At 38.1% G+C, this 1,153,433-nt stretch overlaps 3 protein-coding genes across 3 annotated transcripts; 2 read left to right on the top strand and 1 right to left on the bottom strand.

Annotated features, from left to right (window-relative positions):
* The first annotated feature begins 48,355 nt into the window (after positions 1 to 48,355).
* Positions 48,356 to 51,232, top strand: LOC114668155 (uncharacterized). Its single transcript, XM_028823792.2, has 11 exons — positions 48,356 to 48,430; positions 48,516 to 48,602; positions 48,923 to 48,955; positions 49,136 to 49,226; positions 49,604 to 49,694; positions 49,775 to 49,863; positions 50,004 to 50,131; positions 50,319 to 50,370; positions 50,475 to 50,572; positions 50,732 to 50,871; positions 51,125 to 51,232. Exons 1-11 carry the CDS (start codon positions 48,367 to 48,369, stop codon positions 51,230 to 51,232), a joined length of 981 nt encoding a protein of 326 aa, XP_028679625.2. The 5' UTR covers positions 48,356 to 48,366.
* A 6,077-nt stretch (positions 51,233 to 57,309) lies between these two features.
* LOC114668154 (proto-oncogene serine/threonine-protein kinase mos-like) lies at positions 57,310 to 61,856 on the bottom strand. The gene is made up of 11 exons (XM_028823791.2): positions 61,619 to 61,856; positions 61,094 to 61,185; positions 60,958 to 60,985; positions 60,848 to 60,879; positions 60,411 to 60,438; positions 60,271 to 60,299; positions 60,035 to 60,146; positions 59,633 to 59,813; positions 59,225 to 59,357; positions 58,287 to 58,394; positions 57,310 to 57,933 (listed from the first exon to the last, which is right to left on the bottom strand). The coding sequence occupies exons 1-11, from the start codon at positions 61,854 to 61,856 to the stop codon at positions 57,487 to 57,489; spliced, it is 1,428 nt and encodes a 475-aa protein (XP_028679624.2). The 3' UTR covers positions 57,310 to 57,486.
* A 139,700-nt stretch (positions 61,857 to 201,556) lies between these two features.
* Positions 201,557 to 1,150,288, top strand: ntrk3a (neurotrophic tyrosine kinase, receptor, type 3a). Its single transcript, XM_028822657.2, has 16 exons — positions 201,557 to 202,733; positions 360,603 to 360,677; positions 361,562 to 361,633; positions 578,350 to 578,418; positions 633,929 to 634,086; positions 641,381 to 641,523; positions 641,988 to 642,129; positions 654,920 to 655,213; positions 661,034 to 661,095; positions 676,802 to 676,904; positions 898,016 to 898,204; positions 1,031,724 to 1,031,860; positions 1,068,880 to 1,069,052; positions 1,087,867 to 1,088,110; positions 1,125,431 to 1,125,589; positions 1,148,877 to 1,150,288. The coding sequence occupies exons 1-16, from the start codon at positions 202,489 to 202,491 to the stop codon at positions 1,149,060 to 1,149,062; spliced, it is 2,451 nt and encodes an 816-aa protein (XP_028678490.2). The 5' UTR covers positions 201,557 to 202,488; the 3' UTR covers positions 1,149,063 to 1,150,288.
* The last annotated feature ends 3,145 nt before the right edge of the window (positions 1,150,289 to 1,153,433 follow it).

Below are 1,153,433 nucleotides of genomic sequence, written 5' to 3'. Positions count from 1 at the left end.
ATTTCTGTTTTGGTGGAAAGCAAATCAGTACATGTCACTGGAAATATTTTATGTTTTCTTATGTGTGAACAGGCCAATTCATTTTCTGAATTCAGGAAGCACAGTGTCTTTTAACACCAGTCTGACACTGACACAGTGTTTTTGCTATCAGCATCTAATCTCCCTACATAATTTAAAAGTTTCAGTTTTCTTTGAAGGTTCAGGCATTAGGCTTTCAAAGTTTTGAGAAGAATAAAAGCATCGCATTTTAAGTTTGTTCCAGTCCTCATCTGTCCTTTCCAATCGTGTTTTATTATACACCATTCGTTGTTGCAGTCACCTCTGCAGTCCTTCCTTTCTCTTGAAACTGTTATTCTGCTGCTATCTCTGCACGCACTCAGCCTTACAGCCTTGTATGCTAACTATGTGGGGGCATCTAGTTACAATTCTGAATACAGCTGACAGAAAACTCCAGGAAAAGTAAAAACTACAATTGAAAATGTCTACAATGAGTATCCTTCATAATGTTTGGGACAAAGACAGATTTTACCTTGATTTACCCCTCTGCTCCGCAGTATAAAATCACAAATAAAACAATTCAAATGTTATTCAAAGATACATTGCAAACTTTAATGTAAGGGTATTTGCATACATTTCAGTTACACCACTTAGAAATAACAAAACTTTTTATACATCCCCCCACTCCACTCCCATTTCAGGGCACCATAATGTTTGGGACAACTTGGCATCATAGGTGTTTGTGATTACTTAGAAACTTCATTATTGTAGGCTCACAAGTTTTAAGACTGTGTCAACCCTTTGGAGTCTGTGGTTGCCATTGTTTAACATGAGGATGAGAAATGTGCCAATGACAGTCAAATAAGCCATTGTGAGGCTGAAAAACAAGAATAAATTCATTTGAGACATCGGTAAAGCCTTAGGAGTACCTAAATCTACTGTCTGGGATATCATTAAAAAGAAAGAACACACTGGTGAGCTCAGTAATCACAAAGGGACTGGTAGTTAAAGAAAGACCTCCACTGCTGACAGAAGAATCCTCACTATGGTAAAGAAAGAGACCCAAACATCTCTCTGACAAACCAGAAACAGTCTTCGGGAGGCAGATATGTATATGTTAGAGATGACTATCTGCAGAAGACTTCATGAACAGAAATACAGAGGTCACACTGCAAGATGCAAACCACTAGTTAGCCACAAAAACAGGAGGGCCAGATTACAGTTTGTGAGAAAGAACTTCAAAGATCCTGCTGAATTCTGGAAAAAGGTCTTGTGGACAGAAGAGACAAAGATGAACCTGTATGAGAGTAATGGCAAGAGTAAAGTAAAGTGTGGAGATGAAAAGGAACTACTCAAGATCCAAAGCAGACCACCTCATCTGTTAAACATGGTGGTGGGTGGTGTTATGGCTTGGATATGTATGGCTGTCACAGATACTGGCACACTTATCTTCATTGACGATGGAACTGCTGATGGCAATGTCACAATGAATTCCAAGGTGTATTGAAACATCTCGTCTGCTCAAGTTCCAGTAAATGCCTCCAAACTCATTGGATGGCGCATCATCCTACAACATTATTAATTATTAGTATTAATATTAGCATTATTAGTATTGTTATTTTAGAGGGTTTCATATGTTTTATGACTCTTGAAGGTCCCTTTAAGATTTGTTTTGTTCCATGTGGCTAATTCTTATGTATTAAGACCGCATGGCCTTCCTTACACTAGTGTTTCTCAACCTTTATGGTCCTGCACCCCAGTTTTGCCTTTTCAAATTCATTGATGACCCACTAGCAGGAATTGCAAACAACACCCTTGGTGAAGTGATTGTGATCGAGGGTCCCTCTTTGTGAAATGAGCTCACTTAGAAATTTGGAAACGTATTGAGCAGCACTACCTATTGCTTAGGCGACCTACTCACAAACTAATGATAGCAACTTGTGACCCACTGATGCTGCAGTCCTGTGGCTGAAAACAACTGCCTTACAAACACCCGGTGTGCAGCAATGATCAGTTTGTGTTACTCTGTACCAGTAGTTAAAGTAGGCATATCGGTGACCCCGATCATACCCACAGATGACCTGTACACATTGTGACTGACATATGGCCATATGGCCAGTACCAAATGGAGCCTTAATTCGACGCATGATAGACGCAGGACACAAGTTCAGCAAAACACATTTTTTTATTTTGTCTGTGTGAAACGCTTCCCTCATTTCCAACCTTTTCGACCTTCTCAGTACAGTTACAAGCACAATAAACAGTACATAGCAAATGTTTTTTCTTCTTCTCTCTTTCTCTTCCTCCTCCACTCCTCCACCAGCAAGCTTTATCCTCCACCACCCGACTCTGGCTCCTGGAGCATTGGCAGTGGACTTCTTTTATCCTGCACCCAGGAGTACTTCTGGTGACCTGTTAGCTTGGTTCTCTTCCGGAAGAAGTGGAGGCCTGACAAAGGCACCGGTGCAACCCAGGCGGGCAGCCATCTAGCACACCAGGGGAGATAATGTCCTGTTCATGGGTGCTCCCCAAGTTCTTCCATAATAGGCATCCTGGCCGGGTAAGAACCCTGGCCATCTACCACAACATATATATTGATGTATACTTGCATAGTTCCAACTTTCATTATCCTTATGTTATGAATAAATCTTATTAGTTGTTTTATTTCAGCAAGCGTGTCTAGGTTATTTGTTTAAAAATAGTCTCTCACCACATCTGGACCACAACAGAGAAAGTGAAAGTTATATACTGTAGGATTTTATTGATTAATGGTCCTTGTTCATAAATTATAACGATCTCTATATATTTCTGGCATTCCAGTTGGGAAGGTGAAACCGAGATACTTGGGTAAGCAGAAGTTAAAATCTTCGCACACACTACATTAATTTGGGTGGACATTTTGCTAATTTTTTTAAATTAAATTAATTATTGCATTGCCAAAGGAAAAAAGAAAATGAAGAGCAGCAACATTTGCTGAGCATCAAGCACATCACACAGAAAGTCATTACAGGACAAGAAAGAATAAGCGGACAAAATGCTAAAGCACAAAGACAAGCAAGAAGTAATCCTGAACATTCATATTATGGAAGCCTGGTGGGCAGAAAAGTCTACTGTAATGAAATTTCCTGCAAGTCCAACTATTGATAATCCCCAGAACACAAAATTAAGTGTGTTTGGTGACTGTCAAACTTTCCTACACATAAATAAAGGACGGTAAAGTGACATGTGGTCGTGTGTTTATGACTAAACCAAGTAATAACTAGGAGTAGCAGGCAAACAGGATGGCTCATAGGCATGCAAGTCCACGATATAGAATGCAAGAGCGAGAAAGTGCACAGCGACAATCGAGAAGATCATCAAATAGTCAAAACTTCAGACCATATGAAAACATTCACAGTTTGTTTGAAAACTACTACTTAGCAAAGTTAGATCAGCAATGTTATCAAGGTCAACCTGTATTTTTTAAAAAGGTAAAGAAAACAATGTGTTGTTAAAATGAAACATTCAGCTTCCTCTATATGAGCTGCCACAAGTAATAAAATACATTGTACAGTAGATTCTAGAGGAACTGAATGAAGTAATTAAAGATGTACCAACAGCTCCTTATCTTTAAGTTCCTTTTTTGGCATTTTATTATAGGACCATAGGTCTGTGTGTTCTGGCAATAAGAAATAAAAGAATTTCAAAACTGAACTGATTAAATTTAGAAGTATGCAAATATACTGCTGAAAAAAATTAAAGGAACGCTTTTTAATCAGATTATAGATTCAAGTCAATGAAACTTCTGGGCTATTGATCTGGTCAGTTCAGTACCAGAAGGGGTTGTTAATCAATTTCAACTGCTTTGGTGTTAATGAAATTATCAACAGGTGCATTAGAAGGGCAGCAATGAGACAACCCCCAAAACAGGAATGGTTTAACAGGTGGAGGCCACTGACATTTTTCCCTCCTCATCTGTTTTTTTTATAGTTTTGCGTTTGGCTACAGTCAGTGTCGTTACTGGTAGGATGAGGTGATACCTGGACCCTTCAGAGGTGGCACAGGTAGTCCATCTTCTCCAGAATGGCACATCAATACGTGCCATTGCCAGAAGGTTTGCTGTGTCTCCCAGCACAGTCTGAAGGGCATGGAGGAGATTCCAGGAGACAGGCAGTTCCTCTAGGAGAGCTGGACATGGCCGTAGAAGGTCCTTAACCCATCTGCAGGACCAGTATCTGCTCCTTTGGGCAAGGAGGAACAGGATGAGCACTGCCAGTGCCCTACAAAATGACCTCCAGCAGGCAAGGCCACTGGTGTGAATGTCTCTGACCAAACAATCAGAAACAGACTTCATGAGGGTGGCCTGAGGGCCCGACGTCCTCTAGTGGGACTTGTGCTCACTGCCCAACACTATGGAGCTCAATTGGCATTTGCCATAGAATACCAGAATTGGCAGGTCTACCACTGGCGCCCTGTGCTTTTCACAGATAAGAGCAGGGTCACACTGAGCACATGTGACAGACATGAAAGAGTCTGGAGAAGCTGTGGAGAACGTTATGCTGCCTGTAACATCGTTCAGCATGACCGGTCTGGCGGTGGCTCAGTGATGGTCTGTGGAGGGATATCCATGGAGGGACGCACAGACCTCTACAGGCTAGACAATGATACCTTGACTGCCATTAGGTATTGGGATGAAATCCTTGGGCCCATTGTCAGACCCTATGCTGGTGCAGTGGGTCCTAGGTTCCTCCTGCCCAGCCTCATGTGGTGAGAGTATGCAGGCAGTTCCTGGAGGATGAAGGAATTGATACCATTGACTGGCCCCCACGCTCACCTGACCTAAATCCAATATGCTGCCAGTTTGCACCTCAGACTGTCCAGGAGCTCAGTGATGCCCTGGTCCAGATCTGGGAGGAGATCCCCCAGGACACCACCCGTCACCTCATTAGGAGCATTGTTCCACCCCCAAGAAGTTGTCAGGCATGCATACAAGCATGTGGGTGCCAATCTACTGAGTACGATTTTGCAATGAAATTTCAGCAAAATGGAATTTCATACCTGCTGTATCATTTTTTCGCTTTGATTTTCGGGGTGTCTTTGAATTCAGCCCTCTGTAGGTTGATCATATTCATTTCCATCAAACGATGTGGCTTCCTTTCATTCCTAACACATTACCCAGTCCATATCAGTAGAGGTATCCAGCAGGATTTTTTTTTCTAATTGAGATCTGATGTGTTGTCAAAGTGTTCCTTTAATTTTTTGAGCAGTTTATATATGTAAATCATTTCATCTTGCGCTGCTTTACACTTGAAGCCTTATTAAAAGCATTTATTGACATACAGTAAAAGCCATGCTTCTGAAAACATTAAGTAGTTTTCCCTAAACATTGCAATCTAAAAATTGTACACAATTAAAAAATAGAGCTTCTGTTCATTCATTATTTTTATCATTATTTTATTTAATTTTAAAGTATGCTTCCTGTTTATCCATTATTTTTTGTGACTTTTACAGACTGATCTACAGAGCCTTCACATAATCAGACATGAGCAGAACATCCAGTATTTTCCTTTGAAGGTCACAGCTTATTTATTCAGTATTACCCACAAGCCCAGTAGATGGTGCAGTTGTGTTCTTCAGACAAATGGTCTTGAAATGCTCTAAGTGTTAAAAGGAAAAATGAATGCATCTTTACATTTATTGAATTATCACAACAGAATGTACCACAAAGGAGAGTTGCCATTTTTTTAAGTATTTGTAATGTATTAGGAGCATGTTGGTTGTATGTTGTAATAAGTGAGTTTTCTACATGAGACTGTAAACCCTATGTCCTTGACGTTTACATGCAAACTAGCACCTCTTCTAAATGTAATGTTGACGATTGCTAAAGATTCACATCCTACGCATATATCTGAAGCAAAAAAAAAAACAGCAGGAAAGAAAAAGCAGCTGAAAAACAATCCTTATGGTATTTAAAACACTGTAACATCTAATTAAAAAAGCCTTAAGACAGCAAGGAATCATGGAAAATTTTTATATAAGCAGTGGAAGTCAGTTTAACAAATGAGCAATAAATTGGATCAAATAGGTAGTCTTAAAATTGAGCCATAACGGGTAGTTTCTAGTGGCTTTATGTTAAGATTTAACCAGGATAGAATTTCCTTCTAAAATCAAAGACTCTCTCATCTAGTTGTGATGGGTACAGCCAATCTCATCAAGTCCAGGACAGGAACCAGTTCTGGAAAAAGTGCCAGTGCATCACAGGGCAAAGTCGATCCATCCATCTATTATCCAACCTGCTATATCCTAAGTACTGGGTCACGTGGGGGTCTGCTGGGGCCAATCCCAGCCAACATAGGGCACAAGGCAGGAAGCAAACCCAAGGCAGGCACCAGCCCACTGCAGGGCACACACACACACCCACATACCAAGCACACAATAGGGACAATTTAGGATCGCCAATGCACCTAACCTGCATGTCTTTGGACTGTGGGAGGAAACCGCAGCACACTGGGAGAACATGGAAAGTACACGCAGGGAGGACTCGGGAAGCAAACCCAGGTCTCCTTACTGCGAGGCAGCTGCGCCACCGTGCCGCCCAGGGCAAAGTCACATACACATAAACCTAAAAAACCTATAAATCTATTTTGAGTTACCACTCATCTAACACACACATCATTGGATATGGAAGCAAAATCAAAATACCTGTCGAAACACCCATTAAGACAGTGAAGGAAAGTGCAACCTCCTCCATACAGTAAACCCTTAGAAAGCCGTCCCAATCAAATCCATTGTTAAGAGTTTTACTGTATATAATTGGCATATTATGTTGCCTGAACCACGATAGGGGACACCCAAACTGTTTAACCGAGGCTAAAGACATGCTCATCATTTCTGAAGTGCACGTTTTCTCAAACTTCACTCTTGGTCAATATCTTAGTTACTAAGGTTTGCCACTTCAGTCTACATTTAGATTGAATGTTCCAGATATCATTGTGAAAACGGATAACCACGTTTACAGTATGAGATCACCATTATGGATTGGAATACTTTTTAAAGTTGGTTCTTGTCGTAATTAAATGGATGCATTCTTGGATTTTAGTTCATTATAAAAAAAACTTTGTGATCAAAAAGTAAATTTAGCATAGGCAGATGTTTTGTAATGTGCAAAGCAGCTCATGCTGACTGTGGTCTCCTTCCTTGGCTGCTCTACAACACAACCAGTGGCTCCTTCAGTGTGGCTCCACCTGCTCTTATATGCCTCATTTACTGCTCAGAGATGTTCCTGCTGCTGGCTCACATGTCACTTGAGGTTTGAGGCAACTTTCCCCAACTCTGTTAGATTAGTGTTTCTTAAAGCAATTTAAATTGTGTGATGTCTGAACTGGGCCATGCTGATTCGTCACTAACAATAGTACTGCCTTGTAATGGGTCACTGCAGGTAAGGGGAAACTGAGAGTCCCTTGGGATGATGATTGACTTCGATTCTCCACTGAGGAACATCTCCCACTGAACGACGATTGACAGCAATTCTACAAAGAGGATGGATCCCCTGGATGATGTTCTGTGGCGAGTGTGGGTTGCAAACACACAAAAAAAGGCTAAATTGGGTATTGAGAAAACATTTTAAGAACCATTGTGTTAGCTGATTCAAACCAGGGTCCTTAAAAAGGCTCCCCTGTAGCCAATCACCCCTACTAATGAACTTTATAAGTAGAAAAGCAACCCCAAAATACTTGTAGGGTTGTATCCTTTCCACACTTTGCACCATCTATTTCATGCTATATTTCATTTTTTTTCCTCCAGCTTCTACCCTCTTTATAATCAGCATTTTTGTGGCTTTATCTTTTCCTACTATATTGAGCAAATTATTTTTATTACTTTTTGAATTAACTAAGCACTTACTATACATATAATAAATTTGTGTTTTACAGTAGACACAACATCAACAACAATCTATGATTAGCACAATTCTCTAGGCCGACTGATACTTTCTTTATAAAGGAATTTTGTGATCAGAGGATTCATTAACTGAGATATTACTGTACATAAGGCTGGGCAATATATCTAAAAATCAATTTGTAAAAGGTAATATTGCAATGTTCAGCACTTTCCATTGCTTCTTCTGAATGTTAAATAAAATCTTCAAAGTGTCAACTACTCTTTCTAAATGTGTCCATATTTATTCTGCCCATGTGGCCTGGTGGTGATGAATGAAAAAAATGTGAAAAAGAATTGGAAGAGGAAGAGTGTAAAACAGGTAGCTCTGCTTTTTGCAAATGTTTTGGTTTCCATCGGATGATGGAACATTATAACATCTACAGATAAAACATGTTACTGCATGTGAAGAGACCACTCAGGCATGTGCAGTGCCTGCAACGTGCCCACCCACCCCCTTGGCAAAACGGGTTCAATAAAGTGTTTGCTGTTCTGTTACACCCAGTAAGAGTGGGCAAGCACCAGAGGAACAGAGATAATTGCTGCAGTGTATGGCAAGCCGAATTAACATTTAGAGATATCTCAAAATGAATTTTAAGATATCTGGAAATGCATTTTAGATATCTCAAACTGAATTACAGATATCTAAAAATGCATCTATTTTAAGATATCTAAAAAGCATCGCATGATATCTCAAATAGATTTCAAGATGATATGCTGTACATTTTGAGATATCGGAAATGCATTTCAAGATATCTTAAATGCAATTCAAGATATCTCGAAATACATTTACATCATTTAGCAGATGCTCTTATCCAGAGCGACTTACAACAGTGTTTGTTAGTTTTTTTCGCATACCCCTTGGGGTCAGAGCGCAGGGTCAGCCATTGTACAGCGCCCCCCTGGAGCAATTACAGGTTAAGGGCCTTGCTCAAGGGCCCAGCAGAGTAGGATCTCTTTTGGCACTGACGGGGATTCGAACCGGCAACCTTCGGGATACCAGCACAGATCCTTAGCCTCAGAGCCACCACTCCGCCCCAAAATAGGTTCCTGTGCATTTCAAGATATCTCAAAATCACTTCCTTCCTGTTAAAATTCCTATTCTTTCAATGGGACTTCCTGTCTATTTTAAGATATCTCAAAATGTATTTGAGATATCTTGAAATGTACAGGAAGTTATGTTGAGATATCTGAAAATGCATTTCACATATCTCAAAATGAATTTGAGATATCTTAAAATGAGTGGGAAGTTATTTTAGGATATCTCGAAATATAATTAAGATATCTTAAAAAGCATTTAAGATAACTTAAAATTTACTGTTGTTTGAGATATCTAAAATACATTTTTAGATATGTAAAATTCATTTAATGATATCTTAAAATGGGTCTCTGCTCCATTTCAGATATCTTACAATATATTTCTAGATATCTCAAGTTGTATTTCAAGATTATCTAAAATACATTTTAAGATATCTTTAAAAAGACACTTAATTATTTCAAGATATCTCAAATGCATATCTACAATACAATTTATGATATGTGAAATATATTTCCAGATATCTCAGAACAGCTTCCTGTCCATTTCCAGATATCTCAAAATCACTTCCTGCTCATTTAAAGATATCTCAAATACATTTTAAGATGTCCCATTGAAAGAATAGGCATTTTTACAGGAAATGATTTTGAGATATCTTGAAATGCATTTAAGGTACCTTAAAATGCATGACAGGTCAATTTAAGATATCTGAAAATTCATTTGACTATATCTTGAAGTGCAGACATGGTTATTTTGAGATATTTGAAAATGTATTTGAGATGTCTTGAAATCCATTTGAGATATCTCAAAATGTATTGCAGATATCTTAAAATGTAAAGGAAATTATTTTAAGATATCTTAAACTGGGTTTCAGATATCTTAAAAAGTAAATTACATTTTAAGATATCTGAAATTCATTTTGAGATATCTCTAAATGTTAATTCGGCTTGCCAGCAGTATCTAACCATTTTGTAAAATATCTTTTGCTTACTTAATTTGCACCTAAAAATACTCATACTTTGTGAATGTTCAGATAGGTACAATAAGCATTAATTCACATCCCACCAGAAGTAACAAGTCTGCATAGGGTGTAAGCCCTCGTCAGCCCATTAAACAGTATTTCCACTATTGAAATGTTAAAAGCAGGAATAAAAAACAGCATCCTTGGTAATTTTTTTTGGTATGTGTGTGAATTATTCAGTCTTTTTTATCAGTTCTAAGTTCGTATTTTTGTTTTGCATTTGAATTAAGATTCCTTATGTCTGTGCTTAATGATTTAAAGTTTTAACATTGTTTTATCTCATTGCGTTTAGTGTTCTGTTTTGTCCTTGTGCACTTACCGTACTTGATGTCATACCACTTTAAGAAACAATAGTTTTCTGTTTTGCAAAGCTGTAACATTTCCAAAGGTGTGTGTCTATGTCAATGATCAAATGTAAGTATATATAAAATTAAAAAAAACAAAAATATTTAACTAATGTCTATACAATATTTATCCTGTTTAAATTTAGTTACATGTTACCTTTATAGCAAGCATACATTTACAGCTTTTGATAAATAGGTAGAACTTTATTTGTCCCCAGTGAGAAATTTGGCCTTCTGCAGAAGCTTTTTAAATAAATAAATACATAGATAAGTAGATGGGTAGGTAGGTATATAAATAAATATACACACACACGCTTTGGTCTGAACACACACTGGAGTTACTATAAAGCAACAAAATTAAAAAGAAAAAGAAGTTATGACTTGGCTGTCATAGTCACAGAGAGGCATTATGTAGACCTATTGTTATTGGTATAAAGGAGCTCCAGTGGCATTTCTTGAAACACTTCTGCTGAATGATTTGTTGGCTGAAACTACTCAGTGTTAGTGTGTCACTCAGTTTTGCTTTAATTCTCTCCTTTGCTACGACCTCCAGAGTGCATCCTATTACTAAGGTTGCCCTTTAAGTCTGTTGATTCGGTGGGCCTCTCTTGAAGAGATGTTACCGGCCAGCAACCCACGGTGTACGAATTTGCACTGGCCATCACAGAGCTATAGAATATCTGCAAAATGTCACTTCCCACATTAAAGGAACAAGGAAAAAGGTTGCTATGTCATTTTTTTATATAGTTCCTCTTTGTTCTGAAACCATTCCAACCTGTCATTAATGTGAACCCCAAGTACCACCTCTACATCTACTCCTTGAATAGTGACCGGGCATAGAGGCTCTTTGGTGTTGCAAAAGTCTATAATCAGTTCCTTAGTTTTGCTGATGTTAAGATGCTGCCTGCTATACTCTGTCTCATTCCCTTTATCAATACACTTCATAAGTGCAGAATCATCTAAGAGTTTCTGCAGGTGACATGACCTGGTGTTATGTTTATAGTCTGAGGTGTGCAGAGAGAAGAGAAAAGGAGTCAGGACTGTACCTTGTGGTGCTCACTTCCATATCAGAGAAACAATCCTTGAGTCTCACAAACTGTGGTGTGCCTGACAGATAGTCTATCATCCAGGTCACCATAGGCTCATCTGCCTGCATATCTCCGAGTTTACCCCTTAACAGAGAGGGCTGGATGGTATTGAAGGCAGTGGAGAAATCAAAATCCATAATCATCATAGTGCTACCAGCTTTGTCCAGGATAGATTAAGCCTTGTGGAACAGATAGATAATTGCATCCTCCAATCTTTGTCCGATAGGTAAACTGCAGTGGGTCCAGATGGTCTACCACAAGAGGATTAATTTTAAACATGGTAAAAAAAAAAAAAAAAGCTTTAAGCACAATATGTGCCAGCCTTTGTAATATGGCATTTCTTCATGGTTCATGACTACAATGTGCCTTGTAGATAAATGCATATTATTTTAATATAGGTTCTATTAATTGTTAGATTTGTTTTGTATTTCTGTTTCAAGAATGGGTTAATCAAAACTAGCTAAACCGGAGCAGTCAAAAGAACTCTGAAAATGTTTTATTTTACTCATCATTTGGTGTAGTTTAACTGTTCTGTTTTATTGTCTATTTGAGAGTGCAAATACAGATTTCTTAATGTCTAGAAAACAGGCAAAGGTTAGAACATTAGAACACTCCAGATGAGAACAGGCCATTCAGCCCAGCAAAGCTCGCCAGTCCTATCCACTTGTTTCTTCCAAAAAAACATCAAGTCGAGTTTTGAAAGTCCCTAAAGTCTTACTGACTACCACACTACTTGGTAGCTTAGGTTCACGTATTGTGATAAATAGATACACTTGGTTATCAAGAAAAAAACACTTCCACACCTTTTCTTTATAGTGGTAGTGTTGTTCATACAGGTAATGCAGACAATCACTACAAATATTCAAATATTCAAGTTAAACCTTTCCACCCCTCGTCCTGATACCTTAACACATACACCAGACAGCATCAGATAGTGGTGGTAGGCAAACTCAACTACCCCAACCTGACAACTTTAATAGAACACTGATTACCACAAGTTACAAAACAAAATTAAATACAAACTTTTAAAGCTAAATATCAAAGAAATTATAATTAAAGTCTCTTTTTAGATGCATTGTGCATTTCCCCGAGGGTGAACCCGGCTTGTAAGATCCTCATTGCTGGGGACCCGAGTGACTGGACCAGGCCAAGAGGTCACCCACGTAACACCTGGCTGTGGCAGATAGAGGGTCATTTCCGGAGGGTGGGACTGGACTGCGTGTCTGCCTGGGGGGTTGTTTTGTCGTGTAGTGGGTGCGGCAACACACTGTACCAGTGCATGCTCCCCAACTTGACTTGACTTTAGATGCAGCACCACAGAGTATCCTGGGATATCAAAGCCTTCCATTTGCTACTGTAGCCCTAGTGCTCTATTCAATGATTCTCTGAGAACTATCAAACCACCTCGTTCCAGGAGTCACACTTCTATCACAATGTCAATAATGGATACTCAACACATAGCACATTCATTTTGCATTAACATTTACTGTATAAATATGTTATCCTGGTGATCTTTGAATCAGCAAAAAATTATGGGAGGAAGGCAAATATACAACCATAATATTCTGCTAGTAAAATGATATATTTTCAATTGATGAAATAAAAATCTACATGATTTTCTAATGCCATATTTAAATAGGTAGATGTTACTTCACTGTTCATTGGGATTGAAAGGGAAAGTAATTTTTTGGGTTGTTGAAACCTAACGGCTCCATGTCCACCAAAATAACACTGGCCCACTCCGAAATTCAAGCACTCCATCATGCTGGTGCCAGTAATGTAATGTTGGCGCATAGCTGAGAGAATGAAGGATCCAAAAAGCTTTTATAGGACACTTAATGCAAAATATGGGTTGCCTGAACTCTGATACAGTACTTACAATGCTGGTAATTGTTATAAAATAAATGCCTACCTGCATCATACTAGACTTTCACAGATAAGAAACTGCACAAATATGCAAGTACATAATTTAAAACTATTACAAATGATGTGAATTGTTAAAAAAATAAAAGTACAATAAACACACACATACATGTGTGATATGTGCGGTAGTGTTATGGTGTATAAAATCTGTACATTTTGGTTTAATTTTCCATTATATTTTGTTTGAGACAAGACAACAGATGAACTACATTTAAGACAAATCAAAGCAGGTTTTCTTCCCTTACAAATCACTTTTAAAACAGCTGTTTCAACATTGAAAAGAAAACATGCTGGTGGCTCAATTACTTTATAACCTGGGAAAGGAAGACTGAGCCAATGCCTAATTATTTTACAGCCTGAGAAAGGAAGATCTACCGACACCTCAGAGAACATTAAAGGTTTTATTGTTTGGGAAAACAGACAGTGAATTAATTCTTCATATTGACAGCCAGACAATCAGAATATCTATCAATCACATCTTGCAAAACCCCGGTACAATTTCAGAATAAATATGCATCATCTGAGAAGAAGAGAAAAAGAAGAAGAGAAACAGCAGCAATGGACAAAGACATCACTGGTCATCAGAAAAGCATCATGAACATCGATTGCCTAATCAAACGCCGCCCTGGGACATTCATCCTTGACATCTGTAACTTTTTTGTAAGCTTTTTGTAAAGACTATATATATCCAGACTTTCCTATCAGTACCTATTTTCTATTATTCTTTGTTCCACTGGTATTATTATTCTTGTAATAAATACCATGCTGCTTTATGCTTTTTATGCTTTGTCTTCATGTCTTGAGTGATTGAAGTAATAAGGCAGATTTCTTTGAGCACCTAGTGCAGCCAGATATTTGCCATTACCTCTGTGCTGTGAGGTTTATTTTGGCTGAGAGTGAGAGCTCCACTCAATAGTAGGAACAGTACGTGAAGAAGGTATTCTTGGCTGATAAACGGCCTATAGTCAAGAGTGCTGAGCCTTTGTATGTTTACATGCATTCTTGTAGACCAAGAGTAATATTTAGGTCTTAGATATCATTAAAACATCTTATGTTGTTCGTGCCGATAATAAGTAAGTCTCTTGAAGTGCTGAGTGACAGGCTGTGTTATTCCTAAAGCACTTGTGTGGTTTAAAGTGCTAAAGGTTAATCAGTGTGTGTGTGTGTCATTCATGGGGCACTGTTGTGGTTAGGGTCTGTGTGTATGCATATATCTATGTATGTGTGTGTTGTGACAGATAGGGGGCGCTGTCATCCCCTTGAACCCTCAGACAACATGTTCTGACACCAGGTAAAAGTCCAATATTATTATTTATTATAATAACAATGTGCACAAAGCACCTACACGCCACAATACTCAATTATAACAACCACACTAATCAATAAACAATCCTCCATTCCACCCAGCAGCTCTGTTGCACTTCCTCCCAACTCCAGCTCACTACTGGGATCTCCCATAGTCCTTTTATAGTCCCTGACCCGGAAGTGCTTCTGTCCCTCAGTCCATGTGATTTCCTAGCACTTCCGGGTCAGATGAAAACTCCTTTTCTTCAGCCTGGAAGTACTTTGTTTCTTCCATCCCCATGTCTAGGGAGTACTTTCGGGCTATAAGGAAAATAGAAATCCTTGTTACTCCCTGCAGTGTCCACTGATGGCTCTCACTGCATCCAGAAGGGCTGTGAAGGAAAACTCCAACGTCCATGATGCCCTGCTGGAATTCGGGGCCCCCCCCCCCCATGTTGCAGGGAGAGCTCCATCTAGCGATGTGGGGGTATTGGCCGGGATAAACTGCCGGCCATATGTCACAGTGTGTTCATCTTAAAGTGCAACAGTAGATCAACCCGATAATGAACTTGAGGAGAACACTTACCCTTGAAAAACAGGTCAAAGGTAAGTAGAGGGAAATAATACGATAATACTGGTAGTGAATCAAGAGCTTTGTCCTTCCTTATATTAAGCAGTTAAACAGCGAGAGAGAGAAAGAGAACAATGCTTACTGACTGGCAGTCACAGATGCAGGCAAGGCAGGCAAGGTGTTGAACATAATACATACAATGGAAAGAATAGTCATAAAATATAAATGGTTGGAAAAATATGCTATTTGAAATATTTCTTTTAGGCACAGCCATTCATAAAATTATTGCATCTTGAGAAAAAACAGTTCTCTTCACTAACACTTCATAGTATTATTCTGATAATATTTACCAGGTTTTGGATTCTGTATAAAAAACGTGGATATACATGCCCATATGGTACTGATCTTCAATCGTTAAGCTGTTTTGAGAGCATATCAAGATATATCGAATATCATAGTTTTGATCAAAATAATTGCAATATCAATATAAATCCATATTACCCAGTCTTAACTTTACATTAAATAATCTTCAAATACAGAATTGATAATACATGAAAAAGTCACGTGGAAAATGTGAAAACTAAACAAGCAGAAATCACATTTTAAAAACAGGTATAGAGAAGAAGTGAATTTTTAAGGAAACTTGTTAGCTGTTGTGTTTCAAAACTTTATGACCGGAGGCCATTGAAATGAGAATATTCATAATCCAAATGAGAGGTAATGATAGCATGACAAAACACTTTATCATATGAAATGGAGTGGTTAAGACAGACTTTCAAGGTTCAAGCAGATGACAGAAAGGGGTTTAGATTGCAATGCGGATACTGATACCCTGCAATAAAAGACATGTATTTTTAAGACGTTGGTGATGTGACAAAAAGACATATCAAATTAACTGGCCTTCTTTGCAATGAATGAATTTCAGTACCCTTTTTCAAATATAAGCAGACCATAAACATTGCATATGTCTCATTTAACCTGCATTAAGCACCTCCAGGCAGTTGTAATGTCTATAAATTCTAAGTATTTCACACTGTTAAAGGAAAGAAATCATGATAAGACAAAGAACGTGTCTGTTTGTCTCCACTTAACAGATAGGAAGACAAATGTACAGTATATCTGTCTGCTTCTACTTGTAACTAGTTTCTTTAAATACTGTATAAATCTATTCTTTTCCTTAATCAAGACTTCTTTTTTGCCACCTTATCAGTAAATTATGTAATACAATATGCATAAAGGCACATTTTAAGCAGAATGTAATATTGCTTAGGAGTGCTCCTTTGTGGCAGCAAACTGTGTGTCACATATTGCTAAGCTGGCAAACTCCATATTAGCAAAGACTCCATATTTATTTCTTTTTTTCTGGGGGTCTCTTGTGAGAAATCCAATCTCTTTTTAATACTTCCTTCATCTGATATTCTCTGCCCCCCACCCCCCTTCCACCAGACTTGTCTCTCAACATATAAAATTGCATTTTGTTCCCTACATTGGAGAGAATTTTTTGTTTGCAGTTTTCCTTTGGGATAAGACATTTGCAAGAAAAGTTTATTTCTATTTTTTTTTTATCCTCAACCGCTTTTCTTTCTCTCTTTTTTTTTTCTTCAGACAGTCTCGAGCTCTACAATTTCTTTCATTCTTTGCCATTGGTCCCTTGAGTTCCATAAGCTGAACCCCTGTCTTTCTTGCTAGCCCTCTGCTGCCTCTCTAGAGTACAAAATGGTGAGAAATGCCAACAGTTAAAGCCAAGGCTGTGTGCTAGCCTGCATGAGCCTATTGCTTTATGTTATCACCGTTTATTAGGAGATTAATAACACAGGCCAAACATATAAATCTGTAACGTGCAGTACAGAGGGCTCTTTGAGTTTTTAAATACAGTATAATGCAAATAATTATCTTTGTAAGAATGAACATCCATTCATTTTCTGATGTTATTTTTCATTCGGTGGGTCCTGAGGAGCCGGACAGAATCCTGGCAGTATCAGGCACAGAGCATCCTGGACAGGACAAATTAGTGCACATCTCTGGTATGGGAGAGAAGATTGGCATACAAAGAGAAAACCCACCCTAACATATGCAGATTGTGACTAGATTAGGACTGAAACCCAGATCTCTAAATCTGTGAGGCAGCACTCCTAGCAGTTCATCCTAGAAATAAAGTAATACATGGAAATTAAAGTGCATTATTTCCTATGACAATTTATGCATAGTATCTACAGATACAATTTAATTAATAGAAACTCCAGCAATCAGAAGTTCATTAAGGATTTGCAAAATAATACTTTTAAAAGGTTTCTGTTTAATGCTGTATTGACAGTATATAATGGGTTCTGGTGCTGCCTGGTCAAATGCCAGGGCCAGCTCTCACTTTGATGTGATTGTATAGCAAGATGTGCTGAACTAACACTATGAACCATTTTGACATGATGAAACTAACCATTAAAGAGGGTATAAAAAGCATAACCGGTCATAATATTGAGATAAAAATATGTAAATTAAACACAAAAGATATAACCATTTAACATTGAAAGTGAATATTTAATATTACAGTTTACAGATTACTGTCTGTGAGGTGGCCCAAAAATGAAACTTAATTTGCCAAATACTCATTTCATTTCTCTCTCTATATAAAATCCAACATCTGTCTGTCTGTATGCCAACTTTTCATGAGAGAACTACTTAATGGATTTAGATTGGGTTTTTTTCTAGGATTTTCTTGAACATTCCGGTTGATTTTGTGACTTCTCTTATCGCGCTAACAATCATAGTTCGCTTGCAGGAGCAATATATTTGAGCTAATCTGAGACAGAGACTGTGGGCCGAGAGGAGGGGGAAGCCAGGCAGGGCCCTCCTTACTGTCCTAATTCACTACTACGCAGGCGAAGCCGAGAGGGATGGCTATAAATGAATAAACACTGAACGAGTTAATAAATGGGTACTGTACTGATATAAAGATAGACTTTATCCTTTTTGCATTCAATATTGTAAAAGTGGAAGACTATAAAAACTCATCTGTAGACATGGATGGAGGATGTCGAAGAAAGTACAAAACACAACACTGCTTGTGCCATCAATTTTTTTTCACTGTGCATTAAACCCAAAAAGAAGCACATTTGAGGAAACAACCAAAGAGGAGCAGATGATGGGATGGGATGGCAACTTGAAAACAGTTCTGCAACTGCTGCACACTCTGAGTTAAAACCTGCGATCACGCTCAATTTGAAATTGTCTGCACCTATGTCCTTTGACATTTTTGTTGCAATGTGAAGCATATACAGTATACTGTATACATTGTAAAATTATCTAATACACTTCTCTGATAGATAGATAGATAGATAGATAGATAGATAGATAGATAGATAGATAGATAGATAGATAGATAGATAGATAGATAGATAGATAGATAGATAGATAGATAGATACTTTATTAATCCCAAGGGGAAATTCACAATTATAAGATTATAAGATGATTATAAGCTTTTACATATAATATGGTGTTAAACATCTGCTTGCCATAAATGTATGGAAAAATAACCAATGTAAACGATTTGTGATTGCATGTCCAGACCATCCAGGAGCTTGTTGAGAACCCCTGATTTAGCCTGTCTTTTACGCAGAAAGAAAAGAACATGTAGACTCCACACAGACATTGATAGCCCAGGAACTGATCACAAATGTCTTGTGATGTAAAGATGTAAAGTAACAGTGTTAATCATTGCACCATGGTGGCTCAGAATTAAATCTAGCAAAGCCCTATTTTTAAAACATGGTAATTTCTTTCTATTTGATAAAAACATAATAAATGCTGACATGTTCTTTCCATGACTATCTACTGTAGTCATTGTAAACTGAAGACATAAAAAGGTAACTTGAATAATGATTATGAAAATGACTATGTCATTAACTGTCCTCCTCTACTAATTGTGGAGTTTATTGTAACTCATAAGCCCAATTTTGGGTTTTCTCACAATAGATAGATAGATAGATAGATAGATAGATAGATAGATAGATAGATAGATAGATAGATAGATAGATAGATAGATACTTTATTAATCCCAAGGGGAAATTCACAATGCCTTCTCAGTGCAAAATTCAAAAGAAAACAAATGGTATGTGCTGATGTTGCCAGAATGTGTAAACTGGTTATGGAGCTAGGGACCAGACATAATAATTATTCATTAGATTTTGTTTATTATATCAAAATGGGCTTTAAATTGCAAGCTGGCAAACAGATAACTGTATTGAATGAGTAAACTCAACAACATTTTATTAATAGCGCTAGAAATTAAAACAAGAAACTTAATGGAAAGCTATGGGAATTTACTTTATTTTTATGATCTACTAGCAAAATACCCACGCTTTGCAGCGGAGAAGTAGTGTGTTAAAAAAGTAATGAAAAAGAAAAGGAAATATTTTAAAAATAACGTAACATGATTGTCAATGTGATTTTTTTGCCACTGTTATGAGGGTTGCTGTCATCAAGGATTCGATTATCATTATTTCTTTCAATCAGGTTCGTATTTGGAGGACGTGTTGTGTTCAAGTTACATTCCGTGTTTGTCAACCGTTGTAAAGATACAACAGGTTTCATTCATAACTTTGTGTCCACGTTGTCAAGAGCTGAAACATTCATAAACATCGAAGTCTCCACTATCCAAATCCCATGAATCTAAGATGTTTAACAGGCATTCTTGGTTGTCCAAAGGTGTAAAATATTTCCCCATTTCTATACACTTGAAAGTGACAATGAAACAATTCCTCGGCAGCTATCAGTTCATATGCAGAACCATAGGTTGAGAGCTTAAGCATTTCACTGCTCTAGTGGTCCCGTGTAGTATAATTGTCTCCTGTACTGTCATCAGTCCACACCTTGAACCTGTCCCAGTAATTCAGTACATAAGACACAATGTCTCTGCGGATATCAAGGCTGAGACTGATATGGCCATGCAATAAGTAAGAGAGAGAATGGAAGAGGCAGGCAGAATCTCCACTGGGTACGGGTCGATGAAATTGTGATCGACAGTGATCACCGGAATAGACACGTTATTCGGGGTAAACTTGCACCTGTTGAGAAAGAAAGTACGAAGGAAGGCGAGAAGCGGTAGAGCAGGGAATGAAAAGCAGAAGTCAGCACCAGGAAGACGTACGTGAGCAAGTAAGGAAGCCTAACAATGACATCCTTAAAGCGGTGGAGTAAAAGAAAAGGGAACAGTCATGAAAAGGGAGACGTGAGGAAGTAAGGAAACCCAAAAATGTCAGCCTTAAAGCAGTGGAGTAAACGAAAAGGCAGGAGTCACCAGCAGGAAGACGTGAAGCAAGGTCAACAATAACAGGCTTGAAGCAGTGAAGTAAATGAAAAGGCAGGAGTTACCAGCAGGAAGACGTGAAGGAAGGTAAACAATAACAGGCTTGAAGCGGTGGAGTAAAGAAGAAGGGAGCAATGAGCATGACGAACAGCTGAGGAAAGTAAGGAAGCAAGTTAGGAGGCACATGAGCGCCGGATGTCATTAATGTATATAGGCAGGGAGCCAACCACATGGTAGGTGCGTGGACAGTGGCAATGCAGAAAAAGGAAGGGGGACCGGGGGCGGCCCTTGTGCATCTCTGCCGTGAAATAAATCTTCTGTTAAAATAAGGAATGAAACCGCCAAAAGGAGAGGTCAGTTCTGAAAGTTCCTTACGGCATAATGGTGAGAACCGCCAAAAAGAAGACGTTATTTGTGAAAGTTTGTTATGGGGCACGGCGCAAAATGAAACACACTTAACATTTGTAAGTGCAGTGTAAAGGATGAGCATGGGAAATTTGGGCTTCCTACATATATTGGAAGTCGCAGAAACAGTGAGGAGGGGTTTCTCCTATCTATATATACAGTTTAGGGGGTGCACCCGTTTCCCTCCCTTGGGTGTTGCAATAGGACATGAAACATACCTAACTTTTGTAAGTACACTGCAAGGAATGAGCATGCGAAATTTCAGCTTCCCACCTATATGGAAAGTGGGTGATGAGTCAGTGAGGGCTTTACCTTTTATATATATATATAGATAACATTTGCAATGTATTTGTTAAGCACATGAATGTTATATGACTTATGCTTAGGAATAAGTTCTGGTGATGTGAACTTGACCCTGGGGTCTCAAGCCAAGAGCCTTACGAGTCCCACCTCCTGGTAAGTCTGGTCTTGAGCACAATAAAGTCACATATCAATGGTAATATGGCACACCCCGCAGTGGTGGTGTGGAGATACAGAAATGTAAATATGTTTAATTTTTAATGCATTTGATAACCTTTCCTGAAAAAAATGTTCTCACTTAGTCACTATGTGTTAGGTGCAAATTGATGGGCAAAAATGGCAAATGTATTCATTTAAAATTAAATCTACAACACAAAAAAGGGTGCAGAAAGTAAATAGGTCCAAATACTACTCCAGATCAGATGAACCTATAGTTCACTGTCATTTGTTGCCATATGCAGAAATAGTATTGACATGAACAAAACTTGGGGCAGAAACCAATTTTACATTAATCCTCCCTGTGTCATGTGTTTTGTCAGAAAAAAAGAAAAATAGCAGTTCTAACTGTGCCATGAGAACAATCATTGCACCCAAGATGTAATCAATCTTGTATTTTTATAAACGTATTCATACACTCACCACCCGAAGAAAAAAATCTTCTTGACTATTGGCATCAGCAATTTTTCTTCAGTAATCAAAGGGCTTTGAGTTCACCCAGTTCTTCAAGATGGTTTAATTAAATGAAAACCTTTACAAGAACAGCATTATGAGCAAATGAAATGCTTGAGGTTTGCTTTTTATTTACTTCCATGGATTGATGGGGAAAAAACTGAGGTAATGTGAAATAATAAGAAACACAATATAACTATTTATTTTTGTTAGTATATGGAATAATAGTATTGCTACATTAGACTTTTCAAATATTTGTCTCTGTTTAGCATTGTTTATCCTGTTTACAAAATACAGTTTGTATGATTGATGCATAAAGAAATAATATGTACAGGAGGCATAAAATAATCTGCAATCTATTCCATTTTAACTTTATATGACATGAATAATAAAATCAAGACAAATTGCATTATACTTTTTTTAACTTTAATAGTATCTTGTAATCAAATCAGAATCAGAATCAGTTTACTGCTACCATGTGAAACATATCCGAATTGACTTTGGTTATGTGCAAAGCATGGAATACAAGACATTACCAACTCAAGACAACGCAATTTCAGCCCACCATTTACCTGACACTGTGCAGACCACTATACTAATACAACAGTTTATTGAACAAAGACATTTATAAACTTTAATATTACCCTGAAATAATTAGACAAACTATACAAAATAAAAAAGATATCAAATAGTAAAAACTGAGCAAGTACGACGTATTTACGAATAGATAAACAGTGCAGTTACCAGTTACATGTTACAAAAAACAGGAGTAACCATATGCAAGTTTATTTAAGATCTGAATACTTTGAGGAAAGAAGCTGCGGAGATGGGCGCGTAGTTCGGATCGCACCTGTACCCCTTCTGTGATGGTAATTTAATGAACAGATAAATGGCTGCTAGGGTGGGTGGAGACTCCTGCCACCTTTCCTTCTCCTTCTTTCGCTCTGGCGATGAACATATCTTTTATTGTTGGGAGACAACAGCCAATGATTTTCTCAGATGAACAAATCACCCGCTGCAACCAACTCTTAGAAAGAGAGGAGACAGAAGGAAAACAAACAGTGATGAAGGAGGTCACAAAACTCTCAATGATGGCTGAGTAAAAATTGAACAATATACGCCTTGATATGCCAAGCTTCTTAAGCTGACGAAGGAAAAAAAATCTCTGCCTGATTTTCTAGATGATGGAAGTGATGTGCATGTTCCATTTTAATGTATTAGTGAAAGTAGTGTCCAGGAGTTTAAACGACTGAACCACAGAACCAATTAAAAAATTAATTTGCAAAGTTGGACAGTGTGTAATTGAAAAATAAACAATCGTTCTTAGCAAAATATTTATTCATATCAGAACATTTGAATGCTGCATAGCTGCATCAATGGAAGTAATTTTTATTTTACTTAAAGCAGAAAGTCTGTTTAGCTAGGCCACTATTATCTAACCACACTGTGCTCCCACTCTTCTTTTCTCAAGAGTTCAGTCTTAGTAAAACTGTGAAGTGGTTGCTGGTGCACTTGTTATGGAATAGTCAGATGCCTTTTATTTTTTTCTTTCATATTGTTGATATTGAAGCGATCTCAACGTCAGGTTCGAAAAGGAAGAAACACAGAAGGACAAAGTAGGGATCACAGAATAGTTTACAGGAACAGTAAAAAAAAAACTACTGCAAAAATGAACGTCTCTGAATTTGAACTATTTACAATTAAATCTGTCATTGTTCTGGCTCTGAGAGATCCCATTAATCAAACCAGAAAAAAAAAGGCAGACATTGAAAATGCAACAACACCTTCTTTCTCGAACCCTCTCTCATGACCAACCCAAACCATAAACTCTGCCTCCATCCTGGGCACCGCAGCCCTTTCAGCATCAATCATACCCCCACTGTCAGTCCTCCTCGCTGCACTCTGCCCTCTCTCAATCGGACCCAACAGTCACTCCCAAGGGCCTTCAACTTGGCCGGGACATTACAATATTATCTATTAATTAAGGAAAATGATAAAAACTGGCAATACTCACTAATATTCTTAGATAACTTCAATGCAATGCTGCTAAGGCCTTTCTCTCAATACAGTATATAGCCAGGGAAGAGGTCTCAGCAATAATAACATCAGGCTAGACCTATCTCTTAGGGTAGTGGTCTCAAACCTGGTCCTGGAGGGCCGCAGTGGCTACAAGTTTTCATTCTAACCCTTTTCTTAATTAGTGACCTGTTTTTACTGCTAACTTCTTTTGAATTAATTTTAATTGACTTGCTCTTGAAGACTCAGGCTCCTTAATGGTTTCTTTTTCCTTAATTAGCAGCCAAACAATAACGAGATACAAAATGTGACAAACCATGACCAGTAAACTGTGTCCATCATACAATATCTTTAAAGATCTTTAAAGAACGGATTTAATTAACAATAAGAATCGGCTCCTAATTAAGCAACTGGTAGGAGTCAAATTGGTTGGAGTTTGAGGCCCTGACTTAGTTGGTGTTCTTCATTTCACATTTCATTTCTGTTTGGGTGCCATTTAAGGAAAGAAATGAAGCAATTCAGAGGAACAAATCTTAAAAAACAAGTCAATTAAAATGAAAGGAAAAGGAGTTAATTAGCAGCAAAAACTGGTTACCAATTAAGAAAAGGGTTAGAATGAAAACCTGCAGCCCTCCAGGACTGGAGTTTGAGACCAGTGTCTTAGGGAGAAACCCACAAAGCACATGGGATGGAGGCAGATTTAAAAGAGAGTACATAATTATGAACATAACAGTGAATACATAAAAAGTCAAAAATAACAATTCAAAAATCACAACAATCAATAATAAAAAATACAATATACATAAATAGTTTGTATATTAACATAAGATGGAAGGACCTCTTGAGGACTTCCCCCAGTGCTATTTAAGACAGTAAACCTACCGGTGGGGTACTACAGTAAACATTTGTTATATTCGGCTCTGTATTTTGGATTTTTCAATAATGTCTATCATAAGTGCTTTTATTTTTTTGATCTTTCGTATCTCGAACTTGTTATTGGTTGCTTTTGATTTTATTTTGAGCCATACAGTCAATCCAATTTTTGCTTCAAAACATATAAATGCTGTTCATGATGTATGAAACTGGCTTTGATTACATTTAATGTTACTAAAAAAGTAATATCTATCAAAAACACTGACACTCTTGCAACGGGGATTGGAACATCTTTAGGAGGGTTTCCAACTGTGTCGCTGAAGTGTGTCAATACAATGCTTTGCTTCAAAGGGAGTTCCCTTAAATTTGTCATTGCAAGGAGTACCAATGCAAATGGATGCCCCTGGAGGGCTCCCTCTTGGTTTGTGGCACCAGGCAAATGCCTGCCTTCCCTGTCTTGTCTCTTATCAATATCTTAGCAATGTACTCCCCGACTGTAGGTAAGCAGCTTGAGCAGAGGCTGGCTGTTTCAATGAGTGGTAGAAATCACTGCTTGTAAAAGCCAAGGGTTCTAAGTAACCAATTCAAGGAGTATAGGTGCCGGGAGCGGAGGTGACACTCTGTGCGATCCATCAGCAAAGACTGCATTTCTCTTCTGAGGGATCAATTGTCAGTCATTATGCCTTTTCCAATTCTATAGGGTAATGTATGTTTGAAACAAAATTCTATAAAGAATGTAATAAGGTGTTATGATGATTTCCAGTGTTGCAATATCATCAGGCCATGACTATTTCAAATGGTAATGTGCAGCAGTCTGCATCCTTGCTTTACCTTAACTCAGTGGTTCTATTAGGTTATATAGGCAGTGGAATTATTAGACTAGGGACTACATGTTGGCTTTGATATTTGTGTGCAACCTTTGAATTCTGGCTTTGAACTTTAATGATCCTTTTTCTCTGTGTATTAAACCTAAGGCTGGCCTCTTATTACTCTTTTGTTTGTAACAGCCATAGTAATATGCTTCAGATTGGTGTCTTGTTGAAAGGTGGAATTCTTTATATTAGGCCTTCAGCAGAAGGTAAAGGTAAATATTTTGTACCGAAACATCATGAAACTGGGAGTTTGAAAATGCAGTTTGTCACTAAAGATTAGTTTTGAAACTAGAAGACATCATCAGTCTGTCCATCAACCGATACTTTTTAATTTATACTAATGATATTGATCCCAATGCAGTTAATAAACCTGTGAAATATGCAGATGACATTAAAATTGTAGGGATCGAAGATACTGAGGAGGCAGCAAAAATAATTCAAACAAACACAGATAACTTTCAAAACTGAGTGGACACTAGGAGTATAAAGCCTAATGTAGAAAAGTGCAGAGTGCTACATGCAGATAAAGATGATATTAATTATAAATATAATAAGAAGGCAATACAAACGGGTAGTCAAATAACTTGCAAGATTCTATGACCAGGATGGGAAAATATACTAAGTGCCAAAACAAAAACACTAATCAAAACCCATAGTCAAAAATAATGAGGCAACGGGTTTTCACACAGTAACGTTGGATACCAAATACTGAACACCGCCATCTTTTATAATGGAGGCTTATTGATGTCACACACCACGCCAAATTTGACCAGAAAGGGTGTCACTGCCATAAACAATAGGACTACAGCCCTGAAAAACAGCCACAAAAATTTTGCAACATCAGTGGTGTTGAAATGACATCAAAGATATAATCAAAAAATAGAAGAAAAATAATGATTTTAATAATGCATTTCACAGTACCTTACAAAAAACAGAAGAAAAATAATGATTTTAATAATGCAATTCATAGTACCTTACTTAAATCATATTTCTAATGACCATACAACTGTCATGACAATAAATAGAATGTGGGTGACTGACCTAAAGGAAACAGCCTTTTAAAAGCCTTTTGAGGTTTTTGTTGTCATTCTCTTGGTAATGTGCAGAAGCAATAAAAAAAGCAAACACAGTGTTAAAAACTACTGAATATAAATCAAGGGAAGTTATGCTGTAATGCTATTTCTGGTCACCAAGCTAGAAATAGACAAACAGTAGCAGCTGTGACAAAACAGCTTGACCTTTGTCCTGGAGGGAGAAGGCTGAATGGAGATCCAATATTCTTAAAGGTATCACTAAAGTTAACATAGCAGAAGTTTTCATTTAAATGGTGATGTATGTACCTGTGAATCTCATTTTTATGTTTCCATTGGTTTCCTGAGTTATTTTAAGTTTATGATTGGGTCTTTTTGTGACAAACTCATCATGCTGCCTCCATTATTGTGAGGCCATATTTCATTATAGCAGCCATTTTTGTTGTGGCTTGATTGACCAGTTTTGATCACGGGACCCTTTCCTTGGAAATTGTGACATAATCACTGCCAGCAGACATAAAGATGGTAGCACTGTCTCTAGTCTTGGGATTTTCAAAACAAATCTTTACTGCATGCACTAGAACGTTTGTGTAAGTCTCCAGTTTGGTCAATAATATTTCAAGTTCACATTTTGTTAAGTTTCTGTTTGTGCATTTTTCCTTTATTCTTCAATTGTTTGTAGTATAAACATCACTCAGAGACAATGGATAATTTATATTGAGCTTAGGTCATGTATATTCAGAAAGGATGTTTTTAAGTCATACATGGTTACTAACAGGAAGTTGCTTCAAACATTTGCATGTGCACAGTCTTAAGTTGATTCAAAATTTATAAAGGAACTTGCATGTTCCCTGGCATAAACATGCCTTTATAAATCCAGTTCTTTGCTGTTTTTGCCTTTCTTGCATAAGCAAAATTTTTGTATGAAATCTAAGCAAGGTTTTATACATGAGGCTCCTGGTCACAATATTCACAATAATCTTGGTACCTGCCGTGTAGAATTTAGACTAAAACATGGCATACAGAAAAAACTGGACATGTGTAATAGTAATAATAATAATAATAATAATAATAATAATAATAATACATATTATTTATTTGTAGACGCCTTTCTAAACACTCAAGGACACCGAACAATAGATAAAACACACATTATAAACAAAACTAAAATACAAAAATTAAAATCAGACAGAGCAATTGTAATCAAAGCAGTCTTAAACAAATGAGTTTTAAGTTTAGATTTGAAAAGTGAAAATGATTCAGTATTTCTAAGCTCAGAAGGTAGTGAGTTCCAGAGCTGGGGAGCAGAGCAACTGAATGAAGGAAGAGGATCTAAGGGTGCAGGGGGGAACGGCAACATGGAGGAGGTCAGACAGATATGGAGGGGCAAGGTTGTGGAGAGCCTTAAAAGTTAACAGAAGAATTTTGCATTGAATGCGGAACTTAATTGGAAGCCAGTGAAGCTGTTGCAAAACGGGAGTGATATGGCGAATAGGGCGGGTCGGGGGGGTGGTTCTAGTAATGATGTGGGCAGCTGAATTCTGGACCAGCTGAAGCTTATAAAGAAATTTGTGAGAAAGACCAAAGAAAAGGGAATTGCAATAATCAATCCTGGAGGTGACAAGTGTATGAACGAGGATAGCAGTGGTATGGGGAGTGAGGGAGGGGCGAATACGATTCATGTTACGCAAGTGGAAATATGCAGGGAGGGAGATGTTATTGATGTGAGACTGAAAATATAAAATACTGTCAAGGATGACACCCAGACTCTTAACCTGTGGAGAAGGGGAGACAGGGAAATTATCAATAACAAAGGACAAATTATCGGTTTTGGATAATGTTGATTTTGTACCAATGAGGAGAACCTCAGTTTTGTCACTGTTAAATTTAAGAAAATTTGAAGAAAACCAGGATTTGATTTCTGCTATAAAATCAATAAGCGAGGAGGGTGGAAAGGAAAGAGTAGGTTTGCTAGTGAGATAGAGCTGGGTGTCATCAGCATAACAGTGGAAGCTAATGTTACTTTTATGAAAGATATTTCCAAGGGGAAGGAGGTAAATAATGAAAAGGAGGGGCCCCAGGACAGAGCCCTGGGGCACACCTGAAGTAACAGTGGCGGGTTGGGATGTGAAAGTTTTAAGATGAACAAACTGAGTGCGGCCTGAGAGGTAGGATCTGAACCAATCTAGTGGAGTGTGGGTAATGCCAATCGAAGATAATCTATTGAGAAGAGTAGTGTGACAAACAGTGTCAAAGGCTGCACTCAGGTCAAGGAGGATGAGAATAGTAATTAAAACAGAATCAGCTGCCATAAAGAGGTCATTAGCAATTTTTTATAAGTGCCGTTTCTGTACTGTGGAAAGGACAAAAACCAGACTGGAACTGCTCATACAGATTATTTTGAGATAAATGAGAATGAAGTTCAATGCCCACATTTTTTTCAAGAATTTTGGAAATGAAGGGTACTAGGGTGTTGTACCGTGTTAGCCATTATGAATGTAGAGAAAAGCCAAGCAAAATGACACCTTTTATTGGCTAACTAAAAAGATTACAATATTCAAGCTTTCTAGGCAACTCAGGCCCCTTCTTCAGGCAAGATGTAAGGGTAGATTATGAAGGGTAGATTAGAAATAGGATGAAAATTACTGAAATTAGTCGGATCTGCACCAGGCTTTTCAGTATTGTGGTTATTGCAGCAGTTTTAAAAGATGAAGGAACAGTACCAGTAGTGAGAGAAGAGTGGATTATAGCAGAAATAAGAGGGACCAGAGAGGGGAGGCAGACTTTGATCAGAACTGTAGGGAGGGGATCCAGTTGACAGGTGGATGGCTTAGATTTACAGACAAGATTTGAGATTTCTGAGAAATTAGGAAGCTGAAAAGAGGAAAATGAGTGAGTTGGTGGGTGAGATTCAAATGAAGTACTGGAGGAATCCGTACTGAGAGACTGGTGTATCTTCTGGATTTTTTCATTAAAAAAGCACATAAAGGAAATGCAGAAATCAGTTGAGTAAAGGTGAGAAGGTAAAGAATCCGGGGGTTGTGTGATATTACTATGCAGTGAAAACAATGACTTGGTGTTGCCTTCATTGGAAGAAATAATCTGAGTATAATAGATAGATTTAGTTTGAGCAATACAGTCCTTGTAATAAAGTATACTGTATGGGTTTTGTACATCTCTTTGTGAACAAAGAGTACAGTTTTTTTATACAACCGTTCAAGTTGCTGGCCTTTGGCTTTCAAAAGCCGAAGTTCAGGCATGAACCAGGGAGCAGAAAAGGAAAAAGAAACAAATCTAGTTTTTAATGGAGCGATAGAGTTAAGAATACCATTAAGTCCAGTGTTATAGTGTGAGACCAGTTCTTCAGGAGTGTATAAATTATGAATGTCCATAAGGGAATCAATACTAGAGGAAAGAGAGTCTAAGTTAATATTCTTAATATTACGGAAAGACATGAGACTGGAAAGCTTAGTATTGGAAAGTATATGTGTGTACGCACAAACAAATCCAGATGTCTAAAACTGTGTGTAAAACCAAGTTCCACTCAGTTACCCTTTATAAATCACAATGAATGCGAAATTTAATGCAAATGCATGTGCCTATAGCCCCACCCTGACTCCTCCCATAATTTTTAATATTTGAATATGCAAATCTATATAAATAGCCACTTCTGTTCAGTGATTTGTTAAAAGACAATGGCAAAGGCACTGGGAAAAAATAAGAATTTCAGCGAATGTGAAATGGAGGCAAGGAAAAACTTACTATTTGTTGGCTTAAGCAGTGGTATAAGAAACAAAAGGGAGTTGATCGAGTAATACAGTGTGGCGGAGACACTTGTAAGTTCAAGTTCAGAAAGTCATCCCACAGTGTCCGAAATAAAAAAGAAGTGGTCAGATATGCAAGTTGATATGAAAAAATGAGTCGCAGCCACCATCTGTTTGTTCCGTTTCAGACAATATTACAAAAGCTGACCCCCGTGCCAAAGACGCAAATCCATGCTTTGATGGTGCTGCTGTGCTGAGCACATCTTCAGACACTGGTTGCACACACACCTGTGCCTTGGAAACCAGTAGGCGACCATCTGGCTGTGTGCTGACACTGTTTTGAACTCACAAAATGCAATAGTGGATGCTGTAAAAGATATGATCAATGAACTAAGGAATATAAGGTCTGTTCTATGTGATATTGACCACAAATTAACTGAATTGATTAAAAAATGCTGCATCTGATTGCCTGTTTTCACATTCTGCTAATTACAATCAAATGAAGTTGTAACACTGTCCAGTTCGGATGATCGTTTGGCAGGTCAGGGTCAGGTTCATCATACCATATCTCTTCATGCATGGTAAGCCATGATTGCGTGCCACATTATGCAGCACACTACATGCTTCCACAATGCGACACAGTTTAGAGCAGAACATTAATTGAGTGGAAATACTTTCTATTTACATAAGCAAATTAATTCTATGAATCTTGCCATTATAGTGTAGCATTGGCACCAAGTGCCACAACGGATAGATTCTCTGCTCTTTACATGGGTCAGTGAGTGACTCACTGTCCTTTAAAGGGCTGCTTCCCTTTGCCACACTAGCTGGAAAAAGCACCTGTGACTGTGTGGAGTTACCGTTTTATATAGGCTTTTCTGCTATAGATGATGTAATTCCATCTTATTCTTTTGGTGATTCCTGACTGATGTTATTTTTACATCACTGTTGCAATAGAAATGTGCATGCAGCTGACCACTCCAATTATATTTGGAAAACCAGATATTGCTGCGAATGTTTCCCAGTTCAACCACCATGTAAGGAAATCATATATCTGGATGACAAGCGGATAATATCATCTTATGCAGCTGGCATAGGGTGACTAAGTGATGACTGTGAAATACCTGATCGGTCAGCAAGTTCACATTAAAAAGATCCTGTGGCCTAAAACCCAAGGGTGGAAAGAACTAGCAAAAGAGCAGATAGAGCACAATTCCTCAAAGTCTGCCTTTGTAAAGCTGGCACCAGTTTAGCACACAGCTGAAAGAGGATAGCTCTTGGAAATTGAAATTGACTTAGAAGCCAGTCATCATCACCTATATATGCATCCTCGCTTCTAATTCTTCCATTACTAATGTCTTCTCCATCAATCCATTTTCCAACCCGCTGAATCCGAACACAGGGGTCTGCTGGAGCCAATCCCAGCCAACACAGGGCACAAGGCAGGAACCAATCCCAGGCAAGGTACCAACCCACCGCAGACTAATGTCTTCTAACAATGCTAAAGCAGCTATGGTAGTTGGAATAGTTTGGCCATTCTGTGCATCATCATATTGTTACAGAATGATTACAATCAAGTGTCTTAACTTTGTAAGCAATATGCAATTAATTACAGTGTATTAGATATAGCCCACATCATGGATATGAATCTAAAAAAAGAAAGGCAAACTGCACAGAAAAAATAGCACTGCTTTGACAGTGCATGCCGCCCGTTTGCAAAACTGAGCAGAAAAGTGTGTATGCAGGGTGTGTGGCTTTACGCTAAGTTTAGTTTTTATACATCTCGAAGTGAGCGTGGAAGTGGGCGTACGCAACATTTTTGTGCATATGCACCATTTATACATGAGGCCCCTTATCTGTTCGTAAGAAGGATAAACGCAAAAGTAACTTTGGCTATGTGGAAATGAACTACTTAGTCATGTAGCTAAGGCTGAACCCTTAACAAGTTTTATATCTAGATGAGATGTTAGGGCAAATATTCTATTTGACCATCAAACAAGCCTTTTAGTCTAATTTGGCTTCTCTCGTTTGTCAAACGTCTTACATTTTACATCATTTAGCAGACGCTCTTATCCAGAGCGACTTACAACAGTGTTTGTTAGTTTTTTCTGCATACCCCTTGGGGTCAGAGCGCAGGGTCAGCCATTGTACAGCACCCCCTGGAGCAATTACAGGTTAAGGGCCTTGCTCAAGGGCCCAGCAGAGTAGGATCTCTTTTGGCACTGACGGGGATTCGAACCGGCAACCTTCGGGATACCAGCGCAGATCCTTAGCCTCAGAGCCACCACTCCGCCCTATTATGTTCTTATATTTGGAGCTATAGTATTTGTTTACTTGCACTAGTTTAGTCCACAGTTCCTGTTTCTGCTGATGAAAAACAGCTCCTCAACTTGAAGCTGCCATCACTATACTTTACAAGAAGGCACTGTATTCTTTGGGCGATGAGCTGGGTTTGCTTTGCACGAAGTATACCTTTTGTGAATACAACCAAAACATTCTCCCTTTGTCTCATCAAAGCCCAAGACATTTTCTCACACACAGTTGATAGATTGAATATCTGTTTTTGCAAAACATGTATAGTCTTGACTGTTTTGTATTCATAATAATTACTTATGAATGTTTTGAATTCACTTTTTATCTGGTATCTCTTAATTCACTGGTATGAGAAAACACCCACATATGATATAGCATTCGACTCATCTTAATATCTAGTTATACAAGACATCAAGCTTTTGGGACTTCCCCCCTATTGTTGGCCCACTAGACCCGAAAAACGCTAATTTTAGGATATTTATTTTATCATATTTTGTGCAGGGAAATTATATCTTTATGATAAAGAGTAAGTCAATATGTTTCTTCAGCAAAAATGATCAGAAGGATTTGAAGTTGTGCGTGAAACATCATCTGACCGCAGGGATACACTCCTTAATGCAAGATAATGATTTAAATTAACCTCTTTTTACAAAACTTCAAAGTTGCTGATGACAAACACATGGTGGTGCAGGGAAACGGGAATTTTGGAACTAGGTGTTGGTGACCCTGGGGCCAATGTGACCTCGTTTAGAACCCCTTTCCATTAGTTATTAACGGAGCAGTGGAGTGGTGTGCAATGAGCATTCACTGTGAAAGCCTTTTATAAGAATGGTGATAGCGTGACTGCTGCGTAAAGGGAATTTCGGCACCATTACCTGTTAGGACGTCATGATCATGTCCCGTCTGCTCATGTGATTACAACATGGGTGCGTAATTTTGAAGAAATGGCTTCAGCCTTAAAAAAGAAATCCCCAGGTGGAGCCACTTCACATACTGCCCAACAATCGATGGCAGCTATTCGACGATTGTTTGGAAGACGTGTTATTTCATGGACTGGTGACATTCCATGACCTCCGAGATCCCCAAATATCACTGTTTGTGATATTTTTCTGTGAGTACAGATTAAAAGCCAATTGTACCGCACACGTCCTGCAACCATTGCTGAACTAAAACGGAGGATTGAAGAGGAAATCTCTGCCACTCCTTTTGACATGTTACATCGAGCAATGCAAAATTTCCACAGCAGGCTCTCAGAATGTGTACGGAGAAATGGGCAACACCTTTATGATGTTTTCTTCAAAATATAAAATGAATATTGAATGAATATTGATTACCATCATTAATTGCACTTCCTGTACAATACATTTCACTATTGAAATGTATTTTGTAATGTGTTTATTCGTGAATTGAACATCAATTTCCTGCTTCCCTGCACCACCCTGTATAATATTTTTGATATTGATTCTTTACCAGTGGTCCTAGCTCTCCAAAAGCTAGTCCCAAAAGCTTTAACACAAGTTTCAAACATAAGCATGTGGGGGATCATTTTAGAACTAATTTAAGGTCAATGATTACAATTACAATGTTATTTTTTATTTTTGGCCCTTTACTAGAGATCTAGCCCTCTATGGACTATGGACAATTAGGTGAACAATTATAAATTTACACTACAATCAATAATATTTAGACCTTAAACATGAAGCACACGTTTTAATGCTTCAAATATTTGACACAAACTATTCTTGTTCTTTATGAACTTCTACCTCTAGAAGTAAATAATTTCTTATTATCAAGGCAAATTAGGGCAGCTTACACTAATTTTGACTTTTTTTTAAGTTATTTCTGTCATGTCACTCTATTCTGCAGATGAACCTTGTGGACAATATGCAAAATAATTACAATATAATGAATAGCAAAATGATTTACGTGAAACTGAATTTGCAAGAGAAGAATTGCCATGAAAATCAGTTTTTAGCTCCACAAAAAAAAACAAAAAAAAACAACAGTATTCACTTCTAGTGAAATTCATGCCATTCACGCAAGAAGAAATGTGTTCAGTTCCTGAAAAGGAAAAGACAAAGCAGCAAACTAAATATGGTGTGATGGACAGCCACGGCAACTACCTGGCCCGGGACACCAGCAAGGTGGAAGGACCAAGGGAAAGGGTATTGATGAGGCAATACCTCCCCTGGGACACTAGAGGGCAGCCCTCCTGGGTGGCTGTGGCACCACGGATTCCTGCAGGGCATGTTGGGAACTGGAGTTCGGTGAAGCCCTGTTGGGTTCTGTGGGGGCCGCAAGGAGGAGCTGCAGAGCCCTGTAGAGGACCTCCAGTGCACCTGGGAGTGATTCCAGGTAATAGTGATGAGCCACCTGGAACACTCCCAGGACCTGAATAAGAGGAGCCGCCTCACGCCATTGGGGGGGCCAGACTCGGGAGGAAGGAGACAAAGCCTGAGGAGGAGTGGAGGCGGATGGACTGGCGGCAAGGAAGGGAATGGACTGTATATTGGTGTGCGGTTGGTGGTTTGTGCACATTTAATTGTAAATAAACACGGGTGTTGCGTGAACCTGTGTCCTGCCTGTCTGTGTCCAGGGGTTAGGGTGGCAGTACGCACCCTAGTGGCTTACATGGCATCCCAGATGAGACTCCTGGCCGTCTGTTGGCAGGAGCCCCTTAAATAAATTTGTAGCCCAACCCAACCCGTAGCAGCTACCCTCCATGAAACAGGTAAGAGAGAGGATGGCGTGTGTTGGAGCCCGGCAGATGCTTGGCTACAAGCGGGGCCGACGAACATCCGCTCTAATGGACTCCCGCTGGAGGTGGTGCAGGACGCACACGCACAATAGAGTGCATCTCTATTGTGGAAAATATGCAACACGTCACATTTTTTTTAAATCTACTGCACTCCTCCACACTGAGTTGAATGTGATGCATAAATAGTTGATTTTACTTGTGTGGCATGTATTGCATGCCTTAGGCAGCTGCAGAAAAGAACACAGGTAAACATGGAACTGGGAATGACTTTGCAGGGAGCAATATTCCTTTTATTCCAACATAAAAAAAACTTTACAAGAACCAAAAACTCTTTCGTGACTTTTGCATTTCACAATTGTGAAATCGCCTGTGAATAAATTTTAGTGTTTACAAAATTATGCAAGTTTAAACTTTTTCTGTGTCTTCATAGTTATAATCAGTAAGCAAAATTCAGTGAAAAATATAATCAAAACTACATTCTATCATGCATGTGTGTCAGTGGATCAATCTCTGAGCTCATCTGATGTACAGCATGTACAAGAACTGTAGGTCGAGAGGGGGAACTAGCGCTATCTAGCAGTGGCACTGCTAGGGGTGGACGGAGGGGGCAGTCCACCCTGGGCAGAATATTTTTGGCCAAATGGCTCAGTACAATTCATGTGTAAGCAGCAGGGTTCGAAAAAATATCACTCATGAATGAAAAAAGTAAAATTCTCTGATTTTTATCCACAATTGCTTCAAAATAATTTTTAGACCTTCTGTGATGGCATCAGACACAACAGTTGAAATTTATGAGGCAATAACAAAAATAAACATAAACATTACACCGATAATTTCTAGGAAGATAAACAACTAATTTACAAATTGAATGCGTTTTTGCTCTGCACAGAAAACATCCCCACCTATCAGTTGTACACTACGCTGGTTCTGGTTTTCGGAGCGAAATTATTTTAAACTAATAATAAGAACGCAGCTTATCAGTGCATCTATGCTATAATCTTGTCTAGTTGATGCGTATAAATAATATGTGAAAAATTATTGCTGTTTCTCTATATATGAATAAATCAATGCAAAATGTATCTTAATTTTTCTGTATGCATCATTTTCATTTTCTATTTTAATAAATTAACATATTCAGATATGTTGGAGGGCAGCAAAGTGAAGCACTGCCCTGCCTCAAGTGGCACAAACTCGAGCTACGCCACTGCTAACTATGTCCTTTTCTGTTCCCCCTGCAGTATCAAGAAGACACCCAGTTAGGGCATTTGACTCCGTCCCTTCTGGGCCTCCATCTATAATTCCTGAGGCAGCACTCTGAGAACAGAGCACACATTCACTCCTACCTGGTGATTGACTACAATGCCTTTACAAAGCCTGATGGCTCCTTTTTGATTTTCGTTGAGTTTTTCTTCTATTTTATGAGCCGTACAGGAATTACTTTTGTTTGGTTTGTTTCATTTGATTAAATAGGGCCATCTGAGTCAGTGCCCCTTTGGACTTGCTGTTCTTCACTCAACCACAATTCCAAACATTTATCTTTAAAATTAAGTCAAACTCAGTGGCCAATAAGTTGTAGTTCCTCATGCTATATTAAGTTACCAGAGAGGTTAATCAAAAATTCAGCGTGTTTATTTTGTAACAGAATTAATTCTTGCCAAAATTCTGAAAAAGCTTTTGACCATTTCTTAAAATATGTTCTAGTTTTATATAGTTTAAGACATAACATCAATTAAGTTATATAGACTGATTTAGGAATGTCCCAACCAAGTAAGAAAAGTGGATATATGAGTGATGTAGTGTAGTGTATCACAATAGACTTATAATTGTATAATGTTCTTTCATCAGGTGTTACTTCAAATAATGCTATCAAAGAACCTGAAGATAACTGTAAACCAAACACCATTTGACAGAGAAGCAAATATTTTCATCATAAATGATATGAATGTGGTGTGAGTGAACTTTGCAGAGATTAAGGAAGAATATCTTGTTGATGACTTAATTCCAACAATGTCAACAACTCAAAGAGAGAATTTTTGTTCAAGTCCTGTTTGATTCATTTATCTCTTGTTATTTACAGACACAAATATCCAGGGGTTCAACAGCAATTAAACAAAGCATTAGTAATTATAGTCATTCTTGTCTGATTTTACGTTCTAGTGCAAAATCGTCTATATTGTTTATATGGCAAAAGGCTTTGGGGCTGAAATATAATCATTTCATCCAAGCACATCTATTGGGTCTGTATCTAAATGTACATAATAGAGTAAGCAGATACCCCCTTTAAACACCGTTAAAAGTTTCTTCTGTGTCCAGATAACAGGAGACAACAGCAACAGTGTATATTATATTAAACTTCTTCTTCTTTTGGCTACTCCCGTTAGGGGCTGCCACTGCAGATCATCTTTTTCCATATCTTCCTGTCCTCTGCATCTTGCTCTGTTACACTCATCACCTTCATGTGCTCTCTCACCACATCCATAAACCTTCTCTTAGGCCTTCCTCTTATCCTCTTCCCTGGCAGCTCTATCCTTAGCATCCTTCTCCCAATATACCCAGCATCTCTCCTCTGCACATGTCCAAACCAATGTAATCTCGCCTTTCTGACTTTGTCTCCCAACTGTCCAACTTGAGCTGACCCTCTAATGTCCTCATTTCTAAGCCTATCCATCCTTGTCACACCCAATGCAAATCTTAGCATCTTTAACTCTGCAACCTCCAACTCTGTCTCCTGCTTTCTGGTCAATGCCACCATCTCCAACCCATATAACATAGCTGGTCTCACTTCCATCCTGTAGACCTTTCATTTCACTCTTGCTGATAACCGTCTGTCACAAATTACTCCTGACACTCTTCTCCACCCACTCCATCCTTCCTGCACTCTCTTTGTCACCTCTTTTCCACAATCCCTGTTAGTCTGTATTGTTGATCCCAAGTATTTAAACTCATCAACCTTCGCCAACTCTACTCCCTGCATCCTCATCATTCCACTGACCTCCCTCTCATTCACACACATGTATTTTGTCTTGTTACTACAGATCTTCATTCCCCTCCTCTCCAGAGCATATCTCAACCTCGCCAGGGTCTCCTTGAACTGCTCCCTACTCTCTCTACAGATCACAATGTAATCCACAAACATCATAGTCCATGGGGACTCCTGTCTAATCTTGTCTGTCAACCTGTCCATCACCATTACAAATAAGAAAGGGCTCAGAGCCGATCCATGATGTAATTCCTCCTCCACGTTGAATGCATCTGTCACTCCTACCGCAGACCTCACCACTGTAGTCTACAGTATATTACATTAAACAACTGTTGAAAAGATTTATGATAAATATTTCTAGAGAAATTAGCATAATTTTTCTAAAAAGAAAAGGACTTTTCTTGTAAAGTTTAAAAAGTGAACCTATAGCAAGATACTTTATTTTGCTTTCGATGCTTTATTCTCTTTTACTCTGAAACAGCCTGTTATGTTAAAAACAGCTTGTCAAGTTATTTTCCTTCTGAAAATATACCTTGTCAATTAATACTTTGGTGTTTACTTAAGAATTACCTGAATGTTTTAATAATTATTTTAAGTAGAAAGAGAAATAAGCTGTGCTGTATTGTGCATCTACGGTATTACTTGGCTATGCATGTTTTTGTTGATAGGAGTTGATTGGTTTAAATTCAATGTATAATGCACGTATGATTTCTTTTCTGGCCACTCTGCACCATTTATGCAGTGCGGCTGCAGAGAGCTTAAACGTCTCAACACATCCACATAAAAACAGCAAGGATGAGCTTTCTCTATTTACAGGTGTACCACCAAAGACAAAAAATAAGAAGTAATGTTTTACAAAGCAGTACATAGCAGATACAATAAACGATGAAGTTAGATAGAAGACACTTACAAGGTAAATGTTCTTGTTTCCAGGGTTGGATCGCGACAAGAGATGTGCGTAGACAGAGATTCAGATTGCTGGGTACCACAACTAACCAGACCCAGGGGTTTATATACCTTAAAGATACGTTTTTGGATATGACCAAAACAAGAATCAAAGGGGTGCCTACGTGAGACATGAGGGGTGCATTGTATTCATATGTTCATTATCGGTCCCTACATGCCTTACGAGACCTTCATAGACATTTATAACACCACTGTGATTATGGGATTTGACTAACAGGTGTGTTAATGAACGACAAGACAAAGGGGGGAGCACAGTTCAACAAATAACAGTAACAGCTAACAGCATGTGGGCAAAAGCAATTTCAAAAGCTGTTTCTAAGTTAAACAAACATGCTGTACTGTTGGTTCCCATTTATGATGTCAGAAGTGTGAGCTAAAGCGGCTGATTTTGAAAACATGATTTTAACTTTATGAACTTATGGAGGATAGCATAATAGTGCTTCTTACACCCCCTGTTTGTAAGGTTATACAAATACACCTCAATATAGTCTCCTGACACTAACAGCAGAAGCATTGTGAAAGCAATTTTTTGAGACAAGAAATTTAGTTTTTAAAAAAGGCAAAGTTGTCTTGAAGACAGAATGATGATATCATGCCCAGATTAGCTTTCTAAGACCAATAAAAAAAAACATCTGATCAGAGAGAAAGGAGGAGAAAAAAGTCATGGCAAGAATCCTCTGACTTACAGCTGACATTTCAAGAATCACAAGAAATGAACCACCTGGAAGATTGAACAGCACCAGGATGTATGGTTGTTGACATTTTGTTTTTCCTGTGGATAACCTTCCAGTGGTAACAGAGACTAGTAAGGAGATACTAAGTGATTTGGAATTTGTAGAAGGAGAAGTGCTGCTCGTATTAAATAGGATGAAATCAAATAATTCACCAGAACCAGGTAGTACTTGTCTTCGAGTTCTTAAGGAAGTTAGGAAGCACATATATAAACCCTTGAAGTATATTTTTAGAATGTCACTGCGCACTGGAGAAATTCCGAAAGGACTGGATAATGGCAAACATTATATAAAAAGGTGATTGAGCATATTTAGGCTAGAAAGCTTAATGTACATCACAGGTAAATAAATGGAAGGAATTATTAAGAAAGAAACTGAGCAACACATGGCAAGAACTGGAGTTTTACTGAACAGTCAGCATGTGTCCAGACAAGGGAGGTCATGTTTTACTAACATGCTGGAGTTGTATGTGGAAGCGACAAAAAGGATACGATCAAAGTGAAGCATACAATATTTATCTTGACTTTCAGATAGCTTTTGATTAATGGTCAAATTACAGGTTGGTCATCAAACTAAAAGAAGTGGGTGTTCAGGGTGTTGTGTTTAGATAGGAGCAGAATTGGCTTAAACATAGGAATCAGAGGGTTATGGTACGCAGAACCTTATCTGAAATTGGTGATGTTAAGAGTGTTGTACCTCAAGGTTCAGTGATAGGGCCACTGTTATTTCGTAATATATATATACTGTAAATAGTTTGGAGAGGAATATAAATAATAAGCTGTTCATTTTGCAGATGATACCAAGCTAGTTGGATTGGCAGATAATCTAGAATCTGTTGAATCATTACAGAGGGACTTGGACAGTATACAGGCTTGGGTAGATTTATGGCAGATGAAATTTCATGTCGATAAATGTAAAGTAATACTTGTAAGTAAAAATGTGAGGTTTGAATACACAATGGGAGGTCTGGAAATTGAAAGTTAACCTTATGAGAAGGATTTAGGAGTCATAGTGGACTCTACACTATCAACTTACAAAATGTATTCAGTAGATATTGGAAGAGTTAAATTTGAACCCTGCTTCAGTGTGCACCTGGCATGTGTCTGAGTTTCATAGCCTTCTGAGTTTATGCTTAAAAGCTGACGCTGTTATTTTATTATTCACTATGATAAATATATTTCTTGTTTTTTATATAATCCCTTAAGAGAAAATGTTATATGTATGGCATAACCATTCTACAGTACTAAGTTTCCTGTTTTTTGTACCACACTGGATCATAAATTAATTAGGCCATTGTTCTTTGAAAAACAAGATGTACATGGCGAAGCTCACACATCTCCTAAAATAAAAATAAGAATGAAAATAATACATTCAAAAAGTCACGTAAATCCTAAACAAACAGGACTATTAATCAGATTGTGGTCATCTAAGATATCAACACCTGAAAGTCCCTTTAGCAACTAGGTGTAGCCAATCACGTTAAATGTTTTCTAATTATGTAACAAATTCCTTTTAAAGAATAAATGGCCTAATCAATGAATTGTATAAATATAGTACAGAGGATACTTTTTTCTTTGCAAAACCACTGATATGATGCTTTTTGCCTCTTCGCAGATTTAGATAAAGAATAACGATTGACACTTTCTCTTGCCTGTGTTTTATTGCTTAAATCGGGGCATTCCAGTGGGGGGTGTCTGTATTCATAATTTTCTTCCACAATATTAAGAAGTTTAACAGAATGTTAGGTTATTTAGCATGATGTGTAGAGTATAAGGCAAAGGAGGTTATGCTTAACCTTCATAACACACTGGTTAGACCTCATCCGGAGTACTGTGTATAGTTTTGGTGTTCAGGCTACAAAAAAGACACAGAAGGACTAGAAAAAGCTCAGAGAAGAGCAAGTAGGCTGATTACAGAAAAGATGAAGGGGATGAGTTTTGAGGAAAGATTAAAGGAGCCATGTCTTTTCAGTTAAGCAAAAGAAGATGAAGAGGTGACATAATTGAAAAAAAATATAAAATTAGTTCAACAAGAACACAGGACACACTTGGAAACTCGTTCAGGGTAAATTTCACACAAACATTAGCAAGGTTTTCTTCACTGGGAGAACCATAGACATATGGACTAGTGTGGTAGACAGCAGGACTTTAGGTAACTTCAAAGTAAGACTTGATATTATTTTGAAAGAATCAAGTAGATAGGACAAGCAAGCTTTGTTGGGCTGTTCTTTTACAGGTAGTTCTAATGCTGTAATGCAACTCTTTTATGCCACTGTCTATTTGTTCCATAATAAATATCTAACTTTTTCTCCTACCTGTTCTGGTGTTGTGTCTATTGCCTGAGGTTACAAATGTAAACCGGAAGGGGGAAGTGAATTACAGTACCTGACCTTGTGGAACGTCTGTGGGATTTGAGGCATTCTGTTAAGGTCTACATAATAAAAGAGCATAAAGGTGGGATACGGGTTCATGCTAGGACACTACCATGAGACAACAAATACTTACCTTTAATAAATCTGGTGTGATCTTAAAATGTTATAGACAGTGCAGCTTTTGCCATGTTCCAGACATCATTGTTCAGTAGTGGCAAACTGAAAGTTTATTTATTTATTTTTTTTCTGTTATTTTTTTTTTTGTTCTAAATTCTGCTTCACTTAAATATTTCTGGTTACAGTCATAGTAAAATTCACCATGTATGGAATGTGCACCCTCTGCTCAAAAAATAGATGCTGTTATAATGTAGGTTGTAAGACTTACCACAACACATAGGGTAGGGTCCTATATATTTGTTTTTCTTTTACGGATCTTATTGCATTTGTCATTTAACTTAACCCAGATCAGTTGAAAAAATTGGGTTAATGAACTGTTTTTTTTTTTTGCCTTTGATATGTTTTTGTTGAAATAAACAATGGCTGAGTATTTAAATTATAAATAACTTCCTGGGTCCTCCCTGCGTGGAGTTTGCATGTTCTCCCCGTGTCTGCGTGGGTTTCCTCCAGGCGCTCCGGTTTCCTCCCACAGTCCAAAGACATGCTGGTTAGGTGGATTGGCGATTCTAAATTGGCCCTAGTGTGTGCTTGGTGTGTGGGTGTGTTTGTGTATGTCCTGTGGTGGGTTGGCACCCTGCTCGGGATTGGTTCCTGCCTTGTGCCCTGTGTTGGCTGGGATTGGCTCCAGGTGACCCTGTGTTCGGATTCAGCGGGTTGGAAAATGGATGGATGGATGGAAACAATGGCTGAGTATTTAAATTATAACACATAGGGTAGGGTCCTATATATTTGTTTTTCTTTTACGGATCTTGTTGCATTTGTCATTTAACTTAACCCAGATCAGTTGAAAAAATTGGGTTAATGAACTGGTTTTTTTTTTGCCTTTGATATGTTTTTGTTGAAATAAACAATGGCTGAGTATTTAAATTATAAAGTTAAATGTTACTTTTGTGAATATTTATATATGTACTTACTAAAAGAGGGCGGCACGGTGGCGCAGTGGGTACCGCTGCTGCCTCGCAGTAAGGAGACCTCGGTTCGCTTCCTGGGTCCTCCCTGTGTGGAGTGTGCATGTTCTCCCCATGTCTGTGTGGGTTTCCTCCGGGTTCTCTGGTTTCCTCCCAAAGACATGCAGGTTAGGTGCATTGGTGATCCTAAATTGTCCCTAGTGTTTGCTTGGTGAGTGTGTCCTGTGGTGGGCTGGGACCCTGCCCAGGATTTGTTCTTGCTTTGCGCCCTGTGTTGGCTGGGATTGGCTCCAGCAGACCCCGTGACCCTGTGTTAGGATATAGCGCGTTGGACAATGACTGACTGACTGACTAAAAGTAGTATTATTATCATTCTATTTAATTCAAAAATGTTGATGTGTGGAGTGAGCTTAGGCATCACCCTCAGCTTTTCCGTTTCTTTTAATTTTCTATGCCACCTAAGTCAGGCAGCAGTCATATGACAGGAGTGGCAAGGTAAAAAAAAAAACACTTTGGCAAGGTTTTTTTTCTCTAATGTTGTGCATTCTGCCTCTGTAAAAGCCTCTTGTAAAACATCTTTTTGGTTTTTGACCTTTGTATGTTTTTGAATTAAGATTGTGTCTTATGCCAATACTTTTGATTTAGTTTTGTGTCTAACTACTTATGCTGTGACCTTTTTTTTGACTTGCCTCTTGAATTATGGACTGTGCTAAACTGAGGTAGGGGTCTGTGGCAATGCAGGGATTATAAATAAAATCAACACACTCAGACTTGGTGGGTGTGGGTATGTGCTGCAGGAACGCTGTGCTGCCTCATGGTGTTCAATGGAGAAAATGGATGATTGCTTGTTAACACACAGGCGCTATTGCCTCAACTGTTCCTTCCTGACAACTCCTCAGGTCGGTAAGCAAGGTGCCTGCACTTACAAAGTATTAAAAGAGTCTGAGTAGGACAAAGAGAGAAAAGAAACAAGATCAAGAAGGAATTGAGAGAAAGAGCAGAGAAATGAGGGGAATAATCAGGTAGGAGATGATTGGAGACTGGGAGCCAGACGAGTTGACGGGAGTAAGGGGAACAGCGTTCCAGGGGCGAGTCGCTCCTGCTGAGCATCCAGGTAGCAGGAGCACCCAATTGTCTTTGAGTAATCATCTTACTGATGCTAAAAGGAAGGTGATAGAACAATGCAGCCTGGGTTTGTCATCCCAGCAGTGACCGGCTGAGGTGGCTGGGACACTGTTCATATAATGGAATGCCACTGTTTCTGCCCCGCTGTAAAAACCTGATGTGTGAGCAAGGAGAGGCAAGAAGGAAAGAGGCTCTATGGTTTGTTGGTAGATGAAAGAAACATATCTCTCTTTTGGTTTTAATGTTGATTTTATTGTTCCGTTGGATTATTTAGTTAGTTATTGATTTTAAACTCCCAAAAGAGAGCACTGGTTTTATTGTATACTTTATTGGTTATTTAATGAAGAACTCGCACTGCCTTTTTTTCTTGGGCACTCATTTGAATAAACTGCACAGTGCAATTTTTGTTACACCAATCTTGTTGTGAGCCAGCTGAAGAGAGAGAGAGGTCAGTGCAGTCAGGAGTCCCATGTTAAAGCGAAGGATTGGCGCTCGAAGGACAGATTGTGGATCGTACCCACTGATTGTGTGAGGAGTGGGTACAATCAAGGTGGCATCCTCTCCTGGAATCCTAGGGGTGACTAAGTTGCGAGAAGGCGGGCGTGAGGACAACTGACCCCGAGCGGTCTGGTAGGCGCCAATGGAGGTAGCTAAGATGGCTGCTTGAAGTCTTCGCCAGCTGACTGAGCCATGGGTGAGCTGGGGAGAGATGGGAGGAATTGTGCTTGGCTCAGTTGTCCCAATAAATGTTGCTGGTTTTTAGTCTTGTTTAAGCCTAGTTTTAAACACTTGGATTTTCCTTGTTTTTATGGATTATTTATTTATGGCTATTTTGAGACCTGCACTATTTATTTAAACACTTTTTTAGTTTTTTTTTTTTTTTTTAAATAAAAGCACAGAACACTTTTTACACCTTCTCCTTGCTCCAAACGTGATTTGTCATCATCAGTCATCTCATTCGGTTACGTTACTGATGGTGTTGGGTTCGAGAGGCTCCCAAATGTGGGAGTGGGAACATGGAGCAGGCCCTGCACCGCCACACCTTATTGCACTAGTCCATCCTCAGTTTCCATGAGTATTGATGTCCTGGGTACAAGTGATGACAAAGCTGCGGGCACCTGAGATCATATGGACATTGACAGATTTCTAGCTTCTCACTACTTGCCTTGTCTTCAAACATGTCTACTCATCCACTGCACCTCAGTGTACATTTTTGCTGCCAGCAGTGACTTACTTGGTGGAATGACGTGTGGTAGTCCTTTGGCTCAGTACATGCTTAGCACATGCTATGTGAACATAGCATATCAGCCCCCTATAAGGCCGGTTTTATACTTCATGCGACGCAATGCATGCTCCGGCGGACGCTCTTGCTATGCAAGCATTTTTACTGTTTATATTTGCGCACATAATTTTAAGGAAATCTGGAGGAATCCACCAGGTGGCAGTGCAAGATATTATCACAGTGAGAACAAGTTTGGCTTCTCTGTGTTGTGAATTGCCTGGAACCCCCATTAAATTCCGATGACACCTTACCGCAATATCACTGAAAAGGATGTTTAATGACTAAATCCATCAATCCAGGGATGTGTCCATTCCAACAAGCATTGGGCACAAGGTTGAAACAATCCCTGGATGGGCATCAGCTCATCACAAGGTGAATACAAGCACTCACATACACACTAGCGTCATTATAGTGTCACCAAAAATGCATATCTTTGGAAGGAAACCAGAGCACTCTGTGGAAACCCAGAAGGAAAACATGCAAACTCAAGGCAGAGAATACCAGCGACGTGACTCTCTGTGAAACAGCAGCGCTACCGCTCTGCCACCGTGTCACCCCCATGTGTGTAATTATTAACAGTATTCATTATTTAAATGAAATTAATTATTTATATGTAAAATGTAATATACATACTTTAATGCATTTCAAGTATATATCAAGTATACTGTAAATCTAAGGATTCTAAATGTGCAGAGAGTTGGAATATCATACATTTAATGTGTTCAGTGTGGCGATCTATTGCTGTTTGCCGCTGCTGTCAGGTCCAGAGGAAGAGAAAAAAGACGGTGCAGAAGACGGTATGTGAGACTTTTAAAATGTATCGTGTCATTACGATCGGGAATATGCGACTCTTGAATATAAAAGCACCACGAATGCATCTGTATGTCGGCATTTTGCTTCACCACATCGAACCATTCATCAAACACCAAAGCGTGTACATCGATCTCGTAGGATCCGCAAAGCAGCTTTCTGTCACATGTAAATAGTAACCAGAGACTGTGACATCACGTTCCAACTTTTAGCACACTGCACCCCCCAGACTCGTGCACGCATCACGTTAATTTCTGAGGACCTGCTCAGAGGACGCATCAAATGAACACTGGAAATGCGTGGTAGCAATATATGTGGGCGAGTACGCATTCTGAGCGTAAAGTATAAACGAGCCCTAACACCGCTCGATCCAATTATTTATCATTCTGAATCACCATGGAATTAGGGAACTAAAATTATTATAAAGATGGAAGAGAAAGCCTGTTTTGCTTGCTATAGAATAAAAATAGATTGTATTTTTGTGAAAAAGAACTTATTGCAGCTGGTGCAACAGAGAAAATTTCCTCTCATGGGAAATGAGTCCTGCACATTAAATATTCCATTTTGTAAATTTTCTTCCTTTGACATTCAATGTAAGTGTACCTTGTAGTAATGACCTGAAAGAATAATCTGCTGCTCAAAGCAAAGAATCTACTGCATGTTCTGGCATAGAGCAATATGGTCTTTTGTGTTTCTTAAATCTGTTTCTGAGATACCTTTATAAAGCTTCTTAGCTTAGCTACCAGATCCACATGTACAGTGTCCATTTTAGGACATCCTCCTCCCTCCGAGAAAACTCCATCCTTCCTACTACCTTCGACAAAATATTCCTCCTCCCTGCGAGGAATCCCCTATCAACCCTCCTCCCTCCTCCCACCACCATCCGCTCTCAGTTCTCCTCCCTACGAGAAAACTCCATCCTTCCTACTACCTTCGAGAAAATATTCCTCCTCCCTGCGAAGAATCCTCCCTCCTCCCACCACCATCCGCTCTCAGTTCTCCGATGTCCGTTTTCCGCCTTCCACCCTCCTATCTCCGTCATCCGCCTTCAGCTCTCCGTCACCCCACCCCCACCCCTCTGCATGACAGCATTTTCGTTAAGGAAGTGACGTAAAACTCTAGGTCCACCTTCTTCACAAGTTCATTCGCCAAAATATTTGTCAATTATATTTCACAGTAAGAATTTACAGCACGACTCAAACGCGGGAACGAAGGTAAATGACGTTAATTGCTGAGTGTCTTTTAATACTGTGTAAGTATACATATTAACACGCGTGCATTAAAATGTGTGCATTTACGGGGCGATTTCTCAGGCTTAAAAGCTCACCTTTTATTAAAAAGGTGAACGCAAACTTTTTTCATTCTGAAGGGCACAAACCACGTTAGATTTCAGCCGTTAAATGCGCGAAAATTTCGTTACACCAGATAAATAAGCGCAACATATTATCAGTTGTATTGTATGCTTACAATACATGTAAAAATGTGTTAATCATTAATTAATAGTATGGGATGGTGTTTTTCGACTCAGCTACAGATGCCGATGGAGACCAGAACTGCTTTGGAAAAATATGAACGCCTTAGGGCCGATCTGGAAGAAGGTAGCGCAGCTCCTTGATTTAATCAATTCCATGTCTTGGTGGGTTTGCGTAGCTTGTTGTCACTGTATTTACACCTGTTTTTCAGGCTTATTGACTGAAAGGGGCTTTCATGAAAAAGTTAGAGCTTTGCTACAGGATACGCCCTCTACAAGCCAAGGAAGTAAAAGTAAAGGTGTATATTTCTGTTTTATTTAAACCTTTTAAGTTCGTATGCATAGCCCCATTTGGCCGTTTTGTTTTTTTTTTCTTCAGTAATATTTCAGTTCTCTAAAAATAAACAACATTGATATTTAAAATGTAATTATAGAAACACAACATAGATACTTTACTATCAGTAGTATAACCACTTGCCAGTTGTTGAAAATATTTAAAAAGTTGCACCCGTTAACAAAATGCATTGCTTTCTACAGACGTTATTTTTTCAGTAAAATGCATTGTTCAGAATGTATTTAATGTGTTCATTTATTGTGCATATCTTGTTTTGTATCACAGATTCACATGTCATTGGAGTAAAGAACCATGATCGTAAGTAACTAGCCTTAATAATTCAATTGTAATGTAATTTAAATTTTATAAACATACCTCACAATGAATTATCCCATAAGGAAGTTAATATGTTTTGCACACTGTTTGAATAAAATACATTTTTGTTAAAAATCTGAATTAGTATGTACAGTTCTGGTATCAAAATGTTTCATGTCATAGGTTTGCGTATTATCAGAAACTTATTTGAGCAAGGGTATACTCAGAAGGAGATGGTTAAAGTAATTGAAGTGTTTGGAGGAGGAAAAATATCGTAAGTTAAATATTTTCATTAATTTTTCATAAGATTTTGGATTATATCTTTATACTGTGGGAAAGGCCATTCATAATCATTTTTAGTTCCAAATTTCATTGTACCATATGCTATTGTTATTGGTTCACTTAGTGTGTATTGTGTAAAAACTTCAGTATTAAGCATTAATATTTTTCTCAGTCTATAAATTAATTTTTGGTAGAACAAACATTATGCAAATTATTTTTTATCAAATTTTATCTCATAATATATTTCTTAGTGAGTTGACGCAACAGATGACGACAACATAAAAGTTTGTTCCACCAATTACAAATATTATGCATTGTTTTAAGATTTAAAGAACAGAAGGACATGGTTAATTTCTGTAACATTTTCAGGGATCGCCAACTGAGAAGACTTTTGCACAAAATGAAATTGTTTAGAAGGAGTAATGACCGCCCCAAAAAAGAAATTTTTGCTGCAGTTGAGGTACCAGTATTACTGACTCCTTGATTACGGAGGTGATCATTAAGTGAATTAATGAAATCCAAATGATTTTTTTATCTTAGAGTGAATTAAAAAAGTGGCCCCCAATGAAAGGTGTTCGAGCTATGTATAGACGTGTGAGGGACTTCAGAGGAATTCGACCATGCTATCGGTATCCTGTGTCTAATTCTACAGCATATTTCATGATTTATCTATTATTTATGTTGTTTCTTTGACTACTTGGTTAACAGTAAACACTCATGCCCTTCCTTAAATATGTGACTTCTAAAATTATTTTATTTTTTTCTGTAGAAATGATGTACATGAAGTAATGCGTCAATTGGATGCAAGGGGTCTGCACAGACGACAGCCAGGAAATCGCAAAATTCTGAGATGCCAGTACTCAACAAAAGGCCCCAATCACACTTGGCACATTGATGGCATGTCTTATATTGGCTTTGTTTTTGTTTCTTTTGTAATGTACATGATCCATATGATAAGAATAGAAAGTTCAAAATTGTGAAATCTGAGATTCTTACAAGTTACTTTAGACCCACTGTTTTTAATGTGGATACAATGTTATTACTGTGTTTGCAGGGTTCATTTATTGAATTTTGTTTGTTGCAGGAAATGATAAATTGCGTTTTTATGGAATCTGGATTCATCTGTGTATTGATGGGTATGTAGAGACAAGCTGAATTGGTATTATTGTGATCAATACTGTTCTGTTAATATTTATATTCTCTATGTATGTTTTTTGCATATTTTCATATCTTTATGTAGATATTCAAGACGTGTTATATGGCTACATGCAGGGACCTCCAATCGGAATCCACGTTTCATTGCTAGATATTTTCTTGATGCTGTGGAAACAGAAAATGGTGAAACGTTTACTTTCATTTCCAGCTAATTCCTATGATAAATGAGTTTCTTTAGCTGTATATTGTTAGCAGATTTTCTTAATATTTTATAGAGCATTTTTCTGGCTGTGTGCTTTATATTACTGTGTTTTATTTATTTTTGAATTGCTATGGCTGTAGGTTGTCCACGCCTTGTGAGAGCAGATAGGGGTTGTGAAAATTCTTTAGTTGCCATTATACAGATGTCTTTTAGATACCGTCACCATGACAGCTTAGCAGGAGTTAACAGTTTCAGATATGGGAAGTCTATACATAATCAAGTAAGTATAAAAAAAATACCAATTTGTTTTATATTTCATTATTGTGGCTTTACCTTTAAAGATGAAAAAGCTATGTACAGTAGGAAAATGCACATGCTTTCAACAATTACTGCTTCGTAAATCCTATCACAAGTAATATGATGTGTGACAATATCCCTTGCGAGTGTTTGCTGACAGGATTTTAAATGACTGAATTTAATATTTTGGGGGAAAAAAATCACCAATATTATTATTCTGTTTTTATTTCTAAAAGCGAGCAGAGTACTTTAATGGATACCTAAAAAAATCATGGATATCTTTCTGGCAAAAACATTTTGAGGTGTGTAATGTAGATGTAATACGTGTCTCTTTGATTAACTAACTAGCAAAATACCCGCGCTTCGCAGCGGAGAAGTACTGTGTTAAAGAGGTTATGAAAAAGTAAAGGAAACATTTTAAAAATAACGTAACATAATTGTCAATGTAATTGTGTTGTCATTGTTATGAGTGTTGCTGTCATATATATATACATATACACATATACACACACATATACACACATATACAGATATATTATATATACATATACACATATATTTTTTATATATATATTTTTTATATATATATATATATATATATATATATATATATATATATATATACACATACATACATACATACATACATATACACACATAGATGCACTTACAATAACATAGAAATCAATATAAACAACATTAACATCATTATCATATGAGAATATGAAGTAATATATAAGAAGCACATTTCATATAAATATAAATAATTAAACAGTAAAATCTTCTTGTATAATTTGCTACCGTGGCTTTTCGTTGGTCTGTCCAGGATTTTAAATCACCTGTAGCTTGCAAACTATTTCACCTATTGACTTGAAATGTGGTACACATATAATACATCACGTCTGCTATCCGCTTTATGGGTGATGATTGTATTACTCTTTTTATGTTTATTTTATTTTAGAATCAACTCCTGTCTGCGCACACCAGGGCGGCCGTGGGCAGATGCGTATGGTGTATTCACTCCATGTTATCGTGCATTGCGCTGTCACTGGTATTTTGATAAAAGAATTTGAACAATATATAAGAAGCGTATAAATTATTAAACAGTAAAACATTAACATTTAAGAAGTAAAGTTACATTGAGTACTACTGCAGTGCCTTTGGGTATACCTCATTTTTTCTTTGCCCATTACATGCTTAAATGTATACATTTTTTGGTGTACCTACCCGAGAACACGCGACATATAACCGACCGTGGGAGAAGCATGGATTTTAAAGAAGCGTTGAGTTCATCTGCTGGTCTCCCTCGTGGAATAACTGGTAATGTTTCACTAAAATGTACAGCGAGTAAAACGACATTACCTCCTTTTTTTTTTGTACGATCTCTGAGATGTTGCTTTTTTCGGTTCAAGGCTTCATAAGCTCTTTTATGTTCCATGGTGTACTTAATAAGTACTAATTATCCCAAACCATCATCTTTGAATGTTGCAAGACTTTCGCCTTGTATGTAGATCGGGGTAATTACATTCATTGCATTCCTAGTCTGAATCACAATCTGATTGTATGGGTGGTTACCTGGCACTGTAGGGTTGCCACCCGTCCTTTAAAATACGGAATCGTGCCGCGTTTGACAATGAAATTGCGCGTCCCGTTTTGAATCAATACTGGACGGGATTTATCCCGTCTTTTTTTAATCATTTTTTTTTTAAAGCAGCGTCTCATGCAAATCATCCCACACGCATTTTATGAAGATGCCTCCTTTCCTACTTTTGATTGGGTAATACTTGATGTCATCGTTAGTTTGATTGGTGTTTTTAACTGTCCAGTGAGGAGGGCTTGTCTTTTAAGTACAGTCTGCAAAGTGTTGGCACTGAGATGTGGCGTCAGCGCCATACTTGAAGCCCCTAACGTTGCGGTCAGCAAGTCGGCTAACATCCGCCATGTGCCGTCTTTCAGTTGCGAGAAGCAGATCATAGAATGTTTGAAACTGTTGCCCCTAACGTTGCGCCACGGCGTGTGGTTCGTTTATACCTCGTGTCTTCTCATTAAACTTTTATCTCGCAAATATGTTATTGCAATCCGCAGCGGGAGCGTTTCTATAAACTTTATTTAAACTTACGTTTTACACCGTGGTTTGTTTCCCTTATGAACACGCTTGTATGCTTAACTCGCTCCGTTCTCAATTGTTTAATTAATTTTTTGCTCTTCGCTGTTTGCGGCTGTTCCTCCATTTCCCCCTACTTCGTTCTTTTATCTCGCGAATATGTTATTGCAATCCTTAACGGGAGCGTTTCAATAAACTGATTGAAAATAGTTTTGCATTTACCTTTTTAGTAAAAGGCGAGCTTTTAAGCCTGAGAAATCACCCCGTAAATGCACACGTTTAATTGGACATGTGTTAATATGTATGGTTACACAGTATTAAAAGACAGTGAACAACGTCAGTTACCTTTGTTCCCGCGTTTGATAAAAGGTGAGCTTTTAAGCCTGAGAAATCACCCCGTAAATGCACACGTTTAATTGCACATGTGTTAATATGTATGCTTACACAGTATTAAAAGACAGTCAAAAATTAATGTCATTTACCTTCGTTCCCGCGTGCGACTCGTGCTGTAAATCTCTTCCTTGTTTTTAGTTCACGTGATTTCGTAGGAGGTGTGATGACGCGATACGTGACTCCGCCTCCTCCATTACAGTGTATTGACAAAAAATATGTTCCAGTTATGACCATTACGCTTTGAATTTCGAAATGAAACCTGCCTAACTTTTGTAAGTAAGCTGTAAGGAATGAGCCTGCCAAATTTCAGCCTTCTACCTACACGGGAAGTTGGAGAATTAGTGATGAGTGAGTCAGTGAGTGAGTGAGTCAGTCAGTGAGGGCTTTGCCTTTTATTAGTATAGATGATTGCATATAGTATTGTTAGCATTTTTTCCCTTAGTACACCTAAGAAATTTTGCCTTTTTGACAGGCAATGGTGGAAGCTGGAATTTTGGAACTGTCCAATCCCATACATATGTATGTATTGTACATTTATTAAAATATATATATATATATATATGGGCGGCACGGTGGCGCAGTGGGTAGCGTTGCTGCCTCGCAGTTGGGAGACCTGGGTTTGCCTCCCGGATCCTTCCTGTGTGGAGTTTGCATGTTCTCCCTGTGTCTGCGTGGGTTTCCTCCCACAGTCCAAAGACATGCAGGTTAGGTGCATTGGCGATTCTAAATTGTCCCATGTGTGTGTGTGCATGTGCCCTGCCCGGGGTTTGTTTCCTGCCTTGCACCCTGTGTTGGCTGGGATTGGCTCCAGCAGACCCCCGTGACCCTGTGGTTGGGATATAGCGGGTTGGATAAAGGATGGATGGATATATATGTATAAATTGATTCATATACGCAGTATATATGTAAATGCTTATCTATTTATTAGTTGTTATTTTTCAATTTAAAATTATATTTACATAATGGAGACTGAATTCTTGTTTAAAGAACATGATGAACAAGAACTAAATACTATTAGATTAGATTAACTTTATTAATCCCATGGGACTAGGGTGTTGTACCGTGTTAGCCATTATGAATGTAGTGAAAAGTTCAGCAAAACGACACCTTTAATTGGCTAACTAAAAAGATTACAATATGCAAGCTTTCGAGGCAACTCAGGCCCCTTCTTCAGGCAAGATGTAAAGGGGCCTGAGATTCCTCAAAAGCTTGCATATTGTAATCTTTTTAGTTAGCCAATTAAAGGTGTCATTTTGCTGGACTTTTCACTAATCCCATGGGAAAATTCAAACACATACAGCAGCAGACTCACAGGATAAATAATATAGCCAAACTATCAATCAGTCGATAAGCAAATAGAAATATAATGTGTATTGTGCAGATATTTCAAAAACAACTTCACGAGTGCCCCTGGTGGAAGCATTGAATTGCCTGATAGCAGTGGGCAGAAAAGACCCCGAGAGGTGCATTTTAACACACCATGGTAGAATGAGCCTGTGGCTAAAAGTACCCCAAGACAGTGCCTACTGGAGGGGATTTTTCATGATGGCATCCAATTTTGCCACAATCCTCTTTTTTACAACAGCTTCCAGTGTGCCCAGAGTTTGCACTGTGATGGAACAGCCTGTCCTGATACGTTTGTTCAGGCATTGTACTACTTTTGTGCTCAGGTTGCTTCCCCAGGAGACTGCAGCATGGAACACCACACTGGCTACTATGGACTGGTAGAACATTTCCAACAGTTTGCTGCACACATCAAAAGACCTGAATCTAAATAGCTAGTACACTCTGCTCTGGCCCTTCTTGTACAGAGACACTGTGTTGTCAGACCAGTCCAGTTGGTTACGTGAATCCCAGGTACTTGTAGCTCTGCACCTCTTCCACGTCGTCCTTCCCCGGATGGTGACTGCTCAAAGGCTTTTTGTCTTGCTGATACTGAGTTGCAGGTTGTCCTGGCACCACAAGACAAAGTCCTCTACAAACATCCTGTACTCTTGACTCGTCTCCATTATTAATGCAGCCTATGATGGAAGAGCATCTGAAAATTGAAAAATACAAGTCAGTGTATTTTGGAAATAAAGATGCTTTTTTTGTGAAGGACCTCATGAAGTAATCAGCAAAAATGCTGTATTTTTCAGCATTATAATGATTCAGTATTTAGCTCTACTGTATTGCCAGTAGGAAGTATTGGCTGGTACTTATCTATATGGAATCTTCATGTTAACCACATATAAGAGTAGCTTTTTCCAGAAACGTGTTTTCCTTTGCATCACATTTACATGTGTTTAGGTTACTTGGCATCCTGAAGTTTTGGTGAATGTTGTAACTGTGTGTACCTGTGAGAGAATACAACAAGACTGCCATGCTATTCACAGTTGCTTGTGTTTGGATACACTAGGATAGTTGTCTACATCACTATAAAACAGTTTAATAAGAAAATGTTGTTTATACATTTCATTCTGTTTCAGACACTGTGTCCAATATTGCTTTTTACCTCTTATTGAAAGGCAGCTTTACTCTGAGCGCATTGAATGGAACAACCACAGGATTCGTAAGCAGACTCTAGCTGCAGGACCATTTGGAAAACCAGACATGCTTTATTTTTGTCCTCCATCCGGTAATGTTATCTTTAAACACAGCCTATCCAAATCTATTTTCATGCTTACCTTATAAGGTTTTATGTTTAAACTATTTTGGACAAAACTATGATAACATATTTAAGCCAACTATTAATTATTTTGTCACATTTGGTTTTATCAGTTAGCTCAAAAACTTCAGCCTTGAAAATCATAAACTGTATAAACAATACTGTCAAAAGAAGCAATAAATTTCTCTCTCACTGAACTACACCACACAAAAGTTAGGTTAGCTCAATTCTTTCACATAGGGCAACCTTCTGTTTCCCACATTTTATTTGTTGCCATAAGGCTGCCGATTAAGGTTCTAAATATTTTAATATCAATAGTTTTGAGAAGTCTTTGATTCCCAGAGTTATAAGCATTTTGAATTCCAGCAGTTGTAAGAGTTATTAGGTACTATTAAAATTATTTTTCTTTGTAGGAATCTTGTGTGTGCCTTTTGAGTGTGTACTGACTTCCTGTCATGTGATTAGTCTTGGCTTGTTTTCCTGTATCTGTGTAACAATATTCTGTGCTTTTATACTTTACCACTGCAAACAAATTTCCCTCTGAGATAATAAAATCTGCCAAACCTAACCCATTGTCTAATCTGTTTTTTGTTTATTATATGTATTTTGCATACAGTATATGGTATTATGAAGAGTGCTAATTTACTGTTTAATCATTCGACTCATTTATTTTTTGTCATAAATAGGAACTCCACATTTGCTGTGCACAATTGATGATGATCTTCAGCAGCATGCAGACACTATGGCTTGTGAAAAGGGAGCAACCCTGACTGTGGCCAATGTTGCTTTCAGGCAGTTGTGCTCCACTGTGTTTACTCTCCCCAGATCAATGGATGGTTATTCAGTTGATGATGCTGTGGCTTCCTATCTAACGACTGCAAATCACATCACAACCCTTATGACCAGAATGAATCTGATTGAGCCAGATAACTTTGTACAGGCTTTTGAAATATATGAAAAAATCATCAATTCTTCTCATACTAAATAAATTTTGTTGTTGTGAAAATAAATTGGTTTAATCATACTTTTTTGAGCCTTTACACATAGAAAGGTCCATTATAACAATTTAAAATAACCCAGAGGATATTTATATAGAACCTTTAGTATCCTTCCATAATCTATGTTTAACCATTATCAGTCCATTAATTTTATGAACTTGCACTGATAATAGAGTTCCTTGTGGCAGGAGAATCAAGCACCATTTATGAATTTGTTGAGTACAACTTAGATGGCTGTTTTTGCTTCTCTGGGAGAGAAATTATTTATTTGCATCAGAATTCTATAGTCATAACATCAAGAACAACAACATAATCAATATAATTGTATGCACTTTTTTCCTGTATACAGTATATAATGTAACAATACATTTTAATGACAGGAAAAACTAAACATTTTACTTTCCTCTTGGTGATGAATAAAACAAAGGTCATCATCTAAAATATTGCATTTTGTAATTACCAATGGTATCCGTAATGTTTTTTTAAATCAGTGTTGTCCAATGATTTTAACAGAAGAACTAGGTTTGAGGCCGAAATTCTTTCCGATGGTGTATATTTTAAACATGTACATATTAATTGTGTGCACAATGAATCAAATTTGTTTAAAGCATTTGGAGCTGCCTCTGTTGACATTAACTGGCACAGCTCTTTACAGGTCTTTACAGACCATGGTACAGTGTTTGTGTACAGCTCTAAAAATGTTATGCCGATGGACCATATGTCTGAATGTACAGAACAAGGTTGAAAGGTTAGCAGACATTCAGGAGCTGTGTAAATAGCAGTACCACCAAGAGGTCCACTTAAAAGGCCAGATATTTTGCTCCCCTGCCTTAGCGAAACTGAGTCGCGAACATTGGCTAAACCCCAGTCGGTAAGATAGGCCTTTTTGCTGCTGCCTTCAATCTAGAAGACAAAAATTACAGAAATTAAAATGAATTTACTTAATGAAACACAAATGATCAACAAAGCATATGTTTGTTGCCTAAACAGAATACATGTTTACCCTGTGTTTTGCACAAAAGTAAACATAAGCTTAGAATTCAAAATGTTAAAATTGTGATTGTGACTAATATAGAAAAACATCCCAAAACAGCTATTTATTTTTATATAGCACAGAATCACACAAAGAATGTCTAAATAGGCTTTAATAGGCCATGTTTAATTTACAAAAGAGGAATCAAAGTGAAACCATACTAACACAGTAACTCTTTTGTTTCCCTTGTATTTTCAATTTCTGTTTAAAAAATATATCCTACCAGGATGTTTGCAGGCTTCAGGTCCTGGTGTATTACATTCTTGGAATGGATGTATTCCACAGCCATTGCCACATCAAGTGCAACGTAATTTTTTTCTTCTGCTTCTAACTACAAAATGAGAAATGATTTGTAAAATCAACCTGAATTATCCAAGTAATATTTAATGCATCAAGGTCAGGAAGTTATCCTAAAAAAGCTGATATGAACTTGTAATTTCCAGGTATAATTTTATTTATAATGCTAATATCTATATTACTATAAACAGTAAAATCACCACTGTTAAATTAACACTATAGCTGCAGAGATGGTCCATACTTTCCACATGTACAATTTAAAATGTTACCATAACACTATTAGAAATGATTTAATAGGGTTAGTTTAGCTGTTTACCCTTTTACGATGCCTTTTGTAGCACTTAACAAAAACTACAGATAGAACTTTCCAGCTTTAGCATTAAACAACAGTTCTTTCATTTTTTAGGTTATCATGGAGCTACATTACAAGCACATAATGTGATAACTACACAAATAGGAAAATGAAACAATTTAAAGCTGCCTGAGAAAGTGGAATGTTAAATGGCAAGCTTTTTTACCAAGGATGCAAAATGGAACTAGTTATAAAGGTATCTTGAATAGTCTATAGGAAGAATGCCAGAAATAATAAACATTTATCCTTTAATAATCAATATTTTTGTTTCCTTTTTAAAGGAGTATTATTACATTAATATTAACTTGCATGAATAGAAAGCAATTTTTTCACATGACACAGTGGTAACATAAAAAGATTTAGAATGGATCAGAAAAACAACTAACAATATCCTTTTTTAGAATGCATATTTTCAAGTAAAAACATTGCTAATTTTTGAAAACTTAATTTAAAAGGTTCAAATGTCAAAAACTCTTGTTATATCAAGTTAAAGACAACAGAACATTCCATACCTTCACTGGACTGTCTGCACTGTGAAGTACAACGTGTAAACTTGCTCCATGGACATACTCATTTGCTATGAGTATATACTGATCTTTTTTGGTAGCAGCCAAGAATCTAACAATATTTGGATGAGAAAGTCTTCTACAGATAAAAAAAATACCATCATTAAACTATAACTATACATAACATGTTTATTTTTAAGGAGAATTGTAAATGAAGACTTTACAACACATTGTAATGTAAATATCCTTAAAAAATTCTGTCATGTTTCTTTGTCTTTAATACAAGCTTTTAGAAAGGTTTTCTTTTACATTCAATTGTCTGATGTTCACAGTTTTCAGAAATCAACAATAAACTAAACAAATTTAAACAATCAAGTTTCACTACAAATAATATAAAGGGAGAATAGAACTTACAAACAAACAAGGATCTCATGCAAAAAGTCATTACTGTCATCAACAGGAATCTTCTTTACTGCTGCTGGTGTTCCCTGATATGAACCAAAGTACACCGTTCCAAACGACCCTGACCCCACAGCCAAATCAGGATTGAATTTGATTTGTCCATCATCAACATATGGAACTCGTGGCATGTACACTTGTGAAGGCAATGAAACAAAACAAAAATAATACCGTTGCAGTAAAAATAACAAACATACAGACAACTAAAACAGTTAAGTTAAATGAGGCAGCAAAAGTCTTACTAAACACCAAACCCTTGAACATAGCACTTATGCATTTAGAAGAATAAATCACCTTTTTTTTTTCAAAATACAAAAGTATTGCTTTTCACTATGTCTGCATTACAACATACTGTACCTGGAGGAATTGCATAATGAGGAGGTGTTTGAACATCAGACTTTAATGAACCATCTTCCATATTTTCAGCAATTGCCAGTGAACAATGTTTTTTACTAGATGACACCATCAGCTGAAGAAAGTTATGAACATAAATTTACTTTCAATTAACAATGATTTTTCTAATGCAGTAAAACAATGGCATAAAATGCAAAGCACATTATTTTTATTTTATTAAAACTGTATTTCAGTCTTACCTCAAAGGAAAAGCTTCCTGAAAGTTGTGCTATTAGGCAAAATTTTAAAAAGAAATTAACAAAAAACTCCAGACAAAGAAAAACAAATTAATAATAATCTAGGTTTATAAATTAAATTAATTGTAAAAATATTTCAATACCTTGTAAGTTGTCCATTGTTGGTTTTCTCTAAAGGAAAGGAAAACACAATCATCAGTTAAATGTGTATAATGTTCTGCACATTCTGATTTCTCAGTTTAGGTAAGGGTCAAGTGCTGCTCTGTTATAGTTAAACTTTAAAGAAGTGAAAAAGAGTGTATGTGTACTTTAGCAGCAATGTAATTGTAGTAAATTTTAAAATCACTAACACTGTGCTTCCCTATAATGAAATAAAAAATAATAATCTTGGTAATCTGGAATACATCAACTCATGTAGTAGAAGGAGAAATTGATAGTTAAAGAAGTGTCTGGAAATACTTAGAAATGCTTAGCTGTTAACTAAACAAACAAGCATGATGGACTAAAAGGACTCTTCTTGTTTGCCAATTTTTTTTTTATGTTCTTAAAGAATATTCAATAATCTTTTTTAAATACTCACCTTACAACTGGTGGAACTTTTCTTCAAATGGCCTGTAAAGTATTAAGAACATGTTACACTGATGAATAAGTCTAAGAAAATAAATGTATAAAATTTTAAATTCTACAAACCTGAGGTTTCCTGCAAAATTGGATTATCCTGTTAAAAAGTAATGTTTTTATTTTTATTAATGTGATGATTTCATCCCTCTATTGATAAACAATTTCTAGAAATATTTTATAATAATCTGTAAATACTTGTCTGTACCATTGCTGCATTCTCCATTAACATGGATTTTGTTTGTGTTAAGTTTTCACTTTTAGATGCCAAAGAAAGCTGTCCAACACATATCACATCATCTAAGAAGAAAAGAAAAAAACATTAAAAATGCCATATTCAACTTCCATTTGAATATTATTTGACAGTATGTTTCACTTGTCTAGAATCTTGATCATAAAAAAACTAGAAGCAACTTGTTAATTGCAAAATAAGACATTATCTTCTCTGTGGTTATTTTATTCATAGCAATATACACCATTCATTATCAAGCAATATTTATTTACACAGCAAAATTACCAGTGTTACAATGACTCTTATCGTGTCAAAGCAACACTTTAATGTGTTTACATATAGAAACCATGGACCAATACACAGTAGATGTTTAAAGTGTTAATTTACTACTGCACATTTTGGTTTGTAGGTAATATTTCTGTGTTCATGTTTATATTAAGTTTTCCATTAAATGGCAATATGTTCAGTACGTAACACAGTTTAAACTGTTAAAAGAAGTACCTAAATCTCTACGACCAACATATAATGTTTTCTTCCATATATCTGGAATTTCATTTAATGAGAAATACTCCTTCTCAAAATCTGATTTGGGCCATCTTGATCCATCCGCATTGCACAGTGTGTACTGAGCTTCATTTCTTTTGTCATCTTTCCAAAACATTTCTTTGGCTTTCTCTATTATATCATCATAACCATCCAATGGTTTCATTAAAAATTTAGGAAGCTCTTCTTCCAGCATTATCTTATGGTATTTTCCAGGTGTTTTTTTTGTTCTAGGTCTCCACTCCATTGCCATCACCTTCACCTTAAACAAAAATTGTATTTAGTACTTTGATATAAAATTCACAAAAGATACTATATGTGAATTAATGTGCATAAAAAAGAAAACTGTATGATTAAGACAGGCAGTGTGGCGTAGCAGTTAAGGTTTTGGGCTGCAAACCCAGAGCTTGTTGGTTCAAATGCTGGTACTGACACCACTGTGTGACCCTGAGGAAGTCACTTCACCTGCTTATGCTGCAAAAAACAAAAGTAATGTAACGAATTGTACCTCAGATGTTGCAAGTTGCTTGGATAAAGGCATAAGTCAAATAGATAAATGTGTATTATACAGTGGTGTGAAAAACTATTTGCCCCCTTCCTGATTTCTTATTCTTTTGCATGTTTGTCACACAAAATGTTTCTGATCATCAAACACATTTAACCATTAGTCAAATATAACACAAGTAAACACAAAATGCAGTTTGTAAATGATGGTTTTTATTATTTAGGGAGAAAAAAAATCCAAACCTACATGGCCCTGTGTGAAAAAGTAATTGCCCCCTTGTTAAAAAATAACCTAACTGTGGTGTATCACACCTGAGTTCAATTTCCGTAGCCACCCCCAGGCCTGATTACTGCCACACCTGTTTCAATCAAGAAATCACTTAAATAGGAGCTGCCTGACACAGAGAAGTAGACCAAAAGCACCTCAAAAGCTAGACATCATGCCAAGATCCAAAGAAATTCAGGAACAAATGAGAACAGAAGTAATTGAGATCTATCAGTCTGGTAAAGGTTATAAAGCCATTTGTAAAGCTTTGGGACTCCAGCGAACCACAGTGAGAGCCATTATCCACAAATGGCAAAAACATGGAACAGTGGTGAACCTTCCCAGGAGTGGCCGGCTGACCAAAATTACCCCAAGAGCGCAGAGACGACTCATCCGAGAGGTCACAAAAGACCCCAGGACAACGTCTAAAGAACTGCAGGCCTCACTTGCCTTAATTAAGGTCAGTGTTCACGACTCCACCATAAGAAAGAGACTGGGCAAAAACGGCCTGCATGGCAGATTTCCAAGACGCAAACCACTGTTAAGCAAAAAGAACATTAGGGCTCGTCTCAATTTTGCTAAGAAACATCTCAATGATTGCCAAGACTTTTGGGAAAATACCTTGTGGACTGATGAGTCAAAAGTTGAACTTTTTGGAAGGCAAATGTCCCGTTACATCTGGCGTAAAAGGAACACAGCATTTCAGAAAAAGAACATCATACCAACAGTAAAATATGGTGGTGGTAGTGTGATGGTCTGGGGTTGTTTTGCTGCTTCAGGACCTGGAAGGCTTGCTGTGATAGATGGAACCATGAATTCTACTGTCTACCAAAAAATCCTGAAGGGGAATGTCCGGCCATCTGTTCGTCAACTCAAGCTGAAGCGATCTTGGGTGCTGCAACAGGACAATGACCCAAAACACACCAGCAAATCCACCTCTGAATGGCTGAAGAAAAACAAAATGAAGACTTTGGAGTGGCCTAGTCAAAGTCCTGACCTGAATCCAACTGAGATGCTATGGCATGACCTTAAAAAGGCGGTTCATGCTAGAAAACCCTCAAATAAAGCAGAATTACAACAATTTTGCAAAGATGAGTGGGCCAAAATTCTTCCAGAGCGCTGTAAAAGACTCATTGCAAGTTATCGCAAACGCTTGATTGCAGTTATTGCTGCTAAGGGTGGCCCAACCAGTTATTAGGTTCAGGGGGCAATTACTTTTTCACACAGGGCCATGTAGGTTTGGATTTTTTTTTCTCCCTAAATAATAAAAACCACCATTTACAAACTGCATTTTGTGTTTACTTGTGTTATATTTGACTAATGGGTAAATGTGTTTGATGATCAGAAACATTTTGTGTGACAAACATGCAAAAGAATAAGAAATCAGGAAGGGGGCAAATAGTTTTTCACACCACTGTACATATAGGAACTATTTCATTTTCAGTTAAGTCATCTGCAGCAAACCTTTATAAATGAGGGTTTCTCCTTTTTAGATAGTGCAAACTGCTTCTTCTTCACTGATGTTTTCTCTTGGATGGCTTTTTTCATTTCATTGAAAATTAAAGCAGCATCTGCCAAAATATGTAGCTTTCTTATTAATTTTTCAACATTGTGTAAAATAACTTCATAAAGTAACATAAAAGGTTTAAATGCTGGTTATCCTTTTACACTAAAATATTACTAAAGAGATACAAAAAAGTAAAATGTACGTGTTGTTTTTCTTTAGGGAGATTAAATATTACTGAAGAAAGAAAAAAAAACTAAAACGGCCAAATGGGGCTATGCATACGAACTTAAAAGGTTTAAATAAAACAGAAATATACACCTTTACTTTTACTTCCTTGGCTTGTAGAGGGCGTATCCTGTAGCAAAGCTCTAACTTTTTCATGAAAGCCCCTTTCAGTCAATAAGCCTGAAAAACAGGTGTAAATACAGTGACAACAAGCTACGCAAACCCACCAAGACATGGAATTGATTAAATCAAGGAGCTGCGCTACCTTCTTCCAGATCGGCCCTAAGGCGTTCATATTTTTCCAAAGCAGTTCTGGTCTCCATCGGCATCTGTAGCTGAGTCGAAAAACACTATCCCATACTATTAATTAATGATTAACACATTTTTACATGTATTGTAAGCATACAATACAACTGATAATATGTTGCTCTTATTTATCTGGTGTAACGAAATTTTCGCGCATTTAACGGCTGAAATCTAACGTGGTTTGTGCCCTTCAGAATGAAAAAAGTTTGCGTTCACCTTTTTAATAAAAGGTGAGCTTTTAAGCCTGAGAAATCGCCCCGTAAATGCACACATTTTAATGCACGCGTGTTAATATGTATACTTACACAGTATTAAAAGACACTCAGCAATTAACGTCATTTACCTTCGTTCCCGCATTTGAGTCGTGCTGTAAATTCTTACTGTGAAATATAATTGACAAATATTTTGGCGAATGAACTTGTGAAGAAGGTGGACCTAGAGTTTTACGTCACTTCCTTAACGAAAATGATGTCATGCAGAGGGGTGGGGGTGACGGAGAGCTGAAGGCGGATGACGGAGATAGGAGGGTGGATGGCGGAAAACGGACAGCGGAGAACTGAGAGCGGATGGAGGAGGGAGGAGGGAGGAGAGAGGAGGGAGGAGAGAGGAGGGAGGAGGGGTGACTGGGGATTCCTCGCAGGGAGGAGGAATATTTTGTCGAAGGTAGTAGGAAGGATGGAGTTTTTTCGGAGGGAGGAGGATGTCCTAAAATGGACACTGTACACATGGGGACATTTCAGGGTTGGACTATTCCACTGTTCCAAATACAAACTGTCCATTTTGGCAAAACTTTTCCTCTATAACTGTTCTGGCTAAAAGAAAAAATGCAGGACTAAATCTAAGACTGCCAAGGATCAGGAAATTTAGCCAGACATCAGCATGGGTCAAAAAAACAGAAATAAAAAGAAATAGAAAGTAGAAAAAAACAAGACATTTAGCACTTACTACACACATTTGAAAGATCTGTGATAAATATCCAGAAACCTGGTCATAATTTCAAGCGTCACATCTTGTGGAAGTCGTGTGATAGCAATGCCACAATGTTACCAGCAAAAAATGACCACAGCTTATGGGAAGAAACACAAAATGTTGTTGACTGTCAATGATCTAAAATGGTAGTATGACAATGTCATAACAATTATGAAAACATTTAATAAAACAAAAGCCAAAGTAAAAAACTAGATACAGAACTAGAAGGTACATCCAGCTCCTGCAAAAGCCTTAACATATGTTGTGACTCTATTGGTTTTGAACTGTATGCCTAATTTTTGTGTATGATTTCTTATGGTTTGAACCCTAACCCTAACCCATTATATTTTTATTTGACTCTTGAGTAGCTTCAGTCCTATCTGCTTATCCAAGTCTGTACCTGAATATACAGTAGGTTACTGCTGCTACATACACTTTACAGGGTAGTGTGCTGAGTTGCAGTCCTTTGGCTCAGATTTTTCTCTGCACGGGTCTATAATCTGTGTGCTCTCACCTCAGGCTGGTGCCTGTCTGATATCTGAGACTAATGTGTTTATTATATTTAAATGGTTTCATGGGAAAAGGTAGAAGGCAGCAATAGTGATGGCTCAAGTTTTGAATCATTAGTTAAATAACAAGATTTTGTTAAAAATTAGGGCATTATTCTTGTTTAAAGGAATCATCTTGGGATAATGATGGGAGGTTTTGTTACAAAATATACAGTGTTTATTTTTTTTAAAGAAAAGGTTTAATTACTTTGCATCTGAAGTTTCCATTCATATTGATTTTTAAGCCCTTTGAAATGAGATCTTTAATAATTTCTTTGTTTGATTGATTAACTTAACTGATAAATTCTTGCATGTGAAAAGGCTGTATGAGTGGAAATTCTATATAAACATTCCAGATTGGAGTCAGAGTCAGAGCCATAATAAAAAATGGTGGACACTTGCAAAAAGTGCCACGAATGCAGGCCATTATCTTTAACAGTCTGTCCAGAATAGCTTTACCGCAAACTAGCCAGACCCCAACTAGTAGCTGCAGACTTCAACCTAAGCAGGCCCAAAAATGTCCCAAAATAGCCTTAGATGGCTCTTACTGTAAGTGAGAGTGTCACTACCCAATGTGCATGCCTGCCGATTCGCAGATGCATGCGTATTGAAAGCCTAACATGCCGTAAAATGTTCATGCATGCATTAAACAGATTGGGCAGCAGCGAAAAGCATGCAATGACGTAGCATTTTAATACGCATGTGTGTGCGAATCGGGCCGGCAACGGGAACCAGGCAGTGACACACACTGAATGCGCCTAATGAAAAAAAAAATCCACTTTATGACACAGGCTGATCTGAACTATGCATGCTGATTCACAGACAGAATGGTATATTCATTTTAGTTCCACATTAATGTGTTGCAACTGAAAATGAAAATCCTTATTGCCTTTTTCATCAATACAATGTAGTTACAAAAAACATTATACATTATAAACTTCACAGACACACTTCGCATTTCATTCACTCCCTCTTCATTCAACTGGAGTTAAATTTTTCAGGTGACAAATATCCTTTCAAGATGTTACAAAATTCAAACATTGCCATCTTTTCCAATAAGAAGTCCACTTATAGATGGAGATAAACGGCAACACAAAAATGACTCGCAAGTACAATTCAAACCTGATGAGCGATGTGTGTCGTAAAACATTGGACACACGTAGTGGAAATCGGGCAGTGTCATGAAATCAATTTTTATTAAGCAGAGAAAACGTGTGTGAGAGAAATTGGATGGGGACTCATGTTGCAAAATTAAAAAACACGGATCAGGCACAGTTGTAATAGTAAAGCTCTGCAGATGTGCGCACAACTCAGGTTGTCTTTGTGTGCATGCGTGTGCAAATCGGGCAGGCACTGCAGATCGGGTTGTGTCAGAGAGGAACTGTGAAAAACTCTGGCTTGATTAGAAAAATCAAAACAAAGAATCTTTATAAGTGAAACATCTATTGAAACAGAGAAAAATAACATCAGCATTCAAAAGAGCAAAAATGATGCCCTAAAAAGGAAATCTGAAACAAACAACTCCTACAGAACACAATTGAGAAGAAAAGTTCAAAGACAGAGAAGAAATAATCAGAAAAAACAATACATTTGATTGAAAAGCCAGATGGAGGTCTCAGGAGTGGAGACATAAGGTTTGTCTAGCCTCTTGGTATACCACCTACAGAGCATAAGGTACAAGTGAAAAATACATTACATTACACATACAGTACATATTACAGTAAATAAAACATAAACATAACAATATTAGCAAAAAGTATATAAAGACATGGCAAAGAAAACAAAGCTAGGGAAAAAAACCGAGGCTAAAACATATAGGTTTCAGCAGATACAGATGATTCTACAGTGGCTAACTGATAAGGAAAGATAAATTTATTGCATACTGCCACACACAATAAATTTACTTTATAATTGAGTTTTTACACCATAAATAATACATCACTTTGAAGCAGCAGTTGGCTCACCATGTATGTGAGTACAGCTCACTGCCTTTGATAGCATTAGACTTAATACATGTGACAATATACACAGAAATAAAATTCAAACAGTGAAGCCTGCATCTTGAACATGTGTAGTGGTAAACACCACAGAGCCCTGTACAGCACTTTTCTGCACTTTGAGATTTATGCTAGTAGGTAATGTCACACAGCATAGACCTCATAAGATCACAATTAATTTGCCATCCAGACTATTATAAATGTGAAGATTTTCGAAACACTAGAATCCCTAAAGCTTACGAAAATATTAATAATAATAATAATGCATTTTATTTATAGGGTACTTTACGTTAGTAGTAAATCTCAAAGTGCTACATAAAAAAGTTTAAACAAAGGCAAAGCAAGATAAAAACAGAGATAAAACAACAATAATTAGTAGCATTCTTTAGCTGTTTTTTACAAACAGCCCACAATCTGCTGTGTTCTCAAGCTCTCTGGTAGGGCATTCCAGATGCCGGGCCACGTTAAATTCCCTTGCAACACCTCATCATCGCCTTTGTTTTGCAAATGTGTCAATCAGCACTGGCAACAGGCGGCCTGCAAAACAACCCCCCTCCGAGGCAGCTGAAGTCAGGCACAAAATTCTCACAGCTGAAGTCTGTGTATCTGGGAGTTAGGTGTCTGAAATTGTACAGGGTAAATAATATATCGTTATTTGGAGCACATGCATTTCATGTGTGTTCTGTGTCTACAACAATCTGTGTAAATGTAGGATAACAGTAAATGCGAGGCAAGAAATGTTGAACGCATAACTAAAATAGAAAACTTTTTTTATGTTATAGTAATAATGACAAACTGTTGACGTGAAGTGTATAATGTGTGAAGACTGAATTCCAAATATCAAATAAACACTTTCACATAAGGTATAACAAAAAAGCGTGCTTTTATTCAAGAATATAACTGAAAAAAAAGACACTGTTCAATTTACATGTTGCTGTCAATGTGTAAAAACCGAAGCCCAAATAATAATCATTACGAAGTAGACACGTCTGCTTGGCTTGTGCAGAGGTTAGAACTGCTGTCTTATAATAAAAAGGTTGTAGAAGCGATCCCAAGTCAGCCCTGCAATTAGCATTTTGAGTAGTGAGCTGCTATTATTATTACTATTATATAATAAAAATACAGTATACATTTGGTTTGAGTCTGTAACAGCTGGTGTAAATTTATGGTACTTGTAAAAGTTTTTATTTTATTATTATTCAGTTTTATTCTCTCAGTTATGTTCACACATTATACACTTCACGTCATTATTACTATAACATGAAAAAACATTCTGTTTTAGTTATGCATTCAACATTTCTTGCTTTGCATTTCCTGTCATCCTGTATTTACACAGGTCATTGTGGACACAGAATGCACATGAAATATATGTGTTCCAAATAATGATATATTATTTACCCTTTACAATTCCAGAAACCTCATTTCTCGTCACTAACAAACGTCTTGGTGAGGGAAGAGAGAGTAGGCCACCTGTTGCCAGTGCTGATTGACACATTTGCAAAACAAAGGCGTTGAAGAGGAGATGCAAGAGAATTTATGGTGGCCTAGCATTACGAGTATTTTCGTAGGCTTCATGGATTCTAGTGTTAAGAAGCTATTAAATGCTTATGTATCTATCCTTCATAAGAATCCTACTTATTCATTACAGAATCACAGAGAAATTAAGTCTAAACTGGAAAATAAAAAATCCTGCATAAGATGCCACTCCACAGAAATTCCATGTAGACATGATAAGAACACACTGAAGTCCCTAACGCTACAGCACTAACCTCTCCCCCACCTTGCTACTCAACACTATGTGTAGCAAAAACAGAATGTCATGTCAATGGACATAAATCTAGACCATATCGTCTGTATTACACAATTTGTTAATAAGGACACGAGAAAGGTAAGAAGTTTGACAAGTGAGAGAAGACCATTCAATCCATCCCACTTGTTTGCTTAGCCAATATCTCATCCAGATACTTTTAAAGGCTGTCAAAGTTTCTTCTTCAAGTATAAGTCTCAGTGGTTTGTTCCCCATTCTCAGACTTCTTTGCGTAAAGAAGTGCTTCCTGGCTTCGGTCCTTAATGCACTTCTCCTTAAGTTCTACTGATACCCTTGAGTAGCTCATTCACTGTTTAGTTGAAAGAATTCTGCTAAAATTCTGCTTTATCATAAATGAGACATTTGCTAAATGCTTATTTACATTAAATTAAATATGAACTAGAACAAAAGATAACAAACATCCACAAGAATATTCATTTAAATGAACTTTTCTCAGCTTCTGCACAGCAGACTAATTAATTACGCCATTGTAGCTGGGGGATTTGCTACTGTGTGTTCAACTGACAGAGCTGACAAGTTACAACATTCATGGAGTTTCGTGAGGCATCCAAAACACATGAACATTCCCACAGAGAGGTACTGAAATACACAAGACACAACTGCAAAATTCTTATATACCCCAGAAATTGATATTCGACCAGGGTTTAAATTTTAAATATCTGAATTAAAGCAGTGTGTGGATTGTCTTTCTTAGACTGTTTTAGACTTATTTATTTACATGTTATCAGATTTACACCAATTGTGATGTCTACTAATTTCATTTTTTTTTTTACTACATTCACTTTTTTTTACTACATGCAGAGTTGTCCTCAGTACCTCAAGGATACTGTTACTTTAATTTCTGGAGTTGTTTCAGGGCCAGTAGATCAGTTGCAATGAGAATCAGAAAAGAGACAGCAACCTGTAAGATCCAGTGTAGAGATAGTAGTAAACTGCACTAGCTTTCATTTTAACATTCTAAAAACATTTTACTTTTATATTTAGGATTTAATTTACAGAAATAGATCATAAATCAGCTTAACAATTTTAGAAGCAATAGAAAGTAATTATTTTGCATTGCACTTTTAAGAAAAATTCTTGTCTGCCCTGAGCATGTGAAGTTCAGTTAAAAAATACAATCAAATCATTTATTTTAAGAAAGTTCAAGATTAATTTAACCAATTAAACTTGACTACTCCCTTTTTCTTTGCTTCTTGTTTTTGAAACAACAATTTCCGTTATTGCCTGTTTGTGATGGACACTCGGGGTACCCTGACCATGTTCAGATTAGGATAATCTCATCATCTTCAGGCTTTGTCTTCCCTCCCTCTTTCCAGCAAACAGGGTTTCTTCATTCTGTATATATATTACATTTTTAGGATTAGGTAAATGATTGTTTCACATATGCATTCCATATTTGGACAACATTAGATATCTGTTCAAATTAATTTACATAGCATTTCGACCTTTTTCTAGTTACTATAAGCAGCCTTTCAAAAAGTAACCAAAAATAGTATATTCGTCTAGTACAAATTAGAGGACAAATGTCACCGTTGGTACTGTGCAATTGTAGCCGGAGACATGAAAGCAAATCATTTCATTGATGTTTTTAAAGCTTGTAGTTACAAAGAGTACACATTTTCAAGGTTATATCACCTGCGTGTTAAATGGAGTAGTTTGCAGACTCTCCTACGGCCACTGCTTTTAAGAGCTCTAATGAAAATGTCATTTAAAGCTAAGATTCCCAAAAGTAGTATTCAACTGATCTATATTCATTTATCTTTGTTCATGTCTTCACACTGGCAAATTAAACATACATCCTTTTTCATAGACAGATATTTGATTTAATGATCAAGCTTGACTAGGTTCCCAGCCTGCCCATTCTGCTATTTTCACTGAGATTTTGAGTGTGTCATGAAAAATTACTTGCTCTGTCTAATTTGCTTTTGCATTTTTTTTCTTTTGTGCATGCTTTTTGCTGATGACATTGCGTCATTTAGCATCACAAAAGGCGAAGTGGAGAGGAAGTCGGAAGAATGGAGAAGTGCTTTGGACGATAGAAGATTGAATATAAATAGAAAGATGATAGAATATATGAGTATTAATGATGATCAAGATTCCGAAATAAACCTGCTGGTAGAACAGTTGAAAAGAGTGGATACATTTAAATATCTAAGATCAGTGATAGTCTGAGATGGAAAATTAGATGAAGAGATAACCCATAGAGTGCAGTACAGATGGAACAATTGGAAGAAGGTATCAGGAGTACTGTGTGATTGAAGAATAAAGATGAAGAGTAAAAGTATATCTCATCCATATACTTTTAAATGGTGTCAAAGTTTCTTCTTCAAGTATAAGTCTCAGTGGTTTGTTCCCCATTCTCAGACTTCTTTGCATAAAGAAGTGCTTCCTGGCTTCGGTCCTTAATGCACTTCTTAAGTTCTACTGATGCCCTTGAGTAGCTAATTCACTGTTTAGTTGAAAGAATTCTGCTGAAATTCTGCTTTATCATAAATGAGACATTTGCTAAATGCTTATTTACATTAAATTAAATATGAACTAGAACAAAAGATGTTCTACTAAGCAATGATGTATGTAAATGAGACATGCACAGTAAAGAATGTACAGCAGAAGTTAGATGAGGCATGTTAGTATTGAAGTAAAGTGTGGAGATTGCAGGCAAAATATGTCCAAACTGATGTCTTTTACATCATTTTGTTAAAGAGGGATATAGAATATTCCCTTCTTGAAAAAATTGTCTCATTGGCCTCAGTAACTGGCTACAGTAATCCCTCGCTATATCGCGCTTCGACTTTCGCGGCTTCACTCTATCGTGGATTCTATATGTAAGCATATTTAAATATATATCGCAGATTTTTTGCTGGTTCGCGGATTTCTGCGGACAATGGGTCTTTTAATTTCTGGTACATGCTTCCTCAGTTGGTTTGCCCAGTTGTTTTCATACAAGGGACGCTATTAGCAGATGGCTGAGAAGCTACCCAACCAGTGTGCGTATTACGTATTAAATAAAACTCCTCAAATATATTGTGAGCACGGGGGCTGTTTGCACCCCTAGAGGATACGGCCACTCCTCAAAAAACGCTGAAAGATTACCTTCACATTGCTCTCTTCCTTGCTGGGCTTACATATGGCTGCTTTGTCAAGCGATATTCTTCCTGCATGGTGCTTCGCATACTTAAAAGATCAAACAGCACGTATTGATTTTTGATTGTTTGCTTTTCTCTCTCTCTCTTGTTCTGACATTCTCTGCTCCTGACGGAGGGGGTGTGAGCAGGGGGGCTGTTCGCACCCCTAGACGATACAGAAGCTCGTCTAAAAATGCTGAAAGATTATCTTCACATTGCTCCCTTCCGTGCAACTGCTTTGTCAAGCGACATGCTTCCTGCACGGTGCTTCGCATACTTAAAAGCTTGAACGGCAAGTATTGATTTTTAATTGTTTGTTTTTCTCGGTCTCTCTCACTCTCTTTGACATTCTCTGCTCCTAACGGAGGGGGTGTGAGCAGAGGGGCTGTTCTCACACTGGCCTAGAGGATACGGATGCTCCTCTAAAAAATGCTGAAAGACTACCTTTACATTGTACCGGCGGTGCTTCGCATACGTAAAAGCCAATTAGCCCTATTGATTTTTGTTTGCTTTTCTCTCTCTCTCTCTGACATTCTCTGCTCCTGCGCACTCCTTTGAAGAGGAAGATATGTTTGCATTCTTTTAATTGTGAGACAGAACTGTCATCTCTGTCTTGTCATGTAGCACAGTTTAAACTTTTGAAAAAGAGACAAATGTTTATTTGCAGTGTTTGAATAAAGTTCCTGTCTCTCTATAACCTCCTGTGTTTCTGTGCAAATCTGTGACCCAAGCATGACAATATAAAAATAACCATATAAACATATGGATTCTACTTTGCGGATTTTCACCTTTCGCGGGGGGTTCTGGAATGCAACCCCCGCGATCGATGAGGGATTACTGTATATCTCTTCCAGAAGCAGTAACAGCAAGAAGTTGCTTTCCCTGGTTATTGACAATTCTCCAAATGCTGTTGAAGAATTCTGCTATTTTCACTTCATAAAATTTCATGACATTGATAACCTTTAGAGATTTTTGCACATGAAAGCTCATTTCAATCCATATCATAAATGAAGTTTAGTTCTGAAGTCATTCTAAAACTCTTTAAATGTAATGGATTGTTTGAATAGTAGAACAAAACTGCAATACTTTGTGTCAAATCTTCTTATATAATACGCTACCGTGGCTGTCCGTTTGTCCAGGATTTTAAATCACCTGTAGCTCGCAAACCGTTTGAACTATTGACCTGAAATTTCGTACACATACACTACATGACGTCTACTATCTGCTTTTCGGGGTGATAATTGACCTCCAAGGTTATTCCTCTTTTTATTTTTATTTTATTGTAGAATCAACTCTCTGCCATACAGGTGCCGTTCTTATCTCTATCACCTTCGCCGTTACTTCCCCTACTTCTTCATATCTTAAATCATTCTTGAGGAAGATTGAAGACTTAAGTGCGAGCTTAAGTGAAAAATTAAGGAAAACGTACTACGTAATTGCAACACAAACACTGACTTAATCAGTTTTAACATGAAAAGATGCCGACGAAAGGAGAGAAGAAGTGGGCTCCTTGGGTGGAGAAAAGAAGAGCTGCTCATGAAGCAGCAAGCGCATCAACCTCTGAGCAACTGAATGCTAAACGTACAGAGAAAGAGGATGAAAACTAGGAATGCTCAAGTCAAGTGTATTCACTGCATGTTATTGTGCAATGCACCGTTAGTGGTGTACCATATAATACACTGTACAATCATTACCCCCTTTCCTGTATTAACTGACATTAGATTCCATTAGATTAGATAAACTTTGTTAATCACAAGGGGAAATTAAGAGACATACAGCAGCAGAAACATAGAAACAAAGATACATACTTACAGGAGAAATAATACAATCTATCAATCAATAAATCAATAAATGTAAATTTTGCAGAAATGGCAAAACAAACTTACAAAGCGTATCATCATTTAGTTTTGGACATTAGGAGGAAGTGTTAAATAACCTGTTAGCAGCTGACAGAAAAGACCCCTAGAGGTCTTTCTTGGCACACCATTGTAGAATGAGCCTATGCATAAAAGTGCGCAAAGACTGTGTGTTCTGGAGGGGATTGTTCATGATGGCCTCCAGTTTTGCCACTATCCTCTTTTTCACAATGTCTTCCAGTGTGTCTAGGGTTGGCCATGTGATAGAGCAGGCTTTCCTAATATGTTTGTTCAGACACTGTGCATCTTTTGAACTCAAGTTGCTTACCCAGGAGACTACAGTGTAGAACAATGCACTGGCATATCAGGAAATTAAATGTAGAAGATCGAAGATTACTCTGGGTGATGAAAAAGGAGAACTGTATGAAAGAAGTGTCAGTATATTTTGTAGAACATCACCAAGCTAGTAACATCATGAAAGCAAACGATACGTTAGAATGATCATTTAGGGTGAGCATTCTATTTTGAGGGTCTACGGAAACTCCAAAATGGTTCAAAAAACAATTACTAAAAAGCGTGAAAGGGGGAAAACATTTACCTGTGCCTTAACTTTGCATGCTGCAGGCTCTCAATTAAAATAATACTTCTGTGAACCTGACAAGAATTTCTCACTGCTGTCGAGTTTCAAACAGCAACACCAGTTAGAAACTCTTTTGATAAATGGGATAAAATTACAAATGAGCTTACAAATATTGAAAAAGGCAAACGAAAAGTAAAATGCTTTATGTGATTTAGACTGAGGTGTATGTTTGCCTTCAGAAATATATGTACAGTACAGTTAAGTCATTGATTAAATGAAATCTGTGACAGAGCATGAAAGATGACTACATGGAACACGAGTAGAGAAAGACACACCCTAATATGCTCAGCATATTATCCAAATCATTATGAAAGAGCAACGTATGCAATAATGAATAGTATAGATAGAAAACTGCTTATTGCATCACATTTCAGAAAAAAAAGTGCTTAGATCTCTCATTTGTTTTCCTTGGAATGCTAAATTAATTTCTTTACACAAATTAAATTCTTATCTTTTCAGATGAAGAAGGATAACAACATTTATTTCTATAGTTCATTTTTATACCCAGGATGTAGCTCAGAGTACTTCGCAAGGTGTCAAAAATAGCTACACAAAAAGAAAAAAAGTTTATTTAGTTAAGGATTATAATGAATAAGCAATACAAAAAATAAATTAGCATGAGCTTACAAAACATAGATATATAATTAGAAGAAGTAGAGTCCTGACATATAATATACTAGCTGTCCCCCGTAGCTCTGCCCGCGTAGTAGTGAAATAGGTCAGTGAAGAGGGCCCTGCCCGGCTCCTTACTCTTGATGTCATGCTTCCCCCTCCCTTCGGCCCGCAGTCTCTGTCTCATATTAGCGTGAATATATCACTCCTGCAAGTGAACTGTGATACTTAGCGCGATGAGACAAGTCGCAAAATCAACCGGAATGTTCAACCAATTCTAGAAAAAAAACCCGATCTAAATCTTTTAAGTAGTTCTTTCATTCGCTAGCTAAGCTGAGGTAAGGAACGTCCCCACGTGAGTGAGGAGGGCCCGCCCCCCTCCCCTTGGTCTGCTGGATGTCTCTCGGATTTGCACAACTAAATTGGTACCGCAAGCGAACTATGATACATAGCGCAATGAGAGAAGTCGCAAAATCAACACATTTAATAAAAATTGTATTATAAATTATACATTTGAAATTTTTTCAATACAAAATACATAGTTTGAATAAGAAAAAGTTATTAAGCATTCTAATATGATTAATCATTCTTTATTATTAATCAGAGCTATTAATGAATTAATGCGAACATTGTCCCTGTACCTCTGCTCAATTGCTTAATATCAGGTGTGTAACTGGTCACTTTTAGCTTCACGCAGGCTTCTGAATGTTCAGGTGTTAGATAACTTCTTTTATAGCTTCACTTTTCTCATCAGAGTTTTTAAAATGGACTAATGTTTAGTTTGATAATGTCTTTGTACACTTGACGTACAACACACAACACTTTCAAAGATTAACACACACACAGCATGATACTTTTGTTTGTACAAATTCATATTCATTCATCTTGAAAAGAGTGAACATCAGGTTTTTGTCTTTTATGAGTCATTTCATCCATCCATCCATCCATCCATTTTCCAACCCGCTGAATCCAAACACAGTGTCACGGGGGTCTGCTGGAGCCAATCCCAGCCAACACAGGGCACAAGGCAGGAACCAATCCTGGGCAGGGTGCCAACCCACCGCAGATGAGTCATTTCAGGGCAGCATATTACTTAATGACAACAAGTGGTTTGTTTTAACGTACCACAGCCTGCACTGAACACATGGTTTCCCTTTATATGTGAGTCGCATGTGCAAAACATAGGTGGGGATGCGGAGCGGAAACTCATGTGCCATAATTAAAATATAATAACAAGGTTTGTTTTAACTTACCACGGCCTGCACTGAACTCGTGTTTCATTTACATGTGAGTCGCATGCACATAACGTAGGTGAGGGCGCAAACCTGTGCACCATAATTAAAATATAATTTTTTACTATACAGTATTTCAATTCAATCAGAGTGCCATTGAAAATCATTCCATGTGCCACACTTGGCATGTATGCTGTAGGTTGCCAACTCCTGATCTAAAACAATGAACCCATTTGAGATGCTTCCTTTTGCCAAACATTTCAACTGTTGAACACATTTCAAACTCATTCAATGAGCATATTTCAAATGTTCCCCTTTGTGATGACAAATTATTATTTAGCGCAATAAATGAAATGAAAAAGAATACTGCAACACTTTCATGGCAACTAAATTTGTAAATGATGAACAACTTTAAAGTACTTTCTTTTCCCTTCACAGCTATGAAAGTAAATGAGATTGCAACATGAAGAAATGAAGAAAAGAATTGCAAGAAAGATTACTGACAGAGTAATCAAATTAAATAATGAGAATAACTGCAAAATAAAGTAGCATTTGTGCTCTTAAACAACTGAAATGTGCATTCAGATATTTGTCTCACTTTTTAGGATACCAATCCTGCTGTAAATAAATGTGGCAATATATGTTTTGTGGTGGCATACACTGCCTGGCATGGATGCAGCGGCAGATGTGGTGGCCGTTGCTCCTGGCAATATTGGTGTAAATTGGCGGAGATGAATAGCTGTCTTGTGCATTTGATTTGTGTCATGCTGTAGCAATACCTTTTTCCATGCGTGCTGTACTGCAGCTTCAGTAGATGGAAAATACAGGTTCCCCAAAGAGAAGTTTCAAATGAATTCCCTACGAAGTGAGAGTTCCTGGTGAGACAATTCAGACATAAATGTGCTACCTGAATTCGCCATCTTGTAATGCTGACATTTCACCTGCTTCATAATAGAAAATAAAAAAAATTACAAACAGGTAAGTCAAAAATGACTTTATTTTCTTGTTGAATCAGGTGACACAGATCTAATTTGTTTAGTTTGTTTTATTTTCACAAAAGAAAAATACAGCTTATCTTCACTTGTGCGTTGTGATGAGTAAGTTTCAGATTAGCAGCAATATCCTGAAAGCCTGACCAGAAATCCACATGAGTACAATGATGAGGGAACATGACAAGTGGGAGCTCCAGAATTTCCACACAGTGCAGAAACAAGCCCAGAATTAATTTAATTTGTGACACCAAGTACCATGGCGTTGTCCTTCACCCCTCTCTTCCTCCAACCAAGGACACCGCTGTTTATTTTTAACAGCTGATTCTGCTACACTTATGTCTTCCCCAGCCTTAAGCAACTTTGATTTCATCTCAAGCAGAGACTTTGAAACGTGGTCACAGTATATTCACTGCAACTCACAGAAAGCAGCTTGTCAAAATCACAGTTAGGAGACTACTCTGCTTGCATACCATTGGTATTTGTGAGAATGCTATTAAACAGTTTGTTAAAATGTTTCTTTTGGAAGGTTATTGTTGCCTTAACTGGTGTTAATGGTTAGTTAATGTTTTTAGCAATCTAAACAGGGCCTTCTTAATGCGTGGGCATGTTGGGCATTTGCCTGGGGGCCCCACGAGCATAGGGGGCCCATGCTAATCTATGTATGTTGTGACTTGCTGAGTGGTTGTGTTGGTAGGAGCCAATGTGCACTGCTTTGCCTGAGGGGCCCATAATACTGTTAAGACGACCCCATATATTGCAGTGTTACCTTTGCTCCAGACATAGCAATCATGTTAAATGGAAGGTTCCACTTCTGAATCCTCTGCCCACAGGATATTGTTTTAGAAGTCTTCATAATTATTCATATTCCAGTAGACAATGTTGAAGTAAACATTCATGGTGTCATAAGCACTCAGTGGTTTCCATCCATCCATTTTCCAACCCGCTGAATCCGAACACAGGGTCATGGGGATCTGCTGGAGCCAATCCCAGCCAACACAGGGCGCAAGGCAGGGAACCAATCCCGGGCAGGGTGCCAACCACCGCAGGACACACACAAACACACCCACACACCAAGCACACACAAGGGCCAATTTAGAATCGCCAATCGACCTAACCTGCATGTCTTTGGACTGTGGGAGGAAACCGGAGCACTCGGAGGAAACCTCAGTGGTTTCTTCCATGCTAATCTGTCACAAATCCCATTTTTTCAGTCTTTCAGATTGTGGAGGTAGATTCCTGGATGTTGTCATCAGGTTCTTTATGATTAAACCTATATACCTTGATCTGGAATTGATTTTGGCAGGACAAAGGAAGTACTGTACTCTCAATGTGAACAATATGGTGCTGACTGTGGTTATGTAAAAAAAGAAGTGGTTGTGTAAGTCTTTTCACATAAACTGTAATCATAGGCCTCTTTTGTTCAAAACTTTCAGAAATATCTTCTGACCTTGATGCCTTTAGATCCTGTGTTTTGACAGCTTCACTCTCACAATAAGGACCAATGTTAATGTTAGATTTATGTTAGACAGGGCTGGTCAGACTTAATTGCTAAATAAAGTTGCTTAAATCAGTTGCACTAGGAGTGAAGAAGCTCTTTTTGAATTTTCTAATTTTTTTAATTAATTTTCCTCTTCTTAGTAGTTAACTGGCCATCTTGAAATGGTAATGGGACTTTATTCGATCATAATAAGTTTTTACATTAATCATTGAGATTAATCTCTGGTTTTCTGTTAGTTTATTATGATGCATGGGTCTATGTATCTAAATATTGTATGACTTAGTAATTTCCTTTTATTGTACAGGGTGACCCAAAATGAAGTACCACATTTCTCAAAGTCATTGTGCAAGGTAGAGGCAGCCAAGTGGGTTGGGGTGGGGGTCCTTTGATAGGCGATACCTTGTAGTTTTCAGTCGGCAACATGCCTTGGTCCAGTGCACACTGGGCTTACGCTGTCATAGCGTTCTTCACAAACAAAAAATCCATCATCACTATGCAAGGCACCTTCCGAACACACTTTAGAATTCTTTAGTGGGTGGCTAAATTTAGACAGACGGGTACAACATTGAAACAGAAAATCTTCAGGCTGTCCTTGGACTGTACGAACGCCTGAAAACATCTGTAAGGGCATCAATTTTTCAGTCTCTTAAATGTTCAGCCCACAAACCTGCTTCTGCCTTAGGCATTTCCAACACGTCTTTGAGGAGGATTTTGCATGAAGACCTTAATTTACATCCATACAAAATGATGGTAGTGCAGGAACTCACTGAGAGAGACTGGGAGAGCCGTAGAGAGTTGTTTGCGAACATTCTGTAAACCATTCATCGAGTTGCCATCGTCATGTGCAGCGACGAGGCACATTTCCATTTGAATGGTTGCATAAATAAGCAAAATGTTCACTATTGGGCTGAAACCAACCCTTGTGAACTTCATCAGAGACCTCTCCACAGTGAGCGTGTTACAGATTGGCATTGTAAGCCCTTACTTTTTTGATGAGGGGGGAGCAACGGTCACCATCATTTCAGAACATTACATTGAAATGCTAGAGAACTTTTTGTGGCCCCAACTGGTAGAAATGGATGTGGTGGATGCCAGGTTTCAGCAGGATGGAGCAACAGCTCATAAGGCATGGAGATCCATGCAAGTTTTTGCAGGAGATGTTTCCGGGGAAGCTGATATCCCTACGCAGCGATGTCAGGTGGCCTTCATGTTCACCTGATCTTGCTCTGTGCGATTTCTTCTTGTGGGGCTATCTCAAATTGAAGGTATACACACACCCACCTCAAAACCTTGAAGCCCTCAATGACGCTATTCGCCACGAAATCGCCATTATTCCCCTTGAAATGGCCAAATGAGTCATGTGAATGTTCAGAAATCGTCTCAAAAAGTGTATTGCTAATGATGGCCACCACCTTGAAGAAATTATTTTTTTCAAACACAGTGACAAAAATCTATTTTGTATACCCTTTCTTGTGTTGTAATGAAATTTCTTTTATCTTGTAGTGTTTTTGTAGAATAAATGTTTGAAATGTGGTTTTCTTTTTGGCTCACCCTGTATTATAGTAGTGTGCATGTGTAAGTGCTCTGATCCTGTACTTAATGAAGAAAGCTACAAAAAAAGTCTTCTAGACCACAGCTTTTTCCTTTCATTTAAATGGCTAAGGTACAGCATAAAGCAAACATTCTCCTTTATTATACTTTCATTGTTTGCTTGAGTAGAACCTTAGGATTTTGTTCACTACAGAAGGAAGCTAAATAAAATTTGTTTTTAAGGGGACAACACAAGAAACAAGAAATTTAACAAACATCGAAGACCATTCAGTCCATCAAGCCCATTTGTTTAGCTAGTAGCTAAGCTGTCTCAATATCTCATCCAGATTTTTCTTAAAGGTTATCAAGGTTTCTGCTGCAACTACATGTCTTGGTAGTTTGTTCCAGAGTTCCACAACTCTTTGTGTAAAATAGTGCTTGCTGGGTTCAGTCTTAAATGCACTTTCCCTTAATTTCCACTAATGTCCTCAAGGACGTGATTCACTGTTAAGCTGAAATAATGTTGCTGTATCTGCTTTGTCAATGCCTTTGAGGATTTTAAATACCTGGATTAGATCTTCATGTATTTTATGGAGACTAAACAGGTTTAATTTTTGAATCTGTCAGAGTACGACAAGTCCTTAACCCTTAACTACTCGCACCATTTCTCATCTCATAAGTACTCGCATGGTGTACCTTATGCACCAGTGTTAAAATGGCTATTTATATGCACGTTGTGAGGTTGTAATATAAAATAATGAAATAATTTTAAATTGTACATGTTGTCACACATGCGCTCATGGAAGGCAGTCTAAGGGCTTAACTGAGGGTAAGATGCGGAGAGCACTAATATCTTTTTCCCTCTTCAATAAACCATCAGAAGGGAAATCCAGCTAGAGCTCAAACCACTTCTGCATCCAGACCACGCCCTCCTACTGACCTCACTACTGCCAAGGACCCACCTCTTCCTGCCCTCCCCCTATGAAGACCCAAAACCTCACCTTCCTATCTATTTTTTTAATCTAATTCAATACCATATTACTGACTAGTATGACACAGTCTATGACTATCTGAAAATAAACCTGATCCACTTCTCCAGTGCTCATTTGTCACTAGTCACACTTTCATCCAATGCAGGCTTTGCACATGTATCACATTTCACTTCAGTCATTGCAAGAAGAACATCTCATCATTGTCATACATGTGTAAGTACCTGTGCGGTGTACCAAATGCAGCATATTGAACTTGCGACTGTGCATCTACTCATAAAACTGGTTGGGGGCACACTGGCGGGAAACCATTGCAACACTGTACTTGTAAGTGAGTCAAGCTAAGGATAGATGGCAGATACTGTCAGGAGGTTCAAGTAAAGGGACGCTGGACAAAAATAACAGATTGGTGTACAAAATACATCAGTGCGCGTAATTAAGGGTTAAGTCCTGGGATGCACTTGGTTGCTCTCGTCTGACAGCTTCAAGTGCTACTTGAAACAATGTTATGTTTCTCTTATAGTGAATGTCAGATTATGCATCTGCGTAGTATAAATACAATTCTATTCAATGTATTATTTTCTTTAACTAGTGTATCTGGCCTGCGGTGGGTTGGCACCCTGCCCGGGATTGGTTCCTGCCTTGTGCCTTGTGTTGGCTGGGATTGGCTCCAGCAGACCCCCGTGGCCCTGTGTTCGGATTCAGCAGGTTGGAAAATGGATGGATGGATAGTGTATCTGGCAAGAAGATAAAACACACAAGGGTCGTGTTCCAGTACCAAAGATATAGTGCCAGGGTTTAAAACTGTGTGGCATAACTCAGACACATTATGCCAGTGCACGCACCAGGTTCTGAACTTGGCACGCAAAGGACTGATATGACAATCCAGATAAAGATGAATGCACAAAATGGTTTAACAAATCATGTTCATTGTAAGTCAAAGTTGATTACCTTAATTTTTTCTCTCGTCTTATTTTATTTCTTGTTTAGTTCAAACTAAGAATTGATTTGTCCATTTAACTAGTACTCTGAAATGGTTATTTGCTTTTCAGATTTATGCTTTGTTGCACTCATTTTTTTCTATTTTTTGTTGGGTCTGTTTATTTTGCTAAACAAACACTCTTTCTTTTGTAATCCTTTACATAAACCAGTAAAATAAATATGACTGGAATTCATTTTTTTTTCTTTTGCTGTTTTTCCATTAGGGTATATTTCACTGATGGCATGCTATTAATTGCTTTGGAGACATTTTATGAGAACTGAACTTTAACAATACAAAATGCAATACAGTAAAATAAAACACAATAACAATAAAATACAATAATAATATAATATGAATAATATAACTAATAAATAATAATAATAATAAATAAATAATATAAATAAGAATAAAATACAATACAAAACACTTTAACAATATGTGAATTATATATGTGACTGCAAAATCAAATGTGCATTTCTATGGGTTTAGATATTTTGTTAGTAACTTACTGTTTTATGGCTTCTATTAGCTGGGAGAGTCTCTAGCTAACTCAAACCTTGTTCGGCATGAAGTGGATACGGAAATCACGAAATAAGCCAACAAATAAATAAATGGCAGTAAATGAATTTTGCTTTTCAGGTTTTACAAAAAAAGTAAAATTAACTGTTAAGGTCAGGGTCAGGTCAGGTTGGGGAGCATGCACTGGTTCAGCGTGTTGCCACACCCTCCACATGATGAAATAGCCTAAGAGATCATTAAAGGCCTGGATCTTGGCTTTTATCAGGACACTCGCAAGCACAGACACTCAGACTCCTTGCTCAATTTCTCGAGTGTCCTGATCGGAGCCTCCATTGACTCTGTGAACATCACAGCATCATCAGCAAAGTCAAGATCAGTGAGTCTTTCTTCACCAACAGATACACCACAGCTACTGGACCCCACAACCCTGCCCAGCACCCAGTCCATGCAAGCATTGAACCGAGTAGGAGCAGAACACACCCCTGACGAATCCCAAAAATGGAAAGGTTCTGCCTTCACTTTGCACAGCACTCACAGTACCAATTAACAGGCCAGCCATAATATCCAGCAACTTTGAGGGGATCCCGCAAAGCCTCAGGACATCCCATAGGGCAGCTCGATCAACTGAGTCGAACACTTTTTGAAAATCGACAAAGGTTGCAAAGAAACTCTGCTGATATTCACGTTTGTGCTCCACGAGAACACTCAGTGCCAAGATGTGGTCAATGGTAGACTTCTTAGGCATAAAACCAGACTGCTCTGGTCTCTAGTAGGTGAACAAGTGATCATAGATCCTATTGAGGATGACCCTAGCAAGGACCTTACCTGGACTTCCTTACCACCAGTCTGGAGAGGTTCACCCTGGATATCACAGATCCCTGCAGACTTCCCTACCTTCAGCTGGTTCACTACCTGTGCAATCTCAGTGAGATTGGGTGGTTCATAGCTAATTGGAGGATCAACCTCAAGAACCGTGGGCCCAGAGATATCCAACATCCTAGCCGGTGAATCAGCTTTAAACAGCTACTCAAAGTAGCCAGCCCAGTTGGTCACAACTGCAGTGTCATCCGTAAGGTCCTTTCCATTAGCAGCCCTGACTGCGACTCTCTGAGGAACAGATTCAGATGTGTGTAATGCTTCGATTCATCTGTAAGCAGGATGTGGATCACTAAACCATACGTGGTGTGTCACTTGTTCACAGATTCCTCTAACAAACATCTCCTTATCTGCCTTCAGAGCCCTCGCAGCCGTCATTCTCAGTTCCCTGTACAGACCAGAGTTGCCATCAAGCTGTACGGTGCAACACCTCTTGATGATATCCAGGGTGCCCTGCGAGATGAAACACCTCCTTTGGAAGCACTGGTAACACCAACACAACTCTCAGCAACCTTCAAGCTATTGTCATGAAAGGTCTCTGCATGTTCCTCACACAAATTGTGTGCAAACTCGTTAGAAATAGTCTGATCTTGGCCAGGTCCCAAATTAAGAATTAAAGAAAATGATTATTGAAGTGAATTTTTTAGTAACACCACCTTTTGTTACATGTATTAAACAAAACCTGTCATCAAACAGAAGATATATGTTAAAGATGTACTTAATATTATTAGAAATAAAGCTTTGGCAAAGAAAGCTAAGAATGATGGCATCAAAAAGAGATACACTTATATAGAAAGCAAATCTGATTGTGATTTGACAATAAATAATGCATTTTTTATATTTTTGCATTTAATCTTAAATATGCATTTCCATTAATTAACCTAAAAGGGAGAGTTTCATTTTAATTTCCTAACTTAATGAAGTGAAAGATTTCAAAGCAGTGACTAATTAATGTTTGTGTAACAGACCTCAAGTTCTGGCCAGGATTTGCCTTCTCTGCTGTGATTTCTCATCTGTTTTCTCGGCCGATTACACCTTTAACACGACAGCCCTATATAATCTTGACAGCTGACACATTTTGCATTGGCCGCTCCATGCAGCCAGTGTCCCACAATGAGACCTTTTTCAAAGTCTGACATATCTCCTGCATTGTGAAACTGCTGGCTGAGATGATGAAAATATATTCTTTTTTATGTTCCTGTTGTAAACTTTTTAAAGACTGGATTGATTTTGCCTAGGAGAGAACGGCCTTGTACTGTGAAGCTAACAACCACTGTGTTTTGAATATAAGAAATCCAACTTATAAAAAGTCTCATCTTTTATATCAGCAGCAGTCCTAAGGGACCACTAAGTGTTGTTATTTTCTTCTGAGATTGTCTAATATTTATTTTGGTCTTTCTGCATTACAGTTTGATGATAGCCATATGCATGAATAACAGCTTGTGGAAGAAAATATAATATACTGATGACTGCTATTTTAAACATGCTTTAGAATGCATTGTAAATTTACACCTAGAAGGAAAATTCTATATTCTATGTACAAGGTAAACATTTAGAAAAACGTAACTATGTTAATGGTTGAAATGATGTAATTCATATACTAAGTAAAAAAAGTTTGTTGACAGAAAAAAAAAATAATACAATAAACAACTTTTACATGTCTCTTTATAGGGAAGTTGTATATGACTCAAAATAGTTGCAAAAAAGGATATGTTGTTTTCTTCTAAACAGACATTACCTCAAGTTCAACTTGTTATCTAAGTAATCGTCAGCATTTACTGTACTAATTTAAATTGTTATTAATTTAACAATGTTTTCATGTTAATTATGGGTAGTCATGTCTTTATAATGTCACCTTCTAAGTCATAGCTGGCATCAGCACATGTAAGAGCCATTTGCTAGTTATCTAAGTTATATTAAATGTTTGCCTATATATTAGTGCATAGTCTATGGGAGGTTCTTCTAACCCCCACAAGTTGAATTGAATTGGTATATTTCTAACCTCTCTGACTATAGATTAGCCTCAGTTAGTAACTGGCCCGACCGAGTGTAAGGCATGGAGGGCACATGGTTTTAAACTGGGCCTTACGTGCCCAGTAGCATGAAAGACAACGTGCTGTATTGAATGTACAGTGCCATACGTTTAGAGCATACTGAAGACGAAGTAAAGCATCTTTAAGTATAGAAACAACTAAAGTTAGACAAGAAAAGCTAAGTCTAGAGAAGATACATTTTTCCAATTTTTTGCCTTTTAATCTAATCTTACAAGGAAGTGGCATAGTTTCAGAATTTTTTTGCAACCATAATATACAAAAATTAATTTTCCAAAGAGAAACTTTTCCTAAGGCTTAATGGTTTTGAATTACTGGATTCCTATTTTTCATTCTGAATTCTGTCTTCACATTTTGTTTAGCCCTTTAGTTTTGGTAATCAAAAGTCCCATAAAGTAGGGGTGGCAAATCCCCACAGTACCCCCATGGCGGCATCCAGAGAACCCAACAGGGCTCTCCAACAGGACTACGGAATAAGTATGCCCTGTAGGTGTCCAGGGGCCTCATGCATAACGCCGTGCGTAGAATTCGCACTATAACATGACGTAAGCACAAAAGCCGAAATGTGCTTACGCACAGAAAAATCCAGATGCAGGAATCTGTGCATTCGCCAACATCCGCGTGCTTCCGTTACATGAATCCCACTTAGCGTGGAAATAAACTCACGTGCATGCACTTGCTGTCCTGCCCCAACTCCTCCCAGAATTACACCTCTTTGAATATGCAAATCAATATAAATAGCCCTTAAGCCCAGCGTTCTGTGAAAAGGCAATGGCAAAAGTACGAGGAAAAATACGAAGAATTTCAGCGAATACCAAATGGAGGCAAAGAAAAATGTACTATTTGTTGGTTTAAACAGTTATATAAGCAACAAAAGGAAGTTGATCGAGTGACATAGTGTGTCGGAGAAACTTGAAAGCTGAAGTTCACAAAGTCGCACAGTGCCCGAAATAAAAAAGTTGTCACGCATCAAAGTCGGCGTGAAAAGGTGACTTGTAGCCCAATGTCTGAGTGTCATATGAAAGCTGATTAGGGTATCGTGAAAAGAAAAAGGCACACAGTGTGAAAAAAGCAAGAAATGTCAACTTTAATCTCGAAATTTCCACTTTAATCACATAGTTTATTTTGTAATTAAAGTAGAACATCATAAACTTCATCTTAAAATCATTTAATTTATTAGTTTCTCAAATCCCATCGTAACTAAAGTAGCACGTTAAATGCTTTGTTTTGTATTTGATCTTCTATGTGCTCTATGTGCCCGAATCACTACGTGCTCTTCCTCCGACAGGACACAGAATCCATTACGTTCGTAATATTACAGCTCTCTGAGTAACTAAAATACTGAGATGTATACGTGATATCATTTTCATGATGATATGAGTTAAAGCATGTTATTAAACATGTGAACACAGTGGCACAGTGATTGTTCATGTCTTAAAGCAAGATGCTTGCTGCGCCATGCGCGACCTTCGATGAAATGCTTTATTACAGAAGTACTGTCTTTTTTAAACGTACTAACCCCCAATTCCTGTCCTTACTTTTCTTTCTCCAAATACCCAATCGCCACACAATCAGCTCTGTAACAGACGTTAAGCCATCTGTAAGTTTAGAACGCCGATTCTTCAAAACTTTTAAGGAACATCGAAATATCTTCATAATGTTTAATTATTCTATCCATCTATCCTTCCAGTGTCGCGCCAGCCACAGCATGAAAACAGCGTGAGGCAGGAGCAATCCGTGAACGAAGCTCAAGCTTGCTAGCGCTGTGGCATGGTGTAGTCAAAGTTAAAGTTTTATCTGTATAATATAATCAACATATTTTGCTGCATTTCATCTTAAAAATGATATTGTCATCATTTGTAAATACGCGCTTTATAAAGTGGCTCAGGTTGTGCAATATTATAACTGTATCATAAGTACAATTACCTCACGGTAACTTGCAAGTACAAACAGTTCTACAAGGAGCACTTGATGGTCTGATTGAGTGCGTGTATAGTTCTTGGGATGAAACTGTTTGTGAACCGCGAGGTCCGAAAAGGAAAGGCTGTGAAGCGTTGGTCGGATGAGAGCAGTTCAAATAGCGAATGGCTGAGGCAGCGAGTGCTTGATGCTGTATATCGATTATTCTCTTTCCGATCGCTGTAGATCTGTGATTCACACTCAGATACAGTGATATAAATACTCCGAGTGGTGCAGTGCAAGTAGTATGGAAAAAGATAATCCGCTGTGGCAAACTGGAGCAGCTGAAAGAAGAAGAAGATGGTGCAGTGACAGTAACAATGCTAAAGCAGTTATGGTATTTAGAATAGTTTGACCATTCTGTGGACCATTATATTGTTACAGGTTAATTACAATCAGATGCATTAAATTTATATACAATATGCAGTTAATTTCAGTGTATTTGATAAAGCCGCCGTCGTGGATGTGGATCTAAGAAAGAGTAACCACACAGGAACAGTAGCACTGCTTTGACACTGGGTGGAGCGGAGAACTTGCGTACGACAGGGTATGAGGTACCGTGGAAAAGTGCGTGGCTTTATGCCAAATGTAGGTTTTATACATCGCGATTTGAACGTGGAAACGTTCTTACGCAACATTTCTGTGCGTATGCACCGTTTATACTGTACATGAGGCCCCAGATGACTGCACTTATTGTGGGGGGTGGGGGGGGGGGAAAGGTAAATGGTCCTGGAAACTTGCCTTTCCTTCACTCTCCATTATACTGGCCTCATGGCCAGGTAAGGATTTTTTATATAGTCCCTTTGGAATGCCAGGATCTCCACTGCGTCATTGTTGACACCTTCTGCCCATCTTTTGGTTGAGGCTGGGAACTTCCTGTATTTGTTTCTGTCCCAGTACTGGTTCGTATTCCAGACCGGGCAAGGGTCCTTGAACCATTTTGGCTGGGTCACCAGGCCATGTATGCCATCCTTATCAATATACTATTTCAATTTTTAATATATAAAGTCAGAGTCTCAATATATAAAATTAGTTCTAAGTATACAGTTTTAAAGGGAGCATTTCAATATAAAATGCCACTTCTGACTATTAAGTTAGCACCTGGATGCATAAAGTAAAACACATAAAGTGAACCTTGAATATGCAAAGTAGAATCAAATAATTTATAGTAAATTTTGAATAAACAGAGTCCAATTCTGACTGTATGGTGTGTGTTATGTATTATGTATATCGTTATGTGTATATTATATACTTTTAGCGACCAAATTGTTCAATACAAGTGTGTCAAGAAATGCTTCCTGGAGGAAATATGCTTTCATAATGCCTCACTGTGACAGCGCTATTTCTATTTAGCCAAGTCAGAAGTTTTTCTTTCTTTTTAGTAATTCTTGTGTGGGTTGATTTGGCTTGATATAATATTTATTTATTAATTGAGCTTCTGTAAAAAGTGAAATTTCCCCCTTGATATAAATATAAATTCTATCTATCTTTTTTTTTAAATTTTATTGATTTTATTATAATAATTCATCACATTTATATAGCGCTTTTCTCAGTACTCAAAGCGCTAATAGTGAAAAGTCAAGTAAAATTACACTTTTTATTGGCTAACTAAAAATATTACAATATGCAAGCTTTCAAGGCATCTCAGGCCCCTTCTTCAGGCAAGATGTAATCTTTTATGATTTTATTAAAATCATATAACATTCCATACAAATAACTCAAGTTTTAAAAAAACGGGTTCAAAACAAATCAACCCCCACCCCTGAGAAAGAGAGCTAGGCCAAAATAAGTACATATATAAATTAATAAATGAATAAAGATAAATGGAGTAAAAGATGGGAGAGAGCCTACTTCCTCAATTTAAATGCTCATTGTAAAATGTTATTGATTAGATCCTGCCAGGTTTTGAAAAAGTTTTGTACAGATCCTCTAAGTGCAAATTAGATTTTTTTCAGTTTCAAATAGTATATACAGTGCATCCAGAAAGTATTCACAGCGCATCACTTTTTCCACATTTTGTTATGTTTCAGCCTTATTCCAAAATGGATTAAATTCATTTTTTTCCTCAGAATTCTACACACAACACCCCATAATGACAACGTGAAAAAAGTTTACTTGAGGTTTTTGCAAATTTATTAAAAATAAAAAAATTGAGAAAGCACATGCACATAAGTATTCACAGCCTTTGCCGTGAAGCTTGAAATTGAGCTCAGGTGCATCCTGTTTCCCCTGATCATCCTTGAGATGTTTCTGCAGCTTAATTGGAGTCCACCTGTGGTAAATTCAGTTGATTGGACATGATTTGGAAAAGCACACACCTGGCTATATAAGGTCCCACAGTTGACAGTTCAGAGCACAAACCAAGCATGAAGTCAAAGGAATTGTCTGTAGACCTCGGAGACAGGATTGTCTCGAGGCACATATTTGGGGAAGGTTATAGAAAAATTTCTGCTGCTTTGAAGGTCCCAATGAGCACAGTGGCCTCCATCATCCGTAAGTGGAAGAAGTTCGAAACCACCAGGACTCTCCCTAGAGCTGGCCGGCCATCTAAACTGAGCGATCGGGGGAGAAGGGCCTTAGTCAGGGAGGTGACCAAGAACCCTATGGTCACTCTGTCAGAGCTCCAGAGGTCCTTTGTGGAGAGAGGAGAACCTTCCAGAAGGACAACCATCTCTGCAGCAATCCACCAATCAGGCCTGTATGGTAGAGTGTCCAGACGGAAGCCACTCCTTAGTAAAAGGCACATGGCAGCCCACCTGGAGTTTGCCAAAAGGCTCCTGAAGGACTCTCAGACCATGAGAAAGAAAATTCTCTGATCTGATGAGACAAAGATTGAACTCTTTGGTGTGAATGCCAGGCGTCACATTTGGAGGAAGCCTGGCACCATCCCTACAATGAAGCATGGTGGTGGCAGCATCATGCTGTGGGGATGTTTTTCAGCGGGAGGAACTGGGAGACTAGTCAGGATAAAGGGAAAGATGACTGTGGCAATATACAGAGACATCCTGGATGAAAACCTGCTCCAGAGCGCTCTTGACCTCAGACTGGGGCGATGGTTCATCTTGCAGGACAACAACCCTAAGCACACAGCCAAGATATCAAAGGAGTGGCTTCAGGACAACTCTGTGAATGTCCTTGAGTGGCCCAGCCAGAGCCCAGACTTGAATCCGATTGAACATCTCTGGAGAGATCTTAAAATGGCTGTGCACCGACGCTTCCCATCCAACCTGATGGAGCTTGAGAGCTGCTGCAAAGAGGAATGGGCGAAACTGGCCAAGGATAGGTGTGCCAAGCTTGTGGCATCATATTCAAAAAGACTTGAGGCTGTAATTGCTGCCAAAGGTGCATCGACAAAGTATTGAGCAAAGGCTGTGAATACTGCAGTTTTTTTATTTTTAATAAATTTGCAAAAACCTCAAGTAAACTTTTTTCACGTTGTCATTATGGGGTGTTGTGTGTAGAATTCTGAGGAAAAAAATGAATTTAATCCATTTTGGAATAAGGCTGTAACATAACAAAATGTGGGAAAAAGTGATGCGCTGTGAATACTTTCCAGATGCACTGTAACATCAGTTACCCACTGACTTAGAAGAGGAGAGTTAGGATTCTTCCAGTTGAGCAGGATAAGTCTATGTGCCAATAGTGTAGTAAAGGCAATCACAGTTTGCCTGTCCTTCTCCACTTCAAGCCCATCTGGAAGGACATCAAACACAGCTGTTAATGGGTTAGGAGGGATTGTGACACCAAGGCTGTCTGAAAGGCATTTAAAGCTTTTGGTCCAACATGATGTTAATCTGGTGCAGGCCCAAAACATGTGACCCAGTGAGGCTGGAACTTGATTGCAACGTTTGCAGGTTGGATCTTGCCCTAGAAACATTTTGGACAATTTTAAAACGAGAGAGATGCACTCATATATAATTTTGAGTTGAATAATTGTATGCTTTGCGCATATGGCGCTCAAGTGAATTCTGTGTATTGCTACCTTCCACTCCTTTTCTGAGACGTTGAGTGAGAGATCTTTTTCCCACTGTATTCTTGGATCTTTGAAAGGGAGGGACTGCAGAAAGGTTTTATAGATTACGGAAATGCTGTCTGAGTCCTTAAGACTGATTGATATTTTTCCGGCGTAGAGGTAGGTGGGAGGTGAGGAAAATTGGGCAGCTTCTGTTTAACAAAGTTTCTAATTTGAAGGTAGTGAAAGAAATGTGTTGCTGGAAAGTTAAATTTAGAGTGTAATTGTTCGTAAGATGCAAAGATGTTGTCTATGTATAGATCTCTAAGTGATTTAATCCCGAATGTTTTCCAGACATTAATAACTGCGTACATTTGAGAGGGTGGAAAAAGGTGGTTCTCGTGCAGAGGTGCCACAGATAAAAGCTTCTCTGTCTTAAAATACTTTCAACATTGGTTTCATATTCTAAGTGAGTGAAGCACAGTTGGGTTGTTAGTATATTGGCGATAACTTTAATTAATTGGGGTGCAAAGCAAGGAATATAAAGAAGTACTGCAGGATTTTATTTCTATTGTGGACCAAGCCTGTGTATGTTCATCTATTTGTGTCCATGTCCATGTTTTAATAGTTTGCATATTTGCTGCCCAGTAATAAAATTGAAAGTTAGGTAGAGCCACGCTGCCTTCCATCTTAAGTCTTTGTAGCGTCGCTCTTTATATACGTGGATGTTTTGAATTCCAAATAAATGAGGTTTTGGTTGAATCTAATTTCTAAAAAAAACATCTATGTATAATGTATAATAGAATTTTTTGAAATAAAAAGAGAAGCTTAGGAAGGATATTCATCTTAACAATGTTAATTCTTCCAGCTAAAGTGAGATGAAGGGTTGACCGTCTATGAAAGTCTTGCTTAATGTTTTCCATACAGACGGCTAAATTTTGTTGATAAAGAGGTTTATATTTACTTATGATGTTTACCCCTAGGTATTTAAACTGATCTGTGATGATAAAAGGAAGGTTTCCATTCTAATATTGTATGCTTGTGAATTCACTTGGAAGAGCACACTTTTATTCAAATTGATTCTGAGACCAGAAATCTTTTGAAACTGTATTAGTGCTGTTAGGACCGCAGGCACAGCATTTTGTGGATCTGATATATACAGTAATATATCATCTGCATATAGAGAAGCTTTCTGTTCCAGTCCTTCTCTGATAATCCTCTTTATCTCATAACTATTTTGACAGTGAATTGCCAGTGGCTCAATGGCGATTGCAAAAAGCTTTGGCAACAAGGGGCATCCTTGTCTGGCACCACGTTCTAGTTTAAAGTATTCTGAATTAAAGTTGTTAATACAAACTGAAGCTTCTGGACTGGTATATAGTAGTTTGATCCTTTCACACATGTTCAGGCCAAACCCAAATTTCTTCAATGCAGTGAAGAGGTACAGCCATTCGACCATATCAAATGCTTTTTCTGCATCCAACGATAATAATATCTCGGGGGTGTTTGACTTTGTGGGTGAATATATCACATTAAACAGATTGAAGATTGGAAGCTAAGTGTCAGTAGAATTTAATTTTCTTTAAATGCTTCTGTAAATGTTGCTAACAGAAGGGGAGCTGGCTGAGTTGAGAATTTCTTATAAATTTCGTCGGGGTAGCCATCGGGGCCTGCTGCTTTCCCACTCTGAAGTGAGCTTATAGTATCTAATAATTCTGATAGTTCCAAAGATTAATCAAATTCCTCTGCACTAAGAGTATCTATTTGTGGTATCTGTAATGCATCCAGAAATGCATTATATTTTGTCTTGTCTTCTTTAAACTCAGTAGAATATAAGGATTTATAGTAGTCTCTAAATGTGTGCATTATATTTTAATGGTCAATGATTTTGTCTCCATTCATGTTGGTGATTGCTAGGGTTGCATTGCAAACTTCTTGCTTGTGGATTTGTTGAGCTAAGATCTTATTAGCTTTCTCTCCATGTTCATAATAATGATGTCTTGATTTAAATATGAGTTGTTCAGTTTCTTTAGTTGTTAAGAGGTTGAGCTCTGAATGCAGAGCCTGCCTTTTCCTATGAAGAGCCTCACTTGGAAACCTGGCATGTTCTTGGTCTATTCTAGTAATTTTGCTGCTTAGCTCTGAAACCTTCTTGGTTTCCAATTTATTTCTGTGGGAAAGATATGAAATAATCTGTCCTCTTAAGAAGGCCTTCAGAGTTTCCCAGAGTATTCCTGCAGAAACCTCTGAGTATGTATTTGTCTCTAAAAAATATTGATTTGCATGGATATAAATTCTGTATAGTTCTCGTCTGCTAATAAAAGTGGATTAAGATGCCATCTGTGAAATGAGTATGTGGGGCATAGTGATTTTAGCTCCAAAATCATCTATCAATCTATGTAGAATGAAAAGACTCCTTTCAAGGAAACCCGGTGGCTTCCTGATACAGTATAATGAATTAACATTTATGAGTATTATTCTTAGTAAAAATGATAATAATGTCACATATTAAAGTGAAAACTATTATTTACCTGTTGTTTTTAATATTATGCATGTTTCCATTGGTTTGTTGACAAAATTTATTTTTTCTGTGAGCACATCACTGGACATAACTTATACCTGGTACTGTACAGATTGATAGACAGAACTTTGTACAAGCCCTTATCAGTATGGTATATGATATATATGATATGAAGACTCCTAATTTGTACTACTAATAAAGCAACATCAAAAACACATACAAAATGAAAATCAACAGCAGGTACAGAATAACAATTAAAGTTTGGATACATAGACATTATGCATAAGTAAAAATACAGTGTCATAAAGTGAAATAAACAACTTATTTTAAGTACAGAATGTGTTCTAGTAGTTTTGCTGCTTAGCACCTTTGACGTGTTTTAAATACATACACAGTGCCTTGAGCACGGGGAAGGCGCTATATAAATAAAATGTATTATTAAAATGGAATTTCACACCATGAGACAACAGTCTATAGCTAGGTTGTGAGTTTAGGGCCCTGGCTTAGTGACTATGAAATTTCCTTGAGAGATGTGTGAAAGCTTAATAAAACATAAACAAGTTAGTGGCAAATTCTAAGTAAAATACTTTTGATAAGGGACAATTCTGAAATAAATCAAGAACAATGAATTGTGTAATCTTCCTTTTTACAAGATGAGTATAAAGGGGACATATTGAGAATGAAAACGAACTGAGTGCCATTATGAATAATGTTGTACATCCTCTCCCTGACACACTAATATCAAGTACTTTCAGCTAGCAATTACACAGCAGAAGAGTGTCAAGAAATGCTACTGGGGCTCCTTTATACCAACAGCAATATGCCTGGATAATGCCTCACTGAGAATGTGATGTACATTATAATGGTCAGAAACAAGGAATGATTTGGGCTAATGTCTACCTTATTAATAAAGATTCTTACCCAACAATATATACTGTTTGTTTCAAAATCAACATTTCTTCAACAATTTTTTCAACAGAAGAGAAATTATGTTTAAACATGGATCTGACTGGAAGCTTACTGCACTTGAAATTACACAACAGGAAGAATTTTTAGTTACAACACTCAAATACCAAACTTGAGATTCAGTACCATGGAGATTCACCACTAGATGTATCTTTCAGAATCCAATTAAATTTTAAAAACCTGTATATAAAATCCAAGGGATCAAACCTACCACCATTATAACGTTTTAACAGTGTATTAATTTTTTTTTATTCAGTACTAGCAAAATACCCGCACTTTGCAACAGCAAAGTACTGCCTTAAAATTTTTATTAAGAAGAAAATTAAACCTTTTTAAACTGAGGGAAAATATACCAATAATTATTTGTTAAGGATCTGTTTGTATACCACGTTGTCAGTTCGGCCCAGTATGACCAAGCTGTGCACTGAGCTTACTCTTGAGCATGCAACATACAGTTGGCCATATGAAAAGCAATCTTGCCTCAAATCAATGCCAACCTTTTGTAGGGTCTGTCCCTGAGACTTATAAATTGTCATTGCGAAGCAGAGCCTTACTGGAAATTGGAGGCGTTTGAATTGAAATGGGAGATCAGAGGGTATAACGGGGATGTGAGGAATAAAAAGTCTCTCCCCTGAGCCACTGCCAGTAAAAATAGTTGCCTCAATTAGGGTCTTTTGCAGACACGTGACCTGAGCCGTTACAAAGTTTCGGTGGCTGTAAGTTTCTCAGTAACATTATTGGTGCCCCAACCTTCAAAATTAGATTATGCTCAGGAGTGCCTGCAGGATTCAGAGTGTGGAGAAACTCTACCGGATAGTGCATCGCGTCTTCCACTTCTACAACTGAATCACACAGACTGATATGTTTTCCGTTGTGAAGGTAGTTCTTGAAGTAAAATGTGGTTTATAGTCGTAGTCATGTCATTTCTTGGTGTCAGGATAGCTCTCTCCCTCAACCATGACACATCGTTTTCGTGAGATTTCATAGATTGGGGTAAACATTTTGAAGAAGGCTTTGTAAGAGGCATTGGCAGTTGTCCAAAGGTGTAAAATATTTGGCCATTTCGGTACACTTGAAAGCAACAACCGAACAATTCAGCGGCAGCCATCAACTCACATGCAGAACCATAGGTGAAGGGCTTAAGCATTTCACTCTTATAGTGCTCCAGTGTAGTATAATTATCTCTTGTACCGTCATCAGTCCACACCTTGAACCTGTCCCAGTTATTCAATACATAAGACACAATGTTCTTCCGGATATCAAGAGTGAGCCTGATATGGCCGTGCAATATGTAACACAGAGAATGGAAAAGGCAGGCACCATCTCTGGGCATGGAAATCACTCGGTAAGTGACAGTTCTTTGATTGATGGTGATCACCTCGATAGACATGTTAATGGGGGTATGGTTGGAACGATAAAGAAAATGGGTACCTGAAAAATGTAAACTAAGTCTAAAATACCTACACAATAACTATAATCATAATAAAAGAACAATAAAACAGCGGAGAAGCCGTGGATTAAATAAAAAGGCTGCAGTTATCAGCAGGGAGACATGAATACCGTGGCGAAGCAAGGAAGGGAATGAAGAGACCGGAGCGAAGGACAGCCTTATATAGGCAGGCAGCCAACTATGTGGGAGGCGTGGGGATGGGGGACCCAATGCCGCCTCACACAGCGACCGAGCTACAGGCTATGGACGTATATGTATGTAAGTTGGATTCACAGTTAGCGTTGGGAACCCGCGTACCAAATTTCTTGAAGATGGGCCCATAAGTAACAAAGACCGTTGGAAAGTTCAATATGGCGGCCGACAGTGGCGTCATACCACCAAAATAAGTACATACATCGGTTTCAGTTAGCGCAGGGAAGCCGCCTACCAAATTTCGTGAAGATGGGGCCATAAATAAGAAAGTTTAACATGGCAGACGTTGTCGACCGTTATGACCGTTATGCGTAGAATTTCAAAATGAAACCTGCTTAACTTTTGTAAGTAAGCTGTAAGGAATGAGCCTGCCAAATTTCAGCCTTCTACCTACATGGGAAGTTGGAGAATTAGTGATGAGTGAGTCTGTGAGGGCTTTGCCTTTTATTAGTATAGACTAGCAAAATACCCGCGCTTCGCAGCGGAGAAGTAGTGTGTTAAAGAGGTTATGTAACCATATATATACATAAACATCCATACATATATATACATATCTACATATACACATATCTACATATACATATATATATATACATATACAAATTTACATATCTACATATATATATATATATATATATATATACATATAAATATAGACATACATATATACATACATACATTCACATATATATATATATATATATATCTATATATATATATATATATATATATACTGTATATACTGTATATATACATATCTACTTATTGGCTCCTGTATTTAGGATATAGCGGGTTGGATAATGGATGGATGAACATTTGTATGCATAGCCCTATTTGCCCGTTTTCGTTTTTTTTCTTTCTTCAGTAATATTTCAGTAAACCTGGAGCTTGTCAGTTCAAATCCTGGTACTGACACCACTGTGTGACCCTGAGGAAGTCACTTCACCTGCCTGTGCTGCAAAAAACAAAAGTAATGTAACAAATTGTACCTCAGATGTTGCAAGTTGCTGGAATAAAGGCGTAAGTAAAATAGATAAATATGTATTATACACATAGGAACTATTAATTTATTTTCAGTTAAGTCATCTGCAGCAAACCTTTATAAATGAGGGTTTCTCCTTTTTAGATCGTGCAAACTGTTTCTTCTTCATTGACGTTTTCTCTTGGAGAGCTTTTTTCATTTCATTGAAAATTAAAGCAGCAGCTGCCAAAATATGTAGCTTTCTTATTAATTTTTCAACATTGTGTAAAATAAATTTATAAAGTAACATAAAAGGGTTAAATACTGGTTATCATTTTACACTAAAATATTACTAAAGAGATACAAAAAAAGTAAAATGCATATGTTCTTTTTCTTTAAGGAGATTAAATATTACTGAAGAAAGAAAAAAAAAGTAAAACAGCCAAATGGGGCTATGCATACAAACTTAAAAGGTTTAAATAAAACAGAAATATATATTTTATTTTTACTTGCTTAACTTGTGGAGGGTGTATCCTGTAGCAAAGCCCTAACTTTTTTCGTGAAAGCCCGTTTCAGTCAATAAGTCTTAAAAAAAGGTGTAAAGATATTGACAATAAGCTAAGCAAACCCAGCAAGACATGGAATCGTTTAAATCAAGTATCATTACATCTTCCTTTCTTAAAGAGAAGTAAGGCAGAACTTATAAGCTTACATATTTATATATAGACATACATACATATATATATATATATATATATATATATATATATATATATATATATATATATATATATAAATATAGACATACATATATACATACATACATTCACATATATATATATATATATATATCTATATATATATATATATATATATACTGTATATACTGTATATATACATATCTACTTATTGGCTCCTGTATTTAGGATATAGCGGGTTGGATAATGGATGGATGAACATTTGTATGCATAGCCCTATTTGCCCGTTTTCGTTTTTTTTCTTTCTTCAGTAATATTTCAGTAAACCTGGAGCTTGTCAGTTCAAATCCTGGTACTGACACCACTGTGTGACCCTGAGGAAGTCACTTCACCTGCCTGTGCTGCAAAAAACAAAAGTAATGTAACAAATTGTACCTCAGATGTTGCAAGTTGCTGGAATAAAGGCGTAAGTAAAATAGATAAATATGTATTATACACATAGGAACTATTAATTTATTTTCAGTTAAGTCATCTGCAGCAAACCTTTATAAATGAGGGTTTCTCCTTTTTAGATCGTGCAAACTGTTTCTTCTTCATTGACGTTTTCTCTTGGAGAGCTTTTTTCATTTCATTGAAAATTAAAGCAGCAGCTGCCAAAATATGTAGCTTTCTTATTAATTTTTCAACATTGTGTAAAATAAATTTATAAAGTAACATAAAAGGGTTAAATACTGGTTATCATTTTACACTAAAATATTACTAAAGAGATACAAAAAAAGTAAAATGCATATGTTCTTTTTCTTTAAGGAGATTAAATATTACTGAAGAAAGAAAAAAAAAGTAAAACAGCCAAATGGGGCTATGCATACAAACTTAAAAGGTTTAAATAAAACAGAAATATATATTTTATTTTTACTTGCTTAACTTGTGGAGGGTGTATCCTGTAGCAAAGCCCTAACTTTTTTCGTGAAAGCCCGTTTCAGTCAATAAGTCTTAAAAAAAGGTGTAAAGATATTGACAATAAGCTAAGCAAACCCAGCAAGACATGGAATCGTTTAAATCAAGTATCATTACATCTTCCTTTCTTAAAGAGAAGTAAGGCAGAACTTATAAGCTTACATATTTATATATAGACATACATACATATATATATATATATATATATATATATATATATATATATATATATATATATATATATATATATATATATATATATATATATATATATATATATATATATCTATATCCGAAGCCGTGCAAGCACACTCTTGAGAATGCAACGTATAGTTGTACAGGAGAAAAGCAATCTTGCCTCAAATCAATGGCAACCTTTTGTAGGTCTATGAACTTAATTTAAACTTTAGGTTTACACGGTGCTTTCTTTCCGAAGTACCTGCACTCATGAATATGTCTGTATGTTTCAGTCGGTCAAATCCACGCGCTTCGCACCGGCGAAGTACCGGTTTTAAATTTTTATTAAGAAGAAAAGAAAACCTTTTTAAATTGAGGGAAAATATACCAATAACAGTTTGTTAAGGATCTGTTTTTTTGTGAAGCTGCCTTCACTCGAGTGATCACTTCGAGCTGACTTGCTGGCCAACTATAAGCGTTACCTGGTAGGTAACCACCCATACAATCAGATTGTGAATCAGACTACGAATGCCGTGAATGTAATTACCCCGATCTACATGTTGTCAAATAAACGAACCACACGCCGTGGCGCAATTTTAGAGGCTTCGCCTGTAGCGCTGACGTCCGAGGTTCGATTCCCGTAAGGGAGTGAAGTGAGTGGCTGGTTACCTACCAGGTAACGCTTATGGTTGGCCAGCAAGTGAGGTAACATCAGCCACGGTGCCTTCAGTTGTGAGAAGCAGATCATAGAATGGTTGAAAATAGTTTACTGTCAAATAATGCAAAGATTATGCGACACGTCTTTCCCCCTTATTCTTGGCTCATCAGGCGTACACACTCACTGCACTCGCTTACGAACCTCGGACGTCAGCGCTAGAGGGGCTTCGCAGCGGTGAAGTATTGCTTTTAAATTTTAATTAAGAAGAAAAGAAAACCTTTTCAAATTAAGTCTTAAAAAGAGGTGTAAAGATATTGACAATAAGCTACGCAAACCCACCAAGAAATGCAATCGTTTAAATCAAGGCGCGAGTCGAAAAACACCATCCCATAATATTAGTTAACGATTAACACATTTCTATATGTATTGTAAGCATACAATACAACTGATAATATGTTGCGCTTATTTATCTGGTGTACCGACATTTATGCGCGTTTAACGTCTGAAATCTAACGTGGTTTGTGCCCTTCAGAATGAAAACAGTTTGCATTTACCTTTTTAATAAAAGGCGAGCTTTTAAGCCTGAGAAATCACCCCGTAAATGCACACGTTTAATTGCACATGTGTTAATATGTATGCTTACACAGTATTAAAAGACACTCAAAAATTAACATCATTTACCTTCGTTCTCGCGTGATGACGCGATACGTGACTCCGCCTCCTCCATTAGAGTATATGGACAAAAAACAGGTTCCAGTTATGACCATTACGCGTAGAATTTCGAAATGAAACCTGACTAACTTTTGTAAGTAAGCTGTAAGGAATGATCCTGCCAAATTTCAGCCTTCCACCTACACGGGAAGTTGGAGAATTAGTGATGAGTCAGTCAGTCAGTGAGTCAGTGAGGGCTTTGCCTTTTATTAATTAGTATAGATTAGTTCTCCAAGAAATCTTAAATAACAGAAGATCAACATGATTAGACATTTTATGATCAATATACAATGAAAGTGCTGGGCACACTAGGTGCAGTAGGCCTTCAGCCTTTGTCAGTAGAATTCTTCCAAAGTTCATACAATCCTTCTTCATGTAATAGTTCCATTTTTCTAATCTAAGTTTGAAGTTTCTATCTATTCTCTTAGACTTTGGGGTGCAGGTGTCAACAGCAAGAGATTGTTTCACAGCTATTTCAATTGTAGTGATTAATCAAATGATGCACATCATGTTTCACTTTTCCTTGCATTTGCTGAAAATCAAAAAGCTCTCACAAAAGATTGAGGCTCTCCAAAACAACTGTGACTCGTCCATCAGAAAAAGACAAGTGTCATCCATTATTTGGCTAATGTCTAATGTGTTGTATCTGGTTCTGATAGCTCAATTCTGGAACAGTGGGTAACATACAGATTTAGCAGTTATATTACCAGAGAAAAAAGAAACAAGATACCAGATGGGTAATACGAAATGGGATAATAATTTGCTATGAAAAATCTGTTATGAAATCCTTTACAGCTCTGCTTGCATGAAGGCTAATTCTGTTCAACTGGAAGAAACATGACACACCTTTTAAAAACCTAAAGTACAAAAGTAACTGGAAAGGTGTGTTCTTAAAAAATAAGCATGTCAGATACAGTATATGCAGAACCTCTTCATTTTACCAGATGTTTTATTCTATATGAAGAACCACTTTAGAAAGGGCTCTCTGGTCCCATTTCTCTCCAAGTTGAATAGCACATTGAATGCTGTGGGGTCATCTAAAGTACATATCATTGTATTTATTTTTAATATTAGAATGTGCTTTTTAAATTGAATTTTGTTTTTCGATTACAATAAAAAGAGGGTTGATACAGTTTGAAACCCTTCTTGAAATACCATAAATCTATCAGCATAGAGATTTCTGTAAAATCTCCACCAGCAATGAGACAATCTGGGGGATAGTTAATCTTAATGGTACATACAGTGTATATCATAATATGTCTGCTGATTACATGATGTTCCCAAGTGAGCTGTTGAAACTATATATATATTAACTGTAACAAAATAATACATATATTCAAGTTCAAAGTTTATTGTCATGTGCACAGTAAAGAAACACATTTCCCTGTACAATTAATTTTTTTCTTTGCTGTCCACACCAAATGACAAAACCAACATATAAAGATAAACATAAATAATAAGTAGCAGACAGATAGTAAATAACAGAGGCAGCATAAGTATAAAAACAGAATAGAAGTATAAAGTGTAATGTGCAGGTAGGTGTGTGATGGACAAGTCAAATACAGTTGTGTGAGGTAGATAGAATGAGGTAGAACATGGTTATAAACTCCAGTCAGTTATTTAGGAGGCTAATGGCTTTGGGGAAGAAAGAGTTCTTTAGCCTGGAAGTCCTGCATTTCATACTTTTATACCTCCTGCCTGAGGGTAGAAGTGTGAACAGTTTGTGTTGGGGGTGGCTGGGGTCCCTGAGGATCGAGGCAGCTCTCCTGCGGACAATGCAGTTGTAGATGCTCTGCAGAGAGGGCATTGGGGTCCTGGTGATCTTCTCAGCAGTCTTTACCACTCTCTGAAGGTGTTCGTGGTCCATAGCAGTAGTGTTGCCGTACCACACGGTGATGCAGCTGGTCAAGATGCTCTCAACAATGCAGCTGTAAACGTTGCCGAGGATCATAGTCGACATACCAAACTTCCTCAGCCTCCTCAAAAAGTACAGCCGCTGTTGGGCACTCTTGACCAGCTGTGTGGTGTTAAGTGTCCAAGTGAGGTCCTCACTGATGCAGACGCCCAGGTATTTCCACTCTCCACTTCAAGCTCTTGGATGAACAGTGGCCGGTGAGGTCTCCTCTCCTTCCTCATGTCCACTATCATCTCCTTCGTCTTGTCTGTGTTGATGGTGAGGTTGTTGTCTTCACACCATGATGCCAGACTGTACACTTACCTCCTGTAGGCCACCTCATCCCCACCATTATATACCATTATACAGGGTGGGCCATGGAAAAATAGAAATTCTGGCAATAGAATGACAATATGAATGAGCAAGTGGATTGTTTTTATTCACTTACCCACAAGATACAACAGATGCTGAAAGTGGTGCCCGTTCACGTCTATGCACCTTTAGGCACGTCAGAGCTAGCTGGCTGATACTGCTTGCAGCTCTTCAACAGTGATACTGCGATTAGTGTTTGTGATGTTTTCCTTGAGTTCATTCAGGGTATGTGGATTGTTGGCATACATTTTCTGCTTTAAATTTCCCCACATCGCATGTGGACAAGTCCGGGGAACGTGGTGTCCATAACCCTTTGCTCACAGTTCACTCCTCTGTAAACAGTTCCTGAACCCATGCCAGTGAGTCGAGTGAGGTAGGGCATGTTGCCCCATCTTGTTGGAAAAAGCAGTACATTTTTTCTTCTGGTGTTAGTTGGTCATAAAATTGTTCAAAGATATCCAGGTAAACCGCGGTATTAACAGTTGATTGAAAGAAAATTGGGCCCACTATTCGTGTTCCTAACACCACACACCAAACGCCAATTTTCTGGTCATGAAGTGGCTACAGCCTCCTCCAAAGAGCGTGGCACCAGTATTGGAGGCAGGCTACTTTTCCGTGGCCCACCCTGTATGCAGACCTGGGTTCGATTCCCGGGTCCTCCATGCGTGGAGTTTGCATGTTCTCCCCGTGTCTGCATGGGTTTCCTCCGGGCGCTCCGGTTTCCTCCCACATTCCAAAGACATGCAGGTTAGGTGGATTGGTGATTCTAAATTGGCCCTAGTGTGTGCTTGGTGTGTGGGTGTGTTTGTGTGTGTCCTGCGGTGGGTTGGCACCCTGCCCAGGATTGCTTCCTGCCTTGTGCCCTGTGTTGGCTGGGATTGGCTCCAGCAGACCCCCGTGACCCTGTGTTCGGATTCAGCGGGTTGGAAAATGGATGGATATATATACAGTATATATACAGTTAGGTCCATAAATATTTGGACAGAGACAACTTTTTTATAATTTTGGTTCTGTACATTACCACAATGAATTTTAAATGAAACAACTCAGATGCAGTTGAAGTGCAGACTTTCAGCTTTAATTCAGTGGGGTGAACAAAACGATTGCATAAAAATGTGAGGCAACTAAAGCATTTTTTTTAACACAATCCCTTCATTTCAGGGCTCAAAAGTAATTGGACAATTGACTCAAAGGCTATTTCATGGGCAGGTGTGGGCAAGTCCGTCGTTATGTCATTATCAATTAAGCAGATAAAAGGCCTGGAGTTGATTTGATGTGTGGTGCTTGCATGTGGAAGATTTTGCTGTGAACAGACAACATGCGGTCAAAGGAGCTCTCCATGCAGGTGAAAGAAGCCATCCTTAAGCTGCGAAAACAGAAAAAACCCATCCGAGAAATTACTACAATATTATGAGTGGCAAAATCTACAGTTTGGTACATCCTGAGAAAGAAAGCAAGCACTGGTGAACTCAGCAATGCAAAAAGACCTGGACGTCCACGGAAGACAACAGTGGTAGATGATCGCAGAATCATTTCCATGGTGAAGAGAAACCCCTTCACAACAGCCAACCAAGTGAACAACACTCTCCAGGGGGTAGGCGTATCGATATCCAAGTCTACCATAAAGAGAAGACTGCATGAAAGTAAATACAGAGGGTGCACTGCAAGGTACAAGCCACTCATAAACCTCAAGAATAGAAAGGCTAGATTGGACTTTGCTAAAGAACATCTAAAAAAGCCAGCACAGTTCTGGAAAAACATTGTTTGGACAGATGAAACCAAGATCAACCTCAACCAGAATGATGGCAAGAGAAAAGTATGGAGAAGGCATGGAACAGTTCATTATCCAAAGCACACCACATCATCTGTAAAACACGGTGGAGGCAGTGTGATGGCTTGGGCGTGCATGGCTGCCAGTGGCACTGGGACACTAGTGTTTATTGATGATGTGACACATGACAGAAGCAGCCGAATGAATTCTGAGGTGTTCAGAGACATACTGTCTGCTCAAATCCAGCTAAATGCAGTCAAATTGATTGGGCAGCGTTTCATGATACAGATGGACAATGACCCAAAACATACAGCCAAAGCAACCCAGGAGTTTATTAAAGCAAAGAAGTGGAAAATTCTCGAATGGCCAAGTCAGTCACCTGATCTTAACCCAATTGAGCATGCAATTCACTTGTTGAAGACTAAACTTTGGACAGAAAGGCCCACAAACAAACAGCAGCTGAAAGCTGCTGCAGTAAAGGCCTGGCAGAGCATTAAAAAGGAGGAAACCCAGCATCTGGTGATGTCCAGGAGTTCAAGACTCCAGGCTGTCATTGCCAGCAAAGGGTTTTCAACCAAGTATTAAAAAATTACATTTTATTTCCAGTTATTTAATTTGGCCATTTACCTTTGAGCCCCTGAAATGAAGGGATTATGTTAAAAAAATGCTTTAGTTTCCTCACATTTTTATGCAATCGTTTTGTTCACCCCACTGAATTAAAGATGAAAGTCTGCACTTCAACTGCATCTGAGTTGTTTCATTTAAAATTCATTGTGGTAATGTACAGAACCAAAATTAGAAAAAAGTTGTCTCTGTCCAAATATTTATGGACCTAACTGTATATATTGTAATAAGGAAGGACACCGGACATTGCAAAGGTTTAGGGCAGCCACCCATATAACATGTTCCTGGCTGCGAAAGCAAAAAAAAAAAAAGGTTTTACAGCGAGTAGTATTTTCAAGACAGAGTCCAAAACAGAACTAAAATCCAGAAGAAGGGAGTGAGGTTTTATAGGGAGTCTGGGTGAAGTGATGTCGTCCTCGGTGCCGGGACCGGAAATGATGTGTCCCATGCTGAGATAGCGGCTCCTGGTGAGATTTCCTGGGAAAGATCTGCAGGAGACTTAGGAACACTCCATCGCCCCAGGGGCAGATATGTTACTACCAGTCGTTAAGCCCTTCAGCTGCCTCCTATTCACACATGTGTGACTATATATATATATATATATATATATATATATACTAGCAAAATACCCGCGCTTCGCAGCGGAAAAGTAGTGTGTTAAAGAGGTTATGAAAAAAAAAGGAAACATTTTAAAAATAACGTAACATGATTGTCAATGTAATCGTGTTGTCATTGTTATGAGTGTTGCTGTGTTTTATATATATAAAATACACACACACACATATAAACATATATATACATATACATATACACATATATATACATATCTACATATATATATATATATATATATATATATATATATATATATATATATATATATATATATATATATATATATATATATACATATACACATCCACATATCAACATATATATATACACATATATACACACACACACGCTTTATGGGTGATGATTGTTTTACTCTTTTTATGTTTATTTTATTTTAGAATCAACTCCTATCTGCGCACAACAGGGCAGCCGTGGGCGGATGCGTATGGTGTATTCACTCCATGTTATCGTGCATTGCGCTGTCACTGGTATTTTGATAAAAGAATTTGAACAACATATAAGAAGCGTATAAATTATTAAACAGTAAAACATTAACATTTAAGAAGTAAAGTTACATTAAGTACTACTGCAGTGCCTTCGGGTATACCTCATTTTTTGTTTGCCCATTACATGCTTAAATGTATACATTTTTTGGTGCACCTACCCGAGAACACGCGACATATAACCGAGCGTGGGAGAAGCATGGATTTTAAACATGCGTTGAGTTCATCTGCTGGTCTCCCTCGTGGAATAACTGGTAATGTTTGACTAAAATCTACAGCGAGTAAAACGACATTACCTCCTATTTTTTTTTTTACGATCTCTGAGATCTTGCTTTTTTCGGTTCAAGGCTTCATAAGCTCTTTTATGTTGTATGGTGTACTTATCCCAAACCATCATCTTTGAATGTTGCAAGACTTTCGCCTTGTATGTAGATCGGGGTAATTAATTCATTGCATTCCTAGTCTGAATCACAATGTGATTGTATGGGTGGTTACCTGGCACTGTAGGGTTGCCACCCGTCCTTTAAAATACGGAATCGTGCCGCGTTTGAGAATGAAATTGCGCGTCCCGTTTTGAATCAATACTGGACGGGATTTATCCCGTATTTTTTTTATCATTTTTTTTTTAAAGCAGCGTCTCATGCAAATCATCCCACACGCATTTTATGAAGATGCCTCCTTTCCTACTTTTGATTGGGTAATACTTGATGTCATCGTTAGTTTGATTGGTGTTTTTAACTGTCCAGTGAGGAGGGCGTGTCTTTTAAGTACAGTCTGCAAAGTGTTGGCACTGAGATATGGCGTCAGCGCCATAGTTGAAGCCCCTAACGTTGCGGTCAGCAAGTCGGCTAACATCCGCCATGTGCCGTCTTTCAGTTGCGAGAAGCAGATCATAGAATGGTTGAAACTGTTGCCCCTAACGTTGCGCCACGGCGTGTGGTTCGTTTATACCTCGTGTCTTCTCATTAAACTTTTATCTCGCGAATATGTTATTGCAATCCGCAGCGGGAGCATTTCTATAAACTTAATTTAAACTTACGTTTTACACCGTGCTTTGTTTCCCTTATGAACATGCTTGTATGCTTAACTCGCTCCGTTCTCAATTGTTTAATAAATTTTTTGCTCTTCGCTGTTTGCGGCTGTTCCTCCATTTCCCCCTACTTCGTTCTTTTATCTCGTGAATATGTTATTGCAATCCTTAACGGGAGCGTTTCAATAAACTGATTGAAAATAGTTTTGCATTTACCTTTTTAGTAAAAGGCGAGCTTTTAAGCCTGAGAAATCACCCCGTAAATGCACACGTTTAATTGCACATGTGTTAATATGTATGGTTACACAGTATTAAAAGACAGTGAACAACGTCAGTTACCTTTGTTCCCGCGTTTGATAAAAGGTGAGCTTTTAAGCCTGAGAAATCACCCCGTAAATGCACACGTTTAATTGCACATGTGTTAATATGTATGCTTACACAGTATTAAAAGACAGTCAAAAATTAACGTCATTTACGTTCGTTCCCGCGTGTGACTCATGCTGTAAATCTCTTCCTTGTTTTTAGTTCACGTGATTACGTAGGAGGCGTGATGACGCGATACATGACTCCGCCTCCTCCATTACAGTGTATGGACAAAAAATATGTTCCAGTTATGACCATTACGCTTTGAATTTCGAAATGAAACCTGCCTAACTTTTGTAAGTAAGCTGTAAGGAATGAGCCTGCCAAATTTCAGCCTTCCACCTACACGGGAAGTTGGAGAATTAGTGATGAGTCAGTCAGTGAGTGAGTGAGTCAGTCAGTCAGTGAGGACTTTGCCTTTTATTATTATAGATATATATAGCAAAATACCCGCGCTTCGCAGCGGAGAAGTAGTGTGTTAAAGAGGTTATGTAAACATATATATACATAAACATATATACTTATATACATATCTACATATACACATATCTACATATATACATATATATATATATATATATATATATATATATATATATATATACATATAGACATCCACATATATATATATATATATATATCAACATTTATATACACATACATATACACACATACATACATACACACATATATATATATAAATATATATATATACACATACAGACACATATATATATATATACATATAGCAAAATACCCACGCTTTGCAGTGGAGAAGTAGTGTGTTAAAGAGGTTATGTAACCATATATATACATAAACATATATACATATATATACATATCTACATATACACATATCTACATATACATATATATACATATACACATCCACATATACATATATATATATATATATATATATATATACATATACAAATTTACATATCTACATATATATATATATATATATATATATATATATATATATATATATACAGATATAAATATAGACATACATATATACATACATACATTCACATATATATATATATATATATATAGCAAAATACCCGCGCTTCGCAGCGGCGAAGTACTGCTTTAAAATTTTAAATAATAAACAGAGGGAAATTATACCAATAATTATTTGTTAAGGATCTCTTTGTATACCATGTTGTCAGTTCGCCCCTCCGGTTGTAATATGACCAAGTTGTGCGCTGAGCTTACTCTTGAGCATGCAATGTATACTTGGCCATGTGAAAAGCAAATCCAGAACAGCAAGACCGTGCCAGCTGCGGAGCTCAGCTTGGAGCGAAATGAAGTGAATGAAATGAGGTGAATGGGAGGGGAGATGATCACGTGACTCCAACACCCGCCTTAACTCTCCATCCCTCCACAAACACACAAACACAGTCTCTCGGATCCCAACTCTCCTTTATATATATAGATAAATAGCAAAATACCCGCGCTTCGCAGCGGAGAAGTAGTGTGTTAAAGAGGTTATGAAAAAGAAAAGGAAACATTTTAAAAATAACGTAACATGATTGTCAATGTAATTGTGTTGTCATTGTTATGAGTGTTGCTGTCTTTTATATATATAATATACACACACACACACACATAAACACATAAACATATATATACATATACATATATATACATATCTACATATACACATATCTACATACACATATACACATCCACATAAACATATATATACATATACAAATTTACATATCTACATATATATATATATAGACATACATATATACATACATACATTCATATATATATATATATATATATATACTGTATATATATATATATATATATATATATATATATATATATATATATATATATATATATATATATATATATACTGTATATATACATATCTACTTATTGGCTCCTGTATTTAGGATATAGCAGGTTGGATAATGGACGGATGGACATTTGTATGCATAGCCCCATTTGCCCGTTTTCGTATTTTTTCTTTCTTCAGTAATATTTCAGCAAACCCGGAGCTTGTCAGTTCAAATCCTGGTACTGACACCACTGTGTGACCCTGAGGAAGTCACTTCACCTGCCTGTGCTGCAAAAAACAAAAGTAATGTAACAAATTGTACCTCAGATGTTGTAAGTTGGTGGAATAAAGGCATAAGTAAAATAGATAAATATGTATTATACACATAGGAACTATTCATTTATTTTCAGTTAAGTCATCTGCAGCAAACGTTTATAAATGAGGGTTTCTCCTTTTTAGATAGTGCAAACTGTTTCTTCTTCATTGACGTTTTCTCTTGGAGAGCTTTTTTCATTTCATTGAAAATGAAAGCAGCAGCTGCCAAAATATGTAGCTTTCTTATTAATTTTTCAACATTGTGTAAAATAAAAGTATAAAGTAACATAAAAGGTTTAAATACTGGCTATTCTTTTACACTAAAATATTACTACAGAGATACAAAAAAAGTAAAATGGATATGTTCTTTTTCTTTAAGGAGATTAAATATTACTGAAGAAAGAAAAAAAAAATTAAACAGCCAAATGGGGCTATGCATACGAACTTAAAATGTTTAAATAAAACAGAAATATATATTTTATTTTTACTTGCTTAACTTTTGGAGGGTGTATCCTGTAGCAAAGCCCTAACTTTTTTCGTGAAAGCCCGTTTCAGTCAATAAGTCTTAAAAAAACGTGTAAAGATATTGACAATAAGCTAAGTCATCTGCAGCAAAGTTTTATAAATGAGGGTTTCTCCTTTTTAGACAATAAGCTACGCAAACCCAGGAAGACATGGAATCGTTTAAATCAAGTATCATTACATCTTCCTTTCTTAAAGAGAAGTAAGGCAGAACTTATAAGCTTACATATTTATATATAGACATACATATATATATATATATATATATCTGAAGCCGTGCAAGCACACTCTTGAGAATGCAACGTATAGTTGTACAGAAGAAAAGCAATCTTGCCTCAAATGAATGGCAACCTTTTGTAGGTGTATGAAGTTAATTTAAACTTCAGGTTTACGCGGTGCTTTCTTTCCGAAGTACCTGCACTCATGAATATGTCTGTATGTGTCAGTCGGTCAAATCCACGCGCTTCGCACCGGCGAAGTACCGCTTTTAAATTTTTATTAAGAAGAAAATAAAACGTTTTTAAATTGAGGGAAAATATACTAATAACAGTTTGTTAAGGATCAGTTTTTTTGTGAAGCTGCCTGTACTCGAGTGATCACTTCGACCTGACTTGGTGGCCAAGTATAAGTGTTACCAGGAAGTAACCACCCATACAATCAGATTGTGAATCAGACTACGAATGCCGTGAATGTAATTACACACTCACTGCACTTGCTTACGGTAATCGAACCTCGGACGTCAGCGCTAGAGGGGCTTAGCAGCGGTGAAGTATTGCTTTTAAATTTTAATTAAGAACAAAAGAAAACCTCCGAGGTTTGATTCCCGAAAGGGAGTGAAGTGAGTGTCCGGTCACCTAGCAGGTAACGCTTATGGTCGGACAGCAAGTGACGTAACATCAGCCACGGTGCCTTCAGTTGTGAGAAGCAGATCATAGAATGATTGAAAATAGTTTTGCATTTACCTTTTTAGTAAAAGGCGAGCTTTTAAGCCTGAGAAATCACCCCGTAAATGCACATGTTTAATTGCACATGTGTTAATATGTATGGTTACACAGTATTCAAAGACAGTGAAGAACGTGATTTACCTTTGTTCCCGCGTTTGATAAAAGGCGAGCTTTTAAGCCTGAGAAATCACCCCGTAAATGCACACGTTTAATTGCACGTGTTAATATGTATGCTTACACAGTATTAAAAGACACTCAAAAATTAACGTCATTTACCATCAGCCACGGTGCCTTCAGTTGTGAGAAGCAGATCATATAATGATTGAAAATAGTTTTGCATTTACCTTTTTAGTAAAAGGCGAGCTTTTAAGCCTGAGAAATCACCCCGTAAATGCACACGTTTAATTGCACATGTGTTAATATGTATGGTTACACAGTATTAAAAGACAGTGAACAACGTCAGTTACCTTTGTTCCCGCGTTAGATAAAAGGCGAGCTTTTAAGCCTGAGAAATCACCCCGTAAATGCACACATTTAATTGCACATGTGTTAATATGTATGCTTACACAGTATTAAAAGACAGTCAAAAATTAACGTCATTTACGTTCGTTCCCGCGTGTGACTCATGCTGTAAATCTCTTCCTTGTTTTTAGTTCACGTGATTACGTAGGAGGCGTGATGACGCGATACGTGACTCCGCCTCCTCCATTACAGTATATGGACAAAAAATATGTTCCAGTTATGACCATTACGCGTAGAATTTCGAAATGAAACCTGCCTAACTTTTGTAAGTAAGCTGTAAGGAATGAGCCTGCCAAATTTCAGCCTTCCACCTACACGGGAAGTTCGAGAATTAGTGATGAGTGAGTCAGTCAGTCAGTCAGTCAATCAGTCAGTCAGTGACTGGACACAGAGGGCAGGGGCCTTCATGTTTTCTGCTGCCAGGGTGTGACATCACATGATGCTAATTCCTGTCACCATGTGTTGGCAAAATGGAGTCACAAAATGGCGGCACCGACAGCTACAAGTGGTAAAGAAAACGGCAACAAATTAACACCAAAAATAACATTATGGCATAATAGTAAATCAAGAAACTAATATCATAACACACTTCTATTTAAAAATGTAGGACTGTAAAAATCAGGACACCAAGTTTACAGGCAATAAAACACAATGGATATTACAAAAACATGCAAGTGTCTGTGTGGAACTTGCATGTTTTCCTTAGGTCTGGGTGGATTTTTCTCTGAGTACTCCAGTTTTCCTTCCACGGTCCAGAGATGAATGCATTAAGTTAATTGGCAGCTCAAAACTAGAGAGTGGTTGTGGGTGTTTGTATGAGTATACCCTAAATAGGACAGCTTCTTATAAAAAGGCGACTACCGCCATCTGACCAATACTCTCTGGACAGACTCTGACCCCTGTAAATCTTAACTTGGGGAAAAGAAAGTCTGAGAAAAAATACACGTGTGGGGGACATAAACAGAAATTTTATTATTTTTTTATTTTTATTTATTTGTTATTTAACAAGTTAGGTCTTGGGCAGCTGGTCATCAAACACCTCTCTGAGCAATCTAAAATATTCTAAAGTGAAATCATCCTGTGATCATTTCCAAGTGATCCTGGATCGGCCATTGGCAATGACACATCCATTCCAAGATCAGGAGGACTGACTTGATCAAAACAGCTGTAATGAAATTTCAGAACACTGAAAAGACAAATGCAAATTGTGAAGGCCTATTAAGAAACATACTGCTATTATTTTAAAAGCAATTTGAACAGTATTAGCAGCAGCTCACGCATAAATGTTGCCATCTACATGCTACAGCATTACTCAGCCACATGTTTTGGGAATGCAATAAATGAATACCAGTTTGGACACAAAACCCCTTAAACCCTAAGTAGCCTGAGATCAGGCCGACAGAGGTTCAAAAACTGTTTTAAAACACCTTTGTCCACATCAAACAGACAAACTAGGCCACACAGACACACATAATACCTTGTTTGAAAGCTACAGGTGTCTACTACACACTCATAGTGATCACATTGTTACAGTATGTACAGTTGACTTTTAATCTGGCATGAAATCATATGTATGTGGTGTCATACAAGGGCATTACAAAAAATTAAAATCAGTCTAGTAATTATTATGAGCAAGGAATGCCCGTGTGTTATATATCAATCGAAAGTTCTGAACCAGTAGATTTCAAACAATGTTTTCAACAATCAATTCAACCGAATACCCGGCTGCAACGGGACAAAAAACGGAAATAAATGTCACACCTCCTGGTGTTCCTGCATATAACTCTACAAAACAGCAGCAAAAATAAAGTGACATCTCAGTACTTACAGCGAATTCTGCTGAATAAAACAAGCCGACAAATGGCTACTGAGTAATCCGATATAATGTAACTACAGGGTGTTTGTGGTGGGGGTGGCTCTTTCAGAGTGCATCACTCCGTCTCAGACTTTACGGCATTGGATACCTGACACCAATGACACCCTATATGACTATGTTTGAAGAAAAGCTGACATGCAAATCAACCTCTCATGCGCACTTGGGAGATGGAATTTTTGTGTGTTGTTCAATATAACTTCACAAAACAACAGTGAATGTAGAGATGTTATAGACCAAAATTTACAGCATCTTCTGCTGAATAAAACTAGCTCAAGCACGTCACTGTGCGTTAGTGAGATATTCAATGTAAAAGAACAGGTCAATAAGCATGCCAAGCAAAATGCAGCAGGCATTTCTGGTCAGGTTTCTCTGGCTCAGTGCAAGCTTTATGCCACCTTATAGCTGTGACATTTTCAACGATATATAAAATGCCCACATTTGAAAAAAAGGAATGTACTAAAGATGAACAGAATAAACGGAAATGTGTGATTTTTGTTTTTTGGGTATGTGTGTGCATATACGACAGATATGTGTGTTTGTGTATGAGAAATTGGAAATTGTTTATATTTTATGTAAATATGTATTTTATATTATTTACTAGCCATTCCCTGCGGCTCCGTCCGTGTAGAGGTGAAACAGAACATTGAGGAGGGCCCTGCCCGGCTCCCCACTCCTGACGTCATGCTTCCCCCTCCCCTTGGCCCGCAGCCTCTGTCTCAGAGTAGCGTGAATATATCAAACCTGCAAGCGAACTATGATTCTTAGCACGATGAGAGAAGTCTCAAAATCAACCAGAATGTTCAAGCAAATTAGAGAAAAAAGCCTGATTTAAATCTGTTAAGTAGTTCTCTCGTTCGCTATCTAAGTGGATGAAAGATACGCCCCAAGGCTGGCACAGCAGTGAGGAGGACCCCACTCCCCTCGGCCCATTGCATCACTCTAGGATTTGCGTAAATAAATCGGTACCGCAAGCGAACTATGACACATAGCGCAATGAGAGAAGTTGCAAAATCAACCGCAATGTTCAAGCAAATAATATAAAATAACCTGACCTAAATCCGTTAAGTAGTTCTCTTGTGAAAAGCAGACAGACATTACAGACAAACAGAGAGACAGATGTTGGATTTTATATAGAGAGAGATATTTATATGTTTGCACCCTTATTCTGGAGATGGGATGGATGTCCATGGTGCCAAAATGCTGTAACTATTTATTTCTTTGTGTTATCAACATTAAACTTTTCATAGGTACAATTGACATGTCTGGGAACATCTCAAAGGTGAAAAAACTCACCTGGCATTACTTGCAATATACAAAAATGTGGAAAATTCACAGTGTCCACCTATGTTTTTTTTTCTTTTTTGGCATCAATTTTTGAGTAAGGGAATGTTTAAATTTGACACAAACACAATTTCTGTCACATTTGAGAAGTTATATGTCAAGCTTTAGTGAAACAAATAACTGTTCTTCCTTTATTTATTGCATAATAAGGCTTTATTATGGTGTTCTCCACTCAGGCAGAAATTGCTAAAAAATGCCCTCAAGGTGTAAGGGGTACTTATCAGACAGCCTTGGTGTCACAATGACTCCTAACCCATTAATAGCTGTATTTGGTTGAACTCCGAGATGGGCTTAAAGTGGAGAAGGACAAATTGATTTTGATTGCCTATGCCACACTACTAACTGCAGACTTACCTTGCTTAAGTTACCTTGCATTTGTTATAACTTAGTGGGTATCTGATGTTCTATACTATTTGAAATTGGAAAAGATCACATTTTCATTTAGAGGATCTGTCCAAAACCTTTTTAAAACATGGCAAGATTTAATTGAAAATTTTTAGAATAAGCATTTGCAGTATATAGTAGGAATTTATTGTTTTATTTACTTTATCTCTCTTGGCTCTGTTCTTTTTTCTCGGGTGGGGGTTGATTTCACGTTCTCTTAGGTTTTGTATTTTCAATGATTTTTTTCATTTTCTTAATGTTTTGAAGTTTTTTCTTTCTCAAGATTGATTCTGAAGTAATTTGTTGTACAAATGTTATGTGCTTGATTGTATACTATGTCTCTAACATTTGCAGGGGAAGATCATTCTGGTGCTTTGAGCACAACAGCTAAAGGCTTCTCATTTAAGCATACTTTTACAAGTGTCTTAGGAGGACAAATCTATCGGGAACTGCAAATTTTTCCTGATAGTGCATGTTTCTGCATTTACTGTATGTGAATATGAAAAGTACACATTAACATTATCATAATTTAGATCTAATTCAAACAGAAGTATGTTAAACTAAAATAAGGATGGGGTAACAAAATAATTCTTGAAATTTTACATTTAATGTCTGGGGCTTAAAGGATTTAACATTAACTTAATTTGCTGATAGTTAAACGTTATCATTGGAGCAGGACCCGCACTGTCACAAGCCTAAATATCTTTATGGAACACAAGCCACTCACATAATCCTGGACAATTCCTAATGCATGGTTCTTAATGCATCTTAGGGAATTTTGTGTAAAGCAGAGATGCTAGGAGCTAGTTCTCAGGTGATCCACATGATCTGGTGGGGCTCATCCCAAAAAAGCTACAAGTAGCTGGACTTAATGTCAATACTAGCCGAGTGACTAGCAAGAATGGGGCATATCTAGGCAGACTAGACCCTGGGATTAAAAACTGACGCTTGTGATGGGGAACTTTATTTCTCTGATGTTGAAAAAAATAGCATTCACATGGGAGGTTGCAAAATACCAGGCAGGAATACAGTACAGCAGCTGGAAATTTTGCCCATAATACAGCAGTTCATCTGGCATGGTTCATTATACACCAAACAGATCTTGCAGCTGAAAAGTAAGGAGAAGGTACGCACTTATGATTAGTAATGTAAAGTGCAAGTATTTTAAAATAAAATTGTTCTGGAATATCTTATGAGTTAAATGATGTCCATTCTACTTACAAAGGAATTATTCCTGGATGTTTATAATAGTTTTTATATTGATTCGACTCTGAACCATTTGTATAGAGTCATCTGTACACGTGAGAACATGCAACTGCATGCTGTGCTTTGTTGTGTCTGGGGATTCCAAACAATATAATTTAGCATACATTTTGTACAAATTTTTCATTGAAACAGAGAATATAATACTAAGAATCATTGTCACTCCAGGGTATACTAAAGTGCAACAAATCCTCAAATGGGTATGTCAAATCAAACTTTTCTTTATTTGTTTCCTATTCACAAACAAAAAGTGAAAAGCACCTGTGTCATAATTCAATATGGTGCTTCACCCTGCCTCTTTAAAACCTAATTAGATCAGCTAATTGCTGTATTCATGGACAAGTGACATTTGTACCAACTCACATTCACGTCCACATCAATGACCAGGAAATACTGGGAAAGACATATTGACAGCACTGTTCTGGGCTTGCTGGACCCACTCCAGGTTTCCCATTACATTTTCACATCATCAGACAATGCCAACAGCTGTACATTCTTTGTAAGAATATTAATTATTGTTTGCCAGTTATTAGTTTCTGAATACTGCAGATCCACATTCATGCATGCAGACGATATGATTTTTATTATGGTTTAGATCATTTGGGAGATATGCAGCATTTTGAACTTTACAGCCAGTTTCCCCATTTCTGGCCCTGGGTAGGCTGCAGCATCAAGCAGTATTAAGAGTGGTTGTGGTGTGAAATATAAGTCAGATGTAACTTAGACATTAGTCCTATATCATTGATAAGAACAGCAATGGTTTGATGGTTAAGAACACTTTCCCCCCTTTTTAGAACTGAGTCTTTGTAATTTCATGACAGGGTTGGGGGAAGTGCCAAACACCAGTGTGGCAAGTGTTTCTCTGCAGGACTCTTTCCATCAACCCCCACAGGAAAGCCAGTCTACCAAATTGGCAAGCATCAGCTGAGCAAATGGTTTTGGGGGCAGGTGTGAAGGTATTGTGTGCCCCATTGGTCTGAAGTATGGCTATTTGGGATTGGCCTCAATCAGAGAACATTTTGTAGCACGATGCCCTATTGGTGTAAGGGTATGGACAAAGAATGCATAAATTTGGTTGCTTTACCCCTCCCTATGTCTCTCTTACATTGTACTGATGAAGGAGCATCACACACATCAGGAACTGAAAAGGACAACACAATGAAGAGCACAGCTTGGCAGCCATATTGAGATATTTTGTTCTGAAGAAATCTGACCGAAAATGATGCCTTAACTACATTTTAAGTAACAAACAAGTCTGTGTGCCTCCTGAAACTGCACATTTATCAGGTTGTCTGGTTGAAAATATTCACCAGCATTTTGCTTATTATTATTATTATTTATGAATATTATCAATAATACATTATTTAAAGTTGTAACTTAACTCCTGCTTGTCTTTTACTACACCTAATTGCCTGAGGTTGTGAAGATAGAAGGGAAGGTGGGGAGAAGTTATATACTACAATACCTTATAAACAGTGGCAAGTCGGTGAGATTTGAGGCATTCTGACAAAGGCTACACATTAATAATACAAAAGGGGAAGTAGAGTAATATACTACTCTACCAAGACAACACAGGAGTGCTGAAAGGATTGTGGTGAAGTTGGTCTCGACAGACCAGGCAAGATCTTGGCCTATTCTATTGCTTATCTGAAGGCCACAAACCCTTTTCACTAGAGTCCTGACTCCACATCATGACAGATGCAGACATATTGTCATTCCAGTCAACAGAGCCAACAGGGCCAGGGTGTTAAATAATGTCACCTGAGGTAAGGTACAATTTTGCTAAAACTCTGTTCCCCATATATTCTTACTAGGCATGAGACAATACACTTAGCCCACATACAATATATGCTATACAAGCTTCATAATATAGTGCAATCGCAGAACATAAGGCAAAAAAAAAATCTATATTTTTAATTTTAATTTATATGTGTCTGATCTTAGTGATGGTTTACAGCTCATGTTAAGTTTGCATTGTAAAGCACAGGTCCTGCAAACTCAAATCCCCCTGCCCTTTTTAACTAAACACCCATGGTGTGATTTTAACAGACATTTAATAAACATTGTACATATTACTGACACCTTAACCAGTTTACAGAATTTTAAAAACTTTTACAAAATGATATAATCAGTATAGATACAATACAATATGTAAAAATCATGAAAATGAACACCAGTACCTCTCACTGAAACGTAGCTTCTAAACACACATTGAGATCTCAAAATGATGGCCTACTTGGGATTCCCAGGATTAATAAAACAACAATGAGAGGTCAACAATAGTCTGCCTGTTAATATGCTGTAAGAGGTGCCCCTTCAGTCTAAGCTTTTAAATCCAGACTGAAGACTTACTACTTTTGTCTAGCATACCCTGACTAGAGCTGCTGATTAGCTGTGAATAATACATCATTGTTTGTTAGGGATTTGCACAAAATGTAACTAACACAATATTTATAGACCATTACTAACCCTCTCCTATTCTGATTCTGTTCTCAGTAACTTAATGTGGCACTTGGTGCCACTGCTCTACTACCAAGCCATTCTCTTGCCTATGGAAAAGTCAGATAATGGAGCCTTGGAAGCATTGGATGGGAAGGTTCTTTCATCAGATTGGATGGCTAGGCACAGACTCTTGTATAGAATGCCCAGGAGAGGATAGGAAGTTAGCTGGCCGAGGTCTCAAAGACTTGGACTAAGTCTGACTTTGTTTTTGAATTTCACTCTTACAATTTTACCCTGCTTCATTACAGGACATGCCCTGACTGGTACTATCACTGTGTGGCATGGTGACATGCCCTCTCATGACAAAAGAGCCATTTAGTAGGTTATGCGATCTGAACAAAAAACTAATGACCTGTTATGGTGTATAAAATCTGTACATTTTGGTTTAATTTTCCATTATATTTTGCTCGAGACAAGACAACAGATGAACTACATTTAAGACAAATCAAAGCAGGTTTTCTTCCCTTACACCTCACTTTTAAAACAGCTGTTTCAACATTGAAAGGAAGACATGCTGGTGGCTCAATTACTTTATAACCTGGGAAAGGAAGATTGAGCCGATGCCTAATTATTTTACAGCCTGGGAAAGGAAGATCTACCGACACCTCAGAGAACATAAAAGGTTTTATTGTTTGGGAAAACGGACGGTGAATTAATTCATCAATCATATTGACAGCCAGCCAATCAGGTGCATGTGTTGTGAAACCAAGGCATGACATTTCATAATAAATATGCCTCATCTTGAAAGCAACGTCAGAAGAAGAAGAGGAATGGACGAAGACGTCACTGGTCGTCAGAAAAGCATCATGAACATCGATTGCTAAATTAAATGCCGCCCTGGGACATTCATCCTTGTCATCTCTACTTTTTTTCGTAAGCTTTTTCTAAAGACTATATGTATCCAGACTTTCCTATCAGTACCTATTTTCTTTTATTCTTTATTCCAGTGGTATTATTATTATTCTTGTAATAAATATCATGCTGCATTTAACTTTCTATGATTTGTCCTAATGTCTAGAGTGATTGAAGTAATAAGTTATATTTCTTTGAGCACCTGGAGCAGCCACGGACATTTGCCATTATATCTGTGCTGCGAGGTTTATAAGGCTGAGAGTGAGGAGCTCCACTCAACAGTAGGGACAGTACGAGAAGAAGGTATTCTTGGCTGATAAATGGCCTATAGTCAAGAGTGCTGAGTCTTTGTATGTTTAAATGTATTCTTGTAGACCAACAGTAATATTAAGGTCTGAGATATCATTAAAACATCGCATGTTGTTTGTGCCGATTATAAGTAAGTCTCTTGAAGTGCTGAGTGACAGGCTGTGTTATTCATAAAGCACTTGTGTGGTTTAAAATGCTAAAGGTTAATCAGTGTGTGTGTGTCATTCATGGGGCACTGTTGTGGTTAGGGTCTGTGTGTATGCGTATAGCTATGTATATGTGTGTTCATCTTAAAGTGCAGCAGTAGACCAACCCGATAACGAACTTGTTGACAACCCTTACCCTTGAGAAAACAGGTAAAGGGTAAGTAGAGGGAAATAATATGATAATACAGGACCTGACTTGCCCAACAGTTGAACAGGTCTATTCCAGATGCTTCAGGAATAACGTCTATGCCATTGTAAAGATTTTGAAAATCCTAAAACGAGCAATTCTCCCCTTATTAGTGTGGCTGATTGTCATGTTACATCAAACCTTGGCTCCACAGGCTCAGGAACAATGTTTATCCCTATGTGGTAATCTGACAATATGACTGCTTTCATTATACAGAGATAAAGTCACATTTTAAAATTATACTATATGCCCAGAAATGCCCATATTGTTGTTTCTTTCCCTGTATTCCCTGTCTGTATAAATCGTTTTTGGTTTTATTGTTACTTTGATGAGTAAACGCAAAGGAGAACAAAATGACTGATTTAGCATAGCAACAAATGTTGTATTTGAATGTGAGGCCTTGTGGTGCTGCTGCTGTTGGCCACTCATTAATTACACTTGGGGCCGGAGGTCTTGAGGCTAAGAAAGGAATGATATAAAAACATACACCACCTAAATCTTTGTTTTATGCTTAAGTGTCACAGCTGTCAATGGGTCCACAGAGGATGCCCTATTGAATGTAAATCATACTATCCTGTCAAACAAGAATAATAAAAGCTGCTATGCCAGAGCACTGTTTACAAAGTACAGATCATAATTTACCATTGATGTACCATCAAAGCTGACCACCAAGACCTTAAATTTGGGTCTTAGTGCCAACCTCTTTCTTGAGGTGAATGGACAGGCATCCTGACTGGGAAGGAGTGCAATACTGTACCCGGCCGAGAGGTCGCAATGAATGAAGCACGTGGAGGGAGGTGCAGCCTGTCTGGGACTATGTTTTAATCCCAGTCAGGGAGAGGCCATAATTGACAGACTGAGGGAATCTGGACGTCAGGGTCAATTTCTCCCCTAACACAACAGCTGGCAGTGTTCTTCTGGCATGGTCCCTGTTTGGGCACCTGCAAGGTTGCCTACGACTTGTGGTTCAGAAGGGCAGTCCTCTCAGGGTCCTTGGGTATTGCCAGAGAAAGACCTCCCTGTTTTATGGAATTTTCACTTGACCTGGAAGTGATTCCATTGTCCAGCACTATCACAATGGAAGCACTCTCTGGTCCTCCACAACAGAAACCCCCCCACTTAGGAAAGGCAGTCAGAGATGGGAGTTGGTGGATGAGGCTTGGCGGGAGGAGTGTGGAGGAAGAGGATTGTCACTGTGCTGCTGATTGTAAAGTTCAAGACAAAACCTATACAGTACAAGGTATTTTGTTTAATAAAAGTTCTTCTGAACCTGGGACATGTGTCTGCATTGTTGTGTGTAAGGTTTGGATGCTGTTAAACGCCCTAGTGGTCATACTTTGTAGGTAGATGTTGCACTTTCTACCTGGCAGAGCCCAGAAAGTGTAAACTGGCAGCATCCACTCCTTCACTCAGATCCACCAATGAGCTCAACTTCTTATGGTATTCCTTTCTTAATAAATTTGCTTATGACACCATCATTGTATACCTGATTATCTCTCTATATATAAAATCCAACAACTGTATGTCTGTCCGTCTTTCACAAGGGAACTAACTACTTAATGGATTTAGATCAGGTTTTTTTCAATAATTTGCGTGAACATTCCATTTGATTTTGTGACTACTCTCATTGGGCTATGTATTATAGTTCATTTGCGGTACTGATTTATTTATACGAATCTGAGAGACACACAGCGGGCTGAGGGGAGTGGCCCTCCTCACTCACATGCCAACCTCGGAGTGTACCTTACCTCCACTTAGCTAGTGAATGAGAGAACTGCTTAATGGATTTAGATTGTGTTTTTTTCTAAAACTTGCTTGAACATTCCGGTTGATTTTGCGACTTCTCTCATCACGCTAACAATCAAAGTTCGCTTGCAGGAGCGATATATTCACGCTAATCCGAGACAGAGGTTGCAGGCCGAAGGGAGGGGAAATCGTGACATCAGGAGTGAGGAGCCGGACAGGGCTCACCTCACTGTCCTTTTCTACTAATATGCGGGCGGAGCCGCAGGGCATGGCTAGTCGATAATAACGAAACAGCTTGCAAAGGTGACTTGCCCTTCTGTCAAAGTGGTGCAATGGTAGCAATCTCTCAGTTAATAACAGTAAAAAACAAGGAGTTGGCTGTTCATTTCAGGAAGCCAGAGAGAGGGTCAGCAGGTTTAAAATTCCTGGAATCACCAACACTTGATGATCTGAAGTGGGTACAGCACACTGGCTACAGTCAAGAGGGCTCACTAATGCCTTTACTTACTTAGACTTATGAGGACAACCCAGCTTTCTTCATCTGTGTTTACTAACATCTATGGTTTCACTGTGAAGTCTGTCCTTACTAGCTGTATACCGTCTTGATAAGACACTAAGTCAGCTCAGAATATTACTGCTATATACTGTAGCTGCCTTCCATTCAGAATGTACTCTATATAACACACTCTGCCTTAGAAAAATAAGTGTTTTCTCTCTCCTTTATTCTGGCAAACACTGTAGAACCATAAGCACTCCACTGCTAGAATCAGGGACAATTGTAATCCTCAGGTCTTAAGGTTACTCAACAGCCACTCCTAGTGACAAGTGTTTCTTGTATGTACTGTCGAATGTTAGTTTAATGAACGATGTCGTGTTCATTGTTTTTTGTTTGTGTTATTGCACTGTGACTCTTCTGTGGGAGACATATAATTAAGAATTGCACTGTACTATGTATAAAAGACGATAACATTGAAATTTGAACTTTGAAGTTGTCTAAGTCTTAACGGAGCCCTCCAATTCCAATATTTTTCTCACCGTCTTTAAATTAACTATTCTATACTATATACTATATTTGAAATGTAAACCTGTCAGTGAAAGAAACCAAGAAGGTATTATATTATGCACTTAGAAACTGATGCACTTTCATAATGTCAGTGCAAGTTTAAATAAAAGTGTTTATGCTTGAATAAACCTTTCCTTTATGTTTTTAGATCAGAGTGTTATTAATATAGAGCTCCATTACTTCCTGATACTTAAAGTGTGCATCAGAAAAGATGCAAGAGTCAATGTGATAAAGGGTTAATAGATTAAATTGTTCCTTAATTGGTTTTTAATGAGAATATCAAAGTAGGCAATAGGGAGAAAGAAAGCTACAGTTGCCGGACAGAAGCATTTTTGGATGAAAGAATCTGAAGCACACAGTGAAATTAAGTTTCAGGCACACAATATACAGCCACTATTTGAACCAATTACATTGCTTTTACTTTAGACCAGAAATGATACCAGTTAGGCATTAATTTGGGTAAAAGAAAGGTTCCAGTCAATCAGAAAGATTTCAGGCCAAATGTGTATATTTTTTTATAATATCATGGAAATATTTTATTATAACTTTAGCTTAGCAGACTGAATTTCTCAAAATGCAACAAAGCCCTTACTTAAGACAGACTGTGAATATGCTTCATATTCTGTACAAAGAATATCTTAATCTACACAGATCACTGGTGTATTCTGGTTCATTACGTATTAATAGTTTCCAACAGAATAAGAACAAATAACATTTTAGTACAGAGAAGAACGATATTTAGGATATTCATTCAAGAATACTCATGAAAACAGATATTCAGTACCCCAGCTCGACATCAGTTGGGAAAAAAATGCTGAATTTGTACCTCCAGATATTAGCTAGAGATAAAAGAAGAGGATTAATGGATCAAGAAGTCTACAGAGAATAAGACATTGCATTTGCTTTTTTTGGTGAGACACTGTATTGCATACATTTAGTGAAATACGCATTCAAATCATATTACAGAATATGTTAGCATTAAACTGGGAGGTAATTTTTGTTTTTAGTATCAGCAGTGCTATAAGAAACCACGTTTTTTAAAACCTTTATGATACTGATCATTGCTAGCGCTTCTTCGTTCATCCTCCTTCAAGCTATGATAAAAGAAAAAAGAATTGAAACACTCATCACTGCTGAAATTATTCCAGTTGGGAATGAGCTACATATATTGGTACCTAAAATAATGTTGATATGGCTACTCTTTAGCTGCACAGTGATTTGAATTTGTTCAGGCCGGGTATTACAAGTGCAGCTGTCAGTACTGGCCCATGTTATGTCCAATGTCCATGTGTTCTACAGGTGCTGACTATAAACTGGTGGTGTATCTTAACATTTCTTAGTATAACAGCTTGTTCTTTCCCAATCTTCAGGTGCCTGTATAGACAGAAATCCTGCGACTAGGAAATCCACTAAATTAATACTAATGCAAGACATCCATCCATCCATTATCCACCGCTTATCCAAGGTTGGGTCACGGGGGCAGCAGCCAGAGCAGGGAAGCCCAGACCTCCCTCTCCCCGGCCACCTCTTCCAGCTCCTCTGGGAGGACCCCGAGGCGTTCCAATGCCAGCCAGGAGATATAATCCCTCCAGCGTGTCCTGGGTCTGCCCTGTTGCTTTCTCCCACTGGGGCATGCCAGGAACACCCCCCAGGGAGGCGTCCAGAGGGCATCCTAACCAGATGCCCGAACCACCTCAACTGACTCCTCTCAATATGGAGGAGCAGTGACTCTACTCCGAGTCTCTCCCGGATAACTGAACTCCTCACCCTATCTCTAAGGGAAAGTTCAGCCACCCTGCGGAGAAAACTCATTTCGATCTCTTGTATCCGTGATCTTGCTCTTTCGGTCACTAACCAAAGCTCGTGGCCATAGGTGAGGGTAGGAACATAGATCGACTGGTAAATCGACAGCCTCTCCTTTTGGCTCAGCTCTCTCTTCACCACGACGGACCGTTGCAGAGCCCGCATTACTGCAGATGCCTCACCGATCTGTCTGTCAACCTCCCACTCCATTGTTCCCTAATTCGTGAACAAGACCTCTAGATGCTTACACCCCACAGGATGCTTAGAGGGACACTGTCGAATGCCTTCTCCAAATCCAAAAAACACATGTGGACTGGTTGGGCAAAATCCCATGCCCCCTCCAGGATCCTGGCCAGGGTGTAGAGCTGGTCCAGTGTTCCATGGCTGGGACGGAATCCGCATTGTTCCTCTTGAATCCAAGATTCGAACTTTCTTCTCCAGCACCCCTGAATAGACCTTACCGGGGAGGCTGAGGAGTGTGATCCCCCTATAGCACATCCTCCGGTCAACCTTCTTAAAAAGTGGGGCCACCACCCCGGTTTGCCAATCCAGAGGTACTGCCCCCAATGTCCATGCGATGTTGCAGAGACGTGTCAACCAGGACAGCCCCACAACATCCAGAGCCTTGAGGAACCCAGGGTAAACCTCGTCCACCCCAGGGGTCCTGCCACTTCGGAGCTTTTTAACTACCTCGGCGACCTCTGCCCCTGTTATGGAGTCCCTCAGCTGCCTCTGGAGTCCCACTGGTCAACCAGACCCAATAGGACTCTTTCTTCAGCTTGATGGCCTCTCGAACCTTAGGTGTCCACCACCGGGTTCATGGATTGCTGCCACGAGAGGCATCGACAACCTTGTGGCCACAGCTCCGTTCTGCTGCTTCGACAATGGAGGCTTGGAACATGGCCCATTCAGAGTCAATGTCCTTTGCCTCCCTCAGAATGAAGTTGAAGTTCTGCCAGAGGTGGCAGTTAATGATCTTTCTGACCGGTTCCTCTGCCAGACGTTCCCAGCAGACCCTCATTATACGTTTGGGTCAGCCTCTCCCGCCATCTGATCCAACTTACCACCAGGTGGTAATCAGTTGACAGCTCAGCCCCTCTCTTCACCCGAAGTCTCCCAGCAGGACGATAGAGTCCCCAGGAGCTGCGCCTCACAGCGCCTCTTCCAGGGACTCTAAGAAGGCTGGGTACTCTGAACTGCTGTTTGCCGCATAAGCGCAAACAACAGTCAGAGTCCTTCCCCCAACTCGAAGGCGTAGGGAAACAACCCTCTCGTCCAACGGGGAGAACCCCAATGTACAGGCCTTGAGCCAGGGGGCCATAAGCAAGCCCACCCCTGCCCGACGCCTCTCACCCACAGCAACTCCAGAGTGGAACAAAGTCCAGCACAAACAGGAACAAAGAGGAATGGTTCCAGAGCCCAGACCATGCATAGAGGTGAGCCCGACTATATCTAGCCGGTACCTCTCAACCTCTCGCACCAGTTCAGGCTCCTATCCCCACCAGAGAGGTAACATTCCATGTCCCAAGAGCCAGTTTCGGCAACCGAGGGTCGGAACACCAGAGTTCCCGCCTTTGGCTACCACCCATATCGCATTGCACCCGACCCCTATGGCGTCTCTTGCAGGTGGTAGGCCACAAGAGAGCGGAACCATGTTGCTCCTTCGGGTTGAGCCCGGCTGGGCCCAGTGGTTGAAGGTCCAGCCACCAGGCGCTCTCCAGCGAGCCTCTCCCCTGGGCCTGGCTCCAGGGTGGGGCCCCAGGTACCCTTTCCTGGGCAAGGGAAATGCAGATCCTTGGTTTAACTCCATATAGGGTCTCAGGATCGAGTTAGTCTGGATCTTCACCTCAGACTTGTTTGCCTTGCGAAGCCCTACCAGGAGCATGTAGCTCCTGACAACATAGCTCTGAGGATCACTAGACCGCACAAGCCCTTCTGCCACGGCAAGGCCTCGATCCAAGAAGGGTAATGCAGGACATGTTCCTGGAAATATTACAAATTCATCCTGATTGAATGTGACTCTGTCTTTTATGTGTTTTTTCCCCTTCTTTTTTGCATCCAGAAAGACCAGAACCTGGAAGAAGAAGAATAATAACATCTTGTCATCTCCTTTTAAAGCTTTTTTCAATTTTCATGTGAGGTCTCTCAAAAGGCACAGTCTAAATCAGGCAGCCATTTTTGTTAATAAGCAGTAGTGTCAGACACAAAAGCAGTAGCACCCTATCACTAAGGAGGAATGGGACAATGGTTATGCTTTAATATGTTACCTTTCATCATAAAACAGTGAGAGATAACTGTGGATGATTTTCTAATTTAAACTGGAAGGGTATTTTGCCCTAAGGTGAAGTGAAGAAACATATTATACTCTAAACAGCAGATAAAGAGACATTACCATCTTTTACTCTAGCCTTCAGGGGACTGCGCCTCACAAGTGCATCATTCTTGAAGACCTGCAACAAAAGTATGCACTGTATCAAATGTGTGAGTGCGTTAGCATTCAAGTGATCAGATGACATGCTCGCTCGTTAGGAGAATGGATACCAGGTGTGATGAGGCAGTATCATTTTTCTTTATTATGATAATTATTAACATTACTATATAAATGTAAAGGACTTGTTCACATACAATAAGGCTTGCTTGATATTTATTGAAATATCAGAGCAGCCTCCTAAAATATATAATATTTTTATTTTTAATGTTCCTGCATCAATAGGTTTCCCTTATATTAATTATTAAATTCAAATTATAGTTTATTTGAAATTGAAATTGTTTGTTTGGGTTTTGCATGTGTCAGTCAGACCATCCATTTTTCAAACTTGCTTTTTCCTTTTGGGGTTATTGGGGTTTCAGCAAACTCCCATCAGCAAGTCTGAACCCCAAATGCCAGTAAACGAAATGCTGTTTTCCAAGGCAATTTCTTTTTAGACTATTTTCCTTTTCAAATTGGCACAAATGATGCCCCAACAAACAAAGCAACAATATTTTCCCTAAGAACCCTAAGGGAAGTCATTCAACAGAGTAAGCGATGATCAGAAATTTTAGGGTCATATTCTTAAAGTGTCAAAAATATAAATAAAATCGTTGATATCTCCAAACCATGATATTTTCATGATTTCTTTAAGAAATTTAGAGAGGAGTGCTCAATTATCTGTTCTTAATTTAAGCCAATAACTTCTCCTTTGGCACTAGATCAACAATTTCAGGGCTGCTGTTTACTTCTTCAGACTACCGTGCTTTACCTCTATCTTGGCTTGGAAACATTTAATACCCCCAAAGAGGAATTTATTGCTCCTGTCTGGTGCTACATCTCTCAGAACGTGACTCCTATAAACTGTGCTCATGTCTCTAAAATGTCTTCCTAGCTCCTTTCACTGCTAAAATTTTCCCCTTCTCTTCACCCTCTTCCAACTCTGTTAACTCCCTAACCCTTCTGGATTTTTACAGCTGGCACAACGTTTTCCTGAAAATCTCTCATTATTCCTCATGCTATCTATTTTAGCTGTGCAGTCACCATGTCTGAAAATGTGGCAAATCCAATAACTAGCATGTCTGTAGTTTCTAAGGTACAGTATATGTCAATTCTGCTGTTACAGGGTTCAGTTTATCTAAAGTGGAGAAAGACGTGTGGCGGGTTAAAACAAACAGGGCAGTGGGGCCAGACAGCGCATCAGGTCAGCTTTTAAAGTCCTGCTTGAAGTAGTTCTCACTGGTTTTTCATTTGTTTTTTAACTGGTTGCTGACCTGTGGCATTGTACCTAAGCTCTGGAAACAATCAGTCATGACCTCAGTTTCTAAGGTTTCCAGGCCAAGCTGTCTGAATGACCACAGACCAGTGGCACTCACCTCTATTCCAATGAAATGCTTCGAACATTTGGTGAAAAACATTTCAATGACAGAGACAAAGTCTTTTCAAGGTAACCACCAATTTGCATACTGTGCAACCAGAAGTGTTGAAGATGCTGTGCTTGTTATTTAACATCAAATCTATACTTTTATTGATCAGCCTGGTACATATGTCAGAGCACTATTTCTGTAGTTTTTCTTCAGTATTCAATACCATACAGCCTCACATACTGATTGGAAAACTGAACAGTATGAATGTAAACCAATTTATCACATTATATATAGATCACAAACAGTCAAGGTGCAGGACGCTTTTTCAAAAGTCATTCATTCAAACACAGGAATTCCACAGGGGTGTGACTTTTCACCATTACTACTGTATTTACTCTGTACACAAGTGATCTGAGACCATTGCTCCATTATCAAATATGCGGATGACATCATGCTCATAGGACGAATATCTGGGGAGGATGAAAGCCACTATCTAAATCAAGTGGACTGTATGGTAAACTGGTGTAATGAAAACTTTCTCACTCTGAATGTAAAAAAGACCAAAGAAATTATATTTGATTTTAAGAGACAGAAATCTGTATGTTCACCCATTGTTGGTTTGGGGGAGGAGGTAGAAATAGTAAATGAAAATGAATATAAATACTTAGGAACTAACTTAGATAATAGTCTTAACTGGAATGCAAATACTAAAAAAAAATATTCTGTCAATGCAATCGGCATCTATTTCTCCTCCGTAAACTCAAACTATTTAAAGTAGACAAGAACCTCATGTTTTCTTTTTATCACAGTATGATTCAGTATGTTATCACTTTCAGGTTCATTGCCTGGTTTAGTGGTCTAACAAACCAAATATTAAAAAAGCTCCAGCAGATTACTAAGCATGCAGCTAAAGTTACTAATGTAGATGATCTGGGAAATGTGTGTCAGACGACAATGCTAAAGAAACTAGAAATAATATCAACTGACGACAGGCAACCATTACATGTAGAACTTAACTTCAGTAAATCAGGAAGGATAGTCGCTTTAAAAACCCAGACAAATTCCTTTTTTTCTAGTGCCATACAAGTTTTTAATAAGGAATATCGGAGAAAATGATTAAGGTTTGATATGTAACTGGTAACACTTTTTGTGTAAATATATATTATCAAACTGCCTTACCTTAACCAGTCTCATTTGTTCGTTTTGTTTAATTTCTTTCTGTCTTGTTATTAGATGCAACTGAGAAGACAAAATTCATGTTTTCTTGTGTAATCATGACTCAATAAACAACCTTGAACCTTGAACATCCAGACCCAATACCTCTCATTTAATTGACCTCTATCTTTGCTTTTGTTTTAGTTTCTTTTAGATATACAGCCTCAATTTTCTGGAATCACAGTGCTGAGCACATGAAAAATGGATGAGTCCAACACCTAATTTACTTTTGTAGTGTTGCAATTTACACCCAAACATCCTTACAATATATTCACAACTCATGATTTTTAATTTTAGAGGTGCTGCTCTACATACTATACATATATATTGTAACAGAAGGCGCTATATAGGCGCCTGACCCGACACAGATGGACACAGAGGCACGTATGTAACAACAAGACTTTTATTGTTCTTCACCCGTGGGCGCACGTCTTCCCTGTGACCCACAGGCAATACACAGTCCATAAAGCACTTCTATAACACACCAACAATCCTTTCTCCTCTATCACCACTCCTCCTGAAGTTTAGTCCTCCTCCTCCCGACTCTGGCCCCTGAGTGGTGGTGGCTGGTCCTTTTTATAGCCCAGCTGGAAGCGTTCCAGGTGCTTGACCACCTGGTCCTAATTGCACTTCCGGGTGGGGCTGAAGATTCATCCAGCCGGGCTGTTGAAACGAGGCAGCCCCCCCTAGCGGCCACCACGGGGCCCAACCAGGCTGTGGAGGACTCCATCTCCTATGGAGCCCTGCGGGAGGTTGGGGAATCACCGTCAGTCAGGGAGGCTGCCACCAAGCGTCTTGGGGGAGGTATTGGGCTGCCCATGGTTGCTCCCCTGGAACATAAGCACCAGGGGAGTCCCGGCCGGGCATGGGACCCGACCGTTTGTCACAATATATTGTAATAAACAGTAGTCTGCAATAATAGTCTATAGCACAAAAGAATCTTTAGGGACTGAAGATAATGGTAAAGGAAGAAAGTAAGGGATGAGATGGTAGAGGAAGCTCATCAGTGATGAGAAAATGTTCACAATGTGTGTGACACAAGTCCAATCATGAACTGTCTTAACACTAGAATCCCTGAAGCCTATGAAAAAACTTGTAATCCCGGGCCATCTTAAATTCCTTTGCACCCCTCCGTCAGCGTCTTTCGTTTTGCAAATGTGTCGATGCGCAAGCAGCCTTCTAATCCCAACCCCTACACCAATACTCCATCGCAAAATTCTCTGCACTCAAGTCTCTTTATCTGGCAGTGAGGTGCGTGGAGTTATATACGGTAAATAATATATCGTTATTTGGAATACATACATTTCATGTGTGTCCCGTGTCTACAATGATCTTTGTAAGTGTAGGATGGCAAGAAATGCTGAACACATACCTAAAGCACAAACATTTTCCATGTTATACTAATAATGACGTGAAGTGTATAATGTGTGAAGACTTTAGTCCAAATACCAAATAAAAACGTGTACTTTTATTCAAGAAAATATCAAAAGAAAAAAAAAATGTGGAGAGGTGGTGGGGTGATAACAGAGGAGGATAGAAACATCAGTGGTGTTCAGGAGGAAACAGACTGACCGTTTTCTCAAAAAAGTTTGCAAAGTTGTACAGCTGTCAAGGAGGTTGGAAGTAGAGGTGGCGGAGAGTTGAGAACAGAGTTGGCAAGCTACAAAATTACTTTGTCTTTGGTAGTGACAGAAAAAGAAGGACACTAGAAGGATGGTCTTTTACATGCAAAACTAGAGGAGAGAGGGTAGGCAGCATCAACACGAGGACATAATTGAGCACAGAGTATCAGAGACAGCATTGGTATCAAGAATGGAGAAGTGATCCAAAGGCTGGAGGGAACACAGAGGAAAGGAAAGGAAAGGAAAGGAAAGGAAAGGAAAGGAAAGGAAAGGAAAGGAAAGGAAAGGAAAGAGAAACAGGTGAGAAAGAAAGGGTTGAGATAGAGGTGGAAGAACACAGTAGGACGAATAGGAAAAAAAGCAGAGACAACAAATGAATGAATGAAATCATAGCTAGATGTGTGTAGTAAAATGATAGCATTTGTGGAGGTGCAGTTCCACGAAAGAACACGGTCTAGAAGTTCGCCAGGTGAGTGAGTTGGAGGGTGTGGAGCTGCATCAGATTTAAAGAGAAAGATTGTTTGTAGTAGGATGTCCAGGTGGATGTTCAGGTCCCCGATAATTAGAAGTGGGCTTCCAATATCTGGATTGGAGGATGGCAGCATGTCCAGTACATCAAGGAGGTTTTTTAGCAGACCTTGAACATGATAAATAACAATAGTGATGGTAATAGGTGTAGTTGAATACAGTAACATGGGTTTTACCTTGTAGTTCTTGAAGGGAAGCATGACTTTTCCAACACTCCTTCAGTGGAATGACAGGTGTGAGAGAAGCTGAAGCCAGAGGAAAATGTGCTTGGTGTTGCCATATTTTCTGAATGGATCCATGTCTCAATAAGTGCCACATCTTGGAGTTTACTTTGGGTGGCAAATGCTGGAATACATTCTGCTCTGTTAACTGTAGACTGACTGTTCCACAGCCCAAAGGAGAAGGGAGTCTCTGAAGGAGTGGTTTGACAAAGCAGACAAAGATTGTCAGCATTAAACGTCTTCAGATCACTGGATGAGAAAAATATCTAGTATTATTAATAGGAATGTATTGTAAACATATATTGAGGATCAAAAGAAACAAAGGGAAAGTGTTCCTGGTTGAATAAAACCACCTGTTGCTTTGTTCAGTGTCCATGCTCAGTATACTCACGTAAGTAGATCTGCAGTATTTACATGAGGAGGGCTACACACAAGGGCTGAAGCTTCTGTGGTAGCGTCATAAGTAGCTCCAAAAATGGAGATAATTAGTAAGACAAAGCAAGAGGGTGCCACATAGCAACAGACAGAAACTGGTTAAAGTAACAAAAAAAGCCGTGAATTGAATACACTGTATATAGTCAATAAACCTAAAAATATATCCTAGCACAAAAAACTTACTCATCTCAAAACTCAAACCAGAAACCCAAAAGTTAAAACCCATAGCCATTGACTTAGTATGAACATTTTTCCTGCATTCTTCATATTTTAGTGGAAGGTCTGTTCTGGTGAAGTAACTAGGACTTGATATTATACATCAGAATTTTGATTAAGTTTTTGAAGGCAATGTATAAATAAAATGTATTATTATTGTTATTATTATTATTATTAATCCCTCTTTTCCCACTGTATAAATAGGAAACACCACCTTAGCAATGTGCTTTGTTACAGCATTTGCGATTTCACTCCATCATGTGCTTTTTATGTCATACAGGCATCTGCTGACTTTACATATTACATTCATTTAGTCAATGTTGCTACTGCATTTTTAAATCCAAATCAGAAACAAATGATAGACGTTGAAGCTTGTTTCAATATCAGCTCCTCTTTACTTCTAATACTCTCAGTTTCCCTGCCTTCCAATACTAATTGGATCAGACGTACTGTACCATTATTTTTTAGTAATTGTGTAAGTTGAAAGCTGTTGATCTTGCCCGTGCAAAGCAAAGTCAGTTTTTTTTTTTTTTTGGTTAGACCTGACCTATCTGAATTTAAATTTGTATTTGAGCTTTATTGTTAGGCAACAAAGTTACAAGGAAATTCTCTTGCTGTCTATTCATGCACATAACAAAAGTAAATACAATTAATAGCACAATACAGAGAACAAGACACCCATCCCATTACTAAGTACAACTGTAGAGAATAGTAATATATTGCAGAAAAACACAAATATATAAAATAATTTACTGGTACAGAATTACACTCATGTCCATATCTATCTTGATGCGACTGTGTTACTTCTTAAACTGGGAAACCAAACCAACAATAATAAATGAAAAACACTTACAATTCAAGGATAGGTATAAAGGCTGTGAATTATCACTAAAATGTTAAAAAAATTTCTTACCATATTCTGAAACTAATACAGGCATAATAAAACTGCTCAAAAAATGAAAGGAACACTGAAAACACATCAGATCTCAATGGGAAAAAAAATCCTGCTGGATATCCATACTGACATGGACTGGGTAATGTGTTAGGAATGAAAGGATGCCACATTGTTTGATGGAAATGAAAATGATCAACCTACAGAGGGCTGAATTCAAAGACACCCCAAAAATCAAAGTGAAAAAATGATGCAACGGCAGGCAGGCAAGTCCATTATGCTGAAATTTCATTGCTGCAACTCAAAATCGTACTCAGTAGTTTGTATGGCCCCACGTCTCCTCCCAGATCTGGACCAGGGCATCACTGAGCTCTTAGACTGTATGAGGTGCAACCTGGTGGCATCGGATGGACCGAAACATAATGTCCTAGAGCTGTTCAATTGGATTAGGTCAGGCGAGTGAGCGTGGGGGCCAATCAATGGTATCAATTCCTTCATCCTCCAGGTATTGTCGTGCACCAGGAGGAACCCAGGACCCACTGCACAAGCATAGGGTCTGACAATGGGTCCATGGATTTCATCCCGACACCTAATGATAGTCAAGGTGCCGTTGTCTAGCCTGTAGAGGTCTGTGTGTCCCTCCATGGATATGCCTCTCCAGACCATTACTGACCCACCACCAAACCGGTCATGCTGAACGATGTTGCAGGCAGCATAACATTCTCCACGGCTTCACCAGACCCTTTCACGTCTGTCACATGTGCTCAGGGTGAACCTGCTCTCACCTGTGGAAAGCACAGGGCACCAGAGGAGCACCTGCCAATTCTGGTATTCTATGGCAAATGCCAATCGAGCTCCACGGTGCCGGGCAGTGAGCACAGGGCCCAGTAGAGAATGTCAGGCCCTCAGGCTACCCTCATGAAGTCTGTTTCTGATTGGTCAGAGATATTCACACCAATGGCCTGCCTGCTGGACATCATTTTGTGGCTCTGGCAGTGCTCATCTTGATCCTCCTTGCCCAAAGGAGCAGATACCAGTCCTGTTGATGGGTTAAGGACCTTCTATGGCCCTGTCTAGCTCTCCTAGAGTAACCACCTCTCTCCTGGAATCTCCTCCATGCTCTTGAGACTTTGCTGGGAGACACAGCAAACCTTCTGGCAATTACACATATTGATGTGCCATCCTGGTGAAGTTGGACTACCTGTGCAACCTCTGTAGGGTTCAGGTATGGTCTCATGCTACCAGTAGTGACATTGACTGTAGCCAAATGCAAAACTAGTGAGAAAACAGTCAGAAAAGATGAGGAGGGAAAAATGTCAGTGACTTGTTAAACCATTCCTGTTTTGGGGGTCATCTCATTGTTCATTTCATTAACACCAAAGCAGCTGAAACTGATTAACAACCCCCTCTGCTACTTAACCAACCAGATCAATAGCTCAGAAGTTTCATTGACTTGATGCTATACTCTGATTAAAAAGTGTTCCTTTAATTTTTTTTTTGAGCAGTATAGTACAGACAATATGCTCTACAACAATAACAACATGTCTTAAATATTGGGAATTACAGACGTTTCATCCATTGAAAAACTTTATATTTTAGGTAGAGATACATTGATAACATTTTCTGACATCAATATCATTGGTAAGCACTTACTGAACGCTATAGGCCAATACCAAGTACAGATATTAGAAAGTAAGAATGATGATACATTTTCAAAAAAAAAAAATGACAATATAGACAACAGCTCAGTTTTATTTAATAAGTAATAGTGAAAGAAACATGTTTTTAAAGAAAAAATAAGCATATTTGTTTTGATATTTATTGAAAATGGTTGCAAATTTTTAATATTTATCCAATAATAAATACAAACACAAATTGGAATTTCATTAAAAGAAAACGCAGTCTAGTCAAAAAGTTTGGCAACTGATATAAAACTAACTAAGCTTTCAAATATTACTGGCAGGTTATTTTTATTAAGCAATAGTATTTAAGCTCTACCACAGATCAATCCTTTTTTTCTCTTATCTACAATTGACAAAGCTGCACTAACAACCCTTCACTGTCCACACTTGTACAAAATAGATTTTTGTGCTAAGGTAGCCAAACATGTTTTGTTTCTTAAGTTCTTTGACTGGAATATCGCCACCTGTTGCTCTTATGTGCTATTGCAGTTAATTTATATATGTTAATTATCATTTTACTTGTCACTATTGGATGATGCAATCAGAAGCAACATGTAGGAAGAATCATGGCTTACTGTCCAGACACTCAAAGGATTTTCAGTATTCAGTAATCGTTATATGTGTGTTTATTAATAGTGTAATATTTCTTATAACAGTTTAAGTTGTATATTTCCAATTCTGACATGAGATAGTAAGAGATATTGTCAGCAACTGTAATTTGTGAATTTCCTCTTGGGATTAATAAAATATCTATCTATCTATCTATCTATCTATCTATCTATCTATCTATCTATCTATCTATCTATCTATCTATCTATCTATTCATCTGTTTTTTATTGTGTTTGCTATAGATTATTACTTAAACAGTGTTTTCTGTTTCAGTTTTACCTTTTCTCAATTACTACATTAAACAAGTTAACCAAACTTCTATGATGTGGTAAGAAGCGACAGGAGTTAAAGCTGCCTGTCAGATTATAAAGTAGAGTATATTGAGGGCAAAATAAAGGTACTGAATTGGACAATATTGTTTGCCCAGTAGTGGAGAATGTGGTCTGTTCTCAGGATATCAGGTTCAGTCTGCTCTTCAGGTTCAAATTCATTGTGATGTGTACATAGTAGAATGAAATTCTTACATGCATGTCTCCTCGCACTAGTGACAGAAACACAATATCAGCAAAAGACATACACATACATTTGTATTTTTTTTTTGTATTATCAATTTTGTTATTTTTTTTTATTTTTTACTATTTTGTTTTGTGTGTGGTAAAGCTTGAGGTGCTTATGTCTCACACAGCACTGCTTGTGTGTGAAAACACAGCTCTTCAAAAAAAAAACAAAAACAGGAATCTCTGCTCACACAAATCAAAGTGAAATTTTTGTAGTAGAGTATCCAACTTAATTAACTCATCCTACGGTCAGAAATATTTACCCTGACAAAAAGGATTTTTTTTGACGTGACGTAGTAATGGTTATCAGTAGACATATGGTGTATCTAAAGTGCAACTGGCAGAGAATTAAAGGTGGTGCAAGCAAAATTTTTACAGGGGGTTAAATTAGAGCGTCAAGGGGTGACATACGCAAAATTCAAAGCAGCAGCAAATTGGTGAAACCATGTGTTATTGTATATGTAAAGAAAAGGACTCTCATACCAGGAAAGAAAATGTCTATTCCTTCACAATGGGAATTTCCATACAGGCAACATGTAGTTAGGCAAATTAATCTATAATTATGTTTTTATTTTTGGTATTAGTAAAAGTACATAGTGGTAACTTTGCCATCAGTGGTGTCTCTGTGTTAGGTTTGACTGAACCGGATTTCGCAACTGTCTGTGCTGGGGGATCCCTCTATCAAATGACACAAAGTTTGTGTCATAACAAGAAGCTCAGTTGGCAGATTTGACACGTTTAAATTTATTTCAAAAATTAAATGGGTTTGTAAAATGAATTCACGTCCTGTATATTCTGATTTTGCAGTTTCATGTGACAACTCTAATTGAATTTAACTTTTTATTCGAAATAATAAGGAAATCTGTCTGGTATGTATGCACCATATGTTTATTACTGATTGTTTTGCACAGCCGGTGTTATTCTGGTGAAATGCATCCATCTTAAGTTTTTCCACTACTACATACTTATTCTTCTGATTTTTTATACAAGTGGTGGATGTGTCATTTACTGATTTATATCCAGCCACCTTATATTTTTAAAATTTTCTCTGCGAATCTGTTTAAATTTTCTAACCTCCCAGTTCAGTATTTGTTTGGTGCTCGTAAAAAGCCAAAAGATTTAATTAATACTCAGTCCAGGTATCTGGGGGTCTTATTGGACCCATACAAGTACCAGCGAGTAGTATCGGTTCATCTCTAATATTCTCATATTTAAGGACAGGTTATTTTAGCTTATTCCCCATTTTATCTCACTAAACCTGTTAATGAATGAAATAAAAGAAAGTATTACTACGTTTTAATGGTACATACAGTAGTACATCTTATGTATGCAAATGAAAATGATTGTAGTTGCTGAATAACAAAACAAAATTCTGAAAGGCTTGTTTAACTGAAGGCTGGAATGAGGGAGTCATTTCATTACAATTCTGCATGTTCTAAAAATAAGTTGATAAATACCGTATATACTCACGTTTCAGTTCTCCCTTGGATAAGTCGGTGCTTGATTTTACTGTTTAATTTCCAGTATTTTATAATGTTGGTCGTATAAGTCGAATGCGGAAAACTCATGCTATTGGTCCAGAGTAACCACGGAGCCTTTTTGTTTCTATGTATTGTGCCTACGTGACCACACGGTAATACCCGAACTATTCCAAAGTGACGTTTGCACTGTTTTCTGTTTTTTGTATCTCACATGCTTGTACACCTTTATCGTTAGAGCATCCCTAATCTACAATGGAGCGTTCAATCAGAAGAAAATATGAAGCTGGTTTTAAATTAAACGTCATTGAAGTAACATAAGACATTGGTAACTGCACTGCTGCAACAAAATTCGATGTGTCTGAGAAACTGATGTAAGACTGGAGGAGGCAAGAAGATGTAAAAAAAAAATATTAAGTGTCGAATTTTTGAATGGGCGTATAAGTCGGGGTCTGATTTTATGATTGATTTTTCGGGTTTCAAGACCCCGACTTATATGCGAATATATAAGGTATGCAATGTTTAGAAAAACATATACTGCAAATATAAAATACTGTCTTAGTTAATAATAAGGATAAAAGCTAAATAGATGGAATAAGATTTAAAACTATACATGATGCAGGTACTATGAACATGGTTCCAGCATGTCAGAATGTGAAAAAAAAAACCTCATATTTGCTTTGTAATTTTAAATAGTTAATTGTGACTATGCTTTAACTTTATTGTTTATGCATTATAAACAAAACAGATCCCCCTTAGCCAATATCCACCCACACCAACATCACTGCCATGTACTAAATATACACAGTGTTGACTGAACAAGTACGCAAACTGAAAGACAAACTGACAGACTATACCAGAGGTGTAAATAAAATAAGAAATGCAAAAAAAAGAAAACAACAAAAGAAAGAAATGTGAAAAAATTATAAATGTACACAAATGTATATTACATAATCATAATAATTACAAAAAAGATATTAATAACCTCATAAACAGTGCATATGAAGGAATTAACTAAAAGCAGGCATGGATGGTGTTAACAAGAAAACGAGACAATAAAAGAATAAATAGTAAAAAAAAATAATATATTACCCAATGTCTAGAGAGGGATATGTAAATTTGTCAATGCGTCTATAAAATACTTTTCTTTGATAGTTATTATTCAGTGGCCTTGAATGAATCCCAAATGTTCTCTATGTACTTTGGCTTGCATATATGCTGTAATTTTATTTCCAATGATACTGTATAAGGTCAATAAGGAAGATTTAACCATTGTGTAATGTTAAACATAAATTTGGATTTTACATTTAAAAGTATAACTTTGCGCCCTGCCCAGGGTTTTTTTCCTGCCTTGCGCCCTGTGTTAGCAGCGATTGGCTCCAGCAGACCCCCGTGACCCTGTAGTTAGGATATAGCGGGTTGGATAAAGAATGGATGGATGGAAGTATAACTTTGTTAGCAATAGTTTAGAAAATAAGATTTAAATTGGTGGATTAAGATGTGATAATAAAGAACTGGTACAGTTAATAAGGAGAGACATTTTTTTCTGGCAAAAATGTTACAGATGTGCCTAAATCCCGCTCAGATGTACTGTAGACACAGCACTTGTCTAGAGTAGCTGCTGTGCAATGTGGACAAGTGTCTAAAGTTGCTGTGTCTATCTTACACATATTTCCTGATTAAAAATGCTCCCTTGTCATGTAATATATACCGAATCCATTGATGAATCCTTTTCCCATTTTCTAGCTGGAAAAAAGAGTGTCTTATTAACAGCATATAGTATATTATATAATTTTGAGAAACATTTCTTGGTAGTTGATATTTCATTTATTTGTTTATTTGTTCCAGTAATAGAAATGGCTGCATATTACTTTCTTAAATGCTAATCCTAAACCTGAAGTACAATTTTAACTAAGTATATTGTAAGTATTGTTTTTTTTTTTTTTAACCAATGTCATTACAAACCTATTATATTCAATGTAATACATTTTTGTTTAGAAGTGCTAAAAATAAACTCTTTTTTGATAAGACGTAAATCACATTATTCCAGGAAAGGCTTACATTGTGTCAAAAGATTTTGTAATTTTGCTTATTTTCCACCAAGCTGTCAACATGTCTGCAATAACAATATTCTTAGAAAAGTGTGCTGTTTAATAGCGGCATTAGGGTAAAAGAGCAATGTCATTGCACTCTGCCTGTCCTGGTCCCACTCGAGAGGTGTTTTATTTTGTAGAATGAAGACACTGAGCAACATATAACAATTGACTTGTTTTTCATTAAAGTTTGAAATCAGGTGATACTCATCCTTCTTGAGTTTATGTTTCTGTAAAGTGACTGTCTTGGCTCTGGGTTTATTATTTTTTAAATAAAAATTATTTATAGCAGTTAGCAACCCATTACATAGGAATCTTTCTGAAATGATAGAAAACACAGTGTCCTTAAACCTCTGATACCCTGAGGGCATTTTTCAGCAATTTCCACCTGAGGGGAGAGCACTATAATAAAGCCTTATTATCCAATAAATAAAGGAAGGGCAGTCATTTTTTCTCTAAAACATGGCATATAACTTCTCAAATGTGATAGAAATTGTGTTTGTGTCAAATTTAAGCATTCCATTACTCAAAAACTGATGCCAAAATAACAATAAAACATAGGCGTACACTGATTTTTCCAAATTGTTGTTATAAAATTCAGTATATTTAAGATTCAAGCCATGCCAGGTCAGTTTTTTCTTTCACCTCTGAAGTGTTCCCAGATATGTCAACTGTACCTGTGAAAAGTTTCAGGTTGATAACACAAAGAAATTAATAGTTCTGGCACCATGGGCACCCCTCCCATCTCCAGAACCTTTGCAGGCAAGGATGCCCAGAATATAATTAGTGTTACACACGTGCACTTAGGAGGCAGTCAACAAGCCCTGAGGTGAGTGAAATATCGCGAGACAAGGGGTTGATTTGCGGTACTGACACCTCTATCTCTCTTTTTCACCAGACACAAAGAAGAAAAGCAACATGCTTTCCATACTTCTGGGTTCCCAAGATGGCCACCAAATGTCACTTCTGGCTCCCACTGATGACGTCACTTCCGGCTCCATCACAATGACATCACAATGATGTTGCGTCTGGTCTCCAGAAGATGACATCACTTCCACCAATGTATCACTTCCGGTTCCTTCTGATGACGTTGTATCCACCTGCCAGTTTCAACGTTATCTCCTGCCACATCGTTTCCGTCCACTATTTTGTTACAGTATATAAACTCCATCTTTTATAATCCAAATGGTCATCTGCTGTAAATAGTATTTGATCCACCATTTCTATGGGAATGGTCCCCAACTCTTTTCCTTTGTGGAAGCATTTATTTTTTCATCACAATAGAAATAATAAAAAATGTATATAACATATAAAAAAAATTTTTCACACACACACATACTGTATATTTATCATATATGCATACACACACACACACAAAAAAGAAAGAATATTACACATTTTTGTTTATTTTGCTCACCTTTAGCAATATCCTTTTTTCAAATTTGGGCATGTTATATATTGTGGGAAACGTCTCAGTCACAGTATATGGTATAAAGCTTGCAATGGCAGAGATCCACTCAGTCAGAGCCATACACCTAGAGACAGTGGCTGCTTCATGCCTTTCTGTGATGCCCACCTATTCTTGAATGGCGAATATCTTGCTAACTCTTAATCACAATGTGACAAGCTTGGGCTAGTTTTATTCATCATAGTCTACTGTAAAGTTTGATATATAACATGTCCATATTCACTGTTGGTTTCTGAAGTTATATGTGAGGACACACAAAAATTCATCTTGAACGGTGAGATGGATGATTCATTAAGCAAAGTCAGGGCAGCTCCATTGGTCAAACAACAATGTCACAGTCTCAACTTTCCAATGGCGGGAGTTTGCAATTAGGCATGACCTGCTCAGCAAGAGTACACCAGAATCGCCAGGGCATTGGAACCAGGATACAGCCCCTAAACTTTTGCAAAATCAAGGAACATGGAGCTACTTTCACCATGGTCACCAGACCCATAGGGACCAACACAATTCTCGTAGCTAGCCCTGTCAGTGCCAGTGGTCACATTGAAGTCACCCATGACCAGAGGAGTGTCACCTTGCGAGCACCCATCAACCACTGAGCTAAGTTCACTTACTGCAGTCAGAGCATACACTGAGACAACAGACAAGGCACCCAGGCCTGACCCCATCGGCTCTCAGACAGTTTTCGAGGCTCCCGAGGGCTTTCCCTCATCCCCGTCATAATGTGAGCAGTCTTCCTATGGCAACAGAGCTACCCCCGTGGAGAGCAGAAAGGAGTCCTGTCAGTCATTTCGGAGTTGCATGAAGTTTTTATGGTGGCAGGAATGCCAATCCTGCCACCAACCCCCAAGATTATCCTGCAAGTTGGAGGACCGCTTGCAGTTTAATGTCATACCCAGGACGGTATTACAATATTCAGAATTATTTTACATCAAATTCTGAATTAGAAAAATGTCTTTTTTTATGAATTTCTATTGAATTTGTTCAGCCATTATTTTTCTATTCTAAATAGTTTCTGAGTTCTCATTTCTTTTCAGTTCATTAGAATTACCTTACTTCATTTTTTTTTTGTTCAGCGCCTTCTCACTCACTTGTATGAGAAAACCACCATATATATATATATATATATACACAGCCATCCCACCCTGCAAAAACACATTTCAGGGAGGTACCCCATGGTCCTAAAAAAGCCAGGTTGACTATGTAAGACCACAATTTCTTTAATCACATACTTCAACTATTAAATATATATCATACATATTTGGTTGGCAGACTCAATAGCTAAAAGCTATACGTTAATGCAAATAGCTTTTCCAGCCTATTTCTTTTGCAAACTTTCCTTGTACTCTGATGTAGCTTGCTTTGCAGATTTGAGCAGTTTGCCAGACGTCTCAACTTCTTAACATTCTTCGTCAATGAATTTGTTAATTTTGCAAGACATCAGATTCACAAGTGTTTGGTGAGACAGCTGACTCCTGAATTCCGTCTTAATGTGATGCACCATGCTGAATGCACTTTCTACATCACAATTAGAATTTTGCAGCACCAAAAGCAGCTTCATCAACTGTAAGCGCTTTTTGAATCTCAACTGCCCTGTGCTCACAGATTTTACTTGGAACAGCTTTCCTCAGAACTCATCAACTGGTAAAATTCTGGTGTTTGGGACCAGTCGTTCAAGGTTAGCTGAGACATAATTTAGGACTTCTAAGTGGAGCTGTTCTCTGGCATCTGCCTAGATCACATTTGTAAACCTCCCCCAAAGTCAAAGTCTGCTCTGTATTCACCTCTGCATTGATCACTGACAGATTTTTCAAAATTTGGTCACTGATTGGGGTCTTCTCCAATATTATTTGAAAGCCCCTAACACAGAATGCTCTGGCATCTTTAAAGAACTGCTTAGACATGTAAGAGGGCATCTCTTGTGTTTCCTCACTTAGCAGCTGTCTCCTTGTCAGGTACCCAATAAAACATTTTTCATCTGGGCAGTGAATTTCAGGGTTGCTCATATCTATCTCCAGAATGTTCTGTTCTCTCAATATGAGGTGAGACACAAAAATAACCAGATTGGTAAAAAAAATAAATATATTTTTTGATGAGTTACAGCATTCTAAACATTGTCACCTTCTATATAATACTTCTTCCGATCTCTACACCGCTCCATACGTATCTTCCATTGATTGAAACAGTGCTGGAAGGCTTCTTGCTTGAAGCTCTTCAACACGCTTTGTCTTCACTTTATCCTTTGAAGAAAAATATGTTCCCTTCAGGTCACTTTTGATTTTCGGGAGCAAGTAACAATCACAGGGAGCTAAACTGCGTGAATAGGGAGGATAATCGAGGACAAGAATGTTATTGTTTTTTTGAATGTTTTCTGCTTTACAGAAAACGAGAAAAATTGCGAGAAAATTGATGTTGATTCACTGTTCGATTTTTTCACCCGACATTATCGCAGCAACTCATGTAGCGATTCTTGTGCAAATACTGACTGGGCTGTTCAAAGGATATACCTAGCTGATTGACAGTTTGAGGGGGCGTGTAGGAGGCGATAAAGTTTTATGATTCACGTCCGGCTGACCTCTAGATGGTTTTCCAGGAAAGCCCCAAGCCCAGTCCGGTTATTTTTATGTCTCACCTCGTTTCTTTGGCTCAATAAATCTGCTTGCTATATCACATAGGAGCTCTTCTACACTCTGATCCAACTTGATGAGGACAAGTGCCTTGTTTTAGAAACTGAAACTGAATTTGTCAAAACGTTGTGTGACATTATGGATAGAACATGTATATACTTTCATTTGTGGGTCTTTCAGCCTCTTCAGAATATGTGTCGACTTCTAATTTTCACTCATTGACTCAAAATATGAAATATAGACTGGCCATTGGTGGAGCAGATGGACCAAACCTTGTCCTAAAGAAAGCCAGAGTGTAAATAAGCACATGTTTTTGTACTCTCTGCTGGGCAACATTGCAGAACTCTTACAACTGTTTTAGGTTTTCTCTTCATTTGGAACCTTTCTCAAAGCAGTAGTAGATATCAACAAGCAGTTCTTTAGGTGACACTGAGAGCTCCTTGGCAGCAGTTTTCTGTATGGATGAACTTAATAATAATAATTCTTTACATTTATATAGCGGTTTTCTTACTACTCAAAGCGCTCTCCACACAGGGAGGATCCGGGAAGCAAACCCACAATCTCCTTACTGCAAAGCAGCAGCACTACCACTGCGCCACCTGTAGGAACTTGTACAGATCCTCTGAAAATTCAGATTCCAGTGCCATGTTTACAATAGCTGGCTTGGCTAATGAGCAGGCATAATTTTGTTTGCGATTTCTGAATCTGGAAACATTGTAATAAGCTTACCTGTGTGTTTACACACTTGGATGGCAGGCTATGCTCAACAATGAAAGATGTAAAGTACACCTCAGCTCCAGTGACCATCTCTGTCAAACTTTGGTTTTCTGAAAAGAACTGTGAAATACTTGAGCAGCCTTCACTTCACTTGGGTGCGTGACCTCTTAGGCACAGCCATCAGCAGTGTGTCTGTCTGTGGAGAGAGTGTCGACCTTGTCAAGAGGTTTACTTACCTTGGCAGTGACATTCATATCTCTGGTGACTCTTCCTATGAAGTCAGTAGACGGATTGGGAGAGCATGATGGAGTTATGAGGTTGCTGGAAAGGGGTGTGTGGCACTCACGATATCTATGCAAAAAGAGGAAGGTCGAAGTCTTTAGAGTCCTGGTGCTTCTTGTCTTGCTATATGGATGCTATCTAGTGACCTGAGAAGAAGACTGGACTCCTTTGGTACTTTGTCTCTTCGGAGAATCCTTGGGTAACGCTGGTTTGACTTTGTGTCAAATGAGTGGTTGCTTATGGAGTCCCGAATGAGGCACATTACCTGCATTGTAAGGGAACGTCAATTACAGCACTACGGCCATGTGACGCGATTCCCTGAGAGTGATCCGGTTTGCAGGATCCTCATTGTTGAGGACCCGAGTGGCTGGACCAGTCAAAGGGGATGTCCATGCAAAACCTGGCTGTGGCACATAGACGGTCACTTCTTAAGGGTGGGACTGGACTGCGTGTCTGTCTGGGGTGTTGTCAACCAGGATACCAAGCTGTTTCGTTGTGTGGTTGGTGTGGCATTGCTCTGTACCAGTGCATGCTCCCCAACCTGACCTGACCTGATCTTGAAGAAATAAAATCATAAGGTATATCCTTAGTATACTTTGAAATACTTTGTTTAGTAATTCTGCCTAATCTGTAAACCAAGTTGAGTAGGCCAACAGTATATGTTGTGACGAGCGAGTCACTGTCTTACACCCCAAAACACGAGGCTGAGTCTCAGTACTTTAGCAAAACCAACTTTAATCAGGTTGAAACAGGAACAGCACGGTTATTTATTGTAGCAGGATATACCTGCTACAGCGCCTATCCTAAACATTATCAATAGTTCATTATTGCATGGCACAGTACCTGATGCACTAAAAGTGTCAGTCATTAAACCATTACTTAAAAAGTCAGACCTTGACCCACATATACTAAATAATTATAGGCCTATTTCAAATTTACCGTTTCTCTCTAAAATACTAGAAAAAGTAGTCGCCAGTCAGCTTCAGACACACCTTATGCATTACAATTTATTTGAGAAATTCCAGTCTGGTTTTCGCACTGGTCATAGTACAGAAACGGCACTAACACGGGTTGTAAATGACATTCTGATATCCTCTGATGAAGGAAACTCCACTGTAATTATGTTGTTGGACTTAAGTGCAGCATTTGATACCATCGACCATTCTATTTTACTGCACAGGCTAGAAAATGATGTTGGGCTTACAGGCACCGTGCTCGCTTGGTTTAGTTCTTACTTATCAAATCGATTCCAATATGTACAGAAATGTGCTGACAGTACTCCATCATTATACACAGAAGTTCAATATGGTGTCCCGCAGGGCTCAGTACTGGGACCTTTACTGTTTTCACTGTACATGCTTCCACTGGGATCTCTCATTAGGAAACATAATGTTAATTTTCACTCGTATGCAGATGACACCCAGTTATACCTTTCATTTAAATCAAATGAAGTTTCTCCAATGTTGTCTTTAATTAGTTGTGTTAGTGAATTAAAGGAGTGGATGAATAAGAACTACTTGTCTTTAAATACAGATAAAACAGAGATGTTAATTGTTGGAGGGAATGATGCTGATCACAACAATATTTTGTTATCATTTAACTCAGTGGGAATCCCAGTCAATTTTACTGAATCAGCCCGCAATCTAGGAGTTATCTTTGACTCTAGCATGTCATTTAAAGCGCATATTACAAAGTTGTCCAAAACATGTTTCTTCCATCTTAAAAATGTTAGGAAATTAAGGCGCTTTTTAAATAAACAGGATTCTGAGAAACTAATTCATGCATTTATCTCTAGTAGGATTGACTACTGCAATGCGGTGTTCACTGGATGTTCAAACTGTTCTTTATACAGCCTCCAGTTAATCCAAAATGCGGCTGCGAGAATTATTACAAGAACAAGAAAATACGAACACATAACTCCAGTTCTTAAATCCTTACACTGGCTCCCGGTTAAGTTTAGGGCAGATTTCAAAATCCTTCTTTTAACATATAAAGCATTAAATGGTCGAGGTCTCCAGGACTCTATACAAATCCAAATCTTATTATGGGATATATCATCTACTGTTAAATTCTGCTCTGTACTTCTAAAATTTATATTTTTTATTTCTTACTATATTGAGAAATTGTTCTGTTCTGTGTACTGCATTGTATTGTATTCACCCCCTTCTTTTGACACCCACTGCACGCCCAACCTACCTGGAAAGGGGTCTCTCTTTGAACTGCCTTTCCCAAGGTTTCTTCCATTTTTCCCTACTAGGTTTTTTTGGGAGTTTTTCCTTGTCTTCTTAGAGAGTCAAGGCTGGGGGGGCTGTCAAGAGGCAGGGCCTGTTAAAGCCCATTGCGGCACTTCCTGTGTGATTTTGGGCTATACAAAAATAAACTGTATTGTATTGTATACCACTCTCCAATACACAGACACAGCAGTCAGGCAGAGTTGTGGCCAGGTTAGTGGTCAAGTAGTATTGTTCCCTGCATTTATAATGTTCCTTGCATCACCCATCAATGACAGCCACTTATAGCTCGACTGCGATCAGCTCGGATTTGCTTTGATGGTGAGCCGCTGCAGCGCTGTGAACCTGCAGTTGCCCCAGCAATGGATAAACAGTCTTCCATGGACGTGGTGATCGCGCTTCGGGACGCTCATCTGTGTGTCGTCCCGTTAGGGGGAGTCCCAAAAGAGTTTAGAAACCTCACAATGTAAAATGTCTGACATTAAAATAACATTAAAATGTACTCATATTATTCAACTCATAGAGTCATTCTTATTCTGTTACAACTTTAAGCAAGTCTACAGGGAGACTGGCGCCATGACGTAGCTCCTTGGTAGCTAGTCAGCTAGTTTAAATGACGTTAGCTATGCCAATGAACAGATTACACCTGTTAAACACACCTCAAAGTGTCTTTTACAATCATTTAACCCCCAATGGGCAATGTTGAAATCACTGTTGCAACACTGTTATTTCTTTTTTTCAGGCAGGGGTACACCTTCAGTTACTCTTAAGTGAAATGCATTTTATATCTTATTTTTTTGGTGGGGTGGGGCAGTCTGCAATGGTGATGCTAAACAATATACTAAACTGATACTTATATGTCTACTTAGCAGAAAAAGAGACCAATCCTTTTCCAGAGATTCTAGATAAGCTCTGGGATATTTGCTCTCATGCATGTGCGCTTTTGCTTTAAAAAACAAATATCCAGGATATTGTATATAATTTGTGGGTATCAGGGAGCTGTTATCAACATGGAAGAGATTCTTGGAACTTCTGGGAAAGGTGGGATGCCTGCATATAATGTTTCAATCTCATTGATGTCTAGTTATTCAAGATGTTATGTTACTTGGGGTTTCCCCCTATTTTTGGCCTTGTAGATGCAAAACCACTGATTTTTTGGCCATTTCTGCACAGTAAAATACACCCATATTATAAAGAACAAACCAAAAATGATCAGAAGGACTTGATGTTGTGCATACCACATCAAACGATCCCAAAGGTTCACACTCTAATGGGATACGAGGGGTAAAAGTTAATGCTTTTCATAAATCTTCAACAAGGGAAACGGGTAATATAGGCACGTGGAGTGTCGTTTTATGATATTTTGATGTTGCTTATTGCATATATAAAATTTTTGATATTTGATTCTTTACCAATGATTCTAATCTACTTAAAGAGCCACTCCCCCAAATTTATAAATGACAAATTTCAAACATAAGCATGTGGAGTATCATTTTTGATGATGTTTCAAGGTCAGTGATTATGAATATGTTTAGATTTTTGATTCTTTACTAGTTACTGGCTATCTGCAAGACTGAAACTGTAAATAAATTATTTTAATACCATACCTCAATGGAGTAAGAGCTTCTTTTGTAACAAAAAGTGCTTGATCTGTTCAGTTTTGGGTTGATGACACTGTTAAAATCATCCCTTAGTATAAGAGGTGAATTTTTAGACTCACATATTAACCTCCTTGGTGTTAACCCCAAGTGTGTCTTGGGCTGTGAATTCTATGTAAATACAGTTAAGCCCATGTCAGACTCAGGATGGTGTGTAATGATTCATTTTACAGTGTCACACCCAAATGACTCTAGAGACAGTATTCTGCTGCCATCTATTGGATGAAATAACATCATACTACAAAAATCATGAACATTTCTAGGTGTTCTGCCATTTTATGCCATTAATGGGGTGAAGCCTTCAACCATGAACACAATGGCAAACTGAAAGCAATGAAGCTAGTTTTAGAACAAACTCAAACTGAATCTTTTTGGTAGATTTTGAACTGCCATTGTTTTAGTAAGGAGCGTATTTTGTGTTGGCTTCATACTACTCCTGACAACCTTGCACCTTCTCATCGCCCATTTACATGTAACGGTTAAAGATATCTGCTATCACGATTATCTGGACCTTTCACACTTTGTCAATGATAGTCTGGTAGAGAACAGTTGTTGAAATAAACTGCTATGCTGCAGAGTGGTATTTGAAAAGTCACAACAAGCCATTTGTTTGTCGCAGTCACTTCCAGCATGTCAATGCAGATGACATGTGGGTGGTTTTCAATTTCCTGATATTGCAAGGCATAGTGGGTAAACCAGTCCAGAGATGGTACTGATGCAGACACTCATTTTTGGTGAAGCTGAGTGTCATCTTTCACTCCTTATGAAATACCTGCATTTTGCTAATAATGATGAAGACTGAAGTACACAAATATGCAGATGGTGTATATTCCCAATCATGACATAAGTATTGACAAAGCACTAATAGTTTACAGGGGAAGGCTGTTGTGGATACATCACATATACACAGACACAACTTAGTATCAACGTTCTAAATCTGGGACTCAATACTTTACACCAGTTCAGCGACCAAATGGGATTGCAAATACAGTCAATAAAGCATCTCTGCATCATCTGTGCTAACCCTTTGCTTGACCAAGTTTACTGTATACCAATAGGCAGTTTCTATACCTCACCTGAACTACTTCAGATTTTACTTCAAAAGAAAACTGATGGATATAGCACTGTACAATCCTGCCGCCGTGATATGCCTGGTTTGCATCAAGCTACTTTTGCCATGTGGTAAAAAAGGCAAAATGATTGTGATCAAGTAGAAGGACTTCTGCATCCTAAACTCTGTTCACAATGCAGCAACTGTCAATGTTGTGTCAGGGGAAATTTGGAAGTCACTATGCCTTGCTCTGTGGTAGGTTGCAATAACACAATGAACAGTGTTGATCGTTCATGTCAGGCACTGACATTCTACCCTGTCACGTGAAAGCAACCAAAATATATTACAAAAAATTCTATCGACATCTGCTCGAACAGCGGCTATGAGCGTCAGTGAGCAAGTATCTGAAATCTGCATCAGTAGAGCCGTGGATATTAGACACACCTTTCCTACTGTGAATATGTTAATGTTTTAGTATTTCCATCCATTCATCCATCCATTTTCCAACCCGCTGAATCTGAACACAGGGTCACGGGGGTCTGCTGGAGCCAATCCCAGCCAACACAGGGCACAAGGCAGGAAACAAACCCCAGGCAGGGTGCCAACCCACCGCAGTAGTAGTTACATGTTTCTGCTATACATAATAGTATTTTTTATTGTTGAAAAAATTCAATGATTTTGGTTTATCTTTCCAGGAGTAAACATAATGCTAAAGAGGTTAATTAACAAAATTTCTGAAAAAGAAGATATTTGAGTCACAAAGGTTTACAGTGGTTTTGTTTTCATTGTTGGTAAATATACTAATTATAATCTACTGCTCATTAGATTCATAGTAAAGGTATTTTTTATAAATCAGTGATACGTATCATAACTGAAACACCCAACTGTTTAGAATTACAGTAACTATTTGATTAAAATTATGGTGTATTACATTTTTTTATGTTGAGATTTTACTGAGAGAGTGTCTTGAAGTAAGCAAGGGTTGTAAGTATTTCTATTAAAGAATGTTTTCACTTGTTTTTCTTTTTTTCCCCAAAAGACAAATATTCCGATAAGTGCATGCCTTTGTCAAGTGTTTTCAGTATTTCTTGCACAACTTGTGTTGTAATTCAATCTTTAAAGAAACTGCATTTTTAACAGTGACAAATGTACACCTGTAAGCAAATGACATGCTGAATGTTTGTCCACATCTAATGATGAAAGACATTTTGCAGTTTGTACGAGGGTTTGTGTCCCCCACCATACTCAGTGGCATAATTTATTACAGTTTGACATTATATTTCTAGATATTCCACTTTATAATTCTGAACATTTACAGTAGATTTAAATATGTTTCACTTGATAAAGGTGTATCAGTGACACTTTTGAAGAAATCGTGAACATTAGTAGCCATGTATTAATTTAATTTAATATGTGCTGTGCAACTGCTGCTAATTAGCTTTTTTCAAGAATCTAGTTAGACTTAAGTCAGTGACATAGATGATTAGTTTCTTTTTCTGGATCAATTAGAAATTAATTACATAATTAACTTTTTAATTATTACTGTATATAAATGAGAAAAGTAATTTTCTGATTTTTAACACTACTTTTCTGTTTCTATGAAAACTGGAATATACTTGTTGTACCATCAGGTTTTGAGCTTGGCCTGAAAAGGACATGAATTACAGGGTTAACTTTGAATTATATTGTACGAACATCCACTGCACTTCAACAGTTGGTAATATGGCAACTTGCAATGAACTGCGTACCCAGGGTGCATCATATACACAGTAAAGAACTCATGTCAAAGTGAAAAAGAAGTAAATGAAATAATTATTAATATACTACAAGAGATAATTGTGCATTCACAACAGCAAATATACCTTAGGAAAAAACCATGAGCTAAAAGAGCAGGCTAAGAACAGGAGTACAGTAATGTTTATTAGAGCTGAGTTCGATCGTTTCAACAAACCGTTCAAAGTATTTTCATACTGTTCTGAAATATTTGTATTGTTATTTTATTCAATTTAATCTGCTTGCAGTCTCTTGTCTTCCAAGGATCCATGGTGGTCATTCTATACAGACATTATGACACAGGGGCAACTGTCATTCTTGTACACATTTGAAAACACAAGCATGCCTGCATATACTGTAGCAGATGAACAACATGTGAAACGTGAAGCCAGTCATTTAAAAAAAAAAATCTTGAAAATACAGGGAAAATACTAGTCTTGTTCGTTGTTAAAAAGCCTGAGACAACATTAGTAATGTATCTTTCCTTGTTGTTTTGTGATGATTTTAACTGTTTTAGAATTTTATAAATTAGTTTAGGCTATGTCAGGCAACTATCATAGGCAACCATCAGTGAGACAGATTATTTAAATCAGGAGAAGGGATAATGACATTGCCCAAGCATTTGCCATGGCAAATTTATGTTTCTGGATGCTTCCACCATTTTCTACCCATGGCTGCTGGATGCATGTGTGACGCAAACGCATGTGCAGGCTACAGAAGTGTGATGGGCCTGCACAGACTACAAGACCCTTAACTATAATCCAGTTAAGGATTTATATGGCTACATAACCAGGATACTCGTGAAGAAATCGATGAGTTAACCTGACTTCTCACAGACCAATATCCCGGTTTCTCTAACCAGATTAAGGGTATATATCCTGTATATATATACAGTAGTGTGAAAAACTATTTGCCCCCTTCCTGATTTATTATTCTTTTGCATGTTTGTCACACAAAATGTTTCTGATCATCAAACACATTTAACCATTAGTCAAATATAACACAAGTAAACACAAAATGCAGTTTGTAAATGGTGGTTTTTATTATTTAGGGAGAAAAAAAAATCCAAACCTACATGGCCCTGTGTGAAAAAGTAATTGCCCCCTGAACCTAATAACTGGTTGGGCCACCCTTAGCAGCAATAACTGCAATCAAGCGTTTGCGATAACTTGCAATGAGTCTTTTACAGCGCTCTGGAGGAATTTTGGCCCACTCATCTTTGCAAAATTGTTGTAATTCAGCTTTATTTGAGGTTTTTCTAGCATGAACCGCCTTTTTAAGGTCATGCCATAGCATCTCAATTGGATTCAGGTCAGGACTTTGACTAGGCCACTCCAAAGTCTTCATTTTGTTTTTCTTCAGCCATTCAGAGGTGGATTTGCTGGTGTGTTTTGGGTCATTGTCCTGTTGCAGCACCCAAGATCGCTTCAGCTTGAGTTGACGAACAGATGGCCGGACATTCTCCTTCAGGATTTTTTGGTAGACAGTACAATTCATGGTTCAATCTATCACAGCAAGCCTTCCAGGTCCTGAAGCAGCAAAACAACCCCAGACCATCACACTACCACCACCATATTTTACTGTTGGTATAATGTTCTTTTTCTGAAATGCTGTGTTCCTTTTACGCCAGATGTAACGGGACATTTGCCTTCCAAAAAGTTCAACTTTTGACTCATCAGTCCACAAGGTATTTTCCCAAAAGTCTTGGCAATCATTGAGATGTTTCTTAGCAAAATTGAGACGAGCCCTAATGTTCTTTTTGCTTAACAGTGGTTTGCGTCTTGGAAATCTGCCATACAGGCCGTTTTTGCCCAGTCTCTTTCTTATGGTGGAGTCGTGAACACTGACCTTAATTGAGGCAAGTGAGGCCTGCAGTTCTTTAGACGTTGTCCTGGGGTCTTTTGTGACCTCTCGGATGAGTCGTCTCTGCGCTCTTGGGGTAATTTTGGTCGGCCGGCCACTCCTGGGAAGGTTCACCACTGTTCCATGTTTTTGCCATTTGTGGATAATGGCTCTCACTGTGGTTCGCTGGAGTCCCAAAGCTTTAGAAATGGCTTTATAACCTTTACCAGACTGATAGATCTCAATTACTTCTGTTCTCATTTGTTCCTGAATTTCTTTGGATCTTGGCATGATGTCTAGCTTTTGAGGTGCTTTTGGTCTACTTCTCTGTGTCAGGCAGCTCCTATTTAAGTGATTTCTTGATTGAAACAGGTGTGGCAGTAATCAGGCCTGGGGGTGGCTACGGAAATTGAACTCAGGTGTGATACACCACAGTTAGGTTATTTTTTAACAAGGGGGCAATTACTTTTTCACACAGGGCCATGTAGGTTTGGATTTTTTTTCTCCCTAAATAATAAAAACCACCATTTACAAACTGCATTTTGTGTTTACTTGTGTTATATTTGACTAATGGTTAAATGTGTTTGATGATCAGAAACATTTTGTGTGACAAACATGCAAAAGAATAAGAAATCAGGAAGGGGGCAAATAGTTTTTCACACCACTGTATATGGCAGTTTTTGTAACTGAGTTTCTGTGAATGTTAGGTTATTAAAGCGCATGTAAACATACTTCTTGATTCCAGGATATCATATCAAAGAATTTTTTTAGTTGTTACATTGAACCAAACTATGAGAAGAAGCAGATTTAGTTTGTACATCTAAAGCTGAATACTGCTACAGGTTGACATTCAACAATCCGGCAACCTCCGGACCTGAGGAGTGCCAGATTTTTGAAAATGCCCGATTTTGGATGGTTATATATATGCTGTATATATTTAAAAGAAAATGACTACCTGTACAGTCCTTTAAAGAAAGAAAATGAAACACTAAATGAAAAGCAAATGGTTTTCACAGACACGCCGCTGTCAAGTTTTTTTAGCACTTGCACTTTCTCTGCGATCGACAACGCACAATGGTTACGTTTTACGCCACCTCTTTTCTTTGCTGAATCCATAATGGGGCTATACAGCAGTAAATAAATGATAAAATGAGAAGGAATGAGCAGGAATGCCTATTAGCAGGTGCAAGCAAGACCCAACAACTGATTACTGACTACAGCGCCATCAAGACATAAACGCCAACTCCATAAAACAGTGGTGCACCAACACGGTAAATTTGAAAATGTGCTCCGAAATCCATGGCGGAAATCTGAAGGAACCGGATTATCGATGGCCGGATTTTTGAATGTCATCCTGTACTATATATGATGGTGTAGGTGGTTACAATTGTGAATGTTGTTTTTTTAAATACCATTTAATAAGGAGAACAATATTTCTTCAATGATGCCTCATCGTGTTGGACCCTGGCTTGTCAGTTTGTTACATTTTGCGTTTTCTTTTTATTTACGGTACCCCATAGTAAATATACAAGGGACATTCAAAAAGTTTCCACACTTTTTTTTAACTCTATTTAAAACAAATTACATCACTTTTCAACACAGTCACCTTCGTTTGCGATGCAATTTTCCCAGCATCATACCAACTTTCTAATGCCCAATTACTACTCCTCCAGCCTTCACCATTTCCAATGAAAATATAAAAGTGGGGAAACTTTTTAAACGTCCCTCATATATGACTAGAATTTCTTTTATTTATAGAATGTGAAGTGCCAGCAATAAAGTAGAATAGCATTCTAAAAGAACCTTAACATGTTATGTTAGGCAAAACATATGGTTGTACTTTCTGGCCTTTCCATTAGGTTTGGAGTGGATGGAGTAATGGATGTACCCATTTGAAAGGCCTTCCAGTGGAGAAGTGTGCCTTACATCCATTGGCTTCCTCCTGGTGTGTTTTGTGACAACTGTGGGGTTGACTCACAGGGGAGGGCACAGTCAGGTTAAAACACATTGTATTTGATATTGGGAAGGTCATTTCAATCTGAAAGTAATAGGGGACAGTACAAACTTGTTCTGCAACAGGGTGTAAATGTTAGGGGTCACTGTTGCCCCTTTAACCCCAACAGACAGATGCTCTGGACACAAATTAAAAGCAACAAGAAGTATTTTAATACTTTTTCTTTTAAGCAGTGCCTCCAAAGCACCCCCAACCACAATAAGCAGGCAAGTGAATATACAATAATACTAATAATAATAATAATAATAATAATAATAATAATAATAATAATAATAATAAAAAACACAATCTCTCCTCCACACCTCCCAGCAAGCTCTGTACTACTTCTCCTGACTCTAGCTCCCTACTGGGTTCCCATCAGTCCTTTAAATAATCCTTGAGCCAGAAGTGCTTCTGTTCTTCCTCCCACGTGACTTGCCAGCACTTCTGGGTCAGATGGAGAATCCCAATTCTTTAATCAGCCCGGAAGTACTTTGGGGCTTCCGTCCTCATGACTTCCTAGTACTTCCGGGCTGCAGGGGAAGCATGACTCCCCAGGTCCTTTCACAGCTTCCCCTGGCGGCACCCACGGCACCCAACAGGGCTGGGAAACCAGATTCCAAGTCCCAAGATGCCCTGCGGGAATCAGGGGCACTGCTACACTCCGGGGAAGCTGCCATCTAATGTTTTGGAGGAGCCAGTGTCCTGGAAAAGCTGACTTCCCCCATCTTTCCATCCTTTGCGTGTCCCAGCCGGGTTGAGCTGCCTCACAAGGGCAACTTCTTCATTGGAAAGCCTGTTAGCTCTGCTTTCTCCAAGGGTACTTTTACCTTCTTATGAGTGTGTGAAATATAATTTTTTGTGAAATATCTTGTGTTTTAATGAACTTGTTGTTCAAATATTTTTCACCTATTTATTGACACTTTATGGAATTGATTTAAAGAAATATTGACTTTTTGCACAATAAATGGACATTTTACATGCAGCACCTTGTGTGTTTCTCTCTAATATTATTTCACTTCCTCTCAGTCCTGACATGCAATGTCCCCGAGACCCTGACAATGCCAAAAGTGAGGCCTTCAGGGCACAATAATGCCTTTGAAATTCATTGTTATTTTACTTGACAATATATGAGTAAAAGCCTGGTGAAATCAACCTATGTTGCTTTGCCAACTTGTTTTATTTGTTTAAACATCACACATTAACTCAACATTAACATTTCAAAAAGTTAGAATATATATATTGTCATAATAAAGTCAAATATTTGAAGACATGCAAAGCAGGTTCCTTTAAATGTTTCCATTATACACTCGCAAGCATCTTTGCCAATATTAATCAAAAATAATCCAAATTAGGGTCATATAAAAAAAAAACATTTTAGTGATATTAAGTTGAAATATTATTTTAACGTATTAAAGAACATTGGGTAACACTTTACATTGTGTCCATAATTACACTGTAACTACTATGTAATTACCTGTATAAGTACATTGTAACAATGAGTTATTACTCCGTACTTACTGTGTAATACAAAGTAACATTACAGTAACATTATAGTTAATTACTCAGTTGTCATTGTTATTCCACAGTTAATATAATTACAATGTAACAATTTATCACTGATCCAAAAACAAGTGTACTTACATAGTTGTTTATTACCAAACATCTCTTATTATATATGATAGTCTTCCAAGCAATAAGCAATCGGTAATCAAAGTTAAATGATCAAGTAACTAGAAAATGGAGTTGAAAATAAAAATTACATATAGCCTGTAAATACAAGTTCATACAACTGAATAATGACATTATGAATATAGCACCTCATACATTTCTAAGAATTGAGAAATTTAAATGTATGAATACAACACCATTAAAACAGAACAAAAATCATTTAAATAAATTTTTCACCTTTTTGCGAATATATATAATATACTATATATCGGGGTTGCCAGCTCCAATCCTGGGGAGCCACAGTGGCTACAGGTTTTCATACCAATCATTCTAACCATTTTCTTAATTAGTGATTAGTTTTCGCTACTAATTAACTTTATTTAATTCATTTGCTTTTTAAAACTCAGATCCTTTCAATCAGGGCTGAGCAATGTTGGTCCTGGTGAGCCGCCTTGGCTTCCGATTTTTGTTCCAACCCAATTGAGAAATCATTCATTGATTATTGCTCAAGTGACATTTTTCTGGCTCATTTTAGTTGTCCTATTTGTTAAAAATTGTGAACCGTTAATTACTTGTTTTAGTCTTAAACTGTTGTATTCATTGTTTTAACTGCTCCTTATTAGCAATAAGATGCAAATGAGAAAGGATCCAGCAGTCTAGCTTGTCTCTATTTCCACTCATGTGTATTCATCATTCAGGCCTATTATTTTTCCATTGCAGCACTTCTTGTGTGATTTTGGGCTATAATAAAATTGTATTTTATTGAATTGTATTGTATCATTCAATATTTGGTTTAATTAAGTACCGAAAAGAAAGTGAAGAACTGTAAATTACTCATCTGTTTTAGGCTTCAAATCACTTGGATGATATACAGTATGTATCATGTTACAAAAGAAAAAAAAATCTATGATTTAAGAATGAACTGATATGATAGAGTTAAAACACTAACAAGCCATGACATTAAATCAGATCTGTTATTGGCGATGATTGGATTGGAACTAAAACCTGCAGTCGCTGCAGCTCTTCAAGATTGGAGTTGGCCACCTTGCCACCTTCTATATATTCATGAACCTTAAAAAAGACAACAGAACACAGTCTGAAGTTCTGGAACTTCTTTACACCATTTTTTGTGGAAATCACTCCACTGTGATGGGGGTTAAAATTAATGATGCTGTAGATCCCAAGTAGTGTCCAAAGCAGTAGCCAGCACACTTATAGTGTGGTAAATCAACTCCTTCTTCAGAGCTATTTTACAAAATCCTGAAGCCTCTATGTCGCAATATTTATTCAGGACCTGCTCATGTGGTACAGAATTAACTAGAACTCTCTTGAACAGCTTAAAGTACAGGTAACGCTCAACAAATTGTTCATGGCATCCAAGGTACAACTTTTTACAACCCATAATGACTTCTAAATACAAAATAAGTCTCTATTAGAACACCGTACAATAAATTTTAGGACCTGAAAATGTGATCTATCCAACTTATGATTCATTTTGAAATTTCCTAATGTTTTTAGGAGATGATAGACAAAATAAGAAATAATCAATAATAATCATAATAAATTAATTGGATTAAGCAAATTTGGCAATGTTATAATAATAAACATAATAACAGCAAGTAATAATAAGGTATGCAATTTTGCATTCAAGCCCTTCAACGCTAAACCAAGCTGTGTAAAATGAGATTTCCTCAGGCTAATGGCTTATGAGAATCAGTTGTATGAAACTGGCAGTTCGGGGAGGTATGGAGTTTTTTTTGATCACACAGAAAATCTTGGTGATGTCCTACAATAGATGAGGAATATTAAATTATAAGAAATTGCTTTATTTTATGGGAAACTTTTCTATCTTTAAACTGAGCTCTTTTTCATCAAAAGTATATATCTATTAATTTATATAAAGTTAACTTAGAACACATCTTCTTATATAATACGCTACCGTGGCTGTCCGTTTGTCTGTCCAGGATTTTAAATCACCTGTAGCTCGCAAACCGTTTGAACTATTGACCTGAAATTTGGTACACATACACTACGTGGCCTCTACTGTCCGCTTTCGGGGTGATGATAGACCCACAGGGTTATTCCTCTTTTTATTTGTTTTTTTTTATTTTATTGTAGAATCAACTCTCGGCAGTAGGGCAGCCGTGTGGCGCATGAGTACGGGCGCCGTTCTCATTCCCTACCACCTTCGCCATCACTTCCACTACCTCTTCATATCTTAAATCATTCTTGAGGCAGATTGAAGACTTAAGTACCAGCTTAAATGAAAAATTAAGGAAAACGTACTAAGTAATTGTAACACAAACACTGACTTAATCAGTTTTAACGTGAAAAGATGGCGACAGAAGAAGAGAAGAAGCGGGCCGCTAGAGTGGAGAAAAGAAGAGCTGCTCTGGAAGCAGCAAGCACATCAACCTCTGTGCAAACAAATGATAAATGTACAGAGAAAGAGGATGAAGAGTATGAGTCAAGTGTATTCACTGCACATTATCGTGCAGTATGCCGTTATATAATAAATGTGTTTTAATAGTCACATTGCTGTGTTTGTGGACATTTAACTATCGATTAAAATTAGTTTCAGTTTGCCAAAATAAAACTAAGCTAGATACTTTTGAAAAACAGAAATATGATAATGCCTTGATTAGATATGTTGAATAAACTAATCTCTAAAGAGTAAAGAAGGAGCATTTCTTAGTATCATTTTATAAAAATGCAGGACGACAAGACATATAGAGCATTTTTCACTAGGTTATTAAGATTGATCATTTTCTGAAAGGTTATATGGAGGAGAGATAGGTCTTGAGAAAATATCCTATTATACTTTAAAGTATCAATCAGAACAATCTTGAGTGTGTGCAATGAACTGTGCCAAAACTACACCCTTTCTGTCACATTGCATTTTCCCTAATATTATAATAAGTGAGAGCAGTGACAAGACACTAGCAGAGGAGCAGGACTTGTTGATAAAGTATGGCATAAAGACTAAAGCTGTGACTTATTTCAAGATAATTTTTTGGAAGATTTGAGCAACTAGCCAGACCTTCAGTGGAAAATGTCCCAAATGTATCACATATTTGTTCAGTTCATTGGTGACTACCCTCGATTACATTGTTTTAGGTCACTCATTGTACTAATGAAAGTACATAATAAGCAGGGGCCGAACTAGTCATCTCATTTTGAATTTTAAATGTTTCCTTTTTCATGTAAAAATGTCTGAACTGTCACTTTGTTCTGACTCTTTTTCAAAAGCCCTAAAACTGAACTACTTATTAATTAGTGTGTTAAGCTTTGGAGGTTATGACATTGATTCTGACTTTTCCAAAGTAGTCTCTCGCTTTTAACTTAGTAGATCCATGCTAGAAGCAAATAATCTGGCACCACATCAGCTAATAACAAGGAGCAATCCCAGCCACTGAGATCTTAGCTTCACTTTTCCGTTGCTGTGAAGAACTTGTTCAGTGATGGGACACAATGGTGACATTAGCACTTTTGAATAAACCTTTTTTTTTGCTCCTTTTACACTTCCACATACTAGTATGTGTAGTATGGGAACTCCTCCTGAATCTGTGTAACTATTTATTCCCTTGTGTTCTGGATTCTACCAATAGTTTACTTGATTTTGATCCACTAGGCTTGAAAGTAAAGACAGAGGTAAAGAATTTAGGGGTAATTATTGACTTAAATCACATATTAATCAGAATACTAGGACAGCATTTTTTCACTTAAGAAAAGAATTGATATCCTGACCAGAGCTGGTTCCTGCCTTGTGTTCAATGCTGCTTGTGTGATGCATGACAGCCTAAAAACTACCCACTAATTAAATGAAGTGGGTTTAAACTTGTTATGTTAAGTTCATTTATTCAAAAGTTAGGTCCCTTATAACTTTGAAAGATTCTGAAAAATTACTTCACGCTTTTGTTTTCAGTCGGCTAGATTACTGTGACGCACTCCTCTCAGGACGACCCAAAAAAGACATCAATCGATTGCAATGAGTGCAGAATGCAGCTGCCAGAATCTTAACTAAGAAAAGAAAATCTGAACATATCTCTCCAGTTTTGATGTCACTACATTGGTTACCCATGTCATTTAGAATTGACTTTAAAATACTGCTTATGGTTTACAAAGCCTTAAATAATCTCTCTCCATCCTATATCTCTGAATGCTGTTCACCTTACACTCCAAATCGTAACCTTAGATCTTCAAATATGGGTCTGCTTATAATTCCAAGAGCTAAACTTAAAAGAAGTTGTGATACGGCCTTCTGCTGTTATGCACCTAAAATCTGGAATGGTTTACCGATAGAAATTCGTCAGGCTAATACTTTGGAGCACTTTTAAAAAACTGCTAAAACCCCATTATTTTAATATGGCTTTCTCATAGCTTCATTTTAGTGTAACTCTGATATTCTGTATAAGCATTTAGTTATCTTTTTTTCCTTTCTTGGCTGCAAAATCAGTACTAACCCCTACTTTCTCTACTGTTCTCTTTCCAGTTTTCTGTGGTGGCGATCTGCTCCACCACCACCTGATCAAAGCACCGTGCAGTCCCTACATTGATGGATTTAAGGCCAGAGGTCCACATGACCATCATCTTCTAATTCTTCCATGTGAAGCCTGAAAACCTGAGGAATGATTTAGATAATTTATGTCAGGTAGACAGTCCAGTGGGGGCTGGGCAATGTTGTGGCCTTGGAACCCCTGCAGATTTTGTTTTTTTTTTCTCCAGCCTTCTGGAGTTTTTTTTTTCTGTCCTCCCTGGCCATAGGACCTTACTTCATTCTTTGTTAATTAGTATTGCAAAATTTTTATATTTTTTTCTTTTTTTCTTTCTTCATCTTGTAAAGCACTTTGAGCTACATCATTTGTATGAAAATGGCCTGTAGAAATAAATGTTGTTGTTTTTGTTTAGTTTGGATATTCTAGATGATTATAGTAAATTTTTGAGACACCCAGAAAACGGTGGTTAAACCAGTGATGATGAAAATGATGATGTTGACATAAAGCAGAACATAAGTAGTGATTAGTAAAGACAGAGTGGCACAATTTGTATGCCTAAATCTATGTAGTGTCATAAGAATGAATCATAGACATTATTAAGGTTTGGGACAGCCACCCGTATATTATTTTTCTGGATGCAAAAAGTTGATTTGAAATAAGCACGATGTACATAGAACAGAGTCCAAAACAGAACTAACTGGCCTTGAGACAAAATGGCCATTTTAAGCAAGAGTAGGGGAAGTAACCTCACTAGTGCCGGATCCAGAAGTGATGTTTTTGTGACCAGCAGTGACGTCATCATTGGCGCCGGGACCGGAAGTGACATCATCGTTGGCACCAGAACCGGAAATGGTGTCATCAGTGGTGCCGGGATCAAGTGTGATTTCCCGGGAATGGTCTGCAAGAGACTGAGAGAGACAGTTAGCATACTCCGCTGCCCCTAGTCTGGCGTGGAATTACTATTGTTTAGGCCCTTTAGCTGTTTCCCATGCGCACGTGTGTGACAGTAGAAATATACATACTGTACATAGATTTCTAATAAATATTTTCCTCATGAAGATATCACTGTGATTTCTTGTTAGGTGATTTGCCCAAAGTGTAGTCATCCCTAAACACTCATAAACACAGTTTAGACTTAAAGGTAAAGCCAATCTGATGAGGATGGTAGAAGAAGCAATTCATTGGTGCGTCATTCTTTGGCTCTTTCTCAAGTGAAAAGAAAGTTTTTAGAAGGGAAAATCATTGAAGAAAGGGTGTTAAAGAAAATCACTGAAGTCCAAGGTCACTCATGAATTTCTAACAAATTTATGGTTTACTTGTTTATTTCCCACAGTGTTGCCCTCCTTACTCAGATTTTTTAATATAATCGAGGTTGAGGTGATAAAGCTGGTCATCATGTAAGTCCACAAGGAGAAAGAAAAATAAGAAAAGAGATAAAATAATGAGAAGCAGTGGACTTGCTGACTCATGTCTGTATTAAATATCTAGTCCTTCATACTTCATTGTGACCTCCTATTAACTTTAGGATGCTGTTTGCTTTTCAAACTGCTATCATTCAATTTCCACTCAGTTCAATTATTTTTTAAAGTTAGTTTTTTTTTTTTTTTTTAAATAAATAAAAAGTTTTACTTTTGTGGACATTAAATCACTTTCCATAACTTATTTACAATTACAGAAAAATAAGATTGTGTTATTTAAAGTTCATCCAGGCATTTTTTCTTGCAAATAACAAGTCAAGATTTTAAACAGATGTCATAAATTCTCCGTTTTTATTTCAGTCAGCAGCCTGCTGAGCACCCAGATGTCTGTTTACTCAGAAATATTGTACCATCTGATTATTGTTTAATACAATTTTTTTTTTAATAAAAAATTACAAAGACCTGCCAGAGTAAAACAAATGCCCATTTTTTGAAGATAAATATATAACAGATGTAATCTTCTATATTGCACGGGTAAATGTTGAGGAAACTGTGTAAACACAAAAAGAGAAGTTAAACCTGTTTCTCCAGTGCATGCATTGAGTATTCTTCCCAACTAACAAATCTTTTTTATGTTGTTAGGTACATTCACATCAGACCTTTTTAATTTTACCTGCTTTTTAATTTTACCCCCTGCTTCTGTCTATTCTTTTCTTCTGTTCTTCTTCGATCCCTTGGACCTTTATGTTTATTTCAACCAGAATCTTCTTTCTTTCTGTGAAATTTGCAGAATACGGATGGAGGTATTTGGAGTTTTCATGTCCCTTAAAAAATTCATTGCCTTTCACTCCATAGTGTGTTTCATCCCAGAGGGCTGAGCAAACACCGAATGCATATTGTCTGAGATAGCCCTACATGGACAACTTCTAGGGGAACATTGAGGGGGCTGAGGCTTCCACTATGACTGTGTGACTAACTCCCATGTCTGCTCTACTCAGCACTATGCAGGAATCTGATGATCTGGAATACCCAATGGGAAACTTCTGAGAAAGAAGGGAAGACCAGGAGAGAGAATGAGAGACAGAATGAACAGATACAGAAAGAGAAAGTTGACTGTTTTGTTACAGACATCTTCTCTAAACATCCACCAATCAGAAAAATATCCAGTTTGTTCCTTTCTTTCTTCATAGAGTACCTACTCCCAATAAATGGGGAGTCTCAACTGGGGTCCCAAATGATTCTGTTAGTCTTGGCCATGTCCTTGTTTTTCATTGCATATGCATTGTGCGGAAATTGGCACATTCATGCAGTAACAAAGGGATAGGGTGCAAATGGCACAAGAAAAACTGAAAATAAGTAAGAGAAATTGTGCCTGATGTAGGTGAATATATGTTGCGGTTCATGTCAGGTATCTCCAAATCCCTCAATGTCATACCCAAAGACTGTACTCTGTGTAGCAAATACACTTTTGACCCATAACTGTATAGGATGAATAATAATGGCCCGTATAAGGGTTGTGAGCTGTAGCTAACCGTAGCATGTTCTCATATAAACCAGATATGTAACAGCTGCTTTATCTGCTACATCTGCATCTTTGACTGTTATGCCTGGTTAATTGCTTCTTTTTCAAGAATTCAAGTAGATGAACATACACTGATTGCTTATAGCAAAGAGGCTTAATTTACATGTTATAGACGAATGTCATCAGAGTGAAGGTTATTTCTTCCACACTGCTTAACAGATTTTTTGATCTGTATCGTCTCGATGCATTGTCACAACATGCAGTTCTCAAATCTCCATCTAATTTTTGTCGATAGATTAAAAGTCGTACATACCTCAATAAGGCTAATCCAGAAAGTAACAATGCATTACTATATTACAAGACTCTAGATGCTGTGCTCCTCCCCACAATGATGCTGATGTTTGCTCCTATCTCTATTCAACTCTCCCAAAATGTGCCTTTATCTAATGTACTGGAGTGTGCAATAATCAGATCATCACTACGGTTCATACTTTAGATAGATGGTGATGCCATATATTATAATATTTATTGATTTCTTGTAAGCTATATTTGTATTGGATAATTAAAAGAGCATCTAACACACATTGCCTGCCTATTACCATTGATAATTACTGGCAGGGCCGGACTGGGAAGCTTATTCAGGCTGAGAATCCCAAGTCTAACCTTGGCCACACAATATACATTAATTTTCTTGTAGTGGCACAGACTCAAAAAACTAACAAACATTATTTTGTCTTGGAATTTTTTATGAATGAGGAGACAGTAGATTCAGCTTTTACACATACATTTCACTCTGAAATATTAGTCTCAAGGCAACCTCTGATAAAGTGAGGAACAACACTTCAAAAATAAATAAACCATGTAGTTCTATAATATTTATATCAAAACAAATGTGCAAAAAGGACCGAACCACAAAAAGTAGTTGTCAGTGGAATCCACAGTGCATAGATTATGTTTGCAGTTTCAACTGTGAGTCTGGAATCTCCACAGGTGAGCCGCTGTCAGAGTCTTGAAGGTAATGCTGAATACTCTTCCACAAAGTTTGAAGTGTTAGTCAAAAAAGACCACTTTGAATTTCTTCAATTGACAAAAGACTCAAAAATGTCTCAATGCCACAGAATTCTGTCAAGCTTTTTTTTTTTAAAGAGTGCACTTAGTAAACAAAAAACTATGAAACATTTCGTGTGGCCTATTCAGCCTCTCTCATCAAAGCGCTAAGGTTTAACTGTCAGAGCGTGAGAGACGCACTGTAAAAATATTAAAATAAAGTAAAAACAAGATACATTCATTAACAAATTTGTAAAATAAAGAACAACAGGTACAGTGGAACCTCGGTTCACGACCATAATTCGTTCCAAAACTCTGGTCGTAAACTGATTTGGTCATGAACCGAAGCAATTTCCCCCATAGGATTGTGTGTAAATACAATTAATCCGTTCCAGACCGTATGAACTGTATGTAAATATATATATATTTTTAAGTTTTAAGCACAAATATAGTTAATTATACCATAGAATGCACAGCATAATAGTAAACTAAATGTAAAAACATTGAATAACACTGAGAAAACCTTGAGCAACAGAGAAAACTAACACTGCAATAGTTCGCGCTATAGTGCTAGGAACCGCTTGCTAAAAACACATTTTTTTAATGAGTTTTAAGCACAGGGGAAAAAATGAACATTTGAAAAATCCGTAATTTAATAAACCACCAAAAAAAGTAACATTGCAACAATGCAGGCTACGAACCGATCACTGTAAACAGGACTGAAAACAAAAGCAAGCCTTCTCTACCTTATGCGTCCCTCCCTCTCTCTCTCGCTCACTCGCTCTCTCTCTCTCTCTCTCTTTTGCGAGCCTGCAGCACCTGTGTGTGTGTGTGTCTCTCTAACGCGCTCCTGTGTGTGTGCGCACCTCTCTCTAACGCTCCTGTGTGTGCGCGCGTCTGTCTCTCTCTGGCGCTGCCTGTGTGTGTGCACGGCTCTCTTTCTCTCTGCCTGTGTGTGTGCGCACGGCTCTATCTCTCTCGCGCTGCCTGTGTGTGTGCACGGCTCTCTCTCTCGCGCTGCCTGTGTGTGTGCTGCCTGTGTGTGTGTGCCTGTGTGTGTCGCGTGCTCTCGCTCTCTCTCTCTTGCTCGCTGCACAGGAAATGCACAGGGAGAGACTGAACATGTACAAACCGAAAGGGAACCTGGCTTGTTCGTATACCGAGTGTGTGGTCGTGATCCGAGGCAAAAGTTTGACGAACTTTTTGGTCGTAAACTGATTTGTACGTGTACCGAGACGTTCGTGAACCGAGGTTCCACTGTACATTTAAAAACAGAAATCATTCTGCTCACATACATCTTTCATTAATAAAAAAATAAAATAAAACATTTCGTGTAGCCTATTCAGTCATTCTGAGAGAAAAAGGGAAAAAAAATGTTAAAAATGTGACCATATACGCTACACTTCATTAAAATTTGAAACAAAAATAAAACAAAATAAATACACAGTAACAAATACCAAAACCCATAAAGTACATCATCCAAATATAATTTGAAGTATATTCTAAACTTTTAAACAATCTTCAAAAATAATTTTAATCACAAAAGCACCAGACGTACGCACCTCTCATCAAAACTTGACTTGAACAAAAACAAGAAACCATCCAACCACAAACCACAAAATAAACCCTCCAAAATTAAACCGAAAGTATTTGTGCTCACTAAAAAGCAATAACGCCTGCTTGTTTCCCAGTATAATAATGCTGTATCATTTCACCATTAGTTTATTTCACTGGGTGCTCTGAAAGCCAGGCAAGGCTTCCTTCCCACTGATTGTAAACATCAGTCCAGCTCTGATTACTGGGCATGTTTTGCTGGAATCCGTTGAGCCATCTAGCCATTGCACATTTTCTCCAAATGAAGCCATGTGTAGGCAGCCAAGACCTCAGTGACAAGGAGCATGCCCCTCATCTAGTTGTATCAGGGCCTCATGCTCTGATGTCAAGTTGCCCCTCTTGTGCCTTAATAGCTGTTTGTTTCCATTCAAAAAGTTAAATCAAGTATTTGTCTCAAATATTCGAGTGTTTTGACCTGTAGACAGCTAAATTATTTGAAAAGATTAGGCAATTAGCAATGGCTGCAAACGAAAAAGATCATATTTTCAGGGTATGTGTGCCCTTTGCCACACAGACAAACCTTCCACTTTGAATGCCACGTCTAACTATCTGCTACTTCTGTTGTGCACTGTTTTACATACACCACATTGTGTGTTTTTTTTTTTTTTTTTGTAGATGAATTTGTTTTATTTAGTAAAAAATGTTTCAAGGTTATGTGAGCTAGGAAAGGCAATAAATAAAATAAAAATATTGATTGAATGAAAATGATGTACATCTTTTTACGACTAACCCAATGTAACAGTAGTTTAAATTTATAACCTGTTATGGATGGCACATTAATACCCCAATAAATCTACTCACTCCCCATTAGATATAAGGAGATATCTTAAAATAAATCTTAAACATAAAATATAATCTGTTCTTTAAAATTTGGTAAAACTAAATGTAAAATACTACTCTGTTATAACTGGCAACTTTAAATTGTATTTTTTTTAGTTAAGAAACATGGACATTCACAAACATTCATCCATTCTGTTTTTCTCTACCAGCATTATGATATTCACACAATGGGGAGCCAGTGCCTAATCTGGCCAGAACCAGTTGTGGACTGGGTGTCAGTAATTCAGCAACTTCATTCAGCATCTCATGAAGAATTCCTAATTGCTGCCAGGTCAGCTGAGAGATATAAACCTTCCCTCCAGCAAGTCTTAGGTTTGTCTTTCAGTCTTCATCTACTAGCCTGTGACAATCAGGAATTTTAAGTGCATGTCCAAACCACTGCAACTGACTCCTTTTGATCTGGAGAAGCAGCAGTTCCACTCTCATGCCCCCCCCCCCCCCCCCCTCATCTTGCACAGTTCCTCACTCTGTCACAGACAACAAGCTACACATGAACCTCCGTTTGATTGGTTCTACTTGTAATGACACTTTTTCAGTTCCTATCCATATCTTGTGGTTATAGCTGGTGACCATAAAGGTAAATCAAAAGCTCTGTCTGAGAATTTAGCTCCTGTTTCATTGCCCGGTCTCATAATTTCCTTTTACCTCACTTCTGAGCAGGACCTGCAGCATCTGTCCATTTGCAACTAGAGAACAAGCTCCCTTTTTTCCAGAAATGGACAATGACCTCAAATTGAATGGTAACGCTTTAGTCAAAGTCAAAAAGTCAAAGTGAACTTTATTGTCATCTCAACCATATACAAGTATACAGATAGACGAAATTGCGAAGTTCAGGGTCCACAGTGTAACAACATGAAGTGCAAATAATAAATTAAAAATAGAATTAAAATTAAAATTTTAAATTAAAACACAAACAGGATAAGACATTGTGCAAAGACAAGACAAAGAAATAGCAGCAATATATCCCAATATCATCACTCTTAGCTATGAAACCATTTCTATACATTCCTGAGATCATAATCTGAGGAAACCAAGAGAAAAGCGCTATCTGCAAACACTAGAGATATTCCAAAATTGAATACTCACCAAACTTTGACTTTGTTTGGTATTATGTCTAAGAAAACCATAAACAGGAACATTTATTGGACTTGGCTTAACGGAAGATATTCAAATATAGTTCTTGTTCCAGAAATGCAGGGGCTTGCCGTTCCTTCCAATGGATATTATGTACAAGGGACGTTCAAACAGTTTCCGCACTTTTATACTTTCTTTGGAAACGGTGAAGGTAGGAGGAGTAGTAATTGGGCATTAAAAAGTCGGTACGACGCTGGGAAAATTGCATCGCAAATAAAAGTGATTGTGTAGAAAAGTTATGTAATTTGTTTTTTAAATTCTTAATAGAGTTAAAAAAAAGTGCAGAAACGTTTTGAATGTCCCTCGTAGTACATCGTTTGAAATATTTTCCAAATATACAAAGCACTGTATTTTAAAGTACATATACTGTAGACGCAATCAAATATTGTCAAAATATAACATTAATCAGAGCATAGTACTCTTTATATGAACTAATTGTGATGCTTAGGTCATGAAATGCTTTCCTCAGTTACTGTATGAAACACATGCAAGGAATTAAGCATTTCTTTGATGTCAGTCCAGTTGGAATAGCAAAACAGTGGTTCAAATCCTACCCTGGACACTGGGAGGAATTCTGTCTTCTCCCTTTGTCTGCAAAGTTTTCCTGTTTCTTCTCACATCTCAAAAGAATACAGGTTTAGATGACTGGTGTGTGTGTGTGTGTATAAATGTGTGTGCTTGGGTATGGCAGACGTGACTTTCCTGCTTTTTGTCCAGTGCTGCTATTTTTAATTAAAAAAAATAGATTTAGAATGTATACATTGAGTCATTGCATTTGTATGTATATAAGTGCCTGTGATGGTCTGGTGTCCCACCCAAAGTTGCTTCTGGCCCAGTGCTCCTCCACTACCACACCACCCTGTAAATCAGTAGAGGTGTTTGAAAATGGATGGATGGTTGGTAGTGCTCCCTTCTAAAAAATTTTTTGTGCACTGAGAAAAAGTACATGGTTTCTGATAATCAGAAACAGAGACAACAAAATATTACATAAATGTTCATAATAACAAAACATTTGAAAGCAAGCTATATAAATCCAAGGTTAAAGGAGGTGAACTTTTCTGCATGATAAACAATATGAGGCCTTCACAGTTACTCATAGTAAGTAGAAGGACGGCTGACAAATTCCAAAGTACATGCGACTTTCACGGCAGGCAACAGATAAGCACATTCAGAAGTCATCTTCAGTCCCAGAGAGCTGGTCGAATTTCAGCACCATTCTATTGAAAGGGTCCACAGCTGGTGGAGATCTGTGATTTTTGATTACAGTGCCCTCTGAGACTCCAAGTTCAACAGTGCAACTGGGTTTAAGAGAGATCAATTCTGTCAACAATTCATTTGTGAATAAAAATTAAGCAATATAGTGTGTTTCAGATGACTATCACGATGGAATCTAACACTGAGTCAGATGAATAGTGCAACCTTAGGCGGCATGGAAATTCTATCTGAACCATCTCAGACAAAACTCTTAAGTCTGCAGCTCTGTCAGACTTACTGATGATTCTTCTACAGAGAAGGGAAGATAATCATGTGCAAAATATATTAATATTTATCTTTTCCCCTTAATTTAATTTTTAAAAAACCTGCCAGATGGCAAACTGATTCTTCCAGATTGTAGAGATGTAAAATGCCTTATGGTTGAAGACAAAATCCCTCGAGAGGCTAAGGCCTGTCAACCTGACCACAGGCGTGCTTACACTTCTCGAAGCACTCTTGAGCACATGTGCCAATCTTTTTTTGTTTGAATGCCCTTTCCTACCTTAAATGAAATTTCAAAATGGAAAAAAAAAAATAGAAAGAATCCAGTGTGGTGTGCCCACGGACTGTGATACACAATCCACAAGTATGTGTTCACTGTGTGGAACATGGTCTCCATTTAATTTTAACTCCTGGAGGCTTCTCTTTTACGTAACTTTGGGTAAAAATCCTTTGTACAGAGTTCTGATGCAGGCAGATTTCTGCATAGAATTTCTTTGTCTTGAATCAACAGTGTGTTCTTTTCTTCCATTTTAAAAGCTTTCTCCATCGTAACACAGTGTTCAAAAAAAGCCATTTTCATTCACTAATTCACTTCTCACTGAAGCAAAGTTCCTGCCTAATGAATGCAGTATAACTTTGGCTAAATAGTTAAGGGTTACTTTGGCACATACTGTTCAGACAACATGAAAGGAAGAGAAAATCAGAGCTGTTTTGCTACAGGAAGGAGTGGTAGTTTCTGCTTAGAGTGACTCACCGTTCCCAAATTGCAATGTAATGCAGTATTCAGATATTTTGTACTGCATCTCCTCCTACTGAACTTGTTTATTTCTGATGCTATCTTTTTTATCATTACTTCATGTAGAGTTACCTTTGACGTTAACACTATACGCTGACACTGTTAACAGGCCTTCATTTCGTTAGGTGTCTTGTCTAATCAAAACATGTGGGTGGAGGGTCCAGTTTAGGTGAACAGAATATGGATTGGTTCAGCTACACAAAACAATGTTGTTAAAAAACCTAAGGCTGGTAGGCAACTGACAACTGCTAATTAATGTGCCGTCCATTCTCTGTGTAGGGTTTTTGATTTCTCACAGTACACATAAAATGATTGTTACCACAGACTGCTAGTTCAAAGATGCCATATCAGCTGCTTTTTAACGCTACATACAACCTTATTCTGTTATAGCCAGGTATTTAGAGAAACTATTAGAGATCATTTTAAGGATGCAGCAAGGCAAGGATGGGATCACAAAAAAAAAAAGAATAAGGCAGATCTAAAATAAACTGAGATTTTTTTAAATAAATTATGGAGAAACATCTCTTACTACTTCCTGCAATCTCAGCTGCCTTTATATTTGATATAATATCACTGTTATTTTCTTTTTTCCTTTTTTGAATCATTTTCTATGCAAAGCTATTTACAGCATGTCTACATTAATTTCCCCTTCACATAAATGTTAACCCTTTCAAGATAGTAATAGGCTCACTCTCTCCCTTTTTGATGATTAACAATAAGTTTTGCGCCTTCCATTTATACCCCAGTCCAGGTTCATAATATAACATCAGGCCACTCCTCGGAGCAGATAATGTAGTTAGCAGAAATATTCTACTAGGCAAGTGATGACCTTCTAAAATACTGTGGGAATTTTGTGCTAGCAGCATTCACTGGTGTAACGTTAGCAGTGCTAAACAGATTACTCAGTTTAGATTTTTCAGTAAAATGGAAATTACTAAGGTAAACTTTGTATTTTAATTTTTGTTTGTGAGAATTACTTAGGAATGGTTTAAAATTACTTCAGTACCCCCCTGTCATCGGCATGAGAAAATCCTATCTAGATAATCAAAATGTAAAGCTTCCTGGGGTTCCCCCTCTATTTTGTGGCCTTCTAGTCCTGAAAATAAATAATTTTAGGCCATTATTGGACATATTTTTGTGCAGGACATTAACCTTTATGATACGTAGTAAATTAACATGCGTTTTCAGCAAAAATCATTAGAAGGACCACATCAGTTGACCCCTTGTAGAACAGACTAACAATATCCATTCTGTTGCAATGGCTAGAATGCAAATCCTGGCTTAAAAGCCAGGGCCAGAGACTCATCTTGCCATCTTCAAAGTCTTACTATGCATTGGACCGCTCTCTGAATTGCAGATTTGCACCTTATCTGATCTTACATGATCAATACAAGAACTTGTAATATCGCAGGGATGTCTTTTGGAGGTATGAGTTAGGAACCCAAGTTCTGAAAAAAAAGGCTCTGCACCAATCCTCACCCAGAAGGATGGACTTATGTGCAATCAGGACGCCAATGGCAAGACCACTATTTCTTTCTTTAAAAACATCAACCACATGGTAACTAACTGCTGTTTCTTGTCAAGCTACAGCTCAACCTGACTAACGCTGACTGCCCATAACCATAGCTGATAGGGTGTTTCTTCAACAGAGGCCAAAGCAACTCCTTTACTCCAAGGGCGAAACTATGCTGGACTGGAATGGTGGATTACTTGTCTGTATTGGAGTTTGGACGAGGTTGCCATTAGTCAAACCTTGCTGAGGGACAGCAAGTGAACAGCAAGAGAGAGTGAGACCTAACCTAAAGCATGTGTTTGCCTTACTAACAACAGTGGCTAACTGATTACCAGCTGATCCAGCAGGCGTATCTTTGCAAGCTACCAAGAACGCTATGTGTAAAATCCTCGAAGAAAAACTGAAGTACTGCCCACAAACAGAAAATGTAGCCAAAGGTGAAGAAGTAGACAAGCTCCTGAACAATGAAAGCTGGCAGAAAATTCTTTCCATGTCTGGAGAAAGCCAATCAGTAAAGGAACACAGCATTGCTTAACTTGAACTATAAGTATTACTTTGATTTCAAGAACTATTAATTGTAAATTAATAGATAGGACAAAGCCAAGTAATTTATTATAGTATTGATGTTACTGTAAGGTAATAAACTTGTGATGGATTAAGTTCTGGCTATTATGAGTTTCTCATCCAAAATTCAGTAAGAAAGTGCAGAACAGCACCTCACACACATGCACATATGCTCTATCTCTGTCTTACACACACTCACATGGAAAGAACGAACTCTGTGTTGGGGTTGGTGGTCACCCAATACAGAGGCCGCTGTGAGCATATGAACGCCACAGCATAAAGCACAAGGAGCTTAATAACTAGCTAAATCAAGTGTAGAAAACATGAATTGAAATAAGATATATATAATAATAATACTTTGCATTTATATAGTGCTTTTCTCACTACTCAAAGCTCTCAGCAATTGAAGGTTAAGGGCCTTGCTCAAGGGCCCAACAGAGCAGAGTCTCTATTGGCATTTATGGGATTCAAACTGGCAACCTTCTGATTGCCAGTGCAGATCCCTAGCCTCAGAGCCACCACTCCACCTACAGTATATGCCTTTTTCTGTGAGAGAGAAATGATCTAATTAAGTCAAAAGAAAGAATTCATAAGTTATGTGCTTTTACTTTAGGAGAGAAGGTTAAATTAAACTTTCATTGTTTTATGTTTTGTGTTGTCTGCTTTTGTCTTTCATCTATACATATCTATATACATATTTATTTGCATATATCGATCTTCTGTTATTCTTATGTTATAAATAAATTGCATCATTTTGTTTATTACAACAAGCATGTCTGGGTTATTTGTGAAAGTAAGTCTTCAGCCATGTCCGAACCCTAGCAGAGAAAATGAGTTAATGTAGACTTTTGCCGATTTATGAACTTTGTTCATAAATTGTACTGATCTTCTACATTTCTGGTGCTCTGACTAGACAACAAAACAGAGATCCCTTACTCAACTTACCTTGACGGGCATCTTGTTAATTGTATTAATTAATTACCAGTATTGCCGCATGTAAAACTAGTAATTAATTAACTGAATAATCATACACCTCACATTACATTATTTTGCCCTCCCTGGTATGGACAAGACTCTTTTACTAACCCCCTAATGGGATACAATAGGTCAAAGTTAATCATTTTGGGGACTGTTAATAGAGGCATGTGGAGTGCTATTTTCACTATTTTGAGGTTACTAAAAACGAATATGATAATAAAATTTTTGAAATTTTACCAATGGTCCTACTGTTCTAAAGGTCACTCCCAGGAGATTAAAAATGACACATTTCTGTTGCAATCAATAATATTTAGACTTTAAACATTTTAATTGAAGCATATATTTAAAAAATTTCAGATATCCAACAGAATTATTCTTTTTTATTATGTACTTCTATTTCATGAAGAAAATCAATTCATTCTTTTATGACACTCCAAATTAGGGAGTTTCACGCTAGTTCAGATTTTTTTGACATTTTCATTACGTGAAAGACAAAAAAAGATAAAAAGGCTTCTTTTCATTCCCCTTAATAATCCTAAAATGTCTGTGACAGTTTATGATACTAACAATACTTCTTTGTGAGGTTGCGGATTGGCTCCCTGTTCCTTCGGGGAGCCTCTTGAATTCACCACCGTCGAAAACATTACTGAAATGAGCCATGCGAATGAGGACACATACATAGCAAGGAGTAGGTGAAAAAGTGAACAAGAGCTTTTATTTAAAATCCAAAAACACAATGCTGTCCAAATAAACAGTGCAGTGCAAACTTCAGTAAATAAATAATCCATTAAATCAGTAACAATCCGTGACTTTGAAATCCGGAAATAAAATGAGAGTAAAACCGACACAGTTATCAGGTCAAATGTTCCGTCTGACGAGCCCAGCACAACTCTCAGCTTTGTCTCCCTGGCTCACCCATTGCTCACTCAACTGGCGGAGACACCAGTAGCTATAGTCCTTAACCCCCATCTTAGCTGCCTTGAGCGGTGTTGGCTAGACCACTTGGGGACAGTTGTCCTCCCATCATTCTTCTTGATCCCCTGGCGTGCCACAGATCCCTGGGGGACTACTCCGTCACGATCGCACCCACTCCTCTACAAATGTTCAGGTTGGATGATCTGCCCCTAGTCCACGGATCCTTCACTCCTTTGCGGGGCCAACGACCATGCTGCCTCTTCTACACTTGCTGGCTCATCTTGCCTCTTCACCCAATGCTTTTCTCACGACTTTGTTGCTCTTCTCTCTGTTCTTCCTTTTGTTTTTCTTTCTCTTTCTGTCTTTCCCCTCTGCCGTGCAGGCTTCTTATATACTGCCCCTCTAATTAGGCACAGGTACGATAAGCTGCCTCCACTGCGGCACCATTGAGAAACCTGAATGATCCACCAGCACCTCACATACTGTAACTGCAGAGCAAAATGCACTTGCACACACTCACGCCCGATTAGAGCCTACACTTTTTGGGGCTCGATTATTTATTTAAAATTTGCACCGCACCACGGACCACTTTTATATTCATTGGTTTGATAACCTGCGCATACATCAATAAATAACTTGGAAATGTGGCAAAAAATAGGAACATTGCAATATTTCCTAATATTTATGTTTTTTAGAGTCAGTAGGGGGCACAGTGTCACACTATTTAGCCAGATTCAGAACATGGGCTCACTGCAGTGTTTCTGATGTCAAAACCTTCTCACCTTGTCTTCTCCCCTGGGACTCTGGTTTTCTCCTACAAGGCAAAGATGAGCAGATAAGGCTGAATATTGAGTTATCTCTGATTAAATTAGTGTGGAAGTGTGCTGGAATGTGTCCTGTAAGAAAACAGTAGTCTGTCCACAGTTGCTTCTTAATGGGTCCGATACTGAAAGCATAGACACTGATAACCCCAATGGAACCTCTGTTGGAATTACATTGTTTTGTAAATAGATGGATGCAGGGATGGATGGATATTGGCATGTGGAGTATAAATCAACCCTAACATGATGTCCCATTTCACAGAGAACAACCCATTGTCCATCTCTTTGCTGATAAAGAAAACAGATGAAAGAGGGCCTGAGAAGTCTGAAAATGTTATGATGCAGCTCAGCTGAATGTACTAGTTTTTCAGTTGTTTGTACAGTTTTTAAAGGAATTTGGACTGTTTAGGAGTTGAACAAATTTGGTAGCGCTACTTGAAACTTATGCCACCACTTTACAAAAAAATGAAATGAAATAATTTCTTTGTTATTTTTCCGAGGGAGATCACAAAAATTAAAGTGTGTTTTACAATGTTTGTTAAATGTTTGCAGTAATGTGAATTTTTCACTGTAAGTGATAAAATGTGCTTAATGGTGACATTGAATTATAGAAACATTTACAGCTTGAACAATGCCATATCCTTCTCAAACCTGCTTAATCCAAGTCAGGGGTGACAGGTTGGAAGCCTACCCTGGCAGCACTAAGCACAAAGCAGGAGTCAGCACTGGACAGAGCAAAAGTCCCTTGCAGGGCCCACTCACACACACACAGACAGGGGCCAGTTTGGAATCACCAGCTAACTTACCCACATGTCTTTTACAGTATGGGATGAAACTGGTGGAAATCCACATACTGATTGGTAGAAAACAAGAAAACTCCACAACTGTGTGCGGAATTCAAATCCAGAACTGCACAATTTTAAAACAGCAACTCTAGACACTGTGCAGCCATGCCACACTTTATGGCTTGTAATTATTGAGAAAAAAAAGTCTTTGTATATCTGTGTGCTATTGATTGATGTGGCATTTGGACACTTGATTATTAATGCATCTGCTTGTGTTAAAGATAATAGCTGAGCCTAAAGCCATGCTTACCTCATAATGAAGGAGAACAACCGTATGTACTGTCCCAGTCAGATAGAAACAAAGCTGCTTGCAAAAGATCCCACAACAGTTTAGAAGAGTAAAAAGTGGCTGCCATAGTCACAGCACTTGTCCATATGCCCATTAATGGGTTAATTCCATCATAGCAAGGTGTTAATGACATAATAAATAATGCTGCATACATTAGAGTGTTAAGGGCCGGCAAGTCAGGCTTTCAGGCCCCAAGAGACTTACTAATTGTAAGTGTAATTTTGTTTTTGTGTTTGTGCTTGTGAATGTGCCCTTCAATGATTTGGCATCCCACCCAGGACTGATGCCTCTCTAGCTCTGTTAAGGTCAGGATATTCACTGGTTTCCCCTAAGCCTATCCAGGTAAATCAGGTATTGAAAATGGGAGGATGGACAGATACTATGAAACTACAGCTGCTGAATAAATAATGAATTTATATGACTCAATTTAAGCCTCTCATCTATTTATTCCATCGGGAGAGGGTTTCTCGTGTGAAGATAATCCATCAGTGCTCTTTCAGCTAAATGGCGATGCCTGCACTTGGCAGGAATAGTGGCAACTGAAGGGAAGTGCATTCAAGACAGAAACCAATAAATGCTTCTTAACACAGAGGACTGGGGCAATCAGCAGCCAATTGCTTACCCATGTAAAGCTGAAGTGTGGACCAAATTTGCCATACATTCAAGATCAAATGTAAGACATACAGAGAAAACATAGTCACCAAAGTATATAAAACACATATTGGTGGTAGCAGAGTCAGCGTTTTTGTTGTTTTGTTTTTCTTTATCATTTTTTTTTAATTCTTAGGGAAATCAAAGCAGCCAAACCATGTGACAGTTTATTTGTATCATTTGGCTTGGCCCAGCCTACTCACTTTGTGTCTTCACCTCCTGTTCAGCACTCACAATTAACCTTTCTTACAGAAGAGTGACATTCATTAGGACAGAGGCCAATGGCAAACCATGGAAGAATGAAAGCAACTGGCAAAAAAATTTAAGGGAACACAGTATCTAGTTAGAAAACAGGGATGTGGAGAAGAGAGATGTGCACTGAAACCAGGACTTTGGAGTTGGCACACAAAACTTTGACACCACAGCCGACTTCAACTCCTCTCTTTAAGGTACCACTGACTCCAACTCCGACTCCTCTATTTGTAATTAGACTTCTATATTTACTATGCTGATTGAAAGCCCACAACATACAAGATAAAAGGCATTTCATCACTACCAACATTAATCATCAGGTCACTTTCACAAGTCTAGTCTGTTAAGGTTTGGGTTTAAAGGCTGTAGCAATGCCATTGTGGCTTTTTCATATTGTTTATTAAAGAAGTTACAAACATTGAGTGGCTTTAAGCATAAGCCAAATCTAAAAGTGAAATTAAATACTGCTCAAAAAATTAAAGGAACACTTTTTAATCTGAGTATAGCATCAAGTCAATGAAACTTCTGGGCTTTTGATCTGGTCAGTTAAGTAGCAGAGGGGGTTGTTAATCAGCTTCGGCTGCTTTTGTGTTCATGAAATTAACAACAGGTGCACTAGAGGGGCAACAATGAGATGATCCCCAAAACAGGAATGGGTTAACAGGTGGAGGCCACTGACATTTTTCCTTTCTCATCTCATTTTGCATTTGGCTATGGTCAGTGTCACTACTGGTAGCATGAGGCAATACCTGGACTCTATTGAGGTTGCACAGGTAGTCCAACTTCTCCAGGATGGCACATCAATATGTGACATTGTCAGAAGGTTTTCTGTGTCTCCCAGCACAGTCTCAGGGGTATGGAAGAGATTCCAGGAGACAGGCAGTTACTCTAAGAGAGCTGGACTAGGGCCCCTCGTAGAAGGTCCTTAACCCATCAGCAGGACCGGTATCTGCTCCTTTGGGCAAGGAGGAACAGGATGAGCACTGCCAGAGCCTACAAAATGACCTCCGGCAGGCCACTGGTGTTAATGTCTCTGACCAAACAGAAACAGACTTCATGAGGGTGGCCTGAGGGGCCCATGTGCCCTAGTGGGCCCTGTGCTCACTGCAACGCACCATGGGTCTCGATTGGCATTTGCCATAGAATACCAGAATTGGCAGGTCCAATACTGGTGCCCTATGCTTTTCACAGATGCCAGCAGGTTCACCCTGAGTACATGTGATAGACGTGAAAGGGTATGGAGAAGACTTGGAGAATGTTATGCTGCCGGTAACATCGTTTAGCATGACCAGTTTGGTGGTGGGTCAGTGATGGTCTGGGGAGGCATATCCATGAAGGGACACACAGACTTCTACAGGCTAGACAACGGCACCTTGACTGCCATTAGGTATCAGGATGAAATCCTTGGACCCATTGTCAGACCCTATACTGGTGCAGTGGGTCCTGGGTTCCTCCTGGTGCACAACAATTCCCGGCCTCATGTAGCGAGAGTATGCAGGAAGTTCCTGGAGGATGAAGGGATTGATACAACTTACTGGCCCCCACACTCAATCGCCTGACCTAAATCCAATAGAACACCTCTGGGACATTATGTTTCGGTCCATCTCACACTTCGGACTGTCCAGGAGCTCAATGATGCCCTGGTCCAGATCTGGGAGGAGATCCCCCAGGATACCATCCGTTGTCTCATTAGGAGTATGCCGCAAGCCCCGACATTGTCAGGCATGCATACAAGCATGTGGAATATTTTTTTTTCCCATTGAGATCTGATATGTTTTCAAAGTGTTCCTTTCATTTTTTGAGCAGTTTATGTGAAATTAAAAATTTTAACATGCTACAATTTACATTTAGTTGGAGTTGATACATTTTTACAGATTCTGACTCCAGTTACTCCATAATTCCTTTCAACTCTGATTCCACAACTCCGAACCCAAAGCCCTGACTGAAACAAAGAATATAAGAGACTCAGAAACTGAGTTAAAGTCAGAATAAGCTTAACTGAGTCATAGCTGACTACTGAGGACTTGTGTTTATTAAGCAAGTGTCCAAAAACAAAATGTACAAAGGAGGATTGGACAAAGTTGTGAGGATGGATGCATATTTTTCATTGAAATATGGGAGGCAAACTGTACAGTGTGGCATCAAAATAAAATTTTATTGTACAGTATGTGTTATTGCAGAGTGGTGCAGCACGTTGAATTACAGCCTTATTACTTATTGATTTCCATGTCCACGTGTACATGAGCACACCTTCTATGTTGACTTTGAAGATTTTGTTATAGCTTAGCCCAGGGGTGTCAAACTCTGATCCTGGAGGGCTGCAGTAGCTTCAGGTTTTCATTCTAACCATCTTCTTAATTAATAACAATTTTTGGCTGCTAATTAACTTGTTTTGCCTTAGTTGTAATTAACTTGACTCAGGCCCCTTAGTTGTTTCTTTTTCCTTAATTAGCAGTCAAACAATAATGAGACACAAAACGAGCTGCCACATGATCAGCACACCTGTGCCCATCACACAATATGTGAAAAAAAGAAAGGTGATGGTCATGGTAAGGTTGATCTCTGAGGTCACCAAAACATTTTGACGGTGATCTTAGAAACAAACAGAAAATCATCAGTTATGGAAATGTCTGCTATGGCAGAATGAGAGCAGCAACAAGCCATGGAATTAAATAATGGGTTTAATTAATAGCAAGAATCAGCTTCTCATTAAGAGATTGGCTGAAGTGAAATTGGAGTTTGTAGCCCCAGTTTAACTGGTCATCTGACAGCTCATTTCATGTCTCATTTCTGTTTAGCTACCATTTAATGAAGAAAAGAATCAATTCAGAGGACTGAATCCTGAAAAATAGGGCTATTAAACTGAAGGGAAAAGAAGTTAATTAGCAGTGAAAACTGGTCACTGATTAGGACTGGAGTTTGAGTACCCTGGTATATGGGGTGGAATCCCAAAATCTTTATCTTGTTTCTGTCTCTCATTGCAGTATATCACATTGAATCATTGCATATTTAATTTGACTTTTTTTAACACTGATCAACAGTAAAAAGACCTTCTTATGTCAAAATGAAAAGAGATCCCAGCAAAATGATCTAAACTAATCCTCTTTAATAAAATCCCTGTGGGCGTCCATGTGTGTGTGTCTTCTGGTGAAGTGCGCATGCGCGGGCACTCTTTAATAAATGACATCATTGCTGGGGAGAGTGCTGATTGGGTACTCGCGGCCGCGCACATAAAATCCGTTGCTGGGGAGACGCCACACATACAATAATCAGCTGCACGCCAGCACAGATTAAAATACTTGCAGGGGAACTGCACAGTACTTGCTGGAGAGACGCCACAGCCACAATTATTAGTTGCACGTCACCCATTACATCAGTTCCTGGGAAGACTCTGCTGATTGCCCACTGTTGTGACAGAAAATTAAACGCATATTACGGACAAGGTGGAAGTACAGGGAAGGGCGGAATGAGTGGCAGAGTCACCGGCCTCTAGCAGATGCTTCAAAGGCCGCCTGACACGTCACACAAGACAGAGAGGGCGGGACCTATAAAATTTCGCATGGCCAATCCAATTGGATTTCGGTAAATGAGGTAACACCTAAAACATAAGGCACGAAAAATCCAATCGGGTACTGAGACGCGGAGACCAGCTTCCCCAAAGAGGTGCTATTAGTGTTTGTTGTTGTGCAAGTGTTCACTCTGAGGATGTCAGATTTGCGATTAAGAAGCTTGGCCCGGTAAAGTGTAAAGTGTCAGTCGTTGAAGGGATTTTCCTAAATATATGAATTTGCATGATATTACAATAGGATGACTTTTAAAAGTAGATTTATTTTCGCGCACATAAAATCCGTTGCTGGGGAGACGCCACGCATACAATAATCAGCTGCACCCCGGCACAGATTAAAATACTTGCTGGGGAACTGCACAGTACTTGCTGGAGAGACACCACAGCAAGCTAAAATAAAGAGAGGCAGGATAGGAGATCTTCAAACAGACACAACACATCAATCAACAGCCACAGAGGAGAGGATAAATGTAATATTAATTATACTTACTGTATTGTCATATATGTTTCTATTGTTATTTTTATTATTATTTTACTTCAGGCTTCTTGCAAAAATATTTTTGACAAAAAAAACTTAAGACAAGAAACAGAATGAGGTCAAGGTCCCTTGCCATTTAATATAAACTGTTCCTACTAATGTTTATGCACTACTGTTCTAGCGCCCGTTATTGTAACGGGCTTAATGTCTAGTTAAAAATATAAAACATAAAATAACTGATCACACAAGTATCCAGACCTTTACTATAACACACCTTAATCATCACTGGTGCAGACAATTGGTTCAGTGGAGATCACCTGTCTGTGGTCAAGGGGGTTCAGTTAATTGTAGCTTAAATGCACCTCTGTCTGGATGTCTAGAAGTTCAGTATTGTGTAGTAACCTACACAATGTAGAGAAAAAGCCAACACCTCAAACAACTCAATGAAAAGATGATTGAAAAGAACAAATCAGAAGATGGATATAAGAAAATATCCAAATCACTGGATATACCTTAAACTATATATAAATCAATCATTAAGAATTGGAAGTATTATTGCAAAGCTATAAATCTGTCTACAGCAGGCAGTCCACAAAACCTGAGGAGACCAGTGAGGAAGGTACCAAGAGAACTATGATAAATCTGTAGGAGTAATATGCTACAGTGGCTGAGACTGGAGAGGACATGCAGACAACAACGGTTGTCCTGGTGCTTCATTAGTCGCAGCTTTATGGGTGAGTGGCAAAGACAAACTCACTGCTAAAAAACACATACATATGACAGCTCAGCATATGAGAGAGTCTGAATTCAGGTGGAAGAAGGTTCTATGGTCTAATGAGATTTTTGGCTATCGGACTCAGAATCATGTTTGGTACAAGCAGAACACTTTTCATTATTGTGTCTTGCACCACAAATCATGAGGCTGAATCTCGGTACTTTAGCAAATGCAGCTTTATTCAACTTGAATCAGGAACAGCTTGGTTATTTATTGTCCTATACACAGACACAGCAATCAGGCAGGGTCGTGGTCAAGTAATAATGTTACCTGTATTTATATGCTCCTGGCATCATCCATCGGCGACAAGCGCGTATAGCACGATCTCAATTGGCTCGTAGTTGTTACCATGGCACTATGCTGCTGTGCTGCAAACCTGCGGTTGCCTCGGCAACAGACAAGCAGTCCTCCACAGACGCGCCACTCACGCTTCGGCGTGTCATCCCATTGGGAGGGGTCCTAAAAGAGTTCAGAAACCTCACATAATCAAAAACACACTATCCTCACCGAGAAGGTGGTGGTATTATGTGTTGTGGATACTTCTCTGCAGCAGTTCCTGGTAGGCTTGTGAGGGTAAAATGAATGTAGCAAAATGCCTGGAGATCCTGCAGGAAAATGCAATGCAGTCTGTAAGAATCTACCGCCTTGGGAGAAGATTTGTTTTTCAGCAAGGGGACACACCCAAAGAATAAAGCCAAAGCTACAAAGGAAAGTCTTTCAAACAACAATGTTACTTTCCTGGAGTGGTCTTCTTAGTGTCCAGATCTCAATCTAGTTGAGTGTTTGTGGCTGGACTTCTGAAAAGGCTCTTGACTCACAATCTTCATGTAACCGGACAGAGAGTGAGCACTTTTACAAAGAGGAATGGAGAAAAATTGTAATGAGCAGTCGAGGCTAAATACTGACTTGAAGGGGTGAAAACTTACATGATCAGCTATTTTGTGTTTTATATTTGTAATTAATTTAGACCACCCTTTATTCAGTTTCACATTAAGGAGTCTTTCCGTTGATCAGTTCCAAAAAAACCAAATTAAATCCATTGTGACTCCATACCATATAATGATAAAATGTGAAATCTTCCAAGGGGGTGAATATTTTTATAGGCAATCTAAATAACATGAATACTGTATTCTGAATTATAGTTATGTCACAATTAAAACAGAAATTGTTTTTGTCATTTTTTTTGTATGGATATTAAAATATGACAAAAATGCCCAATACAATCCCTCATAAATGTTTAAACAGCAGCAAAGTTTTTTTTTATTTTTCTTTTTGTTCATTTTTTGTTGTTTTCATCTTCAACCTTGTTTAGTCCTTTGCCATTGGTTGCTCATTTCTTAAACATTAGTGTAATGACCTGTGTTATTTACTGTCGGGCGAACTTTACTTGAATTATTCAAAAATAAAACTTGTGCCTGACTCATGTAACTGTTCTGATCTCTTCAGTTTTCTTTATGAATAGAGTGAATTGGTCATGACAGTTGTGTGTAAGTGGAGCCAGGAACTGCAGGATCATTGATGACTGAAATGATGCTGTATGTGCTGGGTGTAGTAGGAGCAATCTTTACTATTAATGGAATATATATATATATATATATATATATATATATATATATATATATATATATATATATATATATATATATATATATATATATTTGACTAAGGCACCAAATGAGTCAATGACTTAGTTAATCAAGTGGTAACAAAGTAACTCTAAAGTAAAAAACAGCATGTCATAAATGCCTTGAGACCCTAACTGTCTTCTAAAAAATTCAGACATGATCGTCAGTAGGCTCTGCACCTAAGAACCAAGTTACCCGAACTATTCTATAACATTTCAGTAATTATTTATTGCTTTGATGCTGATCTTTCTGATCATAAAATAGGTCATTATGATAACAACTGATGAGAAGAATTCATAATTAATTGCAGAATTACAGTATTTGAGCGTTCCTCTAAGGTGCCTTTTTCTCTTGCACGATTTGGCTCAATAATTAATCAGCACATTGTCATCTCATAACAGGCTTAAGTTTCGAGTTTGGTATTTTTCCGTCCAACCGTTTCAGCTCTAGACTGTCCTCAAGAAACTGTGACACACACAGACAGACACACACCCATCATTGAGATATTGATGTTTTTGGTATCAGGGGACCCTAAAATGTCGAGATCCATCGAAAACCGGATATCAAAATTTTTAACAAATCTAAAGCTTTCGTTACCCCCCATAGATGATAGGTTATGGTAGGGGAGGAAGCAAAGTGTCTTATGGTTGAGCCCAGACAGGCTTACTTTTCTCACCTAGCTCTACCGAATATGATGAAATGTCAATGCCTATCACTATACTTAGCTTGTAATAAGCATAAATCAGCTCAAAACTGAAAACAAGTAAAACAAATTATAAAATAAACACACTAAAAAATGACAAAAAAAGCAAAACAATATCAAGAAGCAATTAGCAGCAATTCAAAATTATTCAGAAGAGCTGATGATTCTTACTCTTGTTCCTTCCTTGGGTCTACGTTATGAGAAATTGCATCCATGGCATCAAAGAAAAAACACACCCACTGAGTGATGTCATGAGTAACAATAGGGAAATTGCTGGCCAAAGAAACCGTGAAATAAATGATCACAATGCACAAGATCAGCTAACACATCAAAAAGCTACCAAGCAACTGCATGCTTTTTGAGATCCCTTTAAAAAAAGGATTTAAAAAGTAATCTCAGGACAGTGAAAAAAATCCCCACTGAACAAGATTACAATAAAAAAAATGATAGCACCCTCATGGGAAGACAGTCATTGGAAGGCAAAAAGAGGAGGAGGACTGCAGTAGAAAGAGAAATCTGCCCTGATAGCTAATTGGAGATCCTGCCACCTGCTGAGAAGTCAGCTACTGGCGGTGTTTGAAGTTTCCACAATTTATTCTTTTCTCTGTTAAACCTCCACTTCATATGGGATTGTAGGCCAATATGTATTTGTGATTCAAAATATACTATAATTGTAAGCTATCTATTTTAGGTACTGAGGAATCTGCCAAACTGGTAAAAGGCTGAATTCACATGTATTTATTGACAGTGAGGCAAAGCAGATGATGATACATTAATAGGATTAATAAACTGTATAATTAAACTGTTAACATTAATAATCTTAAGCATTGCATTATAGCAATCAGCAGTTGGCTGACTGAATTTTGGAATTTTGATGCACATGTGATTTCATGTGTCTTTGTTTTGATACATACATATGAAACCTGCACCATATTCTGAGAATCATTTGACTCTATTTTTTATGCAAATAAACAAACAGACTAGGATCTGCAGCAGGTGTGCATTTGAAACACTTAGTTAAGGTTATGTCTGCAGGTCAGCTGGTAGCATGATATAAAATCTACATAGATTAACCTGCCAAACACCACAACTACAACAGAAAATTTGTTAGAAACAACTGCAAGAACGGTAATCAAAAGTCCACAGATAAATAGTTTTACTATTTTAAATTATTAAAAAAATCAGGATTCTTTTTGTCAGCAAGTTCTGACCATTGAATGACAAAATAATTGAAATAGCTTAGGTTTATCACAAACTAGCCATCCCTCGTGGCTCCGCCCGCATAGCAGTGAAACAGGACAAACTTTAAAAATCAATAAACAAAACAGGTATTGCTAGCTAAGTGGATGCAAGTCCCTTGCTTTTTACTGAAACATACTGAACATGGCGCCCTCTGTGGCAGACGTGTTTGCTCGCTCCACTTCATGCCGTTTTTTGTTTTGTGTTTTTGTTTTCTCCTTCTCTACAGTGCACAAATACTTTGCACTACTATCTTACAGTAGACAGGCATTGCTGGACATTGCTAACTCACAAAGTCCCCTGGAATTTATTTTTAGTTAGTATTTTAGTTTTATACCAGCTGAGCTACAATTCATTGTTCACTCTCGCAGCCAACACCATAACCACACCCAGGAAGACCCCGTAGCACCGAGCTCAAGTGACCAAGCTGACCCCAGGACCATGTTTACAGCAATATACGCGGTGCATACAGGGCTGCACCCCGCCCCCACTTCGGACAATTGGACCACATCTCTCTGTTCCTGTACCCAGCCTACAGACAAAGGCTGAAAGAAACAAACCCTATTATTAAGCAAGTTAAACTTTGGACCCCGGAGACTGCAGGACTGTTTTGCTCAGACAGACTGGGATGTGTTGAGGGTTGCAGCCACTCTGGAGGACTCTTCTATCAGCATACAGGACTATGCTGAGTATGTGACTGGGTAAATTAGAACCTGTATTGACAATATCATGCCCACAACACCAGTCAGGAAGTTCCCCAACCAGAAGCCCTGGATAAACAGGTATGCCACATACTGCGTGCCCACTCTCTTGCATTTAGATCAGGTAATGAAACAGAGTACAAAGCTGCAAAGTACGGACTAAGAAAAGCCATCACATCAGCCAAGAGGCAGTACAGAGAGAAGCTGGAGGACTTCTATTCTACTGCTGACTCTGGAAGTATGTGGCAGGGCCTACAGCACATCACAGACTACAGGAACACCTCCAGCACAATCAGCTCCACAGACAGTCTACCAGATAATCTCAACACTTTCTACATCCGCTTTGAGACATCCAGCAACAGCACAGAGTGGTGGCACACACACACCTGGACCATCCAACCCCCTTCACCTCCCTAAACGGTCACTTCAAATGAAATGCAGGACTTCCAGGCTAAAGAACTCTTTTATTCCCAAGGCCATTAGACTCCTAAATAACTGACTGGAGTTTATAACTGTATTTCACCTCATTCTATCTACCTCACACAACTGTATTTGACTTGTTCATCACACATCTACCTGCACAGTTACACTTTATACTTTTATTCTGTTTTTATACTTTATGCTGCCTCTGTTACTTATTATCTATCTGCTACTTATTATTTATGTTTATCTTTATATGTTGGTTTTGGCATTTGGTGTGGATAGCAAAGAAAGAATTTAATTGTACAGGGAAACATGTTTCCTTACTGTGCACATAACAATAAACTTTGAACCTGAACACGTGGCCAGAGGTACAGCGATTTGAACGGAGGCTGGCACATGAGTGAGGTGGGCCCAGCAAGGCTCCCCACTCCTGACGTCACGCTTCCCCCTCCACCTCAAGCCGCAGCCTCTGTCTCAGATTAGCGTAAATAAATCACTCCTGCAAGTGAACTATGATAATTGGCGCAGTGAGAGAAGTCACAAAATCATCCGGAATGTTCAAGCAAATTATAGAAGAAAAAACAATCTAAATCCGTTAAGTAGTTCTCTTGTGAAAAGTGGACAGACATACAGACAGGCACACAGATGTTGGATTTTATATATAGAGAGATGTATTAAACTGTGCTACTTGTATAAACAAAAATATTTTAAGCCATGATGGACTAAACAAATTAATTCTTATCAATGACATATACAATAAACCAGCCACACAATGTAGTGCACAGTACATAATTGATTCATTCATTGTTTCATTGTCTTTTTTGATACAAAATATGGTAAATGTACTGCACTGTATTCTGAGGAAACTGTGATAGCCTTCCAATTCTTGCATCTGATTAATCCAAGTTGAAGCCACCAGATATTCTGAGAAATTTCATGCGAAAATTTTAACAGATCTATTACAAAATAGGCAAAACCTTAAGGTTGATTATTTATATTTCATACAATTAAAAAAACTTTTAAAATAATTAATTATAGATCAAATAAAAATAATATAAATTGTGGTCGTATGAATGAGAATATTTTGGGATGCCAACATGGCCCTCCCTGTTTACTTGCAGTTTTTAACAAAAAAAAAGAATGCTTGATGGTGTAAACAAAGCAACAAAAAGGCTATCACCACGTAAAAGGGTGGCTTCCTATTAACTCAGCTCTGCCATCAGTTTGTTAGACTAGGAGCTCCTTCGGTCAAGTTGTCTCGGTGGTAAGTGACCCCTCCTTGTAGGTGGCCATCGTTTTGAAGCCGTTGTGGCACCCGGCCGGGGTTCATGCCCGGCCAGGACAACCAGGGAGACAGGAGTAGGGCTCTTGCCTCCTCCAGACCATGAGGGGGTGACCGCCCTGGTTGTATTGGGGTCCACAGGTGCAGGGCTTAGAAGCTCAACCCTGTAGGGGCCTGTGGTGACCACCAGGGGGAGTCCCCGTGCCTGATGGACCCTGGACCCCAACACTTCCACCAAACCAGGAAGTGCTGGGGGGAAGAAGAGAGAGAACACCTGGAGTGCTTCCGGGGAGACAGCCGGCACTTTCGCCACACTGGGGCGTGTCGGATGGAAGATTGCCGGTGCACACCTGGAGCACATCCGGGTATGGATAAAAGGGGCCGCCTCCCTTCATTCGAGGCTGGAGTCAGTTGGAAGCAGGACAAGGTTCAAGAAAGAGAGAAGGAGGCGGTCCAAAGAGGCAGAGTGGTTGGCCTGGACTTTGGGGAAGATTGGGGTTTGTGGCACAACAATTGTACATAATAGTAGTGTAAATAAACGTGTGTTGGTGATTAAAACATGTATGCCTGTCTGTGTCCAGGGCTAGTTCCACACCGTGTAATCTGGAAGTGGCAGGGTCAGTTGCCTTCACTGGGCAATTTCTCGAGACTGTGGAGGAAGAAAATGACAAGACAGTTAGTGGCAGTGCCCACTCTCAGCCAAGGGCAGTATCAAATACCTAGGGAGAGCTTGGATGGTGATCCCTGGATGAGAGTGAGTGACAAAATATTATAAATTTTGTCATATTGCTGTCTTCTTCTGAACATTAAATGCTTACTTAATCCAGTTCAGGCGTCTGCAACTGGAGTTTGTCCCAGTAATATTAGACACAAGGCAGGATCCAGCCCGGAATGGGGTACAATTTCAGTGCACACTCACGCACACACCCACTCATACGCACATAGGGCTAGTTTAGAAGTGTCAGTTGATGAGTATAGAAATAACAAAAGGAGAATGTGCAGAATTAAGAGTGACCGCGGCTGCATTGCGTTCATGCTTGTCCTTTTTCAAGAGGCAAATCAGTTATGGTAAATCGACTGAATTGTTATCTCTTATTTGTAATTAATTTCTATCTTCTAATGTTCTTAAAACATAACACCTTCAATAGTTTAGGAATGGCAAAGATACATTTTTGCCTGTAAACATAAGTTACTATACAAGGTAGAAAAAAAGTGGTTAGCTCTGCTGCCTCACAACTCCTGAGGTCAGAGTTTGAATTGTGGAACAGTCGTTGTGTATGTGTATTTTGTACATTCTCATGGCATCTGTCTGGGTTTTTTTTTATACACCCTATTTTTGGGATATACAAGTAAACCAGAATGTTTGAAGAAAATCCATAAAGATAGACAAGAAAAATTCCATACATAAAACCAGGAATCTAATGACTTGCTGCTTGAAGCTCCATGAATATTATTGTTGTCAAGTGAAATGGTGATTTTTGTTGTAGCAATTTATATAATTTATAATGAGAAATTGAAAATAAATTAAACAGTATAATGAACAATTTGAAATAGAGAGATTAAAAATGTAATATACAGTGGACATAAAAATATTTTCATTTTCATACTTTATAGTACAATGTAAATTCTTTATCTTTTTCATTTTCATTGAATTGTGCAGCAGTGTACAGCTGAAGTGTTTCCCATTCATTTTTGTTAAAAGTTGGTTAGTACAGTTCCAAACATAAAACTACTGTGCTTTATGTAGATAAAGGAACATTCATTGAATATCCAAAATTAAGACTCAGAATACTGCCTGAAGGAAAGAGAGTAAGGAAAGGTCCAGGGTGTTGAAGACTTGAAAGGGACAGTAAGGACCATTTATGAAGAAAATTGATTACTTATAATATGTTAATATTGATGGATCTGTATAGAACTGAACTTCCTCCAGAACCATCTGTATAAATGAGAATGATAATAATCAATTGGATAATAAAGAAAAGTGAGGACATGAAAGGCATTGTTGTCAAGTCATGTCAAGTTGGGGAGCATGCACTGGTATGGTGCGTTGCCGCACCCACTACACAACAAAACAACTCGGGATCCGGGTTGGCAACCCCCCAGGCAGACATGCGGTCCAGTCCCACCCCCCAGAAATGACCCTCTATCTGTTGCAGCCAGGTGTTATGTGGGTGACCCATCGGCCTGGTCCAGCCACTCGGGTCCCCAAAAATGAGGATCTTACGAGCTGGATCACGCTCAGGGAAACGCGCCACATGGCTGTAGTGCCATAACTGATGCTCCCTCACAATGCAGGTAATGTGCCTCATTCGGGATAATAATAAATCTATAATAATAAAAGGCAAAGCCCTCACTGACTGACTCACTGACTCACTGACTCACTCATCACTAATTCTCCAACTTCCCGTGTAGGTGGAAGGCTGAAATTTGGCAGGCTCATTCCTTACAGCTTACTTACAAAAGTTAGGCAGGTTTCATTTCGAAATTCAAAGCGTAATGGTCATAACTGGAACATATTTTTTGTCCATACACTGTAATGGAGGAGGCGGAGTCACGTATCGCATCATCACGCCTCCTACGTAATCACGTGAACTAAAAACAAGGAAGACATTTACAGCACGAGTCACACGCGGGAACGAAGGTAAATGACGTTAATTTTTGACTGTCTTTTAATACTGTGTAAGCATACATATTAACACATGTGCGATTAAACGTGTGCATTTACGGGGTGATTTCTCAGGCTTAAAAGCTCACCTTTTATCAAATGCGGGAAGAAAGGTAACTGACGTTGTTCACTGTCTTTTAATACTGTGTAACCATACATATTAACACATGTCCAATTAAACGTGTGCATTTACGGGGTGATTTCTCAGGCTTAAAAGCTCGCCTTTTACTAAAAAGGTAAATGCAAAACTATTTTCAATCAGTTTATTGAAACGCTCCCGTTAAGGATTGCAATAACATATTCGCGAGATAAAAGAACGAAGTAGGGGGAAATGGAGGAACAGCCGCAAACAGCGAAGAGCAAAAAATTAATTAAACAATTGAGAACGGAGCGAGTTAAGCATACAAGCATGTTCATAACGGAAACAAAGCACGGTGTAAAACGTAAGTTTCAATTAAGTTCATAGAAACGCTCCCGCTGCGGATTGCAATAACATATTCGCGAGATAAAAGTTTAATGAGAAGACACGAGGTATAAACGAACCACACGCCGTGGCGCAACGTTAGGGGCAACAGTTTCAACCATTCTATGATCTGCTTCTCGCAACTGAAAGACGGCACATGGCGGATGTTAGCCGACTTGCTGACCGCAACGTTAGGGGTTTCAACTATGGCGCTGACGCCACATCTCAGTGCCAACACTTTGCAGACTGTACTTAAAAGACACGCCCTCCTCACTGGACAGTTAAAAACACCAATCAAACTAACGATGACATCAAGTATTACCCAATCAAAAGTAGGAAAGGAGGCATCTTCATAAAATGCGTGTGGGATGATTTGCATGAGACGCTGCTTTAAAAAAAAAAATGATAAAAAAAATACGGGATAAATCACGTCCAGTATTGATTCAAAACGGGACACGCAATTTCATTCTCAAACGCGGCACGATTCCGTATTTTAAAGGACGGGTGGCAACCCTACAGTGCCAGGTAACCACCCATACAATCACATTGTGATTCAGACTAGGAATGCAATGAATGTAATTACCCCGATCTACATACAAGGCGAAAGTCTTGCAATATTCAAAGATGATGGTTTGGGATAAGTACACCATACAACATAAAAGAGCTTATGAAGCCTTGAACCGAAAAAAGCAAGATCTCAGAGATCGTAAAAAAAAAAATAGGAGGTAATGTCGTTTTACTCGCTGTAGATTTTAGTCAAACATTACCAGTTATTCCACGAGGGAGACCAGCAGATGAACTCAACGCGTGTTTAAAATCCATGCTTCTCACACGCTCGGTTATATGTCGCGTGTTCTCGGGTAGGTGCACCAAAAAATGTATACATTTAAGCATGTAATGGGCAAACAAAAAATGAGGTATACCCGAAGGCACTGCAGTAGTACTTAATGTAACTTTACTTCTTAAATGTTAATGTTTCACTGTTTAATAATTTATACGCTTCTTATATGTTGTTCAAATTCTTTTATCAAAATACCACTGACAGCGCAATGCACGATAACATGGAGTGAATACACCATACGCATCCGCCCACGGCTGCCCTGCTGTGCGCAGATAGGAGTTGATTCTACAATAAAATAAAATAAAGATAAAAAGACTAAAACAATCATCACCCATAAAGCGTGTGTGTGTGTATATATGTGTATATATATATGTTGATATGTGGATGTGTATATGTATATATATATATATATATATATATATATATATATATATATATATATATATATATATATATATATATATATATATATGTAGATATGTATATATATTTGTATATGTATATGTATATATATGTTTATATGTGTGTGTGTGTATTTTATATATATAAAACACAGCAACACTCATAACAATGACAACACAATTACATTGACAATCATGTTACGTTATTTTTAAAATGTTTCCTTTTTTTTTCATAACCTCTTTAACACACTACTTCTCCGCTGCGAAGCGCGGGTATTTTGCTAGTTGGATAATAAAGAAAAGTGAGGACATGAAAGGCAGTGTTGGCTTGGTTGTAAATAATAAATACCACTTGCTCCCTTTGTAATTGATTTTTGGAGGTCCGATGTTATTTGTCCATAGGAGGTTTGCTATAATGTTTTGATACAGCTAAACTCATACAGTGGCAGGTCTGATACTACAAATAAACCCACAGGCATTTGTTTGTTTGGCTTAAACTGCTTACAGGCCATCAAAGTTTATTATGGCTTATAAACCACTTGAAACATTTTAATTAATCTTTACATTTGCAATATTATTTTGACTCTCAATGTTCAACAAATGCTAAAAAGGAAAGCTTAAAAAGCTGGCTGGATGGATGCTTTTAATTAATTAGAGTATAATAAAAGTTTTCTGCACAATCTGTCTCTACATAAACAAATATGACAACATGCAGCATACACTGAAATGATAATTTTTCAAATTCTTGTTAGAATTTTTCTAGGAGGGTACAATAGAAATGAGCACTTTCCCAGTAAAGCCATTGATTACTAACAATATATAAAGCATAAGGAATCTGACAACTGAGAGGACAACATTCAGACCATCAAGCTCGTTGGTTTAGCTAGTAGCTAAGCTGTCTCTCACTGTCTCATCCAGATACTTCTTAAAGGTTGTCAAGGAGTCTTTTAAAACTACATGGCTTGATAGTTTTTTTTCCAGATTCGTAGATTTCTTTGCATAAGCTTCAGTCCTAAATGCACTTCCCCTTAATTTCCACAAGTGTTCTTGAGTATGTGATCCACCCTTAAGCTTAAAGAATTCTACAGAAAGATCTACTTTAACAATGCCTTTGAGCTAATAAATGTAGCTAACAGCAACATTGATGAAAAGCTGAGCTGTGCAGCACACCTACTACATAAAATAGTAGTAATATCCTATTTTCATGCATGTAGCATTAAACTATGGCAATCGATTTTTCAATTGATCAACAGTAAGTAACTCAGCTCACCTTACATACTCCACTATATGTACCAAAACGTCTGAATGTTTAATAAACTCTTTTCTTATACTCACCTGCCTTTTATCGTTGACTGCTTAAAAAAGAGCATCTTTCAACCATCGCATCTAAACAATTAATACAGATGATTGTATTAAAGGATGGATTTGATTTAATCAACAATATGGCTATTTCCTAATGGTGTTTTCAATACACAAAATATATAATTTCATTTTGGACGCTCACTGTAAATCATTTAGCACAGTTTTTGTGAACTTTTCATAAATTCAGTTAGTGCAGCATGGACATGATTCCTTTCCACTTAAAAATTTGAATCATTGTGTACTTCTGAATATAAAAATGTTAAGCATTATATTCAACACAAATTCAGAATGTAAAAAAATGTTCAATACCCAAATTATGCAATGGATCAGTGCAACAGTTTTTGAATTTTTGCCTTATTTGTTTATTTTCTACTGTTATGTATCATTCATATGAATTTGTGTAATTTATTGAACATATCCTATAATCAATTTTTGTGACCTCCCTATCTCAAAAATGATACGATAATAATATGATGTTTATTTATATACAATACTAGTCCCCCATGGCTCCGCCCGCATAGAAGTGAAACAGGACAGCGAGGAGGGTCCTGCCTGGCTCCCTACTCCTGACATCACGCTTCCCCCTCCCCTCGGCCCGCAGCCTCTGTCTCGGATTAGCGTGAATATATCACTCCAGCAAGCGAACTATGATTCTTAGCATGATGAGAGAAGTAGAAAAATCAACTGGAATGTTCAAGCAAATTATAGAAAACACACCCGATCAAAATCTGTCAAGTAGTTCTCTCATTCGCTAGCTAAGCAGAGGTAAGGTACGCCCCGAAGCAGATGCATGATTGAGGAGGGCCCCACACCACCTCCCCTCGGCACTCTGTGTCTCTCTCGGATTCGCGCAAATAAATCAGTACCTCAAGCAAACTATGATACATAGCGCAATGACAGAAGTCGCAAAATCAACCGTAATGTTCAAGCAAATTATAGAAAAAAACAGATCTAAATCCGTTAAGTAGTTCTCTCATGTAAAGCAGACAGACTCCAGACAGACAGACAAGAAAGACAGACGTTGGATTTTATATATTTAGCAATAATAACAAAAAGCAAAATAAAATCTAATGAAGTTTTAAATTTCACTTTTAAAAAAATGTTTTTTCATGTATACAAATGAAAAATATTCTCTTTAAAATATATATATTCATTTTTTTTCATTGAAATAATTGATTATTTTGCATAGGTAAACTATTGTGGGGTTTGTCACGCTACCTGGCTTCAGGTTAAAACTTTCCATTTGGAACGACAAGTGCAATTCATCTTCTTTTTCATATTACGGCAGGCCATTTGTGTTTGAATCAATGGCCTACAATTCTAAACAAGTACATTTTCTTTTTAGATCATCAGTGCAGCCTGGGGAGCTGTCGAAGCTGTCTAAACTGTTTAAAGCTGAATCCTGTGTTACGTATGGTTCTCCTGGGATAGTTTCTGAATCTCTGTAGGTCTAAAAGTGAGCTAGGTTGGCTCAGTAAATGGACAACTGAAGTAAGGATTGAGAACAATGTCAAATCCGCATGCATGGACAGAGAGACGGCGTACAACGTTGATCTTTACAAAGCCAAAAACTGCTCAATATCAGAAAGGTGGGCAGTTGTTTAAATTATTTTCATCATGCTGAAGAAATAGTAATTTCTTAATTATTATTAAAATTGAAATATTTATTAATCATCAGAGATGTTATTTACCTTTATGCTCTCCAAAAGTTTCTATAGGAAAATAAAATAGATTTATATATATAAAATATATGAGATTACGTTGTAAGGATGTGCATTCAGTCTGTAGCTTAAATACTTACCTCACAAACAACGTGTAGTCCATGAAATGGGTCTGAATTACCAGCACCATCATGTTTTTAACATTTCTTGCAAAGAACCCAGTAACCGTAAGGCCCTGTTCTCACTCACAGCTAACCTAACTTATGCACTCACAGTCACAGCACACATTGCCTTTTCCGTGGTGAGGCTCCACTTCTCTCACTTTCCTCTCTCTCTCGTGTCCGTTTGTGAAGCGCCAGTGTCTTGCAATTTAGAAGTCATATGAAGACAACTATATAATTTATATTATTCTTCACTGCTTATCTTTTTTAAACTTGCCTGAGTAGTGTTTGCAGTGAAATGGACTCATATTTGCATTAATGAGTACTACACATCCAGCCCTTCTGTGTAAACAGTACCATTTCAGTATTGCTTCTTTGCTTCAACCACTTAAGGCCTATAGATTTCTTTATATGTTATGCAAATTGTGTGGTGGTGCTCCATTCCAGAAGGCACCTCAAAAACAAACATTGACTTATTGGCTGATTTATTCGACTGACTGGCAGTGGAGGCAGAAGACAATACTGCTGACTCCAAACTGGTGAGCAAAGCAATGGTTCAGGCTCCTTTAGAAATTGGGCCAAATAATCATACGTATATTCAATCAACAGAGAAGTTAATTTAGGCCCAAATGCTCTTATTCTGGAATACCTTCTAAAAAAAGGTTATTTGAGCTACTTTTCAAATTTGGTGTTTTAATCGTTTCTCCACAGCTAAACAAATCACAAAGGAATAACAGTAAAAATAAGCAGCTAAGAAAACAGAATTGTTGGTCACCAGGAAAGCCGGAACAACAGACATCACCTTAAAATTGCAAGAGAAGAAATCTCTGACGTAGATTACAACTTTTACCAGTGTTTTGACTATGCATTAGGAACATGAAGATTATCACAAACAACAGATAGAGATTGTGAGATTTTAACTAAAAAATGCAAATGTGATGTGATGTTTTAACACTATAACAATTGTAGGCTACTATAAGCATCTCATTTCTCAAGTCTTTTTACACCTTTAGCCTGTAATGCATTCATCAAGGATATTCTATTTTCAATAGCAAGCTGCAATGTCAAACTTCAGGTGACTTTTAACAGGGCTTTTTACTTTTTTTTCCTGTAGTAAAGGCAGCTACCTTTGTTTAATTGCTCAGGTATTAATCAGTTTTTAATTTAGCGGACGGTGCCCCCATGCGAACAATCACAGTAACTTCATTTGGTATTAAACAAACAAAAACACAAATCAATATAATTTCACATTTCTAGCCACTTTATACAATACATGGGACAAAGGCTTTTTACTCTCTGGTCTCGTTCACAAGTTTTAAAACTGTGATTGAATTAGATAGCTAGAAAGAAAAATGACTCTAATACATTGAACATTGAGTAAATAGACACTTCGTTTAGGCATGACTATCAGATCCTGCACTTAGCTCCATACCTCTTGAGTGCAATCAGAAATTTAACTGCCTCTATGGCAGGCTTTAAGTGCTAAAAGAAATTGATTCTTATCAATTCTGAAATAACTTACCCATCTCAATAAATGATACAATCACTACTGTGTATTTAGAGAAAGAAACACCCTTCACAAAAAAGTACTGTGATGCATACCCTGATGCGCATCAAATACAGTAGAGCGCTATCAGTTGGAAACAGAATTCTGTGCCTGGTCATGTGGTGCTATAACACCAAATGATTCCAATTTCCATTCTAAAGACTAATCTACTTTAAAGACTGACATATTTTGGACAGAAATGTATTTTACTAATTTGTTTGGTAATCGGAACAAATTAACTTGAACCATCTTTATAAAATGTCAGGCAATGTCTGTACCATTTGTGCTTATTATCACAGATAAATGCTAAGTTTGTACACTTTACTTTAAGTTATATTGGAATCAGATGTTAATAATTTTTCTTACAAAATAACTCCATACAGCAGATGCAGTGTACCATAGAATTAGTGCCTCACAACAAAATAACACATTTACTAACATTCAGTAAAAATAAGTGTCTTGGTAGAGGATGGATGAATTATCCAGCAACAAGTACAAATGTAAAATGTCATTTATATTAGGCTCCTCAACTCTTATTTGCATGTTTGAAAATGTAATGTTATTTATATGACTTTTCTCAAATGGTATTTTACTGTAGGGCTGAAAATACTGAACTGCACTCACTCACTGGTGTAGGGAACTTTAGAACGATTACAAAGGCTAGCTGAATGTTACAATTTACACATTGTTTCCTAATAATTGGCTCTACCGTATTTCAGATATAACTGATTTACCAGGTTTGGTCTTCACAAGCTTACAGCCATTACCGAAATCAGAATCTTATCGTCGGCTGAGAGGAATAAGAGTGACGTGGCCATTTGGGGTGATTAGGCCACTCTGCACTTTCTAATGTCATAGCCTACGGATGAGACATTGGGAAATGGTGGTTCACTCGTTATCTTTCTCCCCTTGCATGCCATTATCACAATGTGCTTGACTGAAAACCCTGCATTAGTGCATCCGTATTTTCATAACAATCAAAGCATACGCTAAAACCCAGTCGGATACTAATAAAGTTATTACGTCAGCCACGATCTTTCTACGTGCTTTACTGTATAGAGAAATATGATTCATGCCTTTATTCTTGCAGTCATGTGAACTGACTCTTCGGAGCGTCTGCATTCTCGATTCTAAAGTCCGTTTTATAACACGCGCTGGGTTTAGGGCACACGTTAAACGTATTCAAACCTCAAACTAAAAATTGAAGTGAATTATCGGATACACCTGTTCACTCGATTTGTCGACGCTGCTTTTCCAATTTTCGGAAACTTTTCTCGTAAATCGTGTCACTTGCAGACGCATTCTAACGGAAACGGAGCGGCTCGCGGAGATCGCCAATTACTTGCTGGCTTGCTGCGCTTTCAAAGCGGAAAGGAGAGAATATATCGGATATTCCGTGGAGCGGGTATAGCGACAGCGAAGAGGAGTCGACATCCCTCTTTATATTTATTCTTCCGTTTTCTCCCTTTCTTCATCACGTCGGATACTGTTGAATGCTTTCTGACGTCTAATATCTGATTTGATATCTTCTCCGTTTTGCAGGTGTGTCAGTTTTAATTCTGCCCAGTAGGTGGGACTTGATGCCCGGAGCATCGGACTTCTTTTTTTTTCCCCTTTTTAATGCTATACTTGTAAGTCTCAGAGCTGTGTGCGAACAACCTGGAATTCAGCAGCTAAGGGCAGCAGAAGAGACATGTATGCCATGCAGGCTAGAGAAGCAGACACATCGGGTGTACTGATTTTTCAGCCCCGTCGTCTCTAACGGAGTATTTTTGTTCTATTTTTTCAATTCTTCCTTTTTTTTCTGGATTGTCGGGAATCGGGGATCTCGACACTCATAACATACACGCTACACATAAAAAATCGGGAGCACGCACATACACACATCATCACACGCATACATACATACATACATACACACACACACACACACACACACACACACATACGCACCCGCGCGCGCACACACATACCCACTGTGCCACCAACCCTGCCGGATCATTCAACATGGATCTATCGTTCTGTCCACCCCGAATTTTCTGGTGGAGGATTTTGTTTCTACTCAGCCTTTTCCAGGACTATCTGAGCTCAATGCTGGACTGTCCGCCAACCTGCAGCTGTTCCCTTACTGAGATACATTGCAATAAGTCGGACAACGGGAAATTCTTCCCTCTGCTTGAGGTTCAAGACACGGGAAACAATGGCAACAACAGCACCAATATCCCTGACCTGTTCAAGAACATCACTTCGATGTAAGTCAAAAATTATTAATGGCTTTTATACTACACGGAGAACAGCATATTGCAATATAAATAAAAGGAGAAGAAAATGTATCGTTGGTTACTTTGCCGCTATCACTTTTCTCTTTCTTTCTTTCTTTCTTTCTTTCTTTCTTTCTTTCTTTCTTTCTTTCTTTCTTTCTTTCTTTCTTCATGCATTCGGGGAAACTCCCTTATTAATCTTGTGCTAGCAAAAAATAAATACTTGCATAAAATGATAAATCACTTTTGTGTCCTGTGGGAAGTTGTCGTCGCTAATGGAAAGGCTGTGTGTGCGTGACTACCGGTGAATAAATGAAAAGGTTTTAGCCCCCGCTCAAAAAGGCACAGCTGAATCACTGCAAACTACTTAATATCAAGAATTCAGTGAGCAAATCTCGCCACTAGTATTGAAAACAGTATTATCTGCAATATGCTGAGAAATTCTATCAATTTTTTTTTCATCTCATGCCAGCTGCCTTTACATGACAGGATACTTTAGGGGGTGGGGAGGTGGGGTTGATTTGTATTCCTGGCAGTAACTTTAAAACGGCTTCAGTCACAACATTTGCCATCTTTAGTGATTTAAGGGTCTTGTTTAACGGTTAGATAACCTTTTTTCAGAAGATGCGTAAGAACGCTTTCTGTATGGATAAACATTTAAGAACACGCGAAAAAAATGCAATTTTAACATCTTCATCGTGCAGTGCAGAACAATGCCTTTCAGTGGTCATTACATTTCAGAGGTGTTAATATAGTTTGCATAGCTCACTGAAATGATCGCCCGTTTACACAGTCGAACAAGCATCAAACTGTAAAAATTCGTTTGCACTCGCTTTGTTTAAATGTTCACTCTCGTGTCCCTGCATAGCTGGCCAAATCGTACGCATTTATATTGTCACAGTTCAGGAAGGCTACCGTAAGAAGGCAACAAATGGCACAATATGCCCTTCGCAATAGGCCTACAGGTGGGCTACTTACCACGTAAAATTCTACTTCGCCCTCCAGAAGTGCTTTATTTTTCGTGTTTAGAAACGCAGTGTAATAGTTGGTCATTACTAACAGACAAAATGTATCCATCTTATTCCAATAATGTTCAATATTTTAGGTTGAATTCGTCACATAGATCAATGTGCAATAATTATAATTCTTCCAGTTAAAATGCCTTTTCCGAACAGCTGTACTCATAAAGTGAAAGAAACAAATAATGTTGTATGCATGTATGTGTCAGCAGCTCAGTGTTGTTCAGTTTATAATACAACCATTTGTGTGTGTATATTTATATATATATATATATATATATATATATATATATATATATATATATATATATATATATATATATACCACCAGTATACGTATGTATGTATGTATGTATATATGTGTGAGTGTATAGATAGATAGATAGATAGAGTGTGAGTGTGCGCGTGTGTATAATGTAGACAACAGTAAATGCCGTGCTCGACGTTACTTATGCTCTTAGCTGTTTTTAAGACTAAAGACAATATAAGATGAATTAATTAACAAAAGAAAACTTCGCAGATTGTGTCGACTAGCTGCCTTCACCAAGGACTCTATGTACTTTAGCAAAAGAGATTTGTATCCCGGATGCTGCAATGCTGGAATATTTGTGTCATTTTCATCATTTCAGTATTAACCAAAAATTCGGTATCGCCTTCGCTGTTTCTCTCTTTCTAAGCTCTAGAAGTACTTATCAGAGTAAGTGAATGAATTCGCATTTACTCTATCTGGATTAAGTGTCTTCTATCTGACTTGATTTCTTTGCTCGAATAGATCAATGCACGTTATTATTCAGCACGCTGAATGATATGCATCGCGTATTCTCTTTATTGATTTCTATTTCTTAAAGGGAAATCCCTTGCTTCCCAACTTGTTCACTAATGCATGAAAAAACAAAACAAAAACATTTGCCAGCAAGTGCAGGAGAAACCCAAGAAGGACATGAAAAAAAAAAATAATGGTGATGTATTCGGATTTTTCTCTTTCTTTCTGAGCGCCTTTGCTTAAGAAAATGTGGCTTATTGCACCTATCAACCTCAAGATTGCCCATTTAAACGTACCGTAAATAAAAAGATGAAAGCAGAAATATGAACAACGTGCCAAAAGTAAAACAATTATAAAAAATGGCTAGTTGTCTTTCCATAGATGGTACCTTCACCGTTTGCCAGCAGGTGGGAAGCAGCATATCATACATAGCCTTCAGCTCAGCCGCTAGAGGGGAGACTGGAATCTTCAGAGCGACTCGTGTGCTGCGCGCGCCCCCGCAGCCCTCGTGTCTAAGCGTCCACTCTCCGGGACAGGAGTAGAGCAGTCGGCGGCATTCAAGGGGGGAGATGCTGCCAGGAATACTGCTTCACACGTTTAAAGTGTACGCGTATGTGGCCCGAATGCTGTTCTCGATAACGGGCATGTGCATGTTCTCGCACAGGTCTGAGCAACTTAATTCTAAATGCGTGATTTTGTGCTTATAGTAGTTTATATTTGGAAGAGTCACAGTACGATGCACACATTTTTACATACGTCATCCATGTAAGTTACAGCCATCCATTTCCTCGCGAATACTGATAAGCTGTTGTACCTAAAAATAAAGTTCTGAATTATGTATATATTTTTCCTTAATTCCTTATTGTCTACGTTCAGATCTTAGTCATTTAAATATGCAACATTTACTCCATAGCCAGATTTGGATTTTCTTTAAGTTGTTATAGTATTATTTAATTTGTGATGCATTTTTATCATTTGTTACATAAGTGAAATGTAGATCAATATTACATATTTTGCAGACAACCAATTTTTATAATATAAATATGAGGTATTTTAAAAATAAAGCAGTTTTAATATACTTGTATTTGCAGTTGTAATTTATTTGTGAGAGTAGGTACTGAAATGGCTGGTTCATGAGGATGAGCAAATTCACTTCATTTACTGAGTGTCTGGCGGCCTGTGTAGTACTCAAGAAAAAGTGGTTAATGAACATGTGGTCCTAGTCTTTGTAGGTTTAATTTGCTCTCAGTTTGTGTAAGTTGTTATATATGTAATCACCATATTTTTGAATACCAACATTATATTGAGTTACTTTAGCACTACCCTGCGTTGAAATGAAATATTGTAAGAATTCCATCTTCTGTTAGACTGGGTCCATTTGTATGTTTACTGAGCAGTGTTGTAGTAACACTGGACCGTTATCTTGTGAGTCTATCATCATGTGGAAAAACTCTTCTAGGTATGCTGAATATTTTGAGGCCCATGTTGTTATTCATGTAACATTATGCTCAGTTTCTAATTGTTTATGAAGAACTACATTTTCAAATGTAAGCTTCCAAAAAAGTATCCAATAATGTTTATTTAGCAATTAGCAACATTTGTGTGTGCTGATTTATCATTACTCTTGAACAATGGATGGTCTGTCCTTTTTCCTGCTTGACAAGCTAATCATCCCAGTAGAAGAGCATCAAGAGGAATCATCTGCAAGGGTAATTTTTTCTTCTATGATACACCTATCACTTTTTAGGAATCTCTAAAACCTTTAATCTTGTCCTATGAAATGACTTTGCAAAAAATGAGAGGAGTATCCTTAAAATTTAAAAGCACATGGCTTGACAGTTGAATGGAGTTCTATGTCATTTTCAAGTCTCTTTTTATTTTGTTATTGAAACAATAGCACATACTACAGATCACAACTGAAAGAGAATCATTGTTACACAAGAAGTAAGGAAAATGTACTCAAAGTAATACCAGTTATTCAATAGAAATGCATCAATTTTAAAAGCAGTTATATTAATTAACACCTTTTGTCTTTAATAATTTAGGAAGGCACATTACAAGTCAAAGTCAAAGTGAACTTTATTGTCATCTCAACCATATACAAGTATACAGATAGACGAAATTGCGAAACTCAGTGTCCACAATGTAACAACAACAGTGTAACAACATGATGTGCAATAAATAAATTAAAAATAGAATTAAAATTTAAAATGTAAAAATTAAAAAATTAAAACACAAGACAAGACATTGTGCAAAGATAGGACAAAGAAGTAGCAGCAATATAGATGTGTAAGATATGTAATGTTTTACAAAAATATATGTGTAATACTGCAATATGCAACAATCTAAACAGAAAAGTGTTCCAATTTGTTGAAACAATACGAAGTCTGCAGTTGAAAGTACTGTAGCAGCACTGTCCTATGCTGTCCATGGTACTGAATTTCACTGTATCTATGATAAATGGTAGTTTATTAAATTTCATGGTCTGCTTTATTACAAAATGCACAAAAGCTGCTACAATGTATGCTTTGCAGTAGATTAGGTATCATGGGAGATTTGCTCTATGTGAGTGAGTGGGAGTGTTCTTTGAGATCTTCCTGATAGCAATAATACGGAAATTTAATTACACATGAAATAATACTTTCGTTTATTAGAAAACTGCCTAGCGTGTTTTTTGGAACAAGGAGTAACAAAATTATTTCTGAAAATATTATGAATGTTATCAATTTTAGGTTTATTTTTAAAACTTGCTTTATTAATAAATTAGTATCATTATATGATTCACTACTGTTATTGTACAATTAAAGTAATAGGGATAACCAGGCTAAGCAACTATGTGTATGAAGGCTGTGACTCTATATAAAGAGTTTTTTTTGTGACAAATAAATTATGAGGGATCTAGATAAAGTGATTAATCAGTGTCACTAAAAACTAGGCATTAGATTCTAGCTGTACATACTTAGCTTCATAGAGCATTACTTGTTATAAATTGCTGTAACCTCCGCTTTTTTCTTTTCTTTTTTTTTTTTTTTTGCAGCTGCAGTGCTAAAAATAAAAGATGTGTTATAAATAGCTGTTTCAGAATATTGGTGCTCTAGAAATACCAATCAAACTTTGTTTATATTAATAATTTGATGGTATCAAATGTGTTGATACAAAACTCCTGTTGCTTTAAACAAAATAATGTACTGCATTTTGAAAGAAGTTGTTCTTAGTAAGTAATGCACATTTATGTTTTATTAGGTCACCAACCTTCAGAGACTCAGATGTATTACTGTGTATATGCCTTATAACTTGAGGTTGCATAAGACTCAAGGACACTTTTTTCTTCACATATGTGCAGACTTTGTACATGCAGAAATAAGTATAAACTCCTACAGGGTGACCCAATTTGACAAACCAATAAATCTACAACAGATAGTGGTTTGTATGTTGATGGAAGATATTATTAATGTGCAGCAACAGTGGCACAATAAGTGATGTGGGATTAGAACATTGGGATTAGGTCAGTAGCACAGATGGGAAGTCACTAGCGTAGATGTCGGATATTGGTTAAGTCTTTGGACTTCAAACTCCAAGGCCGTAGGTTCAAATCTCGCTGCTGACGCTATGTGGCCATGAACAAGTCATTTTACTTGCCTGTGCTCCAACTAGAAAAAAACAAAATAATATAACCAATTGTATCTCAAATGTTGTAAGTCGTATTGAATAAAGGTGTCAACCAAATAAGTAAATGTAAATGTGTAGTCTAGGGTGTACAATGTGTATCACAGATACAGAAATACACCTGAGAACCATGCAGGTCTTGTTTTGAATTACTACTGTAGAATCATACCATTTTCAATGAATGCATGCTCCTACACAGGGAAACATTGAAGGCTACTTAAGTGTGGTAGATCCAAATAGTAAAAATTAATAAACAAAATAGTAATGAGAAATCTGATCATCTTGGAATTCCATACGGTCTGATGAACTCTTGCCTTTATTCCCCTAAACACACTCACTTATTCCTCTATCTCACAGTCAGCCCAGGTCCAGGAGCAGTGTCTTCCTTGCCTGCTTTGGTGTATATCACCCAAGATTCCATAGAACTTTAGAAGAATTGTGGTTCATTGAAGGCAACCAGCAAAAAGAAAAATATGACCTCTGAGGAATCACAACAAGTGGACAAACCACTCTGAGTTGAGAAGTTCAAGAAATAAATCTATTATTTTGATGTAGGATTGCCATGTATGAAAGGTCTCTCCTAATGAATTTAGATAGATAGATAGATAGATAGATAGATAGATAGATAGATAGATAGATAGATAGATAGATAGATAGATAGATAGATAGAATACTTTATTATGCATGTAATTATTGGTCCAGGACTGTATAATTATGCTTCTGACACAATAGTCACTGACTGCAATAAATGTTCTTTTCCATATCTGGAGGACAGCTTTAACAGGTTGGTACAACTTTAAACATCCTCTACTGTGGAGAAGCATTTGTTTCTTCAATTTTTCACCAGCTGCAAAAATGAATAAAAAATCCCTTCTAACACACACTTGCACACTTTTAAACATGGAGATAGTTGGCATCTGAATTACTGGAACATGCTGGAACCAAATCTCCTAGAGGTAACATCCTTCTGTACATCAGGTTCATCTGTTACTGTTTTTCAGATTGGCATCTGCATAGGTTTGCTTATATTGGTAGGAAGAAAGGGCCCTGTGACAGAAGAGTGACTGAAAATTCAAAAATACTGTTTGTCAAGGGTTTCGCCTCACTAAATAAGATAAGGTGACTGAACAATGCATGATCATTTAAATAAGTAATACTAATTTCCTTTCTCACAGAATGACCAAAATGTGTTGTGTCTGTAAGTAGCATGGCATTCAGTTAACTTATGCTGTAAGTCCCAATTGAACAAGGCAGTACTACAGCAAATAGTGCTTGATATTGAGCCGAAGTACAGTTCACAGTTATACCAACAACTACTGTAGCTTGGGGAATGTGCATCACCTTTTCATTGCTGTCAATTTTTCCAAGAACTCAAAACTTCATTCATCTTTTAAAAACTAAGTTTTTTTAACTAATATGTATACAGTAAGCGCTTCAAGGCATGTTACAAATAGATGTAATGAGAAGACCTACATTGTTTGTTTTGTCATCTTCTTATATAATACGCTACTGTGGCTGTCCATTTGTCTGTCCAGGATTTTAAATCACCTGTAGCTCACAAACCATTTGACCTATTGACCTGAAATTTGGTACACATATACTACATGACATCTACTGTCTGCTTTCAGGGTGATGATTGACCTCCAAGGTTATTCATCTTTTTATTTTTATTTTATTTTATTGTAGAATCAACTCTCAGCAGCGGCCAGCATGGCAGCCGTGTGGCACATGCGTTTGGGTGCCGTTCTCATCCCCTATCACCTTCGCCATCACTTCCCCTACCACTTCATATCTTGAATCATTCTTGAGGCAGATTGAACACTTAAGTGCCAGCTTATGTGAAACATTAAGGAAAACGTACTAAGTAATTGCAACTCAAACACTGACTTAATCAGTTTTAACACAAAAAGATACTGAAAGAAGAGAAGAAGCGGGCTGCTAGGGTGGAGGAAAGAAGAGCTGCTCAGGAAGCAGCAAGTGCATCAACCTCTGAGCAAACGAATGATAAACATGTAGAGATAGAGGATGAAAACTAGGAATGGTCAAGTCAAGTGTATTCACTGCATGTTATCATGCAGTGCGCCGTTACTGGTTATATTATAAAATTTCAAAGACCCCTTTAAACTTTTAATATCCTTTCCAGGTATTTCCTGTGCTAGGCTGATTAGGGAGACTTAAAGAAACCTAAAGTGGTATATATGTAACTAATTAATTTAATTTCATGGAATCAAATAACAAATGCATGTGATATGTATTTAATTTTATTGCTATTGGATTCAAGGATACTGATTGAAATGGAAAACAATCATTTTCTTATTGTGTTTTTCCCTCATTTTTAGTTTGTGATATACACCAAAGCTGACACCTTTAATGAAAGAAGGAAGAAAATTACAAATGTGACAAAGTGGTGATTGCTGCTGCCTCACATATCCAGCATCTTAGGTTTAAATAATGTTCCCTGTCATTGTTTTTGTATAATTTCCACATTTGTTGCTGTGTGAGTTTTTCTTAAAGTACTCCTGTTTTTTCCCCCCAATCAGACGATGTTGTATTAGGTTAACTGACAATTCTAAATTGCTGTATTTTGCTGTATTATGCTGTGTTCATGGGTGGACACTGTAATAGACTGGCTCCGTGTTCAGGGTTGCCTCTTGCCTTGTGCTCAGGGCTGCCTGGTTGGCCTCCATACTAATTATCAAATCGGATTAGGCAAGTCTGAGAAGTTTATGGCATATTGTCCAAATTACATTGCAGGTGTATTTGTAAAATCAATCAGTTTATTACATTCACATAAAGTTGGGGGTTGGCATAGCAACTTTGTTGTACAATGCTCCACATGATCAGTATGTTAGTCTCTTGGAGATAATGCCTATTACAACACCTACACCATTTGGCGTCTAGTTTTCTAAGCATATTTCCCTTAAAATATGATTGATTTTAATGATTTACTCATGGATACAGCAGCCATTACAACGTATTAGATTCTGTTAATGCTGCAACGTAGCAGACCAAGTCCAATGCGTACATCTAAATAAAATTTTCACTAAGAATCCCGTAAACAATGAAGATTTTTCAAATTCTTCTTTTTACCTAAATTTCTTTCCATGGAACCTTGTGCTGTTAATTTCTGTAGCAAATTATAAGTTATGTTCAAACAGCCTTGAGGCATCTTAATTAGTGAGTCTGGAAGAGGAATGTAGTTTTTATTCAGTGGTGTTATTTAAAACAATGCTGAAGTCTATGCAGATAGCTCAATGTATATGATGATTACAGCCTGGTTTCTTTGTTAAGATTTTATGACCAGACTGTGTCCCTGTCCAAAAAATATTCTGAGATTTATTGAAAATGCTGAATTATTCTGGTATGGGTGGAAGTGTGTTTGTATAGGTTGAGATGATTTCATTGTGTAACAGGTGAGCCACAGATCCAGCAAGAGACATTCTGCAAGAAGTTGCTCTAATTTGGTCAAGGCCAACAGTAGGATTGTCCAGGTTCAGAAATGGATGGATAAATGAAATGACTCGACTGCATGGTTGATACTTTATAGCCTAACATAATACACTGAATACACTGAAAGAAGAATTTGCAATGTGTACTGTGTCCATTGTTACACTGCATAATATAAAGTAAATTTTTCAATTTAATATTTCAGTGGCAGTAATAACACAAGACCACTTCTCCGGTAAAACAGTATTGAAATTGTTATTATTAAAGTTTGTTTTTCTTCCTGAAAAGCTGGACAGGTTTACAGATGAGATTAGACAGGAGTCCCCATGGACTATGATGTTTGCTGATGATACTGTGATCTGTAGCAAGAGTAGGGAGCAGGTTGAGGAGACCCTGGAGAGGTGGAGATGAGGAGTAGGAGAGGAATGAAGGTCAGTAGGAACAAGACAGAATACATGTGTGTAAATGAATGGGATGTCAAAGGATTTGTGAGGATGCAGGGAGTAGAGTTGGCGAAGGAGGATGAGTTTAAATACTTGGGATCAACAGTACAGAGTAATGGGGATTGTGGAAGAGAGGTGAAAAAGAGAGTGCAGGCAGGGTGGAATGGTGGAGAAGAGTGTCAGGAGTAATTTGTGATGGACGGGTATCAGCAAGAGTGAAAGGGAAGGTCTATAGGATGGTAGTGAGACCAGTTATGTTATATGGGTTGGAGACGGTGGCACTGACAAGAAAGCAGGAGACAGAGCTGGAGGTGGCAGAATTAAAGATGCTAATATTTGCATTGGATGTGATGAGGATGGACAGGATTAGAAATGAGTACATTAGAGGGTCAGCTCAAGTTAGATGGTTGGGAAGCAAAGTCAGAGAGGTGAGATTGCGCTGGTTTGGACATGTGCAGAGGAGAGATGCTGGGTATATTGGGAAAAGGATGTTAAGGTTGGAGGTAAGAGGAAAAGAGGAAGGCCTAAGAGAAGGTTTATGGATGTGATGAGAGGGGACATGCAGGTAATGGGTATGACAGAGCAAGATGCAGAGGACAGGACGATATGGAACAAGCTGATCCACTGTGGCAACCCATAACGGGAGCAGCCGAAAGAAGAAGAATATGATTTCTTCCTCAAAAACTCATTTTGTTGTGTTTTTGTGCTGATCCATTCCCTGTAAACACAGTGTCCCTTTGTGAGTAGATGAGATGACCAGCTTTCGAGCTATTTCAATAAGCAGTCTCCTCTATTAACCTATAACCTGTGGTATTTTTCATAGATACCTCTGAAACAGGCTGAATCCTATAGTTTGTCAGATAATTCAGATTCTTCTAAATGTGTTTTATCTCTGCTATTATTGTTTAACTTTATGCAAAAAAATGAGGATAAAAAAAGAATCATGTTACAAATAGAATTCCTTCCCTCAAAAATGAACGAATTGTGTAAGTGTAATTTGTATTTTGTTGTACTAATTTATATGTTCCTTGTATTTTGGTTTAAATGTAAAGATATCTAAAACTTTTTAAACAAAAGCAGAATAAAGGATCCTCCAAGTATGCGTAGTGTATCAATATCAGCATTTCCAACTGCTGAAATTCTTCGACCAAAATTTAAATCAGCAACTGTAACCAGTTGCTTACAACAGTTGTATTAACTTTTGAAGTCTTCTCTTATTCACTTTTTGCAGGACTGCTTAACAAGGGAGATACAGGATATTAAAAATGTGTATTTGGAAATGTTGAAAATGGACATAAGTCAAATGGGAGACATGGGTGTGTGTCCTCAATGAAAGAAAATCAACAATTGTTGATGCCATGAAATGTCATTTCTCCAATATTTGTGATTTAATTAAATGAACCTTTAAGTCATACATTTCATTTCAAGTAGACATTTCCACTGAGAAAAACAACACCCACCATCAATTCATCCATCCATCTATAGTAGCGTTTTTCTTGTAGGGCGGTTCTATAACAGCAAAAAGTTAAACTTGCTGTGTTCCAAGTTGCTGCTGGGTAATTTCTTAAGCATGCTATTGTTCATTTTTTAAAATTATTTGAATAAACATTTCTTCATATTTACCAGTCAAATATTGTACTGTATAATTGTAAATACAAATACATTATTCTGAAGTTTATTTTCTTCTTTTAGCATTATATAATAATGTACCTGTCAATAACAAGATGCATTGTAATGATTTTAGTAAAATAATCTTCTCAAATCAACTTAAACTAATATAGGGTGGCAGAAGGACCAGAGCCTAACTTGGCAGAAAAGGGGCACGACATGAACATGGCCTTGGGTGGGCCACCAGTTTAATCACACATATCCACAAGAGGTCATACATATCCTTCTGAGAAGACAATTTGAGTTTCTGGGGAGAATAACCCAAACAGACATGGGAGAAACCGGCGGACTGCACATGCAGAAGCAGTAGCCAGAAGAAGTAGAATTCAAACTCAGAGCCCTGGATCTATGAAGTATTAGTGCTAACAGCTGTGCTGCCATAATTTTATTAGCATATTAGCCTATAATTTATTAAGAAAAATGGAGCTACTCTCCTTGGTGAAGTTTAAAAATGTTTTTTTTTTTCTTCTAAAGCAGCATAATTTTAATGCTAGTTTTGAAACAGGACTGTAAACTAGTAAATCCTTATATTATTTCAACGGTTGCCACAACTACTATATCCCTTCACAACAATAGCGAGGAATCCATGCTTCTGGCAGAGTTTTGGTCATAGGCTTATCTTTAAGTCTTCAGTTCTTCAATATGACCAATTATTAACTGTGGTATTTAACTGTTTATTTGGTGCATACTTTGTTACTCACCGTAACTGCATTATGATACTACCCTTTCGTTCTTCCTTCACTTCAACGTAATCCTCCTGATAGAATGAAAGGGCACATACAGCCTAGCTGCAACCAACAGAAAAGGTCTCGCTGGCCTACATACGAGTACTCACACCAACACAAAGAAGCAGAAATGTCTACATCACGTCAGACCAACCAGAACAGGCAAGACACCTTAGAACAACAAAGACAACGTATGACAAACCACAGAGCGACATTATCCAAAGATCAGCGGTAGCAGGACTTGCACCAAGACAGTGAACGAAAAACGAATTACACACACAAAGCATTCTGAAGAGCAGCGGAAAACTGCCAGACAACAAGAAACATTACGACGGAAAAATTGCAGGGATTCCATAACACTGACAACTCAATAGAAGATATTCCCTTTATATTATGGCATAGGCAATTCCCTGTTCGTTTAGCATATTGTATGACAATCACCTAGTCACAACAGGAAATGTTTAATAACATTGGAGTTTATTTGCGAGGCCCTGTTTTTACCCATGGCCAGTTGTACACTACATTTTCTAGAGTTACATCGAAACCTGGGTAAAACGTACAGGTACTTGTGGGTTACACACAGGGGAATATTTTCACTGATAATAACATTTATGCAACAAATTGCATTTTCTGACAATTATTACAGATGTCGGTACACTACGTTACCTGACAGCCACGCTTCACACGCACTGACTTACACGTTCCCTGCATTTCCCTTTTTATCCAATATGTTGTGTTAACCTGTTCATGTAACACTTTGTATTATAAATATTCATGCTGTTGTAAGTGACCATAATAAGATGTCATACTAATCGTGTGACTATTCTAATATTGAGTCCTCTCACAAGTCACTACTTATTAAAATAATCTGCTTTCTTACTGTAATGTGTGATATTCTTCTCTCCCTCATCATCATTTCATTAACGCTTTTATTCATGCGAAATTTCCACAAGCATGATTTGCTAGTGATGTTATAAAACATGTGCTTTTATACATATGGAGACTATAGATGATCCGCAGGATCATTTACATCACACCCAACTTAGCCAGTGTTCTGATTTTTGAATTTGTGCTACCAGTATTTTTATGTGATAGGCCAACAAGTAAAGGTCAGTGATTTGCAAGAAGCTTTTTTTCCCCCCTTTCCTTGCCTAGAAAAGCTTGATATGCAAAACCAGGTCCATCTTTCATTTATATAATGTCAGAGATGTTAAAATACCCTTGATTCTTGCATGAACAGTTAGAATATCAATGTGACTAAGCACAAAAAAAAGAAAGAAAAAAAGTGTACAGAGCAAGCTTTGCCCTTCACCAGTCTGTTAAAGGGCTGAGAGCACGAAGTTCATTATGTGAAAGTGGGGCATTTTTAAGCAGGTTTTCGCAAGAATGTCTGTCACTTCTGTTCATCTTAATATATGGCATACATTCCAGTGCTTCATACATATAATTACCAGCAAAGCATTTACACTCCTACCCCATAAGATTTTGAACTAATTTCCAATTCAGTTCTAATATGGCATATGGTTAATGTTAAAGGTTTCATTGCTGCTGCTGTGTCTATCATCTTTTTTCTTCCCTTGCAACTTGTTCTCATCCAGTAAACAATCCTAACATTGCTAAAAGTGAAAAGTTAATGTACTGTAAGCAATCATTATGTCCATAATAAAATGTACGTGATTGTTTTGAGTATTTATGAATTAATTTGCTTTTTATTTTACAAGGAATGAGTTGCAGTACAACAGTAACGTTAAATGATTTTGTTTAGTAAAATGAATTTAAAAACATCACGAGAAATCATGCAATAATTCATATTCATTACTTACTTATCGTTTCATCAATTTTTCCCAAAAATGAATCTATAATTTGGAACTAAAGATGTCAGCTAGAATAACACAAATATAGACAAAGCACGACTACACTCTCAGTATGACACCCATTCAATGAAAGGCACAAAGAAGCACGGATGCAGTTTAGCATGGAGTATCACAGGAGCAGAACAGCTCTGGACTGTACAAGGTGACGGAAGACCCCAGAGAAAACACACAAACACTGGCAGAGAATATGCAGACGCCACGCAGCAGGCATTTCATCACTGATTCCAGTGCTAATCACTTCCTTTCTGTCCCAGAAGAAAACAATCTGTTCAGATTTTTCTAAAAAAAAAAAATCCTTTGCAACTGGAATTCTTCATTTCACCATTCATGTACATTATCAGACCACGTTCAGCACCTGCCATATTTGAATATAATATATATTTATAGACCGATTGGATAGAGTGGTTAAATCTCAACTTTCTGATTCCAAACATGTGGTTGAATGTTTATAATATGTTTATTTAATACTGTAGTAGAAGATAAACTTACATTTAGATGGGCTAACAGAGAGAGAATACTTGCACTCATGAACAATAATGATGGGTTAAAATATATCACATAGCATAAGAGGCTTGGTTTGTACAGTAAATATCATATACCTTTTGTTTAACTTTAAATGATTGTGAACAAATTAGCTTTGGAAAGCATATCATGCAAACATGGTAACCAAAAGCGTGTTAATTCATTTTAAAAAAATATATAGATTAACAAAATGGATACACAATAAATTCTGTCTCCATGTCCAACAAATACAAGTTATGTGGTGCCAGACTGAAATAACCTGGGGCAAAATGCAAATGCAGAATTATTTGAAAACTCATTAAGTAAATTATGTAATAATTGATTTCCTGCTCTTACAAAATTTCAGAAACAGTAATGTTTCCTAAATATAATTTAAAAACCAAGTGGAAGAAATGGTCACAGAAGTGCTGCTCTCTTTGCTGACACTGTCTGTTTCATTTATTAGGAATAATAACTGCTATATCAAGTAAGGGATTGACTTCTGTCATGATTGTCTCTTAGCTTTGGCTTGGCTTGGCCATGTCCACCCACCTCTCTTTCCTAAGAGACATTAATGACGTGACTGTCACCTACTGGAAGAGCAGAGAAAATGAAAGCCACGCACAGTCCCTCGGTTAGGTTTTATGAAAATCATTACAACCTGCTGAAGTGTTTCCCTTCAGGCCTCTTCTTTGTCTTTGACCGTGGCTTATCCTGGATTTGGTCATATATCTCATCTGAATTTGCACTTTCTACATGGTTGATACAACCAGCAAGTTTATTGAGAAGGTGCTGTGGTTTATTTTTCAGAACAGAGATGAACAAACTGGTAATGTGCCTTAAAGGTGCAGCTGGGTAGTGCTAATCTAATAGGAACATTCTGTATAGTTTTCTTCCAGCACAGTAAAACTGTGACAATCATGCAAGCAAGCTATTACACTTCTAATTATTCAGAGTTTACTGTATTTGTCCATTGGAAGCAAAGCACATGATAGCATGAAAGTAATTATGTTCTGAATTACCTTTACAGATCATCACTTTTAACAATTTAAGCTGAAATGCCACTTCTTTTATATTTTCAAAAAATGATATTTCTCCCTAAATCATTAAAACACAACATTTCACTCCGTGCTAATTTTTAGCTTCTTTCCTTGCCCTGTGTCTTCACTGTTTCTGCCTGTACCTGGAATTGTACATTTAGCACACAGAGTCCCTGCGTTTACAGAAATTATGTTCTGGGAAAAGACACTGTAAGACTTAATGACATAAATAGTCTTTTTTTTTTTATTTTCATTTTTTTGGAATACTAGGTTTTATTTTCATAGTGTACTGCGAATGCTATTTTTGAACAATAAACTAAGGCAAACAGAGGGGAAACATGCAAATTCCAAAGACTTTAAAGACCAGTAATGGGATTCAAACCCAATAAACTGAAATAATAAGGCTGTGGCCCTAATCACTGAACCGCCATGTTGCTCTTACGTGCACTGTATAATAAAGACTCTCACTATAAAGTGCGGGCAGCACAGTGGCGCAATGAGGAGACCTGGGTTCGCTTCCCGGGTCCTCCCTGCGTGGAGTTTGCATGTTCTTCCCATGTCTGTGTGGGTTTCCTCCCACTGTCCAAAGACATGCAGGTTGGGTGCATTGGCGTTCCTAAATTGTCCCTAGTGTGTGCTTGGTGTGTGGGTGTGTGTGTGCCCTGTAGTGGGCTGGTGCCCTGCCTGGGGTTTGTTCCTGCTTTGCACCCTGTATTGGCTGGGATTGGCTCCAGCAGACCCCTGTGACCCTGTGTTAGGATATAGCATGTTGTAAAACGACTGACTGACTGACTGTAAAGTGCTGTGCATAAGAATTACTTATTCAGGGCAATAATGAATAGAATCTAATAACACAATAATTTATTATAATGCAGTATTAGTGTCCTGTGGACAATTATGGCCGTCTCCCATATTTTTTACTACAACACAGAGTGCAATAAATGGTCCACCATTCATTGTTGAGGAAATCTAGATACTCTTGAGCTAGAGTCAAGAAGAATCACCAAGCTATGTCTGATACCAAGTTACAAAAATCAAAAGATTTCTCATTCTGCCAGATCTTGAACCATCTTGACGGGGTAGTGTGCTGCATTCTCTTTACAACACAAGTGTGGGTCTAAGAGCAAACAAAGGGAAATGCTTGAGGTTAAGAGGTACAAAGAACTGCCTTAAATGCACAGTTTTTTCATTTTCCCTACTGTTAGCACTAAACAGCTTATATAACTAGATGAACAGGAATTATGAAGATGATAATAGTAATGCAAATTCAAGGCAGAAGCACAGGCACTGTTTGAATAGTTATATCCCACTGCACAGAATTCATTTATAGGAAACACCTATTCACCCACACAAGCAAATAAACAACCAGCAGCATTAAACAGCTAGCTCAATAAAATATAAAATATAAAAATATATAAATAAAATAAAATATAAAAAACATAAATGTATATGTATAATTAAAAAAAATTAAAATAAATCACTAGATGCACCTCTATACAATCCATTAACAGATTAACATTCCCTAAAGGCACTTTGATTTGTGTTGGGTTCAAAAACTTTAAAAATTTGTACAATATGTCCGTCACTATCTGATGGAATTCAGAAATGTACAGTTATTGCATATTTCCACACAGAAGCAACTGAAAAAAAAACATAAGGCACTGAAGCAGAAAACTGTGAGAGTAATAATAATAATCATGATGATATTGCCAATCATGTACGTTGATGACGGTATTGTATTCTCATCTCTTCTTCCTTGACTGTGTAAATGACAAAGAATCAAGTTGACTCCCCCCGGCCACTAAGACAATCATAAGAGAAAAAAACAATAATGTCAGATTCAATTAATGCCCACCTAGGAACATGAAGGTGATCATTAGAGACTATTTAATTTAAACTGTTTCCTTTGATAATAAATAATCACAGGGAACTGACATATTTTGCAAAAATTGAAGAAGGAAGAGTAGTTACTTGCATTCAGCTTGAACATTTCCTTACATACAGTACTTCTGCATAGCGTTACTTGTGAATCTAGCAGGCATTGCTGCTGTGCGTTGGAATACATTTTAGACTTAAAGATTGTAAACATCTTTAGTGATCAAAAATGACATGAAACATCAATTTACGTAGGCTCCTTAATTAAGTTTTAGAGTCAAAGGGAGCTGGAGTCTGTCTCAGCAACACTGAATGCCAACCCCTGATGAGGCACCAGTGCATCACAAGGCACATCTAGGCACACAAGTTTTTTGAATATTAGAAGAGTATTAAAGCACAGTTAATGGGAAACTGGGGTGGGATCCAAATTCAGTGTTCAGATGCTGTGAGACAGGATCCCTAACCACTGTACCACCACATCACTTAGCACACAAATGTCTGAGTGCAGTTATTTACACTTATAATATGTTATAATATAACATATCTACTCTCTATATATAAAATCCTAAGCCTAAAAGTGCAATGATTTTGTCCAACGATTTTATGTCACGTTTTTTGTCATGCTTTAAATCCGGCTTATTTTAAAACCTGCATATATATGTTTTGTATCATTCTTTTCAGAATTTATCAAACTTTAATGTGATGTTGTTAGATTTTCTTATTCTTATTCCGTTTTTAAATTATAAACTAAAAAATATCAAGAACTCACATCCCGCAAGACGAGACTTTGTGCCAAGAGATTTAACCGGAAATAAAACACAAAGAGTAGGACAGCTGCTGTACAGGCTTTTAAATGCTCAAAGCGCAGCGCGAGATGCAGATCACGTGGCACGGCAACAGCAGCAGCAATCCAGCAGCTGATCGAGCAAAGAGGAGGTAACAAAAAAACTGTATTTGTTTTCCATTGTATCACCGTTTAAGAGGGGGTTTCAAGGAGCGACTGCATCACCTTGGGGTGCATTCAGCACCCCTCTTCACAATGCGAGTGGCAGAGACATGAAGTGGCTGGCGTGTAGCGCAGGCAGGGGGAGTTGGTGAGCGAAGCAAGCAGGGGGCGAACCCCCTAGTTATAATATAATATGTTATTTTTAATTTTTAATAAAAAACAACTGCGGTGGGCTGGTGCTGGTTTTTTTCAGATTAATAATTATATTTGTAGCTGCTGGTGAGTAAGACAGGACCAAGCACAGGTCAAACACGTGGCGAAAGAAATCTCTCAGTCAAAAGTTTGTTTTAAAAGATTGAGTGAAAATTTAAAACAAACAGTCCACACAAGAATAAAGAAAAAAGTTTGCTACACACATAGAATAAAGGGTATAAACATTGGAAAACAATGTCTCTTCTCTAAACTTCAGATATTTCTATACTTAAAGATGCTTTATTTCACCTTACATTACAACACAATTTATTTTTGTATAGCCCAAAATCACACAAGAAGTGCCGCAGTGGGCTTTAACAGGCCCTGACTCTTGACAGCCCCCCAGCTTTGACTATTTAAGAAGACAAGAAAAAACTCCCAAAAAAAACCCTAGTAGGGAAAAAATGGAAGAAACCTTGGGAAAGGCAGTTGAAAGAGAGACCCCTTTCCTGGTAGGCTGGGCATGCAGTGGGTGTCAAAAAGAAGGGGGTCAATACAATACAATACACAGAACAGAATAGTGCAATAGAAATATTACAAGTACAGAGCAGAATTCAACAGTAGATGATATCACATAATAGGATTTGAGTTTGTTTAGAGTCCTGGAGACCTCAGCCATCAAGCTGCCTCCCCCTATTGGCCATTCCACAGCTGAGACAGCGCTGGGCCAGCCAATCCGATGAAAGGACCCCTCTACCCAATGATTTCTGTGATCCTCCATCAGGGATGACTTTACCTTAGGCAGGCAAAACAACGTGGCAGGTGGGCAGTGGCACCAAGTGCCAAATTTGAGTACCGAGAAGAGAAACAGAATAGTTGAGGGTTAGTAACAAATTATAACTATCATGTTACTTATATTTTAGTGCTAATGATCAACAACAGAGATGCAGTCTTTACAGTTAATCAGCAGCTCTAGTCGGGATATGCTAACCTGAAGTTGTGAGTCTTCAGCTGGGATTTGAAAGCTGAGACTTAAGGGGCATCTCTTATAGAGGCAGGCACACCATTCCACCTTCAGTACACTCTAAACGTACGGCACTGCACGTTCAATAGAGCACGTTAACTTTCATACTATTGGGCACATAACACCATGTGCCCTCCATGCCTTACACTTGGCAAGGCAGGTCACTAACTGAAGCTAATCTATAGTCAGAGAGTCTAGAAATAGTTAGAATATACCAATTCAATTCAACTTGTTGGGGTTATAAGTACCTCTCATAGACTATGCACTAATAAATAGGCAAACATTTAATATAACTTAAATAACTAGCAAGTGGCTCTTACAATATTATTAATTACCAAAGAGCATCTATATATATTCATCCATTCTGTCTAAACTGAGGATAATCAGTCAAAGTTCACTGAAATCTTTATGTGTAATGAAAACAACAAAACGACCGACTGCTGACTAATTTGAGTTTGGTATACAGTACGTCAAGAGACTCCATAGACAATTTCTTTTAAGACTACGAAACAATTTAATATATGAATATTGCGCTCCTTTCCATTTTTGTATTTTCAATAATATATATTTTATGTAATGGTTTATTAAAATTATACAGGTGTTAATGTCATCTTCTCTTCAGTGTACATCCACATCTCAACTGCTGCTGTCAATGCCCATTAACTCATTTTACTTTGCTATTTTGTTATGCGAAGAGTCTATTCTTTGTACAGTCATCCCTACACATAGTCATGCATAGCATTGTATATTGCACATTTGGATGTGTCGTTAATAGACATTTTTATTTGTGTGCAACCTTGTATGAAGTAAAATATGTGTTATAGAAAAGGTCATCCATCATTGTCTGTCTGTCAGACCAGCACTTCTGTCTACCACTAACAGCTGCACTGCATAGCTATTTTTAAGACATGGAGTGTGTATAATAATGACTAATATCAGGAATATATGGAAACCACTGATTCTCGGCCCACAATAAACAGCCAGTATATTGTGCTATAAAAAAAATCAATTATCTTAGGAGTTTTAAATTAATTGAAATGAGAGCTCTCCATTTTGTTTCATTCTTCCATGTTATGCACAAATATTTCAAAATGTGTTAGTCAATCAATCAAAGTGTCAACAGGACAGAGAGGCAAACAGAGAAAATTAAGTGTAACAAATTGAAGAGGAATACATTCTTCACTTATCACACTGTGGCCAATGAGTGTAATTAAAGTTGTCTATTGTATAAAATCTATGTTAAAAGATAAAATCAGCAACTACAGGAAGTGTTAAAACAACAGTGACAAATAATGTACTGTACTTCCACAATATAAGAATAAACATCATTTGAAAATGGAAGCAAATGACTGATGAACAAGACAGTTTATGTTAAAATAGCCTCTCATCCTCCGACACTGTTTAATCCAGTTGTAGGGTCACAGGGAGCCAAAGCTCATCCTGGCAGCATTAGGCAGGAGCCAATCAGTTTAGAGACGCCAATAACCTACCAAAGGCGTCTTTAGAGGAATTGCAAAGAGTAAAAGGGAGACTCCACACAAACAGATGACCAAGCCAGACTCTGAACCCAGCCTTCTGGAGCAGTGAGACCCCATAAAACTAGTGATGTGCTTAATAGGTAGGATTCCACTTTCAAAGACCTGAAATGAAACCACAGTGCCAGGTGGGCTGCTTAAAGTGCATTAGTGGTGAGGCAGATATTGGCAGATGGCTATGCAGTGCCATCATGTAATATTGCCATACATAAGAAGCCATAGTGCTTCAGAAGTGACCACTGGATGGCACATCAGTCTTTTTTATTAGAGGATGTCCTACACGTGAAATTAATGTTAACGGTAAGATGAGAAATTAAGGTAGGTTGGAGTTTTTCTTCCAGCTTTTTTTGTCTTTTAAAAAATAAAGTTACTAAACAGAATAAACATTAAGAGTTGTTTGATGGAAGTCAACTCCTGTAGTTTATTTTCTTACATTTTAGTTATAGCAGAACCCAGCAGGATTACCCGCACCTCTTCAAAATTAACCAAAGTGGTTTACAAACCAGTGTTCTTAGATTGGCCCCTTCTAGGGTCGCTTACTGCCTTGTATTCATACTGTCCAGCAAAGGAGATAAGTTCTGCCACCCTGTAACTGGAATAAATGGGTTTAAAAATGGATGAATGGAAATCGTAGTTTGGAATTATGCAATAAAAGCTGCAATGTCACTGTATATCTTTAAAAAGAATGCTGCACAGGGAAATTCCATACATTTGTAAAGAGAAAGTAATGATATTTTACTGAATTATTGGTTGCCATAAAATCAGGAAGATGAAGCTTACAACAATAAATATCAAATTATTCCCTATTTGAGAATACGTTGTATTGCCCATTAATATAACATAAAAAACATGATAACATACTGTGGTCTGATTTCTTTTTAAAAATGTGTTCTTTCCTTTACATATTTTTAATATGCCAGAGAGGCATTTTAAATATTTATGGAGGCAGCAATACTTTTATTGCAAACGTAAAATAATAAATGATTTGTTCCAGTGAAGAAAATTAAACAGTCAGTTCTCATCATAAATTGTAACTTTAAGATTTTTGTACTGCAAAATATGAGCGTTACCCCAGGTACACACCCAGCACAATCGTCTCATATCCTTAAATATTTACAGTTTAAAACTGCCAAGTAGATCAGTTTTTGTGTGCTTTAATTAAACTTTTCATTTTTACGATGAAAATTGTTATTACTGATCTGTTATTCTGAGACCACAACTCATTAAATATGCTGTGAGCATCCTGGAAAAAAGCATTTGAAACTGTAAAAAAAAAAAAGACCTGCTTGTTTTTGGTGGGTAAAATTCAGTTTCACAACAATAGAACGTGCCCTTCTTCTGGCTTATTGATTAAACTCCATACCGTAATAACATTATGCAAATTTATTATTGAAATGAAACAGCACGACATATTAGAGCTTTTTTTTTTTTTTTAATTATTCTAAAGCAATAAATTAATGGAAGGAATTATTGAACACAGTTAAATATAGTTTATCCAAGGTCTGCTTAAATATAGTTTATCCAAGGTCTGCTTCATTCCACTCTAGTCCTTGACTGCTTAAAATGCCCTTGTCTGGCTCATTGAAAATGACACACATGACTGACCCCTCTATTTTATATATTATGCACAGTGGCATTAAGAAATTGTCCATCTTTTTAATAACCTCCAGCTAGATTGATATCACAGCCCTAATCTAATGTTTAAGTATAGATTTGTTGTCGGAGAGCCACTGAATCTCTGCCCTTAGAGTCGAATGGGGAGTGCTTGTTGTTTTGTCTGAGTAAAAATAGCCCTCTATTTCCCTGTCCTGTGTGACCCTCTTATTTCTTCTGTATCCAAGAGCTACATTTGGTCATCAGAGTAGTAAATCTCATTCCTGTCCAAACCTTTCTTTAATTGAACTGTAAATGATAAAGTAAAATTGAGATAAATAATAATGTTTTGTACCCTTCATTATACAGTAGCCTGTTATTACCACAGCATAACCCAATATTATAAAAATGAAAAATGTTAAAATTTGACAATGTTTCTCATGATCTCCCACACTTTAAGGGTAAAGCGAAATTCAACAAATTGTCCATATGGCATAAAAATACTTATAATCCTTTAAAGTCGACATACAAAAAGATGAAGGCCAAAAAGCAAAATGTTTAATTGTTAAAAGACTGTGGAGTCTAAGACAGAACTACAAACATGAAGTTCTAAATAAAACAAAGCCTCTGTTGCTTGCATGGTGCAAATTTCCTTCTAGTTTACACATTGTGGCAGACGACCAGGGATCCTGCCCCACTGGGACGCCTGGAAGAAGGACGGACCGGGAGAGGGGCACTTTCTTTCCATGGGCGTAAGAGGGCAGTCCCCCTGGATTTCATCAGGGCCACGGAGATGGAGCTGGAAAGCTCAACCCTGTGGGGATCTGTGGCCACCACCAAGGGGTACCTGGATGGTCCTGGAGCCCTGGAGGACAGCACTTCCGTCACACTGGGAAGTGCTGCCGGACCAGGAACTATGTACGCCCGGAGTGCTTGCTTTCGGGTACAGGGGCAGAACTTCCGCCACACTGGGAAGTGCTGCCGGAAGACCATTACAGAGCACCTGGAGCACATCCGTGGCAAGATAAAAGGGGCCACCTCACTCCATTTGGGGAGCTGGAGTCAGGTGGAAGAGGACGGAGCTTGCGAGGAGTGGAGTAGAAGTGGCAAGAGAGTGAGAGGAAAAGGACTGTGAGCTGTTCTTGTGCTGGTTTGTGTATTTGTATAAATAAACGTGTGTGCTTTTGGACATCTGGCTGTCTCCGTGTCTGTCTGTGTCCGGGCAGCTTTCACAACATATTGTAAGAAACATTGTGCTTTCCCATTGCTGCCAGTTGTGCTTTTTCATCGTTCATCTGCTTTGCATGGAGAGTCATCTTCTCCTACAGTCTAAGTGCCATTTAACAAAGGGCAATTTAGCAATGTTTCAGTCATATCTACCCTTGCTAATTTAAGGCATTTGCAATAATTGGTGACCCTGACTATGCATAAATCATATTTAACAGTATATTACTCACTGCCCCCATATCCCATTGTTAAAAAATGTTAGGTTAACTGGCGATTCTGAATTTATGTGCTACAAGTGAGTGAGGAAGTGTGGGCGGTACGTCCTAAGATGGAATGATGTAGCTGCTTCTTGCCTTATGACTGTTGAGACTGTGGATCTTAAAGTGGCTTCAGTAAATAGAAGAATGGATGAGCCACTTCACTGAATGTGAGATTGTGTTCCAGGGTCGTCTAGAATCAACTGCCGTTCCTTTCTAAGGGTTCATTTATTTACTCGTGCTGGAAAAAGCTGTTGCTTTTTTTGTTGCAGGTAAGCCTGTAGTGGAGAAATTGGGTTCAGAAAAGGAAAGGGTGAATATAATGACATGAGTCGTCTTTTCGACAGCTGATTGAATTGTTTCCTTAATGGTGAACTTACTATGCTGCCATATCACAGCCACAGTACCTGGTTAGACAGAGCTATAATTTTAAGTTAAAACAAAGTATAAGTGGAAATGAACAGTCAGACCAGCATCACGGACAGCAAAATGATGTGTCTACAGTAACCTTGTAATTATTTATATGAACAGAAACCTGTTATTGATCTTCTTCTTCTTCTTCTCTCGGCTGCTCCTGTTAGGGGTTGCCACAGCGGATCATCTTGTTCCACATCTTCCTGTCCTCTACATCTTGTTCTGTCACATGTCCTCTCTCACCACATCCATAAATCTTCTCTTAGGCCTTCCTCTGTTCCTCTTGCCTGGCAGCTCTATCCTTAACATCCTTGTCCCAATATACTCAGCATCTTTCCTCTTCATATGTCCAAACCAACACAATCTCGCCTCTCTGACTTTGTCTCCAGACCGTCCAACCTGAGCCGACCCTCTAATGTCCTCATTTCTAATCCTGTCCATCCTCGTCACACCCAATGCAAATCTTAGCATCTTTAACTCTGCCACCTCCAGCTCTGTCTCCTGCTTTCTAGTCAGTGCCACCATCTCCAACCCATATAACACAGCTGGTCTCACTACCGTCCTGTAGACCTTCCATTTCACTTTTGCTGATAACCGTTTGTCACAAAGAAATTGATACAGAGCATTTTCTTCTACCTTGAATCTGCTGTGTTTTGTGACTCTGCAAAACGTAAATTGAATAAATTATACAGCCTAAGATTCAATAGGAGTGTAAAACAATGCAGGAATCATTGTGGAATTTGATATTCATGCACATGTAACAGGGCAGCATGGTGGCACAGTGGTAGCGCTGCTGCGTCCCAGTAAGGAGACCTGGGTTTGCTTCCTGGGTGTTTGCATGTTCTCCCTGTGTCTGCGTGGGTTTCCTCCGGGTGCTCCGGTTTCCTCCCACAGTTCAAAGACATGCAGGTTAGGTGCATTGGCGATCCTAAATTGTTCCTAGTGTGTGCTTGGTGTGGGGGTGTGTGTGCCCTGCGGTGGGCTGGCGCCCTGTCTAGGTTTGTTCCTTCCTTGCACCCTGTGTTGGCTGGGATTGGCTCCAGCAGACCCTGGTGACCCTGTATTAGGCTATAGGCTACTGACTGACTGCACATGTAACACGAATGACTTTAGTGTTAAATGTGAAAATTCCATAATTGTCATTATTCATTTAAGTGTTTCAAGATCATGTAGAAAGCCAAGCAGAATACAACTTAATGCACAGTGGTTTACTCCGGAATTTTGAAATGTAGATAATAAGGAAAGAGATGATAAGTAAATAACAACAACAACAACATTTATTTATATAGCACATTTTCATACAAATGATGTAGCTCAAAGTGCTTTACAGGATGAAGAAAGAAAAAAATGAAAAAATATAAAAATAAAAGTAAGTTCTGATGACCAGGGAGGAAAGAAAAAAAAAAGCACCAGACAGCTGGAGAAAAAAAAATCTGCAGGGGTTCTGAGACCACGAGACCACCCAGCCCCCTCTAGGCATTCTACCTAACATAAATGATGTAAATCAGTCCTCATGGTTTTCAGGCTCCACATAGAAGAATTAGACAATGATGATGGTCATGTGGACCTCTGGCCTTCAATGTAGAGACTGAATGGTGCTTTGATCAGGTGGTGGTGGTGCAGATCGCCAACACAGAAAACAGAACAAAAAGAACAGCAGAGAAAGTAGGGGTAAGAATGGATTTTGGAGCCACGAAACATAATGATAATTAAATGCATATACAGAACAGCAGGGTTAAACTAAAATGAAGCTATGAGAAAGCCATATTAAAATAATGTGTTTTTAGCAGTTGTTTAAAGTTCTCCACCATATTAGCCCGGCGAATTTCGATCGGTAAGCTATTCCAGAGTTTAGATGCATAACAGCAGAAGGCCGCCTCACCACGTCTTTTAAGTTTAGCTCTTGGAATTATAAGCAGACACTCATTTGACGATCTAAGGTTACGATTTGGAGTGTAAGGTGAAAGACATTCTGAAATATAGGATGGAGTGAGGTTATTTAAGGCTTTGTAAACCATAAGCAGTATTTTAAAGTCAATTCTAAATGGCACAGGTAACCAATGTAGTGACATCAAAACTGGAGAGACATGCTCGGATTTTCTTTTCCTAGTTAAGATTTTAGTAGCTGCATTCTGCACTCGTTGCAATCGATTGATGTCTTTTTTAGGTAGTCCTGAGAGTAGTGCATTACAGTAATCTAGTCGACTAAAAACAAAAGCGTGAATTAATTTCTCAGCATCTTGCAAAGTTATGAGGGACCTAACTTTTGAATAAATGACCATAATATAACAAGTTTAAACCCACTTCATTTAATTAGTGGGTAGTTTTAGGCTGCTGTGCATCACATAAGCAGCACTGAACACAAGGCAGGAACCAACTCTGGTCAGGATGCCAATTAATTTCAAGGAATAAACTCACACAGACAGCAACCATAAGAGAGGTTTGAACATAAGGTTCTAGTTAAGTGATGCATCTGTGCCAATCATTGTACCAAAAGAGTGGCCACATGTTGTATATTGATTGGCACACACAAGTAACAATTCCATTGTGCTCTGTAGACGTGACAACACTGACCTTATAAGACAATCAACTTATGGGTGCAGCATGCTATAAATAAAATAAAATGTGAAAAAAAATACTGTATTGGGAATATGCAGATTTTTAGCTCTAAAGTGACCTTTTCTCTAATTCAAACATTTTCTACTTGGTGAGGTACATTGGGCCATAAACAATAATCAGCTGTTCCGGCTTTCATTCATACAGTACTTTAATTCTGTTGTTATGTTGACAGGAATTCATAAAAGCATCAGACGGAGGTGAAAGTCTCACACGTTTTGATTCACATTCCTATTACAGCACTTCACAGGCCAGCGTCTTAGCGGAAAGTTATTTACCTCCTTGTTTACACTATCTTCATTTCAAAGGAATTTTTTTGGATAGTTCACATTCAGTTAAACCTTCAGTTTTCTCACTTTTTTCACATGCATTGTCCTCCAGAAACAAGCAGAATTGTGTGAAGTGTCCCTTTGCTTTACACTCCTGCTGTAGGGTAATGGAGATGTGAAGGTATTTGTGGAACATTCCTTAGAAAGCAAAACTCTCAAAATGACAAGTGTCCTATTAAAAAGCTCTGCAGGGCTGTTGTTCCGCTGGCAGCAGATGGAATTTCCCAATGGTTTGGCTCACCTTCTTGTACCAGCAGTTATTAATTTAACTTTCAGTCCTTGGAGAGGCGCAGCCAATGTGGTAGGCACTGCCCATTCTCTGCTCCAGCTGCATGAAATTATTTCAGGACTTAAAACTGATGGCAGGTTTTTTAAGAGCTTTATAACCCTTTCTAGGCATCTAATGTACAATACGGTATATTTCTACTGTAATATACAAAACCTCTTGTTTCTACACATCTTGGAAGTGTATGGCTTACAGTATGTCATGCTAGTTTAATGTGATTTTCTAAATTATTAACTTATTTACATATACATTTGTTATGTTTTCCAACCATGAACTGGATAAGAAGGTTAGAGAACTGGTGGATGGATTTCTTAAGTTTGAATTATATAAGAGATTTGAGAGCCTTGTTTAGAGTTGCATGTTTCCAGGAAAAGGTCCAGCTTCCTGTTACGCTAAGTTCAGGTTTAAGGCTTCCTGTGACCCTAAGTTCAGGTTTAGGGGTTCCTGTGACCCTAAGTTCAGATTTAGGGCTTCCTGTGACCCTAAGTTCAGGTTTAGGGGTTCCTGTGACCCTAAGTTCAGATTTAGGGCTTCCTGTGACCCTAAGTTCAGGTTTAGGGCTTCCTGTGAAACTAAGTTCAGGTTTAGGGCTTCCTGTTACCCTAAGTTCAGGTTAAGGGCTTCCTGTGACCCTAAGTTCAGGTTTATGGCTTCCTGTGATCCTAAGTTCAGGTTTAGGGCTTCCTGTTACCCTAACATTAGATTAAGTTCAGGTTAAATAACTTGATGGACTGGTAAAAAATATTTAAGCACCTAGTTTAGATATTAGAATGTATTAGCCAGAAGGCAGCAGGAATGTTTTGTTTTCTGTTGTTTGCTTTCTATTAGCCTATACATCTTCATATGGATCTTTATCAAAAGAATCTGGAAGAGGATATAAGTTACTTTCTGGGATTGAAATAAATATCCTTTAACTGTCCAGCTGGATTTCCACATGGACATCACTACACTTAAAACATTCTGAATATTCGTAGACTTCAGATCCGTCTTTTGTGATCAATTCTTCATTTCTCTGCTAGTGGGTTCGTCAGAATTGATTGCAGGGATTTACTTCAGCTTTATCCTTCATTCTAGTTCAAATACGCTGCCTGTGTCTGCACACCTGTGGTTTGGTTAATCGCAGCTATTGAAAATACAACTGGAAAATATCACCTGCAGTGAACTGTGAACACCCACAGTTTTGCAGCCATGGCGGCACTATAGATTAAGTAAGTTTCAGCTGCGTTCTAACTTTCTGTGCAATTGTACTTCACTTTGCATCCAGTCAACCACAGAATCAATGAAGGTTCCCTGTGATATAATGGTATATAACAACACAAGTCATCCAAACAAAATGTGACTGGTTGGCACGCTGTCAGCAGAAGTGGCCTGGTTACAGCTCGTAAAAGAAAAACAGAACACACAGCAACTGTGTTGAGAGCACGTGAAGAGATTTTTAATTAGAAGTGAAAAGCCGCCCCCATCTTTGCATAATTAAATAACACTAAAGTAAAACAAGCTGGAATTGTAATGATCCCTGCAAAAAAGTGTGTGTGATGTAGTTATATATTTAAAAAAGGGAAAGAAAAGGAAGGGAAGGTTTCTTCTTTAAGCAGGTGCAAATTGTTTTCTGTCTTATCCTCCAAATGACATTAATATGCTAATGGAATTATACCGTTTAATGACTACGGAGAGCTGTCAGGTGCTGGCACTGATGAATATGAGTCTGGGAATTCTTTTCGGTCTTTCTTTAACTCTCTAAGAACAGAAATAGATGGGGGTGGGTGGGCGGATCCCGGGTTAACTGATTTGCTGCAGTGGAAACAGTTTTAACTCTTTTATTGCCATTTTCCTTTAGCTAGTTTAGCAATCTGTCAGTGTAGCACATAAGCATGCACAGTCAGCCCTATCACTTTCAGTTAAAGCTGGATGAGCGCATAACGAGATTTCCTTTATATATTAAAAAAAAGTATACCCCATTTGTAATCACAAAAAAGATGGAATTATTCTATCTTAAGCAGTACAGATGTGTTGAATAAGAAGCCGTGTTACAATCGACCATGGTCTGAATCTGCTTAGTCAGTTTATAGGGATGTCCAACTCTGGAAAGCACATAAAAACTAAAATAATAATAATAATAATAGAAATTGAGCGTAATTACATGCTTATGCACACTGGGCCAATTTATAGTTGCCAAAGAATCAAATAAGAAAGTCTGTGAGGATACCCAAACTATTAATCACCTTGTATTTTACAACTGACAGATATAAACAGATAAAGCCGTCTGGATCAGCATTCAAGCACAATTTCCTGGGCCTGTGATAGATCAGTGCAACACATTTCACCAACATGCCATCCCATAATCTTGCTATAACTAAACAATCTGACTTGGGTTACCTTTTAATTCTTAGTTCTATATAAGAAGAAGAAGAAGAAGATATTACATTAATATAGCACTTTTCTCACTACTCAAGTAACTTTACATATAGAGTTGGGAGCAAACAATTCTACTGACAAATATATCTGTCTATCAATGTACCAATGAATTATTATATTATTGCTCATTCCAGTAATGGCACAAGTGTCTTAAATCATCATTCACATGATGTTATGATCGAATCCATATTGATAATCCATTTAAGCAGTATGTTTTTGTGACAGAGGTGATGCAAGATGGTTTTGCCAATTGTAAAAGGTCTATGTCTTCTTGTCATCTGACCTAAAAGAAACTGCTTATGTTCTAATGTTCTAATATTAAAATGTTTCCAAGCATTTATATGATTATAAAATCAGTTTTATATGACAGGTACACTATTCTTAATTGACAGTATAATGTCATGAGAGAGAAACACATACAGCTAACTACTATAACTCCTCACTGCAAGAACAACCCTATAATAATCACAATTTGCAAAGACCTCAGTGCTAGGAAAGACATTCTGGATAAGCTGATATCACTTCTCAGAGAGGGCAGCACAATGGCACAGTGGCACGCTGCTGCCTCGCATTAAGGAGACCTGGGTTCGCTTCCCGGGTCCTCCCTGCGTGGAGTTTGCATGTTCTCCCTGTGCCTGAGTGGGTTTCCTCCGGCTGCTCCGGTTCCCCCCCACAGTCCAAAGACATGCAGGTTAGGTACATTGGCGATCCTAAATTGTCCCTAGTGTGTGCTTGGTGTGTGGGTGTGCGTGTGCGCCCTGCGGTGGGCTGGCGCCCTGCCTGGGATTTGTTCCTGCCTTGCGCCCTGTGTTGGCTGGGATTGGCTCCAGCAGACCCCTGTGACCCTGTAGTTAGGATATAGCAAGTTGGAAAATGACTGACTGACTGACAATTAAGTAACAAAATCTTACAAATGCACATCTGAGCACCTTTTATGTGCAAAATAATGCAAGGTTTATGTCACTGTGATATCTTCCAATACAGTAGCAAAAATCTCCCCTCTTGTTAATTGTTTTTAACAATCGCTAATACCTTAAATTGTTACCAATTAGCCTGTTACTTTCTAAAGTTTGTCTAGGTCACACCTAAAAGTTTTTATGATTTGTCATTTGTTGATACATCTTTTTAATACTTTGAGTCTTTATTGTTTTAAATGCCTAACACAAATAGGACGGAATTTATTACTGCCATTCAATTAACAACTCCCACCTTTTGTCTCCTTCCATTTTGCCACACACTCTTCATCAACTGTGATTTAGCGTGAGCAGAAGCCACTTTTAAAGCTCTTTGCTGAGTATTCTTTGAGCAATATGCATGACAGTTCTGTTTAAGCTCACAGCAAAATTACAAGTGCTGCATATTGCACAGTAGCACAGTGTTTATTTAATGCATCAACACATCTGATTTGAGGGCTCTAAGAATCTGTTACCTGGCTGCCGGTGTAGCATTGCTTATTCTGTCAGCTTGTACATTTTGAAAATGTCTGCTTGCTGACTCTATGGCTTGTGCTACTGTCAAAACCTTCTGAAATGTAAATATGTCCTCTGAGAATGAAAGGTTTTCAATACCACACATTGGGCTGTTGGTTAGACTTTGTGACAGCGAGGCCCCCAGAGTTGCAGCATGATGTAAATATTCCCAACTCTGCTGCATTCTCACTAACACTCTCTATTGGTTTCTCTTGTGTGGTCATGTAATAAAATGTCTGTAACAAACAAACACACCATAAAAACACAACCAAGACAGCACCTTTCAGTGGTAAAGAACATTCCAAGTTGCATACCAAGTATGTCGCTATAGTACAATTGCTTACATATATTTTCTTTATAATTTGAAGCTGGTGGACTTGCTTATGTTCACACTGCAACACGAACAAAGGCATCGAGACAGCAGACGTGAAGTTCAAAGACTAGTTTCTTAGGGATTAGGCAACACTATGGTCAAGATACTTGAACCTGTGACTTATTGGGGCTGTTCAAGTTAAGCACTTTCCATGTCTCCTCTCACAGATTAAAATTTCTTCCATTTATCGATTATTTTACTATGTTTCTCTCACATCTTAGTCTTCCCTTCTGTAAGTAAACAAGTATAGTAGTTTCTACCATCTGGTTTTCATTTTCACTCATTCTTCAAGATGTCCTTCACTTCTGTCTTATGGCCAGTATGTTACGTCACTGAAGATTAATGAATGCACCAGACAATTCTAGAAAGTACAGTCATGGCCATAAGTTTTGAGAATGACTCAAGGATTGGTTTCCACAAAGTTTGCTGCTTCGGTGTTTTTAAATCTTTTTGTCAGATGTTTCTATGGTATGCTAAAGTACAATTACAAGCATTTCATAAAGTTTAAAAGGGTTTTTTTGACAATGACATTAAGTTGATGCAAAGAGTCAATACTGGAAGTGTTGGCCCATCTTTCTTTTTCAAGACCTCTGCAGTCCATCCTGGCAGGCTGTGAATCAACTTCTGGGCCAAATCCTGACTGATGGCAGCCCATTCTTGCATAATCAGTGCTTGGAGTTTGTCACAATTTGTGGGTTTTTGTTTGTCCACCTGCCTCTTGAGGATTGACTACAAGTTCTCAATGGGTTAAGGTATGGGGAGTTTCCTGGCCATGGACACAAAATTTCAATGTTTTGTTCCCCGAGCCACTTAGTTATCACTTTTGCCTTATGGCCCGGTGCTCCATCATGCTGGAAAAAGCATTGTTGGTCACCAAACTGTTCTTGGATGGTTGAGAGAAGTTGCTCTCTAAAGATGTTTTGGTCCCATTCTTTATTTGTGGCTGTGTTCTTAGGCAAAATTGTGAGTGAGCCCACTGACTTGGCTGAGAAGCAACCCCAAACATGAATGGTCTCAGGATGCATGACACAGGACTGATGGTAGTGCTCAACTTTTCTTTTTTCCGGATGCCCCAAACAATTGGAAAGGGGATTCATCAGAGAAAATGACTTTACCCCAGCAGTTCAATCCCTGTACCTTTTGCAGAATATCAGTCTGTCCCTGATGTTTTTCTTGGGTTCTTTGCTGCCTTTCTTGACACCCACCAAGCCATCCTCCAAACGTCTTTACCTCACTGTGCATGCAGATGCACTTACACCTGCCTGCTGCCATTTCTGAATCAGCTTTAGGAGACGGTCCTGGTGCTTGCTGGGCTTTCATGGGCGCCCTGAAGGCTTTGTCACAACAGCAGTGGAAATGGGTTTTTTGGGATTAAGTTCATTTTCATGGCAAAGAGGGACTTTGCAATTAATTACAATTCATCTGATCACTCTTCACAATATTCTGGAGGATATGCAAATTGCCATCATAAAAACTGAGGCAGCAAACTTTGTGAATATTAATATTTGTGTCATTCTCAAAACTTTTGGTCATGACTGTATGTACCAAAGCATTTGCTAAACAGAGCGAAAACAGACTGAATCACAAACTGTCGTGGTCCCCTTGACATTGCAATCAAAGCTTCGCCTGTCTGCTGTACACTATGACATTACAGGTCAAGTGATCCATTATTCAGTAGTGTCACCTCATGTCACGGAGCAAACACTGGAGTATATAGCCAGCAGCTGTCTTCCATGCTGAAAATTACCTTCCAAGTAATGTTAGGTTTTGATTAATATATATACAGTTATAGAGGTATAAAGAAAATCATTTATTGCATGTGTAGATATCCCATGATCTTGACATAATTTAATAATTTATACTTATCACATATATTTCATAGGTTTAACTCATGAAAAAAAATGAATGAATAAATTTATGATTTTTCAGAAATCAACTTGTGTAATATTGTCGGTATTTGCAAAATTGTAAAAGATGCAGACTACAAATGTATCAATTTGTGACTGGAGAAAACAGCAATTGAACTATTGCAGTTCCAAACATTTACTGTAGGCTGACAGAGCAGAGCCTAATAGGATGTCCTGTGAATTTTTTTATTCTTTTCATATTCTTGCTGAAACAAAATTGGCACATTTTTGAAATTAAGAGTAACACGTTTCCATGGGTGTGTTTTTAAGCAATATTGTAGTGGATGTATTTGCTGTTACTTATATCACGGTCAGCTACTATTGAAGAACATCTGCACTTTACCTAATGCACAAACCTAGAGTTTCCTTAACTACCATGGTTCTGTTACTGAGGTTTTCAATATAGTATAGCACAGGTTCGTGTGAAAATGCTGTATACAGTATTGATAAAAATAAGTTGTCAGTTGGAGCAAAAATTCAAAAATGCTTTAATTCACATTTACTTTATACAAAAAAGTCGAGATTTTTTTAAACAATAAAAGGACATCAAACGATAGGTTGATTGAGAATGAGTTTGGGAGCTTGAACTGATAGAGTGCGTTGCCGCACCCACCACCCGACATACCACCTCAGTATCGCAATTTAGGACCCGAGTGCAGCCCTGCAACAGGTAACACCTCAGCACCACACTAGTTCGAATGGAGTGAAACAGTGGGAGGGTTTTCCAAGTTTTCCTTGCAGGTTGGAGAACCTGCTTAGGATTTAATGTAAAATCAGCTTTTTTGCAACAAACATTCAAAGACATTCATGAGATGGGCACCTTCTAAAAATGAAAACTTGAGGAAATCATGTTTGCATTGCTTAAAAGCAAAATGTCTTCATGAATTAGCAATTGCACATCTATTACGAGTTATAGGGAGTGCTAGTATTATACCCTCAAATCCAGAATGTTGCCAGAAGAGGCCAAGCTACAGGTTTCTTATTATAAAAATAAATAGCAAAGAGGAATATACAAAGGAAGAACACCAAACTTCTTAAAAAAAAACTCTCACCAGCTCTATTGGGATTGGACTGGCATTAAATCTTGTCCTGTAGTAACTTCAGGCTCTCACTTGGAATTACTTTTAAGATCATGGACACCAAGTTAGAGCGTTCTCTAGCTGTTTCTAGTGCAAGGCTCGTGTACTCCCTGTACCTTCTGTTGCCTTTAAAGCCCTAGGTCGCCAAGGCACTGACCAGGCTGGTTAATAGAACAGTACTGCTCTATGCAAGCCTACTCGCTCTATTCAATAGCCACCATCACACTCTCTGTCTCCCTTACCAGAGTGCCAGATACCAACGTCCTCTGCTAGTTCACCTCACCCCTAGTTTCCTGTAAGATGAATAAAAATCCCAGCCCAGGCTACACCTCTTCCCTCTGCTAACCGCCCTCCTCAGCACACATACAAGGCATATTGCAACATGGAAATGCTTTTCTTCACGCACTGGCATTATGTACAATGTGACTCTGCAGCACTGCAGGTCTTCTACTTTTCCAAAGGGCACTGCTCAGCCTTACTGATCTCATCTATGAGCTTCCCCTGCTTACTGTTTTCTTGTACCCACCACAATGTAAATGTTAAGAAAAATATAACTGATTGTGCCATGCATTGCCATGCAATAAGTGAGAGAGTAATAAAAACAATGGAAGCAACAGATCATCCATCCTTCCATTTTCAAACCCATTTAATTCACTTTAGCACTGTAAAAAGTAAATTATGTGGTTTAAACCAAAGCAGCAATTTGCAACCACTTTATTTGAATAAATATGGTATAGGTCTATGCTTGCTGATTAAAAAAAAAACACAAATTAAGTGTATTAAACACATTCAAATAAATTAGATAAAGTCTGCCTATTGCAGATTTACAATGTCAAAGTCACAAGCGCTGAATTTTATTAGGTATATTTTATTTTTGTTTCATATACTAAACCTTTTTTCAACTGAGAGCTACTTTTACAAAATGAAAATGGCCGAGAGCTCCTCATGTTTTCTAACGTTTATTCTCATAGCTTATTTCAACCCAAACTGAATAAGCTTGTTTTGCCTGAACATTTACAAAATGTTGGTGTCCACAACTCACATTTTTGCATTAAAACATCACAAAAAATATTTAGTTCACCTGCAAGTGCATTTTGTACGTCTGTATACATTTTCTAGTGTATCTCACACTAATGAATTAAAACATGAATGCTGTCAAAATGAAACAATGCAATTACAAATCCACAGATATTTCTTATTCATTTGTCATTTAGTTCCATGTCTCTGTTTCACTTTATTCACAGGTCCAGTTGCATGTGTGATGTGTTTTTTAGTTAGTCAGATGACTGGCACTGCATGGAGTCAACAACAGAGGCAGGTGTCTGGTGGAGTGGAGCCACTCAGGTTCACTCTTATGGAGTCATTTAAATGTTCGTCTGTCAGTCTTGTTCTGAACTTTGATTTCATGACATTCATGTCAGACTCACAGAGGTATGGAGACCCAGACAAAGCAGACATTTTCAGAGCTGCTTGGTGAAGATTCCTATAGTTATCTCGCTCTACTAAGCTCCAGAAATGCTGAGAATGCAGTTGAGACTTTAACTGCACATTATTTTGAAGGTTTACTAATATATAATATACAAAATCCAATGTCTGTCTGTCTGTATGTTTGTCCACTTTTCACGAGAGAACTACTTAATGGATTTAGATGGATTTTTTTCTATAATTTGCTCGAACATTCTGGTTGATTTTGCGACTTCTCTCATGTCGCTATGTATCATAGTTTGCTTGTGGTACTGATTTATTTGTGCAAATCCGAGAAGCATGCAGCGGGCCAAGGGGATGGATCTACTCACTCACTCGCCAGCTTCGGGGCATGTACCTTAACTCCGCTTAGCTTGCGAACGAGAGAACAATTGAATTCAACTTTGGTTGATATTTAAAATAAACTGTTTCTTAGGTCTTGATGAGTTTGAGTCCAGATATTCTCTTAAATGTATGCCACATTGAAAAGATAGATTGCAATTCAGATTGTGGATCGTGGTTTTTTGTTAAAAGGACCGTGATATGATTTTTTGGAAAGATCGCTTACCCCTAATTTGACTAACCAAGTTTTCAAATTTATGTAGGATTCATTAACCCTTTGGCGAGCTACTTGGAAAGGGGTTGCAAGCTACCGGTAGCTCATAAGCGACGTGTTGGAGACCCCTAGCCTAAGGTGTAAGGTACTATTTACTTCTAACAGTCTTAATTTTATAGGTAATTATTATGTTTGTAAGAATTATGAATGGTTTGAAATCACTTGAGTACTTTTATTGTCCAATACCTCCTGACTCATCAGTACAAGAAACCCCCCACATATGATATATCATTCCACTCGTCTTGATGTCTAGTTATACAAGACATCAAGCTTTGTGGGGTTCCCCCTATTTTTGGCTCTTTAGACACAAAAAAACCCTCATTTTTAGAACATTTTATGCAGGAAATTACGCCTTCATGATAAAGAGTAAACCAATAGGTGTCTTCAGCAAAAATGATCAGAAGGACTTGAAGTTGTGCAAGAAACACAGTGTCTTTAAGCTCAGGGGCATAGGAGTGCAACAGCATGGTGGAGCAGCCCCAGCTGTTGATAACGGAATTGGTGAGCCCTGTGAAAGGGGCTGTTGCCCCTTTCAACCCAACAGACAGACACTCAGGACACAGGGTAAAAGCACAGAGAAGTATTTTTATTTCTTTTCTTCTCAAAAACAGTGCCCTAAGCACCACAGCCACAATAAACAGGCAAGTATATAAGCACAATACAAAAATCTTCTCTCTTTATATATTTCCTCCTCCACACCTCCCAGCAAGCTTTGTCCACCTCCACCCAACTCTGGCTCGCCTGCTGGGTGTTTTGCAGTCCTTTAAATAGTCCTTGGCCCGGAAATGCATCTGCTCTTCCGGCCATGTAACCTGCAAGCACTTCTGGGTCAGATGGAGAATTTAAGTTTTTAATCAGTACTTCAGGGCATCCGTCCTCGTGATCCATTAGTACTTCCGGGCTAGGCGAGAATTTATTCTCCCACCATCTTCCCACAGTGTTCCCTGGTGGTGCCCACGATACCCAGCAGAGCTGTGTTGCCGAACTCCATGTCCCATAGTGCCCTGCAGGAATCCGGGGCACCGCTACAGTCCAGGGGAACTGCCATCTAGCATCTTGGGTGATGAAGTGTCCTCAAAAAGCTGCCTTTCTCCATCCTTCCATCTCAGGGGCGTCCCAGCTGGGTTGCTCTCATTCACATGCACATAGAAGCGGTTCAATCAATTTTCCTATTAGGACTCTGGGGTGCATAACTAACACCTGTGCCCATTTAAAAGGAGCTTGAACAGGATAGTGATGGAGAACGGATGGAAATGAAATCAAAAGGCAGAATCGGGAGAGCAAGTTGGCACAGTGGAGAGGAGACAGAAAGGTTGGAAGACCTGCAAGGGAGAAAAGGAAATGGAGCTCTATGGGGTGTCGCATGGAGAAGTGTTTGGGAGCTGGGCCATTGGTAAGGCCTCCTAGGGATTGGGTAAGTGTCAAGGGGGCGTAAGGAAAGAAGGATTACCAGGTCTGTGCGTTTCCAAAGATGCTGATGGAGGTTAGCAGGATGAGAGTCACAAAAAAGGGTACTGCAGCTGTCACCATCCCCACCAGTTGAGATGATGCTTTGGGGAATGATGTCGAGACGGGAAAAAAGAGGAGCACTTACCTGGCTGGAGATTATAACCCGATACCTTGATGGTTTTATATTTGGATTTTAATCATTGGCTTTGATCCTCTTCATGAGCACTGGTTTTATGGATTATTTACTTCTTTGAGGAAGACTGTACTGCACTTTAATTTTAATACACTGTTAATAATGCACTATTGTACTGTGCACCTACCTCTTGCTTGTTATTTGTCCTTATTGCCTCAGACATGACTATCGACTGTCTCCAGTTCAGGAGAGTATGGTAGCTATAGCAAAACTGGACTACCACACTTTACTTAAGAGCCTAAGACTTCATGGTAGAACTATGTATTCTTCTAAACTTGCTTATAAAAGGCAGCTGTTCCAAGAAGCACACAAGGCACCAACAGGAACAATTCCTGAAGAGTATCCCAGCCAACCTCAAGGCATACACCTACAGGCCAATCTGTCTAATCGGCATGTCTTTGGACTATGGGAGGAAACTGGAGCAAACTCACACAAACATGGGGAGAATATGCAAACTACCCACAGGGAGCAACTAGGACACAAGCTCTGGTCTCCTTACTGTGAGGCAGCAGAACTACCACTGCGCCACAGGGTATATCCTGCAGGAAGGGCAATAAATAGTAATAGTTTGGGTTCATAATGTTTATATAAAATATTTAGGTGAGCATAACCACAGGTGGAGTTGTACAGCCTAGAACCCTGAAGCTCTGAGGTAATAGTGAAGTACACAGTGATAATGTATTAAATAAAAATAAATTAACAAACGTGTATAGGATTTCAGACCCATACAAATGATTTGTAAATATTAGGGTTGCCAGACGTCCCTTATATACGGGACATTTCCCATATTTGATCATTTTGTCCCCTGTCCCGTACTGACCTTTCAGGGACACCCAATTTGTCCCGCATTTAATTCATTTTCAAAGTTTGTAATAAAAATATACTTTTACTACCTTCTTACGGTACTTAGTTGTAACTTTATAAGTAAATATACTTTATTTTCTCAGATTCTCTTCATGAAAATAACCCAAATGTAACGAGGAAACAAGTTTTTGCTGCCTGTTTGCAACTTGTTCAGTTGCTCTGGTTGACTGAGGACAGCGACACTCTTACCGTTTTGCTCTCTAGCCGCGCTGCTGTGCAGTTCTGGATCAGCATTGCAACATATAGTGACTGTCAACAAAGTGTATTGTTACTACTTGCCATGGCCCACTTTTTTTTCTAAATGCCTGTATTAAATAATAATAATATTTCTCTTTTGTCTGTATTAAATAAATATTTTAAATTATTTCACTTTTACAGAATTTTTTTTTAGCTTGTATTAAATAATTTTCAAATGATTTTACTTTTGTTTTCCTCATAACCCATTAAAATCCTTGCTTGATGTTTTTAACTTACTGTATGTCTCTACTTTAATATAATATATTGGTCTGGGTGTGTAGGGGGCATGTATAAATTTATATATAGAGTAATATAGAGAGAGATTTTAAGAGTGTCCCGTATTTCTAATTTTCTATTCTGGCAACCCTAGTAAATATACTAGTAAAACAGAAAATGACTAATTTTGTAAGTATTCCAGCATTTCTTACCAAACACCAGTATCAATTTTATTACAAAACATTTCCTGCAAATAACTTATCATTACTTGAATAGAAAATCTCTCTGATCATGGCAAGCCTACTTTTTCAAAGTACCCTTTCTGATTTGAAATGAGAAAATGTGAATGCCAGGTAAACTTTGAAAATTACTATAAGTTAAATTACTATAAGTAAATTAATGTATTAAGGCTTCCTTTCCTAAGTGAATTATCATAAAAGATGTCACTGCAACCCAAAGATGATCCAGTTCACTTCAGTCCTATTCCTCAATTAAATGTAATTTTAGTTTTTGTGCCTTCACTTTTGTCAAATAGCAAAAGTAAAAAAAAATGCTGCAATTTTGTGAGTAATATAGAAGAGTCTGGTCATTTTTGTTTCTGTACTCAATCCATCTCATTTCTGAAACCACTGCATTGTGGGGAGACAGGACATATTAGAGTACAATTAGTGAATGGTAAGAAACAATGTTACATGTGGGGCACGCTCAAGCACTTACTCACCCACACTCACTCAGACAAGGTGTCCGTCGATTTAAGACCCTCATACAGGAGCAAAGCCATGAGAATATAAGAAAAACATGGAAGCTTCATGCACAAACTGTGGAGGTCAGAATTTGAGGCCAGTACTTGGAAAAATGAAGCAGAAGCATTCTAAATACTTTTGGTATATTTGACAATCTGTGTAAATAATATGTATTAGTTGTTAATGTATTCCTGATCCCTGTAAATTAATTACAAATAATAACTGAAAAAAATAGATTTCAAAACTATTACTGTTTTTATTAACATCCCTAATTTGGCTCCAGTGAAACCCATTGTCTTTACAATTCTTACCATCAGATGATTACAATGTGTGTTCATTTAGGGAATTTTCCATAAGGTCCCGTTAAATACATCAATATGTGCTACACTAGCTTAGTGCAGTACCTAACAAATAATTCCAAGATGGAACATGCAAAGCAAATCTAAGGTCAGCTTATTGACAGCTACCAAATGAGAGAGAGTAAAATTAATCTTTCAGCTCTTTGAAAATATCTCATGTGAAGATTCAGCCTGGATCACAGACAGACACAGGACACCCAAGTCCAAGAACACGTTTTTAATATTTGTTCTGTTTTACAGCACACACAAAGTGCATAAATAACCACAAATACAGCTCACAGATACTCAGTCCTTTACTTTCTTTCTCTTTTCTTCTCTCTTTTGCTGCCTCCACTCCTCTCTCGCAAGCTCTGTCCTCTGCCTCCTGACTCACAGCAGTCCTTTACATAGTCCTTGACCCGGAAGTGCTTCTGTCCTTCCATCCGTGTGACTTGCTGGCACTTCCGGGTCAGAGGGAGAACTTGCCTTTTTCTTCTGCCAGGAAGTACTTCGAAGCTTCCGTCCTCGTGACTTGGGAGTACTTCCAGGCTATGGATGAGGCATGCCTCCTCTGGTCCATTTGCAGTGTTCCGTGGCAGCACCCACTGTACCCAACAGGGCTGCGTTGTCGGAACTGTATGTCCCATAGTGCCCTGCAGGAATCCGGGGCACCGCTGCAGTCCAGGGATTCTGCCATCTAGTGCTCTGGGGGAAGCAATGTCCGCAAGTAGCTGCCTTCCCCCATCCTTTTATTCTTTGGGCATCCCGGTCAGGTTGATCTGCCGGCCTTCCATCACACTCAATAGCACAATAAATTGCAATTTCAAACAATACTGCTACTGTGAATGGCGTGGTGAAAAATTGTCACCAAAAGGCTTTTTACCTGAAATGAGGCTATTAGGACTCAGAGGATAGACAAACAGAGTTTATAGCTTTATTGCAATAAAACAACAATAACAACACGGACTCAACCCAATACGGCCAAATTGGACTGAGCACTGAACAGGCCAAGAATCACAGTTTATATAGTTATTTCTTATCTTCCTGACCTCGCTCAAATTAGCTCATTCTGCACCTGTCCAGCCGGTACCTCGAGTTCTCATGGGAACCATTATTATCTCCTGATTTCCTTCTGTAGCTGGCCACCGGTATTTGTACTGTCTATTGTTCATTTTTACTTTCTGTTTTTGCTTATTTTGATTGGCCTTGACCGGGCAGATGTTCTTTCTTCCATTTTTGGGCTTTCTCTTATCACTTCCCCTTCCTTGGCTTTCAAGATTTTTTATACTTGGTGGCTTAAAGCTAAGCTTTAATTAAAAAGAAATATGGCATGTGCTTTTATTTAATCATTTGCTTGGCAGGCCAGACTTGCATTAATATCTGCACTAAGGTTAATGCTTATATATTTTTCTATATTTATTTATGCTACTATATGAATACACTAATTTTATTTTCTTTATATTACATCATCTTGACCTTGTTTTAACAATGCATTTGCTGTTTCAGCTGACTTACTGTTCCAGCTGGTTTCTCACGTGCCTACCCTGACCATTTTTCTCTATTCCGTCATTGGTATCATTCCTTGCTTCCTAGCCTTCAGACAACAGGTGTTCTCCTTATTCCCCCTTCTGTTGTCCTTGGATATTTTCTGTACATCGTTCTTTTCATGGTCTATTCTTCCTTTCCCAATATTTGGTAATTTTGCTTCAAGCTTAACTAGAAAATGCAATATGACTAATGTCTTTATTTAACTATTTGCTTGACATATCTTATTTGCTTGTCATGTCTAATTTATTGCTAAATCTAATGCTTCAGAAGCTGTTAATTACTTTTATGTCTATTTATACTAATACATACATTTTTATTTTCCAAAAATCCTCCCTTTGAGGCTTATTCAAGCCTCACCACCTAACCTGAAATTCCAAAAGAAAGGTAGGGGATGTCGGTTCAAATCTTCTTTGGAGCCTAATACAGACCTCTTACAGTTCTTCACAATCTTTAACACCCGTACCTCTCTTCTGGTGGCACATGAGCCAAACATCTCCCCCCATCAATCAGCAGAGAGGAGTAAAAGACTTCCTGGCCCTATCCTTAACAGTTAAAATATGCATAATCAATCATGAGTATAGATAAAACTGAATAACATGGGAATATAACATAATCCATGATTGTTACAAGAGAATAATACATACAAAAGGCTTATAAAAATAATAAAACAATTGTCCATAATAAGTGTTTTGTTCTTTGCTTGGAGAAATATATTTCCAGTGAAATTACATTTTTTCTTCAAGCCAGGTACTTTGCGCACCGTAGAGAGTCACCTCCCTGGGGAGCAGTAACTAGCACTTCACCCAGGGAGCCTTTTGGTTTAGTATTTCATTATCCACACTGTCATCAAGAAGAGAATCAAAATCTGTAGCTGAAGATGTCCATGGTTCAAGAACTTGGATGTACATTTGTTTGACAGCAATTCTGGTAACAATTGATTTGAAAACTGGCAATTAGCAGCAAAATATCATTCAAGGACACAATGATGCAATCAAGAGAGTAATTCCTGCTTCGACAAACATAGGTACCCATGTTCCTAGATTCAAATGAAGCCAGTACTAAGTGTACTGGTTTTACCTTTTGTTTCTAAGATGAGTTTACACTAAACACATAATGTTAGAATTGTCCTAATTCCTAAATATAGTGAAATAACTATTTAATATACCTAGCTCTGTGTGTTCATCTACAATCAGACCTGTTAATAATACTGTTGGTGGCGACATTTATCTTAAAAAACTCAAAAGTTCCCAGCTTTATGTTGCCACTGATGTGCACAATAATGATCAGAGATAAAGTCCTTACACACCTCACCATGCAGCGATTAAATCTCCGTTACTGGATGGGAAAGGATCTAGTAAAAATCAGAACCATGATGTCCACAACTGCAGTCTTTCACAGCTGTGGCAGGAGAAATTAATCATGCAACACAATTTGTCGGCTGCTTCATAAATCTGGTCTTAACATAATGGTAGCAAAATGAAAGGGGCTGTTGAAAATAACGCAATGAATCTTAACTACAGCTTGATGATATCACAATATTCTAATGATTGTTTTTGTTGCACGCATTAACACTTCACATTATCGATTGATTATTTTTCCTATAATAAAGCATTACAGCGGCATTATTATACTATGGTGGCATTACAGCATTACAGTATGAATAGCCTGTAAAAACAATGGTTGCAGTAAAGCCCTGAGAAATCCTTGAAAGAAGAGCTTGAGAGAAGACCTGCCGGCAGTGAAATTGAAGTTTTAAAGTATACAGCTGGCAGAGGTGAAAGGTCAGTTCTAAAGGAATGTTATCTATAACATTCTTTAAAGAATGGTTTGTAGGCTGCCTTTACAAAATTTTGACTGGGAAGAATCCTAGTTGTTAAATTAATCTGCAACTTTGGCAGTGCATTTTATGCATTGGTCAAATAGAAAAAAAATCACAATTAAATATTTCAACATAGAGGTAGACATATTTGATCCTGGAGTGTTGCAGCGTCTGTAGGTTTTTGTTCCAACTGTTTTTTTGTTTTAATTGAACATCATGTTTTGCTGTTATTTGAGCTTGTTACAGTCAGTAATTAGATAACTTGGTACTGTGTTTGTCCTGCCATACTGTAATATCACAAGTTTCTTCTAGTTATTTTACTTTTTTGAAGAAAAACTAACACAATGTTTCACGCATCAGGTTAGCTTAGCAAAGTCATGGCTAAAAGTTTTGAGAATGACACAAGTATTGCTTTTCACAAAGTTTGCTCCTTCATTGTTTTTAGATCTTTTTGTCAGATGTTTCTATGGTATACTGATATATAATTACAAGCATTTCATAAGTTTCAAAGGCTTTTATGGACAATTACATTAAATTTATCAAAGATTCAATATTTGCAGTGTTGGCCCTTCTTTTTCATGACCTTTGCAATTCTCCATGGCAGGCTGTGAATCAACGTCTGGGCCAAATCCTGACTGATGGCAGCCCATTCTTTCAGAATCAATGTTGGAGTTTGTCAGAATTGGTGGGTTTTTGTTTGTCCACCTGCCTCTTGAGGATTGACCACAAGTTCTCAATGAGATTAAGGTCTGGGGAGTTTCCTGACCATGGACCCAAAATTTTAATGTTTTGTTCCCTGAGCCACTTAGTTATCACTTTTGCCTTATGGCCCGGTGCTCCATTATGTTGGAAAAGGCACCAAACTGTCCTTGGATGGTTGGGAGAAAGTTGCTCTTGGAGGATGTTTTGGTACCATTCTTTATTCATTGCTTGGGATTGGGGCACCACCAGTGCAGAGCTTGCTCAGGAATGGCAGCAGGTAGGTGTGATTGCATCTGCACACACAGTGACGCAAAGACTTCTGGATCAAAGAAGCCAAGAAAAACATCAGGTACAGACTGATATTCTGCAAAAGGTACAGGGATTGAACTGCTGAGGACTACTGGGGTAAAGTAATTTTCTCTGATGAATCCCCTTTCCAATTGTTTGGGGCATTCGGAAAAAAGAAAAGGTGAGCACTACCATCAGTCCTGCGTCATCCCAGCAGTAAAGTATCCTCACAATTTTACCTAAGAACATAGCCATGAATAATGAATGGTACTAAAGCATCCTTCGAGAATAACTTCTCCCAACCATCCAAAAACAGTTTGCTGACCAACAAGGCCTCTTCCAGCATAATGGAGCACCAGACCATAAGGCAAAAGTGATAACTAAGTGGCAAAACATCGAAATTTTGGGTCCATGGCCAGGAAACACCCCAGACTTTAATCCCATTGAGAACTTGTGGTCAATCCTCAAGAAATGCTTGTTTATTATACTTCAGTATACCATAGAACAGGGGTGGCAAACTCCAGTCCTGGAGTGCCGCAGTGGCTGCAGGTTTTCATTCTCACCCTTTTCCTAATCAAGTGACCAATTTTCACTGCTAATTAACTTCTTTTTCCCTTCATTTTAATAGCCCTGTTTTTAAGGATTCAGTGCTCTGAATTAATTATTTTCTTCATTAAATGACAGCCAAACAGAAATCAAATGTGAAACAAGTCAACAGTTGACCAGCTAAATTGGGGCTTCAAACTCCAACTAATTTCACTCCAACCAGTTTCTTAATGAGAAGCCAATTCTTGCTGTTAATTAAACTTGTTAATTAATTCTATGGCTTGTTGCTGTTCTCATTCTGACACAGCAGACATTTCCATAACTGTTGATTTTCTGTTGTTTCTAAGAACATTGTCAAAATGTTTTGGGGACCTGAGAGATCAACCTTACTGAGACCTTCACCTTTCTTTATTTTCAGATATTGTGTGATGGGTACAGGTGAGCTGGTCATGTGGCACCTTGTTTTATGTCTCATTATTGTTTGGCAGCTAATTAAAGAAAAAGAAACAACTAAGAGGCCTGAATCAAGTTAATTAAAATTAGGGCAATAGAAGTTAATTAGCAGGAAAAACTAATGAAGAAGATGGTTAGAATGAAAACCTGCAGCCACTGCGGCACTCCAGGACTGGAGTTTGCCAACCCTGCCATAGAAACATCTGCCAGAAAGATCTAAAAACACTGAAGCAGCAAACTTTGTGAAAACCAATACTTGAGTCATTCTCAGAACCTTTGGCCATGACTGTACCTCTCAAAATATAATTCCTGCTAAAATCTTTATTATTTGAGATTCTTCATTTCAAATGCAAGTGTAAATGCTAGTGAGATACCCAGAATTTTGGGTAATTGTCTGATGTTTAAAGAAAAGATAAATGACTACAAGTTTCAAATTTAAATAACAGAGTAAGAGAAGATAAAGAGATTGTAGGTGGGGAATGTACAGACAGCTCTGTCCTAAAATATATGAAAAATAATAGCACGCATCTTTTAGCAGACCAGATTGATCCATTTTGGAGTTACAGGGGATGAAAGCATTGGGTTCAGGGCAGAAACCAGCTCTGAATGGTGCATTAGTTTGTCACTGGACAATTGGACATAAATATGTTTTATCAATATAGAGTGTCCAGTTAACTTAAAGTGTGTGTGTTTGGGATATGGAAGGAAACATACGAGCATCTGAGAAAAGATCCATGTGGACAAACGGAGAACACAAACTGTGACTGTGTTGGTGTGGAGTTTGCGTTCTGCCTATTAAAGCCAGAATTCTGGAGCTACAGAGCAGCAGTGCTGGTCACAATAGTGTGAGATTTTTTATATTAAGAAATAACCCTTACATTGTCAATGGATTAGCCCGCTCTCCAGGGCTAATTTCTGCCTTGCACCCAGTGCTGCTAGGATAGTTTCAACCCATTATGACCTTGAATAGGATTAAGCAGGCTTCAGAATGTTATGTTACTGTATGTTACTATTGGTATTTGCTGAGATTGCACACTGAGAACTGAAGAAAGTCGTCTATTTACATTAGCAGTTTCATTAACAACATTGATTTAACCTTCATAGAGAAACAAGATTAAAAGAGAAAAAGCCACTGTGGCATTTCAGGACAGGTACTGCTTACTACCACTTTTCAGTTTTAGTTTAATTAAATTGCTTTATTGTTGTATGTCACATAGACAATGCAATTTTTTTTATTTGCACTTGCCCTCATTAAAAGACCAACATGGTTACTATGCATAACAGTCTCCATAACATAAATTCTGCCTCAAAAATCAACATAGATGACCAACCACGGTAACAATTAAAGTTTGTTATTCGGAACCCTCCAGTATTCAGTAGTAGCTCACGTGTGGCAGCTCAGTTCTCACTCTTCTAGCCAGAGACTATAAAAACAGCCAGCCATCTCTGCTGGTGAAGATGGTCACATTATGAACAAGAAACCCGGAGAAGTTACACACCAACTGTCAATTGACATGACTGGCAGGGCAATGAGGGCAGGCAGAGTCAGACAGGGATATAAACAGGAGGGCTTGCACATGTTCAGAGTCATTGCACTACATCAAGTCATCCTTCCTCCTCAGACAATACAATAGGTAGTTACAACAACTGGCAACAGAGTACTCATAATGAATGTTTTCTGATCTAGCAGATCTAACAGCCTGAAAACCGAAACAAACATCCATCTTCACCAAGACCATATTGTGGTGCGGTTCTCCTCTCCCATATGATTCGTTTATTTAATGACATTCACTGCTGGGATGGCTGAGGCACAGTAACTCTCAGATAGATCAAAGAACACAGAAACTAGCTTTCTGCATAACCTTAAGCAAGTCTTGGTAGATCACACAGACTGCTGCCATTATTTCAGAGACTGCTGAGCAGCACATATATTTTATTTATTAAAAATTAGAAATAACATGCAAAACAAAACAATACTGAGAATGCAAGATGATAAATGTTGCTGCCCTCAAAAGGCAATTTATTTTATGTTGTGAAACAATAGAATTTGAAACTGTGAATGCATTTATATTCACTAAATAAATAATGAAATAAATTAATATACAGGCATGAGAGGCACTGTGGCCCAGTGACTGGAAGTGCTGCCTCACATTTTCATTGAAGTCTCATATTCAGATGTTGTTTGTGTTGATTGTCCATGTTCTCCCCATGCTCCTTCCACAACACTGACCCAAGTAAAGGTGTGCACATGTTTGCACCCTGTCCATCATTGTTTCTGACTTGCCCCCTGGGCTCTGAATACTCATGATCTTAAAGTGGGTTTGAGAATATATTATATGTATATATGTTGACACACAAACATTAGTCTGACTCATTGAATAATAAACCTGTCCATCACTGGAGCTTACATCTACAGCAGGGGCCCCCAGCTCCGGTGCTTGAGGGCCTCTGTGGCTGCAGGTTTTCATTCTAACCCTTTTCTTAATTGGTGACCTGTTTTTTGCTCCTAATTAAGTTCTTTAAATTTATTTGACTTTCTCTTGAAGACTCAGACCCATTAACTGTTTATTTTTCCTTAATTAGCAGCCAAAAAATAATGAGATACAAAATGAACCAAAACATAACCAGCAAACTGTGACCATCATACAAGATCTGAAAATAAAGAAAGATGAAGGTCTCAGGAATGTTGATCTGCTCAGTTCCACAAAACAATTTAACAGTGCTCTTAGAAAAGAGAAAATTTCAGAAATGTCTGCTATTGCACAATGAGAGCAGCAACAAGCCATGGAATTGAAGAACAAGTTTAATTAACAGCAAGAACCAGAGTCTAATTAAGCAAATGGTTGGAGTGAAATTGGCTGGAGTTTGAGGCCCTGACTTAGTTGGTCTTCTGTTGGCTCACTCACTTCAAGTTTCATTTTTGTGTGGGTGCCGTTTAAGGAAACAAATGAAGCAGTTGAGAAGAACAATGAAGAAATTCAGGGGAACAAATGTTAAAAACCAAGTCAATTAAAATTAATTCAAAAGAAGTTAATTAGCAGCAAAAACAGGTCACTAATTAAGAAAAGGGTTAGAGTGAAAACCTGCAGCCAAGGTGGTCCTCCAGGACAGGAGTTGGGGATCCCTGATCTACAGGATATTCAGAACCAATGACTGATTCTTTGTGCTTTGTTCTCATTAACTGAGAAACAAAAAGATATTCAAGCAATCAAAAACAATAAAATTTATTAAAAGAAAAATTGTAACCACCTATGAAATAATTTTATTTTTATTAAATCAAGTTATTGATTGGTATATTTTGTACATATCTGTCAAACAATAAAATCTAATGGAGGAAGGTGATATTTATCATTCCATCCTCCTGCTCTCAACTCAGTTAATTTTCAAGTTCTAGAAAGATGAACTAATAATAATAATAATAATAATAATAATAATAATAATAATTCTTTACGGTTATACAGAGCTTTTCTCAGGATACAAACCCTATTAGATGTAAACAGTGTGCAGTACATGGCTGCATGGCTCAGGCATTACAAGTCCATGAACGAAACGGTCACCAACGGTGTCCTCTGAAACCATTCAAGATAATAAATTTGGGATCCTCTGCATGCTGGCAGCAACCATCCTATTTGATGATATTTTGTATGTTCTACTTCAGTCACCACATCATTTACAAAGTTTAAAACTAATGCATAAATTCAACACTGTGAAGAACTGCACAAAATTACAACTCTTGTATACCTACTCTTGGGAACCTGCAGATATGGATGCTGACGTATTTATCAGAGCAACATACTCTTCTACAGTTATGTCAGGTTGTTTATGCAAAAAGAATCTTTGTATAGGCACATGCAAACAGAATAACCAATTTTCACTGAAAACAGATGATTGCCTAGTGCCACTTGGCATCAATGGCGTGCAGAGGAAGTCACCAGGCGTGCGGTGGTAGAGCCATTTTCATGTATAAAAGTACAGTGTAGCACAGATGTGCAGTAACACTCAATTTGAGTTTGTTAGCATGTTGCACGCCACATATCATCCTTCTCCCCAAATCTGAATGGGATCCTCACATCACATGCTAGTGTGACTGGTGACTTTCCATTGGTCTAATGCAAGTGAGCGTATTCTGAATTGAAGTGGAACCCTCTCAAAGGTTCAATGTGGCTTTCCAAAACACTGCTCAAGGAAAATGGCCCTGGGTTGAACATCACATGGCCCTCTCACTTGCACACATCCTCACAGTCCAGTATGAAAGAGTCAGTCACTGCTGATTTTGGAGATGTGAACAGGAAAATTGAAATATTAGGAAGAATTCCCACACAGACATGGAGACAATGTGGAAAGCCCTTGTAAGGTTTCTAAACTCTTTTGGGACTCCCCCCAATGGGATGACATGCCAAAGAGCGTCCCGAAGCACGATCACCGCGTCTGTGAAAGACAGCTTCTCCATTGCCGTGGCAACCGCTGGCTCCCAGTGCAGCAGAAAGCAAATCCGAGCTGACCGCGGTCACGCTATATGAGCCTGTTGTCGATGAGTGATGCAAGGAACATTATAAATTCAGGGAACAGTATTACTTGGCCACGACCCTGCCTGATTGCTGTGTCTGTGTATAAGAGAGTGGTAGATCCCGCTACAATAAATTTCAAGCTGAATAAAGCTGGTTTTGTTAAAGCACTGAGACTCAGCCTTGTGTATTGGCTTTGCAAGACTGGGACTCACATGTCACACATCTAGGACAATGACTGGATGTGGGATTTCAAAGCAGGATCCATGAGGAGGCAGAATTACTATGTCTCTGAGTCACACACCGATAAAAGTAGAAAATAAAACTCTTGAGCACTTACTTGCAAGCTCATTCTTTACAGCCTTCTTTTTTCCTCTGTGATCTGACACCCACATAGCGCCACTTCATGGGGCCTTGTTTCCAAAAACTGCTAAACTCTCTGAGGTCTGATGTTGTAGGTAAACCCCAGACTGTCTATTCCTCATAAGAGACAGTATGGACGTGCTATTCACTCTCCTGGATCACATTACATGCAGCATATGAGTAAGGCTGTGTTTTCTTTTCTTTCTTAAAAGACAATTCAAGAATCTGTGGTGTCATGAGCACAGAACCCCAGCATGCAAATGTTCATTTTATGATTGGCCTGAAAAGTGGGATGGGAACTTTGTTTTTTTTTATGTACAATGCATCCTGGGTGCTTATCGTGGTGTAGAAATAAGAAAATGGAAGAGTAAGCATCTCTGAGGTCTGAAATAAAAGTTTATTTTTGTTACCTAAAAGGTCTGCTGTGTATGTTTTTTGGCATAAAAACCCTTGAGAACCACCACCTCCTAGGCGAGTAAGAAAAGACAGAACAGAATCCACACAGATTGTTTGATTGACTGCCCTCTAGTGACCAGGACATATTGTTGCTGACTTCTGCTTTCTACCCATAAATTGCACAGAACCTCAGAGTCAAGCACTAAGTTACATTACTCTACCTCTCCTTTGGCGTCTGTCAAGATGGAGCCTTACCAGCACTCATGTTTTCCATCCCTACCTAGGGCTACACAGGACCAAAATAAGGGGAAAATGGTGCCCGCTGTTGCCAGGCCTATTAATACTCATATTTCCTCTGGTTGTGTTCTTTTTGATCAAAGGGGTAAAATGAATAACACATGAATTTAACAGGCTTCTTTTACAGAACAACAGTCTAGTTTTCATTTTCTTGATGCAACATTATGCCAACCAACTCTTTTGAATCATCACTCCATCATTGCTGTTTCTTCCCATTGTCATGTTTCAAGCTGAGTTCTTAAGTTTTGAAAAAAAACATACTTTCTTTCTGAAATTGGGTGAAAGCAGAAATATTAGACTTGTTCTTGGATTTGCCTCAGATGCTCAGACAAATCAGCCATCTCTCTGCTGGAGTGTTTAAAACGTGCCAATTGGATGCAGTTGCATTAAAAGCTCTTAACCACGTGAAGGGTGCATGTGCAATCAGCATGTAAAACATATTCATGCCCTTGGCTAAGCTAGATGTTCACCAGAAGATGCTTTAAAGATTATATTTAAAATTTGTGCAGGTATAAAATAACAAAACCTTTGGTGTGCTGATGTACATAAATTATTGCATAGATTGCATATGTGCTGGGTATCTTTAAGTGGTGATATGAGCGTGGCCACAAGACAAGACATGATATTTTCATTTCTTGAAAAGACATTCTTCAGCTTTACTTGAGTTTTATTATGTTCTTTCTCTCCAACCCCCATTAGAGGACTTTAGCATCTAAAAGCACTTTTAAAAATATATCTTCCTTTCTTGACAGACCTAATTGTTCCATGTCTCTGGAATGCCTTTTTTTGTTTGGCTTGGAGACCTACCATTAGAGTGCCAGTTAATTTAGCACATTAAAACTATTAGATCCAAGTTGATCTGTTTGGCTTTGCATTTGACAACACTCCTTTCCCTTCCAAAAGGGCTGGCTGATCTCTGTAGTAAATTCTATAGACTGTAATTGCTTATAATCCTTATTGGATAAGCACACTGTCTTTTGGCAGTGGTGGGTGTATTAGTAAGCTTTTAAAGAGGATGAAGCATATGGAGAAGTTGTAGAGTTTCCATGAACCGCACCGCACATTCAAAAATGTTAGAAAAAATTGTTGGAAGAGGGCATTTTCGGGTAACTAAGATCAGGCTACCAGGAAAATGGCCCCAAGTGGCAGGGATTCAGCAATGGCTAGTTATCTGTTTTATTTAAGTGTTAAGCCGAGTTGTTCTCGAAATCAGTCACATAGGAACCCTGTGGCTGGAGGTTTGTGTTCCAGATAATTTCTTAATCAGAGAGTTATTCCTGCTCTTTGGTGGCACCTAGCTTAAGTGAAAAAGTATTTTCTGTTCTATTGACAGCATGGATTACTTTTGTAGGAAGGGTGTAGGAAGCCATGAAGTACAATTAATGCTCAGTGCGTAACTGTGGTCTGTGTATTTAAGCTTATCATTCATATTCCCTACACTCTTAAAAATCCTGGTTCTTTAATGGCAATTTATGGTTCTTTACTGAGTTGTATGGTTCCTCGTAAAACTATTGCTTGACAAAGCACCATTTCATTCTGGGAAGGGTTCTTTGCATATAAAGTTGATTCTGTGTACTAAGAAAAACTTCCTAATACAGTATGTAGAAAAAGAAAACCCTGAAATGTTTAATGTATGTTGAGCTACCTAGCAGGACACTAAACAGATTAAGAAAAAACAGACCTTAGAATATAGGCAGCAGGAGTCCTTTTAAAATCATGACCCATTGTTATTTCACAAATCAGTTACCGTCTGTTCCTGGTTATTTACTGTATGAAGCCAGTTAAGGCTCTAAATAAATTAAAGTTCTTTCTGGAACCATCAGATGGATGAGTCTTTTGGGAACCAAAATGGTTCCCCTATGGCATTGCTCTGAAGAATCACTCTGGCACCTTTATTTTTAGGAGTGTACTTATGAAATATTATTTTTCATATGTCATTTCTACTTATTATTATTATATCACTTTGTTTGCTTTTCCTTTTTATTATAGAGTCTTGTTTTAGTTTTCATTATTACACTATAAAACAATATTTCTTGCACTCTTTCCGGAGAGAATGTTCTTTGATATTTTCTAGTATTCAAGGCTCCTAGTTTAGCATTGATTGCTTTATTGTACCAAAACTATTATCATAAAGTTACTCAAAGTGCTACCACATTTTTGCATTTAAGATGCCAGACATACTGGAGCACCACGGCTGCTGACCTGTTCAACTCTGTTACTTCTGAATTGTTGCCCTTCCAAAGCTTGCACCTTTCAAACATCTAAACACTTTAAGAACATCTGAAGAGGAGAACAGCCAGAACCCCCAGAGCACATCAGCTAACTGCCGCTTTCAGCTCTCGCATTTCTTTTGTGAGTCTCCCTACAGAGCCGTTCTTAAAGATGTGTTAATACAATAATAAACATATACTGTATATATTCACGTATAAGTCAGGTCTTGAAACCTGAAAAATCGATCATAAAATCAGATCCTGACTTATACCCCGTTCAAAAATTCGACACTTACAATTTTTTTTTTTACATCTTCTTGCCTCCTCCAATCTCGCACCAGTTTCTCAGACGCATTGAATTTTGTTGCAGCAGCGCAGTTACCAATTTCTTTTGCTACTTCAATGACATTTAATTTAAAACCAGCTTCATATTTTCTTCTGATCGAACGCTGCATCGTAGATAAGGGATGCTCTTACAATAAAGGTGTATGAGGGTGTGAGATACAAAAAACACAAATCAGTGCAAACGTCACTTCAGAATAGTTTGGGCATTACCGTGTGGTCATGTAGGCACAATACATTGAAAAAAAGGCAGTGTGCTCCGTGGTTACTCTCTCAGGTGAGTGTTAGCATATCATAATCTCTTGGACCAATAGTGTGAGTTTTATAGATAGATAGATAGATAGATAGATAGATAGATAGATAGATAGATAGATAGATAGATAGATAGATAGATAGATAGATAGATAGATAGATAGATAGATAGATAGATATGTAATGGCACTATATAAAATAAGGATAGATAGTTAGATAGATAGATAGATAGATAGATAGATAGATAGATAGATAGATAGATAGATAGATAGATAGATAGATAGATAGATAGATAGATAGATAGATAGATAGATAGATAGATAGATAGATAGATAGATAGATAGATATCTGTCTTCAGTTCTTTTATATAGACTTTTCATTTTAAATATTTTATTGAAACAAATGTTGTATGATGGATATAAAGTTGCAAATGGGACTATGATATTTTAAGAGCACTGAAAGGTTGCATCAGCATGGGGATGAGTCGCCAATGTAGTGATCGGGCATTTAATTATGCAAATGAGCAACTTCAAAGGCAGCTGCAGGGGACCCTAGAAAAACTGCAATCGTGCCAAAGTTGCATATAAATTCCAACTAGTGTGGCAACTGCTAGCCATTCTTCTAAGAACAATGAGATACCTAAAGGAACAAGAATCTATCAGCACTTAGTGCCAGCGAGCACTGGCATAGCACTGTAATATGTTAGCTGGCTTTGTTTTTTGTTTTTTTAAAAAAAAAAGATAAGAAAAAAAACAGTTTAAAATAATTAATGTGGAAATTGAGAAAATGTTTTAGGCAATACAATACAGTAAATTTGTTTCCAAAAATGATGATATTAAACCTAAATGTTTACTAGAATATGTTGCTTCACCTGCAGGTTGAAATAACAGACACTGCACAGCCACCCTGCTGTAAATGGTTCTGTTAGCTGTCTCTCTTTTCTTCTTTTTTTGTAAGTTTAATAACAATAATGATTTGCATATTAATTAGTGATAATTGAGCGGTGTACTTTGGATTTGAGCTTTGGGAACCTTCTTAGCAAAGCAATAAATACAAATCCAGAAAAATGCATGAGACATACAGTATATGCAAGGTTGACTTTTACTTCCCAAATGTATTATTTGGGCCAGAATTACGCACAGTTAGGCCCTTATAGATCATGGAATCTTATTTTAACTCTCTGTATGAACTATGTTTGCATTTAGAAAAGAACCAGTGTTTTCTCAGAGGTACAATTTCTAAGTCACACTGAGTGTCCCTGAGAACTCTCCTGCCATCCCCTGCTCCATCCTTGTGGAGCTCTTGGGTAATATTGTGCCGTCCCATGAGATGTGTTTCTCTCCTGCAATGCTGATTATGCTTTTTTACTTCTTTGTAGCTGTGCATGCTACTTGTCTCAGATATTCCAGAATTCATTTTTGACTGAACATACAGTAGATATAGAAGTAATACAGCAGTGGCATAGCACAGCAAAAGTGTCTTAAGTCATCATCATTTTCTATCTAGTGTGAAGCATAATGTCAGCATCCCTGATTTTATAGAAATTTAGACAGATCAAATGCTTAATGACATGTGGCATGTATAGCATTGCAAAACAGTAAGTTTTTCTAGTAATTTATTATTTTTCACTTATTAAGCAAATACTGTATGTGCTTTTAGTAATACAAGGTCATACTACATAGAGGAAGTAGATGAACCGATAGGCATCATTGTTATTCACATGTATATCCATATGTATTTAGCCAGATAGCTTTGTACTTAAAAGTTTTGATTGATTTAAAATATACATTTTCCACTGCACATATGTGTGTCTTTAAAACTTATAGTGTGTGTAAGAGTTGGACTATTTTCATGTCTCTCCACATTTGACCAGCAGAGGGTGCATTTGACTTCCAATCTCTAGTTCTAGGAGTTGCAGTACCTTAACACACCTGTTGTGATGTGTTATTAAAGTTGATGAATCCATTTTATTTGGCAGGGTAGAATTTGTTATAATGATCATTTTTGAACTGAAAGACTTCTGTGCAATCATAGCATTTATTAAATTATGCATTGAAATAAAGCTTTCTGTAATGGGAGGGTTTAAATAAATGTCAGAAATGCCAAGCAAGGCCAATTTCCCCATAAGAGTATATTGATAAGAGTATAGTGTGTGGAGTATAAAGAGTATAAAGGCTGATTCCTCTGGAAACTCGGCAACATTTAGATTGAGTGCTGCATAGAAGGCAAAGGAAATGAAGAAAAGAAACAATCCCATCATGCCCCAGTGTTTAGGGTACATAAGATGGAGTCTCATTTGTCAGTTGTTTAATTTCTAGGCAACCTTCCCTATGAGTTCTAGTACTTTTAAGAGAGAATGTGGTGACGAAGAACTGATTTAACTTCCCAGGTATTATGGCGTGACACTTGCATCTATTGTGTAAAATATTGGCTACCGGGAGACTGCAAAACAAGTGACTGCCCACTACTGGTGCCACTGGCTTTTACATTAAATCATCTAACTTTCAACTGGTCATACATAAACTGTTTTTTTGCCAAATGTCTGCTTTGAAAAGCACACAGATGGACTGAGTTTTAGTGATGGACTTGATGAAACTTGTTTCCCATGTCTGGTTTGCATCTGCCACTGACACAACTGTTTTCCACATTTGGTCTGCATTAGTCACCAGTAGAACTGCTTCTTGAATTTGTACAGCGACACACACTAATAAAACTGTTTCCTGTTATTTATTTCACTGGCCCTTTGGCATATTCGCCCCTGAGTTTAGTGGACTGGTGCCACATCCTTACAGTAGGTCTAATTTACATGAATGGTATGTGAAGTAGGAATCGGGGTCTTTTAATTCACTCGTAAAAATGACCTGTGCCAGGTTTTTATTGACAACAGACCCACAATTCCTAGCTCTTCTCCAGTTGCCAGGGTTCTTTTGAATGACCCAGTTGTTATCAGTGTGAAGGTTTGCAAATTCTCTTCTTGTCCACCAAGGTGGAGTCCATTTTATAGTAAGTTACCTGTCAGATGTCAGCCATAAGCTACAATGGAATGAGTGTGGTGATGCATAGACATGTGCCGTATGATAGGCCTGGCTTTCCATCCATTTCTGATTCCTGCTTGGAAATTACTGATTCTGATATAGGCGTAGGGTTTTTAAAGTCATGTGGGAGAAATGTGGGCACAGAAAATGGAAGTTTGAGGGTATAGAGGGGCAAAGAATTTTCATTCATAAGTGGGGAAAGCAGAATCTTTGGCTTGTTGGTCTTAACCTGTAGAAGAATTGGCATCTTTGTCTGCTTTATGTTAATTTCTGTTGCCATTGTCTTTTCCATGTGGTCTACATTGATTATTGGTGAAACTTATTCTTGTATCTTCATTGATAATTGATTAGCAGGATCATGTGGTGAAGTTCTTTTAGTTGTTGGAGAACAATTTTTGTTTGATCTGAATTGGAGACTGCCTTATATGTTGCTCTTTGGTTATTTGGTGTAAAAGGGTTTTATATTTCACTTTAATTACGTACTAGCCACCCCCACCCGCATAGTAGTGAAACAACAGTGAGGAGGGCCCCACCCGGCTACCCACTCCTGATGTCACGCTTCCACCTACCCTTGGCCCGCAGCCTCTATCTCGGATTAGTGTGAATATATTGCTCCTGCAAGTGAGCTATGATTGTTGGTGCGATGAGAGAAGTCGCAAAGTCAACCGGAATGTTCAAGCAAATTCTAGAAAAAAACCCAATCTAAATCCGTTAAGTACTTCTCTCATTCACTACCAAAGATGTAAGGTACACTCCGAGGATGGCGTGTAAGTGAGGAGGGGGGTCCAGCACCCCATTCCCTCGGCCTGTTCCGTGTCTCTCGGATTTGAGAATATAAATCAGTATCACAAGTGAACTACGATACTTAGCGCAATGACAGAAGTCGCAAAATCAACTGGAATGTTCAAGAAAATTATAGAAAAAAACCCGATCTGAATCCGTTAAGTAGTTCTCTCGTGAAAAACGGACAGACATTACAGACAGACAGACAAATGTTAGATTTTTATATACTGTATATATATATATGTATAACTATACACTAGCAGTGCCATTTTGTCCCTCTGGGTATATGAGTTTCAGCACTGGAACAAATTCTTTATATATAACACGCTACTGTGGCTTTTCTTTTGTCTGTCCAGGATTTTAAATCACCTGTAGCTTGCAAACCATTTGAACTATTGACTTGAAATTTGGTACACATATACTACATGACATCTACTATCCCCTTTCTGGGTGATGATTGACCTCCAAAGTTATTCCTCTTTAAATTTTTATTTTATTTTATTGTAAAATCAACTCAGCAGGGCGACCATGTGGCGCATGCGTATGGGAGCCATTCTCATCCCTACCACCTTCACCGTCACTTCCCCTACCTCTTCATATCTTAAATCATTCTTGAGTCAGATTGAAGACTTAAGTGCCACCTTAAATTAAAAATGAAAGAAAATGAACTAAGTAATTGCTACACAAACACTGACTTAATCAGTTTTAACGTGAAAAGCGGCCAACGAAAGAAGAGAAGAAGCGGGCTGCTATGGTGGAGGAAAGAAGAGCTGCTCAGGGAGCAGCAAGCACATCAATCTCTGAGCAAATGAATGCTAAACGTACAGAGAAAGAAGATGAAAACTAGGAATGCTCAAGTCAAGTGTATTCACTGCACGTTATCGTGCAGGTGCGCCATTACTGGTTAGTAATATTTTCAAAATGTGTGTAGTTCAGTTCTTCACATTTAGCTTAAAGGTCATTTTGAAGGGGGTCCATAGCTTTCATCAGATTCTTAAAGGGATCCATGACTCAGAAAAGGTTAAGAATCACCGTGTTAGAGAAATCCGGGTCATTGGTCTCTAAAGAACCTGGTTAGCAGATGTAGATTTCTTCATGAGTAAACCCTTAACTGGGCTACGGCTAAGAATTTTGTAATCCACGCATGTTTGTTGCACTCTGTTAGCTTAGCACACACTTTCAGTAGCTACAGGTGGAACTGTTCACAAGATAAATTTCCTGAAGCAAATGTTCAGGCAATCTCATTATTCCTTCTTCTGGTTGATATAATCTGTTTTAATATTTCAGAAGTTGCTAAATTTATGTTGATGAGCTGAATATAAATGAGCTAAGCTCAGTAGCACAATCTTGAGAGCAAAATCGTAACATGTACAAAGTAACGTGCTTTAAGTAGTCTGATTATACTTTAAAGCAATGCAACTAACACAATACTAATTTTATTGAACTAAAAATACTTGTATTATTATTATCCCAGCAGCACTGGGTGTAAGGCAAAAAGCATACGAACTGGTGCGTTGCTCCTTTGCAGGGATCAATCGCAAAGCCAAGCAGAAAAGAATGTGCTGCGTGCAATCCAGTGACAGAAACTAAAACTAACTAAAATGTCAGTTTAGTTTTAACCCAGCTATTTGGTACAGATATGTTGAAACAGTGTGATTGGGTGGCACAGCTGCCAGTTTTCAGAATGTAAATCACTGGGGGCTCAGGTTGAGGATGTAAAAAAGGGGATGGATGTTATTTGCTTCACAGCACATGAAGGACTACACATTTTTATAAAACACAAGAAAAATATCCCCGGCTTTCATGCTTGTTTTTACATTAATGACATGTAACTGTTTTTTACGTGGTTTAATGATATTGGAGCTTTTTGTCAAAGAAGAACTGCAATCGATTATTTGTTCAACGCAGGTTTTTATGAAACCTTAACTGGGTTACTATCCTTATCCTGGGTATGTGTGTTCATGTAAACACACTAAATGAGACCGATTAATCTTAATTTTAAAATGCTCTTCATATTAATTGTGAAGTGGTTAACAAGCTGCATATAAAGAGTACAAATAAAAGGACTTAGTTTCATACTGGGAGATGTTATCATTAGATCTGTGCAGGGATTGTAACATTATATATTAACAATAGAAGCTCAGATGTATTAAGAAAACTTTGGGAACTGGTCAACACTACACATATTAAAGAGGTATCAAAAAATGTGGACAACCTTCAGAACACATCTTTGACTAATTGGAACAGTCAGCACTTTTAAGTTACACTTTCAATGTTAAGGATTTCCATTTTGGCTTTTTTTTTTTTGTAAAAAAAGAAAATAATAGTAAATTAAATATGAAAGAGATCAGTACAACCCGAGACTGCACAAAACAAAGGTGATACAGCCACCGATTATGTAATGTGGAAGAAGCCTGTTGCCTAGCAACAACAGCAACAGTGTAGTTGGAGCATGATAGAAAACAATTGGAAAACAGAATTTAATGTGGACAAGTGTAAAGTGTTACTTGCGGATAAAAAGAACATTAATTACCACCAGGAACTGCATTAAATCAGAAATGAACATTTTGGTTCGTGTGTAAAGAGCTAATTGCAAATATGTCATGTAGATTTTATGTTGACATGTTGGCAGACACTATTGGGGATTTCCCATTAGTATACTTAATTTCAAATAATTCATGTTTCAATTATACCATTAAACAGACTTAAATAGAATTTGATTAAAAATAGATGAATACTGGCCTCTTGTTTTATAATTGCAAGAGACTCTTTGAGTAAAATATAACATTTTCTGGTTCTGAATTTAATCCATCTCAGTCACATATTTTTTTTTATTGACAATGATAAATATTCTCATTGTTGTCGACTTCATCAGGCTAGAGATTAGACACTAAGAGTGAGCTACAATGCAGTTTCGCAAAATTAAATGTTGGAAATCTTATTTGAATCCAACTAATTTAAGAAAGATGTAATTATCTGAGGTTCTGGTAGTGGAAACAAAGGATTTCTGGGGAAGATTTTGAGGGTGGTAAAAATGAAAACATATAACACAGGCACACATTTTGCCAAAGGCCTTTGCAGGCCAATATAGAGCAGGCTGTTTGTAGTTTATTATGTTTATTAATATCTATACAGCTATGGTCTGCCAATGGAAAACTGATCTGATCAAAACCAATTTGTATTTAATTGTCACTTGAATAATTTTATGGTAGGCCCAGCATTTTGTAAGCACCGGAGTGCTTTTTTATATGCCTATAAAGCAATTTGTAGACATACATAGAATTTAAAAGCAATTATTGTTTTAAATTAATCTGCCTTATAATTAATTTGCAGGATGAACAATTCACAAACAAAATATGCATTCAATGAGCTGAGACTTCCATTTTTTTAAATTGTTCTATCCAATATTACCTAGCAGGAAAATGTCTTGAAAATTGGCAAATTAAAACATTAAAATATTAAAAATTAATGGAAAGCGAAGAAAACATGAGTTATAATATTTTTGACAGTTAAATTGACTTGAAAAGCAATTGTTCTCATTCTAAACTCTAATTACATTTTGCACGGGCATACACATTTTTACCTTCCTATTTACCTAAACGTTTTTTACATAATAATTAAACAGTGCGTTAAATACTGTGTTTTTCCAGAATTATTTTTCATTCCGCAACCACACTTGTTTCGTTTTCCTTTTATACATATCTAGAGATCTGAGCTACCTATAATTTACTTACAGAAGATAATTTAATGTTGCTTGAGAGGTCTGGATTTGTTGATAGTATAGATGCTTTAAGGAAAACTGCAAAATAAAGACAGTAAAATTAAGAAAACTGCATTCCTCAAGTGTGATAAAATACAGTATGTAGTAATTCACCCTAATAGTATGCCATAATATAAGAAAAAATAAGCCACTCCTCTGTCCAATTAGTCAATTTAATGTAATCTTATACTGTATATAAATGTCTACACGTGGAAGTGAGTGTGTCTGTCTGGCCCGGAAGGGAGATGTCAGCGAGGCCAGCATGTCAGCAAAACGAAACCTCCAAAGAAAGACAAAGTCGCTTAGCCGCTAATACAGAAGAGAGGCGAACACATCGGCAAAATGAAACCTGAGATGCCCTGAGTAGTTCCTTTCAATTACCTAAGAACTCTACATTTCAATTTTTTTTTCTGACAATTTCAATTGTTTCTAGGACGGCTTACACAGCTAGTAATTATATAATGCTGTTACAGTACTTCGAGGAATATTCTAGGAAGAGATGAGCCATGAATATAACATTCAAGGCAATATGGGCCCTGTTATGCTGGCGTAAAGCCTGAGACAGTGTACCACATGAGACAGTCGAAACAGGCTCCCAAGTTAGGCCATGATTTGGTAATGCTTGAAAATTACAGAAGGGAACATGAACTATAATTTGTAACTGAGAATTCTGAAAGATAATAACAAACCATCTAGCCATAGTTTCTGCAATGCAACCAAAATCAATGTGTATATAAATCTTTAACTGAATGGCATTATAAAATCATATTCAGTTATCTGGAATACGTGCATCAAGTGTTTGTCAAGACCTAAGTAGCTGAATTTAGAAAATGATGTGGAAATGAGATGGAAGAATGAGCCAAAAATCTGCTAGAGCAGTGCAAGAAACCAATTAATATTTACAATAAATGTCTGATCATAATCATTGCATTTAGTTCAGCCACATATTATTGCCAATATTTTTTCATATTGCAATGACATTATTTGAATATTTGATCGCGTAGCTATTCTTTAATGATTATTACATTTAGCAGGAGATTTGCATGGTAACGCAGTGGATAGCGCTGACATTTTACAGATCCAGCCCCTGGGTATCAATCCAACATCTGGATGTACGTTTCAAGCTAATTGTCCTTTCCAAATTGCCCTTTGTATGTACAGTATGTGTCAGTACGGGTGAACCCTGCAGTGAACTGGCAACCTCTCCAGCAAGGACTGAACCGGCCCCCTGCAACGCTAAATTGGATTGAGTTGGTATGGGAATGAGATGAAAGCTTGTAGGAATTCCTGACATGATCAAGTACAGAAGGGGCAAGTGCTTTTTTCCACAGACTGACAGGATGTATATAAAATATATTGTGTTCTGATATGTAAAAGGCTTCTTAAATAACAATTATAGCCACATAAAAAAATATTAGTTCTCTCTGCGCTGGTGGTTCGATGAGATATTGCATACTGCATAACTTGAATCATTTGCTTCAGTCTGAAAATAGCATCTTATTTTTATGTGCTATGTGTTCTGGATACACCGTTCACAAAATGTCTGCCTTACATAAAGATAACACACGGTATATGATAAAAAAAATACAACTATGCAGATGTTTGCCATTTGTCGTTTTTTATTCAGTTTGTTAACAGGAGTCAACCAGAGCGTGTATATGCCCGTCATCTCTAGGTACAGTATGTGCTTTTGCTGTGGGATATTTTATGCTGGATATGGTCAAGATATTACTGTCCTTATATTATAATTTCACAAGAAGAAACCAGGCTGCCTAAAGTTGTACCCAGTGTGAAAAATTAATACTTTGACTTCAGAGAAAGAAATATTTCTCCTTTATCTACATTTGGTCTTCTTTCTGTTGAAAAATGTACTATTTTAACATTTTTGAAGTTTGTTCTTTTATTCATAATTTTAAACAAGTATGAAAATGTCTGTGTGGAATGCAATTCCGGTGCATTAGGATAATTAGTTAGCTGGTCTGAAACTTGGAGCATTTTCCAGAGTTCAGAGTTTGTTATCAGAATTGCATACTTTTGTAACAATGAGTCATTTTCAAAAATAACAGTGATAATAGAATGCAATTGCATTTACTAGTAGTGTACATATAATGTTTTTAATACAATTTTATAATATCATAAGGCTGAAATTGTTTTCATAGACAGCGCAATCCAATACAAGTGATGAAAAGATTTTGGATGTAGAGATTCTGTGGCTAATTCCAAACATGAAAGTACCCAAAAGATTTTTGAAATCTGTCTAAAGATAAAATTATTTGGCTGCACCAAACATGATCGACAGCAGATCACTATAGCACTTTACTGATAAATTTCACTGCAAGAGAAATACTGAGTCTTTATATTCTTTAGATACTGAAGCTGTGAGGCTATTTGTAATGTAAGTGAAATCCATCCTGAGAACACATTTAATTACTATAGCATAAAGTGTCACTGGGCCATCTTCATACATTTCTATAGAAGTTAAGTCGCTTTTATTATTTTACTTTTACAGATGTGAACATCATGGCACAGGAGAAGTGAAGTGCTGTGAGTGATGTTCGCACAAGACAATGCACAGCCACAGAAATGAGCACAAGATATGGCATATGACAGGAATTACCTCTGCATTCTGATGCAGTAAGGGATGATACTTAATTTCTACAGTGATTAATAAATTAACAATATATTGGTATTCATCACTATTTATTGATTACTTGAATAATTAAACAATATCATTATTGGTGACTTGAGTAAATAAATACACATCTAGCAGTACCTTTCTTATGTGGTAATACTCAGTCATGTAGCCAGATGTACTTGCCTGTTTCAGTGGGTACGACTGCAGGTGTTTTACCATTTTGAGAGTAAATGAGTAAAAGATAGAAAAAAAAATAATATACATGCAAGCTGAAGTAATATCTCATGGTAAAATTGAAACAGTAATCTAATTTGCATTTAAAAAATCTCAGCAAAAATTGAACTGAACTGACAAATTTCCTTGAATATTAAGTGTGCAAGACTCCTTGGCATAACAATATCAGGCCACTTGGAGCTGAGTTGTTGCATGTAGTCAAACAGACGGAATGACAGACATGTTTATTGCAGTAGATGCGTTTTTCCATTATATGCAAATGTAACTAAAAAGAACTGAAAACAGTCCTTGAATATGGACATTTGTATAGTGCTGTGCCATTTGCTACAGTATATTTAGAATCACAGTTCTCTTAGATTCATGATCATTCTGCTACTAAATTATTCAGAAAATCTGCTGTTTAATTAAAAAAAATATATATATATATATATATTTATATATTTTCTGTATATATTTGTTAGCTTAAGGGATGCTGTGTGCATTTTATTTTTATGTAACATCAACCTTCAGCTTGGTCATTTTGACTGGCTAGGACTTCACTACAGCACATCCTTGGACAGCTCAGTTCATATATAGTAGTCTCCTTTAACTGGTCCTATGTATTCTTAGTCAAAGTGACATGACATTAGTTAATTAAATTCAGAAATGTCTTTGTTAGGCTCATGCAGAACTACATATGTCACATTAGGTCATGTTTAGAATTTCTGAAATAGTTTAGCGCATTCTCTGGTAAATCAGTTCTCCACAGCATTGTGGAATAAAAGTTAACGTTGTTCATTTTCAAAAAACATTTAAAATATTCTGACAGGTTTACAGTTAAGCCAAGATTATATCAGTGGTATTCCTCAAATAATTTTTAGCATTCTGGCTAAAATATTTCTAGTAGTTTTAAAATGGTGTTTTTGTGAGCCTTGTTTTAAAATTTGATAGTACATTATTCCTGCAAATGATTCTTGTTCATGTGTAAGTCTTGCTAAAAAATTTTACCTGCTGGCAACATTTAAGCTTGAAGATCTATAAACGCGTAATGTGTGTTAGAGATTTATCAAACTGTTTTTCCATTTGCATTGGAGTGTTTAAAGATTGGAATTTGGAGGCAAAATCAAAAGGGATAAAGGTCACTGCATATCTGGTACATTATTTATATACTAATCAAACTCCTAATATCTTTACTTTTAATCAGACACGCATTTTCAGCATATGAGTATTTATCAAAGTTCAAACACTTTGTCTCCACTAAAACCAACATAGCATGTACATGAATATATTCATTATACAAGAAAGACATTCAATATCATATCTGTCACTGACACTGGAATAAACTAGTTTACATATGGCATCCCACAAAGCTCCCTACACTAACATTTCCCTCATCAGACTAAATGCATGAAGCATCATTTTTCCACTTAAAAACCTAGAATCCATGGCATCAGATAATTGTTGCTATGGGTCTTTGTGTGCCTAGTCTCTCCATTGAGACCTTAGCAAACTAAGAGATTAGACATACAGTAATCTAATAATGAGTCCAGTGTTGTTTTCCTGGCACTTCTGCACTGTTAACCTGTACTTGAAAGGGAAAATCTAATAGGTACTGAAGTCGTATTAATTAGAATGGAGATGAATGCACTTTATTGTGTATTACATAGTTTTGAACTATTGTTTGTATTCATTTTATTCAGTTTCCTTTGGCAGGATTATAGTTTTTTTAAAGGTGCTGGAAAAATCTCAGTATCTCAGATAATATTTAAGTCAATCACGTAAAATGTATTTTTAAAAAAGTACCTTACGCAGTGCACAATACTCAAATGTTTTTCATAAAAATAAAAAGTAACCTGTATACAGTTCAGCTGAAACTCTTTCAAATGCATGACAAAATACAAAAACTTGATCAGTAGAATATGCCTACAAAAATAAAAACAGCCAAAAATTACAAAGCAAAATTAAAAAAATAAGAGGTTGGGAGCAGGCACTGATAGCACATTGCCGCACCAACTACACAACGAACCACCTGGATTGGGACCCGAGTGCAGTGGGTGACACCTCAGCACCACACTGGAGCAGTGTGAGGTTTTTTACAGTGTTCTGAAAATGAGAGTTGATAAAAAACACAGCGTACATTAAACTAAACATTGGAATCACTGCTGGTACAGTAGTGCCAATCTAAAATACAAGAAAAGAAAAGTGGGACATGCGGTGCAAGTTACATTACTTGAAAAATCCTAAAGAGATTAGTAACAGCAGTACTGTTCTTGAAGTGAATATTCTGGACCTGGGAGAGAAACACTGTCAAAACAGGAAGAGCTACCTGAGACGCCATGGAGAAGAAAGAAAGAAAGAAAGAAAGAAAGAAAGAAAGAAAGAAAGAAAGAAAGAAAGAAAGAAAGAAAGAAAGAAAGAAAGAAAGAAAAAGAAAGAAAGAAAGAAAGAAAGAGCACTCACTGAGCAGCGCTTACAATGCCCGCCTTCTCTGCTTATATCCATTGGCCCGGGTATGTTGCAGTCTGCAAGTTTCAGGAAGGATCCTGACTTGGATCATCTCATGGAGTTGGAGAAAGTGAGTGTAGATGGTGTTGTCTCTGACCCCAAGTGAACGTTGTGAGCCAAAGCTGATAGCATGGATCTGCAGGCAGTGGATGAGGTTTAGAGAAGGTGGAAGTAGCTGTAGATGATCAGAGCAGTAGTAGTAGTTTTAGAGGAAAGTCAAGGAAGGAGACAGCCTCTAATAAACCTCAGTTGAGAGAGAGAGAGAGAGACACATACTGTATTTTACAATGTATTAGGCTACCAATACCTATGATGATAACATATCAACAGAATAATGGCATAAACATTTTCACAAAATGAAGTTTTAACAACATATATTTTGAATTACAGTGTAACCAACAAAGAGGAGAATTAAAAGATAACTCAACATCAAATGCAGAAACACATACGAAGATTTATACATTTACAATTTGTGTTTATTGGGAAAAGTGCTGAATAGTATTGTACATAAGTAATCAATGTGATTCATGATAATGATGACTACTACTGCAAAATGGCTACATGTCATATGTACGACAAAGAGCCACACAAAAAAAAAAGTTTGGGGCAGCCAACCGTATATTGTTCCTGGATGCAATGGATCATTTTTTCATACAGAATTGTACAGATTCGAGCCCACAACTGAACTGCCTTGTTGGCACAAAGATGGCAGCTTTAAAGGAGAGCGGAGGAAGTGACATGCTGGGGCCGGAACCCGGAAGTGGTGTCATTGGGTCTGGGGACCGGAAGTGACGTTGTCAGTACGGTCGGGGTGGAAGTAACATCATCAGTGGGGGCATGACCGAAAGTGATGTCATCAGGGCCAGATGGGATTTCCTGTAACTGGTCTGCAGAGAAGTGAGAAAAAGAGTTACTGCACTCCACTACCCCCTGGTCTGGCATGGAATTATTCTCATTCAGACCCATTAGCTGTCTCCCATGCACACATGGGTGACAATGTACAAGTTCGTGTATCTTGTAAAATAAGACTCAAGAAGTCAGTAAAGGATTTGGGGCACCAGCCAATGATTCCCATATATTGTAAGAAATAAAGATCTTTAAATTCATTCAATGACTCACTTCATGATTGCAGGCATCAAGTTTTATATCCTCTGGAACGAAAGAGACAGGACTAGAAGGAGGGACTGAAAATGATATCACGTGTCCTTGACGTTCTGAGATTCTGGTCTGTACAGTAGATGTAAAAGGACAGCAATATCTTGATTCAGATCAATGACAGTGATGACATTAGCCATCAAGCAGATAAACCACTCTCAAATTGTTTTCCACACAGTTGTTACAGATTTATAATGGTTTGAAATTCCAAAAATTGCAGCCAACCAGTTTTCATTGCTTGTCCTCTACCAACCAGGCAGACAAAAAAAATCCTCTAATGCTATCCTTCTAACATTGTTGCTCCATTTCAGTAGTGTCTCTGCTTTAAGGACAGGTTTGGCAGGTTGCGAATAAGAGTGCCCTCTTTCGACTCGGGGTACATCAAATGTTTCATTGAAAAGGGCATTGTTATTCAAGCCCCAATGTGTAACTGAAAAGTTCAGAATGCACATGCGTAATCACACAGAAAGGATCACTTAGAGCACTGCAGGGTCAAAGGGCTTGTCCATAAACATTTTAACAATACAGTAAATGTTGAGGCAGAGATTATTTCTATTTAACTTTGCACAAAGGGTCCGTCTGCTGGAGCAGGGGGGCTATATTGCCAAACCTATCCTTAAAGCAGAGACACTACTGAAATGGAGCAACAATGTTAGAAGGCTAGCATTAGAGGATTTTTTTTTGTCTGCCTGGTTGGTAGAGGACAAGCAATGAAAACTGGTTGGCTGCAATTTTTGGAATTTCAAACCATTATAAATCTGTAACAACTGTGTGGAAAACAATTTGAGAGTGGTTTATCTGCTTGATGGCTAATGTCATCACTGTCATTGATCTGAATCAAGATATTGCTGGAAGCAATTTAACACTGTTATATTAATTCCACAAGGAGAAAACATTGTTAAAACTAGAATAAAATCAAGCTGCAATATAGTAACAGAAGAAAGAGTCATTGTCAGAGTTCAGTTTTGTAATAAAGCTATATTTTATAGTTGACAGAAAGATACTTGAAATGTGAAATGCAATGTTTATGGCACTGTCAAGAATGACTTCAAAGTTGGTGATCGAGAACAAAGGGTTAATTGTGTAAGACCCAAGATGCAATGAGACGCAGTCAAGCTTCTTGTATTTATCAACATATCCACCCCAAGAGACTCCATTTTTCAGCATCATCTATTAGAAAATTAAAAGACCTTGATCCACTGATACAGGCCAGACAGTGTGCTTGATTCTGGTGAGATTTCCCAATAAAGGTGGGAATCGTTTGCATCTAAGTAAAGGATGAGATCATCCTAGCAAATTAAGTCTTTTACTGGCAATGTGTAGCTATTAAGCAGAAGCCAACCAAGCACGGAAATTTAAGAAGCATCACTGCACAGAGGCAGGTTTGCCACTGTATTATCGTAGTATTTCTCTCTACTTACCCTTTACCTGTTTTTCAAGGGTAAGTGTACTCGTCAAGTTCGTTATCAGGTTGGGCTACTGTTGCACTTTAAGATGAACACACACATACATAGCTATACATATACACACAGACCCTCACCACAACAGTGCCCTATGAATGACACACACACGCTGATTAACCTTCAGCACTTTAAACCACACAACTGCTATAGGAATAACAGCCTTGTCGCTCAGCACTTCAAGAGACTTACTTATTATCGGCATGAACAACATACAATGTTTTAATGATATCTCAGACCTAAATATTACTTTGGGTCTACAAGAATACTTTTAAACATACAAAGACTCAGCACTCTTGACTATAGGTCATTTATCAGCCAAGAATACCTTACTTTACGTACTGTTCCCTACTATTGAGTGGAGCTCTCACTTGCAGCCTTAATAAACCTCGCAGCACAGAGGAAATGGCAAATCTCCAGCTGCACTAGGTGCTCAAAGAAATCTAACTTTTTACTTCAATCACACTAGACATTAAGACAAAGCATAGAAAGTTAAAAGCAGCATGGTATTTATTACAAGAATAATAATAATACCAGTGGAACAAAGAATAATAGAAAATAGGACTGATAGAAAAGTCTGGATATGTATAGTCTTTAGAAAAAGCTTACGAAAAAGTTACAGATGACAAGGATGAATGTCGCAAGGCGGCGTTTGATTTAGCAATCGATGTTCATGAAAATGCTGTTAACTGACGATCGGATGAAAACTGGTCACACGTGCCTTTGTTTTCTTCTCTGACGTCGCTCTTCTGTCGTCACAGTTTTTCATCTTCTGACGTAGCTTTCAAATGAGGCATATTTACTATAAAGTTTCATGTCATGGTTTCACAACACATGATTGTTGCATGCACCTGATTGGCTGGCTGTCAATATGATGGATGAATTTTGCTCAAACTCTTTAATCTATCTTTTCTCAGACTGTAAACCAAATTGTTGTCCCAGATGTCCATCCATAAATTAATCAATATCCTGAGGCATGGCTCAGTCTTCCTTTCCCAGGCTGTAAAACCATTTTAGCACTATGCTGTGAACAACTGTTATAAAAGTGAGGTGTAAGGGAAGAGGATATGCCTTTTTATTATAATGCTTCCTACATCTGAATTCATCTTGTTGGGATTGAGCAAAATATAATAATAAAAATATAGAGAATAATTTGTTGATTTTATACACCATAACAGCCACCTAAGACGTTCACCTGCAAAGATTCAACATGAAAGACAATTCTAATGTAAATGGTGCACTGAGCAGTGACTAGTTTCAATAACTCTGTAATCAAAAACATAATAGTGATGTACAGTTTTTTTTTGTGAATCCTGAAATACAGTATATCCTTCATTTGTATTGAGCTGATGAGTATTATTTCCTCATTGGGAACTTCAGAATGCTATAGGTGTCAATTATAAGTAAGACAAAGTCCATTAGTCTATACTGACATGTACTAAAACAAAAAGTCTCACAAACAATTGACCCCTCCATCCACCATATTTCCCTGATCACCTTAGACATTATCAGTTCAGGTGGGGCTCTTGGCCTTGAAGCAGTATGCTTGAAGTCACAATCTCTAAGGCATACAAGCAAAAAATAAATAAAATGTTAAATGTGTGTATTCAAATGATAATGTTTGTTTGGTGTGTAATTAAATCACATTAATAACCAAAGCAGCAATGTGCTTCAGGATCCATATTTTCTAATAAACCTGTAGTCTGTGTGAATGATTGCTTTTATGAAGATAGATCCTGAAAGTAAAAGTTTTGTATTTAATCAACTTCTGCAAGTATGATAAACCTGGCTTCTTACCAAATTTTGCTACTCACCCTCATGACAGTGTAAGCAGCAGCCTTCAGTACAGAGCAGATTCAGACGCCTTCACTGCTGTTATGTAATTTATTCACCAGGTTTCCTTATATAAGAGTCAACATGGGGACCTCTAGATATATGAAAAAAAAAAAAAATCAGTCATTGACTACAGCTCTTTGCTCTGGCCAGAACAGACACTTTTTCTTCTTTTCTTACACCAAGCTCCCTTAGTCATCAGTTCCTGTTAACGCCTCCTGCAAGATGTTAAAGTCATCAGCTGTTACAGTATGCATCTGTGCTCAAAACTGATTTGCGTAGTCATGACAAATAATTTTGGTTTCCCATGGAACGTGTTTCTCTCTCTGATCATTTTGATTTTTTTTCATTCATGTAATATTATATAATTACAGTATATTGTATATCCGTTTCTAATACTTCCCATTGCTAATCAGGCCCTGAGACCTAATATGTGCAGACATGGAAATCAAGAAGTCAATGTGTGTGTCTAACTGGACAAGACATAAACCTGGCAGATTACCTGAAAAAACAATTATATTGCTGTAGTAATTTCCAATTTCCAATAGCTAAATAATAGGCTGGGGCAGAACACTGGATACCTTTGTGAAGATGTAACTGACAATGCCTTGCAAAAGTTTTCTGACCCTTTTAAAGTTGCTTTATGCTAGGTTATTTTCTTTCTATCTGAGTTTTTATTACAAGCTCACATTCACTAACACATTGAAGATAAAATTACCTTTCTGTTTATAGATATCTGAAAGTCAAAAGCTGAAAAAGGCCACTTGCATGAATATTCGGGAATTGCTCCTGGAATCTTTCATATGTTAAAGAAACTGCCTTTCTGTTGGCTTCTGCCTGTGCACCATCGAAGTCATGTCATAAACTCATAACTTATGGGTAAAAACTACACTCTGCTTAGTTATCATTGGTCATGTGGTGAATCTGAAGGAAATACATAAAATGAAGGCTAATAAACATTTTAAGAAAGGAAATGGTAAAGTGATAAAAATTCATAGATTAGGAAAAGGTAAAAAAAACAAAAAAACCTGTGTCAGCATTTTTGGATGTACCTTTGAGTATCGTTGGCTCAATAATTCTGAAATGGAAGCTACATTCCATTTAAAAAGTATTCAGTATCTTAAAAAGAAAGAGACTGGCGAGGGAACTGTGGACAGCTAACAATCTTCTTGAAATTACTAAAGATTTCAGTGGCTGAGGATGGGGTAAAGGTAAATTAATCTTCTGCTCTGCATTACAGTGTGCCCGTGAGAGGCTGGCAAGAGAGACCCATCCATCCATCCATCCATCCATCCACTCATTTGCTCTTTTTTTAAATTAAATTCTATAATATGACAGTCAAACATAAGTTTCAGTATAACAAAATTATATGATTAAAAAAATTCTGTTCAGTCAGAAATACATATGTCACAGATTTATATTTATAAACCACACTAAAACTGGAGTCAGGTAAAGGGCTCCACTACCAAGGAAACAGAAACTCACTTTGCCACTAATACCCAAGCGAGGCCAGCACATCGGCAAACGAAACCTCCAAAGAAAGACACACTCGCTTAGTCGCTAATACACAAGCGAGGTGAGCACATCAGCAAAACGGTATCGCTTTTACTTTTACTAACGCCGCTAATACACAAGTGAGGCGAGCATGTCAGCAAAACGAAACCTCTGAAGATAGAGACACTCACGTACCCGCTAATGCACAAGCGATGCAAGCATGTTGGCAAAACGAAACCTCTTAGAAGAGAGATACCCAGAGTAGTTCCTTTGAATTACCTGACATCTCTACATTTCAATTTTTTTTCTGATGATTTCAATAGTTTCTAGGACCCCAGGCTTTTTACAGCACGGGCTTACACATCTAGTATAATATAAAATGTCTTTTTCCCACTGAGTTATTGAGGGTGCATTAGGACTATTCCAACTGAGCCGAATTAGTTCATGCAAATAACAATGTAGTGTAGGAAATAATGTGCAGTTTATCACCTGACAGTCTAAGATAATCTGAAATAACTCCAAAGACTTTTGTAAGAGGACCTACAATGATCATGAATCCCACATTATTTAACAGATGAGAAAAAGTCTTTTCCTAAAAGGGCTTTAATTCAGGACAGTCCCAAAACATGTGTCCAAGGGTGGAGTGGTGGCTGTGAGGCTAAGGATCTGTGCCAGTATCTGGAAGGTTGCCGGTTCGCATCCCTATTATTCCCAAAAGAGATCCTAGTCTGCTATCCCCTTAATCCGCATTTGTTCCAGAGTCACTGTACAACGGATGACCCTGCACTCTGACCCCAAGGAGTATGTGAAAATTCCTAATACAAAAAATTGTAGAAGGCAATATAAAGAGCAAAACAAGTGAGGCTAGAGCACCCAGGCATTGAACCCAAATAGGGTCTTCTTCTTCTTTCGGCTGTTCCCATTAGGGATTGCCACTAGTGGATCATCTTTTTCCATATCTTCCTGTCCTCACATCTTGCTCTGTTACACCAATCACCATGCATGTCCTTCTCTTAGGCCTTCCTGTTTTCCTCTTACCTGGCAGCTCTATCCTTAGCATCCTTCTCTCAATATACCCAGCATCTCTCCTCAGCACATGTCCAAACCAACGCAATCTCACCTCTCTGACTTTGTCTCCCAACCTTCCAACTTCAGCTGACCCTCTAATGTCCTCATTTCTAATCCTATCCATCCTAGTCACACCCAGTGCAAATCTTAACATCTTTAACTCTGCTACCTCCAGCTCATCCATTCATTATCCAACCTGCTATATCCTAACTCCAGCTCTGTCTCCTTCATTCTGGTCAGTGCCACCGTCTCCAACCCATATATCATAGCTGGTCTCACTACCGTCCTGTAGACCTTCCCTTTCACTCTTGCTGATATCCGTCTGTCACAAATCACTCCTGACACTCTTCTCCACCCATTCCACCCTGCCTGCACTCTCTTTTTCACCTCTCTTCCACGATCCCCATTACTCTGTAATGTTGATCCCAAGTATTTAAACTCATCCACCTTCGCCAACTCTACTCCTTGCATCCTCACCATTCCACTGACCTCCCTCTCATTCACACACATGTATCCTGTCTTGTTCCTATTAACCTTCATTCCTCTCCCCTCTGAAGCATATCTCTACCTCTCCAGGGTCTCCTCAACCTGCTCGCTACTCTCACTAGAGATCACAATGTTAATATGCGGACAACAATACAAAAATGGGGTCTAATTCCTGATATGTTTTTCATTTGGAGAGGTATGTCCAATGAAAAATTTGAAGCTGAATTACAGTGTTTTTTTCACAAATTGAAGAAGAATAAATGTTATTATGCATGATCAAGTTTGACTTCCTGGGATATTGAAAGAAAGGAATCACTCCCAAACTTGCCAAACGTAATCTGGCGGACAGCACTGTGACAGTACTTGATAAAGTCTGGAAATGCCACCAATATTCTTCACCTTACTGCTTAAAATATTTTTGAATATGAGTGTCATTGGTGTATTAGGGAAGTTGGGCAAATTTGTTTGTGCAATGTTCTTAACTTGTAAATAGAAAAATAAGTGTGCTGAAGGAATATCATATTCACAATAGAGCTGATCAAAAGGTGAAAACACATCAATATAAAGATCTCTGAAGGCTGTGACGCCTAAGACTTAAATACTGTATAGCTGAGGGAGGGCTCAAATGCATAGTTATTGTGCGATGGAGCAGCAGTGACTTTTCATTAAAGTGTTTTCTACATTGGTTCTGTATTATAAGTGGGTGAAGCTCAATTTCTAGTAAACCGGTGATAATTATTAATGAGTGGAGCTCAGAGCAGAGCATACAGAGAGGATTTCTTACAAAATGTTCTTTCCAGATCTAACCAGGCAGGTGTGTATTTACTGCTGTCTTTTCCTTTCCATTGTCTCAAATAATGAATATGTCAGGTAGCACTATGTTACCTTCTGCTTTTGACCTTTGAAATGTTGTTTTTTAGCATCCATCTGTTTTAAAACGAATTTTCTCAGGGTTGTGGAGAGCCATTGGCTGTCCTGCTTAGTAAGTGGGCAGAAAGTGGAAATGAACAGTGAATGGGGCGCTTTAGCACTGCTTAAAACACTCAAAGGCCCAAACTCAGCCATACCAGGCCAATTTAGAGATGCCAGTTACAGTAGCCTGTGTGTGTTTGAGACATGTGAGAAGACCAAAATAACTGAAGAAAAATCCATGCATGCACATGTACTGTATACTCCACACAAGAAAGAAATTGTAACTTAAAAGTTCCTGCTCTTCTGGAGTTACAATGAAACTGTAGGCATGAACTAAGTCATTTATAGAAAAGGTCTTGTGGTCAAATGAAGAAAAGACTATTCAGTCATGTTAAATACATGCAATCCAAAAAGTACTGTAGAATCATACTGCAAAATTAATTATAATTAGCATGATTTCCTACATTCTGTAAACTTAGTGAAAAACAACAAAGTGTTTGCAGATTCACATACAGCATTTACTGAAATGTGTTTAGGCACAGGCTAAAGTTATGGCCAGCCAGAGAGATGGATGTAATTGTGCACCTAACACTCATGTAGCTGAATGTTATTGTTATTATGAAATTAGTTATTGATTGGAAAGGTACTATACAGAAATACAAAATGGTCATAACTAAATGAGGATTATCTCTCAGAGTGTTACAATAAAACATCTCCACCATGATAGACTGAACTCCCCAGGCCATTGATATAAATTACATCCTTAATAACAGATAGGTGGGTGGCACATTAGATTTAAAAAGGTTTTCTGGCACGACTTTATCTGAGAGCAGAATTATAATTTTGAAAGGTTTCTTTCCATTTAGCTTGAAAGAATACCAGCTAATTGCAATGCAACAACGGAGGCAAACCTGTTAGGCTCTTTAGACAGCAGATCCAGATGAAAATACAGTTAACTTATTATATGGTTTCCTCTTTGTTTTTGCATGCATTTTATTTAATTGCTTACAGCAATAAACTTAAACTCATTTAGGAGCCTAGTTATTACTTTGTACATTAAAAATGCTCTTTTATTCTGACACTGCATCATGTTTGCTGCCAAAGAGATGGCTGTACATTTATCAGTATGTAGGTCTACACAAAATCATCTTTATAGCAGTAAAAACCTTGGCTAGATGCCCACTTCGTTTAAGAGATATGCTGCTCTCTTGCAAATTTACGAGCATATAGTACATTCATTTCAGCCTCAGCACTAGTTTCAGGAGATGCCAAAGCTAAACTGGCTGCAGTGAGCCAAGATAATCGTGATTGGAATAATGGTTTATATTCTTGACTTAATTGCAGCCCGTTATTTTACTCTCCTACTAGATGTGTTTGCTTATTTCCAGTCTTTAAGTAAAGATGAGCTGGACACACATACACTGCAGTACTGAACCAAACCTCTAGGGGTCAGACCATAATGACATAGCTGGACTGCACCATGCATTTAAATATCTAGCTGAGGTGGCTGGTGGTTTACAAACTCTGTCCTTGGCACCCTCTGTGGCTGGAAGTTTTTGTTCCAACCAGCTTGCCTTTAATTGCGTTCTAGCCTGATCGGGCTATGTTTTGGAGATAATATATAAATTACAAAACTAACTTTAGGTACATTTTTACTAGAATGTACCAAGTTTTTATATATGTTACATGAGGATAATGTCATTCCTTGTTTTTTAACATCCTTATCATAATTTTCATTCTCCTGCTCTGGTTGTTTAATCTGTTATCGCGTTAGTAGGTCCGACACTGAATTAGTTGCAGCCTGTCAACGTTCAGTGTCTTTTGCCTAGGTGTCTGCTCTTCTCATTGTTAATTGTCATTAAGGGAGCAAGGAACACAGTAAATAGGCAAATGAATATGTAGACAACAAATGAAAGTTAAGCATTTAAAGAAATGACAAAAATACAAATATTTCTAAATCTCTATATATTTAAAATCCAACGTCTGTCTGTCTGTCCTCTTTTCACAAGAGAACTACTTAATGGATTTAGATCGGGTTTTTTTTCTATAATTTGCTTGAACATTCCAGTTGATTTTGCGACTTCTCTCAGTGCGCTATGTATCATAGTTCGTTTACAGTACAGATTTATTTGTGGGAATCTGAGAGAGATGCAGCGGGCCGAGGTGAGGGGGTCTCCTCACTCACGCATCAGACTCAGGGTGTATCTTACATCCGCTTAGCTAGCGAACGAGAGAGCTACTTAATGGATTCAGATCAGGCTTTTTTCTAGAATTTGCTTGAACATTAGGTTGATTTTGCAACTTCTCTCATCGCGCTAAGAATCATAGTTTGCTTGCAGTAGCGTTATATTCACACTAATCTGAGACAGATGCTGCGGGCCGAGGGAAGCTGGCCAGGGCCCTCCTCAATTTCCGGTTTCACTACTACGCAGGCGGAGCCGCGGGGGACAGCTAGTGCCTTATAAATCACACTGCTGTACTTTTCTGGCTGTACAGTCAAATAAGAGAAAACAAGACTTTCTAATTAAACTATATCAATTTAAAATAAAATGATTTTCTGATTGTAAAATTGGTTGGAGCAAAAACCTGCGGCCTTAGGGGTTCATCGTTTCTGACGTTTCTGACCTTTCATCATCTCTTATTTTGCATTCAAACACCTGCTCTAGTATGGGGTTTACATTTAGAAGAAGGATTTTTCTTTTTTTGCTGTTTTTTTTTCAGCAAAGTTTGCTCCCTTCATTTTATTTCAATGCTGGCAATCAGTGATGAGCAGTGCAGCCATTGGTGAAGTTGACACCAACAGCTAAAGGTGAGCAGCTCCTTTACTGGCAAGTTCATTTCTGTGCTAATTAGTCAGAAAAGGCTTAGCTCAGTGGTCTTCAAGTTCAGTCTTGCGGTCTGCTGTAACTGCAGGTGTTCATCATAACCAACGTCTACTTTTAACTCGACCCCTACCATCATCAGCTGCTAGTTCAAAGTTTTTGCCTTTTTATGTCACTATAGAAATTACAAATTGATTTTGCATCATTTTTATTGGAAAGTAATAAGACTTTGTGTATGTTTTGCTGCAGTAAAGTATTTTTCATTTTCTTGCATTTTGAGATTTTTCTCTTTCTTAATGTTCCAGACAGTTACTCCTTTTCTTACTAATGAGCACACAAATCAATGTGACAATGAAGTAACTTCTCCCCTTTAGCATTTGGTGTCATTTGCACTTGTGTCTGCAATAATTGTCAGTATTTGGATACAGACGTAATCTGGTCATCCTGGGTATGAGCCTGGTCACTATTTGAGTGAAGTGTATATGGTTTATAGTGTCTATGTGTGTTTTTTTTCCTGGTAATCTGCTTTTCATCCAATATACCTAAAGACTTGATTATTAGGATAATTGGTGACTCTAAACTGGCTCAGTGTGAGTGGGTCCAGGGGTGCATGTGCCTGACTTGTGCCAATTGCTCTGCACTGTGTCATTCCACATGACCCCAAACTGTAAGTGGGCTTGAAAATGTTGTATTAGAGTTAGCTCGTGTGCAACCATAGTGTTCATTAGTGTAGAAAATGGAGTGTCCATGCAATGACTTGCCGTGAATGTGATGATTCTTGTACAGTTTGTTAATATAAAATACCGCAACAGTCCAAAGAGACAGTGAAGAGACTAGGTAAGAATCTAGGCCAGGGATTCTAAATTTGTTTACACTCAGGAATGTGTATAAGCCATTTCCTTACCAAAAATCTTGATTTATAAAGCAGGAACTTCCATCCATCCATCCATTATGCAACCCGCTATATCCTAACACAGGGTCACGGGGTCTGCTGGAGCCAATCCCAGCCACACAGGGCAGAAGGCAGGATCCAATCCCGGGCAGGGCGCCAACCCACCGCAAAGCAGGAACTTGACATGAAAATTAGCTTAATGTTATGACACATTTTGCCCATCCATAAGTCGTATGCAGACATTTTTCATTTGACAATGAAGTGAACAGAAAATCTTATTTCATTGCACATTTGAATGATGTGTCAGTCCCATTCCTATGTTCACAAACTCATTATATCTCAGGTAACTGACATGTTAGTAATAATGCCTAATGCATACACTTAATGTGAAATATGTTAGTGTGTATCCTGCCTATTTTGTCTGTAAAAAGGTTGCGCTGTGTGTTGTACAACATAACTGGGTAGCACAGCGTTTTCAAAATGCAGAACACATGCACTTCAGAGCAGGTAATCCACCTGAAGCTGCTTGAATGGGAGATCAAGTAGGAAAAGCTTGGGTTGCTGCTGGAAGAGGTGTTTGAGGGATCAACAGGAGGTGCTCACCCTGTGGTCTGTATGTGGATCCAGTGCCCCAGTGTAGTGACTGGAAAACTGTGCTGTAAAATAAAAAGGCACCATCCTTCAGATGACACGTAAAACCAAAGTCCTGCCTCTCTGTGGTCATAAAAAATTCCTGTGCATCCTTTGGATGTTTCCTGATGTCCACACTAAATTACCCTCCATGCCTAATCATTCTGGCCCCTTAATCATCCCCTGTTTCTAACATGCAAACTATCTCTTGCCCTTTATCCACCCCTAGCTAATATGTAGTGGACATACTGGCACAAAATGGTTGCCATCACATCATCTAGGTGGATGCTGAACATTGCTGGTAGTTGAAGTGGCTCCCTCCTCTCTAAGTAAAGCGCTTTGAGTAGTGAGAAAAGTGCTACATAGATGTAAAGATTTATTATTATTATTAGCCATCACACACAACGCAACCTTGAGGTCTGCTTCCCACACTACTATTTTATAAAATAAAGGAATCATGGGATGAGCTGGGCCTCCTCGCAACATCATTAATCAGACACTTTTAAGCATCACATATTAGTTGTATATTAATTGAGTGAAAGTGCTTACAAAGGAATCTTCATTCTGTGATGGTAGCTTTATCGCAACATGTGCATTAAATTGCATCAATTACATGAGGAAAATCAGCAATTGCTGCAAATTGCTTTTTGATCTCGGTCAGTTCAACCTTACCATAAGGAAATTGGATGGATCTTGGTAACTATACCCAAAGCTTAAAGTTGTGTAGACACTCACATTGTGCTCTGATCTTGCATGTATTTAAGCATGATCGAACCACCAAAGGATGCAACTCTCCCAGTCTCCCACCACTCTTTGAAGTAATTATATATATTTTATAACCAATCACAAAATGTAAGAAGAAGATACAAAAAGGAAGTGCCAGCCATTATTTAGCTCCACTCCAAGCACTGATTGCACTATTCTATAAAGATGGCTTGACACGGCTTAGCGTTGACTGCGAGATTTCTGACCAGTAAACGACTTCATGATGAAAAGCAGCTGTTGCCAAATACTCTATGGTTGTCGAAACCTGTAAAAAAACAGGAATCACGTGATTTCTGCAGAATTGTCTCTGTAATATAGGCTCTAATTTAACAAACATCTCCAAGAATACGGTTCTATGAAGTCTAAATCAGGTTATAAGCCATTCATCATTATGATGGAAAAAAAATTGTCACAATCCCTGAAAACTCACTCATTTCATTGCTATTTGGTCTCTCACAGGCTTGATGCATTGTGAACGTTTATGTAGTACTGCAAAGCACAGTACAGAAACTTGTACCCTACTCGACCACCTGAAACAGGCCACGATGAGTGCATGGATGACCCAGGCCCTGTCCCTCAGGATGTTGACGTAATGGCAATTCAAAGATGTTTCAGTGATGTAAAATGCATGTAAACAACTTGTATGTAGTGTAACACTGACATTCACTAACTGACAAAATTTTATTTATTTATTTTTATTTTTGCTCTCCCCAATTAGCTACTTTTCATACAGTATGCTCCAACTCTTGGCTTTTTGTTTCATTTGTGACTCCCGCAGAGAGATCATCAAAAAGAATATATTTACAGTCACCATTTTAGTCAGTAATACCTCAAGTTCATATTCACTGAAGTTTCATTTTTAGTGTTCTCCCATGGTTTGTAGTAAAGACTACTCAAGAAAGAGACCGAGTTTATTTGGTGATCAGATCATATATATTTAAAACAGGCATTGTTTTAAGCTGTATATGGTTATCTGAGGGATGGAGAGTGGCTAAAAGTACCTGCATGAGTGCATAGTTTTAAGTTATTTTGTGATTTATAAAGGAACTTACCATAGCATGTGGTGTACAAACAGTTTTATATATATGTGGGCGGCACAGTGGTGCAGTGGTAGTGCTGCTGCCTCGCAGTAAGGAGGCCTGGGTTCACTTCCTGGGTCCTCCCTGTGTGGAGTTTGCATGTTCTCCCCGTGTCTGCGTGGGTTTCCTCCGGGTACTCCAGTTTCCTCCCACAGTCCAAAGACATACAGGTTAGGAGCATTGGCAATTCTAAATTGTGCTTGGTGTGTGTGCCCTGCAGTGGGCTGGCACCCTGCCCAGGGTTGGTTTCCTGCATTGTGCCCTGTGTTGGCTGGGATTGGCTCCAGGAGACCCCCATGACCCTGTAGTTAGGATATAGCGGGTTGGATAATGGATGGATGGGTATATCCATGTTTTGTTTTTTTTTGTGGTATGTTGTTTTTGGCTTTTGCATTTAAGAAAAATTAATCAAACACTCTAAATCAGCCTGTGTGAGTTTGCGCGTGTTTTCCCTCCCTTTTCCATGTTTGATTCTGGGCCCCATGCAGTCCTGAATTGGATTAACTCTTTCAGGGCTGATGTCGACTTTTGTCAAAATTCAGGAATAGAGGACGGTAATCAGCTGTAAAGTGCAACAAAACTCACCCTTACATTTTAGTTTGACTCTTTTTGCTAGAAGGAAAGTTACACATGCACGAGTAGCAAAGAGCAAACAACCTCTAAAATGGCACCGACATCTGGCGATAGACCAAAGCGAATGTGCAAAGCAAAGTACTCCATGGACATTTTATGTAATTTTGTTGCATAGAACTCTGGACTTGTCAGACTGCGAGTTTGATGCAAGTGATCTGGGGATGGAGATCAAAAACGAAAGTGAGGTACCAGCATCATCTGATCGGTCCCCAGGTGATCGTGGTGCTGAACACTTTCATGTAGCTGATGCACCTACAGCAGCGTTCACCTGGGAGGACCACCACTTCTGATGACAAGAGGTACAAACCAGATTGCGTCACACTGCGACTGCCACCCACCTGCTGCACCAAGACAGCCAGGCAGCTGGCCCGACATGTATTCCTGCTGACCACTGAGGTGCCCCCAATGCAGCCACTGCCGCCAGAGATGCTAAACATGCGCCAACAGCAGCCACAGCACATAGTAACAGATGTTTTATGTTGATTTATGTGTGAAACCATTGCTTTGTGTGCTTTTCAGAAAACTGTGTTTTTTGGAAAAAAATATTTAGCCCTCAAAGAGTTAAGCCAGTTTGATGATGGAGGGATATTTTTTTAATTGTTTGTCTGAAACTTGAAAATGAAATGTAACATGATGTGGTTTGTGGGAGTGGATAGATGAACATACAGTATTTCTCAAAATCCTCCAACCAACAAGACAGGTTTGAATTCAGAAGGCAGGGGAGTGCTTTTGAGTGGGCTTTAGGCACTCACGCATAGAAGGTAGACAACACGAAGCATTAATAGCAATTTATGTTTTTCTCTTTTATTATTTTGACATTCTTGAATTGGTTTAGCTATTAAATTTATAATTTTGGAATGTCTAAAGAATTGCATTGTTATTTAGTATTAATGTTGCACAGGAGTTCAATTAATTGCTTGATGTGAAAGTTCACAATATTCAAAAGAGAGCTTTTAAAAACACCTTTGTAAAACAATTAGGTTATTGACTATTCTCAAGGATGGCACAGCATACCATAAGCAATCACTTAGTGCTGTTTTATTATCAAATAGAACGGTAGCAGAAATTCATAATGGAATGCTTTGAAGGCTAAAGAATCATCCTTTTTTAAGAGCTTAGCACCGTGAAGGTTTGCAATATAGTACAAGTCAAGTCAAGCCAAGTTGGGGAGCATGCACTGTACCACTAGCATGGAGCATGCTGCACCCACTACATGACAAAACAGCTCGGGATCCTGGCTCACAACCCCCCAGGTAGACACGCGGTCCAGTCCCACCCTCCGGAAATGACCCTGTATCTGCCGCAGCCAGGTGTTATGTGGGTGACCCCTTGGCCTGGTCCAGCCACTCGGGTCCTCAACAATGAGGATCTTGCGAGGTGGATCACCCTCTGGGAAACACACCACATGGCCGTAGTGCCGTAACTGATTCTCCCTCACAATGCAGGTCATGTGCCTCATTCGGGACTCCATGAGCAGTACACATGGCCTTTATTTGTTTTTTTAAGGATAGTTTGGATCACTTAAATGCTTTACAATATTTGCATATCTCCAGCTTCTATTATATCAAACGGGGTCACTTACTTTAAATAACTAAAACAAGAGCCTAAATGGTCTTGATCCCTCTTGTGCTGGAGAATTAAATAAGCTATTTCTTGGCAAGTAAGAAGAAAGCCGTTTTCTAATTCTCATCACAACCCGGCTATAAGAAGTGGTGCTGTAATTTACACATTTGCTGTGATATAGAAATTCTGGCCAGGTTCCATCAAGGAAAAAGGATAATTTATTCAGTTAAATGAAATGTCTCGCAATATTCAAGCATGTGAAGAGGGGAAATGGTTTTTATATGCTCAAAAAACGTCATTCTTCAGAATGGGCTGTTAATGATAAAATATAAGGAACCACTAGAAAAAAAAAGGCATATCATACAATTGATGCATGCCTCCTTCAGATGAGAAGAGAAAATCAAAGCACGTATCCTTATAGCAGAGGTATTTTAGCTGTTATACTAATACAGAATACTTCAGTTTTTTTTAGTCTCATAATATTTTGGAAGGTGCCAGATAGTCATTGAGACAACAGCTAAAGAAAAATTATAATTGATCTGATTCTAAAAAATACATAATTTATGTTTGAAAAGTATAATAATATCTAAATTAAATGGAAGAGCAGATAAAACACACCAAAAAAATTAAGTAAATATCACTACCTTGATTGTTATCACTCTGGAACTAAGAAGTAATATTAAGATCTTTGCTGCCTTTTATATTTTATATTGTTTCTTGTCTACATTTTGAAATAGATCTCTGGATGGAAAAAAATGCTGAAGTGCTTTCCCTAGCAGCTGATCATTATTTTTTTATTGAGCATTAGTTCTAAAAATTAATTAGAATAGAGCTGTGTGAGCAAGCTTCTTCAGATGGGAAAAGTTAAAAGATCAGTCCGTAGCAGCCAATAACCAGTTGCAGAGTAGAAGCACAATGCTTTGGCTCTTGAATAGGTGCAGTTGAGAACTAATGAGAACATGTAGAATTAAATTAGGAACAGGGAAACAAAGATCAGACAATATAAATAAAAAGAAATGTTTCCATGGACAGAGAAACTGCTGCTGAAAAAGAGAAAAAAAAAATGAACAGGGCCACACTAAGACATTGTCGGGAGTCGACATCTGCTGATATTTGAAAAGCCTGGGACTTTTTGCACATACATCCTATAATCTATGACATTTTTTTGGCACCTATGTAAAGAAGCATCACTTACTGTAATCAAGATGAAATGCAGCATATGGTGTATTAAAAATAACAACTAGCAAGTACAGGATGCTACGTACTGAAATATGATTTTTTTTAATCAAATTTAAAATGAACATAAATGATGTGATAACTGCATTTATGTTGAACAGTCTATAAGTACAAATTCTCAACTTTTCTAGACTAAACTAATACTTGCAATTTTTGATATTCAAAATAAAAGTACATTACTTCTTTCTCAAATAGGAAGATTACGTTTTGGTCATTTTGAACAAACTTAGCGCACGTTTCTTTTGATTAGATCAGGATTGACACACGAGCAGTGATGACAATGATAGGGTGGTGCATTTTTGAATATTTTAACTGCAGTCTGTCACCCTTATATTTTTGTAAATGTACTGATATTACTAAAAATGCATCAAGTATGTCCACTGTTGCATGCAGAACTGAGTTAAGATTGCGTGCAAAATAGAAAGCAAACTGTGAACACTCTGTTTTATTTAATTTATCTTCCTTGACTGTTAACAAGCTGTTCAACATGTAAGCAGGATTTTATTTTTATTATTTTTGGATGAGGATGTTGTGTTGACCACAGGAAGCTGCAAGGTATTTGAGTTTTGAGGAGACGTCCCCTTTCTCATTTCACAGGATTTCTCTAAAACTGTTATAATTGAAGTTGTACACTTTTTGGCATCTGTTACCCTCCTGGTATTTTTTAGAAAGATGTGTTAAAATATCTGGATGTACATTACATTTCCTTACATGTGCTGTATTGCTGTTATGTCCATAATGCTTCAGTTCTATCAAACAAAAAAATATAAAAATCTTCTTTATTCTGAAGTACTTCACTAACTTCATGAGTCAGTCATGTTTACCTTCTTATACATGAAAGCTACTGCAAAAAATACAAAAGGGTGGTCTACGGAGGATAGGTGTTATAAAAGAATTATTTAAAGTGTAAGGTCCCTCGTCCTGTCATGGTTTCTGCGTTACTCCCGAAATGACCAGCTATGGGCCTCAGCTTTCTTGAGTTGGAAAAGTAGAACAGACACTAAAGAAATGGAAGGCAGAGGGGACCCGCTTAATGAATGTCAAGCATTTTAGTGATGTCTTATGGATTCTGGCCATTTGTTTCAGAAGATCCACGTTATCGTTAATAAATAAACATGTTGCATAGTGTAGTCTACAATATATTTGTTAGGAGTGAAATCCGGTGTATCTAGAATGTACTGATAATTACATTAGGGTTAGGGTTAGGGTTAAGGTTAGGGTTAGGGTTATTTAGGGTCATTTAATCCCCCTTGCATTTATATGATCCATGATTCCCCCATTAGTTTCCCTCTGCCTTTATATGTGCAAATGACGAACCTGTCTAAGTATTACACAGTAGAGTTTTTCATTTTACGCATTATATTTTCTGTGCACAAGTGTGTTTCTACTGTTCAAACTTTCATATTCCTCATATGCACTCTCTTCTTTTCATCTTGTTTATAGTCTAAAATCTGTCATCTTTCAGACATGCTTAAAATAAAAAAAACACCAGTTAAAGCATTTTTCTTTACGTTCATTTGCAAAACATACTTTTAACATCTGTTATGATTTCAAAAGCCTTGTACATATACAGTAGAACATGCTATAAAATGTTTTACTTGAAGCTATTTCAGCATTTCTCAAAAATAAAAAGCGTTCTTAATTTAAAACTGTATGGCTTTCCAGTTCTCATTCATTTGTTTCAGGTGAATGACTGTGCAGGCTAAAGACCTCCTGAAGAAATGTAAAATGGACACCATGTTTTCACCTCATTTTTAATTTAAAATTGTAAAGAAATTAATTGTTGTGCAGATTTTGTCATTCTGTAGACGTTCTGAAAAACAATGTCAAAAGCAAAGTTGTATGGAACAGGTTAGCTGGAGTGGAATGACATGTGAACGACTGCCAGAGCTAGGTCGAGTCCCGTCTTGGGAGCCCATGTTAATATATACAGTATATATTAATTATTCAAGTTCTGTGCTTTTCTTTAAATAGCAATGCATGGGTCTGAGAAGAAGAGAGGGGCATACAGAGAAATGGAGAGAGAGGGCAGGCTGTGAACATGCAGCCACCTTTATTACAGCATGCTCAAACAATTTATTCTTTCGTGTTTACTATTATTTTTATGGTAATTACAATGTTATCTTCTCCTTACAGGTATTTTAATGCAATTTCCACATATTTTAATACTGCCTCTGGGGTGAAACTTCAGGATCAGTTCTTTTCTGAATGCTTGTATTGCAGAAAGGCCAATGAATTACAATTTCTAACCACCGATCTGTACTGCAATTTGAGTTTGCAGTGCATCTTGTCAAAACAGAAACTGCAGTCTATTAAAAATCTAATGCTGTTTTTAATGGTACAATCATAGGGCACCGCTGTGGGCTCACTAGAACACAATAAACCCCTGGAATAAAATATACAATTAAAATATGCATTTGTATTTTGTCAAGACACAAAGTGGCAAAAAATAAGCCTATCCCTACTGTCCATCACAGTTCTACAGTGTATAATGCATATATCATAGAATTTATATTCTTATTTAATAATTAAACTCACCAGGAATGAGCATAGGGAAAGGATCTCAAACTCCAGTCCTGGAGGGCAGCAGTGCCTGGAAGTTTTCATTCTAACCCTTTTCTTAATTAGTGACCGGTTTTTGCTGCTAATTCACTTATTTTGAATTAATTTTAATTGACTTGTTTTTTAAGATTTGTTCATCATTCTTCTGAATTGCTTCATTTCATTCCTTAAACAGAAATGAAATGTGAAGTGAGTGAGCCAACAGAAGATCAGCTAAGTCAGGGTCTCAAACTCCAACCAATTTCACTCCAACCAGTTGCTTAACGAGGCCCTGAGTCTTGTCGTTAATTAAACCCGTTCTTTAATATCATGGCTTGTTGCTGCTCTCATTGTGCAATAGCAGACATTTCAAAATTATTGCTTTTCTTTTTTCTAAGAGCACTGATAAAATGTTTTGGGGACCTGAGCAAATCCACATTCCTGATGCCTCCACCTTTTTTATTTTCAGATATTGTATAATGGACACAGTTTGCTGGTCATGTTTTGGTTCATTTTGTAGCTCATGATTGTTTGGTTGCTAATTAAGGAAAAAGAAACAAGAGGTCAGAGTCTTCAAGAGCAAGTCAATTAAAATGAATTCAAAAGAAGTTAATTAGCAGCAAAAACAGGTCACTAATTAAGAAAGGGTTAGAGTGAAAACCTGCACCCATTGCCCACCCTCCAGGACTGGAGTTTGAGACCCCTGGCATAGGAAGAACTCATTCTCAGGCCTGTGTGGGACCATAATGTCTTTTTCTAATTTATAGATGGATTTTCTATTACTTGTAATTAAAAATATTTTTTAGACTTTTTTAGACTACTGCATCACTGTATCCAGTTCAGAATTGCAGAGACAGGAGCCTATCCACACATCACTGAATGCAATGCAGGAACCAACCATGGATAGGGCCAAAAAAACAAATTTTATTTGTGAAAGGAAAGGACATATTATTTAAATGAATGGATTAAAATACTCACTGCAATGAATAAAAGCTAAAAGCAGCTCAAAATGGTAACATGCAAAGTGCACAGGTATTGTAGCCAGTGGTAAAAAAGACATGTCTGAGACATTGGACAAGAGTCTTTTTCAAGGACGGAGAGCTCTTAGAGTATAACAAGTATGAAGTCAATAGACAGAAATGAATTCTGGATCTAAAAAGAAAAATCAAAATAAGCCTGTAACCAACACCCAATACAAAAAGCAGGAATCAAAACTGTTGGAAGTCTTAAATGAAACTATAAAGGCTTTCCCTAATTAAATCTTAAGTTTGTGAATGTTAGTTTGTTATATTTATACAAAATGCTTGGCAATCAAGGCCACCATCTTGAAAACATGAACGTGATAAGATCACACAAGAGTCCAGCTACGTGGTTAGCAACTGATTCCATAACTAAGAACATAATGGTCACATCCATTAGAAAACAGTTCGTAATGATGACAAGTCCACCACCAAATGGCACTGCAATACCACAGAAAATAGAGTAAAATATAACAACAATATTAATGCAGAGAAACTTGAACCAAAGCAATGGAGCCCAAATCAACATATAGGAACAGGCACAAATGGAAAAATAGCTTCAATGGGAAATCAACTAATTTTTTTTTAAACAGAAAATGCTTTCTGGCAGTTCTGAAAATGATCAGAAGAGCTCTGAGGCCTGCTTCTCTAAGGGGAATTGTTGCCATGACATCACACACCAAGATCACATCATCACAACATTGTGGCCATCAAGGTTACTGCAAAACAGTAAAAGATTGCCAAAAGATTCAATTTCTAAATATTAAACAAATGAAAAAAAAAAAAAAATCACACACTCTGCCGGCTATGGTATTTGATGTAAGGTTTTTCATCATGTGCACCTTAGCAGGGCTAAACCTCTATGGTGGCACCTGAACGCCTGACTGCTGGCTACCAGTGTACCCTTTCCTTTTGCATACAGTTCTTCATCTTCTGTAACACCTTAAGGCTACATGTCTTTATGCTCTGCTTCAGTAACTGGTACATGGGCTTGTGTATGTATGTGAAAGAATATAAATATGATACCTTAAAGCCAAGAAGTATCATAATAAGGCCAAAACAAGGCTGTGATTTCATGGGTTATAATTTCCTCTTGTAAGTGACTCATAAATCACCCTGGGCAATAAGAAATTAGATGCTGCCACTTATGGTGTCCTGTCCCATTTCACTGTCTAGCACATACTATAAAGTGCAAGGCCTCTCTGTCTCGACCCTGAGAAAGAGTGTCAGCTTCACTCAGATTGCAAATTGATGGCGAAGCTGTAGACTGAAACTAGGTTAAGCCAACATTTTTGCAGTGATTTCAGATTTGTAAAGATGAGCTGAACAGAGATCATTTTCTGAAATAGCAAGAATGGTATCAGTTTAGAAATGCTGAAAGTACACAGGCAAGGTAGATATTCTGAGAATGTGACTGAAAGAATAAGTGAAAGTGACTCTAATTCTGTCACGCCCTTTGGGCTTTTACGACTCAATTACAAATTTCACAATGTGCAGTATTAGGCAGTAAATTTTTGCATTTTTATATTCCGTATAAAAAAAAATACTTTGTGCTGTACTTTAATGCTTATTAATGGAGGCTTGATATTGCTTTAGTGATCTCAAGGTTAAGAGCAGTCGAGGCAAATGGAAAAGAGGCCAAAGTCCATCCCGCCAAAGATGTCATCTCCTTTTATAGAAATTAATTTTATTTGGCCCTGCCTGGTAAATATACCTGGCAGAAAACACGCCTGCTGATTTTTTACTGCTTGGGTGGGGGTAGAGATTTAGCAGCGGCAGTGAAGAAAGTGCCGCAGCCAACAGGATTGTGAAAAACATCTCTGGCACTAGCACTCCGATATCTTGCCAACTCTCAAGCTTACAAGGCAGGTTGAAGGATTGTGCGTTACAATACTGTTTGCACACATGTCTGTTGTCTTTATTTTTTTTTTTTATTGAGACCTTGCAAAGCCCATTCGTTCTTTTGGGATTGTTTTGAATAATATGTACAAGAGTCTGCCATCTGTGTTTGCCCACAAGCTGAAGGAAAGAAGTGATGTGTTGTAGTTCTTAAGTGGATAGGATATGCATCCAGTAAATTCAAACAGAAAACTCACACTAAACTCATTCCAGTCAGCATCCCTTATTTGATTAGATCACTGTGCTTTATCATTCAGGGCAAAAAATGAGTGAGAAAAAGCATTGTCAAGTAATCTGGAACAGTGTGTACTGGGCATCATAAGCCCACATTTAATTCTACTGTATGTAGTGAGTTATGGCTGATGATAAATATCACCTCTGATGCAGTTTTATTTATGTCCAGAACTTTATGTACTAAATTTTAATAGAAAAAATAATGTAATTCAATGCCAGCTATGGGACTATGGCTGACCAAACATTTGAATTCTATATTACATAATAGCTCATTGTAAGAGCCAATCTTAAAAAGTTAAAACTTTGAGTTAGACTCATATTAGTGTTTGCTTAATATCAATAGACTATAATTTCTTTCATAGTCATAGACAATGGTATAGTCCTTCCCCCCTATAAGTTAGTAAGTTGTCTGTGGAATCATTTCAGTGTGAATCCCATTTTTTATGCTAGAGCTGCTGAACTTTGGCAATTTTGGGAAAACACAGCTACACTCATGGTTGTACAGAGTTAAAACAAATTCACAGAGAGGCCCCATTATTTAACAACAGCTGGCTCCCTCTTTTGCTCTGAGTCCACGTCCTTAATTTGTCAGACATGGATTCAACATGGATGGTGGCACATTTAGATTGCATTAAGTCCAACAGGTAAAACCCTGGTTCAAGATGGCTTATTCCATCTCTTCCCACATAAACATTGAGATCTGGGGAGTGGGAAGATAGATAGATAGATAGATAGATAGATAGATAGATAGATAGATAGATAGATAGATAGATAGATAGATAGATAGATAGATAGATAGATAGATAGATAGATAGATAGATAGATAGATAGATAGATAATCAGAACACATTTAACATAAAACAATAAAATATGTTCATAATTTATTTTAAACTACCTGGGAATAAATAAATGGGGAGGAAAAAACTGTGAGACAATGACATTTTTCTACGGATGAATTGAGAAGAAAATGTTGTACCTACCTGTGGTCTTAAATGAGATTCTGCTCTGGGCAGTGCTTGAAACTTTCTGCGTTCTAATAATGATATTGTTGCCTTAGCCCCAGTGCACTCCTGCTACCTGATGGGAATTGTAGTCTCAGCATTGGGGCTGGTCTTTGGTCTCCTCTCAATATGACATATAGCCTTTATTTAAGTTAGGGCAACAGCAAGGCACAAAACATTTGTGTGAAAATGGGTTCAGCCATTTTTGCGTGATTAATGAATAGACAAACAGGCAAAGAAACAGACATTCAAACATCTTATTATTTATTTCATATTGATTATAGTATTAAAATGATAGAAAAAACAGACAGTGTGTTGCAGAGTGAAATGGTAGCTGGTAAATAACACTTCCAGTTACACTCCCTGGAGCACTGTGGTAAAGTTAACCTTATATTGAATGTTCAGGTCACCAAGGTGCCATGCAGAATGTGAGAGGCAATGACCTTGAGAAGCTCAGTCATCCGGGAGGGGCTCAGAGTAGAGCCGCTGCTCCTCCGCATCAAGAGGAGTCAGATGAGGTGGCTCGGGCATCTGATCAGGATGCCTCCTGGACGCCTCCCTGGTGAGGTGTTCCAGGCACGTCCAACCGGGAGGAGGCCCCGGGGAAGACCCAGGACACGCTGGAGGGACTATGTCTCTCGACTGGCCTGGGAACGCCTTGGGATTCTCCCGGAAGAGCTAGAAGAAGTGGCCGGGGAGAGGGAAGTCTGGGCATCTCTGCTCAAGCTGCTGCCCCCGCGACCCGACCTCGGATAAGCGGGAGACAATGGATGGATGGATGGATGGTTTTATATAAGACCACATTGACATTCTAAATGTTTGAACTTAAACAATTGTTTTCATGCAATTTCTGTTGTAGGTCTTGTCCTGAAAACATGCTGGCTCACCTTTCCCAGCATAACTAACTGTTGCCTTTTTCACAAATGCCCTCCATCTTCTCCTGAAACTTGAAAGAGACCAAATACCACTTCTCCACTAACACCAGAAAACAGCTGGAACCAAACTAAGTCTTGTTTCGTTTTTGATTCCATTGTGTCTTTAGTGAAATTTCAGGAAATCGTTGAGGAGTTTCAAAGATTGGTGATTTCCAGGTTTGAATATGCAAACTAAGTTGTGCTGGGAACAGCACCTGTGTTAATATGCAGATGGGAATTTTGTACTAAGACCATTAGTGTTGAGCCTACTGTTTTTAAACACTTCTTTTATTTAGCTGTCATTTGTGTAACACACACTTTGGTGTAAAATGGAATTCAAATGGCTAAGCCTTAATTCACATTGGAAACTTTGATCAGTAAGTAACAAAGTACAGGCAATAGTTGAAAATGAAATAATTTGCAGAAAACAATGACTTGAACAGGGTTGACAAAAAAAAAGAAAACTATGTTGCAAAAACAATACATGTAAGCATTCAGACTTACCATAATTTCCTGATATCTAATATCTATGTCTACTTTTTATATTTGATGTACTGTAATCCATGTTCAAGTAATGCCTCAGTGAATATTCTTCATTATAAAAGAAAATTACCAGAAAAAATTAAAATCTGCCTCAGTTTGGCTTCTGGTGGTTCCTATTAAAAATGTAAATGTAGCATTAGCCTGCTGGACCAATAAAATCTACATTCTATATAAGAGTCCCGAATGTGAGATTGTAATGTGATGGGAAATGTCCTAAAGAAGAAGAGCAGAATAACGTTAAAGTACAGCGGATTAAGGGTATAAATGAGCATACTGAATTGGTCTTCAGCATATCTATGATTCTGAGTACCATGGAATACACTGCTAAGGGACTGCTGAATTTAGCCTCTACTCTGATTGCTATCTGCAGGAGGTTACATGTTGTCCTCATGTTCATACTGAATTCTCTCCAGGTATTATTATACTTTCCAATGATGTGTGTGTGTTAGGTTCTTTAGCTGAGAGTGCTCTGTGTTGGCCACACTATCATATTTTGGTAGTACCAACTGCAGAACATGGATAAAAGAATCATGGAAAAATACAGGTGGATGAAAAAAATTAGGGGCCTTTCTCTTATGGTGAGTATGAACACCTACCTTCATTTGCTTATTATACAGACCACTTTATATCTGAATTATTAGGCACTGTTAAGCATGAGAAAGTTGATATATAAATAAAATGTATTGTTATTATTAGTTATCCTGGGAGACTTTCATATTGAAAACCCTGTGATAATTCAAGCCTGTTACATGTGCCAATAGAAACATATTCTTTTAGAATGCCATCTAGAAATGCCCACTTTTTACTTAACCTGACCATTCTTTTTTAAACCTGATGCCTGTTCCGTTGGGATTGGTGAGGCAGCAGCTAATTCCAACAATGTAGGGTACAACTCAGCAACCAGCCCTACAATTGGTGTAAGTTTATCACTTTTAAGTAAAGCTACACAAACACACAATTATAAACTCAAGATTCATCTATCATCATAATCTTCAGGTTTTTTGGAATATGGAAGGAAGTCCATAAAGATATACGTAATAATAATAATAATAATTCTTTGCATTTATATAAGAGCAGGGGTCATCAACATTTTTTCAACTGAGAGCTACTTTTACAAAATGAAAATGGCGGAGAGCTTCTCATGTTTTCTAACGTTTATTCTCATAGCTTATTTCAACCCAGACTGAATAAGCTTGTTTTGCCTGAACATTTAGAAAATGTTGGTGGTTACAACTCACATTTTGCATTAAAACATCACAAAAAAATATTTAGTTCACCTGCAAGTGCATTTTGTATGTCTGTATGCATTTTCTAGTGTATCTCACACTATTGAATTAAAACATGAATGCTGTCAAAACAAAACAATGTAATTCCAAATATACAAATATGACTTATTCATTTGTCATTTTGTTCCATGTCACTGTGTCACTTTATTCACAGGTCCAGTTTCATGTGTGATGTGTTTTTCAGTTAGTGAGATGACTGGCACTGCATGGAGTCAACAAGAAAGGCAGGTGTATGGTGGAGTGGAGCCACTAAGGTTCACTCTTATGGAGTCATTTTAAATGTTCTGAACTTTGATTTCATGACGTTCATGTCAGACTCACAGAGGTATGGAGACCCAAACAAAGCAGACATTTTCAGAGCTGCTTGGTGAAGATTCTTATAGTTATCTGGCTCTACTAAGCTCCAGAAATGCTGAGAATGCTGTTGAGACTTTAACTGCACATTATTTTGAAGGTTTACTAATATATAATATATAAAATCCAATGACTGTCTGTTTGTATGCCTGTCTGCTTTTCACAAGAGAACTACTTAACGGATTTAGATCGGGTTTTTTTCTATAATCTGCTTGAACATTCTGGTTCATTTTGCAACTTCTCTCATTTTGCTATGTTTCATAATGGTTCACTTGCGGTACTGATTTATTTCCATGAATCTGAGAAACACGGAGCAGGCCGAGGGAAGGGGCCTTCCTCACTCACTCGCCAGCTTTAGGACGTGTTTCTTAACTCGGCTTAGCTAGCAAACGAGAGAACAATTGAATTCAACCTTGTCTGATATTTAAAATAAAGTGTTACTTAGGTCTTGATGAGTTTGAGTCCGGATATTCTCTTAAGTGTATGCCACATTGAAAAGATTGATTGTAATTCAGATTGTGGATCATGATATGATTTTTTGGCATGATCACCCACCCCTAATTTGACTAATCAAGTTTTCAAATTTATGTAGGATTCATTAACCCTTTGGTGAGCTACTTGGAAAGGGCTGGCGAGCTACCTGTAGCTCGCGAGTGACGTGTTGGAGACCCCTGATGTAGAGCATGCATGCCCAATACAGAATGTCACCAGGCAGGGATTTGAATCTGTAGGTTTGGTGATGTAAGACATGAGTCTTACAAACCACTCCAAATGTACCCTTAATCACCCTAATGGACTTCTTTCTCCCACTGATGCCCACCTAACAGAACACTTAATAAACCACCCAAGAGACTAAATGAACAATACACATATACTATACATTATATTGTACACTTGTAGAGAAATACCTACTTGTTCAAACATTTTTTTAGCAAAATACAGCAGGCAGTATACACGAATATGACTGCAGAGTATGAAGTGTCAAATGACATATATAACTTGTGCTACGGAGTTTGAAATGCAGTTTGTATGACACCAAATGCCAACAATGCAAATTGCTTTACAGGCCAATATCATCTTGTTTTTGTGTGCTTGTGTGACTTGTGGACAGTTCATAAAGGTTGTAAAATAACTGAAAAAAAATATACGTAAAATGAAATTGACTTGCCTGTCAGTAGATTCAAAATAAGATCCATATTAATAGGGAGCTGTGAAAACTAGGTGCTAAATTCATGACATGAAAGAACAAGACATACATGGGAAACAAAAATAGAAAAAAGTACCCCTAAAAGTAAGAATTTCAATTGACTGTATTAGTTATTTTGATTTTTCCATGATTTGGACTGATTAAAGTAATGTGTTAGCAATAGAATGTTTGATTTACTGTTAAAATATTCCCATATACTGTACACACATTTTAATATTCTTGACACACAGACTGCATTAAGCCCCTCTTCCCTATTAACAGAATGTAGAGAGAGCAGCATCACTAGTCGCACAAATTGGGAGGCTGGCAGGCCACCTATGACAGCTGTGGAACATTGTTTGTATTTCAAGGCTGTGCAGGCATGACTGAATGAAGGCAAAGCAAAATGTCTTACTCTGCCAGTTGATTGAAAAGGTGAAAACAAATAATGTTAAGTGCTAACAATAGCAGCAGCAGTTATACAATGTTGGACGTCCTCCCAGTGTTGTTAGGGGGAAGTTTGTCACGTCACTGGCTAAAACTCTGTGTACGGCCACAATGACAAATCATTTATCTAAATTTCCACCCATTTTCTCAGCTCATATTATCCTTTGCAATGTCACAAGAAGCTAAAGCCTATCTTATTAATGTCACGCCCAAGGCTGGAGCCAACTCTGGATGACATACACACATACATACCCACACTGTGCCAGATTACATGAGACCAGGGATGAAGCTGACTCAGGGAGAGCATACAAAAGCCACAACCACACTGACCAGGATGTGACACAATCTGCCACCATAGCACCCATAGGTCTCAATTAGATATTGAATGTTTAAATGCGCTTTTAGATATACGTACCTGTGCCATTATGTATCCCTTTTCATGACTCAATTATTTTCTTCAAAATCGGAAGTTCAGTTTGTGAAGTGTTATGCCACTGCTGGCGCAGAAGCAAAACAAACATTAGGCAAAATGTAGTGTTTTGTATGGGCAGGAAAACAAATACAGAATTTATTAAGTGGCGCTAAAAGTCTTTTATTTATTATTTTAAGTCCAATAACCACAAAAAAAATCATTAAAAATTTTTATACTAACCATATATCTATCGAAATCCACCTTCCCACCCCACCCGCCATGCCTGTGTACAGACAACCAACAAAACAAAACTGAGCAAGTTAATCATAAACCAGCACAGGCACGGACCCCACCCACTAAATATCCCAGCTCTGTAATACCTGACTCCAGAAAGCAGATTCATCAGTTAAAGGAAGTGCCAAAAACGGGCAACCCACAACTCCCCCGCTCCTAAGAAACAGAACTAATATGACTACCCCATCCCCAGTATGAGAAGTACAGACAAAAAAAAATAAAGAGCATGTAAATAGCAATGAGCTCTCACACAATAAAAAAATCTTAAGTAGGCATCTCTAGAAGCTTGGCCGAGAAAAAATGTAACTTACAACAATAACAAGAACATTTATTTCTATAGCACGTTTTCCTACAAATGATGTAGCTCAAAGTGCTTTACAAGATGAAAAAAGAAAAAATATAAAAATTAGGTAATACTAATTAAAAAGAATAAAGTGAGGTCCAATGGCCGGGGAGGACAGAAAAAACAAACAAAAAAAAAAACTCCAGACAGGTCAAGAAAAAAACAAAATCTGCAGGGGTTCCAAGGCCATGAGACCGCCCAGCCCCCACATAAATAAAATGATCTCAATCAGTCCTCATGGTTTACAGGCTTCACATGGACAAATTAGATGATGATGGTCATGTGGACATCTAGCCTTCATTCCATCAATGTAGGGACTGCATGGTGCTTTGATCAGGTGGTGGTGGTGCAGATCGCCACTACAGAAAACCGGAAAGAGAACAGCAGAGGGTTAGTACGGATTTTGCAGCCATGGAAAAAAAAAAGAAAATTAAATGCATATACAGAATATCAGTGTTACAGTAAAATGAAGCTATGAGAAAGCCATATTAAAATAATGTGTTTTTAGCAGTATTTTAAAGTGTTCCACCATATTAGCCTGGCGAATTTCTATCGGTAAACTATTCCAGATTTCAGGTGCATAACAGCAGAATGTGCCTCACCTCTTCTTTTAAGTTTAGCTCTTGGAATTATAAGGAGATACTCATTTGAAGATCTAAAGTTACAATTTGGAGTGTAAGGTGAAAGGCATTCCGAGATATAGGCTGGAGTGAGATTATTTAAGGCTTTGTAAAACATAAGCAGTATTTTAAAGTCAATTCTAAATGACACAGGTAACCAATGTAGTGACATCAGAACTGAAGGGATGTGCTCAGATTTTCTTTTCCTAGTTAAGATTATGGCAGCTGCATTCTGCACTCGTTGCAATCGATTGATGTCTTTTTTGGATAGTCCTGAGTGGAGTGTGGTGCAGTAATCTACTCGACTAAAAACAAAAGTGTGAACTAATTTTTCAGCATCTTGCAAAGCTATAAGAGATCTAACTTTTGCTATATTTCTTAAAAATGCTGTCTTAGGAATCTGATTAATATGTTATTTAAAAATTAGGTCAGAGTCAATAATTACCACTAAATTCTTTACCTCTGTTTTAACTTATTTCCAATATCCTCATTATATCCATTTTTGCCAATCACTAAGATTTCCAATTTCTCTTTGTTTAGTTTGAGAAGATTACTACTCGTCCATTCAGAAACACAAGTTAGACATTGTGTCATTGAGACAAGAGAGTCAGGGTCATCAGGCGCTATTGATAAATACAGTTGAATGTTGTCAGCATGGCTGTGGTAGCTCACATTATACCTTGAGATAATCTGCCCTAATGGAAGCATGTAGATGGAAAAGAGCAGTGGACCCAGGATAGAGCCTTGTGGAACACCATAGAGAATATCACATGTCTTTGAAGTTTAATTACCACAACTAACAAAGAATTTTCTACCTGTCCAGTAAGACTTAAACCAATTCAAGACACTGCCAGAGAGGCCCACCCACTGACTATGGCGATTTATAAGGATAGTGTGATCAATGGTATCAAATGTGGCACTCAGATCTAAGAGGATGAGAACAGATAAATGGCTTCTATCTGCATTTAACCACAAGTCATTTACTACTTTAACTACTTTTTTACAAGACGAAAGAAAACAAAGAAACAAGTAGCAGCCATTAAAAGGGGATTATTCCTGTAACTTGAAAGTCATCAATGGCCCCCGAAGTGCACTTCATAACATTAAAGATTAAGAGAAGCATGAAAGATCTGGAGACTTGCATGGAATAGCAGAAAAGGTTGTAAGCTGAGACCCCATGCCCATTTCATGAATGGAGCCATAGCTTTCCTGGCTTGAGCTGTTGTAGGACTGAAATCAGGAGAAAAGGCGAATTCACTGGCCTTTGTAGAACAATTAGGAGTCTTTATCATGTTCTTAAGAATAACCAGTTGGCTGCTAAAGTTGAGAATCTTTAATATTAATAGCCGTGGATGGGATGAATTTTGATTAGAAGTGTTAATCCTGTAGCATCTCTCCATAATAGGTAAATAATTGCAATGGGCTGGAAACACAGATGGCCAGTACTGATTTTTGAGATTCAATGGTTTTTCCACTTTCAGCATTCTCTTTGATTCATTCATTCATTCATTTTCCAACCTGCTGAATCCGAACACAGGGTGACGGGGGTCTGCTGGAGCCAATCCCAGCCAACACAGGGCACAAGGCAGGAACCAATCCCGGGCAGGGTGCCAACCCTCCGCAGGACACACACAAACACACCCACACACCAAGCACACACTAGGGCCAATTTAGAATTGCCAATCCACCTAACCCGCATGTAGACACGGGGTCTCTTTGATTCCCAGGATGCAAATGTTGTTTCTATGGTTTCTGTCTTTGAATTCCATGATTTTAGCCCTTAAGGCCAACACCTGAATATCCAGCGAAGTGATCTGATTATCATTGGGATGGGTTGTTTCCAGCAGCATTTTAACTTCCAAAGAAGTCTTATCTTGGTCAGTTTTAATTTCTTGCATACCACTTCAAAACTCAGAATGGAAGCTTTGCTATAGAGATGTGTGCATGGCAGAGACTTTATAACCACAAATTGCTTCAGATTATGTAAAAGATCCTTCATTTTCTGTATGTTCTGTACACTTCTTCACAGGACTTGAGACCAAGGAGTGATACCTTCTTATTCTAGATGCCATATCATGAATCCAGGAAAGTAACTGATAGTTTTCATATAAAAATTATGCAGATCTTAAAGGATGAAAGTCATAAAATTGGGAAAAAGCGAGTATAGCCAGAGAACTACCTTAACTCATACCCATCAGTCACCAAAGGTCATGTGGTCTCTGAGATTCCTTACAGAACTTCAGAAAAAAAAAATAACAGCTAAATGGCTGCTTGAAAATACTTCTATAGACAGTGTGGCCAGGTCTTGCAAATGTTTCCATTCCAATGACAGCTGAAAGCCCATCTAAAGGTGGTGTCTAATTGACACTGCCCCCCTTTTAGTTTTACAGCTATTGAAATCCCCTCCTCTTTCAGTATATCCTCTATTGAATTCTGCTTGGGTTTTACAGCTGTCAAAATCCAGTGGGTTTGATCTGGAGGTTGGAGTTTTGCGGGTGTGGGGAGAGGATTTGGGATCTTTGGGCAGCTGCATGAGGCTTTACAAAATAACACAAGACACCATACACCATCAAAACACAGTATTTCAAAACGATTTCAAAAATAGCCCAATTTGGTGTGGACACCGCACAATTGGCCACCCTGACTTGCATCTCCTACATAGCTCTACGTGATGATCAGTGCAAGCCTGCCTGCATGGGAAAGAGTGGCTGCAGCAATGTCACACACCCACACATGTAAGCACAGTAACACCAAACATGACAACTGCCATGGTGACATTGTTACCCTGTGGAGAAAAACAGTGAGAAAGTGAGAGCAATGAAACAGCACAAAAACACAGACAATCTAAAAAACTTACAGTATATAATTAAAATACAATAAACCTGACAAATGGTGCTTATGATGAGAATGAACACAAGCGAACACAGTTAAACAGTAGAAATGGCACAAATAAGGTCATCTCCATTTTATACATATTGCGGTTATGCACACAATAAATAAAAAGATATGCATTAACATTTTCACTTCCATCTGACTGAACTCGGTAGTCATTTCAGTGTCTAAAAGTGCGGCAGCTAAGCTGTTGGCTCAGATGCAAAAATACACTTAAATATCTGGAGGCGGAGTGGTGGCTCTGAGGTTACGGATCTGCACTGGCAATCGGAAGGTTGCCAGTTCGAATCCCGTAAATGCCAATATGGACTCTGCTCTGTTGGGCCCTTGAGCAAGGCCCTTAACCTGAAATTGCTGAGTGCTTTGAGTAGTGAGAAAAGCGCTATATAAATGCAAAGAGTTATTATTATTATTATTATCCCATCTTGACACTCTGGGCAAACCTTTAAAAAGTTGTGCCATCCTCTGAAATCTGCAAGGGTTGATGTTAATAAAGTGAATGTTCAGCATTCTAACGCTCAAGCATCATCAAGTATGGCCTCGCACACAGGATTAAAGGGTATTTAGTCAGGCTTTAAAAACATTTAAACACTTTAAACTCTTGACTGGATGTCCAAAGACAATATACCTTATAGCTAATAAATGACCTGTCTTTCAAACTGTATTTTTCTTTCAAACATTAATCCATTTTATGTTTTTAATTACAGGGTTATACTAAATTCAATAGTCAGGAGCACACTTCGTCATCTCTATTAGTTCACCTTTGCAATGAGGGATAAAAAGTGTACGGTCATGGGGGAAACATGCAAACTAAACACCAGCAGGAAGTGACGTGGAATTTGAACCCGTATATCTCTAGAGCTATGAAGTACCGGTGCTAACCACTGCCCCCGGGTTCTGTCCTCTACTTTGTTTTTTTATATCTCTATCTGTCATGGTATTTCTAGCATTTGTATTCACTTTATTTATATTTCTTGCTGTGCTCTATGTCACATGTCACTTTTGAATGTAACCACAAGTATGTGGGGGCAAGGTTGCATGTACATAAGTGCATGATTATGTTTTTAGACATTATGGTGGTTATCTTTAGAAGGCCAAGCCACATAAAGACCAGTGTTTGAGCTTTACAGACAAAACAGAGACTTCAGACTCAGAAAGTTTGTTTCCCTTTGAATTTCTTTTTGAGGTTTTTGGTGTTGTTTCCTTCTTAGCATTAGTGTTGATTTCCTATTGCCTCTTTTGGTTTTGATGGCTAATCTCTTGTCCCTTAGTGTTGTACCTTGGCTATATCCTGACCATTATTTTTGCTCAGCGGCTCTAACAATAAGAGCGGCTGTGCTGACCTTTCACTCAAGAAGGTGTCCTGGTTACAACACTATACATGCTGAATGAAACTTTTTGTAGTGTTAAACTGATCCGACATATACTTCAAATGATATTTTTATTTTTATCCCTGCCAAATATATTTTTATTTTCTTCTGCATCGAGATATTATTGGTATAGTCTCCACTGAAAACAAGTTACACAGATTTAACTCTTTTAGGGCTGATTTTTTAGTGTTGAATATTTTTCCAAAAAACTCAGTTTTCTGAAAAGAAACATAAACCAACATAAAATGTCTGCTGCTGTGTGCAGTACCATGTCACCACGTTTTAGCCATCTCTATCTGCCGTGGAAGCTGTGTGGGGGTGGAGGCAGCAGCTGCTTGGGACTGATCAGCTGATGCCAGCACCCCAATCTCATTTTAGATCTCGATCTTCAGATCACTTGCACCATAATCAAAAACTGACAAGTCAGAGATAAATTCAGAAAAATGAAATATACGCGAAACATCGTCCACTGAGTATTTTGCTTTGCACATTTGCTTCGCTCTATCGCCAGATGTCGATTCTGGATGTTGTTTACTCTGTGGTACTCGTGCACATTCAGGGATTCAACATCTAGTCAACGAGTCTAATATTACTCCTAGCACAGAATAGATACCTATAAAATAACAATGTGTTTTGTCGATGTTTACAGCTCATTATCAAACTCTACCCAAAGTCGACATCTGCCCTGAAAGAGTTATAAAAGAATGTACAAGCAGTAAAATGGCCATTTTTCAACTTTATATTGGCTGCCTTACCTCTCTCTGATGGATCCTAAAACATATGATGGCCAGCCAGTTGTTGGGCAGGGAAAGGAAAGAGAAGTTGGTGAGCCAAGACTATTTGAATGCAATTTTGCCTATTCTAGGATGCAGGCAGCATCTTATATATAAACGTTTACACATGGAAATGTGTGTGTCTGTCCAGCCTGGAAGTGAGAGGTGGAGTCCACCTCCAAGGAAACAGAAAACTCGCTTAGCTGCTAATAATACAGGCTAGGCCAGCATGTCAGCAAAGCAAAACCTCAGAAGAGTCACTCTCTTAGCTGCTAACACACAAGTGAGGTGAGCACATCGGCAAAAGGAAACCTCTGAAGAAAGAGAGTTGCTTAGCCGCTAATGCACAAGTGATGTGAGCACGTCGGCCACACGAAACCTCCTAGGTGAGAGATGCCCAAAGTAGTTCCTTTCAATTACCTGACATCTCTACATTTCAATTTTTTTTCTGACGATTTCAATAGTTTCTAGGACCCCAGGCTTTTTACAGAGCTAGTTTGATTGAAAAGTTGCCTGAACAGTTTAATGGAATATCCAGATATGAAATCAGGCAAACAAGCTGGTTAGCTGATTTACTTGGTTATACCACATTGCCGACTAGAACAGGTTTTTGTTCCAACCCAGTTGCTTAATTAAAAACCAATCCTTGTCAATTATTTAATTGCATAGCTTGCTAGTGCTTTAACTCTGCCATGTCAGGTCATTCTCATATCCTAGATTTATTTTCCTTTCTAAGGATATCATCCAAATGATTTGAAGTCTAAAACAGATGAGTAATTCTCAGTGCTTCACTTTTTTCTCTTCACTTTCCTTCCAAGTATTTAATTAAACCAAGTAGTGCGTGATAAATACACACAGGTGTAAATGAAAACAAGCTAAATGGAGAAATGCTGGTCTCTTTTGTCATTTGCATGGTATTGCTAATTAGGAGCAATTAAAAACCAAGAATACAGCTGTTTAAGACTAAAATAAGCAATAAGGGTTCAAAATCTTAACGAGCGAGACAACTAAAGTGAAGCAGATGTGTTACTTGAGCAATAAGGGCTTCTTATTAAGCAATTGGGTTGAAGCAAAAACCTGCAGCCACTGCGGCCCTCCAGGACTGAATCTGCCCACCCCTGGACTAGAACATCTCATAAAGGGATCATTTTCCTGCAGATCATCTAATGTGGTCTACCTAATTCTCTGCATGAAATGTCCTGACATTGCACTCTATGTGGGAGAAACTGGACAAACACACCGGCAGAGAATGAATTTCCACATGTTCCACACCAAGCATGGCAACACAGATGTTTCTGTAGCAGCCCACTTCAACAGCCATGGACACTGTGAGAGGGACTTTAAAGTCACAGTGCTTATGGGCAACTTCAGAACACAGCAAGAGAGAAAAGAATGGGAAGGTAAACTCACACAAAATATAACACGTTACAACATGGTTTAAATAGAGACAAGAGTTTTATGGCCAGATATGAAACTTCAAAAGACTTTGTTGGACAGTTATCTTATCCAAAGATCTTGACTATACATTGTTCTCCTCCCTTGCTTAATGAATCTTAGTCTGAAGAGGTCAATTAATTTTTTGCATTTAAGATGTCTCACTTAATGGTTTTCCAATGTTGTTATCTGTCTTAGTGTCTATATAAACAAAGGGAACTCCACTTTCTGTATTACATCTCGCCTGAAGAAGGGGCCTGAGTTGCCTAGAAAGCTTGCATATTGTAATCTTTTTAGTTAGCCAATAAAAGGGGTCATTTTGATTGACTTGTCACTACATCAGAAGGTATACAAATGCTCAAGTCTACTATAGTAGTGATCATAGAAAAAGCAAACAGTTTTTTTAGTTTGGTTAAAAAGATCTGGAGTTTCCAATCACCCAGTCACAGTGGGCCAGTTTAAAGTAAGTGATACATCTAATATGCATATTCTGAGATATTTATGGAACCTTAATAGAAACTATGTAGATGCATAGTCTGTGACCAATTGAATAACTGCACTGACATCTTGCACATATTTCATAAATTGGATTGACACAATCACAGAAATAACACATGCAATAAACACTCTGTGCTCCGTTCACTGATTATACCTACTAATGTGCTGTTTTGTGCTCTGGAGGTGCCTCTGTATGGGCCCAACACAAACATCTGTAGGAAGAGCAGCCATCACATTCTATGTAGTTACAGTCCTGAGCTCTCTGGAGTCTTAACCTTCTCATTACCACTCATTTACTCGGTCAATTGGTCAATTGATCAGTCAGTCAATTATTCAATTGGTCAATTATTCCCAAGAGAGAAAGTTCCAGCTCAGGCTGGAGCAAGTGGTGTAATCAATTGAAATTTCATTCACTTTCATTTTTCATCTCCTTGTCTATTGATTTATAACTGTTTCTGCTATTTTCATTTTGTTCCACTTTGTAAGTTTGATTTTTCTGAGAAATTATAGCTTTGCTTGTTGACACTGTATGATTACATGTGCATTATTACAGAACTCTGTTGTGTCCATTAAGTGTACATTTGCTACTGTAAATGTACTTCACTGAATATTTCATACTGTAAATTGATAAGTTAACGTCAACAGATTACCGAAAACCTTCATCGTTGTTATACAGGTTAACTGCAGCAAGAAATGTAACATTTGTCTGATATATTTTCTGAAGCTCAAGAAGTTTACAAAGGAATCCATATATAAGATATCAGCTCAAGCTTATTGTCATATATGCATAGTACAATGTATTAAATATTTTACTTGCATGTCTTACAGATTAATAACAGAAATATTGTCATGATTTAATAAAATTTTCCTAATTGTTTCTGGGGTCTAAATATAATTTATATATTATTTTGGAGTGTTTTGAGACCCAGGATTGCAATGATCACATTTGTTTTTTGTTTCAGCGCACCTTTTCTTGTATTACTTAATCTTTGCATTATCCTGCTATCCTTAAAAACAGCTTTTATCCAAAAGCAATCATGGCCCTGAACTCAGAATAAAACTGCTCCATATCATTCTCCCATTATGCAATATAGACCTTAAGTCAACCAATGCAATTTGTATATATAACAAATCCAATTTGTACATTTTGTAAAGTACTTTTATTACTATTTGGTTTGTAATTATTTTCTCTCTTCTTGTCTTTTTAACTCTTATGCCTCACACTGAGTCGACTGCACCTTCAATTTCGTTGTTCCTTTGTAAAAGTGACAATGACAATAAAGATCTATCTATCTATCTATCTATCTATCTATCTATCTATCTATCTATCTATCTATCTATCTATCTATCTATCTATCTATCTATCTATCTATCTATCTATCTATCTATCTATCTAGTTTTGTCTTGTCAAATGGGTGACACCATTTTGGGACTTTAATGTTGAAGGTTGCTATTTGTAACTTTATACTTCCTCCTTTCTTCTTTCCGCGGAAGACAGTAAAAGACCATACGTCCATTGCTTTTAAGAATCTCGGTATCCGTCAATAAGGGCGCGCACATAAAGGCGACCTTCAAAAGGGCGACCTCAATTGGGCGGCGAATAAAGGCGCGCGCAAATAAAGGCGAGCTTCAAAAGGACGACCTCAATTGAGCGCCGAATAACTGCGCGCATAAATAAAGGAGTGCTTCAAAAGGGTGACGTCAATTGGGCGCAGCAAATAAAGGCAAACGCAACAAAATTATTACAGAAAATTTATTAGATAAAGGCAATGATTGAACGTATAAAAAGGTGAAAGCAAGAATATTAAAACATCCAATTAATTAATGCATGAACTTCTAACGAACTACTTCTAACGAACTATTTCTAAAGCTCTCTATATTTCGTTGTTTTCAAAATTGCCTTTATTCGCTGCGCCCAATTGACGTCACCCTTTTGAAGCACTCATTTATTTATGCGCGCAGTTATTCGGCGCTCAATTGAGGTCGTCCTTTTGAAGCTCGCCTTTATTTGCGCGCGCCTTTATTCGCCGCCCAATTGAGGTTGTCCTTTTGAAGCTCGCCTTTATTTACGTGCGCCTTTATTCGACGCTCAATTGAGGTCGCCCTTTTGAAGATCGCTTTTATTTATGTGCGCTTTTATTCTCCGCGCCCAATTGAGGTCGCCCTTTTAAAGGTTGCCTTTTTGTGCGCGCCCTTATTGAATAGAACCAAGAATCTCAGCCACTGTATTTACTCCTGTAAGACAAATGCACGCTGAGAAAGCAAAAGGGAAAAAAGAAAGAAATTGTAACATGGCTCTTGCAAAATTTTCTGCGGTGCTTCTATTCAACTTTTTCTCTAGCAACTCAAATACGCGCCTGCTGATATAATGTGAACACAAAATAAATTGGCAAGTAGGCATTAAAATTGTTTAAGTACTACACAAATATTAAGTGAAAAGTTACATAATGTTTTACATAGAGAGCTAACTGCAACTAATTTACATTATCAGACTATATGAGCAAACAGCAATACCTAAGAGAGCAAAAGGGGGAAAAAAAGAAAGAAATTGTAACCTAAAATGGGGCTCTTGCAAAATTTTCAGGAGAGCCTCTATTCAACTTTTTTCTAAAAGAGAGGGGAAACAATACAAACAAAGAATCACTTCAATGCTAAAAATAAAAAAAATAATTATTTTTAAACAAAAAAATAAATGGAGCCCCAAAAGCCCATCCTACCACTAGCAAGCCCAATACACACTTGCTGATATAAGGATATGAGTATCTATAAATGCACCCCAGTCCAGAGCCTGCAACACGTGGTCTCCCAATGATTGGTTCCTACCTAACATTATGTACATACCAGTAACGGCGTACTGCATGATAACGTGCAGTGAATGCACTTGACTTGAGCATTCCTAGTTCTCATCCTCTTTCTCTGTATATTTAGCATTCATTTGCTCAGAGGTGGATGCACTTGCTGCTTCCTGAGCAGCTCTTCTTTTTTCCACCTTAGTGGCCTGTTTCTTCTGTTCTTTTGTTGGCATCTTTTCGCATTAAAACTGATTACGTCAGTGTTTGTGTTGCAATTACTTAGTACATTTTCCTTAATTTTTCATTTAAGCTGGCACTTAAGTCTTCAATCTGCTTCAAGAATGATTTAAGATACGAAGAGGTAGGGGAAGTGACGGCAAAGGTGGTAGGGATGAGAACGGCGCCGCACTACTGGCCGCTGCTGAGAGTTGATTCTACAAAAAATAAAAAAAATAAAAAGAGCAATAACCTTGGAGGTCAATCATCATTTCGAAAGTGGATAGTAGAAATCACGTAGTATATGTGTACCAAATTTTCAGGTCAACAGATCAAACGGTTTGTGAGCTACGGGTGACTTAAAATCCTGGTTAGACAAACAAACAGCCATGGTAGTGTATTATATATAAAGATTACATAAAAATAGTATAACAATTTTGGGGAAGTACAAAAAAAAATAAAAACCCAAGGTGCAAATATAACATGGAAAACCAGATTAACCCTTTTACACTATGTGGTTGTTAGGGATGGCAAACTTCTTCAGTGAAAATATGTGGCATTGTCCCTTTTAACAGGGAGCTAAAACAGAGTCTGTACATCATATTCCTCACTTTTGAGGTATAATATATTTGTCACATCAACGCAAATTATAATAACAATTCAGTGATATGAATTATTATGCATGCGTATCATCATTTAGCTGGTTTGGTAAATATTTTCAAACATTCGTGTCAAGTTTCCTTTTATAAACCCCAATATTTGAGTGAGAGGTTTCATATGCAAGCTTTATAAATGAGATTCTTGCTCACCTGATTACAACTTTAGCTTGCTTTCCCCGACATTGCTCTATCTCCGATTCCACAAATAAAATCAACTACTACCATAAGCAGTCAAATATAACACCAATGACCAAATATAACACCAATGACAAACAGATAAAGACAATGTATATAAACAACTTCAGACATGGAATAAAATACTGTATATATACAATTTATGAAGCTGATCCAAAAAACAATCATGAATTTGTCAACATGAGTGGATGCTGAGTAAATGTAAGACCAGTCAGAAAAATCTGTCACTGAATCTAGGGGTACTGTTTTCCAGAACAGAGGAAGGAGAAGGGACCATGCAGGATGGCTGACATCTTTAATGATACTCTTTCCCTTTGTATGGCAGAATCTTTTATATTTGTTTTGAAAAAAAGTGAAAAATAGTAAGGCATCATTTTCAAATTTGCATAATCCAATTTAGGGTTATAATGACAGAAGTCTATCCTGGCAGCACTAAGTACAAAGCTGGATAAAGCCCTGGAACAGTGCATGTCCTCCACAAAGGGCCTCTCATAATCAGTCAGTTTGGAATAGCCAGTCACCCTAATATGCATGCCTTTGGAACTATTTGAGAAAAAACCATTGTGGCGGATGCCAGGGCCTGAGGAGAGAACCTATCCAGACCATTACCTCTCCTGGAGTGCAAGAGGGTAGCCCCCTTTGGCATGCAGCAGTGCCATGGGTTTGGAGCATGAAAACTCAACCCTGCTGGGGCCCTTTGGTGCAGCACTTCTGCCACACCCGGAAGTGCGGACAGAAGTAGGTCAATGAACACCTGGAGCACTTCCAGGTGCCTTATAAAAGGAGCCAGCAGCCACTACTCAGGTGGAAGAGGATGAAGCTTTTCAGGAGGAGTAGAGGCGGACAGAGAAAGAAATAAGAAGAAAAGGGTTTTGTGCTGGACTATGTTTGGTGTGCTTGTGACTGTGCTGTACAGGTGGGAAACGGGGGAAGGCGTTTCCCACATTGAAAAAGAAAAAAATAAAAGTGTGTGTTTGCACTTGTGTCCCACGTCTGTCTGTGTCAGGGTTGGGGTGGCTGGTGTGCCCCCTGGTTGTCCATACCATATAGACAGTAAACAATTCCAGGATGCTGACTCAGGACACTGGGTCTGTAAAGCAGCCGCTCTAAAATTAATAATAAAAAACACTAAGATGGGGCTAGACAAGGGCATAAATGCTGGTGTTACAACAGACACTTTTTGTATTGATTTTGAATATTCTCTAAGCATTTGGTTGAGTCTTAACCAGTTACTCCAATTTCCTTTCAAATTCCAAAGACTTACAGTATGTGTTGAGTTCAATGACAATTTAGCCCGTTAAAAGTGAGTTGTGGTGGTTTGTTTGCATCCAATTGTAATTTGTTCTTGTCCCAGATATTGTCAGGATATGTTTGGGATTCATTTCACCCTTTAATGGAATAACACACTTGTAGGTGTGGAGACTTTGATGAGAAGTGCACTTTCCCAGGATTTAGACAGATTAGAGGCAGTGTTTTTCCATGTATTAGGCAAAAGCTTGCATACACAGTGAGAAAAAAGGAATGATATACAGGTACATGGCTGATCCATTGGCTGTTCTGAAGTTGTCCATTTAGACAATGATAGGTAACTGTAAATTCACCTGATGCACAATGGATTCATAAAGTATTCAGACAGCTTCTCTTGATGCAAACTCTATTGTGTTGTGTATTTAATTTTCAATGGATACTATTGCCATTTACACTTAATACCCCATAATGACAAAGTGAAAACATGTTTTCAGAAAGTTGTGCAAATTTATTAAAACATCAAAAGTTGAAGTCCCTCATTCATATAAGTATTCAGAACCTTAATTTAGTACTCTGTAGAAGCTCTATTGGTAGCAATTATAGCTTTGAGTCTTTTGGGTAAGCCTCTACAAGCTTTGAACATCTGGATTTGGGCATTTTATCTCTCAAGGTCCATTAAATTGGATGGGAAGTGTCTGTAAACTGCCATCTTCAGGTCTCTCCAGAGATGTTCAACAGGGTTTAAGTGTGGGCACTGGCTTGGCTACTCAAGGACAGTCAGAGACTTGTCGTAAAGCCGCTCCAGCATTTTATTGGCTTTATGCTTTGGGTCATTGTTGTGCTGAATGGTGAACCGTCACCCCAGTCTGATGTTTTTTTCATTCTAGAGCAGGTTTTCTTCATCACCTTTCTATTTTTATCTGCATTCCTTCTTCCCTTAATTCTAACCTGTCTCCCTGTCCCTGCTGTTGAGAAGCATCCCCACAGCATGATGCTGCCACCACCATGTTTCACTGTAGGGATGACATTAGGCAGATAATGAGCGGTGCCTGGCCTTCTCCATACATAGTGATTGGAGTTCTGCCCGGAGAGTCCCAGTGCTTTGCACAATTATTGAAGCAACTGTGCTCCTGGGAACACTCATATATTTAGAAATTGTTTTATAACTTTTTGGTGGTCTATGCCTCACCACAGTTTAATTGTCGAGGTCTACAGAGCGTTCATTGGACTTCTTGGCTTGGTTTTTGTCCTGACATGCAATGTGAATTGTGGGACTTTACATGTGTGCCTTTCTATAAACAATGTCCATATTACTCCATTTGGCACATGGGGACATTAATCAAGTCCAAAAACATCTCAAGGATAATTAAAGCAAACAGAATTCATCTAACTACAACTTGGATTGCTACAGCAAACTAAATAATTATATAAATGAGAGGCTTCAGTTTTTGATTTCTAATAAATCTGTAAACTTTTCTGAAAACAAGTCATTGGTCAATGAGTATAAATTGGTGGGAAAAATGGAAGATTTATCCATTTAAAATTAAATCTACAACACAATAAAGTGTGGAGAAAGTCAGGTCAGGTGAGGTTGGGGGGCATGCACTGGTATAGCGCATTGCCGCACCCACCACATGATGAAACAGCTTGGTACCCTGGTTGGCAACCCTAACCCCCCCCCCTGCCCCCCCAGACAGACATGCGGTCCAGTACCATCCTCCGAAAATGACCTTCTATCTGCACAGCCAGGTGTTATGTGGGCATCCTCTTGGCCTGGTTCAGCAACTCAGGTCCTCAACAACGAGGATCCTGCAAGCCGGATCACCCTCTGTGAATTGCGCCACATTGGCCGTAGTGCCGTAACTGATGCTCCCTCACAATGCAGGTAATGTGCCTCATTCAGGACTCCATGAGCCACCACTCATTTGACACAAAGTCAAACCAGCGGTACCCAAGGATTTTCTGAAGAGACACAGCACCGAAGGAGTCCAGTCTTCGTCTCAGGTCACTGGATAGCATCCATGTCTCACAACCATACAGCAAAACAGGAAGTGGAGAAAGTGAAAGTGTGTAAATTCTTTCCCAATCCACTGCATCTCTGAGTGGGTGCACATGTGATAGTATTCTATAACTGAATGGATGAATGGTTGAAAAAAAAACATAACTTTTATATCAGAAATTACAAATTCATTTACTATGACTAGCCTCAACTATTAAGGTACCAGAAGCAACCTTTCCTGTCTCTTTCATATTCTCACTCTGGATAATTAGGTTAGTATAATTTGCCAAATTAAACAGAATTGGCTTTGTGCTGTTAGTATTGATTTATTAAGGGAGAAGGACGCTTACTCCCTGACTCAGTAACCAGAAACAATATTTAAGTAAACAGTGAACTCAGAAATCTTTATCTAGAAATGCTTTTAAGATCTTCTCGCTCATTACCTCGTCATGTATTTGTATGTAGTAAGAGATCCACATTTTTCTCTGGAGTACCTAACTGTCAGTTTAATTTTGTAAATTAATATTTTGAAATGTCTTGCATTTGGAGATGATCTGCTGAAAAGAAATTCAGTACCTGAATATTCTCATATTGCAGTGAGAACATTGATAGGTTTTTGCAAGAAGGCAGGGTCACAACTTGTTGGCATTACATATTGTTATCTCTCACTCTATTCTTCATGTTTGCTGAATCCAAAACATGGCACTTGGCTTGTTACAGTATCCAGCAAATTAATTACCGTATGTACTCGCGTTTAAGTTGTCCCACGGATAAGTTGGGGCTTCATTTTACCATATAATTTCCGGTATTTTATAATGTCGGTCGTATAAGTCAAATGAGGAAAACTCACGCTATTGGTCCAAGAGATTATGATATGCTAATGCCCACCTGAGAGAATAAACACAGAGCACACGCCCTTTTTTTCTATATATTGTGCCTACGTGACCACACGGTAATACCTGAACTATTCTGAAGCAACGTTTGGACTGTTTTGTGTTTTTTGTATCTCACACCTTTATCGTAAGAGCATCCCTTATCTACGATTTCTGATATTCTGTAATTTTTTAAATAAAAAGCTGTTGAAGTGGCAGAAGAAATTGGTAACTGCACTGCTGCAACAAAATTCGATGTGTATGAGAAACTGGTGCAAAATTGGAGGAAGCAGGAAGATGTAAAAAAAAACAAAAAACGGGTGTATAAGTCGGGGTTTGATTTTATGATCGATTTTTTGGTTTCAAGACCTAACTTATATGCAAAGATATACGGTACAAATTAATAAAATATATATCTTAAGGTCACCAGTGGATAAAATTGCGTGTACATTCAAACATACAATGCTCCAATAATATATTTTTTTTGTTAAATTTCTTAAATAATATTACAGAATGCTCATGTTGCTTAAATAAGGCTCTCGTTATAGGAGAATACTAAAGTTTTGTCGGTTTAGATGCTACAAGCATCCATCCCTCTTCAATTCCATTCAATTTATTTTCTTCACTGAGTGCAGGTGGAGAGCACAGAGTCAAGTTCACAGGTAGATGCAAATATAAACTTTACAAATAACTAATTGTAACTTGTATGTGTGTGTGCTATACCATCAATTATGTTGTCTGTTAGGCTTTTTCTCTGAATTTACTGTCTTAATCTTCTTTATTTATTTATCTGGTTTAGTACAATGCTATATACTGTATACCCTGCCGTTCTTTCTTAAACTCTGTGAAGTGCCTTGAGCATGAGAAAGGCGCTACATAAATAAAATGTATTATTATTATTATTATTAATGAGATAATGAGTGCACATAAAGACATAGATTTGCTTAAACAAACAACAGAGAAAAAGTAGTTTGAAACATATTGTCATAAGTGGAACCCAACAATGTATTTGAATTAAATAATTGTTGAAGTATGGATTGTTGCAGACCATGTTTTAATCCAGGGTTGAAAAGAGCAAGTGTCCATCACGACAGCTTGGAGTGCAAGGCAAAAACAAGCCTTAGATACAAGTAAAGTATTGCATCTGTTTGATCTAAAATGCACATTTATGGGTTGTTCGAGGAAAACACAGCATCCTGGGAAAAGCTACACAAACACAAGGAGAAGGTGTAGACTCTTATATGTAGTGCCAGGGCTGGGATTCAAACCCAAAGCTCTGCAGCTGTGAGGTGGCAGTGCTAACCCCTGCACCATCCTGCCACCCTATGCTAAGCATGGTAACATATTATTCAATCAGTAATTGTAAATGAATCACTCACAACTAATAAAAACTTCCTATAATGTGACTGTATTATTAATTGTAATATTCATTACTTATCCCATAAGAAGCTATGAGAGAAACATTTGCCTAATGAACTTGGGCATTTTCTTTAATTTTTACTTTCTGCTACAAGCAAGCATCTCCTTGAGATTATGGATGAATGGCATAATTGTTTTAGAGTACTTAGAGAATAAACATTAAAGTAGTCATATATAAACATGGAGAGCTTTTTTCAGATGTTAAAATCAATAGAGATTTGATGCAGTGCATCAATTGTGTTTTATGAGCTTGAAGGTATTAGAGTAGAACAAATGGGTGTCTGTCTGGTCTCACTAGTTGCTCAGATCTGAAAGGAGCATAAGTAATCGGTGTGACCTTTTTAAAAGCTGCATTTTTCTCAAGACTGCTTCAATAGAGATGATTTTGCTTTTTTATGAAGTGAATGCACACTATTCAATGCACAGCATGCTACGGAAATAAGTATTATGTTTGCTATTTTCTTTAAAAATTACAAAATGGTTATGAAAAATGGATTTGGGGAGTGCTGTGCAGTGTGGTGAAAAAAGTATGTCCACCTCCAGAAATAAGCTGCACCTCTTAAGGTAAAGTGCATTAACATGTGGGCTTGTGATTATCATTTTAGCTCTATTTTATAGAGAAAGGTGATCTACTCCACTGAATAACTGAAAGATTACACTTTGCAGTTATTTAACCAACAAAAATCAACAGAAATTTAATTTTTTATGACATCTAGATTAATTATCCCTCAACTCTATTACAATTTGCATCTCCAAACCATCCAATGATTAGCAGATCATTAACAGGTAGCTTGAAGGGCCCACCTTCACCTAAAAATACAAAAGATACTCTAGTCTTATTGTAATGGGTGGTAGCACATTATGCCATGATTAGCACAGTTTCCAGAGGATCTCTTGTTGTTAATGCACTGTTATCGTGGAGGCATTACAAAGAAGGACTTAAACTGAGTCATTCCATATCGTGATATGTTAAAAAAATCATGATTACTGGCCCTCTATCCCACCAAATTCCTCCCATCCACTGACTAAGAGATGATTAACATATTCTTCAAGAACTCCAGATAACATAAAAGTATCTAAATACATTTTTTTAACCCAGTGAATGGTTTATAAATCAAGTTAGTCAGGATTGTTCTTTGGGATCCACTCATATTCCATCCTTTTCCTTGCATTTTGTCCCAGCCTGTCCTGTCAGTCTCTGTTGCTATGCGTAGCTAATTAAACTTCAGTCACGTGATTGGAACTGAGTCAGGTCGGGTCAGGTTGAGAAGCATGTACTGGTACAGTGTGTTACCATGCCCACCACATGATGAAACAGCTCAGGATCTCGGCTGGCAAACCCCTCAGGCAGACACCGTACAGAATTATGCGCGCATCCCCTTGGCCTAGTCCAGCTGCTTGGATCCTCAGTAATAAGGATTCCGTGAGCTGGATCACCCTCGGAGAATTACGCCGCATGGCCGTATTGCCGTAACTGATGCTCCCTCACAATGCAGGTAATGTGTCTAATTCGGGACTCCATGAGCAACTTTTTGTTTGACACAAAGTCAAACTATCGGTACCCAAGGATTCTACGAAGAGATACAGTACCGAAGGAGTCCAGACCTCTTGCTGAGATTGACATTCTGTCCACAGACAGACACACTGCTGATGGCAGTGCCCAGAAGGTCATTAAAAGCCTGGATGTTGGCTTTTATCAGGACACTCGCAAGCCCAAATAGTAAGACTCATCATTCAGTCTCGAGAGCCCCTATCAGAACCTCCATTGACTCTGCGAAGATCACAGCATCATCAGCAAAGTCAAGATCAGTGAATCTTTCTTTACAAACAGATGCCGCAGAGGCGCAGGACTCCACAACCCTACCCAACACCCAGTCCATGCGAGCATTGAGCATTCTGGTTTTAAGCCTAAGAAGTCCACCATCAACCGCATCCTGGCACTGAGGGTCTCATTGAGTGCAAATGCAAATATCAGCAGCGTTTCTTTGCAGTCATTTTCGATTTTCGTAAAGCGTTCGACTCAGTTGAGTGAGTTGCCCTGTGTAACATCCTGAGACTTTGTGGGATCCCCCAGAAATTGCTGGATATCATGGCCAGCCTTTACTGTGGATGGCTACTGTGGGTACTGTGAATGCTGTGCAGAGTGGAGGCAGAACCTCTGTGTTTTTTTTTCACCACTTGATTGGAACTGCATTAGCAGAAGAAGAGCTAGTGGTCTTCATTCTGAGATTATGTTTAGCTGCCCATGCTAAAGCTTCTAGTTCTAAGATTTCTGAAAATGTTTTGTGATTTCTTTTTTATATATATAAATAAATCAAAACTAAAAAAACACAATATTAAGTCATAGAATATACGATTTATAGACTGTTGACTCTGTCTTTAGTTAGTGTTTTGAGTACCTGATTATGTGGCTTGCTATTCGTGTTTTAGATTTTGCATTTTGATGGATAACATGTTCATAAAAATACATGTTTTTTTACTTTGGCTTTTGTATTGCCTGCTTGTCAACGTCTACATCTCCACATTGATTCACACTGTAAGCCTTTCTTCTGAAGGTGGGGAACCACAGTGTAGTCCTGCCATTCCATTTTTATTTTTTTTTGCACGTGTTGGTGAGACAGACCAATGTGCACCTATCAAATTGCTATAAACAGATTATAAACAACTGGTCTACTTTTAAGGTCATAAAAAAATAATACCCGTCCTAGTGTTTCCTGGTGTTCCAAAACTCTTGAGTCTTCTATGTCACTCACTATCTCTCAGGTAGGCCAACTTGACCATATTTCCCAAGAAAAGTGACATGGTCTGTTGCCAAACAGTCAGAAGGTACAATACTCTCTTCCTGCCAGTCCTCACTGAGTGCCCTGGAATGGACAGCTTGATAGCCCAGCTTCCACAGCTAGTGGCCTGTAGCTGGTCCTCAGTAGCTTCACTCTTACTGCTTATACAGGGTAAATAAAGCTCTTTCTTGCTTGATGAATGGTCTGCCCTCTAGCATTCTCTGGGAACTTTGCAAGTTTTCTCCTAGATGGCTACACTCTCCTCTTGGCCTATTGCCTTCCAATGGTTACTGATTCCTGATTGTGTCTTCTCTGTCCACACTAATAGGCAAAGGATCTTTTCAGAGATAGATCTTTATATACTGTATGTATTGATCAATTTTCTAAACTTTCTTGGCCATCCCAGGGTTTTAGGTAGCTGAAGCTGCAGCAGAAAAAAGAATAAAGTAGGACTAGTCTTGGCCAGGTCTTAGCATGGTACTCTCATCTTATAATGTACACTCCTTTTCCTTTAATTTTAGTTGACTTGTTTCTTAAAGATTTGTTCCCTGAATTTCTTCATCGTTCCTCTCAATTGTTTCATTTCTTTCCTTAAATGGAACCCAAACAGAAATTAAATGTGAAGTGAGTGAGCCAACAGAAGACCAACTAAGTCAGGGTCGCAAACTCCAACCAGTTGCTCAATTAGGAGCCGATTCTTGTTGTTAGTTAAACCCGTTCTTTAATTCCATGGCTTGTTGCTGCTGTCACTGTACATTAGCATACATTTCTGAAATTGCTGATTTTCTCTTTTCTAAGAGCAGTGTGTCACAGACAGCTGGGTTCCTTGTCTAGTTTGTCTGTATGGACCGGGGGATCAAGCCTGGTCAGAGAGTAACTCCCCCGGGACGCTAGATGGCGGCCCCCTTGGGTGGCAGTGGTCCTCGAATTCCTGCAGTGCTCCATGGGAGATAGAGTTTCCTACAACCCTGTCGTGATCCGGGGGTGCTGCCAAGGGGGTGATGCAGTTGTTCCTGAGCCCATGTGGATGGTCCTTCTGCCACACCTGGAAGTGCAGCTGGAGCACTTCTGGGTGGGCTATTAAAAGGAGCCAGAAGCCACCACTCCGGGAGCCAGATTCGGGTGGAAGAGGACAGAGCTTGAGAGAGAGGAGTGGAGGCGGCAGAAGAAAAGTAAAGGACTGAGTTGTTGTGGCTGTTTTAGTGCACTGTGTTGTGCAAGAACAAAATAAACGTGTGTGTTTGTGGACATCTTGTGTCGTGTCTGTCTGTAGCCAGGCTAATCTTTCACAGGTGTTAAAATGTTTTGTGGACCTGAGCAGATCAGCATTCCTGAGATCTTCATCTTTCTTTATTTTCAGATACTGTATGATGCACACAGTTTGCTGGTCCTGTTTTGGCTCATTTTGTATCCCACTATTGTTTGACAGCTAATTAAGGAATAAGAAACAATTAAGGGGGTCAAGTCTTCAAGAGCAAGTCATTTAAAATTAATTCAAAAGAAGTTAATTAGGAGCAAAAACAGGTCACTAACTAAGAAAAGGGTTAGAATGAAAACCTGCAGCCCTCCAGGACTGGAGTTTGAGACAACTGATGTACACTAATATTCATTACCTTGTTATATAAAAACTATGTATTTTACTAAATTATGTTGAACAAATATAATCAATAAATACATTTAGACATTTTATTTAATATATTTAGATATATTATCATATTAAATAATTAAAATTTTCATCAAAATTAGAAAAATATGTAGTATGTACAGGAGCTACAAATATAAATTTTGTCGTTTAAATTTTACAAGTTCTGTTTGACTGATTTTATATTTTTCAATACGCATTAATAAATTTAATTTCGGTATGGGCTAGCACTCCCACAGTTATGGATGTGAAGTTTCAGTAAAACACTTAGCCTCTGTTGCTTAGCTTAGATCAATGGATCTTGAAATTGTTCACTGTATAGCACAGCTGGTTGTAATATTACAATATCAAAGCCCACCACAGCAGAAACTCAGCTGCTAGCATACATTTTATTGCAAGTATAATAAACACACTGCACTTGCACAAAGGAAAATACATCAATAAAAATATATAAAATGCATATTTATTTTGGGGGCGGCACGGTGGCGCAGTGGGTAGCGCTGCTGCCTCGCAGTTGGGAGACCTGGGGACCCGGGTTCACTTCCCGGGTCCTCCCTGCGTGGAGTTTACATGTTCTCCCCGTGTCTGCGTGGGTTTCCTCCGGGCGCTCCGGTTTCCTCCCACAGTCCAAAGACATGCAGGTTAGGTGGATTGGTGATTCTAAATTGGCCCTAGTGTGTGCTTGGTGTGTGGGTGTGTTTGTGTGTGTGTCCTGCGGTGGGTTGGCACCCTGCCCAGGATTGGTTCCTGCCTTGTGCCCTGTGTTGGCTGGGATTGGCTCCAGCAGAACCCCGTGACCCTGTGTTCGGTTTCAGCGGGTTGGAAAATGGATGGATGGATGGATATTTATTTTGTTTTATTTTCCCTAGGCAATGAGTGTAGCCCAGTGGCTAAGGCACTGTATTTTAAACCTTAAAACCGCTGGTTCAGTCTATGCTTTTAACTCACAATTTGACTTGGAGTAAGTTACTTAGCTACCAGTTCTCTGATTGTTAATAAATGTACACAACTTTGCTATTATGAGGTTGTTGTGTTTGGGGGTAGAAAATTGTTATGTAAAGTAAATGTTTTTGATGTATTAGTGCAATGTAAAAATATAGTGGGATACCCATCGCTTAATATTCTACAGTAGAAAATGTAGATACTGTATAAATATACACATTTCCTAAACTTGCTTATCCAGAGCGGGGTCATGGGGAATAAGGAGCTTATCCCAGCAAACACTAGGCACAAGGCCACAAGGTGGACAGGCCATCACACACACACACAAGTCAGGGGCCAATTTAGCATGAGCATTTCTACTAACTGGTGCAGTGGTAGCGCTGCTGCCTCACAGTAAGGAGACCTGGGTTCGCTTCCCAGGTCTTCCCTGCATGGAGTTTGCATGTTTTCCCCGTGTCTGTGTGGGTTTCCTCCAGGTGCTCCAGTTTCCTCCCAGAGTCCAAAGACATGCAGGTTAGGTGCATTGGCGATCCTAAATTATTCCTAGTGTTTGCTGAGTGTGTGTGCCCTGCAGTGGGCTGGCGCCCTGCCCGGGATTTGTTCCTGCCTTGCGCCCTGTGTTGGTTGGGATTGGCTCCAGCAGACCCCTGTGACCCTGTGTTAGGTTTGGATAATGGGTGGATGGATGGATTCCTATTAAACTGAATGATTATGGGAGTAACTGGCAGCATCCAGAGGAAATCCTTATGAACATGGGGAGAACATGCAAAATCCACACAAGATACATCCATGACTTAAACCTTTTTCTGCTTGCTGCAAGAAAGCAGTGCTACAACTGTGCTACCATTCTGGTCAAACTGGTGTGTTGATTCTAGTCAGTGGTTGGTGCTGATGACATTTTGAGATATCTTCAAGATTAGGATGCCTGGAGACTGGAAGAAGTTGGGGGCTGCCAAGGAGTTGGAGACTAGTCCAGAAGAGGTCATTGAGGCCATTCTTACAACCAAAGACAAATTACATAAGGTGGTGAAATATCCCTCAAATACTATCCAGGGGTTACGTTAAAATTGGTCCCCATAAGGCTCATGATATTTTCTCATACACTATCTATCTATCTATCTATCTATCTATCTATCTATCTATCTATCTATCTATCTATCTATCTATCTATCTATCTATCTATCTAGAGTTACGTTAAAATCTGTCCCCATAAAGCTCATGATATTTTCTCATACACTAACTATCTATCTATCTATATGCAGGTGCTTCAATATTTTTAGACAACCCATTAAGCATAACAAATATTGTATCATTCTTAAAGTAATGTTTTAGAAGTTGTTGATAGTTACAGTAATTCATTTTGTGGTCTACCATAGCTTGAGGGTGAGATTTCTGTGACGCTGGGACAATGTTGATAATTAAGATACAGTTATGAAGATTGCTTTACTCCCTGATGAAACAGTAGCAACAGTGGCTAACATGATGTTGGCATGGAATTGAAAGGTAAAGATATCAACTGTTAGGGCCAATTTTGGATCTTTGCTCAAACATTTTTACCTTAATGTCTGTAAATTGATTCAGAATACTGGCATCTCTGAATAACTTGACCGTAGATGTCAAAGTCAGGTAGAATAAGGAAGTTTAGTCCAGGACAGTCCATCAGGAACTTCCATCAAGGTTCGTATATTTAGGGCAGGCTGTGGTCCATAAAGTGATTACTATGCTGAAAATGGCAAAGAACACAAGCAGTCTATACTGCACATAGAAAACAAACTGCATCCATATCTAGAATGACTTGTTTTAAACCACTGCTGTTTTTGGTGAATGAAGTCTGCATAAGATTAACATCATTTGCTGCACTCTTAAAATGCTGGAAATCTGGAAGATGAATGCATAGAGAAGCCTACAAGTTTCAATTAAGTTGCTATTTGTTTTAATACTAACTGTGGTGTTGTCTATAATAAAACAGATTGGCCTAAACGCTGTTTTAGTACTTTTGCTGCTATAGCCATTACACAGCACACTAAAGTCACTGTGTAAAACTCTGTCGGCAAGTTTTCCAAGCACTTCCTGCATATTCTGTGTTGTGCTCCTCTCTTGTGACACTGGCAGCAGACTTCCTGTGCCTCCTGTTGGAAATCTGGAAACAGTGCAGATCCAAGAGATCAGCCATATGGTGTTTCTTGTATTGTGTAGCATTACAATCAGAGGAACAATGAAACATGGCTCATTATTTAGATTCAGTCAGCCATGACACAGTGAGGAGAAGAATAAAATTTCGAAGGAGGAAACAAATCACATTTTTTTAACCTGTTAGTTTATTTGACCTACAAGCATCATGCTAATTGGCGGGAAACCAATATTACTCAAAGCAGGAGGTGTCACTGTCGATTGTACAAGGGGAATGAGGTAACTTGGGAAATGATGGTATGTCCTTGAGCCCAAAATTGATTTCTTTTTATTGGAGTGACAAGAAACAGTTGTGTTAGAGCTCAAGCTAGACACTAAATGTAACTTGCTTTGCAGATGATGCATTATCAGCCAGATAATTAACGCATTGCCAGCCCTATGCTAGGTGTGTGCTTATTTTAAGATGGTTGAAGACATAATTCTACAATTTAGGTGATCTACAAAGTATACTCTAACACCTGAAGTTTTTGTACATTAATATGGAGTTTTAAGATAACTAGCTCTTCTTATACTAAATGCTTATATCCCAAAAGTGCTGGGAATAAGGTGGGACAGAATTGTAAACAGAACACTGGTCCATCACAGCAAGAACATACACACTCCTACTGGGGTAATTTAAAGTTGAAACTTAACCTAACCAGTACAGTGTTTGTGTTGTGGAAGGACAAATGCAGAAGGCATTGGAAAACCAGGAGAAAGTGCCAACCACACAATGGCTGGACGTAAGATCCAAAAACCCACACAGCAGCGGTGCTAGCCAATGAGCCACACTCTTCTTGTACTTGTATTGAAATATTAATATTTTAAATCTACTCTCTCTATATATAAAATCCTAAGCCTAAAAGTGCAACGATTTTATTTGACGTTTTTATGTCACGTTTTTTGTCACACTTTAAATCGGGCTTATTTTAAAACCTACATATATAGGTTTGGTAAAATTCTTTTCAGAATTCATTGAACTATAATGTGATGTTGTTAGATTTTCAGATTCTTATTCCGTTTTTAAATTCTAAACTAAAAAATATCAAGAACTCATGTCCTGCAAGACCAGACTTTGTACCAAAAGATTTAACCACGCCCAGGACCGGAAATAAAAGACAAAGAGTAAGAGACAGCTGCTGTACAGGCTTTTAAATGTCTGAAGTGCCATACGAGATGCAGAATACGAGGCATGGCAGCAGCAGCAATCCAGCCTCTGATTGAGCAAAGAGGAGGTAAAAAAAAATAAACTGTATTTGTTTCCCATTGTATCACCGTTTAAGAAGGAGTTTCGGAGGAGCGACCGCATCTCCTTGGGGTGCATTCAGCCCCCCTCTTCACAACGCTAGCAGCAGAGACACAAAGTGGCTGGCGTGTAGTACAGGCAAGGGGGGTTGGCAAGCGAAGTGAGCGGGGGGATCCCCCTAGTTAATTAATAATTAAGTGATTAATTAGGTGATAATCACAGAGCCATCCTCTTTTTGTAATAATATTTAACATTACTATTAAAAATTAATTAAAAAACAAACAATAGGTTCTAATACTCCAATTTTTGTGCTTGACATAATATTATTTATTAAATTTTAGTTTAATCAAATGAGTAAAGCAGAATTTGGGATATAATACAATATCTTGTTACATTAGCTTAGTCTATGAATTTCCTTTCCCAAGATTCCTTCCAGTTTTTTTTCCCTACAAGGATTTTTTTGGGAGTTTTTTCTTGTCATGGCCCCGGAGGATTGTCAAAAAATACGGCCTATTAAAGCCCATTTAGGCATTCTTTGTGTGATTTTTGAGCTGTACAATAATTAGTCTTGACATAAATAGACATTTTCACTATATTGAAGGGAGACAGTGGCCAGTTATAATTAATTTTTTTTTCACCCATTGTTGGCATTAGAGGAATTTATCTAAATATAATAAAAAAAGGTAAAGGTCCAAGAAGACAGTTTAGACTTTGAAAAAAAAGCATTTTATCCCTGAGAGGATAAAGCATTTTAGTTCTGAGAGGTATGAATTCATATTATTAATTCTTAAAATATGTTTCCAAAGTATGAACTTTAACAGTTCAAGGCTTTACCCAATAATTCCACTGTGCCTTCAAGGCAGTGGATCAGGAGCTGATGGTCAATTCTGCACTCGGGTCTAAAGGGCAAAACATTCTCAGTGTCAGAAGTACAAATGCATATTACACATGAACAGGATTAGTATTTGTTTAAAATATTGGTAGGAACTGTATGGTACTATTGACAAAAAGAATAATTTTCTAAATTTTAAAGACATCATATGTTTTTTAAAAACATGCATAATCTTATATATAAACATCTATGCATGGAAGTGTGTGTGTCTGTCTGGCCTGGAAGTGAGAGGTGGAGTCGGGTTAAGAGGTCCGCCTCCGAGGAAACAGAAAACTTGCTTAGCCGCTAATAACACAAGCAAGGCCAGCACGTCAGCAAAACAAAACCTCAGAAGAAAGACAAAGTCGCTTAGTCGCTAACATCGGCAGAACTGTATAACCTTTTACTTTTTCTCCTGCCGATAATGCACAAGCGATGCGAGCATGTCAGCAAAACAAAACCTCCTAGGAGAGAGATGCCCAGAGTACTTCCTTTCAATTACCTGACATCTCTACAGTTCAGTTTTTTTCTGACGATTTCAATAGTTTCTATGACCCCGTGCTTTTCACAGCACAGGCTTACACAGCTAGTATCTATATATATATAAAAGTCAATGTGTGTATGTGTGTGTGTATGTGTGTATTTTCATGAAACTTGGTACACATGTTTCTCATTGGTCAACTTAAAATACTGTATGGTGAAATCAACCCTAACCCCTCCCCCTTCTGGGTAGGATGGGGGGTGATCTTGTGGTCTTGTATGCACGTTATCATCCAGTTGACACTCAGAATGACCACCAGAGAGCGAACTGGAGGTGACGGCCTAACATTCTTTATGTTTGAGCAGCACCGCATGCCTGTTGCTTTTGAAATTAAATACAGTTGGCTGGTTCTGAGCGTCAACTGAATGATAACATATATACAAGACTGCAAGGCAAACACATTAGTGAGTCTTCACTGTTTGTTAATTTATTTTTATTTTTAAAGTTGTGCTTTTTTTATTTATATTTTTCTCCAACAATTAAAAAAATGCTTTATTTTCCTCCCTGGCAACACTGGGCATTTCAGCTAGTATAATAATAAAGTAAAGATAAGACTTGAGAGAAATGATATACGTATAAAGGGAGACATCTCTTTGATATCTCCCAGGACTTAGCTGTGTTATAGTAACAGAAAATAGTTCACAGTAGTTATATTCATCATCAATGCGAAATATGACGCTGGATTACTTTTATAAAGAGTGGAAAATGCTAAAAAGGCTTTATTGACTATGTAGTCACCTTATCAGTCTCGGTGATGGCTGTCTAACAGTCTTCATCCCTCCTTCACGCATTAGAGATCTTGTTTTGAAAGTGTTACTTCATAACACCGTTTGTTGTGGTTATGTCCCAGCTACTGAAGGACTCATGGAGTTGCTCTGCATGCTACACCTACCAACAACTTCCAGACATCACTCAGAGTTCAATTGCAGTTAAGGAATCCATTTAAAGGGCCAGATGTTTATGTAACTCTTTATTGGTAATGTTTGTCATCTTTTTATGGTATGTGTATCTTTATTGGATTAGACAATCAAGCTATGAGAGAAGGAATATATGCTTTTCAGATTTAACCCTAAATTTCTTAGTCAAATTATTCAGTTTGGCGACAGAAGTGACATCCAAGTGAGCAGTTTCAGTTTCATTATCTTAAGTTTCTGATGCAAAAATATCAAATTTGTTCATTTTGTTTTAATAAGCTCTTCCAACATTTTACTGCTACATTGTTTTTTTTCCCTTGAAAAGCTGTACTCTAGAAATTTGACTGTCAAAACAATTTCCTGATCTTACCCTGTTTAATTTCACCAATTAGACAACTTGTAATTGCTTTGTAAAGATGATCTCTACTGCCATAAATCAAGCAAAAATAGATAAAGTGGATAACCAAAAAAATTCTATCTCCCCCGAGGCCATAAAAACAAACTGCCTGTAAATGGCTTCATTGTCAAGTTATTACCAGGGGATTGTGAGTGCCTCCCTCTCATGCACAACGAGAAGGAGGAATCAGGTGAACACCCAGCCAGACTTCCTTAGCCGACAGAGTGCTGCTTGCTTCCTGAGCGGCCAGTTCACGGGGTCATTAGTGGTCTTCAAGGATAGTTTCACACCTTCAACTATCCTGGAAGACAATAATCCATATTTTTCAAGTTGAAACCATCATGACAAGCTACAGACTCGAGACTGAAGTGCAAGTGAATGGAGCACTTAGATCAGAACAAATAGCAAAAAAAAAAATGTGCAGCCGTGTTTCCTTCTGAGAATGGTCTGTGGGCCTTGAGAAAAATATACAGCTGTAAATAAATAAACTGAATAAAATTGCTCCAGTATAAACACTAATCAGTATAAAATTCTAAAAAAACAAATGTCAAAACTAAAAAAAACACTCTACCTCTGATGATTAAGGGATTTTGTTTTTCGGAAAAGCATGAAACAAAACTGTCCGCCCAATTTGGATAACCAGATGTATAGGATTAGTGCTTGGAACACATAGGCAAAAGCAAAGAAGCTCCCACGTTTCAGGAGCAAATTGTTCTTGTCCTCCTAAAGAGCAATACCCATCATTTTCTGAACATCACATGACTTTTGATTTGTGGCCTAAAGTTACGTATAATGAATTGTGGGACTCGCCTCTCACACTTTAACATCTTGTGAAGTACATTTCAGCTATTTCTGCCTTGATCCACTTGTAATAAACCAAAAAGATTCATTTTAGCCAGTGACTACTTTTATAAAATTTTAAAAAGTTGAAGTGTAACAAGAGTGGGTGCCCTCTTGACTGCTTTACATCATGAACTGCAGAAAGCTTTCAAATATGAGCAACCCAAAAGAGCACCTTTACCCCAAATTGTTGTTTCAACTCCAGACTCAGTTGGACCACTGGAATGAGGTGGCATCAAATCCTCTACCTGTGTCAAACAGTCCTACACATGCCAGTCTGGTACATAGGGTGCCACCTGGGTAATGACTAACCTACTGCCGCTCCACATCCTTAAAAGGGCAACATACTTTCGATTTTTCTTAATGTCTTCCCTTCTTTTCATGGCTCCTGTCTATCTAATCATCCCTCTTCTAATCCTGCTGCACACTTATTGCCAGCTCCGTTTTAAAACCACACTGGGTCACTTGCCATTCTTATCAGTCTGACATTCCATCACAACTGGAAAAATCCTCAATGTCTGCAGTAGGCAACTCAGATGCTGCCATTTTTACATGAAGCATGTCTCTTAATTCTGTTACATACTGTATATGAACATAAGAATACAAAGTTCTGTAGCTCTTTTTTCCACTATGAAATAAACAACAATGAAGTAAACAACTGGCCAAGCTGTCCAGTCATTGCAGCACTCGGTAAACAGGAGAACTCCAAGAGTGCCTTGTAGCTGCACCTCTGTCACTATTTCGATTCCATTCATAGCCCAGGCTAATAGGGTTAATCAGGGTTAATTGAGGGCAAGTTTGGAGATGTTTTGAATCCATCCAGGTTTTGCTTCATTCTGTCAAAGTGAGAGGGGCTTTTATAACTACTTCTTCATTACTGTTGAATGATTTGCCCTGCAAAGCAAGACTAGGTCTCTTTATTTAAGGATTTGTTCAAAAAGCAATGATTTCTGATTGTCCAATCAACTGCACACTGCCAGAAGCAGCTTCAATGTCTGCAAGCACAGCCTTTGTGATAGGCTCGTGAGGAACAGGGGCTGAAAACCTTGAAATAGAATCTGCCAGTTGAGATCTGTCACTTTGAGCCGTTTCAGTCTGGTGTAATTAACAGTTCACATGCTACATGCGGCACTTTTTGAAAACAGGCTCTCGGATTGCTCTCATTAAGGGCGATTTCTGGTTGCTTCCATTAAGGAGAAACCCCAGAAGCATACAATCCTCAGAGTGGGAAGTGATAAAGAAAAATCTTTTATTTCACTAGGAAATATAGAGGTAAAAATGAAGATCAAGACAAGCAGCTAAATGCTCCATCTCCCTTAAAAAAAACTGAAGATTGGCATTAAGGTGGCACAGTGGATGGTGTTGGTGTCTCACAGCTCCATCAATTCAGGTTTGTTTCTGTAGCCTGTGGAGCTTCAACATTTTTTTCAGGTGTCTTCATGGGTTTCTCAAGGAAACTTCGTTTTTTTCCTATATTCATTCTTCTGTAGGTTCTTTTCATGTTACAAAAAATAAATAAAAATTATGTTAGGCTTAATATAGTTAGGAATTTAATCCCTTTCCTTTCATTCAGTAATATTAGGAGAGTCTTGGACTCTCTACACATACATAGATGGATGGATTGCTAGATGATCAAAATACAATGCTACAAACTTTAGTCTTCTCCAGTCCAGCTTGTACCACCATCTATGTAGATCAACTTCATTTATTTCAAATTATTTGTCTAAGAAACCAAATCCTTCTGATTAAAATGAAAATACTGTACATACAATTTGATAGCCGTAAGCATTAATGACCAAAACTTTCACCCACCAATTATCAGATCATTTGCTGTACCCATCTTATGCTACACAGAAATAAGCCCTGGACTCCATTCATCTCAGGAGCCAATAACGGAATATGTTATGGTTATCAATGTATCTAACACACATCTTTAGGATGTAAGAAAAAAAAGAAAAAAACTATGAAGAGATGGGGCACATGCGCAGTCCACTTACTGGGCTGGGGTTCAAACTCTAATCAGTGTGCCATCTTGTCCCAAGAAGGGAGTCTGCATTCTGGCTTCTTATTGTGTTGTACACATTTGTGATTCAATAGAACAACACAAGTGTATATTAATGTAAACATAAAAACATTTGGAGTTTGGAATCGTATGTGATATTAAAATCAGTGTAGCTGTTATATTTTGCATTTGTAAGCAACACATTACACCTTGACTTGTTTAACAATGTCCAGACACTGATGGGCCGAATATCATATTTTCTACCAAATTTCACAGAAGAACCCATTTTTCAATGTATATTCTAAAAATTCAGAAGTATTGCACCTAAGGAGCAGTATCAGCTTCAAGGTTGTTGCTTAGAAAGGGCATTACTGTTGTCCACTCTGCTACCAGAATGTGCTGTGTGCATTTTATAAAAGTTAATGACCCATTCATTATATCAGTCAATTATTCTAATTGTTCCCTGTAAATGTCACAAAGAATTACAGCTGAATTTTCCAGAGGCTGTACACAGATTTTAAAAGCCACTTTGAATAAGACACATATTCCACAGCAATCACCATACATAATGTAAAATAGTTTGTCCTTTCAATATTATTATTTATTTTTAGTGGAAGGGAAAAAAATCATAATAACCGTTTTTGCTGTTTATGAAAAAAAATGTGAGATCATCCTGAACATTTTTAATGCTATTCTCATGTGACTAACTCAAATGAATTAATGAATAGATGTTGTGTCTAAGAGGCTTGTTTGATAAGTGATATGGAAACCCATTTCATCTGCATGTATATAACCAGCCAAGTGATGCAGTTTAATGTCCTCCCTAGACACAGCACAGCCAAGTTAGCCTTACCTCCGACAGCGGCAAGGGCATATAAGCTTATTCCTCATAAAACAGTGACATTTGCATTTTCATGTTTTAAAGTTGTGTTATTAAAACAAAGTCATTTGCTGACTTTTTACATGCACATAGTGAGAAGTCAAGCAAAATTACAACTTTTATTGGCTAACTAGAAAGATTACAATATGCAAGCTTTCAAGGCAACTCAGGCCCTTACATCTTGCCTGAAGAAGAGGCCCGAATTGCCTCAAAAGCTTGCATATTGTAATTTTTCTAGTTAGCCAATCAAAGGTGTTATTTTGCTTGACTTCTCAGTACATCCATAATGGCTAATACAGTAATAATAATAATAATAATAATTCATTACATTTATATAGCGCTTTTCTCAGTACTCAAAGCGCTATCCACACAGGGAGGAACCAGGAAGCGAACCCACAATCTTCCACAGTCTCCTTACTGCAAAGCAGTACACAGTACATACACATAAAAATGCTCAAGATACAGAATCTAAGTGGTGCTGTGACAGTATTATCATTGATGCCCTCTGTAAAAAATAGAATTTAAGGTGTATAAACCATGAGGTGATAGTCAAAGAATAGGACTGAAGAGCTTTTAGTAGACACTCCATCCCACAAATCCAGCACTGGGCAATTGAGCCAGTGTGTGGTAATGCTTATGCTTCTGTCTTTGGTACTTGTCTGACTTCAGGGGGGAACCCTCATTAAGCAAATGATCATAAAAGCTGCAAAAAGGTCTTCATGGCTACCAAAAGGGTACTCCAACATATAAAAGCTAATATATCGCTGCAGATGGACAATATGGTCATAGCTTTTATTCTCTAATGCAGATTTTTTGAGCCTAAAAACATATCATTGTAAGATCATTCTTCCAAAATACCTTTTCTATAGTACTCAGATTAATTCAACCATCTGAACTCATATAGAATCTAATCGGAATAATCAAATTACATTCTTAACAGTGGCTGTCTGTCAAAATGAATATTGATTTTCAAAATCTATTGCTGACATACTAAGGCTTTGACCGAAATTGATTCTCTTTTCCATCCAGGCCTTTTATGTTTTACAGATTTCCGAGTGCTTTGACTGTCACATAGTGTATACTGTATGTCAGTCTGATGTGTAAAGTGCAGTTTAAATTCAATGTGTACCCTGTTCTGATTGTCACCGTTTAAAATGCTGCAGTAGGATACTGCAGAGGTAATTTATTTTTCACTTTTAATGGTAAGCTGCTCTGTTCTGCTGACTGCTGATCAGTGGTTCACACTGTACCCTCTGCTGTTGGAGTTTAATTCTGTGTTGTTCTCTCTGCTTCTTTAATCTGCAGGGTTTAATATTTTTTAGACACATTCATATTAAACTGTTTCTAAGGTTACCATTAATCTAAATTTGGAATCTTCAAACTATAGGCATACAATGGGACTAACAGCATTTCTTTTGCACCACCTGTGGCGACCTGTTTTTTGTGTATGACTATACTTTTCCAACAAAAATGCAGAACTATGCAAAAAGCAGAAAACAAACTAGTGCACACATACTTTACTTTTTCATTTATTAACCCATATACTGTATATACAGGGCTATTCAAAATGAAAGAGCAGATTTAAAAATTTCAAACAAACTGTATGGAGATTTGAATTGGGTGTGACGAGGGTGGATAGGATTAGGAACGAGTACATCAGAGGGTCAGCTCAAGTTGGACGGTTGGGGGACAAAGTCAGAGAGGTGAGATTGCGTTGGTTTGGACATGTCAGAGGAGAGATGCTGGGTATATTGGGAGAAGAATGTTAAGGATAGAGCTGCCAGGCAAGAGGAAAAGAGGAAGGCCTAAGAGAAGATTTATGGATGTGGTGAGAGAGGGCATGCAGATGGTGGGTGTGACAGATCAAAATGATGAGGACAGGAAGATATGGAAGAAGATGATCCGCTGTGGCAAACCCTAACGGGAGCAACCGAAACAAGAAGAAGATTTCAAATAAACATTCCGCACATCACTGGATAGAGGAAAGTTCAAAGTTTGGTTCTATGGTCCTTGAGGTTGCATGCAGTCTACATGAACACCATGTGCAGTGTGACAAACATCAAAACAGTAGACCATTTCTTGCCACACACGAGTCAACTGGTCCCTAGTTACTGAATTTACAGCTTCCTCAATTCGATGTTGTAAATCTTGAAGATTGGAGGGCAAAGGTGGAACAAACATTCATTCTTTAGATAGATAGATAGATAGATAGATAGATAGATAGATAGATAGATAGATAGATAGATAGATAGATAGATAGATAGATAGATAGATAGATAGATAGATAGATAGATAGATAGATAGATAGATAGATAGATAGATAGATAGATAGATACTTTATTAATCCAAAGGGGAAATTCACATTTTTTAATGTAACTTTAATGTACCCCTATAGATAAAAATCACAGGGGGTAAGGTCTGGAGACCTGAGAGGTGTGGTACGCTTGGTGGCAGCCTCCCTGGCTGATGTTGTTGCCTTAGTTTCCCGCAGGGGTCCATGGGAGATGGAGTTCTCCACAGCCCTGTTGGGATCTGGGGTGGCCGCCAGGGGGTGCTGCATGGGTCCCTGAGGTGGCCCGGACAACTCTACAGCCCTGCCCGGAAGTGCAATCAGAAACAGGTGATCAAGCACTTGGCGCACTTCTGGGTGGGCTATAAAAAGGGCCAGCATCTACCACTCAGGAGCCAGAATCGGGAGGAAGAGGACGAGGTTGCCAAGGAGGAGTGGTGGTGCAAAACGTGAGTGTTGTAGTGATTTGAAAGTGCTTGTTGGGACTGTGTTGTGGATGGAGGGTTCACGGGGAAGACGTGCCCTCCTGCTGAAGAAAAATGAAGTCTTCTTGTGTCTTTACACGTGCCTCTGTGTCAGTCTGTGCCGGGTCGGGCGCTATATAGCGCCTTTATCACAGAGGCTATAGACGATGAGCAAGATCTTGTTGTCCACCTCTTCCAATCCATCATCCTGGAATGGTGTCGTTCAGGTAACGCCGGACCTCCAAGTGGAAATGCTACTATACTTTAAACGAGAATCAGCGCTTAGTGGCATTCACTAGTACTTTTAGGCGGGCTTTTAAACTTTTAACTTTCCTCTATATAGTGACGTGCGGAATGTGTTTCTGTCTTATACAGTTTGTTTGAAATAAATCTTTGAAATATGCCCTTTCATTTTAAATAGCCCTGTATATATATATGTACAGAAATCCCCAATTCACTGTCTCTTATTTAATTTTAATAATTTTTCCAAATATTCAATTTTTTTTTTGCATGCTCTTTGACTGCTCCTTAATATCAACTTCATATCTAGAGTACCATATGTAATCTCTTAAATCCTTCAAAAAGAATAGTCGTAGTAAGCCTTAAGACATCATGGCTAAACTTCTGAGTTTAAGTCATAGCCTGGGTACTGTCTATAAGGGGCTTTCATTATTTCATGGTGCCCATATGAATTTTTTTATGGGTATACCTTCTTCATATTAACTCGCAGATTATGCTGATTGCTAACTCTAAATTGGCACAGTTCTTAATCATCTATCAAATAACACCATGGACAAAAATTCTAAAATTTCCCATTGTGTGTGTGTGTGTGTGTGGGTGTGTGTGTGTGTGTGCGTGCATGACTGTCACCTGAAATGTACAAGTACCCTGTCTGTGTCAGACATTTTCTTACAGGATGTCTGCCATAATACTGCCACGTTACTGCCAGGATAAAATGTAGCCATCCCAAAGGTTCAAAAGATGAATATAAATATGAATATGAATATATGTATTCATGAATGATGAAACTGTTCAACGAGCCTTTTCACCCAAAAAAAAAAAGGCTTTGTGTCCATGTTGCAGGCATAGGATAAATAAGCAAATGTTTTATCAATTTTCTTACAGTATTTTAAGTGTTTTGAACTAAGTCGCTAACTAAATTTATGTATATGTGTTATTTTGTTGTTGTTGTTGTTCTGATAAAATTTTTTCAAAGCTTTTATTCTAACCTCAACATTTTTGCTCGTGTGATTACCAAACTTAATAATTTGGTTTAACATAATGGTATTTATTTAACTGAAATTCCAGATTTGAAATACCAGAATACCGAAGGATAAGAAAGCATCTTCATCTCACCTCTCACCTTTTATTCTGTATTTTTAAAACTTTAAAGGCAAATCTGACAAAACTGGAATATTTTATGCAGGGGTTACATCTACGTTTAAATTATGGCTTGGTCTACATTTTTGTGGAGTTTGCATTTTCGTCCTGTAAAAGAATGGATTTTTTTCTTCTATGAATATACCCGTTTTAACATCCCTGTGATGTTGAAATAATATTATATGTCAATCCTAAACTGACCACCTGCTCTGCAAACACTAATTCTGGGCTGTGGTCATTCTCACAATCATGTTGTTGAGGAGACAGTTTCAGAAGAAGAATGACTACATGGCTGAATAGATAATATTTAAAGTCATCAAAGACATCATGTCCCTCTGTGCTATCTTCCACATTATTTCACTGTATCACGTTAGGAATACGCAAGCAACAATACCTTGTGTGACCAACAAGAATTGCTGTCAATAATTAGGGATTCAAGATCCAAGTTCAGTTATAAGAACTCCTATTACTTTATGTAGAGTTCCCTAGCAGCTGCTGGGTAAAATATATAGTTTTGGCACCCTGCCCAGGATTGGTTCCTGCCTTGTGCCCAGTGTTGGCTGGGATTGGCTCCAGCAGACCCCCGTGACCCTGTGTTCGGATTCAGCGGGTTGGAAAATGGATGGATGGATGCTGCGCTATAGCGCCTCAAGGGTACTTGGGAGAATAATCACTCTAGACCACACTAATACTACAGTATATTATTGTGCTGCTATTGTGCAGAAACAGATATGACCATTAGGGGGAGCTCTGCTCATACAACCCCAGGATTTTGAAGCTACTGAGGCATTCCCAGAAGCAACACAGAATCTTTGAGGTAGCAGTAGTGTTAAGAAGTGTGCTGCCCAAGAGCTATAGATAATAAAAATAATAAAGTAAAAAAATAATAAATAAATAAAAATAAATAATAATAATAAAACATAATAAAATTATAAAAAAATAAAATAAAAATAATAATAAAAACTAACAGTGCTCTTACCCCACAACAGCACTGGCCACTGTCAGTCTCAGCTGTTCTATGTAAAGCATGTCAGTTTCTCCATACCTCTTATGAGTATCCACTTGAAACTCCAGCCGCTAAAAGCCATAAGATCATTGGTATAGTGTGAGTAAGAGTACTTTTAGTTGATGGATGTTGTGGCTGATTGGGGAAGCACTCAAGTAACCAAAACACAAATTCTTTAATGAATGCTTCTATGTTGCAATAGTATAGGATACTTTAAATAGTTAGCCGAAGAAACACTACAGCAGTTATTTAAATAATAGCAAGTCAACTCTGACTCTTCTATTAAATAAATCTCCAGAAATAGGCTTCCTGTAGTGAGTGCCTTTTTGCCATAGTTTTCAGGATAGGGTCACTCTTGGCCATGACATCTTTGGAGTGCCTGGCAGAGTTCCCTCTTTGGCTGTTGCAGGACGTGAACTGAGGAGATCTGGGCTAGTGCCTCTTTTATGCTGGGCCTGAGTCAGGTGATCATAGTAATTTCATTACTACTAGTTTTTTAATTACTTTTGGTCAAAAATACTACTTCTTCTGGCTCTGTGCAGGGGTCTAGCCTTCTTTGAAAGGTCCTAGTGCTCTTATAAAAGTAGAGAAAATGCACTGATGCACTTTGGGGTTTTCATCTCATCCTCTTCGGCTTCCCCCATGTAACCAGCTTGTGCCTCACGGGGAGGTGATAGGAAGTGCAACATCCTGTCCTGAAAATGTAAGTGCTGAAGACAGAGTGATGCCAATTGTTCCAGGGCATTTCTTAACCGAATACCTATTTTATGTTTGTGCCATTCCTTCAGCCTTCTTACTCTGCAGTTGTACTGTGAGATTTTGATCTAAATACAGGCTGCCTGCCTATTGTCTTTACGCCTTTCACTATACGCCCATAGTGTGTGGAAAGAAGAGGTTCTACATGCATTAACAAGTAAGAAAATGCACTCATGGTGTTACAATCAGGACACTTGGTTAGCTGGTTTGAAAGTTGGGGCATTTTAAAATTTTCTAGTCATTTCATATAACAGTTTTTTACCACAATTTTGTTTATTACGTATTTTTGTAACAGTGTTTCATATAAATAAAATTTGTAATTATTGAAAGTAATTACATGTAGTAGTACTGTACATAAAATATGTCTTTAATACCATTTTAACATATCTTGTGACTTAAAATGCTTTCATATATAGTAGATTCCTATTTAAGTGAAGAAATAAATCAAGGGTTATTGTTAGTTGTTGTTGGATGTGGATGGTCCGTGACTTATTGTAGTTTAAATTTCTTAACCTAACAGTTTTTAAAAAGGTACTGGATGGAGATAAAAAAATCTGTGGTGAAGTTTTGAGTTAAAATTATTGGCTAAAACTGATTACAGTATGATAGATAGTGGAATTATTGTGGCAGAGAAACACTGAATCATTATGATATTTAGGTTATGCACCTTGTCAATAAGTGGATGCTTGAGAGCGCTGTTGCCCCATGAAACCCAACAAACAGATGCAGACACTGGTTTAAAAGTACCAAGAAGTAATTTAATTTTCTTCTCCAAAGTGCCCCAAAGCACCTCCGCCACCACAAACAAGCAATAACTATAATAATCCCACAATACTAAATACAATAATTTTCCTCCTCTCCTCCCAGCAGCTCCGTCACACTCCCTCCTAACTCCGGCTCGGCTTGCTGGGTCTCCCATAGTCCTTTATATAGTCCTTGACCCAGAAATGCTCCTGTCCTTCTGTCCATTTGAGTTAATAGCACTTCCGGGTCAGATGAAGACTAGTATTTTTCTTCAGCCCGGAAATACTACTACTGGGCTATAGGGAAAATAAAAATCCCCACGTCTCCCTGCAGCGTCACATGGCGGCACCCAGCAAGGCTGTGAAGCCAAATTCCATCTCCCATGGTGCCCTGCGGAAATCCGGGGCACCTCTATGCTGCAGGGGAGATGCCATCTAGCGGCCTGGATGTGTCGGCCAGGTTGAGCTGCCGGCCATCTATCACAACCTATGAGGTTCTTTTTCATGGAATGGAAATACACGTTTAGTCACTGTAGCATGAAGTGTCACTAAACCATATTTCATACATTTCTACATAAGTTGGATTTTATTTTAATTTTTATGGACATACACCTTATGTCACTTAGTTACTTCAATTTCAAGTGAGCTGCACTGACCAAGGTTAGCGCTAGAGGCTGTCCAGGACACCACACTGCCGCAGAGATGAGCATGGGATTGGGTTGAGGCAGAAGTTGGACTGTTACAATATAATGAGACCTACACCTGCATTGTGGTAGTTGTACAGTGATGAAAAAAAGAAACAATATCATTACCATATTAAAAAAATAAAGAATATCATTGCTATAAGTGAATTATACATAGACAGCTAACATCATACCTTCCTTATATGGCAACACGGCCATCCAACCCCGCTTACATCTGGCTCTGCCCCACCCTGTATCTTAGAGCAAGATATTCTTGTTTGACTTAAGGTGTTTTACTGTTAAAATTAAAAATGTACAATTTAATATAACAATTCACATCACAAAACTGAAATAGTTAAGTAATTACACAGAATGTTGCTCCATTTTAATACAGACAAGTTCACAAATTTGCCAATGCTTCTCATTTTGAGATTTTGGAAATTTCAAAATGTGTACAGAGCACTGTATTAAAGGTATCTCGATGGCAATTGGACCGCCTTGACAAATTCCCTGGAAGAATAAGTGTACCATATTTCAACAACATCGTTCCACTGGGAGTTGAGAGGTTTCACGTTGAAACACAGACAGGCAGAGAGACAGACAGACATGGCCATCACAGAAGGTTCTTTCTGCATTATATGTGAATGCACTTAAAAAAGACTAGCCAAAGGGAAACCTTACATACTGAGTGACGAAAAGGCAAGATATTCAATGATTGAGCAAATACATTACCAGAAAATGAAAGGCACATAAATGTTGTATAATAAGCTGTGCTTTATTGTGTGTTTTACATGAGAAATTAGGACTTCTGTATTTATTTTTTAAAGTGAGTACTTATGAGAAATATTAAAGTTCAGATGGAAAAATATTGCCTGTCAGTAAAAACTGCTAAGATATACGTAAAACTTTACCACCTTCTGTAAGATTTAGCCATTCATATCTTTACAACTAAGCTCTGTGCAGTCAGTATTAAACTTTTAATGGTTTTTTGAAGTCATTGAAGCAAGCACATTGAATGGATCACTCTACAACAGGGGCCTGGGGTCTAATTCTCACAGAGCAAACACGCTTTGGGCCAGATCCCACCATAATACAAACCTCCCTGACTGTATTCACATAAACACACACACCCACACGTTCCGCACTCTTTAACAGACATACTTTATCATTCATTCCTGGACACTCTCATTAACCATGCACTCATTCACAAGTTTATGTAAGATAGGGAATCGAACACAGAATTTCAACTTACAGGTTATAAAGGATGCTGTCTTTCTCTCTTGATTTATTTTCAATCCTATTTTTGTAAAAATTGATCTATTTGTATGGAATGTTGTGTGATTTCAATAAAACCAATAAAATTAAAAAAATAAATAATTAATTAAATAAAAAATGATATGGTCATCATGGAATATTTTACTGTGGGCACATAATAAATCAATATATTGTTTTTTTCTGTTCAGGAAACAAAAGAAAATCGGGAGTGGTCTCCCCCAGACTTTCTTGTATACTCAGATATGGGGATGGGTATTTGGGAAGTAAACCACAAGACAATGAGTATATTTTTATATTATATACATTAAAGACATCAACAACAAATCATATCAAATTAATAATATATTGAATAATTTTTATAAAAGTAAAGTTGAATAAATTGGACTCTGCAGCTGCATGAATAAAAAAAGGAGCACTTCCGGTTTATGGAAATAGTTCAAAAATTGTAAGAAATCTATGTTTTGTACCTAATACTTGAATGCAAAATTTAGTTGACCTAAGTGAAAGCGTACTTAAGTTATCATGTTTACATATACACACACACGGACAGACAAATTGACATAATTCCAAAAATGGTATTTTCAGACTCAAGGAGGTCTAAAATGTCGAGATTCATCAAAATCTCGAAATAGAATTTTTGGATGATTACAATACTTTCCCTACGAGAAAGTAAATCAGACTCAGTGTGGTCTAAAATGTCGAGATTCAGCAAAAGCTCGAGGTTGAATTTTTGGATGAACACAATACTTTCCCTATACTTCATATTACGAGAAAGTAACAAATGCTCCTTAACCTCCTCGCCATTAACCACCAGAAGAGCTTAGAATTCTATGTAACAATGCTTAAACATGAATATCTCTGAAGATTTAGCAGGTATGATCCAATGTACAGCGTTTAGTATTAATAATGCAGTATTCTGCTGACATCTACTGGAATAATAATATAAGGCTGCAAAAAGTCATGAGTATTTTTATGCATTGAGCCCCTCTATGGTGACACATCAGTATCCATAAGGGGGACGGAGCCTTCACCCAAAACACAATGGCGTTTAAATGAGAATCTGTAAAGGCAGCTTTAGAACAAACTGAAACTGATTCATTATTTAAATCAACTGATAGTGATAATAATATGAATTAATCATCAAACATTGACACGGATAATGAAACTGATGCATATGGTACTGGACGACCAAACCACTGTGATATGCCTGATGAATTTGATCTCCTGAAAATCCTCTGTGTTCAGTAAAATGACTGCAATGAAGTGGAAGGACAAAAAAAGGGCTGCCTAAGAACTGATCACAATGCAGCAACTCTCAATGTGAGTGTCTGGGAAAATGTGGAAGCCAATAGCCTTGCAATGTGGTAACCTACAATAAATCATTAATTTAAATCATTAATTTAGCGGTAAATCATGTGGATCAGGCACTAATATTCTATTCCCTCATATGGAAGCAACAGAAAAAAACATTATAAGAAAAATGTGCAAAAAACATGCTTCTACTGTCTCGATTGCAACAGGTGAGGTGTTGACTGTTTTAAAACATTTCATATGAAGGACATGTACTAAATCTGCATCAGCACTTCCAGCACAGATGTACCTTTCCTACTGTAATTATGTTGATGTTTTGGTGTTTATAAAGTTTCTATCACTCGTAATAGCATTTCAATGTTTTTGGCTAGTTTTTTCAGGGTAAAGATAGCAGTAAGGAGGTTAAAATCAATGCTAAAAAATATAAAATCTGAATATTATCATTTCAATGCTACATACATTGGTGAATACCAAGCAAACTCACAATATTTTCATTTACACAAACTCTTTAAAGCTGCTTTTGTAACAACACTTTTTTCAAAGTAGGTTTGTCAGCAAGCCACTCTAGTCAGGTTTGTGATATTTGCTGTTGTAAGATTTATGTTGGCATAGGTAAATGGAGGAGACATTAATTGGACAATAAGACTGAAGGGTAATATTTAATGGACAAGTTGAATTAATTCAAATATTATTAACCACTGATGCTTTAATGTTCCAAATTTCTGCTTTCTTTTTTAACACGTGTTCCAACTTGAAGGCTGCTTTATGTAAAACTGACATTGTCGGGTTGTTGTCAAAGAGCTGCGCAAAAGAGTTAGACTTGGTTATTGCTTAGCCAGTGTGCTATACTAGATGTAGCCACTGAACTGGGCAGCTCACACCTGCAGTTACTACTCCTCATTGGAAACGTCATCCCATTCTCTACCATACTAATCAAACACATTTATCACATTTCAGTTACTATGCTAATGGACATTACTTTGGCTTCCAAATGCCACAAACAGCACATATTTAGTATTTGTTTAAATTTCAGTTTTAATAATGATTCTGCATTTATGTGTATGCATTCAAGATTATATCATCAGAGTGGTTTGCCTCATGCTTCAAAGCGTAATGAGCTGAGCCACATTAATGTCTGGTCAATAAAGATGTTTCAAAACACTTCATAAGTACAGAGGAGCTCATTTCACCTTTTTTTGTAGAATAGCCACAGAGACAGATAAGTTGGCTGTAAAATGGGTGGATAGTTGAATGGATAAGTGTAGCCAAGTCCATTACATTCAGATAAATGCCAAGTCTTCATTCCTTTATTGGAGCTATATATGGAGTCGCATTAAATTCCAATTGATTTGCTACCATTAGTAACTCATTCATATCATGTATTTTTACTTCTGGACAAATTCCAAATGGCATGCTGTGAATGTGACAATAATGAAAACTTTTTTTTTGCCTTGAAAGCGCAGCGTTATTATAATTTTATTAAGTTAAACCAAGCAATATTTTTAAATATTATTCACGATACCCATGCTGAAATTCAAGATCTGTAAAATTGAAGTGGCAAACCTAGACTGAAGTGTCATTTTCTTAGCTAACCTGCTTAATCCAGACCAGGGTTGCAGGAGGACTGGAGCCTATCCTAGCTAGCTAGCATAGGGCACAAGGCAGAAATAAATCTTAGACAGGATGCCAAATACACACTAGGGCTGATTTAGCATTGCCAACCCACCTATCATGGTTGTCTTTGGATACTGAGAGGAAACCAGAGCACTGGGAGGAAACTCACAGAGACACAGAGAGATCATGCAGACTCCACACAGAGAGGACTCAGGACAAGGACCCGGGATGTGAACCTAGGCTCCTTACTGCAAGGTAGCAGCGCTACTACTACCCCACTGTGCCACCCTGGAATATATTGTTGTATTTCATTATGAATTCTCTCCTGTGCTTTGCATGTCTTCTTAACTTGAATGTATACCTGGCCCTTTCAAACTCTCTGCATGTGCTTAATTTTAAAATTGTCTGACCTTGAGTCAGATTCTGCATAATTTTAATAAAACTGAAAAAAAAAACAAAAAAAAAAAAGCTTGTAGAATTACTTGGAGCCAGAAGATTGATGGTCCCACTATAGGATGTTATTTTTTTTCTTGGTTCGCAGCACCAGCATAGTATTGGCTTGTGCTTAATATCAGGGTTTCTTCTTTTTTCTTGAATGTGAATTTTCATCTTAGCTTCAGTCGCTTAGGGGACTGAACATTAGAACATAAGAACACTCTAGACGAGAACAGGCCAACAGACCAACAGGTTCCCAGATATTTCTTGATGTTCTCTTCTGCTAGTGAGAAGCAAACCCTTAAGTAGAATTCTGTATCAATGTGCATTATGGATGGTGTGACGGTGCAGGTACTGCTTCATGCTCCCACCTTACTTCTGGGAGCCTCTCCAATTCAACACTGTCGGTAATGTAACCGGATGAGCTTGGCAAATTGGAACAAATCAAACTGAGCAAGGGGATAGTGCAAAAGGTACAAGTGCTTTTATTCAATCAAAATCAAAACAGTATCCAACTAAAGTGCAGGGCTCAAAAACATCCATAAATAAATAATCCATAAAAAGGTATAAAATCCAGATGTTTAAAACAAGGCTAAAACACGAGAATAAAAACCTGCAGCAGACATTGGGACAAACCAACCAAACACAGCTCTTCTCGCACATGCAGTCGTCCCTCGGATCCCTAGGGAGGACACCACCTCGATTGAACCCACTCCTCTGAATAATCAGTGCGTGCGATCTGTCCCTCGAGTTCTGAGCCTTTGCTGTACATGGGACCCCTGACCGTGCAGACCTCTCTTTCAGCCGGCTGGCTCGTTCACTCACTTTTCCCCAATGCTGCTCTCACTCTTTCACTCTCTCACTCTTTGCCTCTCTTTTGTACTCTCTTTTTTCTTTTCTGTTCTGTCTCTCCTGTGCCGGCCCGTATTTATATGGCTCCATGGGCGCAGCAGCTCCAGGAAGCCGATTAAGCAATTGAGAACGATCGCACCCTCACGCGCAGGTGCATCTTGCCCAATTACTTCATCAACTCCCCATGGCTGCACGATCGTGTCCACAAAGACTGATGCGGCTAAATGGGTTATTTAAAAAAATTGGCCATTTATTCAGAGCCGCGGACCCGCTATACCATACATGGCCACAATATTTTTGCTACGTATTTCCAGGGTCATTTAGTTTAGAATGCTTGGTAACATATTTTACTTGATAAATTCTTGATTTTTATCACTGGGCCAATTTTATGAAATAAAATCAAAACTGAACAAATCGTGTTAGGTATAGGACTATGTACAATAGTTGCCTCATGGTGTAACATGAGATATGTTTCACACAGTGCTGTGATACATACAAATAAATACACAAAAAAGATGTTTTTGTTATTTAGTACAATGCACTGTGACACAGAGGAGACAATTAAAATGCAGCGGTTCTTTTTTGGTCATTTAGATCACCTCTAATTCAAGGCACTGCAGCTTACATTCACTTCATTAAGCTTTCCTGTGCCATAAAGAAGAGCTGTTGTCTTCGGTCTTTTGCTTTGATACAGGGACTGAATTCTGATGTTGTTCTTTAGAGTGACATCGCTCAATCCTGGAATGAAATTTCTTGTCTTATTTCACACCATAAACTCTTTAAATTTGCTGATGCTCTGACTGCAATATACAACGTTTTCTTCTTTTCCATCCACTCATTTCGCTTTGATTGGTCTGATCTACATGGTGTCTTTGGTAAATGATTAACTTCTTACCTGTGATTTTTAAAATTCATCTGCCCTCCCTGTATTCTTTGGTTTTCCACAAAAAATATTGTAAAGGTTCCTTGATTTTCATTGATCCCACAGGTTCAGTGAGGGGTGTTTGCTTAAGAGAAATGTGTGTTTATTGCGTAGTAACTTATTACTGTACACAGAAAGAGGACATTAAACTTATTGATTATCTTGTAGTTGTAATTACAGACCAGAACAAATGGTGGTCTGTAATAGCATTTGGATTCAATGTATCACATATATAGTCAAAACATCTCCATTGTTTTAAATGAAATGGAATTTACACCAAAGCAAGGAATAAAAAACACACTGACATATTTATTAGTGACTTCAGCTCGCTGCATGGATGAGCATGTCACCTCTTCACTTTTTCAATCTGTGATAATGTATTCATTTTTAGTTGTGCCACTCTATAACTATTAAGTCAAATAACCAGACTTTTGGTGTTTGAAAATATGTTAATTCTCTGTGTTAATTTTTGCCGTGCATTTCATTATTTGAAGTGATAGCCCAATTTTTTAACTAGAAAGGGACTCATAATGATTACAAATATCACGGATATATTTTGTCTTACTGTTTTGTATTGTATAACTACATTGTGTCCTCACTGCACATATACAGTATCAATCTGACAATTGACAGAATAAGTAAGACTATTGTTACGTGTTTGCTCAAGAATATAGCAAATGTTTTGACAAAGAGAATGCCACTCAGCTCAATATTGCTCATTCATCTCTGTTGACTAACTTTCATGAAAGCAAGATTTTAAAGTCCCCAAAGTCATATGTTCTATCAAATACGAGGTGTGTATAAAAAATAACTGGACTGCTTTTGTTGTTATTGCTCTTGTTAAACTTCAACGACTGATGACAACATCCAGAAAATCAACAAACTCGTGCGAGGTGACTGTCAACTAAGTGTTAGGATGATTAATGAAATGGTTAATATTGATAAAATGAAAACGTACCCTGCGGAAAGTTTGTGCAAAATGGTTCCGTGAGTTCTCACTGTTCTTCAGAAGGAAAATCGGCGAGCAATTTGTTTGGATGTTTTGGAGCAGATTGATCGAACCGAAAAAAATATCCCATTGATGGATCACCCACCGTACTCACCCGACCTGGCAGTGTGTGACTTCTTTTTGCTTCCAAAAGACAAAATCATTTTGAAGGGAAGAATTTTGAATCAACAGATGGCATGAAACAAACAGAGACGGCTGCCATGAAAACGCTCAAAGAAGAAGACATTAAACACTGCTTTGAGCAATGCAACAAACGTCTCCAGCTTTGTGTGGATGTAGGGGGCGAGTATATTGAAGGGGAAAAGTAAATTTTGCAAATTTGAAAATAATAAAATATTTTATGGCATCAGTCCGGTTATTTTTTTTACACACCTCATATATATTCCATGTATTTATACTTGCCTGTGAATACAAAAATTTCATAAAGTTTGTAGAAATTAACATTTAACCTACTTCCTGCATTCCTAGATGAAGAGTTTATTTTAAATAACAGCTGCCAACAACTCTCCTGACTTCCTTCATAATTGTAAACACTTACATTGTCAATGCTTAATTTCAGTTTGCTTAAACTGTAAACCAACAAATGTTAGCTGTTTTGGTCTTTCCTCATAGCTCATAATATGCATCTCTAGATATTCTCTATCTCTATTGTTTCCTTTTTCTACTATGAAGCCCAGTACACACAGTGCTCCAAATGAGGCCTCATTAGTGCATGATATAATTTAAGCAAAACCAAGGAGCTGGTGGTGGATTTTAGGAGGCCCAGGCCCCTCATGGACCCCGTGATCACCAGAGGTGACTGTGTGCAGAGGGTGCAGACCTATAAATATCTGGGAGTGCAGCTGGATGATAAATTGGACTGGACTGCCAATAGTGATGCTCTGTGTAAGAAAGGACAGAGCCGACTATACTTTCTTAGAAGGCTGGCATCTTTCAACATCTACAATAAGATGCTGCAGATGTTCTGTCAGACGGTTGTGGCGAGCGCCCTCTTCTACGCGGTGGTGTGTTGGGGAGGCAGCATAAAGAAGAGGAACGCCTCACGCCTGGACAAACTGGTGAGGAAGGCAGGCTCTATTGTTGGCACAGAGCTGGACAGTTTGACATCTGTGGCGGAGTGAAGGGCACTGAGCAGACTCTTGTCAATCATGGAGAATCCACTGCATCCACTGAACAGTGTCATCTCCAGACAAAGGAGCAACTTCGGCGACAGACTGCTGTCACTCTCCTGCTCCACTGACAGACTGAGGAGATCGTTCCTCCCCCACACTGTGTGACTCTTCAGTTCCACCCGGGGAAGTAAATGTTAACATTATACAAAGTTACTGTGTGCTATACCTGCATTTTTATCACTCTTTATAATTTAATATTGTTTGTTATCAGTATGCTGCTGCTAGAGTATGTGAATTTTCCCTTGGGGATTAATAAAGTATCTATCTATCTATCTATCTATCTATCTATCTATCTATCTATCTATCTATCTATCTATCTATCTATCTATCTATCTATCTATCTATCTATCTATCTATCTATCTATCTATCTATCTATCTATCTATCTATCTATCTATCTATCTATCTATCTATCTATCTATCTAAGATTCATTTCCGTTCACTTGTATTAAGCATAGTATGCTATGTAACTGACTTTATTTCAAGTGTACTATGACTCACAAGTTAGTTTCATAAGGTATTTCAGTCTCTATTCCCAACATGTTACAATCTTGCTTCAAATTTACAGAAAGTGGCAGGCAGCCTCAATGTGATATAATACTTTGAGAGACTTGTGATGGGATAGTTTAATATAACCTTCCAGATCATCACGGTCACAGATGACAACACAGAGGATTCCATATCTTTTTCACTTCATATCATTCTGACATACTTGGATGTTTATTTCGTAGACTTTAGCCCAGCATTTAACACTACTGAACTATCAAACTCCCAGACTTGGGTCTTTGTGCCAACCTTGGACCAGAGTAGTATGCTGAATCTCCCAACCCTTCTTTATTCATGACTGCATGGCCAAACACAGCTGCAACTTCATCATTACATTTGCCGACATAATACCATCGTAGACCTGATAACAGTTTATAGCTGTGTCAGTGACACAGTGACACCAGGATAACAATTTATCTCTTTTAATCTGAGTAAAACCAAGGATCTGAGTAGAGACTTCTGGAAGTAGAATTCGAACACACAAATATCTACATTGCAGGGGATGCTGTGAAGAGGGCGTCAGCTTTAAATTTCTTTAAATCACCATCACTGATGACCTCGCACGGGCACAGCACTTCTTGGCTCACCAATGCCTTTAATTACTTCTGAAGAAAGCACTGATGATCCCATGTATGCTTACCAACTTCTACAGGAGTACATCGCACTCTGTACTCACTGGTATCGTGATTGTTAGTTGATTATAACATTGAATTTTGGCACATTAATTTTGCATTTCAATTAATTATTCACATTGTTATTTTTAATGTCTTGATGGTGCCATCACTCAATTTCTGGGTTATTTTGTGCCTCATATGATTCCTGGTTACTCTGTATGCGACATTGTAATAACTATGACTATTTAAGATGGTGTTGAGGTTTCAGTAACTTTCAAGTTTATAGATGTAAAAGACCATTTAACAACCTTTTCTGAGTGGCAGCAGTTATATGCAAAATGATTATTAAGTCAGATAGGATTTTTTGGCTGCATGTCTTTCAACAACAATTTTGGATTAACGTTTTGTGTTAAGACAATCTGGCTTTCTGACCTTTTGGTTTTTGACTTTTGCCGGTTTAAAGAGAACTCTTTGCTGTGCCCTTTTTTGTTCCTTCATTTCCTGGTCTATTTTTTTTTATGAAATTGTCTTTCTGGATGTGATTTTTGTATCTTTAAATTGTGACATTTGGCTCCATAGCATCCTGGTATGGCACTTGCTCAGCTTAAGACCACAATGTACTGAAGAGGGTGGTGAAGTTGGCACACGGGGCACATGTAACACATGGTGCAGTAGAAAGGAAAACAGATTCAGGGCCAGTTTTTATCCACAGGTCCACTAATACTGAAAAACGCATGATATACTGTATACAGTATGTCACTCAATGTATTATTTTGTATTCTTTTTTTATCTATTATATAATGTCACTAATCTATGGATGAGCATTATTTGAGTTTTGTATAAAATGAAATTATTTTATATATTTTAATCTGTCACTCTTAATAATGATGCCGGAGAGTGGTAATTTGTTGCATGTTGGTTAGACATACAAATAAGAATTTCCCAGTAATCAGTATATATGAGTAGCGCTACTATTCTTACTACAACAAGCAAGAATTTCAATGTACACTGTACACATGGCAGTAAAGTTGAATGTGAACTATTTGTCCTTGCCTGAATATGGGAAAGCTATTGCAGATCATGTCAGTACCAACACCATGGCCTTCCATTTTAGTATTAATAGTGTTGTGTAAATAATGTCGAGTCCTTTCCTGTGAGCAATAACTGTGTAAGGTGGTGAAACTGTTTTTTTTTTCTTTCGGAAAAGGGCAGTTTAACTCCAGGATTGGTATTTACTTGATAACAATAATCACATCATTCTTGGGAATGTGTCAATGCTGATAAAGTGATGATTCATAATTAACAATTATCAGTTATTAGTTGGAAATACATTGCAGTTCCATTACTGTCCATGAAAAGTTGCTGTAATGATATATAAGAACTCCCCATCAGTTAGTTAAGTAGAAAAGCATAAAACAGCATTCTTACAGGCACTTTCCCCAGGTCAAGGTCAAGGAGTCTGGAGTCTATTCTAGAAACTTCAAGTTGTAGGCAGAAACCAACTCCAGATCACTGTGCCAGTTAATCAAAGTGCCCACTTGGGTACACTCCAAAATGGATCGTAATTAGAATAGAAACACAAATTAAGCTTTTACAGCCATTAGAATGTGTCTGATAAGACTAAAAAACTCAAAGAAGGAAAATCCAAGATATAATTAGAAAGACAATGACAAAGCAAAATTCTAGCTGCCCCACTGTGCAGGCAAGCACAGGTTTTGAACCTTTCCCTACCAGGAAGTATGGATGGCCCAATTGTCCACCACTCCTTAGACGAATATTATAGTTCAGGCTCTCCATCTAACTGTCTGCAGAGTATTTACCCCTTCAAGTACTATTGCACCTAATCCTTCAACAGGCCCATTTCTGACCATGTGCAGGACTATATCAATCAATAGATGTTCTGTCCTTTCTCAACCCTTTCTCGCCTTTCTCTATCCTTCTTTCTCTCTCACATTATTTCTTTCTGTATTCCTTGGATAGGTTGCTTTCTGTGAACCCCCACTGCAGCTGCAGGACATATTGCTTCCCTTTCAAAACCCTTTTACCTCTATGGTGTTCTTCCATTGCTTGTGTGACTGTTCCATTCTCTTTTCAACCCATGTCTGGCCCTTCCCTTCTATTTTGCCCAGAGACTGCTAGATTTAACTTTTGCAACACTTCATGCTATCAGTTTAAAAGGAAATACTGATCCATAAGCAATACATTTCTTTAATAAGAGATGGCAAGAATATACAGTACACCAATCAGCCACAAATATTGTGTAGGTCTATCTCATGCCTCTCATACAGTTGTGATCCATTTAGGGATGGACTCCACAAGACCTCAGAAGGTGTTAGCAGCAGATTCTTTAAGTCCTGTAAGTTGTGAGGTGGGGCCTCCATGGATCTGACTTGTTTTTCTAGCATATCCCACATATGCTCGATGATTGAAAGAACAACCTTGTGATTTTTGTTTGAGTTGGGAAGAATTTTTCCTTTTATTAGAGTCTGTCTCTTTTTTAAGTTTATTGCTAACAATCATATCTTTGGATTTTTAGAGGAAACCCATAAGGACATAAATCTGACAAACAAGATGACACCATTTAGTTCATCAAGCTCATTTGTTTAGGTAATACCTACTGTAAGTTGTTCCAGTATCTCATCCAGATACCTCTTAAAGGTTTTCTGCATCAACAACATGTCTTGGTAGTTTGTTGCTGTGGAAGAAACCTCTGAGGAAAACAGGAATATTTAAATCAATCAGCTTTTATTCAGTCATAGACGAGTACATGGATTCATGCATTGCAAGGCAGAAGAGCACCAATTCCCCTTTTCGGTTAGCTTTATATTTTTTTTCCCTCCTTCCCCTTTCCCCTTACTTATGGAAAAGCATAATATTGTTTACCTAAGCATTTCATTTTATTACGCAAATGGGCCATCTGTTTCTGTTTTGTGTCAGATGAACTGTAAAGAAGGAAAGGTCATCTTTTCTGTGTCTAACAGACACGTTCCTAAAGAGGAAATTGTCCCAGGTCAGCTTACTGCACTAATTCTTATGACAGACGCCTGTATGAATATTCTGCCGTTATAGCAAAACAGCTTTGTCAGCTTTTAACCCTTAGTAGCTTGCAAGGACTTAATGTTTCTTTCACATTGCCATTTCCCACAACTCTTTGCGTAAAGTAATGCTTCCTGGCTTTTGTCTTAAATGCACTGTCTCTTAATTTCCACTTGTATCCATGAATACATGACTCAACCTTAGGCTGTGTACAAGATGAAACAGGTATACTTCCAGTGCTGGCTCCAGACCAGCCATTAGGCCACATATTTAGTTAATTTTACAGATTTCTGAATTGGAGGGACACAATCTCAAACGACCAACGTCAACATGTGTGTGCTTTTATAAATTACTATCATTATTATGTTCATGCTGATGTTTCCCGATCAGCTCCCTGATCTTACCCCACCCCTCAAGTCAATCTTGCACACTTTACAGAGAAGTTACCATAATTTAAGTGAGTGTTCGGTCTGTGTGTGGCATCATCTCTACACACTACGCCATGCTGTCTTCCTATTTGACCAATAAATAAATCAAACAAGTAAAGGCTGAAAAATGTTTAGAGGATTTATTATCCTGTAATTTCATTTTGAAGATGACAAACAGGATGCCAGATGCAGTGCATGAACATTAGCATATGAAGTACTGCTTGGTGTACATTATTAGTTTGTCGTTTGCAGGACAAAAAAAGATTGTACTTTAAATGAAAATCTCTGAAAATGCATTGCCTTTACAAATGCTTAAGAGCCAGAATACAGTGACCTGAGAGCTGCAGCAATGCGGAGCAGCTCTTTTAGAATAAATCACTCTAGTGAATCATAAGGTTGCTGTTCTTTATAGTCACCGCTGTTCATCACACACAAACCTCCTTTTAAATCTGTTAAAAACAAAGTCCATTCAATCTGCTGGGAGGTAGATTAGATCTCACAGAATCGTTTTAGCTTACTGTGGAGCATTGATTCAGAACCCCCAACCTCCCATTAGAATCCCATGAAATTATTCACTTAATTTCAAGATTTAAGTGTCCCTGAAAGTTATTATCAGCTTTGTGTACTATGAAGAAATATTACACCTCATTCAAAACTGCATTTGTGTTTATCAGTATAATCAAACCTTAACAGTGATTTTGGTGCACTAAGTGACTCCATCATGTTCTGTGGATTACTTCCAAACAATTCTACCTTCTGTTAAGGGTCTCCTGTCTTTAAATTGTTTATTATCGATGTATCCCAACATAGTGTACTACTGTTAGATGCCAGCAATCAATCAATCAATAAATCAGTCTTTATTTTATAAAGCAAGGCAAACAAGAGAACTAACAAAAGTAACAATGTAAAATACAAGGTTGTTGAGTACATGGTGAACTACAAGGAAGCAAATTCTAAATGGTCTGCATGGAGAAATATGAACTGAGGTAAATGGGAGCTGACAATCCAGTAAACTCAGGACCAGGGAACATAGAATAGAAAGGTCAGTTTAAAGAATAGCGACAGCATATACAGTAGTAGACTACACTGCAAGGTTGACAAGATGAAATGTTAATTGTGACTTGAATGTTTCTATGACGGATATTCACAAACAGGCCTGTGGTGGATCTACACAAATAGACAAGAGGAGGGAGTTCCAGAGTGAATGAGCCTCAAACCTAAATGAGCATCATCTATGTGTTGTACAGTCATATGAAAACGTTTGGGAACCCCTATTTATTCTTTGGATTTATATTTATTATTGGCCGAGCTTTCAAAGTAGCAACTGCCTTTTAATATATGACATGCCTTGTGGAAACAGTAGCATTTCAGCAGTGACATTAAGTTTATTGGATTAACAGAAAATATGCAATATGCATCATAACAAAATTAGACAGGTGGATAAATTTGGCACCCCAACAGAGATATTCCATCAATACTTAGTTGAGCCTCCTTTTGCAAATATAACAGCCTCTAGATGCCTCCTATAGCCTTTGATGCGTGTCTGGATTCTGGATGGAGGTATTTTTGACCATTCTCCCATACAAAATCTCTCCAATTCAGTTAAATTTGATGGCTGCCAAGCGTGGAGAGCCTGCTTCAAATCATCCCATAGATTTTCAATGATATTCAGGTCAGGGGACTGTGACGGCCATTCCAGAACATTGTACTTCTCTCTCTGCATGAATGCTTTTGTAGATTTTGAACTGTTTTGGGTCATTGTCTTGTTGGAATATCCAACCTCTGCGTAACTTCCACTTTGTGACTGATGCTTGAACATTATCCTGAAGAATTTGTTGATATTGGGTTGAATTCATCTGACCCTCGACTTCAACAAGAGCCCCAGTCCCTGAACTAGCCACACAACCCCACAGCATGATGGAACCTCCACCAAATTTGACAGTAGGTAGCAGGTGTTTTTCTTAGAATGCGGTGTTCTTCTTCCTCCATGGAAAGCGCTTTTTGTTATGACCAAATAACTCAATTTTTGTCTCATCAGTCCAAAGCACTTTTTTCCAAAATGAATCTGGCTTGTCTAAATGAGCATTTGCATACAACAAGTGACTCTGCTTATGGCATGAGTGCAGAAAGGGCTTCTTTCTCATCACCCTGCCATACAGATGTTCTTTGTGCAAATTACGCTGAATTGTAGAATGATGTACAGATACACTATCTGCAGCAAGATGTTTTTGCAGGTCTTTGGAGGTGATCTGTGGGTTGTCTGTAACCATTCTCACAATCCTGTGCATATGCCGCTCCTGTATTTTTCTTGGCCTGCCAGACATGGGTTTAACAGCAACTGTGCCTGTGGCCTTTCATTTCCTGATTTCATTCCTTACAGTTGAAACGGACAGTTTAAACCTCTAAGGTAGCTTTTTGTAGCCTTCCCCTAAACCATGAGACTGAACAATCTTTGTTTTCAGATCTTTTGAGAGTTGCTTTGAGGAGCCCATGCTGTCACTCTTCAGATGAGAGTCAAAGGGAAGCACAACTTGCAATTGACCACCTTAAATACCTTTTCTCATGATTGGACACACCTGTCTATGAAGTTCAAGGCTTAATGAGCTAATCCAACCAATTTGGTGTTGCAAGTAATCAGTATTGAGCAGTTACATGCATTCAAATCAGCAAAATTACAACGGTACCCAAATTTTTGCACAACCAGTTTTTTACATTTGATTTAATTTCATAGAACTAAATACTGCTTCACTAAAAATCTTTGTTCGGAAAACACTCCAGTACTCAGATGTTCCTAGGAAATGAGAGACATACCTCAGTTATCTTTTTTGTTGAAAGTAAATTATAATGCAGGCTGAGAGGGGTTCCCAAACTTTTTCATATGACTGTATAATGGGTGTTTGGGATAGAAGGATCTCATTTGTCTGCCAGCTTGGTACAAGACAAGAAACAGTGACAGTTAATCTGGAATGTGGAAATTACCAGCATTGTAATTCCTTATCAGAACTTCAAAGATAATGTGATTATGCATGATAAATGCTAGTTTGCTAATTATGGTGAATTCGTGTTTGGCATCAACATTCAGAAAGTTTGGCAAACTGTTCATACTTCAGGAAGGCCTCAAAACTGAAATGAAGTAATTCAACTGAATGGTACTGAAGGTTTTGACAGACCTCTTGTATATCAAAGTAAGAGAGACATGGTATGACTCTAGCAAAACTCCATTAGTATTTGAAAGACATTTGGACCATTGCAAAGTTGTGAATCTTCAAAATAAAGTTTGCTGTCAAGCTGGTAAAAGGGAATAGTGGGAATAGTTCCTAGAGAAATTTTGATCTGAAGATTCCACATCAAGTAATTCATGTAGGTTTGGATTTAGCTGGTATCCATGTAATAATAATAATAATAATAATAATACTACATTTTATTTATGTAACACTTTCCCCATGCTCAAGGTGCTTATACTGAAGTGTCCATGTAGGTGAGGGCATCCCAGAGCATTTTGACGTGGGCCCGGAGATTCAACTATTGCAGAGGCAACCTGTAGGTATTTAAAAAAAAAAAGCAAAGTACCAATACTTTTAGTATATCGCATAAAATGACAGAAAGTGGCTAATTTACCACTGGAAACAGCAGAATGCATGCGTCCAGAGAAGCAGAAGCACATCATAGACAAACATGATCCAGAAAAGTCAATGCTTTTGGTTAGTGGTTTCCAAGTTAAGTTCAGGTAGACCATTGTGGCTGCAGGTTTTAATCCAAAAACAAGTTTTGATTAAATGAGATTCTTACTATAATTAAGCAAGTTATTACTTCTTAGATTATGTGTTTTTGTTTCAGTCCAGACATTACAAAACAGGTTTTGATCAATTTGTAATGGAATTTAGAAAGCATGTGGGTAATGTATTTTTTTATCTTGGTTTTAAGAATGTTATTATTGTCATCACCATCTCCATCATCATCATCATCATGACTTTCAGCCTGCTTTTCAAGGTGTCCTGAGCATTTAAGACATTATTTACAAATGGGCACAGCAGTGTGTTTGAAACCTTTCAAGCTTTTCAACATTCAGTGTCATTTGACCTGGTACTGTATCTAGACCACTCGTTGTTAATTACCATTATTTAGATACAGCTAAATAAAAAGAGCTGATTGGAAAGAGTGATTTGATAGGAAAATATCAAAACAGAGTTTAAATATATTACTACAACTCTCTTTATATACAGTATATAAAATCCAATGTCTGTCTGTCTGTATGTCTGTCCGCTTTTCACGAGAGAACTACTTAACAGATTTTTTTTCTATAATTTGCTTGAACATTCCAGTTGATTTTGTGACTTGTCTCACTGTGCTATGTATCATAGTTCGCTTGCGGTACCGATTTATTTGTGCGAATCTGAGAGACACGCAGTGGGCCGAGGGAATGGGGGCAGAGCCCTCGTTACTCATGCACCAGCCTCAGGGCGTATCTTACCTCTGCTTAGCTATTAAGATGCTAGCTTAGCTAGAACAAGAGAACTACTTAATGGATTTAGATTGGTTTTTTTCTATAATTTGCTGGAACATTCTGGTTGATTTTGCGAGTTCTATTACCACTCTAAGAATCAAAGTTTACTTACAGAAGCGATATATTCACGATAATCTGTGAGAGAGACCGAGGGGAGGGGGAAGCGTGACGTCAGGAGTAGGCAGCTGGGCAGGGCCCTCACCACTGTCCTGTTTCAATACTACACGGGTGGAACTGCGGGGGATGGCTAGTTTGTAATAAACGTAAATGTTGCACTACTGTGGTTTTGCAGAGTAGGAGAAAAAAGACCAGCGAAATAAAAAATAAGATGCTGTAAGTTCAAGGTAAAATGACTCACTGATTCTAAAACCAACTGGAACCAAAACCTGCAGCCATTCAGGCTTGAACTTGAGAACCATAACTTTTAGATAGATAGATAGATAGATAGATAGATAGATAGATAGATAGATAGATAGATAGATAGATAGATAGATAGATAGATAGATAGATAGATAGATAGATAGATAGATAGGCTTTGGACAGAAATAAAAACATTAGTCAAAATAGTAGAGTCAAGTGTTTTGTCTTCTGGAAAATAAAATTATTTGATGGTGTGAGTGCAGAAGAAATATATTGAAATGAAAACCTACCAAAATAGTGGGTCGTTCAGGACAAAAAACGACAACCCGTGTCATAACATTTTATGTATATAATGAATAAAACAGAATCTACTCATGGAATAACCAATTTATGGAGCTTCCCATGATAAATGCCCGACAGAAATATACCAAGTTTCTAAGACAAAGCTAATGCAGAAGACCTTTGACCTAGAACATTGAACCAGAATCTAAGCTATTAAAAGAGCTTCTGTATTTGAAGGGTTGACGCGAGTAAAAACTCCACTGGACTTGACCCTGCCCTACATATTGGGCTCCCTCCAGTGTTTCTAGGTTTCTCTTCATTTTCCTAAATTTTTGTATGAGATGTCATCATTGTGTACCCCTTGATAAGCTTAGAGCAAGCCAGTATCTTAAAGCTGTTGATGATGTTGCTGGCTTTGGCTCTGTGCCGCCACAAATGGAAGGCAGTGTATAAATGTTCCTGTAATTATTAGCAGTACATTCTGCTGTGTGTTCTTACTGATGATCAGGAATTGCCAACTTACTCACATACAGATTATGTATTATTTTAAAAACACAGAAGCCAGCATGAGCATTTTAAATGTAAAGCAGAAGCAACCTATTCAGCCCCTGAAGTATTTGTTTCCACCTTTATGCTGATTGGTTCAGTTGTTAAACTTTTTATAAATTATGCTAACTCGAACATAGGACAGATCCATATTGCTTCTGTTTTCTGTGTCTGCTGTAGTCTGCCAACATCCCTGGCTTCTGCCTTGCAGCTTTTAGTGGAGTTAGAAGTGGAAAATGACAATTTGAGCAGTGCTTTGTGCTTTACACTTTACAGTGAACAGATCAGACATCTTTATGGGCCTGTTGCTTGTAGCAACTCTTTTTGTTGTTCCATACTTTGTGACCAGGTTGGTCTCCTCTGTCATCTTTGTTCTGCTGGAGTGCCATCCTGATAATTATGTTAAATATAATAAACTAAGATAAAATTCCTAAAACTCTTAAACCAGTTCACAGACATAGTGGGCTGAAGCCTATCTTGGTATCACATGAAAGACATGAAGCAGCCCCAGACTAGGAAACAGACTGTCACTAGGTACGCTAGTGCACACACACAGATTCCTGGGCCAATTCAGAATCACTTATTAACGTAACATGCACATCTTTGAGACATGGGAATTAAATCAGAGTACCTGGAGAAAAACTACATGGAAAAAACAAGGAAACCATGCAAAATGTAGATTTTTGAGGCAGTAATGCAAATCATTGCACCACTGTTCTCCCCCACTAATAAGGTATCAGGGATAACATAAGATTTTATCGAAATTTTGCCACATTATATGTAAATCTTGTAGATATTTATGACAAAGTATTGACCAATTCTTTAGTTTATTTTCTCCTCAGAAAATTAAAAATGATTGTTTTCTGCATATTTTGATTGGTATAATTGTTGCTTAACACGTTCATGTGTTTTAGGTCGCTTGGTGCAAGTAAAAACTTGAATTTGATATAAAAATGAATTAGTCATTCTTTAAGTGAGTACTTATGCTTCAACCACTATTTATTTGGAGTTGGCATAATCATCTGGCATGAGCAATATGTGGGTTTGCATACGTTGGTTTAATTCCTCATGTCTGAGAGAGTGTGGGTGTGTGCGAATGCACCCAGTGATAGACTGTAGTTTGATCCGGTGCTCCTTCCTTTGTGCTCCAGCTTCTGTGACTTTGTGATTTTAGTAAAAGGATATATAGTAATCATTACTTAATTGTGAATAAATCATGAATTCTGGCTGTTATCTCTGCACATCTCGTGTCCGAGACCTCTTGATTAAGCACCATACACAAATGAAAAGTGTAACACTTACATGGTCTAAGCATCCATTACATCCAAATATAAAAACAGGATGGAATAATGTCAGTAAAAAGATGGATTTAATGGTAACTGTGACAAGCCGTGGGGTATAGATGTTGTGTTTTAGAACTTATCCTTGGGTGCCTGGGAATGACACATTTTGTTATTTCTTCACAGACACATTGAGAACTGGAGAGGCCTGCAGACACTCAATGCCGTGGATATGGAACTCTACACTGGCCTACAGAGACTGTAAGTCATGCTATAAAATTGTCTTTTGAGAGAGATACTTGCTTGGTTAAGCATTTGAAAAAAAACAATTCTGTTTTCTAGTGCAACTCCTTGCCATTCTACCTTTATATGAAACAGGAGAAATAATGCTACACAGTCTCATGACCGCAGTGCATGACCTTTGGAAGCATCTTGAATCCTGATCTATAATCCCACACTCATCTTCATAATCCCTTTTTACCTCAGTACTGATTTGTCTTGTCCTGTGGTCACATTAGCATATTTCTCATTAGCACCTCATTTAAAGCCCCTGCTTTGAACACTGCCAGAGAGCCACCATTTTCACTTATGAGCATCCAAAGTGTGTTTGGACAAATCCAGTCTCACTTGTGACCTTTTTTAACTTGTACTTGTCCATGTGCCCCACATCTTACAGCAGGGTACTAGTCGTGAATCTTCTGTGCACTTTGCCTAGCTAACTTGAAGAATATGTTTTTATGATTTTGCTTCATTATACTACAATACAGTTGTGCTCAGTTTAAAGTAACTACTTCATAAATATTGGATGTGTCATAGAAACTAGAAATTTGTTAAAATAATCAGATGATTTACAGTAAGTTGTTTAAATGGAATGATGATCCGAATTTGAGAAAAAAGTTTTGCAAGTGGTTTTGACCTCAAAATCAATAATAACATCTAAAAATTCAAATAATGGTGACTATTTCTTACATTAATTGCCAGGGCGTAATAAGAGATTATTTTTAAAACTAAGCGCGGGGAGCAAGAATAGCTCTTTTTTGAACATTTGAATGCATTAAAAACATAAACGGATGATAATGCCTCTCTTGGAAATCATATTGGCTAAAATGTATCAGTCATTTTCTTTGTTTTAATTTGTGTTTTAGCACCATTATGAACTCAGGTCTTCGCATCATCCTTCCACGAGCCTTCGCCAAGAATCCCCACCTTCGTTACATGTAAGTAACTGGCTATTCTTTATTGATGCATTCTGTGCGAATCAGGAGAAAAGAAAAAAAAAGAAAGAAAGAAAAAGCAGCCTGTGTCCACAGTTGGTCACTCCTGGGGATGGTAGCAGAATGTGAGTTTTGACCTAGCTGTGGTAAAGGGTAACTTTTTTCCAAGCTCTATTTTTGTGATGTGAACTGTGAAATTAGCCGTGTTGAGATCCCCAGGTTGGATGTCTGCTTTATTGAAAGTAGCATATGGTCCAACTGTGAAGATCTGCACCAAATTTGTACCAGTTTTTCTGCAACAGATGGAGCAGCGGCAGGTTACGGTTCCCCTAGCGGTGAAAAAGAAAATGTTTTGTTTTTTTTTTTCCTTTTTTGACAGAAAATCCTTCTGGATATAGCTTGTTTGATATTTTAGTAAAACTGAATATTGATTCAACATGTTTCTCAATCATCCGTTGGGTCTGTTTGCTTATATAGGCACTTTGCTGGTTTAAGATTTATAATTAATGGCTAGAGATTTCTCAAATGACGAAGGGTGTATAAATAGGCTTAATCAAACACTACTTAGTTGTTGTTTGAAAAGGTAAAGCAGCCCTGTTTGTTTGAATTATATTAAGAATTGCTGGTAATAACATTGTACTAATGTGTAAACCATACTTTAGGAAGACAACACCATTTTTATAATTATTTAACAATACATTGTCATGAAGGAGTTATACAAGTCAGACTCATATTTGTCTCTATTTAATTACGAGTGGAATTAACTATGAGAATGTGAGAATTGTCTGGAACTGTCTATACAGAGCAGCAGCACCTTAAAATGGTTAAAGCAGGGAGTTAAACAAATAACTTGCAGTCCTGATTTTACAATGAGTTACTGTCTTCTTTCAACATTTTGATTGATTGCATTTTTACTTGGCAGTTGTCAATGCAAATGGAAAAAAAGGCTTCAGGTTTTCACAGAAGAGATGTGCTGGCATATTTTTTGATCCAAACTTGTTATGCAACATTCAGACAATGATATTTTCTCACCTGCTGTCGTGCTTGATTTGCTACTACGTATTTCCCCACGTGTTTATGAATTTTAAAAACTCCTGACTAGTGTGCAGTGTTTACAGGAAGCAGGCTCCATCAGTATATGTAAGACGTTCGACAGTACCTATCAGATTCTTCCAAGCAGGTTTAAAAGGGCAGATGACAGATGAAATCTGAACAGTGGGCTCCTATCATTGCAGATGCACCCAAGTGTTTCTCTGAGCAGTGTACTCTGTACATTTTTCTGTAATCAGGAAATAGAATGGCTCACAACAACTATACTTCTGCACAAATATTAATGCAACCTACACCAACAGGTCAAATTTTAGTCTTGTGGAGGAAATTACCAACGATTTATGCTCACCAGATGTTTCAGGAATTTCCAATTGCATTTGTCCAACACATGCATCTTTTAAGAATGCAACCTCTGTGGTTGAAAAGGGCAGAGGTTGTCAGCTGTTTACAGAGAGCTTTCGGTTTGTGCAGAAATCTGGTTATGAAAGAAAAGTGGTAATTCTAGAATGAGTTTTATACATTCAAAGGCAGATGCACAAGCTGTGTGGTTTCTACATAAAAAATGCATACGAATATTTTCTAGTGCTATATGTATGTTTTTCAGTTTGATTCTGAGATTTTCACACTTTTTTTTGAGATTTCTTGGCTTGGTGTACCATCATTTGTGTATGGGTGTTACTTCAGTGTGATGTCCCGTCTTATTCAGTTTAATCACTTTAAGACTCTTTCTGAAAATAACTTGTCTTTTTGACTTACTGTGTTTCAATTGTGTTCATGGAGTTTCCTTTTATTTCTCTGTTTCTTTTCATCATACTGAATCTTGTGTGTGACAGTGGCAAGTATAAGAAAATCGTCAAAATTTGTCCTGAGCTGGGTGAATCGTTCAACTCTTACAATCTGTAATGCTTTGTTTGATTAAATGTTGACGATTTTGTACAATTTGGTAGTTTTCCTTAAATTGTTTCTTATTGCTATTTTATGAATTGAGATATTTTTTACTTACGCAATTTGGGATATTAATTGGCAAATTACTTTCAAAGTTGTTTGCACCCTTTCGGAATTGTTAAGAATTTACAATATCTGTTCATGAATAGGATATATCATTTTAACTCTTGCATTTACTGTTAAAATACTGGAAGATTCACTCGAAAGAGGCCTTGAATATTCTGTTGTAACTCCCATTAGGATGAAGCATTCTGTTGTAACTCCAGTTAGGATGAAGCAATCTGAACCAAAAAAATATGCTGTATACCTTGATGTATGTGTAATCAATTGCATTTAATGTGATGCTGGAAGTGGTTTCCGTTTTCTGCCAGACATTTCGATGAGGCGCTCCATGTTCCTGAACGTATCAGAAAGCATCTAAGGGGGAATAGAAATTTCACGTTGGATGCTTTCCTTCAAATCTTCCACAGTGCAAGACTTGTTCTGATAGACTTTTCCTTTGAGCATACCCAAATGGAAGAAGTCTGGTGGTGTCACATACAGTGACCATGGTGGCAAAGCCCCTTTGAAATTACCCTGTTTGCTCCTTGCTGATGTGTGTCACTTTGTTCCATCTTGCTGGAAGTAACCTTCCATTAACTCACGATCATTCAGTTGATTCTGACATCGCTTAAACGAATTGGTGACCCAATAGGTTTGCACTATGAAGACGCACTACTCAATACGGTACACCACCATCCTGATGAGAAGTCGAGTGACTGAGTGAAGGGGTATGGGGGGGGTATGCACCCAGAAGTTGCAAAGGGAGGTTAAACATCGCAACGGCTATCTGGCGCCCACCTCATCACTCCAACGCAGGGGCATCCCGGCTTGTTTGAAGCTCCATATACTGAGGAGCACATTGCACGTTGTTTCGTTCAGATTGCTTCATCCTAGCGAGAGTTATTACAGAAAAATCAGGGCATCTTTTGAGTGAATCTCCCTGTAATTTCTGAATTAAGAATTTGAAAACATAACTAAACACGATAAAGTGTATGTTTCACATGATCATTAGGAGATTGGAAATAAATGGAACCACTGGCCTAGTGTTTGAAAAAAGTAGATAGAAACTCGGAACTGTTAAAGCTTAAACAGTATGCAGTTAAGAAAGGATGAGATTTGCTGAGGTGAATAGTGTGTTTCCGTGATTTTGTTATAACTTTATATTCTTCTAAATTAGTCTATAGAATTATGATTGATGTCTTGAATAAAGGCAGCATGCAGATTTTGAAGACATTGTCAGCAAACCAATTCGAAAGTTAATGATTTACCTCCAAACTTTTCATGAGGCCTTTAACTTGTAGTGCATTTTTGTCTTTAGCATTTGATGTTACATCTTTAACGAATGGGTTAAGAACATGCCATAGAATCCTATTACATTCAGTAATGTTTCATATGCTCTACTGTCTATAACTGAATGTAAAAGATGTGAGTGGGAGAAGACAAAAAGAGTAGAAAAAAGAAGGATTTAAGCAGAAAAACACATCAACATATAAAAGACATAAAACAAGAGGTCGGCCAGTAGGACATGTGAGTGTGGATTTGTGTGATGAGAAAATGGTGAATCAGACATTGAAAGGAGACTGAGGGCACTGCAAGAGGTGGATTCAGGAAGAGAGGAGAATGCCACTCATTGTGGCAGCTTGCTATTTCCAATTGCTAGTCAGGGAAGAGAAAAAAGGACAAATTATTGCCTTAAACCCAAAAAAGAGCAAATCAGGCACTATAAAGACTTTCTTGTTGTCTATTATTAATAGCCAAAAGTTTACTGAGAAACAAAGCAGATTATTGAAATCCTGCAATTCTGTAACAGTTACACTGATGAAGGTGTGTGTGCGTGTGTGTGTGTATGTGTGTTTCTGCTTTGTGGGGGTTGTGTCTCAATTACATCAAAGCGGAAGTTGAATTAGAGCATCTCATTAACATTTAATGAATAGAAAAAGTCATTAAAGACGACTCCCCCTTCCTTATAGTCACAAATGGAGCAGATGTGCATGGTAATTGCAAGCTGATTAAGAATGCAGATGAGAGCCCCGTGGAGGTGTAGATTGGAGATTTAGTGTGAGCCAGCATCTATGTTGGGGGCAGTGAATAAAGCTGGGTGGTTTAGAAAAATGGGGGTGGGGATGAGAAATTTAATTAATCACCATAAATTAATTTCACTTAAAAAAAATGGCGTGCTTAATTTGCTGGCACTGAGTTTGTTGTGTTTTAAATGTGCCACTTGTTGAATGCTTTAACTCAATTATAAGGACTACTTTTCACTGTTTTGATTAAACATCAAGTAATAATCAACACAAGCACACGGGACAGTCTCTTGTTCAAATACATGGCTTAAAAGTTACTTCAATACATTACTGATTACAAATACGATACCTGCTCTTTCAGTAGTTGATATTAAAGAAAACTTGTAAGATAACATATTGTATGTATACTCCCAGCTTTCTTTAGTTTCTTCCTACATTTCCTGAACAGACAATCACAAAGTCATTGAATGTATTGACAACAACAACAACATTTATTTATATAGCACATTTTCATACAAAAAAGTATCTCAAAGTGCTTTACATAATGAAGAAAAGAAAAATAAAAGACAAAATAAGAAATTAAAATAAGATAACATTAGTTAACATAGAAAAAGAGTAAGGTCCGATGGCCAGGGCGGACAGAAAAAACAAAAAAAAAACTCCAGACGGCTGGAGAAAAAAATAAAATCTGCAGGGGTTCCAGGCTACGAGACCACCCAGTCCCCTCTGGGCATTCTACCTAATATAAATGAAATAGTCCTCTTTGTAGTTAGGGTTCTCACGGAAGGACTTGATGATGATGGTCATGCAGACATTGACGACTCATTATTGCATGAATCACTTTAATAAAACTAAACCTAAGTGTTTAGTTACAATATATTTAACGTATTGTTTAATGCATTCAAAATTGCAGATATTGGCAATTAATAGCTGAAAGCCCAAGAAGAGCTAATGTACAGTTCATAAACTGCATCCTCATGTTGACGTCATGCTTCTCAAGCAGTTTAAGGGCAATTATTTGGGCCAGGGAGGCAACATTATAAAAATAACTTTCAATTTAAATTTCATAACGTTTAGAAATGCTTGATTGCCAGGAATTCAGCAATGATCTACCAATTGCAAGTATATAATGGTGGTAGAAGTGGTTGCCACTGGATGATAGTAGCTAAGGCATGTTACTTTGCATTTTTTACTTTTATTTTTAAACAGTTGCTTTCTTAGACAGTAGATTCCATTTCAAGTAATGAAAGAATTCAAATGCTATTGTTAGTTGTTGTTGGATGTGGAGAGTTCTTGGCTAGCTGTAGTTCATTACTACAGTTATATAATGTGTTACTTAAACCTAAATCCTAAAATTTTTCCAAAGATGTAAAATTATGCCGATTCTAAGATTGCTGGCTGAATCTGAATATGACTGACAGCAGATCATTCTGATGTTTTGTTGATTTATTACAGTTCCAGAGAAACACTTAATCTCTACAATCTTCAAATAATGCATCTGTGAGGTTCATGTTAGTGTAACGGAAATGCTGAGCACACATTAGTAATTGTAGCATAAGTATTACTGAGCCGTTTTCATACATTTCTATGTAAGTTTACTGGTTTTTATTTTTTACTTTAACAGAAATACACATCAAGTCACTTTGATTTCAAGGAGTATAAGAAGTGAACTGTTTTGACTGAGGTTATGAAGATGCCTTGCAACAGAAGAGATGTGCTTACTTTGTATAGTGATGAATAAACAATTTCATTGCTTTTAATAATTAAAGAACATCACTTTAACATATTGAATAAATAAATACACCTCTAAAGTTGTACCTTTCTTATATGGTAATACTGGGTCATCCAACCCTGCCTATATCTGACCACCCTAACTACTGAATTTTCCCCCGTCCCTATCCCATGCCTTGCATCTTCATGACTGCTGGAGTTTCGCTGTTTTGCCATCAGGAAAGGTTGTTAGGGCTAAGTTGTTTCATGCAGACAAACAGACATAGTTATCATAGTATGTTCTTTTCTCATTATAAGCGAATGTATACTGTAATAAAATGGGGTGAGAATACAATACAGAAACATCTTTCTTGGCAGCACTCTTGTGACCCTGTGGGTAACAAGATGTGTTCAACGTAAGGTGTAGTCAAGGGCTATAGATGAAATGCTTGGTTTTTGTTTAAGGCAGATTGTCTAGAAGTTTTGCACATGCTCACACAATGATGATAGATATCAAAGAACACCGTGTATGTTGTGTGCCAACACCTACTACCAAAGCACAGAGATTTGTACAAAGCAGTTTATCCGAGAGAGTGAAAAACAGGACTTTCTGTGGCACAAAATCAAAGACATACTTTATATACAACTCACTTCAAGGTATTAGCTGTTGAACAGAGTGGCACAACCCACACTTTACAATTAACTAGCGGATTATATATTCATTAAAAAAAAAGAAAGCAAATCTAATCTTTTGTGAATCATCTCTTCTTTTTTTAACTCTTTGTGGAACTAAGGTGTATTGGCTAAAATACAATTTATCCAGTCTTGCCTTATGAGCGTGAAATTACAGTGGTACCTACCACCCTCAACTAATCTGACTCTCTGAATGCTGAACACTGTACTTTAAAAATGGTTTTATGCTTAATCCCAAAGAAAATTAAAACCCAGAGAAAAATATTTGAACTGTGATATAAAAACTTAACAGGCTTCTATGTGAAAATTAAGGGTTATATGATAGCTTTGTACAGGAATAAAGATTATCCTCTGTTATTTCAGCTTTGGATTTATCCAAAAAAAAAAGCTTAATAGCATCTTATTGTGAAGCTGTGCTTCTAACTCGAGGCAAAAATCCCCCACAAAATACATACTGTAGTTATAGAAATGAGTATGGCACTCTTGGAGGGAACCCGTGGGATTCCTTCAGGATGCTAGAGGGCTGCAGGTAAGCCGTGATGGCTTTTCTGCTGAGTTTTAGCACATCTTATAAACTTAAATTAGAGGCACAGTATAACATAATGCTGCCGTGAAAGTGTTTCTAAAAGAAAAGGGGTTAAAAAAAATATTCAGTACTCAAGAACGTGTCATGTTATAGCAGTGGCCTTGTTTACTATATATCATGAGCTGACAAAAATATGATTAAATAAAATATGTATGAGAAGCAGGTACAACACAGAATACAAAAATGCTTGTCGCCAAAGACACAGAGATGTAAATGAACAGTTCATAAATGCATGTCATTACTTGGGTGACCTAAGATTTGTGGTTTCAGGGGAAATAAAATTAGGCTGCTTTTGTGGTGAAATGAATTCAACGACAGTAAGCAACAGATTAATTCACTTTTGCATCTGGTGCATTTCTGTGTTCCCATTGTTTCTCATGGCTTCACCTAAAGTAGGTAACAATTGCATAAAAGATATGTAAGGTTTTAGTTTTGGAAACCAAAAGGTTATATCTTATGATTATTCTTTCATTGAAATCTGAGTAGAATGCTCATTTGTAAATTGCACAGTAAACTCTTGAGAAACCAGCTTAGAAACCTTTTCATAATGCAATAATACATTTGTGAAACAAAGAGAAAAACATCAAACTATTACTGATTAATAAAATCAGGGGTCTAGTGTGCATAGGAATTTTGATGATCTTCTAAACACACAGAAAGAAATAAACAGAATAAAACGATGATAAAATAATTTTTAAAATAAGAATGTAAGGTGTTTCCTAACCATGAAAATGGCATATGAGTATAAAAGGTACCGGGTAGATCTGACGCTGATATACAAACCCACACTGACAGACTTGTTGACAGAAGGAAGCTGTATTAGGAATAGATGAAGGCTGTCATTGCAGGGTGTGTCAAAGAAAGTACAGCTCTGAGAGCAAAGCTGCACGATTGCCCCAGGGTGCCATAGGACAGAATGTAAGCCCTGAGGCATTCTACATACGAGGGAGAACATGCAGTCCAGATGCCTGACCCTCAAGGGAGAGAGAGATCAAAAGTAAGGCAATAGAAAGCTGGTGTAAGGTCAGTAAAAGCTCTTCAGGTCATCAGGAGTAAGCAAAAGTATCATACCTGGGATAATGGGCTGTCCCAGAGATAATACAGGAGGCTTCAAAGAATCTGTATTAGCTTATTGTTATAGGGACACAATAGGACACAAAAGGGCTCTGTAGCCTACAAGACTCAGAGGTACCTGTCTACAACCCTGGTTTAAAACCTCTCTCTGCCATTGAAACGTTAAGCCTAGAGTCTACAGGAGGATAGCAGGGAAACGTTATTTCCATCCAATGTTGCAAAACAGGCTGAAGTTCTGTGTGACTCAAAAAGATGTAAGAAAGACCAAAGGAGAAGTAAAAAAAGTTGGGGTCCCAAGCCAGGAAAACATGCTGTTAATGGAGATTGCATTGCAGATTGAGGAAAGGACATTGGGACAAACCCCAGTGCAGTCATCATCAACAACAGCAACATTTATTTACAGGGTATGACACACTTTAATGCATACTGTATGAGCTGCTCAAAGCATTTTACATGCAGTAAAAGAACAATTACAGTTATATAAGAGGTAGAATGAAAGAAGTGCTATTTTATAAGCCTCTGTACTTTAAAATGATAAAAGTCAACTTAATAACATATACTATGATTTAATGGCCAAAAAGAGGAGGAAACAAAAAACTGCAGCTGATAAAGAGGCATTCTGCAGTAGCTGAATGTGATAAAGTAATTCAATATTATCGACATGATTAAAAGTCCTAGAAGATTCAGTGCTGCAGCTTTTGTCACAGAGGTAGTATCCACCAGACTCTCCAGCATCGAAAGCAGATGTAGAATACTTTGGCCAGGTGGCAGGTGGCAAATCCCCACTCAGAAATCTGAAAAGAGTAAAAATAAAGTATTAGTAACTATAAATAAACACATTCATTATATATACACACATATACAGCATATTATATTTATAATAGTTCCATTCTGTGAAAGCAGTCATACCTATTGCAGAGAAGAAATGCAGAGCTTAAAACATATGATTATGCACTATTAGTTCTAAACCTTTATAGCATTACAAAAAAATTATGAAAAGGCCAAATAAAAAAGATTGTTTTTAAACACATTCAACATAGCAGCCTGACATATCTCTATTAGTAAATCATTCCAAATTTTAGGGGCAAAAAGGCAAAAGGCTGCCTCACTAGCTCTTTCATGATTCACTGTTTGGCTGAAATATACAGTAATAGGTGCAAGATTGGTAAAAGTGAAAATTAAGGGTTATATTTCTTTTACTTTCTTAAACCTAAAGACACAGAGTGCCTCTCTTTATGCTGCAAATGTGAAGTATTTTACTTTACAGTGCATCCCCTGTTCTTTTTATGGATACCTTCCCTCTCACAACTTTAAAGGGTCACACTCATTCTCTTACCTCTGAAGTGTATCACGTCTGTGTGGATAGCGCTCTGAGTACTGAGAAAAGCACTATATAAATGTAACGAATTATTATTATTATTTTAAAGAAGTCATTTTTGTAATTAGTAAAATACTGACCATTAAAGAACTTAACTTGAATCCTAAACTAGCATTAACATTATAAATTAAATTCATCACACAAATTTATAAATTTGCAGTAGAAACATTAGCATTCCCTTCATTGAGCACATTACTGACCAATTTAATAAACAGCTGGAAAGTAAGGAACATCTGGGAAGTCTCAGAGTGTCCTGATTTTCAGAAATGGACAAATACAGATGTGGGTTTTCCAAGACCAGGGTAGTAAAATGTTGGACGTTCCCTGCAGTATAACTTAATTTCAATTGTGTGGTCCACAATGAGATTATACGACAATGTTTGGTCACTCTTGTTCAGTTCAATTCAAAAGAAGTCTATTATCCCATGAGGAGAGTTTGGTTTGTCAGCAGGTTTCACAGAGGACCATGTTATGACATTAAATGCACAATAAAAAAACTCGGCCAAAATACATAAAACTTTGTATACACAAACATAAATAGCAGTAAATATAGTACTTAAAGTCTAATATCAAATCGCATATATTTAATCAGCATTAAAACATGAATAATAACTGATAAGGGCGGCACGGTGGCGCAGTGGGTAGCGCTGCTGCCTCGCAGTTGGGAGACCTGGGGACCCGGGTTCGCTTCCCGGGCCCTCCCTGCGTGGAGTTTGCATGTTCTCCCCGTGTCTGCGTGGGTTTCCTCCGGGCGCTCCGGTTTCCTCCCACAGTCCAAAAACATGCAGGTTAGGTGGATTGGCGAATCTAAATTGGCCCTAGTGTGTGCTTGGTATGTGGGTGTGTTTGTGTGTGTCCTGCGGTGGGTTGGCACCCTGCCCGGGATTGTTTCCTGCCTTGTGCCCTGTGTTGGCTGGGATTGGCTCCAGCGGACCCCCGTGACCCTGTGTTCGGATTCAGCGGGTTGGAAAATGGATGGATGGATAATAACTGATAATTGAACAGCCATGTCTTAAACATGTGGATGTGTATTAAAGTTGTACCGCTTTTAGAACCGGCACAATTATAATATGCGTTGCCCTCCTAGAGTATCAGCAACAGAAAAAGAAAATAAATAATCCGGGGCGCGAGTGACCAACACTACTTTCCTACTACATCACCTCAAGTATAGAGACACACCAGTGAAAGCAGGGTCAAGTAAAAAATGATTTTTGTAAGGCAATACACACGCTTACTGTAACAAAAAACTCTATCTACATAATATTGTGCTATAGTGCTTCCCTCCTCACACAAATCACAGCACAAAACACTTAAAAACACACACTACTAATACAGAAATTTGAGCAAAAGAAACAAAACAAAAAAAAATGTATTTATAGTCCTTTAAATCTTATCTGTACGGAATTGTTGAGCTCAATCTGCAGTGTTGGAATGATGCGCCGACCATACCTCCTATTCCGGGAAACGTACATATTAACCGTTCCTTGTGCTGGCCCATCAGGTCCACTCCCGAATACCTTTCACCCGAAAGTAAAAATAATTCATCTGGAAATGAACCCGGGTTCACCTGATGTTATCCATGAGGTGTCAATCCTTTCCCTCTTGCCTTTTTCTGTGATGGCGTTCAACTCTCTCCTGGCTCCGTGCTTTATTTTTTTATCTCCTTTTTCCCGCCACCCATTTACATACTGATAGCTCCTCCCCATACAGTCTGTTGGCCCACCAAGCCAGGTGCTCCCCTCCCCCTGTTCAATGGGCCGGCCTTACAAATTAAAGCATTCTACTAATAACAGGAATGGGAACAGGTACAAACTCACAGGGACACACACATATTCCAGACGACCGTTACAAAGTAAAGTAAAGTAGTTTAGAAGCTAAGTAGCAATTGGAATGAAGGAGCATTTGAACCATTTGCTTTTTATCCTCGGAATGTTAAAACTGTGTCCTGATGGCCACTATTGAAGTTGTGTGAGCAGTGGATGAGGCCTGCCTGAGATTATTCACTCCACTTTTCTCAATTATTTATTAAACGGGTCTATTGGACTCTTGAGCTGTTGATACTTTACTGACCCATTTTACAATTTGATATTTTTCTGTGTTTCCTCTAGGTACTCCAGTTTCCTCCCACAGTCCAAAGACGTGCAGGTTAGGTGCATTGGCGATCCTAAATTGTCCCTAGTGTGTGCTTGCTCTGTGTGTGTGTATGTGCCCTGTGGTGGGCTGGTGCCCTGCCCGGGGTTTGTTTCCTGCCTTGCGCCCTGTGTTGGCTGGGATTGGCTCCAGCAGACCCCTGTGACCCAGTAGTTAGGATATAGCAGGTTGGATAATGAATGGATGGATGGATATTTTTCTGTATTTATTACTAACATTAAGACTAATTCAGACTAATTCAGCAGAACATAAGTTAACTAAGATTTGGTACAAGATTTGTAATATTGACAATTAAAAGACAAGGGAGGCGCTGTTGTCCCTTTTTGCTCAAAAGTCACTTCAGTGATTACAATTACGAAAACTTCCAGGATTTCCACCACTTGGTCTTTGATAACTGTTTCTTGTGAATGAAAGGTTCTTCTAAAACCAATTATTAGTGTCTTAATTTTTATAAAGTTAAGTTGTATAAAAGATTCATCACACCAGTTAACAAAGTCATCTACCAGTGATCCGTGACCACTACCATTGATCTCAGTAAATAAACTAATAATCACTGAGTTGTCAATAAATTTTAGGATTAACTTACTTTCTTATATTCTGAGACAGCCATTATTAAGGTAGAAAACGTACAAAAGAGATGAAAGAACACACCCCTGAGGGGACCCTATGGATGAGGGAAGCATGTCACACAGGCAACCGTTTACTCTTTCTCTTACTCTTTGAGTCCTGTCGTTAAAAAGCCAATCAGTCACCCTACCAAATTAAAGACCAAATTATAATATTTAATAAGTCTCTCTACAAGAAGGTGGGGTTGGATAATATTAAAAACTGTTGAGAAATCTTCAGACAGGAGCCTTGCATGAGTCTAGAGACCCGACAGATGGTTATATAAGAAATGAAGCATAGTGACAGTAGTGTGTTCTGTTCCTCTATTAAACTGGTAGGCAAACTGAAATGGATCTAATAAACCCTGAGTTTTCTCTGGAAGTTTCCTTTTTATATTTTTTGTTTTTTTTTTTCAAATAAGTTTATAACCAATGATGTGAGAGCCATTAGTCATTTATGATTTTGGGATTTTGGTTTTTAGTTACTGGAATTAAGGCAGTTGCCACAGCTTCTGAACCCTTTGCAAGTCTAATGATAGCCAGAAAATAAAATAAAATCTGCTCTGCAAAAGATTTAAATAGGCTTCCATTAAAGCAGTCTGGCCCAGGACCTTTATTTGTTTTTCATTTTCTAGAGTTTCTCTATGCCCTTTTAAACAAGCAAAATATTTGTTCCTTATCAGAAGCCATCTGCCTTAACATTGCACTTGCTCAGTAAAGTCAAACAGCTAAAACCTTAAGTTTTTAACTTGTAATTTAATAAGAGTTATTGTTAAAAATCTTGCATGGTTATTATTTTTTGACTGATGCTGGTCAGCTAAAGTTTTAGTGCCTGACCAGGCAGAATGGATGTATGGATAATTACTTTTTATTTATTTTTTTCTTATAATAAAATTTAGATTTTTAATGTCAAGCTTTACATGTGTCAGTGCCGAATCCACCTCATTAATATTGCCTTCTCTAGAAGAAATTTTCTTTTTATGTAAAAATGAAATTGTGGATTTATTGACCCCTAGTTTTATTGTTAGGATATTGTGAGGTTTCTAAACTCTTTAGGGACTCCCCCCAACGGGACAACATGCCAAAGAGCATCCCGAAGCACGATCACCACGTTTATGGAAGACTATTAATCCATTAATTCATTGCTGGGCCAACCGCAGACTCACAGCGCTGCAGCAGCTCGCCGGCAAAGCAAATCCGAGTCGATCGAGGTCGTGCTATGAGCACCTGTCATCGATAGGTGATGCAAGGATCATCATAAATGCAGGGAATAGTATTACTTGGTCACTAACCTGGCCACGAACCTGCCTGTTTTCTGTGTCTGTGTGTAGGAGAGTGGTAGATCCTGCTACGATAAATAACCATTCTGTTCCTATTTCGGGCTGAATAAAGCTGTTTTTGCTAAAGTACTGAGACTCAGCCTCATGTTTTGGGGTCACACTTCACAATATATATTAAGCATGTCTTTACAAACAGTAATACACAGTAGCTATTAAAAATATCAGAATATTAATATATATCTGTACTTGTATCCTTAAACAGATCCCAATCTGTACATGGAAAGCATCATTTTAGTCTCTGAAAAGAATTTTTCCTTCAAGGTTTAATTGTCTTTCTGTGTTTCTGTTGTGCAAAGTATGACACTGGGTCCAAATAAATGTTTTGGGCACCAACCCCAGTTGTCGCATTTAATCAACAAACTTATTTTACCAAAAAAAAGTAACTAAGGTGCATATAAACTAAAATAAACAGCTGCTATTTCTATCTTAGAGACTTTTTGAGTCTGGATTAGAGCTACATCTCTGTCAAGCGTCAGTCTACAATGAGACCCCACCTTCTGGGAGTGCTTTGAATAGGTTGTAGACTCAGTTGCCCTCAATGGGTGTCTTCTGTTTGCTGTGGGAACAGAAATATAAAATACTGTTAGTGACAGGGCCCTCTTTCACCAGGGGATGGTATTGTCTATTCAAGGCTGTTTTATAAATGTGGAGAAGGTAAAGACATCTGCGGTCAGAAGAGCCTACAGATGGTTTTGGTTAGTGATTTGTGTGTTCCCTTATTTGTCTGATACCAACAAATTTTTCTTGTTGGGAAGATCATATATTAATAAAAGTCTGTAAGAGATGCCTTCAGGTTGCAATATTTGAAGTTTCCAAAAACAAAATGTGGCATATTCGATGTGAGTGACTACAGACTTTATACCACATTAGTAAATGTTTCCATTGTAATAGTAGGGTTTGCCTTAGGATGAATGTATGCAACTGTAAGAAAATAGAGTGGAAATTCATAAGGCAAATAGCACGGTCTAAGAGAATTCAGAAAATACACAATGCGTAAGGGGCACGGTTTAATTTTAAGAATTACTGATTTAGCACAATGCTAGCATGTTACTACATTCCAACTGGCAGATTCTGCTCCCTAGTTATATATACCAATACAACGTTGTTTGGTTAACAGAGTAAAGGAATGGTTTCACAGTTGCTAAGAAAATTAAAAACATGAAACTACTGAAGCTTAGAAGAGAGAGCCTGTAATTGAGCAATATGACTTCAAACCTAGCCAGGTGGCTTTAATTGTCATACCATCCTTACCCAGTATTATAGCATACAGTTAAAGAAGTCTATTACACAATAAATAAATAAATGCCAAGTGAATTCAGAGTAATAATTTGAAATAGATGGAAATAAATAAATAACTACATAGATTTTGCAACTTCCCTCATTGCGCTATGTATCATAGATACGCTTGCGGTACCAATTTATTTGTGCGAATCCAAGAGACACGCAGCGGGCTGAGGGGAGAGGGGCAGGGCCCTCCTCAATCACGCGCCAGCCTCAGGGAGTACCTTACCTCCGCTTAGCTAGCGAATGAGAGAACTACTTATCAGATTTAGATTGGGTTTTTTTCTATAATTTGCTTGAACATTCCGGTTGATTTTGCAACTTATCTCATCGCGCTAAGAATCGTAGTTTGCTTGCAGGAGCGATATATTCACACTAATCTGAGACAGAGGCTGCAGGCCAAGGGAAGGGGGGAGCGTGACGTCAGGAGTAGGGAGCTGGGCAGGGCCCTCCTCACTGTCCTGTTTCACTACTACGCCAGCGGAGCTGCAGGGGATGTCTAGTTTATAATAAATGTAAATGTTGCACCCCTGTGGTTTTGCAGAGTAGGAGAAAAAAGACCAGCGAAATAAAAATAAGATGCTGTAAGTTCAAGGTGAAATGATCCATTGATTCTAAAACCAGCTGGAACTATAACCTGCAGCCATTTGGGCTTGAACTTGAGAACCATAACTAATGATAGATAGATAGATAGATAGATAGATAGATAGATAGATAGATAGATAGATAGATAGATAGATAGATAGATAGATAGATAGATAGATAGATAGATAGATAGATAGATAGATAGATAGATAGATAGATAGATAGATAGATAAAAATTAAATCAATGGTAGTAACAACTGTAACAAATGTACTGCATATAAGCAACCTGCTAGGAGCAGATCAGAGGGCAGGCAAGCAGCACAGAGTTTAAATTTCAGATAGCCAAGGGGTAAAGGATGTTGCAGAAACTTACAGAGTTGGTTTGGATGCTACAGTATGTTCTTCCAGATGCCAGTGGGACAAAGAGACCATTGTGGGAGCAGTCCTTCAAAATGCTACAGGCTTTTTGGATGCATCACTTTATAAAGATGTCTTTAATAGAAGCAGAGAGCACTATTCATTGTAGGATGTTATGGTCAGAGATGCAGTAGTTCCCAAAATCAGTCAGTGATGCAACTGGTCAGAACTCTCTCACTGATGCTCCTGTAGAATGTGATGAGATTGGGCAGAGGTAGGCTTGTGTTCTTCATTTGCCAAAAAACATGGAGACACTGCTGCACCTTCTTGGCCATGACGGCAATGTTAATTGACCAAGCAAGGCCTGCTGCAAGGTGCAGACCAAGGAATTTGGCTCTATTGATCAATTCCACAGCAGAACCCTTGAAATGCAGTGGGTTGTACACAGTATGCAATTGCATAGGGAAGTATTGTACCCTAGCAGACTTCAACTTCCCGTTGATCGTCTATGGGATGATGGTGTTGAAAGCTAAATTGATGTCAATAAAAACATTATAGCTTAAATATCTCTTTTGTCCAGATGGGACAGAACCAGATGAAAAGTATATAATATGGTATCTTCAGTGCAATGGTTCCAGCGATAAGCAAACTGAAGATGGTGTTATGTGGGAGGACCATCTTTCATATGTCCCAAGACTAGCCTCTCAAAGCACTCCATGATGATAGGTGTTAGTGCCATAAGGCGATTGTCATTGATTGAGGCAAGGGACAGAGGACCTCTTCATCACAAGTATGATGATGGTGGTTTTAAAACATTTAGGGACAACTGCCTTTCTCAGGAAAATGTTGAAGATGTTTGCACTCAGCCAAGTATGTTGTCTGGTCCAGCAGCTTTGTGTGGGTTTACATTCAGCAAAGTTCTTCTCCCATGAGTAGTGGACATATAGAGTACCTGTTTCTCCTGAGGAGGGAGAGGCTTCTTCACAGCTATGTCATTCAGGACATAAAGCCATGCATAGAAGTTATTTAGAATATATGGAAGGGAGGCATCACCACTGCAAACAGGTTGTGTCTGTGATGGCTTGATTTCCCTACCACATCACCATATGTCACTGGTGTCCTGAAAATGGATATGTATTTTCTTACTATACTTTTGCTTGACTGCTTGATGTTCCAATATAATGTTTGCCTTTGCTGCTCCTGAGGGCTACTTTGTCACCTGATATATCAGTGCATGAACCTGCAGTGTCACTCACGGTTTTTGATTTGCACATGTTCTCATGTTGTTTGAGGCAGTCACATCATCTACACACTTGTTAATGTTGCCAGTCACTTATTATACATTCTCCCCTAAGTTGACCTGATGGCCACAGGTGGCAGATGCTTTTAACATGGCCCAGTTGCTGTGATCAAAAGAGGTCTGCATGGCTGAAACAGTGTCCTCTGGGTACACCCCGATTTGTTTGAGAATTGGTTTGGACTGTTTAAGCAGTGGACTGTATGTAGATAGATAGATAGATAGATAGATAGATAGATAGATAGATAGATAGATAGATAGATAGATAGATAGATAGATAGATAGATAGATAGATAGATAGATAGATAGATAGATAGATAGATAGATAGATAGATAGATAGATAGATAGATAGATAGATAGATGTGAAAGACACTATATGATAGATAGATAGATAGATAGATAGATAGATAGATAGATAGATAGATAGATAGATAGATAGATAGATAGATAGATAGATAGATAGATAGATAGATAGATAGATAGATAGATAGATAGATAGATAGATAGATAGATAGATAGATAGATAGATAGATAGATAGATAGGATACTTTATTAATCTCCAAAGGGAAATTCACAATGTAGGCAGTAACATAACAGAAACGTGATCAGAAAAAGATGTGGCCGGGGTACGCCTTGGTAAGCATCACAAGAGTTTGTAAGCACAAGATCCAGTTTGTTCTCTCCCCTGGTTGGAAAGTTCATGTATCCACTAAAGTTGGGAAGAACTCTCTTCAAGTTCACATGATTAAAGTCTCCAGCCACAATAATAAAACCACCAAGTTGTGCGGTATGCAGCTCTCTAACAGTTCTGTAAATCACACTTGGCGCTTCATTAGAATTAACTTAATGTTTATGTGTGCAATTACAAAGAAAACAGACAACTGGAAAGAGTTGTTTAGCTAATGTGATGTCTGTGATTTAGTAGAGGCACTGTTAAAATTTTTACAGCCATCCTATTCTTTACTGCTCTCAGCTGGAGCTGTCAAGGTTAATTGTAACTGTGAGCAATTGAAGCAATGCCTACCTGCAAGCTGCCATTTTCACATGCAAGTCCGTTATCAGATAGTGCCATGGCTCCAGAGTCCTTGATTCGATTCTCAGCCCAAACACTGCCTGAGTGGAGTTTGCACACACATCTGGCCCTCTCTAAATCTCCTCTGCAGTTTTTCTCTCATTCTTCTCAAGTAATCTTAATGGTGATTTCTCTCTGTCTGAGTGTTTGCCCTTCTTAAATATAATAGATTTCCTAATAGGCTTCATGCATTGGGATGTCAACTCCATTCCATTAATTGATATACACTTTATAGTAGAGATACTAGTACATACAGCACTCATAATGATGAAGGCTATCTGTGTTGCCGTAGTTTACCACTCTGCAAATATGTCATTCAGGCTGTGCTGTCTGATATCACATTTCATCTCCTATTTGAACCACGGTGCACAAACTTAAAATGAACTACAGCGGTACTAAGTAAGTGGTGATGTTTATCAATTTCCCAGTCTCAAACCTGTCCTCTTTTAAGTTCATAGTTCAAGATTATCATCGTATGCACAGTACAATTAAATTGTTGCATTTTTGCACACTTTAATTAAAGGTGTGCAATCCCAACAGCAGACAATAAATATAACTGCAGATATTACATATTGAAAACACACATGGTACGTTCATTCAATTGTCAGTGTGAGTGATTGCTGAGTAGCCTTATGACCTTTGGGTAAAAACTGTTCTCAAATCTAATGGTGGGAGTAGTAAAAGTCCAGTAACATGTGCCGGTACAAATGATGGAGAAAAGTGACTATGCAGGATGGTTGTGGTAATTTATAATAAGAAATAGCCTTCTAATGATATATGCATTCTGTGTTGTAATGTTTCGGGTCCAGAGTTGCACAAAGTATACTCAGAAAAGTCATTTTAAACACACTCTATTCTTGAACTTGAAAGAACAATATTGGAGTCTTTTAAAGGCTGACCGCAAACGCAATAAATTTCACTCATTTGACTTCAGTCATCTCTTCCTGGAAACTGAAAGAATTCACAAGCGTCTCCATCAGTGCTATGAAGCTCCGTGTTAACCTACAGGATAGAACTGCAGATACCATAAGCTAAAGAGCTTTAAAGGTTTCTTGCTACCGTGAGATATGCATATTCATGCTCCGATCTTCAACTATTTGCAGTTGATCTGGCAAGGCTAAACTGCTAACTGTTTGTTAAGTGTGTTTTCTCTGTACTTGAACTAGCCCGACCAGTCATAATACAGTATGTACTATGAAAGAAGCTCGGACACAGACAGACACTGAGATAGCCAGATGTTGAAAACACACACTTTTAATTCCTTCTGCACCTGCTCACACAATACAGTCAGTGCACCAACCCACAATAATGGCTCACAGTCCTTTTCTTCTGTTTCCATTGGTGCCTCTACTCCACTCCTCGCAAGCTCCATCCTCTTCCATCCGACTCTGGCTCCTCGAGTGGAATGAGGCGGCCTCTTTTATAGTTCACCCGGATGTGCTCAAGGTGCTTCCTGATGATCTTCCGGCAGCACTTCCTGGTGTGGTAGAAGTGCTGCCCTTGCACCTGGAAGCATTCTGGGAGTACCTGGACTCTCTTCCAGCAGTGCTTTCTGGTGTGGCGGAAGTGCTGCCTTCCAGGGCTCCATAACTATCTGGGCGCCCCCTGGTGGTGACCACGGGCCCCAACAGGGATGAGCTTGCAAGCTCTGCTCCTGTGGCCCCCATGCAGACCAGGGCGGCTACCCTCTCTAGGACCAGGGGAGGTATCGTCCCTCTCCTGGTCCTTCTAGTCATCCTGGCTGGGTGGAATCAACAGCCGTCCACCACAGTACTTAACAGTAGGAAGCTGTGTACCAGTAATGCAGTATTATGTGCTGATTTCACTCACCCTGAAGATACGACGTAAAGACATTCGTGAGTCTTCTTGATGATAACCGTGGTGTGTTGTACCAATTTTAGTTTCTCAGTAATTATGACTCCAATAAATGTTAGCTTATTTTCCGGTTGCCCTATAGTTCAAGAACTTAAGAAGAATGAAGAACTAGACAGTGAAAAAATAGAAGTGGTTTGTTCAGATTTTTTCAGTTTAAATAGTTACAAACTACAGAAGAAATATTTGCATGTACAACACATTAAGGAATGGTTCCAAAGGTGTCTTTTCTTTCCATAGGCAGGCAGTGGGGGATGAACATCCGAACGTGGGTATGAGCTGATGTCTTTGATTTCAATGAGTTTGAGGTAATCATATTCCATACTGATGAAAGCCTGCTGCCCACGAGAATCGTGGGGTATGTCATGATCTCCTAGTTTGTGAGTGCCTTCACTGGCAAACATGTGGGCTGCTTTTCTTTGTCATTTCTGTGTAGTCAGTCTCCCTCTCCCTAGTGATTGTGCTGTGACAGCCTCTCCATGTCGTGCACTGAAAGTTCACTCTGCCCCATTAATACTGCTTGTGCTGTTAAATTATTGTGTGCCAACAGTCCTGGTGGGTTGGAATAAGCAAAATATTATAATTGAGTCAAATAGAGTAGTTGCTTTGAGAGTTATATTGTAAGAGCCAATTTTAGAATGTTTTGAGTTAAACTCCTATTAATGTTTGCTTAATTTGAATAGAATATAATTTCTTCCATAGTCATAGATAATGGTATGGTCTTTTCCCCCTATAAGTTAGTAAGAGATAGAACCTTCTTGCTATAACTGAGAAACAGTGTGATAATAGATCTAGTTGTGTTTAGAACAGGTCCCAGTAAGCAGGAACTTGAAAGACCCATTTTCTACTCAGAGATGGGATAAGCAAACAGTTTTCTGAACGTCTTGAAATGGTTCAGAAATGTTTTGAAATGGTTCAGAAATGTTAAGTAAATAGTAATGATTTAAGATGTAACAAGATTAAGCTTAGAACTGAACTTTTCTTAATATGAATTTTTTCCCTTTTTTGCTATTTTAATTTTCTTTTTTGTGTGAACTGTTTTACTTAACTAAACTTAACTAAACTTTTAAAAACGAAGATATTTTGTCTGTGGAATCATTTCTGCGCGTCAGGCTTTTGCTGAATTCCATTTTTTGAGTTAGAGCTGCTGAACTTTGATAACTTTGGAAAAATGCAGCTACACATACGGTATAATGATGGCAATAAAAAGTCACTTCTGTTGTACTTTACTTGCTTTGGCAAAACAATAGACTGGAGTCAACTTTCCTGGGGGAAGGTTTTATTAACTTTTTATTTTTTGGAAAAAAACTTGATTTTTTGCTTTATAGGACAATTTACAGCAGAGAACAGGGTTCTCAAAGTCCGGTCCTGGAGGGCCGCAGTGGCTGCAGGTTTTCATTCTAACCCTTTTCTTAATTAGTGACCTGTTTTTGCTGCTGATTCACTTCTTTTGAATTTATTTTAATGACTTGCTATTGAAGACTCAGACCCCTTAATTGTTTCTTTTGTCCTTAATTAGCTGCCAAACAATAGTGAGGTACAAAATGAGCCAAAACATGACCAACAAACTGTGTCCATCATACAATATCTGAAAATAAAGAAAGGTGAAGGTCTCAGGAATGTTGATCTGCTCAGGTCCACAAAACATTTTAACAGTTGCTCTTAGAAAAGAGAAAATCAACAATTTCAGAAATATATGCTGTTGCACAATGAGAGCAGCAACAAGCCATGGAATTAAAGAACGGGTTTAATTAACAACAAGAATCAGCAACTAATTAAGCAACTGCTTGGAGTGAAATTGGTTGGAGTTTAAGGCCCTGACTTACTTGGTCTTCTGTTGGCTCACTCACTTCACATTTCATTTCTGTTTAAGGAATGAAATGAAGGAATTCAGAGGAATGATGAAGAAATTCAGGGAAACAAATCTTAAAAAACAAGTCAATTAAAATGAATTCAAAAGAAGTTAATTAGCAGCAAAAACAGGTCACTAATTAAGAAAAGGGTTAGAATGAAAACCTGCAACCACTGCGGCCCTCCAGGACCGGAGTTTGGGAACCCTGGTATAGAATAAGACAGGACAGATATTTTTTTTTTTTTAACTAAACAAGATTATATATTTTATCTTGACATAAATACCCAAACCTCTTACTTGTTCGTTTATTTATAGTTCTATAAATGTGACAGATTTCTACATGCTTTTATTATTAGAATTATTATTAATGTTATTATTAAAAGTAGTATTATTATGAATTAGTAATATGCATTATTAGTATTGCATTGTAATATGAACAAAGAACAAAACAAGGTAGCACAAAAATACTTACCTGAAGGACACTCATTGATACTGCAGTGATGACCAATGACCAGTTATACTGGTGTAATTCCCAATATTAAAATAGCAGGTTAACACTGTAAAAATATTTGAAAGAAGGCATCAGTATATTCAATCTGCTTATGCCTTATCCTTTATGGTACATATGTTGATATTTACTATTAAGAGAATGCTATATTACACTGTAGTTTGTTTAGGTAAGAAACTGTACAAATGAGGGGTGGCACTGTGGCGTAGTGGTAGTGCTGCTGCTTCGCAGTAAGGAGATCTGGGTTCGCTTCCAGGGCCCTCCCTGCGTGGAGTTTGCATGTTCTCTCCGTGTCCAAGTGGGTTTTCTCCGGGTGCTCGGTTTCCCCCCACAGTTTGAAGACATGCAGATTGGATGCATTGGCAATCCTAAATTGTCCCTGGGGTGTGTGCCCTACGGTGGGCTGGCACCCTGCCCGGGGTTTGTTCCTGCCTTGCGCCCTGTGTTGGCTGGGATTGGCTCCAGCAGACCCCCATGACCCTGTGTTCGGATATAGCAGGTTGGATAATGACTGACTGTACAAATGTATGTTTGTTGGTCCAAGAACTGAAATGCTTTAAGTAAAGGAATACTGTCCTTTAGTGTCTTTCATTTCAGAACAGCCCTCCCCCTCTTCCATTTCCATTTAAATGTCAAGCATTACCCATGTTAATTCTTACTTCATTGTGTGTGTAGTAGTTCATGTGAGATCTGCATATGACGCATAACAAACTGGTGAGTGGGAGCTGGAATTTGACAGCACAGATTGATACTGTTCAGTGCAGACTCGCTTAAAGTTTTATTACCTGATATTCCTGTGGGTGGATCTCCTCCTTCCTTCTGTGGCATTAAGCAAAATCTTTACGCCTGCTCTGCAGATGCACTAGTACTGTCTCATTTATTTCTAGGATGTGCAATCTGATTTACATCTAGTGACGGAATATAGTTAACATTTATGTTATTCTTATTAGACGGTGGCACAGTGGGTAGTGCTGCTGCCTCAGAGTTAGTAGACCTGGGATCGCTTCCTGGGTCCTCCCTGCATGGATTTTGCATGTTCTCCCCGTGTCTGCGTACTTTACTAACCCATTTTACAATTTGATATTTTTCTGTGTTTCCTCCAGGCGCTCCGGTTTCCTCCCACAGTCCAAAGACATGCAGGTTAGGTGCATTGGCAATTCTAAATTGTCCCTAGTGTGTGCTTGGTGTGTGGGTGTGGGTGTGTGTGTGTGCGCGCCCTGCAGTGGGCTGGTGCCCTGCCCAGGGTTTGTTTCCTGCCTTGCGCCCTGTGTTGGCTGGGATTAGGATATAGCAGGTTGGAAAATGGATGGATGGATGTTCTTATAAGAAAATGTGTCTCTCATCTCTATCTTTTTGCATGGCAACTCTTTTTCTTTTTCGTAAACACTAGAATATGTCGTAGCATTATAGCTGTCCACAGTTTCAAGGACACCAAAGCAGAGCAGGTGCAGTGAAATAATAAATAAGATATAAAGGAATATTTATTTTTAATATTTAGTTACAATTAAAAAATCTCCAAAGCAGATCTTCTGCTACTGTGTAATATTTTGTACAAAGTGTACATCTTGTGGAAAATACTTGAGTACTGAGAACATTCATTTCTAGTCATTTTGATGTGTCTACTTTAGCAGGCTTAGCAGGCAGTTTGAAATTGAGTGAATAACAGGTCTTTCTGGTTTAGTCAGGCAGATCCATTGTCCTGCCATCCTAAGTGTATTTCTTCATATTCCCTTTTGTATGTGTACTGTAGCAGGCGCATCCTCTGTTCCCAATCCTTGCAACTGGTAACTACACAGTTTTCCAGTGTAGTGTATGCTGGATATATATTTTTGAAGTTCTTGTCTACTCCATAATCTTGTAATAATTCACCACTTACTTGACTTGTGGTTTTCTTAAAGAGATGCTAATGTTTTATAGCATTATTATAGCAACACCTATTTAGAAAATAAATATTTTTAATTCAAGTTTTTACTGTTAACCTCCACATACTCTTCTCAAACACAGTTAGGGTCACTGAGTTTGAGGCCACAGCCTATTCTGGCAACCACTGTGGATGGAGTGCCAGTCCATCACAGGGCCCACTCACTCACACTCACATAGGCCAATTTGGAATTAGGAATTTATCTTGGAGATGTGGGAGGATAAGCACAGTAGTCAGAAGAGTGCATATAAGATTGAAAGACTGGAGCATTAACTAAACCGTAGGCATATATATTCATTATGATCTGTTGTATTAAATACAGCCTTTCATTTATCACCTTGTGAATTAGATTGTAGCACATCTTAGATGTAGTTTGGTGAACCCAGTTGATCCTGTGATTTGATCAAGAAAAGACAAGGACAAGGGTAAGAGTAAGCTATTATGATCACTATGTATTGGGTTGAAAGACATCTTTTTTGAGATGTCTTATAAAGCCATTTGCCAAATCTAAAGCAAATCCTTAGCAACTCTCTAATTGCTAATTATAGATGTGATATAATCCATGTCTTCAGGTAAATCTAATGCACATTTATTTCATTTTACCACAGTCATGGATATTCTTCTGCATAATTGTGAATTTCCCCCTGGGATTAATAAAGTATCTATCTATCTATCTATCTATCTATCTATCTATCTATCTATCTATCTATCTATCTATCTATCTATCTATCTATCTATCTATCTATCTATCTATCTATCTATCTATCTATCTATCTATCTATCTATCTATCTATCTATCTATAAGGCTAGGTAGTCATGAAGACTGTATTACCTTCACAATGCTTTCTTAGAGGATTCTAGTTCCGAATCTCCTGAAATTCAGTCTTTCTCATCTGAATATGAGAGGTATCACCTAGAAAAAGATCCAGCTTGCCATAATCTGAATCTACTGTTCATTTTCACTGGTCTAGAGATGAAGACTTTAGCAGCCAGAACCCTCTTAACACCTTGAATGAGTAACACAAAGTCCTTCTTCAGCAAATCTGACTAGTGATATTGGATGCCATTCACACCAGCATGCAGTATTACAGTGAACATCTTGACAGTCAGAAAAGATGGTAGGAGAGCTGAGTGGGTAGAGTAGGCTGGCAAAGTGGAGGTGAACTGCAAATTAATCTTTTCTCCTGGTAATGTTGCAGTGGAGGTAGGAGCAGGAGTAAAACAAACACAACTTGGCTTATGATGCACCGGCTCAGATTCAGCACAAGTAAAACAAGTTAAAGTTGTAGAAGTTCTGTGAACCATCTGTAAACACGCTTTCTCTTCTGTAAGTTTTTTTAGGTGTGCAAGGAGCTGCTGAATATTCTTCTCTAGGACTTTATGTTCTTTTCAGACACCCTGAAGCTTGGGAAAACTGTTTTCCTCTGCTGCACACTCTGTCATATAATTCCACAGACTGAGATGGCAGGTTTTAACAGTATGTGGAAAGGGACCAGAAGGTGAAATGTAGTCAAGAGAAAACAGGAAAGGGTCGAAACAAGAAGGTTACAACTCAGTGGCAGCAACTATCTGGTGTGAAAGGCGCTATATATGCACCCAACCCAACACAGTCTCCCAACGGAGGCACATTAAAATCAGCAAAAGATTTTATTTTCTTCAGCTGAGGTCCACGTCTTCCCCGTGTCCCTCAGCCCTAACACAGTCCCAAACACACCCAATTACTAAAGCAAAGCACACCACAACTCTTCTCCACCACTCCTTCCATCAAGCATTATCCTCCTCCTCCCGACTCAGCTCCCGGATGGTGGCCACTGGCTTCTTTTATTAGGCACCCTAATAGTGCTCCAGGTGCTTGATTGCCGAGTCCTGGCCGCACTTCCGGGTGTGGCGAAAACACTGCGCACAAGGGCCCAACAGCTCCCGCTGCAGCACCCCCTGGTGGCTCCTGCAGAACCCAACAGGACTGCACCACACTCCAACTCCCATGAAGCCCTGCAGGAGTCCAAGGCACTGCTGCAACCCAGGGAGGCTGCCATCTAGCGTCCAGGGTGAGGTATTGGGTCTCCCATGCTTGCTCCCCCGGAACATATGCTGAAGGGGCATCCGCCACACTGGTTGAACAAGTCACGTATACAACCACAGAGAGATACTGTTTGATGGTGGAGCTAATTTTCTCTTGTCTCATTTCCAGAAGACTCCATGTTATATTTATACAAACATCTGGCAAACTATGCATGGACAGTGTTAGTAAAGAGAATGCATTAATCAGTAAAAACAACCAGGTGACTTGAAAAGTAGTTTTAACAATTATTCACCTATTGACTTTCAGGATTCCCTCAACAATTCTTGCAACATCTGGTAACATAAGCAGATGTCAAATAATCCTTCATGACTAGTGGCATCAGGCTTCTAATCGGATGATCCCCGACCCTCCTGTAGTTTAAACCTGATATGAAGGAAAACATTATGAACACTGGTGTGACAACTGTGCCATTACATGACACATAGGCCCATATACAGCATAAAGTATGTGTAACTTTTCACTATATCTAACACCACAGCAATATAACATCCTCTTTATTTCAGCCTAAGCAAGTTTTTGTCCCCTGAGATAGCACATATTCTTCATAGAAAATCTTATTTTTTTGTGGGAAACAGTCCCTTGAGATCTACTAATGATCAAAAAAGGAAAAGAACAACTGAATGAATGTGTTCACTGGATTTATTACAGGTAACAGGGAGGGGGCTCTTTCATTTTACGTTCTGTCCGTGATTTACTGCTTGTAACAATCAGCAAAAAACAATTTGATTCTTCTTCACCGTTTTCAAAGACTACACATTAAAATTATACAGTTTTTCTTTCTTTCATGGTTTCTGTGTATAGTGGGAGGTCAGTAAATGACATGGTAAAAAAATGTGTGCTGTAAGAATCTTTCTTTCTTTCTTTCTTTCTTTCTTTCTTTCTTTCTAATTGTTGCACAACTGATTTTAAGGTACATTATGGTAATCTTCGCAAAAAAGGAATGAACAGATATAGCTGTTTAATGAGCTCTTTAGTTGATTAATGACACATATCCTGTTGGGTTTATTGTATTCATCCGTCCATTTATTTTCTATACTCTCTCAATCCAATTCAGAGTCGCCGGGAGCCAGAGCCTATTAGTTTACTTTAACTCCACCGAAATTAAATAAAAAGCTGTCAGAGCATTATCATAAAATCTACAGATAGTGAATATTTGTGCTTTTTGGGAGCGTGCATCACTACAGACATGATGCAAAATGACAGTTTCCTGATAACCAATGTCCCAGATGGTCTTGTAGCAAATGGTCAAGGCATGGCTGATGTCAGTAAAGGAGACAGTTTGCATGACAGAATCCAACAAGAACTGTCATGCGTTCTAAGTGTTTACTGTCTGTTCTGTAACTGTGGCTTTTTGCCGGACATAATTTACTAAGAATGTAGCTACTGCCATCCTGTTCTGTTCCTATCAAAATGCTTTCTGTTCCTCTCCATCATTATTGTAGCATAGTAAGAGGATTGTTTGAAAGTAAAACTAGGGTTGCCAGATCAGAAAATTAGAAATACGGGACACTCTTAAAATCTCTCTCTTTATTACTGTATATATTGAAAAGTCAAGCAAAATGACACCTTTTATTGGCTAACTAAAAAGATTACAATATGCAAGCTTTCGAGGCAACTCAGGTCTCTTCTTCATGCAAGATGTAATGTACAGTATATATATAAATTTATACATGCCCCCTACACACCCAGACCAATATATTATATAAAAGTAGAGACATGAGTTAAAAACATAAAGAAATGATTTTAATGGGTTATGAGGAAAACATAAGTAAAATCATTAGAAAATTATTTAACACAAGCTAAAAAAGAATTCTGTAAAAGTGAAATCATGTGAAAATATTTATTTAATACAGACAACAGAGAAATATTATTATTATTTAATACAGGCAGTTAGAAAAAAAGTGGGCCGTGGCAAGTAGTAACAATACACTTTGTTGACAGTCACTGTATGTTGCAGTGCTGATCCAGAACTGCACAGCAGCGCGGCTGGAGAGCCAAACGGTAAGACTGTCGCTGTCCTCAGCCAACCAGAGCAACTGAACAAATGTCAAACAGGCAGCAAACACTCGTTTCCTCGTTACATTTGGGTTATTTTCATCAAGAGAATCTGAGAAAAGAAAGCACAATTACTTATAAAGTTACAACCAAATACAGTAAGAAGGTAGTAAAAATAGATTTTTATTACAAAATTTGAAAATGAACTAAATACGGGACATTTGGGTGTCCATGAAAAGTCAGTATGGAACAGGGGAAAAAATGATCAAATATGGGACATGTGCTGTATATAAGGGACGTCTGGCAACCCTAAGTAAAACTAGCCTAAGCAGCAATGAAGCACCACAAATGTGTATACTCCAGAGCCACATTTAAGATAATCATCATCCATGACTTCCTAAATAGCATATATATAACAGGAGCTTACTTTAATTCACACTCTATTGCTTATATTAATAATGCTTGTGCCTTTCTGGTTAAATAAACTACTGTAAAGTCCTCAGCCTTACCGTGTTGTCCCTAAATAGTTTACTTTTTAAAATTAATTTGCACTAAACAAAATATCCAAATGAGCAATGTACTTTTCTGAAATTGACAACTGTAACCTAATAATCAATAAGTCTTCAATATTTACCCAGTGTATGTTCAGGTCTATTCACCCATTTTGACGACTTCTTCTCTCTCTCTTTTCTCTCTCACACACACACACACACACACACACACACATCAGTGTAGTAATGCTTTGCACTTAGTGGGTGGTCCCATGATGTGGTTGAGGATTTGCTTTCCAAGGCCTAAGGTCATTACTGTACCCTCCGTCAGCATATACATTTAAAGAAACACTCTGTATCTCTGAAAGAAAAAGAAATGAAGGCTTTCCTTTAAGAGTTCAGTTTGTAGTTATTGTGGACTGCAGATTACTTCATTCCTTATTCTTTACTGGTAATACAACTTCTAATTATACTGTACAAGTAATAATTTTTACTGATCCAGTTCCCTTAAAAAATGAATACCTTCCAACAAATTTAACGAGTGTTGTCTTATTTTATACTGCATATTTATTTACAATCACACCATCTCCTGTAAATGAATGATCCACTTCTTTCTGCTGACTCTGACATCTTTAGTATCTTTGACCTCTGCTTATCTTTTGATGCAGTTAAAAATGCTCTGACTCCTTTCATGTTCCTTTTTTGTTGACATGCCAGTGCTTCTCTCTTGCCTTGCATATTTTTTACCCTGCAAAAAGAAATTCATAGATTGATAGATAGTATTTTATTGATCCACAATGGGAACTTCATTTACTCCAGAAGCAGCAACATAGAACATTAAGGAAAAGGGCAAAAGAGAGAAAAAAAGTGAAAACTATTACATAAGAGCAAGCCACAGAATAACAGCCTAACCAGGTGAATTATGGAAGGCAACCTGAAATTCTCCTTTGCCAGGACATGAATTTTTTTGAAATAGGTGTGTTCAGAAAACAGATGGATTTACTCCCATTCATCCGTCCATTATCCTTACCTGTTTTGTCATCATATGGTTGCCAGATGCAGAAGCCTATCTTGGCAGCTACATCAGCACCGCAGGAGACAGGATGATGTCAGACCCAGGCATTAAATGGCACATCTACACTCATCCATTCCAGGCCAATTTACATTCACCAGTGAGCCTAAACTGCTGCAAACCCATGCTGACACAGGAAGAACAGGCCAACTAAAGACGCCAATACTAACTAACATGGGGTTCAAGTGCTGCAGGGCAGAAGTGTTCTCCGTTGACCAACTGAGAAACGTAAAATAGCAGATTCACTAATAAATAAAAACAAGTGATGCTACACAGTAAATTAAGACTTAACATTTCATAAGCTTACAGTATACTTATATACAGAACTACAGCATGCTTCATTCCCTGGACTGAATAAATGAAAAGTAATCTCTTTTTTCTGCTGTTTTCACATTTACCATATGTCATCAGTCTACAATTTTGCATTTTTTCTTTTTTTTTCTAAAACATAGTTTCCTAAGATACTTACAGTGGACCCTTGACTTACGAACTCAATTCGTTCGCGAGGGATGGTTGTAACTCAAGTTGGTTGTAAGTCAAGACTATTTTTCCCATAAGAAATAATGGAAATACCCATAATGCGTTCCAAACCTCCCACAGCAACACTTACTTAACCTTTTCATAATAAAAAAGGGTTGTATAATGTGCATAATTTACCAAAACACCAATAATTTTTCTAATGTACTAACCAAAAAGTTATAAAAAGTGCCTAGCCTATCAGAAACAACAATTTCATACTGAAATCACCATTTAATTTGACATCTTTGAGCTGCAGGAAGGGAGGAGGAGGAGAATGAATTGGAAGGTGGTTATTGTTTGGAAGGCTCCTCCTTATACAAATCTTTTCTTTGTAAAATTGTCGAGATGGTGGATTTCGACATGCTGTACATATTAGTGAGATCGGTCACATGAACACCACTCTCATATTTCCGCACAATTTCCTTCTTCGTTTCGATTGTGATTGCTTTCTTTACCTTCATTACCTTCTCTTCCTTCCTTAGCAATTATCGAAAAAAATTATATAAATAACTGCACTGACCGAAATTACGTCCACAAACACATGTATCTGGGCTCCGACTGATGCTTACGAACACTCTTGGCTGTTTGTTTACAATCGCACAAGCGGATACACATGACCGCATTCAGGTCGTAACGCAAGATGTTGGTCGTAAATCAAAACAAAAATTTTGGTCGTAAATCAAGTTGTTCGCATGTCAGGCCGGTCGTATATCAAGGGTCGACTGTATATCTTTATTCTGAAATGTACTGTACGGTTTATACCCGTAGAATATTAGATTTGTATTTTATACAAGGAGGCCAGAGTCAAGAAGACATGCAGATGGATTGTCCAAGAGAACTCCACCTCCTAACTCTAACCCTAACCCCAATGAATGGGTAGGAGAAGGCTTAGCGGTAGCCATCTACTTCAGTGGTAAATATACCTAACCCAAACCCTAACCCTACCTCCATTTCTATCTTAAAAATTTAAGGACGGAATGCCTTTTCTAAGATTCTAAGTGTTCGATTCAAAATTAATATCATGTTCTCAATGGAGGAGTTTAGTCTTCTTGAATCTTCCATCATTAAACATACTTGTGTTAAAGGTCTTCTGTAATTCAGAATGAAGCAGGCAGTGCGTGTTATTGTCCTGTTCATGAGGCAAAATTTAACATGACTCCAAGCTGGGGACAGAAGCAAATCCCAATAATAATTTTTCCCTGTCTCTTTTGGCACTTCTGTAAATGTATCCAAGAGGCACAATAATTTTTATAAAAGCCTTATATATTTTTAGTTTAAAATAACAAACTGCATAACTTATTTTTAACTAATAGATAGGCAGAGTGGTGGCTCTGAGGATAGGGATCTGCACTGGCAATCGGAAGATTGCCAGTTCGAATCCCGTAAAATACCAAAAGGGACTCTGCTCTGTTGGGCCCTTGAGCAATGCCCTTAACCTGCAATTGCTAAGCGCTTTGAGTAGTGAGAAAAAGTGCTATATAAATGCAAAGAATTATTTATTATTATTAACTAGCAAACCTATTTTGTATGATCACTTATAAATTATGACTACACGTATGTCATATATTAAGTATTTACTTAACAACAGTACATTCTAATTTTCTGTTTTTGGTGTTTCTTTTCTCTTGCATAATATTAACTTTACTAGTTTGTCTCTGTGATATTCATAAATATGTCCATGATCCAGCAAATAAATACATTAAATAACTGATAAAAAGAAAAAATGGTAAGAATGAGTGAGATTTTATAAATAATGATGTGTTTGATAGAAATTTATTTTCATGTGTTTTAACTAAAGATGGGTTTTAACATTCATGTTATTTGAAGTTCCTGTTAAGAATTTTAATCCATAATACAAGTCTTTTTTCTTGTTCCTGAGATGCATGTTGAACAGAATGAAAGCTGAATACATTGCCAAACATTTTGGCTGTTGTGTTCTAGAATTCATTTTATAAACTATGCAAATGAAACTCCTACCTTAGCTGATTTAACAAAGAAGCTCCTTCACAGAATAATTGCATCTGTCAGGTAATTTCATCTCTGCTGCCAAACCTGTCTTCTTCTGAATAACATTCTAGCCAAAGGTTTGATGCCAAAGTAACCATTGACAATAGGGCGATCACACATGTACAATTGGTAAGGAATTAAATATAAATGAGCAAGACTTGGAGATGCAAGCCTTCCTCCCTTGTAGGACTTCTTTTCAGTTCCCTTTGTCTCAGTCTTTGGTAATCTGACACATTCACTGTCCTTAGAATTCCTGATAATGATTGTATTCTCTTACAGTTATTTATTTAGCCTCACATGTATTACTTATTTGTTGTTATTTAGCCTTTTTTATTTGCAAAACTGTAACAATGATAATAATGTTTTATACCAGGGCCACCAGTGATTTTCTGCAGTCTACTTTGTAATAAAACCTGTTATGAGAAGTTAAATAATGTTGAACATTTATATTGAACTACAGTTCATCTTGCAGCCAGCAACATACAAAAGAAAACAGGGTGGCATTCAGAGGAGCAGTTTTATTTAACAAAACTTTTTTTTTTTGTCTTATGTATTCCTATAGTTTAGATTACATTTTTCCAAAGATGATCACAAAATTTCAAGTAGAAATAGTATATCTTTGTCCAGGTCTGATTTTACTTACACATAGCATAAGACTAAACAGTATTCACATGTCACCTCTAGGATCCTTTTTATTGACTACATAGGTTACCAAAGTAGTCAACAGGGCACCAGTCCACCTGTCATGAAAACAGACCAACCTGGCCCACCACAAAACCTCACCCTACAGAACTGAATCAGGTCAGAAATAGACTGAAGAGACTCTGATAATAAAAGACTAAAATTAGCAGGTCATGAAATGGCAGCCGCCTTGAAAATTACAAAAAACAAAAATGAACAATGAGCAGAGCATGTCAGTTCAAACCACAGAAACCAGTTCACTCAAATACAACAAGATGAACGTTTGAGTTGTGACGCTTTGAAATAATTTAACTATTGTGATATTTGCCCGGGGGCGGCACGGTGGCGCAGTGGGTAGCGCTGCTGCCTCGCAGTTGGGAGACCTGGGTTCGCTTCCCGTGTCCTCCCTGCGTGGAGTTTGCATGTTCTCCCCGTGTCTGCGTGGGTTTCCTCCGGGCGCTCCGGTTTCCTCCCACAGTCCAAAGACATGCAGGTCAGGTGGATTGGTGATTCTAAATTGGCCCTAGTGTGTGCTTGGTGTGTTTGTGTGTGTCCTGCGGTAGGTTGGCACCCTGCCCAGGATTGGTTCCCTGCCTTGTGCCCTGTGTTGGCTGGGATTGGCTCCAGCAGACCCCCGTGACCCTGTGTTCGGATTCAGCGGGTTGGAAAATGGATGGATGGATGGATATTTGCCCGGACACCACCAGTCGGAGACCACATCTTTATACAAAATCTTGTTTATTTGTCTTCCCACAACACAACTCACAGTCCCTCACAACTCACAGTGCCTCTAGCCCCAGTCACCCTTCTCCTGGGCTTTCTCTCTCCTCGTCCCTGGGCCACCTGTCCTCTCTCTCCAGGAGCTTTGTCCTGCTCCTGCTCCCGACTCCAGTTCTCTGATAGGAGGGAGGCGGCCCCATTTATCCTCACCCGGATGAGCTCCAGGTGCTCTACCTGAAGCACTCCGGGTGACCCTAGAAGGATCGTCCTCCATGGGTGTGGCGGAAGTAAATAAGTCCCGGGCTCCATGAGGCTCGGGGCGCCCCCTGGCGGTGGATACGGGCCTCCACGGACTTGAGCCTCCCTGCTCCCCTTCCGTGGCCCTCTTCTGCTCCAGGGCGGTTGCCCCCTCATGGCCCGGAGGACAAATATGCCACCTCTCGGTCCCTCCAGCCGTCCCGGCCGGGTTTGACCCCCAGCCATGTACGACACTATTTACTCATCGTAATTTGTTAAGTGTGAAGCTTATGATGTATGGAAGTGAAAACAGAACTAGAAATAAGGAAATAATACTTGCGCAAAGGAAAATATATTTTAACAGTGTGTTTTGGGTTATTAGACATGAAAAGAAACTGTTTGTTCCAAAGGAAATATTACTTCATCTTAGAAGGGAAAGACCAGAGTGGGGCAAAAGTTGTTTAAGAGTAGGAGGATTCAAATAATTTGAAGCAGAAATTTCTGCTCTAAACTGAATAAGATTTGACAGATTAGAGAGATCATCTTGAAGGTACAGAGGCAGGTTTGAATCTGTGTCATTGTTGCTAAACTATTTTAAGAATATTATTTTCTGTATTACTTATATTTTGCATTTAGTCTTTTACATTATATGTTTGGTTATTCTTTAATAGACAAGATAAACTCTTCTAATATTAGTTTGGTCCTGATTCTTACATTTTTCTTGTTTCAGGTGTGGGTGGGGTCTTTAAATGGTTAAGCCGGGTAGGGATGTTAAATACAGGTCTGTGAGACAACAACCTTTAACAGGCAACATGAGAAAATCTCAAAACCCAGAGCTAGAACCAGAGATCTGGAACTGCAGGGTGAACCTTAAGGTCCCTAAGGTCAGAGTTGTCTCCATATTTCTCACCCTTTAGCCTGGGAAAGGCAGACAGATAACCTGGATATCCCTCCAGGCAAGGATCAAGACACATTACAGGATGGCACACTTAACATTTCTTTACTGCAGTTTAAATATCATAGATTTAAGTCTTTCTATTTCTGCCACAGTGTTGTTAGAAGTAAGCCTACTTACTGAAAACATCTCAAAAAGGAGAAGACCGACCTTCATATTATCAGCGTTCGTAAAATCTCAAAGTAAAAGAGAAAAAGAAGGTTCTGCAATGCTTGGAAGTGTTGACCTTGTACCTCTTCTCTGAGGTTTTTGGAGACATTATTGCTGTACGGTTGACAAGCAATAATAGAAATTAATTATTTTATCTTACACTGAATTTATCACTCCAGGTTAGGGGTACTTCCATGGTTATCTGTACTTAAATCACGCACTGTAGAAGTGCCTTTGTTAACTATGGTCCTAACTGTTCAATTATAAAGTAAAAATTATTTTTCTTTAATTATAATTACTCCTTTTTACCAAATAAGTGAAGTTCACACTTTCTCCCCAATCCAGACTTCTCTTATGCTAAATCACTGTTCTTTTCACTGTGACAACCTTTACAACTATAAAAACACTCGCCATAACAGTCATTATATATCAAAAAATATATCTAAACTCAGGGACACAATATCCAATTTGGACATTTGAGCGCTATGTAACTTCAGCCTAAATTCAACCTTCCTAGCTTGACATGTGCAGTAGTACTACAGATCTGCTGACATTTTGAAAAGTAACTAATGCTGAAAGCCATTAAATGTATTGCTTTTAAATTATGCTCCTTAATGGCGTGGCATACTGTAGGTCCCTGTCTTATACCCACTGCAAGGGCAGTCTTAGCTGCTCAGACAGAGCAGATTTGAAGGATTATAATTATCCAAATGCAAAGAATATCATGTGGTACAACAGTAGGAACTGCTCTCCATCTGTATGTGACATTTTATGTACAGAGCGCTGGGAGATGTTTTCAATAAAGTTCTTTGTCTACATCAATCAATTAAACAAGCTTCTGAAAATGAATAGAAAGAAAATAATATATATACAGTATATAGAACTTTTTGATCTGAAGCTTAAATTATTAATAAATCCTTAGCTTTTTATGAAGTACCAAAATAATGATATCGTGATCTTGAAGACTTTTTATACATTATTAACAAAATAAAGCCTTCACATAGAATATGTTCTTAAAAATGGCATATCCAGTGTGAAAAACACTATTTTATCTGTTCTTTTACTGATTCTATTTCATACATGGATAAAAGTAGGAACCAACCCTATGATAGCATTCCATGACAGTGAATCCAGAAACACACAAATACACTTACATCATGCAAGTTTATTGTCACCAGACAACCCATTGTGTGCATCTTAAGGTTGATGGAGGAACCTTAGTTTTGAAAGGAAAAAGGTAGACCACAAACTTCAGTGAGAATGGTGCAGGCTGGATAAGATCTGAACAGACATGTCAAAGGTGTTGAATATTGTTGGGGATTCTTGAACAATGCACCAAATTATTAGCATGGGTTGCAAAAGCTATACGTCTGAAATGGCAGATTAGAGTGGTAATCTGGATTGTGAAAAGAGAGATGAGAGGTTCCTTCCAGTTACTCAGGAATCAGTGTACATGAATGCCTTAAAAAGGTTATATCTGGAGGAGGGGGAAAGAAGGAACAATACGACGTTCTTTTCAAGCAATAGAGTAGTGGGCCAAATTGTTCTCCTTGTACAGGTATCTGAGGATTTCTGGAAGTTGTTCAATTCTATCTAAATGAGTTTCTGAACTTAAGTAAGAAGTTTAGCAGAACTCTGAAAATTTTTTTAACCATGTTTAAGTTAGATGTAGGAGTCTGGTAAAGATATGTAATTTCTTCTCTCCTTCTACTGTGATACTAATGTGATTAATGTGATTCTACCAATACTGATGCTCTGTGTAAGAAAGGACAGAGCCGGTTATACTTCCTTAGAAGGCTGGCGTCCTTCAACATCTGCAATAAGATGCTGCAGATGTTCTATTAGACGGTTGTGGCGAGCGCCCTCTTCTACGCAGTGGTGTGCTGGGGATGCAGCATTAAGAAGAAAGACGCCTCACGCCTGGACAAACTGGTGAGGAAGGCAGGCTCTATTGTTGGAATGGAGCTAGACAGTTTGACATCTGTGGCAAAGCGACGGGCGCTCAGCAGGCTCCTATCAATTATGGAAAATCCACTGCATCCACTAAACAGTGTCATCTCTAGACAGAGGAGCAGCTTCAGTGACAGACTGCTGTCACTGTCCTGCTCCACTGACAGACTGAGGAGATCGTTCCTCCCCCAAACTATGTGACTCTTCAATTCCACCTTGGGGGGTGGTAAACGTTAACATTATACAAAGTTATTGTCTGTTTTTACCTGCATTATTATCAATCTTTAATTTAATATTGTTTTTTTTTTTTTTTTGTATCAGTAAGGTGCTGCTGGAGTAAGTGAATTTCCCCTTGGCATTAATAAAGTATCTATCTATCTATCTATCTATCTATCTATCTATCTGTCTGTCTGTCTGTCTGTCTGTCTGTCTGTCTGTCTGTCTGTCTGTCTGTCTGTCTGTCTAATCTATCTATCTATCTACTGCAAAGCATAGCCAGATAGGGATCTGAGGGTGGCATCCCAAATGTTGATGATGTTATCCTTTTGAGCCCAACATATTATGATTTCTAGTGAACACTGGATCAGCTGAGTTTGAAGCAGTTGGGTTAGGAATCTACACTTTTCCAAACTTAAGAAAATTGTGTTTCTTTTTCTGTATGTGAGGGGAGAGCATCTCTCCAAACTGGTAACATTCAAGTGATTCGATAAGAATAGAGGGGATCATGAGACAAACGAACAAATTGGTACCGTGGCAGAAGAGCTCTTCACTGGTCATTCAATGCCATTTGTCTCATATATGGTGATTAATGCTTTGCGTAATGTCCAAAGGAACGAATCATTAATATGAGAGGCCAAAGTCAGAGTCTCACTTCTTTTGATTGAGTGTGACAATCGACAATACGAGAGAACCACCTATTTAGACTGAGAGGTCTCAGTTGAGGTTATTTGGGTGTCTGACGAAGTGCATCCTAGAAGAGACCCAAGAGCAGATCCAGAACTTTCTGGATGGACTCAAACTAGTCTATTCCTATATAATATTGAGAAATCCTGTGTGGACCCTCAGCCTCTTACCATCATAACCCTTACAATAACAATTAGAAAGCATAGCGTTCATGGTAAAATATCTGTTAGTGTTAGAACAATATTTGTTTAAGTAATCAGGTTATTCAATGTATTGTTTTTTAAACTTACCAACTCCAACTGCAGTGTTTAGGACTGTTGTCTTGCTTCTCCAGGGCCCTTAAGATGGAGTTTGCTTGTTCCCTGTGTGCTTCAGTGGATTTGCTATAGTTTTCGACTGTAGTGCAGAAATGTTAATGTTAGGTTAACTAATGGTTTAGGATGAGTGACTGTGACTGTGAAAGTGCATTGCAGTGGACTGGTGTCCCATCTATCGTTCGCTTTTACATTGCACCAAATAGTAAAGGGCTGAGTTTAAAATTCTTACTATTGTATTCCTTAGTTATTGATGGTTTTGCTGTGTGTACCTTTATCTCATCAACCTTTTAACTCTTTCTTTCACAAAGTATTATTACATTATTTGGTATACAAAGGAATTTGTGATGATTATGTAATCGTTTTGTTTCCCTTTTCCTTTTAATACCACATTTACATGTCAACAGATTTCTCTTCTGAGATCCAACACATCAATTAATATTATCAAAGAGAAAAAAATGTCAATTTTCATTCTACTTTGTATTCGACTCGATTGTCTTATATAAATACAGAGCAGGTCTTTTTTCATTGAAATTGTGTATTACATGAATTACTTTCATTGTGGCTTGGATATGTATAGGTGGTAGTTTCTTCACTATCTGAGGAAGCGTTACTGAAGTAGAGGTGGTAGTTAAGAAGCAAGTTACTTCATAAAGTGTTAGCTGCGTGCGTGGGAGAAAATTTATCTTTTCTGCACTTGATTAGTGTGTCCAGTTCTCAAAGGGACAGAAAGCACAAGGGCTAGGATCTGATTCCAGGCATAGGAGAAGCTAAGAGTGAATAAGATACTGATTACATCTTAATCACCTCTGTGAATGCACTTGGAAAGAGCTGAAATGCAAAATCGCCTCATGTATCCATTTTCTATTCCACTTTTCCATTTAAGGGTTATGGGGAGCCATAGTGTGCCATAGTGCACCATAGTGTGTAAGAAACCAATCCCAAGTAGGGTATTAGTCCATCACAGTATATGCTTACTCATCCAACCATATGAAATGGTGCACAACTCAATTAAAATAATCACTAGAATAATGCACAGTTGCAGAGTACATAACTTGTACTAAAACACGGTCACTGACACAGATGAAATGGCTTTGAATACCATACAACATGGATTTGTGATACTCATAGAGAAAATCTATCAGACTGAAACGTATGAGGAATTTACTACAGAGGGTAAAAAGTTTGATATACCCAGCAACTTGAAGTAAGAGTACCGCTGCATCTACAGTAATAATTTTGCATCTTTGATGGACAAAGGCCAACTGCCTTGGTAAAACAGTTAAAGAAGAGAAAATAAATAGTACTATTATAGAATTGTTGCAATTAAATTTCTTGTTATATACAATGTGGTGTGTGGCCAGCTAAATATTCCGGCCCTCAACCCCAGACCACTAGGTGGAGCTCTCTCAACAGTGTGGATGTTCCCCGAATTCCAGCAGGGCCTCATGGACTATGTAGTTTATATGCACAGCCCTGCTGGATACCTTGGGGACCACCAGGAGTCGCTGTGGGGAGGCTGCCGGACTCTTACTTGCCCTATAACCCGGAGGTGTGTCATGATCACATGACAAGAGGCAACGACGTGCTTCCGGGTTGAAGAAAGGAGCTTTTTATCCGACCCGGAAGTGTTCATGATCACATGGACAGAAGGGAGAAACACTTCCGGGTCAGGGACTATATAAAGGACTCTGGGAAACCAGTACGCTGAACTGAGCTGGGAGGAAGGGTGGCGAAGTGTCTGGGAGTGTAGAGGATTGATTATAGTGTGTTTATTGATTAGTTTATGAATATTGTGGAGTGGAGGGTGCTTTGTGCACTGTACATTGTCCAAATAAATATTACTATTGGACTTTTACCTGGTGTCTGGAGTGGTCGAAGGGTTCAAGAGGACGACAGCGACCTTAATCTGCGACAACAATTAAAATGTATTTTGGTTCTGGAACTATTTTTGTGGCTGATTACTTTATGCCAATATAGACTGTACAAAATAGCAATATAAACATAATAGAGCAAAGATAGGAGTACCCTATGAAAAGAAATACATTTGTGCTGTGCATTCTTTACAAACTTAGAGAAACAAAACAGAACACAGTACTCACATTTTTGTTGTTTCACTGTCCAAGCTGTAACACAGCTATGAATCTGCCTATAGAGAGCCTCCACGTTGTCGACATAAGCCTGCTCTAGGAAGATGAGCCGTGAATGACATTGCTGGCTTCATTAAACTAGCAGTCTTGCAGCTGGCTTTGATTACATCTAATAGTCCCATAAGTGGCTCACAGTGATAAACAAAACAATAAAACAATCAATTAAATACTCAAATAACTAAAAATCATTAAAAAATTAACCAACCCTGTGCTTAAGCGTCTGCACAGGTGGAAGCATGTGTGACAGTCCCCTTGTGCTCCTTCTACCAGGTGTTCAGAGGACTTCTCACAAACTTCATAATGTCCAGCATATTCCTAGGGAGATCAACACCAGGATATCAATTCAAACTATTGAAATATTTAATATGGTTTTTGTGCTACCTGAGAAAAAGGTCCTACTGCATATTTGGTAACGCATATCAGGTAGATACATCAAAAAGCTTCAGATGTGGACACCTGGATATTCTTTTAATTGAAATTTACAGTTTTTTTTTTATTTTCAGAAAAATAAATGAATATGCAATATGTGATATTGTGATACCACACAAACACTTATGAACTTTGAGGTTTTAACAACTTTTATTTCCATATTGTGTTTTCAGACAAGATTTATAGTTCAAAGTGTTTTATAAGATGTTAAGAGGGAAATCAAACTAAAATGACAAAGGATATATAATTAAATAAAATTAAATACAGCAAATAATAAATAAATACAAACTTGAATAATACACAAAAACAAGTAAACAATAGAAATGACGGAGTCCTTCACAGCATGGTCATGTTTATAGGTACATTTCTTCCCAATTTCTTTTTTCTTCCACTAGAAGATCACAGCTCTGGAATATCTGCCCAATAGTAAACGTAAAGCATTAACCTCGTGCATTGCTATATGCAGTGTCTGTCAACAGCAAGAAGTCAATTTTTCTTTTTCTTTTGTTAATAATTAGTATGGATTAGTTTAAAAGAACAATATTTGTATTGACAGATTCTTAATTATTTTTATACATGACAACCTCAATAGCTTACTAGTTATAGAACTGCAGATTTTATATATTTTTTTGCACAACACACTCTTCAGTGTAATCAATATATAGGGAAAAGCAAATTTTGTAGAAGGAAAAGCACAGATATTTGTACTGGGATGGATGTTATCAACTTTCCTCTTTATCAAATTTAATTCTTTTCTGGAGACAGAGACTGTATGTTTGCATGTGTGCATCATCTAACAGCAATAATCTCAACTGCACGCAAATAGCGATGAGAGTGTAATTCAAGTTCACCAAAGGCACAGTCCCATAATTTATATTATCAGTCAGATAATATATATTGCTATATTGGGACATTCCCTGGTACTCTTTAGGCCCAAGGAAAAAAATCAACAGTACTATGCTCTTCACAGATTAATTATAATCAAGTTTAAAGCAATGATATACTTATATTTTCTTATACCCTAACTAAGGAAACACACAATAAAGCAAGGTCAGCAGGCCTACTTAACTCTTGCAAAACTGCATGGCTTTTTTCGATTCACTACTTGTTCATCTTTGTCTTCTGCGTAGCCTTTCTTAATCTCACTAACACACTTTTCCCTCTTATTTCAATGCTGAGATCACTTGCATCTGGAAATTTAAAACATATTCTTAGCTAATCTTTGAGATCAGGTGTCACCCTCCAAATGTAGCACTGTGCTATAGTAGATCAATGCAAAACTGTCTCTTTGTGCTCCAGATGAAAGAGCCACAGAACCAGAAATATTGTCTTTCAGACATTGTGTTCTATAGAACTCCCCACGAAGTGGCATTATATGCCTAGCTCCTGCAACATCTGTAGATCTCATGAAAGTGTGAAAGAGAAAGTACGAATGTTCTGTGTCTCCAGTTCCAAAGGATTAGTCTTCCCTTTCACTTTTCTAGAACTAGGACCGATTTTATATTTGTTTTGAACCCTTTATACAGTGGATATTATTAGTTACCTATAGGGACAAACAATTCCTCATTCCATAGATTGGAATCTACATTCTAATCTCTTGTTTTATATCATGTAGGGAAATGTTGCCAGGAAAAGGATCGGTCTTCCCTTATCTCAGACAACTATGTCTTTTTCACGCAGTTGTTTAGTTTCTGAATGCAATTTTTCCTGAAAGTGAATCATGGGGTGGTAGACCATTCTGTGAGCAGTGAGCACAAGGAGGAAAGACAGTGTTATACTTCACTCACTCACAAAATCACACTCATTTTGGGGTGATTAAAACTTTCCAATTAATTTAACAGCCTGTCTCAACTGGGAAGACCATACCTCCAAAAACTTTTTTCATTTATCCAATTTATTCACCAAAATTGTAAAAAAAATAATCAAAACACATTTCCAAAACTATATAATAAACAGTACAATAAAGAGAAAAGATGGAAAATGTCTTAAAAGGCTAAACTAGAAGAAACTAACTGAAAAAAATAATCATAGAACGAACAGATAGAAAAGAAACTTTAAAGAACTTCAAAGGAAAAGGACATGTAAAGAACATACAAGCCACATGTAAATAACATGACAACAAAAACAGTTTACTTTTAAGCCAAATATCCACAAATCCTGATTTTAAAAAAATCTAAATACCAAACTATTAATCAGTAACCTGAGAATCCAAAAGCCAAAATAGTCTAAGAAGAAAAAAGCTTATTAAGAAAAGCACAAAAAAGGAGCTGAATAAAATTCTCCTCTTAAAGAAAATGAACGATACATTGTTTTAGGACTCTACAAGAATAATGGAACAAGAACAAGTAATGGAACAAAGATCAATAAAAGCATAAAACAAAACAAAGACAAGTCAACCGCAAAGAAACAAGTGAAACAGTAGAAAAGTAATATAGACACAACATAGCTGAGCTTCTGACATTTTGGTCTTTCTTCACTTGAGTAATTTTTTACTAGTTCTTTTGTGATTTCTTTGAAACTGGGGAAATGGGGAAATTAGAAACTGGGTTTTCAGAGATGGAAATTAAAGAGAAGCCATTTTGCAGGCTGTTATTGTTAAATTCTACTAAAACGATGAAAAATGATGAATCAATACTCAATGTCAAAAAGAATATACTGTAGTAGCCACAAATCCTAAATCTTATCTTAACTTGCCTTCCATTTTTTTAGGTTATTTCATCTAACTGATGAAATGAGAAAATGATTGTGTCTTAATTGAAGTATGCTATGAAATGAAGAGCATTATGATAAAAAAATGAATAATGGGGAAAAAAATGCTATGGCAAACTAAGCAACAAAATGTACCACACACAGTGTAAGAGAGTAGTCATCGACTGGTGATGAATACAGTGACTTGGATTTCTATACTTCTGACCTAAACCTCAAGTAAAAAAGTGTTTATGACTGTCATGAATGAAATAGATTGACTATATAGTAAACTAATCTGTCAGAGAGTTCAGTAACTCCATACATACGCATCACATTTGGTATAGTAAGTATGTCAGGATTCATTACATTGTTTTTTATGTTTTAAGTATTATTTTTTCCATGTGTGTCTACTGCATGCCTTTATATTTGTTTTATATCTGCAGTATTGGTGAAATTAAATTTATTTTTTGCGTATGTAAGGAGTTATCAATATTAGATTTTTCTATTATGATCTAATTCAAAGGTTGAGTGACTGGAAGGTTGAATTTTGGTTTAGAGATTATGGTACACTGGAGGGAATAATAATGTTTAGCACTTTTTTGTTGCTTGTTGAAGTTGTATTTTCCATTTTTACCCATTTTAGGCATAGTAGTGATAGTACCTTGAGCTCTTCCTAGTATTCAGTTATTGACTTTGTTTGAGTTCAATGAATCTGTACGTGCTGTATGAATGTATTTTGTGATTCTGGGACTCCAGGTGACTTTTTAATCATTTCTTCTCCATTAATGTAAGTTTGTTTCATTATGGATATTTCATTAGTTGTCTTAGAACAGCTGATTACATTCACCTTTATTTAAATTTATATTTTTATGTAGTGTGCTTTCTATTCACAGACTGAGAAAACATTTTACAGTTATGAACATAACAGAATTCCTCAGTGAAATTGCTTAGCCCATCATTGTGGCAGATGCAATCTTCGTAAACTGGGCATGAGGTAGAAACCACCTTTGAGGGGTCTTCATTCCATAGTAGAACACACTCATCCACTTGTTTAATTTTATCATAAGCTACTTCAGGGATTTGAGGGATAAAGTAAATATAAAATATTCGGGTTGGAGTTTAAACACAGGCTTCAGTTATAAAGTAGTTGCCTTCATTGAAAAATGTCTATTAATCCATTTTCTAAACCTGCTTCACCAGAGCAGGGGTGCAGGAAAGCTGAGGCCTATGCCAGCAAGCAGCAGGGATGGAACAATCCCTGAACAGGACACTAGCCGGTGTTAAAAATAAGATGTGGATAAATAAATCCAATTATATGATTATGGCAAGTGTTCACAATTTTGATGGAATATAAGGTCCGACACTAGACCATTTTTTGTGAATATCTTCATTCTACTCTGAGGTCCTGTTCCATGATCAAAAGGAATATATTGATTAAAATGGAAGCAACACTGAGCATCACAAATAGAACACTGAGAGCAAAAAGAGAATGGAAAAGACTGCTAAATACTGAGCTGCCAGCCTTGATTTCAATGCTGAGACTGACAGGGCATCTCTAATTTGGGAGACAGATGACTCCAGAGTTTGAGAGGCCTCATAGCTTTCTACAATCGTTTTATTTATTCAGGATTTTTAAGGTGGCCTGCACCTTGTGAATTTAGTGTACACATAATACATGAGGAGTAGCTATGAAAGAAGTCAAGTGTGAGTACAATAGGCAATTACAGTTAGGTCCATAAATATTTGGACAGAGACAACTTTTTTATAATTTTGGTTCTGTACATTACCACAATGAATTTTAAATGAAACAACTCAGATGCAGTTGAAGTGTAGACTTTCAGATTTAATTCAGTGGGGTGAACAAAACAATTGCATAAAAATGTGAGGCAACTAAAGCATTTTTTAACACAATCCCTTCATTTCAGGGGCTGAAAAGTAATTGGACAAATTAAATAACTGGAAATAAAATGTTCATTTGTAATACTTGGTTGAAAACCCTTTGCTGGCAATGGCAGCCTGAAGTCTTGAACTCATGGACATCACCAGATGCTGGGTTTCCTCCTTTTTAATGCTCTGCCAGGCCTTTACTGCAGCGGTTTTCAGTTGCTGTTTGTTTGTTGGCCTTTCTGTCCAAAGTTTAGTCTTCAGCAAGTGAAATGCAAGCTCAATTTGGTTAAGATCAGGTGACTGACTTGGCCATTCAAGAATTTTCCACTTCTTTGCTTTAATAAACTCCTGGGTTGCTTTGGCTGTATGTTTTGGGTCATTGTCCATCTGTATCATGAAACAGTGCCCAATCAATTTGACTGCATTTAGCTGGATTTGAGCAGACAGTATGTCTCTGAACACCTCAGAATTCATTCGGCTGCTTCTGTCCTGTGTCACATCTATACTAATAAAAGGCAAAGCCCTCACTGACTCACTGACTGACTGACTGACTGACTGACTGACTAACTCATCACTAATTCTCCAACTTCCCGTGTAGGTAGAAGGCTGAAATTTGGCAGGCTCATTCCTTACAGCTTACTTACAAAAGTTAGGCAGGTTTCATTTCGAAATTCTACGCGTAATGGTCATAACTGGAACCCCTTTTTTGTCCATACTGTATACTGTAATGGAAGGCAGCAAGATGGCCGTAGGAGACGGAGTTGCGTGTCGCGTCATCACGCCTCCCACGTAATCACGTGAACTGACTATGAACTCAGTACGTAGAAAACAAGGAGGCGCCCCAAAGAGCGCTGAAGAAAACATTCATTACACAATTGACAAGGCAGCGAAACAATAAGAAGCGAGTGAGTGACGCATACAAGCATCTTCATAAGACACAAGGTATAAAAAAGCACGGTGTAAACCGTAAGTTTAAATTAATTTTATAGAAACGCTCCCGCTGCCGTTTGCTATACCATATTCGCGAGATACAAGTTTAATGAGAAGACACGAGGTATAAACAAGAGTTTGGATCACTTTGTAACAGAGTTAAAATTGCTGTAGCGAGAAACTTTTAACTGCCGGGTCTTAGCTAACATTAAATAAACCCGTGGACATCGCAACATCACACAAGAGAGCGGCTAATGTGAAGTGACTGAACGCAGCAGGAGTGATCACTTTGATGAATCAAACCTGTTCAAAAAACACATTACACAATTGATAAGGTAGGAAAAGAATATGAAACAAAGCACGGTATAAACCGTAACTTTAAATTAAGTTTATAGAAACGCTGCCGCTTGCAATACCATATTCGCCCCTGCGAAGCGTGGGGATTTTGCTATATATAATAAACTATTTCAATCATTCTATGATCTGCTTCTCGCAACTGAAAGAGGGCACCATGGCGAATGTTAGCCGACTTGCTCACCAACCACAAGCGTTACCTGGTAGGTAACCACCCATACAATCAGATTGTGAATCAGACTACGAATGCCTGCAATGTAATTACCGCGATCTACATGCTGTCAAATGAACGAACCACATGCCGTGGCACAACGTTAGGGGCTTTGCCTCTGGTGCTGACGTCCGAGGTTCGATTCCCGTAAGGGAGTGCAATGAGTATGTACGCCTGATGAGCCCACAATTACGGCGAAACACGTGTTGCGTACTATGCATCTTCAAAGCACGGTGTAAACCGTAAGTTTAAATTGAGTTTATAGAAACGCTGCCGTTTGCAATACCATATTAGATGACTTTGTAACAGAGTTAAAATTGCTGGAGCGATAAATGTTTAACTGCCGGGTCATGTCACGTGTTCTCCGGTAGGTACACCAAAAATTATATACATTTATGCATGTAATGGGCAAACAAAAAATGTACTATACCCGAAAGCACTACAGTAGTACTCAATGTATCTTTACTTCTTAAATGTTAATGTTTTACTGTTTAATAATTTATACGCTTCTTATATGTTGTTCAGATTCTTTTATCAAAATACCAGGAACAGCACACTGCACAATAACTTGGAGTCAATACACTTGACATGAGCATTCATGTTATTTATCCTCTTTCTCTGTACGTTTACCATTCATTTGCTCAGAGGTTGATGCACTTGCTGCTTAATGAGCAGCTCTTCACCCTAGCGTCCCGCTGCTTCTCTTCTTTCGTCGGCATCTTTCCCCGTTAAAACTGATTTTTTTTAAAAATTAGTATGTTTTCTTTAATTTTTCAGTTAAGCTGGCATTTAAGTCTTCAATCTTCATCAAGAATGATTAGCAAAGGTGGTAGGGAATGAAAACGGCAACCGTACGCATCCACCACGGACGCACTGGTGCGCGCAGTTGTGAGTTGATTCTACAATAAAATAAAATAAAGATAAAAAGAGTAATAACTTGCAGCACCGCTATTCAATTACACTTGCCTAACGCCTCTCCTAAGGGGAAATACTGTGGGATCTGGGCATCCGTCAAAGCAGCAATCACAGGCCCGATTAGAAAGCGGGAAGCTGTGATTTGTCGTCTCCCTCCCATGTAACAATCACAGTCTGTGTTGCAACGCATTATGTATGTATGTGTATGTGTGTGTATGTATGTGTATATATATATGTTGATATGTGTGGGAAAGCGAATAGTAGACGTGACGTAGTATATGTGTACCAAATTTCAAGTCAATAGGTGAAACAGTTTGCGAGCTACAGCTGATTTAAAATCCTGGACAGACAAACGAACAGCCACGGTAGCGTATTATAGAAGAAGATTTTACTGTTTAAGAATTTATATTTATATGCAATGTGCTTCTTATATATTATTTCATATTCTCATATGATAATGATGTTAATGTTGTTTATATTGATTTCTATGTTATTGTAAGTGCTTTTTATTTGTGGAAAAATAAATTTGGCAATTAACAAACTTATTTTATACATACTACATTTTATTTTTTTCTCTTGCACTCAGTGAGCGAATCCACTGGGTAATCAGCTATATATATATGTACATGACAGCAACGCTCATAACAATAACAACACAATTACATTGACAATCATGTTACGTTATTTTTAAAATGTTTCATTTTCTTTTTCATAACCTCTTTAACACACTACTTCTCCGCTGCGAAGCGCGGGTATTTTGCTATATATATATATATATATATATATATAGATATAGATAGATATATAGATATATGTGTATGTATGTAGATATGTATATATATATGTAAATATGTATATATATATATATATATATATGTATGAATGTGTATATATATATATATATATGTATGTGTGTATGTATTTGTGTATATATATATATATATATATATATATATATATATATATATATATATATGTATGTGTGTATGTATGTGTGTATATGTAGATATGTATATATATGTATATATGTTTATGTATATATATGTTTACATAACCTCTTTAACACACTACTTCTCCGCTGCGAAGCGCGGGTATTTTGCTAGTCATCAATAAACACAAGTGTCCCAGTGCCATGCATGCCCAAGCCATCACACTGCCTCCACCATGTTTTACAGATGATGTGGTATGCTTTGGATAATGAGTTGTTTCACGCCTTCTCCATACTTTTTTCTTGCCATCATTCTGGTTGAGGTTGATCTTGGTTTCATCTGTCCAAAGAATGTTTTTCCAGAGCTGTGCTGGCTTTTTTAGATGTTCTTTAGCAAAGTCCAATCTAGCCTTTCTATTCTTGAGGCTTATGAGTGGCTTGCACCTTGCAGTGCACCCTCTGTATTTACTTTCATGCAGTCTTCTCTTTATGGTAGACTTGGATATCGATACGCCTACTCCCTGGAGAGTGTTGTTCACTTGGTTGGCTGTTGTGAAGGGGTTTCTCTTCACCAATGGAAATGATTCTGCGATCATCCACCACTGTTGTCTTCTGTGGATGTCCAGGTCTTTTTGCGTTGCTGAGTTCACCAGTGCTTGCTTTCTTTCTCATGATGTACCAAACTGTACATTTTGCCACTTGTAACATTGTAGCAATTTCTCGGATGGGTTTTTTCTGTTTTCGCAACTTAAGGATGGCTTCTTTCACCTGCATGGAGAGCTCCTTTGACCGCATGTTGTCTGTTCACAGCAAAATCTTCCACATGCAAGCACCACACCTCAAATTAACTCCAGGCCTTTTATCTGCTTAATTGATAATGACATAACGATGGACTTGCCCACACCTGCCCATGAAATAGCCTTTGAGTCAATTGTCCAATTACTTTTGAGCCTCTGAAATGAAGGGATTGTGTTAAAAAAATGCTTTAGTTGCCTCACATTTTTATGCAATCGTTTTGTTCACCCCACTGGAATAAAGCTGAAAGGCTGCACTTCAGCTGCATCTGAGTTGTTTCATTTAAAATTCATTGTGGTAATGTACAGAAACGAAATTAGAAAAAAGTTGTCTCTGTCCAAATATTTATGAACCTAACTGTATGACAGGAAGGTTGGAACTGTATGTAATGATCTTTACTAATTCTAACTGCTACCAGATGAAATAAGGATTACTTGTATGCATATTTAGATGTTTTCTGAGTATTTCAATGCAAGTAGTATAATGAGTTAATCAATCAGTAGGTTATGAATATCATTCCTTCAGATGAACTGTTCTCATGATCAATTTATCTCTATATATATAAAATCCAAAGTCTGTCTGTAAGCCTGTCCTCTTTCCACGAAAGAACTACTTAACGGATTAGATTGTTTTTTTTTTCTATAATTTTCCTGAACATTCCGGTTCATTTTGTGACTTCTCTCATCGTGCTAAGTATTATAGTTCAGTTGCGGCAACAATTTAATTGCGCAAATCCGAGACAGGCTGCAGGCCGAGAGGAGGGGGAGGCCGGACATCAAGGAGTAGGGAGCCAGGTGGGGCCATCCTCACTCACACACCAGCCTCAGTTCGAGTTGCTCTACCTCTCGCCACGTGTTGGATTGTACCTTGCTTCCACTTAGCTAACGATAACTGTTTGTTCAGCAGACATTATCATCTACAGATTATTAAAGAGTAATGTTTGACGTTTTGAGAGAGAGATTACAGCTACGTGTGTTTTAGAGGGTACCTGTTCGTTGCCAGAGATATCACGGCCACATGCTCTTCTCCCCACACGGGGGACGCTCTCCTGTCAGGGCTGAACACAATCAGATACAGTGGCTACATTTCACGTTGGAGCGTACCTACCTTCCACTTTGCCAGAGATACCTTGGCAACTTTTTACATTTTTGGCAAACCAATCAAACTTCATTCTCGCCCCTAATAGGAAAACCAAAAACATTGTATATCACGAGGCCCTTGGATACAAAAGCTATCAATATAAATTCTTCTCAAATCAAATTATTACATTTAAAAAATTTTTTTTATTGATTTTTAAATTTTGTCTTGTTTCACTACTATGTGGGCGGAGCCATGTAGGATAGCATTTTTTTGATAACAGAAGTTTCAGTGTGTATATGGCCCATAGGCAACTTTCTCATTTTCTTCAGTCAAGTTAGTATACCATACCAATTTTCTTAGATGATAAGTTTTAGTTTCTGATGAAATGTTTGACTTTTTTCAATTTATTTATTGACTTTTATTCAACTAGGTTACCTACATGTCTAGGTGATTTCTGTATACACATTGAAACTATCATAACTTTAGCCTTATAGTTGAGGAAGACTACATAATGACAAATGATACTTGTAAAACTTTGTGGAAAGAGACTAACATTTTAGTTTTTATGGGAAAATATTTATTTTTATTGATTACACAACAAAATGACATATAATGTGACAGAAATAAATTACTGTCTTTATAAAAATTGTGGGGATCACATTTATTTTTCCTTAAATTAAATGCTCATCTTTCTAGATATTTACCAAAACGTAGCCTTCTCTGGAGCTAAAGGTGTGTTGCCATGTTTAGTGCATTCATTTGTAAGCTTATGCATGTTGTAGCAGCCCCTCGATTCACTCCACACCCTGAAAAATCCATGCAGAAACTAAGAGCAATTTAAAAACAAAATGTTTTAAATCTTATGCCAAACATACAAGAGGAAACTCAGAGTTTAAAAACATTAAGCAGAGCCCCAAACAAAGCTACTACAGACCTCTTAGGTTTTATCAAGTGAAGTGGCTCCTCTACTTTCCCAATACAATGCCATACCAAAACACGGTCCTTCTCTGTTCTATCCTGTCTCTCAGACCGCTGTTGTTTCTTCCTCATTTTAGGTCTTTGCCCTAAAATGTGTTCCCCACATCAGATAGAATCACCATCTCAGTGTTACAATAAGGCCAAACTGTGAGATCACTTCATCAGTTTCAGAATCTGGTGAAGCCTTGTTTAGCTTCAAAGAATCAGAGCAAAGACTTATGGTGGTCCTGGACTCCCTAATTCAGCTTGTCTTATAAGATGATGTCTCTAAGGTAGAATCTACGTTATGTACTCTTTTAAAGCAACAAATTATTGTAGACTTTTCCAGTAAGGGACAGTGTGCCGCTTCATAGCAGCCTGTTGATACTTCAAGGCTTTACTCTCTCTTGTGCCTACAGAGGCTTTACGTCTTTGGAAGATCAATCCCAGCATCCCTTGCATGTTCACACTGGCCTACAGAGGCTTCCTATGACTTGTCACTAAAGCACTTTTTCAACATGTATAGGTTTCAGTTGAGACTGTCTACGGTGTATTTGCACCGAAAAACCTTTGATAGCTGGGAAACCACTTACAATGTACATTTTTAAAAGTTCTGTTATCTGGAAAAAATAAAAAAAGACCTGAGTTATATTCAGTAATAGATTTTGAAACTTATTGTTTGTTCTGCCCTACACTAAGCTTGTATTTTGTGCAGCATTTGTCCATGTGTGGAAATTTAAAGAGTGACCACTGTAATTATTTTGCTGTCCCAAAGGAAATAATAGACCCAAAAAGGATTATGTGTATGCTACATTTCACATTTGAGAAGAATATATTTCATGTGATGGTATTTATCTTGGAAAGTATATACTGTGTGATATGGCCTGTAAACAATCACAAATGCTACAAACTGATTCTTAAATTCCTGACGCTGCAGGTAAAAAGAGGTCATGTTTAGGATAAAGTAAATTAAAGCATCTGAAATGAAGGACAACAAAAACAGTCTATAAAAAATGAGTTGTGTGGATAAACACTTGCCAAAAATCTTGCTCTCCAGGCCATGAAGAATCCTGCTGTGTCTGCAATGTGTAATCTGGGAAAAAAAAGCGATTGTTTACTCTTTAGCCAGAGTTTGGTCAGCCCCAGCGTGTTTACAACAAAAATAGTTGTTTAAAAATACCTGGAGGATCAAAATAATCTGATGAGCCCTCTGTTTTTGATGCCAAATTGGCCTTTACAAGTTGAAACGTAAATGACCTCCTCCTCCTACGCCTCCTCCTCCTCCTCTTTAACATCAAACACAGAAGCTCCAGATGTGGTGGAGGCAGAAACTGGATAAATATAATAAGAATATGAATAACTGATCTGGAATTTTAAAGACTTCCAAATATTATACTGCTGATTACTGCTTTGTTCATATGATGGTAGAATGTTACTCTACAGTAACTATTATTCGCTTTTTACCGGAAAAATAACGTTTTCAACATGCTTCTTCTCTCACACTCAAACTTTCTGGGATAAAACACCCATCAAGTGGAAGTCGTGCAAGTGTGTTAAGATGTTGTCTTTCTTATGCACTTGAACTACTCTCATGAGAAATTACCTTAATAATAAACACTAAATTCAGCCAAATAAAATCATATGAGACCTCTTATAATAAGAGGCTTCAGTTTATAAGGCTTTGTGCAAGCAGTGATATAAATGACTCCTTACTGCACATAACCCTTAGTGCGTTTTCCTTGTGAATGGTCCGGATCATTATAATCTAGTCTTAAACTGCATCTTTACGACAATGAGGGTTAATCATGGGCTTGAAAGTTCAAAGGATGCACACTTTTCTTACTGCCTTGTATCTGGAGCTGTTCGCTTAAGCTCTGGCTTCCCTGAAGTGGACTGTGCATATATAAGAAATGAAAAGTGAGGCCTAGCATTATTTTTAAGGGTTCTTGCACATTAATACAGAGCTTAGGGGTGCACTGTTTCTAGTGGACAGCAGAGGGCACTTTGGTTTATGGGTCACCCAGTTCAACTTTAATTAACCCCAAAATTTGTTGTATAAGGTCATTCCTTCCCGGTATTATTTAAATATAGAATTTAAATTAATATTGAGGCAAATCAAGCAGAGTTGTTGGGGAGAGAGCAGAGGAAGGAGGATTTCTATGCCATGTTTGGAATGATTTAGGTGAGCTGTTTTACTTGTTCAGTTGAGAACCAGGGTGTTTTAACAGGCCTAGCAGAGAAAGTTTTTTTTTTTTTTTTAGTCTTTCATTGTAATCTAATGGTGTTCTTTGAAAAGATGAAACTAGAATGAAGCTCTTTAAAATGAATGGCCTACATTTCTGGTACAACATAACTGACACTTGGAGCCAAGTCCAGGTGCATGACTTTTTGCCAGTTCAGTACAGAAAGTCAGTCAGTAAAACAATTGGTAAAAAGAAAATCAGAGTAAGCATCAAATGAACAAGTGAACTGAGAATACCACAAGACAGGGTTAGCAAGAGGTGGCTTTGTAAATTTTCAGTGGTTTTACGTACATGAATGTGTGACAGTTTAAGTGCCTTACAACAAAAGAGGACATCCTTGTGGCACCATTTCACACCTGGAATGTTGGTAAGAAGTCAAAACTTATTAAATAAAGTATAATTGAAGGAACAAAGACGACTTATTCTTAGGCTTTCCACTATGACTGATTACCCTCTCTATTAGGGTCATCCACTGGTTTATCTCCTACATATCATATCAAAACACTCTTTTCTTGCTTTCTGTATCTCTCACTCACACTTTCAATGCCTCACAACCCTGGAGTCTTTTTTGGACTTGTCAGCCTTCACCCCAGATCTCCATTCCACCTTAGAGTCCACATGGTGTTTAGTCTGTGGCTTTAAAACATGTCGTGATATAATTTTTGGTCAAGCCCCAGAATCACAAATGGGGTAAGGGCTTGGCCCTTCTTTTTTATTGCTACTTACCTTCTCCTCTCTGTCTCTCTTTGTTTTCGTTTACTTTCAGCCAATAAGCTATCACCATAGAACACCTCCCAATTCTGGACTCAATGGTATTTGTGACTCATTACAGCTTTAAACTCCATCTCTCTTTCTGTAGAGTCCCTTTTAGCCAGTCCAGGTGTCGCTGCATTTCTGAATTTTCAGTTACCTTAAAATGGGCAGCATTGGCAAGTTACACTTTAGTGGTATGTATTATAAATACAATGAAATTATTGTGACGTCCCGTCAAATAAAGCACACTCAGGAGACACTTGTCCGGGGGAGTCTTCCAAATGCTGATTGCCTTTTTATTGGATATGCCGCGATATAAATGGTGCCCTACCGATGCCCGTTGTCTGGGTCACAGGGACACCTCCAAAATAACAAAAGTAACTCACCTTCGTCCTATCTATTTGTTGCCCGCTCTTTAACTGTTCGCTCCCTTCTCAACCTGACACTCTCCCTTTCGCTCCAGCAACAACTACTACTTCCAATCATCCCCTCCCCTTTTCTCCACGCACCGTTAATTAACCCTGATCCCTGTCACTCAGCTCTCTCTCTAGAGAGGTGCCCAAGCCCTTACAAAAAGTGTTCCAACCCCAACACTGCTTCCACTCCCTACAGCCCATGCAGTGGCAAGACACGTCACAATATTATCTCAACATTCTTGAGAGGCATACTAATTCAATACAAAATAAAATATGTATGTATGTATTTCCAAGAGTCTGGAAAGTTCACATATTCTTTACAAAATTAGTTATTTTAAGGTCTATTAAAATAAGACTTAACAGAATGAATATATTACAAGGAAAAGTACAAAGAGCAAAAAATTAAAAAAGTAACAGTTTCGCTTGTCATTTACAGTATGTATGGTTACAATCTGATAGTCAATGAATAATTCATCTTTTTTGCATTCTTACATTATTAGACTTTAAGTAAATATGCTAAAATTATTAGGCCTCACACGGCTGATGGATTTTCTTAACCTATAAAGCTTAGACACGAGTACACAAGAAGAACATCTAGTGACAAATTACTGATAAAAGCAAAAAAGTAATACTGGCACTGCTGGGAATACCACAAGATGTGAAGGAAACCTGAGAGGAAGACCCCTCTAATGGACAAAAGTGTTGTTTCTAACTGTTCCCTACATTTGCCTTATAATGATTTAATCTTTTCCATCTGACCTATTAGTGATTCTAATAAAGAAAATATTTATTTTCACTGTTTTCACGTAAGTTAATGAAGCTATAATCAAATAATAAAATCACTATATCTTGTTTATTTTTTAACATTCATATAAAATTATTTTAACATAACATTGTGAATTTCCCATTGGGATTAATAAAGTATCTATCTATCTATCTATCTATCTATCTATCTATCTATCTATCTATCTATCTATCTATCTATCTATCTATCTATCTATCTAACAGAAAATAAGCATAAAATATGTCAAATACAGCACTTAATATAGGTATGGACTTGTGCTGAACCGTAGACACCCGGGATTTAAGGTGAGGTAGCCAATCTTTGTAGCTTAAATATCCATTCATAAAAATGCAACAGTATGCTTCAAGTCCTATATTGTCACCAAACCCAAAAAGAAGCCAAAATAAACAAAATATGAGTTTACTTTATTAAATATGATGATCATATGAACAAAGAGAATTAAACACCAAATAAAGGCATAAAGGTGACACAGTGACAACCATTGCTATTCTCGCCAGGCATGACTGTTTTTGTCTGTTGAGGTTGCATCCTACTTATCCAGTATGTTCAAACACTCCTCATCTCCTTTCCTCTCTGGTCTGGACACTCTTTCTTTCACCAAATTAGCATTTGCCTACCTTCCAACTCTAGGCTCACTCACATATTGGCTTTTAACCCATCCTAGGAACTACTTTCAGGGTGCTAGAGATATAGACCTGGAGAACTTTCTAGCAGCTCCAGGTACTCCTGCATTTCCACAGTATTTCTGAGGTACTCAAAGTACTAGGATGCTGTACAGTGTTAGCTATTATGGATGTAGTGAGAAGTCGAGCAAAATGACACCTTTTATTGGCTAACTAAAAAGATTACAATATGCAAGCTTTCGAGGCAACTCAGGCCCCTTCTTCAGGCAAGATAAATGAAGAAGGGGCCTGAGTTGCCTTCAAAAGCTTGCATATTGTAAACTTTTTAGTTAGCCAATAAAAGGTGTCATTTTGCTTGTACTTTGGGGTACTCAAACATATTGTGCCAGGGCTTAAGTACCCTTGAACTGTATATTGCCATGTGGCAGCCAGTGGGACTTCATATAAGTTAAATAGCATTCTGGGATGTTGTACAGCCTGCTTACATATCTGTAGAGCCTGTTCCTAGCTATGATCTTCATTCAACAAGATTTTCATCTCTTTGTTAATATTTTTCATATGTATATGTTATGGGTAAAGAAAATTGGATAAACCTAGCATTACCCAGGTAAAGCTCACATTATCTAAATTATGAGTTTCTAATTTTACCCGGGTAATCTTAGATTTATGCTCCCAGATAAAGTCAGATTTTAACAAAATGTTATTTACAATTCCAGCTTTACCCAGGTCTTTTGGACAATGTGAGATTTACCTGGGTAATGCTAAGGTTTAACCAAATTTTGGTCCTTACTCCTAACATATACGATACTGTATATGGAAATCTTTTATGAAACATAAAACATTAATAAACACATAATCCATTTTAAAAATGTTTTGCAAACACTCCTTGATATTAAAATTGTTACAGAACTAAACAGGCAGAGGCCTGTTGAAGGAGACATAGCAGCATCACTGCCCCAGCAGTGAAATTTAAAAAGCTGGTTGGTCAATTTTCTGAATCTGAAAATACAATGTTGCAATTTCACACCACAAAAAGATATACATGTGCCTCAGTTCTGATAATTAAAATGTTAAAAATAATAATTACAAAGAATAAACTGAATATCATCTGCTGACTCCAGAATCATTTCACGTAAGTAGTCACATGCTTTAGGTACAGTATCTACATTATTGTAAGTAACACAATACACAAAAACCCACAGCCAGAAGATTTGGTAACATCAGCAGTGACAGGGACATTTTTTGTTCCAACACTTTCTTAAAATAAAGCTCTTGTTCAGTCAATTGGAGCATATACAGTAATAAGCTGAATGACTGAATAATCTGAAAGAGAAGTTACTTGTGATGCTAAGGATCAGTCCTCGATCGATCCTCATGAACTATACGTGTCTACAGTCACCCCATACCATGCTATTTAGTAGCTTATCTGATGGCTACTATAGGCTGCCAGCATTACATTGCAGTGCACCTTTTTGGTGTACATATGCAGTAGTGGACATTCTATACATAAACAGCTCCACATACACCTAGCCTGCAAATCTACAGTAGTCTGAACATATATTCTTAATTCAGGCCCAACATTAAATTAGTCCTCTATAACATTGTGTGTATACAGATGTGTAGCTATTCGGCCCACAACTTATTGCTCTCCTTTCAGTGCTGAGTTTTCACATTTTTCCTTGTAGACACTAGGAGTCGATGTTTCTCCTTAAACCCAACAGACAGACACGTAGGACCGAAGGTGAAAGCACTAAGAAGATATTTATTACAGGTTTCTTTTTTCACAGTGCCCTTCAAGCACCACAGCCACCAACAGACAATTAAACTAATCAATGCAATCATCTTCTCTCCTTCACACTTCCCAACAAGCTTTGCCCACATCCACCCAACTCTGTCTCGCTTGCTGGGTTCACTGTAGTCCTTTATTATAGTCCTTGACCGGGAAGTGCTTCTGTTCTTCCTCCCACGTGACTTACCAGCACTTCCAGGTCAGCTGGAGAATTCCAAGTCTTTTAATCAGCCCAGAAGTACTTTGTCCTCATGACTTCCTAGTACTTCCAAGCCACAAGGGAAGCATGACTCCCCAGGTCCTTTCACAGCTCCCCTGGCAGCACACAACAGGGCTGAGAAACTGAACTCCAAGTCCCAGGATGCCCTGTGGGAATCCGGGGCACCGCTACATTCCAGGGGAGCTGCCATCTAGCGTTTTGGGGGAGCCAGTGACCACAAGTAGCTGCCTTTCCTCAATACTTCCATTTCAGGGGAGTCCTGGCCGGGCAGAGCTGCTGGCTGTCTCTCACACCCTGTTGCTGCAACAGTTGGTGGTGCTGCCTAAATCCAAAATTAGTAAAATGGATTTTTGAATAATACACAAAAAAAATTGATTGCAGACGATTGAATAACTCAATGGTAAAGTTAGAAGAACAGAGAAAGGGTCATTGTAGTCCTTGAAAATCTAATTTCAGTTTAGTCAGCCTCTTTAAAAAAAATGAAGAGTGAGAGGTAAGTTGATGGAGGCCATTAAAATCATTTCACGGCTTCAGATTCAGAGCATTACTTCAATGTTAATATTAAAGAGATCTCAACAAGGGGCCTTGAGTAGGAGTTTGGGAAGAGCAAATCTAGGAGTAATTTCACACAGAGAGAAAATGAAATAATGACATGGTTGTGTTAGAACTGAAAACATACAGTATCATCTGGAGTTCAGTGTGTTACTTTCTCTGTGAGTGTTCTAAGAACATTTCACTGATTTAAATGGTCTTCCACTTAGAGTAATCCCAATGACACCTTTATTTCTACACTTTTGTGCTCTGCTTTTTGTTTAAACTTTGTATAGCTTATTTGTAGGAAGTACGTCTGGAGATATCAGAACAGATTCTGTAACAGCTCTAAGTCTGAGTAACCCTGTTAATGTTTGAAATTAAGTGGAATTTCTTATGAGTCTATAAAATGTAGTCACCTAGGAGTTTACATATTCAATATATTCTAAAGTCTCTAAAAACACAAAGGCTCAAGAGAGCTTATCAGACAGTAGACCTCACAGAAATCAAGGGCAGAATTTGACTTTCACCACATTTAATAGGCTAACCTTAATCTGCTGAGGCTACTTAAATGAGCTAGAAAATAAAAGTCAAAATCTGGGTTCTTATTACAAGAACAAGAGAGAGGCAGAGAAGAATTCCTTGCTAATTAGCTAAAAAAACTTGTTCACAGTCTGAATGTAAAATCTTTCTATCTCTCTGTCTATCTAGTTATTTATTTATTTTCACCAATTTCAAATTATTAGTCTGCATTCACTTAGCATTTATTTATTTATTGTGTACTAGACTTCTTTAACTGTATGCTACAATGCTGGGTATGGATATTTCATATACTGTACAAGAATGGTTCAAGGTTTAGCTTATTGCTTTGCAGGCTTTCTAGTCATTTGAGGGAATACGTGTTGCTATTCCAGCTGTACATGACATGGTAAGTGCATTGCTTACATTCTTTCTGTTACCTGAATTTCATATTCATCCTCTGATCTATTTTCTTTTACACTCACTTATACTCATGGATGACTATTCTTTATATCCTGCAGATGAAGACATTCATGTTTTAGTCATCCCTTCAAAGATCTGGGGACCGTTACCATGATCCTGCAGGCACCAACTAACATTTCTGATTTGACTAAAGGTTGTATTTTGTTTGCAATGGCTAATCTCCTTGATGCATTATTTGATCAGAGTTGCTTATAGTATTTGAGACCAGAAAGGCATCGATATGTTCTGCTAGGCAGGATACTTAACATTGGGATCCCTCTAACCATTTAGTCTGTACAAATCAAATGGGACTCCATTCTTATAATGTATAAAGTTCGATTAGCTCAACTAAGTATACATACTTCTCAGCTTCTTGTTTCCATCTTGGCTGGTTTTCAATTATTCATTTTAATTATATTGGTTTTCAGTATTTCATAAAATAAGATTAGGTTGCATAAGGTTTATACTGATGCCTTCAGAAGCTATGCTGGTCTGTTGAATTCACCAAAGCTGATCACACTTCCCATAATATTTATTGTACTTGTACAGTATATGCATGAATCTCGATAACATACTTTTCCAAAAAAGGAGGTCCTCGAAGAAGGACCCTCATACCTACCAAAGTTTGGCCGTTACGAACATGAAACTTTGTGACTCTTGGCTTCTAGGGTATCATCTGCAAACCAATACCACACCTGTGCTTCAAGAATAAAATGAACGTACTCTGGGAACAGATCGCTTACTACTTGCATTTAGCTCTTCTTTGGGAATATTGTAACATTGCTGACAGCTAGGAAAGTGACACAAATGGAAAATGCCTACAGTAAAATAGACCCTGTTAAAGCTTTCTGACACTGTTTACATGCCACAATAACATGGGATGCTTGAGTGGCAGTACAAAACTATACCTAAATGGAAACATCTACAGAGTTTTCCAACACAAGCTTTCATTTCATTTAGGATGTCATTCAACGTCAAAGATGATTTGCTTATCAATCGCTTTGCACGGGAAATGAGTCTGGAAAAGTAATGGTTGGATGGCCTGTAGATTAAACAGTTTATTCAACTGTGCAACCTATGTAAAGAGTCAGTCAAAAAGACAGGCTTCATTTAACAGGTAAGTATTTTGGATATTGGTTCATTTCTCAAGAATAATGGAAATATTGTAAGCCATCTCCAGATCCTCCATATATTTTCAGTGATAACACACAGAAATAAAAACTAGGACTGTGTTTAATCAGATTGGTAGTAGGCCAGTGCTGACTTGTAGCACCAAAGATCAGGGATCAAATCTTATTTCCGTTAGTCTATGTGGAGTTATTTTGCTCTTCCCTTGTGTGAAATGTAATACCTTAAATGTGTGAATGTCAGATTGTTCAGAAATTCTGAATGGATTGTAAATGAGTGGGAATGCTCATTGATTGATTAGTGTCCCACTTAGGTCTGCTGACCCTGATGCTACTGTAGGTTTAGAACATAGATGGGTGAAAAACGCAGAAGCATGGATGGTTTTCAAAATGTGCCCAGGTCAAGATCTTTTTCCTTTGTTTGTTTCTTACCTATCTGTCACAATTTGAAATTTACATAACCCTCTTGCATCGCTAAAACTGCCCAAGCTGCTTCTTTTTCCAAATCATTCAATATCTTGCTTATGTACTTCTGTATTTTCATAACATTGACATAGGTATATTTTATGCTTATGGCAACATTGTGGATCTGTCCTTAGCACTATTGATATTGTTCTCAGTATTCTTCTATCGAAACGTTCATCATCAGACCACATTAATTAAGGACACAATCCCACATGGGCACCAGGCCGTTATTCTTTGCCCTCCCTCAATTACTCTATACAGGGTCAGTTTACAGTCACCAAATATGAAAGGGATGCTGGAACACCTGGAGAAAAAGATTTTTAGATGTGGAGATAATATGGAGACTTCACCCAGATGTGACCATGCTGTGATTTGAACCCACTGTTTGATGTAGTAATGCTAACCACCACACAGCTTTGCTAAGGCTTTTTATTTTTTCAAATTGTCATATCGAGAATTCTAAATTAACATAAAATCACCTAATTTTGCTTAGAAAATACTGGATGCTTTTGCCATTAACGTGAACTCATGGTAACCAATAGGGTTAATGTAGGTTTTCAAATAGGACTTTTTCATTCCCCACAAAATTATTAAAGCACTAATCAGAAATCACCTTGCCATTAGTGCCACCACCACAACTTCATTATCAGCTGCCTAGCCCCTCCACATTTTAACCCTTTCAGCCCTGGATTTTCTGTTTTTATGGGAAAAATTATTTTGTGAGATATTCTACCTTTGGGGTGTCTAGGAAGCTCAAAAATGAAAAAAACAAAAAAAATATTACTATTATTATGCAATAGCTGCCAAATATTTCAATCTTCTTGAGGAAATAAAATTGAAAGTGGTGCACACAGTCCGGAAGCATCCATTTTCACTTCCGTGTTTCATGGACTGTATGCCAATCTCTCCAGTCTGCGGTAATAGTAGCACGTCCGGTTCCAACGGCTGCAAACATATCTGTGCTTTACAAAAACGGCTGCATATAAATGTACTAGTAATAGGATGTCAGGGACGAAAGGGTTAAAATTAAATATTAGATCCTTATTTCTATAGCACCACTTTACTCAGTGTGAGCTCATGTTTGGCTTCAGCTCACATTATTCTACATTTGTTTGCATCTCTAACATATTTATATCTCTTCTTCATTCCCTTTGAAAAATGAAACGTGAATAAGTTAAAACCAACGAGAAAGGAAAGCTGTTTGTTTCCTTCTCCTGGCACTTGCACATGTCCCTGGATCGGTGCATTTTGATAAATGTTGCCTCGCTCAAACTTTGTATCTCTCTGTTTTTTTCCCACATCTCTATCAGCTTCTATCCCTTCAAGTGGCCCAGACTGACATGCTGTGTACACAGCAGTTTGAATGTCTGCCTATTGGGCTGTCAGTCACTTTAAACAAGGATACAACAGCTGCCCAGAAAAGTATCTTGTTCTGTGGTTCTCTTGCCCTGAAAGCTCTGCTGTCTTTTCATCTGTGTTGTAAACGCTAGGGGAGAACATGGCATGTCAGCTGGGTAATCCTCAGCAGACAGCTAAGTAAAGTAATTTATTCACTGTTGAAAACATCTGTTATGTGCGGGACAAAAAAAATCAGGGAATGATCTGGCACATTAGATGGCACATTTTCTAACTGTCTGCTGTCTCATTCATTATGTCTTTTCTTGGGTAATGCAGTCATTTTTTCCCAGAAAAATGGAAGACAATTAATTAGTCTTACTAGTCCCAAAGTTGTTTTTTCTGTTCACTCATTAAAACGACTACCTGTAGAAGGCTTTGTTCCACTCTAGTGCAGGATGTGTCAACTTTTGGTAATGAAGTTTGACTGTTGCTGGTATGACTGGCCTTCTGTCACCTTTTTTTTTGTAGAAATGCTGTACTGTATGTAAGAAAGCAGTGATTGCTTCTTTTTTTAATATTCCAACTTCTGTCTAGATTGGATTTTCATTCAATAGGTGAATAAATGAAATATCTGGTGTTGTTTATTTCATTAACATTCTGTTTTCCATCTGAAATATATTTTCAAATTCTTCTTTTGTGATGATCAATCAACTCTAAACAGGTTAATGCTTTGATCATACAAAAGCAAGTGAATAAAATGGATGGATTGATTAATGTTCCTGTCTTATGATTTTTTAAAGGAAAGCAAAGAAGTGTAAGAGAGAGATTTGCATATATCACTTGATGAAACTGGAATACAACTAAGACTAGGACACAACTGATTATAGAATCATTTAATATGCAGTTGATGTCACAACCAGTTTTCATGGCTGACGTACCGTGACAAAAAATAATCTCTCTATTATATAAAAAAATCCTGTGACAAGACGAGACTTTTTGGAAGATTTTTTCAAGTCCCGTGAATCGAGACTTTGGCCAGGAGATGTTTTCAAGTCAGGCTCTTCTCTCAACCATATTCAACCGTGCACAAGGTAATCTCACCTCTCATTCGTGTGAATGCTTTTGTCAGACACAGTTCTTGCTCTCTCAGCTCTTATAAATTGTTACGTTTTCCTCACTTTAATTTCCCAATTAAAGAAGACGTATTATGTCCAAATCTTATTGAAGAATTTCACCACAAAGGGTTAACAATAGTAAAAAATGAGTACACGGGCAATTCTAGCACTGAGAAATGATGAAGTCAAATGAATTAACACCAAAAATGTTGATCGGTTACACTGCAAATTGGTTCAATAGACTATGCTGAAACAGTTGGTGGCGATTGTGCGGGAGATGAAAACATACAATATTCAGAAGAATATCTATAATCGTTAACACCTCTGCATGAATTACTGTAGAAAGAAGGATGTATCCAAAAAAGGTAATGTAGTACATATTAAGGGGATAACATTAGACAACAAAGGAGATCTTGATATGTCATTCGTATTAAAACGTTAACAGTTTCCCATTAGAATAGCTTTTTAGACAATTTACAAATCTCAGAGCCAAACATTTGAAAAATTTGTTTTATTTAATAGAGAGAAAGAAACAAAATTCAATCATAGGCAGTTATATGTTGCGTTGTCACGATGAAAGTCCAAACACGTAATCACAATTCAATGCGATATTGACAACAATTTAATTCAAAAAATTGTTTTTACTGAAGTTTTACAGTAAAAGTGTAAGTTTAAAAAGATTTTGCGTAATAATTTCAAAGGCAAACAGAACAAAATCGTATTACGCAACAAATAACTCTTAACTCAACATGAAACATAATTTACTTTTAAATTATTACGTTTTACTATTTTTAATAAGGTTAATTACTCGCTGTAATGTAAAATAGTTAGTAAATTGTACATCTGCTTCCCCATACGCGAGTGGCAGAACCGTAAAGAGGCTAGTGTGTTGCACAGGCCAGGGGGTTGGCGAGCGTAGCGAGCAGGGGGCTAAGCCTCCAAATAAATAAATTAATAAAATTACTGTCTCATAAACTACTACCAGCACTTCTAGACACACAGCAACACATGCATTGTGTATTGAATGTTCCTAGGCTAGACGGAGTATTGCATTCATGGTCTGTACCATTTGTAGGAATTTACTATCAAAATTTCTGAAGGCTCACGGAATGTGTTTTTCTCTACTTATCTGGTGGGACCACGGGGCTGGCTACTCAGAGGTTGCTTCTGGGCTGCATTTAGCCCACGGGCCACCATTTGAATAGGCTGACCTTAGACCATACTTAGTCAACCTGAAAATAATTCTATCATCTCGCCATAACACAATATTGAGTTCAGCAAGAGTTTTGGTGTTTAGGGATCCCAGTCTGTGTGAAATTTGTGCAACCTGCTTTTCTTAAAAGTCCTCAAAAAATGACAAAAAGCACATTGACAAAGCAGGGCTGGACTCTGAATGCAGTGTCAGCACATTGTTGGACACTCTCACACTCACTCCACAAGACCCACTTAGACATAACCAAATCATCTAAAATGCCCATCTTTGAGTTAAACCTCAAATATGAGATGGTGAAAACTCCTATAGACAATGGCAGTGCCAGGATTTGAACCGATTAATGTACCTTGCAGGGATCTATCATTCAGTAATTAGGCTACTGCCTACATGGGATGTTAACCCCCCTACCTCACCTAATTTGTACGTCTTGAACCATGTCAAATTTAAAATTTCCAAAACATTCTTTTTAGACATGAGATTGGGGGTGCTTTCTTCTTTCACATGTGCAATGGAAAATGTGACCTATAAGAAGTAAACTTTGGGAGTTTAGCATTATTTTTTGGAAACTGGAACTTGTACAATAAAACACATGAACCTGAAAAAAAAGGTTCAAGTTCCATGTGGGAAAAGGCTAATTTAAAGTAGGAAGGATAAATTAAGTGGTTCTTTGAAGCCCTGCCAGTAAGTCCAAAGCCAGCCCAAGATACAAAGGGCTTCTCCACTTGTGCTGCATATGTGAGCTCATTCTAAAGGAAGGCCGAGTGAGAGTGGCACAGAGCAGACGGATAAAGGGAGTTAACTGGGGGCCGTGAGCAGTGTGCGAAATACCCTGAATAATCAGGGGGACCCATTAGTGTTCTAGTGTTAAACATTGAAATCTTGCTGTCATACAATGGCATGTACAATAAATTAGCTATGGTGAGCAGGAAGTTGACGAATCACAGCACATATTGATACACAAGCTGCAAGTAAAAGCCTTACACTTCTCACTGGCATCATGCAGAATGGCCACATTTCAAGAAAATATACACTAAGACCATGTGTGATCCCACACTAAAATTACTATTACATCATCTGGTTTAAAGTAATTATGCGCAGCAATAGAATTTACTAATTTTCCACCCTGCCACAGACAGTTATAGCATATAACACCAAGGCACAACCTTTCAGGGGCAAAATAGGCATAAATTTAAAGAAATACCCAAAAAAGACTTTCTACTGAATTCTTATTTGTATCAAGCACTGAGATGGAAGGACTGAGGTACACAATGAGTAGTACTGAACCAGCTCCAAACAGGCTTGTTTACTGAACAATAATGAGCAGGAATGCCTACTGAAACTTATTGCTTTCCTGTTGTTATGAGCCATGAGAAACACTTCAGAAATAACAAACCTTAATAGGACATGGCGAGTGTATCAGCAATTGGTATCACATTATTCATCATCAAAGAGACCAAGGTATGCACTTACCACTCAAGCCTGTTTAGGGCTCCTATTTGTTCATTCTCAGATCCTCCCAGGGCTTGTCAAAGGGTGCACTCCCCTTCTTTGCCAGACAAGCCTCTTGTCCTGTCCATCTTGGAAGGAGTTGTTGACTGGATACTACAGCTCAGTGGTCCAATGTCTTGTTTTCCTAGGCTCACGTGTTAATTAAGTTGGTGTTTTTTGTATCATTTCAGAAATTACAAACTGGTTATGCTTGGTTATACTGAAAGAAGCAGGAAATTAGATCCATACATTTTTTGCTTATTAGTATTTTGTTCTTTTACATTTTTGGCTGTTAATGCCTTTATTTACTAATAAGCACACACCAGTAGATAACACTAAAATAGCTGCCTGTTAGCAGTCAGTGTTGTTTGCCCTGGCATCTGCTATGCTTGTCATTAATTGTCAGTATTCAATTAAGAGAGTGAATTTCACAGATGAAGTCAATTAGAAAGAAAAGAGCAGCATTAACCATTTTAAGATATGGCAAAAAACAAAAATCCTTTATTATAAATATAAATCCAACACTAAGGCTCCTTCTGAATGCAAAATAAGAGAAGAAAATTAAAAGTGACTCACTGATTGTGAAACTGTTTGGAACAAAATCCTGCAGCCACAGGGGCACCTGGGGCTGAACTTGAGAACCACCACTGCAGTATTTTCTCATAAACTCTGTAATAGGAAAGAAATGATTTATAACTCTAAAACAGCATTGTGTAATTGACTTTCAATGCACCCCACAATTTCATTTTTCAGGATTTCAGGAGGTCTAAAGGATTAAGGCATCCCAGGACCCCAGTTTCCACCTGAGCAGAACCTCCCCTAATTTGCACCTTGGTCACAGGAATTTTTGTCTGCGTCAATGATGAAGAAAGCAGACCAACAATCCCTTGACCTCTTCTACAACTTTTTAGTTTGATCCTGTTTTGTTAAGTCTAGCCATCCCTTGTGAATAATTACGCCCTTGACAAAAAGTGAACAACAAATGAGGGAGAGATTTTCAAAGGTGACAATAATAATTAAAAAAAATTATGACCTTTAATGCATGAACATGATGGTAATTTAATTCCTTGCAACATCCATGGTATTGAATATAATCAATTAGCACTTGCTGCTGTTGTTCCTAATTTATAATATCAGTCATATACTCAGAGAAACAACAGTAATCTGCCTTATCTATGCATTATATTGAAGCAAATTCACATAGGAAGCATACATTTTGTAGCAACACTCATATTCAGGATCAAAAATAATCAAAGTACCTTTATGGCTTCTAGTCAGGACTGTTACCTTTGCTGCCAACAGCCCCGTCTCTTTCACAGGTATTTTTAAATGCTTTATTTAGCAATACAGTTTGTTTGAGATGACTAGCAATAGTGTGCAATGCAAATAATACGAGGGACGTTCAAAAAGTTTCCTCACTTTTATATTTTCATTGGAAATGGTCAAGGCAGGAGGAGCAGTAATTGGTTGCATCTGAGAGTGTCATGTGACTAGTTCTGTCTGGCAAACCAGCTGTCCTTGCAGTTTTGTATAAGAGTTGCCACCCTGTGGTGAAGATGGCTGCGAAAATTGCACCAAAGAGAAACAGCGTTCTGTCACATGCTTTTTGTGGGCAGAAGGTGTGCCAGGAGCACAAATTCATCTCCACATGTATGCTCAGTATGGGGATAAAGTTCTCTCTCATCAAGTCATCTATGAGTGGATTGAAATGTTTGAAAATGGCAATACTAGTGTGTTGGATACGGAGAGCTCCGAATGTCCAGCTACAGCCACGACCACAAGGAATGAAGAAAGAACCCTGACGTGAAAGTAGTGGTGCATCAGTGGCTACATGCTCAACCAAGACATTTTTTCTGTTGGCCTTAAAAAGTTGGTACGACGCTGGGAAAATTGCATCGTAAAAGAAGATGACTATGTAGAAAATTGATTTAATTTGTTTTTGAAATTCTTAATAAATAGAGTTTAAAAAAAGCGTGGAAACATTTTAAACGTTCCTCGTATTACCCAACAGGTTTCTCAATAAATAAGAAATCAAAAGATGACGATGATAATGTTAGTAGTAAGTAAAATTACTACCCCGTTTCTGTCCACAAAATTTTCCCTGAATCAGACTGAGGTTAAATGCATACCAGATGTTAGACTTCATTGATATAAAATTTAGGTGGAAAGAAAGACAGAACAGTGGCAACCACAAGCCACCTGGCTCCACAGAAGACGCACTAGTGTGCACCATTCTGTAAAGTATGAACCAGATGACCCACTGATTACCATCATTGTGGGATCCAAAAGAGTAACATTGAAAAAAGAAGCTTGCCAAGATGTGAAGAAGACAGAAGTACTTCATTGGCTTCCATTGAGAAACTAAAGATGTTCTTGTAGACTATTGCGGCGGAGTGGTGGCTCTGAGGCTAGGGATCTGCACTAGCAATTGGAAGGTTGCCGGTTCAAATCCCGTAAAAATGCCAAAAGGGACTCTGCTCTGTTGGGCCCTTGAGCAAGGCGCTTAACCTGCAATTGCTAAGCTCTTTGAGTAGTGAGAAAAGTGCTATATAAATCCAAAGAATTATTATCATTAATTATTATTATTATTATTGTGCCTGGACAAATCAGTCTCTGCTGGGTAGATGAGAGGGAGAGAGACAAATATTTATGGAAGGAGTGGGATGTTAGTGTGAAAGACAGCTGAGGGAAATTTAGCAATAGACAACCAGGAAGCTGAGACCAGGGGTGGCATCCCCAAAATGTATCCAAAAACAATTACTGGAATGCTTGCCTGGCAGAATGGACAACAAGAATCACTGGACTAACCCTTGGCAAATTGCTTTCAGGGAGTAAAATAAGTGTGATGAACAATCCTACATTTAATGGTTGAACGGTTTGAAGGTTAGGGTTCTTAGGCAAATATGAAATTCTAGTAAATAGCTTTCCAAGAAAGTGGGGGTGTTGAGAGACAAATGGTAAAGAAACATATGAAACCTTGCGCAGACAAGCATATAGAGATGCCACTGTTCTTGAGGTAGAGGATACAGGGTTATAATAATTGCAAAGTGGATGGGAGAGAAGACAGGAAAAAAATTGCAAATGTTTCTTTTTGAACTTTTCGTTCTCAGCCCAAATGTTTAAAAGAGCAATAACCCATATTCATCAAATCCACACGTGCTTGGCTGAGTCTTCATTTTCTTAAGTGAAGCACTCCTTCCAAAATTGGATGTGTGCAGTTGCACAAGCTTCCTGGTGAAGTGAGAATAGGTGGGCCGCCTAAGCCCAAGCTATTACAGGGTGCATATGAAAACATTTTTGTTGTTTCAACCACTCCTCATTTCGTCCTTTTCCTTGCTATGTGCAAACCATGGAATGGGATACTGTGTTTGAAATTAATCACATAAGAAAATTAACTAAGTATGATTTGAATTGGGATCAGTATGAATAATGGTGAATGATATGGCAATGCAATGATTTGTTGTCTGTGCAAAGTTTTTGTGTTTCCCATGTGTGCATTGATCTTCCTCTGCCATTGATGTGATGTTTAGGTTAACGTGTATACCTGTGCCCTGTGATGGATTGTTGCCTTCTGCAGATCTGCTGCCTGACTTGTGCCAAGTGCCACCAGGATACTCTTATGAATCCGAACATTTAAGAATGTGAGAATGAAACGGTGTGTGTAGCCACCAAAGTACTGTATAAGGTGAGTTCATGCACGGGTAAAATGCGTGCCGAAACAAATCTCTTAGTCCAAAAGTTTGTTTTAAAAATATTTAGTGAAAATTAAAAGCAAATAATCCACACAAGAATAAAGAAAAAAGTAGTTACAAACGTAGAATAAAAGGCAAAAAAAGGAAAAATATATGTTCTCTAAACTTAACTTTTCTTGAGAAACTTTAGTTATTTCTGTACTTAAAAGTTCTTTACTTCTTCTTCTGTGCGCTTTAAGCGTATGGTTCTCCACTTAAATAAGCACGTTATTTTACAAGTTACTTCACACACGCAGAAGGCCCGTGGGCCCTTAGGCACGTAGGCACAGTTTAAAACCATGTGCCCTCTACACCTTACACATGGCAAGGCTGGTTTCTAACTAAGAATAAAGTTTATTCAGAGCTGTTAGAAATGGCAAGAATATACCAATTCAATTCTACTTATGGGGGTTATAGGAACCTCCCATAGATTATGCATTGTCATCTAATAAAATATTTATGAATCTTATATAACTAGGAAATGGCTCTTACAGTGTGAATAGTGTTGAGATTATAAATGTGAATGTTCAGTGTAGAGTGTGATTTGGCTTTTTAAATATTTACAATAAGAAGCATTTTCGTGTACTGGACAAGTGTGGGAGAAACATTAACTGCCTTTTCACATGAGATAATTATTTGTGAATGGCACAGCCATACAATACAGAGTGGAGTATATGAGGTGACCCTAGAGTTTTTTAACCTCATACACATCGGAGTTAAATGCTCATCTTCACAATGGAGTCTTCTTTGCTTTTCAGATTCTGGTAGTAATATTGCTAGTAGCTCTTTGATAAAAGTATAGATTATGTAATCATAATTATATCCTTACCGTCACAGGGTATCTAAAGGTACAGCACATCCAGATCCAGAAAGGTACAGCACTTTCCAGATCTCGCATCAAAATAACACATAGGCCTACAAACACTCTGCTCACAGTCCTTTTAATGCTAAAAGCAGCAGAGACACAGAACAAGGTTTACAGCATACCATGTGTTTTGTGCCCAGCTGTATATGTGTGACAAACATCAAAATCACCCACAGCACGTATACAGGAACATCGCAAGTCTGTCGGAAGGAAACACCCACGGTTTCTGATTTATGCACATACAAGTTCACCCGGACACACATTTAAATGGGGACTCGGTGCAAGCAGAACTGTCTGAATGATGGCAATCCAATGAAAAAACGCCATTAACAGACATTTGGAAATGAACTCAGCATATGTAGGCTTGAAAAGAAGAACATGCACATAAAGAATAAGACTTTAAGACCAATGCACTCCGAACCCCATCTCATTAATTAACACCCACACCCACACATCCACCTACCATCCCCTTCTTATTTGCTATATATTATCTTGGATTCTGTATGTCCCATCATTTTCCACTGATGATGACTCCTAATAGGAGTTGAAACCTTAGGAATAAAAAACTATGTTAAGATATGTGATTTATTTTCTCCATTTGTGGATTTCCAGCTACAAATATGCAAACCATATTACAGACCAATCATAAAAGTATAACTGGAAAACAAGAATGAGGCACTGGCCACTTGTAACATTACTAGTGTGAAGCCTGAAAAATGTAAAATGAAGGACTACTGCTAAAAGGTTTTGGATTTCTAGAAAGTATACTGAGGGACTAAGAAAATTAAGGAGAGAAAATGGACAATATTCTAGACAATTCTGTTTCTTTGTTTGTCCCAGCCTGTATTCAGGACAGATCCAAACATTAGTCAACATGGACACCCAATTAATTTCATAATTTCAAAATTTGCTTGGCAATCAAATAGACTAAATAATTTAGAATATACCTTGTAAGCCACTAGGGGGCGTACTGCCACCCTAACCCCTGACACAGACAGGCAGGACACAGGTTCAATTCAACACCCGTGTTTATTTACAGTTTGTGCACACATTACCAACATCGTAATACACAGTCCGCTCCTTTCCTTGTCGCCAGTCCTTCCACCTCCACTCTTCCTCAGGCTTTGCCCACTCCTTCCTCCTGACTCTGGCCAACTTATGGAGAGAGGCAGATCCTTTATATAGGGCACCTGGATAGATGGACTCCAGGTGCCTGATAATCTTCTACCGGCCACACTTCCAGGTGTGACTGAAGCATGACCAAATAAGGTCCTGGAAAGGTCCATGTGCCTCCTGGAAACCAAGGGTGCTGCCCTCTACCTGCCCGGGGGAGAAACTGTCCCACAAATACTCTCTCCCCAGGTCCTTCCACACTCTGGGCATCCTGGCCGGGTAAAGATTCCGGCCACCCGCCACAACCTAAAATAAGTTCCATATTCCTTCCCTTGTTGCCGGATGATCTTTATAAAATAAAAAAATATAAATAAGAAGTATACTCAAGCATTTTTCTACAGATTTTTTCAGGGACTGAAGTGATGTTAAGAATTTTGACCTTGGCTGCTCACTACTGTTGTTTCAAAATTTTCTGTCCATATTTTTGAGAACTTACGCCAGTTAATGTTACTGTAGTTTAGAGAAACAGAAAGAACTAGTATCAAAAGGACCCAGCCTCAGTACTAGACTTCAGCTTGCAAGACAGAATCCTTTACGTCTCCTTTAAACGTAAAATAACTGCAAGAAATAAAAATGGTGTTTTGATTTTATTTTTGTCAGTAGACTTTCAACATGCATGGAGTCATTTTGAAAATGTAAAATGTGATTCACACACTTCCTTCCAGCTTTTTAGGCTGGCATATAAATAGTTAACATGCTGGAGTCTTGTCTTACCTTTCCACAAAAGTGACAAATGATAATAACATTGCTGCAACATGCCCCTGGCAAATTGGTTTCAACCACCCGCAAACATATCTACATTTCAAATTTATAAACTACCTGCAAGCTATAGATTGAGATGTCAGGTATTACATTTCACCGAAAAAGAGCCCTTTCTTTGAATAATAATTACATCATCTACTTTTCTAAATCTTTATGTGCATGATAGGGGAACAAGGTTGAGAAACAGACATTCATATTGCTTATTTAGAAAGGAAATTGTGATATTACCAAAATTTTTTTTTGTTCAACTATGTTATAGAAAAGGCAACGGGGAGCGTTTGTCTTGAGGGGTGCCCTGTTAACTAAAGACTACAAAAAGTATATGTTTAAAGTTGAGCATTGTCTCTTTGCATAAACTAGAGTAAGATCTGTAAGGCCCTTGTGTTTAATATTAAATGGCAAAATTGTACTGTCTATAAAATGTGATTTTGGACAATATTGACCTGGAATTAGCACAGAAATTAAGTATTTGTTTGTTTATTATTCTGGAATGATGATCCTGATGATGTATACCAAAACTTACTACTACTATACTTATACTTAAACTAAGTACTTTAAATTTTATAGGTAGGTCCTTTGTAACATGGAGGTTCACTATGTAACTATGATACATTTGCCCTGTGTCTGACCTTTTAATCAGAAACAAAGTTGGCTATTATATCTTGACTTACAAACATAAAAGATGCTCGTAGGCTGTAAACACTACCAGGCTTCTGATTATGTGCATAGACAATACAGATTTAAAAAATCTTGACTCTTTACAGACGGACAGAGCTGTTTACCACCACCTGAGTTAAAGAAGGATTGAAATCAGGCCAGAGATGGCTGCTAATAAGATTAGGGTCATTCAAACTAATTTAAGTTTTATACACTACAGTGTCTCCCATGCTGAGCAATCTGACAAGGGCCCTCACAAAGCTTGTTATTAAGCATAATATACCAGTCTCACCCCACTTAGTTTTTTTTCAAAGTAATGGGCCATAACCTAACCCTGGCAGTGTATAGTAGGGCTTGCGCCACCACCATCTACTCAAAGCACTGTGATGTTCCAGTAGTGATGGATTAAAAGCCAGAAGTCTGCATGACCATCATCATCAAGTCCTTCCGTGAGAGCCCTAAATACAAAGAGGACTATTTCATTTATGTTAGGTAGAATGCCCAGAGGGGACTGGGCGGTCTCGTGGCCTGGAACCCCTGCAGATTTTATTTTTTTCTCCAGCCGTCTGGAGTTTTTTTTTTTGTTTTTTTCTGTCCCCCCTGGCCATCGGACCTTACTCTTTTTTTTATGTTAACTAATGTTGCCTTATTTTAATTTCTTATTTTGTCTTTTATTTTTCTTTTCTTCATTATGTAAAGCACTTTGAGCAACTTTTTGTATGAAAATGTGCTATATAAATAAATGTTGTTGTTGTTGTATGGGTGTGCAGTAGTAAAGAGTCCTGTATAGTGACCCACTCACGCATACACTTTGCCAGTCTGGGATTGCCAATTTACCTATTCTGCATGTGTGTGAAGATCTGGCAGGAAAGTTGGGGTACCTGGAAAAGCTCCACCACAATGTTGCCCTATAAATGAATATTCTTAATTCAATTCAGACTTGTAAAGACCTCATTATATCTGGTAACCCTAATTAGAACATTAGAACAATCTAGACGAGAACAAGCCATTCAGCCCAACAAACCTTGCCAGTCCTATCCACTTATTTCTCCCAAAAAACCATGAAGTCGAGTATTGAAAGTCCCTAAAGTCTTACTGTCTACCACAATATTCCAACTGTGTATCGTTCTTTGTGTAAAGAAAAACTTCTTAATGTTTGTGCGAAATTTACCCTTGACGAGTTTCCAACTGTGACGACGTGTTCTTGATGAGCTCATTTTAAAATAACAGTCTCAATCCACTGTACTAATTCCTCTTCATAATTTTAAACACTTCAATCATGTCACCTATTAATCTTCTTTTGCTTAAACTGTATAGGCTCGGCTTTTTAAATCTTTCCTCATAATTCAACTCTTATCGCCCTGAAAGAAGCCTAGCTGCTCTTCTGTGGGCCTTTTCTAGTGCTGCTATGTCCTTTTTGAAGCCTGGAGACCAAAACAGCACACAGTACTCCAGATGAAGTCTCACCGGTGCATTATAAAGCTTGAGCAGAACCTCCTTGGACTTGGACTTCACACACTGAATTTGTTTGTTCTTTTTTGAAACTATTTGTTTGACAATTGGTAAAGCACTTTGTGCTACATTCTTCATATGACAATGTTGTTGTAAAGATAAGCTTGCACAGATTTACACATTTAGAACAGTAACAGTAAAATATAAACAGTGCAACATTTACATATCATTTTGTAGCCATTATCTATTTATGTACTTACATTAATGTATTTGCATGCATTTTTGAGTGCACCAAATAATATTTTTAGACTCACTTAATCTAATTCGGGATCGTGATGTGCCAGGGCGGCACAGAATCAGACATTCGCCAGTTTTAAAGTTTCCAATTAGCCAAACCTGCATGCATGTGAAGTTGTGGTATAAAAGCTGGAGTAGTCTGAGAAAAAACCCCACAGATATTGGCAGAATGTGAAAGGCTCATAGAGACAGCAACCAAGAGTAGGATTTGAACCCAGGACACTGGACCTGCAAGGCAGCAATGCTAACCACTGTGTAAAGATGTTGCCAGTTACTCAATATCTGTTTGATTAATAGAACTACTATTTACGATAAAATAACATACAATATTACTATGTCAAGAGAAGAGAAAAGCAAAACATAATTTGACATCAGTCGTTGTGAAAATAAACCTTACATGGCTCTATCAAAAATTCTAATGACATACTGGATAATATGTACATGCATGTTAAAATTAAGATAACCATGAAAAATGCCACCAGCCAAGGTGCCATTTCAGTTTTATACAGGAACGACACCACTGTGGTGCATGGCCAAAGCATTCTTGTTAGCTGAAAGTTCCTCTCTACTTTACCTGTCAGACAATGCACTCATCTCTTATTTTTTTTTTTGGTAATTATTGTAATTCTTGAACAACCTTCTGTTTATATGTCATCTTGTTATGTCCAGTTCCTAATTTTTGAACTGTATCATTATTTAACTTGTATAGCAGCAGTTGTTGCTTAGGCTTGAACTTTGCTTGCAACTCATTTTTAAGTTGCAAAAACTTGCATTATGTGTCCTGTACATTATCATTTTTTTTAATTATTGTCATTTTCTACGTAAAAATGTTTAAATGACCTGATAGCAAGACTAGATTAAGACTCACACAGGCCCAGGATGTCAGTGCTCTTAAGGACTGCCTTAACCACATCTCATCTCACTACTCCCACTGAATACATCCCAGGGACTAACATATACTTACACATTATGAATGGCATGTATGTCAATAATAAATCAGGTACAGGGATTGAAGTAAAAAAAATTGAAAATGTTATAATAGGACAACACAGCCCATTTTTTGTTCATTAGTGTATTACAATGAATTGAAAATCAATTATTGAGTGCAACTTCACATCAGTGAGAAATCAGCTTTCTTCTGATATCACAGTTAACAAACACCAATTAAGCCTTTTTTAAAAAGCCTATATGACATTGTAGCCAAATGAAGATATGCAATTGAGCATTTTGGGGTTGCAAAAGAGGAAGGCCTAAGAGAAGGTTTGTGGATGTGGTGAGAGGGGACATGCAGGTGATGGGTGTGACAGAGCAAGATGACAAGGACAGGAAGATATGTAAAAAGATGATCCACTGTGGCAATCCCTAACAGGAGCAGCCAAAAGAAGAAGAAGATTTCCACCAGATAAAATAAAAGACTGGAAGTGACATTCTTCATTTGTGGACTCATTGTCTAGCACGTTGTTCATGCTGTTGTTCACATTTATGGCGATGCTCTCAGACTTCACATTGCTGTTAAACCTACCGAAAATGGTAATATCAGTCCACTACTGACTGTCAGTAAAATCGGTCTCATTAATCATTAGCTAAATTGTGTTCAAAGCTGACGAAAAGTCTATAAGCAGCAATCTTGTATGGTTTTTTTGATCCTTCCTTTATTGCTCATGCAATAAATTCAAATGTCTTGCTGTAGCGTCCTTCACACCCCTCTTTGCTCTGTACGCAAATTGGTGAGGGTCCAGAAGAGCCTCAGTTTTGTTAAGTAGCTGTTTTTAATTAACTCCTCAAAGGATTTCATGATATGAGAAGTTAACACCACTGGTCTAAAGTCACTTAATGCTTTTTTAAGGTGAGCAGTTTTTGCCATTAGAATAACAGCTGCCTGTTTCCATAGGCTGGGCACTTGCTGTAAATCCAAGGACATTTCAGGTATGGAGTAGAATATTGAAGAAAGCTCCTCTGCACAGCAATGAAGTAGATGGTCATTTATTCAGTCTGGAACTGAGCTTTTTTGATTTTTGTTTGTTTAAGTACCTTTCTGGCGTCATTCTGAGATCATTTATGTTACGTAGAATGCCTAGTGGGGACTGTGTGGTCTCTTGGCCTTAGAACCCTTGCAGATTTTGTTTTTTTTTATTCCAGACGTCTGGAGTTTTTTTTTTTTGTTTGTTTTTTTTCTGTCCTCCTTGGCCATCGGACTTTTATTCTATGTTAATTAATATTGCCTAGTTTTATTTTTATATTATTATTTTTCTTGTAAAGCACTTTGAGCGAAATCATTTGTATGAATATGTGCTATAATAATAAATGTTGTTGTTATTCTGCTCAACGAAATGCTGACTTCTGCCACCAGCCCTCAGGCTGTTCTTTTGCTGAGTTACTTCTGAAGCAAAATCCCGTGTTTCAAACCTTGAATAGAACTCATTCAAGGTTTGTGCCAACTATCAGTTTTTGACTTTTTTGCATGAATTCCAGCTATCATCTTCATGCTTCATCTTCGTCCATAATGAGCCCAGTTTATCAGTCCACAGTTTCATTCTCTATCTTGTCCTTATACTTCAGCTTTGCCTGCTTTATTTCACTTTTCACCTTCTGTAATTCCTTCTATCCTGTTAATGTTCCTTATTGAAATGCCATATTATTTTGGTTATAAATTGTTTTAGATCTCTGGTAATCCACGGCTTGTTTTAGGGTATATTTTGTCTGACTTAATGGGTAATACAGTGTCCACACAGAATTCTGTGTAACAGCTTATACAATGTCTGTCAGTTCATTAATGTTAGTACAGGATTTTTGAAACACTGACCTGTCAGTGCACTCAAAACAGCCTCACAGGCACTAAACAGAGTCCTCGGCTCAGATTTTAATTTATTTTTTCTGTTGGAGATGGGTTTACAGTTCGGAATAAACTGGATACAGTAATTATCTGATGAACGGTGGTTTTGCTCTCGACTTATACGCACCTTTGATGTTCCCGATGCACTGATCGAGCACTCAGTTGTGACAAGTTGGGCAAGTGTCATACTGGTAGAAATTTTGAAGTGTTTGGATTAGTGCAGATCGGTTAAAGTCTCCCAGAATAAAGTTTGGAGAGTCAGGAGGCAGCAATTCAAGCCTCCTCTCATTCTGGAGATGGTGTTACAGATGGTAGATTTCCAACACAACAATCAGTATATAGATAGAATGTACATTTCTTAAACACCTTTATGCTACTAAGTATTATGTAAAGTCCCAAAAATAGTTAATTGTGGGTTAATACCTGGCCCAAAGAAATAAGACTTCTTATATGTAAACTGTTACTAGAAAACAAATTATAAAGTTAAATTGTTATGTATGATCTCATTTTCTAATGTAAATGTACTGGAACAAATGTCAGGATGTCCTATCTAAACAGACAGGTCATTTTCAATTTTTTTTTTCTTTTCTTTACACAGACATTATGAAAAATATTATGAAAATGGTACTTTTACTGTATTTCAGAGTGATATTTTGACACATTGACTGTGAAGTGTATGCTTCATTTAGATCTTAAATAAATTGTTTCATTCATTGTACCTATTTCCTCTTTGTTCATCATAATACTGCACTTTGTATCATTATGCACTGTGCAATAATAATATTTCCTTGCAAATTTCCCTCAGAGGTTCTAGTTAATTCCAGAAATTGTTTATTGTGAGTTGGCTTTAGTACAGTATAAGCTATTCTACCTAATGCAGATATCATTTAATATTTTTTTGTCAAGTGTTCAGTCAAATAGCAATGACACTAAACAAACCTGTACACAATCTTTGTTGCTAGTGTAATATAAATGTTTTCATACTGTTTTGCTCTTTGTCAGAGCGTGAGTAGTGTATATTGTTCTCTTTTAAACAGAAATTTTAAATGTCCAAGATTGTAAATTATTTACGTTTTTCTCTTGTATAGAGAAAAATGTAAATAATTGAAACTTTGATAGGAGGCTGGGTTTTTCTGTCTATAAAAGGTAGTTTAGTCCACCAAGCCAAAATTCTTTTGGGGTAGCTTTGGAACCTTGTACATCTAACCCTCTGGTTAAACTCTTTATAAATCTAATTAAAATTTATAAAGATGAGAATGAAAATATTCTTTGATCTGTTTGATGTGATCATCACCTTATGTACACCATTCTCAGCAAATGAATATTCAAGTGTGACCTCCCTCACTATTATGAAGCTTCAAACCACGTGTGTCAGCTTTCCATAATGAACCACCACTTTAAAAGCACAGTGCTGGCTTTCTTTACTTTTTTTTTTTTCATATTATATTCCTAGTAGATCTGAGAATATCCCTAGTATGCCAGGTGCATATTTAAGGCAAGCTGTTGAGTTTGTGATATAATTAAATGTGTTCTGCTAATAATCTAATTAAAAATCCAAGCAAATGAAAGAGGATTTGTTTGCTCTTTCATTAGAGCTGCACACTGGCCTGTTCTGCGCTTTGCAAAGCGTGGTACTAAAATGAATTTAGAAGCACTTTTACAAAGCCCTTGGTCAAAGGCAGAACAGAGGAAGCTGTGTAGCAGGAGCATATGACCCTTTGATTTACAATAATATACTCAAGGTTTTATAATAAGCATCACCTTTTTTCTGCAATTACTGTAACTTAAAGCAGGTAAAGTGTGCAATTCCACAATATTAGAACATGGGTAGAAATAAGGAAATTGTTCGACTAGAAGTCAGCAGTTCTTACCTGACAATACCCACTTGATTACACAGAAGAAACATTTAGCTGGACAGAACCAGGGTAGCCACAAATATTGCATTTTTTTTGGCTGATAACCAATCTGTGCAGTACTCAAAATGCAGTGAAAACTTATTATCGGTACAAATGTAATGCAGTCTGGTTCAGCAGTGAAACAGCACAGTCTGGATCGGTTTTATTTATCTGATGTTAAGATGTTAAACACTACATCGCAAAATACAGTATGAAATAAAACTCCTGTCTGATTAATTTAACAATAAATGGAAGAAAAAAGGAAAATCTAAAAAGTCATCCAACCAGGGTTTTTTATTTCAATATAAATTGGGAAAGTATCAAGTCAAGTCAAGTTGGGGAGCATGCACTGGTATGGAGTGTTGCCGCACCCACTACACGATGAAACAACTCAGGATCCCGGTTGGCAACCCCCCAGGCAGACACGCGGTCCAGTCCCACCCTCCAGAAATGACCGTCTATCTGCCACAGCCAGGTGTTATGTGGGCAACCCCTTGGCTTGTTCCAGCCGCTCAACTATGAGGGTCCTGCAAGCCGGATCATCCTTGGGGAATCGCGCCACATGGCCGTAGTGCTGTGACTGATGCTGATGCTCCCTCACAATGATGGGACTCCACGAGCAACTGCTGGTTCGACAGAAAGTCAAACCAGCAATACTCAAGGATTCAGACACAGCACTGAAGGAGTCCAGTCTTTGTCTCAGGTCGCTGGATAGTGGCCATGTCTCGCAACCTTATAGCAAAATAGGAAGCACCAAGACTCTATCTAAAGACTTGGACCTTCGTCCCTTTGCATAGTTATCGGGACCCCCTCCCCCCATAAAGCTCTCGCAATCCGTCTAGTGACTTCATAGGAAGAGAATTCAGAGAAATGAATGTCACTGACGAGGTAAGTAAATCTTTCAACAAGGTCATCATCACTCTCTCTGCAGACAGACACACTGCAGATGGCTGGGCCTAAGAGGTCATTAAAGGCCTGGATCTTGGTTTTTATCCAGGACACTCAGAAACCCACACACTCAGAATCCTCGCTCAGTCACTCGAGAGCCCCAATCAGAGCCTCCATTGACTCCATGAAAAAGTTAAAATATTAGGCTATGTTTGGAAAGGTGTAACATTCAGTAATTGAGATTCCTGCTTATAAAGGCAGGAATCTTAAAGAAAATTATTTTAAAGAAATTATCTTAAGCAGCTGAAGTTAAAAAAGATAAGATGGCTTATGGAATGAACATGAGAGCTTGTCTGAGTATGCCCTATGATGAATAGGGTCCAGCCTTGCACCCTAAAAGGCCATGATAGGCTACAGGATCTCACAACTTTTTATAATAATTAGGAGGTTTGGGAAATGTCGTTACATGTGCCATGTGATAGTGTCTACCCGTCAGATACTTGCACCCGATACCCTAGAAGAGAGCCACTATAATGCTACACATTCTCTTGGCTTTCTCAGTTGTGAACCACACAATAGGATTCCTCAAATGCAGGTGGTGGTGTCTGGATTTGCCATTATGGAGGCTGCTCTACCAACCAATACAGGTCTAGAACATCGGGATCACATTATGTATGAGGTTAATTAATATTAACAGAATAATTTACAAAATGATTGTGATTTATAAAGGGTATAATTGTATACAAAAGTGCATACAGCAGGTTTAATAAATCAGATTTTTTGTTTTTGTCATACGCATTTTCCTGGTTTGTGGCATACGCATACCATCATGGTTGAATCCATGCAAAGTTTTATAAATGAGACCCCTGGTGAGCAATGTGGTGGCCTAAGTGATGACCTGTTTTTTGGTTTATTGAAGCTGGTCAGCTCATTCATGATTGTATTTATGAGCTCTGGTACATAAAGCTATTAGCTATGTTCCTTCATTATATGTTATATAGTGTGTGAATATTGAAGATTTTTTTGTAGCCATTATGCCCTTATATCAGACTTGTATACCTGATTGCACTTTTTGCCTGTTGGCAGAATTAGATTTTTAACCTGAGACTTTGAATTGTTTGATAATTGGGCAATGCCATGAGGATTCCATTGTGATGATTCTGCTTTCCTTCACACCACAGGGCTTTGTGAGCATGGTGCTTGTTGGCTATGACAGCTTTTGATTTATTTTTTGTAGAGTGCTGCACAGGTCCAAAAGGCTTAAGACATAACTGAGCATCTGTTTGCCTAGTATTACCTGAATTTTTTATATGGAATTTATTTTGTTGTTGTTTTATACTTTCGTGTGTGCTGCTCAAGGTGACTGTTTATGTGTGCCAGTAATCCTTACCATATTAGTCTCACAGTTTCAGTGTTCTCCATGACAGTACAATTTGTTGGTTTCACTATGGGTCATGCTCTGGCACTCTTGCCTTAGGACAAAAGTTAACCTCATTCTTTCATATGGCCTGTGTTTCCATATTTAACAAATAATTCAATGTCAGATGTGCTGGTACACCTGCTGCACAAAATTCTGGTTATTAGTTTTCAGATTTCTACAACCTACTGCAGCACACATTTCCCCTTATCTAATTCTCCTTTTTATTTTTTTTAAATAGACAGATCACATCTGCATTTGTAAAAAAAAAAAAAAAACATGGGTATGAAAGGCAAGAAAATGGAACTCAATGTCAGAGTGCAACACTCCGTGGAAAATGTCTTTGCATGAAATGAAAGTTACAATCTGTCTTGCACAATTTAAAAATGATTTATTGTCTTAGTAAGCAGAGAAGCTTTAATGGGTAAGGTTTGGTAGATCTATTCCCAGAGGTCTAGTGTTTTTTTTTATTATTATAGTAATTCAAATTTTAATAACTAAAGGGATTCATCAGTTACTCAGTTTGCCAGTCTGTCAGTCATTTATTGTTTATTTAAAGGAGCAAATTTTGCACTAAATATTATTGCTACCAATATCAAGTAGTGTTATGCTCTTCCATGGCCGTATTTTCTTCACCCTCTATTTTCATTACAGAAAGCAATCCTGCCTGCACTGAGTACACAATAGGAATAAACTCTGGATAAGGCACCAGACACTCACACCCAAACTCATGCACATTGAACCATTTTAGAGTTGCCAATCAGTGTAACACAAGCATCTCTGAGAATAACCTCTGAAAACCCAGACTGAGAGAAAAAAAATGCAATCTCCACAGACACCAGGACCAAAGTTTGATCATCGTAAGGTAGAAATTCAAACTAATATGCCACGCTGCCACCCCGTAGTTAACTGTACAGAGGAAAATAAATGAACTGATACATTGCATATGAAGAACACTGTACGAGAAAGGGAAGGATAAGGAATGAACATCAAGAATGAGTATGAAACCAAATGGTAAAAAGTTTATTCTTTACCCACATCTGAACTTTTGAGGATACGTGTGAATGTAGGCATCCATTCTTTTTTGACCGGTTTAACTCTTTGAGGGCTGAATAATTTTTCCGGAAAACACAGTTTTCTGAAAATTACACAAAGCTGTGGTTTCATACAGAAATCAACAAAAAAATGTCTGTTGCTGCATGATGTGGCTGCCAGGCTGTCTTCGCATGGTGAGGGTGGTCGCGATGGCAGTACATCACAATCTGGTTTCTATCTCTTGTCATTGTAAGTGGCAAACGTTACTGTAGGTGCATCAGGTACATAAACCTGTTCAGCAACATGATCAGCTGGGGGCCGATCAACTAATGCTGGTACCTCACATTCGTTTTTGATTACTTGTATCAAAATCGGAGTCCAACAGTTCAGTGGCTAACTCAGGGATAATATGCAAAACGTCGTCCACGGACCATTGTGCTTTACGCCTTCACTTTGATCTCTCACCAGATGTTGATGCCATTTTCGCTGTTGTTTGCTCCTTGCAGGAAATCTCAGTCAAACCAATGAAGAGTCCAACTAAATCATAATGTTGGGTTTTGTCACTGTTTACAGTTGATTACCACCGTCAACCCCTCCTTTTGACAAAAGTCAACATCTGCCCTCAAAGAGTTAATCCAATCCAATCCATGGTCAGAAGGGAACAACATTTGTATTTCACCAAAAAAAGAGGCTTTGGAAGATGAGATAAGATGAGGATAAAGTGTAGTTTTGTTCACAGTCCCAGTTTGGAAAATCTGTGTGATCACAGAGACAAATGACACAGATACAGAAAATGTGCAAGATATGATCAAAAGTTTTTTGCGGTAAAGCTGCAGGTATGCTTTGAGATTTCGTCTGCACCTCAGATAATGTTTAACATATGTCTTCTTGTGCTCACATTAAGGGTTTAATGCAAATTCCCCATAGAATCTCCTTAACAAGTCTTTATCAGAATATGAATTTAGTAATGGTTCCCTGACGTTGACCCACAATTTGTTTCCCTTAGCATGTGGTTGTTCTGTAGTTTGCCATTTTTTTTAATTATGTTTATTTCTGTTCTACCCAAAATCAACTAAAAGGCTTCATATTTCTTCAGTCTTCTCTATCTGTGTATTTTAAATAAAATGTCCACATTTGAAACACTTTCTGAATTGAAATGGTGTCCACAAACGTTTTATCTTTGTACTTGTTTGCAAAATACATTATTTTTCTTACTACCAAGCTCTTGTTTCTACAAGACAACTACACATTGACACATGCTGTAGCCCAAGCAGCACAGTGCTGTGGGAATGTTGCTTCACAGGCAATAAGGCATATAACACCCAATAACGTTGACCATTTGAGAAAACCCAGACTTTGAAAATTAGAGAAGCAGGCAAATAAATAAATCTGTTTTAGGGTTTATCATTCCAAAGAGTGATTGTGTGAATTTTGTGCATTCTGTGAAATCTACCACAATGAAGCACAACAAAGAGAAGCAGGCCTCCAAAAACGCACATAAAGGCCAGACCTGCCCTTATTTTTAGGTTATGGACCTTGGATTAGGCCTCACCCTAAGCAACCTAACCCGTACTCAAAAGGCAGGCTTTGGCTGCACAGGCCCCAAAACTGAGTTAAATCTTTTAAATACTAAACTCTCAAAATGTCCTCAAAAATGGAAGAGAGGGAGACTGTTGAACCTCTGATCTAACACAGAACAAAGCAAGATCTGTATCTTTAAATTTTGAACCAAACAAAAGAAAGAAAAGGAAATAAGGCAATAAGAAAAGAAGAAAAGATTAGGTTTTGCCTAAATCAGCTTCCAAAGACAGTACTTTAATATGTATACAGAAGTCAAAATCAGAAAGTAAGAAAGAAAAAAAGCGAAAATCAAAGCAAACCATAATAGTGACTGTGCTGAAGACGATGAAACATTGTAAAGCTTTGGATCAAGTACTACTGGGGCTGAAACCCATGCTTACATTATTGGGTGGACCCGACTCCTTTGGTTATACATACAGGAGACAGAGCAGAACACAAACAACAGCGTCCAGAAATGCTAAAATAAAGATCATAAAATTACAAAACAAAACCAAAAACAGAATTAATAACATTACATTCATTAGAAAAATAGATTACAAACAAACAAACAAATAAATCAATTAGTAAACTTGAACAAAGGCAACAAACCTGGTTTTGGCATAATACACCAAAGTTATTGATCAGCGTGAAGCACCAAATAAACAATCATGAAGGCCTCTGTAGAAAGATCCAGAGTCTAAAGTCTGGTCAGAGAAACAGACAGGAGATCATAAATATACTGATCAGATTTTCATATAATCCCAAAACAGGGCACAACTTTCTAATCAAGAGATCTAATATAAGGCAACAAATATTTCAGATGCATATTCAATTGAAAAGCATAACAAGGGGTACCTCTTGGAGTTTTATCGTCGCTATGTTTGTGTTTCTGGCACAATATGCCTTTAGTAAATGACCAGCCTGTTAAAAGTTAAATATTTTGTTATTTTATAATTTTTAAAATGAGATGTAATGCATGAAAGCAGGAATATCTGATCACCCTGTCATACAAGGACCAAAAGCAATGCAAAATCAGGTCTAAAGTTTAAATAGCAAAAAACAAAAACAGTGATCTTCAAACAATTCAAGGCCAAAACAAACATCAAAAACAATTAGAAACTCACTAGGCAAAAATCACAGACTCGATGAATAAAGAAAAAAAAGACTAGCCGAAAAAAAAAACTATGGATATTGGATAAGGAACAAATATTTAACATTCAAGTAAACATTTCATCAGAGATTCTGATATTTATGTTCCCTGCGTCTACACAAGAGATACACAAGTGAGGGGCTTAGGCCCAAAGTCAGGAATAGGAGAGGACTCGGGAGGGATCCCCAAACTGTTCCAAAATCACAGTGTTAGAGCACAGGTCAAAAGGCTTTTAATAAACTATGCATTACTGGCTAGGAAGTGTATAGTCATTAATAAATAAATTAATTGTACCTGAGTTTAGCAAAGCATGGTATTGCCACCACTCCGTTCTTAATGAATTTTTCTTTCACTGCCTTGTTCTTGACATTAGTTAAAATGCTCTGGTAGAACACATGTTTAGCCACTGAAAATATGCCCTTCTCATCTTCATACCATTCCTTGGTGATGAAAACTGAATTAAATCTGCAAAAATGTTGGGTTGTGTCCTCCTCCCATTTCCCAGCAATATGTACACCCTGCAACCTTTATCTTCTTCACATAGATCTTCATCTTTTCTTCCAACCTTCTCAATTTTACAGCATTACTAAGGGCATTTTAGGAAAAATATTAGTCAGAAGATGAAGTGGAGAGTTCAACACCATGACTAAATAAAAAAATCCATAACCAAAAAACTTAGTTTATATTTGTGTTGATTCCAAACCCAAGAAACGTGGAGGCGTACATCACTATTACAAATAGGTAATGGATGATCATGTCTTGCATCATGAAGCCAAACCTTTTGAAGGTAGCAAGAGACATCATTACTAACAAGAATGTGGTACACAAGAAAACACAGCATGGTGATGCTCGAGAGCAAAAACAAATAAAATGACAGTGGGATGACATCACATGAAATGAATTTCAGTATGAGAAATATTAGACTAGGAACAACACTGAAGAAATGCATTGCTGTGCATTGTGATACAAAAATCTACACATATGCACTAACAGCTGAAAAATATTGATGAGCTGCAATCATTCTGATTCAAGGAGGATAACAATGGAAATGTAAGGTAAAGTAAAAAAAGGCAAGCCAAGGCCAGTTGGGATATTGAGGATGAAAAACTCCTTTGGTACTGTGTCTCTTCGGAGAATCTTTGGGTACTGCTGGTTTGACTTTGTGTAGAATGAGCGGCTGCTCATGGAGTCCTGAGTGAGGCACATTACATGCGTTGTGTGGGAGCGTCAGTTATGGCACTACGGCCATGTGGCGCAATTTCCAGAGGGTGATCCATCTTGCAGGCAGGATCCTCATGGTTGGGGATCCGAATGGCTGGACCAGGCCAAGGGGTCGCCCACAAAACACCTAGGTGCAGCAGACAGAAGGTCATTTCCCGAGTTTGGGACTGGACCACGTGTGTGCCTGGGGGGTTGCCAACCAGGATCCTGAGCTGTTTCGTCGTGTGGTTTTTGTGGCAACGCTCTGTACCAGTGCATGTTCCCCAACTTAACTTGACTTGAAGAAAGACCTCTGGGGACCATAACCTTTGACAAAATTTGTTTCAAATTTGAATAAGCCAACTGGCCACTTCGTCCCTCTCTCTGTTTTGTTTTGTGATGTCCTATGACTAAATCATATGATAATATGACACTGGAATCTGTCACTGGTGACACTTCTGAAGTGCAGCAATGATATCCCATGGCGCTTCACCTAGGTCATTTTCTAATCACCCCTACTCTCTATGGCTAAGAGATCTGATCTGGATATTTAGAAGCAAGGCTGACAGTGCAGATCACTGCTGCTAGGCAGCCAGAGGCAATACCACTTGTAGCTTATGCCAGCTTCTCTTGCTTCAGGCATTTCTGTGAAGAAGGTATCTTTTGGGAGATCTGAGACTCAGATTACATACACAAAGTGAACTTTAATACAATAATGTAGAATCATTAAACCTTGTGGAGCAATCAGCTTTCATGCCATTGTTCAGGAAAGTCCAAAAGAGAATTTGGATCTAAACTTAGCTATTGAGTATTTGTGTGTCTACAAGTAAATTGTAACCACCAAAACTTAAGTATTTCAGCTCTTTAGAGGTGGCTGTCTTCAAGTGTATTTGTCACGGTGCTGTCATATGCTAAGCTTTATGTAAAGCTATTTTTAGAAATATTTTGTAAACTAAAATTTATTTTCATTGCTAGCATTGAGATTTTTTTTATTCCATATTTTTTCTGAAATACAACAGAATCGACGGTGATTATCAGCAAAGTGTTTCAAGAGATGACTAAAAAGGTCATTTTAAAAAAGTGAAGACATAACTTAGCAAAGTCAGCTTTGACATGAATCTTTATAACATGTTGCCTTGGCTCCGTTGGCATGCAACAGTTATATTTGTCTACTGACAGTGGGAAGCAGCCATTTGTCTCAGGATCTAAATTAAACATTTCTGTGCTGATGAAAAATAACACCAAAAATCTTTACCACATTTTAACATTTTAAAAAAGTTATATTTTACATTTTTAAGTCAGTAAAATTGCCTAGGAAATAGCATTGTCAGTGCATGGGACTTGAACTCCAGTTCAGTTCTTTGTGGAGTTGGCATGTTCTACTACTGTTCATATGGAGTTCCCCCCTAGGGCTCCGGTTTTCTCCTATGATGTGAAGCAATGCAGTTATGCAAGTTGGCAACTAAATAAGCCAAGTGTGAAGCAGTGTGGGTGTGTGGGTCAATGTGCCCTGGGTTTGGTTTATGTCAAGCGCCAACTTACTTCTACTGCTGCCAACCTAGAAAAATCAGGATTGGACAATGAAAGGATGCCATTACTTTTCAGTGCAGTTTTCCTCCTATTATCTAACTTTCGTTTGTCCATAATTTTTCTGTTATAATATATTTCAGGTTACTTGATTAACTGCATCCATCCATATACCGTATATGCTTGCGGATAAGTTCTCCCGTGGATAAGTCGGGACTTGATTTTACGGTATCATTTCTAGTATTTTATAATGTTGGTCATATAAGTCGAATGCAGAAAACTCACACTATTGTTCCAAGAGATTATGATATGCTAACGCCCACCTGAGAGAGTAACCATGGAGCACACTGCCTTTGTTTTCTATGTATTGTGCCTACGTGACCACACGGTAATACCTGAACTATTCCAAAGCAATGTTGCACTGTTTTGTGGTTTTTGTATCTCACACCCTCATACACCCTTATCATTAGAACATCCCTTATCTACGATGGAGCGTTTGATCAGATGAAAATATAAAGCTGGTTTTAAATTAAATGTCATTGAAGTAGCGAAAGAAATTGGTAACTGCGCTGCTGCAGCAAAATTCAATTCGTCTGAGAAACTGATGAGAGATTGGAGGAGGCAAGAAGATGTAAATAAAAAAAAACTATCCCAGCAGTCACAAGGCTTGAGCAGTCCTTGGAAAGGGCTTCAGTCCATTGCAGTGTGAACACACACAATAAGGACCACCTGATCTTCAGGCCTTTGGACTGTGGGAGAACACCAGAGCACCCACTGACAGGTGAAGAACTACAGCCGATCATTAATGATATACCTTTATGTAAAAAATACATGATATTCTACTCCCAAAGAAATGTTTGCTTATCCAATTCAGGGTCCCCTCTAACTTCAGAATTGAGTATAAGGTGAAACCAAACCAGAACTAGGCATCAATAACAATGAAAAAAGGAGGATTAAATCTGTAATAAGCTGGAAATTGGAGTTTAATGAAGCACCTTTTGAACTTTTGAATGTGGTTCTATCATATGCCTAAGAATTGCAGGACAAGCGTGCTTCTGATAAATCGCTGTCACACAGTGAAGAATTTCTGTGTGGTTCCTTTTCTAAATCTCTTGATTGTGTGTGTGTGTGTGTGTTTTTTATACGTAACCTACTTTTAAATATTTTATTATTCAATATTTATTATGTCCCATGCACCTGGCATTTCATACTTTTGAGCAGTGGTAATTTACTCAATTTCAGGAATAGGAAGGTCTTCTTTTGCTCTGAAAAGAGAAGAGAAAAAAGATTAGACGCAGACTCATCTTGTGCTCCTTTTACTTCCTTGCTGGTAGCAGCAGACCAATGGCCAGTTACGATGTCTTCTCTGTCTAGTCATTTCAATTTGAACCACACACATGAAAATCAGCATCTGCATTTTGATAGTGTTATTTGCTGAAAAGCTAACCTAGTGTTGAATGTTTAGCTAAATTAGAACACACAATCCCCAACTCTTAGTTTACATACATCTCTCAGACATTGTTTGTGAGAGACAGAGCAAGAAATGTACATTTATTCACAGAGAGTTGGAGGACAAGTGTCTTTATTCAAAAAGGATACATGTCTGGCTTTTATTCTGCTCTTGTTTCTTTATTGTTTGGACCTAACCATGCAAAGAAAACACAGTTATTTTCTCGTCAACATTGTGCCCGACTGTCTTTTTGTTGAAAACTTTAGACGTTTATTTCCATTTCAGTGGCTGCAAGTCATAGCTCTTTAATCTGAAATAATAAAAAAAAAATATTTTCAAAAATATGTTCAGCAAAGAAAGTATTTCTTTATATCAATATTAAAATTAGGAATTTTTTAGTATTTTACATTTCTGTGGATTTTCTTAGCTTAATTTGAAAGTTCCAAAATGTCAAGAGTACAATGCAATTTTTTGTATTTTTCATTTTACCCTTGGTTGGGAAAGCAAATTATCTTTTTATTCTCATATGTTGCAAATTTACTTTTGTTTTACTATTACGGTAATTGTTACAGCAATAAGCTGAAGGTGTAAATAACATTATTTCACATGAAAACTGTAACTTACAGGAGGACTTGATTATGATTTAGTGGTTTTCTGAACCTTTGTTCTGAATGATATTATATTGAGACAGGACTCATGGCAGATCTAGTGCAGTTAGAGGTTACACGGACATTCAACAATACCCTGTGTAAAATGCTAGGGGTCGCTGTTGCCCCTTTAACCCCCAACAGACAGACGCTCAGGACACAAATAAAAACAATAAGAAGCGTTTTAATTATTTTCTTCTCACTAATCGTGCCCAAAACACCACAGCCACAATGTTACAGGCAATAAAAACAATCAATAGAAATATCTCTCTTTATCTTCTCCTCCACACCTCCCAGCAAGCTTAGTCCACCTACACCTGACTCTGACTCCCTTGCTGGGTCTTCAGCCATCCTGTAAATAGTGCCTGATCCGGAAGTGCTTCTGTTCTTCTTCCCATGTGACTTGCCAGCACTTCGGGATCAGATGGAGAACTGAAGTTCTTTAGTCAGCCTGGAAGTACTTTGGGGCTCCTGTCCGCATGATCCATTAGCACACGGGTGTCGAACTCCAAGCCTGGAGGGCTACAGTGGCTGCAGGTTTTCATTCTACCAATCTTCTTCATTAGTGACCAGTTTTAATGCTAATTAACTTCTTTTGCTTTAGTTTTCATTAACTTGACTCACTTTTTTTAATTAGCAGCCAAACAAAAATGAGACACAACGAGCCACCACATGACCAGCTCACTTGTGCCCGTTCACACAATATCTGAAAATAAGAAAGGTGAAGATCTAGGTAAGGTTGATCTCTCAGGTCACCAAAACATTTTGACAAACAGAAATTCAACAGTTTTTGCAATGTCTGCTGTGGCAGAATGAGAGCAGCAACAGGCCACAAAATTAAATAATGGGCTAAATTAACAGCAAGAATCAGCTTCTCATTAATAGATTGGTTGGAGTTTGAAATCCCAGTTTAGCTGCTCATCTGTTGGCTTGTTTCATGTCTCATTTCCATTTGGCTGCCATTTCATAAAGAAACAAATCAATTCAGAGGACTGAATCCTTAAAAACAGGGCTATTATAATAAAGGGAAAAGGAGTTAATTAGCAGTGAAAACTGGTCACTGATTAGGAAAAGGGTCAGAATGAAAACCTGCAGCCACTGCGGCCCTCCAGGCCTGGAGTTTGACACCCCTGCATTAGCACTTCTGAGCTGTAGAGAAAGTATGTCTCCACAGGTCCTTCGACAGCTCCCCCTGGTGGCACCCAACAGGGCTGAGAAATCGAACTCCAAGTCCCAGGATACCCCTGTAGGAATCTGGGGCACCGCTATAGTCCAGCGAAGCTGCCATCTAGTGTCTTGGGGGAGGCAGTGTCCTCCATCCTTTCATTCTCGGGGCATCCCTGCCGGGTTGAGCTGCCAGCCGTCCATCTCACCTTATTAGTGGCTTTGAGAACTTTGCTTTATAGAGAGCCTTCTGCAACTTTAGCAGTCATGGGGAGAAATCTACTCATTCAGTTTTGCTAATCTGTCTCTACTGTTTTACATATTTTGAGAAAACATTTCACCAATATATTGTGTATCAAAAGCTATCACCTTCATGTTACCCTGCATTGACTCAAGAGACTTGAGAATGTTATGTTGTTATGTGTCACATCATTTACTGTATATCACCCTTTGACCATGTTATAAGTGATGGTTTGTTTTAGATACTTTAGTATGCAAGACTGAAAAATAATGCCTATCTCTTTCCTAGCATTTGTCTCGCTTTCAACACGGTTCGCTATGCGGCATACCATTTTTCACTTTGGTCAGGCCAAGGCATCTTTGGGGGAGATGTTTGTTTGTCTCATATACTCTTCTAGCTGATACATCACTTTTACGGTCAACCATGTGGCAGATGTTCTTTTGGGGAACAACACAAAGCAGTCTTCACTACTGATTGAGCATCAACGTAGAGCACATGACCGCACTACTGAAGACAAGTTTTGCGCATGTTTTTTGAAATTGGAGGGACTCACATAATTTTTCAGATGTCCTTGATTACAATGTGGATGAGCTGATTCGGGCCAAGTGACCAGCATAGCATCTAAATCTCCATCAAGTGGAGCACTCTTTCATATTTAATACATGCTGGCCAACATTCCACACTGCAGAGGGTGACTGGTCATACCACAATCTTATGGAATATTTGCTTTGAGATGAATCATTTGCAGGGATCCCCAGTAACTTGGTGACATTTTAACCATTCGGCACTGGCACATGCTATAGCCTCGGGAGTGTTTTTCCATTGCTGCAAACAAGAGAGCCGATGTATTTGAATTGCTTGGTTTTGATAAGGATTTGTTTATCAATACTGATGTTGCCATACATTCATGGGCCACATTCTATGTACTCTCTCATGTTTCCGCAAGCTTCCACTGTACAATAATGACCCTATAAACCTATAAATACCAGAGTAAAGAGATGACCCTGGTGTTGATGAAGATTGATTTGATGAAGGGGCAGTATCATTTGATCTACATGTGCAACATAGAAGTAGACATCCTGTTTTGACTTCCTTCCTTCCTTCCTTCCTTCCTTCCTTCCTTCCTTCCTTCCTTCCTTCCTTCCTTCCTTCCTTCCTTCCTTCTACCCAGTTGTGTTGATTTTGGCTCCACATAACCCTGCAATTTGATTAAGCAATCTTAAAAAAGATTTAAAAAAAAATAACACAAACGGATGGCAAAACCTGAATACATTTTTTCTCCTGGATATTTGATATGCATAAAATATCATAGTTATATTAATTTATTAATTTCCTATAACTTCTAAATCCAAGGAATGGCAGAATCTGATGAGAGATTATCATGGTAGTAGTGATGAGCAAAACACCAGAGTTTCATTTCATATGCAGTTTTGAAAAATTGCCCATAAAATTAATTTTGCATGCTATTCTGCAATCGCAAAATGCAAAACTTACAAATGCAAAAGTTACAGTTATTTTCTTTATGTTTCTGAGATGGAAAGCATGGAATATTGTCCCAAGGGTTATTCTGTGGTCAGAAACCATTGCTTCCTTCCTCGACCTCTGTCCAATGTGCCACAATCTTCCACGGCTTCTTCAATGTCTGTATTACCCGCCAGATCCGACTCACACCATTCATTTAGATTCAGAGATTAACACCATCCACCCTCACTTTTCTAAACTCTTTAAGCCGATCCAAGCCAGAATCCTTTCAAAGGCTCACCGGTGGCCACCAATATGCTTACAGATAAGTATTGTCTCAGCCTCTTTCTATTCTCTGAAAAAACAGAATAAATTTTGCCATGTTTTTGCACATGAAGAAAGTGGTTGCAGATGAGATGAAAATATATGTGCTAATGGCACACAGATTTCACTTGTGATAAAATAATATTTTTTAACAAAGCTTTTTCCACAGCAAAACTCTTACGTTTTATGGCAAATCGTTTTCCTCATCACTGCACGGTAGTATAACATAAGGCAGGGAAGACCACTAGATGGCACACCAGATAATTAGAGTGCATTTGTATCGGGACATCTCACTTTCACCTACACTGTAAGAGGAATCTGAAGTACCTCAAGAAAACCCAGATAGACATTAGTAGAATGTGCAGACTGTATTTAGAACGCAAAAATCTAAAGATGTCGGGCAGAATCCCTAAACACTGCTCAACAACTCCATCTTCATTATTCCATAATATGATGGATTTAGAGCTCATCTTACAAAGATGAGTTGCCAGTACATTATAGGACGAGATGCTTTACATCAACACATTTGAGATTCAAGAGGAGAAAAGAGCAGCCAGAGGGGGCTCATAAGGAGAATATCTAAGCACCCAAGGGACACTGACCAGCCCAAAAATGTAACAAAAATCATAACCTATAAAAGTACAGTAACAAGTACCAAGATAGAAAATAATCATTCCATACACAGGCTTTATATTTTAGCCCCTTTTCTTTCAGTGGCACAGTTATTACTATTTTATTGTACTCAGACTGCTGCCCACCCTCCCAGCTCGTATCTAAACTTCCCCACTGTTGAGGCCATGGGACATGTTATCAAAAACAACAAATACAGATCATTCTCTCTGTCTTTCTTTCTGATGCTCATGGCTTCTTATTACAGACTACTCTTCTCTTGTTAGGTGTGATTAATTTCTTGAGCCTATATGATCTTACAGCACATTATAGACTTGCCTCCCTATCCAACCTCCGAGTTTTGACTCTACCATAATGTTAGCTACCCTTCAGAAAAGAACATTCTGGAAGGCTAATTCAGCTGCATGCATGCATGCGCATCTTCTTCTGTATCATAATAGTGAGTTTGTCCACCACTAGAACAAAGTCGTGTTTTTTATGAACACCTTTCATTCAGATGTTTCACATTGTGTGGAAATTTTGCCTTAATTTAGTTATGCCTATTTACTGTACGTAAGCTGTTCATCCCTCCTTTTTAATTTTGTAATTGATGGTCCTATCATTATCAAGTATTACTGAGAAACTGTACAGTATTTACAAACATTTTAAATAGACAGCTTTTCTTTACAAATTTGCTGGGGGACAAATGTGCATGATAGTTAGATTTACAGTGCACACTGGTGTTTTTTATTTTTTAATACTAGACCAGTGTCAGAGATGAATAAGTCTATCAGGTTCTTGGGTAATGAGTTGCGATTTCATGGGATACTTTGCCCTGTCTGGTTTTATATCACTCACTAACACCACTTTAGCCAATAATGGTGAAAATGAGAAGTAAGGATACTGTTGACCCAGATACATATGTTTAGAGCTCTTCAGCACTGATAGATGCTTCATTTCTGGACACTTACTTATGAAACAAAATGGTAAAGACAAGCGTGTTTGCAAGCTTATGCCTTGGAAGTAGCATCCTTCTGTGATTTTAGGTCTGAGCTATACTCTCTGCTTTTAAGCCGTAACTGTGATGTGTCTCAATGTAAAAATAAGTCATGTTTTCAGTACTGCTAAGATGAGACGGTTTACAAAGGAAAGGCTGTCAAATATATATTTAAAAGACATTCTGCTTTTCTGTATCTGTTTGCAGGATGATACATGCTAAGCTTTAATTGAATATGACAACGTTAAGACCATTAGTTAACGCATTGTTGAGAAGTGTCTCTTTGCAAGACTGTCTGACATGCATAAGGTTATAGAAAATGTTGATTTATTTGTAAAACTGTGGGTAATAAGTAGCCATTTTAAAAAATCTTTACTTCTTTCAAGTCTAAGATTGAAACGAGCCTCCCTGTGTAAGAAGCATTAAAATACATTCATCTTCTAACGTTTCTTCTACTGAGTGCAGATGACTGTTCTTCAAAGTCAAAAAAGTCAGCTTGCTGTGTTGGGCGGAAGTCACGCAATTCTGTCAATTTCAAGTTCTGAGGCCTCGAAAGAATGTTTTGCTAATAAGTGAGGACTTTTGGTGTTGTTTTTAACTGTGTTCCTTCTTTTAACACTGATATTTATTCAGTTTTCAAAGAACAATTTCATTCTACCTTGCAAGATATTGAAAACCTAATTAATTCAGGCATTTCTATTAATGCAGTCTTTTATTTTTTAGGCAGCTTACATTGTACTGTCACAAAAATGCTGCATCAAAACTCAGAACAAGAAATAGGTGGGATGATTGTATCAGTCCTATTTATGTGGCCACCAGCTTGCTTTAGAGATGATATCAAAATCTTCTTACCTTAAAAAGCAGGGATGGATTCATTTCACAGTTTTCTTACTGACCTTTCTTGTTCTATAAAGACATGCATTTTTATATGATTTGATGAATACAGTAAGTAACTTTGCTGCAGGTAGTATACCCATGTGAAAATTAAGAAAAGTGTGCTATTGGTTTTAATATAAACCAGTTATTTTAATGTAACCATCTCCTGGTTGAGGTGCTGGCACTCTGTGTTTTTTTTTCTATGATTAAATCTTAGTGTCTTATTAAAGTGATTACATTTATTGGCTTTATCTGTGCTTCTGAGTTCCATTTCATGCTTTGGCCAAGTGACTTCTCCTCGCTGTGGGAGGTAACATCACAACAGATGGGAGAAGAAGCGTCATCATGCTTTGATCCTTGTGTCAGTATGGTCTTGGAACTCTCACCTATATAAGACTGTTAGTCCCCCTGCCCCACAGAGGAGGGTGGCGAGTCAGCCAGCTGTATGGCAAAAATACCCTTTCTTGGCCAAAAATTTTAGCTCATGAGGTTCTTTATCTTTGCAATTTCAGCCATTCTCATTTTCACTTGTATAACTAAATCATGGCAGGCCTGTATACTTTTTGTTTGTGTTTTGTTTGCTCATTTTATTTGTACTAATTATTAATTTTTTTGTTTAACACTATATTTCATAAATGTGTACAATTCTCTTGCCTTGGAAAGTGCTTTACATAAGAATAATAAAGTAAATTAAATGAAGGTACCATCACAGTGGATAGCAATATAACCTAACACCTCCAGGAAACTGAGGTCAATCCCCTATCTGGTAATTTTCATTTTGGAAATTGCATTTCCTTCCTGATTCAGTTCCTCTGGTATAACTCCTAAATCCCAAAGATATACACAATGACTGGTGAGGATGTGTGTATGTACAGTATGAGAGTGCCCTGTCCAGATTTGGCTCCCTTCTTGCTTTTGAGCATTGCATAATGCCAGTGGTTTAATTGGATTAGCAAGACAAGAAAATGGAGAAATAAATGTCAACAGCATTGTATTAAAATACAGCTTGGTATAATGCTGATTGATATTATATACCAGTTTGCTTTATATAGTGCATTGTGAAGGTAATTCAATGCAATATAACTGATTATCAGTTGGACCAAGTGAAGCAGATATTGAAACAACTTTTATTTCACTTTTTGTGAATGTGTTAATACTGTCCTAGAGAACCTCCACCAAAGGTAATCTTCATAGGAGTGAAGCATCCTGGAAATGTGGTTCTAAGAGAATAGTCACTATTATTTATCTTTATTTTGATAAAGCTTTTGATAAGATACTAAATTAGATGATAGGGTTCAAACCAAAACATGTGGGAATTCAAGATGTGTAAATGAGTGAAGGAACCAAAGGGTTATGCAAGGAAATTTACCTGAATAAGTGATGTTAAAATTGCGTCCATCAGGATTTAGTGCTGGACCTTCTGCTGGTTTTAAATATACATAAATGATCATGATAACAATATAAATAACTAGTTGCTTATGTTTGCAAGTGATGCTAAACTAAGTAGATCGAATGTCAGTGTAATGTTGTTATACTAACTAATCATGGGCAAGATGTTGCATGAACCATATAATGACCCTATAAACCTATGTGATGACATGGTAGACTAAGTAAGACAAAATATGTCTGTTCCAGAGATGAAGAACATGATCTCTTTTTGCTATGTGCCCATGATGTGCCTATTTCCACTAGAATACCAGCCAAATATATCTTTTTTAAAATCAAATGGCATCCACAAATGTTGTGATTTCTTTTAAATAATTGTTCTGAAGTCACTCTGTGATGTGTGTGTGTTTATATATATATATATATATATATATATATATATATATATATATATATATATATATATATATATATATGTAGTGGACACTAGAGGGCATTGTTGCTCCTCAAACCCTCAAACCCAACACATAGACACTGAGGACACAAGTTAAAAGCACCAAGAGCTTGTTTATTTAATGAAACTCTTCACAATGCTCACTACCACCATAGCTATAAGTAAACTGGCAATAAAGCACACAAATGATTTCTCTCTCTCTCTCTCGCTCTCTCTTTCTCTTACTTCCTCCTCCACTTCTCCCAACAAGCTCTGTCCACCATCCACCCGACTCTGGCTCATCTGCTGGGTTTAAGGTGGTCCTTCTTATATTGGTCAACCCAGAAGTGTTTCCACTTTTCTGCCCACATGGTCTGCCAGCACTTCCAGGTTAGGCGGAAACCTCACGCCATATGACTCCTGCATATTCACAGCACCCCCTGGCGGCACCCACGGCACCCAACAAGGCTGAGATGTACAACTCCAAGTCCCATGGTGCCCTGTGGGAATCCAGGGCACAGCTCTCACGCAAGGGAGCTGCCATCTAGTGTTCTGGGGAAGGAATGTCCTAAAGAATTTGCCTTCGCCCATCCTTCCGTTCTCTAGGTATTGGGCCAGGTTGGGCTGCTGGCTATCCCTTACTATATATATGTGTGTGTGTGTATGTGTATGTGTGTATGTATATATATATATATATATATATATATATATATATATATATAATACCAGACCCAAGTAGACCACACACAAGTCCAGTGTTCAAATACACTTATTTTATTAGCACAAAGGTTTTTCTTTTTCTTTCTTTCTCCAAACCTCCCTTGGTGAGTGTCATCATACTCTGCTTCTCACTCTCCAAGTACGGTGGGATGGCCTCTTTCATGCTGGACATTGAACAAGAGTAGCACTTCAAGGTCAGATGTAACTTTCCCAAAGTAGGGACAGTCCTTTCCCACAGCTCTACCTTGCAGTGCCCATGGAACACAGTGCAGGTGTGTGCATGGCTGCAATAGTCGAGAAACGGTTCCACCTATTGTATCAGGGGAGCATTCAACCTCCACCTGTCCACCGTTATACTGACCTCCTGGCCAGGTAAAGATCTTCTATCCAACCTCACTAGAATACCACTTCATCCTTGCCTTTCATGCTGTACCAATATCCTTTTAGAGGTGGGGAACAGGATTCTTGTGGGGAACAGGATGATGTCCTTCACTATATACATGGTTTTATATATATATATATATATATATATATATATATATATATATATATATATATATATATATATATATATATATATTTGTGTGTGTGAGAGAAACAGAGAGACAAATGAATTCTATGCTAATTTCTCTGGCTTTCAAAGGCATTCCTTTACATTTTATAGTCTCTAAGTAGTAAATTATTCTATTGCATAGACTTCGAAAGAGCTATAAAGATAAGAAAAACATCACATATCCAAGCATCCTTGGGAGAGGCTGATGAAGAACCTTTGTTCTTATAGATAGAGTGATAGTATTGCAGTATTGTAATATTGTTATTTCAAGTTCAAGAATAAAGTTCTTTGAAAATGACTATTCTTTGTACATCTCTGGACCTGAAAACATGACAATAAAAAAGATAGCTACCTAGCTAGCTAGATAGATAGAGTGGTGGCTTTGAGGCTTGGGATTTGCACTGGCAATCAAAAGGTTGCATGTTCAATCCCGTAAATGCCAATAGGGACTCTGCTCTGTTGGGTCCTTGAGCAAGGCCTTTAACCTGCAATTGCTGAGCGATTTGAGTAGTGAGAAAAGCGCTATATAAATGCAAAGAATTATTATTATTAGATAGATAGATAGATAGATAGATAGATAGATAGATAGATAGATAGATAGATAGATAGATAGATAGATAGATAGATAGATAGATAGATAGATAGATAGATAGATAGATAGATAGATAGATAGAAATTGATTTAAGAATATATAGAAAAATACATAAAATCATTTCTTTCACATAGATATTTGCATAACTTGCATGCCCATCAAAAGTGAAAAAGCAAGTTTGGGTGATGCTAAAATAACTGAAAAGTTTTCAAGACACACTATCTGTCATCTCATTTCATTAGTTAGATTTACAGCGGTAACAGGCAACAGTTTTGACCTCCCCCTCAAGCATACCCTTTTCATCTAAGAGATGATATCCCTTCAGTGTATTTTTGTTCATGGTTTTCTTTCATTGTGCTTTTTGCCAGTCCCATAGCACAGTTTTGGTTTTGCTGCTCTGTCCTTTCTGCTTTGAATGATATACATTGTGTGGACAAGACGTACAAGGTGGAGAATCCATTCTGGTTCATCAAGGGAGGGCCACACAATTGTACACCTTATATACCTGTAGTGAAATTAGGCCTCTTCACTATAACCTTGTTATAGTGCACCTCGGCATCGAGATGCAACACTACTGAAGCATTTTCCTGTTTGATGATCAGGCTCCCTGATGTCTCCGTGGATTTGCCCATCCCATTGCACTCTCGATTGTTACTTAACATCTGTATCAGTGTCCCAGGAAATCTTTAGATCACACAGGATTGGGTGTGAGCAGTTAGAAGAATCATGTTAAAAATCCTGCTTTTGATTGTTGTTTATTAAAGCTACTCATCTCCATTGCAGAACAAAGCCAAGCCTAAATTCCAAATTACCTTGTTTACCCACTAATGAATAACTGTGTTTATAGTAGGTAACTTTCAAAGTTCTTGATCATTCATTTATCAATTTTCTTCTTGTATCAAATCCAAGAAAAATGTAGTGCTCTAAATTTAATAAATTGTGTAATGGACAGCCGGGTACCATGCCCGGCAGTGACGCCCCTACTGCATCTGTTCCGGGGGAGCTACCATGGACAGCTCAATACCTCCCCTGGGACGCTTGGTGGCAGCCTCCCTGACAGACGATGATTCCCCAACCTGGCGCATGGCTCCATGGGAGATGGAGTCCTCCACAGCCTGGTTGGGGGCTCGGATGGCCGCCAGGGGGAGCTGTATGGAGCCTGCAGCCCGGCTGGTCGAAACTTCAGCCCCACCCGGAAATGCAATTAGGGCCAGGTGATCAAGCACCTGGAATGCTTCCGGGTGGGGTATAAAAAAGGCCAGCCACCACCACTCGAGAGCCAGAATCGGGAGGAAGAGGACGAGGTTGCCTGGGAGGAGTGGTGGTGCCAAAGTGGAAGGAAAGTGCTTGTGGGACTGTGTTGGGCCTGTGGGACACGGGGAAGGCGTGCCCCATGGCTGAAGAAAAATAAAAGTGTGTTTTATTTAAGTACGTGCCTCTGCCTCAGTCAGTGCCGAGTCGGGCGCTATATAGCGCCTTTCACAATTGTTTTAGCTATTTAGAGCTTGTCAAATACAGTAATTTTCTCTTCAATGTCTTCAATCACAGCCCAACTTGCAGGTAGAGAATCATGAATTGTCTAAAATAAAATGCATGAAAGGCCAAAAGAAATGGTCAAATAAGGAGATGGAAGGAAAACGTTAGTCTGGAACATAACAAAGGAAGCTCTGCTTCATTAAAAATAATAAATTAAATTCAGTCTTTATAGCCTGCATAATGAGTTCAAACTATGTGCTGCCACATAGATTTTTACAGAATGTATTAAATGAATGTACTGTAGTTTCTTACCATCTTTTATACAGTATGTGTATATAATAATAAATATTGTGGTCTGCTTCACTTTATAAAACTGCAAGCTGTAAATTTAGACTCAAATCAGGAAAAGACAGTTACACTTTGATAAGCACTACATCAGAAGAGTGTCAGCTCAAGACCTCAATCTCTGTAGTCTACTAGAGGAATAGTTATACAACAATTTCTGATAGACCTTTAAGATTTAGCGGAACTCAGAGACGTAGCGTAAAAAGTGTAATTGACCACTGTTGTGGATAAAGAGGTCACGCTTGTGACAGGAAAGGTTTGCAGAACTAATGGCAGGAAACACAAACTGTAGGGGCAAAATAAAATTCTCCAAGGGAGGCACACTGGACGTGTCTTTATAAGGCTGTTTGCATTGAGCAGCCTATATATATCTAGCTTCATTTCAAATAGCCGATAAGAGTATTTCACAGAAAATCTTTTCTATAAGTAGTTTACAATTCTAGAACTGTTTTCTGAGTGCAGAATAATTGAGATTTTCACAGCTGCTGACTAGTGGAGACCTAGTGCTACTGAGTAATTTACTGTGAAACAACAGCTTGTGTGATCATTCTGTCAATCAAATGGGTTCTTCATTTATCAACTGTTTTTTTTATTGTAAGTGTTTTTGCAAGTACGCTATGAAGAATTTCAAGAAGAATTCAAAATGGAATTTTAAAGCGGTATTTATGAGGCATAACTTCTATCTATCTATCTATCTATCTATCTATCTATCTATCTATCTATCTATCTATCTATCTATCTATCTATCTATCTATCTATCTATCTATCTATCTATCTATCTATCTATCTTTTTTATTGTCATGTTTTCAGGTCCAGAGATGTACAAAGAATAGTCATTTTCAAATAACTTTATTCTTGAACTTGAAATAACAATATTATAATACTGCAGATTTTTAAAGACTGACCACAAACGCAATAACCTTCTTCACTCGTTTGACTCCAGTCTTCTCGTCCTGGAAACTAAAAGAATTCACAGGCACCTCCATCAGCCCTTTTGTCCTTTGTGAATGAGCTGCAACATAAAAAAAAAACTCAGCTGGGAAAAAAAAACAATTATACAGTAAGTTACCAAAATTTTAAAGGTTTCTGTTACCATGAGATATGTGACTTTGCACGCGCTTCCCTGCTCCTCCCAGCAGCTCATCCCACACTTTCAAATTGCTGCCTGTCTGAAAGTATGTTTATATATATACAGTTAATAAAATATGTGAGAAGCCTGCAAAAGAGAGCATGGTTATAACTCAGTGGAGTAAGGGTATAATTTTCATGAAATACCGTATATTATAACACTGCGCAGTGTCTAGCCCATTAAATGCCTGAGATATCTGATTAAGCCTCTTCTATGTTCTGGTTAGGAGTACAAATGGAGTCCAGTTTCAGTTCCTGGTCATAGCAGACTCCACACTATGACCCAATCTTAGTTTTGATGTTGTTTTAATGTGAGGATGATCTTGATTGAGCAAGATCAACTTAGATGAGGAGAACAGATCAGCTTTATAACATACTTGTTAGGGAGTAGGCTGAAATTCCAAAAATGGAAGTTTGTGCTATAATCCAAAATAGATAGTAAGATTCACCCCCAGTTTTGGTTATTACGAATATATTTAAGCTCAAGTAAAGCTGTTTTAGTTCCTGGAGTTTCATCTGCCAGGTGATAGAGGGAGTATATTTTCACTATCCATAACATCCATACTGCAACGTTAAAGCCAGCAGATTTAAAAGTAGTAGGGCGTCTTTGTCCAGGGTCTGTCCAGTGATGGACTGAAAGGAATTTGCTGGGACAGCCAACTAACAAAATTGAAACCCTCATTTGAAGCCTTAGCAACACTGAGACAAGCTCCCTAGGAACTGACTGCCTAAGTCCATATAATTCCCTGTCTGTCTATAATCATTATTATTAATTACCATTTGGTACACTTTGCTGATGCCAGTGAAATTTTAGAAGGAATTGGTAGGCAACAACAGGGTGGCAGAGAGCCATAAACTATATTACTGTCAATTTTGTTTTGCCCGCTATTGTGCTAACTCTTCACTTTCACATTGTTCAGAATGGCTTGTTTATTTATTTTGCTTATGCTTATAAATCATTGTGGCCTCCTGTTTCTCCTTAACAAGCATATTATGTTTTAAAAAAGGCAATTGTTGCTGCTAATTTAATCGTGCCTTGACACGAGATACCTGAGCCAGGGCCATTTCCTCATTTAATGTTGATGTTCTTATCAATCCCTTTATGCATGTAGTTATTTTGTTGTTATCTTCAGAGGGTGCAGGACTTTATGGTTTGAGAGGGGAAATTAAACAAGTCTGATCAGGGTAACCCCCTGTTGTTCAGGAGTGAGGAGCCAATCGAACCACTCTGCATTCAAGTTGGAACTACACAAGCTGATCTAGGTGGACACCAGAGAAAAGCAGAATCGACCAGTGACCTGTAATCAATAGCTACCTAGCTTTCAGTAGAGGTTCATGATAATGACCTGTCAGTAAAAATAAAGGGGGGGTGGGGGGGGGGGATCACAAGCTGTAAGAGTCACAGGACAACAAAAAGAAAAAGGCACCAAAACTGTATTATACCAGGGTTGAGATGATGAAGAAGGCAAAATGTTATCATAGTGAACACTTTGCATCAGCAGGAATTGTAGGCTTGTGCCTTGTGCCATAGGGATATATATATATATATATATCCATCCATCCATTTTCCAACCCGCTGAATCCAAACACAGGGTCACGGGGGTCTGCTGGAGCCAATCCCAGCCAACACAGGGCACAAGGCAGGAACCAATCCCGGGCAGGGTGCCAACCCACCGCAGTATATATATATATATATATATATATATATATATATATATATATATATATATATATATATATATATATATATATATATATATATATACGATAAAAAGGCTCACTAAGCCCTTACTGCGATCATCTATACACATATACAAAGAAGAAAAGAAGGTAAAAGACATAACGTCCGAGGTTCGATTCCTGTAAGGGAGTGCAGTGAGTGTGTATGCCTGACGAGTCCAGAATTAGGGCAAAACACATGTCGCGTACTCTTTGCATTATTTGACAGTAAACTGTTTCAACCATTCTATTATCTGCTTCTCGCAACTGCAACTAAAAGAGGGCACGTGGCGGATGTTAGCCGACTTGCTGACCAACCACAAGCGTTACCTGGTAGGTAACCACCCATACAATCAGATTGTGATTCAGACTACAAATGGCGTGAATGTAATTACTCCGATCTACATGCTGTCAAATGAACAAACCACACGCCGTGGCGCAACGTTAGGGGCTTCGCCTCTAGCGCTGACGTCCGAGGTTCGATTCCCGTAAGGGAGTGCAGTGAGTGTGTACGCCTGATGAGCCCAGAATTAGGGCGAAACACGCGTCGCGTACTCTTTGCATTATTTGACAGTAAACTATTTCAACCATATATATATATATATATATATATATATATATATATACAGTATACTAGAGGGTTCCATCCTGCTCGATTTGCTTGCCAGCCACTTTGCGTCTCTGCTGCTCGTGTTGTGAACAGGGGGGCTGAATGCTCCCCGAGGAGACGTGGCTGCTCTTCCAAAACCCCCTCTTAAACGGTGATACAATGGGAAACAAATACAGGTTTTTTTTACCTCCTCTTTGCTCGATAAGCTGCTGGCTTGCTGCTGTTTCCGTGCCGCGTGATCTGCTTCTTGCATAGCGCTTTGAACATTTAAAAGCTTGTACAGCAGCTGTCCTACTCTTTGTCTTTTATTTTCGAGCCTGGGCGTGGTTAAATCTTTTGGCACAAAGTCCTGTCACGCGAGATGTGAGTTCTTGATATATTTTAGTTTATAATTTAAAAACTAAAAAAGTAACAAAGCACATCTGAGATCTTTCATTTCTTTACAGTGGGGGAAATAATTATGTGACCCCGTGCTGAATTTGTAAGTTTGCTCACTTAGAAAGAAATGAACAGTCTCTAATTTTTATGCTAGTTTCATTTTAATGGAGAGAGACAGAATATCAGCCAAGAATCCAGAAAAAACACATTACATAAAAGTTATAAATTGATTGCAAATCATTGAGAGAAATAAGTATTTGATCCCCTACAACCCACCCAGAATTCTTGCTTCCACAGATTGGCTGTGTGCCCATGTGGCACACAGATTACAATCAGTCAATCAATCGATCAATCACAGATACTCCTAATCTCAACTCGTTATGTGTATAAAGCACACCTGTCCACAGAATCAATTTCTTCCATTCCAACATCTTCACCACCATGGGCAAGACCAGAGAGCTGTCAAAGGACATCAGGGACACGATTGTAGACCTGCACAAGGCTAGAATGGGCAACAAGACCATCAGCAAGAAGCTTGATGAGAAGGTGGCAACTGTTGGTGCGATTATTCGGAAATGGAAGAAATATAAAATGACCATCAATCGCCCTCGGTCTGGAGCTCCATACAAGATCTTGCCTCATGGGGTGAGGATAATCAGCCCAAAACTACCTGGGAGAAGCTTGTTAATGATCTAAAGGCAGTCGCGACCACGGTCACCAAGAACACCACTGGTAACGCACTACGCCGTAATGGATTGAAATCTTGCACTGCCCGCAAGGTCCCCCTATTCAAGAAGGCACATGTACAGGCCCGTCTTAAGTTTGCCAGTAAACAGCCAGGCCTGTACATGCAAATCAATGTATATCTTTTACATAATGTTTTTTTTTCTGGATTTTTGGTTGATATTCTGTCTCTCTCCATTAAAATGAAACTAGTATAAAAATTAGAGACTGTTCATTTCTTTATAAACTTACAAATTCAGCAGGGGATCAAAAATGTATTTCCCCCACCGTATAAAATCACAGAACAGAATAGGTGTCATCATTTATTCAGTTTCTCTGTCACTCCCCTTTGAACTCATCAGACTGTGATCTCAGCCAAACACTGGAATATCAAGTAGCTGATGTGATGCAGCTAGAATGAAAATTAGTACCTCCAAATCTGAGGTCATGATCCTCTCCAATAAAAGAATGGCATCTTGTCTTTACATAAGGGATCAGCAGTTGCATCGAGTAGAGGAGTTGAAGTACTGAATGAGGGCAGAGGTGAACTTTAGATTGACCAGTGAAATTTTGCAGCAGTAGAAGGTTTGTGGACATTGTACAAGATCATGGTGATGAAGTGGTAAGATAAGACCTCAAGGCAAACTTTCAAACTGTGAGTCAGTTTACAGGTTCATTATATTGTAAGTTCAGGTCATGAGCTCTGGGTGTGAAACAATGAGACTACAAGAACTAGCAGCCAGATTAGGTTCCTACGTAGGGGTGCATGACTTATTTTTGTTGAGGTGCTTAGGAGTACGGGAGGACTTCTGCTTCTCCTGCTCATTGGAAGCTGGTCGTAATGGCTTTGTCATTTAGTTAAGATGTCTGCTGGCTGCCTCCCACAGGCAATATAACAGACACAGCCCGCTGCGGCAACGCTCCGGGAAAGACACTTGAGTAATTATGCTTGATGCCATCAGGATCACATATGTTTTCCTTATCAAAATGTAATTAGATTAAGAGAGTTTGAAAAATGGGTGGAATTATTTAATCAACTAGAAACATAATGGGGACTCACTCGCCCACACAGGTAGATGTAAATTTATAGACTCACTCCAAAATCCTTTTTTTACTACTCTTATTGATCCAAAACTGTGGAAATCCAATGGAAAGACAAAGTGATAGAGCATATACTCACAACCATAAATATCAGCTTCTTGAGTGTTGCCCCTGGAGGTAGCCTGCTTGATGCTGTAATGCCATGTATTGCTGTATTTCGCGTACAGAATAGAGTGCAGTGTCTGTAAGTGTTTTCTGTTCCTGCCTCTTAATATTTGTCATAGTCACTGTTGTGTTGAGGTGTCCTTAACTTGTTTACCAGGTTACGTCTGTCTGCATGAGCATCATGGATTTCTTATCAAAAGCTACATTTTTGTTAGATTTGTCCTCGCTTCCTGACCCAAGCAATGTCAGAGAGCTTCACCGTGGTAAAAAGAGTCTGCCCCACTATGAGTGAAGTGCTGTTTCTACTTTATCACAAGTCAACTATTAATCTTTTTTAACCTTGGGTGACCTGGATATGGAAAGACTTGACACACAGGGGAAGCACTCTGTTCATAAATGAAGCAGCAGACTCCTCAAGGGATTGCACTATCAACTTTTTCGCAAGTAAATAATGAAACAGACAAGGTGATGGACACCACTGTTGCTGCTGCCAGCACCACTCCGGTATTCTCCTGTTTTATTTTGTGCTTCTGAAGCCGTTGGCTGTTGAAGACCTGCTTGGGTATTATTCATCTCTGGTTGGCAGCCTATTATTAAAAGAAACATCACAGCTTGTTTTTGCAGAAGCAAGTGAGCTCTTCCTTAAATGAATGGGATTCAACATTTTTGCAACAGAAGTTTAATATCCCATACATTTTTAAACACAGACTTGCGCAGCGTAGATTAAATAGCATTAGTTTCCCTTATGTAAATAATAAGTAGCTCTCTCCAGGTTCAAAAGCAAAGGTTTGCCATGGCAAGTGAGGTAGAGATAATTTTGTCTTTTGGAAAAGGAAAACTACATTGCTTAAATATGTGTATAACAAGACTAAATTAAAGTTTTAGTAGCTTACATGTTTAACATAACCAGAAACTTAAACAGCACTGAAAAACACCCTCATCCGAGTTTATACATTACATTCAGTACTGTTTTCCCCAGCTGATTAAAACCAATTGTAACAACATCCATCCATCCATTTTTCCTGGTTCCATTTCAGGGTTGTATAATCCTGGATGAAATTCACAGCGGGGACCAGCCACGGAGATGGCACTAGTACTGACAAAATACATTTCAAATTCCAAAAATGATCAGCATGAATTGCAGATTATTATTTTGCTATGTACATATTTTGCCCTGAGAATTCCCAAGGACCCACAAAATATTTAATGCAGTCCTCAGAAGTAAGTTAATTCTTCATTCAGTCCAACGTCTGAACAAGAAGGACATGATAAATGTATGCATCAGTTTGATAGCGCAACGACTGAGTTCACTTCTGATTTTTACAGAAAGAGCACACTGGTGCTACATGAAATGATAACAGATATTATAGAATGCTTAGCAAATGCAAATGAAGCCGTGCTAAATAATTCTTGTAAATTCATAATTGTTCTGGATTATGATTCAGTATATTTATTCATTTACATGAAATAAAAGTGAAAAACCAAAATCAAATAACTTTGCATAATATTAAGCTGAAAAACTAGCAGCTTATTTCAACCTTTATATATAATACGCTACTGTGGCTGTTCGTTTGTCTGTCCAGGATTTTAAATGACCTGTAGCTTGCCAACCGTTTGACCTATTGACCTGAAATTTGGTACACATATACTACGTGACCTCTACTATCTGCTTTTTGGGTGATTATTGACCTCCAAGGTTATTCCTCTTTTTATTTTTATTTTATTTTATTGTAGAATCAACTCTCGGCCGTGGCCAGCAGGGCAGCTGTGCGGCGCATGCATACAGGCGCCGTTTTCATCCCTACCACCTTCGCCGTCACTTCCCCACCTTTTCATATCTTAAATTATTCTTGAGGCAGATTGAAGACTTAAGTGCCAGCTTAAGTGAAAAATTAAAGACAACATACTAAGTAATTGCAACACATACACTGACTTAATCAATTTTAACGCGAAAAGATGCTGACGAAAGAAGAGAAGAAGCGGGTCGCTAGGGTGGAGAAAAGAAGAGCTGCTCAGGAAACAGCAAGTGCATGAATTCTAAACATACAGAGAAAGAGTATGAAAGCTACAAATGCTCAAGACAAGTGTATTCACTGCATGTTATCGTGCAGTGTGCCATTACTGGTATTTTATAATAAGGATTAAGAACCTATCCTGACAGCTTTCTTTTAGGCAGGTACCAAACATATGATTGTGACGATGCGGTTTCTCACTCCATGTTCCCATCTCGCTTTTGAGAACTCTTGAACCCAGCACCATCAGTAATGTAACTGGATGAGCTGAACAGTGAAGACATCACAACAAAGCAAGGGGATGGTGCAAAAAGGGTGCAAAAGTGCTTTTATTTAAAAAACAGCAAAACCAACAGTGCAGTGTTTCTAAAAGTCATTAAATAAATAATCCATTAAAAAACCAGTGAAAAGGTAGAGGTTAAAATAATTCCAATTAAAACGAGGTTCAAACAATAGCTGGAAGCAATCCTTTAAAAACAGAAACGGGTGCCTTCTTCAACTGGAGGCTCCTCTGCTTCTCCCATCCAGGCTATGCACCAAGGGAGTCGCCCTACCTGCAGCTGACCTTCTTCTGCTAGTCTGTAGTCCTGCGGTCCCTGGCTCAGTGGGACTCTCCAGACTGACTTGGGTTCCCCAGCGATCAGGACGCTCAGGCTGGGGCTGCCACTTCCCAAGCCTCCTGACTCCTGCTACCTTTTGCAGCGAGCCAACCCCCTTCCAGTCATTCCTGCTGGAGTGCTTCTATCTGCCTCCAGGTGCCGGCCTAACACTCCCAAAGGGCTCTCCTTCCAGCTCCCTGCTCTCTCTAGTGAGCCTGCCTTCACCCGCTCGCTCGCTTGCCCACGCTTGCATGTACCGGCTTTCAGCTTACTGCAGCCTTCTTCTCCCATAACCTCCATTCTTTCGATCATCATTTCCCTCCGCACTTGCGCTTTTGCTATATATAATGGGGACGTAGCACTGCTGCAGTGATTAGCAGCTCCTGGTATCAATTCCAGATACGGACAATTCCTCACCTGTGCACTTAAGCTAGGAAACGCCCGCATCATGTAGCGTCCAAGAACCGCTCCAGCCACACTACCACGCCCCACGATTGTTTATTTAAAAACTGTGCTTTTCTTCTGAGCTGTGGACCCGCTATACCACAAAGATGTTAACTCTTCACTAGCCACACTGACAACAAGGTCATTTACAGTAGCTATAAAGCCTTATCTGAAATGAAAAGAAGAGTATTTGTAGAAAACTAGTAACATTATATAGAGAGTGGCCAGGTTGGAAAGAAGTTCCAGAGCTATAAGACACAAGTGATAACTAACTATGCAACCTTGCAGCCCTAGCAACAACTAATCTGGGACAGCATAGTGCAGGGGTGGGAGGGCCGCAGTGGCTGCTGGTTTGTGTTCCAACCCAGTCGCTTAATAAGAAAACTATCCTGGCCAATAATTTAATGTTAGTGCTTTAGCTCTGTCATGTAAGGTCATTCTTGTACCCTAGATTTTTTTTCCCTTTCTAAGGATATCATCCAAATGATTTGAAGTCGAAAATGGATGAGCAATTCTCAGTCCTTCACTTTTTTCTCTTCACTTTCCATCCAAGTATTTAATTAGACGAAACAGTGCAAAATAAATACACACAGGTGTAAATGGAAAAATACTAAATGGAGAACTGCTGGTTTCTTTTGTCACTTGCATCTTATTGCTAATAACTGAGAATACAGCTGTTTAAGGCTAAAATAAGCAATAAGGGTTCAAAATCTTGACGAGTGAAACAACGAAAATGAAGCAGAAGTGTTACTTGAGCAATAAATGCTTCTTATTAAGCAATTGGGTTGGAACAAAAACCTGCAGCCAACAAAAACCTGACTTGCCCACCCCTGGCATAGTGGAACAATGATTAGGAAGTTTGGATTTCCTCTAATTTTCTTCCAACATCCTAGAGATGTGTGTTTTATATTGATTGGCAAATCTGTAATGTCCCGGCATGAGTAAGATGGGTTTGTGCATAAGTGTGACATGTAATGGACTGAAACTGTATTCAGGGTTGATTCTTTCCTTATGCTTTCCACCCTGGCATAGGCGCTGCCATTTAGTGACCCCAAATTTGAAGCAGCGAGTTAAATAGATGGATCATATCCCTGGCCTCTGCCTAGCCAAGCTTTTCTGAATGACATTGCTGCTTATGTGGTGATATAATGATTTGTGTGGCATATCCATTTACTCAGTCATTCATCCACATGGTGACCCTACTGTCTTTTGCAGTGATGCCCTCACATAATTCAGACCTTGCCTCCAGCAGTGATATCTGATTGAGAGGCTAGAATTCATGAATATTTTAGCTTCTTGCAGAAAAGAATTCTTAAGCAGGTTTTAGGTAAGAAGAGTGTGGAATGAACGTCATCAGGTATGAAAACCATTCCCTGACTAAACAATACTGTAGCAGTGAATATATACATTCTCTAAACATGTAAGAAAGTGTACACATGGTGTAACATAAAGGAGCATTTGAAGACCTGGTTATCTAAGTTGGAGAATTTTTGCATTTTTGTAACAGTGAGTCCTATTTAAAAATAACAGTCATAATAGAATATAATTAAATGTATTAATAGTGTACTTAAACTTTGCTCCTTAATACCATTTTAAACTATTATATACGGTAGCTAAAGTTGCACCAGATTCCAACTCAAGTGAAGAAAAGATGCAAGTGCTACTGTTAGTTGTTGTTGCATGTGGAGGGTCTTTGGTTAATAGTAGTTAAAATTTCTTAAACGTAACATTTTGCAAAGAAGTACCAGGTCAGGTTGGGGAGCATGCACTGGTACAGTGTGTTGCTGCACCCACCAAACATCAAAACAGCTCGGGATCCTGGTTTACAACCCCCCAGGAAGACACGTATTCCAATCCCACCAAGTACCCAATACAGAAAATATCATTTGTGCTTGAAGTTCCAAGCTAAAATTGTGGGCTGCATCTGGAAATAACAGGTCTTTGTAGAGCTTTGCTGATTAACTACATTGCCAAAGAAATATTGAATCATAATCTTTAACTAATGAAGCTGAGAGGTTGTTTTTAGTGTAACAGAAATACAGAGTACTAGTTTAGTAGAATAAAGTGACACCAAGCCACCATTCATACATTTCTATATAAGTTAAAATGCTTTTATTTTTTACTCGACATGAACAGCATGTCACGTACCCGCCTTGACATCAAGGAGCAGGAGAAGTGAGGTGTTGTAATGGAGATTCGTGTAAGATGCTGTGCATCCACAGAGACAAGCATGGGATGAGGCAGAGGCAGAAGACAGACTGTTAGCATACTGTATAATGAGAGCTAGGCTTGCACTCGTATAGTGAGGGACAGTACTTACCTTGTTTGGTAAAGAATAAATGAACAATATCATTACTACGGTATTGGATAAATAAAAAAATAATTATTACCGAACTGAATAAATAAATCCACATCTATCATCATACCTTTCTTGTATGATAATAGTCGGCCATCCAATGCCACCTACATCTGGCCCCATCCCATTGTCCTGCCGTGAGGTATACTTGCTTTAGCACTCACAACTGTGGGTGTTTCACTGTTTTGCTATCGGGGGATGCTGTTGAACGAGTAAAAGAAAAAATATAAAAAATATACAAGTTGAAATAATTTCTCTCAAGGTAAATTTGAAACAGCAACCTGTTTCGTAGTTGAAGTTGCACAGACCATTTCTCTGTTTTAAATTAGTGGAATATACAAATTCACCAATGGGAGATTTAGAAATTTTTAAAATGTTCACAGTGCCTTTTGGCGATATATCTCAATTAAAACAGAAGTGTTCCAGCCAATCTCCTTAAAGAATAAGTGTGCCAAATTTCCACAACATGCATCCACTGGGACCCAAGTTGTTTCCAGCTATCACAGTAGGTGTTTTTCATATTATATGCAAACACATCTAAAAATGTCTCAAATCTGGTAAGCTATACCTCCACTCTGTGGGCTCATCTTGCTAAAGAGCTTATTTTTGGTTTCATATGGTCCTGCTTCTGGAATGTGTGAAATAATTAGGTCCAATTTTTCTTCATCTTCATATACAGACTTTAGTGAGGGTGAAATAAGCCTCATCCACATGCATTAAGTTTTAGTAATGGCAGTCGATCTCTCGACACTTAATAGGAGGAAGTTATTCACTTCTGCTCAGGAACGTATGAAAAGACAAATAAAAAAAATCTTCAATGAGTGCCACCATTTTGTGGTTAGAAACGTGGCACTTTAACTGTCAGCATTGTAGGTACCTATGCGGTGTGTGATATTTACATATTGTGAACGCTAGGTAGCACTGTTGCCCCTTTAAATGCAACAGACAGACACTCGGGACACCAGGTAAAAGCATCAAGAAGATATTTTAATTATTTTCTTCTTTAACAGTGCCCTCCAAGCACCACAGCCACAATACACAGGCAAGTAAATCAAGCATAATACACAATATTCTCTTTCTTTTTTATCTCTATCTCTATGTCTTCCACACCTCCCAACAAGCATTGTCTACTGCCTCCTGACTCTGACTCCCTTGCTGGGTACACAGCAGTCCTTTATATATGGTCCGACTGGGTCAGATGAAGAAGTTGAGTTTTCTTCAGCCAGAAGGGCTGGGGCTTTCATCCCCATGACTTGGTAGTACTTCTGGGCTATGGGTGAGCTATGACTCCCCGGGTTCTCTTGCAGCATCCCCTGGCGGCACCCACGGTACCCAGCAGGGCTGTGGTATTAAACTACATGTCCCACGGTGCCCTGCAGGAATCAGGGCATCATTACACTGCAGGGAAGCTGCCATCTGAAGTTATGGGGGAAGTATTGTCCCAAAGAGGTAGCCTTCCCCCATCCTTCCATTCTGTGGTCGTCCACAGAAAACAGTTTGAGAGATGCAGCAAATGAAAACGATAAAACATTAATTCTGGCATCATGGGTGAAGTTGTCAGCCAAATATACCTTTTTTAGCTAAGTAGTCTGTTACAACATCCAGATATTTTTTAAAAACTGTCAAACTCCCTATTTCAATTACATGACTTGTTTGTTCCTGCGGTGGGTTGGCACCCTGCCCGGGATTGGTTCCTGCCTTGTGCCCTGTGTTGGCTGGGATTGGCTCCAGCAGACCCCCGTGACCCTGTGTTCGGATTCAGCGGGTTGGATAATGGATGGATGGATGGATGGATGGACTTGTTTGTTCCCAATTCCACTTTTTGTCTAAGTGCTTCCAGGTTTCTGTATTGCATTAACTTGCCTTAATTCTGCTGACATTCACATACTGGTGACCGTTTGCCTAAAATGTTTGTGAAGGACTGAAATGTTGTGGAAATATCCTTCAGTAAGCTGTTTACACACCATTGAGATGAAGTAAAGAGCATGTGGGTCTGATTGCTTTAACTTGTAAATTGTTTAAATTAGTATAAAAACAATTTACACAAATGTTGTGTGTGCGTGTGTGTGTGTGTGTGTGTGTGTGTGGGTGGGTGGGTGTGCGTGTGTGTGTGTGTGTGTGTTTGCTAACATTATTATTAACATATGCATTCTGTCTAAAAGCAATCCTAAGTAGCAGCATTTTCAGTATGACCAGGGACATGCAGTCAGGGCCTGTCATCATGAAAAGTAAAAAAACTAATAATGATAACATAAAATACATTTGTCTACTGGTCTGTGCTATAAATTTGTTTTCTGTATGATTCCAATAATTTTGGTCATTTTTAAAGTCAAAATCGCTGAATTTGTGCATTTCCTGATCAAATACAGGGGAGAAACACGAGGTGCGGCAGCGACGAGCCTCACCTCACCTCGGACTGCGCTCTCTCTCACACGCTGGGTTGATGCCTGCAATTGGCATGTACCTGTTGCTCTCTTTCTGTATGTCACCAATATAACATTTGCAAACACATTTATTATACACTCTGACTTTCCACAGTCTGGCTAATATCTTTAATGAATGTGTGTGACATATTTAGTCTTGCTTGATCAGACATAAAACCGCAGTGAAGAGGTACAAAGTGAGGCAGACAGTACTGTGCCGCACCAAAGGGGGCGCATGTGAGCCCAACAGGTGGTTGTTGCTGCTGTTCTTCTACGCAGAGGTGCCAATAAGTTAGCGATATCAGAAAGTCAAATGCACTGCAGCAGTCTGTTTATTTTTATTTTTTGTTCCAACTGACTGCCAAAATGAAGATTATATATCTAAGCTTAAAACTGGACTTTCAGTCAAAACAGTGATAAATAACAGAAGACCAACACTGGAGCTAAAAGGTTTGCTTCAGACTAAGAGACAACTACATTTTGACCTTAAATAAAATATCCTTTTGCTTTTCTTGTTATCCTTTTGTTGAACAGTCTGTATTAAAAATGATTAAAGAATCAAAATTAAAAGCTTTTAAAAACAACTAAATATTTCAATTAAGGTCAAAATTGAAATCCATTTTTTTGTACACCACTCTATATTTTCATTTGTACCGAATGAGTATGCATTCAGGAATTGCAATGGCAAATTTAGAACACATGGAAGGTGCAGAGCCTCTATAAATATAACATTCTTTCTTAGCCAAATATGCACCTTACCTATGTGTCTGTAAAGAATGCTGATGAGATATGAAATATAACCAGTAGTCAATGTGCATGCTGCCAGTTGAATAGTGAATAAGCTACTCTTTTGGGTTCATATATTTGTAAATCTCACTCTGAAGGAGTCAGTGCGTCATCACACGTGAACCTCACCGCACGTCACTGAGTATGACATCACTATTATGGAGCCTATATGCACCATTTTGAAAGTACAATACAATACAATGCAATTTATTTTTGTATAGCCCAAAATCTCACAAGAAGTGCCACAACGGGCTTTAACAGGTCCTGCCTCTTGACAGCCCCCCAGCCTCGAATCTCTAAGAAGACAAGGAAAAACTCCCATAAAAAACCTTGTAGGGAAAAAAATGGAAAAAACCTTGGGAAAGGCAGTTCAAAAAGAGACCCCTTTCCAGGTAGGTTAGGCAGTGGGTGTCAAAAAGAAGAGGGTCAATACAATACAATACATAGAACAGAACAAATCCTCAATACAGTATAAAAATAAAAATGTTACAAGTACGGAGCAGAATTTAACAGTAGATGATATCACATAAAATGATTAGGATGATTTTGGACATGAAGTGTATGTATCAATTGAATAATAAAGTTAAAACAGTTAAAGGTAAAATGTAAGACGGATTAGATAACATTTGGGGTTTTGGAGATAAAATGAATATTGAAAACCGGTATTAAAATCTGATGATCATATTTTGACTGGCTACTTGAAAAGGGTCTGGCGTGTTTAAATGTACACTGCAAAGGACTGGCATTTTGTTTGGGGTAGGTTCCTGCTTTGTGCCCAGTTCCACTACAGATATGAAAAAAATGAATGAAAAAATGAAAGGGTATATTGTTCTTTGCCTTATGTGTATCAGTTCTAGTTTGGTTCATACTAAAGCTTGCTTATCAGAAAAAAGCTGTAAAGCAATTTGTTCAAGAGGGTGATCACCTGGAGCACTGATGTTTTTTCTTTTCCTTGTTCAATTACTGTAACACAGGCTACTGCTCCTGCCTGCATATGCAACAGTGATTGCACTGATTATTGTACATGTGTTTCAGAATAACCCACTCAAAGACCCAGAGCAAATGTTTCAGGCGCCAGGAGGACAGCGGGCGTTTATCAGTTCAAGGAAGGCATCTAGGTATCTGCTGTTGATGGGTTACTACTAAGAGGCAGTAGTAATGAAGGATAAAGCCAGAGTCTGTCTCACATGGCTCATAAAAGGATAACATCTTTTTTCTTTGCATTAATCTTTGTGTCATGCTAACACCTAATGCATTCATTCATCTTTGAATTCTTTCCTCAGAGCCCCACCACCAAAGCTTGGAATTCTGTAAACTTTATATCCTTCATTAGCTTACCTCCTACTGTCACTTCTTTCTTGCCATTCTCAATCACCTCATAAATCACTATTTCTTAATATCCACAATAACAATGGCAAAATCAAGATTCCATGCCTCAAGCCACATCCAGTATTTTGATTCTCCCTCTGTCCTAAATGCTGCTGCCTTTTATATATGCTCTATAACAATTTTAAACTTCACAGTGCTGCCAGAATGTTTTATGTAGTTAATGCAGCCATTCTGTGTCAATCTGAAAAAAAAAACAGTTTAATGTCTCCCTCTTACCTGACACAAAGGCATGCTGTCAATCTAGTAAAGCCCATTATCTAGTGATGTCACACTTTAGACAGTGATAAGAAAATTAAAAATGATATGACATGTGTAAGTGCCATGATGGATGGACTAGTGTTCTGACTGAGAGGAATCTTTGCCCAACCGGGAGGCCATAATGGAAGGGCAACATGAGAGAAGTCGTATCCCAGTCAGGATGGTTACTGATTTCTATCCCAGTTGGGATAAAAGATTAATGGATGGACTGGTGGTTTCTGAACAATTCATTCCCCAGTATGTGAGGGGGCAGTACTCTTCTGGTTAGGCCCCAGTCTGGACACCCATAAGGTTGCTTGGGACATTGTGTTCATTGATCATTGTGGTATGGACTTTATTTGCACCCGCCTGGTGGGGCCCCTTGGAGATGACACATTACATGGAACACCTTCCCAACCCCAAATAATATGAAATTTATATGGAACAAAAAATAAGAAAGTCTGCTTTATATTTTATAGCACTAACGGGCAGTAAAAAAAAAATCAGATGAGACTAATCTAAGCAGCGCCAGATCAGCTATGCTCCTAAATCACCAAATTCATGTCAGTTGGGTTGTTATGCATACATGGCAAACCTCATCATCAAGTTAAAAAATGCCCAGTAAAGAAACAAATCCTTGAAACATTACAACTCTTATTACTTCACAGCCTTGAATTTACAACACATTTGCATTTATCACAGAGCTGAAAGATGACTTTATGGAGTGATAGACTACCAGTAATTGTGTCACCAATACTTCATTTTATATACCGCAATTTTGAATATTTGTAATCTTTGATCATGCATTTAAATTTGATTTAGTTAAATCAGATCTGTTTTTAAATGAGGTGTAAAGCTCTCAGACTAAGGGTACAATGAACACAAATCACCTAGGATTGTACAGATCACAAGGGCTGCTTGATGCAGTGTGTGGGCCTTAAAAGAAAAATGGAGTTAACTGCTGGTTTCAGATGTGTGCAAAGCCTTCCCCATAGTGTGTGTATGTGCATATATAAAATAATTAGTTTTTTAGAAACATAAATTTTCACCTTAAACATTTGTCCAATTGTGATATTTTTGACCCAAAATGATCTGATGCCTTCAAACTTGGGTTTAGGTCGAGAACAAAAATGTTTTATGTAGTATTCACTAGGGGTGGCGCAGTGGTAGCACTGCTGCTTCGCAGTTAGGAGACCAGGGTTTGCTTCCCGGGTCCTCCCTGCGTGGAGTTTGCATGTTGTCCCCGTGTCTGCGTGGGTTTCCTCCAGTTGCTCAGGTTTCCTCCCACAGTCCAAAGACATGCAGGTTAGGTGCATTGGCGATTCTAAATTGTCCCTAGTGTGTGCTGGGTGTGTGTTTGCCCTGTGGTGGGCTGGCGCCCTGCCCGGGGTTTGTTTCCTGCCTTGCACCCTGGGATTGGCTCCAGCAGTGTGACCCTGTAGTTAGGATATAGCGGGTTGAATAATGGATGGATAGTATTCACTTTCTTAGCATTTTTTATCACTGTGAATTTTACTTAATATTCTTAGCTTACAGAAATGTATTCAGAGTACAGTATTCTGTATGTTCATTATTTATTAACTGCAGTTTGCAATAATTTGACAACGCATTCATCAAGCTACCATGGACCAACTGCTATAATAGAAACAGGTGGAAGAAAAATCAATCAATCAATCGAACAATCAATAAATAAATAAATAAAAGGGCCTGTAGCCAACACTTCACCTGAGATATGCTCCCATACACAAAAGATCTTAACCCGCACAGCAAGCGGTTAGAGACAAACAAAAGCGTTTAAAAAATGCTCCTTCTCTCAAACAGACAAGCACATCACTTACACAACTTCAAATCCCAAGACGCCATATGTACTGTGACAGATAGGGGTCACTGTCGTCCCCTTGAACCCTCAGACCAGACGCCAGACACCAGATAAAAGTCCAGTTATTATTTATTTTATAATAATAATGTGCACCAAGCACCCTCCACTCCACAATACTCATAAATATACACAAATACACAATCAATAATCAATCCTCCACTCCCAGACACGTTGCCACCCTTCCTCTCAACTCAGCTCAACCCTGGGATCTCCCACAATCCTTTTTATAGTTCATGACCCGGAAGTGTTTCTCTTCTCACTGTCCATGTGACTGGCAACACTTCTGGGTCGGATGAAAACTCCTTTTTCTTCAACCCGAAAGCATGTCATTTCCTCTGTCCATGTGACTGGAACGTACTTCTGGGTTATAGTTCACATAAAAATCCTTATGCCTCCCTGCAGCATCCTCTGGCGGCCCCCATGGTATCCAGCAGGGCTGTGAAGGAAAACTCCAATGTCCATAATTCCCTGCTGGCCTTCGGGGCAACTCCATGCAGCAGGGAGGGCTCCATCAGGCGGCCTGGGGGTAATGGCCGGCCATATCCCACAGTACACTCCCTGAGAAAATTCTTCAGGCCGCAATACTAATACAAGGTGGGGCCTGCTTTTGTTCTAAAAACAGCCTCTATTCTTTGTGGCATGGATTCCTCAAAAGGTTCTGGTCCATGTTGACATGATTGCATCACACAGTTTCTTCAGATTTGTCAGCTGCACTTTGTCTCATTCTGCCACATCCCAAAAGTGTTCAGTTGGATTCAGATCCAGCAATTGAGAAGGCAACCTAACTTATTCTCAAGTTCATGAAAACCAGTTGAGAGGACTTTTGTTTTGTGGCATAGTGCATCATCATGCTCAAAATAGCCATTAGAAGGTGGGTAAACTGAGGCCATGAAGGGATGCATATGGGCAGCAATAGTATTCAGATAGGCCATGGCATTCAAGTGATGATTGATTGGTATTAATGGGCCATACGTGTTCCAAGAAAACATTGCCAACAGCATTACACCACCACCACCACCAGCCCAGATGGTTGACATACAGTAAGTTAGGTTGGGTGCATGGACTGATGCTTTTGGTACCAAATTCTGACCCTACTATCTGTGTGCCTCAGCAGACACTGAGATTCATTAGACCAGGCTATGGTTTTCTAGTCCTCAGCTGTGTAGTTCTGGTGGTTCTGTGCCCACTGCAGCCTCACCTTTCTGTTCCTGGCTGACCCAATGTGGTCTTCTGCTGTTGTAGGCCATTCACCTCAAAGTTTTATGTATTGTGCATTCTGAGATGCTTTTCTGCTCACAACAGTAGTACAAAGTGATTATCTGAGTTACTGTAGCCTGTCTAACAATTCAGACTAGTCTGCCCATTCTCCTCTGGCCTCTTTTGAACAAGGCACATCCATCTGTAGAACTACCGCTTACTGGATGTTTTTGTTTTTTGCACGATTCTGAGTAAACTCTAAAGACTGTTGTGTGTGAAACTAGAGACCAGAAGTTACAGAAAAACTCCAACCAGCCTGTCTGGCACCAATAATTGTGTCACGGTGAAAATCATATATTTTTTTTTCCTTTCTAGTATATAATATGAACATTAGCTGGTGCTCCTGTATCCGTATGATTTTATCCATTGTGCTGCTGCTATATGATTAGCTGATTAGATAGGTGAATTAAAAGGTGTACAGGTGTTCCTAATAGTTTGCAAAGTGAAAGCCCTGCCACCAGACAATCTTGGGCCCCTGACAGTTATGGCTGAGCACCTTGGCACCCTGGCTCCTTACTACGATAATTTTGCCTCCCCAAGCTTATCGAGTCATGTGCCTATGCTACACTCACGCTTAATGTCAATCACATTGAAATTTCGTGCAACCATAATTAAATTTGTATTTCATATCTAGTATATATACGTACCGCCAATTTCTGCAATTTCTTCTTCTCTCGTGATTCCCAAAAGATGTTGTTGCAAGTTTAAGGCTTTGATGTTTGAACTAGCTGGGCCCCCCTTGTGTCCTGGAGATGTTCAGCTGCAGAGATCTCATCTACGGTGGGTGCGACAATGAGTGCAATTCTTAGTAGGCTTATATCTGGATCTGGTGAGGATCTCATTTGGTTTAACTAAAAATACTTCGCAGTGGCACTCATACGAATACACAATACAAAGTCGCCAGCTCAGTGAACGCGGGTTACCAAGTTTAAACCGATTTGGGATATGCTTGCACTACGCTACCGGTGATAGTCACGCTTACAAGAATAAAACTATTGCTGTTCGACCATGGCCATCCTGTTGGCGCCATCGGATGACGATTCACAGTAATCTCGGGGCCCCTGACAGGTGTCGTGGTTGCCTACCCCTGGCGGAGGCTCTGACAGTCAGTGTATATCTTCAAAAACGTATAAAAAGTTCTTATGGCCCCACGAATCACAGATTTTGCTGCTCATTGAACAAAATCAAAGGGTCCATCAGGAATTAAATGTGCTGTTTAACCCTCTGTGTTCTCTTTGGTTTGACAGATCAGATCTCTTGGACAACCTTGAGAGGTGCACCTACCTTTAATATGTCCTCAAAGTGTTAGCTCCTCTTTGGAATTCTGTGTTTGTTGTGCTTATTTCCACTGTTCCTTCCACCCAGAAAAAAAACTCCATTTACCTCCTTTTAAGTGGTTATGAATCCATTTGTGGAATTCTGAGCTCACAACATTACCATTCCTGTCCATGCCATCCTTAAAGGCATAGCCATCTAATTGCATTTCAAATTAGGGAAAAACTACACAATTACATACATACATAAATACAATACGGAACACAAATTGACAGTAAAGGTACCCCGGGGGGAGCCATGACATATTTATTCCCATCAGTTTTACTTTCTTGAAACTACTAGTGAGCATCAGTACTTTCTGCAATGAAGAAGATAAAATGAAGACCTTAGGTGCAATTGTTCTGTTACATTTCTGTCAAAATACTTATAGGTATTAATTTAACAACATTTCTACGAAAAATAAAAGCTAACAAATCTTTTTTCAGGAGTCAGTTGTGAGGGTACCAACTGAAAACTCAACATTTACAATGTTTATGTGTGTTTTGGGGCAGGTTTCATAAACAGATGAATGTATGAATATGTACTTTTATGTTTTTGTGAAAAACTATTTTTTATTTTCTTTATTTCCTGGTAACTCCACTTTTTCTGACCACATAATCACTGCATTCAAAACATTGTCATACTGACAGGGATACTCAGGATTCCCAGATGAAATGGCCAACTCAATTTGCAGTTAAAAACAGCTGAACAATGTTGAGTGGGTTTTATAGCAAAATAAATGAATCCATTCTAGATGAGATAATGTGGAAACTCTGAAACTGTTTTAAATGGCATTGTAACTCATGCTGCAACACCTGAGCAAAGACATGCGGAAGGCAGAAACCTCAGGGGAATTAAACATGCAAGTGGTGAGATATGTGGGGCTAAGGGGAGAACCAGAACAAATAAGAGTATCCATAATGTAAACAAGTCGGAAACGGATGTTTGATTATGAGTTTATATTTAATTAAACGCATCTCAAGGATTTAATGTACTCCATAATATGTAAAAAACACAAAGCTATTAGTGATATGAATGAGCACAACTCAGCCACGTTTTAATTGAAATACCTCCATTTAGCAGAAAAAACATGGGGGTGACACTTTTCTATTGTGTTCAGAATATCTTACTGTTCACAACATTTCAAAAATAGTGAGAAGACATTCAACGAATTAATTGGAAAAAAAAGCCAATTGTTTCAGTGCTCAAATAAGATGGATTTTATTTTCCAGTTTTATCTCAACAACTCTTGCAATCAAATAGCAACTGTATGCCCGTCTGAATGCATTCCAATAATTTGACATTTCATATCTAGCTTATTTCTCGGTGAGAATGTTTTGCCCTTTAAAAAATTCTAAACAAATGTTCTGCTGGTACATTTTCATTCCTGTGTAGTCGGAAAAATATTAAAAAATATATAGCCACCAATGTTATAGTGTTAACTGCATGTTGAAGGGATATATGGCGCAAGTATTCTGCTAATAAAGGGAGTGGGAAAAAAAATGCTTTTTATTTATTTATTTTAATTTTTTTTTAAATTTCTCTTTTTTTTTGCAAATAAGTGGTCTATAATCAACACTTGGCCACCTGTATTTAACTATTGTGGAACTTTGTTTTGCTTGGGTGAAGTTTCAGAATAACATAATAATATAATAATGCAAAGGACAGAATCTGAAAATCTAGCTATGTATAGTGTAATACTGCTGTTTAACCATGAATCCAGAAAAAGCATTTCTCTCTCCATCTACTGTATGTAGCGCACATGTGCTCGGTGATTTAGTGCCTGTGAACTGCCGATTTCCTGGTTCTACTGTTCCCTGCTGATTTTTGCCAGGATCACACACATTTCAGATCAACAGGGCCCATCTCTATAATTTTAAAAGTTATTAAACAAAACTCAGGCTCACTGTCAATTTTGGATGAAATTTTAAAGGTCTTCCATGAAATGATAGATAGATAGATAGATAGATAGATAGATAGATAGATAGATAGATAGATAGATAGATAGATAGATAGATAGATAGATAGATAGATAGATAGATAGATAGCCAGGAGCTCTCCTGACAGCATGGACGGGCCCCAAATTCCAGCAGGGCCTCATGGACTATGTAGTTTTTATGCACAGCCCTGCTGGATACCTTGGGGACCACTGGGAGTCGCTGTCGGGAGGCCCAGGGTCTCTTATATGCCCTATAACCCGGAAGTGCGTCATAATCCCGGGACAGGAAGAAACGACGTGCTTCCAGGGTGAAGATAAGGACTGTTTACCCTGACCCGGAAGGAATAAGGAATTGTGGACTGTTGGGTCAGGGTGTATAAAAGGACTCTGGAAAAGCCCAGACACTGAGCTGAGCTGGGAGGTAGGGTGGCTAAGTGTCTGGGAGAGGAGGAGTGAGTATTGAGAGAATTGTAATAGTTATATGAGTAGTGTGGAGTGGAGGGTGCTTTGTGCACTGGATTATTGCAAAATAAAGAAGTCTTGTGCTTTTACCTGGTGTTTGGAGTGGTACCTGAGGGTTCAAGAGGTGGACACACGCCTCTACTGCTACAATAGATAGATAGATAGTGTAACAAAGGCGCTATATAGGCGCTGACCCGACACAGACTGACATGTATAAAGGCAAGTGAACTTTAATTTTTCTTCACCTGTGGGGCACGTCTTCCCCGTGTCCCACAGGCACAATACAGTCCCAAAACCCACAAGTGAACACACAAGCACAAACACTCTTCTTTTCTTCCACTCCTCATGGCAGCTTTGTCTCCCTCCTCCTGACTCTGGCTCCTGAAGTGGTGGCTGGAAGTGCTCCAGGTGCTTGATTGCCAAGTTTTGGTTGCACTTCCAGGTGTAGTGAAAACACTGCCCACAAGTGCTCAGGAGTCCCAGCTGCAGCCCCCCCTGGCTGCCACCCCAGATCCCAACAGGGCTGTGGAGAACTCCATCTCCCATGGAGCCCTGCGGGTATCTGAGGCACCACAGTCACCCACGGGGGCTGCCACCAAGTGGTCCGGGGGAGGTACTGTGCAGCCCATGCTTGCTCCCCAGGCACATACACACACATGGGCCCCAGCCATCCGTCATGATAGATAGATAGATAGATAGATAGATAGATAGATAGATAGATAGATAGATAGATAGATAGATAGATAGATAGATAGATAGATAGATAGATAGATAGATAGATAGATAGATAGATAGATAGATAGATAGATAGATAGATAGATAGAGCCCATTGCGGCACTTCCTGTGTGATTTTGGGCTATACAAAAATAAACTGTATTGTATAGATAGATAGATTTGTCACCAGGGGGATGTTTCGCCTATTACTGCAGGTCAGTTAATAAATAAATACATAAATATGCACACACACTATAATCTGAACTCACACCAGAATAACTGAAGAGAAAGAAAACTAAAAAGAAAGACTTGTGACTTGGTTGTCAATGTCACAGTAAAGCATTGATGATCCATTTTTATTCATTGCATTCAACTCTTTTTTCATAATATGGTTCATGTCACCAAAATTAAAAACTTTTTCACAGTGCAAATATGTAACAACCAAGAACAGTTTATTTATCTGTTTATTTGAGACAGATACTGTATGTGTAAAAGGCAAAATTATAAATGACAATCATGTTAGTCATACTTGACTTGAACTTCATGTCAGGCTTTAAAGATAGATGTACAACCTCCTGCAATGCTGGTCCCGTACTTTAAATGATGTCTACTTCCAGTGTTACAGTTGGTTATATAGTGCCCATACCTGAAGGGACAGGCCTTCAATGATCTAGTGTGGAAGTGACATTGACATTGCCTTCCTTCATTCAAAGGGCACAGAGAAACCAATAGTACACAACTGTATCACACCCTCTCCACTTCTCTATGCTTTTACTTTGTTAGAACCTAAGTAGTGCCTCCTGGGCTTGCATATCTGATACAAGGTACAACAAAAGCCTCGAACGGGGGTATTAAAATACAAGGATGATAAAGTAGCTGCATATTTTAAAATGAAGCACATGTCATCATCTATGTGGAGATGAGCTTTTTCCCATAAAAGACTAACAGAACAACAAAGAGAGTTTAGAATTAAGGACATTACAACTACATTCTATAACAAAAAGGTGTTGCTCCAAGAATTGGTGATCTGTTTTGCAAAAACACACTATGAAGAACAGGAGCCACAAGAGTAAGAAACGATTTCAAAACTAGAACACACTAAGAATTTGTGTTGCATTAATGTGTTTTTTTTCCTTTTTTCTGGAGTTTTCTTGTATGAACTGAAGCTCATATTCCAGGTTTATGTGGGCAGCTATGATTTATGATGATGTCACAGATTGCTAATCACACAATAAGCAATGGGAGTGTTACAGTAAACAACATGATAGTTCAGTGGAAAAAAATAAAACAAACTGGTACCATAAAATACCAGAAAATAATGGAAAAATACACTCACTCCTAAAATATTTGAAAATTATGCAAAATGGTCCAGTCAGCTCCCAGGTAATTCCAGCTCACTTACTATGCACGTCCTTTTGAGACAACTTCCAGAACACGGTTTGAGATAACTGGGGTCCCTTGTCTCTTTCCACAGGGGTATCCCCTGTGCTACCAGCTTGGACATTACAAGGAAAAGTGGAGAACTGTGACATTGGATAAGCGGCACATGGCCAAAGAAATTAAACAAAACAAATACAAGCATACTACAAAGTAAATATGAAACAAAATGACAATGATGTTTGTGATCTGTCTTAGCACATACAACTAAAATGTAGAAATTAAAAGAAGATGACCAATAAATAAATGGCAAGTCTGCTACTGCTCTGCCGAGTAAGATGTAATATACATAAGTTAAAAATGTCAATGTGTTTTGGGCCTGCAGTTACCTCGTTTAGAGCAAATACCAAGGCCCATAAATATAAATGTCTATTACAAATAACACCACATGTAATAGAAGAGTTAAAAGGAAAACCAAAGTCTTTAATCATGTGAGCAGCAAGTCAACTGCAGCAGCCATACAATACCCATTAAAGGGAACAGCAGAACACATTGGAACATGCAATCACATAAAGCAGACAAGCTGATCACAATCATTAAGATCATTTATAGTTACTGTACACAGGGTGAATAAAGAGCCTCTAGTTTAACAAGAACAGTTGTTTAAATCATCACCACCATAGGGAGATAATGACACAATGTGGTTAATAAAGTAGGAAAACTGTCTTACTACTGGCATGTACAGTTTTTCTGTGTTGCATTGCATTAACAGTAAAAAGAACACTTTGCAGATTTAAAATTAAGTACAAGAACTCATCAATACGAACATTGGACACAATCAGGGCACCAGATCATTGCAGGGTGAACACACACACACTTTATGACCAATTTAGCAACATCAGTTCACACCAAGTTTAGTAAGTTCAGTGTCTTTGCATAGGCAGAGTGGTAGAACAAAACTGTCATTTCTACCTCACAGCCACAGGGTCTGGATGGAGTTTTCATGGTCTCCCTTTGTTTTTACGAGTTGACCAGCATCAGTGAGTTTACTAACCCAAACATGCTTTCTTCAAGTTTTTTTATTGCCATGTTCTCAGCAAGAGCAACTCAGCATACATTAAAAATTTTTGATAATTCATCTCCAGGCCAGTTTCGAGGTACTCAGTTTTTTTGATGTTTAGTTAGGCCATTTTCATTCATTCCATTTTTGAGCCAGCCGCTTGAGAGCAGATTGTGTTTTTTCCATGATCATGATATTGTCAGCATAAAGTAGTGTCCATGCAATCTGTGTTTGGATGTCTACTGTGAATGTATCCATGCACAGAATAAAAAGGAGTTGTGACAATGCTGATCCCTGGTGGGCACCAACATGGATTGGGGTTATACATTGAATAGATGGATGAATGATTCATTTAAGTTTATAAAACGGTGAGTGTATTCAATTCAAATGTTACTAAAAAGTACAGTTGACACTGCGCTAATTCAACTGTGTAATTTAAACCATCTCTAGTGAGAGATCCGAAGAAAGATTCACAGATCTTGACTTTGCCGACGATGCTATGATCGTCACAGAGTCAGTGGAGGCTCTGAACGGAGTGCTCGAGAGACTGAGTGAGGAGTCTGAGTATCTGGGCTTGCGAGTGTCCTGTATAAAAACCAAGATCTAGGCCTTTAATGACCTCTTAAGCCAAGCCATCAACAGTGTGTCTGTCTGCGGAGAGAGTGTCGACCGTATCGAGAGGTTTACTTACCTTGGCAGTGACATTCATGTCTCTGGTGACGCTTCCTATGAAGTCAGTAGACAGATTGTGAGAGCATGGGGGGTCATGAGGTCGCTGGAAAGGAGTGTGTGGTGCTCCCGATATCTATCCAAAAGGAGGAAGGTCCAAGTCTTTAGAGTCTTTAGAGTCCTGGTGCTTCTTATCTTGCTATATGGTTGCGAGACATGGACACTATCCAGTGACCTGAGATGAAGACTGGACTCCTTGGGTACCGTTGGTTTGACTTTGTGTCGAATGAGCGGTTGCTCATGGAGTCCCGAATGAGGCACATTACCTGCATTGTGAGGGAGCATCAGTTACGGCACTACGGCCACGTGGCGTGGTTCCCTGAGGGTGATCCAGCTCCTAGGATCCTCATTGTTGGGGACCAGGCCAAGGGGTCGCCCACATAACACCTGGCTGCGGCAGAAGGTCATTTCCGGAGGGCGAGACTGGACCCGGTCTGCCTGGGGGATTGCCAACCGGGATCCCGAGTTGTTTCGTTGTGTGGTAGGTGCAGCAACGCGCTGTACCAGTGCATGCTCCCCAACTTGACTTGACTAGTGAAAGACTCAACCATTTCAAGAACTGGGTAAACTCACAAAAACTTGGATAAAGAGACATTGCTCTCTAGTGTGCTTTCTATGGATAGTTAATAGACAAATACAACAAATTTATTAAAAAAAAAAAAAGAAACTCTTTACTTTCATATCAAAGTGTCTCTGAGCAAGCATACTGACCTTTAGCAAGCTTCTAAATATAAGCTTTTTCTATGGACTTAACGTGATTTCCCTTTCAGTGTAATGTTTTATGGCACTCACTTGAACAAGACATGTCCTGGCATTCTTGTCACAACCTTGTGACACAGGAGCAAACTGTTATCCTCAAAGATGCCTACTGCATGCTGAATATTTGCTCAGTTCATGTCAGTTCATATCATGTCTTTTCCACAAACAGCTATGAGAGGAGGATGCACTAAATATTGTGAAGATTTTATTCTGAGCTCCTGGTAGATGTGCTTGGTAAGCACACAGTATACCATGGCATCATTTCCTTATGGATATGTATGTAAACAACCTTTAAATATTTCACATGTGCCCATATGTTCCGATGTCCTTTGAAGATTTTAAAAGTAAACATCTTGTAAAAAAATTGGCTAACATATTATTGAGACACCTTCTTTGTTAATGTGATAAATTCCTCCCCGCTGGCAGACAGCTGTGGAGTATATGTTTTTAATATCTCATCATCTGGCTACCTCACTGCTTTAGCTGTGCTGACAAAGTGGCAGTGTCAACAACACAGAGACTGACATTCCAGATCATTTTGTATTTGCATCTGTAATAACACAATTTATCAGGATCATCAACAGTCCAAATCTCCTGTCAACCCAAAACTGTCCTGTGAAGGAAAACAGTAAACTGAAGATATTCAATATAAAAAGTCATTTCAAACAATGTGAGTCATATTTTGGTTTTAATATAAGGTGCATATTTCATGATTGATTAAATAACAGTTTTTATTATTCACTAAGCAGTTTTTGATTTTGATTTTTCATTCGATATACTATATTAATCCCAAAGAGGAATTTGTCTTTTCACATAATCTTTTTGGGGGGTCAGAGCACAGCCATTGTTCAGCATCCTGGTGCAATTTGCAGGTTAAAGGCCTTGCTCAAGGGCCCAACAGAGTAGGATCCCTTTTGGCAGTAATGGGATTTGAACTGGTAACCTTTCAGATACCAGCACATATCAGATATATACTAATCAAAATGTAACTTCTGGGCTATTGATCTGGTCAGTTAAGTAGCAGAGGGGGTTGTTAATCAGTTTCAGCTGCTTTGGTGTTAATGAAATTAACAACAGGTACACTAGAGGGGCAGCAATGAGACGACCCCCAAGAGAGGAATGGTTTAACAGGTGGAGGTCACTGACATTTTTCCCTACTCATCTGTTTTTTCACTAGTTTTGCATTTAGCTACGGTCAGTGTCACTACTGGTAGCATGAAGCCATACCTGGACCCTACAGAGGTGGCACAAGTAGTCCAAATTCTCCAGGATGGCAGGCACATCCATATGTGAGATTGCCAGAAGATTTGCTGTGTCTCCCTGCACAGTCTGAAGGGTATGTAGGAGATTCCAGGAGACAGGCAGTTACTCTAGGAGTGCTGGACAGGGCTGTAGAAGGTCCTTAACCCATCATCAGGGCTGGTATTTGCTCCCTTGGGCAAGGAGAAACAGGATGAGCACTGCCAGAGCCCTTCAAAATGACCTCCAGCAGGCCACTGGAATGTTTCTGACCAAACAATCAGAAACAAACTTCATGAGGGTGGCCTGAGGGCCCAATGTCCTCTAGTAGTGCTCACTGCCCGGCACCGTGGAGCTCAATTGGCATTTGCCATAGAATACCAGAATTGGCAGGTCCTCCTCTGGTGTCCTGTGCTTTTTACAGATGACAGCTGGTTCACCCTGAGCACATGTGACAGATGTGAAAGGCTCTGGAGAAGCTGTGGAGAACGTTATGCTGCCTGTAATATCATTCAGTATGACCGGTTTGGAGGTGAAATCAGTGATGGTCTGGGGAGGCACAGACCTCTACAGGATGGACAACAGCACCTTAAACTTAAAATTCAGAGGACTGAATCCTTAAAGGGCGGCACGGTGGCGCAGTGGGTAGCGCTGCTGCCTCGCAGTTGTGAGACCTGGGGACCTGGGTTCACTTCCCGGGTCCTCCCTGCGTGGAGTTTGCATGTTCTCCCCGTGTCTGCGTGGGTTTCCTCCGGGCGCTCCGGTTTCCTCCCACAGTCCAAAGACATGCTGGTTAGGTGGATTGGCGATTCTAAATTGGCCCTAGTGTGTGCTTGGTGTGTAGGTGTGTGTGTTTGTGTGTGTCCTGCGGTGGGTTGGCACCCTGCCCGGGATTGGTTCCTGCCTTGTGCCCTGTGTTGGCTGGGATTGGCTCCAGCAGACCCCCGTGACCCTGTGTTCAGATTCAGCGGGTTGGAAAATGGATGGATGGATGGATGAATCCTTAAAAACTGGGTTATTCAAATGAAAGGAAAAGGAGCTAATTAGCAGTGAAAACTGGTCACTGATTAGGAAAAAGGACAGAATGAAAACCTGCAGCCACTGCGACACTCCAGGCCTGAAGTTTGACACCCCTGCTGTAATGAATCTCCCTGCTGTGGCAGGTGTCTCTGCATAGGATGCCTGTGTATTCCCCTACTACATAGGCTCAAATTGCTGTATCACACTTGTTTACGTGAATTATTATTGGCTAAAATGTAGTTTACATTAATTATCATTGGTTTAAAAAGTCGGATAGATCAAACATCAATAATCCCATTGGTAAGTCCATTATGTTTTTTGCCATTTGTTGTCTTGACATTGTTCCCTTTACAACTTTTAGTTTTGTGTGTCGTCGACTCCTTCTTTATTAAGTTTTTTGTGTAAACCAGTATGTCCTCAAATCACATTGTTGCATATTAAGTTAACTGATGATTTTAAGTTTGCCTTGTGCATGTATACTTGAGTAAAACACTGAGATGGAGTGGTGCCACATCTATGGCATGTTCCAGTTGTCTCTAATGTAGCTTTTGGTTAAGTTTTGCTACTTTTACAGTCTTGTCTGTATTCTTTAATGAGTTAATCTTTCATTCACATCTTTTACTTCCACACTCATGGCAGTTGCTGTGGATGTATTTCTCATTATTCCCATTGTGAGGTTCCATGGTACATGTTTCACTACCATAATCATATTTAAGGACAGCAGTTATAATCATCCTGCATTTGAATTTTCTGGTAGCTGGACTGTTTACACGCATAAATACACATTAAAAGTATACATGCAGGAAAAGTGTAAAGATATTATTTTCTGTCTAGGTTTCTTTAAATCGTCCAGTTTTCATCTTACACTTTGCTGTTCATTACTTTATTAATCCTTGATCATACCAGGGTTTAGTCCACAGTCATGCACTTGCATCACCTCAACTCTGACACTTAAAAAAGAAAAAGTAGTGTGGAAGTAACCCCGAGGAAGACAGGAATAGTTCAATCAATTAGTCTTTATTCAGTCACAGATCAGTACATGGATTCCACGTTGCAAGGCAGAAGAGCAAAGTTCCCCTTTCTCGATCGGCTTTTAATAAACTTTCCTCCTTCCCCCCTTCACCTTACTTATCAATTTGATGTGACAAGAAGAGACCCAAGACATTGTAAAGGTTTGGGGCAGCCACTTGTATAATGTGTTCCTGGCTGCAAAAAGTAAAAAGGTTGGTAGCAAGTCAAGTTTACAAGACAGAGTCCAAAACAGAACTGAATTCCAGAGGAAGAGATCGAGGCTTTATAGGAAGTCTGGGGGAAGTGATGTCGTCCTCGGGGCCGGGACCGGAAGTGATGTCGTCCTTGGGGCCGGGACCAGAAGTGGCATGTCCAGAGTCAAGGCAGTGGCTCCTGGTGGGATTTCCCAGGAAAGGTCTGCAGGGAACTTAGAAAGAGCATTAGTGCACCCTGCCACCCCCTGGGCAGATATGTTACCATTATTCTCCAAGCCCTTCAGCTGCCTCCTATTCACGTGTGTGTGACATAGCTTAATCTAAGCATTTCATCTTACATTGCGCAGATCGGTTCACCGTTTCTATTTTATGTGCAGATGTGGCCCTAAAGAAGGAAAAGTCATCTTTCCTGTGTCTAACGGACGATTTCCTAAAACTGGAAATTGTCCTTGTTCAGCTTGCTGCATCCTGTCTTATGACAAATGCCTGTATGAATAACCTGCCGTTATAGCAAAAGAGCTTTGTCAGTTTTTTTAACCCTTAGTAACTTGCAAGCAGTTAATTTTTCTTTCACGGTAGCTAGTGCAATCAAACATTAAGCCATGGGAAGGTGTTTTGGCCTTGAGAGTACAGACTTGGGTTCTGCCTGGCGCACTATGTTGTCAAGATAGGCTCTGGCCCCAAAAATTGATAGTAGATTAATGGACTTATAACTCTCAAACCTAAAATGGCTAAATGTACAGTAGACACTAGGCTAATTCAACAGTCTAATATGAACCATCACTTAAGACAGACTCATTCGTTTTAAAGGAGTGGGTCAGCTCACAAAAACTTGCCCTATAGTATACGGCATTCTCAGGATAGTTGATGGACAAATCCAACACACCAGTTGCACCCTGTGGGAAATCTTTGTAAAAGTCTCTTGCGACATGGTGGGTGTTTGCGTAACATTGTGTACACATAGTAAAAAAATGATTGAAAGCAAAATGGGGGGTTATGGTTTGCTTCAGGCAAGGAACAGAAGAACATTAAAAACCGAACAGAAGAACACCACAAAGCGCCATCAGGCAAATGGCAGCATGTTATGTTGAGAAAGGAAGTGCCAAAGGAAAGCTGGTGCCTTCTGTTTTAAAGGAATATATTTTCCCAACAGGATATTGATTTGTCACAAGCTGCAGGCTTTGGGATGAATTGTGACCTGTTTTTATTTCATCTGTAATAATAAGTGAATGGGCTGCCATGGTGGTCTGGCAGTTAGAGCTGCTGCCTCACAGCTGTTTGGGTCCTATGTTGCTATGCATAAAACTTCTCAGAGGATGCCCAGACTAACATGATGAAAGCTGATTCACGATTAAAGAGCTCCTACTTAAAAGCAGAGAAAAGAAAAAAGAAGATGAAAACAATTTTCATTTGTCCTTTTCAGAGCAACACCTAGAACAAATCTTAGAAGTGATTAACAACATTAATGGCTTTGAATGAGTCTCATTGTGCAATGGCATTTCATTAAGAATTCCTCAAGACTGAAAAAAATATACTAGAAGAAATGTGCCTACAAAAATGTACGCTGAAACAAAAGTATACAATATAATAAAAATGTGTTTACATATCTTATCAGTATGAGTAATCAGTTTCATGTCTGTTAAATACAAGCATATCTTTTAAACTACAATTTAAAAAGTTTATATTGTAGATGATAGCCCGGCTACAGACAGACACACATACCCAGAATGTCCAGAACACACACATTTATTTCTTTATACTGTCCCGCACAAAACACAGTGCTTCAATTACAAAACAATCTTCCCTTTCGTCCTCCTCCTCCCAACTCTGGCTTCTGAATGGAGTGAGGTGGCCTCCTTTATAGTGCACCCAGAAGTGCTCCAGGTGTCTCATGATCAACCTCCGGCAGCACTTCTGGGTGTCTTGTGGAAGCGCTGCATAGGAACCCCGCTCCTCTTCTGGCAGTACTTCCGGGTGTGGTGGAAGTGCTGTATGCCCAGACTCTGGAGCTGTCCAGGTGCCCCATGGTGATGACCACGGACCCCCAGCGGGTTGAGCTTCTGAGCTCCAAATCCGTGACCCCAATGTAAACCCAGGGGGCTGCCCTCTTGTGTCACAGGGGAGGTACTCCTGGTAGTACAGACATTCCCCTGGTCTTCTCTTATAAAGAGTGTCCTGTCCGGACAGGATCCCCGGCCGCCCATCACAATATATATATAGTGAAGGAAACCATCAATGGCCTAACCCCCCAACACGAACACACATTTGAACAGCCACCACAATACCTTCACTGTAACACAAACACAGATTTTCTCTCTCCACAATTCACCTCTCACCACCACACTGTCCTCCTCCAACCGAGTGTTGCTCCACATCCTCCCAGCCCAAGACTCGGCTGGAAAAGGGAGTGTGGTTCCTTTTATTATGGACCCGGGACCTGGTGCCAGGGTGACTGATCGATGGAAGCACTTCCGGCTCATGTGAAATCCATTATAACATGGAGATTGTCTTCCTGCAGCGCCCTCTTGCGGCACCCAGTGTCCCCAGCAGGGCTGCTCTGCTGGACTATATCTCCCGACATGCCCCGGTGGCTTCCCACTGGGCACAGATATCCAAGGTCGCTGCCATCTAGCATGCTGGGGGAGTAAAAAGCCCCCAGCATCATCTTCTCTTTTGAGTGGGTTGTCCGTCCATCCCTTTTGGTCCTTCCTTCTGGGTCCGATCCATTTCTCCTCCCCAGCCAGGATGCCTGTCTGCCTGTTAGGAGCCTCGCGTCCGTGTAAGGAACCATCCCCTCTTCTGGCCGGGATGCTCGTTGAGCTGAATGGCCTGTTCTCGTCTAGAATGTTCTATTATATTATATATATATATATTTTAATCTATATTCACTTATTCCATAAAATGTTACAAAAACAAAAGCAAACAATATGAATAGGATGCTTCCTTAAGAGCATCGATAATATATATTATATATTATTGATGCTCTTAAGGAAGCATTCTATTCATATTGTTTGCTTTTGTTTTTGTAACATTTTATGGAATAAGTGAATATAGATTAAAAAAAATTGTATTCCATCTACAAATATTTATATCTGATGGTATATTCTAAAATGTTCCTTTTGTATATGAGTTATAAACAAAAGCTAGAACAATGCATAAATAAAGGCATAAACTTTTTTTTTTTGTAATGAAGCATCTCTTGAAATGTACTCGTTCCTTATTTTCTGTCTTTGAAACATGCTTTGAGTGTTTTAGCGACAAGAAACGTGTTTTTTTTGAAGGATGGATTGCTAAACTGAAGACCGAAACAGGGCTGCAAATAAAAGACAGAAACAGAGCTGCAAATATATAATTCCAGTTGTCACCTTGGCATCATGCAGGCTGCATTAGATTGCAGACACAGGAAATGAAAAAATAAGTGTATGCATAGTCCATTACTTCCTAGATGTACTCTTTCGTTTAATTAATGAAAACAAATACTTCTTCATTTATCTGCTTGCATGATACTGTAATCATTAAAAGTAGCACTAAACCACATATGACACAGTTATTATATAATGAATGGCATCATGGCTGCTTAATGTTAGCTTCTTTTTGACGGGCACCATATTGTGTTCATGCAGGGACTGGTCATTATTGTTGTTCAAGCATGCTCATTGTAAAAGTCTGTTAGACCACATCCTGCAGAAATCTTTTTTTGTAGAAGTTTCAATGATCTCACCCCTCTCTCTTTTTGGATTCTACTAGCTACACCATTTTTAACTGTCAGGTGCCATATGAAAAACAGTGGCACGTGAATCTTTAGGAACTTCATGGCCAAAATATGCTTATATATTTATTTAGTAACAAAATATGATCCCTTAAACCATGCTTCCCAGTCGGAGTCCATCCATCCATCCATTTTCCAACCCGCTGAATCCGAACACAGGGTCACGGGGGTCTGCTGGAGCCAATCCCAGCCAACACAGGGCACAAGGCAGGAAACAATCCCGGGCAGGGTGCCAACCCACCGCAGGACACACACAAACACACCCACACACCAAGCACACACTAGGGCCAATTTAGAATCACCAATCCACCTAACCTGCATGTCTTTGGACTGTGGGAGGAAACCGGAGCGCCCGGAGGAAACCCACGCAGACACGGGGAGAACATGCAAACTCCACACAGGGAGGACCCGGGAAGCGAACCCGGGTCCCCAGATCTCCCAACTGCGAGGCAGCAGCGCTACCCACTGCGCCACCGTGCCGCCCCAGTCGGAGTCTCTTAGACAAAATTCTTCCCCCCAAAATTCTGTACCTCAAGGAGGTGTTTCGCACCCTTTTCTCACAACCTTCCTCCACTTCTAAGTGCCTTGTCTGACCTTGCCCTGGTACTTCAACACTTCTTGTTCCTTCTTTAACTGCTCAGTTCAAAGAGATATAGCAAGCTGTGACATTGTTAACCTGGAACTTTTTCACCCAAAACTTAAAAAATGTATTCTATACATTTATTTCATAAAGTTGCCATGTGCTAAGCCACAGGTGTCGAACTCCAGTCCTGGAGGGCCACAGTGGCTGCAGGTTTTCATTTTAATCATCTTCTTCGTTAATGCCCAGTTTTTTTGCTGCTAATTAACTTCTTTCACCTTAGTTTTAATTAACTTGACTCGGGCCCCTTAGTTGTCTTTTGTTCCTTAATTAGCAGCCAAACAATAACGAGACACAAAACAAGCCGCCACATGACCAGCTCACCTGTGCCCATCACACAATAAAGAAAGGTGAAGGTCTCAGTAAGGTTGATCTCTCAGGTCACCAAAATATTTTGATGCTGTTCTTATCAAAAACAGAAAAATCAACAGTTTACTGTGTCAGAATGAGAGCAGCAACAAGCCATGGAATTAAATAACGGGTTTAATTAACAGCAAGAATCAGCTTCTCATTAAGAGACTGGTTGGAGTGAAATTGGTTGGAGTTTGAAATCCCAGTTTAGCTGGTCATCTGTTGGCTCATTTTGTAGCGGGGCCACATAGTGTTGTAAATGTCAGTTCTGAGTGCGTCTCGTTTCATTGTCCCGTTTGCTGTTTGTATGTGTATCAGTTAATGCCGTCCCCGTGAAGGGGGACGGATGATGGAAGGAGACCACAGCCACAAACCTGGAAAACACCTGTTCACGATTAATCAATTACTGCTGTCACAGGACTATTTAAGCCAGCAGGAGTAGAAGGAAAGAGAGGAGATTTTTCACATTCACGACCACGAGCCATCTGTACCTGTTATATTCCACATCGCGCATTTCCATCCAGTTTGTTTTTCTATCCGCCGGACTTGCTTCAAGGACCTCATCACGAGAGACCCCAGGGTCGGAGTTAATCATCCACCACGCACCGAGGATTCACGGTGAGGCTGCTCCATTTTGTCTGGGGAAAATCAAACGACTCATTTTTCGCTAATTCAGTCAACCGCATTCAGGACAGTTTCTTTATTACCGGACTCACGTTCACATTCATTTCCATATATCATTCAATTTTTGTTATTCATGTTGTGTGTTTATATGTTACAGGGACAAGGGAGGGTTTTTGTTGTATTTATATTTGGTGGTGTCTTGTTGTACAAGGGGTGGAGGGATATTTATATCTGTTTTCTATTTTTTGCATGTCTTGTTTCATTTAATACATTTAATCCGTTTAATTTTACATCCTGCTTTTGTGTACTTGTCTTTTCACCGTCGATTGTGGGGAAAAGTTTAATTGGTTAGAAGTACAGCTTGATAGTTAGATTCTGTCTCCGTAAATCATCCAGGCCACAGGTCTTGGAGGTGTAGCTGCCGGCTGGGTAAAGGGGTCGGTCGTTACAATTTCACATCTCATTTCTATTTGGCTGTCATATAGTGAAGAAAGGGATACATTCAGAGGACTGAATCCTTTACAAAAAAAGGCTATTAAAATGAAGGGAAAAGAAGTGAAAACTGGTCACTGATTAGGGGAATGGTTAGAATGAAAACCTGCGACCACTGCGGCCCTCCAGGCCCAGAGTTTGACATCCCTGTGCTAAGCAATCTACTATACAGTATATCTTGAGCCAAACAGATTAAAACATTAATAATAATAATCATCCTTTATGCAAAAACAGAAATGACAACAGTTGATAACACACTTTTGACATAAGTGTGAATGCTTGAACTACAACTATTATTCCTGATAAGTGTTACAAGTACAATGTGAACAATATCTTCACCTATAACTGGATCCTAGTTATTGATATGTGAATAATTTCATTTTTGACTTGTAACTGAAAATCTCATTTAAAGTATTGGTAGTAATGACTCTCAAATTGTACATATCAAGCGATATTTTTGAACAGGCTGTATGTAGGTTGTGCACTTTCCGCTAAAAGCTATGCAGTGAAATTTAATAGATTAAAGAGAAATCCCCTATCCAAAAAATGTGCACACGCTCTAATAATGCTGTCTTGATGCCACCATGTGGTTGTGGTCCCAGATAGTCCTCATATCCTCAGTTAAATATTGCTAATTTTAAAGAAGCTGAAATCCTTGATGTATTTGTTAAATAAGAGCTGAGCTTCACTTTCACATTCTGGAACTGAACCCATTCAAGCATACATGAGGATGAGACTAGAGTTTTTATGAGAATCTTTCATATTACCCTGGTCTCGTAACGAGTTTTCACAACTCGGTCTATGTGTAGTCCATAATTTGCACTGAAATGCTATCCCACTCCCTCCACCACCTAGCAACACTTCAAGTGAGATACAAAGGATTCATTCTCCTCATTGCCTGACAGTTATCACACTGAATAAAAGGTCTCATTTTGCTCAGAAGTTCAAGTCTAAAGAGCACATACTGTACATTTCCATCTGATGTACAGGTCACACAATGTAAACTGTTTTGCATTTATTCCAAAAATTGCTTTGGAATTATGTTTGTCATTAGAGGCACCTTTGGAAATAGTGAAGAATTGACGGGAATGTGAGAAAAATGACAAGGTATGCCCATCATTTGGATAATCTTTACAGAATTTTTCCACAGGTTAGGGTGGCTGCCATCTCTTTTTTTGGACTGAACTTTGCTTCCTAATTATTCTGTGATTGAAATCACCTCCATCACCCACTATTTCTTTTGCTGGAGTTTTGGGGGGTTCTGATCATCTTTGTAGTGACAAGGAGTGGGGAGCAGGTCTTGACAGTATAACAGGCTTCTGAACCCAGTTGAATGTACATTTCATTACGGAGTATATCCTGTGACACTGGAGGTCTGCACCTTGAATTCTAACAGTTTCCAACTTTAACCAATAGGGACCTGTTGTTTTTTTTGTCAACAAGTGGATTACACGATATAACATCTGTCTTTAGACAGAGAAGGTTTGATACTCTTATGTTCTCCTCCGGCATGTTTTTCCAGCCAGTACATTAATATATCATACCAGTACTGCCTAATTTACCTGTCAGAAACACCCTGCTGTGGAAATTGTTCTTTATCATTAACCTGCATGTTCTTTGCCATATATGATGGGAATTAAAGGACCAATCACATTTGTGCTGCTGTGAAGCTTTTCTGCATTCCACTTTTCATTAAAGAGGAGAAATGAAACATAAGCCGCATTTGCTTCTTTAGGACGGGTACACTCCTCTAACAATAGCACTCGCCTCTGAACAAAAGTACAGTTTAAATAAATTAGTTTTCTCGGGTGGAACATTTCTTACTGAGCGGGATTTTGGATTCAGCCTTTTCAAGACTAAAAAAGGGACTATTAAAAGGAAAGCATGCTGCTCAGAGATGAAAACAGGTACCTTGTGTACTGTAGAAAAATGCAATTAGGAATGTTCTCCAGCTTGGCCGTGTCTGGCTGCTTATTGACTTCGAAAAGTCCCAGTGCAGCTTTTGCCTTCTCACCAGGCTGTTTAATCACTGCAGACCCTGTTCTCGAGTTGTTAACAGAGAACCACGAGGGATCACAACCCTTTTTCCACATTGAAAAATGCACACATACTCAGCATTTTGGATGCATGACAGGGAGGAGAGTAATATTATTAGACAAGAGAGAAAGCTATTAAGACAGGGCCAGATTCAAAAGCTTTTAACTGGCCTTTTATTTGGAAGGCTTTTTCTGTTTTTAAAGCACATTGCAAGAATTAAATATGATTTAGGGTTAATGGATCATTTCACTGACTGCATTTTATTTTGTGTTATTTTATTTCAAGAAAACCATTTAGGAAATTCCTATACCTGTAGTTGGACAGAAATTCATGCAGACAGTTTACAGATCAATAGAAGGAGAATCCTGCCTTTGTCGTTTTCTTTTTTCTGTCTGTTTTCCTCTGTCTATAAGTGGGTAACACCGTTAAAAATCAGAATTTTGAAAGTAGGGACCAGACAGTTAAGTGTCAAAAAACAAAAAACAGAGAGTTAGTGACAGGATGAAGGTAGGAGGTGAAGACCTGGGGAACTAAAATGTACCAAAAGAAGTCAACAAGCAAACCAAGAGGATGCCATTCTTTACTTTAATAAAAAGGAAACTCACAAGGAATATTGTCTTATATACATCTACATGTGGAAGTGTGTGTGTCTGTCTATCCGGCCCGGAAGTGAGAGGCTAAAGCATGAAACTCAAAGAGAAAAGAAAGATTAAAAAAGGAATGTTCAGTCCTTGCAGATTACTATAATAATGATGTGACAGCAATTCAATTATATGATGAAATTATTGACTGTGTGATGCTCCTTTGAGCTGGGGGGAATACAGATCCCCCTGATCCTAAGGATGCTCTCCAGTGGTTAGTACATTTTGGAAGGGATGTCTTTCCCTTGATTTGCATTGCGTACAGATTACTGCTTACCATCGCATTTTCAATCACAAGTTGTGAAAGATCATTTTCAAAATTGAAATTAATAAAAATCTGAGATCTTCCATGTCACAAGAACGTCTGACCAAACGGGCTCTAACCAGCTTTGAAAAAGAATTCCTCACAGATGATGTAAAAAATGAAGTAGTACAATTGTTTTCGGAGAGGCAGTCTAGTTTGGGGATACAAACTTAAATGAATATTTAATTTGAATAAAGTGTTTATTTCTTATTTAGTATACCTTTCTTTAGCATTTTCATATGCCTTCTTTATCATTCATTTTGACAGCACCTTACCTTAGGGGGTATACAATCAAGGAGTTTGCTCCGGGCGTTTTCTAGCCTCTGCACTCCAGTCCTGTACAGATTTACTTGATATCAGGGCCAGGACAAGGGTGAGGCAAATGAGGCACATACCTCGGGTGAACAATGGGAAAGGGCGCTAAATTCATGAAAAATGAAAATGAATAAATTACAAAAGAAAAAAGCCAAATGTATGTTGCAATGTTTGTCAAATACCTTAAGCAAACTGACGATTTGCACTGGACGCTCTCGCTCGATACACTCATTTCCTCGTATGATATAAGGAGTAATAGATATTTAACTTAGATGGAGATATGAAAAACTATATGGGATTTCATTTGATTTCAAATTTTTAACAGGTGAAAAATTAAAGTTGATGGATACAGAAAATTTTAAAAAAGCAGCTTGTGATTTATCCTTTAAATATCCAGATGATATAAATTCTGTAGAATTCTTATCAGAAATAATCAGTTTCAAAAACCAGGCAAAGATGTTAATTCCAGACCTTACAGCAGCTACAAGTTTAGATCTTTTAAAAACGATTCATGATTATAGTTTAGTTCAGTCCTATCCAAATTTAGAAGTTGCATTGAGAATATTCCTAACACAACCTGTTACTGTAGCTTCTGGTGAAAGAAGCTTTAGTAAACTAAAAATTATCAAAACATATTTAAGATCGTCACTTGCACAGGAAAAATTGTCAAATATGGCAATTTTATCAATCGAACAGGAATTGACAAAACAAATTAATTTTGATAAAATAATTGATGACTTTCCTTCACTAAAAGCCAAGAAAAGTAAAAAAGATTTTATATTGGGCATTTATTTCATTATTCATTCATTGTAATTATATAAAATTTTGTTTTGTCTAAAGTATTATTGATATAATTTTACTGAAAAATTTGTAATATTCTAATTCATCTCACGCGTAAAACTTATTTTGTTTTTCTTTTGTTAAGGTTGGTGTGATTTTATTTTAAATATGTGCAATTTTATGTTCCTATTATTATTGTACTATTACTGCGTTCTGTGATTTTTTTAATTTAATAATTAATACATTTATTTTGTTCTCAAAATCATTTATTTATTTTTATTTAATACCTATTAGTAATAAAAAACCATATACATAGGGACGCAAATTTATCCTCCTGCTTCAGGTGAAAATACCTCTAGGCCCGGCTCTGCTTGATTTTCTGTTGAGTCATAATGCAGAAAGATCCAGCGATGGCAAGTTATAAATGAGGGCTTCTAGTGCAAAGCAAATATTTCTCTCTATTATAAAAAAATGTCTTGGAAGGGAGACTAAGGAGACGAAACGTGATCTTCTCAGATCTTCTCGAAAGACAATTTGACGTACCACGAGACAAGGTAGTGAGACAACATTTAAAACAAGTTCACTGAGATCTAACCTAGCAGTTGTTGGAATGCTTTTGGCGGACACGCTTCATGTGCTCCCAGCTCTTAAAACAACGACAAGCAACAAGCAGAACACGTAGCTCGCCAGCACCTGCTAGCCAGCTGATAATCCAACTGCTACTTTTTAGCATGCGTTCAGCCATTGCCCAACCCCCAAAATGTGAGCGTCAGAGACGCGAAGTGGCAAAAGGACAGCTGCTGTACAGGCTTTTAAATGATCGACGCACAGCGCGACAAGCAGAATATGCAGCTGTCCAGCCGTAGCAACAAGCCAGCAGATGATCCAACCACTTCTCCTTAGCATGCGTTTAGCCGCCCCCCCCCCCCCTTCACAACGCGAGCAGCATTATACGTCCTGCGAGAAAGAGATTTAACCACGCCCGGTGCTGGAAATAAAGGACAAGTATTGTTTTTACAAAAGTTTTAAAGTAAAAATGAAAATAATGCATATGTAATAATTCCCATGAAAATAACAATCTCTTTAAATTGTAAATCCGGTATATCAAACCCAGGGGTGGGTGGGCGAGCAAAGCAGACACACAGAGTGTTTCATTAAAATCAACATGCTCTTTTTGTTACCCTCGGAGTGCCCACTAGATGCTGCTGCTACAATCCTCTTCGATTTTACCCCTCATTGTCTATTGTCCATTGTGCACACTCATGAGGTTGTTTTGTAATCAGTAGTTTCACAACATGTCTTCTACATTGTAATATACAGAATATGCAAAGAACTTTATCTTCTTGTTTCTCTGTACTTAGAGTAGGATGGGACACAGGGGTAATGGGGTCAACTTTTGACATATTTCATGTTAGTCTTGTTATAAAATAGTACATTATAGTATTTTTCCAAAAAATATTGAAACAAATGAGAGTCCCAACTAATTATCAGGGTAATTGTATGCAGAGCTTAGATGTTCTGTAGAAGTGCTGTATCTTAGTCAGGGATAACAAAATCCATAAAGAATACAATTGTGTATTCTGTAATAATACTCATGATTTCGAACCATAGTTTCAGTGAACGATCAATGAAAGTAAAGAAAAACAACAGTAGAGAAAGCACTCCGAGACTGCTTGAGAAGCAGCCTAAAACAGAAGAGGAAAAAAAAAAATCAAAAAGTAAGTTGTAACCTTGAGGCACTGTAACCTTCCCAAGGCTCTCTGGAGAAATGACCTGACAAATTACACTATTTTCTCTTTCTGAATCTTCATCCTTTTCAAGACGTGCCAGGATTAGCAGTGTCTGGGCTGGGTATTCTTCATTTGTGTGCTCACCCATTGTGTGCAGTAGTGGATAAATGTTATTTTCAATTGTTGTCTGTAAATGTTTTGCTCTTAGGGGCATTTAGAAACCGTTGACAGGTTATAACCTTTTTAATGAGGCTATTCTGTTTAGAAAACCACTTCTTACTCTTATATTGTAACATGTTATGATTATTACTGTTATTATACTTTTCTACTGGTGTCACTTGAATTAGCTGCCTTGAAAACTCATACTTGGTTCTTTGGTCATTTGTGCGGAATACAAAGGTCTGTTTTCCAACAAACACACACACACACGCACACACACGCACACACACACACACGCAGAAGTTTAAAAAAACATTTTGTTGACTTGCACTGCTTTGTAACTACTCTTTATTTTCATTATTCATCCTATCCAAACTCCATAACAGATTATAGTTGACACTACAAAGCATTTAAAGTCCCTTTAGAAATTGGATTTTTGGCTAAAGAAAGAAAATAAAAATAGACTTGGTACCTCCAAAAGATGATGGCAATCATGCCAATATTTGCTTTAGATCAGTGAGAAAACCATGGCTAACAGTTAAATCTACTCTATTTTTTCATTTTCATTTTTCTTAATATTTAAAAAACACTCACAATAAAATATATTGCAACAGCATTCCCCAAGCCGAGTGGACAAAAGACAGGACCATTTTGTAAACGGTCATAATAATTTAATTTTAATGTGTTATTTATTGTTTGTTCTGCTGTTGTCAAATAGCAACTTGGTACCCCCCTACACACAAATTGCACGAAGTTAATTTCATTTAAAAAGTTAATATCATATTTGTTGGATTATTCACATTTTTTATGCTACTCTATAAAATGAAAGCAGAGACATTTGTAACATATTTCTTCTCAGAGAAATGCTAAAAGCATCACACTAGAAAGAACAGAGCTAAAAACTGCTAAGGGGGCCTGGGCAACAACCTGGTGGGCAAGATATAATTCTGACTTGAGGACAATGGGTTACATCTTAAACTATCATTAATGTATATAGTCCAAGTAGGACACCATAACATGTACTCATCATGGCAACAAACTGATAATTTGCAACAAACTTATAAAGCAACTAAAACTGTTAGAGAACAGCATGTTATAGAATTTAATGTTAACAATATGTCATAAATTCTGCATAGTTGTACTTCACACAATTTCTAACAGCAACAGGAACATTCTTACATTTTCATAATGGATACAATAGTGGATTTAATAAATAAATAATACATGTACAAGTTGTTAATAAAGATAATACTAATAATAATATAATCAAAACAACACAACACATATAGACAGGTGTGTAAGGCAAATCCATAAGTTTGGGTAAATGTTATATACTGTAAAAAAATTCTGTTTATAAATTCTATTTATATATTGTCACGGGAGGCTCGGGGACAGACCCAGCTGGGATGCCTGGAAGGACCGGGAGGTGGGTTATATGTCCCCCGGGCCACGAAGGGGCAACCGCCCTGGATGTTGAGAGGACCACGGGAAAGGAGCAAGGAGGCTCAAGCCCACTGGGGCCCGTGGCCACCGCCAGGGGTCGCCCCGAACCTCATGGAGCCCAGGAAACATGCACTTCCGCCACACCTGGGAAAGTGGAGGCAGATCCTTCCAGGGACGCCCGGAGTGCTTCCGGGTGCAAGGACAGACACTTCTGCCACACCAGGAAGTACTCCTGGAAGAGTGTCATCAGGCACCTGGAGCACATCCGGGTGGGAATAAAAGGGGCCGCCTCTCTACAATCAGGGAGCTAGAGTCGGGAGTGGGAGCAGGACAAAGCTCCCGTGAAGAGAGGGAAGGTGGCCCACGGACAGGGAGAGAAAGGCCCGTATTAGGGGTGTTTGGTGCGGGAGCACTGTGTGCTGTGTGGGACTTATTAGAAATAAACGTGTGCTTTTATAAAGACATGGTCTCTGTCTGATGGTGTTCGGACCGGTTCTCACAATATATAAAATCCAACGTCTGTCTGTATGTCTGTCCGCTTTTCATGAGAGAACTACTTAACGGATTTAGATCGGGTTTTTTTCTATAATGTGCTTGAACATTCTGGTTGATTTTCCATCTTCTCTCATTGCGCTATATATCATAGTTCGCTTGAGGTAGCAATTTATTTGCGCAAATCCGAGAGAGATGCAGTGGACCGAGAGGAGGGGGGCAGGGCCCTCCTCACTCATGCGCCAGCTTCGGGGCGTATCCTACCTGCGCTTACCTCGCAAACGAAAGAGCTACTAAATGGATTTAGATCTGTTTTTTTTCTATAATTTGCTTGAACATTCTGGTTGATTTTGTGACTTCGCTTATCATAGTTCACTTGCAGGAGCGATATATTTGCGCTAATCTGAGACAGACGCTGGGGAGGAGGAAGTGTGATGTCAGGAGTGGGGAGCCAGGCAGGGCCCTGCTCACTGTCCTTGGGAGATGGCTAGTATATATATATATATACTATATATATATATATATATATAGTACTGTAAAATATGTATACACATATATATGTATATATTTTTTTTTTCTTTCAGTGATTTATTTATTTGGTTTGTTGCTAATTTAGTTTTGCATTGATTCAAAGTTAAATTCATTTTTTGTTAAGTACTCCATTTATAGTAATTCTTAATGAAATATTCTTCACTGAACATAAATGCAGCCTAACGTTTTAAAAAAAAAAAGGTGTAGTAAAATTAGGGGGTATGTGCCAAGAAAAGGTGTGGATGTCCTCAGATATTTTGGCTTATAGAAAAACATTGACTTCAATAGACACTTGAAAACCTAATAGAAGAATCAGATCTCACCAGAAAAAGTGTAACTTTCACGCCACTACTACTTTCAAGCAACAAGCTCTGGTGAAGTGGATCAGCCAGAAGAGACATGGAAGAATGGGTGGAATGCCACAGTCTAATTTCCCAGTTATCTGAGTGGGTGCTGGTATGATTTATTTGGTTAGCCTTTGGTCTAACTCATCTTCGATGGAGATGAGATTCTTTATTTTGTACATTTTAACATAGATTGAGGGGAGAAAAAGGAAATAAGTAAATCTTGGCTTGACTATTGAACTACTGAAATGGTTTCAAATATGAAAATCAAATCTACAAAAGTGAAAATTAGGAAAAAATTCAGTTTGTAATGGTTGAAACAATGTTCTGTAATAATGTAAAAGACCAGTTTAAGGACACCCCTGTTATGAGTTAATGGTGACCAGGTCTGCTTGAGAAAGCTTATTATTATGCTCAGATCGTTTTCTGTAAGTAGGAACATTTTCAGTCTTACCATTAAATGGAGTCCGATATAAATATTTGGTCATCCCCAATGAAGACTTAGATTATTATATTGTCATATTTAACTCAGTTTCATTTGTTTTTGTTTGGTGCTCTTCATTGAGTACAGGCTCAGATTATTCAAATATTGTAACTGTTTGGAAGTTTATCAATAGTACCTTAGAGGACTACTCATATAACACAAGTATATCTAAAAGCAGGACTAATTCTTTCTCTCTTGCCTTTGTTGTATATTGTGTCAGCATTTGCAATAACTGAACAACTATAAGGATTCATAATTTTTAATGACTTGAATTGGAATTTGTTTTGGAAACATTTCCTTATTAAGCTTTGCTTTGTTACGGCATGGCTCAAACTATCTATGGGGACAAGAATTTGACAGTAAAACTAGTTGGATCAATTTTATTGCAATATTTAAAAATGATTTGCCTATGGGCTTTCAGGATTCCCTAAAATAAGACAGCAATATTCAAAAACATAAGTGGATATAAATGAATGCTTCTTGAGCCCATCCAAATCCACACCTCTGTATGTTAGCCAAATCATGTGTAAATGCTGAAGTACCATTCTCTGTGTGTGGGTGGAGAAGCCAGCTGGCTGCAAGGTGCCAGATGGTTGTTTAGCTCAGTTATACCAGGGAATGGCTCTCTATCTATCTATCTATCTATCTATCTATCTATCTATCTATCTATCTATCTATCTATCTATCTATCTATCTATCTATCTATCTATCTATCTATCTATCTATCTATCTATCTATCTATCTATCTATCATTGTGGAAAAATATGTAATATGCTCTATAACGCTTATTTTCCATTTTTTCAAATAATTTGCAGAACAGCAGCACCTAAGGCTCTAGTTCTATTGTTGGCGCTATTATTTTTTGTTTCACTACAATCTGATTACTCACCCCAAATTTAAAAAAAATGTTTCATTTATAATTTATTTATTAATCTGATGCTGCAGTGTGGCCTATTAATTATTGTTGTTGTAACAAAGCAGCAAATGTTCTCAATCAGCAGGAGGCAGAATCTATGATTAAAGAAGTTACACAAAAAAAAAAAAACAAAATACGGAAATTAGTCATGTTCCCTAATCTGTTTCTAGAAATGTATTATTAGGAGATGGATGTGACGTGGAACCATCAAACTATATTATTAGTTGACTGATAAGTTCTAAATCTTGGGGTTTGTTGCAATACATTTGCATTTTTTACTTCTTCAACTTTATGCATCTTGAGTGTTTTTCCTTAATTTACAAAAATGTGACATTTTTCTAAGGATATTATGCTGTTGCTATGCTTTTGATTTAAAATGTAATTAATTTATTAACTAATAAACTATTCTAATTTAATATAGCACCTTTTTACTACTACACTAAGCAGTGTATAGAACTGCAAAGTACAGGACTGATGAGTGTACCAACAATTTACAGGCATTGCAGAACAACAACATTTATTTTTATAGCACGTTTTTATACAAATGATGTAGCTCAAAGTGCTTTACAAAATGAAGAAAGATATATATATATATATATATAAGATTAGGCAATACTAAGTAACAAAGAGTAACGTAAGGTCCAATGGACAGGAGGACAGAGAAAAACAAAAAAAAAATCTGCAGGGGTTCCGAGTCCACAAGACCACCCAGCCCCCTCTAAGCATTCTACTTAACCTAAATGATCTCAATCAGTCCTCATGGCTTTCAGGCTTCATGTGGAAGAATTAGATGATGATGGTCATGTGGACCTCTGGCCTTCAATCCATCAATGTAGGGACTGCATGGTGCTTTGATCAAGTGGTGATGGTGTAGATCGCCACCACTGAAAACTAGAAAAAGAACACCAGAGAAAGTAGGAGTTAGTACAGATTGTGGAGCCATGATAAAAATGATAATTAAATGCATATACAGAATATCAGGATTACACTCAAATGAAGCTATGAGAAAGACATATTAAAACAATGAGTTTTTAGCAGTTTTTTAAAGCGCTCCACTGTATTAGCCTGGCGAATTTCTATCGGTCAGCTATTCCAGATTTTAGGTGCATAACAGCAGAAGGCCTCCTCACCACTTCTTTTAAGTTTAGCTCTTGGAATTATAAGCAGACATTCATTTGAAGATCTAAGGTTATGATTTAGAGCAGGGGTCCTCAATCACAGTCCTGGAGGGCCGCAGTGGCTACAGGTTTTTGTTCTAACCCGGTTGCTTAATTAGAAAGCAATTATTGCCAGTAATTTAATTTCATGGCTTGTTAGTGCTTTAACTCTGCTATGTCAGGTAATTCTCATATCCTAGATTTTCTTCCCCTTTCTAAGGATATCATCCAAATGATTTGAAGGCTAAAATGGAGGAGTAATTCTCAGTCCTTCACTTTTTCTCTTCACTTTCCTTCCAAGTTTTTAATTAAACCCAATAGTGCATGATAAATACACAGAAGTGTAAATGGCAACAAACTAAATGGAGAACTGCAGGTCTCTTTTGTCATTTGCATGTTATTACTAATTAGGAGCAATTAAAAACCAAGAATACAGCTGTATAAGACTAAAATAAGCAATAAGGGTTCAAAATCTTAATGAGTGAGACAACTAAGGTGAAGCAGAAGTGTTACTTGAGCAATAAGGGTTTCTTATTAAGCAATTGGGTTGGAGCAAAAACCTGCAGCCACTGCGGCCCTCCAGGACCGTGATTGAGGACCCCTGATTTAGAGTATAAGGTGAGAGGCATTCCAAAATACAGGATGGAGCGAGATTATTTAAGGCTTTGTAAACCTTAAGCAGTATTTTAAAGTCAAAAGATGTAACTATTTTTTTTTTCTGTGTGTAAATAGCTATATTCATCAGAGCCAGTAATTACCACTTCTGTATCATGATCTTTGAATAGGTTTCTCCGCACTGTCAGTCCCTCTGCTATGTCCCATAATCTATTAAAGACTTTGTTTAACGTAACCTGTATGTTAGTAGAAAAAAATAACGATTGAGTGTTAAAAGGCCTGCTTGTCGAAACAATAACACACAGTTGCTCTACACTTTTGCCACCTTTGTTAAATACCTGTACGAATGTTAATGAAGCGGCATCCCTGATGAGAGTCCTAAATGATATTTTAATGCAGGCGCACCCTCTATAAGATTCTTAAATGATACTTTAATGCTGTGATGTGACCATCTATGTTAATATGCATCTACCTAATTTGTGACTTTATTAAGGCTTGCTTAAAAGATTGGGACATCAACTTTTCCTAACAACCAGACTGAGGGAGTAAAAACGTTCTCTTTGACATTCTGTTTACAAAGTTCACTTGATGGCTTCATTTTCTCAATACCCTCGACAGCTTTTCATGATCTGTGATTGCTTGCAGCATGGGCTCTTCAAAAAATCCATTTGCACCATTTCTCTTCATGAGAGCCAGTGCTGAGGTGTGCATTTATTATACTCATTTGAAAACTTAACACTCCATTCCTGCTTTCACTGAATACAAAGTGGTTAGGATTAGAAAGCGCTGCAGGTAGAAAGCTTATTGCTAGCGTGTCCAGTTGAATTTTGTTTTAAGATATACACTGTAGTGCATTGATTGTACTGCAGACTGTGCACGTGTGAAACCCATTTGCTGACTAAATAAGCCATCTGCGAAATGCTCTACCATTAGGATTTTGTCTTCCTATTCTCTTCATCTTGCAGTTAACCCTCGCTGCTGTTTTGTTGTTTTTAACAGTAACTATATAAAAGATACAAAAAATATCAATACAGTTTGTTGGTTACCTCAAATATGTAACCAATATTGGGAATGAGGTCATATTTATTTGCCACATCACATCATAGACATTTATTACAGATTTATTTAAACAAAATTATTAATGTTAGTATTGTGTATGTTGTATGTACAGTACATTTTTATAATAAAAGAGCAATCATAATTCATAATCTAGTGTTTTTAAGCCTACTTATTTTGTTTAAAGTTGCATGGGTTGGTTTGGAACATCACAAGTAAGGCATGAACTAACCCTGAATAGGGTAAAACTCATAATTCAAGTATAAATAATTGTACTTTATGCTGTCATAAATGTTACACATATATGCTGTATGTACCGTGCCAAGCATTACTGTATATCACTGTAGTGTACAGTCTGGGAAGCTGCATTAAGCACATGTCACAGCGTATTAAGCAGAAATCATCTAAAAGAGGGGCTTTCAAGTTCAAGCCTGTGATCCTGTTATGGCTGCAGGTTTTTATACCAACCATTTTCTTTTTTAATATAGCATCTGTCATTTTCCAGTTTCTATGCTTTCTTGTGTTGCTACAAACTGGATTTCTGGACTAGATGGTTATTAATTTATTCCTTTTTTATTTTGGTGGTGAATATTTAGTTCTTACAGGGGCGTAGTGGTAGCACTGCTGCCTCGCAGTTAGGAGACCTGGGTTTGCTTCCCATGTCTTCCCTGCGTGGAGTTTGCATGTTCTCCCCATGTCTGTGTGGGTTTCCTCCCACATTCCAAAAACATGCAGGTTAGGTGGATTGGTGATTCACCAATGGCCCTAGTGTGTGCTTGGTGTTTGTGTGTGTCCTGCGGTGGGTTGGCACCCTGCCCGGGATTGGTTCCTGCCTTGTGCCCTGGATTGGCTCCAGCAGACCCCCATGACCCTGTGTTCAGATTCAGCAGGTTAGAAAATGGATGGATGGATATTTAGTTCTTTTTTATTGTTCAGGGTATTTAAGCATATTTTGTGTTAATAAGCGCAGAAGTAGCTAACACATTAAGTGACCGAGGATTTTAGCATTGAGGTCTATTTGCACCTTTGTCCAATCTGCTTATCATTATTTGTCAGTATTTGAATACAATTAAGAGAGCAACCAACATAGGAAAAAAGAGAATTCAAAATAAAATCACAAAACAGAGTTAATTAGATTTGACAAAAATATATTTATTCATTATAAATGTAAACCTCACACAACTGTAATTTTCTGAATCCAATAAAAGAGAATTAAAAAGAGTCAGGTTTAACAATGAGATTAATTAAAGGTAAAATTGGCTTACCGATTGTGATATTGGTTGGGGTGAATACCTGCAACCGCAGGGGGTCCCAGGACTGAACCTGAAAACCCCTACAAAAGAAACTAGACAGTAAAAGACATTAATTGAGTTATATCCCGAACAAACATGGAAGCAGATTTTCCTCATGTAATTATGGTGAAAGGAGTGTTTCATAGGGAACTATGCCTTTGGATCCTTTTTGAAGCTGTGAACGACAACACATGAGGATTAATATATGGCGTATTTGAAAATAAATTGCCAGGCACTTGCTCCTTTTATATATCATATGTAACAATATATTTGTTACATTGGTGTACACAGATGGAATACTTGACCCAGATTGTCTAAAATGTTTCCAGATCAAGACTCTGCTTTTGAATGCTGTTGGCAGGCACGTGCCTCATTGGGCGATGTGCTGTGGCAATGTCCGCTGTTCAGACATTATTGGAATAAAATGTTTGCTTAAGTATTATACAGTTTTGGAATCGCACCAAAGCCTAATCCTCTTAAAGCTCTGTTTGAGTAGCATCCAGAAGCAGCATAGGCAATCGCCAAGAGTGTCAAATGATCAGGAGCACACAAATGTCTCCCGTCCTTATCGCATCAAAATGATGCTGCTGTTCACAGACACAACTGGCTGACTCTTTCACTGCTCTGCTGTTGCATACTGGAAATGGAGGAGGATATGGGACTAGGGACTTGGACTTTAGGCTTTACAGAGTCCCTCAGTCAAAGAGTACAGCTCATTTAAATACAATACAATACAATTTATTTTTTGTATAGTCCAAAATCACACAAGAAGTGCTGCAATGGACTTTAACATGGCCCTGCCTGTTAACAGCCCCCCAGCCTTGACTCTCTAAGAAGATGAGGAAAAACTCCCAAAAAAAACCCTTTTTAGGGAAAAAAATGGAAGAAACTTTGGGAAAGGCATTTCAAAAAGAGACCCCTTTCCAGGTAGGCTGGGCGTGCAGTGGGTGTCAAAAAGAAGGGGGTCAATACAATACAATACACAGAACAGAATAAACCCTCAATACAGTATAACAATAAAAATTTTACACACATGGACCAGAATTTAACAGTAGATATCACACTGCGGTGGGTTGGCACCCTGCCCGGGATTGGTTCCTGCCTTGTGCCCTGTGTTGGCTGGGATTGGCTCCAGCAGACCCCCGTGACCCTGTGTTCGGATTCAGAGGGTTGGAAAATGGATGGATGGATGGATGATATCACATAATATGATTTGGATTTGTTTAGAGTCCTGGAGACCTCATTCATCAAGCTGCCTCCCCCATTTGGCCATTCCACTGCTGAAACAGCGCTGGGCCAGCCAATCCAATGACAGGACCCCTCTACCCCATAATTCCTGCAATCCTCCATCAGGGATGACTTTACCTTAGGCAGGCAAAACAACTTGGCAGGTGGGCCGTGGCACCAATTGCCACATTTGAGTACCAAGCAAAGAAACAGAATAGGTCAGGATTAGTAACAAATTATAACTATCATGTTACTTATGTTTTAGTGCTAATGCAGTCTATTAAGTAGTTAGAAATGCAGTCTGTACTGTTAATCAACAGCTCTAGTCAGGATATACTAAACTGAAGTAGTGAGTCTTCAGCCGGGATTTAAAAACTGAGACCAAAGGGGCATCTCTTATAGTAGCAGGCAGACCATCCACAGTTTAGAGGCCCTGTAACTAAAAGCTCGACCTCCCATTGTTATTTTATTAACCCTTGGAATCATAAGCAGACCAGCATCTTGAGATCTTAATGTGTGTGTTTGTAAGTCATGATAAGTTCAGACAAGTAAGCCGAACCTTACCCACTTAATGCTTTATATATTAAAAGGAGGATTTTGAAATCTGCCCTAAACTTAACCGGGAGCCAGTGTAAGGATTTAAGAACTGGAGTTATGTATTCATATTTTCTTGTTCTTGTAGTAATTCTTGCAGCAGCATTTTGGATTAACTGGAGGCTGTATAAAGAACAGTTTGAACATCCAGTGAATACCACATTGCAGTAGTCAATCCTACTAGAAATAAATGCATGAATTAATTTCTCAGAATCTACTCTAAACGACTTCAGGCCAGTGGCACTCACACCAGTCGCTATGAAATGTCTAGAAAAACTGGTTCTCACGCACATCAACCATATGGTCCCGGACACTGTTTTGACCCCCTCCAGTTTGCCTACCGCCCCAATCGATCAGTGGATGATGCGGTAGCAATAGCCCTACATCACATTCTGCAACACCTGGAAAGTAGCAGAACATATGCCAGGATGCTTTCCCTAGACTACAGTTCTGCTTTCAATACTATCCGCCCGGGAAAACTGATCAAGAAGCTGACAGACCTCGGCGTCCCAACTCCCACCTGCAACTGGATCCTGGACTTCTTGACAGATAGACCACAGGTGGTGAGAATGGGAGGACGGGTGTCTGCTGAGCTCACAGTTAGCACAGGATCCTCACAGGGCTGTTGCCTTAGCCCCAAACTTTTCTCTCTGTACACTTATGATTGTGTCTCCACCCAGGACAACACCATCGTCATTAAATACACTGATGATACCACCATCTTGGGGCTCATCAAGGGGGGGGACGAGTCAGGGTACAGGACCATGGTAAACAACATTCTAGTCTACGGAGAGGTGAATGACCTCATCCTCAACATAGATAAGACTAAAGAAATAATATTGGACTTCAGGAAGAATCCTCCCCCTCTACAGCCTCTTATCATCAAAGGGACTGAGGTGGAGAGGGCCGACAGCCGCAGATTCCTGGGATTGCAAGTTACATCAGACCTGAGCTGGACTCTTAACACCACAGCCACAGTGAAAAAAAAAACAACAAAGGCTAAATTTTATTCGGCTGCTCAGGAAAGTCGGCCTGAATCATCGCCCTCTCACCCAGGCCTACAGAGGATGATAGAGAGTATTCTCACCACAGGCATCACTGTCTGGTATGGGAACACCAGGCTTTGCAAAGAGTCATAAAAACTGTGGAGAGGATCATAGGGACAAAACTTCCTTCCATGGACTTTATGTACGCACATCGTTGTTGTAAAAGAGCAGAGGGAATTATCAGAGACTCACTCCATCCAGCTCACTCTCTGCACAGACACAAAAACTGTACGTACAATCTGAGACACAGCAGAGCGGACAGCATCATCACTCACAGAACAAGGTTTTTCAATAGCTTTTTCCCCGCTACAGTCAGACTGATGACAAAACAAAATTATTGAATATGTGTAATAACCTCACTTCACTTATCATGTAAATGACGAGTGAAAAATGTGCAATATTTTAACTGGGCAATACCTACAATATATTGAACTTTTTTTGTAGATATTACCACCTTTCTGTATAGTGCTGGTATAATCTACATTATTTATTATTTTGTTTTACTGTTTTTTTTTCTCTTTTTTTAAATTTTTTACTATGACTCAGACAGAGCTCTGCACAAGAATTCCAATGTGCTTTAACTGTTGGTTTTATGCACAAATGGCAAATAATAGAACCTTGAACCTTGAATCCTGTTTATTTAGAAAGCGCCTTAATTTCCCAACATTTTTAAGATGGAAGAAACATGATTTGGACAACTTTGTAATATGCGCTTTAAATGACAAGCTAGAGTCAAAGATAACTCCTAGATTGCGGGCTGATTCAGTAAAATTAATGGGGATTCCAACTGAGTTAAATGATGACAAAATATTGTTGTGATCAGCGTCATTCCCTCCAACAATTAACATCTCTGTTTTATCTGTGCTTAAAGACAAGTAGTTCTCATCCATCCACTTCTTTAATTCACTAACACAACTAATTAAAGACAACATCGGAGAAACTTCATTTGATCTAAATGAAAGGTATAACTGGGTGTCATCTGCATATGAGTGAAAATTAACATTATGTTTCCTAATGAGAGATCCCAGTGGAAGCATGTAAAGTGAAAACAGTAAAGGTCCCAGTACTGAGCCCTGCGGGACACAGTATCTCTAAATGACACCTGACAATGTATGCATGTGCCTACTACATTTAAACATTCACAGACATATGGAATAACACCCCAGCAAATGATGCACAGCCTGACAGTTAAACAGATACATTATCTCTCTATATATAAAATCCACCGTCTGTCTGTCTGTATGTTTGTCTGTCAACTTTTCACGAGACAACCACTTAATGGATTTAGATTGTGTTTTTTTTTCGATAATTTGCTTGAACATTATGGTTGATGGGCGGCACGGTGGCGCAGTGGTAGTACTGCTGCCTCACCGTAAGGAGACCCGGGTTCGCTTCCCGGGTCCTCCCTGCGTGGAGTTTGCATGTTCTCCCTGTGTCTGTGTGGGTTTCCTCCGGGTGCTCCGGTTTCCTCCCACAGTCCAAAGACATGCAGGTTAGGTTGATTGGCAATTCTAAATTGGCCCTAATGTGTGCTTTCTGTGTGTATGTGTGTGTCCTGCGGTGGGTTAGCGGCCTGCCCGGGATTGGTTTCCTGCCTTGCGCCCTGTGTTGGCTGGGATTGGCTCTAGAAGACCCCAACGACCCTGTGTTCGGATTTTCCGTTGGAAAATGGATGGATGGATTGCATTCACTTGATGCATCCTCTGAGCACGTCCTCAGAAATTAACACGACACATGCGCGAGTTGTAGTACCATCAAAAAAGTCGGGGGGGGCACAGCGTGGCAAACGTCAGAATGTGACATCAGAGTCTCTGTTTACTATCTACATGTGACAGAAAGCCACTCTGAGGATCCTTCAAGGATCGCTGTGCGTGCTTCGATGTTTGATGTGGTGAAGCAAAATGCCGACATGCAAATGCACTTGTGGTGCTTTTATAATCAAGCGTCGCATATTCCCTAATATAATGACACAATATGTTTTAAAAGTCTTACATACCATCTTCTGTGCCGTCTTTTTTTTTTATTTGCACATTCACAACACCAACATAATGTACGGCAGCGTATTTGAGCCATAGAGAAATAATTATGAACATTGTGAAAAGGTCTATTTTGTGATTAAAGTGGAAACTTTGGCTTTAATTTCTAAATGTCCACTTCAACCTCGTAGTTTACTTTATCATAAAAGCAGACCATTGTAAACGTCATCTTAAAACCGACCCAGTTGTTAATCACTACGTGCTTCTGGGGCTTCCTCCTGACCATGACAGCAGCAATAGATCACAACACAGAACACATTAAATGTATGATATTCCAACTCTATGCACATTTAGAATCCTTAAATTTATACTTTAAATCACTTTCATGATAAAATGCATTAAAGTATGTATGTTACATTTTACACATAAATTGTTAACTTCATTTAAATAATGAATACTGTTAATAATTACACACGTGGGAGTGACACGGTGGCGGAGAAGTAGCACTGCTGTCTCGCAGGGAGTCACGTCACTGGTGTGGCCTGTCTGGAGTTTGCATGTTTTCTTGATGGGTTTCCACAGTGTTGCTCCAGTTTCCTTCCAAAGATATGCAGTTTTAGGGTTTTGGTGATGCTAAAATGACGCCAGTGTGTGTGAGTGCTTGTATTCACCTTGCTATGAGCTGATGCCCCGTCCAGAGATTGTTTCTGCCTCGTGCCCAATGCTAGCTGGAATGGCCGCATCCCTGGATAGATGGGTTTAATCATTAAGCATCCATACTTTTCAGAGATATTGTGGCAAGGTGTCCTCAGAATGTAATGGGTGTTTCAGGCAATTCACAAGAGAGTGAAGCCAAACCTGATGACATCTCGCACTGCCACCTGGTGGAATCTTCCAGATTTACGTACAGTATGCACGCAAGTATAAACAGTACAACGGTTGTGTAGCAGTAGCGTTTGCTGGAACATGCGTCGCGTTAAGTATAAACCTGGTCTTAATCTCTGTCTTTGAGCTTCTCTATGCCCAGGTGGCCTTCCTTTGACATAACCAAACCATGCACAGAACGACAAGACTAAGACCTAATCCAGAAGGCCCGTTCTTCTTTTATTTGAGAGCAGGGCAACATTTCCTCAGGCTCTGTTTGAGATCAGTGCTTTCTGATGAAGGAACACAGCTTATATATGATTGAGTCCTGTTTAAAGGCCTTTTAAAGTTTGTGGAGGCATATGTTGATTTAAATGGTGTGGCGAGTGGCTGGGGGTGGTACCCAGCCAGGACACCCAGGAGGACCGGAGGAGGGCTTACGCCTCCTCCAGACCATGAGGGGGTGACCGCCCTGGTGGCTCTGGGGACCATGGGAATGGAGTTTAGAAGCTCAACCCTATAGGGGCCAGTGGTCACTGCCAGGGGGCGCCCCAATGGCTGTGGAGCCCTGGCCCTCAGCACTTCCGCCACACCCGGAAGTGCTGGGGGGAAGAAGAGCAGGGACACCCGGAGTGCTTCTGGGTGCGAGGTCGGTACTTCCGCCACCCCAGGAAGGGGCGGCGGAAGCTCATCAGGAGGCACATGGAGCACATCCGGGTGTGTATAAAAGGGGCCACCTCCCTCCATTCGATGGCTGGAGTCGGGAGTGTAGAAGACGAAGTCTTGGTGGAGAGGAGTGGAGGTGGACCTGAACAGGCAAAGGCATTGTGAGGCCTGGACTTTTGGGGGAGTTTTGGGTTGTGTGCTGCACTTATTGTAAATATGGAATATGTAAATAACCGTGTGTTGGGTGTTTCAACGGTGTCTGCCTGTCTGTGTCTGGGCCAGGGTCCACAATAGGTGTATGTAGAATCTGGGCAAAATCACTCAACTAGCTATTGTTGTCCATCCATCCATCCATCCAGTATGAGACACATTTAATTTAGCTAAATATCATAGAAATTAGAGTCTACCCTGGCAGCTTTCCAACAACCCATGGACAAAAAGTCTGTTACAGGGCACAGTCACGCAGGTTTCTCTGGAGTATGGCAGGTAATTGGTGAAATGGGAGAGAACATGTAACTCCATACTGGCAGTGTCTATGTTTGCATTCAAATAAGAGGGCTGGAGTTGTAATGCAGAAGCGCTAACCATTGTGACACTATGCCTCCCAGCCATTAGCGTGTTCGTTCAAATGGTAGTCTGTTCTGTGCCCATTTTAAAAATTATATTCAGTAGTTTTCCTCTATCTTATAAATTGTCTTGTAAAGTAAAGTGAGACACACAGAGAGTCCATATATTAATTATCAACTAATGAAGCAGAAAAACAGATTTGGAACTGAAATGCCCTTTCTTAGATCTCTTTCTTTATACAGTATCTGCAACACAAGTGTGTTTGATATTACACCTTCATCATTGGCACTGGTAAGCCTTACAAGATTAAGGTTTCAGCAGCCACCTCTGAGGCCTTTGTAATAGTTGGCATTAATGGGGCTGTCACAGATGGCACCCCACTATAAGTTTAAATTCCCTTGATGACAGCCTCATAGTGTACATGCCAGAACTTAAATTGGGATCTTGTCTAAAGTGAAAAGTGAAAGTACAAGAGACAGCTTGTTTTCTGTGTGTGTGCATGTGTATAAGTGGCAGAAAAGCTAAAGCTCTTGTGTCAGCACTGCTTGTCTTTCAGCATGAATCAGGCTGAACTGTCGCCCCGCTGCCCGGAGTTGTTGCCCCAGACAACATTGCTGATACAAGGAGATTTTTAATGTTTTCTCTCTCATGCTTTTAACTTTCTACGCAGCCACTGGATACGCTTCACTTTAACTTGCCATTATGCTCTAGATGTCTTTTCTTCATGTGTTGTGGCCCATTAATCCACGGAGAAATCTATGTGAATGCAGGAGCTGCAAATAATTGTGTTGTGCTCCTCTTTTTCTTGCTTGTCAAGCAGTTCCCCCATAAATGTGCTCAAGGCAGAAAATTACGGCTCAACAGTGAAATAAATAAATGAATAAGAATGAATCGAGTAGTTTGCTTGATTTACTCTTTGTTGTCCTAAATTGTTATTATTTTTCCCCCTCAGTGATAAATGATCTTAGAAACAACATTAGCTGTATCTGTTTAAACCCTTCTAACAGAGATGATCTACATATGATGGATAGCATTACTGCAACTACCCAAAAGTACTGTGGCTACTACAGTGTGGCCATTTAGAATTGGGCTTTATGGTCTAAAAGAGAATAATATTTTAACATTCCTAGGCTACAGGCTTCATAATATCCAATTCAAAAGTAAAGAAGCACAGCAGCAAATTATCTCTGTGTACATATGGAGTGTCCCGATTTTAAATTTGGGATTACAATCAACCAAGTTAGCAGTTGTGCCGCACAGCCCAGTCACTGGCTCTGTGGAATCTGCACATTGTTTGTTTTGTCTTTTAGTACTCCTGTTTTCATCTCTAAGGTCTGTATTATAAATTAATCGCTGACCCAGTGTGAATATGTCAGTGACTACATGGACTGGTGCCCACTAGAGAGTGTTCCATGCATTCCACCTTCAACGGGGCCAGAAAATGGATAAACAGATGGAGTACAATAAATTTCAGTTGTCTGTAGCACACAATAAAAGAAATCCAGGCCAGTTTGTTTCCACCCATTTCATTGTGTGTTCTTTTATATAACAACCAGTAACGGCACACTTGACTTGAGCGTTCACAGTTTTCATCTCCTTTCTCTGTACATTTAGCATTCGTTTGCTCAGAGGTTGATGCTCTTGCTGCTTCCTGAGCAGCTCTTCTTTTCTCCGCCCTAGCGGCCCGCTTCTTCCCTTCTTTTGTCAGCATCTTTTCATGTTAAAACTGATTAAGTCAGTGTTTGTGTTGCAATTACTTAGTGCGTTTTCCTTAATTTTTCACTTAAGCTGCCACTTAAGTCTTCAATCTGCCTCAAGAATGATTTAAGATATGAAGAGGTAGAGGAAGTGACAGCGAAGGTGGTAGGGAATGAGAACAGCACCCATACGCATGTGCTGCACGGTCACCCTGCTGGCTGCTGCCGAGAGTTGATTCTACAATAAAAGAAAATAAAAATAAAAAGAGGAATAATCTTGGAGGTCAATCATCACCCCGAAAGTGGACAGTAGACGTCACGTAGTATATGTGTACCAAATTTCAGGTCAATAGTTCCAACGGTTTGCGAGCTACAGGTGATATATTATTAAAATCCTGGACAGACAAACGGACAGCCACGGTAACGTATTATATATAAAGATGAACACACAAGCAAACCCCCATAGTTTGTCTTTACCGTTTGACTTTTGTATTATGAAGTTAAGTGCAATAAGATTTGATTGAGAGAAGAACCACATTTGTGCCCATCTGAGTCCCCGTTCACATGTGTATGCTTACCTATAAATGGACTCTTTGTGTTTGTGTGTGTGTGTGTGTGTGCAAGAAGAGAAAGAAGGAGAGAAAGAGAGAGAGAGACAGAAATCAAAAGCAAGCACAAAGCTTAATGTTTCTATTTCTTACACAGTATGAATCAGAGGAGCAGAAAAAGCTGCAGGGTAGATCTCTAATTAGGGTGGTGTTAACAATAGCCTGCCCCGTTTATCAACCTTTCTGATTGATGAGGTCACTTCTTTAAATGACACGCTCTGCTTCCGGAACAAATGAGTGGCGCTTCCAGTCATTTTGGAATGGCAGGCTTCTTGCTTCTAGTTAACAGCTGTTCCTCTTTATTTCCGACTGCTGGTAACAAGGTAACTTGCCGTGGTTTGTCACATCCGAGGTACCATTTCTGGGAAATGTCACTGCTTTGAGTACATTCTAATTGCTAACAGATGCACTGAAATGATTCAGCCAGCATTTTGTTGGAAATATTTCAGTTTTTTTTTTATTCTCCTTTTATTTTTTTAAGTAGATGTATTTTGATATCAAAGACAGAAGAGCAAAATTACATGAGAGAGTGGAATGATGTTTAGTATATACTGCGTGAATGTCAATCTAAGTAAAAGGTCACGATGGGGAATAAATGCTCTAGATGACCTGATATTTTTTTGTTCAGTGATTGCCATAATAAGTAAGAAAGGGTAATTCATATTCCTTTAATTTTCTCTTTGCACATACCTTGCTGCCATTATTCGTGAAAGAGTCTGTCTGTGTTCCAGGCAAATCTTGAGTAACATTTTAATATGCAGTGCCATAATGGCAGCTTTAGTAGACAGCAACATCATTCAGGCTGTGAAACTTCAATGCTTTCTCTTTTGCCTCAGTGCAGCTTTGATCTTTGTCACAAGGGATCACCTGATCTGATCTGATTAAAAGAAGAAAAAAAAATCAATTCTTCTGAGCTATTGTGTACTGTTATAGTATATAAGAGATGTAAATAGCAGATTTAAAAGGTCATCGTTTAACTGAAATAAAATTTACAGGATTCTGAATAACCTTTTAGGCACACATTATGATGAACCAAATATTGTGAGTGTAAACTGGCATAGGTTTCAAAGTTGATGCAGCACGACTTTGTTTGATTGAATTTTTTATAGTACTAGTACTAGTTTTTATCGTACATTTGTGTTTATACCTTGTTCTTTGTGTTTTAACAAATCTGCATTTACAAGTGTACCACTTCTATATTTAGTAGTTAGTATTATCTATATTTTTATTTTAACTGATAATTATTCACAGCGCTCTACTCCAGCAGTCAGTGAAGAGCACTATATATGCAATAAGTTGCATTGTATTGTATTCTTTTAGTTCATCATTAACATTTTAACAAGTCTTAAATGCATTTTGTGCTATTTAAACTACAGCAGTAACAGTTTAGAGTCAAAAGGTGCATTATCCAAAAAATATATTAAGTTTATATGAGCATGTGGTGGAAATATTAACACAAACTAAAGGAGGACATTTCTTGCCTATGTATAGCCTTGAAAATGTCTTCAGTGGCCAATCTTTTTCACATTGTCTTGTCTTAGATTCTGAACTTACAATACACTAAAAGTAATTTATCATGAAATAAATTTTGATAATTATGATACAAATCATGAAGCCAAATCAAAGGAAATAATCTGAAATAATATGGACGTTAGGGTGCGTGGCCGTGCACAGACTTGTAGTAAAAACCGTTCAGCTCATTCTTCAGGAGTGTGTGTGTTCATGCAGCCCTGAGATGTTTAATGGGGGGACTGGAGCTGATCGTGCTTGCACCTGGGAGTGCGTTTGGTTCCAATTTCTTCATTGACTCTCCATGGGTTGTAATTAGGACACCGTGGCCATTGAGGTATAAAGGATAGCCTGAGCAAAATAGACAGGAGTGAAAGAAAAATCAACTTAAAGAACCTTGAAGGTAAGGAAGGGAGTAAGCAGAATCAGAGCGGTCGAGCAGGCGCGGTGGTGAGGAAACAGATGGATGGTGGTCCTGCAGTGGAGTGAGGTGATCGGGGTTGGATCATCCCCACCAGGCATTTTTTGTATTTCTCATCTGATATGTGGTTTTCAATCACCTTTTCACAGAGTTGCTTGGAGTGTTTTTATTTTTTTGATTTTATTGTGTAGGTAAGGCCACAATACTGACTTCCTATAAGATGCACCTTCTAGATAAGGTGCAATTACATTGCAATCAATTTAAATCCCTTGACTCCAGACAGGTAATCTCCATTGAACTAATTATGTGACTTCTAAAACCAATTGGCTGCACCACAGGGACTGAATACTTAGGTGACCATTTATTTTGTTTTTTTATCTCTGTAATTAATTTAGATCACATCATACTATATGTTGAATCCTGTATTTTTTTTCTGGTCACAGTACATTTGCAGAGATCTGTTTTTCTTTTGAAATTGAATAGTGTTTTTTGGTTAATTTTTATCAAAAAAGATAAATTTAGTTCACTGGAAGCCAATGCTATATAGCAATAAAATAAGAAAAACTGTAAGGGGCTTAATAATTTTTTGGAAATCTATCTATCTATCTATCTATCTATCTATCTATCTATCTATCTATCTATCTATCTATCTATCTATCTATCTATCTATCTATCTTATAGTACATTCTATCTATCTACTGTATTATATAGTGTATGCTATCTATCTATCTATCTATCTATCTATCTATCTATCTATCTATCTATCTATCTATCTATCTATCTTATAGTACATTCTATCTATCTACTGTATTATATAGTGTATGCTATCTATCTATCTATCTATCTATCTATCTATCTATCTATCTATCTATCTATCTATCTATCTATCTATCTATCTATCTATTGTCACAAAATGGACGCTTGCTGGCACTGTTGCTCACTTTTACCCCAACAGACAAACATTGGACACAGGTTAAAAGAATATTTTTTACTTTCTTCTATAAAGTGCCCCAAAGCACCTCCACCACAACAAACAGGCAATAACTATAATAATAATACAATAATTAAACAATTCTCTCCTCCCAGCAGCTCCGTCACACTCCCTCCCAACTCCGGCTCTCTTGCTGGGTCTCCACTAGTCCTTTATATAGTCCTTGACCCCGAAGTGCTTCTGTCCATGTGATTCACCAGCACTTCCGGGTCAGATGGAGACTTGTATTTTCTTCAGCCTGGAAGTACTTCTGTCCTTCCGTCCCCATGACTTGGGAGTACTTCCGGGCTATATTGCAAACAGAAATCCCAGTGTCTCCCTGCAGTGTCCCCTGGCAGCACCCACGGTACCCAGTAGGGCTTTGAAGCTGAACTCCATCTCCCATAGTGCCCTGCTGGAATCTGGGGCACTGCTAAGCTGCAGGGAAGTTGCCATCTAGTGTCCTGGGGGTTTCGTCCAGGTTGAGCTGCCGGCCGTTCATCACTCTATCTATCTATCTATCTATCTATCTATCTATCTATCTATCTATCTATCTATCTATCTATCTATCTATCTATCTATCTATCTATCTATCTATCTATCTATCTATCTATCTATCTATCTATCTATCTATCTATCGCAAACGCATTAGATTAAAAATGATTACTACATGATGACTTTTTTGCTTTACAAAATCTTTATTAAGTGTGTTTTAATAGTCTAGCAATTACATACAGTATTTACTATTATTTGTTAAATCTCAGTTAAATATTTTGTCTTTAAACTTAGCTAATTGCTTTCTGGATTCATATTAAAGAGACACATTTAAAAAAGAAACATTAGACATTTATGCATGCTCTTTGCTAACTATATTAGAGGATATCTGTGAGTTTAATCAGAGAAAGGAGTGCAACTTGTGGAACACTGCATGCATCATTTACTGCTGAAAATGGGTTTTGATTGCCAAGTATTAAATGGGAAGTTATATTGCAATTAGAAGCTTCTACTTTCATTAAACAGAGCTGAAACTAGCGTGCTCAGCCTTGTGACACAATAGCAAATTTTAGTTAATACCGGTTGTTAGTTTCTAACAGTCTGATACCATTTATAGCCATGTCCATATTACAGTTGTGTCTTCATTTTTGTAAGTCCGCTTTTATTATATGAAAGCTCTCATATACTGTACACTCCATTTCTGATCTTTCCGCAAGATTCTCGTACCAATAAAATCATGTAGTGCAAATTTTGTATGAGCTTTTAGATCTCATAATAAACCCATTCTACAGTCTACTGTTAATCTGAATGAGATGCAACAGTAGTCTTATGCTTTTCAGTGTTATCTATGTGGTCCTACAGAGCCATATTCATAATCATCCCAGAGAAGCATTGGTGGAGATAAAGCTACAGAGCAAGTAATTTTGCATACATTGGTGGGATTAACGTACCTGCAGTACGACACATCAGGAAAAGAGTGAACAGACTTTGAAACAACACCTAAGAATATACCTAGGTAATGTTGACATAAACACATAGTACAGTAGAGGGGAATAGAGAAATATTTTGAACCAATTCAATTGCTTTTGAGTTTTGTGAGTCTAAAATGTAGTGCTTTTATGATCTCCAGTGACCTCTAAGGGATTCTGTTTTCTCCCACAACCCAAAGGCATGCTTCTAGGCCAAGTGATATCTCAAAATTGTCCCCAGGGGGACTATGTCTTAAGTTGTTGCATACGCATTCTATCCCTTTACTCCTGATCTTCACCCTCTTTTGTGTTAATAAATTGGAGATAGGTGTGCACAGAGCCAATGATGTTGTTTTTAATGAAGGATTTAGAATAACAGAGTGGCAGACACAGTGCTGAATTAAACACATGTCAGTACCAGCACAAGAGCAGAAAAGGAAAACAAACTTTGAAAAATGTACTCCAAAAAATTGTTGTTATATGAAAGCAGGAGGACAAGATATGAGCACCTTTCATTTTGAATTATTCGAAAATTTATTTTCAATGCATAAATCTTCTTGGCCAGGATTTTAAAATGCCAGAATGCCTTACAAGTTTAAATCTCATTAAAATACAAGTCTTTTTAGGAAGTTACTTCAGTTTTTTTTTTAATATTGATCATCCATTTACTAAAGAGGATACATTTTTAACCTTGATAGACTGATTTTATGGGAAAGGTTTCCTTTGTAAAGTGTCCCTGCTGTACCTGACACACAACGGGTTCCTTCAGGATGTAAGCCTTTGGCCTTCCAGTCTCCTGCCGCTCATGAAGTGCAAAAATGAGCAACCAGCCTTGTGCGTTAAATCAGTAAATGCTATTCAAATTCACTGTCGGAGTGGTGACGTCATTTTAGAACTTTTAGTGAGCTCTTGTAATAGCTCTGTTACAATATTAGTTAGGTATTAATATGACCCCTGACAAATTGTTAGATTTTTTTTAATTTATTAGGTATTTGTTTTAATTGTTTAATCTCAAAAAAGATACACTGTTGACAAAATTCTTCATCTTTCACACAACATTAAGTACTTATACTAAGAGAGTTTAGGAGCTGATACAGCGCATTGCCGGTCCCACCACATAACAACCAATTCAGAATCCCAGATTAGGACCCGAGTGCAGCCATGCAGCAGGTGACACCTCAGCACCACACTAGTTCAGATGGAGTGGAACCAGTATGAGGTTTTTTATGGTGGCTGGAGTGCTAATGCTGTACCACCAACCACCAGGTTTTTCCCTGCAGGTTGGACGGCCTACATGCAGGGCTGGAATGCAGATTAACGCCATACCTAGGATGGAGCGATTACAGGTTAAGAGCCTAAAGAAGCAGAGTCACTTTTGGTGTTTACGGAATTGAACCAGCAACCTTCCGATTGTCAGTACAAATCCCTAGCCTCAGAGCCACCACTCCACCTTATACTAAAAAGGGAAAAAAAACAGTTACATCAAAGCATTATTCACTTTTCTAGATATAGTATTTTTTTAATACTTATTATAATCAGGCTGGTTTTAGAGTTATTTTCCAGATCCTTACAGCCGATGACTGTCAACTGTTTTCAAGATAACTCTTTTTATACATTGTATTGTTTTTTTATGTGCTAAAAGTGATTCTTGTCGAAAATCTATCATGCTGTGCACTGATAGTCATTCATCCATTTTTTTTCTTTCACTCACTGTCTGTTACTTTTATTGTAATCCATTTTCTGACATTAGTTGTTTCCGTCTGAATAGACTAAATCACACAGACTATACATACTGGTATTTGCTCACAGATTTTCCCCACAAATACAATTTCTGCTGACATTTCCTAAATTGTGGTAGCTGTCCATGACCTTTCAAACTGAAAGCTTCTATCTATCGTGTTGCTGGTGTGAATGTGTCTGTGCAATCCTGTTATGGATATTGGGATGCAGTCCTGTTTAATTGTTTTATTTATGGTTTTGTAGACTGTAAAGGGCACAGGTGCATCTTCTTATTATCTTATGTTTTTTTCAAAATGAAACCATATTAACCTGATGATGTTCTCTAAACCGGTAATTTCCTTTACAATTAAGAATCAGAAAATTCATGGATAGATACTATTTAAGAGATGGAACCATGCTATCATCCATCCACCCAATGCAAATCTACTTTATTAGATCAAAGTTGTGGAATAGTTGTCAACACTTTTTGTAATATCATTCCAATTCAATTTATTATCCCCAATGATTTACCTGAATTTTCTGATTTCCAGACAGATGGTATAACACCGTGGCTAAGCCACTAGAGCAGTGGTTCTCAAAATCACTTCTGGGGTCCCCATGGTTCTGCAGGTTTTGTTCCAATCTGTTTTCACAGTTAGTAAGTCAAGATGGTCTCATTTAATTAGCTGTACTTGTTTCCCCTTCTCTAATTTTGCATTTAGAAAAACTCAGCAGTGTGAATTTTATTTGGAAATAGTTCGTAGTAGTAAGGTGTTGTGCCATGTTAGTCATTATGGATGTAGTTAGAAGTTAATTGACAATTTATTGGCTAACTAGAAAGATTACAATATGCAAGCTTTTGAGGCAACTCAGGCCCTTTCTTCAGGCAAGATGTAAATATGGAAATAGTTGTATTTTTGCTATAGCTTTAAATACTTCATTCTAATTTGTGCTTTTCTTATTAACCCTTTCGGCCCTAACATCCTATTTCTAGTACAATATTGTCCCCGGAATCCATATGCCCCAGAACTCAAACAACTTGGAATCCGAATGAAAAATTTGAGCAAATTTTGCCTCGGAATCCGAACGCTGCTTTGGAATCTGAATGGCCAGCACGTTGTTCATGTGTATTTGTGCGTAAATTTCCCCAGCGCTCAGGCCACCCATATGCTTTTGTCGTTCAGTTTGTTGTCGGAAGCTGTAGTGAAAGCATCTCGTGATTTTTACTGCTACTTTTATGCTTTTTTGCCTGTTTTGTGTTATTTTTTTATATAATAACAACCTAGTGTATTCGCCATGGGTCTTAAAAAATGTGGTGAGGAAAATAAAAGTAAGAGGAAAGCAATAATCTCTCTCCTCCTCCTCCTCCAGCTTCCATATGCGCCATCATCATTCCTTTTTAAGGTAAATACAGGTTTTTATGTTTTTAATTTTATTCATTTACATTTTTATTCAAATATTATTAGCATTTGTTAATATGTACCTTAAAATCCAGTGTATTTACTGTTAAAATCATTTTGAAAATTCGAGTTTGTGGGACCCAGGAACGGATTAATCCAGTTTCTATTATTTTTAAAGGGGAAAAATTGTCTTGGAACTCGAACGATTTGGAACTTGAATGGGGTTCTGGAAAGGATTAAGTTTGGATTCCAAGGTATCACTGTACATATATATGCTGCCGTTTTCAGAAAGCACGGGTATGTTTACAGCTGTTGGAACCGGACGTGTTGCTATTAATGCAGACTGGAGAGACTTACAGTCTGCAAAACACAGAAGTGAAAATGGACTGTGCACACCACTTTTAACTTTATTTCCTCAAGAAGATTGAAGTATTTTGCAGTTATTGTATAATAATAGTGAGACATTTTTTTATTTTTTATTTTTGGGCTTCCTAGACACCCCATAAGGGATGTTGACCTGCTATAGTACCTTGAGTTGCGTGTTTTGCAACTGCCAAAATGCATGTAATCAATTATACTTCAGCTCTGTGTTTATGAGGCACCCAGGGATGGTGTTTACTATAGAAAGATGTCTTAAAAACTAAAGGTACTTTGGTCATTTTGTGATACAATGAATGAATTTTTGCCAGATTTCAAGATGGCCAGCACAGTGGTATGTGGTTACCAGAGTAGCCTGACATCTCCTCAGTCCTGGGTTCGATTTTCCTGCACCTGTTAGCTTTTTTATCTCGCTCCCACTTATTATGTCAATAGGTAATTGTGTATGTGAGTGGTGGTGTCACTCCATCTGGTGATGGAGTGACAGTGCCGACTCCTGTATTGCATCCAAAGCTCTATGTCTCTATATAAAGCTCTATAACATCCTGTAACACTATCTTGAAAAATCAGGTTAAAAAAATTAATAACTAAGCAAGAACATTTTTAAAGTCTTGATAAATGCATAAAAACGAAATATGTTTATGTTTTCCTTCACCCAGCTTGGTTTTCTTTGCTTGAAAGCACCAGGAAACTATTACATTATTTTAAACTAAATGCTCCATGGGCAAAGTTGCATGCAAGTTTCTAATGTATATTTGAAATTATAATATCATGTTAAGGAACATTTTCTATCACTCAGACTCTTAATATTTGTCTTTCTTACAAGTGGAACTTCTTAGTGCTGCATGTAATGAAAATTCAAATAGCCAATCTATACTGACAGATGCTGCAAAGCTTCAATCTGCAGTACCTACCAAATGTAGGTTACATTGAAACATAATCAAAGTGCAAAGCAGAAATTAAAAATGCAGTGTGGTGGAAAACACGTAATATATGACTAGAAATCACATGTAAATTAAAGCAAATTAGATTCATCCTGTCCAAAGCCTCACTTTTTTCAGAAGCTACTTTTGTGTCTTCATGTCTTTCATGTATTGCCAAAGGAAGGTACTCTAAGTCTGGTGTCAGTTCATGTTCATTATATACATTATACCAGCTCAAGTATACACACAAAAGAGTTATTTTTTGCAAAGAAGTTTCAAAAAGAAATCTTAGGTTCTACTTGATTTTGATTGTGGTGTCTGACACTAAATAAGGATTTTTTTCCCGACCCACGATAGCACTGCTATACTAAGGATGTGTGTTTTTAGTCTTCTTTATAGTAAATAAACATTTTTCAGAGAAAAATGATGCTTACTTTTATCTGGCAACATTTAATCTGGAATAGGGTGGTCAGAAAAAAACAGACTGAATGTATTGCTCATTAGGAAATAAAATAATTTGGCATTGCTTATATGATTCCCTTGTTTTGCTCTTTTAAAATAGCTTTACAGAAACACACTGTCCCCATAATCAGCACGTACAGAAATTTGCACACTTTTCCTTTGGCTCTCATTAGCTGATCATAGATCGAAAATGCAGTCTGCAAGGTCTTCTTGTCAATTGAATACACACAGAAAACTACATTTCTTTTTTATCTTGATATGGTTATACTTCCAGTTAGTCCACAAATGGGAGCATAAATATTTTGAGATACTGTATTTATGTTTTATGCTAAAACCAAAAAACAGACAAATATAATTATTCACTTTTCAGGATCTCTCTAATTACATCTATTGATGTTCCATTGACTTAGCAGTGAAGCACAAAAGCTACATGTACGTACGTTTCAAAGGAAGAGCTGCTGCATTAGGCATCACTTTGGATTTGTGTATATAATTTTGATCATTATACTAATAATGCATACTTGTGGCATGGTGGCAGCCTTCCAGAAGCCATAGTCCTTGGAGATTTTGATTTGCATAAATAATTCCAGCATAGGCTACTGTGTTTGCTGTTATTGAGAGTTTAGTAATGATGGCAAACATTATTTAAACTGATGCGAATGGCACTATTTTTGGTATTATTATTATTTATTTAATTCAAAATGCATCATAAGGATATCTCGTAGTCAGTCAGTATTGCCTAGTGGCTACATTTTTGCGATGTAAAATTGTGGGTCCAATCCTCACCTAGTGACCCTCAGCAAGTCACTTAACCTGTTTGCATTGCAGTTGTAAAATATGGGTTTGAAGTCTGGAATATCCCTTGTTACTTTTAACCACATTGGGATCATGTCTGCATTATCAAATAAAGCATACTTGTGTGTTTACTCTACGAGTATCAAATACAAAATCTCACCTTTCATCTAGGTAGTTACAGTGGTGAATCAGTAAAGATTAGATAGTATGGATAAAATTGAAAATGAATAAACATCACCTATTAGAGACAGTTTTACTAAGAATTTGCAGGCCACCCTTCAAAGCATTAAAAAATAAAGTGATAATATTTATTTATAGTTCACAAACAATGCAGTGAGCCACCATTAAAGCAGTAATACACCCTCCAAATTAAAAGTAAACCTAAAATATATGAAGGATTACACTCTAAATGTGAATGATGCCAGGTGGCTCCAGCCTCGCTTGGGTATATGTTTTGGGACTGTCCAAAATTAAAGCCCTTTTAGGAAATTATTTTTTCCTTATCTATCATATAGTATAGGATTAGTGATCACTGCAAATCCTCATACAGCAGTCTTTGGAGTTATTTCAGATTCATTTAGACTAACTGATGATAAACTGACCATTATTTCCTTAACTAAATTGTGAATGCTCTAATTCTGCTTACCGTATATACTCGCATTTAAGTTCGCCCATGGATAAGTCGGAGCTTCATTTTATCATATAATTTCCGGTATTTTATATTGTCGGTCATATAAGTTGAATGCAGAAAACTCACGCTATTGGTCCAAGAGATTTTGATATGCTAACGCCCACCTGAGAGAATAACAGTGGAGCACACTGCCATTTTTTCTATGTATTGTGCCTGCGTGACCACACGGTAATACCCAAACTATTCCGAAGCGACTTTTGCACCGTTTTGTGTTTTTTGTATCTCACACTCTCATACACCTTTATTGTAAGAGCATCCCTTATCTACAATGGAGTATTCGATCAGAAGAAAATACTGTATGAAGCTGCTTGTTGAAGTGGCGAAAGAAATTGGTAACTGCGCTGCTGCAACAAAATTCGATGCGTCTGAGAAACTGGTGCGAGATTGGAGGAAGCAAGAAGATGTAAAATTAAAAAAATTAAGTGTCGTATTTTTGAACGGGGGTATAAGTCGGGGTCTGATTTTATGATCGATTTTTCAGGTTTGAAGGCCTGACTTATACACGAGTATACTGTATACGGTACTTGGAAGAATACGGATGCACCCTCAGTAATTCAATGGAAAAATATATTTTGTTATATCTGAAATGAAAAAGGGCGGCATGGTGGCGCAGTGGGTAGCGCTGCTGCCTTGCAGTTGGGAGACCTGGGGACCTGGGTTCGCTTCCCATGTCCTCCCTGCGTGGAGTTTGCATGTTCTCCCTGTGTCTGCGTGGGTTTCCTCCGGGCGCTCCGGTTTCCTCCCACAGTCCAAAGACATGCAGGTTAGGTGGACTGGCGATTCTAAATTGGCCCTAGTGTGTGCTTGGTGTGTGGGTGTGTTTGTGTGTGTCCTGTGGTGGGTTGGCACCTGCCTGGGATTGGTTCCTGCCTTGTGCCCTGTGTTGGCTGGGATTGGCTCCAGCAGACCCCCTGTGTTCGGATTCAGCTGGATGGATGGATGGATGGATGAAATGAAAAGAAATTAAATTTTCCTTGTGCAGAACTGTGCAGAGCTTCTTTAGAATTTACCAAGAATTTTTTAAAGTTATTCTAAATTAAGTTTATGAAGTCCTGTCTGTGTTTCAGTTATACTCTAATGGTTTTAATTAATAACAAGTTTGCCACTTTTTATTTGTAATTACCTCTCTGTTCTGTGTGAAGGTTGTGAGATTTAGTGCAGTTTATGTGATGTATTAGATAAATTATATTACTACTTTAAATTAAATGTCATTTTGTTTTACACTGGCTCCAGCTGACCCCCATGACCTTGTAGTTAGGATATATCGGGTTGGATAATGGATGGATGGATCTACTGACGTGGAATGGAATTGTAGACTGCCTATGTTGACATAACATGGAGCTCCTAAGGGACAAGGAAAATAGAACAGAATAAACAAGAATGGATCCTCAGATTTTTATCCATCTTTTAAATTAATTTCAAAAAGGTATTGAATGTGAATGCAGGACAAGAAAGGAACAACTGTGAACACACTGGAGTTTCCATGTATAAACCCAACATTGTCCATTCATCCATTACCAAATCCTCTTTATCCAATTAAAAGGTCACTAGGACCGGACTTTATACCAATTTCATATAGTGTAAGGCAGGAATCAGGTGCCATGTTATCATAAGGCACATTCCCAGTTCACATAGGCACATGCACACTGGGCTGTGGTTCAAATTCCGCCTCCTGGAGACTTAAGGCAACAGAACCAACCACTGCACAAGTGACACAAACAAGATATATACAGTCAGTAAAAACATAATCCCATGATGTGTATGGTAAAATAAAATTAAAAACAATCTGTTTTGTTTTTTGAGTATTTTCTTAATTAGTTTTGATTTATGTACTGTAGCTGTGATCATTTCTAAAGAGCAAAGTGAGCTGCTAACAAGTACATGTACTTTTTGCATGCTCATTTTCAAGACACTTGTAGTAATGTGGATAGTGATGTTCATTATAGGGCAGTGCAATTATAAAAAAAAATCTTAATAATAATTAAGTGTATTATGTTAATAATTCAATTATTTCTGCTGGTAAATGCCACAGAATGATTTCCATCCATCCAAATGAGATGTTTTACATTGCAGGAAAGAAAATGCAGGCTCTACAGTCTGGAGTTGACTCGGAAGACAGTAAAGAGAAATTAGGATTACATGACAAGACACTAATCAAAAGGAATTAATTCTTCCCTACACCAGTTAGAGCAATTTTCTTGGCTATCTTCTGATTTGAAAATATCGTGACATTACACAAGGGGCCGAGGGGGGTGCCAGAGCCTATTCTAGCAAAAAGGTGAAGATGCCTGGACTTGGCACCTGTCCACACATTCCCAATCAAACACACAATTTGGAACTGTGAGTTAACTTCAGCAGTACATTTCAGGGGATTTTGGATGAAGCCCACATAGCTACAGGTAGAACATGTAAATCCTATGGAGACACAACCTGGATACAAGATCTGTCAGGTGGCAGTACTGCTTACTGCACCACCCTGGTTGGCATAAAAACGCCCCTAAATGAATAGAAAAGATATACACTTTAAAATTTTTTCATCTAATTATTGCACAGGAAATCCAGGTTGTGCTCACACTTTTTGTCACTGAATATTATCGTCATTAATAGGTTTTGAACACATATGTTAAAATACCTTGTTGCTTGAATTCTACCTCTTGGGCAAATCCTACCATGTGTCCTGGAGAGGAGAGATGTCAAGAGTGCATCAGGCAAGGACTGGTGCTGGGTTCGTCCTCTTCTCTTTGTATACCACCTCACTATGCCTTTTCATCCAGTCCCATGGATTCTCCTTTTAGTGCTGTGCTGATGATACACAGCTGTACTTGTCATTTCCTCCAATAGAACCAGGACTTATCTCACTTATATGTCTACCTGGATGAAGGAGCACCATCTCCAGCTTGGCAAGGAAAGCTCTCTCAGTTAACCCAGCATGTCCACCTAGTCAACACCCCATCTTGGTTTAGCGTAGTTTAATACCACTAAAACTTGCCAAGTCAGTATGCAACCTTAGTGCTTTGAGCGATGACCAGCTACCTTTAACTGATCACATTACAAAGGTCTCTCCTTCATGCAGGTTCCCTCTTTAAACATACAGAAGATAAGACCATATCTGATGGAGTATGCAGCACAACTAGTTGTCCAGGCATTCGTGTTGTCATGTCTGGACTACTGCACCTCATTACTAGCAAAGCTAACAAGCTGCTGCAGATGGTTGAAAATGCAGCGGTACATTTTGTATTCAAGCAGGCTAGATCGATGCATGTTACTTCACTTTTCAGGTTGCTATACTGACTCTCTCCAGCAGCGTGCATTATGGTTAAATCTATGATGCGTGCATACAGAGCAGTCAGTGGGTCTTGGCTCCTTTGTATATGGAGACATTCATAAGGTCCAATGCTCTTTCTGACCAACTCAGGTTGCTTTAGAACAGCATCTGTTGGTACCATCTCTACATGGCATCAGACCTCAGTAAAGACTCTTTATATGTGTTGCTTCTAGCTGGTGGAATGAAGTACTCCCCTCTGTCCGACCTGATGACTCTCTCACTGTATTTAAGAAGCATTTGCGGACTCTCTTGTTCTGTGAATATCTGTCTAATTGATTATTGCTTTATGATAGGTTCTTGTAACTAACAAAAGATTAGCTAATGTTTTGGTCTTCTGTTTGGTTAAAAGCTCTTCACTTGTGATGATCAATTTTGTAATCTTGTCCTGTAACACTTACTCCAAAACTGCCTGCCCGATAGATTTTGTTTTCCTCATTTATAAGTTGTGCTGGATAAAAGTATCCTACTAAGTGGATAAATATAAATGTAAAAGACGGGTATAATAATCATGATAAATTTGCTGAAAAAAAACATTTTGCCAATGTATTTTTATCTGTATCTTGGCCACTTCAGTCATTCCAACAGTTATAGACCACGCTAATGGCCGAGCAAGAACGGGAAAGCCGTTAGCACACTCGGAGAAGCAGCTGTATTTATTGCAGGTGCTATTTGCTTCTTGCTAATTACAGTCTAGTAATCTTCTAATTAATAACATCTGTTGTGTTTTTGCCCCTCTAAAGAAAGCAAGGCCATGGTGAAATATTTGTAAATTAATGGACATAAATCACAAGAATAAGCCTTTTTTCACTGAAATGAACATAAAAATTGTACTGTAGAGCTGCTCTTATTCACTCCACAAAAATGGCAAGAATTATCATAAGGTGAGCAGTTAACCATCACTACTGCAACCAACAGTCAGAGGACAGGGTCTCTTGTATCTCTCTGTCTGCATGTTCATCTCCACTTTGGAGTTTAAAATACTCAGTAGTGCAGTCACTAACTGATGAGCCACTGGCCTCCACCAATTACCAGCTTTGACCAGCACAATGAGGAAAAGTTAGAAGGCCAAGCACTGCATGCTGGTCCTTGTCTTGATGCAAACAGGACACAGCTAACACCCTGATCTGAAAACCATTTTTCTTTATACTAAAGCAAGTCTAATTTAGGAGAAATACAGGTTAAAAGTTCACTTTATCCCCTGAGATTAAAAATAAAATATATGTGAGAATGGATGCCGGACATCACATATACACCTGACCTAATGTTAAAATCAAAGGTCTGATCTTCAAAAAAGTTATGTTGGCATTGACATGGGCAAAATAAAAAAGTGCATTAAAATATACAAAAATAAAATTGCTGTAGGTAAAAAAGAAAGGATTATACTGGCCCGATGATCCGACATTTGTATTAAAGTTAAGCAAATCAATAAAGTATGTAATTAGTGCTACATCCCATACATTTATATTTCACTAGCTGTGTAAACCCATGCTGTAAAAAGCCCAGGCTCCCAGAAACCATGGATTCTGGCACTTCAATCAATCAATCGCATCAGTTGTGCATTAGCAGCTAAGCGAGGTTCCCTTTTCTTGGCAGTTTTGTTTTGCCAACACGCTCGCCTCTATTGTTTATCAGCAGCTAAGCGACTTTCTTTCTCCTTGGAGGTTTCATTTTGCCGATGTTCTTGTCTCACTTGTGTATTAGCGGCTAAGCAAGTTCCTCTTTTCTCGGCGGTTTCACTTTGGCAACAAGAGTCGGTTTCTTTGAGCTTCATGCTGTAGCCTAGCACTTCCAGGCCAGACAGACAGACACACACACTTCCGCTCGTAGACATTGTGGAGAATTAGCCCCTGAACACAGACAGACAGACACCAAATGTTCAAAAACACACATATTTATTTGTCCCCTTGCTTTTACAGCACTACACAATGCCTTAAACAGCCACAATTACTCAGTCCCTTCTTTTGCTCCAGGACGATCTTCTGGCAGCACTTCCTGGTGTGGCAGAAGTGCTGCATGAGCACGCGGAAGCACTCTGGGTGTGTCTGGAAGTTCTTCTGGCAGCACTTCTGAGTGTGGCGGAAGTGCTGCAATCCAGGGCTGTACAATTCTCCAGGCGCCCCCTGGTAGTGGCCACGGGCCCTAACAGGGTTAAGTTTTTAAGCTCTGATCCCCTGGCCCCAGTGCAGACCAGGGCGGCTGCCCTCTCGTGGTTCAGGGAAGGTATTGTCCCTCTCCTGGTCCTTCCAGGTGTCCCATCTGGGCAGGATCCCCAGCAATCAGCCACAACGTTTATATATATATAAGATATCAGTCTAAACACAAAGACCTACTCTGTTCAGACAGCTTTGTGATTAACAAATACCATATGATATAATTCTTCATTGACACTGAGATAACAAATAAGTTAACAAAGACCTCATTTGTTTATTTTAGAATATTAAAAATAAATTCTGAAAAACCTTTAGGCTATTTGTCCTTGCTAAAGAATTTGCTCAGGATGTCACTTCCCCTCCAAAAGATGCTAAGCGCCATTTTGGCAATGTACAATATGCTATCATGATGCAGGAGAGTAGCAGAGTATTGAATCTTAGTAGATAAGAATTTCACTGTGTTCTGTACACATGGCAGTGACACCCATATTGCACATGGGCCGCTGGTATTAAAGCCACAGATCCTACTGCTCAGCTAAACAGAGATCTCCATTTAGCTGAGAGGGTTAGGGTTAGGGTAGAACTTGTTGCTTGTAATCATGGAGACCCATATTCATGTCAAAATGCTGCAAAACAAGCCAAGAAATTACCAGCTAACTTGATCCCATTTGCACTATTTGTTTATCATACTGTATCTGCTTCAATAAAATATTTAGAGGAAAAAAAAGAGAAGGTCATAAAAATATTAAACTTCTCTGGCCCATATGTGTTTAATTAATGGGTTCTAATCAAGAAGCTGGTTAGAGTGAAAATGGTGGCCCTCCATTGACTCTTTAAGGGCGGGTGTCGACTTTTCTTGACATAAGGGGTTGAGGGAGGATGTCAACTAAAATCAACATTCAGGGGCCAAAAAACTCACTGTTATGCTATAGGTAGACCCTCTTTGCTAGGAGGACCGTCAAGACTCGTCGACCTTTTGTCAAACCCCTATGTGTGTGTAAATTGCGTAAACAACGTCTAGAATGCTGTCAACATTGGGCAAGAGAGCAAAGCAAATGCGCAAACCAGAATACTCCATACATATTAGTTATTTATTATTTTTTGTGTATTATTGCTTAATTGGACTCTGACTTATCAAACTTCGATTTTGATGCAAGTGATCTGGAGGTCGAAAATGAAAGACAGGTACCTGCATCAGCTGATCGGTCCCCAATCAGTCAATTGTATGTTGATTTATGCCTAAACCATTGTTTTGTGTGCTTTTTTTGGAAAAACATATAGCCCTGATACAAAGGGAAAAAAAATAGTTCTGAAAGAGTTAATCTAGTTTCAGATCCCTTTAACATTAAGCTAACGTTAAACCAAGGCAAGCTGACAAAGAATGAGAGAAAAAAAATGCAGGATAAAAAGGCAGTCAAACTCTGACATTACAATATTGTAACAATTGTGACAAGAGCAAGCCAATCAGCTCAACAACCTTGCCAATCTTCTCCCTTTAATTTCTTCAAAACAATATCAACTGGAAATGTAAAAGTCCCAGAAGACCTACAATCCACTACAACACTTGGTAATTTATTCTGTGTGCTTATTGTTCTTTCTGTGAAGAAAACCTTTTTAATGTTTGTGTGAAATTTGCCCTTAAAGAGTTTCCAATTGTACGTCTGGGTTCTTGTTGAAGAATTCATTTTAAAATAACAACTTGGATCCACATACTACTAATTCCCTTCATAATTTTAAATAATTCAGTAGTATCCCCTCAATCTCTGCTTGCAGAATCAAAAGAGGTTCAACTCCTTCAGTCTTTCATCAAAGCTCAGACCTCTCAAGTCATGGAATAAATCTAGTAATTCTTCTCTGGAATTTCCCAAGTTGTGCTATGTCTTTTTCTGTAATATGGGGACCAATTACTCTGGGAAAGACCTCACTGATGATTTACATACTGTATATAGTTTAAGCGCAATCTCACTTAATTTGTACTCCAGAAATTATTCTATATAATCTAATCCACAGATTGGCTACTGACAGAGATAGATAGATAGGGCAGAGTGGCGGCTCTGAGGCTAGGGATCTGCACTGGCAATCAACTCTGCTCTGTTGGGTTAAGGTTAAGCAAGGCCCTTAACCTGCAATTGCTGAGTGAGAAAAGCACTATATAAACGCAAAGAATTATTATTATTATAGATAGATAGGGTTCACCGAAAAATGCGTGATAGACAAATGCGTGCCGACAAAATCGCGACATCGAAATCGCGTCGACAAATGCGCACCGACAAAAACGCGCCGACAAATGTGCGCTAATTAGTAATAATAATAATAATAAATTTTATTTATATAGCGCCTTTCCCATGCTCAAGGCACTTACAGAATATAGTAAAGAACGGCAGCGTATACAATATATAGCATTGTACAAACCAGATGAATAAATAAAGAAGATTAAAGACAATGAATTCTGAAAAAAAAAAAGTAGTAGTATAAAAGCATAAAAAGTTCTACTTAAATATGGTTTGTAAAACTTAATTTAGATGTCAATATTATGAGATATGAGAAATAAAACATTTTGCTATATATTACATGATACCTGGCTACATATTAGTGGGACAGCACAGTCAATAGGCTTTCCACAGCTTCTTGATACAGAGATTTTGATTTTCACGATTTTGTCGGAGCGATTTTGTCGGCGCGCGTTTGTCGAAAATCAGTTCGCGGTTTTGTCATTGCACATTTGTCGGGCGCGCATTTGTCAGCGCGCATTTGTCCATCGCGCATTTGTCAGGTCACAGATAGATAGATGCGCGGCACAGTGGCACAGTGGGTAGCGCTGCTGCCTTGCAGTTGGGAGATTTGGGGTCCTGGGTTCGCTTCCCGGGTCCTCCCTGCATGGAGTTTGCATGTTCTCCCCGTGTCTGCGTGGGTTTCCTCCGGGCGCTCCAGTTTCCTCCCACAGTCCAAAGACATGTAGGTTAGGTGGATTGGCGATTCTAAATTGGCCCTAGTGTGTGCTTGGTGTGTGGGTGTGTTTGTGTGTGTCCTGCGGTGGGTTGGCACCCTGCCCGGGATTGGTTCCTGCCTTGTGCCCTGTGTTGGCTGGGATTGGCTCCAGCAGACCCCCGTGACCCTGTGTTCGGATTCAGCGTGTTGGAAAATGAATAGATAGATAGATAGATAGATAGATAGATAGATAGATAGATAGATAGATAGATAGATAGATAGATAGATAGATAGATAGATAGATAGATAGATAGATAGATAGATAGATAGATAGATAGATAGATTTTAATTTTGGCATAGTAGGCAGGATAAGAACGGAATGTAACTCAAGAGTTAATTAAATGCAACTTAAAGCTGAAAATGCAAGAAGTCTCTGTCCCATCTTTGAGAAATTACCAGTGTCGTTTTCCAAGGTTAGAATGAGGTAAATGAGTAACAAGCACCCCTCCAAAAAGTGGGGATAAACTGATGGGAAAGCCCATAAATCCCTCCTATGAAGCGATGCTAAAATCAATAGGATAATCTGCAAAACACACCAGAATAATGGCAGAATTGACAGGAGTCAGAAGTTACTGGTGTCATTAGTTGATCAGAAGAGGTAATAAAGTTCTGCATATTAAGAATCAGATGACATAATGTATTAGATGAGGTGATGGAATCAGAAAAAGTAGAGAAACAGATGAATTGTTTAACTGATTGCTCACTCTATGGACTGAGCAATTTGTGTATAACTCTGTGCAAATAAAGAAATGTTCTCTGTTCTCTTCTGGGCTCATTGACTGCCTTCTCTGAAGCTGGAGGAAAGGTTTTTCCACAACGATAGATAGCTAGATAGATAGTCAACTTCTCACCCTCCTTCCATCCATCTTTCTTCTCAAATGCTATTATGTCTTTAAGTATTTAGCAGATTCGTATAACAAATCACACAAGTGAATGCATCTGAAAAAAGATGTAGAGGGCCTGCTTTGAAAGAAAGATTTAATAGAAATTTCAGGCACCTTCAATTTGTTCCTGCATATTATACTTCCACATAGCAGACGGAGTGGTATAATAAACGCCAACAAGAACAAGCAAGAAAGCAAAAAGAATGCAGAACTATGCCGGACAAGTTTTGGCTGTGTTCCATATCCATTTACAATCATGAATTGGTATAAGAAACAGTCGTACATCATCTAATGTGTTTAACATAACTGCTCAATGCTAGATTATATATTGTACAATGCTTTTGTCATCAAAAAATGACAAATGACATAAAAGCCAGACTAGTAAATCTTAGTTTAATGTTTATCTGCAATAAAATATATAATTTAAAGGCAATATCTAGTATTTACTAGTATGCATGGCTAGTTCCTGTAAGAGAAGATAAACACTATAGACAGCTCACAAAGGATATAGACTCATTTTTAGCTACAAAGGCAGAAAAAACACTGCATTGGAGGAATTTTCTCTCATGCCACCATGTATGCACAGTATGGCCAAAGCCAAAAACCGTAAATAGCAAAAGCATCTGCCATCTTAGAGTCTTCCAAGTAATATGAGACTCAACTACAGAGATTTTTCTTTTCTCCAGCAGCTTGCTGTGATACTCCATGAATTATTGAGGGCACTGCTTTGTTCCAGTGAAAACAATTACATAACAATTGCTGATCATAAAATATATTTTAGAAAATAGTGAGACCACACCTGATTTATTGCCCTAAATCATTGATTAAAACCAAATGGTGTAATAGTAAGCCGTCAGAACATTTTGTTTTTTTCTTTTTTTTTTTTTTACTGCTGTCATTTTAAGTAAAGTTATGGTGGGATTTCTACTTTTATATAAGCACAATTTTTAAGGATTTAGCAATCTCGACTCCCACGCAAGTTTCTTGGGCAACCATCTTATATTCTCATTATCAGTTTAATGAGACAGTTAGCAAGGTCAGGTTAACAAAATGAACTCTCACATTCATTGTGAGACAGCGCTCTAATGTTCATATTAGAAAGCTGCAACTGATGTGTTGACACTCTATACCATGCCTTTTTTTATTATCCTGTGTTAATGAAGTTCTAACTCATAGGATCTTTGTAAAAATCACTGCAAAGCTCTCCTAGTCTGGGTAATTTGAAATATATCACTTATTTTAAAAGAAAAACACTTAAAGGTTTCCAAGACTATTTATATTTTACAGGAAAGTAATCCATCCAACCATTTTCTGAACCCGCTTCATGCTGCGCTGGGTCAAGACGAAGCTGGAGTCTATCCCAGCAAGCACAGGGTGCCTTGCAGTAACAGCCCTTGGACATGGCACCACTCCATTGCAGCCTGAACATGACAAGGACCAATTTAGCACTGATAATCCACATATCCTGCCAAGTATTTGGGCAGTGGGAGGAAACCCACATAGACAAAGAGAGAATATATAAACTCCACATAAGGATGGTCCAGGATGTGAACCCCGGCCTCCTTCTTGTGAAGCAGCAATGTTACCCCAATACTTCTATGCCACCCTGGAAAGGTAATGTAAAAATAAACTATTGTTGTATGGATTTTTTGAGTGAGGACATGTGTATGAGTGGATGGACCTGCTTCTGGTCCAAACGTGGCTTCTGCCTGATAATCTCCAGCCCCACACTGCCACAAACAGAATTAGGCAGGTTTCAGAATATTACGTTGATGCTAAATTCTTAGTGAGCAAAGTAAATGTCAAATAGCTAGGTTAATTTTCCTGTGAACAATATTCTTTCATGATACACATTGTCTAATACAATGAACATCTAAAAGCAATGTATGAATAAAATTATCAAGGCACGTAAGGTCCAAAGCAAAATGTGGTGGTTCTGCTTTTTTAAGTAATAAAGCCTTAATGCTGGCATTGTTGTAATTATTTTAAGCAATGTGTTTCTGGCCTTTGCAAACTCCAATTTATTCTGTCCAGTATAGCAGAGCTTATGTTTTGTAACTCAGGGCTATTTGTGGACATCAATCAAGCTCATGGTCCACTCCTTTAAAAATAAAAAAAAAATATTGTGCAAGAACTGAGATAAACCTTTGGAAATTTCTCCTGCTGAACAGGCATGGTTTACATAGTGTGAGTTTGCCATCAAAAGATGCTGTGGTAGTTGTTTGCGATGCTCCATTTAGACTTATAAACAAAAATGGTAGCCTACAGCAACAAAATGTTTTCAAATGCTGGTTTATTTATAGGTTTTTAATGTCATGTTTGTATTTGTGAGGGGGCATGTCTTTTATTTGGATCTGAAGTTTTAGAGGCCTTGTCAAGTTCTAAATGGACATGGCAATCTACAGCCTGCTATGACAACACTCCTGCTAGAGCTGCCCTAAATCTGACTGCATGAAACTGTGTGGGCGCTTTAGTTAGTAAGTATCTGTTACTTACTCCCCTATTCTGTTTCTCTTCTCAGTATCCTCATGTGGCACTTGGTGCCACTGCTCTACTGCCAAGTTGTTTGCCTACCTATGGAAACATCATCTCAGATAAAGAAGCACTGAAATCATAGGGGAGAAGGGTCCTTTCATCAAACTAGGTGGCCCAGCACTGACTCGGCTGTAGAATGGCCAGTGGATGGCACGGCTAGTTGGCCAAGGTCTCCAGGACTCTGACTGTGTCTTTCTTATCTCTGACTCCTTTTCTACAATTGGGCCATGGTCCTACAATTAACTTCTTCTTTCGGCTGCTCCCGTCAGGGGTTGCCACTGCGGATTATCTTCTTCCATATCTTTCTGTCCTCTGCATCTTGTTCTGTTACACCCATCACCTGCATGTCCTCTCTCACCACATCCATAAACCTTCTTTTATGCCTTCCTCTTTTCCTCTTGGACAGATATTGTTTTTTTTCATTTATTCTAATTAGTTTCTACATTGTTTGTATTTGCACAAATCCGTACTCTCATATGTGACAGTTTTGTATTTAGTGAATGGTATAATCTATTCTTCCATTTTGCCACTTTCCCAATAAGTTTTTTTCTTTTTTTTGGTTGGGGTGTTTCTTGTCTTCTTATGGAGTCAAGGCTGGGGGGCTGTCAAAAGACAGGGCCTGTAAAAGCCCATTGAGGCATTCCTTGCACAAGTTTGGGCTATACAAGAAATAGAAATTATTGTTGTGTCCTAATTTGAACTTCATATTATCTCTTTTTGATATCTAGCATTTCTGGTTTTTACAGGATATTTCAAAATAATAAGTACACCATGTACTTTTTAAAGAACCAAGATAGTACAACACAAAACCTATAGAAATAGGACAGCATATGCCTGCTGTACATCTATTAAAATAGAATCACAAAGTACGAAACAAACATGACTGAAAACTTCCCAAATCTTACAAATTTTCCTTCTTTTGAACTCTTCACCAAAGAACAGGTAGTAAACTCAGTACTTCTTGGGTTTCTCAGCCAAGTAAGAATTAAACCTTAGAAATTCTCTTTCCTTTCTTCTTGTCCCTGTATTGCTTGCTCACTGTTATGGTCAGAATGAACTCAGAAGGACAGTAGGAAAAATTGTTATTAATAGCTATTTGACATTTCAACATTTAAGATGATAGTAACCTAATAGTCCATATCTAAAAGATCCAAAAGTTGTACCTGATAACAAACATCACTGATTTTGATATAACTATAATACTTTTAATTTAGATACAGTATATATTAATAGATCAGGTAACTGCATGCTTTGAATAGTGACTGACCTGTCCGGGAACAACTGGAGAATGCACATAAACGACACGTACATGTGTCAAGTCCCTGTTGTCAGACAGTCTGGAGGTGACCGTGGAATATCCAAGTCTCAGTGATGAAGTCAGTTTGGTACATTTGGCGGAGTGTGTTCTGGTTTGTCCAAATGTGCCTCTCATCATGTCTATCTATCTGTCTGTCTTTATATACCAATATATATATATATATATATATATATATATATATATATATATATATATATATATATATATATATATATATATACTGCGGTGGGTTGGCACCCTGCCCGGGACTGGTTCCTGCCTTGTGCCCTGTGTTGGCTGGGATTGGCTCCAGCAGACCCCCGTGACCCTGTGTTCGGATTCAGCGGGTTGGAAAATGGATGGATGGATATATATATATATATATATAATATATATATATATATATATATATAAAATTCAACGTCTGTATATCTGTCTGGTTTTTATGAGAGAACTACTTCATGGATTTAGATCAGGTTTTTTTCTAAAATTTGCTTGAACATTCCAGTTGATTTTGCGACTTCTCTCATCGTGCTAAATATCATAGTTCACTTGCAGGAGCGATATATTCGCACTAATCCGAGCCAGAGGCTGCGGGTTCAGGGGAGTGGGAAGCGTGATGTCAGGAGTGGGGAGTCGGTCTACCTTTGCATTTTTGAGTGTGCCTCCGCTTAGCTAGCAATACTTTTTTGTTTATTGATTTTTAAAGTTTGTGCTGTTTCACTACTATGCAGGCAGAGCTGTGGAGGACAGCTAGTATATATACAGTTATATATATATATATATATATATATATATATATATATATATAATATATATATATATATGTTGTGTCAATAAAGCAACACAGACATCATAAAGATTTGGGGCAGCCACCCGTATATTGTTTTCCCATCTGCAAAAGTTGAGCTTTTGAGGCACAATGTGCATAGAACAGAGTCCAAAACAGAACTGATCATTACAGACAAAGATGGATGCTTTAAAGGCCCATAAAGGAAGTGATGTCATCAAAAGGGCTGGAATCAGAATTGATGCCTTCTGGACTAGATGTGATGTCACCAAAGGGCAAGGCACCGGAAGTGATGTCTTCTGGTCCGGAAGTGATGTCAGCAAAAGGGTCGGCACTGGAAGTGATGTCTTCTGAGGCGCCGGAACCTTGCAGGATTTCCTGGGAAAGGTCTGTAGGGAACTGAGAAAGACAGTCAGCGCACATATATATATATATATATATGTTGGGTTGAAGCCCATCTAGACAGGGAGTGGGACAACATCCATATTAGGTGGTCAGTATTAGACATTGACGTCAGGGTGGAGGTCTCCCTCTGATTCTGGGGCACGCATCCCTTCAGTTACATAAACAAAGACGCTCTCTGTACCTTCTGCGGGCATTATGGAGCACATGCTCCTTTACTTTCATAAATGCCACCCCCAATGGATTGACTGGCTCAGGCTGTAATCACCATTAAAACTTTTTTGATGTGAGCGCCCTGTACAGGCCCCAGCAAGATGCCTATGTTTTCCATTCCTAAATCCGCCAACAGCTGCAAAACTGTAGTCTGTCTGTACATCTTCTTTGGCAGAAGGTAACTTACTGCTTTTTTCCAGTGGACTCTTAATTCATCTATCCATCCATTATCCAACCCGCTATATCCTAACTACAGGGTCACGGGGGACTCTTAATTTGTTCACTAAATTCCTAGTAAGTTTCTCCTACTCATTGTACTCCAACCCGTAACTCGTACACTATAGTCTGCAGTCTGTATTTCACAAATCTGGTTTCAAAATTTCCTTTCTGAGCATGAGGTGTTTAATCCTAATTGGGCTGTGTCTCTGGTAGGAAGTCAACAAAGTACAGCGTCTACTAAAGTCTGCCATGACTGTGTGTTTTCAAAGTACTGAGCTGCATTTTGTCTGCTGTACACCAGTCTATTTTTAGGACAAGAAGTCTGCCCTGACAAAAGGCAACAAACATACAAAATTATCAAAATATCTTAGGGAAGGGTAAACTCTTGGTTATGATTTTGCAAATTTAAATTCTGCTGATTTCAATGTTCAGAAAAATATTAGAGGGAAATTAGCTTATCTTGAGTAACAATACTCTTTAATTTGTCATGATGGAACATACAGAACCATGTCTTCTGCCGCTGAAGGGTGCAGCTCCTAAAACACCATTTAATTGTGCTACTTCAAGATAATATGCTTGATTTATGTGGCCATGAAGGTGGAAGTGGTGTAGTTTAAGGGTACAGTAAGTATCTAATCAGAATTATTATTGAAAAGTCAAATTTATGAATTGCCATATCACTGCTGAGTAACACATTTTTAGTTGGGATGTATTTATTTATTGAATAGTAACATAGTTTATGAAATATTCTGAGAAATAAAAGAATTGTAAAGCATAAATACTTGCACAAGTGGAGGAAAAATATGCTTTATTTACCTGCTGAATAAATGTCTTCCTAGGTTACAGGTCTGTATGTTTTAAATAACTGAATTAGTTTCAATACATGTGTGTGGCTGAAAAAGAAAAATAACAAATGGATTTTTCAATTTGGTCATGTTATACTGCAAAAAGTACCAAACTCCATAGCAGAGAAATATTAAATAATAATGGCACGTTGTATAGGGGCAGCAAATTAAATCTGCATAAATGAATAGGAACTGATCTAAGCAATTACTTACAAAATGCAAAGTAATCTTTTATTCCAGTGATATTCTCTGGGAACTCCTTGGGAATTTGATCTCATTATCTAGAATGATGTTTTACCTTTATAATTTTCAAAAGCTCTGTTAACTGGGACACTCAGTATGCTAATAATAATAATGATGATGTTAATCATACAAAGCAAGAGTCTGAAAAATGAATACAAATATGTTTACCTCAACATTTTCAAAAATATTTTTTTTTCAAAACATATGCATTTTAATAACTTTTCTTTGTATGTAGGTACTAACTCATTCTTATTTATTATTATTATTATCATTATTATTATTATTATTACATTTGCTTGATAACGTATACATATTTAAAAGAGAAAGGCCTGAGCCATGTTGCTTTTGTTTCTGAGAGTATAAAGACAAGGGTATTCTTTTAGAAGCAAATCTCTCATTTCCCACTTGAAACACTTACCCTACACTTCAAACAATTTCTTCCAGCAAATCCAAACCTCATATCCAACCATAGGTCTTCAGTTCTGTCTAGCCAATAGATCGGCTCCATCATTAATCACTTTTAATAATATGGGTAAGCATAAACAAGAAAAAATACTAAAATGTGTCTCACATTCTGTTTTTTTAACCACAAATGCAAAATGGTATTAACAATCATGTTCTTTCAGTCAGTAAAGGAATGTTCTGTTATGAATGGGAATACTAGTATTTGTTTATATTTGAAGTTCCAGGACAAAGAGAATTCAAAGCTGGGCATCTTCAAGCTAGTGGCTAACAGTCTAGTGAGAGGTCTAATGGACCTTACTGTAGTGTATAAGTGTATAGCCCAATGCCTTGATTTATTTATTGTATGAATGTATTCAATATGGGTCAGTTAGTTTGATATGAAAGATATAACATAATTATGTCTTCCTTAACATTTGACGCTGGGTTTCTCCCAAATTACCAAGGTTTTTTCGCTTTTAGTTTGCTTCATAGGATGATTCAGGCAATAGTGTGACATGTGTTCAGAACTATTCTACAAACCAAATATCGTGTTAAAAAGTTTTAGTAACATTTCGAAGCAAAATAGGTCAAGTAAAAGTAAAGGAAAAATGTATATTAAAGAAGAGAAAAATTCTGGTTTAAAGAAAGTTGTGTGTAAGGCTTATTTTTCTTGTTTCATTTCTCTATGTTTGGTCATACAGTCCAACTTTAGGCACGTTAAACATGTTCAGAAAACTGTATGCCATCTCCTATATGCAAACAGACCTAACAGTCCATGCTAGCAGTAAGACTATTTCCTAACTGACTTAATTATTAACACTCCGTTTTACAGATAACATATAGAAAGTTCTACTTCCTGCTAACTTACAGTTGGTAAAAGACTATACCATATTCTAGGTACCTATAAGAAACTAATATTCTATTACTGAAATTAAGCAAACACCTGTATGAATTTAACATTAAACATTAGTTTCTTAGATTGGCTCTTATAATATTTTTACTTTAGCATTCTGACTTTGACCAGGTGATAAACAGCTAAATGTTCTATAAAAATTGTGATGTCTCTCAGTGGCTCATGTAACTAGAGTAATTAGGATAACTCAGTCAAAAACTGGACTAGTGTAGTGGGGAAAGACCAAACAGAGAGATGATGACTGATTGGTGGATGGATAAACCAATAAAACAGAGCAGATATGGGGCAAGGCTGCCTTACTTCACACTCAGAACACGTAGGCCATGCATCATGGCTGACGTGTGTTCCCAGCATTCATTTGATGCATCCTCTGAGCAAGTCTTCAGAAATAAATGCAATGCATGTGCAAGTTGCAATACCAGCAAAAAAATAGGGGACGCAGTGTGGTCAAGTTGAAACGTGACATCAGCGTCTTTGTTTACTATCAACGTGTGACAGCAAGCCATTTTACAGATCCTACAGGGTCAATGCATGTGCTTCAATGTTTGATGACTGATTCAATTTTTGTGAAGCAAATCATCAAACTTAAATGCTGACATACAAAGGTATTCATGGTGCTTTTCATCATCTATTTCTTACATAGTGTGAGACCCGGGTCCAAACACCACCAGACAGACACCGCTTCTTCAGAAAAAAACATACCTTTATTGTTGAAACACAGTCCCGCACAGCACACAGTGCTCCCAGCACCAATCAGTCCCAACACAGGCCTTTCTCTCCCTGGGCCGCCTTTCCTCTCTTCACGGGAGCTTCATCCTGCTCCCACTTTTGACTCTAGCTCTCTGACTGTAGGGAGGTGGCCCCTTTTATTCCCACCCGGATGTGCTCCAGGTGCCTGATGACACTCTTCCATCAGCACTTCCTGGTGTGGCAGAAGTGCTGCCCTTGCACCCGGAAGCACTCCGGGCATCCATGGAAGGATCTTCCTCCACCTTCCCAGGTGTGGTAGAAGTACCTGTTTCCCGGGCTCCATGAGGCTATGGGCACCAATGGGCTTGAGCCTTCTTGCTCCTTTCCTGTGGTCTCCTCAAGATCCAGGGCGGCTGCCCCCTCGTGGCCCGGGGGACGTATAAGCCACCTCCCGGTCCTTCCAGGTGTCTCAGCTGGGTCTGTCCCCTAGCCTCCTGTGACAATAGGCAATACAAGGGTCGCATATTCCCTATCGTAATGACACAGTACATTTAAGGTGGCCCAGCATTATGACTTTTTTGTAGGCTTCAGGGAATCTAGTGTTAAAGGTCTCACATGCCATCTTCTGTGTCATCTGTTTTCTTTTGCACCTTTCCAGCAGCATCAGAATGTATGGAAGCATATTTGAGCCATGGAGGAAAAAAAATTAGGGACACTGTGAAGAAAAGAGCATCTATTTTGTGATTGAAGTGGAAATGTCGACTTTATCTTAAAATTTCCACTTTAGACCGACCTAGTTGTTAATCGCTATGTGCTTCTGGAGTTTCCTTCTGCACTGACAGCAGCGGCAGGCAGCGATTGCACACAAAACACATTAAATTTATGATACATATTTGGAATCCTTAGATTTATACTTGATATCACTTTCATGATGAAATGCGTTAAAGCATGTATGTTACATTTTACAGGTAAATCGTTAACTTAATTTAAATAATTAATACTGGTAATAATTACACATGTGAGGGTGTCACAGTGGTGGAGCGTTAGTGCTGCTGCCTCTCAGTTGGGAGATGAATCCCTGATGTTCCCTGCCTGGAGTTTGCATGTGTTAATGGTGGGTTTCCACAGTGTTCTCCGGTTTCCTTCCAAGGACATGCAGGTTTGGAGATTATGGTAATGCTAAAATGATACTAGTGTATGTGTGTGCTTGTATTCACCTTGCGATGAGCTGATGCTCCATCCAGGGATTGTTTCTGCCTCACGCCCGATGCTTGCTCAAATGGGCACGTCCCTGAATTGATGGATGTAATCATTAAACATCCATCCTTTTCAAAGATATTGTGGCAAAGTATCCTGGGAATTTAATGGATGTTTCAGGCAATTCACAATGCAGCGAGGCCGTTTGTTTTTTTTCTCACCGTGATGATATCTCGCACTGCCACCTGGTGAAATCACCAGATTTATATAAAGAACACGATCAAGTATAAACATTGCACTACTTGTGTAGTAGTAGTGTCCACAGGCGCAGGCGTCGTGTAAAGTATAAACCCGGCCTATGCATCCATGCCTGACAACTGAATGAGACCATCTTGAAAACATGTATGTTCTTGGACTGACAAATTGTGTAACACATATTATTGTTATTATATGTATTGTATAAAACAATCCACACTGAGCATGCAGGACCAAAAGAAAAATGAAAAAACTTTATCCATCATCTGTTTTTGGTTAGCAGATATAATTACTGACAGTCACTAAGATCAGTGTTGTTTATTTGGACCATTGACAAATGAAACAACCAAACAGTCCTGTCATTTGGTGCAAGCATTCTATCAGAATTTAGCTTAAAACATTCTGCAGCACCCAAAACAGAAGGATGTTCAGTCCTTATCACAGATCAGTCAAACACAATGGTAAATAGGTTTTTATGCTATTGTGACATTAACATTACTCGTAAGAAAAAAGGTATTCCTTTTATTATCCATCCCACATTTTTAAATATTGTAAAAGCTCAACAGTGTTTTTATACTCTTCCTCACACTTCATTTTTGTCTCTGCTATTGCATAACAGAGTCATGAAAATGGTCATGCATCATTGTCCAGTTCCTAGACTATGTCCCAACATTATCAAGGATTCTGACAAAATGTCATCATTATGCATAACTCACACATTAAATTAAGCAAATGAAGGATTGTCCATAAATATTTAAATAAAGTGAAATACATTTCATTTTGTTAATCTCCTTTTGCAAAGCTAGCAAACATGGAAAAGCAATTATACAGTACAAACAAATGTCTACTTGCTTACAACAACGCACGTCTAGCACAGCATTTCGTTAGACTAAAGCTGAGACTGACAGATTCAGAGACATTCGTTCCTGTTAAGAGCATGAAAAAGCACATTGAAAATGCAGAAAAAAATAGCTTACAGAGAATTTCTAGGCAGTGACTCCGTGATGTAACCTAAATAGGGGTTTAAAACACCCTCCACTCTCTAGTTTTATCAAAACTGGCAGGAATCATTAAACTGCTAATTTATTAGTCCTTAAGTAACTTTAAAGGTAACAGGCCACCATCGGTTAATTTTAATAAAACTGGACAAACTTCCCAACAAGTCTACCTGTCCCTTCTAGAGCAACTCACAGTATGTAACTCAGTCCTGTCAGCCTGGATGAAGCTTAAAGCAAGCAGGTGACAGAACTTAGTGCAACCTACTCAGTGTGGGGTGGACTTTAGTTAGCCCTCAGAATCAGTTTAAGTGTGTTCTTCATGATAGAACTATCAGTCATATGTGATCATTTTTAAAAAATAATCCAGGAAGTTTTACTTCAATTCCCGCATTTTAAGGAATGCATGCTTTAAATAATTTTTGCAGTAAATCTGCACTTCATGACTTTGCAGAACAATGATAACCAGTAACAATTTTATGTGTCTGTTTTTTGGCTTTCTGTGTAGTGATCATGCTCCCACACTGAGACACAAAAGTAACAAGACAAGGAGAAGAACACCTTGAAAAGAGCAAACAGAGGAGACGTCAAAAACAGGCAAAAAGATCAGCTAACTGGATGAATAAGAGGAAAGAAACAAATAAAACTAAAGACAGTAATCAAACATGAAGTAAAAGAAAAACATGATAGACAGTCCTAATGTTAAATCTTCTTGGACTTGCATTTTACCTTTCTTTAAATTTGTGAGATTACCAAAAGGAAGGGCATATCTAAGATGTCATCACATATCTAAGATGTCATCAGGGACAGGCAAAAGGTCAGAGATATCAAAATGGAGAAGCAAATGATTATAAATTATAAACACAAAAGCAAAAAACCAAAGTCAAGAATCAAAGCAAAAGGTTTTACATTACGTTGATTTGATTACCCATAGCTACCATATTACAAAATAAACAGAATTTAAACCTAGGACACTGAGCTTAACACAGCGTCATCTATAGATATATATATATATATATATATATATATATATATCTATATTTATAAAATCCAATCTCTGTCTGTCTTTTTATGAGAGAACTACTTCTCGGGTTTTCTTCTATAATTTGCTTGAACATTGCAATTGATTTTGCGACTTCTGTCATCGCACTAAGTATCATAGTTTGATTGCGGCACCGATTTTATTTGTGCGAATCCGAAAGACATGCAGCGGGCTGAGGGGCCCTTCTCATTCACGTGCCAGCCTCCGTTTACCTCTCACCACGTGTTGGAGCGTACCTTGTATCCACTTAGCTAGCAATACCTGTTTGTTCATCAGACATTATCATCTACAGATTGTTGAGGAGTAACGTTTGTCATTTTTGAGAGAAAGAGATCAGAGCTACATGTGTTTTAGAGAGTAGCTGCTGATTGCCAGAGATATCATGGCCACATGCTTTTGTTCCCACGCGGGGGACACTCGTCTGTTAGAGCTGAGCACAACATTTGACGTTGGAGTGTATCTGCCTTCCACTTGGCTAGAATTACATTTTTTTTAAATTAATTTTTAAAGTTTGTCCTGTTTCACTACTAGGTGGGCAGAGCCTCGGGGACAGCAAGTATTAAACATACTTGAAGTAATGATGTTATGGGTCACAGTCTTCAACAAGGGATTAACAAATTCATCATAATTAAAACACAAGATGGCTTTTCTCATGACAAAAGAAGCTTCCAAAAGTGGAATGTGTGAGATTATGCCGACGTCATAAAGAAGAAAATAAGTAAGAATAAAACAAGCAAGAACATGTACAACAGTAGGAGAAATAGATTACAAGAACCAAACTGAGATTAATGACATCCTACAAATTATGCAGAATAGTAAGTGGCTTGACAACTTTTATTAAAAATAAATAGGAGTAAAGAATGTTAAGTCTAACAGCCACACTTAGACAAATTTATTTTGAGAAGCACAAATGGTCACATAAAAATGCCACCGTGCTTTGTAAACTTACTCACTAAGTTTTCATTAGCATGAAAAATTCAACCATCAAGGATTTAGACAATAATGTGTCTTTGAAGTAACTATTCAGTATAAAATTAAATTGCATTACATTAAAATTATAGTACTTAGTGCACTCTAATTGATTTAATTTGTCAGCCATTTAAAGAACTTATTAGATTCTTAGTACTGAAATTAGATTTTGTAGTTCTAATGCTGTTTTTGCAGAATATTCTGCTTGCAAGGTAATAATTCAGTAATTTAAAACCAGAATCATTCATATTTAATGGTTAATGCAAGTAACAAGGACTTCATTACCTACCTCTATACTTGCCACTAAGAATAAATAAGTATGAGAAGATCATATGTTTAAAATGTTTAGAAGCATGTCTGTCATTTTAAAGATGCATTGCTGAAACAGATAGAGTGCATACATTTATATATTTTTCCATGTAGCATGTAACTCTGCTAATGTTAATTTTAACCTAACCACTAGAAATTCCCAATTTAGGATTGTGATCGTGCTGTAAACAAATTATAGCAACTATAGTATAAAACATATAGTTGGTAAATAGTTAAAAAAGATAATGCAGCATCTTAAAAAGAGAAGTGTTATTTACTTCCTGATTACTATGGTTAATATAAGTTGTATATGGAAAGTAAAAGTTACATATGAACTGTAAGATTTACCTGTGTGAACTGGGACAGACATCCAACGGTAAGTCTAAAATGAACCATGGGGAGGGTGAGTGGGTGATGAGTGGTGGCAGACGGCATGTGCTGTGCTTCTGTATGCATTTGGCCTGCCCAAACTGTGAAATGGAACAAGAGAGTGATGGAGATGATGTACTCGTCCCTTCAGGGAGCATCTTCGCCAAGAGTAAGCAATCATTCCTGCGGGATAATGAAATGTGATAAAAGATAATGGAGAATATTGATCACTTGTCACCAAGCATGATAAGGTCTAACAGGGGTTGTGTTAGGGTAGTTTTTGATAAATATTGATAATGTTTGCCATTTATGTGTGTTTTGTTTTGACTTTAGCCATTTCACTGTTCATTTTCCAAAATATTTACAGTAGCTGATTTGTTTTCTGATTAATACTGGAAAAATAATTTATATTTTATTTTTATGCTTGGGCTGAGTTCCAGAATAATTTTGTGTTCAAGCAGTTCTGATTCTGTATTTAATATATTAATTATATTTCTAAGAAAATTCATGGACTGAAAAAAGAAAAGTAATATAATAATCAATTTTAGCAGACCAGCTCCCTAGTTAACATCATTGTTAGATTTCACATTGCTTTTGAACTGAAATTAAAATATATGACGACTATTTTTGTTTACCACTACCTACAGGCAGTTCATTATCATGCTATCGAATTGACAATCCTATAAGAAAAAGGCAGTAGGTTTTTATTATGGCTGTGAATTGTAATACAATATTATCCATATACAGTAATGCTACATTAAAATTAATAGCAATGATGCTACTACTACTACTAATAATGCATTTTTATTTATAAGTTCCTGTAATAACACTCAAAGACACTGCACATAAATATGTTAAATGAAAACATAGAAAACTAACAGTTAAATTGCACAAAATAATCAAAATTACAATAAAATACAGAAAACACACAAAAAAGCCTTTTTAAAACTTGACATGTTTAGTTTGGCAGACAACAATTAATTTCTCATTAGATAACTGCAGACTGTGACATGGTGTGCAATTCTGTAACATGTTAGGAAGACAAACAGAACCTCTGCCATAAAGAACTTTATATGTTAGAAAAAGAAGTTTGTAAGATATGCAATATTTAACAGACAACCAGTGCAAAGATGTGAGTGTAGAGGTTATATGTTCCTGTGTGTTAGTGTGATTAAGAATTTTAGCTGTGGAGTTCTCTAAATAATAGAGCATTACTATAATCAAGCCAAGAGTTTACAATAGTATAAATAAGTTTTTGAATAGCAGAATAAGTAAGAGAAGGTCTTATATGTAAGATGGCCCTCAGATGAAAGAAAACAGTTTGGGTAACATTCTTAAAAGAACCTCGCGCCAAAAATATATATTTTTTTATCTTTTACTTACCTGTGTTGTTTGTAGTGATAACCAAAACGTTTAATGTTATGTTATTATGGAGAAAGATGATAAAGAAGAGAGATCAATGCTGAATAACATCAAGCAACAATCAAAACATTCATAACTAAAACACTAATTTACTTTTCTCACATAATTCATAAATCAGATGCCTAATTTTATGCTCACAGTGTCCCAAACATATCTATTTTTGCTAAAATATTGTTAAATACCAAAAGCCATTTCAGGAAAATCCTCTCAAGAAAGCCTGGAGAGTGTTATTGCCTGTCACTCATGGGTCAGCAATCCTGCCCAGTTATAACTTATTTATTGGCCACCACCAGTGCAGAACTTGTTCTGAGGGAAGATTCAGATTTTAAAAGTTAATGAAATGTGAGGGAAACCATTATCAGATGGAAAATATACTGCATATTTGTGGTAGAGTTTCATGATGCTTCAACAAGCACAAGGCCAATTCAATGGTGCAGTTTCAAACAGTAAATTGCCGCTGCAAATTCCAAAATTACAGCATTGTGGAATAACAACCAGAGAATGAGGAGAGACGTATCTTCATTTCAGAAGTTTGATCCCTTTTTTTTTTTTTTTTTTGATTTTATTAATTTTATTAAAATCACACAACATTCCACACAAATAAATCAATTTCTACAAACATAAGATTGAAAACAAATCAACCCCCATCCCTGAGAAAGAGAGCTAAGCCAGCAGAGTAAAACTCAAAGCTAGTAAAAATAAGTAAGTAGATGAATTAATAAGTGAATAATGATAAATGAAAAAAAGGGAGAGAATCTGCTTCCTCAATACTTTAAAAGCTTATTCTAAAATGACATTGATTAGATCCTGCCAGGTTTTGAAAAAGTTCTGCACAGATCCTTTAAGTGTGCGAATTTTATTTTTTCCAATTTCAAATAGTATATAACATCAGTAACCCACTGACTTAGAATAGGAGAGTTAGGATTCTTCCAGTTGAGCAAGATAAGTCTACGTGCCAATAGTGAAATAAAGGCAAATACAGTTTGTTTGTCCTTCTCCACTTTAAGCCCATCTGGGAGTCCACCAAACAGAGCTGTTAATGGATTAGGAGAGATTGTGACACCAAGGCTGTCTGAAAGGCATTTAAATATTTTGGTCCAAAATGATGTTAATTTGGTGCAGACCCAGAACATGTGACCCAGTGGGGGGTGGAACTTGATTGCAATGTTCGCAGGTTGGATCTTGCCCTATAAACATTTTGGACAATTTTAAGTGAGACGGATGTGCTCAATATATAATTTTGAGTTGAATAATTATATGCTTTGCACATATGGAGCTCAAGTGAATTCTCTGCATTGCTACCTTCCACTCCTTTTCTGAAATATTGAGTGAGAGATCCTTTTCCCATTGTCCTCTTGGATCTTTGAAAGGGAGGGACTGTAAAATGGTTTTATATATTACAGAAATGCTGTCTGAGTCCTCAAGACTGATCAATATTTTTTCCTGCATAGAGGTAGGTGGGAGGTGAGGAAAATTGGGCAGGTTCTGTTTAACAAAGTTTCTAATTTGAAAGTAGTGAAAGAAATGTGTTGCTGGAAAGTTAAATTTGGAATGTAATTGTTCGTAGGATGCAAAGACGTTGTCTATGTACAGATCTCTAAGTGATTTAATCCCAAGACGTTTGATCCCTCTTGAACATAGTCATCAGCTCCTCAGTAGTATATTTAATAATGTTTTAGCAAAAATAAATGTTCTTGGGACACTGTGAGAACATAACTGTATATCTGACTTGTAGATTATGTGACATGAATAAATTTATCCCTGATATTTTGATATTGTTTGATGTTTTTTCATCTTTGGTCCCCATTAAAGCCTGTTGTGTCAGTACTGTTGCTATCTCCATTCTCTATAAAAACATTAGATTAGATAGATAGATAGATAGATAGATAGATAGATAGATAGATAGATAGATAGATAGATAGATAGATAGATAGATAGATAGATAGATAGATACTTTATTAATCCCGATGGGAAATTCACATTCTTCAGCAGCAGCATACTGATACAATAAATAATATTAAATTAAAGAATGATAATAATACAGGTGAAAAAAAAAAAAAAAAAAAAAAAAAAACAGACAATAACTATGTATAATGTTAAATATTAACGTTTACCCCCCCTGGTGGAATTAAAGAGTCGCATAGTTTGGGGGAGGAACGATCTCCTCAATCTGTCTGTGGAGCAGGACAGTGACAGCAGTCTGTCGCTGAAGCTGCTCTTCTGTCTGGAGATGACATTATTTAGTGGATGCAGTGGATTCTCCATAATTGATAGGAGCCTGCTGAGCGCCCTTCGCTCTGCCACAGATGTTAAACTGTCCAGCTCCATGCCAACAATAGAGCCTGCCTTCCTCACCAGTTTGTCCAGGCGTGAGGCGTCTTTCCTCTTAATGCTGCCTCCCCAGCACACCACTGCGTAGAAGAGGGCGCTCGCCACAACTGTTTGATAGAACATCTGCAGCATCTTATTGCAGATGTTGAAGGAAGCCAGCCTTCTAAGGAAGTATAACCGGCTTTGTCCTTTCTTGCACAGCGCATCAGTATTGGCAGTCCAGTCTAATTTATCATCCAGCTGCACTCCCAGATATTTATAGGTCTGCACCATCTGCACACAGTCACCTTTGATGATCACTGGGTCTATGAGGGGTCTGGGCCTCCTAAAATCCACCACCAGCTCCTTGGTTTTGCTGGTGTTCAGGTGTAGGTGGTTTGAGTCGGACCATTTAACAAAGTCATTGATTAGGTCCCTATACTCCTCCTCCAGCCCATTCCTGATACAGCCCACAATAGCAGTGTCATCAGCGAACTTTTGCACATGGCAGGACTCCGAGTTGTATTGGAAGTCCGATGTATATAGGCTGAACAGGACCGGAGAAAGTACAGTCCCTTGTGGCGCTCCTGTGTTGCTGACCACAATGTCAGACGTGCAGTTCCCAAGACGCACATACTGAGGTCTGTCTTTAAGATAGTCCACGATCCATGCCACTAGGTATGAATCTAATCCCATCTCTGTCAGCTTGTCCCTAAGGAGCAGAGGTTGGATTGTGTTGAAGGCGCTAGAGAAGTCTAGAAACATAATTCTTACAGCACCACTGCCTCTGTCCAAGTGAGAGAGGGATCGGTGTAGCATATAGATGATGGCATCTTCCGCTCCCACCTTCTCCTGATATGCAAACTGCAGAGGGTCAAGGGCGTGTTGAACCTGTGGCCTAAGGTGGTGAAGCAGCAGCCTCTCCATGGTCTTCATCACATGTGATGTCAGAGCAACAGGCCGAAAGTCATTCAGCTCACTAGGACGTGATACCTTTGGGACTGGAGTGATACAAGATGTTTTCCAAAGCCTCGGGACTCTCCCCTGTTCCAGGCTCAGGTTGAAGATGCGCTGTAGAGGACCCCCCCAGCTCCGATGCACAGACCTTCAGCAGTCGTGGCGATACTCCATCTGGACCCGCTGCTTTGCTGGCACGAAGTCTCCTCAGCTCTCTGCTCACTTGCGCTGTTGTTATTATGGGTGGGGATGTTTTTCCTATGCTGGTATCAGCAGAAGGATGTGTGGAGGGTGCAGTACTCCGAGGTGAGACTGAGAGTGGGTTAGGGTGGTCAAACCTGTTAAAAAAGTTGTTCATTTGGTTTGCTCTCTTCACGTCTCTCTCAATGGTGGTACCCCGCTTCGAGCTGCAGCCAGTGATGATCTTCATCCCATCCCACACTTCCTTCATGCTGTTATTCTGCAACTTCTGCTCCAGCTTTCTCCTGTACTGCTCCTTCGCCGCCCTGAGTTGGACTCGGAGTTCCTTCTGCACGCGCTTGAGCTCATGCTGATCACCATCTTTAAAAGCCCTTTTCTTCTGATTCAAAAGGCCCTTGATGTCACTTGTAATCCATGGCTTGTTGTTAGCATAGCAGCGTACTGTTCTTACTGGAACTACAATGTCCATACAGAAGTTGATGTAGTCAGTAGTGCAGTCAACAACTTCCTCAATGTTCTCATTATGAGATCCCTGCAGGATATCCCAGTCTGTAGTTCCAAAAAGTTCTCTCAGAGTATTCTCAGCCTCCGGGGTCCACTTCCTGAATGATCGTGTGGTTGTAGGTAGGACTCTAACTTTTGGTTTATAGTGAGGCTGAAGCTGAACCAGGTTATGATCTCCTTTCCCAAGCGCAGGCAGCGGGGTGGCGCTGTATGCGTCTTTAACATTTGCATACAGTAAATCAATAGTCTTATTTCCCCGGGTGTTGCAGTCCACATACTGGGAGAATGCAGGCAATGTTTTGTCCAGCGTCACATGGTTAAAGTCTCCAGCGATTAGCACAAGCGCCTCAGGGTGCTGCGTTTGTAACTTAGCAACAGCGGAATGGATGATGTCACTCGCTGACTCCACGTCTGCCCGAGGAGGAATGTATACAATAACAACAATGACATGTCCAAACTCTCTGGGCAAATAGTAGGGACGTAAACTTACGGCCAACAGTTCGATATCCCTGCAGCAAGTGGAGATTTTGACGTTAACATGTCCAGAGTGACACCACCGTGTATTAACATAGAGAGCGAGTCCTCCTCCTTTGTGCTTACCACAGGTACTTGCATCTCTGTCCGCTCTAACTGTGCTAAACCCGGATAGCTCCACGTTGGCATCTGGGATGGTGTTATTTAGCCACGTTTCGCAGAAACACAACAAACTGCATTCTCTGTAGGTCCTTACATTTTTCACCAGCGCAGCCAGTTCGTCGATCTTATTTGAGATTGAGTTTACATTCCCCAGAATCACAGAAGGCACCGAAGGCTTGAAACGCCACTTTCTCGCAAGCCGCTTCTTTTTTAGCTTAGTGCCGGCTCTGCTGCCATGATACCGCCTTCTTACCTCGTCGGGTAAATATGGAACCACACCGGCACTGGCATTTGTTCTCAGCGCCCGAAGTTGAGTACTTGAATAGGCGAGTCTCGGCGTGTTAAAATCCATGCCCACGTTGTAAAAGTAAGTGTGTCCAGGGAAGGAATCCACATAAAATAAAGTGGTAGGAGTGATAAATAAATAAAAATAGAAAAATGAAAGTAGAAAAGTACACATACATATACAGTCATACACGGAGCTGCTGAAAAGGCTGCCACTCACGGCGGCGCCGGATGCTTAAGGCGATTACTCTCAACCATTACCACATGGGTTAATTAACAGAGAAAAAATAATTTTGGGGTAGAGTTTTCCTTTAAAATAATACTCAGATAAGAAACTGGAATCTTGAATGACACCGAAGTTCTTGGTTTCTGAAGAAGAAGAAATGGTGCAACAAATAATGCCAATGTGAATTGAAGTGACTAGTCTCACCCAGTGAATCTGGTAGGAAGTCAGAAGTAAGGTTAGTGTGAGCATAAATGGGAAACTTAAATTTGTCATTTACAAAGATATGCAATCCCAGGCCATACTGTCTTATAATGTCACCCAAAGGCAAAAGATAAAACAATTCAAAAGTAATGGACAAAGGGTAGTGCAGGGTACTGAACCCTACAGTACATCTTGTGTCATTGGGTCAGGTGAGGATTTGTGGCTGCCATTAAACATAAACTGCTACCTGCCAGTTAGGTAGTGCTAAAACAAAGCCAAATCTACACTCACAAAATATAAATAAGACTCAAGATGTTGAATGAGCACATAATCCACCAAAGGGGTACCAGTTTAATATTAACATGTGAATAAAAAACTACCACCTTCACTAGCTGAATGAAGTTTGTCTATATATACTGTATTAGTTGCCTGTTGGAGCAACTTAAGAGGCAGCTGTTCTTGAGGTTGTTGCCTCATTTTCTTTAAGCATAATGTTTTGTTTTTTTGTGAAGTCAAAGATAAAGTTTCAAAAAAGAAAAACTTGGATGTCCAGAGAACACGTTAAACAATACAAAAGAAGCAATTTCCAAGTTGACCTCAGGAATCACTGTAAAATCTGCATTTAGAAGCATTAACAGGTTATAAAATTGAACCCCACTGTGCTCATCTGAATCCACTGCTAGTCACACACTTGTTTGTCCAAAGCACAGACAGTCCACACAGTTTAATGGCGCACTTTGTAAAGTTTCACCAAGACCCCCCTTTGGCTTTACTTGACATGGCAAATAATTCCAAGGTCCTGAAGCTCTATAAAAATTTGTTGTATTTATGAGCCCATGCAATGTAGTACGTGTTAATGGTAAAAAAGCATTAAGTTTAAAAATATTTGTTCCAAAAAAACAGTTTAATTGTAAATCTTTTAAAAGCTATTAAGTTAATAAGTGCAACACTCAGTTATATCAATAACAGAGTAATTTTGAAGTAATTTTAAAGTAGTGATTTCACTATGACGTTGATCTAATTATGAAAATGAACTGCTTGCCCCTGAATGAACCTAATATTAGCTGAGATGCTAGATGTTTCTACAATGAATTAATTCCAAAGATTTGTATTTGTTAATACAGTTCTATACTTGCTTTTAGTACATTTAATTTTGGGAAAAGGCCTGCTTACTAGGTGATACCAGGTAATGATGTCATGCCAATAGTACACTTGCAAAGCCTTGAGTACAGTCTGTAGAAATCAGCAAATAAACTTGAGAAAACATACTTTATGTTCACTGTTGCAGTGGACTTCGGTTACTGTAGTTCTGGACCATTGTACACATTAACCACAAATAAAAAGAAAAGAAGAATAAGAAGAAAAAATGGCAAATAAATCTTGAAAGAGACATTTAAGTTCACCTTTCACGATGGAAGTCTAAGCCACATAGCTAGTAAAATCCACACTTCTGTCTTAACACTGTTCCTTCAACTTGGGAAATTATTCAGGTGTTGACTGATGTAATCGACTCCAAATATTGCAAAGTTTGATGAATTTTGAAAAAAAAAAACCAATAAAAACTGCGTTATATGACAATTAAAATGAGATCTCCTGGACAGCAGTAGTTGTTGTCCACTTTTGACCAATGAAGCATTCAAAAACCACAGTTTATCTGAAGATGGCCGTAATGTTACTCTTTATTTTACTAAAGTGTAGTAATATTCCGTTTTGGTTGATTTGCTGCTGAAGAAACATTCTTCTTACTTTCTTCTTTCACAATTGTAAAGAGTGCCTCCATTGTGAAAGCATGTTTTTTTTTTGAATGACACAGCATGGCACCTTATTATGCTTATACAGTCAAATGTAACATTTATGTTCTTGTTATAGAGCGTATGTTAAAGTAACAATCGATATCTACTGCACTAATTCCTTAAACACTTTTGTCATGTGCCCTTTTAATCTCTATTTGCCAAAGCTAAAAGAGTTCACCTCTCTTAGTCCCGGGAACAGTCTAGTTGCTCTTCTTGGGACTTTCTCTAGTGCTGCTATTTCTGTTTTGTAACATTGAGACTAGAACTGAACACAGTACAACAAGTGAGGCCTCACTAGTGCATTATATAACTTAAGTGTACATGACATTATTACTGTGTTGGCATAAAGGTCAGCATTCTTAGCTGTCCACGTTTGTGGATAAATCAAAACAGAAAAACTCTCTTGTTATATTTTATAGATCTCTCTGGTTACAGATTCTTTTCTGTTTGCACTTTTGCTTAGACTACATGAAATATTATCATTCTTGACTCTATCGGTAAATTACTAGATCTATGATTTTGTCTTGTGTCCTGGACATTGTTTGATTCCTTCTCCCAGTTATGACCTGGGCTTGTTATTACTATTACAGTCCATGTTCTTATTCTATCTTACTTTAAACTCTTGCTGCATTTAATAATGATGTTGTTCATTTATCATTGTATGAGGTAAATGTTGCCCATGTTGCAGGGACAGGTCTCTTTAAATCCTCACAGTTTGCCATCTGCATCCCTACATCTTTCAGTGAACACCTAATCTTACATAATGACATTCGGACATCCACCCTAGCCTACATCTGTGCCAGTTATATCTAGCATCCCATAGCGTGAACCCTAGCAGCATCTGGCCCTGTGGCCATAATTTGAAGATCTAGAAGATCAACTGAAGCACTTTAAAAATAAAATTAAAGTATTATAATTTAGCAAATGAATACCTTCTTTCCAGCACATCCACTTGAATTGTGTGAGGGTAGCAAATAAATGTAACATTAAAATAAATTTAGTTCAGTAAGTCAGATAAACCTGAACAACAGTTCACTAGTTAGTGGGTCAGGATGGAAATCTGAAGTCAAAAAAGATTTGATCGTACACCGGAAAGCAAACCAGAGAGCAGAGAGACCTCAAACAACACATGAACCCCACACTGAGTTCAGACATACAATATATTCAAGTTTGCATCTCACTCCAGGATTTTGATGAACTTTAGAATAAAAGCAGAAAAGCAGGAACAAACAACTTAAACATAAACATTTGTCATGACGACAACGAGTGGCAGATGTTCGCCAGCCTACATGGAAGTAAGATGATCATTAAGTATCTTGTCTCTATTTGAATGAAATACAAATTTAATTTAAAATGCATCAATCTGTTCTTCTTAATAACATACTACATAACAAAAAAGCACGTTTAAATTTAGCTCTGGGTGTGTCCTTGTGAAATAAACCTTTGTTTTTATAATAAAGTTGTCAATCCTGCTATAATGTTAAGGTTAGAATGTTTCATATTTAAAATGTTGTTTAAACATACTGTGTATATATACAAACTTAAATACTAGCAAGTACTTAGATATATGTTGCCAAAAATACATATACTGTATACCGTCGATGTGTTATTTTAAATAAATGATTAGAGTTTCATAAACCAGCAAGTGTTGAACGCTATTTAGTTCACAAAATCCGATAAACATGTCATGTTAATTAACCATACGTAAAAAAATACCCTATGAAGCTTTACATCCTTTTATTTTTATCATAAGGGCATTAGCCTTCTTTTCTTTTGTTTAGAGAGCTTTGTTGTAGCTCAGGTTGAGAGGAAGTTTTGTCAATCAGGACAGAAACAAACACATTTTCACAGAAGCCTGCGAAAAATGCAGCCAAATATGACAAGTATTTTCAACTGAGGTTTCTTGCTTCACTGCTTCCTCTTTGATTACATCAGTTTATGAGTTCTAAATCAGCCTTCAAGCGCTTCTGTCAAGAAGAGTCTTTGCTACTTTGTACTGTGCCAGAATTCTTGATTTCAATATGCCAGTGTTAGACAAAATGCTTGTTTTATGCCAATTGAATCAAATGAATCCAAATCCTTAACTTTCACATGGTCAGAGCATGTGGCGAGTAAAGCATTCTCACAGTGGCACAATGCAAATTTTAGCAGACTCCTATACTAAGTCATGGTGTAAGAATGCAAAACAAATAAATAAAAAATACTTGAGCTTAGTCTATCAATAATATATGACATTAAAAAAAGCCACTATTTAGCAATAGTACTCCACCTCTAGTAATCTAGGGCTGATATGTTGGTTTGTTTAGAAGCTTTATGATGTATTGAATGATATCACTGCTTATGCAAGTATGTGCTTACTGAAGTTGAAAAGTGCTTGTGTTCCACTTGCAAAATGAATGTAAGCACTTCTAATACCTGAACTTCCATGGAATGCAATACATAAGAACATAAGGACTTTTACAAACAATACGAGAGTATTCAGCCCATCGAGCTTATTTAGCCAGCCAATGACTAATTGTAAGTTGTCCTTATATTTCATACACATACCTTGAGTTGGTAATTTGTTCCAGATTTTGGTGACCTCCTATATGTACTTCCTGGATTTTAACTTGAATGTCATTCCTCTACATTTTTACAGTTGTCTGTGATTTACATTTTAATTGAAATGATACTGCTGCATCAACTCTATTAATAGCTTTGAAAATTTGAGAATATTTAATACAGGAAACCCATTACATTACATTAGCTGATTGTTAGCTGTCACAATGAAAATTCATAACAAACAAAAGTGATTGGGCAAAGTCAATTACATCTCTGTATGTGCCTTTAGAAGCCAAGACTTTACAAGGTTATCCTGTTAGGTTAAGGACTGAGTTTTCTTCAACTCTTTTGATAAGTGAAAAAGCAGCATAAATAAAATGTGAGCCCGGTTGATGAGTTGTGTACTAGTATTGTACTAAATCAAGCCTTGTTTTGCTTAGATATAACATTTCTAAACCCCCTTCATTCAATTTACAGTCTGAATAGAAAGGTGCCCATTGTGACAGCACTAGGTGCAGGCAATTTAGAATATCTAGTTAACCAAACATGCATATCTTTGGAATCAGTGAGAAACAAACACAGACAGGAACAATGTGCAAACTCCAATAGGATTGCAATCAGGGCAAGATTTGAACCCAGAACATCAGATCTGTGTGGTAGCAGCACTAACCAGAAGTCTTCATCGTGCCACCAGTCTTTTTTTTAGGATTCATGTGTTTTTCTTGTTACTTTTTATTATATGTGCTTGACAACCAGTGTTTTAAACTTCTGCCTGTTGATTTACTTTCCAGTTTGCCAGTATTCATAATTGTGTATTTATATGTATCTTCATTTGATACTGTCATGGCTTCTCTGTGTATGTATGCTCATTCCGATCGACACCATCATATAGGTTTGGGCATTCTGTTGAATTCAGTGCAGATGCTTTGCTCTACAGACTTGACTTCCTTACTAGGGTGGGTCAGTGTTGTGGGTTGTGCTGAATTTTCAGTCAACAATAACCTACAATTAGAAAATTTTTTCAGTTTACACTTCTTTTTATTAGTTTATTTTCCAATTCATTTCATGTTGTTTATAGTTTTGATTTACTTTATAAATCTTAATTATTCTTGTACATTCGTTCATATTCTGTGATGTCTAAACTTCAGAATGATCATTTGTCACAAGGGAGGAATACATCTATCATCTCAGCATGTCAAATAATCCGTAGTGCCATTATTATAGCACCCTCTATGTGTGTAGAAGTACAAGAGGCTATTAACATTTTTGCATGTTCAGGTTATCATTATTGGGAAGCACACTGACACAATGTTTAGAACTGTCAGTCAGTCGTTGTCCAACCCACTATATCCTAACACAGGGTCACGGGGGTCTGCTGAAGCCAATCCCATCCAGCACAGGGCACAAGGCAGGAACAAATCCCGGGCAGGGCGCCAGCCCACCACAGGACACACACACACACTCACCAAGCACACACTAGGGACAATTTAGGATCACCAGTGCTCCTAACCTGCGTGCCTTTGGACTGTGAGAGGAAACCCACGCAGACACGGGGAGAACATGCAAACTCCAAACAGGGAAATGAACCCAGGTCTCCTTACTGCAAGGCAGTAGCGCTACCACTACACCACCGCGCTGCCCCTGTTTAGAACTGCTTCCCCACAATTCCAGCGAATAAGACTTACAATACTGTTACTTTCTATATGGAGTGAGCAAATTCTCACTGCATTAACAAATACAGTAGTTCTGTTTTTACTATATTCCAAAAATATGTCAGATTAAATCATAATTCTGTAGTGACCTTGTTGGACCTCAGTATGGGTTCTTGCATGTGTACTGCCTCATCCATTGCTGATTAAGGCCTTATTCTAATTGAACAGGATCTAGCTGTCTACAGTCCTGTAATACACAAAGCAATTTTTGAAAGTATGTGGACAGTCGGTCATTATGGAAGAGGAAGTGGCTGGCTCACTACTTGAGTGACTTGTGTTTAAATGAACTCTGGGAGCCATCTCTTAGCACATTTTTTCTGTGTCAGGTAACCTGATTTCCCTTCCACATCCCAAAGACACGAGTGTTAGATGAACTGGCCCACTGTTAGTTGGGTGTGTTTGCCTGCATGAATGTCCTCTGTGAAGGATTGATGTCAGGTGTGGGGTTATTTCTTTCCTTGCACCTGACATTGCTGGGATAGGCAGTGTTTTCAGGTGATGCCCAGCTGAACAATTTTGTTTATTCGTGTTTCAAAAAATGAATGGATGGAAGATCCATCCATCCATCCATCCATTTTCCAACCCGCTGAATCCGAACACAGGGTCATGGATGGAAGATATGCAACAAAAAAAGAGGTCAACTGACTTGATATGAGCAACTATGTCCTTTGTGTGAATGCTGCATGACTCCTCTTTGAGAGGGCAGTGGATCATTACATTAGTACAGTGGTTCTGAAATTTGGGGTAAGTCAAGATGAGTTCCTGAGTTGTTTTAAAATAAATATAAGTTTTACCAAAAATGTTTTTTAATTTTAAGCAACATTCATTTGACACTGTAATCAATAGATTATTTCAGAAGAAAACTTACTGAACTACAGGGACAAAAAAAGTACTAAAAACTGCTTACATGGTGAATGAAAAGGAGAGTATACATGTCCTTGTTGTGACCCACTGGATCTCCAAAACTGGCAAATCTCATAACATGGCTTAGAGAATTTCCTTGCCATGGGCTAATGAGGTAGTTTCAATCACATTTGGCCAAAGAAAAAATGACAGCTATCCCACTGTCAAATGACACTATCACAATGCACATTCAAAACATGGCTGGAGACATTAACAGCCAATTAATAACAAATATCCCCAAACTGTCTTTTCTGTGCCTTGAAAATTGATGGAGCAACAGACACGTCTAACTAAGTGCAGCTTTCAGCATTTATTGGGTTGAGAATAAAGGCCAGCATTAAGAAGTCTTTTTATTTTGTCAGCTTTTGCCCGATCATGCAACGGGAGAGCATATTTTCAATAAATGTGTTGGAATCTGTAGTAATGGAGCTTATACTATGACAGCGGAAAATGCTACCCACACTTTAAATGGGAGCTTGATGTAACAGTTTGTAGCGTTAGTGCCATGAAGACAAGTGCAGCAAGTTCTATGTACATTATGTTCAAAATACTGTGTGAAGAGGCTGAACACCACCTGTCATGATGTGGCTTATGATTTAAATTACAGTAAAACCTCGAATATCCATCAAGAGTTGGAACTGAGGCTATGACGGATAAGAGAAAAGACAGATAACAGAATAGCTACTTTAAAAATGATATACTGTAGATTAGTGAATAGTCATATTTATTTACAAAACAAAATATAATATATTATTAACAAAATTATTAAATCATATAATATTGCAACGACCAGCATAATAAGAAAACACAACTCAGATGTACTGGTGTTTTCTACATTTTACTTCCAAAACAACAAAAAAGAGGTGGCGCAGTGGGTAGCGCTGCTGCCTTGCAGTTGGGAGACCTGGGGACCTGGGTTCGCTTCCCGGGTCCTCCCTGCGTGGAGTTTGCATGTTCTCCCCGTGTCTGCGTGGGTTTCCTCCGGGCGCTCCGGTTTCCTCCCACAGTCCAAAGACATGCAGGTTAGGTGGATTGGCGATTCTACATTGGCCCTAGTGTGTGCTTGGTGTGTGGGTGTGTTTGTGTGTGTCCTGCGGTGGGTTGGCACCCTGCCCAGGATTGGTTCCTGCCTTGTGCCCTGTGTTGGCTGGGATTGGCTCCAGCAGACCCCCGTGACCCTGTGTTCGGATTCAGCGGGTTGGAAAATGGATGGATGGATAGACAACAAAAAAAAAAGCTTTCCCTATATTTCCTGTAGAGGGTGATAGCTCCCTAGTTGGAATAAGTGCTTTTGTAATTGCAGCGTTTTAAGTAAGCCGAAACTATATAGATATAATATTAAAAGGCGATATCTCTCCCATAGTGATATGGCGGCCAGAAATCACATAAGAGAAAATACCTTAGCTTTCTTTAATGACAATTTACGCGGCATTACAGACAAAGGAAGCCATAGCAAGACAATTACCAAGGTGGGATCTTGATGTATACGGTCTGCCATTTTTCGTCGCTGCGATGGAAGGATTTTCAGGACGGATGACGTTATCACCCCTCCGTCCGTCGGCTCCAAAGACTTGGCTGCTGTCCAAGTCTTTTATACTGTTTTCTCCACGTGCAGGCCCTTACTTAGATTCCAAACAAGGCAATTAGAGGATTCAATTTCATCTCTAACATACAGAAATAGTACAATCCCCATTTTCGTAGTTGTAACTTTCTCTCTTCAAATGCATGCCTAGCAGTTCTAGATGCTGAGAGCCCCTGTGTACTAACTTTGGCCTGACCTGTACATGTGAGTGGATTTATAAAATAATTTTTGTACACTGCACGGTGACATTAAATTTATATTCTGATTACACCCTACCAATCAGTTTATCTGCTGCCACTCATGTTCCTTATTTCTTTATACCACAAACACTCCTGCTTATTGCCTCCTTCCACCGCCCCTTCCTTTTTCTCCTAACTTCTCCTGTCACTCATCTCCTAAGAGGCGTGTCAGCTCCTTACAGTACAGAAGCCCCTCCCCCAGTCCCATCACTTACAGCATTCATTACACACTTTCTGCTCCCCAGCAGCGCATCACAAGCTGCCTGCATGTCACAATATATTAACAAAACATAATATAACAGAATTTAAAAAGAAAATGACAATACAGGAGAACATTAACATTAATACACAATAACATTACCATCAGTGGTTTCCATTTTCAATACGTTTTTCAATTTTGTTGGCATTGTTCACTGTTGTTCTTCCTACTCTGTAAACTGAAGCACTTTTGCTGTTTTGTAAACATTTAATAATTTCAGTTTTTTGTGACAATTTCAACACCGTATGCTTAAGTTTATCAGCCATAACAATGTATAATAGATTAACTGCAACAGGAAAGAAAAGATGCGAAACGCTATTAAAACTGAAGGTATGTAACTGACACTGTGATTTCAAAATGCAGCCTGACACATGGCGTTAGGGAAGAACAATACACGCTAGCACAAGAGAGAATTGTTCCAATGTGCACATCGTACCGCACGGCAGTAGTAGTACAGTTATTTACTGTATATGTTTTGGCGTGCGCTTTTTTTTTTTGGCCCTGATGGTTAACAGGGACTGATGGTTAATCAAGGTTTTACTGTTGTAGCAGATAGAGGCTTTGTCCACCTCTTGAACCCTCAGGTACCACTCTAAACACGGTGTAAAAGTACAACTCTTCTTTATTTTGTACTTACGTGCACAAAGCACCCTCCACACCACACTACTCATATAATAATTCTCTCTCACACAATACAATACTCTCCTCCTCGCCCAGATACTTCGCCACCCTACCTCCCAGCTCAGCTCAAAGTCTGGGCTTTCCCAGAGTCCTTATTCCTTCCTGTCACGTGACCATGACGTACTCCCAGGTTATAGGGCACACAAGAGCCCACTAGCCACCCTACAGAGACTCCCGGTGGCCCCCAAGGTATCCAGCAGGGCTGTGTATAAAAACTACAAAGTCCATGAGGCCCTGCTGGAACTCGGGGCACGTTCCTGCTGTCCGGAGGGCTCCTCCTGGCGGCCTGGGGGTGGCGACCGGAGTCTGTAGCCAGCCGTCCATCACACTGTATTTACAACCATTCCTTGGCCCTTGAAATTTTTTAGTATAGTTTGATGTTTTGGAGGCCAAGGAATCTAATGGGTATAGTAATTTGGTGTTTGCATTTGTTTTTAACATTTAAAAAAATGAATTATGTTCTCTTGCTGTACCATTTTAAGAGTTCTGCCATTTTGCGATAGCTTTGTTGACGTTAGCTATGCTGATAAAAATTGTATTCACAAAAGACAAAACCTTAGCATCATGTCTTATTTTTAGTTCACCGTTTTCTGGTTACAATGATATTTTCTGTCCTTTGACTTTAGCACTAGGGTGTTGTACCGTGTTAGCCATTATGGATGTAGTGAGAAGTTAAGCAAAATGACAATTTATTGGCTAACTAGAAAGATTACAATATGTAAGCTTTCGAGGCAACTCAGGCCCCTTCTTCAGGCAAGATGTAAGAGGTAAGAGTTGCCTCGAAAGCTTGCATATTGTAATCTTTCTAGTTAGCCAATAAAAGGTATCATTTTGCTTAACTTCTCACTATGCCCTTTGACTTCAAATTACAATCCACATTTTGGCTCTTTCTTACAGTATGTGTTCCTTTTTTGCCTTCAATTTCTCTGCACTGCTTTGTGACCACGATTCTGGCTACACATCCAATGCTTTGTTTACTCAGTTATTGTCTTCTGCTTATGACCTTTGTTTGAATTTAGACATGCCTATACTATCTTCTGATTCCATTATCTCATAATTGGTATTGCCCTGCACAAGCAGTACAAAACCATCTCCAACTCTTTTATTGCACTGAATTGAGGTGGCTGTCCCATGGATGAGTACTGAGTTTCTTAATTGAGGTCAAAGAACAGATACAAATTTTCACTGCAGACAAACAATCATATTTAGCTGAAAAGGTGACTGGCCCTGTTGGTGTATCTTGTGACATTATTTGATCAACCTAATGTTCTGAATGCAGAACTGTAAGAATGCGACACAGAATGCTTGTACTTATCCTAAAAAGCAAAAACTAGATTTAGCAACTGCACTTGAGCCACTCTTGTGTCCAAAGTCAAAACTCCAAAATGCTTTCACTGCTGGGTGGTATCCTGAATGAGACCATTCCAATGCACAAGCTGAAAGAGATACTGTGCAGTCATTCAATGAGGATTTAGAAGCAATTCACAAACTACTCTACCATGGATAGTAATTGGGAAGATAGATGGATCTGAAATTCTTTCAGAGTTGGCAGTTGGTCCAGCAGTCTCAGCAGGAGACTGTCATTGACCACATGTGTGATTAGATATTGAAAGTCTCCTTTGCAAGTAAAACTCTTGCAATTTATTTTTTGTCATAAAATGCACTTAGGAAATGAATTCAGTCTGGATTTACTGCATGACATCAGTGAAAACAAATGTAGGTCCAGATTGCAATTTGATGATGATCTCTGTCTCTACCTTAGTAACATCCAACTGCATCACTTGTCTGGCCTCTCTTTGAATGTGCACTGTCCTTAGGGCTTTAGTCCATAATTTCACTATTTGGTAGGTCGTCACAAATAACCTAATGTCACTTTGCAGGTGTAAATCAAGTGATTTATCGCTTAAACAGAAAATAATGGAGGCAACAGGTTTTGTTTTGCTTGAAAATGGGGTCAGACTATAAGAAAGATTGAGAACCACTAGATTATACCAAGGGTTTATTATGAGAAGCTGTTAGTGGCTGTTAGTGTATTTTTTTCCACCAGAAAGTGAATTCCTGTATGTGTAAGTTTTAGCAGTATTGTTCAAGGCACAGGCCGGCATGGTGGCGCAATGGGTAGCGCTGCTGCCCCGCAGTTGGGGGACCTGGGTTCACTTCCCGGGTCCTCCTTGCGTGGAGTTTGCATGTTCTCCCCGTGTCTGCGTGGGTTTCCTCCCACAGTCCAAAGACATGCAGGTTAGGTGGATTGGCAATTCTAAATTGGCCCTAGTGTGTGCTTGGTGTGTGGGTGTGTTTGTGTGTGTCCTGCGGTAGGTTGGCACCCTGCCCAGGATTGGTTCCTGCCTTGTGCCCTGTGTTGGCTGGGATAGGCTCCAGCGGACCCCCGTGACCCTGTGTTCGGATTCAGCGGGTTGGAAAATGGATGGATGGATGTTCAAGGCACAACCCTTGTGTTTAGTGTGCCAGTCATGGAGAGGGTAGATACAGTACCAGCCATGTGTCTGTCTGTGAAATATTTCTTTCTTTTGAAAAAAAAATCCTGATTATTTGTTTTTTGTAAACTTCTTGCCGTATTAGGGGAATCAGTTTCCAAGTTCTCTTTACAGCAGTCTGTGGCATGAACTGTTCATTCCTATATTCTATCTCTCTAGTATGTTACGTGGTTTAATAAATTAATTTCTTTACTGACTGACTCTTTTTCATTGTCAGTTCAGCACTATCAGCTATAATAACTTGAAGAGTGGTATACAAAAACATAACTTTATGTATTCTTAACCACTGATCTTTTATTTTTTTGTTGTTTTTTTCAATTGAATTTGTTTCTCTCATTACTGGATAAATCTTGGAGCTGATATAATCTTTAATTTCGTTTTTTTGTTTCTCCCTAGCCACAGGGCATGCTGGTTAAATTTGTTCAGTGCCCTTTACCTTTGGTCGAGTGGTTATTCATAAAAGCCAAACCCAGCTAATCACACTCAGTGCCCGGGGGCATGTCCCACACTCTCATTATAGACGGTTCACCCCATGCCATCTCCTGTTCTCAAGCACGTCATTGCCGGGGTCAGAAATGTAGAGTAGAATGAATGTTCTGTTTTGATTGTTTTGGATCCAACTTTCCACAACTTTGCATTCTTTGAATTTATTTGAGCTAGTTTTGCATTCCCAAGTAGCAGGCCCTTATTCAATGCATCTTGGTCATCGAGTTCCTCATAATGCAGTCTCCATTCTAAATGTGCCAAATGTCTGATCCCAAGTAGTGTGCATGGCATTGAATGTGTTGGCTTTAAGGTCCCCTGTACTGTGAGCTTTGTGTTGGATTTCCTGGCTCCAGCAACACCACACAAATTTCTCTTTTGAATGGGTGGCTTGTACAATTCATAGTAATTTAAGCTCACTCACTTTGTTTATTCTCATACTTAAGGAATTGGGGCTCATTTTTATGCTTCTCTTAATTTCTTCATTTCTTTCTCTTTCTTTTTATACTTACAGAAATTTTTCCAGAAACCCTCTGACCACCTTGTCATGGCAGCTTTTTCAGACATTGCAACTCTCAGAACTGTAAGTTTTACACGAAAATATTCTCTATATTAAATCTGGATGTTTGTCATCTTTTACCAAGTGGTTTTTTTTTGTTAAGTGGGATAGATAGTACTCATGATAATTACAGAAAAGATGTTTGCAAATGCAGAGATGGAACTGGAAACATTTTACATATCTTAACTAAAAAATGACGTGCAGCTAACATAGTCTAATGCGTTGCTCACAACTCATATTTTCAAAGGATGCCATATTATAAATTGGTAGGTCAAACCTATTACAACTTCATTTCCAATTTTTGTGTTTTTATGTATTTTAGAAATAGTGCAATACAGGAATTAACATACTTTATTAAACACTAGACTGTTTTTGGTTTAATGCAATTCAAGCCTGAGGTTGCAAGCATTATAAATGTTTGTGAAGATCCTGAGTAGAGTGTCTGGGTGGATAAGTCAACAGTACAACACCAATTCCGATAAAGCAGTTTGTCACTGTGGGTTTAAAATCTGCGTGCTGTGCCAGCGACTTTCTCCACCTTAAAAAGCCTCAACGTAACAAGGCTGTTGCACCATGACAGAGACACTGCTGGCTTTTTTCATAACAACATATGAAAAACATTACCTATGGTGAAAAAAGTCATGCCTTCTGTGGATGTTATATACTAATTCTTTATAATAATGTAATTTTTATTACTCTTAATTGTATTAATTGTGAACTTCTTTTTAAACATGCCACTTGGCTATTATTGTAAACTGTGATGAGAAAAACAGGAAATGTGACATCCTGTCTTGTATTTCTGATGATAAGGTTTGAAGACTATCTATTGTTTAACAAATTGGAATACAAGGTACAAGCTTTAGATTTCACAGCACTCAGCTAGTGTTTAGTTTCTTCACGGATGTGCACAAGTAAGATGTTTTGAACAGTTGACATTAAGTAACACTCCTGTTCATGTGCAGCAAGTATTAAAAAATGTCCCCCATTTGTTAATTAATACAATGCCTTACTTTTCTTCTACCCAAACAAAACATTAGGAAGAAAAGAATATTACTTTTATGCCTACTGATCTATGAATAATGGCAAGCCAAATTAACATTTAGAGATATCTCAAAAAGCATTTTATGATATCTAGAAGTAAATTTAAAATTTTCACTGGGCCACATGTTTTGGGCATGCACCAAATTAACATCATTCTGGATGAAAATCTTTAAATGCCCTTCAGACAGCCTTGGTGTCCCAAACCCTCCTAATCCCCTAACAGAGATGTTTGGTGAACTCCCAGATGGGCTTAAAGTGGAGAAGGACAAACAAACTGTAATTGCCTTTACTTCACTATTAGCACGTGTAACATTTTACTAATTTTATTAAATTCAGATAACATTCCATATATGCAAATCAAGTTTAGCAAAATTAGGTTCGAAATAAATCGACCCCCATCCATGAGAAAGAGAGCTAGGTCAGCAAAGTAAAACTTTAATAATAGTAAAAATATGTAAGTCAATAAATGAATAAAAATAAATAGAATTAATAAAAAGAGGGGAGGGAATCAACTTCCTCAATTTAAATGCTTATTCTAAAATGTAATTGATTAGATCCTGCCAAGTTTTGAAAAGGATTTGAACAGATCCTCTAAGTGTAAATTTGATTTTTTCCAATTTTAGATAGTATATAACAACAGTTATCCATTGGCTTAAAAGAGGTGAGTTAGGATTCTTCCAGTTGAGCAAGATAAGTCTACATGCCAATAGTGTAGTAAAGGTGATGACAGTTAGTTTGTCCTTCTCCACTTTAAGCCCCTCTGGAAGTCCACCAAACACAGCTGTTAATGGATTAGGAGGGATTGTGACACCAAGGCTTTCTGAAAGGCATGAATGATGTTAATTTGGTGCAGGCCCAAAACATGTGACCCAGTGAGGCTGGGACTTGATTGCAACGTTCGCAGGTTGGATCTTGCCCTTGTTATTAACATTTTGGACAGTTTTAAATCAGACAGATGTGCTCAATAGAAATTTTTAAGTTGAATAATTGTATGCTTTGTGCATATGGAGCTCGAGTTAATTCAGCACGTAGACTTATCTTGCTCAACTGGAAGAATCCTAGCCCACCTCTTTTAAGTCAGTGGGTAACTGATGTTATATACTATTGGAAACTGGAAAAAATCAAATTCTCTCTTAGAAGATCTGTTCAAAACTTTTTTTTTAAACCTGGCAGGACCTAATGAATAACATTTTAGTATAAGCATTTATATTGGGGGGGGGGGGGGGGGGGGGGGGACTTCTTTTTCTCTTTTTTACTACTCTCAGTTGTTTTACTCTGGTTGTTGGCCTTCCTCTCTTTCTCATGGGTGGGGGTTGATTTGATTTTAGTTTTGTTATTTTTGACTTGATTGTAAGGAATGTTATATGCTTTTAATAAATTCAGTAAAAAAAAGAAGTAAATTTAAGATATAGATACAAAATTACAAATATGTGAAAATATTTTTACTTCAAGATAATCTGAAATGCATTTTAAGATGCCTCAAAGAGACCTGTTGATATCTTGAAATGATGCATTGAACATTTTGAGAGATGTGAAATGCTTTTTGAGATACAGTATGTCAAATAACTTCCTGTGCTTTCCAAGACACCCCAAATACATTTGGAGATATCTCAAAAACACTTTTGTGTTAAATTTCCTATTCTTTCAATAGATCTTCCTGTCTATTTTAAGACATGTTTAAATGGATTTCAGATATCTTGAAATGCATTTTAGATATCTGAAAATATGCAGGATGTTATTTTGAGACATCTCAAAATGTTTTTCAGAAGTTTCAGAATTATTTTGAGATATCTTAAAATGGGCCTCTGCTCCATTTTAGATATCTTAAAATGTATTTCAAGATATCTTCGGTTTTTTTTCAAAATATCTGAAATACATTGTAGGATTTCTTTAAAAAGACAGAGAATTATGTTAAGATATCTAAATAGCATTTGCAGATATCTACAATGCAATTTGACATTTGAATGTTTTCAGGTCTTTAACCAAATTGTATCATTAAATAAGGGGCATCTAAGTGAACAAACAGCACTTTTTTACTTATGTCATTTATTAAATGAACAAAATTTTCCAACACAAACTGTGAAATGATTGCCCTTCTAGGCTAAATAACTTCTTATGCTACCTTTAACCTCAGTGCCTTTAACCAGATTTTTCCCTCTTATTCAATATCAGGTTTCTACATCGCTATGCAGGAGTTTAGGCCCATTCTTCCTTGCAAACTGCTTTAATTCAGAAACATTGCCAATTGTTGAGTATAAGAAGCTGCCACGGCATTTCTGTTGGGTTTAGTTATGGAATTTTACTAGGCCAGTCTAAAATTTTAATTTGGCTTCCTTTCATTCATTCTGATACAATCCTTGTTCTGAGCTTTGGATCATCATCTTGCTTTATGACTCAACTAAGTTTCAGTTCACAGATGGATAACTGGACATTCTCCTAAAGAATTTTCAGATCCAGAACAGAATTTTTGGTTGTTTCAATTTCCGTATATGATCCGGGTCATGAGGCAGAAAAGCATCCCTATGTATCACGCACCACCACTATAGTTGAATGTTGGTATGATGTTCTTATCGTGGAATTCACTGTTTTGCTTTACACCAGACATCAGAGGATCCATGTTGTCCAAAAAGGCTAACAGTTCATCTAGATGTTTATTGGCAGACGCTAGAGAAGTTTTAATATGTTGCTTCTTCTTAGTTAGCAGTGGTTTCCATCGTGCTACTGTTTAATGAAATTCATTGTTCCTTTGTGTCTTTCTGGTTTTGGAGTCAGGAACATTGACATTACCTGAGGCAAGAGAAGCCTCAGCCTGGATTTAATGTTAAACATCTTTCTGACTTCCTGAATGATTTTATACAGCTGCTTTTGTGTAATGTTGGCAGGGCAGCCACTCCTGGAAATTTCCATTGCTGTTCCGGGTGTTTATATTTGGGGATTTTGGCTGTCACTGTGGTTTAGTCGAGTCCCAGGGCTTTAACATTGGCTGTAAAGCCCTTTCCAGACTGATGGATATTAACCATTTTTCTGATCTTTTCAGGAGTTTCCTTACAGCTTGGAATTATTTACATGCTGGGCAGGGTTGGGGGTAATGTGGTACAAAGGAATAGGTCTCTGTAATATAACTACTTTTCATAGTAACAGAGTATTACAGCATGTTACAATTTAAATTCTTGTAATCATATTTCTGTTGCTGACTTAACTAGAATTTTGTTAATTTTGTTAATTAATCTCCCTTTTTGCCCATTGTATTTTTACAATTATATTTGTCATAATCATGCAATGGGTGTGACAGCTGTCTTGTAATTCTTTAATTGTGGATCAGGTTATTGCTGAGTTGCCTTCAGTGTAAACTTTATGTATTCTTGCAGTTTTCACATTAAGTTTTTGCTTCCATCTAAGTCCAAAGAAGTGATTTTGGATGACAGATAGCTAGAAATGAATCTGCTGTGTTTGTATCCCTAAGTGTATTCCTCCTGGTTACAACTTTGCTTACATTTCTGCCACAATGATCTCTGGTTTCTGTGAATTTTCGCAGGTAAAAAGTTGGATTGGATAATGGTGCCAAAAAGGTGACGTATTAGCAAATAAGGATTCATATCAATATAATTCACATGCATAGACTTACATATTATGTGTTGTGCAGAGGTGAATTTTAAATAACAGGAGTGATGATCTTGAGATACATTTTAGCTCAATATGTACATTTTAGCAGTTCATAAAACTAGACTCGGGGCAATTGAAAAAATACTAATGTAGGATATCTCACTGTCTAACCATTGAAAGAAATTATGGTTGTAAATTTTATGTAAAGGTGATAAACTGTTGAGTTATCATGTCCAGAAACAAAAGGAGACCAATACGATTCATTAATTATTTATATTTGCTTATTCCAATACATGAATGTGAAGGAAGATGGATCAAAAAGATGATATTTTTTGAATGTGTTCCATTCTGAATGTATTTTACATGAATGTATTTTACATCTGAATGTATTTTTGTGTATTTAAATATGAATACTTTCCTGATTTAATAAGAATAGATATTCAATATAAATTCATTATATATGCATGTAACTAGGTATTATTTTCCAGCAAAAAATATCTATGCTCCATTGAGTTAACACATCGCATTACCCCAGGGTATGATTAATTAATTTCCTAATAGTGTGCACCTTATCCTCTCACTACAGAAACCAGGCTGTCTTAAATAAACAAATGTTGCATATCATTATTATTTTTAATCATTTTAATGAGAGAGATAATATACTTGCAAATAGGCAAGTGATGATCTTAAATTTATGGCATTCGACCAAAAAGCTATTCTTACAATCCAGTTCTAGAAAGAGTATAAGAAGCTGCAGTCAAACCTCAGATAGAGAATTTAAAATCTGTCAAGGTCTGAAAAACATGGAAATGAATCTCATCGGTTGCTTTGATTCTATTAGTGAAGGATTAAATGGAGACAAAGGTTTCCTATGTTGCTATTTGATATGAAACACATTTCTTGTTCTCCAAGCTTGCAGTAATAATAAATATATAATGATTTTAAAAAGAAATGTGTTACCACCAAGATTTTGCAAGTTAGGATAGATTTCCTGAAATGCCTTTAATCAGAGAACCTTCTCAATAATTGTTTTCCGTTCCATTAAATTTATATCCTGTAGTTCTTTTCTGCATGCTAAAGTATATGCGGAGAGTTTGTCATTTGTCAGCTTCATCCTATGCCTTCTCGTGTACTGTATGTTTACAGGCAACAGGTGGTGGTTTTGGAAATAAAATGGAATTAAAGACTAAAAGAGCACTGGGCTGCTTCCCCGCTGCATTCTCTTGAAATTAAGCCAAACATGAATCTGAATGAAGTCTGATAGAAATACCTATTTATGAGGATTTTATATGGAAGCTTAAAGCTTCCTGCAATATTTAATCCAAATAGCTTATTATTGTAGACTGTCATTCATTCTTATATAACAGATATTTAGTAATATGCACACTCTACAGGTATATTTCACTACATTAATGCTAACATTTTAAATAATAATGAAATTTTCCTATTACAGTTGTACAAGTAGTAAAATGGGCAATATATTACTTGACCTTCTAATTAATTCATTCAGTATGTGGCATTAAATTGTAAAAATGCTACAATATTAATACTGTGATTGTCACAAATAAAGAATGATAATATTGTAGATTGATCAGATTTTTGTGAGACATTATTGGGGTTGTGAGAGCAGGTCATGGGAGTCTGGTGCTCATTTGAGTGACTAGCAATGATTTATGATGTTTTTATGTTTTCAAATTTACTGCTCTAATGTCAGTATTTGAATGGGTACACATATCTTTCGTGAACATTAACACTGTTCACACATACATCTCCGCAGAGCTCGGAAGAGGTCCTGCACAGCCACTCAAATCATATAGACAATATTATTAGTGTACTGTAGACAGCCTGTTACGTATGTCATACCAACAACAGAAAAGGGAGCCAACCACCTTTAAGCTCACAAATCACTAGCAGGAGACGCTCGTATATCAAAACCAGTCAGCAGTGCTACCGAGAGCTGCGCTATAATTTAAAAAGCAGAATTTAAAAATGTTCTTTCTTAGCTATGAGTGCTTCTGTCTAAAGGGCTGTTTATATCATTTGAAGATATTTTTTGAAGGGTGCCTACATGGCTAAACAAGCATGGAAATTAACAAGCAAGAATTTCACTGTACTCTGTGCCATGACAGTATTATTACTAGCACTACTAAATAGGTATGAGCTTTCAGTCACAGGTTTTGGTTGGACAGATTTTGTTGCTTTAGATAGAGCTGGTGTGACTGGTGATTAACATAGTGCAGTAGATAGGTGGCAAAGCACCTATGTGCACATTGCAATGTGTTTGCATACTGTAAACTCCTGCACTGAGAATTTGTCACACTTAAACTGATATATGGGACTGTACTGGGAAATATGGTGACCCTATAATTTTGTAAAAATTTTTCTTTTTTTCTCAAAAGCAGGGGTAAGTGTCATTTAAAGAAGTCAGGCTGCTGAGATATGACCTTATTGCAGTAGAGGGACCCTTAGAAATCACAGTACTGTATTTCAGTTGTTTTCTTTTGACGTGTGCCAAACACATCAAGTTCATCCTGTTACCATGTGCAGCACAAGACCAAATGGAGCATCTTCAGACAGTGTTCAGCATATTATCACATGAGGCCTGCTTATCCTACACAATACTTCTGAGAGACGACATTTTCAATATTAGGTGCAGTTTTACATTTCTGTTACAAAATAAAATGTTAACATTAACTCTCCATAGATGAGCTACTAAACTCATTCTGGGACTGTGGGGTATGGGCTACAATAACAGTTCCAAACCTTTTCTATGCCCTGCAGCCCTAGAAAATGTTTGATTTATGTTCACCCCACCTACAAAAATAATATCACATTTGAAGATGAAGAAATCAAATTTCAAATTTTTGAACACATGCGGACGATACTCAACTCTATTTAAATGTTAAAAGTGGAACTTCATCAGAGCTTTCTCAGCTCACAACCTGCCTCAGTGAAATTAATACCTGGATGGAACAGAACTCTTTAGAATTAAATTGCAACAAATCTGAACTCCTGCAAATTGCGGACTAAAGTGCAACTTAATAAAATGAGCTCCTTCCCAGTCCATCTTGGTGGTGATCTCATCAGACCTGCCTCTACTGTAAAAAATCTTGGTGTCATTTTTGATTCCTCCCTCTCTTATTCCACCCACATAAATCACATTAAGAAACTTTCTTACTTTCACCTCCGTAACATATCCCGCGTTCGCTCCTTCCTCTCCTTTTCTAATGCTGAGAAACGTGTCCATGCTGTTTTATCACATCCTGCATTGATTATTGTAATTCCCTACTGGCAGGTGCCCCTTCTAATCTTATATCACAGCTCCAGCTTATTCAGAACCAGCAGCAGCGAGCACATCACACCCATCCTGCTCCGTCTTAACTGGCTCCCTGTGTCTTACAGAATCAAAAATAAAATCCTACTAATAACCTACAAAGCCTTAAATAACCTCGCGCCAAACTACATCAGTGACCTTCTCCATCACTATATGCCTGTCCGCCCACTAAGGTCCTCTGATTCTGGCAATCTTGTTGTGACCCACACTAATCTACACTCCATGGGTGACAGGGCCTTCAGCTGTATAGTGCCCAGACTCTGGAATGACCTACCGAAATTAATCAGGTCAGCTGACTCCAAGAATTCTTTTAAAAAACAACTCAAAACTCATCTGTTCACGAAGGCTTTTAGCTCTACTTGACTTTATTACCCTTCTCTCAGTTTACCTCTATGTCAAGATGCTCATGTAACATGTATGTGTGTGTGCTATGCCATCAATTATGTTGTCTGTTAGGCTTTTTCTCTGAATTTACTGTCTTAATCTTTACTTATTTATCTGGTTTAGTACAATGCTATATACTGTATACCCTGCCGTTCTTTCTTAAACTCTGTGAAGTGCCTTGAGCATGGGAAAGGCGCTATATAAATAAAATGTATTATTGTTATTATTATTACTGAACAAATTAAACTAAACCCAATAATAAGCTTTTAACTCAATGCATAAGATTCAATTATAAATTAAGCAATTTACCTTTATAAATCTTAATAATTTTGTAAATTTGTCCCCGCTTAAGCTTAGACACTCAATTGATGATCCGGATGATGGGGTGTTCCACGAACCATCAAATGCCGTGAGGAAATGATTGAGGGGTTTTTGGGGATTGGAGTCCCCTGTAAAGTGACAGGTGCCGGTACGCGGCTAAACAGTGAAACACAGTTGATGAACCTTCTCCCCCAATAACACCTGCAGTGCAGTTCAAAACCAGACACACTACACAGTTATAATTGCTGTGCTACCTGCCAGGACTGCCAGCGGGAGAGATGAGCTGAATGTAAGCAGCAGGCATTGCATTCAAATCAGATCCTCTTGACCCCACCTGGCAAAAATGTCAATAAAACCTTAGTGGTGTTTCACACTCAGGGCTTGCACAGAAATCAATACTAGACCTTACCGTTCTCTATGCAAGGTTCAAATTCTATTCTCTTAAAAAAAGTTATTTGCCTTTATGAACACTCTACTCACAGTAAGTAACCCACAAGAATGCACATTTCTGTGTCTAATTTACAGGTGACAATTGTGCGTGCAATGCTTTATTCTTTTCATATCAATAGAACGGGAGCACAAACTAATAATCTACAAATGATAGCACACTGCAAGACACCAATTGTACCCCAATAAAGTCGAATAACAGACCTCACTCAATTCTGGCAAATTGTGATGCAGTCTTCCTCTTTGCCACACCCCCTGAAATGCCATCTCGCACACCCTGGGGGTGCGGACAACCCAGGTTGGTAACCCCTGGGTTACAGGTAAAGACAGAAGGAGTTAGATCATTTAAGTTTAATCAAGAAAAGATAAAGAGATGGCACCATAAAGCTGCCATCCTTGGTGTTTAACTGAGCAGTTCTCAGGCTGGGAATTCCATGTAAAATAACATATATATAAAAAAATACTTTTTAAAAAACATGCTTATATTAAGTTAAAAAGTGTACCAAAAAGTAAAAAATAAATCTTTCATACATCACTCGTAAAATAAAAGGTGGGCGCTTTTGTTAAGTGTTTTTTGAATATTGATTGATGAAAAGCTCCTACGCTTTTATTTTACGAGTGATGTATGAGAGACTTATTTTTTACTTTTTAGTACACTTTTTAACTTAATATAAGCGTGGTTTTTAAAAGTATTTTTTATATATATATTATTTTCAACTTTTTAGTCTTGGATTTGTTTTAGTATAATTTTGTAATCAATATTTTAAAGCTTCCTTTAATATTTCTATCCATTACTAGTGCCATCTATTGGTGAAATCTTTAACTATTCTTCATATGAAAATTTCATTTCTTAATTAACATGGATTAATTGATCCACTACTGAAACTGATTATTGATTCATGTATAGTCATCGGAAATGAGTAAGTGTGCAAAATTTCAAGTCAATTGGACAATAGGAAGTGGGTTAAATATCAATTACAAGATTTGTACCAGACAACAAACAGGTGCAGTTAAAATAAACATGGTAAAATAAAAATGGTTAACCCTAAGAAACATTCAGGGTAACTTGTTTGGCACCAGAGTTACACTCAGGACAGTATTCTACTGCCATCATGTGGATGAAATAACATCCTACTGCAAAAATAATTCTATACATTCCACCAGTTCAAGGTAACTCATCAATATTCATGAGTAGGGAGGAGCCATTATCCATAAAACAAAATGGCATGTAAATGAAAAGCTCTAAAGCCAGTTGTAGAACAGACTGATACTGAGCCATAAATTGACTCAAACAATGGCAATGACAATGTGAATTGGTCATCAGATGTTGATGCAAATAATGAAATTGATGTATACAAGACTGTATGACTGAACTGCTGTGATATGCCTGGTTGTGTCAAGCTGATTCGGAGTGCAGTAACTGCATGGCAAAATGATTGCAATCAAGTGAAATTACAAGAAAGATGTCAGCCTACGAAGGCACTGTTCACAATGCAGCAACTGTCAATCATCAAGACTTGTGCTGTGGCAGCCTACAAAAACACAATGGGAAAACCTTTGATTATTCACATCTGGCACTGATATTCTACCCTGACAAGCGCACCCAACAGAAAAAGTATTATAAGAAAACTGTGCAAAGAAACATTGGGTGACAGTTTCAAAACATACCACAAGAAGGACGTGCAATACTGTAGACAGAACAGTAGACATATCTTTCCTACTGTAACATTTTGGTGTTAACATGCTTCTGTTACATGTAATAACATTTTTTTCTTTGTTGAAAAAAATTGCAGCTTTTTTTGTATGTTTTTCTAAGAGAAAAGATAACTCAAAGAATGTTCAAATGAGAAGTTTAAATATAGTTCAGGAGAGCATATTTTGCACAAATGTTAGAAATTGGCTTTTCCGAAGACTGTGATAATATTGTTGTTCCTGTTTGGTTTATGCCTGTGCTGACAAGTAGGTGAAGAATTGTTCATCTTAATACTGATTTAAAACACAAGTTCTGGTTTTTGTTTGAACTTTTTTTTTTTTTTTGTGCAGACCCGATATGTTTGCATAAAAACAAGTTATTAATGAAGATGAAGCAAAAGTACTTTTTGCAATTCAGGTTGATGACAGCATTCTGTGCAATTTAAGAAATTCATTCTATAGCAAGAAGGCATATACGCTGATATCAGCCTGCAAGAAGTAACTGTCATGCCCAAGATGAAACAGTTCTGATGGAAGGTAAATCCTTAAAAAAAAGAACAATTGCTACCACAATATTTTCTCCATTTCTTCCATGTACTCTAGATAAACATGAACACGTTCAAATTTTTGTTTAAATTCGTAAGAAATTTCTCTTTGAGCAAAGTTATTTGTAAAGTAAGAACAATTGGAACCCAGCCATCCATCTCATTCTGTTTCTTGGTGTTTGTGTAAAAGACAAAAGGAACACATGCACTGAAAAATGAACAAAGTGACTGTATACTGAAATTCTTTTTTTAGCAACTGCAGGAAGTTATGACAATTAATCTGTAATTAGTTTCAGACAGTTTAATTTTCCAGGTTCTGCATCTCTCTGCAGGCAGCACGCAGAAATTACATTTACAAAACAATTGAAATCTGTCATTTGCATGTTACCACAGCCTAACAAGATGTCACCTGCTTTGATTTACGTACTGTTGATGGCCTTGGCTATCACTAAGCAGGTAAACTCTGTCTACAACACAGAAAGTAGAAGTGAATGTTAGCATCATGTAAGCCTGACTCTTTAAGGAAATAATTGAATCAATTCAGTGATGAGTAATCAGACCCTATCCATCCATCCATTATCCAACCCGCTACATCCCAACCACAGGGTCACGGGGGTCTGCTGGAGCCAATCCCAGCCAACACAGGGCGCAAAGCAGGAAACAAACCCCGGGCAGGGCGCCAGCCCTCCGCAGGTAATCAGACCCTATAGAAGATAAACTCTCCTGGATTTTTGGTGCTCGGTGATATAACTGAGGAGATATTATTGGTCTGACAGAGCGGAGAATGGGAAGAAGTTGCATGTTTTAAGAGCCCCCTTGAAGACAGCAACTTGCATCAGATAAATTTACTATCGCAGTGGTGCTCAAGAACTAAATCAGAGACCCATTGTTCCATATAAACACTTAAAAGTTCACTAGAGCTAGAACACATCTGCTTTGCTTCTGATTGAACAGCAAGTAGAACAAAGTCATCTTTCTTGAGCACAAAGTTCAAATGCAATTTTTTTAACTTAGTGTTTTTAACTTTGTTTTCTTTTGTTTACCTGTTAAGGTAACATATACTCTCGCAACTCATCTGTCTCTCTATAGATTGATATTAATAATGTTAGCAGCTGATAGCATACAGGTTACCTCTCTATAGGCAAAAAAAAAATTGAAATACAATATGATAAAATGTATTAATATATCTGTAAAACTAACAGAAATACCACTGCTATTCTAAAAAATACAATTAACAAACAAATCCAACCCTCCACATAAGGCACAAAAAACACTTCTGTTGATCTAAATGTCTGTATATTTTGGTTAATATTTAGAGGTTCTGCTATGCTTTAAAGAAAATCTGGCGAAGCAATGGGGCCTCCCGCCAGTCTATGTCTGCCAAAAATCATCTCCAAAGCACAGAGCTCTTCATTAGTCGCTTTACTGAGCCGAGATACTTGCTGGGAAGTGAAGAGAGGAACACAGACTGTGTGTGTCTGATTTACAGTGAGAGAGAGCGAATGAGCGAGATAGGACAGCAGAAAGGAAAGTGACAGAAAAAATAAAACTCAATACTAGATAAGATGAGAAGAGATGAGAAAGAGCAGCATGACATAAACAACAGGGGTGTGAAAAACCTGAGAGAAAGAGGTGAAAAGACATGGCTGAAAGTGAAGCATGTAACAAAGTGACAAGGAAATTGGATAATGAAGGGAATGAAAATAGAAAAGTGAATGTGACTATGAATAGCTGCAAGAAAGAAAGAATGTAAAATAAACACAGGAAAGACCATCAGTTAATAGTCATCTGAAATTGTGTCTTTCATGGGTGAACACCATTTTTGAAACCAACAGAATAGCACAGTATCCATCATATTCACCTTTGCTGTTATAGTCTGACAATGATTCAGGAGTAAGGTTTCAGGTAGAAACTGTTGAATATAAATAAAGTGACATTAAATTGAGACCTTATAATGTACTGCTGAGTCTGCATCTGTAGTATTGTGGGCAGTGTTGGTCACCAAGCTGCCAAAAATGACACAGCAGCTTTACAATCCATCCAGAAGAGAAAAACCAAGTGTATTCCTGCACCATGGCCTACTCTGACAGGCTAAGGGAATAAAACCTATCTTGTCTCAGCCATAGATGGTTGTATGGGAACCCAGTCCAAGTCTTCAAAATTCTCAGGATCATTAATATCATTGATTCAGCTCAACGGTGAATCACGTACTCATAATCACCGATGGAAATTGTGAGATAGTATATTTAAGTCAGAGAGAAAGCAGCTTATTTTGTCAAAGTTCACCATTTCACAAAGTCAGTCCCTGACTTCCATTACAAATGGAAACCTGCCTTAGCCATTTTTTTTCTCATCACATAGTCATCTTTGCATCAGTCACATTTTCTCTAATCTGTGCTTATCTTCTTCCTCTGTGAATCTTCTTTTACAGATCTTCTTCATGTTCCAACTTAAATGACTACATACTGTATTACTCCCATAAACCTTCCAGCTTGTCACACTTCTGATATTGTATGTACTTTCTGCTTTAATATCAGAATAAGGAATCGCTCACCTTGAACATCTTTTACTTGCCTAAGTCACCCAAATAGCAGGGTTGCCTACCTTTCCCCGGTTTCGGTTCCAGTACCTTGGTTTATCCTCTCCTAGATTCTCATATGCCACTGTTCCCACACAGTTAAGATGAATAAAAATCACTTCTGCCTCCTGTAAAGTAATCTTTACACCAGTGGTTTACACTAATGTTTGGTGATGACCCCCAAAGGCAATAATTAGTAGTGTTAATAAGCAATCATTTTGGTAATTGTAATTTTTCCTTTGCTATTAAGCAAAGATTTCTCGGTGGCTACCATAATAGTTCTTAATTTCGTGGTTAATCCCTTTATGTCTGGTTTAACAGTTTGTTGATGGACAGAGCATAATAAAAGTCATGCAGACAATCAACACATTTTCTTCCTTTGCTTTTGACTTCAGTAGTACTTAAAAATTCTTCTTCAAAAAAAACTAGAGCTGGGGCACATTTTATACTGTCATCCAGATTAATTCTGTGATAACTATTTTCACATATATTTTATCAGAAAGCATTGCCATATGCATGGAGTGGTGGCTGTAAGGCTATTGATCTGTGCTGGTAATTAGAAGGTTCCTGGTTCAAATCCTGTAAAATGCCAGAAGTGACTCTACTTCGTTGGGCCCTTGAGCAAGGCCCTTTAACCAGCAATTGCTCCATCCTGGGCATGACGTTAATCTGCATCCAGTCCTGCAAGCAGGTCCTTCAACATACAGGGAAAACTTGGGGGTTAGTGGCAGGATTGGCACTCCAGCCACCGTAGAAAACCTTACACTGTTCAAGTGTGGTGCTGAGGTGTCGCCTGCTCCACTCGGGTACCAATCCAGGTTTGGCATCGTGCTGTAATCAGTGCATGCTCCTGACCTCTCTGTATGCTTATAGTTCCCTCTGGCAGGTCTCAGGAGCTCCTGCACTTCCTAAGCAAAAACTGAGATTTAAAAGGGCAAGCAACCCACCATTGGTATGTTGTCTTCACTGTGCATCTGTGGTCCATAAACAATATCTTGGATTTCGGCTCTAATATGCTTCTGCACTGATTATTTTCAAATTCTGTGCTCCAAGTGTAATTAATTCATGGGTTCCAACGTTTCTGATAGCATCGTAATCTTGGCCTTGGGACAATGGTAACTTTTCCTCCTGCCAGACCATGCTATTTTACTATCAGGACCCTCCTGTATTGGTCTAGTATCACCTCCTGCTGGTTGCCATAGGAGATGGAACCTATCCTAGCTTTATAGGAATATAGTGTCATTACAGTCATCTGTCCATTCATCTTCCTAACCTGCTTATCAAGGGCAGTCGCGCATAGCAGCATTATAATCATACATTATCTTGTTGCTTCTTTAATCACCACAGTGATCAGCAAGCAACTGTGAACTCATCTTTGTCTCCTCAACACTCTTCTTCGATGTTCTAGATTTGAATTCTGTACCTGGATACTGTCTATTTGAATGTTCTGTTTATGTGTACCTTGGCTAGTCCCCCGGATACTCTGGTTTTCCTGCCATGTTCTGCTGATGTGAAAGATGGATTAAATGTAGAAGTGACTCTAAACTAACCCTGTATGGATGTTTGTGTGAGCTGGTACCATCCAGAGGCATTTCCGACCTTGTAATTGATGCTCCTGGTATATACTCCAGCCCAAAAGCACAAACATTGAAGTAGATTAAGTGCATTTAAGAATTTTGAGGTTATGTCATGCTTTCTGGAATATATATTAATTTTTACCATAAAAAACCTTTTGGTATTTTCAATTCTAGGTTAGTTTTTCACAGTTATGTGACATATCTGATCTGGAAATTTGCACTGTTAAGTGAAGTTATATTTATAAATGTTGAATAAAAACATCTCTCCAGCATGTATATCAAAAAAGTGTGCATCTCTATTTCTAACTAATGTTTCTAAGATTACACTGTTTTTATAGAAATCACAATTCCCTTTTCACTTCATCCTTCCTCTTTTATGTTTGATGCAAACTTTCAAAGTATGGATGTGCCTGCTTGTAGCTAAGTTAGAGAATGCTGAAGTGACATCCATCCATCTATCCATTATCCAACCCGCTATATCCTAACTACAGGGTCACAGGGGTCTTCTGGAGCCAATCCCAGCCAACACAGGGTGCAAGGCAGGAAACAAACCCCGAGCAGGGCGCCAGCCCACCGCAGGGCACACCTACACACCAAGCACACACTAGGGACAATTTTACGATCGCCAATGCACCTAACCAGCATGACTTTGGACTGTGGGAGGAAACCGGAGCAACCCTCGCAGACATGGGGAGAACATGCAAACTCCATGCAGGGAGGACCCTGGAAGCGAACCCACATCTCCTTACTGCGAGGCAGCAGTGCTACCACCCACTGGAAACTATAGTCATTCTATTTGTTTTAATTTTATTCTCACATGCATATGCATTTCCAAACCATTTTCCTTGAAAGGTAACGTTGTGCTCATCAGCTACAGACACATGATTTGCTTGTGGATTATTTGGCCTTAAAATGCTTCCAGTTGGCTTTGTGAGAGCCTTGACAGGTTGTTATTTACATGAAAACTCCATCCATGCCAGTTGCTGTAATCACAGAAGAGAACACATAATCTTCCCCTATAAATGACAATGCCAAGAATCTGCATTAAAATTAATTTTATCCAAGTGTGTTTTGTTGTCATAAATATATTGTACCATTGAAAATCCAAGGGTATGTTTTCTGAAATTGTCATTTTTGCCTTTTTGAAGTGGATATATTCAGCAAAATTGGTTTCAATTATAAGGTGTTATTTGTTTTATTAATTTTTTTTTTTTTTTTAAATTATATTTACAACTTCCCTTGGCAATGCAAGTTTCAGGGGCAAATAATATTAAAAAACTAGTGAAAAATACATACATTTGTTTAAAGTAAAATAAAAAAAACACACACACAGAACATTACACATTTAAATTTTACCCTGGAACAGTATACTACTTGTTTGTGATTGCTAATATTTAGGAGAGTTTGCAAAATTACAGAGTTGTCAAGTGCAGCAATGATCTCTCACAGTATATAACATCTCCTAAAATGGATTGGAATAATGTGCCTAACAGTTCTCATGTCTACATATATTTTTTATTGCAACGTACAATGACAACTGAGCATGTCGTAATAAGTAAGTACCTTATTAGACATGTTATTGCTGAAAGTTATTTGCCAAAAGACATATATAGTACTCCTTCCTAGAACATTTATTGTGGCCTGTCTGTACTGTGTGCATACTCTCGGAACCGTGACGCTTATTCATTAAACTGCAAGGCAGGATAAGTGAGGTTTCCTCTGAGACAGAGGTTTTATTTTTGTGTGGCTGATCATTTTATCACTCTAACTCTAGAGAATAAGCTAAACTTTAATTGCTTCTGTCAGCCACACCTGGCCCAAAATTGAAAGCAACAGATGGAAATCTAGTGATTCCTATTTCCAGAAACATTGGCAAAGAGATATGCCATGAGACAGGGGATGATCCTATCAAGCCATTCACCTGACTAAAAGGGGAGTTTATGTGAGAACACAGAAGTCCTATTAACAATGTGATGGTATTAAAATGAGCTTGAAGGCAACAAAGTGAGCATTTTTGTCGGAAAAACACTGCAGATTATGGTATTGGTTTTAAATATATACAAGGTGAGTCAAAATTATGTTAACACTAATGATACTGCTATGTATATACTTATATATAATTTTTATGTGCGATTTATGTGCCATAGATGATTACATGTGTTGAACATGATGGCAAACAGGTTGAGACATTCCTGTAAATGATCTTGCGTATATGAAGTATGTTTTGTGAATAAATTGTTTCTGCCATTCAAATGTTAACATAATTTTGACTCACCCTGTATATTAATTTGCCACATATATTTGAGTTTTTCAGTGAAGCTGTGATGGAACCAAGGGTATCAGCGAGCCAAAACCCCCAAACACAAGTTTGCACAAAATTCACAAAAAGTACAAAGACACAAGTCTTCTCTCTCCATAATACCTTTCTCTCACCACCGCACTGCCCTCCTTCAACCGAGTGTTGCCCCACGTCCTCCCAGCTCCAACTTGCCTAGAAAAGGGAGTGCGGTACTTTTCACTATGGACCCAGGAATACTTCTGGTGCCAAAGCAATTGAAGAACTTCCGGATCAAGTGAAAGTCCATCATAACAGGAAGCTTGTCTCCTTGCAGCTCCCTCTTGCGGCACCCAGTGACCCCAGAAGGGCTGCTCTGCAGGACTACATCTTCCAGCATACCCTGTTGGCTTCCCATTGGGCACTGATATCCAGGGTTGCTGCCATCTAGCGTGTCGGGGGAGTAAACACCCTCCAGCAACATCTCTTTTCAGTGGGCTGTCCGTCCATCCCTTTTGGTCCTTCCTTCCGGGTCTGATCCCTTTTTCCTCCTCAGCCGGGATGCCTAATATGCCTGTTAGGAGCCTCCTGTTTGGGTAAGGAACCATCCCCTCTTCTGGCCAGGATGCCCATCCAGCCCATGTGGTATCTACAAGCATTAAAAAGAAAGCATCCTTTTGCATTTTATAATGGAGGTGATGGCTACCAGGGGCCAAACATGAAAACAAAAGTCTAAAACTGCCCAAATATGTTCATTTTTTCAAATATGATCCTTGTGGAGCACCATATAGAATATCACATGTCTTTGAAGTATAATTACCACAACTAACATTAGATCAAGATTAGGTCATAAATATATAAAGAAGATAAGGGAAAGCCAAGTAATTCAAAAACTGAACAAAGATGACCAGGCCAAGTATTTGCTGAAATGCCAGGGAGTACAAAATACAACACTGCAAAAATGCATATACAAAAACTAAACAAACAAAATATTTTTATTTAGCAAAAATATCTGCCAACGGGGTAAGTAAAATTTACTTAGCAAGATTTCTTAAAGTAAGCTAAAAATCATAAATACTAATTTTTTGACAAGTCAATAATTCTTACAATAAGGAAAACAAGATTGAAAATACTTTTATACTTTTCACTTGCTTAGATTTCATTTTTTGCAGAGAAAATATAAATGTCTGGAATTTTTAAAATAAAAAAAGCCCAGAAATTGCACAAGGCCAAAATGCAATTTTTGGGACAGAAAAGACCAAAATCCACAAAAGGCAAACTAACCTGATAAATAAAGACCAAAATGAAGCCAATGACACTGAGAACATTTCTCAAAGCCCCAACAATAGCCTAAGGCCTTTTAACCCCTTAAACTGGCATTTAGGTAGAATCCCTGATAATGATAAATTATGGAGGAGACATTTTGATATTGCTTTCTTGAGCGCACTTAAGCCCAGCTTTTTGGTTGATAATTGGTGCTAAGTGTTGCCCTCCAAAGGTTGAATTATGGTTGTTTTTGTCACTATCAACGACGATAAACACTTTAAGACCAAGACCAGTCTCCAAACCTGGATATACCAAGAAAGTGTTATTTTACTGCATTTCAATAAGGGGCTCGATATAGCAGTTTCATGAAGAAACTGAAGTCCCGTTTTCCTTGAAAAGTGGGCAGTGCTACTTTATCCTACACCATGTCTTATCTGTTGCACTTGAGGTCTTCAGCTGAAAAAGAAGTAGAACACTTTTAACAATTTTAAGTGGCCCCTTTATACTCCTGGCATATTATGCTTAGGAAGGTAGAGCAAAATTTGAGAATATACTGTGCATATGTATGCATGAGAGTATACTGTATATATTGTGAAATAATTAGTCTTGACACATAAAAAAAAGGTTTGGGGCAGCCACCCATATACTTGAGCCTGGCTGCAGAAGCAAAAAATAACACGCACAGTTGTGTACAGGTTTGAGTCCAAAACAAAACTGATCAACTGAAGGTAGTTGGCAGGGTTTTAAGGCAGATAAGGGGAAGAGATGTCATTGAAACAGAAACCAGAAGTGACGTAATTGGCACAAGATCTGGAAGTGACGTTATCGGACCCAGGCAGGATTTCCCGTGTTTGGTCTGCAGATATAATAGAAAGAGGATTATTGCACTCTGTCACCCCCTGGCCTGGCATGCAATTGCCCTCTTTTGAACCCTTTAGGTGCCTCCCATGTGCACGTGTGTAACAATATATGCCGTATATATATGATATACAGTACAAATATAAAAAGTTTGTCATAGGCAGCTCCTTGCCTGTACCTTTTGAGAAAATACACACCAAAAATAAACTTTTAAATTACTCAAAAACCTTAAAAACCTTACTTTCATCTTTGCAGATTTTGTGTGAAATGTAATTGTACAGTTTTCAAACTGTGTCGGCCTCTGAAGAAATTAAATGTTGATTTGCTGGTTAAAGGAAAAAAGGAAAAATGCAGTAATGATTTGTGGCCTTTTCAATGAGCAATTAACAAGATCCATAACTGAGACTACTGTTGCACATACAGCATATTTCACATAGCACAAAATTGTAAATGGTTCGTTTTCAAGTTTGGGAAAAATTGCTTACCAGCCATTAAAGTAACCATAGATAGCATGCATCCTAATGAAAGACTTTTTTTTTTAAATTGATAAACAACATTAAGAAAATCAATAATATATCTGAATTGTGATGCATTAGACTGTCTGCACTTTTAAAGGTTTGTACTACTGCACTTATTTGACAGGTTATTTAGCTGGGACAGATTTTAAATAAGTCATCCGTTCACATAAATATCTTGCATTTATAAAATGTGATTGTGAAACCTTTTAAAGAACCATCTCTTAAGCATAAATCTGCCCACCAGTTTTTGAACACCCTTTCTCCATCTAATAAGTCTGTGTCTAGATCAAGACTTGTAACTTTTGCTTGACCGCCAATCTTTTGCAAGGCACAATGAAGCACATACAGTGCACACACTGGACAAGTTTACAAATGTCAATAACCTGAATAAATATCTTATATATAAACATCTATGCGTGGAAGTGTGTGTGTCTGTCCGAAGTGAGAGGTGGAGTCGGGGTAAGGGCTCCACCTCCGAGGAAACAGAAAACTGGCTTAGCTACTAATAACACAAGCGGGGCCAGCACGTCAGCAAAACGAAACCTCAGAAGAAAGACAAAGTTGCTTAGCCGCTAACATCAGCCAAACGATATCTCTTTTACTTTTCCTCCCTCTGCTAATGCACAAGCAAGGTGAACACATAGGCAAAATGAATCCTCCTAGGAGAGAGACGCCCAGAGTAGTTCCTTTTAATTACCTGACATCTCTATATTTCAATTTTTTTCTGATGATTTCAATAGTTTCCATGACCCCGGGCTTTTTACAGCACAGGCATACACAGGTAGTAGTATATATTTGGGATTTGGGGACCAACTGAAGTGCCACTTACATCACAAACTGTTTATTTAAAATTTTTTAACTGACTAATAGATATGTTTTTGATTCAAAAGGGTGTATTTTTAAAACTAAAAGAGACTAGACCAAAAAGAGGCCCAAGCTTTTGGTTTGCAGGTATGCGATCTTCAGTTTGAAATGTTGGTGAGTTTGCGTTGCAGCTTACAGCACCCCCAATGCCTCTCAATATGCATTTAGAAGATAAATTAAGTCGCACGTCTGGAGGCGTGAGGTGCACCTTTATTTTGAGACATCAGAGATTTCCACACAGTTGTTAGCTTTTTTTTGTATCTTTAAATATTTTTAAATAGCTATAGCTGTAATAATTACCACCATTTTACTAAAAATAAATTTGCAATGAATGCAAATTTTTATGAACACTTTTTTCTTCTTGGCAACAGACCTTTTTTGCTTATTGAAAGCAAACTTCTCTCTGCAAAGCAGAAATGCTAGACATGCAGAATTCCTAAATCAATCTTTTATTCTAGTTTGGATAGCTATCAGATTTTGACATAGCTTCATATTTGCTATAGTTGCTATTAAGATGAGATAAAACACTAGCATGGCCATTTAAGTCAATCAAGTTTCCAGTCATAACCGTGGCATATTTATTATTGGAAATTATTTTGTGTAACCTCTAATAATTGTTGTTTGTAGTAGATAATGCAAGTGTAAAGTTTTTAAGTACAGTGAAGCATAAAAAATAGACAAGCAGAAAGCATTCATAAAAAAATAAAATATTAAAAAGATTTTAGATTATATACAGTAAGTTATGATGGTAGAAGGAAGCTAAAAATTAATAATAAAACAAAGATACCATGAGAATAAATATATAATTGGTCTTCAGGTTAATTTTTCCAGATTAAAGACAAACATTAGTAGGTGACTAATAGAAAAGGTTTGGGTCTTCATTGACTGGCACCACATTTCCTCAGTCTTGGTCATGATGGGTGCCTTGTAAATGGTACGTTCTGGAGTTCATCAAAGGACAAAGTCTCTTTGAGAGATGTGTTCTTTTTTATTTTTATATAATACTCTTACAATTTGCCAGCTTAGAAGATTGTGCTGATTTACAGATGTAACACATAAAACGCAAAAAAACATAGTGTCATGGAAGAAGACTTCTGAGTGCACCCTCAGTAAGAGACTCACGCTAAGCAAGTAGTTGGACAGCAAGTGCTGGAATTTTATTCTTACTTTATTCATTTTGGTGTTTTGTTTCTTTGATTTGTTATTTTTTGCCATTACTTAGTCATATGGTGCCAGGTGACATATCCCATATCATATTGGCTGCAGCTTAAATTAAGGTCGAGCCACTTGCTCATTAACTGTCTGCACTTTCTTTCTCATAAAGATTCTTTTTCTAGTGTGAGAAAACCTGTTCTTTGGGCAATTTATTTTTGAGGGGTTTGCATTTAGCTTATTGTTATTCTCTTTTTTTATTCTCGATTAATGATAAATATGCCTATTTGAGTCAGTATCAGTCTCAGCCTTTGGTTAACAAATCCTGTTTGTCTTGAGTGTCTGCTCACTTCCTTTTGAAAAAATTCTCAGCCTCGCTCTATTATAAGAAAAAAAAAATTTATAGAAAGACTGAATTGGTCAATTCAATACAATACAACAATACAAAATACTGCTCTTAACATTTAAAGCTCTCCACAGTCTTGCTCCTCACTACCTCACTGATCTGCTACAGACTTGCACTCCCTCTCGCTCACTCAGATCTTCATCTGCAGCTTTACTTTCTGTACTACACATCAAACTCTGTTCTATGGGAGCTCGAGTGTCTCTCATAGTGCCCCTCAACTCAGGAATTCTCTTCCCTCTCATATCCGTCATCTAGACTCAATAACACATTTTAAAACTGCTCTCAAAACTTATCTTTTCAAACTGCCATTCCAATTATGAATTTAACACTGTTACTGCCTGTTATCTTTGTATGTTTGCTACTACCTCAGTCCCTTATTGCTATTTGATTTTATTGTCCTCTTTGTTTTTATATTTTATTAATGTTGTTTAATTTCATTGTAAGGTGCCTATTAAATAAAATGTATTATTATTATATACCAGTAACGGTGTACTGAATAATAGTGTGCAGTGAATACACTTGACTTGAGCATTCCTAGTTTTCAGACTCTTCCTCTGTATGTTTAGCATTCATTTGCTCAGAGGTTGATGCAGTTGCTGCTTCCTGAGCATCTCTTCTTTTCTCCACTCTAGTGGCCCACTTCTTCTCTTCTTTCGTCTGCATCTTTTTGCGTTAAAACTGATTAATTCAGTGTTTGTGTTGCAATTACTTAGTACATTTTCCTTAATTTTTCACTTAAGCTGGCACTTAAGTCTTCAATCTGCCTCAAGAATGATTTAATATATGAAGAGGTAGGAGAAGTGACAGCAAAGATGGTAGGGAAGGAGAACGGCGCCCATATGCATGCGCCGCACAGCCACTCTGCTGCCTGCTGCCAAGAGTTGATTGGAATAACCTTAGAGGTCAATCATCACCCAGAAAGCGGATAGTAGACATCACGTAGTATATGTGTACCATATTTCAGGTCAATAGTTCAAACGGTTTGTGAGCTACAGGTGATTTTAATTTCTGGATAGACAAACGGACAGACATGGTAGCGTATTATATAAGAAGATTATTATTAACACAAAGTGTTGATCGGTCCAATCCAGGCATATGAATATCTGTAACCAAAGAACTGAGAAACAGTTAATAGTTTCCCGCTGTTTGACGCTGACTGTTTTGTTCAAGGCCCAGTTCTTTTCATTACTCCACTTTGTTAGACCTTCTGCTATTTAAATACACAGTCTCTCTGTTCTTGCTAAAGTGTCCAGTGAGAGGAGTGATCATACCAAATATAATGATGTTATTGTTATTATGATTGGCTCATTATTCATCTATAGTAGTCTATCTTCCAAGTCTAAAGACAGTATATTAAAAACTGTCACCAATGTTGAATTGATTAGGATCTCACCCCACTCCATTTTACAAACCCAGGGTCCCTGAATCAGAATTGAATGCCGTTGTACCAAAGGAAAATTCCCTTTAGCAAAGCTGGATACGCATTTCATTTTGACTGAGAGACCTTGTGTTCATGGACGGCTTTTTCTTGTAAGGATATGAATTGGTGTTGAGCAAAACCTGTTGAAGCAGGCTTACACAGGCACCCTTAGCCCCAATGAAGGCACTCGGAGACTTCAGAACAGAAACCAGAATTAAGCTTTATTGTATGGCGCACAAACAGACTCAATTAAGATGGGACAATGAGCAAACCACTAAAAGCAACTCTTACATTTATTACAATTATTCTGTTATCACAAGTGATTATTCATCCTCATCTGACTCCTCAATATTTCACTGCTCCACTTCTGCCCCTAATTAAACTACCATGATCTCTCCACGGGATGGGTGTCAAATTCTTCGGCTGTCCATCATATCTGTCTGATACCCTCTTCTTTCCCAGTGCTCACCAATTATTTACAACCCAAGAGTTTACATTCCCCTTCTTATCAAGGGGCCCATCTCTTCTCAACTCTCCTGCACGTCCAGACTTTAACTTGAGAGATAATGGTGGTCTGTGGCTTATACAGGGTAATCAGGGTAATAAAAATATACAGGCATGAGCTTTTTAACTCCTAACTCTTGGATCTTAATACTTAATAAAATATGGTGTATGCTTTTCTTATGTGTTTACAATACTTTTCTAATACAGAGAAATTACCAATTTTAAGAATACATTATTCTGTATTTTCCAATGATTCCTTATCAGTGACAAAACAGAGCTGTAATCAGTAAAAGTATTCTAAAATTGATCTTTTCAGTCAGGCAAGAAAATAAACCATCATCCATTGATCTTTTAATGTTGTAGGCAAAGTAGAGTGGTACTAGGCAAGCTTTAAAAGAGTGGTTGATATTACCTATTATTAGCCTTTCCAAGCATTTCTTTGATGCAGACGTCAGTGTCACTGGAGAGTTGTTATTCAAACACGTTGCTTTATTTACTTTTTTTGAGCAAGGACACTGTTATAGGTTTCATGACTGCACACAGGTTCAACAGACAGAGATAAACAGGAGATGAAATTATTTGTGAGTGCAGGGTTTAGATAATCTGAAAGGGTTGAGGACAGAAGATGAAATGTGTCTTCTTGGGATTCTGAAATCCTCAGTGGAACACTCTATGATTTGAACGTCAAAACAGATGGAATCTGTAGTCTGCTCAAATGGCAATGAGGCGGCAGTGTTGTGGATTTTACTGCCATTCTGTTTATACATGTGTACTATTATGAAGTTTGTGAGACTTGCCAGAAATGTTTACTAGGTCTATCTAGTCCTGCCCTGCTCCTGCTGAATTAACACACACAAACAGATATAAAAATACATACAGGTATCAATCCTATCCAGAAAAAGTCTCAGGTGGTGCCAATTGCTAGTCATTCCCCATTATTCCAGATAGGATTCTCTACATAGGCAGTCACTATTACCAGCAGTAACAAATACGCGGGTATCCTAGTGACACACATAAAATCACAGCTCTTGTGGTTATATGACACTTACCATCCAAAACAATGTCTTAATTTTACTAAAGTTGTTCTAATTATTGAGGACTGACCTTAATCTTCTTCTTCCTCTTCTTCTTTCGGCTACTCCTGTTAGGGGTTGCCACAGCAGATCATCTTCTTCCATATCTTCCTGTCCTCTACATCTTGTTCTGTTATACCCATCACCTGCATGTCCTCTCTCACCACATCCATAAACCTTCTCTTAGGCCTTCCTCTTTTTCTCTTGCCTGGCAGCTCTATCCTTAACAGCTTTGGAACATCCTGTGATCTTCGCCATGTTTGGTGCCCTTTTATTATTTCAATTATCCTAGGTAAAAGACAAAGTACAGAAAATATAAAAGCAACATCTCAATACAAATATAAAATTCAATGTCTGTATGTCTGTATGTCTGTCTGCTTTTCACAAGAGAACTATCCATCCATCCATCCATCCATTTTCCAACCTGCTGAATCCGAACACAGGGTCACGGGGGTCTGCTGGAGCCAATCCCAGCCAACACAGGGCACAAGGCAGGAACCAATCCCGGGCAGGGTGCCAACCCACCGCAGCAAGAGAACTACTTAACGGATTTAAATTGGTTTTTTTCTGTGATTTGCCTGAACATTCTGGTTGATTTTGTGACATCTCTCATCATGCTAAGTATCATAGTTTGCTTGCAGAAGCAATATATTTGCGTTAATATGAGACAGAGGCTGCGGGCCGAGGGGAGGGGGAAGCGTGACATCAGGAGTGGGGAGCCAGGGTGGGGCCCTCCTCACTCATGCACCAGCCTCTGTTCAAATCGGTCTACCGTTAGCCATGTTTTGGAGCATACCTTGCCTCCGCTTTGCTAAAGATACCTGTTTGTTTATTGATTTTTAAAGTTTGTCCTGTTTCACTACTATGCAGGCAAAGCCGTGAAGAACAGCTACTTAATGTATAAAAATGCCAAATAGGATATTACAATAGGGTTTCTAATATCATATAAAATAAAATAGATAACACAGTCTGGTTGTAAACGGTCTCAGAAAAGCTTACTGAAAAATCAGAAATGTGAAGGAGTTGATGTTGTCCTGGACAGATTTTGATTATGTTCTGCGATGTCCAGATGAAATTATCACACTTGTCACCTGTGTCTCGATCTCTGACACCACTTCCTCTTCCTCTTACAGAATACTTAATATTATATACTGTCACAAATCGACTTCAGACATACACAAAGGTTTGGGGCAGCCACCCATATATTATATACTGGCTGCAAAAAGTTTGAAATAAAGGAAGTTGTTCACAAGACTGAGTCCAAAACAGAACTGAATATGTGGAGGTAAGATGGCGGTTTTAAAGGCTGGTGGAGGAAATGATGTTGTTTATGCCGGAACCGGAAATGGCTTCATCAGAGGCGCCAAGACCGGAAGTGACGTCAGAGGCACCAGACCCAGAAGTGGTGTTATCAGTGGCGCTGGAACTGGAAGTGACGTCATCAGAGGTGCTGGTACCTGGCGAGATTTCCCGGGAATGGTCTGCAAGGAACTATGAGACAGTCAGCACAGTCTGCCACCCCTTGGTCTGATGTAGCATTACAATTATTCAAGCCCTTTAGCTGCCTCCTATTCGCACGTGTGTGACAACACATATACACTGGCATAAGGTCTGACTTCTTGTGCCTTTCCAATCTGAGTTCTTGTGACCAACTGTTGTACAAAATGGTTTAAATGTATAAATGGATAAATACAATTTATATTTATTAATATCTTGAAGTTATGTGAATTACTAAATATGCTTTACTTATTTATTAGATCAATTGGTTATAAAACAGTTGTACTTTATTCATGACTTTACAAGTCTCATAACTAGGAAATTGACCATTCTCTTTGTTGCGGAATAATTGTGCTATGGGTTTCTCAAAATGATGCACACAAACACAGTTTGTGGAACTTCAATAAATGTAAAAGTCTTGAAGTTGCCATATCTGGCTAAAACAGTTCCTATTATTTTGAATAGCCCACCCCAAAAGACAGAAGAGTTACTATTCAAGTGAACAATAAACAAAGTCAGCACAGTCACTGGATGGTAATAATCATTCCAAATTCAGTATTTGTACACACACTCTTTTAAAACCTTTATTGGATTGTCTACCCAATAGTCTAGCTAATTACTGTATTCACTGTTAACATCTGCATAAAGAAATGACACTTTAGTCAAGGGCAGTCTATCATCTTCTGGTTAGTGATGTATATATCAGCAATTTTTCATCTAAAATAAAACTGATTTGCTCCTACACACCCCAATTTAATTGTAACCCAATCAGAAATGCACACATAATGCACTGTACACTGTGTAGTGATTATCTCAAGAAAAATATAGGTCAAGGAGATTTACTCAAAAGCATACTTGCTGAATGTTTTAACAAATACTCAAAGAGAAAATGATAGCCCACTCTTCAGTAGTCCTGTGCATTACGACATTCACAAACCTTGCAGTGTGTTATTCAGGTCTTCGCCTTACATTCTGTATTACTGGAATAAGCTTCACCTCTGAACAAAGTGGAATAAGCAGTTTCAGAATATAGATGGACGAATACTTTCTTTATTTCCTCCCGTCGCTTTCAAACTCTTTAGTTTATTTCAAACAGCAAACAACCTTTGCAGATCCTCACAGAACACCCTGATTCACACAGCATGTTGATTTAGAGTCTTCAGTTTACCTAAGACGCACGTCTTTACAGTGAAATAAGTTGGATAAGGATAAGATCTGAACCGCGTCCCCTGAATCTGTGATTGAGCAACACTACCAACTGCACTGCCCCGTCTTCAGTCGTTTGACTTCAATTGCCTCACATTTAATGACATTTTAAAGTTTCTTCATGGTGCAGCAGGACAGTTAAGGCCAATGTTGATTTCCTTAAAAGTAACCCATGGTGTTACCAGTGCCTGTAATGGTGCACCTAACCTCTATGATGCAAATTAAAATGTCATGCAAAGCAGCTTTCTTGTAAAATAAATAATTCACATCTTTTGAAGCCATCAACATCAGATCTCACTCTGAGCTCATGAATTCTGCTTTATTATATGGCTCCCATGTTAAAATGTTTCAGAATATTCTTCTAAAATTTATGCCAGATTAAGCATCTCAGATGACAGCCATCACTAATCACATACACAGGTACCAGGGGATCTTTTAATATTTTTATTGCAACCTTCTAACATCTTAAATGAGTTATTACACAATTTTTCTTAAAAGTCAAATGAAACAATGAGCTGAGCTGACACTGTTCTGTATGAAGATAAGTAGAATGCATAGAGATTCTGCAGCAAAGTCACAAATCACAGTGAATAAAACACAAAAGACAGATTTCATAGAAGATGAAGTTGCACTGCTTATGAAGAATCACAGAGCTGCAGCAACACCAGTTTTTATAACATTGCAGGGGGTTATTTGCAATACCATTTTTTTTTTTTATTATTCACATGTTGAATAGAAAGATTCTCATTTTTAAGATCAGGTAAAATGTTTTCTATGACTCAGTGTGGCACTTTGAACACAGCTGTTGCTAGGTTGCTAAGCAAAAATTCTGGTTATATAATTTACCTTGCTAATGACTGTCCAATGAGAACATGATTCTGTGTGCAGCATTCATGGTGTGAAGGTTATGCCATTTATAATGACAAAAACCTGAACTGGTGATGCTGTTAGATTAATCAAGAATCCATGAATCTGTTCATCTTTGGGATTTCCTGTTGGGACAATTAGTGACGGCAGAAACATTTAACCTTTTTTAAGGAGAAACAAGATGTAGCTTAGAGGATATCATTTTTGTCATTTTTTTCAAACAACTAATGCAGATTTTCTTTTTCTATTCTGGTACTGTGGCCACAACACGACTATTGTAACTTAACCAGGGCGATGCTGGACACACTTGTATATGCCACAGTCCTGTACCCCTCATCTGAATTACTTACAGGCTTAAGGAATGAAACAATTGGATGCGCTTTGCAGGACAGTGAGAATCAATTTCAAGGTAATGAAAGCAGAAACTCCCAAGGGTCCGTGCTAATTGATCTTTTGTTGTCTGGTACATACTTTAAAAATAACTTGGTTATTTCCCATTGCAATGAGAAAAAAATAAAAAAATTCAGATCGCATGTTAAGAAAATTGTTTTGTAATAAGAAACCAAAATGTACTGCCTAAAGTTTAAAAGATGAGCCATTTTGTATGTATAAGACCACAAAAATGACCTGAAAACATTAAATGATTGATTCAGAAAAAAAAGTCATTGCACATAATGAGACTCTTTGAACCTGATCTGCTTCTCAGTACATATGGTTAGCTTTTCTGAAACATGAATCTCATTACACATGATCAGCCGGCTGTAGCCGAAACCAAAATCCCATGGCTGCACATGGCAATGCTTCTGTAAACAGCAGATTCCACGCTGAATATCAAGAAACCATTATTTTCACTCATCACTTCTTTAGGCTGCAGTTTCAAGATGATATTTCGATTTTAAGATGCAACACATAGATAGATAGATAGATAGATAGATAGATAGATAGATAGATAGATAGATAGATAGATAGATAGATAGATAGATAGATAGATAGATAGATAGATAGATAGATAGATAGATATTCCATATACAAAATTATACATTTAATTTTTTTATTGAATATGTTGTTTGAATACTGAAGTTCATTTATGAGATATTAGTCTGAAAAAGAAATGCAGCATTTCAAAGATTAAACTGTTATATTATGCATTGGTACATGTATATGAAACCAATGTAGCAGAATTACTTTAGGAAAGAAAAAAAAAGTAAATAACAGTTGCATTTTATAGACAACACCTTCTTGGGCAGCGCTGTGGCACAGTGGGTTACCCTGCTGCCTCACAGCTCCAGGTACCAGGATTTGAATCATAACCTGTTCATTCTGTCCTCATAGCCATATGGAATTTCTCCAGATAGTCCAGTTTCCTTCAGGACCAGCAAGTCCACAATGGTCTCTAGTGTGTATACCAATCAATGTGACCTGCATTAGATTGACTTCCAGCCCACTTTATTAAACATCTTTAAAATGTTTACAGAAATAAAAACTAAGATCAGAAATTAAATATCCAAGTAAAAAAAAAAACAACCAAACAAAAACATATATGTAAATGGAACAAATATTTGTCTTTTGCTATAGGTTTGAGTGCGTAAAGATCTAAAGGTGGAGACTGCCCAGCATGAAGAGAGAATAGGAGAGGTAGGGATGGCCAATTAGTTTAGGGCAAAAAAAAAGATTATAGGGACACTGCAGATTTGTTGCTTGAGTGACATCTCTTGAAGCCCTAACAGCAAGTGTGGGAGGAATAGCGGTTGCATCAGAAGTAAATAAAGAAGCAAAAAATGCCTTTGGTGTTAACTGATAAACCCCATGTATTATATACTTCACTCTGGTATTTGTCAGAATATTGTATTTTCTCTTTATAGAATTCTTAAAAACAAAATACAAACTGACTTGAGTGTTAAGCAATATTTGTTTTCTGATTGATACCGTTACAAAAACAGATGCATTGAGTGCTTGTTCGTTTGACATATTGTTTGTTTCCAAACAAATGTATTCTGAAGCATTAGTTTCTTATGTTTTCTTTTTACTTCAGCCTTTGATTTGGATTTTGCATTTAACTCTTAAATGTTCTTACCTTACCAGGCATTAAACTCTGCCAGTCCAACAAAGATTTGTGTCTCCTTTTCATGGTGTCTCCTGTCTTCAGTTCATATCTCCTTAAGTTAGGTTTAGGTTTAGGTTTAGGTAGACTTTACAATCCCAGAGGTACATCTTGCCTGAAGAAGGGGCCTGAGATGCCTTGAAAGCTTGCATATTGTAATCTTTTTAGTTAGCCAATAAAAGTGTTGACTTATCACTACATTCATAATGGCTAACACAGTACAACACCCTAGTACTACTGTCCCAGAGGGAAATTTGTTTGCAACAGGAAAGTACAAAAAAGAAGACATTACTACAAAGATCCAATAGGTAAACAGAGACACAACATTTGGCAACCAAAGCTGTTGCATAAAAACACACTCAAGATTGGTACAATGAGGAATAATTACAGTATGTTCAAAAGTACACAAAACAATAATGAAGAATGTAACATTTAACAGCATCACCACTAGTAACAGAATTTAAAATGCTTATACAGTAGGAATAAAAGAGTTCTTAAACCTGTTGCTCTTTACCTTTGGAAACCAAAATCTGTAGCCAGATGGCAACAACTGGAAATTAGAGAAAAGATGATGGCTACTGTCTGACAGAACTCCGTTGGCTTTCTTTCTAACCTGTTTGCTATACATTTCACTGTTAGAGGTCTGCTCTGAACCAATAATTCTACTGCTCATTTTTATAATGTTCTTTAGATGGTTTATATTCGTATTACTGAGGATGCCAAACCAACAAATAAAAACAAATGTAACAATGGATTCAATAAAGGAATTAAAAATGAGTGTTGTTATGGTTTTGGCCACTATAAAATAGTTGAGTTTCCTAAGAAAGAAAAGTCGTGACTGCCCCATTTTACAAATTTTTTCAAATCTTTTGTCTTAGAAATATTTAATCGTATGTTGGAACAATCTTACCATTGTACAGACTCATCAACCTATGGTCCATAGCTATCTTCCTTAATTGTAAAAAAAGACTCACAATAACAGAGTTGTGCTGTAGAGCCCAATAATCCTATGCCATATTGAAATAAGTCCAGAGCAAATTCTCTTTTGTGATAGAAACAAGTCATGCCAAAGGAGATTCAGAAAAGCCATTTCCTGAAATTTGACAGCAAACAAAACAGAGGATGCCACATACTACTTTAAACTACTGTAAATTTTATAATTATCTACTTTGTCATTTTTTTCCTTCTTATTATTTCCAAGCTGACCACAATCACCTTTTCCAAGGATATGCAATCCAAAAATTCCCTTGAAATACACTGATCAGGGGCAGAAACACTGTACACACACCTTCAACAAATTAGTGAAATAAATGGCTTAATTTATCAAAATTTCCTACATATCTTCTTACTATTGTAAGAAGTGACTTGGCAGGCACACATCTCAGAGAAGCCAAGAAAGGTTGGGGTACAACCCTGGGAGCCCTGTTTAATTACAAACAGAAAGAAATAGCTGAAAACAACTCAAACAAAAAATCATAAACTGTTAAACTTTCTGGCAGTGGTGAGCAGTAGGAGCTCTGGCCTCTGGAATAGTCAGTTTGGCATCTGACATCACCTTCTGGAAATGTGCTGGCTTGATACTCTGGGGACCTTCCTCATGGGAGATTTTTGTTGGCTGTGGAGAAGGAAGGAGAAGCTAAGGTTAGCGTCAGCATCCTCTCTCAGTCCTGGGTTGTTTTGCTTAACTCCTCAGAGCAAGAAAGGTGGTTCCCAGACGCACATTCATAACACTGTATATTATGGGTTATGTAAGTAAAGTTGTATGTAAAATAAAAATGATCCAATAAAGTACATGCATGCACTTAAGTTGATCAGTCCAAAATGTTACTAAATTAGAGTTTTCCAGTTTTTAGTGCTATGTTTTTTTTCCAGTAACATTGTCAAAAAATAGCCATCTGGCCCTGCTTTCAGTTCCAACAGTACTGAGTGTCAGCGTTTTCATTAGTTAAGTGACCTCGCCAGGAATTGTAGTGAAAGTTTTCTGAGGTGTTAATAATATGTGCTACACATAGTATTTATAATATCAGTATTCTGATCCTCTGTCACCTCATGTAAATTAATTGTTAAATAAATTATATATAAATAATCAATTTTTGTTGTGTACCATTGTTTTTTTTTAATGTAACTAACACAAGTCCCTCACATTCTCCATCTTGTGGTTGCTTCTCAGTACTGTGAACCCGCTTAATCATAAACACATTCAGTAAAAGCATGAGTCCTAAGAGTGCAACCCACTGCTACATAACAACTACATAATTTCTCATCAAATCTGATACATCTCCAGCACAGGCACAGAAACTCTGTACCGTGTGTGTGTGTGTTAGTTCAGAGACATTTGAGCTAACAAGCTGATTGTTTTCCAAGGAACCAATCATATCCGAAGGGCACATAACCCCATAAATATGTAATGGCCCTTGTCATTCCCATTTTATAACCTTACCTCCGTGTCTACTGTATCACCTGTCCTAAACAATGCATGTATTTTGCAGTTAGAAAATATTTGCATTAATATGGAAGCTTACAAATATGTCTTTGACATAAATATGCCTTCAGAGAAAGAGACTGTTACTTGCAGAAAATGGTGATTATGCATATCACACTACCCGTGATAAGATGTTATGCATTGTCCCAAGATTGACATATGATCAAATTTGATGATGTAGTCTTGTTTGATAAATTAGATGTTAACTTTGAATATAGTTTATCTATCTATCTATCTATCTATCTATCTATCTATCTATCTATCTATCTATCTATCTATCTATCTATCTATCTATCTATCTATCTATCTATCTATCTATCTATCTATCTATCTATCTATCATGCATGAACCAGTATATTTTATTTATGGAATGAAACTTGTGACAGATTATAGCTGAAGGTAATCTAGGATTGTCTAAGAGGTTAAGACAACTAGACAGAATTCTTTAGCTAGGGTGGACGACAGTTTAGACATCCCTGATTATTTTTTGACTTTATCGGTTGCCTTGGCTCAGACGCATGCAGAAAAGATCTTAGAGGCATTTTGGTTTTATTTCAGTTGTGTGGTCTTCCCTCTACCAACCCACTAGATTTTAACCTGTTTAGTGGTTTCCAGCTTTTGTTGTTTTTCATTAAAGTTAAAATAAATCTGAAGAAAAAGTGCAAGAAACACACAGAACACACAGCACTTAGGATGGTCTGTTTTTCTTTTGTATTTTAAGTACTTTATGTATCATTTATGTATGTATAAAGACAAGAACAGAATAAAATGTTCCTTCAGTATCATAAAACTGACAAAAGGGGGAATATCTTCAGTACTATTTTTAAATTCACTATGATAAGAGATAATTACTGTCTACAGTAAACTGCTGTCAATAAAGTGTCAATAGAAAAAAATGCAAGAGAAAATTTTAGAATTGTATAAATGCATTAAATAAAACCTTTCCTTCTCTTAAATAAGATTTTTCAAAGCTTTCCTTAGATCAGCTATTCTTTTGTTCATTTAAAAAGAAGGAATTGCAGTCTAAATTGCCCAGTCTCCTGCCTCCCATAAATGCTCTCAGCTCCTTATAGCTTCTCGTCCCTTTTTGGCCTTTAACCTCTTTGCTTATTTTATTTATTTGTTTGTTTCCTGGCTTTTCTTTTTCAATAAAGGATCATTAGAAGTGGAGTCTATAGTAGTAAAGTGTACTTTTACAGACTATAGCACAGCCACATTCAGTTCCACTTAATGTAACAGCAAGACATTGGATGGGCTTAAAACAGACGCAAGGTCATAGCCCACTGTTATTTTTAAAGCTTTCATGATCTCAGGCGATCCACGTTTCAGCCATAGTTGTTGAACCATGACCCCCATCCCATACTCTGCTTTCATTGTGAATATTTTGATAGGAAGAGGGACATGTTTTAATGGCTCCAGTTTCAAAACAAGTGCTGATATAAAAATATAACTTAATCTCTATTTATGTAGTCCATAAGATAACTGTGTATGGTGCAATCGGCTATTAGTTGAGGATTGTGCCATGTACAACATTTAGAAGTAGATGTTGTTTAATCCTAGATCTACTTGTAGTATTTCACTGGAACTGGTTTGGATAGAACCTGTGCATATAGTGGAATTGTCCGAGACATGTTTGTGTTTCTTTTTATGTTCAGTTGCAAAACTTTTTTATTGACTGCTAATAACAGCTTTCACCCATTCAGCACTCTTTATAAATTGATCAACATAGTCTCAAAACAACAGTATTTAACCTAGAAGCTGCATCTGTTTTATTTTTTGAAGTGTAATGCACCATTGCCATGAACCAGGCCATCATTAAAATGGCACTTGACATGATGAGACAGCACATTATTCTCCCAGAAAAGAAAGAAAGCCACGGCAGGAGGCAGCAGGAAAAGACTTGCAGAATGACAGTATGGGAGTGCAGTGCCTGCTGGGGTTGGAAGTCCTGCAAATGTGTGTTATGAACTGGGAGGACATTAGGGAAAGGTCAACAGCGTGAGGAAAAGGTAGCTGCAGCCACGGCACATGAATGTAATACTGTTCCAGCATGCTTAGAGCACAGTTGACCTACCTGTTGGGAAGAGTGGGCCCAGTGAGAAGAGTCCAAAGGTTGCAACACTTCCTGCACAAGCTCCTAGAAAAGAACCTGTGGGACCATCGTGTTCCTTAAATACAACAGTCAGTCTGTAGGCCAGGCTGGAGACCTAGTCTTTAGGTGTGCAGTGACACTATGGAAAAATGAAAGATGTTCAAGCCTGGTATTCCCAGGTCAACTGAAGATCTGACTTATCCCAGAAAGCAATTCTGGCGCTTGGCTAGAGGTGTCAATGGGATGAGGATTCATTAAGTGCAGTGTCAGGAAGAGAATATTGTGAACATTTAATGAGTGGGATGAGGAGGGAGAGGAGAACACAGGCCCTGGAGCAAAATAAAGATGTTGGTTAAGAATGAAAGTGCTGTGGTGTTACTGTTAAAATATCTATACAGTAATCCCTCCTCGATCGCGGGGGTTGCGTTCCAGAACCCCCCACGAAAGGTGAAAATCCGCGAAGTAGAAACCATATGTTTATATGGTTATTTTTATATTGTCATGCGTGGGTCACAGATTTGCACAGAAACACAGGAGGTTGTAAAGAGACAGGAACTTTATTCAAACACTGCAAACAAACATTTGTCTCCTTTTCAAAAGTTTAAACTGTGCTCCAGGACAAGACAGAGATGACAGTTCCGTCTCACAATTAAAAAATGCAAACATATCTTCCTCTTCAAAGGAGTGCGCGTCAGGAGCAGAGAATGTCAGAGAGAGAGAGAGAGAGAGAAAAAAGCAAACAAAAATCAATAGGGCTGTTTGGCTATTAAGTATGCGAAGCACCGCCAGACAAACCAGCTGCAAGGAAGGGAGCCATGTAAAGGCAGTCTTTCAGCATTTTTTAGAGGAGCGTCCGTATCCTCTAGGCCAGTGTGTGAACAGCCCCTCTGCTCACACCCCCTCCGTCAGGAGCAGAGAATGTCAGAGAGAGAGAGAGAGACAGAGAAAAGCAAACAATCAAAAATCAATACGTGCTGTTTGATCTTTTAAGTATGCGAAGCACCGTGCAGGAAGCATATCGCTTGACAAAGCAGCCGCATGTACGCTCAGCAAGGAAGAGAGCAATGTGAAGGTAATCTTTCAGCGTTTTTTAAGGAGCGGCCGTATCCTCTAGGGGTGCGAACAGCCCCCGTGCTCACAATATATTTGAGGAGTTTTATTTAATATGTAATACGCGCTCTGGTTGGGTAGCTTCTCAGCCATCTGCCAATAGCGTCCCTTGTATGAAATCAACTGGGCAAACCAACTGAGGAAGCATGTACCAGAAATTAAAAGACCCATTGTCCGCAGAAATCCACGAACCAGCAAAAAATCAGCGATATTTTTTAAAATATGGTTACATATAAAATCCGCGATAGAGTGAAGCCGCGAAAGTTGAAGCGCGATATAGCGAGGGATTACTATATAGTAGTGTGCCACCTCTGGACACGTTAAGGCACCTTAGACACACACCACCATTGCTGTGGGACATCTTTAGATCAAGAGAGTAACTCAGAGTCCTGAAGAAAACCCAGGTGAACATAATCCGAACATTTAAATTGTGCACAGTTCATAAACTCCACAGCCTAGCTGGGACAAGAACCACTGTTCAATGAAAAGTAAATAGAATTATTAGATGACAAGAGTGACTTATGCAGTAACTTGGTGAGGAAGAGTTGTGATTCAATGACTTCACTCTCTTGTCTGAGACCATCCATAACCAGTAGAAAGATACAGTCAAGATGGCTGGAGATGGATTCAGATGTAGTGGATGACCATAACATTCTTAGTGTCTCATCATGCTCTAAGCATTCCCCAGTGCCTTGCTGAGTCTACCTTATTGCCCATTGAACCAACTTAGGGTTTCCACCATACCATCTGAAGGTCAAGACTTCACATACTTAGGTAGGCAACCCTTGACTTACTGAGGATTTATTGACTTTTTGGTAACCATCACCTGGTTTTGCCTGGTTTACCAGGGTGTGGCTGCTGTCACATATACACAGTTACTTGTAGCCACCAGATAGGAGATGAATATCAAGTGCAAACCAATGGTAGAGGAGCTACTCCCGACAGAGCACAGTTTGCCTCCCCACTAGATGCACTACCCCTTCCTAGCACCCCATACTTTTTCAGCTTCATTTCCACATGTCCAGTGCTGACACCTGTAAACTTATATGGAACAAAAAAACATCTTGAGAGTGAAGAAAGTTTATAGCGTAAAACCTTTGTATAAAAATAGTAATTAAATTGCCTTTATAAATTATTAGCCAAGCAAGCAAGTTTTAAATCGGATCAAAGCAGATCTTGGATGTGTGGTTGTGAGCTTAGGGACCTTTATTGCAAAATTTAAAATGTTCTCCTGATATACATATGGATTGTCTCCAGAGATTCCATTATCATTCTGAGAGTGACGTGGCACAATATGCTCCACAATGACTGGTTTGAACGATCACATTTGAAAGGTTAAAAAGTAAGCGACACTAATTTGGAAAGAAACAAATAGAAAATATCTTTTACTACCTGGCTAGGACTTTCACCCCACTATAGACCTATCCTTCCTTAACTGAAGATTCAGAAATTCAAAGAGAGGTAATTCTAAACTTTGTTGTGCTATTCTTCTAATTGTGGCCAAATGAATTAAGGGACAAAACTATTTTTCATAACAATGAAAAAGGCCTTAGGCATATTGTTAGGATTCAGTGTGAAAACTCTACAGTTTCCAAAGAGTAATTCCCTCAATGGTGCAGTATTAACAGTCCTACAATTTTTTTCTCTCCATCTACATGAGAGACATGAGATGTCTCTTACCCAAAACCCATTGCTTGAAAATTCCCTTTTTTGTCTCTGGGGAATCCTTTCAAAAGCTGTAGCACAATGTTTCATAGCTCTCTCATCCACTAATGACATATTTTGGACACGTAGGTCATAGTGTTTGAGTGTGTATCACCAGCACTTCTGCACTGCAGTAGACTACCATCTAAGTCTAGTTCCTTCAGGGTCCAGGCCCTTTCATACTGACCAAGGTAAATGGATTATGAAAGGAGACTGGCAATACATTTGAATGGAAGCCATAATTAAGTTCATTGTTTGTTTGTAAACCATTTGTAAATGTTTATTTTTGTTAAAATACACGAGAGACTAATGACAACCATTACAAGATATTAACATCAGTTATGTTCTTATGAAGCTTCCATTAACTAACAGGATATGATAGGTGAAGTGGATGGCACTTATAAAACAGCCTTTAAGTGAATCTGGATAAAATATCGGGGCATCTTTGATATTGAACCAAACAAGTCTGATGGACTGAATAGTTTCTTCTTCTTTGAAGAACTTCTTATGTTCCATGAAGGATTGTGCATAGACAGACTCCATTTAGGAGGGCAGAGAAAACAAATTAAGCTGTCATTTAATTCCCACACTAAACTGCCAGAACATGCACTTATCTCACTTTCTTTATGTTGTTAAATCACTGCACAATCAGTTACTACATAGACAATCAGCCAATCAAAAATCACCTATTTTTGCACTATCAGTTGCCCAGTTTTGCAGAGCGTGTACCTGTCGTTCACCCAAGTGCTGCAGAAGGGCTCTGGCTCCCTGTGTCCCTAAATCCGAATTAAGTAAGGTCATTAAACTGATAGGTGGATGTTAATTTAAAAGGCAGTATGTCTCCCATCTCAAACCTTACAGGTACAAATCTTTGTCAGTTGACAATATCTGGCATTTTCTTGGAATCAAAAGAATGCCCTTACATCACTGTTTGGGGTAAAACTGGATGGGACATTGCTGATTAATGAACTGTACACTGAGCTGCTGGCACACCAACTTAAATTCTGCTCATTTGGAAGAATCCTAACCAATTACTATAACACAATGGAAACTGGATGTCTATTTTAAAATGACAAATCTATTTCACTTTTCTGACATTCAAGTTCCTTTCTTTATAAAGACCAGTCTAAACATTCCTGAGATTTTGTCTGGTGTTGATTAATACTGCAGCATGCTGGCAACTCCAGAGGCTTATGTTCCGTTCTCATCCTGGCCACAATTTACGCAGAATTTGAACAATCTCCAAGTGTCCATGTACCTATTCTCCACCTCATCAGAAAAGAAGCATACAAATGCCATCTCTCAGTTTTATGAGTGCAGTAAGTTTGGGTGTGTGCCATGCAGTCAGCTGTCATCTGTCAACTGTCAGCTGTCATCAACTGTCATCTCATTCATAACTAGTTCTTACCTTGTAGTCTCAATGCTTAAATCAAGAAAATAACTTATAACAATGAAATGAATGTGATTTAAAATAATAATATATCTCCACTGTATGTAGAATTTTAGCTTCACCAGTTTTACAGTATTTATTCAGTCATTGCACATTGCTGTATTGTAGGGTTTCCTGCTACCTAACAGCATCTGCCCTTTTAATAGTCACCCCAGTTTACCAGGCCCCCATGAGGGGACCTGCATCCTTTTATAGCAATGTGTAGAAATGATAATCATGAACCAGTCTTAAAGATGTAAAACATTCCTGTCCATATTTTGATTCAAAGGTCGCTGATGGTACAAGCCTGTGAAAAAGGTATGCTGACATGCTGCCCATCATCCTAAGAAGCTAATTATTGCATGTCAACTGCAGAATAGAACAGGAGGGATCCAATTTAGCAGCCTACTCTGAGCTGTAAAATAATGACATTTGTTTCCAAATAAATGCAAATGTAGCATTCATTTTAAACCGTCTCTCTTTTTTTTGTTTCAGATGTTACCCTTTCTGCGTTTTTACTCCATAACTGTTTCTGCTCCCTTTTGTTTCCCTTCTCAAATATAATGTTAAGTATGGCCTTACTCATACAACAGCAGCTCAATCCTCTCAGCTGTCTAAATACTGAACTAATATTCACTGCACTCACTTTTATTCATTACCTCTGCAATGTTGTTGATAATATATTTGTCAACTGGCCATGTGTGCCCAACTACGTTGCGCGTGTTAAAGTTGTCTGTGAAGGGCTACCTGTTTAAATGCGGCTGCCAGTCGTGAACTGGGCCCTTCGTCGCACAGCATTATGATTTTTTATAAGGGAAACAAAATTACAAAACAAAACCCTTGGACATTGATTCGATAGGAACGGCCTACTCGGAATCACTGTCCGAATAGTAATTATGTGGTGGTGTAGGAGCATTTCTGCTTCTCTCCGTTCACAGTCCGTCTCGTTTTCACGACGCTGTCGTTTCCTCTCACGATTTCTTCTCAACCTTTGTCCAATCTCGCAGGTTGCTTTGTGGCAATCCAAAGAGTAAGGCAATATACATGGAGCAATGGTTATAAAAGGGGGACACATAGGTATCCAGGCTCTTTAAAGCATAAACAGGGATCACTTCACTGACATGTGAGCAAGCCAGGGTACAACTGTGAGACGCGCAGCACTCGCCGGCTACACCGTAACAATAATAATTTCCGGAACATACTGTTACGTTGTCATTCATTTTACCCACTGTCTTTCTTTCATTCATATGTTACGTAGGCACGTAGCTTTTATCTTCGGCAATCTCATTCTCTAACCAGGCCTCAGGAGCTAACCAGCGTAACACTGTCCACCACACCTTTCATTATTCCGGCATATTGTTGACATCCGTGAGTAACAACAACTAACTAAACTGGAAGGTGGTCTACGCATGCGTGGAATTCGCGGACAAACAAAGATCAAGATCCAAATGAAGATTATATATAAAGATTGTATCACCATTATGGAAAAACTCCATATAAATAATTGATTTTATTCCTACCAGGGAACATTCTATGTGTCAAGCAGCCTACCTGCCTGTCTATCTTTCCCTATGTATGTCTTTCTATTTTAATTAAATATTGTTGTCTGTTCATTAAGTTTATATAGGTTAAAATATATCATTGCTATGTATATTTGTCAACCAGTTACACAATTTAAATGGCTAGTAGCTACCTCCAGTCTTTACCATCTTAACGACTACACATTGGGCAAAATTCAGTGAGGAAGCTGAAGTTTTAAATTCTACAGAAAAAAATGGGGCCTGAACACTTCTACACCCCGTGTCTTCAAGACATGTAATTTATTTGTGTTTTTAATATGCAAGTTGTTTCCAAAATAAAGCAGTGCAAAGGAGTTTATGCTGAAGGCAGATTATTTCATTCAAAGTACAAATATCTGTAATTTCTGAGAAACAGATAATACATCCAGTGATCTTGAGATGTCCTTCAAACTCCAATCCATTTAGCCAGCAGACTGTGTTTGGCTTATCATGTCATACCATGTCATGTCAGAAAGCCTCCTAAGTTAATTTGTGAATGAGATGACCAAGATTTGGAATCTGCTATGTTTTTTTTTTCTGTTTAGTATGGATTCTTGGATGCGTTTTGTGAAACCATACAATTCTGGTGGCTTGGGGCTACTGTATCTGATATTGATCCTTGGCTCTAATGTAAATAACCTTCAGGCATTATGACATGAATGCATGGCTCATTTAGCTCAGTCCTCCAGCTTGAGGGGCAGAGCTACAAATCACATCTTGAGGTCCAGCAATTCAATACAGAGAAGTAAATACAAGTGCCTTCATGCACAAGAAAGACATGGCTGGAGTTTCGACCTGTTTTAAAGGTTCAGTCTGGATCACGCTTGGTTGTACATTTGCAAAGCTTTGGTAGATTTGATACTAAATAATACTTCATAGTGGGAAACTAAGATTTCATTAGAACAAGATATTGAGTGGTCTGTTTGAAGTTAATGTGTTTACAGAGCAATATATTATACAGTGCCTATCATTGTACCTTACTAAAGCAGATATAAGTGTCAAGAAAACATATTGTCCAATTATTGTGGTTCATCATAGTACAGGGAAAAGAATTTTAATCTGTTGCATATGCTTTCTGAACCTAAGCTCTTAATTCATATTAATTCATAAAGACTTCATTAAAAAGAAATAAACTACTTAATAAATTAATTAACAAATGAGTTAGTTCTCTCCTAAAGAGAGTTAATGCTCTTAAACTTGGATGCATCATTCTTCTTTCTCTTTATGGCTTTTCTGTTTTCTTTTTTTTTTTCTCTCATAACATTGTGACTGTGTCAAAAAATGGCGGCAAAGGTCCTTAATATTGCTGTTTCTCCACTCCAGAGATCTGGGTTCACTTCTAAAAAACTATTTGTAGAATTCTACACATTTGCCTCTTCTCGGGGTATTCTGGTTCCTTTCTTCACCCTAATGAAAGTATTAAAATGGCCCAATGTGAGTGTGCCTTCTGATGTACTACTGCCCCATTGTGATACATATAACACAGAGCAGAAGCACGTAATTAACAATGAAAGTGCTCCACATATGAATCAGTGACGTAAATAGCAATGCATTACATAAAAAAATAAAACAACTGTAAAATTCATCCAGTTAATTGTTTCAGAAAAGCTTGACTGCATTGTGCCATGCAAAATGACCAAAACTCGTTAAGTGTGTTGCCCAAGAAACATGAATAGGTCAGATAACCAAGTTGATGATGCCCTGTGACGTGCCAGCCTTATATTTCTATAGATAGCTTGATAAATTAAACTTTACTACTCACCAAGGGCGGAATTCATAGTCTTCATTAGCAAAACAAAACATGACATTTGTAGACAACTACTGCAGAAGACTAAAATATTGCTATAGATACAATACTATATAGTTCGAAATTATTATACAGTGTCCCTGTGTCAATGAGTCTTTTAGCAGGTAAGGGTGAAGACAAAGCATGGTCAGATAGCTCTGGAGCAACAAGGGCTCCAATGGCACTTTTTATACACACCATTGTTAACTCTTTCAGGGTGAGTGTCGACTTTTGTCGAAATTCATTGGTAGAGGACGGTAATCAGCTGTAAACTGCGAGAAAACTTGCCGTTACATTTTAGTTTGACTCCCTTTGCTGATTGATTCATTGATTTGACCTCGATTCCCAGTGTGTGCATGAGTAGCAAAGAGCAAACAACCTCTTAAATGGCTTTGACATCTGGCGAGAGACCAAAGTGAATGTGCAAAGCAAAATACTCCGTGGACAACGTTTTACATTTTATCGTTGAATCGACTCAGAATTTTTGGACTCAGATTTTGCTGGAGATTGAAAACAAAAGTGTGGTACCAGCAGCAGCTGATCAGGCCCCAGCTGATTGTGGTGCTGAACACCTTCGTGTAGCTGATGCGCATGGGAGGACCGCCGCTTATGATGACAAGAGGTACAAACAAGATTGCTTCACACTGTGACTGCCACTGGCACCCACCTGCGACACAAATGCACCAGCCCACCATGCATTTCTGCTGGCCATCGAGCTGCCGTTGGTGCCATAGATGCCGAACAGGTGCCGACAGCAGCCACAGCACACAACAACAGATGTTTTATATTGATTTATGTGTGAAACCATTGCTTTGAGTGCTTTTCAGAAGTTTTTTTTTTTTTTAGAAAAAATATTCAGCCCTCAAAGAGTTAAATGAAAAGTTGGCTAAAAGTGCTCCTGGACAACATGTGGTGTAGGGGATAGACAGCATTACTTATGATAATCTTGATTTTGCCTTCATTCTTTTTGTCAGTCCTATAAAATAGATGGTATCCCCGGCTGGTGTTATGCAATATCACTGCTAACCACAGAGTAGAACAGCAACTACTGCTGGGCTGCTGGATTATCCCCAGAAGTTTAAGGTTGCTCGACATAATGATCCTACTCTGGCCTATTGTACTATACCTACAGTATGTGTAATCAACCTAAGTCCAGTCTACAGTTCAGATATGTGTAGGACTGCACCATCATCCACCTCACCCACGTAATGCTGACTAATCTCAGGAGCTCCTTGGCATGCTGGGAGTCCTCCACCAAACTTTTGTGTTAGTAACATTCAGTTGCAGGTGGATGACCAAAGTCCACTGACACTACCAACACTGGCTTTGTGAACAATGGCACATTCTACCTCCAAAAGCAAAGCTTAAAGTCAGTTGGCTCAAAGAAGTAATTGATCTGGTTTTTAGATTTTCTAAAATTGCTGCCCCACAGCATCACCTTTCAGGTTCTCTTTTAATTATGCTGGTCTATATCACAGTACCCATACTGACCACGCTTCAGACAATTACCATAAATAATTCTGAAAATACATTCAGTGTGTTTGGAAAATAATAGGCAAAAAGCGCATATTGCACTCTGGTCTAGTGGTTAAAGTTTAAAGATTGTAGGTCTAATCCCAACCACTGACTTTTAGTGTGACCATTATGGAAAGCAGCCCGGACACAGACAGGCGGACACAGATGGTTCACCCAACACAAGTTTATTCTGCATATTTACTATTTACAAGGTGCACACAACCCCAAAACTCCCCCAAAAGTCCAGGCCTTTCTCACACTGCTGTCTTCACCGCCTTCGCTCCTCTCCACCAAGCTCTGTCCTTCTCCTCTCCCAACTCCAGCCATCAAATGGAGGGAGGCGGCCCCTTTTATAATCACCGGGACATGCTCTAGGTGCCTCCCGATAATCTTCCGCCGGCACTCCCCAGTGTGGCGGAAGTACCGGCTGCATACCTGGGTGTCCCTGGTCGTCTTCTCCCCAGCACTTCCGGGTGTGGCGGAAGTGCTGAGGACCAGGGCTCTCAAGGCATTGGGGCACCCCGTGGCAGTGACCATGGGCCCCTATAGGGTTGAGCTTCCAAGCTCAGTTCCCGTGGTCCCCAAAGCCACCAGGGTGGTCACCCCCTCGTGGTCTGGAGGAGGCGTAAGCCCTCCTCCAGTCCTCCTGGGTGTCCCGGCTGGGTACCACCCCCAGCCACACGCCACACCATGAATACTAACCAATGCTCCAAATATAATGTAACTGTGTACTTGTAGCGCACTTTGGGATGGTGTTAATTGAAGGCTCTGTATAATAAAAACTTTGCTTGGTGATTTATCATGACATCTTTCTTATAAAGTATCACATTTGTTTTATTTGTGCCCAGTTTCATTGCATTTAATAACAGAATAATAACACAATTTAGGAGAAATTTGTTGTTGGCTGGGTGGAGTTTGCATATTTGTGAATTTCCCCTTGGGATTAATAAAGTATCTATCTATCTATCTATCTATCTATCTATCTATCTATCTATCTATCTATCTATCTATCTATCTATCTATCTATCTATCTATCTATCTATCTATCTATCTATCTATCTATCTATCTATCTATCTATCTATCCACCCATGTCTGTATGAGTTTTCCTGTATACCGCCAGAGTTGTTAAGTTGACTGGTTTCTCTTAATTGTCTGTGTGTGGTGTCAGAGTGGTTCCTGTGATGGACTGAAGCTCTGGTTATCTGTTACCTTGAACTGGAGTTGACTTTCAGAATGTAATGTTATGCTATTTCCATTGTAGGAGCTTTTGAAAGTTTGTAGTAGTTTGTAAGGATCCATGCTGCAAGTAACATTTATGTTAAATCTAAGAAGACCTTGTCTTCAGGAATATTGTAGGGCTGGTTTATATTGTAAAAGGAATTTATTTATTCATGGACATTGACTACACAATTTCTTCAATGTTAACAGTTTGATTTTTTGTGTGTTCCCCCAAAATATACATTTTAATTAGTTTGAATCTTATATTCATATGTTTAGTTTGAATCTTATATTCATATGTTTAATATTTTTAATCTGCAATCCAAATTCTGATGATAAGAATTGGAATGAAAGTTGTTATTTGCTTGCATGCATATTTATTTTGTTCTCTAAAGGTGAAAGTATAAAACTAAGTGCGAAAGTATAAAACTTTTTTACTTCTTGGGATTGCAAGACTGAATGAGTAAAATACCACACCTAGCAAACTGTGTAAATTGCTACTGTATATATTCACATTTAAGTTCTCAAGTCGGGACTAGATTTTACCGTATAATTTCCGGTATTTTATAATGTCGATCATATAAATCGAATGTGGAAAACTCACACTATTGGTCCAACAGATTATGATATGCTAACACCCACCTGAGAGAGTAACAACGGAGCACACTGCCTTTTATTTTCCTATGTATTGTACCTACGTGACCACACGGTAATGCCTGAACTATTCCAAAGCGAAGTTTGCATTGTTTTGTGGTTTTTGTATCTCACACCCTAATACACCTTTATCGTAAGAGCATCCCTTATCTACAATGGAGCGTTCGATCAGAAGAAAATATGAAGCTGGTTTTAAATTAAAAGCCGTTAAAGTGGCAAAAGAAATAGGTAACTGCGCTTCTGCAACAAAATTTGATGTATCTGAGAAACTGGTGCGAGATTGGAGGAAGCAGGAATGCACTTTGGAGAGATGAATCAAAGATAGAGTTGTTTGGCCACAGTAACAGTTGACATATCTGGCACAAGCCAAATATAGTATTTCAGGAGGAGCCCCTCATACCAACTGGGAAACATGGTGATAGAAATGTTATTGTTTGAGGTTACTTTGCAGTCTCAGGGACAGGGCATATTAAAGTGTGCTTGAGGAGAATGTGAGGTTGTCTATCCAAAAGTTGAAGCTGAATCAGAAATGAAGATTTCAACACAGTAATGGTGCAAAGTACACTAGAAAATCCACCAAGGAATAGCTCAAAAGGAAGAAATGGGGATTATGGACTGGCATAGTCAAAGCCCTGATATGAACCTAATTGAAATGTTGTGAGGTGATTTGAAACATGCATTACATACAAGAGAACATGCAAACATCTTACAAATAATGCAATGTTGCATGTAGAAGGGGCAAAAAATTTCACTGCATTGATGTCAAAGACCTTTGGGCAGTTAAGCAAAATGCCTACAATAAGTCATTTCTGCTTAAGTGAGCAATACCATCTTCTGAGACCAAGGTTTTACTTAAAGGTTTCCCCTGTAGACCATTACCTCTGTTGATATTTTTGCTGCATTAATGATTGAAAAGGCAAATTTTCCTTTTTTTGTTCAAATATATCACCTTTATCTTTAGGAACTGTTTGCATAAAGATCTAATGTTTGCTTGTTCAAAAATGTTGAAAACATCAAAGTATTTGTATGAAATAAAAAGAAAGATAGTAGGAGGGATAGAGGGAGTACTAATCTTATTCAAGTCTATTAAACATTCTGGGGATCTGCCCTCAATATTATTGCAAAATGAGGGCAGAAATAAATCATGTAAGTAAATAACAAATTCCATTAGCAGCTATAAAGAGGGCACACTGGCCTCCCAGGACCCAAGTTTGAGATCCAAATGGTCAGACCATCAGCTTCTTCCCTCTGCGTGACAATCAGTGTGCTCCACTGGGATAAGTATTTCCTCTCAGCCTTTTATTTTAGAACATCTTTTCTGTTTAATTTTTTTTATTAGGTTTTAGTGTTAGTTGTATATGAAGACTGTTGGAATGAGAAAATGTTTTATTAAGTCACATGGCCAACTCCTTGCAATGGCGTGTTGAGAATGACGCCCTTCAGTGAGAGTGTCACGAGTGATATCATCGGTATTGTGGGCTGCAGTCATTCTCTTTTGAATTAATTTCAGTTAGGTGACACTTCTGCCCTTAGATTTAAGTGTTAGACCATAGTGGATGGGACCAGATAGTACAAAATAAAAATCAATTAATGTGTTGAATAATTGAGAAGGCAGCACCTTGAGAAATATTTCTCTCTGCTTAATCTTTGCTTTTATTTGTCATTAAGAGATATTATTGTTTTTACCTGTTACAATTTTTACTTAAAAACAGACAATGAACAAAGCAAAGAATTTTAAAAAGTTGCACTCTGTAACATAGTAACATACTTAATGTGTAATTGTGCCTGACCTTATGCAGGTGCATACAAACCTAGGTATGTGTACATCATCTCAAGTCCCTGATGGTCAACTGATAACTTTTCAATGAAACTTTTTCTAGACTTAAAGTTCCTTTTCTCCTCACCATCTCTCATCCCCCTCTACTAGCTACCAAATGCCATTTATTCTCATTTAGCTAGAAAATGGTGGCATAAATCCCCACTGGATAGCTAGCTCACTCGACTGTGTTTTTCTAAACCTGATCAATACGAATTGATTAGCTTAGCCTGCCCAGCTATTTGGGCTGCACACTCGCTACTTCTGATGAAGACAGAGAGCTAACCAGTTAACCTGTAACTTTCTGGATTTGGGTTTACTAAGATTTTCTTTATATAGATTAAATTCTATCTTATATGTTGTTAAGAAATAGCAATCAAAGAATGACTCTAGTCTATTAGCATGACAGTTGAAATTAAGTAGACAAATGTATAATGCTTTTCTAACTTTTCTTTCCACATTGTGTTAGTGTCCATACTTTATATATAAAGTGCAGGTAAGATCACCAGTGGTACTAAGACCAATGCAGTGACTCCAGAGAAAGTATTATGTATTAAGAGCAGGTAGAAAATGGGCTCTGGACACTAATGATTTAATGTGCTCTAAGATGCTAGGGGTCGCTGTTGCCCCTTTCAACCCAAAAGACAGACACTGAACACAGCGTAAACTCGCCAAGAAGATATTTAATTATTCTTCTTTCTGTTATAGCGCCCTGAAGCACCTCCGCCACCATACACAGGCAATACCAATAATAATAAATGCATCAACTCAAATCTCTCCTCCACACCTCCCAGCAATCTCTGTCCTCTACCTCCCAACTCCGGCTCACTTGGTGGGTCTCCAACAGTCCTTTATATAGTGTCTGACCCTGAAGTGCTTCGGTTCTTCCGTCCACATGACTTTCCTGCACTTTCAGAAATGTGAAGACTGAAGTCCAAATATCAAATAAACACTTTCAAAAAAGATACACATATAACAAAACAAGTGTGCTTTTATTCAATAATATAACCGAAGAAAAAGAATTCAGGTTAAGGTACAATGCTGACATGACTGCTTGGGTGGTGCAGCGGTAAGAACTGCTGACTCCTAATCAAGAGGTCTCAGGTTTGATTCTGGCTGCTTTCCAGAATTTGGACTTTAGTCTTCACACATTATACACTTCATGTCAAAATTTTGTTGTTAGTACTATAACATAAAAAAGTTTCTGTTTTAGCTATGTGTTCAACATTTCTTGCATTTCTCGCATTTCCTACATTTACCCAGATTATTTTAGACATGGAACACACATGAAATGCATGTGTTCCAAATAATGATATATTTTTTACCCTATATAACTAAAGGCACCTCACACCCAGATAAACAGACTTGAGCTGGGAGAACTGAGTTTTAGCTCAGTCGTGCGGGGGGGGCGGGGATGGGATAGCAAGCTGCTTGCTGTTTGTGCTGATCGACACATTTGCAAAACAAAAGACGCTAATGGAGAGGTGCAAAGAAATTTAAGGTGGACCGGGATTACAAGTTTTTTCGTAGGCCTTAGGGATTCTACTGTTAAATTTCTGTTGTTACTATCTTCAGCCTAAGTAGGCCAGGCTTTCCAAAGTATAAACTGTGTTCTCTGAAACCATTTGAATAACAAATGGTAGCATTTTTAACTTAACAGGTTCAAATCAAAGAGTAGGGTCATCATCATAAACTTAACTATGGAGCTTTAGTATCCATATAGTAGAGCAGTGTTGTTGCAGTCCCACATTGAGGCAGACTTCCAATGCATCTTGGACATACTTGTAAATTAATATATTTCCCTTTGACCCAACTTTAAACATCAGTGACTCACCAACCTCAAATTGACCAATGCCAAGCAGTACACCCTAGCCTCTGACAAGATCTGTGGTCATGTATCTTCTGTTTAATGTAGATTATGCTCTGTATCTTAGCAGACTTATTTACAGTACACCAGATCCAGATAAATGATGAACATGTACATCTCTGTAATCAGAATATAAGTTTAATGTCACTATGCTCTGTACAAAAATCCACTCACATGTACAGGCCAGGCCAAAGTTAGCACACAGGGGCTCTCAGCATTTAGAACTGCTAGCCAAGCATTAGAAAGGGACAACTATGAAAATGGGCATTGTACTATTTCTGTATGTTGGAGATGAAATTGAATCCTCTCCTGGCCTTGTTTGGAAGTAAGGGCCTGGACGTGGAGAAGACAGTATAAAAGACTTGGACAGCAGCCAAATACTTTGAAGCTGATGGACTGATGGAAGATTACGTCATCTGTCCTGAAAACCCATCCAGCGCAGCGACGGAAAATGGCAGACTGTATACATTGAGATCCCACCTTGATAAAGTATTGTCATTTGGCTTCCTTTGTCTGTAATGCTGCATAAATCGTCATTAAAGAAAGCTAAGGTATTTTCTCATATGTGATTTCTTACCGTCATATCACTATATCACCTTTTAATATTATATCTGTATAGTTTCAGGTTACTTTAAACACCGCAATTACAAAAGAACTTATTCCAACTAGGGAGCTATTGCCCACTACAGGAAATAATCTCTGAATAAGCTGTGCCACCATAGCCTTGATCAAGCTAAACAGAATGCTGTTTGAGGATCATGACAGTAGAAAGTGAGCTCGTAAATTGCAGTCCCCATAGAAAATTCTGATCAAATAACCAGAAATGTCTCCAAAAATCAGTTGAATCGGCTGGATAGATACAAAGGCTCAGTGTTCTGGAGACATCAAACACCCACAACATCATCACCATCAACACTTCAGATCAGTTCATAAACACTGGCCAGTTTTGCAATATAGATCCATTACTCACAACTGAATAAATGCTAGTGTGCCCAGTGAGTGAGCAAAAAGCAATGTGATGACAATATAAATGAAAATATCAAAAACAATATATGCATTACCAAACTGAAGGAAACTTAACAATGATACATCCTAACGGAGAAGGGCCATTCAAGTTGGTGTGACCTGAACTATAAATGGGATCATATTTTGCATCCAGTGCCTTTACCTCTCCCACAAAATTTGTTGTAAACTTGATTTCTTCTTTGTACATTGAGAGAAACCTTACTATTTTAGCCTGCTTGCAACAAACGTGAACTCCTTTAGCTCAGGTAACTATTGTGATCATGTTGCTGGAGAGTGGTGACATGTTACACGTTGATTAGCACATGCAAGTAAGAATTTTATCGTACTCTGCACATGAGGACATATTGATGCTATGAACCTATCTGTGCTTTGTCTACAAGTGCTTACTTTGCAATCAATTCAGTTCCCTTCAGAAAATCTAATAGAATAGAAAATATTGCCTCTGAATGAAGAAAACCAAATGTCAACAACATAAGGTGAAGTTTACTGTTAGAAACGTGACAAGGTACTATACACCAGTCCCAGGCTGGCCTTGAAGCCATTTAAAATCACACAGGTTGCAAAAAGAGAACTGCCAACATCTTTATATTATGATCCCCAATGATGATGAAATATACAATACACCGAAGATGGCTTACAAGTACTCTTAACCTCTTTTCCAAGACTCATACAAATCACTCACAAAAAGTAGTAGCTTGACTATCTATTACAACTCCAGTTCTGTACACATTATGATTTTTGATGTCATTTATTTAAAGGATACTGAGCACACAGCAGAGTAAATCCAGAGGCCAATTACCATTTTATATTCCTGCTAAACTAAATGCATTGAATCCAGTAAAGCAAAGATTTAAATCCCAACAAGTGTCAGCCTCATGGTGTTTCATAACTTGATTGCTCTGAAGTACTCAACTGTTGGGTGTTTTTATGTGATGTTTTGTATGATAACCAATATTAAACAAAGACTATAGGCTGACATTTTTATAAACATTAGTCTACTGTTACCCAATATCCTCACCATTTAAAACTCTGATTTCTAATTTCAAATAAGTCTGAGAAACAATTAAAAATGCACAAAGTAAATCATATTAAGGTAGACATATTAAATGACATTTTGAAAAGGAAAAAAAAAATCATACAGATAGATAGATAGATAGATAGATAGATAGATAGATAGATAGATAGATAGATAGATAGATAGATAGATAGATAGATAGATAGATAGATAGATAGATAGATAGATAGATAGATAGATAGATACTTTATTAATCCCAGGGGGAAATTCACAAATTCACAGTACATTATTGTCCATCACCTCACAGAGTGACTGACTCCTGGTTTGTCCACCAAATTATATTACTTTTCTCTCAAAGATTCAAGCTATATTTGCTAGAAACCGAACAAATAGGTCTAGAACATTCAGCTCTTTGCTGGTCTGTGACTAAATGATTAACCTTCTTCAAAAACGTACACTTAAGAACGATCAAAGAAATTTGACTTTTCCAGAGTGTAAATGTTCCCATTTTTTGATAATTGGAATTCTTTGCATTCATCACTAAATGATAGCTTGTCACTATTTGAGGCATATGTTACAATACCGCATGCAAGAATATGGAATAAGAATGTTATAATAAACTTCCCAAATAAGCAAACTGATTTAATGATACAACTTTCTAAATTTGATTCCTATAATTTTCCTATTCATCTTTACATTGCTCTACAATAGTAGGACAAATAAACATATTTAAAAATGACAAAAAAAAAAAACCATTAAAATACACACTTTTCATACTTAACCTCCAGATATTTCCATTTTTAATTGCTCACTTTTTAATTCACTTGGAATATATGGCATATCAAGAATCTGTAAGTCCTCTTGCATAATAACATGCATTATGATTATACACTTTATTTCAAGGACTTCAGATAACAGCATTTTGTGAACTTGAGAAGAGCTATCAAGTTTAAAGTTTCAAAGGCATCTGCCTCATAAAATTCAATTAACTGACAGGCAGGACAAGTTGGATCTGAAGGCAGCAATGTGTTGAAGTGCTGTGTACAGTGCGTTCTGTCCAAGTTCATTAGCGGTTTTAAATGCTCCTGACTAGAAGTGATGGAGACAAAGGCTGCTTGCCAAGTTTCAGCAGGTTTGCTTGTGAAAGCTGCCGGCACCATGGTAGAATTTCACAGGTACAGGTCAGAGTTATAACAAAGTACTTCACACATCCACCACATGAGCTCAAAGCCTTTCTCCTTTCACACTGCCCCCATCCATGCTGGAAATAACAACTGATATTTGCAACTAATTCTCTTTTCAAGCTTCAAAAAGAATGCCTTGCTATATTCCCATCCTTTTCATTTTTCCATTACTAAAATAACACTGTCATTAACAGGTTTGTATTCCTATACACTACATGGGGAAATATACTTAGTTTTATTAGTAGTATATGAGGCAATATTTGTTTTTTTTTTTTAGATTCTTAATTTGTTTGTAATGATTTTAATACATTTTAGAGGTTGTCATGGGGCCCCGGCAAGGACGCCTCTTCTCTTGGAGGACTGAGGGAGCAAGCCTGGTCAGGATAGTACGTCCCCCATAACGCTAGATGGCAGTCCCCTTGGGTTGCAGCGGTGCCCAGGACTCCCACAGGGCTTCATGGGAGTTGGAGTTTGGTGCTGCCCTGTTGGGATCCATGGGTGCCGCCAGGTGGGAGTTGGAGTTTGGTGCTGCCCTGTTGGGATCCATGGGTGCCGCCAGGGGGTACTGCAGCTGCTGTTGAGCCCTGGAAAGTAGCTCTTCCGCCACACCTGGAAGTGCTGCTGGAAATAGGTCATCAAAGACCTGGAACACTTGCGGGTGGGCTATAAAAGGAGCCAGCAGCCACTACTCCAGAGTCGGGAGGAGGGAGACGAAGGTTGTTGGGAGGAGTGGAGGAGAAAAAGGAAATGAATTGTGTTTATTTATTGTGCTTGTGCTTGGGACTGTGTTGCTGTGCTTGTGGGAGATGGGGAAGACGTTTCCCACAAGGGATAAGAAAAAAATAAAAGCCCTGTGTGCTTTGAACTTGTGTCCTACACCTGTCTGTGTCAGGGCTGGCCTTTACAAGGTGTTTTGTTGACAACATCACCTACTCCGTATACAAATTATATATATACTGTTGTTAGAGGCGTAAGTCCAGACTGAGCTGGGATGGACCCCAGACAATAAGTGTGTTCTTTAAAAATAATAACTGTTTTCTTAAAAATAAGTATTTAATGAATATGACCTCACTTACAAAAAGAGTGCATTTCAGTAAAGACTGAACCTGAGGACGACTGGCTTCACTTACCAATAGAGAACAAAATGGATACTTGGGGTTTAGCAATGATAGAATGATATGTTCCTGTCCTTAATGACATCGACAAACTACTCCATTTTGTATGGTATGCTTACACATTTTTATTGTTGTTCTTCTGATTTTACTTATTGTTAATGTTTGACTCTTACTGACCCAGTGGACATTTTGTCCATGACTAGATCTTTTAATTCTTAGACTGTTTCATGATGATATGCTTTTTACTTACATTTCATGGCAAACGTTTATTCTCATGTTCACTATTTTAAAGTTTTATATAAATATAGGTAAAGCCAAAGTTCTGTAACATGATTTGTGCATTTATTCTGAAATGTGGTGCACATGTATACCTTTAGCAGTAAAGTTTAATGCATGGAATTAAAACAACAAACTTTTTGTTTTGGTCTGCAGGAGGTTGGACAACGTCATGTTCAACTGTAGCTGTGAAATTCGCTGGATTCAACTGTGGCAACAAAGAGGAGAGGCAGGATTGGACACCCAAACACTCTTTTGCAAAAATGGGGAATCTGAGGTGATTCCACTTCAAGAAATGAACATCTCTCACTGTGGTAAGACATGCTATACTCTTTCTTTTTCTTTTTCACTTTAATTTACTGTAGTCATAGTGAATTTTGCTGTCATTTAATTACAGTTTAAGACTTCTCCGTTTGACTGTTGTGTAATTATAATGCACTATTCAAAAATGTTTCGAGAGCTCTTTTTTAGATAAAAAGGAAGCTGTAGACCACTTTTGTTCAAGAAACAGAATAAAGGCAAATGTGGGAAAAAGGTTAAGTTAATTTAAATTGCAAGGCTGACAGTTCAGTGCTCACCTCTGACTCACCGTGTGACCTGTAGCATGTCACTAAACCTGTCTGTGCTGCAAACATAAAAATAAATGTAGGCCATGATATTGTAGCTTGAGTGTATAAGCTGCTTTGGATAAAACTATTAGCCGATTTGAGTACATAATAATAAAAACACTCCATAGGCTATTCCAAACTGTAAGAAGATAGCGCATCTCTTCTTGGCCTATCTCAAGTTTGCAAAGACTCACCACTTGTAAAATCCAAAAGCATCTCTCCAGCTAACATCTACATCCAATATGCAAGAATCACGTCCGTCAGTGGCAAGCGTGAGACAATCTGCAAGGGAGTGATTGATTAGGTTTGTACCAAATCTTGAACCTGCCTACCAGACAGCAAGCACTCCTGCTTCCCAAGACCATTTTCCTTTGAAAATTATAGAGCATTTGGTATTTAAAATTTTGTAATTGATCCCAAGATAAAGCAACAAGTTTAGTTTTTTTTCTAATACTTTCTTCAATTTTGCCTCCCCATTCTTAAGAAAGTATTTTTTTGATTAAAAATTAAAAATTATTTACAACCAGAAAAGAAAAAAACAAGAAGTAAGCATGCTTACAGTATGTCACCACCTGAAGGCTACTAGCCGAAGTATTGCGTTTCTGACTTTATTCCCTTCTATCAATTAACATACTTAAATAGCATAAGACACAATGGTGTGTCTGTTTGTGTGATTTTTAGCCAATTCTGGCTCTGACCCTCCTGGTATTCTGGTTTGGATCACATAAATATGCAACTTAGGTTGAATTGTCAATCTTTCTGTGAATCACCAAACTGGCCCTGTGTCATTGACTGTGTACATTACATGAGACTCCTAAGAAGCATCTGAGTCCCATCCAGGACTGGCTCCTGACTGGTGTCTGATGCTGCTGGGATTGGCCCTGGCCCTAAAATGAATTACCGTGGATACTTGCGTATAAGTCGAAAAATTTATGCCTTAAAATTCATTCAAAAAAACAGGGTCGATTTATCCACGGGGCAACACAATTGTCCATAGAATTTGGGTAATGACATTGTACACTCAACGCTTCACGGTATTAAGTCACTGGTCATCTGCCGTTTCCCATGGTCTTTGAAATAATTACAAGCCATTAATACTATTGCTAATTAGCTAGTTTTTTTCTAATTTCATTAAATAAATCTTTAAACTGTGAAATACTTGACTTTGAGCATTAGCTTTTGCAGGTTTTGGATAACAAACATATCATTAGCTGCCACGTGCCATCTAGTGGCTGCCATCGCGCATGCCTGTCAGCCAATACATAGTGTTAAAGGTCGCCAGAGCAAGCTGGCATATAGCGGATATGATCGTGCGTGTCTGTCAGCTAGTACATAGTATTAAAGGTCGCGGGAGCAAGCCGGCATCTAGTGGCTGCAATCGCACGTTCCTGTCGGCCAGTACATAGTGTTAAAGGTCATTGGAGCAAGCCAGCATCTAGCGGCTGACAATCGCACGTTCCTGTCGGCCAGTATATAGTGTTAAAGGTCGCTGGAACAAGCCAGCATCTAGCGGCTGCAATCGCACGTGCCTGTCGGCCAGTACATAGTGTTAAAGGTCGCCGGAGCAAGCCGGCATATAGCGGATACGATCGCGCGTGCCTGTCGGTTGGTACATAGTGTTAAAGGTCGCCAGAGCAAGCCGTCATCTAGCGGCTGCAATCGCACGTGCCTGTCGGCTGGTACATAGTGTTAAAGGTTGCAAGCTGTCAAGTTTTACCCTCAACTTATTTGCGGGTCATAACAAATTTCGTAATTTTCGGCTTAAAAATACACTTGACTTATCTGTGAGATCGACTAATAGGCGAGTATCTACGGTAAGTAGGTTTAATAATAGATAGATGAATGAAAGGATAAGAACTCCTTTCTAAAGTATTTGTTTACCCCACAAAAAGATTCATTTCGTCTTCAGTTATAATGCATTGTAATGAAAACCAGGGGTGTCAATGGCCCAAACCCCCAACACGAACTCACAAAGAGTCCTTAATGCAAATAAAGGATGGTTTTTTCAACCGTATTCCTTCCACAATACCATAAAGTAGCACAAAAGCACAAGTTTCTCTCTCTAATACACAAAAATCTCTCTCCTTCCAACTCTTACCACCACACTGCCCTCTTCCAGTTGAATGTTGCCTTTCTTCCTCCCAGCTCCAACTCACCTGGGTAAAGGAGTGCGGTCCCTTTTTTTAAGGACCTGGGAGTGCTTCTGGTGCCAGTGCCACTGCTCAATGGAAGCACTTCCAGGTCATATGAAAGTACATTACAGCAGAGGGCTTGTCTCCCTGCAGCGCCCAATTGCGGTACCCAGTGACCCCAGCAGGGCTGCACTGATGGATTACATTTCCCAGCATGCCCAGCTGGCTTCCCACTGGACACTGATATCCAGGGCAGCTGCTGTCTAGCATGCTGGGCGAATAGAAAACCCCCAGCAACATCTTCTCTTTCCAGTGGGCTGTCTGTTCCCCCTTTCTGACTCTCTCTTCCTGGTCTGATCCCCTTCTGCTCCCCAGCCAGGATGCCTGTCTGCTTGCTAGGAGCATCCCAGCCCATGTGGCATTTACAGCATACAGATTTTAACTTTAAATATTTTTATTTGAAGCTGTAAACTCAATTTTAATACTATATTTGTTATTAGATGCTAATTATTGTAATATAACATTTCAAATCCAAAGAAGAAGGATAATCTATCGGCTATCACCAGGCCTAATCTATCTAACGTCTGCCTTCTTACCCAAAAAAATACCAATGATAAAGAAGAAATATGTAAGAGAGGACGTGCTTTTTTGTATTCACAATGGGCCTAAAAACCAAAATATGTAGTGACACCTACATAATACACAAATTAACTGATCATTCATCAAATTAATTGTTTATTGATAACATTAAAATGATGAACTTGATTGAATGATTCTTTGAACATTAGACCGTCAGAAAATGTGTGACGTGAACAGGCCATTGAGCCCAACGAGCTTGCCCATCTTATTTATCTAGATTGTTCAAAATGAAATTAAGCCGAGATTGAAAATGGGATGAAATTAATCTTTCACAAAGATAAGAATGATAAGTATCCTTTTGTCAGTGTTCCTGGGTTACTAGATCAATAAAAGTATTTTAATTAAATAGTAAATCGGTCATTAAACTTAAAATTTCCTCTTCATCATGGATCATTAAACAGCCTGAGTGTGAGCTAAAGGTGATAAACAAGTGAAAAGGGTGCCAAGTTGACAGAATCTTACCCACTGAGACCTACCTGTGTAGCTGGTAGTAGAGGTATTAGTGACTTTGATTATTTAAATGCCTGTTGTAAATGTTAAGTCATTATTTAATTAAATCATTTCTGAATGAGAAAAAATAAAAGAAAAACAAGAGCATACAAGTTGAAAATGCAGCACACATTGGGATGTGCTGCTATGCTTCTTGCTTGCTTGTGTAGGCCCCTTATCCTGATTCCTTAATGTGATACATTGAATTAGCTGCTCTGTTGACTCTCATAGACCAGGTATCTCTTTCTGTTACTTTTACTTACTGCAGAAAAGATCATATGCCATTTATTCCTGCCTCTGCTTTTTGACATTTCGGGCTCAGGTACTCACAATGGTGATTCTTCTCCCATTTGAGCTACTAAGCTGAAAGGAACTCCTTCTGTCGATCTTAATCAGCTGCCATTTGACTGCATTAAAGGAATACTCCAACCAAAATGATGTATTTTTTAATATATTACTTACTCCATGTAGTTTGAGGTGGCAGCTGAGAAAAAAAAAGAAATCTCACATTTTAAAGCAGAATGATAGAAAACAGTTTATGATATCATGGAATGTAAAGGTGACCTGTTCTGTACTGTACAATGGCAAACAATGTGAAAATGTCTATGGAGAAAAAAAATTCTCATGTAAATCATATACCTTTAAGATAATAAAATCTGTATTTGTAGGCTTTTGCTTGTGAGAAAAGCTTAAAGGATTTAACTGTTGAAACTACTTGTCTCGTCACAGAGATACAGTAAACCTATTTAAATTTAAGTGAAAGTCATTTCAAATCTAAATTTATATATTTAATACTATGGGGCTGTACCTCTTACTCGCTTCGCTCACCCACCCCACAATCCCCACCCACGGGGGCACGCTTCACACTAGCCATTTTGCGTCTCTGCCACTCGCGTTGTGAAGGGGGTGGGGGGGGGGGCTGCTGAGCACACGCTAAAGATGGATCAGCTGCTGGCTGTCTGCTAGCTGCTACCGAGCTGCCTGATCTGCAAGTCACACTGCGCATCGATCATTTAAAAGCCTGTACAGAAGCTTCTGCTGCCGTGCTGTGTGATCTGCTTGTCGTGCAGCGCGACGATCATTTAAAAACCTGTACAGCAGCTGTCCTTTAAGCCAGCTACTGCTTGTGCCGTGCTGCGTGATCTGCATGTCACGCTGCTCGTCAATTATTTAAAAGCCTGTACAGCAGCTGTCCTTTTGTCTCATTTCCTTGTCTCATGGGATGTTAAAGTGTCTCTGAGAAATTGTTTGTAAGCAGGGCATGACGTGCAAGAAGTCTCGCGGGACTTCAAAATGTCTCTCCAAGATGATCACGTCTCAACCCAAAATTTTTCTATATAATAGATAGATGTATTAACTTTTCCAACTTCCTTTCCATCTCTCTGGGTACATTATATTTACCACATTCACACTCTGCTTATTTACTAGGGTCACATGTTCCTTCTCTAAAACCTTATAATATCAAGCTGGAAATGAATCATAGCCTACAGACTTACTAAAACTGAGTGCTAAACAGGGAACGCGGTTACGCTGAGCGATAATCAAATATGTCCAAAAGGTTACCACATTGTAAAATAGCTCCCTAGATATAATGTGCACACACTTTACCATGTAAGGAAAAAAGCTAATTAAGGGGCTTTAAGTAACAAGTGGTCTAGCAAGGAATACTTTATGACCATACAGTATGTCAAGAGTGGTAAATTTAAAGGACTTGGCAATCATTTCTCCATTATTGCTTGGTAAAAACTGAACCGACTTGTTATTCAGTGCCATAATCAACTCTACCCTCATTCATGAACAAGACCCAGATGTACTTTTAACAACTCCACTTCGGACTGCTGCTTACTCCAGTCCTGTTTTGATGAAGGTAATTGTCATCTGCAGAAAACAGAGGTGAAATCCTTAGATTGCCACAGTGTATACGTTTCAAGACTTGCCTATATGTGCCTTGATATTCCATCCATGAAAACAAAAAAGGAGACAAAGGACACTATTCATGCAGTTTAATGACACCATTCAAAAGACTATTTTATGGCAAATATTAAAACACCTCTACAATAACAGCCACAGAATGGTTATGTTATGTTAAAGCCAAAGTCTTTTCCTGGCTTGTATTTATTTTCTCTTTTATGGTTGTTTGCATTAATTTCAAATTATTAATTTTCTTTTTTTTGTGTTACTTTTAAAAAATTTGTTTGATATTTCTTATTGGTATTCTATCTTATTAAATGTGCTGCCATTTTCTTTACATTGTGAGTGGAGCCCCAGGAGGCAGGGCCACCCTGACATCACTGCTTCTCACTGAATGCTCATTTTTACTTTATATTCAGTCAAAAAATGGTAACCTAGGCTACAGGTTTTTGTGGATTATTGACTGCTTTTTAGATTAATTATTTACTGGGACTTGTTTGCTTTGCATTCTGTGTAAAGCAATCTCTTTTTGCCTTATTTTTCCCTTTTCCCATGTTCTTCTAATTGTATTAATAAAGGCTTCAATTCATGAAGATTTCTATTTACCATATATGGGCTCTATATGCCAGAGATTTGTTTGTGTATTTTTTAACCTTATAAGCCTTTTTGTTATATTTTGGAACATTCAATGCATTTTGAACTTTAAAAAACAGCTCCCCATTTTTGGGCCTGCTTAGGTTGAAGACAACAGGCGTTTATTGAAGCTAGCTGACTTACGATAAGCCTCTTCTGGACCGACTGGTGAAGGTCCTGGCCTGCATTATGCCCCATTTTGAAGGCCTCACACCCCATTTTGCCAACTCACCACAGGTTATCACTTATATGTAGTGACCACAAGAAGAAGTTTATAGGTTCAAGTGGTCAAACTGAGACTTGCATGCAGTGTACTCTGAATGACTCTGAATGAGATAGGGATCTAGCAACACAGGAAATCCTTAAAGTTAGGACTACTGCTGCTTCCCCTAACTGAAGGAAGACAGTTGAGGCAGTTTGGAAATGTAGACATGTACCCTGAGCACCTTTTAATGGGATGGAAGAATGAATGTACCAGGCACAACTTACTAGAAGAAGACCCAGGACATACTCAGAAGTTAGGAAATCCATTCATGGAACTAGAAAATGTGCTTGATTATAATGTGGCCTGGAGAGAAAATGTCAATCACTCAATTAGTCAGCCCACCACCTATTACACTTTCGTGTATATAGTGCCTTTCAAGGCAAACACCATCAGAAGACACTCTACAAAAGAAGTGAATCAACTCATTAAATAAAGTATAAACATCAAAAGTAAAGACATCATATACCATAACAACAAAATGAAACCTGTTTAATCTAATTTAAAGTTGAGGGGGTTCAAACTCTGGGCACATGGCAGGAAACACCACTGAACAGGACACCGGTCTGTCATCATCAAAAGGGGAAAACCTCAAAAATGAGGGCATGTATTAAGTAGTAATAAGGAATTATAAAGGAACATTGGTTTTCATACATGAATAAATTACTATTAGTATTTTGCTCATTCTGACTTTTTCTCCCATGTATAAATTATTAATGCTACTGTTACTACTAGCACTCCTTATTTCTAGGGTGATGGTATGATTTTTGGCAGATTTTGCTTAAAATATGGCTGAAGAACATTAACATCTAGTAGCTGTCATCGTGCTCTTTGTGAAATGTTGCCAGTGTGCAATATGATGAACTCAAAGCTACCTGGTATGCTACATGCCACGAACCAATCCTGAATCATTCCTTTTATGTTCCCTCTTCAGATCTTCCAGAGATCAGTGTTAGTCACAGTAACCTCACCGTGATAGAAGGGGAGAACGTTGTGGTCACCTGTAATGGGACAGGGGCTCCTCTACCTGATGTCGACTGGATTGTCACAGGCCTGCATTCCATCAATACTCACCAGGTAGGCTCACCCAGATCATTTGAGCATAGACCATGAAAAAAATACATAAACTCTTTCTTTTTCTTGCTTGGAAAATGAGCTTTTTGCATAAAATTAGCAAATTGGGTCATGTGTTTTTTAATTGTTAATGACTGTTTTAAAAGAGTGGATTTAACATTCTTATTTAACTCACTAGGGATGTTTTTAAAGCCATTATGATTTGAGTTCTTATTTTAGAATGGAAATACACTTTCTTTGGATCCTTTCTGATGCAGACAACAGGAATGTCAAAGCAATTTCACAATTTAGGTATTAAAATATGTATTCTCTGTCATGAAAGTAAGAGGAAAAGAAAGAAAGGTAAAGAAAAGGCTTTTGTGTTTAAGGACACAAGCTGAAGAATAGTGGGCTGGCAAGTATTCTGTACTTATTATCTTTGCTTTTGGCACTAATTTGACTCAACAAATGTCCCTTTTTTCCTCTAGAGCAATGTGAACTGGCCCAATGTTCACTCCATCAATCTGACCTTAGTCAACGTCAGTGGGGATGACAACAACTTCTTGTTGACCTGCATTGCAGAGAATCTGGTGGGAATGGCGAATGCCTCTGTTCAGCTCTCTGTCCACTGTGAGTGTCCACTTTGGCCTTGTAGGGCTGCTTTACAGTCAAGAAAATTTGTTACCATCCACTGACTTCACTGTAGAAATAGAATTTTAAGGAAACAGCTGTCACCAGTCTAATGCAAATACACAGTGATGCTAACTACCATCTCTTTAATTTATGGACTAGCAGTATAATGTGATGTAAGCAAAACAGCAGCGCTAAAATATGGAAACCCGTTATTTTCTCAGAATCAAAAACTTTATACACATTTTCTCACGAGTGTCATCACTTTGAGTTGTTTCAGTTGTGAAAGAAATAGCCGGACACACAACGAAGGTCTGGGGGAGCCGCCCATATAGTTTTCCTGGCTGCAAAAGGCCTAAATTTGCATACAGTATGTACAGGTTAGAGTCCAAAACTGAACTGTTTAAGTATGGACGATGAGGGGTTTTTATAGGTGGTTCACAGGAAGTGACATCCTCGGGGCCGGAACAGAAAGTGCCTTCCTTGGGTCTGTGACAGGAGGGATTTCTCAGGGTTGGTCTGCGGAGAGAAAAGAGAAAGGCTTAGTGCACCCCACCGCCCCCTGGCTTGGCATGGAATTGGCGTTTCCTGGTCCCTTTGGTTGACTCCCAAGCACATGCGTCTGACACAGTCTATTATTCTATTGGTCAGTGTGATGTCAGCTGGAACAGAGTGTAACACAGCTAATTTGAATTTTACTTTTGACATGCATTATCCACTTAAAATATTAGCAATATGTATGTGTCTAAAGTTTATTTCCTCAAATTCAGGAAAGCCAATGCTGCAAGTAACATCAATAGTTGCAGGACTGACAGCTGCTCACACTCATTGACGTGTCAGCTTATTTCTGACCACTGAGAGAAAAAATGTGAACAGAAGATGAAAAGCACTCAAGTCTGCAATCAGGACTGCTTACATATTATGCAAACTCTCAATGCAAAAATAATTAGTGGAGTAAAACACATGCAAAAGATTCAGGAAACAATCAAGATTAAAATTGAAGAAGAATTGTGGTATTTCTCTCTTAGAAAGTTATGACAAGTTAACATTATAAAAAAAATCCTCAAGAGACTCAGAAAATATGTTCTTAAGTGTAGTCAAGATTGAAACTAAAAAAACATCAATTAACCTTTGCAATATGAAACAAAAAAAACAAAAAAATGAGGGCTTAAATCTTGACAATTATACATCAATTTTAAAGTAAGAGGTTCCCAAGAGGCATGCTGATCGTGTTATTTACAGTGAAATGCCCAAGGAAGTTATCAGCCAATAATTCTTTATAACCAGTAAAACTACAGAAAATTAATCTACAGTATAGGCTCATTATACATGCTGCTTAGCTTTCTTCTTCTTCTTCTTCTTTCGGCTGCCCTCGTTAGGGGTTGCCACAGCATATCGTCTTCTTCCATATCTTTCTGTCATCTGCATCTTGTTCTGTTACACCCACCACCTGTATGTCCTCTCTCACCACATCCATAAACCTTCTCTTAGGCCTTCCTCTTTTCCTCTTCCCTGGCAGCTCTATTCTTAGCATCCTTCTCCCAGTATACTCCGCATCTCTCTTCTGTACATGTCTAAACCAACGCAGTCTCGCCTCTCTGACTTTGTCTCCCAACCGTCCAACCTGAGCTGACCCTCTAATGTACTCATTTCTTAAGGTAGCAAAATTAGTGAAAGTTAAGACCAAATTTATTTATTACTTTTACCACTTTAAATCTGGAATGAGACATCTGAGGCAAGTAAATGTTCCATACTAAATTTTAAACCATTCACTAGACCTACAATATGGGGGTCCAATGTGATTTTATTTGATTATGAAGATCTTTTAATTAGGTGCTTGCAGGGTCTCCTTCATGCACACATACACAGGGACACATTAGTGTCACAGTGACAATTTAGTGTCACTGATCTCCATAATAGTACATCTTTGGAATGCAGGAGACCAATCTGACTTGATAGGCTTAAAACAGGGTTCTCAAACTCCAGTCCTGGAGGGCCACAGTGGCTGCAGGTTTTCATTCTAACCCTTTTCTTAATTAGTGACCTGTTTTTGCTGCTGATTAACTTCTTTTGAATTAATATTAATTGACTTGCTCTTGAAGACTCAGACCTAATAATTGTTTCTTTTCTTAATTAGCAGCCAAACAATATTGAGATACAAAATGAACCAAAACATGGCCAGCAAACTTTGACCATCATACAATATCTGAAAATAAAATGGGCTGAAGTCTCAGGAATGTTGATTTGCTCAAATCACCAAAACATTTTAACAGTTGCTCTTAGAAAAGTGAAGAAAAAAATCAACAATTTTGAAAATGTCTGCTATTGCACAATGAGAGCAGCAACAAGCCATGGAATTAAAGAGCAGGTTTAGTTAACAACAAGACTTGGCATCTAATTAAGCAACTAGTTTGAGGAAGCAATTCAGAGGAATTGTGAAGATATTCCAGGAAACAAATCTTAAAAAACAAGCCAATTAAAATTAATTTGATAGCAGTTAATTAGCAGCAAAAGCAGGTCACTAATTAAGAAAAGGCTTAGAATGAAAACCTGCAGCTACTGCGGCCCTCCAGGACTGGAGTTTGAGATCCCTGGCTTAAAACATAGTTCACTTTTATACAGGTGATTTAGTGTGAAGGAATGTTCAGCAAGCACCACCAGGATGGAACAGGACATCAGAAAGTTCCACACTAGATATCCAAGTGAGACAGAGCTGTCAGTTTTCAAAAGCTAGAGTCTTAACAAGATCAGTGGGCACAGGGCGAGAGACGTGCAGTTGGAGTGCAAACATGTAATGCGCCTCACTATACTAGAGCACAGGAGACCTAGCCTGAGCCTCCACCAAAGTGAGAGATTTAGGCTACAATGGACTGGGAGGAGATGAGGATACCTTCAGCTGATCAAGGCAGAAGACAGTCTCATATGAAGTGAGAAGCAATGAAACCTTTTTGAAAAGTGGAGAGTGACAGAACATTAGTTACAAACTTCCAGTCCATAGCTGGCACACACACTTTATGAAGAGAAGGAATAGAACCATGCTAAAGCTTAAAGGCAGGCCACAAAAACAACCAGTCTGTCAATGGATACTCCAGGTTCAGTGTTTTAGGGACACAAGGGGCCAACAGCTGAAGTTCAGTGTTTTTGTGGTGACTTCAGCTCCCAAACCCAAAAATGATTCCATAGCTTGTCTGAAATGAAGCTTCAGAGGAACTTTAAAACTTCAGGCAGAGTTATTATGGAGCTGAAAGTGTAATTTAAGTGTGTTGAGATAAGAGTTCGCTGATTGGAGAAAGAGAACCGTTTGTTAAATTTGATAAATCAAGAGAGAGCCAGAGTGGCAGGACATGGAAAAGGGATTGCTTTGTGATACCTTTGATATGGCTGGTAGGCAAGCCACACTCCACAGAGGTTTAGTACTAGTTTACACAGGCTTGCATAGACTTTTTTTCTTTACTTTACTCTTTACTTACATTTTTTGTAATATATGTTCCTGTATATTAAATTCAGTAAGAGCATCATTTTGATTTGTTCAGTGTCCTTGACATTATTTGTGAGTATTTAAGTGCGCCATGAGCACAAACCTATAATATAACCTCTACAGTAAAAAAATAACCAAAACTTATGCCATGTATACATATAAATAGACATACTCTTATACTGTACATACTCTACATGCATATAGATATTACACTCATAAAATTATATCAGTCTTTCAAGTTCTTACAGTGATGGTAATGAAAATAAAAGTAAATACTGTAAGTGAGGTAATGTAACCTTAGGCCACATGGAAACAGAGAAGATTAAAACTAAGCTATTTGCATTGTTTGTATACTTCCTCAGAAATGTAGCAAAGCAATCATAAAGTACTCTCTAGTTTCTACCCTCTGAAATAAAGAAGCTAAACCATTCATACATAAATACTTCTGAGGGAGTACCCTCTATCTATCACATTGTGCCTTACACATATCTATCTATCTATCTATCTATCTATCTATCTATCTATCTATCTATCTATCTATCTATCTATCTATCTATCTATCTATCTATCTATCTATCTATCTATCTAAATGTAGCCAAAAACCAATGTTAAGAATTAAAACCTGGACATACGTCACCTTGTTTATTAGTTTTAATAATAGTTACTTTTGCTGCATTTTAAACTATCAGTAAGGATGGAACAGAAACTTCTGCCTGTATAGCACTGCACTAGTCTGCTCTGTATTAAACTCAGAACACATTGTTAAGAGTAGGCAGTCACTTAATTTTGTACTGTAACTGTTAGAAATTCTCTTCATAATAAGTTAACCTGAACTCAGGGGAAACCACTTAAATGCTAGCTGATTCTATCGATTCAATTTATTATATGACTTCTAAAGACAATAGCTTTTGACATGTCATAGCAAGGGACCGTCCCTGTTAATTTCTGGACAACATCCTGTCAGACTTTTCTGTCACAGCCAATATCTATCTTCTCTTCAGGTTGCATCTTATAATCGGTCATAATGACCTCTATCTAATTTGTTTTTGAGTACCCTCTTCTGTCTGTACTCTCAACCTTTCCAAATACAAATGCCTGCTGCAGAATTTTTTTGCTTCTTATATGATTTTGTTTGGTTTGATTTAAACCTGTCTGACTTGTTCATTTTCACTGAATGTAATGTTTACAGCCATTTTTCACTTTAGTTTTACTCAAATCTCCAGCAGTTTTTAGCACCTTCTTCACATGAGGCAACCTTTTAAGTAAACTTCTATTTAAGTATGCTTTGTTCACTTCCCATTGCTCTGACTTTGAGTTCTTATCTACTCAAGTTCTCAGGAATACTCAAGTGAACTTGCATTTTTGTACATGGTATGTTTATAACCCTTGTTGTTTGAACAACAACAACAACATTTATTTATATACCACATTTTCAAGCAAGTGATGTAGCTCAAAGTGCTTTATAGGATGAAGAAAGGGAAAAAAGAAAAAATATAAGAATAAAATTAGGCAATACTAATAAACATAGAATAAAATTAAGGTCCAATGGCCAAGGAGGACAGAAAAAACACAAAAACAAAAAATCCAGACGGCTGGAGAAAAAAAAAAACAAAATCTGCAGGGGTTCCAGGCCACAAGACCACCCAGCCCCCTCTAGGCATTCTACCTAACATAAATTATAAAATCTCAATGTTCTAAAGATTATAATTTTTTATGCTAATTAAGATACTCCTCCTGAACACCATGAACCCGAAATACATGGTCCTTTGGAATAGCTTTTAACCCAGTGTCCTTTGCTTGACAGACTGATGAGATCGGGGGGAGGGGGGTAAACGTTAACATTATTCAAAGTTATTGTCTATTTTTACCTGCATTTTTATTACTCTTTAATTTAATATTGTTTTTTGTATCAGTATGCTGCTGCTGGAGTATGTGAATTTCCCCTTGGGATTAATAAAGTATCTATCTATCTATCTATCTATCTATCTATCTATCTATCTATCTATCTATCTATCTATCTATCTATCTATCTATCTATCTATCTATCTATCTATCTATGACTCTCTGAGCAGGCCAAGTGTGGTATCTGTGATCTTACAGTCAGGGACTATAGTGGGCTACACTGCAAGGCTATACAGTATATGCAGAATACACAACTCATCAACAACAGGAGAGCAAGCTAAAAACAATAATGTATTATAGCTGCTTTACTTATGAGAAACATTTTCTTACAATATTTCTCTTTTCCATTTTTTGATATTCAAATCCTTCCTTTTCCTCCTTCTCCACCAGTAAATGACAAGTTAGGAAGCAAAGGTCTAGAGGGTGTGAGCACGGGTCCGAACACCATCAGACTAACACCAGCACTTTACAAAACCACACATTTATTCTTTGAATAAAGTCCCACACAGCACAGATGCTCGGGGAACCCCCTGAAGATGGCCTCGGGCCCCAGTGGGCTTGAGCCTCCTTGTTCCTTCCCCGTGGTCCCCTCAACATCCAGGGCGGTTGCCTCCTCGTGGCCCAGGAGACATATAGACCACCTCCCGGTCCTTCCAGGCGTCCCGGCTGGGTCTGACCCCCAGCCTCCTGTGACAAGGGTAAAAAAGAAGATCTGTATCTAAGAAGACCTGCCATCTTTCACATAATTCCTCAGCTGGTCCCAGTTTAGTAAATACTATGTTTTCTAACTTCTGGTAGTATAGCACATATCACTTTATATACTGTATATAAAATCCAACGTTTTTCTGTCTGTATAACTGTCCACTTTTCACAAGAGAACTACTTAACGGATTTAGATCAGGTTTTTTTCTATAATTTGCTTGAACATTCTGGTTGATTTTGCAACTTCTCTTATCTCACGAAGAATCATAGTTTGCTTGCAGTACTGAATTATTTGCACGAATCCGAGAGACACTCAGCGGGCCGAGGGGAGGGGAGCGGGGACCTCCTCACTCACGTACCAGCCTCAAGGCGTGTACCTTACCTCTGCTTAGCTAGCGAACGAGAGATCTACTTAACGGATTTAAATAATTTTTTTTTCAATAATCTGCTTGAACATCCCAGTTGATTTTGCGACTTCTCTCATCTCACTAAGAATCATAGTTCGCTTGCAGGAGCAATATATTTGCACTAATCTGAGACTGAAGCTGCGGTCTGAGGGAAAGCGGAAGGGTGAAATCAGGAGTAGGGAGCCCTCCTCACTGTCCTGTTTCACTTCTACACGGGCGAAGCCATGGGGGACGGCTAGTACTGTATAAGACAAATGAATAAAAATGTTAGGAGAGCTAACAATATGACAAAGATGCTAAACTGATCATTTAGATAGAGCAGTTGCTCCTTTCAGGATACTTTTGAAGATTGTGAGGATTGAGGATTTATCGGTACTGTAGTTCAAAAGTTCAGTAAATTGTAATCCAAGGGCAAAAAGAGCATAGTTCTACTTTTTGAATCTGGTCTTCATCAAAATGGACCAGCACGCCTTAGAGGACGTCATTGTTGTAAATCAATAAATACCTCTATATCCTTGACATTTCTTGTTGTGACAGCTTTGTGATGATGAGTACAAAGTCAGCTTTTGCACTTGCTTTTGATTCTCTTATGATTTTAAGTGGTACTCTTAGCATATCTATTGTAATTGTATTTATAATTCTTCTAGCAGTTTCCATTCCGGTTTGTTTTCTTACCACCCTGCCATCCAATTACTGTATAGAGTCCAGGGGTCAGATTTATAAAACTTACGTATGCACAAAAAGAGACTTGAAATGTGTGTAATCAGCTTTCTAGGCAAAAATCGGGATTTATGAAAGAAAACGTCACCTCTTACCCAACTGTATGCGGCATTTTGGAGAAACTTGGAAATGACAACATCCTTAATCAAGTATGGAGATGCAGCCAAACCAGCTAAGCAATGATTATGATATAGAAGACTGTATTTTAGTTCCCTTTTAAGAGTGCCAATGCTGCATATTTGAACTGAAGAATTTTTTTTTTGCTCTTCATCAATTTATAAAGACTGGCTGTTGTCACTTCTCTGGAAACTGTCTGACAGGTCAGTAATATCTCATCCAAGCTTCACTCCATCATGCCCAGTGTGCTGGAAGCTGCAGGCACTGCATCCAGTTTTTGTATGGTGTGGTTGTACATATGTAAAGCATAACATGTTTTGTCCAAAATAAAAAAAAAACAAACTGCTAACATAAGAAGGCAATTTGCAGCAGTGACATTGTTTTCTTAATGTAACCGGAGCTATTTATTGCACTAACTGCAATAAGGATATAAGCAAGAATGAAGCTGCATTTGTTAACCATAAGCATTGACATTTCATTAACACACAAGTCATCCATGATGCCAAGATGAGACTGACAAACATTGAGGCTTGGTGGCCTGGGTCAGCTGGTGATTTGTTTATTTTGAGGCATATTGGTGCCTGGCTTGTTGGTAAAGTAACTGTCTGATCCCTTAGTTATTCATACGGTCAGTACTACTCACTGTAACTGCAATCATATCATTACATGTACCAAATAACAATGGCTGCATGTTCAGACGCTGGCGCCTTATGGTCTTCCCCAACCTCCAGAATGTAGTGGACAGGGAGAGGAGCTGTAATGTCCCTCATTATCTTGCATGCACAGTTGTGGAGTGCAGCCAAATGTCTTGGTGTGTCAGGAGGGCAGGCTGCTCGACCAGCCACTGAACGTATGCAGCATAGTGACTGCATAATGTAAAAGGCGCTATATAGCGCCCGTCCCGGCACAGACTCAGGCAGAGGCATGTACTTATATAAAACTCTTTTATTACTCTTCAGCCATGGGGCACGTCTTCCCCGTGTCCCACAGGCGCAACACAGTCCCAAAAACTCACTGCTAACACAAACCACACTTCTTCTCTCTATCCACCTCAGCACCACCACTCCCCCTCAGGCTTAGTCCTCCTCCTCCCAACTCTGGCTCTCTCGAGTGGTGGTGGCTGGCCTTTGTTATACCCCACCCGGAGGCGTACCAGGTGCTTGATTACCTGGTCCTAATTGACCCTCCAGGTGGGGCTGACGAGTCGACCAGCTGGGCTGGAAAGTCCATGCAGCTCCCCCTGGCGGCCATCCAAGCCCCCAACCAGGCTGTGGAGGACTCCATCTCCCATGGAGCCTTGCGCCAGGTTGGGGAATCATCGTCCACCAGGGAGGCTGCCACCAAGTGTCCCGGGGGAGGTACTGAGCTGCCCATGGTGGCTCCCCCGGAATAGATGCAGCAGGGGCGTCCCTGCCGGGCATGGGACCCGGCTGTCCTTCACAATACGTTCAAGTTTCATTAGCATAGTCTATATATGGTTGCTTCAGGGTTGCAACCAAGTGGGGTTTGAGGTGTATTCACGTACACACATTTACAAGATGACTGTGATTTACAAAGAGGTAACCAGATAGTAATGTGTATACAGCATGTATAAATCCGATTTTTTTTTTTACTTGTGCATTTTCCTGTTTTTTGGCGTATGTATATTTTTACGCTCAAATAATCAAATAACACAAGTTTTATAAATGAGACTTCTGGCATTCGTGTCTATAATGTTCATGTTCTGTAATTGTGTGCAGAAGTTTCCCCTTACATCCTAAAAATGTGTGTGATAAATTGTCCCAGTGCAAGTCTACCCTGCAGTGGATTGGTGTCTCAATTTGAACTGGTATCGTGAAGTTAAGCACTGCACTAGTGGGTTATACATGAAATAGATGGATCAGTGAAATCTGAATAGATGTTTTTTTTATAAATTAATTGGAGTAACCATGTCTTTCATTGCATTCATTGTGTCAAATAATTAATCTATGGATGAAACAACTTTTTCAATTCTGTCTTTTTTTGTTTTTTTTTTTACATTTTCCAGATAATATGCTTTTTCTCCCATTACTGGATATGCGAGGATAAATGAATGTCTGCGCACAAAAGGCCTTAATGACATTTAGAAAAGTCATAGAATTTTGTGCATTTAATTTCTCACATGCTTATCTAACACTTGCTCATTTAGAAAATGTGATACATTAAAAAATACTGCATGCCATTATTAAATATACATTACAGGTTTTGTAGATGGTATCATATTAATCCATCCATTATCCATCCATCCATCCATCCATCCATTACCCAACCCGCTATATCCTAACTAAAGGGTCACGGGGGTCCGCTGGAGCCAATCCCAGCCAACACAGGGCTCAAGGCAGGAAATAAACCCCGGGCAGGGCGCCAGCCCACCGCAGAGCACACACAATCATACACCAAGCACACACTAGGGACAATTTAGAATTGCCAATGCACCTAACCTGCGTGTCTTTGGACTGTGGGAGGAAACCGGAGCACCCGGAAGAAACCCACGCAGACACAGGGAGAAGATGCAAGCTCCACGCAGGGAGGACCTGGGAAGCGAACTCGGGTTTCCTAACTGTGAGGCAGCAGCGCTACCACTGCACAACCATGCCGCCCGGTATCATATTAACTGTTATTTATTTCCCACTAACAAATTAAAGGATGCTACCTGTGCATATAATACATAAAATTATTCCTAGACATGCATCTTAATATTGCAGCACTTAGCAGTGTTATTCGGTAGTGTTTGTCATGAGCGTCTTACAGCACACAGCTGTCTCCTACACAGAAAAGTCTCTTCAATCAGATCTGCTTCACTGTAACAAATAAGCTAATCAATATGAAATTTAACAGGTGTAAACTGTACCATTCATCGGTTAAAGAAATCTCTTATAGTTTACAACCAGTAAATTTATCAGTCAGATTATTACATCTGTAAAGGTATATTAAGCCTAACTGGAAAATAAGCTAACAAAAAGTGTAAGCGTTTACACATATTTAAAGTTGTTATCAGGATTATTTTTGACACAAAGGCTTTTTGCTAAATCTGATCACATAGCGTTATGCTCTATAAACAATAAACCTTTGTATGGTATTTAATATCTTCTAAAAAAACTATAAAAATAAAATTATGGCACTATAATTCCAACAAAGATCTATTTACAAGATGCTTTGGATTATTTTTATTATTTTTCTATAGTGTTTTCATTTTGCATGCTGACATACTCTACCTTAGGCAACTGGAGTCAAATTCTTTAAACACAATGTCCTAATATGGATGATGTGGTGCAGCTCCATTGCCACGGCCTCATGCAACCAGCATCCTAGGTTTGACTCCCATGCCCAGTCAGTGTTGGTGTGGAGTTTCCACTTTCTACTTATGTCTGTGTGGGTTTTCTCCAAGTACTTCAATTTTCCTCCCACAATCCCAAACATGTGCTTTTTAGGTTAAGTAATAATTTTGGATTAGCCCTGTGCCAGTGGGAGTCTTGGTGTATGTGTGAGTGGGCCCTGCATTGTTCTGATGATCTCTTTTTACTTGTGTATGCTGGAATAAGATTTGTCCTGTATGACTAAAAATTGGATTGTGAGACTGTATTGTCATGTTACAATACCGTAATAATCTCTTTCAGTAATTTATAGATTTTAGTTGGGAGCTGCCTCTCTGTATTATCTACAAAAGTTAAAAAAAATCAAGGTAATGTCTATGCTAATAAAAGAAAGAAAGCTAATGACTCAACATTTTGGCTTTGTGAACTTCGCTTTTTATACAAGTTGTTAAATGTTAGGTTAGGAGCACGCGCTGATACAGCACATTTCCACACTCACCACATGACAAACCACCTCAGAATCCTAGATTAGGACTCGATTGCAGCCATGCAGCGGGTGACACCTCAGCACCAAACTAGTTTAAATGGAATGGAACAGTATGAGGTTTTTTATAGCGGCTGGAGTGCCACTTCGGCCACCAACGCCCACATTTTCCCTGTAAATTAAAGGGCCTACTTGCATTGGTAGATGCAGATTAACATCCTAGCCAGGACAGTGCAACTGCAGGTTAAGGACCCTGCATAAGGGCCCAACGGAATGGAGTCACATCTAGCGTTTACAGGATTCAAACCGGCAACCCGATTGCTGGCACAGATTCCTCGCCTCAGAGCCAGCACTCTGCCCTCATTGAATGTTGTATATAAAAATGCATAACACCAAAAAAGGGGCAAATATTTTTTCACAATACTGTACATGTTGAATTTTTTTTTTTAATTAAAGGTTTAAAGTTACTTGTGAATCTTCTTTTAAAATATTGTGTCACATTAATTGGACATGCAAAACCGAACCAGAAGCTTTTTCAACCCCAGTGTGTAAACAGAATGTATTTGTTAATACTGCAATTTCCTGTTCATGAAACTGAACATGAAAATGAGAGTTTGACCATTTATTTTTTTAGTGAGTACCGTATATACTCGTGTATAAGTCGGGTCTTGAAACCCGAAAAATCGATCATAGAATCAGACCTTGACTTATATATGCTTGTTCAAAAATACAACACTTAATTTTTTTTTACATCTTCTTCCTTCCTCCAATCTCACACCAGTTTCTCAGACGCATCAAATTTTGTTGCAGCAGTGCAGTTTCCAATTTCTTTTGCCAATCCAATGTCGCTTCAGAATAGTACGGGTATTACCATGTGGTCACATAGTCACATAGGAAAAAAAAGGCAGTGTGCTCTGTGGTTACTCTTTCTGGTGGGTGTTAGGAAATCATAATCCGACATTATCAGATACCAGAAGTTATACGGTAAAATCAAGTCCTGACTTATACGCGGGAGAACTTAAATGCGAGTATATACAGTACTTTTATTAGTATTATAAAATGAACTTATTTTAAATAGTCTTAAATTGTTAGAGGTATTTTTGTACATATTAAACATAGTTTTCTCCTTTTTTATGGATGCAGAAGGTACTGCTATTTATAAAGTATGCTTATTGACCTGGCTGGTATTGGTCTTTGAGAAATATTTACTACAGAGCAGGTCTATGACTGTTTCAGTGTATTTTTACTAAGAAATAAAAAATGTTCTACATTTGTTTAAAAAAAAAAAAAATCTCAACTTATTAATGAAGCAGTTTTACTGTGGGTCATAAGAATATATATATATATATATATTCCAACGTGAAAATAAAAACATACTGTTTAACAATGAATTATCTAAGTGATGATTTAGCACAAAGGCAAATGTTATTGGCTAAGAATTCTTAATATTAAAGCAAAAAATGGCAACTTAACCCAATCTTCTGAATTAAATGAGTAAAAATTAAAATGAAGGAAAGAAGCAACATTTTTAAACGGACACAAAACCAATAGTATATAAACTGAGATGAGAAGTGACTGCTGTTAGGCTGTAGTTGAACACAAGTTGCTACGTGCAAAGTTACATCTTGTTCTGTCTCCACTTCCACAGTTCCCCCACGTATCCTGAAGCTAATGGATCCAGAAAGACATCACTTCACCTGCGTGCCATTCATTGTGCGCAGTAATCCACCTCCGACTCTTCGCTGGCTTCATAATGGCGTGGAAATCCAGGAAAATTCTTACATTTACACAGATGCAGAAAGTTACCTGGACTACAAAGAAGGCTGCCTCCTTATCAATAACCCGACTCATTATAACAATGGAAACTATACCCTAGAAGCAGAAAATGAGCTGGGCCTTGCTTCAGAGACTATCGTTGCACACTTTCTTCCCACTCCAGACGGTAAGTTTTCTTCAGGGAGTTCATTTTTTACATTATATCTGTCTATCCATCCATCTACAGTAAGCTTTATCATTCAAATATTTTCTCTGTGGAATAATGCACTAGCCTGTAAAATGATTCATCTTTATATGAAGATTCAAAAGAGAAATTACTAAAAAGGAATTATTATACTTAAAATGTTCCCACATTTTTCAATTGTCTTGAATACAATAATGAGTGTCATCTTATATACATGCAAAACATTCTTTTGCGGTTAACTTTTCAACTTAATTTGATATATATAACTCAGTTTTTCCCATTCAATGACAATCTGAAAAAACACTGCCAAGTGCAATGCATTTACAAAGGGTTAATTTCCTGTATTAGGACTGACTGCCTAATTACCGTATCTCAACTTTACAAGACACATCATCATATTTTTAATTTTTTTTCTAATGGGTCATAGATCAGATACGAGATGAAGGTTGTTTCAGGAAAGAAGTGATTTACTTAATAATTACAATAATTTCCTTTGAAGAGGAATTTGAGAGTTGGAACTGTAACTGCATAGAAATGTCATTGCTAATTAGGCATTATAAAATATGTAACATTTTTGTACCTCCAGAAGATCATGATTATAGTAATATTGGTAAAAGCATTTATATTTTTTTATAAATGCTGAAATGCACAAGGGTAATCAGGAGTATAAATTTGTTAAAATGAGTTTTTTTCAAAATTCAAATGAATACATCTAGTAATACAACAGCAAAAGAATGGTTTCTTGCACCAAATCGCCATCACAGAAGTACAATTAGCAGTTATTCTGCTTAATTGATAGTGACTGACTTTGGTATAACTGTATGTACAGTGTGCCATGGCATCCGATCTGGGCTGAGCAACACATAATTAAGACAACAATACGTGAATATTATAATATAAAAGCAAAAACTTTTATAATATAAAAGCAAAGGTTTTTATTGTGCATGTCTTATTTTAATGGGTAATTACCTTTTAACGTCCCATACATGTCTTATTTTACAACTGCAGTATAATATGCCATAATGGCTAATGGGTTGGACAAGAAGCAACAAGGATTTTTCTTTTTTCTTGTCTTTGATGAGGTTACTTAAACTTGGCTAGGCTCCCAGGGTATAAAAATGTACTAAAAGCATTAAGTAGTTGTTGTATATTGTTATATAGTAGTAATGACTGACATAAATATATCAATTAATAATTACACCACTTGAGATCATATTGTAGTTTTCAAAGTTAAAGTAATATGGGTAATAGTAAGTGCATAAAACTGAGTGCAGGTATAATCGATGGAAACTTTAAATCCTTTTTTTTTTTTGGCATAGCAATTCAAATAATATTTTGCAATTAAAAAAAAAAAACTTTTCTCGCGGCCTGCAAGCAGGTCCTCAAACTACAAGGAAAATGTGGAGGTTGGTGGCACCTACTGTAAAAAACCACACACTGTACCACTCCATTTAAACTAGTGAGGTTTTGAGGTGTCACGCATTGCACGGCTGCACTCGGGTCCTAATTTGGGATCCTTTGGTGGTTTGTCGTGTGGTGGGTGCGGCAACGCGCTATATCAGTGCAACCTCCCAACCTTCTCCTCCTCCTCCTCTCTTACAACCAATACGCTCATTTAGAAAATAGTCTGGTATGTTACAAATAGACCACAGAAATGAGTTGGCTAAGTTGCTTTACTAATATAAACAATTTCTTTACCTAAGTGTAGTACTAGGGTGTTGTACCGCGTTAGCCATTATGAATGTAGTGAGAAGTCAAGCAAAATGACACCTTTTATTGGCTAACTAAAAAGATTACAATATGAAAGCTTTCGAGGCAAGGCCCCTCCTTCAGGCAAGATGTAATACAGAAAGTAGAGTTCCCTGTGTTTATATAGACACTAGGACAAGTAACAACATTGGTAAATCTTTAAGTGAGACATCTTCCATCCATCCATTATCCAACCCGCTGTATCCTAACTACAGGGTCACGGGGGTCTGCTTGGGCCTATCCCAGCCAACACAGGGCGCAAGGCAGGAAACAAACCCCGGGCAGGGCGCCAGCCCACCGCAGGGTGCACACACACACACACACCAAGCACACACTAGGGACAATTTAGAATCGGCAATGCACCTAACCTCCATGTCTTTGGACTGTGGGAGGAAACCGGAGCGCCCGGAGGAAACCCACACAGACACAGGGAGAACATGCAAACTCCACGCAGAGAGGACACAGGAAGTGAACCCGGGTCTCCTAACTGCGAAACAGCAGCGCTACCCACTGCACCACTCTGTGAGACATCTTAAATGTAAAAGATTAATAGACCTTTTCAGGCTAAGATTCATTTAGCAAGAGAGAAGAACAACTATAATCAATATCTTTGGATAAGATAACTGTCCAACAAAATCTTTTGAAGTTTCTGATGAGTTTTTCCATACAATGTGGGTCTGTAGACAGGTTGTCTGTGTCAGTCTGAGAGATGCAAACAATCCTCATATCTGGTCTCTATTTAAACCATGTTGTAATGTGTTAAATTTTAGCATGAGTTTGACTTCTCATTCTTTTCTGTCTTGCTGTGTTTCCCATAAGCACTGTGTCTTTAAAGTCCCTCTCACAGTGTCCATGGTTGTTGAAGTGGGCCGCTACAGGAACATCTGTGTTGCTATGCTTGATGTGGAACCTGTGGAAATTCATTCTCTGGCAGAGTGTTTGTCCAGTTTCTCCCACATAGAGTGCAGTGTCAGGACATTTCATACAGAGAATGAGGTAGACCACATTAGATGATCTGCAGGAAAATGATCCCTTTATGCGATGTTCTAGTCGGCAGTGTGGTATAACTCCATGTTCTGCATTATAAATGTAAACGCACGTTTTACATCTTTTCTGTAGGCGGGGAGATGTTGGTTCACTAAGTGTACAAAATCAGCAGCACATCATTTACCAGATATGCTTAATCGTATAGCTATGCATACCCTTAAAGCAAGAATGCGGCAATATAAAGCAGATTCAAAGCATCCCAGGGAGGAGCCAAGAGTTCAGTGAACGCGTTGATATGAGTTAATTATTATTGAGTGAAATGGCTATCAGAAATGTGAGAGGGTGGGAACATTGATTGCCTCAACTTTATAACAGTGCCTGTGGCAGTCCATCTGTTGTGTGGCCAATTAGTAAGCTGTTAAAACATAATTACTATCTGATCTTTAGATGCCATTCTTTTACATTAGAACACATTATTAAAAAAGACGTGATCTTTAGAACAATCTAATATAAAGAAATAGATCATGCGTCAACTATAGTTGAATGACTGCATAAATTTAGTAAAAAATGAAGAGAATTTTTTCAAAAAAACTACCTTAGATCTTACACATTTTGATCTTATGTTATGTATAACTTATTAATTAACATTTTGTTCCTATGTGTTTAATATAAATTCACGCCATCCCCAATAATAGACGTTTGACAAGCCAATTGCTGGTTTGATGTTCATCATTCTCTTGTTGAATTTTGACTTAAGGTTTTTTTTTTTTTTTTTAATAAAGCTTACAAAAACACCAGGGACTTTGTAAAAAGAAATGAGCTTTGCACAATGTGAAATCTGGATTTTAGTTTAGATCTGTTTGATCTTATTACATTTAAAAAAAGACAAAAAAAGAACGATTTTAATGTGTGATACTCTGAACTCTTTCCTTGACAATTAAAGAGCCGGTTTTCTAGACTCTAAGAAGTAAGCATACAGACCTTAAGAATGTCTTTCATGCTTGCAAAGTAATTCATTAAAAGTATCTTTGAAGTAAGGCAAGTGTTTTCATAAAATACGTTTCCATAAAATACAGAGAGGCTCAACTCTTTTAAAAACGTTTTTCACAATTTAAAACATCTCAGATATGTCAGTGTACAAACTGGCTACATTTTATGATGTTTCTTAGTGTTCAGCAAATGAAATAGTTAAGGTTCCACTTTCCTCAGGGTTTAAAGCTTTTTTATTACAATATACATACTATATGGGAAAAATGACCAACCAACTACAATAAGAAATTAACTAAATAAACATACGTGGAGGGGCAAAAATGCTAAGAGTGAAGAACAGGGAAAAAAGAACTGCAGGCATGAAGTCTTTCTATTGCATATTTAAAAAAAATACAAATATTTCTGTCATGATAATATGCTTGTGCAATCCTTTTTTAAGCAGAACAACAAACTGAATATGAACTATTTCATTTAATTGTTTTCCTGAATTTTCAAACCCTATTTATATTGCATTCCCTCTTGTGCTTCATCTGCCTTGGAGAAAGAGCAAACCATAGGTTCCTTTATCCTATTTATGTGGACATTGTGACAAAAGCGCTTCCCAGCGCTGACCTGACACAGACAGCCATAGGAGGCACACGTGTCAAAGAAATAAACTTTTACCTTCTTCACCTGTGGGGCACGAAATTCCCCATGTCCCACAGGCACAACATAGTCCCACAAAGACCAAAAAGTACAAGCACAAATAATCTCCTGTTTACCACCACACTCATCACCGGCAAGCGTTGTCTCCCTCCTCTTGACTCTGGCCCCCAGAGTAACGACTGCTGGTTCCTTTTATAACACCCCCAGAAGTGCTCCAGGAGCTTGTTGACCTACTTCCGGCAGTACCTCTGGGTGTGGCAGAAAACCTGTCCAAGAGGGCTCAGCAGTTGTTGCAGCACTCCCTGGCGGCTCCCTCTGATCCCAACAGGGCTGTAACCAACTTCCGACTCCTGTGAAGCCCTGCGGGAGTCCGAGGCACCGCCGCAACCCAGTGGGGCTGCCATCCGGCGACCCTGGAGGAGGTATTGTGCAGCCCATGTCCGTTCCTCCAGACCATATACAGAAGGGGCGTCCCAGCTGGGCATCCACCACAACGTATATTTATATTTGTAATATGTGACCCCTTACACTTCTTATTTTCTCACAGAGTTAACCTCTCTCTCTTTATTTTTATACATTTTAAACAATATAATGTCTTTCAGGTGCATCAGTGTTTATATTTTCTGATGACCAGTATTATATATCAGGCAGTCTCATCACAATGTGTTACAAAGACTAGTTACAGTATTCAATCCCAAACAATCCAGAACTGATATATTTAATACAACAGCAGGGTTCTAATGCTTTAAACGGTGATGCACGCATTCAGTGTCAACTTCCATCCATCCATTCACTGGAATAAAACCCACAGAACCCAGGATTAAAGGATGATGGAATTAATCCTGGCATCATTAGAGACAAGGCAGGAAACAACTTTAGATATGTTGTCAATCTGCTGCACCAGTTTTGAAGATGACAGGGAACAAATAATTATTTAACATCTCACTTGGAATGCACTGTATATCAGATGTCACTATTATGATACTGCATGGCTTGTAAACTGATTGTGTTCATTTTCTCCTGCTGCTTACATAGAATACTAATGATTTCTGTATATTGATTGAAGATTGCTGTTTTTCATGCTTGCATTTAGTACAAGATGCACCTCTTTCTGTCACTTGTCTTTTTACAGTGAACTAATGTATGACAGGCATTTTCATGTTTCCTTCATCATGTCACAATTGTGGAGAGGAGCCAAGTCGCAAACCAGGAACTGTTAGCAAGCATTTTCATTTCAACTTTTTAAACTTTAGGAGTTGCCTTGTGTCATTTTTCTAGAAATGTAAAATTTACTCGAGATTTATTTATTTTTGTACATCTATATCAAAGCATTTAACATTTTTTAAAAGTGTGTACTGATGATAATGTTTGGGGTTTATATAAAATAGCATTGCTGATTCCCACTCTCTTCTTTTATTCTGTATCTTGAAGACACCTCGCCTCCAACACCTTCTGCAGGCATAACAGACAAGCCAGAAGAGGATACTTTTGGGGTGAGCAAGATGTTTTTTTGTGCTTAAACATATATATTTGGAAGAAATAAGTGGATAGGACTGGCGAGCTTTGTTGGGCTAAATGGCCTGTTCTTGTCTAGAGTGTTCTAATGTTCTAAATATAAATGTAAAGTTGTGAAAATAATATTGGTTGAAAAACAGCAAAAGAGGTTTATTCAGACATGTATAAATGCTTGATAATTTTCAAATAATTTTAAAGTATTTTTGTTAAAACATGAAGTGAAGGTCAATGGGAATTCCATGTACATGTAAATTCAGAACTCAAGGCACATATGCAAGGGGCTTTATATTAATAAGACACTGCATTCCACGAAGTAAGTTATTCCACACATCAGAAAACACAAATTGATTTTACTTTACCCAATTTAACAAGCTGTGAAAAAATGCAACCCAGCTGTCTATAAGATGCCCTGAAGTAATAAATAAAAGCTGTAGCTGACAAAAAGAGAGCACTAACAGGAAGGATTTCACATCAGTTAAAGTTTGACTGATGGCTTACTGGTGAAAGAGTAAATAATGCACAATACTATAGGCTCAGTAAATGTATTTCAGCATCAATTATTAAATTCCTTATTTTAGATTTCAGAAATTTCTTTAATTGTCAGACCTTTATAGCTTCAGATTACCAAACACTTCTTGAAAGTCTATAGAGTGCTAGATTTTATTTGAAATCCTTTTTGTTCATGTGAATTTGAATTTGAATGTGAATTTCCCCTTGGGGATTAAAAAAGTATCTATCTATCTATCTATCTATCTATCTATCTATATATCTATCTATCTATCTATCACATAGGGGCATCAGAATAGCACATAAACCCACGAACAATCTGCGCATGGTCCTGTTTAATGCTAAAAACAAGAAATCGACAGCCGAAACACGAAACGCAGTTTATAGTATTCCATGCAATTCTTGCTCAGCTGTATACATAGGACAAACGTCAAAAAGAATTTCAACACGTGTACAGGAACATCGCAACGCCGTCAGAAGAAAGAACGCACTATCTTTGATATATGCACATACTAAATCGACAGGACACACATTCACTTGGGACAACGCAAAAGTAAAATTTAAGACCAGTACAAAAAGCGCCAGAGAGTTGGCCGAGTCTTGGCTATCAGATGAAAACGCCATCAACAGACACTTGGACATAAACCCAGCATATGCCAACTTAAGAAGGACATATAAACAATGATTAAACTATACAACCCCCCCCCCCCCCCTTGATCATACTGACTTAGTCACCGCCACCCACCCACCCCCATTCCATACTGAATGTATTGCTATATATTGCCTTTGATTCTTGTAAGTCTAAGCATTATCCTCTGATGAAGACCCCTGATAGGGGTTGAAAGCTCAGGAATAAAACTATTTTATGATACGTGATTCGTTTTTTCTCCCTTCGTGGATCTCCAACTGCAAATATGCAAACCGTATCACAGACCTTCTCTTCCATAGATAGATAGATATTTGAAAGGCACTATCTATCTATCTATCTATCTATCTATCTATCTATCTATCTATCTATCTATCTATCTATCTATCTATCTATCTATCTATCTATCTACATTATATGAAATTTCAAATTTTCAGGTCTCATTTAAACTCAGTCTAGCAGATGCTTTACTATACACATTCATATTAAATTCATCTTTAAACAGTACTTTGTTATTAATTTTTCCTAGACAAGCAGGAAGTGTCTGTGAAGTTTGATGATTAGTTAAGTAATATCGAATTGCTCATCGTAATTTCATTTGTCCTGCATTTAAGTTCCAGCATTATTTTATAATAGTTTTGTGACTTTATTAAATGTAGGAATAAGCCGGTATCATTACTTAGTTAAAAGTGAAACCTGTTGAAAATAAAATTTGTTTTCCGTTTTTACAGTTTGCCTAAGGCTACCAGAATGCTATGTATATTGCTGGTTCAAATGTGTAACGGTAAAGATGAATTTCTTAAAGGGATCCCTTGACAGACTCTGTCAGCATACTGCAAGGCAGTGAGGTATAAGGCTCAGTTCAGTGCCCCTAATCCTAAATACTCCTTTGCTCATTGCATTTCCCTACATGTTCTTGCGTGTGCGCGTTGCTTCTATTCAGCATGAAGAAATGCTTTGGCATATTCCTTTTTGTCAAGTCCGATTTGTTGATGACAGTATGGTATCACTTTTAATTACATGCTTTTGAGAGTTGTCAATAACATGATTTTCACTCTAAAATGTGCTCAGATTTCCCATGGCATTCATAATAGATGTACTTATGATCTGTTGTCTTTGAACTGTTCTCATGCCACTCAGGAAAAAGAATGAGTATTTTCATGTACATAAAAGAAGCCTTGCATCAAAATTATTGACTTGGCTTTGACAGTCCAATCTGAATTTTCTTACAGACATTTCAGGTAGTATTAATATTTCTTCCTCCATTACTCTTGTTCACTTGCCTTAAACCAGTTGAAATGTGTGTATGTGTATGTTTTCATCTTCTCTGCAAGTTTACATTACGATTTGCTTGCTGACACCCGCCTCAGGTCCTAGCTGACAATAACACCTTGTTATTGCAATGAGAAATATTCCACTTGAATGGAAGAAAGCACTTTTTCGTTTAATATTTCATCAAGGCTAAAGGTGCCTCTCTGTATATCTAAATAACAAAGCTGGCAATGAATAACAAATATTGAAATGATCAATTATTAAGAATCATTCGAGTTATATGGACATATATGTGATTTCAATTAGAAGGTTGATGTAAGAGGTAATGCAGACCTCCTTAGCTTTAAATAGCAAGACTCAGAAATTAATATAAATTTTGTAATGGTTCAGTAAAGAGAAAAGTGATGGTCAGTCTCTTTGATAATTCTTCTTCATTTGTGATAAATGAAAGATGTGCAGTAAATAGGAGATAGTGTTAAGAGTATGAAAAGACATTGAAAAGGGACATTTTGTTCAACTCTCTAGCTTTGTATTCACCAGTTGTAAGCATGTACCATAACAAAGAGAATCCTGAGATAGATAATATATGTATATTTTATGAACGGATGTATGAGTGTGTCTAGGCAAGATCACACACTGAAGGAGCTGCAGACCTTAATGCTTCATGAAATAACTAAATTTCCATGTTCATTACAATATTTGCATATCAAAGTGAAATAAGTTCACAAAAACAGAACTACAAAATATGTCAATGTTCAAAGATGAGTCTAGCTTGAAGATGGACACAATTAATCAAGCTACAAAGTTCATAATCTCTCTCTCTCAAGATGCTAACCTAACAGCACAATAAAGCCCTTTTTCCATGGATTTGGTTGAATTACCATGCACCCTGCAGTTAACCAGGACATCAGGGCACACAACAAGCAGATTTCAGTGCGTGTTATAGGATTTGTTATTCATGCCTACAGTCAGATTTCATACTTAATGTTATCAAGTAAGCTCCTAACAGAAATACATTGACTCTTAACTAAATGGAAGCAGACAAGAAACAGCAAAATGTGATTAGGGTTATATTATGTTTGGATTTCCACAAACCTCATTTACAAAGTCTTAAGCAAAAACACACTACACTAGGGTATCACTTTCTGAAATGATTCGTGAAGTGCTTCTTGTTGCATTGAATTGTTGACTGTAATATTTACATAACCTGATATCTAAATTAGGAGTGTTACAGTGGCATGTGGTTAGTGCTGTTTCCTTTATAGTCCCAAGTTGCTAAGTATTGTCTCCATGCAGATGCTTTCTTCATGTACTCTGGGGTATCCCAAAGATACACAAGTAAGGCTAACTGATCATTCTGTGAGCGTACTTGGGAGAGTACCTTATAATGCACTAAAGTTACATCTGGGAGTAAGTTTGGCCAGTACTGCAGGGATCAACTGTTCTTTTGATTTTGGTAACCTAGAATCGAGATGAGTGGTTAGAGCTGCTGTCTCACAGTTGTGGGGGACAGTGTTCAGTTCCATAAATTTGTCAGTTACAGTGTGGAGTTTGCATATTATATGCATACTATAGTTTCCTTCCACATGCTGAAGTCCTGTAGGTTAAAGTTCAAAGGTCTTCCTTTGTGCATGAGTGTCAGCAAGATATGCATCAGTAGACCCTCTGATAAACTGTTTCCTCATTGAGGGTCTTGACTTGTGTCTCATGCTGTTATTGCAAGTTTTGCCTCCCCCATTGATCAAATAATTGGAATAACCAGGTCTTGAAATGAGTAACAAATGTGTGGAATGGAGGATGATGAAGCAATTTTCAACAGAGGTTCCTTGTCGTGTTAAATGCTCAGGGCTAAAATCCCTAATACAACCTGGCCAGTGCCTATGCAGAGGCAGGTGTGATTTTTCAAAAACAGCTTTGTGTTTGACTAATATTGTACACTGTGCAGCCTGCACTGTCTGTGTGACATCTGCTGGGATGAAATACTCAGTGCAGTGCATTTGTAAGGTTTGGCAAACTTGGGCGTGGACCACAGAGGATGCAGGTTCTTTCTCAGTGCATTTGACAATCAGGAGAATGCTTTGTTATAGTTTTAACTTTGTAATTGATATTTGGCAGAGCACTGACTCCCGCCCAGCGGGGATGCGTATATTTATCAGACTAAAGACCCACCCGGGCCCCCACAACCAGCCAGCTTTGGTGACTCTAGGTAACCTCGGGCTGATTGCGCGCTCCCCGCTGTGGCGACGACTCATTCAAATGTTAGCCCTATCAACTGTTGATGGTACTTTCTGTGCCCATTGTGGTGACCATGGGTAATGGGGAATCAGGGTTCGATTCCGGAGATGGAGCCTGAGAACATCTAAGCAAATTACCCACTCCCGGGCATTGGGAGGTAGTGAAGAAAAATAACAATGCAGGACTCTATCGAGGCCCTGTAATTAGAATGTCCATACTTTAAATCCTTGTATCTTTATTTAAAAGTGAGTGAACATTCCACACATATGGAGGCAGGCCAGTTCTGAATTCTTTCCACCTGACTTTTACCCTTGCTCTATATCTTTGTCCTTTCCATCTTTGGACTAGCTACTCCAACAATAAGGTGTAACAGAGCTCCTTAGGTGGCAATGATCACAGTTCTACCAGCGGAGTACTTTTAAAGGCCATCGTCACACACTATCTCTAAAAGTAGCCCAGAGGTCCCCAACTCCGGTCCTGGAGGGCCCCAGTGGCTGCAGGTTTTCATTCTAACCCTTTTCTGAATGAGTGTCCTGTTTTTGCTGCTAATTAACTTCTTTTGACTTAATTTTAATTGATTGCTCTTGAAGACTCAGACCCCCTTAATTGTTTCTTTTTCTTTAATTAGCAGCTAAACAATAACGAGATACAAAATGAGCCAAAACATAACCAGCAAACTGTATCCATCATACAATATCTGAAAATAAAGAAAGATGAAGGTCTCAGGAATGTTGATCTGCTCAGGTCCCCAACATATTTTAAGAATGCTCTTAGAAAAGAGAAAATCAACAATTTTGAAAATGTATGCTAATGCACAATGAGAGCAGCAACGATGTAAAGAACGGGTTTAATTAACAACAAGACTCGGCACCTAATTAAGCAACTGGTTGGAGTGAAAGTGGTTGGAGTTTGAGGCCCTGCCTTAGTTGGTCTTCTGTTGGCTCACTCACATCACATTTCATTTCTGTTTGAGTGCCATTTAAGGAAAGAAATGAAACAATTCAGAGGAGTAATGAAGAAATGTAGAGGAACAAATCTTAAAAACCAAGTCAATGAAAATTAATTCAAAAGAAGTTAATTAGCAGGAAAAACAGGCAACTAATTAAGAAAAGGGTAAAAATGAAAACCTGCAGCTACTGGGGACCTCCAGGACCGGAGTTGGGGACCCCTACTCTAGCCATTAGTCTGGACTGACCTCCTAAATTTGGGATAAATTAGTTCTTCTTAGGGCTGACTTTTTATGTCCAAACTAGAATCAATTGTTAAAGGATTCTTGGTATTTTTATTACAACTGGGGTAAGAATTGTTTTGGCTGGAGCTATTGCCTATGTTTTTGCGTATATGGGAAGTCACCGACAATGACAAAGACCCTTCAAAGAGCTCAGAAAATCCAATATACAGTATGTACAGTTCTGACCTTACTATTTTGTAATGTTTTTAGCATCTAAATGAAAGTTATATTTTATTCCCTATTTAGAATCTTAGTTCTTCACATTTAGCTAGCAAAATAAAATGTGACAACCCAAGAAGCCATGTCAAAAATGTATAGTACAGTACTTCAAGATTAAGCTCCCTGTGACCTATGCTGAAACAAAAGTTTGAAAATGGTTAGAGATTAACTCAACTGAAGCCTTTCTGCTCCTTAACTCAGTCAGTGAACTAGTTTAACTGCATCTATGCAGTATCTCTTGTCATTTATTTTTTAAACAATGCATGCATCATTGAATTCTCTGATACCAAATAAATATCAAATGTAAGTTTTAATAAACTTACACAGCAAGTAAATAAAAGCTATTAATTGCATGAATAAACAGTTTGGGATTGAACAACTGGTGCAGTCACTCAAGAATTATAGTTAGATTTTTATAATCTTGTGGGTACAATTTCACAAGCCAAAACAGCATTTACGGGCTCAACGGTTTGTTACGGTATATAATTTCATGAACGAGGAGTCAAACACAAAGAACACATCGCACTTTACTGAAAGCTGCACATGATCAATAGAAAATTGCTCCTTCCTCTACCTCTATAGCTTTTAATGAATTGGAGAAGTTTACAGGAGTGCTGGTAAAAAGGAGCACATGTAGTGAATCTTTTGTATAGTGTCTCTTTTATTAGAAGTAAAAAATAAAAGTTAAGATAAAGGTGCTTATCCTCCATTACGCATACATTCTCACTTGTAGACCATCCTTATAAAAAGCAGGCCTATGATAAAGGAATCTAGGCACACACACATTAAGTACCTGACTCCATTTCTATGACACCAATGCCCTCTTTTACTTTAATTTGCAGTTTAGAATCCCATATAATCAAAATCCCTGTAATGCAAAACAATATTTTTAGTTTCTTATAACATTTTGATATTTTTAGATGTTTTTTTTTACAAAGTGGTTAAAGTGGTTCCGCAACAGTATCTTACTTACTAGATTTATCCATCCATCCATCCATTTTCCAACCCGCTGAATCCGAACACAGGGTCACGGGGGTCTGCTGGAGCCAATCCCAGCCAACACAGGGCACAAGGCAGGGAACCAATCCCGGGCAGGGTGCCAACCCACCGCAGGACACACACAAACACACCCACACACCAAGCACACACTAGGGCCAATTTAGAATCGCCAATCCACCTAACCTGCATGTCTTTGGACTGTGGGAGGAAACCGGAGTGCCCGGAGGAAACCCACGCAGACACGGGGAGAACATGCAAACTCCACGCAGGGAGGACCCGGGAAGTGAACCCGGGTCCCCAGATCTCCCAACTGCGAGGCAGCAGCGCTACCCACTGCGCCACCGTGCCGCCCTACTAGATTTATGGTTGATTATTTTATCAGTATAACAAGGAGAATATTGTGTATAGTGATTAGAGGAACATCCCACAGATCTCTCACCAGTATTTTTTTACTAGTCCAGCATACTATGAAGGGCTACACACATAAAGAAACTCAAAATAAATATTAAAGAATTAGTCATGCATCACTACAGCTGTTTGTAGAAGAAGACGTTGTTCATAGTCATCATTTACTTGCCCATTTCAAGTCACACAAGCATTCTCCCTTACCTTTTGTCTCACCTTCTACTTTGGTATCTCCTCATCATTTTATCTTCATTAGGACATGTACTGTTTGGATTATGGTGGTGGAAAACACCATACGTACTGGGTGAGTGTGAGGGCCATAGTGTATTTTCCTACATCATTTTTGTGCCCCACAGATGGGGACAATTTAATCTTGTTAATTTGCACTAATATCAGGAAAATAATGGTCTTTAGGCTCAGAATGTTTTGTTATTACCTTTAACTTGCCCTCTAAGTAAATCTAAGGGCTTAAATCATACCAGATCAGAGTGCATCACACCATAACAGAGAACCATTTATTATTGGGCTACTAGACTTTTTTTGAGCTGTGCACAACATATTGTGACGTGTCTTGCCATAGATAGATAGATAGATAGATAGATAGATAGATAGATAGATAGATAGATAGATACTTTATTAATCCCAAGGGGAAATTCACATACTCCACCAGCACCTTACTGATACAAAAAACAATATTAAATTAAAGATTGATAATCATGCAGGTAAAAAACAGACAATATCTTTGTATAATGTTAATGTTTCCCGCCCCCCAAGGGTGGAATTGAAGAGTCGCATAGTTTGGGGGAGGAACGATCTTCTCAGTCTGTCAGTGGAGCAGGACAGTGACAGCAGTCTGTCGCTGAAGCTGCTCTTCTGTCTGGAGATGACACTGTTTAGTGGATGCAATGGATTCTCCATAATTGATAGGAGCCTGCTGAGCGCCCTTCGCTCTGCCACAGATGTCAAACTGTCCAGCTCCGTGCCAACAATAGAGCCTGCCTTCCTCACCAGTTTGTCCAGGCGTGAGGCGTCTTTCTTCTTAATGCTGCCTCCCCAGCACACCACCGCGTAGAAGAGGGCGCTCGCCACAACCATCTGATAGAACATTTGCAGCATCTTATTGCAGATGTTGAAGGATGCCAACCTTCTAAGGAAGTATAACTGGCTCTGTCCTTTCTTACACAGAGCATCAGTATTGGCAGTCCAGTCTAATTTATCATCCAGCTGCACTCCCAGATATTTATAGGTCTGCACCATCTGCACACAGTCACCTCTGATGATCACAGGGTCCATGAGGGGTCTGGGCCTCCTAAAATCCACCACCAGCTCCTTGGTTTTGCTGGTATTCAGGTGTAGGTGGTTTGAGTTGCACCATTTAACAAACTCATTGATTAGGTCCCTATACTCCTCCTCCTGCCCACTCCTGATGCAGCCCACGATAGTAGTGTCATCAGCGAACTTTTGCATGGGCTGTAGGGGGTGGAAGCAGTGTTGGGGTTGGAGCACTTTCTGTAAGGGCTTGGGGCACCTCCCTAGAGAGAGAGCTGAGTGACAGGGATCAGGATTAATTAACGGTGCGTGGAATAAATGGTGGTTGGAAGTGGTAGTTGTTGCTGGAGCGAAAGGAAGACAGCATCAAGTGGTGAAGGGAGCGAACAGTTCAGAGGTAGATAGGACGAAGGTGAATTATTTTTCTTATTTTGGAGGTGTCCCCATGACCCAGACAACAGGTAGCGGTAGGGCACCGTTTATATCGCGGTATATTCAATAAAAAGCCAGTCGGCATTTGGAAGACTCCCCCGGACAAGCAGCTCCTGAGTGTGTTTATTCAACGGGATGTCACAATATACTCATCTCTTGATAGAGAACAAGATAAAGGATGACCTATCTAGTCATATTTAAATACATTCTTTTTTTTTTTTTTTAAATGTACTTCCAGTTAAAAGCCTAATATGCTTTGTGCTAATTACAAATAAAACAAAGAAAGCAAAAAAAATTGGTTTGCAAGAAAAGAATAATGTTGGACCTACATTACACCAGCCATGCTGTGAAGTGGATCCTGGCGTCGGCACCAACAACAATTAAAGCGCAGTGGTCTGACAATGAGTTCATGCATGACACATCCACTCCAACTTAGAGAAAAGGGTGAGATGATTTATGTGACAAACAAAAGAAATGTTCCATTATAATAGAAAAAGCAGTATAAAGAACCTGAGGAGAAGTTCTAATGAGCTAATTTGAGTACTGCTGTTTGTGTCATTTGCACAAATTTGCTTGTAAATTTGCCTTTTTGTTTGGTGTAATAAGGGATTTCTCAACCACCTCCTGACTATAGTATCCCACACTATGAAGTTCTTGATGATATTTCCTAATTCAAACTTATGTTGACATTTGTATTTAAATGAACTTTTCTTTCATCAAGGATTGGACATTACAGTCAAGGAATTTAGGCTTTTGTGTAGAGTTTTCCTCCTAGGTGATGAAGTCTTCCGTTTTGACTTCCATGCCAACATCAACTTGTGAAACATTGACCACCAGTGCCGCCTACTTTATTTAAACACATGCCCAATAATCAATGCTCCCTCAGAGTCACTTTGATCTCTTCTTTGGGCCATAGGAGTATGCACTCATACAGCATGTTGGCGCACCCACCAAATGACAAACCACCTTAGGATCCCAGATTAGGACTCGAGTTGCAGCCCTACACCTCAGCACCACACTAGTTCAGATGGAATGGAACAGTGTGAGGTTTTTAATGGTGGGCCTACTTGCAGGGCTGGATTCAGGTTAGTGTCATATAGTAGCCAACAAACTTAACAAGTAGCACTGGCAAATGTTTTAATACATGACATTAAGAAGGAAAAACATGAATTGCTTACTAATTGCTCAATATAGTTTGATTCACTCATTTATCCAAACATTTTCTTGATTTCTTTAGTGTTCTCAGTTTGCTGTACATTCTTTGTCCCATTGAAACCAAGATTACAAAATATTTTTTCAGTCATCAATCTGACAATATAGTTATTTCTAGCAGATGTTAAAAGCATTGGTAATACTTCATCCTTTGCATTAACCAAGAATGGATTATAGCAATAGGAGTTTAGTCTCTGTTTTATTTTTTTCACGTTTCAGTTTTATTTCTTGGCACGTCCCTTTAAACTTTCACCTCAAGGTGAAGAGGATTTCCCTTGAGAACAACATGGCAGATATAACAGTAATGACAGATGTCAGATATAGCAATAATGACAGGTGTCATCAGTGTTACTGAACTGAAGCAACATCCTGTGTTAAAGCATAGGATGCAAAATGCTCCAGTCAGTGAAGATTACTGGGTAACATTCAGAGCAGTCTTCTGACTTGATTAGGAAATCTCCAGTCTGCTTTGAAAAAGCCTCACTGACGTGGGTAGCTGTCTGAATGTAAAGTCCTGTTTTCTGCTTTCGACACGATGTATTATTAAGCAGCACAGACACGCACTGCAATGTGTCAGTCGGTCAGAATGCTGCAGCCTTTCCTCTGAGTGACGAGTAAGGAAATTGATCCAGGAGCAATCCCCTGTTTAATGACCCAGGACGTGTGAATAACAAACAAAACAGGGAGAGATACGCTTTAAGTAGCATATTGGCAGCAGAAACTGTAAACAAAGGAGAGATTTCAGAAAAGCAATCTTTGAAATCTGACAAGATGAAACAAGTTGCCTCATATTGTCTTTGGAAAAACTGGTATCTAATTCAGGGTAACTCGTTTAAATCTCTGGTGTTTACCAGAAACTGCCTTTTCTTCAAAAATGTGTTCATTTCTGACAAAGTGCACAATAAATTATAATAATCTGAAGTTCAAAATAAAATAATAATTGTGCAGGATTAATAAATAAATTAAAAGGTGCCTAAATAAAATCAATGACACAAATGGCAATGACACAAATAGTTAAAAATATTTTAATAAAATGTTAATTGAATGACTGCTTCAAAAAATGGGTGGATAATCTATTAATGCATTCTGTCCATGTTCTGTGATTATCTCCCTCATTAGCAGTTACACAAATATTATTATTATTAATATTAATAATAATAATAATTCTTCTTCTTTTGCTTGCTCCCGTTAGGGGCTGCCACAGCGGATCATCTTTTTCCATGTCTTCCTGTCCTACGCATCTTGCTGTGTCACACCCAACACCTGCATGTCTTCTCTCACCACTTCCATAAACCTTCTCTTAGGCCTTCCTATTTTCCTCTTGCCTGGTATCTCTATTTTTAACATCCTTCTCCCTATATACTCAGCATCTGCACATGTCCAAACCAACACAATCTCGCCTCTCTGAATTTGTCTCCCAACCATCCAACTTGAGCTGAATCTCTAATGTACTCATTTGTAATCCTATCCATCCTCGTCACACTCAATGCAAATCTAAGCGTCTTTAACTCTGCCACATTCAGCTCTGTCTCCTGTTTATTGGTCAGTGCCCCTGTCTCCAACCCATATAACATATCTGGTCTTACTATCGTCCTGTAGACCTTCCCTTTCACTCTTGCTGATACCCGTCTGTCACAAATCACTCCTGACACTCTTCTCCACCCATTCCACCCTGCCTGCACTCTCTTTTTCACCTCTCTTCCCATTACTCTGTAATGTTGATCCTAAGTATTTAAACTCATCCACCTTCGCCACCTCTACTCCTTGCATCCTCACCATTCCACTGACCTCCCTCTCATTCAAACACATGTATTCTGTCAGCTGCAGTCAGCGGAACTTGCCGGTAGGATGTCTCCTGTGTTGTGAGGTCCCTTCCAGGATAAATAGAGGAGGCATTGGTATAAGAAGAGGCACTGGGCATTTAACAGAAGACAGTTTCCCGGCAGTTGTTTTAAGCTTGTTTTTATGGATTCTTTATTTATTTGATCATTTTAACCTCCACATCTCGCCTGTTTTTATAGATTATTTAGGAACTTTGCACAGCACTTTTTGGACACTTATTATTTTGATTTCTTTAATAAAAGCACTTGAGCACTTCTCACCATCCTCTCGCTTGGTGTGTTTGTCTTCATCTGTTCAGCTCATTCCAGTCATGACTATTGGTGGTGGTGGGTTGAAGAGGCTCTTGGTGTGACCCAATAAAGTGGGGCCAACCTGTACCATCACATAGACACCACAACTTTTGTCACTATATGATGGCTGTGAATAATTGTATGACCTGTGGACCAAACTGTCTCTTAATCTACGTGTGCTGTGCTAATTGTCCTTTTCTGTTTGCCAGATGGGAGGACAGAGAAACGTGATTGTGCCTAATGAGTTCTTTAATTATACTGTTTGCATTTCTAAGGCAGCAACTGGTATATATCCTGAACAGAAGGCAGTTATGTGCCAGTAATAGTCTATGCCATCTTCACCACACTCTGAAGTATTTTAGGAGGTAACATTCTAGAATGTAGTGCCACCAGTGGCAATACACTTGACTGAGGACCCTATGACAGTATTTCTGGACAGATAGTTAAAATAGGGGTTTCTTCAGACATCAAAAAAAGTGTGACAGTACGGGTCAGCTCCATACCCCCTGATTCATTTTTCAAACCACTTGAACCCGACAACCTCGATCATCATGACTGGGATGAGCCAGCGAATGAGGACACACACAAAGTTAGGGTAAGGTTCAAAAGTGATTAGGTGATTTTTTTTGCAACAATTCAAAAACAAAAGTGTCCAAACAAATAGTGCAATGCTTTCGCAAATGTTCAATAAATAATGCATAAAAATGACAATGATGTGGAGGTTAAATCCAAAAATGTGAAAATCTGTTAAAATACAGGCAGAAAACTGTCTTTAAAAAACAAATCCCTGGTGCACCCCTTCAATATCAACGTCTTCTCTGCTCATCCCATACGGGGCCTTGCAGCAGAGGAGCCACCTTGCCAACTGACACAGCCGGCTTTCCACAGGTTCCGGGACCCTGCCATTTCATGGCTACAACAAAGCTCCCACTCCGGACCTAGGATGAGGACTCCAAAGGCCATGGTGCTTGCATTGGGGTTCCCAATCTGAGCCTCATCGTCTTCCACTGTCTTCCCGGACTTACATAGCAAGTCGTCCCTTTCAACACTCAACACTCCCAGAGCGTTCAATCCATCAGCCTCACCTTCCCCTCAAGGGGGTCTCCTTCCTGGCTGCCTGTCCTTTCTCTCTCTCAAGTCACTTGCTCACTCACGCTCTTGATTGTCTCTCTAGTCTTCCTGCCTATTTCACTCGTCTTCCTTTAACTTCACTTCTATGTTTCCCTTTTGTTCTCCCTCTCTAACACTCACGTTTTCCTTTTAACACTCACCTTTTAGCACACACCTTTTTGTTCTCCCTCTCTAACACTCACGTTGGGGGGTGCATGGCACAGCTGTGCCAGTCAGCAGCTCCCAGCACCAATTTGGGTCAGGTGCAATCTTCGACCTGTGCCCTAAATGCAGGGCTGTCCGGTCCCGCATCGCACACGGGAACCACTCTACTGCGTTCCCACCCAAAGACACAAGTGTGGCAATTAGAATTATTTATTTAAAAATGGGCCCCTGCTTCTTAAGCTGTGGATCTGCCCATCTACATACCAGATTGGTGAGCCTTTTTCACTGTAGCTGAGATGTTTTGTGCCCACTTCAGGTCATCAGGGGTGGTGAAAACCATCTCATAAGACCCTTCTAATATTGATGGCAGTATGGCCTGCCTTCTGTTTCCAGAAGCCTTTGAGCAGTTTGTTGGTTTTACTGACATTAAGGGGCAGATTGTTGGTACCACTGTGTAAGAAGACAAATCTGTTCTTTTTAAACCACCTCGTCATTGTTGGTGATCAGGCCTGTAATGGTGGCGTCATCAGCAAATTTAATGATGAAGTTGGAGCTGTCATATGTACATAACGCAGTGGTCTGAACTCACCCTGTGAGGAGTATTATGTTGAGGATCAGTGCAGAGGAAGGAATACTTCTAGTCCACCTTTACTTGTTTGTGTTAGTCTAAAATCCCACTAGCAAGGGTTATACTGAGTCCCAGTTTGAGGACTTTGATGATCAGCTTTGCTGGTTTGGCAGTATTACATGGTGAAAAGCAGTCTATAAACATCACTCTGGCATATCAGTTATTATTCACCAGGTGTACCATGGTGGTATGAAGTGCAAGGGAAACATCAATCTGGAATTTTATGAATAATGTGTACAAACATCAGTCTGTCAAAGCATTTTATCACAATAGGAATGAGTGCCACAGTTTACTTTTGGTGTCTTTGGTACCGGGGGATTTGTTGTATTTTTTTGAGACAGAATGGAACCACAAACTCTCTTATTTTGAAGTTAGTCATTGAAAAAAGAAACTAATTGCTTACTACAGGTTTTTAAAATGTGTGCTGAAATTGCGTCAAGGCCAGATACTTTATGGACATTGACATGATTATAAATCCTCCTTACATTATCCAGAGAAGCACAAAAGAATGAATCATGCAGTGCTGCGGGCAACTCTCCTGGTTAGCAGTTTGTTACTGCAATCAGCTTTGGAATAGAAAGTATAATGTTTATCTAAAGACAAGATATAGATAGAGATTGGATTAGGCATTAGTTTGCAATCCATAAGCAACTGCGGACTCTGACAAACTTTATGTTCATCATACCTCCCGCTGTACAGAGTCTCTGGCTAATCCCTATACTGATATTTAACAGTTTTAACTGCTTTCCAAGGTTATAACTACATTTCTTTTATGTTTCTGTCCAGAAATGCCAATGTTACTGGTGGTCCACAGTTTCTTTTAAGGAAATGTACAGATTGTTTTTTTTATAGGGACAAAGTAAACTCCACAGTTTTGGAGGAATTCCATGACCGTGACTACTGCTGATCAAGATTTGATACAGTTTCCATAAAAAGTCCCAATTCTCTGAGTCAAAACAGTCTTTCAATGTTTCGACCACCTCTTTAATCCACCAATGAACCAAACTTCTTACAAGCTCCTCCCACCTCTCAGTATTCCTGCTTGTGAGTCAGAAGCAGGAATATCGAGAGGTGATCAGACATCTGAGGAGATGCCAAAAGTGCCTTTCAATGGGAGTAACAGTCCATCTCAACCTGGCATTGTTAAAACAAAAACATATTTTACTCTTTGGTCCTTGCTACTTTTACTAACCCAAGTCCTATGCCTTTTCTTTTTTACCAGGTGTCAATTGCAGTTGGCCTTGCCGGATTTGCATGTGTTCTCCTTGTGGTTCTTTTTGTCCTCATTAACAAGTACGGCCGTCGCTCAAAGTTTGGAATGAAAGGTAAGTCAAAAAATGGTTTCAATGTGTCTGTACTACATACTCTAAGCAAAGGACTCGGTGCTTTGTATTTACCGCTTAAAAGATGCAGCTTTTGATTTATAAAAAGCTTGGGGCAAAAAATGATTTAAATGAGGATGCCAAAAGTGTAATTAGAACCACACAATGGATGAAAATGATTTTATGTAGTAAGTACACAAATGATTTTAAATGACAGTTTGTTTGTTTTTTTAATTATTTTGCTTTTTGCTTTGCAAGATGTTTGGCTTTCTGTTATCTGCCAGAATGCAAATTTTTTGGTCACCCTCAGCTTTGGACTTGCTGCTACTTTACTTGTTAGTGGGGTCAACCGTATATTTCTTTTCATTGCTGGCTTGACTAATATTTTAATACATTATAGAGGGGAATTATTTTAGTGGCTACCCTTGTGAAAACCCAAAGTACTTTAATACTGATATTAATGCCATTATATCAAATTATGGATGCTAAACATTTAGTAGCAATATTTTAAAAGTGTTGATCGGCAAATATTATGAGGGGTGTTCAAATATAAACAGGAATTTATGAGCTATGCTTTATTTATTGAATACAATGAAACAACTTACACAGTACATTTCTATGTAGTCTCCTCCACTGCAATACCCGTGTTCCAGTGCTCAGGAAGCTTCTTAATCCCCGAAGAGTAGAAGTCTTTTGACTTCATGTTGAATTATTCTTGCTCAGCGTCAATAACCTCCTCATTCAACTTGCATTTCTTTCTTCCTAAAAATTCCTTAAGTGTACCAAAGAGATGATAGTCCCTCTCTGAATGACTTGCACCCATCATACACTCGCGACTGAGAGAGAGAGAGAGACACTCATCTCCAAACTGATTTTTAAGTCTCGAATAAATCTGAGATGGAATGACTCCTTCATTTGTCAAATATTGAATAATAATGTGCTGTGCAACACTACTGTGTACCTCCTGCTCTGACATGTTGAATACAACTGACAGGAAGGTGGGGGGGGGGGGAGAGCAGCTAGCACTACGACAAGTTCAAATATGCGTGTGCTTGTCCAATGAGTCAAGCCTACCTTGCACTATTTATAAGAACGGAGCATGAAAATTCCTGTTTATAATTGAACACCCTTATAAGTGCAAAGAGTAGCTCATTGCTAGTTGACAAAATATATTTACTATCAACAACTGGGGTTCTAATAACTCTTTCGGGTGTTACGTGATATCTAATTTATGCATGTGGGAAGTGATATTATCCTTTTTAATTAATTTACTGTGTGTGAGAATATACAGTGTAGATAACAATGAAGCTTGCCATCTGTGCTATACAAGATCTGCATTAGTTTAGGCAATTCAATTGTTTGGCCTTTGAGGATGTGTCCTGGTGTTTGATCTAATTTGGGCATCAAGCTAGTGGGTGCTAAGGTATTAGTATTTGTAACATAATTAACATTAAACATTATTGATAATTACATTAGCATTCCCACATTGTAACAATCCTTGACATGTTAGTGTCATATCTTGTTAAAGAAATGAAAATGAAGCAGGTCAGGCTGTAACAGAGTTTGACTTTAGAGTTTGGTTCAGCACAGTGATGACATCACTTCAATAGAGGTAGAGAGCAATGATGCCGAGCTTACCAGACAGAAAGATGGCCACAACAAAGCTATGAATCTGAGGTCTCAGTGCCCCTAATGACAGACCAACATCACATAGACTGGATTTGGTGACTAGCTCATTCAGATCCAAGTCTTTTATTTTGTCTGCAGGGTATACTGTGTCTAGGAATTGATGTTTATTACACTTTTAGTGACACTTTTTTGCTTCAAAGAGAAATAATAACTTCAAAGTTGTGTTTTTTATCACTACAAGTAGCCTTTAGCTTTAACTCTGATGTTTCCGTCGCACTTCTTTTGTACCTTTGCATTGTTTTACTCTTGTGTATTTGATATTTTGTAAAGTTTAGTTCTGCAGCACCCATCTTATGGAACCTTATGTTGCAACATTTTGTCGGCCTCATTCAATTGTCACATTTACAGCCAAACCGATGACCCATGCCATATCTATGGCATTTAGAAAATTACAGTGTTAAATCTGGCATTTCTCAAGTTTTTCACTGATATGTTGTCAATTTTTTATATTTCTATTTTGACCAAAGCCATTGGCCCGTTTATAATTTACTGTTTAGCACTTCTTGGCTGTGCTGTTTATTTTCTACTTAAATTTCCTAAAATTATGGACAAGCAGCTCATTGGTCTGTTTCTTCTTAGTGTAATTCTGTGGCGTATCAAGTGCTTTGTGAATCTGTTCACTTTTTTATCAAAAATTAACATTGTAAAACCCTGGATGTTTTACTTTCAGCATGGAGGCAACTGAAAGAGGAGAGACTTGCAGAAGAAACAGTCAGTCTTAATCTCGACTCCTTCCAAATCCTCCCGCTGTCACTTGAGCTGTCAAGCATGTTCTATAGCTAACCCTTTTTCTTTTTTTAACAGAATGATCTCTATAATATAACAGTAACTGTAACAAAACACATATTTTTAAACTTCTAAGTAAGGCATGCTTAAGTGTTGAATAACATGCTACATCATGCTTTCTTCAAAAGTAGTAGTTATTGTAGTGCAGGCTCAGAAATATTTGGCTTAAGCTTGCATTCTACAACATAATTTTGCTTTAGTTTAATCTGTTAAAAAATTATATTCTGTATCCTCAATTATACGGCTATTTTTTCTTTCTTGATTTAATATATCATTAATTGTTCTAAATAAAATGATGACTGTAGCAGCCCCATATACTGTATACTTTTCAGTCAAATGACCCCGAGAATTGCATTAATCAGATGTGATGATAGATGGGTGGATGGATGGATGGATTTCATCAAATCACGTCATCTTTAAAATTTCTAAGAGCAACTGTGCAAAATCGGTGTGTACGGCTTTAGGTATTTTTTACATTAATATGTTCATACTTCTTTAACCTGCACTGTGATAGCTGAGCAGTTTATCCTAAGCCTAACACAGGATGAAAGATAAGATAGTAATCTGTCCTCACTTGCACAAAGCTCCTAATTCTGGGTTACATTTCATTTTCTTCTTCCATTTAGTGTGATCAGATGAGGTCTTGAGGTCTCCTTTTCTTTTAAAGGAGACCTCATGTACCCTGTCACACTCTGGTGAAAACACTGTTACATTTTAAATAAAAAATAAAAGAAAATAAATATATAACTCTTGATGAGAATTCATGCTGCCTCTCACAATTTCAGTGGCACAGGGTTTGTCTCCCTAAGTGACAAATGAGACGTCATTCTTGAATAAATGCAATATTGAACTTTATCCATTTCAGACATAGACTAGACAGTCCTATAATGATTTCATTCAGATCCAAACAAGTCTATTTATATCTAATTTATGAATTTTCAGCAGTGTTAGGAGTGGTCAATTAGACATTGATGAGTGCAATATTCATCCATGCATGGCCTATTGAACTAGTTGATATATTCGAGAGAATTACATTTCTGTAATCAAGATAATGAATGAAAAACTCTTATAGTAAGAAAAACATAATTTTATATTACCTTCTACCTGATGCAAGGTTTTTGCTGGGAAGGTGAAATGTACTGAATATGAATGTAAAGCAGTTCAAACCAATTTGCTTCAGTTCCATTCATTCTAAACGTGGGTGTTCAAAGAACCTCTTTCTGTTGAAAGAGAGATGGGGACAAAGACATACACACAAACAACTAAAACAGCAGTTGATTAAGAAATATTGCATCAACAAGTCTTGTTCTTGTAGTGACTTGTTGGTTTCCTCATGTAAGCATTAGGTATTCTTATTTATTTAATACTAGCTGAAATAGCCAGTGTTGCCCGGGAGGAAAATAAAGTGTTTGTTTTTTTTTAATTGTTTGAGAAAAATATAATTAAAAAAAACACAACTTTAAAAATAAAAATAAATTAACACACAATGAAGACTCACTAATGTGCTTGTCTTGCGGTCTTGTATGTATGTTATCATCCAGTTAACGCTCGGAACCGGCCAACTCTATTTAATTTCAAAAGCAACAGGTGTGCGGTGCTGCTCAAATATAAAGAATGCTGGCAGTCACCTCCAGTTTGCCCTCTGGTGGTCGTTCGGAAGTGTCAACTGGATGATAACATGCATACAAGATGGCAAGATCACCCCCCCCCCCGCCCTACCCAGAAGGGGGAGGGTTAGGGTTGATTTCACCATACAGTATTTTTAGTTGACCAATGAGAAACATGTGTACCAAGTTTCATGAAAATTTCTCTAGCCATTAGGAAGTGATGCTGGAACATACATACATACATACACACATACTGTACATTGACTTTTATAGATAGATAGATAGATAGATAGATAGATAGATAGATAGATAGATAGATAGATAGATAGATAGATAGATAGATAGATAGATAGATAGATAGATAGATAGATAGATAGATACTTTATATATAAATAATATAAGCTTACAGGACAAAAATTAGTCACCAGTGGCTAAACCTTATTAGCATGTAGCTCCACCGTGAGACTGAAGAACAGCCGCAATGTTGTCTGGCATGGATGCTACTAGTTTACAGAGGCAACAGCAATTTTCACCCACTTTTCCAGCACCACAGTTTAACCAGATTGGACAGATGGCTGCCCCAGCATTTCATTCATTGGTGCAAATAGTTCCAGAGATTTCCTATAGGATTTATGTCTGGGGATTCTGAAGGCCACTGGAGATGTAAGAATATTTCAGAATATTCTTCATGCCAGTCACACTTGGGGTAGCCATTCTGTGCTCAATCTGGAGATGAAAGACAAAATGTAACATGTTGGCACCCAGAAGCCCAACGTATCCTTTTTGGTTTAAGTGTGTTGTCACCTCCACCGAAGGACCCATTTCACTGAAACACCCCCAAAGAGCCACCTCCCTCTTGAAAAGCACCTTGCATGCAGTCCTCATGGAAGGCTACATGTGATTTACAATACCCATCACCTCACATCATTCAAGTACAAGCATAAACACGACTCATCAGACCAGATAACACGTTTCCAGGCATTAACAGTCCGGTGCTTCTGGCTCTGCACCCACTGTAACCGTGAAGCTTTGTGAGCAGATTTTAGCAAGGGCCTCTTCTGCGGTACTCTGCTCCAGATATCTGTGGCATACAGCTTCCTTCTGAATGTTCATTTGGAAATAGCTTGTTATGGGTCTGCGTTAACTGTGTGCAGAAATTCTTGCCTAGGGGCAAAGTGGTTTGCTGTCACAGTGCATGATACACAGCGATAGTCCCTATCTGTGAGCACTGATTTTTTTTTTACCCCACTTCAGGTGACAATTAGTGGTTGACTTGGACAGTATTCTGTGACACATCGACAACTTACACCACAGCCAAACACAATAAGCCAGTCATTCACATCTGTTGCAGAATCTATTTTTCACAGAGAGAGCCAAACGTGTGGCACACCACTATTCCTCGTCACTTTATAAACCCTGTAGCACACAACATATTTATTTGTGGAATGATATTCATACTGAGGCACTATCCGTATCAACAACAACATTTATTTATATAGCACATTTTCATACAAATGATGTAGCTCAAAGTGCTTTACATGATGAAGAAAGAGAAAAAAGACAAAATAAATAAGAAAATAGAATTTGGGAACACTAATTAACATAGAGTAAAAGTAAGATCCGATGGCCAGGGAGGACAGAAAAAACAAAAAAACTCCAGACGGCTGGAGAAAAAAATAAAATCTGCAGGGGTTCCAAGGCCATTAAACCATTCAGCCCCCTCTACCTAACATAAATGACCTCACAATCAGTCCTCATTGTATTCATGGTTCACATGGAAGAACTTGATGATGATGGTCATGTGGACTTCTGGCCTTTAATCCATCAATGTAGGGACATCACGGTGCTTTGATCAGGTGGTGGTGGTGCAGATCGCCACCACAGAAAAACGGAAAAAGAACAGAAGAGTATCATGTCTTATACAAGCAATGACTAATTTTTTGACAGGTAAACTTATGTGGTTTATCCTTTTAAAGTAGATAAGTTATAATCAGTGAAGGAAACAAATAGTATGAGAGAACATTACTCAACTGGATAGAAGTCTAGCATTTACTATGGTGGAGTCAGGGATTATGTCTATAATGTTGTAACACATCTATATTGTGTATAATAATATGTATATGAGACTAGTTTTATTCTGTGTTTTGAATTGTGGTATACAAGTGTATTTCATATGTGTATGCTCCGCAATTGACTAGACACTGATTTGGAAAAACATCTGCCCCAGGCAGTATTAGGAGCATGGAAAAAACAAGCACTGGAAGGGTCTTCAATTCATCACATACTGTAGCACGCTTATTCACCGGTGTCAATTTCATTCAATTAACTTTTACTGTCTTTGGCAAATAGGACGGAAATGGGCACACCTGGACAAGAACCACAGATATATGCAAACTTCACACTGTGATTAGGCTTCAAGAGCTACAGTAGATGTAAGATGGCAGAGCTAACAGCTGCACGACTGTGCATTCCTCATGCCCGTTCAGTTTATCATTACATAATGCTCAAAGCCCTATAGATGGCATTATACAGTAATATAATTAAAGCCAAGCACAAAAAATACAGTAAACGTGAAACTGACCTGTAATTCGTTACAACATTCAGATGTAAATCAGATTCCAATATAAAAAATGTAGAATTGACCTGTAACACTTTAAAACATTCAGCTGTAAATCAGATTTACTTAACAAAGGTATAACCATCACCAATTTACAAGAATCAGGAACAATGCAATTTAAAAGAAGAATATTTATGCTACAGTACTGACTGTGCAACTGCTGCATCAAAGCTTTTCAATGATCTCTTTGGGTGTAGGTAGAAGATTATGTTTTAGAGGTCAACGGTAAAATATCCATTTCCATTATTAATTTAAATTTAATAAGGTGTTAAGTGGTAACATATTGTTACCTAGCAGTACTAGAACTGAAAACTAATATTTTTATGCTATGTAGTATATGATTTTTTTTTTTAATTTATAATTACACTTCTCTTACTGTTAGATGAAATTCAACAAGACTGTCCCATAGCTATTACTCTAAAGGAAACACAAATATTTTCATGTATTAAATCAGAGTATTAATCAGAGCTTGCCAATTAATTGTATCCAATTAATACTTGCCATTAAAATTACATAAATCATTTTGCTTATGTGTATTGTTTGTTTTATAGTCTAAAATTTATAATCCTTTATTTATTTTTTCGGACCAGGCTGCTGCATATTGTTTTCTTGCAAATTAAGTCATTCAGAGTTTAAGTAGATGTGTGAGAAGGCACAGGTGAAGGCGGAAAATGGAGGAGTGCGAATGACAAGGACAGAGCACAAGCTTTGGAACTGCCTTATTGTATCGACACAGGGTCTGATCGGTTTAACTCTCTCCTAGTGGTTATGTCTGTAAATCTCTCTGTGTGGTTATTTGTAATTTAAAATTAAATTTTTTGCTCATGTATTTACCTAAGATAACATTCTAATAATAATAATAATTCATTACATTTATATAGCGCTTTTCTCAGTACTCAAAGTGCTATCCACACAGGGAGGAACCAGGAAGCGAACCCACAATCTTCCACAGTCTCCTTACTGCAAAGCAGCAGCACTACCACTGTGCCGATTTCTGTACAAGATACACCACAATTGTTCATGCATATTTTACCATTATGGCCTACTTTAGTGACATGCTAAAGGTGATATAATGAGCTAGAGTGAGCTAGAATCTATTCCACATCTCATACTTGGGAAATGTTTTCTTGTGAGTACTGTTATCTGCATCCTTTTTCAGTAATGCTTGTCAATGGAATGTAAGTTTTAGGCACCATGTTAATAGTGAATTGCATCAAAAATCAAAAAAATGTCAATGCCATTGGTATTAACCAAAACCAACCCAACTGCACATGTTCACAAATAGTCACATTTTTCTTTAGTATGACTGATGGTTTAAGCTGCAAATGTACCCTCTCAACACATTTCACATTTGTACTTATTCTGAATACAATACAATACAATACAATACAATTTATATTTGTATAGCCCAAAATCACACAAGAAGTGCCGCAATGGGCTTTAACAGGCCCTGCCTCTTGACAGCCCCCCAGCCTTGACTCTCTAAGAAGACAAGGAAAAACTCCAAAAAAAACCCTTGTAGGGAAAAAAATGGACGAAACCTTGGGAAAGGCAGTTCAAAAAGAGACCCCCTTTCCAGGTAGGTTGGGCGTGCAGTAGGTATCAAAAAGAAGGGGGTCAATACAATACAATACACAGAACAGAACAAATCCTCAATACAGTATAAAAATAAAAATTTTACAAGTACGGAGCAGAATTTAACAGTAGATGATATCACATAATATAATTTGGATTTGTTTAGAGTCCTGGAGACCTCAGCCATCAAGCTGCCTCCCCCATTTGGCCATTCCACTGCTGAAACAGCACTGGGCCAGCCAATCCGTTGAAAGGACTCCTCTACCCTGCGATTCCTGCAATTTACCTTAGGCAGGCAAAACAACTTCGCAGGTGGGCAGTGGCAACAAGTGCCACATTTGAGTACTGAGAAGAGAAACAGATTAGGTGAGAGTTAGTAACAAATTATAACTGTCATGTTCCTTATGTTTTAATGCTAATGAATAACAACAAAGACGCAGTCTTTACAGTTAATCAGCAGCTCTAGTCAGGGTATGCTAAACTGAAGTAGTGAAGCTTCAGTTGGGATTTGGAAGCTGAGACCGAAGGGGTATCTCTTATAGTAGCAGGCAGACCATTCCACAGTTTAGGGGTCCTGTAACTAAAAGCTTGACCTCCCACTGTTATTTTTTGTAAGCCATGATAAGTTCAGACAAGTAAGCCGGACCTTGGCCATTTAATGCTTTATGTTAAAAGGAGGATTTTGAAATCTGCCCTAAACTTAACCGGGAGCCAGTGTAAGGATTTAAGAACTGGAGTTATGTGTTCATATTTTCTTGTTCTTGTAATAATTCTTGCAGCAGCATTTTGGATTAACTGGAGGCTGTATAAAGAACAGTTTGAACATCCAGTGAACACCGCATTGCAGTAGTCAGTCCTACTAGAAATAAATGCATGAATTAATTTCTCAGAATCCTGTTTATTTAGAAAGCGCCTTAATTTCCCAACATTTTTAAGATGGAAGAAACATGATTTGGACAACTTTGTAATATGTGCTTTATTAAATGACAAGCTAGAGTCAAAGATAACTGCTAGATTGCGGGCTGATTCAATGAAATTAATGGTGATTCCAACTGAGTTAAATGATGACAAATTATTGATGTGATCAGCACCATTGAATGGAAACAGTCAAATTGTGTCATTAAAAGCACAACATTTGGGAAAAAAAGAAAATAGCTGTTTAATTCAGAGGTCTGTGGAAAGATAGTATTCCTTGTGGCCATTTCAAATACAAGTGCTTTAACGATGAACTGTTTATGAAATTGGCAGCATTAGAAAAGAATCTAGCAAAAGGAAAATACTGAATTTTATATATATGCCTAAGCTAAGTGGCCCCTTGTCACAATTACTTTTAACTATTAAATTTTGACATTTCAAAAAAATCTGTTTTTGTGTCTTGATGTTTAGTCGTAGCTTATTGAGAGGCCAAGCTGAAGTGAAGTTTGACTTTATGTGAGGTTAAATTGTCACTGATAATAGATCATAAAATGAATAAAAATACTATTAGTATACTAGAAAATTTAGAACTGAAATGTATTTTATTTTTTACAAGCAAAAAGAATCAGTCTAGTATTTATGAAAAATATAAAGCAAATGCAAAGACAGACTGGTACGAAAAGCCCTTGAAAGTATTATTTTAAAAGTCTGTTTTATCTTCTGTCCACACCACGATAATACACTGAAGTCCTAAATGAACTGTGTCAAAAACTGACAAGCATTAAATGTAAATGAACTATCCAACTGTTTTTGATGACCTCTGTGTCTCTGAGCAGGAGGTATTGTAAGTAATTGTAGTCTTTCAAATGAAAAATGCCAAAAGCAGACTGTAAATGAGCTCTACACTGCATTTAAAAATATCTTATATAGTTCACTTGAAATAAGTTTATAATTAAAGTCAAAACACTGACATTTTGGGGCCTGTAGCCTGCACAAAAATGTAAAATGAAATTCTGGAAATAGTTATTAATATTACTAATTCAGTGTCTTTGCTTGTTGTTTTCCTCTTACTATAATTTTTATTAGAAATTGTAGAGTGATCATATTAGCATAGATATGTAAAATATGTATAGTATGTATCAGTAAAGGGACGAGCTATGAAAATATATACATATAAATATATACACTATCTATCTATATGTATATATGTGTGTATGTGTATATGTGTATATGTATATGTGTGTGTATGTATGTGATATACAAACTTCAGGCTGTGGGATATTTGTTTGTCTTTAACTATCAATGGGATACAAATAGCCGGCTGCATCTCTTGTTAACTACATTATAATACCCTGCGGCCTCCTGTGTTGCCAGTTGTTTGCTAAATGAATGTGTTCAGTACCGGTTGTCTGTTTGGTTTGGCCCTATGCCATCTTCATTGACTTTCTCCATTTCACTGCTTTTCCCAAAGGGCCACTCTTATCCCTGGCTTTTACTTTTTTTTTTTTTTTTTTAAACTCTGTGATCTTCTATTCTTCCATCTGAGAAACACCCAGAGCCCAGTAAAAGTAGGCTAAGCTCTTACTCTTCTAAATAAATTTCATTAAACAAGATTAAACAGATAAGATTTCCAGATGTGAAAAAGAGCAGAGTATCAGTGAGTAGGTAGGCCAACAGTATGTTCTAGATATGCCTGTTTTCCCCTTCAGCTAAAAATTATATATATTAGTATATAATAATACATACATGTATAAATACAGGCAGCACAGTGGTGCAGTGGTAGCACTGCTTCCTCGCAGTAAGAAGACCTGGATTCGCTTCCCGGGTCCTCCCTGCGTAGAGTTTGCATGTTCTCCCCATGTCTGCGTGGGTTTCTTCCGGGTGCACCGGTTTCCTCCCACAGTCCAAAGACATGCAGGTTAGGTGCATTGGTTATCCTAAATTGTCCCTAATGTGTGCTTGGTGTGCGGGTGTGTGCCCTGCGGTGGGCTGGTGCTCTGCCCAGGATTTGTTCCTGCCTTGCGCCCTGTGCTGGCTGGGATTGGCTCCAGTAGACCCCCATGCCCCAGTGTTAGGATAGAGCGGGTTAGAAGGTGACAGTCTGACTGACTGACTGTATAAATACAGTATATATACTGTACGTACATTATGTAAGTACATTAGGTACATACTTACGTTCATTATATACATGTATTGTATACATGTGTGTAATGTGCATAAATTACTAGATTGGGTTTAAAACATCTTTTTAATTAAGCACAACATTTCTAGGTTCAACATTCAATTAACAAGGTTTGAATATAAAGAGACAAGAGCATAACTTTTATTTTTAAAGAATAATATTTTTTCAGGGCGGCACGGTGGCGCAATGGTAGCGCTGCTGCCTCGCAGTAAGGAGACCTGGCTTTGCTTCCCGGGTCCTCCCAGCATGGAGTTTGCATTTTCTCCCCATGGGTTTCCTCTGGGTGCTCCGGTTTCCTCCCACAGTCCAAAGACATGCAGGTTAGGTGCATTGGCTATCCTAAATTGTCCCTAGTGTGTGCTTGGTGTGTGTTTGTGTGTGTGTCCTACAGTGGGCTGGTTCTCTGCCCGGGATTTGTTTCCTGCCTTGCACTCTTTGTGTTGGCTGGGATTGGCTCCAGCAGACCCCCGTGACCCTGTGGTTAGGATATAGCGGGTTGGTTGATGGATGGATATTTTTTCATGCAGGTTAGGTGGATTAGTGACAACTAAAATGAAGCAGTGTGTGTACGGTGCATGCATAAGTGTGTTCACCCTGTGATGGATTGGTACCCTGTCCAAGGATTGTTCCTGTCTTTCACCCCATGCTTGATGGGGTTGACTCCAGCCCCCCGTGACTCTAATCAGGATTAAGCAGACCTAGAAAATGGTACGGTGTGGTTATTCCAATGATGTTCTAAGACAAGAACATAGAGGCCAAAATTATGTGATTCTAGCTGCAATACCCAGCGTTGCCCGGGAGGAAAATAAAGTGTTTTTTTTTTAATTGTTTGAGAAAAATAAAATTTAAAAAAACACAACTTTAAAAGTAAAATAAATTAACAAACAATGAAGACTCACTAATATGCTTGTCTTGCGGTCTTGTATGTATGTTATCATCCCATTGACACTCAGAGCCAGCCAACTCCATTTAATTTCAAAAGCAACAGGGGCGCGGTGCTGCTCAAACATAAAGAATGCTGGCCGCCACCTCCAGTTCGCCCTCTGGTGGTCATTCCAAGTCTCAACTGGATGATGACATGCATACAAGATGGCAAGATCAAGAGAAGGGGGTGGGTTAGGGATGATTTCACCCTACAGTATTTTTAGTCGACCAATGACAAACATGTGTACCAAGTTACATGAAAATTGCTCCAATTGTTCGGAAGTAATGTTGGAACATACATACACGCACACATACATTGACTTTTATATACAGTATATAGATGTGGCTTTGCTGCAATGGTCGTGAAGGTTTCTACCACTACTACAATGGTGTGGGGTGTATTGTCCAGACGTATTTTATCTACACTTGTTTCCTTAAATACCAAAGTCAATAGTAATTACTACTTAATGATTCTGAGGGATCAGCTTCATCCTGTACTGTGGGTTTTCTTTCCTTTCAGAAGTAACTTCTAGAATGGCAGTGTTGTTATTTAATGAGAATCTGTTTTAGCCCCATACATAAAAAGTTGACTCAAGGATAGTGCTTTTCGATTTTCACCACTGGGGCATGTTGAAATGTTGTTGAGATATCTTTTATTTTATTTTGATTTGATTTGATTTTAGACCTCATCCAAGCAGTCTGCATAATCCATGTCTTCTGACTGGTGTCTGTAATATCCTGATGCTTTTTATAATATCCCTTGGAATTTTTTGCAAGAAGTTGTATTCAGAAGTACACTAGGTAACACGGTAATTCAAACCTTTTTGGATAAACCCCATGGGTATCACTTTATATGCAGCTTTGTCATTTTTATGCTCCGTGAGGTGCCACAGTATGTGTACTGAGTTGCTTCTTCAATAGATATGCCAACACAGTATTAAAAACTCCTAGCTGCTTAGTCAGTTGCAGTTTCAGATGAGAAGACAATACTATTTAAAGAAGGTAGCCAAGTGTCAAAAGGTCATATTTGTGTACAACACAGAAACAGAAAGGCAGTTATAAAATGCCAAACAAAATATTGATGAAAACAACCAGTGACGTCTCATGTATAGCCAGTGATAGGTTACAGTTGCTCAGATAATACCCATAAACTCAAACTAGTTCCACTCCTGTCAGAGAAAAACCAAAATGACGTAGTTCCAGTGACTGAGGGAACACAAACACTGGAGTGTTGGAAACATATTAGTTGGTCTGATTAATCCCATTTTCATTTTGATTCAATTAATGGGGGGGCAAGGTTGTACAATATCCAATAAAATAGCAGTTTTTGGAAGGTGTGCACAAAGCCCTAAGAAGTACAGTAAATCCTTACACGAAGCAATTAAGTGTCACTTTTTGGTCTTCAAAAAGACAAAGGATTGACAGAGACAAGAAAATAATGCCAATATCACTTTCCATAATGGGCACAAGATCAGCTTATGTATGCATATTTGTATGTCTAATTAGCTATGAAACACGATAAACCCGTGCATTTCAAGCTTCAGCTCTTTCATTGAACATTTTACTGCTTCAGTATGTTACAATTCTAGCCAGTTTGGTTTGCATACAAAAAAGCTGGTAAATAGTTTTATGTCCCTATTTTATCATAAATTATCTTTTTTTTTGCATTGAGAAGCTCATTATATAACATTCAAAAGCAAGAAAATGCTGTTGGAATATTTATTGCATTGCAAGTTCGGATGAGTATATGTCCTAACTCTCTGTCTTTACACCCATTAATGGCCTTCCCTCTTTATACTTACGAGTAATATCTCCTAAAACAAAAAAAAAGTCAGAAAAAAATCTGAGCATTAAGAATTCCTCCAATATTGCTGTTAATATGTTAATTAAACCATCTGCTATTTTGTTATGCTGTAGAAAGCTATTATTTTCAGACTTTTTAGTAAATGTTGACATGAAAGCAATGAGTATTATTTGATACAAACTCATTAAATTACTTTATGTACAGTATACAGTATATGATTACCAATAACTTACCTCAAGTCTATTCATGTATTTGTTACTTATATCTAATATTGTGTCTTAAATGAAAAAAATAACACTTAGTAAAACATCAAAATTGTGTACTTTCACATTGTTTAAAATGTAAAATGGTGAATAGAGAAGTATATTTACAGCAACACACACGGACGCTTAGAGCATTGGTGGAGCCATGGAGGGTTTATGCTTGCCAATTGAAGTTTCTCCAGCTTTAATTAATATTCTGGTGTTCCCATTTTTCAGAACCAAAATCTTGAACAAAGATGGACCTCCCCTACCCCTCAAATTAAAACAAAGTATTGAATATAATGAAATCATAATTAAACAGAAAAAAACATGTCTATTTTATTTCAAAAAGTATCAAGAGAAAAGCCAAGCAAAATGACACCTTTTATTGGCTAACTAGAAAGATTACAATATGCAAGTTTTCGAGGCAACTCAGGCCCCTTCTTGAGGCCTGAGTTGCCTCGAAAGCTTGCATATTGTAATCTTTCTAGTTAGCCAATAAAAGGTGTCATTTTGCTTGGCTTTTCTCTACATTCATAATGGCTAACACGGTACAGCACCCTAGTACTAAAAAAGTATCAAGAAATTCACCCTATTTGCTACTGCTGAGAGGAAAAGAGTATAAAAAAACTTTTTCATAATCGTATTATCATGATATTTCCCTCTACATATCCTTTACCTGTTTTCTTCAGGGATAAGTGCACTCATCAGGTTTGTTACCGGGTTGGTCTACTGTCGCACTTTAAGATTACACACATACGTAGATAAACGCGTACATACAGACCCTAAACACAAAGGTACCATATGAAAGACATATACCCATACATGTTATTCCCAGGCACTTTAGCCCATACAAGTACCATATGAATAACACATGCACAGTCCACTTTCCCTAGTACTCCAAGAGACTTACTAATCATAGGCACAAACAATGTACGATATCTTAGATATATCTCAGACCTAAATATTGCTTTTGGTCTCCAAGAATATATTTGAACATACAAAAGCTCAACATTCTTGATTATAGGTCATTTATCAACCAATGGATGTCTTACTTTAACACACCGTTCGTTATTGGACAGTGCCCTCAGCTCAACAAATCTTGCGGCTTAGATCATATGGCAAATCCTGTATTGTTCCAGGTGCTCAAGAAATGAACCTTATAACTTCAATCACTCTAGATATGAAGACAAAGTACCGGTATAAATAGTTAAAAGCTGTGGTATTTATTAAAAAACAATAATACCAGTAGAGAAAAGCATAAAAGAAAATGTGGATAGCAAAGTATTGATATATACATATAGTCTTTAGGAAAAGCTAATGAAAAGATGAATGTTCCAAGGTGGTGTTGATTTAGCAATCGATATTCATGGAATTCTTTAGCTGACAATCAGATGAAATTTGTTGGACGTTGCTGGTGCCCTCTTCTGACATTGTTCTGCCTTTTCCTCTTGACATCGCTCTTACCGTCTTCTGGTATTGGTCTCTTTGCTGTTTCTTCTTCCTTCTTCTGACATTACCTTTCATACAAGGCATATTTATCATAAGATTCTATGTGGCATGTCTTCCTTTCCCAAGCTGTAAACCATTTTGGCAATTCTTTGTTCCAGGTGCCCATTCATTCACAGGTTATAAAGTAATCAGATGCAGCATGAAGTATTGGCATGTCTGCCTTTCCCAGGCTGTAAACCAATTTAGTCATTCTTAGTCTCAAGAATCTACTTCTGTTTGCAGGTTAGAAAGTAATTGATACTGCTTGAAGCATCCCCTGGATTTCTGCTTCATTTAAACAGATGCTACTGTGATTGATACGGGTACAGTTCAGGAAAACAGAATGCTTTGATGTCCTGCCTTCTTAAGTGTTAAAAGTATCCTGTCCATTGGAGCAAAAAAATTGTTTTAATGTGATACAATCTGGTAACTGTCAGGTTGTAAGATTAAGTTCATTTTTGTTTGTGTGAGCAAAAAATCAAATAAAATATAAAATCCATGACACTACAACAATGTCTATCAGGGCCACCAGACCTCCCAAAATTAAGGTGAACACCATCTTAAACATCATCAATAGATAGCAGCTAAGGTTTAAAAGTAATAAAATATCCTTCCCAAATTTAAAGCCAATCCTATACCGCAAACAGTATATGAGACTCCAGCCTGGATCCTGGTGAAATGACATTCTACGTTTATGACATATATGAAATATCCATTTACGTACTGTAGGTAAAAAAGTGTAAATTTCTGAATTAAAAGCCATCTCAGTAAAAAGTGTAATCTTGTCACTAAGAATAAGAAAGCTTCTGTGAATAAAAAGGCATAAAATCATAAGATGTTTTACAAATGGCAGGATACCATTCAGTTCTTCAAGCTTGTCTGAATGGCATTGAAGATGTCAATGTGCATCAAGGAATTGTAAGCAAGCAGACGCTTTTCTGAGCCCCTTTAATTATTAAATAAATTTACTTTTGTTTTTTATCGTCATCAAATCTGAAACTCACCCATCAGGAAATGGACTAAATATTCGTGGTGAAAAATGTAATATACTTTATTGAAAATGTTTATTTTTGCCTACTTTTTTTCTTCAAATACTAATCAGTATTAAGTTGATGGCACAGAGCATGTGCCATTAAACTGAACAATAACTTTTACCATTTTAAACATTGGTGACTTAGAAACTATGTTTTCAAATGTAACTTACATTTTATCACCTCCATTAAGGATTCTTCCATTTCTACCTCTTTAGTGACTTTAATTTTTCCATTAAATATTTGTAAAGCACTTTGATCTCCATTCCCACAACAAATTGTACTAAAATAAATACATTGTTGTTTTTGTAGTACTTAGTTTGTGGCAACTGATTTGCAAAACCACTGCTTTTATTGCCAAAAATTGTTGTGTGTAATAGCTCAAGTTCAAAAGGCAAACTAACAGCCATGAAATCTGAATGGAAACAGAGAATCATTCTAGCTCTGTTTAATAGCTATACTGTGTATCATTCTTTACTTCCTATCTATATTACTCCTTTACAATATTGCATTTCTCCTTTACTTTCTATCTGTATTACTCTTTCCAACTAGATGTTTTGACCTTTTAGTGCTGGACACAGTACTAGGGTGTTGTACCGTGTTAGCCATTATGAATGTAGAGAAAAGCCAAGCAAAATGACACCTTTTATTGGCTAACTAAAAAGATTACAATATGCAAGCTTTCGAGGCAAATCAGGCCCCTTCTTCAGGCAAGATGTAATGTACTGTGCTGGACACAGTAAGTTTATTTTGGAGCTTGAGCTTTTTATGGAGACCTGAAATGGTGTGAGAGTCACCAGCTTACAAATGAATGCAGATAACAATAGAAATTAGAATCTGACAATAATCACAGAGATTCTAGTTCTTGACCTCTCATATGCTTTGTGTATCATTGCTATTTTGACTGTTTAATAAACTCCTACTCCTAATCAGGCTGCAGCTTTCTCAAAATGGTCTACTTTATTGGATAGATTTTATCTTGTTCCTGTGCTATTGTTTGCCTTAAACCATTGTCACACAAATCAGAGACAGAAGTCATAAAAGGTTTGGGGTAGTCACCCGTGTATTGTTCCCTGGCTGCCAATAGGGTAAATTGATAGCACTGGTGTGCACATCTCAGAGTCCAAAACAAAACTGATCAACTGTTTGTAAGATGACGGCTTTATAGCCAAAACAGGATGTGAGGTCAACAGGGGCCGGATCCAGCAGGATCTTCCTCCATAGATCCGGAAGTGACGTCATAAAAAAACGGGCTGAAACTGGAAGGGCCCTCCTCCATGGATTCAGGACCAGAAGTGACGTCATCAGAAGGACAATAACCGGAAGTGACGTTATCAGAGGGGGCAGAACCGGAAGTGGCGTCATCAGGGCCAGACGGTCTGCAGGAAAGCGAGAAAAAAGGTCAGTGCACTCTGCCACCTTCTGGCCTGGCGTGGAAATACTCTCATTTAGACCCTTTTGCTCCCTCACATGTGCACGTGTGTGACACCATCTACTCCATCTCCTGTACGTTCTGGTGATTACACAGTTTCTAAGGCTCAATAGATTGTATCTGTTGTTTGCTTTAAGCTAAAAAACAACATACCCTTAGAAGTGAATTGCAGATTGCTGACTTTATAACTCATATACTGTACCTTGTAGTCTAACGTGCTGCTGTTCTTTCCAGTTTTCACATAATAACTGAAATTATGCTATTATGTCTGAAAACACACCCGTGATAGGTCTGTGATGCTGTTATTATTTAGGTTCACAAAGAGCAAATATCCATTCATCCATCCATTATCCAACCCGCTATATCCTAACAACAGGGTCACGGGGTTCTGCTGGAGCCAAAACCCAGCAAACACAGGGTGCAAGGCAGGAAACAAACCCCGGGCAGGGTGCCAGCCCACCGCAGAAGAGCAAATATTTTACTTCAATACAATTTTTAACTTTGCCAATGACTTGCTTTAAGCATTTTTTACTGTGGCCTCTTAGCAATTGATAGTTGAGTTGTTTGACATTATATCTCATTCAAATAAAAAAACTACTACTCTGTCATGAGCAGGAAAAGTCAAGGAGCCTACAGTAAATGTTGGCAGGCAACCCTGTTTAATGAGAGGAACACAAAGGTATTGTGGCTCACCACAGAAAGAAGAGTCAGCAAATTCTTAACAACAGAAAATCAAATCATCCATAGTTAGTGGTATAACTTTAACAAAACAACTTTGTCTGCTTCAGGTAGCTCCGGAGCACCTCCCACTTTCAGGTACAAGGTCAGAATGAGACATCATTCTTCAGGCATGCCCCTTTTTATTGGGTCCTCACGGGGAGAGGCGATGCCGTCTCTGGGCACAAAGGGCACAAGCACTGAGGTTCCTGTCAACGCTGCGGATGGAAGAGAAAGAATGGTTAGCGTCAGCCCCTCCTCCTGGTCTGGAGTGGAATCACTTACATAAGTTAAGCCCTGAATATGATCTGCAGGCCGACATGTGCAACACCTGCTGTAGTCGAGCCTTCAAGACTGATAATGAAGGGTGAAACAGTCGTTTTAATAGTTATTGCACTATATTCCAAATTAGAAACTGCTGCATTTATACTGTATTTATATCATCCTTGCAGAACATCCCTTTGCACAGTTTTTGAAAGAAAGTAATATAAATTATTTTACATGTTGGTATTATAATAAAATGCTGGAGTAGGGATTCAAAACAGCAATATGCACAAAAGTTTGTGCCTTCAAACTTGTGTTCTGAGTGTAGAAAGTGTGTTTGTGGAAGTGGAGAGTAAAGTTAGAAGTCTGCAGAAATCATTGCCTTCCATGATGAGTATTGGATTTTTCACTCTGCTAAATCAACTCTCGATTATTCTGTCGTCGGACCTCAGATTACTCCTAAGCCTTATATCAAGTCATTATGGTTGCTGGGAGGATTGTTGAAATTCAGTATGAGCATGCGGCTGTGCTGTAATCCAGTACATCTTTTGATTTACTTGCATTTCAAGCCTGAGTGCCACACAATCATCTGGAGATCACTTTCTTCACTATGAGTGAGTGATGTGTCCTTTCCCTCATATTTTGTTAATCATTACTCATTTACTTGAGAGAAGTGGCCATTTTTTGCTTTTACAAGCAATTTTAAGAATAGCTTGCTTACTAATACTTTAAATTGTTGTTTCAATTTCATGAGACTAAGAAAAGGGGGTTTTGTTGAGAAATGTTTGAGCTTTTATTATAAAATATATTAATGTCTTTGTATAGTCCTCTTATAGCAGCAGTGACCATATGTTTTCTTTTTTTTACTAGTGGGCCAAATTATCAATAACGATTCATACAGTGAGCCACATACAGTACCTAGGCATACCTATGCACCCAGGCAATCTAGCTCATGAATTAATGACACATTTTTACTTTAATATGTCAAGTAATTGAATTATAACAACAACAATATTTCTTTATATAGCACATTTTCAGACAAATGATGTAGCTCAAAGTGTTTTACCGAATGAAGAAACAGAAAAAAGACAACTTTAAAATAAAAATAGGCAATACTAATTAACATAGAATAAAAGTAAGGTCCGATGGCCAGGAAGGACAGAGAACTTTTTTTAAAACTCCAGACGGCTGGAGAAAAAAAAAAAACAAATGTGCAGGGGTTCCAAGGCCACGAGACCACCCAGCCCTCAGTCAGTTCTCATGGTTTTCACATGGAAGAACTTGATGATGATGGTCATGTGGACCTCTGAATTATAAAACTTTCTGTAATTAAAGCTATTAAATGTGATGTTCAAAGACCTAAAACAGAGTAAATGTTAAGTAAAGTGATTTCTCCGAGTCACTAATTTGCTTTTGCACAAATTTAATATCCACTGAGATGCCTGAAGTCACAACAATTAATTCATGGCAAAGATCTTTTAGTAGGCATCTATACTTGCTTTAAGTAATTATTATTTGTAAAAAGACATACTCACAACTGTAAGTTCTAACAAATAATGGCACCATGGTCATAGCATGCTTGAAAGCAAATCCTGAGTAGTGTGCACAAATCAAGCAAAGAAACTTATTGAGTTCAGCTGCTTCCAGCTTCAAGTCCATTGTCCATTAGGGTGGTCTAAAAAAACAAAACCTAACAGATTTAAGTTCTCCACAAGGCTTCTTTTATTCTTTATCATATTAATAAGAAACACAAAAAATTTAGAGGTCATTTTATTTGGCAGTTTTTACGTTGTGTGAATTAAACAGCAGACAACTGTTTCATACTTGTAAGTCTATAGCAGGTCTTGGATGAAGTTGGAAAATTTTCGCAGTGGTTTGTGACCAGTCGAAAAATAAACTTTTTTTTGTCCTTGTTCTTTGTCAGTGTGTCATTTTACTATTAGATGAGACTCATTCCTCTTTCAGCTGCGTCATTCACGACTGTTATACATGCTGACAGTTCACACAATTTGTTGAAGCCTGGATCATCTGTCCACTGTTCTGGTGGTTTCTTGAATAACAACATGAGAGCACTTGTTGCCTTTTTGCATAACAACAGTTTTTCAGATTCATTTGTCACCTTAAGATGTTAAGGAATGTTTGGTAAATGTGGCCATTGTAGGCTTTGCACCATCTTTTCCTTTGTTTGTGCTGAGACTCTGACAAGTCTGTCAAATGTTCAGACAAAAAAACCCACAGGTGCCTTGAAAATGCTGCATATGCATTACTGGCAACAGCCTGGTATGGGTAAGTCATAAGGACTGATAAAAATCTGATGTCATCAAGAGGAGCTCGGAGGGCAGTTGATTCTTTATTCCACTATCTGACATAAACAAGACTGACAGAGCGAAATCTGTGAGAATCTGGGATTCACGTGCCACCATCAGCTGCCAGCTGACCCAGCTGTCTTCGCACAGCTGCTGCCATCAGAGAAGGCGAATAGGTGGTCACAACAGAGGGTCACAATACAATGCAATCTGATTTGTACCTCTTGTCATCATAATTGTCACTCCTCCCAGGCTCACGTTGCAATAGGTGCACCAGCTGCGCGAACGTGTTCAGCACTACGATAAACTGGGGACTGATCAGCTGATGCAGGTACCTCACTTTCATGTTCAATCTCCAGATCACTTGCATGAAAATCAGAGTTCGATAAATCAGAGTCCGATTTAGAAATAATACACAAAATGTCTTCCAAGAGTATTTTGCTTTGTGAATTTGCCAAATGCTGATGCCATTTTAGATGTTGTTTACTCTTCGCGACTCACGCACACTCAAAGATTCGAGGTCAAATCAACAAAGCTAACTTTCCTTCTAGCAAAGAGAGTCAAATTATAACGTAACAGTTAGTTTTACTGATGTTTACAGCTGATTACTGCCCTCTACACCTAAATGTTGACTAAAGTTGACATCCACCTTTAACCCTTTGTGTCAACATAAGCTTACTTCTGCCCTAAAAGAGTTAAACAGATCATCAGTAGCTGCAGCATATGTGTCTTGATTTATTTATGACCATTCTAAAATTGTTTGAACAGAACAGTTGACAGACATTCTGTTTGACCAAATAAACACAAGAAGATGTTTAACAGCACACCTTCCATGATATGTTGATGGCTTGCTACCCAGACCATTTCAGCTTCTATAGCTTGTTCAGTTCTATAGCATACTCCTTTATGGAACCCTGTGTTGCTGACTGTTGTACATGTAACAAACTTATCAGTTGTGACGTTTTCAACACTTTATATCGGCACTACGAAACACCTCTAAAAACTTCTACACAGACTGTGAATAAACTAGAAATAAAATAGAAACTCCTACTTACTGCTAGAATGTTCTTGGAACTGCACCATAGAACTACAGTATAATGTTTCCTGTCTCTTTTTTTATTGTTTAGTAATCACTTAGCCAGTTAAGTATTGTAACAATTTAGATAAAATGTTCAGAATTAAGCGACCTGTAAATGTTTCCCAATCAGGCCAAAATTTCTCAGGTAACCAAGCCATCCCTAATGGACAAAAATAAGCCTTGTGGAAAAATAATTGTACAAACATCAACTCTTCCCATTGCTTTGTGGAACACCCTATTGTCAAAATTAGCAACAAAAATGTGTGAAAAAATATTGCAAAATTTGTCTTGTAGCAAATAAAGTCCTGAAATCAAGGCTCAAATTCAGCATGTAGGATGGCAATCTGAGCTGCATATCCCACAAAGTTCTCACTTCTGTCTGAACACTGTTCCTTAAGATTGGGGCCCGTCCTATTTTAAAGTTTGAAGAATGAAGGAACAAATAATACTGAAATTGCTCACTTGGGGAGTCATAACAAAGCATTTGAAAAACACATACCTGTGGATGTGCCCAGTGCCACCGCTCGTAAGTGCTTTTTACTTCTCACTTCCTGATAACTTCTTTTGTTCACATTCGTAATAATTTGTAATGATAATATTAGACATGTACATGCTCATATTTCTTTAAAAATATACTAGCCAGACAAGGCAAGCAAGTACTCATTTACCCCTTGTAAGAGAGACGCTATATAGCACCCGACCCAACACAGATTGGACATGGTAGGCAAGTGTAAAATAAAGCAAATATTGATTTTTCTTCGTCTCTGGGCTACGCCTTCCCCGTACCCACAGAAACAACACAGTCCCAAAGCACACTAAATCACACCAAGCACTTTCCTCTTTCTTCACCACCACTCCTCCCAGGCAACCTTGTCCTCCTCCACCCGACTCTGGCCGCTGAGTGGTGGTCACTGGCTCCCTTTTATTCGGTACCCAGAAGTGCTCCAGGTGCTTGATTGGCGACATCCGGCTGCACTTCCGGGTAAGGCGAAACCAGTGCCCAAAAGAGGCCAGCAGCTCCTGCTGCAGCACCCCCTGGTGGCGCCTGCAGAACCCCACAGAGCTGCACAGAACTTCAACCCCCATGAAGCCCTGGGGGAGTCCGAGGCACCGCTGCAACCCAGGGAGGCTGCCATCTAGCATCCAGGGGGAGATACTGGTCTTCCCACCTTTGTCCCCGTGGCAGATGTGGTGAAGGGGCATCCCAGCCAGGCATGGGCCCCGGCCATCCGTCACACCCTCTATATGGCAACTCTACAGACAGTCCCTATTTGCTGTATATAGTAAACATTTGGTTTATTTATTTTTTTGGATGTCACAGCATAGCAATTTACTATACATACATCAAAATGTAGCCTCATCTTGTTAAGAACACTTAATGAGAGCTGGAATATTAGATATTTCTATGAGCTGTCCCTGTTTGGCTCCATCTCTCAAATAGTTTTTACATTTTAACTATCATGCAGCAATTATGCTTTGATTATAAAACAAATTTCACCTCGGGCAACTCAAAAGCCATGATTAATATCTGAGCCCAAAGTATAGAATAATTCAAATTTTCACTGACAGATAACTAACACTGAGAGTGTTACAGGATATACAGATAGAAGTGTACTATCATGAGAGACGTTCAATTAGTTAAATGCCGTGGCTCGAAACCTAGACGTACTACTGAAAACACTGGGGATCCTGTGCATATACAAGATGTTGTGGATGAGCAGACAAGAAAACATGTCCCCAAGTGTCTCTTGAGTAGCCTGGTGATTCCTAGATAACCAAAAGCTCTTTTGACTGTCAAGATATTTACATTTATGTAGCTATTTTTAATTTCATGAGAGTTAAACTCGTAGGACATCAGTATATATTATCGTTGTTTACATATTACTGTGATCTCAAGAGCAGACAATGAAGCGCTAGCAAGTGAAAGTACTTTATCTGCTGCTGTCTTTATTGTCGTCACATATTGTCCACATTCAACTTCATGTTCCTGAATTCTCCTGTCTCTTTCTCAACCTTACTTTTACTGACACCAGCTGTGCTCTCGTCACACACATACGCTTGTTGTTGTGCTTTCACAAAATCATCTCCACTCAAAATAAGGTCTTTTCACACACTAAATTGACTTTTAAAGCCTTCAGCTGATATCATCAAAGGGCGTAGGGTTAAAGCATTCTGTAAGGGACACGCACTTGAGTTCTCACATGTGTCACCTCCCCAGCATCACAGTATCTGTGAGGGCTCCACTTGGAAGCTTACACACAAGACCACATTGACCTCCTTTTACTGTGTGAACAGGTGTATTTAGTGTATATTTACAGTAGGTATAAATCCTTTGTTTGATTCTTTTGAATCCCACGTTTAGGGTCATAGGGAACCAAATTCCATTTCTGCACCATCAGTCCTATGATAGCAACCAACCCAGATTAGAATACCCGTCCATCTCAGAGTACATTCAAGCAAACACCAGCACTCTCAGTTAAACTCAAGATGACAAAATCATATACTGTAAATCAGTCACACAACAACATTGCAAGCCCCCATTAAATGTTTTGTCGGCCTGTGCATCACAGAACCTTTTAATTCAGGGAGTTTTCAGAGTACCATTATGATTGAAACACCAGCAATATACAAACAAATAAACAGAATATAACATTATCAAAAGGCTCTGTTAAATTAGTGCCATGAAAAGGACAGGAGCTGTACACTGAGAATAATAAGCTCATATAAACGTGTCACCTATATTCACATTTGTGCAACCACTAGTGCCATAGACTCATTACTAATTCAGATCTATAATGTAAAATGTCTGATGCAAATTAACGTTCTTTATTACCATGACAGGACTGCCTTTCTAAAAAAGTAAAACAAGTGGTATTGACATGTCATATTAACACTTTTGGCAATCTGTTAAGCACAAAAGTAAGGGCTTTGGATGTATTTCAAAAAAAGAAGTTTAAAATTCAAGTTGTTTCTGTCAGATTCTATCCCTCTGATGATGTTTCCTTGTCTATATATACAAATTTCATTTATGTTTTACTCCTTTTTTATTGAACAAGTCAAATTGTTCTGTGTTATTTTTACTATTTTTACCTCACACTTAATCACAAGCAGCAAAGTGGTGCAGCGGTTGCACTGCTGCCTCGCAGTAAGTCTGTGTCCCAGCTCCACCCTGTGTGGAGTATGCATGTTCTCTCCATGTCTATGTGTGTTTCCTCCAGGTGCTCCAGTTTGCAAAGACTTGAAGGTTAGGTGCATTGGCGTCTCCTAAATTGGTCCTAGTGTCGGGCAGGGGTGGATGTGTGTGTTTGCCCTGCGATGGACTGGCTCCCTGGGATAGACTACAGCACCACCCCATGTCCCTGTTCAGCACAAAGCAGGTTAATACGTTGACTGACTGGCTTAATCAGAAAAGCATAATGTTTACTTAACTTTGCCAAAAAATTGAAGCTGACATTTAAAGTACACATTTTAGCAAATAAAATTGTTCTAATCTAATGACTTCCAATTCCTTTGTTCTTTTGGGGTCATCATTGTGATGCAGTGCTTAGTACTGCTCCCTCAGAGCTCTAGGAGGCTGAATTTGAATTCTGACCCATTCGCTGTTGGTGTGAGTAGGGCTATGTGAGCTTTTCTCTGGATACTCAGGTTTTCTTCCCATTTCCCAGAAATGTGTTTGTTATATTAATTGTTGATTGCAAATTAGGATTGTGTGCCAGGCTGTTAGGATAGGCTCAGAGCCCTGCAACCTGGTAATTGAATGAATTGGAAGAGACAGTGGAAAGATGTATGAAGTGTTAATATGTATAGCTGACTACAAATCAAACAGACTCATAACTTAATGATTACTACTTCAGATCCTTAAACATTGCATCACTGCCACTCACTGTTATCTTATGATTTCCAATTAAATGAGTAAATTAAAAAATGTTTCTTTAGAAAGAAGACTATTAAATAAGTTAAGATTGAGTTTAAATTTACCTATTTGTAGAAAATAGTTTTAAACTTCTTATTTTTATTTTTTGCTGCTATTAATATAGATACATGAATAAAATAAATTCAGAATTATGCATATGTTAATCAAAAACTAAGAATAATTCAAGCATACAGAACATCATTTCAGTATACCTGCTTAATCCAATTCATTGTTAAAGAGTATCAGGGACTATTATGGCAGCAAGACAGGATCAAGACTGGGCCTGGTGGTTGCCCAGCAGAGGGCGCACTCTCATCCATCCTTCCTCCTATGGGACCAATTTAAAGGCACTAGTTAACCTTACATGCACGTGGCTGCAATGTGGGAAGAAAGCCAAAGTATGTAGAGGAAAAAATCTGCCCAGACAGTTGCAGGGCCAATGCATTTTCTTTAATTCAGACTACTGATCGATGAACTAAGTGGAGAAAGTGTATTGCAGTCATCGGGTATGCTGAAAACAAACTCATAAACTGATTTCTTTCATGCATATAAAGAAATCACTTTATTTTTGAGTTGCTCAGAAGCCAGAGAAGGCAAATCTTTCAAAGTGTATCAATGTTAATTAAGGTACATTAAAAGAAAAACTTTTTTCAAAGTTTAAACCTTTTTAATTAATATTTCATTGAATTATATTACTATTTAAAGATTTTTCCACCCACGAAAGGAACTTCAGCCTTTGCAGACTTTAACAATTTTCCTTTTTTTTACCCTCCTACTGTTGAATCTCATTGAAGCAATAACTAGATCTCTTAACAAATAAAAATGGTATGGTATGGTATGGTAATAGAATTAGTGTCACAACAGTTTATAGATTGGAAAAGCCGAGCATAATCGGTGCAAGAATGAAAAATAGCCTTACCTATGTATATGATGTAATGCGCATCCCAGCTGCCTCACTGTTTCACAGAACGGAGTGGGATTACTGATTAAGTTACTATCTGTTTGGAGTTTGCACCTCAAATGTGTTCTTTCCGGGTTTGGAAGATTTTTCTTTACATTCTCCCGCTTACTATGTTTGTCTTAGTTTGCTTGGCAGCTCATATTCCATGATGATTGACTGAAGATGTCTGAATGAGTCAAAATGGCATTGTCACTGTTTCCCTTTGGTATGATGCATGAAACATATAGTGTAATATCTGACTAAACTTAACATCAAACCCCTACATTAGAACAACGAAAAGATAAGGTCTGTCAGTATCCAACTCGCTATATCCTAACACAGGGTCACGGGGGTCTGCTGGAGCCAATCTCAGCCAGCACAGGGCACAAGGCAAGAACAAACCCCAGGCAGGGCACCAGCCCACCACAGGACACACATAGGGGACAATTTAGGATCACCAATGCATCTAACCTGCATGTCTTTGGACTGTGGGAGGAAACCCAAACTCCATGCAGGGAGGACCTGGGAAGCGAACCCAGGTCTCCTTATTGCGAGGCAGCAGCGCTACCACTGCACCACCATGCTGCCCAAAAAGATAAGGTTCTCTCTTGAATTGCTACAGAAGACCCCTTTTGGTATGCAGGATATGAATCTCTACACGATAAAGCCGCATCAATCATAATCAAATAGTATATCCAGGCTCAGAGATGGGTGAGTCTTGTACTGTTTATTACCCTAGTCAATGACAAAAATGAACATTGCTCAAGTTTTGACAACCTTGATGGGCAAAGTTTTGCACTAATTATCAACTTAAAGGTTAGGCCTATGTGACTCAAGAAAGAAATGGCAAAATGTCCATTCTATTCTTTATAATGCAGCATCAGCACTAGCTCCTTGCTCTCTGCCTTGGGTTCACCCTCTGCTTCATAGCTAAACACACTATAGCCTAGGGTATGGGCCCCAACAAACGTCTGGAACAACCTGTCCAAACCAATGGCTCATCAACTGTGGGAAAGCAGCACAAGACAGCCCTTAACGTATCTGGGCTTGGGTACCACACTGAGTTCAGCCTTGTTAAAGGGCAGTGAGGCTGCCCAGCAGGAGGAGAACTAAGTAAAAACAATGCTTTTGTTTCAATGAAGAAAACAGTTGACTGATAACCAACTCTCAGCGGTCATATTTAATGCAAGCTTAAGGGGACCACTATTGGAAGTATCAGACTATAACCTAAGTATATCACCGTCCACTCAAAAGTGCGACCAAAACCAGCGGCAGTACAGTGTCTGCACAAAGAAATACCAAGGAAGCTCATCCTTCTGTCATGTGTCAAAGAAAATCTCAACTTGGGCCTTCAAGAGTGGAGACTTTAGAGTATCCCCTTCATCCAGGGAGAAGACAGAAACTGGACAAACCTGAATATACTTGCTTTATAATTTTGGTTGCGATATTAGTGGTGTATGTAACCTTGTAGCTAGAGTAAAGCTAGCAAACATATTAGCATATGCATTTCTTGTTGTTTATGTTGATTATAATGAAAGTCATAACCCATATGACTTAAAATCTTTATTTTTTGTAAGTTTCACTTCCTAAATTTAATAGGAAAGCTATACTGACAAGAGCAATGGGGTTGTGTGGGGAGCTGGTGCAAATAAAGCTGTGTAGAAATTCAGAACGTCTGTATCAAAGTGTGCAGGCACTGAGGAACGTATAGACCAGAGAACTGTTTATTTATTCAACCAGCTAAAATACCATCAACCTACCAAAAGCAATTAAAAGCCAGTTTGGAATGAGTAATGTCCCCTTGGGCAATTGCTTAGGAAATAAAATTTGTATATCCCATGTTAAGTTCGATTTTTGTTTTGTGTTGCCAATTTATTTCCATGCATCTATATGCCATATATAATAATATATCTATCTTCTTTTATGTTTATTTTATTAATAAAAACATTTGTTTTATTTTTTACTACAGTGACTGTGTTTTGGTTATTTGTTGAAAATAGTGTATTGCTACAGCCTATCCAGAAGCAGAGATTTTAATTGTGTGTAAGTTTGTCAATTTATGAACTTTGTCTTCCTAATTCAAAATGTCTCTACTGAAATGAGAGAGGGAGAGATATCCAATACCAGTAAGAAAATGGTATCCCCATGGTATCCCCTGCGTGGATAGGCCTCAGCTCCCTGTAGCCACATCTCTCTCTCTATATAAAATCCAACGTCTGTCTGTCTGTCCGTCTGTCTGTCTGCATGTCTGCCCACTTTTCACGAGAGAACTACTTAACGGATTTAGATCTGGTTTTTTTCTATAATTTGCTTGAACATTCTGGTTGATTTTGTGACTTTCTCATTGCACTAAGTATCATAGTTCTCTTGCGGTACCGATTTATTTGCTCAAATCCGAGAGAGACGCGGCGGGCTGAGGGGAGGGTGGCAGGGCCAACCTCACTTACGCATCAGCATTGGCTAGCGAACTAGAGAACTACTTTATTGGATTTAGATCTGTTTTTTTTTCTATAATTTGCTTGAACATTCCAGTTGATTTTTCGATTTCTGTCATCATGCTAAGTATCATATTTCACTTGCGGTACTGATTTATTTGTGCAAATCCGAGAGAGACGCGGCGGGCTGAGGGGAGGGGGATGGGGCCATCCTCACTTACGATCAGCATCGGGGCGTATCTTACCTCCGCTTAGCTAGCGAACGAGAGAACTACTTTAACAGATTTAGATCTGTTTTTTTTCTATAATTTGCTTGAACATTCCGGTTGATTTTGCGACTTCTGTCATCGTGCTAAGTATCAAAGTTCACTTGCGGTACTGATTTATTTGTGCGAATCCGAGAGAGACGCTGTGGGCCGAGGGGAGGGGGAAGCATGACATCAGGAGTGGGGAGCCAGGCGGGGCCCTCCTCACTGTCCTTTTTCATTAATACATGGATGGAGCCGCAGGCCATTTTCTAGTAATCGATAAAGTAATTTAGAAAATTTGCAGTAAAGTGCCTACATACAGAGAAAAAATAACAAGTCTTCAAAATTAGCCTTATGAATCACAATAGGGAGAATCTGAGGACAAATTAGGTCTTTATTTGTGTTTTTGGAATAACAATTAACAACACCAACATAATGAAAAATTACTTCAGGTATTATGTATATTAAGGAAAAAATGGTTAATGGTTATTTCGTGTTGAAAACAAAAAAAAGGTTAAAGACATAACATTTCATCTGTAAAGCTTTCATCTGGTGTGCAACTGAAAAGGAAAGAGCAGATAACAAATACAGGAGGAGAAGGACAAAACAAAGCCAGGCCAGATAAAAGGAGACAAGGTGAGAGTAGGTGAGAAAAAGCTGCTATTACAGAAGATGAAGGGAGAGATTAAACAGTTAGTTGGTCATTAAGACCTGCGGAAATGTATGATCCCAGGCTGAGAAATGTATATTACACTTTTAAACTAAGTTATATTAAAATTTAAGTATACATTTATTTACATTAGGTATGATCATTGTTTACTGAAAGAGAATAGTACAATTACAGTGTTGCTGAAATACGTCCTACACATGCTATAATGTCTCCAAATTCTTACATTTCACAGAGGAATGACTTTTCTTACATTTACTCAAAATTCTGGCTATGACTCATTGGTGCACTTTATTTCCTCTCATTATCACAGTAAAATTAAAAACAAACAATACTCTTGGCTTGCACTGCTTATTTTTTAATAACAAACACTGGGCTTATTATTAGATGAATTAATTTTAAATATATCAACCTTTTTTCTGTCACATAATTACAGTGGTGAGGTTCGCCAAAGACAAAAAAAGTCACATCCTGGCGGGTGGTGATCACATTTTTTTAATCACTTTTAAAGCTACTCAGTCATCCACCCAAACATCCCACTTCTCATTACATCTAACAGAGAGAATGGTCTGTCCTTTATTGTTGGGATTTCTTCAATCTCACAGCAATACAGCATTTCAATATGACTTACAGAACGCGAAACACACAATATTCCCACACTGGAGGCCACAAATATTAAGTAATGCAACCGATTTAAATCACTAGTAAATAGAAATCCATTCTGTCTTTTCGCAGAGTTTTCTGCTTACTACTACAAGCTTTTCTTGAGGACTGTATAAAGATATACATCTTCTGAACTGTCTAGTTAACATACCCCTTTTGGGCTGTGGTTAAATTTGTATATAATGCTGGTCAGTTGCTAAACCTGGGTAAGTTGTTCTCAGCCAGGATATTTAAAGTATCAAGAAGATTTTCATTTAAGTTAAGCCTTCTATTCAGTAACCATTACCTGAGAATTTTCAAATGTGCAACTTTGATTTTCAGGTCTTCCAGAGTCAGACCCTGGGTCTCTTTTGGATAATACAGGGTGAATCAAAATTATGTTAACATTTGAATGGAGGAAACAATTTATTCACAATATATACTTTACATGTGCAAGATGATTTACAGGAATGTCTCAATCTGCTCACCATCATGTTCAACACCAACCAACGAGCAACAGTACCATTTAAAGCACGGACATAAATTTCGCGGGGAATAGATAATACCATAGTCCATATTCTGTCCTTCAGGTCATGATATTGTGAACTTTCCTGCTATACACATGCTCCTTCACCATACCCCATCACCAGAAATCACAGGGTGTCAAATCAGGGGAGTGTGGAGGCCTATGGCGATTGTCTGCTACAACCTCTCTATCAACCTGGAAACGTGTGGTCGATATAAAAATAATCCTTAGTGTTAACATAACTTTGACTCACCCTGTATTCACTGCATAAAGGGAACATAATATAGATAGTACCAGTAATGGCACACTGCACGATAACGTGCAGTGAATACACTTGACTTGAGCATTCGTAGTTTTCATCCTCTTTCTCTGTAGTTTAGCGTTCGTTTGCTCAGAGGTTGATGCGCTTGCTGCTTCCTGAGCAGCTCTTCTTTTCTCTACCCTAGTGGCCCGCTTCTTCTCTTCTTTCGTTGGCATCTTTTTGCGTTAAAACTGATTAAGTCAGTGTTTGTGTTGCAATTACTTAGTAGATTTTCCATACTTTTTCACTTAAGCTGGCACTTAAGTCTTCAATCTACCTCAAGAATGATTTAAGATATGAACAGGTGGAGGACGGGACGATCAAGGTGGTAGGGATGAGAATGATGCCCATAGGCATGCGCCACACGGCCACCCTGCTGCACGCTGCCGAGAGTTGATTGTACAATAAAATAAAAATAAAAACAGGAATATCCTTGGAGGTCAATCATCACCCCAAACATGGATAGCAGACGTCACGTAGAATATGTGTACCAAATATCAGGTCGATAGTGCAAACGGTTTGCGAGCTACAGGTGATTTAAAATCCTGGACAGACAAACAGACAGTCACAGTAGTGTGTTATATAAGAAGATATGCTCTTCTCTACCAGAAGTACAAAAAAACAAGCCAAAGATTGCGCTCTCATTTATTTCTACACAATAAAGGTTTAACAAAAATCTTTAAAGGGATTCATTATTTTTGTTTCTGTTCTGCAACTCCAGTAACTTATAGATGAAAATGAAAAATATTGATAGAGAAAATAATAATGCCTTCCCAAATTTATGACACATGGGTTGCATTTGAGTCACTGTACTGCACTTGTTGCTAATTTTAATTCCTTGTTACTCTGATTTTATTTTTTTACTGGCGATTGCTAACTCTACTCAAACAGATCTACAGGGAAAAATGTTAATGTCAGATGTATGGATTTTTTTATTCTCTTTAAAAAAAAGTATGCATTAACTTGAGAATATACATTTTTCACAAATTCACACTGCAATATGTTCAGGTTTAGTGTATTTTATAGTTTGCTTCCATAATGACAGCTGTCACATACACGCTCTTGGGATTATGCAGAAGTGAGCTAATCTTATACAATACATAAGAGCAATACATGCACAAAAATTAAATTGTAACATCCATTTTTTATTGTTTGGTCTTTAATATAGAATCATCATTCTGTCTTTATGTATTATGTCTTGCCTTTTTACAAACAGTGAGTTATAAATCCAATTACATGTGTTGGCACATATCTAAGATTATGCCATTTTCCTTGCTGTGTCCAAATGCATCATCTATTTTCTCATTACCGGTCTTGGGGAGATGAGATACATATTTTTTCTCTCGGTCATAAGAAAATAAAAAATGTCTTCTGCGTTGTAGCAAGATGGCATTTACTAGGCTATTATGTATGTGTGCCTGTTTCTGTGTGTGTGCTGATCATTTAGTTTCCTTATTAGATGTCCAACTATGTTTTATTATTCACTTGTGGCAAACATTCAAATGTTTATTGGAACAACATACAAGAGTTCAAACTGTAGAAAGCTAAACTATTAAAAATAAAAGCCAAAAATGAAACAAAAGAAAGAAACTCAGCTAATTATTACCTTTCATCAAGATACTAATTAACATTGGGCACTGTGTTAATTTCCTTCTATTTTTTGACAACTGCAACAGGAGCAAATTGGTCTTTCAGACATATTAATTAGTGCTGATTTTGATTTGCAAAGTTTTGTTTGGTTATTTTGCTTGATGAATCTCTCTGAACTATGTGGATTGTGCAATACTACCACAAATGTGCCTAGAAACAGAGCAAACACTTCACGTGATAATACTGCGTTTCTGGTACCAGATACAGTGCAGTGAGTGATTCCATGAAGTACAGGGTCTAGTATGCAGTATAAAGAAAGATGTCCAATTGTAAAAGACATCCTATAAAAACAACCCTCAGTGGTTAATTTTCCAAAATCTTATAATGCAAAATTATATTAGGAAGGAAACAAGAAATACTAAAAAAATACAATTGGCAGTATAGCCACAAAAAATGGGATGAGGTTGCACTGGAACACTCTGCATTATAATAATAATATAAAATTCCCAAACCCATTTTATCCAATTTAAGACTGTGCAGTGCTGGCCATAGGGCAGAAAACACAAACGAATCTCAGGGCCCACCTTGGTGCATATCTACAGTTGTGGCCAAAAGTTTTGAGAAAGTCTCAAGTATTAGTTTTCACAAAGTTTGCTGCTTCAGTGTTTTTACATCTTTTTGTCAGATGTTTCTATGGTATACTGAAGTAGAATTACAAGCATTTCATAAGTTTCAAAGGCTTTTATTGACAATAGTCATTTAGCCCGTTACAATAACGGGCGCTAGAACAGTAGTGCATAAACATTAGTAGGAACAGTCTATATTAAATGGCAAGGGACTTTGACCTCGTTCTTTTTGTTGGTCGTATTTTTCTTTCTTTCAGCCTTTCTTTTGTTGATGTTTACTTGCTGAGCTGACCGTTCTTCGTGGGCTGCCGGCGTGTATTGTGTGTCTTTAATTTTCTGTGACAGTAATACTGTCTTGTACGGCTCTATTCAATAAGGGCGCGCACAAAAAGGCGAGCTTCAAAAGGGCGACCTCAATTGAGCGTGGCGAATAAAGACGTTCGTAGATAATTTACTTTAAATGGCTCTGGAATATGTGAAGAGCAACAAAAGTGCAGATCTTTATTTACGCGCTCCTTTATTCGCTGCCTTTTTGTGCGCGCCCTTATTGAAGGATACTGTCTTGTACGTCTGCTGGCTTGTACTTCCGTAATATACCTTTAATTTTCTCTGGCAGTAATACAGGCGTGCGCGTCGGTAATATGCCTTTAATCTCCTCTGACAGTAATACTGGCTTGTATGTGGCTGTAATATGCGTCACTGTATTGTGTACCTTTAATTTCCTTTCGCAGTAATACTGGTTTGTATTTCCGTAAAACGCCTCTAACTTTCTCTGACAGTAATATCACGCATCGCACCGTGCCCCGCGCATGCGCACTTCATCAGAAGACACCCACACACGGACACCTGAACGCACATAGGGCTTTTATATATATAGATTACATTAAATTTATGCAAAGAGTCAACATTTGCAGTGTTGGCCCTTCTTTCTTTTTCAAGACCTCTGCAATTCACCCTGGCAGGCTGTGAATCAACTTCTGAGCCAAATCCTGACTGATGGTAGCCCATTCTTGCAGACTCAATGCTTGGAGTTTGTCAGAATTAGTGGGTTTTTGTTTGTTAACCTGCCTCTTGAGGATTGCCCACAAGTTCTTAATGGGATTAAAGTCTGGGGAGTTTCCTGGCCAGGGACCCAAAATTTCAATATTGTTCCCCAAGCCACTTACTTATCACTTTTGCCTTATGGCCCGGTGCGCCATCATGCTGGAAAAGGCATTGTTGGTCACCAAACTGTTCTTGGATGGTTCGGAGAAGTTGCTCACAGAGGATGTGTTGGTCCCATTCTTTATTCTTGGCTGTGTTCTTAGGCAAAATTGTGAGTGAGCCTACTCCCTTGGCTGAGAAGTAACCCCACACATAAATGGTCCCAGAATGCTTTACTGTTAGCATGACACAGGACTGATGGTAATGCCGCTCAACTTTCCTTTTTTCCTGATGCCCCAAACAATTGGAAAGGGGATTCGTCAGAGAAAATGACTTTACCCCAGCAGTCCTCAGCGGTCCAATCCCTGTACCTTTTGCAGAATATCAGTCTGTCCCTGATGTTTCTCTTGGCTTCTTTGCTGCCCTTCTTGACACCCACCAGGGCATCCTCCAAAAGTCTTTGCCTCACTGCACGTGTAGATGTACTCACACCTGCCTGCTGCCATTCCTGAGCAAGCTCTGCATTGCTGGTGCCCAGAGCTGAATCAACTTTAGGATACGGTCCTGGCACTTGCTGGACTTTCATGGGCGCCCTGAAGGCTTTGTCACAACAGCAGTGGAAATGTTTTTTTTTAGATTAAGTTCATTTTCATGGCAAAGAGGGACTTTGCAATTAATTGCAATTCATCTGATCACTCTTCATAACTTTCTGGAGTATATGCAAATTGCCATCATAAAAACTGAAGCAGCAAACTTTGTGTAGATTAATTTTTGTGTCATTCTCAAAACATTTGGCCACAACTGTATATTCACACTCACACAGAATAAATTTGGAATCACCATTCAGCCTTACATGCACATCTTTAGGAATGTAGGCGATCAAATGGAGGGAAACCTATACAGTGGTACATCATAAGAACACCAAAGCTCTGGATAGTGGATCCTAGAGGCTGCAACACAAATCACTGTGCCACTCTACACTCTTTTAATACCTTGCTGAGCTAAAATTGTCTTCAAAGGTGGCAGCCAAACCAACAACTAGCCTACTGCTTCCAGGAAGGCATATCTGTTTCATTTATTTTTTCAGATATTAGAACCCTCTAGACCAGAACAGGCCATTCAGCCCAACAAAGCTTGCCAGCCCTATGCACTTATTTCTTCCAAAAAAATATCAAGTTGAGTTTTGAAGGTCCCTAAAGTCCTACTGTCTATCACACTACTTGGTAGCTTATTCCAAGTGTCTATCGTTCTATGTATAAAGAAAAACTTCCAAATGTTTGTGTGAAATTTACCCTTAACAAGTGTTCTTGATGAACTCATTTTTAAATCACTATATCAATCCACTGTATGAATTCCCTTCATAAGTTTAAACACTTCAATCATGTCACCTCTTAATCTTCTTTTGCTTAAAGCAGGGGTGCCCAAAATGTTGATCGTGATCGACCGGTAGATCAGAAAGGTAGGTGGATCGCGATGCATTCAAAAAAAATTTTTTTAAACATTAGTCTATATATCCCTCCCTATGGCATTTGCCACTTGATTGACATACACGGCGGCCAGTCTGAGATCTCTTTTCTTCTAACACACTGGTCATCCCACACGCACTATCAAACGCGCGAGCTACTGCAAAACTCCGGCTGTGATCTAGTTAGCCTTCCAATTTATATTGACCAAAGAAGGGATTTAAAAAGGAGGGTATGGGCTGGATGTAGAATTGGAAGAGGATTTTTTTCTCACAATGTCACAATTGAAGTGCGTTTGTCTGATCTGTCAGTCTATCATTGCTATTCCAAAGAAGGTAAATGTGGAAAGGCACTTTCGAACTGTTCATAAAAACTATGAAACGGACTTCCTTCCGAAAAACGATCTGAGAAAGAGAAAGGAGAGGGAACTAAAATAGCAGTTAATTAGATAGCCGTCATTTTTCACTCGGCTGAATTCAAAAGCAAAGGCAGACACACCGAAGCATCGTTCCGGGTGAGTCACTCGATCATTAAGCATGCGAAGTCCTTCCAAGATGGAGAGATGATAAAAGAGGCCTTTGTCTCCTGGCCGGAGAAAAAGGAGTTTCTCCTTGTCATTAAACATGCAGAATACAAGCAACTTAATAATGTTCAATGGCCGCTAGACTTGTCATTTTTTTTCCGATCTGACCAACATGTTGAATGAGCTTAATTTACAGCTGCAAGGAAAAGAGAACTCCATGGTCAATATGATTAGCTCAGTTAATGCTTTCAGATGAAAAATGCAAAATCTGTCCTCAAAGCTGCAGCGTCTTGATTTGGGGAACATCCAAAACCTTGTGTCAGACCTGGAGACGCAATGGAAGGCGTGTGCGCAACTTGACAGCATACGCTACACAGAGCAGATTGAAAATTGTCTGTCAGACTTTGACAGACAGTTTCAAGACTCAGCTTTACTTGAGCCAATCGCTACATTTAAGTGCTATCCATTTAGGAAAATGTTGAGGGTGATTCACCCACATCAAAAATTGCAACACTGTTTCACCTAAAACTCCTCTACAGTGGAGGATGAGATTTTGACACTACAGGATGACATTCAGCTGAAGTCTGGGGCTCTTGGACAGTTTTGGAACTTACTCACAGAGGAAAAGTACCCAAACATGAGGAAATGTGCTACCTCCTTGACTGCATTATTCGGCTCTACTTATTTATGTGAGTCAGCCTTTTCTCACATGAAGATTATTAAATCCATATACTGTAGTGACCATAAATGTACTGAATAGTTATTGTGCCATAAAGGTTATTCAGTTATGCACGGTACGACAACTAACATCATGCCCTCTTTCAGTTACGAAAAGCAGATCAAAGAATGGTTGAAATAGTTTTACTGTCAAATAATGCAAAGAGTACGCAACACGTGGTTTGCCTTAATTCTGGGCTCATCAGGCGTACATACTCACTGTACCCCCTCTCAGGAATCGATCCTCGGATGTCAGCGCTAGAGGCAAAGCCTCTAACGTTGCACTACGGCGTGTGGTTTGTTCATTTGACAGCATGTAGAACCACCCATACAATCAGATTGTGATTCAGACTATGAATGCCATGAATGTAATTACCCCGATCTACATGCTGTCAAATGAACGAACCACACGCCGTGGCGCAACAGGCTTCGCCTCTAGCGCTGACACATGTCGTGTACTCTTTGCATTATTTGACAGTAAAACTATATATATATATATATATATATATATATATATATAGCATTTTTAATGTAGGTAGATCATTTCGACCTGGTCATTTTAAAAGTGGCTCGCAAGCTGAAAAAGTGTGGGCACCCCTGGCTTAAACTGTATAGGCTCAGCTTTTTTAATCTTTCTTCTTAATTCAACCCCTGTAGCCCTGGAATCAGCCTCGTCGCTCTTCTCTGGATGATGATCAAACATTTTAGCATTTTAGCAGATACTGTATATTTAACAGAAATAAAGGTAAAGCAGTTAGGAAAGAAGACAACAATCAATGTTCAGGCTAAGTCTATTAAACACATCCAAAGTAATAGAGCAGATGCTATGAAATAATAATCAACTATGAGGCACTCCTCCTATATGCAGTCTCTTCACAAAAATAGTGAATATTCTCAAGCAGGCCCCTTGAACAGATTTAGAGAAGTATGAGCATTTGTAAGTAATTCTGTTCACCCGTTTACTGAACTGGAGTTGTGAAGTAGTCACAGCGTATACAAACAACACAAAAATATGGCAAGATTAAACTGTGCCCAGTGTCTCAGTCAGTCACTGTTCAAGCTTACCCTAAGCTATACTGAAAGGAATTTGGTAATTCCGAAGTCAGCTATGCTGATGTTTAGTGAAAGTGCATCTTTGGAGAATTGTTATATTTATTAGTGGAAAAGGCAAAGTCAATGTCTGCCTGACCTTAACCAGCAGGCAGCATAGCCTCTTCATAGGTACTGCAGAGTACACCAGCACTATGTTGCCAACTGTTTTCCATGATTTTCGTTAAATTCTATGGCATTATGGTCCTGGAGGGCGGAGTGGTGGCTCTGAGACTAGGGATCTGCACTGGCAATTGGAAGGTTGCCGGTTTGAATCCCGTAAATGCCAAAAGGGACTCTGTTGGGCCCTTGAGCAAGGCCTTTAAACCCGCAATTGCTCTGTCCTGGGTATGACGTTAATCTGCATCTATCCCTGCATGTAGGCCCTCCAACCTGCAGGGAAAAACTTGGGGGTTGGTGGCAGAATTGGCACTCCAGCCACCATAAAAAACCTCCCACTGGTTCCATTCCATCTGAACTGGTGTGGTGCTGAGGAGTCACCCGTCACATGGCTGCACTCGGGTCCTAATCTGGATCCTGAGTTGGTTTGTTGTATGGTAGGTGTGGCAATGTGCTGTATCAGTGAGCACTCCTAACCTCTCCATCTCTATAGTCCTGGGGTCTGTCACTCATGTTAACATTGTCTCCTTTACACTCTACTGTCATGTTGAAAGGGTAGAAGAAATACTTTGGTCAAAAAGTGTCACCACAGCAGTGCAAGAATGGGAAGTGCTTATTAACAAACAAACACAGTGATTGTCATGTCATGAGTTATAATAAAAAAAAACATGAATTCAAACAATACAAAACATGAAGGCTAAATGGCCACCTGTTATATTTGCAGGTTGATAACCATGTAGTATAGTAACTGTGTATTTAAAGGCTTTTCTTTTTCTATTTATCTCAAAAATTATAAGAACCCTTGTATCTTTTGATTGCAGTATTGACATTATTATGTGTAGTGGCAAAGACAATGGAGTTTAAAGTAGAAGTTGGCCAGTCAGTTTGCACCTCTGGCTCATGGTGTGACCCTGAATAAGCCATTTAATCTTCCTGTTCTCCAATTTAATAAATGTAAGTAAACAGTTGTAATTTATTTTGGCCTTGTATGTCATCTTAGATATAGCATTCAGACAAATATACAATTGTAGTGTAAGGTAAAGAGGAGCAAAGACATTCACACTTCTATATATCCACAAGAGAATTATGAATTTGGCTCTAAACCTAACTAATAACTTAGCAATTGCAGTTATATGGTTGTACTTTCTACTTCTACCTATGATCTTTATCAAAGAACTCTGAATTAAGTATATGGTAGCGATTGGACACTTTAACCAACTTAATGGAAAAGCACTGTAATTCTACTCGATGCAAATAAATGCCAGATTTTCTTCAGCATATCCTGCACATTAAACCACTTTAGATTTGCTACATTTCTAGCAAATCTAAGAAAGAAAGCCTTAGTGCAGAAAAGCAACAACTAAAAATGAGACGAGTGTTAACGAAAACATCTAAATTCCATAATGATTCAAACAAATTAAAGCTTAAGGACTTTGAATTAAGAGTTATTAAGTTGGCCGTAGTGTTTGCTTAATTTTCACCCACTTAAAGAAGTGCTGTATCTTCCAAATTTCATTCTATTTAAGTTCAACTTGTTCACTATATTGCCTAACTGAAGCACAAATAAGTAATGTTAAATTTTATTTATCAATCCTGTTAAGTGTCGTTAGTATTCAAATGAAAGTTAAATGCTTCCAAAGAGCAACTCCTAATGCCAACCTATGGAAAGAAAAACAGAATTGCTTCCAGCATGTAACAGTCAGTTCTCTTCAATATGAATGTATTTGATAATGTCATATTGAAGAAATAAGGTCTAATTATTATAATTATATGAATACAAGCAAAAATGACCTACAGTAATGAAATCCGACATTTTTGCAATGGTGCTTAATATGAGATATTTGTAAGTTGAAACAAGAATGCAGATAGAGAAACTGATTATTTGAGTTCTGTATTATCCATCCCTTTGTTTAATTACCTGCATATCCAATTGAGACTCACAGGGAGTTAGTGCCTGCCTCGGTAACATAGCGGGACATTTCACTCATACTGTATCAGTACAAAAACCTTCCCATCACGGCACATTCTCGTGTATGCCTACATTATATTGGGCCACAATTTAAACTCTCCGATGAAACTAATCAAGTTCCCTGCCATGACTAGCTGTTTTGTGATGATGGAGAGCCTGAGTTCAGTGAAAGGAATAATTCCAGAATTGCTGATCCAGGAAAACAATACTACAATTTCTGAAGAGAATAAGCAATTCAGCTTAATTTAGAACATCAGGCTCAATTCACATATCTCCTCAAATGACATCAAGTCAACATTTGGATATTCCTAAACTTATATTATCTAATGCACGGCTTCATAACGTTTCCCATTTATCTATTGGCAAAGGCATAATGCTATCAAGAACATTTGCTTCTTTCCAAGAAAAAAGCCAAAACTGATTGCTAGGAAAATTTGTTTTGCCAAGCAGAGCCTTATTCATTCATTTTCCAAACCACTTTGTCCTGAACAGGGTTGCGGGGATCGGCTGAACTCTGTCCCGGTTAGCAAAGGACACAAGGCAGGGGAACATCACATGTCAGTTCATCAGAGGGCGAATACATACACATATCCTCCAACCACACAGTTTAGTATTGCCAATCCACCTAATTTCCATGTCTTTGGACTGCGGGAGGAAACCAGAGCACCCGGAGGAAACCCACTCATACATGGGGAGAACATGCAAGTTCCATGTAGGGGGGACCCAGGGCAAAAACTGTTGTCTGCTTACTGCGAGGCAACACCACTATCACTGTGCCACCCTGCTGCCTAGTAGAGCCTTTTTCTATTTATTTATTTTCCTGCTCACTGTATTTATTTGTAGAATGCTTAGTGGGGCCGTGGAGAGATAGGGAAGTTTACGTTCAGCGTTATATTAGCTCCTTAGAGCTGGCTGCACTAATCTAGTCATCACTTTGAATTTAATAAAGTTTTCATAATAGTTTAAATTTGTTTGTCAAGAGTGGAGAAGGATTTAGTCATAATTCACAACCATTTTCATATCATCAATGATGATAAAGATGAGATGTTCTTAAAAATTAACAAATCATTTCCTTACCATTGTTCTTCCTGTGGTCTGATGATGGGAGATGATGTGAGAACCTGTGAAAGCAATTTATCTGCTCAGCTTTGTATACAAGGATCCATGGATATGGCCTCTACGATACTGGAAGGATCACTCCGGTTTTTTTTTTACTTTATCATCAAGCCAGAAAATGGGTGGGTAAACTTTGCTTACTCAGTCAGAAAGCGGTTATGACCAGTAGGGGATGTAACAGCACCCCAGACCCCAAACTCAATCTCACAAACACAGTCCCGGGTTCATCCATCCATCCATTTCCCAACCCGCTGAATCCGAACACAGGGTCACGGGGGTCTGCTGGAGCCAATCTCAGCCAGCACAGGGCACAAGGCAAGAACAAACCCCAGGCAGGGCACCAGCCCACCACAGGACACACATAGGGGACAATTTAGGATCACCAATGCATCTAACCTGCATGTCTTTGGACTGTGGGAGGAAACCCACACAGACACGGGGAGAACATGCAAACTCCATGCAGGGAGGACCTGGGAAGCGAACCCAGGTCTCCTTATTGCGAGGCAGCAGCGCTACCACTGCACCACCATGCTGCCCAAAAAGATAACAATCCTGGGCAGGGTGCCAACCCACCGCAGCAGTCCCGGGTTCAAACATGAACATTTATTTTACAAACTACCTTTGACATACAACACAATACCACAATGTATCTTCTCTCTTCTCTTTCTTCTCCACTTCTCCCTGAGGAGTGTTGTCCAGAATCTCACTCGACTCCGACTCGACAGGATGAAGCAGAACTGCTTCCTTTTTACCTGACCTGGGAGTACTTCAGATACCACAACACGGTCCCTCAAAAACACTTCTGGGTTAGGCCAAATACCCATGAAGAAGGGACCATTAATTCCTGCTGTGACCCCTAGAGACACCTAACGAACAGGGCTACCCTACTGGACTACAGTTCCCAACATGCCCTGTGGTTATCCATAGTGGTACCGTAACCCAGGAACACTGACATTTAGCATTTCAGGGGAGTAAATAACCCATGTAAATTGCTTCTGCCTGTCCCTCCATTGTACTGGTATCCTGGCCTGTTAAGGATCCTTTATCAGGTCCTTCCAAGATGCCAGTATATTAATTTCTGCCCATCTTCTGACTGCAGCAGGTATCACCCTGCCTATTTGGTGGGCGAGGTAAAGAATGTTAAACCAGCCCAGCCGGCACTCTGGCCCATGCCTACCATCCATTGCACTATTAATTATATATATTATCATGAAAGCATTTCACTAAATTCTACTGAGTACGGTATCTGTTTTCAAAGGCAGCAGTTTGATTATATTTGGATTAATGTATGACACACAATCAATCTGTCTGTTATATAGCATTTGGATAAACCCTATTCCATGTGTTATACATACACTTTACAGTATATCATTTTTTTATCACATGATGAACCAACACTCAAATCTGAACCTGCAACCCCTTAGACATGAGCGCAACTCATTATCAAGTAGACCACCCAGCATGCAAATTAAAAAGCAGGTTTCTTTTTGATTCAGTGAGCCCAATGCATACTGATTATGTGAATCCCTTTATCTAATGTTAAAGACATCTCTGCGGATTTCATTTGCATCATAAATTTCAATTTCATAACTGAATAATTAATGAAAAATGTGAAATTGAACTCTTCAGTTTCCTAATATTGTTGACATAGCCCCTTGTGCTCCTGCCAAAGAGAAGTGGACTGTACAGTCCTCGACTTTCGCTAAATTACATGAAGCAAGCTGAATAGGCATTAAAGCAGGATATGCCGTTTCATTGATTTTAATAAAAATTGGATGAACAAAGCCATGTATTGTAACAGGTTCCCTGAATAGTCAGTCATTGTGTTGTTTTCCAGGCTTTACCCTTTCTAAAGACAGATGGTGAATTGTTCAAACATTTTGTTTTTACACACATGCATATTATTAAAAGACACCAAATTCATGCTCAGAAGAGGCCTTTTGCACATAAAAAGCAAGTAATGCATATGCAAGGTAGGAAACAGACCGCAGTGTGCTCGATTGGCTGTTATAATCACACTTATTCTGTCTCCTAGCAACTGAAACTTGAAAAACATCCATTATACAGTAAAATTACTATTTTATATCCAGAAAAAAAAAATGAAAGTTAAGTTTCTGTACATAGCTAAGCAAATTAGTACAACATATTTCTATTGCTCATTCTTACTGTTTTAATGGTAAATTAAATTGCGGATCATTTTTGAACACATACAGAGTTTATCAGTTTTAATGTGAAAATAGTACACTAGAGGGAAATGCATTGCAAAGAAATGTGTTTAAATTTTAAACAAAATGTTCTTCTACAGTGCTGAAAGTTTTATTACACTGCCTTATAAAGCATCTGCAGGCCACTCAATAATAAGATGAAGTGATGTAATAAAGACAAAATGCATTAAGTGAGAGGATTTGAACAGGTGGTATTGCTGTTCAAGAAAACAAGCATGCAAAATTAGAACAAAAGGCTCTGCAAAGATCGAGTAACATTGTCCTTTAATCTAACTGATAATATGACCTCTGCCTTTCTCCGTTTTATCATTTTTACCTAGAACCAAGGAAATAAAGACATACTAATGATCGAGAGTTGACTGGAACCTGCTGACCTCTGATTCATGGCGTACCAATGCATGTGTGTGTTGAATGGTACAAATTAATTATGAATTATAAAAGCAAATTAGGAGCATTAGATTGTAAGCAGCCATACCTCATGCACTTCAGAAGAGGTCATCCACCTGAAGCTAAGAATGTTCAGACCCGGCCAATACTTGGATGACAGACCACCTCTCAAAAGCTTGGGTTGATGCTGGAAGAAGTGTTGGTGAGGCCAGCAGGGGGACTTACCCTGTGGTCTGAATGTGGATCCCAATGCCCCAGTGCAGTGATGGGCACACTGTGCTGTCCTTCAGATGAGACATAAAGCTGAGGTCTTGACTCTTTATGGTCATAAAAGATCCCTGGACATCCTTTGTAACGAGCAGGGTACATACTCCCCTATGTCCTGACTAATTTGCCCACCACGTCTTAGTCATTCTGGTCCCCTAATCATCCCATGTGTCGAATTGGCTAACTATCTCTCACTACTTCACTAGCTAATAGCGCATGTGTGGAGAGGGTACTGGCACAAAAAAAGTCTGCCGTTGCATCACACGGTTGAAATGGTTGCTGAAGTGGCTCCCCACTCACTATGAAAAGTGCTTTGAGTAGTCAGAAAAAAGCTATATAAATGTAAAGAATTATTATCACTATTAAGATGATTAAAAAAATACAGAACAACATTTTGAAACTATGAAAGACTACAGTCAATAGATCTGAGTGCAGAAGGAGGTGCAACAAGTCTTTTAGGAGAAAATGCTCTCAGGAGAGTCAGTGACAACCTTTTTTCAGTATCAAATGGCAACACAAACCAAGAAATCCTAAGAGGTTCAAATCCAGATTTCTGATTATATTCACACAGCCTCAGCAGCTCCTTATATTGGGCATAAATGGGGAAAATGCACAAGTAATCCAACCAGATGAAGGGTAAGACAAATTACTTGGTGACAAATGGTTGTAGATTTAGGAGCATCTTTCACTGCTTGCAAAATTTCAGTGTAGGGATACTGACCTAAAGATTACTTTTGAGCTACATCTTAAATATACTGTACTACAACTGTTTTAATTCAGAATAGTTCCAGACAGATATATACATCAAATTTAATTAAGGGAAATGCTGTATAACTATTTCAGTTGTTCTTTGTGAATTCAAGAAGCTTTTCAAGAAACGCATATAAGCTTGCTTTTAAGAAATGAAAATGTCATTCTTGATTTTAAGCAATTTTATGCAGGAGGAATGTGAGAGTGTGTATTGTACAGGGTAAAGGTATTGCAGATTTTCTCAAATGTTTTAAGACAAGCATGGTCTTGATAAGAATTTAGTACAACAGTTATTGAGTACTACATCCCATCCACAGTGGGAGGCAAAATACAAAATATAGTAAAGTAATAACTCTAAGTTAGAAAATGAACCTCTGGATATTCAATGGATAGAGAGGTTTATTTTGTAAATTGTAGTAATAAAAGGAAAACCCGGTAAATTTTAATTAATTATGACCTGGCAGGTCATTTTTATTTATTAATTTTTTCTTCTAATGCTTTGTTTATCCATTAAACTATTTCCTGAATCTATTGTTAAAGGTATGAGGAACTGGAGCCTATCTGACCAGCACTGGCCAATAAGACAGTAAGCTACCATGCCCATCTCAAGAAGACACAATTACCAATACAGGAATGATTTAGATTTTTGTATGGAAAAAAAAGTACATTTCATTTTCTATTCATAAACCCACAATTAAGGGTCACTGTGGGCTCTGTAGCAACATGTTCAAGATAATCATATTTAATTGCCATTATGTACCAGTTATTAAAATAAATTATTTAAACTGTGTGCGTGAGAATGACATATTTTGAAATCACATCAGTTTTTTTTGTCTGACGCCTCCTGACTCCATGTACAAGAAAACCCCACATATGACGTACCCTTTGACTTGTCTTGATATAGTTATGCAAGGCGTTGAGTCTTTTTTGGGTTTATCCCTATTTTTAACCCTGTAGACCCAAAAAAACCCTACATTTTAATCCATTTTTTAATCATATTTTGTGAAGGAAATTATACCCTTATGATAAAGAGCAAACCAATATGTGTCTACAGTAACATGATCAGAAGGACTTGAAGTTATGTATACCACATCAACCAACACTCCTTTTCAAAAACCTCAAAAAACCTCAAAAAACATTGATTGGCAATATAGGCATGTAGAGCGTGATTTTATTCTACTTTGAAGTTGCCGATCATGAATGTAATAATATTTTTGATATTTGATACTTTAAAAGTGGTCCTAAACCTCTAAGAGCTTCTCCCAGAAGGTAAAAATTGCAAAAAATCAAACATAAGCATGTGATGTATCATTTTAGACTAGTCCAAGGTCAGTGGTTATGAATATTATGTTATTTTTTATTTTTGATCCTTTACTAGGGATCTATTCCTCTACGGACCTCTATCAGAGAGTGAAAAATAAGCAAATAAGCAAACTGATTTATTTTTTAGAGACAAATACAGTACATCCTTTGAGGTCTCTGCAGGAATACTCTGGGAAACTCTAAAGGCATTTTTAAGAAGGGTTCAGAGTTAATCAGTGAAATTCTCAGAATAGATCAAGAACACACTATGTTCCCAAATGAGGCACTTTATAGGAAAAAACAGGCTTTGCATTTAGAACTCAACCTCTTGACAACAAAAGAAATGAAACAACTCATTTTAAATCACAACATCATTACTATGAAGGCTAATAAGATCTTAGCTCAACAAATCCACAAGCAGGAAGTTCGCAATACAATACCAATAATTACCAACACAGACGGAGACAAAATCATTGACCATAAAAATATCATGCACACATTTAGAGACTACTATAAGTCCTTATATTCTACTCAGTTTAAAGAAGACAAGACACAATCTAATGCATTTTTGATGCATAACAAATACCACATCTAGATACTCTCAGTGCAGAGGAATTGGATAAACCTCTGACACTCTCAGAGTTACTAGAAACTATAGATAGATAGATAGATTATAAACTCACTAATTAATTTAGGTCCCCTTTTATTAGCAACATTTGCAGCTAGAGCTAATAAAGCTGGACAGAATAAAATTATACCTCAAACTTTTCGCTAAGCATTAATTACCACCTTTTCTAAGAACTTATTACAGTGTATATCATATAGACCAATCTCACTTCTGAATAATGATGTTAAGATACTCTCCAAAGTTCTTGCTACAAGGATTGAGAAATTGCTTCCTTCAGTAATATCACCAGACCAAACTGGATTAATTAAAGAAAGACACTTAGCTTCCAATCTTTCCAAACGCCTGTTTAATGTAATATATTCAACCAAAAAGCCTAACACCCTGGAGATATTATTATCATTGGATGAAGAAAAAGCATTTGATATGGTTGAATGGAACTACCTATTCACTCCATTGCACAAATTTGGGTTTGGCCCGAACATACGTGAATGGATCAAACTACTATATACCAGTTCAGAAGCTTCAGTTTGTATTAACATTATTTCAGACTACTTTAAACTAGAATGTGGTACTAGACAAGGATGCCCATTGAGCCATTGGCAGTTCACTTTTGAAATGCTTATGAGATAAATGGGATTATCAGAGAAGGACTTGAACAGAAAATATCAGTATATGTAGATGATATGGTTCTGTATATATCAGATCAACAAATACTGTGCCTGCAGTCCTAACAGTACTAGCAAAATTTCAAAAGATATCTGGACTCAAAATTAATTTGAGTAAAAGTGTGCTCTTTCCAGTGAACTCTCTAGCACACAATATTAGATTGGACACCTTCACTGTTATCATTGCAGATCAGTTTAAATACCTAAAGGTAAACATCACAAGTAAATATAAAGGTCTTTTTCAACAAAATTTTGCTGTCTGCATGGGAAATCTTAAGCAAGACTTGCATAGATGGTCTACCCTCCACCTCACTTTAGCAGTGTGAATTACCACTGTCAAGATGAATATCCTTCCTAGGCTTCTCTTTCTATTTCAAAGCATCCCCTTATACACTAATCATTTTTTAAGAAATTAGATTTAATCATAACCGCATTTATTTGGAATTCAAAACATCGATGCATCCAAAGGGTGACCCTACAAAGACCTAAGGCAGAAAGTGGAATGGTCCTTCCTAACTTTCAGTTTTATTACTGGGCAGCAAATATACAAGCTATAAAAACCTGGAAATAAAGTCCTGCAGTACTTCTTATATTCTTTGCTTTGTGCCCCAATAAATACAATTTATCATCAATATACTAACAATCCAATTGTGCGTCATTCATTCAGAATACGGAACCAATGTAGGAAGTACTTCAAGACAGAGAAGCTTTTATCTGTGATACCTCTGCACAATAACCACCTTTTTAAACCATCCACCCCATCACACTTGCACAGTTTTTAATGTTTGGAAAACACAGCTCCACATGCACAAAACATACAATTATTTAACTTGAAATCTTTTTTTCGAACACATCTGTCTTCTTTAAAATTTTCCAAAAAATTTCCAGGACAAGATCCAACCTGCGAACGTTGCAATCGAGCTCCAGCCTCATTGGGTCACATGTTTTTTGCATGTACCAAATTAACATTATTCTGGAGTAAAATCTTTAAGTGCCTATCAGACAGCTTTGGTGTCACAATCATTCCTAATCCATTAACTGCTGTGTTTGGTGTACCTCCAGATGGGCTTAACGTGAAGAAGGACAAACAACTGTAATTGTCTTTACTACACTATTAGCATGGAGACTTATCTTGCTCAACTGGAAGAATCCTAGCCCACCATTTTTAAGTTAGTGGGTAACTGATGTTATATACTATTTGAAATTGGAAAAAATCAGATTTTAACTTAGATGATCTGTTCAAAACATTTTTTAAATCTGGCAGGATCTAATTAATGACATTTTAGAATAAGCTAGTCTTAAAGTTTTACTCTGGCTGTTGGCCTTCCTCTCTTTCTCTTGGGTGGGGATTGAACTGAATTTAATTTTGTCAAGTTTGACTTGTGTGCGTGGAATGTTACTTGCTTTTAATTAATTCAATTTAAAAAAAAGAAAAAGAACTAACTTCTGTTATAATTAAGAATATTTACACTTTAAACATTTAAATTGAAGCACATTTAATATTTCAAATTTATGATGCAACAATTCAGTTTATTATGTACTTATACCTCATGAAGTAAATCATTGTGTTTCTTATGAACACCCAGAATTAGGAAGGCTTATGCTAATGTAGACTTTTTACATTTTTTTAAATTACATTTATTCATCTGAAGTGTCTTTCAATGGAGTCTAGGCCAACCTTGGCAGAGTTGGTGTAATTTATGAACCAACATTTGGTGCTGTGCCAGTGCACTGTAGCACATACCCTGACAGACACTTACCGCCACTCTAGGGCAGTTACAAGTCACCACTTCAATCTAGCTGCATTTTATTAAACTGTGAAAGAAGGCCTGAGTCTTTTACAGAAACCTGTAAAACTGCACACACAATCCTCCATAGTGCTGTTCCTTTAAGCTTTTTCGATATGGCTGGAATTTCTACCAAGGTAATCTCAATTGGTAACAGACTTGAAAGAGGTGAATTAATAAAGGGGAGAATAATCCTGCATGTTAGTTGCTGAGATGTAGCCCTCCCTGTGCTGTTTAATGTCTTATCATAAACAGAAGGCCTACTGATGAACTCACATTGTTATAGATAGATAGATAGATACTTTATTAATCCCGATGGGAAATTCACAATGCGAGTAGAACCTGTCCTACCTGATTCAATGAAAGATTCATGTTTGAAAACCCTGATTGTAATTATTCACTGATTTGTCTAATTTCTCTTTTTTTATATAAGTTTGCTTTCTTTGGCTCATTTAATCTTGCACGGCCTTCTCTATTATTATTATTATTATTATTATTTATGTAATTAATTAATTAATTCTGAATTGTCATCTAGAGTAGTCATGTCACAGCCAACGACAGCTGTAGCAACATTTCCAACTCCATAAAAATCCCATTAAATTCCTTAGCAGCCAGACAGGTGTCTCATGGTAACGTGCCTGAACGGAGGCCTCTTGAGGACCATATAGTAAAGAGGGCGATGGCTGTTTTATGTTTTATGAGAGGCTTTTAATATTTCAGCAGCTGAAAGTAATTGTTGTGCAATCACAACCTCAGCCTTAATTATTTATCCAGCCTGCGGTTGACAGGACATGCCATTGCATTCTCCCAGGATGCCTTGGCATGAAAATTATCAGGCCAATGTTTTAAAGCTGCAAATACGTTCATAGTTGCCCAGGAACCAGGCAAAAAGGTGGCACTATACTATCCTAAAGGACTTACACACCTGATGGTTAACAGATTTCCAATTAGCTCATTCAAAAAGATTGTTGATGAAGACTGTTCAAGATGCTGAGGATATTTTATAAGACTTTAATCTTTAGAATCTGATAAATAATTCTTGGGTTGCAATCTACTGCAGTTGTGCAAATGTCTGGTTAACTGCACGGAGGAAGCCATCCTGCAAACTGGCACCGTGCATTGTGACTGCTCTGAAGTTGCAAGTAGCAGTCATCCTTTCAAAGGCTAATTTTTATATGTAGTATACATATTGTTAATCAGAGATTTGCAACCAAAAATATATGCCTGCTCTATTGCATTTTTTCCCCTTTAAAATGTATTGGTTGTACAGTAGTTTTAGCTTGTATTACATGACTACTTGTTCTCTATTTGTTAATAATAATAATACATTTTATTTTTAATCACCTTTCAAGGTATCAAAGGACAATGTACAACAATATACATAAAATCAAACAGTCCAATGTACAAAAAAATTAATGAGAACAACAAAAGGAAATATTTAAATGCTTTGGATAAAAGCATCGGCCATATAAGTAATAAATAAGTTATAAGTTTAGATTTAAAAACAGAAAGTGAGATACAAGTGCAGAGCTCCAAATGCAGGACATTCCATAACTGTGGCCCTGATTCAATAAAGCCCTATCACCGATAGTGCACAATCTGAACAGTGAATTCGTTAACAGCATGGAGTCAGATGAACAAAGTGAATGTGATGGAGTATATGGACATAATAAAGAAGACACTTAAAGGGGAAGTTTATATTGAATATGGAAAGGGATATGTAGCCATTGTAACTTTAAGAGTGTAGGAGTACTGTAATATGTTGTCAGGGTTTTAAATATGTGAGCACTCTTGCCACTGAATTTGGTACGTTTTGTAACTTGATTAGGATCCGAGCAGGGATACCAAACAACAATGCATTGCAATAGTCAAGTTGTGAGGTGATAAAAGCATGGATGAGTGTCTCAGTTGCAGTATCAGGGAGTAATGGACACAGAAATTTGCTTAAGGTGGAAAAAGGCAATCATGGTAATATTATTAATATGTGGATGAAAGGAAAATGTAGGGTCAAGAATAACACCTGCATTTTAATCTGTACAGACAAGGATGTAACAAAGCCCAGGATTTTTATAGAGAAATTGTCTAGTTTCTTAATAGTGCCTTGAGATGCAATAATTAATGCCTCAGTTTTATCATTGTTTAGTCTTAGAAAGTTTTCAGGCAACCGGTGTTTAACGTTAGCCAAACTGGCAACCAATGCAGGAGGAGGTAATGTTTGCACAAGCCCCATCTGTAAAAAAATCTGAGTATCGTCAGCATAGCAGTTCACCTGAGCCTCACTGCAGATATTTTAGAGTTAAAGATGTAACCTTCTGTGTGGGATAGGCAGTAAGACTAAGTGACTAATCTTTTAAATCTCAGGGTTACCAGTTAAATCCCAAATAATGACTCATTGTGTGTCCTTTGCTCTATCTATCTATCTATCTATCTATCTATCTATCTATCTATCTATCTATCTATCTATCTATCTATCTATCTATCTATCTATCTATCTATCTATCTATCTATCTATCTATCTATCTATCTATCTATCTATCTATCTATCTATCTATCTATCTATCTATCATGGTTAAGTGCATATTGCAGACTTTAATTTAAGGGTATTTGTATACATTTCAGTGACACCATTTCACGGAACCATAATGTTTGGGACAATTGGTGTCACTGGCGTTTGAGATTACTCAGGTGTGTTTCATTGGATGCCTAGGCTTGCTTTAATCTAGAGATTACCATAGGAGTCTATAGTTGCCATTGTTCAGCAATATTAAAAAACAAGAATAAAACCATCAGAGACATTGGTAAAACCCTAGGATTACCTAAATCAATTGTCTGGAATCTCAGAAAGAAGAAAAATGCGTTCAGTAACCGCAAAGGGACTGGTAGGCCAAAGAACACCTCCACTGCTGATGACAGAAACATCTGATCTGCTCAAATTCCAGAAAACACCTCCAAAGTAATTGGATGGAGTTTCATCCTTCAACAAGATAATAATCCCAAACATACTGTTATGGTACCACAGGAGTTTTTCGAGGTTAAAAATTGGAAAATTCTTGAATGACCAAGCTTGTCTCCTGATTTAATTCCAACTGAGTATGCCTTCCATATGCTAAAGAGAAAACATAAGGGGAAAGCCCTGGAAACGAGCAGGAGCTGAAGATGGCTGCACTAAAGGCTTGGCAGGGCATCACCAAAGGAGATCCTCATCATATGCTGATGTCTATGTGAATGGCAGACTTCAAGCAGTGATTACATGCAAGGGATATGCAACAAAATATTAAATATGACTGCTGTTATATACCTACCATTGAAAATCTATCCTTGTCCCAAAGATTATAGAAGGTACTGTATATGCACATAACTTATTCACTGTGTACATTAATATACTCAACGAGTAACAATACTGTCTCATATTACTTGTCTAGTCACTCTCTGTGTGGAGTTTGCATATTCTCTCCCCATCAGTGTGAGTTTTTTGCTCTCCAATTTCCTCCAACATCTCAAAGACATGCTTGTTACAGCGACTGGCCTGGTGTGAGTGAATACATGTGGTGGACTAGTCTCCTATCAAGGGCTGTTTCTTGCCTTACACCCAATGCTGTAAATTCTAGTAACCCCATAGTGGACAAAAATGCATTCAGGCAATGGATAGATGTGTCTTAGTATTGTTCAAATTGGTTCAAAAGAACTGGAGAAATCAGTCTCATCAACTTTACATCGAGTCTGCAGATAAACAGTCCAGGAAGCTGAGGCATGCAAATAGTTTATGACAGATAATCCTCGTTATTCTATTAAGAGACCACTAGTGATGTCTTACTTATCGTATATACTCACGTATAAGTCAGGTCTTAAAACCCGAAAAATCGATCATAAAATCAGACCCCGACTTATACGCCCATTCAAAAATGCGACACTTAATTTTTAATTTTTTTTTTTTTACATCTTCTTGCCTCCTCCAATCTTGCAGCAGTTTCTCAGACACGTCGAATTTTGTTGCAGCAGCGCAGTTACCAATTTCAATCACTACTTCAACGATGTTTAATTTAAAACCAGCTTCATATTTTCTTCTGATCGAAGCTCCATCATAGATAAGGGATGCTCTTACAATAAAGGTGTATGAGGGTGTGAGATACAAAAAAAAAACATAACAGTGCAAATGTCGCTTTGGAATAGTTTGGGTATTACTGTGTGGTCAAGTAGGCACAATAGAGAGAGAGAGAGGTTAGGAGCACACGCTGATACAGCGCATTGCCACAGCGCATAGAACAAAAAAGGCCATGTGCTCTGTGTTTACTCTCTCAGTTGGGCGTTAGAACCTTGTACCAATAGCGTGAGTTTTCCGCATTTGACTTATACAACCGACATTATAAAATACCAGAAATTATATTAGATCTCCGCGAGTATATACGGTATTTGTATTAACTTTGCTCAAAAGGATTTATTCACCTCAATTTTAGAAGCTACTGCACATATTTATAAAATAGCCTCTCTTCTGATATTCGTCCCATTTCTTCCCAATTTATTTCCTTTTTGGTTTCTACTATTATTAAAGTTAAGTTCTCATAATTGCTTGGAGCAAATTATCCTATATTAGTATTTTTCTGGATTCACTGAATATCCATCCATCCATTATCCTACCCGCTATATCCTAACCACAGGGTCACGGGTGTCTGCTGGAGCCAATCCCAGCCAACACAGGGCGCACACACACAGACCAAACACACACTAGGGACAATTTGGAATCGCCAATCTACCTAACCTGCATATCTTTGGACTGTGGGAGGAAACCGGAGCACCTGGAGGAAACCCACGCAGACACGGGGAGAACATGCAAACTCCATGCAGGGAGGACCTGGGAAGCGAACCCGGGTCTCCTAACTGCAAGGCAGCAGTGCTACCCACTGCACCACCGTGCTGCCCTTCACTGAATATTAATCCTGGATTCTCTTGGTAGTTCACGTTTGTTATAAGAATTTCATAAGGCAGTGGGATTAAGTTAAACTGCCCCATTTGCATTTGCTTACCCAGTAAAACCAGAATACAAATTCTGCTGAAATTGTTGTATGACCATGCATGATGGAAATGTAAGTAATGATACCAGACGGGTGAATGGGATTTCACTGGAATACCATATAGTGGTTACCATGAGAAATGTCACTTGTATTTGGTTTATTGGCTGTTAGGACAGGTTGTGGCTCACCACCATCTTGCCTAGGAATATCTGGGTTAAGAAAACACAAGCTGTAACTGGTTAAAAACACAGATTTTTTTTATAAAGTTCTATTTATAACCTTTTATTGAATTTTTTTAAAAAACATATACCATTCAGTACAATCAAGTCAAAACTTAACAAAACTAAATTCCAAATTAACTTCAGTAGTTTTGTAAACTTACCGACTCTTATACACTATGAAGTTCTGACACCTAAAGACAACATGGAGTCACTACTTGCTTTCAAAGTTGCAAAAAAAAAGACAGATGGTGTATCTTTTTGCAGAGCCAGCAATGGGGGAAGTGTCAGTTTCCTCCAGAACTGTTTTCAATTCATTTACTCTCCTGCTTTATTTTGGCAATTTTAACTGATTTTGTAATAGTTATTCTTTTTATCTTATTACAGAATGGTTAGGAACTGATGCCAGTCTTGGAAGCATTGGGCACCAGACTATGACAACACATACAGCACTCACTTTAATAAGAAGTCCATGGCAAAATGCAATTTAAAAAAAATAATGGAGTCCTGGAGCGCACAGGAGCCCCAAATGGGTGTGGATATGCTTTTGCCATCGCTTGCTCCGGGGTTGATTGGAGTGCTTGACTGGTCACACATTCACATGAAAATGCAAGCAGATCAGTCAGGTGCCTCAATCACACCTCAGAGTAGGCAGAGGGCTACACCTGCACCCAGTGGTGCCGTATAAAGGGAGCCTGCACTTCACAAATGGGAAAAAAAACAGAAAAAGGGCAAAAATAAAGATCAGAACAGAAGAACAAAAAAAAATCAGAAATGAAAAGAAGAATGAAGGGAGAACGGAGGTTATGGGAAGAGATAGAAGGGCAGGATAGTGAGGAACCCATGTCATGAGGAAATGAGGTAGGTGGTTGGGAGTATGTCCCAGTGCAGGTCTGCACTTAAGTGCAGAGCTGGAGTACAGATGTTCCTTAGAGCAACTGCAGAGAGGAGTAGGCATGGCTCTGTTGTATAGCGTCTCCCTCTAGACACAATTTTCTGAGGGAAACATGCGTGGGGTTCGGTGAGTAGTCCTACTGGCGCCGACAGCCTGACAGTAGGACCCTGAACCTGTGTTCAAGGGAAGACTGTACCTGTCAGCAGGAGTCTCCTCATGCTGCAAGGTCCTGGTGGGTTAAGCTAAGGAGACGGCAGAAATTTAGAGAGAGGCATTGGCGCTTGTCTTTGTTTTTAAAGGAACAACCTGCCTGAGATTTTAACCTAATTTTATTTAGATAGATAGATAGATAGATAGATAGATAGATAGATAGATAGATAGATAGATAGATAGATAGATAGATAGATAGATAGATAGATAGATAGATAGATAGATAGATAGATAGATAGATAGATAGATAGATAGATACTTTATTAATCCCAAGGGAATTTGAATTGTTTATTGTTTTAAACCTCCATTTTGTTTGGCATCTGATTGTATGGATTATTTATTTATTTTTTAATGGACGGAGCATTGCACTATTTGCACATTGGATGTTGTTTTAATAAAAGCACTGAACACTTTTGCATCAGCCCCTTGCTGAATGTGTGTGTCCTTATTTGCACGGCTCATCTTGGTTCATGAGTATCAACAGTTATGAGTTCAAGAGGCTTCCAGGAGGCAACCTGTACCTTCACACTCAACGTATAAACCAGTTGTGTCACTGCCACCCTCTGCTAACAGGGGAGGGGGTGTATCCCTCCTTGAGTTTGGCAGAGTCCCCCATGGATTTTGGTGCATGTTGAGCTTGCATGTTAGAAGAAATAATGACAGGAAGGGGGAGCTGGGTTTTCAAAGATCAGGGGCTAAAGCCCTGGAAGAACCTAATGACACCCATGGTCTAAACACACACCAAGCAAATTTAGACTTATGAATTAATGTCATATGCATGTCTTTAGGATATGGAGTTCACCAAAAAAATGAATAACTCATGTGGAAAAGAGAAGGATATGCAAACTTTACGCAGATAGTAGGCCAGGCTTGAATGCTGTCTCCTCGATCAGTGCTACCACACTGTACCCCTGTGCATTACTTATTCGTATTTTAATTTGCATTGGTCAAGACTACGTAATTTCTAGCACTTTTTACTGTCACTATCTTTAAAATAAAAAATAGAACATTATTTACAGTAGTTATATGATAAGTACTTACCATTGCCAATTTCAAAATGGCTAAGAAGATTTAAAATATTCTTTTTGAATTATTGCAGTGTGCTTAACAGACTATTAGCAATGGATCTGAGAATAATAAGTATGAAACATTTTATCTTGGTGGGCTACTTTGTGTGTTGAATGTGATAAATGATGTTCCCAATGCTAATTATTCTAAAATGACTTTTTGTTAATTTCATTTTTAAAATTCAACTGTTTTTTCTTTTAATGGGCTGTTGCGATCTCAACAAAAAGCTTATACAGACCTGGCACATGCTTTTGTGTTCTAATTTAAACACGGCCAAAGCAGTTTGCACACAGCAATAAATGATTCATATGAATGAACAGTCCTTTAACACTACTGTCATGAATACAAGGCTGGTAATAGTAGAGAAAAATACACTAACCCATAGCTATTTGACCCTTAAAATCCCATGATACCACCATGTTCCTACACATTATGTTTCCACCTATTTCACTTCACTTATGCAATAAAGGGAAGGATTATTTGTTACATTGAAAATGAGGATGAGGATGCAGGGAGCAGAGCTGGCGAAGGCAGATGAGTTTAAATGCTTGGGATCAAAAGTACAGAGTAACAGGGATTATGGAAGAGAGGTGAAAAAGAGAGTGCAGGCAGGGTGGAATGGGTGGAGAAGAGTGTCAGGAGTGATTTGTGACTGACGGGTATCAGCAAGAGTGAAAGGGAAGGTCTACAGGACGGTAGTGAGACCAGCTATGTTATATGGGTTGTAGATGGTGGCACTGACCAGAAAGCAGGAGACAGAGCTGGAGGTGGCAGAGTTAAAGATGCTAAGATTTGCACTGGGTGTGACGAGGATGGATAGGATTAGAAATGAGGACATTTGAGGGTCAGCTCAAGTTGGATGGTTGGGAAACAAAGTCAGAAAGGTGAGATTGAGTTGGTTTGGACATGTGCAAAGGAGAGATGCTGGGTATATTGGGAGAAGGATGCTAAGGATAGAGCTGCCAGGGAAGAGGAAAAGAGGAAGGCCTAAGAGAAGGTTTATGGATGTGGTGAGAGAGGACATGCAGGTGATGGGTGTGACAGAGCAAGATGACAAGGACAGGAAGATATGGAAAAAGATGATTTGCTGTGGCAACCCCAAATGGGAGCAGCCGAAAGAAGAAGAAGATTATTTGTTACATTGACAAGAATTTTACAGATTACTGGTAAAAACAGACACAGGTTCGAGTCCAGGTTTGTTGGCACTTGTACAGAATACAGTGAAATTCTTACTTACATTTGTATCTAACATGAAACACTTCACCACCACTTCACCATTCTCCAGCACCATAATCAGCAAGCGTCTTTATGTCCTCTCTTCACAGTATCGTCAGGCTGTGTTTATTACGGTAGATGGAATGGGCTGGTTACTGGTTTAAATTGTTTGAATGCTTTATGTGACAGCTGTCGTTGTGACATATCTTGCTCAAATGTATGATTAGAAAAATGTGTTCCTGTTTGGCATTATGCAAGCATTCACGTCGCTCTCCTTTTAGGATAGCAATCATGCCACATAATTTGTTGTGACATTGTCTTGTTATTGCTTTTTATTATAGTGTAATATTGTTTGGCCACCACAAATCATTTTTGTGTTTGCTCACAGAACTTGATTTTTGTGCAGCTGAAGATAAAAATATTAACTGTTATCTCATCACTATGCCAGAATAAGTTCTGATTTCATATCTTTCCTGAGCAGAATATTATTGGTGTGACATTAACTTACTGCATAATAAATGTTTTAAATGATGATATTCTGATATTTCTGCAAGATTCATTAAAACTTTCAGCCATAATGCTAGCTTAAATAAGACCACTGATACATGCATATGTGCATGTGTGTGTGTGTGTGTGTGTGTGTGTGTGTGGCAGGCACCTACTACCTGCATTTACATTGAGCCCCTACATTAACCCACGTCTCAATTGGCATCAAATCACCGATTCTATCTGGCATAGTCATCTGGTAAAATAAAGCAATATAAATTTAAAATGTTAAGTAAAGTATGAGCTTCACAGCAACCTACTGCTATGAAAATGCATTCACTATGAAATACTTAAATTGAAACAGCAGTACATCCAGCTTAGAATTGCAGGGCTTTAAGATGACTTAGGACCACCCTCAAAACCCAAGCAGAGGCGGACAGCAATACATTACATTTAGTCAGTTACTTGTATTTGTAAATTTCTGGAAAGTAATTTTTCAGAGTAGGTTTTGGAAACAATACTTTTAACATATTGAATTTGAAACACCCTCTTTACCATTACAAATGAATTTGTCACATTGATTGTTTAACTTCTTCAAGTCTATTTTTCTGTAAAGAGCACAGTTAAAGGGTGAATAGCCTATTGCTTATTTGGTGAATGATTTTCTGTAGCAGATAACAAGATAGTGCTTGTTGATATGCACTATATACTGTACGTGACAAAACTTTAATTATATTTGTGTTACTACTTTTGTTAACACAGATCAAGTACTAATTTCAACAGTGTTTGAAAGAATTAAACAAAGCCAAACTTTCCTGAACAAATTATACTTTCGGGATATAAAAATGAGCAAATGACATTGTCAGCATTAGCAAATATCAGAAAACATAACATATGAATATATGGTACATGTGCATTACATATACAGTACATTTTAAATATCATCAGTGTTCATAATAAAAATTATTATCACATAACGTATATGTAAGCATGGCTACAAGAATAAAAAGATAACTAACTGAGTAACGCTTACTATGTGCTTGGTCTAGTGTAGGGGTCCTCAATCACAGTCCTGGAGGGCCGCAGTGGCTGCAGGTTTTTGTTCTAACCTGGTTGCTTAATTAGAAAGTAATTCTTGCCAATAATTTAACTTCATGGCTTGTTAGTGCTTTAACTCTGCTATGTCAGGTAATTCTTATATACTGGATTTTCTTTCCCTTTCTAAGGATATCATCCAAATAGTTTGAAGGCTAAAATGGAGGAGTAATTCTCAGTCCTTCACTTTTTCCTCTTCAGTTTCCTTCCAAGTATTTAATTTAACCCAATAGTGCATGATTACACACAGGTGTAAATGGTAACAAGCTAAATGGAGAAATGCTGGCCTCTTTTGTCATTTGCATGTTATTGCTAATTAGGAGCAATTAAAAGCCAAGAATATGGCTGTTTAAGACTAAAATAAACAATAAGGGTTCAAAATCTTAACGAGCGAGCACAACTAAAGTGAAACAGAAGTGTTATTTGAGCAATAAGTGCTTCTTATTAAGCAATTGGGTTGGAGCAAAAACCTGCAGCCACCGCAGAACCTCCAGGACTGTGATTGAGGACCCCTGGTCTAGTGCACAGGTGTTGAACTCCAGGCCTGGGGGGGCCGCAGCGTCTGCAGGTTTTCATTCTGACCCTTTTCCTAATCAGTGACCAGTTTTCACTGCTAATTAACTCCTTTTCCCTTCAGTTTAATAGCCTGTTTTTAAGGATTCAATCCTCTCAATTGATTCTTTTCTTCATTAAATGGCAGCCAAACAGAAATGTGACGTGAAACGAGCCAACAGATGTCCAGCTAAACTGAGGTTTCAAACTCCAACCAATTTCACTCCAACCAGTTTCTTAATGAGAAGCCAATTCTTGCTGTTAATTAAACCCAGTACTTAATTCCTCGGCTTGCTGCTGCTCTCTTTCTGCTACAGCAGACATTTCCCAAACTGTTGATTTTCTGTTTCTGATTATTGACCTGAGAGATCAACCCTTACTGAGACCCTCATCTTTCTTTATGTTCAGATAATGTGGTTCGCTGATCACCTGTTTGCTCATTTTGGGTCTCATTATTGTTTGGCAGCTAATTAAGGAAATAGAAGGAACTAAGGGGTCTGAGTCGAGTTAATTAAAACTAAGGCAAAAGAAGCTAATTAGCAGCAGAAACAGGTCAATAATTAAGAAGGTGGTTAGAATGAAAACCTGCAGCCATTGCGGCCCTCCAGGACCGGAGTTTGACACCCCTGGTCTAGTGGTTAGCACTATTGCCTGATAATGCCAGAATCCAGGGTTTAAATTGTAGCATAGCCCTATAACTATTTGTGAGGAATCTGCATGTTCTCCCCATGTTTAAATGTGTTTTAACAAACCAGCCACCATCCCCTTTCACACCCCCAACCACACATATGCATTTCAAAGACACACGCCATATTCTTAGTTGAACACAGGGTGGTATGTTTGTGGTTGTGTGCCTTAGTAATTGCTGCTGGGATAACAGCACCAACCTGTTATGAAGGTGTTTACAAAATCAATGTGCTTTCAATGTATTATGAGTTTTTATAGGAAACACTAGTAATGAGAAGTTTAATTAAAAATGAATTCATTTGTTAAAGCACAATTTCCTGTTTATATTATCTTAATTTGAAAAATATTTAAATGATAGTAAAAGATGGCACACTATGAACAAAATCTTCATGATGAAATTACATTTAAAAGCTTTATGATATACTAAATATTAAATGAAACACAAATTGCAAAGTAAATGGATGTTATTTATTCTACAGCAAATGTAGGAATGAGCATAGTTTGTTAATTGAGAGTGAGCAATGACACATTTCTGTAAAACTGGTAATCTTCCAGAAGTACGCACACATTCAGTCATACCAGTTAATCCACACAGACATGGAGAAAATGTACAAACTCTGTACAGCCCATGACCAGGCTAGCAATCAAACTTGAGACCCTGAAACTGTAAAGCTAGTTCTGTAACACTCGTTTGTCATGTCAAAACATCTGAACTGAATAACCTTATTAAAAATCAAATGTATAAATAGAGTAGTTTGGATCGTGTTGTTGAGTGCACATTACTTGTCCCATGAATCTCTTTGTCACTAGATGACAAAAGTGTGTCTCTGTGTGTCTGTGTGTGTGTGTGTGCGTGTGTGTGTGTGATATTACTTATGGGAAGCAGGCCACATCTTGGCAAAATAATGCAATTTGGTTTTCTTTTGTGGCAAGAATAAGCTTCCATGGAGGGTTGTATGTTAAAGTACTTCAAAGTGCTCGTAGTCTGTAAATTCACAGGTTTGTGTTTTTATTTGCACCCAGGCAAGCTTTTTGAAGAGATTTGTAAGCAGTTTAAAAATATGTTTGTGTAAAATGCATATAATGTCAATATTTGTATTTAATCACTCATCTTGGCTTATGCAATTTTATTGAAAGTAGTACACTTCAGGGTGGCGCAGTAGTAGCTCTGCTGCCTCGTACTTAGGAGACCCGGGTTCGCTTCCCAGTTCCTCCCTGCGTGGAGTTTGCATCTTCTCCCCATGTCTGCATGGGTTTCCTCCGGGTGCTCCGGTTTCAAAGTCCAAAGACCTGCAAGTTAGGTGCGTTGGCGATTCTAAAGGTGTGTGTGTGTGTGTGTGCCCTGCGGTGAGCTGGTACCCTGCATGGGGTTTGTTTCCTACCTTGCGCCCTGTGTTGGCTGGGATTGGCTCCAGCAGACCCCCATGACCCTGTAGTTAGGATATAGCGGGTTGGATAATGGATGAATGGATAGTACACTTCATTTATTGAAAGACTTAGTGTATGTTGAAAACTCTTTCTTTTTAACCCTATTAGTATAGTTTCAGTACATTAAAAATCTAACATAAATCAAAGAAACTTGAATACTTGAGGGCACTGCAAAAACCTGCCAGCATTTCACAGGAACTGTCATTTTTAACAATAAAAGATTGTACTTTAAAATGTACAGTGTATCACAGCAGGCTGAGCCATCGTCCATCATAAGACAGCAAATTATTGTAAAATTATATTTTGACTGGTCCACGTTGCATAGTGGGACATTTTTAGTTTGTGCATTTTCATACCATTTCAATTATACTGTACAGTATGTGTGGTAAGATGATAGTTAAAAGTAAAATCCTGGCCACAGGAACACTAATTGAAACTTATTTGTTATTGTACAAACATTAGAAAGTTTTCACTAACACTGAGAACCACAGGCCCGAGGAACAGAATAAATGAGACCTTCAAAACTCAGATTTGTTTGGGGAATATAGATGAATACAATGTAAAACTACATTGCATTTACTGTACATTGTTACAGTCAAAAAATAACATACAATAAATGGTTAAAATAATGATTTTAAAGCAGTGCTTTATATTGTTTCAATGTGCAGAATAATTGTTGTATTGCCATAAAGTCACAATGGTACAGAAAGCTAAATTTGCATAAAATTAGTATATTTGCATAACAAATGCCCCCTTTGCAGCAACACTGTAAATAGTTCCTGACAACTTCTATAACTTTGCGCTGTGAGAAGCAAAAACTTAAAGATGGCAGATACCTTCTTCTGTGTGCTGAAGGCTTTATGATGTTTGTTTCGATAAACTGGAGAACCAGTAGCACACCCTAAGTTAAAACAAGAGGAACCTTTCCTTTTTCACCAGATACCATAAAACAATTTTACAAAATGCTGGTTTGTATCAATGGATTAATATAAAAAGTAAATGTAAAATTAAATTATGGTGGTATGTCAAATGATTGGTTGCGGAATTGCTAGTCATTTAACTTTTATGTTACAGGAATGATTATTCCATGTCTTTTGACTAAAACAGTTTTGGTAAATTTACAGTAAATTACTGGATACTGAATTGGAGTACTACAAGGATACTCAGTCGAAAGAGACCGCAGATATTCTGTTGTAACTCCCGTTAGGATGAAGCAATCTGAAGCAAAAAAATATGCTATATACCTTGACGTATGTGTAATCGATTGCATTACATGCAATGCTGGAAGTGGTTTCTGTTTTCTGCCAGACACATTTCGACATGGTACTCCAGGCTCCTGAACATATCGGCAAGCGTCTTGTGGGGGGCAATAGCAGCAATTTCACATTGGATGTTTTCCTTTAAGTCTTCCACAGTGTGAGGCTTGTTTCTTTTCCTTTGAGCAGACCCCAAAGGAAGAAGTCTGGTGGTGTCAGATCAAGTGACCATGGTGGCCAAAGCCCCTTTGAAATTACCCTGTTACCGAAGAAGGACTCAGTCTCTGCCATGCTTCTTGCCGATGTGTGACATGTTGCTCCATCTAGTAGGAAGTAACCTTCTATTAACTCACAATCATCCAGTTGATTCTGACATTGCTTAAACGAATTGAAGACGCACTGCTCAGTACATGAGAAGTTGAGTGACTGAGTGAAGAGATATGGGTGGTATGCACCCAGAAGTTGCAAACAGAAGTTAAACATCGCGACAGCTGTCCGGTGCCTACCTCATCGCTCTGACGCAGGGGCATCCCAGCTTGTTCGAAGCTCCATATACTGAGGAGCACATTGCAAGTTGTTTCATTCAGATTTCTTCGTTCTAGCGAGAGTTATTACAGAATATTCGGGGCCTCTTTCAAGTGAATCTCTCTGTATTATAGTGAACATGTAAAAATTGAGGAAAGTACTGTAATTTAGCAGCAGCACACTGCTGTATCACATTTATTTTATAGCATAATTTACAGTGAAGTCACTCTGCAGTATTGTAAGTTTGTTGTAATATAGAGTAATATGCACAGTAAAATACTGTGAAAATAATGTCATTAGTAGCCAGTAATTTACTGTAAATTCACAGTCAGATCTTCTACTGTGTGGCTTTTACTTTTACTCAAATACATTTTTACTTAAGGAATATTTTTTTAAGTAATACTTCTTTCATTTGAGTATTTGTTTGGGATTCTCTTCTCACCTCAGCAAACAAGCATATGTCGAGAAATTATTTTTGATGTGCAGTCAAAGGTAATCCCACAACTGGAGATAATTTAATAGCTATTTGGTTAAGTCTATTACCGAGTAAAGGAACAACTGACAACCAACCATTATAGTTATTTCATTAATACTTGTTTTGAATATGCAACAAAAATAGTCAAATTATATGTTTCATGCCCATATATTTACGGTATGTATAAAGTTGACTGGTGCAAAAAAAGTATGATATACACTTTGACAACTATAAAGAAAGCTGAGTTTTTAGACTTGCAAAACAAAGTCCATGTGGACATTTTTTGGTGAATAAAACAAAATAAAAACAAATAAGGTAAACATGCTGAAAACCCAAAACGGAAAAAGTCGAAAATTGTGAAAAACTAAATCTAAATAAAAAGTAACAAAAAATAAAGAGGTGTAATGACACTAAAGCTAAAAATATTTAGATTAAAACTAGAAACAACTGCAGAGAGTACATAATTGAAGCAATTCTGACATTTTGCAAAATGACATCTGTGTCGCGTGACCCCACGCTAGATGATTTTTTTGGTTATGCCCTCCCAAAATGGAATTCATTTACTGACTAGTATTATCATGGTTTAGGAAAAATACATATTTAAATTTCTGAAATGACAAATGTAATGAGAAGTCAAGCAAAATGACACATTTTATTGACTAACTAAAAAGATAACAATCAAGGTTCTGAGGCAACTCAGGCCCCTTCTTCAGGCAGGATGTAATCACAAAATAGACACATAATGCAATGTGATGGGTGAACAACACCACCTATCATCATTAAAATATATTTTTTTTATTTGTTTCTACAACAGAAGAAAAATGAAGTTATCAAAGCAACAGCGGTCTGTTACAAAAAGAGTTCTACTGTTACTAAATTGGTAGCAATGTCAACTAACATCACTGGGGTACAGTACGTTTGTTCTTCCTTTGATCAGGTAGGACTGGTCCAGGGATTCATGATTCTTTGCCAGAATGTAATGTGTGTTTGAGTGTGAGTGTGTGTGTTTGTCTGTGTATCTGTGAGTGTGTTTGCTCTGTGATGGACTGAAACCCATTCCTGGTGATCCTAATTTGCATAAGTAGATAAAAACATGCACAGATGAGTTAAATACGTTTACAGTATGGTGTTTGGTGTTAATGAAAATGAAAGCAGGCTCCAGGATGAGTGTTTTAGGTATTTTAGATCTCTATAATATTATATTGAATCAACACACATGCAGTATACTGCCAAACTACAGTTTGCTAAAATGTTCTGTGTGCTGCTAGTAATTGATTCCTCCCATTAATCCACTGACTGTTTGAGAAATGTTGTATTAAACTGTAAAGTCAATTTCAATTTATCCCCAGCAAACTTTACCCTGTTCAACAATTCTTTCTTGGCCCAGATTTTCTAACAATGCAACTGTGAATCTGGAAGCAATGAGATATATTTTTTAATGGAAGTCTCTGTGTAACACATGAATGTCTGAACCTCATAGCCCTTGACACATGTATACTCCTTTCAGACCAATATCAAATATTATCTTTTTCACTGCTTATAGAAAGTTTCAAACTCTCAATAATGCTACATAGTTCCTCTCTTCGAAATTTGATTAAATGTCATCACAGTAAAGGCGAAAAGGCGGATATTAAAGGAGCCCTTTTTTATTAAATTCAGCCCTTAGTCAGACTTTAAAGAGATTATCAACTTTCCAATGCACCTAATTAAAAAGATGAATGTAACATACTCTTGGTGTGCACACAATCAACTTTCTTAAAGTGGTGCCTGAGGCCATATAGAGAGCTACTCTAGACATTGTATTTGTACTCAAGTTGTTGATGTAACTGCATCATAATGCATATTTATAAAAATCAGGGATGTGACCAGAATATCTGTGTGAAAGGAAACAAGAAAAATAACATTACATTCTCACTGCTAATTTGTACAAATTATTGTAGCAAGCAGTAAATAACCTTTGTTTGGGAATTGCCATATGGACTTTCTATATGTGAATAGGTTTTAGAACAGAGAGCTGCACAGGACTGTGTTAAATTTTGACTTTTAGCTTCTGTATTTTGCTGTTTACCACCTTAGATTTAACAGCAATTATGTCAACAAAGGCTGCAAAAACAGCCCCGATATGAAGTAATATTGCTTAAAATGGAACTCGGAATTTAATAAAAAGAGCTGCCTCATAATGAAACCATTGTGCAAGAGTATATAAGTTAAATTATGTTCACGTCTGGTATGGAATTACGAGGGTGGGATGTATAAGTGTCACAGATTCGGCACACTTGATACTGCAACCTTACCTCTTCTCCTGGCTTTCCATATGACGTATCAACCAAATAATTATGCAGTATTTGTTTTTTAGCACCACTATGGATAATGTGACATCACTGCATCTTTTTCAGATAGCTGACATCGCAACTCTTCTATAAAATTCTACAGTTCTCTGCACTGTTTATAGAAATAAGATCTTTATAAAAATCGAAAGAATACTAAAGCCCACCTTTCAGGACAAAAAATAATAACAAACATCATTTCAGGTTCTTTGTTTTCAAACTAGATGTACATGACGAATCATCAAAACACATTCATTCTCCTAATTTTAATATATAAACACTTCACATTGATAAGCTTAGATGTGTTGCTTAAAATTAAAAGAATAATTCAAATAAAATAGAAAATAACATTCCATAAAAAAAATCAAACACCATACATAAAGCACATATACTTCCAGAAAAGATTTGTTAGAAGAAAAGAGAAGATCACTGATACTGTATGTTAGGACACAATGTAAACTGACTAGTCAAAGATTTTATAAGACTTCTAACAACACTTTAAACATAATTTAGACATTTCGAACTTGGGTGCCACACCAGTGCAGTACAGCCCTAGAGCCTCACAGCTGTAGCCCCATGGATTTCTTTACATATCCTCACCCTAAGGAAGTGCAAGTTAGAATTACCAGTAACTTTTAACTGGCAGCGTGGGAGTAGGTGTAGGTTAATATGACAGTGGTGGCCAGCTACCCCATTACAGTTGGTTCTGGCCTTGCTCAAAATATTGCTGGTATTTTTCCAGATACCCATCACCCTGAGCTGTATTGAAATAAATGGAATCTCGAAACCATAAATTCTCAGAGGTCTTATAATAGACACATTACAAGAAACAATAAAATAACATCAGGAGCACATTAAAAATGAAAATGCATAAATGTGGTCATCATACAGCACTGCTGCTTCTCAGCCTGTTCACGTTTTGTGTGGAGTCAGCACACTCTTACTGTATACATGTGTGACATCCTTATCTGCTTCTGCTTTTCTACCATATCTCAGAATGGTACACTGGAAGTGAATGTGTTTTACTGCATGATTGTACCCTGCATTCGACTGGTGTTTGGTTGTCCACTGCCTCTCGCACAGTCCCGCCAATACTTCGGTAGGAAAAGTGGGTCCAGACAAGGCTAGAAAACCTGACGTTATAAAATTAGTAAAAACACTGGCTGCTGCTGCTAACTATTTGGAAATGTTACGAATGACGGGGGCTGAGAAACCTAGCAGTCACACATGTCATTATAAAAGTACAGGCACATATGTTTATATTCTTGTTGGAAAGTCCTGATACACAGTATCAGGTACAAAATATTCCATTATATCCTATGAGTGCTCTGTTTAGAGTAATCTGTTCCTGAATTATCCATTTTCCACGTTAATGTACTTATGAAGCACAATTTACCCATTTCTCTTCATTACTCTGCTATTGCATGAAATTAGAATTGTACAGTGCAATTTATCTTGCTTGTGACATATAGTACATTTAAAAATTGCATCTAAAAGGACTTTATTTCACTTCATCAATCCACTTATTTTTGTTTAGACTTACAACATAAATAAAATAGACCAGCAAGGAACTGCAAGCAGCTTTGTAGCTTTTAAGCAAGTGCCCGGGGCTGGAAGTATGCTGTCGTCTCCTATTTGTCATTACTTCTGTCACCACCAAAGTGACCATCAATCCTACTCTATCTTTCAAAAGGGTTTACAATAGTTGAAATATTCTTTGTAATAGTTGACCAGTTTGTGCTAGATATATTAAATTAGAGAGGAGCATTGGACTAATACACTGATACAGTACATTGCCGCACCAAACACACCACCTCAGAATCTCAGTTAGGGCTCGGGTGACACCTCAGCACCACACTACTGCAGACAGAATGGAACAGCATAAGGTTTTTACACTGACTGGACCACCAGTCCTGCCACCAACCCCTGAATTTTCCCTTGCAAGTTGGAGGACCTGCTTGCAGGTTAATGTCATACCCAGGACCGAGCGATTGCAGGTTAAGGGCCTCGAGAATGGAATCACTTCTGGCATTTATGGGATTCGAATCGGCAACCTTCTGATTGCCAGGGCACAGATACCTAGTCTCAGAGCTGCCTGCATATTCAATTAGCATACACATTAATCATGAATTTCATTAAAGAGTAATTGATTACATCTTGCCTGAAGAAGGGGCCTGAGTTGCCTCGAAAGCTTGCATATTGTAATCTTTCTAGTTAGCCAATAAAAGGTGTCATTTTGCTTGGCTTTTCTCTACATTAACAGGGTAAAAAAGAGTAATCTAACAAGTAAATATTTAATGCACAGTTGTAGATTTCTTATAAATTTAAGTTGCCCGGGATTGTTTCCTGCCTTGTGCCCTGTGTTGGCTGGGATTGGCTCCAGCAGACCCCCGTGACCCTGTGTTCAGATTCAGCGGGTTGGAAAATGGATGGATGGATGGACTACTACTCTTTCTTAAATACAGAATAAGAGAATGAACAAACAAACAACAAATTAAACACTGAGATCAATTGGAGATAAATTGACTCCCTGATTTAAAATGACACACTGATTGGGAAACTGGTTAGGGGAAAAAAATCTTCCACAACTGAGACTGGAAACCACTGGTTTAGCTCATTTAAACCATGGTCTTTTTAGTGATTTTGATTCGTGTAGGTCCCTATCACTAATCTTTTATTTTAAGGGCCTTTCTTTTTAACTACATTTAACGTTGTATTTTTCAAGTGCCTGCTTTTTACATTTTGTCGCGGACTTTAGAATGGTTTTTGCTGCATCCTCAGTGTTTGCTACCCCTTCAGTTTTGGTGTCATCTGCAAAATGTTAGAGTCTGACCTCTTTATATAGCAAGAATCAGTGTCTTTAATAATAATTAGGAAGAGTATCATGTGACCACATAAATGCAGAGCACTTTCCTGTTATCTGGAATGTATATCTGCTGTTCACGAAACAGTTTGAAATCAAATTTCTTAACTTACTACTGAGACCATTTGCTTCTAGCCCCATCATTCATCTCAATCTTTCTGATAATCTAAGTCAGTACTAGGGGAGGAGAGGCCAATAGTAAACCTAGATGATTTTCACTCAAGTAATTCATTCATAGACAGAAACCAATCTCAGACCAAACACACATAAATACTGTACATCCAGAACCTGGAGTAACTCTCAAGACATCCATGTGAAGATTGCAAGAATGTGCAGGTTGCTCTGCTCCCCAGCTCTGGAACTCACTACCATCTGAGTTTAGAAATATTGAATCATTTTCACTTTTCAAATCTAAACTTAAAACTCATTTGTTTAAGACTGCTTTTTCTCTTTGATTACAATTGCTCTGTCTGATTTTAGTTTTGTTTATAATCTGTGTTTTATCTATTGTCCTTGAGTGTTTAGAAAGGCGCCTACAAATAAATAAAATGTATTATTATTATTATTACAAATGATGCTCAGGCCAGTTCTTGAGCCTCAGGCTCTGAAGCTGCACGGAAGCCCTAACCGCCAACATCATACTCTCAAGAAAATAATTCTTCCAGATTACTTTTGACAGTAGACAGTATAATCCATAATCTTTCACAATCCAGTGGTTTCAAGCTTATTAGTCCAACATAATGGGATTCATTTTGTCTGCTTTTTTTTTGTGGATGAAAGTCACATTTAGAGCTCAAGTCTCCAGTCACCAGGTAAATCTCCTTTTTGAAGTACTTACTAGACTATTTTACTGACTATTTAAAATGTGTAAATCTTTCACTTTTTCCATTAAACACAGGAATATTCTTTTTTTTCAAACTATTCATTCAAGCATGTCTACTTGCCCAAATTAAAATTCTTACACTAAGAACTTTGTATTTTGCCATTTTTGTGCCTTCTGCTGTTAGCCCCTTTTCTGAAAATCCATCTATCCTTTTTCCAAACACTCTGTTTGACAACAGAGCAATTTTGAATTGCCAATTAACCTAACAAGCACATTGTTTGCATGCGGAAGGTAAATGAAGTACCCTGAGAATATCCTATTGGATATGGAAAGGGCAGGCAAACCACTATACAAATACTGAACAAGGTCTTGCATGTGTGAGGCAGCAGCACTAACTACTGCACTTTTGTGATCTGCTTTCTTACCATACGGTTGAAATGTTTCCCTTCCGCTTATTGCAAGATGATTTCAGTAAGCCACTGTCTATGATATGATATATAACTGACTGATTTGTTCATCTTCAAGCTCACAGTACTATACACACAGTCATTTTCTTAAGCACCACAGGTCAAAAGCATCAATTACCATTTGCAGCCATGAGCTGTTACTGATAAAACCCTTATAGTATGTGAAAATAAACAGACTCGAAACACTTAAAAAGGTTTGGGGCAGCCACCCGTATACTATTATTGGCTTGAAAAGGGTTTTGAATAGCACAGAGATGTTCACACTACTGAGTCCAAAACAGAACTGGTGAGTGTTTGCAAAGATGGCAGCTTTAAGGGATCAGACCGGAAGTGATGTTCTTCCGGTGTCAGTCTGTGCGCGGTGATATTCTTCTGGGCGCTGGAACTGGAAGTGATGTCATGCTGAGTGCCGGAAGCGACGTCATCAGCTCTGAATCAGACGGGTTTTCTCGTGGCTGGTCTGTAGAGATAACAGAAGGTTTAGTGCACCACCTTTGCTTGGTCCATGCATCGTCCTCCTACTCGCACGTGTATGACAAGTGTTTGCACCTTTGCTGTGAATGTGGAAACTTAATTATTGCTTACTTCTCCTACGACAAGACATCTTATTGCAATGTCCTGTTTTCTGTGCTTCATTATTAGGTTAGGTTTAGGTTTAGGTTTATTTGTCATATATAGGTTAACACAGGGTCAACATACAATGAAATGTATATGACGAGAAAAACAAATCACTCAGCCTAGATCCAATAAAGCTAAAAAAATAATTAAAAAAAAAAAAAAAAAAATTACAAGTTAAAATAGACAAGCCATATAAAATAAAATGTGTACGTATAAAAGAAGTTATAGAGCAATATGAGTTGGATGAGCAGCAAGTACAAATGACAGTTATTGCACAGATAATGTTTTATAAGTACAGATGCATATTCCATAAAGTGCAGATGCATGTTCCAGTAATCTTACTATGCAACAATGTTACAGATTAATTAGTGTTAAGATACTGTCACAAGAATAGACAAGAGCCATAAAAAGGTTTGGGGCAGCCACTCTTATATTGTTTCCTGGCTGCAAAATTGGTTTCAATGATATACAGTTGTGTACAGGTTTGAGTCCAAAACTGAACTGATTTGCTGGCCTAAAGATGGTGGCTTTATAGGAGAGCAGAGGAAGTGATGTTATCATTGGCGCTGGAACCGGAAGTGGTGTCACTTGCCCCATTACCGGAAGTGCCGTCATCAGTAGGCCCGGAACAGGAAGTGGCGTCGTTGGGCCCAGAACCGGAGGTGACATCATTGGGGCCTGGCAGAATTTCCCATAACTGATCTGCAATGAAGTGAGAGAAAGAGTTAGTGCACTCCGCCACCCCTTGGTCTGGCATAGAATTGCTCTCATTCAGGTCCTTTAGCTGTCTCCCATGCGCTTGTGTGTGATAATACATTTACTTTTGTACTTCACTGAAAACACCCTGCACCAAACAACAGGTGGCTTACTGAGATGCAATTAGCAAAACAAAATCAGTTTACTTGAATGATCACCGCAGTACACAGCTATCAACAGTGCCCTCCAGGTGAATCTCTGTTTTCTCCACCTCTATACTCTTATTTTTTATGCAGTCATATTCTGTTGTGGTATTTTTCTCTGATATCTAAAAGTTGTTGGTATGGTGTACTTCCATTAATTCTGTTTTCCAAAATATTTAACTGCAAATGTTCACAGCAGAATCTTGGTAAAACAAATTAGTCTTTGAAGTAGTAAACATTTTTTGCATTTGTAATCATAAGGCAAGCAAAAATTAATCCTGCAATGAAAGTTAATTATTTTTACTGCAAGAAATGAAGAGATAGAGAATTATATAAATATTTGCCACTTGCTACCAGTACAACATGTCGCAGTTTAAATAATGACAGATATTGCCTGCTGATAAAAGTAACGGAACTTGAGTACATGCAGAACCAGACAGCCTAGCTAACACCGAATGTGCCAAAACAATGAACAATTAAAAATAATGTGTATTAACATTCAGGGAGAAAAAAAAAACAAAAATAAAAACGAGGCTACTCTATAGACTGTGACAACAGGAAAAAAACCATTTTAATAAGAATATAATGCCTCCAATATTGAGGTAAAACTACATTAATAAAATATTGTAATTAAAACTGAAAATATAAGTAAAAGCCCCAGGGATTGAAGTTCACTTAAGGACAATGACTTCATGCTTCATTTATATATTGTAATACACCGAGGCATTGATATGCTCTCTCATCAAAGAAAATCTACAAGGATAATCACTGGCATAAAGTGCTGTGACAATTATTATATCTTAAAGGAATCAGCATATTGCAGCATATTGTTAAACACACTTACAAAAATGAAACATAAGAGAAAAAAAATACAATTAAAACATATATATGAAAAATTTAAAAAAAAAATAAAAACAAGTGACAGTGGCAGTGTAGGATAATGTTGGAAGAAGACTCAGAGAGATCATGGTGTTGCTTAAGGCTTTCTAAACTATTCATACACTCCAATTTCTAAAGCTGCCTTTTTACAGTGAAGGACTATGGAAGCCTGAGCAGCAAATAACACAAGGCTGGGGCAAACCCCCACTCTACTGTATTGCACATTCATGCACACACCCCACACTCGTGGACACAAAGCCAATTTAAAGTACCTATTAACCACCATGTGGGATGAGAACAGGGAGAACAAGCTAAGTCCACAAACAACGAACCCAGTTAGGGAATTGAATTGGGGTCCAAGTACTATACGGTATCATTAGGATGGGCTCTGTCTAACGAGTCCTGTTTTTAGATTGGTGAGTCGTCCCTAAAGCAGATGGTTACACCATTAACTGACACATTTATAAATAGCAGACACTTCAGATTCAGACTCCAAAAGATGGATTTAGAGATTTGTGAATTAAAGGATCTACTTTTGTGTTATAATTCTGGAAAACTTTTTTTTTTTTTTGCATTTATGCCAGCTCACAACTTTGAGCATGAACATGAGCCACAGGTTTATTAGGTCAAGCAAATCGCACAAGTCCTCTGCTGGGACGATTCACCAATCAAAATACAGCATTCACAAGAGCCCACCCGCTTAACTACAAGGGGTGTTCAAAAAGTTTGCACAGTTTTATATTTTCGTTGGAAACGGTGAAGGCGGGCAGAGTAGTAATTGGGCATTAAAAAGTTGGTACGACGCCGGGAAAATTGCATCGGAAACGAAGCTGACTATGTAGAAAAGTGATGGAATTTGTTTTTGAAACTCATAAAAAATAGAGTTTCGTATAATGTCAGTTTTCATTTTAAGGCTTACCGTAGATACTTGCGTATAAGTCGAAAAATGTATGCCTTAAAATTCATTCAAAAAAACAGGGTCGACTTATCCGTGGGGCAGCACAATTGTCCATAGAATTTGGGTAATGACATTGTACACTCAACGCTTCACGGTGTTAAGTCACTGGTCATCTGCCGTTTCCGATGGTCTTTGAAATAATTATAAGCCAGCAATACTATTGCTAATTATCTAGTTTTTTTCTAATTTCATTAAATAATTCTTCAAACTGTGAAATACTTGAATTTGAGCATTAGCTTTTGCAGGTTTTGGATAACAAACATACCATTAGCTGCCACGTGCAACCAGATTTGGAATCAAAACAACCAAGGCAACGCACGCTATCAATGTTTGTCTCGTCTGACAGTAGCTGAAAAGCAGCATCAGGAGAAAGCAGCCTGAAGTAGTCCAGCAGCGGGTGATCTGTCGTGTCCAACAGCCAGCCTTGCTGTCTTGTGAAGTCCGGTAGCCAGTTCGGCTTCCACGGATCAATGTCTGGGTATTCCTCCCACGCGAACCTTGCCGTAGGTGCATCAGCTGCGTGAATGCGTTCAGCTGGCAGCCGATCAGCTGGCGCGGCATCGGCTGGTGTCCAATCAGCTGATACCGGCTTCTCACTCTCTTGCTCGATTCCTGATCACTGTCAATAAAATCCGATTCTAAAAAATCAGAGTCTGACTCAGCGATAATGCACAAAACATGGTCTGCCGAGTGTTTTCTTTTCTGCACTCGCTTCGCTCCCTTGTGACATATCAACGGCATCTTGCCTTTGTTTACATTTGTTTACATTTCGCAACTCACGCACATGCAAAGATTAGTTGCCGAGTCAATGAGTCTAGCATTTCTCCAAGCACAGAGGGAATGCCTGTGAGGTGACAGTGAGTTTTGTCGCCATTAACAGCTGATTGTCGCCCTCTATCTCTGATAGCTGTCAAGTTTTACCCTTGACTTATACGCGGGTCATAACAAATTTCGTAATTTTCTGCTTAAAAATACACTCGACTTATCTGCGAGATCGACTAATACGCGAGTATCTACGGTATTTCATTGGCATTCAGTGTCACTGATGTAGATAATGAAATAATTAAATAAATGCATAAATAAGCAACAAAAAACATATTTCATGACACATTCAAATATTTATGCTCACATATCATGTTATTTATTTACTGTTACATTTAATGGTTCTTTTGTTTATTTGCCTACTTTTAAAATGTATTTATTTTATTTATTTTGTCTGAAGTGTTCCTCTATACCCATAAAGCAGCGTAATTTTGTACAGTACTGTGTTTTTTTGTTTAACACTGTGTGCTTGCGTGGCTGACAGTTTGTCCCCTCAGTTACTTTGAAAAGGCAGCATGCAAAGGAACTGGGGAAAAAAAGCCAATAAAGTGTTCCTGTAAGTTAATGAATTTACATGAATACAATGGTGTAGAGACTTTTAAATCAACATCTCCTGGTACACATTGGAATTGCAACTACCTTTTGTCAAATAAAATGGACATATACAGTGGAGGAAACTAGAAATAACTGTGCAAGTTGCATTTTACATCCAGCACATATGCTTGAAGGAAGTAATAAATCTGAAGATGAAAGAAAGAATTTAAGTTTAACAGATCCCAGAATAAAAAACAGGATAGATAGATAGATAGATAGATAGATAGATAGATAGATAGATAGATAGATAGATAGATAGATAGATAGATAGATAGATAGATAGATAGATAGATAGATAGATAGATAGATAGATAGATAGATAGATAGATAGATAGATAGATAGATAGATAGATAGATCTTTATTGTCATTGTCACTTTTACAAAGGAACAACGAAATTGAAGGTGCAGTTGACTCAGTGTGAAGCATAAGAGTTAAAAAATAATAACAAACCGAACAGTAATAAAAGTACTTTACAAAATATACAAATTGCACTTGTTATATATACAAATTGCACTGGTTGACTCAAGGTCTATATTGCACATTGGGAGAATGATATGGAGCAGTTTTATTCTGAGTTCAGGGCCATGATTGCTTTTGCATAAAAGCTGTTTTTAAGGTGGCTTGTCCTGGCTTTCATTGCTCTGTATCTCTTGCCCGATGGCAAAAGCTGGAAAAGGCAATAACCAGGATGTGATGAATCCTGAGAAATGTCTATTGCTTTTTTGTGGCATCGAGAGGTATAGATTTGTGCCAGAGTTGGGAGGGTACAACCAATTGTTCTCTCCGCTGTCCTGACGACTCTGTGGAGCTGCCTTACATAAGCACACTCTCGATAGATAGATAGATAGATAGATAGATAGATAGATAGATAGATAGATAGATAGATAGATAGATAGATAGATAGATAGATAGATAGATAGATAGATAGATAGATAGATAGATAGATAGATAGATAGATAGATAGATAGATAGATAGATAGATAGATAGATAGATAAAGGAAAAACGCAACAGCAGTTTTTATGCATGGTGCTGTAAATAGCATTACATTTTCAAAAAGTTGAACTATTGTAAATCATCTGACCTGTGCAGCACATTTGCCGTATTGAACCATGCTAAGGTCAGTCCTTAGCAAGATTACCTGATAGGATTTAATGAAATGCTTTTCCTCTAATTCTACTTTTGTCGCACTTTTTTCTGTTCTCTTACACTTTTCTTTCTCCTTCAGCCTAACCTTAACCTTTCTTCCTGGGTGTTGATTTTTTTTTTCCCTCCTTTGCTGTTAACAAATTGTTCTGCTTTCATTCATTGAGCTTGATAATTAGTGACAACTGTACAAGTCATTTACAAACTCAAGGAACCTTGTTGAGCAAATGGCTCCGATTAACTTGAGATGCAAATGTGCTCGGAAATCCGGAAAAAATACATCCTGCAAACATTATGGAGGGAAAAAAGCTTCCATTCTTTCATCTCTTTTTCCTGAAGTGTTCATTGGGATTATGTGGAGAGGCTTTGCTTGGGCTTTATAAAAGATACATTGTTGCAAGGATACTGCATTCAGTGTTCTGCCTTTGTGTAAAATTCCTTCAAAATGCAATGCTCTGAATAGAACAAGAAATGTATTACATATAGTTAATGACATATAGTTAATGTAAGTCTGTTAATGTTTGAAAAGTGTTGTAGAATAGTGACCTGTTTTGTAACTTATGTATATATTTCTCAAATTGGAGCAAGTAAACAAGTTCAAAACAGCTCTTTTTTTATTCTTATGTATGAATTTTTGCAACATTACAAAGCATGTTTTAAAACATATATTGATTCATGCAAGCAGATGACACTATTGGAAACATGCCATAATGACTTTGTCACAGTTAATATTGTTTGTAAAAGCATTTTTTAGAGGTCTGCTGTAGCTTTTAGGTACACACACTTTGCTCCAAATACCTATGTCCAAATCCCATATTTTCCTGTATAATGCTGCAGGCACCTGAAGCCTCTCCTATCAGGAACCACACATATTGTATTGTATATGAGACAGCAGTCCACTACGGAGCACACTTACAGTGAGCGATCAGAGTTACCAATCAACCTGATATCATGTCTATGAGATTGCAAACATCCTTAATGGAAACCTTTGCAAAAATTCATCTATCCATTCATGAGCTGAACTCAGATGTTTATCAGATTTTGGGGTGGAGGCACCTATGTTCTGCTTTAGCAGACCAAAAGGAATAAGGTGGAAACCAAGATCTAAATAAGGTACAAGTCTTTACTCTTACACTCACTCACTCATTCACAAAGAGGCCTGTTCAGAGTCACCAATTAACATATCCTGCATTTGTTTGGGATTTATGATGAAGTAATGTCCACATAGATTTGGGGAGAGCGATCACGATAACCACTGAGTGAACAGACAGAGGTTCGAACCCAGTCCTCAGAAGCTTTGAAACAGCAGCAGCACTAACCTCCGCTCCCCATCCCACCAGGACACAATTCAAATTACACAATGAAGGCCCCCAGCCACAGACTGAACTTGAAGGTCTAGCTCTATTAGGTACCATGCACCAAGTTTCAGTAAAAATAACACTTTTAGACAGGGCTTCTCAGTTACATCCTGGAGGGCTGCAGTGGTTACAGGTAATCAATTTCTTAATTAGAACCCATTTATTTCCTGACGATTATTACAATTGTTACGATTCAAAACCCTTTATTGCCTATTTTAGTTTTAAACAGCAGCATTTTAGCTTTCCTTCCTGTTTTCTTAACTAGCCGTCAGTTAAAAACGAGGTGCAAATGACCAAAGGAAACACCAGCTTCCCAGCTAACATGCTTGCATTTAAACTGGTGTATATGCGTCATGAGATATTTGTGTTAATAAAATGATTCGAAATAAATGACAGAGAAAGGAAGGACTAAGATGTTCAATCCATTCCGGACCATAAAACATAGAGATAATGTCCTCAGACAACAAAACAAAAGCAACAAAATGATAAACATTTGTCTTGGAAGGATGAAAACAGTAATAAGCCATATAATTAAATACCAAGTTTCATTATCTGCAAGGCATGGCTTCTAATTATGAAACTGGATGGTATAAAAACCTGCAGCCACTGCGGCCAATCAGTGTCATAACTGAGGACCACTGTTTTAAGCCATTAAAACATGAACACATTAAAAGCCCTTAAATACAATGTTCCTGTGCAGAACAATTACTAATTTAAAACAGATCAATCTGCGGTGGGCTGGTGTCCTGCCTGGGATTTGTTCCTGCCTTGCGCCCTGTGTTGGCTGGGATTGGCTCCAGCAGACTCCTGTGACCCTGTGTTAGGATATAGCAGGTTGGATAATGGATGGATGGAAAACAGATCAATAAAATACAGCAGCTGCAAATGTATACTGTTTAATTTTAATAGATCCATATAGTTCTGGCACCACATTTTTTGCAATATAGATGTTTGCACTGTATTTCAAGGAATGAGGATTATTTATAGACGGTGAATGTAGCACATTACTTGCAAAAATGAAGAATGGCTTTCTATATGCAGGAGACTCACTATCCTTAACTCGAACAACAGATTAAAAAGGCAAGTGAAATCTACAGAGATTAGCTTCAAACAACACTAATACAAGATGAAAATTAGATTGCAAATTCATATCTCAATGAAACTGGCTGAGGAACAATGCAACAAATACATTAAAACTATATTCACTTAATTTTCTTTGATAGCCCACTCCACCAATGTTCAGAAACGATTCCATGACCTCAAGGGAATGGCAAGGCTACTTGTTGTTCAAAGTGCTATTTTTGTTGTACAGTGAGTAAATGTGAATTTAGATTTAAATTGCTGAATGTACTAAGGCCTTCTCTTCCTGGTAAATTATAATGAAGGATCCAAAGTTGACCTTATCTGCTCCTACCACTGTAAACATAATCTTATTTTTCACCTCTTCACTTATTAAATTGATGAGGCAAGCAAGGGTACTCAGTACTGTAACTTTGTAAACAGCACAACAATTAAAGCATTTTTTTAACTTTACCATTTCATCAATTTTCCCTTTTTTATACTTTATTGTATTAAATAAAATGTTACAATGGCATATTACTTAGTCAAGCAAATAGCAATAAAAAGCAGGGAAAAAAGATAAAATCAAAAGAAAACAGAATTTAACCCCCACCCAAGAGAAAGGGAAAAGGAGGACAGACCCAAGCATAAAAAAAAAAAAAACTTAGATGATTTTTTTGTAAATATGATAAAATGATTCACAACATGAGAGAGCTGATCATAGGCTTAGCATGCTAATTCTAAAATAACATTAATTAATTAATTCTTGAAAAAAAATTTGGACGCATCCTCTGAGAGAGAATTTGATTTTCTCTAATTTGATGTAATACTGTATTATAGGATCGTGAGGTCGTTGGAAAGGATGCAAAAGGATGAAGGTCCAAGTCTTCAGAGTCCTGGTGCTTCTTATTTTGCTATATGGTTGCGAGACATGGATGCTATCCAGTGACCTGATATGAAGACTGGTCTCGTTTTGGTACCTTGTCTCTTCTGAGAATCCTTGGGTACCGCTGATTTGACTTTATGTTTCTCACGGAGCCCTGAATGATGCACATGACCTGCATTGTGAGGGGCCGTCAGTTACGGCACTGTTGCCATTTGACACAATTCCCCGAGGGTTGTCCAGCTCGCAGGATCGTCATTGCTGAGAACCCAAATGGCTGCTTCCAAGCCCACTTAACACTTGAATGCATCACATACTGTAGATGCTCATTTCCGGAGAGTGGGACTGGACTGTGTGTCTGCCTAGGGGGGTTGCCATCTGGGATCCAGAGCTGTTTCATTGTGTGGTGGGTGCAGCAACACTCTGTACTAGTGCATGCTCTCAGAATCAGAATCAGAATATCTTTATTGTCATTGTAACAAATACAATGAAATTAGGTGTAGTCCCTGTGGTGTCAAAATATAAATATAATACAATTAAAAAAGGACAAGAAAGGATAAGAAGAAATAAGTGTAGAATACATACATTCAACATAACACCTTAATTGCACATGAAACACTATTGCACAAGATGTCATCTATTGCACTGCTGCATTGGAGGTGATTACGTGGCATTCAGTGCCCTAATAGCAACAGGGTAGAAACTGTTATTCAGTCTATTATTCTTTGTTTTGATGCTCCTATGTCTTTTGCCTGATGGCAACAGTTGGAACATTACATGAGCGGGGTGTGAGTAGTCTTTTAAGATGTTTTCTGCTTTCCTGAGGCAGCGAGAGCTGTGTAGTTCATCCAGAGAGGGTAAAGAGCAGCCGATGATCTGCTGGGCAGTCATTACGATCCACTGAAGTGTTTTCCTCTGTGCTGTTGTGCAGTTGGAAAACCACACGCAGTAACACAGGATACTCTCGATAGAGCAGTGATAGAAGGACACCAGCAGTTTTGGGGGATGTTATTTTTCTTGAGGACTCTCAAGAAATAAAGACTCTGCTGAGCCTTCTTCACCAGCTCAGCTGTATTCACACCCCAGGACAGGTCTTCCATGATGTGGACTCCCAGGAAGCAGAAGTCTGACACCCTCTCCACACAGTCCCCTCCGATGTAGAGTGGTTTGATGTCCATTTTCTTTTTCCTGAAGTCCACAACGAGCTCCTTGGTCTTAAATGTGTTCAGGAGCAGGTTGTTGTCAGTGCACCATGCTGTCAGCCGCTCCACTTCGTCCCTGTACGCGGATTCATCCTCCACGATGAGCCCCACCACAATGGTGTCGTCTGCAGATTTGACGATGGTGTTGCTGTGGTGGGCGGGGGCACAGTCATGTGTGTACAGTGTGAAGAGCTGGGGGCTCAGGTCACAGCCCTGAGGAGAGCCAGTGCTGACACTGACGGCTGAGGAGATGTGAGGGCCCACCCTAACCCTTTGTGTGCGGTCTGTCAGGAAGTCTTTAAACCATATACAGGTGGAATACGGGAGTCCCAGGGCTAGCAGCTTGCACACCAATCTGTGAGGGAGGATGGTGTTAAAAGCAGTGCTAAAATCAATAAAGAGGAGACGTGCATAGCTCCCTTGGTGCTCCAGATGGGACAGGGTAGTATGGAGAGCAGCGGCACCAACACTGTCCTCAGTAGACCTGTTAGCCTTGTAAGCAAATTGGTGTGCATCAAAGGTGGGAGGGATGAAGAACATGATATGACTCCGGACCAGTCTCTCAAAACACTTCATCAACACTGGGGTGAGCGCTACTGGCCGATAGTCATTCAGGCAGGTTATGGCCGATTTTTTTGGTAAAGGGAGTAAGATGGAGGATTTCAGACAAGGAGGAACTGAGGCCTGGGACAGTGACAGGTTAAAGATCTTTGTAAAGGCCCCAGCCAGCTGCTCTGCACAGCTCCTCAACACACGCCCAGGGACACCATCAGGACCTGCTGCCTTCCTAGAATTGACAGCCCGGAACGAGCATCTCACCTTGTGTTCCTCCACCCTAAGGGAAGGGGTGATGTTGTTGTGAGTTGCTGCTGCGTGTGTAACAGCTGCCTCTGGTAATTCCATCTCAAAGCGAGCAGAGAAGTGGTTCAGCTCCTCTGCCATTGAGGCGTCACCTTCAGCAGCACCATGGCTGGTCCTGTAGTTGATGAAGTGCTGGACTCCCTGCCAAAGTCTCTTTCATCCCTCTCTGACCTGACCTAACCTTACCTGACATAATACCTACTAGGTTTTGGTTTCCCATTAAGTTACAGATGGTGTGTTGGAATTCTCATAGTTAAACAAGATAAGACTTCATGCTAGTAGAGTAGTATTGGCCATTATTATTATAATATTATTATATCATTATTATCACGCCTGGATAAACTGGTGGGGAAGGCAGGCTCTATTGTAGGCACGGAGCTGGACAGTTTGACATCTGTGGCAGAGCGACGAGCGCTCAGCAGGCTCCTATCAATTATGGAAAATCCACTGCATCCACTAAACAGTGTCATCTCCAGACAGAAGAGCAGCTTCAGCGACAGACTGCTGTCACTGTCCTGCTCCACTGATAGACTGAGAAGATCGTTCCTCCCCCAAACTATGCGATTCTTCAATTCCACCCGGGGGGGTAAACGTTAACATTATACAAAGATATTGTCTGTTTTTTACCTGCATTATTATCAATCTTTTTTTATTATCAATTTAATATTGTTTTTTGTATCAGTAAGGTGCTGCTAGAGTATGTGAATTTCCCCTTGGGATTAATAAAGTATCTATCTATCTATCTATCTATCTATCTATCTATCTATCTATCTATCTATCTATCTATCTATCTATCTATCTATCTATCTATCTATCTATCTATCTATCTATCTATCTATCTATTATATTCAACTTATCCCTATGCTCCTTAACACCATCCAGGAGTGCAAAAAACATTACGATTAATAGATTGGAGTGATGTTAATGTAGAGCATTCCCAAAACATATGGCCTTGTGAAGCTGGAGCTAGATGGCAGCACTTGCAGGTTGGGTCTTGCTCTGTGTACATTTTGGACTATTGTATAAATGGGGTAAATGTGATTGATGAAAGACAGTTGGCAGTTATAGAACTAGAGTGTATTCTACAGTATGTATGGCTGAGTTTCACTCATTTCTAAGATGCCGATGGAAAGGTCCTTTGACATATTTTTATATATTGTTGAAATGCTCTCTTCATCAAGACTGACCAGTATGGCCTCTAAGAATGATATTGGAAAGTTCTAAATTTCTTTTGACAGAATTTCTAGTTTGCATATAAGAAAAAGGTGTGTGGCTGGATTTTCTGAACCTGTTGTCTCCATTACAAGGTCATGGTGAGTCAAAATCTATCCCAGCAGGATTGGGTACAAGGCAGGAGCCATTTTTAGATGAGATATACGTCCATTGTAGGACACACATTATAATTATAACACATAATAATTCACCAATTTAGACATTTAAATTGCACTAGTATGTTTAATCTAGGATGTGTTAGGATAGAAAATTAATATTTACCTCCAAATGAAGAGAAAATGTATACTAACATAAAAATATTATTTGAAAACCAAATTATGATTTACCTTTCTTGCTGAAGGTTCATCTTAAATGTTGTGCGGTGTTATCTTGAACAGCGGGACTCCATCATTTGTCAAACTGCTAAAAGTAAATTTATAGCCCAGAGAATGAGTAGAAAGGAGCAGAATCTGATTACACTCCTTTCGTCCAAGCTCTGCATTTCACCCTTTCACAGGCACAGGATGATCGTGATCACTCTGCTTGTTGTTTTAGTCTTGTATTGCGGATTCAGTTTTATCTTAAGTATACACTTCCAAAAACACAGATCAGAGTAAATTATACAGCACTCAACAATACTAAAACCTGTCAGGATAATGATGTCCTAGGGCAATATTAAGTAATTCCAAAAGCAGATAAATATGTACTGTAATTTAATAGTGATATTTCAATAAGTTATATACTGTTGATTACGTGTAAAAACATATAAAGTGAAGTGTATGAGTTATGTGATCGAAGACGCCTTCAGTATTTATACAGTACAACCCCCGTTTAGGATTTTTTGGAGGGACCAACTTAAAAAGTTGTTAATTGCAGGAAGAATGTTACAAGAAAGAATTTTGTCAAGATCCCATTAGTACAAGGCAGGGTTCACTGTGTTTAACTATTTTTTAACTAGTTTTACAGTAGTTATTTTTGTAAATACAAATTATGAATGTGTTTTAAATTTAATTTGTGAAATTATTATTGTCCCTTTTGGTGTTTCAGACTGTTATCACTTTTCATGAATGCCACTTTGTTGTTGATAGGAATGGTGCCATTGTTGAAACACCTAAAGCCTGATTGCAGCGTGGTGCAATTTAATTTTTGAAACCAGAATAAAGCTACATTTACACTGCAGCTCAGGTCCCATTTTCCACTCATATGTGACAGAGATCTGGGGCCTCATGTATAACGCCGTGCGTAGAACTCACACTATAACATGGCGTAAGCACAAAAGCGGGATTGTGCGTACGCACAGAAAAATCCAGATGTAGGAATCTGTGCGCACGCATACTTTCACGTTCTTCCACTACATAAATCCCGATTTGCGTGAAAAGTAACGCACGTGCACGCGCCTTCTGTCCCGCCCCAACTCCTCCCAGAATTGCGCCTCTTTGAATATGCAAATCAATATAAATAGCCTTCTGTGAAAAGACAATGGGAAAAGCACGGGAGAAAATATAAGAATTTCAGCGAATACCAAGTGGAGGCAAAGGAAAAACATACTATTTGTTGGTTTAAACAGTGATATAATCAACAAAAGAAAGTTGATCGAGTGACAGAGTGTCGGAAAAACTCGAAAGATCAAATTCACAAAGTCGCACAGTGCCTGAAATAAAAAAGAAATCACATATCAAAGTCGCCGTGAAAAGGCGAGTCGTAGCCCACCGTCTGAGTGTCATATGAAAGCGTATTAGGGTACAGACAAAAAACATAGGCACACAGTGGGAAAAAAGCACGAAATGTCAACTTTAATCTCGAAATTTCTACTTTAATCACGTAGTTTATTTTGCCATTAAAGTAGAACATCATAAACTTCATCTTAAAATCGTTTATTTTACTAGTTTCTCAAGTAGCATGTTAAATGCTTTTTTCTGTGTTTGATCTTCTATGTGCTCTATGTGTGTGAATCACTACGTGCTTCCGTTCTTTCTCTTTCTCCGACAGGACACAGAATGCATTACATTCGAGATATTACAGCTCTCTGAATAATTAAAATACTGAGATGTATACGTGATATCATTTTTATGATGATAGGAATGAAAGCATGTTATTAAACATGGGAACACGGTGGCGCAGTGATTGTTCATATCTCACGCAAGAGGCTTGCGGCACCATGTGTGACCTTCGATGAAATAATTTATTACAGAAGTACTGTCTCTTTCAAACGTACTAACCTCCAATTCCTGTCCATACTTTTCTTTCTCCAATCGCCACACAATCAGCTCTGTAATAGACGTTAAGCCATTTGTAAGCTTAGAACGCCGATTCTTCAAAACTTTTAAGGAACATTGAAATATCTTCGTAGTGCATGTTTAATTATTCTATTCGTCTATCTTCCAGTGTCGCGTCAGCACCAGCAAGAATACAGCGCAAGGCAGGAGCTATCCTTGAACTAGCTATACGCTGCGGCACCGTGTCCTCACATGTTTAATTATTAACAATGCAGATTATTTAAATGAAGTTAAAGTTTTATCTGTATACTATAAGCAACATATTTTGCTGCATTTCATCTTAAAAATGATATTGTCATCATACGCGCTTTATAAAGTAGCGCAGGTTGTGCAATATTATAACTAGTGCAAGTTTACAGTGAGGTGATTGAGTGCGTTTATAGTTCTTGGGATGAAACTGTTTCTGAAACGCGAGGTCCGTACAGGAAAGGGTTTGACGCTTTTTGCCGTGGTTGAGGTAGTGTGTACTTGAAACTGTATACCGATAATTCTCTTTCCGATCATCTGCTGCTGTGATTCACACTCAGATACAGTGATATAAATACTCCAAGTGGTGCAGTGAGAGTAATATGGAAAAAGATGATCCGCAGTGGCAACCCTTAACGGGAACAGCAAAAAGAAGAACAAGATGCAGTGAGCGTAACAATGCTAAAGCAGTTCTGGTATTTGGAATACTATGGCTATTCCCTGGCCCATTATTTTGCAGCAGGTTAATTACAATCAGATGCATTACACTAATAAACAATATGCAGTTAATTTCAGTGTATTTATGAAGCCGCGTCAGGAATGTGGAGCTAAGAAAGAAAGGATGAGCACACAGGAACAGTAGTTTGACCATTCTGTGGACCATTATATTGTTACAGGTTAATTACAATCAGATGCATTAAATTTATGAACGATATGCGGTTAATTTCAGTGTATTTGATAAAGCCGCCGCCGTGGATGTGGATCTAAGAAAGGGTAACCACACAGGAACAGTAGCACTGCTTTGACGCTGGGTGCCGCCAGTCTGCAAAACCGGGCGGATAAATTGCGTACGCCAAGGAATGAGTTACCGTGGAAATGTGCGTGGCTTTACGCCAAGTTTAGGTTTTATACATCGCGATTTGAGCGTGGATAGGTTCGTACGCAACATTTCTGTGCGTACGCACCGTTTATACATGAGGCCCCTGATCTTTGTGAGCAGCAAAAAAGAACACGGAATCACAAATTTTCAGACAGGATTTAGACTTCTTTCATAACCACTATTTTGCTTCTAAAACCTTAGCATTTTGCTCCCACCAGCTCTGACTCCTATTGTGCGTCCAACATATGAATATGGCAGTTTTAACTGGACTCGAAGTAACAGCTACAATTTATTTGTTTTCTAATCTCTTTCTTGACATCATGAGCTAACAAATTCCCCAACGTCCTGCACTGAAATGGTGCAGGACAATAGCGCAGCAACCAGCACCTGCCTATTAATTCACATCTGTCTGACAAAAATGATTTTATTCATTTGGTGCACAAGGAGCACATTCAGGTTAGATAATTGTACACTCTTGGATTTCGACACTCACAAAATTGATCTGAACAGTCAAAAAAAAAATACAAAATCAGGTATGAGGCAAAAATCAGAATAGAGTCACTTTTAGTTGCAGTATGAATATCCCAAAAAAATGAAACATGAGAAAATGCTAAATATGGGAACATTAAATCGGGGTCCTACTCTATATATTTTTTGTAATTTCTTAAAAGCTGTCACATGTGCATTTAACGTAATCATTTTAATTGTTATCTAATATTGCAGCTTTCCAAGAAGGCCTCAACATAAGGCAGTTAGCAAAGCAAAAAGTAGATTTTTACTGCAACACAATTTAGCAATGCAGATTACATCTTGCCTGAAGAAGGGGCCTGAGTTGCCTCGAAAGCTTGCATATTGTAATCTTTTTAGTTAGCCAATAAAAGGTGTCATTTTGCTTGGCTTTTCTCTGCAATGCAGAATACAAAGAAATTCAAACGTAAGGTGCAATAAAGGTCAGAAATCTGACTTGCACTGAGTCAGAAAATGAAACCACTCTTAATCTAAAATGTAAGAAAATATAAAATAACGTTTTTTCGAAACGGCCATTTTTATGAAGCAACTGAAAATCTGCTTCGTTTGTTTATTAATAGCATTCTAGTTTTCATTTCTTTTTAATTAAAACTATGTTCTCCATCCATAAAAAAAAATAATAACAATTCTCTAACAGATAAACCATCCAAATTAAAAGAAGCAAGATTTAATTTTTTGTAATCATTAATTTAATAGACGTCTCTTTTTTTTTAACCAACCACACTTGTGTATTGTGTCTCTTGTCCTGTTTTGACCTCGTCTCTCTCCTTCAGACCTTACTCTTATCCTACTGCTCATTACAACTTTCTTCTCATTTCTTGTCTTCTGTAACCAGACAGCTCATTTTAATTCTGTCTTGGTCTCCTGTCATTTATATAGTAGGCAGGCCAATTCATGACAGTGTTGCATTGATCTCCATGATTAGATGGTGGAAGTAAAAAGAATGATCTTGTTCACATCCTACTGTGTAAAATCCTGTAACTAGCAACACCAAAGTATACAGTCTAACTTTTCTTTAAGTTTACTGTGTTATGTTGAAGTGACAGCAAATGTATTTTAAATTGGACAACTCGATATATGAACATTATCTTCAAACAGTTTAACAAAACTGCAGATCTAATAACTGCTGCTGTTTCTTAAAGAACTTTAAAAAATGGGACAGAAAATAATGAAAACCTCAGAAGAACACAGTTGAATCAGGATAAGCTGCATGCTGCTTTCTCTCTCTCTGTATACGTATATAAAACAAACGTTATATGTGTCCTAAGTATATGGGACCCATCTAAATAGCCTATGGCCCTGGAAATATCTATCAACTCTCTGTCTTCGTAATTTCCAGCAAAACTCCAGCCAGTCCCAAGTAATAATAGATAAGGTACTCTGTAAGTGATGAGGTGGTACCATTGTTTCTGACTTACTAATCATCTGCAGGAAGACCGCAAGAAGTATGACAGGAAAAATTATAATAATAAGGGAAGTGGAACTAGGAGATTCATTTATTAATCATAGTTAAACCTCAAGACTTGTTGCTGCTCATATCAACTGGCCAATATAAGATCTTTTACTAGATGAAAACGTACTTTGTTTGTGAACAACATTAAGTGATGTCCATTAAAGCAAGGACACAATCAATGTTCTCTCATGTTTTCCAGCAAAACCTTTAGAGACAATGAGCAGCTGAAGCGAGGAAACAGGGGAATAACTAAAATAAAATGAAGTGCAGACTTTCCTGGATATAAAAATCAATTAAAATCTCTTCAGTAGCTACATTTAGCCAGAATTGAGTATATTAAAGGTAATAAGTATGATTCGAATTGGATGTTCTTACTAACTGCTGGTTATTTCTGTCATGTCATTTTCACAAAACTAACAACATATGAGGACTAAAAAACTATACACATATTTATTAATTATATTTTGATGCAGTGGTTTTCTTTGAAAAAAAAAATTTGTTTACTTTTCATTCACTAATAAACACCATATTATTTTAAATTATATTCAACTAGGCAGTGGCAAAATGCATTAGTATTACTAAGAGTAAAGCATCTCATCTCGTCTGTTAAACAGCAAAAGGCTAAATGTGTCAGGAAATTATCGGTGTAACCTTTCAAGTTCCACCCGTTCTACCTTTTCTAATTAAGTTACAGAGCAAAGAAAATTATACCTTGATTTAATTGTTTCCTAAGAACTGCTTCCAGGCAAAACATTGTAAAGATGAGGCCAAGAGTTACAGTGATGTACCGTAGCATGCAATTAACCGTTGGATGTTTTTGACATGTTAAAGTGTGCGTTGTTAAACGTAACCTTACTTGAATGGTCAGGGTTGTAGCCTTATTGGCATTTGGGTTAGTAGAGTGTGACAATTCCGACGCAGTTCCAGTCGCTCTCTTAAATTCTAGGTTCACAGACAACAATCACCATAACATTACTCATTTATCTTATTTTTGAAAAGATTTGATTTACTCTCTTGCAAAACAAATTGTGATTTTGTTTGCTTAAGTTTGATCATGTTCTGAATAAGGTGACATACTAGGTAGCTCTAAGGACACGGGGGTAATTCAAAGTTTTGTCACTACTTGTGTGGTTGTTATACATTTCTCAAAGGGTCTCATTGGGGTTTTTATCCAGGTACTCTGTTTTTGTTTTTTCAAATCCCCAATATGTACATATTAGGTTAATAGCTAACTGTAAACCCGGTCTGAGAAGAGGGTGTGAGGATGCGTGTGAGTTACAATTCCATTTAGGATTAAATCATATTCTGTGCCTAATCCTATTGCAGTGGGCATTCTGTGAACCTATAATGAAAAAAGTTGGAGCAAACTTAAACACTATACGTCAGCTTCTGGAGAACCACAGTCCCTGTGGATTTTATTCAGGGCAGTATATTAATTCACCTGCAGTCAACTCACTACTACAGACTGTATAATATGTAAATGACACAAAAATAAAAGGAAGTAAATGAACACCAAACACAGCTAACATCTTGGATAAATCTTATGCTGCAAGGGGGAAAATGTTTCTTAGCAGCTACAAGCTAGATAAGAGATAGAGTGCCACTTAACATGGCACTTATACTGTACCAAAAATTATACATTTGGAAACAACTATATATAGGGAAGTGTAAGAGCTAAGCGAGAATTTGGGCACATGGAATATTATGCAACCAAAATAGGCTGCTACTGAGAAAAAAAAAGTGAAAAAAAAGTTTATTCCTTTTTAAGTTGTATGCATGTTTTTATTGTTTTACACTGTTTCTTTGAAGAATAAAAGAACTGGATCAAATTGGTTTTTGTTTGAAAATGGATACATGGGAAGATGAATTTATATGGCAGCATTATTCAAATAAACAAGATTCAGTAACTCAATTAGGTAGGTCAAGAGTTGATAACGTAATGTTGTAAATTATTTATATTATTTTTTTAATTAATCATAATGATCTTTACAAATAATATAATAAATGGCTTTAACACATATTTTGCATATGTTTAGGAATTTAATGCTATTTTTAGCAATACATTCTTTTCCTATAATTCCAATTTTAACCATGCCAGATGGATACTTTTTAATTTATCTTGACTGAAATCTCAATCATTAAATGAAATTGTTTACATTGTGAAACTCTGTTCTTCTTTACCTAATTATTGGCAGTCAAAATTTAAGCCTGCAATTCAATAAGTTGTTGGTGCAGTGCTGAGCACTGCTGCTTCATATAGGGCAGTGGTCTCAAACTCCGGGCCTGGAGGGCCGCAGTGGCTGCAGGTTTTCATTCTAACCCTTTTCTTAATTGGTGACCAGTTTTCACTGCTAATTAACTTCTTTTCGTTTCATTTTAATCGACTTGTTTTTTAGGATTTGTTCCACTGAATTTCTTCACCGTTCCTCTGAATTGCTTTATTTCTTTCCTTAAAAGGCACACAAAGGAAAATGAAATGAGAAGTGAGTGAGCCAACAGAAGACCAACTAAGTCAGAGCCTCAAACTCCAACCAGTTGCTTAACTCTTTGAGGGCTGAATATTTTTTTCCAAAAGCACACAAAGCAATGGTTTCCACACATAAATCAACATAAAACGTCTGTTGCTATGTGCTGTGCCTGCTGTTGGCGCATGTTTGGCATCTCTTGCAGCAGTGGCTGCATGGGGGGCACCTCAGTTGGTTAGCAGGAATGCCTGGCTGTCTTTGCACAGCAGGTGGGCGGTGGTGACGATCGCAGTGTGACACAATCTGGTTTGTACCCCTTGTCATCGTAAGTGGTGGTCCTCCCATCAGCTGCACGAAAGTGTTCAGCTACCACGATCAGCTGGGGGCCAATCAGATGATGCCGGTACCTCACTTTCGTTTTTCAATGACCATCTCCAGATCACTTGCATCAAACTCGGTTTCCGATAAGTAAGTACGAAATTATGTAAAACGTCCGTGGAGTATTTTTGCTTTGTATGTTCGCTTTGGTCTCTTGCCAGATGTCGATGCCGTTTTAGAGGTTGTTTGCTCTTCGCTACTCATACACGCTTAGGGAATCGAGGTTAAATCACTAAAGCTGTGTAACTTTCCTTGTAGCAAAGAGAGTTGAACTAAAATGTAAGGGCGAATTTTGTCGCAGTTTATAGCTAATTACTGTCCTCTACCCCTGAATTTTGACAAAAGTCGACATCCGCCCTGAAAGAGTTTAATTAGGCACCAAGCCTTGTCATTCATTAAACGCATTCTTAAATTCCGTGACTTGTTGCTGCGCTCATTGTGCAACAGCAGAGATTTCTGAAATTGTTGATTTTCTCTTTTCTAAGAGCACTGATAAAATGTTTTGTGGGCCTGAACAGATCAACATTCCTGAGACTTTCACCTTTCTTTATTTTTCCGATATAGTATGATGGTCACAGTTTGCTGGTCATGTTTTGCTTCATTTTGTATATCATTATTGTTTTGCAGATAATTAAGCAGAAAAAGAAACAATTAAGGGGGTGTGAGTCTACAAGAGTAAATCAATAAAAATTAATTCAAAAGAAGTTAATTAGCAGCAAATACATTAAGAAAAGGGTTCGAATGAAAGCCTGCAGCCACTTTGGCCCTCCAGGACTGGAGTTTGAGACTACTGATTTAGGATTACCATATTTCCTGAGCCAAAAAAAAGCACACAAAAATAGAAAAAAATGACTGTGGTTGTAATTACTTCCGGAATGTGCATGGCATACCGTTTGAAAACCCCTCATCTACGGCATTGCTGTTGTAGGTTTATCTGATATTTGCTAAGAATAATACGGCAGGTAATAGTTTGAAACAAGGATGTGAATTAAAAAAAAAGATAAACCTGGTTGGGAATGATAGGCTGCAGTGTGAAAAACCTGGACAAACCAACAGTTTTGTAAAATCTACCCAGACGCCTGGATGAGCGCCGGAAAAGAAGACATGTCCAGGGAAACCAGACATATGAATAGCTTTAGCCTCATAGCATTAGGAGCGTGGGGTTAAATCCCACTCAATGTGTGTGTGTGTTTGAAGAATCTGCAAATTGTCTCGATGCCTGCAAGGTATTTTTCTTTAGATCCCAGCATTCTGAAGAGATGCAGGGTAATTGGTGATTTTAAAAAACGGCCCAGGATGGGTTTGTGCATCACTGTGCCTTGCCCAGAGTTGGATCCTGTCCCTGTAATCCTAAATTAGATTAAGCTTGTTCAATGAAGAATTGATTAAATTAATAAGGTTATCAATAAGCAGTAGTATATCTGATATAATGAAATGAAGGATAGACACCATACTTCAAAAAGCCAAGGATTATATTCAGCTAAAGAACAAAACAAGGATGTGGCAGATATGGAAAAGTTATTTATGTGAAGCATCATGTTGATTGTTATTTGTCCTAAACTTCTTTGAGTATTTAATTTTAATAAGTAGCTTGGCTGTTCAGAGAATGGACTTTACATGAAACAGTCCAGCAAAAAAGTGTTTGTTTTTTTTAATTCCTTTGTTTTTTTTAGCATTATCTGAGCCAAATACTTTGTATCTAGAGAAAGCTAAGCTCCAAGTCACCTGACTAACAGCTATCAAGCAGACATTTGCCTATAAAATAAATAAAAATAAAACATATAAAACTTAATTTAGACATAAAATGGAACACTAACTCATGTAGAAGCCCTTTAGTCATATAACCCAGATATTACTACATCCAAGGCAAAGGATGGCAATGATAATAATTGCTAATCAGTTGCAAAATTGCTGCTTATTTCTTAGGATTGTCATCTTTAGGGTATGTGAATGAAATACTCAGTTAAATAGCTAACAGGAGCCTGCCTTATGTCTCATTTCTATTTTGGGTTGTCTGTCTTCTACTTTGACAAATCACTCAGCCAAAGCTGAATTACTGTAGGCACATTTCTGTCTCTGATCAATGCTGAATTTGTTTTTTCTTGGCTATATTCAGTAATGCAATTGCAAGGAAACTCCAGCTGCGTGCTAATGCATGTTGAGAATATAAAAGCTTCCATGCTATCCTCCTTATTTATATCAATCGTGTTACCTCAACCGAATAATCATCTCTTTGAGTCAATATAATCAATGTGCATCACATTGTTATGTGTAAAAATACTTCATAAAAGGATACCTTTAGCAAATTTCCATTATTACTTACTTTTTTTGTTCTATTGGCTTCCAAAAAAACAGAAATCATTTCTTACTTCAATTTTGCTTTACCATTAAGTTAATTAATATTGAACTTCCTTTGCTATGCAAATGTGGACTAGATATTTCTGAACATCAAGAAACCACTGCTGAATCAGCAGTTCCAGCTCCCCCAAACCAACAGTTTTGCATATTTGATTAATCTGAACAGGACGCAATGTGCTTCAAATGCTTACTTATACAACTACTACTGTAATTTTTATTTAGGTTCTAACTGGATCTGAAGCATCACATCTCCAAGCTTTCAAAATTTCATTCTTCATATTGACTTCATGACACCATCATTTTTCAATTGAACAGATTATTCTTAAGTCTTATAGATTTTTAGCTTTACCATGTCATTATTGTAAAGTGTACAGCATGTAATAAAATTCTTACTTGCAAGTATGCAACAAATGTATATTAATTTGGGACGCATGCTTATCAGTGCCAAAGTGCTTAAAATAGCAATAAATACATGCACTTTCAACATCGGGACGTCATGATGGCACTGTGGTAGCGCTGCTGCCTTGCAGTGAGGAGACCAGGGTTCACGTCCTATGTCTGCATCAGTTTCCTCCAACTGTCCAAAGACGTGCAGGTTAGGTGTGTGTGTGTTCACCCTGTGATGGACTGGCGCCCTGTCCAGAATTCCTTCCTTGTGTCCTATGCTAGCTGGAATAGGCTTCAGTACCCCCCACAAACCTGGTCTGGATTAAGTGGGTTAGAAAATGGCGTGACTTTCAAAATAATTGAGTTATAAATCTGGGTTGAGTAGAATGACTGACTAATGAGTACTCATGTACGCTTAAACAATAATTATGGATTCCTCACTATTAACAGGGTACATCATACAGATCCAATCAGTTATAAATGGTTTGTTGATACATATATCTAAAGTAGCATTAGGGACATTCACAAGAGGCCTTTTAATTTTTTTTTAACTAAATGTTTACTTCTCCAGCAAACATGTTTTGTTGATTATGGTATAAGTATAATGCTTCAACACCAGAAGGAGTAAATTATGCCTCAGCTAAGAATCCACCACACTACAAACACTTATTCAATTTACTTATTCAGCCTTTTTCTATACCTGATAAAGAATGTCAATGCTACATAAAGCAAGGAGGAGTGTAAATTGACTGGCTATTTACAGTACTACAAGAGCGAGGCATATATAATTCTTATAACTTATGAGCGTCCCAAAGTTTTGCAGATTTTTTAGAGGTTCTGTTTCATATGACACAGTTACAGTTGCTGGAGTCACAGCTCTGTGTATTCAAGTCTGGTCACTCTCTGGGTACTTACATTTTCCTTCTGTGTCTCAAATACATGCACGCTAGGTTGAATAATGACTCCAAATGGAGCTTGTTCATACACAAGTCTGTTCTGTGATGGACTGGTGCACTTTACAAAGATGGTTCCTCTTTTGTATCCAGTGCTTTCAGGATTGGTTCTTGTTTCTCATGACACTGAACTAGATTAAAAGGGTTCAAAAAATGGATGTTGCATGAATTTTGTATAAGCATTTGTAATCTGAACTTGTACTTGATCTTAATCTTTCAGGTCTTTATGAAACATTCTTTCTATACCAAAGTATTTGCCTATTTAGTCAATTTCATTTTTTAAAGACTTTCAAATGAAATACTGCAGAACTAACAGCTCTAATATGTTTATGTATGGCTGTCTAGATGTTCTGTAAATAAGCTGTTCAGATACCATAGTGAAAACCCTAAACTTAAAATTGAATAATGAGTCCTATTTTCTCTAATTTGATGGTTGTGAGGGTCAGCAAGGTGCACTGCATGGGTTTTTGTGTGATTCCTGGAGCTGGTTTTGATCAATGGTCGAACTGTAGGCCCATGAGTCATCCGGAAGCTGGTTGGGACCACTGCCCAGACCGAATGCATAGGAAAGATCCAGAAATTGGAGATCCCATCCCAGATAGGATAGTGAAGGTAGCCAAAGGAGAACTAAAGACCAACTACTAGTCATCCCGGGCTCAAATGATAATTTTTTAATCACAGGTTAGAGCCAAATAAAGGTGTTCTTGGTTCTTTAAATAGACGGAGGTATGGCTTGAAACCAATGGTCAGCCAATTGGTCATAACTCCCAGAACTAGTCAAGGGCTACACTTTAATAGCCAAGGCAGCATGGAATTGGGAAGTGAAGTGAAGTGGAGGCAATGGCTCACCTGACAAGGAGGTGGAGAAAGAAGAGAGAAACCCATCAGTATCCTTGGGGAGACAGGAGAAAGTAGAAGGTAGGCAGAGACAGATTATTACTGTTATGTATTGTGGAGATAGGCTCTGAAGTGATAAAGTGTTTATTGTTCTGTCTTTATGTAACCTGAACATCCATGAAACTCTTCTTTCTGTAAACAAAAACCTTCATGTCTGGACTGTGTGGTGAAGGGCTGACTGGAGAACACCCCCTTATGCTCACACAGTAGACAAATAAAATAATGCGTGTATTAATGTTTATGACATCAACATTTTAAATTTTAGCCATTTCTCTTTGTAGCTGTTTTATATCTTAAGCCCTTGTTATACTTCACTGTCTTGTAGTTCCATTTTCTTCATATTGTGACGGTGCGGGTCCTGATCCTAGCTTCCTCTTCCCATTTGGGAGTCTCTTGAACCCGACACCGGGTGACAGGTGGGGACATATCACACATGGAGCAAGGGGATAGTGTAAAAAGCATTAAGTGTTTTTATTAAAAATAAATCAAAACAGAGTCCAAATAAATAGTGCTGTGATTCAAAATTAGTCCCTTAATACATAATCCATAAAAACAGGTGGGGGGTAAATAAATAAATCTTTTAAAAACAGAGGTTAAAAAGACAGTCACTGGCTCTTTAATGTTCTATTCATTCATGGATGATTCTAGCCCACCTCCTTTGTCTCCCCGGCTCACCCATAACTCGAGCAGCCAGCAGAGACTCAACACCCACGATCTTCATCTCCAGACCCCCGTCTTGGCTGCCTCCACGCAGCACAGCCAGACCATCTGAGGTTGGCACTCCTCCCGTCATCCTTCATGCTCCCGCAGTCATACCTTGGATTCCTGGTGAGTTCATCAGCCATGCTTACCCCACTCCACACCATTAATCAGTGGGGCGAGTCAGCCCCTAGAGCGCCACAACCTACACTCCTTCACGGGGCCCCTGTTCGTGCTGCCTTACATACTTATATGCCTGGATCATCCTGCCCTAGATTGTTCTTCAGCCACAATCTCACCTTTTCGTTCGATTACCCCCCTCCCTTTTTTTTTTCTTCTCGCACGCACGCTTCTCCTTTTATGTACGGGGACGTGGCACAGGTGTGGTGATTAGCAGCTCCCGGCATCAATTACGGACACGGGCAATTTCTCACCTGTGCACTTAAGTGCAGAAACACCCACGCCGCATTGCGCCAAAGAACCGCTCTTTTTACACTACCACGCCCACTCCTTAAAGTCGTGAGTGTGCTGATTATTTATTTAAAAAGGCAATCAGCAGCAGACCTCACTTTACCACACATATGTTTCAGGAAAGCTGTTTTCAATATCATATACAGTGTGGGCTGAAGTTGCTTCTTTTCCTTTTCGTATTGAACAATGACTATCATTAAGGTGATGTGAATAATTTTATTTATTTCTCTTTTTCACTTAAAATAGAGCATTTCAACAATAGATCTGAATTAAATAGGTTTATTTAATATAAAACTAAAATGATTGCATTGCCATGTTTCTCCTGTATTTGAAAGACATATTGCTAAGTTAAAGGGATACTATCATGTGACCTCTTTTACAGTCATATGGGAACCCCTGTTAATTCTATGGATTTTTGTTTATCATTGGCTGAGCTTTCAAAGTAGCAACTTCCTTTTAATATATGACATGCCTTATGGAAACAGTAGTATTTCAGCAGTGACATTAAATTTAGTAGATTTACAGAAAATATGCAATATGCATCATAACAAAATTAAAAAGGTGCATAAATTTGGGCACCCCAACAGAGATATTCCATCAATACTTAGTTGAGCCTCCTTTTGCAAATATAACAGTCTCTAGACACTGTCCTCTTATAGCCTTTGATGAGTGTCTGGATTCTGGATGGAGGTATTTTTGACCATTCTTCCATGCAAAATCTCTCCAGTTCAGTTAAATTTGATGGCTGCCGAACATGGACAGCCTGCTTCAAATCATCCCATAGATTTTCGATGATATTCAAGTCAGGGGACTGTGATGGCCATTCCAGAACATTGTACTTCTCCCTCTGCATGAATGCCTTTGTAGATTTCAAACTGTGTTTTGGGTCATTGTCTTGTTGGAATATCCAACCCCTGCGTAACTTCAACTTTGTGACTGATGCTTGAACATTATCCTGAAGAATTTGTTGATATTGGGTTGAATTCATTTTGACCCTCGACTTTAACAAGGGCCCCAGTCCCTGAACTAGCCACACAGCCCCACAGCATGATGGAACCTCCACCAAATTTGACAGTAGGTAGCAGGTGTTTTTCTTGGAATGCGGTGTTCTTCTTCCGCCATGCAAAACACTTTTTGTTATGACCAAATAACTCAATTTTTGTCTCATCAGTCCAAAGCACTTTGTTCCAAAATAAATCTGGCTTGTCTAAATGAACATTTGCATACAACAAGCGACTCTGTTTGTGGCATGAGTGAAGAAAGGGCTTCTTTCTCATCACCCTGCCATACAGATGTTCTTTGTGCAAATTGTGCTGAATTGTAGAACAATGTGCAGATACACCATCTGCAGCAAGATGTTCTTGCAGGTCTTTGGAGGTGATCTGTGGGTTGTCTGTAACCATTCTCACAAATCTGCGCATATGCCGCTCCTGTATTTTTCTTGGCCTGCCAGACCTGCTGGGTTTAACAGCAACTGTGCCTGTGGCCTTCCATTTCCTGATTACATTCCTTACAGTTGAATGTAACGAGAGAACTATTTAATGGATTTAGATCCATTTTCTATAATTTGCTTGAACATTCTGGTTCATTTTGCGACTTCTCTCATCACGCTAAGGATCATAGTTTGCTTGCAGGAGTGATATATCCGCGTTAATTCGAGACAGAGGCTGTGGGCCGAGGAAGGGATAAGCGTGACGTCAGGAGTGGGGAGCCGGGCAGGGCCTTCCTTACTCACGTGCCAGCTTCCATTCAAGTCAGTCTACCTTTCCGTTTTGGAGTGTACGTTGCCTGCATTTAGCTAGTGATACCTGTTTATTAATTTAAAGTTTGTCCTGTGTAAAAGGCGCTATATAGCGCCCGACCCGGCACAGACTCACGCAGAGGCACGTACTTAAACAAATGTACTTTTATTTTATCTTCAGCCGTGGGGCACGCCTTCCCCGTGTCCCACAGGCCCAACGCAGTCCCAAAAGCACTTCAACACAACAACTCACACTTCTCTCCACCTCAGCACCACCACTCCTCCTCAGGCTTAGTCCTCTTCCTCCCGACTCTGGCTCTCTCGAGTGGTGGTAGCTGGCCTTTTTATACCCCACCCGGATGTAGTCCAGGTGCTTGGTCACCTGGGCCTAATTGCATTCCCGGGTGGGGCTGAGGAATTGACCAGCCGGGCTGGTAAGTCCACACAGCTCCCCCTGGCGGCCATCCAAGCCCCCAACCAGGCTCTGGAGCACTCCATGTCCCATGGAGCCTTGCGCCAGGTTGGGGAATCATCGTCCACCAGGGAGGCTGCCACCAAGCGTCCCGGGGGAGGTACTGAGCTGCCCATGGTGGCTCCCCCGGAATAGATGCAGCAGGGGCGTCCCTGCCGGGCATGGGACCCGGCTGTCCTTCACACCTGTTTCACTACTACACAGGCAGAGATGCAGGGAACGACTAGTATAGTATAAAATAAAATATTATATCCTTTCCTAGTGATACAAATTTGATTTTAAAATGGAAAAAGGAAAAAATAACACTAATGAAGGAATACACTTAGTTTCTATTAATATTGGCTGAACACAATAATACAATTTCTGGAGTAAAACGCGTAGTCATGAGTTTCCTGCAGTTGCTTCGAGAGAGTATGGGAGGCATATTTCCTAGGTACGGGCAGGAGCGATGTCTTCCTTCTGTCTGTAGGTGAGCTCTAATGTTCAGGGCAATTGCCAGAGTCTTTATACTTTCTTAACAATCAAAGGTTCCCAAAATAAGAGCATACAAGTTCCAAACATGGATATAATCTTTGCTGACATTAGAAAAAATAATAAAATGGCACACCATAACTGTTGACCATAAACTGACCATTAAACCACATGATATGCCTATGCTCTTTTAAAAGCCTACCCAAGTTGCCTCCACTTGTCTCTTTCCATCTCCTTGTCAGGTTGCTTACATGACATTAATATTTAACCCCCTATCAGATGTGGCTTCAATTATATTTATTTATGGCCTCAATTACCTGATTTAAATAAAATAATGTGTATGGAATATATCTCACAGTCTCAGCAGCACAAACCTTTGGCTACAGTGTGCCAGCAATGGATTGGTTCCTTTTTTGTGCTTGATGTTGCCAGGACAGGCCCTTGTTCCACATTATACTAAAATACTGACCAGAAAATAGACAGCATGGTTGAACGTTACATATATAAGCAAAAGAAGGAGAAAACACTTCCACAAAAAGAGACATGTTCTGAATTTTACTCCTTTAGTTATTAAAATTATACACCAACTAAGCACAAATCAGTTACTAATAAATCATAAGAAGAAGAATGAGAGAGTTCTTTCCAAGGTCACAGAAACAGAGAGGACAGTTTTTATTTATATCATTTTTGCTTTGTGAAACCAAAAAAAAAGATAAAATAAAAATATAAAATGCAATAAAGATTATTCTCAGAGACATGCAGGTAAGATTAATTGGCGACTCTAAATTTGTCTTGCTTGAATATATGTGTGCATGAGTGGGCACTGTGGCTGCCCTCTCCAGGGTTGGTTCGTTGCTGCCATTTCTGGAGTATTTGCCTTCAACCTCCCACAAGCCTAATCTACGTAAAGATTATCAAAGAATGCTATCTTATAAAATGAGTGTGTAAAACATTATGTTGGGCCACTGTTTGAATTATTCCTTTTTCAAACTGTATCTTCAAATGATTTTGATTTAAGATAGAGAAGATTTACTTGCACACCTTCACCTTTTTGTTAAGACCTTCGTGGCCATATACATTGTCGCTGTTGCCCCTTTAAACCCAACAGACAGACACTCAGGCACAGGCTAAAAGCAATGAGAAGTATTTTAATTCTTCTTCTTCTATAAACAGTGCCCTAAGCACTACAGCCACACTAAACAGGCAAGTAATTCACACAATTCTCAATAATAATTACAATTCTCTCCTCCACACCTCCCAGCAAGCTTTGTCCACCTCCACCAGACTCTGGCTCGCTTGTTGGCTCTTCAGCAGTCCTTTATATAGTTCTTCACCTGGAAGTGCTTTTGCTCTTCCGTACATGTGACTTGTCAGCACTTCCGGGTCAAACAGAGAATTAAACTTCTTTAATCAGTCCGGAAGTACTTTGGGGCTTCCATCCTCGTGATTTCCTAGGCCTATAAGGGAAGCACGACACCCACAGCCCTTCCACAGTACCCCCTGGAGTCACCCAACAGGGCTGAGATAGTGAACTCCAAGTTCCAGGATGCCCTGTGGGAATCTGGGGCACCACTATACTCCAGAGGAGCTGCCATCTAGTGTCTTGGGGGAGGCAGTGTCCAAAAGTAGCTGCCTTCCCACCTCCTTCCATTCTCGGGGCGTCCTGGCCGGGTTGGGTTGCTGGCCATCCCTTACAACATTTATTTGTAAATCCTCTTAATAGCAGAGCTAACATTTACCTTGTTTATGGAAAGAAAAGAAGGCACATGAAAAAATAAGCAGATAGTTGTAATTCCACATTAGACCAAATGCTGACGGATGTCACTAAGGGAATATTGTTAATAAAGAGGCCAGAAGGGTACAATTAAAAAGGCTAACAACCAGTTTTCTCTGTCTTGTTTACTGTCTGTGCATACTGATGTCCTCAGTATTATCGGTTGTAAAATCCTTCTAATTCTGAATCTGTTTTTTCCATTTCAGAGAACTGATGGTTTTGTTCTTTTTAAACTGTTTCAGTGACAATTTTTTTTTATCAGATAAATGTCAAAAGTGGTTCAAATAACATAAAACATTCAACCTAACATTTCTAATTCCTACATTTTCCACATCTTTGATATTATACACACCTTACACAGACAGTAGCTGGGCCAGTAATGGAACCCAGGACTTTGCAGTTATAAGATAAACCCTTTAATCACTGCACCAATGTGCTATGCTCCTGGTCATAGTAAGTAGGACAATATATATTAAAGAATTAAAATACTTTTGGATACTTCCACTCAGACATTTTTTTTGTTAAGCCTCAAGTTGTATACAATATAATAAAAGTGACTACTTCCCTCAAATATTACTTGCAACTTTCTTACCAATACACACATTCTAAGAGCACAGCCTTAATTTATTATATGTCCAAAACCTAATTGAAAGAAAAAAAATGCTCCTGTTTAATTGTGTGTATGCGTTTTAATTGATTGCCGGTACAACAGCTGCTGTCATCCAGCTTGGGCAGCCTTTTGCTAATGATTTATTGATTGCTGACAAAAAAACAGAGTGACAGGTAATTACATTTGTAAGCTAGACACATTCAATGAAATTAAGGGGCTCTTAATTGTATTCTTCCTAAGATTAAAATATATATTGAGCAAAATTACATTTTACAATAACAGATTACAATATTTTAGAAAAATAAACTTGTGGTATTAAACTTCAAAATCAACACCAACTTGCTCCAAACCGTATGCCATATGGTATACCCAATCAATCTCTCAATGCCCATGTTTTCAGCAGGGTAAGGGTCACAGTGCCAGCACAGTAAGCAAAACAGACCCGGGCACCACATCCCCAGCAGAAATCACAAGGCACTTCTGAGGAACTCTTGTTTGTTCCTGGACGAACCAAGAAAACTCCTTCAGTTTATCCCAGGCCTGCCCAGGTCTTCTGATATCTGGTCGTGAAGAGTTACCACCAGAGGAAAGTTTTATTTTTTAACTAGTTTTATATCATCTAATCTAATTATTTTTTATTATTTCTCTTTTTTGTTTTTTTTTCTGGCTATGTTTTCCCCCTAGAATAACTTTGACTGAAGTAATAAATAATATGCTTAGCATGTTATATTGTTACGCTGCTTCCCAAGCCTCAAAAAAAGTGTTGCTGGGATTATGAGAAGAAAACTCGTCTTACAGTACATAAGATATTAGGTGCCTGGATAAAACCATTGTGATAAATTTGAGCAGCATGTAACCGTGTGGAAGAGGCACTATAAATGGAAGCAAATAAGCTAGTGATTACAACAATAAAGTATGTAGCTATCTACCATTTCAATTTGTGGCAGGCGGCCGGGTCCCATGCCCGGCTGGGACGCCCCTTCTACATATGTTCTGGGGAAGCAAGACTGGGCGTCTCAGTACCTCCCCTGGGATGCTTGGTGGCAGCCTCCCTGGCTGACGATGGTGCCTCAGATTCCCGCAGGGCTTCATGGGAGATGGAGTTCTCCACAGCCTTGTTGGGATCTGGGGTGGCCTCCAGGGGGAGTTGCATGGGTCCCCAAGCCTGCCTGGACAACTACACAGCCTCGCCCGGAAGTGCAATCAGAGGCAGGTGATCAAGCACCTGGAGCACTTCCGGGTTGGCTATAAAAAAGGCCAGCAACCACCACTCAGGAGCTAGAATCGTGAGGAAGAGGACGAGGTTGTCTGGGAAGAGTGGTGGTGCCAGAAGAAGGGTTGTGGTTTGTGTTTAACTGTGCTTGGGACTGTGTTGTGGCTGGAGGGTTCACGGAGAAGACGTGCCCTCCAGCTGAAGAAAAATAAAGTCTTTGTGTTTTTTAACACGTGCCTCCATGAGAGTCTGTGCCAGGTCGGGCACTAAACAGTGGCCCAATTCACAAATTACATATTGTTCTTATTTTGTTAACCGTGTGGTTACCTTCATTCTTTACTCAGACACTGTTTATTGCAAGACACTGGTCTATTTATCCCTTCCTTCTTACCCAATTTTCAATCAAGGTTTAAAATAATTAATCAATGTCATCTTTTATGGTAATTGGTAATAGCTTAAACTTGTATAGCATTTTTAAAAATGCTACTGCAAAAGGTTGAATGTCTTCAGATTATCATAAGGCTGCTAAGAACTGTGCGCGTTGCTTCCTGCTGTTTGTCGCAATGTCATGCAGCAGTAGGTGGCACAGGGGAATTTGTGTAGTATGCACATAAGAAGAAAGCAAAATAATTAGTTTTGTCACAGTATCAATCAGGACACCTTAACATCATCATTTTTTCTATGCCACTTACAGTTGCATGTCTTTGGCTTTATTCTTTATGATATAAATACAGTACATTCAAACCCGATCAGCAGCACCAGGTGCAAGGTAGTAAGCATCGCTGTCAATATGCCAGTTCATTGCAGGGTGTACACATTGTGGAATGCAGCCCGGACACAGACAGGCGGACATCGTTTGAAACACCACAACACGTTTATTTACAAATACTTATTTACACAGGTGTACAAAACCCCAAAACTCCCCCAAATGTCCAGGCCTTCTTGCCAATGCCTTTCTCTCAAGTCCGTCTCCACTCCTCTCCTCCAAGACCTTATCTTCTCCACTCCCGACTCCAGCCACTGAAAGGAGGGAGGCAGCCCCTTTTTATAATCACCCAGATGTGCTCCAGGTGCCACCCAATAATCTTCTGCTGGCACTCCCCAGTGTGGTGGAAGTACCGGCCACGCACCCGGAAGCACTCCAGGTGTCCCTGGTCATCTTCCCCCTGGAAGTGCTGAGGACCAGAGCTTTCCAGGGATCGGGGAGCCCCCTGGCGGTGACCATGGACCCGTATAGGGTTGAGCTTCTAATCTCAGTTCCCGTGGTCCCCAAAGCCACCAGGGCAGTCGCCCCCTCATGGTCTGGAGGAGGCGTAATCTCCTCCGGTCCTTCTGGGCATCCTGGCTGGGTGCCACCCCCAGCCGCTTGCCACAACATGTATACACACACACCCCCACTTTCACTCGCTTACAGTATTCTACATCCGATTTCAAATGGACAGTTAACCTAACCTAAATGTCTTTGATGACTTGGAAGGAAAACCAGAAATTTCACATAAACACTTACAAACTTACAAAAAAAGTTGTGCAGGGGATCCAAATCTAGTCTACTAACTACCACAGCCACCATGCCATTCTACACAGATTATATTAAGGAGAAATAATGAAAAAATTTAAACAGAAAAAAAAGCCCCGGTAATGCAAAATGTAACTTAAATGTCTTTTGCTGTTAAATCTAATTAAAATCATTTTCATACTGTTTCCATAGGTGTTTTGGGTATTGTTCCTACCATAATGTATTTTTGACATCTTAAATTAAATATTGATAACGTCTTTAGCAGTTTCTTTATATTTTTAGAATCTCTCTCTAGTGAAAACTATGGTACTCAGCATTTATAATGTATTTCCTAAGACAGGGTGAAGTACTTTTGAAAATTACTCTTTTTTTTCCCCCAATGCTGAAACACTGACCCAAGCTCTATCATCTTCACAAAATATATGCATACTGCAAGGATATTAACAATCATGTTAAAGAATTGTAAAAATTGACTTTTATAAATCCTGAAAAGTAAGACTAAAAATCCAGCAAGAATCAGATTATTGAAGATTATAAGAGCGTGCTCAACAGCATTACTCTAGATAGATGGCATCTAATGGTGCTTGCCAACAGAAAGTCGCAGCTTTATGAAAATTAATATTAAAAGGCAGGCTGAACATTTTCTTTTTGCTATGTTTAGTTGAGATCAGGTCAGTTTGTTTTTTATGGTTTTCTTGGTGCAGGCTGCCTTATGCTAATGTTGCTGTCATCTTTTCAGATTAATAACATTTCATAATAGCATCAGTTTTAATTTAAGACTGAAAATGCATCTTATTTTGAGACCAGCTATACTCAGTTCAATCAGTTCTTATAAAATAACTTCACAAAATTGTAAAAATGTAGGTAAAATAAAAGATATCGTAGCATTTAATAAAATCCTTGCAGTAGACACACACACACATCCAGATGTCTAAAATTGCATATGGGCAGATTTAATGTCTAATTATTTAATTTTTTTATTTTAAATTTGCTAACAGCTTTAATCTAATACTGTAGATGATTTGAAACACATTGCAGGTCTGTGACACCAGTCACCCCTGACACCAAGAATGAAAAGGGATAGGAATGATTCACAGCTCACAGCGATTGACGTAATTATTAAAACCAGTATGAAAAATGTAATCTGTGGCTATAGAAGGAATGTGACATTTTTAAGTATTGGGCCTTCTGCCCAAATGTAAATGCTATAACTGATGAGATGTCTCTTGGTGGGTCCTAGAGCAAAAATATAGTGTGTGCTACAGTGGCTTAACGCATTCTGAGAATATTAAGATCTGCTGCATATAGTGAGCATAGTGCGGGGCTCTCAGACTCCAGTCCTGGAGGACCACAGTGGCTGCAGGTTTTCATTACTAACCCTTTTCTTAATTAATGACCTGTTTTTGCTGCTAATTAACTTCTTTTGAATTCATTTTAATTGACTTGCTTTTTAAGATTTGTTTCCCAGAATTTCTTCATCGTTCCTATTTATTGCTTCAATTCTTTCCTTAAACAGAATTAAGTCAGGTCCTCAAAGTCCAACCGATTTCACTCTAGCCAGTTGCTTAATTAGGCGATGAGTCTTGTTGTTAATTAAACCCGTTCTTTAATTCCATGGCTTGTTGCAGCTCTCATTGTGCAATAGCAGACATTTTCACAATTTTTTTCTTTACTTTTCTAAGAGCAACTGTTAAAATGTTTTGGGGATCCTGATCAAATCAACATTCCTGAGACCTCCACCCTTTACATTTGCAGATCTTGTATGATGGTCACAGTTTGCTGATCATGTTTTGGTTCATTTTGTATCTAATTATGGTTTGGCTGCTAACTAAGGAAAAAGAAACAATTATTGGGTCTTCAAGAGAAAGTCAATTAAAATGAATTCAAAAGAAGTTAATTAGGAGCAAAAACAAGTCACTAATTAAGAAAAGGCTTAGAATGAAAACCTGCAGCCACTGCGGCCCTCCAGGACTGGAGTTTGAGATCCCTGGTATAGTGTGTGGTCTGGGTATAGGCTTTAATACGTTCTACAAAGGCGAGGTAAGCCATTCAATGGAGACTTAACAGTTACTTTTATTGAATAGCTTACTCTCACTTTACTTTAGGAGATATTTTTGGATTTATCTCTGGGTTTTCCACCCATATTCCTAACGTAGTCTACATTTAACTCCATGCGGTTTTATGCATGACCATGCCCTGTCCAGTGTTGTTGTCCGTCTTGTACAAAATCTGAACACTATTTCTCTGTAATATTTTTCCATACGCCCAAATCATCACCAGGAAAAGCCAGAAGATAAGATAAGATATTTTCATACTTGATTATTTTCTATGAAATGCATCATTTGTCCTGATGATCCCATACAAATCAATCTAAAGCATTTAGTGGATAGAAAGATTGATTGATGATAAAAGATTATTTTGGATTTTGAGCCACCAAATGCAACCCAAACCTAACAAAGATGGGGATGGTGTTCAAGCAGGGTCATGAAAGCACAAGCAACAGCAGTGAATTGGAAAAACAACAAAAAAAAAAAAACAAAAAAAGAAAAACACAACAAACAAACATGTCCCAAAATCCTTACAAGTACAAATCAATGTGCACACCGGGGACAAATAATTCTGCTTTTCTAAAGAAACACCTACAAATGTATTGTGCTTTCAGCACTGTAACAGCAAACTTTCTATGAAATGCTCAGGTTTCTCTTAGTCTACACTCATACTCTTAATATTCAAGTGTAATGTTAAATTTAAATCGAGTGTGTTTAAGTGTTTTATAAATGTGGAGTTTGGTCTAATCAAGGGTCTCTTTATAAAATTTAGTTAATCATTGCCTTGACTACACCATATGCAATGTTCATTTCAATTTAATTCTTATTTTTAATGCAGTGCCTAATCTAATGATGGTATCCAAACCACATATTTCTTGGCACATATAAATGACCTACATCAGGGGTCTGCAACCCACGGCACATGTGCCAAGCGTGGCACGCGGAACGATTTTCAATGGCACTGAATGGAATTGAAACCAAAATATATTTTAATTACAGCACACGCATTTGCGCCCTCACCTACATTTTGCATATTCGAGTCACATGTAAATGGAAACCATGTGTACAGCACAGGTGGTGGAATGTTAAAACCAACCTCTTGTTATTATATATTAATTACAGCGCATGTGTTCTTGCAGCATGTCCCCACCTACATTTTGCGCATGTGACTCACATGTAAAGGGAAAGAATGTTTTCGGTGCAGGCCGTGGTATGTTAAAACAAACCTCATTATTATTAAGTAATATACTGCCCTAAAATGACTCATAAAAGACAAAAACTTGATGTTCACTCTTTTCAAGAGACTCTTTGACAAATTAATATGGATTTGTACAACAAAAGGATTGTACTATGTTTGCGTAAGGCTGTGAAAGTGTTGTGTGTCGTACGTCAAGTGTACAAAGACATTATCAGATTAAACATCAATGCACATTTAAAAACTCTGATGAGGAAAGTGAAGCTATAAAAAGGGCTGTTTCTGGCTTTAAGAAATAAACCACTTATTTTAGTCGAATAATTGGAACCAAAAATGAAGCCACAGAATGAAGTTATAAAAAACATTGACAAAACAATTTTCACATTTGATCCTATGTATTTTAAAATATTGAATGAGCAATAATATAAGATCCGGTTATAATGGGCTTCAAAAGTATATACATTATAGCTGGACCAATTTTGATACTATACAATATATCACAAATTTGGTAGAATTATGTCGGCACATGGAATAACATTGTAACATAGGTTCAGCACGACACCGCTGAAAGGTTGCCGAACCCTGACCTACATTGTTATAAAAAGAAATCCTTTGACCTGCTTTGTCAGTTTAGCACAATAGGGTCTCTTCTACTCCGTGTATTATTTCACTGCCTCCACCTGTTGTTCAGAGGAGTCAGACTGTCCTCCACCCAGTTCTCTAGGACTTTTCTCTCTCTCCATCTCATAAATGCGCTTGAAGAAATAAACGAAGAATTCCACGATAGCAAATGGACTTTTTCTTCTCCGTCTACAAACAGTGCGTGGCACCTGCACAAGTGGAATGCCTTACCAACAGGACAACCCAACACTCTATTGATAAAATGTAATGTGTGTATAGACTACAAATGTGTAAATATGTTAAAACAATTTATTCCAAATAAGTCAGCAGATTCTCATTTGCATAATATTCAATTTCTGTAAGGAAGCAAAGATCAAACATCTTTATGTAATTTAGCAGATAATTGTGTTAATGTATCATATTGTTGTCTTAAACACTGATGTTTAGAACACAATTACATTATGTGATATGATTAATGAACATTATACTTTCTAATCAATTGTCGACTAAAGTCAATGATAACATTCTATTTTTAGTCTCTGACAAAAACTGGTGATGGCCTTCAATATGTTGAAAAGTTTGTCATGCAGCAGGAAAGGGCAATGTGATATTTTGACTTTGTAACTGTAAACAGACTTAAACTATAGGAATAATTATTTTTAAGAACCTTCAGTTTCAAAGTGAACCCTGGTAGGCAACCAACACCAACCACCATTAAAGCTAGACATAGTTTTGACTCATTTTGTTAACACGGTAAGAGTTACTTAATATAATGTGCAATATAAATATCCACTCATCTTCAAACAATCTTTATATAATATCTCATTCATAAAATGATTATTTCTTTTAAACATTCTTAATTTTTACTTTCATGTTAATGGAAGTTTGGTGTTGAGGTTGAAAAATTGACTATTAATTCTATGATTCGGATTCTGTGATTTTCAAAAAGTTAAGACGTGTTGATTTTAGTATAGTGTCTGTGTGTGTGTGTAATCTGTGAAAAAATAATGGACACAAAGAACAGATTAAGGGTTGGGGGAATGCCCTGTATAATATTCGTGGCTCCAAGTAGTCAATGACAACTGGTACTATGGTCAAAAGATGCATAAATATTCAAGAGACAACCAAAACAATCTTCAGGGGGTTTTTATGAGGTAGTGGCAGGAAGTACGTAGACGGAGGAAATGGGCGATAAGTAGAAGTGGCGATGGAAATTATGTCATCGTCAGGGCTGGAAATGAGGTCTTCAATGTGGGACCGGAGGTGAAGTCAGTGGTGTAGTCTATCCCAGAAGCGAGGTCTTCCTCATGGCGCTGGTGGACTTTCGAAAGATGTGGTCCTTAATCCTCTGTTTTTCTAGTAAGAAAGGGAGAAAGGCATTAGTAGTTCATGCCATATTCCCATCTTTTGTTCTTTCATGCTCCGTCGGCCCCATTGACTGTCCCCTAATCGTGCATGCATGACAAAACCTATGTAACAACAATAACTTCTGAAAAAGTTTACCAATCATTTTCAAACAAGTTGGATCATGTTTATCTAAGCGTATTTTCTAAATGTAACGTAACATATTGTTCTTGGTCCATGTTGGTCCAGTATTTATCTATATATCCTGCAAAAATGGTATTTAAACTATGTCTACTGTACAAATTGTTTAAGTGTGACTTTTGCAGTCTGCACCATTTAGTCATAGGACTAGACTTAATTGTTAGTTGCAAACTTTTTGCATGTGTAGTTTTTGAGATGCATAATTAATTTAAATATATATATATATATATATATATATATATATATATATATATATATATATATATATATATATATATATGCACACATGGAGGCACATGCAAGCATGAATGTGCTTGTACCTACACATGGAAGTGTAGGTCTATTAGCTGGCTATTACTCTATGAATTTAATAATTATACATTTATGGTTACTATTTTAATTGTTTATTTCTCCAGCCATCTACACTACAGCCTACCACTTAACCAATGACAGAATAAGGGTGTAGATCTCTTAAACTGACTCTAGTTATTTCTAATGTTTAAAGATTACTTTTACTGCCAGTTATAAGTTACTGTAATGTTTGAGTGAGCATTGCCTTACCATCATTTGAATAGCTTTAGGTTATATACCATTAAAGGGAAATACTACAATGGCTAATTTTTAGGTAACCTAAGAAATTAAAGGCCGTTTAACTAGTGTGTGCTTTAATATGAAAACCTGGGCTAAGTAGCTTATTTTATCATGGGTTACATGAATAAGCAGGAGTTCACACAGAACCTCAGAGGCCAAGTGGCTTCCCTCAGCATATGTATAACCTCAGAGGCTAGGCGGCTTTTTTAATTTGACTATTAAAAGAATAGTCATAAATTCTGAATATTTAGTCTGTGAAACTCAGAGGAATACTTTCCAGTGCGTGCCCACAAAGAAAAATGATTATACCTTTTCAGCTTAATACTCTCGATAGCAGAGTCCAAGATCAGATGTTGTTTACTGTAATTAACAATGTATTAACTAGCAAACTCAAAATTATATACAATAACAGAAAATGTATCATTATGAAAATACAGCAAACTATATGGTGAATAATGGCCAATAATTCAAATGTGCACTCTGGGAGATGCTCTTAAACTCTTCCAAATTCTGATGGTGTTCCAGTCTCCTTATATTCTGTTGTGCAGCCTTAGGCAAGTTGCTGGACCAGTTTCGGAATGCCAAATGAAAACATAGACTGTGATACAATGTAAATGTAATGTAAACCTTTGCAGATCAATAATTATCAGAAGGAATGGGGAGAGACCCCTTGACTCCCAGGAATGTGAAGCAGATGTAATAAAATTAACCCTGATGTCAGATAACATTGAAAAGGGTTTGTTGTGTAACAAAACAGTTCTTGTCCCCCAGAAAGGGTCAAAGGTTAAAATTAACATTGGATTATGGTATCTTCTGAGAAAGAATTGCCTTTCTTAAGGGTCTTTCAGGAAATGATTACCCAATAGGCTTTAATTCTTCAGTCCCCTGTGGTAGTTTATCTGAAGCCAACAACAGTTGTTATAACTCCAGAAGGAACCAGTTCTCCCACTCTTTGATGTGTAGACAAGTTCACTATTGATTAAAGCTTTAGAACAGGCATCTGCACTCAGTTAGTTATTGTGGGTTGTTTAAAAATATTTCCCCATCAACACTTGTTCCAAAATTCTACAGAGGCACATGCACTCACTCTCTCAAAGAAATTTATAAGTGAAGATAAATGACAGCTTGTTTGTCCTACCAGCGCATATTCTGGATGATGATGAGAAAGAAATGAACCCCCACACACACAAACACCTAGATTTGTTAAAGTCAACGTGTACAGAGGTATTAGGCCACCCCGTACTAATCTATTTATGCAGCTTGTTTCGTTTATTTAACTCAAAGTGCACAGTTTCAAATTACATATCATTTAAGTTGTCTGCTTAATTGAATTTCTTGTTCATTTTCTCTACAATCAATTCAATGTACTATATACCATTTCATACTGATTTTTTTAGTTTTTGGAGACCGTAGAAGGCTTTTTTGTGCCTGTTATGCCAAATTTTTGGCCTTTGGTTTACTGTTAAGATTATAATATAAGAGACACTCCAGTATTTCACTTAGTTGTTAACTTACTTGAATGTATAAAAAAGATCAGTCAGTTGCTACGGATGTGACAAAATTGAGCATGCTAGTGTTGTTGACTCACAAGCATTATGGCTGAATCATGTCTGTGAAAAATAAAGAGCACATAATCATAACAAATGTCTTTGACCCACTCTTTTATGTAATTTGTATTTTTTAAATCTGTATTGCTCTACATTTTATTTTTCATGAGTGCTTCCCATACATAAAAGTTGATTTCTTAGCATAAAATTAACTAAGATCTACAGATGCTATGATACTGTTGAACCAGATGACTGGATCGAGAGGACAGCTTTTTCCCATATTGAGTAGTGCATGCATGTCCAGGAGAAAAGAACCTTTTATTTAAATTTACAATTTCACAAATATGTTATTTAATATGTTATTTAACCCAGAGCCACCACAAACACATCACTTTCCACATATTTCTGTTGCTTGTATTACCATTGTGGATGCTAAGAGCGCTGCTGCCCCGTGAAGCCCAGCAGACAGACATCCAGGACACACATGTAAAAGCACCAAGAAGAATTATAATATTTTTCTTCAATAGAGTGCACAAAGCACCACACTCTCCACAATTACACAATAACAATAATCAATAACAATAATCAATACTAATCCTCCACTCCCAGCAGCTTTGTCACCCAACCTCCCAACTCCTCTTCTTCCGGGTCAAACACCACATTGTCCTCCTCAAGCATCCCGGAAGTACTCGTGACTCCGAAGTACTTCCGGGTTGTAAGAAAAGTAGGAGTCTCCAGGTCCTTTATTAGCTCCCCCTGGCAACACCCATGGCACCCAACAGGGCTGAGAAAATGGACTCCACGTCCCATGATGCCCTGAGGGAATCCACTGTACATTTACCGTCTAGGGGAGCTGCCACCTAGTGTCCTGGGGAAGGCAGTGTCCATTCTTCCCATCCTGGGATGTCCCGGCCAGATTGAGCTGCCGGCTGACTCTTACACCATATTCTTATGAAGAACTAACAGTCCCCCCTGCCCAGCTCCCTACTCCTGATGTCACACTTCCCCCTCCCCCCGACCCACAGCCTCTGTCTCAGATTAGCGTGAATATATCACTCCTGCAAGCAAACTATGATTCTTAGCGACATGAGAGAAGATGCAAAATCAACCAGAATGTTCCAGCAAATTATAGAAAAAAAACCCAATCTAAATCCGTTAAGTGGTTCTGTCGTTCGCTAGCTAAGCAGAGGTAAGGAATGCCCCGAGGCTGGGGCATGAGTGAGGAGGGCCCCGCCCCCCTCCCCTCGGCCCGCTGTGTGTCTCTCGGATTCGCGCAAATAAATCGGTACCGCAAGCGAACTATGATGCATAATACAACGAGTGAAGTCGCAAAATCAACCAGAATGTTCAAACAAATTATAGAAAAAAAACAGATCTACATTCGTTAAGTAGTTCTGTTGTTCGCTAGCTAAGCAGGGGTAAGGAACCCACCGAGACAGAGCGACAGACAGACTTTGGATTTTATATATAGAGAAAACCTCTGACACAATTATATTCCTTTCTTGGCAGGGGCACAGGTTCAAAAACTGCTTTGAGGAAAAAAGTTTGAGTGACTGAATGTTCTCCATTTCCCAGGAAAACAGTTCATTCTTTGGCCACTGAAAAAGTGTATCAGTCGAGTAAAGAGGTGAAGAACGCCTGCGTTTCTCAGTGGTAGACTTCATCTATCGGCAATGCAAATGTGCATGTACTCAATTCACCTTGAGCTTTATAAATGGTGCTACTGATTTGATTCTGAGTCCGGGGGCTCTGACGTAAAAGACAAAGCACTGGAGAAATTTTATCATCCAACTCTGCTTTATGGTATTTTTTTTTCTTTTGAGGTTAGCAGGTGTAGTGCCTTTCGGGTCTCTTATTCTTGTAATTAACACCTTCTCAGAACGTTGACAAATTTCTAGGTTTATTAATGTACAGAGTATAGTGAAATTGCTACTTTTATATGTCCATCAATATTCAACAAGTCACCATTCCCCAGCTCCATGATTAGTGTCAGGAATGATTTAATTTCTAACACTTAAATTGGAACTGATTTTCAAGCAATCCTTTTAAATGCATATAGATTTATATTGTACATATAAATATAAATACAACATCTAGCCCACTTAAGCTCAATCAAGGCATGCATTAGAGCATGTCCCAGAAGCATTGGACATATAAGCTGGATAACAACACTTGATGAATCGTAATATTTAATGGCCATGTTAAATTAATTGAAATTTCGAATGCCACAAAATTCCTGATGCTTTAATGTTTGAAATCTCACCTTTTTTTAAAAAAATTGTTTCATCTTTAAGGTTCCTTTTGAGAAATCAAACTTATCAATTGAAGATGAATCCATTTTTCAGTATCTCTGTTAAACAACCTTTGGTGTGTCGTTTTCAAGATCCTGCACATAATTCAGTAAATCAGAATTAGCCATTGAATTGGACTAACTATACGTACAGTGATTACTCATAACTGAAGGCAATATCTCATTCTCTCCCATTTCAAATATGAAGTATGCTGTTTCTAAACATGATGCGCTTCATGAGTGCATCATCAGACTGGTTTGCATTGTGCTTCAGAGCTTTATGAGCTGATACACGTGAGTGTTTGGCCAATGTAGAAGTTCTGAAATACTAAAATAAATTTTATTTTGGGATAAAGGTATGGAGCTACGAATTCCATGACTTTTTTAGTCTAGCTACAGGTATAGATAAGCCAATTAGAAAAAGGATGGATGGTTGCATGGACAAGCGTAAACATGTCAGTTATATTTATAGGATGAATGTGAAGTGTCTGTTTCTTTATTTAGGTATTGTGCTTTATTAAAAAAAATCAAATTTGTGATTCAAAGTAAAACAATCACAAGTCATCGTTTATTGCTCATATCATCATGCTATCAAAGAAAACCAAAAGCATGCTTTTTTTTATTGCTGAACTAGTTCCATAATGAGATGAAAGTGGCAATACTAAAAGCCTTTTCTACCTTAAAAGAGCAGCATGATTCAAACTTTATTAAATTTTTTAAATAATTAGCTGGATGCCTACAACCCTACCCTGGAATTCAGGCGCCATATAATCAAAGCAGCTAACCTGCATTGAACTTTTTCATTTCATTTTGAAATCTCTCCTGCGCCTTAGGTGTCTTGCTAATCTGAACTGAGTACCCGTGTCTTTCAAACTTCATGAACATGTCTGATTTTATAGATGACTGTCATTTAAAGATTCTAACTGAAAGAAATGTGTTAGAGTAGGATGACTTGGGGCCAAAGAAAACATACACTGGCCCACGGTCAGCCAATTGAGGATTCCGAATGTAAACTGTATTGATGTTTGCTTTGCTCACTACCAGCTCACCTGGAACACTTGTTCAACTCTGTTTGTTGGATATTTCTACCACTATTAAAAAACTGCACTTTGCATTGCTTAATCCATGCTGTTGCCCTAAGTAATTCTACGGTTCACCCATTTGTTACTGTATAGACCCTTTGGCATTTTTCTGAAGAGCACTGAACTTTTTTTTAAATCTGTACATCTCTGAATTGTTTTATTCATGACTAGTTTCCAATGTTTATGATTTTTCTAGTGTTATTAAGAAGTTTAATAAGCAAAAGGAACATTATTTTACTATTTTACTGTCTGTAATTTAGCTTGGCTAGCAGAAATTTTGACGTAGCCGCTAAAGCCGATGTCGCTAAAGCGTTATGCAACTTCAAGTCGTAGGGTACTGTGACAGATGGCCTTCTGAGGAGAGGACCAGGGGAGAGGACATGTCATCAGCAGTACCTCCCCCGGGATGCGAGAGGGCAGCCACCCTGGGTTGCCTACTGGAGCCCATGGCCACCAACAGGGGGCACCTGGACAGCTCCGGAGTCTTGGCATGCAGCACTTCCGCCACACCCGGAAGTGCCACCAGAAGAGGAGCCCGATTCCCATGCAGCACTTCCACCATACCTGGAAGTGCTGTCGAACGTTGATTTGCGAGGACCTGGAGCACTTCCGGGTGCAGTATAAAAGAGGCTGCCTCAATCCATTTGGAGCGCTGGAGTCGGGAGGAAGAGGAGAGAGTTTGCGGGAGAGGAGTCGGGGCGGTAGAAGAAAAGAGAGGAAAGTAAAGGACTGAGCAGTTATTCTGGGTTTGTGCATTGTGTGTGCTAAAGAAGAATAATAAACGTGTGTGCTTTTGGACTTGTGAGTCTATATGTCTGTCTGGGTCTGGCTGATCTTTCACAGTACATTAGACTTGATGTCCGCAGTTGCTGATCTCATTGCTGGACCATGTCAATTTAGATAACCGAAAAATCGCTGGACATGTCTAGTTTATCAACTAATTGCTGACCTTTTAGTGCAGCCATGCCTGACACTTTTTGCAACGACCAGTAATGTTCTTCAACTTGGAGACAGTGCTGTACAAAGTGTTAACAACTACAGTGAGTTCAGCCACAATCTCTGCCCTTTTTTCTTATTTTTGTGTAGAGCATAAAACACATGGCCTCAGAAAAACAAGCTTCGTTTTTTTGTTTGTTTTGTTTTGCAAAGTAAAAAATCTTCAGCTGTGAGGAAATTCTGACATGTATAGTCTTAAAATATTCAGTCCAATTTTATGTATAATTCAAACAACTATGCAATATTTGTGCATTTTTAATTTAGCTTTGTAATGGCATGCACTGTTGTCGATAATATAAAGATTGATTTTTTTTATTAGGCAAAAATTATAAGTAGTACAATTAGTGCAGAGTACGTTTGGTCTTAAACTGTAGCGCAGTTTCAAAAGTGCTAGTGTCTACACTGATGAAGAATATCCAAATACTGCTTTGTTAATTTTTAAATGATCTTCAACAAATAATTTAAGCATTCTTCTTCATTTTGGTATTAAGTCACCTATCAAAACGAATCTAGTGTTTTCCGTTTTCAGTTGCTTTTACAGATGTCCTATACTCCAGTTTGGAGGTGATCTCTTTCTTCTCTCTTTGAATAAAAGCTGAACATTGAGTTGTTTTTCAGCTGTCTGCCGCTTTACTCTCATATCACACAAATCCTTCTCTTCCTTCCTCATCTTCTTTCAATGGCATCAACCGCCACTGGCAGAGAGTTTAGATATTTAACTGGGAAAGACTGCTACCTCCTGAGGGAAACATCAACAAAGACCATAAGTTTTCATGGATAATGAACAGTGATTTTAAAAACAATGAGCATAATTGCTGCTTGTGCTAACAGATTTTGGACAGATTTGTTCTCTCACCAGCATGGTGCAGGTTCTGAAATATTGCCAGTTTTTGATTATGTGCTGTAACTATCTCCCACAGCATGCATTAGCAGGTCAATTAGCTTACTGTATCACAATTTGGATTAGGTAAAAGAGATTAAATAAATGGAAAAAAGCTAATTCTGTTTGAATGCTTGTCTAAAGATGAACTTTATTCATTAAGTTCTCAAAGTATGCAAGGCTCAGGTTACTAGAACCAATCTATAAGGGCAAATTTTAACTTATATTTATTTTAAATGTTTAAATTATGTTTTATTATAATGCATGTGTCCAATACAGTGAGGTGAACATACAGAGCAAATAATTGCCAGCAGGTTAACAAAAAATATTTTTAGTATCATTCTCTTTATGTTTACAAAATAAGTCAGTGGTATTTATGGGAGTGTATACTGTTGATTGTCAGTGTACAAAATAGCACAAAAGATTATTTTTTTCTGAAATAGACATTTACACTAACATACAAATATATAAAATATGAAAAAAGTCAAGGATCTGATGTCAAAGGAGAAACACAGAAATTAATTAATGTTGTGTAAATAAATCTACGACAAGCTATTTTGACACAAAAAGCGGCCATGTGCCCTCGGCTGCCAATTAGGTTTGGTTTTTAATCAGTTTCTCTCTGTTTTGTAAATATGTACCCTATTTTATATGATTTTGAACCCATTCAACCAATACAAGGTCATATGGTGCTAGAGCCTTTTCCCACATCACAGAGCAAAAGGTAGGAACTGAACTAGACCAAGATGTCAGTCCATCTTAGGACTCACATTCCAATTGAGAGTAGTGCAGTAAATTAACAACAACAACTAACAACATTTATTTCTATAGCACATTTTCATACAAATGATGTAGCTCAAAGTGATTTACATGATGAAGAAAGAGAAAAAAGACAAAAAAGGAAATAGAATTATCCATCCATCCATCTATTTTCCAACCCGCTGAATTTGAACACAAGGTCACGGGGGTCTGCTGGAGCCAATCCCAGCCAACAAGGCAAGAACCAATCCCGGGCACGGTGCCAACCCACCGCAGGACACACACAAACACCATGGCCAATTTAGAATCGCCAATCCACCTAACCTGCATGTCTTTGGACTGTGGGAGGAAACCGGAGCGCCCGGAGGAAACCCACGCAGGCACAGGGAGAACATGCAAACTCCACGCAGGGAGGACCTGTGAAGCGAACCCAGGTCCCCAGGTCTCCCAACTGTGAGGCAGCAGCGCTACCCACTGCACCACCCAGGAAATAGAATTAGGGAACACTAATTAACATAGAATAAAAGTAAGGTCCGATGGCCAGGGAGTACAGAAAAAACAAAAAAAACTCCAGACGGCCAGAGAAAAAAATAAAATCTGCAGGGGTTCCAGGCCATGAGACCGCCCAGCCCCCTCTAGGCATTCTGCGTAACATAAATGACCTCACAACCAGTCCTTATAGTATTCAGGGTACACATGGAAGAACTGATGATGACGGTCATGTGGACTTCTGGCCTTTAATCCATCAATGTAGGGACATCACGGTGCTTTGATCAGGTGGTGGTGGTGCAGATCGCCACCACAGAAAACCGGTAAAAGAACAGAAGAGAAAGTAGGGGTTAGTACAGATTACGGAGCCACCAGGAATGATAATGATAATTAAATGCATATACAGAATATCAGGGGTAAACTAAAATGAAGCTATGAGAAAGCCATGTTAAAGTAATGAGTTTTTAGCAGTTTTTTTAAAGTGCTCCACTGTATTAGCCTGGCGAATTCCTATTGGCAAACTGTTCCAGATTTTAGATGCATAACAGCAGAAGGCCGCCTCACCTCTTCTTTTAAGTTTAGCTCTTGGAATAATAATCAGACACTCATTTGAAGATCTAAGGTTACGATTTGGAGTGTAAGGTGAAAGACATTCTGGAATATAGGATGGAGCGAGATGAGTGTACGTTTTATAAACCATAAGCAGTATTTTAAAGTCAATTCTACATGACACAGGTAACCAATGTAGTGACATCAGAACTGGAGAGATGTGCTCGGATTTTCTTTTCCTAGTTAAGATTCTAGCAGCTGCATTCTGCACTCTTTGCAATCAGTTGATGTCTTTTTTTGGGTGGTCCTGAGAGGAGTGCATTACAGTAATCTAGCATACTGAAAACAAAAGCGTGAACTAATTTCTTAGCATCTTGCAATGTTATAGGGTGTCTAAATTTTGTTATATTTCTTAAGTGAAAAAATGCTGTCCTAGTAATCTGATTAATATGTGATTTAAAATTCAGTATAAAATTCAATAATTACCCCTAAATTCACATTAACATCATGATATAGTAAGTACACAAACAACAACCAGCACAGAAAACATGTAAACTTAACAAATGCAGGGCTCAGGCAACTATGTCCCTTATACTTTGTGGGTGGAGCCCCAAGAGGCAGGCCCATCCTGATGTCACTACTGAAGGACCGCCCCTAACCTTTATCTGTTGAAGATGAGAGCAGATCCTACAGTGGTCCATTAACATTCATTGAGAGCATTTATCTGTGAGTTTTGGATTTTCTGGTTTATTATCATTTTTGCTTTTATTCTTGGTTTTTGACATTTAGGTTGTATTTGGGGACTTGTTTACCAAGGATTTCCTTTTTGAGACACTTTCTTTTTGACCATTTTTCTTTTTTTAATAATTAATTTAAATTATAACATTTCTGCTCTGGGACTTACTACATCTTACTAGCATGACTCAAAAGTTTGCACGCATCCCAATTTCAACTCTTTGTCTCCACAAAAGCTAGTGCAAGTGTTTACAGCCAACTCAGAGTCCAACTCCAACTCAAGTGGGCTTAGAAGTCATCTTAAGTGTAATCTTCAGGCCTACCTCAGAAGCACTTCCATGCTGAACAGTGTCCTAGGAACCTTCAGGACATCTGGCTCACAGTATCATCACCTGAATGAGCTACACCCTTGAGCCCATGTAAAAGAGCAGGCCTCTGTGGCTTCTTCCAGTTCTTTGTCAAATACAAGCAGTGACTCACCAAACAAATATTTTTTTAATTAATTTTTAAAAGCTGCTCGATCCAGGCAATGTTCTATGGTAATACAGGACCAATTCATAGTCTCTCATAACAATCATTATACACTTCCCTCTGTATGTTTTCAATTTGGCAGCCTGTTAAGGGATTTGATTTTGGATCAGATAGTGAGTCAGTAGGGGGTGGCGCAGTGGGTAGCGCTGCTGCCTCGCAGTTGGGATGATCTGGGGACCTGGGTTCGCTTCCCGGGTCCTCCCTGCGTGGAGTTTGCATGTTCGCCCCATGTCTGCGTGGGTTTCCTCCGGGCGCTCTGGTTTCCTCCCACAGTCCAAAGACATGCAGGTTAGGTGGATTGGCGATTCTAAATTGGCCGTGGTGGGTGTGTGGTGGGTGTGTTTGTGTGTGTCCTGCGGTGGGTTGGCACCCTGCCCGGGATTGGTTCCTGCCCTGTGTTGGCTGGAATTGGCTCCAGCAGACCCCCGTGACCCTGTGTTCGGATTCAGTGGGTTGGAAAATGGATGGATAGTGAGTCAGTATATGGATTTAATAAGCAACTTTTATAATTGATAGTCAGCGTTTTAGTTACATTGCCTGCTGCTCTCTAGTAACATGGGGGATTCCTATCAAATCTTTCTCTCTCATGCCAGATAATTCCTTTCTGGGATTCTCAGTTCCCTCTCTTTTTCTACCCACATTGGCCTGTAAAGAAGGTCTCCCATTGTCAGTGTGCATTTTACCTCTCCTCCTGTTCTTTCCCATATCCTCTGACATTTAAATGTCCTCTTCAGTGGACAATCTATTCATCACCATCCTCATTTTTCATGATGGGGGCAGGTAGAAATACACTGCCGAAAAGGAAACTTCTATTTATTCTATCATAATATTAGAGTTTTTAAACATTTTTGAGTTTGTCTCTCTACTTTAATGATAGAAAACAAGCTATACATAGAATACCACTATTTTAAATCTGAGCACCCTGCATTTTCAATATATTTTTTTTTGTTGTTTTATTGAAAATCTGACAGTGAGATTCTAGTTGCTGTTGTGATCAAGAAGTATGGCAATATTATCTGCTTATTTGAGGAATTTCAGGTGACCTCTTTAAAAAATAGATTGCATTGACGTACAACAAGCCCACTCTTTTTGTTTCCCACACTTCTGTTTCCATGGAGAGAGAGCTCTCTCATGCCCTTTTTATTGATTCTATACGGTGATGTGCAAGACTTCTAAGTCAAATACGCATATGATTGCCAGCATCTTCTAAATGATGCTGTTTTGTTAGAACATGTTTCAGTATAATGGAATAATTCCTCTACCTAGGTAGTCTTATAAATCCATTCTTCATATTTATACTCTGCTGTTTAAACCAAAAATCAAAGCAGATATTAATTTTCAAGTGCAAATGTATTCTCGGGTTATTTGTCCCTTTTTTTGGCTTCATATGGACCTAGTATTAAAATAGCTATGCTTTCATTGATATATTTGATTTGAACGAGCTTTTATTTTATTTGTTTGGCTGTAGTGGCTGTCTTGTAAATATTAGTGAATTTGCTGTTGGATGGTCAGATGTTTATTGCTGTTGTCAGACTGGCAGTGCTCTGTGATAATCAATGCTTATTAAACAGTTGGTTATTGAAATAATCCTTGTCGCATAAAGTGCTCTGTCAGCTTTTGTGACCTTGCCCTGCCTTGCACATTTATTTGTCTTTTTGAAAGTCTAGAGACTACTTCAGTTTAGACTATAATGTTTCTTTGCATTTTCATAATTCTTTCTTTAACTTGGAATATGTACTGTATTATAGTGTTGGAGAGTCACAAACCAAGAGGTCAGCACTTGACTCCTACACAAAATGAAAGCACATCAAAATTATCTCTGTAGGTGTCCAATGAATATACAGTTCCATGAAGCACTGTTATCTGATTTTCTGTATCATGACATATTTTTCAAAGATTTGATGAGTTCATTTTGTGGGTTGCAGTCATATATACTGTTGTCAGCACAGAGATTCTAGAGACACATCATGCCATGCTCAAAAGAAATTCTTTAAAACCTCTGGGGAAAATGTTATTGAATTCTGGATGTATGCAATATCCTATTTAAAATTAAGACCTAGAGATTAACCTGTCCCAAAGTGGTAGTGACATAAGTTGAATATGATGAGCATCTGTTCAAAATAATATATTAGGCCCGCCTCATGTGAAATTAAATTCAATTCAATTAAGAAATGACTACCGTCAATGAGATACAGAAAGCATAGATGTTACATAAGAGGTTAATAGTCATAATTAACCTTATGGAGTTATGAGAACCATAACTCTGTTATCCTTTTATGTCAAGTAGGCAAGCATATTAATAGTCAAGCCTTGTGAAACCATGAAATCACAGTGGGACCCCAGCTTTATGGGCCCCAGTGCAACTGCCCCAGTCACATTGCCTATAATTGTGCCACTGCAAAGTGAGTAAACCATGCTTAAAAACCCTCAAATCTCAAAAAGTTGAACAAGCTCTGCAACAAGGAATTGAAAAAATATATACTTCACAGTAAATGTTAAGAGCTACACATAAAGAAAGGAACTTAAAATTAATACAAAGTGGCAACACTAACTTACAGGAAGAAGTTCCTGAAATAGATATAGAGGTATATGTTGATACATTTTTATTGCATAGGCAGTGTGCAGAAGCAATTGAAAAGGCAAATATAACGCTAAATTATATGTCAAAACTACTGAAGTCAATCAAGTGACATTGCTTTCAGGGAGTATAGTGCACTTATGAAACCACATAGCAAGTATAACAGCTTCAGAGTTTTGCAGAGAAGAAAAACTATTTGTATTTCTGGACTAGAGAGCAAGTCCTACCCTGACAGTCTAAGGGAATTAAACCTTGGACCTAGTGATGTGTGTGTGCATCTGTTTGAGCGTTTTCGCCCTGCGATGGACCTGCACCCTGTCCAGCATTTGTTCCTACCTTGCACCCTGTGTTGCTGGGTAGGCTCCAGCCCTCCATGACATTGCTCAGGATAAGCAAGGTTAGAAAATTGTATGGTATGGTAGGCAGTGATGTGCATGAACTAGTACAAAAGAGCGCGTTCATTGAATAAGCAAATTTTTCTAAGAACGGCGAAATTAACGTAATGTATTTGCAAGTGAAGAACTTGAACGTGAGCTAACTCAGTTTTATCTGACATTCTGGATCTGGTTTGGGTCCAGATGAAATGTTTTGCCTCACCCTGTAATGTAGGGGCGCAGCTGAATCCAAATACGGTATTCAGATAAGCACAGATAGTGGATTTTTACAAATATTTATTTCGTACAAATTTTTTGCCATTTATTTGTATTCGGAAAAAATAACGTCAAATCAAATAGGCACTGTCTGTGTCTGCCTGCTTATGCTTAAGATTTACCCACACCGACACAAGCCTGCGGTGAAGCTCCGCTCTCACTTTTTGGAAAACGTTGTACTTTGCACGGCCACTTTATATTTTTCCCCATTGGACATGCAATATGTGATGAGAATTTTGACTGGCAGTGTAATAAGTTAGTTCACCTACATGCTGGTTCCACAGTCACCATTTGTGTCACACGGTTGGAAATAGAGCAGTAGTTGCATCCATTTAATTTATTTTTTGACCGGAAGGATGTTAGCATATATGGTTATTTGTGTTTGTTGCTGGGTATAACTCAGTAAAGTGTAATTAAATAAAAAAGTTTTCATAATTAGTGTATTTTATTCAAGAACACTGTAATAGCCTAACATAAGGCATTCAAAATTGAAAAAAGTAAAGTCATGGGTCATTTATGCTCACTCCTTAAAAAATACAAAATGAACTGAACATGAACTAGTTCAAAATTGAAATGGTGAACTATGAACATGAATTTATTCATTTTAATCTGCGTGAACTGAACTTTGAGCTAGTTCTTGTGAGGTTTGAATTTGCACAGCACTGATGGTAGTCCTCTACAGAGAATACTGCATAAAGACTTGATCCATGTTTTTTAAACTCTCAGAGGAATTCCTTTAGTTACATGAATCACATACTCGTAGGCACCAGTTGAAATAAAAGAAAGTGCATTTAAGATGGAAGGCCGGAAACAGCATTTTCACACAAAGAGTCACGCAAATCTGGAGCACACTAAACTGACAACTTTTTGAAGCTACTGTATATCGAATCAGGTATTGCCTAACCAAACGAGCTGATGACATACATGGTCACTTCTCCTTTGTTATACTTTTCATGTTCTTAAATTTTAACATTTTTATGGGAAAGAACCTCGGGCTCCACCTCAGACCCTGACGTCATGCATTCTTCCCCAGCTACAACCATCAGAATGTGATGCTTAGCAACATTAATCCTGCTGATACCACATAAAGGGAGGCTCAAGGAAAATAAAAATTGGGGGTCCTGGATTTCCACAAGTGGTCCGACATTGTGGGTATCACACTTTGTTTAAGGTCTTTTGGTTTTTTGTATTATTTGTTTGTTTTTGGATATTTTGTTATAACTTAGGTATTAGCTAAACAAATGAGCCTGATGGACTGAATGCTCTCCTCTTGTTTGTCAGATTTCTTTTTTTTGTAAACTTCTGGATTCTCTCTTGTATATGCTAGATTTTTGATAGATTTGGCTGTCTTATTTTTAGCCATTGTTTTGTAAATAATAGAGAATAATGTTTATCATCTGCCTAGTCCTGCCACATTTTCTGTGCATATTTTTCTTCTTGTTTTGTGGAATCATTCTGCTGTCTAGTTGATGGCATAATTCCCGAATGGCTGAAGCCTTTAGTCGAAAGTTACACTAAATGAGTGATTACCTCTGAAGGCACAGTCACACACAGTGTACCTGACATTCACAGCATGAACTAGAAAAAAGACTCAACATTAGTTAACATTAGATTCTCTGAATTGATAGGGCCAAATTTCAATTTTAAAAAATCTCACAAATTTCATTTTCTGATTTTACTTTCCATCCCTCTCTTACAGTTAAATGTCCAGATTGTCAGTAAATTCTGCTTTTACTAGTCAATAGTTATAATTCAACAATGAAATAGAAAATCTCATAAGTATAAAAAAAGAGAAAAAAGGTTGTGGAAATCCAAAAATAAGAAAAATTTTTTATGAGGGAAGAAATAAATATAGAAGTAATAATTAAACAAGGTGTATATCTTCTTCTTTCGGCTGCTCCCGTTAGGGGTTGCCACAGCGGATCATCTTCTTCCATATCTTTCTGTCCTCTGCATCTTGTTCTGTTACACCCATCACCTGTATGTCCTTTCTCACCACATCCATAACCTTCTCTTAGGCCTTCCTCTTTTCCTCTTCCCTGGCAGCTCTATCCTTAACGTCCTTCTCCTAATATACCCAGCATCTCTCCTCTGCACATGTCCAAACCAATGCAATCTTGCCTCTCTGACTTTGTCTCCCAACCATCCAACCCGAGCTGACCCTCTAATGTCCTAATTTCTAATCCTATCCATCCTCATCACACCCAATGAAAATCTTAACATCTTTAACTCTGCTACCTCCAGCTCTGTCTCCTGCTTTCTGGTCAGTGCCACCGTCTCCAACCCATATAACATAGCTGGTCTCACTACCGTCCTGTAGACCTTCCCTTTCACTCTTGCTGATACCCGTCTGTTACAAATTACTCCTGACACTCTTCTCCACCCATTCCACCCTGCCTGCACTCTCTTTTTCACCTCTCTTCCACAATCCCCATTACTCTGTATTGTTAATCCCAAGTATTTAAACTCATCCACCTTCGCCAACTCTACTCCCTGCATCCTCACCATTCCACTGACCTTCCTCTCATTTACACACATGTATTCTGTCGTGCACATGTGTGACCTACTGACCTTCATTCCTCTCCTCTCTAGAGCATATCTCCACCTCTCCAGGGTCTCCTCAACCTGCTCCCTACTATGACTACAGATCACAATGTCATCAGCAAACATCATAGTCCACGGGGACTCCTGTCTAATCTCGTCTGTCAACCTGTCCATCACCATTGCAAATAAGAAAGGGCTCAGAGCTGATCCCTGATGTAATCCCAGCTCCACCTTGAATGCATCCGTCGCTTCTACCGCAGACCTCACCACTGTCACACTTCCCTCATACATATCCTGTACAACTCTTACATACTTCTCTGCCACTATTGCCACTACCTGATGTCACTATTAATAAATGTGGCAAACAAGGTATATATATGGTGCCAAAACCTTAAACTGAAAATTGCTCCAGGGGTGCTGGACCATGTCTAACCCTGCACTCTGAACCCCAAAGGTCATGCAAAAAAAGACAATTTACCCTCAGGGGTAATAAAGTATATCAAATTAAAAATCAAATTAAAAATATATATATGTGAATACTTGTGCAAACCATTGAGCTCAGGTATTTCAGTTGAAGCACACAGCCATGCAATCCCTTGTGCCTTTTGTGACCTGACCCAAACTGCAACTCGGCTTTAAGAACTTTATCAACTGGTTTTCATTCACCATTAAGCTGTCAAGAAGCACATGCACTTTTTTCCCCATTCCATTTTTTTGTTAGGAATTTAAATCAAAGTGCATGCTGTTAAACCAGCTGGAGGCTCTAAATTGGCCTAGCCTATGTGAAAGTGTGTAAGCCATGCAATTGCCTGATGTTCGCCTTCAGTACACAACTGGATTCTGGGTCTTGTACCCAGTAGATTAGGTGCAGAAAATGTGTGGATCAATGTTTTATAAAACTGTGCTTATTACATTATTCTTGTGAATGCTTATTCTTGCAACAAGGCCATGACAAGATTGCATGAGATTATAGATTTTTGTGGGGGGAATAAGCTTGTGTAAGATATACATTGATGTATAATTGCAAATGCTGAACAAAAGACCTGATATTGCAGTTTACAGTACATCAGATACATATCCCCTTTTAACTCCACTCTTATAATAATTTAATGTTAATAAAAATATTCCTATACAAATAATGAGCTTAGAAATTTACTTGCTTAAAAGATGAATTCTTGCTTATTTTTGAGTAACAAAACCAAGAACGTGTTTTAAAAATATTTGAATGTGAGCACACACTGTTCAGAATGGTGTTGCTAGGAGCTTACATGAACATACGGACTTGAATGTTTTGTGTTGTAAGTTTTCTTTAGGTATTTGAGCAGGCATAACACTACATTTTAGCTTGTATTATGCACAGTAAATATTAGATCATCACCAACACCAGTTCCCCTTACTTAATCTTGCACAAAACAAATGTCTGTGTGCTTCCTTTTCCAACTCAGAACTCTAATTATCATTCAAAGGAGTCATCTTTAACAGTGAATGATGACTAAACTGTTTACCAAGTTGAGCTGTAAAGTCATACTGGAAAAAGTGCAAATGCCAGTAAGAAATGTACTATATTTTGGCCTTGGGCATCAACACAACAGTTTCAAATAAAAAAGCATTATGTTCAAAAGTGTATGATTTTTACTAAAGTGTGATATCATATCTTGGCAGAGTTAGACAAAACTTTCTCCTTCTCAGAGCACTTAAAGTTATTGAAAAAAATTGTAAAATTACCAATCATTTGCATAAAGATACAATCATATTATTGTTCTGAATAATCAATATGTATATGAACAACAGAAAGTAAAACTGTAGCCATTCACTAACTTTAATTACTCTACTCAAATAACCTCAGCACAAGGCAGTTATTCTTTGCACATGGTATTAATAAGACAAATTTTACCGTTGACTGAAGAGGCAGTCCTTTCTGTTCACCTCTTACAGAAACACAAATGCCATATCTCTGTAAGCTCTGAAAAAATGTTAAGAAAGAATTCCTAAATACAAATGTTTTTTCTTACACTCTATTATGGCATTGTCTGTGAATAAAATCCTGTTTTTGCAGAGTAATCCACAATAAAGGTCCAGACGCAAACCATTGAAAAATCACAAGCACACCAATTTCCTTTGAAAAATGTTCCCATACTGAAAGTAGCATTGGTAAATCCCTGCTTATTTCTTTTATGGTGCAGCTAGGGTCTCTAGCTGAAGAGTCTCTTCTTTTTATTTCATTACTAGCTGTCCCCCGTGGCTTCGCCCGTGTTGAAGTGAAACAGGACAGCGAGGAGGGCCCTGCCCGGCTCCCTACTCCTGATGTCACACTTCCTCCTCCCCTCAGCCTGCAGCTTCTGTCTCAGATTAGCGCGAATATATCGCTTCAGCAACTGAACTATGTTTCTTAGCGCGATGAGAGAAGTTGCCAAATCAACCGGAATGTTCAAGCAAGCTATAGAAAAATCCCAGATTTAAAGCCGTTAAATAGTTCTCTCGTTCGCTAGCTAAGCCAGATGTAAGATACACCTGGCACGTGAGTGAGGAGGGCCCTGCCACCCTCCCCTCGGCCCTCTGCGTCTCTCTCAGATTCATGCTAACAAATCAGTACCGCAAGCGAACTTTGATACTTAGCGCGATGAGAGAAGACACAAAATCAACCGGAATGTTCAACCAAATTAAAGAAAAAAATCCGATCTAAATCTGTTAAGTAGTTCTCTCGTGAAAAGCAGACAGACTGAAAGACATTGAGTTTTATATAGAGAGATTTTATGATTCTTTTTATTATACCTTAATTTGTGTATTTGTAAACTTTTCTTCTAAATTGTTTCTAAAATATCTCAGATTTTTATTTTTGTATTTTATTACTCTTTAGGTTTTTGTTATGTATTTATCTGAATGTATGTATTTATAGTATTTCATTTTGTTAGAATTCTTGTTCCTTTGTGTTTTGTGCCTGATTGAGTGGGGATACACCCCCAGCTCTATATAAGCCAGTAAAACAACTCAGTACTAGTGCCGAGGAAGTGGTTTGTTCAGCTATCTTTTGGATTTTGGATTTCTGGCACTGAAATTTTATGGTTTTCATTCTCTGGTTATGGGGCATTGAGTCTGAGGTTGAAATTTTCATCTATAGCTTGTTTTGAGTTTTATGGAACTAAAGATGTTACAATTTTGTTAACTATCCATCCATCCATTTTCCAACCCGCTGAATCCAAACACAGGGTCACGAGGGTCTGCTGGAGCCAATCCCAGCCAACACAGGGCACAAGGCAGGGAACCAATCCAGGGCAGGGTGCCAACCCACCGCAGAATTTTGTTAACTAATAAAATACAATTAAAAGTACATTTTTTAGGTTCTTAATTCAAATAGAATTATTAAGCATTTTGAAAATGACACTCTTGCATATTTTCTGTTTTTTTCATTTGTTCATCATATTTGGTCAAATACCATCCATCCATTATCCAACCCGCTATATCCTAACTACAGGGTCACAGGGGTCTGCTGGAGACAATCCCAGCCAACACAGGAAACAAACCCCGGGCAGGGCGGCAACCCACCGCAGGGCACACACATACCAAGCACACACTAGGGACAATTTAGGATTGCCAATCCACCTAACCTGCATGTCTTTGGACTGTGGGAGGAAACCAGAGCACCTGGAGGAAACCCATGCAGACACGGGGAGAACCTGCAAACTCCACACAGGGAGGACCCAGGAAGTGAACCCCGGTCTCCTAAGTGCAAGGTAGCAGAACTACCACTGCGCCACCGTGCCACCCTTGGTCAATTACTCTCATTATTATCTGCACTTTGGACTCTCAAGATTAATAATCTTGGATCTTCATCTGTATTTATTTTGATTGAATCTAATATTTGCGTGCAAATAAAGTATTCCTTTGATGTCACTATTAATATATTTAAAGCTTTCCTGATATAATTCCTAGGACAGATATTTCATTTTCACCCTCAGCAACTGCCTGAAATAAAAAACAGGAGTAGTGCACCGGCACAACAAAGATAATTTTATATGCTATAAAAATAGGTAATTAAGATAAGGATAATCAACACCCAGTGGAATTACAGTTAAAGATGCCATACGTAAAAGTGTGAATGTGCTGGAATTTTTCTGTAGGTATAATCCATCTTGTCGATGGACATGATATTGCAGTGTAAACTGAAGCAGACAAAAGATATGTCATCATCCTCAATTCCAGACGATCCCTGATAATCCTGTTCAGGTTTCTGTTTAACTAGAAAGACTATTTCTTTCATGATGAAGATCATAACACGGTCTGTTTATTAAGCCAGACAGGTCAATATAACTTTAAATAGTATAAAAGAGCAAATTCCTTATAGTATTGGCTTCCCTAAATTGGTTTGTTCAGCTGTAGGAGACAGCCTATGAGTTAAAACAGTACATCCAACCATCCATCATATCTTCAACTGCTATTGTATTAAAAAATTCTCTTTTGGCTGAAGTTGATGCTTCAAAACTCAAAAGTTTGGATGTTTAAATTTGATATACAAATAAATACTCTGCAACTTGTGGAACAGTGACATGAAACAGAGCTAAAATGAGATTTAAGATTAACCTTTACTAGTATTATTTCTTAGGCCACTAACATTTTAATCAGTTTGCAATAATGTTAAACCAACATTAGACATATATAAAGGAAAGACCCGTGTGTGTATGGAGCAGTCCGCTCTGCTCATGCTCATCCACAGCCACTAGATGGCGCATGCATGCACTTGTAAATTTTGTCAGCACTTGCATGCCCCTCACTTCTCATTATGAAAGACCTGAATGCAGCAAACGCTGCCATACAACAACGACATCAACACAGATGAAGAGACACAGTGTCTAAACAAAGCAAATGCTGCAGCTCAATAACGTGTAAGTGAAACACCTCAGCAACAGAAGCCAAGGCTTGAAGTTTTCACTATAAACATTGTCTATCTGGAGGTATTTTCTTGAGACAAAGATTAATAGGACTCATATGCCAGCGATACGACTAAGATATGGTATCACCAATATCTTCTTAGGAAAGCCAGTGGGGCAGCAAGCACAGTCCTCTGCACCGGGTAATTCTTAATAGTTAACTGATGCCTCTTCAAGGTCACAAATATAATAAAACTGGTAGGGAGTCTTGTGGTTGTTTTTTATCCCGAAGACCACACACAGCTAGTATAGTATAAACTAAAACAAATAAAATAGGGTTTCTACTTTAATGTTTTAAGTAATCTCCTAAATATTACTTTAATATAAGATCAAAATGATCTAGGATGACCGACTCATGTCCAATAGCTGCAGGAGTCTCAAAGCCTGGCTTAGTCACTAGCTGTGTGGAACTGGCATGTTCTCTATAAATTACAACAGCCTTAAATTGGAAAGAGTGGAGTGGAAAATGAATATGTGGATGGAAAACATGGCCAACCAAAATATATCAATAATTTGAATTCCTCGTGTTTTTGGATCCCCTTACTGTGCATATTGAGTTTCCAAATATTCTAAAAAAATTAATAATTCCTGGCTCCAGAAACCATCTCGACTAAGTAGAGAGTTCAGTTCAGTTTGAAACCGTAATTTAATGATATTAAGTATGTTACACAGATATGGTAAATATTGCAGCATTCATGGGGGCTTATTGGGGTTTACCACCTACATTTTTTAATTTGTCCTGCAGTCTTTCAGAATCTTAAGAGACATACTTCTGTTTCTATCTCCAATATATGCAGTACTACAAATAAAGAAAAATGGAGTCTTATGTAAATTATGATTCCTAGCTCTCGAATTAATGCCCCCATCTTTGAAATGGAGGTTTTGCCGATATAATAATGAAAAATATATTTTAAGATTTTTCTCTTAATTAACAAACATTATAACAGTCACAATCTTCAAAGAAAATATGCAGCAAATGTTTTTGATTATAGCTATTATTATCTGCAATGTCTGGAATGCAGGCTGTCATGATATCCTAACAATGAAGCTAAATAAAAAATGTATATATTATTTTAAATAGAGTAGAATTAATAACAAGAATGCTAATATCCTTCAGTCCATTATCATGCTTGCTTAAAGCACTTAAAGTGGCCCAGGCCTTAGACCATCTCTGCAGCATCAGGTGTAAGACAGAGTTTGGCACTGGAGAGGAAGCTGGTCTATCCAAGGGAACAGTAACACATGGTGGCAGTGAAGAATCACCAATGAAGCTAAGAGAAACATATTTAAGGATATGGGTGAAAAAACAGAATACCTACAGAAAAACAGAACCACAAGGAAAGAACACAAACCACATAGACAAGGGTGTGGTGTAGGGTTATGGCCCAGGACACAAGATCTGGGATACTGTAGATAGATAGATAGATAGATAGATAGATAGATAGATAGATAGATAGATAGATAGATAGATAGATAGATAGATAGATAGATAGATAGATAGATAGATAGATAGATAGATAGATAGATAGATAGATAGATAGATAGATAGATAGATAGATAGATAGATAGATAGATACTTTATTAATCCCAAGGGGAAATTCACATACTCCAGCAGCAGCATACTGATAAAGAAAATATTAAATTAAAGAGTGATAACAATGCAGGTATACAGACAGACAATAACTTTGAATAATGTTAATGTTTAAACCCCCCAAGGGTGGCATAGAAGAGTCGCATAGTGTGGGGGAGGAACGATCTCCTCAGTCTGTCAGTGGAGGAGGATAGTGACAACAGTCTGTCGCTGAAGCTGCTCCTCTGTCTGGAGATGATACTGTTCAGTGGATGCAGTAACATAAACATAACATGAGTTATGTATATTTAATATTTATTTATTAACATAAAGTAACGTAAACAGTAAGCAAAAGCAAGTGGGAGGAACAAACAAGAAAACAGTATTCTACTGACAAAGGAGTGGCAAAGAACCTCATGAAAACAGTACGTTGACAAATCAAGGACAGTTCCTTTCCTGCAGATCAACTCCTCTAAACCTTGTTAAGTGACATGACAATGCTGCCATTCACCTGGTAAGCACCACGAGTACTTGCATGTCTAAACTCACAGAGCGTTCAGAAATTCCTCAAAGCAAGTGCCACTGGTGAATCTGAGCAAATAAAGGAGAAAACAGGAAAATGTCAGCAGTGCACAGTGAACAACAGAAATACGTAAAGCAGTCAATAAAAGTTAAATGAAGATAACACCGCTAACCGTGAATCCTCATAGTTACCATACCGTGCTACAGGAAATTGATTGATGAATCCATTATCCATTAATGTATTTTCTTTTATCTTTAGTTGAACTGCAAATGGCGTTCAATAATAAAGAAACTCTCCTGTTGTTGACAACATTCCTGCTTTGTCACATCGTTTAGGCTCAGTTAGGGCCTGTTTTGATTAACATGATTAGCACGGATGGTCTCTGAGAAAATTTAATTTAGCATAAATATAGTAATCCTATTATTTAGAAAAAAAAAAATGCAGTGCATTTTGCCTGTTGTTTCATACTTGCATATATTTAATAGAATCTTCAAACACTTGAAAACATTGCCAAAGCCTGACAAAATGGTAAATAAATGGTATATGTTATCTAATCCCGTCATAATTCAGGCTCATGGAACCAGTGGTTTGTTCAGTGGTAATGCCTAAGAATAGAGCTTATACATATTTTGAAAACTTGCAGTAATACAAACGAAATGGTGGGTCATCTCAAGGTTGAATTCCTTGTGTACATTTTAAGGAGGTCCTCTTTTTGTACTATTATTATATTATACTGTTATTTAATCCCTTAGACTTTAACTAACATTTGCTTTGGCTGTGAATCAATTCCAGGTCCTCATCTCAATCATTGTCAGTTGTACGAGCCATTTCACCTTATTAAGCACAGATGACACCTTACAGTTCATGTACAATGCATCATCATCACATTCACATTTTATGTCAGTTTTTCATAATTTTACCTTATCAGTGCCACAGAAACATATTTTACAGGAGAGGTGCTAAAAGTCATTTTGTACTTCTAATACCCTTGGTCCAAGCATTTCTTTAAAACTTGTTTATTTATTATGTTATATTAATGTTTTTTTAATTATTATTTGAAATTGAGATGCTTATAGACGTAGAGCAGTGGTTAGTGCCCCAGCCTCCACCTCTATAGGAACCTTATTCAGTTTTCGACCTGAATACTTTTTTTATGTTTGCACATTTTTTGAAATTAATGTTTTGACTCCCTTCTCAATAACTGGGTGTGAAGGGATGTAGGAGTATGGAAGAATATGATGGACTGATGACCTATTCAGGGTTAGTTTCTACGTTGCACCTTACAGTATGCTGCTGAATTAAGCTTTTGTGCAACATGAACTGAAAAAGCAATAGCCATATCTCTATATATATAAAATCCAACGTCTGTCTGTATGTCTGTCCACTTTTCACGAGAGAACTACTTAACGGATTTAGATTTTTTTTTCTATAAATTGCTTGAACATTCTGGTCTTCTCCAACTGCGCTATGTATCATAGTTCACTTGCGGTACCGACTTATTTGCGCACATCCGAGAGAGACGCAGTGGTCTGACAGGAAGTGGTGGGGCCCTACTCACTCACGCCCCAGCCTCGAGGCATGAACCTTACTAGCGAATGAGAGAACTACTTTAACGGTTTTAGATTGGGTTTTTTTCTATAATTTGCTTGAACATTCTGGTTGATTTTGCGACTTCTCTCATCTCACTAAGAATCATAGTTTGCTTGCAGAAGCAATATATTCACACTAATCCGAGACAGAGGCTGCGGGCTGAGGGGAGGGGGAAGCGTGACGTCAGGAGTGGTGAGTCGGTCTACCTCTCCGTTTTGGAGTGTACCTTGCCTCCATTTACCGAGCGATACCATTTTGTTTATTGATTTTTAAAGTTTGTCCTGTTTCACTACTTCACGGGTGGAGCCGTGTGGTTCGGCTAGTCAGAAATATAGAAATGGATGGTAGATGCGATTGTTGCCATGGTTTAGACAGTCACAAAGTTTCTTACTTGATTTAAGCCAGCTGGAAATGAATTTATGATTTAATTTAACAAGAGTTACAAAGGTTGGCATGAGACAGTTAACAGTAGCTATCCATTAAAACTTTTATAAGGTTTTTAGTTTCTCTTAAAAGTTTGATGCACACTTAGGTTTTAGTGAAAGCAGTTAAGTGTTACTTATCCTTGACCTGATGAGTTTTTAGACTGTGTATTCATTCCTACAGTATATTTTAATTATATCCTCCTAAGATGTTAAATTCTTTTTTTGGTGAGTAACTCTTCACATTAAAAAGTTCCAAATGCATTTAAATTATTTTTTTGTACGTTTTCAGCTCGTGTTTCATGAGATTCAAATTAAGCTTTGAAACTTCCAGATTATGGTCTTGCTTGTTTAGTTTGTTCTGTGTTTGTTGTTCTTCACTTTGTGTTGTTTTTGCCACCTTGTTAGTCATAGGCCTAAACGTTTGCTGACTCTTTTTCCCATAGGGCCCTGTGATGAGCTGTTTTCTGCCTTGGATTCTCCTAGGATAGGCTCTGCACTCTCCATGACCTTGAACTGGCTTAAGCTGGTTGTTATTGTTGCGTTAAATCCCCATAATTAAAACTGGTCAAAATCAGTGTTGGGATATCAGACAAGATCCCAGTTAGGGTAGGTCTGCACCAGGGATCTTTAAGACCTTACCTCTTTGATCAGGTTAATAATAATAATTCTTTACATTTATATAGCACTTTTCTCACTACTCAAAGCGCTCTCCACACAGGGAGCGAACCCACAATCTCCTTACTACAAAGCAGCAGCACAACCACTGCGCCACCTGTGAGGATAATGGTTATGGTTATGGATGTGTTGAGTCATGGAATAAAGTCCAGTTCCCGGGTACATGATTTTTGTGAATGACATTGTGTTGTGTAGCACCAGAATTGAGAAAGTGGAGATGAAGTTATAAAAATGGAGAAGGGCTTTGAAAGATAAAGGATTGAAGATAAATAGGAATGATGTAAGGAACTGAGACATAGCCAGTAAAGGGAGCACAGGAGAAGAAGTTAGATGTGGCAGAAATGAAAATGTTCAGATGGATGTGAGAAGTTACAAAAATGGACAGAATAAGAAATGAGGTGATCAGAGGTACAATAAAAGTGGGAGTGTTATCTAAGAAAGTACAAGAATGTAGGTTAAAGTGGCATGGATTGTAATGAGGAGAAACAATGAATATGTGGGCAAAAGAGTGATGGTAATGGAAGTACAGGGCCAGAGAAAGTGAGTGGGGCCAAATCATAGGTGGATGGATAAAGTATTTGAAGATCTAAAGGAAACTGAGTAGGTGGTGTAGGATTGAACTATATGGAGAAGGCTGATCAAACACAAGAAGCCCACACAGAAGGGGGAAAAGATAAAGAGGAAGAAGAATGAAAACAGATTTAAAAACATATTTTAAGGAGGGTGACATGGTGGTGCAATCCCTAGGTCTGCTCTATCACAGCTCTAGGACACTGAATTTAATTCCCAGTCCAGTGAAATCACCATCTGTGGGTAGTTTCCTTTGAGCGACTGAGTTTTCCTTCCTTACTCTTATGTACAATTGGCCCATTGTGACTGGGTGTGAGTGTGTGACAGTTGTCCTGTCCAGGGCTGGCTCCCACTATGCTCCAGTGCAGCAGAAAACTTAGTAACTTGGTTAAGTAAATAGTAGGACTCAGGGCCGTCTTAACACATGGGCACGCTGGGCATTTTCCCGGGGGCCCCACGAGAATAGGGGCCCCAAGCTAATCTGGTTTACGGAAAAGTTGCCCCTCACATTTCACCCCAACAATTCGCCTCCCACATTTAGTCCCTCACATTTTGCCCCTACCACATTTTCCCCTTACCACATTTCGCCTTCCACATTTTGTCCCCTGTAGATAATGAGTAGGTTACAGAAATGTAAATAATGCACCTAATTTTTTTTATATCTTGTCATTTATCATGGTTTAATAAATTGCCAAAAAATTAAACACACCCTTTGCAGGTGGAATGTTGTTCACAAACTCAGATTCAATGTTGTTCATTTGCAATTCTCTTTGAAAACACGCAAATGTGCTTGTCATCATCTACCAATTTCCTTTGCCATTGTAAATTTTTATATTATACGGTGCGGTGCATGGTGTGGCGGCGTATATATTGATATTGCACTGTCTGCGACATGCTGCTTGTTCTTCAGCACCATGATGCATCGCAAATAGTCAGATGGCAAAAACAGCAAACGCTGCGCTGCGTAATGGCCGTAGTGTGTGTATGAGGGGTGAAATTGTATCAGGGGCGAAATGTGGGGGGCAATTTTTCTAGATCTTGGTAATCTATGTGTGTTGCTTTGCCTTGGGGCCTATAATGCTGTTCAGATGGCCCTGGTAGAATGAACAGAAGTTTAAGAATAATGTGTAAGGTAAACAGAATTTCTTTATTTGTTTTACAAACCTTTAGGCAGCTCAATCAACGTACTGTATATCCAAGTAAAAATTTATTGGACCGATACCAGAAGAGCCATCACTCTGAGGTTCTTTGACTAAGCTGCTCTTTATTTACGGTGTATGGTTTTATTTGTTTCTTTCTTTTGCTTTATTTTTTTAACATGATCATTATATACTTTCACAACAATAAATGGATATTGGCTTTTGCATTATGTTCAGTTTGTTAAACTTATATGAATCATTTTCTGATGAGGCTGGGTCATGACGTTTTGTTATTTTGCAAACTTTATTGTGGTTTAAATTGTGCTAAATTAAAGTTCTGATAATGACATTTTAATATTTGAAAGAAACTGCACTTGGCATTTTAAAGAAGTGTCCTGAGCCTCTTTGTAATTAAGGACCCATCAAACTGAGCTGAAAGCATATCACTGATATTTATCGAAGGAAACACCATAGGCATTCAAGATAGGAAATCATGTTTACAAAATGTTTAACAAGAGGAAAGATGTCTCTCTGGACGTTTTTCACTGTTAGAAATGACATATTACAAAAATGTATAGTATTTCCCAGTTAGGACAGTGTAGTCCTCTAACCAGGCTGTAAAGCTGCCCTACACATTGCTTCTTGTTAAAACTAATTTCAAGACATGTTAGGAGAAAAGATACAATAATATTAAAGAAAACAGAAGTGCATTTTGAAGAGGAACATAAAAACAAGGACCTCTGAAACAACAGTCTTAATTCCAAATCACTCGGTGCATCAATCAAGACCCTTCTGGTTTTGTTGTAAACAGTCTTAATTTTGTTATGAAATACAATTATTTTGTCTACTTTTTAGAACAGAACTGCAGGAAGTCAATGACTAATGCCAGTAAAAAAAATGAAAGTTTAACTGTGTGCAAAATGCCAGTCCACTGATGCACAGACTGCCACAGTCCATCACACAGACTCTAACCTAACAACACTCATCAGCATAACCGCATGTCTTGAAACTGTAACAACAAAAATGGCAAATCATCTAGGATCTTTTTTTAAAATGATTGCCATTTCAACACTAACACAGAAAATTAAAAAAAAAACTTTAATCTTATTATAGAGAGATTTTATTTTATTTTATCATTTTATAGGCCATACAATTGAAACTGTTAAATGCATTATAGGCAATGTTTTTAGGTTTAAGTTGTAAGTTCTTTTCTTATACTTTTGACCTCTGTAAAGGCTCTTCGTCTTCTTTGTCTTCTTCATCTTTTTCGTCTTCTTTTTCTTTGTCGTCTTCTTCTTCTTCATCTTCTTCTTCATTTGGCAGCTCCTTTTTGGGACTGCCAGAAGGCTAAACTAGCAAAAACGAAACTCATCATTTTAAAAAGTGCAGTGTACCAAATATATAGTAAACCGGTCATTTTTCTGGATCTTCCACATGTGTAAAAGAGAAGTTCTTGAACCATTGGCTATCTTCATATATGTTCAATTTATGGACATACACTGATATGATCTGTTCAAAATGACATTGGATGGAGAGGGGACAGTGGTGTTCAACTTAGTCCTGAAAAGCTTTAAAAAGTCATCAACTTAAAGTGAAAGTATTCTTTCCATTATTCAGTCATCTATTGCATTGAAGATAAAAACCAGGAAGAATCAGAAGCAGAAAGAACACAGCCATGCAGATGGGTGATCTTAAGAGATTCAAAAGCCACATACATTTGTGTGTGTTGGCCAGCTTCGTGTATGACAACTTCTCAAATAGCCAGCCGGTACCGGACATGATGTCATCAATGGCACCTGTACCGGAAGTGATGTCATTAATGGTGCCGGAAGACGGAAGTGTCATCTTCAGGAATAGCAGTGACATCATCAATAGCGCTCATACCGGAAGTGATGTCATCAATGGCGTCGGTACAAGAAGTGATGTCATCAATGGCGCCAGGACCTAGCGGGATTTCCCGTGGATGGTCTGCAGAGGATTGAGAGAGAAAGTCAGTGCAGCTCGCCACCCCCTGGACAGGCATGGTACTACTATTATTCAGGCCCTTTTGCTGCCTCTCAATCGCACATGTGTGACAAGGGTCACCCCAAAACTCTTACTCAATAAAACATCCATCCATCCAGCCATTTTCCAACCCGCTGATCCGAACACAGGGTCACGGGGGTCTGCTGGAGCCAATCCCAGCCAACACAGGGCACAAGGCTGGAACCAATCTTGGGCAGGGTGCCAACCCACCGCAGGACACACACAAACACACCCACACACCAAACACACACTAGGGCCAATTTAGAATCGCCAATCCACCTAACCTGTATGTCTTTGGACTGTGGGAGGAAACCGGAGCACCCGGAGGAAACCCACGCAGACACGGGGAGAACATGCAAACTCCATGCAGGGAGGACCCGGGAAGCGAACCCAGGTCCCCAGATCTCCCAACTGCGAAGCAACAGTGCTACCCACTGCGCCACCGTGCCGCCCCTCAATAAAACACTAATGCCAAAATTCTTATAATGAATGGGAACCAAAGCAAATGGAGATTAAGAGAGTCAGAGCAAACTGCAGTGATGAAATTTTTATAGCTTCTCATGTCTTTCTGTTGGACAGTTTAAATACTTGACCAGGCACAGGATGCTGTTTGCAAATATGACTGAGTATTTTAACAACTGTAATCACTTTACAAAATATACGTGGAACCCACTAATAAGCAAAAAAGTAACCACCACTCCTCAGTGTCCTAGTAACTGGTCATGTACAGGCTGTATGGAAAACAGTAGCTGACCTCAGCTTTCTAAAGTTATTTCTTGTGTTTACCATATCTGTAAATGTGACAGTTCATCATGTTGCTGTTGCTGCAGGTTTAACTTTTACAGTGTTGCTAATCGGTCCTTTTAGGTTTTAGAAATGTATGAATATCAAATGTCAGTCTTCATTTAAATATCTGAGAAAAGAAAATGTCTTTTCACTACGCTTTTTTGCCAGGATGATGCATCAGCAATGCTTCAGAACAAAATCCATATACACAAAAGGCAGCTGGTTTGATGAGAAAGTATGAAAATCCATATCAAACAAAAACAGATATCAGTCACTAGGTTAGCTTTGCCTATTTAAATGCATCATATAAGGAGACACTGAGTTAAGGATTTTTTTTTTTTTCCGGTTCCACAGGCGCCAGTGTAAAGAAATAAAGAAATTAATGCACACACACTTCTGAAAGAATATAGCTTCTGGTTATTCTTGAGAGACTTCATAAAACACCGTCAAAGTGGTACTTTCATGCCAATTTATGAAGCAGGACAAAGGGTGAGGGGGGGGGGGGGGGGGGGGGATTAGGAATTAATATCAGAAAAGAAATGTTACAATGTATGTACACACATACAATATATATATGTGTGTGCCGGTGTGTGTGTGTGTGTGTATATATATATGTTATAGGCACTTTAGATAGTTTCCAAAGATATGTTAATAATACATTTTATTTATATAGCGCCTTTCCCATGCTCAAGGCACTTACAGAATAAATAAAGAACGGCAGAATATACAGTATATAGCATTGTACAAACCAGATAAATAAACAAAGAAGATTAAGACAGTAAATTCTGAAAAAAAAAACAGACAACATAATTAATGGTCTCGCACACACATACAGGTTACATGAGCATCTTGACAGAGAAGTAAACTGAGAGAAAGGTAATAAAGTCAAGTAGAGCTAAAAGCCTTCCTGAACAGATGAGTTTTGAGTTGTTTTTTAAAAGAATTCATGGAGTCAGCTGACCTGATTAATTTTGGTAGGTCATTCCAGAGTCTGGGCGTTATACAGCTGAAGGCCCTGTCACCCATGGAGTGTAGATTAGTGACGGGCACAACAAGATTACCAGAATCAGAGGACCTTAGTGGGCGGGCAGGCACATAGTGATGGAGAAGGTCACTGATGTAGTTTGGCGCGAGGTTATTTAAAGCTTTGTAGGTTTATTAGTAGGATTTTATATTCGATTCTGTAGGACACAGGGAGCCAGTGAAGACGGAGCAGGATGGGTGTGATGTGCTCGCTGCTGCTGGCTCGAGTAAGGACTCTTGCAGCTGAGTTTTGAATAAGCTGGAGCTGTGATATAAGATTAGAAGGGGCACCTGCCAGTAGGGAATTACAATAATCGATGCGGGATGTGATAAAAGCATGGACAAGTTTCTCAGCATTAGAGAAGGAGAGGAAGGAGCGAACACGGGATATGTTACGGAGGTGAAAGTAAGAAAGTTTCTTAATGTGATTTATGTGGGCGGAATAAGTGAGGGAGGAGTCAAAAATGACACCAAGATTTTTTACAGTAGAGGCAGGTCTGATGAGATCACTGCCAAGATGGACTGGGAAGGAGCTCATTTTATTAAGTTGCATTTTAGTCCCAATTTGCAGGAGTTCAGTTTTATTGCAATTTAATTTTAAAGAGTTCTGCTCCATCCAGGTTTTAATTTCACTAAGGCAGGTTGTGAGCTGAGAAAGCTCTGATGAAGTTCCACTTTTAACATTGAAGTAGAGCTGAGTATCATCTGCATAAAAATGATAACCCAATCCATAACTACGGATAATATGGCCAAGGGGAAGCATATAAATACAGAAAAGCAGAGGACCGAGGACAGAGCCCTGAGGGACTCCTTGTGTGACTGGCACGGAGTTGGATCTACTGTTGCCAAGACTAACAAACTCTTGCCTATCAGTCAGATAGGACTTGAACCACTGGAGGGCAGTGCCAGAGATACCCAGCATGTTCTCCATTCTGAACAGTAGGATGTCATGTCTGACAGTGTCAAATGCTGCACTGAGGTCTAACAGAATAATATGCTGGTTTGTCCAGAGTCTGCTGCCATAAGCAAATCATTGGTTACCCGTAGCAGAGCAGTTTCACAGCTGTGCCGCGCCCTGAAACCAGACTGAAAGGGTTCCATCAAATTATTAGAGGTTAGGTAATTGGTGAGTTGGGGAAGCTACAACACGCTCAAGAACTTTTGACAGGAAAGGTAAGTGGGAAATAGGCCGGAAATTGTTAAGATTGTCAGCATCAAGGCCAGACTTTTTTAACGTTGGGGTTACAGAAGCAATTTTAAAAGTGAGCGGCACAGAGCCAGTGTCAAGGGATGAGTTTATTATTGTTGTAATAGTAGGGATTATGGCATGAAGGCAGGATTTAAGTAGTGTGGTGGGGATGGGGTCCAGTACACAAGTAGTCGGCCTCATCTTATAAAGCAGGTCATTAACAAACGCAGATGTGACTGGTGAGAACTTAGAGAAGGAGCTGGATGGAGTGGGAAAACAGGGAGAGATATAAACAGATGATGTATTTATGTTGGTTGAATTATTTAGATCTTTAATTTTGTTACGGAAAAAGTGGAGGAATTCCTCACAGACTTCAGTAGAAGAGGTAGTTGGACCAGATGCGGGTTCGAGTAGTTTATTAACTACAGAGAACAAAACCCTTGGGTTATCATGGCTACTTTCTATTATTCTGCCATAATGGGTGTTCTTGGCAGAAGTTAGTGCTTCTCTGTAAGCTCTTTGGTGGTCAGAGAAAGCCTGGATGTGCACGGTGAGGCCAGTCTTACGTGACATTCTCTCAAGGCGTCGGCCAGCTGCTTTCATAGATCGCAATTCTGAGTTATACCAAGGAGCTGAACGTTTAAAGGAAACCTCCTTATGTTTTAAAGGAGCTGTTTTATCTAATGCTGAGTGAAGGGCTGTGTTATAGTGGTGAACAAAACTATCTAGTGTTGATGGAATAGGTGCAGACAGTAAAAGATCAGAAATGGATCCAGAAAGGATAGAGGGACAGATATTTTTAAGGTTTCTGTAAGAAATTTGTCGTTTACAGGTAAGAGGTGGGAGAGGTAATGAGACAGTGAAAAATACTGCTTTATGGTCAGAGAGTCCCAAATCAGTGCTGTAAATGTTGGCAACAGATAGTCCAGAAGTGCAGATCAGGTCCAATATATGACCGCCACAATGGGTTGGAAAATCAACATGTTGTGTCAAGTCAAAACAGTCCAGTAAGGACAGGAATTCATTTCTCAGTTTAGATGTGGGGGTGTCAATATGGATGTTGAAATCACCAAGAAGGATAATTCTCTGAAAGTAAGAGCTTAGGTGGGTCAAAAGTTCAATCAGATCGGATAAGAAGGATGCATTGTATTTTGGGGGATGATAAAGAACAATGAGTGAGACAGGACCTGATTCCGTTGTTAGTTTAAGAGCCAGGCACTCAAAAGACAATGGGCAGTCAATTGGGATTCTTTTAACGTTTAAGTCTTCTCTGATAATTACTGCCAGCCCGCCGCCATGTCTTGAGCTGCGAGGCTCTGAGTGGAAAGTGAAACCAATTGGAGTCGCCTCTGTGAGAGACGCAAATTCGTTTGGTTTTTGCCAAGTCTCCGTTAAACACAGAATAGCAAGTTTGGTGTCAGTGATGAGTTCTGACAGCACCAACGCTTTGCCATTAAGAGACCTCGAGTTAAACAGTGCAATATTACATAATGAGGCTTCTTTCTGCACAGAGCCGCAATCAGGGTTTATTCCCACATAATGCAAATTTGGCACACTGACAATTCTATTTCCAGGGTCATGAGAAGGACGGCGTATTCCTGAGCAAATGCTGCCGGTGGTCTTTTCATTCGCAGCCCGGCGGTGGCGGCGACCTGACCCGCGATGTATATATTTCGGGCGCTGCAAAATACCAGCGTCCTTTAGGATGTTGCAGTCAGACCATTTGCTCTGGACAAACTGTTTAATTAGAAGGAGTTTGTCATGAGAGTATTTTAGCATGATGCTGAGTAATACTTATCTGAATAGCAGTGGAGAAGCAGCACAGCAGAGTGGAACCGGTAGGACAGGCGGGTGTGGTAGCGTAGGTGAGCAGCCATAGCAATCAGCAGAAAGCATAGCAAGAGGAGGTAGCAGGAGTTGGAGGTTCCAATACACAGTCACAAAATGTAACGCTTGGTAATTTCAGGCGTGATCGCCCCGGAGCCAAAAGCCAGGTTAATAAGAACATCAGATCAGTTCCCAGTCGTATAGTACTATAAGATGAAACGGGAGCAGATCAGCAAAGCGAATTAAATATAATCACGGAGACAGATCATCCCGAGGTCCTAGATTGCCAGGCACAAAGAAATGCTTGAAGGTTCTCGTCCCGTGATCCACAGACTCAGCTATTCCCAGTCAAAGTAGAGTCCATAAAATCTGTAAATATAAGCCAAATCCATACAATTCGAGTCAGCTGTATCCACGAACTATACGTACAATAAAAGAAATAAAACAAACGTAAGAAAGTGTAGAATTAGGCGAATTTTGTGAGAAGTGTTGTTTACAGGGAGGAGCGGCAACAACATGCGTGCGCCAGCGTCCCCTCACCAGTAGATGTCTTTTATGTTTTTCAGATTTCTATTCCAAAAGAAAAGAGTGTGTTTTAGAATGACAAACATTCCTTTTGCAAAAAGTGTAGCAATACAATAAGATAAAATATAATATCCTTCAAAAAACTAACATAGTAATAGGCCTTCTGTTGAAAACATATAACCCAGTGCTTGTAACAAACAGATGCCAATGATCAATGAGAGCTTTTTGAACCAAAGTGATTAACTGAAACAGAAACAACTGGGTAGTGGGACTAAAACTGAGCAGGGGATAGCCACACTACTGTAAAAAGCCGAGGTTGGGCTAAATCCTATAAATGCAAGTGAGCTTAAGTAAGCTACAAGTCAAGTCTTAAGTTATAATGATTACGTTCAAGCAAATCAAGTCAAGTCCCTGGATTTAATCAAGCAAGTCAAGTTGAGTCATATTTGAGAAGTCTTGAGTAAAAAAAAAGTGCTCATACCTTTACTAGTTTCTGCAATTAGTCTAATTATGATCATGTCTGAGGTATACTAACATCTAAAGAGAGACTAGAATTTTTAAGGAAATAAAATTCCACATTAATAACAGAATAAGTGCCTGTGTCCATCAGGTTGCTACGTATGTCTCTGTCATTCCATAAGATGGTGCATCACAAACATTTTTAGTAATAAAATGCATTGTATTTGTCATTTCAACAGATGATTAACACTGCTTTTACGAATCGCATACCAAATGGCATATAACAGAGACACATACATTGCATGGTGCATGGCAAGCATTACCACTGAGGTCCATGTTGATTACTTAGATTTCAACCCGCCTTAGCACAGCTAGTTCTTAAGAAGAAGTAACAGTGATTGGGACATAAATAACTGGTTTACTTTGAAGCAATTTGCATGTGTACCATTGATTTTCTACAGCTTAATCGTACAGTAAGTGCACTGCATCTACAAAAATGCTGTAGTTTGGGAAAATACAAAGGCTACAGTATTAGGGAATCCATTCCCGGACGGGTTTATCCATTCCCGGGAATTCGGGAATCCCGCATTTCATTCCCAGGAATCCCAGGCTCCCAAGTATGACACAGTGCACGGGCATCTCACATGTGAACAGTTTTAGAACAACCAACACTTATTTTTAATAAACTACTGCAATATGTTGACACAAATAAAAGACTAACCTTATCTACAAGCAGTTCACGCTGTCATATAAGTACATGTATCTTTAGTTGTGGTAATAAGAGCGTAGAAAGCACAACGTCCTCATAGGTGGTGCAGTGGTAGTGCCGCTGCTTTGCAGTAAGGAGACTGTGGAAGATTGTGGGTTTGCTTCCCGGTTCCTCCCTGTGTGGATAGCGCTTTGAGTACTGAGAAAAGCGCTATATAAATGTGATGAATTATTATTAACGTGTGTAGCATGCGGTCGTCCATGCCAACCTTCAAAGCTGGTGTACCTTCATGCAGATGTACGCCAGCCGCTGAGAAAGCACGCTCTGCCTCCACTGGAGTAGGCAGCACAGTCATCAGATACCGATACACTTGTTCTAAACAACACCCGCGCTTGCCATTGCGCCATTTCAGCTTTTACTGATGCATCCAGTTTCTTATCATTCTGTGATGGCAAGTGTCTTGGCACAGATAATGTGGATGCAACAGACTGACGCATTGCAATTTCAAGTTGCTGTTCAAAGCTGTTGTCTGATGAAGTGCAAGCTGCAGCAATGGCGCCATCTTAATTATTTTCAACTATAACTCTAGAGAAAAGCCAAGCAAAATGACACCTTTTATTGGCTAACTAAAAAGATTACAATATGCAAGCTTTCGAGGCAACTCAGGCCCCTTCTTCAGGCGAGATGTAATACAGAGACTGGAGTTCCCTGTGTTTATATACACACTCTAGGACAAGAAACAACATTGGTAAATCTTTAAATGAGAAATTTTAAATGTAAAAAATTAATAGATTCATTCAGGCTAAGGTTAATTTAACAAGAGAGAAAAGAACAATGTATTGTGAAGATCTTTGGATAAGATAACTGTCCAATAAAGTCTTTTGAAGTTTATAATGAGTTTTTTCAAAACAATGTGAATCTGTAGACAGGTTGTCTGTCATTCTGAGAGATGTAAACAATCCTCATATCTGGCCATAAAACTCTTGTCTCTATTCAATCCATGTTGTAATGTATTAAATTTTAGCATGAGTTTAACTTCCCATTCTTTTCTCTCTTGCTGTGTTTTGAAGTTGCCCATAAGCACTGTGACTTTAAAGTCCCTCTCACAGTGTCCATGACTGCAGGAGCTCAGACAAGATTTCATCAGACAAGGTTACACCCCCAAAACAACAGACACTCAAATAAGAAGAGCTACTGCCATACCCAGAGACAACCTTCTGGAATATAAAAACAAAGACAACAAGAACTGCATCCCCCTTGTTGTCACCTACAACCCACATCTTGAAGCACTTCGAAAAATTATAAAAGAACTTCAGCCAATACTAAACAATGACCAAACACTGAAAAATTTATTTCCTGATCCTCCCCTCCCGGCATACAGACAACCACCAAACCTTCAACAACTAATTGTCCGAAGCTCCCTAAGTGAACCAACAGAAAATGGCACATCTCCATACAGAAAAGATGCAAAACATGTGCCCACATCTATGATACAGACCGTATAGTTATACCACACTGCCGACTTGAACATCACATAAAGGGATTGTTTTCCTGCAGATCATCTAATGTAGTCTACCTAATTTTCTGCATGAAATGTCCTGACACTGCATTCTATGAGAAACTGAACAAACACTCCGCCAGAGAATGAACTTCCACAGGTTCCACATTAAACATGGCAACACAGATGTTCCCGTAGCGGCCCACTTCAACAGCCATGGACACTGTGAGAGGGACTTTAAAGTCACAGTGCTTATAGGCAACTTCAAAACACAGCAAGAGAGAAAAGAATAATGGGAAGTTAAACTCATGCTAAAATGTAATACAGTACATTACAACATGGATTGAATAGAGACAAGAGTTTTATGGCCAGATATGAGGATTGTTTACATCTCTCAGAATGACAGACAACCTGTCTACAGATCCACATTGTTTTGAAAAAACTCGTCTGAAACTTCAAAAGACTTTATTGGACAGTTATCTTATCCGGAGATCTTGACAATACATTGTTCTTTTCTCTCTTGTTAAATTAACCTTAGCCTGAATGAATCTATTAATTTTTTACATTTAAAAATTTCTCATTTAAAGATTTACCAATGTTGTTTCTTGTCCTAGAGTGTGTATATAAACACAGGGAACTCCAGTTTCTGTATTACATCTCGCCTGAAGAAGGGGCCTGAGTTGCCTCGAAAGCTTGCATATTGTAATCTTTTTAGTTAGCCAATAAAAGGTGTCATTTTGCTTGGCTTTTCTCTACATTCATAATGGCTAACACGGTACAACACCCTAGTAGCTACAACTATAACTCTGTTATTTCTTGATCGATTTTTACACTTTTACACGCTATATATGCGAGCTTGGCCGTTCCCGTTTTCCCGGGAATTACAACAGTTTCATTCCCGGGAATGCGGGAATGAAAACCGGGAGCCCGGGAATGGATTCCCTATACAGTATGTAATTTCAGAGTAATGTAACATTCATTTTAAATAAATGAATAAAATATTTCGACAGTCCATCGTGATTTACAATGCATAGCACTTACAGAAATGTAACTTCACTATTGAATAGTGTAGAATTGCAAATTCTCTTACAATAGTCTAAATTTAGATAGATAGATAGATAGATAGATAGATAGATAGATAGATAGATAGATAGATAGATAGATAGATAGATAGATAGATAGATAGATAGATAGATAGATAGATAGATACTTTATTAATCCAAATGGGAAATTCACATTATCCAGCAACAGTATACTGATACAATAAATAATATTAAATTAAAGATTGATAATAATAATGCAGGTGAAAAACAGACAATAACTTTGTATAATGTTAAATGTTAACGTTATTTTATCCCATATTTATGAATGATGTGGCTGCATTATCTTCCCTCCATGACTAAACACCTGCTCAACGAGGTCAGTCAGACACCTAACATCTTTCTAGGAACACGCATGTAATGACATGCCAATCTGCAGATTCTGTTGTGTACTTCTGGCAGTGTTTAGCTTGAGTAATGTTTGTTTTTAGAAGGCAATATTTTCTCATCTGTCATGAAACAAATCAAAGTTGCCATGTTATAGTGAAACAGCATGAGGTTTGCAAGTGTGAGCTCTATACACTGGCATACAGCCAGTGAATTTAAGATTAAAGCTCTGATTGATATCACTTAGTGTACATTAAGTATATGTTAGTGTATGTTAAGCATCGAGACATTATCTAATTCAGGTTGTTTGTGATGTAGGTACCATAACACACGTAGCATATTGTAACATCTTGATCCTCTAAAAAATCTAAAAGCTGCAAGCTTTGGCCTTAAATGTAGCCTTGCAAAGTGCTTAGGGATCAGCACTTATGGGACATCACTTAGTGTATGATAAAGCACTTATGACACTCTCCTTGGCAGCATTCTTTTGTACTGCTTGGAGGCGGAACAGAGCATGACTTGCATAACAGCGCTGAACACTCCAGTCTGACTTGAGTCAACTTAAGTTACCTACCTCTTCTGAAAAGATGAGATGTGGTAGATGTGATTCTTTATCCAGCAAATTTAACACCATGGAAAAAAGTGATCACACTGACAAGACGCAAGGTGGTCATCCTGTATAATCGGGTCACATCCAATCAGAAACTTCACAGTTGACAGATTCTTCCAGATGCACCGTTCAAGTTCTTCTGCGTAAGCACAAACTTAATGGGTATGTTTGTATCATCAGCCACGAAAACAGCATACAGTAAACAAGAAATACATCAAACACCTCCAACACTGATGTCAACTCAGAAGCCGGAAGAAACCTCTAGGACTCCCATGGTACACCCATCTACAGTCTTGAGCAGGGGTCTCCCAACACGTCGGTAGCTCGCCACCCCTTTCCAAGTAGCTTGCCAAAGGGTTAATGAATCCTACATAAATCTGAAAACTTGATTAGTCAAATTAGGGGTGGGCGATTTTTCCAAAAAATCATATCACCATCCACAATATGAACTGCAATCTATCTTTTCAATGTGGCATACACTTAAGAGAATATCCAGACTCAAACTCATCAAGACCTAAGTAACACTTTATTTTAAATAACAAACAAAGTTGAATTCAATTGTTCTCTTGTTCGCTAGCTAAGCAGAGTTAAGGAACATGCCTCAAAGCTGGCAAGTGAATGAGGAAGGCCCCTCCCCTCGGCCCGCTGCGTGCTTCTTGGATTCGCACAAATAAATCGGTACTGCAAGCGAACTGTGATACATAGTGAAATGACAGAAATCACAAAATCAACCAGAATGTTCAAGCAAAGTATAGAAAAAAAACCCGATCTAAATCCGTTAAGTAGTTCTCTCGTGAAAAGCGAACAGACAGACAGACAGACATTGGATTTTATATATTATATATTAGTAAACCTTCAAAATAATGTGCAGTTAAAGTCTCAACAGCATTCTCAGCATTTCTGGGGCTTAGCAGAACCACAGAACTATAAGAATCTTCACCATGCAGCTTTGAAAATGTCTGCTTTGTTTGGGTCTCCATACCTCTGTGAGCCTGACACGAATGTCATAAAATCAAAGTTCAGAACAAGACTGACAGACGAACATTTAAATGACTCCCTAAGAGTGAACCTGAGTGGCTCCACTCCACCAGACACCTCAATGCCAGTCATCTGACCTACTAAAAAACACATCCCACATGCAACTGGACATGTGAATAAAGTAAAACAGAGACATGGAACTAAATGACAAATGAATAAGTCATATTTGTGTATTTGGAATTGCATTGTTTTGTTTTGACAGCATTTCTGTTTTAATTCATTAGTGTGAGATATACTAGAAAATGAATACAGACATACAAAATACACTTGCAGATGAACTAAATATTTTTTGTGATGTTTTAATGCAAAATGTGAGTTGTGGACACCAACATTTTGTAAATGTTCAGGCAAAACAAGCTTATTCAGTTTGGGTTGAAATAAGCTATGAGAATAAACGTTAGAAAACATGAGGAGCTCTCGGCCATTTTCATTTTGTAAAAGTAGCTCTCAGTTGAAAAAAGGTTGGAGACCCCTGGTCTAGAGAAATTTTCAATGTGGTCTTCATGGAAGAGTTGCAACCAAAAAGGTATTTCTCTGCTTCTTTTTATCCATCATGCATTAGCATTAGGGAAATGTTATTTAATTCTGCCACATGCCAATGACCAAAAATCTTAAAAACAACCATCTGCAGTAAAAAGAGGAGCAGGAAATCATTCAATCAATGGTATGTTCTCCACACTACCATTATCTTCCAGCCTTAGAGTAACTGCAGAGAAAGAAGCAAGTAAGACAACAAAAATCTGCAGTGGTACTGTGGCAAGTTCTCTAAGAGGCTTGGAACAACTGACCACATGAATACCTTCAGAAATTGCATGGAAGTGAGCCTAAGGCAAAGAGTGGTCAGACCAAATATTGATTTAATTTAGGTATTTTTTGTAATTATTGCATTTTTAAGGAAGGTTATTGATTAATATAAACTATTTACGACATAGATTTTGAGAACATTCCCTCTTTACAGCATGTTTTTCACACATGCCCAAGATTTTTGCACAGATCTTTGTACAAATATTGTTTCTCTTTTCATCGTTTTTCCAAGTAGATTGGTTTCCTTAGAGGAATGCTTAGCATTTGAATGATGGACTGCCAGGTCGTACTGCTTCTGACTCAGTGACAAAATAGCTGTACATACTTGTGGTCTCAGATTAGATATCCCTTTGGCCACTACAAAACCTTGTGCATGCTAATGATGATATCTTTGCATCAGCAAACCCTAACCCTAATCCTAATTGTAGTCCCAGGATCAATGCCATATTTTAAGTTTCTCCCCTCCTATTATACCCCCTGTTCCCAACACACCATTTAACCTATATTTCAATTTGAACCAATGGCAAAGTACAAACAATTTTTCATGAAAACTGGTTCAGCCATTTTGTTCATGAGTAATGAACAAAAAGACAAATGGCTTACAATTTTATTGATATATTTATAGAGTATATACAGTATATATTAGTAAAGAAAGCACAAACACAATGTTCAAGGGTTGGGGAATCCGTTCCCGTATACTGTGATAAGTCTTCAAAAGATTTGCACTGTCGGACATGAAATATCAAGTACAGACATGGATACATCGAAGCACAGACATTTTATGGAGTGGGAATGGAAATGGAAAAGGAATGCTGGGTAAGGAGGCACTGAGGTTCGTGGGATGTGTTGACGTCATCAGTGGGGAACCAGAGGGAATGAAGGAACCCGGAAGTGGCTCGGCCTGTTAGCTAGGGATTTCGGGCCTTATTCACGGCAGTGTCTTCTCGACTTTTCTGTTAAAACAAACAGAGTGGTTAGTACACTATTGTCGACCCCTGTCGTGTCATTTATTAGAAAATGGAACAAACCTTAACAAGACTGATAAAGTAATTTCTCAATGTAGTCACAACCCTTCTCAATACACTTGCACCACCTGCCTGGAAGTGCCAACACAATAAAAAGTTTTGTCTTATCTTCACAACGACTTGTGCACCCAAGTTACTGTCGAACGCTACATTCCAAGGGGTGCTACAGTCACTAGTGCAAGGTACTGTGACTTGCTCGAGACCAATGTGAAGCCTCCAAATGGCGGGGACTGCTGACTCAAGGAGACCTTTTGCTGCAAGACAATGACACACTGCTAAGAACACCAAAGCTTGTCTGGAGAAACTGAAGTTTCAGGTGTTGCCACATCCTCCTTATTCACCAGATTTGGCATTGTGTGATTTCCACCTTTTTGGACCGCTATAAAAACATCTAGGTGGCTGTCGATTCAAGATGGATGACAACTTGAAGAAAGAGGTGCACAAGTGGTTGCGAGGACAAGACAAAACCTTTTATTCCGCTGGCACTTCCAGGCAGGTGGCACAAGTGCATTGATAAGGGTGGAGACTCCATTGAGAACTGACATTATCAGTTTTGTTAAGGTTCGTTCCATTTTCTAATAAATCTCATTTTCTAACTTTAGCTTGACTCCCCCCATACAGTATATGTGTGTGTGTATATATATATATATATATATATATATATATATATATCGGTACTTTGAACTGAAAGACATATAACATAAAATCCCAGTTGGAAACTGCTTACTTCAGTCAGTGTCACATTGCCCTGAGTCTGTTCTAGTAGCATCAGTAGCATAGAGTGTATGAAAATCCAAATGGAGCCAAATTTGAATCATCAATTAGCCTAATACATGTCTTTTAAAAATGTGTTTTCTATTGCTTAATTGCCTCATCTTTTACTGTCTAACAGATTACTTAATAATACATACATATATCCTTCATATTTTCTGTACCAAATATATCCATTTCAGGCTGACTGGAGCCACATTCTGTCCTGGCAGCACCAAAAGCCAATCCTGAACTGTTTTGATATTAATATAACACATTACAGCAGTATAGATCATCATGTTCTAGTTGTATTAAGTCAAATGTGGAATTTCCTACAAGTCTAAAATCTTTAATTACTGAGTAGCTGAATTTTGTGATACAGTAAACTGCTATATGTGAATGTTCACTTAGCCTAATGGGTAAAGCAGAACCTAATACTGTGACATAACTGTTATCAAACTGTTTGTTATATAGAAAACAAAAAACTTGAAATCAAAAATGCACATGTCTTTGATCGGCCTTAAAGGCTATAGATATTCTTTCTAAACCCTTCTAACATAAAACTGATGACTCCAAGCAATGTCAGAACGTTTGTGATTAAGAGGTAAAGGAGGTGCAACAAAAAGTGTACAGCATGTACATACAGTAATTCAGCCAATAAGGAAAGGTGATTAGTAGTCTAGTGTTGGCTTCAGTGCTGCATAGATATTCACCTCTCCATTTAACATTTCTACCTTTGCATTACATTCAGTACTTGCAGGGTGACTGAGCCAATTTGGTCACCATCAGTTATAAGGGAGCAACTAGAACTGGACAGGATATCAGTCCATCAAACTCTTATACACTATCACTTCTTCATACTTCAGAGCTGCAGTTTAACATCCCACTAGGTCTAATGTATGTGACGGGAAAACAAATTGCTGAGAAAACCCACACAGACTATTGAGAGGCATACTTTACAAATTAGGATGTGCTTTCTTTCCACACTATGCATGTGTCACAGTATTTATGAAAGCCAAGGAACAAAATGTCTTCTAAATCACATAATAATACTACTGATGTCAAAGTGTTGGTTATCATTTTTTAGATTTTTAAATTGGACTTTACACTTTATCTCCATCTATTGTCAAAGAAGCAACAAGTGAGCCAAAGAAAGAGTTGGGGCAGCCACCCCTATATTGTTTTCTGGCTTCAAAAGAGTTTTGTGTACAGTTGAGTACAGATTTGAGTCTTGATGAGACAAAGATGGCGGTTTTAAAGGAGAGGACAGGAAGTGACACCATCGGGCCCTTGAAACCAGTACTGACATCATAGGACCCGTAAATGGAAATGGCGTCCTCAGAATCAGGCGAAATTTCCCGTAATCTGTTTGCAGTGGAAAGAGAGAAAGGGTCAATACACTCTGCCACCCCCTGGTCTGGTGTGGAATTACGCTCATTCAGGCCCTTTAACTGCCTCCAATGCGCACGTGTGTGACACTGTATTTTATACTGTACATATATGTTTGCATTCATTGCATGTTTTCCTGTTTTAACAGTATGTTTTGTGCTTGTATTGAAAGTTGTGGACAGCAAAAAATAAGAATAAATGAGCTAGTGAGTTAATAATGATTTTCAGTTCTGGCTTGCTTAGTTTCCCCTTCAGAAATGTTGGTTATATAGTATAGGCTTTTTATTAATGCCTTTTACAAACTTTATTTAAAGAGACCATTGAAAAACAGACAAGCAACATTTGTACTGCCATCATAAACAAGTAGTGTTTACATAACTGAGCAGTCAGATATATATGGGGTAATGTTTGTGGCAGATTGCAGATAGTGTGAGGGTATGATATCCAGTAAACTCCCTTGACTGTTGTTCTTTATAAACAGTAACAATAAAAGAGGCCAGCTTATTAATATATTTCATGCTCCTGTATCACATCTAAAGGTGCAGCGTGGCACGCGAGAATTATTGTCTTATGGGACTGTTCCGAGTCAGCATGTTCTACTTTGTTACTCATATTATTTCTGTTGTTCAATAATGTACAAGTTTATGTTATTGTTCTACAGGGAGGTCATGGACTTGGTATTTCTCAGAAGCCTCTAATACAAAAAAAAAACCACTAGACCTTTTTACCCATCAGCATTTTTATTGTTTATGAGTAGATTATATTCCTGTAAGTGAATTTTTTTGTTGCTTGCATGATAAAAAAGATAGCTTGCAGGTTTCATTTGCTGATTCTGAACTAATGATTCATTACCATCCATTCTTCTTAAGATAATATTAAAAAAATCAATTCTGTTTAAACCTTCTGTTCAGAGATTGCCATTTTACATCAAATTATGCAGGTGGTTATACGGTGTAGCAAAGAATGACTATTTGTTAAACGAACGCTGTGCTTAAACGTATAATGTTAGAATTGAAAGATCTACACATTTTTCTAAATGCACTACAGATATATATATATATATATATATATATATATATATATATATATTATAAGAGATGGCTGGCAGCTCAACCCGGGTGGGACACCCCTGTGATGGAAGGATGGGGGAAGGAAGATTTTCAAGGATACTGTCTCCTCCAAAACGCTAGATGGCAGCTCCACTGGAGTGTAACGGTGCCCTGGATTCCCGCATGGCATCTTGGGACTTGGAGTTCAGTTGCTCAGCCCTGTTGGGTATTGTTGGTGCCACCAGTGGGAGGTGTGAGAGGACTGAAGGAGCCATGCCTTATCCATAGCCCGGAAGTACTAGGAAGTCATGTGGATGGGAGTCCTGAAGTACTTCCGGGCTGATTAAAGAACTTTAATTCTCCGTCTGACCCAGAAGTGCTGGCAAGTCACATGGACGGAAGAGTAGAAGCACTTCCGGGTCAAGGAGTATTTAAAGGACTGTTGGAGACCCAGCAAGTTAGCCGGAGTCAGGAGGTAGAGGACAGAGCTTGCTGGGAGGTATGGAGGAGAGAATATTCCGATTGATTGAATTATTGTTGGTTTATTGCCTGTTTATTGTGGTGGAGGGGCTTTGGGCACTATTTATTTAAAAAAAAGAAGTTAAACAACTTCTTGGTGCTTTTAAAATGTGTTGTCAGTGTCTGTGTGTCGGGTTAAGCGCTGGTATAGCACCATCTAGAGTTACTATATATAAAAACTAGCTGTATCCCATGGATTCGCCCACATAGTAATGAAACAGGACAAACTTTAAAAATCAATGGACTTTGGCACTATATCTGATCGTGTTCAGCTCTAACTGCAAAGTGTTCCCCTTGTGGAGAGAAAAGCACGTGGCTGTGATATCTCTGGCAATCAGCAGCAACCTTCTAAAACAGGGGTGTCGAACTCCGGGCCTGGAGGGCCGCAGTGACTACAGGTTTTCATTCTAACCCTTTTCCTAATCCGTTCTTTATTTTCAGATATTGTGTGATGAGCACAGGTGAGCTGGTCACGTGGTGGCTTGTTTGTCTCATTATTGTTTGGCTACTAATTAAGGAAAAAGAGACAACTAAGGGGCCTGAGTCAAGTTAATTAAAACTAAAGCAAAAGAAATTAATTAGCAGTAAAAACGGCTCACAAATGAGGATGGTTAGAATGAAAACATGCAGCCATTGTGGCCCTCGAGGACCGGAGTTTGACACGTGCTCTAAAACACATGTAGCTCTGATCGCTCTCTCAAAAATGTCAAACTTTGCTCTTTAACAATCTGTAGATGATAATGTCTGTTGAACAAACAGGTATTGCTAGCTAACCGGAGGCAAGGTGCGCTCCAACAAGTGGTGAGACGTAGACCAACTCGAACAGAGGGTGGCAACTGAAATGAGGACGGCCACGCCCCCCTGCTCTCGGCCCACAGCCACTCTGTTGGATTTGCATAAATACATTGGTACTCCAAGCGGAAAGTTCAAGCAAATTATAGAAAACAACCAGATCTAAATCCGTTAAGTAATTCTCTCATGAAAAGCGAACAGACATAAAGCAGACAGGCATACAGACAGAATACACTTGGACCACGAAATTTTTAAAACCGTTTCTTAGCAAGCACCTATGGGACAAGGGTAACCTAAATTCCAAATTTCAAGTCTCAAGTCCTCGTGGTTTTGGAGATTTCATGAAGAGTGAGTCAGGGTTATTTGGCTTTTATATATATATATATATATATACACAGTATATATATTAGTGGCGAGTGACTGGGAGTGGTTCCCACCTGGGATGCCCAGGAGAACCAGAGGAGGGCTTACACCTCCTCCAGACCACGAGGGGGCGACCGCCCTAGTGGCTTTGGGGAGAACAGGAACTGAGCTTGGAAGCTCAACCCTATAGGGGCCCATGGTCACCGCCAGGGGGTGCCCCAATGCCTGGAGAGCCCTGGTTCTCAGCACTTCCCCCACACCCGGAAGTGCTGGGGGGAAGACGACCAGGGAGACACAGAATGATTATAAAAGGGGCCGCCTCCCTCCATTCTTTAGCTTGAGTCGGGAGCGGAGAAGGATGGGAGTAGAGGAAAGGAGGCGTCCTGAAGAGTGAGAGGCACTGTGTGAGAGGCCTGAACTTTGGGGGGAGTTTTAGGGTTGTGTGCACTTTATTCTGTAAATATGTATAATAAACGTGTGTTGGGTTTTGTATCTATAGTGTCCGCCTGTCTGTGTCCAGGCCATGCTCCACTATATATATATATATATATATATATATATATATATATGTATAGTGGCAGTAGGGGGTGATCTCATAGTTTCCCTTAAAGAAACACAAAGTACCAAATAAACAAATTGAGAAAAAAAAAAACCTTCTGCGTTTCTGGGTATTATCAAACATGTTTTGAATGTTAGTCTGTGTGGTGGGGTGGCTCATCTACTACCCACCCTTTGACACAAGCTCCTTCACAGATCTTCAAAAACACATCCTCACTTCTTCCCGTTTGACCGTGTGTACTATCTCACACCCAAAATTCATATTCAAAGGAGTAATGATGCTGAAATGCCTGCCTACCCTATCCTGGGGTTATTTCCATGGTAATCCAATAACGTGTTGATTATGACAATACAAATGGCCTAGTGGAAAATGCTGTAGTGAGCAGATGAGATTTTTAAAGTTCACCTTCTGAGACAAAGTAGCCAAGGTTGTTACCAGGGTTATTTATTAGAATTCTTAAGCATTTTTTTTTTACATTTTTTATTTTGTTTTATATGTTTAAGGGTTTAATCTCTTGTGAAAGTCCTTCCTTTATAATGCCAAATATTAAACACTTCATAATGTAAGTTTTCTCAAAACAAACAGCAAATTTTACCAAGTCATTATCATAGACTCAAAGTTTTTTTCCAGTGGGAGGGAAAAACTGCACTTTGTAACTAAGAACTATCCTGGTTTGCTTTTCAACATTCCCAGAATGCACTGCACTACATTCCTTTCAGGCTTAAGAAGTCACAGTATCACTTAAATCCTTTAATACACATGGTGACATTTATACACCAATGTGCCAATGATATTGTCATCACACACTTCTAGTGCACTATGGGATAAATCACCATGGTAACGGCCTCGCAAGTGAACCGAAAATGGCTTTGTCCACGGCTGAAACAAAATGGTGTAAACAAATTATCAGTTCTTCAGGGAAGCCTCTGATGGCAAAGCAGATTGTGGAAATTAAAATCCTTTGGACCTGAAAAACCCTTAGAAAGATGGCAAATGGCATTTTATTCCCAGTCCTCCATGCACAAATATGTACTAAAAGATGTTGATTATAATGCTTAAGTTAAAGTATCTCCCATACACGCAACAACTTCTGGTTTGTCTGCCCTGTAGATTTCTGAGGGGAGCGCTTGCGTGCCTCCATCCAGGCTGAAACTCTGTCATACTGGCTCTGCCTTCCCTGGTTCACCAGCATACCTACAGGTCATACTACTTCCTGTTGGCTAATAATCTGCAGTTTTGTTTAGAGAAGCTTTCTCATCATCATTAGAACATTGGAATAGTTAGATTAGCTTAGTGTGGGATCTTCTATTTGGCCAGGCTTGTCTCCTATCTAGTCATTTTCCTTCATCCTTTTTCTTCCAGGCCTATCTTTCTCAAACTGGGCATTATGTGTTAATATATATATATGTTCTTCGTTGTACCTTAACGTATAGTGAAATAAATTGATTTCAAATCATGCACTGCATATGTATCTATCACTGTGAAAAAGGAAGTATCACATTTTCTTTAAAAAGTAGCAATTGACACATTTTAATAGATGTTTGGAAACATTCCTCCTGTAATCTTTTTCATAATGGGTAAACCCAACTGTAATCAGTGATGACTGTTGACAGCCTAGATTCTAAGCAGCCCACATGTCTTTAACACACTCACCTTCAAAATAGCAACTGGGTTTTTCCAAACCTTGCAGGCAAGGATGACGCAGAAAATCTCTCAGTCATGTGCAGAGCTAGTGTCGGCATTATTTATCACCTCACTGGGCTGCAAATTAAAGTTGAAATCTTCCCTCCGATGGTGAGATTATTTCCAGTTAAGGGTGGAATGGGGGATCCTAGATTAGTGTCACCTTCTGTGCAAACAAATCTGCAACACTTTGAAGCTGTATATTTTATTTCTTTCCCAAGGTCATTGGCACTTCCTGCTTGATTGGACTAGCGAGGAATTAGAACTAGAAATGGATGAGGTTTTGTGACTTGTGGGAATATTACAGGCACACATTTCTCATTTACAAAACCCTCTTTTCTCTAGTGGGAGTTTAAGAGCTGTGCAAAATGATACAGAAGGATTTTAGAATAAAATATAGGTATTTAATCAAAAATAGATCGATCTGTCTTTTATATACTGGCTTTCGCCAGGTCTAAATCTGGTTCCCTAGAAAGGAAAATTATTATAATACAGTTCAGTTTACCATCTTGCATTTTATAGTATCATATTAAAATAATACAAGCAAATTATTAATGGGTGCCACAGTGGTTTGTGTTTTATTTTGATCTGTCTCTGTTTAATGTTCTAAAATCAACTAAAACATGAAAGTCCCTTTGCAGCTGTGTCAAAACTATTTCTTTTTGTTTAAAATAACACAAAAGCAAGATCACACCAGAATGATCTGATTGCCTTAGCATTTCAATTTTGATAATTTTAACTCTCATCTATAACCTTAACATACCCAGCAGCTGACTATGTGCAGTATGTTGCAGTGAGACGACTGCAGCATGCAGACTGACATGAGCCAGTCTGAAAAGGATTGGGCATGCAGTGAAGGCTCAACCTGCGCACCCTTCTCACAGAATGTGTACAACGCATGGCCCACCAGTGGAATGCCCATGACCAAGACACAATGGGAAGGTTAAATCTTTTGGCTGGTCCTGGAACATCTGAGAATTCCTCAGAAGTAAAGGACCTGGAGACCGGATGGATGGATGGATGGATGGATGGATGGATGGATGGATGGATGGATGGATGGATGGATGGATGGATGGATGGATGGATAAATAGATTTGTTCCAAGGGGAAATGTAGCTTTTTAAAGAAGCTCAGTAAATAAATATCTTTTATATAAACATCTACACATGTGTGTGTCTGTCGGTCTGTCTGTTCAGCCCAGAAGTGAGAGTCGGAGTCGGGGTAAGGGCTCCACCTCCGAGGATACACAAGTGAGGCCAGCACATCGGCATAACAAAACCTCCGAAGAAAGCTACTTACTTAGCCACTAATACAGAAGCGAGGGAGCACGTCGCCAAAATGAAACCTCCGAAGAAAGACAAAGTCGCATAGCCGCTAATACACAAGCGAGGCGAGCACTTTGACAAAACAAAACCTCCTAGGAGAGAGATATCCAGAGTTGTTCCATTCAATTACCTGACATCTCTACATTTCAATAGTTTCTAGGACCCCAGGCTTTTTACAGCACGGGCTTACACAGCTAGTATATTATTACATACAATAACCCCTCCCACCCCACGCCACCCACCCCCGAACTTCAAATACACATCAGAATTACTAAAAAGAAAGAAACTGCTGACTTATCTAAAATAACAAGAACAATCACAGTCACAAAGCGGCATTGTACAGGCGTATTGCCGTTGGTGTACAGGAGCTCCAGTAGCGTTTCTTGATGCATGTCTGCTAAGTAATTTGTTCGGTGAAAGTCCTCAGTGTTGTTGTGTCATTGAGGGAGTTTGCAGCATTCTTCATAATGGCAGTCAGTTTTGTCTTTATTCTGTCTTTTGCTACTTCATCCAGCAGGTCAAGAATGCATCATCATAATTGAGCCTGCCTTCTTAAACAGCTTGTCAATTTGTTGGGGCTCTCCTGAAGTGATATTACCAACTCAGTACACTACAGCATAGAAAAATCACAAAGTTGTAGATGTGAAGAATGTCACTACCTACATGTCATTGATTTGGACCCCTAAGTACTTGTAGCAGTCCACTTCCTGAATAAGTGACCCGACAGCTCTTTGGTGCTGCGAAAGTCAATAACCACTTTATTGATTTTGCTGATGTTAAGCTTCAGACAATTCTTTTTGTGCACAGAAACAAAGGTTCTCTTCTCCATTTGATTCCTATACTTTATCTCATCTCCCCTTGTCCATACACTGCATTGGTGCAGAACCATCTGCAGCTGACATGACCTGGTGTTGTATTTATAGTTTGAAGCAATGGCTTCAGAGGCCTAAGCTCCCAATCTATTGCAACTGGCCCCTGATCTTTTCTTCCGTTCCTTAATGAAGCTTTATATCCCCCACTTTAATTTTAATACATGTAAGCAAGACGAGTCTGAGACCCCGATATCATCCAATCCTAAAAACGCTCCTGATCTGAGATGTATAGAGTGAACCGAAAAGTGGACAGGACTGTTTTCTTGTGGTGTTCCTTATCCGCAGTCCTTCTGTCATACAAGCTTCAGTCTGCTTGACAGAGAGTCCATTATACAGGACACATTTGGCTCAGGCACCTGCATATCTCTGAGTTTAACCCTAAACAGATGGCTGGGTGGTACTGAAGGCACAGGAGAAATCTAAGAACATAATCCTCACAGTGCTGCCAGATCTCTTTAGATGGGAATAAGCATCGTGTAGCAGACTGATAATTGCATCTTCCACTCCAGTCTTTGTCTGATAGGGAAAATGTGGTGGTTCCAAGTGATCTTTCACAGGAGGACCCATATAGTCCAGAACCAGCCCCTTAAAGGTCTTCATGATGTGAGATGTTAGGGTCACTGATCTGCAGTGATAAGACAAACATATATCTGCCTAGTTTGGAACTGGAACAGTACAGAATCAATCTATCTATCTTTTATATCATTATCAAACACATTTAATCAAATTAAACGCTAGTCCAATTTAATTTAAAATTAATTTCAGCAGTAATCTGATGCTAGTAATGTTGATCGACTTTTAAAGTACTGATAATACTTGTCAATTCTCTGCCAATATTGCAAGCAGTTGTGCATGTTATGTGAACTGGAAATTCTAAAATAACCCTGTTGGCATAAGTGTTAGTGGGCCCTTCACTGGACAGATGATCCATTCAGCGTTGGCTCCGTCCTTGAATTTACTGTGGCAGGATAGGTTTTGGCCGCCTGTGACTCTGAATGGGTGCTTTAAGCAAAAACCTATGGCTTCTAATTTCAGTTAGTATTTCAGAGAATTTGTACAATATTCAGAAAAAGAAATAAAGTCTGCCTCCATAAAACAGAAAGGTCCTTATAATGGTTAGAACTACATCTAAAGATCCTAAAAGTGCAGATATGTGTTTCTCTGCCAGGCATTGGCAGTGCCTTTAGCTGATAAAACTGCTGTTCTTTGCTCCGGGCAACACTGTGCTCACAGGAGTACAGGAGATTCATCCTAATTGGTTGCTTAAACAATACTGACTTGCCATCTTAAATTAAATAGTTGCAGATCTATTAGAGAATCTCCAAGGGCAAAACCGGGTGAGTTCCCATAACACAATGCTACTGATTTTTTTTTCCCTTTGTTCACACATTTTCATTGTTCCACTAGTCACTTGCAGCTTTTTTAAGTAGAATACAAAGTAGCCTTAAATATTTTTTCCTAGTGGGTTAACATGACAAAAATGTAATCTATCTTTTTTAAATGGTTGTTTGTTGGGGCCAAGAAGATGACTTTTCTCCATAGAATCTCACCAGATCCAGTCAGAAGTCCCTGCATGGGACAATGAGGGCATAACCAGTAGATGAGAAGATAGGAAGATGAGAATGGTCAACCTAACATGAGTGAAAATTACTTTGTAATGCTGGACACTCTACTGACTTTTGCTCTTTGTTACTTTTTTTATTTCCAAATCAACTACCAAAATCACTAAAGAAGGACTCTTTTTTATCTCCAATTGCTTTTGATTTCGACATTGAAACCAAGAATGTAACAAGTAAAGCTCAGTCTAAAGTGTTTTAAACAATGCATAGTCTACTTACATACATATACTGTAATATATAATAGTTATGGATGTTAAACATTCACTGTGTAATATGAAATTGTGAAATTGTTATTTGGCTAGTTTTGAAGAATGGAACATTTGTTTAATCAGAATTTCCTGTATGTGCACAGATTTCTCTTATCATAAACATTAATTCACCTAACTACACTATCTGTTCCTGTTTTGCTAATTGTGACACATGACTCAGTGTCTCGCACCCGATGGAGGACACTGAGTGCACAGGCTTCCAGAAAAACCTTCTTTAATTTCATCAAAACAGGCACAATCAAGGTCTTTATTCAAATGGGAGCCACCACTTTAATACACACAGACACAGCAAATAAGCAATAACAGTTCTATGTTAGTGTGCGGGTTAGACTGTTCCTCGTATCCAACATAAAAATCAACTCACATAGCTACAATATTTGTCCCCATTTTGCTAATGATGAGCTAAAAATGCAAGTTTGCTCACTTTTCTCATAACAAAAAAATTGATCAAATAATGGGATGCTTGTGCTTGTTCCACCTTGATTAGCACCAGATCATTTTGTTACCCTTTGACATCATCATCATCTGAGAAAAGTGTAGCCATATAGATTTAAATGCTAAGTAAAGTGAGAGCCTCACAACCACCATCTGCCCAGGAAAATATATTGACTATGAACTGCCTAAATTGAAATGTCAACTCCTCAAGTTTAGAATTGGTTGGTTTAAGGTGAAAAGGAAACTGCACACCAGGCAGTAATACTAACTACAGTTGCTGGTCCACACAAGGCCAGCAAACAATTCAGTTGTGTGGTTTCTGAACTCTTTTAGGACCCTCCCCATAACGAGATGACATGCTGAAGCACAACCGCCCCATCTGTGAAGGACTGCTTGTCCATTGCTGAGGCAACCACAGGTGTGCAGCGGAGCAGCATAACGCTTTGGAAATGACTACGAGGCAATCATCGAGAGCGTGCTATATTCATTCTGTTGCCGATTGGTGATGCAAGGGACATTATAAATGCAGGGATCAGTATAACTTGCCCACTGTCCTGGCTCCAACTATGCCCGTTTGTGTCTGGGTATCGGAGAGTGGTAGCTCCCAATGCAATAAATAACGGTGCTATTCCTGTTTCAAGCTGAATAAAGCAGGTTTTGCTAAAGTACCAAGATTCAGCCTTGTGTTTTGGGGTGACAAAACAGGGACTCACGCGTCACAAGTAAAATTATTTTTTCTATATATTCCTGTTATTTTCACACCAGAATTTTGCACTTCTTTGAAACACAAGCATCATACTGCGGTCTTCTTTTCCTCGAAGTGGAAGGAGCACACGTAAGCTTCTGTGGAAGCTTTTACAAATTTACCACAGTTCACATCAGTGCTGTGTGAAAGTCAGGATGCAGCATAATGTCTTATTCATTCCTGATAATGATGTTCATTATTTTTATCATTATGGGCCCAAATGGTGTTGGACTTTCCGCACGGTGTCACTGCCATGTGCTGCATATCCACAACAGGGAAAAGACTGATATGGGTGATAACCTTCAAGTGCCATCACTATACTTGAAAGTCCAAGCTGGTCATGCAGACACATACCCAAGGATATAAAGTACACTGTGGGGGTGAATTGTCTGACCCCTCAGTAGGAAGCAGATATGCAGCACTTGATACAATCTATACTTTGAAGAAATCAAAACACTTCTCTATAAAATTGTTTCGCTACCAGAACCTTTTACAGACTTTCTGCCCTCAGTTAATAGGTGTTTAGTCTGGCCAATTTTCAAGATAAGCAGTGAAATTACATTGTCAATATATGCTTTACCTTTTCAGCTGATATAACCCGATCTAATTAAGCAATTCAGAAAGTTCCTGTTATTTACAGCATTAAGGACCAAACTACTTTGAAGAGTAATGTGCAGTATTATGGAGGAATAATAAAGAGAGCTGAATTGAGTACAGGCTTTTTTTCCAGCACGTACCTCCAATGCAGATCAACAAATTGCCTCTTGACAAGGTTAGTGATGACACAATTATCAATACCGAGATTATGTACACATCACCAAACACCTATTAATGGCACAAATTCCCTTTAAAATATCAAATCTGTACTTGCTTTGTTTTATAGAGAGCTCCGTTTCTTCCCATTTTGTAGCCTGCGTGTGTCACTTTGTGTCCCCCAAGTGGTGGTGGCAGTAATTGGAAAGGTAGGCAGGAAGGCAAAGTGTGCTGACTTAGACAGCGCTGTTGGGATATTTAAAAAGTGGTGGCTTATACAGATGCAAATTAATGTATGTTTATGCTGTCTGAGCTGCTGCAAAGCTCGGGAAAACTCCATTCAAGTGATATGCAGCTATTCTGGCAATAAATAAATAAGCAATTAAGAAAAAAACTTACAGTACAAGTAGGAGGAAGACAAGCTGAACATTTTGGAGAGATATACAGAAAACAATTGCTGATGCTGATTATGATAAATTGATGCTAATTTTTCTTTTCCCTTCTAAAGCAATATCTTCAAATGCACTTTTTGTCTGTGTTTATGCGTCAACATATAATTTGCAATGTTGGTTTCCAGCTTTGTTCTTTACTCTAAGCGGTCTTTGCCCTTATCACATTTGTTACAAAGTGGCAGTCTATGTGATAAAATTGCAACCGTACATGCAGTGAGCATCAATTAATTTTTTGCTTCCTTTTTTGCCCAACTGATGAACTATTTGTTCTGACAGGTGTCCGTGTTGCTTATAAGCAAAAATTTCATCCTTTAGTCATTACCAGTCAGTTGTAGATATCTGAATACTTTATCATCAATGAGGGAGTTATAAAAAAAAAGTACTGTACATTCGATAATATTTAACTTGGTATATTTGTAAAGCAGGTCATTGTGATGCTTCAAGTTTAACTGACCCTTGTTTCTTTTCTCAGCAAGTGTGCTTCCTGTGTAGCACACAGGGGCTCCTCATTTAGAATTGCTAGGCAAGCATTAGAAAGGGACAACTACGAAAATAGGCATTGTACTATTTATGTATGTTAGAGATGAAATTGAATCCTCTCCTTGCCTTGTTTGGAATGACATGATTTACCTAAGTAAGGGCTTGCATGTGGAGAAAACAGTATAAAAGACTTGGACAGCAGCCAAACACCTCGAAGCCAATGGACGGATGGAAGATTACGTCATCCATCTTGAAAATACCTTCCACCGCAACGACGAAAATGGCAGACTGTATACATCGAGAACTTATTCCAACCAGGGAGCTATCGCCCCCTAGAGGAAATACACACTATCTACAAACAAGGGATGTACTTGCTGCCAGCAGCCTACCCTTGACATTGCTACATCATCTGTGCATCAGTTTCTTCCAACATCTCTGCTGCACACAAACATGTACCCACTAGGGAATCCATTCCCAGGCTCAATTCCCACATTCCGGAATGAAACTGCTGTAATTCCCGGGAAAACGGGAACGGCCAAGCTCGCATATATAGCGTGTAAAAATCGATCAAGAAATAACAGTTATAGTTGAAAATAATTAAGGAGGCGCCATTGCTGCAGCTTGCACTTCATCAGACAACAGCTTTGAACAGCAACTTGAAATTGCAATGCGTCAGCCTGTTGCATCCGCATTATCTGTGCCAAGAAACTTGCCATCAAGAAACTGGATGCATCAGTAAAAGCTGAAATGGCGGTGTTTCAGCGCAACAGCAAGCGCAGGTGTTGTTTAGAACCAGTGTATCAGTATCTGATGATTGTGCCGCCTACTTCAGTGGAGGCAGAGCGTGCTTTCTCAGCGGCTGGTGTACGTCTGCACGAAGGTGTGGTCTCACATGGACGACCGCACGCTGGACACGTTAATAATAATTCATTACATTTATATAGCGCTTTCTCAGTACTCAAAGAGCTATCCACACAGGGAGGAACCTTGTAGCAAACCCACAATCTTCCACAGTCTCCTTACTGCAAAGCAGCAGCTCTATCACTGCACCACCTGTGAGGACGTAGTGCTTTCTATGCTCTTATTACCACAACTAAAGATACATGTACTTATATGATAGCATGAACTGCTTGTAGATAAGGTTAGTCTTTTATTTGTGTCAACATATTGCAGTAGTTTTATTAAAAATAAGTGTCAGTCATTTCTAAAACCATTCACATGTGAGATGCCCGGGAGCCTGGGATTCCTGGGAATGAAATACGGGATTCCCGAATTCCCGGGAATGGATAAACTCGTCCGGGAATGGATTCCCTAGTAGCCACCTCTTCTATGCCTCTATAGCTGCTGCCTCTTGGTCTCCAACCATCAACTTCATCTTTCCTACATTTACCTAATATTTTAACTTCCAAACTAGTGTTTCATTTCAATATCTTCTCCATTGACTGCTTTGCTTCTAGTTATGAATACAAGAGTACAAGAGCTCCCATGGCAATACATCATGCATTTGTCAGGTCACCACCTCCAGCACTATAAAATTAATAGAAGTGGACTTGTAATCCTGGTGCACTGTAGTTTACATTTTGTTCACACCCAACTTTTTAATGTCCATCTCACCAACTTGTGTCACCCTATGAAATGCCTTCTCCAGTGCAGGATGCAGTTTCTTTCCTTTTACCTGAGGTTTTGCCTGCATTTGCATGACAACAGATCTTTTTACTTAGTCCCTAGTTCTGTTCTCTAGCACTCTTTCTACCTCTCTTCATTACCTGCTCAATGTGACTCACATTCCCAGTGCCACTCCTGTCCGCTAAGAACAGGCAAGCAACTGAGACCACAATTCCACAGGCACACTAAAATTAGGCAACTGAAGGACGGAAAAAACTTTGCCTGGTCTGATGAGTCTTGATTTCTGCTGTGACATTCGGATGGTAGGTTCAGAACTTGGAGTCAACAACATGAAAGCATGGCTCCATCCTGCCTTGTATCATTTATTCAGATCTGGTGGTGGTAGTGTAATGGCACAGAGGACATTTTCTTGGCACACTTTGGTCCCCTTGGTACCAATTAAGCATCTTTTAAATCCCATAGCCTACAAGAGTATTGTTGCTGACTATGTCCATTCCTTCATGACCGCAGTGCACACATTTTCTGATGGCCACTACAAGCAAAATAACATGCCATGTCAAAACGCTCAGATCATCTCAAGCTGGTTTCTTGAACATGACAGTGAAGTCACTGTAGTCAAATGGCCAAAACAGTCAGCAGATCTCAAACCAATAGAGCACCTTTTGGATGTGGTGGAACGAGAAATTTGCATTTTGGATGTACAGCCCACAAATCTGCAGCAACTGTGTGATGCTGTCATGTCAATATGGACCAAAATCCATGAGGACACTCTTCAGCACATTATTGAATTTACAGCACGAAGAATTACAGCAGAATTCAAAAGGAGGTCCAACCTGGTACTAGCATGGTGTACCTAATAAAGTGGCCGGCGAGTGTATATCAACACAATATTTATCAGCAATCATCCCAACCACAACATGCTCACAATCCGTCATCACCTACATTTGTCTGCCAATTTTTCTAATAAAAGTCCACCAACCCTAGTATTGCTGTCACTGCTCCCCCTCTCAGAAAAGCATGTATCTTCCATTACTCTCACTAAGAGTTCTTACACTTTTACTTTAAAGCTTTTCTCCTTTATACAGCACACAGTTACACTCCTTCAGTTCTGCACTTCCACCACTTTGCCCAGTTTTCCTATCATAGCTGTAGTATTCCAAATTTTCCTTAATTTCTCTTGTTACTATACCAGATAATTTGGTTATCAATTTGGTCCCCCAACCTAACTGAATCAATGAAAGCTAAAAATGTAGATTCAAAGACACAATGTCTAGAGGACATCAACAAATAAGAGAGTAAGGAAAAAATAGAAGCTGCTGTAGAAGCACAAAACAGTGGCAGCATGAATGATAGCAGATGCCCACCACAATACAACAGTGCCAAGAGATGACTATTGACAGATTGTGTGTTGGCTTCATACTAAAACAAAAATAGTTGTCTGGCAGCTCATTCAAAAATAAATAAATAAGGCTGTTTATCTTATTCCTGACTCCATAGAGTTGACCACACTCATTCACTCGGTCATACCAAGATGCCCATATGCTCTATGCATTCAGTCCTCTCAGGGTCAATGTGTAAGCTCATCAGAACTCAGCACAGGATCTGAATCTATGAGAATCCACTTGTTTAAGCATCTAAGCAAAACGTTTATGGCAAGGTGATTGTAGCTGCAATTAAAATTACCAAATACATCTGGTTACATAAGGTAATAAATAACTAGAGCTAAAAAAAACACAGTAGCCAGTACAATCCAAATGAAGAATAGAAGAATCTATGATGCTTTTTAATGTATTTTTTTATTATTTAAAATTAAGAGACAGGACAGGTGGGTAGTTACTTTTTTATGTCAATCTCCAGCCAGATAGAACTACAGACTAAGAAAGTAAGATACTTTGTAATGGATCCACAAACCTGAACAAGGTTTCACCACAGAGCTTTGAAAGGATAGAAAGGTCAGTGACGTAAAGATAAGAACAATATATAACTATATAATAATAATCAAATAAAATAAAAGCTGCCTTCTGGAGTTTCCTAAGAAACTCTGTTAACACTCGAGATGTACTGTATATAAATTTTTCAGGGTGAGCTGACAGTGATTGATAGCACTCAATGAGCTGATAAATGGATTCACACTCTGAATGACACCATTCCCTGTTCCTAATGCCCTACCTGCTTCTCAGCCATTTCTCCAGCTTCTGTTGCCCTCTTCCTGCTGTTCACTTTATAAAGAGGAGCTCACTCACCTAAGCATGCCATGACCCTAATTAGCCCCATGTGTCTTCAGCACACGGCAATTAAGCCAATTAAGGTCACTCAAAGATGCCTCACTGCTTTGTGCCATCAACAAAATTAACTTCTTTCTGCTGTTTAGCGGCTTGGTGTCATGACAACTAAAGACTAACTAGTGACTATACATGGCATAGTTGCATGGCTTTTTAAATGTTTTAGCAGGCATTTTGGTCATCAGTAAGATTAAACAGTAGCAACACAGGTAGACAACTATGATCAGAACTGGGAAAGATTCCAACAGTTTTTTGATGCTGAATAATTTGATTAGCAACTCAAAAAAAGGGCAATTGAACTGATCCAACTAATTTAAGTCCAGTAAGCTTTATGTGCATCACAAGTAAATAAATAGAAGCAATTATAAGGTAAAGATTCGTCAACACGTGTCAGAAACAAGTACAATTAGCAAACAATAAGTATAGGTTCTGATAAGGAATGTCATGTTTCATTAATATGCTGTGTCACACATGTGATGAGGAGGAAGCTGAGTGGACCAAGTGGAGGTAATTATCCACCAGGCCAGGGGGTGGCAGGGTGCGCTAAACCTACTTCTGTTATCTCTGCAGGCTAAATGTGGGAAAACCTACCTGATTTAACATCAACAACGCCACTTCTAGTTCCGGCGTCAAGAAAGATGTCAGTTACGGTTCCGGTGCCAAGGAAGATGGCACTTCAGGTTCCGTCTCCAAAAATGACACCACTTCTGGTTCCGGCCATTTGATGATATCGCTTCCGGTTTTTTGCATTTAAAACCGACATTATCATACCACTCAGACAGTTCAGCTTGGAACTCAACTGCAGCACTACTTGATTAATTCACTACAATTTTGTAGCTAGGGACAATATTCGGGTTGCTGCCCCAAACCTTTTTTGTGTGTTGAGATTCTTTCACAGTGGCGTAGTCGGCAGGATGATGGCCTCCTTTTGGAACCAGAAGTGGCATTGTTGATGTTAAATTAGGAAGGTTTTCCCGTATTTGGCATGTAGAGATAACACAAGTAGGTTTAGCACACCCCACCACCCCCTGGCCTGGCGGATAATTACCTCCACTTGGTCCACTCAGCTTCATACTAATTGCACATGTGTGAAAGCTGGAATACCATGAGGAAGCAAGAAAAGCATACAATAAGATAGGTGCATATGATATTGTTTATCTTGAATTTCATAAGGCTTTTGTTAAGGAATCATCTGAAATCTAGTGATCGAGCAAAAAGAAGTGGCAATTCAGGACACGGTCTTTAAGGTGGGTACAAAATTGGCTCAAACACAGGAAGCAAAATTTATGGTGAGAGTAACATTTTAAAGAATTAGGTGAAGTTAAGAGTGTTATCCCTCACAGATCTATGCTGTGGCGGCTGCTGTTTGTAATAAACAGCACAGATCATTTTTTTAATAAAAACAGCAGACTGGTTAAGTGTGTAGATGATACCAAACTAGATGGAAGGACAGATAATGTGGACTCATCTGAATTCTTACAGATGGTTTTGGACAGCATAGCAGGGGTGTCCACCTCAGGTCCTGGGGGGCCGCAGTGGCTGCTGGTTTTCATTCTAACCCTTTTCCTGTTCAGTGACCAATTTTCACTTCTAATTTACTTCTTTTCCCTTCATTTTAATAGCCCTGTTTTTAAGGATTCAGTCCTCTGAATCGATTCATTTCTTCATTAAATGGCAGCCAAACAGAAATGAGACATGAAACGAGCCAACAGATTAGCGGGTAAATTGGAATAGATAGATAGATAGATAGATAGATAGATAGATAGATAGATAGATAGATAGATAGATAGATAGATAGATAGATAGATAGATAGATAGATAGATAGATAGATAGATAGATAGATACTTTATTAATCCCAAGGGGAAATTCACAAATTTAGAATAGAATGTCAAACTCCAGCCAATTTCACTCCAACCAGTTTCTTAATGAGAATCCAATACTTGCTGTTAATGACAGCCGCTATTTAATATCATGACTTGTTGCTGCTCTCATTCTGCCAAAGTAGACTGTTGATTTTCTCTTTTTTCTAAGACCTGAGCAGACCAACAAGACTGAGACTGTCACCTTTATTTATTTTCAGGTTAGCTGGTCCTGTGGCAGCTTTATTGTGTCTCATTATTGTTTGGCTGCTCATTAAGGAAAAAGATACATGTCAATTAAAACAAAGGCAAAACAAGTTAATCAGCAGAAAAAATGGCTTACTAATTAAGAAGACGGTTAGAATGAAAACCCGCAGCCACTACAGCCCACCAAGACCGGAGTTGGATACCCCTGGCATACGGGTTTGGACAGATTGTAACAGATGAAATTTAATATATGTGATTGTAAGGTATTATATGTGGGACATAGAAGTGTTAGATTTGAAAACACAATAGGAGGTCTGAAACTTGAAAGTGCACCTTATAAAAAGGATGGTGGAGTTGCGGTGGACTCATCACTAGGATGCTATATCATATATCATGATGTGTGCAGTACAAGTCAAAGGAAATTATGCTTAAGGTCCAGTAAATAATACACTAGTGATGCCTCACCTGGAGTACTTTGTATAGTTTTGGTCTCCCTATTACAAAAAAGACGTAGAGGCACTAAAGTAAAGAGGAGAATGGCTTGGCTTATTCTGGGACTAAGCGGCATGAGTTATGAGAAGAGATTTAAGGAAATTAACCTTTTTTAGGAGTGCCTAAAATTTTGAAAGAGATTAGTACAGTGGATCTTATCTGTTACTTTAAAATAAGTTCAGCAACAAGGACATATTGTTGAGAACTTAAGGTTAAATTTTGCAGAAATATTAGAAAGCTTTTCTTCACTAAAGAAACATAGACACATGGAATAAATTACCAAGTACTGTGGTAGAGAGTAGGCTTTTAGGGATTTTCAAATCCTGACTTTGTTATTTTAAAAAGTCTAGGTGAGTAGGATGAACCAGGTTGTTGGCCTGAATGGCCTGTTCTCATCACAACAGTTCCACATACTCCACAGTTTTGTACTAGAAAGGTACATTGGACAACAAATACAAATTGGAATAATTCAGAACTTCTGCAATTGTCAGATCCTTGAGGGCAACGGAAATCAGACAGGACCAAAAAGATAGTTTCATAGTGTGAAGGGATAAAAGGAGCAGCATCAGCCTGAATAGTGAACACAGAATGAGAATGGACGACAGTAATATTACACAGTCAAAGAGGAAACAAAGTAGTTTGTGAGGAGAAGTGGGGAGAGGTGTCAGGCTATAATGGACACAGCAAGTACAATGAAGACTATTTTGCAGGATAGTGGGAGAATGATGGCATGTTAGATCAAGTGACAAATATGACATGTTGCCATGGTGAAGAATGTTTCCAATAGTGTAGAACAGAATCCAATGTCTGCCATTTCCCTTTCTAATCACCTTAGAAAAATACCTTCAAGTGGCCTTTTCAAGTGATTCCTTATAGCATCAGGGATGAGAAAAACATATTTATCCATAAAGTAGGACACCAGTTGATTCCTTTTGCTCCATTGTGCAACCCTGAAACGTATTGTTGCCAAAGTTGATCTTAAACAGTGAAACTCCCCTGTGAGGACTAATCAAGGGGAACTGTTTATAGTTTATGCTAGGGAAGGTCAGAGGAAGTACTGCTAGATTGATTTACTGAAATGCTGGACATGAATGTATACACAGGAAGAAATATTTAAAATTGATCTAATGGAAGTGTTTGAAAGTATACTGTACAAAGAGTAAATAGAGAAGATGCCAGACGTTACTGTAAAATCAGTTAATCAACAAGAGCAGAAGAGCACAAATGAAAGCCAAAGGAGTGTAAATTTTGCCTAAATGTTTGTTTTCTTTACACGGATAACTGAAGATATGAGAAACATGTTACTAGGTTATGCATTTTAAAGTAACACATTCATATGTGGTTATTTTTATAAATACTTTTATTTTTTTATATTTAGCATTCTTAAAATTATTGCTAGGAACATGTGCCTTAGTGCCAGAGGAAGGGTTAATAGAAGTCAGTATTATAAACTAAGAAATGTATTAAATTCAAGCTTAACCAGCACAACAAATGAAACACGTTATGTTATGTTGTTTTTGTTTTCTTTTTTAATAAAGTAGATTTTTTTTTCTGTGGTTAAGTATATCTTTAAATCATATTCAATTTATGCTTTCCAATTTAAAAAAATATCATTAGTTAAAGGAACAGAATGAACTGAACAATTATGCCTTTTAGTTTAAAATTCAAAAATGGCTCATGTAGCAGTTAATGAAATGTTTATTTATCCAAAATACATGAAGAGATGATTGAAAAATATGAATCATAAGGTGTCAGTTTGAAAGGAAGGAGGGTCATGACTGAATGATCTTTGCCAGACCGACAGATGATATTAGAGGCTAGTGACCACAAACTAGAGAGCTGAATGAATTATTTTTGGGCACACAACCAGGGATAAATGCGGAATAAACCAAATTGTATTTAAAGCAAAAAGGATATGCACAGCAAGACAAAAATTACACTTAATTGCTTGAAGATCAACTGTTGTTTGATCCTCACCACATCTTTCATTATCCTTGTCAACAAAGCAAAACAATATTATTTATACAGGGTATTGATAATGGATGGCTGTGTAAACAGAGAATAAAAATAACCCAACAGAGATATCATAAAACAATATAACACAGAACAATATACGGAGACGTTTTCAAGTGACGGGTAAGGTTTGCTGTTTAACACTGCTCTTGAGGCTGCTGGCTTTAGATTTGATTCTGAAGTTGAAAGACAGACAATTGGACAGAGGATGGACACTGAAAAGCTCAATTAATACTTGCCAACAGTGGCTCAAAGAGAGTTGAGAACAATGAAAAACCGGCATGTACAGAAACTCTGGTGTTAACTTATGTAAGTAATTAGTGAATGGAAATAGTGTTTGGGATGGGCTGAAACTAAACCTCAGTAACAAATTCAGTTTGACTCATGTAGTATTTGAGACTGCCTGCACTTACACCTCAGTACCATGTTCAGTTTTTGGTCATAAGATTTTACTGGATTAAAATACAGTAATTACAGATCATTATGGTAAACTGTTGGTGTCTTTCTAGTACATCAATAAAAATCCTCATGGATGTATCGGAGTAGAAGTTTTGAAAGCCGGATGACCTTAATGAGTTCAGCCTCCTTTGGTTGCCCTTTGCAATATTCAAAAGGGACAGTGATTTTGTTCTAATTACAGATCACTGGATGATAATCCCACGTCACACAATGTAGGAGGTAAAAATTGCTTGGAAAAAGCTTAGGGGAACATTATGACTGATAGTAATGGGATTAACACTAGAATCCCTGAAGTCTACGAAAAAACGTGTAATCCCGGGCCACCTAAAATTCCTTCACACCTCTCCGTCAGCGTGTTTTGTTTTGTAAATGTGTTGATCAGCACAAGCAGTAAGCAGACTGCTATCCCATCCCCCCACCGCCGCAGCTCAACTCAGGCAAAAACTCCATCCATCCATCCATTTTCCAACCCGCTGAATCCGAACACAGGGTCACGGGGGTCTGCTGGAGCCAATCCCAGCCAACACAGGGCACAAGGCAGGAAACAATCCTGGGTAGGGTGCCAACTCACCGCAGGACACACACAAATACACCCACACACCAAGCACACACTAGGGCCAATTTAGAATCGTCAATCCACCTAACCTGCACGTCTTTGGACTGTGGGAGGAAACTGGAGCGCCCGGAGGAAACCCACGCAGACACGGGGAGAACATGCAAACTCCACGCAGGGAGGACCCGGGAAGCGAACAAGCAAAAACTCTCCCAGCAAAAGTCTTTATCTGGGTGTGAGGTGCCTGGAGTTGTATAGGGTAAACAATATATATCATTATTTGGAACACATACATTTCATGTGTTTTCCGTGCCTACAATGATCTGTAGAATGACAGGAAATGAGAGGCAAAAAATTTTGAACACATAACTAAAACAGAAACTTTTTTCATGTTTTAGTAGTAATGACAAAATTTTGACATGAAGTGAATAATGTGTGAAGACTACAGTGTTAAGAATACCTGTAAGAAGTACATGGAGAATTTGCTTAATAAAGAGTACGAATAATAATGATAATGATGCTCATTGTAAGAAAGTAAAAGGACATAGCTGTTTTTAAAATAAGAGGTCCCTCAAGCACTGAGAAAGATGAAGAGAGGTAAAATAGCTATCCCAACAGGAGTGAGGTCAAAAATGTTGAAGGCTGGGAAACGTCCTGAAGTTGAATGGCTGACAAACTTGTGTAGCATGATTTTGTATGAAAGAAGGATTCCTGAGGACTGGAAAAGAAGTGTGTTCATTTTAAGACGCAAAGGAAAGGATGACCTATTAGATTGTGAGTTATTTTGAGCAATGAGGTCTTTGAAACAGATAATGACAGCGGAGAGGGACAGAGATAGAGAGTGAAAATTAGCAAAGTGTATCTATGTTTTATGCCTCGGAAAGGAAAAATAGATGTGAATTTTGTTATCAGGTAAACAGAAAGATGGTACATTGTAGGTTCAGAGAAAGAATTTGGCAAAGTGCTACAGGAGGTGGTGAGATGGACTTTGAGAAGGCTAGGTATGGTGAAATGGTTAGTGTCTGCAGTAGTGTTGGATCGGTACTAAAATTTTGAATGTAGTTTCGATAGCAGCTTTCAGACCTCAATACTGGTACCAAAAGGATAATGAAGCAATTCATGGATTACCCCCCCTCCCCATCTCACTGCTGCTGCAGCTGATGAGTACAGTACATTCAAAGAGCTGGGTGGTGGAGTCCTTAGTCTATTGAGCTTGATTTAATATGTATATTACTTTTAAGTGTTTGGGTGGTGGTGTGTGGAGCTGCAATCATAATAATAAATGACTGTCAATTTAAAAATAGTTTTTTTTTGGTACTTTTCCATTGGCAGTATAGTGTGCAACCTTTGTCTGCACAAATGGAGGGTGGTCAGGGTAGTAGCAGATGGCCATTGTATGTTTTGAGGTGAAGGCTGGACTGCACCAGGGATCCATTCTGACTCTGTTGCTTTTAGTAATAGTGATGGAGGCAGTAACCAGAGAATTGTGTGGATTACATTGGGATGTCCTGTTTCCAAGTGATCTCATTGTGATGGTAAAAAAATGAAGCAGAATTGATCAGGAATATACGCAAAATGACACCTTTTATTGGCTAACTAGAAAGATTACAACATGCAAGCTTTCACGGCAACTCTGGCCCCTTCTTCAGGTAAGATGTAATACAGAAACTGGAGTTCCCTGTGCTTATATAGACATTAGACCAGATGCAGCATTGGAAAACCTTTAAGTGAGACATCTCAGATGTCTGTAAACTGAGTATTATAAGTGCGTATGGTTGGATTCCTTATCATGATGCCTTTCGGTACAACACCCTAGTACTACAGACGTACGAGACACCGAAATGTACTGAAACTACATGGAATTGAAGACCCGGTGGAAGAAACTGGCACACCTGGACAGCGACATCTTCTTCTTAACAAAATGCAAAAAGGAAAATCTTATCAAGATAGGCATCATGATATTGTAATCTTTCTAGTTAGCCAATAAAAGGTGTTATTTTGCTTTAGTTCTCACTACAGGAATATACTGAAATTTAAAGCTAGTTTGGGAAAGACCACATGGAAAATGTGGGAAAGACCAAGGTGACGGTTGGAGGTGTAGGGGCAGGAGGCATGGAAGAGGGGGCTTCATGAACATGCTGTCTGTGTGGAAAAGATGTTTGAAGAAACTCAGTTCAATGCACGGGTTGCAGATGTGAGCTCATGAAAGATATAGTAGTATGAAGGGACATCTGCAGGTGGTAAAGGTAACCTTTGTTTGTACAAAGTGAGTGAGAGGTGTGCAGGATACTGATGCAGACATCTAAGTGTATATTTACATATTGGCAAACGAGCAGTTTTGGAGAAAGTAGAGAAAAGCAATGATATTCATGGTGAGAGGTATATTGAAGAAATTCTGGGAGCAGTCCCCCATTCAGTCGATTGACATTTGAGCTTGGGTTTTTAACTCATTGACAGCAACATGTAAATCAATTGGTTTTTTTTCTTTGGTTATATTTATGAATAAAACCGCACATGTTTATTTGATACTTGGACTAAAGTCTTCACACATTATACACTTCACATCATTATTAGTATAACATGGAAAACGTTTCTCCTTTAGGTATGTGTTCAGTATTTCTTGCCTCGCATTTCCTTTCATCCTAAGCTTACCCGGAAATTTGTGTACACAGAACACACATGAAATGCATGTATTCCAAATAACGATATACTGTATTATTTACCCTATACAATTCCAGGCACTTCACACGCAAATAAGGAGCCTTGGCTTGAGCTGGCAGAACTTTTTGCCCGAGCTGAGCTCCGTCAAAGTTGGGGATGGGACAGCAGGCTGCTTGCTATTTGTGCTGATCAACATATTTACAACACAAAAGAGGCTGATGGTAGAGGTGTGAAGGGACTTAAGGTGGCTTGGGAGTTTTTTCATAGGCTTCAGGGATTCTGGTGTTATGCATTCCTCTGGCATTGTAGGGAGAAGTCTGTGAAATCTCTGTGAGGAAGACTTGTATGCTGGGTGTGAGAAGTGGCCATTAATGGTGGAACATGAAGCAAAGCTGCAAGAAACAAAGGAGGTGTGGAATGTTGAGGAAAGGAAAACAAATGCCAAGTTAAGTGAAAGACTTGTTGTGGAGGAGATGGGTGTTGAGCTAAGGAGAAACAGTCTAAAGTGGTTTGGGCATGTGAAACAAAAGACAAAGAATGATTGAGTGAAGAGGATGATATGGAGGCTGTATGGAGACCAATGTGATTGGAGGTTGTGTCTAATGATATGGAAAGAATAGGTCTCGCTCCAAAAAATTGGATGAAACAGATTTGGGGGACAACCAGTTAACCTGGGTGAACCCAGAGAACGGTTGGGGATCACTTGAAACAGGTGATGGTGTCAATGTAATCTAGCTGTAGTCTATTATACTGTATATTGGTTACCTTACGATCTGTATTGCTGTGAAATTTCCAAAGTTTTACACTTTTGTATCAATAAATTAATTTTGTTTTTAGATTGTATATAACAGTGTATCTATCTCATTATAAATACAGTCCAGAAGCACTTTACATGCTAATGAAAATTTATAGAAGTCCATACTGTACCAAAGGGTGCAGGCAGTGACCTATAAACCTCCCAGTTAAAAATAAGAAACAAAATGGGGCTAGGTGGTGTCAAAGAAATGTATATGTTACATCTTCTTATCTTCTGTTATACTTCTAAATACAACCAATCCCACAGGGTGATGAACAACAAGACAACTTTATTTACCAAATCAGAAATAGCCACAAATTCTTATATGACTTTCTCACACACTTGTCTCCTTATCGCTTGTTCCATACACGCTGTTTGCTCTAAATTCCTTAACCCCTTTTTCTGTTACACACACACATAACTGTGCCCTTCACCACATAAAAAATAACAGGACACCCCATTGACATTTTACTTAACACTGCATAACAGGATATAAATTAGTACTACTCTCCTTACAGTAGAAAAATTTCCTAAATGAAGTATGAACTGTGGGGGAACAATATGGGAGCATGGGAAGAGAAGAAAAAAAATTAAAAGTGCATGGCTGACACTCGTCTGATTGTTGTCATACTATCAGCAATGCACACTTTTTAACATTATTTTTTAATGTTTAATGGCTACATTCAAACATGTTGCGGTTCTACATTTCAAAGATGGTGCAATGTTATTAATTTTTAGTCTTGATCTTTTTTTTCCTTGTGCTGAATATAATAAATAGACTGTCATTAATGGGCTTTAAGAATCACAAAGCTAATACTTTGCCTGATCATGTGCTTTTCATAAAATCTTCAAAAAGTCTGCAGTACTGATTCTGTATTAGTAAACATTACAAATATAAATTCCAGGAGCATGTCTAGTGAACTTGTGAATAAAACCAGCCATCTTTTCCAGGTAGGGTGAAATTCTGTGATATAACATCAATTTTCAAATCTATACACCCAACTGATATTGGTAGATATACTGTAAGCCAATTTCATGTAACTGTTTACTTCTAAGGTTACAGAGAAAGCCGTAAATTAATACTTAAGTAAATTCTCACAACTTGCTCTGCCACAGCTTCATCTGATGCCATTTGGATTTACAGCAAATTATTACACAAATTAAATGCAGCCTTGGCAAACCAGGATACATTTGGGGTTATTTATTTAAATCTTAGGAAAGTTTTTTTTTTTACTGATCATCTTTATAAACTGTGTTATGTGTTTAATTCCTTTACATATTCTATCAGACAGTTTGAGTTCTTTAACTGGCAGAAAAGAGAGCTGCGGAATTGCTAATAAGAATTTCTCTTTGTTAATTATCATATTGTAGCTCCGCAGGGCTCTAGTCTAACATTCCTCATTTTGGCATGTATATTCATGATCTTACTCTTATAAGTTCAGACATAAATATACAGTTATATGCAGATGATGCTGTTATTCACTACAGGACATTCACAAACCAAGTAACAAGTGGAAGAATTTATCAGACTTGCTCTTTCAGCAATGCCTCAAATATACTGAAGGTAATTTGCTCTGTGTGTACCAAATTTGTGTTTTACAAAGAAATAGTGAACAAATTTAGGTTTTGACCCATTTTAAAAATCTTGAAATTGTAAGTTTAAAACTGGAGAAAAATAGTCATCATTCTTTTGTATGCATTGTATAAGAAAGCCCCTAACAAAGTGACTAAGAAACCAGACAATTACTACTACTATAATTGTGAAATAATGTATTTTTTGTCAAGAACAGGACAGCAACAAGGTCAGGAACATTGCTCTCTCATGGGTCCAGTACTGTAGGTTTTAATCCCACATCCAATGACTATTTCTCTGTATTTACATGCTCTGCCTATGTCTGTGTGGATTTTCTTGTGTTTTCCTACTGCATCCCAAAGACGTGTGTTTGGTTAGATTAAAACATAATTAGAGACTGTCAATAAAACAGCAAAACTTCTATTTCAAATTGAAATTATTTATTTTCTTTATAACAATGCAAACTCTAGATTTTTGTTTAAGCAGAAGATTATTTTACTGTTTGTGTAACCAAAAATGTAAAAAAAAAGACTGCATGGTTAGAAGATGTAAAACTGAATTCTTCTGAGAGAATTGGGACATAGTAGCTCAACTCATTGACTCCCTTTTCATTCCTGTTTCCCGGATGGTGGTGATGCCATCACATTGAGCTTAGCTAACCAGGTCACCCTGGGGCTTCCCGTCTACTTTGCCTCTTTGGGTTCCTCTTGATCCAGAAAAGCAGTGGTTTCATTTAGAAGGCGCACCTTACTCTATAATGGAGATTGTGCCCAGCAGCCCTGTACAAGAACCTCATTTCAGTTGCTTGTACTCGCAGTCTCATTCTTTTGGTCACTACCCAGAACTTGTGAGGATTGTAAAAGTGTTGTAAATCAAAAGCTTTTTCCAAGGGCTTAGTTCACACTCTGCCAACACAGTCTGACAGAATATTCTCAAAACTGCCTCAGCTATATTGATTTGTTTTGTCTGAAATCATTTTAATGATCATAGATTAAAAAATGGATGATGCTTGACTGCCTGATTAGGAATCACCATGAGCTTATTACGCAGACAGGATGCTAACATTAAGCCAACATGTCAGAGAGGCATTCATTTTATTTAGACAAGTAGGCCTGCTGCTCATTTCATAATAATAATAATACATTTTATTTATTCGTAGGCTCCTTTCTAAACACTCAAGGACAACTCGAACTGCATTCTGGTTAAAGATCGTTTGCAGGACATACCAACTAAAAGCCTTTACATTTGTGAATGATCTTCTTCCCAATGTACTGTACTTTTATTACTGAAGTTTCACCTCTTTGCATATTATATGTTAGAATAACTTAATGTAACATTCTCAAACTCCCTAACTCCAGTGTAGGGTTAGAGGAACTGGAGTCTATCTGGGCAGCATGGGGCACAAGCGTGGGACGGGGCATCACTCTGTCACAGGGCTTACACATACAAATATCCGTGCCCACAATTACACAGGGCCAGTTTTTAATTATTAACCTCCATGTTTTTGGAGACGTAGAAAGAAAGGGAGAAAATTTCAAGCTCCAAATGGACAACCACTATGTTCATGACACATGTTTTAATAATGTGTTATTACTGAACCTAAATCTTAGTCCTTTATTTTAGCATATTTTACATTATGTATTGCCTTCTATAGTGAGCCTCATTCCAACAAACAACTTCAGAAAAATTACAAAAAAACACATACACACACACACAGAGTAATTTAAAAAACATTAAGTTGAATAAACAGTGAATAAACAGAAATTGATTTGAGCACAAGAACACATCTAAAGGACCATGGAAAGGGCAAAAGAACTGTAATATGAAAAACAAAATAGCAGAAATCACAATATTCATTTATAGTAAAATATCGATGCATTCAAGTTTATTATATATATTTCAAAATTATTTTTGGTAATTTAAAGCACTCTGTCGGCAATGTACTGGTAATTTTTAGCAGATGACTTTACATTTTGATTTTTCTTACGACGTCTATAATTGCATTTGCATGACATCAAGGCAAATAGACTGCAGGTGCTGCTATAGACCTCAATGTATGCAATTCCCAGGGGATGCCAGTCTGAAATGTACTGCAGACTCTTTGGTGATGTCTTTGTTTGTAGCATTTGTAATTATGCTTCCGCTCCTTGTCAAATGTGTAATTGTACAAAGTGAGAAATTCACTGCTAACAAGATGAACGTTTCATAATAATTGTCAGCTGTATATATTTATTAGCCATTATTGCTTCTGTGAGATGCATTTACATCAAAACTGGGATTAAATGTATCTTTTGTGCCTGCTGTGTCTTTCTCATTCTGTCACCCAGGTTGACGCTCAAGCCTCATGTTCGCAGGTCTATCAAAGATCACACACAAGTGACTTAGCCGTTTTGGCATTAGATGAACTTTAGCCAGGACAGCTACTACTGATGTTTTTGTGATTGAAGGGCCATGACTGCATTTTTGGTTCACACAGCAAACATTTTTCTTTCAGCCATGGAATCATAAATGTATGTATTCTTTTTAGCTTACTAACTCATTCATTCAAACATTTAAACAATATACAATGTAAGAGAACAGACAAACCATGATAAAACGTTAGGGTACCATCTTGGTGACTCCGTATAATTGAAAGAATCAAAACAAAAGAAAGCACCCAAAAAATTGCAGAGATGTCTTTTCAGACCCAGGTTGACAACAGCACTGAACTAAGATTGGTTTTGAGGACTTCTGGCAGACGGGTGCAGGTAGACAGACAGAGGGAAGTGATGTCAGTGGTGGTAAAGCCATCAATCTTTCAGTCTGCAGAGGGAGAAAAGAGAAAAAAAATTATTACACAACGCCAATCCCTGGAGCAGTGGGTTATTACCATTACTAGAGTCCTTAAGCTGTGCATGCACATGATAACCTAATATAAAGGCGTTGATGATGGGAGTGACAAACATTTGTAAATGGATTTGTAGTACTTCTCAGAAGTACATTCCTGTTTTGGAACTTTGCAGATGAAACCTGATCTACTACATAGATTAGCATAATGATGCACTGGTTAGTACAGCTTCAAATGCCACTCAGAGTTTTCATTTTCCCCGAATCTCAATGGTCCCCCACGGTAGTCTCGTTTTACACATTCATAAACATATAAACTACTAGCTGTCCCCCACGGCTCCACCCATGTAGTAGTGAAACAGGACAAACTTTAAAAATATATTTAAAAATGTAATTCTGTTCAAGGGGAAAGTAGGTATGCTCCAACGTCAAATGTTGGCTCTGTATCTGATCATGTTCAGCTCTGACAGGAGAGCATCCCCCACGTGGGGAGAAAAGCACATGGCCGTGATATCTCTGGCAATCAGCAACTACCCTGTAAAACACACATAGCTCTGATCTCTCTCAAAAACATCAAACATTATTCCTTAACAATCTGTAGATAATAATGTCTGTTGATCAAACAGACATCGCTAGGTAAGCGGAGGCAAGGTACGCTCCAACACGTGGCGAGAGTTAGACCAACTTGAATGGAGGCTGGCCCTGCCCCTCTCCCCTCGGTTTGCAGCCACTCTCTCAGATTCGTGCAAATAAATTGGTACCGCAAGCGAACTATGATACTTAGCGCTATGAGAGTAGTTGCAAAATCAACCAGAATGTTCAAGCAAGTTATAGAAAAAAATAGATCTAAATCCATTAAATAGCTCTCTTCTGAAAAGCAGACAGACATACAGACAAATGTTGGATTTTATATATATGTATATATATATATATATTTATATAATATATATATATATATATATATATATAAATATATATATATATATATATGTATATAAATACAGTATATATATATATATATATATATATATATCTGTATATATATACAATATATATATATCTGTATATATTTACAGTATATATATATATCTGTATATATATACAGTATATATATATGTATATATATATATATACATACATATATATATATGTATATATATATATATATATATATATATATATGTATATATATATATATATATATATATATATATATATATATATATATATATATATATATATATATACATATATTAGGGGGCTCCGACCCCTGCTTGCTTCACTCACCCACCCCTGGGTTTGGTTTACCGGATACACAATATAAAGATATTGTTATTTTCATGGGCAGCATGGTGGGGCAGTGGTAGTGCTGCTGCCTCGCAGTAAGGAGACCCGGCTTTGCTTCCCAGGTCCTCCCTGCGTGGAGTTTGCATGTTCTCCCCGTGTCTGCATGGGTTTCCTCCGGGTACTCCGGTTTCCTCCCACAGTCCAAAGACATGTAGGTTAGGTGGTTTGGTGAGTGTGTGCTTGGTTTGTGGGTGTGTGTGTGTGTCCTGTGGTGGGCTAATGCCCTGTGCTGGCTGGGATTGGCTCCAGCAGACCCCCGTGACCCTGTGTTCGAATTCAGCGGGTTGGAAAATGGATGGATGGATGGATGTTATTTTCATAGGAATTGTTACATATGCATTATTTTCACTTTTACTTTAAAACTTTTGTAAAAATAATACTTGCTCTTTATTTCCAGCCCCGGGCGTGGGTAAATCTCTTTCTCACAACACTTATAACACTGCTTGCATTGTGAGGGGGGGGGGGGGGGTGAATGCATGCTAAGGAGGTGCCGTCAGATCATCTGCTGTCTTGCTGCTGCTGCTGAGCTGCATGGTCTGTTTGTCACGCTGTATGTCGATCATTGAAAAGCCTGTACAGCAGCTGTCCTTTTGCCACTTCATGTCTCTGCCGCTCGCGTTGTGGAAGGAGAAGGGGGGTGTAAGGCTGAACGTACGCAAAGGAAAAGTGGTTGGTTCATTTGCTGCTGCTGTTGCTGGTGCTGCGTGTTCTGCTTGTCATTTTTTTAAGAGCTGGGAGCACATGAAGTGTGTCTGCCAAAAGCATTCCAACAACTGCTAAGTTAGATGTCTGTGAACTTGTTTTAAATGTAGTCTCACTGTCTTGTCTTGTGTGACGTGAAAGTTTCTCTCGCAGGACATCAAATTGTCTTCCAAGAAGATCACGTCTCATTTCCCTCCCAATATTTCTTATTATAATAGATATATATATATATATATAGATAGATAGATAGATAGATAGATAGATAGATAGATAGATAGATAGATAGATAGATAGATAGATAGATAGATAGATAGATAGATAGATAGATAGATAGATAGATAGATAGATAGATAGCTTTGGCAACTTGCAAAGTTTAATTAGATTGTATGGTTTTGAAAATAAAAAGTTGAATATGTAATAAAAAATAGATAATTTAAGCAAAATGTGTATAAGGTCTTTGTTTCACAGTGGCTCAAACATTAGACTTTACTCAGTGTCAAAAAGTGAGTCTAACTAAAACAGCACCCTTATGATATAAATTGCTTTACCCGCCTGTGGTTCATTTGTTATAAATGAATGTAAACTAAACCACTATGCACTAATCTTGTAAGGGGCCTTGGATTAAGGGTGTCAGTAAAATACATAATTAATATTTAACTCCAATACCAGAGTCTGTTTTCATATGTAGTATACATGTAGACAGAAATAACAAGTAATGTTGCTGCACTAGAAGGCAAAAAAAAGGGTCTCAGGAGACCAAGTGCCACAAGGTTTACTTGTGTAATGCAGAATGACAGGGAGGTCACCTTAAAAAGACACAGCTGTCAAGTTCAGGTTCTTTTGGTGTGGAGACTCATTTTAAAGACTGACAGATGAGTTTCCTAAATGTGACCTTAAAAGCAGATAAGCAGTCACCCTGGGGTGTAAAAATTCAGTCACCTCAGAGAATTAGTGCTGTTAAGACTGGGCATATCGAAGGGAACAGGCTGCCTGATAGGAATTACAACAGCAACAACAATTACCCATCACTCATGTCCCTCAGTAACTTTTCTGTAAGCTACAAACTCTCTAGAAAATATAAATACTTTATATGGCATCTAACAACTGTTCTTTTAACCATTTTCTCTCAAATCATTAATTCTGGACCAATTCCATTCCTGTGAAAATAATCATTTTCTGCTACAGTACACTAATAACACACCAGCTTTAGAAGTCACAGTAAACAGAATGCTGGAAGCAATTCCATTTTACTGCTGTATAATATCAACACTAAACCCCCAACATAAAACGAAATCAAATGAATACATGCAATGCAGTTTTCAGATGTATGTACTGAGCCACTCCAGTGAATGCAATACGGCACATTCTGCCTTAACACTTATTGAACAGAACTGCAACTAAGCACATCCTTACTGTGGCATTTTCTAGGGTAAAATAGTTGTTTAATTATATAGTGTATGGTTCTAAAGCATTCCATAAAGATTTAGCCTTTCACTTAACTTATCAGCAGTCTTAATGGTAGATCACATTTTGACACTGTGGTGCAAAAAAGGCCATGCCTAAAAGCAACTGTATAATTCACAATCTCCCAGTTCTTTACTATTTGTTACAAGGCCCCAGATTCCCATCTTTCCCAAATTTGAGTAAAGGATTTTTATTCTGTTACAGTGGAAAACTGACCATTTCATGACCGAGATTTTAAAATGCAAAAGCTCAAACAATTACAGGCTTAGTAATTTACTGTTTAAGAAGACAAAATGGAAGCTTGAAGGGCTTAAAACCATTAGGTTTAGAAGTTAAATTATTTCTGTTTGAGATGACGTTCACATTCCACTATTGTGGGTTATTTACCATACCACACAAAGACCCATAGAAAGTCATGTATCACCTTTAAAGATCGTAGTCACCTTCCCCATGATCTTTTCACAATCCTGTCATCTGGCAAACAGTACCAGAGTGCAAGATCAAGAACCACTCGGTTAAGAGAGAGTCTTTACAGTCAGACGGTCAGATTCATGAATGGTCTGCACCCATTACCCCTCCCTCCATCAACATCAGAACCATTTTTGTTGCTGTTATTTAACTTATTTTAACATACATCATGCATAGCAAATACAAGATTTTATTTTATGGTATTACCATATTTATATATTCATGTGAATACTTACATTATATTTGTTTTTTATGTGTTCTGTTATATGACATTTTTCTATTTTTCTTTTTTTTAAAGAGAACCAATTGTAAAGTAATAATTTCATTTTACATGGTATCTTGTTTCACTTTGCTTATTGTATAGTCTAACCTGGTTCCCTATGTATATGACATTAAAGGCATAATAATAATAATAATAATAATAATAATCCATCCATCCATTTTCCAACCCGCAGAATCCGAACACAGGGTCACGGGGGTCTGCTGGAGCCAATCCTAGCCAACACAGGGCACAAGGCAGGAAACAATCCTGGGCAGGGTGCCAACCCACCGCAGTAATAATAATAATAATAATAATAATAATAATAAATATCCTGGCCTATTTACTTTCCTGGCAGACCTTGCAAAGTTCTTATCTTTCCAGAAAGGGCTTCTACACATACCTGGCTTCTTTCCCATATCTCAAATGTGTACAGATTAGATTGATTGATGGTACCAAACTAGCCTGGTTTTGACTGAGTGTGTCTAACAATAGCTTTCCAATCCTTCTATGGCTGGCTTGGCCTTGCACTTTAAACTGATGGAAAAGCTTGTGCCACCCTAGATTGGAAAGTGCAGTTTCAGAAAACTCATTTTTATTCATATGTACTAAGCAGATGCCCTTTGTACAAATTTGTTTTGAAAAATGCAATATGTCTCAGTCCTGCAATGGTCCTGCCTTACATCTCCAGGAGACTGGGTTCATTGTTTGAGTGGGGTCTAAACTTGCTCCCTACCTTTCTGTAGTTCTCCTGCTTATGACTTGCAAACTCCAGACTGTTCACTGTTGGTCTTGCACCTGAAGTTTTTTGGATAGCCTCTGGCCACCCCAAACCTGGACTGGATTAGCATGTTTGCTAATATATGCATGTTTCCAGCATATATTGATGGATTTTTGAGTATTATATCAAATTAATACTAATTTTTTAGTTTATGACAACCTCATATGTCTCATTCAAATTCAATGAGCTATATATTGAGTTATAGGCAGTGTGGTGTAGTGGTTAAGGCTTTGGGCTTCAAACCCTGAGGTTGTGAGTTCATACCCCACTACTAACACTCTGTGATCATGAGCAAGCCTGTGCTCCAATTGGAAAACCAAATGAAATGTTACCAATTGTATCATAAATGTTGGATAAAGGCATCAACCAAATAAGTAAATGTTATAGTATGGTCATGTGCAATATGGTTCACTTAGATTTTATCAGAAATTGATTGGCTTACATTTGGAAAATGACATTATTTCCAAATGACTGGCACGTGTACTTTTTGTATTGACTTAGATTCATTATCTTATTTATTTTTAGGCTTTTGATGTAATTTATGACAATTGTGACTACAAACAGGCATTTGCCCACAGGACAGAAATAATTTTAAGGATCAATATCAGCAGCTACCTTGGGGATGGAGAGAATTTACTTTAAGACCACTTGTTTCTGCACTTCAGGGTTTGAATGTAGTGGAATGGCTAAGAAAAATTTGTCAAAGACTACCAAAAGCTTAAATAGTTATTATGGTTTTAACTTTTTTCTCTGTTAAGTAGGACAGTGTTATTATTACAGTGTGTAGCCTAGGATGTTTAGTAGTATTGGTTCTCAGAAAGTGTTTTTAATTGTTTGACACATTACTAGGACAAGATAAGATTTATATCCGAAAAGCAAAATTTATTTCCCAATTATTTGTATTTTTCATTTGTGTGGTATTCTAGAGCTACATCTGTCACAAAGGTCTGCACTTTGCAAGTCATTTTTCAAATACTTCACTAAATGCGTCACCTTGTTTTAAAGTGCTATCATGCACCATGTTGCCTGGCAATGTACTGCATCCACAGTCACAAAATGGGGCAATGCCCATTGACAAATATAAAAAATGAAAAAAAAAATTCAAAACAATAACTGAAAATTAATAACCTATCCAAAACAAACCGAATTGCCAAAACTCAAATATCAATACATCACTAACACTGACTTCACTGTAATAACAATAGCAATGAAAAATAATAAATAAATGTAATTAAAAGTTAATAACACATTTAAAAAACAAATGCGAGAAACCAATAAGGCATTCCTGACCAGAAGAACCTTGCTTTTAGAATCCAGTGTGTTTCGGAAGAATTAAGTGTAGAGGACTGGCGAGTTTTGTTAAGCTGAATGGCCAGTTCTCGTCTAGAATGTTCTAATGTTGTAATTCAAGACAGATTTTCTCTTGTGCTGCGATGCCATCTATATTTCATACCTTTTTTTTTAAAAAAAAAGGCTACAGTTTATAGCAGTACACATATGTAGCTGATTGTAAAATCTGAATAGACCTGTTCTCCTGATGACGGCCTAACAGTCCTTCCCTTTTTGACATTCCGTATTTGTCAGGATTTTCTACAGTGCATTACAGATCACAATATCATCACTTGTCATGTTTCTCTTCTTTGAACTGAATTGCATCTCCTTGCATCTCACTTCATCATGTTCTTGAGTATGAATGTTGCTCACTATCACAATATAGTATGTACTCACATTGCTACCAGTACATTATTTGCAATTAATTCCATTTAACATGTGTCCCTGAACTGGACACATTTTTTAGACAATAGATGAAAGGATGGAAAATACTTTTTAAACTCCCTTTTCTAATTTAACTAAAAAAGCTCGATCTTCACATCTTAATTATCCTTAATGTCCATTGGCAGGGCAGTTATTTGCTAATTACTGACACTCCAAACTTGGCAAATCATTGGTGTAATAATAAACCTTAAATATATTTGACACCATGTCTGAAAGGTGAATGGATTTTATTGAGGGAATAACACTCAGGAAGTGCTACTTCTTTATTTTGCATATACTACAGGATCATCTGAGAGCTGCAGTCCCAGACTTCATAACCATGTATGTTTAGTCTTTGGCAGGGATGAGACAGCTAAAATAGGACAGAGAAATTTGTACTTTTGTTTGTGTAACTGTATTGTTTTCATGCAACATTCATAATGGTTAATCTTAGGATACATTTAGACCACAGTTGCATGAGAGAATCCTGTACTTGAATTAACCTACGGCAAATAAGGCCCATCTTAACTTACAAGCTCTTAGCACGCCTCAGTGTCAAACACAGGGACAGATGTTCAGTAGAATCAGTAACATGAAACCACTAAAAAGTCCCTTGTGCATTGTTAGAAATTGGCTGAAAGTGCACTGCTTGTCCGATTAAATGTGTGCACACTTATGTGTATGTATGTGTGAAAGGTGTGTCTCTATTACTTGATGTACATTAAATATGCAGAGAAGACGGATCAGTTAAAGACCTGTCCCTTCATTTATCCACTTACAGGAATTGATTTCGACACTTTCAGTGACTTGTGCTGCTTGAGTAAGGCAAGAAGGGGAGGTAGCCAGGATGATGGAGGAGTTATTTTTAAACTGTGATTTCGAAATGGATTTTGTCGTTTGCTCTTCAGACATTTCCTACTGCAAAACAAAAAAAAAAAAGCTAATGATATTATAGTTTATTCTTTTTAATTATTTAAATGAATAAGTAATATGTCATTTTTGCTTATAAATTTAATGATTTAGCCATATACAGTAAAGGTTTTAGAATATGTATTACAAGTATTATGGAATAGTGTAACCATATTCAAATAACACAATCCTTTGAAGAGAGACGGTCCTCTGACTGGCCTATTCAAAGGGTAGTAAACTATAGAACATTGCATTGTCTATTTGACAACATTGTCATGGACTTAACACAAAGGAAAATCCCAAAACTGACAGTATTGATTCCTAGAGTTCATGAAGTTTTACAGCACAGATATGAATAGATTATGATCAATTACAGTACACAATATAAGTGAGAACTGCTCTTACGTTTAGCAAAAATGTTTTCTGTAGTGTCCAGTTGTCTTCATCATAGTCATATTATTTATAGAGTGTATATGTTACAGCCAAAACCCAAAGTTCAGCCAGTTCCTGAATTGGCCGGCCGTTTCGCAGAAATGACCAACGTATATGCTACTTTGGCCGGCCATTTCGTGAAGTGGCGAGAACTCCCTGCGCTGATGTAAGACTGTCCGCTCAAGGTGTGAAGATGCTTAAAAACTTTCAGATGCAGATTCAGAAGTGAGTTTTCCATTCTGCACGAGAAACTGCTCAAGGCGGGTCTTGTTCGGAAAGCAGACGCCACTTCAGACGGCCTTCCCCTCACCCAAACACTAACCTTAAGGTGAATAAAATAGGTCCCTGATGTTAAGTCACTATTATAGGGCTAAAATGATAACAGAAATGTGAAACCTACTTATATACCTGACCTTAATTATTGTGAAACAACCAAGTGGCATCTGCTTTCTGAACAAGAGTCGCCAAGGCTACACTCGATGCAATTGCACTACTAAGTGCGCAACAAATCACTGCTCATGCTTTTTTTCTTCCGACTTTGGCCAATTGCCTCATACCATTTTGCAAACTGGCTGACCAAATCCCGAAATCAAGGAAAAGATCGGACATTGGCCAGTGATATAAACAGCGACATTGGCCATTTCCTGATTTGGCTGAACGCTTTCCGCTTTGGCTGATTTCGGGTTTTGGCCATAACATATACACAAACACAGAGAGAGAAAATTATACATAGTTTTATCTGATTATTTGCAAAACTCTGTATTAGACTGGTTGCTTTTTGAAAATAAAAGACACAAAAGTTGAGAATTAGTTGAGATACATAAATACAAGATTCAGGCCTGCTTTGAGATTGTGATGATGTGATCGATAGTGAGTGGCAACATTATTTGCTTTAATACAGCGCCATATACAACCTCAATAAAGGAAGCTTCACATTTATCCTCAAATTCTTATGATTATGGTTACAGTTGTCCATCCAACCACCCATTTCCTGACTCGTTTCAGATCTAATCTGGTTCATGGCCGTTAGTTGGTTGCCTACACTGGCCACAAGATTGAACAGCATTTAACAGAGTGCCAAGATTCCACAAATCCATTTACCCATAATTCCAAATTATAAAGTATTTAGTTAGTGTTTCAAAATTTCCACATTGGCCATATATTTGTCAATATTTTAACTGTCATTCTTAGTCCATCATCTGAAAAGAAAGTAGCTATGCTGTTTTTAAGCACCACTTATTTTGTCACTGATCCAGTCATTGAGGCTCAGAACCAGCTTTACCCATTTAGGTAATGCAAGAAGATGCATAAACATTTGAAAAAAGAGAGAGGAGCACCCAATCCATCAAATTTGTTTTCCTGAATAATCGCTCATTTAATCCTAGATCTCACCCAGATACGCTTTGGATGTTGGCAAGATTTCTACTTCAGCTCAATGGGTTGATAGTTCCAGATTCCTACAACCCTTTCAAAGACAGATTTCCAGGATTCCATTTTGAAAGTGCTTCCCCTTCATTTCCACTGGTGCGCTCAATTATGTGATTTACTATATAACTTAAAAAAATGTTTTCCATCAATGTTTTTAATACTTTTGCAAATTTTGTAGTCCTTTATTAGATTCTCACATAGACATCCTTGCTAAAGATTGAAGAGTTACAATTTCCTTAGTTTTTATAATTAGCACACCTTTTTTTAGTCCAGAGTTATACTCAGTTGCACTTACTGCACAACTTAGGGTGGAGTGGTGGCTCTGAGGCTAAGGATCTGTGCTGGTATCCAGAAGGTTGCTGGTTCGAATCCCTGTCACTGCCGAAAGAGATCCTACTCTGCTGGGCCCTTGAGCAAGACACTTAACCTGTAATTGCTCCAGGGGTGCTGTACAATCTCTGACCCCAAGGGGTATGCAAAAACTAACAAATTCCTAATACATAAATTGTATAGGGTGGCGCAGTGGGTTCGATTCCCGGGTCCTCCCTGCGTGGAGTTTGCATGTTCTCCCCGTGTCTGCGTGGGTTTCCTCCGGGGGCTCCGGTTTCCTCCCACAGTCCAAAGACATGCAGGTTAGGTGGATTGCCGATTCTAAATTGGCCCTAGTGTGTGCTTGGTGTGTGGGTGTGTTTGTGTGTGTCCTGCAGTGGGTTGGCACCCTGCCCAGGATTGTTTCCTGCCTTGTGCCCTATGTTGGCTGGGATTGGCTCCAGCAGACCCCCGTGACCCTGTGTTCGGATTCAGCGGGTTGGAAAATGGATGGATGGATGGATAAATTGTATAAGGTAAAAAAAAAAAACTTCTATTACTACTGTGTCTTTATTTCAGAATGATGTCTGTGCACAATGCACTTGATGTGGTCTCACTGCTATTAAAAAGTCTGAGCGTAGTGTCACTTGAATTACATTCAAAACATTTTACAATATCTAACATTTAACTTCTCTTTTTAGGTGTATTTGCATATAATATGAAAATTGCCCACTGCAGTTCATATGTCTGTCTGTCAGTCTGTTGGCTTACATGAAACAACTTGCCTTCCAGTAGACCGATTTTGCTAAAATTTTGCACAACTAATGTATTCTAAAAGAAAATTTGTCAGAAAAAATAAATTTTCCTTGAGTTATCTCAATTAAAGCACACTGCACAGAGCTTTGAAATTTCAGAATCTCCCATTGAAAAGCATTGGTGAATTTTCAAACTCAGTCTTATCTTAAAATAGAAAAAACATTTTGTGAAAAATCAATTACAAATTAGATTACTGTTTTCAAATTGGCCTTGAGATTACCTACTTCAGCTCGTATATTTTGTATATTTCCACTTTACTCATTCAATGGCCACTCCTGATGGCTTAACACACAAGCTGCTCATACTCCAACTCACTGCACCTGCCCTTTGAGGTAAGTTAACCATAAAAGTAAAAAAGAAAAAAAAAAGTAGTACTATCTAGAAATGAAAAGAATTTGTAAGTGTTGCTCTGTAAGCATAGAATAAAGAAACGTATATTCAGTATTTACATTACACTAAAAATAAATTCATGGCTGTATTGTGTACACATCGTAATAATTTAGTATTTCTCAGGCAATATCATTTATCAGCAGAGTTCCAGACCTGCTCTCTGCCATGGTCTGAAATGGCCAGCAATTTTACCTTGAGACTTCAACAGAAATTTTAACTAGCGTCTATTTCTTTCTAAAATATTTTTTATTTAAGAAAGTTGAACTACAGTTAGTTACTGATCCACCACAAGCAATAACTAACAACAGGACATCAATTGGATTGGAATTCGTTGTCAACAGAAGCTATGAAGTCATCACAAGCAAATATGGGCTACATTTTTAACTATGATATTGTAAAGTACAGTTGAAAAGCATGTATTAAATATACTGTAGTCTACTAACATATGTAATTGCAATCTACAATTGAACAAATCCAAATCATATTAATTAATATCATCTACTGTTGAATTCTGCTTTGTACTTGTAATATTTCAATTGCACTATTATATTGTATTATTCTGTGTATTATTTTGTATTTACTCCTTTTTTTTGACACCCACTGTACACCCAACCCACCTGGAATGGGGTCTCTTTTTGAATTGTCTTTCCCAAGGATTCCTCCATTTGTTCCCTACAAGGGTTTTTTAGGAGTTTTTCCTTGTTTTCTTAGAGAGTCAAGGCTGGGGGGCTGTCAAGAGGCAGGGCCTGTTAAAGCCCATTGTGGCACTTCTTGCATGATTTTGGGTTATACAAAAATAAATTGTATTGTATTGCACAATGTTTTATCTTGTTTGTGTTTTAACTTTAAATTTTAATTTTAATTCTATTTTTAATTTATTATTTGCACTTCATGTTGTTACACTGTGGACTCTGAGCTTCGCAATTTCGTCTATCTGTGTACTTGTATATGGTTGAGATGACAATAAAGTTTGCTTTGACTTTGTAATCTATTATCCCTGTTATTTTTAACATGACTCATTAACCTTTAATAAAAAAAAAATGTTGGAAATTACTGTTTCTTGAAGTACACTTGCAAAATAAAATGTTCCAACTTCCTAAGTCCCTGAATGTATTGAAATATTACACTATCCATACATTTTCAAACTTGTTTTAAATTGCCTTTTCTTATACAATGAGAATATTCCATCAGTTTAAATCCCTAAATGTTTTCAGTGATTACTTCCTTTAGGCCTGCATTACTCTTCTAGTATTTATAATGAATGCCACTTTCACCTACATGTAGCACTTCGCACTTGTCTACTAAGGCTGCTTTTTCCAGACTTGTTCTCAGATTGTCCAGGCGTTTTAGTGTTGTCTGCTTAATATTGAAATAGTAGTGGGCATAAGAGAAGATGCAACTCTGGCCAAAACCATCCCATCCACTTAACATTTGGCCAATTTATTGTTTCTCATCTTGGAGCATTTACTTCCTCTCTATACATAAGACATCTAAGAAAGCAGCCAAGCCAGAGTCTAATGCCAGAGTTTGGAATGTTGTCATCTCATCCAGTACAAAGCATAGGGTGGGACAAAACTGTGTGCTTTCACAGTGCAAAACAAACAAAATATAATATGGCAAGATACTGAATACAACATATAGTGCAGTAGACAGTACACTGGGCAGTGAATGAATGCGTACACAGAGCAACATGTGGTGCAATTGTAGTAGTCGACAACAACAGAAGGACACAGTTTAGCAGTTCAGTGAACTGGGTTGATAGCGTGTTAGTGGTAACAACATTATGTTTTGAAATGTGTGAATTGGGCTGATAATACATATAACAGATAGTAGATATAAAGTGCAGTGTGCATCGACCTAGGCATTTTCAGGGGGATGTAGAAAGTTTTAGATAATAATTAACAGTTGACAGTTCTGCAGCAGGAAGTGGGTGTGCAAGAGTGTTGAGGAGTCATAAAGTGTGAAGGCAAAAAACTGTTACACAATCTAGATGATCTAACTTGAATGCTGTGATACCGTCTACTAGACAGCAACAGCGCAAAGAGCAGGGTGAGTGGGTTCAGCTGCAATGCTGGACACCCTACGTAGACAATAAGTATTATATACCTCCTGTATGGAGGGAAGGGACACTCTGATGATGTTCTCAGCCATCTTAGCGATCCTCTGTAGTGACTTGCGGTCACCTGCATTGCAGTATCCATACCATACCATGGTGGAACTGGTCAGCACGCTCTCCATAACTCCCCATAGAACTTAGCGAGGATGGAAAGAGAAAGACCTGCCTTTCTCAGCTGTCGCAGTAAGCAGAGCTGTTGTTGTGCGTTCTTGTCAACAGCCGATCAGTTAAGGCTCCAGGTAAGGACCTCACTAATGTATACGTGGAGGATCTTGACGTTTTCAACCCTCTCAATGATGTGACCATATTTATATGGAGAGAGCTGCTTACTGAAGTCAACAACTATTTCTTTGGTGATTTCTTGCTGTGCTGCCATGTCAGATATCTTCACTGCTATGTTTTAATGTGTTTTAAAGTATTGTTGTTTTAGTACTTTTTGTATCAAAAACTTACAATTGCACATATTCTTTGGTGTATAAAATACACAGAATCGTAGAAGTGTAGGTGGTTCTTTATGTTGCATGCAGAGTTAATTTTTAGCACTTTTTAAAATATTTAATAACTATATAAAGATTGATCTATGTATATGTTATTCACTAGTATTTTAGAATAAGTGTTCCTGTTTAGAATCATTACAGAAACTAAGCCCATCGTGACTACAGTGTTCTAAGCTGTTCTGCTACACTTGCTAAAGTTAAAAGTGGAACAGGATCAAGTACAAGAGATTGAATAGCATAATTGTTGAACATATTCCAGACAAACGGAAAGAGGACATGCAAAATCTTTCGCACTGTATACTGAACCTGAGGCCGTACCACCATGACATCACAACAGGGTTTTGAATAAAAATGCAAATAAAAACACAGAAATGTAACGAGCTCACTTCTTAGATCTCAGTTGGATTGACTTACTCCATCTTTCAAACACCGTAATTTATTAGCACAGAAAGAAATACGTATCTCATTCTTTTTTTCAATTTTATTGTTTCTTTTGCCTTTCAAAGCCTTCCTCTGCTTTATAAGCTGAAGCAAAGGAGTGAAGGCCTCTTCCTAATCAACTTTGAAATGTTTTACTTTGCCAGCATGCAAATGGACAATGCACTGCGCCTAAATGACAGGGGTTTCCTGTTTGGCATGGCAAACACGTGCAGATTTCACAAACTCGGAACACAGGCACATTGCTGATTGAAGGCAATTGGGTTTAAAACCTGGCAGCCATCTAGCAACTACACCGCAAATGTTTTCCAGCTAATCCTTGGCGTCCAAGTGCTTAGGCAGCCTGAATATGTTTTTACACTTTGATTTTTAAAAAAGTCAGTTGTCAGTGGGACTATTAACATGATAACAGGATACAGCAATTACACAGTAAAAGTTTGCATTGCGTTATGCATGGTAATGCAAGCAGACCTGCTTTTGTTATCCGCTAAGCTGCACAAAAGCAAAGCTGCATGTAAGTCCATAGAAATTCAATGGCTCAATTTCTGTGTGCGTTTGAAACGGTTTCTTAACATCTTGTAGTTCTGATCTTCTTTCACTTACAGAGAGCTGATCTTTTCCTTCTGTTTTGAAAGGGAGCAAAGAATAAAATAAAACTGACATTTTGTTAACCAATATAAATTTCGGCTCTGGGAAGAAAGAAAGAAAGAAAGAAAGAAAGAAAGAAAGAAAGAAAGAAAGAAAGAAAGAAAGAAAGAAAGAAAGAAAGAAAGAAAGAAAGAAAGAAAGAAAGAAAGAAAGAAAGAAAGAAAGAAAGAAAGAAAGAAAGAAAGAAAATTAAAGACACTTCCTCAATGATCAAATGTGCAACTTCAGCAGCTAGTAATTTAATCATCTCTTTAGCTGCGTCCAAGAGAGAACCTGGTTTGAGTAGCTCTGACCAAACAATTCACTCTTTACGTGAAGCACATCTTCTTCATCATGTGCATTGTTATTTAGGAAGTAACTTTTAATCTTCAATATTCTCAGAATAGTAATTACTTACTCATCATCCTTCTAGTAGACTGCTTCTAAACTGGTTTGATTTTTACTTTGACAAGTCATACCTGTTCTCTATACAAGTAAATATGAACTTTTTACATTAATGTTTAAAAAGCTGCTTCTTCAAAATGAAGAATTTAAAGTCAAGAATTAAGTAAAGTCATTTGGGTTGACAAGAGCTATAAATTTTAATTATCATCTCAGCTATTAATAATAGCCCCTGTAATTAAATAGTTTGCCATTTCCACCTTTATAACTTAATATATTTAAATTGAGTCTTTTCACGAAAGACAGGTTTGGAGAGTATAGGTTAAAGAAAAAGTCCTTGACATTCTCTCAGAACTCGGCAACCACAGAAAAATACCCACCAGTCACACTTTTGATTACAGTTGCATAGTTTTTAAGCAAATGAAGAAGAATATTTATTATTGTTATATTGAATTATTCTTGCACAGTTATTCTTCAGCTATTCTTTCTGGCTTATTTATTTCATTGATTTTTTTTTTCAGAGAACAACACTCACAGAATAAGCAACTTTGTTTTCTTAAGCCCACCTTCCAACACTACTCTTCTTTCTGAATTCCCTTTTCCACTTGTATCCGTCTCCTTAAAGTTAACAAAATTAAATTCAGCTCAGTTCAGTTTAGTTTAGCAGAGCGCTTGTCACTGAGTGTAGGCTCAGAGCTCTATGTCTAATGTAGATGCATTTACAAACTTTACAGATTACCGATTCCATAAGGAGTACACATAAAGACAAAGCTTTGTTTAAACAGTCCAGAAGATGTGCAATATCTGTTCATTATTTTAAGGTTTTGAACTACGGAGGACTACTGCTGTTTTTGGATATCAAAAAAGGTTTGAATTATTTACATACTGTATGTGTCCTGTTCAGTTTCAGAAATGAACTTTTCCGGGTGAGTGGAATTAAGCAGTGTGGTAACAAAACAACAAAAGCCACTATGTTAGTCTGAGAATTAGTGGGGTTTCTAGTCATTTTAGTTCCAAAGGGAGATTTAAGTGGTTGGGAGAGCCATTTAACTGAGATATATTTTTTTTAATTGCTCAATAGGAAAGTAAAAATAGAGGTCTGATATACAAAGGCAAAACCGAAATATGTGGCCAAGAACAGCTTGTGCTTGGTTACATGGTTAGTATGGCTGATTTAATTCTGAGTGTATTGTAAATATACAAATTAATATTCTGAAAATACACTAGCTCAAGTAAGGAAGCAGTCAATCTGTGAAAAATAGTTTTCCATTTCTTTTCTGAGAATGAAAGAACATATTTTCCATTGTTGTGATCCTTTTAGAAACATCTGTGTACTGTAATTTTGACATGACCTCTTTACTTTATAGGCTGTAATAAAAGAGTTAGAACGACTTCTTAAGGTATAGCACAGTAATCAAAAGATTATACAGTAGCAAGGAAAAGCATTTTTTATTGAGGGTTTTTTTTGGCTTAATTAATACAAAAATATAGTAGATATCATAAGTGTTACCAAAGTTATGAGCAAAATATTTAAGGGACGTAGGAAATATGTATCTATCTTTAAAAACTCAAATAAGAATAAGGAGTATGAGTTAATTGATGTCAGCAACAGTAACATTTTTCATTAATTTCTCAATCATAAATATTTTAGCTACTATCAGAAAATGAAATTTCATTTTTATTAATAATTGACAGTAGTCTATAAGATTGTAAGGAGCTGAAGTACTGTATGTTTAATTATTAGGATGCACTGCATGTCCTGTTTTAGGTAGTTTACTTGTTGTCCACATGTTGATGTGGGTCTCGCATCTGGACTGGTTTGTACCTTGCCTTGTGCCCAGTTTAGATTACGATGATATGAAAATGAGCAGACGGGTACAGTCTTCCAAAATGCTTTTCTTATTCAAAATATTACAATGAAATACATTGCAAAAATGGCATAGCATTTTATCCACAAAGTGTTTTGCCCACTTTATCTTTGACTCTTTTCATCTTTTTAAACCAAACTGTAGTAAGATATGGAAACAATGCACCAAGTGCTTTGCAAATCTCTTCTAGATGTACTCTGATTAACTGTCTTCTAATTTTACATATGTCATTCTACACTCCTGAGAGTTTTACAATGCTTTTAGAATTCAATGGCAAGCGCAGGCTGGAACAAAGTGTTTACACTACGTGACGATTTTCTGGCTTTGCTGTGATCTTATTATATACATTATGGATATTACACAGTATGCCATAAACTACAGTGCTTCACCATAACAAGACAATAAAGAAAAGAGCAGCATCACATTAAATAAAACACTTACAAAATGATTGATATACTTGAAATACTTGGCCTGAAATCCAATCAGGATTTGGCTCTCTCTGAGTGCTTAATGTCGTTGAAACCGACTCACAAAAATGTGAGCAGAACAAAAAGGAAAGCATGAAGAAGGGTGGAAGGATGAATTTTTACTGTAAATATTTATAAATATATAAAGATACAGCTGTGGTACAGCTCCCAGCTAGTCAGTCTGTCTTACAATTTTCGCTCTTAAGATCAGAGACTCATATTGTGTAGGGGCAGATCTTGTGTGATCTGTAGAGTAAGAAAATGCAAAATGTTTCATAAACATAACCTATCCACTTAGAAGGTTGCACTTAAGCCCATGATTCATTCTTATGAATAGACTATCTATTCCAAACAGAACATTGATAGTTACAGTTCTGTTAACAACCTCCTTTCCTTTCTTCCACCCCCAGCCTTCATAAGCCTATTGATGAAAATTAAATATTTCTGTTTCCAAGGAGATAAAATGTTAAAACAGTAAACAGTGTCATTATATTGTTCCTTATCATAAGAGTGCACTTTTGCTTTCATTATGTGCTGTTTGCATGCTATTTGGTGGAATGGTGGTCCAGATTTACAGAAGCCGCTAATGGCTAATGACTTGAGTGTCTGGGAGGATTTCTTTCCTTTTTAATCTTATTGTCCTGCTTGATGGTATTTCACCTGGACCGCCAAATTTGCTTCCATAATTTCTCAATTACCGCTAAACCACCTATCGTCTCATTAGAATGCAAATAAATGTATCACACAATGAAATAATGTAGATAATTTATAAGTGATTGGGATCGGTGGATACGCTGACATTGACAATGTGCCTTATAATTTAATCTAGTATCAGAAAATGACACGTTATATCATCACACCATCGCTTTAATTATAATGCAACTTTAATTATTCTCAGTTATATCTTTTTTAATTTAAATTGTAGTACATCCAGGCCACATCTTTCTTGAATATTGAATATTGTTTGTCATTTATTGTATTGTATTGTGGAAACAATCAATCATTACCCCTGTATCTAAGGTTTCTAGGCCAAGCTGTTTAAATGACTATAGACCAGTGGCACTTACATCTATTCCAATGAAATGCTTTGAACACTTGGTGAAAAACATTTTAATGACAGAGACAAAGTCTTTTCAAGACAACAGTCAATTTGCTTATTGTGCAAACTGAAGTGTGGAAGATGCTCTGCTTGTTATTTTACATCAAATCTATACCTTTCTTGATCAGCCTGGTTCATATGTCAGAGCACTATTTTTGGATTTTTCTTCAGCGTTCAATACTATACAGCCTCATATACTGATTGGGAAATTAAACAGTATGAATGTAAACCCATTTATCACACTATGGATTCAGAACTTTCTTTTAAACCGTTCACAGACAGTTAAAGTTCAGGACACTTTTTAATTAGCCATTCATTCAAACACAGGAAGTCCACTGGGGTGTGTCTTATCACCATTACTGTTTACTCTGTACACAAGTGACCTGAGACAGAACAATGACCATTGCTCCATTATTAAGTATGCGGATGACACCATGATCATAGGATGCATATCTGGGGAGGATGAAAGCCACTATCTAAACCAAGTGAACTGTATGGTAAACTGGTGCAATAAAAACTCTCTCACTCTGAATGTAAAAAAGACCAAAGAAATGATATTTGATTTTAAGAGACAGAAATCTGTATGTTCACCTATTGTAGTTCTGGGAGAGGAGGTAGAAATAGTGAATGAATATAAATACTTATGAACTTACCTAGATTACAATCTTAACTGGAATACAAATACAAAAAAATTATTTTCTAAATGCAACCAGTGCTTATTTCTCCTCCATAAACTCAAACTATTTAAAGTAGACAAGGACCTCATGTTGTCCTTCTATCTCAGTCTGATCCAGTCTGTGATCACTTTCAGTTTCATTGCCTGGTTTAATAGTCTGACAAACCAAAACTCAAAAAAGCTCCAGCAGATTACGACGTATGCAGCTAAAGTTATTGGGGCTGATGTAGATGATTTGACTAGTGTGTGTCAGAGGGCAATGCTAAAGAAACTGGAAATCATCTCAAATGATGACAGTCATCCATTACATGTAGAACTAAACTTCAGTAAATCAGGAAGGATAGTTGCTTTGAAAACCCACACAAATCGCTCCAGAAACTCCTTTCTTCCTAGTGCCATACGACTTTTCAATAAGAAATATCGGAGATAATGTTTAAGGTTTTGATATATATCCTGTAACCTTTTTTTATTTTTTTTTGGTGTAAACATATTTTATCTAACTGCCTTACCTTAACCTTTCTTATTTCTATTTGTCTGTTTTATTTCATTCTGTCTGTTACCTGTTATTAGATGCAACTGAGAAGGCAAATTTCATGTTTTCTTGTGTAAACATGACTAAATAAAGAAACTAAACCTAAACCTAAACCTAAACCTATTTGTGTCAATAGAGAGTACATAGGATGTTCAGAATCTGAAAACAAACTTAGCAAAGATACCTTTTCCATGATGTGAACAAACAGTAGCCTGATGTTATAAAATAAAGTGATTTATATATTTTAAATCTTATTTTTGTAATTTCCTTTCTCTCTCATAAGACATTTTGCTTGTGTGTAATCGGTGATGGACTAATGCTAATTATTCCCGCCTGAAGCACATGTTTCATGAATAGGTTCTGTCTTCTTGTGACTATGCCCTGGACCAAGCCGGTTTAGAAAATGGATGATGTTTTCCATGAAGTAATCTTTGCAAAAAGTTGATCTTTCTATTTACCATTGCTCTTCCTGAATTAACAAGGTGATGTAATATGGTGAATCCCAGCGTGTGCACGGTTTCTTTGTATGTTCTCTACATTTCTGAGTAGATTTGTTTTTTTCTCAGTATTCCACTTCCCAAAGCTTGGGAGTTTTAGGTCAATAAAGAAACTGATTAATGGCCCATTCAAAATTAGTACCTACCTTTTACTGATGTTGGGACGTGTTTTGGCTCCTGTGACCCTGAATAGGACTAGATGGGTTTGATAAAGAAACAAAAACTTTTATTACTGGAAAACCTAAGCAGGCAAAGTGTTTGATGCAATATGAGATTCAAATCAATGACAGAGCCCAAAAAGACTTGAAAAGCTAAAAACTGAATTACTGAGCCACGTGTAGTGTAACCAAATTTTTTGAACCACACCATGAACTGATCTGGGTGGTAAAATGTGGCAACATCTCAGGATCAAAAGCAAACCTCTTTTATTAAGTCTGATCAGTTTTTACACCTGTGGCTGCATGAGACAAATCTATAAAACAAGGAAAGCATCCTACATTGATTTCTGCAGCAAATGATAATGCTAAGCCTCAGTAGACAATGCCATATAATTAGTGTTACAGACGTTCCAGTACCCCAGTCATAGATAATTTTCTTGTTGTTCCCTCAGAGAACAAAGACATAGTGACGTGTTTCACTGGTTAATATGACAGACATTGAATAAAATGTGTTCTTAAATGTAAATTCAATTAAATATTAATAAAACACCCTCAACAAGGGAAACATCCTTGAAACCTTCAAAGTAAATTTACATATAAAAGTACCAATTCTGAAAGAAAAACAGAACCAGCCAGCCAAGGAAAAATCTAAAAAAAATTTATAGACCACTGCTTTTCTTAATATGGATATTGGATATTGGATATTGGATAATGAATATTGTACTACTGAATAACATTTTACTTGCTGCCCTGCACTAAAAAGTACTTTTGTGAGCTTGAGGAAGCTTATACAATTTTAACAGGTTGGGGAAAAAGACATCTTTTGGTAATAAGCATGCCAACTTAAAAGATGCAGTCTATTAGAAAGTTCTCACTTTGGATACCTTATACTACTTAAGGAGTGAAAAAAGAAAAAAAAAAGTAATGCGAATACCATGGTGCATCTCTCCTTTTAGGAACTTTTTAACTAAAAGATATATATTAGGATAAACCAAATTACACCTTTTCAAATATTTTTCTGTTGAGAACACTTGAGTAGGTTATTCTTTGAGTGACAAAGCTGTAAGAACATCTATTACATGTGCTTCGGTTTGTTCTTTATTTAAATATATAAGAATTTATTACAAATCAAGAGTTTATGCCTGACAGATATTATGTCATGAATGTTGTAACTTATATGACACATTTGAGATTGGTTACAGTTTGGCTATAGCAACTGTTTTTGCTGGGGTTCAATATTTACTTTTTTAGTCCTATCATCCCAGCTACTGATGTAGATTTGGAGTCATGTGATAATTGCTTATGTTTAGATAAATTATACAAGCCATCTATTTCAAAATATATTATTACCAGTAACAGTGCACTGCATGATAACATGCAGTGAATACACTTGACTTGAGCATTCCTAGTTTTCATCCTCTTTTTCTGTACATTTAGCATTCATTTGCTCAGAGGTTGATATGCTTACTGCTTCCTGAGCAGCTCTTCTTTTCTCCACCCAGCGGCCCGCTTCTTCTCTTCTTTCGTCGGCATCTTTTCATGTTAAAACTGATTAAGTCAGTGTTTGAGTTGCAATTACTTGGTACGTTTTCTTAAATTTTTCACTTAAGCTGGTACTTAAGTCTTCAATCTACCTCAAGAATGATTTGAGATATGAAGAGGTAGAGGAAGTGACGGCGAAGGTGGTGCCGAGAGTTGATTCTAGAATAAAATAAAATAAAAATAAAAAGATGAATAACATCGGAGGTCAATCATCAGCAATGAAAGCAGATAGTAGATGTCACGTAGTGTATTTGTAGCAAATTTCAGGTCAATAGATCAAACGGTTTGCGAGCTACAGATGATTTAAAATCCTGGACAGACAAATGGACAGCCATGGTATCGTATTATACTAGCTGTCCCCCGCAGCTCCACTTAGCGAAGCAGTGAAAAAGGACAAACTTTAAAAATCACTGAACACGCAGGTATTGCTAGCTAGTTGGGGGGGAGAGGTATTCTTCAACATGTGGCGAGTGGTAGACTCACTCGAATGTAGTCAGGAGCTTGAGTGAGGAGGGCCCCGCCCGGCACCCTACTCCTGACGTCACGCTTCCCCATCCCCTCGACCCGCAGTCTTTCTCTCAGATTAGTGCGAACAAATTGCTCCTGCAAGCGAACTATGATACTCAGCAATGAGAGAATTCGCAAAATCAACCAGAATTTTCAAGCAAATCATGGAATAAAAACTCGATCTAAATCCGTTAAGTAGTTCTCTCGTGAAAAGCGGACAGACATACAGACAGGCAGATGTTGGATTTTACTGTATATATAGAGAGATAATGTTAAAACCACTTTAGAATTTTTTAAAGCATGTTGATTATTGATGTTTCAAATTGTGTGAAAAATTTGCAGTATTCAACTTTATTATATGCTTCAGTTACTTTGCATAGAATTTGAAACAAAAACATACCTTCTAGTCAATGGGTAGATAACAAGCAAGCTTTATTTCTCCCAAGAAGGAATTTAGCTTTTACAGAAGCTCTAGAAATATTATAACTAAAAATAAAATTATACCCCTGAAATAATTGTAAGAATTGCAAAAAAGGAAAAAGAAAAACTTCTGACTGTTTTATCAGAAATCCTTTCCAACTGATATCTCTAAGTTGGTTTTTTTTGGAAATTATTTTATTAAAAACAGCTGCTCAGTGACAATTACACATGCAGAGCTAAACAAGTTTTCTGTTTTAAACAAATATCAGAGATGACTGATGTTAAATTAAACAAAGGGGTTGAGATAAAAGCCTGCACCCAGTTCATTGCTCCAGGACTAGGACTGCCCACCCTGCATTACAATGTTGTGAAAATTCAGCACACACCATGTGATAGTTGGGAATCTACATGAATACAACACCAGTGTATAGAAAAGCCCACACTTACTTAAAATTGGCTAATACAGAACTGACACTAAGCCTAAAATGTAGGCATTGTGGCATGGGAGGTAACCAGACAAACACAACACACAAGTTGAACAAGCAAAATTCAGCCAAACAGTGACTGCTTTGGGATTTGAAACCATGTTCATGAAGCTGTAAGGCAGCAACACTAGCCCTTTATGTCATCCCTCACTCAATCAGCTATTCTTAATTATACATTGCAATGTCTTCTATTTTAGTTTTTAAATTCCTAAACAAACCCATGTTTAATAAAAAGCTAATTTTCCCCAAGGGTATTTATAATTATTGTAAATGCTGCCCTTTCATAGCCATTGACAAAAACGTGTGACCAGAAAAAGATAGATAGATAGATAGATAGATAGATAGATAGATAGATAGATAGATAGATAGATAGATAGATAGATAGATAGATAGATAGATAGATAGATAGATAGATAGATAGATAGATAGATAGATAGATAGATAGATAGATAGATAGATAGATACTTTAGTAATCCCAAGGGGAAATTCACATACTCCAGCAGCAGCATACTGATAAAAAACAATATTAAATTAAAGAGTGATAACAATGTAGGTATAACAGACAGACAATAACTTTGTATAATTTTAACGTTTAACCCCCCGGGTGGAATTGAAGAGTCGCATAGTGTGGGGGAAGAGCGATCTTCTCAGTCTGTCAGTGGAGCAGGACAGTGACAGCAGTCTGTCGCTGAAGCTGCTCCTCTGTCTGGTGATGACACTGTTCAGTGGATGCAGTCGATTCTCCATTATTGACAGGAGCCTGCTCAGCACCCGTCGCTCTGCCACGGATGTCAAACTGTCCAGCTCCGTGCCTACAATAGAGCCTGCCTTCCTCACCAGTTTGTCCAGGCATGAGGTGTCCTTCTTCTTTATGCTGCCTCCCCAGCACACCACTGCGTAGAAGAGGGCGCTCGACACAACCGTCTGATAGAACATCTGCAGCATCTTATTGCAGATGTTGAAGGACGCCAGCCTTCTAAGGAAGTATAGTCGGCTCTAAAGTCGATATATACTGTATCTGCTCTACTGTTATTGAAATGGGAATAATGTTCACCATTTTCTTTTAATAGACAAACATATCTGCAAATAGTTATTTATTTGATAACTACCAGGAGCACAAAGCTCTTAACCACACAGACACCTACGTTCAAAGTACCTTTAATTGCTTTAAAATTTCTGATATTAGAACAACCTGATCCACTGAGAGGAGAGTGTAACTCTTCATGCCAGTAATCTTTGATACTTAAGTAAAGGACAAGTTCAACAAATGTTCAAGCAAATTATAGAAAAAAACACTGATCTAAATCCGTTAAGTAGTTCTCTCATCAAAAGCAGACTGACAGACATACACACGTTGGGTTTTATATATATAGAGATACCATACTGTCCGTAAGTCACAGAATACCATATGTCACTTGATATTTCTGCTAACCGTATCTTATCAGTATTTATTCATTCAGAATGAATGCAGTCAGTTTGTTGGTAAATGACTCAATATCAGGCTGTGCCATGGCTTACTTTACATGTAAGGGCCAATGAAAACTCATACATTTATCTTTAGTTTCCTCATCAGAAAAAAAAGTCACAAAGCAAGAAATGAAGGGCCAACTTGAGGAACAGACGTCTAGTACATGGTGGAAAAATAGAAGCACTACTAGACCACTAGACTACTAGTGGCTTATAATTGGCCCAAGAGAAGACATTTTTGGAGGGGGTAGCTTTATTATCTGCAGCAGGGGCTCTTACTATATTAATGTGTGCTGACTACAGTTTGTGTGTTCATGTATGTAAATGTTGAATTTTAGAGTTTAGCAATTTGGTGTTGACATGTTGTATTTCTATGGTATAGTGGATAGTGCAGCTGCCTCGGAGATCTGGAGATCGGGTTCAAATACCATATTTGGCATTGTTTGTATAGAGTTTGCATTTTTGTCAGTGTTTGCCATGGTCTCCCTCCTTCATGCCAAGAGGTGTGTGTGTTTGATTAATTGGTAATTCCAAATTGGTGGAGTGAGTTTGTGTGCTTGAGGGAGCTCTGTGATGAAGTGTCACCTGCCTAGGCACCTGCCTGTTTTTTGCTTCATTCTAAGTACTGCCAGGGTAGGCTCTGTGCCCTTCCCACCCTGAATTGAATAAAGTGGGTTTGAGAATATAATGTTATTGTAGTTCTGGATTTGTGCACATGCTCTGAGCAACATCTCAGTGAAGAACTCTTTACAAAAATAAATTGCTCTTGCACAGGTTCTCGCTCTTTCAGACGTACTATTTGAGATTCAAGGCACATTGCTGTCATTTCACACATTAGTTGTTGAGTCTTACGTTGATTTGTGACCCAAGAATAATGTTTCAGAATACTGCAAATGCCAAAGAAGCTGAAACATTGAATGATACACAGCAGAAGTAGGTCAGAAAAGTGATCAAAGAAGATGGAGGCGCAAGGACACAAGCAGGCTATCCCACCTGGCATTGCATTAAATCGATTAATTCCATAGTAAACATGTTTTATTTTTTTTCCTTTATGTAATTATTTAAAACATTGTCTTTAATATGGATATTTTGTGACTGTTGCACTCTAAATTTTGGATATCATTAGTGGATGAAAACATCGAGATATTCAATGAATTTCTTTGCATCTTTGAATTTCTCCATGACCCTCAATTGGTTTAAGCAGGCCTAAAATCTGAAATGAGTGGATGGAATGACATTTGTAAATGCTGTTTGGATTCACGTCACTGCTTGTGCATTTTTGTTCTTTAATTGTAGTGTATTTCTTTGAAATACTGATTCGCTACTTTGTTGGCAAAAGGCCCAGGCATAATCTAACATATTGATTGCCCTTGAGTGTGGCAACCAATGCTTATATAAAATTCTCCTGGCTGCCCTCTCTATGTTTTTAATGCATTATGTAACAAACATAAAATAATGGTTTATTTTAAATAATTTTTTAAACATGGTAGAGTGGTGCACTAGCCTCATAAATCTACAGTCTAAATTATGTACCCATTTGTTGTCTGTACAAAGACTACAAGTTCTCTCCATGTCTGCTCCACTGTTCATTCCACATGTTAAATAAGTGTTGGCTACATGGATGGCCAACATGAGTTGGTCAAGTGTGAATGGGTACTGTATGTTTGTCAATGAACCCTTTGAGTGACTGGCGTCTCATCCTGCCTCTCGTCTGATGTTAATTTGATAGACTTGTGCTCTCCTTGAATGTGAATAAATTAAGCTTGTTTAAGAATGTTGTCTAAAAATGTGTGTAACCAAAAACAATAAATAAAAAAGCAAACCATTTACACATCCTTTTTTCTGTGCTCTGTTTCACCGCTTCCCATTATACTTGGTCTCTTGAAAGGTGTGCAGTGGCACTGGAGAAACAATGCCCTTCTCATGGCAAAATATGCTACGGTGACAACCAGCTGGCATTTTGTTAAAATAATTGCAAAGAATTTTACTCTGATTATAAGGTCAGCATTGAGATTCAGAATTGTGGTTGACTGAAAGATGTAAACACCGGAAATGTTAAACAGTGAAATTGGGCAATAGTATACCTGTTCAGAAAAGAAATCTCTTGGTAATTACAGTGCTTCAATGGATCTTCAAAGAATTCTTGTATTTTATTATAAAAATTCAATAACGCTCCCTTTCTCTATGTACTTGAACAGTGTAGAGACAGAAAGAGAACTGAAATAATTTTGAGTGCATGGAAATTGTGCATGGGCAAGCCATTTACGATATCACTGCTCATCATTTGATCTTATCTATAAATATGTGCATTTAAGGGCACAAAACTCTTCCCATCAGCAATGGATAAAAGACATAAGTCAGTTACGCATGATATGCCTGTAAAATGCAGCAAAGCAGCAGTCACACACATTTAGAAAAATTAGGCATTGTCATTCCCCTTGTGTTCAGACTATGGGAACTGCACACATGCAGTAGCAGAGCATGCAAACTCCATACAGAAGGCCTTACATCCTAGACGAAATCCAAGGACCAGTTTCTTTTACACCAAAACACTTCCCAGTAATTCATTAAAGTGAACCAAAGAAACACTAATTTTGCCATTGTCCTTCTCCTTTGTTAGAATGGGTCATTATCTTTTATTTCACCTCACAAAGCATGCAAAATCAATTCCCATTGTTGATCTCCTTTTCTCCTATGGTTGATTTAATGGCTTTGGTTGAAGGAGTCATAGAAGCTGGTTAGACTGGCAACTTCATTTTGACTGCCATCACATTAGCGCATAATTTGGCATTGGTAAATTTTCAAAAGATATTTTTTTCAGTTGTAGAAGGCAGACCTACTACTAAATTTTAGCAAAACCTTAATCAAGAGATTAAAAGAGGGATTGAATAATGCATGTCCCTGTTTAATGGCTGTCTTCCATATTTAGCGACTATTACATTCTTATATTGCTCTTACTCAACACATTAACTGTCTGAAGTTTTTATTTTCATTTTATGATAGTTACCCATTTACCATATCTGAGGTTCAAGAAAGCTCTTCTAAATTCAAATTTCTAAAAATTGAGCTATGCAGTGGGCTTAGTAGAATTGCTGCTCAACAGAGGGTAATTTCCAGTTTGAATCAAAGAATGTTCTCTGTAGTATTCATGCTTCTCTTTGTATATAAGGATTTCCTCTGAAACTTTCAGTTTCGTTGCCCTCTTCAACACCTGGAGGAATCACTGGATGGAAAGATTCTCTTATCAGGTTGCATGGCCAGCACAGACTCCACTATGGAAAACCCAGGAGGGATTAGGCGGCCAGTTGACTGAGGTGTCCAGAACTGCGGATTTGTTTTTGACTTTCACTTTCACAATTTTAGTCTCCCCCATTGTCCACTTGTCATAGGGTCAGGTCAGGTCAGGTTGGGGAGTGTGCACTAGTACATTGCGTTGCTGCACCTACTACACAACGAAACAGCTCGGGATCCTGTTTGATAACTCCCCAGGCAGACATGCGGCTCAGTCCCACCACCTGGAAATGACCATTTATCTGCAGCAGCCATGTGTTACTTGGGCGTCCCCTTGGTCTGGTCCAGCTGCTTAGGTCCTCAACAATGAGGATCTTGTGAACTGGATCACCCTCAGGGTATCGCTCCACATTGCTATAGTATCATGAGTGATGGTCCCTCACAATGCAGGTAATGTGCATCATTTGGGACTCCATCAGCAACCATTCGTTCGACACAAAGTCAAACCAGCAATATCCAAGGATTCTCTGAAGATAAACAGTACAAAAGTAGTCCAGTCTTCGTCTCAGGTCATTGGATAGTGTCCATATCCCACAACCATTTAGCAAAACAAGAAGCACCAGGACTCTAAAGACTTGGACCTTCGTCTGTTTGCAAAGATATCAGAAACGCCACACACTCCTTTCCAGCGACCCCCCCCCCCCCCCCCCCCCCCCATGCTCTCCCAATCTGTCGACTCACTTCATACAAAGAGTCAAAGGAGAAATGAATGAGGTAAATAAACGTCTCGACAAGGTCAACTTTCTCTCCGCAGACAGACACACTGCCGATGGCTGGGCCCAAGAGGTCATTAAAGGCCTGGTCATAGTTCATCAGTTAATTAATAGACAGATAAAATTGGCTTCCATTTTTTGAATCATTTTCTACATTGTTCTATGTGTATATTTACAGATCTGGATTTATATGAGTACCAGTTTAGTACCAGCATTTAGTAATTAGTATAATCTATACATGTATTTTGACTGGGAAGTGTTCACAGCACTCTGCACTTGCAGAAGAGTGTTATACAAAAAAAAAAAAAGTATTTTTGTTTTGTATCCTGAAACAGATCAGTGGCCCATTCACAATGTGATAGTGCCTTATATTTATTTCTGCTAGAATAATCTCTAGCTTTTCAGAGATCCAAGTTGGATAAATGGGATATGGATTGATGAATGTTCCACTGACATGTGTCAATTTGGAATGTTTTGCTTTATATTACAAAGTTGATGCAACAGCAAAGATAAATTGGATTACACAGTAGTAGCTACTGCTCTCTTTATTTGGTTCTGCACAAATTGTTAACAGAATAATAATAATATCTAACTTCTGAACCAGTGTGATTTAGGCGAGGTTGTAGTGGAATTTAAGCTTCAGTATATCACAGGCCTCTCTCATGCACAGTTGCATTCATTCAATATGGATTTGACATTCAACCTGACAATCTGAGTCTGGGCTATCGCGGGGGGATTGGAGTTGACCATATGAACTTGGAGAGAAAATACTAACTCCACACAGAATGCAATGTAGCTGAATATCAAACTATGTCTAAGTATTGGGAAGCAGCATGGTAGAACCTGTAATGTGCAGAAACAGCCCAGCACAGCATCTGATCAAAGTCGAGAGTAACTTTTAATGTGAGCTGTTTTGTCGTTATGGGTAGGCACACCAAGGAAAAAGTTGAAAATAGCATTGAACCTTCCACCAGGCCTACAGTGAGGGTTCTGCAGTGACCTACCTACTTCTTTACTGGCTTGTGCAAGAAACCTTAATGTTGCATTATTGATAGATTGGGCATTCCTTCCTATATCTCCAGATAATGTTTTTTTTAGGTTTTCTTCTTCCTGATATTTACTAGATTCTAACCTTTAAAACTGATATATCATGGCTTCTGGTCATCTGTTTTTTTTTACTTTCTCATATACAAAGTAAATGGAAAGTTTTTGAATTCTCCAAAAATTTGATGTCAAGATTTTGATGAATCTCGACGTTTTAGACCTCCCTGACTTTCTCGTATATGAAATATAGGGAAAGAATTGGAATCCTCCAAAAATTCCATTTCGAGATTTGATGAATCTCATTGTTTTAGACATCTCTGAGTCCGAAAATGGTATTTTCGGAATTATGTCTGTGTTCGTGTGTGCGTATGTAAACACGATAACTTGAGTACGTTTTCACTTAGGTCAACCAAATTTTGCATACTAGTATTAGGTACAAAATGTATCAACTTTTGGGCTCTTTCTGCTAACCGGAAGTGGTACTTTACCTTTTATTCATGCAGCTGCAGAGTCTGAATTATTCAACTTTACTTTTATAATAATTATTCAATATATTATTAATTCGATTTGATTTGTTGTTGATGTTTCATTAATGTAAATAATATAAAAATATAATCATTGTCTTGTGGTTTACTGCTCAAATATCCATCACCATATCTGAGTATGCGAGTCTAGGAGAGACCACTCCGGATTTTTCCCTTTAGATGTTTTGTGTTTTTAATGAAGTGAGCTGGGTCTTGCCATGTACCTGTCACTTCTGGGTTATATACTCAATTAAGGATGTTCCACTTTGTTTCAGTCAGAAATGCACATCTGTACGCCCAAGAATACGTAGAACCAATATTTATTTGTGTATTTATTTATTTTGTTTGTTTTTTTTCCTCCCAGTGCATTTCTTCATCTTTATTGGGTCTTATTTGTTAACTGAGCTTCGTGCATCTCAATCAGACAACATGTATGTAATTACATTTTAAAGGAAGTAAGATGTTCATGAAATATTTCAGTTACATTAATTTGTGATCATTTAGGACTTGGTAACTGTGACCTTGATGGAACAGTATGTTCTAGACATGTATGCAGCCTAATAGGTTTAAATAAGCTAAACACTTGTAAAACTCCCCACTTTTTCTAGTTCCAGCTCATTGACCATTTAAATGATTCTGAAATTCTGAAATGTCTTTAACATGACAATTTTCCTCTGACTAAGTTTTGTTCTTAATTGGCTGCTAGCATCCAACACCTCTTCCCTATTGCTCTCTTTTCCCTAAACCCTAATGGTCTGTTATCTTTTTTTTTAATACAGAGAAGTGTGCATCTGAGCCCACTAATTAGCTATCTCTTTTCCCATCTGTGACTCTGCATGAGAAATTTTTTAATTGATTTTAAAATGAACCCTTAGGCAGGTGTCCACTTCATGGCTCTCTTTTGCTTGCTATGCATGGAAAAATATAGATACTATTATTCTATTGTGCAATTAACATAGAATTTTTACTCCCTGAGCAACCTAACTTATGGGATTCTGATGTAGTACATTTTCGGTATAATCCTTAGTCTTTTTAACAAAAAAGGGGTTAAAAATTGGGATCACCTATATCAATCCTCTTGTGTCATTCTAACAGCAAATATTCTGAAAACTGAAAAAAAGGAGGGAGAAAAAGACAAACTCCTACCAAGGCAGACAGACAGTCAAGAATTACATTTATAGATAATGTTATGATGACAGATACCTGAGACTATTATAACTGACAGGCTCTGCCCTGGTTGGGATTATTATATCTAACGGCGTCCTATGGGAGACCTGTCCCAAACATTATAAGTTATCTGAATTAATAAATTGTGATTTGAAATGATTTATGTTATTAATCAGAAGGATCGAGAAAAATAACACAACATGGTGAATTTAAAAAAGAGAAAAAGTAGACAAGTGCTGATTTTGCAACCACTCTTATTTGCCAACAGAGTTGCTTGATGGCAGACTAACAGATTGCCTTATTTATTTATTTACAAGTCTAGCTTAGCTATTTGGGGAAAAAAGATTAATATTGCATGTAAAGAATAACAAAAACCCCATGTTAGTTTAATTGCAATAAATACCTATACAGAAAATGATTGTTTAATTACATACGCCTTTGATCTGTATTTGATGAAGTCGTATGGCGTATGAGGCGAAGGAACCATTGACAATAAATATGCAAAGGTAATGAGCATGTTTATTTTATGATTCAATAAATATGCAAACAAGAAAATATCTTTGTTTCTCGGCAAAATGTGAAAATCCCCTTACAATGGAACTCCATTTCAGTCGAGCATATAAAGTGAAGCACTGCTGCTTGAGCAGCCTCATTTCTCTATCACACATTGATTCTCTCTTAAAGGCATATTGATTTTTTTTTTATTGCTCTTGGGAGAGGAGTTTCAACTGGCGGGCACTACAGGACTGAACGGCATTGTCCATGTTCGTTTGTTTAAGGTACTATATCCACTGTCTGATGTGCTGGCAGCTCCATATGCATTTGGGGGCTACAGTTTGTGTGAAATTCCTCCTTTACAACAAATTAAATCACTATATATTGTTTTTCACATATTATACAATGAACCGCTAAACCATGTGTAAGATGATAGATGAAGTTAGTAGGATTTTTGGGAGTATGCGGATTATTTTTGGTATGACTCTGTTAGATCAAAAATGATACAAATCTCCTTCTCATGTACTCAACAACTAGAAAAAGCATATTTTCAATAAAGGCATTTAGTTGTAAAGCCTCTTTCTTCGATCTTGTTCTTCTTGAATTCTCAGCTTCTATGATTATTGGGTCTTGCTTTGCCAACATTGCTAAATGGCATTTTGTGGTGCCACCCGTCAAATGCCAGAGAGCTTAGAATCCCCATTACATATACAGTCCTTCATTGTTGAGCCTGAGAGTGTGGGTTATGTGTCTCTTGTTGGCTTGCTCAGGCATAATTGATCTGTTAGTCTTACTTATTCCTATGCAGGGTTAGGTGGGACATGTGTGGAGTGGGAGGGGGTGGGTGTAGATAGGGGGATCCTATTTTTATCTTATCTAATAATGCACCTTTGTAGTTTCTGAGTACTACTACTTATTTATGTATGTATGTATGTATGTATGTATGTGTGTTTGTATGTATGTATGTGTGTTTGTATGTATGTATGTGTGTTTGTATGTATGCATTTATTTATTGATTGTTTATTGCAGTTGTTCTCTGTTTTAATAAAAATTAGGTCACAAAAAAGCACTTCATTAGCAACAAAGAATTCAAAATATGTTCACTTAACCCTTAATATAGAAACTACCATATTTCGCTGAGCATTTTTAGAATTCACCAGAATTTTTATTTTAAAATAATCTGCCCAATATAGACAGCTGGCTCTTTTAGACTGCCTGTTTGGGAAAATTTGAACCAGAGAAGATTTTATCTGTTACCTATGATTGTGTGCTCCTCTCCCGGCTCTTATTTTACTATAACATCCTTTTCAGTATGAATGACATAACATAGATTTGATTGTTGTTAGCAGTCATTTTCTATATATTTTATTATTGTTTTAAAATATATGTTGCTCCAGGAAGTGTAGTCTATATTTCATTTTTCCCCATTAACTTTTACTTACCTTAATGCACCCAGCTTTACAGAGGAAGAATTCTGTTGTCCTTTTAATAAATATATAAACTAAGCCTAAATATTTCTGATGTCTGATTTTTTTTTACGGAGATTTCTGTATACTGTGTTTTCATAGATTTGATTGACCATAAATTTACATTTTAAATAATGTGAATTTTTCAGACCTAACCTGCTGTGGATGTGGGACTCACTTGTTACAGTAGAAATCACTTACTGTATACAAGGCAAACTAGAGCTTATTACATCATCTCCATGTATATTATGTAGCTTCTGATTGTATACTATGACAAAAATCTTCTTCTTGCCCGACTTTCTCCAGGAGATTCTGAAAGTTAGCTTGATTTTTTTCCCCAACCCTAATTAATCTTGGGGAACTTAGCTTCAAACCAAACTCTTGCCCTTCAAGTGTAGAAAGATGTAATTTCTGACTGCCACGAGGTTAAGACTTGATGGTTAACAATATAAGTCACTAAATCACTATGATCTTTCACAGTATGTTAGTACAGTATCAGCAAAAAAAAAAATTAAATAGAGTTAAAGGCTATGTGATTCTTTACTGTAATAGAGACATTTAGACTGATACAATGGAGCTATGCATGTTATTAATTGTTTAGTTTATTGAACTGTAATGCTACTCAAATTTATTTAATTTCCTTGGTGATTAGACTGTTGTTTCTTGCACATAATCCTTAATAACGGATTCTGCTCACTTTCAAATGTGATATTTGCACTGTGGCACCCGGACGGGGCTCATGCCCGGCCGGGACGCCCAGGAAGACAGGAGGAGGGCTCATTCCTCCTCCAGACCGCGAGGGGGCATCCACCCTGGTTGTATTGGGGGCCACGGGCACAGGGCTTGGAAGCCCAACCCTGTAGGGGCACGTGGTCACCGCCAGGGGGCATCCCCCTGCCAGAAAGACCCTGGACCCCAGTGCTTCTGCCACACCAGGAAGTACTGGGGAGAAGAAGAGAGGGAACACTCGGAGTGCTTCCGGGAGGACAGCCGGCACTTCCACCACACTGGGGCGTGTCCGCGGGGTGGCCGGTGCACACCTGGAGCACATCCGGGTAGTGATAAAAGGGGCCGTCTCCCTTCATCCGAGGCTGGAGTCGGGTGGAAGAGGACAAGGTTGGAAAAAGAGAGAAGGAGGCGGTCTGAAGAGGCAGAGTGGTTGGCCTGGACTTTGGGGAAGACTGGGGTTTGTGGAGCACTTATGGACATTTGTAAATAATAGGTATTGTAAATAAACGTGTGGTGGAGCAAAACTATCATGTCTGCCTGTCTGTGTTCGGGGCTAGTTCCACAGCACAAAGATGAAAAACACCTCCGTCTTATTTGATATATCTTAAAAATATATCTGTGTGCACTAAATACACATTTATACCTTTATACAAATATAACAACAATAATTTTTCATGGTACTCACTATCACAAGTACTGTGGTTCTGTAGGTTCAAATTTTTATGTATTTTCTAATTTTGTATTTAAATGATTTTAACAAATAACATTCTATCTATCAATCTACCCTTTGAACTTGGTTTCTCCTTACAGGGAACTAGAGGCTTTTCCCAGTATGTGCCAAGAAATGATATTTGATGGTTTGTTAGGCACACTTAAACACTTTTAAAGATATCTCATATTTTTTTTTCTCTTTTTCAGGACCTGTGGCAGTAATCAGTGGGGAGGAAGACTCTGCAAGCCCTCTTCATCATGTCAATCATGGCATTATCACACCTTGCACAATGGATGCCGGCCCCGATGCTGTGGTCATTGGAATGACCCGGATTCCTGTTATTGAGAACCCGCAATATTTCCGGCATGGGCACAACTGCAACAAGCCATCCACATGTGAGTACCACCAATGCCATTCCTGGAGATTTTATACTAAACTACTGATGCTTTTCATGTCGCATAAGTCATTTTGAAAACGGGAAGCCCAATTTAACACACTCTCTGTAAGCTTTTTGTGTTGATTATCCTTTTAATCTTTAAACTTCTAATGTATCTCATCATTCAGTGTTGAACCCATGCCATGCCTAATCCTAATATTTTTCCTTATTGTTCCCCTCGGCTGTAATCCGCTATTAATTAATTTTAAACATGTAATTAGCTTGTGCCAAAATGCTCATCATTTATCATCCTGAAGGTGTTGGCTCTGTGATTCTAGCACTGAATACTCCCATCTACGGTTTACTGGCTGCTACTCAGATTTTTTATTTATGTCTATATAATGGAATTTATAAGGTAAGAGGCTGCTATTCTGAAATTTCTTCCTAGTTACATGGCTTTATTATATTTTGCATCTACTCTCTGTTTTTTGTTCAGATATGAAGCGGAAAGGTCGATGTGTGTTATTACTAAATTATTTTGAATCTTTGTATTTTATGTTCAAATGTTTAATTTTAACTCTTCTCTCTTTCTTACAACCGATTATTGCTCTCTTTGATTGCTCACCTTGAATATTTCATTTCTTAGTCAGCTTCTGAATGTTTTACTTGATTTCCTACTCACTTACTTTGATTCTCTCATCTGTTTGTTTTTGGGGGTTTTTTCGGCTATGGTCTATATTTAAAATTGAAAACTTTGGTCTGCAAACAATCTACCAATTATGAAGGTATGGCAAAGACGTTTCTTGGATATCTGTACAGATACTATATTCAAAAACAAGTGGGCAACAGTTGATAACTTACAATTCGCTGTTTTTATCGTAAACGCCCTCCAGATTTACTACAATTTCTTGGTATACAAGGAGGCTAAGTAACTTTCTAAGGATCGCACAGTTCTCATGTAGGGATTAAGTCTTCCAAATGCCAAAATAGGTGAGTTAGCAAACTTTTTACAAAGAATGGAGTAGTTAATAATGATTGGCTAAATGCAGAAGGTCTAGCATATTCTCATGTTGAAAGAAGGAAGATGAAAATTGTAAATGTGCTGTATTTAAAGGCAGTGCATGCTGAACTATTCGGACAGCTGCTGTATTTATTTGGAACTTTATTTCTGTGCATTTGTCTGTTTATTTCTTCCTTCTTTCCTATTTTACCAATATTCATATTGCTCATCCTGTCCCTAATATGCCTCTTACATTAATGAATAGTTGAAACCACGCACACCCCAAAAATAAACTGCTTGCCTTCCCTGCAGTCCGCCAAGCAATATCATAGCATTTGATGCCATATGAACAGACCTTCAAAAACTTTTTACCTCTGGACAATTACACTGTTAACTCCAATAGAATATAATGGTTGGTCTGTGACTATAAGTGCTGACTCAGCAAAACATTAGTTGGGTGATTATGGGCTGCAACATAATTAATTCTAACTCTTTTTGGCTGAATTGAATATATTGATTTTTATATACTGTATTTATTCAAATGTTTGGTAAGATTATGGTTTTGCTGTCACCATCCCTGTAAGCTACCTGTTAGCCTGAGGGGTTAATTAAACAATGCTCACACTGCAGCCTAGGTCTAATTTTTGTCACTTATGTTGTCACTTATTGTTACAGAATGTAATATTTTCTATTGAAGCAGATGTTAGCTTGCTGTTACTATATAGAGCATGCATCAATCTTATTATATACTGAAGACAAAACATTACATACATAAAATATTGGTACATGTTTTGATACTGTGATTATGATGAGTAGCTGCTTAATAATTGTGGATTCGTATATTAATACAGCCTTACCAGATCTAAATAATTATTTGAAGCTCATGTAATACATACGAATGACAAAAGAATCCATCCATCCATCCATTTTCCAACCCGCTGAATCCAAACACAGGGTCACGGGGGTCTGCTGGAGCCAATCCCAGCCAACACAGGGCACAAAGCAGGAACCAATCCCGGGCAGGGTGCCAACCCACCGCAGGACACACACAAACACACCACACACCAAGCACACACTAGGGCCAATTTAGAATCGCCAATCCACCTAACCAGCATGTATTTGGACTGTGGGAGGAAACCGGAGCGCCCGGAGGAAACCCACGCAGACACGGGGAGAACCTGCAAACTCCACGCAGGGAGGACCCGGGAAGCAAACCTAGGTCCCCAGGTATCCCAACTGTGAGGCAGCAGCGCTACCCACTGCGCCACCGTGCCGCCCGCTGACAAAAGAATGCTTGATTATAGTATAAGCCATTGTTATACAATAATTTACCCCATGTATTAATGGAATATTCCATACAACCTGATTTGTGGGACAGAGTATGTTATTATAAAATATTTTAGCACAGTCCCTGCATTTGGATTGATAAGAGGACAGTTTCTGCCAAAGTCAAGTGAGTTGTTCTGGAAGTTGTGCTCATGATTACACTGCCTGATACTGATTTTTCTTAAGGGGGTTTACAATGTACACACACATAATATCAATATTTTCTTGAATCACATTGATTATTTAAGTGCAATACAATTTAAAATTTTGACTGTTGAACAAAATCTAGAAATTAAACTTTTGGGACCACATCGGCCTAAATAATATTTCTACTTTCAGTGTTGAGTATTTGATGTATGTTGAAATATTTTTTAATGCTATCCTTTATTACTTGTACTGTATGACAGAATAATATTTTTGTTTATCTTGATTTTGTGTTATGTATGTTTTATTGAGATTTTCTGTTTGACATTTTACGTATCATTACGGACAGTGGCAAACACTTTAATCTTCAACAGCTGAAATGGTCTTTTTTCTTCCTTCTGCACTACCTGAACATTCGCACCACCTGCTCCATCTCGCACTGCACACTTGGTGTCAGCGGCAAAACCAACTGCACTCACTTACCCTGACTCTGTGAGTCAATCCAAGCCAAACTGCTTGTGGAGACTTGCTGGTATCCATTTACAAAGTCCAATGGATTTACTGTATGCAGATGCGTGGATCTCATAACAGTCACAAATACTGCTCTGTAAGTGCTTGATAATACCTCTTGCTCATGCTCTCTCTTCGTCCCTCTCTTTCTCTCACACACACATACTGTACGAGGGGGGATCCAAAAATAATGAGATTTTTTTTTTTCTGGAGGCTGCAGGGGCATTAGTTCTAATGTTTACCGCTAGGTGTGTGTACTAGACTGCCCTGTGAATTATTTGGCCAAAAGGCGTCTTTGGGGATAGGTCGGTAAGGTCAGTGTAATTTTCTTTCCTGAGCCTCTGTTACCATCTTCGTCGATTTTGTGATGGCAGATTTGAAAGAATAATGTGTTTGCATCAAGTTCTGTGGAAAACAGCTGCAGAATGCTGTCACAGTGCTTCGCGAGGCATTCAAAGAAGAAGCTTTGAGCTATGGAAAGTGTTTTTACCTTAAAGTGCTCAAGCGATTGTGTGATGCTGTGCTGTGAGAAAACAACACGAATTGCAGCGATCAGGCGAGTGGCTTCTGCATCACGACAATGCATCCCACCCACACAGCACTGAGTCTGCGGCAGTTTCTCATGAAAAACAGGATGAAAACGGTTTCCACCCCCATCTCCCCAAACCTTGCACCCTGAGCTTTTTTTCTTGTTTCCAAGAATGAAGAGGGACCTTAAAGGAAAGCATATTCAGGATGTAGATAGGTCAAGAAGCAAACAACAAAGGCACTGAAGGCTGTCACTTTGCAAGAGTTTGAAAACAGTTTTGAACAATGGAAAAAGTGGTGGGACAAGTGTATTGTGTCTCATGGAGAGTATTTTGAGAGTGATTAAATATTGGAAATGTTTTGAGAAATATACAATTATTTTTTTTTAAATTCTCGTTGTTTTTGTACATGCACACACACACACACACCCTCTGCACATCTGAGTTAAAGGCTGGCTTCTCAAGAAGGCCCTTCCCCTTAATACAATCTGCAGACACAATACTCCATGGGAGTTTTCATGTTAAAAATCCCTGAACTAACTCTCCATTCCTCCCACTCCTGTAGTTAATCTAATAGACAAAAACAAAATGAATCTCACACAACAAAGAATGTTGAATGTCTGAAGGTTGCTTTAGATCCGAAATAATTACAGGATCTAAACCATAATTGTTGTTTTTTTTCTAATTTAAGCCCCTTTCTTATCACTTTCTATTATCTTCAGCAATTTCTACAGAAATTTACTGAATCAATATTTAAACAAAACATCTATTTAGTTTATCTGGTTATGTGTTTTTCAAGTGGGTAGCACCGTTGTTAGCTCATGGGACTCGGGTTAAAATCTTGGCCCAGTCAATGTCATGTAAGAAGCTTACACATTTGGTCTCTCCATGTCTGCAGGGACATCCTTGCATATCCATGAGACCTGCATGCTAGGCGCATGTTGAATTATCTCAGGCACACTGAGTTCTAGACTGTGCATATGTGTGCTTCACAATCACATAATTTCAATTTAGTGTTGCCATGACAGGCTGTTTCTCCCCGTTTTAAATTGAGTATGTGCAGAAATCCGATAGATAGATGTCTTCTTGTTCTGCAGCACACGCGCTACCATAATTGTTGTGACATGGAGTATAGTTCACCAATGTAGATTGTGCTAAACATGTCTAATACGCTTAACCCTGATGAGCTAACACTTTTTGTTAGCAGGACTAGACTGTACTTTACAGTCTAAATCATTTTTGGTGAAAAAAGATGAAATTGGAATTAAAAAAAAATTCCTACACGAAAGGAAACATCATCTGAAAGCATACTGGACAGCAGAATAACAACAATAGCTGTGTATGAAATGCACAGAGACATCAGAGGACACAAAATGTGCCTTTGAGAGCAGAGTTAAAAGGAAAGTGCATCTGTGTTTACTGTGTCATTGCATACACAAGAGAAAAGGATCTGAAGTTAGAGTGGGACCAGGAAAGGACAATATTTAACAAAAATGCTCTTCCCCATGTTATACTAAAGAATTCCAACTACAAGTATGGTATATTGGAGCAAAATATTAACAAAATACTTTGTTAATACTTTGATAATGTGGTGTGCCTTGATGTGACGTTTTGACCCTTTTCAATCATAGATGCAAACAAAGAATTAATTCACTTTGCCAGTGGAGGGCACAACAGAGCTTCTTTTAGAGCAAAAGGATAGAAATACCTTAAAAAGTAAAGATACAGCATACATCTGTACAATATATTGTAGACAATATTTTCATCAGTATTTTAATATGCTGTCTGGGTTTAATATTTGTATTTTGATGTTACTGGTTTTCAAGTTAGAAAACAATTTTTTAGTTATTTGCCAGAATCACTCTTGTTTTCTGAATTAAGTCTTCAGTTTTTGTTGCTAATATACACTTACAGGAGTAAAACTATTATAAATTGTAATAATCAACAATAAAAGGACTAAAACATTAAGGCAGCTCTAAATAAATCAATTGCTCGTTTAAAAAGGCACATGTTGTGAATCAGTGATGCCCTCTTTTACCTTTGTTTGTTCTTTTCTTTCCAGTGGACACACAAACAGGTCCGCTTGTAAGTACTGTGGCAAGCGGCTGAGGGTGGCACCCAGCCAGGATGCCCGGAAGGACCGGAGGAGGGCTTACACCTCCTCCGGACCACGAGGGGGCGACCGCCCTGGTGGTTTTGGGGACCACGGGAACAGAGCTTAGAAGCTCAACCCTATAGGGGCCCGTGGTCACCGCCAGGGGGTGCCCGATGCCTGGAGAGCCCTGGTCCTCAGCACTTCCACCACACCCAGAAGTGCTGGGAGGAAGACAACCAGGGACACCCAGAGTGCTTCCGGGTGCACAGCCAGTACTTCCGCCACACTTGGGAGTGCCGGCGGAAGATTATCGGGAGGCACCTGGAGCATGTCTGGGTGCGGATAAAAGGGGCCGCCTCCCTCCATTCGATGGCTTGAGTCGGGAGTGGAGAAAGACGGAGCTCGGGAGGAGAGGAAAGGAGACAGCCTGAAGAAGGAAAAGGCATTGTTGAGGCCTGGACTTTGGGAAAGTTTTGGGGTTGTGTGCACTTTATTGTTGTAAATATGTATAATAAACGTGTGTTGGGTGAACCATCGGTGTGCACCTGTCTGTGTCCGGGCCAGCTTCCACAGTACTTAATCTATTTTTAGGAGCATGAGTTGCCAGAACAGCATTAGGCACAAGGAGTGTGTTAGTACCAATAACCATATCCATGCCTACTCATAACCAGAATGTTTAGAGCTGAAAAGTAAATTGCACATACGGGGAATATTTTATTGGTTGAAGGGAAATGGTGTACCTGAAAAAAACCAATACGCTAGCAAGGTATGAAAGTGAAGATTCCACACAGACCTTGCCTGGGCTGACATTCAAACATGAGTTTCTGCAGCTGTGCAATCTATTCTTCTTTCCGCCTATAATATTTCATGGATTAGTACAAACAGAGCAAAAGATATGGTACCTTTCAATTTTTTTCAGTTGCTATTTCATGTATGAATACATTTAAGAAAAATACTTCATGTGTGACCATGCAATAAAATTTAGAAATCCCAACCCTGTTCTCTTAACATGCATATTGGTTCACAAGTTAGCCCAAGGAGGTACTGGCAATAAAATAAACTTTAGAAAATACTTGGTTATAATGACAAAGGAATCAATAGCATTATTAAAAACAAGAGCTTCCATCTGAAGCTAATCTTTGTAAGACGTAAAAGACAAGCTTTTTGAAGGTACCCATGTGCTGATGAATTTTATGACCTTTAAACCTAAAGGGCAGGCACCTATTCAAACACCTTTAACGGCAATGACTTTTTTTTTAATGTGTATTTTAATTTTGATTTACTGTTTTAAAACATTTCTGGATTACTTGCTTCCAGGAAAAGTTGTAGTTCTACTCACTTGAATTCAAATTAAGGTACCTGAATGGTCTCACCTCTCATAAAGCTTTGGTCTGGAAAGAAAAGCAACGAGCAGAAGAAAAGTCACATTTAGCACTAATAAATAAATTACCAGAGTTATACATTATGGATAGCATAAATTTTTAATGGGAAGCACTTGATTTATAATCCACTATACCCGTGCACTGCAGATCAGATCAGGAGCTAATAAATAAATGACAGAGGCCATGTATTAAACTTATCCTTCATTTCCTCGTACCTGGAATTCAAATGAGGTAGGAACTAGGAATGGTATGCAGTCAAGTGTGAGGTGCCGTTGATCGTGATGTGTGAAAGGTGATACAGAAAGTCCTTCTGGTGAGCACAAGTACTTTTAGGTAAAAACAGTATGGTTAGTGAGATGTGCAGGTGAATTATGGACTTTAAAAGAACAGTTTAATGATGGTTTAAGCCATTTCTGTCAATCTAAATAATTAAACAGAAATCAACCTTTGTGAGCTTAATCTCAATTATGTTTGCCTAAACTCCTTTAGGAAACTAGAATTATGTTTACATCCAATGGAATTTGTAAGGTTCAGTATGTAAAGTCTCAATAATTGAGACAGATGCTAAAACAGGCACATATTTCAATTGAAGGGTTATGGGTTATGTGTTATTCTGACATCCAGCGACAATGAAACTTTCTAGTCATGGACACAGAATACTACATGGTGATCTTCCATTTTCCCAATAAAGCTTCTCCAACAGATTTCTTTAATTGAAATAGTGAGTCACACATTTGAAGACGAACCGCATTCAAGGAAGCATGAAGCGATTTTTCATATGAAGGGTTGTGAGAATCTGAAACAAAAACTTGATGGGTTATGTAGTCAAAGTGGAACCATTAAATGAGATGTTTTATTATTAGAAAACCAAACAAAGCTTTAGTAGAAATCCACCATTAGGAAAAAGTTGACCTGGAATTTCAATTTTATACACAGATGAGCTCCATCAAATGCTTCTCTGAGACTCATTTCATATGTCCTAACTTTATACAACCTTATTTATAAGTTTACACATATTTGCTGAAACTGTATGTGCATTGTTGGTAAAAAAAACTTGGCCCAATATGGTAATTTTTCATTAAGAACTCCACTCAGCATGATTTTGTTGTAACGAAAAGTCATTTTGATCATCAGATTACATACAATTTGTAAGTCATACAGTTTGCAACAAATTAGAACAAAAGGCAGAAAAATATGTTTTTTCCTGAAGTGATTGCTTAAAGATGGTGACTTTCTATAAAGATCATAATGCAGTACTGCTTACTTTTGCTTTCAGTAAAATTCTTTATATATAATACTTGGCTGTCCATTTGTGTGTACAGGATTTTAAATCACCTGTAGCTTGCAAATCATTTGAACTATTGACCTGAAATTTGGTACACATATAATACGTTACCTTTACTGTCCGCTTTGGGGTGATGATTTTTTATCACTCTTTTTATTTTTATTTCATTTTATTGTAGAATCAACTCTTGATAGCACGCTGCAGGGCAGCCTTGTGGCACATGCGTACGGGCGCCGTTCTCATTCCCTACCACCTTCGCCATCACTTCCTCTACCTTTTCATATCTTAAATCATTCTTGAGGCAGATTGAAGACTTAAGTGCCAGCTTAAGTGAAAATTAAAGAAAACGTACTAAGCAAATCACATCATAAACACTGACTTGATCAGTTTTAATGTGAAAAGATGCAAACAAAAGAAAAGAAGAAGTGGGCCACTTGTGTGGAGAAAAGAAGATCTGCTCAGGAAGCAGCAAGCGCATCAACCTCAGAGCAAACAAATGCTAAACATACAGAGAAAGAAAGAGTAGGAAAACTAGGAATGCTCAAGTTAAGTAGATTCACTGCACGTTACTGGTATTGAATATTTCTTGATTACATTCTTGGCAATGAACACACTGCCCTGTAATCTATTAGTCTTCAAATTCCTGTACATGAGGTTTAACCTGGGAAGTCTGTTATGCTAGAGTTATTTACTAATGATTCCAAGCTCAACATGAAGACACCATTTTGACACATATCAGGAGTCTCCTGTTTGTGCGAGTGATATCATGCTTTACTTGCTGTGAAGTGTACAATATAAGGTAAAGAAGAGGTGGCACTCTAGTATGTGTAACAGGATATTATATTCCAGAAATTTTCATTACTTAAAAAAATGTCAAAAACCATCATGCTTAAATCAAAGGTTAGAACAACTGTGGTATGAATTACCACATAAAGTCTTTCTTGAGTTCCTGATCTTCTGTTTTCATATTTGTGCACAGTGATTTGAAGTGAATTTGGTTTTTAATCTATTTTATGTCATTCTGTTCAATCCCTGATGAAAATGTAGCTGCGTTTTCCCAAAGTTTCCCAAAGTTTCCAAAATTCAGCAGCTCCAACTTAAAAAAATGGGATTTAACAAAAGCCTGACGCGCAGAAATGATTCCACAGACAAAATATCTTCGTTTTTAAAAGTTTAGTTAAATTTTGAAAGTAAAACAGTTCACACAAAAATAAAGGAAGAAAAATTAAAATAGCAAAAACAAGAAAAATTATAATAAGAAAAAATTTAGTTCTAAGCTTAATCTTGTTACATCTTAAATCGTTACTAGTCACTTATAATTTCTGAACCATTTCAAAACGGTCAGAAAACTGTATGCTTATCCCATTTCTAAACTTAAAATGGGTTTATCAAATCCCTCTTTACTGGGACCTGTTCTAAACACAACTAAACTTAATATCACACTGTTTCTCAATTATAGCAAGGAGATTCTATCTCTTACTAAGTGATAGGGGGAAAAAGACTATACCATTGTCTATGACTATAGAAGAAATTATATTCTATTCAAATAAAGAAAACAATATGAATTTAACTCAAAACTTTAACTTTCTAAAATTGGCTCTTACATTTCCGGCCCCTAATTGGCTATGCAGGAGCGGAGTCAATTACTATTCTTTACTTCAATATGAGCCAGTTAACTTTATATTAACTATTGTTTTCAAATCACTAGCAATAACACTGCAAACAAATACTTAAAAAATTTCATATTTTAAACATTGGTTGTTTCTTGAAGCAGGCACAGTTTGTTCACGGGTCTGTCCAGTGTGCTGGTTTTGGTCTGCACACAAACTCTTCTGACTGCACCTTTGGCATCTGGCATTGTCTTGATAACTCGACCCATTACCCAGGAATTGGGAGGTGTAGCTTTATCTACAATTAAAACAACGTCCCCTGGTTCAAAATTTCTTCTTGGTGCTAGCCATTTTTGACGTTCTTGAAGTATTGGTAAATACTCTTTAGTCCATCTTTTCCAAAACAAATCAGCCATGTATTGAATTTGTTTCCAGCGTCTTCTTGGGCGGGTGCTAGAAAACCAAGTGGATCATAAACTGAACTAACAACAGACAGAATACCACGCCTTGTAGCGGGCTTGTTTTGTAACTTAATCTGAAATTTGAAACTGTCCGTTTGTGTGCACCACTGGACACCCAGGGCACGCTCTGTGGGAAGGAGACTGTGGCTCAAGTCTAAGTCCTTTTGTTCATGAGCTCTGTCTTCTTCTGGTATTGACAATAAAACTTCTCTGTTGTTACTCACCCACTTAGTCAAGTGAAAACCCCCTTTGAGGCATAGAGCTTGGAGGTCCTTTGCCAGCTTTATTGCTTGTTCCTCTGTTGTCACTGACCTTAAACAGTCATCCACGTAGAAGTTATTGAGAACGGTGTTAACAGTTTCCTCAGGAAATGTATCTCTGGCATCTTCTGCTGTTCTACGCAAGCATTCACATGTTGCTTCTCTCATATTGCAGCACATTCATAAACAAATTGGACATTGTGGGCGCAATTATGTGCTCGCACAGCTACGACAGAAATATTGGATACCTCAAGCAAACTCAGCTATCAGAAAAATAATTTCAAAGTGCACAACATGCAGAAGATACAATGCCAAAGTTGCTTATTGACTTTATATGTTTCTAGAAATTACATTTTATCCAAAGATACAACATTTTAATTATGGCAACTTACAAAATATAAAGTGTTTCACAGTGAGCACTAATTAATCCTCAGACATCTGTCATTTTCACCAACTGGTGCAAAAAGAGTGTATTGAAAGAACAAAATTATAAAAATTAAATCATCTGACATAGTGCAATGCAAACAAAGTTGATATCCCAAGACCTTTGTTTTATTAAACTTAAATGCATAAATCATTTTGTTCACTGAGGCCACTTTTCATTACAGAATGACAAAGTGGGACAGTCAGAATTCTCAAAATGAAGAAAACATGTTTCACTAGAACTGAAGAGGCAACATATTAACTACCAATTTTATTTTTACATTTTATTGATAAGTAATGTTAGTCTAAAAGTTAGTAATGTTCTAATTAATAAACGGCCTTTTCTGGCAGTGCTGAGTAGACAAAGCTCACCGCCTCAACCAAAAACAAGGCACCTGCAGTCTTATTTTCAGCTGCTTTCCATCTGTCATCTCGTATTGCTTAAATTACAAAGTAGAAGCTTTGCTTATCCAGATGATATTTACAGCATCCATTAATAAAGCTATGCTGTAAGCTACTGTTTGTGCTAGTCAAGAAAAATTGCTGCTCCTCAAAATACCTAATTATTTCATTAAGCTATACCTTTTCAAGAAATGGCACCATCTACAGCATGCAGCATTTATTGAAATGTTGACTAAATTGCAAAAAATCCTGCTATCAATTTTACTTTTCAGACTTGCATTTTCACAGAATGTCCAGATGCCTGAATTAACCTCAATTAATGCTGTCTAAGGGCATTGTGTCAAAATGGATGTGCTTTGTGTTTCAGCCTATTGCCAACATGTGTGTTTTAAACACAGAGTGTCTGCCATGGCACAATTTCCAGCGACATCTGTGGAAATGCCAGCTGTCTCCAATGTTTCAGTGTGAAAATTTTCAGTACAAGGTAACTCGGAGTGTCCTGCTAAATTAATGTTTGCCGTTGATTCAGCTGCAGTGTAAACTGAACACAGAAGGAGCCAATTTTACTTGTTCATTGGGAGGTCCATTAACAGTCATTTATCCTCTAGCTCATTATTCTCAGTTTATAGTTGTGCAAATATTTAGGTGGCTATTTTTCTGTGTATTCCTATTTCATGATGCATGCTCAGAAATTTCCTGTTTGAATGACCCCAGTCATTCTTTCCGGAGTATTTAACAAAAAACTTGCACAGTAAATGACTGTAATAAATCATAAATGTTGGTCATTTAAATATGTCTAAGTATGATTTGTAATGAGGGGCTCACATGTTTTGGAAAAATAGCAGTCCACTGCTAAACAGTGTGGGATAAGCCATACTAGACTCAGTCTTGCAGTAATGGTATGCTGCACATTTTATTTTTAAGAGTGTAAGTGAGTTTAAGTTTTATGTTATCATTTAGCAGCATTAGCTATGTTGAAGTTATCACCTATTCAGGTCTCAATTTATTGGAAAAATCAGCCACCAAACAAATGGCACTCTTAAAAATGATAAAAGCTCTCAGTCTTGCACAGTTAAGTGCAACTCTATATTGGAGTTTTATGCTATAACCTTCAGTTACATATACAGAATTACATTGCCTCCTTCCTGGAATCCTGGGAAAATTGCAAGAGTGGCAGCTTATTGTTTAAGAGGTATTTGACTTACACTCTTTGCCAATGACAGTTAAGAAACATTTTAAATAGCCTTTTATTTTATTGTACTTGTATAACTTTTGTTCCATATTGCTTTACTATATTTCCCAATTAATATGTCATAATTATGTTTCCTGCTTATTTTTAACCATATAGTCAGTTACTGTTCTTATAATTATATGAAATTCATTGGCATTACAACATGACAAATATTTGTATGATATTTGTAAGCAGGACCATTAAAGCTTCTCTGTGATAATGTGTGTATGTAGTATGCCACTTGGGCATTTAATTGTGTGCTGTAGCCTACCCTGTTGCTCCCAGTATACACTCCAGTTCCACCACGACCATCAAATGGCTGAAGGTCACATTGAAAACATGGAGATTACAATACACTACTGCTTTATCTTATTTTAATCTAGACCATGTGTTTCACATTCTTTCTGCTCCTTCCCTTGGAATCAGCTTTTATTTTTTTTTAGTATTTCCCCCTTTATTTCACAAAAGTTCAAAAAGTTGTGTATTTCATTTGTGGTGGATTGATCATTGGATCATTGTCCTTGCTCCTACTCTGTTCAATGCTTTTATGGATTGGGTGTTGGGCAAGGTCGTGGGGTCCAGCAGCTGTGGGGCATCTGTTGGTGAAGAAAGATTCATGGATCTTGACTTTGCTGATGATGCTGTGATCTTTGCAGAGTCAATGGAGGCTCTGATCGGGGCGCTCAAGAGACTGAGTGAGGAGTCTGAGTGTCTGGGCTTGCGAGTGTCTTGATAAAAACAAAGATGCAGGCTTTTAATGACCTCTTGGGCATAGCCATCAGCAGTGTGTCTGTTTGTGGAGAGAGTGTCGACCTTGTTGAGAGGTTTACTTACCTTGGCAGTGACATTCATGTCTCTGGTGACTCTTCCTGTGAAGTCAGTAGATGGATTGGGAGAGCATGATGGAGTTATGAGGTCGCTGGAAAGGGGTGTGTGGCGCTCCCAATATTTATGCAAAAGGAGTCTTTAGAGTCTTGGTGCTTCCTGTCTTGCTATATGGTTGCGAGACATGGACGCTATCCAGAGACCTGATGCGAAGACTGGACTCATTTGGTACTGTGTCTCCCAGAAAATTTTTGGGTACCGTTGGTTTGACTTTGTGTCGAATGAGCGGTTGCTCATGGAGTCCCGAATGAGGCACATTACCTGCATTGTGAGGGAGGGTCAGTTACGGCACTATGGCCATGTGGCGTGTTTCCCCGAGGGTGATCCAGCTCGTAAGATCCTCATTGTTGGGGACCCAAGTGGCTGGACCAGGCCAAGGGGTTGCCCACGTAACACCTGGCTGGAGCAGATAGAGGGTCATTTCCGGAGGGTAGGACTGGACCGCTTGTCTGCCTGGGGGGTTGCCAACCAAGATCCCAAGCTGTTTCGACATGTAGTGGGTGCAGCAACGCACTGTACCAGTGCAAGCTCCCCAACTTGACTTGACTTGACTTGGATCATTGGTTATGTAACAGCAAAAAACAGGAGTATGTTGTCATTGTTGTTATTATTATTATTACTTTTATTATTATTATAATACAGTTTTAAGCATGAATAAAGAAAGGACTTGTAGCTTAGCCAGTTTGTATGAATGTTTCTTGGATGTACATTTGTGATCTTGTGGCAAATTATAAACAGACTGTGTGTAACAATGGAACTGCCATTCAGCTGTAGCCCAGCCAACTTCAAACACAGATCTTTAATGCTTAGTGGAATGTGAACACTGAATGTGTCCCCAAGGGAGATCCCCTGTGCTAATTAGCAGTATCTGGAAGAATAACAGGGGGATTACACATTGTGAGTTAGAACTCCTGAAAGTAACACATCATCCCTTTCAGGCAGTGTATTGTACAGTAAAGGAATTAAGCTGGGTCACTATTGATGTTGAGGTTGCCTTTAAAATGAAAATGCCGCATGACCTAATCAAACACTTCTATAATATTTATAAGGTATGTTGCACTGTTCACATCTATATCATTTTGTGGAATTTTGAAAAAGACGCAAGGGGATGAAATTAAAGAAGGCAGAGTAGACACAAAATAGAGAGATAAATATGATCATCAACAACAATGGGGATACAGGGGCAGATGCTGGAAAGAGGGATTTCTTGCAATACTGTCAACAGGACATGGATAAAAATTTGTTTTCATAACTTAAATTTAAGCTAGGTGACATGACATACTGAACAACAGAAAGATGTTAATTGCTAAATGCCAGTACCTGTAGGTCAGACTTCTTGCTATACACAGAAAAACACTAAGGAAGGTGCTTATTAATCATTATAATTATTTTATCAGCATAGTTTGTATATTGGGTAGTGGTCTCTAATTGTGCTTCTTCACAACCCATGGGAGTTAAATAATATGGAAGCATGCATCTATCCTGTTTCTCTACCATTTATGTGGGTTGTCTGTAGTTAACTGGCCTTTACCCATAATGCCCATAACCCAAAACCTGTGTTTCCTAAAGCTGGTGGTGGATCTCCTCTCAGCACATCCAGCAGGCTCTTGTATGGAACAAGATTATTGTGATTCTAGAAGACATTTCATCAAGCTGAATGTTCTACCTTATTGTTGAATCATTACAGGTTCATAAATGGATTTATCTGATCCAGGAACCATGTTCAGACATGTAATGACACTGACAGATTTTTTTACTCATAACAGGATACCTAATGTATACTTCCAAAACATACCACCACCAGTCTGCTTTGATGACACCTATTTGGATCTATCAAAAAATTCCTGGACCTTCCTTCAGTATAAATCAACATGAAGGATGATTCAGATACCTGGCATTTTCCCCTGTAGATTGTCTAGTGCTTCATTTTTGTTTTCTTTGTCTCACTTCAATTATACCTTCTTGTTTTTGCTGATAGGGATAGATGTTTGTTGGTATGTTGCCTTCAAAGTCACTTTTATGAAAAGGAATGATGAGTTGTATATGTTGATATGCCTTTTTCAGCACCACTTTTGACCTTGGCTCTTACTCGACCAGATGTTATATGGCACAAGTAATGTCCACTTCCATTGTTCCCTTTCCATTGTTATCTTTTCCACTGCAGGACTTCTGTTGACAGGACAGCAGTCAGTCCATTCTCAATGAATTTATGACACATTTGTCTGCCAACAATTACCCCATTTATTGTTCCTGATTCACAACTACCATACCACATTTAAAACCAGTTGTATCTCTAGTTTTAACCATTCTTCCTTTGAACTGTACATACATATTTTTACCTAAAAGTAACCTAGTAATACATAAAATTAACAACCAAATGTAGAAATATACCCAATGTCCAAATATTTTTCTTTTTCAAAAAATTCAGTAGTACTTTTATTTCTTTCACAGCTTTACTCATAAGTTTTATTATTTCACAATGGACTTAAATGTACAAATAAACCACTCACGACTGTAGCAAACTGATATTGTACATCTGTCTACGTAGCACTAAATGTCTAATAATTATGAAAAATCTGTCTGAATCTTAAAACTTATTTTGAAGTACACAGACTTGAAAATGATTTCCAATTAAGAGACTGAGGGTGTACTCACACTAGGCACATTAGTTCCATACAGTGCCCAAGAGCAATTGTCTCCCCTACTCCTCTACTGGCTGCACACACACTGTGCTTAACACTAGAATCCCTGAAGCCTAAAAACAAAAATCTACAACATATACAGTGCATCCGGAAAGTATTCACAGCGCATCACTTTTTCCACAAGATGCCTTATTCCAAAATGGATTAAATTAATTTTTTTCCTCAGAATTCTACACACAACACTCCATAATGACAACTTGAAAAAAGTTTACTTGAGGTTTTTGCAAATTTATTAAAAATAAAAATAAAATATGTAGACATCCGAGACAGGATTGTCTCGAGGCACATATCTGGGGAAGGTTACAGAAAAATTTCTGCTGCTTTGAAGGTCCCAATGAGCACAGTGGCCTCCATCATCTGTAAGTGGAAGAAGTTCGAAACCACCAAGACTCTTGGTAGAGCTGGCCGGCCATCTAAACCGAGCGATCGGGGGAGAAGGGCCTTAGTCAGGGAGGTGACCAAGAACCCGATGGTCACTCTGTCAGAGCTCCAGAGGTCCTCTGTGGAGAGAGGAGAACCTTCCAGAAGGATAACCATCTCTGCAGCAATCCACCAATCAGGCCTGTATGGTAGAGTGGCCAGACGGAAGCCACTCCTTAGTAAAAGGCACATGGAAGCCCGCCTGGAGTTTGCCAAAAGGCACCTGAAGGACTCTCAGACCATGAGAAAGAAAATTCTCTGGTCTGATGAGACAAAGATTGAACTCTTTGGTGTGAATGCCAGGCGTCACGTTTTGGAGGAAACCTGGCACCATCCCTACAGTGAAGCATGGTGGTGGCAGCATCGTGCTGTGGGGATGTTTTTCAGCTGCAGGAACTGGGAGACTAGTCAGGATAAAGGAAAAGATGACTGCAGCAATGTACAGAGACATCCTGGATGAAAACCTGCCCCAGAATGCTCTTGACCTCAGACTGGGGCGACGGTTCATCTTTCAGCAGGACAACGACCCTAAGCACACAGCCAAGATATCAAAGGAGTGGCTTCAGGACAACTCTATGAATGTCCATGAGTGGCCCAGCCAGAGCCCAGACTTGAATCCGATTGAACATCTCTGGAGAGATCTTAAAATGGCTGTGCACCGACGCTTCCCATCCAACCTGATGAAGCTTGAGAGGTGCTGCAAAGAGGAATGGGCGAAACTGGCCAAGGATAGGTGTGCCAAGCTTGTGGCATCATATTCAACAAGACTTGAGGCTGTAATTGCTGCCAAACGTGCATCGACAAAGTATTGAGCAAAGGCTGTGAAAACTTATGTACATGTGTTTTCTCAGTTTTTTTATTTTTAATAAATTTGCAAAAACCTCAAATAAACTTTTTTCACGTTGTCATTATGGGGTGTTGTGTGCAGAATTCTGAGGAAAAAAATGAACTTAATCCATTTTGGAATAAGGCTGTAACATAACAAAATGTGGAAAAAGTGATGCGCTGTGAATACTTTCTGGATGCACTGTAAATTGAGTGATTTTTTTTTCTATGGTTATATTCTTGAAAAAAATCGCACATGTTTATTTGATATTTGGACTTCTGTCTTCATACATTATACGCCACGCTGGCATTTTGTCAATATTACATTGAGATGAATAATTTTCTGTTTTAGTTTAATTTAGATGTTTTATGTGTTCAACATTTCTTGCCTCGCAATTCCATGTCATCCTACATTTACCCAGATTGTTGTAGACACAGAACACACATGAAATGTATATATTCCAAATAACGATATATGTATTTACCCTCTACAACTCCAGGCACTTCACACCCAGATAAACAAACTTCAGCTGCATCAGTGGGGGATGGGATAACATGCTGCTTGCTGCTTGTGCTGATTGACAACATTTGAAAAACAAAGACAAGAGGAAAAGGTGCGAAGGAATTTAAGGTGGCCTGGGATTATGACTTTTTTCGTAGGCTTCAGGGATTCTAGTGTTAATGTTCTGGGCCTGGGCACGTTTTTGTCATGACCATGCAACTTCATGTAAAGCCAAAGCAAGATCCAAATACAGAGTGACAGTATATATGTCAAAATGGTGTTACTTATTTTGTGGCTGTTTTGGAGTCGTGTTGGGCAGGATAATACTCTACCATCCTACAGATTTATTGAGTTTGCAGCACGGCGTTTTGCTGTTAATCGTGCTGCACTTACAAGAAGTTTTTTACGGTGACAAATGATGTTAAGGGAGGAATTTGCGGGTTTTCTTCCCAACTACAATGTAGTGTGTATAAGGTGAGAATAAATGCTTGTTTATAACTCAAAATATGAGTTGATGCAATTATCATTTCACTCAATATCTGACTTGTCGCATCATTGACATCATGTCTGTTTTCCATGCTCAGGCATGTTTAGCGATCACACTGTTCCTGAATGCTACTGAACCGTGCTCGGGCCCACCATTTCCAAGTGATGAACTAGACTTTGCAGGTTTACATGCAGACAAATGTGCTCAGACACACAATGAATTGCCAGTGTGAGTACACCCTCAATAGAATGAAAATCAGCACCTATCAGTCTAGGATTTGGAACAAACTTCAGTTTTATACAGCTTCTACAGGAGCTGGTTTATAAATCTAGAACTATAATACAATTGGTTATGTTTGTTTTCTTTTTCCATAGCAGTCATGTAGGGACTGATTTATAAACCTTGTGGTTTATAATCCAGTGCCTTAGACGCAATGCCACACTGCCTACAGCTATTAATATATACAAGTTAAAATGTATTAATCATCATGTTTATTTACAAATTCTGAGTGCCTGCAATATCATTTAATATTGTTAAGAACACTTTCCAATCCATCATTGCCTGGTGGTAGCTATATTGTATAAAACAAAATGAAAATGTGTTGCAAGTATGAACTGAGAAGTATAATGTTAAATATCTGCAAAAATATTTTTAATAAAACAACACTGTCAATAGAGAAGATATATTTCTAGACTGTTAGTGTATTTTATTTTGGAGTCATTTTAAGCATCTCACTAAAAGTATATAAAAAATTGGTTCAATACCTTATTGCATACGTCTATGTAGATTTGAATCAATGTTAGCAGAATGAAGAAATGTCAAGCAAATGTCAAATGAGACATTTATTTTGAAACTGAAACGTTTTCATTCCTGAAATAAAGAAATAAATCTTTGACTTGAACATTACCAAATGTTCAGTTCATATTAAGTCAGAAATTGCTAACAGCTTGGACATAGCAACTAGCAGTTTGTTTTGTGCCTATAATTTCCTCTGGTGTCAGCAGTGGATTTGATGTTAAAGTAAAGTACAATGGCTTTCTAAAACACTAAATTTTATCCAAGAATCCTCTATGCATCTTGCCTTTTATAGTAATAGTGGCAGCATCCATAATAATTACCTTTGCCCTATGGAGGTTTTAAGGCAAGGGATCAGAGTTCATGTCTCATTTCTTTTTCACATGACACCTTTCTTTGACATTACTCCTCTCTTCTAATCATTAGTGTTAAAATTTTCTCTTATCAGATATTTTTCTTTTAGAATGCAAATTATGTCATGTTTTGATCAAGAATGTCTTTGAAAAGTTTTTTCTTTGTCCTTACGTTTAGAAGAGATATTCATTTATGTTATGTTTGTGTAACTAGATTTATTTAATGTGTCTTAAAACTAGTATTGCAAATTCCTCTAGCCTGAAATTTTCTTCCCTTTTCAGTTTCCACAGCTCTGTACCATGTAACAGTACAGTGCATTTCTTACTACTGTAATATTTATCTTCTTGTTGAGCTTCTTGTTCTTTCACTTTCACAGCCCCATTCTTCTTGGCCATTACAGACGTGGCCTTAATCTTGTTGTCGCAGTTTCAAGTATCTGAATTGAACGCAGCTAAACAAAAAAACTGATTAACTTGCCGAGACTTCTTCTTCTCTGTTAGATTTAAATCATTTTCATTTTGCCACTCTCTCAATAAACTTTTATAGATTTTAATGTGAAATTTAACTGTATGTAATACTAATCCTGCAGCCCTCACTGTGGTCATTAATCTTTGTGTCCTTCACCAGAGTCCACCACCATATTTAAATTTTACAACCTTCAGTGGCTTTATTGTCTTTTCATATACTTACCTTGGCGTCCTCAAATGTCATAATTTCTGGATATATCAAAGATATTATTGCCTAAGAACTCTACCAGCTCCTTTCTGCCTTTCTTTTTAACCACACTACAAGTGCTGCAGTGCCCATTTTTCCTACCAACCTACCCATCTTATTCATTTGTCAGTTTTATCAGTTATTATTATGTCTCTCTTTATTATCTCAAGAAACATTCTAGTATGGCACTTGACGTATCAACAGTTTTGTAAGCTGCTATTTTTGGACTTTTTTTTCCAATTCTTTTATTCAGGTGTACACAATCTTTCAGGACTTTGTACATCAGCTTCATTTATAAACATTGAATCTATTTACCTTATTTTCCCCAAATATTGGTATGCATTCTCTTGCATTCATTTTTGTGTTGTTCATAGGGTATTACTTCCTTCTGTTTTCTGTTGAAGTTGATGCCTTAACTTCCTTTTACTTCCCATTACCCTCTATATCATTTTCTCTGGTATCCACCATTTTCATCTCCTTTTAACATCATATTTTACAGGTCTTTCTGCCTCAAAGATGCATTTCTTCTATTACATACAGCAAGGACTTGCCTTTTGTCAATGCTGTCTCTGAATTATTCTGGATTTCTTTTGAGTGGTTTATATTTATTCTTTACTTTACCACTGCTGACTTTATTCAGCTTCCTCTCTTACCTTCATCATTAATAACGTATGATCTAATTGTGTATGCCATCCTGCAACTTCTCAAGTATAACTCCGTGTTTCTTAGTGGAAAAATGTGTGCGGTAAATTGATTTTTTCTGGAGACTTCAGTGAGTCTTTCTCTTCTGTCATCATTTCAGAGCATAGCAGAACACCTGATATCTTCTAATGTCTTTCCTTTTACTCTTCACTATTGACTGCTCATTTTCTTAATCTGAGCTCCTTTCTGAATCTTCATATTCCATCATATGAAGCCACAGCCTGGTCTTATGCATGACCAGAGCCAACAAAGAATGAGTCTGTCATGGGGCACTTTCATATATGGACACTTGTTACCACTGGATGTTTTCATAATTTTCCAATCAACCAGCTGTAGTATATTTAAACTGAGAGGAGAAACACATTCAGAATAGTCCATAGGAGTGACCCATGAATGGAAGAAAGGTTTAATGTTTTGCAGCTATCCATGCCATGCTTAGCCACAGTGCTGTCCCATACCTTTATCCTACCTTAATGTACTTTTGTATTACTGCTGTATTAATTTCAGGCTACCTGCACTAGATTGATGTATGCCTTTCTCACTCTTCAACATTCCTATATCTAAGCCAAATATTGTTTCTTTCATACAAAATCTCTTTTTGTCCATCCAGTCCCTCTCAGTCCAATTATGTCCTATTCTATGTTTTGTGCATAGTGTCCATGGTCTTTGAGTATCATATCCTGATGAATGTCTTTTCCTTCGTTTTTTCCAGGATGATGACATTTGAAGCCTCACTTACTTTATTGCCATATGTGACATCTGTATTTTCCATGTGGATTATATTCATGCAGATAGCAAGACCTCTTTTACTTGTCCTTTTTTGCCTTCTTTTTTATGTGAGTTACCAAAGGTGTTGTCTTCTTGCAGCCAATGTGCACAAGGGACTGCAAACACACAAAATGCAAAGTAATCCAAGTTAAGCAATGCCACTCAGTTACAATAGGCAAGTAGCAGATGCTTGCATTATGATAAAGAGCTTGCAAATGACTGGTTCATACATTATAATCGGTTTCGTAATGTTTTATGCAAATATACACTTTTATTAAAGAGAAAACATTATTATACTTGTATAGTGAATATCATTATTATATTGTATATGTGAATTTCCCCTTGGGATCTTGGTATCTATCTATCTATCTATCTATCTATCTATCTATCTATCTATCTATCTATCTATCTATCTATCTATCTATCTATCTATCTATCTATCTATCTATCTATCTATGTAACTTGAGCAGCACTAATTTTATTAGGTTGGCTTAGAAGTGCAGCAATAAAATGTGTTATTATTTAGTTGATGACTTTACCAGAATCAGAATCACTTTTATTCGGCAGTACTTAATGTACAGGAATTTGACTTGGTAGATTTGGAGCTGCTTATAACAGAATATAGCATCACATACTTCTTCTTCTTCTTCTTGTTTTGGCTGCTCCTGTTACAGGTTGCCACAGCGGATTATCTTCTTCCATATTGTCCTGTCTTCTGCATCTTGCTCTGTTACACCCACCACCTGCATGTCCTGCCCTTCCTGATGTAACCCTCCAGAACACAGCATCACATACAAATAACATAAATAGCATAAGCTAAAAAGAAAAACTTCAAACAAATTTGTAGAATAGTACAACTATAAAGGAGATCTGCAAATGATGATATGAAAGTGAAAGTGTGAGTGTGTAATGTGAATGCGCGTGCACACATATACATACACATACACTGTACACAAACACACACCTTCATACAGTATATGACAGAACACATGAATATAGAAAGAAGTCAGGCTGTTACTCTTTTGAGAAGACTGTGGTTTTGGGAAAGAAACTATTGAGGCGTCTATTAGTTTTAGTTTTAATTGACCTGAAGCGTTTACCAGAGAGGAGTTGGAATAAGTGATAAGCTGAGTGAGATGAGTCCGTGGTGATCCTTTTGACATGGTTAGTGATATGAGATGTATACCAGTCTACCACAGATGGAAGAGCACAGCCAGTTATTTTCTCAGCAGACCACACAACACGCTGTGATTATTTTTGGTGCATGCTGTTTCTGAACAAAACTAGACAACAATGGAGAATGTGATTACACCTTCAATTTTAGCTTTGTAAAACTGAACAAGTATTGGCTGGGAAATATTTAATTTCTGTAGTTGGCGTAAGAAGTACAATCGCTGCTGTGCCTTTATAGTGATGGAAATGGTGTTAATGTCCCTGCTGAGAGTGTTTGTGATAGTTGTGCCCAAAAATGTAAAGGATTCCACCATACTGACAGGAGAATCATTCATTTCTAGTGGGAGAAGTTGTAACTATTGTTTGCAAAATTCAATGGGCATTTTCACTGTCTTGGTGACATTGAGCGCTAGGTTGTTGGAAGCACACCAAGTCACAAGACGAGACACCTCTTTTCTATAAGGTGTTTCGTTGTCATTAGTAATTTGACCAATAATGGTGGTGTCATCGGCAAAGTTAATGATTTTACCTGAAGGATCAGTAGGCCTGCAGTCATTGGTGCACAAGGAATAAAGTAGGGGGGGAAGTACACAGCCTTGAGGGGCACCTGTGCTAATATGGAGACAGTCTGAGAGGTGGGAGCCAAACAAACATATTGTTTTTGGTTTATCAGAAAACTGTAAATCCATTTACAGATAGAAAGATTCAATTCAGTCTGTAGATTTACTTTAACAACAGCTCAGGGATAGTGGCATTAAAAGCTGAACTGAAGTCAACAAGCAGTATTCTGGCATAAGTTCCTTTGCAGTCCAGATTCTCCAGCACAAAGTCAAGGCCCATGTTAATGGCATCATCAACGGATATATTTGCTCGATATGCAAACTGAAGAGGGTCAGGATCAGTAGCAGTAACAGACTTCAGATGGATTAGAACAAGACATTCAAATATTTTCATTAAAACTGATGTAAGAGCAATAGGTCTGTGATCACTGAGACAGCTTATTCCATCACTTTTGGGAGATGGAACAATAACAGAAGATTTAACAATCTGGTTCGGTGCACGGTGCAGGAGACTGGTTAAAGATGTCTGTGAAGGGAGAAGCGAGCTGCCTAGCACAGTGTTTGATTGTTGCAGGTGAGACAGAATCTGGATCGGCTGTCTTTTTGCAGTTCTGAGTTATAAACCAGCTTCCAGCCATCATGTTCCTTGATAGAAAAGGAAGAAGAGAGGTGAGGCTTTTGTGAAGAAGTGGCTGGTGTTAAAACCACTTCAGAGCTGGAGGAGTAAGGGATTTGTAAGTACTTGGCACCTTGTTCAAATTTGCCATTAAATTTGTTAAGTTTGTAATGAAGGGATGAATCTGAGTTATCTGAGTTAGCACTGGGAGAAGTCTTTTTGTAATTAGTAACAGGCTAAAGGCTTCTCCATACCAAGGACCTATAGTTTGCTGGAAGATGAAACTCGAGTTTATTCTTGTGTTTTCATTTAGCATATCTGATATGTTTAGACTATTCCTGGCCAATCTGTAAGCGTGCTTATCACCAGTTTTATGGGCTTTCTCTTTCACCTGAGAAATATTCATTTGTTCTTTGGTGAATCACGGTTTTCCATTGTTATAAAGCACATTAGATTTGCTGGGAATGCAAACCTCTTCAATAAGCTGATATACAATGTAACAGTGTCAGCTTATGAATGTTTTCACAAACATTTTTAAAAACGGCCCAAACTATACAGTCCAGACAATCGTGTAATGAAACCACTGACTCATCATTCCATGAATGAATAGATTTCTTTACTGGTTTACTTCATTTTAGCCTTTGTTTATAAGTGGGTAGCAACTGTAGGTCAGAATTACCCAGAGACACGCAATCCAAAGTTTTCCTGTTCCTTGTGAGGCATTTAACACGCTGTTTGTATCTCAGAAGCTCGATGGTTAGGTTTGCATTATTAAAGTCGCCCATTACTATAATTGGGAAGTTTGCTTGTCTGATCTCCAAACTAGTGATGTGGTCTGCCAACTGCTGCTGTGCTTCATTCACGTTCACGTCAGGCGGGATGTAAACGGCAAGCACAATTATTGAAGAAAATTCTCGAGGTGAATAGAATTACTTACAGTTAATAGTAAATAGTTCCATATTGCTGGAGCAGTGCTTCGATAATATGGAAACGTCAGTACACCAATTGTTATTAAAGTAGATGCAGACTCCACAACGATCAGCATCTCTATCTCTCTGTAAAGCAGAAACCCAGCAGTTCTAATGAGGAATTGGGAACTCCACAAAGCAACACGCTGAAAAGAGAAAATAATCCTTACTCATTGTGAGAAAAAGATTAAGTTTGTCTGCTTTGTTCTTTGGTGATCTGACGTTGGATAAAACTAGACCAAGAAAGGGCACTCAAAAAGCGTGTTTCCTGAACCACACAAAAGACTCTTGTCACTTCGCACTTCTCTGCTTCAGTTGAAGTTACCTGCAAGTCTGCAGTCTGAGATTTCATAAGTGGTAAATCCATATGTAAGTGTCCTTGATCATTTGAATATAAATGAAGTCAAATCGATAGGAACTGATCTGGTGTGTAAGTAATCCTCATATTGTTGTTCAAAAGGTAAAGTTAACAGACAAAAACATAAGAAACATAAACAGCGACTAAACAATCATGGCTGCCCTGACTTACGATATTTGAGATATAACTAGTTACATTTTTGTTTTACCAACTGGAGCACCGGCAAGTGAAGTGACTTGCTCATGGCCATACCTTGTCAGAAGTGTGACTTTAACTACTACACCACATTCTCTGTTGTCTCATGCCTTTAGGATACTGGGTTTGAATCCCACTCTCGTCACTACATATGTGAAACCTGCATGTTATTCTCATGCCTGCATAGGATTTTCTTCTGATATTACAAGTTTTATCCTACATGCCAAAGTTACATAGGTTGCATAAATTGCTTACTCTATCTTGGAAAACAGGGGTTAAGTGTGTTTGCATCATGAACCTTAATAAAAAAATGGTTCATGCCCTTCAGCCTTAAGTGGCAGAGATCTATTTTGTCCCTCACAACAATTAATTAGATTGAGTAAGTTTTGTAATAGATGGGTGAATATTTGCAAATAAAAAAAAAATAATAATAGTACCTGTTTTCCAATCTTAATGTCTTTCAGATATGTGTAAAACAAATAAATTGCTAAGCATCATGCTGTGGCGTAGGAACAGAGACTCATGTAGCAAACATTTTTTCTAGGCAGAGTAGTGGCTCTGAGGCTAAGGATCTGGGCTGATATCCAGAAGGTTGCCGGTTCGAATCCTCGTCACTGCCAAAAGCGATCTTACTCTGCTGAGCCCTTGAGCAAGACCCTTAACCTGTAATTGCTCCAGGGGTGCTGTACAATGGCTGACCCTGCACTCTGACCCCGAGGGGTATGTGAAAACTAACAAATTCCTAATACAAGAAATTGTATAAGGTGAAAGAAAAACTCAGTGGCATTTTAGAAGCAGACTAATTATTTGTACACTCCGACTGGCTTGATTATTTCCTGTTAAGGCTCTGTATGCTATATTATATGCCCATAAGCATGTGGACATCTCTTTCAATTATAGAGTTCAGGAAATTCTATAAAATCCAGCACACAGCCATGTAAGCTTCCATGAATGTAGACTGCGTCAGACTGAAGAGCTCAGTGACTTTATAAGTGACACTGTCCTAGGATGCTACCTTTGCACTAGTAAGTACATGAAATATCTGTTCTGCAAGAACTGCGCTGGTCAACAGTAAGTGAGAGCTGAAGCACCTAGCATATAAAAATGGCTTATCCTCTGTTGCACTCATAAATGTTCCAAACTACCTCTGGAGACCACTTCAAATGACAAGAGCTATGTATTAGGAGCTTCATGAAGTGTCATTCCATGGCAGTGCAGCTGCACAGAAGCATAAGATCAGTATGTGCAATGGCATGCATCAGCTGGAGTGATGTCAAGCACACCACCAGTGGACTCAGGAGCATTGTAAAACATGTTCTCTCCAGTCATGAACCACTGACAGCATAATGGACAGATTTGAGTTTGGCGGATGTCAGGAGAATGCTACCTTCTGGGCTGCATAGTGCCTACTGCAAAGTTTGGTGGGGGGATAATGGTCTGGGACTGTTTTGCAGGGTTTGGGCTAGGACACGTGGTTCCAGTAAAGTGAACAGTTAATGCTACAGTATACAAAGGCATTTTAGATAGTTCTGTTCGTTCAACTTTGTGACAACAATTTGGGGATGGCTCCTATCTGTTCTAGCATGACTGTGCCACTGTGCACAAAGCCAATTCCATAAAAATATAGTTTGATGAGTCTGATATGGAGCACCTCAAGTGGCCTGCACAGAGCCCTGACCTCATACCTACTGAACACCTTTGAGATGAATTGAAATGCCAATTCTGAGCCAGGTCTTTTCATCCAACGTCAGTACCTGACCTCACAAATTCTCTTTTGGCTGAATGGGCACACATTCGGACCGACACATTTCAAAATCTTGTAGAAAGCCTTACCAGAAGAGTGGAGGTTGTTATACCCACAAAGGGGAACTCGCCTCCATGTCAATGCCCACAGTTTTGGAATGAGATATCCATTAAGCTAATGAAAGTGTGATGATCAAGTGTCCACAAACTTTTGGCCTTGTGTTGTATAAGTAATCAATTTTCATTTTTTTGTTTACTGTATTTAAAAAATACAAATGGAAAATGACTTAAATGCATTATAACCGAAGCTATAGAACATTCTACTGCAAAGAAGTGAGCTTAGCTACAATTTAATGCATGAGAAGAGCTGAACATTTAAAGAAAGACGTTTAGAATAGAAAAACCAAACTGGGTATAAAGGTAGTTTTTTTTGTAGTTTTTAACCAATACGAGGTAGTCGTGCCCGTCAAGGACAGGCTGCAGGCAACTTTTATCAGTGTTGCAGGGTAAAAGTCATTAAGTGTAAAATTATTTGTACCATGATTAAATTTAGTAATAAAATGTTTTTTGTGCCACATGACGAATCGGGATTCGAACCCAGGCGGACAGTAGGTGGTGTTAGGTCCTAACTTTGTTCCGGCATCCGGGATCGAAACACCGACCAAGGGTAGTGTGCACTCTACCACCTGAGCTGTATGGATCTTAGTTCCAAGGCAATAATAAACATAATGAAAGTTGTTTCTAGTTTAAGTCATGTATGAAAGTGTTACATGCCATAAAATGAACGACTTATCTTTATCAAAATAAAATTATGAATCATTAACACAATCAATGCATACTTAACGAATACGTAAACTATGTTTATTCAAGTATTTAAGTGGATATCCCTGGGTACACTACATTATTGATGCAAAGACCATCTTGATCCTCGTGGCAATCTTTTCAAACTAAGAGCTTGATCATCTTTCTTGAAGTTGCTCGAGATAAGGCAACATACAGTGTTTCTTCGAAGTTGAGCTTGAATTTCAGACGCATTTGCTCGACTTTCTCGAGTTCGAATGCAATCTTGTTGACGCCTTGAATCTTGATCTTCCTCGTTTTCATGAAGTCTATTTTCTCGTAGTCTTTGTCGCTCTTGCTCTCTTCTTTTGACAATTTCACCTTCAGTTGCATTTAAATGATTCTCTCGTTGTCGTAAACGTTCTTGTTCTCTTCTCTCAGCAATTTCAACTTGAGTTGCGTTTGACCGACTTTCTTGTTGTCGTTGCCGTTCATGTTCACGTCTTTCAGCAACTTCAATTTCAGTGGCAGTAGAATGTTTTTGTTGCAATCGCAGACGCTCAATTTCGTGAACCAATTGTGTTTGTTCTTCCGTGCGGTTGCTCCTGTAAGCTGCAACTCGTTGGCGTTCATTTTGTCTCTGCTGCGAGATTTGAATACTCTTTGCTGCTTGTCGTACTGCACGTCGCTGTTTATTCCACAGTTTTTGTTCTTCAGTAAAAATTCTTTTTGGTTTCTTTGTTTTTGGCAATTCTTGAGGTGTAGTTTGAGCACTTGAAATATCCAAAATCTTATTTCTTTTTGCATTTTCGTCTTCTTCAGTGGAGTGACTTCCTTCAGCTTTTCTTTTAATCCGATTGGTCACTCGCTTCCCAGTGCTTCGTTCAGCCAATCAAAACACTGATGTAAACATACCAACCAACCAACCAACAGACAGACATGCTGAAATATATATATAGATTTATACCAATAAATACATTTTCTATGCATCAGTACCAGAGTTTCACCTTATATCAACTGCTGCAGTGTTTACTTTTCAACTTGTTTCATACCCAATTTACATGTCTCTAGATTTCACAGACAAGAAACAGTCGTGTTTTTACAAGTTAACTTACTTTTAAGACATTTCACTTACTACATGTCTTTCTTTACAACTTCCACTAACAGCATTCTACTGTATATCTAATTCCCATGTATCATCTGTCCATTTTCTAAATTAATTATCTTGTTGAGAGTCACAGAGATCCAGTGCAGGTCCTAGCACCCTGAACAGAACACCAGTCTATCTTAGGGTGCAGTCACACACTCTTACACATGGAGTTCCAATTTAAAGTCACCAGTCACCCTAAACTGCACATGTCTGTGCTATGGGAGGAAAACCATAAAAACAGGAAAAATATATTGAAATGTTGGCATGGACAGTACTCGTGCTAGGTTTTCAACTCAGGTCCATGGAGATGCAGAGTAGTGGTGCTAACCACTGTGCCACCATGATACTTTACAAAATACAGTATTGGTTTTATTATTCCACAATCCTAGCAAAATGAAGCTGTCCTAATACCCTAACTTACCATAATTTTGTCCGCAACAATTGAAATAGGATACACTTTTACTTTAATCATGAAATAATAAACCGCTTATAACAGGGGTGGCAAACTCCAGTCCTGGTGTGCTGCAGTGGCTGCAGGTTTTCATTCTGACCCTTTTCCTAAACAGTGACCAGTTTTCACTACAACAACAACAACAACATTTATTTATATAGCACATTTTCATACAAAAAGTAGCTCAAAGTGCTTTACATAATGAAGAGAAGAAAAATAAAAGACAAAATAAGAAATTAAAATAAGACAACATTAATTAACATAGAAAGGAGTAAGGTCCGATGGCCAGGGTAGACAGAAAAAACAAAAAAAAACTCCAGAAGGCTGGAGAAAAAAATAAAATCTGTAGGGGTTCCAGGCCACGAGACCGCCCAGTCCCCTTTGGGCATTCTACCTAACATAAATGAAATAGTCCTCTTGGTAGTTCGGGTTTTTCACGGAGTCACTTGATGCTGATGGTCATACAGACTTCTGGCTTTTAATCCATCCATCATTGTTGGAACATCATGGTGCTTTGGGTAGATGGTGGTGGCGCACGCCACCACCAACAGGACACCGGAAAAGGAAACAGAAGAGAGAGTAGGGGTTAGTACAGATTTTGAATGAATAGTTATTATAATGAATTAGATATACAGAGTATCAGGATTAAATTACAGTGAAGTTATGAGAAGGCATGTTAAAATAATGTGTTTTCAGTAGTTTTTTAAAGTGCTCCACTACTAATTAACTTCTTTTTCCCTTCATTTTAATAGCCCTGTTTTTAAGGATTCAGTGATCTGAATTAATTATTTTCTTCATTAAATGACAATGACAAACAGAAATCAAATGTGAAACAAGTCAACAGTTGGCCAGCTAAATTGGGGCTTCAAACTCCAACTAATTTCACTCCAACCAGTTTCTTAATGAGAAGCCAATTCTTGCTGTTAATTAAACTTCTATTTAATTCTATGGCTTGTTGCTGCTCTCATTCTGACACAGCAGACATTTCCATAACTGTTGATTTTCTGTTTTTTCTAAGAACATTGTCAAAATGTTTTGGGGACCTGAAAGATCAACCTTACTGAGACCTTCAACTTTCTTTATTTTCAGATATTGTATGATGGGCACTGGTGAGCTGGTCATTTGGCACCTTGTTTTATATCTCATTATTGTTTGGCAGCTAATTAAAGAAAAAGAAACAACTAAGAGGCCTGAATCAAGTTAATTAAAATTAGGGCAAAAGAAGTTAATTAGCAGTAAAAACTAATGAAGAAGATGGTTAGAATGAAAATCTGCAGCCACTACGGCACTCCAGGACTGGAGTTTGCCACCCCTGGCTTATAACATACTCTGCAAACCTAACAGATCTAACAAATGGACCTTCTCTTCTAGTAGTTATCAAAGATGATTAATTTCTTGTCTCTTTCTGTCTACTCTTTTACTCAAAGTTTTCATTGACTGGGCATTTACAGTTGATGTATTTCATAGTATTGTGTGTTGCTGAGCTGCTTCTATCAAGTGGATATACAGTACACCAAATATGCCGTCTGCTTTTCTTGTGATGTATTACTGTATACTTGTTAGAGGTGATGTGGTTCACAGTACTTTGCCCATGAGCATAGATAAACTAACTAAGCATCTAATTTTTCAAAAATTCTTTTTTGCCGTCAGCATTGGCCTTGATAGATCTGGCTGCCATTATGTTTATTTGAGGATAATAAGGATTTGAAAGAATTAGCAGTGAATCCTGATATTTGTGAATAAAACTTCTTGCAAGGCAACTATGATTAAATAGTTTCTTTTATGACTTTGTGTCTTGCATATCCATATGGATTTCAGCTTTGCAGTAACCAGGTATTTAGACTTGTCTGTCATGTTCTGAGCATCAGGGTAATTTGAAAAAATAATCTCCAGCAAGCAGGAGTGCTCTGTCATAGCAGTCATTTTCAAAGCCCATTTATTTCTATAAAGGATAGGGCCGAGCCCATCTCAGCAGTGTCAGAAACAAGGTAGAACCCAACCCTCGGCACTTATCCATCTCATACTCTCACATAGACCTACGGAGTCTATAGGAAAAAATCATAACAAAAAAGGATGCTCACTGCAAATGTATGCTATGCCAATAAAGGCATGTGGTGTGACTATAGTGGTTCTTTCAGGCATGTAGAACAGTATTCTGGTGTTCCGAACGCAGTACCTTGATGTGTCAAGTATAAAAACTTTATTGTCACAAGCCTTTCTCTGTATTTGAAGAAAAATACATCATGGAATACATCATTATTTTATGCATGGTTACTCCTTTAGATGTTACAAGGTGGAAAGTCTCATTTTGTGCTGCCTCTTCTTTTAGAGTCTTTTAGAAGGTCTGTCATGAAATTTAGACTGTTATCAAACAGATATTTGTGATAAAAATAGAAGAAGTCTCTCCTTCTACAATGAAAGTCTTCTTAGAAATTGTCTTCTGTTAGATCTGTCGAGACATCAGTTACAGTTCTTGGGATGTTTTCAACTGGTCTCAATAATTTCAATCAGTCTCATTAATTACATGACTTATCTCCTATACAGTTTTACCAATGATCACCACTGGAAATGGCACTAACTCTCATCCAGAATGCCAAACTGGCATTCAGTTACATGGTGTTTTGGAAAACTAAAACATGGGTTTCAGTCATTACTCCAAAGACTGTACATATACAGATAAGATCCTGCAAGGTACCTTCATAAAGAAGATATGGCTTGTTAAAACTTTTTATGTTTCCCTGGACATGTTTGAAATATGAATTGTCCTAATAAGTAAGACCTGTATAGTTACCATAATAATCAGATGAACAGAAAGTTTATACTGTAGATTGGTTATAGTTTGAGAATACATAACACTGGTCTACAAAAAAATATTTTTTGTTAGCTACTGGGAACTTCAGAGAAACTCTTTATTCAGTTTTTTACACTGATCTCATATACGTCAGGTTTTTGAAATACACATCATTGACGTTTTCACACTTTTGAATATCAATATAATATATCAAAACGATATCTGCAGTTTGGACTATGACCCACCCAAATTGTTTTGATGTGTTTATTCTGAAAACAAGCCAGAAGACGATACTAGAGACATGTTAAAGTATATTTATGTCAATTTACCTCAGTATAAAAGTGAGGTCAGCATGCCTAAAAATGTTGGAGGCACTCACTTTTGCACTTGTACTGCACATCCGTCTCTCTTTGCAAGAACCAACAGTAGTCTCCCATCATGCTCGGAGTGAAATTTCCCTGATATCGGTTTTCCATCACCTTTATATCTTGATGAAATCTTTCCCCATGCTCATCTCTGATATTGCCCAGATTTGGTGGAAAAAAGTCAAGATGAGAATGTAAAAAATGCGTCTTCAGTGACATTCTGGCTCCCATAAGCTGATACGGTTTCAGCAGGTTCTTCACAAGCTCAGCATTATTCTCTGCTCTGTGACTGCCATGAAAATTCTGGACAACCCGCACGAATGCTTCCCATGCTGCTGATTTAGTTGGCTTCAGTTTCTTTTTTTACTTATCGCCAAGCATCAGTTCACGGATTTCCGGAACAACAAAAACACCTTTCTTAATTTTGGCTCCACTTTTCTCGAGACCAAACTTATTTCTTAAATGCATCACCGTTTCTGTCCATCGCCTTGACAGAGTTTTCAAAGTAATGGTGAATCTAACAAACAAAATGTCCTGAAATGCAATGTTATGTTTAACAGTAAAACCTCTACCTACTGTACCGCCATGTCTGAGTTGTGTCATTATGCTTTAGAGTCCTAAAAGACCTGGTAATCAGTAACAGATATTTTTTCTGCTAATTTAAAATTAATATTTAAAAAAAATGAATAATGACAAGGTAAACAACTCACAGCTGTTAGTAATGTGTGGTGAAATCATTTATCTCAATGGCATCCCTAGTGGAATTCCCGGGTATTTATCAGAAATGGTTATCCGCCTTTATTGTCCAGTCACCCTAGTTGTCCAAGACCTTGAACATCATAACTAAAAAACGGGACATGCTTGACGAAAACGGTTTTCAGATTTGCTGTCAGCAAGTGAAATCTGTTAAAGTAAAGGTGAAAGACAGTAGCAAAATGCTTGTTGACCAGTGTAATCTTCATAACTATTGTTCTGATATGTTTAAAATCAGTTTTGAGAGTCATTTGTACTTTGGATTGGCTGCTGCACTCCATTTATTAATAAAGTGCTTTTTGATGTAAAGTGACAAACAGAGAGTGAAGCTCACACTTCCAAGCTTCTCAATACACATTTCTGAGACTACCTACATATATACTTTGGGCAATTTGTCAGTACAGAACATGTCTTTCCCCAGAATTTTGTTAAAGTATAAGTCATAGTGCCATGGTTTAAGAAGGATTCTCTAAAGCTAAGCAGGTGCCCACTAATGTGATCCACTCGATCCACTAGTGTGACTTCTGTTTATCAAAAAGGATTGTGCTCTACTTAAAAAGAGTTCTACCAGCAGTTTCTGTTTGTTTTACTTTTGGTTATCAAACATGCACACAGCTAATAATCAGATGCCTCAGCCTGCAATATTTTATTTTTGATATGGTCAACGAACTGCTTTTTTTTATGTCCATTGCTAACGTGGGCAGAGTAAGTTGTCTTAAGGGTGCATAGCTTTCTCTGGAATGAGCTGTGGAAGAAGGTGCCTTGTCTTCCCCAGGTGCCTTTCTGGTGCTTTTATGTCCTCAGGATATTATTTATTAAACTGCCTGTTTGACTTTTCCTACTATAGATAGATAGAACTTTATCTGCCCCAACGCTGTACTCGTATTTATTAAATCTTACTCTAATATTTTGTGTTTGTTTTGCCACCTATAGGGGATACTTGTCATTACTGGACACAGGAAAAATTTGTAGCAAATCATTTTTCTGTTTTTTTGACTGAAGTACTCCCTGCCTAAATAATTTGCAGGGGTTTCTGTAAAGATACAAGCACGTAGACTGTCAGCTGCCACCACTACACAAATTGAATATTGGGCAGGTGTAACTTTCTCACTTTTTCTCCATATAATTATTATGCTGCTGACATCTGAATTTATACCAAAGACTAATCTGATGGAATAGTAGCTCTCTATGCTCTGTTTGAGGAGAAAGACCTAGATGAAGAATTACTCACGTGTATCTGCCAACTTTTCGTATATATAAAAAACAATCTACAAGTCCATTTCTGGGACATCTTTTTAATCAGGAATGATATATGCAGCGGACGGCTGGGGTCCTTAACCGGCCCGGATGCCTCGACAGTGGAGGGACTGGGAAAGAGAGCTTATTCAGGGCATTACCTCTCCCAGAGCTCTGGGTGGCAGCCCCTCTCGGTGGCAGCGTTGCCTTGGACTCCCATAGGGCTCCCTGAGAATTGGAGTTTGAAGCAGCCCTGTTGGTTTCCGTGGGCGCCACCAGGGGGTGCTGCAGGAACTGTTAAGCCCTGTTTGTTGTGGCGGAAGTTCTGCCAGAAGAAGGTCATTGGACACCTGGAGAGCTTCCAAGTGTCCTATAGAAGGAGCCAGCCGCCAGTACTCCGGGAGCCAGAGTCAGGTGGAAGAGGACAAAGCCTGCTAGGAGCGAGTGGAGGTGAAGAGAGATAAAGAAAAGAAGGAAAAAGAAAGAAGGGAATTGGGCTTTTGTGTTCTGCTGGAACTGTGCTGTGCAGGTGGGAAACAGGGGAAAGCGTTTCCCACGTAGAAAAAGAAGGAAAGAAAAAAAAATAACGGTGTGTGTGCTGAACTTGTGTCCTGCATCGGTCTGTGTCGGGTTTGGGTGGCGGGAGCGCCCTCTGCAGGCCACATACAGTATATAGTTTGTCTCTTGATCACTCTATTGACTTCTTTGGTTTCTAAACACACTTACTGACTTACTGATCTCCTACTTTATTACTACCAAGCACATAACATATGGAATATTATTAGGTAGGGTAAGAACTCCTGCTTTCACAGACATTCAAAATGTTTGTTTTAGCCTGTACAACACTGCATAAAATACTGGTTTTGCTTTTGTATATTACTGAAGCTAGAGTATTTTCTGTATGAACATGGAGACATAGTCTAATCTTTCAAAGAGAAGGTGAAAGCTGAATATTAACTGTTTTCTCTTTTCCCCACAAGATGTTTTAAATTTAATATCGAGTTTATGCATCTAGTTTTTCTTGGTGTGGCATTCTATGTATATATCAGTAACCTCATGTTTGTTGATTCTGTGGAGATGCTCCTCTATTGATTTAGATTTTTTTGAAATTACTTAGTTTCATCTTCATTATTTAATGTGTCTTACAGGCATTAGAAAAGAACAAAGCATCTGTGGAATTCTGTCTTTATGTATAAAAACAGTATATGCAAGAAGCTTTTTTAAAAATTCAGTTTTGAAAATACTGCACAAAATCCAAAATTTCTGGACCTTAAAGCTGATGCTGGCAAGCACATCTCTAAACAAGAGCAGTATGATTGATTTAAACCTCCTGTGTGATCAGCCATTTTTCTATTAAGGACAAAATGTGAAAATGCCAGAAAATGAGCCCTTATTAGTAAGATAAAGGCAAATGACAAAGGACAGTTCTCTAGCCTAATGACAGATACATATCTCGCTGACTCCATTATTCCTTCAACCGAGCTCTTTGTTTAATCACTCAGCCTGCTGGTTTAATTAAAGATTTGTCACGATCCGCCAAACCGAATTAGACAATGCATTTTGACTTTTTTCTTTTCCTCCTATTAAATGTTGCCTTTTTAGTAGTGAGCCACTGCAGTGAAGCAGCACAACAGCTAGTCTGGATCACTATTTGATTATCATTATTATTGTTTAATTAAAAGTCACAATTAATATTTTGAAAGTAACAAATCCACCGGTTACCAAGAAGGAAAACCTGACACAAGCACATTATCCAGTGTAGAGAGAGAGAGATAACTAGTTAATCTACAGTTGCCAAAAGCTATCATTTTTTAAAAGAAACTGAACATGACCTTCTAAGGTACATTAACCTTTACCCTAGATTTTACATTTTGAATGTAATTAATTCAGAATACACATTAACTACCTAACTGTAATGCTTCTATTGGAAATGGAGGTAAAGTAAAGGCTCATATTGTGATGTGGCCTGAGGCAGTTTTCTTAATAAATTGTTTTGCTGAACCTTTTGGTGGAGTATCAGTCTCAGAATGAAGGAAAGGTCCAGCAAAGGATATTACTGAAGATGTATAAACAGAATTCACTTACTACACAGATTCATTCAGGGAAGCCCCAACACATTTCTGGAGTGCACATATCTGTCTACACATTCATCTTCTTTCCATTCACCTTCTAGCAATGGCTTTGCCCTGAGGGTTGGAATGTAAGTGTAAAACTATAATGTATTAAATGTTATGTTCAAATGCTTTATTTTGTCATACATATTGGCAGGCAGTGTGTTGTAGTGGTTAAGGCTTTGGACGTGGATGGTTGTGCGTTCAAATCCTGACGCAGACACTTCCTGATCTTGAGCAAGTCACTTTTCCTGCCTGTGCTCCAATTGAGAAAACAAAAGAAATGTAACCAGTTGTACTTCTCAGATGTTGTACATTGTCTTGGATGTAAAGATATCAGATAAATAAATAAATATATTTCAATTAGCTGTTCATTCATTTTCAATACCTGTTTGTCCTTTTCAAATTTCTTGGTCTCCTCATCTCGGAGAAACTAAACTGGTCACAAACCACCACTGCCATCATTAAAAATGGTACAGCAGCACCTTCCCTTCCTCAGATACTTGAGAAGGCGTAGTATGCTGAAACAGATACTAGTAAACCTCTACCGCTGCACTATGGAGATGCTCTTGTAGTGGGTACCACATGCACTATTGTCCATAATCAGTTTGCGCCTCCTTAGGGTGTACATCAGGAAATGGGTTCCTGAGGGTTCCTCAAAAATGGGGAAATACACCTTTAAGGGGAAGACACTGCACAGACAGGATGGTTGGGGCTGAAGACGATTTGACCAGAAAAGAAGGGGAAGAGAGACAGACATCGAGCGGTGGTGGAGCAAGGAGAAGCGAGTTAGCGCCAAGAATCCACCTGTGTGCCATCTGCTAGAAGAAGGTTTTATTTTACTCGGGGATACAGGGGAGACACGTCTCTGAAGACTAACTTTTTTGTGGTTTCACTGGAACAATCAACCTTTGGGACCGGTAGGACAGAACATTCTTGTTATTGGCTCGGCTGCCAGCGTACTCCGTGGGGCTTCCAGCATTTCACCGTGCTCGTGAACTGTAAGGACAGTGACCCAATTTGGGGAAACTGGGTTATCTCAGGCAAGAACATCTCACACCCTAATCTGTGAAAGTTTGTCTTTGATTCTTGTTATGTACTTGTTTTTTGGGGGAATTACATAAACTGTCTTGTCTGTTAATTAATATGTAAATATACGTTTTTCTTATTTTCCTTTCATTACTTTAATGCTTGTTATCTTATGCCGATCTGGGGTGTGTGGTGAGTGGGTCATAAATACGGACGAGCGTTGGTGACGTTACCCCGAAAGATTTCGATATTAAACTGCCTTTCCTTAGCAGTATTCTGATCATGCAGCGGCCCGGGATTTATCGCATATAATCATGTATAAGTCAGGTTTTGAAACTGGAAAAATCGATCATAAAATCAGACCCTGACTTATGCACCCATTCAAAAATGCGACGCTTACATTTTTTTTTTTACATCTTCTTGCCTCCTCCAATCTCGCATCAGTTTCTCAGACGTTTGTTGCAGCAGCACAGTTACCAGTTTCTTTCGACGTTTGATTTAAAACCAGCTTCATATTTTCTTCTGATTGAACGCTCCTTCGTAGATAAGGGATTCTCTTGATAAAGGTGTATGGGGGTGTGATATACAAAAAACACAAATCAGTGCAAACATCAATCTGGAATTGTTCGGGTATTACCTTGTGGTCACATAGGCACAATACATAGAAAAAAAAAGGCAGTGTGCTCCGTGGTTACTCTGTCAGGTGGGCATTACCATATTATAATCTCTTGGACCAATAGTGTGAGTTTTTGTCATTCGACTTATACGACTGACATTATTAAATACCAGAAATTATACGATAAAATCAATTCCTGACTTATCCGCGGGAGAACTAATCCACGAGTATGTACGGTAGTTGGGTGGCGGTACACACTGACAGAAGGGATCACAGGCTGGTATGAGATTACAGCAGCTCAGGAAAGATCACTGCAAAGGGTGTTGAAACAGTCACAGCGTATCACTGGATCTTGTCTTCCCACAATAGAGCACATACACACCAAATGTTGAAGAAATTGTACTGATGCAATTCAAGCAAACCTGCTCACCCTGGGAAGAGCCAATTTTCCAAACAGAGGTCAGGCCATAGGTATGCTAGGATCAGCGCTAGGACCTTTCAGTTCAAGAACAGATTTTACTGCTCTACAGTCCACATTCTCAATAATGTGCATCATAGAATAAGTAAACTCTATGATAACATACATCTGGCTATATGCTACCTAGTAATGTAAGTGTTAAGTGTTCTGTTTTGTCCTGCACTTGTTTTGTCATTGTATATGGATAACCTGTATTATGTTTCATGTTACCGGACAGGATAGATCAAGTAAGATTTTGTGTGTACATCTGTGCAAGAAGCAAGTAAAAAATCTCTATGTCCATCATTCATGATTATGAGGGTCTGCAGCCTATTCCAGTTGCACTAAGAAGACATAAAAGAGGGAGCAAACCTTTCCATCAGAAGGCATATTCACACATCCAAACTCATTCATGTGAGGACAGTTTGGAGCTGTCAACCAACCTGTCCTACAAATCTTTGATAAGTGGTAAGAAAACCAGAGTACTGGGAATAAACACATGCAAACTCTACATACCAAAGGTGCTGGCTGGGATCTGAACCCAGGACTTGGGTGTTATAATGCAACAGTGCTAGAGGCAGTGTTAGTTTAGAGTTTCTATTTAATTTAATCTTTATGTTTTTAAGATGTAAAGGGAAGACCAGAAAAATACACCCCAACATCATGCAAACAGACCAAGTCTCCATAGTGACATGGGCAGGATGTGACTCAGCCTCCTGGGGCAGAGTGAAGATTAGCATTAACCACTAGAATACTCCATTTTAATAATATCAGTGCTATTTGAAGTTACTATGCTTAACGGTACCTTGACCTAAATACTGCTGCAAGAATAAAATTGAGTCCAATCAACCAAAGTAACACGAAAAAACAAATGGACTCACTATGTTTCCAGCCTTTAAGAGATTAGAGTAATCAAATGTATAAGTCAATCAAGTGCTTTTCATTTTTAAAGATGGTAGTTATTGGTCGGCACGGTGGCGCAGTGGGTAGCGCTGCTGCCACACAGTTGGGAGACCTGGGGACCTGGGTTCGCTTCCCAGGTCCTCCCTGCGTGGAGTTTCAATGTTCTCCCCATGTCTGCATGGGTTTCCTCCAGGTGCTCCGGTTTTCTCCCACAATCTAAAGACATGCAGGTTAGGTGGATTGGCGATTCTAAATTGGCCCTAGTGTGTGCTTGGTGTTTGTGTGTGTCCTGTGGTGGGTTGGCACCCTGCCCGGGATTGGTTCCTGCCTTGTGCCCTGGGATTGGCTCCAGCAGACCCCTGTGTTCGGATTCAGCAGGTTGGATAATGGATGGATAGTTATTGGTTCACAAAACCATTTATATGAAAATTGTGTGTTCCAACTTCAATTTGTATCTTGGTTCATAAAGGGAATGTGCTCAATACGTGAATGCCATTCATTGAGTAGAAAACACTTGTTTATGTTTTAGATCTAAAAAGATCAAACCAGTAATAAAAAAAAATTGAAAAACATGTCTGCAGCAACATTTTTTATTAAGGTCTTTCTTTAAACTGAAAAAGTGATTTGATTAAAAAGACCAGCAATATGTACTTTACTGTGCAAATATCAAAGATGCCACATGGCAGTGACCAATAATGAAATGCTTCTGAGCTGTGAAATAAAAGTGTGAATGTCTGTAGTTAACAAGTTCATGCAAGTAAAGGGGACTTTTTTTGTTTGCTATTGTGTCTACTTGTTAATCTTGAATTTCCCTGTAACCTTTAAGAGTAATTCTGGAGTTCAATCACCTGATTCACTGATAGTGATAAGCAAACCCCACCGAGTTTGCTTTGCAGTGAGTTCGTCAAAATCACAGAAATGTTTGCAAACTTCGCCAAACTCCATGAAATGCTTTGAAGTCAATTGGAAACTATTTCTGAGTGGATTATAATGGTGCAATGTTCTTTTAAGTGACCCCGAGGACTAGGGAAATGTCTGCCAATGATTATGACGGCCAAATATGTGATCTGAGCTGTGAGGCAATAGTACTAATCATTGTGTAACACAACAAAAGAATCCAACAGAATGAATACCACAAAGAAAATACAATAAAAGGCCACAGACTAGAAATATGTAAATAAATAGAAACATTGAGCTCACAGAGTTCCACTCTTGGGGCACACGTTGGCTGTGCCACTAAGCAGTATGGGACTGGCTCATTCCCTTTTTCGATAGCTCTGGGCACATTTTGAATGTCTGGGCTTTTTTTCGTATTTATCTGTGCTGATACATCAAGTCGAAAGAAATGTCTTGTAAATATAAGAAATCATTGCTTTTATTATTTCATAGCACGTCCTAGTTTTCTGATGAGGGGAGGGGGAGGGCTCCTTTCAGACTTGTTTTGGGATCCTAGCTAGACACATGGCTAATCTGCATGTGTTGCTGCCCTGCCAGTGCACAGGGACCAGTGTTATGTATCAGATAGCAGTATTTGTAATGGTCTCATTATGATCAGCTAATGTACCCCTCAAATTAAAATGATGAACGTTTTTTTATTTATTTTTTTAAATCTATGTGAGATGGAAATCTGGGGGGGGTGCAACAACTGGCGAGAGGAAGAGTGGGATTTACCTTTGACAAAATGAGTGCGCTTAGACACCTGGTAAAATATGGTGCAGCACTATTAAGTGCGATAGAGTATTATTTATTTATTTATTTATTTATTGTGAAGACAGAGAAAATACAAGAGAAACACATACAGGTTTGGGACTCAGTCCCGTATACTGAGGATCTTGTGGAGAACATTCTTGTGAAATAATATAGACTTCCATGAGACATTGTTTGAATAGAACAGGGGATTTTTATATACAATGGACAGGAAATGACAAGGATAATTGACAATGATGTTGAAATGGTGAGCTGGAGGTGATAAGATGGGATAAAGGCGGAAGTGGAGTCTTCTGGAGTGAGTTGGAAGTGAAGTCATCTAATGGAGTCGTATCTTCAGTACCTGGAAGAGGACTGTTTCTTGAATGGATTTTGAATGAAGTTTCAGAAGGTAAGTCTTCTATTCTTCAGCATTAGTGCTGAACGTCAAATCCTCCTGGTCGTTGTATTCATGCTGCGTCAGGCCTGTTGGCTGCCCCCTATTCGCCCATGTGTGATATCACTTACTTATTTTACTTGTGAGCTTGCAACCCAGCAACGGCCATGTCAGCAATGAACTTATAAAAAGTATGTTTGACAGTTCTGTGCATGACTGCTACAGATCTATGATGTTACGTTGGCCTCGCAAAGTATCATAAGGCACTTGGGGGGGAAAAAAATTGCCAAAACTGCTGGCAAATTTCCAGGAAAATATTTAGCAATAGGAGAAAATTGTGATATATGAAGTACATAGAACCAACCAAGAAAAGGAAATGAAAAACCATCAGCATACCATTCTATCTCTCAAGTATCTGTGTCCATGACACTTTTGGCACCTTTCCAGTCGCTGCAGGAACTGGGCATCTGATTTTACTTTCACTGATTTGTTTTATCGTATTATCGGATCACTTGTGGCAGACACTTAACAGAAAAGATTGTTTTCTAGATAGGCGATAAGAAGAAGTGTCAAAAAGAACTGTGCAACTGTTTTCTGTAACTTACCTTTTTCACTGTACCTTCTATACCCCTTGTGCTTTGCCCTAGGGACCTCTATGGCAGGCTAACCAAGTCTGTCTTTAACAGAAAGTACTTTTCAAACTTTTATTTCAACCCAAGTTACCACTAGTAGATGACTTCACAAAGGCATTCCCTTGTGCCCTTAAGGGACCACAGTTAGACAAGGAATAAACAATGCAACCTCCAGTCCCTCTAGTAGCAGTCAAACAGAGATTCTGGCTTTAAGCTTTTATTCAAAAACTAGCTAATGAGAACATCCCAGGTTTGCTATTTCCTTTGTTACAGATTATGTTTTTGTAAAAAGGAAAGATATAGACATAGCACTCTCTGAAAGTGTCAGTTTTTGTAAAATGGCAGCTGTTTTGTATCAGTTTTATTTAATGCAACATTTGCATATTTGTCCAAAATGGCACAATTCTTCATTGTGTCTTGTGATTCTTCACACTGTATTAAAATGGTATTTAGGCAGACATCAAAGATGATGGAAAAAACATGCATTGTGTGCAGTGTAAAAAAAAAAACTAAAACTAAAATAAGGGCAAAACCAAAATTGTATTGGATCAGTTTCCTTCATATCATCCATTCAGCTAATGTACCTCTTGGTTAAGCGCATTATTAATATCTATCAGATTAATTCTTGGTGTGAGTGGAACTACAGTGTTTGCGTTTTTCTTTACAACAGTGGGTTGCAATATGGCGTCAATGAACTCTTAATGTAGTACTTAAGGCTTAAGTTGATTGTATATTGTGTCGTAAGAAGAGACCAGAGAACATCAGAAAGGTTTGGGGACAGCCACACGTATATTGTGCCCTGGCTACAAACGGGTTATTTTCAGCTGAGCCAAGTCCAAAACAGAACTGATCTAGATGAGCAAAGATGGCGGCTTTAAATGCTGCTACCGCAAGTGACGTCGTCGTTGGTGCCGGAACCAGAAGTGACGTCATCATTAGCGCTGGAACCGAAAGTGATGTCATCATTGACACCATAACGGTGCGGTATTTCCCATGAATGGTCTGCAAAGGATTGAGAGAGAAAGTCAGTGTACCTTGCCACCCCCTGGTCTGGCGTGGAACTACCATTGCTACCACGTGTGTGACAATTGTTAATATCTGAATATATTTACACCTGTATTGATGCAAGCATACCTATTTAAGAGTGCTAATCCATATTTTCATACTTTAGATTTTCCTATTACAAAATTACACTAGCCAGACACCCAGCATCATCAGTATCTTCCATTTCTGCTTCTTTCCCAATTTCTTTCGTGTCTGATTGCAGTAGATATTCTGTGTAGACGGCTGTGATTGTGAAACGTGTGAAACACACTTTACTGTAAAACATGAACATCTTATTCTGTGAGTTAGTTTTGGTGACATTTTCATGATTGCCCTATACTTACTCAGGAAGATAAACAATACTGTTCTGACAAAAACAAAAAAAGGGAGCGGACAAGAATGGACTAAAACATTTAAGCAAAGATGTAGACTCCAGACATTCAAAAATAACTATTTAGGTGCTAATTTGTAAGAAAATCAGTACCAATGTGATTTCTTTAGTTGTTCTAGCAGTTTAGTTATGTTTCTCATTTAAATAGCATTACTTAGTATATCAGTTATTAAATAGTAGTAAATGCATAATGTGGTTACTGAAAACTGTTCATGGCCAATATGGAAGAAAGTCAAGATACCAGACAGAACAGTGAAACCCTGAATATTATTTATTAATCCAGAAGTCTGCAAGAAAGCAGCTCAGTAATCGGAGTGTTCAGCACTGTTTTGAAAGGTATATTGAAGCCTGAAGGTTAACGAAATACATCCTGCTTGGAAGACAGCAATTGCATATTACATATATAATTGTGTGTTCTAGGGGTAGAGATAAGACAGGATGGACTAGCGGACCACTTAATGACGGAATAAGTGAATATAAATGAGATATTTTAGTGGGAAGGTCTAATTTAAGACGCGGCTCAACATGTTTGTGATAGAAGGCCATGACCTCCTCTTCCCAGATCCATAACTAACGCACAGCGTTGAATAATGACAATAATAATGTGTGAAGCTAAATTGCTACGGATGTGTGTGTGTGTGTGTGTGTAACTGAGAGTTGGTGTTGTGAATGTACAGGGAGCATTTAGAGTTATCAGACCTCCAAACCTAATTTATTTATCTTCATCCAGAAGCAGAAGACATCATTCTTGATAGGTAGAACGCTGCAGATTACATTTTCGACAGGTCATGTAAATCTTGGAAAGACACTGTTCTCCATTTTCAGTCCATAGCACTTGAACTGGGAAGGCAGCTGTGTTATTTGACTTCAATTTCTCGGTGCAGTCTTACCCAGAACATAATGTGTTTTTGCCATCAAGGCAACTTTATCCACTTAGAGAACTTTTTGAACCTATGTGACATGGGAAATGTGATTTATGCACTGGTGTCCTGCTAACTTTGATTATCAAAGCTTTCTAGCTCTGTGTCTCCCATGAGCCTCTGTCAGCACAAAGTGGGAAGCACCACATATCTTTTTGACATACTTCTTAAACATCTCTGCCCTTATTCTCTGTGCCTAACTCCTTTTGGTTTTTATTAAAGCTGCTATACTGACATTTCTTGAGGTCTCAAAAAGTTATTTCAGGTCATCTGTGGATTTCAGGCAACCTTCTTATAAGCTTTTGTTATGCTGAAGAGCAATTTGTTATGCTCTGCAGTTAAAGATAGAAATAACTTTCATTTTATCCTTTATGGTGACATAAAGAAAGTAGCACATCTATCTTAGAAGTTTATTCGTGGACTAGTTTGAATAATTCCTGTATATTTACTGGTTTTTCATGTTTACTTATTGATATCTCATGGAACATTAAGAACTGTAAATAATGACTTTCAATATTATAATAGAGTGGAAGAATAGAAATTGATAATCTATGCTGAACGTGTTATTAAAACTATTCATATACAGTATGTATAGTGTCTTGTTATGTTGCAGTCTTATGCTACTATCATTTAAATTTCCCCCACATTAGGAAACACTCAATACCCCAGAATGACAAAGGATATATTCAGACCCTTGACTCAGTACTTCATTGAAATCCTTTGGCAGCTATTCCAGTCTGGATTTGGGAATTTTCTGCCATTCCTCTCTGCAGATCCTCTTAAGCTCTGTCAGGTTGGATGGAGACTATCAATGGACAACAATTTTCAGGTCTCTCCAGAGTTTTTTGATTGGCTTCAAGATTGGGCTCTGGTTGGACCACTCAATAACATTCAACAGAGTTGACCCTAAGCTACTACTGTGTTGCATTTGCTTCATGCTTATGGTCATTTCTTTTGATGGAAGGTGAATGTTTGGCTCAGTTTGAGGTCCAGAATGCTTTGGAGCAGGTTTTCAATAAAACCTGCACTTGTACATTGTACAGTTCATCTTACTATCACCCCTGATTAGTCTCCTAGACACTGCCAGAAAAACACAGCCCCCCAGCTTGATGTGCCACCCCACCTATGGAACAGTATCCTGACAGTGATGAGCAGGGCCTGGTTTCCTCCAGATGTAATGATTAGAACTGAAGCAAAGTGGTTCAGTCTTGCTTTCATCAGACCAGGGAATCTTGATTCTCAATCTGAGACTTCTTTATGTGCATTTTTTTCTAAACTCTGAAAGGGTTTTCATTTGTGCTGCAGGTTTGACAGGGTAACTGGCAGTAAGAAAGCCATTCCTTAAAGGACAAAATGGAGCCTTGAAATACTCGCTGTGGACTACTACAGACTGGTCAAAGTCTCCTCTTCACTGTAGAAACTTGCTTTTTTCGACCACTGTTAAGCTGTGCTTGAAGCTGTGGTGCTGTGAGGTGCCCATCATACAAGTTGGTGACCCTCAGAAATTTCTCTTCTGATTGGTAGTGACTTTGGCTCTGCTAGATCTCATCCTATCAGAGTTTCTTCCAGTTTCCAATTGTCTTTGGATTGTGTAGGACACCACTTTACTCACTGACACTTAGAAGTTTTTTGCTGTTTCTCTAAATGAAAGGCCTATACTTCTAAGGGTAATAATGCTCTGTCTCATTTAATTTGTTAATTGCCATTATCACTGGAATTTACAACTTTTTACAGTGTAATATTGCCCAAGTAGTACTTCAGAGGGTGCAGTAACACAGTGTGTTCCAACTCTGCCTTAAGACAGGCAGAGGGTTTTTAAGTAATCAATAGACGTTAGGACACCTATGTAAATTGTTTGCTTCAACTTTCAAGGCTTAATTTACTTTAATTGATGCAGAACATCTGTAGGTTGCAACCTATTAGTTGTTCCCTGAAGAAGGCCCATTTGTAATATTCTATTTCCTTTTTTCAGTTTTTGCTAACCTAAACTTTAAATTTAAACCTCTGGCAGTTTACTGCTTACCTTTTCATCAACTTAGGTCATTTATTGCATTTTAACTGATTAAATTTAAAGAAAAACAGGAAAAACTGAAATGTTCTAAAACTTTTGACTGGTATATACAATGTATATATTATACGTATAATCAAACACTGAGGACTATATATCCAGTCCCTCTGAGCAATCTGATTGATCAGTTTGGATTTAGTGGCATGAAAGTGAGAAAGTGGGACGCATACATACAGTTTGTGTATGTGTATATACAGTATATATGTATATATATATATATATATATATATATATATACAGTGCATCCGGAAAGTATTCACAGCGCATCACTTTTTCCACATTTTGTTATGTTACAGCCTTATTCCAAAATGGATTAAATTCATTTTTTTCCTCAGAATTCTACACACAACACCACATAATGACAACGTGAAAAAAGTTTACTTGAGTTTTTTGCAAATTTATTAAAAATAAAAAAACTGAGAAATCCCATGTACATAAGTATTCACAGCCTTTGCTCAATACTTTGTCGATGCACCTTTGGCAGCAATTACAGCCTCAAGTCTTTTTGAATATGATGGCACAAGCTTGGCACACCTATCCTTGGCCAGTTTCGCCCATTCATCTTTGCAGCACCTCTCAAGCTCCATCAGGTTGGATGGGAAGCGTCGGTGCACAGCCATTTTAAGATCTCTCCAGAGATGTTCAATCGGATTCAAGTCTGGGCTCTGGCTGGGCCACTCAAGGACATTCACAGAGTTGTCCTGAAGCCACTCCTTTGATATCTTGGCTGTGTGCTTAGGGTCGTTGTCCTGCTGAAAGATAAACCATCGCCCCAGTCTGAGGTCAAGAGCGCTCTGGAGCAGGTTTTCATCCAGGATGTCTCTGTACATTGCTGCAGTCATCTTTCCCTTTATCCTGACTAGTCTCCCAGTCCCACAGCATGATGCTGCCACCAACATGCTTCACTGTAGGGATGGTATTGGCCTGGTGATGAGCGGTGCCTGGTTTCCTCCAAACGTGACGCCTGGTATTCACACCAAAGAGTTCAATCTTTGTCTCATCAGACCAGAGAATTTTCTTTCTCATGGTCTGAGAGTCCTTCAGGTGCCTTTTGGCAAACTCCAGGCAGGCTGCCATGTGCCTTTTACTAAGGAGTGGCTTCCGTCTGGCCACTCTACCATACAGGCCTGATTGGTGGATTGCTGCAGAGATGGTTGTCCTTCTGAAAGGTTCTTCTCTCTCCACAGAGGACCTCTGGAGCTCTGACAGAGTGAGCATCGGGTTCTTGGTCACCTCCCTGACTAAGGCCCTTCTCCCCCAATCGCTCAGTTTAGATGGCCGGCCAGCTCTAGGAAGAGTCCTGGTGGTTTCGAACTTCTTCCACTTACGGATGATGGAGGCCACTGTGCTCATTGGGACCTTCAAAGCAGCAGAAATTTTTCTGTAATCTTCCCCAGATTTGTGCCTCGAGACAATCCTGTCTCAGAGGTCTACAGACAATTCCTTTGACTTCATGCTTGGTTTGTACTCTGACATGAGCTGTTAACTGTGGGACCTTATATAGACAGGTGTGTGCCTTTCCAAATCATGTCCATTCAACTGAATTTACCACAGGTGGACTCCAATTAAGCTGCAGAAACATCTCAAGGATGATCAGGGGAAACAGGATGCACCTGAGCTCAATTTCAAGCTTCACGGCAAAGGCTGTGAATACTTATGTACATGTGCTTTCTCAATTTTTTTTATTTTTAATAAATTTGCAAAAATCTCAAATAAATTTTTTTCACGTTGTCATTATGGGATGTTGTGTGTAGAATTCTGAGGAAAAAAATGAATTTAATCCATTTTGGAATAAGGTTGTAACATAACAAAATGTGGAAAAAGTGATGCGCTGTGAATACTTTCTGGATGCACTATATATATATATATATATATATATATATACATATATACATATATATATATATATATATATATATATATATATATATAGTAACAAAAGGCACTATATGCACCTGGCTGCACTTCCAGGTGTGGCGAAACAACTGCCTAGAAGGGCCCAGCAGCTCCCACTGCAGCACCCCCTGGTGGCACCTGCGGAACCCAACAGGGCTGCACCAAACTCCAACCCCTATGAAGCCCTATGGGAGTCCGAGGCGCTGCTGCAATCCAGGGAGACTGCCATCTAGCGTCCAGGGGGAGGTATTGGGTCTCCCATTCTTGCTCCCCCAGAACATATGCTGCAGGGGCGTCCCAGCCAGGAATGGGTCCTGGCCACCTGCCAAAATATATACATTTCTGAAGATGTTAAAGACAAAATGAAAAAATAAAGAGTTGGGGAAGCTTCCTCGTATAATGTCCAAAATGATGAGTAGTCAAAAAAGACTGTTTAGGGTTGTTTTGTAGAGAATGTATTAGACAATCAAGTACAGCACAACAGATCTTTTTATGTGATGGTGACAGGAAGGAAATCTGATTAGAAGGAAGTTAAAATGACATCATCAGAGGGAGCCGGAAGTGATGTCATCAGAGCACGACAGGAAGTGACATCATCAGAGTGGGACTGGAAAGTGACATCATTGGAGGGAGTCGAAAGTGATGTCATCAGATCAGGACCGGAAGTGACATCATTTTTTGGAAGCGGAAATGATGTTATTGGGAAGTCTCTGAAACGGAAAACCGTGGTTATTTTTCTGCTGGTTTGTTGGAAGAGGAAGAAAGGTTTTAGTACTCCGTTCTAGCCCTCTTGATATTTCACTTATAATTGGACGCTTTGGCTGACCCCTAAGCGCACATGTGTGACAATATATAGATAAATAGATAGATAGATAGATATGATTCATCTGGCTTTTATCATCAGATTAAAGCAGCATCCACCAGTAGCTGTCACTAGCAATTAATACCACAGTCAAAATTAAAAATGAATTCCTGAAATCTTCTACAAAAGAAGTATGAAAAAAATACAAAGCCCTTTGTAAGGTTAGGCATCCTCACCAAATAACACTAAAGGCCATGTTTTTCAAATCGAGAAAGCTTGATGCAGTGGTTAATTTTCTTCCATAATCTTCTCAAGAGCAAGACATAACATTTTTCATTAGGTCATAGAGAAGAACATTAATAAAAAAATGTAGGAAAGTTTGTGACAATCTACTGCCTAATAATGCTTGCCTCAGGATTTGCATAATGCAGTTAGATGACCCTTGTGTTTAGAAGCTATATTCTGTTGAGAGATGAGTCAAAACTGGGCAGAAAGTGTCATGCTTTGAGGTTGATGTGCTTCATCAGGACTTGAACAATTTGTAATAATTGAGGTAGCCGAGTGTTCTAGTTCAAGTCAGAGGATTATTCATGAAAATACTGGCAATCCATCCACCAGCAGGGGTTGAAGTGTGAGCTGAAAATACAGCCAGGTGATACTGCAAAATAATGATACTAAACATAGAAACAATACTTTGTTGAAGTAGATGAAAAAAATGAAAGTTAGAGTTTGGAAGACCCAAGGGAAATAAAGACCTAAAATTAATTGTCCTAAAGCAAAGAGATCAAGAATCGAAACCCACAAATGTCAATAATCTGAAGCAGATTTTCAAGGATGTGTGGAAAAATGTTCCTCTACAGTGCTGCAAAAGACTGATCAATAACGTCAGGAAATGGCTAGTGGTAGTTATTGTTGTTGAGGCTGGCATATCCTGTTACCAAGTCCAAGGGTGTAATTATTTTTATACAGGGCATTGTTTATCTTTTTTACCAAATAAATGAAATAAATATTGCAATTATGTGTTATTTGTTCTCTGAAGGTGCATTTATATCTAATAATAGGTATTGGTTGAAGAGAAATACTCAGTATTACAGAAAATCATTACAGCACTGTGTATATAAGTACTGTAAAAAATACACTCATCCACAAATGCTGTGCTCATGATTAACAGCTTTCAGAGCAGGAATGGCATAAGGAGCAGAAAATCTCATTAGAAAATAAAAGCACTTTTAAAAACAAAAGATGAATTTGATTTAGTATAAAGTATCTAAAGTTTATAATGTATATAAAGTGTGAGGTTTCTGAACTCTGTTGGGACCCCCCCAATAGGACGACAGGCTGAATCGCGATTACCTTGTCCGTGGAAGGCTACCTGTCCGTCACCGAGGCAACCGCAGGTTCGCAGCGCTGCAGCAGAACACTGCAGCAGAACACTGCAGAAACAACTCTGAGCCGATCGCGGTTGTGCTATAAGCTCCTGTCATCGATGGGTGATGCAAGAAACATTATAAATGCAGGGAACAGTATTACCTGGCCACTAACCTGGTCACAAACCGGCCTGACTGCTGTGTCAAGCTGAATAAAGCTGATTTTGCTAAAGTAGTGAGACTCAGCCTCGTGTTTTGGGGTGCAAGACAGGGACTCAAACGTCACAAAAGTTTAGTATAAAAATGAACTGACATCCAATTGACAGCTGCCATTGCATTTTAAATTTATTGTATTAAAGAGGAACAAAAACTAAAAAAAATGGATGAAATGACAATAAATAGTCTTGACTGGACTTGACTTGACTTGATAACATGATGTATCCAAATATGGCTCTTATTCTAATAGCCAAAAAGTTCCATATTGGGCTCATCATACTATGGAACTTGCTGATTTCAGAGTCCCATGTGCCTTCTGGCATGCTGTGGCTGAGATTTCATGTGCGTTTTTTTTTTAACTGTGGCTTTCACTTTACTATCACCATAAGGCTGTGAATGGCGAAGCACTCAGGCAACAGTTGTTATAAGCACAGTTTTTCCAATCTGAATCACTGTAGCTTGTAACTCCTATACAGTCCTTAAAAGACTTTTGGTGGCCACCCTCACTAGTCTTATTCTTTTTGAATGATTTCTGTGGATGACCTGCTCTAGGCAGATGTACAGCTGTGCCACAATCTTTCAATGATTGATTTAGCTGTATTCCTAGGGATGTTTAGTGACTTGGATTTTTTTTTAAAATCCCCTTACTGCTGCTCTTCAGTCTCCTTTTCTTGAAGGTGCTTGGAGTGTTTTTCTGTGCCCTCAACATGTTCTTGTGATCAGAACTTTATTTTATGTTTTTGCTTATTTTCCTTGGCCTCTAAAAATCTTCTTCTTGTTCTTGTGGCTGCTCCCACTAGAGGTTGCCACAGCAGATCATCTTGTTCCCTCTCTTCCTGTCCTCGTCATCTTGCTCTGTCACACCCATCACCTGCATGTCCTCTCTCACCACATCCATAAACCTTCTCTTAGGTCTTCCTCTTTTTCTTTTTCCTGGCAGCTCTATCCTTAGCATCCTTCTCCCAATATACCCAGCATCTCTCCTCTGCACATGTCCAAGCCAACGCAATCTCGCCTCTCTGACTTTGTCTCCCAACTGTCCAACTTGAGCTGACCGTCTAATATACTCATTTCTAATCCTGTCCATCCTCATCACACCCAATGCAAATCTTAGCATCTTTAACTTTGCCACCTTCAGCTCTATCTCCTGCTTTCTGGTCAGTGCCACCGTCTCCAACCCATATACTGTAACATAGCTGGTCTCACTACCATCCTGTAGACCTTCCCTTTCACTCATACTGATACCTGTCTGTCACAAATTACCCCTGACACTCTTCTCCACCCACTCCACCCTGTCTGCACTCTCTTTGCCTCTAAAAATAATATATGTATAATTTTCGGTTATTTATGAGGTCAAAGAATTTACTGGCAAGGTTGTTTTCCTGATTTAGAATGACTTAGAAAACATTATTTTTAAAATACATCTTACTGTGATGCCATTTTGTTTTTATTATGGATGCCACTATTGCTTACTGTTTGTGATGCAGCATTGCTAGGTACAAGAACGAGGAGTGTCAGAGGCATGATGTCACCATCACAACCGTATTAAGGTGATATATTTCTTGACTGTCCAAGTTTGTAAATAAAAACACAACACAGTTCTTATGTTATGATTGTTTAAAGCTCTTCCTGGTTATGATTTTTTTCTGTTCTTTAATCTTGATTTGCATTTTGGATTTGGCTGCATGAAATATGTTGACTTTTTTGCTACATTTCTGGATCTTTGATTTTGCCTCATGCCTTGGCCAATATTTATTTATATTTCTGCACTCCCGGTTAGGACTTTGGCTAGTTAGTACACGTATGATTCATCTTCTGACTCCATCTTACTTGACACTGCTGCAGTCAGTACATGCATAGGTTAGGCCATGATTCTGGCTCACCATAAGATGAACATTCCAGACAATTAAAACCCCAGCGAGATGATCTCTATTTAACTAATTATATGACTTCTAAAACCCGCACTTGGATTATTTAGGAGGTCAGTATTTCTGTGATCATTTTGTGTTTTATATTTCTAACTAGCTGATTACCCAGTGGCTTCACTCACTGAGTGCAAGGGAAAAAATAAAATGTAGTCTATAAGTTATTAAACAGTAAAACATTAACATTTAAGAAGTAAAGATACATTGAGCACCACTGGAGTGGTTTCGGGTAAACTACATTTTAAAGGCGCTATAACACAACAGGTAAGTAGTAGATCCCTTGTGAAAGGCGCCACAGGACCGCTGTGGTATAGAAATTACATTTTCTTTGTGATCGTCCAAATTCTTAAAATTCTTAAAATAATTAATCACAAAAGCAACCTTGAATGTTGTGCGGTTTTAGTGACCCGAACTTACCTTAAGGGACAGTAAGTAGTCATGCGGGGCAATTTACAAACAGAGTCCTGTTTCGATGGCGGAGATTACACTCATTCACAAAGATTTCCACTCTCGCAGGAGCCAACAGGGGACTTGAGAAAAGAGGACACTGCCCGAAACTGCGAAGCTCTCAACTCGGCAGAGCAGCCGACATTCCGTTTCATACGTAATTTCCATATCACATGGTCATACATAATTTCCGTTTCAAACGCAAAAAGAATTTTATATATATAGATTAATGTAGACCACTTTGCAGAGAGCTGATTTTTGACATTAACAAGTCTTCTGTTGTTCACATTCAAAAAGACCAAATTAAATGCATTTTGATTCAATGTTGTATAACAATAAAAAGTAAAAGATTTCAAGGGGTGAATAAATTTCATAGCAATTGCAATTCTAAAGTTGTTCCCATTCAGCACACGGCCATATGGACTTCGACATGCTGTCTTATTCTTGTGTACCATACAGTATGTGCATATCATAAGTAAGGTTGGTTTAGGTAATGAAAGCTAATTTGAAAAGTGTGCTAGGGGATCGCTGTTTCCCCTTAAACCCAACAGACAGACGCTCAGGACACAGGATAAAAGCACTCCAAAGTATTTTATTTTTTCTTCTTTTAAACAGTGCCTCCAAAGCACCCCAGCCACAATAAACAAGCAAGTGAATACACAATAATATTCTCAATAATAATAATAATAACAACAATAATTCTCTCCTTGGCGATTCTAAATTGGCCCTAGTGTGTGCTTGGTGTGTGGGTGTGTTTGTGTGTGTCCTGCAGTGGGTTGGCACCCTGCCCAGGATTGTTTCCTGCCTTGTGCCCTGTGTTGGCTGGGATTGGCTCCAGCAGACCCCCGTGACCCTGTGTTTGGATTCAGCGGGTTGGAAAATGGATGGATGGATGGATAATTCTCTCCTCCACACCTCCCAGCAAGCTCTGTCTTACACCTCCCGACTTCAGCTCAACTTGCTGGTTTCCCAACAGTCCTTTATATAGTCCTTGACCCTTCCGCCCATGTGACTTGTTAGTACTTCCGGGTCAGATGGAGAATTGGCTTTTTCTTCAGCCCGGATGTATTTCGGGGCTCCCGTCCTCGTGACTTAGGAGTACTTCCGGGCTATGGATGAGGTATGGCTCCTCCGGTCTTCTCACAGCTCTTCCTGGTGGCACCCATGGTACCCAACAGGGCTGAGAAACCCCACTCCAAGTCCCAGGATGCCCTGCAGGAATCTGGGGCACCATTACACTACAGGGAAGCTGCCATCTAGCGTTTTGGGGGAGGCAGTGTCTTGGAAAAGTTTCCTTCCCCCATCCTTCCATCTCAGGAGCGTCCCGGCCAGGATGAGCTACCGGCCTTCTGCCACAGTGTATATATATGCACTGTGCAGGACCATTTTTAAATGCTTCAACTTAACATTTATAAAATCATATTTAGTTGGTTTCTGGTTTTGTTTTTTCCTGTTAGATATACTAAAAAAGAACTTTGTATGGCATCAGGCCTATAATAACTGAAAAGAAGCTCACTAATCTCTACAAGTGATATTTATGCAATTTTCTTTTAAAAAGGAGAATTTGTAAAATAAAAATTATAGTGCAGCTTAATAAGCGTGTGTCTTAAAAATGTAAAACATCCACTATCATTGTATCAAAAACTGATCCTGCCTCAAATGCAATCTTCACTCGTTTGGATGCATGCATTACTTCCAGTTGGGTGAGCCATGGAGTTAATTGGGCATGGGAGAGTGATGCCAGTGAGAGGCTTTAGCTATAAGCAGCATTTTTGGAGAGAGGCAGCAGGAACAAGCAAAGATTTTCTGAACTGGCAGGGCAGTACAAGCACTTTCAATTAAGCTGGGCCAAAGTACTAGACAAAAAATGACATTCAGGATCAAAGAAAAAAGAGGTCAAGCAACACTAGAGACAGCACAAAGCTATTGAAAGATAGAATAATAAATCAGTGACTGAGTAATTATTGAACACAAGGAACCCATTTATATTCCTTTTTTTTTTGCAGCTCAAAGGAGGTTTGGGTATCCAGCATCATGACCAAGCGCTACAGGAGCTAGCAAAGAAAAAGAAACAGCTGCTTGTTGATTAGTTTATTTCTACATATACATGGCAAGATAACATTTGATTTTGAAGTTATTGTGGCCTGTAGGGGGTGTCGCATAGCCTTCAAATCCTAAATGGAACCTCACAAACATGGTTTTGGTGCCAAAGGGAGGATTTATTTTACAATACCTTACATGGATCTCTTTCTCTAGAGTACACAACCATAACACAAGTCACTTTCCATCCACTCTTCTCAGGTGAGTTTAGTCTGACCCCCCGAGTGGATGGATGGGAGGCATGCTGGACACGGTAACACCTCAGATGTCAAGGAGGAAACATTCCCAAATTAGAAGGAAGTGCCAGAAAGTAGGAACAGCCCTCCTCAGCAGCTCTCCCTGTCAGCACCCATGGAGCCCTCACAGAACTGGAATTCCCAGCATGCTCTACAGGCACATGAATGGGCATACTGGCCCAAGAATGCTACCACCCGGCATGTCAGGGGAGCTTGTACTCCTGGGAGGTCCATCCTCCACATTGGCCTCCATGCCAGATAAGGGTATGGGATTTTTTCCTAGCTGGGATATCAGCCCATCCCTGCCATCCGTTACATTGCCACTTCAAGAGCTGAACCTCGAAGGTGAAGCTACCACATCTATGAGGGGTCCAGTCCATCCAGAAAGCCTCTGTGGGTCACAATGTTCACACCTTCTGTTTAGAACAGAGAAACCACAGTCAATCCTTCTGGTCTGCTTGTACTTCTTGTGACCTAGGCCCTTTGTTGCTGTGAATAGGGGCAGTGTTTCCAATCATGCCCCTGTGCTTGACATTTGAAACACAAAGTTTCATCTGGTGGGCCTTAAAACAGAGGGGAAACCTTTGTACAGGATCTTTAAGTTGACTTGTGGGTTTCTCTCCCAGGGTTTTTAATTCTCCCTCTTGATTGCCACTCGTTATTAGAGCAGAAGTGGGTGAGTTCCATGGGTACATGGACATGGAGGTTCTCTGGCCGTGTTCTGCCTGCTTTGTCTTTTGATGTGCTCTCCCTTTTATGTTGCAGCATACAGATGGTTTAGGACTCTTTATTGGTCAGAAAGGAACCCCTCGCCATAGAGACAGCCCTCCCTAGCAGCTCCCCCTGTCGTCACCTAAGGAGCCCAGCATGGCTCCTCCATGAGACTGCAACAACTCCCAGCATACCCTGCAAGCAGGAATGCTGCCACCCAGCATGCTGGGTAGCATGTACTCTTGAAAGGCCAGCCCCCATCCCCAAATCCATCACTACACTGGCCTCCCTGCCAGGTCTGTCACATTATATGATATACGATTACTTTACCTTGAATATCCTTTCTTTCCAATTTGCTCTTTTCACGTTTTCTACTTATTGGCAATGCAATGGAAGTCTGCAGTGATTAATTTTCTAAATCAAGATTCTAAATCATACTATTAACTACTCTCTTTCCCTATCTAGGTAAAATATTCAACAATATACTTTCTAGTGGAATTTAAATCACATTTCTTGGCATAAACACTCATGTTCTTGACACTTAATAAAACTTGAACACTGATTCATTTATTAATGCTTCTTTTACATACTGTATACTGTAGCACAAAATTGTTTGAAAATACACGTATTGCACAAAATTATTTTACAATACACGTATCGCACAAAATTAATCTACAATAGTAGGATGTCTTTGAAAACCTATGTGTTTTCAGTTATTTAAACTGAGCCAGTTATTGTATGAAGTATTCTATTGATCCATAATAAAATGTGACACAAATCATGCTAATGGGGTAATGTTTCAAAATTTAAAATAGTAATATAAACTTCTGCATTTGGCAGTCATTTGATTTATACTGGTAATGATAGCAAGTTATTTATCTCTTTATATTGCATTGTTGAATTCAAATTTTCTTATTTTTTAAAAAAGCCTGCAAAGTATATAGTGTTTATGTGCACAATTAAGGGTGCTGTCGAATCCTCAAAACTAGAATAATGGCAACATGGTCAAAATAAGAGTCGGTGTTTCACTCAATACCTTGCCCTGTCACTGTCAGGGTGAACTTTGTGTGCTGTTCTTATGTGACTATGGGATTTCTCTTGTTGCTTGTATTTCCTTTCACATCCCAAAAATGTGCACACTGAATTGACTGCTGACTAACCTGAGCCAGAGTTTGCACTGTTGATGAACTTCTGTCCATTCTTGTGCTCGTTGTTGCTAAGATTGGCTTCAGCACCTCCAGCACCCTGTGACGCCTAGGGTTGCCAGAAGTCCCTTATATACAGGACATGTCCTATATTTGATAATTTTGTCCCCTGTCCCGTACTGCCCTTTCAGGGACACCCAAATGTCCCGTATTTAGTTCATTTTCAAATTTCGTAATAAAAATATATTTTACTACCTTCTTAAGGTACTTAGTTGTAACTTTATAAGTAATTATACTTTCTTTTCTCAGATTCTCTTGATGAAAATAACCCAAATGTAACAAGGAAATTACTGTTTGCTACCTGTTTGTAACTTGTTCAGTTGCTCTGGTTGGCTGAGAACAGTGACACTCTTACCGGTTTGCTCTCCAGCCGCACTGCTGTGCAAGTTCTGGATCAGCATTGCAACATACATAACTGTCTGTATTAAATAATAATAATATTTCTCTGTTGTCTGTATTAAATAAATATTTTCAAATGATTTCACTTTTACAGAAATTTTTTTAGCTTGTATTAAATAATTTTCAAATGATTATACTTTTGTTTTCCTCATAACTCATTAAAATCCTTGCTTTATGTTTTTAACTTATGTCTCTACTTTTATTGGTCTGGGTATGTAGGAGGCATGTATAAATTTATATTTATAATAATATAGAGAGAGATTTTAAGAGTGTTCCGTATTTCTAATTTTCTAATCTGGCAACCCTAGTGACGCCTTAATGCACAAACAACACTCAACAATTGGAGAGATGGACTAGTAGACATGATATTTGACATAATAAAAGAACCATCAGCTATTTTGTAATTACAGAATGAGACTGTTCATTACCATAAAATAAATAAATCATTCTCTGCATTGCAATATTATAGTGTGAATGTTTCCTATAAACCCTATAGATTTGTGTTTTTTAATAGAGTGCATTGAGTGACAAAATAATACAAGTCTCTCTTTGCGGTTGTGAAATAAGCCTGATTGTCAAAAGCAATAAACAAGAATCCAAAAAAGAAAATTCATACAATGCACATCTTAGGTTGAATGATTCCTAATTTATTTTCTTAGCCTAGAAAAACATTTTTAATTAAACATTTCAGCAGCATAATAAGAGAAAATGGGCAAACTAGTGCTTGAGGTTAAATGTATTGACCATTCATTCTTTTGTGGCATGATGCTTAAATTGAAATAAATACAGTAACACTGCTTTTAGACAATGCTCTTCCCTTTAGCACTTTTTCATGGTCCTTTAACACATAATTGAAAGCTCCTTATTATGCTCTTGGCTTTATTTGGAAAGTAGTAATAAGGTATACATTAAGCAGCAATTATGGAAATTTTACTAATATTATAGAATTGATTTTTTTTTTTAATGAAAGAGGAAAATTGTCTCTTTAAATTGTTTGGACTGAAAATAAGACCACTGATCATGCCACAAAATAAATGCCTGAAAAATAAATAACATTAATAACATTTGCTCCCTTCACCTCCCCTTCTTTTGGTATTGATTTGTTGCCTAAATTTTTAAGCAGAGGTCTCCCACTCCAGTCCTGGAGAGCTACTGTGGCTGCAGGTCTTCATTCTAACCCTTTTCTTAATTAGTGACCAGATTTTGCTGCTAATTAACTCTTTGCCTTCATTTTAATTGATGCACAACTTAAGACTCAGGCCCCTTAATTATTTCTTTTTTCCTTAATTAGCAACCAAACAATATTAAGACACAAAATGAACCTACACATAAACATCAATCTGGCATCCATCACACAATAAGTGAAAACAAAGTGAAGGCCTCAGTAATGTTGATCTGCTCAGATCCACAAAACATTTTAACAGCGCTCTTAAAAAAGAAAATCAACAGTTTTGAAAATGTCTGCCATGGCAGAATGAGCGCCATGGAATTAAATAACGGGTTTAATTAGAAACGAGAATTGGCTTCAAGTTAGGAAACTGAATGAAGTGAAGTTGGGTGGAGTTTGAGGCCCCAACTTAGTTGGTCATCTGTTGGCTCACTTCGCATCAAATTTATGTTTAGGTGCCATTTAAGGAAAAAAGAATCAATTCAGAGGTCAGAGTCTCAAGAAAAGTCAATTAAAATAAAGGGAAATAGTTAATTAGCAGCAAAAACTGGTCACTAATTAAGAAAAGAGTTAGAATGAAAACCTGCAGCCACAGTAGCTCTCCAGGACTGGAGTTGGAGAGCCCTGATTTAAAGTATGTTGTTATTTACACTTTACTTTCTAAACTAACTACTAGCAACCTATAACCATGTTACTATCAAAATTTTACTGTTGACTATCATGTTACCTAAACTAAGATGATGCTCTGTTCTTATTGTAGTAATAAAGGGTAGTATACACATGGTGGATTATCACACCAGGATATATTGAAAGTGTTGTTTTTATTACTTTTAAAGGTAATAATAAATAATAATAATAAGTTGCATTTAACGCATGTTTGAGAGAGGAACATGGGATAAAATGCAAATCAGGAAGCCTACTGTCCGTCATACATGGGTTTCATCCTGGCCTGTCCAGGGAGCAGCACACGATTCCCTCTGCCTTCTCATTGCCCATCTTTCACTTAAGTAACCTTCTGACCAAAAAGTGGAAAATGTTTCATCTTAATTCATTCTGGCAAAGGGCAAGTCTTTCTTAATACGTTTTTTTTGTGTTATTATGTTATCATGTAGTCTGTGGGTTCAAGGCAAGTAAAGCCGTCTTTCTTAGGTTCCTTTCAAATAAATTTTTCGTTAAAACCAATTTTATAGCTTACAATTTAAATCCTGAAAGATTTATGCTTGCAAAAGACTTTTGGAAAAGTCTCACTAAATCTAATGCTAGTCCCAATATATGTTTAGATTTTCTTTTCATCAAGTTAATCAAACAATGATACTTTTATGAGTGCAGTGGTGGATTTCATTAACAACTCTCTCAAAGAGTTTCAGATGAGAATTTACAATTCAGAACAAACTCTTTTCACAGGGTGGAAGAGTCGACTGTGGCTGTGAGCATAAAATAGCATTGCAATGACTGGTGTCCAGTTTAGGGTGGATTCTTGCCTATCACCCAATATTATTAGGTTCAGCTTCAGCTCCCCTGGCCCAGAATTGGACTGAGAAACTTTAAGTTGTGAAGAATAAACCAGCATCCCTGTTTGCCAATAAAGTTAACCTTTGGCTGAACACAGGGCTGTCCTGGTGTAATTGTGTCTGGGGTTTGGGGTGCTGGTATGCCACCTAGTGGCCACAAAGTATGTATTTTATGTATTCTGGTACTTGATTGGCATTTGAGCCAGTGCTTTTAATCTCAGTTTTCTAAGGAAGGTCATGTATGGTAGCGTAGTGGCTATTGCCATTTTTTTCCCAAAGGCTGGTCGCTAGTGTGACACTTCGATATTATAGGTATGTACTGTATGTTAGGTTAATGGGTATTACTATTCCTTTTAATGGATTGGTGCTATACAGTGATCCCTCCTCAATCACGGGGGTTGCGTTCCAGAACCCCCTGCGAAAGGTGAAAATCCACAAAGTAAAAGCCATATGTTTATATAGTTATTTTTATATTGTCATGCTTGGGTCACATATTTGCACAGAAACACAGGAGGCTGTAGAGACAGGAACTTTATTCAAACACTGCAAACAAACATTTGTCTCTTTTTCAAAAGTTTAAACTGTGCTCCATGACAAGACAGAGATGACAGTTCCGTCTCACAATTAAAAGAATGCAAACATCTCTTCCTCTTCAAAGGAGTGTGCATCACAAGCAGAGAATGTCAGAGAGAGAGAGAAAAGCAAACAATCAAAAACCGATAGGTGCTGTTCAGGCTTTTAAGTATGTGAAGCACCGTGCGGGAAGCATATCACGTGACAAAGCAGCCGTAAGTAAGCCCAGCAAGGAAGGAAGGAATGTGAAGGTAGTCTTTCAGCATTTTTTAGACGAGCGTCCGTATCCTCTAGGGCTGCGAACAGCATCCCTGCTCACACCCCCTCCATCAGGAGCAGAGAATGTCAGAGCAAGAGAGAGAGAGAGAGAAAAGCAAACAATCAAAAATCAATAGGTGCTGTTCGGGCTTTTAAGTATGCGAAGCACCGTGCGGGAAGCATATCGTGCGACAAAGCAGCTACAAGTAAGCCCAGCAAGGAAGGGAGCAATGTGAAGGTAGTCTTTCAGCGTTTTTTAGAGGAGCGTCCGTATCCTCTAGGGGTGCGAACAGCCCCCCTGCTCACAATATATTTGAGGAGTTTTATTTAATACGTAATATGTGCTCTGATTGGGTAGCTTCTCAACCATCCACCAATAGCATCCCTTGTATGAAATCAACTGGGCAAACCAACTGAGGAAGTATGTACCAGAAATTAAAAGACCCATTGTCCACAGAAACCCACTAACCAGCAAAAAATCTGCGATATATATTTAAATATGCTGTCGCAGTTGAGGCCCCTATTGACCTCTTGAACCCTCAGGTACCACTCCAAACACTGGGTAAAAATCCAATTATTATTTATTTTATAATAATGTGCACAAAGCACCCTCCACTCCACACTACTCATACAATCAATAATCAATACACTATAATAACCAATCCTCCTCTCCCAGACGCGTTGCCACCCTTCCAACTAGCTCAGCTCGACGTCTGGGATTTCCCAAAGTCCTTTTATAGTCCTTGACCTGGAATTGTTTCACCCTCTCTGTCCACGTGACTAGGAACACTTCCAGGTCATATAAAAACTCCACTTCTTCACCCCGGAAGCACGTCGTTCCTTCCAGTCATGTGTTTATGACACACATCCGAGTTATAGGGCACGTAGCACTCTGTGAGCCTCCCTGCAGCGACTCCTGGCGGCCCAACATTATCCAGCAGGGCTGTGTATTACAACTCCATAGTCCATGATGCCCTGCTGGAACTCGGGGCATCCCTATGTTGCAGGTAGGGCTCCATCCAGCGGCTTGAAGGTGTTGACCGGAATATATGGCCGGCAATCCCTCACAATGCTTACATATAAAATCCGTGATAGAGTGAAGCTGCGAAAGTCGAAGCGTGATATAGCGAGGAATTACTGTACCTCGTTTTGATACCTAACTTGCTTGCAGTGCTACCTCAATACACTTTCCCTGCTACCCTAAATTTGCTAAATAGGTAGAGAAATGAATGTCATTTTCTACCATTATACCTTATTTCCCATACCTCCATAGCCAATATATTACTTTCAATGCTACTTCCTCATGATAGCTTCAGCAATCGATGATTGCCCAGTAACAGCCTGTTTTTCAGTAATACTTTACAATTAGGGCTTAAAGGGTCATGGTTTATCAAATAATAACTCATTGCTGTGTAATGCAAACAAAGGCAATGTATAAAGTGTGATTGATGCTTTGAACGTCTTACTAAGACCCACTCAATCCTTTGTAAATGTCTTGTTACATAGACGTAAGTGATTAGTAGGTTCACTAAGGTGTCCCCTGTTAAGTTTTGTCAAAATTATGCTTTTGCCTCTGCACCCAGTATACAATTGGACATCATGGGTCTCACTACATAATCTATTGCTCAATCCAAGTCAAGGAGTCTCAAGTGCTATAGAGTCACACTATTATAGCTCTTAGGTCTCCAGATGTAGCTTTCAGATTGTATTATAGTAATCCCTCCTACATCGCGGGGGTTGCGTTCCAGAGCCACCCGCGAAATAAGAAAATCCGCGAAGTAGAAACCATATGTTTATATGGTTATTTTTATATATTTTAAGTCCTTATAAACTCTCCCACATGGTTTATAAATGTTCCCCGTACAGTTATACAGCATAAACCCTTTATATTATCTTAGTTATTAGGTAAGATTTGTTGAAATTATGTATGTAAACACAGTTTATATACTACTCACAAACATATGTATCGTATATCATTGAGGAGTTTTATTTAATACGTAATACAGTTTTAAACATATTGTAATTGAGTAGGTAATATAAAAATACGTGAAAAATCTATAACATGTAAATGCTGTACATAAAACCAAAATGTTATTTTAAAGATACTGTAGAGCGTCTCCGATATCACATTTGTTACAGCCATTACGATAGACAGACCACCGGCAATAAATACCTACAATGCAAGGAAAAAATTGTATAAAATGTGTGCACAGTTACAATAAACGTACATACATGTACTAAGTACGTAGAAAAATAGTTTTCGGTACTCACCAACTTGTCAGATAACAATGACATTTACTGCACTGTCACAGCTGTTCTAAAGGAGCCTCTTCAGGCGACTGTGTAGCACCGTCGTCATCTTCATCCACTGAAGGCGTACTAGGCAGTGTTTTGCGTGTAAGGAACATCGTGATGGGCAGTTGCTGGCACTGCTTTTTCATTTGTGTAAAGAGGTTCCTATACACTTCCGTGGCGCCGTCAAGAGCATTTTTAAATTGCAAAGAATGAATCATTTGCGGGTCCATTCTTCAACTGATGTCTGGAGATCTTTTGCCATTCGTAGAATGGTCGTGAGACGCTCGAGAGTTAGCACAGCACCCAGGAGCTTAACCGCGTGCTCTGATTGGGTAGCTTCAAAGCCATCCGCCAATAGCGTCCCTTGTTTGAATTCAAATGGGCAAATCAACTGAGGAAGCACACATACTGTAGACCGCAGACATCCGCGAAGCAGTGAAAAATCTGCGATATATATTCACATATGCTTACATTTAAAATCCGCGATGGAGTGAAACCGCGAAAGACGAAGCGCGATAAAGTGAGGGATCACTGTATACAGTTTATAAAGAAGTCATTGAGGCTTAGTGATCCTCATAAGTATTCTTTTACTAATTCATTTTGTAAAATTCTACATTTAAGTGCAGCACAGGCAATTATGAACCAATTACTATAACCTGATAACTGAACTCTGTGAGCCCAAGTAAAAAAAGGAAAAATATAACTTAAAGGATTGTGAATGCACAGAGCATTTTTAATGACTTCCCCTTAATTTCCCAGAACTCTAGACACCTTTCCAAGAAACAAATGGGCATGCTGTGGCCAAATTGCCACATTTTTCTTGTTATACGGTTTATTTTTTGTTTGTATATTTCTGTGAGTCCCAATGTCCCTTCCAATATCCTCATCAAAGTCAGTAATGTAAAATTTTCTCTTCACAATAAATTAAATCTTGGCACGAAGCTGAATCTTGCTATTAATCTCACCATAGTTTCCTTGGTGGGTAGTGGAGTGCTCAGTGACAAGTCAGAGGTTTAGGTTTTTCAACATACAATACAATACAATTTATTTTTGTATAGCCCAAAATCACACAAGAAGTGTCAAAAAGAAGGTGGTCAATACAATACAATACACAGAACAGAAAAAAAATCCTCAATACAGTTTAAAAATAAAAATTTTACAAGTACAGAGCAGAATTTAACATTAGATGATATCACATAATATGATTTGGATAACGTGAATAATCGTAACAGATCAGCACAGTTGAAGACTAAAGGATATTAAATGATGATTAAATATGAAACCTACACCACTTCCTGCTAGTTGCTCATAAAATGAAAGATAAATTATCATGTAATATGTCAAACCCTAAGTGTCAAATGAGATGGTTTAATTCCACAACATGGTCTTTATTTTTTATTAAATTGTTAAAGAAACTTGTTCATTTCAAAGGTTTTATGTATCTTTTAAACATTTGCAAAGTGAAGGTACTTTCTTTAAATCAAAGAATCAAAATGTGTAGTAAAATAATGTGATCTGTACTCATAACACAGACATGAATATAGGATAACTCGTATTACTATCTTTTACATGCTATTGATCACACTTGACTTCAAAAAGCTGCTATCCATATTATACCAGTATAGTTTAAATGATGCACTACTCATTTTAGACTATTAAAATTCAAAATAATTCAGTCAAAGCAGTAAATGTGTGCCTTGCATGAAAACTATCAGAATATTCGAGAGAGTACCTAAAAATAACCGGAATTTGGCGCGCAATATTGACTTAGTTGTGAGTTTCGCTGCTAGGTGTAGCATACTTACACTATTCTGTGGCAGTCTGCTCTGTATTGTTCATATGGTATTCCATGTCGGTTTTTCTCGGTGCTTATTAAACGTGTTCTGTGATTTTTGTGATGGGTGATCATAAAGAACAGTGAGTCTACTGAAACTGTAGTGATGTTTGAAACTGCTTTTAAAGAGGAAGCTGTAAGTAAAACACAGGTCTACGAGTGGTTTTCGTGCTTCAAACGAGCGGAAATGTCACTTGAAGATCAACTGAGATCTGGCCAAACTTCCACAATTAGGAATGATGAAAATTTTTAAATATTTCGCAATGCAATTTACGAAGATTGTCGTTGGACTATTGAAGAGATTTCTGAATTGACTTGTGTGCCTTGGAGCTCTTGCCATCCTCCCTACTCGCCTGATCTTACTCCATGCGACTTTTTCTTGTTCCCGCATATGAAAAAAGAAAACAAAAGAAACCATTTTTGTACAATGGAGGAAGTGAAAGAAAAATCGCTGCAGGCATTGGACAAAATTCCTCTTTAGTGATTCCAAAAATGTTTCCACCAGTGGGACAACCGCTGGGACAAGTGCATTCATTCACATGGAGAGTACTTTGAAGGAGACTAAAGTTTCAGTATGTAAAAATTATTAATAGCAATTTTTTTTTCAATTCCAGTTATTTTTGGATACCCCCTCATACAAATACATATCACAGCTTGCAGATACATAAATATAGGGTGGTCCAGATCTAACTATGCAACTTTTAATGCAATGTAAAGCAATAATTGCATAATTAGATCTGCACAACCCTGTATCATTCCTTGCATTTTTGTAATCATCTTGTCCATTTCAGGATTGTAGAGAGCCACTGTCTTTTCAATTACAGGACACACTTATTTACACTGTAGATTCAGTAGATTAATACATGAGATAGATCTCTAAATGTACATGCTGGTGGCATGCTGGTGTAGTGATTAGTACTTTTGTCTCAGTTCCAGTGACCAGAATTCAAATTCCCTGCCTGTTTGTTGTCTGTGAGGTGTTTACTCTCCATGTTTGGATGGGTTTTTTTCCACATGCCCAAGCAGGTTAGGTTAGGTGACTGACAATTCAAAGTTGACCCTGTACGAGTGTGAGTATGACTGTCGGAGTGGGCAATAAATCATTAAATCTGGTATTGATTTCAAAGAAACAATTATACCAGTTAAGGTAAAAATTAGTAGAAAACTTGCCAAAATGTTTAAAATGGAAATATGTACCATGTACCAATATGCACATGGGCTCTGATCCATCTGATCCTGTTCACAGTGAGTTTTGTTTTTCCTTTAAAGTAAGAAAGTTTACCTTTTATCAGATTCAGTGCTTCTGTTTCTAGCTATCCATCTCAGACTTTGGTTTAATTAAGTGCTGTAACCTCTGCATCTCACGATAAGATCAGTCGTGATTAAGCTGTGACATTTTAGCTCTGGCAATGCTAAAAACCCCCAGTGTGATAGAGTTGCAGTATGTTACAGTACAACAACTACCCTTACTTAGAATTCTATACAGATGCTTTTACTAATGTTAGTTGCATTTTCCTACCTGCCTGCTGTCCTTTACCAACAGAACTGTCAAATAGCATAACTGTTGCAAGACATGTACACATTTTTGTACATTGCTTTAAGTGTAATTGCTATTTTTGTTTTCTGTGTACAGTGTATACCTTTTATTATTTATTTGCCTTTTTATTGTATTATCATGTAGTACTAGGATGTTGTACTGTGTTAGCCATCATGAATGTAGTTAGAAGTCAATCAAAATGACACCTTTTATTGGCTAACTAAAAAGATTACAATATGCAACGCTTTCAAGGCAACTCAGGGCCCTTCTTCAGGCAAGATGAAATCTAAGGGGCCTGAGTTGCCTCGAAAGCGTTGCATATTGTAATCTTTTTAGTTAGCCAATAAAAGGTGTCATTTTGCTTGACTTCTCACTATTGTATTATCACTAACAGAATAAAACGAATAAGAATTCCAAAATAGTGACCAAAATAATGAAAAACAAACTATATATAAATATATATTTTTTCTTATCACTTTATTTTGCCAATAATTTTCTCTCTCTCTAATTTTGTATTTTTCAATAAAATTCCTCAGAAAAAAATCCACAGACTTGATACTTCTTTCATTTGTTTGATTGGGAAGTTAAACACATATGTAGCCTGTAATGTGTTAAAACATTACTGACAAGCAGACCAAAACACCCATACCCCAGATCTAGACCCGTATAAAGAGATTAGGGCCAGCTGTTTGATGCACTTCTCAAAATATTTTTGACAGTAAGAATGAACTTGTATGTGCGCATCATGAAACAACTAAGAAACATTTTTATAAACCTATGGAAAAATATTGTTGAGGTCTATCACTCTATAACACGGGTGTCAAACTCCGGTCCTGGAGGGCCACAATGGCTGCAGGTTTTCATTCTAACCATCTTCTTCATTAGTGACCAGTTTTTCCTGCTAATTAACTTGTTTTGCCTTAGTTTTAATTAACTTGACTCAGGCCCCTTAATTGTGTCTTTTTCCTTAATTAGCAGCCAAACAATAATGAGACTCAAAACAAGCTGCCACGTGACCAGCTCACCTGTGCCCATCACGTAATATCTGAAAATAAGGAAAGGTGATGGCCTCAGTAAGGTTGATCTCTCGGGTCACCAAAACGTTTTGACGTTGTTCTTAGAAAAGACAGAAAATCAACAGTTTTGGAAATGTCTGCTGTGGCAAAATGAGAGCAGTAACAGGCCATGTAATTAAATAACGGGCTTAATTAACAGCAAGAATCAATTTCTCATTAAGATACTGGTTTAAGTTTAAAATCCTAGTTTAGCTGTTCGTCTGTTGGCTCATTTCACATCTCATTTCGGTTTGGCTGTCATTTAATGAAGAAAGAAAAACATTCAGAGGATGGAATCCTTAAAACAGGGCTTTTAAAATGAAGGGAAAAGAAGTTAATTAGCAGTGAAATCTGGTCACTAATTAGGAAAAGGGTTAGAATGAAAACCTGTAGCCACTGCTGCCTCCAGGCTCACAGTTTGACACCCATGCTGTATAGCAGTGCTTCCCAAACTCAGTCCTGGGGACCCACTGTGGCTGCAGGTTTTTGTTCCAACCAACTTCTGTTTTTAATTGGACTCCTAGCCCAATTAAGTGATCTGTTATGTCTCAGTTTCTATGTTTTGGAGTCAATGGAGAAATTACAAAACTAAGTTTGTTAATTTTTTATTAAAATGTACTAAGCACTTATAAGTGCTTTTAACTTTTTAATAATTTTCAGCCTAATTTTCATTCTGCTTTTCCAGGTGTGCAGATTATTTAATTTATTATCTAGTAATTAGTGGGTCTGACGCTAAAGTTATTGCAGCCTTTCATCATTCAGTGTTGTTTTCCTGGCTGTTTGTTTTAATTATCTTGATTAGGATACTTTGCAGCCTTTGTCGATTTTCGTAAAGCATTTGACTCAGTTCATTGAGCTGCCCTGTGGGACATCCTGAGGATTCGTGGGATCCCCTCGAGGTTGCTGGATATCATGGATGGCCTGTACACTGGTACTGTGAGTGCTGTGCAGAGTGGAGGCAGAACCTCTGTGTTTTTCCCAGTTGATTCTGGGGTTCGTCAGGGGTGTGTTCTTGCTCCTACTCTGTTCAATGCTTGTATGGACTGGGTGTTGATTAAGGTTGTGGAGCCCAGAGGCTGTGGGGCATCTGTTGGTGAAGAAAGATTCATGGATCTTGACTTTGCTGACAATGCTGTGATCTTCACGGAGTCAATGGAGGCTCTGATCGGAGCACTTGAGAGACTGAGCGAGGAGTCTGAGTGTCTGGGCCTGTGAGTGTCCTGGATAAAAACCAAGATCCAGGCCTTTAATGACCTCTTGGGCACAGCCATCAGCAGTGTGTCTGTTTGCAGAGTGAGTGTCAACCTTGTGGAGAGGTTTACTTACCTTGGCAGTGACATTCATGTCTCTGGTGACTCTTCCTATGAAGTCAGTAGATGGATTGGGAGAGCATGAGGGGTCATGAGGTCGCTGGAAAGGGGTGTGTGGCGTTCCCAATATCTATGCAAGAGAACGAAGGTCCAAGTCTTTAGAGTCCTGGTGCTTCCTGTCTTACTATATGGTTGCACGACATGGACACTATCCAGTGACCTGAGACGAAGATTGGACTCCTTTAATAATAATAATAATTTTTTGCATTTATATAGCGCTTTTCTCACTACTCAAAGCGCTCAGCAATTGCAGGTTAAGGGCCTTGCTTAAGGGCCCAACAGAGCAGAGTCCCTAATGGCATTGACGGGATTCGAACCGGCAACCTTCCGATTGCCAGTGCAGATCTCTAGCCTCAGAGCCACCACTCCTTTGGTACTGTGTGTCTCTGGAAAATCCTTGGGTACCACTGGTTTGACTTTGTGTTGAATGAGCGGTTGCTCATGGATTCTCAAATGAGGCACATTACCTGCATTGTGAGGGAGCGTCAGTTACCCGAGAGTGATCCAGCTTGTAAAATCCTCATTGTTGGGGACCCGAGTGGCTAGACCAGGCCAAGGGGTCACCCACGTAACACCTGGCTGCGGCAGATAGAAGGTGGGACTGGACTGCGTGTCTGCCTGGGGGGTTGACAATTGGGATCCCGAGTTGTTTGTCGTGTAGTGTGTGCGGCAACGCACTGTACCAGTGCATGCTCCCCGACTTGACTTGGATACAATGAATGGTGCAATCTGTACAAAAAAAAAAACAAAAAAAAAAAACAATAGGACAACAACAAAAGAGAGGTAAGCTTTTAAAGCAAAAGTAGAAATATGTCTAAATGTCTTATAAATGTAAAAATCACATTGCTTTGCTTTTCAAAAGGCAGAATACGAGAAGAGTAAAAAAGACCATCTAAATAAATGAGACTAATTGTGAATTTGGCTGGAATAAAAACCTGCAGCCACAGTGGGTCCTCAGGACCGAGTTTGGAAACCACTGCTCTATAGGATGTTACTGACCACAAAAGTCTCATTGTCCAAATAGACAATGGTTGAAAAAAATACTGTTCTGAGGCGAGTCTGCTCTTCCAAAATCCCTTCCACAGTAAGATGTAAACGTTTGCATTAAAGTCACACTGTACACAATACATCTAATTGGCAAACTTTTCTCCTGATAGATAAGGTCAGTGCTCATTATTTAATCATTAGAAGGATAATCTGCAAAAATGAGATCCATGGCAGAGTGGCAAAGCAACACCACTGCTCACTGACAAGCCCATCTTAATTTTGCTTTGGAAGATATTCAACAACTTCAGTGGAATCTTATTGGAACAGATGTGTCGAAAGTGAACCTTTTCTGTTGACGTATGTCACAGTGTGAACCTCTTATAAATGTAATGTCAGGATTTGGAGATGCTTCTGTGTATCGGGCCTATATTTTAAGAGCTGTTCATTTATTTATTAATCTTTATCTTTAACTGGCATGTGAAATAAATAAGAGTAGTAACAGCATTAAACTTGATTTTCAGAAATCCATGTTAATGTAAATCTTTAATGTACACAACATCATCTCAAGATAATTACTTGTCTAGTGTAAACTGCAGTTCTACTGCATGTTAATACTTTGGCACTCCTTTCTTCCCTTGAATTATTTACATGTAGAAAATGAAATATGCAACACTGTTTTAGTCATTTGTATGTGTGGTGCACATGAGGCAGAAAAAAACAGATATTGTAGAGCTTAAATTATGGTAACAGTGTGGTCAACTTAACAGACTTCTAATTGGACCTCGTGCTAATAGCTCAGGCAAGTAACTCTGTCATGACATTTACATTGATGTTTTTATGGTATAATGTTTCATAAACTATGTAGTTACCTTAACAGGCAAGTACAAACTCCTAATTGGGCATCATGATAATAGCTTCGACTTATGGTTTTCATACTAATGTCTTACTGTATAATGCTTCAAAAACTATTTTAAAAGATAGTTGCAGCTGCTATGTGGGAAAAGCTAAGCCTACTTGCAGTGGACATTTCTGTTATTTTTATTTTGTGTATTAAAATGTAGAATCAGAGAAGGTCATGCCAGAAGCATTAATACTGTATAAACTGTAATATGGCATCTTATATTGTGAATGTAATCAGACTAGAAGTGGTGACAGCACTTACTGTGGAGTGTTCAATAGGCCTATTTGATGTTGAAGAGACAAAACCTCAAGACCTGCATTCTGAGGTGGTGGGTCCCCTTTTAAAAAGGCAAGAAGTTTTTATTCCTGTTTTGAGGGGTCATACCCCAAAGCCTTCGATTAAGCCCATGCCTTAGCCTTAGTGTGTCAAAGATATTTGATGAGTCATGGAGGTTTTCCAATCCTATCCTTTTGCACACTTGGAAAAAATGTATGGTACGCTCGTGTACCCAGTAGTATTTTACTCTAAGAGTATGAGTCCTTTAGGTCCCTGTATTTGTGGAATTGTGTTTGAAAACTTAGCACTGAGTCCTTTCCAGTGTGAACATTGAATGTTATCATGGCTTTGTCCTCTTTTTGTTATTTTCATGGAAGGGATATCAGGGTGCAACTGTGGTTTAGAGAACATTAACCATGAAAATCTATTTGATGCATCTACACTGTTTGCAGATGTACTGTTCCTTGACCTCATCACATGGTAACTCCAGACAACAACAACAACAACAACATTTATTTATATAGCACATTTTCATACAAAAAGTAGCTCAAAGTGCTTTACATAATGAAGAAAAGAAAAATAAAAGACAAATACAAAATTAAAATAAGACAACATTAGTTAACATAGAAAAGGAGTAAACTTAAAACAATAGATTAAATTGAATTCACTTGGGCTGAGATTTAGGACCAACACCCCAATCCTGATGTCGCACAGATAAGGGATGATCAGTTGCTCCACTTGTGCAGGAGTTGCTGTTTTGTGGATGTTGTACTAGACCAGTGGTTCCCAAGCTCGGTCCTGGGGACCCCCTGTGGCTGCAGGTTTTTGTTCCAACCAGATTCACTAAATAATTGATAACAACTGATTTCATTTAATTAGGTGGTCTTTTTTACTCTTCTCTTATTCTGCATTCAGAAAAACACAACAGTATGGTTTTTACATTTATAAGACATTTAAAAATATTTATTTTTTTCTAAAGCTATAAATGCTTAACTCTCTTTTGTTGTTTTCCTATTATTTTCCCCTTTTCCTGTGTAGTTTGCTCCCTTCATTTAACCCTAATAGTGACAATTAACAACCAGCATACAAGACCGTGTCAGACCCGCTAATCAGTAAAGAATCAATTAAATAACCACAACACCTGGAGAAGCAGAATGAAAATTAGGTTGAAAATACTGTTAACAATTTTAAAAAACTGCATATTCCCCATATAACTACTCATTACATTTTAATAAAAAATCTACCAAACTTAGTTTGTAATTTCTACATTGACTCAAAAACACAAAAACAGGGAAATAATGACTTACTTAATTAGGCTAAGAGTCCAGTGAAAAATGGAAGTTGGTTGGAACAAAAACCTGCAGCCACCGGGGGTCCCCAGGATCAAGTTTGGGAACCACCATACTAGACAATAGGAATAAAGCTTGAGCTACAGTAAGTCTTTGGTTGAAGTTTTGTTTTTGTATCAATTTGTCATTCAGTCTAGATCCCCATCTTCTGTTGAAGTCAAGAACTCTGGATAGTCACTGAAAGATTAAGATTTAGGAGTTAGGCCCATGCATACTGTATGATTGCTAGTTTCTTTCTTAGTTGATTTTATGAGAAGCTGATCAGTGTGTGAAAACCTTTGAGTAGAACTTCTACTTCTTTGGATCAAGGTGAGCTAGTTCAACTTGTGTGGGTATTTAATTAGGAACTTCCAACATGGGGTGGTGACAGAAATGGCCCTCAGGGAGGAGGCCCAATCAAAAATAAATGAAAGGATTGTATTGCATGGATTTTCTAGAAATGTTTGGGAGTTCAGTAGGAAGAACTGGAAAATGTTGTTGTGGATAGCATTACCTGGAGAGAAAAAGAGAGACTGGAAGGTAAATGGGAGAGAGGTGTTGCACTTGGTGCACCATATTTGGGCAAGCCATCAAATCTTTTATTCAGGGACAAGAACATGTAGACGAATGCCCCAGGGGAGTAGTAATGGTTTATTTTCTTTGTTACTTTTCAATGACACTTTGATTTTTGTCTAATTATACCTCCTTTATAGGTGCATTTGCATATAATGCAAAAAGCACCTATTGCAACAGTGATGTCTTTCTGTCTGACTGACTGCGTGAAACAACTCGGAAATGTTGGAGAATCTTAAAAGATGGAAACATTCTGTGTGATTTCATCAATGATTTAGTTTACTGTTTCAAATTCCTTTAAGAGCAGTTATATCAACTTGTGTATTTTTGTTTTTTTAATTTTCCTATATTATTAGTCCAACAGCTGCTCCTGGTGGCAAAACAGATCTCCAATATAAACAAGTTAAACACTACAGAGTCGCATCCACACAAGCTGCTATAACCTTAGCTCACTCCTCCTGCTGTTTAAAGTAAATCAAACCTAAATATATAAAAAGAAAAATAAAACAAACAAAAAAAACAACAAATGTTACTTATCTAGAAATGAATGCTCATATCCCCAGTACAAGTTAGTCAAATTTCCAACAGGCGGTGCACATGCAAGCCAACTCGTAAATAAACACACAAAAAATTCACAAAGGGAACTTATTTCAGGTGCTTTTCTTCTTTCATGGAGTGATACTGATTATGATTGTATGCTGCTATATTTTTCTTTTCATATTTATTTTTCTTTTGGTAATTTCACCTTTTGTACGAAAACTTTCATTTGGCCTTTAGTATGTGTTGCTGAATGCTGTAGTATTATACTGCCATGTACAAAAGTTCACTGACGACACTGCTATCATGGGCTGCATCAGGAGTGGGCAGGAGGAGAAGTATAGGAACCTAATCAAGGACTTTGTTAAATGGTGCGACTCAAACCACCTACAACTGAACACCAGCAAAACCAAGGAGCTGGTGGTGGATTTTAGGAGGACCAGGCCCCTCACAGACCCTGTGATCATCAGAGGTGACTGTGTGCAGAGGGTTCAGACCTATAAATACCTGGGAGTGCAGCTGGATGATAAATTGGACTGGACTGCCAATACTGATGCTCTGTGTAAGAAAGGACAGAGCCGACTATACTTCCTTAGAAGCCTGGTGTCCTTCAACATCTGCAATAAGATGCTACAGATGTTCTATCAGACGGTTGTGGCGAGCGCCCTCTTCTACGCGGTGGTGTGCTGGGGAGGCAGCATAAAGAAGAGGGACGCCTCATGCCTGGACAAACTGGTGAGGAAGGCAGGCTCTATTGTAGGAATGGAGCTGGACAGTTTGACATCTGTGGCGGAGCGACGGGCGCTGAGCAGGCTCCTGTCAATAATGGAGAATCCACTGCATCCACTGAACAGTGTCATCTATCTATCTACTTTTCAAGGTTCACTGCAAGTCCGCCTGTGACCAGAAACTTTTCCTCTCATTCTCCTTCCAGGTTATGCCCAGAAAAACATCATTATTTGGCATTTTTTAATGACATTATGTGGTGAATCCATTGACCCAGTGTCGTCCACACATTTCCTATAACACACCCTCTTAGAAATTACTTCCATTACTTTGTAATTTCCGAAAGATGAACTAAAAGTTTATTTTACACATTTATTACACATAAGATCATTTTAGTAGTATTCACTGACAGTCTCGCTTGCTCTAGCTGATCAAATAACACGCAAGGGTTTCCAGTTAATTTACGGTAATCTGGTTTTAGTTCTACAAAATGATTCATTTTTGTGTGTTTCAGGAAAATCGATGCTCTTTAACTGCTCTGTTTTGCTTTTTTTCTGATTTTCCACTGTTTCTGCAATCTCTTTTCTTCATTAGTCATGTAACCCGTCGGGTATTCTCTTGTTTTATCTTTATTACTTTTTGTTGTTTGTTTGGCTTCTTTCTAATTAAATTTTCCAGGCCAATCTGGAAGGCATCAGTCAATATTCCATCACTGTATTAATTATATTCAAGTTAATGCCAAATGCATTTGAAAATGAAGTCCGTTTTGTTATTTCAAGCAGCAAGGATCAGATTTCCAGGGCAGACATTACTCACAGTGCACACTAAATGGAAATGTCCGTAATGTTTGCTAAGACCTTTAGGTGCTGCAGTGAAAACACCTACAGTATCAGCACCTCCAACAAATTAACACTGACACTGGGTTTCTGTTTTTAGGATTTTAAATTCAAATAGTATGGGAATACAGTATAATACTAAGGATCCACATTTATTTATACGTTTAAGAGGTGTCTCTGGAATATGAATCGTAATCCTATTTCACAAGGATTATCAAAGCTGCAGCATTTCTTTGCAGCTAATCTCTTGTAAATTGCATGTTTCCTAATTAGATTTATTTTTCTGTAAAGAGATTTTTAAAACTAGAATTATAATGAAAGATAATATAGTTTATCATAAAATCAGAAACCAAACACAGGAAAAAGGAGGAGGACAGACAGTCTTATGTGATCCTGCCTGCCTTAGGTTTTGATGACCAGATAAACTATTATATATTGAAATGTACACTTTATTCTGTTGTCCTCAAGAAATTTTACCTTATTTCTTTTTAATATTTTGATTTAAATGTAGATGTTTGTTGATCTTTAGATCAAAGATTAAAAGGACAGATAATGTGTTAATAATTTTATTGACTTTAACTCACTTTCGAATTTTCGGTCATTTGTAAGTTATAGTGAATTACTCTAGCACAAAACATCATAATGCAGTACATGAAGAATCGTTTCAGATTCTATAAAGGAAAAATCTTTTGGAGAAATTGTGATGATATTTTGTAAATTTTCATAGTATTGAAGAAATAAAAGGCAATGCTGAATTCAAAAAATTTGAATTAGCGTAAGCCGTCCATGTTGAGGTGTTCATAAAAAATGTAATGATCTACTTCATGAAGTAGAAGTACAGTGGTCTGGTCGCAACCAGATTTGGTTGTGACCCGAAGTAATTTCCCCCATAGGATTGTATGTAAATACAATTAATCCGTTCCGGACTGTATGAGCTGTATGGAAATATGTATACGCTTGCTCGCACTCTCTCTCTCTCTCTCTCTCTCTTGCTCACGCTTTCTCTCGCTCGCTCCCTGTACAGGGAATGCACAGGGAGAGAATGAACACATGTGGAAATCATTGCTGCATACAAACCGGAAGGGAAACTGGCTTGTTCAGCACCCGAGTGTGTGGTCATGAACAGATGCAAAAGTTTGGCAAAGTTTTGCTCGTAACCCGATTTGTACATGGTCCAAGACGTTCGTGACCCGAGGTTCCACTGTACATAATAAACCAAAACAGTTGTGTCAAATATTTGAACCATTATAATGTCTGCTTCAATTTAAATGTTTAAAGGCTAAATATTCTCAGTTGTAGCAGAACAAAAATCAAACATAACATTCATATTTGTAATCACGAACCTTGAAATAGACTAAAACGATACCCTATATGCTTATGTTTGAAATCTGTCATTTGTAACCTTATGGGAGTAAATTTTAGATGGCTAGGACCTCAAAAAAGAATCAAATATCAAAAATATTATTATATTCATGATCAGCAACCTCATAATAGCATAAAATGACATTCCACATGCCTATACTACCAATACAGTTTTTTTTTTTTTAGAATTTGTCTCCTGTTGTCCCAGATTTCCCAGCATTCCTGAACCTCCATACACAGTTCTGTTACGTTTTAACCAGAGTTCCTTTGCTGGCTTCTCTTTATATTCCATTTTCATGACTTTTTCATTAATTTTTCAGTACTGTTTATTTGTAATCATTGTTACAATTAATATTTTTCCGTCCAGTTATTATTTAGTAGATATGTTTAATGTATTAAAACCCTACACTGGCTCCCTGTTTCATTCAGAATAGAGTACAAGGTCTCCCTTCTTACCCATCAGTGCATTTATGGACATGCCCCTCTTTATCTACAGGAACTCCTTACCCCCCATAACTCCTTACGTTCCCTCCGCTCTGTACTCACTAACACTCTTCAAGTCCCCAGAACTAAGCTCAGCAGCATGGGTGACAGGGCGTTTTCATCGGTGGCACCGAGGCTGTGGAATGCCCTCCCTGATTACCTGAGAGCCCCACAGTCGACTGAGGCCTTTAAGCGAAACCTAAAAACTCATCTTTTTAGAAAGTCATTTTGTTAAAGTATTTTATAGACTCTTCTGTTCTTTTTTTTTTTTTTATTTTATTATTCTATTTTTACTCTGTAGCACTTTGGGATTGCTAAAATATAAAGTGCAATATAAATAAAATTTATTATTATTATTATTATTAATAATTATTTTGTTATATTTAAGAATATTTATATACTGTCCTTTTAAATGTCATTATGTTCACTGTGCTTTTGGGGGTGGAATCTCCCCCAGACCATAGGAGCAGACTAAACAGTGAGTCCCATGTAATTTATTGTGAAGTGTAGTTATAAGTTGCTTTGGTGTTTTGTTTTTTTTTTGTTTTTTTTTTTTGTTTTTTTACAATATTCTGTTTTTGCTCAGTCTCTTCATTTTGCCTTTGGTTTGTGGATTAGGGTTTGTTCACTAAGGATTGCATTTTACACGACTTATTTTTTTCCTCCTTGTCTCTATTTAACAAATAAGCAAACTCAAAATAAAGCCAAACATCCAAACTACTCCAAAATAAACCATTATAACAACAAAAACAAGAAAAAGACATAGAATTAGGGCACCAAATGGTAAGCCCTCTGAAAGTGGCAAATGCTTAGCATAAAAGAAATAACAAATGACAAATAATCATCAACCAGTGCTGCAAAATATATTTTTCAGACACGAATCATGGATTGACTGGCCCCTTCTGGTAGCAATGGCCATATATATTGCTCCAACAGGAAGAGGTGGGTTTGTTGGTGGAAGAGGAAGTGATGTCACAAGTCTCCTTGCCTTCAGTGAGGGCAGAAAGGGGAAACAATATCACCAATCCGACTCTGTGAGGTATTGCAATTAGCAAGTAAGCCCTGAACGTGTCCTCCATTTGCACGTGTGTGACAGCATTTATTAGCAAAATTGTAATGACACAGAAGGGGATAATGCAAAGAAGCACCTTGCATGGAACACATAAACAAAAACCTGGTATCTTCTGTGACCCTAGTCATGAAAAGGTTTGCACCCTTGTCTTTCTGGCACTTTCCTAGCACAATAAAGGAACCTTCTTTAATTCCATTATCCAACCTTCCTCATTCAATACCTGGTAAGCCTCACTTCCTCCCACCATTCAAACCTTTGTGCACAAAACCACCCAACCTGACCAAGGACTGCTTTCATGGAAGCATTGGGTCAACCCTTCTAGTACTGAAAATGGGTTTTGGAACCCCTAGAATTCAAAGGTGTCTATGCAACTCCAGACCTAAGAACTCCCTTTTAACTCTTTCAGGGCTGATGTTGACTTTTGTCAAAAGGAGGAATTGACGATGGTAATCGACTGTAAACGGTGACAAAATCAACTGTTATGTTTTAGTTGGACTCTCATTGCTAGAAGAAAGTTAGATTCATTGGTTTGACCGAGATTTCCTGTGCTTGTGTGAGTAGCAAGGCGCAAACAACAGCAAAAATGGGACTGACATCTGGCGAGAGATCAAAGCAAATGCATAAAGCAAAATACTCCACAGACGACGTTTTGCCTATTATTATCTCTGACCTGGACTATGACTTGTCGGATTCCGATTTTGATACAAGTGATCGAAAACAAATGTGAGGTTCCAGCTTCTGCTGATTGGTCCCCAGCTAATTGTGGTACTGACAATGTTCGCCAGGTAGGACTGCCACTTAACAATGATAAGAAGTAGAAACCAGATTGCAATGCACTACGACCGTGACCGCCACATGAAGACAGCCTGGCAGCAAGCCTGCGGCACATTCTTGGCAAACTGGCAGCCACAGCATGCAGCAACAGACGTTTTATGTTGATTTCTTTGTGAAACCATTGCTTTTCAGAAACTGTCTTTGGGAAAAAATATTCAGCCCTCAAAGAATTAAAGGCACCAGGCAAAGTGCAAGTCATGTGCCTAGTAAAGTGAATAAGAGGGTGCCACATACAATATTATGGGTCATCCTGCTGAGACCTGTTGTACTGGGAAACAACTACTATAGTCCCTCCATGTCCTTCCATTACTGTATCCCCCTTGTGTGCTGATGGTTTGATTACACTGGCATGACAATATACAGCAATTAATAAGTGCCACTGCAGTCTTTTGTTGGGCCCCTTATAGCTGTTCTGAGCCCCATAAAAATATCTGCAAAATTAACCAGGTCTCCCTGTTCATCACTAATAATTTTCTTAAAATCTGTTACTTTTGACCTGTGGCTAGATCAGCCCAGTCCACAGCTTGTGTACAATTTCACGTTCCAGACTCTAATTATAATCCGTAGCACTGTTTTAAGAGTTTAATGTTGTGGTGATTTTCATTCACAACTAGTGTTAGAATTTAGCAACTGTCACAGGACAATTTTAATACTAAGACCTCCAGTCATGTATAGTATCCTCTATATAACGCCTTAACAATCTCCTCTAAGCCTTTTCTTTTAATGATTCCTCTATATTGCATCAGTCTCTTCATTTTTTAGTATCACAGATATGCATTGTCAAATCCTCAAAAATGTGTCTGTTATTTTCACTTTTTGAAGCATTTAAAAAGGCACTAGGCAATTTTTTTTTCAGCATGCATGTTACAAACCTCATTACTTATTTATTGCTGAGTGATTGTCATGTTTGCTTGTTTTATTTTTTTTTATCTTGAAGCTCCTGTCAACATCCACCCTTCGAGACTTACATTCTATTGTATAATGAAAGGTTAGATAGACCAGTGGTGAAAGCCGAATCTCTCAAAAACTGGCTTGTGGACCATATCACTGTTCTCTGATCTATTTTTCACAGGCTTCTTTTTTTTAATCCTTTGCATTATTCTCCAGGATGAAATCTAACTAAGTAAAAGAAGTCATTTTGGTTTTAGAATGTGAGTTTCGAATGACTCATATTTAGAAAGTTGATTTGACAGGATGTACCAAAGGATCCATAACTTTTTCATTAATGACAAACAGGAAAGTTAAAGAATTTGCTTTAAAAAGTCTCTTTAAATTGCCTGATTAGCATACTGACTAAAGATATTTTACTCCCAAAAGTTTCTGCTCTTGCATTCTCATCACCCAAATGATCCAGCCTTGATTATTTAAACAAACCAGAAAACTTTTCAAGAACCTGTCAACAAACTTCCTAGTAAACATCTGGATGTGAGACCCTAAATAGTTTCCATAATTGTATCCAAAATGTTAACCTTATTTTAATTGTATTTAAACCTATTTATTGTAGTATAGAGTCATGAGGAGCTGGAGTTTATCTTAAGCCAGAGTCATAATACACAACTTATACTCTGGGGGGTGCCAAACCAGAGGGCAGTTGATAATGTCGCCACCTGCAGATGTCAGATTTCATGACTAGAAATTGCAAGCTATGACAATTGTCACTCACGTGAGATTGGGAGGCAGCTAGATGGCCTGAATAATAGTAGTACCACGCCAGACCAGGGGGTGGCAAGCTGCACTAACTTTCTCTCTCAATCCTCTGCAGACCATCCACGGGAAATCCCACTAGGTCCCAGCGTCATTGATGACATCACTTCTGGTGCCACAGATGACGCCACTTTCAGTTCCGGCACCACTGATGATGTCTCTTCCGGTACTGGTGCAACTAATGACATCACTTCCTGTCATAGCCCTTAAGGCTGCCGTATTTTCCCATTCAAGTCAGCTCTGTTTTGGACTTCAACCTGAACACAACTCAAAATGAATACCCATTTGCAGCCAGGGCAAATTATACGGGTGGCTTCCCCAAACCTTTCATGACTCTGGGCTATCTTTGTTACACAATTTAGACAGCTTTGTGATGACTTTCCATCGCAATTTTACATTTCCAGAATATTGCAAGCTCATTTTTTTTTTCTGACAGCAAATAATGTGCTGCCTGACAGACCTGACACTATACAAATGTTTTTCAAATACAGCAAGTTCAGACACAATGTCTGTCCATTTCTTTTTTCATTCTGTTGTTGTACATAAAACAAGAGATAGACTGATGAGCCTGTTTTCTGTTTGCGAGGTTCAAACCACCTATGTTCCACATTCCTTGTAGCTGCATTATATGTATTGTAATTTCAGGTGATGGCTCAGCTCTCTTGCACACAGCACCATCCCCTACAATTTAAAACAAAATCAGTCGCTGGGGATGTCAGTCTACTCAACAGATGGTCACAGTGTGCACCAAGGATGCTCCTAACTCACTAAAATTATGTAAATGACGTCTGCAACTGGTAATCACTGAAAAAACTGTGTAGTGTAACAGGGTTTTTAGGAGCACTGGGCCCAAGACAGCAGCCAGCAGCCAGCAGTGGATGGGATCACTGCTCATTGCGTGACACACACATGCACACACCCATACTTACATGAAATCAATTTAGAATTACCAATTAAAACATGAGGTGTGGGAGGAAAACCAAAGCACTCAGAAAAAATATTATGGAGACACAGGGAGAATCTGCAGACTTTCACAGAAAAAGCAAATGGATTCAAACCTAGGATGCTGGATCGAAGAGATAGCAGCACTAATCGCAGTGTCACCATGCAAAATATAAGAAATCTTTAATATTTAACCTTCTTCATGCTGTATACTTGCTTAAATTTTCTTTTCCCTTTATACCTTATGGTATTGGGGATCTTGAGACAATGATTATACTTTATTCTTTCTTTGTCCAAGGTCTTTGTTTGTTCCATAGCCATCGCTCCATGTATGATGTCTTCTTTGTTGTTTTCTTCTCATACCAGTTAAAGTCTTCCCCTTCCTTTTAAACACTTTTTGGGAAACCTTGTATTGGTCATCCTTATCTCTTAATACAGTATCCATACTACTATATTCTATTATTTCATATCCTGCATTTTTTGTTGTTACATATAATTTGTCTTATATACTTTATTTCAACTGCTGTTATTTTAGTTTATCCAGTGCTGTATACAGTAACAAATTTTCTTCCTTTAAAGGCCTTTTGATAGCAATAGCCATTTTCCTTTTAACTGACCTTAGTTAATGTTTACTTGCTTCCAGGATTATTAGTTTTCTCTGTCTTAAAGTCTTAAAAATTCTTTCTCTTTGTCTTCAAAGGTCATTCCATCATTTGCAGTTTCTAAAAAACATAATCTTGTATCTCACTGTACATGTTGTCTTATGGATCCCCTGTTGAAGAAAGTGATTGCAAGCAGAAAAGGTGCAGTGCAGGGGTTGGGTTCATTAAAGCATTATTTCAGAGCAAGGGAGAAGTTAGTGTGATATGGCAGAGACTGCATGTTGTTATGTGTACAAAGAAGTACACTGCTAGGAATGTTAAACCTTGTTACTTGCTAGAGGTCCCAGGATGCCTGTGAACAGGACTACCTAGGAGCTCGAGATTATGGTACAGTTTGGGTGGAAATATATAACATCCTCAGAGGATGTTAAATGAAAGTTGACCCAACACTTTCCTTATAGAAGAAGAGTGAGGGCTGGGACACAAACAAAAGACTTCTACGCCAACATAAACAGCACACAGGCTGAAAGAGAAGGAACCAGGTCCTTCCTTTAAGTGGAGAGGCAGAATTAGGGCTTCCCTGTCAATGTGATCCAATGACAGTAACTGAAAGCTGATGGTAGTAGGGTCACCAGGAGTCACTAGAAAGGGCTCTAGCTTGATGTCCCAGTAGAAAAGTTTGGTCTTTACTGTATTATTGTGTTATTATATAACGTGAATGGAACTAACTAATCTTTTCGATTCATTTTCTAATGGAAGATAAGAATTGTAAAAATCAGCAATACAACTGTGATCTGTATCCTCATACCTTAATCACTCTTTGTTATGTACCCTTTATATTCAACTCTAATAGACTTCTATTCACAGGCAGCTTGCTGACTTGGACCATCTTTATTTCCAAATTTTACTTCAACCTAATTTTTCTACCATTAGAGGGCTTCTCAAAAGTGTCCTCAACTAGATTTGTAATGGACAATCTAGCTTCTCGGCTATGCTAGCAATAATAAGACAAATGCATTGACTTTTAAGCTTTCACTTTATATTTATTTGCATTAAAACCACTAATTTCAAATATACAGTATGGTGATACAAAAAAATCATACAACCTGGTTGTCTTAACTCTTCATTCGGTCCAAGCAGTAGTAGTAAGATGTTGAAGACCGTTACACTCCCAGGTGTCTACTTGTCTTTCAGATTATATGTTCTCAAACAAAACAAAGACACAGAGAGATAAAGATTAAGAACACTCTTTAGCAGCTGAGTGAAAGGGGGAAGAGGCTGTTCCTCCAGCACAGAAAATGTTTCAGACATTGTCATCAGAAAGCTCAAGGTTGGGTATTTGAGCTAACCCAGCTAAAACACTAAAATAAGAAAAAACTCTATTAAGTCCTATATATATAGTTCTTAAAGTTCCAACTTCCCCATCATGCATTGCACTTCTTTTCAGTTTGCCAAGTCCACAGACTACTGTAGAAGCAAAACCTGAACAGTTTAAAGAATCTTCTCTGTATGCCTAACTCAGGAATTGATTACAGAATGTGGCTAGAGGTGACCCCGGGACATTTGGCACACAGGAACAACAGGGGTTCTGGTTAGAGGAGTTGCAGCCTGGTAACTTTGCTGAAAATGTTTTCCTACCTCTTTATTGTTAAACTGTATGTAAATGCTGGCACAGTTTTAATGCTATAACATTAAATAAGTATTCCTTCAAAACGAATCAAGCACTCCACTTCAACACTTCTAAAATGTACATTGTTTATCTCTTACAATTAAATTTACATACAGTAGTAGCTTGTATTAATGAAGCAACTCTTCATTGCATTTCATGTTGGTCTGTAGGCATATTGATTTTACTAATTAATTCTGCATTTTACCTGTCACAAATGAAGCTCCTCTGTACAAAAACAAACATCTACTGACAAGTTTGCTCACATTTATTTGAAGAGCATTAAAATATGTAACACGGTCATCCAAAAACATCCAGAGTTCGACTTTGGGTCAAGATTGGTGGCTTCTACTTGTTTAGTTAGAACTAAGATGCTAAATTTACCCCATATTACCCCCATATGTATGTACATGTATGTGTGCAAACACCATAATAAAATGGTATCCCATTTAAGATGTGGTCCTACTCGTTTTGGTGGGATGCTTAAATTATTTTATGGATTATCTTCTTTTTCAAATGAAATAATGACTTCATGTTACTTGCTCCATGTAGTTTGTAGTGGTGATTGAGAAAAAATATAATCTCACGTTTTCACACAGAACGGAGATAAAAATGTTTCTGATAGAACAGAAATCTATGGTGATCCACGTTGGACAACAACAAACAATATCAAGACATTCATGAGTAAAATCGCAAGTTACTTGCATCACAAAATCCACATATGAAGTCTTCCAGCCATATAATAACAATGCCCCACCCGATTGTATTTTTTACTATAACAATAATTAATAAATCACTTCTAGAAAACAGTTTTGTGAACTTAAATGGAATGTGCTCTGATGCGTATCAGCATTTGAATTGTAGACCCAACTCCCATCGTTACATTTATATTCACATTCACAACTTGTGTACCTCAAAATTATTTAACAGCCAGCTGTTAAACTATTTGGTTCAACTGATCTTCTTCTTGTAGAAGCTTCTCGGATATGTACAAGCATACAGTACACGTGTTCTCTTCTTGTTAATGATTTCACTCACTTTTCTTTATCTATTAATCTTTAATTGTACAGATTACTCAGGAAACTTTGCACAGTTGATATTACGTAAAACACAAGGTTAGCCAATGGATATGTTGCTACTGGTCTTCAACTCAAATGATCATCTGTATCTCAGCATTTTCCGTTTTACTTCATGGGAGCATTTTCCAGAAGTGATTTATTTATCAATATTTTCGTAAAAATACATGTGTTTGGAATGTTGTGAATACAAGACTGGATAACTTCCCACACACGAGTAAAATGTGATTTAACATCAGATCAGAGGCTGATACTGTTAGGGTAGATTCTGGCTTTCCATAACCCTTTGATGAGCTGATCCTATGCTTGTTGTGTTTAGACAATTCACAATTTTTCTGAAGAAATAATTTTTTTTTTGGCCCTTTCACTTTCAGGAGCACTCAGTCTTTGTATTTAACATTTTCAAGCTTGGCTCATAAAACCATTGTATTAGATTATTAATAATAATGTTTGTTCACCAAATAAAGAATATGACATTGGTATTTGTATTGCCTTTGTAATATTATTGCTTTCCCTCTAGAATACAGTGGCAGATAAAAGAAATTTAAAGAATAGTTGCCTGCAATATAGAATAAAAGGAAAACCATTAGTAATATAAGCTCCACTCCCCTTTAACACATATAGCACAGAGTATTCAACTTAACAGCATATGCTTTAGTAGGATATACAGTGGTGTGAAAAACTATTTGCCCCCTTCCTGATTTCTTATTCTTTTGCATGTTTGTCACACAAAATGTTTCTGATCATCAAACACATTTACCCATTAGTCAAATATAACACAAGTAAACACAAAATGCAGTTTGTAAATGGTGGTTTTTATTATTTAGGGAGAAAAAAAAATCCAAACCTACATGGCCCTGTGTGAAAAAGTAATTGCCCCCTGAACCTAATAACTGGTTGGGCCACCCTTAGCAGCAATAACTGCAATCAAGCGTTTGCGATAACTTGCAATGAGTCTTTTACAGCGCTCTGGAAGAATTTTGGCCCACTCATCTTTGCAAAATTGTTGTAATTCTGCTTTATTTGAGGGTTTTCTAGCATGAACCGCCTTTTTAAGGTCATGCCATAGCATCTCAGTTGGATTCAGGTCAGGACTTTGACTAGGCCACTCCAAAGTCTTCATTTTGTTTTTCTTCAGCCATTCAGAGGTGGATTTGCTGGTGTGTTTTGGGTCATTGTCCTGTTGCAGCACCCAAGATCGCTTCAGCTTGAGTTGACGAACAGATGGCCGGACATTCCCCTTCAGGATTTTTTGGTAGACAGTAGAATTCATGGTTCCATCTATCACAGCAAGCCTTCCAGGTCCTGAAGCAGCAAAACAACCCCAGACCATCACACTACCACCACCATATTTTACTGTTGGTATGATGTTCTTTTTCTGAAATGCTGTGTTCCTTTTACGCCAGATGTAACGGGACATTTGCCTTCCAAAAAGTTCAACTTTTGACTCATCAGTCCACAAGGTATTTTCCCAAAAGTCTTGGCAATCATTGAGATGTTTCTTAGCAAAATTGAGACGAGCCCTAATGTTCTTTTTGCTTAACAGTGGTTTGCGTCTTGGAAATCTGCCATGCAGGCCGTTTTTGCCCAGTCTCTTTCTTATGGTGGAGTCGTGAACACTGACCTTAATTAAGGCAAGTGAGGCCTGCAGTTCTTTAGACGTTGTCCTGGGGTCTTTTGTGACCTCTCGGATGAGTCGTCTCTGCGCTCTTGGGGTAATTTTGGTCAGCCGGCCACTCCTGGGAAGGTTCACCACTGTTCCATGTTTTTGCCATTTGTGGATAATGGCTCTCACTGTGGTTCGCTGGAGTCCCAAAGCTTTACAAATGGCTTTATAACCTTTACCAGACTGATAGATCTCAATTACTTCTGTTCTCATTTGTTCCTGAATTTCTTTGGATCTTGGCATGATGTCTAGCTTTTGAGGTGCTTTTGGTCTACTTCTCTGTGTCAGGCAGCTCCTATTTAAGTGATTTCTTGATTGAAACAGGTGTGGCAGTAATCAGGCCTGGGGGTGGCTACGGAAATTGAACTCAGGTGTGATACACCACAGTTAGGTTATTTTTTAACAAGGGGGCAATTACTTTTTCACACAGGGCCATGTAGGTTTGGATTTTTTTTCTCCCTAAATAATAAAAACCATCATTTACAAACTGCATTTTGTGTTTACTTGTGTTATATTTGACTAATGGTTAAATGTGTTTGATGATCAGAAACATTTTGTGTGACAAACATGCAAAAGAATAAGAAATCAGGAAGGGGGCAAATAGTTTTTCACACCACTGTACAGGGAGATTCACTCGGAAGAGGCCCTGAATATCCTGTTGTAACTCCCGTTGGGATGAAGCAATCTGAACCAAAAAAATATGCTATATACCTTGACGTATGTGTAATCGATTGCATTACATGCGATACTGGAAGTGGTTTCCATTTTCTGCCAGACACATTTCGACGTGGCACTCCATGTTCCTGAACGTATTGTCAAGCATCTCGGGGGGGATAGCAGGGTTGGAGTGGAACAGCAGAAATTTCATGTTGGATTTTTCTTTCAAATCTTTCACAGAGCGAGGCTTGTTCCGATAGACTTTACCTTTGAGCATACCCCAAAGGAACAAGTCTGGTGGTGTCAGATCTTGTGACCGTGGTAGCCAAAGCCCCTTTGAAATTACCCTGTTGCCGAAGAAGGACTCAATTTCTGCCATGTCCCCTGCCAATGTGTGACACATTGCTCCATCTTGCTGGAAGTAACCTTCCATTAACTCACGATCATCCAGCTTAATTCTGACATCGCTTAAACAAACTGGTGACCCAATAGGTTCACACCATGAAGACGCGTTGATCAATACTGTACACCACCATCCTGATGAGAAGTTGAGTGACTGAGTGAAGGAGTACAGGCGGTATGCAACTAGAAGTTGCAAATGGAGGTTAAACATCTGTCCAGCACCTACCTCATCACTCCGACGCAGGGGCATCCCGGCTTGTTCGAAGCCTCATATACTGAGAAGCACATTGCATGTTGTTTCATTCAGATTGCTTCCTCTTAGTGAGAGTTATTACAGAATATTCAGGATCTCTTTTGAGTGAATCTCCCTGTATCATACACCAGTGATTCTCAGTCTTGGTCCTGGGGACCCACTGTGGCTGCAGATTTTTGTTCCAACCAACTTCTGTCTTTAATTGGAGTGCTAGTTATCTGTTATTACCCAATTTTTGTGTTTTGAAGTCAATGTAAAAATGACTAAATTTGATAATTTTTTATTAGAGTTTACTAATCTGTTATATGGGAAATGTATTTTTTTACTTTTTAACAATATTTTCATCCTGATTTTTCATTGTTCTTTTCCAGGTTTTCTGGTTATTTAACCCAGTATTATTACTAATTAGTAGATCTGACATTAAAGTAGTGGCAGCCTTTCATATTCTGTGTTGTTTTCCCAGGTGTCTGCTTCTTTTTAATTGTCATTATTAGGATACAACGAAAGAAGCAAACTACACAGAAAAAGGTGAAAATAATAGAAAAAAGAGTGAGTTAAGCATTTAAATATATTGAAAAAGTATAAATACTTCTAAATATGATATAAATGTAAAAATCATATTACTATGCTTTTCTGAATGTAGAATTAGAGAAAAAAAAAAGACCAGCTAATTAAATGAGATCAGTTACTATCACTGATTGTGAATCTGGTTGAAACAAAAGCCTGCAGCCACAGAGGGTCCCCAAGACTGAGTTTGAGATCCCCCGCCATACAAAGTTTGAAATTTTATTTAAGCATATTATATAATACAGTGGAACCTCGAGATACGATCACCTCTGTATACGAGAAATTCAAAATACGAGGAAAGTATGAGCGAAAATTTCTGATCTAAATGCGAGCATTGGCTCGCGTAACGAGCCACGAGCCAGGCTGTGGGTATAGCTCTCAGCTTAGCGAGGGGGCGTGGTAGCAGTTGCGAGCCGCGATCTGCGGTGTCTGCGTTTCTCACTTAAGTGCACAGGTGGGAAACTGCCCACATCCATGATTGTTCCTGTGGCTGATGGGCTGCAGCTGCCATGTCCTCCCCGCATATATAGAGAAGCGCGCGAGAGAGAGAGCGAGCGCAGGCAGGCAAGCAGGAAGGAAGGAAGGAAGGAAGGAAGGAAGGAAGGAGAGAGAGAGAGAGAGAGAGAGAGAGAGAGAGAGAGAGAGAGAGAGAGAGAGAGAGAGAGAGAGAGAGAGAGAGAGAGAGAGCGAGCGAGCGAGAGAGAGAGAGAGCGAGCGAGCGAGCGAGCGAGAGAGAGAGAGAGCGAGCGAGCGAGCGAGCGAGAGCGAGAGCGAGAGCGAGCAGGCTCGCGTGTAGCTGAACAGGCGAGCCAAACAGCTGAAGCAGGACGGTGTAGAGAAGGTCAGCTGCATTAAGAGTGTCTCGCCTGTTGCAGAGCCCGCAGGTTAGACGCTAACAGAGAAGAAGCACCGGGGATTGTCGTCTGTTTTTTAAAGACTGCATCCTTTTGACGTTTTAACCTCGTGTTAAAGGATTGTTATTCTTGTGTATTTTAAACCTCCACTTCACAACTGTTTTATGGATTATTTATTTAAACATTTATTGAATGCTCTACTGCTCTTTGGACACCTGTTTTGATTCTTTTAATAATCAGTTATATTATTTACCAGTGTTATTTATTAAAGGTAGACTACAGTATATATAATTTATCAGTGTTATTTGTTAGGAAAATTGATTTTTATGTTAATATATTTGGGGTGCGGAACGGATTAACTGGATTTCCATTATTTTCAATGGGGAAGTTTGTTCTAGATACGAGAAATTCGCTATACAAGCTCAGTGCTGGAACGAATTAAACTCGTATCTAGAGGTTCCACTGTACTTAACTGTAAAATCAATATGCAAAACAGAAAATATTAATTAGAAAGTTACAAAAACCTTTGATTGGATCCATGCAATTAAAAATATATATAATTATTTTAATTGTATTTTAAAATATTCAACTGGTTTCATCTTAGACTTTTTTTCAGTATAAATAATATGATTTGATTTTAATGGCATATTGGGAATAGAAATTATGTTTTAAAAATGTCCTGATGAAAAGTCTTGGGCATCCCACCAAGCAAGTCAACTTGCTTTTCTTAAGTGTTACACTCTCAGTGTTCAAAATTACCTTTATCACTTTTCTTTGTTGAAAATTGGTTGAAATATTTTTTTTCTTTTTAAATCAGAAGCCAGCACAAAGTGTTGCCAATACAGCTCAACAATTTACAGGTATATATTCACTTAGTCTTCACTAGATTCAGTGGCATCCATCATATACGTTCTAAAACTGCCTGTATTAACTACTGTATTAACAAGTCAAAATTAAGGATGTACCAGGCAACATGCATTGATGACTTTATATGCATTATTCAACATCTTTAATATGTTATTGTGTGAATAATGAAAAACAATAACTAGTTATCAAATGTGAATGTGTAATTCAAAGTCAGGAACTGAGTTTAATAAAAGTATAATGACCAGGAAAATATGAGTAATCTCATACATTAATGAGTGGTGGGTAGAAACTAGAATGCTAATTTGGCAAAGATAAAACACCCTGCAGCAACTTAGTGGTGCAGTGGTCAAAGTCACTGCCTCATAGCCCAAGGCTCTAAAGGGGCTGATGTTCAAACTCATATCAGTTTTTGTGGAACTTGTACTTTATCCACCATTTTCAAGTCAGTTTCTTCCATGTTCTATATAATAGCTTTCTCTCAAGGATGTAAATTTTGAGCTAATTGCCATTTACAGATTGGCCACATACAAATCAATACAGGAGGGTGTGTATGTGTGCCCTGTAATGGACCGATGTCTAGAATTGTTTACTTCTTTGTCAATGCTGTGTGGAAAAAAGAGGGTTCAGAAGACAGCTGGATGAATGGAGATCACATTGACACATTTTTCCTAGCACGGTATAATTTGCATTCTAAAGTAATTTGTGAGTATTAGAGTTGCTGTGCAAAGTGAAATTTAATTGACTGATTGATTAAGCAACACAACTCCTGGTAGCTTGCATATTTTCTTAGAGATTTTTAATCCAAGCAAGATTACTTTTCAGTGCAAGATGTCAAAGTGGCATTGCTGCCTCGAAGTATGAGGCTTTAAATTCCAGCCTGGTCAATCTCTGTGTGGACTCTCTATTTCTATGTCTGAGTGGGTTTATATCTTGCTGAGTGAGCCTAGTGGTGAACTGGCTTCACATTCAAAACTCATTCCTGTCTTGCAACAGAAGCTGCTGAGGTTTCTTGGGACTGTGCGTTGAATTATGTATTTATTTATTGATGATAAATCGTAAGATCAGGGTATACTTCACTTATTTACACTTATTTTTTAAAGCTGGAGCTTAGGCATCTTATAAAACTTGCTGAGGGTTATCCAGTGAGTCAGAAGCAGTAACTTTATTGTTTGTACTACTGCCGGCCTAAATATAAAAGGATGAATGGTTGATTGGACAATACAAGGTAATATCCAATGAAAGGTGCCTAGCAAAACCTTTAAAAAATTAATCACTTAGCCTTTTTGGACAGTTTGATTTGCTCTGCATTTTGTGCCTTGGATAAATAGGATAAAGTGTGTTTAGTTTTAGGGTTACCTGAGTACACTGTCAGGATGGTGCAAGTGGGAATTTAAATGGATAACATAACTCCTATTAATATCAGATGTGACTCTTTAGGTACCATAGAACATGGAAAACCTCTTAGAGTATCACAGTTTTACTACAACAGACCTTAAATAAAAATGTTCTCTTTTTGTTAATTTGCTTTATACTGTATGGCCTTTTTCTTTCACTATGAATTTAGAAAGGTACATTTATTAAAACCTATTAAGTATGTGCTGGAGAAAATTGGTTTAGAAAATGGTACAGGAGAGCCTGGCATTGTTCCCTTTGGTTTGACAAACAAGTCTTCTACTTACGCTGCATCTGAAAACCCCTCTTTCACTGCTGCTTCAGTTAAGGTGTAAGTTTAAATGACAGGAATACAGTTGTTGGGTGTCATCTGATTAGGCAAATGATATCCATCCGAGTGTGTCAATGTTTGCTATACATGGTACATGAACAAAAAGCCATAAGTTCACCATTGGCAACCTTGGTGGACACAACTTTGCACCAATTACTAACCAAAAGGATGGATTTATGTGTACCCCAAAACACAGTGGAAAACTGTTCACTCCTTCTTTTATAATTGTTTGCAAGCACCAGATCTATGCTCCCTACCCACCCTTAACCTTCGCACTATACCCCTACCACCAAGGGTATGACTACAAATAAGACTTGAAGTTATCGTTCTGCTCCAGAGCGTAAGCTAATTCTAGTCCATAACAATGGAAGACCGTTCATAAAGAAAGTATATTAAGTACAACCTTGCTAAAGGACAAGAAGGTGCACAAGCAAGAAAGACTGCATATAATAAGCAACTCGTCATGTTACTAAAGAATACAGAGAACTGTTTACCAACAGATACAATTTTTATGTTAGAAAAAGAGAACCACTCTGTGTGAAGCCTCAAGGATTCTAGCTACAATGTAGCCCACAACTACAAAGTGGTGGAAAGCATCCAAACAAAGTGTTCTGCCAAAAGGTGAAAAACAGGTCAGATGATGGATCGTAAGTCAAGAAATGAGTATAGTCAAAACCAAAATTAAATAAAAAACAGTTGTAAGTTCATAGCCAGTGTAAGAAAGTAGTGAGGGATTTATTTTGCCCGTCCAGGAACAACAAAGAAATGTATGGATGTGAGAAGAATACTTGATTGAAGTTAATCAATGAATTAATTAATTATCAGTTTTGCCATTTGCAATGTCAATAATTATTTCAATAATTTGGTAAGGCTCCCACTTTATTTCCCTTACCTTTCTCTGTGGAGGCGATTTCTGGCTATTAGACTTTGTCACAAACTCGAGACAGAGTCATATAAAGGTTTGGGGCAGCCACCCATATAATTTGGTTTCCTGGCTGCAAAGTTGCTTTCTCAAAATAACACAGCACTGATGTGCACAAAACCGAGTCCAAACAGAACAAAGGGAATAGGGAAAAGGTACAGGCTTTTAAAGGGGAAGACAGGAAGTGAGATCATAGGGATCGGGCTCATGTTCTTCAGCCATTGGTTCGAGCCCGGACGTGACATCACAGGGGCCGGAGCCGGCAAGGTTTCCTTCCATAGGCTCGGTCCCGGAAGTGACGTCAAGAGAGTCAGGTGGAATCTCCCGTGAATGGTCTACAGGAAAGGGAGAAAAAGAGTCAGTGCACTCTGCCACATCCCAGCATGCCTTGGAACTGCCCTTACTCAAGCCCTTTAGCTGCCTCCCATGCACACATGTCTGACAACTTATATCAAGGTAACTGAAGCACCCTCACATGCAAATTCATGACGTAAAGAAAGAGAATGTTTAAAGGCCTTCTCTTGTGTGCTAATGAAAGTTGTCATTGAAGAAACTGAGACAAAGCATTGCCTCCATCCAGAGACAATAGGAATCAAACAGACATGTACACTTTATGCTTTGAGTATGACACCATTATTTGTATCTTTGTAGTTAGGGTAAAGCCTTTGTGTAAACTGAAACTAAAAAGCTGTGTTAACGGTGTCTTCAGCTTTTAGAAATTTATTCTTCTACACTTCGTTGGAAAAGTAGTCTTCCATTAACTCACAGCAGCATCTGTCACCCAGCACTTTCGAACAACAACAACAACATTTATTTATATAGCACGTTTTCATACAAATGATGTAGCTCAAAGTGCTTTACAAGATGAAGAAAGAAAAAAAAACAAAAAAAATATATAAATTAGACAATACTAATTAACAAACAATAAAGTAAGGTCCAATGGCCAGGGAGGACAGAAAAAAAAAAAAAAAAAACTCCAAAGGACTGGGAAAAAAACAAAATCTGTAGGTGTTCCAAGGCCACAAGACCACCCAGCCCCCATGGACATTCTACCTAACATAAATGATCAAAATTAGTCCTCATGGTTTTCAGGCTTCATGTGGAAGAATTAGACGATGATGGTCATGTGGACCTCTGGCCTTCAATCCATCAATGTAGGGACTGCATGGTGCTTTGATCAGGTGGTGGTGGTGCAGATCGCCACTACAGAAAACTGGAAAAAGAACAGCAGAGAAAGTAAAGGTTAGTATAGATTGTGGAGCTATGAAAAAAAAAAGATAATTAAATGCATATACAGAATATCAGTGTTACACTAAAATGAAGCTATGAGAAAGCCATATTAAAATAATGGATTTTTAGCAGTTTTTTAAAGTGCTCCACCATATTAGCCAGGTGAATTTCTTTCGGTCAGCTATTCCAGATATTAGGTGCATAACAATAGAAGGCCACTCCACCACTTCTTTTAAGTTTAGCTCTTGGAATTATAAGCAGACACTCATTTGAAGATCTAAGGTTACGATTTGGAGTGTAAGGTGAAAGACATTCAGAGATACAGGATGGAGTGAGGTTATTTAAGGCTTTCTAAACCATAAGCAGTATTTTAAAGTCAATTCTAAATGACAAGGGGTAACCAATGTAGTGTCACAGGTGGCTGGGGGGGCGACCCGGCCGGGACACCCCGGAAGACCGGAGGAGGGCTTACGCTTCCCTCAGACCACGTGGGGGTGACCGCCCTGGTGGCTATGGGGACCACGGGTACAGAGCTTTGAACCTCAACCCTGTAGTGGCCCGTGGTCACCACCAGGGTGCGCCCCAATGCCTTTGGAGCCCTGGACCTCACACTTCCGCCACACCCGGAAGTGCTGGGGGGAAGAGGATCAGGGACTCCCGGAGTGTTTCTGGGTGCAGAGCCGGTACTTCCGCCACACTGGGGAGTACCGGCGGAAGCTCATCGGAAGACACCTGGAGCACATCTGGGTGTGTATAAAAGGGGCCGCCTCCTTCCATTCGATGGCTGGAGTCGGGTAGAAGAGGATGGAGCTCGGAGGAGAGGAGTGGAGGCGGTCAGGAGAAGAGAAAGGCATTGTGAAAGTGGCCTGGACTTTGGGGGGATTGGTGCTGCAGCACTGGGTTGTGTGTGTCATACTTGTACACATTGTTATAAATAAACGAGTGTTGGGTGACAAAACGATGTCTGCCTGTCTGTGTCCGGCCTGTTCCCCACAGTAGTGACATCAAAACTGGAGAGATGTGCTCGGATTTTCTTTTCCTAGTTAAGATTCTGGCAGCTGTATTCTGCACTCGTTGCAATCGATTGATGTCTTTTTTGGGTGGTCCTGAGAGGAGTACATTGCAGTAATCTAGTCAACTAAAATCAAAAGCGTAAACTAATTTTTCATCATCTTGCAAAGTTACAAGGGGTCTAACGTTTTCTATATTTCTTAAGTGAAAAAATGCTGTCCTAGTAATCTGATTAATATGTGATTTATAATTCAGGTCAGCTGCGGTGGGCTGGCGCCCTGCCTGGGGTTTGTTTCCTGCCTTGTGCCCTATGTCGGCTGGGATTGGCTCCAGCAGACCCCCGTGACCCTGTAGTTAGGATATAGCAGGTTGGATAATGGATGGATGGATGAAAATTCAGATCAGAGTCAATAATTACCCCTAAATTCTTTACCTCTGTCTTAACTTTCAAGCCTAATGGATCAAGTTTATTTCTAATACCCTCACTATATCCATTTTTGCTAATCACTAAGATTTCCAATTTTCCCTTATTTTGTTTGAGAAATTTACTACTCATCCACTCAGAAACACAAGTAAGACATTGTGTCAGTGAGACAAGAGAGTCGGGAACGGTGTGCAGCACCCACACACACAGCCGAAAATGGGAGCTAACTGCTATCAGGCATTTCAATGCTTCCTCCCTGGGTACTCATTAAGTTTATTTTGAAATATCTGAACAATTTACATTATTTATTTACATACCAGTGGATTGATAGGCTGTATTATTTGTCCCGTGAGTCTATATCCTTGTTTTTATGTTTCTGCTGCTGTATGAATGTGAATTTCTCCTTGGGATTAATAAAGTTTATCTAATCTAAAGAATGTAAGTTATCCAGGACACAAGGGAGGAGACAACCCAGGAGAACTAGGGTCACCTGGCCTTCTTGGATTTAGATTGAAGCCTAGGAAGAAAGGCTTCAGAAGTGCAAGAACACCAGGGACCACTAGAGAATGTTCTAATCTCTGTATCTCTGTGGCTAAAAAAAAATAATTTTGAGCATTGGCTAGAGGTAAGTCAAGTAGGAACTTTGCATCTCAAGTCAGGTGCAGCAAAAACTCAACTAGTCAAGGTCAAGTTCAAGAGATAAGTCTAATAAAGATGGAAGCTGAAAAAAGGGGATCACTTTTAAAATTTGGTAATGAACAGGTGGACATGCAGCTCCAACCAGCTAGGCAAAAACTTGAGTCAAGTCCAAAAATGTTGTGTTTGATTTGGTAGTATGTCTTTGTCCCGTATTCATTCCATTCTTGTATTTTTTTTTCTTAATAGAGGCAACTCTTTTGCTTACATTTGTGCAACTTTGGTCTTACTTTGGGCCCATAAAGACCACCTTCTTTCTATTACAGTTTATTTACAATCTCTGGCTATAAAAAGGGTTAGATGTTATATTTTCAGAATATTATGATGGAAGAAACAGCCCTCCATCCCCTTTTACCATTACTAAGTCTTGCAGGCATGATATCATTAAAGCAAGTAATAACACTTGCTGGCATTTTCTTAAAGCTAAATTAACCACACTGCTCAAGCAAAGTCACATTAGATGTTTTCTTTTTGTCCATGTTTCTTGTTATATTTGAATTTATTACTTCTCATAAACAGGTAATTAACGAATCACATGGAGTGATTTTTGTTTCTATGTTTGTATGATGGTCTTATAATAGCTGTTTTTTCTCTGGAAGGATTGTTACCCATATTGTAAAATTGGAAGTCAATGACACGTGTCTCTGCCATATTTCTTGAATTAAAATATCCGCTCCTGTAAAAAGCCTGCTGCTTTAAAATCTCATCTTTTTTTCTTGCCTGTTCCTGATTTCTCCAAAAGAAACACCTCAGGCCTCTCAGCTGAAAGTTGCTTAACCTCTGTTACTAATATATTATTTATCATCAGCTCTGATATTTAGATTAATTTTGGTCTTCTGCATGAAAATGAAACGAAGATGAATCTGCAATGAGTTGATGGTAGACCAATCCCCCTAGTGAATTTACCACAGATGTCACATACAGACGCAACAAAGGAAATTGAGACGTTTTATCCTTTATAAGAATGGAAATATTTCTGGAAAAAAAATTATATATATTCAATAAATATTCTCTATTTATAACTGTTAAATTTAAAATATGTGATAGGTTAAGTAAGGCATGACAATCAATAACAATGTTAAATAAAGAAGAATTATAACAGTACATTTATTTTTTATATAAGTAAATAATTGCGTAAATATACCTAGTGATACAAATCTACATGGAACATAATAGATCAGAGAAGGACAGTGGCTGGTTTAAATTAAATTATGTTGAATGAAAAGGTTAGGAAAATGAAGCTATTATTTTGCAGTGGCAAGTCTGGGTAACATTTTGATCAGATAGAAATGTCTTGGAATACATTTAAATTGATTTATTTATCAATTTCTTATGTAATATAGATTATACATTGCATTCATAATTGACCAAATGTATTATTTGAACAGAATTCTTCAAAGAGTGCAAGCATAGAGTGCTCACATACAGTATTTACAGCTATAATGCAATACTACTAAAGTATTAAAGTATACAACAATTCACAAGTTAAACACACGGTAATACAGAATAAACATTATTTATTAGCATAAACAGGACCAGGCAGTAGTACACCTATTAACATTATAAATGATGATGGCGCAGACAAAAAAAAAATATTCTAGGTAACAGCTTTCCTAGAAAAAAACAAATCTCCAGGGGTTATGTCTACATACTTTTTCTTTTTTACAATTGGAACGCGGACAGATAAGGTGACTTGCTCACAGTCACACAGTAAGTCAGAGGTGGCAATTAAAACAGCATCCTTGGGTTTCAAGGGTTGGTTTCTTAGCCACCACACTTCACTGTTTGGTGAGCCTTATTGCTGCTGCAGTACTCAGAATGTGGCTTTGATTATTGGAAATGTCTGCGTCGAGTTTGCCTGTTGTTTCCATTTTTTATTTTTTCAGATATTTCACTTGCAGTCCCCAGAGCTTCGCTGTATAAAAGACAGCAGACAGGAAAGAGCTTTAACAATGCCATTGATCACAGAGCTGCAAATGGTGCTCACTTCCAGATCTACTAATGTATGATATTTTCTAAACATTAACAAAAAAGAGAATTAGTGTTTTGATCTACTGTTCTATAGAACCTAAATTGTATCCCCCTTTTTTGATGACCCTTTTTTTTTGCACCATGTTTCAAATGCCAGAAGCGCAAATAAATTAGAGACACTCTCTTAATATATAGAGAGTAAGTTAATCATTCTCAAAACCACTCAAAGGTTTCAGGGCCCTGCGGTGGGTTGGTGCCCTGCCCAGGGTTTGTTTCCTGCCTTGCGCCCTGTGCTGGCTGGGATTGGCTCCAGCAGACCCCTGTGATCCTGTAGTTAGGATATAGGGGTTGGATGATGGATGGATGGATGGTTTCAGGGCCCAGGGCACCAGTCCATCACAGGGACCACTCACACACACTCCCATATACTAGGGCTAGTCACCAACCTAACCTGAAGGTATTTGTGGATGTGCAACTAGAATTGAAGTACCCAAGGAAACCCACACGTGGAGTCTGCATGCAAACATGGCACAGACAACATCCAGTCATGGGATTCAAAACCAAGACTCTGAATCCATGAAGCAACAGCACTACCTACTGTGCCACCATGCGCCACAATAAGTATATGATTTAAAACATTTTTTTCTCTTTTTAAAAATGTAATGAGGATGTCAATATTGTTACGGCTAAATATATAGCAAACAAGTACCTGTTCCGTATCATAAAAACGTCGGTCTAACAGTTAACTAGGATTGAAGATCAAAGCATTTCCATTCACTGACTTGTAAATCTATCTGTTTACTTAGAAAAACTGATCCAGATGAAAACAATAAAGGAAGAAGAAAAAAGTTATACCTTTGTTTTGGAGATTGTGGAAGAAAAATGAGCCACATTAATTAATTACCAACTAGGAGGTCTTTATTATAGTACGTCAATGGATTCAACTCCTATGAAAGATAAGATCTGAATAACTTCTGTGCTCCGAGTTATCATATACAGTGGAACCTCGGGTCACAATCGTCTTGGACCATGGACAAATCGGGTTACGATCAAAAAGTTTGCCAAACTTTTGCATCTGTTCACAACCACACACTCGGGTGACGAACAAGCCAGTTTCCCTTCGGATTCGTACGCACCGATAATTTCTGCACGTGTTCAGTCTCTCCCTGTGCAGCGAGTGAGAGAGAGTGTGAGAGAGAGAGCGAGAGAGAGAGTGCGAGAGAGCGTGAGAGAGCGAGCGAGAGAGAAAGAGAGAACGTGCAAGAGAGCGAGTGAGCGAGCGAGAGAGAGAGGGGGCTGGCCACCTAAGGCCGAGAAGGCAGTTAAAGCATGCTTGTTTTTAAAGAGACTAATTCGAGCATTGTTTTAACCTCATTGTTTTTAATGAAGACATTTTTCTATTGGATTTTAACCTCCACTTCACTTCTGTTTACAGCGATCGGTTCGTAGCATGCATTGTTGCAATGTTACTTTTTACATTTTGTGTAAGGCTATAGCGTGAATTCTTGCAATGTTACTTTTCTCTGTTCAAGGTTTTCTCAGTGTTATTCAATGTTTTAACATTTAGTTTACTATTACACTGTGCATTTTATGGTATGATTAACTATTTTTATGCTTAAAAATCTTTAAAAAAAATATATTTACATACAGTTCGTATGGTCTGGAACGGATTAATTATATTTACATACAATCCTATGGGGGAAATTACTTCGGGTCACGACCAAATCGGGTTACGACCAGAGTTTTGGAACGAATTACGGTCGTGACCTGAGGTTCCACTGTATAAAGGTTCTACGCCACTCCCCTTTATTTTTGTTGACTAGTTAGCTCTATAAAAACAATGAACAAAAACAAAAGGAGGCATACCGTTCAACTCCACATTATTTAGTTTGTTAATTAGAGAACTGAATAGTTAGTTCTTATCAGACATTTTCAGAAATCCTATAATACGATACCTCGTTTTGAACCAACACATCCTTGAGACAAAGTGTAACAAACCACAAAACGACCCACAGTTAACAGCTTCATATCCCAGAGTTAAAAAACAGGATATTTCCTACTTCCTAAGGAAATATATTTATCCTCTTTTTGACATTTACTCTTGAAAGGACTACATTCCAAAAGATAGGTAAGAATCATCTTTGCATAGATAAAAAGGTAATGTGAAACGAAAGTCATATAGACAGAATTAAAAGGTAATAAAACAAAAATTACAGTAAAGCTGAATATTTGTATTGATACGTATAATAAAGTCCACACCATCTATATATTACATACCCACAAATTCCAATATTTACATTTGTAAAACTTTTAAGATTTTGCATGTGGTTACTGCTAAAAACTTGCATAAGAGTTATCATCTTCCTTTTCTCATCTGGATAATTGAATAATTAAATAAGTTACAAAAGTATCAAAGTTCTATTTGAAAATATTGTATGGAATAAACTAAGAATCTTCATAGGACCAATAACCTCCTCCTTTATTATGTTTTTTGTGTGCGTGTGTGTGTGTAAATGGAATATTGCCTTTATTCATCAAGTTGCCAGTTTCTGATTAATGATGAGGTCACAATGGCAGCACCGTTGATGAAAAACAAACCCCAATCAGACACGTGCAAAATGCAATTTAGCATCACAAATGGCACTACTTAATTTTGGAAGAGAAAAGGAAGACGAGAATTCATAACAAATATGTAGATAGGGAGTTTATTTGGCCTTCAGGTTAATTCCTATATAAAAGTGCTAACTCAGTAAATTTATATGTTGCATTTAGCACCTGTTATTAACAATAATTGGCTCCCGTGTTGCTGAACGTGTGTGCTTTAACAGCAATTAGGAAACAGATTTCTAAAAATACAAAGTCTACATGATTAGTTGAAAGGATTTTGGTTGACATTTGCCATGGCAGAACCCCCATTTAAAAGATACAGTAAATTATTATAACACCCAGTTAATTAAACAGTATATTCTGCATTTGCAGAAAGTGTTGCAGTCATGCCAATGTTTCATAATGTAAGAAAGCTACTGTGCCATCATGCTGCCAACTCTGTGAAACAGTCTTACAGAAATGATCAGTCATTAGCTGAAAAGTGTGCAGAGTAGTTAAATTCCTTTGTTTTACTGATGCAATTAAATTGAAAAGTAAACTGAAAAACTAAAATATGAATACATTTGTATTTTCTACTACTGCACAACAACAATCCTAAATTAGTAATCTCTGTATTATTTTCTTGTGAGTCTCGCCGAGAATGGCCAATCCATCAAAGCATTTTCTGAACCTGATTTTTCCATATGGCAATAACCGACTCGTTGAGAGCAATCAGCGTACAGCTACATCCATCTAGACCATGGCCATCTTTGGAGTATTTATGGGGGTGTTCATCAGCATGCCTAGAGAAATCCCACAGTGACAATGGGAAAAACTCCACAGGTTTAGGTATTCAAAACAAGGCCCCCTTGAGTTAGTATGCAGACAATCAAACTGCTCCTGCCAGAATTCTGCAGTCATGGATTTTCTAAATAAGTTTGTTAATTGTGTTCTTCCATTCTTGTTGATTTTTAACATCTTCTCATAATTTTAAAATAACCCTCTGTTTTTGTTGCATTTTTGGTTATTGGTGAGATTGCTATGAAGAAGCACATCAACACAGTGAAGCCAGCCTACAAATGCTAACAAATTACAGCAGTAAATGTCTATTATTAACCACACAAAACCAAGCAGCCTAACGCTTACCAAAGCTTCTACGGAAAAAGTAAAACATGAATGTGAATAATAAGGTGCAGAGTGAAGAGAGTAAAGATAGAAAAGCACTTCCTGATTCTCCAGAATCATAATGAACTCAGTGTATGACAGACATACTTGTGTGTTCCTCATATAGTAGGTCACCCTGTCTAAACTGAAGATCTGAAAATACTTTGGGAATATTTTTAGGAGAAATACAAAACTTGACATTCATATTGTGTTAACACTGAGGACACTTATTGTCATTTCAAAACCAGTTAAAACGTAATGGAAGATTTCATTTAAAGGAGGAGAGAATGAAATCTCACATTCTCTCTCATCTATAAGGCATTTATTAGAAAAAAAACAAAAGAAAAGAAACAAAATACAGTATTCAGAATCTCCTTGTTCACACTAGGAGGCCACATCTCATATTCTGTATTAGCATTTGGCATTATCCACTGCTGCCGTGACTGCTTCTCAACATTTCCTTGGATTAGAATCACCCTTTTATTTCCTCTAATCTGCATTTCCTAGTAATGTCTTCTATTTTTATCAGATACTTTATGTGATTCATAAGCTTAATGTAATCATTTTAGAGCAAGAAAGCATTTCCAGCAAGCTATGTAACATGAACTGCTAAGCACTCTCACTTGTCATGCATCCAGTTAGACAAGACTAAGATAAGACATAAGTATGCAGTATTGTAAGTAAATAAAGAAAAAGTTTGTTGCCATATGTAACACAATGAAAGTTCTTGTTATCAGAGCTAGGCCCTTTCCTCTTTTCCTCTGTTTATACCTCTTCACTAAGCTCTTTCATCAAGTCCTATGGTTTTTGCTATGCTCATGATAGATGCATTCGTTACTTTCATTTTCTCCAGATGACCACATTATATCAGCTAAACTCTCTGCATGTCTCACTAATATTGGATGAAGGAACATCATCTCCAGTTCAACATTCTTGCTGTCCCAGCTTATTCATCTATCCAGCAGCCTATCACTCAGCTTGGTTCATTATCACTAAAACCTGACAAGTTGGTACGCAACCTTGGGGTAGTCATCAATGGCCATCTCTCCTTCAGCGACCATTTTTCTACGATCTTTTGGTCTTACAGCTTCACTTTGTATATTTCCCACGAGATCGGACAGTATCTCACTCCGTGTGCAGCAGAGCTCCTAGTCCAGACTTTGGTCTTGTCGTGTGTAGACTACTGCTATTCTCTGCTGGGGGAGTATCAGCTTGTGTCACCATGCTGCTGCAGATGATTCAAAATGCAGCAGAACATCTGGTGCTCAACCAGCTGAGGCTGGTACATGTCACTACTTTTTTCTTATCACAATATTGGCTTCTTTTACTGGCATATATTAAGTTCAAATCCTTGATGCTTGCCTAAAGATATGTACTTAGACATTTCTGAGGTCTTAATGTCCTTCACAACCACTTAGGTCTGATGTTGAATGGAGTCTGGCGATGTCACATCTGCGTAGTATCAAATACCAGTCCAGACTCTCTTCATGTGTAGCTCCTGGCTGACAGAATGCACTGCCCACCTCCATTCAAAATTCTGAATCCCTCGATGTGTTTAAGCATTTGAAGACTCATGTTTGGTGGATTTCAGCCTAACTGATATTAACTGTTAGACTTTGGAACCTACTTTAGGAATTGCAAGTTGCTTGTATTTTGTTCTGAGCTCTTCACTTGTGAAATTCAATTCATACATTTGTCATGTAATACTTGTTCCTAAATAGTCCCCCAGACTGATGTGTGCCCAATTATGTCAACCTCTTTTGTAAAAAAAAAACCTTTTTTATCAATGTCTTTGGGATAAAAGTGTCTGGTCAGCAAATAAATGTAAATATATCATTTGCAAACATTAGGTAATTGAAAGTTATGAAGTTTCTGTTACACTGGTGTACAAAAAAATATTTTTTGTTTGCTTCTGGGAACTTCAGACCAGCTCTCTATTAAGTTTTTTACACTGATTTTATATATGAAATCGGAATTAAGCTAGCACATCAGATGTTTGAAATACACATCATTGATGTTTTGACACATTTGAATATCAATATAATATATCAACACGATATCTGGAGTTTGGACTCTGTCCCACCAAAATTGTTTTGATGTGTTTATTCTGAAAACAAACCAGAAGATGATACCAGAGACACATTAAAGTATATTTATGTCAATTTACCTCAATATAAAAGTGAGGTCAGCATGCCCAAAAATGTTGGAGGCACTCACTTTTGCGCTTGTACTGCACATCCGTCTCTCTTTGCAAGAACCAACAGTAGTCACCCATCATGCTCAGAGTGAATTTTTCCCAATATCAGTTTTCCATCATCTTTATATCTTGATGAAATCTTTCCCCATGCTCATCTCTGACATTGCTTAGATTTGGTGGAAAAAAGTCGAGATGAGAATGTAAAAAATGCGTCTTCAGTGACATTCTGGCTCCTGTAAGCTAATATACTTTCAGCAAATTCTCCACAAGCTCAGTATAATTCTCTGCTCTGTGACTGTCATGAAATTTCTGGACAACCTGCACGAATGAGTGTGCTGATTCAGTTGGCTTCAGTTTCCTTTTGAACTCCTCATCAAGCATCAGTTCACGGATTTCAGGGCCAACAAAAACACCTTTCTTAATTTTGGCTTCACTTTTCTCGATACCAAACTTATTTCTTAAATGCTGAAACGCATCACCTTTACTGTCCAGTCACCCTAGTTGTCCAAGACCTGGAACATCATAACTAAAAAATGGGGCGTGCTGAACGAAAACGTTTTTCAGATTTGGAGTCAGCAAGTGAAATTTGTTAAAGTACAGTTGAAAGAATCCCAGTAACAAAATGCTTGTTGACCAGTGTATCAAAGTTTAAAATATTTGCTGTAAATTAACAAAATGCTCATACTTTCTTATACTTTTTAATATTGTCAGTGCATATAGTGAAGAACTTGAAATGTTTTTTTCTTTTTCCTTATTTTTTTTTTTTGGGGGGGGGGGGGGGTAGTTTTCAGTTTGCTAATTTAAATGTGTGGAATCATTAAACCAAACTGATTTCTATTCAGGCATCCAAATTTGAAACTTGAGTTATATGGGCTGAGGGACTAAGATCTGCAAGAGATAGAAAGCAGAAACCCACCCTGGTTTTAGCACCAGTCCATCACAGCCAAAGCCAAATTCATTTTCATTTTAATTGCCTTTTTTGAGAGGAGTTACTTAATCAACATCTTGTTTCACTTACAGTTATTTGTAAGATGATGAATGCAATAGTCTTATAGCTTAGTTTTGAAATTTGTAGCTTATCAATAAATCTTAAAGTATTGTTAGACAAACAAAGACTGAGGAAAAATTGTTTTTTAGCTTGCCTTCCTAATGTAGCTTGTTCAAACATCAGTTTCTTGAGCTTTAATTCAATTTTGTACATTCTCCTCCTACTGAACATCATTATTCCATTAGTAATGACATTGGTTTCTACCTCAGTATACCAAGAAAGGATTTTTAACTTCTTATTGCAATCATAAGTCTGAGGAGAATTGGCATGTATTGTTTTCTTTCTCCCATTGTGGAACTTTCTGTACTAGAACAAATATCTAAGTACATGCGAAGCATTGAGAGGCTCTACAAAGCTCAGCTTCCAACTAAATGAAAAGAAGGATGTAAATTTATAATGCACATGAAAAATGATTGCTTTTGTAAAAGGTGTCCTTGTACAGGAGCAATCCATTTTCAAAGCTCTTATTCTATAATGATGTATTACACCTTGCTTTGATAGGTAAAGAAACACAACAGAAATAACAGCAGTCACCTACTCATGCAATAACAGATTTATGCATCCCACTTGCATGATATTCACGGTGTTTTAGGATGAAATAAAACAGAGAAAAACAAATCACCAATATTTTTATGTTGACATAGTATATGCATATACAATAGTTTCTGTTTTTATGAATGTGTTCCAGAGTGTCAACTATGTAATCCTTAATCACACCGAAGTCCATTCATGATACTTTTTAAAAAGAAAGAACTATTTTCTAACACATAGATGGAAATAGACATTACTTCTAAATTCAGCTAAGGAACATAAAAATATTCTAGCTGTGGTGCACTCTGCAATTCCTTATCCAGATACTTTTATGCTGAGAAAAGACACATCTAAAAATATCACATGAGAATTGCTAGGATTATTTTCATGGGTTAGAATTCCAAAAGTAATCCTGTAAGTTCAAGGGAGAGCTTTTATGTCCTGACTGTTTAAAGAGCTAGCGACCCTATTAAAGATTAAAACAGTGTGCACCTCTGTTTATCATTCACAATTGGGTGGCTTGATGGAGAGTTTTAATCTGACTTTAAAACTAATTTTATGTAAGGTCGTGGTGAAGGACGAAAGAAATAGGGATCAGCTGAGTCCATTTATTTCGCTCACGGTGAGAGAAGTTCCTTAAGCATACTGTATGTGTGGTTTTCACCTTTTGAGCTGCAGTATGAGAGACAGCCAAAAAGTTTATTAGAGATGGAATGCAAAGATGTGTAAGAACAAACCTAATTATGAGTGTCATTAACCATACATTGCATATCCTCTATAAAGCAAATTGTACAATCAAAAAGTAAGTTCAACATCACTCCAACATGGCAGAACAATGTATCAAGTGCTTTGAGCATAGGGGACACCTTACATAAATAAATGTGTTATTATTGTATTCTTGCTACCCCATTTTTTCTGTTTTGATGATATTTGATAATATACTTACTGTATGTTAATTTTCTTTTTTTCCCATCTAGTCTGCTGGCTACTTTAAATAATAGAGAGTAAATGAAGTGGAATCCTAATTTACTGTAGGATATTTTGTACTTTTCATCCAGAGAAAAGAAACTAATGAAATAAGAAATATTATTGTTGAATAGTGTTTGTCTTTAAGGCAACTTGACTTTTTAGCCAAAGTTAACTTTTCTAGGTTGACATTGTATGGCTTGAGGCGAGATTAGAAGAAGTCATAACTGTCACATTCATCACCTCCTATCCAAGCACAGTTCTGCTTCAAGTAGTCACATACGCAAGGCCTAACTTTGAAATAAAGGGAAAAAATAACAGCTGACAGTCGATGTCTTAACTTAATTTAAAATATGTTAATTGAGATTTTGGAGGGTTCTAAGTAGTTGGAATATAGACTTTAGGGCTGTTAATTAACCACGTAATTGATCGATTTACTAATTTGATTAAGTTGACTTTAATTTTTTTTATTTTCTTTTTTTAAATTAATACAAGTGTTTCATTCAAAATATGAAAAATATAACCACCTGGGGCTCCTTCTTGTCTTGTGTCCAGTATTACTAGGAGAGGTTGAGACTCTTGTGATACCTAATTGGATTCATCAGGTTTGAGAATGGTGTGGTAAGGCATTTTTCATCTTGCACAAAGCTCTTTGTGAAATAGTCAATACACACTAATGAGTCAAACTGTTACGGCCACTTCCATGTGAAGCGAATGACATTGAATATCTTGTAATAACAGTGCATGTCACGGTCAGGGATATATAATACGGTAAGCTGACATTAAGTACTCTTAGACAAGGTGTTGATTGAAGGAATTATGGGCATGTAAAGCCCTGAGTGACACTGATAAGGGCCAAATCATTACGGTCAGACGACTGGGTTAGAGCATTTCTGTAACAGCAAACAAAAATGACAAGCCACTGACAGGGTGTTGGGTGGCCAAGAATCATTAAATCGTAAGGTCAACAAAATCTATCTTTTTTGGTATGAACCAACAGAATGGCTACTATGACATGAACTGCAAATAATTTTAATGATGGTTACAGGAGTAGTGTGTCATGGCAGAAAGTGAATTGAACCATGATGTGTAAGGAACTGTGTAGCTGCAGGCTAGTCAGAGTGCCCATGCTAGTTACTGTCCAGTATCGCAAGCACCTACAATGGACACAAATTGGAACTGGATCTTGAACCAATGGAAGAAGGTCTTATGGTCCAATGAGTCCCATTTTCTGTTCTATCATGTGGAGGGCCAGGTGCATTTGCACAATTTACCTAGAGATGTCACCAGGATGCACCATGGGAAGAAGACAAGCCAGTGGAGGGGCTGTGATGCTTTGGGCAATGTTCTGCTGGAAAAACCTGGGTCCAGGAATTCATTTTGACATTAATTTGACATGTACTGTATAAATCTCACCTAAACATCACTGCAGTGTAGGTACACCCATTCTTGGCAAAGGTATTCCCTAATAGAAGTGGCATTTTTAAGTAGGATAATATGCCCTGACTCACTGTATGAAATGATTTAAAGTTTAAGGTGTTGCCCTGGCCTCCAAATTTCTCAGATCTTAATCTAATTGAGCATGTGTGGGAATTGTTGGAACGAAAAGTCCAATCTACAAAGACACCACCACATAACTTACTAATAAGTTAGAGGATCAGCTGTTTAACATCCTGGTGCCAGATATGAAAGGACACCTTCAGGGGTATTGTAGAGTCTGTCACTTAGCAGGTCAAAGCTGTCTTGGTGGCACAAACAGGAGCAACAGCATATTGGGCAAATGGTCATAATGTTTCATCAGTGTATGTATATCTACTCTCTATATATAAAATACTAAGCCTAAAAGTGCAATGATTTTGTGCAACGATTTTATGTGACATTTTTATGTCACTTTTTTGTCACGCTTTAAATCTGGCTTGTTTTAAAACCTACATATATATGTTTGGCATCATTCTTTTCAGAATTTATCAAACTTTAATGTGATGTTAGATTTTCAGATTCTTATTCCATTTTTAAATTATAAACTAAAAAATATCAAGAACTCATTTCCCACGAGACGAGACTTTGTGCCAAGAGATTTAACCACACCCGGGTTTGGAAATAAAAGACAAAGAGTAGGACAGCTGCTGTACAGGCTTTAAAATGTTCGAAGTGCTGCGCGAGATGCAGATCACACGGCACAGCAACAGCAGAAGCTAGCAGCTGATCGAGGAAAGAGAAGGTAAAAGAAAAACTGCATTTGTTTCCCATTGTATCACCGTTTTTAGAGGGGGTTTCAGAGGAGCGACCACGTCTCCTTGGGGTGCGTTCAGCTCCCCTATTCACAACACAAGCGGCAGAAACGTGAAGTGGCTGGCATGTAGCGCAGGCCGGGGAGGGGGGTTGGCAAGCGAAGCAAGCAGGGGGCGAACCCCCTAGTATGATATAAATCATATGTGGAAAAGATATATTTTGTATAAAAGATTTTATGATGTAATGTTTTTCATCATTCTCAAAATCCTAAGTTGTTTTATGCACCAGTTTGAAAGGGACAGAAATAATAGGAAATGAATAATAATAGTAATAATTATAAAAGACACCCAAAGTTAGCACAGTGAGTTTCAGCAGCAGTGAAAAGAATGGACTGTAGAAGTAGCACAGTATGTGTTGAGAGTCTCAAATTTCAATGTAAAAATGTCTAGGCTAAGACTGGCTGTCTTCATAGATGCCGTGTTTCCTGCTACTGTTGACAATACAGTATGTAGTGGAACTAAGGTGGCAAGGATTCTCAGGTGGGACTTTATTAGCTTAGCCATGGCTGGGTATCTATATTCGAAATCCTTTGTCAATAAAAGGGACTTTCCTTCTTTGAGATGAGTTTCACTGCAAATTGTGTGAGGACTTCATTCCTTAAAACCTGTCCATAGACGATGTGTTCTTACTTCCATATGTCCTCCTCTTTACAACTGCTGCCAAGTGCCAAATAGCAAGTCAAGTACAGAGACTACTGTAATAGTGGGAGATGGCACTGGTTTAGTCACTGATACTGTGGTGCTGCTGCTGATCCTTTTGTCTTTTCATCTGGAGTATTAACATTAGCACCCTGACTTTCCTGAACCTTAGGGAACTTTAAAAAAAATCACAATGTATTTTTTACTCCATTTCTTATATATTAGCAGAAATGTTCGATACTATAGTGAAGCAGATTTATCTGGACTTAAGCCCTTCACATCTGAACCTCTATCAAAATAATTATAAATTCAATGGCTAAGCAAAATTACACCTTTTATTGGCTAACTAAAAGATTACAATATGCAAGCTTTCAAGGTAACTCAGGCCCCTTCTTCTGGCAATCTTCAGTTACCAATAAAAGGTGTCATTTTGCTTGACTTCTCACTACATCCATAATGGCAAACACGGTACAACACCCTAGTACTTAATTCACTGGTGAAAGTTTTAGTAGCACAGTATAGATTATCTAGGATTGTCTCTGTAGTTATATGTGAAAGTTTTTGAATGACATTGGGAAACTACTCCCATTCCCATCCTATTGCAGAGTGGTGCTATATTTTTGTAATACTCCCCTGTGTAAAGGGAGGTATTATCTACAGTACATAGTTGTAGTGAACTTGACAGCATTTGATACCACATAGCTTGTCGTGTTGTGTTTGATAATTTTATTTAAAAAAAATGCAAAATGAACAAATGGCTGCTAATAAATAAAAGAATATTAAAATATATATGTGTGACTACTGATTCATGATGCAGAGCTAAAATTGATTTGTTAGGCATGAGTCAGGGCCACTTTTCTTGTCAATGGTGAAGGGTGGATGCTGTTTTTAAAAATGGGATCCATGTAAGACTCAGTTTTACTAGTTATTTTTGATTATATAAAGAAGAGAAGTAACTTACCTTGCTAAAAACCTCTAACCTCTGTCATAGTTCCATCATGCTTTGCTCCGGTTGCTATATCTTTTCAGCTCTTCATATTTTGCAGCAAATTGTCATCTTAGAAACCATCAAAATAAATAGCACCTATGCTTTTGGCAGGTTAAACCATACACCACCATTGACTGCTCTGAGCTTCCTCCCATAGTAATCACGGAGTCCTGCAAATGCTCCCGTGTTGGTTGAATACTGAGATGTTACTTGGATATTATGGAATATACTGTATACAATAAATTAGCTATGGAAAATGCTATCATTTAGGATATGTACTTTATATGGTAAATAGATGAATGACATCATACATTGACTGCAAACCAAACCCATACCACATTTTACTTCTGATTAGTGTCACACAGAGCAGCTAAAACGACCAAAGACTGAACATTTAAGGGATGAAAGCAAAGGTTCAGAGTTCCAGAAGCGTTTGAATTCGAAGTTTAATCAGGTCCTGCAAACAGGTTTGAATGGCATGGATTTACTTAGACCTCTGCCTCAACTTTCTCCTTTTACGCTTCAGCCTTGGCCCTCATTCCACAATGCAGGAAGCTCCTCAACAGTGAAGACCGGAAGAGCAACCTTTTTTATGACACATTAATGATTTTGTGCTATTAGCACAAGGCTAAAATGGCTGTATCATCATGCAGATTAAGGGAATTGTATACCATAAACCATTGTGCCCCATTGCAATAGACCATAGCTTTAGTTCTAGTATATTAGAAGCCTGCAAGGCAGAGGCATGTCATTTTCAGGGTAAGGCAGTATTCACTTGCAACATGAATACTGTTGATATCATGGCACCAGTAATCTCCATCACTTTCTGTATCCCCTGTCACACTCTTCAACATCATGGAGACCAAGGCAGGCACTAACAGAGGTTCCCATTTATGTTTTTCTCATAAATAATCTGCCATCTTTCTCAAATGCTTCCCTTCCCAAATGTGTGGACTGCCGACACTCTGGTGTATAGGTTCACCTGCCCTGTGAGGAGTTTGTAGACATCTGGCCTGTGATGCCCTGTGTGACACCTGTTACAATATTTTCTTGCAAACACGATAACTTGTTTTACAAATTTTTTTTTATTCATTATCAATATAATCAATTACTTGTTTCAAGGGTAATAAGTGTGAGTGATTAAGATAAGTCATGGACTATAATAAAGAAGCATTTTGAAAAATAAATACTTTAGATTGTAGGCTTTTTTTTTTCAGGTTCTCCGGCAGCACTTACATTGCAGTTTGACCCTTAAAATGATGCAATGCTTGAATTTTCGAGGCATATCAAGTGTTCTACATTGTAGTAGATTAAAGAGAATTAGTCCTTGTAAGTCTCTCCTGCTCTCTGGGACCCTAATGTGTATTATGAGGGCTCAGAAAATGTAAAGATGGATAAATGGAACTATTGCACAAGAATTCATGCAAATCTAATAGATGCATCATGATATTGTTGTTGCGGTTTATCAGCCTATTGTAAATATGTACTAATCATTGTGGATTTACATAATCACACCTATTTATTTGGGGAACAGTGGAAGGAAAAAAGTACTCAGAACAGCTTTTAACACGATGCTGTGCCCCGAGGGAGGCTTTGTGTTGAGAAAATTGCATAGCACTGCCCAGTCTTGAGATGAATGCATGCAGATTACTTAACAATGCATTTGATTAACTGAAAGATCAACTGCCATTTCAAGTACAATTGAGTGCCTTTACCTTTACAACTTTTCTATAAGATATGCATCAAAATACGTACCTTCTTTTGATGAAATCAACATATATGTTTTTTTGTTTTCCTTCTAAAGACTCAACTAGACTCAACTACTTTCCAAATTTATTTGTGAGTCATCTAGTTTGAAACCAAATGACTGAAATTATGTGAGTAAAGTTAAGGATTTGGAAAAGACTAACTATAGTATAGCTTCTGTTTAGTTAAATACATACAGTTAAACTACTGATATGGAAGTCAGCCCAACCATTTTCAATATCTGTTTAGAGTCTACAGGTTCTTCCTTCTGATTTATCTTTGGTTCAAATTATCTTGTAACCTGTGTTCTTATCTCAGTGTTGCTTTGTACTATACAGTATTTCTTGTTTGGTTTAATGTTGCTTATTGAAAAGGTTGCAGTTTTTCAATGCCTTTCACATGCATGTCCAGTGGTTTTGTGTAGGAGTTTCCTTATATTAATGTTAAAGAAATAGAGATGATCGAAAATGCACATTTAATGTTTTTTTCTGTGCTTTCTTATATAAATATTGTGTCTTAGATTCGTATGAGTTGACTTTAACATGTTTAGTCATAAGTAGGATCATCAGTTAAGGCTCCCAAAAAAGTTCAACAGATCACTTGCCACTGAAAAGTTCAATAAGTTGCACCACCACAGTCTCTAACAGTCATTCTCCTGATGGCCACATGGAATGTTTCCCTACATACAGCATCGCAGCATTGTTATACAAACAACAGCTATTGAGGTTAGCTTTATACTGGCTATTCTTGCATTTGTATACATCATCAGGCCTGGCGTGTCAGTATAAACAGTGTGAGCAGGCTGCCTTCCAGCACTGTGCTCTGTGCTAAGTCTTGCTCAGGTGTGCCATAATACACCTTCTCTTTTCTTATGTTTGTTTGCTGTTATTGGTTGATGTCTATTTGTGAGGAGGAGCTTGGGATGTCTCAAAACTGGACTCTGGCTCATATCCTGGCTCCTTCTCTGGCATACACTCAGATTCAGACTTGGAATCAGATGACGCATCACTCTCTATTTCAAATTAATGACCCCCCCCACCACAGCCAGCAAAGCCTACACTCTGCAACATCTCCAAAGCCTCCTTTGCATTCTCTCTTGCTTGGACAGATAAAATGGCTTACCACAGTATACTTCTTACTCGAAACTGGTAAAATATGATTCACTTTATGATATAGTTTTTTTTAATTAGCTAACTGAAATAGCTGAAGCCCCTAGAGTTTTACAGTTTTCAGTCTAAGATCTTTTTTATTATTATGCTGTACGTACTGAAACAATGCAAGTGGTTATATGTAATATATTCTTTGTGATTATTGTTTAGTTATCTGGGGGAGAGTGACACAGCAATTCAGATTTCAGTAGTAACATACAATCACCTCAATAATGGCAGCTGGATTGGATTTTTGAGACAAAAAGAATATGCAGATGTGATGAAGGGTATACTGGAGGAGAGGGATAGTGGTTTACACCTGGGTACTAACATTCAGTGCCAATGTTTGTGGCAGTAACAGGGGGTCTTTCATCTTTAAGATCAATATACAGTTATCACTATTAGAATGATAATATTGTACAAAAGTTTGAGGAACTCTTTCGCAGTATTTAAACCTTTTTAATGATTTTTTTTTCTTTGGAGTTGTACTATGAATAAGAAATAAATTATGGACATTAAAAAATATAAAAGATGATGCTTTAGAGATTTTAATAGCAAGCTTTTAGCTATTTTACTGGAAAGGTTACTATGGACAGAGTATCTAGTATAACAATCTCTCCATTTGCTTTGCATGATTCACAGACTTTGGACAGGAAGGTACTGTCCGGTTAATTCACACCTCTTCAATCTGTGTTAAGCATGAGATAAATATCTTCTTATATAATACACTACCGTGGCTGTCCGTTTGTCTGTCCAGAATTTTAAATCACCTGTAGCTCGCAAACCATTTGACCTATTGACCTGAAATTTGGTACACATATACTACGTGACCTCTACCATCCACATTTGAGTGATGATTGACCTCCAAGGTTATTCCTTTTTTTATTTTTATTTTATTTTATTGTAGAATCAACTCTCAGTAGCAGCCAGTTGTGTGGCGCATGCGTTCGGTCGCCATTTTCATTCCATAACACCTTCGCCGTCACTTCCCCTACCTCTTCATATCTTAAATCATTCTTGAGGAAGATTGAAGACATAAGTGCCAGCTTAAGTGAAAAATTAAGGAAAAGTAATTGCAACACAAACACTGACTTAATCAGTTTTAACGTGAAAAGATGCCGACGAAAGAAGAGAAGAAGCGGGCCGCTAGGGTGGAGAACAGAAGAGCTGCTCAGGAAGCAGCAAGCGCATCAACCTCGGAGCAAACAAATGATAAACGTACAGAGAAAGAGGATGAAAACTAGGAATGCTCAAGACACGTGTATTCACTGCATGTTATCATGCAGTGTGCCATTACTGGTGATTAATAATTATAGAACTTATTATGCTTAATAATTGTAGAGTTTGTAGAATATAATCACAGATAGAGTCAACCTGCAATAGTTGAAACAAAGCACTAGTTTCTCTTGGCTAGTGGTTTAAGAGTTTGCCAACCAACTCATATTCATCTGGGCCTTAATTTGTACACTGTCAGATGCCCTTAGTGTAACAATAAAATAAATAAAACAATGTTATAAAATTTACTCAACTGGGGAAACATAATGTTACTGAAAAGGGTGGTTCTCATATTAAAATTTATCATTAAGAACCACATACGGTATAAGAAGGCAAAATATACAAATAAATCATGTAGTTGTTAAGTTTGACTTGATTGTATGGAATGTTGTTATCTTCAAATAAAATCAATGAAAAAAAAAGAGTTAAAAAAGGATAACATGGCCCCAGTCTATACCCTCTGTCAGTCAGGAGTGTTTGGCTTCCAGCCCACCCTCCATGGTTTCACTGAGCAGGTTCTGGATGATTGCCTGCCCTGCTGGAACTATAACTGACAGAATTTTAAAACATTCTGCACAAAAAGTCTAAAATTACAAGTGGTATTTTCAGAATTTTAATTATATAAGCTACATACCTTTTAATTACAAAGCAATAGGACATTATGATGTTATAAGTATCTCTGTTGAGCTCCTCCATAATTATAAATCAGGATATGTTCTTTGCTTTTGAGTTAATGCTCATCATTCTGTTGATCTATAGTGAGTAAAACAGCAGTAACAGTCCAATAATTTATCACCTCAAGGGAGTCTTATCGTGTAAGATAATGCTTATCCTTGAAAATGAATGTGTGATTCAGATTTAAACCATTAGACAATCAAACCTGAATGTACATACCAACCCCAAAAAGTATCCAAAGCTAATATGAAAGAAATTTTGCACAATGCAAGTAAACAACGCCTATGTGCATTGAACTCTTATGTCTCTGATCAATATGCAATTCAAATGACATTGTTGAGAATTAGCCAAGCTGAGAATCTATTTTATTAACAGAGTGCCTTTCCTGGTGGCCACAGAAGCGCATTTCACTCACATCAAACAACAAATTGCAAAACAGGGAACAGTACAGATTACAAAGAAAAATGAAAAACAGTTACTAAGGAAATGTTAACATGTGATGTAGAAAAATAATTTCATAACACAGCTAACTGTAAGTGACATCAAACATTAAACCATAGATGTCCTTACGCTGACTTTTCAATGGACAGCATTCTTTTGAAAAATAAACATTTTATAAATTAAAAAGCTTGCTTCCATATTATAAATAAACAAGCAAGGTACAGATATTGCTACATGGATTAACTGTCAGCTAAGGGCAGCATCTGAACTTGAGCAGTTCAGTTTAGAAGTAGCATGGCTTTGCATCAAAGAATAACTTTAACACCCAAACCCCATACATTTAAAATAAAAGATAATAGTCATGAAGAATCAGTACACATTATAAAGGGACTATTGCCTTGAAATCCAATTGTGAGGATGCTTGCTGTGGTTAAACTGAAGGACCCCTGATTTCTAAAGTACAATTTCTATCAATTATTTATCAGATAATGGGAAAATGGTATGACTCAGCAAGGAAAAGCAGAGTTAGATGCTCAAGCTGAGGCAAATGGTTTACAATAAGAGTATAATAACATGAAATCAAGATATTGGTCTGGTATGTGTACATGGCATATCAGTCTCTTTCCCTTGATTTAGCTTTTCATATCAAGTGTACTCAATATATTATTTTCCAAATAAAGCTGCTCTGGTATGCTGATCAAGAAAATTTAGAGCTGCCCACTCTACTTTACTTAATAACCTAAACCAAGAATTCAGTAGAAACGTAATGCTGACTAGGTTTGCCTCTTGGAATATTTTTTTAAGATATGATCTTTCAATATGTAGCTCACATAATAAATAACAAATATGTCTTGAATGTCTTTAGTAACAACGGTGAGGCTTCTATCAGAACGGTGGCGTGCGCCTAAGTATAGTTTCTAGTCAAATTCCAATTAAGATTTACTCATTAAACCTTCCTAATTTAGGATGCAGCTACAGTACATACAAAAGCAAATACAGACTGGCAATAGGCTACACTACTCACAGCTACTTTTGCTCACATAATAATAATTCTTTGCATTTATATAGCGCTTTTCTCACTACTCAAAAATTGCAGGTTAAGGGCCTTGCTCAAGGGCCCAACAGAGCAGAGTCTCTTTTGGCATTTACGGGATTCGAACCGGCAACCTTCTGATTGCCAGTGCACATCCCTAGCCTCAGAGCCACCGCTCCGCACACACACACATCTCCTCTGGTTACCAGTTCCATCAAGGATTAAATTCAAGATTCTGCTTCTCACCTTCAAAGCTCTACATAACGTTACCTCCCTCTACCTCACTCAGCTCCTAGCTCCTTACACTCCTTGTCGCTCTCTCAGGTCCTCGAGCTGTAATCTCCTTACTGTCCCACGCACCAGACTCTCCACCTTGGGGGGCAGCTTCTTCAGTGCTACAGCCCCTCAACTCTGGAACTCTCTTCCTAAGTCTCTCCGAGATTGCTCCTCTTTCTGCACTTTTAAATCTCAACTGAAGACTTTCCCCTTCTATGAACTTTTGTCATGTGAATTTCCCCTTGGGATTAATAAAGTATCTATCTATCTATCTATCTATCTATCTATCTATCTATCTATCTATCTATCTATCTATCTATCTATCTATCTATCTATCTGTGTAATGTTTTTTATTTTTATTTTTTATTTACTCTGTATGTAAAGCAACCTTGTGTTTGTGAAAGGCGCTCAATAAATCTTACTTATTATTATTATTATGATTATTAACTATCCTCCTCACAGAGCACAACTGTCTAATTTCTTATTTAGATTTTATACAGAGTATTCTTCTTCTTTTCCATAACAAATGCATCATGACCCTTGTCATCCTAAACATTAGTGTTAAAACTCATCACCAAGCACTGGCCTTTTTACATTCTGGAGAGGAATTTTATATTCTCCTTCTCCATCTTTGTTCACAATGCTAATAAGTGACTCCCTTGTCTTGGAGTTTATAATTCTGATTACATCTTTGAGCCATCGATAAAACTGTAAAGAGAAAGTTATGAGCTTGGAAATGACTCCAGAGGATACTAACTTCATTGCTGTCAAATCAGCATTCAGTTAACTATGGAATATCTCATGAGAGAATATTACAGCATCACACAATAATTTATTTTCTGTGACTGGCTGGCCTTAAACCATGCAATACATTTTCTTTTGTGAATATTATGCAAAGTGCTTTATGTAATTACACTAACACTTGCATCTGACCTAAATTCCACCTTAGTGCCTGCCCTTGATTAAATGGGACAAATAGCTTTTACTGGCTCTTCTATTAATAATATTCATTGGCATCTTGCTCTTTGTAATTCTTATAGTAAAAAAAACACTTAAGTATAATAGCGTATCCTAGGAAAGGATACTGAAGGCACTATAATAATGTGTTTTTATATGAGGGCAACATTGTGGTGAAGTGAATAATGTTGCTGTTTCATAACTTATAGACTCATCATTCCAAATCCTGTCCCGGGCACACGTTCTTCTCATAAGCATGAAGGAAATTCAAGTTTCTTCTCATATCATAAAGATATGGAGGTAAGGTTCACTAGTATGCGTAAATCTCTCTTGATATCCAGTAAATGATGGTGCATGAATGTGCACAATAATGGACTGGCACTATACAGTATGCAGGTGGGTTTTTCTGGCTTGCATCTCATTTTCACTTCATTTTTCATTGGAATAAATACAAATCAAGTCATTGTTTGAAGATACTAAGACAATACACCAATGGGACAATATAAATATGTTGTTCATTTGTCTCAGCTGGTTCTTGAAAAAAATTAAATGCAATTAAAACAACTGAGGAAGATATTTATAAAACGGTCATTCCATATTCAGATATCTGTTTTCCCTAAAAGTATTGCCTCTAATATAACTTTTTCCTTCATTCTGACTCCTTCCTCTGCACATTTCACCAGAGGCAATATAACCCAGCTGGTTATGATAATAACCTGGCACAGGTTGTAATTACATCCTCTGAAACGTGCCTTTTCTCATCAACTGTAATCTCTGACCATGATTATCACAGACTTAAGATCTCAGCACAAATCCCACCTGTGGATTAATAGGGGAAATACATATCTATTACAAAGAGCACCTCTGCTATTACAGTAGGAGCAGGCAGCAGATACTAGAAGGCCCTGACCTAAATGTTAAATAGGCATTCATTTTCAGTGGCATATGGACAGACTATAACAACATTTATACTGCATATTTTAGATTAATGCATTTCCACAGTTTCTTAAGTGATATATATATATATATATATATATATATATATATATATATATATATATATATATACACTGTTTATATGTATGTGTGTGTGTGCCTGTGTTTGCATTTCTGCTTATCTTTTTTAAGATTTACATTTGTCTATCTTGCCAAACTTGCACTGCCAGTGAAAGCGGCAAATCTACCTTTTTAATATTTCTTCTTTTTAACATTTCTACTTTTTTAATAATTACAGAAAAAAATGAAGGAAGACAATTATTTTATTACATTCATTTATTTTTCTTATTTTTAATAATCATAGAAAGAAATTGAAGGGTGATAATTTTTTTACAACATTAACTTATTTTTTCTTAGCGCTGTCTTCATTTTTTTCAAAGGAACACTAGGTAATACCCCTGCATGAGATATTTCATTTTGATTTGCAATGATATGACTTCCATGATAAAAAAAAAAGCTCTGAAAAAAACAACTTTGAAGATAGAAGTGTTAAAATAATCAGCCCTTCAGGCTTTAGATCATAATAGATTGAAGAAATCATATAGAGTTATAACAAAATAAAAACAATTAACATTGAAGAAGTCCATTTCTTAAGTTTTATGTTCCGTAGACTGGTTCTTTTTTGTAAGAATATGCTTCTGGCTCCAGTTTAACAATAGATAAATTCAAGAGCAGCATTTGGGGGTGGCAAGTGGGGTGACCACCCCAGGCCCCACGCCTAAGGCCAGGTTTATACTTCACACGATGTGGCACATACTGCAGCAGACGCTCCTGCTACACAAGCGTTTTACTTTTTATACTTGCACGCATACATTTTACTTAAATCTGGAAGAATCCACCAGGTGGCAGTGCAAGATATTATCATGGGGAGAACAGGTTTGGCTTTGCTGTGTTGTGAATTGCCTGGAACACCCATTATATTCTAATGACACCTTGCCGCAATATCTCTGAAAAGGATGTTTAATGATTAAATCCATCAATCCAGGGATGTGCCCATTCCAGCTAGCATTGGGCACGAGACAGAATCAATCCCTAGACAGGGCGTCAGCTCATCGCAAGGTGAATACAAGCACTCACATTCACTAGCGTCATTTTAGTGTCACCAAATCTGCATTCTTTGGAAGGAAACCGGAGCACAGTGTGGAAACCCACCAGGGAAACATATAAACTCCAGGCAGGGAATACCAGCGACGTGACTCCTTGCGAGACAGCAGTGCTACCGCTCCACCACCGTATCACCCCCATATGTATGTAATTATTAACAATATTCATTATTTAAACAAAATTAACGATTTATCTGTAAAATATAACATATACACTTTAATGAATTTCATCATGAAAGTGATATCAAGTATAAATCTAAGGATTCTAAACATGCAGAGAGTTGGAATATCATACATTTAATGTGTTCAATGTGGTGATCTATTGCTGCTTGCCGCTGCTGTCAGGTCAGGAGGAAGCCCCAGAAGCTCGTAGCAATAAAAAGAATTGGAATGATGTTTACGACGGTATGCTTTAATGATAAAGTAAACTACAAGGTTGAAGTGGACATTTCGGGATTAAAGCTGAAATTTCCACTTTAATCACAAAATACTCCTTTTCACCATGTCCTCAATTTTTATTGTCTGTGGCTGTACATTATGTTGCTGTTGTGAAGTTGCAAAGAAAAAAGACTGCACAAAAGATGGTATGTGAGACTTTTAAAATGTATCGTGTCATTACGATGGGGAATATGCGACTCTTGAATATAAAATCACCACGAATGCATCTGTATGTCGGCATTTTGCTTCACCACATCGAACCATTGATCAACAACAACAACATTTATTTATATAGCACATTTTCATACAAAAAGTAGCTCAAAGTGCTTTACATAATGAAGAAAAGAAAAATAAAAGACAAAATATGAAAGTAAAATGAAACAAACATCGAAGCACGCACATCGATCCCGTAGGATCTGCATAGTGACTTTCTGTCACATGTAGATAGTAAACAGAGACTCTGACGTTACATTCCAACTTTCATCACCCTGCGCCCCCTGACATTTTGCTGGTACTGCAACTCGCATACGCGTCACGTTAATTTCTGAGGACCTGCTTAGAGGACGCATCAAATTAACGCTGGAAATTAACACGTGGCAGCCATGATGCGTGTGCATACGCATTTTGAGCGTGAAGTATAAACAAGCCCTAAGGGGGCCCTGCTTTTGAGGTCCACTTGTCCCGTTCAAGCAGATTTGTCAAGTTATATTCTCTAGTTATATTTTGGTAAAGTCCGCGTGTTATCTTGTAAAAATTTAGCTGAATACTGTAATGAGAAAATCTGGTGTATGTTAACATTATTTTTATTAAATTTGTGTGCAAGTTTATACAGTCCATATGTACTGGTAACAGCGTGGGGTTGGTCAGCCCTAGGCCCCGCACACCCCAAAGGAAAAACTAAACAAGGCATAACTTTGTGTGTTGCTGTCGAAAATACTGTCTTTTTGTATGGAACCAGTCCCGTCACAAGCACTATAGCCCTTCTATCAAATCTGTGATGTTCCTGGGTTGTCATACATTAGCTTACAGCTCCGGGAAAGTTCACAATTTCTGACTTTTATTGGTCTGCTGTGTCAATACACAAAATGCATTACCTTTCGAGGGGGACCCAATCATGATTGCTGTTGCAGTGAAGACAGAGTGATGTGGGGCAGAGATGTTCAAAGCTCTTATCGATACAGACAACAGTATGTAATGTGTGGAGTTGGGAGGAGTTGGTAGAGCACCACTGAGTGGCAGGAAGAGGAGTGAGAGGTTTCATACTTGGTAGCATTAGCTGTATGTTTCACTTTCTCTGAGTGATTCATTTTTTTTCTTTCTTATGTACTGTTGGCGCTTGCCTGCTTACCATCACAACGGTTGTTGGTGCACACCTGCTGCAAGGTTTCTGTATCTTTGCGTAAGCTTGCACGGCCACAGCGACTGGCAGCTGAATCTTGACACAAGTGTGTAACATATAAGCAGTTGACTTTTTTAAAGAGGCAGACTGTATCAAGTTAGTTGTCATCTTTTTCTGATCTTTCATTGGAGCAGCCAGATGCGGTCTCTATGACTTTCTTCTCCATTGCTTCTTGTTCATTCATCCTGCTTGCCTTTTGCTTGCATTTTGTATTCTTTCTCTTCTTTTTTGTCCTAATGTATGTGGTGTTTGTCTGCTGTTTGAAGCAAGTTAGTGTTAGGACCAATTTTTTCTTAGAAGGAAGTGCAAGGCTAACATTTTTTTATTAGCACTAGTACCATAATGAGAACCTACAGTACATGAACAGACTTGGTACTTGGACAAATTAGAAGTCATTCAACTCACAGTCCGCTCTCACTTCCCACCTGACATAAGCTTCTCTCTTCCTGATTAACCCTGCTTTATGCTATTTGTAACCATAACTGCACTGAAGGTTTAGGGTTGAATATTTCAGTGGTCTGCTTCCAAAAATGAATATGCATTAAAGCAAAAAGCCCATGTCTGACGTGCGGCTTCTGTATTTGTTCCTGAAGAAGTGAAAATTCCCTCTCACCGGAAGCACTACCTGAAGACAGTGGGAGAGACAACAGTTTTAATTTCTGAATTTTTGAGATAGGGGTCTGGACTGCCAGTGAACAATTTTGACCAGATGATACAAAGAGAAGGGAGACAGAGGTTTCCCGGCTTGCTTCATGTTCATCCATTCCCTCAAAGCAGACTCTCCCTCAGTACCCATACAGGCCCCATACATTTGAATTATCTCAATGAAAACTTTGTTTCATGTAAATTTTTAATTACACATTTCATGTAATGAAATTTTGATTACACAGTACATGTAATGATAAATACTGTGCCTCACATTCAGAAATTAATGCTCTTATCAGATTCACTTTGTCCTTGTCAGCATCAGCATGAGGAGGTGCCATGGACCCATACTGACCACCACTTTCAAGTATGTCTGAAGTGTCCCACAGCTACCATAAGCTCATCTTTAAATTGTCCATTGCTCATGCTGAAATGAAATAATTCCAATATCTAGTAAGCAAGATAAAAAGTAGTGAAAACGTTCTGCACAGGTTTCATATCTGAAACTGACGACACTTGATCTCGAATTACTGGTAGAAGCCCCCAGATTTAAGTTCCTGTTTCATTCCTTCATGTGAACCACTGAATGCTGTGAAACTTGCCTAGTCTTGTAAACTTAATCTCTTTCTCTTCACAAATCACTTTAACCCATTCATTTTTGTGGTGCCTTTCAGCAAATACAATTTCTGAAGTCTGATTAAATATGTAACTGTATGGAACAAAGAAGTGAGCTGTTTTGGAGTAGTTCTCAAGAGTATATTAATTAATGGAGTCCCCAGTGACAACAAATCATCATAATTCAGGGACAACTCCATTGTAAACACCATCTTTAACATCAGCTCCCTCTAAGCACACAGACTTCAGCTTGACTTCCATTCTTCGCCTAATCCATTGGTATGAAATAAATTGTCAAAGTCCATCAACAATATCCTGCACAGAACAAGCAGAACCTAAATTATAACCAAGATAAAAAAAAAAATCAGATGAATATTCACCCTTTCTGTAAATGCTACAAGATGAGCAGTTTCCTGCTCTGATTTGTTCATGTCTTTTGATACATTAAAAAGAATTCCCCAAAGCTCTGCAAATGTTATTTTCTCAGCAACAATGGGGATAATACCGTATGGTGTGATAGAAACTGGGGAGTCAGTGAGCCCCAAAACACGAAAACACAAAAATTCTTGGGTTCAAATAATGGAAGATTTATTCCACACAATACCTCCACAAAGTTGCGAAAGCACAGACACAGGTTTTCTCTCTCTCTTTCCACTTCCGGGTCATACGGAAGTCCCATTTATCAGGGAGCGCATTTGCCAGACTACAATTCCCAGCATGCCTTACTAGTTCTGTACTGGGCACCGATATCCAGGGCCACTGCCATTTAGCATCCTGGGAGAATAAAGAGTCCCCAGTGACATCTTCTGGTAGACTGTCGGTCCATCCACTACTGCCATCATTTCCAGGTTTGACTTCTTCCATTCTCCTGGTCGGGATGCCCATCTCCCTGCCTGGAGCATCCCGTCCGGATAAGGACCATCCCCTTTTTGAGTCGAGAACCCCTGTGGTATTTACAATGGATAATTCTTCTGCTCCCCACATTAGTGTGAGAAGCAATCAGAACAATAAGGCGAAGTCTCTTCAACAGTACAACATCTTATCCAAAATCATGAGTGGGTCATGCAGGTAGGTTTAGCTTCATTAGAAGTGATTAGAAAGACATTTTCAAGAGCTTTGAACTATTGCTTATTTGTTTGTATTTCCATTGATTTGGGAGGGCACTTGACCACCCATCAACTTCTTCCCTTTCCACAACTCTTTTATGCTCTTTGTTAATTTGTTTCTTGAAAACTGGATAACTCAAATTTTTAGCTCCTACACTGTGGACATTTTTTCTTGGCAAGGTGTGGGTATGCGTGGCAAAATCTGCACCATATTTCACTGCACTAAACATTAGCCTCTAACCAGGGGACGTCATTCAACTCTGAAAATCCTCATTTGCTTTTTTTCCCTGTGGCTTTCATATAGGCGATGGTATACTGTAAAATTATTTTAGTGTTCTCTGGTTTGACATTTTCTATCTGTCTGGACTAACAACCTTTCAGGAAAAGTAAATGAGAAACAGAAATGAAGTGTTTTCTTTCAGGGCCTAAAAGAAATAAATGTGCTTGAAAGCAAAACTCCTACTACCAGGCTAAACACCACATAAAACCCCAGTGACCTTTATTTTAAAGGTTTTCCTGTCTGTCTGCCCTTTTTTCCTCCCTTTTTTGACTTTCAGCACGTGAAAACCGCACCTCAAAAACTGCTGCAACAGCCATTTAAAAAGCATTGCCATGCTTAAGTCACATGCTTCACTGTAACAAGATGGTCTCTGCAAAAATGAAAATAACAAACAAGAATAAACATAAACATTCAGAAGGTAAACTAAAATGTCCCTAAATTATGATAATGCTCAAAAATAACAACTAACCCAACACACTATGGACTAAATTCTGACAGTAACCGGTAGGCAAATAGCTGCAATTCTTTAAATTAGGTAACATAAAGTAATTGTTGATAAAAGTGCAGTACACCAGTAGTATACCATACCTTTCTGAATTATATTTCTCGTCACTTACCTCACTTGTAAAATTTAAACACTTTTTTGTGTTTTCAGCTTCCATAGTGAAAACCGCAAATTTGCACGGTTATGACAGAAAACCCCACACATTATAATTATTTTGCTGTACATGTGCACTTTTGTACCACTTATGCCAGCCACTGATGTTATGGGCCACTTTGCTTAGCTAGTTTTTATCTGGTGAGGTTACAGCCGGAGCTTTCTGGGTTCACCACATCCCATTTGTATCTTCCTATTGCTAAAAACAAGTAAGATGTAGCTAAATCCCGACAAAGGGCAGTCAGGATGAAGAGAGAAAGATAGAGAAAGTGAATCAAGAGACTGCTTGGTGATCAGCCTACCTAATACTCATGGGATCATAGACCATGTTCGTAAGGCCCATAGGGACTGCAGGGTTATTTTTTCTTATGTATTTATTGGTTGTCATGAACCTTCTCATTTTTATCCATTCTTTATTTAAATAAATGTGCTACATTATAATACTTTATTCTCCCTGTGAATGCACCATACTGGGGGGTCCTTAAGTCTATTATGTATTTTTAATGTTTTATTTTTTGTAATCTCACTGGAGGTAGGGCAAAATATTGTCTTTTACTAGTCATCAAGATAAGAAATAAAAATTCAGATTTAGATTATTAAAATTTAGATTTTGCCACATTCTACATTTTAACATGTGGAATTATAGAAAATATTTTTTAATTTTGACCCACTAAAATAATTTGATGAGAAGAACATTAATGACAATAAGGTTTTTACAACCATTGGTACTGAGGATTCTCATGGAGCACAAATGCGAATATCGGCAGAGTTTCTTTGTAGCCTTTGTCGATTTTTGTAAAGCGTTCGACTCAGTTGATTGAGCTGCCCTGTGGGACATCCTGAGGGTTCGCGGGATCCCCTTGAGGTTGCTGGATATCATGGCCAGCCTGTACACTGGTACTTTGAGTGGAGGCAGAACCTCTGCATTTTTCCCAGTTGATTCTGGGGTTTGTCAGGGGTGTGTTCTGCTCCTACTCTGTTCAGTGCTTTTATGGACTGGGTGTTGGGCAAGGTTGTGGGGTCCAGTGGCTGTGGGGCATCTGTTGGTGAAGAAAGATTCACGGATCTTGACTGTGCTTATGATGCTGTGATCTTCACGGAGTCAATGGAGGCTTTGATTGGGGAGCTCAAGAGACTGAGCGAGGAGTCTGAGTGTCTGGGTTTGCGAGTGTCCTGGATAAAAACCAAGATCCAGGCCTTTAATGACCTATTGGGCACAGCCATCAGCAGTGTGTCTGTTTGTGGAGTGATTGTCGACCTTGTCGAGAGGTTTACTTACCTTGGCAGTGACATTCATGTCTCTGGTGACTCTTCCTATAAAGTCAGTAGACGGATTGGGAAAGCATGGGGGGTCATGAGGTCGCTGGAAAGGGGTGTGTGGCGTTCCCGATATCTATGCAAAAGAACGGTCCAAGTCTATAGAGTCCTGGTGCTTCCTGTCTTTGTATATAGTTGCGAGACATGGATGCTTTCCAGTGACCTGAGACAAAGACTGGACTCCTTTGGTACTGTGTCTCTCTGGAAAATCATTGGGTACCGCTGGTTTGACTTTGTGTTGCTCATGGAGTCCCGAATGAGGCACATTACCTGCATTGTGAGGGAGCATCAGTTACGGCACTACAGCCATGTGGCGCGTTTCCCGGAGGGTGATCCACCTCATAAGATCCTAATTGTTGGGGATCCAAGTGGCTGGGTCACCCACATAACACCTGGCTGCGGCAGATAGAGGGTCATTTCCGGAGGGTGGGACTGGACCAGGTCTCTGCTTGGGGGTTTGCTAACCGGGATCCCAAGTTGTTTCCTCATGTAGTGGGTGTGGCGACACACTGTACCATTGCTGCATGCTCCCCAACTTGCCTTGACTTGTACTGTATGCTTGTAAGGTATTTATAGGAAAATGGTTTTGATGCCAAAGATGTTTGGGGTGAGGGAAGGGCTGGCTTCATCTTATTAAAATAAATATGTAAGTGAATGTATAGGTTTTGACATCGCTTCAGTCTGTCAAAAAGGTTGGGCCAGGAAACGCCCATTTCGAATTACTGCATGTTATTTTGGGATGACAGAATCTTCATATATAATATGCTACCATGGTTGTCCGCTTGTCTGTCCAGGATTTTAAATCACCTGTAGCTCACAAACCGTTTAACCTATTGACCTGAAATTTGGTACACATATACTACGTGACCTCTACTGTCCACTTTCGGGGTGATGATTGACCACCAAGGTCAAAGGTCAACCCAGGAAGGTCAAGATCAACAATCAAATAACTTGTAGCCTGAAACTTGGTACACATATACTATGCCGAAACTCTGCACTACAGCTTTATATTAAAAGTAAAGAGTTTTGGAGTTATTGCTCTTTTTTATTTTAATTTAATTTTATTATAGAATCAACTCTTGGCAGCGGGCAGCAGGGTGGCCGTGCAGCGTATGCGTACGGGAAACTGGCTTAATCAGTTTTAACCCAAAAAGATGCCGACGAAAGAAGAGAAAAAGTGGGCCGCTAGGGTGAAGAACAGAAGAGCTGCTCAGGAAGCAGTAAGCACCTCAACCTCTGAGCAAATGAATACTAAACATACAGAGAAAGAGTATGAAAACTATGAAAAGCGCACTCACCATTTATAATAGACTGACACAGAGCGAAATTAGAATTGCTCGAGCAAGTGAGAGCAAGGAACAGACCATACAACGAAGACAGCCCGACACTGAGCAAAACAGAATCACAAGAGCAAATGAGACCGAGCAAGAGGCTAATCGACATTGGCAATCAGTGGTCAAACGTGCCAGAATTGCAAAGGCAAGTGAGACAGAGCAAAACGCCATCCAGCAACAACAAAGATCGCGTGACAATAGCTAGAACGAACAAGACCTATGACCAGAGAGTACATCGTTTAAGACAAAACGCGGCAAGTAGGCGCAGCTTACAGTGTGCTGTTATAGTCACCTGCAGCTCCCAAACCATTTGACCTACAGACCTGAAATTTGGTACACATATATGATCAACGAAGGTCAAGCTCAATGGTCAACAGAGTATGGTCAAGTCAAGTGTATTCATTGCACGTTATTGTGCAGTGTGCCGTTACTGTTGCTGAATAATAATTAAAGCAGAAAACCTTGTACCATAATGTATTTGACACCGTTGATACTACAACACAATGCTATTGAGAAGAGATAAGATATCAAAAGTTCCCAGTGAAGATTTTTTTTAAAAACTAAAATGTTCTCTGTCAATCCTGGTTTAACCATTTTCAGTGTATGATATCTATCTTCAAGCTACTACAAAAGATCACACATAAGGAAGTGAATAAATGAACTAAATTTATACCTCTCTTTTCCTTTCCCACATAGATGATCTTTATTTTGTACAGACATTATATTTAAGTAAGCAAGTATATACAAATGGCAAGTCAGAAGACAAATTAAATTTGTGTTTATAAAATATGTTCAGCTTCACATTTATTTAGCATAACGTTTTTTCAGGTTTATTTGTTTTCCACTTTGAAGCTGAGAGATCTGAGATCTATTTCTTTTTCTTCAGTTCATTAGTTTTATGGTCTGACCTGCATTAGGAAAGGTCCTGTCTACCATCAAAAAAGAACCCTGTGCACATCCAATCGAAAACACAGGTCTCCTGGAGGGATTGTGTAGCTACAAAAGTCCATGGGTTAAAGCAAAATTCACCTTCAAAGACATGGCTTTGAAAAAAAAATCAATAGTTTTTGCTTTTTCTCCATGTTTCAAATGTCTTTAGTCCCTTACTATAGTCAGCAAACTTTATGATTTCATTCTACTGGCTTGCTTAATGTCCACAGAGATTGAACAATGTATACAACATATATTGGATCAGGCAGCATTAACGGCAGCGATGATTCTTAGTTCTTTTGGAGGTAATAATATTGAGTAACTGCTAATGTTTGGTTGTGCTGTGCATGTAATGTTTGAATATAAAAAATGTATCATAGGATGTGTGATCCTCATAAATAAATAAAACTTATTTTCTTAAACCTGAACAAGCTTCACGGTTCAAAGCGTGCCATTAGCTGCCAGGGGCAGTTTAGTACAATTGCCTTATTTAAGCCTAGAGGTAAACAGTTAAGCAGAAATTCTACATCTACCACCTTAAACTATGAAGTATCCTTTTATGGATATTTTTTCCACGGTATCGAAAAGGTTGGAGTTTACTGAATAGACATTTTTCTGCCTAAAATATCAAATCCCTCAAGCAAAGAATTTATAGGTTTATAGCCACTCTCCGGCACCTACCTTACCTCAAAACTTCTCTCTTCTTGAAAAATTTAAAAACACAGTTGTCATAACAACCAGCATCCACATACAGTAGGTAATTTCACTGATAATCTTAAAAATGTATATTATGTAATATCTTAATTTCAATTTACTTACACTAAAATGATCAACTTCTTTCATCTATCCTCATTGTGTCATTTGGTTAGATTGTGCATCTTTAGGTATCTGTATTAGTGAGGGGCTGAAATTTTTTTTCCAATTTCTTCCAAACTATAACTGTGATCATCAATTTTGTCATTACCAAAAGAAGACTAAAGCTGAAAGGTGACGGCGAATCAGCACTCAGCCACTCTCTGTACAAAGTCTGAATATTTTTCTTGTGTTTTTCCCACGTATTTTTGGCAAGAATATGGTAAAACCAGGATTGGATGGGGATCATAATTAAAATAATGTAGTAATGCTGAGAGACTTGCTGTGTAATACTTTTTCTAGGCTAAGAGACCATGGTTACACTGTCGTTTCTGTTTATTGCATGATTATTCAGATTGATCAGTTTAGCATGGAAGTGCAAAGCCTGAACAGAAAGATATTTTACTGATCCCAAGGGACACAACAGTATTATAGCAGCCTACACATATCAACAGCAGTCAGATATACAGAACATAAACAACACCAAGTATACTTAAAATTTAAACAGCAAAATAAATATGTACATGAACATGAAAAAAATGTTTTGCTTGATGGTACAATGGTTATTGCTATTGCCTGATAAATCCAGCATCATGGGTGCTAACTTGTGTCAGTTTGGGGAGTGCATGTTATCTTAGTGTCTTTATGGTTACTGCTGATAGTTTAGTTTTCCTCCCACACCCCCCCAAAGATGTGAATGTTAAGTTAGTTTGTGAATACAACTATCCCTCTGTAGGTGTGTGTGGGCACAGCAGTGGTCTGGCACCCAGTGTGGGCGGGATTGGTGCCAACTCCCTACACCATTAACTGGATTGGGTGAATTTGAGAATGAGGAGGAGAACGGAAGAATATGTAGTCTATACAATTCTTAGTTGCTTTGTATAAAAGTGTCTGTAAACTACATTTATGCAAATACCATAGCAATTTCAACCAAAGAATAAAGGGGGCCCTTAAGACTGGCTTTCAGAAATAACATATTGTATTTTCTGGAAAGAATCTATGAAAAGAAATAGTGCTGAACTAGCCTCCATTAAAGCCGATTGCATAAACCACTAAAAATGTTCAAATGCAGTATTCACTGCACACATTCAAGTTCTTTTTCATCAAACACAAGGATTTAGAAAGTAGAATGGATGTCGTTTACTTTCTAGCATATTAGATGTGCTGCACAGCATTCCATGACAAGTTTAAACCTACACAGTAAGGACAGTTCTTACTGCAATTCTTTATGCTGCAGCACTACTGATATGCATTGCTATATGCATCTCTTATGCTACTAAATTAAGTTTCTGGCAATGATGAATGAATATTTAAAGTTACATTTTACATCTCATTTCCATGGCAACATGTGTGCTGAATAAAGCTTTGCAGTCAGTGACAATTCTATTATTCTTAAGATATTTCTAGTGTAGATTTTTGATAATCATGGCCATGAAAAGGCTGTGAATAGGATAGCCAGACATCCTATGATTCACCTGACAGTCCAGTATGATACAGTATATGAACCTCAATTTAGGTGTCACTATTTATTGTTGAAAATTTTATTTGCAAAAACCTTTATTTTAGAGGTTCCTTAATTCCTCTATGCTGAAAGCAATTTTTGAAGACATTACACAGAGCATATTTTTGCACCCAGCACCTTGCTAAGGTATACCTCAGTATGAGACAGATTCCAAGTCCACAGGTCTCCACTCCCCTAGCCCATACCGCCAGCCAATCAAATTAAATTGGGTTATTCAACCAAAAGCCAATGTTTAGATACAATCTAATAACTTCATTATATTACAGTACATGGCAGATAATACATAGATAGATATGGATGGATGGATGGGACCCCAGGGAGAGATTTCAGGTGCCCTGTGATTACCCCTATTTTAACCCACATATACTGCAAGTAAAGATAATTTCAAGTGAAACAACAACCTTCAGTCAGAGATTAAGGCATCCATCCCCTCTACCTAAGAAATTTCCTTTTTAACTTCTAATTATTTTTTGTTGCGGATTGTAGCTTAATGGGTATAATGCAGTTTCTGCATTACACTAATAATTAATACTGCCACAACCTCACCCCTCTAATATCCTAAGCCATTCTTAGGGAAGCAATAAACTTCTCATGAAGTAAAAGGGCAGTAGCATTCTTTAATTTTCTGTGTAAGCGCATTCAATAAATTCTGGAGTTAATAACCAGAAGGTGGCGCAAAATTTACCACTGGTATAAGTGGATCGTGATGGCCAAGCATTGGTAGCAACATTGCTTTTTGATTGCCCCTTCCTATGTTTGTTAAGCAGAATTCAGTAAACACTGGATTGTTCGCCTGCTAGTAAAGATTGTGAGTTACGTAACGATTGCTTAGTTTTAGCATTCTTATGAAGTTTTGTTACAATAGCAGTCTGGCTCAATATGAGATATTTGTTCATCATGGAACCATCTCTGCCTTCCACATCTCCTGTCAAAATAAAAATGGTTCAAGGAGCTCTCAACTGGTAACTGTTAATCTGTTGGTGATTTTGATAATTATGATTATGAACTGCTGCAGAGCGAAAGATCCATTCTTGATACTTTCTGTTACTGCCTTCACAATAAAGCAAAAGATGTTAAATTGTTAAGACTCTGACATAATGAATCATTCTTTAATTTTTTTTTCCAGTTTTGGATGTGCAGCACATAAAGAGGAGAGACATTGTGCTGAAAAGGGAACTTGGAGAGGGAGCCTTTGGCAAGGTCTTTCTGGCAGAGTGCTACAATTTGAGCCCCACTAAAGACAAGATGCTGGTGGCCGTCAAGGTGAGCAAATAGCCAATACTGTATGCATGTTTGTGCTTAGCAAAAGTTATTGTGGTGCAATTCTGTATTTTACTCATATTATTAGTATTGGCTGCTGAGGTGGGTAGGGGGGTCCAGGGACGTAATTGAAAATGATGAGGCATATAAGCAAAGGTAGCGCACTTCGGGGAACCTTTGGGAAAACAAAGGAAGGTGGAAGGAGTCAGAGTGCATTGGGAATAAAGTGGAAGTCGGTGCATAGAAGGATCTTCTTTGGAAGGAGTGAGGTGTGAAGGAGGGCGACATTCATCAGTCAAGACATTTCTCATGGTGAACTGGAGTTTAGCAGGCATTTCCTGTGGCCTAAAAAACAGTCTGTATCTGGAGTTGTTGTTTTGCTGGTCCTCATACGGGATTCCTTATCTTGGTGTGTGTGTATCATTATTGCTGTCCCATTGGTTGTCACAATATTACAGTCAAATGCTAAATTAGCCACACAGTTTTGTTCTTCAGCTATGTAAACTTTAAGATAAACATCGAGATAATTAAAGCAAAGTGATTCTAGGCAAGAGTTAAACTAAATGGAAACTGTAGTGTGTCTTTGAAAATGAAAGTCCGTTTGAAACCTGTAACTAAAACAATTCTGTGACTTTTATGGGGCTACACCAGATGCTAAATGTTAAGATAGAACATTCAGGTTTGTACTATTCAGCTCCACAGTCCATAATTGTAGTCCAGCTACTTGATGCCCTCTGATTCAAAAAGGCAGTGATGAAACTCACAAACCATTAGCCAGAATGTTCCAGTAATCTGTAGAATAATTATTCACTGGGCTGGATACAAAGCTTGATCCATTCATTTCTAATAACAATAGCAACATTTATTTCTATAGCGCATTTTCAACAAAGTATGTACAGTAGTTGAAAGTACTTAATAACATGTAAAGGAAAACAAATTCAATTTAGATAAGAATAATCTTTTATATATAATACGCTACCGTGGCTGTCCGTTTGTCTGTCCAGGATTTTAAATTACGTGTAGCTCGCAAACCGTTTGAACTATTGACCTGAAATTTGGTACACATATACTACGTGACCTCTGCTGTCTGCTTTTGGGGTGATGATTTTTATTCCTCTTTTTATTTTTATTTTATTTTATTATAGAATTAACTCATGGCTGCAGGGCGGCCGTTCTCATCCCTACCACCTTCGCTGTCACTTCCCCTATCTCTTCATATCTTAAATCAGGGGTGCTCAACTTCAGTCCTGGAGGGCCGCAGTGGCTGCAGGTTTTCATTCTAACCCTTTTTCTAATTAGTGATCTGTTTTTGCTGCTAATTAACTTCTTTTGAATGGAGCCAGGCCTGGAGGTGGGGCTCGATGGCGAGCGCCTGGTGGCCGGGCCTGCACCCATGGGGCTCGGCCGGGCACAGCCCGAAGAGGCAACGTGGGTCCCCCTTCCATGGGCTCACCACCTATGGGAGGGGCCAAGGAGGTCGGGTGCAGTGTGAGTTGGGTGGTGGCCGAAGGCGGGGACCTTGGCGGTCCGATCCTCGGCTACAGAAGCTGGCTCTTGGGACGTGGAATGTCACCTCTCTGAAGGGGAAGGAGCCTGAGCTAGTGCGCGAAGTTGAGAGGTTCCGGCTAGATATAGTCGGACTCACCTCGACGCACAGCTTGGACTCTGGAACCAATCTCCTTGAGAGGGGCTGGACTCTGTACCACTCTGGAGTTGCCCCCGGTGAGAGGCGCCGAGCGGGTGTGGGTATACTTATTGCCCCCCGACTTGGAGCCTGTACATTGGGGTTTACCCCGGTGGACGAGAGGGTAGCCTCCCTTTGCCTTCGGGTTGGGGGACGGGGTCCTAACTGTTGTTTGTGCGTATGCACCGAACAGCAGTTCAGAGTACCCACCCTTTTTGGAGTCCCTGGAGGGGGTGCTAGAGGGCATACCTTCTGGGGACTCCCTCGTTCTGCTGGGAGACTTCAATGCTCACGTGGGCAATGACAGTGAGACCTGGAAGGGCGTGATTGGGAGGAATGGCCCCCCCCGATCTGAACCCGAGCGGTGTTTTGTTATTGGACTTCTGTGCTCGTCACGGATTGTCCATAACGAACACCATGTTCAAGCATAGGGGTGTTCATATGTGCACTTGGCACCAGGACACCCTAGGCCTCAGTTCGATGATCGACTTTGTGGTCGTGTCGTCGGACTTGCGGCCACATGTCTTGGACACTCGGGTGAAGAGAGGGGCGGAGCTGTCAACTGATCACCACCTGGTGGTGAGTTGGCTTCGATGGTGGGGGAGGATGCCGGTCAGGCGTGGTAGGCCCAAACGTGTTGTGAGGGTCTGCTGGGAACGTCTGGCAGAGCCCCCTGTCAGAAGTAGCTTCAACTCCCACCTCCGGCAGAACTTCGACCATGTCCCGAGGGAGGTGGGGGACATTGAGGCCGAATGGGCCATGTTCCGTGCCTCTATTGTTGAGGCGGCTGACCGGAGCTGTGGCCGTAAGGTGGTCGGTGCCTGTCGTGGCGGCAATCCCCGAACCCGTTGGTGGACACCGGTGGTGAAGGATGCCGTCAAGCTGAAGAAGGAGTCCTACAGGACCCTTTTGTCCTGTGGGACCCTGGAGGCAGCTGATAGGTACCGGCAGGCCAAGCGGAATGCGGCTTTGGTGGTTGCTGAGACAAAAACTCGGGCGTGGGAGGAGTTTGGGGAGGCCATGGAGAACGACTTTCGGATGGCTTCGAGGAGATTCTGGTCCACCATCCGGCGTCTCAGGAAGGGGAAGCAGTGCAGTGTCAACACTGTATATGGTGGGGATGGTGCGCTGCTGACCTCGACTCGGGACGTTGTGGGTCGGTGGGGGGAGTACTTCGAAGACCTCCTCAATCCCATTAACATGCCTTCCAATGAGGAAGCAGAGCCTGGGGACTCAGAGGTGGGCTCCCCCATCTCTGGGACTGAGGTCACCGAGGTGGTCAAAAAACTCCTTGGTGGCAGGGCCCCGGGGGTGGATGAGATACGCCCGGAGTTCCTCAAGGCTCTGGATGTTGTAGGACTGTCTTGGTTGACACGCCTCTGCAACATCGAATGGACATCAGGGACAGTGCCTCTGGATTGGCAGACCGGGGTGGTGATCCCCCTCTTTAAGAAGGGGGATCGGAGGGTGTGTTCCAACTACAGAGGGATCACACTCCTCAGCCTCCCTGGAAAAGTCTATTCAGGGGTCCTGGAGAGGAGGGTCCGTCGGATAGTCGAGCCTCGGATTCAGGAGGAACAGTGTGGTTTTCGTCCTGGTCGCGGAACAGTGGACCAGCTCTATACCCTTAGCAGGGTCCTGGAGGGTGCATGGGAGTTTGCCCAACCAGTCTACATGTGTTTTGTGGACTTGGAAAAGGCATTCGACCGTGTCCCTCGGGGAATCCTGTGGGGGGTACTCCGAGAGTATGGGGTACCGGCCCCCCTGATAAGGGCTGTTCGGTCCCTGTACGATCGGTGCCAGAGCTTGGTCCGCATTGCCGGCAGTAAGTCGAACCCGTTTCCAGTGAGAGTTGGACTCCGCCAGGGCTGCCCTTTGTCACCGATTCTGTTCATAACTTTTATGGACAGAATTTCTAGGCGCAGCCAGGGCGTTGAGGGGGGTCGGGTTTGGTGGGGCTCAGCATTGGGTCACTGCTTTTTGCAGATGATGTTGTCCTGTTTGCTTCATCAGGCCGTGATCTTCAGCTCTCTCTGGATCGGTTCGCAGCTGAGTGTGAAGCGGCTGGGATGAGAATCAGCACCTCCAAATCCGAGACCATGGTCCTCAGCCGGAAAAGGGTGGAGTGCCCTCTCAGGGTTGGTAGCGAGATCCTGCCTCAAGTGGAGGAGTTCAAGTATCTCGGGATCTTGTTCACGAGTGAGGGAAGAATGGAGCGTGAGATCGACAGGCGGATCGGTGCGGCATCCGCAGTAATGCGGGCGCTGCATTGGTCTGTCGTGGTGAAAAAGGAGCTGAGCCGCAAGGCGAAGCTCTCAATTTACCAGTCAATCTATGTTCCTACCCTCACCTATGGTCATGAACTATGGGTAGTGACCGAAAGAACGAGATCGCGAATACAAGCGGCTGAAATGAGTTTCCTCCGCAGGGTGTCTGGGCTTTCCCTTAAAGATAGGGTGAGAAGCTCAGTCATCCGGGAGGGGCTCAGAGTAGAGCCGCTGCTCCTCCGCATCGAGAGGAGTCAGATGAGGTGGCTTGGGCATCTGATCAGGATGCCTCCTGGACGCCTCCCTGGTGAGGTGTTCCGGGCACGTCCAACCGGGAGGAGGCCCCAGGGAAGACCCAGGACACGTTGGAGGGACTATGTCTCTCGACTGGCCTGGGAACGCCTTGGGATTCTCCCGGAAGAGCTAGAAGAAGTGGCCGGGGAGAGGGAAGTCTGGGCATCTCTGCTCAAGCTGCTGCCCCCGCGACCCGACCTCGGATAAGCGGGAGACAATGGATGGATGGATGGATGGATGGATGGATGAATTAATTTTACTTGACTTGGTTTTTGAGAAATGTTTCCCTGAATTTCTTCATCATTCCTCTGAATTGCTTCAATTCTTTCCTTAAGTGGCACCCAAACAAAAGTGAAATGTGAAGTGAGTGAGCCAACAGAAGAGCAATTAAGTCAGGGCCTCAAACTCCAACCAATTTCACTCCAACCAGTTCCTTAATGAGGCGCTGAGTCTTGTCTTTAATTAAACCCGTTCTTTAATTCCATGGCTTGTTGCTGCTCTAATTGTGCAATAGTAGACATTTCCGAAATTGTGGATTTTCTCTTTTCTAAGAGCAGATCAGCATTCCTGAGACCTTCACCTTTCTTTATTTTCAGCTATTGTATGATGGTCACAGTTTGTTGGTCCTGTTTTGGCTCATTTTGTATCTTATTATTGTTTGGCTGCTAATTAAGGAAAAAGAAACAATTGAGGGGTCTGAGTCTTCAAGAGCAAGTCAATTAAAATGAACTCAAAAGAAGTTAATTAGCAGCAAAAACAATTCACTAATTAAGAAAAGGGTTAGAATGAAAACCTGCAGCCACTGCGGCCCAGCAGGACTGGAGTTGAGCACCCCTGTCTTAAATCATTCTTGAGGCAGATTGAAGACTTAAGTGCCTGCTTAAGTAAAAAATTAAAGAAAACATACTAAGTAATTGCAACACAAAAACTGACTTAATCAGTTTTAACGAGAAAAGATGCCGACAGAAGAAGAGAAGAAGCGGGCCGCTAGGGGGGAGAAAACGAGCTGCTCAGGAAGCAGCAAGTGCATCAACCTCTGAGCAAACGAATACTATACATACAGAGGAAGAGGATGAAAATTAGGAATGCTCAAGTGAAGTGTATTCACTGTACGTTATTGTGGAGTGCACCATTACTGGTAAAGAATAAATAGTATTCAAAAGATAAATAAATTCACACTTACATTAGAGATACACTATATAATTAAGAGAAATGGAATCCAGAAAATTATAGAATTATTTTTTTAAGTTTCTAAATGACAATCCAATGATATTGTCAGATGGCCAGGGTGGATAGAAATAACATATTAAAAAAAAAAACCTGTTAAGCTGGAGGAAAAAAAAACAAAATCTGCAAGGGCTCCAGGCCAAAAGACCACCCAGCACCAACTGGTCATTCTGCCTAACACAAATGTTCTTTATTGGTTCTGTTTAGACTTCATCTTACAGGATTCAACAGAGTGGGTCTTGTGACAAGTTGGGGTATTCACTTTCATTCAGACATCATAGGCGGCTGCTCAGGACTTTGATCAGATGGTGGTGATGAAGGACCAGAAAGGAAGACAGAGGAGAATAAAGATTAATAAAGATGGCAGATTTACTGAAGAAAGTTAGAATCCTCATGCCTATTTAGGGTATTAACAGTAGAACTAAATTGAAGCTACAAAAAAGCAAAATTTTAAAAATGAAAATGTTTCACTGTATTAGCCTGGCATATCTTTTTTGCTAAAGTGTTCCACACTTTGGTGCCTGACAACAAAAGACCACCTCACCACTTCTTTTAAGCCTGGCTCTTGGAATTACAGGCAGGCCACTATTAAAAAATCTAAGGCTACAACTTAGAGTGTAGGGTGAAAGGCATTCCAAGATATAGGAAGGAACAAAATCATTTAAGGCTTTAAACACCATTATTTTAAAGTCAACTCTGAAGGACATGGGTAGCCAGTGGAAGAATGCTAAAACTAGTGAGATGTGCTCTGATTGTCTCTTTCTGGTTAAGACTCTTGATGTTGCATTCTGGACTAACTGCCCCCGATTGATCTCTTTCTTAGGTAGTCCTGTTAGGACTGCATTACAGTAATCTAGCCAGCTAAAAACAAAAGCATGACTTCATTTCTCAGCATCTTGTAGTGTTATAAGAGGTCTAACTTTTGCAGTGTTGCTTAAATGGAAAAGTGTCATCCTAGTAATCTGGTTAATATTTGATTTAAAGTTGAGGTCAGCACCCATGATTATATGTAAATGCCAGCATTACTCTATGTGCATTATGAGTGAGCATCTTTCACAGACTGCATTTGCATAAGAAAACTGTGATATATTGTCTCACATTATTCTGCAGTTTTATTGTTACTGTTTTATTAAACAATAAACTATTTTAATAGTCAAAAGCTTCTCTGGAGGTGACAAAAATGATAAAACTGAAAATTAAAGTACTTTTATGTTAATTATACAGGCACAACCTTGTTGTTGATTGCCAATTTTTTAACCTGCTATTTTGCATTCTGGCTCTGTGTAAATGCTATACGTTCCGATAAGTGGCTTATACTTATAGTGGTGAAGTAAAGTGTTAGCAACATGGCTGTAGAAAGAATGATACAATTTTGCTATATTGTTTCAAATGCCACAGTCACATTATTTTATGGTTAACAAATCACAGTTTGTGCCAATGTTTAACATAAAATGCATTCTCACATATTGTAAACATTGTTAAAACAAAGGTATAATAAAATGGTTTTATTACACAAGGGTATTTTAAAATTCCGCACAACATGTAACCACACATTTTAATTTATGGCACCCTTTTTATTGAGTTAGTGGTTCAAATCAAGATACAACATAAAAATTATACAAAATATGCAATCATGTGTAAAAAGTAAATATATCCTCCTTCTGTTCTGTGCTTTTACTTACTTGTGTTTTTCTAATCAAACATATTTGATTTTAAATGTCTTGTAAATTCAACTACTTAGGTAAACTTTTTAAAGACCTATAGGGTTGCCATCACAAAAAACATCCTATTTTAAAATTAATTTGTGTTTGTTTTTTAACGTGCTGACAACAACTTAAGTAGAAATGAAGACCTCTACATGTAGTGTAACTTAGAAGAGGTTGTCATTGTTTTAAAAAAATTATCCTGTTTTTGGAATTTTGTGAAATATAATGAACTAAATCTCACCAAGTGGTCTGTCACTTCTGTTGATGGTCTCTCTTCTTTGAAAGCAGGTTTGTGCTCTTCAGCACAATCGGGAACTTTAAGTCTCTCCAGATCACACATTCGGCTTTCTACTAGTTACATCTTTGTTGAAAACATGGGTTTCACACTTTTAATTTTTTTTTTTTTACCTATCTGTAGATTTTCTTTTTGGGTACCTTTTTTACTTAGAAGTTGGCAACATGACTCTGCACAGTTCTACTAGGTGTCACCGTAGTCAATCTGCCATGTGTGCTATTTTTTAAACAAACCCTGCAGTGCATGCAACTTATACTCACTGCGGGTTCAAAACATTTACATGTCATATATGGATCAAACAAAATATGCAGGTCTGCTGTTTTTTACATAATCGAAATATTGATCAAGACAAAATCTTGGACTATTTTTGTGATTTAATAAATATCAGTAAGGCTGCAATTCAATCTCAAAAAGAGAACACTGTTGGGTGAAAGAGGACATCTGCTCAACTGGTATGTATTCATCTATCTATTTATTATTTTTTTGAGAATAATATAAATAGATTAACTCTATACATTGTTCTGCTTTAAGACTCCATTTAAGTTATGCGACCAATTGAAGTGCCTTTAAAAGGGGTAAGCGTGAATGCAGCCAGGAGTGGAATGGCACTTTATGGATGAAAGTGGATGGAATTGGGATGAAATTTTATCAGGTGCGGCTGGGAGCATCATGAAAGTATGGTGGGAGATCAGTATAGTGCAGACCTCTAGTTTCACCTGTAGAATAACCCTTACACAACAAATATCCCCTACTTTCCATTCCAAAAAACTTTTTAAAATCCACAAAATCTCTTTTTAGTGAGTTTCACAATTACAAAATCATTTGTGAAATATATTTTATGGGCAATTTTGCAAAAACTGTATGCAAAATGAAACTGTACTGTTTCACTACTTATAGATTCTTAACTAGTCATTATCTTATTCATTCTGTGTCCTCATATTTGATAAGCCAAACCTCAGACAACAAAGAAAATACAACAGATTTTACACTGTAATTTTTTTTTATTCAACGAAAACAAGCAAACCTACATAAAACATGCAAAAAAAAGTTTGTGTAGTCCATGATTCTCTATATGTTTACCTGTCCCTTATAGCACACTGGAGGTATTTTAGTCCATTCTTCTCACAACCTGCAAGGCCCTTAATCTGCAGTTGCTCCGTCCTGGGTATGACGTTAATCTGCATCCATCCCTGCTTGTAGGCCCTCCAACCTGCAGGGAAAAACCTGGGGGTTGGTGGCAGAATTGGCACTCCAGCCACCATAAAAAACCTCACACTGTTCCCACTCCATCTGAGCTCGTGTGGTGCTGAGGTGTCACCCGTTGCATGGCTACACTCGGGTCCTAATCTGGATCCTGAGTTGGTTTGTCGTGTGGTGGGTGCAGCAATGCGCTATATCAGCGAGCGCTCCTAACCTCTCTCTCTCTCTCTTCTCACAACTGTGTTTGACTTCTTTCTTTTTTATGCACAGCGTTCTCAAGGTCACAACCGAGTAACTTGGTTTATTTCCTTGTTTTTAAAAAGACATACAGTGAAAATCGTTTAACACGAAACTGTGGGGACTGAAATATTTTTTCATGTTAAAAGAATTTCGTGTTAAAGGATGTTACAAAAAAAAAAAAACATGCAGTATATTCAACAAAATTAAGTTTATTAGAGTACATTTTATTTACATAGATATGTATATATGCATGTATTTAATAAAAATGGGAGCATTCTGAGATCTCGCTTGTTTGAACCAAACAAGTAAAGCCGTCTCTAAATCCTCGTGCTTGGCTGTTCTCATCCATTTTCGCTCTGGCTCAAACTTACTCCGTTCAAACATTTCCGTAATTTGCTCTCTTTTTTTTTTTTAATTACTGTATTGTTGATAATGTAGAGATAGCAATATCAAAATCTTTACAGATTTCCGTTTTCGTCTTCTGTTTTTGATCAACAGCCTTAAGAAGCTCCATCTTCATTTTAAGCGAAATAGCAGTTTGCTTTCCCCCTGAGCTCTTTGCCATTGTGCTCGTAAAAAAAAATTCTTCTAAAATAGAAAAAAAAAAAACGCGAACCAAACTCACTGATTTTTACTCACACTGCGATGTACTCGTCACCGAATTCCAAAGCTAATTGATGAGAGATGAGATGTTTTTTGTGTGGCGTTTGTAGGGGTGGAGGGTGAAAGTAGCTTAGATAAACAAAATTGGCTCGTGTCACAGGCTATTCCGAGGGTATTTCAAAGCCAAGTTAGCCTCCTTTCTACGAAACATGTGAAACCACCTCTCTTTCATTTCACACCCCTCTTAAATCTTGCCTGCACGGCTGGTGTTTTCCGTATTTTGTTCATTCCCAGAAGAGAAATCTTTTCGTGTTAAGCGATTTTCGTTTCGTGTTAAGAGAAAAAAATGTATGAAAATACATAGTAGTTTGTCGGGACCGTTGTATTATTTCGTGTTAACCAATATTTCATCTTAAGCGTTTTCGCGTTAAACGTATTTCACTGTAATTGAAAGAGGATGCACTTAATTTTGCACAACTGCATTTACAAAATATGGTATTTAAGTATATTGTTTATGTTCAAAATATATCAAATATTGTGAACCATGAGCTGCTGTCTTGCACCTCAAAACACAAGGCTGAGTCACAGTACTTTAGCAAAACCAGCTTTATTCAACTTGAAACAGGAACAGCACGGTTATTTATTGTCCCAGGATCTACCGCTCTCCTATATGCAGACACAGCAAATGGGCATAGTCAGGGCCAGGTCAATGGCCAAGTTATAATAATAATAATTCATTTTATGTATAAGGCACATTACATTTTTAGTAAACCTCAAAGTGCTACATTAAAAAAAAATAAACAAAGATAAAACAATAATTAGAGGCAATTTTGTTAATATGCTTTCCTAAATAGAAAAGTCTTTAGCTGTTTTTTAAAACAGCCCACAATCTGCTGTGTTCTCAGGTTCTCTGGTAGGGCATTCCAGAGCTGTGGAGCAGCAACTGCAAAGGCTCGGTCACCCATTGTACGAAGTTTGGTCACGGGGGGGCGAAGGCGATAGGTATTTGCAGGACAAAGGTTTCTTGTGGTGGACTGTAATATAACGAGTTCCTTAAGGTATTGTGGAACATTTCCATGGATACACTGGTAAGTGAACAAACAAAGTTTGTATTCAATATGGAGGTGAATAGGGAGCCAATGAAGTGACCGAAGGATTGGTGAAATTTGTTTATATTTCCGCAGCCTCATCAGCATCCTTGCAGCACTACTTTGAATTTGTTGGAACTTTTCAAGGCTCTTGCTGGAGATCCCAATGAGGAGTGCATTACAATAGTCCAGCCTGGAGGAGACAAAGACATGAACCAGCTTTTCAGAATTACAAAGGGAAAGGCAGGGACAGAGTTTGGCTATGTTTTGAAGATGAAGGAATGTAATTTTACAGAGGTGATGGACATGTATATTAAATGACAAATTGGAGTCTGATTTGACACCCAAATTAGTAACAGAAGGGGAGAAAGTAATAGTATGACCAGAAAAGGAAATGCAATTTACGGAGGAACAAAGTTGATGGGGTGTACCAATTAAAAGAGCTATAGTTTTGGTGCTGTTCAGCTTAAGAAAGTTTTTGGACATCCAAGCCTCAATCTCATCCAAGCAGGAGGAAAGAGTTGATGGAGGTGTAAAAGAAATCGAATCCAGTCTCACATAGAGCTTCGTATCATCCACATAGCAATGGAATGAAACTCCATGCCTGTATACACTCTTCCCTGCATTTATAATGTTCCTTGCATCACCCATCAGTGTCTCTGCAGTGCTATGCTGCTGCACTGCGAACCTGTGGTTGCCTCAGTGACGGACAAGCAGACCTCCATAGATGCGCCAATCACTTCAGCATGTCGTCCCATTTTGGGGGGGGGTTTGGCGGGAGTCCCAAAACAGTTCAGAAACCTCACAATATTAAAACATGTTGTCAACTTATCTGAATGATAAGAATACTTCTTCCAAGCTATTCAGATTTGTTCTTCAAAACATACCTATGAGTGTCAAATGCTACTTGCACAGTATAGGATCTAGGAAGCCATGCTATTTTTAATGTGTTTTCACTCCCTTCTTTCTACAGATGTTCAGGGAGCATATGATTATTGTTAGCTAGCTCTTTATGCAAGCATACTATATTCGTAAACCTGCTTTTTCCATTTTAGGATGGTGGATGACAGCAGTTCTAAACAACAGTTTTTTATTTATCATTTATTTCTATAATTGGTTATTTTATGTAGATTAAACCACACCACCTAGCTGTATCAATGTTTTTTGAATTTAGGCTAATTTAGGATGATCAAGATGAGGTTTTTAGCATTCGTCTATTTTCTAAAGCTATGTTTACCATCACAGTGTTATAATGAATTTGGGCTTTCCACCTGGAAATATAAGTAAGGCAAGTGGTAGATTTAGACCAGATTATCACCCTGGTAGATGATATTCTCACCTGCTGCTCTTATACCGTGCCAATTTGGAGTTGATATTGAATCTAATTATCACTTTTATAGCAAATATGTAGAAAACAGAGTTTCTGGGGAAGAACGTTAAGTTAAACCAGGATCCAAGGTAGCAGTTAATGTGTTTTGTGATATAATGTTTTGAATGCATTACTGGGGGAAGTGACATGACATGACGGAGAAAAGCTTTCTTAACTAAATTCCTGTTCATTTCATGGAATAACAGTGGGGAGCAGTTCAGTCCCCTTGAACATTCTGAAAGACAAGCACTGCACAGTACTGTAAGGAAAGGATAGATTGGGAAATTTGTCTGGTGAATCCCAATGGACAAAAGCGTTCATTCCCCTATTAGATTGAGCGTGTGCAGTTGTTTTGCTAGTCTTTTCTCTTGGTGCATACTTACCCCATTTTTCATCTGAATTATGAGGGCATATTACAGTTGTATGTATAGTGCAAATAAGAGGGAACTGGTTGGAAACCATGCAAGTACAAATGGAAAATGCAAACTGTGCAAAGCGGAGGCTATTCTTAACATACCTTTTTGTATTTGAGAAGTGTGCATGTCCTAAAATGTTTGAAAAAGCCACAAAAAAATTGTTTAAAATGACATCAACCAAGAATTGGAGTTGTTTAACTTATTGGGAAAAAAATACACTTTAAAATATTAATAAGCATGTTAGGAACAAGCTCAAGTTTCTTTTAAACACATACAACACAAAAAGCTGTTTATGCTTCAAGAGATGAAATCAATGACAAAATAGTCAAAATGTTTTCCAGTATAATGTGAAGCACTTAATTGGATCAATTTATCAGTTTATCTTTATTATGCATTACGTGAAGGTGTGAAAGTAAAACCCACACTAGCACCTTTGTACTATAGGCAAGAAACTAACCTTAGACAAAATGGCCCTCCTTGACAGAATATACTTAACACACACCACATGACACTCACAGTGGACAATATAAAAATGAGAACATTATCCAAAAGAAGCAATATCAAACTAGGTTTCTATAAATTGGTATTCTGCTGTCAAAAGAGTAAGCTATTTTTATAGTAAAATTATTGGGTTGCTTTAGATAGATAGATAGATAGATAGATAGATAGATAGATAGATAGATAGATAGATAGATAGATAGATAGATAGATAGATAGATAGATAGATAGATACTTTATTAATCCCAATGGGAAATTCACAATATTGTGAATAGTGCCCACAATATTATTTCTGACTCTCAAATTATAAAAAAAACACATAATAAATTTAACAAAAATTAAAATAGGACCACAAAATAATAATATTTCAGGATAATAATAATCTGCCGGATTTAAAACTCATAAGTACTTCAAAGTATGGCTTTTTTAGATAAAAAATATACTTTTGAGCACAGTTAACTTTCAGTATTTGCAATGTCATTGTCATGATTTTGTTCTTAATTTTCCACAGCCTCTCGTGGGTATGACTTTATTCTGCATCCAGCCCTGCAATCAGGTCCTCTAACGTGCAGGGAAATCTGGGGATTGGTGGCAGGATTGGCACTCAGGCCACCATAAAAAAAACCCCCAAAAAAAACCCTTACACTGTTCTAGTGTGGTGCTGAGGTGTCGCCCGCTGCACGTGGGTCCCAGTTCAGGTGTTTCGTCATGTGGTGGGTGCGGCAACATGCTATCAGCGCATGCTCCCAACCAACCTTCTTTTAGAAATTTTCAGCTGTTTAATCTTCCTTTATTAAGGTTTGGACTTTGAGGTTTGTTTGTTTTTTGTATGTAAAAATATTTGACATTGTTGAAAATATTTCATGCTATTCTGATGCCAGGGCGGCACGGTGGTGCAGAGGTAGTGCTGCTGCCTCGCAGTAAGGAGATCCAGGTTTGCTTCCCGGGTCCTCCCTGCGTGGAGTTTGCATGTTCTCCCCGGGTCTGCGTGGGTTTCCTCCGGGTACTCCAGTTTCCTTCCACAGTCCAAAGACATGCAGGTTAGGTCGATTGGCGATTCTAAATTGGCCCTAGTGTGTGCTTGGTGTGTGTGTGTGTCCTGCGGTGGGTTGGCGCCCTGCCCGGGTTTGGTTCCCTGCCTTGCGCCCTGTGTTGGCTGGGATTGGCTCCAGCAGACCCCCGTGACCCTGTGTTCGGATTCAGCGGGTTGGAAAATGGATGGATGGATGGATTCTGATGCCATTTTGTTTAAATGTGGGTAACATAATTTTTTGTGCCTGTCATCAAGGCATGGCTTCCCGGTTGCGGAGGGTGTGGTCTCAGTGATTGCGACTTATCATCAGTTACTGACAGGTTAAAAGGTTGACATTTGTGGCCATTTTCTTTCCAAGTTTGCGAACAACTTCCTGAAAGCCTGGTCTGATTCCTTTTTTCTCTTATGCATCTGACTTTTGGCTTCTTGTTTTGTTTTTTGGCTGGTTAGAGGTTTAGGTTGACCTTTGGTTTTGATCTCTCCTTGTATCCTTGACTATGTCTCATTTTCTGGTCCTTCTTTCAAAACATACTATCTCTCAATTTCAAATAGTACAGCTGTTAATACTCTTGTAACATTTTTAGGCCGTGTAGCACAGTGTGCAATAGGCTGCACTTGTCAGAAAAACACAGTTTTATGACCTAAAATTCTTAAGCATGTTACTGTTAATACTTTAGAAAATGGCTTTTATTTTCCACGTAAAGCATTAAAATATAAAACCTCAAATCTTAAAATGGGTTTTACTCCATTAATAAATCTTTTGCAAGTGAGCTGCATTCCTGGAAATGTTTTTGTATATATTTTTGCCTTTCTACAGACCTTTGTATACTGTATTCTTCTGAGACATGTAAAGAAAAAAAAATCTAAATTCTTAATCAACACAAAGCCTTTCAACTGGCAAATGTTAGCATCACAGATTTTTCCTAGCAGTAATTTAAACATCTGAACATAAAACAATGACGATACACTGTAAATCCAACACTTCTGATCAATACAAGTATTGATTCATTTTCCTGTGATATGTTAATATTTTCACAGCACTTAGGTGAACACTTGGTAATATTCATAATCACATCAGAATGGATCTGATACTGACACATAACTGAATAAAGTAAAAAATATAAATTAGTGGTTGCTTTCTGAGGTTCTTGATCAATAGTCACAAATATTTTTTTTTAGTTTAAATGATAAGCAAAACCCTGCGCCATCTAAGTTTCATCTTTGCAGCATAAGAGCTAATTGCATTTAATTTAAATTAAATAATTACCCAGAGAATATAGAACAATACAGTACTAAGAATACACGGGAAAAATGAAGCTGTACATTATGAATTAAAATAATTGGTATTATTAGATAAAGTGAAAAAAGGTAAAAAAATAAAGTATATTAAAATATGTATGTGCTTTGGAAACAAACTTTCATTAAGCTACATCTTTCAAAATGTAAAATATTTACCATTAACATTTATGTAATGACAAATCATGTCATAAATTTTTGCATGCACATTATTGGATTTTTTTTTTCACTATGATAATTTTTTTTAAGTTGCTGTATTTTTCCCAGTAAAAATAATTATTGAGCTGCTTTACTTTTAAATGTTACTTTTCATTAAAAATTGCACTGCAAGATTTTCATTGAAGTAAATCAATCTACTCCTTGCCAGTAACAAATAAGCCATGTTATGATTTTTAATGAATTATAATAAAAGTAATGTGCTGCTTTTATTATATTATTTTTCACCAACTGTTCCCTGCCTTATTGCCAGTGCTGCCATTATAAGGCCGGCCCACCTATAACCCTGAACAGAACTGGGCATGTTTGAAAATGTAATGTTTATTATAAACATCAAAGTAAACTATTTTAACTCTTCTAACACACAATTGCACATTGACAAATCGTTACTGAACATACTGTTTTAATATTCTGCTTAAGAGATGATAGATATAAATGGATAAAAAAAGTAAATGTTGACAACACCGTGCAGTTTCTTCAGATTTTGTGGCCACTGTTACAAAGATAGATAGATAGATAGATAGATAGATAGATAGATAGATAGATAGATAGATAGATAGATAGATAGATAGATAGATAGATAGATACTTTATTAATCCCAATGGGAAACCCAAAGGGTTGTTATTTTAATATTTCTGGCCTTTCTGTTCTTTCTGTCTTTTCATCCCTGGATTTTCCACTCACTGGATGTGTTTTGTTTCCTCTGTAAACTTTGTGAACTGTAGTTGTTAAAAGTCCCAGAAAGACATCAGTTTATGATATGCTAGAACCTTTGTATGTCCCTAACAGTCATACTATGGTCATTTAGTCAAGTGTTTTGCCCATTGCCAGCATTTGTTGGCTTATTTTTAGGTGGCCAAGGAGACCAATAGCTTATGTTTTGCCTGTGTGTGACTTCTTGGACATCACTCAGTTCTGTTTGTAACTATATTTGCCTGCTCCAGCAGAATATGCTAGACATTGGTTTCTTTTATTATGTGGTTTCATTGATTTAGTCTCAGTGCCTAGAAGCAGTATTCATCCCCTTTTCACATTTTCTTGTTATACAACATTGAATCACAATGGGTTTTAATTCGGCTTGTTTTAACACTGATGAATAGATGAAGATTCTGTAATATGAAAGTGAAAACAGATATCTGCAAAGTGATCTGAATTCATTACAAATATAAAATGCAAAATATTTGATCACATAAGTACTAACACCCTTTAATATGACACACCTAATTCACTTCTGTGGCAGCCAATTGTTTTTAGACATTGCAGAATTAATTCAAATGAAGATCACCTGTCTGTAGCTGAAGGGTTTGCAATTGAAATCTGTCTCATCTGGGAGGTCCATATAGTGGTGACTCAGTATGGTGGCCTAACCAACACAATGAAGACAAAAGAATACTCTAAACAATTCAGTTAAATGGTGAAGAGGACCAAGTATGGCACAGCTGTAAATCTGCCTAGATCAGGGTATCCTTCATAGCTGAGTGATCAGGCAAATAAATAACTATGGAGGGAAGCCACCAGGTAACCAGTGAGGACTCTGATGGAATTACAAACTGTGGTGACTCAAGTTAGTGAGAGTGTGCATACAACAAGAGAAAGCCACTGCTAAAAAATGTTCATGAGATACAATACAGTACAATACAATATATTTTTATATAGCTCAAAATCACACAAGAAGTGCCGCAATTGGCGTTAATAGGCCTTGCCTTTTGACAGCCCCCCAGCCTTGACTCTCTAAGAAGACAAGGAAAAACTCTCAAAAAAAACCCTTTTGGAAAAAAAAAATGGAAGAAACCTTGGGAAAGTTCAAAGAGAGACCCCTTTCCAGGTAGGCTGGGCGTGCAGTGGGTGTCAAAAAAAAAGGGGGTAAATACAGAAATATTACAAGTACAGAGCAGAATTCAACAGTAGATGATATCACACAATATGATTTAGATTTGTTTAGAGTCCTGGAGACCTCAGCCATCAAACTGCCTCCCCCCCATTGGCCATTCCACAGCTGAGACAGCGCTGGGCCAGCCAATCCGATGAAAGGACCCTTCTTCCCAACGATTCCTGCGATCCTTCATCAGGGATGACTTTACCTTAGGCAGGCAAAACAACATGGCAAGTGGGCAGTTGCACCAAATGCCACATTTGAGATCTTGTCTAGAGTTTGCTAGAAGGCACACAGGAGACTCTAAAGTCAGCTAGAAGGTTCTGTGGTCTTATGAGACCAACATTGAGCTTTTTGGCCTTCAGACTAAATACCAAGTGTGGCGTATGCCAAACACTATACATTATCAAAAACACACCTTCATCACCAGGAAGCATTTTGGTGGCAGCATCATGATGTGGTGTTGCTTCTCTGGAACTTGTGAGTGTAGAGGTTAAAATGAATGTAGCAAAATACAGAGAAATCCTGGAGGAGAACCTGATGCAACCTGCAATAAACCTTTGCTGTGGGACAAGACCCAAAGCATAAAGCCCAGAGTACACAGGAATAGCTTAAACACAACATTGTTAATGTCCCGGAGTGGCCAAGTTAGAGTCCAGATCTCAATCCACTTGAGTATTTGAGTATCCCCATGCAATCTGACAGAGATTGGGCATTTTTGCAAGAAAATTTGATAGAGACCTGTGCAGACTCAAGGCTGTCGTAGCTGCCAGAGGTGCATCTACTAAATATTGACTTGAAGGGGTTGAAAACTTATGCGATCAATTATTTTGTATTTTATATTTTTAATTAATTTAGATCACTTTGCAGAGAACTGTTTTTACTTTGCCATTAAAGAGCTGTTTTCCTGTTGATCAGTATCAACAAAACCAATTAAATCTATTTTAATTCAATGTTGTATAATACTAAAATCATGAAAATTCCAAGGAGTTGAATACTTTTTATAGGCGTGAACATAATGTGAGCACAATTCAAAGTCTGTGCTCAAGATTTGCCTAGGGGAGGCACAGATGCAGTCGAATAAGGTGTTAAAAATAAATTTGGATGGACTTGGTTGAAGAAACAAAAATAAAAATCTTGACACTTGTATCACAAATGAAACAACTAAGGTAATGGTTTCTGCACTTTGTCTTTAAAGAAGCTACAAATATGTCACAAGCAGATTAAAGCTATTTGTGTTCTCTTCTTTCCGTTAGCATTGTCACTCTATCTGTGCCAGACCATGTATGCAACCAAAAAAATATATATTGTCACATTTATTGCAGAGCATGACCTGACTCAGCTCACGCTGATATTCAGATAAAAAAAAAACTGCAAAAAGACCTACAGTATATGAGATGGGCATCTTCCTTATCTTTATCTACTCATAAATTGCACAACATCTTAAAAGGGAACAGCTTAGGTGAGCTGCAATACAGAATTAATGAAGAAATAGTAGGCAGCACATTTCACTTGTTTAAGGGCATAAATGGTGCTTTATTTTGAAGTTATATTTATTACTAGTACTGTTTAATCTTGATTTGTCAGCTTTCTCTCTTGAGTTGGTTTTCTTTATTTATGCTGTTTTTTTTCTCATAATTGTGAAGAGTGAAGTAAAAACAAAGCACTTCACAGATTTTCATTATGTACAAATGTATTTAAGAAAAATGTTGCAGTTTTCATTTTCATTAAAGTTACTCTACTATTTAAAAATATTTTCCCTTTTATCATCACAGATCAGTTTAAATACCTAGGGGTAAACATCATAAGTAAACATAAACCTCTTTATCAACAAAATGTTGCAGTCTCTATGGAAAAAATTAAGCAAGACTTGCATAGATGGTCAACTCTTCATCTCACTCTAGCTGGAAGAATTAACATTGTTAAGATGAATATCCTTCCTAAGCTTCTCTTTTTATTTCAAAACATTCCAATATACATCAATAAATATTTTTTTAAGAAATTAGATTTAACCATAACCTCATTTATTTGGAATTCAAAACATCCACGTATCCAAAGGGTGACCCTACAAAGACCTAAGGCAGAAGGTGGCGTGGCTCTACCTAACTTTCAATTTTACTACTGGGCAGCAAACATACAAGCTATAAAAAGCTGGACAGGAACACAAATAGATGAACATACACAGGCTTGGTTCGCAATAGAAATAAAATCCTGCAGTACTTCTTTATATTCCTTGCTTTGTACCCCAATAAATACAAGTTATCGCCAATATACTAACAACCCAATTGTGCTTCACTCACTCAGAATATGGAACCAACGTAGGAAGCATTTTATGATAGAGAAGTTTTTATCTGTGGCACCTCTGCATGAGAACCACCTTTTCTCACCCTCTCAAAAGTACGCAGTTTTTAATGTCTGGAAAACATTCGGGATTAAATCACTTAGAGATCTGTACATAAACAACATCTTTGCATCCTACGAACAATTACATTCCAAATTTAACTTTCCAGCAACACATTTCTTCCACTAACTTCAAATTAGAAACATTGTTAAACAGAACCTGCCCACTTTTCCTCACCTCCCACCTACCTCTACGCCGGAAAAAATATCAATCAGTCTTGAGGACTCAGACAGCATTTCCGAAATTTTTTAAAACCATTTTACAGTCCCTACCTTTCAAAGATCCCAGAGTACAGTGAGAAAAGGATTTCTCACTCAACATCTCAGAAAAGGAGTGGAAGGTAGCAATGCACAAAATTCACTCGAGCTCCATATGCGCAAAGCATACAATTATTCAACTCAAAATTATACATCGAGTGCATCTCTCTCGTTTAAAATTGCCCAAAATGTTTCCAGGGCAAGATCCAACCTGCGAACGTTGCAATCAAGTTCCAGCCTCACCAGGCCACATGTTTTGGGCCTGCACCAAATTGACATCATTCTGGACCAAAATCTTTAAATGCCTTTCAGACAGCCCTGGTGTCACAATCCCTCCTAATCCATTAACAACTGTGTTAGGTGGACTTCCAGATGGGATTAAAGTGGAGAAGGACAAGCAAACCGTAATTGCCTTTACTTCACTATTGGCACGTAGACTTATCCTGCTCAACTGGAATAATCCTAACTCTCCTCTTCTAAGTCAGTAGGTAACTGATGTTATATACTATTTGAAACTGGAAAAAATCAAATTCACACTTAGAGGGTCTGTACAAAACTTTTTCAAAACCTGGCAGGATCTAATCAATAACATTTTATAATAAGCATTTAAATGGAGGAATTAGGTTCTCTCCCCTCTTTTACTCCATTTATCTTTATTCATTTATTAATTTATCTATTTATTGTATTTTTACTAGCTTAAAGTTTTACTCTGCTGACCTTAGTCTCTTTCTCAGGGGTGGGGGTTGATTTGTTTTGAAACGATTTTTGTAAAACTTGATTTATTTGTATAGAATGTTATTTGATTTTAATAAATTCAATAAAATGAAATAAAAATTGTCATAGAAAACCAAAGCACTTGAAATATGTGCATAGGATGTGTTCACTTAAATGTGTTCAGCACATTATTTATATAATGTACAAGTTTTACACAGATTCATTTCCATGTTGTTTCTGTAGTTTTTCTAATAACCCCTGTTATTAGAAAAACTGCCAATGTTAACAACCCCCCCAATCCAAAGTTCCAGGCTCAGGACTTTTTTCCACTTTAACTCCTTAGTATGTTAAGCAGAATTTCAGCGCTCATGTAATTATAAATGTATTAATTAATTGAATTATTAGCAGGAGATCACTACTCAGAAGTGCTACTTTAAAACTCAGCATGACTAGATATAAAATGTAATGCTCTACATACAAATAACATTGATTAACATATAAACACTCTAAAGAAAATTATTAAAATAGCTGAATGATGGTAAATGTATTGGTTATGAACCAAGCATTAATTTGTTTCCCTTACTTTGAAGCACTTGCTGTATTTTTCATCTAATCCTTTCACCAGTTTGAAGGATAAATTCAATATACTTGAAATAAATTGTTTTGTTTTCTTTTTTTTTCATTTATATTTAAGTAAAGCTGAATCTATTTAAAGAAAGGCATCTCCCCTATTTGAGAATTCTTCCCTCCGTTCCTTTTCTTCATACACAACACTCCAAGAATGTGGTTATCAGTAGGTAGCTTCTTGAACTGTGTAGTTTTACTTGTACTATAAAATGTAATTAGAAAGTTCATGGTATACATTTTTGTAAGTACAATTTTAATTGTTGTAAGAACTTACTTAAACGAGGTCACATTTTATACTATTAATACATTCAGTTGCAAAAGTGATGAAATGTTCAACCTCCGTATTCAACCATAGCCAATAAGGAGTTGCAATTTCATAGATGAGAGGTAAAAGGAGACAGAAATAAAACTGCTGGAGCAGGCATAGAAAATTAAAAACCTGCACTTATGGCAAGGTTATGGTGAGGCACACGGAACATGTAAATACTGCTTTTCACGACTGAATTTCTTTGCTCTAAAGTGAGGGACTTATTGCTGCTACCATTGGAAAACGTAGACATTCGGTATCTGGTGACAAGAACACTTTGTCACATTAGGCCACTATTTATGTTATTGATGGAGACAGTGTTCCAACTATCATTAATCATTGAGTTCTCAAAACATTTTTCCATTTTCTGAAATGAAACCATAAGAACTAATCGAAGTTGGAAGGACAAAACAGACTGTTTTCATTAAAGAATAAAGAAAGGTTCTTTATTGATCTTGTTAGCAGCAATGGCATATTGCTCAGTGCTGACCCCTCACAGCTTCCATTTATGGCTACAAGCCATAACATCAAAGTATTCATATTACTGAAAAGAGTTAATTGAAAATCTAGACACATCATTTTTTTCATTTATTTTCAAATTCTGGGTATGCACATTTCCAAACTAGTTTCATGAAAGCCTTTGACTGCCTATACTGACCAGCAATCTTGCCAGTTAATGCTGAAATTTGATAAAAAGGCCTGACTGAAAGAGAATTGCTTCCAAATATGACATTGCAGTAACTATGGACAATATAAATAAGATGCAGTGTTTAGCCCATAACCTACAGTGTGAAGAAGATGCAGAAGGTCTGGCCATAAACCCAAACCAAGCCTAACAATGGCTTTTAATCTCAGGGAACTTGTCAGAGTCTTCCAAGGAACAGGCCTGTGAAGCATTTTGTTATTTGGGCCGCTATGTAGACAACAATGGCTGTGTTTACAGAGCCGGCATAACCACAAGAGGTGTCATCAAAAGGCGTTTGCTTCCTTTCATCCACCAAGATCAATTTGTTACTGACTGGATGTGTTTATCCTTTGAACATAATCTAGTTTTCTAAAATGCTAGCACATATTTCTTTTGCCGCTTGAGAACAGGAGGATTGTTGTGATCCGAATGTTACAAAGCCTCTTTTAAAACATAAGTCCAAAGTAATTGGAAATAAACTCTTGAGTTATTTTAAGTTTAAGTTAAAGAAGCTCCCTATTACCGTTGATACAAAAGTGCATTGAATATGCCACACTGCACTGATTAAATGAATTACTGAATATATTACATTATTCCCAAACTTTACCTTCACTTTCATATATGGTGTACACTTATAATATATTGTATGCTTAGTTCCAATGTTAGAAGCAGTGCAGGCCCCTGGTACGTTACTTTGTCCAACTTTAAGGTCCAAATGGAGTTTTTGTTTTTACTATATTGTTGCTGCCTGGCTTTAAACAAAGCAAACATGTGCAATGTCTCAATCTGTGTATTACCTTTTGCTGTGATTCAGACATAATTACATTTTACTGCTCTGTATAAAGCTTTTTTTTAGAGTTATTTAACAATGTAGAAGGTTGTGGCAATCTCCCATTATGGTCACTTTTCTAAGTTATTCTCTCTAGATTTAGGTTAAATCTTGTTATTATGTTTTTCTTTTACCCATTGCCATAACACAATTTGAGGTTGCTAGTGCGTTGTTATAGGTGCAATAGTTTAAAAAACAGTACAATACAATAAAATACAGTTTATTTTTGTATAGCCCAAAATCACACAGGAAGTGCCACAATGGGCTTTAACAGGCCCTGCCTCTTGAAGACCCCCAGCCTTGACTCTCTAAGAAGACAAGGAAAAACTCCCAAAAAAACCTTGTAGGGAAAAATAGAAGAAACCTTGGGAAAGGCAGTTCAAAGAGAGACCCCTTTCCAGGTAGGCTGGGCGTGCAGTGGGTGTCAAAAGAAGGGGGTCAATACAATACAATACAATGCAGTACACAGAACAGAACAATTCCTCAATATAGTAAGAAATACAAAAATATAAATTTTTGAAGTACAGAGCAGAATTTAACAGTAGATGATATATCCCATAATAAGATTTGGATTTGTGTAGAGTCCTGGAGACCTCATCCTTCAAGCTGCCTCCCCCATTTGGCCATTCCACGGCTGAAACCGTGCTGGGCCAGCCAATATGATGAAAGGACCCCTCTTTCCCACGATTCCTGCGATCCTCCATCTGGGATGACTTTTCCTTAGGCAGGCAAAACAACTTGGCAGGTGGGCCGTGGCACCAAGTGCCACATTTGAGTACCGAGAAGAAAAACAGAATAAGTGAGGGTTAGTATACAATTATAACTGTCATGTTACTTATGTTTAAGTGCTAATGACTAACAACAGAGATGCAGTCTGTACAGTTAATCAGCAGCTCTAGTCAGGATATACTAAACTGAAGTAGTGAGTCTTCAGCCGGGATTTAAAAGCTGAGACCGAAGGGGCATCTCTTATAGTAGCAGGGAGACCATTCCACAGTTTAGGGGCCCTGTAACTAAAAGCTCGACCTCCCACTGTTATTTTATTAATCCTTGGAATCATAAGCAGACCGGCATCTTGAGATCTTAATGTGCGCTCAGGTTTGTAAGTCATGATAAGTTCAGACAAGTAAGCCGGACCTTGGCCATTTAATGCTTTATATGTTAAAAGGAGGATTTTGAAATCTTCCCTAAACTTAACCGGGAGCCAGTGTAAGGATTTAAGAACTGGAGTTATGTGTTCGTATTTTCTTGTTCTTGTAATAATTCTCGCAGCCGCATTTTGGATTAACTGGAGGCTGTATAAAGAACAGTTTGAGCATCCAGTGAACACCGCATTGCAATAGTCAATCCTACTAGAGATAAATGCATGAATTAGTTTCTCAGAATCCTGTTTATTTAAAAAGCGCCTTAATTTCCTACCATTTTTAAGATGGAAGAAACATGTTTTGGACAACTTTGTAATATGCGCTTTAAATGACATGTAGCACCTGTTCATTGTCATCTGAGATTTCTCTGTCTCCTGGGTTTGACTTTTTCTATGTTTAAGGTTTTTGATCCAACTCATAATTTTTTTGGCAACTTATTTTGAAGCAGGGAAGTTTGGGTTAAAAAAAAAAAAAACAGGTGGACTTTGCCTATAATGTGACACAGCTCAAGCTGCAACTGCAAGTTCTTCTGTGTGGCTTTTTCCTACCTTTTTCATTTATGGCAATACATATTTGATATGTATTATCCTCAAATTACTTCAATACGTTGTTTCGTAGTACACTGTCGTTTACACAACCAGAGCACTATACACATCTGAATATCCGTAGACACATAAATATAGGTAATTAAAAAAATAAACTTCAGACTTTGATGATAAGAACTGCTCAGCTTGCTGATGTTTTGGGAAGTATGCTGCACTGATTTAGTTAGATGGCAAAGAAAAGAACGGCTTACATGTTTTAAAAAAGGTTTTCTTCAGAATGTAATCAGTCTGATCATGTGAGAACACTCGTGGATAGCTAGTTTATCACTAGGGTCCCTGAAGCCTACAAAAAAACTTGTAATCCCGGGCCACATTAAATTCCTTTGCACCTCTCCATTAGCGTCTTTTGTTTTGTAAATGTGTCATGCTTCGTCCTCATCTGAGTTCACCTCTGTTATAGCACACCTTTATTTGAAAACAGCATTGTCACATTGGGGGGAGTGTGAACATGACTGAGAGAATAAAGCTGAATAAAAATAAAAAATACTCACCTTTACAAGTACCATAAATTTATACCGGCTATTACAGACTCAACTCAAATGAATGTTTATATTGTACTAGCAAAATACCCGCGCTTCGCAGCGGAGAAGTAGTGTGTTAAAGAGGTTATGTAAACATATATATACATATACATATATATACATATTTACATATACATATATATACATATACAAATTTACACATCTACATATATATATACATATGCACATATATATATACACACATATATATATACATATGCACATATATATATATATATATATATATATATATATATATATATATATAAATATATATATATATATAAATATAGACATACATATATACATACATTCACATATATATATATATATATATAGCAAAATACCCAACGCTTCGCAGCGGAGAAGTAGTGTGTTAAAGAGGTTATGTAAACATATATATACATATACATATATACATATATCTACATATACATATATATACATATATACATACATACATAGTGCGTTGTAACACGGGCTGTGATTGTTACATGGGAGGGAGACGACATATCACAGCTTCCCGTTTTCTAATCGTGCCTGTGATTGGTGCTTTGACGGATGCCCAGATCCCACAGTATGTCCCCTTAGGAGAGGCGTTAGGCAAGTGTAATTGAATAGCGGTGCTGCAAGTTTAGCTTTACACCTGTTTTTAAGGCTTATTGACTGAAAGGGGCTTTCATGAAAAAACTTAGGGCTTTGTTACAGGATACACCCTCCACAAGTTAAGGAAGTAAAAATAAAGGTATACATTTCTGTTTTATTTAAACCTTTTAAGTTTGTATGCGGGCGGCATGGTGGCGCAGTGAAAGGTGCCAGTTAGGAGACCCGGGTTCGCTTCCCTGCATGGAGTTTGAATGTTGTCCCCGTGTCTGTCTGGGTTTCATCCGGGCACTCCGGTTTCCTCCCACAGTCCAAAGACATGCAGGTTAGGTGCATTGGTGATTCTAAATTGTCCCTGGTGTGTGTGGGTGTGTGCACCCTGCGGTTGGCTGGCACCTTGCCCGGGGTTTGTTTCCTGCCTTGTGCCCTGTGTTGGCAGGGATTGGCTCCTGTATTTAGGATATAGCAGGTTGGATAATGGATGGATGGACATCTGTATGCATAGCCCCATTTGCCCGTTTTCGTTTTTTTTCTTTCTTCAGTAATATTTCAGTAAACCCGGAGCTTGTCAGTTCAAATCCTGGTACTGACACCACTGTGTGACCCTGAGGAAGTCACTTCACCTGCCTGTAATGCAAAAAACAAAAGTAATGTAATAAATTATACCTCAGATGTTGCAAGTTGCTGGAATAAAGGCATAAGTAAAATAGATAAATATGTATTATACACATAGGAACTATTAATTTATTTTCAGTTAAGTCATCTGCAGCAAACCTTTATAAATGAGGGTTTCTCCTTTTTAGATAGTGCAAACTGTTTCTTCTTCATTGAGGTTTTCTCTTGGAGAGCTTTTTTCATTTCATTGAAAATTAAAGCAGCAGCTGCAAAAATATGTAGCTTTCTTATTAATTTTTCAACATTGTGTAAAATAAATTTATAAAGTAACATAAAAGGTTTAAATACTGGTTATCCTTTTACACTAAAATATTACTAAAGAGATACAAAAAAAGTAAAATGCATATGGTCTTTTTCTTTAAGGAGATTAAATATTACTCAAGAAAGAAAAAAAAAACTAAAACAGCCAAATGGGGCTATGCATACGAACTTAAAAGATTTAAATAAAACAGAAATATACACTTTTATTTTTACTTCCTTAACTTGTGGAGGGTGTATCCTGTAGCAAAGCCCTAAGTTTTTTCGTGAAAGCCCGTTTCAGTCAATACGTCTTAAAAACAGGTGTAAAGATTTTGACAATAAGCTACGCAAACCCACCAAGACATGGAATCGCTTAAATCAAGTATCATTACATCTTCCTTTCTTAAAGAGAAGTAAGGCAGTACTTATAAGCTTACATATATATATATAGACATACATATATATATATTGTGGAGGATTGCCGGCTTTCCAGTCCGGCCCTCACCCCCAGGCCGCTAGGAGGAGCCCTCCGGACAGCATATTGGTGCCCCGAGTTCCAGCAGGGCCTCATGGACTCTGTAGTTTTTATACACAGCCCTGCTGGATACCTTGGGGGGCCGCCAGGAGTCGCTGCGAAGGGCCTCATGGACTCTTTTCTGCCCTATAACCCGGGAGTGCATCCCAGTCACGTGACTGGAAGAAGCGATGTGCTCCCGGGATGAAGAAAAGGACTTTGCCCTGACCCGGAAGGAAAACGGACTTGTGGGTTTGGCTTAGAGCCACTTCCGGGTCAGGGGCTTTAAAAGGACTCTGGGTGAGCCCAGACATTTGAGCTGAGCTGGGAGGTAGGGTGGCGACGTGTCTGGGAGTGGAGGAGTATTGTTAGAGAATTGTTTATTGTATTGGTTAATGAGTGTGGAGTGGAGGGTGCTTTGTGTACATTATAATAACAAAATAAAAAGTTATTATTATTATACTTTCACCTGGTCCAAAGAGTGGTACCTGAGGGTTCGAGAAGAGGACGACACGCTTATCTGCTACAATATATATATATATATCTATATCTATATCTCTATATACCTACTATATATCTCTATATACATCTATATATCTATCTATCTATCTATCTATCTATATATATATATATATATATATATATATATATATATATATATATATATATATATATCCCTGCAAAGTACTGCTTTTAAATTTTTATTAAGAAGAAAGGCCTTTTAAATTGAGGGAAAATATCCCAATAACAATTTGTTAAGGATCTGTTTTTTTGTGAAGCAGCCTTAACACAGCTTTTCCGCTGTTTTATAAACGAACGCCATATAAGGACTTCCTTTTTCATTGCTTCGCCAAGGAAGGAGCCTTTTTATTAAATCCAAGGGTTCTTCGCTTTTTTTTTTTTTGTTTGTTTATTACGATTGTTATAGTTCTGTTTGTATACCACGTTGTCAGTTCAGCACTCCGGTTGTAATATGACCAAGCCGTGCAAGCACACTCTTGAGAATGCAACGTATAGTTGTACAGGAGAAAAGCAATCTTGCCTGAAATCAATGGCAACCTTTTGTAGGTCTATGAACTTAATTTAAACTTTAGGTTTACACGGTGCTTTCTTTCCGAAGTACCTACACTCGTGAATATGTCTGTATGCGTCAGTCGCTCAAATCCCCGCGCTTCGCACCAGTGAAGTACTGCTTTTAAATTTTTATTAAGAAGAAAAGAAAACCTTTTAAAATTGAGGGAAAATATACCAATAACAGTTTAAGGATCTGTTTTTTTGTGAAGCTACCTTCACTCGAGTGATCACTTCGAGCTGACTTGCTGGCTAACCATAAGCGTTACCTGGTAGGTAACCACCCATACAATCAGATTGTGAATCAGACTACAAATGCCGTGAATGTAATTACCCCGATCTACATGCTGTCAAATAAACGAACCACACGCTGTGGCGCAATTTTAGGGGCTTCGCCTCTAGCGCGGACGTCCGAGGTTCGATTCCCGTAAGGGAGTGAAGTGAGTGGGTGGTTACCTACCAGGTAACGCTTATGGTTGGCCAGCAAGTCAGGTAACATCAGCCACGGTGCCTTCAGTTGTGAAAAGCAGATCATAGAATGGTTGAAAATAGTTTACTGTCAAATAATGCAAAGAGTACGCGACACGTGTTTCCCCCTTATTCTTGGCTCATCAGGCGTACACACTCACTGCACTCGCTTACGGTAATCGAACCTTGGACGTCAGCGCTAGAGGGGCTTCGCAGCGGTGAAGAATTGCTTTTAAATTTTAATTAAGAAGAAAAGAAAACCTTTTTAAATTAAGTCTTAAAAAGAGGTGTAAAGATATTGACAATAAGCTACGCAAACCCACCAAGACATGCAATCGTTTAAATCAAGGCGCGAGTCGAAAAACACCATCCCATAATTTTAGTTAACGATTAACACATTTCTATATGTATTGTAAGCATACAATACAACTGATAATATGTTGCACTTATATATCTGGTGTACCGACATTTTTGCGCGTTTAACGGCTGAAATCTAACGTGGTTTGTGCCCTTCAGAATGAAAACAGTTTGCATTTACCTTTTTGATAAAAGACGAGCTTTTAAGCCTGAGAAATCACCCCGTAAATGCACACGTTTAATTGCACATGTGTTAATATGTATGCTTACACAGTATTAAAAGACACTCAACAATTAACGTCATTTACCTTCGTTCCCGACTCGTGCTGTAAATCTCTTCCTTGTTTTCAGTTCACGTGATTACGTAGGAGGCGTGATGACGCGATACATGACTCCGCCTCCTCCATTACAGTATATGGACAAAAAACGGGTTCCAGTTATGACCATTACGCGTAGAATTTCGAAATGAAACCTGCCTAACTTTTGTAAGTAAGCTGTAAGGAATGAGCCTGCCAAATTTCAGCCTTCTACCTACACGGGAAGTTGGAGAATTAGTGATGAGTCAGTCAGTCAGTGAGGGCTTTGCCTTTTATTAGTATAGATAACTAGCTGTGTAAACCCGTGCTGTGAAAAGCCCAAGGTCCAAGAAATTATTGAAATCGTCAGAAAAAAAATTGAAATGTAGAGATGTCAGGTAATTGATAGGAAGTACTCTGGGCATCTCTCTCCTAGGAGGTTTCATTTTGCCGATGTGCTCGCCTCGCTTGTGCGTTAGTGGCAGAGCGAGTTTCTGTTTCCTTGGAGGTGGAGCTTCCCCGACTCCATCTTTCACTTCCAGGCCAGACAGACAGACAGACACACATACTTCCACGCGTAGACATTTATATATAAGAATAGTAACAATAAGAGCAGCTAACTACTCAAAACGGTAATTCTGGGAAGTCAGCAGTTCTTACCGCTGCACCATCCAAGTGGTCATGTCAGTGTCATATCCTAACCTGATTTCTTTTTCTTTGGTTATATTCTTGAATAAAAGCACACTTGTTTTGTTATACATGTACCTTTTGTGAAAGTGTTAATTTGATATTTGGACTTCAGTCTTGACACATTATACACTTCATGTCAAAATTTTGTCGTTAGTATTAAAACATGAAAAAAGTTTGTTTTAGGTATGTGTTCAACATTTCTTGCATTTATTGCATTTCCTGTCATCCTACAATTAGACACGGAACACACATGAAATGCATGTGTTCCAAGTAATGATATATTATTTACCCTCTTCAACTCCAGGCACCTCACACCGAGATAAACAAGACTTGAGCTGGGAGAACTTTTTGCCCAAGTTGTGCTGTGGCGGTGGGGGAATGGGATATCAGTCTGCTTGCTGCTTGTGCTGATCAATATATTTGCAAAACAAAAGACGCTAATGGAGAGGTGCGAAGGAATTTAAAGTGGCCCAGGATTAGTTTTTTCGTAGGCTTCAGGGATTCTAGTGTTAATCCTCCCTTGTTAACATAAAGGTACTTGGCCAGTGTATTGATATATTTCCATTGGGGCTGAAACCATTTTGGTTCAAGTAAATTTCAATTCCTGACATTTCTTCAAAAGTGAAATAACTCCATTAGTGAAACTAGCATAGCCATTGATACACAACAAGAGCTACAGTATACCAACCACAGCAGAGACACCACAGACAGACAGATAAAATCACGAAAACTGATTTTTATGTATAAGAAATGCTCTTTTTTAAAGATTGCTTTTAAAATGAATTTGCTTTTCACCCAAGTTTATCTTTTTTATTGTACATGAATTTGCTGTTGCATATAATGATGAAGTTATGCAAAGTATGTCTATTGTGTGCTGTTCTGGTCTTTTATATGGCTCTAACATGAAGGCTATAATGCATAACAGTAAAGCTTTTCTAAGTTCAACTTTAATCTGAACTATTCTATTTTGCATAATGTGAGTTAGATCTCAGTTTCCACTTCTGTAACTGCAGTGCGCCACTCTATGACATTTCTGCAATAAATTAATTATTCCATTTAAAAGCATGGAGCACTAAAGTTGACTGATCTGCTATGAAACATTTAAATTCCTTTGAGGAAAGCTGTCCTTATATTCTTGGGGTGTTCCTGATGATTCAGACTTCTGTAAGTTTATCAAAATATACTGCTGTAAAATAAATGCCTTTGTCCTTTTCAGTAACTTGGTCCTATATACTTAAGACCTGTCAGAACAAATGTCTAGAAACCAGTTTAGTGCATTTTGATATAAGCTGAGGTTAAAGTGTATTAATGTAAAATTGATTATTTTTTTCCATTTGCATTGACTCTATGTTTAGTTGTCACATTAAAGGGTTATTAACAAGGAAATGCATCAACTGAGGACAGAAAGTATAGAAGAGAACAACTTTACAATTTTAGTACAAATTAAAGCACGAGCAATAAAATAAATAAAAGCACAATTATAGAGCAAGGCTTTTTTCTTAAACCATTTCAACCTGATCAGCTCAGCTGTTGTGTATATCATCAGCAATTTGCTTCTGTGCTGGTTGAATATTGACTGTATATTCACTGGAACACACCAAATACTTTCTGGATTTGAGACAGCATTGCTCCAGTGTTAGACAAAAACACAACTTTCACAGAGATTTCTGTCTTTATCACCTGTGCAAAAGGTCGTCATCAACTTGGAGTTAGGTTGAAGATCTGTGATCTACAGAAAGCATCAGTTCTTTACATGCAAAATGAAGGGCAAGAAAAATGGAGACATCCATTGGTATTTTGGTTTGATAGGCAGACTGGAAAGGGGCCAGGGTGTGCCAAACCGAACTATCAATGTAAACTACTACTAGCCTTTCCAAGTGCTTAATTGCCAAAGCTACAGACTAACAGGTTACACAGAATATGTTACTTTGGCTTACACTCTTAAAAATACTCGTTCATTAATGGCATTTTATGGTTCTTTATGGGTGGTGTTGTTCCTTGTAGAACTATTGCTTGACAAAGCACCATTTCATTTTTTGAAGGGTTCTTTGCATATGAGGTTGGCTCTAATATGCTTCCTAACATGTAGAAAAAACTGGAATATCTAATATTTAGTAGGCTACCTAGCAATATAGTAACAGAGTAACAAAACCTGAACTTAGCCTGTGTTATTGTATGCAGTGAAAGTCCTTTAAAATCATGACCCATTAGTACTTCACAAATCTGTTACCATCTAATCCTGGTTATTTACTGTATGGAGCCTGTTACAGACCTCAGCTAAATAAGTAAAAAGTTCTTTCTGGAACCTTCATGTGGAGGGTTCCCCTATGGCATCATTCTGAAGAACGAACCTGGCACTTTTATTTTTAAGAGTTTACTTGGTTAATACCATTGTGCTTGTTAGTTTTTTCTCCAAATATTTTTCAACTATTGTTTCTCAAGTATTTTCTTTTTTTAACCTTATTGTAAAGATCAAACTGAATTAAAGTTAGGGTGTGTTTATTTATTTCTCTCTCTCTCGCTGTTTCCCACTTTCTGACGTTTACATACATGAACCCCAAGGATAAATTTAGATGCATACAGCAGCAGAAGCATGGAAAAACAAAGATGCAGACTTATAGGAAAAATAAAAGATAGATAGATAGATAGATAGATAGATAGATAGATAGATAGATAGATAGATAGATAGATAGATAGATAGATAGATAGATAGATAGATAGATAGATAGATAGATAGATAGATAGATTTATATTGTGCAGAAATAGCAAAATGAATTTAAAAAGTATCAACATTAACCCTGGAACTTTGAGAGGTAGCATTGGAGATATTTTATTATATAGATTTTAGTTTCATAACTGTTGCTGTTTCCCTTCTTGGGACTGTTGTTTCTGCTAATGCCAGACTGGTCCAGATGGTAAGAGCTGCAGGCATGCTCATCCTCCATTTTTGTAGACTTGTCAAAAAGCACTGTGAATAAACAATGTCATCTGTGGCTGCACCTAAGTCATCATACGAAGAGTGTTACTTCTGAGTGATATGATGCTGAAATGTTGATGTCCTGAGGGATCCTCCATTTTGCAACTTATGATTTTTCATAATTAGACACACTGTGGTTTTGCTGAAGAGACTGTCACAGTGTAAAACAAATAAATGTGAACTGTACAAAAAATTATGTAATATTACTTTAAGTATTTATCCTGAACAACATTTTAATGTCTATTTTTCTATTAATTATGTTGAGGTTAATGAGCAGCTACTGGAATTGCATTGTTTTCTTCAAACATACAGGTCCTCAGGTGGACGACCACCAAGTCTGACACAAGTGTAGTTGAAAGAAGTGAAGAAGTGTAGTCAAAGATATATGTGTATTCCATATGTAAGTCTATGTGTATACAGTATAGTACAACAGAATCTGTGAACACAGTCCAGCACAGTCAGCTGTGACAGTACCCATGACTTCTGGATGAAGGTAGAGATGTCATGAATTGTTTATTGGATAATGTGCAAGAGGATAGTCAGTGAGTTCTGTGGTGTCATGTAGATTATCCATCACAAGCAATAAGTTGGTTGGCTACTTGCATTAACCTTTGGAAAATGTCTTCTACTGCTATGATCTCTCAAACACTTACATTTTTATTTTTTCAGTTGCAGTGCTTCATGGGTAAGGAATATGATGCAATGATAAACTCTCTTCTCAAAGATGTTTGTGCCACGCTTTATCATACTTTGCATTTTGAAGCATGTTGGTAATCCCAGTAAAGGTTGTGCTGGGTTCCACACAAAGAACTGTCCGTTACCTAACAGTCCTTGTCCTTGTCCTAATCCTTGTCTCATCTACTATGCACAGTGTATCTCGTTCATGATGAGTATTTTCTACTAAATGATATTGTGAGTTGTAATTGTACACTAAATTGCTGTGTTGCTGTACTGGAAAAAATCTTAATGTTTTCTACAACCCAGAATCAGTTGGCAGGTATCAGTCGGAGTTAGCAGGTTTTTGAAAATACCCCACATAATCCAAATCAGGGCGGTAAGGTGTTCAATTTTATGATAAATAGCACAAGGATCCTAAACATATACTGTAGGAAAACTTTTTTCGTAACACACTTAAACTGTTTCTGTGGTGGTAATGGGCAATTACAGGAGCAAATACATTCCTACAATATGAAGTACTAAACTTTTCAACTATCATCACAACAGGATTGCAGAGTCCTCCAAACTCATGATATGTACCTTATTTATTAGAAATAGTGGTAGAATGAGACCTTTCACAGATGGTTTCGCCCAGGTGTTGGATCTCACTATCACAGGGATAAGAGCACAGTGTGTGGTCTCCAAAGAATGCATAAATAAGCAGTACTTATATGTTTGTGTTATTTAATATCTTCCTAGCATTTTTTTTTGTCCCTGCTTAACACCAGGTGGCAGTTTTAAACAACACATGACATGTATTGCAATCTTAATACTATTGTGAAGAGCTTTACTAAAGTATGCAACAACAGAAATACAAAAAAATAAAAAAGATGGCACAATGTCAGTCCATCACATTTAAGTCTAAAAATCTGTGATGTTTGACTTTATGTTTAATTTGTTATTATATTATCTTAATTCACATTCTGACAAGGTAAAGTGTCAGCAAACATAAGCTTTACTGCCATACGCCTATAGTACTTGATAACATGAGTGCAAGAGGCATCTGATTGACTAATAGGTAACAAGGTTTTGTTGTAACTAATGGTGGTGTCTCAGAGTTCCATGAAGCTACAGTAGATGTGATGCCCAGTGTATATGGTTTGCACGTTATGTCAGTGTTCACAGGAGATCTTCTTCACGTTACTCTAGTTTTCTTCCCACATTCCCAAAGACATGTGATACCAGATGAGGCTACTGTGGTAGACTGGCTTCTCTTCCCGAGTTGATATATGACAGTATCGGTACAGGCTCCAATCTTCTGAACCACTTTAGAAAATGGATGAACTAATGACTAGCTGACTGCTGTAGGTGATTGTTTACTAAAAATATTTTATGTATTAAAAACTTTAAAATAAAAATATTTTATGTATTAAAGACTTTAAAATCTTGTTTGTGGTAGGGTGCTGTGATGCATGAAAGAAAGTAAGTACGTAGATGGTTGAGGCCCTAGGAGTAAGGAAGGCCATTTTATAATTTACATATGGAACCATGAAAAGTTGTTTAACTGTTAAGATGTTTAGCTGAATGAACTAAAACAAACTGATGTATTATTTTGTAGATCACAGATTACTTCCATTCATGCGAAACACTCATTTAAAAAATAAATCAGCTTTTGATGTTCATGCCATTATGACCTATGTATTTCTGCAGCTACAACAAAAAACACAGCTTCATGTAATCCAATCTGAATGACCAGATGAAATCTACTGTAAGAGGCTAGATGACTTGTATGTCACAAGAGACCATAAATAAGTAGTTGATATGAGACAAGAACTGGAAAACTGATGGTGATGGTACACATTACCTCAAAGTCACAATAAAATAACTATTTGGATTGTGTTAGGTATAATTGAAAGTCTTTTTTTTTTAGTGCTGATACATTCCATTTTGTTTTGTTTGCTTTGCCTTATATGTTGTATTTTGTTTGTTTTTTTGTATCTGCTGCGATGTGCATTGGTACACTTAAGGATATTTTATGCTATGTAACATAAGATTTAAGAGTCTGAATCTAAAAAGACTGATTTTTGTTGCAAGACAGAGTAAATATATGCAATATCAGAATGAAAAGACAAGAGCCAGAAAAATGTTTGGAGCAGCTTCCTGTATACTTGAAGCCCGGCTGAAAATTTGAAATTTGGTTGCACAATAGAGCAACTTTGAGTCCAGTACAGAACTGACTTGGATGAGGCAAAGATGGTGGTTTTAAAGGAAGTCTGAGGAAGTGACATTATCAGGGCCATGGACGAAATGACTCCATCGGGCTAGGGATTGGAAGTGACGTTGTCAGGCCCAGGAACCGGAATGACGTCATTGGGCCCAAGACAGGAAGTAACATTGTCAGGCCGGGGACCGGAAGTGACATCATTAGGGTCAGGTAAAATTTCCCATAACTGGAATGAAGTGGAAAGATAGAACGGATTAGCACACTCCGCCATCCTCTGGTCTGGCATGGAATTACCTTCATTCGAGCCATTTAGCTGCCTCCATGCCCATGTGCGTTACAGCAAATATATACAATAACTAATGCATTAGTTTGTAAAATATAATTTCCATCCATCCATCCATTTTCCAACCCGCTGGGGTTTTCCACATTAAATGTATTCCTACTTAGAAAAACAGGTTTCAAATAAACATGTTAAAAAATCCAGATTATCAGACTTTTATAAGAGTTTTTTTCATTGAAAGCATCGCAGAATGGTTATGAATGCGTCCTTACATTTTTAATACAAATACCAGTTAATTAAAAATGAAAAAAAAAAAAAATCTATTGGAACTGTGTATACATATAGCATTGGTGTTGCATAGCCTTGTGACACAAAGCGTGCAAAAAGACAGAAAAGGAACTACAGAGGAGGATGCCAATAATTAAGGACCACTTGACTCCAGTCACAAAGAACAGAGTTGAAAACTCTCATCCATAGGCCCCTTAAAGTGATTTTAGATAGGAGTTCTCACAGCAAGTCAGCATTGCCTTGCCATGATTTTTTATTTGCTAACCATTTCCTTTTTTTTTTCCAGACTCTTAAAGACCCGACAATCTCGGCTCGGAAGGATTTCCAGCGTGAGGCGGAGCTCCTGACAAACCTGCAACACGAACACATAGTCAAGTTCTATGGCGTCTGTGTGGATGGTGACCCATTAATTATGGTCTTTGAATATATGAAACATGGAGACCTCAACAAATTCCTCAGGTATGGTCGCATCAGGTTGGGTATTATTTTTCCTTACTAGAGTAAAAGCTGCACAGATATAAAAGCTGTATGGATGCATTCCTTAATAAACATTACTAACATCAAAACAAGCCAGACTGCAGTATATTCAGATAAGGGATTTTATTTTACAAAATGGAGATTTATAAAGGACAAAGGTGTACTATATACATAAATAGCCACCTGGGTGCCCTACTCATACCTCCAATGACAAGTTCCTTGAAGCCTATTACAAGAATTGTCCCCATGATCTAGCAGTAATGGTCCTGCCATAATCTGACCCAGACTTTACCCTTGAATATCAATATTACTATTAAAAGTGTAATTTGACAAAGGACAAGTTCAGTTCAGTTGCAAGGCCCAGATTTTCATATTTCTTGGACTCATGACAGAAACTGTATGAGAGAAGACATAAAATTTGCCTTTTTGAAAAATTTATGGGTATGTTCCAGACCTAACCACACCCTGGAGATGCACAAATAAAGGTGACCATCCACTGAGGATAATTATGGTGATCCCCTACTTCACTAAACCCAAGACATTCTATTTCTGAACATATCGAGCTATTGGGACCATTGTGTACCCAATTAGTAGGCCTTGGTCACCCATAACAGTGCAGCTAAGTTCTAGACACTGCTTCCTGCCTCAGATCCCTTTCTGGGAATCTTCTTTACATATCCTAAATTTTAGTTCTTGCTGCATCATTCTTTGTGGACTGTGCAGGTTACCATAATATGTAAAAATTATAAAAGTATCTTTTTAAATTAAAATTACTACATTATTTGTAGATGGAATACATTGCATTGATTGTATGGAGTAACTTGCGGGTCTAATAGACATAAAGGACACACAGTAGTCTGGTAATGCAGAGCATGGCAGGATGTTACATTTTCTTAACTGTGGTTTTGGAATATGTTAAGCAGGAAGATCTCAGCCTATTTCTACAATAAACATAACCCCTTTTCCAAACATTTAAATTTAGTATAGTTCTCATACACACTGCACAATAAATGTCTTTTTTTCAATTTATGTTTCCATTTGCCTTGATAAACAGGATTATTTCCAGGTTTAATGTGCTATGTGTGGAATGGTGCTCTGTATATCAAATTTGAACTCCCAGAAGAAGACATACTGGTGTAAAGTAGTAGTATATTTGTTGTAGGACGCTAGGGGTCTTTAACCCCAACAGACATACACTCAGGACACAAAGTAAAAGCACTAAGAAGATATTTAATTATTTTCTTCTCAATGATAGTAACTCCAAGCACCACAGCCACCATAAACATAAGTAAATCTAATACAGCACACAATTCTCTTTCCTCCACACCTCAATAGCAAGCTCTGTCCCACTCCTCCCCACTCTGGCTCACCTGCTGGGTTTCCAGCAGTCCTTTTAAAAATCCTTGACCCGGAAGTGCTTCTGTCCTTCCGGGTCTAATGAAGAACTGGCTTTTTCTTCATCCCTGAAGTACTTTGGAGCTTCCATCCTTGTGACTTGGGAGTACTTCCGGGCTATGGATGAGGATTGGTTCCTCTCACGGTCCTCTCAAAGCTCCTCCTGGCGGCACCCACGGTTCCTAACAGGGCTGAGAAAACGAACTCCAATTCCCACTCCAGGGGAGCTGCCATCTAGCATTTTGGGGGAGGTAGTGTCCAAAAGTAGCTACCTCCCCCCATCCTTCAATCCTCAGGGCATCCCTGCCATCTATTACACTGTATATAGGTAAACAGAGTTGTTTTGTATGATTTTGAATCATTTCAGCACATGCAAACATTAATACAACTCTAGACGTCACAGTTTCTTTGCAGCTGCTGTCAATATTTCCAGTGAAAATGAAACGATGTAGGACAGCAGCACTGATCCACCACTCGTGTCACTAAGCATTATAGATATGGAAGAGGTACAGTGAATCTTCAGTTAAGTAAGGTCACGATAATATGGCAAAAGTTCAAAACTCAGCATAATGTATATACTTGTTAAATGCATTATAATAATAATTATGGTGTCATAGATACTGTGAAACAAAACTGTTTTAAAATACTGTAAACTGAAAGTGGAAGTAACCCTTGAAGCTTTTCACAAACCCTATTAATCCACTTTAAGTGTGAAGGGGCCTGGGATCTCCCTCAGCAGTATTGGGCAAATTGTAACATCTTTTATTTTTTTTTTATTTGACTAACTAGAAGTTTTCTATACGGTGTACAATTATAGACTAATAAAACACACAGTGTTACATTATAAACATTTCTTGTAACAACTATAGCCAAGTGCCTTTTCCTTTGCCTATCAAGAAAAAACAAAAATTGGGAAAGAATTAATCATGAAGTAATCACCTGAAGACAATGAAATAGTTGGCAAAGACTTGACATGTTCAATTAGTTGAGGAGAGTATGGATAAAGGTCTGCCAAGCTCTAATCCATTTTTGAGTTGTTGAAGTGCTTTACGTAATTACTCTATTTGACAATGATCAAATATTGCTTGTATTTGCACCATAAGGATATACTTGGAAAGAACAAATGTTCATTTATGAAATGAAAGATTTTTTTCTGTAAAGGTTTGTTTTAAATTTTCTTTCTTTCTTTCTTTCTTTCTTTCTTTCTTTCTTTCTTTCTTTCTTTGTGTGCGTATCACTATAGCTTCCCTGCATTGCTATACAGGGAGCAGATGCTCAAATGCAGAATGGAATTCTTTGCTGGAATTTCTGCATTTCCTCTCACAATCCAGGTTGCATTGATTGGTAATTTGCAATTGTCCCAGAATGAGTGAGGGTAGATATGCTTAAGTATACCCTGAATAGAGTGGTACCTCCACACATTTCCCACCTTGTACTCCGTGCTGCCGGGATATCCTACTTCCACAATTCTGTATTACATTAAGCAATTTAGGAAATGTTTGGCTTACTGTGCTTAATATATGTTATTGGTTGATGTTATTATTAAAAGTATCGTATATACTCACGTTTAAGTTCTCCTGCAGATAAGTCGGGGCTTGATTTTACCGTATAATTTCTGGCATTTTATAATGTCGGTCGTATAAGTCCAATGTGGAAAACTCACGCTATTGTTTCAAGAGATTACGATATGCTAATGCCCACCTGAGAGAGTAACCATGGAGCACACGGACGTTTTTTCTATGTATTGTGCCTACGTGACCACATGGTAATACCCAAACTATTCCGAAGCAACGTTTGCATTGTTTTGTGTTTTTTGTATCTAACACCCTCATACACCTTTATCGTAGGAGCATCTCTTATCTACGATGGAGAGTTCGATCAGAAGAAAATATGAAGCTGGTTTTAAATTAAAAGTCGTTGAAGTGGCAAAAGAAATTGGTAACTGCACTGGTGCAACAAAATTCGATGTGTATGAGAAACTGGTGTGAGATTGGAGGAAGCAAGAAGATGTAAAAAAAAAAATCTGTATTGTATTTTTGAACAGGCATATAAGTTGGGGTCTGGTTTTGTGATTGATTTTTCAGGTTTCAAGACCCGACTTATATGCAGATATATATGGTATGTCCATTGGTCCAAGTGGATTTCAAGTGGCTTTCACTGTTGCTATTTTTTTATAACAGTTTTGCCCTCATAGTATCCAAACAATACATACATTCCTGTTGTTGAATCTATGCTAAATCCTTTCCCCACAAAATATTAAAATAGGTAAACATAGGTCAAGAAAGAATGAAATTTAAAGCCATCATCTTGTCAGGCAGAGCTATTTATTAGGCAAAAAATAAATATGAGTAGATATTTTTCTCCTGTCCTTTCTCTTCCAACTTTTCTTTTTTTCTCAGAACCCTAATTTTGTAGTCCCAACAGATAATTATACAGTCGACAAGGTGATTGCATGAATTCTTTTCACTGAAGATTCTTCAAATATATATTGCTGAATAAAGTTTAAGGGTGGCACCAAAAGGAATATAGTAGAATGTTGCAATCAGTGCACATGCAGTAGGAAGTGTCCATGAATTCTGTAATCAGTAGATCAAGAAAGGCAGACAGGGGAGTATGTCTTAGTTGAAACTGCAGCTACAGGTAAATGAGCATCAATGTTGAAAAGTTATTGAGAAGGTCATTAGAGATGTAAATATTTTCATGTCAAAGTATAGAGACCCTGTTAGAAATAAACAGGACAAAAATAATTGTCCACAAAAGATCTGTAAGGATTAAAGAATCATCTGGTAAGAATAACCATACCAGGAAAAATAGACAAAGTAGCAAGTCTGGTCCAACTGTACTGTAAACTTTTTAACAGTCTAGACGTCTCTTCAGGTTTTGTTCCATTATACCTAAGGGCCTCTAAGGATATAGATTAACAAATGTGTTTTAATATGTTTCCACTTTGTCAAATATACTAAACCTGGTTTAAATATGATTTCTCAGTGCTTATTACCACAATTAGGTCTCATTTCATTTGTTATTTGTGGCTCAAAAAGGCTTACTGTTGTCTTCTCTTCCATATATTAGTTGGTTTAATAATAGAGGAGACCCTTGTGATATCCTTTCATGTCCAAAATTATACCAAGGAGGGTAAAAATATATTTCCTTACAATAACAGACAGGGAAGAGGTCAAACACAACTGCCTCTCTGGGCCTACACAGCACAAGAACCTCAGTCTATGAGGTGGGATAGCTTGTACATTTGCAGAACTCTTAACACACTGAAGACCTTTCACTGCCTTTTTCTCTCCTCTTCTCTCTATCTCACTCCCTTCTTCTTCTTGGGCTGACATCAGACATGATCACCTTCTAATAGCCCAACAGTTTTGAGGTTTGATAGCCTTTAGAAAGCCATATCTTTCAGTCACCATCTGGGCTTAACAAGCCAATAATCAGCCTGGATGGTAAATGTCTGCATCTTGCCTGTCCTGCCAGACCTCAGTGAACATTACATGTTTGAATCTAGGCAGTAAAATACAGTGTCTACCATCCCAGTGGGCCCATTCTTCTCACACTAGCATGCACAGTAGCTCTCTGTCTGTCTCTTCAAAGCACCACCATTGTGCATCTCTCTCATCTAGAGATTTCCTGTTGGATTGTCCTTTTTTGCCTGTACTTTCCTAACAGGAAACCTCTTGCCAGCTAGGTATCCCTTTATACAGGAGCAACCAAATAAGGATAGCACTGGAAATTGGGTTTTGACTGATACAGAGTTCTAAATATCAGGGCCAGATAGTACTGTAAAGTGCAGCTCCGGAGCTTCCGAGCCGTTTATTGAAAACACCTACACATCCAACAATTGCTCATGTGTTCTTTACAGAGCTAATATCTCTTGTGAGTAAATGGGCTTCCCTTGGGATAAACAGTTTATTTTTGGTAAATGGTTTTAATAAGCTTTTCCTTTGCCTACAGAAGGAGGACAGCTACGTAATAAGATAAGTGAAAAAGTCATGTATCAAGTTCACTGGTACAATTTACTGGGCCTGTTTGGTGTAAGGTGACTAAATGAAATGGAGACTTACAGTATAGGCTGTTGTATATCATTCTGGCAGTGAATTCTATTTTGTCATCCATTAATCTTTAGGTTCCTGGGCCCATTGAGTTGTTAAATGAAAGACACAGTGTTTCACTTTTTTGTGAAAAACTGCAGTCATTTTTAATACCCTAGAGGATTAGGTTCAGCATTTCTTTTTTTTAATATTTACAAAAACAAATGGCTAAATGTTTTATCTGACAAAACCTGCAATATGGAATCTACAAAATACATTTCTTACATTAATTTCATTTTCAAGATATTACAAATGCTATGTTCCCCCAAAATATTGATACATGTAAAATGTATACTCTACAAATAATGTGCTAAGTATTTTAATCCCCCTCATTATCTTGTTTTCACTTTCACTTGTTTTCACTGCTGATTGACTGTGTTGTGAATTTATGATGTTCTCTCTGTCTCTAAATTAAACCAGGTTTAATATATATCCATCCATCCATTTTCCAACCCGCTGAATCCAAACACAGGGTCACGGGGGTCTGATGAAGCCTATCCCAGCCAACACAGAGCGCAAGGCTGGTTTAATATATATATATATATAATATATATATATATATATATATATATATATTCAGTTTTATTTTCTATACACATCCAAAAGAAAAATACTTAAAAAGGAATAATTTTTGAGGTTATCAGTATGATAACCAGTCAACTATTTTTAATTAAATAAAAAAGAAGACATTTTTATCATTCAGTCCACTGCACCAGAAAGATTAAAGTACTCCATAATAAAATATTCAGTAAGCAAATCAGTATTCATAACAAAATTCTTCTAAGTCAAATGAAAACAGAACATGCAGTATGTCTACTATTAAACAGATAACAAACATTCAAAATGAAACTATTGCAGAGGCTTCTCTTTCAAAATTTAAAGAAACAGCAGTCATTAAAACTCTTCTGTATTTCACCCTTCTAATTAATGAAAGCCTATTTAAGAATCACAGTTAACTACGGTTTGCTTTGGCATACTGCAGTAAGGGCTTTTCAGGATGGCCTGAGTACACTAGTTTTGCAAAAAAATCGGGAGTGGTCTCCCTCGACTCTCTCATATACTCAGATATGGGGATGGGTATTTGAGGAGTAAACCGCAAGACAATGATTATTTTTTTATATTATGTACTTTAAAGAACCATCAACAACAAATCAAATTAATAATATATTGAACAATTATTATAAACATAAAGTTGAATAAATTGGACTCTGCAGCTGCATGAATAAAAGGTAAAGGAAATAGCCCAAAAGTTGATAGAGATCTACGTTTTGTACCTATTACTTGTATACAAAATTTGGTTGACCTAAGTGAAAGTGTACTCAAGTTATCGTGTTTACATACATACATAAACACACACACAGACACAGAGACATAATTCCAAAAATTGTATTTTTGGACTCAGATAGGTCTAAAATGTCGAGATAAATCAAAATCTCGAAATAGAATTTTTATAGGATTCCAACATTCTTCCTATACTTCATATACGAGAAAGTCAGGGAGGTCTAAAATGTTGAGATTCATCAAAATCTCAGCATTGAATTTTTGGACGATTACAATACTTTCCCTATACTTCGTATACGAGAAAGTAAAAAGGCTGCCTAAGTAATTTGTTCATGTGGGTCAAAGGGTGGTATGATAACTGGACGTATTGTACGTTTGATTTCCAGCTGCTGTAGGTCACAGTTTATTTGGAATTTTTACCTGTATCTACGTGGGTATTGGTTCTCACTGCAAACGTCTCAGATCTGAAAGATGGGCAGGTTACAGTAATCATAACTAAGTGACCACCCAGGAGTGGTGGCTCTGAGGCTAGTGATCTGCTCTGGCAATCGGAAGGTTGCTGGTTTGAATCCCATAAATGCCAATAGGGACTCTTATTTGTTGGGCCCTTGAGCAAGGCCCTTAACCTGCAATTGCTGAGCGCTTTGAGAAGTGAGAAAAGCAGTATATAAATGCAAAGAATTATTATTATTTGCTTGTTGTCTCATTTTCTGTACTCTGTGTTCTCACTTTTTTCTTTCCCTTTATATTTTCTTGTTACTTTAAAAACTAAATATGGACAAGAATTCCAATGAGCCAATTACATAAAAAAAACACAATTTTTTAAATTTGATGTCGAATTCAAATGACCTGTGACTCATCTATAACTAGGATTTTCTTAACTGGATGCTTAATTATCTTGGGGAAAAATAACTATGTTTTTCACACAGTGCAAATTGAAAACGTATTGGATGTTAGCTTATAGCTTCATATTTTACAAAAAAAGTAAGTAGAAATATAGGCAACTTTAGATCAATTAAGAAATTGGAAGGTAAATCCTCCCATTATTGTACTGTATATGAAATGCAACTTGTATGTATGATGTACTGGAATCTCTGTCAGCAGCTTGTTGTTATATTTATTAAAAACTACTAAAATAAAGAATAAATTCCAATAACAAAAACATTGAACAGGAAGGTGGCAACCTGTCATGTAAATGTTGGGCACCATGGAGAAATCAGTGCTGGAAGGGCCAGTCCATCACGCAGTACCATCATGTGTGCACCCACTCTCTCGTGTGGAGGCAGCTTAGTGTCAAGCATTAGCATGAGAGTCGAATTAGATGAAAAACTAAACAAACACGTGGAGAAGGTGCAAACTGTACAAGCCAGGTTTTGACCATTGATGTGTTGGAGCTGTGAGACAGCAGTGCTAACCACAGCACCACACTGCCTCCCCTGTATAGAATAAATGGCTGTAGTGCTATTTGTTCTTATTGGTGCTTTTCTGTGTTCTTGTATTAAATTCTGTTGTACACTGTCATCAGCTTTAGTTACAACAAGTGGTTGAAATTTGTCTGGGGTTCCTTAGATTAGACCCCGTATTGGACAAATACAATACAATACAATACAATTTATTTTTATATAGCTCAAAATCACACAAGAAGTGCCACAATGGGCTTTAACAGGCCCTGCCTCTTGACAGCCCCCCAGCCTTGACTCTCTAAGAAGACCAGGAAAAACTCCCAAAAAAACCTTGTAGGGAAAAATGGAAGAAACCTTGGGAAAGGCAGTTCAAAGAGAGACCCCTTTTCAGGTAGGCTGGGCGTGCAGTGGGTGTCAAAAGAAGGGGGTCAATACAATACAATACAATACAATACACAGAATAGAACAAATCCTCAACACAGTATAAAAATAAAAATTTTAGAAGTACGGAACAGAATTTAACAGTAGATGATATCACATAATAACATTTTGATATATTTAGAGTCCTGGACACCACATCCATCAAGCGGCCTCCCCCATTTGGCCATTCCACGGCTGAAACAATGCTGGGTCAGCCAATTCGATGAAAGGACCCCACTTTCCCACGATTCCTGCGATCCTCCATCAGAGTTGACTTTACCTTATGCAGGCAAAACAACTTGACAAGTGGGCCGTGACACCAAGTGCCACATTTGAGTACCGAGAAGAGAAACAGAATAGGTGAGGGTTAATATCCAATTACAACTATCATGTTACTTATGTTTTCGTGCTAATGACTAACAACAGAGATGCAGTCTGTACAGTTCATCAGCAACTCTAGTCAGGATATGTTAAACTGAAGTAGTGAGTTTTCAGCCGGGATTTAAAAGCTGAGACCGAAGGGGCATCTCTTATAGTAGCAGGCAGACCATTCCACAGTTTAGGGGCCCTGTAATTAAAAGCTCGACCTCCCATTGTTATTTTATTAATCCTTGAAACCATAAGCAGACCAGCATCTTGAGATCTTAATGTGCACTCTGGTTTGTAAGTCATGATAAGTTCAGAGAAGTAAGTTATATGTTAAAAGGAGGATTTTGAAATCTGCCCTAAACTTAACCGGGAGCCAGTGTAAGGATTTAAGAACTGGAGTTATGTGTTCGTATTTTCTTGTTTTTGTAATAATTCTTGCAGTCGCATTTTGGATTAACTGGAGGCTGTATAGAGAACAGTTTGAACAACCAGTGAACATTGCAGTAGTCAATCCTACTAGAAATAAATGCATGAATTAATATCTCAGAATCCTGTTTATTTAGAAAGCACCTTAATTTCCTAACATTTCTAAGATGGAAGAAACATGATTTGGACAACTTTGTAATATGCGCTTTAAATGACATGCTAGAGTCAAAGATAACTCCTAGATTGCGGGCTGATTCAGTAAAATTAATGAGGAATCCAACTGAGTTAAATGATGACAAAATATTGTTGTGATCAGCGTCATTCCCTCCAACAATTAACATCTCTGTTTTATCTGTGTTTAAAGACAAGTAGTTCTCATTCATCCACTCCTTTATTTCACTAACACAACTAATTAAAGACAACATTGGAGAAACTTCATTTGATTTAAATGAAAGGTATAACTGGGTGTCATCTGCATACGAGTGAAAATTAACATTATGTTTCCTAATGAGAGATCCCAGTGGAAGCATGTAAAGTGAAAACAGTAAAGGTCCCAGTACTGAGCCCTTGCGGGACACCATATTGAACTTCTGTGTATAATGATGAAGTACTGTCAGCACATTTCTGTACATATTGGAATCGATTTGATAAATAAGAACTAAACCAAGCGAGCACGGAGCCTGTAAGCCCAACATCATTTTCTAGCCTGTGCAGTAAAGTAGAATGGTTGATGGTGTCAAATGTTGCACTTAAGTCTAACAACATAATTACAGTGGAGTTTCCTTCATCAGAGGATATCAGAATTACAACCCGAGTTAGTGCCATTTCTGTACTATGACCAGTGCGGAAACCAGACTGGAATTTCTCAAATAAATTGTAATGCGTAAGGTGTGACTGAAGCTGACTGGCGACTACTTTTTCTAGTATTTTAGAGAGAAACGGTAAATTTGAAATAGGCCTATAATTATTTAGTATGTGTGGGTCTAGGTCTGACTTTTTAAGTAATGGTTTAATGACTGACACTTTTAGTGCTTCAGGTAATGTGCCATGCAATAATGAACTATTGATAATGTTTACAATAGGCGCTGCAAGAACATCCATTGCGCTTTTTACTAGTTTTGTTGGCACTGGATCTAGGGAACAAGTAGTGGGCTTCATTTTAGAAATTAAAGTTAAGACTTCCTGCTCAATTACAGGATTAAAATTATTAAAGTGCTGAATACAATGTGAGACAGGGTCTGCTAAGCTAGTATTTGGTTTGTACTGTGATGCAGAGATCTGGGATCTTATATTTTTAATTTTCTCATTGAAGAAGTTCATAAAGTCTGTACTGCTAATATCTGTTGGTATTTTGCACTGTTGATCTGAATTTCCATTTGTTAATTTTGCCACTGTTCTAAACAGTACCTGAGGATTTTTATTATTGCTATCTATTATTGTAGAATAGTATTCTGAGCGAGCTTTAAAGAAAGCTTTTTTATATTTATTAACACTCTCTGTTCATGCAATTTGAAAGACATGTAGCTTTGTTGTTCTCCATCTGCGCTCCAGTTTTCGACACTCTAATTTAAGAGCTCGAGTGTTCTCATTTTACCAGGGAGAGTTTCTATGTGCTTTTGTCACTTTTGTTTTAAGGGGAGCCACTGTGTCCAGATCATTTCTTAAGGTCACATTATAATGTGATATAAGCTGATCTAAATTGTTTTCCACGTTTACATTTGATGTTAACTGATCTAAATGGTTTTCCACAATTACACTCGACTTACTCAAAGTACCTATAAATTTTGAAGCAGAATTACAATCTAGGTGTTGCACCGTCTTTGTTTTAATCTGTGAGTGTGTTGGCAAGGGCAGGACTAAATCAAATGTAATTAAGTAGTGATCGGAAATAACTTCATTTAATGGAGTAATATTTAAATTTTGAATTTCAACTTTGTAAGTTATAATTAAATCTAATGTGTGGTTATGATTATGAGTTGGACCTTTGACAATCTGACAAAATCCTACTGAATTTAACAAATAAGTAAAACATTTGCTAAAAGTGTCAGTTTCCACATCAATGTGTTCATTAAAATCCCCCATCAGTACTACGTAATCATAATTTATAGCCAAATCAGATAGAAGTTTGCTACATTCAGTCATGAACAATGAATACAGCCCTGGTGGTCTGTAGACTAGAACTATAATTGTGTTGGAATCTGTTATAATATTTAAAATGAATGCTTCAAAGGATGTAAAGTTGCCTAAATTTTTAGAAGTCCTCCTCCTCGACCAGAATCTCTAGACTTATGAAGGAACGAGTAGCCATCTGGTGACGCCTCAGCTAGGGGGACAGTGTCACATTTACTAAGCCAGGTTTCAGTGAGAAGACACAGATCAGATTTTGTACTTAATATAATATCATTTACCAAAACAGCTTTAGTGCCAAGAGAGCGAATGTTCAATAATGAACAAATGAAATGAACAAATGAAAACCGATTTAAACAACCAGTGGGAGTATCTAAAAAAAGACTCTGAGAGAAACAATATTTGACTACTGTCTTGTCTGTGTGATCACATGGATGGAAACCAGTCAGTATTGCATATGGCACTATTGTCAAAATGAAGGCACTTAAAAGATGGGTCTTTCCATCTGGTAAACATCTTCGTTCAGGTAAGGCCAGCAATACCAGCTTTTATAGTAGCACTTGTCAACAGGTTTAGCGGTGTATAAACCTAACATCCTGGAGTTTTTTGCACTAATGTGACAAATAGAGATAAGTGTGTTTTTGCTCAAGTGTTTGTATAATACTTCTGGGGAATGGCAGATATTGTTTTATTTGTATAAATCAATGCACCGATGTTTTCAGCCAAAAAACAAAAAAATCAGTGCCTGTTTTATGCTTCTTCAGAGTTAAAGGGAAAGTCATCACTCGTATGACCATAAATATGATATATGCATTAAATAAATGTTGACTGAGAGCCTGAATGGACACCTCAGTGCATAATAATATAAAACTCATGTCTTGGTTTCTAGCTGGAGTGTTATGGAGCCTAAATCCAGTGTTTGAACATAATATTCTGGCTTGGGAGTATCTGAGAGATAAAACTTCAATGCATATATAATTACAGACAAAATGTATTTTATTACAGTAATAAAGTATTGGACATCCTTATTAGTAGCCCTTGCCACTCCGTCGACTTAAAGGGCTTTTAATTAAAACACACACTCTTACCCCCACAATACTGTAATTATTAATTTTGCTCTATATTTAAGTTAAAGCCTGTATTCATTTTTTAATGTAGAATAAAACAGCACTTGATTACTCCAGAAGGGAATGAGTGCAAAATACTCCTGAGCCCATTAAATGGAATGGTGCAGTGATTTTGCTTTACAATGTAATTTTCTTTTATTGATTTTGATGATATTACAATTGGCTTTATTTCTTGGATAGTACATCAAAGGAATCTATCTGATAACGCCACACTTCTGTGTAATACAATGGCAGCAATCAAATCTCAAAAAACAATCAATTAAAAGCACAATTAGTAGATTTGAGCACTTAAAGGCTATGATGTGAACGGTAAATAAATAAATAAATAAATGCAAATAATTAAGTACGGTTGAAGTTTCTGTCTGCAAAGACAAGAGAGTAAGCAGATGGCTAAACAAGCTCTGAGAATAAGCAAAATATTTTCTTTCTCGGAAAGTAGTTGCCATAGGGGAAGTCACTTAATGAGTAGTTTTGGGACATGCAGCTAAAGCCTTTCTTGATGAGCGGTCAGACCGAAGTTTGTGTGGCATTTCATTGTACTGTGTATTATTCTGCAAAAACAAACCAAAGCTTTTTCTTGTCACTCAATTTGTATTCAAAGTTCAAAGACGCAGAAGCAAGACGGCTCATTATTAGACTGCTGTTGCTGTTATCATAGCCAATTAAAATTAATAAGATTAATACCAATAATATGAAAAGGAAAGAATGGACAACAAATAAATATCAGCTGGGCTGGAAAAGAAAGACTCATTTTGGAATGGGTTGTAGTGGCCTAAAAGAAAACAAATCAAATGTTGATGTTGAACATTTCAATAAATTTTAGTAACTAGACCCTTTGATTTGTTGACGTACAGATTATGCCATACGTTTAGACTAAACTTTGAGAAATATAATGCATGCTTTCTAACCATTCTTTTTTAGAAAATATCCAAATATTATTATTACACTCATTAAGCAATACCCACCTGAACTTTGGCCTTTCTCTTGCAAATAAAAAGAGAAATATGATTCAAAAATATGTTCAGAAAAATTGTTTTACAATTTTGTTTTAGGGCAACAACTTTTCTTTCTTGTCTTGCATCTTCTTAGAAATCCTTCACACATCCAGTAGTACCTGATGTTTTTCACCTTTAGTTGTACTCTATATTTCTATTCCCGCCTCACACACTTTTTATGCATGGGCATTTTAAAAATACTTTACATGGAGTCTAAATTGTAGTGCTGTTTATAGCTTTAGTATTGTGCTGTTATTTCTTTGCCACTTCTTGCACTGAACACTGATATGTTTAAAATATTATTTTTTTCCTTTCATAGTTCCGTTATTTTTCACTGCTGAACAACAGTGTCGGGTATTGCCACGTACTGTAACCTAAATTTATAGCTGAATGGTTTAATGATAATTGTTACTACTTTGCATCAAACTGACAAGTCACTTATCTTGGTAGAGTGTCCTCCTTTTGTCTAAGAGCATCTATCAGTTGTTTTAATTTATCATCTTCTTATATAATACGCTACCGTGGCTGTCCATTTGTCTGTCCAGGATTTTAAATCACCTGTAGCTCGCAAACCGTTTGACCTATTGACCTGAAATTTTAGTACTCATATACTACGTGACCTGTACACTCCGCTTTCGGGGTGATGATTTTTATTTTATTTTATTGCAGAATCAACTCTTGCAAGTGGGCAACAGTGCAGCGCATGTGTACAGATGCCAATCTCATCCCTACCACCTTCGCTTCCCCAAACTTTCCATATCTCAGATCATTTTTGAGGCAGATAGCTAGAGGGCATCATTGCTACCACCTTCGCCATCACTTCCTCTACCTCTTCATATCTTAAATCATTCTTGAGTGCTAGCTTAAGTGAAAAATTAAGAAAAACGTACTAAGTAATTGCAACACAAAAACTGACTTAATCAGTTTTAACGTGAAATGATGATGATGGAAGAAGAGAAGAAACGGGCCGCTAGGGTGGAGAAAACAAGAGCTGCTCATGAAGTAGCAAGCGCATCAACCTAATGAATGCTAAACGTACAGAGAAAGAGGATGAAAACTATAAGTCAAGTGTATTCACTGCACGTTATCGTGCAGTGTGCCGATATTCTTTTTTTTTTTTTATAATTTGAGAACATCAGGCTTTGTCAGAATGACACAAATTCGTTTCCAATGTTCAATTCAACGCAATCTTACTATAGACATCGGTTTTAACAAGGATCCAGGACTCGTGCATAGAAGTGGCTGCAGTGGCTCAAGCACCAGCTAGTTTCCCTTCCTTGATCAGAGTGTCATTATCTCCATTTAGGAATGCACGCCTCCTTTTTGTTGTTAGACATGTAGAAAAAGCAGCAATACATATTTAGGCCTTGTTAAAAATGGGTAAGATTCCGTTTACTATCCTATTTCGAAATAAAGTGTGGTCTTTAAAAGGGACGTCACTACACTGGTACCAAGGGTGCCACAAGCAGAATTCCTGACACAGAACTGAAGCTGCAACTTGCTTATTTCATGTAGACTGACGTGCCTATTGAAGTACAGAGACCCCCAGCATCAATGGATTTTTGTGGAAAAAACAGTTTAGGTAATACAATAACATTGTTAACTTTCATTAGTCAGGAAGCCTTCATACAATGTCATTTTTAATAACTTCCTGAATGGAAACTGCCAATATATGATATATATGATATAATATATGATACTAAATGTACCCAATTTATTTATATATAAATACATTTATTTCTTTATTGATTTATTAACCAATAAATATATTTATTTCTTTATTTATTTATGTATTTATTGAACCCAAAGAAAATTAGTGGATTGTGTAAAGAAGACGGTGGCGCAGTGGTAGCGCTGCTGCCTTGCAGTTAGGAGACCTGGGTTTGCTTCCTGGGTCCTCCCTGCATGGAGTTTGCATCTTCTCCCAGTGTCTGCGTGGGTTTCCTCCGGGTACTCTGGTTTCCTCCCACAGTCCATAGACATGCAGGTTAGGTGCATTGGTGATCCTAAATTGTCCCTAGTGTGTGTGTGTGTGCACTGTGGTGGGCTAGCGCCCTGCTTGGAGTTTGTTCCTGCCTTGCGCCCTGTGCTGGCTGGAATTGGCTCCAGCAGACCCCCGTGACCTTGTGTTAGGATATAGCGGGATGGATAATGACTGACTGACTGTAAAGAAGACAGTTTTTGAAGATAGTTCAAGAAAGATCTTCATATTGCTGCTAATTTATAAAACTAGAGATTTTGTCATTTGTAAATAATCCTATTTTGTGTAGCAATGTAGTCTAGTAGGCAGTTCCAGGAGCAGTAGTTGGTAAGCTACAGCTGAGTGGGAAATACAAATGCTGTGGGCAGGAATTTGGAGAAATTCTATTCTTTCAGTTTTAAAGAAAGAGAGAGAGAAGAAGATAATGAAAGAAGACCAGTACCAAAAATTTGTTTGAGAAGTTAAATAAAAAGAACAGGTCCTTTATTTGTTGCGTAATAAGGTAATGGCTGGCTTGAAGGTGCTACGACGTCCTGAGTGTGTGGACATGAATGGTGGTGAATTTGAGGTCAGCATTGTATGGTCAGGAGTGGGTTCTGTACCCTAGTGATGTTTGAAGGGCTTGTAAGATACACCAAAATTCAAAGGAGTATTCAAGTCAGGGGTTATTAACTTGAGAGTTGCATCATAGTTGTGAGGCGGACAGAGGGTGATGATTGCAAAAATCTTCCTGTGACAAATATGCAGCTCAGCAGCCGCATTTATTATGCAGATGAGAGGGATATCTTTTTTTTTGTTTTGTTAAACTGTAAGAGAGTGGTCCTTTTTCACGTCCGTCACTTTTTTTGGATGTAGATCTCATGAAAGTTTGAAAACAAAAAAGGGTTACATTCTTAAAAGGTTAAGAAGCCTCTGATTTAAATGCATGCACACTACTGTGAACACTTGGCAGGGTGGACCGAAAGACATAATAAGGGCTCCCAGCATCAAAAAAAAATGGGGCTGTAGTCATGTGTCTAATAGATGTAATGTCAGTGCTTTGCTGCCATGCCATAGCAATCGGGGAACATGATGAGAGTGGAGATGCTGTCAATAGGGGCTACCTCAGAGAATCTACAGAAGTGCTTGCAAAGTCTGCACATATCTTGATAGATCACTGTGTCGTTGTGTTCTAAAATTCTAGCAAGTCACAGTCCACAAAAAATGATTTTATTGATGCTTCTCTAGGAGATCAAGGATGACGTCAAAACATCTTTTTTTGGCAAGTAGATGAGACGACTGCATTTCATGCTATGCACAGCTGCCCTTTATAATGAGTCATGTGGATATTGCTGGCTTAATTCAGGAGTGTTTCTTTGGTTTCTTTGATATATCAGCAGAGTGAGATGCAAAAAGTACTGTTGAATGTACAAGTACCTATAAAAATACTTTTTCAGATTAAGCAGTTCACTACAGATGTAGATGTGCTTTGCTGTTATATTATAGTATATCCTCTTTCAATTAATGACAACCACACAGCATTTGCTAAAGTTCAGAGTAACTTAGTGGAATGAGCATATATTGTTCTGAAAAAAGTCCTTTGAAATTCCATAAAGTACAGGGCAAATTCAGCAACAGAAAAGTTTGTTAATTCTGTAGAATCTTACAGTGATGGTACTCCACTATGTTAATGCTGCCTAAAGTTAAAAATCATGCAGCATAATATTAAAGTATTCATGCATAGCATTTAAGTTATAGTGATGTGGTAGCTCTTGCCATTAAGATCTGTTTGGTATTTCATTGTAATTAGTTGTGAATTCCTTTATTGCTCTTTCACCTTGTTAAGATTTGTAATATTAGGAAAATAAAGGATACGAACAATAAAGCGGTTGTAATCTCAGTTTTCCCATTTAATATTTCTTTTTTTTTTTAAACGTTTTATTGAATTTATTATAATTAAACAACATTCCATACAAGCAAGTCATATTTTATAAGACTAGGTTCAAGTCAACTTAACCCCCACCCATGAGAAAGAGAACTAGGTCAATATGGTGAAACTTTAATAGTAGAAAAGATAAGTAAGTAAATCAATAGAATAAAAAGGGGAAGAGAAACCACTTCCTCGATTTAAATGCTAATTCTAAAATGTTATTAATTAGATCCTGCCACATTTTAAAAAAAGTTTTGCACAGATCCTCTAAGTGAGCATTTAATTTTTTCCAATTTCAAGTAGTATATAACATCAGTTACCCTCTGACTGAAAATAGGAGAGTTAGGATTCTTCCAGTTGAGCAGGACAAGTCTACGTGCCAATAGTGTAGTAAAGACAATCACAGTTTGTTTGTTCTTCTCCACTTTAAGCCCATCTGGAGGTACACCAAACACAGCTATTAGTGGATTAGGAGGTATTGTGACACCAAGGCTGTCTGAAAGGCATTTAAAGATTTTGGTCCAAAATGATGTTAATTTGGTGCAGGCCCAAATATATATGACCCAATGAAACTGGAACTTGATTGCAACGTTAGCAGGTTGGATCTTGCCCTGGAAACATTTTGGACAATTTTAAACGAGACAGATGCGCTCGATAGATGATTTTAAGTTGAATGATTGTATGCTTTGCGCATATGGAGCTCGAGTGAATTCTGTGCATTGCTACCTTCCATTCCTATTATGAAATGTTGAGTGAGAGATCCTTTTCTCAATGTACTCTTGGATCTTTGAAAGGGAGGGACTTTAAAATGTTTTTATATATTATGGAGATGCTGTCTGAGTCCTCAAGACTGATCAATATTATTTGCAGAGTAGAAGTAGGTGGGAGGTTAGGAAAGTTGGGCAGGTTTTGTTTAACAAAGTTTCTAATATGAAGGTAGTGAAAGAAATGTGTTGCCATCAAACAATTTAGCAGAATGGAAAGGTTAATGATTTTGGTCTACTCAAGTTTATGTTGAATTACCATTTTTTACTGTTATCTTTTACTTATTAGGAGAAAAGAAAATAACACAATCAAATGAATAGTGGACACAAAACTGAAAACATTATGTGAAACTTAAACTTACTTTGTCTTGTGTCCTTGCTAGATATTTGAACACAGCTGGATCTCTTGCTTGTAACATGTAGGAAAAAAAAGTGTAATTTGTGTATTTTACTTCTTAAAAAATCTTTTATCATAATTACATTGCTCTCTGATCTATTCCTTTAGAGCTCATGGCCCAGATGCAATGATTCTGGTTGATGGCCAACCTCGCCAGGCCAAAGGAGAGCTGGGACTGTCTCAGATGCTGCACATCGCCACACAGATTGCCTCTGGTATGGTATATCTAGCATCACAACATTTTGTCCATCGTGACCTGGCCACACGAAACTGTCTAGTGGGCAATAACCTACTGGTCAAGATTGGGGACTTTGGTATGTCACGAGACATCTACAGCACGGACTATTACAGGGTAAGTGCGTGAAGAATAGTATTGTTTCTTTCTTTATTAATTTAAAGGCACATGAAATAAAAAGTCAAGCCAGTACTTTTTGTTCCTCTTCTATCAGCATTTTTGAATTCCTCCAGGTATATATTAACATGCTTATTTGTTATCTTAGAGAAAATATGTGTAACCTTCTGAACTCATAATTCCCTTCTCAAACCAAAGGACTATCCATCAGCTTCATGACTAGACCAGCTTTTGCCTTAGGAGAAACCCTTTCATTGTCATGCATCAGACATTTATTTAACATTAACCTATTATATTTGTATCGCTTGAAGGGATTCAGTTGCACTGTTCTGCCTACTCTTCATCCCTTATACTGGACTTGTAGGATAAAAGAGAAACAAAAACCCCTTTTACTGGAATAAAATGAAACCATTAAGCTTAGATGATTGCCTTTGCAGTAAACATGTTTTGTGTAGGCGTAATAAATGTATTTCATGCTGCAAATTGTGTCACGTAAATTCAGATGAATTGCAAATTAAATGAAAATGCTGTGGTGAAACAAAAAAAATCAGATTTATAGATGCAGTCTTCTTTGGGAAAATTTCACATTATACATTGAGTGACACATGACATCTTTTAAAAGTCAAAATTGTACTAGCGCATTTGTCCAAATCTGCTGGGAAAGGTTCATGCTATTTCAACAAAGAAGACAAAAGGTATTTGTCAAGGTCTTGGATGATGGATGGCATTTTCGTAGATTTTCTACCAGCTTTGGACACTGACACATCTAAGATGTTAGATGATTTTAAACCGTACAGGATGTCTTGTCCCTTTAAAGTAATTTTGAATTGATGGGCAGAGCTGCCAAGAACACAGTTCTTCACATCACTGACTACAGATATTGACATCTTTTCCCTTGAAACTCAACTAGCAATTCATGAGGTGATGTGCGGCTGGATTTAAAATCCATTCCAGTGATTGAGAGTGGCTTATTTTAATGAAACAGTGAAAACCATCTTTGAAAACATCTATCTATCTATCTATCTATCTATCTATCTATCTATCTATCTATCTATCTATCTATCTATCTATCTATCTATCTATCTATCTATCTATCTATCTATCTATCTAACTATCTTTGGGTTTTATGGTGTTCTTACGTATTTTTTTCCTGCACTTACAAACTGAAAGCAGGTTGTGTAGTGACCACATTTGTTAATTATTATGATCCAAAAAACTGCATCAGTATTTATATATTTCTTAGTATACAGAGTTTATGCCAAAATGCCTTTGCTGTCTTGGTTTTCTGTTTCTTGAATTATATGCTTCTATTTCATAGGTCTTAGGGCTTGTTTATACTTCACGCTCACAACGCGTACACGCACGCATCATGGCTGCCACGCATTCCCAGCATTCATTTGACTCGTCCTCTGAGCAGGTCCTCAGAAATTAACGTGACGTGTGCGCAAGTTGCAGTACCAGGAAAAAGTCGGGGGGGCGCAATGTGATAAAAGATGGAATGTAATGTCCGAGTCTCTGTTTAGTATCTACATGTGACAGAAATCTGCTGTGCGGATCCTAGTAGGTTCGATGTGTGCGCTTCGATGTTTGTTGAATGGTTCGATGTAGTGAAGCAAAATGCAGACATACAGATGCATTCGTGGTGCTTTTATATTCAAGCGTTGCATATTCCTGATCGTAATGACACGATACATTTTAAAAGTCTCACATACCATTTTTTGTGCCTTCTTCTTTTTCTGAGGCTTCCTCCTGACCTGACAGGAGCAGCAAACAGCAATAGATCGCCACACTGAACACATTAAATGTATGATATTCCAACTCTCTGCACATTTAGAATCCTTAAACTTATACTTGATATCACTTTCATGATGAAGTGTATTAAAGTATGTATGTTGCATTTTACAGATAAATTGTTAATTTCGTTTAAATAATGGATACTGTTAATAATTCCACACATGGGGGTGACATGATGGCAGAGCAATAGCGGTGCTGTCCTGCTGGGAGTCATGTTGCTGGTATTCCCTGCCTGTAGTTTATATGTTTTTCTGCTGGGTTTCCACAGTGTGCTCCAGTTTCCTTCCAAAGATATACAGGTTTGGCTGACGCTAGTGTATGTGAGTGCTTGTATTCTCCTTGCAATGAGCTGATGCCTCATCCAGGGATCATTAAACATCCGTTTCAGAGATATTGCGGTAAGGTGTCATCGGAATTTAATGGGTGTTCCAGGCAGTTCACAACACAGTGAAGCCGAACCTGTTCTCACCGTGATAATATCTTGCACTGTTACCTGGTGGATTCCTCCAGATTTAAGTAAAGTATGCGCGCAAGTATAAGCAGTAAAACACTTGTGTAGCAGGAGTGTCCCCTGGCACATGCGTCACATTGCGTGAAGTATAAACCCGGCCTAGTCAAGTGTAAATGGTCAGTAGTCACTCCCCTATTTTAACCTGTTATGAAAATTATTTGTATCAGTTATGCTTAGGTGGAGTCTCCCTTGTAGCTAAGATAATTTCTGATTGAGGTATTTCTGCTCAGTTGAATTTACTTTCTCTGGATAGATAAGCTACTACATAATGTGATAGATAGATAGATAGATAGATAGATAGATAGATAGATAGATAGATAGATAGATAGATAGATAGATAGATAGATAGATAGATAGATAGATAGATAGATAGATAGATAGATAGATAGATAGAAACTTTATTCATCCCCAGGAGGAAATTTGGCATTTTACAGATGCTCTTCAAATAAATAAATATACAGTATATATGTATATAAACATACACTCTATAGTCTGAACACATACTGGAATGACAACAAAGGAAGAAAATTAAAAAGAAAAAACTTCTGATTTGCCTACCACAGTCACAGTGAGGCATTATCCAGACATATTTCTGACTTTATAAAGGAGCCCCAGTAACACTTCCTGACACATTTCTCTTGATTTATCCTGTGGCTGAAAGTCCTCAGTATTAGTGTGTCAGAAAGAGGATGTGTAGCATTGTTCATAATGGAACTCAGTTTTGTTTTAATTCTCTCCTTCCTCCAAGGGTTCCAGTGTGTGTCCCATAACTGAACTTGCCTTTACAATTAGCTTATTGATTCGGTAGGCCTCTCTTGAAGCATATTCTGAAAATCACACTGGGCATAACACAGTTGTAGAAAATGTGAAGGATGTCATTACCCACATTAAAGGAACACAGTCTCCTAAGAAAAAGAAGCCTGCTCTGCCCTTCTTGTATAGTTCCCCAGTGTTGTGAAACCAGTCCAACCTGCCTTTAATGTGGACTCCCAAGTACTTGTTGATCTGTACCACTTTAACATCCACAACATGAATAGTGACCAGAAACAGAGGATCTTTGATGCAGCACAACTTCATAACCAGTTCCTTCTTTTTGCTGATGTGTAGTTGCTGAAAATTCTATCTGTACCAAGAAACAAAGTTGTCCACTTGACCGCTATACTTCGTCTTATCCCCCTTATCAATACATCCAGTAGTGTAGAGTCATCTTCGAGTTTCTGCAAGTACCATTTCAGCTTCCAAACTCCACTTCCTCATTCCCTGGTGATAACAGGTTGATGTCTAATAACAGGGAATGAGATGAATCAGGTTGTAGTCAGATTTGCCTAAAGGTGTCACTAGGGTGTTGTACCATGTTAGCCATTATGAATGTAGAGAAAAGCCAAGCAAAATGACACCTTTTATTGTAATCTTTTTAGTTAGCCAATAAAAGGTGTCATTTTGCTTGGCTTTTCCCTAAAGGTGTCAGTAATTTACATTTAAAGGTATCTTTAGCATTTGAATAGAGTATTCATCTTGTTATTTCTTTAAGTGTAGCAAGACACAAATTGATAGATATGTGTCATAGTTCCTTCCAAAGTTACTTAACTCTCAACATATTATACATGCAGGTTCAGAATGAGTCATATTCAAAGTGTTAGTGATAGAGTGAATCATTTCCTTTGCCAAGTCCCTATTTGAAGACGGAGGAATATAAACATATCAAACCCATGCAGACACGGGGAGAACATGCAAACTCCACGCAGGGAGGACCTGGGAAGCAAACCAAGGTCTCCTTACTGTGAGGCAGCAGAGCTACCACTACGCCACCATGCCACCCCCGAATTTCAATGTCATGAATTACAAATTGTAGTTTTAACAGTAATATGCTCCTTTTTACACCATTTATCATTCACATTGATAGCCAGTCCCCCTTCTGTCTTTTTTCCACACCACATTAGGTTTCTGTCTGCTCAAATAAGATGAAATCTGTCTAGCATTTAAACAATATCAGGTTTATGCCAGCTCTCTGTAAAACACAAATGGTGCTGTACTTGTGAAAATGACCAGCCTTGACACACAAAGAAAGGTTTGGGGCAGCCACCCCTATATTTGAAGCCTGGCTGCAAAACAGAACTGAAGCTACAGAGGAAGTTGTCTTGTATTTAAAGCAGGCAGGTGGAAGTGATGTCATTGGGGCCCGGAACCAGAAGTGATGTTCTTGGGGGGGTGAACCGGAAGTGACATCATCGGGGGGGCGGAACCGGAAGTCATCTGGCCTGAATCATGCAGAATTTCCCAGAGATAAAAGAGGAAGGTTTATTGCACCCCACCACCTGGCGTGAAATTACCTTCTTTTGGTCCATTTATCTGCCTCCCATATGAACGTGTATGACATTGTATATGTCCCGACCTGCTATAAGACTGTACAGTCCATCCATGTTATTTGACAGCAATCAAACATTGCCCATTAGAATGGATTGTAGACTACTCCAATAACCTTTTGACCTTTGTTTTACTCTCATACTATCCATCCATCCATTTCCCAACCCACTGAATCCGAACACAGGGTCACGGGGGTCTGCTGGAGCCAATCCCAGCCAACACAGGGCACAAGGCAGGAACCAATCCTGGGCAGGGTGCCAACCCACCGCAGTACTCTCATACTATTTGTTTTTATTTTCTTGTTGTCTCTTACATGTCCAGGTGTTGCAGACATAAGGCAGCCTTTGGGTTCTCTTCATAAGTCCATTCAAATTTTCAGCCCGTTTGAAGTGCAGCCAGCTACTGGGTTTGCATGCATTGTAGATTCATCTGTAAATTTAAAATCCATTTATCTGATTTCTAGTTGCTACTGTCATTAACAAGCCAGAATCCAGGTCAAATCTAATCCTAAATAAGACTATTGACTAGTAAAACAAATTCAGAAACAAGAAAAATACAGCAATAAATGGAAGCTTCTGTGAAAAAGCTGTTGCTTCCATAGCATCCAGAAGTAGCATTATGGGTTCTGCACCCCAATAAATTCACAAGAGTTGTGTTGGGGAGCTCTTTAAAGCCTAGTCCTTGCAGGCTGTGTGTTACTGCTAGTTCATTTAAACCTTTCACGTCAAAACTGAATGTGGTTAGTTTATGGACTTTTATGGCTGCATAAAGTAATCACATTAAGGTATGAAAAAAATGCATGCTGGCTGCCGTGCTTTCAAAGTGCATAAACTACATAAACTAGGATGGTCATTACAGTTCACTGTTTCTGAACCTTTGAGCTTTATTTTATATATAAAAAGCTAATCTGAAAAAATTCGATTTTATTAATTGGCAGTGGTTACAATTCATTGCCTTAATACTAAATTTATACTTAAACAATCGAGTAAAAAACAAAGCTTTCACACACAAAATGAAAGGATTTGTAAGCAGGAGTCAAAATACTGCTACGGTAAATTAAACAGAGATGTCTGTAGCATCTACACAGTTTGAATCTAAGGTCAATTCCATGAGTATGAGTATTACAGGCTTAGACACAGTAATCATGGTTCCCAAAATGGTGACTAAGGTGCCACTTCTATGAATAACGGGATAGATGCAACTTTAATGATTAGATCTTATCTCTAGCACTGATCAAAATACAACATTGTCCTGAAAATGTAAACATTTATGGAAATAATGGGATAAAATAGTATTTCGCTATTGCTTAATGTTATCATATGTATCACTCAGTACATACAACTAGTGTCACATATGTTAAGAACAGTTGTGTGTACTCATGCAGGTCTTATGCTGTACATCACAGCATCAGTGCACCCAAATAACCAGATGGTTTAGTGACAAAGATATCTGAATCATTTTTTTCTCACTCTGTAACTGTGCTTTTATTCCAAAATGTCTTAAATTAGATATTATTGAGTAGTTTAGGAGAAATGTTTTGCAAATTACCACAGCATTGATAAAACTTACCATTCTGAGTTTTTCATCCAACATTACATGCAGAATCTAAAAAAATAAGTAAACTATAAACATTAATTTATACTATTTATCCAGCGTAGCCTGTGATTGCACCGTCAGACTCCATCAGTACAATTTCTGCTTGTTAGAAGTGATAATTTTAGGCTTTGGTATGAAGATGTTTATTTTGTCATCAAAACACTGTAATACACATTTTACAGTTTACTCCTTTGAGCATCTTGAATGTATTTTAAAGATTTGCTTTTATGAAACTAGACATGTTATTTTTAAGAAGCAAAAGGAGTTGGTTGTTGTGCCGAGTCTCATTATTATCTTGATTAAGTATGCGCCAACGGTTCCCTGAAAACGGATATTCCATTATGCCCATTACTGTGACATACTTTTTGCTGAAAAGATGTCTTCCAATATCTTTGAGATTTAATTAAAAAAATGCTTTTATTACATTTATATGAAGGAGCTTGGTGTAATTTTCACAAAGCATTGTACAATAACTAATTTGCAAACAGATAAAACATATTATAGATTTAATATTATTTAAAATTAATGTTTCATGGTGCTTAAAGTCCTAGTGCTTCGCTCCTTGCTGTGGCACCTTTCATGTGTACTTTTTCCTTTTGCTTGTTTGGGTTTCTTCCAGGAACTCCACTTTTCCCCCACAAAGTAAGGACATTTTGCTATGTTAGTGGGAATTGAAAGTGGTATACGTGAGTGAAGGTATGTGCCTGGCAAACTTTGATGCCTTAGTAGGCCTTGGTTCCCCCTACTACAAAACATTAGTACAGACCATGTATGGTAGGATCAATTACTTGATCATTTGAATCAGTAGATAATTGCATAATGTTGTCTGCCAAATAAATAATAAAACTGTAATAATCATTTACACCTGGAGTTGTTCACAAGGGACCTGGGCAATTTAGGCATTGTCATTTTGGGATTTCAATAGCAAGCAAGGTTATTAAACCCTATTAAAGTCTTCCTCCTTATTTTAGAAATTACTCACATACTAAAACATCATCACTTAATGTCCACTGTGTGAAAAGAGAAACCCCAATGTAATTTCAGGTGTCCATTGACTACTTGAAGGAAATATAAATAATCGGCATATAGAAACTAATGGCATCCACCTCTCAGGTACTGTAAATATTTGTAATTTTTGTTCTTTTATCCTAAACCATTATTATAGAGCAGGATTTTTCTTTTTCAGATTTGCTAGTACAAAATTACACCATAGTTCAATAAATCCTCTTAAACTCCAGCCTTCAAATGAACGGTCCCAGCCTGATGAGTATGCATTCTGGCTTTCAAATACCTAGTGTGGCAGATTCCCTTCTGAGATGATGAATCCATTTCTCTCTTCTATTTCTGATCCCCACTTTGACTAATCCAATAATTACCCTGGCAGGGTGAAAAACGATGTGCTTTACTCCTGTTCATTTTCCAATGAGAAGGTCTTTAATTTGTCTTTTAACAGAGCTGCTTGTGATGGAAACATGATCAGGTGGAATTATGTGGATAATTACAGTCTGTTATTTTATGATATTTTCCCAGTGAATGCTAATTGTGATCGTTTTGCCACTCAACCAAGGTGATAGCCATGGCATTTGCCTCAGTATGCAGCCAATCGTTATTCTGTTTGTGAATGGAGCCCAGCTAATTAACAAACCTATTTCAGTAATGTACCCCAGTGAATTGAATGGATAAAAAATCTTTTTAATTTAAAAAAGAATTGCTTTCTGTTTGTTGAAAATGTCTTGCAGTCATTTTGTTTGGCATGCATGCTAAACCTCTGTGGTGAAGTCTGCTTAATTATACATGGATATAACAGACATAAACACAATCATACAAATGTACAAATAAAAACAGTTTTCATTAAGCTATTCTGTATTTAGCTATTCCCTGAAAGAGCATTTCTGCTGAATCCTTTGCTGAATGACTGTACTGTAGAAATAAGGCTAATGTACCCTATAGTGAAGTAATTAAATATAAAGTACCTAACCTGTACACAAAATGCTAGCAAGAAAACTACATAGCAGAACATTTTATGCAAGAACAGCAGTAAAAAGATACCTCGCATGCCAGCTTGGGGATCATAATGCTCAGAACACTGACATGTACATTATTATTTGCAAATATGTTGCCAAAAAACTGTATAGATAGATAGATAGATAGATAGATAGATAGATAGATAGATAGATAGATAGATAGATAGATAGATAGATAGATAGATAGATAGATAGATAGAATATGTTTGTTTGTTGATATATTTTGATATGTTAAAAAAGAAGGAGATACATTGGCTGTGGCTAAAGTGTATATCATTTGGATAGTGGGGACAGAGGAGTGAGCAATGACTAACTGAAGGATAGATAGATAGATAGATAGATAGATAGATAGATAGATAGATAGATAGATAGATAGATAGATAGATAGATAGATAGATAGATAGATAGATAGATAGATAGATAGATTTTGTTTTAAAGGTGTTCAGCTTTGTGTTTTTTTTACTTTAATGAATCATTCTCAGATTTAAACATGAAAAGGCATTTGGCCCTGTTCATAGCACCCTCCCTCATACACAATCCAAGAACAGAATCAAACTGCCTGTCCTGAGCTCCAGTGGAACAACTGCATTACAGACATACTGTAACTATCTCTATGATGTAAAAAGAGACACAGTGGGCTGTGCTACTTGTTAATTTGGGCAGAAACGCTGCACTAGGCCTGTCCCAAACACCAAGGTACTCTATTGTATATATCTTCCCTGATGTGTGAGAGCCAGACAATAACCAATTTCTATTTTATTATTTGTTTTATGCATGGAATTAAGACCAATTTGGTAAACTGCCATCTGTAGTTTATTGAATGTTCATGAGAAGAGTTACCAGAACGTATTGTTCAGTGGAAACAATACTTGATTTTGGTGTACATACTTTAAGGAAATCTATGTAGGAAATACAGGGAGTGGGGTCACCTCTTGATAACTATATAGTAAATCTTAACAATATATCTATAGGTACCTGCAGTATTTAAGCTTTGTGCATCAGTACCTTAATGAAAGCATGATTTTATTTTTAAATTAAAAGGCAGGTAACTGTTCACAACTTTTAGCAGATAATTTTAGTGGTCAACATTGTCAGGAAACTCCTAATGATATGTTAAGGCATTTATAAAAGGTCAAATGTTCCTTCGCAACCCTTCATAACAGACCTTGGCCTCATTTGTCAGTTGATTGTGCTACTGATAGGTGGCATGGTGGCACATAAGTTATTGCTGTTGACTCACAGATCCAGCGTTCCTGGGTTTGCATCCCATACTTGGATGTTGTTAGTGTAGAGTTTATTTGTTATTTCTGTATGCAATGAATTTTCCTCTGAGGGCTCTGTTTTTTCTACTCAAGCCCCCAAAGCTAAATATGTTAGTTTAAGAATTAGCCTCTGTAAATGTGGGTGTGCATGTGTGTTCAAGTGGGCTCTATGATGGATGGGGGCCTTGTCCCGGCCTGTTTCTTTCTATAATTATAGCCAGTGCTGCCAGAATAGGCACCAGGTCCCCGCGATCCAGGACTGGATTGTTTTTGAGAATAGAATGTACTGTACTACTGGGTTACAGCTATCAGATGGAAACACTGCCATCCGGAGAATGTTATGGCAGATATTTTCCCTAAGGCTGCACCTTTTTTTCTCAAAATTAATGGAATATTGATAAAGAAATGGTCATTTTGCTTACTGTGCATGAATTTTAGCAAGATTGATTTTTGTGGTAAAATGTTGTCACAATGAATCCTTCGTGTGTATTATTTATTTATTTATTAATTATACTGCCATGGATAAGTCGGAAAAAGGACCCTGGAATCATCAGGTAAAAGGGTCCTTTAGTCAGATTGGCCGGCCCTGCATTGACTCAGCTGTGGAATGGGCCAATAGCAGGGAGGTGGCTTGTTGCCTGAGGTCTCCAGGACTCTGTCTGTGTCTGGCTTGTCTAACTCCTTTTACAACTAATACATGGACAGATAGCATTGTTTTTGATGTATTTGAACAAATCTGTATCCTCATATGTGATAGTTCCGCATTTTGTGAGTGGTATAATCTATTCTTCTGCGTGTCACTGTGAATAGAACAGTCAAACAGACAGATTACATTGAAATCTGATGACATTTTTCTGTAACTCTGGGCAGAATTTTCTGTCTTGCGGGAATATTGGAGTCTTTTTATATTGAGGGCATGTATCAGTCAGCATGTATGCCTCAAAGTTCTTCTGGACAACATCTTAGGCGTGTCAGAGTTTCTTGAGTCTGCATGGCCTGAAGAATTTGTGGACAACAGATTTTGGTGTCTCCTTTTGTTACAGCATCTTTGTCTTCAAGTGCTTTTAAGGAAATTTATTTCATTATTTTCTATGCAGAGTGTGCTTGTTCTTTAAATTAATACAGAAACGTCACATGGCATTGCATGTGCCCTAGAAATAATTCTTTAATTTGATTTTTTTTCTCCTTTTCAAATCTGATTACCAATGCCTATTTTCTTAGAACAAGGATGTCAAACTATAGTCTACAAATGTATGAGGGCAACCAAGGGCTTCTGGGAAAAATACCTAATCTGCATCTTGTGAGGTGTTCTTAGCAAGATGTTGCTACAGTTTGCTGGTGTAATTCTGAAACATTCAAAACAATAAATGAACAAATAACCAGCTGTTTCTTTTGTTTCTTATACAAAACGATATGTGGCACATGGGCTGGTGCCTGTTGGTCATGCCAAAGCAGTGGATATTAACTTGTTTATACATTGTGCCTGTATTGAGCTACTTCTAGATGGCTGAGTCTATTATCACGAAACCTTCGCATAACTGATGCTTGGTGAATCCAACAAAATAATCTGTAAGGTATTTTGCTGAAGCAGGATGGCCAGTCTAATGCATTGTGCTTTTCACACAACAGATGCACTTTTTTCTTAATATCTTAAGTCAATTATTATGCATTCACAGTGGGTATGATCGCTGCCCCCTACAAAAATATGTTAAAGAAAATGTCGTCAACTGCAGGATGCATATGATATACATCATGGGATAAATGCAACTGATATATATGTTATGTCTCTGGCTCGATTCTTACAGAGCTGCAATCAATGATTTTCTTTTTAAATTTCAGTACTGTTAACAGTATGCACATCACAAAGCACTTTAGAAAGCAAAGAAGCTTGCAGCACAGTATGAAACGGAGTGTTTTATGTAAAATAATGGATTTAGTCTTTGTTCCATCACATATCCTGAATTAAATTTAACTTTTTATATTGAAGTATCAGTGTCCTTTTAAGTGGTAGAATATTTCATTAAAAAAATTAACCATTTTCTCCAGTTCTTAATTGTCTACATTGTCTTCCAGTTAAGTTTAGTGTTGATTTTAAAATCACTAAATTTTGTAATTATGTTCTTATTCTAGTTGTAATGTTTGCTGCAGTATTTTAAATTGACTGTAGTGTAGTCACAGAATGATTTGAACAGCCTAACAGTAAAGCAGTACAGTAACGGTAGTCAGTTGTGCTTGATGTGAACAAATGAAATGGCTTCATTGTATCCAGGCTATTATTCATCTAATTTAGAGAAAGCAGACCACAGTGTTGAAATATAGAGATGAAGAAGTTTAACATGTATACATTATGCAGATTTAGCAAGAATTGTCAATATTGTCTTGCTATTTGGAGAATTTCCACCCACTGAAAGAAGTGATAATTTTTTCCTGAGTGTAAGGACAAGTAATTTACCCAAACCTATTATTTGACCTCTCTAAGACAGTTAGATAGTAATATAATAAAAGAAGCAGTTTATTTATTGATAAATAGTGAGCATTAACAAGTATCTTATAAGTGAAAGGGAATATTGTATTTCCAAATGACAATGTGTGTAAAGAAAGAAAAGAATTGGTCTTGGCTTTTGAACCCGTGGGGACACCATGTCTAAAATCAGATAGAAGCGAGGGGGTTCTGTTATGTAATTCAACTAAATTTGTCCTATGTAATAGAAAACTGTAGCAAATAGGGTCAAACTCTGCCCTATATTCTGAAACTACATTGATTGTAGCATTTCCTACATAATATTAGACTGTGACACTGCTGTAGAAAAGAAGTTTTGTAAGAAGAATAGAAAAACAATTGGCTGTTGCTATGCAGTAATTGAAGCCAATTTCTACTACAACTGGAATGAAAAGCATTGTTTTTTCCTAAAAGTAAGAAATAATTTTTTTTCATTCATTCTTTTTCGTCCCAACTAAGCTAATTTTCAGTAATTCTGTAATTATAACATAATTCTTCTTTATTTATTAAGTCTAACATTGACCACTTTTAAGGGATCCTGGGTAATGCTCAACAGTAAAGATGTACATTATTAATTGCACTGCGCATGGGCCGTGTAGTACATTTTTAAACAATCTACTTTCAAAATGGACTTGGGGATTGGTAGATGGATTTGTGTAAAAGATCAATGATGGAATTTCATTTTCTGTCTTAAACTTAAAATTTATAAGCAACATATGCAAGTAGTTATATTTTGTGACCAGATAGATCTGAAAGCAAAATGCTTAGTTTGCTGTCATATTGTACCTAGTTTTTCAATAAATAAATCTATAAACTCTTTATTTCTGATGGCCACTCTAACTAGGACAGAAATTTTTGATTACAGTTTCCCCATTATTTAAGAATCTGTTGTAAATTGGAGAGAGGAAGTGATGCATAACAACCTGTGTAAGGAGAGCCAAAAAGAAAACCTGTTTTTATGACAACGTCCTCGTGTTTCCCGTAGCATGTGTACAATGTTGCCAAATTACCCCAAATAACTCACTGTATGAACAGGTAGTGCAAAATGTAAGTCTTGCACTTACAGTGATATGTAAATTAACAATTGTTTTTTTAGGTGTGTGATTTGTAAGACATTTTGAATAAAAACATCATACAATATATATTGTGGCACTGGAGGGCGCTGTCGCTCCTCTAACCCAATAGACAAACGTCCCAGACACCAGGTAAAAATACAAAAAGGTGTTTAATTCTTTTCCTTCTTGGAACCATGCTCTCAAGCACCACAGTAAACAGGCAATCATAAACACACAATAAATATAATTACAATACCAAACGCAATTCTCTCCTCCACACCTCACAGCAAGCTGTTATCTACATGCAAACTCCGGCTCTCTTGCTGGGTTCCCAACAGTCCTTTATATAGTCCTTGACCCAGGAGTACTTCCGTTCTTCCACCCACGTGACTTGCCAGCACTTCCGGGTCAAGTGAAGGGCTTGAGTTTTTTCAGCCCAGAAGTACGAGGGCTTCCGCTCCTCATGACTTGGGAGTACTTCCAGGCTATTCGGGAAGCAAAAACCCCCCTGTCTCCCTGCAGCATCCTGGCGGCACCCACAGTACCCAGAAGGGCTGTGAAGCCAAACTCCATATCCCAAGGTGCCCTGCGGGAATCCGAGGCACTGCTATGCTGCAGGGAAATTGCCATCTAGTGTCCTGGGGAGGCAGTGTCCCAAAGTAGCTGCCTTTCCCTATCTTTCCATTCTTTGGGTGTGCCAGTCAGGTTGAGCTGCCGGCCATCCATCACAATATATACAGTATATATATATATAGTATATACATATATATATATATACAATATATATATATATATATACAGTGTATACTTTTATGCCATTTACTTACTATATCAGGGAACAAAAATATGTTTAGAGATTCATGTTAGAAATCCCATTATCATGCTTATATAGCATTTCCAGTGTATCTGATACAGAATGAGTTTCTTAACCTCTGCAAAATGTCTGCTACCCTTATTAACAGGGTGTTACAACAGAAACTGTTGTAAAATTCACTAACAGAATCTTTTACTATCCAGTTATGCTAATAGTCTTACACATACATTTATAAATGGTCCTATTCATAGCTGGTATGAGCCAGCAAAGTATTGTGTTGTTGTATTCAATTCGATTAAATATTTCAATAAGTATTTAACATGAAAGTAAAATGCTGAGTTTGAGATGCAATAAAGTACCCGTAGCAGATTTATTCCAGTATAGAAAAGGATCTATCAAAATCTGTGGGCAGTAAATTTGCTCAGGAGAGTGTGATGGGCCATGATGATGCATTCTCACACAACATTAGCTTTGCGGAGAGACCTTTCATTCTCGACTGCGAATGCCGTGTGTCTGTCAATGTGACTAAATGAAGCCTGATAGATGTTTCTCTTTTTTGTAGTAGATGAGGAGTATGTGTGCTTATTGGGATTTGAGCCCATTTTCTCTTGATCGATGGCTGTTTGAGATTTTCAAAAATGTCCTTTTTCTGTTTGTTAGACAACATTCTGCATACAAGAAGCCCTTCTAATATTTAAATATGTCATGTTACTTGACACAAAGAAAGCAACCGTGTTTATATGTATGTGTGCTGCTCCTAAGATTTTGTTTTCCTACAAATTTTAATCTATTTTTACAGCAAGCTGTTTGAAAAATAAATAATACTACATTAACTATGCATTTGTTTTATGAGCCCACCTTATTTGATTCACGATTATAGAGGAATCCAGTCTTTTCCAGACCCAACCACATCAGCACTCACTTTTATATGGTCAGATTAAAGTTGCTAGTCAAACTAAACTGCATGGATGTAAAAAGAAAACAAAGTCCACACAGATATCTTAAAAAGATTTTGCAAACACCATATTGACAAACAGTAGCTCTGGCAAAGATTTCAAACCAGGAAACTGCATCTATGAGGCTCATCTATTCATTTTCACATCATAATTTTCAATCCACTTTTCCTGATGAGGCCTAAGGTATTAACAGACTAACTGTAGCAATAGTTACTGACTCCTTCTGAGAAAATTACAGGTGTTCTTACAGCACCTGAAAGATATAATTTCTTCAGAAACTCCTGGATGTCATCTCAGTGAGCCATGCCCCTGGTACCTTTTCCATAGGCGTTCCTCTGGGGCATTTCTTACTTGATGCTCAAACTACTACGACAAGCTCCTCTTGATCCATAGGAGCAGCAGCTCTACTCTAAGTTCTTCCCTGGATTGCCAAGCTTCTTAGCTTCAACAGAGAATGAGCCTAAAGGTACAGTCCAAAATAAGACTCAGTATATCTAGTTGAACCACACTCAGGCCGTGATTACATGGACCCATTTCTGAGGCCTAACCCACATGTTGTGCTTACTGGCAAACATTAAGTGGTCAAGTTTACCATGCTGTTAACTGGGATCAGTCTAAAGAAGTCTAGTCAAGTGTTTCTTAAACTGTGGGTTGTGCACATGTTTGTAATGGGTCACCACATGATTGTGTAGTAAAATTAGTGAGTTTGTCTAAGATTAAACTCTGTAATGAATAATACAGCACCATTTACCATTTACTACAGCAGTATGTGACCTGAGATGCAGCCTATAAACAACACCATTGACACATTACAGTGAGTGTTCATTTCTATGGTAGAAAAATATTGTGGCAATCTTGTTCCAACAAAGGAGTTGCTTTTCAGGTTGAGTTCAGAGATGCCAACTGACTTTTTATTCCTAAATACCCTGCTGCTGCCTGTTGTCTAGGTCACAGGGAAAAGTCATACCTTCAACCTGTCTGCCTCTTGCCTGCTCATTTTCTTTTCTTGCTGTTCTCACCCTGTCACTATCTTAATAACTAACTTGTATTCCTCCTAATCTCAAACCACTCATCTTCTTTCACACAAAAGCACTGTTATTTACACCTCAACCCTGTCACAAGGATCTTCCTAGAGCAGTGTCCTTTGCCCTCACAAAAGTTGCTTTCCATCTGCAGCCCTACAACCCATTCCCCTCAACTGTCCATTCAACAGCAAGATACGTCACAATTTAATAAATATTCTCCACATCATCATGCCTCTTCTAGGAAATTGTGAAGCAATCAAAGAGAAATGACTGATAAGATACATATAGGATGTAATGACACATAAAAGCTTGTGAGTTGAAGGGATTGCAGCGGTAGATTGAACTGTATGGGTGAAAATAATGGGAGCAGCACCAATGAGGATATGATGGGTGAGTCAATAGGGTGGACTGAGGCAGCCTTAGGGGCTTAAGGCTGACCAAAAACTCCACGCGGGGCTGGTTACGTCAAACACTGTTACCGGTATGTGTGGACTGTATAAACTTGCACGCGAATTTAATAAAAATAATATTAACACACACCGGATTTTCTCATTACAGTATTCAGCTAAATTTTTGCAAGATAACATGCAGACTTTATCAAAATATAACAATATAATCTATTAAAAAATTGCAATTCATAATTCATAACAACACCACGACAGTGCGAAATGCAAAGCTGTGTCATGTGGAAATTAGCAGGGCCTCTTCTAGAAAAGTGCCCAAATTGCAAGTATACTCTGAGTCTCAATATGCAGGATGTCATAGCCATAACTCACGTTGATGTCACGTCTGCCAGTAATATTCGGACTATGGAATGTTTTCAAAGACGTACATGTACTGAATTTGACCTTGAAGAGGGATTTTAAAAGGGTTCCTCTTATAAGCATCTCAAATATATATAATAATAATAATAATTCATTACATTTATACTGGAGAATATAATTTGACAAATCCGCTCAAACAAGACACGCAGACCTCAAAAGGTCGCCCCACTTTCCTCCCGCAAACGCCGCTCTTGAGGGTGGATATATATATTGTAACAGCATTGACAAGTTGCATCAGCGTGGGGATGCGTCACCATCACCATTAGCTGGCATTCCATCATATAAATGAGCAGCTTTAGAGGAAACTACAGGGGAGCCCATAAAAATGGCAAGCCTTCAAAGTAACAGAAGAATTGCATCTGGTGTATCAACAGCAAGCATTCCTTTTAAGATTAGGGAGGTACCCTGAAAAGCAACCTAAAGAAAGAGAATCCATTGGTCTTTGGCACCAGAGAGCACTGCAGAGGCGCAACCCTTCAGCTTTTGTCAGGAGCAGGATAAAGAGATTACCTACAGTCCACCTGTTGTGAGACAAAGGCAGGGGTTGTTTTAATTGTTTAATATATTTAAAGGTTTTAGTTAATTTTAACACAACCCATCTTTGAAGCCTGTGCTGATTAAGGGATGTGTTTGTTTTAGGTAATACTGTGCAGCAGCATAATTAGGATGTACCAGCTGCAAAGCAAGTAAGATTAAAGGGGTGGGTTAGTGCAGAGAACAAAAACGAAGAGTCATTGTTGAGAGAAAGGAAAGGAGTATAGTAATTGCTGGATGGAGAGATAAAGGATAAGAGAATGGAAAGGGCAGCATTATTATAAAGAGAATCAAGACTGGGGCCTGTGAAGAGGTTCAAGAAAGTGTTAAGAGTTTGAGTCTGTTGATTTACCCCAGGAGAGTAGATTAGAATGGAGAGAGGCACAGCTATATCTAGGTGAAGACAGGAGAATCAAGACATGGACACATCCAAGTGAGAGCAAGGCGTCCTGGGGGAGCTGTCATGACTGGCTGATGTGGCAACTTCAGAACTGCAGTGACCAGAGACCACATGTATAACGCTGTGTGTAGAATTCATACTAAAAGATGGCGTATGGACAAAACTACAAATGTGCGTTCGTACATTTATAAATAAATCCCAATGAACATGAAATTTAACGCATATGCATGCTCCTACAGCCTCACCCTGTCACCTCCCAGAATTTTGCATATTTGAATATGCATATCAATATAAATAGCCTCTTCCTTTCAGTATTTTGTTAAAGGACAATGGCTAAAGTACATGGAAAAAAAGAAGAATTTCAGCAAATGCAAAGTGGAGGCAAGGAATAACGTACTATTTGTTGGCTTAAGCAGTGGCATAAGAAACAAAAGGAAGTTGATGGAATGATACAGCGTGGTGGAGACCCTCGAAAGTTCAAGTTTAAAAAGTCACATAGTTCCCGAAATAAAAATGAAGTGGTCAGATATCAAAGTCGACGTGAAAAGTAAGTTGCTGCCCACCTGCTGCCCATCTGTTTATTCTGTTTCAGATATTAATACAAAGGCAGACTCCCGTGCCAAGAACATGACTCCAGGTGCTGCTGTGCCCAGCACATCTTTAAATGCTGGCTGTGCACACACCTCATGGTTGCTGGGAGACCATCTGGCCGTGAGCTGACAGGCGCTGTTCTGTAGTCATGAAATGCAATAGTGGATGCTGTGAGAGATGTGGCCAATAAACTAAGGAATACAAGGGCTATACTATGTGATATTGACCACAAATTAAATGAATTGGTTAAAAAATAAATGCTGCATCTGATTACCTCTTTTGACATTATTTCTATTACATTCAAATGAAGTTATAATGCTGCCCAATTTGTCTGATCATTTGGTGGGTCAGGGTCAGGTTCATCATACCGTATCTTTTTAGGTAAAGGCAAGCCTCGATTGTGTGCCACATCATGCAGCACACTACATACATTCACAATGTGATACACTTTCTGAACACTATGGAGCAGCACATTAATAGAGTGGAAATGCTTTCTATTTACATCAGGAAATTAATTCGCTGAAGACACCTTTATAATGTAGCATCGGCACCAAGCACCACAACGGATAGATTCTATGCTCTTCACGTGGCTCTTTGAAATATCCAATCAGTCAGCAGGTTCACTTTGAAAATATCTTCTGGGTAAAAAGCAGAGAGTGGACAGAACTTGCAAAGGAACAGGTAGAGCACAATTCCTCAAAGTCTGAATTTGTGAAGTCGGCGCCAGTTCAGCACACAGCTCCAAGAAGACAGCTCTTGGAAACCGAAATCAACTTGGAAGGCAGTCTTCATCTATAAATACACACTCTCTTATAATTCTTCCATTTGCGATGTCTTCTAACAATACCAAAGCAGCTATGGTAATTGGAATAGTTTGTCCATTCCATACACCATTATATGGTTACAGAATGATTACAGTTATTTGAATTAAATTTGTAAAATGATATCCAGTTCATTTCAGGGTATTTGATAACACCAGTGTCATGGATGCAAATATGAAAAAGAAAGGGACACCACATAGAAACAGTACCACTGCTTTGACGCTGGGTGCCCCAGTTTGCAAAACCGAGCAGAAAAAGTATGTACGCACAGTCTGAGGCTGCCATAAACATGTGTGTGGCTTTACGCCAAGTTTAGTTTTATACATCTCGAAGTGAGCATGGAAATGGGCCTACGCAACATTTTTGTGCTTACGCACTGTTTGTACATAAGGCCCCAGGTGAGGAGGTAAACTGGGTTGCAGAGGGCTGTGGTCTTGAGGCCCAAGGTCCTGACGAGGATTGAGTAGGAAAAGACAGAAAGAATACAGCTCTCCATGAACTAAATGGTTTTATACATATTTATTTGATTTATTTATTTTTATCCAATACACTATTTGATTTTAATGGCACAAATTTTAAAGAATATTTATTTTTTGGCTTATTTATTTGAAAATATATTGTTTAGTACATTTTTTCACTTTTATTCTCCTTTGTTTAAGAAACTCTGCTATTGGTTTTGCACTTGTCCTGGCCCATCCTGGGTTTATGACTTTCAATACCCCAGGTAAAATATGGGTCTGGAGTGGCAGTTGTAGGAGAGTCTTGAACTCTGGGATCCGGGATCTGGAATGCCACTTGTAGCATCAGTGCAGGAAAGAAGATCACTGAGAGACTGCTACCTCCGCAGCGCCATTTCCTCTTCTCCATCTTCTAAGGTCCAATAACCTGGGTGCGCAGCTGCTGGCGGAGCTTTGAGCTCATGAGGTTGGGTAAAAATGTGTCAGATTGAGTTGATACTGAACTCAGGTTAGTAGTGTGAAGTAGGGCCAATCATAAGACTACACAGGCAAAGCATGAGGCAGATTGTAGAGGTTACAGACCAGCAGTAGAGAGAGAGTATCAAAGCTGACATGGAAGGCCATTTGCACCATCTGTTCAGAGAAGGAAGACAACTGAGAGACTACTACAGCTGTAGCTCCAGACAAGGAGATTCACCTCTCCACAAATAATGGAAATATCAACATACAGAAAAACAATGTTTAACACCTCTTCTGTATCACATGACAGTGCAGCACTCAACATCCCTGCTGTGCCACCTCACAACAATGTCCTCTGCTGATGTGTCACTGAGTGAACAAAAAAAAGACCTCTAGGAGTTTCTAGGATTTGGAATTGTTCACTGGGTAGAGTGACTTTGAAGAGAGGGCTATGTAACAATGTTAAAAAAATTCCATCAGCCTATAAGCTTGCATTCCAACATAAAAATGAGCAGCTTCAGATCCAGGCATAGGGAAGCCTATTAAAACATCAAGCCTGCAAAGTCATATACCGTTTGAAGTCTAACGCTACAATAGCAAACAGTCATTTTAAGAGAGCTACCCAAAAGAGCAAAAGAATCCATTTGGCACTGGTGCTATAATATCGTGGCACTGCCTTATGTTAAATTCAGTTCCAGTGGCCATCGACAAATGGTCGGAGCCTTATTGCATGTTCGCCATAACACTGAATCTAAATCTGTAACAGATTTACAATAAACATTTTGCACAAAATTTGACATGCCCAGGGAGGAAGAATTTCTTCTCGTAGCACTATTTAAAAGTGGATTAGTAACTTTTGAACTCTTGAATTATATTTTCAACTACTTAACGTCTTATTTAGCACAATGAGTCAATTTTAATGATCACTCTTATTATCCATTCAATAATCATCACATCTTTGCACCATTCCCACTATAAAGGAGAATTTATTTTTCTCAGTTTTACAAAAGCTTACACTAAGCATTTATACTGGCTGTGACATTCCTCAGTAATCTATTCCATTTTGAATAATTATTGTTTCATTAACTGTATGTTTTATTACCACTTTTCTAATAATAATCATGTTAAAAATATGCTTGTGAAGATAGACACATTTACTGATTTTTATTATTTGGCCATTGTTGTTTACTGTATTTATGTATGGCTCTGCTGTCATATAGTAGTAATTCTCTTCTTGGGTGAGAGTGTGATTTGTGTAACTCAGATTTTTTAATCAGATTTTTTAACCTTTTTAGGTTAAGAACCCCTGGTCTAGTTTAAGAAACAGGTGGCATGGAAGTGATTTTATAAAAAATCTACTGATATGCAGCAAGGGAAAATATTAATTTCATTAATGCAGTTTTATTTCTGTCTTTCTGTGCACTTTCTTCCAATCTCTGCCTAGAATAAACATCAGCTCTCCACAACGCTAACCTGGAAAGGTACATTTAAAAATGGATGGATGTTCATAATAGCAGTTGCATTACTTCAAACAGTAGTTTGAAGGAAAGGAATGTGGATCTGCATAACAATGCAAAGTTTGTAGTGAATGACAGAAAATATTAATATATGTTATTCTTCCATATCATATCTTTAATGTCTGTCCTTTACCTGAAGTGAGATGTATTTATCACAGTTTCTTTCACCTTTCTTATAGCACTAAGGAAAAGAGCAGGGAATCATTCTAAAGTCTTAAAAAGAGTGTAAAAACCAATAGAGAGCCTAGGAAAGATGTGTCAGTACCAGAATGTTCTGGTATTAACCTGCAGTATGAATTTTTGTAAAGATTAACAGGTTATCCTTGTATGGGACAGAAATGGGTGCTGTTTTTTGCAATTTAATTAGCTGAACGTCTAAGAACTGAGAGGTGATTCATTTGGAGCTAGTACAGGGAGATTCACTCGAAAGAGGCTCCAGATATTCTGTTGTAACTCCCGTTAGGATGAAGTAATCTGAACCAAAAAAAATATACTACATACCTTGACGTATGTGTAATTGATTGCATTACATGCAATGCTGGAAGTGGTTTGTCTTTTCTGCCAGACACATTTCGACACTTCGCTCTATGTTCCTGAACGTATTGCCAAGCGTCTCGTGGGGAATAGCAGCAATTTCACGTTGGATGTGGAAGAAGTCTGGTGGTTTCAGATCAGGTGACCGTGGTGGGCAAAGCCCCTTTGAAATTACCCTGTTTCTGAAGAAGGACTCAATTTCTGCCATGCTCCTTGCTGATATGTGACATGTTGCTCCATCTTGCTGGAAGTAACCTTCCATTAACTCACGATCATCCAGTTGATTCTGACATCGCTTAAATGAATTGGTGACTCAATAGGTTTGCACCATGAAGATGTGCTACTCAGTACTGTACACCACCATCCTGCTGAGAAATCGAGTGATTGAGTGAAGGGGTATTGGTGGTATGCACCCAGAAGTTGCAAACGGAGGTTAAACATCACGATGGCTGTCCGGCGCCTACCTCATTGCTCCGATGCAGGGGAATCCCGGCTTGTTCGAAGCTCCATATACTGAGGAGCACATTACACATTGTTTCATTCAGATTGCTTCATCCTAGCAAGAGTTATTACAGAATATTCGGGGCCTCTTTCGAGTGAATCTCCCTGTACATGTATTGAGTCCCCACATCATAACCTTAGACTTCCTAGCAATTCTATTTTGGCAGCAGAGGGTGAGCTGAACAGGGTGGTTGGGTGTCCTCTCAGCAACTGCTATGAACAGAATATGAATGGCTACCATGGTTTCTTAGGGTGCATGTCCTCTTTATATAAGTTACTAGCTGTCCCCTGCAGCTCCACCCACGTAGTAGTGAAACAGGACAAACTTTACAAATCAATAAACAAACAGGTATCGCTAGCTAAGCAGAGGCAAGGTGTGCTCCAAAACATAGAGGTAGACCGATTTGAACGAAGGCTGGCGCGTGAATGAGAAGGGCCCCGCTCAGCTCCCCACTCCTGACATCACGCTTCCCCCTCCCCTCTGCCCGCAGCATCTCTCTCGGATTAGCGCAAATAAATTGCTCCTGCAAGCGAACTATGATACATAGTGCAATGAGAGAAGTCACAAAATCAACCGGAATGTTCAAGCAAATTCTAGAGAAAAAAAACGATCTAAATCCGTTAAGTTGTTGTCTCCTTTGCTAGCTTAGTGGAGGCAAGATACGCTCTGAGGCTGGCATGTGAGTAAGGAGGGCCCTGCCCGGCTCCCCACTCCTGACGCCATGCTTCCCCCTCCTCTCGGCCCACAGCCTCTGTCTCAGATTAGTGCTCAAGCAAACTGTGATACTTAGTGCGATGACAGAAGTCACAAAATCAACCAGAATGTTCAAGCAAATTATAGAAAAAAAACCCGATCTAAATCTGTCAAGTAGTTCTCTTGTGAAAAGCGGACAGACAGGCATGCAGACAGACAAACAGACAAAGATTTTATATATAGAGAGATGAATTAGGAGTGTACTTTTGGATGGGACAATCTCAAAGCAGAAAAGATGAGTAGTACTTTTCTGTAAGGAAGGCTTGATGGAGAGAAAGAGCCCAGTGCCCACTGAGTTAGTTAAAGAGAGTACAGATTCTGACACTACTTCTTATTCAAAGTAGCTGTATGATAAAAATCTAGGAAACACACACCAAATGTACTTGTATGTGCCTGATACAAGTTACAGAAATCTGGACAAAAGATAGGTAACGACTTTGATTTTAGTCTTACAGTAAGATAAGGAAAGCATGTTTTCTCCTATGAAGAAGCTGAGGAATTTGGATTGAGTTTGTGCTCCTCTGTCACCAATCAACTGGAACTAAAGAGGCAGGTAGTAGTGCGCACTTCTTGGTGCTTAGAAGTAAATAATCAATGTGTTCTGTCTGCTGCCACCATGTAACCATTTAAAAGTACACAAGCCAAAAGCATTTCAGATTAGTTTATTCAAGTTTTGACTATTTCCTAAGCTTCCTGTCAACAGGGTTGTGAGCAGTACTTTAAATTGATTGCATCGTCACACTTAAATGCATGTAATGCTCAGAGGGACCATAAAATGCTTTGCACAGTATACAGTGTAAATTTAATGCATCTCATTTAAACATAATTTTTTTTTATTTTGTGTAACTTTTCTCATTTTAAGTTACTTAATGATAGTAAGTTAATTAAACTCATTGTAATAAGTAATTAAGGTGAGATAAAACAAAGGTAAAATAAGGTATAAAAATACCACCATTGGAGGCAAACGTACTGATCTAGGGTTTACAAGTCACAGAAAAGACAAAGCCCATCTTTTGATACAAACAACATTTAATCATGCTCTAGCTTTTACATTTTTTTTTTCTAAAAGGCATCATGCAAGTAGATCATATAAGCCCCCAAGGACAAATAAGGACCTCTGGGTCACCAGGCCATTAACATTATCTGTAACTGTTAGCTGCACTGCCAATGCACTCTCACATTCCTTCTGGAAGAAAATAAATAGTCTAAATAGTGAAGCTCTTTTCTTTATTTTTGGAAAATTTTGTCATCTATAGTTTTTTTAATAGAACTCTTTTTTTCAAATTGTACTAAACACAGGACAAGCAATGTGTATTCAGTCAAAGCAGCTTACTTTTTTGTCTTTTTATGCCTTGTTTTTCGTAAGTAAGACATAGATCACGTCATCAGAACTTGGAGTCAGGTGGCACATGACCTGGGATGCAAGATTATAATTAGACTAGGTGTGTCTATAGATACGTGAAGATGATCGTATTATTTTTATATGCTGTCTTGCTTACTCTTTTTTTGTTAATAAAATCCATAATTTTTACAGGCATTCCCATATAATGCACAAAGCACCTATTATGATAAGCCATATCTGTCTGTCCACATGAAAAAACTCAGCCCTCAGTGGACCGGTTTTGTTGAAATTTGGCACATTTACTCTTCAAGGAAGTTTGTAAAGACACTTTAATATTTGCTGAGATACGTCGAACAGATCACATTCTACAATGTTTTGAAATTTCAAAATCTCCCTTTGAAAAGCTTTGGTGAATCTGCAGACTCATCTGCCTTAGCATAGAGAAATGCTCTGTGCAACTTCAACAACTAATCACTGTCCTGTTTCAACTTTACCCTTACAGCAATAACACCAATTTGTATATTGTGACTGTTTTCCTCTTTTTCACTTCTGAGAGCCACTGCTAAAGGCAAACAGATCCCCCATACAAGTTAATGAAACACTAGCAGACTGCAAGTGTGGGTAGGAAGTTACTCACTATCACGAGCTGTTTCAATGCCCACAGGATTGCCCGTCAGCAAGTCAAGTTGGGTATGCACAAATACCTCGGCATCAGGAAATTGTTTCTGCTTTAAGATTTCCCAGCTGCTTGGACACAAACAGAAGAGAACCAGTCCACCGGAATTTCATTCCTATCGATGATTTAAGTTGTAAGGTGAATTAAATGATCATCCACCGCAAAATATCTAGATAGGAATGAAGCACTCAGTGGCATGTAAGCTGTTACACACTGACTAAATAAACATTTACAGTATTAACCTGAGGCTAAACCAACATCACAGCTATATTACCTTCCCTTTATAATGATTCGCTATTTCACTGACTAGAAGTCCCAGTGCTGACAACAGTCCTGATTTCGCGATAAATAATTGAGGAATATCAAAATATTCTGGTTTTTAAAGGTTTGCCCAACTAATAAAGTTTTTCAGTGCTGCAAACATTGCTTCACTGTTACAATATATTTAGGACAGCAAGCATGAAACTCCCAAGGGGAAACCCTGCTAGATTAACAACTTGTGTTACATTTGAACATAATCACAAGGAGGAACAAGAAGCACACAAACACAGAGAGAATCATATGTATTTATTTGTGAAAGTGCTTTTAACTGTACCCTAATCTCACTCTGATGATTATGAAATAAAGCAAGAAAGCATTAAACTAATGAGGATGGGCTTTCCATGGTGGCATGCATGATACACAAATGTCCCAGTTTGGGACTTTGACAGTCTAGTCACCCTATAGCTTACCGTCAGAGTGCCACATTTACCTGAAATCTATAAGGGTCTCTCGGAGTAATATTGTTGGCCTTTCACTTTTGTTATTCTCTAGCATATATCCTAACTAAATAGTTTTGCAAGCCCCATTTCATGAAAAGTATTATGGCAGACATGCTCCACCAAAGAAGGAATTAATTGCAAAACTTAATTTTTTTTTAAAAATTTATTTACGTTATGTTAACTGGCAACTGCAAATTGTCACTGTATATGAATATGGTGTGTGTGTGTGTATGTGTGTGTGTGTGTGCATGAATGTGTGAGAGTTGACCCTGTGATTTATTAGTATTCTGCCCAGGCCTATTTTCAGCCATTTGTCCAGTCCTGGTGGGATAGCCTCTGGCCCCACATCCTTGAAACAGACTGGGAATGTCCTAGAACAGGGGTCTCCCATCTCCAGTCCTGGAGGGCCACAGTGGCTGCAGGTTTTCATTCTAACCCTTTTCTTATTTAGTGACCTGTTTTTGCTGCTAATTAACTTTTTTTATAATTTTATTGAATGTATTTAAAATCAAAAAACAAAAACATTCCATATAAGCAAGTCAAATTTTACAAAACTAGGTTTGAATCAAATTAGCCCCACATGAGAAAGAGAGCTAGGCCAACAGAGTAAAACTTTAATAATAGGAAAAATAAATAAATAGAATAAAAAAAGGAAGAGAATCTACATCATCAATTTAAATGCTTATTCTAAAATGTTATTGATCAGATCTTGCCAGGTTTTGAAAAAGTTTTGTATAGATCCTCTAAGTGAGAATTAGATTTTTTCCAATTTCAAATAATATAACATCAGTTACCCACTGACTTAAAAGAGGTGAGTTAGGATTCTTTCCACTGAGCAAGATAAGTCTATATGCCAATAGTGTAGTAAAGGCAATTACAGTTGGTTTGTCCTTCTCCACTTTAAGCCCATCTGTCAGTACACCAGACACAGCTGTTAGTGGGTTAGGAGAGACTGTGACACCAAGGCTGTCTGAAAGGCATTTAAAGATTTTGGTCCAGAATGATGTTAATTTGGTGCAGGTCCAACATATATGCCCCAATGATGCTGGAACTTGATTGCAACGTTAGCAGGTTGGATCTTGCAAAATGGAAACATTTTGGACAATTTTAAACGAGACAGATGTGCTCAATAGATAATTTTAAGTTGAATAATTGTATGCTTTGTGCATATGGAGCTCGAGTGGATTCTGTGCATTGCTACCTTCTACTCCTTTGCTGAAATGTTGAGAGAGAGATCCTTTTCCCACAGTATTCTGGGAGATTTGAATTTGCTAATTAATTTCTTTTGAATTATTTTGAATTGACTTGTTTTTTTAGATTTGTTGAATTTCTTAATCATGCCTCTCAATTGCTTAATTTCTTCCCTTAAATGGCACCCAAACAAAAATGAAATGTGAAGTGAGTAAGCCAACAGAAGACCAAGTAAGCCAGGGCCTCAAACTTTCACTCCATCCAGTTGCTTAATTAGGTGCTGAGTCTTGTTGTTAATTAAACTTGTTCTTTAATTCCATGGCTTGTTGCTGCTCTCATTGTGTAATGATAGACATTTCTGAAATTGTTGATTTTCTGTTTTCTTTTTTTTTTATATATATATTTTTATTTTATTAATTGTAATCATTCCATACAAACAGATCAATTTATAACCCAACAAATTTGAAGACTAATCAAACCCCACCCCTGAGAAGGAGAGCTTAGCTAAAGGAAAATTGCTTTAGGCTTTTTAATAAGGCAACATTAAACAAAAGAAAGGGAGAAGTAAATATCTATGTAAATAAGAGATGGAGAAGGGAGTTAAATGCGATAATAGTTATTTCTCTTATTCTAAAATAATATTGATTAAATCCTGCCATGTTTTGAAAAAATGTTGTACAGATCCTCTAACTGAAAATTTGATTTTTTCCAATTTCAAATAATATAAAACATCGGTTTCCCACTGACTTATAAGAGGGGAATTAGGATTCTTCCAATTTAACAAAATAAGTCTGCGTGCCAAAAGTGTAGTGAATGCAATCACCGTTTGCTTGTCCTTCTCCAATTCTACAGTGTCCATTTTAGGACATCCTCCTCCCTCCGAAAAAACTCCATCCTTCCTACTACCTTCGACAAAATATTCCTCCTCCCTGCGAGGAATCCCCAGTCACCCCTCCTCCCTCCTCCCTCCTCCCTCCTCTCTCCTCCCTCCTCCCTCCTCCATCCGCTCTCAGTTCTCCGCTGTCCGTTTTCCGCCATCCACCCTCCTATCTCCGTCATCCGCCTTCAGCTCTCCATCAAACCCCACACTCCCCCCCGCCCCCTCATCGACATTTTCGTTAATGAAGTGACGTAATACTTCAGCTCCACCTTCTTCACAAGTTCATTAACCATGCCGCCCACATACAAACTTAAAAGGTTTAAATAAAACAGAAATATATACCTTTATTTTTAACTTCCTTAACTTGTGGAGGGTGTATCCTGTAGCAAAGCCCTAACTTTTTTCACGAAAGCCCCTTTCAGTCAATAAGCCTTAAAAACAGGTGTAAAGATATTGACAACAAGCAACGCAAACCCACCAAGACATGGAATCGTTTAAATCAAGGCGCTGTGCTACCTTATTCCAGATCGGTCCTAAGGCATTCGTATTTTTCAAAGCAGTTCTGGTTTCCATCTGCATCTGAGTTGAAAAACACCATCCCATACTATTAGTTAACGATTAACACATTTCTATATGTATTGTAAGCATACAATACAACTGATAATATGTTGCGCTTATTTATCTGGTGTACCGACATTTTTGCGTGGTTTGTGCCCTTCAGAATGAAAAAAGTTTGCATTTACCTTTTTAATAAAAGGCGAGCTTTTAAGCCTGAAAAATCACACCGTAAATGCACACGTTTAATTGCACATGTGTTAATATGTATGCTTAAACAATATTAAAAGACACTCAACAATTAACGTCATTTACTTTCGTTCCCACGTTTGAGTCGTGCTGTAAATTCTTACTGTGAAATATAATTGACAAATAATTTGGTTAATGAACTTGTGAAGAAGGTGGAGCTGAAGTATTACGTCACTTCATTAACGAAAATGTCGATGAGGGGGCGGGGGGGAGTGTGGGGTTTGATGGAGAGCTGAAGGCGGATGACGGAGATAGGAGGGTGGATGGCGGAAAACGGACAGCGGAGAACTGAGAGCGGATGGAGGAGAGAGGAGGGAGGAGGGGTGACTGGGGATTCCTCGCAGGGAGGAGGAATATTTTGTCGAAGGTAGTAGGAAGGATGGAGTTTTTTCGGAGGGAGGAGGATGTCCTAAAATGGACACTGTACAATTCAAGTCCATCTGGAAGAACACCGAACACAGCTGTTAATGGGTTAGGAGGGATTGTGATACCAAGGCTGTCTGAGAGGCACTTAAAACATTTTGTCCAAAATGATGTTAGTTTAGTGCAGGCCCAAAACATGTGACCCAGTGAGGCAGGAGCTTGGTTGCAGCGCTCGCAGGTTGGATCCTGCCCTGGAAACATTTTGGACAGTTTTAAGCGAGACAGATGGGCTCGATATATGCTTTGCGCATATAGAACTCGAGTGAATTCTCTGCTTTGCTACCTTCCACTGCTTTTCTGATATATTGATTAAGAGATCTTCTTCCCAATGTCCTCTTGGATCTTTGAAAGGTAGGAACTCTAATAAGATTTTATATATTGTGGAAATAGTGTTTGTTTCCTCGAAATTGAGCAGTATTTTTTCCAGCATTGTGGAGGGTGCAAGGTGGGGGAAATCGGGCAATTTCTGTTTAACAAAATTTCTAATTTGAAGATAGTAAAAGAAATGTGTAGCTGAGAGGTTGAATTTTGAACGTAATTGTTCAAAAGATGTAAATATGTTGTCTATATAAAGATCTCTGAGCATTTTAATCCCAAAACTTTTCCAGGTATTAAAAACTGGATATACTTGCAAAGGTTGAAAGAGGTGGTTCTCTTGTAGAGGTGCCACTTATAAAAGATTTTCCATCTTAAAATGCTTTCTAATTTGGTTCCATATTCTGAGTGAGTAAAGCACAATTGGGTTATTAGTATATTTGTGATAACTTTCATTTATTGGAGAGCAGAGCAGGGAATATAAAGAAGTACTACAGGATTTTACTTCTATTGCGGACCAAGCCTGTGTATGTTCATTTATTTGTGTCCAGGTTTTTATGGCTTGTATGTTTGCTGCCCAGTAATAAAAATGAAAATTAGGTAAAGCCATGCCACCTTCTGCCTGAGGTCTTTGTAGGGTCGCTCTTCGGATACGTGGGTGTTTTGAGTTCCAAATGAATGAGGTTATTATTGAATCTAACTGTTTAAAAAATGATTTATTGATATATATTGGAATGTTTTGAAATAAAAAGAGAAGTTTAGGAAGGATATTCATCTTAACAATGTTAATTCTTCCAGCTAGAGTGAGATGAAGGGTTGACCATCTATGCAAGTCTTGCTTAATTTTTTCCATACAGACGGCAAAATTTTGTTGATAAAGAGCTTTATGTTTACTTGTGATATTTACCCCTAGGTACTTAAACTGATCTGCTATGGTAAAAGGTAGGGTGTCTAATCTAATATTATATGCTTGTGAATTCACTGGAAAGAGTATACTTTTATTCAGATTAATTCTAAGACCAGATATCTTTTGAAATTCTGTTAGTGCTGTTAAAACAGCAGGGACAGTGTTTTCTGGGTCTGATATATATAAGACCATATCATCTGCATATAGAGAAATTTTCTGTTCCAGTCCTTCTCTGACAATCCCCTTTATCTGATAAGAATTTTGGCAGTGAACCGTCAGTGGTTCAATAGCGATTGCAAACAACAGTGGCGACAAGGGACATCCTTGTCTGGTACCACGTTCTAGTTTAATGTAGTCTGAGCAAATGTTATTAATACAAACTGAAGCTTCTGGATTGGTATACAGTAGTTTGATCCAAGCACAAATATTCGGGCCAAACCCAAATTTCTCCAATGCAGTGAAAAGGTAATTCCATTCAATCATATCAAATGCCTTTTCTGCGTCTAATGATAGTAGTATCTCTGGGGTGTTTGATTTTGCTGGTGAATATATAACATTAAACAAGCGTCGGAGATTTGAAGATAGGTGCCGGCCTTTAATAAATCCAGTTTGATCTTGTGATATTACCGAGGGCAGCACTTTCTCCATCCTTCTAGCTAGGATTTTTGAGAGTATCTTAACATCATTATTCAGGAGTGAAATTGGTCTGTATGATGCACATTGTAACAAGTCCTTATTTTGTTTAGGAAAGACGGTGATTAATGCTTGTCGAAATGTTTGAGGTAGTATTTGGTTGTCTCTAGCTTCTGTAAATGTTGCCAATAAGAGTGGAGCTAGCTGAGTGGAGAATTTCTTATAAAATTCTACGGGGTAACCATCAGGGCCTGATGATTTCCCGCTTTGTAGTGACTTTATAGCGTCTAGTAATTCTGTTAGCGTTAGAGGTTTATCCAGTTCCTCAGCACTTAAAGCATCTATTTGTGATATCTGTGAAGTATCCAGAAATGCATTAGATTGTGTGTTGTCTTCTTTGGGCTCAGTGGAATATAAAGACTTATAGTAATCTCTAAATGTGTGCATTATTTTATTATGGTCGATGATTTCTTCTCCATTCTTGTTGGTGATTACTGGTATTGCATTGTGAACTTCTTGTTTATGAATTTGTTGAGCTAAAAGCTTATTAGCTTTTTCTCCGTGTTCATAGTAATGCTGTCTAGACTTATAAATAAGTTGTTCAGTTTCTTTAGTTGTTAAGATGTTAAGTTCTGTATGTAGGGCCTGCCTTTTCCTGTGGAGAACTTCATTTGGACGCCTGGCTTGTTCTTCATCTATTCTAGTAATTTCATTTCTTAGCTCTGACACTTTCTTGGTTTCTAATTTATTTCTGTGGGAAAGATATGAAATAATCTGTCCTCTTAAGAAGGCCTTTAGAGTTTCCCAGAGTGTTCCTGCAGAAACCTCTGTGGACGTGTTTGTCTCTAGGAAGAAGCTGATTTGTTGGGATATAAATTCTGTGCAGTTCTCGTCTGCCAATAAAAGAGGGTTAAGACGCCATCTGCGAGGTGAGTGTGAGGGGCTTATTGATTTTAGCTCCAAGACTAGAGGGGCATGGTCAGAGATAACAATTGTGTCATATTTGCATGATTTAATTGTAGTCTGGAAATTATTATCTATAAAAAAATAATAAATTCTTGAGTAACTATAATGCACTGGTGAGTAGAACGAATATGTTCTTGAGTTTGGGTTAAGAAACCTCCAGGGGTCTGATAAGTTGTGATCATTCAAAAACTGTGTAATTATCTTTGAAGTATTAGATGTCGTCCCCCCTGTCACAGGAGTCCTATCTAAGAGTGGATTTAAAACACAATTAAAGTCCCCAGCCATTATAATTTTCTGTTTTCTAAGAGCACTGATAAAATGTTTTGTGGACCTGAGCAGATCACCATTCCTCATGCCTTCATCTTTCTTTGTGTTCAGATATTGTATGATGGTCACAGTTTGCTGGTCATGTTTTGGCTAATTTTGTATCTCATTATTGTTTGGCTGCTAATTAAGGAAAAAGATACAATTAAGGGGTCTGAGTCTTCAAGAGCAAGTCAATTAAAATGAATTCAAAAGAAGTTAATTAGTAGCAAAAAACAGGTCACTAACTAAGAAAAGGGTTAGAATGAAAACTTGCAGCCACTGTGGTCCTCCAGGACCAGATTTGGGGACCCCTGTTCTAGAATATACCTACTGAACTCAGTCCATGGAGGGCTATAGTGCCTGCACAGCCCTTGAATGCACCTGAATGTTACACCATGCATACATTTTCTAACTTGCTCATGATTAGTACTACTCTATATCACACTCTTAAGATTACATCTGATGCTTATGTCATTCTGCAGTTACAAAAATAGTATTTCAGCAAAAATTATATTCAGTCAGTCTACTTCTTTGATTTCTGTCAGTGCAGTTGAACAGGTTCAGTCCAAGATAGATATGAGCTACCCATGGTAGTAGGGGACAATTCCATAACAACAAAAGAATCAGAACATTGCATAAAAGAGTAGGCAGTACAGTGGTTATAAGCTTTAATGCTACAGTATAATTGTAAGAGCTCAAGTCACTGAATTAATGATACCTATAATTTATACAGAGTTGAAAAGTGAAGAAGACTACAAATATCATTATCATCATCCTTTTTTTCTGCTATTCCTGGTGAAGGTTATAGTAGCAAAATGCTGAGCTAAGCTAAGAATGTCTCCTTTCTCTTATTAAATTTCTACTGACCTTCCTGTGATTTGCCAAGTGCTCATTAGTCAATCATGAGATCCTCCCAGCATGTGCCCCTCATTCTTTTCCTAGTGGGCTATGCTTGGTAAGCCTCTTGTGGGAAGTGCCCAGTAACATCCTAACTACATACCTAAACCGCCTAAAATTGTCTCCTCTCAGATTCTGAGAAATAAAGTTTCTACCCTGGTCCTGCCATATTTCTGAGTTTCTTATTCTGTCATGGAGAGTTACATCATCAAATGTGTGCCAGCACCTGTTTGTATTTGTTGTTGAATTCTTTCAGTCACTAACCAGTGCTTGTGACGATACATGTGGATAGAGATTTAGACTGACAGGTATTGTAAAGGCCAGCCCTGACACAGAAAGGTGTAGGACACAAGTTCAAGCACATAGGGTTTTAATTTTTTCTTTTCCCTTGTGGGAAACCTATTCCCCGTCTCCAACAAGCACAGTAACATGGTCCCAAACACAAGCACAATAACAAATCACAATTCTTTTCCTTTTTCTTTTCTCCTTCATTCCTTCCGGCAAGCTTCGTCTCCCGACTCTGGCTGCAAATGGGCAATTCTTAGCTGTTTACAGGTTCAAATCCAAAACAGAACTGAGGCAGGTTGTCATAGATGGCGGCTTTATTTGCCGAGACAGGAAGTTATGTCATTAGAGGGCCCAGAACTAGAAGTGACATCATCAGGGGGCACCAGAACCAGAAGTGACATCATCAGGGGTGCCAGAACTGGAAGTAACATCATCAGAGGTGCCGGAACCGCGCGGGATTTCCCAAGGACGGTCTGCAAGGGATTGAGAAAGAAAGTCAGTGCACCTTGCCGCCCCCTGGTCTGGCATGGAATTACCATTATTCAGGCCCTTTAGCTGCCTCCCAATCGCACGTGTGTGACAGTATGTAGAGAGATTAGATTGCAGATATAGCTCCTGCTTTACCACCACAGTTTGGTACAACATTCGTAACACTGCTGATGCTGCACCATTTCCTTCTTTAGCTTCACTAACTCACTCAAAAAAAAATAAGAAAAAGAGAAAAGAAATCAAGTAATCCTCGCCCCTTACCTGTAGGGACTATTTCAATCTTTCTGGGGGAGGACCACATTCTGAAATTTGAAGATGCTAATTCTCATTCCAGCTGTCACAATCAACTGCAAACCATTCCAGTATGTACTGGAGATCAATCTGTTGAAGCCAAAAGGACAAAATTAGCAGAATGCAACCCTGGGGTTGCATTCCAGTGCAGTCTAGTCCAGTGTCCAGTGCAGTCCAGTCTAGTCCAGTGCCCCCACTGAATGGTTTTGACTTAATATTAAGAATGTGAACACAAATCTTGCTCTGAAAATGCATGGACCAAATGGTACATAGCAGCAACAGCAGCCCTGATACCCCGCATTCTTCCAGAACCTCCCATAGCACATTTGTATAAAGTTGGCAAGCTTGACAAGTTTGTTCATTGTTCATTCCGACTCTGAGGTTCAACTTGGTAATTGGACTCTCTTGTTCCAGACCATAGGTCAGGTAAGCTAATGCCAAGGTACTGTCCTCCACTTTCCATGAAGCACATAAGAGGTCAGTTAGCTAAACACCCAGCAATTCTAGTGCTTTCAACATTTCCAGTTGGATCTCATTCACTTCTTACTCCTCAGAACAGCGAAGTCTGCCACAGAGATGAACCCAACCTCAACCACTGTTTCTTCTTTGAGGAGGTCGTGACCTTTTACCTGTTGAAGATATTCCTAATTCAAGTCAACATCATTTGCTGAGAAAAGCCAGGGTAATGAGCCACCTATGCTTCCTGAGGCATCAAGTCATTTGCCAAGGCTTCTTTAGGCCCTCAGGTATCAGTATATGCTCTCTACACATTGGGAATATCTTTGGCCACTCTTGCAGCTATGCATTTTTGGGCTCAGTCAAATGTGGAGATCCTCCTTCAAACATTGCATGTAAGGCATCTTTCTCTAACAGCTCTCCTTGCCACAATGTCCATTAACGAACCCTAGGTACAGTATGACACCAACAACCTTTTGCCAACAGCTCCCAGCAATTTCCACCAGTGCTGAGATGCTGAATAGGATCCGTTTGGATACTATGACCCTGACAGAGGCATCCACCAGTCATTCCTAACACACCCTTCTAACTTTTTTGGGTCCTCCAGATCTCTTTTGGCACTTCACCCATCTCAGCCAGTTCACCACCTTCAAGCTTCAATCTCTTGACAACTCAGCACCTTTCTTTGCTCAGATCAGAAGACAGGCCTGTCTTTATTTGGTGTAACTGTCCTGAGTTCTCTTAGGTTTAACTGTAACATTCCATTCTGTAGACAAATGTGTTACCATTTAATCATGTAATATGTGTACAGCCTAGGTTGAGCTAGGGCTCTACGTTTAGGTAAACCCTGACTTAAATCTTCCAAAGGGCAGAAAAAAGTTCTTCCTGTGCTTACTTGGTCTCCCTCTTCTTCAAAAGAATTTTACTGTCCTCATTGATTTTAAGATTTAGGCTGGAACCTTTCTTCTTTCTTCCTTCTTCCTTTTTATTAACCAGTGATTGCGCTCATAAAATCTTATTTGCTTCATATTTACCTCGCTCTAAGCTCAGTTAAGTCCAGAATCCTATAGGGAATGCTCAAAGCTGTCTATAGTCTTTCAAACATATATTTTGAGGCTCTTTTAACTTCTTTTTCATCTATTTAAATATTGTGTAGCATTTTATACTTAACCACAGTTCTGTTCATTTTACTTGTACAATTGAAACTGGCAAATTAACACCTTATTTGATATTTGTTTGTGTATCAAAATATAAAGTATTTTTCCTTGCTATGCTGTCTCTATTTTTATACAGCACATTTCATAAGGAACAGTGCATTGAAAGGAGGATAATTTCCACCTCTGCCAACAAGTGCTAAAAAGTCTTTGTGTCTAACAGTCTAATATTCTTTTACTCTAAGAATGTTGGAGTTTCCAAAACTGATCTTTTTTACCGATTTGAAGATCCATAATAAGGAACCCTGAAGTGGACTGTCATATTCAGTTTTGCCTGATCATTAATGAATTTTCTCAGGGCAGATCTGATACCAATGGTGTTACTATATATGACTGAATAACCCTGTGCAGTTACAGTAAATGTCAAAGTCATGCATGCACAATTGCTTTAACATCATTAGGTATTTAAAAACAATTATTTCTTAAAAGCCAGCTTTAATTTTGAATGTATTTATTCTAAGTGATGTTTGTATACAACAGCATATCTATATTATTGATAAATGCAGGCACTGGACTGTGAAATTTTAAAAGTATTCCTTTCATATTCTTTAGTATTTTGGACAATTGTAAGTGCATCTCTATCACCCATATGCTCTTGGTGAAGGCAGAGCAGCCATTTGTTGGTTTAGTTTTTTTTTCATTTGTTTCTTTTCGGCACTAATCTTTCTCAATGATAAGGCTGTTGTCACTGTGACCATACTTGTTTAGGATTTGTCTTTGCCTCCTACCTACAACATTAAAGAAATACTGAAATCCACATTGTAATACTTATTTTACGTCTGATAGAAGTGAAAAGTGTTTCAAACTCCATTGTTATCATTGTACCATGTGTCTGGTTTATTATGTTGGCTGTTGAGAATATTTGCAGTTTATGGTGTAGCCTCCTCAAGTAGCTGACTACTAACATTCAGTGTAACCTAAAACACATTTTTCAGAATTATTTATTTCCTAAAACAGATTCTTCTACTGTCTGATGCAAAGGTGGTTTTCTTTAACTTTGTCTATGACATAACTAAACTAAAGAAGTCTTACATCGTGATTACACATCCTTGCATTTTATGTTATTTCATTTGAGAAAACCATTATGTGTGGGCTACGTAACATGCAATACTGCAAAACTGTCAAATCTGACAATAAACCTGAAAACCTAAAGATTCCTTTGTCTATTTTTCTGTCTCCCACTTTAGGTAGGAGGTCATACGATGCTCCCAATTCGTTGGATGCCTCCTGAAAGTATAATGTATCGCAAGTTTACCACAGAGAGTGACGTGTGGAGCTTTGGAGTCATCCTTTGGGAAATTTTCACCTATGGCAAACAACCATTTTTCCAGTTGGCCAATAATGAGGTAAGAATGCAGCAGACAGATATGGAAACTAAGATATCAAAGCAGAATGCATACATCTGTAACAAGGAAGCTCAGTCATTCATTTTGACATCGTTTGAGAATCAAAGCTTCAGTATTTTGAGATACTGAAATTTCAGATTTGGTAGCCTAATGTCGCAATTGCACTTGAGATGAATAATAGAGTAGGTGGATGATTTTATAAATCTTTTTTAATATGGCACCCAATTCAAGATGAAAAATAAGTCTTACATTTTGATACGTTATGTCACCTTCTGATCTTAATGAATGCTTAACAGCTGATATTTATTTGTCTAACTTGATCTTTTGATGACACAGTTGATAAGCGAGTTGCAAATTAAGTGGATACATATTACTTCATTCTTAAGTGTTTTGGTAATATATGAAGAATAAGTTATAATTACTTATAAGTTATATTTACTTTTATATTAACGGTATGCTGGTTCCTAAGAATCAGTCATCTTCAGGTGTGATATATTGAAAGTAGTTGGACTAACTTGTAAGGAACTAATAAAAATTGAGTTTTTAAATATTTTAATCAAAACATGATTTTTACATCTTTATATATAACATGCTACCGTGGCTGTTCGTTTGTTTGTCCAGGATTTTAAATCACCTGTAGCTCACAAACCGTTTGTCCTATTGACCTGAAATTTGGTACACATATATTACTTGATGTCTACTATCCGCTTTCATGGTGATGACTGACCTCCAAGGTTATTCCTCTTTTTATTTCTGTTTTATTTTATTGTTGAATCAACTCTCAGCAGCGGCCAGCAGGGCAGCTGTGCAGCGCATGTGTACAGGTGCCATTCTCATTCCCAACTTCACTGTCACTTCCTCTACCTCTTCATATCTTAAATCATTCTTGAGGCAGTTTGAAGACTTAAGTGCCAGCTTAAGTGAAAAATTAAAGAAAACATACTAAGTAATTGCAACACAAACACTGGCTTAATAAGTTTTAATGAAAAAGATGCCAACCAAACAAGAAAAGAGGATGGAGAGCCGCTGGGTTGAAGAAAAGAAGAGCTGCTCAGGAAGCAGCAAATGCATCAACCTCTGAGCAAATGCATACTAAACATAAAGAGTATGAAAACTAGGAATGCTCATGTCAAGTGTATAATGTGCAGTGCGTCGTTACTGGTATTAGTATATGTCTACAATTTGCCAATGTATGATACAATTTCTCAAAGTTGATGGTAAAAGATGATTGCTTCTGTCAGCCATACCCTCGTATAATCTCAAATTATAGTAAAATATTTCTTTCCGTCATTGCTTACAAAAGCCTTAGTCTTCACAGTGTGTTAATTCAACATTCCAAGTATTTATACAAGATCTGCAGCCAGATAGTGCAATTACAAATTTCCTTTTTTTGAATAACATGAAGACGCTTAAAGGCATAAAAGGGCAAATGTTTAAAGAAGAACATGAACATGGGTAAAGCTGTGTGAAATGAACAGCCATATATTGTCTCTGGCTGCAAATGGGTTTTGAAATGGCACTCATGTGCATTGAATCCAGTCCTGAACTGAACTGCTGTTAGGCAGGAAAGATGGCGGCTTTAAAGGATCCAGACTGGAAGTGATGTCATCTTGGCGCTGGAACCGTAAGTGATGTGGTCCTCGGCAGCGGAACCAGAAGTGGCGTTATCAATGTGGAATCAGACCGGATTTCCTGTGTTTGGCCTGCAGAGATAACAGAATTAGGTTTAGTGTACCCCGCCACCCCCTGGCCTGGCATGGAATTACCTTCACATGATTCTAAGATTAATTTGATAAAGTAGGAATTATACAATAGTGCTTTATGTAATTATCATAGATGAGTTCTATCAGGTACAGAATATAATAGACTGGTATAGTGACTTAATGGCAGATGTGCTGTAATTTCTTTAAACAGTAATCTTCATTGTTGGTCTTACTGCTAAAATTAATAACTGTGAAGTTGGATCAAGATCTGTCATCTACTCCTGATTTTGTAAGACATGCTATGCATATGTTTCACTAAGACTCCTCATTATAAGTAGCCACCAGTTTGTTATGACACTCACATGTGAAGGATGCCTCTATTTGGTGATGGTAGAAAAACATTTTTAGATGTAGATGAAATCAGGTATGCTTAAATAGTAGATATTCATTTTGGCAAACTTGTCATTTTACCACCCTTCCTATCAGGCAATGCTAGGGAGTACATAAATGTAAGCATAAGTGGTACTAGATTCGAATAACACATCTGTTATTCTGATCTCCATTCATAACGCATCACATTAACATAGTCTTTGCTTCTAGATAGCAGGTATTCCAGACTGAATTTAAGTTCTGTATGTTTTGCATTGAACATTACAAGAAAAAATTTTTAAAAGAACAGAAAGGCTGATCTGACAAAAATAGCTTGACAGTAGATCTAATATTGTTTTCAAATACCCATGAATACTCATTAATTAATGAATTAGACACAGTGAGAAAACGTCATATAGCAGCTCTCTTCACCAATTTTCATTAGTGTGAAGGCTAAAATGACATTTGTTAACTTCAGTTATGTTTACCTGAACAGACCATTATTTCTAATCAAGGGTTTCATGGAAATAGACAGTCATCCTTACTTTGAAGGATCAAGACTAAACCCGTTACACAGCGGTGCAGAGCAGGCATTAGCACTGTGACCCTCCAACTCCAGGACTTTGGGTTTGAGTCTCTGGGTACACTGGTCTCCTCCTACACCTCAGAAGTGGACATGTTTTATTATCTAGCAGTAATAAATTGACACAGTTTGTATGGATGTTTTTTAATGAGTGCACTCAACATTTAACAAATGTGAGTGTATGTATCAACATTTAGCAAGTGTTGAGTGTATGTATCGGTGATAAATTAATGATGATTCCACAAACCGTTCCTGTCTTGTGCCCTGTGCTGCTGCGATGGCTTCCCTCAGGTTTATAATCTTAGGCTTATTGCACAACAAGCAATGAACTTATAAACTTAAAATAAAATATGTTATCCACTTGCATCATGTCAGAGAAAATGTGATTTTGCCAAAAATAAACATAGGGTTTCATAATATAATTTATTTTATTGCGTTAAAACCTATACTTAGTTGTTCAGTGATTTTAATTCTAATTCCGGTAATCATATTCTGGCACAGTGATTTTTTTGTAATCATCATGAATCTTTTGAGGTGGTTATTGTTGTGAAATACAAACAAAACTGCCAAATTCTAGTAAGGTTTGGAAGATTGTTCTCAGAGAAGGAAGCAGAGAAAAATCCAGGAAAACTGAGCTGCTTAAAGCAATTTCTTTTTGCACAGTCTATATACAGTTCAGACACAGCATTCTCTGTAATTTGTTATAATAAGTACAATCTTTACTAATATAATTATTTGACAATTCATTTATTTACTAAATGTATTTAATATAGATTTAGGCTCATAGGAGTGCAAGAGTCCAACCCAACAACACTGGACAATGCAGCAGGAGGCAACCCTTGACAGAATGCCATTGAATTGCAGGGCACAATTAGTGCTTTCTCACTTTGGGTCGATTTAGAGTTCCCATTTAATATGTGAAAGGGAAGCCAGAGTACTCAGAGAAAAACCAGTGAAGACTTAGAGGAAATTTACAAACTCCACACATACTATGACTGGTTTAGAATTCATGCATTTGAAGAATGATCCTGCCGTCTTTACTTCATATAGCACCTGTAGGGTTGGTCCTATGCCAAACCAATTAGGAATTAAATCTTACTGTATACAACTAGCAATAAATCAGACATCTAAGTATTTCTGAGATAAATGTCAATTCTTGAATTTTCCATGTTTTAAGAGGCAGCCATAACTTCAAATCACCTATCATGTAAAATGCTTTTTTAAAAAAATCATGTCTGGAAAATTTTAGATTACATTACAAAAAGGAATGTATAATAACTTTGGACAAATCTATTTTTGGTTATATGCCAAGAGTCACAGAGCACAAGTATTCTTAAATATGAAGACATTTTCCTTAGTTGATCTGACTTTAATAAGACAGAAGCAATACCTTATCAGAACAAGAAGAAAAAAATAATATCCAGCATCTACAGTACGTGGCTTGGCTCCTTTATTGATAGACAGCAATACAACTGCAAACAACAATGCTTGGTTGCTAAGACTCCACACTGTTTATTTTTGCTGGTATTTCGCCCATTGTACTTTGGCCTTACAATATGTTTAAAGGTTAGTTTTTGGTTGCAGTAAAACCTAAAGCTTCTCCAGCATATAGTTGGCTTGATTCAATATGTTCTGTAATAATGAAAAATGTGTGGAAGAAATTAAATATTTCACAATGCCTTGCAGTGCTTATTACACATGTACACCACCTTTGTGATACTTGAAGGGTTCTAACTGATTTTAAAGGTGTTTCTTGCATCTGCTAAACAAATGGAAGTTCAGAGATGCAAATAATAATAATACGTTTTATTTATATAGCGCCTATCCCCAAATTCACAACCCATCCTCTTGGTGATTAGTTGCTAGATTCGGGTAAAATTATAAAGTTGCAAGCAACTTTATGTAAGGACACTGCAACCTAAGACAGAAACAGCTGACACAATTAAAATAAAATTGAATTAAATTAATCTTTTTTTTTTTTTTTTTTTTTTACATTTTCAGCAAGGGGCATGGTGGCGCAGTGGGTAGCGCTGCTGCCTCGCAGTTGGGAGATCTGGGGACCTGGGTTCGCTTCCCGGGTCCTCCCTGCGTGGAGTTTGCATGTTCTCCCCGTGTCTGCGTGGGTTTCCTCCGGGTGCTCCGGTTTCCTCCCACAGTCCAAAGACATGCAGGTTAGGTGGATTGGCGATTCTAACTTGGCCCTAGTGTGTGCTTGGTGTGTGGGTGTGTTTGTGTGTGTCTTGCGGTGGGTTGGCACCCTGCCCAGGATTGGTTCCTGCCTTGTGCCCTGTGTTGGCTGGGATTGGCTCCAGCAGACCCCAGTGACTCTGTGTTCGGATTCAGCGGGTTGGAAAATGGATGGATGTGTTTTCAGCAAATAGAACTTAAAACTGTTGCAAGTCTAGTGCAGATTCCTCACAAAACCAGGAGTCTGAGTTCATATCCTGGCCTGGTGCAATATGAAGTTTGTGATTTCTTTTTGTAATTTTTCTTTCAATACTCCAGTTTTCCTCCCACAACAGTAATGACAACCATAATGTTCATGATAGGCAATTTTGTGACTCTAAACTGGCCTAGTGCAAGTGTGTGTGCCCGGTGATAAGCTGGGATCATGTCCAAGACTGGTGCCCACCTTGTGTCCAGTGATAGCCAGGATAGGCTTTGTTGCTACAAGACAAAGTAAAACTGGATTGAGGGGCTTCAGAAAATGAATAGCCAGATGACTAATTATCTAGGGGAAGTTCAGTAATCTAACATAATATGCACATAAATGTCACTTTGCAAACCTGATTATAGGTTATGTTGGAAAATCCTTTGCACTGTTATTCTTAGGGCAGGTTTATACTTCACGGGACGCGATGCATGCTCCAGGGGACGCTCTTGATACACAAGCGTTTTATTGTTTATACTTGCGAGCGTACTTTACATAAATCTGGAAGAATCCACCAGGTGGCAGTGCAAGATATTATCACAGTGAGAACAGGTTCGGCTTCGCTGTGTTGTGAATTGCCTGGAATGCCCATTAAATTCCGATGACACCTTACCGCAATATCTCTGAAAAGGATGTTTAATGATTAAATCCATCAATCCAGGGATGTGTCCATTCCAGCAAGCATTGGGCACAAAGCAGAAACAATCCCTGGATGGGGCAACAGCTCATCACAAGGTGAATACAAGCACTCACATACACACTGGCGTCATTTTAGTGTCACCAAATCTGCATATCTTTGAAAGGAAACCGGAGCACACTGTGGAAACCCAGCAGGAAAACACCAGGCAGGGAATACCAGTGATGTGACTCCCTGCGAGACAGCAGTGCTACCACTCCGCCACCATGTCATTCCCATGTGTGTAATTATTAACAGTATTCATTATTTAAACGAAATTAACAATTTATCTGTAAAATGTAACATACACACTTTAATGCATTTCGTCATGAAAGTGATATCAAGTATAAATCTAAGGATTCTAAATGTGCAGAGAGTTGGAATATCATACATTTAATGCATTCTTTGTGGTGATCTATTGCTGTTTGCCACTACTGTCAGGTCAGGAGGAAGCCCCAGAAAAAAAAGACGGCACAAAAGATGGTATGTGAGACTTTTAAAGTGTATCGTGTCATTACGATTGGGAATATGCGACGCTTAAATATAAAAGCACCACGAATGCATTTGTATGTCGGCATTTTGCTTCACCACATTGAACCATTCATCAAACATTGAAGCGCACACATCAGTCCCGTCGGATCCGTATAGACTCGGCTTTCTGTCACATGTAGATAGTAAACAGAGACTTTGACGTTACATTCCAACTTTTATCACACTGTGCCCCCTGACTTTTTCCTGGTACTGCAACTCGTGCACGTGTCACGTTAATTTCTGAGGACCTGCTCAGAGGGCACGTTAAATGAACGCTGGGAATGTGTGGCAGCCATGATGAATTCGAGTACACGATCTGAGCGTGAAGTATAAACGAGCCAAACCTCCATGACCTTATTCTTTCTTTGACTAGACGGTCATGCAACCTCAGAGAGATTTAATTTACCTTTCTTCTAGCATCCTGAGGAAGCAGTACTATTCCTTAATACTATCCCTTAACAGCTCCTGTTTTTAACACTAGTTGCTCTCTCGACTGCAAGGATTATTTTTGTAGGAATCCAACATACCCTTTGTTTCCATGATAACCTCCCCTCACACAAGGCTGCATCTTCATTTCACCTCAGTATGTCTTGCTATATACTTATATCAACCTGGAAGAGTTTTTTTTATAGTCTCTCAGACTATCCTGTAAATTTAACTGAATAAACACGCTCCTATTTACAAAAACACTTTGCTCCTATGCAGCTAGAAAAATCAACAAAAAGTAACAGTGAATATATTTTGAATACATATAGAGAATATATTATAGAATATATATGTTAAAAAAATATATTCTATAAATGATGCTAAATTGTACAATATCATGAAACTCTCAAGGTAACATATGAATCACACACATCACTGCATATCAACACATTAATGTGAGCCCACTGTCTGCACTCTGTACACTACTAGTCATGCAATAGAGTAAATCCCTGCCTCATGACTCTATACTATAAATCTATCAATTAATTTTAAGAATGGTTCTGCTTCACAGATTCAGTTTTTAACATTGTTTTTTATCATATAAATTGTTTCATAGATAGACAGCCATTTGTAATTCATTGTTCACATGCAAACAAAACAACAGTACCTATATTTAGTAATATCCTACCACAGATAGTCCATAGATTACTTAAAAAAAATATTACCGAACGGAGAGAATTGTCATTGATTCCCATTAATAGACCTACAGTACACTGTTGCATCCATGTTTTCCCTGTTAGGACACATCATATAAATATTTTACATTTGATTTGGTTGTTTTTGTGTTCAAGTAGAATTCCATATGCTGAATATTAAAAACGAAATGCTTAGAAATGTGGGAAGCTGATTGATAACCCACAAAACCCCAAAATACAGTAGAAATGCGTCAGTTCATGTTACACATGCTGTTCCTCACTAGTGAGCCACATAATATGTAAAAATGACATGCTATGCCAGACAAACAGGAGCAACCACGCACAAATCTCTAGTGTGGCACAAATATGATTGCCTTGGAAAGACACACACATGCAGGCAGGAGAAGACACCTGCTCATTTGGAAACCTCTCGAAAAATTAGTGCCAACTGACAGTTTTGCCATTCTGTTTAACCATAGTTATCCCCATGATGTGAATAATATTTTAGGATGAGCTAAGCCAGCCTGTGTCAATAGAATGTTATTTCATCCATAGAGAACACACGTGAGGACAACGCAGCATGTCAGTTGCCCTATGGTATGCATCAAAGAATATGATTTAGAGTTCATGAAGTGAGCAAGACAGTGCAACTAACTTGATTGAAATAAAGATAAGCTAAATGGTGCATGGTGTACCTGTGGATTGGTCAGAGAACCTGCCGCATACAATAAAGACAGAAAGTTTTTGGTTGAGATAAGTTTAGCAGAGCTTTTTGGAAATACTACAAGATTACTACATAGATAGATGGTGTCAGTGCTGTTCATTTTGATATTATTAAAGGGGAATGATTACCAGCGCCACTATGGGCTAAGTCATCTTTATTATCTTGTAATGTAAAGCTATAGCCTAAAATGTGGAGGCACCAAAGTAATTGGGTGATGCAAAATAAAGTGAAAACAGGTGTTTGCATCTTTTTATTTCCTTAATAAGTAAAACAATTACCACTATTTCAGATTCAAAGTGAGCAGTGACCATGCCTTGCTGCCTTTGATGATGGTTACCATGGCTGAGAATAAAGACAAATTTGTGACTATGAAAGAAGGTGATTTTATTGGCACATTTGCATGAAACTTCAGTGATAAAGACCCGTGAACAAGAGGAAACTGTTATTGAAAGTTCATACTCTAGTTTATAATGTCTAACATTAATATGAAATCCAAGGCTAAACAAGTGACCAAAGATTTGAAAAAAATTCATTCAGGACATAAACAAGGAGGTTCAATGATTCACTGAGTATTCTACTAAATATCACATAAAACACATTTTTTGTATTGTATTTTTGTCCACTGTTGAGAGGAGACATGCAAGTAAAAAGAAGTCTGAATTAATGTGAGCCTTCTGGGATTGGCTTTTAGAGGCCTAGAACTAACAGTAAGGATCAAATATCAAAAATATCACTTTCGTGATCAGTAAGCTTGAACGACACTCCACATTCCTATATTATCAATCCCCAAGGTTTGTGAAAAGGAGTTACTTTGACTCCTTGTGTCCCATTAGGAGGTAAACCCCTGGGGTTGGTTGATGTGACGTACACAACTTAAAGTCTGTCTAATCATTTTTGCTGAAGGCACCTATCAGTTTAATCTTAATCATAAAGGTGTAATTTCCTGCACAAAATATTCTCCAGAAAAGTTTTATGGGTCTAGATGTCCAAAAATAGAGGGGAACCTCAAAAAGCTTGATGTCTTGCATAACTAGACATCAAGATGAGTTGAATACTATAGTATATAGTGGGTGAAATAAGTATTTGATCCCCTGCTGAATTTGTAAGTTTGCTCACTAACAAAGAAATGAACAGTCTCTAATTTTTATGGTAGTTTCTTTTTTTTATGGTAGAAGATTGAGCTTCTGGGATATGCACAAGCCCTTCACAACCAGAGAGAGAGAGAGACAGAATATCAACCAAAAATCCACATTACATAAAAAAACACATTACATAAAAGTTATAAATTGATTTGCAAGTCATTGAGAGAAATAAGTATTTGATTCCCTACAGCCTAGCTAGAATTCTGGCTCCCACAGTTTGACTGTGTGCCCACGTGGCACACAGATTCCAATCAATCACAGATACTCCTGATCTCAACTCGTTATGTGTATAAAGCACACCTGTCCATGGAATCAATTTCTTCCATTCCAACCTTCTCCACCACCATGGATAAGACCAAAGAGCTGCCAAAGACAAGAGTGTAGACCTGCACAAGGCCGGAATGGTCTACAAGAATATCAGCAAGAAGCTTCGTGAGAAGGTGACAACTGTTGGTATGATTATTCAGAAATGGAAGAAATATAAAATGACCATCAATTGCATCAATTGCAAGATCTTGCCTCATGGGGTGAGGATGATCATGAGAAAGGTGAGGGATCAGCCCAAAACTACACGGGAGGAGCTTGTTAATGATCTGAAGGCAGTTTGGACCACAGTAACCAAGAACACCACACTACGCCGTAATGGATTGAACTCTTACAGCGCCTGCAAGGTCCCCCTGCTCAAGAAGGCACATGTACTGGCCCGGATGTTCACTGGTGTTACTAGTGGTGTTCAATGGTGATGAAATACTTATTTCCCCCACTGTATATGTGGGGTTTTTCTCATGCTGGTGAGTCAGAAGGCACTGGGGAAAAAAAAACTGAAGTGACTTCAAAGCATTCATAAGAATTTCATTGTGTTATCTGCATGACAACAAACGTATCTTCACTTGGCTATATCCCAGGTACGTCCACAAATATTAAAACACAATGTGAACAACATCACTCAGTTCTAAAGGGAGCATACTATGCTTAAGTAATAGATCTTCAATCATAATTTAACATTGGTAGGTAAATCATGTTAGTGTGTAGATCTCCTATGTCTAAAGGATTTGCTGTTGTTTCTCATAATATTTCTTAAGCTTCTGCAAAAAGCTAAGATTCTCTTTGTGACAAATAAAGTACTATTTATCTATCTATGGAAGTTTAATTTATCCTTGGAATTTTAAGAAAGTTTACATCTTGTGGTCACAGTGCACCATTTAATAGTCCAGTACTAAAAGTAGGTACAGTTATAAAAGCTCCTGATTCAGCAAAAAAAGATAGGTTTTTGCAACTTGATCATTAAGGCACAATTTGGATTCTAGTGGATTGGATGCCATTGCTCCTACAGAATTCTAGACGTTCCTACATGTTGTTCACTTTGTATCAGCCCAGATATTTAACTGTCCTTCTGTACCCGTACTCATGCACTCCTTGGCCAGTAGAAGAACAGAAGTGTGTCTGCTTATGATTGTGCTCTGTGAATTGGCTCCTCTCGAGGATGATTTTCTGTCTTGTGTCCAGAGCTTCTGGGTTATGCACAAGCTCTTCACAACCAGAGGCTGGATAAGCAAATTAAAAAAATGGATAGCAATGTTTATTAATGTAGTGTAAATCTGAAAACTACTCATAAGTTACATTTTATTTTAACTTCACGAATATAAGTCTTGCTAACACTAAGCTTTATATCTTATAATTTAAAGGCATAGTGATTTTGTGTTTGAGATTACAGACAGTGACGATGCAGTCCACTTATGTAACAAGCAGATATATGGCTCTCTTTTGCTGAACATAAATGTCTTTTATTTTGTGCTTATTGGTTTTTCTTAATATGGAATAAAGTAAAAGAAATGTAAATTTATCTGAATCTAAACTTTTGTACCTTTAGTTTAGTAATGTCAGCCAGTGTGCAATTAAGATGTTATCTTGCCACTGCATTGTATAATTAGCAGTAAATCTTTCAACATTTATTAGAAAACTGTAATTACACAAACTTTTAAAAACAAAGTCATTCAGCAATGCAACTCCAAATTGTGTATCTTAACTATTTTACATAGGGAAACAGCACTTGGCATCTAATAAAGTTTTGTTTAAGTCCCAGTATTTTCCTTTTTCCCATTATCCAACATGCTGATGCTCACATTATTTATTCTTGTTGGTTTTTGTGCATGTGTGTTTGTGAGTGTTTGATTTGCTGTGTATGATGGATGATGTTGACTATTTTTTCATTTAACATTACACTGTATGAAAATTTTCCCATCTTCTCCCCAATTCAAACCCACCTTAAGAGTTAAATATGACTGATATATTCAGAAACATCTCTATAGTGAGTTACTGTTAAATAGTCAACAGAACACTAAAGTGATCAAGTTTTGGCTTTGTCTTTATAGTACTTATTTTAATACTTTTTTAATATATATTGTAGAAATAAGTTAGGTGTAAGACTGTATAGTTTTCAGACATATCTTTTTTATTTTTTGACTGTGAATGTGAATTAGGGACAATTTATTAATAAATTGAAGAAGCAGTAGGTTATTGTAAAAAATTAAAAAAATTAATGAATTAAATAAATGTATATTTTGCAGAAATTTCAAAATGTATTTAAAGAGTACATCAGCAGGAAGCAAAATTTTGCCACCATCCTCTTTTCAACAATAGCTTTCAGTGTTTCCAGGGTTCATCCTGCGATGAAGCAGGCTTTCGTGATAACTTTGTTCAGGCGTTGTGCTTCTTTTGACGTCAAGTTACTTGCCCCGGACACCACAGCATTGTACAACACACAATTCTCTGGGCTAATGTGAGTTTCAAAATTACATGTTGTGTTGCAAACTTGCATTTGAAAATGGGATACACAGGATATACTGTTTTCATACAATACACTTTATGGCTTCAGATTTGAAATTGTAAAGGCACAATAATACATAGCCTTGAGTCAAACAGAAATAGCTTAGTTTGTGCACTCGCATATAGTATATAATTATAGTGTGGAACACCAGGGGGCGTACCGCTCCCCAAACCCTGACACAGACAGGCTGAGATACAAGACGTGCCAGCCAAAACACCTTTTTTAAGTGAGGAAATGTTTTTCTTTTGCTCCCCACTACAAAGCACAGTACAAAGCACCAAATATATACTGTATAACACTGTCCTTTTCTTCCTTTTTCTTTCTCTCTATCTCCACTCTTCCTCTCGCAAGCATTGTCCTCCACCTTCCAACTCTGGCTCGCTGACTGATGGTGAAGCGGCTCTTTTTATAGTGCACCTGGAAGTGCTCCAGGTGTTTCTTGACCTTCTCCCAGATGTATTTCTGGGTTTGGTGGAAGTGGTGCCCCAAAGTGTTCAGCTGTAGCTGTAGCACCCCCTGTCAGTAACCACAGAACCCAACAGGGCTGCTCCAAACTACAACTCCCAGCATACCCTGTGGGGATCCTTGGTGCAGTACCAACACAGGGGGGCTGCCCTCTAGCATCATGGGGAGGATATTGTCCCAAAGACGTTCTCTCCATCGGTCCTTCCACCCAGCCGGCATTCTGTCACAATAGCTTATGTACACAATCACATTATGTATACTTTCATTTGACATGCTTACTGTATATGACCTATTTAATAATTATTTTAGGCGAAACAATATTTAGATTTTTTTGTCTTTTGCAAAACATCAAATTTTGTGTTTAGTTACCCAATACATTCCTAAAAATAGATTACAGATTATCAAATATTTTAAAACGTGCTGTACATGCTCAATTTGATGTGACATAAGAGCTCTTATACAGTTAGAGCTTGTACACACAGTTATATTGTTCAATGCATGTGTCTATAAGCTCAACTCAATATTAGTAAAGTCATTTTTGTATTTCAGCTATAACATTCCATTTGCAACTGATGTTTCTCCTTTTTCTTGTTAAACTGTAACATCCCATCTGTAAATAAGAATGAATTAAACAAACCATTGCCTTACTTTCTTTAAATTATCACAGCAGCATAGAATTAAACTGTCTTGCATAATGATTACTACACTCGTTGTCATTTTATATCTTCTTCCCTACAAAATGAAGAAATCCAGAAAAAGAAAGAAAACACACCTTATTTAAATGTACATTTACTGGAATTTGAAAGCTGTGAAATAACCAGACTCAGTTGGAGTTTCAGCCCCAAGAGGATCAGTGTTAGCTCTGGTGCACTGGTCAAAAGATTTCAAGAAAGTGAATCGCTAGTGTAGCATACAGTATTAAAAAGCATTTATACTGCAAGCTTTAAAGCCCTCGATGGATCAATCTTTAAATTCTAGGTGGAAAGGAAAATATTTTTTTTTGTAGAAGAACTGTAAAATTTCATTCTTAGATAATGCCTTCTACCTTTTGTTTCTTTGTCTTTTAAATATGTAGAATCGTTTGGAATCTAAACTCATCGATTTTCTAAGCCTAGCTTTTGTGTTATAGCATCACAGCGAGCTAATACAATTCAGGCAGCACTGGTCAAAGATGGGAACCAGCTCAGACTACCAGTACACATACTGGGCACATATATACACGAACACAAGCTCATTTCATAATAAGTCAGTTTAGAGTTACTAACTAACAAATGATAGTTTCAAATTTTATTTATATAGCATATTTCCTATGTTCACATCTAACAGCTTCTCTTTATTGTATTGGAGGATGCAAACAGAAAACCTTAGACTGCAAACGTCTTGTGTACTGAGTCAAGGGGTGGCAGTGTTAACCCTTCATATTTTAATTATTAAGGTACAAACATCTAAGAGAGGAAAGCCTGTATGCATGATCACATGAGTTAATCAAGAAATCACATTTCTAAAGGAAAAATAAACAATACTGCGGTGGGTTGGCACCCTGCCCGGGATTGGTTCCTGCCTTGTGCCCTGTGTTGGCTGGGATTGGCTCCAGCAGACCCCCGTGACCCTGTGTTCAGATTCAGCGGGTTGGAAAATGGATGGATGGATGGAAATAAACAATATGTATGGTCATTGTTAGTCCCCAAAGGACACATGATAGACCCCTTGTTATGAAAACAGCAGAGTAATGACCAGAATCTGTGGAACCTAAGATCATAATACATTAAAGCAATTACTTTTTAATGAAGTTATTGAGTACTGTTTGTACACAGGAAGCCCCATGGTTGGTGTAAGTGTGCCAGAGAATATTCACAAGGTGATGCCTTTTCAGCAATGATTTAAATGTGAAGGATTTGGGAGAAAGGATAGTTTACAGGGACTTTATGTTGAGCAAACTGAATCACCTAGTTCTTTTCATCAGCTAGAATACTCAAGTTATTTACTTTTTTGATTGTCGATCTAAATTCCACTATTTATTCTTTATACATTGTCTTGTTCTGTTTGCTGCCTGGATATAGTCTGCCTTTCTGCAGCATTGAATTGAAAAAATGATTTAAGAAAATGGACGAAATAATACATAGCTCAACTAATGTAATCATACATTTCCATCTGTCCAGTAATGTGAACTAATCTAAAATTCTCTGTACTTTTGCCAATGTTTAATCATTGATAAGATGACTTAAAAAAAATTGGTTATTATTAAACATCAATTATAATACCAGTCAAGATTATTCTACTTACAGTGTGGTGAAAAATTAAATTGTATCTTTGTTCAGCTTATTTATCCTTATTAGATGTTTACTTTGTCCTCATCAAGTTCCAATTCTAGATAAAAGTAATGCCCCTTAACAAATACCACACTATGAAAATTTACTTGTACTACAGAATTCATTGTGACTTGTAAAAGTGACTATGCGGGATGGCCAAGGTCTTCTTAGCATTAGACCCGAACGTTACTCGGGCTGCGAAAACCATGCTAAAAGCATTAGTCCGTTTGTGTCACTCTGGCAACTGTACAGATGCGTCTTGCGTAAGTGTTATAACCAAGAATCACTCGGGCTATAAAAGTTCTGTCAGTGCTGGCACTCTTTGGAGAATTATGTCTGAGTATAGCTTTTCACTGATTATGAAATATCTGAACTTTACCAACAATGAAGACTTTGATGAGAATACCCATCCAGCACCCAAAATAAAGAAAATTTGGGAGATATACCAGGCCATTGTAGCAAAAGTTCGGAGCTTTTACATTCTGGAACGAGATGTCAGCATCGATGAAAATCTCATGGCTTATAAGGGCAAACTGTCATGGATGCAGTACATCGCATAATGTTTTACAAGCTTTGTGAATCTAAAAAAGGATACATTTGGGATTTGGTTCTGTACACAGGGAAAGAGACAATGTTTGATCCGAAATACAATCAGCATGGCATTACTACGTGATTGGTGCTGACTTTGATAGACTCTGCTGGATCAAGGTTACTGTGCAACCATGGACAATTTTTATACTTCGCCAGAGCTATTTGACATCTTGCTGCAAAGAAAGACTGATACATATGGAACAGTGCGTTCTAACCATCGAGGCATGCCTGAAGACTTCACTAGAGCTAAATTACAGCAAAGAGCGCTTGCACTGAAAAGGAAAGAAAGATTTTGGTCTTCATTGCACTGTACATAATGCAGCTACAATCACTGTACAGGCAAAAGGCAACAACCAGGTTATGAAGCCTTGTGCTGTAGTCGACTACAATAGCACGGCATAGATTGTGCGGATCAAGAACTAACTTTCTATCCCGTTACGCGGAGGCAACAAAAGAAATACTACAAAAAGATATTTTGTCATCTGGTGGGAACAGTGCATTCGGAATGCATTCGTTTTACAAAAGCTGGAAAAACTGTATCTCATGCAAACTTTACAAGCCATCTTGTAGAACAAATCATTGCCACACATCCACCATCCACACTACCTCTAAAGAGACGCAGTCAACTCAGCACATCGCAAATCAATCTAGAGATTCTTATCGGTAGACATTTTATTGATTATATACTACCAACAGAAAAAAAACAGAATCCGACTCGTACCTGTGCAGTGTCTGTGATGCTGGATTATGTCTTTCACTGTGCTTTACGATTTACCATACAAAGGATTCATTTTGAGATTATATACTGCTTTGGCATCATTAGTGGTATTATTATTACTGTTGTTTTTAATTTTGTTATTACTGTTCATTTCATATTATTATTTAATTCATTATTACTAGTGTTACCTGTATCATTATTATACAGGTGCTGGTCATAAAATTAGAATATCATGACAAAGTTGATTTATTTCAGTAATTCCATTCAAAAAGTGAAACTTGTATATTAGATTCATTCATTACACACAGACTGATGTATTTCAAATGTTAATTTCTTTTAATGTTGATGATTATAACTGAGAACTAATGAAAGTCCCAAATTCAGTATCTCGGAAAATTAGAATATCAATTAAGACCAATGCAAAAAAAGGATTTTTAGATATGTTGGCCAACTGAAAGGTATGAGCATGTACAGCACTCAATATTTAGTTGGGGCTCCTTTGGCCTGGATTACTGCAGCAATGCGGCGTGGCATGGAGTCGATCAGTCTGTGGCACTGCTCAGGTGTTATGAGAGCTCATGTTGCTCTGATAGTGGCCTTCAGCTCTTCTGAATTGTTGGGTCTGGCGTATTGCATCTTCCTCTTCACAATACCCCATAGATTTTCTATGGGGATAAGGTCAGGCGAGTTTGCTGGCCAATCAAGAACAGGGATACCATGGTCCTTAAACCAGGTACTGGTAGCTTTGGCACTGTGCAGGTGCCAGGTCCTGCTGTAAAATGAAATCTGCATCTCCATAAAGTTCGTCAGCAGCAGGAAGCATGAAGTGCTCTAAAACTTCCTGGTAGACGGCTGCGTTGACCTTGGACCTCAGAAAACACAATGGACCAACACTAGCATATGACATGGCACCCCAAACCATCACTGACTGTGGAAACTTTACACTGGACCTCACGCAACGTGGATTCTGTGCCTCTCCTCTCTTCCTCCAGACTCTGGGACCTTGATTTCCAAAGGAAATGCAAAATTTACTTTCATCGGAGAACATAACTGTGGACCACTCAGCAGCAGTCCAGTCCTTTTTGTGTTTAGCCCAGGTGAGACGCTTCTGACGCTGTCTCTTGTTCAAGAGTGGCTTGACACAAGGAATGCGGCAGCTGAAACCCATGTCTTGCATACGTCTGTGCGTGGATGTTCTTGAAGCACTGACTCCAGCTGCAGTCCACTCTTTGTGGATCTCCCCCACATTTTTGAATGGGTTTTGTTTCACAATCCTCTCCAGGGTGCGGTTGTCCCTATTGCTTGTACACTTTTTTCTACCACATCTTGTCCTTCCCTTCGCCTCTCTATTAATGTGCTTGGACACAGAGCTCTGTGAACAGTCAGCCTCTTTAGCAATGACCTTTTGTGTCTTGCCCTCCTTGTGCAAGGTGTCAATGGTCGTCTTTTGGACAACTGTCAAGTCAGCAGTCTTCCCCATGATTGTGTAGCCTACAGAACTAGACTGAGAGACCATTTAAAGGCTTTTTGCAGGTGTTTTGAGTTAATTGGCTGATTAGAGTGTGGCACCAGGTGTCTTCAATATTGAACCTTTCACAATATTCTAATTTTCCGAGATACTGAATTTGGGACTTTCATTAGTTGTCAGTTATAATCATCAACATTAAAAGAAATAAACATTTGAAATACATCAGTCTGTGTGTAATGAATGAATCTAATATACAAGTTTCACTTTTTGAATGGAATTACTGAAATAAATCAACTTTGTCATGATATTCTAATTTTATGACCAGCACCTGTACTTTTAATAAAAATGTAATTTTTCCTGCCAAAAAATGCAACACTTTTTACATGTTTTTTTGGAATAAACGCTAAGGAGGTTGATAATACTCTTTGCCTTTATATCCTGGATGCCAGCAATTAATTTACTTTACCTGCAAGGATACAAAATATTAGAGATTTTTTTTGTCAAGTAATGTTGCTTTTATCTACAGTTAATATTTTTAGTGAAGGCTAACAGAATATTAAATACTATATATCTAATTGTATTAAATCTTTAAAAAAAAGTTAAGGTAGTGTACTTTCTTTTTCACCTAAATGTAGATTAATTTAATATTTATTTGGAAAACTAGTTAGTAAACATACTAATACTCTGCAGTCTTTGGCATTTTAATTGTTAAAAGGCACATTGTTCTTTTCACATGTTAGCATGTCACTGGACAAGCTGACACTTGGTGATAAAGCAAGTATGTCGTCTAAAAGAAAAACATTTCCATCTAAACAAATAGAATAAATACTGAAGATTGACAGCATCATCTTTCAAAAAGATGAATGTGCTCTTTTTTTCCTTCACAGAGTTTTAGAAATGCGGAGATCAAGTCAAAACTCAAACCAGTACGGGTCAAACTTATGTAATACAGACATTGCAAAGCATGTATTTCTCAACCAAAAGAAGAAGGAAAAAAGAAAAATTGCTATAAAGAACCTGGACAGGGAATAATTGAATAGCTTTCAGAATAACATCATGTTTCCTCTGTTGTTATCCTTAATGTACTGGCTCCAAGTAGATTAATCTACTCTAGTGGGAATTGTTCCATCTTCCTTTAACTTGCTTTTTTCCATATTACAGTCTGCAATTTATGAAAACAGAATGTTTTCAGCTTTCAGCTAACAGGACATTTGACTTTAATTTCTGTTTCCTAGCACATTCAAAAGAAGTAGTCTATTACAGTTTTACATTGTCAGTATTGAATAATGCATATATTGTGTAAACAATTGTAAATAAAATGTTACTATAATTATAACTAGCATTGTCATAAAATATAATAGTTTGTAAAGAAAACTATCATCTGCCTGTTAGTTTTTTTATTGGTAGTGTTTCAGGATATCTGGTTCACAAAGGGCTAACAGGGAAGAAAGTGGCAACTTTATAGTATGAGACAGAGGCAAGGCCTGACATGATTAGAAAAATAAAAGAGAAACTTACACTGTCCACGGTGAGGTGAATCTACAGGTCAGTGCATGAAAGAATGAAAGAAACAGGTCCAGGGGATTGTAAGCTCTTTAACTGTAGTAGGTGTATAAGAAATAATATACCTATGGGCACTCAATCAAGAGAGAAAGAGAATGCAGACTAGCTGGGGATGTATGACCTACGTTTGGAGCCAATAAGGGCTGACAAAGGCAAAATTCCTCCTGACTGCTCAGGGGCAGCATGATATTCCAGGTTTGAAGAACTGGGACATTTGTTTCCCTTTGAAGAGTGAGGTCTGAGTAGGCTAGCATAAGGCCAGTAGTTATTTCCTAAATCCATTAAGTGAGAGAATATGGTTCTTAAATTAGAAGAATGCTGAGGGGAATTCTATTGCTTCTGGGGCTTTGTCTTGAAGTGATTCCAGAACTGGATTTTAAAACAGTTCCATACTAGATGTCCCATTGAATGTAGAGTTGGAAATAAAGTTGGGGCAAAGGGTCACTGGCAATGAACAAACAAAGCGATCAAAGCTAAAAAAAGAGTGTCAAAAAGGAGAAGAGAACAAGTTATTATCTCAGTTTTTCTTTTACCCCTACAGTTGTAAAAATCAATTTATGTTCTGGCTCACTAACCAATTCATCTGTCAACAAACATTTCAAATTAGTGTTAAAGCTGAAATCTGAAATAATTCACTGCTAAGATCACAAGATGTCCCCTATCACTTAGAGTCAATCTATCACTGACAAATCATGGAACTTTGTAAACTGGAATGTTAAAGGTCTCAGTCATAACCTAAAGAGAAAAAAAATATATTTTCCATCTTAAAGTCTTAAAGGCCAAAATAGTATTTTTACAGGAGTCTCACCTATCAAGTAAAGACCAGTTTTGACTGAAAAAGGACTAAATTGGGCATTTTTTTTTATTCCAGCAATTGAAAAAACAAAGATGTGTGAGAATTTTAATCCATAAAACAATCCCACTTCTAGCAACAGATGTAATATCCAATCCTGAAGGGTGCTATGCCACAGTGGTGTGGAAATTATTCAACTCTTAAACATGTATGCATCTAAAGTGAACGACAGATATTTATGCAAAATGTATTTTGCACTGGTTCCAAACAATCATAAAATTATAATGGCTGGAGATTTTAATTGGGTTTTCAAACCAGCCCTGGACAGGTTCTCAACTACACCAACTATAATAATAAGATAATTTCACAATTCATTGCGGATCTCAATGAATCAGATTCATGGAGATTTTTATATCCAAATTCAAGTGAATATTCCTTCTTCCCACTTGCACATCGTAGTTACTAAAGAACTGAATATTTCTTCATTGATAATTTCTTGTCCACTATTAAATCTTGTAAGTACAGCATCATTGTTGTATCACACTCCTGTTACTCTGGAGGTTACACCACTATGCTCAACATACTCAACTTGCAACTGGTGTCTTAACGCCCTGTTACTAGCAGACAAAAATATTATAGAATTCTTCTCCAATAAAGTTGACTTTATCTGGACAAATTATTTCATACCCCTCTCAAACAATCAAACTAGAGACTAGGAAGGTGTCAAAACTGATTACAGAGATTTACAGAATAGATCACAAATATGCCAGAGCTCCTATAAGAGTTTCTATAAGGAAAGACTAACCTTCAGAATTTAATCTCTTTGACAACATGAGAAACTGATCAACTTTTTAAAATCACAACATAATTATTATGAATACAGAGAGAAGACTAATAAGATTATAGCTCAACAAATCCAAAAGTAGGACATTCACAATGCAATAATACAAAAAGAGAGTGACAGAGTCTGAAGTGGGTGGTAGACATTTGTGCTGGTAGTTCAAAGCTGGACATGTGTGTTAGCTACCCAACAAGTAATTGAATTTGGTCTACCTAGAAAGATTCTAAGAAACAGGAGGTTTCTTGTTTTGTTATAAAATTTTTACTTCAAGGTTTCTTTTTTCCCTCCCTTATATGTTTTATATGATAAACTCTTTCACATTACTGTACTGAGAAATGTAGCTAAGGTACTTTCACTGTGATGCCAGTTCAAGCCACCTAACAGCTAACATCTGCTGCTCTTTGAACTTCATGAGATTATTGGCCCCTTCAGGGTTTCTGTTGTTGTACAATGTAACAGAGTCCATGGCTATTTAATGTTGCAGTTTACTGGAGAATAAAAAGAAAAACCTGGGTGGATGTTTGTGGTATAGCGGGTCCGCAGCTCAGAAAAAGATGGCCGTTTTAATAAATAAATAAGTACTTGGCCAGCTGTGATGGGGTTGGTGGAGTAATTGGGGCAAGGAGCACCTGCACATGAGGGTATGGTCTGACTCAATTGTTTCATCGGCTCCTTGTGGTGCACGATTGAGATGCAAAGCCCACTGAGGCATATAAGGATGAGCAGGAACAAGAAAAGGTGGAGGAACGAAAGTGTCAGAAAAGATCAGCCATAGAGATGATCGGAGAAGGATAAAATGGGAAAGGAGGAGAAGAAGAAGGTAAGAGGCAAAGAGAGCCAGTGCTTGTTAGTGAGCGGACGGGAGAAAGTGCAAGAGAAGGCAGGCAGTTGGGAGGAAGTCCCTTGAGGGAGCATGTGGCCAATGCTCAGGGGCTGATGGCCACTCAAGCTGAGTGACCTGGAAGCTGAAGTGACTTGTGTGTTGCTCAGTTGGAGCAACTCCGCATAAGGCTGGAGAGTGGTGGCGTCGCAGCAGGGAAAAGGAAAGCACAATGAGTCATCCTGTGGGTGGAGCCACAAATTGCAGGGGTACAAGCTTGGCAGCAGTAGTCGGAGGCTGAGGGACGGTGCCATGCCAGGAGCCACAGACGGCTGCAGGGACCTGAGCCTAGAAGCAACTCAGAAGGTTGGCTGAACTGCTGGTTAGGAGCCTCCTTGGGCGTAAGGACCCTCCTAGGTTTAAGCCAAGGAGACATCAGCTTTTAAAGGGTTGCACCAGGGTTCATGTTTTTAAAGACAGCTTCCTCCACTGTTTTTAACCTCAATTTTAAAGAATTATTTCTTTGACATTGATTTTATAGATTATGTATTTATTGAGTGCACTGCACTTTTGAACACTGTTTTGGTTTTTGATGGTTTCAATAAAACCTTTTATGCACCAACCCCTTGCTTTGTGTGCTATATCCTCTTCTGCAAGGCTCATCCCTGTGATACGTTATTGGCAGTACTGGGTTCAAGAGGCTCCCTGGGAGGACCCAGGAGTGTGAAGCCAACCCGCACCATCACAATGTTCATTGCAGAATTCTTCCATAATTTTTGTTGATTTTAGTTCTTTTGTCAAACACAATCTTTTAAGTGAAGTAGTGTTATCATTCTCACAGGGTTGTGAATTACTTCAGTGAGTGAATTTTATAAGCATGACAAATTTAGAGGATTTCAAAGGGAACTTACAAAAAACAGAATCATTTTAACAGGCAGGGTCAGTACACAGCTTAGCGCACAATCCAAAGTTATTCTAAACAGGAAGAAGAATTCTGGATCAAAAGAATAAAGCAAAAGATCTTTAGCTAGAACAAACAAAATGGGCCCTAACAAAGATGGAATCTTTTTGAAACCAAAAGCAAAGCACACAACAATTTATTTCAAAGTTTGTTAAGTGAATGCACCCTGCCGCCTTTTTAAATAAGACAGCAGGATGATGTCACACATGACAACACTGCTGGCCATGTGATGGCAATAATGCAGCAGTTATAAACAATATGGCGGCCACATTGACAAAACACGAAATACCAGCACCAAAATAACAGCAGGTGACATCATTAATAAAATAAAGCCAAAACCAAAATATAAAAAATATTGTCCAAAAATAGCCCTACATATGTCTTAAACCCAGATTATAACAACCAGGTGACTGCTTTCTCATTGTTATTTATACACTGCACATAATGCTCAATGTGCATGGTAGCGTTATTCTTAAGATTACCTCAGTTTAGTGTTCTTTTCCTTTCTGGTTTGTCATTTCTTGTTCTTTAGCAATGGTTATTGTTTATGTTCTTCACAGGTGATGTAGCTGGACAAATATAACTTTTCACTTTTATCTAATAATGAAGTTTATTTAACTGACTATTTATGTTTTTCGTTTCCTTTTTCAGGTCATAGAATGTATCACACAAGGTCGTGTCCTGGAAAGACCCAGAAGTTGCCCCAAGGAGGTCTATGATATTATGTTGGGTTGCTGGCAAAGAGAGCCTCAACAGCGGTTAACCATCAAAGACATCCAGAAGATTCTATATGCTTTGGGAAAGGCTGCACCAGTTTATCTGGACATTCTGGGCTAGTCATGTATCGACCTGTCCACCTGTGTCTCCAGGACAAACATAATCCAGGAATTAACAACAATATGTACCTTACTGCTCCACAGCAAAACACCTGCATATTGGGGACAGACTTAAGTGCCTGCTACACCTTTCGATAAACTGGATAACAATCTTTACAAAAAAGGGAAAAAGCACTATTGGCTTTTGTTTACCTGCACATAAAATTGTACCAAACTCTACTGTATAAAGAGGAATTTTCCCATAAAAATGGCCGCCTGTAAAAGAAGAGAACCTATTCGATTTGCTCATTTTGTTATCCAGACAACAAAATGGAAATTTAAGCTACCCAGCTATATATATTTTTGTTCATATTGGGTGGGAGGGAGGGGTGCAAAGGGTTTAAATAATAGTATTTTTGTGTGGCTTTTTTCCCCCCGTCAAATATGGGTGCCTGTCAATGGTTGCTAGCTTTGGAGAGATGACCGCTTCCTGTTGGCACCTATTTTACCAAGTGGGGACTTCCTGTGCAAGCCCTGCTGCCTTTTGATTGGCTGGATCCATTTTTTTTTCATGAAGATGGCTTTAAAAATTTCTCTTTTTTAAAGCAAAAACCAGTAGTAAGGAAGGAGCCACCAGTTAATAGAAACAGACTTAATTTAATAATTGTATGTACATAATGTAAATTTGTATTAGTGTCACAAGATTATGTTAACTTATTTCCTGTATATGGACCAGTTTTTATTTTCAAGTTTAGGACTATTTTGTTTTTCTTTTTTTTTTTTTTCTTTCTTTTATTTTTTCAGTGCAGTTTTGGTGGATTATTTTTATGACTATTTCAATTCTTCTTCAGTGTTTTTGCCAGAATTGGAGAAAATACATTTTTTAGTTGGAGCACTTAACTTTCTGCCACTCTGTTCCATTTCACGTATGCAGCATAATCAAAATTTAACATTTTGGAATGGCAAGTCGGAAACTGAAAGTGTAAAAGAGGGTGACAGAAGAAACAAAGAAATGTACACTCAAGAAAAGGAGGAACAGAAGATTGTTTATAATTGGCAAAATACTGAAATGTTTTTAATTTTTTTACTATATTATTTATAATTTTAAAGATCTGTGTCAAGCGGGTATGCAGTGTACATTCAATTTCAATGCATACTGACTGAGCAAATGGAATGTCCTACAGTGATCTGTACAAAAATCCTATCCCAGTCATATATTTTATCCTTTTTCAAGAAACGTGTGAAGAATTTTATTTCTATACAAATCTAATATACACTTGACCACCCCTAAGTAAAGCTATATTATTAGAAAAACAGTTAAAGCAGTGGTAACTTGGATAGTCAAAATAGAAGCGCTACTGTTGTTTGAGTAATAATAGGGTATTTCCTTGATGCTATATTAAATCTGTGTGCAAAGACGCACTTAAACACTGGGCTACAGTCTTGCAGTCTCTAGCCGGCCATTCAAAATGGCTAATGCTTTATGTGCTTTCGGGGACAAATACAAGACGGTAAAAAAAAAGGTAATAAGAAAGAGAATTCTGCATTCCTAGAGTGGAGTCTTTGTATTATCAATGTTTGGTATTCTGTAATGGAGAGAAATATAAAACAACATGCTTGCCTCATCTGGATCCCCTTATTCATCCCTTATTGTTGCAGCTTTTCAGTCCTGAATGAAAAGTAAAAAAAAATTGAATCAGAAGATAGTGAATAAATTAATTCTACCCACTAAACTATCTATAGCTGTATATATTATATGAATGTATAAAATCTGGAATACCAAACAAACTGAAGTCAAACTTCACATCAATACTGAGAAGGATTTATTTTGCTTTTTATTTGCCAATCTGAGAAGCACATTGTAATCTGATATTCGGCTTAATGTTCGTATATTAGTACCTGCCTCATGGCCAGAGCTGCTGTTTCTACAACCCTGACATGATTAAGGTAACGATTGTGCGATTCGGCCCTGGGGCCTTCAATGGCTGCAGATCTTTCTTCCCACCAATTTCACAATCACTGGATCATTTTTTGGGTTTAGTTGATCTCTTTGTTTAATTAGCTGAGTTTTTTCCTTCTCTTACTTTGCCTTTAAAAAAGTGCAATAGTGTGAGATTTAATCAATCTTGGTATTTTTACTGAATCTTTAAATACTTTAACTTTGTTTTGCCATTGTATTTTTAATTCAGTTTTTCCTGTAGAGTTTGCTGGCTTAATTGCATACTGACAATTAATGATCAGCAAAGCTGACAACAGTACAAACAATACTGAATGCTCAGGGGCAGCTCTTTCAGTGTAAGCCAATTCTGGGCTTATTAGTAAATAATGGCTTAAATATCCGGAACTGAAAAAGAATGAATTCTCACCCATCTGACACATATAAATGTTTGCTTAATTCAGTAAACATTTAGCATTACCAGCAACTCAGAAGCTAATTATGGTACGAGTTCAATTAAAAGAAGAAATTGGTTGGTATGAAGACCGGCAACCATGGGGGTCTCCCAGGACTGAACTTGAGAACTTCTGGATTAAGGGATTGTAAGAATGTTATGTTACACTTGATGAAACTTTCCAACCAGGACTGGAGGGTTTAAAACATCAAGAGGGATCTCGTAGCAAAAAGCCATGAATAAATTGTGACTGACAGCCTTTCTTTGGGAATGTTTTATTCTAAGCGTGAATATGATTGAATATCTTAAAAGAGGACAACTGGATGAAATGCTTACCCCGGGGCTAGAGCATGCATGATTTTGTAGTCAGTGTTGGTAGATTGTAGAATTAATATGTTAAAACATATGCACTGGAAGGAATGCAAGAGAACTACAGAATGCAGTCAGTGGGCTAAATGTACATGTATATTGCCACGATTGGCTGGAAAGTTTTGATTCACTTTCCAATGAACCTCTGTACCATAAGACACAGAGTTTAATGATCACTATACTACCTACAAATGCAAGAGTTGTATAATGGTTTTCAAAGGTCATTATACTGTAGATACAACAAACTAAACCTACCCAGTGTATCACCATAGCTCTCCTGAAAATGAATCCGCCGTGTCCAGATACAGTTTGTGCAATCATAACATGTTTTTAATGCTCCTTCCCCTTCAAGAAGCAATTCATGTCAAACCTGTTTCTCTTCAAAATCATTTGTATTTGTTCTTCCTGTAATTAAAACTGTAATCTGGCAGATGGTCTGTAGTACTTTTGCATTGTAGTACATTGGCAGCAGTGAAGTCCAAAACATCTTCAGGCATTATTTGGACACATCAGTTCCTGAGATCTTTTGTAGGAATGGGCAGAAGTTTAAAATCAGAGGGCACAGTTCACTACGAATACCTCTTTTTGTTTAAGGGATACCTCTCATGGCATTTAGCCTTGCGCTTTGCAATATAACAGATAGTTGGACTTCAGAGAACGCAAATCCTTTAAACTTCCCCTTTATATGCTTGTGTGTGTATGTTTACCCAGAGCCACACATGTGTGTACATTCAGTGTTTATGTGTGTGCGCATTTATATATATATATATTTATATATACATATTTATATATATATATATATATATATATATATATATATATATATATATATATATATATATATATATATATATAAATAGATACACAAATTAACACACACTGTGTATATTGCTGCATGTTGCACCTTTGATTCAAAGGCAGACGCTCATCACAAGCTTAACAGGGGTGCACAAATACAATTTATTTAGCTGTAAGTAACACATAATCAAACGCATAGGAAAAAGAAAAGTGTAGTTAGCTCCCAGGCACAGAATCTCACCGCCAGGTCTATGCTAAGTGCATCGATCCATTAGAAAGTCCCCAATAATCCTGGTAATTCATGACCACCCCTCTTTTGTGGTTTACCCTTCATAGCCTCAATGTCTCGCCCTGTCTTCTATACTACCAAAGTATCTCTTCTGTCTGAGTGAAAGAGCGGAGCACACAAGTCATCCCTGTGCTCACCAACTGTCATTTTATGAGTGACAATTTCCAATTCAAATAAAAGTAATGACCAAACATTAAAGCGTGTAATGCATTCTTCCTGTGACAATATACATAGAATGTGTAATGATAAAAACTAATGTGTTTTAACGTAGTTTCTAGTAAGTCAGACCATTTCTTTAGATAACAGTTTATGTGATTACTTTGCATTTAATCCATTTCCAAACAAGTGATTTTCATCTTTTTCTTACAAATAAGATGGGAAGGCGCTTTTGGAATCACTGCTTTTAAACTTACAACAGATTTGCTGATCTACAGTGTGCTTTGGAAAAGTTCAGAAAAGGAGATTTTTGCATATGAAAAAACACATGTATACTGTATATGCTTCAAACAGGAATAAACTATCTTCAATTATTTTGCTTCATCAAGGT

Source organism: Erpetoichthys calabaricus, chromosome 17 (assembly GCF_900747795.2).
Source record: "Erpetoichthys calabaricus chromosome 17, fErpCal1.3, whole genome shotgun sequence".
In the NCBI taxonomy this organism is placed as follows: Eukaryota; Metazoa; Chordata; class Cladistia; order Polypteriformes; family Polypteridae; genus Erpetoichthys; species Erpetoichthys calabaricus.
This window is presented reverse-complemented; position numbering and strand designations above follow the sequence as displayed.

What these genes read in the sequence shown, in the direction of transcription:
- LOC114668155 (XM_028823792.2), top strand. Translation starts at nt 48,367, where the DNA reads ATGCCGATGGAGACCAGAACTGCTTTGGAAAAATATGAACGCCTTAGG. An exon ending in TAGGGCCGATCTGGAAGAAG is followed by an intron (nt 48,431 to 48,515) that starts GTAGCGCAGCTC and finishes CCTGTTTTTCAG; the next exon opens with GCTTATTGACTGAAAGGGGC. An exon ending in AAATTTTTGCTGCAGTTGAG is followed by an intron (nt 49,695 to 49,774) that starts GTACCAGTATTA and finishes TTTTTATCTTAG; the next exon opens with AGTGAATTAAAAAAGTGGCC.
- LOC114668154 (XM_028823791.2), bottom strand. Translation starts at nt 61,856, where the DNA reads ATGCTGGAAGAAGAGCTTCCTAAATTTTTAATGAAACCATTGGATGGT. An exon ending in TAATGGAGAATGCAGCAATG is followed by an intron (nt 60,986 to 61,093) that starts GTACAGACAAGT and finishes ACTTTTTAACAG; the next exon opens with GATAATCCAATTTTGCAGGA. An exon ending in AAAGTTCCACCAGTTGTAAG is followed by an intron (nt 60,439 to 60,847) that starts GTGAGTATTTAA and finishes CCTTTCCTTTAG; the next exon opens with AGAAAACCAACAATGGACAA.
- ntrk3a (XM_028822657.2), top strand. Translation starts at nt 202,489, where the DNA reads ATGGATCTATCGTTCTGTCCACCCCGAATTTTCTGGTGGAGGATTTTG. An exon ending in TGTTCAGCTCTCTGTCCACT is followed by an intron (nt 642,130 to 654,919) that starts GTGAGTGTCCAC and finishes CCACTTCCACAG; the next exon opens with TTCCCCCACGTATCCTGAAG. An exon ending in CAGAAGAGGATACTTTTGGG is followed by an intron (nt 661,096 to 676,801) that starts GTGAGCAAGATG and finishes CTTTTTTACCAG; the next exon opens with GTGTCAATTGCAGTTGGCCT.